The sequence below is a fragment of the Lissotriton helveticus genome, chromosome 9 (genome assembly GCF_964261635.1).
Source record: "Lissotriton helveticus chromosome 9, aLisHel1.1, whole genome shotgun sequence".
Taxonomy (NCBI): domain Eukaryota; kingdom Metazoa; phylum Chordata; class Amphibia; order Caudata; family Salamandridae; genus Lissotriton; species Lissotriton helveticus.
The window spans coordinates 737,169,514-738,322,946 of NC_136070.1; the positions used below are offsets into that span (position 1 = coordinate 737,169,514).

The 1,153,433-nt window shown below is 44.6% G+C and overlaps 2 protein-coding genes and 1 long non-coding RNA gene across 4 annotated transcripts in view; 2 read left to right on the forward strand and 1 right to left on the reverse strand.

Moving 5' to 3' along the window:
- Positions 1-124,979: 124,979 nt before the first annotated feature.
- Positions 124,980-677,349, reverse strand: ANTXR2 (ANTXR cell adhesion molecule 2). The gene is made up of 17 exons (XM_078660866.1): positions 676,856-677,349; positions 605,301-605,372; positions 583,632-583,703; positions 552,630-552,711; positions 505,146-505,253; positions 504,986-505,054; positions 483,877-483,957; positions 371,759-371,819; positions 351,885-351,977; positions 351,025-351,094; positions 330,301-330,379; positions 244,531-244,626; positions 234,384-234,425; positions 203,229-203,324; positions 191,552-191,719; positions 179,061-179,141; positions 124,980-127,973 (listed from the first exon to the last, which is right to left on the reverse strand). Exons 1-17 carry the CDS (start codon positions 676,987-676,989, stop codon positions 127,944-127,946), a joined length of 1,434 nt encoding a protein of 477 aa, XP_078516992.1. The 5' UTR covers positions 676,990-677,349; the 3' UTR covers positions 124,980-127,943.
- On the forward strand, positions 195,482-340,026 carry LOC144781839 (uncharacterized). 2 transcript variants are annotated; one of them, XR_013601075.1, is made up of 3 exons: positions 195,482-195,591; positions 202,035-202,061; positions 339,897-340,026. It is a non-coding gene; the product is annotated as an uncharacterized LOC144781839 (long non-coding RNA). The 2 variants fall into 2 exon arrangements; XR_013601076.1 differs by lacking the exon at positions 339,897-340,026 and adding an exon at positions 290,521-290,656.
- Positions 677,350-1,054,180: 376,831 nt separating the features above from the next.
- The window catches only part of LOC144783270 (uncharacterized), a 1,224,061-nt gene continuing 1,124,808 nt past the window's right edge, over positions 1,054,181-1,153,433 (forward strand). The window contains exons 1-3 of the mRNA XM_078662335.1: positions 1,054,181-1,055,536; positions 1,097,127-1,097,621; positions 1,098,375-1,098,478. Coding sequence (XP_078518461.1) covers positions 1,054,181-1,055,536; positions 1,097,127-1,097,621; positions 1,098,375-1,098,478 — 1,955 coding nt within the window. The remainder of the gene's footprint in view (positions 1,055,537-1,097,126; positions 1,097,622-1,098,374; positions 1,098,479-1,153,433) is intronic.

Consider the following 1,153,433-nt stretch of genomic DNA (forward strand, 5'->3'; position numbering starts at 1 on the left):
GAAAGTAGTTCACAGAAAAGCCACTGGAGACAATTTCACCAAATATAGACTAGCTCATACTACATACCAATCCCTACCATTTTCACAAATTTGATTGGAATTCCATTTAGCCATTTAGCCTGTAGACCTCTCTAAATACCGTGAGGTAAATTACTTCACAAAACACATCTGAAGTGTTGGAATTGACAACCAATTAAAATGTAACTTTCATTTTCTACTTTTTTTACCTGACATTTGATTGGTTATATACCTGAATATATATAAAGGAAGAGAAGAAAACACAGCCATTTTGACTACTACTTCTTGGTGTACATTTCAATAGTATTTTCACTAATTCCTTCAACTTCTTTCTAAAGGTAAGTTTTTATTTTTAAAACTGAAGTATATTGTGCACTATAAGTTAATATGGTAAACTTTTTCTGGAGTTAGGCTTCTCTTGTATAATTATGAATTTACTTACGTTAAATCACATACACTTTTTTATATTCCTACTTCCACTCTGATACTATACGCTGCCCAAAATTAATCCCAACAGTGCCCTATCTCTACTAATATATATTTTTTTAATCTAAATTTCAGGCAAAATGGAAGGCGAACAGAAAGTTGAATTTCAAATTGTCCTGCAAGAGAGCAGCCAAGAAATCAATGATGAAAATGATATTGAATTTTTCGATGAAACTTTAGACAAAGAACTACTGCAATGTGTACAAGCAGTAGATAACCTCCTTGAAAATGAGGACATTTTACACCCTCAGAGACTACAATGTATATTCAATGATAATTATGAAATTTCTGGCAATGAAATGTTAGAAAGTTTAATAAATTATGAAACACAATCACAATAAAAAAAAATGCTTAAAAAATAAAGAAAATAAAAAATAATCAACAAAACCAACAATCAATTAACATACAGCATTTGAAAAGTCTATCATTCATTTTTCATTGCAGTACGCTGCCCAGAACGCTTCCCGGTTCGCGGACCGGGCGCTCCCCACGCAAAAAAAACAACATTTTTTTTTTGTTTTTTTTGCCCCGCGGGGCCCTTTTAAAACCTCCACATTAAACCTAGGGGGTCAGGGAGGATCTAGTATGCCCCCTTATGGTTATTTCCCCCTTTGTTTTGGCCTCCTCTTGTCTCTCAATCCTACCGAGAGACAAGATGGCGGCCGCTCCGGACTGTTTAGAATGTTGACAGACACCGGAGAGCCAATCAGCTTAGCTACGCGAAGTTCCGGTACGCTTAAGGTCCGTGGACCGGAGCGCTGCCCGGAGCGCGCTTACAGATATATATCTTTTTTTAAACGTTAATTTCTCAAAATCCACTGGAGCACATATATTGAGACCTACAAAAGGCACAGCGGGCTACCAGTCCCTACAATTTTGCCAAGTTTCATGCAAATCCATTCAGCCGTTCGGGCTAAAAGTGAGGCCAACCGCCCTATGGAAAACTCAATGTTAAAAACACGTTTTGGGACCCCCCTTTTTTCTCGACCCCCCCTGGACGAACCCCCCCCAAATTTCCAGGGGCTGCTCAGAAACAAAATGTTCCATTTTCCAGAAAATTTCAGCCAATTCCGTCCACAAACGCCAAAGTTATTAGACATAGAATTTTCAAAAATCCCATAGGGAAAAAATCCTAACTATATATACCTACTGGCGACCGCCAGTAGGTAATATATATATATATATATATATATATATATATATATATATATATATATATTATGTCTCACACAAAGTCTTAGAAGCACGCTCTGAGGACAAAAACGAGGTAAGCACCGGTATTCAAGAAGTGCTGTTTATTCCGTGGAATAAACAGCACTTCTTGAATACCGGTGCTTACCTCGTTTTTGTCCTGAGAGCGTGCTTCTAAGACTGTGTGTGAGAAATAATACAATACTGTCGGCTTTACTCCGCCGGCGTGCACGCCACCTTTCACGGGTCGTGAAGATCCAGAAGGAGTTGCCTTTCGAGTATGGATATATATATATATATATATATATATATATATTCACTGAAAAAAAGACGTTATAGTTAGGAATTAGCATTTAAAAAACCTTAGAAATTCACAGAAAAAATCATAGGTTTCAGGGACGTTATAATTAGTTGGACATTTGACTCATAATACCAGAGAAATTCGCCAGTTATAGTTAGTTGAGCTAACTATAACTCACGCGCCCGCAATGCACTGCTGATGACGTCATATATTACATGTGTCATAAGCGAAGCAACAAAAAAGCGTGTGCGGAGCCTGCAATGATACATATGCATGGTGCAGACAGTACGCACTAGAGCAATGTCTTTTCCTACAGGACTACCTCATCTACAATAGCGATTCGATCTCAATTGTGAACACTTCTGTCTGCAGTGTAGGCCAGAGTGAGTGATCAGCAAGGGCCCACAGCCACGTGGCATTGACTTGAGCTCTACAGTTTGCAATACGCGAAGCAAAAAAAAACGTGTGCAGAGCCTGCAATGATGCATATGGGTGGTGCAGACAGCGCACTGGAGCAATGTCTTTTCCTACAGGACTGCATTATCTACAATACCGACTCAATGTCAAATGTGAACACTGAAGTCTTCAGTATAGGCCAGAGAGAACGTTCAGCAAGGGCCCACAGCCACGTGGCATTGACTTGAGCTCTACAGTTTGCCATACGCAAAGCAAAAAAAACCTGTGCAGAGCCTGCAATGATGCATATGAGTGGTGCAGACAATACACACTGCAGCAATGACTTTTCCTACAGGACTACCTCATCTACAATAGCAACTCGATCTCAATTATGAACACTGCTATCTGCGTGTAGGCCAGAGAGAGCAGTCAGCAAGGCCCCACAGCCACATGGCATTCACTTGAGCTCTACAGTTTCCAATACGCGAAGCAAATAAAACGTGTGCAGAGCCTGCAATGATGCATATGGGTGATGCAGACAGAGCGCACTGAAGCAATGTCTTTTCCTACAGGACTGCATTATCTATAATACCGACTCAATGTCAAATGTGAACACTGAAGTCTGCAGTAAAGCAACAAAAACGTGTGCAGAGCCTGTAATGATGCATATGAGTGATGCAGACAGTACGCACTGGAGCAATGTCTTTTCCTACAGGACTACCTTATCTACAATAACGACTTGATCTCAATTGTGAACACTGCTGTCTGCAGTGTAGGCCACAGAGAGCAGTCAGCAAGGGCCCACAACCACATGGCATTGACTTGAGCTGTACAGTTTGCAATACGGGAAGCAAAAAAAAGTGTGCAAAGACTGCAATGATGCGTATGAGTAGTGCAGACAGAGCACACTGGAGCAATGTTGTTTCCTACAGCACTGCATCATGCACAATACCGACTCAATTGCAAATATGAATTCTGAATTTTGCAGTACAGGCCAGAGAGAGCGTTCAGCAAGGGCCCACAGCCACGTGGCAATGACTTGAGCTCTATAGTGTGCAATACACAAAGCAAACAAAACGTGTGCGGAGCCTGCAATGATGCATATGAGTGGTACAGACAGTACGCACTGGAGCAATGTCTTTTCCTACAGGACTACCTCATCTGCAATAATGACTCAATCTTAATTGTGAACACTGCTGTCTACAGTGTAGGCCAGAGAGAGCAGTCAGCAAGGAGCCACAGCCACATGGCATTGACTTGAGCTCTACAGTTTGAAATACGCATCGTAATAAAAAACGTATGCAAAGCCTGCAATGATACGTATGAGTGGTGCAAAAGGAGCGCACTGGAGCAATGTCTTTTCCTACAGGACCGCATCATCTACAATACCGACTCAATGTCAATTGTGAAAACTGAAGGCTGCAGTATAGGCCAGAGAGAGCGTTTACAGCAAGGGCCCACAACCACGTGGCATTGACTTGAGCTCTACAGTTTGCAATACAAGCAGCAAAAAAAAGTGTGCAGAGCCTGCAATGATACATATGAGTGGTGCAGACAGTACGCACTGGAGCAATGTCTTTTCCTACAAGACTACCTCATCTACAATATCAACTTGATCTCTATTGTGAAAACTGGTATCTGCAGTGTAGGCCAGAGAGAGCAGTCAGCAAGTGCCCACAGCCACATGGCATTGACTTGAGCTCTACAGTTTGCAAAAAGTGTGCAAAGACTGCAATGATGCATATGAGTGGTGCAGAAAGAGCGCACTGGAGCAATGTTTTTTCCTACAGAACTGCATCATCTACAATAACAACTCAATGTCAAATGTGAATACTGAAGTCTGCAGTCCAGGCCAGAGAGAGCGTTCAGCAAGGGCCCACAGCCACGTGGCATTGACTTGAGCAGTACAGTTTGCAATACGCAAAGCAAATAAAACATGTGCGAGCCTGCAATGATGCGTATAACTGGTGCAGACAGAGCACACTACAGCAATCTCTTCTTTTACAGGACTGCATCATCTACAATAGCGACTCAATCTGAATTGTGAACACTACTTTCTGCATTGTTATTTGAAGGCAGTACTCACACAAAACCGTCAATACTTTTTCTCACTCCCTCTTTACAAAATACAACAACATAAATTACATAAAAGTCTACAATAAATAAATCAAAAGAATTCGAATTGGGATTTCATCTGACCACAGTCTACACTATTTATTGTTCCTTTCAACGTACAAGATGAATTTGGTCATTTTACTAAACCTATAACTCATCTAAAAAAACTTCTTCAAGCAAGTATACTATAGCTTTATAGCCCGCCGTAGCAGGCTATACCGGCTATTAAAGGCCCTCTCTAGCATTAAAGGCCCAATCCAAAGGCGATGGCCTTTAACAAGGAAGAGGGACTTTAATAGCCACTACAGCCCAGCTACAAAGTGCTATAAGGCTATTTGAACATTCTGCGACTAGAGGGTAGAATGTTCTACCAAATAAAGCAAAGCCTTAAGAGAGCTCAATGGGATTGGAATGCCTTCAGGCTTCATAAAGCATTTCTTCACAGCCAGAGCTGTGAACAAAAAAACTTTGCAATGTTGGAGCTCCAGGCTTATACAAGCCATTATAAGAACGAAGCTACTCCATTATTTTCAACGGAGCTCCCAACATTCCAATGTTCTAATAAAACAATATTCTGTATGTTTCAATATACGTTCTAATTAGTTAACTACTGGATTCTGTAATTAAACAGTCACCACTCAATCTAAATTGTGAAACCTGCGAACCGCAGTCTAGACCAGATGCAGTGGTAATTAACACCTCACAGCCACATTCCGTTCGATTTGAAAGCACAGAGTTGGTTGCACCTGATCAGAGAGGGTACACAGAAATCATCACAGACTTTAACTTATGACATCCTCAATCATACAATCAAGACCCCATTTCACTGTTCGCACCTGCTGTACCACAGTATACTCCACCAACTACTGTCAACCAACCCCAATAATCATGTGCAGCAGTTAGCTATGGAAGCACAGACTGTGATGCATCTCAACAGACCAACTTCTGACAAAAGCAAGCAGCAGGTAATATCGGACAACGTCTATTGTGGGATCAAGACACTGTTCCACTGTTGGGACCTAGAGTTGGTTGCAGCTGGTTGAAGGGAGTACCTCCCTCTCCACTCTCAGATACAGTTCTAACATCTTCCAATGTGGGATCAAGACACCGTTCCACTGTTGGGACCTAGAGTTGGTTGCAGCTGGTCGAAGGGAGTACCTCCATTTATACTCTCAGATACAGTTCTAACATCGTCCATGTAGGAGAGTAGGGTCTGCAATCCTATGGTCACCCCAGATTTTTGCTTTTTGCTTCAGTGGTTTACGACTTTCCCTGGCTGTGGGCCTGCTAATCAGACCCACAGCCTAGCTGTTCTCTCTCTAAATTGACAACCCTGTACTTTAGGTGCATTTACCAATTGGTATTGGGACACCTTATCAGCCCCTGTACAGTGTACCTTAGGTACCCAGGGCATAGGTGAACCCAAGGCCTACCAGGGGCTGAAGCATGTATTATGCCACCCCTGGCTGGCCATCTAAACAGACACAACTGGCTGGTAAGACAGCTGGGGCAAGGTGGTGTAATCACCCTTTGCTGTAGATATAGTATACCTATATCTAACCCCAAAATGGACACATATACTCCTATCAGTCACTCCTATGGCAGGCCTTATCAATCCTGAAGGCAGAGTGCTTGGAATTATGTGAGATGGTGCTCTAGCATGAGCTGAGCTTGTCTGCAGCTTGCGGAACCAAGTCCTTATAGCTGTTCCATGATAACGCTATACCATATACTCTTAAGTGCATTATAATCCTCGCGGTTATTGCTAACTTTGGTATAGCATTATCAAAACATGTCGAGTAAGGTGTCATACGAATTGGAATACTACCCCCGGGGGTAGCATTCCACCCTTTTAGAGGGACACGACATGTATGTAACTGTGAACCCCGGTTAAAGTTAACTCGAGCCTCAGCATCACAAAATGGATGCTGCCACCACAGACACAAGTCTGACCTCCTGATGATGGGAGTTCTTCCAGCGAGGGAGGCCTGGACAAAGGGTTTCCGGCCTTGGGAGGTGCTAGCACCACCCCAGACAGGATTTTGTGTATTAGGTAGGACAGGCCTGAAAGGAATGAGACATGCCTGGGGCACACAAGTTGCCCTGTGCATACACTGGTTCAAACCAGTTGCTGGGGCACTCCAGCCCCAGCTCTGTCGCGAAACCGGACAGAGGATAGGGGGTGTAACCACCCCCCTTCCTGGTCCCACCCATGGGAGGGACCTAGTCACTAGTGCAGCCCCCTTTAGGAGAATAAAGGTAGGAGCTGGTCCCATTCCAAATTAGATTTATCCTGACAACTTTACAAGAAGAAACTCTGGACTTCGACGTTCTGCTCCACAGAAGACTGAAGAATCTCCCTTGTGGGCAAGGAGTGTCCACCCTGCAACTGCAGGCACCATCAAGCGTCCTAGCGGTTCACTTTGTCGTCCTTCCTGCTGGATCCAGACTTCAGAGCCCGACGAGACCCAGATTCCCAGACCTCTCCGACCTCTACCTACATCTGCAGCACAGCTGAGATCCGTGGGTGCGACGAGACACGTGGGACCGGCCATCTTGAAGAAACTGCACTTCGCTTCCAGCACGACTTCGCAGGCATCCTCGAGAAAGTGCTTTGGGGATTAAGAAGCCCCAGCCCCGAGCAGCTCCTGCACTGAAGACCAGCCCTCCAGCATCCACGAGATCTGCGTGGGGCCCTTTTGCTTGGTTGCTGCTCAACGCGTTGTCTGGTCACTTGCCCGCTGGCTAGTGACCTCCTAGACGACGATCCAAGAAATCTACACTGCTGGTCTGGTTGCTCCAGACTGGCCCTTGCTCCCTTCCAAAAGGGGAGCACCCTGGACCCTCCTGGTCCACTCTCGACGCCGTTTCCACTCACCGCGTGGGTTGCCTTTGCCAAGGCCTGTTGACTCCAAATCTGGATCCGACATGGCCGACGGCGAGAGCCTGCGTGGGACAGCTCGTGCCTCCATCCTGGTCGTCGAAGACACCTCCTGGTCCACGTGGCTGCAGAGACAAGCGTACACTCTTCACCTGATCGGGACGACAGCATCTGGTTCCCTCCTGGTTCCACACCGGTCACTGGCTAGTGACTTTGAACACTGTCCCCTCTGCTTTCAGGTCCTCTTCTTCCTCGATCCACCCGTGGATCGCACCGGACATCTTCTTCCTGGTCGCCTGCAGCATCTTTCTTCAAGGCTCCATTGACTTCGACGCGGAAACCCGACACACTTTGACACCTATGCACCCGCAGCCCGTGGGTGAGGTAACAAGAGCATTTCGGTACTCAAGGGTAGATTGACTCTCCTAGTGTCCAGGTATCCAGTCGTTTTATTGGTAACTAGTAGGAACTGTCTTTTACTTACCTTTTCGTAATTTGTTCTGCCCATTGACTTTGTTCCGCATCCCGCGTGTGAGTTCACACTCTGCACACGTGTCCCGTGGGCCTCCTGGTACTTATCTAAGGTTAGGGTAGGTTAGTCCCAGCGAACCTACAGCCTCTGGGCATCTTCATTTTCTAAATCGTTCTACTTAACCCATTTACTTAGTATATGGTTTGCCGTGCCCCTAGGGCACCATTGTAATTTTGTGCAACTTATCGTATTTTTCCTAAGAGATTGTCATGTGCTTAGCCCTCTGATCTCATAAAGAGTTCAGAGGTGTTTGTTATTAACAAATATACTGTTTATTTTTATAACAACCTGTGTGGTGTCCTTTCATCTGGTATTCAAGGGGTTATATGTGGTAAAACAGCTGGCTTCACATGCCAAAAGAGTTTAGCCTAAGACTGCTCTGTCCATGCTACCATTAGGATAGCTGGTCTATAAGGTTGACTTACAACCAATCACCTTAAGGGTTGTTTGGACTGATACAAGGTGATCACTAGAACTAGTGAGCATCATATATCAGGCCAACTTCTCACATTGGTGTGCAGCGGTTGGGATTTGAGCTTGCTGTTGTTTTTACCAAATATAATCTTGAGATATCATTTGAAAGATCACATAAGGTACCATAGGTACATATAACATACTTATAAATACTCTGAGTTCTACTGAACCAGCTGTTGTAGTAGAAAGAGCCTAGCATACCCTGACTACAACTCTTAGCAAAGGATCAGTAGGAAAACCCATAGTGTAGGTAAGTCCACCACTTACACCTCACTAGAAAGCATGTCTATCACAGGAGAGGCCTCAGTGACTCCCCTTGTGGTTAGTGACCCTCCACAGGTCCTTTCCAGATATGCAGCCCTCAGCTTCCAGGAGATGAGACAATTGTGTACCTCCAGGGGACTGAAACAGGGTTCTAACCCTACCACTACTTTTCTGTTAGGTCTCTTAGAGACATATGATGCTAGACGGGCTTCCAACCCAGGCCCTTCTGATCCTACAGATGAGGACATGCTTCCCTTAGAAATGGGTCCAGACTCTAACCCCCCTGAAACAGAGAATGCAAATGGTGGGGAAGAGGGAGAATTATCTGGGGATGAGGTAGACAATGGCCAACCTTTAGTCAGCAGACTTACAAGGGCCAACTTAGACCTACATAGGGAAGGAACTGGGGGAGCCCCAGTGCCATCCACAAGCAGGCCTAACTTTGGGGTCAGAAGAGATAGATCTCATTCTAGGGACTCCAACAGATCTGTTCACTTCCATGCCTCTCATGCATCTGCTCAGAGGAGGATGACTTCCCCTCAGAGGAGAGAGCATGAGGCAAAGATGAAGGAAGTTAATCTGAGGATTCAAAGGGAAGCACTTGCCCTTGCCAAGGAGAAACTTGCCTTTGCTAGAGAGCAACAGTTGAGTGGGTTAGCACCCACTGGTGGCAGCAATATCCCTAGGGATAAAGACAGGAGTTTTGATAACAGACACCTGAGTAAAATAGTGCCCTCCTATAAGACAGGAGATGATATGCACAAATGGATAACTGCTCTGGAGAGAGCCTGCAAAGTACAGCAGGTACCCCAGAGTCAGTGTGCAGCTATATTGTAGCTCTCCTTTGAAGGTAAAGGTAGAGATAAGCTCCTTACTGTTAGAGATGAGGATGCTAATGATTACCAGGTCCTAAAAACTGCACTGATTGATGGGTTTGGCTTAACAACTGAACAGTACAGGTTGATGTTCGGAGACACCCAGAAAACTCAGGCTCAGGATTGGACTGACTTTGTCGATTGTGCCACTAAGGCTTTAGAAGGCTGGTTACTGGGTAGTAAAGTTACTGATTACACAGGATTGTACAATCTTATTATGAGAGAGCAAATCTTAAATAATTGTCAGAACCAGTTGTTGCATCAGCACCTGATTGACTCAGATCTGACCTCTCCCCAAGAATTGGGAAAGAAGGCAGACAGATGGGTTAGAACCAGGGTCAGGCAGCAGAACCAGAACCAGGGTGGTGGCCAAAAGAAAGCAGACCAAAAGGGTAATCAGAATCAACAAAATGACGAGAAGTCTTCAACAGGGCCCCAGCAATCCAAGGAGGGTGGGTCCCAGAATTCCCAAAAGAAGAAGACTGATGTTCCAAAGAAACCATGGTGCCAATACTGTAAAAGTAAAACTCACTGGTTTAGTGAGTGCACCAAGAAAGGCCAAGCTCCTACCACTACTGTCCCTAAGACACCTGCACCCCCTAGTACAGTTAGTAGTGGTAGTGTACCCCCCAAGGCTATAGTTGGGTTAACCCTGGGAACTGAGGTGGGTTCTGACTTAGTCAGAATACCTACTCAGGCTGTTCTTGTTTGTACTGGGGACATGGATATGACCCCTACTGTAAGTCCCAGTACTCTGGGCAAGTACAGGCAAACACCTTTAATCAATGGAAAAATGGCTCAGGCCTACAGGGACACATGTGCCAGTGTCACTATGGTGACACCAACCTTTGTGGACCCTGATCAGATCATGCTAGGTTCAGACTACCTAGTGACCAATGCTAGCAACGTCACTACCAATCACAGTATGGCAGTTGGTAACTTCTCCTGGGGAGGGGTAACTGGCCTCAAAAGGGTTGTAGTTAGTTCAGACCTCCCAGTAGAATGTCTCTTGGGCAATGATTTGGAATCCTCCCTATGGTCAGATGTGGAGTACAGGACTCATGTAGAAATGTTAGGTCTATCCTCACATGTCCTTGCTGTGACCAGGTCACAGGCCAAGAAATGCCCAGCTGAACAAGTGCTGGATCCTGGAAGAATGGACCAGACACTACCCAAGAAGAAGAACAGTAGGGTTAAGGCAGAGCCTTACCCCCTGCCTCAGGTTGAGGATCAGCCCTCTCAGGAGGCTGACCCAAAGACCCCAGAAGGAACTGTCCTAGAAGAGCTTGAACCTGAACAGGTTGAGTTTCTGGGGACAGTGGGACCTTCCAGGGCAGACTTGAGACAGGCACAGTTAGACTGTTCCTCCCTTGAAACCCTCAGACAGCAAGCTCCTGCTGAGGCTGCAGGGAATGCTACAGGTGCCCACAAAGTATACTGGGATGAAGGACTCCTATACTCTGAAGCAAGAGACCCCAAGCCTGGTGCTACCAGGAGGCTGGTCATCCCCTTGTCTCTTAGAGGTTTCCTTCTCACCTTAGCCCATGAAATTCCCCTTGCAGGTCACTTAGACCAGAACAAGACTTGGGACAGGCTTGCCCCACACTTTCACTGGCCTCATATGTCTGAAGACACCAAAGAGTTTTGTCGCTCATGTGTCACCTGTAAAGCCAGTGGCAAATCAGGTGGCACAACAAAGGCCCCCCTTATACCACTACCTGTGGTGGGGGTGCCCTTTGAAAGAGTGGGGATAGACATTGTTGGACCAATGGACCCCCCAACAGCATCTGGGCACAGATTTATACTGGTGGTAGTGGATCATGCCACCAGGTATCCAGAAGCTATTCCCCTTAGGACCACTACAGCTCCTGTTGTGGCCAGGGCCCTACTTGGAGTTTTCTCCAGAGTGGGGTTTCCTAAGGAGGTTGTCTCTGACGGAGGTGCAAACTTCATGTCAGGATACTTGACTGGAATGTGGAAGGAGTGTGATGTAAATTATAAATTTACCACACCCTATCACCCACAGTGCAATGGGCTTGTGGAGAGATTCAACAAGACCCTAAAAGGGATGATAAAAGGGTTACCTGAAAAGCTTAGGCGAAGATGGGACATCCTTTTACCCTGCCTCCTGTTTGCTGACAGAGAGGTCCCACAGAAGGGGGTTGGCTACAGCCCTTTTGAGCTTCTGTTTGGGCATCCTGTAAGAGGACCCCTATGTCTTGTAAAGGAAGGATGGGAGTTACCTCTCAAAAAGCCTAAACTTTACATAGTGGAATATGTACTTGGTCTCCGCTCCAGGATGGCAGAGTACATGGAGAAGGCATCCAAAAACCTTGAGACCAGCCAAGAACTTCAAAAAGCTTGGCATGACCAAAAGACTGTCCTAACTGTTTATCATGCAGGACAGAAGGTGTGGGTGTTGGAGCCAGTGGCCCCAGCAGCTCTCCAAGACAAATGGTCTGGACCCCATACCATTATTGAGCAAAAGGGAGAGGTCACCTACCTGGTGGACCTTGGAACTCCCAGGAGCCCCCACAGGGTGCTTCATGTTAACAGGCTCAAGGCATTTGTCGACAGGGAGGACATGGGCTTGCTCATGGGCACAGATGAGGGACAGGAGGAAGAGAGTGACCCTCTCCCAGACCTGCTCACTCAGAACCCTGATGATGGGTCAGTTGATGGTGTGGTCTTTTCTGACAGCCTCTCTGAGCATCAACAAAAGGATTGCAAACAGGTTCTTCAATCCTTTAGACAAATGTTCTCACTGACACCCAGTCAGACAAACTGGTGCACCCATGAGGTGGACACTGGTGACAGTCTGCCTGTCAAGAGTAAAATCTACAGGCAACCTGACCACGTCAGGGACTGCATAAAGAAAGAAGTACAAAAGATGTTGGAATTGGGAGTCATTGAACCCTCAGAGAGCCCTTGGGCTAGTCCTGTAGTTCTAGTGCCAAAACCTCACACCCAGGATGGTAAAAGAGAGATGAGGTTTTGTGTAGACTACAGGGGTCTCCATGCTGTCACTAAGACAGATGCCCATCCAATACCTAGGGCAGATGAACTCATAGACAAGTTGGCTTCTGCCACCTTCTTGAGTACATTTGACCTAACAGCTGGTTATTGGCAAATCAGGTTAGCTGAGGATGCCAAGGCCAAAACAGCATTTTCTACCCCAGGAGGTCATTACCAATTTGTGGTGATACCCTTTGGTTTGAAAAATGCACCTGCCACTTTTCAAAGGTTGGTGAACCAAGTTCTCACTGGGTTGGATGACTTTTGTGCAGCATATCTAGATGATATTGCTGTCTTTAGCTCCACCTGGGAGGATCACCTGATCCACCTGAGGAAAGTTTTGGAGGCCCTGCAAAAGGCAGGCCTCACTATCAAGGCCACCAAGTACCAGATAGGGCAGAGTCAGGTTGTGTACCTGGGCCACCTTGTAGGTGGAGGCCAGGTTCAACCCTTGGAGAGCGAGATACAGGCCATAAAGGACTGGGCTCCTCCAACCACCCAGACACAGGTCAGAGCTTTCTTGGGCCTGTCTGGTTACTATAGGAAGTTTGTCAAAAATTATGGGTCCATTGTGACACCACTCAATGACTTGACAAGCAAGAAAATGCCAAAGAAAGTTCAGTGGACAGTTAGCTGTCAGAAGGCATTCGATGACCTGAAGAAGGCCATGTGTACTGCACCTATTCTCAAGAGTACTGACTACTCCAAAACCTTCATTGTCCAAACAGATGCATCTGAGTTGGGTGTGGGAGCTGTTCTATCTCAACTGAATATTGATGGTCATGACCAGCCCATTGCTTTTATAAGTAGAAGGCTGACCCCTAGAGAGAAACGTTGGTCAGCTATTGAGAGGGAGGCCTTTGCTGTGGTTTGGGCCCTGAAGAAGTTGAGGCCCTACTTGTTTGGAACTGACTTCAAGATTCAAACCGACCATAAGCCCCTCTTGTGGCTAAATCAAATGAAGGGTGAAAACCCCAAACTTCTTAGGTGGCCCATTTCCCTACAGGGGATGGACTTTACAGTGGAGCACAGACCAGGGACTGACCATGGCAATGCAGATGGTCTCTCCAGGTATTTCCACTTAGAACAGGAAGACTCACCTGGTCAAGGTTAGTTTAATGTCCCTAGGTTTGGGGGGGGGGGTTATGTAGGAGAGTAGGGTCTGCAATCCTATGGTCACCCCAGATTTGTGCTTTTTGCTTCACTGGTTTACGACTTTCCTTGGCTGTGGCCCTGCTAATCAGACCCACAGCCTAGCTGTTCTCTCTCTAAATTGACAACCCTGTACTTTAGGTGTATTTACCAATTGGTATTGGGACACCTTATCAGCCCCTGTACAGTGTACCTTAGGTACCCAGGGTATAGGTGAACCCAAGGCCTACCAGGGGCTGAAGCATGTATTATGCCACCCCTGGCTGGCCATCTAAACAGACACAACTGGCTAGTAAGACAGCTGGGGCAAGGTGGTGTAATCACCCTTTGCTGTAGATATAGTATACCTATATCTAACCCCAAAATGGACACATATACTCCTATCAGTCACTCCTATGGCAGGCCTTATCAATCCTGAAGGCAGAGTGCTTGGAATTATGTGAGATGGTGCTCTAGCATGAGCTGAGCCTGTCTGCAGCTTGCGGAACCAAGTCCTTATAGCTGTTCCATGATAACGCTATGCCATATACTCTTAAGTGCATTATAATTCTCGCGGTTATTGCTAACTTTGGTATAGCATTATCAAAACATGTCGAGTAAGGTGTCATACAAATTGGAATACTACCCCCTTGGCAGTTCTGGCGACGGGGGTAGCATTCCACCCTTTTAGAGGGACACGACATGTATGTAACTGTGAACCCCAGTTAAAGTTAACTCGAGCCTCAGCATCACAAAATGGATGCTGCCACCACAGACACAAGTCTGACCTCCTGCTGCTGGGAGTCCTTCCAGCGAGGGAGGCCTGGACAAAGGGTTTCCTGCCTTGGGAGGTGCTAGCACCACCCCAGACAGGATTTTGTGTATTAGGTAGGACAGGCCTGAAAGGAATGAGACATGCCTGGGGCACACAAGGTGCCCTGTGCATACACCGGTTCAAACCAGTTGCTGGGGCACTCCAGCCCCAGCTCTGGCGCGAAACCGGACAAAGGATAGGGGGTGTAACCACCCCCCTTCCTGGTCCCACCCATGAGAGGGACCTAGTCACTAGTGCAGCCCCCTTTAGGAGAATAAAAGGTAGGAGCTGGTCCCATTCCAAATTAGATTTATCCTGACAACTTTACAAGAACAAACTCTGGACTTCGACGTTCTGCTCCACAGAATACTGAAGAATCTCCCTTGTGGGCAAGGAGTGTCCACCCTGCAACTGCAGGCACCATCAAGCGTCCTAGCGGTTCACTTTGTCGTCCTTCCTGCCGGATCCAGACTTCAGAGCCCGACGAGACCCAGATTCCCAGACCTCTTCAACCTCTACCTAGATCTGCAGCACAGCTGAGATCCGTGGGTGCGACGAGACACGTGGGACCGGCCATCTTGAAGAAACTGCACTTCGCTTCCAGCACGACTCCAGAGGCATCCTCGAGAAAGTGCTTTGGGGATTGAGAAGCTCCAGCCCCGAGCAGCTCCTGCACCGAAGACCAGCCCTCCAGCATCCACGAGATCTGCGTGGGGCCCTTTTACTTGGTTGCTGCTCGACGCGTTGTCTGGTCACTTGCCGGCTGGCCAGTGACCTCCTAGACGACGATCCAAGAAATCTACACTGCTGGTCTGGTTGCTCCAGACTGGCCCTTGCTCCCTTCCAAAAGAGGAGCACCCTGGACCCTCCTGGTCCACTCCAGACGCCGTTTCCACTCACCGCATGGGTTGCCTTTGCCAAGGCCTGTTGACTCCAAATCCGAATCCAGCACCGCCGACTGCGAGAGCCTGCGTGGGACAGCTCGTGCCTCCATCCTGGTCGTCGAAGACACCTCCTGGTCCACGTGGCTGCAGGGACAAGTGTACACTCTTCACCTGATCGCGACGACAGTATCTGGTTCCCTCCTGGTTCCACACCGGTCACTGACTAGTGACTTTGAACACTGTCACCTCTGCTTTCAGGTCCTCTTCTTCCTCGATCCACCCGTGGATCGCACAGGACATCTTCCTCCTGGTCGCCTGCAGCATCTTTCTTCAAGGCTCCATTGACTTCGACGCGGAAACCCGACACACTTTGACACCTATGCACCCGCAGCCCGTGGGTGAGGTAACAAGAGCATTTCGGTGCTCAAGGGTAGATTGACTCTCCTAGTGTCCAGGTATCCAGTTGTTTTAGTCGTAACTAGTAGGAACTGTCTTTTACTTACCTTTCCGTAATTTGGTCTGCCCATTGACTTTGTTCTTCATCCCGCGTGTGAGTTCACACTCTGCACACGCGTCCCGTGGGCCTCCTGATACTTACCTAAGGTTAGGGTAGGGTAGTCCCAGCGAACCTACAGCCTCTGGGCATCTTCATTTTCTAAATCGTTCTACTTAACCCATTTACTTAGTATATGGTTTGCCGTGCCCCTAGGGCACCATTGTAATTTTGTGCAACTTATCGTATTTTTCCTAAGAGATTGTCATGTGCTTAGCCCTCTGATCTCATAAAGAGTTCAGAGGTGTTTGTTATTAATAAATATACTGTTTATTTTTATAACAACCTGTGTGGTGTCCTTTCATCTGGTATTCAAGGGGTTATATGTGGTAAAACAGCTGGCTTCACATGCCAAAAGAGTTTAGCCTAAGACTGCTCTGTCCATGCTACCATTAGGATAGCTGGTCTATAAGGTTGACTTCCAACCAATCACCATAAGGGTTGTTTGGACTGATACAAGGTGATCACTAGAACTAGTGAGCATCATATATCAGGCCAACTTCTCACAGTCCATTGTGGGATCAACACACCATTCCACTGTTGGGACCTAGAGTTGGTTGCAGCTGGTCGAAGGGAGTACCTCCATCTCCACTCTCAGATACAGTTCTATCATCATCCATTGTGGGATCAACACACCGTTCCACTGTTGCGACCTAGACTTTCTTACACCTTCATCTCCACTCTCAGATACAGTTCTAGCATCGCCCACTATAATATCAAAAACACTGTTCCACTGTTGTTACCTGTCGGACTACTGGGTTAGTAGTATACAGAGCACTCCATGGTGCTGGGCCTCAGGCTGGGCGCAGTGTGCCTGTGTCGCGGTACCCAGCATTAATCTCAGGAGCCTTCCGAGGTCAGAAACCTCGGCCCAGGAACTTCCGCCGGCACGTGGTAGGCCCTCTTTCGCATATGGCGGTGTCGAAAGGTGAACTTTGGAGCATATATGCGTCGCATCGGCTATTATGCTTTGTAGATACCAGCAGGCTGAAAGCATCATTCACGCAGCCACCTTCGCTCACATCGTCAGCCTTGTGGCGGTGTAAGCTGCGCAGACCTGGCAGACACGTTCGCCAATCCGGAAGAGAACCACACCCAGAGAAATGTGCCTCTTTTTCAAACCCCTACGCTAGCTTGTGTACGCTGAGCCAGCCCACTATCCTAAACATTTAGGGGGGGACGCACGTACGAGCTACCGTTCCGTAATCTTTCCTACTGTCTGCACTATTATGGTTCCGTCTACTGTCCACTTCACTCAATAGACCATCATTGTATGTTGACATGTACATGTATGTGCTGTGCATACTCAACTCTGTCCGGCATATCCCCTCAACACTTTGCATTATATACTTTTATAATCGATAATTACTTACCACCTTCACACATACTTTGCTCCCATCTCTCCCCACATTCTGCATTGTGAAGCAGAGATGCCATGCAATGTTTTGTTTGTGTACATGGCTACCCACGTTTCCACACTATGCAATGTTGTTGTGTCTGCTAGGTGCACATGTTGTTTGTCATGTTGTATGTGATTATATAAGGTAGCACGTTTATTCACGAGCAGTGGTTTCTCCCATTTACATATCACTGTCTTAAAGAGCTTACAGAAGTTTTCCTCACAGGTGAAAAGTGTGACCACAATGACAGTCATTCATTCCTATCCAAGAATGTCCAACTACACGGCGCTTCTAAGCTTACAGCCTCCAACTTGCATCCTTTCTTAAAAGAACGCCAACTCCCACAATCAGACTAACATTCACACAGCTTTCTAACGGCAGTTATCTGCGTCTCAATAACATGCACTCCTACGGAATGTGAGCTGGCACACCGCATGTCCTTACTGTTTCAAACAAAGTAACTTCCTGTGGTAATGTCTATTCCCACCCACACAAACTAACTCCCAAAGTTCAACTTGGCCTTCAATTCTTCATTTGAAAGCAGATTTCAAGAAACAAACCAAACTAAAAGCACTTTTGTTCAGAACAGAACTCTCCCTCACTTCTGCAAAAGAAATTTATCGACTGTAGATACCACGAACTTCAACTAAAATACACTCCCTTTTAAATACGAACTGCCAATTACACTTTGTGAATTGTTACACAATTTTCAACACATGTCACACTCAAGGTCTGGCACACTTTTTAACACAGTCTCCTATGGCCTTCTAACACGCTTTCAAACTGTTCTTCTTTTAATACCAGACTACATTCATTCAATCATCTCTAGAATAACAGGAACAGTGCCCATAATTCTCGCTCTCTTTACGGCCATCCTACTACTAATTCTACTTCTAAAAATGGCTATGCTCTCTTTGGAAACAACTATGTCCGACAGAATATGCCTCCACGCCAAGCTACATCAATACTGTAAAAAAACAGAAAACCTTTTCGGCGACCTGCCTCTATCTGTTATCGGAACTAGCTACAACATAACATTTATCTACATTTATGCAAAATGCGTACAACCATCGTTTGATTGCAAAACTTGCCCATTTGACTGGCGAATGGATGTATGCCTTGTCAACATCCCAACTATCGCTCCCAATATCCAGCAAGTAATGCATTATCTTGAAAACCATGAACGTGATTGTTCTGGAAGTGGAGAAATAGCAAATGCAATGCAAAAAGGAATCGCAGCGAAATGGGATTTCCGCGCAGCCGCAAAAGATCTCCTGCAACCTGCGACCTTTCACAACATCGCAGATTGCCTTCCAATTCAAATTGCCGCTACAACATTCGAAGAACATTACTGTCCCTTCGAAGGTATGAATTGGATTGCTTCTCTTTTCTCAGACAATGGCAACAATAGCCTCTTGGAACATTACGCATCTCAAGCTGCTGAAGAACTCCTGTACTGGAATCTCCAAGACTTGTAAGAAACTCATGTTATTCTTGAATGGATTTATTTCCAACTTTTTTTACTTTTTACTTTAAATTTTTTATAATACACTTCAATCCTACTACTTTCATATAACAACTTTCTAAGTATACTCAGACATTTGAACTCTATCTTCATTATTGCCCTTTACGTCCCCACTTGAACCAGGGATTGGTGATTTATGGCCTATGGAGATACGCTATTTACTTCTGGAATTAGCCTAAACCTGGCACCCATTTAGAAACCACGTCTATTCTTTGTGCACACGCCTCTCTCCCTCCCTGTTATTCACAAAGCCCTTTCACACAAATTTACTCAAAGTCAACCTCTACTCAGAAACTCACAATAATATTGAAAAAAGACAACTTTGTTTAGTAACTGGTTAGCACAATGTGGTAATCGTAAACTACCTTTATTTTCATTATACAATTTATTAATTCATGTCTAATAGCTATTGTGTACGTCACATAGAACTGTAACATATTGTGGCCCAGAAGAGAAATAGTCAAGGAGACAGTATCAGTATCAGTATCAAAATCTTTATTCGATTGTAAATTTTACAATCATAAAAGTTCATTTTAAAACATCAAGAATCCACAGTTAAAAATGATTACACACAGTTCATTTACATAGGCAAAAAAGGACACAGTAAACAGTACAATATCAGACAATAAAAGCATGGGCAATATATAATTAAAAATATAAATATCTGTAGACTTAAAAAGCACCAGCACAAATTTTTCAGCATGGTTAGCCATCCATGCTTTTCCTAAAGCAGATGGCTTTTTTTTTTAAAATTACAAATAAACAAGGTACAGTCAATGTTCAGTAGTTGTAAGTAATAAAGTGCGGGTTTAATTTGTGTAAAACTCATTTTTTTAAGGCACGGTTTAAGGTATAATTTCCGTGGAGTGGAGTAATAAGGGCAAATAAAAAGGAAGTGTGCCAGATCTTGAGGAGACTTTCCGTCGCAGCCACAAGCTGGCAGCGCTTCGCCCCGCTGGGCGCCACTTGGGAATGCCAAAAGGAGGTGATAGAGATCAAAACGGAACCTTATTAGCAGGAACCGATCATAGCCAGACATAGGCCATGTCAGGTAAGGTTCTATTTGCAAGCATGTTTTTATCATTAGATGTTTCCTAATACTGACCTTCTGTATCTCAACCTCTTCTCTGTCAGTACATCTTAACAAAACTATGGCATTCTTGACCAGGTTCACATCAGATTTTCTAATTGTATTTGGGGCATAAAACAGATCATGTCGGCCAATTGCCGTTAAACTGTCCTTTATATACTTGATCCATGGTACCTTAAATCTCCCATCTAGCTGTAGAGCTTCTTTTAGTATGGCATGTGTTAATGGGATTTCATTGTTTAACCAACATTTCAGCCAACATAAAATTGGGCTTACTGCTAATCTGTCACCTAGATAAGGGACCCCCAGCTCCTCATGTACAGAATAATTCCCAATACCCCTAGGTAGTCTTAGGAGTTTTTTTAGGAAATTATTTTCTGTGACCTCTAGATCTTTTGCCTTGCGATAGCCCCAAAGCTCGCTCCCATAACAGGCAACAGCAACGCTTTTTGCCTGGTACAGCTTAAGCGATGCGGCCAACGGGCAATTACCGATTTTTTTTGCAAAGCCAAGGATGGCCGCATTGACCCTTGCAGTTTCTCCCTTCTTTTTGGAGACTGCTGGGCCCCATGATAACTTATGGTCTATCAGAACCCCGAGGTAAGAGAAGGAGTTGGTTGATGGAATTTTTGCCCCATTTATACTAAAATTGCCAGGTTTCAGAATACCCTTGCCTGTCTTCATAACGAAGGACTTAGAGTTGTTTATACTTAAACCACGTGACTCCATAAATTTATAGAAGGAATTTAATAATTTCTGAAGACCGATTGCTGTTCTGGAGATAAGAACAGCATCGTCGGCATAGAGTAGTACAGGTACCCCTCTGCGCTCGACTAAGGGGTAGTCTGCTTCTACAAGTAAAAGAAATTCCTCCAATTCATTGATGTACAGGTTAAATAAAAAAGGGGCCAAGATACAACCTTGTCGGACACCCCGTTTTATTTTAAATTCATCCGTTACATTAAGGTCTTGAGAGTAACGGACATTCGCCCTTGTATCTGTATGCAGATCGGCGAGAAAATTAACGAGGTTCCTCTCTACGCCCATTCTCAGCAGAGTAGCCCATAATAGGCTTCTATCTACGCAATCAAAGGCGGACGACAGGTCCATAAAGGCCATGTAGACGGTACCTTGTCTCGCCAATGTATACTTGCTTAGAATAAGGTATAGGTTCAGACACTGCGTAATAGTCGAGTGATCTGGTCTAAACCCATATTGTATGGGTGAGAGGATTTTGTTTTCTTTAGCCCAAAAAGATAACCTGTTGAGGATTATACCCCCTACCACTTTAACTACTGAATTCAATAAGGAAATTGGCCTGTAGCATAACGGGCTACTGTGATCGCCCTTCTTAAAAATGGGAACTATAGTAGAGAGACCCCAAGTTCTTGGGCAACCAGTTTTCACCGCTGCATTGATTACGGCCGTGAGAACCGGGGCCCAAAACGGGATACTAGACTTAAACAGGTCCGGCGGCAATCCATCCGGACCCGGGGCCTTGTTGGAAGTAAGACCCTGTATTCCCTTAACAATCTCTTGTACTGTGAAACACAAAGGAATCACAGCTGGAGTTAAAAAGTCAGAGACTTCCCATTGCTCATTGCTCTTGAAAATTGTACTGTAATGGGACACCCATTCCCCCTCTGGGATGTTTGTTCCAATAGCTGTGTCATTAGGATTTTCAAACAAAGGTTTGTTAATCAATTGCCAAAACTTACTGCTATTCCCCAACACGGATGGATCTAGGAGGGATTCAATAACATTTGCCTTGATTTCCTTTTTTCTGGTGGCTATTGCTTTCCTATAAGCCATACGAAGATTTTTTATCAATTCAAGATCTCTTGGTTTTGTTTTTAATGCGAGTTTCAGATCCCTGCTTGCCTTTGAGCAGTTATGATCAAACCATTTAGAGTTATTCACACTATGTCCCTTTGTTGGCGTTGTGAGCATGGAGCTAATTTTAGTGACCAACCCCTCGAATCTACACACAATACTCGAGGGGCTTGAGTCAGATGAAAGACAAACAGACAGCTCCGCTTCACATGCGCTGGTTATATTAGTGTACAGGGTGTCTTGATTTACCATTGACCATTTAATGAGACGCCTGCCATTTACACACCTTAACGTGCCAGGATCGACACGTGACTGACATTTGGCAAAAAAAGGGCCGCCCAAGTCTATAACAAGGGGATTATGATCACTATATATGCTAACGAGAATAGAAAAATACAAGACCCATTGAACAACATCCGAAGAAATTAATATATGATCAATAAAGGAACCCTGGCCATGCCCTTTAAAGGTTGGGGTGTCAAAGATTTTAGTATCAGGAGCCATCGACATTGCTACAATCAAGTTGTGCTCATTCATTAGATCATTTAAATACTCACCCCCCCTGCCATGGGAGAAGTGAAAACCTCCCTCATTGTGACACCCTAAAGACCCCATTGGCGTGCTGGCTGGGTTACCACATGGTTGAACATTAAAATCACCTGCTATCAGCAAGTGCCGTGAAACATTGTAAACATTTTTGCTCAAAATATCATTTAAACAGGCAATATTGCAGGTTTCATTATTACTATTGGCATTATAAAAATTAACCAGTGTTACCACAATCTTCCCAATTTTTAGATCAATCTTCTGTAAATTCAGATTTACACTATGGAAGTTGCTTGTGTTACAATTCAAATCTTGGCTAATAAAGATGGCCAAGCCACCTTTGGCTCTACCCCTAATCGAGGCGACTGCCGGGGTAATAAAGCTTAAGAAGCCCTCCATATGCACTGTAGTTTCCTCTATCCAGGTCTCTTGGAGACACACAATACTGAATTTTCTTATAAATGATAACCATACTGGGTCTCGTAACTTATTTGCCAATCCCGCAATGTTCCAGGAAATTAATTTTGTACTGTTATTAAGGGCTGGACTAATAACAACCTCTCTGGTTGCTTGTGAGGTAATTAAAGTAGGCGACATTACACCTCCCGCCACCGAACCCACAGTACGCTGTGCTTGTATCTCCCAGTGCTCAGATATGTCACTAATAGATTGCCTTATAGCTGATGGGGGTGTGAGAGGCACCTCATTTTCCCCTGAGAGCACTGTGGGTAGTGCTTTATTGGGACTACTGTTTTTAACAGTCATACTGTATAAATTTTTTCCATGACAGCAACCCCCTTGCTTCTCGGGTGACCTTAAGTTACATGAAGCACTTGCCCCACCCCCCATTACTTTTGCATTCTTTAACCATCAGTCGCAGTCCTCTAGGCTGCTAAAAGCCATAAACCTATTGGAAAGCTCTAGGGGCGTAAATGGTAACAGGTTTGACGTGTTCCCATTGAGACCAGTTTTATGATTAAAAGGTATGGTGTTCCACCCGTATGTGGCTGATGGTAAAGCCGGTTGGTACATGTATACGGGATTTAAAGCCTCGATGTTAGGGAACTGAGAAGAGAAAAAGGTATTGTTGTTATGGTGTTGTGGAGGGAAAACAACGGATCTGGGATAAAAGTATGTCAGTGGACGTGGTACTATACAGTTCTTTTCATTTCCATAAGGCCAATTCAAGATGTGTTGTACAGCTCTCCTGTCTCTAAAGTTTATTACCACAACATCACCACCAATGTCCTTCGCTCTGCCCCCCAGCCAGGACAGGCGCCGGACATGAACTATCTCACCGTTAATCGTAATGGGTTTGGGTCTATAAAGAGAGAGCCAATGCATTATTTTGTTGTTTAACTGTGAATATCCCTCTCTTTTCCCAGTTGGCAGTTCTGGGACCCCGGTGAGTATAACCACAAACGGTAATGCTTCTGGGGGGAGTTCTGTCGGTGGTGCCCTAGACGGGCCCCCTCTTCCCCAGTTATTCTCCTTCCCTTCTAGTCTGGGTGATCTCCCCAAGGAAGTATTGGGTTCCCTAGGTGGAATAATTACAGAACTAGTTGGTAAAGAGATAGTAGGTTTACCCTGTATGTCAGTTGAAGCTGTTGTTAAACGGGTTTTACAACTGTTAACGCCAGGTGCTTTCGGTGCCACGTTTATAGGATTAGGAGTGGCTGAAGTTGCTACAGCAGCCTGACTAAAACTTGAACTGGGTTTAGACTGTGTAGGACCCACAGCGTTGTTTAAGAGGGGTTTGGTTGATATTGTGACTTGTTGGAGCTGTGCTTTGGACTGACCTTGTGAACGAACAAAATTACCTAACACAGTCAAATCTCCCTCAATTTTACCTAAACGTGCCTCCATCCCCCTAAATCTGTCTGACAGAGCAAGCATGTAACTACGTATGATCAACTCAATGTTATCCAGAAGCGACTTTGGAGTAGCGGATTGCAAGTCCTCCTCCGTCTGGATAGCGATGGTATCAGGATCTGTAGGAGCTTGAGGTAGAGGTAGCGGTGAAGTGGGGCTGACTGTTAAAGTTTGGTTTGCATCAAGAGGACCCATTGAAGGTAGTATAACAGTGTTCTTCTTTTTACCAAACTCAGTGTGACTTATTTTGGGCTTGTTGGTAGATAAAGTTTTTCTTCTTCTTTTAGGTGGAGGTGGCCCATGCATTTTAACAGTCACTGGCCTCGGGCTTTTACCACGTACAACTTTGCCAGGCCTTATTGTGGGGGATATTAAGGTCTTAGAAATGTTAATATGATCAGTGGACACTGTAGGGGTAATTTCTCGAGAATGGGAAGGAGACAATTCCGGAGCTAAACATTCTTGAAGGAGCAAGGGTACGCTACAAGCCAGTAGGGTGTTATCTACTGGGAAGCTAATCAGGTCGTCGTCTAAGGAAACAGACATTATAGGCTCAGAAAATGTTCTGTTTTTTAATCGATCGATGGATCGACGGCGATCTGCCCTCCTCTCCGCTAACAATAGCTCCTTATCAGTAGCTGGTTTAATGAAGTAATCATCCAGTGTTCGGATGTTAGTATTTTTGTCCAACCCCACTAATACGGGACTTATAGCCGCAGCGGCCATTCAGTGATTGAAAGTGTTCACGAGGTGGGCACACAACAAAGTCAGTTACTTACATGAACCTTGTGCCAGGGTCTATGGCCCAGCCCAGCCTCCTCTAGCCGATGAGGGCCGTAGAGGGCCCGCCCTTTGCCCGGGCTTAGCCCCGGGCGCTTCCCGCGCGCGACTCGCGAGGCGAGTGGGGACGTCTCCCTTTGAGCGCAATTGCTGTCGCTCTGGCCGCGTCACGGGCGCGGCGCTCCTGGTGCTGCCCCTGGTACTGCTGGGGAATGAAGTGCGCTCTGCTGCCGTTGCCCTCACGGCTTCGTTGTGGTCTGTGGCGGGTCAGGGACTCCTCTGCACCTCCCGGTAAGCCTCTGCACTGTGGCGCTGTAACCACGAGGCTCCCGGCGGCGTCTCCCTTTGAGCGCAATTGCTGTCGCTCTGGCCGCGTCACGGGCGCGGCGCTCCTGGTGCTGCCCCTGGTACTGCTGGGGAATGAAGTGCGCTCTGCTGCCGTTGCCCTCACGGCTTCGTTGTGGTCTGTGGTGGGTCAGGGACTCCTCTGCACCTCCCGGTAAGCCTCTGCACTGTGGCGCTGTAACCACGAGGCTCCCGGCGGCGTCTCCCTTTGAGCGCAATTGCTGTCGCTCTGGCCGCGTCACGGGCGCGGCGCTCCTGGTGCTGCCCCTGGTACTGCTGGGGAATGAAGTGCGCTCTGCTGCCGTTGCCCTCACGGCTTCGTTGTGGTCTGTGGCGGGTCAGGGACTCCTCTGCACCTCCCGGTAAGCCTCTGCACTGTGGCGCTGTAACCACGAGGCTCCCGGCGGCGTCTCCCTTTGAGCGCAATTGCTGTCGCTCTGGCCGCGTCACGGGCGCGGCGCTCCTGGTGCTGCCCCTGGTACTGCTGGGGAATGAAGTGCGCTCTGCTGCCGTTGCCCTCACGGCTTCGTTGTGGTCTGTGGCGGGTCAGGGACTCCTCTGCACCTCCCGGTAAGCCTCTGCACTGTGGCGCTGTAAGGAGACAGAGATGTTCTTTAGTTGAGGGTTTTTATTTACAGGCGTACTTTGGGCTGTGATCAAAGAAAAAAGAAACACAGAAGTACTTAAAGTCTTTGATTTTAGTCTTCACTCTCTTGCTTCAGAGAGTACCTGTGGGGTTCATCTGCTCTCTTCTTGTCAGTGGGTAGAAGGTGGCTCCCCCGAAGCCCAACAGTCCGCGATGAGGCAACCAAAAAAAAAAAAAAAAGGAAAGAACTTTGTAAAAGGGCGTAACACCTGAATCAAATTGGGGTAAGGGAGTGAAGGGCTTGTACACCCATCCATCACCAGTGACGCACTAGCTTGTTTTTGTCTCCTTTCTAGCGTGAAAGGCGATCCCCAGCTAATTTGGTCGGTCAGTAGCCCCACCCTTCTCTTCCGCCTTCCCCTTGACCCATACGGCCCCCAGATGGCTCTGTACCTAGGTCAGCCATGACCCTCCAGGGCCGTGGCGGGTTCCGTCATGTTGCCGGAGCTGGTCCGGCTCCCTCTTTTCTGGCACTGGAGACACTCGTCCTTCGGTCGGCAAGGTCGTTCCTCCTGACTCCAGCTTCTGGTTTCCGATACTCCTCTGTCCTCCCAGGCCGGGCACCACCACAAAAGTCTGTACTGCGAGGTCCTCTTCGGTAAACAACGTCAGGTCTCTCCACACCGCCGACGCCGAGTCCATAGTCTCTTCCGCTTTGAAGGAGGAGGAGGCACCAGCTGATGTGGTCACGTGAGCAGCAACAGCGGTCGGGAGCGGAGAGGTCTTAAAGGGCCAGGATTTCTTCTGTGTGAAAGGTGTAGGAGTCTGCGAATAAAGGAGGATAGAGTGAAAGGTAAAGCGGCATTGTTTCGTCAGGAGAGGCGAGGCGGGGTTGGGCATCCGGCAGTGCTTCGTCACACATATAATGTGCAATTCACTGATGCAGGAGCTTCGATTTGACTACAGCAGAAGCGGTTGGAGTTTGTCTCAGCTCGATGCCTTATCTCTCTACACAAAAATGTTTTTTTGAAACAGCTGAAGACAATAATGTATGTTTTGACTACAAAGGTACCGAATGTGCTTCTCAGAAGAGCAATGTGTGTATTCATCCTCAAAGTTCCAATGTGATTAGAACTAGTACCAATTCTGACACGCACCACATTCAATCTACTGTACAACAGATTGCTAACTATTCTACTGTTGATAACTTTCTCTTACAAAAAAGCACTGCCAGGGTACCTAAAAAGTTTGATGATTACATTTTGCTATTTTTTTTCTTCTTTTTTTTCTTAACCCCTTCGACGCTCATGACGAGCTCAGCTCGTCATGGAGTTTCCATTGACTTCAATGGAAATTACATGGAAGAACATCAGGGAGCTTAGCATCCAAGTGGTTAAAGGATACATGTGGTAATCGTATCCTACCTTTATTTTCCTTACAGAATTTAGAGTCATTCAAGTGTAATAGCTATTGTTTATGTCACATGCAACTGTAACATGGAATATACAATTCACAGATGCAGGAGCTTACGTTTGAACACAGCAGAAGTGGTTCAACTTTGCATCAGCTGGATGCCCTAGCTCTTGCACCAGTGGGTCCAATTATGGTACTTAAATAAAGACACTTTCTATATATTTCTCAAACTCCATGCCTTTATTACACACAGCCACTTCCTTAAACACACAACATTTCACCATTTTTCTTCTGTGGCATTGCAACATTCTGCATTACATTCTTCACAATTATTTATTTATTCCTGCTTCCTAAAACACTTCATTTGAGTCTGCAGACCGGTAGGGGTGTGTAGTTTGCTTCCCACTCCCAGTATAGTATAAACGCACACCAACACTACTTACATAGGTATGCTACAGTGGGCAGTATCCTACAGCACCCACAGCACATCTCTTTATTGCAATAAACTCACAACTTACTATCACACTTTCATCCCCGAGTCTTCAGACCGGTACCAGTGAGTACTTTGCTTCCCACTCCCGCTATACTCTAAACGCATACCAAAACCACCTGCACACATATACAACAACAGCCAGTATGCTGTACCGCCCAAAGCACATCAGTTTACAGCACTCAGCTCACAGTTTAAGCGCATGGTTTCATCCCCGAGTTTAGCAGTACCTCACCTCTGCCGGTCGCCAGTAGGTAGTTATAGTTAGGATCTATTTTCCATAGGAAATCCGCAATATTCCATTTGGAATAACTTTGGCGCCGGTCGACGAATCTTCGCGAAATTTTCTAAACTTATGGCCAGCTCCAGTCCGCTCCTATCCTGAAAGTCTCGGGATGATTCGTCAAGCGGGGGCCTAGAAAAAAGAGGGGTCCCAAAACATGTTTTCCCCATGCAATTTTCCGTAGGAACCTTTAATCGCAGCTACAGCCCGAACTGCTGAATGGAATTACACCAAATTTGGCAAAGAGGTAGTCCTTAGTTCACACTTGTGCCTTCTGGTTAAATGGTGTAAATCATTTCAGTAGTTTTTTAGATATTAAAGGAAAACAATACATATATATCTAGGCGGAGCCTAACGACTCATCTCATCGTGAGATCTGATTGGCTGTCAGCACTTCATCCAAGAAGTGTTGGCAGCCATCTTGGGACCAATATACATGATAGCACCTCATTAAAAAGCATTGCAGTTAATAGAAGGTTTTAAGACTTTAGTTACATTATATATCATGTGTTGTTGGTACCATACTCATTTTAGGAATTGTGGTGTGTTCTAAGGGGATTTTACCATGTGAAAAAACCTTCTGCTGGGATATCATGAATCATGTTTGAGAGAAAACTATTTTGTCATGCTTTTCCCACAGAGGTTTGGAAGGTGATCTATAAACTAAACTGAGAGCATATTTTCTGTAAATTCACATTACCTTTCTCAGTCATATGAGAATGAAGTCTGACATTCTTAGTAAAACATGTACATCCAACAAGGGCAGAGACTGTCAGTTGATTCCTTTGTGTTCTACTGCTGCTTCCCAGTGTTCTAAAGAACAACTAGAGTGCTAACAGCCTTACTTATGACAAAAGTATAGCACACCTGAAGCCATCTTGATTGGAATAAAGTGGTAAATCTTAAAACATTTAATTTAAAAAGGAATAAAATGAGGGGGTTCATTTTGCCACAGAAAGTATGATTAGTGCCGCAGAAAGAAAAATCAGGGCACATTTTGAGTGACTTCACAAATCCTCTTCTTTTTCATTAAAAATAATTCTGACCTGCAGACTGAAACTTGTACTTTCAATACCAGCAGCAGACTTCCCTGGTGAGCAGTAGCTTTACTACAGTGATCTAATGAGGAACTAGAGTGCTAACATTCAAACATTGTGGCAAATGTGTGACACATCTGAATGCCTTCTTGATGGCACCAAAGTAAAACACTGAAAGTATTTCCTACTGAGGAGACTGTAGTAAATGAGTAAATTAGGAAACTTCATAGCAAATAAGTCTCCCAAGATGGCCGCCAGAGACAAAAGAGCCCAAATGTAGCACAAATATACCCCAATGACAGAATGTCTCAGAGTGTTCTAAAGAAGGACTAGAGCGCTGACAGTCTTACTTATGACAAAAGTATGGAACACCTGAAGCCATCTTGATTGGAATAACATGATAACACTTAATACATATCATTTGCAAAGGAACAAAATGAGGGGGTTCATTTTGCCATAGAAAGTATGATCAGTGCTGAAGAAAGAAAAATTAGGGTACATTTTGAGTGACTTCTCAAATCCTCTTCTATTTCATTGAAAAACATTCTGACATGCAGACTGAAACATGTACTTTCAATACCAGCAGCAGACTTCCCTGGTGAGCAGTAGCTTTACTACAGTGATCTCATGAGCAACTAGAGTGCTAACATTCAGAATGTGTGGCAAATGTGTGACACATCTGAATGCCTTCTTGATGGAACCAAAGTAAAACACTGAAAGTATTTCCTACTGAGGAGACTGTAGTAAATGAGGAGATTAGGAAACTTCATAACAAATAAGTCTCCCAAGATGGCCGCCAGAGACGAAGGAGCCCAAAAGTAGCACAAATATCACCCAGATGTAGCCCAAGTATAGCCCAATGACAGAATATCCCAGAGTGTTCTAAAGAACAACTAGAGCCCTCACAGTCTTACTTATGACAAAAGTATGGAACATCTGAAGCCATCTTGATTGGAATAAAGTGGTAACACTTAAAACATTTAATTTGCAAAGGAATGTTGGATCCGGCCTCGTGGCGTGGTGCGCGTCTGTCCCTCCACCCCCTGCGAGCGTAGGCCTGCACCCTGAGCCCCTGCGCAGCATCCCCGTAAGAGTAGCCTGCACCCCGAAGCCTGGTCGTCTCACCCCCGATAAGCCCGAACCCCCGTAATCCACGACCGGGCCCGCGTGTCCCCATCCCGCTCCCGGCTCCGAGCGCCTAACCTTGCATGCCCCACAAGGCCCAGGAGCCATTTTCCCTTCCCGAGATCCCTGTCTCTCTGGGCCTAGCGTGACCCCGGCCCCAGCGAAACCCAGACTCCAAAGGCGCGCCAGTCCCGGCTGGGGGGTAAAGGGCTCCCCGAGGGTGATAAGCCAGGCAGTTTCGATGGCCCCTTTGGCCTCCCCTGAGAGTCTGGTAACGGTCACACCTTTGGCCCTCCCCTGTGGGCCAGTTTCGATCGCACCTTTTGGCCTCCCTGAGGGCTGGCTCCAGACCTGCTGGGTGTCTGGGAATTCCCGGACCCATTTCTCAAAGGATCAAAGACCCCACCGCCGGACCTCGCCAACGACCAGCCCCCAGGACTTGAGACCTCCGCCTGCGAGGGTCCGGACATCAAAGGGCCGCTGAACTATATCTGGGCCCGCCCGACAACTAGCGGGCAGTTGTATCTTGGACCTGAAGCCTGCTGATCTGATCGCGGCTGACCCTGAGAAAGAACTCATCTTGAATCGCTGAGCCCTGCTGACGCTGTTGCGGCTCCCTCTTCACAACAAGGAACTGAACCACCGGAGCCCTGCTGACGCTGTCGCGGCTCAAGCTGAACTCGTAACCATCGGAGCCCTGCTGACGCTGTCGCGGCTCAAGCTGAACTATAACCATCGGAGCCCTGCTGACGCTGTCGCGGCTCAAGCTGAACTATAACCATCGGAGCCCTGCTGACGCTGTCGCGACTCAAGCTGAACTATAACCATCGGAGCCCTGCTGACGCTGTTGCGGCTCAAGCTGAACTATAACCATCGGAGCCCTGCTGACGCTGTCGCGGCTCCTCAGGAACTTCTCCAGATCGAGCCCTGCTGACCTCGTCGCCGCTCGAGGAGTACTCGGGTCCGGCTGGACCATAGAGATCACCATCACGACCGAGCCGACTCGACGTGAGTGAAGCCGCCAGTACGCCCATCATCTTCCGTACCCCCCGGCTCGAGGATTGAGAGCTGTGCGCAGGGTACACCCCGTACTGGCCCCAAGGCTAAAGACTGTCCCGCTTCCCTCTTCCGGAATCCTCTAAAGACTTTTGTGATCCCTCGATCATTTGTACATAAGAGTGCTACTTTCATTTTTGCTGCTTATAAAGAACTTGTTACTGAAATCCAACGTTGTGGTGTCCGTTCGTAAGTGTGGTGTGAGCTCAGTGTGTACGATCCTAGACCCGAAGTCCTCCCCGGCGAGGACCTCACAATAAGACTAGGCAAGATCTGTGGGAGAGGTGGGTCCTGGGGTGGTCGGGTGAGCACAACCTGGCCCTCTGAGATCGCCCCTTCTAACATTGGTGGCAGCGTCGCGATAAGAACCTACGTCTAGGGATCGTACAGTACTGACACACTACCCGAAAGAAGAGCAACCATGAGCATCACGAACGACGAGACCACCTTCCAGATGGAACTTCTGGGAGATTATACACACCGGCAGCTGAAGCAGTTTTGCATAAATCGCCAAATCCCGACAACGGGACTAAACACCAAAGAAGACTTTCAACAAGCCCTAACAGCCTGGGTGGAGGCCGGAGCCCAACCTCCAGCACCGACAGAAGTCGATGGAGAGGGAGCCCCCCTGACCGAAACCCACGCTCCAGAGCGAGAAAGGACAGAGTCCCCGACGCGGACTCTCAGTACAGAGAGAGGTCTGTCTTGAGAAGAGATGACCGACCGAGAACGCAACCGAAACCACGAGCTGGAACTAGCCCATCTGAAAATGGAAGGAGAACTCAAACTGGCCGAGAAAAAGCTAGCAATCGAGCAGCTGCGGCTGCAGGGAGAACTGGAGGAGAAGAAACTCCAGAGAGAACTGGAGGAGAAGAAACTCCAGAGAGAACACGAAGGGAAGAGACTCCAGCTGGAGCACGAGCGCAGCATGAAGGAGATTGAACTAAAGGCCCGGACCGAAGACAACAGAACAGTGGTGACCCGAGAGTCCGTTCCCCCGGTGGAATCCAAGGTCCACATTCCCAAAGATGTGGTCAAAGAATATTATAAGAACGATGATATCCAGCAATGGTTCAAGGCCTACGAGGTCGCCATGACCTCCCACCGAGTTCCACAGAAAGATTGGGGAGCCGGGCTGTGGGGACGATTCCTGAGCGAAGGGAGAGACACCCTACTCGACCTACCGTCTGCCGAGCAGACCTCCTACAGCCACATGAAAGAAGCCCTCCTCACAAGGTACGGTCTCTCCACTGAAATGTACCGCCAACGCTTCAGAGAATGCAAGAAGATCCCCGGCACTACATGGGTAGAATATGTCAACTTCTACAGCCGGGCCCTGGAAGGGTGGATCAAGGGCAGCAAGGTGTCCACCTTCGAGGGGCTCATCGACCTGATTGCCTACGAACATTTGTCTCTGAACTGCTTTGTGGAACTCCGGCAGCACCTCCTGGACAGCAAGTTGGCTGACCCCCGGAAGCTGGCCGTAGAGGCTGACCGTTGGGTGACCACCAGAGTACCCCGGGGGCCCGGGGGAGACTCTAGCTGAAAAGAACAAGGATCATCCCGCCTGAGGGGAGGAGGGGGTCAGAATAGACAGAGGGGACCCCAGGTAGGGTCCCCGCGCAGTCCCCCCAGAAACCAGTCCGGCACCTCACCTCCCACAGCGCGCGCAGGGTTCCCCCCAGCCAAGCCAGGGCCCCGAGTCAGCCAAGCCTGCTACCATTGCCAGCAACCCGGGCACTATGCCAATGACCCCCGCTGTCCTTTATTCCAGAAGCCTGCCGCTACAGGGCCCTCAGTGCGCCACATCACCTCAGTGGCCCTAGAAGAGGAGAGAGAAGAGGAGTTCGAGGGAGGTGACCCTGCAGCCATGATGTTAGTCTCCCTGGGTAATAGGGAGATGGTCCCAGGAGCCCCCCTACCCGACAATATCGAGAAGTACCGACAGCAGGTGACTGTCAATGGCCACCACATAGGGGCCCTCCGGGACACCGGGGCCAGTATCACCGCAGTCAAGCGCCACCTGGTCACCGAAGCCCAGATTGTTCCCCACATCTCCTGCAGGGTGATCGCAGCTGATAACTCCGTCCGCACCTGCCGGATAGCTCAAGTCCCGTTCGAATGGGGGGGCGTCTCCGGAGAGTTACGAGTAGCGGTCCGCTCAGACATGCCCGTGGACTGCCTGCTCGGCAACGACCTAGAGAGCTCCCCATGGCAGCGGGTTGAGAAAAGAACCCACTTGCAGATGGTGGGCCTGCCCGAATGGGCCTGTGTGAACACCCGGTCGATGACCGCCCGGGGGGCAACTCCCGAAGCAGCACCAGCTACCCCCGAGGACCCCGAGGTCCCTGAATCCTCTGAGACCCCTGAGCTGTTCCCCGGGGAGAGCTTCCACCCCGATGCAGGTCCCCTCGGTCCTGGCGTCGAACCGACCCCGAGCGTGGACGACCTTCCTGAGCTGGGCCAATGGCGCCAGGAAGGAGGACCGTCCCGAGAAGAATTCTGCCTAGAACAGACCTCCTGTCCATCCTTGGTTGGGCCGCGGCAGCAGGCCGCCGCCCAGGCCGCGGGTGACCAGTCCGGCTCCCACTTTGTCTATTGGGAGAACGGCCTCTTGTACAGCGAGCAAAAGTCTGCCGAGCTAGGGTCAGCCCAAGTGCTGGTGGTACCCCTACGCTTCCGCAGCTTTCTCCTGAACCTGGCCCACGATGTGCCCCTGGCGGGACACTTGGGACAAGACAAAACGTATCACCGCCTAGTCACCCACTTCTACTGGCCGGGCATGCGCTCCGATGTGGAGGCCCACTGCAAGTCCTGCCCCAGGTGTCAGTCCAGCGGAAAGAGCGGGGGGAAGCGCAAGGCCCCCCTCCAACCTTTCCCCGTGGTCAGTACCCCCTTTGAACGGGTGGGAATCGACATCGTGGGCCCCCTCGACCCCCGTACCTCCTTGGGCCACCGCTTTATCCTTGTCCTGGTGGACCATGCCACCCGCTATCCCGAAGCCATTCCCCTCCGAACGGTGACAGCCCCCGTAGTGGGGCGGGCCCTCATGGGGATCTTCTCTAGGGTAGGATTCCCCCGAGAAGTCGTCAGCGACCGAGGGACCAACTTCATCTCGAAATACATGAAGTCCCTCTGGCAACAATGTGGGGTGACGTACAAATTCACCACCCCATATCACCCCCAAGGTAACGGCCTGGTGGAGCGATTCAACCGGACCCTCAAGGGAATGATCATGGGTCTCGAAGAGTCCCTGAGGGGTAAGTGGGACGTCCTCCTTCCCTGTCTCCTCTTCGCGTATCGCGAAGTCCCCCAAAAGTCCCTGGGGTTCAGCCCCTTCGAGCTCCTCTACGGGCACCCCGTCAGGGGACCCCTCAGCCTGGTCAAGGAAGGGTGGGAGACGGCGGCCCTAGAGCCCCCTCCCGATGTGTTTCGATACATTCTGGCCCTCCGGAACCAGACTAGGAAGTTCCGCGAACTGGCCGAGGCCAACCTAGAGGCCAGTCAGGAAGAGATGAAACCGTGGTACGACCAGAATGCCACTCTGGTCGAATTTCAACCCGGACAGCAGGTCTGGGTGATGGCCCCCGTAGAGCCCTGTGCCCTGCAGGACAAGTGGACAGGGCCCTTCAAGGTGGTCGAGCGCAAGAGTCAGGTGACCTACCTCATCGATGTAGAGTCCCCCAGGAACCCCTTGCTGGTCCTTCACGTGAACCGCCTCAAGCCCCACTTCGCCCGGTCCGAGTTGAGCTTGCTTCTCGCCACGGACGACGGGGAGGAAGAAGAAACGGAGCCTTTCCCCGATCTCCTGTGCACCAAGGAAAAAGATGGCTCCGTAGAGGGAGTGAACCTCTCCTCCTCCCTCTCTCCTGAGCAGCGCGAGGACTGTCGCCAGTTACTGGGACAGTTCTCTGACCTTTTCTCCCTCACCCCCGGCGTCACCAGCTGGTGCGTCCACGACGTGGACACCGGGGACAGTCCACCGGTACGGCACAGAGCCTACCGCGTCCCTGACCGAGTCCGGGCCTGCATCAAGGCCGACGTATCAAAGATGCTAGCTCTCGGGGTGGTCGAAGCCTCTGACAGCCCATGGGCTAGCCCCGTGGTCCTGGTTCCGAAGGCAGCCGCCCCCGGTGCTGTTCCCGAGCTGAGGTTCTGCGTTGACTACCGAGGGCTCAACGCAGTCACCAGAACCGATGCTCATCCCATCCCCCGAGCAGACGAGCTTATTGATCGCCTAGGGGCTGCTCGCTTCCTCAGTACCTTCGACCTGACCAGCGGATACTGGCAGATCGCCCTCACCGAAGGGGCCCGAGAGAGGTCCGCCTTTTCCACCCCGGATGGTCACTACCATTTCCGAGTGATGCCCTTCGGAATGAAAAACGCCCCCGCCACCTTCCAGAGGCTGGTTAACCAGGTACTGGCGGGGTTAGAAGAGTTCAGTGCTGCATATCTGGACGATATCGCAGTCTACAGTTCCCACTGGCCCGAGCACCTCCAGCACCTCTGGGCGGTGCTGACCGCCCTGAGAAGGGCTGGTCTCACCATTAAGGCGAGCAAGTGCCAGATCGGACAAGGGTCCGTAATCTACCTCGGGCACCAGGTCGGAAGCGGCCTCGTAGCCCCTCTCCAGCCCAAGATCGATGCCATCGTGGCCTGGGAGGCCCCCACGACTCAGACGGAAGTGCGGGCGTTCCTGGGACTCACGGGGTACTAACGGAGATTTATCAAGGGGTACGGCAGCATTGTGACCCCCCTCACGGAGTTGACCTCCAAAAACCAGCCGAAAAAGGTCAGCTGGACCCCCGCCTGCCAAGAGGCGTTCGAAACCTTGAAAGATGCCATGTGTACGGCCCCAGTCCTCCAGGCCCCCGACTACGCCCGAGAGTTTGTAGTCCAGACGGACGCGTCCGAACATGGCATCGGAGCAGTTCTGTCCCAGGTGAACGAGAACGGCCTGGATCAGCCGGTGGCGTTCATTAGCCGGAGGCTACTGCCTCGAAAGCAAAGATGGAGCACCATCGAGCGGGAAGCCTTCGCGGTGGTTTGGGCCCTGAAGAAGCTGAGGCCCTACCTGTTCGGCACTCACTTCCGGGTTCAAACCGACCACCGACCTCTCCGGTGGCTAATGCAGATGAGAGGGGAGAATCCCAAATTGCTGCACTGGTCCATCTCCCTCCAGGGGATGGACTTCACTGTTGAGCACCGGCCTGGTGTTGACCACGCCAACGCAGATGGCCTGTCCCGATTCTTCCGCCTCAGCGAAGAGAACCCCCAAGAAGATGGGTAGTTCTCCCCGCCTTCAGCTGGGGGGGACGCGTGTTGGACCCAGCCTTGTGGCGTGGTGCGCGTCTGTCCCTCCACCCCCTGCGAGCGTAGGTCTGCACCCTGAGCCCCTGCGCAGCATCCCCGTAAGAGTAGCCTGCACCCCGAAGCCTGGTCGTCTCACCCCCGATAAGCCCGAACCCCCGTAATCCACGACCGGTCCCGCGTGTCCCCATCCCGCTCCCGGCTCCGAGAGCCTAACCTTGCATGCCCCACAAGGCCCGGCAGCCATTTTCCCTTCCCGAGATCCCTGTCTCCCTGGGCCTAGCGTGACCCCGGCCCCAGCGAAACCCAGACTCCAAAGGCGCGCCAGTCCCGGCTGGGGGGTAAAGGGCTCCCCGAGGGTGATAAGCCAGGCAGTTTCGATGGCCCCTTTGGCCTCCCCTGAGAGTCTGGTAACGGTCACACCTTTGGCCCTCCCCTGTGGGCCAGTTTCGATCGCACCTTTTGGCCTCCCTGAGGGCTGGCTCCAGACCTGCTGGGTGTCTGGGAATTCCCGTTCCCATTTCTCAAAGGATCAAAGACCCCACCGCCGGACCTTGCCAACGACCAGCCCCCAGGACTTGAGACCTCCGCCTGCGAGGGTCCGGACATCAAAGGGCCGCTGAACTATATCTGGGCCCGCCCGACAACTAGCGGGCAGTTGTATCTTGGACCTGAAGCCTGCTGATCTGATCGCGGCTGACCCTGAGAAAGAACTCATCTTGAATCGCCGAGCCCTGCTGACGCTGTCGCGGCTCCCTCTTCACAACAAGGAACTGAACCACCGGAGCCCTGCTGACGCTGTCGCGGCTCGAGCTGAACTCGTAACCATCGGAGCCCTGCTGACGCTGTCGCGGCTCAAGCTGAACTATAACCATCGGAGCCCTGCTGACGCTGTCGCGGCTCAAGCTGAACTATAACCATCGGAGCCCTGCTGACGCTGTCGCGGCTCAAGCTGAACTATAACCATCGGAGCCCTGCTGACGCTGTCGCGGCTCAAGCTGAACTATAACCATCGGAGCCCTGCTGACGCTGTCGCGGCTCCTCAGGAACTTCTCCAGATCGAGCCCTGCTGACCTCGTCGCCGCTCGAGGAGTACTCGGGTCCAGCTGGACCATAGAGATCACCATCACGACCGAGCCGACTCGACGTGAGTGAAGCCGCCAGTACGCCCATCATCTTCCGTACCCCCCGGCTCGAGGATTGAGAGCTGTGCGCAGGGTACGCCCCGTACTGGCCCCAAGGCTAAAGACTGTCCCGCTTCCCTCTTCCCGAATGCTCTAAAGACTTTTGTGATCCCTCAATCATTTGTACATAAGAGTGCTACTTTCATTTTTGCTGCTTATAAAGAACTTGTTACTGAAATCCAACGTTGTGGTGTCCGTTCGTAAGTGTGGTGTGAGCTCAGTGTGTACGATCCTAGACCCGAAGTCCTCCCCGGCGAGGACCTCACAATAAGACTCGGCAAGATCTGTGGGAGAGGTGGGTCCTGGGGTGGTCGGGTGAGCACAACCTGGCCCTCTGAGATCGCCCCTTCTAACAAGGAACAACATGAGGGGCTTCATTTTGCCATAGAAATTATGATTAGTGATGCAGAAAGAAAATTGAGGGCACATTTTGACTTCTCAAATCCTCATCTATTTCACTAAAAAATTCTTACATGCAGAGTGAAACATGCCCTTTGAATACCAGCAGCAGGCTTCCCTGGTGAGCAGTCGCTTTACTACAGCGATCCAATGAGCAACTAGAGTGCTAACATTTAGAATTTATGGCAAATGTGTGACACATCTGAATGCCCTCTTCATGGAACCAAAGTAAACAAGCATTGAACATGCAATAGGTCTCGCCCTCATTTAAGTTAAAGCAATTCTGTTTGCAATTAGGTAGCTTTTTAGCTTTGTTTTTATTAGTGTTTTTCATACTTTCATGTACATAACATGCATATGTATGCATACATATATATATATATATATATATATATTACCTACTGGCGGTCGCCAGTAGGTATATATAGTTAGGATTTTTTCTCTATGGGATTTTTGAAAATTCTATGTCTAATAACTTTGGCGTTTGTGGACGGAATTGGCTGAAATTTTCTGGAAAATGGAACATTTTGTTTCTGAGCAGCCACTGGAAATTTGGGGGGAGTTGGTCCAGGGGGGGCCGAGAAAAAAGGGGGGTCCCAAAACATGTTTTTAACATTGAGTTTTCCATAGGGCGGTTAGCCTCACTTTTAGCCCGAACGGCTGAATGGATTTGCACGAAACTTGGCAAAATTGTAGGGACTGGTAGCCCGATGTGCCTTTTGTAGGTCTCAATATATGTGCTGCAGTGGATTTTGAGAAAATAACGTTAAAAAAAAGATATATATCTGTAAGCGCGGACCAGGCAGCGCCCCGGTACGCGTACTTGACGCGTAACGGAACTTCGCGTAGCGAAGTTGATTGGCTCTCCGGTGTCTGTCAACATTCTAAACAGTCCGGAGCGGCCGCCATCTTGTCTCTCGGTAGGATCGAGAGACAAGAGGAGGTCAAAAGTGAAGGGGCAAATGACCTTAAGGGGGCATAGTAGATACTCCCTGACCCCCTAGGTTTGATGTGGAGGCTTTAAAGGGGCCCCGCTAAGCAAAAAAAAAAAAAAATTTTTTTTGTTTTTTTTCGTGGTTAGCGCCCGGTACGCGAACCGGGAAGCGTACTGGGGAGCGTATCACAATAAAAAATGAATGATAGACTTTTCAAATGCTGTATGTTAATTGATTGTTGGTTTTGTTGATTATTTTTTTTTTTTTTAAACTTTTTTTATTGTGTTTCATAATTTATTAAACTTTCTAACATTTCATTGTCAGAAATTTCATAATCATGGAATATAGATTGTAGTCTCTGAGGTTGTAAAATGTCCTCATTTGCAAGGAGGTTATCTACTGCTTGCACACATTGCAGTAGTTCTTGGTCCCATGTTTCATCCATAAATTCAATCTCATTTGGATCAATGATTTCTGTGTTGGACTCTGGAAGGACAATTTCAAATGAAATGTTTTGTTCACTTTCCATTTTTCCTGAAATTTGCATAAAAAAAATATATATTAGTAGAGGTAGGGCACTGTTGGGATTAATTTTAGATAGGCAGTTTTTATCAGAGAATTTATCTTTGGGCAGTGTATAGTATCAGAGTGGAAGTAGGAATATAAAAAAGTGTATCTAAATTTATAAGTACTACAGAGGGATAGTATATAACTAACAGAAAAAGTTTGCCATATTAACTTAAAGTGCACAATATACTTCAGTTTTAAAAATAACAACTTACCTTTAAAAAGAAGTTGAAGTTATTAATGAAAATCCAAATGAAATGTACACCAGGAAGTAGTAGTCAAAATGGCTGTGTTTCCTTCTCTTCCTTTATATATATTCGGGTACATAACCAATCAAATGTCAGGTAAAAAAAGTAGAAAATGAAAGTAACATTTTAATTGGTTGTCAATTCCAACACTTCAGATGTGTTTTGTGAAGTAATTTACCTCACGGTATTTAGAGAGGACTACAGGCTAAATGGCTAAATGGAATTCCAATCAAATTTGTGAAAATGGTAGGGATTGGTATGTAGTATGAGCTATTCTATATTTGGTGAAATTGTCTCCAGTGGCTTTTCTGTGAACTACTTTCCCACCTTTTTTGATGGTGCGCTTCCCAGGAAGCGACCCGGTACGCGAACCGGTGAGCGCCCTGGTACGCGAACCTTAAGCGTAACGGGAGTCCACCATTTTGTGTTTCGGTCGAATTATGATACAAGATGGAGGGCAAATAATGTTCAGAATGGGTAGAAGGGGGCACGGTAGACTTATCTTGACCCCCTAGGTTTTGTGAGGGTGGCTGAGGAGGCCCATATGTGCGGAAAAAAAAACATTTTTTTTAAAAATTTCGCGAGGTTAGCTCCCGGTACGCGTACCGGGTAGCGCACCAGGGAGCGTATTTTGTTGAAAATTAGTGAAAATAGTTAGAGTAAAAAAATAATTGTGAGTGATTAGATGTAGGGTAGCTCTGAGAAGAGCTTTTGGGTTTATGGTACATTTAGGTACTTATAAGTAGGTACCAATGCACATTTTTAAATTCAGAGTGAAAACTCTGTTGCCCTCATCTGAGAAGTGAACTCCATCTCCTCTGTAGATATCTTGCATGTAGTAACGCAAGTTATTGTTGTACAGGGAGCCCATTCCATGGTCTCTCATGTAAGCTGAAACAGATTTGTTTACATGCTTCCTCGACTTCTCAATTTGTGGACAAAATTGGTTTGACCACCTCCATTTCTGTCTTTGGCATATATTTGAATATACCAAGGCAGTCTGAGGAAAAAGTGCCATTAATTGCTCAAAGGTGTCCTTTAAAAGCATTTCCAGACCTACACCAGTCAAAGTGCCCAAGTCATTACCTCCACAGTGCACAATTAACAGGTCAGGTTTTGGCAAATGCATAAAGGTTTTCACCAATGGTATCAATTGGTGACATTTTAATCCTCTCTGGCCAAACCACTTAATTTCCACATCTTGTAAATTGAGGTTAGGTAAATTCCTGCTTTCAACGTACCTTTGAGCCCAGTGAATATAACTATGACCAACAATCCAGACAGAAAACATGGTGAGAGAAGGTTCTCCTGCAGTCAGATGAAGTGTGGCAATGAAATGGCAGTTGAAAAAATGTGAGTTTGAAATGAAAAAAACTGTGGAGTTTCTGTGTTCATGAAGTAGTAACAGTGATTGGTGGATTTTGATTGATGAAAACAGAAAGTTAGGGTGTAGAGATGTGTTCTTTGAAAGATGTATTTTGAGTGGTCAATAAAAAATCATTAAATGAAAGAAAGCACTGGATATGCAGGTGCACTGAGAGTTCAGAGTTCAATTGCAACATTGTTGTGTGAATTTGCAAACACCAGAGTTTCTCCAAGAGGTGGTTGCTATGGAAAATAGGCAGAAAGGGCAGAGGGGGAAGGGTTTTCATTTGAAAAAAAGTGAGGGAAGAGTTTTGATTGGGTGACATGAGAAATATGTGTGAAGAATTACACCATTTCTGTGCTTTTGATAGCTGCAGACTCTGGAGTGCATACCTTTTGCTCTGCTGAAGACAAATTGGTGTGTTTCTTAGACTGTTTTCAAACTCAAAGTATTTGCTAAGGTGAGAAAATATTTCTTTACTTTAGATAGAGAATAGTGTGCTTTAAGGAGAAAATTATGATTTATGTGGCGCAATTTGCTAGTAAATATGCTCTCACATGTGCATGGAAATTTTTGATTTTGAATGTTTTTGTTATATAGCCATGTTAAAAGTGACGCAACCATGCTGGAAAGCCAATCAAAAAATGCTTTCATGTGTTTTAATGACATTTTAAGTCATTTTCTGATGTGCAGTGTTTAGAAATTATGATTTGAAAATCGTTTTTGTGGAAAAGGAATTGTTTTTAAATTCATGACAAGGATATAATGGTGTATGGTTATTTATAAGGCAATTGACTGTCCTTGATGTTATTTTTCTCATTTTAGTGTAAGACCTTTCTCTGTGGCGCAAATTGCTTGTAAATATGCTCTTACATGTGCATGAAAATTTTAATTATCAATGTTTGTGTTACATAGCCATGATAAAAGTGAACCAACCATGCAGGAAAGCCAATAAAAAAACGCTTTCATGTGTTTCAATGACATTTTAAGTCATTTTCTCATGTGCAGTTTTTTGAAATTATGATCTGAAAATCGTTTTTGGGAAAAAGGAATTGTTTTTAAATTCATGAGAAGGACATAATGGTGTATGGTTCTTTATAAGGCAATTGACTGTCCCTGATGTTATTTTTCCCATTTTAATGTCAGACCTTTCTTTGTGGCGCAAATTGCTTGTAAATATGCTCCCACCTGTACATTGAAAATTTTGATTTTGAATGTTTATGTTACATAGCCATGTTAAAAGTGACCCTACCATGCAGGAAAGCCAATCAAAATACGCTTTTATGTGTCTTAAGGACAATTTAAGTAATTTTCCCATGTGTAGTGTTTTGAAGTTATGATTTGAAAATCGTTTTTGAGGTAAAGGAATGTTGTTAAAATTTATGTTCGCCATATGCCCCCAAATTTCTTTCTCAGGGTTGCAGCAGGGTGTTCTTGAGACACCCCTGCACTTTTGGAATAAATTCCTAATTTGTGATGAGCAAATTGTTAATCGCAAATTGCACCTTCATTTATATGAGCCTCCTAGCCCATGGAAATGAATGGGTAATTTGCAATTAGCAATTTTCTCATCGCAAATTTGGAATGGTAAAGAATCGCTATTTATTCCTTAAAATTCGCTTTTTTGGAAATGCAAAATAGTTATATGATACATATGGCGGTTGATGTCTAACAAGATAAGAAGCTTATGGATACATTTATGATGACTGGTGCAATGAAGTAGAAATCACTTACTTCATTGGTAGGCCTTTACAATAAATTATCTCCTCTGTATTCTTCATCAAGCATAACTTTAATCTGCAATCCTGAGTAGGCCTCACCTTAAACAAACCTCTGGATAGGCCACATCTTATTGTCATCCTGATTTAATCATTTATAATTCTAGGGACAGATTTATGATAGGTGTATACCTCTTTTGTGCCACTTAGAAAACATTGTCCATGGGGAAATGACTTAAAATGTCATTAAGACACATGAATGTTTTTTTTTTAAACGTTTGCAATTTTTTTGGGTCACTTTCAACATGGCTATGTGTCTGAAACAGTCAAAATCTAAATTTGCAATGCACTGGTGGGAGCATATTTACAAGGAATGTGCTTCATGGGGAAAGGTCTTATAATGTAATATGGGAAAAATGACATTAGAGATACTGAAATGCCTTATAGAGAAGCATACACCATTATGTCCTTGTCATAAATTTGCAAACCATTACTTTTCCCCAAAAACGATTTTCAAATTATATTTAGAAAACAGTGCACATGTGGAAATTACTTAAAATGTCAATAATTCAAAATTTGTGATTCCTTAAATGCAATGTATAAAAAAAAAATATGTAAAAAATGATATTAAGGATTTGGAAACTACCACCAACTTGTAGTTTGTGGTAATTTGCGAATTCTTTTCAAAAAGCATTTTTTTTAAAAAAAAAAAAAGGTCCCATATGACGCCCATACATGCCATTAGGGCATGTAGGTGTGCCATGTGCTCCCAAATTTCTTTTTCAGGGGTGCAGCAGGGTGTTCTTGAGATACCCCTGCACGCTTGAAAAAAATCCTATTTTGTGATGAGCTAATTGCTAATCACAACTTGCAACATTAATTCCTATGAGCCTCCTAGCCTATGGAAATGAATGGGTAATTTGCAATTAGCAATTTGCTCATTGCAAATTAGGAATAGTAAAGAATCGCTATTTATTCCTTAAAATTTGCTATTTATAATATGTAAAATATTTTGATGATACATATGGCAGTTCATCTGTAACAAGATAAGAAGCTTAGGGATAGATTTATGATGAGTGGCGCATCCCCAGGGATGTGACAGTCATCCTGCGCCACTGTTCCGCCACCCATGGTGTGCTGCATTTACAATGCGGCGCAGCATGGGGCAAAAAAGGCACAGATGCGTGACGCATCTGTGCTGTAAAGGTGGCGCATTGCTGGAGTTGTATCGTAAGTGCGATGCAGCTCCAGCAAGGATCAGGGGTGCCCCATCTATACAATGCTGCGTCAAGACCTATGCCAGCTTCAAGCAGGCGCAGGGTTTTGAAGCAGCTTTCTCCTATCTGATTGTAAATGCGGCACACCATGGGTGGTAAAGCAGTGGTGCACATTAACTGCTGCATGCCTGGGGATGTGCCATTTAATATAAATCTGCACTTTAACATTTGAGTATGTGCAGGGGACACAGAGTCGTTGAGGCTTATCCAAGGTTAAGAACAGATGAGTCCTGTTCAGTGAAAAATTAGACATAGGCTTCACCTGCTCAGCATCGCTGGACATGGCTAAATAATAGCTGCAAAATGTTACTCTTGTTAAATAATTTTACTATTATAATCTGTGAGATTTGTCTCTTACTCTGCAACATCTCATTGTTGTTGTCTTTCTTTAAAGATAAAGACAACCTCAACATGAGCGACAATCTGCAATCAGTTGATTTTGACCTCATCATTGAACTTGTAATTGAAACATCAGTGGATGTTGATCCATTGGATGATTTAAATCCTGAGGATGAAGAAGAGCGTGATGAGGATGCAGATTTGTCCGAATTATATGATATAGGATGGGAAGCTGACCTGCTTGAGCCTTTGGAATTATAAACATTTATTTTTAAAATTTATAATCAATAAAAAGTAAAAAGGTAAACCGTTTAATTTAAAAATAAAGACACCTTCAAAAACAGGTTATGTGTAGTGTCTTCAATAAAATATTAAAATATGCTCATAAAATTAGATCAGATTCACATATAAAATAGCATAGGTAACATAAATATAAATCTCATTTCTTTTCTGCTATTTCTGTATTGTAAATTTGCAAGGACTAAAAAATCTTCTATTTAAAATGTCAAGTAGTGTGTTATGTTTTTGATCACTATTACTGATTTACTGTTTGATAATAATGTTTAATAACATTTTTATTATATTTTTCCTCAGATTCAACTATGCCTACAAAAATAAGAGAGATGAAGGCTGCAAAACGTCAAAGACAGCAGGAGAAAAAAAAAATGCAGCAGTCCTCTAACAAAAAGATTTCTCAAGCGATGAAGAAAGCACCGGGTAAGAGCTCTAAATATTTCATAAAAAATATTTCTAATAAAAAAAATATTAGTACAGAAAATGTTTCAATCCATAACAACACAAGTAAATCAAATGGAAAGAAAAGGACAAATGAAAATGTTACTGCTAGAGCAAGAGATAAATCTGTGCATGATAGTAGAAGGAAACAACAGTTTACGGAGATTCGTAAACGAATGTTCCGTAACAGGATAATTGGCAATTTGTTAAAAAATATTAAGAAAGGTCAACAGAAATTAGTTTTTTATAGGAGAAAAAAAAAAGTTGAGAAAGTTATTGATCAGGCTTTTGAAATTAAACGTAAGTTATTTATTTTGATAATCAATAGAATTAGGAAGCTAAACAAGGCAATTTTTGATTTCAAAAGAAATAGTAGATGGAAGAGAATAGTTAATCGTAGTAATTTTTGTGAAGTTTTTTCTGGAGAATGGATACATAGTTCAAGCTGTGAGGCATTTTTTAATGAAGAGAGTTATTTCCAGGATAATGATTTGGTGCATGCAGTTGACATCAGTGGTCGTGCTTATGAAGTGAAAGATGGTTGTCCAGTTGAAAAAGAAAAACTTGTGACAACAGAGGCAGAAGAGTTGTTAGGTAATGAGGTTTTAGGAGACGTGCTAAGGGTCCTGTGTACACCTGGAAGTGTAGTAGTATTTGCAGTGTGCGACAGGATTCCATCAATTTGCTTTGTGATTTTGTACGGTCATTTAACAAGAAAAGTTTGAAGCAGAAAATGAGGTTGTTGCAAGAATTAGATCCTTGCAGAGTGAGAGAAGTGACAGGTTTGCATGGTCATTCACTGGCTTGTCTTTCCAGGAGAGTATGCCAGAGTGTTTTTCATCATTTCAGGATGCTAGCAGTGCATCATAACAAAGTGAGGAAGTTAGTTAGACTGTTGTATTATGCTAAGAGTCCAGCAATTATGCTGAAACAATTATGCGCTGCTCTTTTGCATGGTTCTGAAATAGATGTGAGGAATATATGTGAAGAAATTGAGTTTTGTTACTTTGGAAGTAAAGAGGAGAATGTTGAAATTGAGCAAGAAATAGAGGGTCATTTGGAAGATACTGTACATGTTTCCAGTACAGATAATTTCCAGAGGGAAATTGCGACGTTTGACATGAAATCAAGTGAGAGGCCTAATTTCACTTGTGTGTGTTGTCGACGCACTTATTATAAGAATCAGACTAAGTTAGTGGATTTATATGCAAAAAGTGAAAGGGAAAATAATAGTGAATGGAAGGATTTTGCAACATACTTGATGGTAGAAAATTGTTTTGATTTGGGATTGGATCAACGTGTGTGTACTTATTGTTGTAACAAATTAAAACAAAACCAGATGCCTGCTAGAGCAGTTCATAATAATCTGGAATTGGTTGAGATTCCTTCTGAATTGAAGGATTTAAATACTTATGAATCTATTTTGATTCAAAGTATCCATCCCTTTCAGGCTATTGTAAGAATGGAGCCAAAGACAGGGAAATTGCCTCCATCAGATTTACAGAGAGGATTAAAGGGAAGAGTTGTTTATTTGCCTCTAGATTTGAAGAAAAACATTAACACAATTGGAGTAGAAAAAGTGGAAGAGGAACCTCTGGTTATCTTAGTTAATGGGGTTCCGACAAAGAATAAGAAAATATGGCAAGATTTAGTAGATGTTAGGAAAGTTAAAAAGGCAACATTGTATTTGAAAAAAAATAATAAATACTATAAGAATGTATATGTTGCAGAAGAGGAAGTAAGTGAGGAAGAGGATAGCGATTTGTGTGCTGGTCAAATTGAGAAAGTAGAACCCTCTACTAGTGAGGAAATATATGAACATTATAGTGTTCATCCTTTGCATTCAAAGGAAGTCATGGGGAATGCTATTGAGTTGTTTCAAATGAAACAAGCCAAAGGGAGTCCCATTAGTGTTTGGGAGGAAAGTTTGGAAGCTCGGTGTTTCCCACAGCTTTTTCCAACAGGTCAGGGAGGAAGATATGATGAGCGACCTCATCAAATTCCTGCTTCTGAATACCGGACTTTGCGATTGTATGCAGGAGATGCTAGGTTTCGACAATGCATTCCTTATTTGTTTCATCTCCTGTTTGAAAGCGATCTGTCTGGACTGTCATATGCAGTGAACCACATCTTGAAAAGTGGTATACACATGCAAAACATCTCGGCAAGTGATTTTATGGATAAAGTGAATGTCCAAGATAGTATTTTGGATTCTCACCTGATTAATCTCATGGCGTGTCAGCGTGGTACTAATGAGTACTGGTACCGTCGTCATGGTGATTTAAAATGTATGCTGAGGAACTTAGGTACTCCCACATGGTTCCTCACTCTGAGCTGTGCCGAGTATGGCTGGGAAGACTTACTTGAATTTCTACGAGAGGCAAATGCTAACGTAGAAAACATCGAATTCAAGACACCCGGAGAACTGTGCTCTTTGGATCCAGTCAATGTATGTAGGTACTTCAATCATAGATTTGAAGCTATGATGTCTTTCATCATGAATAAGAAGAATCCACCTTTTGGAGAGGTGTTGGATTTCTTCTGGAGAAAGGAGTACCAAGCAAGAGGTGCTCCTCATATACATATGTTGCTGTGGATCAAGGATGCACCTAAATTTGGAACGGATCCAGATGACTCAGTGATGAGTTTCATCCAACAGTATTCTACGTGTGCTGTTCCAAACGCAAAGGAGAAGAAAAGCCTAAGAGAAAAAGTTCTGCGTTTCCAAAGCCATCGATGTGGAAAGTACTGCCGTCGTAAATTCCGAAACAAGGACAAGTTCTACACTAAATGTCGTTTCGGCTTTCCACGACCGGTGATTTCTAAAGGAAGAGTAAACAGTTTGATGTCTTCGCTGCGACACAATGTCATGAAGAAATCACCTAAAAACACTTACAATTTGAAGAGGAACGAAGAGTCCAAGTACATCAACGACTACAACCCGGTGATTTTGTCCATGTGGAATGCTAACATGGATATACAGTTTGTGGCTGATAACTGTATGGCTGTGGCTCGGTATGTGACGTCTTACATCACCAAAAAAGAGAAGACAGAATTGAAGGATATGTGGGAGGACATTTCCCATGAAAAGAGCCTCAGCAAGAAGTTGTACAGTTTCAGTCTGAAGATGTTGTCGCATCGAGAAATCGGAGCGTACGAATGTTCTGACCGGTTGTCTTCAGCAAGTCTCTATGCCAAGTCCAGGAGTATCGTTTGGGCGAGTCTTGGTCTTGCTGCAACGCGTAATCGAGTTCTCAAACCTGTGCGGGAAATTGAGTATTTGGCGGAAAAGGAGCCAAACAGTACCGACATTTTGAAGACAAACATGTTGGATACATATTATCCAAATCGAAGCAGTCACCTAGAGAATGTTTGTCTGTATGAGGTTCTGCAAAATTACATGTTCAAGAGGAACATCAAAGAAGATACTGAGAAAGGAGTGTATGCTGTAATAGGAAGTGAGGGATGTCTGGTGAAGCAAAGAAAATGCCACTTGATAAACCATCGAAAATTGAGTGGCGAATCTCCTGAAAAAAAGGAGTTTTTCTATTTAGCACTTTTGCAACTTTTCAAGCCTTGGCGTGCAGAAGAGAAACTGCTTGGAGATTTCCTCTGTTATGAAGACTCTTTCAATGCCGCCAAGGAGACCATAGAATGTCCTGCTTTTCCCAAATATGTAGAAATGTTGAATGCGGAAATTGAGCAGGAAGCAACGATTGCAGCCGAGATTGCCAGAGACAGTTCTCAGGACAGTCAGAGTTCTGCTTCATTGAGTCAGGATCCACTAGGAGGACCTCTTATTGAAAATGAAGCTGCCACTGCTATGAATGAGGTGGAAAGAGCCATGGCACATGCTCAAGAGGATGCGGTTAACTTAGAAGAGTTGGAAAGGCAACTCAACGTTGAGCAGAGGAAAATATATGACGAAGTTACCATGCAAATTGATCATGGATTAAGTCATGATAAGAAAGAGTGCTCATGTACGTCGTTGAAGCCTGTCCGACTGTACGTGAGTGGAGAAGCGGGAACTGGAAAAAGTTTCCTCATTAAAGCAATTTCATGCTATTTGCAGGAAAGGACAGAGTCATCGCTGTCTTGTGTTGTCACTGCTCCAACTGGACTGGCAGCACATAATATTAAAGGGATTACTTTACATCGTTTACTGATGCTGCCAGTGGAGCATGACAACAAATTAGAATATCACAAGCTATCTGGAGATGCTTGTTTTGAAGTTTCAAGAATCTTGAGGAAAATGAAACTTCTTATCATTGACGAAGTAAGCATGGTTTCCAATGTCATGCTTGCCTTTGTGCATTTGAGGATGCAAGAAGTTCTCAAAACAGAGTATGATGTGTTATTTGGTGGCAAACACATCATTGTTTTCGGAGATCTTCTGCAGCTGACACCAGTGAAAGGGCAACCTGTGTTCAAAATGCTCACGCATGAAGATACCAGGAAGTGCCTAGGCAGCATTGGCAACGTCAATATATGGTTAAACTTCAATTATGCTGAACTGCATGAAAATATGCGTCAGGCAAAGGATGAAGTTTACAAGACTATTCTACAAGATGTTAGAATTGGAAAAGTGACCGAGCATGGGAAAGAAGCTTTACATGCACGATTACTGTCAAATTTATATCCAGAACAAGATGTTGTGTCTGAGAATATTTTTCAGAAAATTACTGATAAGAAATCTGGAATATGTTTGATGCCAACTCTTGCAGAATGTGCCAAATTTAACAACAAAATGTTGCATTTAGAAAAGCAAGAGATTGTGAAAGTGGAAGCTATTGATAGAGTAGAGCATATGGGATCAACAATTATTTTGTCTGAGAATCTGAAATCAAAATTGGATTAATTAGAGAAGACTATATCTAAAACTGCAGGTTTTGAAAAGACTCTGAATGTGTGCTTGAACTGCCGTATAATTTTAAGAAGGAATTTACATGTTGAAAGAGGTCTGGTAAATGGATCAATGGGTAATGTTGTTGATTTTGTGAAATACAGAAATAGAGATGGAATTGAATTTTTAAAAATTAAATTTGATGGCATTGAGGAAGTACAGCTAATTGCTCGTTGTTCTGCTAGATTTTTGCTTGTAAAAGACTTATATGTTCGCCGTAAGCAGTTCCCTGTTTGCTTGGCATATGCGGTGACAATTCATAAATCGCAAGGTTTAAGTGTAGACACTGCATTGGTGAATATTGGCAGTTCTGTGTTCAAGGAGGGTATGGCATATGTGGCATTGTCACGAGTTAGAACTTTATCGGGATTGTACTTGATTGAGTGTGATGTCAGAAACATTTGTGCAGATCTAGATTGTGTTAAGGAATACAATAGGTTAAGAAGAGAGTATGCGCCACATTTGCCTCAGTTTCCTTTGTTTGAGAAACGTCTGGTAGGCCGGAAACGAAGAAATGAGAACAATACTGGGGAGGTTGTAGCAAAAAGACAAAAAGTGAATGAACCTAAAATTACAAGCAGAAACAAAGAGGATTCTGTTGAAGATGTTGTTGGTTTTCAGTTTGAAAACAGTTCTGGTGTCAACTGCTATGCTAATGTAGTAATGAATGTTTTGTTTTCTCTAAAAAATGTAAAAGAAGAGATTGTGGTCAATTCTGATCAAAGATTTTGCAGTTTGTTGAATTCTGTGTTAGAGAAATGTAGCACAGATAGAACAAAAATAGAAAGTGTGTCTGAAATTCGAAACCTGTTAGACAGATGTTCAGGGCAAACACAATTCTCTCAAAATATTCAGCAAGATTGTCAGGAGTTTTTAATGTATATGCTTGATGTATTACATGCTGAAGGTGTAGATGTAGATCAGCTGTTTGGGCTTTCTTATCAATGGCAGCATGACTGCGAGAACTGTATGGTATCAAGTACTACTAGTGTAGACTCAGAAAGATTTATATATTTAACTTTGCCAGACAGTAAATCAGTCTCCTTTAATAAGCTAGTAAAAGCTGCTAATCACAGCATGGAGTGTAGCCAATGTAAATCTGAAATGATGTCCACATTATTTATACGAACATATGGCCAGTACGTCATTTTAATGTTCCAACGATGTAGGCCTGATGGAACAAAATTGACAACTTTAATAAAAATTTTTGTAGCTTCGCAGTTGTCAATATCAGGAAGGACTTTTGTAACTACAGCAATTATATATCATGACGGCCCTTCAATATCATCAGGACATTACACAGCTTATTTAAAGTCTAGAAATGGCTGGTCATTCTGCAATGATTCTGTTTTAATTTTCAAAAAAAAATTGCCGTATGACCTTAAAAACTCTTACCTGGTGTTTTTAAAACCAAAATTTTAGGAAAATAATCTCGGGATATGATCTGTGGAATTTCAAGAAGTTCTAATGGCTCCTACACAATTTGGCCTTGAGGATAAGTGTAGTTCAGAGACATAACTTCTAATCAAAGGATTGGACATCATGGAGATGTATGTGCACTTTAAATGAGTTCAGAAAAACTGTTTCTTTTCATAAGCTAATTGAAGCAGCCAATCAAAACATGGAGTAGAGGGAATGTAAGTCTGCAATGCTGTCTACTGTTTTACATTGCTTTGTGATTAAAAGTGATGTAGAGAATTAAATAATTGTAGTACTCATAGAGGTAGTGTAAGTCTGCTTCATATTAAGCAGTATCAGTGTCATAGGAAATGTAGAACATGACTGACCAAGAAGGGGAAGATATTACTATTCCAGGATTGTGAAAATGATCTTCAACATTTTAATTCTGAAAGTTGCGGAAATGCCAAATGATGGGATTGGCTTACAAGAAATCCAAGAGTTATAAATATCTCTGACTAGATTTGGCCTTGTGGAAAATAGTGGTAGAGAGCAAGAAGTCATTTATTGCATGTAACGTGTTTTTAAAAACGATGGAGGTTTTCTTTCAGAAAGTGGCGGGCTGAAAGTAATAACAGCACAAAAGAGTGTAAGCTGTTCATAGGACATCCTTGGACGTCATGGAAAGTAAGTTAACTTTAAGGAGTTCTGAATTTTATTTTCTGATGTTGTATGGGTTTTTTAAACACAATCATTTTGATTGTGTTTTTTTTTCCCCGCTGTTACATGATGAATACCTTCAAGTCACTGTTTTTAGTGAATTTTGATACATTCTGAGAACAGCAAAAATAAACCATTTAACATGTATAATTAATTCTGTACTGTTTGCATTTATGATGTATATGTAGAACTGTGTAGGAGGCATGGAGAAGGTGAGTTTTCTGTAAGTGTTAAATTTATTGTATGCAGTGCTGCACTTCTACGTATTCTTTCATATGCTGGACTACATCTGCACAATGAGATACCTAAGCAAAGGAAACACAAGTGATGTGATTGTGAAATGAGCAAAATAAATTGCACATATTTCAATTACATCACCTGAGTTTCCTATCATTACGAATCACATTGTGCAGATCAAGTTTAGGTCTGTCCAGGGAAACATAGGAGGTTTCTACTTTGTTGAAGAGTGCAGTGGACATGACTCACTTCATTAGTAGACTTTCACAGATATTATCTCCTCTGTACACTTCAACAAGTGTAAATCTCATCTTGAACTCTGAGTAGGCCTCACCTCAAACAAATCTCTGGATAGGAGACATGTTATTGGCATACTGAAGCGACACTTTTCTGAAACAAGAGCAATGCAAAAGATGCACCATGTTTTAAGATAGGCCTCACTTCATCTGCATCAAGATACTGTTAGTTTAAAATGTATATCTTTAGCATTGTGTAGAGGACCTGGAGAAGCAGAAGCTTCTGTCAGTGTCAAAGTTGTTGAAAAACTATTTGTCCTTCAATATTTTCCCTTGTCTTTTGTAATTTTTAAATACATATTTTAATTTTTTTCAAATGTTGGTTCTCTCTTTCACAGATTGAAAGTATAGAAATAAAATGTGATTAATTTAACGGCAATTACAAGGTAAATAGTTGTACTCTTTTCGTTACATTTCTATCACATTCACCTACTATTAGATCCACTGCTTCACTTCTTTAATCCTCAGTTTCCTGCCTTTGCTACTTTCCTCATTCCTTTCTCTATTACCTATTTACTCAACTCCTTCCACTCTTTTTCTCAGTCCCTCTGTTCTCATAGTTCCTCAGTCTTGTTCACTCACTCCATCTCTATTACTCTTAGTGTCTGTGAATTACTTTCCCAACTTTTTTTTTTTTGGGACCGCTTCCTGGGAAGTTGCCCGGTTCGCAAACCAGCAGCGTTATGGCAGTCCACCATTTTGTGTTTCGTTCGAATCAAGATACAAGATGGAGGGCAAATAATGTTCAGAATAGGTAGAAGGGGGCACGGTAGATGTATCTTGACCCCCTTGGTTTTCTGAGGGTGGCTGAGGAGGACCATAGTTCTTCACTCTTGTTCACTCTCTCTGTTTCTATTAATGTCACTGTTTATGACTGATCAAAAAAATGTTTTTTAAAAAAGAACAGTAACTATAAGGGAAGGAAATAGACAGTTATGTTAAAAGAAAGACAGCTATAGGGAGTAAACTAACGATACTGTTACCTACAATCCACTGCTGTTGATGTTACTGACCATGTCATGAATGATGTAATATGTGAAATCATCAACAGTGGATTGTAGGTAACAGTATCCTTAGTTTACTCCCTAGAGCTGTCTTTCTTTTAACATAACTGTGTATTTCCTTCCCTTATAGTTACTGTTCTTTTTAAAAAAATATTTTTTTGGTTAGCTTCCGGTACGCGTACCGGGTAGCGCTCCGGGAGCGAACTAAGAGAAATACAGGTTGGCAGAGTTCCAAATATTCTACCAATTTTTTTATAATGGGGAGTTAGTTCTGAAAAGAACTTTTTTTTTATGTTTTTGTTGTTTTATATTTTTTTTAGTATTTTTTGAACATTTTTTTACTTTTTTTGTATTTTCTGAACGTTTTTAAAAATTTTTTGGTTTTTTTGGGGGGGGGGGAAACAAAAACGATCCATTATAAAGGGCTCAACAGGAGCAAAAAAAAAAAAAGAATTTATTTTTTGGTGCGTCTTGTGCAAACATTAATATGATTTTGAATTGCTCGCAAAATCAAAGTGATGCTACTTTCTCTGTAGCAGATGAAAGCGCCACATTCCACGCACACTTGTTTTACGTGCCCAAACAACATTTGGATGTTTGCAATCACCTCCCTCGCCTCTGGTCCCGACACCTCTGGAACCACCGATCTTCTTGCCATTTGGAGGGGATTTTGTTGTTGGTCACGTAGCTGGGCAGCACTATAGTTATTTGGGTGCCACCTACTCATATGCCGATGCATAGTATGATTGCCATAACTATATTTTTTATCAGTGCCCCTTGACAATCTGTCACCGCATATGCGGCAAAACACGTAACGAGCATTCACTTTCTTTTGCCCCTCAGGAATTCTGTAGAATTGCCAGATATAATTCTCCTGTCGATTGTACCTCCTGGGCTCCTCTGGCAAAAACTCATGCTCTTCCTCCTCTTCCTCCTCTTCCTGTTCTTCCTCTTCTTGCAGAATTACTTCTGCAGGTGGTCCTCTCTTTCTTGGATTTGGTGGAGGTGGTGGGCTAGCACCAGCTGAAGCTACTAATGAAGCCATCACAAAGTCTCAATAAAGGGTCTTTCTCTCACCAAGATGAAAGTCAGAGTGATGAAAGAAGGAGGGGTTTTCATCATTTGGGAAAAACAAAAGTTCTAAACCAATGAAAAGTGTCCATTTTAGATCACATGACCTTGTATTACATCATTAGGAAACCAAAAGTGAAATGAACCAATGAAAAGTGTTATTATCGAGTCACATGACCTGCTATGTTTACATTACGCGGTCGGCGCCGCGCCGCGGATCGCTTCCGGTTCGCGTACCGCTGCGCTTCCGGGTACGCGAACGTAGCACGTAATATGACGTATTACGCGAGAACGCGAAACGTCATGCTGACGCGAAGCGTCGCGATGTTGTTTTGTAACGCGAGAGGTGCGCTAAAGGAACGTTTACCAGTTCGCGTACCGGGTCGCGCCTCCGGATTGAGCTAACGGGAAGCTAACCGGTACGCGTACTGGGAGCGAAACAAAAAAAAAAAAAAAAAAATTGTATAAAAAACATGTAAAAAATATTTTTCTTTTTAAAGAATAATACATTGTAAAGGTTTTGATATTAGCTATTAAAAAACCAATGAAATTCACTGAAAAAACCATAGGTTATAGACCATATATAGTTAGGAATTAGCATTTACAAAACCTTAAAAATTCACTGAAAAAACCATAGGTTATAGACCATATATAGTTAGGGATTAGCATTTAAAAAACCTTATTTTACTCACACAAAACCATTGAAATTCCATATATAGTTAGTTGTACTAACTATATATCACGCACCCGCAATCCACTGCTGATGATGTCACATATTACATCATTCATGACATGGTCAGTGACATCACTGATGACATCACTGATGACATCTCAAATGACATCACTGATGACATCACTGATGACATCTCAAATGACATCACTGATGACATCACTGATGACATCTCAAATGACATTACTGATGACATCACTGTTGTGATAATACGATGAACCTCTTCAGACTCTAATATAACCTTAGATACACTCAGTGTAAACACAGACTCACAGATTGTCACTCATCCATGAAGTTACACACACACCTAGACAGTCATGCAAACAATCAATCACACCTCCATTTCCTTAACTATACAGTTAAACACACCTTACTTACTTATTCAAACAAATACTAAAACATATTTACTCACTTATACAATCCTGGATACAAGTTCACAATGATCCATACAGCCACTCACACATTCACTGGCTCTTATGCACAGTTATTTATATATGTCAACTCTCACATGTACTGTATTTTACATATGTACTTAATTTGACATGTAGCACTGAGATATCTATTCACTCACCAATACAGTCATGCACACAGTCAACCGCCCATACAGCTGTTTCCAACATGCACTTTTGAACCCATACATCTATGCACAGAGTCATACACTTCCCAGCCACTCACACACACACTCAGTCTCCCATACAAATGCTTGGGCAACCAATCAATAACCTATATAGTTACTCATATAGCTACTGATCAACACATGCAGCAGTTTACAGAACAACAGACATAATGATGCACAAATTAAGACAGTTTAGTCACTAACCCATGCACTCAGTGAGACACATTTAATCACTCACTCATACAGTCAGTCACGCACCTACTAAATCCTTCATCCAGACACTTCTACATCTACTCATTCTTCAATATGTAAAACATATTTAAACTTTACAGAAACACACAGTCACTGGATGATGTCATCAGTGATGTCATTTGAGATGTCATCAGTGATGTCATCAGTGATGTCACTGACCATGTCATGAATGATGTAATATGTGACATCATCAGCAGTGGATTGCGGGTGCGTGATATATAGTTAGTACAACTAACTATATATGGAATTTCAATGGTTTTGTGTGAGTAAAATAAGGTTTTTTAAATGCTAATCCCTAACTATATATGGTCTATAACCTATGGTTTTTTCAGTGAATATATATATATGTATGCATTCATATTTGTATTTATATAGATATGCAGATTATATATGTATATATGTATTTATATATATATACACATAAATATATATAAATGCATAAATATGCATATATATATATATATGTGCATATGTGTGCTTGTAGAGAGAGGTAGAGAGGCTAGAGGTGTAGAGGTAGAGAGGTAGAGGTAGAGAGGTAGAGGTAGAGAGGTGAAGAGGTAGAGAGTAGTAGAGAGAGAGGTAGAGAGTAGAGAGTGAGTAATAGAGAGTAAGTAGTAGAGAATAGTAGAGGGAGTAGCAGAGTGAGTAGTAGAGAATAGTAGAGTAGGTAGTAGAGAGTGAGTAGTAGAAAGAGAGTAGTAGAGAGTGGGTAGTAAAGAGTGAGTAGTAGAGAGTAGTAGAGAGTGAGTAGTAGAGTGAGTAGTAGAGAGTGAGTAGTAGAGAGTAGTAGTGAGTAGTAGAGAGTGCGTAGTAGAGAGTGAGTAGCAGAGAGAGAGTAGTAGAGAGTGAGTAGTAGAGTGAGTAGTAGAGAGAGAGCAGTAGAGAGTGAGTAGTAGCGAGTAGTTAAGTTTTCCAAAATTGAATTAGGAGTAGCAGAGTGAGTAGTAGAGAATAGTAGGGTGAGTAGTAGAGAGTGAGTAGTAGAAAGTGAGTAGTAGAGAGTAGTGGAGAAGTGTGGCTCACTGGTTAGAGGAGGCAGACCTGGAAGCAGAGGTCAGCCCGGGACCAGGGTTCAATTCCCGGCTCGGCGGGGTCTTGAGTCCTAAAATGTCCATGGACTCGACAATTCTCGCTCCGGTGCCTACTCGATTCACGGGTTCACACTCTGCGACTCTGGGCAATAGCTTGCTTAATCTCCACAACGGCCCCTCGCGGCGGGATGCCTGGCTTTCACCTTGTGGATACCCTGCCAGGGTTATCTCACAGGGGAATACCAGGACGGGTTCCCTAAGCAAGCGCTTAGAAACCGCTCGGTGATTTGCGCTATATAAATTCCTGTACACATAGTAGAGTATGGGTAGTAGAGAGTGAGTAGTAGAGAGTAGTAAAGAGTCAATAGTAGAGTGAGTAGTAGAGAGTGAGTAGTAGTGAGTAGTAGAGAGTGAGTAGTACAGAGTAGCAGAGAGAGAGTAGTAGAGAGTAGTAGAGAGTGAGTAGTATAGTGAGTAGTAGAAAGAGAGTAGTAGAGAGTGAGTAGTAGCGAGTAGTTACGTTTTCCAGAACTGAATTAAGTTTTCCAGAACTGAATGACTGGTCGAGAACGTTAAGTAAATGCATGTGCGATGACCTTTCCGCACAATCCTCTATACACATTCTGTTTTTCTGCAAATTTTATCCTAGCCTTAGAAAAAGATGGATTATGCCTGTGCCTAAAAAACTAGGATTGAGGCAATGCCGCCCTGCATATTTGGCACTACAATTTCTAGACTGTGGATTCATAATTGCCTCTATTACTGCCTTTTTAAAAACTGTTTTTAGATTGCGTAAATCAATTGTGATATAATCTGACTGCGTAATTAACTGTCTTTTATTATTTTTTAAGCTGTATAAACTATGAACTGTGCTTTTATGGAATACTTTATCAAGTATCCGAATAAAGTAAATTTGATTTGAGTAGTAGAGAGTAGTAGAGAGTGAGTAGTAGAGTGAGTAGTAGAGTGAGTAGTAGAGAGTGAGTAGTAGAGAGTAGTAGAGAGAGAGTAGTAGAGAGAGAGTAGTAGAGAGTAAGTAGTAGAGAGCAAGTAGTAGTAAGTGGTTAGTGGAGAGTGAGTAGTAGAGAGCGAGTAGTAGAGAGTGAGTAGTAGAGAGTGAGTAGTAGAGAGTATTGGAGAGTGAGTAGTAGAGAGAGTAGTAGGGAGTGAGTAGTAGAGAGTAGTTGAGAGTGAGTAGTAGAGAGAGAGTAGTGGAGAGTGAGTAGTAGAGAGAAGTAGAGTGAGTAGTAGAGAGTTAGTAGAGCGAGAGTAGTAGAGAGTGAGTAGTAGAGAGTGAGTAGTAGAGAGTGAGTAGTAGAGAGCAGTAGAGAGTGAGTAGTAGCGAGTCAGTAGTAGAGAGTTAGTAGTAAAGAGTGAGTAGTAGAGAGAGAGTAGTAGAGTAGTAGAGTGAGTAGTAGAGAGTAGTGGAGTAGTAGAGAGTGAGTAGTAGAGAGTGGGTAGTAGAGGGTAGTAGAGAGCGAGTAGTAAAGAGCAAGTAGTAGAGAGTGTGTAGTAAAGAGTGAGTAGTAGAGAGTAGTAGAGAATGTAAATGTAAATGTAAATGTAAATGTAAATGTAGTATACTTGTAAATGAGTAGTAGAGAGTGAGTAGTAGAGAGAGTAGTAGAGACTAGTATAGTAGTAGAGAGTTAGTAGAGAGTAGTAGAGTGAGTACTAGAGAGTGAGAATTAGAGCAAGAGTAATTGAGAGTAGTAGAGAGTGAGTAGTAGAGTAGAAGCGAGTGAGTGGTAGAGAGTAGTAGAGAGTAGTAGAGCATAAGTAGTAGAGAGAGTGGTAGAGAGTAGTAGAGAGTGAGTAGTAGAGAGTAGTGGAGAGCGAGTAGTAGAGAGAGTAGCAGAGAGTAGTAGAGTAGTCGAGAGCGAGTAGTAGAGAGTAGTAGAGAGTGAGTAGTAGAGAGTGAGTAGTAGGGAGTAGTAGAGTGAGTAGTAAAGAGAGAGTAGGAAAGAGTAAGTAGTAGAGTAGTAGAGAGTGAGTAGTAGAGAGTAGTGGATAGCGAGTAGTAGAGACTAGTAGAGAGCGAGTAGTAGAGAGTGAGTAGTAGAGAGAGTAGTAGAGAGTGAGTAGTAGAGAGTAGTAGAGTGAGTAGTAGAGAGTGAGTAGTAGAGAGAGAGTAGTAAGAGTAGGAGAGAGTGAGTAGTAGAGTAGGAGAGAGTGAGTGGTAGAGAGTAGTAGAGAGTGAGTAGTAGAGAGTAGTAGAGAGCAAGTGTTAGAGTGAGTAGTAGAGAGTAGTAGAAAGTGAGTAGTAGAGAGTGAGTAGTAGAGAGTGAGTAGTAGAGAGTGAGTGGTAGAGAGAGAGTAGTAGAGAGTGAGTAGTAGAGAGTGAGTAGTCGAGAGTAGTAGCGAGTGAGTAGTAGAGAGTGAGTAGTAGAGAGAGAGTAGTAGAGCGTGAATAGTAGAGAGTAGTTGAGAGTGAGTAGTAGAGAGATAGTAGTACAGAGTGAGAAGTAGAGAAGTAGAGAGTGAGTAGTAGAGAGTGAGTAGTAGAGAGTAGTAGAGTAGTAGAGAGTGAGTAGTAGAGAGTAGTAGAGAGTGAGTAGTAGAGAGAGAGTACTAGAGAGTGAGTAGTAGAGTAGTAGACAGTAATCCATCAGTGTCAGTCAGTGTCAGTCAGTGTCAGTCAGTCAGTGTCAGTCAGTCAGTGTTAGTCAGTCAGTGTCAGTCAGTCAGTGTCAGTCAGTCAGTGTCAGTCAATATCAGTCAGTGTCAGTCAGTCAGTCAGTGTCAGTCAATCAGTGCCAGTCATTGTCCGTCAGTCAGTGTCAGTCAATCAGTGTCAGTCAGCGTCAGCTAGAGCAGCTCTGCTGACCTGGTTCTCTGGCTCTAGAGCAGCTCTGCTGACCTGGTTCTTAGGCTCTAGAGCAGCTCAGCTGACGACCTGGTTCTCTGGCTCTACAACAGCTCTGCTGACCTGGTTCTCTGGCTCTGAAGCAGCTCTGCTGACCCGGTTCTTTGGCCTTAAAGCAGTTCTGTTGGCCTGGTTCTCTCTCTCTCTAAAGAAGCTCTGCTGACCTGGTTTCTCTGGCTCTACAGCAGCTCTGCTGATCTGGTTCTCTGGCTCTACAACAGCTCTGCTGACCCAGTTCTCTGGCTCTAAAGCAGCTCTGCTGACCCGGTTCTTTGGCTCTAAAGCCGTTCTGCTGACATGGTTTTCTGGCTCTAGAGCAGCTCTGCTGACCTGGTTCTCTCCCTCTAGAGCAGCTCTGCTGACCTGGTTCTCTCCCTCTAAAGCAGCTCTACTGACCTGGTATCTCTTGCTCTGCAGCAGCTCTGCTGACCCGGTTCTTTGGCTCTAAAGCAGTTCTGCTGACCTGGTTCTCTGGCTCCAGAGCAGTTCTGCTGACCAGGTCCCTTGGCTCTAAAGCAGCTCTGCTGACCTGGTTCTCTCGCTCTAAAGCAGCTCTACTGACCTGGTTTCTCTGGCTCTACAGCAGCTCTGGTGACCTGGTTCTCTGGCTCTAGAGCAGCTCTGCTGACCTGGTTCTTAGGCTCTAGAGCAGCTCAGCTGACCTGGTTCTCTGGCTCTACAACAGCTCTGCTGACCTGGTTCTCTGGCTCTGAAGCAGCTCTGCTGACCCGGTTCTTTGGCCTTAAAGCAGTTCTGCTGGCCTGGTTCCCTGGCTCTGGAGCAGCTCTGCTGACCTGGTCCCTTGGCTCTAAAGCAACTCTGCTGACCTGGTTCTCTTGCTCTAAAGCAGCTCTTTTGACCTGGTTTCTCTGGCTCTACAGCAGTTCTGCTGACCTGGTTCCCTGGCTCTAGAGCAGCTCTGCTGACCTGGTTCTTAGGCTCTCGAGCAGCTCTGTTGACCTGGTTCTCTGGCTCTAAAGCAGCTCTGCTGACCTCGTTCTCTGGCTCTAGAGCAGCTCTGCTGACCTGGTTCTCTGGCTCTAAAGCAGCTCTGCTGACCTGGTTCTCTCCCTCTAAATCAGCTCTGCTGACCTAGTTCTCTGCCTCTAGAGCGGCTATGCTGGCCTGGTTTTATGGCTCTAAAGAAGCTCTGCTGACCTGGTTCTCTGGCTCTAGAGCAGCTCTGCTGACCTGGTTCTCTGGATCTAAAGCCGCTCTGCTGACCTGGTTCTCTCTCTCTAAAGCAGCTCTGCTGACCTGGTTTCTCTGGCTCTACAGCAGCTCTGCTGACCTGGTTCTCGGCCTCTAGAGCAACTCTGCTGACCTGGGTCTCTTGCTCTAGAGCAGCTCGGCAGCCCCGGTTCTTTGGCTCTAAAGCAGTTCTGCTGACCTGGTTCTCTGGCTCCAGAGCAGTTCTGCTGACCAGGTCCCTTGGCTCTAAAGCAGCTCTGCTGACCTGGTTCTCTCGCTCTAAAGCAGCTCTACTGACCTGGTTTCTCTGGCTCTACAGCAGCTCTGTTGACCTGGTTCTCTGGCTCTACAGCAGCTCTGCTGACCTGGTTCTCTGGCTCTAGATCAGCTCTGGTGACCTAGTTCTTAGGCTCTAGAGCTGCTCTGCTGACCTGGTCCCTTGGCTCTAAAGCAGCTCTGCTGACCTGGTTCTCTCCCTCTAAAGCAGCTCTGCTGACCTGGTTTCTCTGGCTCTACAGCAGCTCTGCTGACCTGGTTCTCTGGCTCTAGAGCAGCTCGGCTGACCTGGTTCTTAGGCTCTAGAGCAGCTCTGCTGACCTGGTACTCTGGCTCTAAAGCAGCTCTGCTGATGACCTGGTTCTATGGTTCTATAGCAGCTCTGCTGACCTGGTTCTCTGGCTCTAGAGCAGGTCTGCTGACCTGGTTCTCTGGCTCTAAAGCAGGTCTGCTAACCTGGTTCTCTCCCTCTAAATCAGCTCTGCTTACCTAGTTCTCTGCCTCTAGAGCAGCTCTGCTGACCCCGTTCTATGGATCTAAAGCGGCTCTGCTGACCTGGGTCTCTGGCTCTAGAGCAGCTCTGCTGACCTGGGTCTCTGGTTCTAGAGCAGGTCTGCTGACCTGCTTATTAGGCTCTAGAACAGCTCTGCTGACCTGGTTCTCTGGCTCTACAACGGCTCTGCTGGCCTGGTTCTCTGATTCTAAAGCAGCTCTGCTGACCCGGTTTCTTTGGCTTTACAGTAGTTCTGTTGACCTGGTTCTATGCTCTAAAGCAGCTCTGCTGACCTGGTTCTCTGGCTCTAAAGCAGCTCTGCTGACCTGGTTCTCTGGCTCTAAAGCAGTTCTGCTGACCTGGTTCTCTCTCTCTAAAGCAGCTCTGCTGACCTGGTTCTCTGCCCCTAGAGCAGCTCTGCTGACCGGGTTCTCTTCCTCTAGAGAAGCTCTGCTGACCTGGTTCTCTGGCTCTGACGCAGCTCTGCTGACCTGGTTCTATGGCTCTGAAGCAGCTCTGCTGACCTGATTCTCTGGCTCTAGAGCAGTTCTGCTGACCTGGTTCTCTGGCTCTAAAGCAGCTCTGCTGACCTGGTTCTCTCCCTCTAAAGAGCTCTGCTGACCTGGTTCTCTGGCTCTAAAACAGTTCTGCTGACCTGGTTCTCTCCCTGTAAAGCAGCTCTGCTGATCTGGTTTCTCTGGCTCTACAGCAGCGCTGCTGACCTGGTTCTCGACCTCCAGAGCAGCTCTGCTGACCTGGGTCTCTGGCTTTAGAACAGCTCTACTGACCTGGGTCTCTGGTTCTAGAGCAGCTCTGCTGACCTGGTTCTCTGACTGTACAACGGCTCTGCTGACCTGGTTCTATGGCTCTAAAGCAGCTCTGCTGACCTGGTTCTCTGGCTCTACAGCAGCTCTGCTGACCTGGGTCTCTGGCTCTACAATGGCTCTACTGACCTGGTTCTATGGCTCTGAAGCAGCTCTGCTGACAGGTTCTATGGCTCTAAATCAGCTCTGTCCACTCCTACAAGCATCCTGACAGAAGCATGTCCTTATCTAATCTCTCTGCTGACACATAAGTGCTTATAAACGTATCGTGCTGTCAACTACTAGCACTCTAGGAACCCAGTCACTGTCTATGCACTTGCAGAATGACTCAGGCACTGAGACAAGCAGTGGTACAGTGAAATGCGCACAATGTATGCGGTCGCTTAACCCCTTGCAGACTACTGAGTCAGTCCTACAAAAGTCCAGGTAATAGTCATGCTTCTCTGGAATCACACTGTGAGTGTGTGTCCACTCTGATAATCATCCTGATAGAAGCATGTTCTTATCTAATCACTCTGCTGAAACATAAGCGCTTATAAACGTATCCTACTGTCAACTTTTAGCACTGTAGGAACATAGTCACTGTCTATGCACTTGCAGAATGACTCAGGCATTGAGACAAGCAGTGTTACAGTCAAATGTGCACAATGTATGCGGTCCCTTAACCCCTTGCAGACTACTGAGTCAGTCCTGCAAAAGTCCAGGTAATAGTCATGCTTCTCTGGAATCACACTGTGAGTGTGTGTCCACTCCGATAATCATCCTGATAGAAGCATGTCCTTATCCACTCACTCTGCTGAGTGCTTATAAACTTATCCTGCTGTCAACTACTAGCACTCTAGGAACCCAGTCACTGTCTATGCACTTGCAGAATGACTCAGGCATTGAGACAATACCTAAGCACTTATAAATGAACTAATCATTCTAGTTACTAGTGATGTTCTTATAGAATGACCTAGGCACCAACACGTACAATATTCTGTGCACAATCCCTACAAACCTCTAAGCAGATACATACTATTGGTACACTCCACTAAATACTGAAGTAGTACTCATGCAGCCTAGGATACATCCTGTCAGTCTCATGCAGTTCGTCAATCTGCCATCCAGCACTATGTTCTTATTGTATCACTCTGCCAATACCTAAGCATTTATGGGGCAGATTTACAAGCCCCCTGCGCCACCAGTACGTGACTTTTTGTAATGTAGTGATGGCGCCGGGGACTCCTCCATATTTACAAAGAGAGGAAAAGCCACCCTGCGTGAAATTTCCTCTCCTTTAAAAATACGCCCCATTCAAATGCAGCACCTTGCGTTGAAGGGGCATTCCATGGGTGTTGCTGTGTCTGTTCCCACACAACACCCATGGAATAACACATCTCAAGACTTACGAGAAAGTGTAAATCTGTAGATACGTGTGAATGGTGCGCCACCCTAGAGGTGGTGTAGAGAGGCACAACAAGGAGAAATGTTTTCATTTCTCCTCGTTTTTTCCTCTTTCAATGCATGCTGCATTCCACAGCACACATTGAAGGAGGAAAATGCCTTTAGTGATTATTTTTGTGCAGGAAGTAGTCCCTTCCTGCAACAAAAACAATCTCCCCACAACACAGATATCCTTGCACTATGGTGCAAGGGTGCCTGCGTCACTGCATGGCTGCAGTTTGTGTGCTAGTGCAGAGGGAGCACAGAATTGCGACATATTCATGTAAATATGTCACATCCCTGTGCTTCAGAAGTGCCACAACGCGGTGCGGCTAAAGGGCTTGCAGTGTCACGCTGCAGCACTTCCTCATAGATCTGCCCCTGTGAATTCACCATACAGTACTAATGCATTTTTTCAGTCAATCATGCTCTACACTTACATTCAACCAAACTTTCAGACATTACTATGCAATTATAGGTCTTTTTTTAACCAGATATGGTAGTTTTGAACTTTTTTTTCTTCCGTTTTTTGTTTTCTATTTTTTTGTATTTTTTTTAAATTTTGAACTTTTTTGGTGTTTTTTAAAAAATGAACAAAAAAGGAACTAAGTAAACAGTTAGCTTTTGAAATTCAACATCATTCCAAAAGCAAAAAAAAAATAAAAAAAATTGCATTTGTGGTTCCGTTGAGCTGCACAAGTAGCATCCACTGACTGTTCACCATAACAGATGTTGGTTTTGCACTTAGTGCAGTGCTGCTGCAGAAAAGCAAATTCTGGGCAAATGTCTACTGGTGGTGCTGAAGTGGACGCTCAGAATGTGCTAGCAATGCCTAGTGGTGGATTTTTTGCTGCACGTCTCATTTCTTCTCGTGCCAGATTCTTCGGGTGAATGGTCCGCAGATGTTTATACATACTCGCTGTTCCACAGGAGTATTTCTTGTCACTGCCTCGCGACAGGACCCTGTCGCACAGCAAGCATGTGACTTTTCTTGCGTTGACCTTTTTTTCTACCTACGGGAGGAAAGGTGAAAAATTTCCATACCACTGATTCAGGCCTCTGCTTGGGTGGATCGTCCTCCAAGATATCTTCATCTTAAGAATGATGAGGAGCTTGTGAACCAGATGCCATTTCTCCAATGCAATTTTTTTAAAACACCCGAAAAATCAAAAATCAGCTCTGGAAGAAGAGATGTCTCTCATCAACTGCTCCAAACAGAATAATTAAAATGGGTGGGGTCCTTCAATAGTTACAGTGGGAAATGTTATGAGCCAATCAAATCTTTTTTTTGAGGTCACATGGGATTCGCGCACCGTGCGCTCACAAAGCGCGCACCCGACGCGACTTTGCGAAAATATATTTAAAAATAATATAAGTTTATTACAAGTAGGAATATATTATTTTTATGAATATCTTAGATAATCTTTTGCCCTAATATGTACATTAAAGACACGTACATATAATTTTAGAACATAAAAGATTTCACTGGCGTCACGCACCCAGAGCGCCACCGCGCGTATATGACGTCCGCGCAAGCATCGCGTACCGTAATACCCATGTGTAGCGAATGCACGGGGTCAGGAGTCGCGGACCGGTCGCATATCGGTCGCTCACACCATGTTACATTGTACGTATATGAAGTAACTGAAAAAAAACAAGCACTCGTCGCTCACCATACACGGATCCTTCACGACTGTTCCAAAATGGCAGCTAGAATACACGGACCCGCTGCAGTAGGTACGCTTTGGGTACGCAACTCCCCCCAATTTTTTTTTTTTTAAATTAAAAAAGAAAATTATATAAATATATTACAATGCAAAAAAAACAAAATAATGACAAATATTTCAGTTTTAATTTTTTTTTTGCAATTCACAGAAAAATATATAATGTTGTTTAATAAATAAAATAGTTATAAATAAACTGTTAAAATACTGTAAAAATTCAGTACAAAAAAGTAGGTATATCTACTATTGCACTTAAAAATTAGCATTTAAAAAACCTTCGAAATTCACTGAAAAAACCATAGGTTTCAGAGACTTTATAGTTAGAAATTAGCATTTAAAGAACCCTTGAAATTCACTGAAAAAAACATAAGTTTCAGAGATGTTATAGTTAGGAATTAGCATTTAAAAACCTTTGAAATTCACTGAAAAAAACATAGGTTTCATGAGTGTTATAGTTAGCTGGACATTTCACTCGTACAAAACCATAGAAATTCCTTTGTTATAGTTAGTTGTTCTTATTTGTAGTTTTGACATTGAAGTACATTTGCCGGTCCGAAAATAAATAGCTTTTTGAAGGCACTCATCTGCGTGGGCGTCCTTGCTTCAGGGCAAAGTTTTGGATTGTTTAATTCGGCAGCCTGGCCGAAAAGGATGCCCTACCACAGACTGCAGTTTGGGGCCAAAAGATCACGGAGAATGGGACCTGGCGGTGCAGCATGAGCGGAAGGAAAGGGAACTGGCATTTTAAACTTCAGCCCACTTGGGAAATACTTTATTTTATTTGACACTGAATATTGACTGAACCCACATGGGAGCAAATATCTCGCAGTAAAGAAAACTACCATGCTTGGAAGTAACTCACCTGATTCATCTGTGAGGCCCACAGGGCGGGAACATTTGCATGCACTTAATGGCGCTGGAGCGAGTCGTCAGTCTTTCCGGTGTCACCTTCTGATGAAGAAGCTTTCCAGCTTTGAAACGCGGAAGGGATTTTGACATTGAAGTACATTTGCCGGTTCCGAAAATATATAGATTTTTGAAGGCACTCATCTGCGTGGGCGTCCTTGCTTCAGGGCAAAGTTTTGGATTGTTTAATTCGGCAGCTTGGCCGAAAAGGATGCCCCACCACAGACTGCAGTTTGGGGCCAAAAGATCACGGGGAATTAGATCTGGCGGCGCAGCATGAGCGGAACGAAAGGGAACTGGCATTTTAAACTTCAGCCCACTTGGGAAATACTTTATTTTATTTGACACTGAATATTGACTGAACCCACATGAGAGGAAATATCTCGCAGTAAATAAAACTACCAGTTCCAGCATGCTTGGAAGTAACTCACCTGATTCATCTGTGAGGCCCACAGGGGCGGAACATTTGCAGGCACTTAATGGCGCTGGAGTGAGTCATCAGTCTTTCCGGTGTCACCCTCTGATGAAGAAGCTTTACAGCTTTGAAACGCGCAAGGGATTTTGACACTGAAGTACATTTGCCGGTTCCGAAAATAAATAGCTTTTTGAAGGCACTCATCCGCGTGGGCGTCCTTGCTTCAGGGCAAAGTTTTGGATTGTTTAATTCGGCAGACTGGCCGAAAAGGATGCCCCACCACAGACTGCAGTTTGGGGCCAAAAGATCACGGAGAATGGGACCTTGCGGCGCAGCATGAGCGGAACAAAAGGGAACTGGCATTTTAAACTTCAGCCCACTTGGGAAATACTTTATTTTATTTGACACTGAATATTGACTGAACCCACATGGGAGCAAATATCTCGCAGTAAATAAAACTACCACTTCCAGCATGCTTGAAAGTAACTCACCTGATTCATCTGTGAGGCCCACAGGGGCGGAACATTTGCATGCACTTATTGGCGCTGGAGCGAGTCGTCAGTCTTTCCAATGTCACCCTCTGATGAAGAAGCTTCCCAGCTTTGAAACGCGTAAGGGATTTTGACATTGAAGTACATTTGAAGGTTCCGAAAATAAATAGCTTTTTGAAGGCACTCATCTGCGTGGGCGTCCTTGCTTCAGGGCAAAGTTTTGGAATATATAAATATAGATCTGGATGATATATAAATAATTTGTTGCACATATTGTCCAAACATCCACAATGTATTATACAAATAAGATGCACTTTAATACGTTTTTTAACGGTTTTAGCATTTATATAGGCACATGTGTGATGATATAATGTCATTATGATAGGATTGGGCTTAGTTACATTGCACCGTTCCAAAATGGTGGATCCATTTCCCATAACCTGTGTCGTCTTTAATGTCATTAGTCCTTCACTCATGTTTATTACTGAAGTAGAAGGTTGGCGCGCACATTTCTGTACTCATTTGTATTTATAACAGTGGAGTTACCGAGAACATCTGTCAGTGAGCAAGGGCACAGCCGGTGCCCAAAACGCGTTTGACAAGGCTTTGCACCCTGTATGCATAAATAAAAGAAAATTACCTGTGATTCAAGTCTGGCTGTGGCGTTATTTGGTGTCCCTGTTCTTGTCTGCACGGGAAGTGCACTGAGGGACAGGTTGGAGTTCATATATATATATATATATATATATATATATATATATATATATATATAATAGATATTTAAATTTCAAACAAAACCACATTCACTGGATGATGCAATATGGATTTAGGAAAGGCCGAGGCACAATTGATCAATGCCTCAATTTACTCCTATTAATTGGGAAGTATACAGTTGCCAAGAAGGGTACACTCTATCTGGCATTTATGGACCTTTCCTCTGCCTTTGACCGAGTGAGTAGGTTCAAATTATGGGTTATGCTTCTCAAACTAGGTGTAGATAGAAATATTGTGCATTTCCTCGCAGATCTGCAAAGGGATTTAACTGCCACCGTGAGATATGATCAAAGGGGCAATTGCTCCCAGGGAATACGTATTGCCAATAGTGTTAGGCAGGGGTGCATCTTGGCCCCTTTACTCTTCACCCTGTATATTAATAACTTGGACCACGTGTTAGGTGAAGCATGTAAAGACATTCCGCATGTAGGGGAACGCCTGATCCCGGCACTCTTCTATAGGGACGATGCCGCCCTTCTAGCACGAACGGCAGTAGGGTTACAACTTCTTTTAAATTCCTTCGCTGCTTTCATGAAATCCTTGGACCCAAGTGTCAATTTTTCTAAATCCCATATCATGATAACTGGACGTAAACAGAAAAGGGTTAAAACTTTTCATTGCGAGGGCAATGTGCTTACCAGGGTCTCTACCTTTCCTTATCTAAGTATTACTTTTGACGATCAAGGTACTTGGACCCCGCAAATACATGTAAAAAAAAGAAATGTTCTGGCCAGATCTACATCAGCTGTCCTGGGCTTTGCACGTAGACTAGGGGCCAGACCAATGCAAGCCCTTTTAAAAATATATGGAGCGAAATTCATTTCTCTCGCGATGTATGGCGCAGATATCTGAGGTATTAGGAACGCAAACAAAATTCAAGTTGTTGAGAACAAGTTTTAAAAAAACCTTTTATCTGTCTCACAATCCACGTCTGGCTACACTGTCCATCAGGAGATTGGAGCTGGTTTTTTTTGGAAGATTTAATTGCTATTGCACCTCTCCTGAAGTGGATTTCAACATGGTTAAACCCTGAATTAGAGTTGAACCGTGAAGTATTGAGAGATTGCCTGTCTCTAGATCAAGCGAATCGTATCCCCTGGCTGAGTTATGTCCATAGGCTGACAGGGAAATTGGGACACCCAGAGATATTTAACTTGCCTGATAAGTTGGTGAAAGGGGATATGAAATGGCGAAGGAATCAGGGGGCATATTATCAAGGGGGTTTATCTCCGCTTTTTTGGCTTTAAAAGCCAAGAAAGCGGAGATAAAATTATCTCCCTATTACCTAGCTGTCGCTAACACCAGTTAGCGACAGCTAGTAAGAGATAGCGACCATCTTGGGCCCCACTTTGCATGTCAGTGATATTTATCACTAATGACATGCAAAGTGGGCGTGCCAAGATGTTAGCGACTGGAAACAGTCGCTAACATCGCTATCTCCTATTACAAACTTTTGGAGATATTTGCGCTAAGCGCGAATATCTCCAAAAGCTAACACCTGCCCCTGAGCAGTTCTTAGCCATGTTATCCAATGGGAGGTGGATAACATGGCTAAGAGCATTAGCTCGGTAATGCATGAATATCGCTGACTTTTCAGCGATATTCTTGCATTGCGGCCGTTTTTTATCACATTTGCGATAAACCTTGGTAATACCAAGGTTTATCTGCGGTAAAAAGCGCCGCAGCTTAGCGGTAAAATTTTCTCTCTAACCAAGCAATAGCGATAATCATCGCTATTGCTTGGTAATATGCCCCGAGATTTGTTAATGGCTGCCATGGATAGAGAAGAAAGGGAGCTGGTAAAACCAACCGTAAGAGCTCACCAATTGTTAAAAACATCTTGTGCAATTGAAGCATACCTGAATGTTGTTACAAACCCTAACCACCGTTTTCTTCTGGTTATATTCAGGCTGAATCAACTTCATTTCCTCCTCGCTGACCCTCCGGGATGGAAAAGGGTGGAGGATTTGGGGATATGGTCCTGTGATGACTTTTCTATCCAGGACACAACGCACTTTATCCTTTTTTGTGAGCATTTTTTGCACATTTGGAAGCGTTTTATTCTCCAAATTTTTAACAGATAAAGGTTTCTTGCAAGTTAAGCCAGCACATCTCTATTTGCAGATGCTATCTAATGTGTGGGAGACTTTAGTATAGCTAGCTTTCTTACTGCAGCAGTTAGATTAAGGAGGAAAATTAAGAAAAAGGTAACTGATTTTCATGAACTAGTTTGAAATAATTAAATTTAAACATGTTTTTAATTGGACCTGTGGTTTTTAAGAAAACAAAAACAAAAAAAGAATGTAATTAACTGTTTGATATGCATCTAATGGCTGAAACTTTTTATTGTGATTTACCTTTTTTTTACTTAACTTAACTGTATTGTGCAGTATGCTTTTATGGTTTTTAAATTAACCGAATAAAGTACTTTTGACTGACTGACTTACACTGGATGATGTCATCAGTGATGTGATCAGTGATGTCATTTGAGATGTCATCAGTGATGTCACTCACCATGTCATGAATGATGTAATATGTGACATCATCAGCAGTGCATTGCGGGCGCGTGAGTTATAGTTAGCACAACTAACTATAATGGAGGAATTTCTATGGTTTTGTACGAGTGAAATGTCCAGCTAACTATAACACTCATAAAACCTATGATTTTTCAGTGAATTTCAAAGGTTTTTTAAATGCTAATTCCTAACTATAAAGTCTCTGAAACTTATGTTTTTTAGTGAATATATATATATATATATATGTAACTCTGAATAAGAAGCCTGAAATAATAATACCCTTCTTCGAGTGCCGGATGATTTCCTTTTTTACGAATGTGGATATCCTATTGTTGAATATATATATATATATATATATATATATATATAGTTAGGATTTTTTTCCTATGGGATTTTTGAAAATTCTATGTCGAATAACTTTGGGTTTGAGGACAGAATTGGCTGAAATTTTCAGGAAAATGGAACATTATGTTTCTGAGCAGCCCCTGAAAATTTGGGGGAGTTTCGTCAAGGGGGGGCCGAGAAAAAAGGGGGGTCCCAAAACATGTTTTTCCCATGCAATTTTCCATAGGGCGGTTGGCCTCACTTTTAGCCTGAACGGCTGAATGGATTTACACCAAACTTGGCAAAATTGTAGGGACTGGTAGCCCGATGTGCCTTTGCTATGTCTCAAGATATAGGCTCCAGTGGTTTTTACAAAAATTAACTTTGAAAAATATATATTGGGCTACATTGGGCTATATATATGTTGGAGCCCAAATGTAGCCCAATGTAGCCCAATGTAGCCCAATGTAGCCCAAAGATGGCCACCAGAGACAAAAAAAACAAATGTAGCCCAAATATCAGCCAGATGTAGCCCAACTATAGCCCAATGACAGAATGTCCCAGAGTGTTCTAAAGAACAACTAGAGTGCTAACAGTCCTACTTATTACAAAGGTATGGCACACCTGAAGCCATCTTGATTGGAATAAAGTGGTAACTCTTAAAACATTTAATTTAAAAAGGAACAAAATGAGGGGGTTCATTTTGCCATAGAAAGTATGATTAGCGAATATATGACGAAATCCCGCATACCATCGGTCCGCAAAAAAAATCCTGCATGTACTATTAGGCCGCAAATTAAAATAACGAAAACTTTTAGAACGAATATGCCTTTATCATACACTAAACAACTAAACTACCCTAAACCCTAAAACACTACCGCCAGCATGACCCTACACTACACAAACAGTACAACACTACCCTAAACCCTAAAACACTACCCCCAGCATGACCCTACACTACGCAAACACTACAACACTACCCTAAACCCTAAAACACTACCCCCAGCATGACCCTACACTACGCAAACACTACAACACTACCCAAAACCCTAAAACACTACACCCCAGCATGACCCTACACTACGCAAACACTACAACACTACCCTAAACCCTAAAACACTACCCCCAGCATGACCCTACACTACACAAACACTACAACACAACCCTAAACCCTAAAACACTGCCCCCAGCATGACCCTACACTACGCAAACACTACAACACAACCCTAAACCCTAAAACACTACCCCCAGCATGACCCTACACTACGCAAACACTACAACACTACCCAAAACCCTAAAACACTACACCCCAGCATGACCCTACACTACGCAAACACTACAACACTACCCTAAACCCTAAAACACTACCCCCAGCATGACCCTACACTACGCAAACACTACAACACTACCCAAAACCTTAAAACACTACACCCCAGCATGACCCTACACTACGCAAACACTACAACACTACCCTAAACGCTAAAACACTACCCCCAGCATGACCCTACACTACGCAAACACTACAACACTACCCTAAACCCTAAAACACTACCCCCAGCATGACCCTACACTACGCAAACACTACAACACTACCCTAAACCCTAAAACACTACCCCCAGCATGACCCTACACTACGCAAACACAACAACACTACCCTAAACCCTAAAACACTACCCCCAGCATGACCCTACACTACGCAAACACTACAACACTACCCTAAACCCTAAAACACTACCCCCAGCATGACCCTACACTACGCAAACACTACAACACTACCCAAAACCCTAAAACACTACCCCCAGCATGACCCTACACTACGCAAACACTACAACACTACAACACTACCCAAAACCCTAAAACACTACCCCCAGCATGACCCTACACTACGCAAACACTACAACACTATCCTAAACCCTAAAACACTACGCCCAGCATGACCCTACACTACGCAAACACTACAACACTACCCTAAACCCTAAAACACAAGCCCCAGCATGACCCTACACTACGCAAACACTACAACACAACCCTAAACCCTAAAACACTACCCCAGCATGACCCTACACTACGCAAACACTACAACACAACCCTAAACCCTAAAACACTACCCCCAGCATGACCCTACACTAAACAACCACCACAACTCTACACTACACTAACACAACACTACACTACACAACACTACACTACACTACACAATCACTAACCCACGAAAAAATTAACACAAACCCACTTACCTCTCTCGTCATCGTGGTTTTCACAACGCAAATGCATTTACCATACATGCCTTTAAAACGTAATTCTTTGTAAAGGCATGCGCGATAAATGCACATGCGTTTTGAAAAAATGCGGGATAATGGTATGCGAGGTCAATGACCTTGCGGGATAATGGTATGCGGACTGAAAGTCTGCGGGATAAAAAATGCGGGAAAATGGCTGCAAACCATGATTAGCAGCAGACTTCCCTGGTGAGCACTAGCTTTACTACAGTGATCTAATGAGCAACTAGAGTGCTAACATTCAGAATTTATGGCAAATGTGTGACACATCTGAATGCCTTCTTGATAGAACCAAAGTAAACAAGCATTGAAAATGCAATAGATCTCGCCCTCGTTTAAGTTAAAGCCATTCTGTTTGTAATGAGGTGGCTTTTTAGCTTTGCTTTTATTAGTGTTTTTAAAACTTTCATGTAAATAACATGCATATGTATGCATATATGTATATGTATGCATGCATTTATATTTATATAGATATGCAGATTATATATGTTTATATATGTATATTACCTACTGGCGATAGCCAGTGGGTATATATAGTTAGGATTTTTTCTCTATGGGATTTCTGAAAATTCTATGTCTAATAACTTTGGCGTTTGTGGACGGAATTGGCTGAAATTTTCAGGAAAATGGCACATTTTGTTTCTGAGCAGCCGCTGAAAATTTGGGGGGGTTTCGTCAAGGGGGGGCCGAGAAAAAAGGGGGGTCCCAAAACGCGTTTTTCCCATTCATTTTTCCATAGGGCGGTTGGACTCACTTTTAGCTCGAACGGCTGAATAGATTTACATGAAACTTGGCAAAATTGTAGATATGGTTTGCCCGACGTGCCTTTGCTATGTCTCAATATATGTGCTCCAGTGGATTTTGAGAAATTAACGTTTAAAAAAATATATATATCTGTGACAGCGCTCCGGTTAGCGCCCCGGTTCGCGTACCTGACGCGTAACGGAACTTCGCGAAGCGAAGCTGATTGGCTCTCCGGTGTCTGTCAACATTCTAAACAGTCCGGAGCGGCCGCCATCTTGTCTCTCGGTACGATCGAGAGACAAGATGTGGTGAAAAACGAAGGGGGAAATGAAGGAAAGGGGGCAAGGTAGACCACTCCTGACCCCCTAGGATTGATGAGGGGGATATTAAAGTGCCCCGCGGGGCAAAAAATATATATATTTTTTTTTTGCGATTTTACGCCGTAGAGGCGCGTCCCGGTACGCGAACCGGGCAGCTCACCGGGCAGCTCACCGGGCAGCTAACCGGGCAGCTAACCGGCAGCGTAGCTGTCAACATTGTAAACAGTCCGGAGCGGCCGCCATCTTGTCTCTCGGTAGGTTCGAGAGACAAGATGTGGTGAAAAAAGAAGGGGGAAATGAAGGAAAGGGGGCAAGGTAAACCCCTCCTGACCCCCTAGGATTGATGAGGGGGATATTAAAGTCCCCCGCGATTTTTCGCGGTAGAGGCGCTTCCCGGTACGCGAACCGGGCAGCTAACCGGCAGCGTAACGGGAGTCCGCCATCTTGTGTTTTTGGAGTGTCCGGTTCGCGTACCGGGTAGCGTCCCGGTAAGCGTAACAAGGGGGAAACCAAGAGAAACAGTAAAAAAAAAATTAAGGGAATAGATTTCCAGCAAACTTGGCAAAATTGTAAGGACTGTTTGTTTGATGTGCCTTTGCAAGGCCTCAAGATATGTGCACGTGTGGATTTTGTCTAATTAAGGTTAAAAAAAATATATATATCTGTAAGCGTGCTCCGGCACGCTTACGTTACGGGTTTTGTTTGCGCTGCAGAGCCGATACGTCACGGTTATGCGACGCGTCATGAGGCGTCTCACGTGGCTACGTGATACGTCACGTAATAAAGAATATATTTTACAGCTATAGATATTAGCTTTTAAAAAAACAATGAAATTCACTGAAAAAACCATAGGTTATAGACCATATATAGTTAGGAATTTGCATTTACAAAACCTTGAAAATTCACTGAAAAAACCATAGGTTAGAGACCATATATAGTTAGCTGGACATTTTATTGACATAAAACCAATGAAATTCCATATATAGTTAGTTGCATTAACTATATATCGCGCACACGCAATCCACTGCTGATGATGTCACATATTACATCATTCATGACATGGTCAGTGACATCACTGATGACATCACTGATGACATCTCAAATGACATCACTGATGACATCACTGATGACATCTCAAATGACATCACTGATGACATCATGACACACCAATACCAGTTACTACATACGCACTCACTGATTCCTACGTCTACACACACATTCACTCATTCACCCATACAATCACTCATACATACAGTCACTCATTATTACAACACTATCATATGCACTCATACACCTATGCAGACACTCACACACTGCCACTCATCCATGGAGTTACTCACACACCTAGTCAGTCCTGTAAAGAATCAATCACACTTCCATTTCCTCATCTATACAGTTAAACACAGAACACCATACTTCAGTGACATCACTGATGACATCACTGATGACATCTCAAATGACATCACTGATGACATCTCAAATGACATCACTGATGACATCATGACACACCAATGCCAGTTACTACATACGCACTCACTGATTCCTACGTCTACACACACATTCACTCATTCACCCATACAATCACTCATACATACAGTCACTCATTATTACAACACTATCATATGCACTCATACACCTAGTCAGTCAATCAATCACACTTCGATTTCCTCATCTATACAGTTAAACACAGAACACCATACTTTTCACACATATACTAACACATACTTACTCTCTTATACAATCACTGATACAAGTACACATTGATATGCACAGAGTCACACACCTCCCAGCCAGCCACACACACACTCAGTCTTCCATACATCCACTCATTCTTCAATATGTAAAACATATTTAAACTTTACAAAAACACACAGACACTAGATTATGTCATCAGTGATGTCATTTGAGATGTCATCAGTGATGTCATCAGTGATGTCACTGACCATGTCATGAATGATGTAATATGTGACATCATCAGCAGTGGATTGCGCGTGCGCGATATATAGTTAGTGCAACTAACTATATATGGAATTTCATTGGTTTTATGTCAATAAAATGTCCAGCTAACTATATATGGTCTCTAACCTATGGTTTTTTCAGTGAATATATATATATACACGAAAGTATGTCTGTCTGTCTGTCTGTTTGTCCTTTATGCATTACTACACCATTCATCCGATCGCCATGAAACTTTGGGAAGTTGTTAAGTACACTCCCGCGAAGGTTTCTGGCATAACATTTTTTAAAATATCGGCCCCCCAGGGCCCTCATAATCTTTCGAATACTGATGTTTGCACAAGACGGAAAAACAAAAAATCGTGTATCCACAAGCACTCGAATAAATAAATAGAATTGAAACACCATTCATCCGATCACCAGGAAACTTTGGGAAGTTGTTGAGTACACTCCCGCGAAGGTTTCTGGCATAATTTTTTTTTAAATATCGGCCCCCCAGGGCCCTCATAATCTTTCGAATTCTGATGTACGCACCAGACGGAAAAACAAAAAATCGTGTATCCACAAGCACTCAAATATATAAATAGAATTAAAACGACACTTTGAAATGTTTTCCATATTAAAATGAATACGTTTCATTAAAAATGACACAATGTAAATTGAATGTTATCATGACGAGTTTCCTTGAATTTCCTTTCTACGGAGATCGCAGCAACGCGCGACGGGTAAGCTAGTATATATATATATATATATATATATATATATATATATATATATATATATATATATATATTGCCTACTGGCGGTCGCCAGTAGGTAATTATAGTTAGGACCTATTTTCCATAGGAAATCCGCAACATTCTATTTGGAATAACTTTGGCGCCGGTCGACGAATCTTCGTGAAATTTCCAACGCTAATGGCCAGCTCCGGTCCGCTCCTATCCTGAAAGTCTCAGGATTATTCGTGTAGTAGGGGCAGAGAAAAAAGGTGGGTCCCAAAACATGTTTTCCCCATGCAATTTTCCATAGGGACCTTTAGCCGCAGCTACAGCCCGAACTGCTGAACAGAATTACACCAAATTTGGCAAAGATGTAGTCCTCAGTTCAGACTCATGCCTTTTGCTTAAATGGTGTACATCTGTTCAGTAGTTTCTGAGAAAAAGACAATTAAAAGTACATATATATATATATCTATGCCCGCGGTGGATCCGCGCACCCGGAGCGCAGCCTGAGCGCACCCTTCCAATCACGCGCTGAATGCTAATTGGCTGTCAAGTGGTTGTCAACAGTCAAAACCAGGAACTGTTGGCCTCCATTTTGGGCCTCGGTAGAAACGAGGCTGAAGAAGTCAGTGGAACAAGTGTGCAAAACGTATAAAGGGGGCAGGGTAGAAATATCCTGATCCTCTAGACCTGCTTAAGGGGTCCCACAAAGACCCCCAGGGCCCAAAAGTTTTAAAAATATTTTTTTAAAAACCGGCAAGTGCGCGATTTTTTTAAAAACCGGCAAGTGCGCGCAGTGTGCGCAGATCCTGCCGTAAAAAAAAATATATATATATAACTGGGCTTCTTTTATAATTAGCCCCCGGGGGGCCAAATCTCGGGGCAAATTTTAGGGGGGCCCAGAGGGGCCCCCCAGCCCCAGAGACTGCCACCCCCCTGGGCTATAAAATAAATGATTGGGGGCTCCAAAGCCCCCCTAGCAAAACTAGTGTTTGGGGGGCCTCAATAACCCCCCAAGCCCCGGGGATCACCACCCCCGGGACTTTCTGACGGATTCCTCCCCTGCCTTCCGCGGGAGTAACAGCTAACGCCCTGATTATTTTAACTACACTTGCCAGCACAGCGCTCGCTTAGCGCTTTTTTTTAACTCACCCTCTCCTGCATCCAGGGACCTCTCCCCTGTCACAGCCATCTCCGCGCAGCCGAGCTTGACGCTGCTGCGGACCTAGGACTCCCCGTTTGCCGCCTTCAGCGGCCGCTCCCCCGGCCACGCCCACTCTTTCTGGACACGCCCCTTTGTGGCCCTACAAGTCATGTGCTTCCACCGTACGCGCAGCCGAAGGCGCGCCTAAGGCAAGCCCGTCTGCGCCCGTCCGCGACCGGCCGGGACCAGGGGCCACGGATCCTGCCCAACCTGTGTCATATACCTCGGCTCAACTATCTGCACTCATGGTTCCCATTCCTGTCCCTCCTTCGTTAGTTTCACGCATTGCTTCACTTGGCGTCTCTGCGCCTCCCTGCCCAACTTCATCCCCCTCTTCCTCTCCCCCCACCTTTTCTCCGACGGTTCATCAGGCAACCCCTCCTCTCACTCCGTCACCCCCTGCAGCTTCTGCTTTTCTGTTAAACACCCGGTCAGCAGTTAAGCATCAAATTGAACTCTTCAACCTCCTATCCTCAGATTGCCCCGACTATCTTTTTCTCACGGAGACTTGGTTCTCTTCTGATTCACTCCCCGACCTTATAGCCATTCTTCCTGACACACACTATGCCCTCCGCATGGACCGCCAGGCCAGTAAAACCGGCGGCTGAGTGGCAATGATCATTTGATCTTCGCTGAAATTTCAGCTTCTTGAGCACCCTCCAATATCAAACGTGGATTTCCTGGTCGCCCGGTCCACTAATCTTATCGACCCCCTCACCTTTGTCCTTGTCTATCGGCCCCCTCTGCCCATGCCCCAATTTGTTCCCCTACTTTAAGACCTTTTGGCCACTTTGGCAGTGAACAACTCGGCAGTTGTCCTATTAGGGGACTTCAACTACTGGCCTGACGATCCGAGAGAGAGCTCAGCTTCTAAAGATATGGCTGCAACTCTCCAGTCTTTAAACTTTATTCCTCATATTTTTTCACCAACTCACGTTAAGGGTCACACCTTGGACCAAATCTGGTCCCTGCGCCGCCCCCTCTCTGTTCTCTCCACCCTTCCCTGTCTCTGGTCGGATCACTTTTTAATTTCTTTTAATATTCCCCTTCCCTCTTATACAAAAACCCCTCTCCCCAAAAACCTGACAGCCCGCTGCTGGAACCAGACAGATCTCTCTCTTCTCTCTTCCTCTCTGGCTTCCTCGGTACCTGACATGACAGACCTTCCCCTGGAAGACCAAGCCGACGCTGTTCGTGCCTGGCCAACCTCCTCCTGTGACCTCGTCGCCCCTCTTAAAAACATCAAATCTGTGCGGCCCCATGAGGCCCACAGATGGTTCACTAGTGAACTTAAAGAGCTCAAACTTAATCTTAGGCGATCGGAGCGTCATTGGAGGCACAACTATTGTCCCCTTCTCCGTATCAAATATAAATCACTGCTTAACAGTTACAAAAAAGCCATCATCTCGGCGAAAACAGATTACTTCTCTGAAAAAGTCGCCCGTTCTTCCAACAAATCCGAGAGATCTTCTCACTTGTAAAACAACTTGCCACATCTGATCGCACTAATGCTAGCTTCGCCCCATCCCTTTCGTTTTGTCTTTCACTTAATAACTACTTTATCGATAAAATCACCACTATTAAAGCTAATATTCCCGTAGTCTCTCAAACCCAGATCATCCCCCCTCTCCCCCTCCCGCCTCTTACGTTAGATCACTTCCCTCCCATCTCTGCTGCACAATTCTCCGATCTGCTTGTCAAAGTCAAGTCAGGATCTCCAGCCGACTGCGCGCCAGCTCGGATCCTTCAAACACTTTTTTCTCACTCTCCTGGACCCCCTCTTACACTCCTCAACTCTTCTCTGGCTCTCGGATCTGTTCCCTCTTCTTTCAAAGCTGCCACTGTTCTCCCCATAATAAAAAAACCTGGCCTGGACCCTTCCTCACCTTCCAACTTCAGGCCCATCTCCCTCCTTCCCTATTTGGGGAAGATCGTGGAAAGCCATGTCACTTCCTGCCTGTCCTCACACATCGAGAAACACGGCCTCTTGGCTTCCCACCAGGCGGGTTTCCGCCCGGGTCACTCTACCGAGACTGTTGTCACCGCTGTCTTGAACGAGCTTAAGGGAAGGGTAGATTCCAATCTCCCCCAGGCGTTGGTGCTCCTCGACTTGTCGGCTGCGTTTGACACGGTTGGCCATGCCATTCTTCTCGACCGTGTCAGTGCAGCCGGCATCAGGGGGGTTGCACTCTCCTGGGTGAAGTCCTTCCTCCAGGATAGGTCCCAGGCAGTCCAGCTTGCCGGGTTCTCCGCTCCTCCCCGCCCTCTTGTGTGTGGGGTCCCCCAAGGTTCCTCCCTTTCCCCTCTTCTCTTTAATCTTTATATCTATCCTCTTATTTTTTCCCTCCGCGAGCTGGGGGTCTCCGTGTACAACTACGCTGACGACCTCCAGCTCATCTTTGATCTCTCTACTCCTGACTCCTCTTCTTTTCTTAGTTCCACCTTAGTCTTTATTTCGGACTGGATGATCACGAACCACCTTAAACTAAATCCTGACAAGATGGAGCTTGTCCTCACTGGTGGTCCCTCCAATCCCTGGTCCCCTGACCACTGGCCCCTCTCTCTTGGTGTCCCCCCTCTTCCAGTCCCTTCTGTTCGCACTTTAGGCATCAAGGTCAGCAATGACCTCTCCATGCACTCCCAAGTTAGTTCTGTAATTTCATCTTGTTTCCTATCCCTCCGTCTTATCCGCAAAATCTCCCGCTTCTTTTCCACTGATGCCCTCAAATCTATCATTACAGCCCTCATTACTTCTCGTCTCGACTACGGGAACGCCCTCTACTCTGGCATCCCCGCTTTTGAAATGCGCCGGCTTCAGGCCATCCAAAATCAGGCCGCCCGACTCATTTTTCACCTCCCCAAATTCTCCCATGTCACGCCCGTTCTTAAGTCCCTTCACTGGCTTCCTGTACGCTTTCGTTCTTCCTTTAAACTAGCTTGCCTAGCCTTTTTAGCTTTCACTCATTCCGCCCCTCTTTTTATTGTTTCTTTGATCACTCCCTATACACCTTCTCGCACTCTTCACTCATCTTCTCAACTTCTCCTTCAAGTTCCCCGCTATCGTAAAGCCCGCATCGATGGCACCCGTTTTTCGGTTCTGGCCCCCCAGTATTGGAATAGTCTTCCATTATCTATCCGATCGATCCCCACTTACCCAGCTTTCCGAAAGGCGTTAAAAACTTTTCTCTTTCTCCAGGCCTTCCCCGGTTAGTCCCCCCGGTCGCAGTGTAGAATCCGCTTCCCCCCACCCAGCGCCAGGAAGCCGCTCGGCCACAGTGCGCTTAATTAAGTTCCTTTTTCATTTCATTTCATTTCTGTATTGTGGGAGGGGGCTGCGTGGCGCCCCTCCTGGAGCCCTCGAGGGCCCTGGGGACTGCCACCCCACAGGGCTGGCTCCTGCAGTGTCCCGGGGTGCCCACCCCGCGACACTGCTGTTTGCTATGAGCGGGGGGGAGTCTCGCAGCTCCCGCCCTCCCGTAGCAAACTTGGGGGCATATTACCAACGTTAAGCGATATTTATCGCTAACGATGCTTAGCAACAAATTTTTTAACGCTAAGCATCGTCAGAAATTATCGCAGATAAACCTTGCTATTATCAAGGTTTATCGCAAATGCGATAAAAAACGGCCGCAATGCATGAATATCGCTGAAAAGTCAGCGATATTCATGCATTACCGAGCTAATGCTCTTAGCCATGTTATCCACCTCCCATTGGATAACATGGCTAAGAACTGCTCAGGGCAGGTGTTAGTTTTGGGAGATATTCGAGCTTAGCGCAAATATCTCCAAAAGTTGGTAATAGGAGATAGCGATGTTAGCGACTGTTTCCAGTCGCTAACATCTTGGCACGCCCACTTTGCATGTCATTAGTGATAAATATCACTGACATGCAAAGTGGGGCCCAAGATGGTCGCTATCTCCTACTAGCTGTCGCTAACTGGTGTTAGCGACAGCTAGGTAATAGGGAGATAATTTTATCTCCGCTTTCTTGGCTTTTAAAGCCAAAAAAGCGGAGATAAACCCCCTTGATAATATGCCCCTGGGTTTGGTTTTTGAAAGAGAGAGCAAGCAAACCTGCTCTCTCTTTCAAAATCCAAACCATATTGCTTTTCCACATGGGGTGCTGCATGTTAGCAGCTCTCCATGTGGAAAAGCAATGCCGGATCCCGAAGGACGCGGGGAGCCGGCGGGACCGTGGGGGCATTGGGGCACCCCCCAAGGTCCCCAACGTTTTTTATAAGCCCCGGGTGATGGGGTCCCCGGGGATATTAGAAATTAGAGATAAGGGCTATTTTTGATACTGTAAAATTAGGACTCGCGCACCCAGCGCGGGACTCAGTGCGGCCCCCTGGTGTGCACGCGTTGGATGCACGACTCATAAGCTGTAGGGTGCGCGATTCAAACGCGTTTGGTGCACAACTTCTATGCGATCGGTGCATGACTCTGATGCGTTGGGTGCACGACTCCAAGCAAAAAATCAAATAATTTTTTTTTGATATACATCAAGCTTCTGTGTTTGATTCTTAGGTGGCTCTAAAAAGAGCCCTTGTGTTTATTGAGATATTTTGGTACCTACAAGTAAGTACTTATGCAGAGTCTAAAGTTCAAGAGGAAGACTCTGTTACCCTCATCTGTAAAATGTACACCATCTCTCCTATAGATGCCATCCATATTGAAACGCAGATTGTTGTGGTAAATGGACCCCAGTCTATAATCTCGGAGAAAAGCAGAAACTGATTTATTGACATGTTTCCTAGCTTTCTCAATTTGTGGACAAAATTGATTGGACCAGTTCCATTTCTGCCTTTGGCATATGTTAGAATAGACAAAGGCAGTTTGGGGGAAAAGTGACATCCATTCTGTAAAGGTTTCCATTATAAGCATTTCCAGACCTACCCCAGTGAAAGTGCCTAGGTCATTGCCACCACAGTGCACAATTTTGAGGTCAGGGTGTTGGAGATGCAAAAAGGATTTAACCAATGGCATCATTTGGAGCCACTTTAACCAATCCATTTAATGTCTACATTTGGTAAAGCTAGGTCTTTGTCCATGTTTCTGTTTTCTGCAAACCTTTGGCTCCAGAAAATATAGCTGTGTCCCACAATCCACACTCTAAGCATCTTGAAGGGAAGTCTGGATGCACTCAGATTGTCTCTGTATGTGAAATGTGTCGCGATTACCAGCAGACCGAGAGAGAAACAGGGTAAAGTAGGGACTTCACACACTACACCCTTCTCTGTTTCGAATGTGCACATAAAATTCCGCAGATATGCCCCTAGTACTACAGCTCCCAGAAGGCTTAGGGGCGCTTCAACAGGAAAAAGATGGCTGACCCCTCCTGGCTGTGTCGATAAAGCACCGCCTCTGAATCAAAATGGTGCTTGACAAACTTTTCCAAAGCTGAAAAGCGGATGGTGCTTCCCCGCTGGAGTTTTCAGCCGATTCCTGCAATTCCGAAGCAAGCCTCCTTTAATCAAAGATCATCAGAGCCCGAGAGACTTCCTCGTCAAGGCCAGGTAATCTCCTTCGTTCCGAGAGTGGTAGACTGCTCCAAGAAGAGCTCTCCTCTCGGGAACGGCGCAACGTGTATTTCTTTTGCGTTTCGAAAACGAGTAGCAGCCCGCAGCCAGGGGCTTTCGGCATTTCTTTAGTTTCTGATTTATGTGCCGAGACTTTGAAAGACCAGCATTACTTTCCTAATTTATTCTCCAGCAAAGGAGCTGCTCGCAGCTAAGGGCTTCCGGTATTTTGCACGTCCTGGGAAAGGCTGACAGTATTTTTTCACAATACCTGGCAGCCTGCAGTAACAGGACTTGCATGGGTGGAGAGCCCCGTCTTGTGTAATCTTTTATTGTTTGTTATCTCTGCGCACAAGACGGAACAAAGGAACAAGGTGGATCGAGGGGCAGCTACTGCGTTCAATTTTTCAAATACTTTCCCTGGAGCTGCCTGTTTGCCAGCGCCTTATCAGCAAACGCATCTGATGCTTACATATACTTTAATCACTCACGTTATATGGCACAGTGTATTTTGTTACTGGGATACGTGGCCTATGCCTAAATAGGATACCACGCACTTTGCTCTCTTATGAGTTACTAGTATGCCTATTGACTACTTAGTATGATGTATGGAAATATGGTGTACTCCTGACGTTTCCACAAGCTACCTTGAGCCAAAGCTTGAACGTAAGTGACAAGGTCATAGATCATTGAAGTACTACTGTGTATGCTTGTGCTTATTGGATCTTATTGTTTCTTCTGCCTTTTTCTTATACACGCAGACTCAATGATAGAAGCCAGGGCTCTTGACCAGACCTGTGAGAAAACAGAACCGTTTATTATTTTATCCACTTCCCTTTTCCCCTGGGAACTCCCTGTTCTCGCAATGTCTTCATTCCATTGTGGGAGATGAAGTGTCTAGGGCAAGAGGGGGGCCTCTCTTCACGGCATCGTTCCCGCTGGCTGTTACTGACAGGTTAGTGGCGTACCTCTTACCTGGAGCTGCTGACAACCGTGACAGTTTGTCAAGCCCAAGACAGACGTCCGGCCTGAACGATGGACACTAACGTAGTATTGACTTCCTTGTTGGAAAGCTTAGCCACTCTGCAGCAGGAGGTCCATACCTCAAGATTAGAGAATCAGGAATTGAGAAAGGAAATGGGCACACTAAGAGAAGTAGCGGGTATATCCAGACAGAGCAAGGGATCTTATATTAGAGAAGCGACCCTGCCCCCTCCTACATCTACCACGCAACCCCCTCCTTCTACACCGACAGGGGGGTTCTTTGCTACCGCTTCTAATCCTCCTGTGATGACCGACTCTGTTCCCACTGTGCATGTCATTCAAAATAAGGGGATTCCTCTAGCTCCTCCTGAACGATTCTATGGGGATCCAAAGAAATTCGAGACTTTCCTCAACCAATGTCGTTTACATTTCCTCTGCAAACCCGCGGTGTTCCAGGACAACGAAGCCAAAACCGCGTTCATGATGTCTTATATGGGGGGTAATGCTGCTCGCTGGACTATCCCCTTGATGGAACGCAACGACCCGGCGTTACACAATTTCACGGATTTTTGTCTGGAAATGAGGAAGCTGTTTGACCGTAAATCTCACATGCTGACTTTGGATCGGGAACTAATGACTCTCCGACAGGGTACGCAAGACCTGCTCACCTACATTACCACCTTCAACCGTCTGGTTGTGGAAACCGACTGGCCACAAGAAAAGAGGGCCTCTCTTTTTTATCAGGGTTTAAAGGGGGAAATGAAAGACATCCTTTCACAAGTTGTCCAGCTACCCCAGACATGTGAAGAACTCATTGACTTAACCGTCCAACTCGATCACAGGATCCAGTAAAGGAAGGGAGACCGCTCCAAGGGAGAAACCCGGTATTTCCTTCCTAGACCTAAGCCTCCAACAGAGGACATCTCCCGTCAACCTGAACCCATGCAAATAGGAGGCATCAGAGGGCCTCTTACCTCGGAAGAAAGAGAAAAAAGGAGGAAAATGAAGTTGTGCCTTTATTGCGGAAAAGGAGGTCATTTCATCCGAGAATGCCGTGCCCGTGCTCAGGTACCCGACAAAGGCACCATACCACGAGGACAAGCCTCCATAGGAACCAGAGAACCGTCGGAAAACTGACAGGCCTGAGTCAGAAAGGGATCACTGACTCATTAGGCCCCAAAGCTACGATCTCATCAATGATTGCCAATACGTTACAACCAGCAGTGGCACATATAACAGTGGGTGTCTTCTTACAGACGAGCAATGACACAACCATTGCAGTGGCAGCGTTACTGGACTCCGGGGCCACAGGGAATTTCATCAATATACACTATTCCCAAACCATAGGTATTGAATGGGAAAAGAAAAAGGCCCCAACAAACATGCGTGCTGTGGACGGAACTGCGTTAACCTCTGGGCCGGTCCTGTACCATACCATCCCAATCGTGATGCAATTCGGAAAACATCATTACAAACGGATACAATTCGATGTCATAGACGCCCCCCAGTTTCGCCTCATATTAGGAATGCTCTGGCTTACCTTGCATGATCCTGTGGTGGGATGGGCGGCTCGTACCGTAGTATTAGATTCTGAATACTGCCAGAAGCACTGCACTCAACAGGACCTAGTGTCTGAAGATAACCAAGAAGACTCGCAGGCTTCCCTTTTAGCGACTGAGTGTAATACTTCTGAATATTGTTGCACTACCTCATTGCCTACAGACTATGAAGAATACCAGAGTATCTTCAATAAACAGGAAGCTACGCAACTACCACCTCATCGGGTATACGACTGCCGTATCGACCTCATTCGAGGAGCAGAAATCCCATGCAGTCGGGTTTACGCCTTAACGGAACCAGAAACACTCTACCTACGGAACTATCTCGACGAGAACCTGGCTTCCGGTTTTATCAGACATTCCTCATCGCCGGCTTCCTCGCCCCTCTTCTTCATTTCTAAAAAGGATTGCGATGAGTTACGCTCCTGCATTGATTAAAGAGCAATTAACCGGATCACAATACAAAATCGCTTCCCCTTACCACTGAAACCCGTATTATTGGACCAGCTAAAAGGGGCTCATTACTTTACCAAATTAGATCTGCGAGGAGCCTACCATTTGGTATGTGTCAAACACGGCGACGAGTGGAAGACCGCTTTCAGGACAAAGTTTGGACTATTCGAGTACCGGGTAATGCCCTTCGGGCTCTGCAATGCCCCGGCCGCGTTTCAATACTTCATGGATGAAGTACTCCGGGGTTTGCTTGAAACGATCTGCATCGTTTACATAGACGATATTCTAGTCTACTCATCCAGTCTTCAGGAGCATGTACTTCATGTGAAAACCATCTTAGATAGGCTCCGACTACATTTCCTCTATGCCAAACTTGAGAAATGTCTATTCCATGTACAAGAGGTAGCCTTCTTGGGATACGTCATAAACGCACAGGGATTCCAGATGGAAACAGGCAAAGTGGAGGTGATCACCCAATGGAAAACACCACAAAACGTGAAATCCATCCAAAGTTTCTTGGGATTCGCCAATTATTATAGGCGTTTTATCAAGGACTTCTCAAAAATCATTCATCCCATCTCCAGCCTGCTACGAAAGAATACACCTTTCCTGTGGGGGAACGCTGCGGAGGAGTCCTTTCGAGTCATCAAAGAAAGATTCACACAAGCTCCAATGCTTCGACACCCAAACGCACATCTTCTGTTCATAATGGAAACCGATGCCTCGCAACAGGCCCTTGGAGGAGTGTTGTCCCAACGTCACCCTACTATGGGACAGATTCACCCAGTGGCTTATTAATGGAAGAAGTTCACTCCAAGCGAAGTTAATTATTCTATAACCGACAAGGAGCTCCTAGCCATAAAAAGAGGGTGCGAAGAGTGGAGTCATTATCTTCTCGGCGCAAGACATGTCATTGAAATCTACACGGATCATCGAAACCTACTGTTTCTTAAAACTGCAAAGGCACTCACACCTCGTCAGCTTAGATGGATTCTCTCTTCTCTGACTACGATTTCGTCATAAAATACAAACCAGGACCACAGAATGGCAAGGCTGATGCCTTGTCCCGCCTTCAGGATCCCGAACCCCAGTTTCTACCGGAAAATCTTGAACCTCCGTCTATCATTCCTGAAACCTGTTTTTCTCCTGAGACGTGTGTTCCTATCGTATCAATGGCCTTTATCACTTCGCAAGATTTCATTGAGGATTTAAAAGTGTCTTTGGCAGATATAGATCACGAGGCGTGGATACAGGAACTACCGGACAATCGCACAAAAAGAGAGGATTTACTCTACCATTACCAGGCACTATATCTTCCTAACAGCACTTTACAAACCCGAGCGTTAGAATGGGCTCATGACTCCACATTAGGTGGACACCTGGGAAAGCATTGCGGGCGACCAGATGGCCGAGGGGAGAGGGGCGACCAGATGGCCGGGACCGAAATGACGCCAATCTGCCTGCCCCGGGGCTCCAAGGCTCCAGGGCTCCAGGGCTCCAGGGCTCCAGGGCTCAAGGGCTCCAGGACTCCAGGGCTCCAGGGCTCGGGGGCTGCAAGGCTCCGGGGGCTGTAGGGCTGCGGGGCTGTGGGATTGCAGGGCCCAGGACCCATGGAGCACTTCCCGGGTACTTACCCACGCCGCGGGCCGGAGGAGGGAGCCCTGGACGCCTGGAAGGTGTTGCCCGGGAACACAGCCCATCTGGTCCCCGGTAGGGAACCGCCAGCCCGGGAGGGGTCACAGAGTACCTTGTCCCTAGTAATCCGGAGGAAGGCTACCCCTCTTTCTGGGAACAAGTGCGCACCGCACGGCTCAGGGGACCCTAGGCGCGAACGTGCCCGACCTCCTGGAGCCCTGGCTGGGATCCGGGAGGTGAATGGCACCTCATCGGGACTTCCAGGGAAGCCCGGCCATCTGGTCGCCCCATAGGAAAGCATGGCGGGCGACCAGATGGCCGAGGGGAGAGGGGCGACCAGATGGCCAGGACCGAAATGACGCCAATCTGCCTGCCCCGAGCCTCCGCGGAAGGGCTCCAGGGCTCCAGGGCTCGGGGGGTCGGGGGATGCAGGACTCCAGGGCTCGGGGCTCCAGGGCTCCAGGGCTCCAGGGCTCCAGGACTCCAGGGCTCCAGGGCTCGGGGGCTGCAGGGCTCCAGGACTCCAGGGCTCGGGGGCTGCAGGGCTGCGGGGCTCCGGTGTTGCGGGGCCCAGGACCCATGGAGCCCTTCCCGGGTACTTTCCCACGCCGCGGGCTGGAGGAGGGAGCCCCGGACGCCTGGGAGGTGTTGCCCGGGAACACAGCCCATCTGGTGCCCCTAGTAATCCAGAGGAAAATTACCCCCCTTTCTTGTAATCCGTGCACTCAAGGTGACAGAGGGGACCCAGGGCGCAAACGTGCCCGACCTCCTGGAGCCCTGCCTGGGATCCGGGAGGCGAATGGCACCTCATAGGGACTACCAGGTGTAGTGTAGCTCCTATTTTCCCAATAGGCTCTGCGCATTGGAATAATAACTACAGCAGTAAAGGCCTAGACCAGACGTTAACTAGGTCTACTACTGTCGATACTGGACTTAATTTTTGGGTTTGCCAGCGTAGCTCAGAGTTCGCTAGAAACTTTCTCGAATGTTCAGGAAAGAATTAACTCCCCTGATTAGACAAGAAGGGATTTAGTTTCTGACAACCATAGAACATGACAACTTTGCTCTCCCCTAATCAAGAGTCAATCTCGAGAGTCGTGTGAGCACAAGGCAATTATTTTACTCAGTCAGTACGTGCATTCTTAGTCTCATCAGATTGGAGAGAAAAGGAAGAGACGGGCGTGTTCAATAAAAAGGTGTTATTTATTGATCAGTCTCTTTTCTCGTACAAGAGAAATGGATCGATATTATTGCAATACTTATAGTTAAGTAAAGTGCATACATTAAAAGCAATAGTATAAAATAATACTGTAAAAACATTGATATGGTTTCTGAGCCATATGATGTTTAAAATGATTAAAATATATTTACATACACATATACATTTGACTAAACGTACTCAACTGGTGTTTCTAAATACGCCTACCCCGTGTACCTGACCTAAGTCTAATGCGTGGGCGGGAATAGAAAGTTACAGTTTAAGTTAAGTTTGTTTTTGCCAAGTGAATAGCTAAAGAATTCTCTGTGAGGGGTTATTCAGTTCTGTACCTGGAAGTTAGAATGAATGAGGAATGGTATCTCGTTCTCTGCTCTCGATATTCCAGGCTGCCTGCGAGGGCTGCCCAGAAGCGCCGGTGCTGGGTCTCTCGGCTTGAGATAGCAGCGCGTCTCTCAGCGCGTCAGGAAGACGGGGCTGCTGCCAGCGGGGTCTGCTTCTGCTCTCGGCTTCGGCAAGTATGGCTGCTCCGTCTTGTCACCACGCGTGTGTTTGCATAGGGCAAGATCGGCAATATTTATACCTTAAAGGTGCCGAGATTGACGTAAGGATGGACATAGATACGTCAATAAAGATGTCATACGACTTGCTCGTTAGCACATTCTTTTACTGAAGTTCTCTGTGAAATCAAAACAATGGCCGCACGGATTTTCCAGGTTGTCATAGGTTTGATTTGTTATGAGAACGTCGTATGCCTTATCAGGGGCTGGAGGAATGTCGCTTGTCTAATTAGATCTCAAGCGTTATGACCTAATCAGATAACACGTTCCTGTGCCGTAGTGTGACTGCGTCAGATAACGGTATCTGCATCATGGGGGCTGTTCTTGCCTCATGGGCTGACTGTTAGTTACCTTGATAGTTAGTTTAACCAGAATAGGGTCAGGAATAGGGGGATCGATTCAGAACCTATAGGAATACATGACACCCACTCCACGCTAACTATGGTCATATTTACTAATCTATGCATAGTATAACATAGTACAACATACTATAGAGTATAGTGTATACCTTACCACCCCAAAATACATAAATGCATTTTGAAATTTTCAAATATACTGAAAAATTGCAGTCATATATTTTGTATGCACTTAAGCTATCTTAATATAGCTATACAGAAAGAAAGTTCGAGACCATTTCATCACATGAGAAAATATTTGTGAACATCCCAGCGGGCAACTAAAGTTTATAAAGTATCTAAAAATAGAAATCTTAGTTCTCTAGGAATAGTTTCTTACTTTAAGCAGAAGATAAGTGTCCCGAAAAATTTGTGAAAAATGATTTGGGGCTGCTAAAAAATTGTTGTCCGTGAACTGGTGGGAAGAATTGTTCATGTGACTTTATTTTTAAAGTTGAAGGCCGAATTCAGGGAACGCCATGTGCGAGTTTACTCAAAAGTCTCTATTTCTGTTCTGGAGAGAACATCATATCATTCAGGCTTTCGAAAAAACTGTCAACAGCTTCATGGGAAAGTTCCACTAAGTCGGAAATAGGGGTAACCATGCATTCGTGCGCATGATTGTCTGCATTGACATTCTGATTCGCATTGCTGACAGAAGGTCGTACCTGTTCGATGCTGCTTTCATCTCGAACTTCACTACTCTTCAATCGCAGTGGTGAAGATTCCAGGAATGCCGTCATCAGGATTGGCAGCCTTTGAGGGCAGCACAAAGCGTGAACCTTGGTAGGAACCAACAGTGTATCTGCATCCACTGGCGCATCCGATTGTAGCGTCAGACAGGTGTCCAACACGCATTCTTCTCCGCATAGCAGACACCGTAGTACAGGTAAAACACATCTTTGCCACATTGGTCGAAATGATAGAAACCAAGTCATGTTCAGGTCTCTAAGCCGGGATAGTCCCAGTATTTTTGATATCCGGTCCCGGTATCCAATGGCTAGGATCGTATCTTCCATTGTCGCGAGAGTTTGATCTGTGACATGGGTTGCCATAACGAAAAATAAGGACTAAGAATAGGATTCCTGCAATTAGTCCCAGGATCAGGGGAAGTCCGCCAAAAATCGAATGGACGAAATCTGGAAAAATACCCAGTATGGCTTTGAATGGTGTTAATGCCATCGAAAATACTGTCTTAAATACCCCTGAGATCCCATTGGTATCAGAAATATTTAAGATTTCGCTCAGGATTTCCGCGAAATGTACGGGGGAATTAGTTGATAATAATGTATGTATCTCTGCAGTCGTCCTTGCGACTTGTAGATCATACGTTTCTTTTGATGACGTGAGCCTTGTAGGCGTCTGAAGAAGCACTGTTTTCATTCTGCTTAAAGTATCTATTCGAATAGAAGTAATTTTCAAATTGGGCCATGCCCTTGCCTCCCTGTCTGGAAAGGAGCTGGGGAACAAAGAACGTCCACAGCACTTGACCTTCGCCGTCGTAGTGACTAGATAAGGAGTCCCGGGCCTAAGACTACAACATCTGCGGTCTACAATAAGAATGTAACTCCCATTATAGAGTCTTTGAAAGAATGGTTCTATTTCAGTTGCAGGTGTGCCTTGCTGGTGACATGAAAGGTTGTATGAATTCCCTTCACAGGCTCCATGCAAACTAATTCCGTTACACAGAAGTGTGCCACTTAGTGACATCGCACAATTGTTGCCACTAAGAAACACTTTCTGTCCTTTATTACTGACACATGCATGTGAATAGGGCAGGTTCCAAGTTGTTTTAAGGTACCCCTTTCCCAATTTCTCGTACATGCCAGCCTGTATATATTTTTGGCAGTATTGAAACCTGAAGGTTGAAATTGGAATATTTATGATTCCGTGTATTATCCATTCACTGACAGGTCGTTCCGACATTGTCATTGGTAATCTTTCTAGTTTTTCAATGCTCAAGATTGTATAATCAGCACCCTTTTGCGCCATACCGATTTGTCTATCAGTAAGGTTAAAGATTTGGAATAGTGACGTTGTGTTGATTAAACGCCAAGGCACATAGCCTGAACGCAGATTTTGTAACGTCCAGCCAAGCTGTACAATAGAACGCAATTGTGACTGACCATGTTGTAATAACAGTAAGTCTTGCGATAATATATCGATTGCTGAAGACACAATGCTGTCCAATGAAAAAATTCTGGAGGACAGAGTCATTAACCCATTGTCCACTACAGAAAGTGATTTTTCCAAATTAATACGGTCAATTTCCCGTATTCTTTCTGCTGTCTCAATTTGAGTAACCTTCCAGGCCTCATTGTATGCTGCATATACAGAGGCTGCTATGAAACGCTTTTGACGCTGTTTGCGTGGTCCCATTATGAAATCACGCAAGTCAGCACCATCAGTAAGTAAAGTTAGGTGTTGCTTAATTTCAGGCAGTGTGGAAGTTTGTAGCCATTGAAGGCATAATTTGCCCACACTGTAGGTTGTTATTATCCCTGGGTGATGTCTTTGGGGATATCTAGGGTCAGGCCTGGTCATTTTGAAACCCTGTGTTTTATTCAGGAATCTATCTTGACAGTTATTTGTATCTGTGGGCCAGATCAACCATTGTTTCCAATCAGGATGTGTTCTGTTTTGGTTTAATATATGGTTTACGTCTATTTCTTCATCTGTATCAGAGTTATTGCTAAACATTGTTGGCTTTGGAATAGACGGTTTAATTAAATCTTTGATTTTTGCTAAGCCAAGACAGGTGGTTTGTTGAACAGTGTCATTTAAAAATATCATTTGTTCTGGGATCATGCAGGCTCTAAACAAAGCTTCTAAACCCTGTACTTGCCAATCTTTTGTACCCCAAACACTTTTCAAATAGACATTTTTGTCCCAATAATCAAATCCAAATGTATTCATTTTCTCAAAGAATGAATCTGAATATATCAATTTTGTGTTGGTTATCATGGTTTTCATCCCTGTCTTGTTTGACAATTTAAAATAAAATGTTTCAGCATTACTTATGTTAAAACCTGAAAAATATGAATATTTGTCATATACGGTTCTAGAGCTTCCTTTTGGAGGTGTAGCACAATGTTCACATTGATTATAATTTAAAACATTTCTAGGTTGTGCAGATTTATGTAAAAAATGGTTACCATAATGGTTATAGCAATACATACTATCATAATTTGTAGAACCTTGCAAATAATCATGTTTTGTAAATTTAGCAGACATTACTAAGTCAGACATCATGTTGTTAATGCTTTCGAAGTCCCAATAATCAGCAATGGAGTTTGGTTTTGCAAAGTCACTCAAGGAGATCTTGATTTGGTGTGGATATTTCAGGATCTCGACCGGACCATAAATTTCATAGTCAGTGTTGTCCCAGGCTACCCCACCAGGTATCGGATTGGCTGTGAAGTTGGCTGAAGAAAGTTCTGAAGAAAGTTCTCTTTTCTCGACGTGTGAAGATGTGTGTGGTTTGAGGATCAAGTTGATGTTCTGACTTGCTGTGTCCATTTTAGCATATTTTCCCTCAATGAAGCGTCCCAAAGTAAATACCATGATGAGCCAAAGTATGAGGATAAATGCACCAAAACCCACCCAAAATTCAATCCATGGAGAAACCAGATATGTTTCTTTCAGTTGTTTCAAAAGTTCCTTCGCTTTGTCTTTAAAGGATTTTGATGATGGCTGTGTCTTTGATTCACTGAAGCCGTCAGAGGAATCATCGAAGTTGATGAAGTAACCGGATGCAGTTCTGTCAATTGTTCCAATTGGTTCAGGATTTTTGTTTCTTGCATTTTCACTTGGTACTTCATTATAGATTGGTGTGTCTCTGCTAAATGTTTTTATTTGGGTTTTCAGAGGTCTTAGTTCTATTGCATTATTGCATAGTCCTTGTTGTTCTTCTGTAGGCGTTTCGAATGTGATGAGCCTCTTTGTTAGGACCTCTGTACTGGTAGCAAACCTTGGTGTTCTGCTACTTATTGGGAGTCCACTTGGCCTACTGTTTGTTATCGGCCACATGTTGTGGTTTTACCAGGTCGATGGATACAACTCGGTTCTCCTTTTTTCCAGCAAGTGGCGGTAGTACAACTGATCTTGTCCCGTTGACAGACAAGACAGGAACTGCTTTTCTGTAAGAAGGCCCAAATTCCTTCTTTACCGCGATCTTCTCCCTGACTAGATCCCCGACTTTTGGAATCCAGACAGGTCTTGCTGGGACAGGTGGTGATTCTTCAGTGGTCGTTGGCTGTTGTTTCAACTGTATGTTGCTCAGGTCTTTTCTTGTTTTGTTTAAGTCCTGCAAAATAGCCAAACGGTCTTTGACATCAAAGGTTTTTTCTTTCGCCACTGAAGTCTGACTATCAAGGTCAGAGATAATCATTCTAGTTCCAAATAATAATTCGTACGGACTGAATCCCTTCAGAGAATTTCTTGGCAAGTTATTTAGACTACGTTGGACACTTATTAGATGTTTGACCCACCCAGCTCCCGAACCTAATATCCTTTCCATTATAGATTGCTTTCTGCCTTGGTTTTTTCTTTACACCATCCCGTACCCTCAGGAAGGAAGTGAGAAGATTCCCGCTGGACTGTGCTCATTTGGCCATGTTTCCCCCCCGGCCGGAGGGCTAGAGTGAAGACAATGGTCAAACGTAACATGCTCTTAGCGTATATGCCATTTAGACTCGCAAATCTTTGTATAACAGTCCGGACGTCAGCCGAGTGCTGGTGATATACATTATAAGTGGAAACTAGCCTGTATATGTTAATCGCAAGCCCTGCTTTTTATTGGTCATATTATCTGCCTTGATACGACGAGGTATTAAACTGTTTCTCTCCCCACTGCGATCTCTGTTGCAGTTTGGGCAGTTTTTTACAAACATGGTGTAGTGCAGGCTCATGCCTGGCCACCAGTACCGTGATTGTAATTCTTCCAGAGAATCTTTTAATTTAAGGTGTCTGAGACCCTCGCCCATGTGTGCGTCTGCGATTAACAAGCTTCTCCTGTCCATGTTTGGAATCACTCTATCCCCCACTCCAGGGATTCGAGCAAAAGGGACGGAGTTCGCATCGATTATGTATGTATAATTGAGTGGATAGTTGATCGGTAACGCTGAGCAGTCGCCTTTTGATGACGTTTTCACCGCCAGCATTGTTTCACCGTCAATGTATTTTAATGTCCGCTTTTTTCGATCTACGGGAGCCGGTTTAGTGGCTGCCGCTGCGGCTGCTTCAGCCAATGAATTCCCCACAACGTGAACGCCATCACGTTGATGACTCAGTGAGTGAGTCACGTGAGTCTTTGGTAGTTCTTTTTTCAAAAGAGCTACTTGTTCCCAGAGCAGTTTCTGCTTTATTGGTGCATCTGTGTCATCTTTGTAACCGTTCTGAATCCATGTCTGCAAATCCTTGTTATATGCTTTGACGCAGTAATATGAATCTGACACTATAAGTGTCGGGAATTCGCGATCCGCATTATCCAGCGCCATTTTTAATGCTATTATTTCAGTTTGTAGTTCTGAATTAGTTTCTACTGAGTGTGATTTTGTTAATAAAGGTCTTAGTTTACCTCCCCGCCACACTTCTTTTGTAATCTCACATGTGGGGTTGTATGCATGTTCTCCCCAAACGGAGGGTTGAGCATGTCCGTATGTATAGATTACACAGGCGTAATGTCGTAGAGGCAGAATGTCGATTGGCAGAGGATACGTCTTTTCATATTTTAGATTTTTTAATTCTTCTAGTTCTGGATCAAAGTAGTAGTATACTTTGTCCGTTGTGATTGAATTCACCCATTGTATCCAATCCGGATTCAATGTTGTTGTTGGTAAATTACACGGTGTTGTTAGTGCCTCAAATGCTGATTCTGCTGTTCTGACTGTGATATGTCTACCGTCAGCTATGTCTTTTTCTCTAGCTATTGCGGTTTGAACTGCACGAATAATTTTTTCTGTATTACTGAATTTCTGTTCAGCTTCTGTGTACAAGTGTGATTTGAATGCAATTGGTACCTTTTCTCCCTCATTAGAGGTCAGGTATGTGAATCTGCATCTCCCTGGGATGACTCGAATCACAAGATTGCGTGTGTTATCACGTGTTTCTAATTTTGTTTTAATTAGCATGTCTGTTTGTAAGGATCTCAAAATTTCTGTGTGTGTTTGAGTCCAATTGGATCTTTTAAAGTCTGGTTTAATTAGATCATAAAGGGGTTTGACCCTTTCTGCGTAATTTGCAATGTATGTTCTTCCGAAATTTAGGAAGCCTAGAATTGACTGTAGGTTTTTCAGTGTTTTAGGAGCTTGGATTACGGCACATTTCTCTAGGAAATTGTCAGCCAGGCTTTTACCTTCACTTGATAACTCATATCCTAAGAAAAGGACTGTCAGATGGGCAATTCTGGACTTTTTGAAGTTGAATTTGTAACCCTCTGCTGCGAACCCAAGTATTATGGTGTTCACTCTTTTCAAGTGAGTATCCAAGTCATCATCTGTTAAGTAAATGTCATCGACATAAGATAATGCTTCATCATCATATAGTTGTAGTAATTCTGTTACTCTCGCTGAGAATACCCCTGGGCTGTTCTTGTACCCCTGGGCTAACCGACAGAATTGCTTTTGAGTGCCATTTACTGAGAATGCAGTTAAATATCTGCTCTCTGGTGCTATGTTTTGACAAAAGAATCCATTGGAGATGTCCAAGGTTGTTTTGTATTTTTTGCGCACTATGTTATTCATTAGTGCAGCACTATGTGAGTTTTGCACTGCAAAAGTTTTGCAACATGTGTTAAGGTGTCGGTAATCCAAAACTAGACGATATGAATTGTCTGGTTTGGAGACCGGAAACAAAGGATTGTTCATTTGTGAGGTGCAAGTTTCAATCACCCCCTGGTATTCTAGTTGATCTAGTATTTCATTTACCTGTTTTTTAGCTTCTTGCTTAATTGGGTACTGCCTTTGTGCAGTAGGTTGTGATTTTAACTGGATTTTGTGAGGAGGAGAATCCTCATCCCATCCTACATGATTTTTATATAAAGCAGGTGCTAAGGCCACTGCCCACTTTCTAGCAAGTGTATATTTTTTATGAATCGGGATTTGATTCGAGAAGGCAGGCGTAATTACTTCTTCGCCATGAGGGCACTCCCTGACAAACTCTGGTGGCCAGTCTTTTTCAGCTAGAAGGATATCATAGCCCTTGGAGAGATTATCCCAAAATAGTCCCCTTATTTTCCTAGTCTTATCTCCCTCTATGCGTAATGTTATCTCGTATATCTTGTGGGGCTTGCTAACTCTGGTGTCTGCAGTTTCCACTTGAAGGTATTCATTCGTGTCCACTGTCTCCAGATGATTCATAAGGACTTTGCGAGCTATGCTCACTTCTGCTGCGCTGTCTAGCATTGTCTGAGCCCACTCTCCGTTTTTCAGTTGTGTCCTCAGTATTCTCGGCATTGTTAACTACCTTGATACTGGCTACCTTCTTTTTTGGAAATTGTAATTTCTTTTTTTGTTGAGCAGGTTCCTTGTCTTTGGACTTGGCGTGCTCTTCTGATCGTCCTCTTCTTTCCGATTTCTGCGAGGAAGTCTGAAAAGATTGAGAGGGACGTGTATCAATGTCTTGATATCTATCAGGTTTTTTAATATTATCCCTATTTCTAAGGTTATATCTTTTCCCAGAGGGGTCACTCTGGGGTGACCAGTGTCTCTGGTTCGGAGATTTCTCCCTTCGCCTAGGAGACCTTCCTCGGGACTGGAATTTCTTTTCTTTAGGATTGGATTGTTTGTTTCCATCACAGTTCTTTTTTGGTGAATTATTATTAAAAAATATTTTTTCTGGACTTGTAGTCAGTTGCGGTTTTACTGGTATTCCACCTAGACTATCTCTACCTAGTTCTTCATAAGATTTTTCTATGATTCTGGCAATTTCAGCTGGTTGGTCTGCTATATCTGTCTCTTTTAACCTCTGGCGGATCGCCACGTTTGCTGCTTCACCTTTTATATTGGCTAGTAATATAGCCGAGACCTGCTTGAAGTCTTTCAGTAATTTCATACCAAGAGTTAAAGCAGGTTCTGGACCGTATTCATCTTGAATTTGTTTTAGCACATCTGGTATTACCGAAATGGATGGAACACCGTGCGTTTTTGTGTAGATGGAAGCAAAGACTGTACCCCAAGTGTCACAGTCCTCAATGTGTGGTGCGATTCCCATTGGGAGACATATAGTCAGAATCCTGTGTTTTTCTAGCGGGGTGGTGTCAGGAAACACCGCCTCTATTTGGGTTATTTTCTGTGCCAACCAGAATGGTATCTGTTCCCGTTTAGCCGGAACTTTACCTAGGCAGGATTGGATGTTCTGTGGTGTAATTTTATTTGTGTTCCCCTGGTGAGGGGTCAGCTGTGGAAGTTTAATCGCTGGCTGAATTGTTGAAGTCCGCATTACATACTGGACTAATTGTCTATGAATTTTTAGTAATTGTTTTAGCTGTATTAACAGCTCAGCTGCAGGCATCCTATCGATGTCTGGATGTGGTGTGTATCCGGCTAAGACCGGCCACGTTGCTCCTGGTCTACCTAAAGGACCGAGCCTTGTAATGTGATTGTTATGTATTAGGGCGCCATCAAATAAGAGCAAATGCTCTTGGAATTTGAGTGGTACTTCCACCTCCTCGAAAGGAGTGTAAATGTCAGGAGGTTCCTCTACTTTGTAATAGTGGAAGTACTTTGTTACAGCATTTGCTGCTGGAAAATGTATCCATGAATAGTATACCTCTGTCTGCCGATATTCGTGTGCCTCAATTACGAATATGACTGTGCCACCTCTAGGTGTCAGTCCATTTTCTATAAGTTTTAAGGTTATAGATCTCCTTTTAATGACCGGAATGAGTGTTATATTCGGGTCTGCTGCTTGCATGGTAGCATCAGCATCTGCGAGTTCAGTTGCTAATCTAACTGCCTCTCTTTCTTCATCACTGTCTCCCATTTTACCGACAGGATGGTATTATGTTTGTTTGCAGATCAGGTTTCTTTATGGAAACAGAGATTAGATGCACAATATTTTGGAACAGTGTATCCTTCAACGTTGACTGTACCAAGAACCATACATAGGAGTTCCCTCCTGCGAGGTTTTGGAGGATATTACCTTTCACCCACTCCAGACGTCTTTGGAGTATTTGGGAAAAGGGGTCTGAATGAGAAAGCACGACTGAGTTACTCTAAATGTCTTACGTTAGTTTTATCGCCCTTTCCAAACGCGTTGGGCGCCATGTAGTGTAGCTCCTATTTTCCCAATAGGCTCTGCGCATTGGAATAATACCTACAGCAGTAAAGGCCTAGACCAGACGTTAACTAGGTCTACTACTGTCGATACTAGACTTAATTTTTGGGTTTGCCAGCGTAGCTCAGAGTTCGCTAGAAACTTTCTCGAATGTTCAGGAAAGAATTAACTCCCCTGATTAGACAAGAAGGGATTTAGGGGTATATTATCAACAACTAGCGATAATTTTTGTCTCTAACTTGTTTAGAGACAAAAATTATCGCCTCACATCGGCGATTTTTATCGCAGATAAACCTTGCTATTAGCAAGGTTTATCGCAAATGCGATAAAAAACGCCCGCAATGTATGAATATCGCTGAAAAGTCAGCGATATTCATGCATTATCGAGCAAATGCTCTTAGCCATGTTATCCACCTCCCATTGGATAACATGGCTAAGAACTGCTCAGGGCAGGTGTTAGCTTTTGGAGATATTCGCCCTTAGCGCAAATATCTCCAAAAGTTGGTAATAGGAGATAGCAATGTTAGCGACTGTTTCCAGTCGCTAACATCTTGGCACGCCCACTTTGCATATCATTAGTGATAAATATCACTGACATGCAAAGTGGGGCCCATGATGGTCGCTATCTCCTATTAGCTGTCGCTAACTGGTGTTAGCGACAGCTTGGTAATAGGGAGATAATTTTATCTCCGCTTTCTTGGCTTTTAAAGCCAAAAAAGCGGAGATAAAACCCCTTGATAATATACCCCTTAGTTTCTGACAACCATACAACATGACAACTTTGCTCTCCCCTAATCAAGAGTCAATCTCGAGAGTCGTGTGAGCACAAGGCAATTATTTTACTCAGTCAGTACGTGCATTCTTAGTCTCATCAGATTGGAGAGAAAAGGAAGAGACGGGCGTGTTCAATAAAAAGGTGTTATTTATTGATCAGTCTCTTTTCTCGTACAAGAGAAATGGATCGATATTATTGCAATACTTATAGTTAAGTAAAGTGCATACATTAAAAGCAATAGTATAAAATAATACTGTAAAAACATTGATATGGTTTCTGAGCCATATGATGTTTAAAATGATTAAAATATATTTACATACACATATACATTTGACTAAACGTACTCAACTGGTGTTTCTAAATACGCCTACCCCGTGTACCTGACCTAAGTCTAATGCGTGGGCGGGAATAGAAAGTTACAGTTTAAGTTAAGTTTGTTTTTGCCAAGTGAATAGCTAAAGAATTCTCTGTGAGGGGTTATTCAGTTCTGTACCTGGAAGTTAGAATGAATGAGGAATGGTATCTCGTTCTCTGCTCTCGATATTCCAGGCTGCCTGCGAGGGCTGCCCAGAAGCGCCGGTGCTGGGTCTCTCGGCTTGAGATAGCAGCGCGTCTCTCAGCGCGTCAGGAAGACGGGGCTGCTGCCAGCGGGGTCTGCTTCTGCTCTCGGCTTCGGCAAGTATGGCTGCTCCGTCTTGTCACCACGCGTGTGTTTGCATAGGGCAAGATCGGCAATATTTATACCTTAAAGGTGCCGAGATTGACGTAAGGATGGACATAGATACGTCAATAAAGATGTCATACGACTTGCTCGTTAGCACATTCTTTTACTGAAGTTCTCTGTGAAATCAAAACAATGGCCGCACGGATTTTCCAGGTTGTCATAGGTTTGATTTGTTATGAGAACGTCGTATGCCTTATCAGGGGCTGGAGGAATGTCGCTTGTCTAATTAGATCTCAAGCGTTATGACCTAATCAGATAACACGTTCCTGTGCCGTAGTGTGACTGCGTCAGATAACGGTATCTGCATCATGGGGGCTGTTCTTGCCTCATGGGCTGACTGTTAGTTAACTTGATAGTTAGTTTAACCAGAATAGGGTCAGGAATAGGGGGATCGATTCAGAACCTATAGGAATACATGACACAGGGAAGCCCGGCCATCTGGTTGCCCTATAGGAAAGCATTGGTCGCGACCAGATGGCCGAGGCGAGAGGGCGACCAGATGGCCGGGACCGAAATGACGCCAATCTGCCGGCCCCTTGCCTCTGCGGGAGGGCTCCAGCCTGCACTTGCAGGGCTCCGGGCATGCAGGGCTCGGGGGCTCGGGGGCTCTGGGGCTCCGGGACTGCAGGGCTCCGGGGCTGCAGGGCTGCAGGGCTCCGGGGCTCCAGGGCTTGGGGACTGCAGGGCTCGGGCTGCAGGGCTCCGGGGCTCCGGGGCTGCAGGGCTCCCGGGCTCCAACCAGGCCGGGGAGATCAGGGAGTCTGCCCAGGCACGAGGGACCCCTGTCCAGGGCACACGGACCCCCAGGACGCGCCCCCGTTTACCACAATTTATTTTCCAAAATTTTGCGTAGTGTGCGTAGTGGCACTACGCCCAGCCCTAGCCCTGAAGAATACCATAAACCTTTTTGTAGGGTTTGTAGTATTGGCAGAAACATGTTGACTCGATTGTCACGTACAGGGTGAAGTCACATCTCTTATTCTAGTTTTTAATGTGCTCCTCTGGAACACTTATGAAACCTAGAACTAAGTCCACTGAAAGGCATTTTAAATACCCCTTCAATGTTTTATATTACACTCTGCTCACCCTCACCAACACCAGACAGCCCACGTTGGTGTTACTTCACAGATATCATTCAAGAGCTACTCTCCAGCTTTGGGAGAGTTGTAGTCCACACCACTAACATACTTGCCTGATGATGAAGCACGCCACCCAAGGGTGTGGAGGGTTGCCAGTCCTTAAAATAAATATTTTCCTCTTTCAAAGAAACTCACATACTATGAGCTTGACAGAGTAGTTTATTGCTTCAGTCAGACCCCACACATCTACTTTGTGTTGAAGTACAGGTTTGGATCAATTTATCAGAATCAGTGAGAGAAACAGACAGGCCGTTGCCCATACATCTCCCACCACTTACCTAAGGATATAAGATATAATGGACAACAATCAAAGTCTGCCTGTTTGGAATACAATTTGTGAGTTACTGGAACATCTTTCCCCAAGCATGCACACACTTTGCTTGTATGTTAACACCTTATTTTGATGCATGATATACGTAAAGCAGATATAAGCATTATTGTCACTGAAATGCATGCAATACATTGTGAATAATATTAAAAATTACAACATGATTGGTATCAATCTTTGATGCAAGGCGAGATGGAATCATTAAACTCAGTTGTTACCAACTTCCCCGATCCCAGCTAATGTCAACATTAGCACCAAACTCTGGCCAAAATAGGAGCTTTCTAAATTGCACACATGCATACCGCCTCATCGTGTTTCTATTTTTCTAGTTTGCTGCTTGCCCGTTTGCAAGGGCACTTTTTGCCTCTATTTTGTCAATATTCTGTAAAGATTCTAATAGCATGGAGCTGATGTGACCTTGTGGCACACTATCATAAAAGCTCCTTCTGGAATGTCTGAAGCTAGTCTCTCCCAGAAAGGCTCTCTCACAGACTTTATATATTTTTCAGTATTTTTTCTGCAGGGCACCCTGAATTGTTTGTCCTTTTACTGAACTATATTTTTGCAGGCTATGAAATTCTGTGCACTTTACCTCTGCTAACCAGTTGTAAAGTGTATGTGCTCCTTCTTTTAACATGGTAAAACTGTTATACACCTGATTGACATATTTAACTTACCCATAATTCCCTAATATATAATACCAAGATGTACACAGGGCCTGGCTGCTAAATGTCACAAGTAGACTGAAGCATCATTTGTGCTATTCACAACAGTGCTAATGTAAACATTACTGCAGACCTGCTGCTCCTAGTGCCCTGGCTGTGCAGGTTTTAGCACCAAATTCGACCTGTCAAAATAACCCATTTTGACAAGCCTAAATCACCCCTTTAAGTGTTTAAAACTCACCCATATGTAGGCCTTCTTGACCATGAAGGCAGGGTGCGTGGTATTTAAAAATAGTACATATAAAAGTTTAATGTTAAATATATACTTAAGGTGAAAATGCCCTCAAAGCTATTTTTACTGCACAGGTTTGGCTGTTCCATAGGAAAACAGTGGGATACCATATTAAATACTAATCTTGTATCTCAGGAATAGGACTATCTACAAAATAATTAATCAACTATTTTTAATAGTTGTTAAAAATAGATTCAATGGTGAAGTTAGGTTTGCTCTAAACATTACAGAAAAGTAATATTTAAAAAGCTACATTTGCCTTGCCTGAAGCCCCTGGAAGCTAAATTAGCATTTTTGTCTCTCTCTTTGGCCAGCCAGTAATTACCATTTAAGGAGATGTGATTGAGGCATGAACCTGCTCTCGAGATCACAACATTAGGTTGACCAGAATGGGAAAAGGCAACCCCTCTCAACCTCACAGAATATGCAAAGGGTGCGGAGAGGATCATTTTTTTACATTAAAATATCAAGTCCTGCTTGACAGTTTTGCTGGGGCTTTTCAAATGACACTTGGGGCACACTTCAAGGAGGCCTTCCCTGTCACATGCAAATATTAGGTGACACTTGGGCAGGGCCCTTCTGTTATCTTTCAAGCCAGTCAGGCGCCAATCATAGTGGGCCTCCTTTGACATTACATGTTCACAGCCAGTTTGACAGGGGTGCAGTTCAAAAGATGAAATAGAATGGCAAAACAATATGTGTGTATCCACTCTCTGGTTGCTGACATTTCAGTTTTTTTATACCAGACTTCTGTCACTGAGGTTATTGTGGGTATATGTACTGGATCAAACTGGATTTTGCTGTTAGGTGTGGAGGACACTAGCACTACCATAGTACACTTCCACTCACACACCCAACCCTCAGAGCCCAGGTTTAGTATGACTGAAAACGTCAACCATCTTGAAAAGGACCAGAGTGAGTGGGTTTAGCCCTGGGAACCTTTACCCCATTGGTTAGAGCATCCACAGAGGTCATTCCCACTCACTAGCTTGTGCCAGCCACAAATGTGGCACATCCAGGCACCCACTTCTGACACTCCTGGACCTACGGGAGAGATAGTTATTACCTCAGAATCTTTTTTTGCTAATGTTAGCATTCTATGTATTTTGTAATAGATAAAGCTCTTGTTAGGTATATTGTAACTTTTTCGTTTTCCTCATACACTGGGAACTTACAAGGAAAATTTGCAACTTGGCACTATGCCCAGATTGTAGGCTTGGTCAACATCTTTACTATGTGCAGGAGCTGTAGTTTGACACCTTCTTGTGCTAATGCAGCATAATGTATATGTAAGTGCTACAAAGGACCATGTTGAAACACACACATATTAGTTATGCTTAAATATCACAACTTATTCCACTTTTTATGCTGTTAATCATTTCTGCATACCAGTTTAATAAACAAATGTATCAGAAAATACATCAGGACACAGTTGTATTTCTTGACTCTTGATATTACTATACATACCTGTACATTCACTTTAGCTTGTAGAGTTAGTTATGGGCAAGTGAATAATTCTCCACTCTCTTAACTAACATGTTCAACAAATGTGAAGCTACCTTGACATTAGTTGGGTATTTATTCGATATTGTGTCTTTTCTTTCTATTACCTTGTATAGCACTTAGATATCAAGATCAAAAATGTCTCATTATTGAGCAATTACCTTAGATCCTCAAAGTGCACACAATGTTCTGCACATTATACACACAGCCTTACATATATTCCCAACATGCCATTGCTCACAATACAATTTATGAGTAATTTATTTTTTTGTTTAAATCTGTTTTTAGTGATTTTAGTTTTGCATATTTATAATAGGCAACATACGTTTGGATGTACATTTATACATGAGACCATCTGCCAACAATTTGGTATACAGTTTTTTTCGTCTTTTGTGTGGGTGCTAGGCATACCATGAGCATCCAAAGCGTCGCTAATACAGGAGCAAGTATGACCTTGGCGTCCGCCTCATATTACAAATTGCAGAGATTACAACTCAGTATCAATGTATTATCATTATGAAGTTGTGTAAAGTCCTTTCAGTTCTTTCACCTTGGGCTTTGAAACAGATGGTGTGATTAAAAACAAAGCAATCAATAACAACAGCAGCATTAACCGGTACATGTGCATTTATCTCCCCCACCCCCTCCCGGCACCCCTCTCCCCAGTGTTCACTACCCACCTGGTGATTGCTCCTACGCACTAGCAGCGACTACTGCTGTGCTGGGCATTGACTAATTTGTAAACTGTCTTGGAATATCACGACATTGTGCTGATGGGGCACGCGTCTTCCACTGTGTGTTCACTATCCGTTCTCTGGGTTGCCCCCCAGAGCCCTTCTCCTCCGCCTGCTGTAATGCGCTGAGTATTCCCTCCCATTGGGTTGCTATGGGCTCTTTCCGATCCCAGTGTTTCTTCCCGCAAGATGACGATTCCCTCTGTCTTGGCCCATGCTGAGAGGGAGCAGCGCTACGCCCTTGTGTATGTTGGATCTTGCGCTTTCCACCGCTTTTATAGGAGACGCTTAGCAACCACTAGGCCAAGGTTTAGGAACCGGGATGTTACCTTTGTGGCGGGGGTCCTCTTAAAATGGTGCAATAGGTACACAGGCCATTCAAAGGGTATGTCGCGGCCTGTGCAGATCTGTAACAGTCTGCTGATTGTGTGCCAATATGTACCTAGTTTAGGGCAGCTCAATAGCCTATGTATCAACTCAGCCCCTTGTTCGGTGCATCTTGGACATGTTGCATCAGTACAATGAAAATACCTGTTGATCATCGCAGGTGTGAGATATGCTCTATGGACGATAAATAACTGTAATTGTCGGAATCTCATGTTTCTGGGTATACGCACTGGACTTTTAAGTATCCTCTCCCACTCTTTATCTGCCAGTTGTCATCCCAAGTCCAGTTCCCATTTGCGGCGGAGTGGATCTAGACTTATTGTTACATGGGTTCGGAGTGACGCCGCAAACCAGCAAACAAGGTGTCTGCCTCGTCCCATAACGTGTAGGTACTGTAAGGTTAGGTGCTGACTTGGCTCCATGATCATGTCCCCCCATCTGGCAGTCAGTTTTGATACTAGTGAGTGATGCGTTAGGAATTGCCCCGGTGGGAGTCCCTCATCCACCACCAAGGACTTGTACGGTATGAGTGTACCATCTCGGTACAGATCCCCAAGGGTCTGTATATCAGCTTCTCGCCATTCTGTAAGTGAAAAAGATGCAAGTACCCCAGGCCCACTAGGGGATCCCTCTAGTGGTATTGCGGGTGCATAAGGAACTCTAGCTCGAGTAAGATATAAGCACCTGCGTAGCATTTGTATGCTACTGCTAGTAGAAGCGGCGTTGGTGGCGTGGCATTGGTAGCAGGGTGAAAGAGTCTGGTTATTTGCTCCAGTGAGTGCGGCGGCAGTGTAGTTGCCATATTGTCACAGCCCCTGTAACTGGTCGGCTAGGTAATAGTGTTCAAAACAGGGCACAGCAAGGCCTCCCTGATCAGTAGGTAAATATAGTTTCGCTAGTGCCATTCTGTGCCGGGCGTCCCCCCAGATAAAGTCTCTGAGCAGTTTAGTGAGTGTAGCGAAGAAGGCCGCAGGAACATATAGAGGTAAATTCACAAAATAATACAGGAGTTGGGGGAGCATCACCATTTTAGCCAGTGCTACCCTGCCAGTGACCGTCAGTGGAAGTGTGTTCCAGAAGCGCAACTGCGATTTGATTGTTGATACGGCCCTCCCCAGGTTTACGTCAAACAGGTCTTTCGGTTGGTGGGCAGTCATAATATCGAGTTTTTTATTTCGACTGGACAGAATATCGAGTAAAAAATATAGAATGGACAAAATATCGACTAGACATAATATAGACAACAAAAATATCGACTAGAAAAAATGTATATCGAATAGAATGGACATAATATCGAATCAAAAATATAGAATGGACATAATATCGACTAGACATAATATAGACAACAAAAATATCCAATTTAAGGTAAGTTAATAATATTTTTAATTTTTTCTGTAATATTATTCTGTAGCGGGTTGTGGGTTTATAGGGGAATAGGGTTGGAAGTAATTTAATTATAATTAATTAAATATGTTAATTTATGTATTGATATTTATTTAGAATTAATTGTTAAATAATTATTAATTGGTAATTAATTAAAATATAATTGGTAATTAATTATAATTTATTAATTGATAAATATTTTAATTTTGGTAATTTATGTTCTGAAGTGGGCTGTGGGTTTATAGGGGAATAGGGTGGGAAGTAATTTAATTATAATTAATTAAATATGTTAATTTATGTATTGATATTTATTTAGAATTAATTGTTAAATAATTATTTATTGGTAATTAATTAAAATATAATTGGTAATTAATTATAATTTATTAATTGATAAATATTTTAATTTTGGTAATTTATTTTCTCAAGCGGGCTGTGGGTTTATGGGGGAATAGGGTGGGAATTAAGTTTATTTATTTACTGATATTTATTTAGAAATAATTTGTAATTAATTAATAATTGGTTATTAATTAAAATATAATTGGTAATTAATTAAAATTGATTAATTTATAAATATGTTAATTTTATTAAATTATTTTCTGTAGCGGGTGGTGGGTTTATAGGGGAATAGGGTGGGAAGTAATTTAATTATAATTAATTAAATATGTTAATTAATTCATTGTTAATTATTTAGAATTAATTGTTACTTAAATAATAATTGGTAATTAATTAAAATATAATTTGTAAATAATTTTAATTGATTACTTGATAAATATATTAATTTCATTAATTTATTTTCTGTAGCGGGTTGTTGGTTTATAGGGGAATAGGGTGGGAAGTAATTTAATTCTGATTAATTAAATATGTCATTTAATTTATTGGTATTTATTTTGAATTAATTGTTAATTAATTATTAATAGGAAATACATTAAAATATAATTTTTAATTAAAATTAATTGATTAATTTTTAAATTGTAAATTAATTTATTGTTAATAGGTAATTAAGTAGTATGAGTAGGCAATTTTTATAATTAAATAATTTTATTTTGTATTTATAAATAAATATTTAATATATTTTATACACTTGTAAAATATTTTAATTATTTGTAATTGGTATGACTATTTATGTTATTTATATCTATTTGTGAAGTATTTACTTTCCCTACTATTGCACTCTCTGAAGTTGGAATAGTAATTTTAACCCCTACGCTATCCAACACTTTCCCTACTGTTGCACCCACTGGAGTGGGTATGCAACGTTTACAACGCAACTTTTACTATGCACTACCATTACAACGAAACTTTTACAACGCAAAAACTTTTACAACGCAGATACCTTTACAACGCATACCATTACAACGTAAGTATTGGTAAGTATATAATTATTTTTAAAATGTTATATGTTTGGGTTTTTGGGTAGAGGGGTATTTTTAGGGTTCAGGGTCAGTTTTCAGTTTTTGGGTAGAGGGGTATTTTTAGGGTTCAGGGTCAGTTTTCAGTTTTTGGGATAAAGGGGTATTTTTAGGGTTCAGGGTCAGTTTTCAGTTTTTGGGGTAAAGGGGTATTTTTAGGGTTCAGGGTCAGTTTTCAGTTTTCGGGTAAAGGGGTATTTTTAGGGTTCATGGTCAGTTTTCAGTTTTTGGGTAAAGGGGTATTTTTAGGGTTCAGGGTCAGTTTTCAGTTTTTTGGGGTAAAGGGGTATTTTTAGGGTTCAGGGTCAGTTTTCAGTTTTTGGGTAAAGGGGTATTTTTAGGGTTCAGGGTCAGTGTTCAGTTTTTGGGTAAAGGGGTATATTTAGGGTTCAGGGTCAGTTTTCAGTTTTTTGGGGTAAAGGGGTATTTTTAGGGTTCAGGGTCAGTTTTCAGTTTTTGGGTAAAGGGGTATTTTTAGGGTTCAGGGTCAGTTTTCAGTTTTTGGGTAAAGGGGTATTTTTAGGGTTTAGGGTCAGTTTTGGGTTTTTGGGGTACAGGGGTACTTTGTAAAAATAAAGTAAAATTACATTTAAATTAAATTTATTAAATAAAATTAAATAAAATTAAATTATATTATAATATTTTTAATTAATTTAGAATTCAAAAAATTATTATATACTTACCACTACTTACGTTGTAATGGTATGCGTTGTAAAGGTATATGCGTTGTAAAATCTTGCGTTGTAAATGTATGCGTTGTAAAAGTTTTTGCGTTGTAAAAGTTTTGTTGTAATGGTAGGCGTTGTAAAAGTATGCTTTGTAACGTCATACATCCCTGGAGTGGGAATAGTAATTTTAACCCCTACGCTATCCAGCGCTTTCCCTACTGTTGCACCCACTGGAGTGGGAATAGTAAATTTTACCTCTATGCTATCCAACACTTAAATAATAAATAAATAAATTTTAACCATTTTCTATGCTACGCTAAAAATGTTATATATGTTTATTTAATAATATGTTTTTATATATATATATATATATATATATATATATATATATGTATTATTTTTGGTGATATAATTTTTTTAATTATATAAATTATTTATTAAAATTAAAAAAAATTAATAATTATTTCTAAGTTTATATTAAATATATTTATTACTATATTACTTTTAACTTAATTTTAAGACATTTAAAAAAATCGATATTTTGACAGTCTATATTTTTGTAAGTCGATATTTTGGAGTCGATATTTTGGTACTTACCTGTTTGAAGATAGGGAGTCGATATTTTGTCAATCGATATTTTTGACTCGATATTTTTGTATCTCGATATTTGTGACGTCGATATTATGTCAGTGATCCCTTTCGGTTGGCGGTATATCTGTATGCCCAGGTAGCGGAAGGTGCACTCCCTCCATTGTACCTGTGTGCCATTTAGAGTCTACTCTGGGTTGTGGTTTCCCTCACTGAACGCATAAATGCAGAATTTGCCAGCGTTCACTCGGAGTCCCAAAATGGCTGCAAATTCCTGTAGTAAATGTGCAAACTGATCTAGTATGTTTTCTATATCCTTCACGTAGACCAGTAGGTCATCCACATACAGTGACGCTTGGTGCACCGCATCCCCCAACGGTATTCCATCTCCTAGTGTTGCACGTATCGCCACCACTAGGGGCTCTATCGCCAGTGCAAACAGGAGCGGGGGCAGGGGGCACCCTTCTCTGGTGCCTCTGCGTACCGGTATGGCACCAGAGATATATGGACCTAACCACACTCAGACTGTGGGATTTTTTTATATTAAATCGCCCATCTGGAGGAACCCCATGAACCAGCTCATATCGCTGCAGCACTGTGGACAGGTAGCCCCACTCTAGGCAATCAAAAGCTTTTTCCAGATCTAAGATGAGACATCCCACTTTGGGCTACTCCTGTATAGCATCAGTCGCCACCTGAAAAACCTCAGCAGGTTCAGTGACGTGCTCTGCGCGGGTACAAATCCATTTTGGTCGGTATGGACAAACTAGGGGGCTACCAGCGCCAGTCTTTCCGCTAGCACTTTAGTGAGTATCTTATAGTCTGTGATGAGTAACACTAAGGGTCTATATGAACCTAGGGCTGTTGGGTCTCTATCGGGCTTTAGTAGGGACACCAGGTATGCTTCACGCATCGAGGGGGGCAATGTACATTCCTCCAGTGCCGTAGTATATAATATGTGGAGGTGTTGCACTAGAGACTTGCGATAGGCTTCATAATATTCGGCTGGTAGTCCATCTTGCCCAGGCGCTTTTCCAGTTGCCAGGTACCTGATTACCTCTCCAATCCCCTCCAAAGTGAGGGGGCCATTAAACATCTCTTGATGCTCATCTGAGGCATGGGTGGCTGGACAGAGTCTAAGAATCTCTCCAGTACATGACTTGGGCAGCGTCCACTAAATCGGTATAGTTGGGTGTAGTGGTCCATCATTGCTTAATGTATCTCACATTGTGTGTATTCTAGGGTCCCGTCTGGTAAGCGTATAGCTCCAATTGGGCCGTGATTACTCTCTTGCTTTAGCAGCCAGGTAAACAGCCGGCCCGCTCTGTCAGACATAGCGTGCGTGCAAGCAGTAATATTAAAATATGTGAGGATTGCCGTCTCTAGTGATGAGCAAAACTCTGGGGGCCTCATTTATGAAAAGTGACGCATCGCTGCATGAAAACAGCGATGCGTCACTTCTCACTGCGCCCTCCTTGCGAGACCAATGATGCGTCATATTTACAGTATGACGCATCATGGCGCAAGGAGTTACAGATACGTCAGTATTTCTGATGTATCTGTATGGCGCAAAAGTGACGCATTGCTGGAGTGTGTCACAAAAGTGACGCAACTCCAGCAATTTGTCCTTTCACATGGGGCAAGCCCCATGTGGAAGGGCCTGCGTCAGTCTTACGCCTGCTGTGAGGCAGGCGTAAGAAATTGACGCATTTGTGTCCTAGAAGCGTGGCTCAATGGTTAGAGCGGCAGACCCTGATGCAGAGGTCTGGCCCGGGACCAGGGTTCAATTCCGACCTCGGCGGTTCTTGGACTCAATTTCCCCGGACCTGATAATTCTCGCCTCGGTGCCTAGTCTAATCATGGGTCCCACTCTGTGACTCTGGGCAATAGCTTGCTTAATCTCCACAACGGCCCCAGTAGCGCTTGGATGCCTGGCTTCACCTTGGGGGTGCCCAGGAGTGGAAATTTCACAGGAAAGCCAGGATGGTTTCCACAGCGGTATGACTACAGCGCTACGAGACCTCTGGGTAGAAGTGCGCTATATAAATACAAACACATTTACATTTACATTTATAGATTTCACTGCGTCACTTCTATGACCCTGTCTTGCGTCAGAACGCCCCCCCCCCCTGCATACATTATACCTGGCGATGGTATAATGTAGCGCAGGGGTTTACAAAGTGACGCATCTACCTAGATGCGTCACTTTGTAAATATGGTGAAACAAGGAACATTTTTTACGCTGCTGGTGCGTCTCAAAAAGTGACGCACCGGCGGCGTAAAAGTCACGCACGGCCTCATAAATGAGGCCCTGGGCCTTCTAGTGCACTCGTTTGGAGGCGCCATGTGGGTACAAGGGGACGGTCCGCTTCCTAGCTAAGTTGGATACACAGAGGATTATGATCGGAGTGTGTCTGCCCTAAGTATTCTGATTTGGCAACTAGTGGGAGCAGGGATTGGGAGCCTACCACCCTATCAAGCCGTACATGTAGATCCTGCACTGCAGAGTAATAGGAGTAGATATGCTCATTAGGGTTTATGATACGCCACGTCTAGTAATGCCTAGTGTTAGAGCCAGTACCCGAGTGCCTGCACGTTCGACACAGCAGTTGTCTTGTGGAGAGGGGAAAACAATCTATCCATGTGAACATCAAGTACTGAATTAAAATCTGCACCCAGCAGCCAGGGGAGCCCAGTGTAGGGGTTAAGGATTTGTCATAGCTGCACTAGGAATGACGGTTAGTCTACATTTGGAGTGTATATCGTCCCCAGTAGCATTGTTTGACCATTAAGTTTCCCACGTACTAAGGTGTACAATTTATGAGTAATGTTTGTGAAACACATAGTACCTCACCCTTTCCAGCAATGCTGCACAACAAATACCCTTTATGTGACTAATGTGTTTTAAGATGTGTTCAGACAGGACATTGTACACAACACAGAGAGTAGTAGTACCTAGAGATACATAGGGATTAACCTTCAAGGATTTCGCTGAGAGGTAGATTTGAGGCCAGATTCCCTCGATTTGCATATTTGAAAATTGCATACCATTATAATCCTAGTCCTGCCAACCTGTATGTATGCTATTTGCTACATACTTGCCCCATTGTGGAAGTCTGACACCTATATAGCTATTCCAGTTCTTATGTGAAGAGTGAGGATAAGCAGATAGATATCTCATATCTACTACAGATATCTCATATCTTACTGTCATATCCTCTGTACTTTATAATAAACGAGGAAGTTGTGATGGTATCATATACTCCAGCACACACAAACATGCCTGCATTACAGGCAATCTTGCAAGTTGGTGTATGGGTGGCAACGGTGGGCCTAGGCTGCACACGGTACCAGGGCTGGCTGATATATGGAAAATGAACATATAATAGAACATGTTATACATTATGAATCACTACCTTTCGAGATACCCACCATACCTAGTTAGCTTGCTGGCCTGCATGACATGACAGTTTGGAACCTATGCCCTGTTGTTCAGTAAAGACAGAATGTTGTGCTTCACAGGTAACATTATGGTATGTAAATATGTTACCAAGACACATACATATCTGTCCTATTACACTTAGGTGTGTATATGACTGACATTTACATACTTGTGCTTCTTGTGTTTCATGGAGACATGAACTTAAACTTATTGTAGATACTTTGATGTTTGAGTATGTTACACTGAGACTCCACATATACACACATCTTGGATCATGATGGTGATACTAAAGTTATTGTGCGCTACCTCTGAAGTACCTGCCCTATATGATTATATGGGGACAGATTTACTAAAGGCTCATGTTGCCCTTGTGTTACGCACGGCAATGCAAGTCATCACGAGCACTAAGCCATGCAAAGCCACCTTGTGTGGCTCTACATGGTTTACTAAATCCTTTGTAACACCAGGTAGCTCGTTCCCTGCCTTGCCTAACCATGCGACAGGTGGATTGTGGGGGTTCAGATGCATCCATCTGCTTGTAACACAGGCACTCTTGCACTGTGGTGCAAGGGTGTCTGCATTGGCACTAGGCAGCACACAGTGCACCAGGGTAAGCAGCCAGCAGAATTGCACCATATCTATGTAGATACGATTCATTTCTGATGTCTCCCTTCCACGTAAAGCAGTGCTGCAAGTTCTCTTGCTCTGCTGCATTGCATGACGTTTTAGTGAATCTGGGCCATTGTGTCTTGGATTGAATTTACACTGTTGTCCTATAGGTGCTTACATGTTAGGGTGATTTTTCTGTGTGTTTTACTTACCATATTACCCATACATTAATATATGTTACATTCCTCATGTTCAAACATACCCTGTACCTGTTCTTGATCCTCAATGTCAGCACTGTCCATGCCCTCAACTCTGGCAACCAACTCAGTTGAGATGAGTGATGCAGCCTGCTCCTCCATTGGGTTCATCTCCACCTGGACTTCTGGTCCTACTCCAGTCTTCAATGCAGCCATCAAGTTCCTGTCTGGTTTTTCTCTTGTCCTGTGTTTGTGGTCTTGCTGTATTTTCTTAGATTTAACCACAGTCTATCTGGTTGGTGCCACACAGTTTATCTTGTCCACTACTGATTGCCATAAAGCATCCTCCTTGGCTGAGGGTAATTTTGAAATCACAAACAAATGTTTCTAATTTTTTGTCACGTCTGAGATAAAAATTGGTATTCCACCTTAAGTAAAATTTACTTTCTGTCACATTGTGCAACCATGAGCTATATATTAGGTGTTACATACATGTTGATGAATGGACGGCAAGGTATATTCTACACACAGCTTTTCTTGCAGCTCCATAGGACATGGCCTACTCTTAAGCTATCTAACACCAATTCATCTCATATTAACTATGTTTTGGTGTGTAAGAGACAAGCTAACACACTCAACACAAATTTTGAACCACATTTACACTCTGATTGTATCATACCTCACCATTCATTATACAAGATAATGCCATATTTAGATACCAAGTCCCATATTTCCTGTAAAAAGGTAGTATGTGAATTTTACAATGTAATCAGTGCCTGGGGTGAAGATTACATATACAGTTGAATGATTATACTTGATAAGTGACTTCAATATGGATAAAGCTCATCATAGAAACATGACTATTTTCAACATATGCTATAATTACTCCAATTGTCTATGAGCATCTTCATGTGCGCCCCTCCTGATGCCACTCAGCTGACCAACGGCTGCTCTGAGCCTCATCACACGCCCCAATCGCAGTCTTTGGTGAGAGTCAGTGCGCCAGCGTCCAACTGCGACATCCCGCTAGCAAAGAAGAGGACGGAGGGTACATGATTGCATTCCACAGAGCAAAACATCGCACCTCTAACAGCACCATTGTCAAGCCACTCCCAACACCACAGATGGAACCCATCACAGGTATGAGAACCTCCCGCAACAACCAACACTCACCCCAGCACCTGTCTGTACTATGCCCACAGGAGAGCTGTATGGCCCACAGTTCAATAAAGCTGCCGCAGCATGTGAAGAGAGGTTGCAGCGCCACCTAGCAGCCATGAGCGCTACCGCACCTAAATGAAGCCCGCGGTTTTGAAAACAAACAGCCCCAACAAAGCAGACAGAGTAGTAGTTCCTGCCGCCTCACAATCAGGGCACAAGTCCTAACAAAAGAAGTGGGGGGACGCTGACATCACAACAGGAAGTGACGTCATGAAAGGTGACTTGCACCATCAGACTCATTGCCTCCCCACGTTCACCCCTTAGATGTGATTGCATCGGAGAAGCCAGCGTGTGAGCAGCGTTCTGAATGAGCTCCGATCTCGCCCCAGACAGGCCAAAGAGTGAATCTATGGCTCCATTTGCTCCAGTTATCGAGCTCCCGGTAAAATAAGTGGGGGGACGCCGTCCACCCGCGTGGTACCCCGACTCGAGCCCTGCCCACAATTGTCATGCATGGCATGAAGCAGCCCCGTAGGGGCTCTCACCTCACTTTTAAAGGAGACAAGCCATCGAGCTGCATGGCAGGAGTGAGAGCCCATCACGCCCGCAAACAGTAAAGCACAGAAGAGAAACCCTTTTGCGCATACTCGGTGCACAATCAGCAAGAGAGCGCGTGAGAGATGCCAGTTTAACGCCCAAATTACAACAGCTTCCTGTCCGCATGCACACAGAGACTGTAACAGGAAGTGCTGCACTATTCTCCTCCACCTGGCCAATGTGTTTGCATTGCTGGGAGCAATTTTCCCCAGGACAAAGACAGTCAGTGATGGGGAGGAAGAGCATCATGCGCCCCCTATAGGAAAGTGGCCACCACTGCAGGATAAGTACAGCCAAGGTAGTGAAGCCAAGGGCAGCCAACGAAACAAATCCTAAGAAAAGGCAGTATCTAAGAAGAAGACATGGAGGAGAGCAGCACGAGGCACTGAACTACAGGCTGCAGTGCCTGTGAGGAGCAGCACAGGCTGCCCCAGCCTTCCCAACAGCAAAGAAAAAGAAAACAAGACTGGCCCAGAGAGAAGGCTGTACCGTTCTCTCCCACCAGATCCAGGTACCTGCAGTGCTAAAAACAGTTTCACAGCAGTGCAAAGAAAGCCTAAACAAATGAGGCAAGTGTTGTTCATGCCTCGAGCAACTGTCTGCTGTCTCCGCAAGGAAAGAACAGAAGGCATACAGGGAGCCAGCAGAGGGCACCCTTCAAGCGATAATGCCCAGAAAGTCTAGAGACCATGCACCGCTGCATAAAAAGGAGCAGCACTAGCTAGCCGATCAGCACCGCATGGCCACTGGTGGCCTATCAAGGAGGATTCCACATCGAGTAGTACAAACCTGGCCAACCAAGCACAAACCTAAGCAGCACTAAGGGGCAGATTTATGATGACTGGCGCATCCCCAGGGATGCGCCACTCATCCTGCGCACCTGCTCCGCCACCCATGGTGCGCCGCATTTATAATGCTTGTTTCCTGTCCAGGGAAGACATGGCTTGGCAGTTCGGGCTGGACTGTTCCCATGAGGCACAGGGTCAGACTGATTTGCATATAGTGATGTCTGAACTGGGGTGGCAGAGTGGGCTAAAGAACGGTGATGGATTAAACTCAGACCTTTTGACTGGGTGTGAGTGTTTGATTGATTCAGATGCTCCGTCCATCACCACCCTCTTTTGTACCGCATTTATAATGCGGCGCACCATGGGGCAAAAACGACACAGATGCGTGACGCATCTGTGCCGTAAAGGTGGCGCATTGCTGGAGCTGCGTCGCAAGCGCGACGCAGCTCCAGCAAGGCTCGGGGGTGCCCCATCTCCACAATGCTGCGTCAAGACCCACGCCTGCTTCAAGCAGGCGCAGGGTTTTGACGCAGCATTGTCCTGAAAGTGACTGAGTGAAATCTCATAGATTTCACTCAGCCACTTTTAGGAGGCGTTCCTGCGCAGGAACGCCCCCCCCCCTGCGCAGGAACGCCTCCTTATGGTGCAGGGCTTTACAACGTGACGCATATCCTAGATGCGTCACGTTGTAAATAGGGCGCATTGTTTGCGCCGCCGTTGCGTCAAATAAAGTGACGCACCGGTGGCGCAAGGCCTTCATAAATCTGCCCCTAAGCGTCACAACAGTGCAGCCTGAGGTGTAAACACTACGACCTTCAGAAAAAGAAGAAATCGTAGCACGATGCCACAGCGTAAAGGAGACGCTGCTTCTGGTGCCATGAGGAAGAAAACTGGCACTGCTCCTCACCACAAAACAAGTGGGAAGATGCCTGCCATCTACCCCATACACATACCCAGAGCCACCACTGCCCCCAGATTAAAGAGGGGAGGAAAAGCTCAGGATGGCCTGACGGTTGAAGGGAAGCATTTACACCTCAATTGCACCAGCACAGCCCTGCAGTGGGCCTAAGACTGCACAAATAGTGTCTTCCCCCACACTGCCTTAAGACAGAGTCACCAGTGGCCCGACACAGGCAAGAGGAGACTTTCGCACCTCTAGCTGCAAGCTGCCACCAACACAGCTCCCTACTGCCCACGGGAGAAATTCCCAGAAGAGGGAACACCCCCAAAGTAGAAGCTCCAAGAAGGTCCGTTAATAGGAGATACATGGCTAGATGCCACCTACCACTCAAGAGGTAAAGAAAAACATATCTGCAACTGCCCTGATCATTGCTAAGTTGGAGCACAACACCTGAGGCCGGAACAAGGACTAAGCAAATGATCTACCACTGTGTGGCTCTGTTGGCCTACCCCGGAGAAGGTTTATGCTGCTGCACCCGTAAGATAAGAGAAAAGCGACTGGAAGTCTTGTCTGCATGGTCCAGAGACCACTGATTGTTGAGAGGCCCTGTTGGCATTTTCGGAAGATGGTGCATGCCACTACACCCAGAAAAAGAGCTGGAAGTGTGACCTGCTGGTCTACACTTGGGAACCTGACAACCGACCAAGTTCAGGAGGAAAAGTCGTGGGAGGCCGGGCCTGAAGTTCAAGAAGATTCAAGCTGCTGAGTGAGCACAACCAGACACACAAACAGCAAGCAAACTAGGTGACACAACACGAGAACGACTTGGTGACAGCACAGTGGGAAACTTGAAAGTTAGCAGCAAGCATGCTTGAACAGTGTCTCTATCCCGACACAGTCACCTAAAACGTAGCCACATCCAGGCACAAGGATGCCAATGCCTCCCCAAAGGAAATTGAAATGCCTGGCCCCCCTCACTCCTGGTGATCAACTCAAGAACGAAGGCCTGCAACCATCACGGCAAACTGTCACTAAATGTCGTCCAGATTCACCACACGGATGACAACCCCATTAGGCCAGCCCATGACAAGTGTGTCAAACACTACCCTCTGACCAAACAAGTGGGCTGGAGTCCTACACCATTGTCATACCAGCTGATAAGAAGAACCAGTGACTACTTGCTAAGCTAGCTTACTTCCAGATCATGGTAGCAAGAGCCCTTCTTGTCCAAGAACCATCTACACCTGAGGTTTGTGCGAGTGACTAGGCTGCAAATCCTCGGTGGTCTTGCAGCTGCCTCAACACAGGCACACACACACAGCCCCAGCGCAGCCCACAAGCAATCCTGTTGCAACCCAAACAAGGGGCTCCCCCAGGTGTGAGAGTTGGACTTGATATTTTCCAACCTACGGACTCCAGGATGCAGTGTGGCTGTCTGACAGAGACTTCCACAAGTCACATCATGCTAAGTCGGTTTTCAGTGGGTCTACAAAAACCTTTGTTCAACTTCACAATGGATTCCGACCACGCCCCTGATGCCCCCGTTTTTTTAAACTTTTGAGACTTACCACAAACCGTTCTCAGCACCAGCAGAGGGGATCAGCTTCAGACCATGGATACGTTTCCACCGGTAGACTGCCAGAGTGCTGCTGATGTATCCAAACCAGCATTTTGTGCCCTGAACCACTCAGACTAAATTATGGATGCTGGCAAAGATGTCCTGTTACAGTTTGACTCATCAGCCCCATGTCCATTGCTGTCCCGTTGATCGATTCTAGATGTTGATGGACCACACTGGTGTTCATTTTATTGTTGTTTATTTCCACAAGTTGGACTTGTGTTTGTTTTTGCTTTAATAAAGCTTGAGGCAAGTTATCTGTACCTCTAACTGTGTGTCTGTGTGAGTTATTTGGGCACATGTGGGCCCAGAGCCCACAACACAATACAGCCCACGCGACACATTATCCTGCTAGAGGAAGCCTGCCCCAATTTTGGCCCTGGGATTTAAACGCTTTAAAAGAAGCGCAATATGCCTAATTATTGCTGGGATACAAACCTGTTCCCAATGTCCGTAGCAACGCTAGCCAAGGGACCCCCTTCATTGAGGCTCAACAAACACTCGTACAACACGTCAATAAATACTCCGCAGTGCACCAATTGCTAAAACCTTGCCTCAGGCAGGAAGCATTCCTCTTAAATTTCTCCCTCGTAGCACCTAGTGAGGCATTTCCCCCGAACGCCCGGAGGCAGGAGCCATCGGTCATATAGGCAGTACCAGGGTACTACTGGAGGGAAACAAAATCAAACATTATTGCATTTTAGGGGGAGGGATGCCCCTGGCCTTTACTGGTATACCCACAACCATGGCGGTATGAACCATACCTTAATGAGGTGACCAACCAGCCCAGCTCAAATGGTGTGACCACATTGTCGACCTAACAAAACAAGTGGGGACTTGGGCACCCGACCAGGTTGCGAGCCACCCTCCATACCGCTCATTTTCTCCTCCCACTCCTGAAACTGCACTATTGCACTGCCAGACAGGTCAACAGGCAGGAGGCCAGAACAACTGGCTCCTTAAATTGTGGGTGGTGAAAGACTCCGAAACTCACCAAAACAAAACCGATGTCCGTGCTACCGACAAACCCAGGGAAGTGACGTGACACAGCTGATAGCGTGTCCAGCGGGGCAACAAAGAGGCCGGCACCTGGGTTGGGCTGGTTTAAATACTTGGCCCTAGCCTCCCAGGTGCCAGAAATCCGTGGAGTGCTGGAAGGAGGGCTCCTATGGGGTCTCAGAGTGTGGAGCGCAGGTGTTAGTGTCAAATGCGGCAATAAGGGGCTGTCCTCTTAGGAGGGTGAACTGCGTACAACACAGGCAGCTGCAAAGTCGATGGTAACCATGTGCAAAATTAAAAAATGCATTTTTCAATGTGACCTGAAGCCCACATATGCCCCTGGGGCATATGTGCATTACGAATTTCTCGGTGCCCTTGTGCTTGGATTTCCTGAATTATGATTTCCTATATGGATATCGCAATTTAGGAAGTCCAAACCATTTTCTATTTGGACCATAGGTGCAAATACACCAGCATTTCCTATTTGCAATTTCTTAATAGCCATTCCCACTCGGTAGGAATCGCTATTAGGAAATCACAAATTGTGTACATATCATTTTGTATTTCCTAAATAACTATTCCTACAGAATTGCTATTTAGGAAATGCAAAACAAGAATTTCGTACATCTGGCCTAAGGAGTGTAAAACTGGCACTAAAAAAGATTACTTAACAATAGATTAGGCAAACATTGGCAAAGCCATTAGGTTTGAATGATAAAAGGCTTGCAGATCAAGCATCAATTCTGGTGGATTTGTCATGATTGTTTAGCAAAAAACAACACAAGTGCCAATACTAATAACAAATTTATTGCCTTGAAATTTTGATTTGTTATCAGTATTGGCACTTGTGTTGTTTTTTTGTCTAATTGGGGCTCAGCCTTACTGATTGGAGATCAAACCCTTGATTATTATTGTTGTTATGATTGTTTAGCAGGCATCACTAAGGGGCAAGTATACCTAACAATGGATGTTAAAAAAATAAGTTGCTTTACTATTTCACTTTTTAGATGCTTTGGGCAAAACGTGTTCCTCAGTGTTACCAGGCCGTTCCTGACTCATTTTAGAAGTAAATGGTCCCTTAGGCATTCCAATGGAGATGGAAGGACACACTCAAGCAGCCAATAGAAGGCAATAGGAAAATTCAGCAGTGAGACCAAAATACTCCTGTGGCCTGGCCAAATGTGATTGTCAGACTCAAGCCATTGACTGAAGGTTCCGGACCAGACGTAGCTAGTGGCTGAAAGAGGCCGAAACAAAGTGCCTTAAAGCAAGTTAGAATACATAATGTTCATACGAATGCAGTTATCACCATACATGTCAAACCTAAGAATAGGACACAGACAAATTCTGTAACAACAGTGTGTAACGGATGTATGACGTAACAACGCATACTTTTACAACGCCTACCTTTACATCGCAAGTTTTACAACGCATACCTTTACAACGCATAGTGCTTTTAGGCGCTGGATAGTGAATAGTTTAATTTACTATTCTAACTCCAGTCCCCGTGGATAGTAGGGAAGGTGTTGGATAGTACATTAAACCTATTCCCTATCCTAGAGCGCCCCCCAGCGCTATGCGTTGTAATAGTTTGCGTTGTAAAAGTTGCGTCATAAAGGCACTGCGTGGTAAAAGATGCGTTGTAAAGGATGTTTACCGTGTGTAACATCTCCAGGCTGATCCCGTTTTTCCATGTTCGTTTCTCTTTCTGTTTCCCTCAGTAACTAAACTTTTAAAATCCCGCCTACCACAGAGCTTTTAGCTGTGGTGTGAACCAAACCAACCACTAACAGTGGACTTAGTGCCTGCCCATTTTTTTTACCATTGGTTGGCTTTACTGTCACTCGAATGTGTTTCTTACGTATTGGGTGGGTTGCCTTCCTATTCTTTTCCACAGCCCATATAAATAACGAATCCTAATAAATCGCTATTTAGGAAATACAAAATGGAATTTACTAAAATAGCGATTTCCTAATAGCGATTCCTACAGAGTTGCAATCGCTATTTAAGAAATGCAAACCTATTTGTTCCGATAGACCTAAGGCCCAAAGGCACAAATGGTTTTGCATTTCCTAATTTGCGCTTTCTTAATACGAACTCGCAAATTAGGAAAGGCAAATACATTTGTACCTATGGGCCTTAGGCCCCCCTTCAATAAAATGTACAGGTAAGTAGTGCTTTTGTCAAGCGCTTCAATGCCCTGCGGGACAAGTGAACTTTATGGTACTTTAAAAAAAGCCTTTTGGTCTGCTTTTTTCAATTGTACATGGACACCCTCGGATTGGATCCGATAGTAATAGCATTTCCTGAATGCCCATTTCACATTTTGGAAATGCTTCATAAATGAGCTTAGAAAATCGCAAATAGGAAATCCGTATTTGCAATATCCTATTTTGGTGTTCGAAAAAATGCAATTTCTACTGGGTAGAAATCGCCATGTCTGACCGCATATATATGCCTTTGTACATTAGGAAAGGCAATTTCGCATTCCTTAATGGCCCGAAATAGCGATGTGGTCCATTAAGAAATACTAAATCCTTTCATACATATGGCCCCATGCACGTAGCTTGGACCATGTCCTCTTTACCATCCTTTTAAATAGCTGATGTTCATCCTTCTACTGCTCAGTTTTACAGCTACTTTTATCTTTCAAAACTTCATGAGAATTTTTTTTTGCTGCCTCGCCCCCATCCGTTTTCTGTTGCCTCTCTGCATCCGCTATTCCATCGCTCATCCACCAATCGCAGTCCTTTAATTTCTTTTTGTCATATTATATTTTTTAGATGGCCTGGTGGCTGCTATTTGCTGCCAAGCTGCTGTGCATGTCAACTTGCACTTTCACGCAGGTAAAGTCAAATGTTTTTACTTACTGATCCAAGTGGAATCGCCGTCTTGGGTCAGTAATTAAAACAAAAGGAAATGGCGCCTGTGTTATTCTGTATGTACGTGCATGCATGGTGACACCCAGGTACATGTGCTTGCAAAAGGCGGCCACTTCATTGTGCCTCTTTTGTCTTTTTTTTTTTTTACACGATATTGTGAAGCTACTGCAACTTTTCCTTTTGCAAATGCAGCAAAGCATTAGCAAAAAGCATTGGCAAAGTCAATAGGTCAAAAAAGTGAAACATAGCTTTGCTAATGATTGTTTCGTCGAAAATTCAGCTTGCATTCTGCAACATCAGTGTGTTACAGCCTTCTGGAGGAGTAACGCCCCTATCGTCCTGTGCCAATGGCATGACATTTGATGTTTCATATAATGCTTAAATCTACCCATCGATAACCTATCCTCCAAAATGCACTTCCAAGAAGCTCAACAAATTCAGCATAGTAGCACAACTTAGACGGATCGCTTCTTGTCAAATAAAGACCCATTCAACATCATATTCAAAACATTTATTTACATTTGTTTAAAGACGTACTTTTGCTCTAAAACACGCATCACAGCTGCATTCATTGTACCGCTGTGCTTGTCCAAAGTAGCAGTCCCGTTTTAGGGTGAAAAAAAATTCTGTTCCACAATGGAACACATGTATTGTTCATCTTATATCATTACAGATCGAAGAAAGTGTATCATGCAATCAGACTTCCAAATAGAACTTAACATGAAAGGGTGTTTCTATTTTTTCATGTTTGAAATATTTGCCCTTTTTGTAAATAACCATTGTAAAGCTCACTTAGATGCTTTAGAAAATGTAGGCACTTGAGCATAAATAATGCTTATGTTTCTTACCTGAAATGGCTGCTGCAAGTTTTCCAGCACAGCAATATATTTGATTCCAAAAACTGAACACAGGTATAACAGCCTTCATTCTATTATGCAGTGGGTTTCTCCTGAAGCTGCAAAAAGGTATGTTTGCATCTGGAGCAGGTACACTAGGATTCAGTGATTCAAAGCAAACGCTAACTACTGTGAAAACGACAGCTTTTTTTCTTGATGCGATCCTAGGAAGGATGAACTTATCTATGTATATATGAACATTTTCTACGTACGCGTACATAAATAGCACAAACCTAGCTATTTATAAAACGATCCCAGACTGTAAAGCGTTTCTTTTGTGGGATAGCTCAGACGATAAAGCAGTTGCTGAAGATTTCTATGTATAATGTGCAGGATGTGGGATTGAATCCCAGCAGGGAGGATTCAACATTTAATCCTTCCGATGATGATGATACAAGTACCATTAAGTTGAGTCACAATAGTACATACTCACCACTGTATATGTGTGTTCCTTACTCAATAAATGGTCATTTGTTGTTGAATTGCTCCTACTATCCTGGAGGAATGAGACAGACGTTCTCATGGTGGGAATGCTGTGAAAGAGGCCAAGTGACTCCACTTGCTGCAGTTGATCCAAAGTTGGGTTGGGTCTTGGCAGAATGGGGTGACTTCCTTCGTGCCTACCTCCTTGCAGTCATTATGCAGAACTCCCTCTGCTCAGCCTTTAAGCTATATTTGCTCTTTTTGGCCCTGTGGAATCTAGGGTGGCAGACATTCCACCCCAAGTACCTTTTAGGAAATAATGTTCCTGTTAATGATAAGTGAATGTCAAAAATTATCAAGGGTTTTGTTTATAGGTAGTTTGTGTCAAGGAGGCAAAAGGCACACAAAAGACACCAAGCAAAATTCACTTCACAATCGGGAACAGCTTAGGCTTCTTTGGTAGCCGTGTCTCTACATTTCGGATATCCGCCAGGATAAAAATGTATGGAAGTGCTTTGACGTTCTGGGAGAAGAGAATCAGATGCCCCACCAACTTGTTCACCACAGGCACCTGTGAGCTAGGGTCATTGCTCCAGAAAAGATGGTTATTGGGCTTGTGTCATGTATCTTATTAAAGAATTCTTGCCATACAGAGAAACCACCCCTTGCTCTGGTCTCTGGTCCCTTCAATGTCCAGTTTCTGAACAGTCCTTAATACTGGAATGAAGCATCAATCCGGCCCCAGATCCTCTGTGATGTTGGCTACTTTTCAGTATTATAACACATTCATTTTCATTGCTTTGCGGCGGCTCGCACACCTCTGGACGTACAACTATCAACTGGTGCAAGGAAGAGTTTTGTAACTGCTGATCCATAACTTAATGCACAGCCCTTTGATCTATTAACCTGTACAGAGATAAGTTTTAATACTAAAATGGTACAATAAATATGAGTGCAATCTCAGGCATTTCATTACACTATTGCCTGTCAAAAATATTGAGGTTTTTTGATCAACCTACAAAAATTTCGACTCCAGAAAATCAGTTACCACTAAACTGCCAAGGTAAGTGTATACAGGTATTATTCATAAATTCACACATATGAACCCTAAATATATATCATCAAGGGACGGAGCTGCAGGGTAAGAAAAAGTAAATCCATGCTTATGGTAGAGATGTATTGGTAGCTGATATTCTCTAGTCGATACATTTGGAAGTTAATGTATCAGCGGGCTAAGGTGATAAAACACCCAATATATTGATAGAATGTTAAGATTCTCATGTAAAGAGCAATTACAAATGTGGTAGTGGGTCTGAAGACGATTCCCAGGTACTTGCAGTCTGACACCACATTATACGTACAAATAACAACAAATACATTACATGAAATGTAAACCGTTTTTAAACTGCCAGGGATTTCTCCAGTGGAGGTAATTTAGGGCCGCTGTTAAGAACTCTGGTAATGGCAGCAGATCTGTGCAGTGACTGTCCTGTTACTTTCCTCACAATCTACCGCACCCTCATGCTAAACTATTACGTATTTTACACATATTAAATAATTAGCAACCTTAATATGAAGTTTCGAGGCAAGGACTTGCATCTCCCAAAACCTTGAAGCCTCCTCTTAATACTCAATGTCGGAACAGCATGAATTTAGGATGTAATTTTCTCTCTAAAGAGTGCAACAAACAGAATGACAGAATAGTTTTACAAACTGTTCGAAAATGTTCGCCTCTAGCTTTCAGCTCAAAGTCCTGATTTGGAAAAGCAGGTTCAATTGTCTTATTCAGGAAAATGTCCTTTTCCAAAAAGGCTTGTATTCAGAAAGCCCGCAGACGGTTCCCTTGGTCAATGGTTTCACTAGTTTACGTTTGTTGTGTTGAAACAGGAGCTTACTATTGTCATATGTACAGTAAGGCACGCAATTTGATGGCAGTACTGTAAAACAAGTACTTATGTCAAAGATTCAAAAGCAGATGCAGAACAAAGAAGGAATGGGTATAACCAGCAGTGTGGATGAAGGCTTGGAGGTGATTGATTGTCTATACACGGAGGCAGATGTATTTTCTTCCTGTGGAGTTCACCACTGTTCTTGTGCTGATCGCTGATTTCTGGTGCAGGTTTTTGTTTTCTTTATGTTGACTAAACCCTGGAGAAGTTTACACAGCGACCCTGGGGCAAGATAAAAAGAGAATGGGACAACATGAAACAGGCAATGATGCTCATTTAAAAAAAGTGCAGACACACTTGCTGTCTGTTTACATGACTGCTTACGAAAGTGAGGACTGGTATATTTCCTATATCATCCTCCCTCAATCACAGTGCCAAAAACCCCATGACCCAGTTTCACTAACACGAGTTTGCATCAGTGTCAATTTTGTGATGGCAATCCAGTGCTTGGATTTATTATCCAATGCAAATCAGGATTGGTGTTGGATAGTGCTAACGTCCTGCCAACCCAGGTACTTGCCAATCACCATGCCACATACCGAGAGTAATGTTACACATCATTATTCTGCTGCATGTCAGTCAGAACACAACATTCTAAGCCTGCTTCAACTCATTTCTCCAACACTTACGTCACAGAACTACGGAGTACAGTGGGAACCAAAAGAGTTCCAGCGTTCATTTATTTACAAGACGCTACATCTCCTGCTTTGTGAAAAAGTAACAACTTTTAAATCCATAAATAACTACACAGATAATCATGAGCACACAGGCAATTATAATTCTTGACTTAAGCGAAGTGGCACCTGAATTACACCTCTTATTTGGGTCACTGGAAACCGGGAATTTGCGGTCAAAGTATCGGTGACCTGCACAGGTGAGGTGGAATTATCATCAGGCACAGAGCCATCAACAGTCTGTCAAGTCTTCGTACCTACATTGATATCAATGTTTGGTGAGTGATAGGCCACATGTGGAAAATTAGAGGAATCTCTCGTAAGGGACTTCCCTGGATGCTGGGCAGTCATCATGTGTTCTTCGATGTTATTGATGGCAAAGGGTTCAGCCTCAAAAGGAGCATCAGACTTTCTTTTTTGTGCTGTCTGACAAGCATTCAATCTCCTCTTGTAAAGGTGACATCTTCTACAACATGTCATCTGTCATCATATATTTTCTGTTTGCTACCAAAGTGCGTAGCATGAATGTCTTCCTCATTCTTGGATCTGAGGTTGGTCCATTAGAGCTGCTTGGTCATCATGACTAAAGATTGACCCTGCACCTGAGAAGGATACGTGCTCTTGTATATAAATATCCTAAAACATCATATACAAACAATAGAGAAGTATGTTAAAAACTAGCCTCCCAGAAGAGAATAACAGAAAGTTGTGTATCGTGATTGTAGTCAGTATAAATCTTTTATTGATAACCACTTGTTCTTTTAAAAACACCACACAATTGCTTGCCAACGTGTTTCATCCCTCATGAGACTTCTTCAGGGTTAAAAGCAATTACAAAACACTATTTACAATATATACACAATAAAATAGTGTTTTGTAATTGCTTTTAGCCCTGAAGGTTATCAATAAAAGATTTATACTGACTACAATCAATATACACGACTTTCTGTTATTCTCTTTTGGAAAGCTAGTTTTTAACATACTTCTTTCTCTATTGTTTGTACATGATGTATTAGGATATTTATATACAAGAGCACGTATCCTTCTCGGGTGCAGGGTCAATCTGTGGTCTTGGATAGTGGTGGTTTATAACCACCTATTTGGGATGTATGTGGGTCACATCCTAGACCTAATGCACCGAGGTATAGTAGTGACCTAACATGCCTTATAGGTAGTGACGTTTGGTGCTGGATCCCTAAAGCTCTGACCCCTTTCTTTGGCAGCTTGGTCATCATGGCTCTTCCAAACATGAAAGTTGCAGGTCTATCCCCTGCCATTGAATGAGGGGTTGAAAGATAAGCTGGAAGAGTAGTGTTCAAAATAACTTTAAGGTCAAGCTTCTCCAATGCAGCAAGCTGAACAGCTTTCTTTTTGATGCTTTATATTGAGGCGATTTAGAAAGTCTTTGAATTAGTGACTATTAAAAGATGGGCCAATGTCAGATTTTAAGATTGCAGATGCACCCTATGTAGCAAGGAGGCCATCTAATTTTTGAAAAACATTTTCATGTTTAGTTGATAAAAGCTCTTCTGCCAATGGAAAATGGGAGTATTCATCAACAATAAATAGAAGATGATGTCCATTCTCAAGAGGACCAAAGAAATCAACACCAATTTCCCCCCAAGCATGATGTGGAAATTCTGACATGTTCAAAGGGTGCTGAACAACTTGAGATGAAAAACAGTTGCATATGTGACAAGTTTTCAATTCTTTTTTTACCCTTTCGTCGAGATATGGAAAACAGACTTGATCACAGACAGCTCTCCTAGTGGCAACTATTCCTCAATGTCCCTCTTGGACAACGTCGATTACTTGTTGTCAGAGAGTCTTGGGAAAAACAATTTGTGTACCTCACAGAATGAGGCCTTCTTGATTTACTAAAAGTTCAGCCCTCACATTTCTGAATTTCACATATTCACTGGCGTTAGTGAGAGGCCTAGAGTGCTGGTTCCATGACTGATGAGCAATAATGTCTTTTAACTTTAATATCTCACTGTCTTGCCTTGTAGCAGTGACCGTTTGTTCAAAAAGACATGGCAGATGTGTGCTCAATTTCACAACAAAATTGATGTAAGCCTCTGCTGTCTTCTATGGAGTAGCAGGGCATTTTAAATAACCAGCAGGATTCTGATCTTTCCCTTGACGATAAAGAATCATTTAGTTGCATTCTTTTTTTTCCGAACAAATTTTATTAGGGGTTTGCAGAACATTCACCATATTTGCAGTATTATATTTCACACAGTAGGATGTCTTCAACAGAATATTAATCCATTTTCATAACTGGTGCCATATAACAACAAACATCTCCTCCCTCCCACCCCCCATGAGTCAGCATAGCCATTACATTTGTCAGCAAAGTGTTGTGTCTGATCAGCACTAATCTTTGTGGATGAGCCTTTGCGAACATTGGGGGCCCTCTGCAGTGTTAATAGGCGCACAATAAGCCTTAACATGAAGCTAGGTTTGGTGATCTCGCGATGAGGCTATGGGGGTGTCAGACTCTGTCATGGTAAAACTATCTAATAGTGTTTCCCAAGCCTGGGCTGCTTGTGCTGACCCCGCACCTGGCTTTCCTCTGGAGTAATCTCTCCTCACAACTCAACCATTTCTCCATTTCCCTTCCCAGGCAGTTACTCTGGGTCCTCCCGCTGACCTCCAGTTCCTCGCAATTTCATGCTTGGCCAGGCTGTATGCACAGTCTTGACATTTATTTGTGATTTTAGTTTTATATGTGTGTGGAAACCACCCCTGGAGATAGTGGGCTGGGGATCAAGGAATTTCTCTCTCAATGATGGCCTCAATTGTAGTGGTAATCACCTCCCCCAAAAAATGCAGTGTGGGGCATGTCCAGAACATGTGCAGGATATGAGTTCCCCTTTCCCACATCTAGGGCAGGCTGCATCAGCCAGGAGGAACTATATACCAATCCTCTCTGGAGTAAGGTAAAATCTAGATGAGCTTCAGTCGGCCATCTCTGTGCTGGCTCTAAGAGCGGAGCATTGCATCTTGGCGGGAGATTTTAACTTCCATATGGACGAGGGCCTGGACCCGGATGTGATCAAGTTGATGGAGATTACGGCCCCCCTTGGCCTTGCTCCTTATCTTTTTGGGCCAACGCATGTAAGGGGTCATACCTTAGATCAGGTTTTCTCCACGTCCCCCATCGAGGTCATGTCACTTCTGCCGGTTCTCTGGTCGGACCATAGCCGGGCAAAATTTTTTGTACTAGGTACCAGTAAGCCATCTAGTACCGCTCCTAGACAGCAGGGGCGAGTCTCCAGGGCCTTTCATCGTGTGACTCCAGCAATGCTGGCTCAGGCATCCTGTGATCATCCCTGCCCTTGTTCGGGTGACCTGGAGAGGTATGTAGAGGCCTTGCAGGTGTGGCTCACGGAGAGGCTGAACAATCTGGCTCCCGTGATGGCCCCTCGAGCAACATCAAAACGGGTCTCTGCCCCCTGGTTCACCGAATCACTGTCGGCCTCTCGTAGGCAGTGTAAGGTGGCGGAAAGAGCCTGGCGTTCCCAGTATGATCCAGCGGCCAGGCTTGCTTATAGGATCGCGGTTAAGGCCTATCATTGTGACATCCTACTGGAGAAAAAGGGCTACTATGCAAGAAGGATAGAGACGGCCTCTAACTCCTGCAAGGAGATTTTTACAATTGTTAGGGAATTCACAACCGCACGAACTAATTCTACTCAGGCTGCCCCACTGGACTCTTGGGTCTCGGCTCTCGCGGATTTTTTTACCACCAAGATCACACTGATCCAGGACTCTTTTCCCCTGAGGGTCTTTGAAGTTCCTTGGAGCTCTGAAGATGGGTCAGGTTCGCGGCCTTTTGTGGGCCCAGTCTTGGCGGTTTTTCCACCTCTTTTGATCTCTTCATCGTTGGCATTTATGGCTAACCTTAAGTCGGGGTCGCCTCTTGACCCATGTCCGGCCAAATTCCTTGCAAAAATGGCCGATGTTATAAACCCACTGGCGAACCCGCTCCTGAATCTCTCCTTGAGTCGGGGGGTGGTTCCGCAGGCTTGGAAACAGGCGATGGTCATTCCCCTTCTCAAGAAGCCTGGTCTTGACCCGGAAGCTTTGGACAATTATAGGCCAATCTCTCTTCTCCCGGCGCTGGCGAAGATTCTCGAGAAGCATGTTCATACGGTGCTTTCCTATTTCCTGGAATCTTACAGTCTCCTGCACCCCACTCAATCTGGCTTCCGCCCCAATCTAAGCACCGAGACGGCGCTCTTGGAGGTGTCTGAGGCTATTAAAGAGGTGCGGGATTCGGGAGGCAAAGCCATGCTTGTTATGCTGGACTTGTCGGCGGCCTTTGATACCGTCCCCCACGAGGGTCTCCTCATCAGACTCTATGAGATCGGTCTGAGGGGGACGGTGCTCAGCTGGTTTAGATCATTTTTGGCCGATCGCCGACAAACGGTCTGGGCCCCACCTAGCTCTGCCATGATGCCGCCTTTGGGAGTCAGAGTTCCACAGGGTTCTGTGTTGAGCCCGACGCTTTTCAACATCTTTATGACCCCTCTCGCGGCACTGGCAGAGTCTTATGGGGCCCAGATCGTATCCTATGCTGACGATACTCAGCTCCTTTTTACGTGCAGGAAAGGAGAAGAGTTTGATGGAGAGAGTATCCGTGAGTGCCTTGGGGCTGTTTTCGAATGGTTCCAGCTGAACAGCCTCAAATGCAACTCAGATAAATCCGAGGTACTCTTCTTCGGCTGTCCTCACGATCCGGACTGGCAGGAATGGTGGCCGGTTAACATGTTTCCTCCAGCACATTCGTCCCAGCTGGCTAAGAATCTGGGAATTAAGATGGATAATGGCCTGGCGCTAAGGTCTCAGATTCTTGGTCTCTCGGGAACTTGTTTTGGCCTGCTTAGGATGCTGCGTAAGTTTTTCCCTTTACTTTCAGTAGATCACAGGAAGTTAACGGTGCAGGCCTTAATTGGCTCAAGATTGGACTATTCCAACGTCCTGTATCTTGGCCTACCGGATTACCTTTTGCAGCGGCTCCAGGTGGTCCAGAACTCGGCTGCGCGGGCCATTTTTGGCCTTTACAGGCGCGCAAGAGTTTCGGGACTCCTGCAGTCGCTCCATTGGCTGCCTGTCCGAAAACGGATTGTGTTCAAAGCTTTGACCCTGGCCCACAAGGCTCTCCACGCTTCGGGGGCAAAATATCTCCAGAAGAGGTTGGTTTTTTACCATCCGACCCGTTCTTTGAGGTCTGAATCTCTGTTTCTGGCGGTGGTCCCTCGAGTAAAAAAGGCTCGCATAGGGGGCCGCTCCTTTGGGCTGTTGGCATCACAGATGTGGAACACGCTCCCTTTGTCACTTCGCAGCACCTCTAATCTACTGATTTTTAGGAAAGGCCTTAAAACCTGGCTTTTTGCTCAGTAGTCTGCTTTTGTTCTTGTCTCTCCTTGCTTCAATGTGTTGTGTTACTCTGTGATGGTTGTATTAAAAGCGCCGGGACACTCCATGGAGTAGCCGTGCGCTATAAAAGACAAAAGTTAACATAACATAACATAAACAATTAATCAATTTAAAGTGTGCGGTCCTGGATATTTTTGGTGTTCTTTCTAGGCCAATGTCCCAGTTTCTAGCAGTAAAAAGGCTTCGCAGTTCCTCCTCCCATCGTGATTGCAGGTCTGCCAGCGGTCGTTGGAAGTCTGCTCATATTGCTTCATATAGACATGAGACTGTCTTAATAGTACCCGCAGAGAGGGCCAGATATTGGCACATCCTGAGCATGCACAGTTTCTAGGCGCTAATGCCCCAATGTTTTCTCAGTGCCCTTATGAGTGCCTTGTGCAGAAGAATATGGCCCAGCGGCAGATCGAATTCTGCATGAAACTCTTCAAATGGTCACATCTCTGAGTCTCTAAATAGGTGCCCCAGCTTTCTCGCCCCTGCCACAGTCCAAGTGTTGAATCCCATCCAGCATCCACTATGGGGCAGCTCTTTTAGCATGGATAGAGGTAGATCAGGAGAGTAAGGTATTTTGCTATGCATGTTTTTTAAGCATCTATTTCAACACCTAGCAGTCACCTGGAACTCCTGGGTATCTCTAGCAGGGGACCGTCTCACTCTCAGGAACATCTTAGCGAGGTAAGAAAGTGTTGGTGCAACGTGGTATGGAATCCTGTTCGGATCTCCTCTGCTCGGCATCAATTGGACTAGCCAGCTAAGCTGGACTGCTATATAATTCATCTTAAAGTTGGGGACTGCTAATCTCCCAGTCGCCGTTGAGTGCTGCATTAAGTTCAGTGCCACTCGCCAACAGCCTGCACCCCATATATAGGCAGTAATCAAGGAATCCAGGTCTTTATATATTTTGCTTTTGAGACCCAGATGGGGAGTGTTCTGAAGAAACAGAGGAGACAAGGTAGGACCCTCATCTTCAAGAGGACTATTAGGTCTGCCACAGAGAGCAGCAATGTTTTCCAAAAGTCTGCATGAGAGCGGAGGGATCGGATGGCCTGTCCCACATTGCCATCTAGAAGATCAATGCAATCATGGTAGATCCTGACCCCCATGTAGGCCAAACAGCGGAACTCCCATAGTAAGTGTGCTAGTCCTTCAGGCGGGTCTGTAAGGAGTGTAGTGGGGAAGAGCCTGGACTTCTGACAATTTACTTTAAAACCAGACAGTAGTCGAAAACTTTCCAACATGGCTCTGGCCATGTCCAAATCATCCTCGGTCTCATGGAGGAACATCAGTAGGTCATCCGCATATAGTGCTATGTGGTGATGGTGACCCCTAATATATAAGCCCTGATGATTATGCCCTGTTCATGCCTAATTAGCCAAGGGCTCCATGGCCAGCGCAAAAAGCAGGGGTTACAGGGGGCAACCCTGTTGTGGTCTGCGACCCACCAAATGTCTCCTGGAGATTACCTTCCCTGTGAGGACTCTAGCAGTCGGATCCGTGTACAGCAATACTAGAAAGTTCATGCCCAGTCCCATATGTGAGATCAACTCAATTCAATATATTTATTAAGCATTTGGCTCTCTGATGAGGTCCACTTAAAACATACAAAGTTAATCAAAGCAAAACCCAACAGCCTTTAAAACAATACTTCATTAAAGATTCATCATACAAAAACATAAAAGTTTCCAAAATCACCTCTAGGATATTATTTAAACATCAAATTTATTAACATTAAAAAGCAGTTTCATCTAATCGCATGTTATAGAATAAAGTGCTTCATGTATCAATAATAGCAAATCATGAAGTAAAGTGCATCTTACAGCAGCAATAAGGTAGCAGCAATCAAACAATTATCTTCTATTCTAGAACCATAAAGAATCAAGTCCTGTTAAGTATGAATACAATTCATCTAAGGTGCATCAAGAGTGTCAGCTATATTTCCCTTTAAAACTTTTTAGATGAGAAAAGGCACCTAATTAGTGCAAACAACAGAGAATTAGCAACAGTCATAGTCGGGGTCTAATAAAACCATTTAAAATATATTCATAAACTCCCTAAAAAAGTAAACAAGTTTAATGCATACTATTTCATTTTTTGGACAGAGCAGAAATTCTCAAACTGATGTTACATTTTTAATGCCATTCTGAATAAACATTGGACGTAGCCACCTAAATCGAAATGTAATTAAAGCAGGACAAACAAGCAAAACATGATCGAGATTCTGAGTAGCCTGATTACAAAAGTTACACTTTTTTCCACCTTCCCTATTGGGTGACCCATTTCCAATTAAATCTTTTAAGGGTAAAAGGCTCACATGGTAGAGAATAATCCATCGACCAATAATGTGGCTTAAGTTCCATGATAGATATTTCTGAGAAACTCTCAGGGAAGCATACTTGACTATTGTTTCCAGTCTGGCTCTCATTCTGCAAATCCCAATATCGCTAATTAAGCAACTAGAAATCTTTTAAAAAGATTTTTAATTCTATAGGAGATAGAGATAGCACAACATCCTCTTGAACATTACAATGTTGCAGTGCCAGAATGAAATCGTTACAAAAGGAGTATTTATACATTTATTTATATTTGTTTGTATTTATACATTTGTCAATTTTTTTTTCCTGTTGAATAAAACTCCTCAAAGAAAGAGGTTCACTATTCTTTAGTAGATATCCCCAATGAATTACCATAGCTAGTCCAAATTCTAGCCTAATAGCGGCTATTGGCACCAGTGTACTAAAGTTGCATATTTTACGAAAAATTTGGCCTTCAATCTTATCTAAAAAGCTCCATTCACTTACTGGTATAGATTCAACTTTTTAGTATGAAGGAGTTAGGCCCATAAGACTGTGGGGATGGCTGGACCTTATAAATACGTATTTAACACAAAAAAATGCCGCCCCACCTTATTTGTTAGCTCTTACTGGTAAGCAACACATCAATCCTAATTCGATATGTTCGGTATAGTTATTTACCTTTATTTCAAGTACTTTTTGAAAACAATCTTTGATTTGATGTCAGAGTAAAAACACAACACATATACTGTACAAACTTATACTGTATACAAACTTCAATTTTGACCATAACATTTACCGAAAAACAGAAAACATTACTACATGAAAATACAATCACTGTACACAACATAACATATATATCTATTTCCACTTGTTCCAAAGGGCAAGTCTCAACTCCTCGCCTAAATGACCAAAATGATTTGAATTTATAAGGAACAATAATGGACAAAATCACAGTTAGAAGGAGATATCCAGACAAATCAGTTATATAGTTTAGTAATTATCAGTATTTGTTATCTCCTTTTTGCCGACGCGTTTCGAACTCCATACAGCTGTTATGGGTTCTCCTCAGGGCCTTGTCACTTCTGTCTGCATGTGTGTAAGGAAAAAACAACACTGTTTCAGTGTCTATTCCCATAGCCTCATATTAAAAATCCGCTTGTACCATCTTTAAAATCCATGTTACCTTAACTGTAGCCAGCCGGGATTATCCTATATCTGGGTCTGGGTCTTTGAGGCTCCTTATAAATTCAAATCATTTTGGTCATTTAGGCGAGGAGTTGAGACTTGCCCTTTGGAACAAGTGGAAATAGATATATATGTTATGTTGTGTACAGTGATTGTATTTTCATGTAGTAATGTTTTCTGTTTTTCGGTAAATGTTATGGTCAAAATTGAAGTTTGTATACAGTATAAGTTTGTACAGTATATGTGTTGTGTTTTTACTCTGACATCAAATCAAAGATTGTTTTCAAAAAGTACTTGAAATAAAGGTAAATAACTATACCGAACATATCGAATTAGGATTGATGTGTTGCTTACCAGTAAGAGCTAACAAATAAGGTGGGGCGGCATTTTTTTGTGTTAAATAGGTATAGATTCAACAGCATATATCAGGGTAGGGGGAATTTTGGTTTTAAAAACTAAAAGCAAATGTGAGAAATGTCTTCGACCCATCGTACTGTAGAATAGGCATAGGCCATTTGCATGCGATGTTGCTTTAAAAGAGCTTTGGTCAATATGGGCATTAATCCTCGTACTACTTGAAATAACTTTCCGCAGATAAAGGTAGGAATCTACAATCTCCAGTTTTTTAGAACCAATTCTCCATTTGAAATTACACCGTTATCTGTTTTTTCCATGTTTTAAAACCAAGACCTTGCTTTTAGAAACATTTATTTTCAAAATTTGTACAGATGTATAATTCTGTAGACGTGACAATTTTTTATTCAAACCAGGGGTCAGGTCCATAATTACGATATCATCAGCATACATAAGACAAGAAAAGGAGCGGCCCCCTATCTTTGGTGCGTCTCTTTCCCTTAAATAAAACAATATGGTAGATCTTTCACATATAAAGAGAACAATAGAGGTGCTAATAGGCAACTTTGCTTCAGTCTGTTTTCCATAGTAATGACTGAAGATCCCTTCATAGAGGTATTGCCATTTTAGGCTGTCGAACGCCTTTTCAATTTCAAAAGCGAACACTTCAGCACTCGCTCAATCATAGTCTCCAACTTCTAATATGGCCAGCAGCCACCAGATGTTGATGGCTGTGTTACGGCGTTATAAATCCCGACTGATCTGGGTGAATTAGTTTGGGCATGAGGGGCAGCAGTCTGGTCACTAATATCCTACTTAAGACCATATAATCGATGTTTACCATTGAGAGCGACCTATATGCTGTGTGGTCGTGCGCTGGTTTCCCTGGTTTCACGATGGGGATGAGAGTGAAAATTTGTAGGGGTGCATCATAATCCCAAGTAGTCAGCACCCACATATTTAGAGGACTTTACTAATGTAGGTTAGAAATGTAACATTAGGTTGGGGATCCGTGCAATATGTAGTGGTGTGTTTATTAATCATGACTAATGTAGTGCTTTAATCAGGAAATAATGTTTGGTTAACGTAGATATGTAATCATATGTGAAATGTCATATTAGCAATGATGTGCCTTATTAAAGTAGACACATGCTTATTAATGAGTGAATTAACATAGGATTTTAATATAAAAGGTACACTGCTTACATTGAAAATAGAATTAATGCTTTAAAGTGCTGAAATGTAGTGTCATGTTGTGTTAGAAATGCATTTAAACGTGCCAGGGCCTAGGATATGCTGAAGCCAGTAGAGGCCTAACTATATTTTCTTGGTTAGCCTTAGTCGAAGAAAATGATTTCTCCTTCTTGGGAAAGGCTGCCCTCAGCGAATATTGAATTGTAACTTCAAATGTTTGCAAGGTTGCTTCTCACGTATTCCAGCCTGCAGGTGCAAGGCCACAAGACTCGTTAGGTAGAAAGATTCATTGTTTAGAAGTGAGGATGATAGGCGCGAGTGCAGAGGAGCCGCCAAGGAATTTAGGAGTGCAACATTCAGCGAAGAAGGTGCCTGGGACCAAAGGACACTTCAACGGATGCTTGATGGAGAGGTGCCATACTGGAAAAATCCGCGGATCTGTACCTGCCAGAGGGGCGTGCTGCTGGGCGTGACAACTGTTTTTGGGATTTTGTATTAGGGACTGCACCCGAGGGTGGAGAGTCAGTCTGGAGTGGAGAGCAGACTAGAAGCCAGAGAGTGGGCTTTGGGAAAGGCAAGATGTAGGTAGTTTGTGAACTTAAGGCAGAGTAAGGTGTAGGAAGGAGCATCTTAGAACGAGCTCGGTAGCTGAGGTTACTTATTGGAAAGTGAGTGTACTTCTTAGGAAGTCTTCACTGCTGACACCTTTATTCTTGTCAGAGGGTGATGTTAAGTAGGGATGTCACTTTAGAGTTAGTGTAGGGACAGTCTAACCAAATTCTTATTCTTTCTGTAAATGCAGTCCCGACTTTCAGTAGGGACCATTGTAGCATGTCTATTACTGCTTGAATTGACTTTGATCTTCATTCTGAGTCGTCTGAGACTCCTGCGAAGAATTAGGTTTGTATTCGTGCCGGTCTATTTCTTGAATCTTTTGCTGAGATGTCTGTATGTTTAATTATTTTTGGCTTTGTAATAAATCTTCAAAACTTCAGTTCGTAGACAGTTGTCCATTGAGTCTAACTTGGATTTGGGTTGTAAAGCTGTTTAAAGTTATGGTTGTAGAAATCTTCCCTCTACGCTTCTAAGACAGGTAAAAAGGTCCAGTCGATCTGACCTGGGATTCTAGAGATTGGTAAGTAAAATCTAGATGAGAATCCCAGCTTCCCCAGTTGGTAGCAGTGTAGGAGGGTTCCCTTCTAGAGCAAGGGAAGATCTAGATTAGGACAAGAGTTTCACAAGGCCCATATAAATTAGGGGATGATTGCCCTGTGGATTGGTGGCGGGAGACAGCGTTCCATGGAAACCGACGGAGAGTGAGGGTGCGGCGAAAAGCAGCCGTTCGCAGAAGAGTGAGTATGAATAGGGTTATATGTAGTTAGATTGCGGTGTTTATATGTTGTGTTGTGTTGTAATGTCTTGTGGAGTTGGAGTGCCTGTTGTATGAAAGGAGATCAGGCTGTGAGCGCGCGCAGCCCGGAAAAATCTTAGACTCAAGGAGTAGCTTAAGTGGTTCGGGTGTATCGAACAGCCAATAATAATTGTCGACCATTGTTAAGGGAATCGTGAGGTACCATCGATTGCCCGCTGGACTGAGATAGGGGGAACAAATGTGTGAGTAAATGACGCTGGTCGTGAGTTGCTGTGTGTTTGTAACCTATCAGTGAGGTGATTGTCCGGTCGTTTCGTGGACAGACAGTTGCCAGTTCGGTGACAATTACGCAACTGTGGACGTACATGCAGACTGTGGACGTACAGACAGCGAAGTGATTGCTTGGTTGGAAGTGATCATTTCAGTGAATGATGGGGACGTGTGTGCAAGTGAGAGACGAGCAGTAAAGGAGGGGACTGCTGCGAAAGCAGAGGCGAGTGACGTCAAAAGGTGCCACCCTGGGATAGGGCGGTTAGTGTGAAGCCGCGCTGGGATTGGTGGATTGTCATCAGGAAGTAAAGGAGTGCTGTAAACAGAAACGCTGGTTTTCATCATGAAATGTTTTAAAGTTTTAGGAGATTTGTTCAGAAAAGAAAAGAGGTTAGAAACCCGGGGGGGAGAAGAGGCCCCACCCGAGGATACTCCGGCTCATTACATGGCTACGAATGTTGGGTTGCACACTATATTGTGGCTCGAGAACTGGTGCAAGATGACTGGCAGAAATGAGGAGTTGACCTTTCCCAGATATGGAACTTTTAGATTGGAAGTGGTATATCAGTTGAAATCGATTATGGCTTCTTTGCGACCCCTACCTAGACCGACACAGTTTGAGGCATTGAATGGGTGGATCAGGGCGGCGCACAAAAGGAACAGGGACAGGCGACGGGAAGAGGTCAGTTAGGGCAGTCCAAGACGCAAGGTGGGATTCATGGAAAAGAGATGGAGGGTACAGACGATTGAGGGGGACAGACTGTACCCGCTTTTTGGTTAAGACAGGGGAAGCGCAGAAAAAGAATGCAGAGGAAGACAACCGCGATACAGATGATAGCTTGATAGAAAGGCTGTTATCTGAGAGACCACCTCCATACAACCCAGAGTCAGGGGAGGTGAAATCAGCCCCGGTAAGGAAGTTAGGGCACCGCAAATTCCTCCTAGAACTGAAGTAGTGAGAAAGCTCTCGACAGGAGAAGGACAGAATGTAGAAAGTGTCAGTTCTCAGAGGTTGCCGGATACTCTTACAGTACTGGTTACCATTGCTCCCATAGTGTCAGTATACAATCCAGAGCAGATGCGAAGCAGAAGTCCACCACAGATGGGTATGGAAGGGAGTACCAGCTATGGAAGGGACAGTGTAGTGGATGGATTGAGTCAAATGCCAAGGCCTGTAGAATCGAGTACCCCGTTACCAGCGACAGCAGATTAGTCGAGAGGACCGATGGGTCTGAGGGGACCAAGGCCAAAATCTTTTGGGGAATTGAGGCCAGATTTGAGAACATAGGGACGGTCGAAGGGGCTCAGAGTGACAGGCCAAGGGAGGACTGGGACCATGGGAGTGCAGAGAACAGGACGGCATTTAGAGACGTATCCGAGGCGAACAGATGCAGGGAACAAGAAAGTGCTTGTAGAGAGATAAGTGGTACATCTAGTCAAGGTACTTTGAGTGCAGCCATAAAGGCAAAAAGAATTGATGTGATGCGGCTAAAAGCAGCAGTGGATGAGATTGTGGAAGGAAACTTGCCTTTAGAGAGAATCGAACTTTACGAACCAGATGAGTTGCTGTTTGTAGCGAAGGATGTGACTCGGAAAGCTAGGTCGACCCATGGGAAACTGACTGAATTAGCGAATAAATATGACGTGGGTCTGTCTAGGACAAAAATGTTGCAGGGTAATCACAGACTGCAATATACTGATCAAGACCTAGAAGAGAAAAGGGTGCTCGGACTAAAGACTCACTTTCCAGAACTGATTATAGGGATACAAGCCTGGAGCAGACTTGACAAACAGGAAGAAAGGTGATCAAAGAAAAAGAGTGTTAGAAGGAGTGTGGCAAAGACACCTCCTCCAGAGGGAGGAATGGCAGGAATTGGAGCATACCCTTTACGGGAGGTGGCCAATGGAGGCTATGTACATGTGCCCTGGAGTCAGGGAGATTTGGCTGCCTTTACAAATGATTTCCCAAAGCTGAGAGAGAACCCAATTGAATGGTACAAGCAGGTAGAGAGAGTTGTTAAGATCTCAAAAGTGCTGTGGATTGACTTGAACACTTTGTTTGACATTGTGGTTCCGGGAGATTTGTGGGTAGTATGCAAGGTTGCTATTGAATGGCCCACTTCTGAGCCAGATAGAGATGCTGCCACAAATGGACTATCACCTTTAGTTATGAAGAAGTATGAACAGGTGATTACATGGTTGAAATCTAAGGTACCACCACAGGATATCGACTGGGTGAAGATATATCGGACAGTTCAGGAACCTAAAGAGACAGTGCATGAATATTATGAGCGACTGTTTATTTATTTACTTCACTTCTAAAGCGCACTATCACCTAAAAAAGGCATCCTGGCGCTAACAAGCTTATATTGAAAGGGGGCCATCTAATAGAGAGCGAAGGGTTTGGGAAAAGCCATGTTTTCAAGTGCCTCCTGACTTTTGCAGGTCTTTAAACAGTACAGTGGTCTAGATGTAATGGACCCTAAGGACATGGGACAGTTTGTTTCAAAGTTCGTTCTAGGGTTGAGACCTGAGATTTGCCTCATGATTCAACAACATTTGATTTGTTGGCAGAACAAGCCGCTGGACGAGAATTTGAGGTATGCTAGATACTGTAGTGACGAAATAGACTCGAAGCACAAAAAGCTTAAAGACAAGCTGATGTTGGTCCAGATGCCACCTGCTGATAAGGGTCAAACACAGTCAGGAGGTGGTACTCTGGGAAGGAGGCAAAATGGTCAGAAGAAGGGGAATGGAGATTAGTCCAAACCAAAGATAGATTTAGCAACTCTAAAGAAGAATACTGAGTGCCACCAGTGTCATCAGATTGGACACTGGAGACGCGAGTGTCCCTATAATCCTGCAAATCAGGTGCAGCAGGAGGATGAAGTGGTTCAGGTACAGGTACCTCAGGTGATGACGACAGCAGTAGCAAAGACTAAGTCGATAAAAGGGGGGACTTCAGCTCCTCGAGTCCAGATTCCCCAACTACCGAGAATATCGACAGGGACTCGGACTTACCAGCAGATGCCTCTCTTTGAAGAGAGCAATGACTGTTACCTAGACCCGTTGGCATGACGGTGCCTGAGAGGGGAGGAAGACTGCACTCTTAGGGCAGTCTTGGAGGTAGACCAGAGGGGACCATTTGTAGAAGTTGACGTTGATGGTCACCCTACCACCTTTTTGGTTGATACTGGTGCTACCCGTTCTACTGTGAGATCTGCAGTAGTCCCTAACCTACCCCTCTCGGGACAGACAATTCAAGTTGTAGGTGTTGCAAATAGGAAAATGACAAATCCTTTGGCGTAACCGTTTCCTGTGAAGATGGGAACGTTCAAGGATATACATCAATCTGTGGTGTGCGACTCGAGTTCTGTGTGTTTGCTAAGGAGGGATCTCCTATGCAAGCTTAATTGTACTATCTATTGCACTCCTAAGGGAGTGGAACTGCAGACAAATTATGATGATGCTACCTTTAAGGTTGCGAATCAGCATGTGTGCATAGAGATGTACCCAACTTTGACAGTGGAGGAACTTCCACTTGATTTGAGAGAATCAGTCTCACAGGAGGTGTGGGGCTTTACAGGAGAAGACATAGGATTGATTAGAGGAGTTGAACCAGTTAAGATTCAGATCAAGCAGAATGCTGAGTTCCCGAGAACACCTCAGTATAATTTGACTCCAGAGACGAAAGCAGGAATTAAGCAGGATTTGCGCCGAGTGAACAAAGTAGTTGTTCCCTGTTGTCCAGTGGTACCGAATCCATCTGTAATACTATTCAAGATCCCATGCCAAGCTGAGTGGTTCACTGTGATTGATCTTTGTCAGGTTTTCTTCTCGATACCTCTGCATGAAGAGAGCCAATTTATTTTCGCTTTTAAGCTGGAAAGTCATGTCTTAACGTGGTGTCATATCCCTCAGGGGTACACAGAGAGTCCATCGATCTTTAATCAGATTTTGAAAAAGACTCTTGAGAGTCTAGTACTGCCACAGAACTCTGTTCTCGTCCAGTACATAGCTGACCTCCTTGTGGCGTCAGAGACAGAAGATTCATGTAGGATTGATACCATCGCTTTATTGAACCATTTGGCAGGGAACGGACACAAGGTATCGCAAAATAAGTTACAGTACTGCTTGAACGAGGTGCAGTATCTGGGCCACAGAACAGAGAAAGGCAAAAGGAAGGTGTCACCTGATAGGATTGAGGCAATCATGAACATGATGGTGCCTTCAACTCAAAGAAAAGTCAGGATGTTCCTAGGGATGGTTGGCTATTGTCGCCAGTGGATTGCCAACTTCTCATTGAAAGCGAAGCCTTTGCAGAGACTGACGCACAAGGACGTGAGTGATCCGGTACCTTGGGACAACGATTGTATGAAAGCTTTCCTTGAGTTGCAAGAGGATCTTTGTCGTGCTCCGGCACTGGGAATGCCTGACTACAATAAGTCTTTTTCATTATTCTGCTGTGAACGAGAAGGTTGTGCATTAGCAGTCCTAGTTCAGGATCATGGAGGTGTCCGTAGACCAGTTGCCTACTTCTCAGCTACTTTAGATCCAGTAGCTTCAGCGTTGCCCGGATGTCTCAAATTCGTTGCTGCAACGGGTGTCAGCATTGAAAGGTGTGAGAGTATTGTTATGGGTCACCCGCTCCCTGTCTATGTTCCGCACTTTGTCGAACTGTTGATGACCAGGACCAAGACACAGCACTTGACGAATAATAGGCTTGCACGCTACGAGCAGGTTATACTTGCTGCAGAGATTGTGACCCTTCACTGGCTATTCCTACACTGAACAAGACATAGAGGGATGCCAAGAAAGAGCCGAGTTAAACATGATGCTTGCCATGGCAGATACTTGGGATGAGCTCAAGTGCATGCAGGAACAGGTGTCAGACCATGAGAAGAATGAGTGGATTATTTCAGGATGTGTGAAGGGAGATGTGGACATTTGGGTCTTGACGGATGGGAGATCGGTGTTGCCAGATGAACTGTTGATCCCGATGGCGAGACAAATTCATGGTGCAGTGCATTTGGGAAGAGATGCAATGGTGCGAGTGTTCAGACAGACATGGTACCATCCATGGTTTTGTGCAGTGGCAGAAGCTGTGTGTCAAAGGTGTGTAACGTGTCAGCAAATGAATATTGGAAAGAGAACTGCAGTTACCATGAGTCACATTGGGAGGTCTGGAGGACCTTTCAACTGGATGCAATTGAATTTCATCGAGATGCCTAGGTGCAATCATTTGAGGTGCATCTTGGTGATTGTTTGTGTGTTCTCACGGTGGGTGGAGGTATACCCGACAAGCAGTAGCTAAGCTATTGTTGAGGGAACTTGTGCCTAGATACGGGATTCCGACCTCTTTGGAATCGGACGGAGGAACGCATTTCCATAGTGAGATCATGAAGATGCTTTGCACAACACTGAACATTGATCAGAGACTCCATTGTAGTTACCGTCCAGAGGCTTCTGGGATAGTGGAGCAGATCAACTGAACTTTGAAAGCTCTAATGGCAAAAGTGCGTTCATCCACATCCCTGAAATGGCCAGACGCTTTGCCTTTGGTGCTAATGAGTATGCGCAGTACCCCAGACAGGAGAACAGGTCTCTCACCTCATGAAGTGCTAATGGGCAGGGCAATGAGGTTACCGTCGGTGCCATCGACAGCCTTGCTGAGTATCGCAGATGATCTGATCATTGATTATTGCAAGGGACTCGCTGATGTCATCCGTTCTGTGTCCCATCTGGTGCAGGCTGCTGTGGTCCCGGCTTCCAGTGATCTCTGCCACTACCTGAGTCCGGGGCACTGGGTACTGGTTCGGAAGCACGTGAGAAAGAGCTGCTTGGATGTTCGTTGGAAAGGACCATATCAAGTCATCCTTGTTACAAACACTGCCGTGAAGTGTGGAGGGCTGCCAAATTGAGTGCATGTTTCACACACCCATCGAGTTCCAGCACCCTTGGAAGAAACAGCTCCTCTCCCAAATGAAAATCCAGCTGAGGTGGCAGGGCCCAGGAGGGGACAAGCAAAGTTGGGAGGGTGTCTGATGAAGCTGGTTGCTCACCAGCTCAAGCTGAGGAGGGTCACGATAACAGCGACATCGAAACGGCCTCTGAGAGAGAAAGTTGCTGTGGAAGTTGTCCAGAGTCAGAGTCGGCTGAGAGAAGTTGTGAGTAGGGTGAGCAAGAGAGATGCAGGAGACCTAGTGGAGCAGAGGAGCAGTGGCCAGAAAGACTGAGGCGACTGAACCCGAGGTTGGTCTCCGAAAGAGATCTTGCTCCTGTGTCTGAGGAGTCTGAATCAGACGAAGGGGAAGCAGGGCCAGCTCGAGGAGGTCTGAGGAGATCGAGGCGAACGAGGATGCCTTTTCGAAGATACACAACTCCTGAGTGGACCTACCCTGTGACTGATGCCAGGCATACTGAGATAGGGGAGGGTGAGGGCAGTGATAGTGATCAGTACCAGTCCTAACATCAAGTTGGACGTGCTTCTGTTGGTGCCGGGACTTGAAATAGAAGGCGTACTGACCATCACCGTTCCAGATCCCCCAGTATTGAGTGGAATTCGTCATCTGATTCTGAGTAGATTGATTTTTCCTACATTTGGTCCTGAAATACCATCTCATGAATCTATTGTTCTTCGTCTTGAACTTTTGGAATATGTATTAGAAGCAGTTGGAACAAATCTGATTATGGACTAAAAAGACTTTTGTTGTGAAAACTTTGCTGTAAATAACCTAGGTCCGAGCGGAAGAAAAAGAAATTTAGGGACTTCCCATAAAGGACGGAGGAGGGTTAGGGTTGTCTTTTGTTTGCTGTAAATAAGGAACTGAAATTAAAAAGGGGACTTTCGGGGGGCGTGGCTAGCCGAGCTGCGTGATGGCCGCTTTCTGAGTGAGCTCCGCCGGCCGGGGGAAAGATCCTGAATTTATCCTGCTCTATATGGTACTGTAACTGTGCAAAAGTTGCAACCCGGTGGGGGAGAAGTCACAGCACAGGGCCGGGACCGAAGCGAGATGCAGCGATGGTGATTTGATGAGGTTCTGGGTGCTGAGAGGCAGCGGCGGCCGTGACGCGAGCGCTGGCGCTGACTGATGCCGGGCTGCCCCCCAAATTGAGCCTGGGGCGTTCGGTGTGGCTGGAGGCTGCAAGCTCGCCGACTTGTAGGAGACGCGGCGAGTTATCGCGAAGTGAGAGACCGGGACCCTCTGTGATGCAAAGCTGCACCTGCATGCACCATGAACGGCGGCCTGCTGAGATACCTCCGAGCAGGAGGTGAGAGACATTCTACTGAAGCCGACGGCCTAATAAAATGGCGGCGCACTGAAGGCCCCCCGAACTGAGGTAGATTGCCCCGAGGTGAGGGGACTCGGAGAGCAACTGCAGCTGGGGTGCGATTTGTGCGGAGCTGGCAGGCACGAAGGAGGATTGGTTAATTTCAGCGTTGGGTAGTCAGGCCGGGATGCGTAGCAGGGAGAGCGCTAGGTCGGCCTATACTGCTATTGACTGATATGTCTGTGAGCCGGAATCTCTGTGTGCCCATCGCATCGTCATGCATTTGAAACGCTGAATGGAAGAAGCGGACTATACAGAAGTGTAGATCTTGCTGTGATACCTTCTGCTTTTGGGCTACAAGTGTGAGCGCTGCGCCGCCATTTTGGACTAAGAGGTGGAGCACGTGTGAAAGTTGACTGCCGCGTCGAGGGTGGAGATCCGGGCCAATCCTGACTGCTACTTAATGCCAGTGGCTGGGGAAGATGCAGAAGTTGGCCATATAAGCGACACGCAGGGAGCTGCGTGTGTTTAGAGGTGTAGTGGAGGTCATATCTCTGAAATGCGCCCTAGCCAGCGTGACGTCTTGTGCAGAGGCTAAGTGGCACCAGCGGAGGTTGGTGAATAGTTGCGGACGATAAAAATTTGCAACACTCAAGAGCCAAACGACAGGAGAGGCTGACACATTAGCAGGATTTGCAGTTGTAAAGTGTAGTGTGGTCTAAGCACGTGACACGAGACTCTTGGAGTGGTGGACCTGCCGCGATCCTCTGTGACCCTGTGCTAGGGTGCGAGGCACGACTTGGTGTTACATTACAAAGGAGATTGCTGGGAGCGAGGTCGGAGACTTGCTAGACAACTATTTTACTTTACATAGATCAACCCCTGGGAGCTGAGGCTGAGGCAGAACATATACCCTGCAGTCGATATGGGGAAGCAAGATCCCAAACAACCGAAGATAACATTTGATGCCCGCCGTTCGACCAGACAGGCCGACACTGAGGCTGGGGCGCAAGGCGGTTCCGACATGGATGTGCCATCTGGAGCAGGGGACGACGATGTGTTGGCCCTACTGCTGGAAATACGCACTAGTCTCAAAAGTATTGACTCTAAACTGGATGCATTAACTCAACAGCTGGACACTGAAAACTCAAGTTTCTGTGCATGAGACGCGGCTGGATGGCCTTGAAAACCGGCAAGGAGAATTCCACGAATTTCAAATGGAAACTAAAGAACAACTATTGCACATGGATAAACTGTTGGGAGTCATAAGAGCGAAGAACGATGATTTAGAAGCGAGGTCCCGCAGAAGCAATCTTCGTGTCACTGGCATTCCGGAGACGGCAGCGATGTCCAAAATGGAAGGCTACATGAAAGATCTCCTCCACACTCTGTTTGATCCGCACCTATCAAAGGTGTTTGAAGTCGAGAGGGCGCACAGGACCTTGGGCCCGAAGCCACCAGTGGGTGGGACACCACGACCTATTTTGATTAAGCTATTGAACTACCAAGATAGAGACACAATCTTGAGACTGGTGAGGGAGAAAGGTCAAATCACACACCAGGGGAACGCCATATCATTTTACCCAGACTTTACACCATTAGTGCAAGCAGCTCGGAGAGAATTCCTGCCGGCCAAGCGTCTCCTGCTACAGGCGTAAATTCCGTACTCCCTGCTGTATCCAGCTAAGTTGAAGGTGTCTCATGACAGAGCTGTGCACTATTTCACGGACGCAAAATCAGCGCTCAAATTCGCTAAACACGTCGCTGGCAAGGTGCCCAAGAAGAGGAGGGATGGAGATGGGCCGCCTACAGACAGGCTGAGTGATAATGATCGAACTGTTTCTTCTTAAACCTCTTTAGCAGTGGTGGTGGGCTGTTCACTGTGAGATATTGTTCCGAATGCCCCCTGCAAACTGTATTGAAGCGTGTTGCTGTAGATATTTGAGAGCTCCTCCCCAGAAGGGTAACTGATGCACAATTTCACTTGATTCCATGAACTATGGGGAGCATGTGCTGTAACAACCCCGGACACCCTGCGCAAGTAGGGGAGTAGGCCGGTCTACCCCCGCCCCCTTGGGAAGGTTTCCTATACTCTGTTTGATGTTCACAGCAGTTGTTATTGGGAGGGATATGCTACAACCTGATTGGGGGGTTGGTATGGGTGGTGGGTGGGAAAGAGGTTGGATATTTTTTTATTTACAAGCCAGAATATAACAGCCACAAGCGTAGCACAGAAGTAGTGCTAATACCATGCTGTAACCAGGTTGGGATACGATGTGAGAATTATTTGACTAAACCATGACGCATGTACAGACCCTGAATATTGTAACCTGGGACGTCAGGGGGTTAAATGATGGCCAGAAGGCAAGATTAGTCCATGCATATCTAGTGAGGCATGCTATAGATATTTGTTTCTTGCAGGAAACCCATATTAATGTGTCACCATCACAGAGACTTAAGCATAGCAGATGGGGAGAGATATATTCAGCAATATATTCTAGCTATGCCAGGGGGCTTGCTATTCTCATAAAAAAAGGATCTGACTGGAAATGTACTTATTCATATGTGGACCCTGAAGGTCGCTTCGTTCTGCTGAATGGAAGATTGGGAGGAAGGGAGGTGACGTTTGCTGCTGTGTATGGCCCAAATACAGACTCCCCCGATTTTTTCAGGCACCTGTGGTCCAGAATAAGAGCGTTAGGATGTGGCACTGTAATTTGGGAGGGGGGAGACTTTAACGCTGGTATTTCAGATACTGCTGATAGACAGGGCACAGCTAGATCACTGCATCCTCAGGCGCGTACAGCCCTGCAAGACATAATGACAGATGGGGGACTTCTGGAGAGAACGAAATCTGACTTTGAGGGAGGGTACATGTATATCAACTCACCACCAGGCCTGGTCCAGGTTGGACTTTTGGCTGATCTCCAGGGATGTAGCGGCTTGGACAGTGGACGCATCCCATATGGCGCATTCCCTATCGGATCATGCATCTTGTGTCCTCCGGCTGTCCTTGCCCGGGGTTCCTCCGAGAGCTTTTACTTGGCGGCTGCCCCAAAATGCGCTATTAGATGAGGCATTCAAGGAGGAAATACGGTCGGATATTGAGGCGTACTTTAATACGAAACAGGGTTCAGTGAATACTGCAGCTTCCTTGTGGGATGCCTTTAAGGTCGTTATAAGAGTGCAATGCATTGCGAGGCGGGCGGGAGTGCTCAAGGCCATTAGAGGGCCATTGACTGTGCTGGAGAAGTAAATTAAAGACCTAGAGGGACAGATGCACTTGCACACAGACCCCGCAACGGCGGGCCTTTTAAAAGCTATGCTACTAGAATTTTAAGAAGAGGCGAATAGCGAGGTGAAATTCCTTGGTAAATATGCGGAGGCCCGGTGATATGGAGAGGGCGACAGGCCGGGACATACATTGGCAAACATGATTAAGCCAACGAGCGATATCACATTTGTGCATGAGATTAAAAGTATGGATGGTGAGATTGTCAGGGGCCAGAAGGAAGTGTTGAATATGTTTCAAGATTTTTATTCTAATCTATATAGTACAGACCGGGGGGGTCGGACACTGACAACATGTCGGAGTTCCTAGAATCTGTAGCACTCGCGTGGTTTAATGATAACCACAGATTATATATGGGCCTGCCCATCACGAAAGAAGATGTGGCACAAGTGATTAAGAGTCTTCCGTTGAATAAAGCCCCAGGTCCAGATGGCCTAACAGCTGCTTTTAACAAAACCTATGCTGAAGAACTGGCACCCACGTTACTTACAGTGCATGAGGAGGCGTTGGAAGCGGAAATCTTGCCCCAATCCATGAGGGAGGCTATGATTATAACACTATTGAAGCTGGAAAAGGAGGAAATAGAATTAGACTCCTATAGACCGCTGTTTCTGATAAATGTTGATGTCAAAATGTATGCAAAATTGCTGGCTAATCGTTTACAGCCGATGCTGCCAATGATTGCCCTCCCCGACCAATCGGGATTTATCCCAGGGAGGTCGACGTCGCATAATTTGCGCACGTAATTTTCCGTAATACATTACCTGCACCCAAGTGTCCAGGCTGCGGCAATATTCCTAGACGCCAGTAAGGCGTTTGACTCCTTAGAGTGGCCGTACTTATTCTTGGTGTTGCAGCGCATGGGGATCAGCCCTTTATTTATAAAAAGAATCAAGCTGCTGTATAAGGCCCCTAGGGCCCGTGTTAGGGTGAATGGCATGGTGTCAGACTCCTTCAAAATCTCGAGGGGAACAAGGCAGGGATGTCCGCTGTCGCCGCTCTTATTTGCCATAGCTATGGAACCATTGGCAGCGAGGATAAGGCAACACCATATTGCCAGGGGCATAGGATTCAGCACTTGTAGCCTCTTAATATCCTTATATGCGGACGATGTCACTCTGTACATTCTAGACCCAGAGATGAATCTTGATCCAGTACTTCGTGAGTTCATCAGATTTGGGGGGTTTGCTAGCATATCTATAAATTGGACAAAATCAGTGATTTTTCCGCTTACTGATGGCACGAGGGAGGTTTATTCTGGGTTCCCCCTAAGATGGGAGGCCACAGAGGTTAAATATTTGGGGGTGTGGCTGAGCAGAAACCTTCAGGACATTTGGATTCTGAATTTTGGTCGGGCCTACACGTGGCTGGAAGGGAAGGTTGCTATTTGGTCTAAGTTGCCTCTATCTGTGGCGGGACGGGTGGCGCTGGCAAAGATGGTCATCCTACCCAAATTCCTTTATTTATTTGTGAATGTGCCGGTTCCTCTCACCAAGCACTTCTTCAAGCTCTTGCGATTGCAGCTCCTGTCCTTGGTATGGGCGAATGGACAAGCCAGGGTGTCATGGAACCTTCTGACCCTTCCCCTAAAACATGGTGGATTGGGGGCCCCTGATATGCACCTATATGCCTTATGTGCGCAAGCCCAGTTTCTCCACTTCTGGGTGCACGAGATGGCATTTCAACCTCATGTGGCGGTTGAGAGGGACGCGGTGGCTCCGGTGCCACTGGCTGGAACTTTGTATCAAACAGCACGTCGCCCTAGGGAGGATGTTGACACTGCTGGAAGTTTACGATGGGTGTGGCGTGAGCTGCAGAAAAGGGCAGGTATTTCGACACTATATGCGCCATCAATGCTATTGGAACATAACCCTATGATACCATGCATGGAGAGAGGTGTTGGTAAGACCCTGCTTGATGCAATGAAATTTAAAACTTTTGCTGATCTTTACCCAGATGGCAGCTTCAGACCATCCCCACTTGATACAGACGAGCATGTAGTACCGTTTACTGAAATTTTTTTATACCACCAGATACGCACTGCGCGTCGTGCGCTGTACACAGATTTTCCTGAGGCCCCCCCGACGATGCTAGCACTGGAAAATGTGCTTAAAACGCAGACGTCTAGGAAGCTGGTCACAAGACTTTATACAGTAATGCAGACTGCTTATCCGATTCTGAAGCCCAAGTCCATGGAGCTTTGGAATAGTTAATTAAACCCACAGATCACGGAGGAACAGTGGGGGTATTGTTGTGATCAATTGACTGAGCTATCCCCAAACTATCGCCTGAGATTGATTCACTTTAAGTTCCTGCACAGATATTACCGAACACCGATTAGCCTACACCGCATGCGGTTAAGAGATGATGCTAGATGTTGGAAATGTGGATATGAGCAGGTTACGTTTTTGCATGTGGCTTGGGAATGCCCTAAATTGCAATTATTTTGGGATGAGGTATTTCATACAGTGAATCAAATAGTTGGCTGGGAGGATCCACCTTCCCCATTGTTGGGACTTCTAGGATATGTGCGTGACACGACACCTAAACGGCAAAAGTTACATGCACTGCTTCTGCTCTATGCCCGCAGACAGATTGCTCTTTGCTGGGGCAGGAAGCGGGTTCCAGACATTAAAAATTGGTTGTCTGATGTGACTTATGGGCACACTCAATTAGAGTTATTCTGGGATCAGATGCCTTCCGCGTCCCAACCAACTGACATATGGATCCCTTCCTGGAATGGACGCGGTTGACCACGACCCAGGTGGTGCAAGTTGAGGATTCTGTAGATTAGAATGTGGGACTGGTGGAAATGTAATAACAATATCTTTGTTAATAAGGGACGATGATGCAGGAAACTGTAATGCCCAAATGATGGTTCAGTTGTCATTATCCATATGTAACATACGGTCCGACGGGATCAATGCGGTGCACAGTCTACGTTGATTTCTTATGTCTCCTGCCACTGTATATTGTACTGATGTTGTAGTATGTATATATATCTGGTATACAGTAATACTGATATATGAAACTAGACTATTTGTTAGGAAAAGGAAAATTATGCTTTAACCCGTACTATGTGTTATGTTCGTGCTGTGGCTGGCTACTGGTTGGCACTTGTGCCTTTTTTGTTCTGTACTTTGTTGGAAAACCAATAAAGACAAATAAAAACAAGCATTTGCGATGCATAAGGTCTCGCATTAGGAAAGTTTGAGCTATTGGTATTGTAAATGACACATTTGTTATATATGTGTTGGTTTTGAAAATAGCAAAAATAATAGCTTTGTCATTTACAATGCCAATAGTTATAACTTGTGACACCTATAGCATTTGTAATGCAATATGTGTTGTATTCACGTGACTTAGATGTATTGATATTACAAATAACAATGGCTTTGAATTTTTTTAATAATTAATACTTAAATAAAAGTTATTGTAATTTATAATGGCAATAGCTTAAACTTTTGTAAATAACTTTTCTGAAGAATATGTTCAGTGTATTTTATTGTGACGAAAATCCAAGAACAGAAGTGAAATACTAACCTCTTTTTGTGACATTTGTAATAAAGCTTGAAACATTGAGAGATCATATTTGACCCAGTTGTTGGTAAATGGTTGCACAGATTGATGCTGTGGTGGGGCTGAGAGATGTTGTGGTGGCGACTAGTGATGCTGTGGCATTCAATGATCCTGTGGTAGCGCATAGTGATGTTGTTGTGCCCCTTAGTGATGCTGTGGTGATGCGATAGATAGAGTGAGTGGGATAGATAGATAGAGTGAGTGGGATCGATAGATAGAGGGAGGGCGATAGAGAGATTGAGTGAGCGAGATAGATAGGTAGATAGATAGATAGGAGTGAGGGCGATAGATAGCTAGACAGATAGATAGAGTGATGGCGATCAGTATCTAAATAAGTAGATAGAATGAGGGCGATAGATCGATAGAAAGATAGATAGAGTGAGGGCGATAGATAGAGTGAGGGCGATAGATAGATAGCGTGAGGGCGATAGATAGATAGAGTGAGGGCGATAGATAGATTGATAGATAGATAGAGTGAGGGCGATTAGATAGATAGAGTGAGGGCGATAGATAGATAGATAGATAGAGTTAGGGCGATAGACAGATAGAGTGAGGGTGATAGATAGAGTGAGGGCGATGGATAGAGTGAGGGCGATGGATAGAGTGAGGGCGATAGATAGAGTGAGGGCGATAGATAGAGTGAGGGCGATAGATAGAGTGAGGGCGATAGATAGCGTGAGGGTGATAGAGTGAGGGCGATAAGATAGAGTGAAGGCGATAGATAGATAGAGTGAGGGCGATTAGATAGAGTGAGGCCGATAGATAGACAGATAGAGTGAGGGCGATTAGATAGATAGACTGAGGCCGATAGATAGAGTGAGGGCGATAGATAGACAGATAGAGTGAGGGCGATAGATAGATAGATAGTTGTGTGTGTGGTTGTGTGTGGTTGTGGGTGTGGTTGTGGTTATGTGTGCGTGGTTGTGTGTGTGTGGTTGTGTGTGTGTGCTTGTGTGTGTTATGCTTTGTTTTTCTATGTTTTGTTATGCTATGTTTTGTTGTGTTTGGTATGCTATGTTTTGCTAGGCTATGATATGTTTTGTTTTGTTATGCTATGCTATGTTTTGTTATGTTATGTTTTGTTATGCTATGCAATGTTTTGTTTTGCTATTCTATGCTTTGTTATGCTATGCTATGTTTTTTTGCTATCCTATGCTTTGTTTTGTTATGCTATGCAATGCTTTGTTGTGTTTGTTATGCTATTCTTTGTTATGCTATGCTATGTTGTGTTGTGTTGTGTTTTGCTATGCTATACTTTGTTTTGCTATGCTATGTTTTGTTATGCTATGTTTTGTTATGCTTTGTTATGCTATGCTCTGTTTTGCTATGCTATGCTTTGTTTTGCTATGCTATGTTTTGTTGTGTTTGATATGCTATGTTTTGCTATGCTATTATATGTTTTGCTATGCTATGTTTTGTTATGCCATGTTGTGTTATGCCATGTTTTGTTAGGCTATGTTTTGTTTTGCTATCCTATGCTTTGTTTTGTTATGCTATGCTCTGTTTAGTTTTGCTATCCTATGCTATGTTGTGTTTTGTTATGCTATGCTATGCTATGTTGTGTTTTGTTATGCTATGCTATGTTGTGTTTTGTTATGCTATGCTATGTTACGCTATGTTTTGTTATGTTATGCTAGGCTATGTTTTGTTATGCTATGCTATGCTTTGTTATGCTTTGTTATGCTATGCTATCTTTTGCTATGCTATGCTTTGTTTTGCTATGCTATGTTTTGTTGTGTTTGATATGCTTTGTTTTGTTATCCTATGCTATGTTGTGTTTTGTTATGCTATGTTGTGTTTTGTTATGCTATGCTATGTTTTGTTATGCTATGCTATGTTGTGTTTTGTTATGCTATGTTTTGTTATGCTATGCTATGTTTTGTTGTGTTTGTTATGCTATGCTTTGTTATGCTATGCTATGTTGTGTTGTGTTTTGCTATGCTATGCTTTGTTTTGCTATGCTATGTTTTGTTGTGTTGTGTCATGCTATTTTTTGTTATGCTATTTTTTGTTATGCTATTTTTTGTTGTGCTTTATTACGCTATGCTTGGTTATGCTATGCTTGGTTATGCTGTGCTTGGTTATGCTGTGCTTGGTTGTGCTGTGCTTGGTTGTGCTGTGCTTGGTTGTGCTGTGCTTGGTTGTGCTGTGCTGTGCTTGGTTGTGCTGTGCTGTGTTTTGCTGTGCTGTGTTTTGCTGTGCTGTGTTTTGCTGTGCTGTGTTTTGCTGTGCTGTGTTTTGCTGTGCTGTGTTTTGCTGTGCTTGCTGTGTTTTGCTGTGCTGTGCTGTGTTTTGCTGTGCTGTGCTGTGTTTTGCTGTGCTGTGTTTTGCTGTGCTGTGCTGTGTTTTGCTGTGCTGTGTTTTGCTGTGCTGTGTTTTGCTGTGCTGTGCTTTGCTGTGCTGTGTTTTGCTGTGTTTTGCTGTGTTTTGCTGTGCTGTGCTTTGCTGTGCTGTGTTTTGCTGTGTTTTGCTGTGCTGTGTTTTGCTGTGCGGTGTTTTGCTGTGCTGTGCTGTGTTTTGCTGTGCTGTGCTGTGTTTTGCTATGCTGTGCTGTGTTTTGCTGTGCTGTGCTTTGCTGTGTTTTGCTGTGTTGTGCTGTGCTGTGTTTTGCTGTGCTGTGTTGTGTTGTGCTGTGCTGTGTTGTGCTGTGTTGTGCTGTGCTGTGTTTTGCTGTGCTGTGCTGTGTTGTGCTGTGTTGTGCTGTGCTTTGCTGTGCTGTCCTGTGCTTTGCTGTGCTGTGTTGTGTTTTGCTGTGCTGTGTTGTGTTTTACTGTGCTGTGTTGTGTTGTGCTGTGTTTTGCTGTGCTGTGTTGTGTTTTGCTGTGCTGTGCTGTGTTGTGTTTTGCTGTGCTGTGTTTTGCTGTGCTGTGCTTTTCTCTGCTGTGTTGTGTTTTGCTGTGCTGTGTTGTGTTGTGTTTTGCTGTGCTGTGCTGTGTTGTGTTTTGCTGTACTGTGCTGTGTTGTGTTTTGCTGTGCTGTGTTGTGTTTTGCTGTGCTGGTAAGGGTATGTGAGGGTGTGTGTGAGGGGGTGTGAAGGTGAGGGTGTGAGGGTGAGGAGGTGTGTGAGGGTGATGAGGTGTGTGAGGGGTGAGGGGGTGAGGGCGTGAGGGTTGTGTTGTGTTGTGTTTTGCTGTGCTGTGTTGTGCTGTGCTGTGTTTTGCTGTGCTGTGCTTTGCTGTGCTGTGTTGTGCTGTGCTGTGCTGTGTTGTGTTGTGTTTTGCTGTGCTGTGCTTTGCTGTGCTGTGTTTTGCTGTGTTGTGCTGTGCTTTGCTGTGTTGTGTTGTGCTGTGCTGTGCTGTGTTGTGCTGTGCTGTGTTTTGCTGTGCTGTGTTTTGCTGTGCTGTGTTTTGCTGTGCTGTGCTTTGCTGTGCTGTCCTGTGCTGTGTTTTGATGTGCTGTGCTGTGTTGTGTTTTGCTGTGCTGTGTTTTGCTGTGCTGTGCTTTGCTGTGCTGTCCTGTGCTGTGTTTTGCTGTGCTGTGCTGTGTTGTGTTGTGTTTTGCTGTGCTGTGCTGTGTTGTGTTTTGCTGTACTGTGCTGTGTTGTGTTGTGTTTTGCTGTGCTGTGTTGTGTTGTGTTTTGCTGTGCTGGTAAGGGTATGTGAGGGTGTGTGTGAGGGGGTGTGAAGGTGAGGGTGTGAGGGTGAGGAGGTGTGTGAGGGTGATGAGGTGTGTGAGGGGTGAGGGGGTGAGGGCGTGAGGGTTGTATTGTGTTGTGTTTTGCTGTGCTGTGTTGTGCTGTGCTGTGTTTTGCTGTGCTGTGCTGTGTTTTGCTGTGCTGTGCTTTGCTGTGCTGTGTTTTGCTGTGCTGTGCTGTGTTGTGTTGTGTTTTGCTGTGCTGTGCTTTGCTGTGCTGTGTTGTGCTGTGTTTTGCTGTGTTTTGCTGTGTTGTGCTGTGCTGTGTTTTGCTGTGCTGTGTTGTGTTGTGCTGTGCTGTGTTGTGCTGTGTTGTGCTGTGCTGTGTTTTGCTGTGCTGTGCTTTGCTGTGCTGTCCTGTGCTGTGTTTTGCTGTGCTGTGTTGTGTTGTGTTTTGCTGTGCTGTGTTGTGTTGTGCTGTGTTTTGCTGTGCTGTGCTTTGCTGTGCTGTCCTGTGTTTTGCTGTGCTGTGCTGTGTTGTGTTGTGTTTTGCTGTGCTGTGTTGTGCTGTGTTTTGCTGTGCTGTGCTGCGTTGTGCTGTGCTGTGTTTTGCTGTGCTGTGCTGTGTTGTGTTTTGCTGTGCTGTGTTTTGCTGTGCTGTGCTGTGCTGTGCTGTGCTGTGTTGTGTTTTGCTCTGTTGTGCTGTGTTGTGTTTTGTTGTGCTGTGTTGTGCTGTGTTGTGTTGTGTTTTGCTGTGCTGTGCTGTGTTGTGTTGTGTTTGCTGTGCTGTGTTGTGTTTTGCTGTGCTGTGTTGTGTTTTGCTGTGCTGGTAAGGGTATGTGAGGGTGTGTGTGAGGGGGTGTGAAGGTGAGGGTGTGAGGGTGAGGAGGTGTGTGAGGGTGAGGAGGTGTGTGAGGGGTGAGGGGGTGAGGGGGTGAGGGTGAGTGTCTCCAATGAATGTCACTGCTTCGCCTTCTTTGAAAATGTTCAGTGCTGCAAATAGAGCATGCCGCCGTAATTATCACAGCATGAGGCCCCAAAGTGATAATTATCACAGCATGCAGAGAGCCGCCCCACGCTGCTGGAGCACTCAACTGCACATTAATTATAGTTGAGTGCTCCAGCAGCCTGGGGGCCTGTTGACATGCTGTGATAAGTGGGTCTCATGCTGTGATAATTGTTGCAGCGCCTGAGGAAGTGGAGACTCCTGCTGGGATAATTGGTCTCGTGGCGCCTCAGGAAGTAGAGTTTCATGCTGGGATAATTGGTCTGGCGGGCTTGCAGCGCCTGACGTCCAACAAACGTGCACAAGCTGCTCAACCTTGAAGCTCGTTCACAGACCTGGGTCGGCTCGTGCCCAGGTCTGTATCGGGCTCGTTCACAGCTGTTACTCCCTTGACAGGGAGGAAGGTGACTATAGTCTCGCTGGCGGGAGCCCTTCGCGCTCCAACGCCAGCTCGACCTAAAAAGGGGGGGAACTTTTTGAACACTGTTGCTGCATCACTATATTGAAAAACAGGTCCTGAGACCATGGAGGCTGGAAACCCGAATCGTAGAGCTAGGTGCATTGTAGGCACAATGGTAGGAGCAGTGATACTCTTCATTATTCTAGTAGTTGTAGTTTCGTATTTAGCATCACATGAGCAGGCAGTGGAGGTTGAGGGAACATCTACACCTACTACTTCTAGCAAGAAAGAGGTCAAAATAGGAGACGAGAAAGCTTTGCTGCTAGAGGAGAGTCGTAGATTACATGCAGATTTGTCTAGAGGTAATTTCAAGCTTAATGCGTATGCAAAGTTGTTATATGAGTATATTGATGCAATGGATGCGAAATATTGCTATGTGTGTATGCAACTGCCTGCTTCAGTAGATGAGGGTGTTAGATACCATCACCTTCCACTGACATATGGTATTTCATGTAGTTTGCTGCTTAGCATATTTTATGGACGCAATCATTTTGAGTACTTCTTTTCGAATTATGATGCAGTGCTTCCTGAAGTGCCGGCATATAAACATTTTGACAAGTATGATTATTACAAGTCAGAGGACAGGCTTGGAATGTATTTTATTCCGACCCCGGAGTTGGATACAGCTTATGCACATCGCCATAATCTGACGTGCCTGTTGTCAGATACAGAGAAGAAATTCAGTGATCAGGTAGAAGATAGATATCGAAAACAAAAGCAATTGCGAGATTCAGGACAGGGTAAAGTGGATTGGACAGATGAAGAGAAGTTGCACAAGTCTAAGGGGAGTTATGGTCCAATAGCTCTAGATGAAGTACAGAAAGAGAAGTTGTGCATTCACCAACCACAGACATATTATGAGAATGTCAACGTAGGTCACACCACATGTGACCATACTTTTACTATGGAGTATTATGCAAAAGATTTCTTGCAGAGTGAGGAGCAAGTGATTCCGACGGTGTATTTTGTCTGTGGGAGAAATGCTTATGTGCGATTGCCTGAGAAATGGTATGGAACGTGTCATTTAGCGATCATTTTCCCCAAAATATTTCACACAGAAGATTTTGAACTTTAGAAGGAGGACAACATGTGAGAGTGAAGCGAAGTGAAAGTGCAGGAGCCATAGTTGGAGATATTTTTGGAGCAATGATACCAAATTTGGGAGTGATTCTGAATGATGTGAAGATCCGAAGATTGGCGACTGTTGCAGATGAATTATCCATGAATACAGCTAAGTCATTAGTGTTGGTTGAGGGTGAGATGTTATCGATAAGGACTATGGTTTTACAAAACCGTCTTGCTTTAGGCGTCCTTCTAGCTAAAGAGGGAGGAGTCTGTAAACTTTTAAAGGTCCAGGAGTATTGTACTTATATACCAGATAACAGAAAAGATCTGAAGAAATATATACGCAACATTACTGCAATTCATTATGAGATTGAAGACTTGACTGAAGAAACCGTGTGGGAAAAGATTGGGAAGGGTTTTGGTAAGGTTGGAAGTTGGTTTGCGAACCTTGGAAAAGGAATTCTTGGTTACATCTTGAAGCCTATCATCGTAGTGGTGTGTTGAGTGATTGGAATGTGGGGATTGATTAGAGCATATATAAGTGGTACAAGTCAAGTAGACTGGAGAGGTCAATGAGAATGCAAGAGAGACGAATGGAGAGACTGCAGGACAGTCAATATCGAAATCTGAAAAACATGGAGTTGCTCAAGAGAGGAAAAGTGGCAACAAGCTCTGTATAAGTCGGGTCTTCCCTGAGGATGGTGTAGTATGTGACGACACAGGTCATCAAAGAGGGGGACTGAGAGAGCGCCATGTTACTGTGAAAATATGTAGGGGTGCATCATAATCCCGAGTAGTCAGCACCCACATATTTAGAGGACTTTACTAATGTAGGTTAGAAACGTAACATTAGGCCGGGGATCAGTGCAATATGTAGTGGGGTGTTTATTAATCATAGACTAATGTAGTGCTTTAATCAGGAAATAATGTTTGGTTAACGTAGAAATGTAATCATATGTGAAATGTCGTATTATCAATGATGTGCATTATTAAAGTATACACGTGCTTAATAATGAGTGAATTAACATAGGCTTTTAATATGAAAGGTACACTGCTTACATTGAAAATAGAATTAATGCTTTAAAGTGATGGAATGTAGTGTCATGTTGTGTTAGGAATGCATTTAAACATGCCAAGACCTAGGATATGCTGAAGCCAGTAGAGGTCTAACTGTATTTTCTTGGTTAGTCTTAGTCGAAGAAAATGATTTCTCCTTCTTGGGAAAGGCTGTCCTCAGCAAATATTGAATTATAACTTCGAATGTTTGCAAGGTTGCTTCTCATGTATTCCAGCCTGTAGGTGCAAGGCCACAAGACTCGTTAGGTAGAAAGATCCATTGTTTAGAAGTGAGGATGGTAGGCGCGAGTGCAGAGGAGCCGCCAAGGAATTTGGGAGTGCAACATTCAGCGAAGAAGGTGCCTGGGACCCAAGGACACTTCCACAGATGCTTGATGGAGAGGTGCCATACTGGAAAAATCTGCGGATCTGTACCTGCCAGAGGGGCATGCTTCTGGGCGTTTCGACTGTTTTGGGGATTTTGTATTAGGGACTGCACCCGAGGGTGGAGAGTCAGTCTGGAGTGGAGAGCAGACTAGAAGCCAGACAGTGGGCTTTGGGAAAGGCAAGATGTAGGTAGTTTGTGAACTTAAGGCAGGGTGTAGGAAGGAGCATCTAAGAACGAGCTCGGTAGCTGAGGTTACTTATGGGAAAGTGAGTGTACTTATTAGGAAGTTCTCACTGCTGACACCTTTATTCTTGTCTGAGGGTGATGCTAAGTAGGGATGTCAGTTTAGAATTAGTGTAGGGACAGTCTAACCAAATTATTTTTCTTTCTGTAAATGCAGTCCCGACTTTCAGTAGGGACCATTGTAGCATGTCTAATGCTGCTTAAATTGACTTTGATCTTCATTCTGAGTCATCTGAGACTCCTGCAAAGAATTATGTTTGTATTAGTGCCGGTCTATTTCTTGAATCTCTTGCTGTGATGTCTGTATGTTGAATTATTTTTGGCTTTGTAATAAATCTTCAAAACTTCAGTTCGTAGTCAGTGGTCCTTTGAGTCAATTTGGATTTGGGTTGTAAAGCTGTTTAAAGTTATGGTTGTAGATATCTTCCCTCTACGCTTCTAAGACAGGTAAAAGGATTCTAGAGATTGCTAAGTAAAATCTAGATGAGAATCCCAGCTTCCCCAGTGACTATGATCGTTTTCCTAGTGGTAACTAGCAGATACCCTGAGTTTGTGGCTACAGTGTACAAGTCTGCCAGTCTGAGTGTGAATTCTGCAGAGTAGGCAGAATAAAGAACTCAGCAGGTAACCCGTCTGACCCCGGAGTCTTAATACATGCCATGTTTTTATTAGGTCTGTAACTCCTGCGGGGTGGTATCATGGGCTAGCTCCTCTGCCTCCTCCTCAAGGCCCGGGAGGTGCAGTGCTTCAAATTAGGCCTGTGTTGCTGTGGTGTCGTGTGCTGTGATGCTTCTATATAGAGCCAAATAATATTGAGGGAAGAGGTCATTATTCCCCTCCTGGGAGTATACTCTGTCCCCTTCCCTGTCTTTAAGTTCAAATATGGGTGAGCCACAATTGGTCGTATTAGCCAGCCAGGCCAGGAGGATCCCAACTTGTCTCATTCAGCATGAGTTCAGTCCGTGTATTGTTTAAAGTCAAAGCACCATAGCCATTCTATCTGGGCTGCTGCAGTCTCCCTAGCCTGTAAGACAGTGTTTCCCAAACTTTTTTGACCTGCGGCTCCCTTGACCTAATTGGCAGTTGGCCGCGGCTCCCCACCATTTTTTTACCGGCGGGGGAAAGTAAGCCGGACCTCGAGAGCACTTCCAGTTGTCTCCCTGAAATGTATTGGGATGCGTTGAAAGTTTTATAATCATATTTGTAACAAAATGAAAATAACAGTTGTTTAATAAAAGCTTTAATAATGGATTCAGTGAAATATGCTTTATAAAGTGACCCATAATTAGACTGATCGAAGCATTCTTGCCATCACCTTCTGTGAGTATGACACCTCCGAGCAGTCCAGACATTTTAGCTAAAAGCTCTCGCTAACCATGAGTTGCGAGATATACTCAGCATAATAATGTAAAAAAGGCAAACTACAAGCCCAAGAATGCACCACTAAAGCTAAAACAAGAGCAGCTATATGTGTGCCTGTTCGGTGCTTTAGGGAAGCTTGCATAGTTGCAGCCTCTGCTGTGTCGGTTTTTGGTCAGTTAATTACACTTTGTGAAACTTTAAATTATGAAAAAGCCTGCTAAAGCGTCTTCTATTCCCTCATCCTTTTCGTTTGTCCACCTCTTGTTGCTGCCTTTGATCTTTAACATTCTTTTACTCCCTCTCTCTGCCTTTAGGACTTGCTTTCCTTCTCTTCCCCTTTGATTCTTTCACACTTTGCTATACCCCCGTCCATTCCTTCTTCCACCTGCTGCTTGCCCTTGTTTTCTCAGACTGAAAGTATAGTGTCAGTTTTAGTTTCCTGTATTTCCCATCCCCCTGCTGCACTCCTCTTCACAGAAATAAAAACATATGTGGCCCAGTCTGAGTTGATTTAACAGCCTCTCCAATGCCCAGGTTGCTGCAGTCTGAGCTGAACTTGCATATCAGCCCTTCAATGTTTCGTCTGAGGTAAGAGCTAGGCTAGTAGTGTAAGAAATAGGGAAGGGTAGTACCAGTTCCAGAAAATGTGTTATACTTATTTAATTTGGGGGGGCCTCTTATGTTGATACTAACTTGGAGAAATATACTGAGGGACCTGCATGCCTGTCTCTAACATCTTCTCCTCCATCACAGTACCAGGCACTTTGCCCCTAGACAAGATAAGAGCACTTCTATAGACACTCATGCACAACACCAAATGCTTCCCACAGAGGATCACAACAAATACAACACACTGCTAACCACTGTGTAGCGTGCAGCCTGTCTGAAAGTGCGCTTTGACACCCCACATTAGGGAATGAAGCTCTATATATGAATGCTACAATACAACAGTTTTAGGAACAGATGTCCCTAAAGATAAGAAAGGTTGTTATATATAGTGCCCATGGACAAAAGAATAATTTCCATCGGGGGTTTTGATGACCAGAACTTTTACATTTTATTTTAAGACAAACATTTCAACAGAGAAAATATATATATAGGAATTACCTCTGCTGAAGTAAATTCAGAGCAGAAGTTAAAAAATGGCAAAACAAGACATTAACAAACATACAGGCAAGAGACAGTGACCAGTAATGTACAGCAACCCATGATTATAAACAGGCCAATATATATTCTGTTACATTTTAGTACAAGCATGAACCACCTGCTTGAAGATGGGCTCAAAGGCGAAGGAGAATGTGAACATATAGAGTATCCTATACCATAAAGGAACCAAGGATGAATGTTCAGTTCCTCTATATAATGCGAGTACAAAATACATCCCTCAGAAAATGCTTTAACCCATGTTCTGATTAACCAATGGCCGATGGACAATGCAACTACAAAATATATCCGTCAGAAGGCAGGTTCCTCCATGTTCCAATTAACAAATCGCCGGGTAATGGTCTTCGGTGTCTCAATCACTTTCATTCTCTTTGTTTTTTTTAAACCATTTTCCCCAGAGTCTTTCTCTGTTTGAAGCATGCACCCACGTTTGTCCCCACACATTTCTAGAATCTAGCATCTGTATAGCTCTCAAGTAGTCATTTTCCTATTCGGTTTTCATTCTCTTCTTTTTCTGTGCACACTTTCCTCTCCTTCACTTTCCTATTTCCCCTGCACACAGAAATGATCACTCCACTCACCTGTGAGCAGTGCGTACTCTTTTCCTTTCTTGCTGTACATATTTTGATAGCTGTATGACCCCCTTCATGTGCGATCCCACAATTGACACGCTACCATTATCAAGGAGCACTGCAGAGAGGCCGAGGATTGAATGTGCCAGTTTTGTGAACACCTTTATAAACTCAAGTAAAAATGTCACGAGTCTGTGTTTTCTCCCTTACATAACTCTTGTTCCCCGGGAAGCTTTACTGCGCCATCAATTTCATTCAAATGTACCTGTTTGCTTAAATTGTTCTGCGAGGAGCGTGTTAATTAAGATGCACTCCTGTTTTCCGACGAGACTATGGGCCACTGCACATTTATTTAACGTGTCCCTTTCAAACTCGACTTGTCTAATTAAACCCGTTAATGAGCGTGCAGTGATTCAGCCCTCTCCTACTTCGAACTTGTGAAGAGGGTCGTCTGAGGCACTGCAGAACACGGCGGGCAGCAATTACGTTGGACAGTCATGCTGCGTATGGCACACGGCCCCCGCTATCTTTCTCACATGGTGTGCGGCGCCCCTGGCTACTCCTTCGGGCGCACTGGGGCGCCGCGGCGCACACTTTGGGAACCACTGCTGTAAGAGGTAGGGTGGCAATTATGGGCATTCCGGTCTTTGGATTTTCAAGTCCCCAGGTCTTGTTCCGTAGTTAGTATCTCTCCCAATAGGGTGTGTCTGATCTCCTTTGACTCCGCTACACATTGGCCACACAGGACTGTTTGAAGGCGTCCCACTCTACTTGGGGAGTGGAGGGCATGCCAGCATTGTCATTAAAACACTGGAGTATTTTATCTTTGATCATTTCCAGAAAAAGTCTGATCCTCCAATAACTCTGATTGTAACCACCAGGTAGGGATAGTACGTCTGGGTTGAGCCCACTGCAAATGCAACAGAATAAGGTTATGGGCTGATACAGTGTGGGCCAGATATTCAACTGAATGTACTAATCTATGGATGTCTGGGACACAGAGAAATGTGTCCAAATGGATGTGGCCTTCATGGAGACCAGAGAAGAAAGAATAATCTCCCTCTTGGGGATGTGTCTTTCTCTAGGAATTAACTAGCCCCCAGTGTCGTTACCATTCCACAAACACTCAAGCCGTGAGGACAGTTTGTGAATCTCATTGCAGGTGGGCTCTATCCATTTGGGTATCCTTCAAACAATTAAAGTCCCCCATTATGGGCAGGAGAATGAAGTGTGGTGCCAAGGGTTGCGATAAGCCTTAAAAAAAGCGATTTGATTTGAGTTTTGGCACATATGTTTACGATGGCTATGTCTCAGCCTTCCAGGCACCCCGTACCACTACATATCTACCCTCTGGATCTATTAAACTGTCGGTGAGCTGGAAAGGTACCCCTACCCAAATCCATATCAGAACCCCTCTTGCATAGGCCGAATGTGTGGTGTAGTATGCTTGTCCCCTCCAGCTAAGCTGCAGCACCAGTCCCTCCTTCACCGTTAGGTATGTTTCCTGTAGAAGTGCTATTTGAACACCTTCCTGTTCAAGTAATAAATAACGTTATAGCGTTTCAACATAGTATGCATTCTACAGATATTCCAGGAGATGCATTTATAAGTGAGGGGGACCACCATCTGAAATACATAGCAAGGTTGTTGGCATGCACTTCCCCTTTTCCCTTCTCGCTTCCCACTCCCTTCTCTCAGTAACCCCCTGTGCAGTACAGGCATTTTATGAAAGTGAGTACTACTCATGAATACCCAACATATTAATCAAAAACTATTGTTACACCACCCTCTCCCGAGGACAAGTAGGTGGTCACCCCCCATCCAAACAATCAAACAGTAAATAACAAATTGTGTGAGTTCCCTCGTGTTTCTTTAAGTGGGGGATGGCCAAGAGTGCCCCTCGGGCAGCTAACCCTCTGTCGAGTGTAGAGCCTAGGAGGTTTAACACCTGCCAAGGGAGGGAACTTAAGTAAGATTCCCATTTTTCCTTAGTAAGTACTTCTGGTCCAAATTTGAAATCCCCCAGATTGTTACCAATATGTCCAAGGATTTAGAAGATGTCATTGGACGATCTTGAGTCACTTTGGGCATCATTAGGCTCGAGACTGCAGAGCTGTTGGAGCATCAGAGTTTGAGCCCCAAGCAACACTATTCCCTCAGGTGTTGGGGGTCCTGTATCTCCTCCACTCATCAGTGCTACCACCTCCATCGCATTCTGTCTTCCGAGTTGCACCTCAACTTGTGAGGCGGCAGCAGTGCTGCGCGGTGACTTTCTGCATCTAGAGTGGGAGCAGCGTGCATGCTTTGGTTGGGGGCTTTGACTGGGCCCCGACTGAGGCCGTTGATTTAGCCAGTCCCAAATCTCCTGCTGGGATTGAAAAAACCTAGCGCCATCAGGTGCTGCCACTCTTAGTCAGGCCGGAAATAGCATTGTGTAGGTAAGGCCCAGCTGTCACAGTCTCGTCTTATATTCCTGAAATGTGTCTCTTTGTCTTTGCACCTCCTGGGAGAAGTCTAGAAAGATATGTATCACAGCATTCTCAACTCAGAAACCCCTTTACAGCGGGCCTGCGCTAGGATGTGGTCACAGTCTTTGTAAGCAAGTAAACTGGCCACCACCAGTCTAGGTGGCCCCCGGGTATGGTGGCCTGGTCGGCACATGGTGGCTCCGCTCAAGAGCCAGGAATGTGGAGAGACCCTCTGCTGTTCCCTCTTCACGAGTCCATTTCTCAAGATAGTCTATCAAATTGGATCCTTCTAGCTTCTCGGGCAGGCCCACAACCAGTACATTGTTGCGGCGAGAGCGATTTTTGGCATCCTCTGCCCTGAACTCGAGTGTGCGAATCTTGGTCTCCATGTTGGTCAATCTCTCAGCTACTGAGGTGAGTGTGCCTGGTTATCTGCCAGCGTTCTTTCATTTATGTTTACTATCTCCACTAGGCGCTTGTGATCATTACGCAGGAGGCCCAAATCAGAGCGTAGAGTATATTTTGCCCATGTTCCCTGCGGGCAGAACCAAGCTGGGAGGTCTGGGCAGCAATATAGTGTCAATTGAGTTTATGCAGGATATACCAGAGCAGTGGTGTAGGGATCCCGCCAAGCAGTGCCAGTGACTCCACTGCCACGGGGTAGAGTTAGAAATTACCCCAGCAAAGTAGTCCCTCTTTACAGCAGAGCAGGGCTTAACTTCAGGCAGCTCATGTCCTATCGGTCACTCTAATCATTGTGGCATGCATCCTTTTTTTTTTTAAACATCTTTTTATTATAGCGAAGTCACAGGAAGTAGGACACAGAGCATAACGGTGTCGTCACCAGGAATAGACGAGCAATAATAGTATGCAATACTAACAGCACTACACAGCCATAGATGGCCCACATCCCGGAGGCTGGGCGGCGTCAGATCAAAACGTGGTCTTAAGCAGAGGATATTGCGGTCACGCTCCAATAATACGATACCCAGCAGTGTCTTCGCAATTATTACCATTACACTCAATTATAATACCAAACAATTTAACAACAACTAGCAACCCCTCGAACGGCATCGACATGTGGCATGCATCCTTAAGGTGTTATAGGAGGCCGTCCCTCAGCCATCCTCAACTCCTTCTGTCCATAAGCCAGGATGCCCCTCCAGAGGAGGCTCACCTGCTCTCTGCAGCGCCCAGCATATGCACAGGCTGGAAAGTCAGTGGCCCCCAAAGCTGTGCAGGGATATTGGGCAGCCCATAACTCTGGGGATTAATATCGGGCCTCACTAGGGAACCTACAGGTGTAAAGGAGCCGCCAGTATTGGGGCAAAGCAAGGCATCTAGGGTAGCTCCAGTTGGGGCAATGCCTGGAGTCCAAATCAGTGGCTCTCCAGAATCAGGAGGCAGTTCCTCCGATCTTTAGCGATATGGAGATGGGGAATCAACATAGTGCCATGTGAGGCATTTCCCCACCCCAGAGCACAAGTACACAGCTCAATCACAGGGTCAATAAAGCGGCCCACCGCCGCTAAGCACGCAGTAGCTAGGGTGACTGCCGATATGCGGGCTGACAAGTCCAGGCCCCATTTTCTCCTCCACTGAGCCTTCAATACATAGAGGACGGATCCCCTCTTCCTACCCAGTTCAAGAGCACTGTGTCCGGCTGGGAGTGACTAGAACCCACTATCCACCCGCAGTCTTGTTGAGCTGGAGTCAGGGCTGCAACAAGCACCAGGCTAGGAAGACGCTTTTCGATAGCCAAGCCCATCAGGGCATAGGCCCAGGTACTTTTCTCTCACGCTCCCGGAGGAAATATTTGATGCTGCGCCAACTCGCCTCTGTTGTGTTTCCTCCCTTATTCCTCCACCCGGCTTTGGGGTCCTAGGGTCCCTCGCCTGCTGCCTTGTACACCAGGACTTAGCAGGCCTCTATCATCCAGGTTCGAGCAGCCGATGGCTGTGTCAATGGAGGATCGACTGGACCGGTGATCTGGAGGCACATGCGGCACGGCATTCGGGCACCCCACTCACCGACATGGTCAGAGGCTGCGGTCACCAGAGGCATGGCACTGCTGATTCTGGTCAGCGTGAGGCCGCCGTGATCTTGAGTCACAGCCTCATGCTTCTGCTGCAGATAGATAAGATTAGTTGATGTTGGCCTCAATCATTGCCAGCAGTGTCAGTGCCAGTCCCTCCAGCTAAGGGATGCAGTAGGGGAGCTTTGTGGGGCCCCCCGGGCTGGCTATATTATGTCAGGATCGTACTAGATGGGGTCATCCGAGCGGAGCTCCGAGCAAAGCTGCTCACTCCTTCGGCATCAGGCCACGCCCTCTCGTATAGTTGTACTCTTGTAACCTCAGACCCTAACGTTCAATTCTAGGAGGCATTTTGTCTATGGGATTGCTGATAATCATCAACAGCACTTTATGATCAGTCACTACTGTGAAGGGCTTCCTGTACAAAAACACATGGAAATATTCACAAGCCCAGACATCTGGCACAATTTCTTTTTCAGTTTGTGAGTAGGCATGTTCCATTTGTGACAGGCTTTTACTGGCGTATGCCACAATATGTCTCATGGCATTTTGCTGTCCATTGTGCTGTGTAAGGATTGCGCCTAACATGACAGGGCTAGAGTTAACTACAACCTCTGTGTGAAGTTTGGGATCAAAGTAGGCCATTTCAGTGGCACTCTCAATAGCTTGCTTTATTTTTTGGAAGCTCATCTCACATTCTTGTGACCAATGAAAAGACACATTGTTTTTCATCAGTTCTTGTAATGGTGCACTGATCATAGCAAAGTCTTGCACGTATCTAGAACAATAATTTGTACTTTAGCTGGATCAGATTTCATATGCCAATCAGAGAAGACATTGGCAAAGAATTCTAAGCTTTTCTTGTGGAATTGACATTTGTCTGCAGTTAGAGTTAAACCTGCATCATTCAGCAAATGACAAACTTGTATGACAGCTCTTTCTGTGTAACTCCGAAAACCAATATTCATCACTATAGTAAATGGTAGTTTACTACAGGCTGCATTATATGTTGAATGACGACTTGGAAAAGTTCTGCAGCAGAGAATATACCAGAATGTAGTTGCTTGTAGAAAAACAAACCAATATGCATAGAAAAGGTTATAATTTAAAAAGATTTTTTTTCAAGTTCTAATTGGTGATATCCTTTATTTCGGTTGAGACAAGAGAAGAACTTTGCTCCATACAAGTGAGCTATCATATCAGCTATGTGTGGACCGGGAAGTCTCTCTCGCTCAATGCCCTTGTTGGTCAGACGCATGCCAACACATATGTGTACAGCTCTTTCACTTCTCTTTGAGGCACTATTACAATGGGAGAAACCAGTGGTGTTGAACTAGTGGAGCCTTCACTGATGTGATGTTTAAGTGACTGTCTTGTTGCCCTAGCTGCTGTCCCGCTATCTTTGTGAGCAGGAACCCCGCTGTTTGAACTCCCGAGAACGGCTGCACCCGCCCGCCACTCTCCAGCTACCCGGACGCTCGAAATACCATCAAGAGCGGGGGCGCCAGGAGGAGACCGGCGAGGGGCTTCACTACAACATCCAGAAGCCCTTGCGAGGTCCAGCGACATCACCGAGCGCCAGGCGGCGCTTTAAATCAGCACCAAAGCCATGGAGTGGGTGATCCCTTGTGGAACTGTCTTGTTGCCCTAGCTGCTGTCCCGCTATCTTTGTGAGCAGGAACCCCGCTGTTTGAACTCCCGAGAACGGCTGCACCCGCCCGCCAGTCTCCAGCTACCCGGACGCTCGAAATACCATCAAGAGCGGGGGCGCCAGGAGGAGACCGGCGAGGGGCTTCACTACAACATCCAGAAGCCCTTGCGAGGTCCAGCGACATCACCGAGCGCCAGGCGGCGCTTTAAATCAGCACCAAAGCCATCGAGTGGGTGATCCCTTGTGGAACTGTCTTGTTGCCCTAGCTGCTGTCCCGCTATCTTTGTGAGCAGGAACCCCGCTGTTTGAACTCCCGAGAACGGCTGCACCCGCCCGCCAGTCTCCAGCTACCCGGACGCTCGAAATACCATCAAGAGCGGGGGCGCCAGGAGGAGACCGGCGAGGGGCTTCACTACAACATCCAGAAGCCCTTGCGAGGTCCAGCGACATCACCGAGCGCCAGGCGGTGCTTTAAATCAGCACCAAACCCGTCTCGCGGGACGCGAGCGGGACGCTGGGCGAAGCCTGGGCCAAGGGTGGGCCCGTCCTAGCCCGTCACAGACCGGAGGAGACCGGACCGGGCGCACCCCCTTAACATCCAAGCCAAGGTAATTACCTGCGTAACAGTCCTAAATATACTCACTGAGTACATAACATTAACGTACGAAATATAACGTATTGGAAATCCAGATATTCTATTCAACTAGGTCAAGTTACATACTATGTCAACAAGAGGTACAAGAAGCAAAACCATAAAGAAAAATATGGCGACCACAGTTGGTCCCATTGAACAGTTTCTCCACAAAGTAAATGAAACCATAGACCAAACTGTTTTGATGATTGATCGCCGTGTTTCATACGAACTCGATCAAGCACGACGCTCATCCATGGGTGTCCTGGCACAGGCTCAAACACCAAATGTTGCACATCAGAACAAGTCAACCTCCGAGACAAATGTTGAAATACACGCACTACCAAACACAGTTGACCTTTCAGTAGCTTCGCAATTGTCCAATTCACACTCTTCTCAGGACCTCGAACAGACCCCTGACATTTTTGCTACAACACAACCAACACAAACTGAGTTAACACAATCTGACTCTAGAGGTACCAGGGAAGGAGCTATTCCCAAAACTCAGATCCAAACTGGACCACGCTCGATGAGTCCAACACGCACAATTGCCATAACCTTTGATTCTGAATCATCTTCAAAGACCCAAAACCTACAGAATATTCTCAACATAGACCACTCTAATAACATTACGTCTGATATACTTATAATCGAAGATCACCTCAACAGACCTAATTCAAAACAATCTCGACAAGAAAAGTCGGCTCAACATTCAACAAAGACCACAAGTAATCTAAAGGTAGAATCTTTTCTACTAAAAGAAATATCGGAAATAGTAAAACATCAGCTTCACCCCATACAAAAAAGTCTTGAAATAATAGAAAAGCAAATGGCCATATTAATTGCTACAGCAAAAACAACTACAAACTCAAAGAAAAAAGACCTTTCAACTTCATTAGACCTTGCCATCAACCCTGGTAAGACGAATGTTACCCACATTCAGAAACAGGGAACAAACAATTTTGCTACTACAAAACCCACAAACACCATAAACACAAATACAAGTGAACGAAAAGGAACATTAACTAAATCAACTGTCCTCTCGAAACCCAAGCCCAACCAGGACAAAGTAAAAATCTCCACTGATCCACAAAACCAACCACCCTCAAACCCGATCCCGGAAAAAATATTACCAGCAACTACCCTTACTAATCCACCTGTATTAAATACTCCCCGACAAGATCCACCACAGAGAACAAATACCAAACCAGAGCGAATAAACAAAAGATGGCCTAAAGTTGTTAATCTTCCGCCGGAAGCAGCACCCTTTGTTGCTATATTAACCGGAGTCCCAGAACTAAGTAAAGACACAGATGAACCCACCTGGTCTCTACTAAACAAAGCACGCTATTGGCTAAATATCAACAGGCCCAGTCACCCAAATAACATCACCAGAATCACCACAGTGAGAAGGGTGTCCTGGATAGGTCACCAGCCAAAAACAACTCACGGTGACTGCATAATAGTTAACTTTGAAAATCCACGGGCAGTGGACTACATCTGTTCTTGGGACAGCCCAGAAAATAACGACGGCATAAATGTCAAACGATTATCGTTCTTTTATCCTCGACAAACCAACCGTTTCGAGGACTCCAGTTGGCCATCAAACTGGTCATGGAGCCAACCCGACCAAGGTCCAAGAAACTGGAATCAGGGCGACAGAGGGCAGGGTAATCACCAAAAGTATCAGCCGCAGGGAGAATGGGGATATGACCACAGAGAACGAGGTGATTGGAACAATTACGGCAGGAGGATGTACCAACACCAGTACAGAGAACCCTGGTCCGGAATTCCAACTTTCAACCACTACAGCTGCTTAGGTATGGTCGACTGACCACTATCACAGCATTTCACCTCAACTCCTCAGCACAGTTCTAGATTACAATTTCCCCCCTTACTATCCAAACTGAAGAGTAAGCCATCTGACAACGCCCACAGCTCACAAATAGCCAGAAAAGATGATCATACCCAAGAAACTACAACTCAATATGAAAGCAATCAGACCAACGATCGTCTTCATCATTGCAAATCTGTCCCTAGACCGCAGTCTACGTTACGGCCCTCCATGGACATACCAGACGAGGTAACTCTGAATACAGATCCTCCAAATCCGATTGCAGAAGCACAACTACCTGATCTGCCGTCTCAATTTGGTAACTCCACCACAGAATTTGAGAGAAAAATGTTATTCTGGAATGTGGGGGGTCTAGTAACCAAGTATCTCGATAAAATCTTTTTAGATTTGGTTCACACAAATGACTTAGTCTGCCTCCAGGAGACATGGTTGAACGATCCAATTCATCTGGTAGGATTCAGAACCTACTTCTCCCAAGCAACAAAATCATCTTTTGGGAGAAGTAAAGGGGGCCTGATTACATACATCTCCAATCTTTGGCCCTGCCAGGAAATAACGCCAATAGCACTCCACCAGAATTATCAGATCATCGATATAAAAGCATCACACCAAGTCACCTACACCATAATAAACTTTTATAATAATATGAGCCTGTTGGAACTTATCAAAGCTCTAAGCGAAATTAGTGATGCAACAAATGAATTAAAAATCAAATACGCTAAAGCCACCCACTCCATAATTTGGGGTGGAGATTTCAACATACACATCTGTAGCAAAAGTGATGCCCCAACATGTGGGATCACAGACAAACAAGACAACCCTACCACTCATTTTTCCCACACAGAGGAAGGAAACATCATACAGGCCATCATGTCTGAGTTAGATATAGGGTTTGCAAACTTGCTAACGACGCCAACTATCCAATTTACTCCAACGTTTCATGGAAGAGGCGCCCAAACATTAATTGATTACATCCTAATTTCCACTAACAGCGCCATATGCATAAAGCACTTTGAAGTGGATAATAATGCACTTAGCGACCATCATCCACTCAGACTAACTTACTTAGAGCCTAACCATCATAAAACGCAAGCTAAGGATTATACGGGCCTCCTACATCAAGAAAACCTCACATTAAACAGACTGAATGGTTTTACTCTCAAATGGGGTAACCTAGACCAAGACTCAACCTGCACAAGCATAATCACAAAATGCAGAATTCATATCGACAACTGTCTAAACTCTCTGGCAACTCCTTTGGAAATTCTGACTAACTATAATGAAATAGTGAAAACCATCGGTACAGAACTAACCAAACCTAGGAAGCAAAACAACATTCTAAGAAAAGGTTGGTTTAACACACAGTGCACAAAAACCTATTCAGCATTAAAGAAAGCCCTAGCAAAGAAAGATCGAAACAGAGAAGAGATTGTGCAACTAAGGAAAACATATAAGCTATCACTCAGGCAGAGAAAAAAAGAGATACAATGCAATCTCTGGACCCAACTTTTAAGCAGCAGCACACAAAAGGACAATGTAGCCTTCTGGAAAATCGTAAAATCGCCATTTTTAAATAGAAATAACGACGGTCCTTCGCTGGATGTTGCAATAAACGCCGAGGACTGGGTGAAACACTTTTCAGGGGTCTTCGGTGAGGATAAACCCGGAGACTTGGTCTCTACACCCCCGTCCCCTCCTCCGGTGAACTACCCGATAGAAATTCACTTCACTATGAATGAAGTAGCGAAAGCGATAAAGACTGCAAAAAATGGCAAATCCCCAGGACCAGATTCAGTCCCAATGGACCTTTACAAATCACTCCCTGATCTCTGGTCCCCTCTCTTAACCAAGGTTCTGAACGCAGCCAAGGAAATCAGCCTCCCGAACTCCTGGTCAACATCGATCCTGGTCCCCATATATAAGAAAGGCAACAGAGACTCTCCCAGTTGTTACCGTCCTATTTCCCTCCTGGATTCGGTCGGAAAGATGGCAGGGAGGATTCTTCTAGACCGTCTCCAGGAGTGGTCAACAGAACACGGGGTACTATCAGATCTTCAATACGGGTTCAGGCCTGGACTGAGCACTGTGGACCAAGTTTTGAATTTAACACTACTGGCTGGAAAATACACCTCAGCAAAAAAATCAACTCTACACATGGTCTACGTTGACCTTACGGCAGCGTTTGACTGTGTAGAACATTCAAGACTTTGGGCAATAATGTTGCAAATGGGGATCGAGCCCGCAATCATAGATTTCCTGCGTGAGTTATACTCTGGAGCCACGGGAAAGGTTCGATATGGATTGGAGGGCCAACTCACAGACAGCTTCCCAATACAGAAGGGGGTCAGGCAAGGGTGTGTACTGGCCCCCTTCCTATTTACGCTCTATACTAATGGACTCGAAGTTGCTATGCTACAGGGCGTGAAAGATCTGCCAGAAGTGGGTCGGCGACCGATCCCAGCATTGTTATACGCTGACGATGCGGTGATCCTCGCACGAACCCCGATCCAGTTACAAAAAGCACTAAATAACTATTGCACTTTCATGGCAAGTCTCAACCTAAAAGTCAATATAAAAAAAACCTTCGTGATGCACGCTGGTACCAAAAGGGGAAGAGTAAAGTCAATATTTGTGGATAAAATCCCTCTTGAAAGAACTAAAACTTACTCATACCTCGGCATCACCATTGACGAAGAGTTTAACTGGAAACAAGCAATCACGTCGCGTAAGCTGTCTCTCACAAGAACAATTGGTGCTTTAAAAGCGTTCTCCCTCCGTCTAGGAAAAAGACCCATATCAGAGATGTTAAAAATTTACAACGCAAAATGCATCAGCACGGCCATTTTTGGTGCAGGAGTCTGGGGAACAGCTAACGCTGAACAAATACAGAAAGTTGAAAATCTCTTTCTAAAATTTTTACTAGCAGTCCCTAAAACCACAACTACTTTCGACTGCCACTTAGAACTTGGATTGGATCATGTTTCAGATCTCATCAAGATTCAACCGATCATGCTGTGGCGCAGAATATGGGCAACAGATGAATGTCATCTCACAAGAGCAATCATCGAGGACTGTATGAAGTTAGACTGTATGAATAAGATAAAGTGGCTAAGTTATGTAAAATCCTTCCTTGCGGATATCGGTCTCTCGAGGTTCTTCGAAGAACCACAGTCAGTAACAGACATAGCAAAGAAAGACTTAAAAAAGCTATGCCTGTCTCATTTAACTCAACTGCGATTGATGTCCGAAATAGGAAAGCCATCAGTTCAACACTGCCTTATGATACAACTGACTCTATCTGTTCAACCGTATCTGCAGTACGACCTGACGCAATTTGAAAAGTTCCTTCTCACCCGCTTCAGGTTTAATCTTTTTCACATTATGGTTTCATTTCCGTCACAGAATATTTGGACAACCAATATGACACCGTGCCCCTGTGACGCTATTTCATCTCAGTCTACGATCCACGTTCTCTTCTTTTGCAATTTTTACATGCCACATCGCAAAAGGTGGATCATACCAATTCTAAAAGTCATGAAGATCCGTAGATGCCGCCCAGCGTACCTGGCGCTGCAGTTTCTGGAAAACACCCTAGCGACGAAATCTGTCGCACACTATTTAAAACTGTGCCTCAGGCATCGCACGAACTTATGAAAATCATACGGCTGCATTAAACACGGACCTCAGAGACAGTACAGTGTTCTCTGTGAGAGATTAACTTTTAATATATTATGAATTTAATGTTATTAATAACTTTTATTCCTTTTTATTGTGCATATTTGTACTTTTATGGCTTTCATCATGAAAACCGAATAAAGTTCTTTTGAATTTGAATTTGAAGTAACAAATTACGTTCCTTTTCAACAGCTTCTTGAAAGTGAAACGCAACTGGTCTGTGTCTTTGAGCAACAAGACAATTATTGTCATTTATGTGTAACTTTACTTTCATTGTTTTGAGTTTTCCTAATCCATTAAAAAATGAAGGAAATCGACCTACAATTTCATGATCAGCATTCATATTGTAGTTCACTAATATTAGTGCCATATCAGAAGCAGTGTTAAAACTCAGAAAACAGGCACTTCAAGCTGTTCCTTGAAGTACATGAATAGGAGCTTGCACAACAATTTTCTTATGTCTCATTGTGGCTACAAATAAACCTTGACTTTTTAAGGGTGTTTTGGCAGCCCATGTGTATACTTTAGTCTTTGACTTTGTGAGCTGTGGTCAGTAAACCTAGGATTGAGCTAAAATGCAGCACCTCCCCGACCAAGGTGTAATGAGGAGAAATATCTATAACTCCTTGTTACTTCCTCGTTCGATGTGTACTGCATTGTTCACACACATAGAAAGAAGAAAATACATCAAAGGATTGTTTTTGTGCAGGAAAGTGAACCTTGCTGAGTAAAAAATCTCCTGCTCATAACGCAAGCACCCTTGCAGCATGGAGCAAGGGTGCATGTGTTGATGTTAGGCTTCCACAAGTGCGCCAGCACTAGATGGTGCATTTCCGCTGGCCTCCTTTCAAGCAACGCAGCACAGCAAGTTGGGTTGCTGCATTGTGTGAAACATTGGTAAATATACACATACATGTCTTCTTCCTCTAAGAACTCATGACACTGTAAAACCCGGAATTCAGGTTCAAAGGTCAGACTCTCCAATGTAAGCAGGCACAAATTTACATTAAGCCAGCAAGATGTTTACATTTATTTAAGCAATGCAACACTGTCTCATTTCTGAAAAGATACAATTACATATGTGGGTCCTTAGCTATCTAAAGTAACCTTGGTATAGTTTTTATGAACCTGCAATGAAAAAGTCAGGCATAAAGCTAGAAAATGAAAAACCTACCTCATCCCCTTGCTGAGGTCGCATTAACGAAACGCGGTCATATTGCCGTCGAAATAGGGCACACAGTGCATCCAGGCGGCCCTGCAAGGAAAAGTCACAGCAAGTCACTCATCAGTAAGAAACATTGTACTTCCTTACCCTTGAAAGATCTTAGATGTGCTTTCCGGCTTTCATCCTTTACAACGCAACTTTTGCCACGCAGTGCTGTTACAACGCAGGTTTTACTACGCTTACTATTACAACGCATTACACTGGGGGGCGCTCTAGGATAGGGAATAAGTTTAATTTACTATCCAACACCTTCCCTAGTGTCCACGGGACTGGAGTTGGAATAGTAAATTAAACTATTCACTATCCAGCACCCCCAAGTGTAATGCGTTGTAATGGTATGCGTAGTAAAACCTGCGTTGTAACAGCATGCGTGATAAAAGCATGCGTTGTAACGTCATACATTCGTGCTTTCCTACGTATCGGTGCTACAAGTGAAGAGCAGGGCAGGACCACACAGAATCTCCCCTTTCAAGCAACTCTGACCTGTGATGTTGTCTTCATTCCAATTTGAAAGAAACCCATCAGATATGCCATGCTTCTAACCCACAGTTACAGTAGTAGTTTGCACTCAACTGTAACTTATGCTGTTTATTGCGGAAATGCCATCAAATTATTGCTGTTAAATGGAATTAATTGTACTTTACAGTTTTAAAGTCCTATTTGCCCGTTGGTCCAATAGACCGTTTGATGTCAATTGAAACATGCTCTAGGCTTTAGAAGTGAAAATTTGGTTCCAAAATACCTGCATCATCCAACTAAATCTCCAGTGCTTCAGTAATAAACGCTTTGGATACAGTAGGATTTTATGACGTAGGCAGCATGTAAACACAATGATTAAATGTACAAGAAGACTGAAATATGTTGTGGTAGACAATGGGGGGAGGGTGAACTGCTTTGTAGTCATATTTGCAGCCAGATCTCTAGTAGCCCCCTCCGGATACAGCAATAGTTATAGCCACATGATTATGTTGTTGGTGTATTAATGTTTATAACTATTTATTAAAGAAAACCAAAAAATAAATGTATTGTTGATAAGGACTAAAATATAAATACAAAAATAATAAATAGGTTAACATTGGCACATATTTTTCTGTTCCTTTTTAAAAAAAAATGTTGCACATTGTTTATTGTTAAAAAACAAGTTGTTTTGTTGCCTTGAAAATGGTTTGGAGAGTTATACACTTGCCTATGTACAGTCTTTCCTCAAATTGCTTATTTCCCAATGACTAGCAAGTATATTCTGTATGTAGGGGTACCTATTTTTCAAAACGGCTGTGTATCCTGGACAACATTATTTCTTCTGGGAACTGATTGACTTGCTGTTGCCATTTGGGTGATGATTAATTTTTCATAATAAGACCCTTGAAACAATTGCTGACGTGTAAGGGATTTTATAATTGATTCAGGATATATAGCTGTACCACCTGGAGTAAAACCTTGTTATATAACTCAAGCAGCATCAAGTTCACAAAGCAGGAGTTAATGGCTCTTTTCAGTTTCAAATTGTAAAATCAGTCAGAATAAACAATGAAATAATACCAGTCAAATGTAGGGTTTTCACATAATATTAATAAAAAAACAACACCTGAAGAACACTAAACATCTCTCAGGATGACCTACAAATCTAGTGTTAGAAACAAAGCCCCAGGCCCGGATGGGGTACCAATTGACCTTTTATTGATTATGCTGATCTATGGGCAACTCTAATTTGCCATGTCCTAAGGAGTGCAATGGTCACAAGCCCGCCTAAGACTTGGGCGAATCCTATCATAGTACCGACTTTTAGGAAGGATGACAGAGCTGTCCCTTGGTGTTATCAAAACATTTCCCTAATTGATTCCACAGCCAAAATACTTGGTAGGATCCTTTTGCATTGGCTAGAGCGTTGGGTCACTGAAAAAGGCACTTTCTCTGCAGTCCAGTATGATGCACTTAGCATTTATGGATCCAAGTTCAGTATTCAATTATCTTGACAGGGAGCAACTTTGGGCAAAAATGTTAGAAATGTTAGAAATGGAGGTAGAGGTACAGTTTCTAGCCAAACTACACAAAGATGTGAAAGGTTGTATCAGGTATGGGATTAATTGTGAATACATCAACCTAATCAGGATTAACAGAGGGATGCGACGGGTGTGGCTAACCGCAAAGCATGGCGGCCGCAAACTGACAGAGCTCCGCTGCAGGACCCACTTATCCTGCTGACTTCAACGGACCCGGGGGTGAATGAATTACTTCTGATGTCCTCTGCCATCGACTTGAGACCTCAGCGGCGCTGTGCTGTGCCGCTGGGATTGTTGAAACACTACCGCTGCGGAGGAACACTGTGTGCAGAGGTGTCTCCGAGATGCGAGGCCTGCCTGTGCTGGGAGTGAATGCCTGGGCCAGTGGGCCGCGGTGCCTGGACCTGGAAGGCGGCGATCCGGTGATTGTGCAGCTGCTATGGAAGCCCAATGACAAAGCGCCGTCACACCAGGGAAACCAAGAGGTCAACCCCACGCAGAGAACCAGTAACTGGTGTGACTGCGTACTGCGAGGCCTGCCCATGGGGCAGTATGGAGGCCTGTAGATCTGTGCTGAGAGGAACCACATGCTGTAACGGGGGACCCTGGACGGAGATCGGGTAAGGGGGATCCACAAATTCTGTTTGCACAAGCTGGCCTGGTGCCGTAGGCCCAGGCGAATCCCGCAGCCCAAACAGAGTATGCTGAGTGGGGCCGGAGCGGATCCCGGGGCTGCGAGGAGAGCGTACTAGAAGGCTGTTGGGACCTTGTCTGGGGTGCCGCCAGAGCACAGAGATCTGTGGAGAATGGGCCCTGTGGTCACACCTGGGGGTCGGAGCCTGGGTTTGTGTCGACCATCACAGAAGAGCTGTGAGTAATACAAGCTGCACGGGGGTGCTAGAACACGGCCGCTCTTTGTCCCCCATTAACTGTGAAGAGGTCTGCGCCACAGTACTGCTGATCTGGGGCCCTTAGCGCCATCACGACTTTCGGTGGAAGCACGTCGGATAAGCTGGCCACCCCCTATGTGAACTGGTAGTGCTCCCTGGGGCCAAGTAATGGGCGCAGCATAAGGACACAGTGGAGTTAACCGTAAGTTGGTGCTGCTTTGTCCGAAAGTCACTGGGTCAGCAATGAGCGCGCTTCACCGGCCTAACAACGGTCCCATTAACCACCACTAATAATTGGCAGAAGCCTGCTGTGACACAGGACCACAATTCCCTTGCACGTCTCCGAGATCAACCACCTAGTCAGACATCACTGAGCTGGGCGTCAGCGTACACGCAGCTGGGGCCGGCCATAAACACACAAGACGCAGAGTTTGTATGTGGCATTCAAGACCTAAGGCATGTGTTTACTGGGGCACCTACTGTGGATACGTGCAAAATCTGTGGTAATAGCTGGGCACACGTAACCCATGTAGTGTCTGATTCTGATCCCTGGCGCAGGTGTGGCATGATAGGAGGTCTCTTGCTCCCTCTCCCTCCTGTCAGGAAATAGTGCAGAGCATCATTAAAATAGCTTGGTCGGCGAACTCAACGATTCAGCATTATGGGGCGTACGAAGGCCAAACCAATGGAACAGTCCCCCATCGAACAACAGATACAGGGGGAGACAGACACGGCCTCATAGGCATCATCAATCAGCTGTGCCCCACCAGCAAATGAGGAGACTGCCCCAGAAAAATTAGACGTAATTTTGCTGGAGATCCGGGACTCACGCAATTCTATTGAACAAAAATAGGTTCCCTAACCAATGGCTTTACCCTTCTGAAAGCAGAACATGAGAAATTGTCGAAAAGAGTTAAAACTAACAAACAGACTCTGTCGGAGATACTGCAACAGCATAAGGAGCATACCGAGATTATAACCCGCATACAAAAGCAACTGTCAAGCCTCCAAGACAGGGTGGAGAATGCGGAAGGCAGGTCGCGTCGCAATAATGTCCGCATGCTGGGTCTGCCGGAACGTGCAGAGGGCCTCAATGCAATGCATTTATGGAGCAGTGGCTACGTGATTAGATAGCCCCGGAGGGGTTGTCGCCTTTTTTTTGCGTGGAAAGGGCTCACTGGATATCACTGAGTAGAGCAACAGCTGCAACACCACCAAGGTCAATGATCGCCCATATCCTCAATTATAAAGATTGCGATCTCCTTCAGAAAGCCAGAGAAAATGCGCCCATCCAATATGAAAACCAACAAATCTCTCTGTATCCAGAATATACAGTTATGGTTCAGAAGCAGCGTGCCTCGTACCTTCCTCCGAAGAGGAAACTTCATGAATTACAGCTCAAATATGCCCTACTGTTTCCAGACGCTTGAAAATCTTACATGACCAAAAATCCAATTTTTTCAACAGCCCGGAGGTGGCCAATGACTGGCTGGAAGCCACCCTTTCTCCCCAAGCTCTGGCTAACTTGGATCAAAAGATACTACAAGCTTCTCAGCGGCCACCGGGACAAAGACCACACCGAAACAGATCGTTCCATAGGCCTAAGGAGGGGGGCCCTTCCCTGGAACAGGCCTTATGGATTCAGGAATTGGCACTGGCTACAGTAACTGCTATGCAAGACAATAACCCGCCATCCACATCGGAACATTCGGACGATAACTTGGTGCCTTCTAATTCTGACAGTAATGACCCGATGTTTCCATCGATCACCCCACAAATACTGCAATCGTTATTTGGATAATATAGTATTAACTAGAAATTACCACTGATTGATGAATACTGAGAGTCTGTGAAGGAGGAAAGTAAGATCTTTCATAAATGTCCATACTAATATTCTTCTTTCCCCAGGTGTCCTATAAGCTGACATGCCAAAGTATGGGTCCTAACATGTGTGTAGCTCCGTCGGATAAGGAGACACAGTGTGCTGTGCAGGAGCCACCCCCACCCTGCAAGTATTGCAATAGTTAAGCGATTGGACGTTCAAACTGTTCTTCTTAATGTTTGTACCAGCAAAGTTCAAGTGCTAGTCCTAGTATCGGGGGGTTAGACTAGTTGAGTTCTCTGGGGTTGCGGCTCACCCCATCCTACGATGCACACCCTAATTGTTGTACATACCTCAGGCGATGTAACACATACAGAGAAAATCATATATGGCTGTGCTGGGGAAATATAATATAGGGATCTGGAACGTTAGAGGGATGGGCTCAGTCCATAAGCATCACCGGATTCACGCTCAATTAAATAGGAGGAAGGCCCACATAGCCTTGCTACAGGAAACCCACCTGACTAACAGCGAAGTTGTTAAACTTCGTAAGAAATGGAGAGGCAAAATATTCACCACGTCATATTCTACTTTTGCAAGAGGGACCCTTATATGGGTAAGACACGGGGTACCAGTCGTGAACATAGAGCAGCGCATCACTCCAGGAAGGTATACGATTGTGCATGGGAATCTTGACGGCATACATATAATTATTGGTAGTGTATACGCACCAAATTATGACCAAGACAAACTTTTCTCCATCACGAGTACCATATTAGCGGATTGGGTTGATATCCCGTGGGCACTGGGCGGGGATTATAATGCCATACTGGATGTCCATCTAAAGCGCTCCCATCCCCCGGTGCATGGGGCAGTAGCAATTAAACAAACAGAATTCCTGAGATCTTGGGCAGAGGGATGGTTGATTAAATATGTGTGGCACCTCCAAAATCCCACCAATCGTTAATACTCTTTTTATTCTCCACCACACCAGCTCCACACAAGACTGGACAGAATTTTCTGCTCCTCCACTATTACCCCCCAAATCTCCCAAGCAACATATCTGGGTAAAACCCTGGCAGATCACAACCCATTGGAAATTACTCTGGAATGGGGGAAGGTACCCACTCAGGTCCCCACTTGGAGACTGTGGCCGCAGGTGTTAGAAGATGCGGTCTTTAGAGATCACTTAGGTACCACTATCTCTAATTACTTAAAAAAAAAATGCAAATTCTGCCTCCTCACGCTTAATAGAGTGGGATGCATTTAAGACGGTAACGTGTGGAACATCCATTGGAGCCATGGTGGGGGCTCGCCAGGAAATTAACAAGTATCTTACAACACTTGAGGCCTCTCTACAAGAGTTGGAACGGAACGCAAGTGCCGACCACTCCAGTCAGAGCCAATTACAAGAAGGGAGAATCTGCCATGTCGAACTCCTTGAGGACCCCGCCATTGGGGAACTCCTGTGTAATAAGACCCCAGGTTTGGACCGGCTGCCGGAACGTGCTATTCTATTCTACTTATGCAGGCAAGTTCGCTCCGCAACTTGAATGTTTATATAATGCGGCGCAAGAGGCCCATGGTCTCTTATTGTTTACTATGCAGGTGGTAGTAATATCCCTTCCCAAACCGAACAGAGAGCCACATGATATGGCGGGGTACCGCCCACTCTCCCTCTTATTTACGGAGTACAAGATACGTAATAAAATTTTGGCCCGTCGACTCCTCCCCTCCCTTCCCAAACTCAAACAAACAGACCAATGCGGGTTTGTCCAGGGTCGGAATACGTCCCTTAATATAAGACGTCTGCACTGCGTCATGGGGATGGCCTCCAAGCTTTCATGTAAGACTGGTTGTATTTCTCTGGACCTCCAAAAGGCGTTTGACACACTGCATTGGGATTATATAATTGCAGTCCTGGGTAGATTTTTTATGCCACCTAAATATTAAACTCTTATACACAGCCCCTACTGCCAGCATTTGTGCAGGATCTCATATATCTCACCCGTACCCGGTGGCGAGGGGAACGAGGCAGGGCTGTCCCCTCTCACCAATCCTGTCTGTAATGGCACTAGACCCTACTCATTAAACTCCGGGGGGAAGCTATAGATAAAGGGATCCCACTGGGAGTGACGACACATGTAGTATCAGTTTATGCAGATTACCTTATACTATATATCCAAAGACTTAACGGACGACCTTGAGCCCATTCCATCTATATTTTTACATTTTGAAAGAATTTCAGGGTTAGCAATCAACTCTACAAAATGTCATGCGTTTTATATGCAACACAGGGAAGACCCAGAACCCATTCCCTTTGGCCCAGTGATTCTGACGGGCGCACCACTAACCTTCAAATACTTACATATACAAATTTACAGAACATCCCGGGACCTTCTAGAAGGAAACCTAATGAAAACTATTAGCTCACAAAAGGCCCAGGTTACATTCTGGACATCGCTGCCTCTCTCAGTAATGGGCAGAATAGCTATATCCAAGATGGTGTTCTCCCAAGATTACTATATTATTTTACCAACTTGCTGATTCTGTTCCCAAACAGTGTTTTCCACATATTGGATGCCTTCCTTACAGAATTAATATGGGGTAAAGGACGTAGGAGGGTTAGTCTGGCAAAGCTCCTACTGAAACCTGAGATGGGGGTGTACTGCAAGGCTAGCCAATTGCAATGGTTGTCGTATTGGCTAGCTGGCCGAAATTTGCACGAAATCGACTACACGCCTCAGAAATTGGCTCGAGGAACACTACTACTGACTGCCACCAAAATACCACCTGCAACTCCACCTTTGCTTAAGGTTGCACTGCTATGTTGGAGATGGTCACTACAATGCACCAAGAGGACTCGCCCATACTCAGCCAATATTCCACTACATGGTATACCCACTAATACCAGCCGTAGCATTTCCCAAATTACACAGGAGGGTGTAGAGACAGTGGGAAACCTGTTCATAGACGGTGTGTTAGCAGACCACAACAACTTTACCCAAGCTCAGGGACTTCCCCGGACATTATTTCTACTGCATGCCGCTATAACTCATTATATAAAAAACACACTGGTCCCCAGACGGGAGAGAACCCATGACACATGGATTGGTGCATGCAGTGCATTTGATGAGAGGGGGATGACATTTGGTCCGTTGGCTATATAGAGGCATTAGATCACACGTGGGCACCTCCCCTGGGCCATTTGGAAGGGACCTCACAGATAAGGAATGGGGGTACGCACTAGAGTTCCCCAAAAAAGTGCCCTGCAATGCTAAATTCAAATATATCCAATATATGGTTCTACATACAGCGTACATCACACCGCACCGCTCCGCATCAACTGCATATTCCCAGACAACAGATCTGATGCCCTAGGTGTAAGATGCCAGACGTGGACTTACAACACATGCTATGGGACTGCCCACACTTAAGGGGGTTCTGGACAAAGATAGGTGGTACACTTAAGGATATGACAGGCACCTCAGGCTGGGACACAGCAGAAAGCTGCCTCCTGGGGCTCCACCCTCGCCCAAAAAATCTGAGAAAACAATATATATTCGCGGCTATGGCTATACTTTTGGTAAAACGTGCCATCACAATGAGGTGGAAGTCTACCTTTCCCCCTCGGGTGCACACTTGGCACACGGAGATGGCTCATTTGGGGGGGGAGAGGGAAGAGTGCCATCCCTCGGTGGGATGAACAAAGGGGGCAGCGTAAAATATCCACTTCTATGGAATGGAACCAAATGTTGGAAACACTAAAACCTATAGACTTGTTAGAACCAATCAGTTCTCAGAGTCTATAGGATCTTTCCCCTGCAATACGATGAGACCAGCAATACCATCTAAAAGTAAAATAATGTCCACGGAAACCATATCTTATGTACATATCAGGCAAAATGATGCACCCCACAGGAATATTGTACAACAAACCATAACTCATCATATTAGAGAGTAAGCCAGTTTGGGGGCGGAGAACTTGGGGTAGATAAATGCGATCTATAAACGAATGTCAGACTACAAATCATCCAAAAATGAATATGAACACAGTTGTTTTAAGCATTGAAAAGTGTGCTAACAGATGCTGGGACTAACTGGTAATAATGTTGATAAAGTGTTAAAGTGCGAAGGGCCTGACGAAAGGCCACAAATGTACTGCTTGAAGATTACTGTAGTATGTAAGATTACCATACTTGATTTTAATGTTTCTAACAATAAAAGCAATAAAAAATGTGTTTTAAAAAAACCACAAAACAGAAGGATGCGACAGGGGTGTGTGCTCATCCCCTTTCTTTTTTAACTTCTACAATATTGATCTGGAAGCAAGCATATCACTTGTGGAGAAGGATGTGACATTGGTGGGGTTTAGAAGTATCTCCACAATCTTATACGCGATGACTGTGTTTTAATTTCAAGAACAGCTATAGGCCTGCAGAGGTTGTTAAATTAATTTGTAGCGTTCATGAGTGTTCTTGGCCTCTCGAATTATATTGCAAAGTTACACTTTATGCTTTGTGGACATTCCCCCGAGCAACCTGAAATCACAGTTCATTAATGGAATCGAACCCTTAAGCGTCCCGTCATTGACATACCTGGGGGTACCTTTTGACCCCAAATGATCCTGGTCACATCTTATGAGGGTTAAAAGGTCTCAATTTGATTACAAGATTGAAGCAGTTTTCAGGTTTGCAGGGAAACTAGGATCAAAACCCTTGGACGCCATGATTAATATCTATAAGGCCCGATGTAGCTCCTTTGCACGTATGTAGTAAGAATTGGGGGTACACCAATATATTGGAACTATAGGTTAGTGAAAATGTGTTTTGAGAAGATTATCATCTGTTCCTACTAGCGTACCCACTAACGCTTGCCATGCAGACTGGGCTTATCTTATCTAGAGGACCATGTTAAGTTAGCACTTCACCTGTTGTGGCACTCTATATGGTCCAAGCAGGAAACTCTCCCGAATCAGGGCATAAGCACTTAGGGGCAGATTTACAAGCCCCTTGCGCCACTTTTGCGTCACTTTTCCCATGTTAAAAGTGGCGCAAAAGTGGCGCAAGGGACTTGTAAATCTGCCCCTGACTGTTTACAGTTAGATCATGTTCACCGTGTACCGTGGCTGAGGTACATTAAGGGACAATTTCTGCTTGGGACGCTAGAGTATTTTTATAGACCATACGATATGAGAACCTTATCCCAAAAATGTGTAAAAGCTGAGTTTCTTTCTAGGTAAGGAAAGAGAAGAGAAAGTCAAGGGTGTAGCTAAAAGAGTGTGGCCGCTCATCATCTATTAGTAATGATTGACTGTGTGGAGCCTTACGAGAACTCTTTATCACATCACTGTCAGCCTTTTTATCTCCTCCGATTTGGAGTTAACATAGTTCATCTCCTTATTTCTTACCCCAGACATACCTACAACTATTCAGGCCTGGAGCCATGTCCATGTGTTTCAAAGTCTAATCAATCTACCTTTCATTTCTTTTTCTTCTTTCAACTGTATGCCATGCCTAGGAAATAATATCTTATACCACTGCTTACGTCTTTGATTATCAAAAAGTGCACACTAGCCCTGTATTATTTGCAATGATCACAATCTAACTATATTTGCATGATGTTTACATACGTTTATATCGCCTGCAGTCAGACGGAGAAATGCGATAGGGAAATTATACTTTGATGCACATGTTATTTTATCAAATTCTGTGTCTGAAATTTAAAATGTAGCCATTTTTATATATTTTGTTTTAATATTTTTAAAGGTTGTGATGTATTTATTATATATTGATGGATTTTATGTACTGCGTTCTTTTATGGTTTACACAAGCCGAATCAAAGATTTTTTTTTACCTACAAATCACCAGTGGAGATTTACATCTCTGTTTACTCTGAAGCAAAAACTAGTTACTCATAAGCAGGGCTGGACTGGCCAAAGCGGGCACTGGGCTTTTCCCCATTAGTCGGCCAGGGTAGGGGCCGGTTTTAGGCCCTGGGGGGCTGTTTTTGTTACCGGGGGCCGGCAATATTGGCACAATGTAACAAAATAGGCCAAATAGGCCAAATAGGCCGGCCCTCCTCACCCTAGGAGGGCCGGCCGAGCGGTTTGCCACGACCGCTTTCGGTTCCCAGTCCGGCGCAGCTTATTAGCAGTGCTTAATTTGTGTAATTCTAAGTTCCAGGGCCCTGACCAGGAGGCCAATGAAGGTTGCACCACCTATTTCCCCTGTCATAGCTGCGAAAACAACTACTAACCATCTCTCTTTCCTGCAAGTGCAACAGTTCCGATTATTCCAGGTCTCCAAAGCTAGAGGATTGCCTGGGGAGGCAGGTATTAGTAATTTTTTTATGTATATTGTATCCTTAAACAACCGCTGTTCTGCTCATCTCCAAATTAGATGAGCAGCGCCACCATGTGACAGACTGCCCCAAGTGCAGTGTTGACAATTTAGTGCTGGTGCTGAGCACTGGAAACCACTGGCTTTAATTAAGCACTGCTTTTTAGTAACATTCATAGGCGCAGGCAATGTGGGTGCTGATGATGCTACAGGTAAATTAGTTATAAATATGCCACTAAATTTACATCTAGATTCATCAAAGTCCCTTTTTGCGAGTCTGTAATAGCGATTCATAAGGAATCGCTATTAAGGACTTGCAAAACGGGATTCATGTAGGAATTGCAAAAAATTTTGCGATTCCTACATCTTCCTTATTTGCGATTAGCAAATTGCTATTCGCAAATAAGGAATAACTCCCCATTCATTCCTATGGGCCTTTAGGGGGAGTTATTCCTTATTTGCGATTAGCAGTTTGCTAATCGCAAATAAGGATGCGATTTCAAGGGTGCAGGGGTGTCCAAAGGACACCCTGTAGCACCCCTGAAATGAAAATGTACACATGTGTGACATGTGTGTGTGTAACATGCAACTTAGAAAAATGCACTGAAGTGCATTTTTCTAAGTTTTCGCTATTTACCACGAAGTTACAATTCGTGGTAAATAGCGGCCAGTAATAGCGAATTCGCTAAAAAAAAATGGTTAATGAATTGCATTTAAGGAATCTCAAATAGAGATTCCTTAAATGCAATTCCTCGCAAATATGCGATTTCGCAATTAGCGATTTTTGCATTTGTGATTATGAATCCCAGATGCAAAAATTGCACTCGCAAAGGGCCAGTTTCTGAGAATCTGGCCCTTTGCGAGCCGATTTTTCTTTCATGAATCTACCTGTTAGTTTTTATCTTGTCACATTTGCTGTGTGTTCAAAGGTAGAGGTCAAATGTCAGGCTACGTCTCTACAAATTGCTGCTTATTCCTTTAACATGGAGATTGGTTTTTACTTTTCTTAATCTGATTGTAAAGTGAGCGGATTATTAATGTGACCTATATGTCAATCTTGCTAGTGTGAAAAGAACGGCTGCAGGATGCCATTTTTTTTTCTAACACATAACATTTAAATACCAAAAAATGAACTGTACAAATATTTCAAAATATACATGCAGTTTAGAAAACAGAAATTAAGTGATTTATTTCACTAAAACGTGTTCTTTGTGTGATGATTGGAGTTTTAGTTCAGAGACGTAACACTAATGGCAACACCTCCTCTCTGAAAATTGTTCTGGCGCCACTGGTAGCATTTCCTTTAATGCTCCTCTGCTGAGAAGCAGTATTGAATAAAGCCAATAGACAAAAGCATTGATATAGATATTGGCAGAAAGGATGTTACCTTTATAGGAGAGTACCACTTGGGCTGATGAGACTCTGGGGTAGGCTTTGATTTTCGAGGTTTAGGCTGGAATGGCTCTTCTGACTCCTCGGGGACGGTCACAACAGCATTCTTTGCTTTTTCTAATCTTGCTCCTTCTTCTGTTGATCCCTTGTCACCCCAGCGCACCTTAAAAAGGGACAGACACGAACCAGCTGGTGTGAACAGAGGCATAAACATATAGCTTACAGTAACATCCAAAGGAAACCCCAGACACCGTTTGACAACACTGCCTAAGTACTGCTACTGGCAAACACTTCAGTAGTATACTCCTTGGTTACAAGACTGCAGGGCAACGTTCAAGTGAGACACCAAGATCACCCCCAGTTTCTTGTGTTTATGAGGGTAACCTCTGGATCGATATACTGCAGCCTCCACGCGCATTCATTTTTCCATACCTTGAACCAGCCACCCATTAATGGCTTCTTCCCCAGCAATTCTGACCCACATCTCTTTTGGCCACAACCACAGTAAACAGCTATGGGTGCCTCTCAATCACCTATAAGCCCCAATTGAGCCTGCCAACATTAGGATCAGTGGATTAGATGGGGGGGGGGGGGGCTAAAAAAAATTGATGCAGTGATGGATAAGCTGACCTGGACAATACTGGACTACTGACATTGAGTAAGGGACTTGACATTGGTTCTTGGCATGGTTTGGACGGGTCCTTACAAAGTAAGGGAGGTCAGATGCATGACTCCTGGAACCTTTCGACTTTCTGGGCTCCACTGCTAAAATCCTCCACAAGGGGAGTCTGCGGACTTCTTGAGTATCCTGCTGGTAAGGCATCAAGGTTTATAAACGGCAATCATTCCACTATAACATGAGCCCTAATCCCTGATGTTCAACTCAGAATGCTATAAGCTGGGTCTAGGTACAGTTTAATATATCTGGAAGAAACCCCATTTTTCCCTCTGAATAGCGTAGCGAGGCAAACAGGCTCATGGTTAAGGGCAGATCAGATTAGACTTTTTTGGCCAAGAGGTAGGGGACAGTGTGGGGGTTTCCCCATGAGAAACAGTGGAGTTATCAGTACAAAAATGGAATAGAATTCTAGACATTTGAGAAAGTCTGAAAGTGGGAGTTCCCTAGTGACTAACCTCACTGTTGATAGTGATCATAAAAAAGCAAGGATATATTTCAGCAGGCAATGCAAAATCATATGCCCCAGACCTCCTCTAAAGAGGATGACAGTTACAGTGCCCAAAGATTGTGAGCCTTCTCGTGCAAGCCCTGATGATACTATGATGAAGAGTTTCATGCTGGGGGTACTGCAGCATCCTCCCCAGGCTGGGTACAGGCAAATGATCACGCCACATATGGAGCTTGGTATTACCCATCTTTATTCCTCAGTGTGTAACCTTTAACTGAACATTCTACATCATGAATTCTGTCACCCACGCACCTTCATCACTGTTCTATGGGAACCAAAATGGTCCTGTCATCTCTAACTCACAAGACACTATATCTCCCCCTTTGTTAAATAAAAAGTACAAAAACACATATATACATCACAATTCTTTAATATGTAATTTTGGTGCTCAAATAAATCATCCAGATCTGGTCGTGTGAGGTTGCAGAGATACCAGAGAAGTGCCCATGATGGAAACTGGTACAGTCATTGGGCTCTCTGTATTCTCAGGTGGAAAAGTCTCGCTTCTGACATCTGGAGTTGGCAAATGTTGAGGCAGGTGCTGGAAATGCGAAGAATCTTGTGTAATAGACTTTCCAGGATGGTGACCAGTCACCATGTGTCCTTTACTAGTTACAACCCTCAGTGGGTCAGCATCAAAAGGAGCATCACACTTGCATTTCTGTTTCTGACTGATGATAGCTTAGACTCCTCTTTTGAAACACAATGCTCCGAGCACAACAGTGTCTGTTTCATAGGGCTTCATTTTGTTTTTGTAAAAAAAAATTAGTGGCGCGAAGTTTATAAATGGCAATAGATTTCTCCGTGGCCCATTGTGGCAGTTTGGTTCCTATGGCTTTCCCAAACATTAAGGTCGAATGTAGCAGTTCAGGTTTTGTGCAATACTCCGTACTGATAATCTATGATTAGGATGAAGTTTACCGCCAACTAATCTAACCAGTTTGAACTCTGTTTAGAGACCATGCATTAACCGACAACAGGGAGTGTGAGCACAGAGTTAATGTATTTGGCGCATGTCTTCTACATCCTACTTTGGCACCCACAGCACCTCTCTCCTGCTCTGCTAGAGAGTACATAAGTTGGATGAGATGCCCTCCACCATCTCATCGAGTACTACCCAATAACTATGTTTTCATGTCTGTCTCTGTATCTTCTGTGTGTTTTTTATCGTCTCCTGATTTTTCTAGGTCGCAAGAAAAGTGGTTAGAACAAGCTGACGCCACCCTGTCGATTACACATGGGGGACGGCTCTTCCACTTCTAAAACAGGGGTTCTTTATGAACATACTTGTTTGTTTGAATTCCACATTTTAACACTAACGTTTTTGGTCCTGAGGAAGCACCAAGGATCCTTATGACCATCGTAGGGCGCAAAACATGTTGACCTAATAGTTACCAGGGTACATTATTACCAAATCAGTAACACAAAACCTATAGGGTTTTTAACATATTATAAAAAAAATGTATGGTATCCCCTAGCCAGTTTTAATCATTCACTTACTCACCTTCCTCTCACAACCCCTCTTCACTGAAAATCTCACACCCTCACTCATCATACCACGTAATTAAAAGATCTCCACCAAAGTGACCCTTCGGGGGATCCTTAGGCCATTGCATTGCTGGCCCAACGAGGAGCAACGTCCAATGATGAAGCATGACATCCTTTGGGATGTGTGAGGGCAGCAAGAGACAAAATTTGTGATGGTTATTATCTGTGAGAACAGAACCTAGACTCCTATGTTTCCCCTTTTCTTTTCTGTGCGTACATTAATTGTGTTCCTATAGGAATAGTAACCCACTTCTTGGACTCAGGATTGGGAGTTTGTAAAATTCTCACCTATATTTCCACAAGAACATCATGGATATGAAGTAAAGTCCACAGCTTCTCCAAATCACCTAATTGCACCTGAGACTTAACAAGGTGGCAAATGGTAACCAGGGGAAGAAGGGAAACAAAACAAGGAAAAAAGGGAGAAGAATTCCACGTTGTGACTCAGATAACCACAGTATCTGTCAAGATAAGGCAAAAGCTGTAGACAGGAAAGAATTAGTACATATGTGAAAGAATAGAAACATATATTAAGCTCGATTGTATTTCTTAATCTTTCCTTTCCCTACCTTAATGATATCCTTTCTTCAATAAACTGAGTGTGAGATAATGGTATTTGAAGTTTGTGTTTGATACTGGAAAAACAACAAAGTGAGGTAAGTAAGAGAACCTTTTGTATATGGGAAGATACTATATGCATGAATCTGTATGTGTGCCTACCTGGTCACCTCATATGGTTCGTGGAAAGAATATCACAGTGGGAAACAGCTTGTATGTAGTAAATAGCTTGAAAGTAGCAAAATAAATGCACCTTAAGTTCAGGTAAAAAACTGTTCTACCTATTTCTCCTAGATCTCAAAGTGCTGAGCGGATCCTCACAGCGCCGAGAGCACAGGGCCAGGTAAGGGACATAAAACAAAATATACTTGAAATAATAAGTCAGCGCAGAGCGCAGAATTCACATAATAAAATAAAACTTCTTCGTCCTTGTCTTCTATTGTATTTGTTTCTGTATGACTTCTGTTCTTGTTATGGCTTCTAGAACCCCAGAGAAAGACACAGGACCCTTTAATGTCCAAGGCCACGGTATCAGTTAAGTAATATTCAAAATAAAGACGAAATAAATCAGCGCAAAGCGCTGTCACCAAATGAGTAATGATGCCTTTTTATCTTCTTTTCCTTTCTTTTAGATGCAGGCAAGCGTTGACCGGTACGTTTTCAGAGAACGCCAGGAAAGACTTGGGAACGCCGAGCGAAACACGGAAACAGACGCGAGGAGCAATGAACCGGAAGAGATCTGGTATGATGCCAAAGCTTCCACATAACAGTACGCGAAGCGCTGCTGAGCGGAGAAGGCTGGGTTTTAGTGTGCCTGACCCATCCCCACGCATGCGCATTTCAGTTCAGCGGCCATTTTTGTAGTTCGTTGCTCCCGCCGCATTGTGCAATCGTGACAGTGTTGACCTGTAAGTACGAAGCGAAGACCGAAGAACTGATTTGAGTTCAAGCTTTTCCAGCGCAGTGCACAGATCAGCCTTCTTGAGGGTACTCATAAATCTCTTGACAACACCATTCTCCTGTGGCCAGAAAGTTGTGCTTTTCTGATGCTTGATGTTTAGATGAGTGAGAAAATCTTTAAATTCTTTACTATTGAAAGATGGGCCATTGCCAGATTCCAAAATAGAGGGAGCACCACATGTTGCAAGAATACTTTCTAATCTCTCGATGATTCTGTCATGAGTCGTTGACGACAGATCTTCCATAAGGAGAAAACAGGAATGTTCATCAACATTTACTAGTAGATGATGTCCATTGTCAAAGGGCCCAAAGAAGTAATTGACATTTTTTCTCATGCACACTTTGGAAGATCAGACATGTTTAATGGATACTTGGTAGTTTTGGCTGACAAGCAGTTACACAAATGACATGGCCTTAACTCTTTTTCAACTCTTTCATCAAGAAGTGGGAACCACACTTGGTCGCGTAGAGCCCGTTTCGTTGCAACAGCTTCATGATGTCCGTCATAGGCCAGTTCAATAAATTATTGTCTCAGACTCTCTGGTAGGACAAATCTCAACCCTTGTATGATGAGGACTTGTGGGGTAACCAAAAGTTCTTCCTGCAAATTTTCTAAATTCTGATATTCAAGATCATCATGAAGAAGTTGAGTACGTTTTTGCCACAACTAATGCGTAATAATGTCTCTGAGTAATAGCAAATCTCTGCAAATGCTCGTGGCAGCAATGATTTGTTCCACTGATAAAGCAGAAAGGGCACTGGATTTCAAGATGAAGTTAACAAAAGCATCAGCTGCTTTAGAAGTAGTGCCAGGGCATTGTATTGGTATACAAAAATTTATATATTAAAATATACCACCTAGGCAGTGATAAAATCTAATGAATGGCCCCTTCAGGACTAGGACCTTATGTAGACGGAGATGTTCCTTTATGTGCCATGGAATTTTGTATCCATAAATGATTAAGCGGGCTACAGGATATATCACAGCTTTCAACAAGCGTTTTCAATCGCTCCCAAATACCTTGCTTGCAGTTTCAAGGAACTATAAGGTGGTCACTCCGCCATGCACTCTGGAGAAACCACACTTTCAATCTCAATTGTAAGGGGAACTTGGTATTCACTTGATAGAGGAGCAAGGGGAAAATATCCGTTTTAGAAACAACAATTTGGCCAGACATACACATGACAAGGAATTACTTTATTAAATTCTGTATCTGTTGCACATTACTCTCAATTTCCCTCACTTATAATCACGTCCGACCGATCAAGCCTTACTGGTAAAAGAAATTGAGTCTCTCATTACACACCCTCTCAGGGTGTCACTCCCTAGCACTAGGTACAATAATAAATTGAACCACAAACAAGTTCCTATCTCACATTCGCATACGACCTCCATAGCCACCCTGAAATGTGCACTACTTAATTGCCGGTCTGCTGTTTAACATGCAGCTGACATAACATCCTTATTCTTAACCACGACCTGGATATCCTCATTCTCACAGAAAGCTACATGAAAGAATCTTCAGCTCCCACCCTTGACTTACCATTTGCCCCCCACCATGACATCATCAGATTAGACCACACAGGTCATTCTGGAGGGGACCTAGCCTGCTTATAAAGGTTTTCTCTCTCGATAAAACAATCACATACTCTGGAACTCCCTTTCTGCAAATACCTCAGAGTCAACATCATCACTAATGAAGACTCATGATGCTCCCTTCACATATTCTATCACCCGCCTGGAGATAACCATATGTTCATCGAACATATCATGGAGGTTATTTCTTCTAACTATGAAGACCTTAATAACCAGATCTTTCTTGGCGATTTCAACATTCACTGGAACAATCGCAGCAACCCTCTTGTGATCAGTTTTAAATCCGTCCTCCAAGACCTCAACCTTATCCAAGCTTGTAACAGCCTGAGCCACAACATCTTACCCTGCGACTCGACTGACCATCCTCTCATCACCTTCCTTCTCGCAGGGCAACTTAGAATATCTAAAGGTCAACCAGTGAAATACAAACACTGGGTATGTGACGCCCATAACATCAACTCACTCTCCTTTTTCGACCCTCACTAACAATCTGCTCCCACCCCCCTTTATGCAAGATGCTTAGGACCTCACTGACCTTTACATCAACTCCATGTCCGATATCATGGACAGCCTTGCCCCCAAACAATGTAAGAGAATCACATCAAAAAGATCCAATACCTGGGTTAATTGTAGCCTTAATGTTGAATGTTGTCACCTCAGACTTGCAGAAAGAGCATGGAGACACTCTTTCTCACTTACCAACTTTAAATTCCTACGACAAAGACGCAGTGTCTACAATAGGCATATTAGAATATCCAAACCAACCTTCTTTCTAAATCAATTAGACATGGCAACAAACCGACCCAAAAAAACTGTTCAAGATCATCAAAAACGAGTCAATAAGAAAAAACTAGTCCGTCTCCTCAGTCAACAAAACACCACCTAGCTGTGAAACCTTCTTTGCCGAAAAAAGCACACTAATCACCAACGACATTCAGAACAATTTGAAACTTTTTACCACTTGATGCCCCTCTATTTCCCATATCCTCCTCTCATACCTAAAAATAATGCCACCTGGTCCAGCTTTAATACTATCGATCATGATACCTACTTAAACCTTCTTGAGCACAGGATGGGTTTCTCTGGCATCGTTCTTAAATAGTTCTCCTCCTTCCTTCATAATAGATCCAAGTGCATTCCACTCAACCACCGTCCTCCAACCAGTTTCCACTGTCGCTAGGTGTACTCCAAGGTTCCACTGTCTCCTAAAGGGAAATCCTCAAACTTGCCCACATTACCTACCATATGCATGCAGACTATCAATCAATCAATCAATCATTTCATTTGTAAAGCGCGCTACATACCCGTGAGGGTCTCAAGGCGCTGGGGGGGGGAGGGGGCTGCTATTGATCGAAAAGCCAGGTCTTGAGAAGTCTTCTGAAGGCCAGCAGGTCCTGGGTCTGTCGTAGGCTGTTAGGGAGGGTGTTCCAGGTCTTGGCGGCGAGGTAGGAGAAGGATCCGCCACCGGCGGTGGTTTTCCGGATGCGTGGAACTGTGGCGAGGGCGAGGTTGGCAGAGCGGAGGCTGCGGGTGGGGGTGTAGAAGCTGAGTCGGTCGTTGAGGTATGCTGGTCCGGCGTTGTGTAGGGCTTTGAGTGTGTGGATGAGGAGTTTGAAGGTGATCCTGTTGTTGACGGGGAGCCAATGCAGGCCTCGCAGGTGGGGTGTGATGTGGCTGCGTCGGGGAACATCGAGGATCAGTAGTGCCGAGGTGTTCTGGATGCGTTGCAGCCGTCTCAGGAGATTGGTTGTTGTTCCTGCGTAGAGGGTGTTCCCGTAGTCCAGCCTGCTGGTGACGAGGGCCTGGGTGACGGTTTTTCTCGTGTCGTAGGGGATCCATTTGAAGATCCTGCGGAGCATTCGGAGGGTGTTGAAGCAGGAAGTGGAGACGCCGTTGACCTGCTTGATCATTGAGAGGGCGGAGTCGAGGATGACCCCCAGGTTGCGTGCGTGGTCGGTGGGTTCTGGGGCTGTTCCTAGCGATGTATGCTACCAGGAGTCATCCCAGGATGAGAGGGTGGTGCCGAGGATGAGGACCTCCGTCTTGTCTGAATTCAGCTTCAGCCTGCTGTCCTTCATCCATTTGGCAACGGCCTTCATTCCTCTGTGGAGGTTGGCTTTGGCGGTGTGGGGGTCTTCGGTGAGGGATATGATCAGCTGGGTGTCGGCGTAGGAAATGATGTTGAGGCTATGTTGTCGTGCGACGTGGGCGAGTGGTGCCATGTAGATATTGAACAGCGTCGAGCTGAGGGATGATCCCTGTGGAACGCCACAGATGATCTGGGTGGTTTTGGAGCGGAAGGGTGGGAGGCGGACACTCTGGGTTCTGCCGGAGAGGAAGGATGTGGTCCAGGCCAGGGCCTTCTCTTGGATTCCGGCGTCATGGAGGCGTGCTGTGAGGGTGCGGTGGCAGACCGTGTCGAAGGCTGCTGATAGGTCCAGGAGGATGAGGGCGGCTGTTTCTCCTTTGTCCATAACGATCCTGATGTCGTCGGTGGCGGCGATGAGGGCGGTCTCGGTGCTGTGGTTGCTGTGGAAGCCGGACTGGGATGGGTCCAGGATGTTGTTGTCTTCGAGGTAGCGGGTCAGCTGTCTGTTGGTGATCTTCACCGTGACTTTCGCCGGGAAAGGGAGCAGGGAGATGGGCCAGAAGTTCTTGAGGTCGTGGGGTCTGCCTTGGGTTTCTTTAGTAGGGCGTTGATCTCGGCGTATTTCCAGCTCTCTGGGAAGGTTGCTGTCTCGAAGGAGATGTTGATTTTTTCCGGAGATGGGGTGTGATGGGTGTGCTGGCTTTGTTGAAAACGAGGTGAAGGCATGGGTCAGATGGGGATTCGGAGTGGATGGAGTTCATGCTCTTGATGATGTCTTTGTCACTGACGTTGGACCAGGCGGTCAGGCGACTGGTGCGGGTGGTGGTCGTAGGGGTGGTGGTCTCGGCGGTGGATGTGGGGGTGGCGGTGTTGAAGCTGTCGTGGATGTCGGTGATCTTGCAGTGAAAGAAGGTGGCCAGTGAGTTACACAGGTCTTGTGATGGTGGAATGTCGGTGTTGGAGAGTTCTTTCACGATGTTGAAGAGCTCTTTGCTGTTGTGTGCGTTGTTGTCTAGGCGGTCCTTGAAGGTGGTCCTCTTGGCGGTCCTGATGAGTTGGTGGCGTATGCGGGTGGCGTTCTTGTGAGCTGTGTAGCTGTCTGGTGTTCAGTCGCGGAGCCAACTCTTCTCCAGCTTCCGACAGGTGCGCTTGGAGGTCCGGAGGTCTTCGGTGAACCATGCGGCTTTCTTGTTGGTGTGATTGGTGGTGGAGGTCTTGAGTGGGGTGAGGGTGTGCTCGCGCAGTCGTTGATCCACTGTTTTAAGTTGATGGTGGCGGTGTCGGGGTCGGTGGTCCCAAGGCGGGGGTGGTGGTCAGTTGGTCCTCGGTGACCTTGCCCCAGCAGCGGCGTGGCATCTGTTGGGTGAGGTGGTGTGTGGTGGGTTTCCTGAAGGTGAAGTGGACGCATCTGTGGTTTGTCCAGTGGGGTTCGGTGGTGTGGTTGAAGGAGACGTGGGGACTTGCGGAGAAGATGGGGTCCAGTGTGTGTCCAGCGGCGTGGGTGGGTGTCGTTTAGAGCTGTTTGAGTCCGAGGTTGGCGAGGCTGGCGATCAAGCCCTCTAGATGCAAAAATACATCAGTGCCTCCACCAGAGCTGCTAATTATCACTTACATCTTCTTAGGAAACTTACACCTTTCCTCCCCCGGCAGACCTCAATAGAGTGGTTCAAGCTCTTGGACTTCTGACTAGATTCCAGCAACTCTACCATTGCAGGCCTTCCCAAAACACCACTGGACCACTGAAGGCCACACTAAATGCAGCAACTTGATTCATCACACTAAAAAAAAAAGGCGATCTCATCACCCCAGACCTTCAGTCCCTGAAATGGCTACCCTGCAAAGATAGGATCCAACAAAAAATTGCATGTATGACCCATAAAGCGTTACACTACAATACCCCTTCTATATGGCCCAGAAACTGGTCCTCTCATCTGGTGAAAGATCTTCCAGAAGTACTATCTCCCTACTGCTCAAGCTACAAATATTTAAAAAAAAGAAAACTTACAATCGATACTTCTCTGGAAATGCCCCCAGAATCTGGAACACTCTCCCTCCCAAGATCAGATGCAATCCATCCACACCCCTCTTCAAGAAAGAACAAAACATTCTACTATCCAACAAATTCACCACCCACTGAGGCCTTTTCCCCCTCCTCTTGATTGACTTCACCAGGTTCTTCCTCTGTTCCCTTCCTACCGCGCTCCTTTTTGTCCACTATGTTCCTCGACCACTCTGACTACGCTTCAGATTGTGAATTATCTAGGACTATGTTTTTTTTATCTCTCTTCTGCCCATCTGTGTATGATATTATTGTTCCACATGGTATTTGTCAAGTTATGCATATTATATCAGGCTGCACAATACTATTGTTCATTATTATTTGTCTGTTCTTGCTTGTCCTGTAAAGCGTCCTGTTACCCATAAGGTTCTTGTTCGGGCTATACAGAACTCTTATTAAATAAAAAAATAAAAAAATAAAAAACCTTGTGAAATAAAGGTATTCTGACTGATATCCTGAAACTGTTTTTATGATTCACAGGTTTAATCAGGGGAGCCAAGAATTCAGGTAACCAACAGTTGCATGCCTACCCACACAAACTATTAGACATGCCAGTAAGTAATTGAACAACTAAAATTGTATCTCCTTTGACACAACAGGACTTTTCTAGCTAACAGGAGGTGGAGTTCCACAAAAAGCCTGAAACAGAGAGATCCTGGCATTGTGATTATCTTACAAGTCTTTGGTTCCTCCAAATCAAATTTACAAATACCACTAAACCTAACCTTTTGGGCCGCTATGTATTATTTTACCCCTCCAGATAATTGACAGTTCAATTAACTGGACCCCACATATGACCAATACCCACTAGAGGCTAACAACCAAATAAAGGTACATATGCTATAGTGACAATCATCTAAAAAGAGAACAATAATCAAGTCAGTACCCATTTACAGTCTACAATAATGAACTTGTAATGCCAGAAAATTAAATATTTACTTGCATGCAGAGATTCCGATCAATATTTCTGTATTTTACAAGATGCAATCAGGCATCAGTCACCTCACCACTGAATTGTCAGTATAAGCCTATTTCACATGTGCAGTGGAAACACAAAGTGTGACAGACCTCTCATGTGAACTGAATATCAAACTGGTACATTTGTCTAAATCTTGCACTCCATTATTTCAGGCTTCTGGACACCCAAGGTCTGCAGGCTTCAGGGGCTGAAACGCTTATTGGCTAAGCAGCAGAGAACTGTGACCAAAAGCTGCACATTCCTTGCCAAAATCATTAAAATAACACGATCATTGGAAATAGCAATTAGAAATGTATTCCTATTATACAAATACTATTTCATTTTGTTGAGTTGTTGATAAATATGATCTGTGCATGTATGAAAGAACAACATAAATGCCTTACTGTGAGGCACTGTTTAATTTAAGCAAGAGATCATAGGAAAGACAAGGAGAAAGTACTCTCCAACGAACCATTTGCAACTGTTAGAGGTTACGTTGGCTCCAACCTCGAACCAAGAGTGCCCTTTCAACAAAACTGAAATATAGAAATTAGGGCACTATAGAGTGGATCTGAGTTTGTTGTGGCTTTCCCAAGAATCGCACAATTCTTTAGTGCCTGGTAACAAATCAAACAATAACATCATTTGATTTCCAGCACAAAACTAACATTTTTTTCACTTGATCCAACTTGTAAAAGTAAGCGAAAAGTGCTAACCTCCATCCTTTTAATGCCTCCAACTCCTCGGCCACCATAATAGGAAGCATCAACCGTTGGCCATTTCTTGGGGGGTAGCACTTCTTCTTCAGGTTCCTTTGCAAAGAAACATAACATGATTATTTAAATTACTCAGTGTATTTAATTTATTTAATTGTTATAGATAATATATACCAGTGGAGTCTCTATTTTGCTGTTCAAATCAAAAAGAAAAACATCAAGTAACTAATGTTATGCAATAAAAATAGTTTCTCACGGTACTTGCCTTGCAAGTTAGTCCTACTGGCTGCTGAATACGTTAAAAAGTGGCTTGTGAGTGAGTCTCACCTCCTTTCGGGTTTCAAGTGGGAGTTCTCTACAGACAATTGTCAAAGAAATACAGGACCAAAAGGTGTCTTTTGCAACACAATTTTCACACCAATGTCTTACAAATCCAGAAGTTCTGAAGGGCTCTAAAAGTATTTTAATACCTTTTTAGTGTTCTATATAGCCTTCCTTTCCATTGCAGCAGTGGGACCCAGCCTTCCCTAGAAAACATCGACAACTATAGGTATACCTGTAGATTTGTTAACAAAATGCTTCCTAAAAGGTGGCTTTTTTGGATAATTTATATGCAGATAGTAAAATATGGGTATGAAAGGTCACAAGGTCTATTGTTTTTCAAAATGTTTTAAGCAACTCACTTCTCTTCATTATTCCATCCAGTCTATTTTAAGTAGATTCTCAGTCACAACTTATGGGCCTACGAGAGCTAATAAAAAATTAAATATAATTCATAATCACATACCCTAGATGGGGAGCAAGACACATCTTGGAAAATTAAACAGTAATACTGTGATTAAATTACAGAGAGATCAGAAGGTCAGACAAACGACAGGCTATACTAATTGTACATGCCCAGGGCTCTGACAGCAGTAGTGCTAATATAGAAGTAGCTTTACAAATAAAGTCCATGGTGAAATGCTTCCTCACAAGTATTGACATAAAAACCACAGCAGTAATTGCCCTCTGGCAACAAGGAACCCAATTCAGCAATACACCTACTGAACTCAGCAGGAATTATAGCTCAGATGTAAGCTGTGAATATATTTCAGTAATACAATCATTCTGTCTAAAACATTAGTTTGCCAGTTTCTATACAGACATTTAACCATGTAATATAACATGCTAATTTTGGATACATTCATTAAATTCCCCAAACACTATTTTCATGAACAGCATTTATGTCCTGAGTTAGCAGATTTTCAGTTTTAAGTAAATATATTTTTGGTCCCCAAATATCACCTAGTCACATTCATTAATCACTTGGATACATTTCTATAAAATATGTCCTGGTTCTAATTTATTTCCAGTTATCATCAGTCAGCAATAGAAATGTAAATAATTGTAGCTACCAGTGCTTAATTTGTAAAACTATAAGTGCCAGGGCCCTCGTCAGGAGGCCACTGCAGCTTGAACCACCCATTGTCCCTGCCAGCGCTGCCAATTAAAGTACCAAAACAACTACTAACCATCACTGTCCTACAAGTGTGATCATTCATACTATTGCAGGCTCCCAAAGCTGAAAGAATGGATTGGGTGGCAGCTATTAGTCATTATTAATGTATATTTAACTATGCATAACTCTTGTGGTGCTTATCACTAAATTAGCAAAAAGGGCCACCATGTGGCAGATTCTCCTAAATGCTGGTGCTAACAATTAAGTAATCACAAGGAGATGATGGACGGAGCACTGAAACTTTTCAGACACTCACCTCCAGTCACAGACCTTGGTAGAATCCATCATCGTCCTTTAGCTCACTTCACCACCCCAGTTCAGACCCAGCTTTATGCAAATCAGTATTGATCCTGTGCCTCATGGGAACAGTCCAGCCTGAACTGCCAAGCCAGGTCTTCTCAGGACCGGAGACAAGCATCCTGGGACCGGTTTCGGTTAACACCCCTCATCAGCCAGGCTAGCTTGAATCCAGTGGCAAAGTGAGCAAGGGACCCACGTCTGGACAAACCCTGCCAACTTAGTGCGAACTAAGCAAACACAAGGAGATGATGGACGGAGCACTGAAACTTTTCAGGCACTTACCACCAGTCACAGACCTTGGTTGGATCAATCATCGTTCTTTAATTCTCTTCACCATCCCAGTTCAGACCCAGCTATATGCAAATCAGTCTTGACCCTGTGCCTCGTGGGAACAGCCCAGCCCGAACTGTCAATCCAGGTCTGAACCAGAAACAAGCATCCTGGGACTGGTTTTGGTGTAACACCCCTCATCAGTCAGGCTAGCTTGAATCCAGTGACAAAGTGAGCAAGGGACCCACGTCTGAGCATACACCAGAAACCACTGGCTCAAATGAAGCATTGGTAGCTACCAGTATGCTAGGGATATCCAGAATGTTCTCAAGAACTCCTACAGTTTGCCAATAACAGACATAGGCTTTTCCTATTTAGAGTTTGGATTCAAGCAAACATGCCACCAATAATGACCATGATATGTAATTAATGTTTCATGGTTAAACAGAGAGCCCACATATAACTAAGAATCTCCATAAATATGTCACTCATGTGTTAATATTACACATATGTAGCTAGTGTATTGGCAAGAATGCTCATAAATGAAGTCACTAATTGGCTACTATTATTCATTGATAGCCAGAATGACACAGGAATGCCCATACATATGTGAATGACGGGCCACTACAATGGTAGTGAACGTTAGCATGGGTTGCCAAGAATGGCCCAATACATCATGGATTGGCCATTTCAACAAAGTGATGGCCCGCATGTTATCAAGAATGTCCACAAGATACACACACATACACATATTCATATGAACATATACACAGAGGCTCAGGCCATTTTTCACTCCGCTTTTGACTTAATGGACCCCAGGCTGGCGGGCCTGTTTCAACCATGCAACTCTCATGGGGCTCCACTTGAATTGTGATGCAGGAGTGACAGGCTTGTCCACTTACCCCACCCAATACAGGTCTACTCAGAAGCAGAGTAAAGAGGCCTTTGACTGAGCTAGGACTAGTAATTGTAGTGCTCCTCCCTCACGAAAATCTTCAGATTTTATTTACATGCACTTTAAGGGGCATGTTTATGAGCCTATTGTGCTGCCATAGCTTTACTTTTTGTGACGCGATGGCGGCACAAATCACAAAATCATATTTATGAAGTCAGAATAGCTTCATCATAGATATGGAGTGAAGCAAGGCAGCTTAATTTGCTCTCTTGCCTTACTCTGCGCTATAGTGGCATTCCATGGGCATTGTGGTGGGTGTTCCCATGCAACACCCATGGATTTTTACGGTCCTCCAGATTTATAAAACCATGTAAACATGGGGATGAGCGCTACCCCAAGGGGGGGCATAACGGGGAGAATTACATTTATTTCTCCTAGTTCTTTTCTATTTCCATGTGTGCTGCATTGTGCAGCACACTTAGAGAGAGTTAAAAGCCTCCCAAAATAGTTTTTGTGCAGGAAGGTGCCTCTTCCTGCACAAAAATAATCCTCCCGACAACAGATTCACCCTTTCACCATGGTGCATGGGTCCCTGCGCTGAAGGTAGGCTGACGAAACGTGCCAGCACTGGGGGAAAGGACAGGAATGCACTGTATTAGATAAATATGGGGCATTCCTGACCTTTCCCTTTGATGTAGGGCAGTACAGCACAGTGATTTGCTGTGCTGCTCTATGCTAAATCACCATAAATGAGGCGCAAATTGTAGAAAGAGCGATTTGGCTAAACTGCCCTCTGCTCACTGTCAGGCAGGATAGGTGGAGAATGATATGATTGTGCTTATATCTGAATACAAAATTTGCTTTAAGTACCAATGTGGTTTTCTGTATATAAGACGTTGAACAAAGTTGTAATGATTACCTTGAAGTTTTCCATCTGTGTCAAGCAGTGGTTAGAAATCATTCTTGTTGCGCTTAGTCGCAACTGGTCTATGTGGTATATGTGGTATTTCAAACCATTACAGCATGCCATCCATTTTAGAAGACAAAATCATATATATAAAACATTGGTTTGGTGAAAGATAGACATACAAATCCTTTGTCCTCACACAGTTGATCCTTACCATGGCCCAGGACAAAGGCAAAGCTGCTAAGGATTTCAAAGCTCTGCCTGGAGGACATAGCTAATTGGATAAAACATAGCTGCCTTAGGCATAATGGCAGCAAAACTGAAATCTTAGTGGTAGGAAAACAAACCTCCATCTGGTCAGAAAGTTAAAAATCTTGGAGTCTGGTTTGACTCCACTCAGTCATTCTCTGATCAGATTATAGCTCTCACTGGCACCTGCGTCGGGATTTTAAAAATGATGAAAAAAATCCTAGGACTCATTCCGGACAATGCTAGGAAGATAGTGGTACAGGCGCTTGTAACATCCAGGTTGGACTATTGCAATCTCCTATATCTGGGGGCACCAAAGAGAAGCATATATATGCTCCAACGGGTGCAAAAAGCGCCTGCTCGGATGCTTGTAAAAATCCTTAGACTTGCCCCAACTGGTTGCGCTCTGAAGATTCTCCCATGGCTCCCGATTGAGGAGACGATCTCCTTTAAAGCCCTATGCTATGTCCACAGAATACTACAGGGCAAGGGTCTGAAATATCTTCGCCCCATGATACACTCTTACCACACCACATGCAGCCTGAGATCAGCTGGGACAGGACTGGTCTGCATTCCTAAATTCAATAGGAAACATCTCGGAGATACCTCCTTCAGGTACATAACAGCTAAGAGGTAGAACTCTCTATCCACCTATCTCAGACTGGAGCTATTAGAAGCAACTTTTAGGAAGCAACTTAAAACTTGGTTGTTTAGGAAAATGTTCGCTATCTAGAGTATCTGTATTCTATTGTGCTCTATCATGATTTCACCCTCTGAACGTAATTGAGCGCGGGGACACTCTGTATGGAGTAACCATTGCGCTCTATAAACTGCCATAACATAACATTGTGACTATCGAGGCCTTATACAGATAATTACAGAGATTGCCTCAAACTTCTGTAACTAAGTTTGACACAGCACCCCATAGAAAACCAACCCAATTTTGCATTGTTAAGAACATTGTTCGCTCTTTCATCATTTTGCAAAAAAAGAAAACACCTGACAATCTTCTGTTTTTATCCTACCAATTTGCTGCAGAATGATTAAAGGGGCAGAAGTTATATGGGGGGGGGGTCCAAAACCCATTTTTTGTTTCCATTTAATTTGGAAATACCCACACAATATTTCAGTCATGAATTAAAAAACACAATAGTACACATAGCACACAAAGATTAGCAGGCATGAGGTACTTGTCCCTATTTCTTTGGTTTGGTTCGATGTATTTTCACTCACCAACTTTTGATTCATGAGCAAAAGAATAAGGGACAGATTTACCATTTCATGCAGAGCAGCAAGCCAGGGCAGGAATGTGCCGTATTTAACATGATATGACGCAATTCTGTCCTTTCCTTGCGCTGGTGCACAATGTGCTGCTTGCGCCACTGCAGGCACCCTTTCGCCGTGGTGCAAGTGTGCCTGCATTGCAGACGAGAGTGTTTTTGGTCCAGAAGGGATTCCTATGATGAATTTTCCTCTTTGTATGTGCTATTCTGCAGCACACTTAAAAAGAGGAAAAACAAGAAGAAATATAGATATTTCTCATCGATACACCTCACCTGAAGAGGCGTAGCATTTTGATGCAGTCTTAGGTCTGCCAATAATGGTAAATCTGGAAATGACCCAAAATCCATGGGTGGCTGCGTGGGAACACCCATGCTCCACCTATGGAACGCCTCCCTGGGGAAGAGTAACACAACGCAGTGATTTGCGCTGCGTTACTCTAGGTTTATCAAGTCATGCAGAGCACGTTAGGTGGCCTTGCACGGCTTGATTAATCTGACTTAGTAGTTATGTCACCCTTGCGCCCCCTAGTGTGGCACAAGGGCGACATAACTCAATGGTAAATCTGTCCCTTAGTGCTTATTCAGCATGCACCAGTTATGTACAGTTTCTTCAATGTTCAAGAAGCTCTCTCCCATGCCTGTCATACAAGCCTGAGAGAAATCAACCAGAAAAAGCTCTTCACCTCAGATCCACCTAGGTTCTCCAACATCAAGAAAGGACACTGGTGTTGGCACAGGGTGTCAAATAGAAGCCTCCTCACCCGTACAAAGTGGCTGTGGAGTATTGTGTTTGCGCCACTCTTTTCAAATAAGATCCTCCAACCTTGCCAAACTCTGTCTTGTTTCCTTTCCCACCCATATCTTCCCATAGAGCCGTTCGGGTATCAATAACTTGCCAAATGGCAGGGGAGCTGCCCTTAATTCTTAATTTTTACCTTCCCAGCTTTGCTGAAGTTCCAAGACGGTTGTTTTTAGCCTCCATTCCTTGCGCAATGGCAAAGCAGATATTGATATGTTTAGACCATTCCCACTTTCCAAGGGCAGGCAAGGTATTTTTTCGTCATGCCACCTTAACCACGGGTGGGAATTTAAGCCTTTCTCTCCGAGCTTTTCTCAAGGGAGGGTAGAATCTGCATTAAGAAAAAAACAATTACCGGGGCTATGTTGTCAGCTAACGCAGCTGCAGTAAAATGGCACAGCCCAAGAGGGACCAGGCAGCTGATATCTGCCCCGGCATCCTGAATGCTACTGCAAAGAGGGGACCGGTCCAATGCCTCTTTGAAGGAGGACGGGGTCTGTAGATGGCTTCAATGGCTTAAAGTTCATTATTTCTAACAGGACAGTAGTGCGCACCATTCTGCGGCGGTATACAATGGTAACCACGCATTTTTTACAACGCGGTACCGTTACCACGCTACTTTTACCACGCAAGTCGATACAACGACTTGCGCTGGGGGGCGCTCAAGGATAGTAAATAGATTAATTTACTATCCAACTCCTTTCCCTAGAGTCCACGGGGACTGGAGTTGGAATAGTAAATTAAAAAATGTACTATCCAGCGCCCCTCCACGCAAGTCGTTGTAACGACTTGCGTGGTAAAAGTAGCGTTGTAACGGTACGCGTTGTAAAAGTACGCGTGGTACCGTCATATATCCTTCTGCGGCCACTCAGAACCATATCCGTTTGCAACTGCTCTGGAATTTGTTCCTTCTGAAGGTTGAATCAATTTTTTCCTTGGCAATGCAATCAAATCGGGAAACAGTAAGGGGGAGGGGGTCAACAATAACCCTCTTGTCCCTTTGGCAAGTCCAGTAGGAGTGGGGCATATTTGCTTACGAGGTTATTGTCATCCCCAGTAGACATACAATTAAAACAATTAAAAAATGCTATTAAAAAACTCAAAGAAAGAATACACAAAGGAAATACTCTGTGAGACTTCCCTTCCTACAGCAGGTAAACCATTGAACAGTAGGAGAGACAGAAGTAAATTTACTTTTAACCACACGGTGCAGAACTACAACACTTTTGTGAAAAAGACCTAGTTGGTCACCAATTTTTATTCACAAACCCACTGTGAAGATTTATAATAAACCACAGAGGGCTTTCATGTTAGGCTAAAATTTGTGTAAAGTTTGGAGTACATTTCTCAAGTACGTTTTTGTTGTGCAGCACAGCAAAATTCTTTCTAGATTTTAAATAAGAATCATAGTTTTAGAGAATAAATACTAGCAGTGTAATATGGTCCTATATAAAAAAGAGAAAAATATATATGTTGTTAAGAATTTAGAATTGCAGAAAAACATATCCTTTGCTTTGCTAAGAAACATTCGGTAGAAAGCAGTGGTTGTTGAAGCTGTTGTCTGCAAAGTGCAGCCAACAATAGGAACTGTCCGGAATTAGAGGTTCAGGTGTAGTTTACCCTTGATAAAAACACGGCGATTAAATAATGGACAAAGATAAAGCTCTGTGGAATGGTTTGTGGCTATCATTATTGGGCTGAAACCCATAGTTCAAAGGATCTGTTAAGAGCATTTTACTCTCTGGCTAGCTACACAAAAGGATGATGGCTTGCTGGCCATTCATGTGAATTAGGTATAAAGTTATAAACATGGGTTATATAAGCCGAGCTAGAGTGAAATTCCATTGCAGGGGCCCATACTAAGATTTTAACTTTGCTCTGCAATAAAGAATGGCTGAATCTTTTTTTTTTGCTACATTTGTTTTAAATAACATGTATTATCGGGCCACATTATTTTCAATGTCATGGTAATTGATATAATGATAATGACCCAAAATCTGAATAACACTCAAATTTGCCAAACACCATGCCGACCCCACTCCACTGCTTGCGATCCTACGCTTGGCATCAAAGATGATCTCATGAATTACATCATTTCTATCTATAGTGACATTATTTAGGACATCACCAGTGAAGCTAAAATCAATTATCTTGAGCAATACATATCATGGCGTGTCACGCTCCTTATGTTATGTGCTCAGTATTTTGTCATTGACATTAGGCCTCCTGATCATTTTTTACAGAAATACAGCATGCGTCTTCTTTAGGAAGGGGTGGCACAGGCACACACATATTTACATATTCAGTTCATGAACCCCGAACACCCCACCAAACTCCAACGAATCACATTCGTATTGCTTTGGGATGTACCCATATCCTCCATGGGGTGTGGCCACCCTTCCCCAACATAGCACAAGATGGTTGTTTATTTTCAGAATGAGTTCCGTGAATGGCGTTCACTGCTGGAAGAATTCAAAATGGCTGCCAGAAGAGCAATGTTCAGCAAATCTAGCCAATCATACAGCCAGCTAAAATTACATTTTCTCTTAGCGAACCAGTTCAAGGACTCAGCTGCCAAATTGTCGTGTTTATTTATTTTACCCCAGGTTGACTTTTTCATGCCAATAAAAATGCTTGATGGATTCGCACTTTACCAAAACAAAATTCTAGTTGAAGAACACTTACCTCCAGTCCGAGTGCTTTGTCCATCTGGCAGGTATTTTGGGATATCCTTGTGAAAAGTTTCCCCAAAGAATCTGACTACGAAATTCAACTTTAGGAACACCTTCTATATCTTCCTCCCTTGAACAATTTGCTCACCTTACAAAGAAGTATATTTTTTTTCTGGCACAATCTCAGCATATTCATAAAAGGCGGTCAAAAGTAACGTGATCCAAAATACAATTATTTAACTGAGAATGACGTGAGGTACAACAACTGACTTTGTATGATACATATAAGGTCATAGGCACACCTATATGAAGGCTGACTCTAGGTACGCTGCAGGGGAGGAGGGTACAACCCTCCTAAGTGCGTAATGTCTGGTCGGCCCTCTCGGGTGCCCAAACCAGTCCTGCATGTTTTTCCCCTTCTCCATGCAGGCTGCATTACAGCCTACGTGGAGAACATGGCTACCCCCACAGCCCGTGGCTGAGCGCCGTGTCACGGTGCCCATGCCAATCACAACAACGCTGCATTACAACGCGGTGATTGGCTTCAGGGAGCGTGGGAGCCCTGGTGCTTCCTTTTTTTCTTACAAGAAGCCAGGAAGAGGATGCAGGAGAGGCGGTGCCAGCCGGCCAGGAGGTAAGTGATTTTAATTTTTTTTATAATGATTACCACCCACCCCCCCTGCGACTTCCAGGCAGCGGCCGTGACTGCTCATAGTAGAGTACCTTAATATTGCTTGTTTCGAGATTTTTAGAAAACACCCCATGCCAAGTGTGGTAATGATGTACTTGTACACTACATCACAAACAAAGTAGAATCCACTAAAGAATGACTGTGGTCCCTACAATGGTGGGGAGCACTTAGTGTTTTTTAAAATACCCCTCACACACCAAAAGGACCCTTGGTGTCATGCTTCATCATCGGGGTCTTCGCACCCCTCTACGGGATTGAAGACATCGTTTAGGACAAGGAAATTTATTTGTTTGTGTGGTGTAAATCTGTTAACCAGATAATGTGCAGTTGCCCCCAAAATGGTAGGAAAAATACTGACGTATGGCAGGTTTGTCTGTACACTTAAACATAAATCTGAGCTTGCTCTCTGGAGTTCAGGGGCCAAGCATGTCTGCTCTTTCAACCTTTATGAGGTGCAGTGACCCGAACTGAGGTCCGCTAACCCATCGTAAATAACACTGACCACGAGGGAGAGCCAGGACATATTCCAGGAGGTAGAAACTTCTTCTAAAAACACACATTTTTGCAGCGAGGTCTGCCGTCCAGAAAGAAGTTCCATGGACAGTGGTTATGTAAATTGCTGGTCAGACCAGAATCACTACGTATCACCATAGGGGCTATGGTAGAAGAGCCACTATCTCATGATTGGTTGTCCGAAAACGAGGCTGAATTTTTGATCCAGAAGAACCCAAAAATTCCATACTTCTATAGTATCCCGAAGATACATAAAGACCTGGACCATCCACCGGGGAGACCTATTGTCTCCGGCATCGGCTCTATTCTAGAGCCTTTGTCAAAATTCGCAGATGCTTTCCTACGCCCTTTAGTCCAAGCCACAGACACTTATCTAAAAGATACCAAGGCTGTCCTACAATTACTCAAAGATTTACCATTTGATCCAGAAACTCAGTTATTATTAAGCCTTGACGTGGAGAGCCTTTACAAGAGTTTGCCCCATGATGAGACCCTTCTCATCATAGAAGAAGTTCTCTTTTCAACCACATGGCAATATCAGACCCCAAGGGGGATTGTTATGGAATGCATTTCCACAGCATTGACCAAAAATTTCTTTGAGTTCTTTGAGTATGGAGACACACTGTACCTCCAAAGCCAAGGGACAAGCATGGGCAGCAGGTTTGCGCCGAGTCTGGCCGGACTATACGTCCACCATCTAGAGTCCACCAAAATCCTCCACCAAAACAACCCTTTCAGAAACAAGATCTTGACATGGAAAAGATACATAGATGACGTGCTGGTCATCTGGCAGGTGGATTCACAGTTAGCAACAGAGTTTCTAACATGGCTGAACAACCAAAACGATTTTCTGAAGTTTACACATTCAGTGTCAAATGAGTCAATGATCTTTCTAGATTTGAATATTTACAGCGAAGGAGGCTTCCTCAAGACCGTGACCCATTTCAAACCGACAGTAAGGAACTGTCTGTTACGATTTGACAGTTTCCACCCTCGACATCTACGAGAGAACCTTCCATATGGCCAGTTCCTGCGACAACGTCGTAATTGCAGTGACATAGGCCAATACAAAGCGCAAGCATCTGATTTGAAAATGAAACTACAACAGAGACAGTACCCTGACAGAGTCATAAACTCCGCAATGAAAAGAGGTCACAACAACAACCGCAAAGCTCTGCTAGAGGATAGGGGCGAAAAGGAAACCTACAAAAACAGACCGGTTTGTGTGACAACATACTGCACCCATTCAAATGAGGTATCCAAACTAATCAACAAACACTGGCGCATTTTGACTCGTGGCGAACTCAATTTTGAGAAACCTCTCTTTGCCCACAGACGGGGCAAGAACCTAAAAGACATCTTAGTGCATACCAGACCACAGATAAGACACCAACAACAAACTACACTACATGGGATACAAGGCCACCATCCATGTGGCAATTGTAGCAGTTGCCACGTTACCAAAAAAAGTCAACAACTGACTTTCAGGAATGGAAGCAAGTGGGAACAACACAAATTCACCAACTGCAATAGTAAAAATGTAGCGTACCTAATCACGTGTCATTGTGGTTTGGAATACGTCGGAATGACCACCAGAGCGGCCAAAGTGAGAATAAACGAACATAAAAGCAATGTAAGGTGCAGAAAAAGCACTACCAAAATGGCATCACATTTTTTACAGGAACAACACTGCATCATCGACCTCAACTGGACAATAATTGAACAATTGCCATCTGAAAAAGGATTATTTGAGAAAGAGCAGAGATGGGTGTTCCGCCTCAATGATGAAATACCTTGGGGTCAACTACGCTGAGTCACTGTTGGCCTAAAAGTCTCTAACAATACATAAGCACTTCAATTTACCCATGAATCTGCTGATAAGATCCAGGATATACGTGGGTGGGAACATCTTTGGTCTACCAGTGGTTATAAGTAGTTACCAGTGGTATTACTGCATTCCAAAGACTAACACCATCCTGAGAGGATACCACAACCCCCATGAGTATTTAAAAACACTCTTATTGGTCCAGAGATATTCTGGTTAATGCATCTAATAGTGCGGAGCCCTTCACAATACAATGTAATCGGTTTTACAGAATTGCAAGAATCCTTGAAAATATAATGTAATTTGCCCTTTCAGAATTGCTGCAACCGGACCTTCTAAGGCCGAGAATATCATTGAAAGAGGCGCCCCAACTAGATCACATTCGAGTTTGCATAACCGCGCATGCGCATTCGCACAGGACATGCTTTGCGCATGCTCCGATGTACTAACACTGCATTCAGGAACCGCGCATGCACGCATGGTAAGACGCAGCTCCCCTGATCACACGGGAAACAACAATTACCGGTGCGCCCATGTTTGGCCATACCGCTGGACACTTCCGCCCCCTATTAACTAATTTACTGGCAATTAAGGGGAATATATCAATACAGTTCCAGCGGAGCCGCGTCGAGGGGAGGGAGACTAACCCAGAAAGCAGCAATCGTGAGTAAAAGCCTGTACCGAGAGGGTAACTGCAGAACCATGTAAGTAGTACCCCTGAGCCAGACTCTTGTTATCCACAGGTTGCATAGTGGTCCGATTGAACCCCCAAAAGGCTAGGAGGCTCATGAGGCATAACAAGCTCTAATATTAAGTAAGAAACATACTACACAATGTTGTAATCTTTATTAATTTTTTCCCAGAACACCAAAACCTATGGAACCATATATAGAAGCGTGTGTTTTATGTTTTGTGTATTGTGTGTCTTGTCTCTGTCCTTTTTTTTACAGGGGGCACGATCACCATTAGTATGACAATTCTGTCTAGATATCGGCTTCCCACCATTTCCTATGGTCACATTACCAGGAGAAACGTGAATATCTTTGTAAATAATGATTACAATGCATTATTCCCTTCCAGGACTTTTCTTACAGCAACGCCTATTGGGCAAAAGACTACGGAGAAATATTGTGAATTAGGTACAAATAGACCCTTTAGTTCACTTTTCTGTATAATACACTTTTTTAACATATGTGAGTAAGGTGGGGATTTGTGCAACCCCGTCCTGAAGAAGGAGTTTTTAGACTCCGAAACATGTTGACGCACACACGAGGTTAATGTACATCCCTATACATTAGTAACCTCACACAACACCCTTTTAACAATACCAGCCCGGGGGCATATTAAAAAATTTCTTTACCCCGCGAGCCAGGTATTTTTTAATCATCACCTATCACATTCCAAACCCCACTACTCACTGACAACCACTACCCTACACACACCACACATAGCCTGTGTATAAGTGCTCCCACGTAGTCGTAGGTAGTAGCACGCCACATCTCGTAGAGGGGTGTGAAGACCGCGATGATGAAGCATGACACCAAGGGTCCTTTTGGTGTGTGAGGGGTATTTTAAAAAACACTATGTGCTCCCCATCATTGTAGGGACCACAGTCATTCTTTAGTGGATTCTACTTTGTTTGTGATATACTGACCAGGGAGATCGAATCCACTTCCTTCTCTCTCTCCCCCTTTTTGATATGAGTATGTACTTGTACACTAACCTAGGTACCAACAGGGCATGCTCTGTAGGTACAGAGCCCAGAGAAGGGCACCTTTACACCTGCTGTACACAACACCCTTCGCCCGGTATCTACAATTCAGGGTGTAGGGCTACGCTCAGCAAACATCAGCATTATTTTCGCACCCAATAAATTACATAGTCCGTGGTATCTGTATTTATAAGGGGCACTAAATAACACCCCAACCTGTAATCAGGCTCTATGTGTGCTATATATATAACGGTCTGACCAGCAATTTACATAACCACTGTCCATGGAACTTCTTTCTGGACGGCAGACCTCGCTGCAAAAATGTGTGTTTTAGAAGAAGTTTCTACCTCCTGGAATATGCCCCGGCCCTCCCTCGTGGTCAGTGTTATTCACGATGGGTTAGCGGACCTCAGTTCGGGTCACTGCACCTCATAAAGGTTGAAAGAGCAGACATGCTTGGCCCCTTGGCTAGAACCACGGCGCCAAACAGCTGCTCAGTAGAATCTTGCAACCGGATCACAGAGTTCTTTGCAGAGAAGGTAGCAAGAACTTATACCACCTTCCCGGACGTAGCACATAACGGAAGGGGAGAGGGAGATGGGCGGTTCAATATGTAGGAGGCACAGTGCCTCTCCAGTTTTGACCCCCCCTTCCTACGACGAGCTTAAAAACACAGCATTAAGTATAAAATCTGGGTCACCAAGGGACCCTAATAAACCCAAAACCCTGAGAGATAGCATGGACATCCTGGCACCTTATATTGGGCACCTCCTTAAACTCTCCATCTCCACTGTCACCATCTCAATCTCATGAAGAGGCAGCCATCAACTTTTCCACCTGCTTACAGGAACTTACTGTCTGGATGGCAAGTAATTGCCTAAAATTGAATGGCAGTAAGACGGAGGTTCTAATAGTAGGCAAGACGCCTTCCATATGGTCCTCGGTGTGGTGGCCACAGACTTTGGACCCCACCCCTTCCCCCAATGATCAGGTTAAGAACTTGGGGATGTGGCTGGACTCAAAGCTCTATTTTGACCACTGCACCAGCCATGCAACGATGGCTGCATTAGGCCTGCACTGGGTTGGATGTTCGTGAGGACCTGCTGTGGGTTCCTATGCGCCCTTCCCCAGGCCCCGGGGGCAGGTGTCAGTGCCCTGCCTCTCTCCACGCTGCCAGGGAAGACCTAAACTGGGAAAAGGCCACGTTGGGACCCTCAGAGGTGTAGGGCACACTTGGGACTTACCTCCTCTGTAGGTCATCAGTGTGGCAGGGTCCCACTTTGGTGACTTTGGTACTGTCTCCAAGGCGGAGGCCCAGGGCCTGGGTGCTAGTCGCAGTAGGCTTCAGGCCAGGGTGTTGCCATCTTTTCATGGCCCGCCCCAGCTCTCCTCACATTCCCCACCCGCAATCATACAAATAAATTAATAAATACATTGTTTCACTAGCGGTGCGCCACTGTGTTCATTCTGCTGGTGCTCCACAGCTTCCCTTGGCCAGAGCTCCCTAATTGGGCAGATTAGCCAGGTGTGCCGTAGTACCTGCCAGATGGATTGGTGCTGTGGATGGAGAGACTCGGAAAAACGACTCATTTGTCCACCATCTTGGCCATGCCCCCTAGTTACCAATTTTAGAAAGTCTCATATTAAGGCCTTGCGGCCTAGGCAATATGAACATTTTGAATTTACCCATTGGTAGTAACATCTTGACTGGAGTTAACAGTTTCCCATGCCTACAAATTTACTTTGACTCTTCAGGTACTTGGCGCACTCAGGTTCGAAATGCTTGTTTAAAGATGTCCAAAACTTCAGGAGCCATACCAAATTTACCGCAGCCTCAAGGTTGCATAACTATGCTGCCTTTAATGTCAGTTTATAAAGCTCAGTGTGTTCCATTTCATTCCTATGGGGCTGGTAATGGAGCTAATCCAATTTATCATCACATCAGTATGAGGACGAATGAGTCTGCAGCCAGCTCACACTATATTCTGCATTTGGAGCTGTCACTGCAGTATGTATCAGATTTAGGGGCACATGCATCATTGGTTTTTGCATTCGCAAACGGTGCGAATTGCAAAATTCGGCCGTTTGCGAATGCAAATCCAATTTTTGAGATGCATCAAGTTTTTTTTCGCAATTTAAGAAATCGCAATTTTTTGCGATTTATTAAATTGCGATTGCATTTAAGAAATCGCAATTTTGCAATTTCTTAAATGTAATGCATCATTTAAAAAAAATTGCCATGAAGTGAACCTTCATGGTAATTTGTGAAAAGTTTCAAAAATGCACAAAAGTGCATTTTTGAAACTTTCATTTTACACACACACATGCCCTTTGGACCCCCCCCTGCACCCTTGAAATTGCATTCTCATTTTGCGATTCCTTAATTGCGAATCGCAAAATGAGAAAGCCTTCCCATTGATTCCTATGGGCCTCTAGGCCCATAGGAATCAATGTAAGGGGATTCCTTATTTGCGATTCGCAAAATTTCAAATCGCAAATAAGGAAAAATAAGAAAACGCAAAAAAATTGCGAATTTTTAATGCATAGGTATTTGCGATTTCTAAATTGCGATTCCTTAATTTTCGCAATTTAGGAATCGCAAATACCAACAATGATACACATGGCCTTAGTGTGTTTAGTACCTTTGAGTATCACTTTGAACCTCGTATGAAGCAGACCTGAATAGCGAGATTATTGAGGCCTGCTTAGCCTGTAAGTATGTGTTTAGGCTACCGTTGTTCCTTTACGTGAAGGATTCTTTAAGTAAGATTGACCTGCAATGTTTTGATACACCGGGGTCTCTTCCTAAGAAAGACAACAATTGGTCAGGCTAACTTTTTGGACGGACTGAGACGTTAAGGGATGAATCAGCCAAGACCTCAGTCCAGGATTATATCAAATTTAGGGTAATTAGTGCTATAGTTCTGTATCTAGCTCTACCTTTAATTTGGTGGAATAGGTCCCTCTAAGCTCACTCTAGGGCTGGGACAGTTTGGCAACTATTTAGTTACTGTGCTTGGGCCTAATACACTTAGTAGTAGCTTGCCGGCTTGCCCGTGTGACAGGGTCTCCGAGGTTCTTCATATATTTTATGTTTTTTTTAGGCTGTCTTTTGACTTATTCTATCTGCAACTTTTAGATAATGTTGAGGTGTGCTTTAGAGCTAGTTCCTTTCTGAAAGTAGTGGTTATTGCATGTAAATATAAGAATAACTGATTATTTTTTTCTGTCATCTAATGTTTTATGTCTGTTCAGTCAGATAATTTCCCAAACAGCTTTCTTTTCAAATTCCGTTGTTGGTGGTCCCTTGGCGGAGCTTTATATCAGAATTGCTTGCTCTTGGTGTGTTCTGCAGTTTCTTTGTGTTGTTGCTATCTACTCCTATGTATTCCGTACTTTGAACTGCACATGATTTATGCACTTTATTACGTCCCCTTGAAAGCAATTTTATAGCTCAATGAATGGTGTATTTTGTAATTGTACTTTTATTTTAAATTGAATTAAGGTTTTTTAACCGAACTAAATTGCAATTGTAATACTATTTGCATGATATATAGTGGAATGAAAAAATAAATAACAAAATTAATGTACAGCAAGAGGGCCTCTGGAACGTTCTGTTAGGATTAGATATAGCAGTGATTAGATTTTACACCAAGACTACCTCAAAGACGTTCGAATGGCAGTTTTCTAGTGACTTGAAAAATAAGAACAGAATGCAGACATTATAAAGGATCAGAAGACAGATATTGATTATGCATATGAGAGAGCACGAGTTTGAAAAAAATGTATAAGTACGCCATATTTACAAGCACGTAGTTAGTTTAAACATGTTTTGCACACGAGTGGTTTATATTTAGTAGTGAAACGTATAGAATGTTAAGCAGAGTAACTATAATTATAACGGTGTGAGATTAATGTAGAAATGTTGGAATATATGTGAAAACCTCATGTTCTCATGTTAAAAAGAGTCATGTCCGAATTAAATATAACTTTGAAAATCCAGTATTATGTGTAGGCCTTAGGGCAATTCACAGCAAACCTGAACGTGCTGCTAAACTAATGTGAGATAAAGTTGACATGGTTCTTCCAAAATGTACTATTGAACTTAGGGTTAAAAGTATATGCTTTATAGATGTGTTATTTTTGAAACGTATGCTAGTTAAAAATGCTTGCTGTTTAAATCAAGTTAACGTTTTAAGAGTGCAGGAACCTGCTGCATGTAAATCAAGTAGGCCAGAGCAGATAATGTCATGTAGTTTAAATTGCCATGTGCTCGTTAGAGGAGAGGTCGTGAGGTGTCCAGCATGGAGCTTTGAGAGTGTTTTATGACCAAAGATATGGTGGAGTCTGGAATTTGAGGCCCACTGCAGGATGAGCTGTATGCAGGTGCGAGGGTCCTAATCAGCTCGAATGAAAGGGACTTTGTTCAGTGGCGCCTTGCGCAGGCCCGTAGGAGTTTCCAGGAATTTCAGGGGGTATCAGCGCACGGAAGAAGGAGCCTGGGAACCAAGGTCATCTATAACGAGGGTCTTCAAGAGTACCATCATGGAGTTTACCGCGCAAAGATGTACCACGTGAGGGGCGTCCCAAGGGGCGTTTCTATTGGAAATGTGATTTGGTATTAGGGAAAGAGACCCGGGAGGAGAACAGAGCAGATGATTTTGGGAGCCTAAGGAAGCGGATGGGTAGGCAGATAGGCTGATCAGGAGAGACCCATTATCAGAGAAGAGACAAAGAGAAGTGCGTGATCTTCTTAGGAAGTCACCACGGCTGACACCTAGAGGGTTAAGATCTTGCTAAGTAGGGATGTCATTTAGTGTAGTGTAGGGACAGACTAACCTTAATTTTTCTTTTCTGTAATGACTTTGAGGTTGCAACTTGTATCCATTTTAGCAACCCTGATGGTTTTCGAGCTTGTACTTATTATTTTGTTTTTCAGACTCAGACTATTCAAAAAGTTCATGTTCATAGTGATACCGATTTACCTTCTTAATCTCATTTTGAGAAGTTTGTATCTTCAGTTATCTTTGACTTTATATTAAATCTTTAAAACTTAATTTTGGTCAGTGGTCATTTAGAGTGGTGTAAGTTCTTAAATTGATTGCTTTATTGCGAGGTTACCTTTTACTCAAGACAGGTACCAACGATTCAGTCGACAGGAAATGGGATTTGGTAAGATAATTAGTAACCAGTAATCCCGCGTTAGCAGTTGGTAGCAGAGTGAGGATGGTTATCTTCTTGAGGAAGGTAATCTAGAGAGGTTAGTTTACCCCAAGGCCCGAGACGCCGAGAGACGATCAGCGGAAGAATCGTGTGCCGAAAGGTGCAGACGGTGCGAGAAAAGCAGCAGTATCGGAGAGTGAGTATAAAAAGGGTCATGCGTGAACAGATTGCGGTGTTTTGTGTTGTATTTGTATTGTAATGTCTTGCGGAGTTGAATGCCTGTAGTGTGAATGAGAGAAGGTTGTGAGCGCGCGCAACCTGGTAAACTGGTAACCTGGTAAACGGGTGAACTGGTGAAATCTTAAGTTCAGGCCAGAGCTTAAGTGGTTTTGGGTGTATCGAACATCCAGGGTAGTTGTCGACCATAGTACGGAGGTCACGAGGTACCATTGACCGCCGTGGATCCAAGATAGGGGGAGTGTAAGAGTGAGTGTATGAGTAACGGACGCTGGTCGAAAGTTACTGCGTGTGAGTAACCTATCGGAGAAGGCGATTGTCTGGAAGTAAACGGAAAGACATTTCGCCAAGTTAGGGTGACAACTACAGAAAGACTGTGGGCGTACAGTCAAAGAAAGGTGATCGCTTGGACGGAAGTAATCATTTTTCAGAGTATGAATGAGATGCATGCGTGACCGAGGAGACGAGCTGAGAAAGGAGGGGAACTGCTGCGAAGGGGGACGGGTGACGTCGGCTAGAGCCGCGCTCTGATTGAGCGGTTGGTGTGACGTTAGCTAGAGCCGCGCTCTGGTTGGGCGGCTAGAGTGACGTCGGAGGAAAGTCGCGTACGGATAGGCCAGTTAGTAAGAACGGGGCTGAGATTGGTGGAATATCATCAGGAAGTAAACGAACGCGGAGAAAAGAGAAATCATGAAGTGTTTTAAGTGTCTGAAAGGGATTTTTAAACGTAAACGAAGTGAACATTATTACGGGGAAGAGGCTCCCCCAGAGGGTACGCCAGCTCATTATATGGCAACGAATGTTGGGCTGCATACGATATTGTGGATTGGGGCTTGGAATAAGCTTACGGAAGGGAATGAGGAAATGCAGTTCCCGAAGTACGGGACGTTTAAATTAGAAGTGTTACATCGGCTAAAAGCAACCATGTCCTCATTGAAACCCTCGCCCAGACCAACACAGTTTGAGGCTCTTAATGCATGGATTAAGGCTGCACACGACCGAAATTTGAACAGGCGTCAACAAAGGCTGACGCGATCGGTAAGGGCAGTGCGAGATTCCAAATGGGATGAGGAGGAAAAGCGTTGGAGGGTACAGACTATCGAGGTGGAGAAAATGTATCCGATGAGGGAGGTGTCAGGAGGAGGAAACCTCATGGAAGAAGACGAGGAAAGCGAGTCGGAGGACAATCTGATAAACAGATTGTTGATGGATAGACCACCTCCGAGAGTGGAGTTGATAGAAGATAGAGGGCTCGCAAGGGAAGATGGGAATGACATAGAGGGATATACACCACTCCCTATATCGGAATGGACACCTAGCAAAGGCGGAGAAACACCTCCAAACAACACTGTACAGAGTGTAGTGGGAAGGTTTGTGGTGCAGAAAACGCCAACCACAGAAAGGGTTGAGTCTGTGGGATTGCCAGACGCTCTTCAAGTGCCTGTTACCATAGGACCCATAGTTCCGATCTATAATTCTGAGAGAGATAGAGGGGAACAACAAAGGCAATTGGATAGGGAGAGGATTGAGATGGAAAGGAGGAATAATGTGACAAATGCATGGAAACAATTGCCAGGATCAGTAACATGGAATACCCCATTAGACACAACTGTCGGTCCCAATTCAGAACAGGGAGGTCCGAGAGGACCAATGGATCTAAGGGGACCGCGGCCAAGATCTTTTTCAGAGTTAAGAGCTGATTTGAGGGAATGGGACGGGTCCATAGTATCTCCGAGTAACAGGACAAGAACGGAACCAGAGTGGGAAAGCAGGGGTAACGGGACAGTATCTCATTGTGGGGCCAGCGAAAGCAGTCAGGGCCGGGAAGGCCAAAGTCAAGAGAATAGAGGGGATGCATGTCCTACAAATCAGAGAGAACAGCCGGAACAAAATACTAGGATTGTAGAATGTGAGGAAATGTCCCGTCTCTAGGGGAAGGGAGGAGATGAGGCGGTACGGGCTTTTCAGAATAGGTTTAGGTGCCTTCATCATACACTCGGGGAAGACGTTCAACATTGGAGAAAGGAGAACAGCGATAAGTCCCGCCACGCCTCGAATAATCAGGAATCACAGGGAAGTAGGGAAGAAAGAGGGAGTAATGGAACATCTTACCCTTCATCCCGTGAAACTAGCCCGGAGGGGGAGAGAGGGAATATGAGGCATGAAGGAGTGTTTCACCACCCACCCCGAGAAGACGGAAAGGCATGGGATCTAGAGAGATGGGAACAGGGGAGGACTCCTTATAATTCACCCATACCTAAACGTAGATCTCGGAGCTGGGATGGGAGAGATGCGGATGGAGGAGCTAAATTGAGTGTCTTGAAAGCTGAAATTAAGGCAAAAAGGCTTGATGTTACCAGTTTAAAATCAGATGTTGATGAGATAATAGATGGAACATTGCCTTTGGAAAGGATAGAATTGTACGAACAGGATGAGTTATTGTTCATGGCAAAGGATATTACTAGGAAAGCTAGAGCGTTTCATGAAAAACTGACTGATTTGGCAGACAAGTATGCCGTGGATTTGTCTAGGACAAGGGCATTACAGAGTAACCACAGATTACAGTACGCAGACCAGGATCTAGATGAGAAGAGAACTACTGGATTAAAAACACACATAAGAGAGCTGGTAACAGGGATAAGAGTGTGGAGAGAACTGGATAAATGGGAAGAAAGGTGGTCGAAAAAGGGCACAGTTAGGCGAAGTACAAATGTGATGACCCCTGAGGGAAGGGTAATGCAGATGGAGGCATTCCCTTTGCGAGAAATATCAAATGGAAATTATGTACATGTGCCCTGGAGTAGAGGAGACTTAGCCGCATTTACCAACTCATTTCCGAAGTTGCGGGACAATCCAGTCGAATGGTATAAGCAGGTAGAGAGGTTTGTTAAAATCTCGAAAGTACTGTGGATAGATTTGAACACGTTGTTTGACATCGTGGTCCCATCTGATTTGTGGACCCCGTGCAAGACTAGTGTCGAATGGCCAAATGCTGAACCATTGAGGGATGCTCGAACAAATGGACCATCTGAGATTGTCATGCGAAAGTATGAAAGGGTAATAGCATGGCTGAAAGATAAGGTACCACCACAGGACATAGATTGGGTAAAAATAGACCGAACAAGGCAGGAACCCAAGGAGACAGTTCACGAGTTTTATGAAAGATTGTTGAAAACATTCAAGCAATACAGTGGACTAGATGTAATGGATCCCAAAGACATAGGGCAGTTCGTGTCAAAGTTTGTCTTGGGGTTGAGACCTGATATTTGTTTGATGATACAGCAACATTTAATCTGTTGGCAGAACAAACCACTAGATGAGATTTTACGATATGCGAGGTACTGCAGTGACGAGATAGATTCTAAAGCCAAGAATCTAAAGGAGAAATTGATGGTGGTGCAAATGCAGTCCGCTGGGAAGGGTGGCCAGCAGAAGCAGGGGATGGGACGAAAACCAAATGGTCAGAGCAAAGATAATGAAGAAGGGCAGAGACCTAGGATAGACTTTGCCACTTTAAAGAAAACGACAAAGTGTCATCAGTGTCACCAGGTGGGGCATTGGCGACGCGAGTGTCCCTTTAACCCTGAAAATGGAGAGTTAGAAGTAGAAGAGCAGGTCCAAGAAGACCCAGTGCAAAAGGTGACAGTCCCAAGTAATAAGGTGGTCAAAGGGTGGACTTCGGCTCCACGGGCCCAATTCCCACAGCCACCGAAGATAACAGCTGGAGGAAAGGTCTTTAAACAAATGCCTCTGTTTATTGAGGAAGAAAAATGTTATTACATTGATCCATTGACAGGACAACGGGTGAGCAGTGAAGAGGACTGTACCCTCGGGGCAGTTCTAGAAGTGGATCAAAGAGGGCCATTTGTTGAGGCAGAAGTGGCAGGGTGTCCCACTACGTTCTTAGTGGATACTGGGGCTACTCGTTCGACTCTGAGATCAGCGGTGGTTCCAGACTTGCCGATGTCAGGGGAAACAATTCAGGTGGTAGGAGTCGCAAATAAGAGAATGACTAGTCCGTTGACAGAACCAGTATCTGTGAAAATAGGAAATCATATGAACGAACATCAGTTTGTGGTTTGTGACTCGAGTCCGGTATGTCTGTTAGGAAGGGATTTGTTATGCAAATTGAATTGCACCATATACTGCACCCCACAAGGAGTGGAGGTACAGACTACCGACGATGATGCTACCTTTAAGGTGGCCAATTCAAAATTCTGTGTAGAATTATATCCTACTCTGACTGTAGAAGATCTTCCCCAAGATTTAAGAAATGCAGTGGCGTCAGAGGTGTGGGATTTCACAGGAGAAGATATAGGATTGATTAAAGGGGTAGAACCGGTAAAAATATTGGTAAAACCAAATGTTGAGTTTCCAAGAACGCCTCAATACAAATTGTCCCAGGAAACGATTGCGGGAATAAAGCCTGTGATCGAGTCAATGATACAGCAGGGAATACTGAAAGAAATCGTGGGCAGTCCTTGTAACTCCCCGATTATGGGTTTGCAGAAACCTAGCGGGAAGTTTAGGATAGTTCAGGATTTACGAAAGATTAACAACATAGTCGTTTCATGTTGTCCCGTGGTACCGAATCCATCAGTGATATTGTTTCAAATACCATGTCAAGCAGAATGGTTCACAGTGATAGATCTTTGTCAGGCTTTCTTTTCAATCCCATTGGATGAAGAGAGCAGGTACCTTTTCGCTTTTAAAATGGAAGATCGCGTTTTAACATGGTGTCGAATCCCACAAGGATTCACAGACAGCCCATCCATCTTTAATCAGTTGTTGAAGAAGAATCTTGAGAATCTAGTACTGCCACAGAACTCGGTTCTGGTACAGTACATAGATGACCTACTTGTTGCGTCAGAAACAGAGGAAGCTTGTAAAGTAGATTCAATTGCCTTACTGAATCATTTAGCTGAAAATGGACATAAGGTATCTCCGAGCAAGTTGCAATATTGTTTGACAGAAGTACAGTATCTAGGGCACAGGTTAGAAAAAGGGAAACGTAAGGTGTCCCCAGAGAGGATTGAGGCGATAATGAAAATGAATGCGCCTACAACTCAGAAAGAGGTTAGAATGTTCCTAGGAATGGTGGGTTACTGCCGACAGTGGATAGTTAACTTTTCACTGAAAGCAAAGCCCTTACAGAAACTGACGCACAAGGAGGTGAGTGATCCGGTACCATGGGATGAAGAATGTTTGGTGGCGTTTTTACAGCTGAGAGACGATTTATGTCGTGCTCCGGCTCTGGGAATGCCAGATTATGAAAAGTCATTTTCACTCTATTGCTGTGAGAGAGAGGGATGTGCTTTGTCAGTCTTGGCACAGACCCACGGTAATGCCCGTAGACCAGTTGCATACTTTTCGGCTACATTAGATCCAGTAGCCGCAGCGTTGCCCGGATGTCTCAAATCCGTTGCTGCAACGGGTGTCAGCATTGAAAGGAGCGAGAGTATTGTGATGGGACATCCAGTAGTGGTGTATGTACCACATTCAGTTGAGTTGTTAATGACCAGGACGAAGACGCAGCATCTGACCAATAGTAGGCTCACGCGCTACGAGCAAGTTATACTTGCCGCAGAGAACGTGACTCTCAGGAGATGCTCTGTCTTGAATCCTGCTACTTTGATGCCATTACCTACGGTAATAGAAGGCGAAGGATGTGAAGACCACGATTGCCTTGATGTGACTGAACTATGCACGAAACCCAGACCAGATATTGTGGATGAGCCATTGTCTGACCCCGATGAAATTTATTTTGTTGATGGCTCATGTTTAAGAGACGATACTGGTCGGTTGAGAGCAGCTTATGCTGTTTGTACCATTACTGGAGTTGTGGAAGCCGCTTGCCTGGAAGGAGTACATTCCGCACAGGTAGCAGAAATTATTGCCCTAACTCGTGCCTGCATAGCAGGAAATGGAAAGAGAGTCACCATCTACACGGACAGCCAATATGGTTTCGGTGTGGTTCATGATTTCGGGCAGTTGTGGTCTCAGAGGGGTTACATGACCTCCTCTGGTTCGCCCATTCGAAATGGAGAATTTGTGCGATTGCTGATAGAAGCATTACAAGGTCCTGTTGACATCGCAGTAGTGAAGTGTGTAGCTCATACTAAGAATACAGATTTTGTGTCACAAGGTAATAGATATGCTGATGAAGTCGCACGCTATTGTGCGGAACAAAGTTATTCTTTCTCAAAGGTGGAAATAGAAGGTGCAGAAGAAAAGACTGAATTAAGTATGATGTTAGAAACTGTAGACACTTGGGAGGATTTAAGAATAATGCAGGAGAACGCACCTGAAACAGAGAAAAAGGCATGGGAAATAGCAGGTTGTGTGCGAAGTGAAATGGATTTTTGGGTTTCAGCAGATGGGAGAGCTGTGTTACCTGAAGAATTCGCTAATCCCATGGCGAGAGAAATACATGGTCCAGTACATCTAGGAAGGGATGCTATGATGAGAGTTTTTAGGCAGACTTGGTATTGCCCCAAATTTAGAATAGCAGCAGAGTCAGTATGCAAGCGATGTGTTACTTGCCAACAGCTGAACGTAGGCCAACGAACACCAGTCACACTGAGTCACATTGGGAGGTCGGGGGGGCCTTTCAATAGAATGCAACTAGATTTCATCGAAATGCCAAGAGTCAATCGCCTTCGGTATGTGTTGGTGATTGTATGCGTATTTTCCAGATGGGTTGAAGCGTACCCTACACGTAGGTGCGATACACTCACAGTGGCTAAATTGTTGCTCAGGGAGTTGATACCGCGCTTCGGGGTGCCTGCCTCTTTGGAATCGGACAGAGGAAAACATTTTAACAGCGAAATAGTGAAGATGTTGTGCTCCACACTGAATATCGATCAAAAGCTGCATTGTAGTTATCGACCAGAAGCTTCAGGAATTGTGGAACAAGTGAATGGCACTTTGAAGAATAGATTGGCTAAAGTAGTGGCATCCACATCCTTGAGTTGGCCAGATGCTCTTCCTTTAGTGCTCATGAGCATGCGCAGCACACCTGATAGGAGGACAGGTCTCTCTCCCCACGAGATCCTGATGGGGAGGGCCATGAGACTTCCTACAGTTCCAACTACTGCTCTATTGAATATTACAGATGATCTGATCTTGGATTATTGTAAAGGACTGTCTGACGCCATCCATTCTGTGTCCCTTCAGGTGCATGCGGCTGAAGTTCCAGCAGCGAGGAACCTGTGTCATGACCTGAACCCAGGGGACTGGGTCTTAGTTAAAAAGCACGTCCGGAAGAACTGCCTAGATGTTCGCTGGCGTGGGCCCTTTCAGGTAATCCTGATCACGAACACCGCGGTGAAGTGCGGGGGGCTGCCAAATTGGATCCATGCATCCCATACTAGAAGAGTTCCAGCACCTCTAGAAGGAACAGCTCCCATCCCAGACGAAAGCCCGGAAGTGGAAGAAGAGTCGCAAGAAGGGATTGAGGCAGCTGAGGGGGTGTCGGAAGAAGTTGGGATCGCAACGGATTCAGAAGAAGAGCGAAGGCAGGACGGCAGTGAGACAGAAGACGCAACTGAAGGAGAGAGCAGAAGTGAATACGACTCAGACTCAGATCCGTATCGGAGCGACCAAGAACCAAGTGGGAGGACAAGAAATAGGAGAATAAGGCTTGGAGCTGCCACTTGGCCAACAAGGAGAAGAAGGCTAAGTTTGAGGTCGGCCCAGGAAGAAACGCTTACTCCTATATCCGAAGACTCAGATCCAGAAGAAGATATCCAGGATCAAGCCGAGGAGGGTCTTAGAAGATCAAGAAGGGTGCGAGTGCCTAGCAGAAGATACTCTACTCCCGACTGGACCTACCTTGTTGCAGATGTCTGGGAGACACAGAACAGGGAGGATCAGGGAAGTGGAACTGATCAGAACTGACCCGATCATCACAGTGCAAATAAGGTTTCTACTGCCAGGAGCGGAAACTGAAAGGTTGCTGACACTCAACATCGTTCATCCTGCTCTCCTGAGTGGAATAAGAAAGTTGATTTTAGAAACAGTTGAGTTTCCAGTTTGCTGTTCACGATATCCAATATTGGAGGGAACTCTTCTTCGTTTGGAAATGCTTGAGCGAATAGTAGAAATGCTAGGAGCGCTTATTGTTGTGGATTAATACCATATTGTGAATGTCTTCAAAGGGGCGCAGAACTGGGAAGGTGAAGAAAGTGATCTTGATTAGAACGGACCCCTTTGTAATTGTGGATGTAGAACTGATAGTACCAGGAGTGGAAATTGAAAAAACGCTAACTCTCAATTTTGTCCGTCCACTTGTCTTGAGCGAAATAAGGAGAATAATCCTAGAAAAAGTTGACTTTCCATGTTGTGGTACGAACTGTCCAGAACCTGAGGGAATGATACTTCGGATGGACATTTATGAAGAAGTAGTGTCACTCCTTGAGTCATACATAACTTCAGACGAAAATAAGACTGTTGCAAAGAAATTATAAAAACTTGTTGCAAGATAACCTAGCGCCGAGTGGAAGAAGAAAAGTGATAGGGGTTTCATTTTAGTGGATGGAGAAGGGCTAGGGTTGTCTATTTTCTACTGGACTTTGAACTGTTTTGCGGAAACAAATTGTCAAGCTTCCAAGTGTTCAAAGAAAGACATTGCAAGAGAGAAAGACTTTGTTTGAAAAGAAGAGGAAGTGAATGCTGGAAGAAAGTCGAAAACTACACTGTTTGAGAACATGGAGGCTGGCAACCCGAACCGCAGGGCAAAATGTATAGCTGTTATACTTTTAGGAGTAGTGGTTTCTCTTATAATTTTAGTGGTAACTGTTTCATTCCTAGCGGGACACGAAGGGGATGAAACCACAGTTAAGGAGGATAAGGGAGTGTCAACACCGAAAACTACCGTTATTAAAGAGAAGGGAAACATCAATGAAAAAGACAAAGCATTGTTAGATGCAGAAGTAAAAAGGTTACACATGGATGAGTCACAGGGAAATTACAAGTCAAATGCTTATGCTAAATTGCTTTATGAATATGTTGATGCCATGGAAGTAAAGGATTGTTATGTTTGTATGCAATTACCAGCTTCAGTGGAGGAGGGTATCAGATACCATCATCTCCCGTTGACATATGGTATAACGTGCAGTTTATTGTTAAGTATGTTTTATGGACGAGACGGATTTGAGTATTACTTCTCGAATTTCGACTCGACATTGCCAGAGGTTCCGAATTTCAAGCATTTGAACAAATGGGACTACTACAAAAGCGAAGACAGATTACACAAATGGTTTATTCCATGGAAAACGTTAGATACTTCACATGCTCGAAGGAACAATCTGACTTGTCAAATATCAGAAGTTGAGAAAAAGTTTATAGCACAGGTAGATACTAGATACAGGAGGCAGAAGATATTGAAGGCATCAGGACAAGGGGAAACAGATTGGACCAAGGAGGAAAGGGCACAACAACGAAAAGGAAGTATTGGTCCAATTGCTTTGGATAAGGAGAAACGGGGGAAACTGTGCATTCACAGGAGTTACTCCTATTATGAAAACGTATATGTAGGACAAGTCAATTGTGAACATGCCTTTCAATTGGAGTATTACTCTAAGAACTTCATGAAAGGGATGCAAGCAATACCAAATGTATATTTTGTATGTGGAAAATATGCCTATGTGAAGTTACCAGATAATTGGTACGGATCATGCTATCTGGCTGTTGTCTTCCCTAAAATATATCATGTTGAGAATTTAGACACGCCTAAGAAAGAAATATCAACTAGATGGAAGCGAGGGCTGGGTGCAGCAGAAGTAGTTGGAGATGTAATAGGTGCTGCATTCCCTTTCTTAGGATTGATAATGAATGACATTAAGATCAGGAGGTTAGCTACAGTCGTAGATAGGCTATCTGCCAGTACTGCAAGATCCTTGATGCTGATAGAAGGGGAGATGCAATCGATTAGGGCAATGGTTCTTCAGAACCGACTTGCTTTAGATGTTCTGTTAGCAAAAGAGGGAGGAGTCTGTAGGGCCTTGAAGGTCCAGGAATGCTGTACTTACATTCCAGACAATTCAAAGCCTCTAGAGAAGTATATACAAAACATCACTGCCATACACTACGAAATTGAGGACCTGACAAAGGTAAATGTGTGGGAAAAAGTAGGCCATGGAATGGGTAAAGTTGGAAGTTGGTTTGCCAACTTAGGAAAGGGTATCGTTTGGTACATATTGAAACCCATCATCATAATAGTGATTTGTGTAATCACTTTGTGGGGATTGGTGCGTTTGTATCAATGTTATAGAGCAAATAGGTTGCAGAGAATTATGAAGAAACAGGAAGAAGAGTTGACAGCGATGCAGGACACTCAATATAAAAGTCTGAAAGCATTAGAGAGTATGAAAAGAAGTGGTACTGTCCTGACTTCACTTTAAAAGGTTCTACATTTTTAGTGTCTTGGTGATGATGACCCCTGAAGGTCATCAAAGGGGGGACTGAGAGAGCACGAGTTTGAAAAAAATGTATAAGTACGCCATATTTACAAGCACGTAGTTAGTTTAAACATGTTTTGCACACGAGTGGTTTATATTTAGTAGTGAAACGTATAGAATGTTAAGCAGAGTAACTATAATTATAACGGTGTGAGATTAATGTAGAAATGTTGGAATATATGTGAAAACCTCATGTTCTCATGTTAAAAAGAGTCATGTCCGAATTAAATATAACTTTGAAAATCCAGTATTATGTGTAGGCCTTAGGGCAATTCACAGCAAACCTGAACGTGCTGCTAAACTAATGTGAGATAAAGTTGACATGGTTCTTCCAAAATGTACTATTGAACTTAGGGTTAAAAGTATATGCTTTATAGATGTGTTATTTTTGAAACGTATGCTAGTTAAGAATGTTTGCTGTTTAAATCAAGTTAACGTTTTAAGAGTGCAGGAACCTGCTGCATGTAAATCAAGTAGGCCAGAGCAGATAATGTCATGTAGTTTAAATTGCCATGTGCTCGTTAGAGGAGAGGTCGTGAGGTGTCCAGCATGGAGCTTTGAGAGTGTTTTATGACCAAAGATATGGTGGAGTCTGGAATTTGAGGCCCACTGCAGGATGAGCTGTATGCAGGTGCGAGGGTCCTAATCAGCTCGAATGAAAGGGACTTTGTTCAGTGGCGCCTTGCGCAGGCCCGTAGGAGTTTCCAGGAATTTCAGGGGGTATCAGCGCACGGAAGAAGGAGCCTGGGAACCAAGGTCATCTATAACGAGGGTCTTCAAGAGTACCATCATGGAGTTTACCGCGCAAAGATGTACCACGTGAGGGGCGTCCCAAGGGGCGTTTCTATTGGAAATGTGATTTGGTATTAGGGAAAGAGACCCGGGAGGAGAGCAGAGCAGATGATTTTGGGAGCCTAAGGAAGCGGATGGGTAGGCAGATAGGCTGATCAGGAGAGACCCATTATCAGAGAAGAGACAAAGAGAAGTGCGTGATCTTCTTAGGAAGTCACCACGGCTGACACCTAGAGGGTTAAGATCTTGCTAAGTAGGGATGTCATTTAGTGTAGTGTAGGGACAGACTAACCTTAATTTTTCTTTTCTGTAATGACTTTGAGGTTGCAACTTGTATCCATTTTAGCAACCCTGATGGTTTTCGAGCTTGTACTTATTATTTTGTTTTTCAGACTCAGACTATTCAAAAAGTTCATGTTCATAGTGATACCGATTTACCTTCTTAATCTCATTTTGAGAAGTTTGTATCTTCAGTTATCTTTGACTTTATATTAAATCTTTAAAACTTAATTTTGGTCAGTGGTCATTTAGAGTGGTGTAAGTTCTTAAATTGATTGCTTTATTGCGAGGTTACCTTTTACTCAAGACAGGTACCAACGATTCAGTCGACAGGAAATGGGATTTGGTAAGATAATTAGTAACCAGTAATCCCGCGTTAGCACATAATACATAAACACTGCTGATAATGGGGAGTCATCTCAATTTAGAAATGAGGGACGACCTTTAACCTTGCATCCCTTAAATGAAGTACACTGTGTCTTTGGAAGGTTGGAAGCCCCATCTCTAGGGTCTAATGAATTTTATCTGCAAATAACCTGCAACATAAAGAGTATTTGTAAGGGCATTTTATAAATTACTTTCTATCTGTAAACTGTTTTTTAATCACTTACCTCTGGTGGGGGTGCTGGTGCTGGAGGAGGATCCTTAATAACCTGAAAAAAACAGAAGAACAGATAACTATAAAGCACAACAGGAAGAGGGCTTATAAAACAGTCTGATGTGCATTCGTGAGAATGTATTATATTTATGCTGGTTCATCAATCTTTACATACAAATGTATATCTAGGTGGTTGAGGATCATGGCTCAGTTGTTTCTTTGAATCTCTTTTTTTGCGTTTTGGTAGTTATCTCTTACAGTAACAACTAATATGACATTACAGCAAACAACATATCATCCGCTTCGCAGTACAACAGATGCATATCTGATATGTAGAATTCATCAAATGACAGTTTCAATATGAAGCCAGGATTACCAGAGGCAATTGCACCCTTCCCACCTGTACTATCACAACATTTGGCATATATAATGTGAAGGCATCAAAACGACGTTTTGATCTAGCGTACATTGCAAGATTCTTGTTTATGTTAAAAAGAAAAATTAAACCAAAGTGACCAACTTTATTCTAAAAGTACACAACTGTGTCATTCCCCCACCCAAAACCAGCAGCGCCGGTGCATGTTCATGTTCATGGATGTCAGAGCAGCATCACCCTCTCGCATTTCTGCCACCAGTGGCGTGGTGAGTATAGTTCCTAACATCTTTGCTATTAAGGGACAGCCCCTTCGTCTCCCAAACTCCAACCCTCTCCTCAATCGTGTGTGGCCTCCTCTGGTGCCTGTGTCGATGATTGGAAATCTACCAGTATTGCATCCTAGTTTTGAGCTACTGAGTATTTGCGGAGTCCAAGGGAATCCTCCCTATGTAGTACTGTACTCTCCGCCTGCGCCCACACAAGGAATGATTGTATCCAGGCCTTAATTTGGGGAGGGTCTGGGGACATCCACAGGTGAGTAATAAGGCCTCTTAACAGTTATAAAGCCGAGGTCAAGGAAACGGGAAGTGCTCTTGAGTTTTTTAATTCTATGGAATAGGCCCAGCACACATGCCTCCCAAGTGTGTAATGCTGGACGTTCCGTGCAGGAGGATAATTGGGTAGTGACATCCTGCCAGTAGGCGTGTAAGGCAGGGAAGTGCCATGACATGTGGAGCAGGTCAGCCCCAACTAGTGCATATCGGGGGCAAGCAGCATCTGTCCGATGAAAATATTGATTTGTTTTGGCAGGGGTAAGGTATGCTCTATGTATGATGTAAAATTGAATGAGCCGAAATTTCACATTCCAAGGGATGTGTGTAGTTCCTGCCAAGATCATTGTCCACTCTCTATCTGTCCAGAACCGATTAAGATCTTCCTCCCAACGAGCTCGCAAGTGTGTCAGTTTGTTCATTGCGCATTTTTCGTTCAAAGTCTTAAAACATTTAGCTGGTATGTAAATGGGCAAATTCAAACAATAGTATAATAAACTAGGAAGGATCACCATCTTCAACAATGCGATCCGACCCATCATAGATACCGGCAGTGTCTTCCAGAACACCATCTGAGATCGAATGGGGGACATCACTTGCGTAAGGTTGCCATTGAATAGATCGTCTGAGAAGCGATAGATACAAATGCCAAGAAACGTAGTGGGCTGCCAGGGTACCACAGTTTCGTTAAAGGTTAGACCTGGACCAAGGAGGTCCGATACTAAAGGAAATAAGCAGAACTTCCTCCAGTTTACCTGAAGGCCTGACAGTCCTGCAAATCGATGCAGTATTTCAGCTACCTCACCCAGTACAGCATGGACATCCCGGAGGTACAACAGCAAATCGGCCGAATATAGGGATACTACATGAAGGCTGTAGCCTAGCCATATGCTCCAGTCCTTGTCCTGCATGCGAAGTTCTGCGGGCAGTTTTTCAATTGCCAGAGAGTAAAGCAAAGGCGAGAGGGGGCATCCCTGCCGGGTGCCACGGCTGATCGGTATGGAGTTCGAAATTAATAAACCAGTCCTGACCATAATGAGAGGCTGTAAATACAGTAATTCTACCAGGTGTATGAAATGCGTTCCGAGACCATATTGGCTCAATGCCACAAATAGGAATAGCCATTCCACCGAGTCCAAGGCCTTCTCGAGATCTAGCACCAGGCATCCTGCCCAAGAGTGTGGAGAGTAAGCCTGAACTCAACGAAAGCTTTGGAGGTTTAATGAGGTGTTATGTGCTGGCACAAATCCGTTTTGATACAGGTGTCCAGGGTTGGAATTATAAGCGGGCCGCCAGCACCCTAGCCAGGAATTCATGATCTGTGTTGAATAGCGCAAGTGGTCTGTATGACCCCAGTTCAGCCGGGTCCTATCGGGAGGGAGACAAGTAGAGCCTTGCACTGGGACTCACAGAGAGTGGCAACTGAAAGGGCCTCCTCATATAAGAGCTTCAACTGCGGGGCGAAGAGTGTGGCATAGATTTTTATAAAACTCAGCTTGCAGCCCGTCAGGGCCTGGAGTTTTCCCAGTGGTAAGAGCCCGGATACTGAGCAAAATTTCTACTTGAGTGAGTTTATTCATCCAATTTCGCCTGCTGTTCAGAGGTGATGCCTGGCAGTTCCAGTGCAGAAAGGAACAAGCAAATCTCGACCTGGGTAGTCACGGCTGACGACTGATTTAGGTCTGAGTAGTGTCATGTAAGATCGGCATGTATCTCTTTTTGCCTGTAGAGTAACATGCAATGATGGGTGTTCAAGAGCCTCCCTGGCATATGATCAAGGCCAATAATCACCCTGCTCGATCAACTGTACCATGTGTGGGAACAAAGTGTGCTGGGTAATTTAATCACCACAGTCTTTCCAGCGGGGATTTTTGTTCTGCCCATTGCTTCACCAGCTGGCATATGTCAGCTGGTGTGTCCACCACTAAGGCTTCCTCTCGGAGGAGCCCGTTCTCAACACGCTTGAGATCTGCTTCAATAGTTCTGTGCAGAACACACTGTGTACCCAAGCAGTGACCCCTTATCACTACTTTGAAAGGGTAGCATTCTATGAGGTGCGAGGACACTGTACGATTGTTGCTCTGGAAATAATCTGTTATGTTAGAGCTCAGGATTTCCCAGAAAGGAGGGTCCTCCTTTGTCTCCGGTTGTAGTCACCATGTGGGGATGGTGGGCATGTCAGCGTCCCACGAGAGCTGCAGAAATTGAGGTTTGTGGCCAGTGTGAGTCCAACACATATAGTCGGTCTGTGAAACCGATGAGGCATGGGAAGATGTACATATGAGTCTATCCAGTCCAATATGTAGCTGGTGGGAACCAGAGAAGTATAAGTAGACTCTTTCTGTAGGGTGGCGGTGTTGCCAGACATCCACCAACAATAGTGCTCCAGCCAATCACTTAGCGCCTGTGCAGCCAGAACCGTAGGCACCCCCGGGAGTGGGAGGAACGGCCAATCCAGAGCCGGATCAATGAAACAACTAAAGTCACCGCTTATTAACCTTCTAATCCGTACCAGCAGGATAGTTTACTAGATAAGGCATTGAAGAATGCAGCTTGGTCAGAGTTTAGCACACAGAAAAACCCAAAAGTATGTGTTGCCCGTCCAGGCGGCCCGTCCCTAATACGTATCACTCTTCCACATCAATGTCAGTCTTGTCTGCCGCGAAGGGAGTCCCCAGGCTAACCCACACCAGGGCGTCCCATGCAAAAGCAGAGAAGCTAGTAGCAAAGAGCTGTTCCCGCCAGCGTCTCTGTAGTCTGGTGATCTCAATGAGTGTCAAGTGTGACTCTTGCAGGAGGATGATAGGAGCTGAGTAGTGCTTGAGATAGGAGTAGATAGAGTATCTTTGTGGAGGTGTGTAAATGCCCGAACATTCCAAGTAAATATGTAAGTGGAAGCAATTGGCATATGAAGGGGAAGTTCTGGAGTGTGTGGCATCAGCGGGTGAATAGAGAGTTGGCATATCTGCCAATACCTGGTTCAGGTAGAGGAACCAATGTAACAGTAGACTTGTGTACACAGCTAAACATGAAATCATAATTAAACAGTCATAAAATAAACAAAATTCAACAGACTTCAAAGATTCCATAAGAGCGGATGCACAATGATCATCCGCCCAAACCATGATCCAAGCTACTGCGCCTTAGTTGGCGAAAAAGGCAAGAAGGAGCACACCCTTGCGTAAGGCAGGGGACGTGTAGCACAAAGAAAGGTGTCACCTACAAGGCAGTGTAGCAAGCAATGCCAACATAACACATACATCGCATTTTAGTCTGCATATCAGTTCTGAAGCGGGAGCAGAGTTCAACCTTCAGAAGAAAGAAAGGCAAGAGAGAATTGGGATACATAATCCACAAACATAAAGTGGCTATCCTGTTACACATTACTCTATAGTGATCACAGTGTGAAACTCATTGAGTTACTTTCATGTACTCAGGACCACTTCGGGGATAGACAGCGAGCCGTGCAGTCTTCTCCCAGTCATATTATGTAATCATCTGTCTGCGAGGTTACTTCAGGAGGCACAGGTGAGCCAGGGAAAGAAGAAGTGGCACCAACAGAGTCCTTGTTGCTTCCACACTCGGCAAGATTGTCACCTGATTCCAATGCATGTCGGGAGTCCCCCAAAGCTGCAGTCATCTGCAGCGCCCTTCGCTGGTCCAATATAATATGCTCTATATTGGGTGCATGCTCCATTCTTGTATCGCAGTTCCTGTGTTGTTTCCCTCGACGGCCTCAGCGGGCTGCCGGGCCTTGAGTTCCTCCAGGAAGCTCTGGGAATGGAGTCGCTTGATACAAGCTCGTAGAGTCCAGTCATTCCCAATCCACAGCAGGGGCGTCAAGGACGTGCTTCTTCCCTTGTGCCACCACTCGTAGGCATGCAGGGAACAATAAAGAGTCCTTGAGGGCAAGAGTGCACAGGTGGCTCTTCACCAACAAGAATGAGTACCGCTGTTTTTACACTACAATGGTATAGTCTGGGAATAGCATGACATGGGCATGATCCACTTGTATAGACAAGAGTTTATGAGCTTCTCGTAATATCGAGTCCCTGTCTTTGTAATGAAGTAGGGGAAACCGTAAGGGCCTTGGGTTTGAGCCTGGTGGGGGGCTCTCGATGGAACCCTTTGAGCACTCTAAGGTGAGAAGAAATGTGACAGTGCCTCAGCTAGGGTCAACCGTGAATCCAACGTTCAACATAGGCAGCAGCGTCTTTTCCTTCCTTTCCCTCTGGTAGTCCCACCATGCGTATATTATTTTGACTGGATTGCCCTTCAGCGTAGTCAGCCCTGTGCTCCAGGGCATGTACCCAGGTAGACAGCTCAAACAGCAAAGTCTCTGCCTCATTGGTCTTGGGGATAACTTCTCCCAGGGTATCTTCAATGGAGCGTGTTTTGTTTGCTAAAGTGAAGTAGGTTAAGTTCCGTTACTAGAGCATCAATTTAGTTCTCCGATGAGGACCTAGTCTGCTCCAGCGAGGTCCACAGCCACGAGGACTGCATCCAGCTTACTGGCCATTGAGCCGGCGGACTCGACACTGACCGACTTGTCCAGTAGGGTCTGCGAGGCCTACGTCTGAGTAGACGCACTGCTGGTCCCAGATTGTATAAAACAGAGCAAGGGTTTTTAGTCAGGTGGCGCAGAGCTAAAGGTAACGCAGGTCATTAATTATAGAGTTTCCAATATTTCGAGGTGCAGAGGGGCGAGGGGACAAGCCCTATAACCCCCCAGAAAAGTACTAACAAAAGTTAGTACCGAAATTTTAAACAGACATGATGCCCATACACACTCAGAAGATAAACAATGAACAGTGTAATCGTTGTTAACAGTTTTGGTAGAGACAATGGTTAGTCAAAAGTACAATTAAACAGTATGTAGCACGATGAATCAAGTGTTGATGTGGTGTCTTTTATTGTTCAGATGTGAGAAAACCAGCCGACACGTGTTTCGTCGTATGTGGCACAATCTGCCTACGACTCTTCAGGGCGCTCTATCGGTGTTAATTCCGACCCGACAGGGCCCAGGACCGGTGGAAAAGATGTCTAATTTGTGCGCGGAGAATCTCAAACGACAATCAAGTGAGAATCCGACTCAAAGCGTCCAATCTAGGTAATTGTTCTGGTGGTAATCAAGAATAAATGGTTAAAAACCAATTTGCTAACTGAGAAGCACGGTTGTGGGCTTATCTGGCTTATCCGGCACACACGAGGAACGCCTTTTGGACGCACCCGTCCTGTTACCCGCTTTATCTAATAATACCAGGAGTCACGTGCTTTTATCACGCCATGCTACTCAGTTTGCAGATTGTTTTTTTCTTCTTGATTACCACCGGAACAATTACCTAGATTGGACGCTTTGAGTCGGATTCTCACTTGATTGTCGTTTGAGAGTATGCCCCTTGGACGCCCCGTCACCCACCTCTATCGCGAGAAATCCAATGCCACCAAAGAGACTGTGGTCAACCCAGAGGCACGTGGCCCAGCCCAGCTCCAGCAGAAGACACAGCTAGAAGGACCCGGGAAGAGGGCACATCTCAGTAGAATCCCATTGCTTTGCAGCTTTGTGTGGCACAAATCCTCTCAATGACAGTGGACTAAATGAGGCATTTGTTACCCACAGTGGAAGTGTCTCTTGCTGCAATGGGGAGCCATGTAGTATGCTGCGGTGTACCTCTTCTCTACTCTCCCATGCCACCACTTATACACTATCGCCACGTCCTCAATGTCGTCAAGGCGCGCAATCAGAGGCGCCTAGTCCCCACAGAGCAGGCCCACATGATCTTGCTGCTCATAAACTCCCAGGCAGGCCCAGGTCTCACTTCAATGGTGGGGGCACAGCAGGGGCAGCAGAGGACCTCACTCTTGACCCACTCCACTTCGCCCCAGCAGTTGCTTCAACTGCTCCCGCCACAGTGTTCAGGCTCAGTGCCTTCCACCCAGGCAAAAATCGCCGGTAGACAGAGGCCAGCCCAGGCCTCTCTCTGAATCACAGTCAGTGACCCAGGGCCGGAGGAAGAGGGGGCACAGCACTTCGCTTCAGCTCCGGCTCGTCAGGGGCAGCGCCACTCAATCCCGGAACACCCTGTGCCCGACATCACACCGGCAGCCCAAGACCGTCCTAGGCTTCGCTCCTCATCGCTGCAAGTACCATCAGGGAGAGGCATTATAGCGACTCGCTCTCAATGTGGGTCTCCTCCAGAACGGGTCCGCCCATCTCGTTCGCCACTAGTAAGGGAGGCCGTGTGGGCGCCTGGTAATGCCAGCTCCCTAGGCCTGAGAGCGTGGTAGTTTTTACGGGCTCCTCCTCCCTGCTCGGCGTTCCCCCGCAGAGGCCATGCCCAGCTCCCTCTTCACCGCTCCGGCCAGTCACCCATCAAGGCCAGGGCAGCGTGCCCCTGTACTGATCCGGCCTCGCCCACCCCTGCAGACAGAGTCGCAGGTCCGTTACCCAGTGCAGCGTGATGTCTGTCAGGGCTTACCTTGTCTCAGCAGCTGTCAGAGAAAGGGTAAGTGCACTCTATGTCCATCTGGCCTTGCTTCGTTATGGGCAAATAGCGGATAATAGGGGATTTGCCGCGGGGCCTCAGCAAGGCACGTCTACCAAAATGGCTCTCTTGGCCACACCCGAGGATCATGGCTCATGGCTACTATATGATCATGTGTGTATAGTCACATCTTGCCCCCATCCTATGACTCTCCACTGGCTCCATATCAAAAACAGATCACAATTCAAGGCATTACGCCCAGCTCACAAGGCCCTTTACATCATACACAAGCTGTCAAATCAGTGTCTTTCAGCACTACTCGCCACCCAGATCAGCCTCCTTTAATCGACTTCATCTGCCCCAACAGATTCAAAAGATTAACAATCAGCCCTTGCCAGGTACAGTGCTCCCATCTTTTGATCTATCTTTAAAACTCAAATAAAACTACCTAAAGTAAAGTTCAGGAGCGGCTTCAAGACAGCACATCTATCACCCTACTATGTGAAACCATTGGGCTATGTGTCGCCTGCAATACTCCAAATCCACCAATATATCTTGCTTGACAGACATCCTTTCCTACCTCCTACCAATTGATTTGAATTTTAGCAATGAAGGCTAATTCCTCAAACTATCCGATAGGGTACTTGAAAGGCACTCTCCAACTCTGACTGTGGCGCATGCAAATGTTCTACATGATTAGGATTGGGTAATGCACATGAATACCTTCCTTGGTTCTCCACTCAAAATGCTTTGGAATGGCAGAAATGTAGGATGAAATGCTTTACAAAACCCTCAATTAAAGATAGATAGACAGACAGATAGATAGCATCTGCACCATCAATTAACTATCATTACCATCATTGCATAGCAGCTAGAGAATACAGACAGAGTCTGAAGAGGGCCCATAAATCTAAGATCCATTATCATCTTTGACTGTAAACTATCTTTGCCTGACAAAGTCACATTTAAAGTCGCACTGCTATAGATCCTGACATTATACTAAGTGTTCTTTTGGATTCCTTGAAGTTTAAAAGGTGGGTGTTCCCAAATAGTGAAAATGGCCATAGATTCCAAGTGCGCCGTGATTCTAGGGGAAATCTCACGACAAAGGGCAGCAAAGTGTCAGTTTGCCATTTAGGTGACAATTACGAATATATCCTTTGTATTGCCCATAATTGCCCATAACCGTGAGTGATTTTGTGTCCTTTTTTGACTGCTTTGCCTTATTTTGGAGAACCCGGAATTTTTGCAGATTGCCAATATGTGGAAACAATTTTCCTTGTCGAATTGGAGGCTATTTTACCCAAAAATACAAGTGAAAGGAGACACATGGCATACAACTGCGACAAGAGAAACAGGGAGGGAAAAAGGGGGAAGTATTAATTGAAATGGGAAGAAGGAACACGTTTTAAGAGTACATTTATGATGCCTTAAGGTGAAGGGACTTCCCAGATATAATTTCTGTAGTTCAACGTGCCTAGTACTTAAACTACACCTCAACAAGGCTGAAACCTGGTCTGGGGTTACTTGCGTTTCTATTCAGAAAGGACCTGGCTTCTTACGGCCACATGCATCATTGTTGCCGTTTGCGATTTCTTAATTGCGAAAATTAAGGAATCGCAATTAAGAAATCGCAAACAGCTATGCATCAACAAATCACAATTTTTTGGCAATATCTTAAAAATCCTTAATTGCGATTCACAATTTGCGAATCGCAATTAAGGAATCCCTTCCCATTGATTCCTATGGGCCTAGAGGCCCATAGGAATGAATGGGAAGTCAGTCTCAATTTGCGATTCGCAATTTGCGAATCGCAAATTGAGAATGCAATTTCAAGGGTGCAGGGGGGGTCCAAAGGACCCCCCCCTGCACCCCTGAAATATAACTTTAAGTGCATTTTTCACACACACATGCCCCAAGGGCATGTGTGTGTAAAATGAAACTTTCAAAAATGCACTTTTGTGCATTTTTGAAAGTTTTCGCAAATTACCATGAAGGTCAACTTCATGGTAATTTACCTCTTCCCATTTGCGAATTCGTAAATTAAAAATGTTTATGCATTGCATTTAAGAAATCGCAAATTGCTATTTCTTAAATGCAATCGCAATTTTAGAAAGCGCAACATGATTGCGATTTCTAAAATTGCGCAAAACATAATGCATCCCAATTTTGTCAATTGCAATCGCAAACGACCGAAAATTGCGATTCGCACCGTTTGCGAATGCAATTGACAATGATGCATGTGGCTGTAAGTTCGGTTTGGACTGGCCCTTGTGGAGCAGGCTGAAAATAATTTGTACGTCTGAGCTTTGTTTGTATTGACGCATGTAAGTGAAAAACACAGACTGAAATGCCTTTCAGAGTGATTATGAGTGACTCAAATGGATTCGAGCATTCCTTCCTTTACATGTTGCGCTACTAATTTCCATTAGAGCCAGCGGACTCCTTGGACACAGCCAGGACTTATATAACATTGAATTATGTGGATTTTATATATTCTTTAAAATCAATGGCTGTTCAGAGAAATGCCTAAAGTTACACAGCTTTATTGCTAATAGCACCTGTTGCACAAACATCTGAGATAAACGTGCTCATTTTTATTGTCTCAGTAATCCGCATGTCTTTGCACTTACCATTCATCAGCATGTATACCAACTCTTCCATAAGAAATCAGCTTACACAAATAAGCCTAACATTAGATTCCTGTTCTTGAAAAACATATACAACTAAAACGTGCCAAGTACTTACCAGTTTACAGCAAAGTGGCCAGAACCACCACATGAGAGCCAGGGCCACCAAAAGCAGGATTACCAGGATTGCAAAGACAGCAGCTAAACCGTCAGACTGAAAAACATAAAAAAACAACCCGGAAACATTAGCCAATTGTGTTTTTTTGTATTTAAATGGGGTGATTTGGTTGCTTTATTTTATTGGGTTTAATAAGAACTAAGGCTTGTATACCTCACTGAGACTTCGATCCCACAATTTGGTCCATGGGACTATTAGGATTAGAACCCATGTCTCCTTATTCAATAGTTTGCCTAATGGCTGGGAGACCATATCCTCCCGTTATTATTATTATAAGCAACTTGTAATACGCACAACTACCCCAAGGGGTTTCTGGGTGCAGGGTGTTCACAGATAACTGTTCTAACTCTGTAGACAAAGAATAGCCATGTTTTCAGTATATTACGGAAGGTGAGAAAATACTGACAGTTTCGTAAGTCAACCGGTAATGAGTTCCAAAGCTTAGAACCAAGGTAAGCAAAGGAGTGGCCCTTCATACAGGTCAATCAAAACCTGGCGACACCGAACAAGGTCTCCTATGTTCTTTGTTTCACTGTGGTCTGGGTATACACTACGGCAACAGTGTTCCTGTTAAGCAAAGGTTAAGGATCAGATTTCGTCAAGACGACAAAATTTATAACGAATCAAGGCCAAGATTTATGATTGTTCCACGCAACACAGCAAGACACCATGCTGCGCTGTGTGAAAGGGAGAGGGCAGGAATGTACATACTGGCAGATGCATCAAAGTTATGTTTTGCGAGTCCTTAATAGCGAATTTTAAGGAATCGCTATTAAAGACTCGCCAAACGGGATGCATGTAGGAATCGCAATGTTATTAGCGATTCCTACAGATTCCTTATTTGCGATTCGGTAATAGCTAATCGCTAATAAGGAATGGCTTTCCCATTCATTCCTATGGGCCTAAAGGCCTAAAGGCCCATAGGAATGAATGGGAAAGCCATTCCTTATTAGCGATTAGCTATTACCGAATCGCTAATGTTCCGCTTTTCAAGGGTGCCAGGGTGTCCAAAGGACACCCTGTTACACCCCTGAAATGGACCTGGAAACAAATGTTATACACACACATGCCCTAAGGGCATGTGTGTGCGCAACATGTAACTTTGAAAAATGCACAAAAGTGCATTTTTCAAAGTTTTAGCAAATTACCACGAAGTTCAACTTCATGGTAATTTGCTCCCCCTATTAGCGAATTCGCTATTTTTTAGGGTTTCATGCATTGCATTTAGGGAATCTCATTTTGGGATTCCTTAAATGCAGGAGCAATTTAAGGAATCGCTATTGAGAGAGACCTTAAATTGCGATTTCTGCATTTGGGATGATGCATCCCAAATGCAAAAATACCGGGAGCAAACGGCCAGATTCTGAGAATCTTCCCGTTTGCTCCCAGTATTTTCTTTGATGCACATCTGTTAAAATATGAAGCATTCATGTCCTCTGCTTCTGCTGGCACCCTCAGTGAAGTCTTGCTCCAACACAGGAAGCCTTGTGCCATGGTGCAAGGGTGCCTGCGTTACAGTCAGGATTGTTTGCGTTCAGGAAGGGACACCTTCCTGCACAAAAGAATCCTTACAGTCATTTTCCTATTTCTAAGTGTGCTGGAATGCAGCACACTTAAAAAGAGGAAACAGCGAGGAGAAAAAAGATATTTTTCCTCATTGCCCTTTTATCGAGAAGGCATACAAATCTGACGCATGTCTAGGTCTATCAGTGTTGGTAAATCTGGGAATGCTTCAGAATAAAGGGGTGAATATGTGGGAAAACACATGCTCCACCCATGTAACCCTTCCCGACACAGTGTGAAGCAAGGTAGATATTTGCTTGTGTTACAACAGGTTTGGAATATGCTACTTACCAGTATGCATCTCTTCTTGGCATAGAGGGCTGCAGTGTATCTAAATAAGATACAGATATTGCCACAGCTATCCCGCCTGATTACAATATCTTCAGGCAGGATAGACTGAAGGGGCGCGGAGGTGGGGTGGCATTGATAGTAAACAAAAGTGCCACTTGCACCGTCATTCCCTCTGATGCGATTAAGGATTGTGAATCCCTCGCCTTTTCCATCGTCCTTTCACCACACCAATCCGTGAAAGGACTTTTGGTTTATCGACCCCCTGGGCCCACGGGCTCCTTTTTTGAAGAGCTCCAGTCGGTAGCCTCATCGTTGCTACTTACGTCAGAGCACTGTATAGTCGCCGGGGACTTTAACGTCCACATGGACGTGGAAACAGATGCCGACGCTATTAAAATGCTGGATGTGACAGCCCCTCTGGGCCTGGTGCCTTATTACGTTGGGCCGACTCATGAGAAAGGACACACCCTGGACCTGACATTCTCAACGACCCCTATAGAGATGTTTGCTCCCATTCAGGTGCTTTGGTCTGACCACAGGCTGGTTAAATTCTTTCTTCGGGAAGTCAAGAAGCCCCCCGGTGCCCCTCGACAAGCCTACCAGGGATTTAGGGGTTTTCACCGGGTCACTCCGGAACTATTGGCACAGTCATGCGCGGACCATCCCTATGCCCCGATGGGGAATTTTGATGAGGATGTGGGGCGCTTTCAGACCTGGCTCGCAGAAAGGTTAAATGATCTTGCCCCTCTGAGGCCTTCGCGCCAACTTGATAAAGGTGTATCCGCCCCATGGTTTACGGAAGCGTTGGCGGCTTCTCGTCGACAATGTAAAGTCGCGGAAAGAGCATGGCGCGCGAAATACGACCCGTCAGCGAAGCTTGCTTACAGGTCCTTGGTGAAAGTGTACCAGCGTGATATCCTTTCTGCGAAGAAGGTTTATTTCGCGAGTAAAATCGAAGCTGCCTCCAATTCTTGTAAGGAGCTTTTTGCTATTGTGCGAGAGTTTACGACCTCACGCAGTGCTTCGGCGCAGACCCCCCTTCCTGCCCCTTGGGTCAGAGCGATCGCGGATTTTTTCACCTCTAAAATCCAATCGATCCAAGACTCTTTCCCTGTGCTGGGACCTGAGGCGGTCTGCTGGGTGGAGAATGCTGCTACCACCCTGCCTAGTGCTGGTGTGGCCCTGTCAACTTTTCCCCCTCTCTCTATGACCGCTTCACTGGATTTGATGGCTTGTCTCAAATCAGGTTCTCCCCGGGACGCCTGTCCTGCCAAGTTTTTGGCAAAAATGGCAGCTATCATTAATCCATATGTGAACCCTCTGTTGAATTGTTCTCTTGTACAGGGTGTGGTTCCCCAGTCCTGGAAGCAGGCAATGATCATCCCCCTGCTCAAAAAACCTGGTCTGGATGTGGAGGTGTTGGCAATCTACAGGCCTATTTCGCTCTTGCCTGCTTTCGCGAAGATCATTGAAAAGCATGTGCACAAGGTGTTGGCCGACTATCTGGAGTCCCATGGTCTACTGCACCCCACTCAATCGGGTTTCCGCACCAATCTTAGCACCGAGACTGCCCTCCTGGAAGTGTCGGAGGCAATCAAGGAGGTGCTGGACTCGGGTGGCAGGGCGATGCTGGTGTTGTTAGATCTGTCGGCGGCCTTTGACACCGTCCCCCATGAGGGCCTCCTTGCAAGACTCTCTGAGATTGGTCTCGGGGGGACGGTGCTCCAGTGGTTTCGATCATTCCTGGCAGGCCGTCGACAAACGGTCTGGGCCTCCGCCTGCTCCGCCGAGATGTCGCCACTGGGTGTCGGGGTTCCCCAGGGCTCAGTACTGAGCCCTACCCTATTTAACATCTTCATGACCCCTCTGGCGGCTCTGGCGGAGTCTTTCGGGGCTCAGATCGTTTCCTACGCTGATGACACCCAGCTCCTCTTCACCTGTGAGAGAGGTGCGGATTTCGATGGAGGTAGGATCCAGGGTTGCCTTGAGGCTGTTTTTCAGTGGTTTCAACATCATAGCCTCAAGTGCAACTCGGATAAATCTGAGGTCCTCTTTTTTGGGTGCAGCTCGGATCCGGACTGGAAAGTGTGGTGGCCTGAGAACATGTTCCCTCCAGCAAGTTCTTCCCTGGTGGCGAAAAACCTTGGGATCAAGATTGATAACGGCCTCACTCTGCGCTCACAGGTAATCGGTCTCACGGGCACTTGCTTTGGTTTGCTCCGGATGTTGCGTAAGTTCCTCCCTCTGTTATCTCAGGAACACAGGAAGATCACCGTGCAGGCGATAGTCGGCTCGAGAATTGATTATGCTAACGCTCTCTATCTCGGCCTGCCGGAATATCTGCTTCAACGGTTACAGGTGGTCCAGAATTCTGCAGCCCGGGCCATTTTTGGACTATCTCGCCGTGCTAGAGCCTCGGGTCTCTTGGAGGCACTGCACTGGCTGCCTGTCCGGAAACGGATAATTTTTAAGATTCTGACTCTGGCGCACAAAGCCCTGCACGCCTCCGGTGCGAAATATCTTCAAAAAAGATTGTCCTTCTACCATCCAGTCAGGTCACTGAGGTCTGAATCTCTGTTTCTTGTAGTAGTGCCTCGTGTGAAGAGGGCACGCATTGGTGGCCGTTCTTTTAGACTACTGGCGCCCCAATTGTGGAATAAGTTGCCAATGGCCCTGCGCAGTATTCCAAACTTGTTGGCCTTTAGGAAGGGGCTCAAAACGTGGCTTTTCACCTCTTAGTTTTTCTCTCTGAGCTCTGACGGTTTCCTTTCTGTTTTTATTTGTTGTGTTGTAGATAGCTTGCAAAACAAAGCGCCGGGACACTCTTTGAGTAGCCGTGCGCTATATAAAATCCCAGTATAACATAACATAACATAACATAACATAATGTTGGGACAGACACCGGTTTCCGGGGAGGCAGGGAGGGCATGTACCACTCTGCAGCCCTCTATGCCAAGAACAGATGCATACTGGTAAGTAGCATATTCCTTTCGAGGCATATGGGCTGCAGATGGTACATTTATGAATAGATTATACAGCAGTTACCTCCCTAGCGGTGGTCACCCGTGTCTGTCGCAACTGTTTGAAATAGAGTTTTTAATACAGCTTGGCCCACTCTGGCTTGTTGTGTAGCCTGCACATCAACACAGTAGTGCTTTGTAAAGGTATGTGGTGTAGACCAAGTTGCTGCTCTACATATGTCATCTAGGGGAATGTTTCCTAAGAATGCCATAGATGCTCCTAGCTTACGTGTAGAATGAGCTCTAGGAGGAACAGTTAATGTTCTCTTTGCTTTTATGTAACATATTTGTATACATCTTACAATCCATCTAGCGATGCCTGCTTTAGAGATAGGATTGCCCTTATGTGTTGGGGAAAATGCTACAAATAGTTGTTTAGTTTTCCTGAAATTTTGTGTCCTTTCTATGTAGTACAAAATGGCCCTTTTGACATCTAGTGTATGTAGGGCCCTTTCTGCTACCGTCTGTGGCTTTGGGAAAAAGACTGGTAGTTCCACCGGTTGATTGATGTGAAATGCTGAAATTACTTTAGGCAAGAACTTTGGGTTTGTTCTAAGAACCACTTTATTCTGATGTAATTGTAGGAATGGTTCTTGTATTGTCAGTGCCTGCAATTCACTTACTCTCCTGAGTGAGGTAATGGCTATAAGAAAGGCCACCTTCCATGTAAGGAATTGTATTTCACACCTATGCATAGGTTCGAAAGGTGGTCCCATTAGTCTGGTGAGTACTACGTTGAGGTTCCAGACCGGTGAAGGTGGTAATCTTGGTGGAATGACTCTTTTAAGGCCTTCCATGAAGGCTTTTATCGCTGGCACTCTAAACAGGGATATGTGCTGCCTGTTTTGTAGGTACGCTGCTATAGCTGCTAGATGTACTCTGATAGATGTATACGTGAGATTACATTGCTGTAAGTGTAGTAAGTAGCAAATAATCTCCTTTGTTGATACGTCCAGAGGGTTGATATTATTAGTGGTACAGTATATAGCAAACCTCTTCCACTTAGCTGCGTAGCATGCTCTGGTGGTGGGACGTCGCGCTTGCTTAATTATTTCCATGCAATTTGGGGGTAGATCTAAGTACCCAAATTCTAGGATTTCAGGAGCCAGATCGCTAGGTTCAGTTGTGTGGGATCCGGGTGCATTATTTCTCCATGGTTCTGTGTAAGGTGCATGGGTAGAATTCTTAGCTTTTGGTGTGGCACTTGTGAGAGTTGTAAGAGCGTGGTGAACAACGGTTGTCGTGCCCACGTGGGTGCTACTAGTATCATGGTCATTGAGTGTTGTTGCAGCTTTCTGACCACTAATGGGATTAGTGGGAGAGGGGGAAAAGCGTATGCAAATTTGTTGGACCAATTTATCCATAACGCATTGCCCTGCGACAGGTTGTGTGGGTACCTGGACGCGAAGCTTTGGCATTTTGCGTTCTGATGAGTGGCAAAGAGGTCTATCTCTGGCTGTCCCCATCTTTGGAAGAATGGTTGCAGTATTTGTTGGTGCAGTTCCCATTCGTGTATTTGTTCCGACTGTCTGCTTAAGAAGTCTGCTATCTGGTTTTGAACTCCTGGTAGGTGTTCTGCTGACAGATAGATGTTTTGAGGAATGGCCCATCTCCAAATTTCCTGCGCTAGTCTGGATAGTTGGAGAGAGTGCGTCCCCCCCTGTTTTTGAATATAATACATTGCTGTCATGTTGTCTGTTGTGATCAGGACTGCTTTGTTGGTAACATGCATTTGAAAGGCTTTCAATGCTAGAAACACTGCTAGTAGTTCTAGATGATTGATGTGCAGCCTTCTTTCCTGCACACTCCATCTTCCTTGTACTGTATATTTCTCCATATGCGCTCCCCATCCCGTGAGCGATGCGTCCGCTGTTATTGTCACCTGTGGAATTGGTTCTAGGAACGACCGCCCCTTGGCAATGTTTGTTGTGTTCCACCACTTCAGAGAGCGGTGTGTGCGGTCGTCTACCAACAACAGATCTGTAATCTGTCCTTGAGCCTGATTCCACTGTGTCGCTAAACATTCTTGTAGCGGACGCATTTGTAGTTTGGCATATGGTATTAGCAGTATGCAGGATGACATCATCCCTAATAGCTGCATGAACACTCTTGCTGTTAGTGAGTGTTGTGGCTGAAATCTTTGAATGATTGTAAGCATTGTCTGAATCCTGACTGGATTGGGGTATACTTTGGCTTTTTCTGTGTCTATAGTAGCCCCTAAATATTGTTGAACCTTGCTTGGTTGCAGGTGTGACTTTGTGTAGTTCACAGTGAACCCTAGTTGGTGCAGCATGTGAATTGTCTTCTGTGTGTTCTGAAGACATTCTTCTTGTGACTTGGCCTTTATTAGCCAGTCGTCCAAGTATGGGAAGACATGTATTTGTTGTCTTCTTAGGTGGGCTGCAACCACTGCTAGGCATTTTGTGAACACCCTTGGTGCCGTCGTGACACCAAACGGAAGGACTTTGAACTGATAATGTTGTCCTTCTACCACAAACCTTAGATATTTCCTGTGGGCTTTGTGAATCGGGATATGAAAGTAAGCGTCTTTTAGATCCAGTGTAGAAAGAAAGTCCCCTTTCTTCAGTAAAGGGAGTACTTGTTGGAGCGTGACCATGTGGAAATGTTCCGAATTTATGTATGCGTTGAGAGGTCTTAGGTCTAGTATTGGCCTTAGAGACCCGTCCTTTTTGGGAATTAGGAAGTATAGGGAGTATACTCCTGTTCCTTGTTGTTGCTTTGGAACCTTCTCTATGGCATGCTTTTGTAGCAGAGATAGTACTTCTTGTTTTAAAGGTGTTAAGTGATCTTGTTCCAATGGACGCTGTTTGGGGGGGATGTTTGGTGGGGTAGATGTGAGATCCAGACAATAGCCATGTTGGATAATTTGTCTCACCCACCTGTCTGATGTGATGTTTTCCCAGACAGGTAGGAACTGTGATAGGCGTCCCCCGACCGGTGTTATATGGTCTGGGGGGAGCTGTATGAAGTCACTGCTTTGGGGTTGGAGAGTTGCGGTTGTTGTTGTTTCCGCGACCTCTACCCTTGTTGTTGTTACCTCTGTAACTACCTCTAGAATTACCTCTGGGTGATGTCGGTGTAAAAGAGGTTTGTTGCTGGCTTGTACCTGTATTTTTGGATCCTCCTCTATAGGTGGACCTACGAAAGGAACCTATTTGGGTCGGCTGTTGCAATGCTCCCATTGATTTAGCCGTTTCCGTATCCTTTTTCATCTTTTCTAAGGCCTCATCTGTCCCTGTGCCGAAAAGTGTTTTCTCATCAAAAGGTTGGTTCAGTAATGAAGTTTGCACCTCTTGTTTGAACCCTGAAACCCTGAGCCATGCATGTCTCCTTAACATGACGCTTGTGTTTATGGATCTTGCTGCAGTGTCTGCCGGTGTACAGTCATAATATCGAGTCAATTATTTCGACTGGACAGAATATCGAGTAAAAAATATAGAATGGACATAATATCGACTAGACATAATATAGACAACAAAAATATCGACTAGAGAAAATTAATATCGAATAGAATGGACATAATATCGAATCAAAAATATAGAATGGACATAATATCGACTAGACATAATATAGACAACAAAAATATCGAATTTAAGGTAAGTTAATAATAATTTTTATTTTTTGTGTAATATAAGTCTGTAGCGGGTTGTGGGTTTATAGGGGAATAGGGTGGGAAGTAATTTAATTCTAATTAATTAAATATGTTAATTTATTTATTGATATATATTTAGAATTAATTGTTAATTAATTATTAATTGGTAATTAATTAAAATATAATTGGTAATTAATTATAATTGATTAATTGATAAATATTTTAATTTTAGTAATTTATTTTCTGTAGCGGGTTGTGGGTTTATAGGGGAATAGGGTGGGAAGTAATTTAATTATAATTAATTAAATATGTTAATTTATTTATTGATAATAATTTAGAATTAATTGTTAATTAATTATTAATTGGTAATTAATTAAAATATAATTGGTAATTAATTATAATTGATTAATTGATAAATATTTTAATTTTAGTAATTTATTTTCTGTAGCGGGTTGTGGGTTTATAGGGGAATAGGGTGGGAAGTAATTTAATTATAATGAATTAAATATGTTAATTTATTTATTGATATTTGTTAAAAATTAATTGTTAATTAATTATTAATTGGTAATTAATTAAAATATAATTGGTAATTAATTATAATTGATTAATTGATAAATATTTTAATTTTAGGGTTCAGGGTCAGTTTTCAGTTTTTGGGTAAAGGGGTATTTTTAGGGTTCAGGGTCAGTTTTCAGTTTTTGGGTAAAGGGGTATTTTTAGGGTTCAGGGTCAGTTTTCAGTTTTTGGGGTAAAGGGGTATTTTTAGGGTTCAGGGTCAGTTTTCAGTTTGTAGGTAAAGGGGTATTTTTAGGGTTCAGGGTCAGTTTTCAGTTTTTGGGTAAAGGGGTATTTTTAGGGTTCAGGGTCAGTTTTCAGTTTTTGGGGTAAAGGGGTATTTTTAGGGTTCAGGGACAGTTTTCAGTTTTTGGGGTAAAGGGGTATTTTTAGGGTTCAGGGTCAGTTTTCAGTTTTTGGGTAAAGGGGTATTTTTAGGGTTCAGGGTCAGTTTTCAGTTTTTGGGTAAAGGGGTATTTTTAGGGTTCAGGGTCAGTTTTCAGTTTTTGGGGTAAAGGGGTATTTTTAGGGTTCAGGGTCAGTTTTCAGTTTGTAGGTAAAGGGGTATTTTTAGGGTTCAGGGTCAGTTTTCAGTTTTTGGGTAAAGGGGTATTTTTAGGGTTCAGGGTCAGTTTTCAGTTTTAGGGTAAAGGGGTATTTTTAGGGTTCAGGGTCAGTTTTCAGTTTTTGGGGTAAAGGGGTATTTTTAGGGTTCAGGGTCAGTTTTCAGTTTTTGGGTAAAGGGGTATTTTTAGGGTTCAGGGTCAGTTTTCAGTTTTTGGGGTAAAGGGGTATTTTTAGGGTTCAGGGTCAGTTTTCGGGTAAAGGGGTATTTTTAGGGTTCAGGGTCAGTTTTCAGTTTATGGGTAAAGGGGTATTTTTAGGGTTCAGGGTCAGTTTTGGGTTTTTGGGGTAAAGGGGTACTTTGTAAAAATAAAGTAAAATTACATTTAAATTACATTTATTTAATAAAATTAAATTATATTAAATTATATTATAATATTTTTTATTAATTTATATTCAAAAAATTATTATATACTTACCAATACTTATGTTGTAATGGTATGCGTTGTAAAGGTATATGCGTTGTAAAATCTTGCATTGTAAATGTATGCGTTGTAAAAGTTTTTGCTTTGTAAAAGTTTTGTTGTAATGGTAGGCGTTGTAAAAGTATGCGTTGTACCGTCATACATCCCTGGAGTGGGAATAGTAATTTTAACCTCTACGCTATCCAGCGCTTTCCCTACTGTTGCACCCACTGGAGTGGGAGTAGTAAATTTTACCTCTACGCTATCCAACACTTTTGCTAATGTTGAACTCACTATAGTTGTAACAATAAATTTTAAACATTTTCTAAAATGTTATATATGTTTATTTAATAATATGTTTATATATATATATATATACATATATATATATATATATATATATATGTATATGTGTGTGTGTAATTTTTGGTGATATAATTTTTTTAATTATATAAATTATTTATTAAAATTACATTTTTTTAATAATTATTTCTAAGTTTATATTAAATATATTTATTACTATATTAGTTTTAACTTAATTTTAAGACATTTAAAAAAATCGATATTTTGACAGTCTTTATTTTTGTAAGTCGATATTTTGGAGTCGATATTTTGGTACTTACCTGTTTGAAGATAGGGAGTCGATATTTTGTCAATCGATATTTTTGACTCGATATTTGTGTATCTCGATATTTGTGTCGTCGATATTATGTCAGTGATCCGTGTCTGCCGCGTCTAGGGCGCACTTGATTGAAGTGTTAGTAATTAACTTCCCTTCCTGTATGAGTTGATCTGCCCTCTTTTGATGTTCTTTACGGAGATGTGTGATGAGTTTTTCTAACTCATCATAATGCGCTCTGTCATACCTTGCAAGTAGTGCTTGTGTATTAGCTATGCGCCAGCTGTTTGCCGCTGGAGATGCTACTCTCTTGCCAGAGGCATCTATTAGCTTAGACTCTTTGTCAGGAGGTGGAGCTTCTCCTGTAGATAAAGAGTTTGCTCTCTTACGAGCGTTTGTGACCACTAGTGAGTCTAGAGGAATTTGTCCTTTGATGAATATTGGGTCTTTTGGAGCTGCCCTATATTTCTTATCAATTCTTGGGTTCAGTACCCTAGCCCTCACCGGGTCTTTGAATATCTCTGATGTGTGATTGAGAAGGCCCTTAAGCATTGGTAGTGTTCGTGATGTTCTTTGTGCAGCAGGTAGTGTTTCTAATAGGAAATCCTCTATTTGAGGTTCTGCATGTAGTTCTACCTTGTGGTATTTTGCTGCTCTATTAATGAGTTGTGCAAAACCAGTATTATCATCAGGAGGTGAAGGTTTTGACGGATACAATTCAGGGTCGTTATCGTTATCTGACCCTACATTGTACTGTTCCCATGGGTCTGTCTCCTCTGGGATTGTGTCTTCATCATCCCCAGGATGTTCTCCCTCCCCTGTGTCACTTTCTACATCTGTTGTAGGTGTAGATGGTCGTGTGGGAGGAATAGTTGGCCTATTGTGAGGAGTAGGAGAAGAGGGTGTGTCTCTAGGTTGTGGGGAAGGGGGAGGAGTTGTATTTGTCCCCATTGTTCTCTTCTTCGGAGAAGTTTTGTCGTCCGATTGTTCATTTTTCCTCTTTTTAGGTAGTTCTGTGACTACCTTGCCAGTTTGTGGATCAATAAACAGAGTCTTTTGTTTAGGATCGGTTTTATATTCCTGTGTCGGTACCGCAGTTTTCGGGTCCGACAGGTGTTTTTTCTTCTGACTGTCCATTTGTATTTTCGGCACCGAGATTTTATTCGGATCCGATGTCTTCGGTGTCGAGGGTGTCTTCGGTGTCGAGGTTGTTTTCGACGTCGAAGCGTGTTTCGGTGTCGACATGGACTGTTTCGACTTCGAGCTTTCCTTGATATGGAGCTTCGGTGTCGATGTCGGGGTGGGTCGTTTATCGGAACCACCATGATGGGAGACCGAGTGTTTCGGTTTCGGTTTAGTTGCCGGGCCCGAAGGCGGGGCGTCGGAAACTTTTTTCGGTTGTCTGACCGGGCTCGAGGGCGGGGTCGACACCGTGCGGGGTCTGTTCTTTGGTAAAGGGACGTCGTCACTCACGGTTTGTTGGACGTCGATTTCCTCGACGTCGGACTCGTCCGCTTCTGACCCCGCTTCGTCGCCCTCTTCTTCCTCCTCTTCTGGGTGCTGGTCCTCGAACAGCTCCGGGATTGCTTGTGACTGCATTCTCGATACCTCGTGTCTTCGGGCTCGACGGTTTCTAATCGTCGATTTTGAGGAAAATGCTGCACAGGCCTCACAGTCCCTGGATTCGTGTTCAGGGGACAAGCAGAGGTTGCACACCTTGTGTAGGTCCTTGTGTGGGAACTTAGCACCACACGTTGGACATTTTTTGAATGGAGTCCTTTCCATGGACTCCGGGCTGGACTACGTCGAGCTGGTCTTCTCGTAGTCGTCGTTCTTCGAAACGCGTCGAGATGGAAGTGTAGTCGCGTTCGATAACAATACCGTCGAATTGGAAAGGGTTACGCGCCGAATATAACTTTCTTTATCGAAGTCGATCCGGAGCGCTTCGATCCTCATCCAAACCCGATGGCGGAAAAAAACAATCTAAGGATGGAGCCGATGCCCATGCGCACTAACACCCAGAGGAGGAGTCATCGATGACGACAAAGACTTCTCCAGAAGAAAAACAAAGTGCAATCATCCGAGCCCAACACCAGATGGCGATCTATTCATAAATGTACCATCTGCAGCCCATATGCCTCGAACACCAAGTTATGGTGGGTACCTCTGCATGGCATGGTAAATCTCCTTCTAGGTTTTGTGTCGCCCCGCGTTGCCTTGCAAGGTGCAAGGGTGACGCAAAACCTTGATAAATATGAGCCTGAATTTGCATCACTGAAATTAGGGCCTTATTTAGAGTTTGGCGGACAGGTTAACTCCTTCACAAACATGAAGCATCATTATCTGCCTTATTTAAGTGTATTATATCCTATAGCACTTGTGATAACAGCATATCTCTCACGTTTGTGATGGAGTAACCCATCTGCCTTACTCTGAATCAGGGCCTTAGTGACTAGAAAGGAGCTCTACTTCCCAGTCGAGGTAAAAAAGTGTAACCCATTCGAAGGCTCTCATTATGAGTTACTCATTATCTTTGATGGGTCTTGTAACAGGAGTTACTGCCCCACTGGGATTACGAGTTCCACCTGCAGACCCATACAGGTCCCCTGGGACTTTAGCTGCTCAAAGAAGCTGCAATCTCCCAATGAAAATGCGGATGTAAATGAAGGAAGAATAACCTACAAATAGCACCACATCCTGCTGATAAGTCTGTGGAAATAGGGCAGCATATGACACAATACAATACACATGTCTGTGTACTCGTTTGAGGTCTTCAGCTTTAGCAGTCAACAACCGCTCTGACAGGTGCAATTAGAATGGATTTAACCAGTATGACTTCAGTACCCACTAGCAATGGCTGCAGATTGAATATTAAGTGTTAATGCGAGTTGGCAGATTTCGGCGTCTCTAAGACATGACACCTCCCCGAGTAAGCCTTGGACTTCCCTGCCTTGTTAACTTGATGTTCAAGTGTTAACTGGGTGTTTTTCGTGCTCATTTTGGGACCAACAGTAAGGTGGTCTGTAGACGTCAGAGCTAACTCACTACCCTAGTCCCATCAAAAGCCAAGTAACCCCTGACTGCATTGGAACCTCTCTCATCTGAGCCAGCTCCTACATGAATTGCAATGCAGGTGGATTTGTATTGCCAACTGCCGTGCTACTGTCCATCTCACCTAAACCCTTGTTGTTGTTCTTCTAGTTGCACTGACATCCACTGCTGAAAAAAACACGGGTGAAATGCAACTTGAGGCACTATGGAGTTCCTACTCGTAAGATGGTTACCACATACACATGTAATGACGTGGCAGTGTAAGGAGTTGGCTGGTGGGCAATGCTTGTTACATTAAACAATCAGCCAAGCAGATGCAGTTTGCTCCCAGCCTATCTCCCTCATGGTGATCGCATTATGCACTGGTTTTACTGCTGCTAGACTTACTCCAGAGCTGCGGCCTCTCCATCCCACTGGGTGATGACAGAAGTGGATGGGGCCTAATCTTATGCTACACTGGTTTACTCAATGCACACGTATTGTGCTCTTTGGTGCATATGTATGTGCACTTTAATGATCCTGTCTGGTGGCAAACCAGCTGCTCCTATCAGGTCATTTACTAATGTTTTGCTCAGGGCAAAAGATAGCATTAATTTATTAAACATTTTAGAAATCTGCATGAGCAGTGCTAAATTGTAACCAATTGCACTATCAGAGTATCTGGTGTACCGTGGAAAGCACTGAGTGTCGGGCCATACACTCCTGTCTACCCAATAGTTAGCTGAAAGTTTTACTCGCATAAAACCATTGAAATTCCCACGTTATAGTTAGTTGGACTCACTATAACTTGCGTGTGCAATGCACTGCTGATGACGTCACATATTACATCACTCATGACATGGTCAGTGACATCACTCATGACATCACTGATGACACCATCCAGTGAATGTGTGTCTTTCTGAAAATTAAATATGTTTTATATACGTATATGTAAAAGTTGATGGAAGAATAAATGTTTAAATAAGTGTTTACATGGATTTTTTTTTAAATTGATTGGTTAACTGGCTTATTAGGTGTATCTTAGTGAATACATATATTAGTGAGTAATGTTTAAATATTTAAATATATGTATTAGTGTTTCGCTTTGTGTAAAAGTGGCTGCATGGGTTGGTGAGTAGCTACATGTGTATGTATATGGGTTATTAGATGTTTTTCTTAGTATCAGTATGAGTGTTTGTATGGTTTGGTGGGGGTATTACTTAGCACATAGATGCATGAATGACTGACTCTCTGTTTGTATGTGTTTTGAAGACAGCATATGTGCAGGACTGTATGGGTGGATGAGTGTGTATATGTGTGTGTTACTGAGTGAATGACTGTCTCACTAGCATCTTTATCAGTAACTACATATGTTTTAATCTCATATATGTGAATATTGATGAATATAACTGAGTATATGTGAGAGTGAGGGATTCTAAGAGTTCTTGTTTAAATTAGTATGTGTTTCTATAAGTGATTGTTTAAGAGAGTAAGTATGTGTAAGTTTCCTTAGAAGTAAAGTGGTAGTGTGTGTATAGCTGTATATGCAAATAAATGGATGTTGAATAGTTAATTTGCATGTGTGAGTATGTGTGTGAGTAACTTTTGGATGACTGTCGGTGTGTAACAGGATGTATAGGTGTATCACTACATATGATGAGTCAGTATATGTATGAGTGATTATATTGAACTGTTGGTGAATGAGTGCATGTGTATATAGATGGTGGAATAATTGAATTGGTTGTTGTAAGTGGTATGGCTATCTCCATTTTTTTGTAAATTTTAGTTTCTATTTTTGAATATTTGTTTCAAGGGTTACATTACAGTGAAAGGAGTTCTGTCACTCTGTCACTAGGATGGTGTCATCAGTGATGTCATGAGTGATGTCACTGACCATGTCATGAGTGATGTAATATGTGACGTCATCAGCAGTGCATTGCACGCGCAAGTTATAGTGAGTCCAACTAACTATAACGTGGGAATTTCAATGGTTTTATGTGAGTAAAACTTCCAGCTAACTATAACTGGAGTAAAACCTATGGTTTTTTCAGTGAATTTAATAGGTTTTTTAAATGCTAATTCCTAACTATAACTGGTGTGAAACCTATGGTTTTTTCAGTGAATTTAATAGGTTTTTTGAATGCTAATTCCTAACTATAACTGGTGTGAAACCTATGGTTTTTTCAGTGAATTTCATCGTTTTTTTTAATGCTAATTCCTAACTATAACTGGTGTGAAACATATGGTTTTTTCAGTGAATTTCATAGGTTTTTTAAATGCTAATTCCTAACTATAACTGGTGTGAAACCTATGGTTTTTTCAGTGAATTTCATAGTTTTTTTTAATGCTAATTCCTAACTATAACTGGTGTGAAACCTATGGTTTTTTCAGTGAATTTCATAGGTTTTTTAAATGCTAATTCCTAACTATAACTGGTGTGAAACCTATGGTTTTTTCAGTGAATTATAGTTATAAAAAATAATACATTTTAAAGCGAATTTTATATTGTATAATTATCTTTTTTTTTTTTTTTTTACCCCGGGGCGCGTACCGGTGAGCGCACGGGTAAGCGCAATGTTACGGTGTGCCCCGGGGCGCGTACAGGTGAGCGTCCCGATAGCGCTATTGCTGCGAACGAAAACAACATCGTGACGTATCGCGTAGCCGCCACGCCTTGCATCATAAGACACGTATCGCGTAGCCGCGAGATGCGTCTTATGATGCACCGCGTAAGCGCACCCGGAAGCGCATACGATCGCGCAATGTAAGCGCCCCGATGCGCTTACGATACACGCCCAGGGACGCGCCCCAGGGCGCGTAGCGTAAGCGCGTCAAGCCATGTGACTTTAAAATAACACTTTTCATTGGTTCAGAACTTTTTTTTTTCCAAATTGTGAAAAACCCACCCATTTCTCTCACTATTGCTTTGTACTTGGAGAGAGCAAGAGCTGTTCTGTGTACTGTCTTCATCTCCTACTTTCCTGATCTACAGCAATGGCTACAAGGGAGTCATCCAGCAGTGATTCCGACGAATTTTTGCATGAGGACCCTCCTCACCAGAAGAAAAAGAACCATTTCATCTGGAAATTCTATGACATCCCTGAAGGACAAAAAAAAGTCAATGCTGCAAAAGTAACCTGCAAAATATGTGGCAGTACTTTATCCAGAGGCAATCCTCTAAAAAAATATAGCTTCGGAAATGCCAATTTAATCAGGCATGTAAAAAGAAGACACCCAAACAACTTTGCCAGGGAGAGTGTAAGGGAGCTGGCACGGAATTTACCCACAGATGGCGGCAGCACCTCCACTGGTGGAGCAACACATTCGGGAAGAATGGTCCCTAACATACAGCCGGTGTTTGCAGGCATCAAATTTCTGTGCACGCAATGTGACAAACTGCTCTGCTATGGGGAGCAGAGTGTTGAACTGATTGCCATAAAGAAACAGGAACACCGCTGCCCTGCCAGTCCCTAAATGTTCAAATTTTTTTGCTCCTGTTGAGCAGTTTTGGAATCCCTGTTTTTGTTTTTCCCCTGAAAAAAATCCAAAAAAAATATAAAATCGTTTTAAAAAGTCTAAAAAAATATAAAACAACAAAAACAAAAAAAAGTTATTTTCAGAACTACCTCCAATTTATAAAAAAATGCTATTTTTAAAAAAAAAAGTCTGTCATTTTTTATCTCCAAGGTACGCTCCCCGGTGCGCGTACTGGGCGCTCCCCCCCCGCGCGAAAATCTAATTTATTATTTTTTTTTTTTTTTACCCGCGGGACCCTTTTATGGCCCCCACATCAAACCTAGGGGGCCAGGGGGGTGTACCCTGCCCCCTTTTGCTCATTTCCCCCTTTGATTTTTGCCACCTCTTGTGTCTCAATCCTACCGAGACACAAGATGGCGGCCGCTGTGGACTGTTTCGAATGTTTACAGACACCCGAGAACCAATCAGCTTGCTGTGCGCAAGTCGCGTGGCGCGCCCGGAGCGCTCCTCGGTACGCGTACCGGGGCGCGGTTTTAGATATATAAATTTTTTTTAACCTAAATTACTCAAAATCCTCTGGAGCACATATCTTGAGACATAGCAAAGGCACATTGGGCTACCAGTCCCTACAATTTTGCCAAGTTTGGTGAAAATCCATTCAGCCGTTCGAGCTAAAAGTGCGACAGACCGCCCTATGGAAATTAACATGTGGAAAACACGTTTTGGGACCCCCCTTTTATCTCGGCCCCCACTTGACGAATGCCCCCCAAACTTTCAGGGAAGGAGCGGAGCGCCGCGAGGCAAAGTTGCTGAAAAATTCAGGCCGATTCCTCAACCGGCGCCAAAGTTATTCCAAATAGATTGTTGCGATTTCCCTATGGAAATCGATCCTAACTATAACTACCTACTGGCGACCGCCAGTAGGTAATATATAGTTAGGATTGTTTTCCATCCATAGGGAAATCGCAACATTCTATTGGGAATAACTTTGGCGCCGGTTGAGGGATCTGCCTGTAATTGTCCTTAACTTTGCCTCGCTGCGCTCTGCTCCTTCCCTGAAAGTTTCGGGGGGAATCGTCAAGCGGGGGCCGAGATAAAAGGGGGTCCCAAAACGTGTTTTCCCCATGTTAATTTCCATAGGGCGGTTGGACTCACTTTTAGCCCGAACGGCTGAATGGTTTTCCACCAAACTTGGCAAAATTGTAGGGACTGGTAGCCCGATGTGCCTTTGCTATGTCTCAAGATATGTGCTCCAGTGGATTTTGAGTAATTTAGGTTAAAAAAAATATATATATCCATAGCAGCTTACCCGTGAGCTTACCCGTACGCTTACGGTACGCTTACCGTACGCGTACCGTACGCGCACGTACGCGTACCGTACGTGTACCTCTAGTGCGCGAGCTGCATTCTGATTGGCTGCCAATGTCTGTCAACACTCCAAAACAGAAACTGTTGGCAGCCATCTTGTGCCTCGGTAGACTGAGGCACAGGAAAGCAGAAAAACAAACGTGTAGAACTCAAAAAGGGGGCAGGGTAGAAGCACCCTGACCCCCAAGGCCTGCTCAGGGGGTCCCACAAGGTACGCGCACGGTACGCGTACCCCGCGACTGTGGGACCCCCTGAGCAGGCCTAGGGGGTCAGGGTGCTTCTACTCTGGCCCCTTTGCGAGTTTCACACCTTTGTTTCACTGCTTTCTTGTGCCTTGGTTCTAACAAGGCACAAGATGGCTGCCAACACTTCCTGGTTTTGAGTGTTGACAGACAGTGGCAGCCAATCAGCATGCCTTCCCGAGAAAGCTGCATGGTCATTGGCTGTCAACACTTCTAACCAGGAGGTGTTGGCATCCATCTTGTGCTAGTGTTGACAGACAGTGACAGTCAATCAGCATGCCTTCCCGAGAAAACTGCATGCTCATTGGCTGTCAACACTTCTAACCAGGAAGTGTTGGCATCCATCTTGGGTCTTAGTAGACTGAGGCACAAGAAAGCAGAAAAACAAACGTGTAGAACAAAAAAAGGGGGCAGGGTAGAAACACCCTGACCCCCTAGGGCTGCTCAGGGGGTCCCACTAGGATATTAATATATTTAAATGTCATCCGCTAATAGAATTAGCATTTAAAAAAACCTTGCAAATTCACTGAAAAAACTATAGGCTTAAGGCCTTTTATAGTTAGAAATTAGCATTTAAAAAACCTTTGAAATTCACTGAAAGAACCATAGGTTTCAGGCCTTATATAGTTAGGAATTAGCATTAAAAAAACGTTTCAATATATAAAAACGTTATCCGCTAATAGAATTAGAATTTCAAAACCTTGCAAATTCAATTAAAAAACCATAGGTTTCAGGCGTGATATAGTTAGGAATTAGCATTTAAAAAACCTTTGAAATTCACTGAAAAAACCATAGGTTTCAGGCCTTATGTAGTTAGGAATTAGCATTTAAAAAAACCTTGCAAATTCACTGAAAAAACCATAGGTTTCAGGCCTTATATAGTTAGGAATTAGCATTTAAAAAATATTGCAAATTCACAGAAAAAACCATAGGTTTCAGGCCTTATATAGTTAGGAATTAGCATTTAAAAAACCTTGCAAATTCACTGAAAAAAACATAGGTTTCAGGCCTTATATAGTTAGGAATTAGCATTTAAAAAACCTTTGAAATTCACTGAAAAAAACATAGGTTTCAGGAGTTATATAGTTAGGATTTAGCTTTTACAAAACCTTTGAAATTCACTGAAAAAACTATAAGTTTTAGTGGTGTTATAGTTAGCTGGACATTTTACTCATACAAAACCATTGAAATTGCTCCTATATAGTTAGTTGTACTAACTATATTTCGCGCACCCGCAATCCACTGCTGATGATGTCACATATTAGATCATTCATGACATGGTCAGTGACATCACTGATGACATCTCAAATGACATGCTCTCCTGTGCTTTGTAAGGAGTTCTCGTCGATATATATATATATATATATATATGATGGGGTGAGTGGATGTCTGAGGGCACAATTGCGTGATAGTGTGTGTGCGGAGATTTATGGTGACACTGTTGACATAGGATGGTTGGTGGGTCGATATATGTCATACCAATTCAAAACTAATCTTTCTAAACTTCTGCCAAATTATTGTGCTAAATCGTCACACTATGTCAAGTTTATTAGAAAACTAACAGTTTTTGACTCCTCTCTTTTTAATTTTGTCTCAAACAATGAATTTCTCTGGCTTGCCTGAAAGTTGTGCAATGCTGTTTCAAAAAAATCATCTTCGAATAGCGGGCTCTTCCGAAGCACTCAGACATCAATTGCTCTTCATAATCAGATTTTTTTCTGCAACAATCTTTTTTACTTGTATCAACTAAGAATATGGGGAGTGTTTTAGGTGGATGTTTTTGGTACTAAAAAATTGTTTCTTTCTGTCTTTTTGATATAGGCTTGTGACCTACTGTATGACCCTTTATGCAACTTTCCCATCCAAATAGATAACACTGTCTTTGATTATTGTACTTGTAAACTTAGCGGCATATTTATAAAAGAAGTGACGGGGCACGGCGTTAGACTTGTTGGCTCAGCATTAGCCTTTTTGGCTTAAGCCACGCTCCACCACTTCTGAAACACACGGTTGCAGCCTTGCATTTTCCCCTTTGCTGGTGCTAAATTTAGCAGTCTAGGCCAATGCAAGCACCCTTGCACCATAGTGCAAGGGTGCCTGCGTTGAGGGCAAGGATTGTTTATGTGCAGGAAGGTGTCCCTTCCTGCACATAACAATCTGAAATGGCATTTTGTAACTTCTGTGTGTTCTGCTTTGTGCAGCACACATAGGGGCAGATTTACAAGCCCCATGCGCCTCCTTGCGTCGCCATTGCATCACTTGATTTGAGGCAACGGTGGCGCAAACAATGCGGGAAATTTACAACCTAATGCATCTAAAGAGATGCGTCACATTGTAAAGCCATACCTCACCATATACCTGCGCCAGGTATAATGTATGCAGGCTAGGCGCTTCCATGCAAAAAGCCATTTAGAATCGATGCAGTGAAACTTACAACCTTTCACTGCATCACTCTATGCCTTCACTGCGTCAAAATCCCTAAGCCTGCTCAGACCAGGCGTAAGGAATGATGCAGGGCTTTATGTATGGGACTCACCCATCTGTTGTGGCACATTGCTGGAGTTGCGTCACTTTCATGAGCAACTCCAACAATGTGTCACTTTTGTGCTAACATTTGCGCCAGTATTTCTGACGCATCTGTTAATACTTGCGCCATGAAGCACTGTGCTGTAAACACAGTCCAACCATGGTGGCGCAACGACATTTGGCACTGGCGCAAGGAAACTGAAGCATCTATGCAGATGAGTCAGTTCCTTGTAAATCTGCCTCATAGAAGTTGCAACTCGTCATTGTTTTAAATTATTGTTTATGTACAGGAAGGGACACCTTCCTTCACATAAACTACCAATGGCGTTTTGCTGTTTTTTTTTTTTTTTTTTTTTTTAAAAACCTTTATTTGAGCAAGCAAGAAAGTACAAGGATGGGCCTACAACCACACGGGCCGGCCGCTAAAAAGGAGTAGACACATATCATATATGCCCGCAGAGGTAACAGTCAATCAACAATGCAATACTCCACATCATATACAGGACAAAAACAGATTTTATGTATATAAAAGAACAAACACACAAAAAAGGCGAAAGTGTATCACTGAAGGTCAGCTCAAGGGACGCAAGGGGGGGACAGCAACGGAAGTGCAGTAGCAAAATTCTAAGCACTAAGGAGCTCGGGGGGGGGGGGGGGGAGGGGCACAGAGGTCAGTAAAAAAGGGGGGGGGGGAGCCGGAAACACCAGCTCAGCCCCTATATGAAGGTTTCGAGAACGCTAGCCTAAGGAGACAGGGTAATCTCGATAGTGTCCACAAGGGGAGGAGTACAAATGTCGCCACGGTATTCGTTCCATTGACCCCACACCTTCACCCATGCCCTGGGTCTGCCCCTGGCCACATAGACAGTTTTCTCACGGAACATGGACCAATCCATGTTATCCTCCCATTTCGAGAGGTCAGGGGGCCTGGAGGCCCCCCAGAGTTGAGCAATATCTCGCTTCGCAACCATATAGCCCAGGGTGGCCCATCTAGTCTGTGCCACCGAATAGTCAGTGGGCTCCCAAACATTCAAAAGACAGCGATGAGGTTCCGGACGCAAGGACACCCCTGTCACCACAGCCATCAGATCAAGCACAGCCACCCAATAAGCAGCCACCATCGGGCACTCCCAAAGAATATGCAGGAAAGTAGCACGCAAACCACATCCACGTTTACACAATCCATCGGAGGAAAAGCCCATCACCACCAGTCGCGGTCCCGTCACGTACACCCGATGAAGGATCTTCAATTGGACCAGACGGAGACGAGCCGGAATAGCCACCTCCTTCGGGGAGGAGAGGGCCGATTGCCAATCCTCATCATCAAGTTCCAACCCATCGCCCATCCACATTTCCCGAAGTCGGGCTAATAAGTCAGTCCGATTGTTAATCAACTTTTTATAAATCAGGGAGATAGTGCTATCAGGAAGATGTTCGTCAAGGATACGGTCTTCAAGGGGGGAAGAGTCAGGCGGAATCTCACCAGGAGCAAATACCGAAGCCAAAGCGTGCCTGACCTGTAAATAACGAAAGAATTCCCAACCACTCAGGCCATAGTCAGCCTGGAGGGCCTGAAACGGTCGCACAGAACCCTTAGAGTACACATCCCCCACCTTAGAAATCCCAATCAAGTCCCAACGGTCGAAACCCTTGGAAGACCAAAGACCGCCCAGACGTTCTGAAGCATAAAGCGGCGTCGCCAACGTCAAGCGATCCTCCCAGCCCAAGCTCACATTCGCGGCACGCCACACCGTCAAAGCAGTCAATGTAGGTCCCACAAGATGGCGCCCAGCGGAGCGAGAATAGAGCACTCTGTTAAAGTCACCTCCCGGAAGCTGAAATTTATCCATCTCAAACGCCGGATTACGACCTGGCGAAAACATAGCGTGATTGATAGCGGACAGATGGGAAGCCCAGTAGTACCTCTTAATGTCGGGGAGCGCCATGCCCCCGTCATACCACGGGATGGAAAGTTTCGCGAGAGCAATGCGCGGTCGCCCATCCCAAATAAGCTGCCTCTGAAGGCTCTCAATCTCCCGAAAATAGGTCTTAGGGATAGGATCATAATAATTCTGGAGAGCGTAGAGAAACCGCGGCAGTGACATCATCTTAAACAGGGCCGCCCGACCCAGGGGAGACAAGGGAAGTTTGCGCCAACGGGCAACGTCCAAACGTAGCCTAAGCAACGGGGGAAGGAGATTACGATCAAAGCGAAGGGACGAGTCCAAGGTAACAAAAACCCCCAAGTATTTGAAGCCATCCCGGGCCACCTGAAGAGGAAGTCTACTCGGCAACGGAGGCAAGATACCAGATAAAACGTATACACAGGACTTAGTCCAGTTGATGACGAGGCCTGAGTTAGCGCCAAAGGACGCAAGAACGTCAAATAAAACAGATAAAGACTTGCGAGGGGAAGTAAGATACAAGAGGATGTCGTCCGCATAAAGCGAGACGCGGTCTTCGAAGTCCGGGGCCCAACGAATCCCTTTAAGGGACGGTTCCCACCGGAGCCAGGCCGCTAACGGTTCAAGAGCGAGCGCAAACAACAGCGGGGATAAGGGGCAACCCTGGCGGGTACCCCTGCCCAAGGAGAAGGGAGCCGACACTCTACCGTTTACTACAACTTGTGCCAGAGGTTCCGCGTACAACAACTTAATCCAGCTAATAAACTCGCACCCGAATCCGAATTTCTCAAGAGTCGCCCATAAATAGGGCCACTCCACAGTGTCAAAGGCCATGGAGGCATCCAGGGACGCCAAAATGGCCGGTTCAGTCAAAAGCCCCGCCCTCGCCAGCACGCCGTGAAGGCGTCGTAAATTCAAAGCAGTGTTGCGATGCGGGATAAAGCCAGACTGATCCGGATGGACCAAATCCCCGAGAACCGAAAGGAGACGGGTCGCCAAAAGTTTTGCCAAAACCTTGGGTTCAACATTTAATAGGGATATGGGTCTATATGAGGAACAGAGGTCACGTGGTTTACCCTCTTTGGGGATGACGACGATTGTCGCCAGACGCTGATCATAGGGAAGTATGTTCCGCTCACGAGATTCTAGAAACATGGCACGAAGATACGGCGCCACCTTATCGGGGCGTAACTTGTACAACTCAATAGGCAAACCGTTCGGGCCCAATGCTTTGCCCGAACGGAGCGAACGGACTGCAGTAGCTATCTCATCATTCGTAAAAGGGGAGTCCAAAGCAATACGGTCCAAGTCGGTGACACAGGGCAAAGTGATATCACGCAGAAGAAGGCGGGAGTCAGCAACATCCCTCACAGACACGGGAGCATATACAACACGGAAATATTCCGCAAAACGATCAACAATGGCAGTCGGATCAATCACATTCTCACCACTCGCAGACTGAATCACGGGCACCACACGATTAACTCTTTCTTTCTTGTCCAACCACGCTAGGAGTTTGCCCGCCTTATCACCCACATCGTACAATCTGCCTTGTTGCTCACGAAACATCACCTTTGCAGCGTCAGTGACCAGAGATTTATATGCAAACTGTTTTAGACCCAGGGCATGGAGTTTCTCAGGCGTGACACCAGACTCCAACTCGTCCTCCAAAGCAGAGATCTCCCCCTCAAGGTCCACCACCTCCCTCCTCCCAGCCTTCTTAGCTTCAACAATCAAGGAAAGGGCCTGTCCACGAATCACAGTTTTAAAGGCTTCCCACAGGGTCACAGCCGAAGAGACCGACCCCTCGTTTTCCAGGAAATATGCATCCATGGACTTGAGCAAGAGGGTACGAGTCTCAGGGGAGGAAAGATACCAAGGGTTAATGGGAGCCACTCGGCCCGCCGCCTCTACCCCAACCTCGAAACGAAGCCAGAGCGGCGAGTGGTCAGAAATACCCCTTGGCAAATGCAAAATCTCACGAACCGCCGACGACTGGGCCGCGGGCATCAGGAAATAATCCAGCCGAGACAGACTGCCATGAGCCCCAGAATGGAAAGTGTATTGGAGCTGAGTAGGATGCAACAGTCGCCAGCAGTCCACAAGGCCAAAGGTATCTAGAAACCCACCCAACCACTGCTGAGCCTGCGGGGTATCCCTAGGGGGATGGCGATCGTGAAGGCCGGAAAGCACCGAATTAAAATCACCGGCCAGGAAGAGAGTACTATCAGGGAGATCTAACAAAACACGGCCCAAATCAGTAAAAGTAGAAGTCTGCAAACCCGGGGGAACATAAACATTGAAGAGAGATAGGGTGCGGCCTTCATATCTACCCACCAAGACAGTGTATCTCCCACGGTCATCTTGAATCACCTCATCAATCACCAGGGGGAGGGAGGTTCGAACAAGAATACCCACACCCCTAGATCCGGAGGTAAACCCCGAGTGCGCCACAAGGCGGTAGCCCCATCTATTCATTGCATAACAAACATTACCAATCAAATGGGTTTCTTGCATGCAAACAATGTCCGGTGACAAACGTCGTATACATTTCAAGACCACACTGCGCTTAATGCGATCTCCCAGGCCGTTAACGTTCCAGGAAACGAATTTCAACCCTCTACCCCCCATCCCATCCCCCCGAGCCAAGACCCCTCGTCCATGAGCTAGACATCAGAAACAGCAGCAAACACAGGAGCAATTCGCCTTGAAAACAACACACAGAAAAGAAAAAACTTCCCAACCCCCCTCCCCCAAACTGAAGAGAAACACCCCCCACCCTGCACCCCTGCAAAAAGCTAAAGAGCCACCCCAACCTGCAGTGTGCCTGTCGCCCAAGAACCCCTATTCTACACAAAGACCCCGGAGGAGGAAAGGTCTCCGTTCCACCCTCCCCCTGACCTCAGCAAGAACAAAAATAACAAACGAAAGACAAAATAATCACAATGTAGAGGAACGCCGGCCAACACTCCTGAAAATGTATTCAAAATAAGACATGAGAGCCGAACAGTTAGATCTCCACACCACCTTCGGCACCACCAGGGTGAGCGGCAGAGTCAGTCTCAGGAGGACGGTCAGGCAAGGAGTCCAGCCAGTCATTAACAGCATCTGGTCGATCAAAGAAAAGGGTACGCTCATTGTATTCGACCCGAAGTCTGGTGGGAAAGAGCATTGCATAGCGTAGGCCCCGATCCCGAAGACGTTTCTTGGCACCACGAAACTCCATACGTTGTCTCTGAACCTGTTGGGAAAAGTCCGGGTAAAAGTTCACCGTAGCATTCTCAAAGGCCACCGGGCCCTTCACCCGCGAGGCCTGCAGGATAGCGTCCCGGTCTCTATAATGAAAACGCTTCGCTACAATGGGTCTCGGCGGGGCTCCCGGCTTGACTTTGCCCCCTGGAACACGATGTGCGCGTTCCACCGTGAAAAATTTTGTAAGACCAGAAGGGGCGAGATGGTTCAAGACCAGATCCTCAACCAGGAGATCCACCGAGTGGGGTTCAGGGTTCTCCGGTACACCAACCAGGCGAACATTGCAGCGACGTGCCCTATTTTCAAAATCCTCCAGGCGTCGGGTCATGAAGTCGTTCACCCGACGGAGATTACCGACCTCTGTCTGGAGCTCCGAGACGTCCTTCGTGAGGCTAGACGATTTAATATCCAATGATTGTACCCTCTCATTCGTCTTGCCGAGATCAGCACGAATCAGATTCACCTCAATAGCCACGGTGTCAAGTTTATGGGCCAAGGCCTCGTACTGTAGGCCGATGGATTCCCTCACACCCGAGATGGCGCCCATGATGTCCTGTAGGGAGGGCTCCGCCGACTCTTCCAAAACTCGTTCGGACGCTGTACTGGAACCAGGCAGGGCAGCTCCGGGGGACCCCTTAGAATGGGTATAGCGGTCCATGACATTTGATTGAACTGGAGCTCCGCGCAGAGGTGTTTTCGTCTTGCGCGTCTCTCTGTCCCCTCTGCCCGCCATTTTGAAGATGCGTCACAGGACAAGCCACCAGGGTCGACGGGCCCGACACCCAAAGTACAGGATCAAAAGTACACTAAAAAGGGGGGCACAACTCGGGTAGAGGTCGCCAGGCCAGCAAATAGGTCACATGAAAGCCCAACAGCCGATCTGCCTCCAAGTCTCAGCCGCAGCACGATATTCACACCCGTGGCCCAAGTCGGAACAGAATCGAAACCGAAACTTAGGAAGGGGGGACCCACAAGGCCAGATCTCCTGCCGTTGTTGTTCAATTCCAGGACGGCTACAGAACCGCACCCCGTCCCGGGCGCACCTCAAGGGCGGAGCCCAAAAGTTCAGATCACCATATCTCAGGAATACGAGATCCAAATCAATTTCTGAAAAGTGCCAGGGTAATCAGCCAAACGTCCTCCACACGAATTCTTGCAAGAAATCAGGATTCAGCCAGGATAAAATGCCGGGAGTGGCGAGGGTCCGGAGAGCGCTGTGCTCAAGCGGCCATCTCGGATGCCCGCCAAGCTCCTCCTCCCGTTTTGCTGTTTTTATGTATGCTGCACAACGCAGCACACATAGAAACAGCAACAATTAGGGGAAGAAAAAGCACTTCTCCTTGATTCACAGGGTAAGAGCTGGTTTTCCCTGGTCGTAATTTTGGCACTGCCTCACATTTACGCCACTCTTGTAAACATGGGGCAGCGTCAAAATCAATGAGTGTTGTGGTGGAACGCCCACAACAACACCCATTGCCCACCCCTTTCAAGCTAAGTATAGCGTGAAAGGGTGCCTTATTTACAAGGCAGTATAAGACATGTTAAGTGGCTTAACGTTGCCTTGTAAAAAAGGCAAAGCCCATATCGCCACAGGAATGTCACTAAACGTGACGTTCCTGTGGCGATAGGGGTTTGTAAATCCTTTCATGCTTCTTATTACGTTCTTGTACATTTTTTCTCCAATGTTTTCAATGGTACTTTTTAACCTGACTGTAATTTTTTATTCTGAAAAATGTATCTCTCTTCAAATTCCATTCACAAATTCATCAGCAAATGATAGAGCTGCACATGAGCCCATGGACGTTTCGAATAGCTGCAAATAACATCTGTATTCACTCTCACTCGAAAAATAGTAGTAATACAGGATGGAGTGAATTAGTAATGTATGTATTGACGCCCTCTATTCTTAACATTATCAAGTACGTCATAGCAATGCAGCGTGGTATGAAAAGGTAAAACAAGCATAGGCATAGCCAATAGGTCTCGCCTTTAGGACATTATGTGTTTAGCCAGAACTTGTGGCTATGTTGTAGAGCATTGTGTGCATTATGTCGAAAATTTATAGTAAAAAGTGTTAAGCATTTTTGTTACAAAAGAGTGTGTGTGAGGGAGCGGGAGAAAGGGCGCGCAAGTACTGGAAAGAGGGAGAAAGAAGGGCAAAGACATTGAGCTGAAGGGAGAAAGAGAGTTCACAATAAAAGTGTGTGTGTGTTTTGATGAGATGATAGCCATAGTGAGAAAATGTAGAAACACTCTGACTATGGGTCACAGACAGACCACAGGACAAAGGACCAGTAGGAGAAATGCAAGTCAGAGAAGGGGGGGGCTACTGAAAAGAGGATAATGGGAGAGAAGAGGGACACAGTCAAAGAGGAAACAGAGGGGCTCACACACAGAGAGGGGGGACGGGGGAGACAGGGCGAGAGAGACAATGGGTGGTGGAGAGGTGGGGTCACAGAGTGTTTGAGAGCGTCTAGGACAGAAAGACAGAGAGAGGGGGAGAGAGACTGCAGGAACATTGGAGTCTCATGGATAAAGAGACACATAACCTGCAGGTGCAAAGAGAGGCAGCAAGCCAGAGGTATTTGGAGACAATCTTGGACTATATGCCACTATTTTGCACGTGGTGACCTGGTGGCTGGCAGGTACAGAAAAGGGGGTGGAGGGAGATATCTCCCCCCACCCAAAGCTTACCTGGATTTCAGAGCGTTCCTTGGGAAATTGTTTTTCTTTTGTGCAAGGGGGGTTTAATTGGAACAGGTGTGTAGGGTTTGTTGATGCATTCTTGTCGCTTCGAGGGAGGTGTGGTTGGTGGTTGGCCGAGAAGTTTGCATGGGTTTACTAAGTTTATTGTTGTTGTGATCGGGGAACCAGGCTGAAATGGAGGCTGTGAACAAGCTCACATCTGGATGGGACAGGAAAGAAAAGATTACACTACAGTATGTTAGTTGAGTTACATTTGAATAGATGCAGCGATAAGCGTAGGGGGAGTTAAAGGTCACAATTGCAGAGATTCAGTTACAGTATGAAGTGAAAGTTACTGGATTAGGTTATGTGGGGGAAAGACATTTAGGGGTAGGAGTAGGGAAATGTATAGGTTAAGTTTTTGCATAGGGAGGCATTAGTGTTGTAAGGCGTAATGCCTAGGAAAATGTGTGATGTGCACCTGTTTCAATAAAAGCGGCATTTTCCACACAAACCTAGGTTAGTAGTCTGTGCTGGACCTCTTTCACCCAAGAAGCTCCACCCTTTAAACTTGTAAACACCAATACTGACACAAGAGCACACACCATCTCCGAGCCAGGCACTGAATGTGAGACAATTCTCAGGGGCTCTGGGAAGCAGCAGCGAAGGAACTGCCAGAACAAGCAAATGTATAAAGTGCACTGGCTGCTTTTGTTAAATGCAGCCTCGAGTGCCTCATACTCGAGTAGTCCATGGGGAGCCATTATGAGTGACCAGTGCATTTTAGTGTGGTGATGTGGACACCAACACTAAAACAGGTTAGTCTAACCGTTGATGCATGGCACTTTTTTTGGACTTACTGTGGGGCAGGCAGCCCTTGGCGGTCTAGCGAGGCAGAGCACCGAGACCGAGGTGCAAGGACCGGGGAGTGCGAACCCGCACTACACTTCCCAGGTGCCCCAGCGCCGCACACTCCGCGACAATCATCTGGAAGCGCCAGGAGGTGCTTAAAAGACCGCAGCGCCTCCCGCAGCGCCGGGCCCGTCCGCGCCCATCATAGCCTGGAAGAGGCTGGGCTGGGCCACTCCCCTAACCTCTACCCTTGGACCTAAGTAAGCGGAATTACCTTCTATGACTTTGGCCCAAAGAGGCTTTGTGTATTTTTCTATGTGTGAGGAGCCCACCTTTGCAGGGACTACCGGAAATAGCACAATTGCTTGGTGAATGTTATCATTTTGTCAGTTATAGCCGACTTAATTGTTAAATGTTTGAATCCTTTTCTTAAACACTTACAGAATTTAGTAAGGTTGTTACACCCAAAAATTATTAAGAGTGTAATATTAAGCGGGGACTATGGCTGCCAAACACAATGGAGTGGGCCAAAAGGCAGGGGGAAGTGTGGTAGGCACCCTGGATGCCTTCTTGATCAGGGCTGGATCCATGCTACAGCATGAGATAGTGCTAACCGAGAAAAGGCTCTTGTTAGGAATACACGCAGAGCAAAAAAGATCTTCAATGGGAACCATCCGATTGGCAAAATCACCTGTGGTAGCAGTACAACCCACTAGCCTCTTAAATATAGACCCCATAGAGCAGCCACAGGGGGACATGGTGGGCACAGTACAGAGCCTGACCCCGGTCTCGAGAAGTTGGCATAACCCATGGCCCGAGGGGAGTATCGCCTCCCAGGATGAACCTGTGTATGATAGGACCCATGATAGGATTGTGGTCCCCCCGTCTGCACAATCTGGATTGCCCCTCCGAGCAAGTCTCATCTAGTGCTAAACGGATATATGACGTTAAAACGCATATTTTTACAACGCATACCGTTACAACGGGACTTTTACAACGCAAATACTATTACCACGCATGTATTTACAACGCATTTTTTTACAACGCAGGTACCTTTACAACGCATACCATTACAACGTAAGTATTGGTAAGTATATATATTTTTTTTAATTGTATATTATTTAAAATTATTTTTATTTAATGTAATTGTATTTAATTTAATTTAATTAAATTTAATTTTATTTAATTAAATTAATTTATATTTATTTTTATTTTATTTTTTTCTTGTACCCCTTTATCTAAAATTCCCAAAACTGACCCTGAACCCTAAAAATACCCCTTTACCCAAAAACCCAAAACTGACCCTGAACCCTAAAAATACCCTTTTACCCAAAAACCCAAAACTGACCCTGAACCCCAAAAATACCCCTTTACCCAAAAACTGAAAACTCACCCTAAACCCTAAAAATACCCCTTTACCCAAAAACTGAAAACTGACCCTGAACCCTAAAAATACCCCTTTACCCAAAAACTGAAAACTGACCCTGAACCCTAAAAATACCCCTTTACCCAAAAACTGAAAACTGACCCTAAACCCTAAAAATACCCCTTTACCCAAAAACTGAAAACTGACCCTGAACCCTAAAAATACCCCTTTACCCAAAAACTGAAAACTGACCCTAAACCCTAAAAATACCCCTTTACCCAAAAACTGAAAACTGACCCTGAACCCTAAAAATACCCCTTTACCCAAAAACTGAAAACTGACCCTAAACCCTAAAAATACCCCTTTACCCAAAAACTGAAAACTGACCCTGAACCCTAAAAATACCCCTTTACCCAAAAACCCAAAACTGACCCTGAACCCTAAAAATACCACTTTACCCAAAAACCCAAAACTGACCCTGAACCCTAAAAATACCCTTTTACCCAAAAACCCAAAACTGACCCTGAACCCAAAAAATACCCCTTTCCCCAAAAACCCAAAACTGACCCTGAACCCTAAAAATACCCCTTTACCCAAAAACCCAAAACTGACCCTGAACCCTAAAAATACCCCTTTAAAAAAAACCTAACATATAACATTTTAAATATAATTATATACTTACCAATACTTACGTTGTAATGGTATGCGTTGTAAAAGTACCTGCGTTGTAAAAACATGCGTTGTAAATAAATGCGTTGTAATGGTATTTGCGTTGTAAAAGTTCCGTTGTAATGGTAGTGCGTTGTAAAAAATGCGTTGTAATGTGTGTTTACCGTGCTAAACCCCATTCTCCTATGGAAAAAGGGGAAACCTGTGATACTCGAACAACTAGGCCTAAAAGGACGGCCAGGGATTGCATCGGTGCAGCAGGTGGTTTGGGGGAACCACTGGCTAAGCGGACAAGGGGTGGCCTAGCGATACGGTCTCAGAACAAGGATAAAGGGAAAAGTAAACAACCGAAGAAAAAATCACCCCGAACTCCTGACCTTGGGGATGCCCAAGCTGTAAATTCTGACGTGACCGAGGAATGTGACAAAAGGGGGTAGCCAGGCTTTTTGGGAGCGCATGGAATCATTAATATCAACTGTCCTCGCTCCATTCTGGACTAAGTTAGGGGTCATTGAAGATAAAGTTGCCTTTTTGGCAGAAGCCCTTGAAGCAAAGGATAGTATTAATCAATTGAATGCCCCAGGGGAAGGCAGTGAATCTATTACCCATTTAGGTATCACAGGACCAGGGGAGACTCTGAGCAAGCAAATGACCCTACAGATAACCTAATCGGCATTAAATCTATCCCAAATCTACCAACGGTGGGTGGGAGTTTACACTCAGGTGGGCAGACACCGACATCTGATAATATTCAGCAGGGGTCAGTCCAGCGAATTTACCCACACTCTGTATGTGTCCCACCCCCGCAAAGCTTAAATGACCCGTGTGGGTCTTTGAACGCCCCCTAGCAGGTCAAGACAGTGGCCAAAATAGACTAATTAATAACACTTTGATGAAACCAGCTCTTTGATTTACCACCAGCTGCGGGCCCTCTTGTTGTAGTCCTGGCTGGTGTCCCTCCACTGAGATCAGAGCAAATTGAATCCTGGTCTCAGTTAAAAAATAAAACTGTGTATTGGTTGACGAGACATAAAGGCTTTAGGCCTTTCTTAGCGAACAACATTTTGATGGTGCGTAGAGTGGCATGGCTTGGTAAATCATAAAAAAAGATAGGGGGGATTGTGTTATTGTAAATTTTAGAAGTCCTGTAATTGTACAAACAATTCTTGAAGCACAAGATTACCTTTCAACCGCCACTTGTATTGAGGCTCTCCCACTGGGCTACTGTTACAGGCCCTGTGTGAGGTCACAAGGGGAGTTTACTCCGCTTATTGCGGTTTCAAATAGATTTGAGGCATTGTCCAATTTAGACAAACAAGGTTGACTGCAAGCCATGGATGTTTCTACTGTGAAGCAACCAATAATTGGACCTTTGACAGAAAGGGAATCCCCAACCTCAATGCTTGACCTCGAAGTAGTGGTTTCACACCAGATCGTATTGTTAAATCCTGTGAACTCAGCGGAATTGGAAGTAAAACAAACGGGGCAGACTGTATCCGAGAATAAAGTAAAGATTCTTTCATGGAATATCGCCGGGTTACGATCGAATAGAGGGGACACAAATTGGGAGGCTTTTCTGTCAATGCATCACATTATTGCCCCGCAGGAAACCTGGGACGCAAATGATTCCTACTATCTGGACGGGTTTTGTTCATTCAGAAAAAATGCTGAACCATCTGTAATGGGGAGAGCTAGGGGGTCTTTTGTTATTGTTTAGCCTTAAACTATTGTATACGCCTGAGTTGATTGTGACAAGCTCCTCAAACATTTTAGCTGTCAAACTCGTAGGTGGCAATCTTCCGGCCATGTTGGTGGTAAATTTTTATAATTCTTTTACAAAAACAGACGATTTGGAGCATTTAAGAGCACTGTCTATTTTTTTTGATAATTATGATACCAATGATGACACGCCGTACAATCTTTTAATTCTTGGCGATTTTAATATTCATGCTTGTCATTTGAATTGTATGCAAGGCATCGAAGATGAGTACGGCCCACAGGAGGTAACCCATTTTGAACACACGAAGAATGGGGCGTATCTGGAGAGTCTTTTATCTGCCTATTATCTGTTTTGCCCAACACAATTGGAAATGTTATGCCCGGTGCCAACCTACACAGGGCAAGGTCATTGTAGCACTATTGATTATATTTTTAGTATCATGCCCTTTGACGGACTTGATAGGTTCATTTCGCGTCACACCGAGTGGTCTGAGTGATCATAATCCCCTTATCATGAATATTAAAATTCCGGCCCTGGTAAATGTGAAACCTTTGGCACTCATTTCTAACTCTAACATAGCCGCCAAAGATCAGGGTCGAAGGCTACGATGGGAGGTAATTTCCCTAGCCGATTTCCTTGATAATTTATATAGTAGTCAATCTGAGGATTTGAGTTTATGTTTAAATGCTGACTCTGAGCCAACGGTAATCCTAGGTGCCTTTGACCGTATAACAAAACAGGTAGCGGCTAACTTGAGTTCTTGTGGTAAACCAAGGCCAGAGAAATATAAAAACTGGTTTGATCAAGCTTGTATTACCGCACATACTGCACTTCTGGGCGTGTTAAAAGAGCCCGTATGGGACATTAATATGATAGCAGAGGCCAGAAGAGCTTATAAAAATGCAACTAAAACAAGGAAGATCCAGTTAAAAGAGATGGCTTGGGATGAACTCAGCCAAGCAAGTGTCCTGACAAGTAGTACCCAATTCTGGAGAGTGATTAACAGCTCATTATTTGATGAGACCGCAAATACTGGCAAGGACTGTCTTATCCCTCCAGAAAGGTGGGTGGAACACTTTAGTGGTCTATACACTGATGTCAGCCAGCCGCTGCTTACTCCTCATGGGGAAAACATTTACATTCATGCCCCAAAAATCATATTCAGTGAGGAGGAAGTTATTGAGGCGATTTTGTCTACATCAACGGGGAAAGCGCCAGGCCCAGATGGGGTGCCGGCTGATCTTTATAGGGCAGACCCCACTTAGTGGGCGAGGATTTTAACTCTTGTTTTTAATGCTGCGACCAAAGTTGGTTTTCCAATGTCTTGGGCCAAAGCAGTCATAATCCCAATATTTAAAAAGGGCTCAAGAGAGGACCCGGCCTGTTATAGGCCGATTTCTCTCCTGGACTCTGCAGCCAAGATTATGGGGAAAGTCGTGCTAACCCGCCTTACAGACTGGTTGGATAAGAATTGCATTGTCTCGGACCTACAGTATGGGTTCAGACAGGGAAAGGGCACGACGGGCCAATGTCTTAATTTACATCTTGTTATAGGAAAGTACACGGTCGCTAAGCAGGGGGACATCCATTTAGCCTTTATGGATCTGTCCACTGCTTTCCATAAAGGCAAAAGCTTTGGGCTTCCCTTCATAGTATTGGACTGGAACCTGCCCTGATATCCTTCCTGGCAGCAATCCATGAAAATACTTCGGCAGCGGTCCGTTATCACGCAAATGGTAGTCTAACAGAAGCATGCCCAGTTAAGCGAGGGGTGCGACAGGGGTGTATTCTTGCCCCCCTGTTGTTTACGCTCTACATTAACAACCTGGGAGATGCTTTAACTTCATCTTGTAAGGACGTCCCAAGAGCGGGCTTAAAAATTATCCCTGCATTATTTTATGCAGACGATGCAGTTTTGGTGGCAAGGATGGCACAAGGGTTACAATCTCTTTTAGATTGTTTTATTGATTTTATGGACTCTCTAGACTTAATAACGAATCTTAAAAAGTCACACTCTATGTCAATTGGTAGGGGACGGACCAAAAAGGTAACATTTTATTGTAAAGGTCTAGAACTTACGAAAGTTCCGGCCTTTCTATATCTAGGGGTTCTTTTTGACGAAAGAATATCATGGGTCACGCAGCGTGCACATAAAAAGAACACCCTTGCTAGGGCTACCGGGGCTCTGTTAGGGTTCACAAGACGGTTAGGTTCAAAGTCACTCCCGGCCCTCATGAAAATTTATAACGCCAAATGGGTCCCAATGGTGTTATACGGGAGTGAGGTATGGGGCTACACCTCATCTAATGACATTCAAACAGCAGAAAACGTCTTCTTTCGTAAGCTGTTGTCGCTCCCAGCCTCTGCTGCAACCTTTAATATTCATGAGGACCTTGGTGCTGGTTTTATTTCAGATCAGATTGCTGTAGCCCCATTATTATGCTGGTTAAGAATCTGGGCACAGCAGCCACCTAATCTAAATCAATTGATTATTCAGGATTGTATGTCTTTAGACAAAGGTCTTGACATTCCGTGGATCCGTTATATTAAGACACAAATGGACTCACTGGGCAGTCCTGATTTGTTTTTGAACCCTAGAGCTCTCGGTAAGATGGCTATTAAAGCTGTGAAGTCTCAGTTCCTGAGCAGGGTAATGTTGATAAGGGAGGAAGGGGAACTGGCAAAACCTTCAGTCAGGAGTTTTGTAATGTTGAGTTTAGGCAGAGAAATTCAGCCACACCTGACTTACATAAACAAACCATATCATCTGTTTGTATTAATAAGGTTTAAGTATAACATGCTCCCATGGCTATTGTCGTTCCCAAAAGGTTTTTCTAAGGAGGGGTCTTTGGGTCCCTGCCCCTGTGACAATTTCTCTGAGCAGAACACCCTTCATATGGTATTTTTATGTGACTTTTATGTTTAATTACGTAAGAAATTTATTTTGCCACTGTTAAAGGGCCATAACTTTGAGCAAGTTAGGCCAGTGTTAGCCTTCTTGCAAATGCTTGGGTCCACAGTTGTGTGTTTTGGGGTAGCCAGTTATATCTCAGGGGCCATTAGGCGAAGGAACAAACTAAAGATATAGCGCTGACTGTCTTCTCCTTCTTTAATCATGTTATGGAAAATAGTTTTTTTAATGGAAAATCTGTTGTGTGACAAATCTGTTTATGAAATATAGATCTTTTAAATGTAAAACCTGCTGTATGACAAATGCTTTAACCTATTTATTTGAACCCCAAGTGTCTCTTTTGATGGTGGAATGTGATATATTTGGCTTATGAATTATACCAAATGTTTGTTTATTTGTAACGTGTTATTGTATTATGAAATTGTCTTGTGCTTTGATGGTTTTAAATTGTAACCGAATAAAGCTAACTTTTGACTTGACTGGCCTGGCACTTGGTAGGGTTGTAACTTTTTCAGCAATGCTGCATAGCAGCCATGCTGCTTTACAGCATCATTAAAATACATTGACCATGCCAATAGCTCTTGCATAGGTGAGACTTATTGATTTTGCCAATTCTTGTGAGTTCACTACTTCGCCTAAATTGATATTGTTGCGTTCATTTGTAAAGGATGTAAGGCCTTTTCACTACCTCCTTTTAAGTTGTAGATATCAATTTCAGAGGAGGAAATGCTAAACCTTTCCACACTTGTTAGTTTGCAAACATTTGCAAACTGAGATGTAGGACATCTGAGAAAAAACCGGGGGAATATATTTTCCCATAGGCTTATATGGAAACAAATAGTGCTCAATTTGAGCCGATGGTTTCCAGTGGGAGGCCCAGCACTTATTTTTGGGGACCACCATGTATTTCCCTGCATCAGATATTTAGTGAAGAGCAGCAAAACTCACAGATTGGAAAGACGGAGGAAGAGAAAAACACCAAAGCCGTTACAGAAGAAAAAAATCAGGAGCCTGCAGGAGTGATTTTAAAAGGCAGGGAATGTGTGGTAGTTAATTAAAGAGGCTCGAGGTGGTTTTAAGGCTACTAGCCTTGGTATTCGGTGCTCCAAAGGCTTCTGAACAGAGCTTTGGGAACCAGCACTCTTTCTTTTATAAATTAAGCACTAGAAACAAAGTCATTCTAGGCGGGAAACACCTTAAATAAAGCCATGAATTGCGTCTATTGGCATGTATGGACTCGGAGAAACATAACGCTGACAAATAAACAAATTAAAACAGCAAAAGCATAACATACTTCCAGGTGTCTTTCCTCTGTGCAGCACATGTTCTGGCACACATACTGAAATGTATATTATTCAGGTAGCAAACATCGGACAAGTACACTGCAGATGCAGTGACTGTGAGGTACAGTTCTTTGAGAAGCACACTGCTCCCCTAGTATCACTTTTTAATACACAGCTATTAAGTGAGTCCAATCTCCTTGTTTGCACAATGGCCTATTAAAAAACGTTTACTGCAACTGACTTGACGACAACAATTTAAAGAAGAGTGCCAGCTGCCCATGTCATCAGTGGTATTTTAAAATGCTCATAGAGTTAGATTTAACATCAATTTTCATGCTAGCAATTTTGCCAATGTTTTATGGGGGAAAAGGCAAAATTCCAGACCTAAGCCAAGCAACGTGCTATTTGCAATGCTATGATAAAGCACTGGTCCCTAAAAAGGACTGAGTCTCTCCTCTGGATCTGATACAGCGCTGTTTAAAAAAAAATAAAGTAATCTATTTATACAAAAGCTTTTGGTCATGATCTTATATAATAATTTAATTAATTCAATCAACTTTCTTTAGTTTGGTTATTCTGCAGTTTGTATTATCTTAATTTATTGTTGTCGTGATTAAGTGCCCACAGGCTATTGTGTCATCATTGTGATGTACACCTGCCTCATTAAAGCGGCCTGTTCCCCATACACTGTTGTGATGCATTTCTTTGGTTGCGCCATCTTGTCCAATGGGCGGTTCATGTGCCAGACACTCCTTTCATCAGATGTCTGACTGCACCAAGGGCCGGTGTTTGTACGGCAAGTGCTATGGCAACGCAGTGGAATGGGGATGGAATGTTGGGGGAGTAAAACATTGTTAGCATGGGTGGCTCTAGGTTGACGATTAATAACGAACTGTTGATGTTTGCTGTTCAAGGGCATGCTGTGCCACTCCTCATATGGAACCTTTACTCCAAATATATAATTATCCTTGCCTGATGTGTGGAGTACTTTCCAACAATGGTGACGAGTGACGGTTGGAGCCGGACCAGCATTTGATGCCACTGTTTTGGACCTCCTGACAGCCACAAAGCAGTCGGCACTGGAATTCCGTGTGCCGGAGCCATGAGTTTTGAGCTGCTGCTGGTTGTGACCGAGGTGTGGAGGAGTCGGACAAAGGAAGTTTTGAGTTGTTGTTGGTTGGGGCGAAAGTGTGGAGGAGCCTCAAAGCGTGCGGCACTGGTGTCACGGAGCTGTAAAGTTTTACATTTTTGCTCTTTTTGGGACTTATTGTCGACTGTGCACAAGGGCAATGCTGAGCTCCTGTTGAGGAGCTTCTGAGGGCTCCACTCAACCTATCTCAGGCTTCCTGTGGTGGCATCCACAGTCCCCTGTGTGAGCCTGTGACACTTTACGTCACTCGCATTGAATTACGTTTATGGCAGCCAGTTTGGATGACAGTGCAGGTTTTCACGCTGATACGCACAGCTAGGTTCCAGTACGCTTCATGCACAGCTGATACACTGTCATTTTCTATGAAATGGACAATTGCAGTTGATTTGCTAACGCTTCCAGTGCGTTACAGATTTTAACGCTAAATTGTACTGAAACCCAGCTGAAATCAACAAATTATCAGCTAGGTTTCAGTACGATTCACGCTGACGCACACAGCCGATTCACTGTCTATTCCAGTTGGTCCCATTGTGTTTCAGGTTTTGATTTTCACGCCTCCAGTGCGTTTCAAGTTCTCACGCTGATAGGCACAGCAGAGACACAGCATAAGATTGGCAGCGCTTCAAAGCCACATTGGGACCAAGGACAACTGCCAAAAGCCTTAAACAAAACAAGCAGCCGCAAAAGTGAAGCGATGCCATTGAAAGGGGAAAAAAGCCAGGGCCAGCACGGGCGCCATCTGGTCCTAATGAACGCGAACGTCAAATGCTGGCCCGATAATTGGAAAAAGAAGGCACAGATGCTCCCTCTCACAAGCCCTAGGCCAGGGGAGAGAGAAGGCGGGCCATGCACCTGCCTTTGGCCAATTGCGTGCTGTCCTTCTTAGAAAGACGCACGAAAAGGCTAATAGCATGGGAGCCAAAAAAGAAACAACACACGCACAAGTGTGTGGTCCCAGTTGGAAGTCATTGCAAAAAGCCTCGCAGAGCAGCACATGCGTGCTGGCTCAGGCAAGACCTAAAAATTACAGTCATCCAAACGCATGCGTAAACATATATGACACCTGATTTATGATATGAATTTCAGCTTACATAAGACCCAATTGTATGCACAAAATATGAATATGAACAATTAACAAAACAAGCATTTGCAATGCAATAGGTCTCGCATTAGGAAAGTGTGAGCTATTGGTATTGTAAATGACAATTTTTTTAAATATGTGATGGCTTTGAAAATATATAAATTAATAGCATTGTTATTCACAAAGCCAATAGCTTACACTTTCCTAATGCGAGTCCCATTGGCTATGGCAATGCTTGTTGGTAGCAAACAAGGACAGTGCTGTTGTGGTGCTGAATGATGATGTGGTTAAGCTGAGTGATGTGGTGGTGTATTAGAGTGATGTGGTCGTGTCCCAGAGTGATGTGGTGGTATCACGTCCCAGAGTGATGTGGTGGTGTCCCTGAGTGATGTGGTGTTGTCCCTGAGTGATGTGGTGGTGTTCCTGAGAGTTGTGGTGGTGTCTGTGAGTGATGTGGTGGTGTCCCTGAGTGATGAGGTGGTACCCCTGAGTGATGCCCCCGAGTGATGTGTTGGTGTCCCTGAGTGATGTGGTGGTGTCCCTGAGTGATGTAGTGGTGTCCCAGAGTGATGTGGTGGTGTCCTATAGTGATGTGGTGGTGTCCTAGAGTGATGTGGTGGTGTCCTAGAGTGATATGGTGGTGTCCCTGAGTGATGTGGTGCTGTTGTGAGGCGTGCAGCAGTGTGAGGTGTGCAGCAGTGTGTGGCGTGCAGCAGTGTGCAGCATGCAGCAGTGTGAGTAATGCAGCAGTGTGCAGCAGTGTGAGGCGTGCAGCAGTGTGAGGCGTGTGGCAGTGTGCAGATTGCAGCAGTATGAGTAATGCAGCAGTGTGCAGCATGAGAATAAATGTTAATGGAGAGTGAGGGGCAGAGGTATTGGCACGGAGAGTGTGACGGAAGCGAAGGTAAAGCGTGCACATATGTGTAAGTGGCAGGAGAGAGTGCGTGGCAGAGTAAAAGGCAGAACAGGGAATAACAATAGGATAGGTGGCAGGATAGAGTACACGGTATAGGAAGATGCAGGGGGAGGCTAAAATATAAGGATAGGTGGCAGAATAGAGTGCATGACAAAGGGAACAAAATATTGACTGTAGTGTGTTATGGCAAGAAAAGCGAAAACAAAACGACGCCACTGGAAGCGTATAGCATTGCAAATGCTTGTTACATGAGGGGGCGTTGCAGTGCATTAGCCAGATCGATGGCATTGCCTCCATAAAAATGTATAGAAAGCTCAACCATATGCAAACAAAAGTGAGCCAATGGAGAGACCAACATGTGCATGCAGGGCATATACACTCCCAAAAAAATGACTGGCAATAAGCACTGGTAAACAGACAGAAAAACGGAGGATGGGGGTGAGAGTTTAGGATTAAATGTGTTTACGCTGGTTTTTAAAACAGCAGTCCTGGCACCGAGGCCAAAAATTGTATGGGTAGGGGCTTCAAATAACTGATTTAGTCGTAGGCAGAAAGGGTACTGTGGTGCACTGGTATTCAGATGGTTTGTGATTCATGGTGGGCATGCTGGGCACGGAGGGAGACAGGATTGCAGGAGATATGTGTGGGGAGGTGTGCTTCCTGGGGATGGAGGATGGGTGTTGTGGCGCTTTGTGACGGGCTTGGAGTGTGGTTGGGCATGCTATGTTGGTTCTAGAGGGTAGGTGCCGGCGGGTAGCGGTGAAGTGGGGGCTGCTGCAGGAGCATCGGCTTGGCAGTAATGAAGGGTACTGTGGTGCACTGGTATTCAGATGGTTTGTGATTCGTTATGGGCATGCTGGGCACAGAGGGAGACAGGATTGCAGGAGATATGTGTGGGGAGGTGCGCTTCCTGGGGATAGAGGATGGGTGTTGTGGCGCTTTGTGGCGGGCTTGGAGTGTGGTTGGGCATGCTATGTTGGTTCTAGAGGGTAGGTGCCGGCGGGTAGCGATGAAGTGGTGGGGGCTGCTGCGGGAGCATCGGCTTGGTAGTAATGCATTTGGTGGTTGGATGCAGGGGCGGAGGGGCCCTGTGTTCAAAACTGCCGTCGTTGGAGCGGGGGAATAATGTTTAGATTTTGGCGTGGCTCATCAACATCAGGTGATCCTGGGAAGAGTGTTATTGACCCACAGTTTCGAAAAAGAGGAATTCGGTGTGGTGTGGGGTGAGGCAACGGGGTGGCATAAAGGCGCCTGGCACAGTGTTTAAAGTCCCACGGGGAGTATGGGTGTCACCTGACGGGGTCGCATGGCAGGGGAGGAGGCGCAAGGGGGATGGGTACAGGGGGAGGCCTTTGAAGTGGATTTATTCCCGGACTGCAGGAGGCTCAATGGAGGTGAAGGAATGCCGGGGGGGCAGGGGGGTCAGGGATTGTGAGCATGATGATGTGGAAGACAGGAAGGAGGGTCGGGTTTCAGGGCGAAGGGAGGGCAAAGTAAAAGCATGAGTATAGGTAACAGGACAGAGTGCGGTGGAAAGTTACAGGCACGTAGATGCAATACAATGTGGCATATAATAAAACACGAGAAAGAGGCACAGGGAGTTAAAAACATATTGATAAGTAGCAAGATAAAGTACGGGGCAGAGTGAAACGGCGAGCGAAGCTAGTACATGAGTATAGGTGGGAGGATAAAGTGCATAGTGGAATGTAAGCATTGCAATTTATAGAGCATGAGAATAAGTGTTAATGGAGAGTGAGGGGCAGAGGTATTGGTACGGAGAGTGTGGCAGAAGCGAAGGTAAAGCGTGCGCATATGTGTAAGTGGCCGGTGAGAGTGCGTGGCAGAGTAAAAGGCAGAGCAGGGAATAACAATAGGATAGGTGGCAGCAGTTCTCGGCATTGCTGTGGCGGGGGGCGGAGGAGCGGAGCGGGAGCGCATTCCTTTGAGGTCTGATGGGGTGGGAGCGGGGGAGCGGCAGCCTTTGAAGTCTGATGCGAGGCACAGACAAATGGTGGTGTGTCACGTGGCTGGTTTGTGCACGCGCATGCATCACATGAACTGTGGCTAATCCGCCGTTTTGGCAGACTTTTCGGACCGCTTACTAGAATCTCGACAAACAAGCATTGCTAAAGCAGTGCTTTAGGTCGAGACCTAAAAAATATAATTAAACACCACCCCCACCTTAACTACCATCCCGAGTCCATGTCTCCGATGAAATCGTAGATTAACAGGCAGTGCTTAATTTGAGTCAGTGCTTTCTGTTGCTCGGCACTGGCACTTAATTGCCAAAACCGGAGACAACAAAGTCTTTGTGGGTTAAGAAGGCAGCTATTACCACCACCATGGTCATTCTAGCACTGAAGGCACTTTAGCGGTAAAAAAACACATCACTTTTGCTTTTATCATACCAGCACTGTCAATACTTTTAACTTTTTAAATCACCAGCTCTTAATCCTTATTCCTTTTAAAATTGCCAGTACTTAATCGTTATTGTATAGCTGTACTAAACATTGTTGAATAAAGATTAAACCCAGTACTCAAGGTCACGAAAGCAGTGTCCTCATGAGGGAACAAAGCAGGATCATAGAGTGTGGTAGAAGAGGTAGGATTAACCCTCTCTACCATAGAATGCACTCGAATAGGAAATACGCTGGTTAGCGGTCTAGTTGACCAAAACTAATAAACCGCCTCCTTCAAATGAAGGCCGGCCAGAGGGCGCACAGTGGACACGTTCAACGGGTGCGTCACTGGAGCGCCGAAGGCGTACCAAAGGTAATCCCGTCTGCGCCCATCCATGCCCGACCGGGTCCAGGGGCCAGGGACCCTGCACAATTTTGTAACCACACCTACTCTACACATGACCTACTTAGTTTTAATAAACGCAAAGCAGCAGGCTGTGAGAAGGGTTGTGATTTTATGAGCAATGCAGCCTCAGAGAAGTTCTGCCAACACTGTAATCTAAAGTGGAAGCCACCTCATAGACCAAGCCCACATAAGAATAATGAGATAAAGGAGACACAGGCGTTGAAATTGGGGTTGATCAATTGCCGTTCTCTCCCTAAACACAAAACGGAAATTCGTATACTATTAGAGGAGACTAACTTAGATGCCTTGTTTATCACAGAGACCTGGCTCAAAGACTGCTCCTTCCCTGACATAGTAATGGCCTTGCCTCCAGGATATAAAATTCTCAGACTAGACAGGACCGGGCAGGGAGGGGGGAGACTAGCCATCTAGTAAAGAGTGAGTACAAGTGTAACATCGAGCCCCTCCCCATTAAAGGGTGCAAATGCCTCTTCTTTTCAATAGAATTAGCAGCTACACACACTTTATCTGGGTTCCTAATCTACAGACCCGCAGGCCCACAGGGAGACTTTTTAGATGATCTGAACGAAACACTAGCCATCACGCTACTAAAGAAATCATGCATCACCATCCAAGGAGACATAAACTTACATATGGATGATCAAAACCTCCCCAGCGTCAAAAGACTCCTATCAGACCTAGAAAGCTTGCAACTTGCCCAATTGGTAACGACCGCCAAACATGAGAAGGGTCATATTTTGGGCGTAGTGATTTCCAACGACCCAAATATTAAGATGGCCTCTCCAATACCGGTACCCTGGTCAGACCACCATGTTATTCCTTTTAACTTAGAAAAGACAGGAAGAGAGCATGGGAAGGATACCGCCAGAGCCGGAACTATGAAAAGGCGATGGACTAAGCTCAATTCAGAAGCTTGGGGGAACATCCTAACAGGCACAGCCTTACCTAATAACAACGAACCAGCAAGGGGGAAAGAAGCTTATTCCAGATGGGAAGAATGGATTACCCAGTCTCTGGATGAAGCAGCCCCCAAAGGTCTCTCCAAATCAAAACCCAGGTTCAGGGCGTTTGGATGGTATAACCACCAATTGCTAGAGCTAAAGAAAAATTGCAAAAGAATCTAAAGGGATTGGAGGAAAAACTATGATCCACACCTGAAAATCAAGTATAAAACTGCTGTAAGAAATTACAACAACAATATAAAAATTACTCAGGCTAAGTTCTTTGAAAAAAAAATGAGCCTCACTCAGAACTCCTCAAAGGAATTGTTTGTGGTAGTTAAGGCACTCACTGCTCCCAACCAGGACCCCCATCCCTTAGAGACATCAGAGGAGAGGTGTAATGATTTTGCCTCCTTCTTTCTCTCAAAAGTAACTAACATCTACAGCTCCTTCAGAGCAAGTAGGAAGGCAACCTCAAGGGGGAGGAGGATCAGGAAGAAACCCCTCCACCAAAACACCTTCACCATTCTCCCTCTAATGTAAATAAAGGAAGCAGAATCCTTAATGGATAAAGTGAAGTCTGGTTCACCTTTAGATCCGGCTCCGCCTCACATCCTTAAAACAGCTGATGGAGCAAGGTGGAGAAACAAAATGTTGTATACCTCTTGTGAAATCACACTTCCATAACCATAACTTGAACTAATGGAGTGATGTGTGAAATTAACCAACCTAGAATAAAAATTGCACCTACACAAGTACACGTGGGAAACTAATTTTGCTTATGTTGCAATCATAATTAAATAATTATGTGACTCTGTTGTGTCCGGAACTAATGAGCAGCTATTAAATAATCGAAAACTGCATTAATGTGCTTTTTGTCTATGTATTTGTGGCTGGAGGTTGGAAACAGGTGAGCATATTACGCATAAATGTAGCTTGTTTGCTAGGTAATAACTAATAGGGAAACCTTAGTATGGGGGGAGGTAAACAGAAGGGCTATAGTTCCATATTTAACATTTATTTGTGTTTGTCTCTATGATAGTTCCCATTCTGGCTCGTGTGGCCTACTGAAAAATGGAGTCTCTCGATTACTGTGACAGCGAGAGATAAAGCGAATGGGTGGCTGAAAGCCGAGAATTAAAGCGAGCTGCCTGTGCCTGAACGAAAGCAGTTCAAGGCCAACATGCCCTGGAAGTCCTGATGACTGCCAAAGGAATGGACATTTGAATTACTGAATGTGGGAAAAGTCCATGGAGTTGCTAGTTGAGGATGTGACTAGGCCAAAGACTTTCTTAAACAAAGGACCCTTTAAAATTCAGCTGACACAACGGAAAGCGAATATTAGAATGATGAGGTGATGCTCATCCACCCCTGAATTGTCCAATCAGAACTCGAGTTTATGCTGATAGTTTCTTTTGTAGATAGATAAAGTTAGTGAAAAAGGTATAAAAAGTGCTGACTTTACTTAAGAAAAAAACTCCTCTTCAATTTCCTCCAGAGATGCTGTCGGAATGCTGATTTTCCTGAGATGTAAGACTTAGAAAAATTTTCTATTTTTCTTTGAATGAGGACTGAGCTTTAGATGAGGATATTAGTTAAGGAAGTTAGGAGAAAATGAATTTTGGGAACTATCTGTCTTTTGCTAATACTTGTATTTCTGAAATCTAAATAATAATGTCTATTTCTGAATTTTCTAAAATAAATGAATATAACTGTTTGAGATAAAACTCTTATCCCTTTAATGTCGTTTTGAATAAAGAAATAAATAAAGTGAATAAACTTTCAGACAAGCTTAACTTTGCTTTTAATAAAAATTAGATAAATGGAGAATTAAGCTTGTCTTGTATCTTCCTACACCTAATTTTTTACTGGCAGAATCGTCGACCATAATGGTGGCGTGTCTAAATATATGTTTAGTTAATAAAAACCATGGTAAATTCATTTAAACTGCAGGTGTAAATAGTATAAATATCCAGTTTTAGTTTAGACACTCTACTATGATACTGCAGCTCTCCTTTGAATCTCACCGATCCATGAAGTAGGATGGAAGTGTTTTGTGAGTGACTCGCGGTGTTATGGGACCTACTGCCGAGTAGATGTATGATTTTTGTACTTCAGGGAAAGGTGACATGGTTTTAGAAATTATTTCCAGAGTAGTGCTGCATCAGTAATTAGCTTGGTAGCAGAGCATTGGTTGCTATAGAGTTAGCTAGGATTATGTATAAAGCTTTATATAAGGGTTTTGATGTACAGAATTATGACTAACCTGTTTCGTTCGTATTACGTTATATGTACTCGTGAAAAGGCTTCCGAGGATTGCGTGAAGCTGGTCACTTTGTCTGCAGGCAGAGGAAGTGTGGCAAGTGAAGTCGCACATCGCATAGTCTGTTTCAAAAAGTGGTATCGTCGTATACTGTGGTGGTATCGTTGTATATCACAAGTGGTGTTGTTGCACATCACTGGTTTAGGGACTTTCCGTGTGAAAGGATAAATGCATAACGAGGGCAGTCTATAAAATCTTGGTTTTAAGCACAGGGATGGTTGCGTATCCTGATTTAAAACTTACTGCTGGGAGTTAATAGAGCTTAACCCGAGCTTGAGAGAAGGGTAAAGTAGAGGAAGTGGTGCTACTTTATTGGTGAGTCTAAAAATTCTGTGGTAGAGAAGAGGTAAGCGCTGTCTCCTGGAAATATAGAATACTTGTGTGGTTGAGAAAATTCTATCACTTTATTTAGCGAAACAGACGAATGGAGTTGTTTTGTGTAAGTTACTAACTGATTTAGTTGAATATCTTGTAAATACGGCTTCTCGATAAACCTTCTAAAGGAGGGGTCAGTCGACGCTGCAGAAGCCGGAGTGCTGGCGACTTCAAAAGTGTTGCGCAGGGATTGGTTCTCGTGACCAAGACAGAGTAAGGGTTGATTGGTGCATCACGAAAAACAGCGAAACTATTGGTTAAGCACTAAGAAGACGTATCTTGTTCTAATTGGTACACTAGTGTAAACCGCGCTGTGATAGGTTGGTGTTACGAAACAGCAACAGGGAAGTACGCGATCTTTTGAAAAACTGGGACTTTACAGAAAATGGATTACTATTACGAAGAGGAAAAGAAGAAACCTTTATGGTTTAAGAAACTGAAAAATGTGTTTGTGAAGGATAAGGCGATAAAAACATGAGAGGGAATATTGCTTCCTCTGCCGAAAACACCTGCTTCCTATATGTTGTCAAAATATGGTTACCATACATGTGTTGGGTTAGAGAATTGGGCAAGGTATATCAGAAATGATGGTGCGTTAGCTTTCCCAGAGGTCGGATCTTTTAATGTGGCAATTTTATGAAACTTGAGAGAGAGGATAATGAAGGTTGAGCCAAGACCTAGACCGATTCAATTTTAAGCTTTAGTTGAATGGGAAGATGAGATGCATGAAAGGGAACGAGAAAGGTCGGAAAGACATATCAGACAAAGAGGTAGATTGCGTGATTTATGGGGAGAGACACATGAAAGTAGAATGCGCAGATGGAGAAATGCTGACATGTGTAATGGAATGTATCCAGTCAGACTAGTGGATGAATATGAAGGGCGGAAATGTACAGAGAAGAGGAAAAATGTGGAAACAGGGAAAGAAGGTTATGGTGATAGTGAATCAGAGGATGCTGTATTGGAAGAAATATTAAATAGGAGACCGCCACCATATCAACCAGGTTCTTTTTGGACTACACCGAATGCTCCGCCAGTAGACGAAAGAATTAATGAAACCCCAAGGCAATTTTCAAATTTTAGAGATGTACCAGAAAGAGTAGAAGTGAGATATAATCCGAATACCTCAATAACAGAACCAAGATTTACAGGTACTGCCAAGCAAAATAGCGAATGAGGAAGTGTAAATAGAGTAGAAAAGTGAGTTGAAGAACAAACAAGTACTGCTGAATATATACGGTCTAAAAGTGAATTGACAGAAAAGATACAGGAGCTTACCAAAAACATGGAAGCAGTAACAGTCCCAGTAACAATAGGACCTGTAATCCCAGTGTTCGAAAACCAAAGAATAAAAGAGCCAAGTCTGACAATCCCTTTACAACAGAGTTTGCAAAAAGTAAAAGAAAATATTTATCCAGATTTGTCAGAAATTAGACGAGCGAATAATGTAAATCCGCCTGACTTAACTTTCAATCAGAGTTTAACTTATAAGTATGCGATCGGAGGAGAATCTGACTCTGCTACACCTGAAAAGAGCATAGAGAAAATAGATTTAACACAGACTCCTATAGGACCGTCGGAACAAGAATTAAGTGATTGGATTAAAACTCTGAAGTTAAAAGAACATGAACCTAAAGTATTAGATGTAGCAAGATTAAAAATCGATATGGAAGAATTAATTATTGGAACGATTGAAACAGACAGATTAAAAACGTACCAAGATGACGAACTTATGTTCATGTGCAAGAGTATAACATGGAAAGCAAAATCTGTACATGATCAATTAGAAGGATTAGCAAATGAATTTGAATTAGAATTCGCAAAGAATAAAACATTGCAGAAGTCCTACAGAGTAGATTTTTCAGAAAAAGACATTGAAAATATGAATACTGCCGGAAGGTTAACCCAAATAAAAGAATTGATTGTGCTGTTAAGGAGATAGGGAGATGTGAATAAGTAGAGAATAAAATGGGCAAAGAAGAAAGAAGAGGCTAGTGATAAATCTACATTAGCGTTCCCAGTCAGAGAAAAGGAAACAGTTGCAAATGAGTTCACTATGAGAGAAATACCTGGAGGAGGATATGTGCATGTTCCTTGGAGTAGACAGGATATTTATTATCATTTACAAATGATTTCCCTAGATTGAGAGAAAAACCAGTAGAATGATACAGACAGGTAGATCGATTTGTGAAAGTGGCAAAAGTACTATGGGTAGATCTGGATGGATTATTTGATATAGTTGTGCCAGCAGATTTATGGACTGAGTGTATAATAACTGTAAATTGGCCAAAGGAGGAATATCCTCGAGACAAAGTAACAGGTGCCCCGTCACCTGAAGTAATGAGAAAATACAAACAAGTGATAGTGTTCTTGAAGAATACATTTCCACCAAAAGAAACAGATTGGATCCAAATAGACAGAACTACACAGGAACCGAAAGAATCTGTACATGCATTTAATGAAAGATTGTTATTGGTGTTTAAACAATACAGTGGATATGAAGAGTTGAGCGAAAAGGAGATGAGTCAAATTATATATCGATTCGTGTATGGATTAAGGCCAGAAATTGGAGATATGATTAGGCATAGTATGATAGTATGGCAGTCGAGCACTGTATATGGTGTCTTAAGAAAAGCCAAATATTGTAGTGAAGAAATTGATGCCAAACAAAAGAAATTAAAAGAAAAGGCTATGTGGGCACAAGTGAAGGTAGCAGAACAAGTGGCACAATTGGAAAATAAAAATGCTGATACAAATCAGAGAAAATTGAAAGGAAATTTCAACAAAACAAAATTAGTAGGGAATATAGAAGAGCTCAAGAAAAAGTTCCCTTGTCATAATTGTGGCTGAATAGGGCATTGGAGCAAAGAGTGTAAGTATCCACCAAGGGTTAATCCAGAAAATACATCATTGAATCCACAGGTGCAGCATGAGGTAATTCAACAGCAACCGCAACAGCAGCAGATAGTTACTCAGCAAAGTCAGGCGCCACAACAGCCACTTCCACACAGTGTAAACCAACAGAGATACAGTGCAGAGACAGGATTCAGCTGAGGCGAGCAGGTAAATAGATCGCCCAGAGTGAATGTGAGTCCCCAGTATTGGTTACAAGAGGAAGGTGGGAGTGAGTCGGATGAAAGTTTCTGACGGTGCCTGAGAGAGGGAGAAGAGTGTGTGCTTGGAGCCACTCTTGAGGTAGATCAGTCAGGTTCATTTGTGAACGGAAAGGTGAATGATGTAGAAACAACTTTCCTATTGGACATTGGTGCTACCCGTTCTACTGTTAGATCAGAGAAAGTCCAAAATCTTCCTCTCTCGGGAGACCACATCCAAGTTGTAGGCGTAGCTAATAGACAGATCAAACCTCCTTAACACAACCAGTTGAAGTAGAAATTGGAAATTTCAAAGATATGCATCGATTTGTGGTGTGTGATAGTAGCCCCGTAAATTTGTTAGGAGGAGACATTTTGTGTTAAATGAATTGTGCCATATACTTTCACCGGATGGCGTAGAACTGCAAACCCCAGATGAAGATAGCTTGTATAAAATGACCATGCTAATGATTAAGGCAGAACAAAATAGGCTGTTTCCTGTATTTGATCGAGAAAAGATACCTGATGAATTGAAAAAGGTAGTGAAAGAGAAGGTGTGGGATTTCACAGGAGAAGATATTGGATTAATGCAAAGATGTAGATCCTGTAAAAGTCTCTATAAAAGAAGGTGGGAGTTACCCGAACATTCCCCAGTACAAAATGACAGCAGAAATAATAGAAGGAATAACTCCAGTGATAAACAAAATGATTGAGCAAGGCATACTGAGAGAAATAGAAAGTAGTCCTTGTAATTCACCGATAATGGGATTGAAAAAGCCAAATGGAACCTTTAGAATTGTACAGGATTTGAGAAAGGTTAATAAAATAGTTGTCCCATGTTGTCCGATTGTACCAAATCCTGCAGTGATTTTATATCAGATTCCCCATAATGCAGAATGGTATACTGTGATCGATCTATGTAATGCATTCTTTACAGTTCCATTGCACCCAGAAAGCCAGCCAATATTTGCGTTACAGTTCGTAAATCGTATTTTGGAATGGTGCCGAATTCCTCAAGGGTATACTGAAAGTCCATCTATCTTTAATCAGTTGCTAAAGAAATCATTAGAAAGTTTGAGCATGCCTGGAGAGTCTGTATTGGTTCAATACATTGATGATCTCCTAGTGGCATCAAAGACAAAAGATGCATGTATAACAGATACCATTGCATTGTTGAATCATTTGGCAGAAGAGGGACATAAAGTGTGTCCATCTAAATTACAATTTTGTCAGGAAGAAGTACAATACTTAGGTCATAAGATTGCCAAAGGATTCAGACAAGTCACTGCAGAAAGAATTAAAATGATATGTGTGGTGTTCCTGGGAATGGTAGGATACTGTAGACGATGGATTAGTGGATTTTCATTGATAGCAAAACCATTACAGAGCTTATCAAGAGCAGATATCAGAGACCCTATAGTACTGCCCAAAACTGAGATGGAAGCATTTGAACAGCTGAAAAGGAGCTTATGTGAAGCACCAGCTTTAGGGATGCCTGACTATGAAAAAGAGTTTGAATTGTACTGCAGTGAGCGAGAAGGATGTGCATTGTCAGTGCGGATTCAGAGACATGGAAAACTGAGAAAGCCAATTGCATATTTCTCAGCTGTTCTAGACCCAGTTGCAAAAGCGTTGCCAGGTTGTTTGAAAGCAGTAGCAGCTACAAGCGTCAGTCTAGAACAAAGTGAAGGAATAGTGATGTAATTTCCTGTGAGGGTATATGTACCTCATTCTGTGGAGATTCTCCTCACTAGGACAAAAACGCAGTACCTGACCAACAATAGGATGACAAAGTATGAGAAGATAATTCTGGGAGCAGGAAATGTGACAATCTCTAGATGTGTAAATGTAAACCCTTCTACACTATTACCTGATACCATGGAAACTGAAGTGAGAAATGAAGTTGATCATAAATGCCTGGATGTTCTTGAATACTGTACCAAACCAAGACCAGACATCAGAGATGAGCCATTGCCTGAATCTGACTATGTAATGTTTGTTGATGGTTCGTGTCTGAGAACAAATGAAGGTGTTTTGAGTGCAGCATATGCTGTTTGCACAGTAGCAGATGTACTGGAAGCATCTTGTCTGAAAGGAATTCGTTCTGCTCAAATAGCAGAATTGATTGCTTTGATTCGAGCATGTGAACTGGGAAAGGAAATTAAGGTTACCATAGTGACCGACAGTCAGTATGGTTTCGGAGTTGTCCATGATTACGGACAACTGTGGTCCCAAAGAGGTTATTTGACTTCTGCAGGATCACCAATACGGAATGCAGAATTCGTGAGAATGTTGATAGATGCAATTCAGTTGCCTGACAAAATTGCTGTGGTGAAGTGTGCGGCTCACAAAAAGGGGGATGAGTACATCACCCGAGGTAACAGGTATGTAGACTCAATTGCAAAATATTGTGCTAAAAATTTGGCCTCCATTAATCGGGACAGGGAATAGGAGCATGTTTCAAGTCCTTTAATGCTAACAACCGTAGTTGAAACTTGGCAGGAAGTGAGGCAAATGCAGGAAGAAGCTGGCGAGGAAGAGAAAAATATCTGGTTAAAAGCAGGATGCAGACAAAGAGAGGAAGATGAAATTTGCGTTTACAAAGACGAAAGACCAGTAATGCCCGATAGCATGATCTCAAATATGGCCCGAATGTACCATGGTCAAGCTCATGTTGGAAGAGATGCCATGCTTCGCCTATTCAGACAAACGTGGTACAATCCCAAATTCAGGATGATTGCTGAAAGCTTATGCCAAAGATGTCTAGTATGTCAGCAGTTTAATCCAAACAGAAAAACAATTGTGAGTCTGGGAACCATAGGACGGGAGGGAGGTCCATTTACACTAATGCAGTGGGATTTTATTGAGCTTCCACCTTGTAACCGACCGAAATATTTTAGTGATCATCTGTTGTTCTCTTGATGGGTAGAGGCCTTCCCCACGAGGAGAAATTATGGGCTAACTGTTGCAAAATTGCTTTTACGTGAAATAATTCCTAGGTTCGGATTTCCAGTGAAGATCGAAACTGATTTTGGCACACATTTCCAAAATGAACTTATGCAGATGGTATGTGAAGCACTGGACATTCCCAGAAACTGCATTGTGCTTACAGACCTGAAGCTTCAGGAGTAGTTGGAACCATTAAAAACAGGATTGTAAAAATGTGTTTGGCAACAGGACTAAAGTGGCCAGATGCCTTACCACTTGTTTTGATGACCTTAAGAAGCATGCCTGACAGAAAAACTGGACTGAGTCCACATGAGATTTTAATGGGCAGGGTTATGAGACAAGCATTTGTACCAGTTGATAAGCTGTTAACTATTAATGATGACATCATACTGGATTACTGCAAAAACCTGTCTGACGTGGTGACTTCTGTGTTCCATCAGGTGGGAACTGAATCAAACACGAAAGAGAAAAGACCAGCTCATGATCTAGTTCCTGGAGACTGGGTTCGAATAAAAGTTCACCGCAGAAGAAATTGTTTGGTGCCTCATTGGCAGAGACCAAGACAAGTCATATTGGTCAGCACCACTGCAGTTAAATGTGCCGGAGTAAAAAAAATGGGTACATGCAAGCCATACTATCCGTGTGCCTGAACCTGGGAATCCAAACGAGGAAGGTGAAAGCACAACTGATTCTGACTCTGAAGGTGAACCAGATGGAAGTCCAGATACTGAAGCTCGACAAGAACGTCGACATCTGGAAGTATCAGTTGCAAGTTCTGCGTCTGAAGCAGAAGGAGAAATTGTCGAAATACAGAATTCTGAAGATCAATCTGAAGATCGAGATTTGGTAGAGACTGACACCAGTAAGGACACTGAGCAATGTGGAGATAAAACTGGTGAGCAAGTAAATCCTGAAGAACAGTCTGAATGCTCTGAAAGCAAGAACGAAAGTCCTGACACTGGAAAGGAGGAAATAACTCACGATAAGGATGAGGTTCCAAGTACCAGCTATGGAGATGTTCCTAGCAGAGTAAAAGAACTGTCAAAGGAGAAAACTGATCCTGAAAAAGAAAAAGACATTATAAAGTTTGTCATAAATAAAACTGTCGAAGAGACTGAAAGTGAAACTGACGACAGTGCAGATGAAACTCCATTGAGAAAGAGTTCAAGAAAAAGGGCTTGGAGAGTGGAACATAACACCACGGAGCCTAAGACAAAAAGAGTTTGTAAAGGAGATAATTGGCCTAAAGGAAATGATGGACTGAGATTTAAACTGGTGAACAAAGAAAGAAAACTAGAAGATCAAGTAAATGAAATAACCAGTCAAAAGGAGTCGTTGGCAAAAAGAATAGAAGTTGTCCAAAGGCCAAAAAGAGTGAGAAGACCAAATCAGAAGTACAAATCACCTGAATGGACATATATAGTATTACCTCCATTTGAAGAAGTAAACAGCAGTCAAGAGAATTTGAACTGCCCAAAGACAAATGGGAAAACTGAGTAAAGAACTGAATCACAGAGAAGAGTGGTAATTGATCAAAGAGATAAGGTAAAGGTAAAACCTGAGACCCTGATAAAAGAGAGGGCACTGTAAGTGAAAAATAAAAGCTTGTAGGTGACACAAGGTCGAAGAAAATCTGTTAGAAAAATCGCTGTGTAAAAATAAAATGTCTAGTAATGACCATAAAACGAAATGTTCTATTTTTAAAAAATGGTGTAGATCATGTTTAATATGTACAGGATTACTAATATTGATATGGATAATTTTAGCTATAGTCATTCCTTTTCAGGATAATTTAGTGAAGTTGAAACATAATGTGAGTTCAAGTGGACTAAATGTGGAATCAAAGTCTAACAAGCAGCATGTATATAAACCAGAAATACATCAGGATAGTTCCATTAGTGATTCCACTAAGAACACGTTTTCAAGATTGTTATCTGAGTATGTTAGGACAATGGATGCTAGTGATTCCTACGTTTGTGTGAAATTACCTGCATCTGTTTCAGAAGGAGTAACATATTGCCACCTTCCACTTACATATGGAGTCACGTGTAGTGTGATTGCAAGCCTGTTTTACCAAACAGGAAAATTAGAATACCATTACTCAAATTCGGATGATATTTTTGCTAAGTTAAAAATTGTTAACGCACTGAATAAATTAAAGCCCGCCACAGTAATGGGGGAATTCTTTTTAGAAATAGACGGATTAAGCCATGATTATGCCTTTAAAAATTATTTGACATGTAAAATGAGAGTTGAAGAGAAAGCATTTTTAGATATGGTTGAAGAGAGAAAAATTGCTTATAGACGTAAAGAAAAAGTAAAGTATGAGAAATCCAAATATTGGACATTTGAAGATGAAAATCTTGATGAAAGAAATGTAAATGTAGCCATAATTATAGACACTCCATTGTTAGGCAAATTATGTATTAGGAGAGACAACACTGTGTTTGACAATTATTTTGTTTCAATATAATATAAAGACACTTATAGAAATCTAGGGGGTTGGGGATTTAAAGGGGGGAAAGATTCAGTTTTCCCTGGTATATACTTTATCTGTGGGAACAAAGCCTACTATAGATTACCGGACTACTGGTGCGGGACTTGCTACGTAGGTTTGGTATTTCCTAAAATCTTTCATGTAGATAGAGGTACTAATGGCATACATGAGATAGGTAAACCTTTAAGTCGTAGAAAAATAGAGAGTGTTATAGAAATAATAGGTGATATTTTTAGAGCACTGATACCAACAGTGGGAATATCTTTTAATGCAAATCGAATTCGAAGATTGTTAACGATAGTAGATTGTTTGTCAACAGACACAGCTGGTGGATTTTTAATGGTAAACACCGAAATGATTGCTATGAGAACTATGGTAGTGCAAAATCGTCTTGCTCTTGATATAATATTAGCAAAAGAAGGAGGAGTTTGTGGAATTTTGAAGGTACAGCACTGTTGTACCTATATATTGAAAAGTACATTATGAATATTACAGAGTTGCATAGAGAAATTGAACCACTGGAGGTTGATGGTGTTCTTGAACGACTTGGTAAAAGTCTTTCAGCAGTTAAACATTGGTTTCAAGAAATAGGTAGTTCAATTATAGGTAAAATATTAATTCCAGTAACAGTAATAGTATTAGTGATTTTGATGATAAGATTATGTTGTAGGTATAGAAAAAGAAGGAATGCAATAAAGTCAATAAAGAAAGTAATTCAAGAAAAACGAGAAAGAGAAAACTATGATATAGAAATGAAGGAATTTCAAGAAAGAGTCTGTGGGGAAACCAGAGAAGAAGATACTAGAGTTTTAAACTATACTAATCTGAAGTACTTGAAACATGTTTAGATATTTGGTGATAAAATCACCAAAGGAGGGAGTTGATGGAGCAAGGTGGAGAAACAAAATGTTGTATACCTCTTGTGAAATCACACTTCCATAACCATAACTTGAACTAATGGAGTGATGTGTGAAATTAACCAACCTAGAATAAAAATTGCACCTACATAAGTACACGTGGGAAACTAATTTTGCTTATGTTGCCATCATAATTAAATAATTATGTGATTCTGTCGTGTCCCGAACTAATGAGCAGCTATTAAATAATCGAAAACGGCATAAATGTGCTTTTTGTCTATGTATTTGTGGCTGGAGGTCGGAAACAGGTGAGCATATTATGCATAAATGTAGCTTGTTTGCTAGGTAATAACTAATAGGGAAACCTTAGTACGGGGGAGGTAAGCAGAAGGGCTATAGTTCCATATTTAACATTTATTTGTGTTTGTTTCTATGATAGTTCCCATTCTGGCTCGTGAGGCCTACTGAAAAATTGAGTCTCCCGATTACTGTGACAGCGAGAGATAAAGCGCATGTGCGGCTGAAAGGCGAGAATGAATGCGAGCTGCCTGTGCCTGAACGAAAACAGTTCAAGGCCAACATGCCCTGGAAGTCCTGATGACTGCCAGAAGAATGGACGTTTGAATTACTGAACGTGGGAAAAGTCCATGGAGTTGCTAGTTGAGGATGTGACTAGGCCAAAGACTTTCTTAAACAAAGGACCCTTTAAAATGCAGCTGACACAACGTAAAGCAAATATTAGAATGATGAGGTGATGCTCATCCACCCCTAAATTGTCCAATCAGAACTCGAGTTTATGCTGATAGTTTCTTTTGTAGATAGATAAAGTTAGTGAAAAATGTATAAAAAGTGCTGACTTTACTTAAGAAAAAACTCCTCTTCAATTTCCTCCAGAGATGCTGTCGGAATGCTGATTTTCCTGAGACGTAAGACTTAGAATAATTTTCTATTTTTCTTTGAATAAGGACTGAGCTTTAGATGAGGTTATTAGTTAGGGAAGTTAGGAGAAAATTAATTTTGGGAACTATCTGTCTTTTGCTAATACTTGTATTTCTGAAATCTAAATAATAATGTATATTTCAGAATTAAAAAAAAATAAATGAATATGACTGTTTGAGATAAAACTCTTATTCCTTTAATGTCGTTTTGAATAAAGAAATAAATAAAGTGAATAAACTTTCAAACATGCTAAACTTTGCTTTTAATAAAAATAAGATAAATGGAGAATTAAGCTGGTCTTGTATTTTCCTACGCCTAATTTTTTACAAGCAGATTCGTCGACCATAATGGTGGTGTCTAAATATATGTTTTGTTAATAAAAACCATGGTAAATTCATTTAAACTGCAGGTGTAAATAGTATAAATATCCAGTTTTAGTTTAGACACTCCACTATGATACAGCAGCTCTCCTTTGAATCTCACCGATCCATGAAGTAGGATGGAAGTGTTGTATGAGTGTCTCGCGGTGTTATGGGCCGCACTGATGAGTAGATGTATGATTTTTGTACTTCAGGGAAAGGTGACATGGTTTTAGAAATTATTTCCACAGTAGCGCTGCATCACAGCCACATCTGCCATCCTTCCATCCCTGATTAATGTCATGAACCAGTCTCTGGAGACGGGTATTGTCCCAGCTGCATGGAATCATGCCATTAATAAACCCCTGCTAAAAAAAAAAAACGCAGACCCATCACAACTAGCTAATTACCGCCCCATTTCCCTTCTGCCTTTTGTGGGTAAGCTGGTGGAAAACATGTTAATAGATCATTGGCAGAATTTCTAGAAACAAACCAATGCATCCCCCCAACCCAGATGGGATTCCGGGCACAACACAGCACAGAATCCGCCCTGGTGGTGGTGGTGGAGGATCTTAGGGTATCATTAGATCAGGGGAAATCAGCGGCCTTACTCCTCTTGGACCTGAGTGCTGCCTTCGATATGGTAGACCACCACATTTTGCGAAGGAGACTCTCAGCCATCGGGATACAGGGAACTATGCTCAAGTGGTTAGCATTGTTCCTGGAGGGACGAACATTTCAAGTCTTAGAGAATACTACCTTCTCTAAGACGATGTCTATGAGCTGTGAAGTACCACAGGGCTCCTCCCTAACCCCAACACTGTTCAATGTGTATATGGAGCCACTAGCGGAGATTGTCCAAGAATTGGACATCTTCATGACGTCTTATGAGGACAACACTCAACTGGTGATCTCCCTGGACCCAAAAAACAGTAGGGACTCCAAGAGATTAGCACCCTGTATGGAAAGAGTCAAGGAATGGATGACAAAACGCTGCCTAAACTAAATGAAGAAAAAACCGAGCTAATGGTCCTTGGGAACAAGCAAATCCCCAGGCCTTCCATAAGCTGGACGGAATGTCTAGGTAGTCCTCCTGTACCTAAAGAAATTATCAAAAATCTGGGTTTCTGGCTAAACAAGGATCTTTCTATGGTGACACAAGCCAAGAAAGGCGCAGCAACCTGCTTTAGACTTTTAAGAAGTTTCCGAAAGATCCTAGATCGAATCCCTATGCAGAATAGGAAAATGTAAGGTGCTGATCATGACGCACAAAGCTCTACACATCAGGGGCCCCAGGAAAATAAAGAGTCTATTATCACCTTGCACTCTTAATAGGTACTGGAGATCAAGTTCAGAAGGATTCCAAAAACCAACTAGGGCCACAAGGGAGAGGTGGGGAGAAATATCTTTTTCCCACCAAGTCCCTAAACTCTGGAACTCCCTGCTACGCGAATTTCGAATGTTAGACAAAGAACTGCAGTTCCGGAAAGCAATTAAAACATGGCTTGTTTAAACAATACCTCTAGGGCCTACCCAGCCCCACCCAACTAGGTATCTCTTAGCACTGGGATGCCCTAGGGCAGCCATGCACTCTACAAATCCTCAATAATGATAATAATAATACCGGCCCCTGACAACAAACATATGGTGGCACTGTATTTTTGTAATTTAAAGATGAGCAGAACAACAGATGCTTACTAATTCAATATACATTACAACCTACTAATACCTGCCACCCAAGTCATTCTTATACATTGGGGGCCTCAAACAGTATGAATTGCCACACTTGTAGCAGTGTGATGGTTAGGAGTTGTGTAGGGACTGCCATTGGCAGCGCTGGCAGGGGCAATGGGTGGTTCATGCTGCGGTGGCCTCCTGTCTGGGGCCCTGGCACTTACATTTTTACAAATTAAGCACTGTTAACAGGCGAGGGCAACGTGTCACAGTGGGTGAGTTCAGGATTTACCAGATGTCACGCATAATTAACAGTGGGAAACAACAGGTGACAGAGTCATGAAGACATTATCGCCACCGTATGGCAGTGCTCAGTCGGCCTTCTCATCTTCGGATTTAAATTTCTGTAGCAAATAATCCCATAACATTGCTATAGGTTGTTTGTGTAGCCCTCAATACTCCTCCCTGCGCAATGTGTAGCTCTCTGTGTGCCCCAGTGGCAAACCTCCTTGCCCCAGCGTGAAGCAAGAGACACACCTGGGATTTTCCAGCAGCGTGTGTTCTGGCAGAAGAAGTGCCAAAATAATAATTCGAGCCGGAGTCCTAAGGTTCCTGGGCCTAGGATAGAGGCCAAAAAGGAAATGTTCGGCATTGTCCCAGTGGTCAATCACTGCAAGTGTCTAGAGATTCCCTCACATCTCCCCAAGAGGATGATAACGAAGGGCGGCCACATAACATGTGCAATAAGTCTGCAGTGTCGGCATTACATCTAGGGCAGGAAATCCTGTGGAGTTTCTACGGAGTAAAATGCGCTCTATGTAAAAGTGAAAACTGAATACATTTGAAGTGGGCATTGCAGGGTATCATATTTGGGTACTCGATAACAAAACAGCGTTATTTATCATGTAATACACGGTTTACGTCTGCCTCCCACTGCGTCATGAAGGGGTCCAAAGAAACAGAGATGGGCGTGCAACTCTCTATAGAGCCATTTGACTAGGTATCTACCAGTGCTTAGTTCATACACATCTTGATTCAGGGTGTGTGTGTAAGGTTCAGTACCCAATGGCAACCAGTGGCGACAAACATAGCGTAATATGTTGGCATGTGTCAATAAAAGGGAATTAGGGAGCTCATGCAGTTGTGCAAAGTCCTGGTGGGTCATCAGTGCTCCCTCAGAGTACAAATCACTTATTGTTGTGATTCCGTCATTCTCCCAAGGTAACTGGGCCAGGTGGAGGTAAGTGTGCCCACTGCAGTAGGCAGCCACTCTCAACGGGATATTGGGGGATATAATGGATGAGTGCGTTCGCATAATGGAGAACACGTCTCCAATATGTAACAGCGTTGTTAAGCGGAAGTGGGAGACGCAAAGGTCGGACCATTCCAGGCAACAGTCCATGTAACAAACCCAAACGTAATATTCGTAGAGTATATCCGATAATATTTCAATGAAACCCCGCCAGACAGTAGGATAGCCATTGTACCTGGCCAGCTAGGCAATAAGCCTTAAAGTCAGGCGCACCTATACCACACTCCCCAGACGGCAGCTGTAGTTTAAGTAGGCTAACTGAATGCCGCACTGTGCCCCAAATGAGGTTCATCAGCAGAGAGTGTTGAAAGTCTTAAAAATGGTTGCGGCTACAATGGACCAGTAGGTTCACAAAATAATATAGTAGCTAAGGCAACACAGCTATTTTAGATAAAGCTATTCGTCCTTCAACTGATAGGGGCAACGTATTACAGAATTTCACCTGGAACCTTAATGACATGATGGTTTTCGATAAATTCCCATTTATCAGATCTGTAGGTGGTCTATAAATTTGGATGCCTAAATAACAAAATGTACGAAGTGCAACAAGTATGGGCTGAGTGGCCAAGAACATTGTGTTGTGAACTGTTGTGTCCTGAAACTAGAAAGCATGTGATTTAGTGTGGTTGACCTGTAGGCCAGGCATGATGCCAAAGGACAGAAGTAAATATGGGTGTGAAGTCCATTTAAAGATGCGCTTCTGCGTGAAACGAAGCCGCATTGGTCTAAATGGATCAATTTAGTAAGCAGGGGAAGAATACGTCGCACCAGTACCTTGCACAATTTCTTATACTCTGAGGTTAGAAGGGAAAGAGGTCTATAAGAAGAAAGGTCTTCCTGAGCACAACCAGGTTTAAGTAAGACCAGAGCCAGGCAAGTAGTAGGTAGCAGGGAGCCTGCTTTCAGGGCCACATTGTAAAGTTACTCCAATTGTGGAGTTAACCGAGAGGTTAAAGTGGAATAAAATTCAATGAGTCAACCATACATCCCAGACGTTTTATTGCGAGCCATATCACAATTCACCAGGTGTCATGGGGCACCTAATTCTGTGCTATTCACCACTGAGCCCTACGGGAGCCTCAGATCACGGAGAAAGGCATCCACAACCAATGAAGTCTTGGGGCAAGTGCCTCATATAGCCTAGGAGTTTAGATGGAAAATTATGAAGACTACGAGGTTTTAACTGTTCCGTCTGATAAGATCTATATCTTGATTGTGATGGCTAATTCGCCATAAGAAGGGAGACTGGAAACACACAAGTTAAGCTCCACCCCTATATGTCACAGAAGACATTAGCATTCGCACAATATATTTACTGTGTGTCTTAATCTTATTAATGTAAAATGAAGCACCAAGCATACTGCTGGAGTCTATTCATTGTAGAAAGTAGTCATTCATATAGGTGTGTGCTCTAATATTTTCATTATGATGTTATAAATTGTAGTTCTCGTTCATATTTACATTTAGCGTTATACTGTTTTAACTGAAATTTCATTCTTATGCGCTTATGTACTTATCTATTAATGTTTTGCATTTATTCTATAATCGTATGTGTACATATAATCCTTTATTTACCATGTACCCTGACTGTTTTATTACGGTAACTTAACTAAAGGCCTTAAGCATTTGGTTTTTAATGGTTCACCTTCAACGTCAAAGTTCTGCTTACACTGTAATGTTCTTTCTTTTGCAGGTGCTTTCACGTCATCTCATAGTTAGTGTAAGGCATATTGTGTGTTAGAGATAGTGAGGTCTGGGAGGTGAGCTTTTGACCAGAATGAGAGGCGCTAACTAACTAAGAGAATACTATATGTCATATCAGGAGCAGGGAGACATCCAAGGTCGTCCTGATGTTTAAACCATAGGATGGGAAAATCAAGTGAAGTTGCCTATTTCTACTGTGAGAAGGTGGAAAACTACTAGAGTCAATGGCATGGAATTCTTTTTTTTTTTTTTTGTCCTCATAACCACCATATAGACACAGTACCAAAAGGAATTTACGGAGAGCAGCTGTCTCATTTTATCTGGAAAACTGGAAGGGACACGAGTCTTATGGGAGCCATCTATCCCTCAGCTGTCAACTGTATTCCAAAAAGGCACAGAGTCCGTGATTTACCAATCTGCGGCAAACCTTGGGGTAGTTTAGCAGCCAAATGGGCCCGGGCATGAACCAGATAACGGCTGTACCACAGGTGCAAGATTTAGAAGCACCATAGGAGATCAATCATTGGCCCCGGGAAAAAAAAAAAAACCCCAGATGAATCAATGAAGCCAAGATAGTAGATACCAGAACGCCCTTTTACTTTGACTACCAGATCTAGCCAGATCCGTACATGAGGTCTGCAAGACTGCAGTTTGCCAATCTCTAAAAGTAGGAGGTGAAGTCTCTTTTCATTTCCTGCAGATCTCCCTTCTTGCAAGCAGGATTGCATAAAAGACTAGACACCTGGCTGGATTTTGTACGCCTTCTAGAACACCAAATACTACTAGGGGCAGATCTATGATGACAAGTCTTCCCAATGACTCCGTGAAGGAATTACTGATATCCTCCCAAAATGTGGCTAAGTGTGGGCATTCAAAAAACATATGTGTATCTGATGCAGCGATCAACCCACATTTAGCACAAGACACTGACTCTCCTCCTGCAAATTTGGATAACCTAAGAGGGGAATAGTATGCCCTATGCAGGGTAAAAATATGATTTCTACGAAGCCAGGACGGCTTAACAATGTTCCACAACAGTTCAAAAGAAGTCATCCAAAGATCTTGTAAATTCTGGTCCATCAAAACAGAGCCCCATAAGGACTCCGGCAGAACAAAGTCACCGTCCGACTCCTCCTGAATGAGATTATACCACTTGGACACTTCTTTTTTAACTGGACCCGAGATTACTAGGTCAGAAACAAATGGGCTATGCCCTCCAAGTTTGGATTTATTCCTGTTAGCGGGAGAGGTTTTATAGGCTACAGTCCAACTAAGGATCTGTAAATATTTAAATCGTGAAAGATTGGGGCCAACCTTAGCTTGCAGATGTTTCCAAGAGAGTAACTCCCCCTCATAAAAGAGGTCTCCCCAAACTTCCAGGCCTGCCTCTCTCAAAGGGATAGCTAGACTGTCTTCAAGCCAGGCAGGATTTTCAGGCGACCCCCACAGCTGAGTTTTTTCACAAAGGTAATTTAATTTTATGGATTTCATGACTTCAGACCAAGTTCTGGCCAGACATTGTAGAGTCTTCAGTTTGATTTTTTTTTAAAACTAAGGATTACCAAATTTAAAAAGAAAACCCGAACGATTAATTCTTTCCCCATCCAACATAGCTGCATACATAGGACCCACCGCCCGAAACTGAGGGACCCTTCAACAACATTCGTGAGTGGGATAATTGAAAGACCCAAGCATAGATCTTTAGGTCTGGAGCCGCCAGGCCACCTTTATCACGTCGCCGTCTTAGTTTTTTCCAAGCGATCCGTGGAAGATGGTTATTCCAGATAAAGGATGAGATATTAGATTGGAACTTAGCTAAAGTAGTTTGATCAAAGTATAAAGGAATAGTAATAAATAAATAATAAATTTTAGGAAGGATAGTCATTTTAATGAGATTGGCTCTACCTAGTAATGAAAGGGGCAAATGCGACCATGATTGGAGAAGCTTACGACAATCTTTGACAACTGTAGATAGGTTGACTTGGACAAGTTTATTAATGTCCTTCACTATCGGCAAGCCTAGGTATCGCATTGAAATGCCTGCTTGAAGTTCTGTTATGGAGTCCTCATCATTCCATACAAGCATTTCAGTCTTGGCTGCATTAATCTCATATCCCGACACTTGCCCAAAGGCATGGGCCAATTTCAAGATAGCCGGGAGAGCAGTGGTGACGTCTGATGTTAAAATAAGCACGTCGTTGGCGTATAATGCTACCTTCCTCATCCAACCTTGATAGGAAAAGGGTTTGATGGTGACCTCCTCCCTTAGATGTTGCGCGAAAGGCTCAATATAAAAATCGAAAAGCAAGGGAGAGAGCGGGCATCCCTGTCGGGTTCCCCTAGAAATGGAAAAGGGGCTCGAAAGGTCACCATTAACAAGAAGACACGCAGATGGATTGCTATATACCAGGTCTATCACCCTACGGAACCTTTCCCTGACACCAAACTTGGCCAAGGCTTCCGACAGGTACACCCAATTGACCCTGTCGAAAGCCTTAGTTGCGTCCAGTGTAAGTGCGGTCAATGGGAGATTGTTGGTTATTGCCATATCAATGGCACCAATTAAATCATAAGTTAATTCATAAAGTTGTCTCCCTTTCAAGAAACCCTTCTGATCCGAATGAAGGACAGAGGGCGCGATAGAGGCTAATCTAGTGGATAGAACTGTGGTGAAGATTTTATAATCCACATTCAAAATGGAAATCGGCCTATACGAGCCACAAGCCTCCTTGGGTTTACCCGGTTTTAAAATAAGGGTGATTGAGGCATTATCCCATGATACCGGAGGGAGCATTCCTTCTAAAAGGATTTGATTAAACAGAATAGCGAGGAAGGGAACGATTTCTGACTCCAGGAGTTTATTTACCTCAACTGGAAGCCCATCAGGTCCAGACACCTTCCCCTTCTTACCCTTCCTAATGGCAGATCTCACCTCATCCTCTGTAATGGGGTTATCCAAATATTGCGATTGTTAAGAAGAAAAAGAGGGTAAAGTGATGTTACTCAACCAGCTCTTAATAGCCTCAGCAGTGATTACCTTATCTTCTTGATATATATCTTGGAAGAATTCCCTAAAAACCCTCCTAATTTCATCATCTGATGTAAAGTTGTTATTTCCTACTTTTATAGATGCTATGTTATTACGGACCTGATCTACTTTTGTCTTCCAAGCCAGTAACTTACCAACGCCTCCACTATATTCGAAATGCGCCAACTTACTGGCTTCCCATCTTTGTTGAAACCTCAGATTTAAAATCGAAGCCAGGCTTCCTTTTAGAATCAACAGTTGATTATGCAGAGGATCTAAAATAGACCCTGAAGCTGTACAGTTAATATCAATGTCATGTTGAATACGAGCCATTTCTGCTTCAATGGAAGAGATCTTTTCGTTACATTGCTTCCTACGATAAGCAATTTTAGCTGTAATCAGCCCTCTCAAGGTAGCCTTAAACGAGTCCCAGATAATTCTATTTAAGGCAGAACCGTTGTTTAATAGAAAAAAGTTCTGAGTCTCCGACTTAAGATATGAGATATCCTCATCATTAGTAAGGAGAGAGCGATCATAGGACCACGTGCTCGGGGATTTCTTAATACGGAGACCTAACTCCAATTTAACTGCAGAATGGTCTGAAAGGTGAGAGGGAAGGTAGTCAATTGTTTTAACCGAATCAACCAGTCTTTGAGTTATTAAAATAAAGTCGATCCTTGACTTGTGATGGTATTTAATGTTCCGAAAAGAAACCCCTTGTTGTTGTCCCGACCTGGAACTGGGCAAGGGGACTCGTAAGGTATAAAATCAGGCACCTATAACTCTACCTTACGAATTTAAAGAGACCTCCCTTTCAATTCCCTATTTTGATTTGGAAATCTAGATGTTGACGTAGCTTTTCTCTTCTTACTTAAACGTATTAGTCAACATGGTTACAGTCTTATCTATTGTCCTCTTTTTCCTGAATTCTTTTTCACTCCTTATTTGTTATTTGAGAATAAGGCGGGTGATCTTTCTTGCCGGAAGTCAACCGGCGGGGCACTATCTACTGGACATTGTTCCGGTTAGATATTGCAAGGGTTTTTCACGGGGGGAGGGGCTCACACCTTGGGTGGGTGAGTGCTGAGGGGTGGCAAAAATATAAAAAAGTCCTCAATAACCTAAATAGTAGTTTAAGGAATGGTAACTCATACATTATACATAATTGTTGTAAGGAAGTCATGAACCTGATCATAAAAAACTTTTTTCGGTATAGTATTTTTAGTCGTCTTGGTTTACTGGATGAGAGATGAGTAGTGTTGGGTTCCTCTCCTGGAACGTCAACGGCCTCCGCACCAAGCCCCGAGTCAACACAATCTTACAATATCTGAAGGACTTGGATGTGCAGGTCGTGGTGTTGCAGGAGACCCATTTAACTCATAGTGAATTGATTGCACTTACCAAGAAGAATAGATGGATCGACTTTGTGGTCTCTACCACTCAAACATCTCATACTAGGGGGGTGGCGATTATTTTTAAAAAAGGAGCTAAAGCTAAGCTAGTTTCGCAGGCTGTAGATTCTTCTGGTAGATGGGCCATGGGGTCAGTTCTCATGGTTGGGTTTTCAGTTACAATCGTGGGCTATTATGGCCCGAATCAGGATGACCCTTCTTGTCTGGAAACTGTTTTTTCGCAGTTACTTTCCGTTTCGGGCCATATAATACTAGCCGGCGATTTTAACATCGTGTTGGACCCCGTCTTGGACAAGTCTCCTAATAATCGATCTTTGGTTTTGTCTAAGGCTAGATCCTTCCTATTGGACGCTATGAGGCAGTATGGGTTTGTTGATGTCTGGAGACAATGGCATGGAATTCTTGAATGTTCTGTGGGTTTAATTGGTGTTTTCCCTGTTAGTCTTTAGAGCAGATACCCTTTGGACTCAGAGATGTACAGACCTCTCTGCTCATATTTCCATTGTGTGTCTTTATGCTATACATTGTCCTGATTTGGAGAACTTATGCTGATAGCTCTGCTATGCGGACACCTTCCTGTTTCACCTGATTTAACCAGATTTCCCTAGTTTTCCCAACTTTAGTTTAGTATACGTTTAGGTGCTCTAGATTTATTCAGAACCTCTAGACTGATCTTCAAATCCTATTTCTTATCCTCTGTATTGCTGCAACTAAATTTCTTGTATGCCTTATGCTACTAAGACTTAATTTAATTCGAAGTTTCAGTTTACCTGTAGTGATTCTGTATCTTTACAATATGTTCTTGAAATTCATTTATAACAATTTGTCTTTGAACTTGGGATAAACCCATATAAATCTACTCACTGATTCCTGCTCCTTTATGTGTGGCCAAATGGGCTACACTGTAAATTGAATTGTTTGATTGATAGTAACTCCCCTTTACCTCTCAGGCAACTAAAAAGATTAATCACAGGATAAATGAAAAGACCACCTCAGTGCTCTAGCTCTGCTAACTTTGATATAGTTGAAGGAATAGGTATTAAGGCAGGAGTGATCCTATTGGGTGCCGAAAAAGTGTTAGACATGGTCTTCTGGTCTTTGGCTTGCCAAGGATAATATGGATCTGGAACTACATGCTTAGACCGAGCATGTGCATTTTTCGGCAACACTATGACTTCAGTGGTCATTTTGGTGTCCCAGTCCAAGCTAATTGAGTTATTTCTATAAGCCTGACCATCAAGCCATTTGGGCCCTGCCTAGGTTTTTCATTTACAAAGATGGGGTACATTAGCAGCACCTACAGTGAAGGATAGGGGTCATGTTAGCTGGGCCAATTGCCCTCTCAGGCTGCCCCTGGGGAAGAGACAAGCACAAGCGAAGGCAGCACAAAAGAGGTGCAGAACGGGGATGAAGCACTTTTGAACATATCTAATAATTACTTGAGTGTACTTAGTTGGAACATTGCTGGGTTAAGATCATTATTAGCAAATGGGCAGGGGCTGGGTTCCTGTAAATTATATGGAATAGTGTATTTTCAATGAGACCTGGGACGTAGAGGGTATTTTTTTTATGGATGGCTTCACCGCCATTTGGGCTAACGTTGTGGCTTCCCCGCATGGTAGTGGTAAAGGGTGCCTGGCAACATCAATACGCTTAAGACTAGAGTGCGTCATGGAGCAGGTGGCTTTTGACTCTGGAATTATTTTGGGTGCTTTACTATCCCTCCCGCATAAAACCAGGGTCCTGTTTATTAATATTTATAACGCCCCCTCCTCAGATGTAGCACTGGAAGCTGAGCTAAGAATATTCAGAGGAAAAATACTGCTAGAGTGGTCTTTTTCACCTATAATCATGCTGGTGGGAGACTTTAATCTACACCAGTGGAAACCAGAACCAGTGTTCCAGATACTACGCGCGCGTTCCTGCCCAAAGGCTACAATTTTATCAAATGTTCAATGCCATATGTAGATCAATGTAATGAGATCATCACATCAATAGGACGTCAGAAAACATCTGTATTTTAACTATACAAAAACTTATTTAACAACGTTTAAGCAAAAAGGAAGAAGACCGAAGATTTTTCCTGGAATCAGTTTTACTTTGGTTCTCGAAATAGTTCACAAATGTTATGTAGTCACAGTCATCTAGATTATTCTACACCCATGCTTTACAGGTATTAATAACAGGAAGGAACAAGGCCAGTGCATGGTATCCGAGCAGGTTCATTTTAGCCACACATGTCAAAAAGATATTTTTGATCTTATGGTATCCGAATTTAATATTATTCATCTTTTAACTAAAGAAGAGCATGACTTCCCTATGTCAGTACCAACTTTTAAGGTTAGAAGCTACAATTCAACTATTGACTATAGTTATGCGTCTGCATGCCTGATTCCATTTGTGGTGGGGTTTATAACAATGTGGAGCATTTTTAGTGACCATAACCCAATCATGGCCGACTTTGGTTGGCATGATTTTTACGGCCAAGGCGCCCAACACAAATAAAGATCCTCTTATAACAAAGGAACAAGGAAGACAAATTAGCTGAGGTAAGATTATCCTGGAGGACCTCTTGAGGAACTTGATACAAGTGTGCAGCCAGGAATATGATGTCTGTCTGAATACGCATGCCTCTGATCAAGCTATTGTGGTCTCATTCTCTAGTATCTGTAAGCGTAAGCAAACAGCTATGATTGGTTGTATGACGCTACAATGCATTCCGTTGTAAAGCGTGCCTTTCCCATGCATGCGTTACAATGTATTGCCATGCATAACCTTTACTGCGAATATGCCTTAACTACACATACCGTTACAACAAATTTCGTTGATCAAGCATGAATGTTAAGGGCATATTCATGGTAAAGTTTTCCCTGCCCCAAGTCCTAAAACCAGTCTGTGGTACCAAATCTTCCTTTCTGCCAAATTTGGTGTAGCTCTGTCCAGAGCTTCGGACTGCAGGTTCGACTAAAGGTCCTATGGGAATTAACAAGGGAAACACACTTATTTTGACACCCCCTTTTCTCTGCCCCACTTCACAGATTGCCCCAAAAGGTTCCATTCATAAGATTCCCTGGGGCACTTTTGGGGGAAAAGTTTGTGACGATTTGTCAAACGATATAGGGAAGTCAAAAAACGCATTTCCTATGGAAACCGCCAGTAGGTAATATATATATATATCACCACTCACTGTACTTCTTTTTTTAGACAAAATGAAATTGCTGTATTTAGACCAAAAGACACCAAGAGGAAGGGGAAGAGGACGTGGATCCGGAAGTGGAAGAGGAAGGGGGAGAGGCCAGAAGGCAACAAGAGCCAGCAACGAAAAACCAGAAGAGGCTCCGGAAAAAACAGAAGGCTAGCACCTACGCAATTCAGTGACAAAGAAATAGAAGAGGTAGTAAAAAAAGAACCCAATCTAATTATACATTTGTGAAAACATGTCCTAACTAAGGCAGAACAAAGCCTCCTAAACAAAGGCCTTACATTTTGCCCAGAAAAACATTTTGACTTTGTTGAGACGAAAATAGATCTTTATAAATACATCCGGAAATTAACTCTGACAAAGTTTTTCACCAAACAAGACTCAGAAGTAGCAAACCTGAGAACAGCATATGGCCTAGCCAATTACATAAATGAGGATACCATCTCAGACTCACAAATTCTGAAAGAGATGATCATCAGAACTGACAAACATATCAACACTAAGTTTAAAAACAAATCCAAATTGGGTCCCGCATAACATTCGGGAAAACGGATAGATACCTTCCATGATTTGGTAACAGCAGAATTGGAGAAGAATTGGAGAAGATGGAAAATGTAAAACATGGATATTACAAAGAAAATCTGAGCAAACAAGAACGTCAAGCATTAGAGTCACTCATGAACAACACCTTGATAGAGCTCAAACCTGCGGACAAGGGGAAGAAATATAGTGATCCTTGACAAAGAAGAATAAATCTTGGAAGGCATGCAACAACTAAATAACACAACCAACTATGCAAAATTTAATAAAAATCCTATCAATGACCTAGTGTTGGAATTAAACACCAAGTTAAAAAAATTGGCCTGAAAAGGGATTGCTGAGTGATTAGGAGGTTCAGTTCTTGAGAAATGATACTCCAGTAATACAGACTATTTACTTCCTCCCAAAGGTACATAAAATCTTAACAAGACCCATTATTTCCAGCTGTGGATCACTATATGAAAATATTTCCACATATGTGGACCACTTCCTGGCACCAATAGTACCCACTTTATCCTCTTATATTAAAGATACTGGGGACTTATTGAGAACCCTCATGGACACGAAATGGCAAAAGTTTTAGTAACTATTGACGTAGTATCACTATATACGTCAATGAATCACAACGTGGGCATAAAGGCGATCAAGTACCTTCTCAAACAGAAGCCCATAGAGGAACTGCAACATTCTCAGATGATCGCCGAAATTATAGAGCTATGCCTGAGGTACAATGTATTCCTGTTCAATAAAACCATGTACTCCCAAAGCTGCGGGACCGCCATGGGAGTTTCCTTCTCTCCAAGCTATGCCAACCTTGTAATGGGTTGGCGGGAAAAAACAATAGCTTGGGGGGAGAGGAAAATGATCATCAAGTAGCCAAGGTGGCACTTTGGCTACAATTCATAGACAACCTTTTTCTGCTCTGGAACAGGACAGAAACAGAGATTTTGATGTTTTTTTGACATACTAAACAATAACGAAGTGGGACTAAATTTCACTTACAACATCAGTGCAACTGAAATAGTATTTTTGGATACAAAAGTGTATGTCAAATCTGGCAAAATAGAAACAATAGTGTTCCAAAAAAGCACAGCGACCAATAGTGTCCTCCACAGAATGAGTTTCCATCCTGACAGGCTAAAAAGGAACATACCTTATGGAGAATTCATCAGAATGAAAAGAAACTGTTCTGAGACCAAAGAGATAAATCACAAATTCAAAGAAACAAAATAAAGATTTTTACAAAGAGGTTATAAGTACAATGATGTCCACAGGAAGAAAGGTGCAGAAAGAAGCAAGAGAAATGCAGAAGGAGGCAACAGAAGTCCAGAAAGACAAAGAAAGGTAGATAAAGAAGCAGGAGATATGCAGAATGAACCAACTGAGGTGCAGAAGGAGGCCTTGTTGCAAAGTCATCCTGTGCCCCCAATCTTTTGCTGACTGGTACTGGCGGTAACTGACTGATTAACTAGGTCCGGAGCCAGTGATATGCTAAAAGACACTTAGAATACAGTCAAAACACCTACATACACTAGGATACACTATGGGTTGGGATACCCCTGTGATTGGCATGACCTCCTCTGTAAGGCCCTAGTATATAATAGGGTAGGGGGATTAAAACTACCTCCAAGTCAGAGGTGCAGAAAGATGCTTCTTTAAGTGGTAGTCACGTTTGCAGAGTGGTGGACAAAGGGTGTTGGGCATCAGATCAGCGCTCAAGAATTCCGCTGCGTAGGACTTACAGGAAGTACCAGGAGTGCTTCTTGGCCTCCAAAGTCCCTCAGTTGAAAGTTGGACTTCATCCCCCATCCCGTAGTCTGCCAGGAGGCTGCAGAGTGGTGGAGAAAAAGTGGCATGGCCTCCGAAGATGTCTCTGCAATCCCACTGTGTGGTACATACTGGAGGTAACAAAAAAGGTACTTGCCCCCAAAGGAAATCCCTGGGGGGCAACTGCCCCTCCTATTACCTCCAGTAAGTCCTACACAGCAGGTTTGCTAAGTTCTTATAGCAGGCCACGCCCCCTTTGCCCAACACTGTGCAAACACGCTCCCTGGTGTGCTCTTGGATGGGGATTGAAGTCCCCTTCGCTGCTGGTTATCCAACTAGGGATTGCTGACAGGTGTTCACAGGTCATGCCCCCTTTCTCCACCACTCCGCTGAGGCACCCCCTGACGCGTTCTGGGTTGGGGAATTAAATCATCTTGAATCCTGAGGGTCCCTGGGGGCCAACTAGCCCACCAGGTATCTCCAGTAAGCACCACATAGCTGCATTGCAGAGAGGTGGTCCGAGGCCACACTCCTTTTTACACCAGTCTGCAAACGTGGCTACTGGCGCACTGCTGCTCGGAGGCCGAAGTCCACTTGTATCCTGAGGTCCTCAGGACACAGGAGGACCTCATCCCTCCTCAGGCCAAATATGGCCCTGGGGACCCGATCCTCTGGGGCCTGGCCTCTCCGTTGGGGTCTGTGGGGGGAGCCCCAATGCCCCTGATCCCGCCAGCTTCCCGCCTCCGGCGGGACCCAGCATTGCTTTTGCACAAGGGGAGCTGCTGACATGCAGCTCCCTTTGTGCAAAAGCAATTCTGCTTTGGTTTTTGGAAGCGAGAGCAGATTTCCTGCTCTCGCTTCCAAAAACCAAAGCAGAGTTTGCTATGACATGGCGGGAGCGGTGCTCCCGCCCTGCCATAGCAAACAGCAATGTTCCGGGGGTGGGCACCCTGGGACAATGCAGGAGCCGGCCCTGGGGGGGGGGGGTGGCGGTCCCCTTGGCCATCAAGGGCTCCATGCTCCAGGAGAGGGGCTGTGGGGCCTCCCTACATTTCAAAGTCCCGGGGAGGTGGTGGTCCCTTGGAAGTGTGGGGCCAACGAGGCCCCCCTAATAACAGACGCTCCAAGGAGGTGGTGGTCCCCAGGACTTGGGGGGCCCACAAGGCCACCCCCACTAATCAAGGAAGTCTAAGGAGGTGGTGATCCCCTGGGCTTGGGGGGGCCATGAGGCCCCTATTATATAAAAGCCCCGGAGAGGTGGCGGTCCCTAGGGCAGTGTGGGGGGGGTTGGGATCCCCCATTGCATTTATTATTGAATCCCAGCAAGGTGATGGTCCCTGGGGCTGTGGGGGGCCGCGTGCCCCCGCACACTAATAACTAAGCATCAGGGAGGTGGCGGTCCCCGGGGCTGCGGGAAGCCCCCGCGAGGCCCCGCAAATTCATGACACATTGCTCCCAGGACCTGGCCCACCTGGGGGCTTAAGTAGAAGGGAGCATGCGCTTCTTTTTTTATTTTCTCGTCCTGATTCGGGAGTCCAGCGTGATTTCGGCCGTTTTACAAAAATAAATTGCTTTTTTGGCCCTTGTGGTCCCCGTGGGACCAGAGGGGGGCAGGGTGTTTCTACCCTGCCCCCTTTTCTTGTTTTTCACCTTTTTGTCTACTGATTTCTTGTGACTCGGTTACAGAGTCACAAGATGGCTGCCAACACATTCTGGTTTGGAGTGGCAGCCAATCAGAATTGAGCTCGTGCTTGGGAGGGTTTGCGAACCCTCCTCAGAGCTCAGATATTGAAAGTTTTCTTTTTGTTATTTCTCAGGAACAACCATACAGATTTACACCATTTTAAAAAAAAAAGGTCACTTTCTAAACCAAGACCTACCCTTTCGCCAAATTTGGTGTAATTTCATTCAGCAGTTCGGACTGTAGCCTGTTCCAATTTTTCCTATGGACATTAACATGGGTAAAATGCGTTTTGGGACCCCCCTGTTTTTTCGGCCCCCGCTTGACAATTCAACCTGACCATAGCGGCCCATTAGTTTTGAACATTTCGCGAATATTCGTCAACCGGCGCCAAAGGTATTGGTAGATCAAAAAACGCTTTTCTAATGGAAAATAGGTCCTGACTATAACTACCTTCTTGCGACCGACAGTAGGTTTTATATATATATATATATATATATATATATATATATATATATATATATATATAGTTAGGATTGTTTTCCATAGGGAAATCGCAACATTCTATTGGGAATAACTTTGGCGCCGGTTGAGGAATCTTCCTGAAATTTTCCTTAACTTTGCCTCGCGGCGTTCCGCTCCTTCCCTGAAAGTTTGGGGGGGATTCGACAAGCGGGGGCCGAGATAAAAGGGGGGTCCCAAAACATGTTTTCCCCATGTTAATTTCCATAGGGCGGTTGGACTCACTTTTAGCCCGAACGGCTGAATGGTTTTCCACCAAACTTGGCAAAATTGTAGGGACTGGTAGCCCGATGTGCCTTTGCTATGTCTCAAGATATGTGCTCCAGTGGTTTTTACGAAAATTAACTTTGAAAAAATATATATTGGGCTACATTGGGCTATATATATGTTAGAGCCCAAATGTAGCCCAATGTAGCCCAATGTAGCCCAAAGATGGCCACCAGAGACAACAAAAAACAAATGTAGCCCAAATATCAGCCAGATGTAGCCCAACTATAGCCCAATGACAGAATGTCCCAGAGTGTTCTAAAGAACAACTAGAGCGCTAACAGTCTTACTTATGACAAAAGTATGGCACACCTGAAGTCATCTTGATTGGAATAAAGTGTTAACACTTAAAACATTTAATTTGCAAAGGAACAAAATGAGGGGGTTCATTTTGCCATAGAAATTATGATTAGTGCTGAAGAAAGAAAAATTAGAGCACATTTTGAGTGACTTCTCAAATCCTCTTATATTTCATTAAACAAATTCTGATATGCAGTCTCCCAAGATGGCCACCAGAGACAAAAGAGCCCAAATGTAGCCCAAATATCAGCCAGATGTAGCCCAACTATAGCCCAATGACAGAATGTCCCAGAGTGTTCTAAAGAACAACTAGAACGCTAACAGTCTTACTTATGACAAAAGTATGGCACACCTGAAGTCATCTTGATTGGAATAAAGTGGTAACACTTAATACATTTATTTGAAAAGGATCAAAATGAGGGGTTTCATTTTGCCATAGAAATTTTATATATATATATATATATATATATATATATATATATTCACTGAAAAAACCATAGGTTACACACCAGTTATAGTTAGGAATTAGCATTTAAAAAACCTTTGAAATTCACTGAAAAAACCATAGGTTTCACACCAGTTATAGTTAGCTGGAAATTTTACTCGCATAAAACCATTGAAATTCCCACGTTATAGTTAGTTGGAATCACTATAACTTGCACGTCTGCAATGCACTGCTGATGACGTCACATATTACATCACTCATGCATATATTTAAATATTTAAACATTACTCGCTAATATATGTATTCACTAAGATACACTTAATAAGCCAGATAACCAATCAATTTTCTTTTAAAAAACACTGAAAAAACCATAGGTTTCAGGCCTTATATAGTTAGGAATGAGCATTTAAGAAACCTTTGAAATTCCCTGAAAAAAACATAGCTTTCAGGCCTTATATAGTTAGGAATTAGCATTTAAAAAACCTTTGAAATTCACTGAAAAAAACATAGGTTTCAGGAGTTATATAGTTAGGAATTAGTTTTTAAAAAACCTTTGAAATTCACTCAAAAAACTATAAGTTTTAGTGGTGTTATAGTTAGATGGACAGTTTACTCATACAAAACCAATGAAATTGCTCCTATATAGTTAGTTGTACTAACTATATTTCGCGCACCCGCAATCCACTGCTGATGATGTCACATATTAGATCATTCATGACATGGTCAGTGACATCACTGATGACATCCCAGTTTCAGATGTGGCAACCAAGGGCACATGGCTAGGGACAACAATTGTCCTGCAATGAGATCTAAGTGTACATATTGTGGTATAATGCGACATTTTGCCAAGGTGTGCAGGAAAAAGTCTAAAAATGCTACTGTCAAGTGTCTTTTGAATGAACAAAATACTGATGGGAAGCGTGATGATGATTCTGAGAACGATGATTGCATTCTGTGTATTGATGAGACTATTTTAGGAGTTGATGTTATTGGAAAAAGGAAGCCATCTTGTCACATGAAAACATGTGGCATAAGCTTTGATATAATAGCTGATTCAGTTTCAGGTTCACCATACACTATCGTGCAACAAGATGTCTGGGAGAAGGAATTTTCAACAGTTTTCGGGGACCAATTGATCCCAACGGATGTACATCCCGTGATATTTACTGGCCATAAAATTCTCATGTTAGGGTACAGATGCCTCAATTTCGAGTTTAAAGGCAGACAAACCCTAGTGAAACTGTAAGTGGCACATAAAGGATCCTCAGTTTTAGGCTGGTGGGACCAAGGAGCTTTAGGCAATACCCTTAACCCCAATTACAAAGATCAGGTCTTAAAGATGGGCGATCCAGTAGTATCCATGGAGGAAGAACTGAGGGTAGAATTCCCTGAGGTGTTCTCTGAAACTATAGGTAAATTGTCTGGGTTCTCTCACAAAATTGTTCTTAAGGAAGGTTCAACTCCAGTTAGCCGCAAAGTATGCAGTATCCCACTAAAGATGAGAGCAGCTGTGCAAAGTGAATTGGACAATCTTGAGAAGAATGGCATTATTGAACCAATTGAGAGCGCGGAATGGCTTGCCCCCTTCATCGTCGCGCGAAAACAGAAGGGTCAAATTTGTATATGCATAGTTCTCAGGGAGCTTCACAAGAACACTGTAATAGATATGTTCCTACTTCCTAAGATCAATGAACTGCTGAAGGAAATCAAAGGGGTTCAATGGTTCTCCGCCATCAACCTCACAGCAGCTTTACCCAAAATGTCCCTACATATGTCATGTAAGAAGTTAACGTCATTTATCACACCCTTCGGTATTACAGATTTGTGCGCATGCCATTCGGCTTGGCCTTAGCTGCTGCTGCTTTTCAAATATTTTTGTCCACCCTAAGCGTGGAAGGGTATACTCAGACATGAGTCCCTTGCTCATTGCACCATCAGGATTCAAGCAAGCCGGGCCGAAGACGGCTGTAATGCCAGAAACCGGTCCCCGGAAGCTTGTTTCCTTCCCAGTGTAAGAATTGGCTTTTGTAGTTTGGTTTGCCCTGTTCCCATCATGCACTGGGACAGGAACAGACTAATTTGCATACAGCCAGGTTCTGAAACTGGGATGGTGCAGTGAGCTAAAAAACGGTGTTGGATCTAGCCCTGATCTCTTGACTGGGTGAGAGTATTCTGCTTAATTCAGAGACTCTGTCCCTCACCACCCCTTGTTGTAAATATTTTTGTCCACCCTAAGCGTGGAAGGGTATACTCAGACATGAGTCCCTTGCTCATTGCACCATCAGGATTCAAGCAAGCCGGGCCGAAGACGGCTGTAATGCCAGAAACCGGTCCCCGGAAGCTTGTTTCCTTCCCAGTGTAAGAATTGGCTTTTGTAGTTTGGTTTGCCCTGTTCCCATCATGCACTGGGACAGGAACAGACTAATTTGCATACAGCCAGGTTCTGAAACTGGGATGGTGCAGTGAGCTAAAAAACGGTGTTGGATCTAGCCCTGATCTCTTGACTGGGTGAGAGTATTCTGCTTAATTCAGAGACTCTATCCCTCACCACCCCTTGTTGTAAATATGTTTGTCCACCCTAAGCGTGGAAGGGTATACTCAGACATGAGTCCCTTGCTCATTGCACCATCAGGATTCAAGCAAGCCGGGCCGAAGACGGCTGTAATGCCAGAAACCGGTCCCCGGAAGCTTGTTTCCTTCCCAGTGTAAGAATTGGCTTTTGTAGTTTGGTTTGCCCTGTTCCCATCATGCACTGGGACAGGAACAGACTAATTTGCATACAGCCAGGTTCTGAAACTGGGATGGTGCAGTGAGCTAAAAAACGGTGTTGGATCTAGCCCTGATCTCTTGACTGGGTGAGAGTATTCTGCTTAATTCAGAGACTCTGTCCCTCACCACCCCTTGTTGTAAATATCAACCTCACAGCAGCTTTACCCAAAATGTCCCTACATATGTCATGTGAGAAGTTAACGTCATTTATCACACCCTTCGGTATTACAGATTTGTGCGCATGCCATTCGGCTTGGCCTTAGCTGCTGCTGCTTTTCAGCGGCTGATGCGCGAGCTATTTAACAACTTGAAAGGTGTCACATACTTTCAAGACGACATACTAATCATGGGCAAGGATAAAGAAGAGCATGATTCAAAATGGAGACAGGTTTTGAGAAGACTAGCTGAAAATGGCCTTACTGCTGACTTTAGAAAGTGTAAATTCGCTCTACGATCTGTAACTTATTTGGGTCATGAGGTGGGCAGGAAGGGCATCTCACCCAAGAAGGACATAAATAAAGCAATCAGTTCAGCACCTACCTTCAAGACCAAAGAAGAGGTCAGATCATTCCTGGGTCTAGCAGAATTTTATAGTAAATTCTTAAAGAATTTTGCAACCAAGACTCATGGGTTACGTTAACTTTTGAAAGATAAAAAACTTTTATTTGGGACTCATTAGTTAACTAGGAGTTTGAGAGTATTACATTGGACATTTGCAATGCCATACACCTACAAGGATTTGACATCACAGCGCCTAGTGTAGTCACTACAGATGCCAGAGGTAAAGGGTTGGGTGCTGTCTTGATCCAAGTGTCTTGTGATGGTTTAGAAACCACCATAGCATGCGCTTTCCATTTGCTCACTCCCTCTGAGGAAAAATTCTCAGTAATTGAAAAAGAAATGTTAACCACAGTATGGTCAACTGAAAAATTCAGGCAGTACCTGTAGGGCTCAAGATTCTTCCTTAGCAAGGACCAGAAACTCTTGTTCAAAGTTTTGACCTCTATGTCGCAGAGACCTCTCGCAATGCAAAAATGTCTCTTAGATTGTTAGACTATGTATATGATGTTCATTACTTACCTGGCAATAGGAACAAGGTAGTAGATTACTTAACCCGTTTTCCCCTGCCTCTGGATGAGTATTGTCAAAATAAATGGTAAGAACACAGTGGCGCATTTACAGAAGAGATGGAAGATGTAATAAGTGCTGCTGAATGGAAAACAGCGTACGAATCTGACAGTGTCTTGATAGAGTTAAAGCATTATGTAATGCACGGAGGGCCAGATAAGGACAAAGTACCGACTGAGCAAAAACAATTTTGGGAAGTGAGAAGCGAATTGTCCATCAATGATGAAGGGTTTCTTCTTAGGGGGTGATAGAGTGATTCCCCTTGAAAGTATTAGAGGTCGCTACCGAGCAATTCGCATGAAGGACATTTGTGTATCGTGAAGTCCAAGAGAAGGGTGAAGGCATCCTATTGGTGGCCTGGGATCGACAACGATATCGAGAAAAATTTAAGAATGTGTGCATATTGTGCGAGTGCTGAAAAGTCATTGAGGTCCAAGGCTGATAAGCCTTGGACCTCCTTTTGGGGAATACAAATGTCCCGAGAATCCCTGGGAAGAACTCTCAGCAGATATTTTGGGTCCAATTCTGGACTCATGGGGCATTCCTAAATACATCATTGTTTTATTGGATAAGTATTCCAAATGGCTGGAATTTGAGGAATATGAAAAAGTAGTTTGATCTTCCCTTATTGCCTTTTTAACCAACACCTTTTTAAGAGAAGGCATTCCCAGAACCATTATGTGTGTTAATGGTCCTCAATATGTCTCTGACAAATGGAGGGCAATCATGACCAGGAATGGTATCAAAGCAAAGCACACTCCTATTTACCACCCCGCTGGCAACGGAGCCATAGAATGCTAAACCGCGTGATTATGGGCTCCATTCAAGCTGCAATCAATGCTCAGAGGAACTGGGATAAAGAGATTGCTAAAACAGTGTGGGCTTACTGCATAACCACTACACTACAATCCTTCAGGATTTTGAAAGGGAGGGAGCCCTTCACTAGGGACAACACAGCTTGGATGGACTTTAAACTTCAAAGCAGATTGTCTCCTTCTGTGGTTAAGGGGAATCTCCTGAGAGCTTAGAAAACCTACAAAGAATACTTTAACAAGAAACATGGTGTGAAAGTAGCAAAGTTGACAGTGAGGGATTGGGTCAGGGTGAAGCTTGGTACTAACCGCGAGAAAGGGAATAGCAAGTTCTCTGATCCCCTCCAGGTTAATGAAATGTATTCACGCTCTGCACTTTTGAGTGATAAAAAAATCTGGCACTTAAAATGGTCACATGTAACAAAGTTCTGTGGTGGAAAGACAATGACTATTCTGAAAGAGAGTATAAGGATTGGCTATGGACCTAGGTAGAAGCACTAAACTGTACTTCTGGTGATAATGAAGGACAGAAGGAGAGGTCTAGTTGTTGTGACACAACACAAGGTGAGCTTGATGGTATGAATGAAGTTGGTGATTGCATGAGAGCGCGTGATGAGTAGGTGTAAGTTTCAAATGGTCCCCAAGGACCTACCCTTCGTGGTAGACCAGTCATGTTACTTAAGAAGTACGACTAATTTGTTATGTAATACCTCACGTTGCTCAACATGTACTCTACCTTTAATATTTATTAGGACAACATTTATTTATTTATTTATTCTTGTTCTACTATTTATTACTTATTTGCGCATGTTCTCACGCAGGACACGCTTCTTGTTACATTATTGCTCAGATTATTCTTTTGCATCTATTCTATTATTGTAAATAGGACCTCACTTTATATTACCATTATTATAACATCTGTATAATGGGAAGATGAGTGGTATCTACAGCAGAGTCAAGAAGGTTCTGGAAACCATCTTGACTGTGACATCACTTGTCTGTGATGGAATGTTGGGGACAGTAGAACGTTGAGAGAACCAATAGGTAGCGTCAGTTGGAGAGAAAGTGTGATGGGAGGTGGACAAGCTCCCGCTCTCCTTCCTTGTAATAAACTACTTAAACTTCCTGTGACTACCAAGTGTTCTTCACCACATTTTAAAACTTTGTTTCCTGCCCTGAGCTCTGTGCTGGGCTGCCTGCCACTAAAGCATTCCACTTTCAGCGGATTTTAGCGCTGTTTTGTGGTGTTTGTTGACTTCTGCCGCCATCGCCAGCCGCGAGGCCACGCCCACCTGATAGGCCACGCCCACCTCTCCTCTCCCCTAAAATGTGTTTCCCACGCAAGCGCAGCGGACGAGCGCAGCGGGAGCGCCGTTTGCGCGCCGAAGGCGCGCCTAAGGCAAGCCCGTCTGCGCCCGTCATCGCCAGACCATCGCCTCTCGCCAGTCCCCCTGCTCAACCTGCATCATCTAAACTCCAGTACGATAGAAAATCCCTCCTTGCACTTAAACCAGACTCAAGATGCAACAAACTTGAAGGCTGCCTAGGACAAACAGGTCTGTACTGTAAGTCATGTTGTTTTCAGACACCCTTACCCGGGCTATTTAGCCACAATACCACTGCTTATAAGCAACACTCTCTTTCCATTCTCCAATTTAATGTCAGATCTCTTGTGAAACACCAACGCCGAGGTGTTCACTCTCATAACAGAGGAACATCCTGACATTATGTTTATCTGTGAAACCTGGCTCCACGATGACCAAAACAGCATCCTAAATCTCTCGCTGCCCGAGGGTTTCTCCATAAAAACCATTAATAGAGATTCCAGGGGGGGGGGGGGGGGATAGCTGTTGTCTACAAATCGTCTTACAACTGCACTTTTGAAAAGGAAGCCATTTGGGGCTGTGAAAGTGCAAGATTTAAAATCTCCACCAATCCCCAGTTCACCCTCTCCGGATTATACATCTACCGGCCCCCTGGCCCCACTGCCAGGTTCATCGAGGAACTCCTAGATGTCGCTCACACTTTAGTGATATCCTCTCCCAATTTTACCATCCTGGGAGACCTTAATTTACATTTCGACTCCCTGATTGACCATACCATTAAGAACTTTCAGGCGGACCTCACGGCCCTTCAGCTAAACCCACTCATTCTAACTCCCACTCATTCGGCCGGGCATTTACTGGACCCTGTGTTTTCCAATCTTCCAGATGCCTCGGCTGCCCCCCCTAAACCCATGGGGTGGACTGACCATTCCCTTATCAAATTCACCCTGAAGACCAGAGACTCGATTGCGAAAAACACTTCCAGTTCCCGATATAAGAGGCCGTGGCATAAACTGGCTCCTAGCGACCTTACCAGCAAACTAGGTAACCTCCACCTTAACCTCTCAGACGGAGATATTAACTCCGCATACGCGGTCTTTCAACATTGGATTAACTTAGGACTAGACTCCCTAATACCAGCAAAATGGACTAAAACCCGCAATACGCCATCTAACCCATGGTATAACGAAAATCTTCTAACCATGCGGAAAGACTGCAAAAGGGCTGAACGCCAGTGGAGGAGAGATTACAAGGACACCGATAAAGCTGCCTACCTGCTAAAATTGAGGTTATATCACAAGGCGGTGCGCACCACCCGTGCTTCCTTCTATGCGGAAACAATTAGCTCCAGTAAGAACCCTTCAAAAACTATCTTTGAACTTGTTCAAAAACTTAAAGACAGTCCTACTCCTACCTCGGGCATAACCTCCGCACAACAATGCGAGGAACTTGCCACCTTCTTTACGGAAAAGGTAAAGAAAATCTACACCTCCTTCCCTCAGATCCTTTCGGATACCTCCAAACCACGTGAGCCCTCGTCAGACAGTCCCAGTCTGTCTCTTATCCCCAGCTTAACTTCTGACGAACTCGCCAAACTGTGCGCCAAAGTCAAATCCGGCTCGCCCACAGACGCCATGAGACCCGCCAAATTTCTAGAATCTCTCGAGTTCTTCCTTCCTTCGTTGACTATCCTACTTAATCTATCATTTTCCTCAGCAGTGGTCCCCACGTGTTGGAAGCAGGCCTGGGTCTCTCCAATTATAAAAAAACCTAACCTAGACCCATTACAACCAGGAAACTTCAGACCAATTTCATTGCTCCCATGGGTTTCCAAACTGGCAGAAGCCCATGTGAACAAGGTCCTAGCCAACTACATGACGCAACACCAAATTCTAGACCCCTCACAAAATGGTTTTAGACCAGGATTCAGCACTGAATCCGCCCTGCTGACCACCATTGAAAACTTACGGAACATTTTGGACGCCGGTCAAAGTGCTGCGCTGATTTTACTCGATCTCAGCGCAGCCTTTGATACGGTCTCCCACTCCATCTTATTAAAACGTCTCGAAGACATTGGTATTAAAGACCTTGCATTAGAGTGGTTCCGTTCATTTTTAACTGACAGGTCCTTCCGGGTCTCTGCCCCCCCGTTTATATCAGAGCCTCACCCTATAGAGCAAGGCGTCCCCCAGGGTTCGGCGCTCAGCCCGTCCCTATTCAATCTTTATGTACAGCCTCTCGCCGAAATAGCAAAAGAATGGGACCTGACACTAGTGTCGTACGCCGACGACACCCAGCTCGTCATTTCCCTGACTGAGGGTCCCTCGACCTCAGCGGCGAGATTTAAGAACGGGCTAGAGGCTGTTGCTCGCTGGATGTCGCACAACTGCCTCCAGCTGAACGCTGGCAAAACAGAGGTGTTGCTTTTGGGCAAAAACCCTGACTACTGGACTGATCACTGGTGGCCGTCCGCATTGGGCCCGACCCCCCCCCCCCCCAAAACCGTGGTAAAAAACCTTGGTGTCTGGGTGGATGCATCCCTTACCTTCCAGACCCACACTAAGAAACTGGCTGCCACCTGTGTGGGCCTGTTGAGGAACCTTCATCCTATTCTTGGCTTTTTTGATCGCCATACGCGTCAACTAATAGTCCAATCCACCATCCTGGCTCGACTGGACTACGCCAATGTCCTTTTCCTCGGCCTTAATAAAGCTGAGATGATGCGGCTTCAACGTATTCAAAACTCTGCCGCCAGGGCAGTTGTAGGCCTCCCCCGAAGGTGTTCTGCAAGAAACACCATCCAGAAACTACATTGGCTACGCATAGAAGCCCGAGTCCAGTTTAAAGCCCTCACTACGGTCTTCAAAATTCTCAAGACTGACTGTCCTGGTCTCTTGCGTCCTCTCCTAGAGCCCTACACCCCTCAGCGGGCCCTACGCTCCTTGGGTCAAAACTTGGTTGTTACCCCACGTATAAGGCTAAGCAGAATGGGCGGTCGCTCTTTCAGAGTCCTGGGGGCAAGGCTCTGGAACTCCCTCCCATCTCACATTCGTTCCATAACTAATCTGCTCGCCTTCCGCAAATCGATCAAAACATTCCTTTTCTCCCCATTCTAATTTCTTATTGACTCTCCGTTCCATCTCCCCCTCTTGGTTTTGTTATAGTTTAGCGCCGGGACGCCTCGTTGCTGGGGCAGCTGTTCGCGCTCAATAAAACGTTATAACATAACATAACATAACAGGAAAGACCACAAACTCAGACAGACATTCTGTTGCCCTGCTTCTTTAGCCTACAAACAGAAAGATGGAAGGATCTACATGCAATGGGGGTGCTTCCGTTATCTGCATCTCAGATTCAAGGATGTACAGTCCTGATTTGGGTTCTAATGTCAGCCTTCTAACTTCACCAAACAATTGATCCACAACCAGTCACTTTATATCTTTGACCATCAATTCCTTCCTTTGTCAACAGTGGGAGTGCACAGAATCCAGAAAATGATAATATAAATTCTTACATCATTTACCAAAGGCATTGTTTACTTACGCAATGTGTCGCTGTGACTGTAATGGCACTGGTGACTGGAGTTTCTCCATTATTTAAGCTTATTAAGACATCGAACTTACTGATAGGAAAATAAGAAAAACAAATGATGAGATGGGTAAATTTAAAAGGGCAGGCCAACATAAAAAGAATTGTGGGAATGCTTTGCCATGGTATACAGGTAATATCGTTTAGGATACATTCTCTGAACGTGGTGAAATGGTGGACGCTACAGAGTGAAATGACCCAAAGCCAGCATCTCTCTTTATGAATTAAAATATTATCTGACCCTACAATATTAAGCAAAAAACATTATAATTCAGAATGTATATATGACTTATTTACACATGTATGTGTTTTATACGTTTATGTTTTGTAAGGGTTCCAAATGTGTCCACTATTATGAACAAGCTTTTCAAATGATGGTATTTTTCTTTTTTTATTTCAAAGTTTTTATTGATTTTTATAGAAAAACAGTAATGAGACAGTGATACATGTCACATATTGCAATGAAATGAGTTGAACAAACATGCGACATAGCACACAAATGGTAACGCAAAAAGAAATAAAGAAATTAGTATACAACAATTGACAGAGTAAGTCTGTAGGCAATCATGTCATGTTTATTTCCTTAGACAACAAACAATGGGATGAAGTGGTACATCTAAGAATATGGAGTCTAGTAATTGGTGTGAGTTCCGTGAGAACATGCAGATAAAGTCCAATGTAAGCAGATATAGTACTGTAACGCACGAGTTACTTACCTTCAGACATTAGTTAGTGATAGATTCCTTACCTTAAAATTACCCCTAGGCATCAGGAAAGTTTTCGTCAGCAGTACTCCTGCGCGTCGGAAGGTTGCATCAGTTCTGTACATGACTTTCCGCACCAGGAACACAGAGCCATTCAAGATGCTGACCACTGGTGCATTGAAACTAGGGCCCTGAAAGGGATGACCTTATCCCTAGAAATCAGTTCGCAGAACAGGGAGAATGGGTGGGGCGGTGAGGAATCTATCACTAACTAATGTCTCTTACAGATATATTGTTATGGGAGGTAAGTAACTTCTGCATCTGAAAGAGACACGTTAGTAATAGATTCCTTACCTTAGAATAGATACCCCAGCAATACGAACCCCGTGGTGGGTCTGAGAACCAAGATCACACCAGAAAGTCACGGAGAACTGAATGGCCAAATAAGCTGTCTGTCGGGATTTGACTGTCAAGGCAATAACGCTTAGTAAAGGTGTGCAGCAAGGCCCATGTGGCTGCCTGGCAGATGTCTTGCAAGGGGACACCATGTCCCAATGCAGTAGTAGCTGCTGTCGCCCTGGTGGAATGGACGTGCAACCCCCCCGGAGGTACCTTTTTAGCCAGAGAATAACAGGCTTTGATACACAAGACAACCCAGCGGGAGGTAGTCCTCTTGTGTACAGCCCGGCCTTTCTTGGCACCTACGTAGCCAACAAAGCGCTGGTCATCCACCTGGATCTGTTGTGTGCGATTCAGGTAAAATGAGAGCGCACATTTTGGGTCCAGACGGTGGAGCCTCTCTTCCTCTCTGGAAGGGTGCGGAGGCGGAAAGAAAGTGGGCAAGGTGATAATTTGCCCTAGGTTGAAGGGAGCAACCGTTTGCAAGAAGGAAGGACGAGTGCAGAGAACAACCTTGTCCGGATGAACCAACAGAAAAGGAGGTTTACAGGATAGAGTCTGGAGCTCACTCACGCGCCTAGCGGAGGTGATGGCAACCAGGAAAGCAGTCTTCAAAGTTCATAAACGTAGAGGATAGTTGTGCAAATGCTCAAAGGAGTGCACATCAAATATGTAAGAACCAGGTTCAAGTCCCACTGTGGCATCACAAAAGGAATAGGAGGGAAAAGGTGATTAAAGCCTTTGAGAAATCTATTTACAACAGGGGACTTGATAAGGGAGGGCTGATCAGGGAGACTGAGAAAGGCCAACATTGCAGAAAGATAGCCCTTAATAGTGCCCAGACCAGAGCCTTGCTGGGCCAAAGAAAGAAGGAACAAAAGGACTTCTGAAAGAGGGGCAGAAAGGGAATCCACAGCCTTTGCTGTGCACCATGCCACAAATTTTCTCCACCTGCAGGCGTATACCGATATAGTGGAAGCACTCCTGGCTGCCAGAATTATATCATAGACTTCAGGAGGCAAGTCAAATGGAATCAACTGTCACTGCTCAATCTCCACGTAAGGAGGTGGAGGCTGGACAGGTTTGGGTGGAGGACCATCCCCTGCTGCTGCGACAGAAGATCCTTCCGAAGAGGCAGTCGGATCAGGGGATCCACACTCATACTGAGTAGCTCGGGATACCAAACCCTTCGAGCCCAGTCCGGGTCACAAGAATGACTTGGGCCCGGTCGCACCTGATCTTCTTCAGCACTCTGGGTAGAAGTGGTATAGGTGGAAAGGCTTACAACAGACCGCAACTCCACTCGTGATGAAAAGTGTCACCGAGCGAGTGCCACCTTGGAAATTCCAACGCGCATGACTGCTTACATTGCGTGTTCTCTTTGGTGCCGAAAAGATCTAACCAAGGCTCTCCCCACTGTTGAAAGAGATCTTGCACCACCTCCGAGTGAAGACGCCATTCGTGATCCATCATGCAATTGCGGCTGAGTTTGTCTGCCCTGGCGTTCAAAGAACCTGCCAAGTGTTGAACCACCAAGGAAATGCCTTGATGTTCCAGCCATGTCCAGAGACGCAGAGCCTCCTGACACAGGGTCCACGACCCCACCCTGCCTTGCTTGTTGCAGTACCACATGGCGATGGTGTTGTCTGTAATCACCTGCACTACTCTCCCCTTGACAGAGGGAAGGAATGCCTTCAGTGCAAGAAGGATCGCCCGGAGCTCCTGGAGGTTGATATGGAGCCTGGACTCCGCCGGAGACCAGAGGCCTCTGATCTCCGCCTCTCTCATATGGCCACCCCATCCCAGGAGTGACGCATCCATCACCACTGTGTGTTCCGGTTGGGGAAGGGAGAGTGATCTGCCGCTGACCCAATGCTGGTTCGTGAGTCACCACTGCAACTGTTGTGCAGTGCCCTCCGAGATCTGGACGTACTCGGACAGGTCCCCATGATGCTGAGCCCACTGGAACCTCAGGTCCCACTGCAGAGCCCACATATGCCATCTGGCATGATTGATCAGCAGGATGCAGGAGGCCATGAGGCCCAGCAGCCTCAAGGTCATACTGACCAAAACCTAGGACAATGGCCGAAAGGTCGGAAGCATAGCCGAATGTCCCAGACTCGCTGTTCGGGAGGATAAATCCGAAACTGCACCGTGTACAGACCCACTCAAATAAAGAGGAGCTTCAGAGCGGGAATCAGGTGCGACTTCGGCAGATTGATGGAGAACCCCAGCAATTGCAGGAGGTCGGCCATGGTGGAGGTGGGAGACGACTGCCTGGGGCGAGGCCGCCTTCAACAACCAGTCGTCGAGATAGGGGAAGACTGAAACCCCCGATCGGCGCAGATGAGCTGCGACCACCGCCATCACTTTCATCAACACTCAAGTGGTGCTGGTAAGGCCAAAGGGAAGCACGGTGAACTGAAAGTGCTTGTGGTCTACCGTGAACCGCAGGTAACGCCGGTCGGCAGGCAGGACGGGGATATGAAAATAAGCATCCAGCAAGCCCAACGCTACCATCCAGTCTCGCACGTCTAGTCTAGACAAGTCCTGAGCAAGGGTGAGCATCTTAAACTTCTCCTTCCGGAGAAAGCGGTTGACGTTACGCTGGTCTAAGATAGGATGCAGGCCCTTGTCTTTGGAACCAAGAAGTAGTGGGAGTAACAACCAAGACCTACTTCTGGAGTCGGAACGCGCTCAATGGCCCACTTGACCAAGGGGGCAGCAAGTTCCTGCTGGAGAAGTACTAACTGATCCCCGACATGCTGTGATACTGAGGTGGCATGGTTTGAGGGGGAGACTTGAAGGGAAGGGAATAGCCCCTGCAGAATATCTGTAAAACCCACCTGTCCAAAGTGATGGTGAGCAGTGGGGGAGGTGATGGCGAATCCTGCCACCCACTGGTGTTGGGTGGGCCTGAAACACCAGACTAGGGAGGTTTGGAGGAAGTGGTGGCAGGGGAGGTGGTGGACTGACCTGCCTTCTGGCCCTGTGACCCACCTCGGCGGGTCCCACGTCCGCGGCTGCGCTGAGACTGTTGCTGCGCAGGCCTGTGGCTTTGAAACAAACCTGTTTGGGCGCCCCTTCCTTGGCCACGAAAGGAGAGAAAAGCAGAAGCCGAAGGAGTGCGCGAGGATTAAAGGCCCAAGGACTTGACTGTAGCCCGCGAGTCCTTAAAACGCTCCAACGCACTGTCTGCCTTGTTACCAAAAAGGCGAGTGCCATCAAAGGCATGTCCATCAGAGTATTTTGGACACCCCAGACAAGCCAGTTTTCCTCAGCCAGGCGTTGAGGCATAGCACCACTGTTGCGGAAATCGCTCTGCCCAGCGAGTAGGCGGTGTCAAGGCCACAACAAATCGTGAACTTGGCTGCGTCTCTCCCCTCAGCAAAAGCTTGGGAAAGCACTGTCCAGGACTCCTTCGGACACTGAGGCAGCACTTGCGCCACCGTATCCCACACAGAGTGGGAATAACGGCCCAAGAGGCATGCTGTGTTCACAGACCACAACCCTGAACTGGCGGAAGAGAATATCTTCTTCCCAAACTGCTCCAGTTTCTTGGATTCCCTATTCAGAGGTGCGGTAGGGAATGCGATCGGGGAGGCAGAGGCTTGGACAACCAAGTTCTCAGGGGTAGGGTGTTGGAAGAGGCACATGGGGTCGCCCGGGGCTGGGCGATGTCGTCAGTCCACGTTCCTATCCACAGGAGCCCCTGTGTTAGGCCTGGACCAAGTGCCCAAAAGAACGTCTGAAAGTGCGTCATCGAAGGGCAGCAGTGGGTCCGCAGAGGAATTTGCCGCCCGAAGCACTTCTGTCAGGAGGTTAGTCCTGATGGCCACTGTAGGGAGTTCGAGGTGGAGAGCCTCAGTTGCCCTACGCAACACCACTGAATAAGTACCACCCTCCTCTGTAGCCATGGTAGAAGGAGACAGTGTGCCAGGTCCTGGAGAAAAAGCCAGTCCACCTGCGTCCTCCAAATCCTCTTCCAAGTCCGGGTCTAACTCGCATTGGGCTGCGAGAGGGTCTTCAGACCCCTCCCAGTCCTCTCCATCCTCCGTAACCTGCTGGGCAGAAGGAAAAGAAGGAGGAGGATGGAGAAAGGGATAGAAATTCCCCATCAGCATCAGAATCGGCGTTACTGGACACCGGTCCGGCACGGTCTCCATGTTGGGGTGGAAGCCAGGGCCGGCATTGGTCGGGGAGCCAGCTGACGCCGGCCGCGGTGATGTAGATGTCGATGCCGGTGGAGGTCGTACGAGGCCAACCTACATCGTTTGGGATCCATGGGGGTCTCTGGGCGCCGAGGCCGGAGTCATCGACGACGTTGGAGCCGGAGCCGGCGACTAAGAAGGCGAGGACCCCCAGTCAGACCGGTGTGTCCCGAAGGCACACAAGCAGGACCCAACGGGCCAAAGAGGCGAGCCATGGCTAACGGAAATTCCTGCAGCTGGGCTGGAGTTGCCAACGGACCCGGGAAGGGTAGCCGTTGGCAAATGCGTAGGCTCCGCCGGGGCCGCAAGGTGGTACCACTCGCATTCTCAGCAGTGTCGCGCTACAGGCTATGGGGTAGGCGAAGAGCGACATCGCTTTTCCGACTTCTTGTGCTTCGCCTTACCTGACCCCGAGTGTGAAGACTCTGTCGAACGATGGTGGTGGCTCCGCGGCCGGTCCCTCGACTTCCCATGGGACCAGGACCTTGAATGGCGCGGAGCTGACTCCCGGGCCTCAAGCAACTTTTGGGACCGCTCCCGCAAAGTTTTCGGAGCCATGGCCCAGCAGTCGGGACACGACGCTGGGTCGTGGTTGAGCCCCAAGCAGTAGAGACACTTGCAGTGTGGTTCCGTCACCGACATTGTGCGGGGACAGGCCTCGCAAAACTTGAAACTGGGCATCCCTATACACCAGGAGTCAAAGACTCAAAAGAACAGAGAAAAAAGTTCAAAAAAACTCAGTCAAACATTGACTGGGGTACCGCTATCTCCGGATCTGTGGTGGATGGCGCGAAAAAAAAATAAGAACTGACGTCAGTGCGCGAGGGCGGCATCTGAGTAGCTGCTGCGATGTCATCCCGGCGATCATGACGCCTACAACAGACGCGGAGCCGCACAACGCCACCTTCCGATGCGCAGGGGTACTGCTGACGAAAACATATCGGATCCAGTCTGATGCCTGGGGTAATTCTAAGATAAGGAATCTATCACTAACGTGTCTCTTTCAGATATACAAGTCAAGGATAGGTAAGGGCCAAAACAAGACATACGTAAGTATAAAAGCCCATACAAGCCTCCCTGTTGTGTGGGCAATAGTAATTAAAAATAAAAGCTAAACTCAAGCATCTAAGACGGAGTGTAATAGTGAAGGAGCAGTAGAGCTTCAGGGGGGCTTATTACTAGCAAAGTAGTTGTCTAACATTCTCCACACAGTTCTCTGCTGAGGTCTCCAGGGTGAGTTTTGGAGTGCAATGATGTCGGCTCCTCTTAGGTGCGTAATCCAGTTCAGCCATACCTTAAAGGAGGTGTCAGACGTATCTTTCCAGTTATTGAGCACAGACTTAGAGGCCACAGTCAGTAGGATATCTATTAGTAGCCCATTGTTAGGGAAAACAACCTGTAGAAGGTGAGGTAAGTCCCTTATCTCTTTATTGCAATTCCAGCATATTGGATCTTCTCTGAGGGACATCTTGTATTGATGTGAGGGTGCCCAAAATGATCTGTGAAGGAGCCAACAAGAAAGAGGCAATTTTGTGGGAGACAACCGATTTCTAAATCAAGCTCCAGTCATTCGGAGAGATGCTATTGGCCTCGTCTCATTTTCTTAATAGCGCATGGTGCAGGCGAGTGGGTTTGGGTTTTAAAAGGTGGTAACATTTGGAGCTTTGGTGACAGGATATGTTGAATGATGATATAACTGTAAGTAGGGAGGGTGCCCTGTGGGAGTTCTTGGACTTGACTATACAAGCTTTGAGCTAAAGAAAGTCATAAAAATCCAACTCCAGCAAATTGTATTGGTGTTGGATTTCTTTAAAGGAGAGAGGTGATTTATGTGTGCCTAGGTGTTAAAAGAAGTGAATGCCCTTGGAGGACCAGTATTCTAGTACACAGGTGTATCATATATTTAAAATTTGGGGTTGTTCCAAAGCGAAGAAATGTTTATTGGGACCTTTACAGTTTGTCTACCTTTAATAGTGTCCGTTTAGTGTATGTGTTTGGCAATGTTTACCTTTGGAACCGTAAGGATCTTTATTTGGATAGGAATGGCAGGTTTACACCACCCAGGTTTACAGGGAGCCTCAGTTTCTTAATTGATATCCTAGGCCGTTTGTTTTTATTAGTGAAATTGGCCTATAATTTTTAGCTAATGTTAGGTCCTCATCCTAATTCAGGAGCACCACTATAGCGGCTTCACTTGTGGTTCCTGAGATAGCTTTAGAAGCTGCAAAATGATTGAAAATATCAATAAGTGTGGGGGTGAGAGAGAGAGCGCAAATTATTTGAAGAAAATCCATCTAGTTCTGGTGCTTTGTATACCATCTAGGTACTCCCTGCACATTTTGTTAGAGGCCTGTGAATCATCTTTATATAGTGACTCGTAGAAATCTCTGAACACCTCTAGTATTGTTGGTTTGTCTGTGCCACAATGGAATTATCTTTGATCACAGTGATGCCCTTTCGATTTTGTTTGTGTTTTAGATAAGATGCGAGCATTTTCCATGATTTATTTGCTTTGCATAGTTTCAAGCCTTTAATTTTATCTTGATTTCCTGTTCTAACTCTGATAATTTTCCACTATGGGCTTTGTTTAGATTTGATTGTGGGTCTATTGGAGTGCCTCTAACAATTTCCTTAAGTGCATCCCAGAAAGTGGCAGGAGAAATGTCTGCTGAAGTATCATCATTAATGTACTTAAGAATGTTTTTTTCAATGCTGTCCCTGGATACAGTATATTTGATGGATTCATCATTAAACCATCAAGTCTTTAAGGTTCGTTTTGCGTTAATACCAATGAGAATTAACAAAATACAAGAGTGATCAGAGATCAGCCTAGGAAGGATATCTGTTTCGACAATGAAGTGTGTGTGTGTGTGTGTGTGCGAGTTTCAGACGAGGAGATAATCTATTCTTGAGTACGACTTATGTGGGTTAGACAAAAAAGTATAATCTCTGGTAACAGAATGTTGTAGTCTCCAACAGTCAAGTAGGTTGAATCACGAGCACAATTTGAGGAGAGACTTCTGGGACTCTGGTGCATGGAAGGAGGCTCTTAACTGCCTGTCTAAAAAATACACCTAGGGGTAGGTTGAAGTCGCAGCCCATTACAATCATTTTGTCACTTAGGATACGCCTTAGTGGTAGAGGTAAGGAATCCCAGAAGTCTGGGTCATCTGAGTTTGGCCCATAGACATTAATAACATGGAAAGCCTTATAGTTTTTGGAATGTCTTGTGAGCATTCACCTTCCCGCTGTGTCTATCTCATGGCAATCTATTTTCAGGCCTGAGTTTCTGGCAGTCAAGGTCACCACTCCATTCCTATTGTTTAATGCAGGGTAACAAAGAACTCCACTTGACCAATTACTATGAAAGGAGGCTGCTTTTTAGGTCCAATCTTTACGAGTAAATTTACGAGCCGCTTGCACTAACGGAGCGTCATTGATGCTCTGGTGGCACAAATCATAATATCATATCTATGAGGCCACGTGAAGCCACAATGCGTTGCTTTAAATGGCCTCATTGATATGGAGTAAGGCAAGGCAGCAAATAGCTATTTTCCCTTACTCTTCACTCGGGAGTTGTCCCATGGGCATTGTGGTGGGTTTTCCCATGCAACACCGATGAATTTTGATACTTCCCCAGAATTACCAGAGCATGTAAACCTGAGAAAGCACCAAAACCCTACGCCTCCCTGGGTGAGGCGTAACAAGGAGAAATATCTTTCTTTCATTCTGCAGCATCCATAGGAAGAGGAAAACACCTCTTAGGATTGTTTCTGTGCAGGAAGGTGCCTCTTCTTCCATTCACAGAAAGGTTAGGTTTATGGAGTGTGTAGAAGAAGGAGAACATTTCTATATCGGTTGGGAGGGAAAGGTGTAGGTTGGAGAAGGGAAGCGAAAGGAGGGTTTGAACTCACATGTGTTTAGAGTTGAATACGAGTTAAGCATTTAAAGATGGATTAAGAATGTGACTCAGTAGAAGGGTGATATAGGATGTCAGAGAGCTTACTGTGTGTAGAGAGGCTGGCACTATTAAATCAAGGTAATGTGGGTGGAAATACATTTTTGGTTTAGGTTTGTGTGGGGATTAGGCACGTTAACAGATTTTATAATTATATTTGTTAATTACATTTTGAATATAAAAGTGAACAACACTAAGCTGAAATGTAAACTCAGTGTATAATGTTTAAAACGCCATAAATTGATACTGATGGGTTTTCCTGAATTGGTTGATTTGCAGTGACCCCCGACGAAGGGCTGGTGACACAGCCCGAAATGCATTGGGTTTGCAATAAAGAAATGCTGCTCTGAACTACTGGTTGCATTTGGATCTTATTTTCGAAGAAGTCCGGATGGACACACGTAAATACGAGAAGTTTCCAAAAATGCATTTTTGTTATGTATGTGGACATGTAAATGAGAAAAAGAATACTTTGAAAAACCGTGGATTAAATTAGTAGAATATTGAGTAAAGCGAAATGGTGATCAGTTGGTTGGATCTTGTATCCAGGTACGCAGTGCGTCTGGGAGTGGAGCGTAGATTCTGCGCTCCCCACTACAATCTTCTTCCATTGAAACAATACTGCTGACAACACAGGCACCCTTGCACCATGGTGCAAGGGTGCCTGTTTTGGTGCTAGGCTGCCAAAACGGCACCAGCGCAGGGGGAGAAGACAGGAATAAACCATATTGTATACATACGATGAATTCCTTCACTTTCACTTCGGCTTAGGGCAGCACAGCAAGCTGTAGTGCTGCATTGACCTACGCCGACTGGAGTTTTAAAATGCAACACTGCAGGTAGGGAAACAGAACCAATATTACTCCTGCCCAGAGGGAGCAGCTAATTATGCTTGCTCCCTCCATGCAGTAGCAATGCCTGCTCCTGCACTGTAGGGTAGGTGGCTGGAGCCGCTGGGGCCCTCAGGCTCCTACCATGGCCCCTTAAATATTGGGGTGGACACCAGGGCACACCCCCCTATATTAAAGGCAAACCCCGGCCCATAATAGACTTGGGAGGGCAGCGGGGTCAATATGACTGAGAATATGGGTAGGCTGAGTAAATAAATGTGAAAAGGGGATGATGTACTTATGAGAATGACTCTCTCTTTAACTATTTCTAGCCCATTTAAAAAAATATAATGCCTCAAATTACTAAAAGCCCACACATGACTTCATATTTTTCTACCTCTGGTTTCATGCCTGCATTAAAATCTCAATGCTCATTTACTGAGGCCTGCCCTTCTGGAAAAGCTTTAAATGTAACAGCTTCTATTCCATCTAAGTGGAATGCTGGACGGCCTTACTTTTGTCTTGAATACAAAATGTTACTCTTTAAGTTGTTCATTACAACTCTTTGGTGACATCGCAGTTGATTACTAAGGAGTTACCTGACAAACTGCTGCTGATGCTGGAAGTACATGTTTGACTCTACATGCCATACTGTTTTAGTGGAATGGATGAGGAAGTCATTTGAGAACTCATATAAATTGTGACGTCATTCTACCTTTCTAGGGGACTTACAATAATTTTGATAACAAAAAGAACCCCTTCATTGTTTCATTTACTACGGTATACTCTGTATGAAATACTTTTAATTTTACAGCTTTGATTCAATTAAGATGACATTCAGGGGTACCATACTTCTGTCATAAATACACATTGTTAGTGTGCTAGTTGTTCATTAGAAAACTGTGGGAATACAGCAGTTGTTCACCAGCGAGTTATCTGACAGTCTACTGCTGCTGTTGGAAGTGCATGCTTCACTCTGTATGTCAGAATGTTTGACTAAAATTGATGAGGAAGATATTTGGGAAATCTTACAAAATGTGTACTCATTTTAGCTTTCTAGAGCCCTAGCCATAATTTCTACGACAAAATTAACCACCACATATTTTTCCGTTTACAAAGGAAATACTTTAGGTTTTACAGCTTAGCTTCTATCAAGATAGTCTCTGGTGTGCCACAGTATTGTCATGAATACAGAATGTTAGCGCTCTAATTATTAATTAGCAAGCTCTTCAGTGTTGCCAGATTGGGCTAATTCCCGCACAAATAGGGAACACTTTTCCCATTTGCGTGGGGAATAATCAATTTGGGAGTGCCTATTTCTTTGACATATTAGCCCTTTGTGAGCATTTTCTTAAACTGGGATGGCGCCTTAGCACTCCAATTGATCTTACTTGAGGTGCCTGGCTCGTTATTGGTGCATTGGCTCTGGCATCATCATGGCAGCCTTACTCTGAGGCTGTGCACACACATTATGTGATGCAGGCCGAGCCGGCTCAGGCAGCATTGGCAGTAGGGAGAGGACTCAGTGACTAAATGACCACACACATACAGACATGTAAGTAGCAGCCAGGGCCGGACTGAGAGCCAAAACCGGCCCTGGCAAAGTGCTTGGCCGGCCCCCTGGGGGTGCGACCGAGCTCTTTGCTGGGGCCGGTTTTCGGCCGATTTTGTTGCAGCTATTCTGCAAAAACGGCCCTGTAACAAAAACGGCCCCCAGGGCCCCCAGAGCCCAAAACCGGCCCCCACCCTTGCGGCGCACTGGGGGATTGCCCGGTGCCCGCAACGGCCAGTCCGGGCCTGGTAGCACCACCCTAGCTCAGCTGGCATTTGGGTTACAGGGCCGTCAATCTAGAAGCGTGTGAAAGTGCTACTAATGACGGCCCTGGCATAAATATATTGGGCAGCCTCCTCGCTCCAGCTCAACCTTTTTAAAAGCTGCAATGACACCTGGCTCCTCCTCTTGGACCTCTTCGATAGTGTCGAACTGGGAACCGAAACCGGCCCTCGCAAAGTGCCTGGCCGGCGGGGGTGCGACCACGCTCTTTGCTAGGGCCGGTTTTCGGCCGATTTTGTTACAGGGCGAAATGGCCCTGTAACAAAGCCGGCCCCCACCCTCGCGGCCGACCAGGGGATTGCCCGGTGCCCGCAGCGGCCAGTCCAGGCCTGGGGAAGGATGGTGACGTGGAGGACCTTGTGGGTGGGCAGTGACACTACATGCAGTTAAGTGGCTCTTCTCATGGAGCACACTAGTGCCCAGCAGCCACAGCAAACCAAGCCGCCGAGCCCAGACCGACTTTCCCTCCTGTCCCCCAGGCTATCTCCTAAGCCCATCAACTCCCGAGCCAAGAAGCAATTTGACATCACTGCATGGTGGCTGTGGCTATAATGGGTTTTCTTGAGACAGGAGCAGGGCTGGTAGTGCATGGAGAAGCGAGCCCCTGAGGACCTGGGACTCTGTAGGTAAAAGTGTTCTCAGCCCTGGGTTAGTGAGTGTGCGCACTGCGAATCACTTCTGGCTGTGCTAATGAACAACAAGAATAAGACCCTCTGTGAGGTAACTGATGCACATGTAAGCACTCCAATACCTTCACGTCAAATTCACGCTATACAAAAACTGCAGAAAAATGCACAGAGGTAAAAACAAAGCATTAACATGAAAGGAGAGACAAATAGATACCCATTGAGTGGCTGACTTGTACAAAGAGAAACCAGAAAACATGGATAAATAGTGTACTACCCGCTTAAATTGCGTGATCTTAGGCAAGTATTTTATTTCACCACTACAGTTTTTTCTTCATAATTGGGAATGAAAGCAATTTCAAATTCCAGCTGTACAAAAACCAGTTGTTTTTTATTTAATAGACGATATTGTTGGTGTATAACAATCTGGGCCACATACAACTGCCTTGACTCTTGGTATACTAATGGCACTGTCATCAGTGTGGGGACAGGGGCATGGATGGTACTATGTTTATGTTCATACTGTATCACTTTTATTAAGTACTCAGTGAAGGGCTATAATGTGATATATTAATGTTGAAGCTACACAAGTTAAGGGAATACACTTTTTTGAATTTAGACACTTTATTATCTTCTAACATGTTTGTGGCATCACTTACGAGGCTGTTAGTTTCAGGTCTCGGCTCATGCAAGGGATCTTCGAGTGAGGGAGGAGCCCCTTGAATTGGATCTCCCTGTTAGTTTGTCCACCTGTATTGTGCAGTGCACATGCTGAACTTTAAGATGCAGTCATATGTGTTAGTAAGGTCATTAACACATATGGGAGCACCTTGAAATGCATGTCTTTACGATGTGTGCTGTACCAAAAACAGACTCACTTGAATTCTACATGCATTGTAAGGCATGCAATCCATCAAGGGGAGATGTCACTTTCTAGAGTGCATTAGAGATTATCCTGGATAAAGTGCAAGGATTTAGATGCTGTATGTTCTTCGGGGGAGTGATCAATAGAGTCATTTTTAAATGCAAATTTTAACATAGCATGTGCATTTGTACAGCGAACAGTCACTCTTTTGGGCTTACCTGCAGTATTAAAAACATGTTTGCTACTGGTAAGGTATGTTATTCCACACAATTAGACACATTGGGCCAAATTACAATGTCGGTTGGATGAACGTCCAACTGACTTCTTAGTGGAAACAGCCTGCCAGACAAGGAGTAGGTGGTTCCACTTTCAGAATTAGGATGTGACCGCTTTCACGGCGGTCGCAAAGTGTATATTTTCTATTGAAGCTAGTGCTGCAGATAGTTGAACTGCTTTGGAAGGCATTAAAAATCCGGCAGCATTGGTAAGGGGCTACAGTGGAACACTGGGAAATCAACTGACAGGCTGCTGCTACTAGAAGTTCATGTTATCGTCGGATATCAGACTTTACTGACACATGGCTGAGGAATACAGTGTGACCTTATAGCTTTTGGAACACCTTCCAATACCTCTATGACAAGATCATGAGAGAAAGCAGGTTCCTTTCAAACATAGTGCAGAAGAGAGTTAGCATTTTTTACAGGTTAAAGCCACCTTACCACAAACTATAATTCCTAAGATTAGTATGGCACCACCAACAAATGAATTAAATCCTTTTTTTATATAATGTAGATTTGTATATATATTGTTCCTTTTCTTCTTCCCTTTTAAAAGTCTGCCTGTCAAAGCAGGAAAGACTGTGAAGTTGATAAACCTGCAACACAGTTCACGGGTGTGACATGACAGTTAATGATTTACTGCTCCCAGTAGACCAGTAGTCCAGTGTACACAAAAAGAGCATAATCAAGCTTTGACCTCTTTCGAAACGTGGACTGTTTATGGTACTGCTTTGTCATGATGATGCTGGCAATGATAAAACAAAATAACAAGATTGTCTATGGTGAGAAGCTCCCTCGCGAAGCTGCAATGGCCAGGGATCGCTTTTGGCTTTAAATCCCTTTCAACACTCTGTAACTGAGCTCTCTCTTTGTGGAATGATGGATGACCTTCCTAGGAATATTACTGGAGTTCCTTTGAAATATAACCCACCTCTACAGAAATTGGGTGAGGTAAAGGAGATCCCCACTAGAAAACGAGGGATCCTGTCCAGTTTTCACAATTGGAGCACAGACCGCTCCCAGGCAGCGGACAGTGATGAAAGTTCATGCTACTCCGAAACAGCTAATGGTGTTCACTGACGCCGCTGCAGCTCCTCCGCTACCAGCAGTCTGTACCAGGAAGCAACCCCCCTAGCGCCGCTTCTATTGGGGTGCTCTACCAGCGGTGGACGACGGTGAGACCAAGAACATGGTAGCATCTCCCACAGTGAGCACCCTGCCCCCTCCTCTACCATCGGCTCTCGCGGCCCTGGGCGTTCTTTCCCCGAGGCATCTCCCGGCACTTCCTTTACAGGTTTCGTGCTACCACTGATGAGACAGCTGCGTTGCAAACAGGATCACTGCAGCATCTCCCAAGGTGAGCGACTTGCCTCCTCTTGCTATCTTCGGATACCTAGCCGTGGGTAGAGCCCTTCGGCCCCAACTTCAAGATGGCGGCCCCTTGGGATGGAGAGGCAAATCGGGAGCTGGCCTGCCTCTCTACCCACTGCTGAGAGGCCCAGCCTTGTAACCCTAGAGCACTGCGGCGTCTGCCGCTTTGCTAATGAAGGCAGGATCAATCTAACGGACCTAGAATGCTTTAACTAACCATATAAGGGGCTCGCTGCTACTCCAGGGAGAAGGTGAGGCATACTTTCCAACTGCATTACTCATCAACATCAGCCCGGGGATCCAGCATGCTGCTTCCACCTACCACAACCCGGCCTTCTACCCCCACGGCCATCTCCACCTCTACTTTGGGGATCCCTATAGACCCAAGACCACCACTCCTAAGTGCAACACCAACTGAACTCCTGGCTGAACAACGGCAAGAATGTCATGCTCTGTAAATATGTAATATATAATTGTCCAATCGTAATCGCTTTTTAAAATGTAATCTTGAGTGATTTGCAACTTGTATATATGTACCTCTAACCACTAGTACCTGTAGTAGTCATATGTATTTACGACCATTCTTATGTAAATTTAAAGTTTTTCTTTTTGTATCTTTTCCTTTAGTGAATTTTCAACTTGTATATATGTAACTCTAACCACTAGTATCTGTAGTGGACCTATGTACTCACCACCATTCTTTTCTGAATTTAGAGTTTTTATGTTTGTATATTTTATATAACTCATGTACTCTGAAGTCTTTATGTAATGTAACTGGTCCTTTTGTGAAGCGCTCTGACACCTTTGAGTAAAGTTTGCGCTATATAAAACTGCATTAAATAAACAAATAAATAAAATAAACAAATAAAAATCCCAAATTCTAGTAAATATGAAGTATTAGGTCCAAAAGAAAAGCAGAGAGAAATTGTGGATCTGAAAATGTGGTGGTATACCATAATTTCCCACAAATCAGGATCACAGTCCAGCTACCAAGATGCTAGCAATGCTGTGATCTAGTGTTGAAATGAGCTTGTGCATCACACCCATGTTCTAGTGAGGGTTCTGAGGGGGTACTTCTCCTCCAAGACCAGCGTAATTTGAAATTGCATTGAATACTTGATTCTTGCAAACATACAACAGCACTGACTGTAAATGCCTGCACCAAACACTATAAGCATCAGCTTTCAGAAAAGACTCCTACATTTGTTTTGCTTTGTTGTACATGTCCCTAAGGGCTTATTTCATGGGGACTAGAAATTATCCGCCTGATTCATGAAAACCGAATTCTGCGAATTCTAAATAGCGATTGACAGCGAATCGCAATTTAGAATTCGCAGACCGGCATTCATCAAAATCTGCAAGAAAATAAAGCGATTCGCACGCGGCCGCAAAAAGCGTTAGCGAATTTCAAAAATCGCTGGAAAATCGCTATTTCCGTCAAAATCCGTGTAGGAATTGCGATATCGCTATTTCGAGCACAGTGATGACATCACAACCAGGAAGCTGGCAGTTCCCACCCCCAAACAGAACAGTGAGGCAGATCTCGAGGCTGCATCTCACAGAGCTCCTTCCAGAACACCTCCAAACTTTGAAATCCTCTCTTTTGTAACTGCAGCAATGGCAGAGGATGCAGCACCAGGGCACAGTGACACCGGGCGCAAGCGGAAGCTCAAATTTAGTGAGCAGGAGTTGGAGCACCTGATAGAGGGAGTGGTAGAAAACTACACAAAACTATTTGGAAAGGACTCCAGGAGGGTGCCTGAAGCGGAGAAACGCCGACTGTGGCTGGGGATTGGCGCAAAAGTCAACGCTGTGGGCGCGACACACAGGTCGCTCGAGGAGCTAAAAAAGAGGTGGTACGACCTCCGAGGTCGTGCCAAGGAGAGGGTGGCAGAGAGGCTGGACGAGACCCTGGCTACTGGAGGTGGAGATCCTACAGTCCCTCCCAACACCCCCATGGAGGACCGTGTGGAGGACACACTTGAGCCAGAGGCGTGTATAGGGGTCATAACTCTGGACTCATCCCGACCCACCCAAGACAGCCAAGGTAAGTGGCATGCGACTGCGACCCTGTCCCCTGACAATGGCCATGACCCTATAGCCTCCCATAATCAACCCAAGTCATGCAATCCATGCACATTAGGTCATGCCCAAAAGCATTGTGGGACATGTAGTCTGCCCACAATGTACAAAAACCCCAATGCAGCTAGACATGTCCCAAAGTACGCAATGCCACAGCCAGTCAGGGAATGTCAACCAGCATGCATGTAGCAACTGCATGTGTGACAGATACATGCAATTAATCTAGGTCCACTTCCCCTCACAGGTGGCGCTGACAACAACAGCAGCGACAGCGACAGGCTGCACATAGACGAGGCACCAGAGGATGCAGAGGAGGTGCCAACAGCCACACATCCTGCACCATCAGGCGCTGCACCGATCCCTGCTGCCAGACCAGCACCATCTGCGCCAGCACCATCAGGCGCTGCACCAATCCCTGCTGCCAGACCAGCACCATCTGCGCCAGCACCATCAGGCGCTGCACCATTGTCAACCGCAACACCACCACCAGCGGGACCCTCAACATCTGGTGCTGCTAGTGCGGAGACAGTGCGCACACCCACTGTGGCCAGGCAGCACAGCAGGCATGGCAGGGTTCGCCAGCAGAGCACAGCACGCAGCGGCAGGAGGGGGATGGCTGTGCGCGTGCCAGGGCAGAGCATAGAGCGCCGGATGCTGAGCATCCATCAACTGCAGGCACGACGCCAAGGGGCAATGCAACTCCAGCTCCACAACATTGGCCGCAATGTAGGAAATGTGTCGGACAGGATAGAGCGGATGACAACTGCTATGGAGGCGAACACTGCGGCCATCATCTCGCAGCGCAACACCGCCCGCCGCCGCCACCGCCAGCTACTTACGCGGCTATCTGCCTACACGCGCTCTAACTATGTCATTGGTAATGCCACCTCCCAGCTCTCACGTCGGTGCCTAGCTATGCAGCTGGTGCAATTTCTGCGAGGATGTGGCGCGAGTCTTGGAGCAGGTCACCAGTGCCGTACTGGCACTTCATCCAACCGGCCCAGCCAATGGTGGTGGGGACGACACTAGTGAGGGGACCTCCAGTGTCAGCAGCCTGTCTGCCTCACAGGTTGGTGTGCTACGCCGCAGCAGCAGGCCCACTGCAGGTTCACGTGCCGTCCCAGAGGATGAGCCTGAAAGACGATTGGGTGCCGCGCGCCAGAGGCGCACTTGACTTTACTGTCCATTGGCAGGGACATGCTGATGATAGAAGCATGTCCTGTGTATGATTTAGAGGAGTATGGCGCAATACTGCTCACATGTTAAGAATTGCAAAAAGTCATTATTATTGTGCCTTCAACAATAATATTTATTCTAGCATTGTACATCGGCCTCCTGTCATTATTTCCATTGGCATGCATTTGTGAATTGTGGGGTGAGGGGAGTGGGTGTACTAGAAACTGTTCATTGTGATGTGGTTGCGGCGTCTGTGTCCTTCAGCTGGATTCTCCCCGTGTGCTTGACGCACATGTGCAGGTGGCCGGTCGTCCCCTTCCGACTCACTGCCAGAGATCTCTACAGGTATCCGGCGCTTGGTAGCAATGTTGTGTAGTATTGCACACACAGCCACAATGCAGCAACACACATCAGGACTGTAGTACATGGCCCCACCAGTCTTGTGCAGTATGCGGAATCTGCTCTTTAGTAGCCCAAATGTCCTCTCAATGCAATTCCTTGTGCGTATGTGTGCTACATTGTAACGCCGTTGCTGTGGTGTAGCAGGGTTGAGGTATGGGGTGAGGAGGTATTCACGGAGGGCGTAGCCACTGTCACCTGCATGAGAGGAGCAGAGGGTGAGTGCCTGTGCAGCGCAGCTACTTCATCACAGTGTAACATTGTGGGCCAAGTGTACTTACCAAGTAGGTGTCCTTCACCAAAGTCTCCCCTGGCCAGTCGTGTGTGGAGGCCGCTGTGCCGGAATATGAAGGAGTCATGTGTGCTCCCCGGGTACTGTGCCACTATGTCCGTGATGTATGTCTTAGCATTGCACACCATCTGGATGTTGAGGGAGTGGTAGGACTTGCGTTTGCGGTACATGTACTCCGTTTCAGCTGGTGGGCAGATGGCGATGTGGGTACAGTCAATGCATCCTATCACATGTGGGAAATGCGCAACATTGTAGAATTGATGCTTGGTCTCATCCAACTCCTGCTGGCTGGTGGGAAATTTGATGTGGTGGTGTAGCTGGGTCAGCATTGCATTTAGGAAACTCCTCAGGCAGCGGGACATGGTGGGCTGGGATATCCCCCCTGCAACAGCAACTATCCCCTGGAAGCTCCCGGAGGCCAGAAGGTGCAGGCTGCACAATACCTGGACATGTGTGGGCACGGCATTGGTCCGCCTTGTTGGGTGCTGCATCAGGGGGTCAAGGTCCTGAAGTAGCTTGATGATCATTGCCCCATTCAGGCGGTACTTTGCGTATATTTGCTCTCTGGTTTGGCCCAGCAGGGTGATCCGCTGGCGGAATATCCTCTCCTGGATCCTACGTCTCCTCTGTGCTGCTCGCTGTAGCCTTCGCCTCCTGACCACCATGTAGAGTCCTGGCATTGTGAGACTCCTAATGCTGCTGCTGCATCTCCTTAAGTGTGTTTGGTCAGGCCAGCACCTGTTCCTGATTGGGTAACGTTTTTTCCCAAAAAAATTCATAGGCTTTGATGGTTACCACCTGCTTTGGGTTGTCCTTAAAATGCGCCTTGCAAATTGCGATTTACGGTATTTTTGGAAATAAGCAAATTTTCTTGAATAGCAATTGCGATTATATTGCGGTTTCGCAATATTTTTCGCTGTATCCGTGGTTCCTCGCTATTTCCGATTCGCAAATGGGCTACTGCCGGGATTCTGCGAATAATTTTGCGTATTCGTTATTCTGTGTTTGCAAATTCGCTATTTCCTTCATGAATACCGATTTTGACTATTGCGCTCGCATTAGCTTTTTCGCAGCTATTGCGAGCGCAGTTTCGGTTCATGAATCAGGCCGTATATTCCTTAGCCCTATGTTGAATTATTTTTCTCTCTTAGACCATGAATTATTTGAATATGGAAAATTACAAACATTAAAATAACAAGAATAAAGATCATTATATTGAAGGGCTTCAGTTTTTTCAAAGATAATCCTCATTTAAATTACCAATCTTACTACTTTACCTTCTCCTTATTCCAAGACATTATTATACATTACATTTATCAGGTGACATCGAGAACCCATTACGATTAAAAGATAATAGTAAGGGAAGGGAAAGAAATAGATCTTTTCAGCACGGACAATTTTCTGCGCTACACCAAATCTCTCAGAAAAGTAAATACACAGCACATCTGAACAGAGTAGATGCGCCCTGTATGCAACGACATGAAATCATGGCATAACACAGGCCTTGACAAGTTACAGGCTGATCAGGTGGTCATTATAAAATCAGTTATATAGATAGGCAAAGTATGATGAAAGAAAGAAGGCCAACAATCAGAAAATAAACTTTGTTCGGAAAATTCCAAGCAGATATCTTATTGATTTCTCTAACACTTACTCGCCTGCGTTATACAGAGTCGGTGCAGGACAAATCATGTAGTGGGACTCCACCGTTATAGGCTTTTCATCTGGAAATGGAAAATAACCACAATAATACATTAAATTGTTGCAAAGCAAAAACAAACTATTCTGAGGATTTAGGCAACAGGCAACTCAGTGGTTTAGATATTATGTTAACTACTAAAATGGGAAAGTGAGCATATTTATTTGTTACTACCATAAAGCATATTATGAAGCTTAGCAAGCAAACAGTACACTGGTGGAGTTTCCATTTTGCTGTTAAATGCTAGAAGGGCCGACTTGTTCCCCAGGCTGAAACATAATAGTAACAACAAACAATTGTAATATATAAAGCACTATTAGCTAACATTTGTTTAAGTAGAACAGTGTTACATGCATGTATAATTTTTCAGAAACAGTACTATTTTTCTGTAGGTAAACATACAGCAGAATAACATCTAAATATATATGTGAATGTGCACAAGATCTTGTACCACATATCAGCAAGGGTATCTTGGAGTGGCACATTGTAAGTGAAACGTGGAATAAGCACCTTGCCTGCCAATCAAAATGTCCACTGCAATTTGTTCTCAGTAGAGTAGCCAATTCACATTGGAGTGCATGCTGCAAATCAGAGCCCAATCACAATGAGGCAGCCCGATGCTTTTAAGTGCGAAAGCCAAATTTCAAATTTGTACATTCCCTCCAGCATATTGTACTATTTTATAGGAACATTCTCTGCATTACCCCCAATGTGTTACCTCTAAAATAAGCCAGGACAGAAGCTAATTATTTAAGTGAACTAGAAAGATAACAACAATGTTATCTTCATGTTTTCTTGGTAAAGGCAATGCTTACGTATTGTTGTCTCGTTCACGTAGTAAGTGCAAGTAACGCCTTCTCGTCTTCCCAGCAGGAATCCATTTCCTTTTAAAACAAGTTGAAATGCCACTATAGGAAAGGAATATTAAGATTTCAGATCACAAATAACAGGTTGTCCAGGTTAATATTAGTGTTATCGAGGATTTACTTGAGTGAAGGTGGCTGAGCTGTCAAGAGTGAGAAGGTTGCACACTCTGCCTCCATGCAAATATGGGTTGAGAAATACAGGTTGCCCTTCCAGATACATGCAAAAACATTTTAGTCACTATAATTGAAAGAGAATGGTTCATACATAAAGAGTGGAAAGAGCCCCCGATCCCCAGTCTTCTCTAAATGTAATTGTAAGCCATAATTAAAAGTGGAAACAAAGTGGAAGGCACCATGGAAGGCGGAGCAGTCTGGACAGCCAAGATAGCTTTACCTGCACAAATGCATATATGTATAGTATTTGCTAAAACAGAAGAACGAGAACCTCTAAGCCAAATCTATAACCCCATCTGCATGTTTACGTGCCAGTCATTTGTATTGTTTGCCATTATTGACTTCCTGTTTGAACAATTAAAATGTACTGTCTTTAGGTTCATATTGCAATTGAAGTTTATTGCATTTGTTTGTTTCACTCATTCATAAAGTCGATGGGACATGTGTAGATTGTGACTAGGAAGATGGAAAATCATTTAAATTGAACCAGGCAGAGTGTGTCAGTGGGCTTTGTTATCAAATTGAAAGCAAGGGACTTTAGTTCTAATTATTGATTCCTCATTTAAACAACATGTTTGACCCTTTGCCTGAGTTCTGTATCTTGCATAGTTCTCAGCACTTATAACAACACACACATTGAGATCCACTGGGCTGCTGTAACCCAAACTAGACCTTGTTCCGAAACCTGCACTCAAAGAATATTGCTGGGGATTAAAGGTAACCAAAAGGGAATCCATATCATCTGTATGACACTTTTTCTGTGGTTAAAATGGTTTAGGACAACATTCTATTTGAATGACCGGCCACTGTGAAAAATGTAAACTTGAAATGGATAAATGCTCAGTCATGTTTGAAATTATGTGGGTGATATATTTTGACTTTTATTGGCTGCACGTAAGTGGATTCAGATTTAATTTTAGTCATTCTCGCTCCTAGACTGCTTACATATTCCCAGGTAGAAAGGAACACCCACTGGTGTATTTTGTTTGACCTATATAATTAGATAGATAGATAGATAGATAGATAGATAGATAGATAGATAGATAGATAGATAGATAGATAGATAGATAGATAGATAGATAGATAATTGTATTGTTAGATGTGTATCATAGAATGTGTCATTTGGACATTCATCCACACAATAAGATTTTCATTGTATTAATTTTGAATTTATTTTACCCCTTTTTTACTCTGTATAATGAGAATAAGTTTCATTATGTACGATATAGTGCTTATTGTAAACTATTTAATAATATTGAGGTTAAAATGGATAAACAATAACACAATTGGCAATTTACATTTATATTAAAATAACACACTGAAAAAACAGCAATGTTTACTGTGAGCATCAAAAACTTAATTCAAAATGAATTTTTGTTTGCAAAAGTTCTTTTCGAAAAGTTCACAAACTACTGGAAAAACGGTCATAAAAAATGCAACAGCAGTAATGATTTTAAACAAGGTTCCATTTTGGTCCCTATTACTAGCAAATATAGACTTTCCCTATTGGAGTAGGAACAACAATTATGCTAATATTATAAACAATTTTTTTTAATTGCGCACAGCTAGTAGCCAAAACGGGAACATAAATGTGTTGGACGATGACGTCACAAAGAAAAACTTGCCGCTATTAGGGCAGCCTACATCAACTTTCACTTTTTTTCTTGCTGTAAAAACAGTAGACCCCTGCACCTCAATAAACTGACTAAGAAGAGCTTTGTTTTTTGGTTGAGAAGACTTAATGACCACACTACTGAAATGGTGATACCAAAAGACGGTGCACAAAAACTTCGAGGTATTTTTTTGTGCAACCAATTGAGTGAAATTGAAGGGGCAAGGGGTCAAGGCTATTTAAGCAAAGAACAGGCCGTATTTGTTATAAATATATTTTTAATGTTTGTTACATTTGAAGATCCATAGTGCCTAATTGGTGGATTTTCGACAATTTTCACTTCATGCGCATGAATTTCTTAACCTGAATAGGTTATTTTCAGAAACAGTTAAATTCTGGCATATCTTGAACGTCCTCTCTAGAAGTGAGTGAAAATCGTCGTGTATTTTACTAAACCAAATCTTGCACAATTTGAATCTCGAACTAATAGAATTGTTAAAAGAAATTTATTTTTTATGAGAGTTTTTCAGTACCACCCCTAGTGGGATATAGTGTTCTACGATAATGTACTGTGTTGAGACATCTATGAGAGTATTTTGTTTACGTTTACACGCTTGTCAAGTATATATACCTGTTACAAGATGGCACCTCTTCAGGCGAGTCCTTTTTGTCCGGAGTGACCAATAAACAGTTATGATTTACTTCTGCCCCAGAGTGCCACCTCTTTCACTTAAGTGGGAAGATGTTTTTTGTATGTGTGTGTATATATATATATATATATATATATATATATATATATAAAAAAAAATATATATATATATATATATATATATATATATATATATATGTATACACATACACATCACTGGTTTCCAGACAAAACTGTCTTGCCAAGTAAAATAACTTAACTTAATTTTCCATCATCCTCCTGCACAGCAAGGGACATCATTGCATTTCCTATCATCCTTCTGCCTAGAAAATTGCATCACTGTATTTTCCATCATCCATCTGCACGGGAAATAACATCACTGGTTTCTTGCCAAAACTGTCTTTAAAGAAGAAGCCAAGCAAAAGAACTAATTTCCCATCATCCACCTGCACAGCAAGGGACATCACTGCATATCCCATCATCCTTCTGCACCGGAAGTGACGTCACTGGATTTCCCATTATCCAGCTGCACAGCAAAGTGCATCGTTGGATTTCCACAGAAAATTACATCACTGCATTTCCCATCATCCAGGTGCATAGGAAGTGACAAACCAAGATTTTCCATCATCCATCTGCACAGGAAATAACATCACTGGTTTCTTGCCAAAACTGTCTTTAAAGAAGAAGCCAAGCAAAAGAACTAATTTCCCATCATCCACCTGCACAGCAAGGGACATCACTGCATATCCCATCATCCTTCTGCACCGGAAGTGACGTCACTGGATTTCCCATTATCCAGCTGCACAGCAAAGTGCATCGTTGGATTTCCACAGGAAATTACATCACTGCATTTCCCATCATCCAGGTGCATAGGAAGTGACATCCCAAGATTTCCCATCTTCTATCTGCATAGGAAGTGAACATCACTGGTTTTCCACCCAAAACTGTGTTTAAAAGAAGGCGTCAAGCAGGAGGACCATTTTCCATCATCAACCTGCACAGAAAGGGACATCAATGCATTTCCCACCATCCATCTAACAAGAAGTGAATACAATGACTTCACTGGTTTCCAGCCCAAACCGTCTTTAATAGAAGAAGCCAAGTAAGAGGACTTCATTATAATCATTCACCTGCACAGGTAGTGACATCACTACATTTACCATCATACAAATGAACAGAAAGTAACATCCCTGGATTCCCCTCAGTCATCTGCACAGAATATGAAATCACTGATTTCCCACCAAAGCTGTCTTTAAAAGAAGAAGCCAAACAAGAGGACTTCCTTTCCCATCACCAACCTGCACAGGAAATGTCATCACTGTATTTCCCATCATCCATCTACACAGGAAGTAACATTACTTCCTGCCTTCTCCCTACTTTAAACCACTCTCCAGTGCGTTCCATCACCTGTGTTTCTCATCGCTCTGGCATCCCCAGCAAAGGGTGAACACAGACAAGGGCATTGCCTGTTAAGGCCTGAAGGGCCATGGACCAGAACCTCCGCTCTAGTGAAACCTACAAGTTAAGATTATAATCAATTGCCTCCCTCAGCACCCCATATTGCCAATCCCCATGCTCACACCCAGATGTAGACATCCCAGAGACTCACATAACTTTTGCACATCCTCATACACACCCTATTACCTACTACACACCCTTGTAATACAGAACACATAGTCCCAACTCTGCAGTTCTTGTTACCCTCTTCATCACAGGAATAAGGTAGACCCCCACATCTTTGCACATCTTAGATGTCCTTCTTTCCACAGGCTATAGCACCCATCATGGTGATTGCACCCATAAGAAGGCAGGATGCCTCAATGTCATCCTTAAGCCGTACTGGTCTTGCACACTAGTCAAGTAACATTCAAATACATGGAGCTGCTGACATGCCATTTCCTTCTCTTTGCAACTCAGAACGTCACATTCCATCTCATCTATGGGCCTCCCAGGTAGAACGAGGGCTTCCTTGATACATTCTCAGATCTCCGGACCATGTCACCCTTCTGACATGCCCACATCATCCTCTTGGGTGGCTTTAACCTCTCAGACAATAAAAACTTTAAAAATAAGAGTCACCCAATTCAACCTCATTGATACACTCAAAGTGGCACAGTATGTCACACAATCAACATACTCCACAGGCCACATCCTTGATTTTATCTCCTCAACATCACCAGCAATCCAATTCAAATTACCAATACCCTTGGACTAGACCAAACAATCTGCCATCCCTATCTCCCTGCTCAACATACTTCCAAAGAATAAGGTCAACAAAAAAAGAAAATACCAAACCTTCAGATCTTCAAAAAGTTCCCCATAGAAAACCTAATGCTGGAACTCATCTCTCAGCCCATCAACTCCACGTCTAATTTCAACACCCTTCTAAACAACTTCAACAATTTCTTGAACGTTATGAGAATGTACAGGCTCATATTACAATATGCAAGTGCAAGCCAACGGCTTCATCACCCTGATATTCTAAAGATCTTGCTGACAATAAAGAATCCATTCACAAACAGGAAAGAAAATGGAAGAAAAACAGGACTCCTGGCCACCTCTTGATACTGAACGCCCTCTGTGCATCACACAGACAGGTCATCACATCACTCATAATAAAATACTAGACAGACAATTAAGCAATGCACCAACCTCCTGCCAGACCCATACATCCCGTGCCTCACGCCTTAGAAATGTACAATGCCATCAACCTCTTCTTCAGTAAACAAAATACAGAAGATTCACCAGCACATTGATGTTACCAAGCTTTCTTCATCTCTCACATTCATCTCTTCCTGTAGAATCCTGCAATGGTCAGCTCTCAAAGTCCTATCTTTTACAGATATGTCTGACATACTCAAGTCTCTGAAATCATTTCTTATGAAGTTGATGTCTTACTATGGAGCGTTCATTAAAGCTTTCTCTGGAAATCCTCTCTTATTCCTAATTAGCATTGTCAATGCCTCCCTCACTCAAGGTATCTTCCGAGAAGCTCTCAAGATTGGGCAGTCCTCCCATTTCTAAAGAAACCTAGACTAGACTCTGATGACCTAGCCAACAACCAGCCCATCACTCAACTACTGTTTATAAGCAAGATCAGTGAAAACACCAGTCTACTGTCAAACTCCAAGATCACATCAGTGCTAACCATCTCCTGCATGACTACCAGTCTACCGCAGGACAGAGACGCCTTCTCTTAACCATAGATGAAGATGATCCCTGTCACCTGATATTGATGGATGGCTCAGAAGCCTTTGAGACAATCAACCTTCTCCTCCTAATAGGCACCTTTGAGGCGCAAATGGGATTAATGCCAATGTTCTTCACTGGTTCTTGTCGTACATTTCAAACCAACACCAGTTTGTTCATGTGGGCTCCTCCAGGTCACAAAAGATCCCTGGCACATGTGGTGTAGTCCAGGTTTCCATACTGTCTCCTGTCATCTTCAAAATTTACATGGCGCTGTATGGGGTATACTCACAGATAACTGCATCAAGATTTACAATATGCTGATGATACACAACTCTACTTGAAAGTCGCCTCTGCTTCAGACATCCAGTGCCTCAAACACTGGTTGTTAATCATTCAGACCTAGATGTACAGCGCCTAGCCAAATCTCAACCCGACCAAGATAATATTTATATCATTTGGCAAGAGCAACAAACAAAATGAAGTATAAACCTTTCTCACTGACATGACCCTAGATGGTTTCAAAATCCAGCTCTCACCGAATGCCAAACCACTTGGATTCACCCTGGTACAAGCTCTCTCTTCTGAAAAAAAGTCAAACTGTTCTTTCTAGAAAGGGACTTTAGAACAGCTATTCACACTCTTGAACTTTCTCATCTGTCCTCCAAGACTTCACAGCGCATCTTATCCAGGTCTCTGAAGAAATATGATCACATGACTGCACCCTGATGAAACTCCATTGGCTCCCTTGGCCATCACACGTCATCTTTAAAACTAGCTGCATAATTTACAAAGCTATCACAACCAGCACCCCCACTTAACTTGCAAATAGACTCACCACCTCTGTTGGTTCTCGGCACAGCCAGGACACCAACAAACTGCAGACTACGAAATATAAACAAGAAAAAACAAGACAGCAGGCATTTTCTGTCTATGCACCAAGGATGGATTTGGAACAAAATCCCCATATCATCAGGACTGCCCCAATGCTGATCCAATTTAGGGAAGTGTAGAAGCCTCACCTCTTTAAAGTAAACATAATCACAATGCACTAACTGTCCACAACTCTTCTACCTCTCCAAATACTCATGACTTGCCTTTAACAAGTACAGCTCTCCGCTGCCTTTTGGCTATGTTTGTGCTAAAGGAATATCAAGCACACGCATTCATAAATATAGTGAATGTTTGAAATTCACATTTATATAAAGATGGTACTGCAAAAGGAATATCAGTGGTATCTACGTCCATATGGAATCATGACAAGATACTATCACTGCTGGTTCCCTCTAATCAAACATTAAGATTTCAATAGAACCTACCATATCTAATTTAGATTTTATGATGATGGAGAAAAAACTATAGGATACAGTTCATCCCAAATGAAACAAAGACACTCATGTTCTTTGAAGATTGCCAGTAAACAGATAGTATGTTTTAATCGGGGTCCACATATGTAATATTTTTCAGAAAGATGAAAATTAACATAGAAGCCAGATTTCTGTACACAGAGTCAATTAAAAGCATCAGAAAAATGGCTAGGATGTCATTGATCAGTTATATATGCAATGGTTTATGTATTGCCTAAACAAGATGTTATATTGCACTTTTTATTCAGGATTATTGTACTCATAATCGTGCGTGGGATTATTAACAATTGCACAATAAAAATTGATTTGGTAAATTTGTTAATGATGTTAAATTATCAGAGAATGTTTGAATACAAGTATTTTTGAGTTCATAAATAACGTAAAGTAGGTAATCCAAATGTAGCACATTCAGTGGGCTAAGAATGACACTGAGGGGCATATTTACAACTAAATTGGCGGAGTGCGGCGTTAAGGCTTCTAATGCCGCACTCTGTCACTTTAGAAATGTATGGCTGCACCACATTTACTACAATATGGTGCAGCCCTGAGTTTCTCCCTGCGCTGGCGCTAAATTAAGCTGCTTAGCGACTACACAGGCTGCCTTGCTCCATAGTACAAGGGTGCCTGCGTTGTGAGAATGATTGTTTAAGTGCAGGAAGGTGTCCTTTCCTGCAGATAAACAATCATACATGGCGTTTTGCTGTTTCTATGCGTGCTGCACAATGCAGCAGACATAGAAACAGCAAAAACGAGGAGAAATAAAGCCTTTCTTCTTGTTTCACCTGTTTAAGACCAGGTTTTCCCCAGTCATAATTTTGGCACTGTCCCATATTTCTGCCACCCTTGTAAATATGGGGCAGGGTCAAAATCAATGGGTATTGTGGCAGAACACCCACTGCAACACCCATTGCCCACCCAATTTTACTCTAGGTATAGTTTGAAAGGGTCCCTTATTCACAAGGCAGCATTAAGCCCTGTTAAGTGGCTTAACGCCGCCTTGTGAATAAGGCGAAGTCCCTATCACCACAGGAATATCAGAAAAAGTGACATTCCTATGGCATTTGGTGCTTGTAAATATGCCCCTGGAAATTATCCAAAAATTGAGAGCAGAGGGAGATCAAAAACTGAGTGGAAGATAGGAGGATTTCTTTTTCATGTCATTGGCCCTGAGGCAATAACCAGCACATAGGCCACGGTTACCCAGAAAGGCCAAATAAACAATCATGGAGGACAAGGTCTTAGTTTGTCTTGTCAATTTGAGGGCTAAGGCTCAAGTTATAATCTCCAGAGTACCGACTACTGAAAGGGGATACAAACTCCTGCACTTCACAAGCAAACTTAATGGGACCAATCTTATCTATAGCTTTTAAAAATTGCTATAGATAAAGCATTTTGAATGAACTACTCAGCCAAAGCCGAAAGTCCTGATATAGTTGAGTACCAGATATCCTCGAGGCCACCATTGGTAGGTGGCCCTGGATGACAGATTGTGAGCTGCTCCGACTAGCATGGACAGCGGGATGGGAGGCAGTGAAGATAAATGCGGTTGCCAATTGCCTACACCAGGAGAGTTTTGAACGAGGCTGTAGACTTCCAAAAAGGAGCCAACAAGACCATCATCTCCAGAATGGATCTCTTCCTGAAGAGAAGTCAAGGAATCACGGCATAGGATAAAAAGATATAAGCCAGGAGGCTGTAATGAATCTAGAAGAAGGTGCCCAAACTGAGTCCTTTCGAATCAGGTGCTATCTGAAGAAGAACATACTTAAAGGTATCAGCTCTAAGCTATAAAATCTACCCGATAAGTGCCTTATTTCAGATAAACATCTCTAAGGCTAGAGTTTAATCTCTGCTGTTCTTTAGAATGCATCTGTGCACATCAACATTCTCATTATTGAGAGCAGGAATGATCTCAGATCTCTTTCTGTCCAACCAAACATGTCAAAGTCTCTTGTGATATCCACAAGAACTTTGAAACATGGACCGCTCACCAGACAATTAACCTCTGGCGCAGATAGGGGGCCACTAAGGTGTTGTGCTACATGGTAATGAACAGGGCCTGGAAAAAAGAATGGCAGGAAGATAGAATCTCCAACTTGTGTGGCAACTCCCATAGGGAAAAAGGGGTGCTTTGGGATCGCGAGTTCAAAATTCTTCACAATTTAGCAGTGGGGTTTTTCAGCTGGCAGGTGACTGTGTTGATCAAGAAGCTCATGAATTTTAACTCCTGAGAGAAATTGCAACGCTTATGTGAAAATGATTCTTGGTATGAATACCCTGTAATCAGAATATAGTTGCAGTAGACAATGAGATACATGATGTGGACATGATGCCAGGTGGCGGGGCAGCACATCAGTTTGGTGAAGCACTAGCGCACTGAAGAAAGGAAGGCAGGTGAATTTCCATGGTCTTGTACCCAAAATAAATTTAAGGAAATGTTGATGCTTGCAGCATTTGGGAAAGGTATTCATACTGCAGATCCAGAGTGGTGAACCAGCTCTTCTCAGGGTAGATGAATACACTTCATCTTGAAATAGGCATAAAAACATGAATTAAGCAAGCACACATTAATAACAGTCTGCCTACCAACATTGTCCTTCTTTTCTATAACCAAAATGGTGCTTAAATGCCTATTTGCCTCTAAGAGTCATTCCCGTTAGGTTCCTTTTGTAAACAGATATCTTCTGAACTTTCAGAAAAGCCTGATATAATGGGAAAGGGATTGGTGGGGAATAACGATCTGGGAAGGAGGGCTGACCAAATACATGCAATTTCCTTTGACTGTTTCCACAACCCATGGATTTTATGTGATGATGGCGCATCTACACAAAAAGAATGCAAATCTACCCCCAATTTGTAGAAGAATAGATCTAGGTTTTAAGGGAGAAATATCTAGTGCTTCTCAGTCTTGGGTGTAGACAAGGTGCCATTGGAACTCCTGACTCTGCAGAGCTGCTAGTAGAAGAGGTCAGCTCTGCCAACGCTTCCATGACCTAGCAAAAGGCCTCTGATTGTACAATGCTGTTAGCAGAGGAGGCTTCCACTTTGAGCTCTAGTACAGCCACATTTGGTAAAGAACATGTCATTTTGCTTCTTTCAGATGTAAAAGCACCAATGTTTTGGGAAAGTTTTTTCAAAAAGGTGTCCCAAAAAAGCATGAAAAGAGATTTGGACCTGCCTACATAGCACAGGTTACATTTAATCAAGATACTCCTCTTTTTACAGGACTGTGCTAGCATTGTTGAGAACAAAAGGAGATAGGTCCTTGACGGTGCTGAGGGAGGGCTGGACCCTACGCATACAAGAAATTGCCCCCTTCTCAATTTACTTTTAGTAGAGGACCAAATGAAAATGTGTTAAATCTAGTCCGTTATATTTATTTTTACCTATTACTCGTATTTTTCATGCAAATTTTTTTTACAAATAGCAGAAAGGAAATACACAATGCAAACAATTACTAACAATTTATACAAAATTTACATTCTACCACAATACATATAATAGAAAATTCTCCAAAACAAATAACATCAATAATACATCCAATGGCTCATACAGATTGTAATGCAGCAATTTCACGTTGCATTAAATTATTTCATTGATCCAAATTCAATAACATGAAAAAAAAAAAAAAAAAAGTTACTTCATCACAAGAGCATAAATGCATGTGTCACTATTTTCTTACACCACACTAAATGATACAATTAGCTCTTGCTTGATTTTGCCGACGCGTTTCAAGTTCGGGCCATTAGTGTCCAAACCGTCATCAGGGCTCTGTTATCTTTCTGTTAGGATGCAATAAAACAAAGTTTTAATACAACCTATTCGCCGCTTATCTCAAAAAACGTTCGGGTAAGGGATAAATGTACCTGTGTGTTATTATGTAGTTGACCAGGAATGAGGCAATCCTTCCGGTCTCAACAGGGGCTACTTTATCCACGAAAAATCTGGGAATTGAACAACAATTTGTTCATATTTCAAGGACTTCATCGTGAGGGACATTTTCAACCCATTATTATAATTAAGGAAATCATACCTTAATCTGAGCAAACTTGCGATGCAAGGAGGGGCGGAGGAATATCTTTTTCTTTTTCTTTCAATCCTAATAAAAAACAACACACACCTTGCCTTTACCAACCCATTTATGTGTACACGGACCACAAGGTGCCAATATCCAAATATCTACTACTCATACCTGTAGTGTGCGGTCAACAGCTTCGTCTGTCCATATAATGTTGCCACGTATACCTATTTGGGCAATACACTTGTAAGTCCACAGGTATTTTTTAATTATAAAGAAAGTCATTCAACTTTGGGCAGTAGGTGCCGTAGGCTCACATACCTCTAATATTGCTGTGCGAAGCACCGCCTCTCACCCCCCGTCTGGTGGCCCCATCCGGGGCTATGAGCGTCTCGGAATCGCTTTCTCTATTACTTCTTGCGTGTTCCGATATTGACGAAGAAATCAATCGTTCTCTGAAAGTAGAAACGACCTGTCAGAGTCTTCGTGGTTACCGGGCTTGTGGGGAATAAAAGTAAACAACAGCCCGCACAGCCGTGTCTGAAACTTTACCTGCCTCAGCAGTCAGTTTGTGTAAGTCGCGGTGCGCGTTGCTTCTCCGTCAGTCGCTTGTCTGCTTGTGACGCCGGCGGCCATACTGCCAAAGTATGAAGGAGTTACTCATTGACCCATTGTCTTCTGGGAACTGTAGTTTGTTTTTGATAAACACCTTGACAACGTGTGGATGAGTTACAGGTCGGAGTTCTGTGATTTCTCCAAGTGTTTAAAAACAGTTGGGAAGCAAGTGTGTGTTTTTAGCAGCAATCTTGAAATAATTAGAATTCAATAAGCGCATTTATTAACCAAAAATTGATGTAGCATAAAGGCTGACAGAATCTTGTGCCTTAGCAGAAAAACCACAGGCAGTATGACGCAAAGTCTCAGATTCTTGACAATTCTGACATATTGTTCAGGCCAGTGGTTATACAGTTAAATTTCAAAATGAGGTATGCTTCTTTCTCAAGAAGCATCCTCTCAATGTCGCCAGGGCGGTGTACATTACTCATTGTATGAAGGACAGACCACTTGAATTCATTCTCACTATGTGCCATTTCGACAAAATGTTCAACCATAGGCGCTGTGAGTATTTTATTTTTGATCCTTGACCTATGTTGTCCTATTCGGAGTTTCACCTGCTGGTTTGTTTTGCCTATGTAGATCCTGGGGCAAGGGCAAATAATAACGTAAACTACGTTTTTGGTTTTACAATTAGAAAAGCCAAAGTGTTTCCACTTGACTCCTCGATGTTGGAACTCATTACCCTCAATAGTGCTGTTGCATGAAACACAGTTGCCGCACCTGTGGTGTCCTTCAATTGGTTTCATGTCCCACAGTGCAAGCAAATCATGTTTTGGTTGGGACTTCGGAAGATCCGCTCTTACAATTTGTTGTCCCAAACTCTTGTTTTTCTTGAATGCAAAGATGGGACGCGGAAAGGGGCATTCAAGGCCTTCCAAGAGGTGCCAATTTTTGAGGACCGCTTGTCTCAACTTATGCGTGTCAGGTCCAAAGGTGGTGACGCATACCAATCGGTCTTGTTCCTTCTTCTCTTTAGTTTGTAGTAAGGTTTCACGGGGAGTGAACCTAGCCCTTTTATACCGTGGGTACCCTCTATGGATCATTTCATTACAGAAAGCCTGGGCATGGTGGTCATAGTCCTCTATCTCGGAGCAATTTTTCCGGATGCGTAACATTTGCCCGTACGGCAAATTAGTCCTCAAGCTTCTGGGATGGTAACTTTTATGGTGCAAGATCGTATTTTTGTTGGTTGGTTTCTGGTATAAAGATGTTTTCAATTTTCCTTCCTTGCATTTGATCTCGACGTCTAAAAATGTCATTTTCGAAGTACTTGTCTCAATGGAGAATTTAATGTCGCTATGCCTGTTAATCCAGTCATGGAATGCCAAGAGCTCGGTCTGGCTCCCCTGCCACAGGAGCCAGACGTCGTCTATGTAGCGCCACCATTGAATGATATTGGCCTTGTATGGATTATTATTCTCTACAAACAAGGACTCATACTGGGCCATATAGAGCACTGCCATTTCTGGGGCATAAGGACAACCCATGGCAGTGCCCTTGATTTACATATAGAACCTATCATTGAATGTAAAATAGTTCTTTTTTAGCGCTATCGCTGCAAGTTTTAAAATAAATGAAGTTGGTACCCTATGTGGCCTTTCTCTTTTGTCCAAGAACAACTCCATTACCTCCAATGCTTCTTCTTGAGGAATTTGTGTGTACAGGGACGTAACGTCCATGGTTGCCATTATGTGTATAGATGGGTCAAAGTTGATTCCTTCAGCCCTCCCTCAGCCCCGTCAAGGACCTATCTCCTTTTGTGCGCAATTTAGAGCGGATACCTTATCCGCGAGAGTTATAGGGGCAGAAAACGCAGACTCACACTATTGAAGGATCATAGATCCTTCGAATAGCATGGCAGAGAAAGATACACTCTCTTTTAGCGAGAGTCATATTCAGTCTCTCATTGCCTCTTCACCGTTCGGCTCTATTTCATTAAGTACCACTGCTAAGCAACAGAACGAGTCTGAAAAATTGACAAGACTTTGTAAAAAACACGGGAGAACTGAACTTCACGGTTATTTTCTATTGAAACATCTACAGGGTGGAACGATCCCCTGGGGACTCCAGGTTAAAAACACACCTGTCATTTTCGTGGAGGACGCTGAATATAAAAAGGGATTCAGCTATATTAATACTAAATGTAGCCGAGACTTGATGGTTCACACTATCCAGACGGCACAGAGGATATGCGCAAAAGAATTGGAGGAAATAGAGGAGTTGACGAAAGCCATAGCTGATAACCCGGCAGTCACTGACGCGAAGACTCTTCTTGACAAAATACAAAAGGACATACAGGTTTTCAAGGATATCACGATTAATATCAAAAGTTTAAAATACGAGAAGGATAGTAAATCCTTCAAAATAGAACAAGTGTATCCTTTCCTAAAAGAGGATTACTATACCCAGGCCGAGTCACGCAGGGCATTGTACGATTACCAAGGTAGATCTAGAAATCGCTTTACCTCCTTCTCCGAGACCTCATCATCTGATTCATCAGACCCAGACCAAAGGGGCGCTAATTCACGCAAACAGGTCTCTTTTTTAGAGAGAGGCCAGCAGGGAAGAACAAAATCCAAAGCCCCTTGGCAAATGCGAACACGCAAACGCTTTTACCAATCCTAAATAAACCTAATGTGGTGGTCAATCTATCAGATCGGGTATTGACAAGGCATGAAGAATCCTTATTGAATTTAGGTTTAAAATTTGTCCCTTGCAAACGAACGGATTTTACCAAATTGAAAATAGAAACCTTAGACTTTTGCAGGAAACTAAGGCTGAAAGCCTTTTTTCATAACCAACCAGCCTCTGAAAATACAGAGACAACAGGATTGAGGAACAAATCGAAATTTGTTCCTTATCAAAATATTCCCAAGCAGATACTTCTATTAACAAAATGGAAGTAACTAAGAAGTATGTGCCGCCAAATATCAGTAAGGGTGAGATACATGCAATACAAAGTCTAAAGGAAGACCCCTCCCTTGTTATAAAACAGGCAGACAAGGGGGGAGCTGTCGTGATTTGGCCACGCGACAAATATGTCGCTGAAGGACTCAAACAGGTCAACAATACCACTTGGTATCAAGCTCTAACTGAGGATCCTACAAAGCAGATCCAAGGATTGATCACCGAAGTGTTAACAGAAGGAAAAGAGGAAGGCTTCTTGGGTATCAAAGAATTTGATTTTTTGACTAAAAAATTCCCGCGAGTACCGGTATTATATTTACTCCCCAAGATACATAAAAACCTAGCAGAACCACCAGGGCGCCCGATTGTGTCGGGCTGCGATTCCTGTCTGGAGCCAATATCCAAATATGTGGATTTCTTTTTGAAGCCCTTTTTGACGGAGGTAAATTCGTATCTCAGAGACACTACAGACTTTTTATTAAAAGTTGAAGGAATCAACTTTGACCCATCTATACACATAATGGCAACCATGGACGTTACGTCCCTGTACACACAAATTCATCAAGAAGAAGCATTGGAGGTAATGGAGTTGTTCTTGGACAAAAGAGAAAGGCCACATAGGGTACCAACTGCATTTATTTTAAAACTTGCAGCGATAGCGCTAAAAAGAACTATTTTACATTCAATGATAGGTTCTATATGCAAATCAAGGGCACTGCCATGGGTTGTCCTTATGCCCCAGAAACGGCAGTGCTCTACATGGCCCAGTATGAGTCCTTGTTTGTAGAGAATAATAATCCATACAAGGCCAATATCATTCAATGGTGGCGCTACATAGACGACGTCTGGCTCCTGTGGCAGGGGAGCCAGACCGAGCTCTTGGCATTCCATGACTGGATTAACAACAGGCATAGCGACATTAAATTCTCCATTGAGACAAGTACTTCGAAAATGACATTTTTAGATGTCGAGGTCACATTCGAGGAAGGAAAATTGAAAACATCTTTATACAAGAAACCAACCGACAAAAATACGATCTTGCACCATAAAAGTTACCATCCCAGAAGCTTGAGGACTAATTTGCCGTACGGGCAAATGTTACGCATCCGGAGAAATTGCTCCGAGATAGAGGACTATGACCACCATGCCCAGGCTTTCTGTAATGAAATGATCCATAGAGGGTACCCACGAAAGCTTTTAAAGCATTCGTATAAAAGGGCTAGGTTCACTCCCCGTGAAACCTTACTACAAACTAAAGAGAAGAAGGAACTAGACCGATTGGTATGCGTCACCACCTTTGGACCTGACACGCATAAGTTGAGACAAGCGGTCCTCAAAAATTGGCACCTCTTGGAACGCCTTGAATGCCCCTTTCCGCGTCCCATCTTTGCATACAAGAAAAACAAGAGTTTGGGACAACAAATTGTAAGAGCGGATCTTCCGAAGTCCCAACCAAAACATGATTTGCTTGCACTGTGGGACATGAAACCAATTGAAGGACACCACAGGTGCGGCAACTGTGTTTCATGCAACAGCACTATTGAGGGTAATGAGTTCCAACATCGAGGAGTCAAGTGGAAACACTTTGGCTTTTCTAATTGTAAAACCAAAAACGTAGTTTACGTTATTATTTGCCCTTGCCCCAGGATCTACATAGGCAAAACAAACCAGCAGGTGAACCTCCGAATAGGACAACATAGGTCAAGGATCAAAAATAAAATACTCACAGCGCCTATGGTTGAACATTTTGTCGAAATGGCACATAGTGAGAATGAATTCAAGTGGTCTGTCCTTCATACAATGAGTAATGTACACCGCCCTGGCGACATTGAGAGGATGCTTCTTGAGAAAGAAGCATACCTCATTTTGAAATTTAACTGTATAACCACTGGCCTGAACAATATGTCAAAATTGTCAAGAATCTGAGACTTTGCGTCATACTGCCTGTGGTTTTTCTGCTAAGGCACAAGATTCTGTCAGCCTTTATGCTACATCAACTTTTGGTTAATAAATGCGCTTATTGAATTCTAATTATTTCAAGATTGCTGCTAAAAACACACACTTGCTTCCCAACTGTTTTTAAACACTTGGAGAAATCACAGAACTCCGACCTGTAACTCATCCACACGTTGTCAAGGTGTTTATCAAAAACAAACTACAATTCCCAGAAGACAATGGGTCAATGAGTAACTCCTTCATACTTTGGCAGTATGGCCGCCAGCGTCACAAGCAGACAAGCGACTGACGGAGAAGCAACGCGCACCGCGACTTACACAAACTGACTGCTGAGGCAGGTAAAGTTTCAGACACGGCTGTGCGGGCTGTTGTTTACTTTTATTCCCCACAAGCCCGGTAACCGCGAAGACTCTGACAAGTCGTTTCTACTTTCAGAGAACGATTGATTTCTTCGTCAATATCGGAACACGCAAGAAGTAATAGAGAAAGCGATTCCGAGACGCTCATAGCCCCGGATGGGGCCACCAGACGGGGGGTGAGAGGCGGTGCTTTGCACAGCAATATTAGAGGTATGTGAGCCTACGGCACCTACTGCCCAAAGTTGAATGACTTTCTTTATAATTAAAAAATACCTGTGGACTTACAAGTGTATTGCCCAAATAGGTATACGTGGCAACATTATATGGACAGACGAAGCTGTTGACCGCACACTACAGGTATGAGTAGTAGATATTTGGATATTGGCACCTTGTGGTCCGTGTACACATAAATGGGTTGGTAAAGGCAAGGTGTGTGTTGTTTTTTATTAGGATTGAAAGAAAAAGAAAAAGATATTCCTCCGCCCCTCCTTGCATCGCAAGTTTGCTCAGATTAAGGTATGATTTCCTTAATTATAATAATGGGTTGAAAATGTCCCTCACGATGAAGTCCTTGAAATATGAACAAATTGTTATTCAATTCCCAGATTTTTTGTGGATAAAGTAGCCCCTGTTGAGACCGGAAGGATTGCCTCATTCCTGGTCAACTACATAATAACACACAGGTACATTTATCCCTTACCCGAACGGTTTTTGAGATAAGAGGCGAATAGGTTGTATTAAAACTTCGTTTTATTGTATCCTAACAGAAAGATAACAGAGCCCTGATGACGGTTTGGACACTAATGGCCCGAACTTGAAACGCGTCGGCAAAATCAAGCAAGAGCTAATTGTATCATTTAGTGTGGTGTAAGAAAATAGTGACACATGCATTTATGCTCTTGTGATGAAGTAACTTTTTTTTTTTTTTCCATGTTATTGAATTTGGATCAATGAAATAATTTAATGCAACGTGAAATTGCTGCATTACAATCTGTATGAGTCATTGGATGTATTATTGATGTTATTTGTTTTGGAGAATTTTCTATTATATGTATTGTGGTAGAATGTAAATTTTGTATAAATTGTTAGTAATTGTTTGCATTGTGTATTTCCTTTCTGCTATTTGTAAAAAAAATTTGCATGAAAAATACGAGTAATAGGTAAAAATAAATATACCGGACTAGATTTAATACATTTTCATTTGGTCCTCTACTAAAAGTAAATTGAGAAGGGGGCAATTTCTTGTATGCAAAGCATTGTTGAGAAGGCACAAAAAGCTTCTCGGCCATCCACTAAACATTTCCACATCAAGGTCAGACCAGTCTGAGGCAGACTCAACTAAATCCATGGCCTTAACTAAGGGAGTGGAGACATCCAGAAGCCAGTCCTTCAGCCCCTAGGTAGTAGGAACTAGGGTGTGAGAGTAAAAATTAGATTTGGGGTACACTTAGTACACATGCATGTACACGTATTTCTAGGAATAACAAACTGATCCAGACATTCCCTTTTTCTGCTATGTAGGCAGATAAGACCATATAGATAGAGCAGGCACTGGATAGCTAAGGGTCCAAGCATATAGTTGTCCAAAGTATTGTTAAAGATATGGGTTTTAGACGGCATAGGATTCTCCCTTCAAGGTGTGTTAGAATCATGAGGGGTCTAGACAAGTTTGTCAGAAAGTTGTGTGGTGGAGAACCAGAGGATTTCTTCTTCAAGCCAATGCCAGAGGCACAGGATGGAGAGCTGCATGGAGAGTTGTCCCAAAGTAGTATGGGCAAAGGCATTAGAAATCTTCTATAATAGTTATGGAGACAAAAGGTGTCTATTTGTGTAACTACAGGTAGAAGGACTGTGTTCATGGACCAGGTATATTCTCTTAATGGAGGTCTTGGAGATATCATGAGAGGAGCTGCCCATCTGGAGTCCCGTTGGTGAGGGATGTGGCCCCTAAATTGGGCAGGTGGTGTAATGTCCTTCCTCCACCGCCCCCAGTCTGTCAGGCTGTTGGAGGAAGTATTCAGTTGATGAAGTCAACTGGGCTCCATTGACCAAATATTTAAGGTAATTCTCTCTCAAAATGAAGCAGACTGACCAAGGGTTTGGGGGTCGGGGTACTCTCTTGTGTTTGTCAGGGACTACTCTTGTCCGTTAAATTATAAATGGGGTCTAAGAAGTATAGACAGAAGCCGTGGCACTCAGCAATGCTTGGGGGCATGGAGCGCGAGGGGCAATCTGCCTTAGGAATGAAAGCCCTACTTAAAGCACAAAATGAATTTATGTGAAGTAATAATGCAGAGGTATATTGTAGGGGAGCAAATAAAGATAATGCAGAAACCAGTGGAACATCCATAGTGTGAAAGAGGAAAATTAAAATTAAAGGATGCCTTGGTGAAACAGACAATGCTACAATACAGTGAGGTGAGAAGGGGCTACATATGGCTTAACATGAAATCTGGCAGAAAGGCTAAGGCAAATTGGCAAGAAGTAAACCAACAATGCTGTTTTGATGGAAGGGGCTTCAAGCTTAGGAAGAGAAGGGATGCAGGAAAATAAGGGTCAAACAAATCATATGCTGAGAGAGTGCTGCTAAAAAGCTAGAAGATACTACTCGGCTGGCAGGGTATCTAGAACAAATTGAGAAACCTTTTATAGGCTTATTTTATAAGGGTATATTCAGGTTAGTGATATCATTTCCATGACATGTTTTGCTCATCTTTGATGTGGCATGGTTGCTGCCTGTGAACAATAAAGTATTTCACTGTAAGGTACAATAAGCAACCTTTAAGACTATTTAAGACCTATTAACACTAAGCATACTTAGATTTAAATCCATGTTGAGAGAAATGTGAGCCTATATCTTCCAGAATTCTAAGTGCTACTGGCTGACAAGCCAGGCCTGGCTGAAATTTACCCTGATGAAATGGTATTTGTTGGCAGATATGGAAGTGGTTTGTGAATGAAAATACAAACTTACCTCCAGCACACACACTTGACGGTTCGACCTGCAGAACCTCCGTACACGACTGTTTCAGGATCTACAAAAATAAAGAATGGGGAAAAAACAAAAATACCTTAATGTGGTTAAGATTTTTTGATGCAGTTGATGGCAGTGTAAGGAAAGGGTAAAGACTGCATCTGCCTGTTTTTTTTATTTCTTTAGATGACAGACATATTGAATTATATAAAGGTTAATCCCTTAATTAGGGGAAGATTGTCACAAGTAAGGGCAGACAAAACTCTCTGTCTCAGGACCCAAACTAGTCAAGGCCCAATGATCCTACTCCAAAATGTATTTACATCATAAACAAGCATTGGCAAAAACATTAGGTCTTACCTATGCAAGAGCTATTGGCTTTGCTGATGTGTTTTAGCCATGTTGAATACCAGCATTGCTGCTGTTCGGCATTGCTAAAAGTTAGTGGTGGAGAGTGGAGTGAGTGTGGTGTTGTAGAGTGGAATGCTGTAGAGTGGAGTAGATGTGTCGAAAAGTGTGTTGACCCAGAGTGTCTTGACGTGGCATAGACTGGAGGGGAGGATTGTGAAGTGGCAAATAGTGGAAAGTAGTGGCGCGGAGTGGAGTGTCGAAGAGTGTCTTAGAGTAGAGTCGAGTTCCATGGAGTGTTGTGAAGTAGAGTGAAGTGGAGTGTCATGAAGTGAAGTGTTGTGGGGTAGGGTGGAGTGTCGTGGAGTAAAGTGTAGGGTTGAAGAGGGGTGTAGAGTGGAGTGTATTGGTGTAGAGTGTATTGGTGAAGAGTGGAGTGGTGTAGAGTGGCGTAGAGTGGATGAAGAAGAGTGGCGGGGCATACAGTGGAACAGAGTGTCGTGAAGTGGCATAGAGTGATAGAGTGGGGTGGCATAGAGTGGGGTGGTGTAGAGTGGTATGTCGTGGAACAGAGTGGAGTAAAGTGGCGTAGAGAGAATTGCAAAGAGTCGAGCAGAGGGTCATAGAGTAAAATGGCATAGAGTGCAGTAGAGCATCATAGAGTGGAGGAGCGTAGCGTGGATTGGTATAGCGTGGAGTAGAGTGTCATACAGTAGAGTGGTATAGAGTGGAGCAGAGTGTTCTAGACTGGAGTAGAGTGAAGTGAAGTGGTGTAGAGTGTCATAGAGTGGAATGCTGTGGATGGTTGTAGCGGTAGAAAAGGGGGGTGGTGAGGCGTGGATGGTTGTCGAGCAAAGGGTCGTAAAATGTCATGGAGTGGAGTAGAGTAGAGTAAATTAGAGTGGCATAGAGTAGATTAGAGTGGCATAGAGTAGATTAGAATGGCATAGAGTGGCCTTAAAGTAGAGTGACATAAAGTAGAATGGTGCAAAGTGTCATGGGATGGAATGTTGTAGAGTGGCATAGAATGGAGTGTCATAGAGTGATGTAGCGTGGAGTGGTTTAGAGTGTCATAAAGGAGTGTTGTAAAGTGGCATAGAGTGGAGTGGAGTTGAGTGGTGTACAATGGCGTAAAGTAGAGTGCCGTAGAGTGTTGTAGAGTGGAGTGTCGTAGAGTGACATAGAAAATTGTGGAGTGGAGTGGCTTGGAGTAGAGTGGAGTGTCTTAGAGTGGAGTGTTGTAGAGTGGAGTGTCACAGAGTGGAGTGGATTGGCGTAGAGTTTAGTGGAGTAGTGTAGAGTGGAATAGAGTGGCCTAAAGTGAAGTGGCGTAAAGTGTCATAGAGTGGAATGGCGTAAAGTGGAGTGGCGAAGAGTGAAGTAGAGTGGAGTGTGAGAGTGGAGTAGAGTGTCATAGTGTGGGCTTGGCTAGAGTGGAGTGTCATAGAGTGGAGTTGAGTGTCATTGAGTAGAGTGGAGTGGCGTAGAGTGGAGTGCTATAGAGTGGAGTGAAGTGGAGTAGAGTGATTAAGAGTGGCATAGAATAGAGTAAAATGGCATATGGTGGAGTAGAGTAGAATGGAATGTAGTACAGTGGCATAGAGTAGAGTGGTGTACAGTGTAGTGGAGTGGCATAGAGTGGGGTAGAGTGGAATGGCGTAGAGTGTCATTGAGTATGAGTATGCATGGCGTGGTAGTGCACTTCCATTGCAGGCAAGATATTTTTCATTGAAATGAGCATTACATTTCAAGAGACATAAAGTTTTACTTATAAAACTATATAGCGCACAACGATAGTGTGGAAATGGGATAACCAAGTGCATGTTTTTGTTTTAATAGTATTGCGATATTTGTTTCCAGCACACTCCACAATACAAAAAAATATGCTTACTTGTTGGTTTCCTAATTTTTATTTTTTCCATCATCATCATAACATTATTTGGTTATTACAAATCATTGAAGTACACAAAGTATGATAAAACAGTATACTATGACAAATACAATTAATCAAAAACAGATATAGAAATCAAACAGCAAGTCTTAAATGGACCACTCAACAAAGAGAAAAAGACAAACTGTAGTCCAACAGTGACAAAGGTCATCACTTAAAAATCCAGTTTTAAAGCATGTTAAAGATACAGTACAAAGCTATTGCATTATAAAACCAGAAATAAGGAAACCTTGTGATAGTCAGGTACTACATAAGACTGACAGCCGTGCAGCAATACATGGGAGCTAAAGTGAAAATACATGTGAAAATGAGCGAGATAGTGCAACCATGATGTATTTATAAGTTCCATTAAAAGACTTGTCCGCTTATACCATGAACCCTGCAAGTACTTCACTACAGCATACACAGCAAGCGGATCTTGTCCTTTCTTAAAAGCCAAACAGCACAGATGCCCGATGGAGTAGACCCAATGTGCAGCATGCCAGGATAATTTATTTAGAGCGACTTGCTGAATATATGGGACAAGAGAAAGAAAATATTCCTCTGTCTCGTAATAGGAACAGACCCGGCATGCTGTGGATCTTCTGGCATTAGGTAGCCAAGTGATTGAATATGCTGTGAGCGGCAGAATGCCATGGCAAAATTTCAAATAGAGAGATATCACAGAAGCATGGCAAATAGTGTCTAAAAAATTTTCATAAAAAGGAAGGACCTCGAGAGTAAAATAAAATTGAGTTAACACACCTGCAGCGCCACGGGCCATAGTTTAGCATAGTGCCTGTCCTAGAACCTCACTCTTAACAATTCCAAGGATCCATGGCCAATAAGTTAAGATAATTCCGGGTCAAGCTCCATCAAGTTCACCTTGATCGATCTCAGCCAAGGGATTTTCCGTAAAGCTCCTGACTTTCCAAGATTGTCAGCAAATCCCGCCCTATGTAGCTTCAGTGCCTCTGACTTCCAGATATGCACTCAATAAACTAATGGGCACAATTTGGCCACCAGGCTCAAAGGCTCTAATCCAAGATCGAATCATACTGGTAGCGAGGGGCAACTCTGGGGAGTACTAATAATAATTGCACAAATTGGTTTCTTCTCAACCCAGATAGGCCAAGTGTGAATATGCCTATAATTCGCTTCCAAACAACATTGCATTTAGAACCTGTGTCCTATATATTTTCAGAGGGGGATTTATTGGGTGAGACTTGACTGTTTTCATAAATTCAAGTAAGGCCCTGGCCTTGTGTTTTAATGTAGCAATACTCTTTTGAATCTGGGCCTCCCAAGAGTTGGATATAATATTCTAACACCAAGATAATCAAAATCCATCACTGTATTGAGGGAGGCACCTTCAGCGATGATCTCCCCCTGTAGTTTTTACTTGGATTAAAGACCATATAGTTGGTCTTAGTTGTATTCAGGGCAAGGCCAGACTGGTCACAAAAAATGAGAAAATCGTTTCAGCAAAGTTGACAACCCCCTAGCAGTCTTTGACAGCAAAAGGGTGTCTTCAGCGAACAACGAGGCAGGGACCTTGAATCCTGCTAATGTAGGAGAGTCATTCTGACAATCAGTTAGGAAATACACACACCCATTAATAAATAATAAAAACAGGGTGGGGCCAGGACACAACCCTCGCGGATCCCCCTTTCTATAAAAACATGCTTCGCAAATTACCTATTAGGGTCCCATCTCACTTGGGCATAAGTGCACTCATGCAGTCTAACCAAAATCTCTAAATCTTCATGGAACATCTACTGCTCCCTCAGTATGCCCACAATTTCTCCCTCGGAACTGGGTCGAAAGCAGAACAGAGGTCAACAAATACAGCAAACAAGTTGCGGCCACTAATGTTGAACGTGTTCCACTTGGTTACCAGAAATCTGAAGGATTGATCAAAAGTGCCCACATTCTCTTGGAAGCCAGCTTGAAAGCAGATTATCACTTGCCCGTCAGCTATCCACCCATTGAGTTTATCGAGGATTTGTCGGCAAAACGTTTTCTCAGTGGAGTCTATCAGAGTAATGGGGCGATCGTTATGCAACATATCACTGGAAGCCTTTATATATATATATATATATATGGGTACAATTTCCAAGACTATCCATGTTTGAGGTATAGGAGTACATGCTAGAATGGCTTTCAAGTTTTACTGATGTATGGGACCCAGATATCCAGATTTGATAGAAAAAGATCCACAGGGATCCTTCCCCTTGTTTTGCCTCTCAGTAGCTATTAAAGAAAATATAGGAATTGTTCAGTGTGGCGATCGTGACACTCTAGCAAGGGGCTAGGGGGGTTGCTTTATCTACACATAGCTCACAGGTCAAAGGGGCACTACTTGCATAGAGAAATGTTAAATGATTGTCCCATACTCCACCTTGAGTATGAATTTCTGAACAAATTGCTTTATGGGAAGAGCATGTTTCACGATGTGCCAAAATGTATTAACATCTTTACTGGTTGACGTGCTTCAAAGGTCGGCCCATAAGTCATCTTTCCACTTTGCTTGGGCTGTCATGAGTGCAGTTTTATATTGGGCGCTGGTTAATGGAATCACACGTCTGTCCCCTTCTTTGATTGCATTCAGCAGGGCATGCTTTGATTCCTTGCATGTAGAATTAAACCAAAAATTGGTTTTAGCTGATTTTCTTGCAGGCTTGAAATCCTTCTCAAAATCCTCCTTAAGCTTTGACAAGCAATCATTATGACTGGCTAAAAGAAGTTCACTATTATCTAACTTGTCAGCTACTAGATTTAGAGTAGAAAATAGTATATCAGAGACTAATTCAATGGTATCGTCAAAAGTAGAAATAGCGTTCACGTTTAGGGCCCTTCTGGAGTTAGAAACCTCAAGCACAGCACAACCTAAGGCATTTCTCGTTGCATTTTCCCATGTTCCCAAGTGCCTCATTGCCCCAAGTCAAAAACAGGTGGAAATGATTGCTTTCCAGTATATGGGGAATTTCCATATCAATCAGAAACTCTCATGTTTGAGTATGTTGGAGGATATAATCAATTCTACTTCTACAATTGGGTCTGTGAAAAGTAGGAGACAGTAAAAAGGCTGATTTTGTAGGGCCAATAAAAGCTCACACCCCATGTGACAATCAGATACTGTATACTGCAGGGCTGTGCCAGATAGTCGAGTAATAGGTGGCACCTCTACAAAGGGAATGCCCTAATATTAATCCTCTTCATCTATTAGTTCTAAGAAGCATGTATTAGGCTCAAATGTATTGTTAAAATCACCTGCTATGATGATGATGATGTGTGAAATGGCATAACTATTAGTGAGTCTGTCTCACATCTCTAAAGTTGCGGAAGGTACTTTAAAAAAAAGTTGATCTATTATAAACATTAATAGGTGTCCAGGACTTCCGACCAGATTCAACCACCTCTAGCACTAGTCCAGGAATTGTACTGAACTCTCTCTTGTTTGCCACCTAAATGTAGTTTGACCCATATTAACAGGCCACCAGAAGGGGAGCCAGCAGTTGAACAAGGGTCAAATTTACTGTAGATTCTAAAGCCATCCCTATGCTTACTTTCTGTGGCCCATGCCTTCAGGAGCACACACAGGTAAAAGCTGTCAATAAAGGCAGCACATTCTGGATCAGCCAGTGTGACGGAGAGACCTACTATGTTTCAAGAGACTACAGAGAGCCTTCCATTTGCACTTTGCTAGTGGGCCCATCGGTAATCAAAATAGTAGAGCCTACAGTAAGTCCAGGGAAAAAGGCTCCTGAAGTCCCTTGCTTGTTCCATCTTAGGCTGAGGTAATTGTGGGAGGAATTGGGGGGGTCATCTGTATCTGTAGAGTAAGCGTGCAGCCCAGACATCACCTCCACCTCAACCATGATCATAACTGTAGCCTCAAATGAATCCCCTTCCTGAGGGAGTCAAGTCAATTTCCTGGATGTCAAAGAGAGGGGCATAATGATTATTAATTGGAATAGCAGAAGAGCGTACTCGCTGCATAGTTAGATCCATAGGAGAAATTGTAGATCTTCCAGGTGGCCTATAAATATAGCCCAATGGGAGCAACACCACCCTACCCTCGAATGTGCAAGTAGATTCCAACACGTTAAAGGGTCTAGCAACAAGAGCAGAATACCTAAAACTGACAATAAGGCAATCACTCTTTATGTTTTTCTTGGAGGGACCAACCCATCTTACTCTCTGAGGCATTCTTATTTCATCAAAAAAACATGCACGTGGGCTAGCATTGCCCTGAAGCCAGTGAGTAACTTTGTCATGCAGTTACTCATAGGATTCAACCTTATTCTCCACCAGGGAAAGAACACCTGCTAGAACCGTTGCATACGGATATGCATCAGGGGGAGCAAAATAGTAGGGAGAGCAGGGGGGGTGGCATGGAGAGAAGGTGAATCAACATTACCCTACGCTTTGCTAGTAGGGAGTGCTTTCCTTTTCCTCTTAAGAAAGAGGGGTGGGAGCGAAGGTGATTAAGTCATCTGTGGTTGAAGTAAAAGAACCCTCTCCACTGGTGATTGTAATAGTTGAAAATTGGTCCACCTCAGGGCAGGATGAGATTTGCCCACTGCTTTCTGTGGGAGAGGAAAATGGAGGCACTTTAGTAGAAGGGAGATCATGATTGAGTGGTAGCCAGTGCTCCGCCAGCTTCATCTCCTTTGTTACCACACCTGCTGCCCTGGCCAAGAAGCCACCCAACATCGTTTGTACAGAAGGTCCGTCTTTTGAAGTTGAAAATGCAGGACTCTCTGCAAGGGCAAAAAGAACTTTACGCTTACCCATACGACTATTAGTTACTATCACTCCCTAGCTAGGAGATACAAGAAAAGGTACATCTGAAAAACTGGTACAAGTATAAGTAAACTGAAAAAAACCCTTCAAACTCAGAGGCCTAAACCTTCCAGACTTTCATAGAGTCAAAACTTAATACCTAGTGAGATAAGGACTTTTTTGGGGCCCCTTGCCCAATATCGCTCCTTCAATTTGGCTTACAATACAAAACGACCTGCCACTGTCCCTCATTTACTTCAGTACTACCAAGAAAATAAGGACAGAACAACCCTCAATCATTCTCTACGGCACAGAACAAGCCCTATGGGTAATTGATGACAAACTCCCTCATAAAAGAAAATACTCTACCCTAGTCTTGATATGGCATAACGATAACCTCAAATCAGAGGGCAGAACACTATTCCTGGAAAAATGGGCCCAGAATGGTAGGGGATCTGGGCTCTTCTGTGAAACCTATAACCTTCTCACACTTCTAATCCAAATTGGAGCTTAAGGAAATAGACTTCTATCATTTACTAAGGATCAAAGCCATTATCACCAGGCAAAAAATCCCAAGAACATCGACTTCTTCAGCACACTGAAATCATTGCTAAGGGGGGAGCAAATAGCTTCAAAATTCTACTCTATTCTGACACCTATAGCCACCTTTCTCACTCAATCAATGCAAAATAAAAAGGAATCTATTTTGAGTAAACCCACACCACACATAACATGACCCTAAACTGACCATCTACTGGGCCTAACCGGGTGCTTAATTTGAGCTGGTGGTATCAGATGCTCGGCACCAGCATGCAATTGTAACCATGCCACAAGTTCGCGCTGTCTGGGTAATTTAGAGATGTCCAAAACAACAGTTAAGTTTTTTATTCAATGTACATTAAAATGACTATTACCTGCCACTCAAGCCATTCTTGCAGCTTTGTGGGCCTGCATTAGTCCGAATTGTCACACTTGTAAGAGTGTGAAGGTTAGTTGTTGTATTGTTACTATCATTGGCAGAATAACAGGGGCAATGTGGAGTGCAAGCAGCAGTGGCCTCCTGCACATAAACAATCATTCCCTGTTATGCAGGCATGCTTACACTATGGCACAAGGGTTTCTGTATTGGCGATAAGCTATTTTTAGCACCAACGCTAGGGAAAATACAGGGGTACGCCAAATTGTTGTAAATAGGGGGCATCCCTGTCTATCGGAAATGGCGATAGTTCCTTGTAAATATGCCCCTTGGTCTCTGAGATTCAGACAAATGCTCGAGCTGTGGAAAAGTGACAGGTGACTAACAACATATGATCCTCGAATGCACTTTTTCTATGAAATTCTGGTCTGAACTTGGAACTACCATTTCGCAGACCCTACAAATAAGCTGGACCCCTGATCTCAACTCTATTGCATTCAGTAACATTCTTCCAGAAGCATAATTGTCAGAAAAGTGAAGGACGAATTATATGGGACATACTAGTTTCAATCTGCCTTAAAGCTATTCTGTCTGAATGGAAAGATCTCTTCAAACTCTCAGTCCATGCTTGGTGGGAATGGGTCCAATTTACTAGGAGAGCAGATAACTCTTACCTGAATTTCTACAGAAGGAAAAACATAAAATGTGGTCAATAATAGACTCATACATCTCTAACTACATTTTGACGTAGATACCAACCCATCCCCTCCCTCCCACCTCTCCCCAACTCCCCCTGCCCAGCTTCTCTCCCGCCAAACTCTCTTCTCTCCACTACTCCCTCCCAATCCCTTCACCCACTGCTTTTCCTTCTATCTGACTATTTTCTTTCTATCTTTCTTCTCTCCTTTCCCATATATTGATACGACTAATTCACCGCATAATTCCCACGTGAAAAGGATTAGGAAAGCACAAATTAAGCAAATGTTTTTGCAATTGTGAAGTGTGCTGGAAATAAATATTTTAATACGATTAAAACAGATCAATTCACTAGGTGATGTAATCCACCACATAATACTCTGTTAATAGTCTCACAGCACCTCATTCTTCTCTAACACCTAGGACACTAGGAAACTATGATTTATTTATATTATGATTAGTGCTCCCGGTTTTATGGTATTTATTTTTGGGCCATTTACGTCTTTATTTATCCATGTTAATTTTTTGGCCATTTTATCTGTATTTATCCATATTTATTTTGTGTTTTTCGTATGTATGAAGTAAAACTGTACATTTCTGTATCTATTTAACTGATAGACGCCCACTCATACTATGATGTCTGTAGTATTTTAGCTATTTAAGCTGCAAAATATTACATAACAGTACATCCACTGGTAAATACTAGCATTATACCATAAATGTATGCTGACATATTCTGAAATTTAAAGAAATTTCATCCTGTTTTTTAATTTCCAATGCTGTCCATCTGCACAGCTGCTGGCCTATAATTCATGAAAGACTGCACGAAGAATCACTTAAAAGAAGCACAATTTTCAGTATTTATCCACTTTAAAAAATGAATGCAGACAGAAAACACTTTGTTTTCTGTCTGTAATTATCTGTAAAAATCCATAAAAATGGAAAACAGGGAGCCTTAATTATGATATGTTATTGCACTATGATACCATGCCACTATAACTCTTTAGAAAATTGTGTTGTACCCTCTCCTATTCATCAAACTCCATTATGCGATTGTTCCTCTTCTTTATATATTGCTTCTGTACTATTAAAATCTCAATAAAAATGATTTTGAAATTAAAAAAAAGAAAAAGAAAGCACAAATGAAGCACATTCTTTTGCAAATGTGAAGAGTGCTGGAAACAAATATTTTAATATGATTAAAATAGATCAATACACTAGGTGTTGCCATTTCCACACATTATTGTTTGTGTGCTGTATAGTTTTATCAGCAAAACTGTATGTCTCCGCAAATGTAATGCTTATTTCATTTTAAAAAGTGTTGCCTGCAACAGCAGTGCACTATTACACCATGCATACTCAACTCTACAACACTCTACTCCACTCCAAGCCACTCTGTACCATTCTGTAAAAGTACTTTAACAATGGAATCTATTGCACAATATATTTCCTCTCAAGGCGCATTTGCAAATCTTAATGTTGGGGACTTTTAGCAGATGTTTTGACCTTTTTACTTTTGTATTGTTTATACATAGTATAATATATTCTGGCAGGTGGAGTGGTAACATGCTAATTAAGAAACTGATGAGAAGAGAGATCATAATTTCGAGGGTTTAATACACTCCCCCCCCCCCCCCACCAAGTGAGGAATCTGGTGGAACTTTTATCTAGCACAGGGGTCTCCAACCTTTAGTGTAGTAAGAACTACTTCTGATCAGTGAAAATCATAGTGAGCTACTGTAGGCTAAGCAACTTGCACAGTGCTACCAGATACCCCCACACCCAGCTTAAATTAATTTAAACTATGTCCATGGAGGCCGAAAGTATGGTTTGAACAAAATACTTTGACTATGGGCACTATGATAGGGTTGCCATGTGTGTCAGTGAGAACATGGTCTTTAGAAATGTGTGAACATGTGTGTGTATGGATGGGATAAATGTGTACGGGTGACTGAGAGACTGTGTCATATGTACTTGCGACACAAGACATTTTTTTGCCATATGTCACTGTTAACTGCATAACACAAATGGGCGGAATTGAAAGTGCAAAAATATTTTCTGCAAAAATGTTCAGAATATAGAAAATTTTTCTATACTTTATTTCTCCAACTTAAATATTGGCTGTATTTTTCACTTATAAATATGGCAATGTATTGAGAAAATGTAACTGAAGATTTAATTTTATTGATATGGATTTCATAAAACTCATCATTTAAATGTTCTGCCATTTCCAAGTGTCACCTTTACAAACACCAAGCCTCTTGCTCCCAGTGGCCAGTAGACATAGACATAGTACCATATTTCTAAAATAAATAGACATTTGTTTAAGTGGGAGGAGTGAATAAACATGCTTCATAGAACATTAAGGCATTTTTGGCTTAATTGAAATTGGAGAAAGACATTAATACTTAATGTTTCATAGAAAACGTTTTCTTCACTTTAAATTTCCTCCATTTTAAACAATGACTATTTTCCCATTATAAACAATGACTAGTTTCCCATTATAAATATGGCACAATGTCTACTGGCCACTGGGAGCAAAAGACCTGCTGCTCGTAAATGTGATTCTTTGAAATGGGAGAAAATTCAAATGGACAGTTAATCATTAAGGTAACATTTCATTTTAATTTTCTTCCATTTAAAAGCATTCAGAAATATAATTTTGTTCTCACACTCAAGGACCTTTATTTAAGAGTTAAAAACTTCAGTGCTTCAGTTCCTCACCTATGAGACACAGCCTGGCCCATGGATCTGACTGAGCACTGCTTATTATCAGGCCCTGCTGTGTGCAGCCTGATGATAAAAATGTAAAGTAAACACAGCCTTCTCTTAATGTTAAAAGAAAAATGTGACCCTGCTCGAGCTGCATTGAAGGTGTCTGGGAGCTACTGGTACCTCGTGATCGACTGATTGGAGTAACCTGATCTAGCATATCTTTAATTTTGGCAAGGGTTGTTTTTTCGTTGTGGTCAAAGGATTCTCCGAGGTTTTGGCTGAACCCAACGCCTTGGTATCTTTTTTTTTCCAAAGCCCATTTGACACCATGACCCCCAATAACTGAGCTATTGCAGTGGACCTTCAAGGATAGGACCTCATTTTTTCTTTATTAAGAGTGCAACCTGACACTTGGGCATAATCTTTGATAGTTGACATGATGTCGGGTATGGCAGAGTCAGCTTGAGATATGAAAATAAAATTGTCTTCTGCATGTGCTGCCACATTTTCTGGACCTGCAGAAATGGGGATACAGGGAATAGAGGGGTTCTCTCTAATTTTAATAAGGAGTGGAGTACTTTCCTATTTCTGATATGGTCTGAAATATTTGCACAGTTCATTTGCAGACAGTGTGTTGTGTGTTAGAAAAAACCTTTCCCTTCACATGTGGAGAAGCGTGGCTCAGTGGTTAGAGGCGGCAGACCCGGAAGCTGAGATCGGCTGTGGACCAGGGTTCGATTCCCCGCCTCGGGCTCAAAAATTCCACGGACTCGACAATTCTCGCTCCGGTGCCTACTCGACTCACGGGGTCACACTCTGCGACTCTGGGCAATAGCTTGCTTAATCTCCACTACGGCCCCTCGCGGCGGGATGCCTGGCTTTCACCTTGTGGATACCCTGCCGGGGTATCTCACAGGGGAATACCAGGACGGGTTCCCTAAGCAAGCGCCTGGATGCCTTCGGGTGATACGTGCGCTATATAAGTCGCAATACATACATGCCCAGATTGTCAGATAAATCCTCTCACTTGGAAATCAGAAAAAGAAAAGTAAACACAAAGCTTTCTTGGAAGACAAAGCTTGTCATTTGACCACTGTCTTTGAATGCACAGCAAATGTGACAATAAGAACACATTTTAAGGACCTGTTTACAGAAAGTGAGCACTCATGGAAGACTACATTAAACAGGCTATGCTCCACGAAAGGGACAACAACATGCTTGACAGCCTAAAACAAATAAAGCCAGAGAATAGAAAGGATGCAACTGTAAAACCACAAAGCCAGTAGTAAGCAATGGGTGGAATGCATTCTTAGAACAGCTTTCAGAATGTCCTCAAGAAGTATTTAGCAACCAAATAGCTGCACCTTTTGGTAGGCTTAGACCTAAAAATTAGTCTTTGCTGACTCATTCATGATCAGGAAGCTAATGACGACCACCAACAATAGCTTAAGCCAGATGCCGGGCAATCTGCAAATGGTTTGTTCTTTTTTCTCTGACCTTTTTTTCTAATTAGAATGATGCCAGTGGCAGCTCCTCCACTAAGGCAGAGAAGTGTTGCCCCACTGCCAGGAGCAGCAAAGAAAGGAAAAAATAAAATGATAATAACTGAATATTATTATTTTATTTTGTACTCCTATTGCAGCAGTGCGTGAGGGAGAGGGGCAGAGGTGCAGGGGAGGAGCGGTAGAACACTCCTATGCACGTTTGGTCGGCCCTCCTGGGCTACTCAAACCTGCCATGCGCACTTCCCTGTTCTCCATGCAGGCTGCATTACAGCCTACATGGAGAACATGCCCATCTCTCCAGCTCCTGGCTGAGTGCCATGTCACGGCGCTCAGACCAATCACAATGCTACATTGCAGCGTTGTGATTGGCTTAGGGGTGGGAGCCTGGCTGCCTGCTTCCTGTTCTGACCTTGAGTTGGACACAGGCGAGCAGGAGAGAACACACGGGACCCAGCAGCGGCAAGGTACGTTTTTTTTTACAAGCAGCCCATGCCCCCAGTGCCCGCCTCCCCCACACGTGAGCCATGACAGCCGCTCCTGAATCATGCGCTTCTTCTTGGAAACCTTGAGTGGTTCTTGCATCAAGTTTCTTACCTGGGCATCACAAAAGCATCTAACACGCCTGATTAAGGGGCAATTATTGATATTGCTTAGGGCATGTTCAGCTCAGGCATTCACAGCACTCAAGACTTCAAAGCCGTATGCACAATCCAGAGGACCTAGATAATAGGAAGAGCTCTACCCTGGCATAAAATGGAGCCCTTCTGGCTAGACCACATGGCAGGAATCTCTCTGCAATTTTAATCTTTCGATGTTGAGAATGAAGAATACTGTTGATATGGTATTAGAATGATCTACTATTATAAGCTATAGGCTATTTGGTTTTCAGTGTATAAAATGTAAACTATAATATACGCATAACCTCACCCGCACCGTGGTGTTCATATTACCTGGTAGGGTTTATTGATAATGGAAGAATTATGGCTGAATCAGTCCTGCATGAATGAAAATATGTGACTTGAAGGCTACATAAAGATCCCTATCAATATCTTGAACAGTATATTATTAGAAAAATACCACTTCATAGGAGTAAAGATCACACTGCTAAAGCATTTTGTAATTTAAGCAACAATTTCTAGAAAAAAACGGGCCATCCAGGGCATATGTCCTGAAAACTAAATTTATACTAGAGGGTTATCAACATCAACCGCAACATTAAATAAACCAAAAAACTGCAAAAACACACACATGCAAATACTGTTTTAGAGCAACAAACACCAGCCAGTACTGTATCATAATTAACATTGTGTGGAATGATACTGAGGCACACAGTTTTCTGTATGTACATTCTGACGGTTCACTGACAGAATATTGACGTCACAAATATAGATTAAAAAATATCGAGGTAAGAATACAGAATGCAAAAATATCGACTCCCTATACTTAAACAGGTAAGTACAAAAATATCGCAAAAATATAGATGTAAAAAATATAGTTGTACAAAATACCGATTTTTTATATATATATATATATATATATATATATATATATATATATATAATATATATTTAGAAATAACATTAATTTAAAAAAATCAGATTTAATACACATTTTAATAAATAAATTAATTTAAAAAAGGTGTGTGAGAGAGAGAGAGAGAGAGAGAGAGAGAGAGAGAGAGAGAGAGACCAAAAGAGACCAGGTGCCGAAACGCGTTTGTCAGCAGAGGGTTGCACGTATGAATTGTGAATAAATCTATTGGAATTGTGGCCCTAAGTGCCCAGCATCTCTTTTGGTAACACAGATTTTATGAGTCCATCCTCATAAGCTGGTGCCCCCACCGTCACAAGAGCGGCAGTCATTGACAGAAAAAGGTAGTGTTGGGTAGCGGAGGGGTCAAAATTAATATTCCCAATCCAGTGAGTTCAACAGCAGGGAGTGTTGGATAGCGGAGGGAAAAAAATTACAATTCCCGCTCCAGTCAGTGCAACAGTAGGGAAAGTGTTGGATAAGGGAGGGGAAAAAATTACTATTCCCACTCCAATGAGTGCAACAGTAGGGAAAGTGTTAGATAGCAGAGGGGAATAGTAAACATTTATTATTCCCAATCCAGTCAGTTCAAAAGTAAAAACAAACAAAATATTAACAACAACAGATTATTTAAAAAGCAAGGTAAATAAAAAAATATATAAATATGTAAAAAATGTAAATACAAATATATTTAATATTAAAAATTAAAAAATCTAAAAACATATTACAATGTTAAATACATATGACAAATACCCACACATACTATATTAAATAAACTAGAAAATCATTTTCAAACAAATTAATATTTTTTGTTAGAAAATATTTACAAACAAAAACATTAATTACACAAATTTAGTTTTTTAGGTCTCGCTCGAGACCTATTGCAGTTGAGTCGGCTCTCAACGGAGACAGGCCTGGGCACGAGCGCCGATTGCACCTCGTGCACGCGCATGCCCAGCCTCCCCCCCCCCAGCCGTGCACTCCTGCTCCACATTCCACATTCACAGCGGCAGCCTCTCACAATCACGCGCGTGCACACACACACACATCCCCTCCCTCCACCCCCCCACTCCCCCACTCCCCCACACTCACCCACCCCCCCCACTCACCCACCCTCCCACACTCACCCACCCCCCCACACTCACCGGGCTCTTTCCACGTGTCCTCGCAGCAGGTCAGTCTCTGCAGCAGGCAGACTCGGAGGTCAGCTGTCTTCGGCGATCTTCAGCTTGCGCTGATGTGCACGCTCACGGCACTGCGTCTCATGCGCGCCCACCGCGCTGTTTCGCGCCCGGCGATCCTCAGCCATATCCGCAAATACCGGATCAAATTAGGCAATAACTGCTGGAACGGGGATCCAGCAAGGTCCCGCTAGTTTCCTTCACTGCAGTGCATGTAATTCGGGCCCATAAAATCAAAGAAAGCGTTTATGCATGGAGTCAAAAAAGTCTACGTTTGAGTTTTGTTTGTTTCAGAAGGTATGCGCAAAATTAAAAAGCGCTAACATTTTTTTTGTGTGCATATTTTATATAGCGCGAACTCGACCCGAAGGTATTGGAGCGCTTTACACAAGCACCGTATTTACATTACACAATCAGGCACGGGGAGATTAAGTGATTTGCACTGAATCACAGGATGTGGACGCGACCCGAGGCTCGAACGCTGGTTTCTAGCACTTAAGTCAGCAGTTTAGCCAACGGACCACATCCTCTCCCCTTAAATATAAATATATAAAATATAAATATAGTACAAAAGGTGCACTTGAGCGCAGCGAGAGAATTGGAATCGGAAAAAAGTAGTACAGGATTGTTCTTGCTGGATAGGACTTGACTTTCACAGAACATAAACGTTCCTGGCCATCAGAGGAAATGGTGTTTAGTATTGGGAGCTAACTTGTTAATTCTCTGCAGTTACTGGATGTCACAAGGTTTGTAAAATAGCAGAGTTGCTTTAAATGTAAACGTGGGCTAGTGTCTTGAGCTTGAGCTGGGAACCTGGAGAGCTGCGGTACAATCGTGGCTTTGCCACTTAGCCGGGCGCATCGTGTGATTCTGGGCAGATCACTTCATATCCATGTGCTTGAAACAGTAAACATTGTGTAAACCAGCGGGGCGATTTGGTGTATTCCAAACACACCGCCCCCACCTCCTGGAAGGCAGAAATGGGCCTACTCTAGTGAACCCCCTTAATGTGACAGAGGATGTGGCCTAACAGTCAGAGCTACCGACTTTATAGCTTGGGATCCAGGTTAGAGCTTGTTTTTGTATGATCTCGTCAGTAGGCAATAAATAAAATATATTACTCTAGCAGACGTGCTCGGTTATTATAGCCTTAGAGGTTTTCTGACCATCTGATTGCACATCAAGCTGGATAATTACTGTGCACGGCTTGGAAATGTATGTGGAATAAGGCCTTGCGCGCTGACTCGGACTTTCATCCTCCTGGGGTCGATACAAGTGAGTAAGTAGCATTTGAGGATGATAGGTCAAGTGCGTGTTTCATTTCAGAAAGCTGACTCACTGTAACATTGGTGCGCTTTTAGATACACTCGTGCTAATAACTCGGCTTGAAGCAAATATAGCGCCAATATTATTAATGGAGGATGTGGCGTAAGGGCCAGAGTTGCTGACTTTGGAGTTGGAGAAACCAATGTTCGAGTGTGTCATTCGCTCACCATCCTGTGATTCTGGGCAAATCACCTAATCTCCCCGAGTCTACAAAAAATGAACGTGTCCTTGTGTAAGCAACTGGTTCTTGTTTATTTTAGAAAATAACATTTATAGCTAAACCAAAACAGTCCCTTTCACAGGCCGACAGTATACATTATGTATCATTGACAATAATAAACAAGTATTTTCAATGCAATAGGTCTCGCATTTGCGAGAGTTTAACCTATTGGCATTGTAAAAGGCATTGCCATTTACAATGCCAATGGCTCAAACTCTAACAACTGCGAGACCTATTGCATTGCAAATGCTTGTTTTATTTCCTACCCTGTAGCACCATACAATTCACAACCCACATCTACATTTTCTTTTAAAGTAATTCCATAATGAACATAATTAATTACCAATTCAAGAGATTATTAATTAAAAGACTAGTGGAGCGGAGGTGCTCATACGTAGGGGATGTCCCTACATGATAAACAGTGTCTGGTCAGATGCACAGGATAGGTACGTAGCACTCGCTGGCACCTCGGAGGGACAGGCTCTCAATGTAGTATCCATGTACATTCCCTCTGGGCTGCAGCACCCCACGCTGCGTGAGCTTGGTATGCTCTTGCTTGATTTACCCCTGGGACTGCAGGTGCCGGGGAACTTCAATCTGGCCATAGACGGTGCCAGGGTTCGCCTTTCACCCCATAGGGACTCCCCAGGGGGATCTCAATTGGCAGAATTCTTGTCCTCAATGGGCCTTGTTGATATTTGGAGACGACTTAACCCAACCACCGTGCAATTTACATTTTATTCTGGAGTCCACAATAGCCAATGACGCATCAACCACGTTCTCACTCACGCTCAGGATATGCAAGTCTTTACTGAATCCGGATGCCTCGTGCGTGGAATCTCCAACCACTCCCCCATCCTCACAACCGTTACCCTCGACTTACCCAAGCGGGGCACTATCCTCACTATAAATCCTTGGGCCCTTAAGGTACCCCACATGAAGGAAGCGCTGCTTAAGGAAGCTGACTTTTATTTCAGAGGAAATGTGGGATCCGTTGCCTCAGCCTGCAGCTTATGGGGAGCATTCGGCACCGATATGAAAGGTAGAGCCTTACCGTTGATGGTCGGTCATAAGAGGGAACTTACTAAATGCATCACAGAACTTGAGGACGATATTCGAGCTAGGGAAAAAGACCTGGCACTTACCCCTGATCCGTAGATGCAAGACTTCTTTGTGATGGTCCGTCTCGACTATCAACAGCTTCTGATGGAAGCGGCTAAGACACGGTACGCCTCCACCCGCCATAGGATATATGAGCATTGTGAACGGACGGGTAAACTCCTGGCCTTGTTGGAGAAAAAAGAACAACTGGAATACAGCCCTCAACCTACTGCGTTTGCTTGGGGTTCAAGGCAGGTGTGACACGATCAGAGAAGATGCAGCATTACTGTTGTTGGATGCATCTATGACATAAGACACCGTAGAGTGGGATTATCTATTTGCAGTGCTGGATCGGATGGGATTTGGTCCATACTTTACAAAGTGGATCCGATTACTTTATGCCCACCCAACCACACATGTGATGGTCGACAACCATGTCTCTAGACAATTCGCGTTGGGGAGGGGCACTAGACTGGGGGATCGACTGATTCTTGACCCCATGCCCAAAAAGGGCACATCCCTCACATATAAAAAGCTAATAAATAATCGTCCGCACCCTTTAATGCGCCTACGACAAAGTTGGGGAGGTGCACCTGGGGGATTTAGAGGATGATGACTGGCGTGATGCTCTGGCCTCCCCAAGAGAGGTAGCTATTCCAATGAGATTGCGCCTGGTCCAATTGAAAATCATTCATCGAATATACTTGGACACAAGGATCTTGGTTAAGATAGGTAGAAGGGATGACCCCCTTTGCCTCCGGCAATGCCACCAACCGGGAACCTTTTTCCATATCCTTTGGGATTGCCCTCAGCGCTAAGACGCCCACGGGCATATGCACGCTTTATAAAACTACAAATCAAATCAAATCAAAATCAAATCAGATCTACTGGAGTAAGGTCACAAAACAGATGGCGAGAGAAGGTGGCAAGACGCTGAAGGCTTCCCCCCAGCTCTGTCTCCTAAATATTTGGGAGGCCACTGACCTAACACTAACGGAGCAAACGTGGGCCTCACTGGGGTGGGCCATTGCAAAACGCAATATTGCTCAGAAATGGGGAGTGGGGGCGGTCCCAGCTCTGCGCAACTGGGCAGCTGACATGGACATGGCAATGATCGCTGAGAAAGTTGTTTTTAAAAACAGGGAATGCCCTAAGAAATGGGACCATAAATGGGGGAACTGGAATAGATACAGAGGTAGCATCTGCGTGCCCCCTACTCTGGAACTGCGACGTGAATGACAGAAGCTGCTAGATATCTCTGGTATTGATGATGTGCCCTTACCTGGTGACTAAGGGGATCACTTCCGTATCAAGCATGGAATAGCATAGATATTTGTTTCTCAAATTTAAGCTACTATGTGTAAATTATTTGATGGGTATACTTGCTAACATTGATATGACTAAACGGAGGGGTTTGCACAGTGCTTCCCAGATTCCAACTGTATCGAAAATTTTACTTATGTGCTGCGGACTTCATTACTATGTCATTGCTGCTTTATGTTTTTCTTTTGATTTTTCCTTATCAATAAAAAATGTTCAATAATAAAAATAATAATACAGTGCCCCGCCTATGCCAAAACAATAACATTATTAGCTCAAATGTACATTGGGTTCTTGTCAAGAAGAAGCAAGTAGAGTAGGTATAACACTGCAGTGAGGATTAACAGGAGATGCTCAGAGCTGCTCAGAAAGAGTTACCAGAAGTGTACCACCTTGCACCCACACCTACCATGTGCAAACCAAGGAAGGTCCCTAAGTTGGCAACAGGACCCAGGGAAGCTAAAATATAGTATTACAACTCCTGTTGCCTGGTGGCAACTTGTAGTCCCTGACCACCGGATGCTCCCTTAGCAAGAAACAGAGCGAGCTGAGCAAGCCAATGCAGCCAACACTGAGCCGCAGAGCTCTGCGCAAATGACCTATTATTAAGGGACACATTTACAATGAATTCATGCAATGGGGTTCAGTAAGAGAAATTGCTGTGTTGTGTTGTTGGGAGATAGCTGTAATGATCCATATTTATAAAGGTAGGCAGCATTTCTGCTCTTTCCTTGCACTGGCAGTGTGTGTGCTGCCTAGCGCCAATGCAGGCAACCTTGCACCATATTGCACGGGTACTTGCATTAGGGGCAGGATTGTTTTAAGCAGGAAGAAACACCTTCCTGCACAAAAACAATCCTTTGAGGCTTATTCCTCTTTCTCTGTGTACTGCTGAAAGCAGCACACACGAAAGGGGAAACAAAGAGAAGAACTAAAGATCTTTCTCCTTGTTAAGCCTAAATCAGGTAGGTGCATCACTTTGGCACAAACCCAGGTTTACAAGTCTTTGTAAATCTGGGATTGTGTCAAAATGCATGGGTGGATGGATTGGAACGCCCAAGAGCCACCCATGTAACCCTTACCCAACACATAGTAGAGGAATCTGCCTTATGTTCATTTGAGTTTACTAAACCCTGCAAATTGGCTTTGCGCTGCTTAGTAAATGCCAAAAGAGGTTTTGGGTTGGGGCTACGCCACAAAAGTGATGTAACCCCGAAGCAAAATTAGAAAACATCTGGGCCCAACTCTCAGCTGCATCTGGTCGTCCAGAATGCTTTTTATTTCAAATATGTGACGCTCATTAACTAGAGCATTGCTTTTGTTTTTAAATGCCACCGGATTGTCCTTCTCTATTGACAAACAACTCATGAAGCAGTTCTGGGAAAATCAAACTCTGAACACAGTGTGGAAGGATCACAGATGCTCATCGCACTTCATGACCCCATTACAGCAGCCAACGAGATTTCAGAGCACTCAGTTTGATCTACAACATGCTCGCAACAGTGCTGTCAAAGAAAAGTAACTGAAGTGCCGCAGCCCGTTGAGCCAAGGGGCTTCTGGCCAATGGGCATCTCCCTCGAAGCTTTAAGCACTCCCTCCCGCCGCCCACGTGGAAACTTTCTACAACCTATGATCTCTCCCCTTTCGGGCAACTCTGGGCCTTATTTAGAGTTTGCCTCTTCTGTAGCTTGAGAGGAGCTCTCTCAGTGACTGTGTCCCACACACTGCGGTGAAATGGAATGACACCAAGTGAAAGATGCTAATGTCGCGCATACACACACACGCGCGCGTGAAGATACAGGTTTTGAGTTTTCAGAGTTCAACAATGAGATAGCCAGGGATCAGAAGCTGAACATTAGAAGACCCTTGTGCATGCTATATCTGACACAGTGTTAGGATTTTAATACAATGAGTGGATGTTTGCTTTTCTGCACAGGAAAATAATGACAATATGATTTCTGAAAAAGGAGTGATTCAATTTTACTCAGTTTTCTGCATCACAACCTATTTCACGCTTTAAGCATAGGACGGGACTGGGACAAAACTTGGCCTGTTGTTCTTCATGTGTCTGCTGTCAGGTGTATCAGACGAATGAAAGGACGATTCCGAAAGCAAGACAAAAAAGGTGTGGCAGAGACAACAAAAGAGACCGGGTAAGGAGCATCAGGGAAGTAAGTGCATCTTCTTTACACTCAATGGTCACTCACACAGCCCTCCACTCCCTGCCTCCCCCACCACAAGGAGTGCGGTGTGATGCAAGAGTGTGCCTGTCGAGTGCCTAGAAGATGCCCACATCGAGGCACTGGAGCCTTGTGACCAGGAGTAGCAGAGTGGAGTAGTGGGGGAGAGATACAGTAAGAGACTAGAAGGATGGGCACCTGGAGATGGAGCAGAAGAAAGAGGAGTGCCAACCATGGCACTCGTTGGAGGGAGTGCAGGGATAACAGAGGCAGAAGGACAAGCCTGGAAACAGTGAGTAACAGAAAAGAGGAGAAAAGAGGAGAAGGATGAGCACTTCTGATAGTAGCAGAAGCTGGGCAGGGCTGATGCAAGCATAGTGACAGAGAGCAGCTGAAATAGGTAGAGGGAGGGGCACATGTTACCATAAGTACACAGGGGTTTAGAAGGGTGACTGACTGCATAGCGAGAAAAAAGAAGGCAGTATAGAAATGTGCACATGGAGATAGCAGCTGAAGGGAGCAGAGAGATGAGTGCACGGTGAGAAAGGACAGAAGGCAGCAGGGGCAGCAGCTGAAGGGAGCAGAGAGATGAGTGCACGGTGAGAAAGGACAGAAGGGAGCAGGGGCAGCAGCTGAAGGGGTATACAACCTTTACAACGCAACTTTTACCACGACCTACCATTACCACGCATTTTTTACAACGCAGGATCCATTACAACGCATACCATTACCACGCATGTATTTACAACGCAGGTACTTTTACAACGCATACCATTACAACGTAAGTATTGGTAAGTATATTATTTTATTAAAAATATTATTTGGGTTTTTTGGTAAAGGGGTATTTTTAGGGTTCAGGGTCAGTTTTCAGTTTTTGGGTAAAGGGGTATTTTAGGGTTCAGGGTCAGTTTTCAGTTTTTGGGTAAAGGGGTATTTTTAGGGTTCAGGGTCAGTTTTCAGTTTTTGGGTAAAGGGGTATTTTTAGGGTTCAGGGTCAGTTTTCAGTTTTTGGGTAAAGGGGTATTTTTAGGGTTCAGGGTCAGTTTTCAGTTTTTGGGTAAAGGGGTATTTTTAGGGTTTAGGGTCAGTTTTCAGTTTTTGGGTAAAGGGGTATTTTTAGGGTTTAGGGTCAGTTTTCAGTTTTTGGGTAAAGGGGTATTTTTAGGGTTTAGGGTCAGTTTTCAGTTTTTGGGTAAAGGGGTATTTTTAGGGTTCAGGGTCAGTTTGGGGTTTTTGGATAAAGGGGTATTTTTAGGGTTCAGGATTAGTTTTGGATTTTTGGATAAAAGGGTATTTTTAGGGTTCAGGGTCAGTTTTGGGTTTTTGGGTAAAGGGGTATTTTTAGGGTTCAGGATTAGTTTTGGGTTTTTGGGTAAAGGGGTATTTTTAGGGTTTAGGGTCAGATTTGAGTTTTTGGGTAAAGGGGTATTTTTAGGGTTCAGGGTCAGTTTGGGGTTTTTGGGTAAAAGGGTACAGGGTAAAAATTCAATATAATTTAATTTAAATTAAATTAAATTGATTACATTAAATTAAATTAAATTAATTAAATTACATTAAATTAAATTAAATTACATTAAATTAATTAAATTAAATTAAATTACATTATATTAAATTTAATTAAATTAAATTAAAAAAAATATTATATACTTACCAATACTTACGTTGTAATTGTATGCGTTGTAAAGGTATATGCGTTGTAAATACATGCGTGGTAATGGTACTTCGTTGTAATGGATTCTGCGTTGTAAAAATTGCGTGGTAATGGTAGGCGTGGTAAAAGTATGCGTTGTAACGTCATATATCCGCTGAAGGGAGCAGAGAGATGAGTGCACGGTGAGAAAGGACAGAAGGAGCAGGGGTGGCAGACGAAGGGAGCAGAGAGATGAGTGCACGGTGAGAAAGAACAGAAGGAGCAGGGGTGGCAGACGAAGGGGGCTGAGAGATGAGTGCACGGTGAGAAAGGACAGAAGGGAGCAGGGGCAGCAGCTGACGGGAGCAGAGAGATGAGTCAGTGCACGGTGAGAAAGGACAGAAGGGAGCAGGGGTGGCAGATGAAGGGGGCTGAGAGATGAGTGCACGGTGAGAAAGGACAGAAGGGAGTATAGAAATGTGCGCACAGTGATAACAGCTGATGGGAGCATACAGAGGAGTGCATGGTGCGAAATGACAGGAGGGAGTACAGAAATGAGCACATGGTGATAGCAGCTGAATGGAGCAGAGAGGTGAGTGCATGGGGAGAAAGGACAGAAGGGAGTACAGAAATGTGCCCGCGGTGATAGCAGTGGAAGGGAGCAGAGAGGTGAGTGCATATTGACAGAGTAGTAGAAGGAGGCGGAGCAATGAGCATAAGGTGACAAGTCCTAGTAGAGGCAGGTGACAGCCCTCACAACTATGACAACGATGCGGTTTGGTGCATGCACGCATGCCTACACGCAAGCTGCTGTCTGTGCGTGGAGCGCTCGCTGCCAAGCCCAGTCAAAATCTTCCTCAGGCCAGCAGCCCTCACATTCTCGCTGCCATATATAGCAGACCCCAGAGATAAATTGAACCATTGAAATGCAACAGCTACGGATGCGTGCTCCATTCCGGGCACTGGAAGATCACATCATTTCACTTCCTGTGATATCCTCAGATCAAAGCACTTCCGCCATCCCTGGCATTTTGATCAACTTGCGTCATTCATCAGAAAACCAAATGACCTAGTTCCAAAGGGGATTTTAAATGCTGAGCCCAGATAACGTCCAATGCCTACTCTTCCTCAAATGATGCCCCAACGGCCTAATTGTCTGCCAAACGACCAGCACGAATTTCTCTGATTCTTCTGGTGCAGAATGAACCTCTGTTTTGTGCTTCCTATTACCCAGCCCTACTAAACACTATGAATTGAAAGTACATTTTGATGAAGTGAATTAGCAAACTTCCACATGAACTCCTAATCTGCTGCTGAAAGCCTAGCCTCTAAACGCCACAGACTGCACGCCCTTCAAGCTCACAGCCCGCGCTGGTTTGGCAGCTAGAGCTGGAGGCACACCCTTGATGTTATACCACCACAGCCTCCAAACATAGGCTGAAATACCAACTGCACAGCTGAACAGCTGAATATGATCAAAAGTTGAGGCATGTGAAACATTCTGCCCTCCCCTTCAAGAAGCCCCTGTGGCCGTGCTTAAAGGTGAACGTATCAACCTGTAATGAATGGAATCAGTGGTGACAACACAGAAAAGCTGCACCACCATTGGCATACTCCTACATGCTGAGAGTGGACAGCAGACTCTCTCAACAGACCCCATATTATCTCCGTGAAGCAAAAGTGTTATCCGTAGTCCTGCACTAGAAGATTTACAAGCTGTACGATATTTCAGGCGCCTTGATGCCCTTGGGCTAAGTTGCGCATTACAAGACTCCATTCATTCATTCATTCATTTAACCTTCATACATAGCGTAATGACCACCAACAAGCCCCTATTGCAATGTAGGCCTCCAGACTTTAATATTACCCTCCACATGGGACGAAGACTTCCTTTACTAAGATCGGAAAAATAGGACTGAACCATCACTAGTCCAATGGTTCACAAACTTGGCATTGCCCACAAGAAGCCCCTTCCAGACACCTGTCTTCTGTGAAAGAAAACCTCTTCATGTGTGCACACCTTTGCGGTCACTTAGAAGCAATGCTGTATGCTAATCATAGGAGCTCTGTTCAGCTGCAGCATTACTGTTACTGTGTGGTCTTCATTACGAATATGTTATAACAGCACGGTTTTGGAAAATGGACAATTATCGCCGAGCCTCTTGTAGCAGCCCTTTGAATGCCTAAATTTGACAAATAGGGGCTTATTTGCAAGGACTTAATGTCACTTTTTATGGCGTTCTGGTGGCGCTAATTCCTTTGCCTTATTTAGAAGGCTGCATTGAGCCACTTAACGTGGCTGAACACCGCCTTGTAAATAATGCCCCTATTCACGCAAAACTTAGGAGCTTATTAACAAAGGAAATGGCGGAGTGAGGCGTTAGCCTTCCTGGCTTACCGCCTCACTCCACCACTTAAGAAACCCTTGTAAATAGGGGGCAGCGACAGAATCGATGGATGTTGGGGTGGAACACCCATTGCCCACCCCTTTCACGCTAAGTATAGGATGAAAGGGGGCCTTGGTGGATTAACACTGCCTTGTAAATAAGGCAAAGCCCCTATCGCCACATGAACGTCAGGACAAGTGATGTTCCTGTGGCGATAGGGGCTTGTAAATATGCCTCTTAGCATGAAAGGGGCATGCAATCAGTGTTGCAGTGGGCGTGCTGCCGCAAAACCCATTGCTTTTTTACGCTACCCCATATTTAGAAGGTATGGGGCAGTGCCAAAATATCACCAGGGAATACCTGGTCTTAAATGTTAAATTTCTCCTCGTATTTTGCTCTTTCCATGTGTGCTACATTCTGCAGCATACATAGAAACAGCAATTGCCTGTAAAGATTGTTTATGTGCAGAAAGGAGTCCCTACCTGCACATAAACAATCACTCCTGAAGCACAGGCACCCTTACAATATGGTGCAAGGCTGCCTGTACTGGCGCCCAGCAGCTTCTTTAGCGCCAGTGCTAGGAGAAATACAGGGGGATGCCGCATTCTTATTATTACGGTGCATCCATGCGTTTGTTTTGAAACTGACGTAGTGAGCCGTTCGCAATTTTGGCGTAACACTGCGCTCCACCAGTTTCTAGTAAATATGCCCCATAAATCCTCCATGCCCATGTCTGCTTCTTATCCAGAAATGCTGCTTCTCTTTGCCTATGTTTTATTTAGATTACTTTAATCTACCTACCAATTCAGCTGGCAGAATCTGCACTACTTCTGATCTTTTCCATGAACTAAAATATTTTCGTGTTACTGCCTTTACTCCTCTATATAGTGGCATATTCTGATTTATAGTTGTAACATTTCTTTTCTGCTAAAATTGTAGGGGCATATTTACAAGGAAGTGGCGGAGCACAGCGTCAGCTTTCTTGGATTAATGCTGCGCCCCGAAATGCAGGGCTGCACCGTATATACAAGAATACAGTGCAGCCTTGTGTTTCCCTCTGTGCCGGCACTATTTTTGCTGCCTAGTGCCAACACTGGAACCCTTGCTCCATAGTGCCAGTGTGCCTGCATTGAGGGAAATGATTGTTTATGTGCAAGAAGGTGTCCCTTCCTGCACATAAACATTCTGAAATGGGATTTTGAAACTTCTATGTTTGCTTTTAATGCAGCACACATAGAAGTTGGGAAACATAATTTTTTTAGTGATTGTTATGTGCAGGAAGAGGCACCTTCCTTCACATAAGCAATCAATGTGTTTTGCTGTTTCTATATATGCTGCACAACTTAGCACTGTGGAAACAGCAAAAACTAGGAGAAATTAATAATTTCTCCTGGTTGCGCCAGGGTAAAACCAGGTTTTCCCTGGTCTTAATTTTGGTGCTGCGCCATATTTATGCCACACTTCTAAATATGGGGCAGCGTCAAAATCAATGGGTGTTGCGGTGGTCGCCCACTACAACACCCATTGCCCAACTCTCGGTGCCTTATTCACAAGGTGGCATTAAGCCACTTTAAGTGGCTGAACGCTACCTTGTGAAAAAGGGAAGCACCTATCATCACCACAATGCCAAGAAAAGTGAGGTTGTGGTGGCGTACAGGGCTTGTGAATATGCCCCTTAGTTTCCCAAGCCATCCCCCTTCCTGCAGTGAATAGATAATATCATCCTTGAACCTGTGCTGCGGGAACCTGTAGCTTAAAGCATGCAACATTTACGTCTCTCCTCTGAACTGTTTCAAGTCTGCCTTCACCAGTGCTTGAAATGGAAAAATAGAAGTGCAGGTACTCTGTAGCAGAGTACCTGCTTATATCTGAGAAGTGCCGGTTCTCTCCAATTAAAAGAATAGCATTTCTCTTGAGAAGTGCAGGTAATCTCCCTCCCAAAATAAAAAAGTGCTGGTACTCCGTACCAGACAGTACCGGCCCATTTAAAGCACTAGCCTTCATCCTTCTTAAAATACGTCCTCCAGAACATCACAGGATCTACCAGACGAAGCCTTTAGAAAAGGACACATTGGATAAAATGAGCCCACCGGGGCTAATCACACTTCAGACACAGTCCTGTCAAGCGTCACGCAACTGGTGTGACACTCACGCATATCAGTGCGGTGATCCGCATCACCGCACTGAATGCATTTGTCACGCATTTTGCCACGTGTGCCAGCGGCGCGCCAGCAGCTCCTGTGGCCCGGGCTCTAGTTCTGAGAGTTAATGCTGCCTGCGCAGCTTATTGCCGGCGACTACTCTATGTGCCTAAACTGAAACCACAGACACTGCAGCAGCTCTGAGCGGCGCCGCCGCGGCCGCGCTACAATGTATCTCTGCTGCTCTGCTAGAGTCCCGACACGTGACGTCGACTCAGTGTGTTCCCGTTGCCCTGGAAACTTAAATGCAGATTTGTACAGTCTGCCGGGGGGCCGGCCGGCGCCCGGCCTGCCCGCAGTCGATACAGCCTCAGAGCTGTCAATCACGGTGGCGCAACAGGGCGCCAGGATTATAAATCCGGATGTGCCGGCCTGGTATGGGCCGTCACGTCCGGAGGAAGCAGGAAGTAAAGCGGCGGGTGATTTCAGAGAGTGCAGGCAGGTTGCGGGCGGCGCGCATGCAGTCCTCACTCTCAAGCATGGCCACCCGCCGCGGCCCCCTGTGCAGCCCCCCCGCTAAAACACAGCAGGGTCTGCAGCGCACCTTGATCACCACCACTGTGGCAGCCGCAGGCAGCTCAGCTGAGCCGGCCGCCAACAGGACACCGCTCTGGCCGCCACCGTGACGAAGACTGCGAGGGCCCGGCGGCGGTGCCCCCCGCCGCGGCAGCATAGCCGCCCAGCTCAACTAAGTAAGTGTCAGCCGGTCATTATGGTTTTATTTTATTTTATAATGTATCACCCTGTTCTCTGAAGAACGTTCTAAGCTGGCTAGCTTAGTCGTTTAGGCACCTGCTAATAACATCTGTGTGCGAACTACAAGTCAGGCTGAAATAGTGATGGGCTCACTCGACCGTTCATTCTTCCCCAGCTAGTAAGATAAATTAGCACCGTGGCAAAGAGGTATCGGGCCAGGCCAGGATGAGTGCAGAGATAGTACTGCCCTAGCCTTAAGTTAGAGCGATTCCATTTCTAAAAATAAACAAAACAATTGGCAATAATTAGATTCCTTCGGACCACAGGAGGAGCGTCAGTCGTCCCTGTTTGCTTCCGTTAATGATTCTTGACCCACGGCAGAACCGAAGGACTGCACGCGCGCAACTTGTTTGTTTCTGTGTATCTTCATTCTGCTGAAGGGCCAGAGCTTGCTTCCATGCTCATTGACGCTGCATGTGACCCCTTGCTATAGCCGAGTCCGTTGGCAGTATTGCATTCTCTAGCACCGTCACTGAGATCACCTCAGTAGCTGAAGTGACCCCGTGAGATGGAAAGAATGGGATGTAGGTTAGAGCCTGAGGGTGGGAAAGGCGGTATCTGTCTGCAACCACAATGGTCGTAGATGTTTTTTTCGCATTACAAATGTGGGTTTGTCTTGTCGCACCTATGCTTCCACCCCTGCCTCAGTGTGTCAATTTTATATAGACTTTCAAAGTCTGTGCTTGAAGTACATTGGAAACAGGAACCCTTGAATAGATCATGTATAATATTTCCTTCAGTTAGTTGTTAAATAGCCGCTTTTTCATTTTCAGTTACACAACGTTACCTAGAGTTTCTAGTACTTTTGTGTGTCAAAGTAGAAATCCTGTAGCCCTCTATTCTGCATCATCTATTTGTTAATTGATTTGCATACTTTGAATTTTTCACTGACATCAGGTTGTCGATCCTCCTAAATAAATAGCAGTATTATAATAAGTACTTTTAGTAAGTCAGCTAATATTCTGATTTGTGTGTCTTTATTTTTTTAAGTCAGTTGGAGGCTACTCCTTAAGCCAAGTTGCAGGGCCATCTTAAGGTTCTTATTGTATATTACACAAAAGAGTGCCCTTTTGCACAGTTATAATCATAAATAGATTATTCAGAAAACATTTTAGAATCACTGATATGATAACTGTATAAATGTACCCTGTTGCATGTCCGAACTTCATGCTATACCTATATATAGTCGGATCACAAAATGAGGGTTTAATTTCTGATGTTTTTACCCATGTCTTCATTGCTTGATTTTTGACCGTGAGAGTGTCACTCATTTTTGTAGAATGTCACTCATAATTACACTGAAATTATGAAAATGTCACACATGGCAATCTGAAACCTTGGCAGCTATGCAGACATTACAACACTCAAGAGGCGGCCTTCAGTACTACAGGGGCCAGTGTGTGCTGCGGATACTCCGCAAACAAAGCAGCTTCACAGGTTAGAAATAGAAAGAGAATTGTTTTCGATTACACATTCCCGATGCTTATGTTATATAATAGCTCAAAATATTAAATGTAGTATATAAACAGGAAGCCGGATGTAAATGTCAGACTCAGCCATACAAAGATACTGACGTTCTTCCGTTGGAGCGTCCGCGTGCTGAAAAAGAACGTTCAAAGTCCGATGAAAGAATAAACAGGAAATGTTTCCCCTGTTTCGACCTTGTCACACCCATCGATTGAACTTTGGTATTTACACAAGGCCTTGCTAAAGGGATACCTTAGTTCCTAGGCTGCTCAAAAACAAGTAAGCAGCGGAATTTGATGGCAGCTGCCAAGCCAATCTGAGTCTGTATTGCGGCTACCGTGCAGACTCCCCTCAAAATAGCTTGCAATGTTAACCTCACAGTTCACAAGGTGATGTCCCTTTTATTAGTTCAATCTTAAAATGTGCAGTTTCATGAACTAGTGTAAGGGTTTATGCTTTAGGGGTCGCAGGAATGCACTCGAAGGATACACTGTTTTCATATCAGTTTTTCTACCCTCACAGGAATGCACAATGCACCTGACCTTACTTAGAGGTAGGACATGTCATTTCATGGTGTGAGGCTTGCTACAAATTAAGTAGGGAGCTACTGTTGGCTCCTTCGGTATAAAGGTCGCCGGAAGCATTACCACAATTGCCATTTAAAGATTGACTTGGTGCTCTGAACGCAGAATCTGGATTAGGGGTGGGTGGAAGTCGAAGAGTTTCACTCAGTGGAATTCCATGGAGTTACATAAAAAATCTCCAAGATCCCGCAAAGTTCTGCGAGCGGGCGGAATCAGCACGTTGTGCTGATTTTTAGCACCGGGAGCTTGTTCGGTGCTGCAAAACCAGTGGAAATGGCACCACACAGTTCGCCAGAGGGTGCTGCTTCTTTGCTGCCGGTCAAGTACATTTTCTATTTATGCAGCAGTTTTTTCAACAAAAGCGACAGCTTTTTTTCATTCTTCACATGGCCATGACTGCCTGCCCACATTGAGGAAATCTTGCCGGATGCTGTTCTAATTTGTAGCACTCAAAAATCGTGCTAGGGGACTTCAATTCTTGCGCGGGAGAAAAAATTCTGCCACATGGCGGTTGGTGGAGCTTTGCCAGAACTCTACATTATAAATATAATCAGGTCCGGACTGGCCATAGCGGGCAACGGGCCTTTCTCCGGTGGGCTGCTGGGTGGGGGCCGGTTTTGGGCCCCTGGGGGGTCATTTTTGTTACCGGGGGCTGGCAATATCAGCCCCCTGTAACAAAATCGGCCAAAACCGGCCCTAGCAAACAGCTCGGGTACACCCCCCCACCCCCAGGGGGGACGACTGAGCAGTGTGCCAGGGTCGGTTTCCGTTCCCAGTCCCACCCTGAATATAATAGTGAGTGGGCAAAACTCTGCGAACTCTGCCAGTAGAGCATAATGTATCGCCTACCCCTAATCTGGACTCAAATGCGATTCATAACCTTGTCAGTGCACTTAACGAGTATCGGTGCAAAAGCAAGCCATTGCAGGCAGCAGCCTTATTGGTAACACCAAAAACAGCCATAAGGACGTAAGACTGCAACAATTTGACTAAACAATGACCTTGTTGCAAGGGTGCAGGGAGCTTCCAAAGAGCAACATATAACTTTGCATGCAACTATGAAAACTCTTGCACCAGCTCTGACCTTAACCAAATTCCCTCTTTCCATTCCCTCGCTGTCATTTCTTAATCTGATCCGCAGGGCTGAAGAGCAGATCCCAGAAATTCAGAGTCTGCTGACTATGGTGGTGACCAACAGGACAGGTTCTAGGCAGCCCTAGAAAGCTTTGCATCCTTTCTCCATTCTTTGACAGTAGCAGATCTGCTGTCATAAGGAGGGCAGTTAGAATACAGGTACAAAGACTGACTTGTCATGAACAAGATCCTTCACGTACTTGAAATAAATGCGAGCAGCAGTAACCAGGAGTTTGGGATCTTTTGATTGGATGGCTCACTGTCAGAAGGTGCATAGGTTTTGCTCTTAGCAGTTGACCGATGAGCTGAAGTGCTGAACATGGTGCTCTCATGGTATGGGTAAACAGTAGGTGGAGTGGAAGCCATTAAGCAGAATGCAAAGCCTGACTCCCCTAATGCTAGATTGGGGTAAAGTAAAAGCTGCTGCCGCTGCTTGGCGCCAATATACAGAAATATAGCATATTAGAGTTCTGCAAGAAAATAATTGGCTATACTGAGAATATTAGAAGACATCTCCTGATTAAAGACATTCAGGGGCAAGTCGTATGAAGAGAAACCAAGTGGAACTATTTCAGCTCAGGTCTGTTATCACAAGAAGATAACAGTGCAAAAGGCAGAGATCGTGCAAGCCCATCATTTTGTAAAGATGGCTGTCCGAATGAAGGGTGTGCTGCACTAAGCACGAAGCACTCACACCAGATTTAACTCTCACTTGTTACTCCCTGTAGTCAGAGCATCACCTGTAAATTGGAAAGGACGATTGCTGTGTTTTCTTGGATTTAAAAAACATTCAACTCCATTCCATAGATACAGTAGAACACTGGTCATAAACAAATGGGTCTCCTGAGTGGCCTTCTGACACCTGAAGAGGTACCGCTGCCGTACCAGAACTGCTGCATTTGTGCTCCATCCACACTGATTCTTTTTTTTTCAGCCTTTAAGCTCTCAGGCCTCATCTGTGGTTTTGGCTTTCAAGCAGCTGTCTAACCTCTGGCCATCTTTCAAGAGCCTCACAGTATTCAGCTGTATGCGTGGGCGTACTTTTGAAACTGCACTCCAAGCAGTCCCAGCAGCACTGCGGGGAGGTACCAGGGAGAGAGCATGAATCCCAAGCGCACAGCTGGAGGTGTTGGCAGAGTGCTCCAAGTGATTTAGCTGTGCTGCCAGATGTGAAGAAGTTACTTCTGGTGAGCAGGGGATACTCCTTTTAGGGGCTCCACGACAAAGGATCAAAATAATAGTGTTTTGTTCTTGAAAGAAAATTACAATCAAGCTTTCTTGAATATTGTTTTCAAAAGATAGAAAACAAGCATTGGAAATGCAATAGGTCTCGGATTTATTTGAGTTAGAGCTAATGGCATTGTGAATGGCAATGTCTTTTAGCCATGTGTTATGGAGTGTATGCATGGGGTGTGTAGTGGAATTATGTGGGTTGGATTGGAATTGTAGCAATGGTGGCATGCTGCGCTTTAGATGAATATGTTTAAAACTAAAGTGCGCCGTACTGCGATTGCTACAACAGTTAATTGTGGATGCGTTAACAATTGATGTGTGCACTGATGGCTGGTGGTGTGTGTGCCTGTAGAAATTGTGCACTGATGGCTGGTGGTGTGTGTGTGTGGTGGAAGCGTGCACTGCCGGCTGGAGGTGTGTGTGCCTGGTGGAAGCGTGCACTGACGGCTGGTGGTGTGTGTGCCTGGTGAAAGCGTGCACTGACGACTGGTGGTGTGTGTGCCTGGTGAAAGCGTGCACTGACGGCTGGTGGTGTGTGTGCCTGGTGAAAGCATGCACTGACGGCTGGTGGTGTGAATCTTCCTGGTGAAAGCGTGCAATGACAGATGGTGGTGTGTGTGTGTGTTCCTGGTGAAAGCGTGCACTGACAGCTGGTGTTGTGTGTGCCTGGTGAAAGTGTGCACCGATGGCTGGTGGTGTGCGTGCCTGGTGAAAGCGTGCACTAACGGCTGGTGGTGTGTGTGTGCCTGGTTAAAGCGTGCACAGACGTCCGGTGGTGTGTGTGCCTGGTGAAAGTGTGCACTGATGGCTGGTGGCGTGTGTGTGCCTGGTGAAAGCGTGCACTGATGTCTGGTGGTGTGTGCCTCCTGGAAGCGTGCACTGACGGCTGGTGGTGTTTGTGCCCGGTGAAATCATGCACTGACGGCTGGTGGTGTTTGTGCCCGGTGAAAGCGTGCACTGACAACTCATGGTGTCTGTTGAAAGTGTGCACTAACGGTGTAGTTGTGTGTGTGTGTGGTTGTGTGTGTGGTGGTGAGTGTGTGGTGGTGAGTGTGTGGAGGTGAGTGAGTGTGTGGTGGTGAGTGTGTGTGCGTGTGGTGTTGTGTGTGTGGTGGTGTGTGTGTGGTATGTGTGTGGTGTGTATGTGGTGTATGTGTGTTGTGTTATGTGTGTGGTGTTATGTGTGTGGTGTTATGTGTGTGGTGTTATGTGTGTGTGTGTGGTGGTGTGGTGTGTGTGTGTGTGTGGTGTTGTGTGTGTGTGGTGTTGTGTGTGTGTGGTGTTTGTGTGTGTGGTGTGTGTTGTGGTGTGTGTGAACTGTGTGTGTGTGGTGTGTGTGTGTGCGCAACACTCACACACTGCTCACCCGGCACACTTACACACTGCTAGCCCTGGACACCCACACACTGCTCACCCTGCACACTTACACACTGCTAGCCCTGGACACCCACACACTGCTCACCCTGCATACTCACACACTGCTCACCCTGCACACTCACACAATGTTCACCCTGCACACTCACACAATGTTCACCCTGCACACTCACACAATGTTCACCCTGCACACAAACACACACCTCACCCTGCACACTCACACACTGCTCACCCTGCACACTCACGCAATGTTCACCCTGCACATTCACACACTGCTCACCCTGCACACTCACACACTGCTCACCCTGCACACTCACACACTGCTCACCCTGCACACTCACACACTGCTCACCCTGCACACTCACACAATGTTCACCCTGCACACTCACACAATGCTCACCCTGCACACTCACACACTGCTCACCCTGCACACTCACACACTGCTCACCCTGCACACTCACACACCGCTCACCCTGCACACTCACACCGCTCACCCTGCACACTCACACACTGTTCACCCTGCACACTTACACACTGCTAGCCCTGGACACTCACACACTGTTCACCCTGCACACTTACACACTGCTAGCCCTGGACACCCACACACTGCTCACCCTGCACACTTACACACTGTTAGCCCTGGACACCCACACACTGCTCATCCTGCATACTCACACACTGCTCACCCTGCACACTCACGCAATGTTCACCCTGCACACTCACACACTGCTCACCCTGCACACTCACACACTGCTCACCCTGCACACTCACACAATGTTCACCCTGCATACGCACACACTGCTCACCCTACACACTCACACACTACTCCCCCTGCACACTCACACACTGCTCACCCTGCACACTCACACAATGATCACCCTGCACACTTACACACTGCTTGCCCTTGACACACACACACTGCTCACCCTGCACACTCACACACTGCTCACCCCGCACACTCACACACTGCTCACCCCACACACTCACATACTGCTCACCCCACATTTGTGTCAATGAGCTGTAGCAAGTGAAAAAGACACCAGTAGAAACCATGGGCCGTCAGATCTCCCGCCATCCAGGATAGGCCCGAATGAATAAATAGCCAGTCCGGCCCTGCCAACAGCTAGAGGTCTGCCACTCTGCTATTCAAAATGTACCCAGTCAATACATACATGAAAACTTCGAATGTAACACGAACCTAACCCACTAGAAGTAACTTAACGGTTCCTACTGTCCTCTCTTGAGCACCAAGATACAATTTCGAAGGGTCAAGGAAAAATTAACATTAAAGATTTAATCTGAGTGTCATTTACATTTTGCACAAGATACACAGTTTTTGAGAAAATAAAATGTGTGATGTTCAGAGCACAGGCTGGGATGGACAACGTGACTTGCTGGTGCATTTTGAAAGTGTTGATCCAGTGGCAGGAACATTTGCACTTGCAGACAGTAAAGAAACACGCTGCTTCATTCACTGAAAGCAAGCAGAGCAAAGAGCTGTGGAAAGAGAAGCATTCCTGGCATTTTCTAGCGGTGAGGTGGAGCTGACTTGCCAAGAAACCAGAGAGAGTACCGCAAATGCGGAATCCGAGAGGCAGCGCGCTGTCAGAAAACAAGACGCAGGGTACGAAAACTCGAACTAAGTCCAGAGTTAAAAGTTTGTGTCTGTTCTCCAAAGCGCCCCAGCTGCGGCCCATGCCAGGGACAGGCAGAGACGGGAGCGTGGGAGGGGACTGACTACAGGAGGGAGCCAAGGCAATGGCTGGTGGAGCTCTTCCGTGGCACAGTGTGAAGGCTGAACGGATTGTGACTCACTCGTCCAAGACGAAAAAAAGAAAACGCCCGCGAGTGGTGCGCGCGCCACTGCGAAGCATATGTCTTCAATTATCGCGGCCATGTCTGGCCGCGATAATTGAATATATATGGCCTTTGGTGCGCGTTACAGACACCAATAGGCCATGGGCGGAGCTACACGACCGCCTATGGCCTATTGCGTGTTCTGTTTTAAAAATACACGCACACAAAGGCCAATGAAAATGGACCTAGGAAATAACACGCATGAGCTGCGTGGAATTTCCAGTTCTAGGTCCATTTTCAAAACCCCGAGAAAAGGACTCTGGCTGCGCGACACTGCTGCACAGTGTACGCTGGGCCTGAGACCTAAAAATGAACCAACTCAAAGAAACTAAAACTTTACATTAAAGACTCTATAAAGAAAACACGGTATTAATGTAATGTACTCATTAACAACGTAAAAAATATAAACCAGAGGCCTCAGATTCATATAACAGTTTGTCTCTTAAAAGGTTATCATCTAGCAGCTGTCAGTTTGTAAAAAAATACAGTGTATTGGGTATTAGGAGATAATTTGTGAGGGAGGGGTTGAAATTTTGACTGCCTAGCGTCCAGGCTCCACAGGGTTTAATCCGACACTGGTGCACAGACATGCTTGGTTAATTATAACAGGACCAAATACATTGCACCAAGTCCATGCCTCCTCGAAGCCCCCTCCTTCAAGTAACCACTGAATCATGATGTAGGAATGATGCAAGGTTCAATATCTAAATAATAGATAGTTCATTGCTATTGTTAAGATTCTGGAAGCTCAGACATCGCTTTTAAAATGTTACTGAATTGTAGATACACTGTTTAAGAAAACATTTAAGGTAGATCAAGCCAGAGCAAATACATTTCTGACGTAAATTTCACAGTGATAAATCAATAGCACTATTGAGCTGCCAGACTGTATTTAGTGCCATTCTTTGTGAGGAAGTCACGTTTATGTGAGTACAAGTCCATCAAAGCCTGGACTTGTGTTTGGTTAAATCATGCTAATAATTATGTAGAAGCGTGGCTCAGTGGTTAGAGGCGGCAGACCCGGAAGCTGAGATTGGCCATGGACCAGGGTTCGATTCCCCGCCACGGCGGGACTCGGGCTCAAAAATTCCACGGACTCGACAATTCTCGCTCCGGTGCCTACTCGACTCACGGGGTCACACTCTGCGACTCTGGGCAATAGCTTGCTTAATCTCCACTACGGCCCCTCGCGGTGGGATGCCTGGCTTTCACCTTGTGGATACCCTGCCGGGGTATCTCACAGGGGAATACCAGGACGGGTTCCCTAAGCAAGCGCCTTGATGCCTTCGGGTGATACGTGCGCTATATAAGTTGCAATACATTTACATGTACCACTAGGAGATGAGTTTCTCCCTTGAATTTAGGACTTTCAGAGAAACTGGAGGATTTTCCATTAATGCCTAATTTTAAATCAGGTGAAACAAAAAGATCAGGGAACCAATGGAAAATATTGGATTATTAATTGCGGTGGGTGACTACCCACTTCAAAGAATAATCACAGCCCTTGTCAGGGTGAACCGTTCAAGTCTCTAAATTAAAACTGAGCTCACCGAGCTGGCAGCTATGTCATGGAGCAGACAGACTTAATTTAGGGCAATGTGTGAATAGTATATGCAGTACCAAAACAGTAATAAAGTTGAAATGGAACACAATAAAATACCCAAACAGAATTAGAACAAGCATTTGCAATGCAATAGGTCTCGCAATTGCGAGATTTTGAGCTATTGACATTGTATGTGGCAATGTCTTTTATAATAGTAAAAGGCATTGTTAAAATACCAATAGGTCAAACTTTTGCAAAAGCTAGACCTATTGCATTGCAGAGTGCGGTGTCCCTAAAACGAGCGACGTGCTCAGCCTGCAATTTTATTTAAAAAAAAAATGTAAACTGAGAGAAAGCGCTCTGCAATACAATATGTCCCTGAAGCGGACCCCGCGTTCATCTCAAAAGTAATAAACTACAACAAAAAAAGCATTGTCATTGTGTAACTTTTAAAGTTAGAGTGGCACATCGCTCAATGTGGAAAGCGGCCGACATTGTCCTGTGTGAGCACACTACCAATGCAAGAAGCAGCCGCCATTGTCCCCATTAGTTAGTTAACAAAAAACACATAGTGCTCACCGACTTAAAACGGAGACCCTGTAACAAGCCAAGTAAAAGGGCCAGTCGCTATGGGAGGGTACAAATGAAGACAAGGCGGTACTAAGGAGGGACTAACAACCCTATTTACGAATCAGAAGCCAGCATTTACGAAGGTCAATGACACACGCCAATGACAAATATGGGCGGAGAGTGGGCGGGGCTTCCAGTACATACAAATTGTAACAGAAGGGGGGAGAGAGAGAGTCAGTGGATTCAGTCTCCCTATACGTATAAATAAACAAAGTGGAATCCACTCAAGGTGATGGTGATCCCTAAAGTGATGGGGAGACACACAGTGTTGTTTAAATGCCCCTCACACACCAACAGGCCCCTTGGTGTCATGCTTCATCATCGGGGCCTTCGCACCCCTCTACGGGATGCGGCGTGCTACGACTCGCGGGTACGCAGGAGCACTTTGAAGTGAACTATGTGTGGGGGTGTGTGTGTATATAACCAAGGTGTGAGTGAGGTGAGGTGAAAAAAGTGAAGAGTTAAAAAATACCTGGCACGTGGGAGAAAACAGGATTTTATTAATCCCCGGCTGGTATTGTTAAAAAGAAGTGCAGAGCGTGGTTAAGTAGATACGAGTTAAGGTATCGAAAACCACTGTGAAAGTGTCAACATGTTTCGGAGGTCACAGCCTCCTTCTTCAGGACAAGGGTTATGCACTTACCCTCCCCTTACTCACATGCAGAATGTAAAAGTGTTTCATTAAAAAAATGCTAAATTACCACAATGTGTAATATTCCTAACAATGTTATTTAGTGTTAGTGAATGTCGTTGCGCCCAGTTGGCGAGAGAACCTGCAAAAAGAAATGCATACATAAATACATGCCAGCAGATTCATGGAGAAGAAGAAAACCTTCTCTAATTATCACAAGGTCAAACCAAAAATGCTGGGACCTTTGTGATAAAAAACAAAAAAACACACAAATGGACATCACTATACTGACACATACAAATACAAAACACAGAATTTACTCTCTGCTCTGATGGAAAGAGAGCACATAATCATAAAGAGAAAGTCTTACTTAGAGTTCTAAAATGTAAAACCTCATGAGCCTAAGCGTATATTGGGGATCCCTCCTTCCTGCTCAGAAAGACCTAGAACAACATTAATGATCGTGGTTCAGTTGGAAAAAAGGCAAGGTATTGAGTCTACCATACTTGTGGAAAAAGCTCGTCTGCTGTCACCCATAAACTCACGGTTACTGCACTGGCCATTCGCCTGCCTTCCCTCAACGCGGCTCCGATGAAGTGAGCCAGTCTAGCGTTAGGGCCTTTAAATACACTGCCCCTCGTGATAATTAGTGATGGCTAATTAGTTGATGAGAGTCGGTATATGCCCAAATACGGAGAACGCCATCACCGAAGATCCGGTTATGCGCTCCCGTGGAACACTGCCGGCACGCATGCGCAGGGCCGCCTGTCTAATGCGCATGCGCGGTCTAACAACCTGATCGCGCATGCTCCGAGCGGGAGCGCTTACCGCTTGGACCGCGGAGCAATAATACCTCCGACTGGATTGTAAAACAAGTAGTACTCCTAGGCTAAACTCGAAAAAAGTGGGCAATGATTATGATTCCCAAATCGAGGAGACAGCGACTTAACTCAATAATAGTTATTGCGCAATACTATGAATTAAAAGTGCAATAGTGCTCAAAATGAATTTCACAAGAGGGGGGGGGGCTTACATTATCCCTTAGATTTTAAACCTGGAATGAATTAGCGTGCAAATGAGTTTCAGCTATAGGGCACCGATGAGTCTGGGGTGCCAAGCGGGGTGGTCATGTGTACACATACAGGGGATGGCATTCTGTCCTACTAGACCGAAGGCTAGGAAGCCAAGGTGATGTTTTTAAAGACATTTTACGGACAAAAGAGGCCAAAGTGATGTTTTTGAGACAATTATTATCTCAAGAGGTTCCACGGGATGGAGTCATTCAGCCCCGTTGCGTCAGTTCCCAACCTGAACACCCACCGTTGTTCTTTTTCCAAAAGACCCACCTCTGAAGGTAATTGTTCAATAACCGTCCACTGCAGTTCATTCACACAGTGTTGGTATTCAATAAAGTGGGTTGACATTTTGGTGGTGAGTTTTTTGCATCTGATGTTGCTTTTGTGTTCGTTGTGTTCGTTGATTCTTATTTTGACAGGTCTTGTTGTCATACCAACGTATTCTTTACCACAGGGGCACGTGATCAAATATACAACGTTCTTGCTGTTGCAATTTGTGAACCTACGTTGCTCCCACTGTGTCCCATTAGAGAAAGTCAAATTCAGGCTTTTTTTAGTGAGGTGGCAATTGTTACAGTTTCCACATGGATAGTGACCGTGTATGCCCTGAAGTCTTGTTTGATCCTTTTTTGTGGGGGGCGGTCTTGTATGGACAAGCATGTCTCTCAAGTTCCTGCCCCTTCTGTGGGCAAACAAAGGTTTCTCCAAAGATAGACCACTGCTCGTTAGAGTGCGCCAGTGTTTATTCACCAACTTGGTCACTTGGTTGGTTACCGGACTGTATGTGGTAACACATACTGTTCTTTTTTCTGCTTCCTCCCTACGAGGATTATCCTTCCAGTACATACTCCATTACAGCTTGCCTCGCAGAGCGAGCAGCGCATGCACGCTCCCATTAGGCTCGACCTAAAAAGGAGTAACACCAAAATGATAAACATTCAATAAGGGAAACTCAAGAAATTATGTTTTAAAGTTTTAAGTAGGAATAGCTCCAATAGGCATCAACTGCCAATAATAGTTAAAGGTTGCGGTAAACTGGGACCTAGATGCAATTTGAAGCTGACTGCAATAGAGAGTGAGTCAGATACACCAACCACGTTCGTCCTGGTCAAAAATATTACTTTATGACCGGTCCTTTAACTCCTAGTCCTACACAGGAGTATACTTCTAAAGCTCCCTAGGACCTCAGGGGAGGCACTTAGAGACACACAGGGTGACAGGCAGAGGCTAATAGGAGGGCCCAATCTAGGTCAAGTTGCTACTGTTCATCTGAGCAGTTGCTAGGAGTGTTTTGAAGTGTGTGTATGTGTGTGTGTGTTGTGTGTGTGTGTGTGTGTGTGTGTGTGTGTGTGTGTGGGTGTGTGTGTGTGTATGTGTGTATATATATATATATATATATATATATATATAGTATACTCTGGTAATCCTAGTGTCCTCTTGCATTCAACAATAAAGTCGAGTCCAGAGCAGTCACAGTGCCCACAATAAACCAAGAGACAGAAGTCTAGTAGAACAAAATGGGGTTTACCAGCAACCAAACAATGGATATAGAAGAATTGTTTTGGCATTTTGCATCCCTTTTTTTCAAGCATGCACCCAGTGTTATATGTAGACCCCAGCAGACATTTTCAGACATTGCAACCATGCTATAATCCTTCTCAATTTTGCCAAATTCAGGCCACGAAAGGAAGACTGCAGCCCTCATACTTGTTTATCGTTTATATTTATTTATTTTTGTTACTATAGCTTAATTTGTGTTTTGCTCAGCACCCTCGACATTTGGCTCACATTTACTGCCCCCCATTAAAAAAGATTGATGCATACGTGTCTAGTATATCATTTCTTGTAGGGTTTACATCTGCTGACATAGTGTTATTTTTATATACCTGAAAAGGTTATTTTTTTGGCGAAGGCAGAGCATAATCCTGTACCAAGAAAATTGATCACTGCCCCTCACTGTCAGCACAGACTGCTTTTTTCTTTCAGCCATGCTGCACAGCAGGCACACTGCTATACAACATGGCTAAAATATATTGACCCGGCCAATAGCTCTGGCATATGGGAGACCTATGGACTTTGAAATTGCTTGTTTTATTTCAATCCTTGAAAAGGATCAAATGTGATTTATGCATATGCCTCTGTGATGTAGATTTTGAGATTACATAAATTAGTTTATCTGAGCGTAATGCCTTGTAGATTACAGAGCATGCTTTCTGGAGATTTGTGCAGGAAGGAGTCAGTGCAGTTATATTAAGATTTACATTTTATTTATTGTACTAATGTTGCCAAATGATACTTCCATTAAAAGTGGGATGGGAAATGGGCAAACGATGCAGAAGGCAAACTCAAACAAGCCTGTGCTTAGCTGAAGTGATATGTCTTCATATGCTTTCAGAATTGTTATAATCTTTTTTGAGGCAATGAAATACAGATAGAGGGTTCCAAACTAATGATCTTCAGGAATGTAGGAACTCTTCTCAACCTGCTTATATCTTAAGTAGCAGAGTGACATATTACTGAGAGATTTTGCCAGGTGGGCTGGAGGTAACAGGTTGAAAGGGTACTCTGGATCAACACTTTGCAAGACTTCATGCAAAAGACAAAGAGTTTTTAGTGATTCCTGTATCTTTTATCATATGGTGTTCCCCCATATTCTTGCTCTATTTGTTTTGGTGGCTGTAGAACTCTTGTATACTTTACCAGTGGCAATGTACTTGTGCTCCTTCTTTAAAGCATGCTAGAATTTGAATAACCCTAATTGGCATATTCAAATTACCTATAAGTCCCCAGTGTATGGTTCAAGGTGTACCCAAGGCCTGTACATTAAATGTAACTAGCATTAGTGGACTGCAGTACCTATTGTGCATTTCACTACAGTGGTAGTGCACACATGGCTTCAGGCCTACAATTGTAGCCTGAAAGTAGCAATGTAAAAAAACTGCAAATGGACACATCAGAATAAACCTTTTTGACAGATAAAACCCTACAATTTAAATATTAATAAGTCATCTCTATATAGGCCCACAGGACAGGATACATGATTTTTGAAGTTAGGACATGTAGAAATTTAATGTTACACGTCCTTACAGTGACTAGCACCCAAAATCTATTTTATAGAAATACTGGGAAGTGTTATTAATTAGTAATGCTGTATATTGGGAATAGGACCAGCTAGAAAAATAGTTAAACAACTATATATATTAGTTGTTAAAAATTCAATTCAATGTATGTCAGATTTTTTAATACATATTAAGGAAAATTAACATTTAGAAAGTTACCTTTTCCCGGCCTGAAGTTCCTTGAAGCTAATTTGAATTGACTGGTTTCTCCCAAACAGTAATTAGCCTTGAATATGTGTAAATAGGTGTGAAATACCATCTTGCAAATGCACAAAGTTGCTAGGGTTGACTCCGGGAACTTTACCTCATTGGTTAGGATGTGCCCAGTAATCATTCCCACCCACTAGCTTGTGCCTGGCATAAATTTCGTACCTCCAGGCACCCACTTTAGAACACTTCCTGGACCTGAAGAAGATCAGAAAAGGACTGGCCCTGCTGTCTGTAACCTGAGAAGAGCCCTAAAGGACTGGACTTGTTCCCTCTTGTACCTAGGGAAAAGAAGGAACTCCAAGGATCACAAGACTGACCTAATCATGTTACAACTACAAGAGGCATTTTTTTGGAAGTACCCAGCTGACCAGTGGTGACTAGAGCAGGACTGTACCCTGCTGACATCTTGAAGTCTCTAACTGCATTCCCTAATGTTTTTTTCCTGTAGTGGATTGGGACTTAAAGGAAAAGGTAAAAGGGTAAAATCTTTTACCAGGATTAACCTAGTTAGAGTATCCCAACTGCGCTCCATCACAGGGAGCCTCAAATTGCCACCGTGTTGCGTACGGTAATGCAACCATTGACTATCATTGGCGTTTCATGCTTTTTGGAGCTATTACTACTTAAAACCTTAACATTGTATATCTTTGGTTCCCCTTATCGGATTTGTGTCATTTTGGTGTCATTGTGTTTATTCAGTTTTACTCTGTTTTCTAAAACTTAGACTAGTACGATTTGGGCCTCTGAGGCAAAGGCAGTTTTAATGTAACCGCTCCTTAACATGTGAGGCAATACTTGACTTCTTGACATAGAGAGTGCACTGAGTACCAACTCAGCAGCCCCCTCTCCACACCTGATGTTGGCAAAATGACTCCATTTTAGGGACCGGGATGCCATCCTTTGTGTAGCTCATCGTTCTGGCCCTCTCTGAGTTTAGGACAAAGTGGTCATGGTGTTCCCTGATTACACTAGGGCAGTTCAGCGGCAACAAGCATCTTTTCTAGAAGTCAATTTACACTTCTGTCAACTTGGGGTCCAATACTAATGACTGTTCCTGGCGTGGCTCATGTTCTAAGGCATCTCATACTTCTTTACTGATCTCAAAAAACACCTGGGACTGGCCAGACCAACACTATGGCATGACTACCCCACATCGTCCTGCCCAGACCTCAACTGCCCAAGCAACGCCGGAAACTGCAGAGTAAACCCCAACATACCTCTGCATCCCGATCCACTCCGATGACTGCCCTGAATTTGGAACAGACATTAGTAAATAAGAGTCGGGCCCTACAGGCAGCTGCCGCCATGGGAACCACCACCGTTGACATAGACGAAGACAAGGGCCCACACATTTTCACCATGGATGATGACCCTCTGCCCTCAGACAGCTCGCACCAGGGCTCAATGACTCCACCTAGTGTGACACCACAAACTACAGACACACTTGTATAAGTGAATCCTCCAGAATCTTCCAGATGTCTCCTGAACCAATGTAACCTGACTGTATACATTTCTTTGTCGTTCTATGGTGTTGTGGTTTACTGTCAATTATTTAACCCAACCATACCCTCTCCAGCTGTGATAAGGAATAGACACTCACCTTTCCTTAGCACCTCCCAGGCCCCCACACATGCACACTGCACAATCCCCTGGCAGACCCCCACCCAAGATAAAAAATTGATATCATAGCTTCTTCACCTAGGTGTCACAACCGGAGACCCCCCTTGGCATCCACTGGCTGGACCCCTAGACTTTTTCTCCTTACAAACACGGGCCCTTGAGCAAAAGTCTTGTCACTTAAAGCTTGGTCACCCCCCACTATACCTTAGGTCTCTAGATACAGACATCTTGTTTGGGTGTGCTGCCTTCCAAACATGCAATGGTTCTGTACCCTCAGTTACCCTGTCTTGAATGGTTTACTATGGCAGGGCAGGAATATGCACCCCACCCACAATGGATGAGCTATAACAATGGGATAATAAACCCAGCGTCAAGCCCCCGTCCCCAGAACCCCCTGTTCTAATGCAGCATCATGCTACCTACAAACACTGATTTTCACCTCCTCACGCTAAACGTACATGGTATGCATGCAGCCTGCAAGTGATACACAGTCTATTCCCACATAAAGCATCCGAAAGCCCAGATTGTCTTATTGCAGGAGATTGTTGTATCTAATTGTATGTTTTCTTTATTAAATAGAACCTTGTCCTGATGAAGGTGTAAATACAAAAACCGAAACGCTGCGTTGACAACTTGTTTTTAATTTTGTCTTATGTGTTATTGTTTTTTTATCTGTCTGTGGACAAATTGTATTTTATTAGTTTTGCTGTGTAGCAACACACAAAAACCGTTTTTAGAAAAAACTGTAAAGTGGCACTGTTATCAGTAAATTATCTCTTGTACTGTATGTAATAAAATGTATAAATTTGAAACATTCTCTTTGTTTATTGATACATTTCGAGGAATGTGTAAAGTGGTTTAAATTTAGAAAGGGTCGTATGAGTTATAAAGGTACACAAGTAATACCTGATTTAGGGGTAGTATTAGGGATCTTTTCATTCTCTTTGCTTATTGCAGGAGATACACACTACAAAGGAAGATCTTGAGCACCTTTGTAAGTGCTGGGGGGGCATAATCCACAAAACTACATACTTAGCATACGCACGGGGTCTTATCATTTGGGTTCGGAAAGGTATCCCATTTCACGTGTTAGATACTATCATAGTTAAGGAGGGACACTACGCACTTCTGGAAGGTGCCCAGATGGTCGATCCATACTCCTCGGAAGCCTATACGCTCCTAATTCTGACAATGGACACTTCTGGGATGCCCTCTCAGTGGCCCTAGCCCACAAAACTACACTACCCTGGATTCTTGGAGGGGATTATAATGGTGTATTTGACCAAGTCCTTGATAGATCCCATCATCCTCTAACGCACTCCCCTGCCCATACACAGGCTGCAAGATGATCCCACAATCTCACCACTAAATTGTACTCCTTTTATTCAGTGCCTCACAAACTGCACACGCGTCTTGACCGTATTCTTTTCTTGGTGACTGTCGGGAAAACCCCTTCTTCTGTGATGAGCATGGCAACCGTATCCGCCTCTATTTTACTGACAATCATAATACTCAATCCACTAGGATGATTGAGTTGGATGCCTTCAAGGTAGAACACAGAGGCTTCTGCATTCAGTACATAGTAGGAGTCCTAAGGTCACTCGGTAGGTAGATCACAGATGCTGAACGTCAGCTTACCAAACTGGGGAAGGCTTCAGACCGTGATCTTGCATTGACCACACAACTCACACCAGTCAAAACGCCATATGCTGCACTATTAGAGTGGCCCTGTTGCTTTAATTTTACTGCCCATGCAGCAAATGTCCACAGGGAAGGCACCAAATTCAGACACCTTGTGGCCTGGCTAATACAACAGGATCACACAATCACCAAGATAATATCGCTCATTGGCGATACATTCCGCACATGAGGAGATACTCCAATCTTTTATGACTACTATTCAACAGTTTACAGTGCTCCATCTAACTCTTTAGAGGAGCACTCACTGTACTTCCTAACCAGGATTGAGATGCCCCGAATTCCCACCAATATTAGTCAAGCCCTAAATAACCACAGAAGACGTGACTTTATGAATCTGATACCTTGCCTGCAACAAGGCACCTGGGATATACTGCCTACCTACTGAATATTACAGCACCTTTCCGACATTCCTGGCCCCCCACCTGGGCTGCAATGTATGAAGTTGTGTTGACAGCAGGGGTACTCCCCACTTTGTTGAGGGAATCCCTTTTAGTCTCTCTGCAAACCAGGCAGAGACCCCCTACGATTATCGTTGTATCGCCCAATAGCAATTCTGGGTGTGGATTCTAAAATACTTTAAAAATACTTGCAGGCCGTTATGCCTGTATTCATCCGGAATTAATTCACATAGATCAGAATGAACTGGTTCTGGGACGTAGCAAGTTATAAAATATCCGTCACCTCTTCCATGTCCAAGATGATTTTCAAAGGCTGCATGCCTAATACTGGACCTGGAGAAGGCATTTCATACGCTGACATGGCCATACCTCTCCTTGTGCTCACTCATCTGGGTGTGGGCCCTAGACTGCTGGCTTATATCTAACTACTTTACACTAAAACAACTTCTAGGGTGCAACTAGGTCACTCCATCCCTGACTCTTACCCGGTACACTGGGGGACCAGACAGGGGTGTTCTCTGTTGCCTCTGCTATTTGCTCCCACGATGGACCCATGTCATATGACTGAGGATGGAAGGTCATGATTGGGGTATACCACTGGGGGAATAGGACCTACTCTGTGTCATTATATGCAGACGGCTTGCTGGTATATCTCCGGAATGTCACCTTGGATCATTCCCCACTACGAAACACCTTGACCGAGTTTGCCACAGCCGCAGGACTGCGAGCAAACTAGGAGAAATCGGCTATATACCTCTTCAATCTGGCCCAACTTGCATGACCTGTCTACCTGGGTGAAACTACACTTCACTAGCAGGAAGCAGCACTCCGATACCTCGGGAATCGTTTATACCACACCCGCTAGACTAGCATAAGGATAACCTTTGATTGCATTTCCTAGCATGAGGGCACAAATTCATTTCTGGCAGTCACTCCCTCTAGCCCAAGGTGGTCGGACAGCCCTAGCTAAAATGGTGCTTTTACCTTGCTACTTTACTATTTTGCAAATCTATCAGTAGTCCCTCCGTGTCCATTCTTCAAGGAATTGGACACCATATTAGATAATCTTATCTGGAGCACCACACGACACGGAGTTGCTCTTTGGAAACTGCAATTACTGGTAGATCACGAAGGTCTGGGCACTCTTTTGTTTGAACCCCACAATTTAGGAGTTCAACTGCAATGGCTTTAACAATGCACTGCCGGATGAAACATGGAAGAGTTTAGGAGTGAGAAGGGAGTCATTTCTTCATCCACGCCCCGCATGTCCTGCTCCTAAAATCCACACCTGCCCCTGTACAATCACTACAAGTGGCAGTGGCCAAGAATGCAAAAATTGCATCTACCACTTAGCAACCTGCACTGTGGCATATGCCCTGGCGTTACCCCTGGTAGGACTCCCATGCTTCCCTGGCACTTACACACACGAGACATGACGCCTTGGACGGTTCAGTCACTCCACACCATAGATGACCTGTTTGTAGATCGACATCTCCTTTAGTTCAATTAGCTGATGTCGGACTATAACCTTCCACCCGGCCAATTCCTTCTTCACAGACAGTTTGTCTACACCTGCCATGTCCTTCAGGAACACCGTGGATGCAGAACTTGCCACCCACCCTGTTGTCCAGACAAAACTTATAATGGGGAATGGCCGACACCTTATTACCTGGCTCTACAAAGCCATCTGATACTTGTCAGTGGTGCCTCTAGACTCGCTTCGGCAGAAGTGAGAGAATGAGTATGGGAGAGTGATGCATGAAAAGGAATGGACACAAGTCCTAGACTTCCCTCAGCAGGTCTCTAAACTCTAGTTTCAAGAACATACAATTCTTCCTTCCGCACAGAGGGTAACTCATCCCAGCTCAAATAAACCGTCATTTCCACAGCGCGCAAGCAATCTGCCCTGCACACGCTGTGGGGTGCTAGATGCGGACCTAATACATTTGCTATGGTCCTGCCCGGCCCTCCAACACCACTGGCAAACCGTTCACAACACCCTGCACAAGGTCACATAACTGCCTGATATACACATCTGGGAAGCATGCTTGCTGGTCATCTTCTAGCCCTGAAAACAATACAAAGTGCACACCCATTTCACCTCCTTGGTGCAGCTGCTTGCCAAACATGCACTCACACTACAATGCTCTCCTACAGCCCCACCATGAGAGGCCTGGTACACCATGGTGCATAAATGGGTGACAGCACAGAAATACGCCCTTCGTTATGAAGAAGACCAAAGCCTTCGCAAACAACCCATATCTTCCAACTGGGCGACTCTATTGACAAAATTCTTACAGCATACTTTGAATGACAAACTCCCCCCTTGCTGCATAGATCCTCTTCACCAACTCCACCGCTGCCAGTACCCCTCACCATTACCTAACACATGAAATGCAACACTGTGGCTTCCCCACTTGGCCTTCCTTGCTGGGCTCATCCCACTTCAATCTCCCCCTACTCCATCTGCTACTGTGACCTGCTGCCCCTAACCTCCATTTATTTTTTACTAGTTCAGTGTGAGGTTATGAACTGAATTCCGACCCTACGTTTACTTTTCCCATTGTTACGGTGCTTTAATAATTTCCTTCACAGTCTCTTTATACAGTTACTGAATTTTGCTGACTACAGACTGTCGGAAAGATAATGTTCCTCATACTGTCAATTACAATAATTGTCACCGATAACATGTAATGCACTGGGAACCAGTTGATGTAACCACACTCTTATATTTAGCATGAACTTGCATGCACACTGGACCCCTCTTTGTTTACCTAACACTTTGCCAAACACAGATCTTTCGTTGCGAACATGATTTACGTTATGCTTTGATTTTGGGCTACACTTTTCCATAACCACGAGTTTACTTTTTACACACACAAGAATTAAACATGAGGAATGTAATTCTATGTTGTACACAGTAATACTTTTACAGCTTTTGGGTTCTAATGGTGATATAAGCAGTCACATGTGGACAGAATTACACTAGATTTGAATTTTATATGGATGAATGATCTATCCTGGATATTTGATGAATAATGCACCTTTTTGTGATGACATTTGAGCACCAAATGAGTTCATTTGCACAATATGTTATGATGTTGGATATGTTCTGAATATAAGCGCATATTGTTGACTTTATTTACAGATGAGTCCCCTGAAGAAGGGCACGTAGTTGCCCGAAATGCATCGGGAATATTTTATGTTGAATTATGATTGTTTGGAACATGAAAACTGAGAACAATGAGATAAGTTACTAGTTTTGAAAGAAGAATATAGAAAATCAATACGTGGAATAAAATCTTTAATTTACAACAAAAATCCTTTTTTGGGATCGATGCAATCATTTATTTTTAACCTGATATGCCCAAATGGGCCTGATGGCTGTGCACTGAGGTACATCCCCTAATCAGGAGATGCATCTGGGTTTATGATAAACCTAACATAATTTTTTTTTTTAATGCTGTTCAGTCAGCTGGAAGACATGATTTCGTTAAGCATCTTGAGGTCTTTGCTACTGCTTTTCCTAAGGAAACCTATTTATTTTTAAATGCTTTAGCAGATTAATCCTTTTTCTTTTTAGATGGCGCAACTGTCTGATAGGATACTTGAAGTGAATTTAGTCATATTCAGTGATTGTTTGGGGTTACATATCTCAATTTCTCTGAAATGGTAATCAGACAGGCTGATTCACGCAGTGCAGATTTCAGATGCCTCAAGCTCAAATTTGGGAGTCCACTTCTTTGGGCACTGTTCTCATCAAGGTGTGATAGATCTGTTAGAATAAAAAAATGTCTTAGCTGTGTTGCTTATGTATTGTACGTCTTAAGTTAGCATTCGCAGCACCATTTTATGTTTGACTGCCATTTTGAGCCATGATCAAAACTAATTTCTCTCTGTCTCTGCTAAAAGCAGCTTTGGTAGTTTTCGTTTCTCCAAGGTTGGGCCTTGCTGTACTATTGAATACACTGCTCTTATTAGCGCATACCTTTCCCACTAGATAGGGGCCTGCTCTCACTAGTCCAGCGGTGGGCACAGCCAGAACGACTTTGGCATAGCGATAGTGTGTGCCCGGTCTCAGGATCGAAACTCATCCTTCTGTACTTTCTTTGTCTAGCTGCCTCCAACTGGAAATTTCCAGTTTGGGCAGGCCTTCATTGGTTCTGAATTGTACATAATGTATCATCATGTTTGCTGAGGTTAGTCCCTCTGCAGCAATCCACAGAGAATGGGCAGACTGGGCTCCACTTGAGTGTATGTGAATAAATATACTTTGGTTAGTATTCTCTACTATCTGACCGACTCTTCATTTGTATGGAAGGTTGACAGGTGGTCGCAAATGACCTGGGTTACCCTAATTGGGTCACTTCCTTCAGATCAAGACCCTAGATGGTGGAAACAATATTGTTTGGTAGAATAAAGCCCAGAGGTCTGATCTGGAAAATCCCTGTAATACCAGCATATCAAGAGAGTTGAAATATCTTAAATGAAAGGATGTGCAGAATCCCGCTTCTAGCATCAATTTCTTTGTACATTAATTAGAAACAGTGGACTCCCTCAGTTTAACAGATATTATACACCAGCTAGAAATGTGCAAGGGAGAGACATGAGTCTGGCTTGTTTAAATATGGTAAAAATGTTCCTAAGGCAAGAACACCATGCACTTTGTGCCCTTTAGCGTTATCCTGGTAATGACTAAGGCCCTATTCCAGCAAGCCTAACCGAAGCCAGTCAACTTCCTAAGCTGTGCGTTAAAATGAGTCCCTAACATGCTTATTCTTTGTATCCCTACTCACAACACGATGAGAACATAACATATCATGTCTGTTGTCAAGTACTCAAATTTAATTGTACAAAATCTGGGATATAGAGAGGAAGATATCTATTAAGTGGTTGGCAAGCTTTTGTGAGAAGGATGAGCCCTGTGAAACTGAATAATAAAGCAACTTAGTGAACCAATCACACCATCTGAATCCTCAGTGATGAAGCTCTCCTGCACTATAGGCAGATACTGAGCATCAGAAATCAGAGATGGAGCAAGCTTTCTGAATGTGAAGGAGAGATCAGACAAATGGTGCACCAACTTGTGATTAAAGGGTAGGGAATGAGCTACGAATGGATGAGGCTGAATACATTTGCTCTTCATTTGTTTACATCTCCTTTAGTACCATCTATTCTATCTATTTTCTACTTTCTCTGTCTTCAATGGGCTGGAAGCATGAATAAATACATTGAAATTAAACTGAAAGTGTGCATTGTGGGAGTGAGTTCCTTGATCTCTCTGTGTCACCGTATATTCTAAGTCAACAAAGGAGTCCAAGGCTAACAGATCTTGGGTGAGGCATTTTTATGTTTTTAGGAATGTATAAGTAAAGATAAAATCAAAGAACCTATTATTTCAGTCTGAGGGTCTCTGTCACCAGCCACGGGTGGGCTGTGCTAATGACGGAGTGGTTCTATCATGGCCCGGCCGCCGCGCCTGCGCGGCATAAATTCTGCGCCTGCGCTGAGGGTTCTATTAGGCGGTCGGGCCGTGACGGAACCACTCCGTCACAAGCACAGCGCGCCCGTGGCTGGTGACGGAGTGGTTCTGTCACCAGCATGGCAGCGCCCTGCACCCACCCTCCCACCCAGCACCGCGGCGGAATTACCGCCGCGGCCAAGGGGTTAATTTAACTGCAAGTCACTTCAGGGGGGCTTTCCAGCAAACAAATGGTTAATATCAGTATAATAAAATGATGCAATGATTCTTGCCATATTTTACAACCAGCCCAGAGTTGCTAAGTCATGTCTGAAACTTTTTATGATGCTACCCATTTATGCATCTGGATTGTCAGTATTTGTGGTCAGATTAGCAGATGACTCCATAACAGTATGTTCTTTGTATGGTCTGGCTTGACAGTGCAGCTGTCGCCAGACCATTATGTGAGAATTGCCAGGATGAAGGCTTTGGCTCTGACCACACATTAGGAGTCAGAAGTACACATTTTGATTTTGTTTATTTATCCAAATGCCCGACCTTGAGCTACATTAGGACTGATGTATTTATTGTGAAAACATATGTGAAAGTTGATATGCATTTAGGAGTGCATTGTTATTACTCTATATTAAAGCCTACAGATAGGCACATTTTTGTATGGAATGTCACATATTAGAGACATAGACAAGAGATTTGAAAGTGGCCACCCACCCTGACACACCCTGGGGCTTTCACTGTGATGATTTGTTTTAGTCTCCCTTGAGAGGGCTTGCATATTGTGTTGAATGCTGTATTTTTCTACATATTTGTAATTTCACAACTATGTGCATGATGGTTTTCAGTTTATGTGCGCTTGAATAGGCTGATGTTGGGTAAAGTGTAAAGCCAATGTTAAAGGGTAAAGGCTTTATCAGTCCATTGGGAAAAGCATGCCAGATTTCAAAGGTTTGGCCTATTTGGTATGAAACTTTGTGATAAAGACAAGAGACTTGACCTACTTATTGTGAAAAGCATACTTTAAAGACAATAGGTTTTTCTAAGATGGATTGTTATTGAACTGTGCTGAAGCTTGTGGGCAGGCACTCTGTTACATGGAATTTCACAGATTACAGTTGTAGGCAAGGGTTTCGAGTTGGTGATCGACCCAGCAGTAGGGCTAGGCGATATGAGCTACAATAATTCTTCCTAGGCTCTCTTAGGAAGATAGTATTTTGCTTTGCCAACGGTACTTTTGTATATATTTGCACTTTTATGACTGTATACCACATGGTTACCATAAGGAAAGCTTACACTCAATACAATGGGCGTAAGTTGGTGATGAGGAGAAGCCAGTGATAATGGTGGTATGACTGATTGTTTAATATCAAAATATATTATAAAAGCAGCAGGCCTGACAGTGATTATGAAATACATCAGTTATAGGCTTTTAAGGGTGGATTGTTATTACCCTGAATTGAAGCCTACATGTAGGTTTTCTATTACATTGAGTCTTATAGACTACCTTGGCAGGCAAGGGTTTTGATGTTTGTTACCCTCTCTGATAACCCATGAGTAAAGAAGACTTGCACTGTGAGAATCCTTGTTAAGTCCTGTTAGGAGAGATATTAGTTTGCTTTGCCAACTGTAATATTGTATACGTCTGCTTTTTTATGTTTGTAACTCGCTGATTCAAATGATATAACTATGTATCTTGTAACTTGCTGATCCTCATGTGAAGCGCTCTGATACCTCCGGGTCTAGCCAGCGCTATATAAAACCTTGCAAAAAAATAAATAAAATGGTTGCCTTGTGGTAAAGCTTTTGCTCAGTACAGTAGGCTTGAGCTGGTTATGGTGATAAACCAATGATTATTTATTATTGCATTTATTATTATTATTTGAAAATTTGGTATCATACACGACTCACTCCTGGAGTAGTATCTCGGCAAGGCGCTGCTCAAAAAGAGGATAAAACATTCTAAAAATGTCAATTCTTCAAATCCTACTTAAATGAGGCGAAGTCTGAGCAAGAGTGAAGACTAAGAGGGAGTTTATTCCAGTGATAATGATGATTGCTGTAGGCTTGATGAGTGCGCACGGAAATGTTATGCCCAATGCGATAGGTCTGGCCTATTCTCATGAAACGTTATTACAAAGGCTGTAGGCTTGGCTTATTTATTGTGAAAAGTATATGGTAAAGCCATTAGGGCTCTAACAGTGGATTGCTGTCATAATATGTTACTGGCTGTAGAAAGGCAAGTGGTTACATGTAATCTCAAAGATTACCATCATAGGCAAGGGTAATGGTATTGGTCAGACAATTGATGGGAGTAGAATTTCCCTGTGAAGATTCTTGTTATGCTCTATTGAGAGCGGTTGTATAATGTTTTGCCATACGTAATGTGGTACATATTTGTACTTTTATAAATGTATGACTGATGGTTGCCAGCTTCTGAACACCTCCGTAGGCCTGGGATGTATATAGTGGCAAGCCATTGGCAAAGGGTAGAGGCCTTATCAGTTCACTGGGAAAAAGTTACCTCATATTCCTTAGATGTGATGTGCTTATAATGAACATTTATGACATAGCAAGTAGGCCTTACTTACTTTTTTTATGTCTAATTTTTATAAGGTTTTGCCCATTTAAATATTAAGCAAAAGACACACAATTGATGGATGGAATGCAGAAACAATCAAAACATTCACCGCCAGTCAAGAGATCTGGGTTAAATCCATCATTCTTTTGCTCACCATGCCACCCCAGTTTAGACCTGGCCATATGCAAATCAGTCTTGCGCTGTACCTCGTGGGAACAGTCCAGCCCGAATTTCCAAGCCAGGTCCTCCCTGGCCCAGATGTGGGTCCCGGGCTCACTGTGCCACTGGATTCAAGCTATCCTGGCTGAAGAGGGGTGAAACCCCGAAACCGGTCCTAGGATGCTTGTTTCCAGTCCAGGGAGGATCTGGCCTGGCAGTTCGGGATGGACTGTTGCCATTGGGCGCAGGGTCAAGACTGATTTGCATATGGCTGGGTTCAAATTGGAATGGCATGGTGAGCAAAAAAAACGATGGATTTAGGCCCAGATCTCTGTATTGTGGTGAATGTATGACATGGTTCTGCATTCTGTCCATCAATTTCTCTTATTGCATTTGACACTCCGAGTGGGATGGGTATGCCCAGACGTGGGTCCCATGCTCTCCATGCCACTGGAGTCAAGCTGTCCTGGCTGATGAGGGCTGAAAGCCCGAAACTGATCCTAGGATGCTTGTTTCCAGTCCAGGGAGGACCTGGCCTGGCAGTTCGGGCTGGACTGTTATTATTGGGTGCAGGGTCAAGACTGATTTGCATATGGCTGGGTCCAAACTAGAATGGCATGGTGAGCAAAAAAAACGATAGATTTAGGCTCAGATCTCTGTCCTGTGGTGAATGTATGACATTGTTCTGCATTCTGTCCATCAATTGTTCTTTTTGCTTTTAAATATGAAAGCATACAAAGTAAGCCTCCGCATCACATATTGGTGTTGTTCAATTAGTTCACTTACAAGGCATCTAATAATTTGATAATAGTGCAACATTACGTGCCAATCAAGTGTAAACAATACAAACTGATGCAACGTCACTCTGTTAACTCCTTTCATTATTAGCTCCTCCTAGGCTCTCCTTCCAAAGTGCCCTTCCCCTATATTCTCCACTTGTCTTACACTTGTGATGCAAGCACATTATTTCCCCATCCATTTTCCAGGGGCTTAACATTGGGGTGACATACCCTTCTTTATCTCTCTCCTTCTCTTATTTCTTCTCTCAAATATATTTTTCAATTTAGCTCAGATATCACCGGGAATATAGGTCTTTTCATTGCTCGGTCTCTCAACATAGCAGGTGCCCTACCTTCCCTACCCCAATACTTCACATCCATTCAGGGAGGCCTGGCATCTGGGAGAGGGGGTCTGTTAACAAGTTAACCATTTCAGCCATCACATTAAATTGACAGCCAGTCTATCATCCAGTCTAGTTCTTTTTCCCATTTTATTTATTTTTTATATATTTTTGGAAAGTTTTATAGAGCGCGAACAAGATCCTCACGGATATCAGAGCGCTTTACACACATATGGGATATAAAGACAAAAGATTCATTAACAAAGCATTTTGTGCAAAGATGAGCTAAACAGAGTTAGCAAATGATTACCCATAGAGTCAAGGCAAGGCAACAAAGGTGCCTCGGTGGTCTGGCTGGTCATTGTCGTAAAAGGAAAAATAGTGAGTCTCGAGATTTCCTTAGCCTATATTCATGTGAATTTAGCCAAGAGGATCGATTTTACTTCTTTTTTTAACCACATCCTCGCGGCACATTTTCCCTTCCTGCGCTGGGATTTTCAAAAACCCATTATTCATGACGAGCTGGGCTCGTCATGAGCGTGCGAGGAGGCTACCTCATGACGAGCCCAGCTCGTCATGAGCGTCGAAGGGGTTAAGGATGCCGTGGATGAGATAAGTCTGGTTTCTGGAGGGAGAGCATTCCAGATCCTGGGCGCAATCCCTGAGAAGAACCGTTTATATGTTTTTTTCTTGTGGAATCTTTGCGGTTTCACAGAAGATTTTCTGCGCTTCTTGTGGCTCTAGAACCACCAGAGATTGTCAATTTCTGAACGAGGTAACTGGGTGAGTTGTGATGTATAGCCTTATGCGTCATGGATGCGATTTTCAGGTGTATTCTAGCTTTGTATGGCAGTCAGTTCAAGGATTTTAAGTCAGGAGAGATGTGTGAGCGTTTTTTTGGGCCAGTGATGAGTGTCGCTGCAGCATTAATAGAGGCTCTTGGGGGTGCGGTTGTCGATATGGGGGGGGGGGGGCACAGAGGGCAACACTTCCATAATCTACTCGAGGGATAACTAGGGCTTGGACTGCAGTCCTGAAGTCATTGGCTGGCAGGAAGGGTTTCAGATTCCTCAATGTATTGATTTGGAAATGAGCTCCCTTTGTTGCATTACTGATATGATGCTGCATATTGAGATTGCAGGCGAGGGTTATGCCTAATGATTTTGCTGAGTCCGTGATGGTTGGTTGAACGTTGAATGCAGTAAGATGTTTTAAGCCAATCCTGAAAGATGGGTACTTTGGCGGGATGTGCTATTAGGAGGAATTCTGTTTTTAGAGCGTTCAATTTGAGATGATTCTCTGCCAGCTATGTCTTTGTGTTCCTGAGCGTTGTGTTGAGTAGTTTGATGTCTTCGGGTGTGTGTATTTTAAGGTAGAGTTGGGTATCGTCTGTGTACATGTGAAATTGCACGTTAGATGCTTGAAGCAGTGCGGTGAGTGGTTCCATGACTAGATTAAACAATGTCGGGGATAGGGGACCTTTGGGTCCACTCTGTTCTGACACTGATCTGTCTGAGTGTCATTTACACTCTGCTTCCACCTATGACAGCGAGCTGCATGAGGTAACGGTCAGCTGCAGTTTCTCTGTGAGGGCGGTGGAATTTGCGATTCTCACTAAAGCAATGTGAAAAATAAAATGGCAATGAAATGATTTCATTGCCATTTTATTACTCACAGAGTGCTCCACAACTGTCAGCCTGCCCATGAGCAGGTGAAGGAGGGGCATGTCCTCTGCTGCAGAGAGGACTGGTGAGTGCCTGGCCTGACACTGAAAAAGTGCACAAGCCAGTTTGGCCGGCTGTCTTGTGCTAGCCAAAGTGACACGGACAAAATGCTTTCTACAGCTGAGTGGAGACCAACCACAGGCCAACACGGCTTAAAGAAGCATCTAGGCAGCCCACTCCACCCAATCCAGGCGCTGTTCTCATGCAGCATGAGAGCCGCGTCTGAATGGGTTAGGGAAGTTTACGCTTCCACTGCTGTCCATTGGAGCCACGGACTGCTAGGACACAGAGGACACAGGCCTGGTAAGTGAATTTACTTTATTTTTAATGTAATTGTAAGGCATGTGAGTGCTTTGTTTTTTGCATTTTTCTTTAACGTAAATGTGTTTTGGGATACAGTGAGGCACTTTGCTCGCCCCACCGTTTTTATATGTTACCACCCGCTCCTGTAGCAGTTCAGTCTGCACCAGCCATAGGCTCTTGTCCTATGAGGGATGGCATTTTCTGATCATGTGTGTACGTCCACCTGAAAATGAGTCCTCAAGTTTTAACTGCTCTCTTATTATAGTTCCCCTTCAATTTCTTTGCTTATTCTCTCTTTTTTTTTAATGTTTCTCTAAAGGATACTATGGCTTATCAGGCAGAGCTAATGGGTTGCTTGCCACTCATTTCACCAGCAGTGTGCCGAATTCCACGTGGCCACTTCCTCCATTCCAGGAGATCGTTATGGAATGCTGTTATCAATGGTGCATACTTGTTTTGCAATTCCAAGAAGGCCAACACATTCGTTCTATATGTAGCAGCCATGCTTGAACTTTAAAACAACACTAAATTATTTACATTACCTTTGCAAGATGGACACCCTTCTCTATCCAAATCACTGAATAACATAGCCACCACTCAAATTACTTCATATTTCACTATACTAATTTTCAATACTAATCCTTTATGGGTTACGGAATAGCGTGCTACTTGCCAGAAAAGCGCTCCAACCCCCACGCGCTATATGAATGCAAACCTTCCTCCCCCTTCTATCCCTCTGCCATTTTTCTCACTCCAAATAACTGACTAATATCCACCACTCAAGTTACTTTCATATTGCACTATACTAATTCACCACTAACCCTATATCGGTTTCCGGAGTAGCGTCTACTGCCAGCAACAACAAAAAAAAGAAGGGGACGCTTCAACACCCCATCAGGGTAACAAAAGCCCTATATAAATGCAAACCTTTTTTTCCTCTTCTATCCTTCCGCAATCCTTCATAATCTAAATAACTGACTAACCTATCCACCACTTTACTTACTTTCATATTTTACTATAGTAATTCAACACTAATCCTTTATGGGTCCCAGAGTAAGCGCTATATAAATGCAATTACAATACATGCATGACAGATTTTGACCATTCTATTGATCCTGAGCTGCATTTTCTGAAGTCTGAAACTCGTGGAGTTTAAAATGGCTGCCAGATGACAGTTGTTTGAATATTTCAAGGGCTCGTTTCCTTCATTGGAATGACTTTTTTTATGTTTCACCCTAGTGTTCAGCTGGGATTTTTTGGCAGGGCTTGGTGGGGGTGAGTCATCACTTGCTTGGCGCCTGCCTCCTCTGGAACTGTACACAAGGGTGTTTTCTGTTGATTAATTGCATGAGCACAACTTCACCCACTACTCGAATTACAGTTGTACTTTAGTATGTATCTAATACAAAGAGGGTGGCACATGAATTTAGCTATCTTCAGAGCTTGAGGCAGGGGAGATCGCATGCCACCGTGTTAAGTCGTTAAGTCCGTAACGACAGCAGATGCAAACAGTACTTGCTCCCAGCTGTTTTTCAGCATTGTGCAGCAAGAGCCAAGTAGAGATATCCGCCGGAAGAATCTGTCACATGAAAGAAGGCATTCCCCTTCTGATGAAGCATTTTCAGGGGCTGATGCATTTGTGAATCAAATCAAATTTCAAACTTTTTTCGTTTTTATAAAATCCATAAAAAGCTTAAAAACGAACAGCATAAAAATACATAGATAAAACTCAGATAAAAAATAAGTAAAAACAGACATACATTTCACATGCACAATACGTTCTTCCATGGTTAACATGATCCCTTATAGAGCCATTGATAATTCAATAAGAGCTTTCAGTGCATGATTTGAGAAGTAAAGTTCTGTCGATAAGCTCATATGAGCTAGAAAGCTTCTAATACGTAATTTACAAAGTAATAACCCTGTTGCCTTCATGGATGTGTGGACTGATGCCCACCGAGGCCTGACAGATTAGGTTTTCCATCCAGTGCTCAATTTGTAAAAAAAAGAAGCGAGGGTGCTGAAAATGTTGCCAAGGAGGCCACAGCTCATTTCTTCCTCCGGTGAGCCCCACTTTTAACACGCTCACTGCCTCAGTCTTTATCTTCTAACCTTGATCTGTTGTCTGTCCCCTACATCTTTGATCTAAGAGTCTATCCTCTCACCTCTCTAATTGTTTGCTATCATATTTGTCACACCTGGTGTGTTACCTTATTCCTTGTATTTCTGATTTGCCCTCTATTCATTCTAGCCCTGCCCTTTTCCTCTTCCCTTTTATCCATGCTCTCTCCTCTCTCTCTCCCCTCGATTTCGGGTCTTTACTATAACTCTTCTAGCAATGATTAGCTGTGTCTCTGTTTTATCATTTGTCTGTTTTTTTCCCTCTGTCCTGTCCTCTACATCTTTTCCTTCTATCTTCTCTCTTCTTAATGCTCTCTTCTTCACATCATGGCTGCTTTCACTTTGTATCTGTTTTGCTCTCCTTTTCTTCTACTTAGCTCTGTCTTATCTCTCTCCCATCTCCTGTTGTTTATTTCTCCTCTTTTCTCCTGCTCTCTCTCTCATCTATAACACTGCTGCTGCCTGTGACTCTTATCGTCAGCTTGTACATGTCCCTGCTATTTTGAACTCTGCATTTTCCTGGTGTCATTCCTAAAGAAGTGGAAGATGGCGTGTCTTACTTTCTTACCTACACTGAGTGCAAAAACAAAATGTACACCAAATGAAAATGCTTTTTTTGCATATATTCTTCAGTGCGGTATGACTGGGTTTATTGCGGAACAGACGGCTGCTCGAGCACATCAGGTGATGTCACAGCTAGTGCTGCCTGTAATTAGTAGGTCCAGGGATGGCGACGGCATCGGCATCCACTGCTCAGCTTGCTGTGACCCTGCCTGCTACAGCACAGGCATTGTCCCCAGCCGTAATGCTTCCAATGCCGGTAAGCATGGCTGTGGTGCCTACTGGACTCACGCATGCTCAGCAATTACCATGTTGTGGTGCAGCACACAGATTCTACAGGTTACGCCATGGCGCACAAAAGTTGTGCTGGTCCACAGCCGCATCGAGCACGTTGAAGATAGCAGCAATGCAGGGCTGCAGGATATGCTACTCTGGCTATGCAGCAAGTGGAAAGTCCACACTCACTTTCGTTTATTCTTCCTCAAGAGCCCTCACTCCCAACTTCCAAATGCGCTCTTGCACCTTCCTTGCCTCATCTCCGTCATGAGCCAGCCACCAGCTACAATTATCCAATGGGAGGCTTAGGCTCAGGCAGTGGCAGGGTGCAGCAGATTCGGGAAATAGAATGCAAGCCATAGTTTGTCGATGAGTTCTTGGATTTGTGATCAGCGTGATGACATCATCACTAACATGGTGATACAGAATCATGCCTGCCTGGACAGGGATATGCTGGCCTCTCTATGAACATTTACCAGCCAGTCACCATGCAAAGTATGTTATTCTTTTTATTTTGAATTTGAACAATTAACATTGAAACCACAACCTGCAGGGTCAGAAAATGTAGCCCCGGCCCTGTGAAAGAAGTGCCGGTGCTGGGCACCTGAAAGCACCAGCTCAAATTAAGCACTGTATCCATCTGCCAACACAATGGTAGAACCCTTGGCCCTGATCGAATGAACTCCGAGACCCGACAGGGACTGTGCTCCTTGGTAAATGTGTACTTATTTTAATTCACAGAATTATCCACATTGATACAACCCTTTTCTGCACTATCCTACCCTTCTTTGCCCCAGAAAACCCCACGAAGAGCTGATCATCCACGTGATGATCCTTGGTACTACAAATTATTGCGTTTCTCCTCCTCTCTCAAAAGGTGGGGTGGAGCAAAGAAAGCCGGAAGCCTTATGGATTGTCCGAAATGAAAAGGAATAAAGGCTTTTGGTACAAACGATGCTCTGGTCTGTAACATCAGTTTGTCAAGGAAGAAAGTAATGCACTGTGGCTGAATGTACGGAGCTCAAAATTCACTCAGGTGACCGTCTCAAATTATAACAAGTGTTGAGAGTGAGGAGAAGGAAAGGTCAGTTGTGTACAGGCTCAAAGGGGTACATGGAAGGAATGTGGGAACCAAATTAAAGTCCCTCTGTTGTGTTATAAATGGTTTGGGTGGAAACATATCAAATAAATATTTGAGAAAACGCACAACAGGTTTTTTAAAATAGGTCAGCTGGACCAGTAAGTGCAAAAAGGCCGCCAGGGCTGACAAATTACCCAGAAACCACAGCAAGTCCTTGATGGGCTAAAACCAGCACAAAAATAAGAACATTAGACAACTTTGCTTGTAATGAGTCTGTATGTGCGGAACTGCACCAGGCTACATACGTATCCTATTGCTCCTTGTAAATAGATTTTTTCAGATTGACATCTTGTCACTAGAAGGACATCCATGACCTCAGGAAGGAGGTCAAAAGCAGACAACTGTCATGAAGGTGAAGTTTGAAAAGGCCAGAGTGCAGGACCCTGCCCGCTGCTGGTACAGAAAAATCTTCCATATGCAGCAGCCTGATCTGAGGACAGATGGTTTTGCCCAGAAGTTCTGGGTACTAACCTCCCCAGGCTCAATCCGGCCACTAGGATGACTTGGTCCAGGTCATTCTTGATCTTGCTAAGAACTCAAGGCAACGGAGGTAGAAGTGGGAAGGCATACAGGAGGCCCGAGCTCTACTCCAGGTGGGATGCGTCTCCCTAACACAACCTTCATGGAAACTCCAGCAAAAGTGTTGACAGTGCGCTTTTTCAGAGGAGACGAAGACAGCAAGCCAGATTTCTTCCCAGTGCTGGATGACACCTTGTACCACCTTAAGGTGTAACCGCCATTTGTGATCTGATCATCTGCCCTGTATACAAAGATCTTGCCAGGTAGTTCATGATCAGGGACATGCCCTGATGGTTCAACTGCACCCAGAAGCACAGAGACTCCTGGCACAGGACCTACAACGCCATGCTGCCCTGCTTGTTGTAGCCACCACATTGCATTAGTGTTGACAGTGAGAACCTGAACCATTCTCTCTTTACTGACTGGCAGGAAGACCTTCAATGCCAAGTGGCTGACCTGCAACTCAAACAGGTTGCTAGAGACCCGAGTGATCTGTTCTCCATCTCTCCCACGGACCTCCCGAACCCAGCAGAGATTCGTCCATCACCACCATCATCTCTGGGAGGGTTGGAGATTGTAGTCTGCTGCTGGCCCATTTGTGTTTGAGCAGCCACAGCTGCAGGTCTTTTACAGTAACCTTCAAAACCTGGAAAGAATCCAAAATGTTCTGCTGAGTCCACCAACAAGCACTGTTGATGCAGAAAGGGAGCAATTTAAACAGAAAATGCTCTTGGCCCACCTTGAACTGCAGGTAATGCCTGTGGGACTACAAGACAGTGATATGAAAATAGGCATCCTGCAGGCCCAGTCCATAATTCAGTCCCCTGAATCTAGGGCAGATAGAACCTGTGCCAACATGAGCATCCTGAATGTATCCTTTTCCAGGGAGACGTTGAGAGAAAGGAGATGTAAAATAGGATGAAGGCTTTTGTCCTCCTGCAGCACCAACAGATAATAGGAGTAACATCCTATTCCTATTTCCAGTAATGGAACCCATGCCCAAGAGATCCTGGACTTATTGCCTCAGAATGGACAAATGGTATTCGAAAAACCACTCTGATGCGGGTGGGATACACAGAGGGTCAGACAGCAAAGACAGGGTCAATCCTTGCTGAACTATATGAAGCACCCATTTGTAGAATGTGATGCTCCACCATCTGAGAATGTAATAACATATCCTGCTTCCAACAGGGTGACCATGTGCCACTGAGGGAAAGCTAAGGCAGATTGGAAGCTAAAGTTGGGGCTGAGCCAGAAGATTGGGGCAGTACATTGCCTCTGAGGGCCTGGACATTGTACGGCTGGATTCAGTCTAAAAGAGCACCTGGGGTTCTATTGCTGGGGTGGACGGCTTTGGCATTTGTCTTTGTGCCAAACCCTTTCAGAAGTCTCAAAAGGGGAGACATTGATAGGGATACTGCTGCACTGGCTCAGAAAGGCAGGGTAAGAATGCTGCATTCCTGCTTTCTTTGAAGCACTCCCGTGTTGAGTCTGCTTTGTCCTTGAAGAGCCAAGTGCTTTCAAATGGCATAGCTATTGAAGATGCTTGGAATTCATCCCATGGATCGAATCCACACATGGTGCGGAATCCCCAGTCTGGTACCAACATCTCTCCCTAAGCAGTCAGTAGCATCCAGCTCAGAATAGTTGAGATATGTTGCTGCATCTTGGCCATCCTGAATGATCTGCAATAGGCCAGAGCAAAATTAATTTGGGACTTCAGGCAAGATATCGCTGACAATGTCCAATACTGCATGCAAGTATCATCCAAGGAGGCGGCTGCCATTAACTTAACGAAGGGCCAGACTGGCTGAGTAGAACATCTGTTTCCCAAATTATTCTATATGTTTCTAAGGGATGTTGTGTAAGAAAGACAAGGTCACATGAGGCAGGTATATGCCATCTAGCCACGTGCCTGTTTATCGTTGGGCAAGAGCAAGGTTTGGTTCAAGTGCCCATCAGGGTATCAGTCAGAGCCTAGTTGAAAGGACGGAATAGATCTGAGGAGGTTTGCAAAGGCAGCAGAACCTCGGTCAGTGTGTTAGTTTTGACCTCAATAAATTGCAGTTACAAATCAAAAGTTTGACTGCAATCCAGATGACTACAGTAAAAGAGACTGATTCTCCTGGGGGGACTGTTAGATTTGGGGGTCTCTGGTTGGCACAGGTAATTACTTGTGACAAGCAGGGACCCTCTCCTCTAGTCAGGATAAGGGGATCACCCTCTCGAAATAACCCCTGCTTACCCTCTAGGTAGCTTGGCACGAGCAGACAAGACTTATTTTCAGAGGCGTTATAGGTTAAGCATTTGTGAACACATACTGTAATTCAGGGTCAACACCACAAATGGACACCACACTAGGGTTGCATCAAAAATAATTATCTTTTATGTAAAGGCTTAGCACAAGACCAAATAACGTCAGAAATAATCCACAATACTTATTAGCAAAAGAGTTCTTGTTAAAATGCGTATTTTTAAACAGTCTGTGAGATTCGTATCCCTCAGTTCCACCCTACGGTGATGAAATGAACCAAACAGAGTCTAACACGCGCAGCGTACGCTTCTGTCCGATGTGCTCTAACACGGAGTGCGAGTCGTACACAGTACCCTAGATGGGAGAGTTTGTCACAGACGATGCGGTGAAAGCCAATCCGTTACACGCGGCGATGTCCTCCTTTCGTGGTGCGAGCTACGGCTTGTAGGGGTCTAGAGTGGCGTTACTTGAGGGGACGGTGATTTGTGCGGTGCGGTTGCTGTTCGTTGCGGCGTATGCGCCGTACCTTGAGAGCGGGCGCCTTTGTAAACCTTTGAGCGCGGTGTGAGGCAGACAGTACGCTGCGGTTGTGCAAGACGTACCCAGCCGCTCTACGCATTGCAACCTTTCAACATCAGCGGCAGGGTGCGCGTTGAGCAATGCGGTTTGTAGGGGAGGAAAGCGAGGTGGGGTGCGGAGTCCTTCCTTTACATTATGAGCTACGGCTCGTGGGGGCCACAAAGTCGCTTTGTTCGGGCCGGGCGAGTCCTTCCTTCACGTTGCGAGCTACGGCTCGTGGAGGCCACAAAGTCACGTTGTTCGGGGCGGACAACTTGGCACGGGGCTTCCCAGTGTACGCGTTAATCTTTATGAGGCGCACATGGCTCCCTGCTTCAGCGCTATGGGGAAAACGGCGTTCTCAGCAGCTCTTCTCAAGGTGGTTGAAGTCCACTGGTCCTGGGACTTCATTCAGGGGGCAAGCTCACTCACAAGCCCTTGGAGATCTTTAAGCCCAAGTTTGGAAAATAAAGTCTTTGTAGTCTTTCTCCTCTCCTTCAGCAGCAAGGCAACCACTGCAGGCCAATCCCCCAGGTCAGGGACAGTATTCCTCCTTACAGCTTTCCCAGTACCTTCTCGTCGGGCAGAGGTTTCTTCTTGTTAAGCAGGATCTGATTTCTTGGGCTCAGGGTCCCAATATTTATACCACAATTCTTTTGTTCTTTCAGGCCTGGGGGCCCTTGCCTAGTTCAGCCCAGTTCTGGAGTACGTTATTTACATGACTCTGGCTTTTCTTTTCAGTGTGCAAGGCAGAGACATCAGACGCTCCACAGGAGGTGGAGCCAGCATTGTGGTGGAAAGGCACAGCCCTAATCAGAGTCCAGGTGCACTCCTCCCACCCATCTGAATGTAAATCTCTCTATTCACCACCTGGCTGCCCCAGCCTGTCTCCTGGAATTCCCCAGCCCTGTCACTCACAGAAACCAGACAGCAGATACACATCCTAGCAGAGGCGGGCTGAAAGGGTTAGGCAAGCAAATACCTACTTTCTAAAAGTGGTATTTGCAAACACAGAATATTAAAATAAACTTTACTAAAAGATGCACTTTATTATTCCGAGTTCAGGCATACTAAACTCAAATGTCTACCATGTTCCCTGAGTTTGTTAGGATCATAGAATGTAATGACTCTACCAGCCCATTCTGGCCTATGAGAACAGGTAGCCTTGCAATAGTGAAAAACGAAAATGGCTCTAATTCACTATTAGGACATGCCACACACATCAGAGCTTGTCCTACCTTATACTTACAATGCACCCTGCCCTTGGGCCTACCATAGGGGTGACTAATATGAAGTTAAGGGAAGGTTTAGGGACTGGCAAGTGGGTGCACTTGCCCAGTCAGCATGACAGTACCAGACTGCACGCAGGTTCTGCAATGGCAGACCTTAGGCATATTTTACAAGGCCGCTTCTGTGGGTGGCACAACCAGTGCTGCAAGCCCACTTGCAGCATTTGGAGTTACAAGCCCTGGGCACTCCTGGTGCACTGTACTAGGGACTGACAGTAACCCAAATAAGCCAATCATGGAATCCAATCATATATACATTTTCTACAGGGAGCACTTGCACTTGGGCACTGATTGGCAGTGGCACAGTGCTCTGAGCAGCTAACACCAGCAAAACACATGAGGCACAGCAACAAAAAAGTGGAAGGGAGACTCACGCCAAGGTGCCAGGTCAAACAGGGACCCAAGGGGGAACTCAAGCCAATGTCAGGGAAGGTGTCCGAACCACTGGCTTCTGGTAGGTCCATATGAAGGTGGTTACAACCATCGTAGTAGTGGGATGTATTATCCCAATCATCTCCAGTGTCATCACCTGGACCATGCTGACTATGTTTAGAGTAGGAGAAAAAAGATTTTGGAGTGCTTGAGGGTGACTGCTGGCCAGTGGTAATGTTTTGTCTGAATCAGAATGATGTTGGACCGGCTGTGTCGGAACATGTATAGGACGTGACTTTGGTCAAGCGAATTGCAGATTTGTCTCTTGAAATAAAGATTAAGACATGTCATGTTACAAATATTATTTATGATAGGAATGTTTTTAAAGATTCAGAAATCTCAGAATGCTTTGTTAAGTACTATATGTTATGTTATGTTATGTTATACTTTTATTTATATAGCGCACGGCTACTCAAAAAGAGTGTCCCGGCGCTTTATGTAGGCAGCTCAGCGATTAAAAAAACATAACAACATAAAACAGTGACAGAGGAAAAAAGAGCACCCTAAAGGTTAAAAAGCCAAGTCTTAAGGCTCTTCCTAAACAGGAACAGATTGGGAGTACTACGTAGAGCCAGAGGTAAGGAGTTCCACAGCTGGGGGGGCCTGAGACTAAAGGAGCGACCCCCAGTGCGAGCGTTCCACACTCGAGGGACCACAGCCATGAACAAAGATTCTGACCAAAGTGAGCGGGCCGGGCGATAAAAAGCAAGCCTTCGCTGCAGATACCTTGCTCCCGAGCCAAAAAGTGCTTTATGCACCAGAGTCAGAGTTTTAAACATAATCCGCTTCCGGATGGGCAGCCAGTGAAGCGACTGCACCAACCCGGATGTTCTCGCTCGCCTATGAAGGCCAAAAATGGCGCGAGCCGCGGAGTTCTGCACCACTTGCAGCCGCTGTACAAGATAGTCCGGGAGCCCTGAATATAGGAATCTTTGCAAGAAGAGGCTCAAGCTAAGGTGGATTTAACACCTTTGGTAAGAGATACAGAATTGTCAGAAATGTATGCAGCATAGAACAAGCTTTGTAAGAGAAAAGTCTTACAGTTATTCACACTGCTTGTGTATTAACTATTATTACTATATGGCTAGTTTAACTTTATCAACAAGACTGAAAGATCATTTTCAGTAGCCATTTTATGTCTGATACTATAAAACAGACCGAGATCCTTCACAATGAAAAATCTATAGCCCATCAACCTAATTATTCTAGATTGCTAAATATATGCTTCAGGAACTAACAGGGTTTCAGAGCTTCAACAAAGATGATGAGAACAGCAGCGAGGGGTTTTCCTTTAAGGCTAGTCTATAGTGATTGGAGCACCATGAATAGCTGTCTGGCCTTGGTCAAAGTTGGGACTTGAGTGTCACAACACAGCGGCAATATTTAATATTCAGGAAAGCACAAAGAAACTGCCTGACATTTTTGTTTTGGCTCTAAATTGGCACTAGTTCATCCATCGTTTCTCTCCCCCACCTCTGTTGTAATCTCCCTTTACGGTTCCTTGACCTACATGTCTGTTCACATAGACCTTAAACTTTGGATTCTGTTTGGCTTTGACTTCCCTCCTCTCTGCCTCTTTGACTCTTTGCCTGTTTATCCTGCCATGGCTCTTCAGATTCTGTTTCGGCCCTTGTGTTTTTTCTGCAGATTTACCTTTATGACTCTCAGGCACATTTTCACATTTATGCTGACCTTGCTCATTGGACTCTGCTTTGGCTTTGTTGTCTTGCTGTGTTTCTCCCACTTCCTTTCCCTACTCAGATGTATACCAAATCCTTGACAGAGTTTGGGGCTTACCTCCTCCTCCTGGCTTAGGTTCACTGTAACCCACCCTTTAGAAGATGGTTTAGATGCTTATTTATAGGTTTAAAAAATCATGCATTTCTGACCATCACTAAAATACCACATGTACCTTTTTTGACTAGTGAGTTGCACTACCTCCTGGGAGAGAGAGACTTTGTGATTACCTGGACTGTGACCAGACTACACAGGAGAGAGGCACATCGTGTTTTCATAAATACCCCTCACACACCAAAAGGGCCCTTGGTGTCATGCTTCATCATAGGGGTCTTCGCATCCCTCTACGGAACGTGGCGTGCTACTACCAATGAATGCGCAGGAGCACTGATATAATCTCTATGTGTGGTGTTAGAGAGGTGGTGAGAGGTAGGGTCAGGAGCGAGTGGTAAGTGAATGTTAAACAATACCTAGCATCATAGGAGTAAGACATTTTTAATAAGCCTTGGTGCCGGTATTGTTAAAAAGGTGTAAGGTGAAGGTGTGTTGTATTAATGTACAAAGGCTCCTGTGTGTGTCAACATGTTTCAAAGCGTGCTGCTTCTTCTTCAGGACGGGTACACACATCCCTACCCTACTCACATGAATGGTGTGACAATGTCAACAGTTTCAGTACTATGTGTAGACATGTGTTAAAAGCTACAAAATGGGACACAATTTTCTCAATATTATTTGCGAAAAGGTAATTCCTTAGTTTCAATCTGAAAAGGAAACACAATATGAAGGAAAAGAACACCCCAATGATAAAGCATGACACCAAGGGCCCTTTTGGTGTGTGAGGGATATTTAAGAAACATGATGTGCTTCCCACCAATGTAGGAAACACACTTGACCCATGATCAAACATAATGAATTGCAATCTCCCTTGGGTGGATCTTTTTGTTTAAACATTAATTGTAAGGGGAGGCTGAATCCACCCCAGGTGTTCGTGTAGGACACTGACTCTCCACTCCCTCCTTTGGATTTTTCTATACACAGGAGAGAGACCCGTACCGAAGAAGAGTTGCATGTGCTGCTTTTCTCTCTATTTCTCTCTATACCTCTCTCTATATCTCGCATCATCTTTCTCTTCCTTCCCCTACCGCTCCAATGGTTGATCCAGTCTAATTTAGTCTAGTTAGCACGGAAAGGGACACACTCTCAGTAGTGAGGCGGACTGTTGCCAGAACACATAAGACAACACTTACACAAGCTGACAATATGCAAGAATATTGGCTATGTATATCAATAAATGTATACTTTATTTTGTAGGCCATGAACAATCATGATTTGTGAAGGGGTGTTTTATAAGTGATGATTCTAGAACGTTTTAAAATGTTATTCTTGAGACCTCTACAAGTAAAGCATGGCTACTAATACACGATGCTGAAAATGGCGTAGCTGGGATGGTATGATAATGGCTTTGGATTAGTTAGGTTCTAGCATATATATGATGAAATCTATTGCTTTACTTTATAGTTCCCCCAGAGAAACTGTTTTGTGAATGGGGTTAAATTTCACTATTTTTCACATAAAAAGGGTGCTAGACAATGGTGCCTCTTTTCCCCTTTGTTGTTTATTTTAGTACTGGAGCCTTCTTTTATTAGAAAGGCTGAGAAGGTCTACTTACATTTCGGGCCATGTTTATGCCAGTGGAGAGGTTTAATGTTCTGCCTGCACAGATAATACATGTTTCTAAGCCAGATACTTCTTTATCAGCATTTCTAAGTAAGTGGAAAATGTGTCTAAGGTTCCAGACTACAAATTACACATTGACAAAACAGAGTTTTTTTTAATACATTCTACTCTAAATATGTATTTCAAAGTATTTGGCTTAACATAGAAAATATAAAGAATATATATACCTAGGTGTGTGTTACCATAGTGCTATGCAGAACACAAGTAATTATAAGTTATATAGAATTAAAACTAAAGTTGCATCTTCGAAACAGAGGGGCTGTGGACATCTTTACCAAGATACCTTTTTATTACATATGAAAAAGCACAAGGAAACTATAGGATGAGAGCTTGGTACTTCTGTACGAGGTTCCCGGAAATGCAGCAAAAACAATGGTGGCAATGTTAAACTTGGTGCAGGCAGAGAATTTCATTTCCTGCCTTTAAAAAGCAACAAGAGATAGAAAACTAAAGGGCAACTAAAAGCAAGACATCAATAGGACACCAGCAGCCACAAGCTACTGCCTGGTACTGAAAGTGAATAGTTTTGTTTAAATGTAAAAAATGTTTTAAACAATGCTAAATTCATTTTAGTACAGAGCATTATACTACATTGCACCTGTTTGACTCCCCTAAAACATAACAAAACCTACCACAACAAATGTTTCTGCCAAGATGTTGAGAGACAACCACTGATTTTATACACAGGACGCGTTCCTGTAGGATCATAGACGAATATTGGAATCAGGTTGTATCTAAGTTGCACCTCATCATGGGAACTACTACACAATTATCAATTAATCAAAGCCTATTAAATATAATGCCTGTGACCAAAGGCAGTAAAATGATTCAGAAAAGGGGGTGGTGATGAACAGAGTGTCTGAATTAAGCAGACCACTCTTACCCAGTCCAAAGATCAGGGCTTGATCCATCACCGTTATTTAGCTCACTGCCCCATCCCAGCTCAGAACCTGGCTATATGCAAATTAGTCTGTCCCTGGCCCAGTGCATCATGGGAACAGGGCAGACCAAACTACCAAGCCAATTCTTCACCAGAAAGGAGACAAGCTTCCGGGGACCGGTTTCTGGCATTTCAGCCGTCGTCGGCCCGGCTTGCTTGAATCCTGATGGAGCAGTGAGCAAGGGACTCATGTCTGAGTATACCCTGCCACACCTATAGTGGCCAAAAACGATTCAGAAAAGGGGGTGGTGATGAACAGAGTGTCTGAATTAAGCAGACCATTCTTACCCAGTCCAAAGATCAGGGCTTGATCCATCACCGTTATTTAGCTCACTGCCCCATCCCAGCTCAGAACCTGGCTATATGCAAATTAGTCTGTCCCTGGCCCAGTGCATCATGGGAACAGGGCAGACCAAAATACCAAGCCAATTCTTCACCAGAAAGGAGACAAGCTTGTTGTTAAATATTTTGTCCACCCTAAGCGTGGAAGGGTATACTCAGATGTGAGTCCCTTGCTCATTGCACCATCAGGATTCAAGCAAGCCAGGCCGACGACGCCTGAAATGGCAGAAACCGGTCCCCGGAAGCTTGTTTCCTTCCCAGTGTAAGAATTGGCTTGGTAGTTTGGTTTGCCCTGTTACCATCATGCACTGGGACAGGAACAGACTAATTTGCATATAGCCAGGTTCTGAACTGGGATGGTGCAGTGAGCTAAAAAACGGTGTTGGATCTAGCCCTGATCTCTTGACTGGGTGAGAGTATTCTGCTTAATTCAGAAACTCTGTCCATCACTACCCCTTGTTGTTAAATATTTTGTCCACCCTAAGCGTGGAAGGGTATACTCAGATGTGAGTCCCTTGCTCATTGCACCATCAGGATTCAAGCAAGCCGGGCCGACGACGCCTGAAATGGCAGAAACCGGTCCCCGGAAGCTTGTTCCCTTCCCAGTGTAAGAATTGGCTTGGTAGTTTGGTTTGCCCTGTTCCCATCATGCACTGGGACAGGAACAGACTAATTTGCATATAGCCAGGTTCTGAACTGGGATGGTGCAGTGAGCTATAAAACGGTGTTGGATCTAGCCCTGATCTCTTGACTGGGTGAGAGTATTCTGCTTAATTCAGAAACTCTGTCCATCACCACCCCTTGTTGTTAAATATTTTGTCCACCCTAAGCGTGGAAGGGTATACTCAGATGTGAGTCCCTTGCTCATTGCACCATCGGGATTCAAGCAAGCCGGGCCGACGACGCCTGAAATGGCAGAAACCGGTCCCCGGAAGCTTGTTTCCTTCCCAGTGTAAGAATTGGCTTGGTAGTTTGGTTTGCCCTGTTCCCATCATGCACTGGGACAGGAACAGACTAATTTGCATATAGCCAGGTTCTGAACTGGGATGGTGCAGTGAGCTAAAAAACGGTGTTGGATCTAGCCCTGATCTCTTGACTGGGTGAGAGTATTCTGCTTAATTCAGAAACTCTGTCCATCACCACCCCTTGTTGTTAAATAAAAGGCAGTAAAATGACACAGATTTGTAGACTTGGGCCTGCCCCTTCCAAAGACCGAAGAAAGAAGCTTGTGAATATGATTTTGAGGAGAGGGCACTAGCGGAGGATCCAAAATCAGGGCCACCAGAATTGATGAAAATGCTAACAATACATAGAGAAGTGGGTGGAAATGATTAGAAAACTGATAGTGCTCATTGATGGTAGATTAACATGAGACTAGGAAGGACACAGTACCGATAGACAGGTGAAAAACAGACAACTAATAGAGTAGAAACTATTGCATGGCTTAGGAAATATTAAGATAGATTAAGGGGCTAATTACGAGTCTGGCAGTCCATGGACCGCTAGAGGACTGCTAGACTCATGGGGCGTGGTGGCGGCGGTCTTCCGACCACCCTATTACAACTAGGGCAGACGGGCTGCCCCGGGACCTTCGCAACTGCCAGGGATCAGAGAGCCCTGGTAGAGGCGGGTAGTCTTGAGACTGCAATATACTTGGTAGGACCACCGCGGTCCCGCCAACCATATTACGAGTTTCTTCGCCACGGTTTTCATGGTGGTTCCACCTCCATGTGCAACCATGGTTGAGAGGAAACAAAGGGGGCCCTACAGGGTCCTCTTGTGCCTCTGGGGATCCATCCAGGGGCGCACATGTTGTGGCCCCCTGTCTGTATGCACCTCAGCAGTCCATGCCATGCAGGTACTGATTTTGATGTTCCCATTGAGGTGCCTTTTTTATAGGCACCGCCCTAGAAATGCCATAGAATTGCCTACCAGACCAGGAGAAAACTCCTAATCTGGTGGGGGGCGTTCAACCACGGGTTTTGCAGTACAGGAGCAGGCCGGTCCCGCTCCCACACCGCAAACTTGTAAACAAGCCCTAAATGTTGACTCATGTCTGAGATCATTATTTATGGAAGTAGTTTTTACCCAAGTAAAATGAAAACTGCCAGCAGTGAATGCACTAAAAGCCCTGTGCGCACTTATATAATTGTATGGGAAAATGACAAATAAAGACTATTAAAAAAGTTGCTCCTTTGACTCCTAAGTAGTCACCTTTGCTATTGTCTTAGTTGAGTATATTGGATAACATTAAAATGATGAATCTTAAAGATATTAGTTTTCCTCTGTGGAAGCTGCATATAAGAGTACCTAAAATATTGTAAAATGATTCAACGTTTGTTATTTAAATTTTTTTAGATTGGAAAAAGAGAGAGAATGTCTTTAGAAAATCTAAGGCGATCATAGGCTAATGGATAAGTCAAATTTCTGAATCTTTTTAGATATCATTCTGCATTTGGTTTGGAATATTGCATCATAAAATATGAAAATTAGAGGGTAGGTTGGCAGGATTTGGAAAATTCTGGCTTATATCCCTTTCCTTTAAAACAAATTCATACATACAACACAAAGACACAGATTTTTGTCATCACTTGGATATTCATTCTTGTTTTTCTGGAAAACATCTTGTCGTAGATTATCTTTCTGAAGAACAATTATTATGTATCCTACATGGTGCAATAATATCAAGGTTTATAACAATTATTATGTCTCCTACATGGTGCAAGAATATCAAGGTTTATAACAAAGTTATATTTTGGAAGGAAGGATATCAATAGGTATTTACTGGGTCTCTTTGTGGGAGTAGAGAAGATTAACTAGTAGAGTTAAAGTTGGAAGAGAATATAAATTGTGTACTGTGATTTACATCCAGGTATAAAATATGGTCAAATCTTTTATTTTCATATCCAGGGTAAATTAGTTGTTTTATTATTAGCTACTGTATTAAATGTCATTACTTCTAACAGGACAAATTTGCAAAATAACTCATTCAAGGTCTAGGGGAATGTTGTATGCTATATTTTTTAATTGGACAGAGTAAATATTGCATCAATAGAACTTGCGATAAAGTGTAATAAAATAAGTAAGGTTCCCAGTTTTATGGTATTATTTTTTTGAAATATCCGTCTGTATTTATCCATATTTATTTTTTGTCAACTATTTCTGAATTTATCCATATTTCATTTGGGCTTTTTTAAGAAAAAAAAAGCTGAAACTGGTATATTTCCGCATTTATTTAACCAATAAATATGCAGTCACGCTTGAATGCCACCCAGGTTTCAGTGATAACACCTGCAGAAGATAAATCAATGTAATTATATGAAAATGTGCACATTTCAGTATCAGCCTTGTGCATATCTACTGCTGTTTAAGCCTCTTTACTAAAAATTCCTTTCCTTTTTAACTCTGTTACCTATCAATCCACATAGTTATTGGCCTGGCAATCATGGCAAAGTGTATTTAGAATCACTTATTAAGCACCCAATATCCGTTTTTATCCACATTTAAAAATAAATACAGACAAGAAGACAAATGGTTTTCTGTTTATATTTAACTGTAAAAATCTGTAAAAACAGAAAACAGGGAGCCTTAATAATAAGGTTATCCTGCTCTTCTTTTTTCTCTGAATATTCCGGTAATATGTGTAGTAAACGTCCTTAACACGTTAACATCTGCGTGTCGAGATCTATTTTTATAAGCATGTAAAGTGTTAGCTTTAGTGCTACTGTCTTATTAGTGAGGTTTTATTGTTTTTGATATTTTCTCTATATTGGATAGACACATTGTTTTCTGAAATTAGATATACAAAAAAGGATCTTTGATCTCGCTTTTTTCTTTCCTGTTTGTCTTACCACTTTCTGTTACTTTTTATCTGTTAATTTTCTTTTCTCTTCTATTCTTCTAATTTTCATATTGTTGCTAAACATTGAAAAAAGTATAGGGAAGAATTTGTTTGTATTACTAACCTGACATTTTTCATTTAATGAGCTAATATAGGGAGAATGTTTTTGCATAGATGTTTATGGACTAGTTTTGTTTTACTTGTAGCTTTGAATCGTTCCTTCATTTATGTTGTGTAATTTTTTTAATACAATTTATGGGCGATTGTATTTTATAAGCACACAAATATTTCCATGAGCCTTTGTAAAGTCACCAGCTAATCCTCACTCTTTAGAATGGGCAATCCAAAACTTCCACATTCTGAACGCTTTAAAAATCTCAGGATTGTAGGTTGACCACCAGATATGGATGTGGCATTTTTCCTTTGTGAAAAAAGCTATTTTCTTGTCATTAGAAGTACAATTAAAGCAGACCATATAAACCTGACCAATAAATCTGAGCAGAGCACTTCAACTAAATCCACTTCAACATTGCCTCGCAGAACATCTTTTCTAGTTCAAGGGACCCAGCCATATTCAGATAGCAGTGCACCATTCAGGTCAGTCTTCTTAATTCCTTTTCAACTGAAGCAAGGGTAATACTGGCTTCTGCTTCCAGCTTTACGCAGAGTGCGAAATCTGAATTATTTGGGCTAAAAAGCAACTGAACACCTTGCAATTATTTTGTATACATAGTCTTACGGCATGTTTTTTGTTGTTTCATTACATTTTGGGCTCTATCACGATCACCGTGAGTTTACACTGAACACTCTTAAATACGTTTATTTTTTATATTTGTCTATGTTCTTTAAACAAACTTTGATACACGTTTCTACATGATTTTGACTATCTGCACTGCTATTATTCTTCATTATTTGCCTTATGATGTATTATTCTATCATATGACTCACTAAATGCCTCCAAAGTGAGCCCTTTATTGGACGCTGCTGCTACATATATTTGTGACCCTATTCCATTCAAGGTCTACATGTTACTCTTATGATTTTGTTTTTGCTGAGCCTTAAGCTAAGCAATAGAGCGAGGCTGAACATTGATAGCAATTCAATTCAATTCAATAAAGTCTTTATTTCGATTATACATCATAAAAGACAAAATCATCCAAATTTTAAAACAAATACACCTCCACATTACATCTTTTCTTAAAATACATCATATAAGTAGAAAAGTATTAATCACAATTACAACTCCAGTTCATCATGGATTAATAAATAAATATATGTATATATTAAAATAAGATTTGAAAAGATAAGAATTGGGTATATAAATCAACATTACAATCTAGAGTTCGACGTCAGATGCACTAAAAACCAAGATAACTACCTTACATAGCTAGAATTGTTCAATTCATAAGTCATACCCATGCAGAATAAAATCCATTTTCACTCTATATACTGCTTAACCCCCCATGTTTATTTTGGATAGCCAATGCCCAGCTCAAAAACGTTGCCACACCAATCACTATGAGGGCAGTAGTATCTGACCTTAAGATCCTTCTGGCTCCCTTCGCTGATCTTATATTCATGGTCATACAAGCCGGTTTAAGCCATTTTATTCTAGGCAGATGGTATGCAGGACAGACAAATAAAATGTGATCTATATTCTCACAGTGAACCTGACAGAATGTACACTTATCACAAGTTGCAGAATGCCATGTACTTATAAAGCATCTTACCGGCAAAGTGCCTATTCTAAACTGGTGATAGAGTTTCCGGTCAAGAGGCTTAGTAATTAGATCCCAATAAGCTTCCAAAATGACTTCATCCTTTATATCAATGAATTCCCGGGTCAGTGTCTGCCTTGTATGGGAAGAATATCTCTTGGTTTTAACCATTTCCAAGTAGGCAGCCCTGTATGTCTTCTTCGAAGGAAATTCTGTAGCATCAGGATTTTCCCATAGGTTACTCATCCCCATTTCAGACAACATAAACCTGATATTATTCAACCATGGAATCTTGTGTAATCGACCCAGACTCCTCACTTCTAGTAGGGCCTTGGCATACAAGGAGAGTTCCGGGGTAATCCAGAGTCGCCGCCAGAATGCCAAGGGTCTATATCGCGCTACATCCTCAATATGATGGCAGCCCAGGTCTAAGTAGAGGGGTTGTAAAGAGGAGGATTGTGGCAGGCCTACTATTGTTCTCACAAATTTATTTTGGGCTATTGTGAGAGGGGATAAATTATCAAAGCCCCACATTTCGGCGCCATATAATATGGCTGGGCTAATTTTGGTTGTGTACATTTTTAGTACAGGGGCAACGGGTTTAGTTTGAGAGAGCCTATACTCCTTAATCAGTGCACCAGCTAACTGCGCATGTTTTAGTGCCAACATGTCGACTTGGGGCTTCCAGCTCAACGTTCTACTAAACATGACGGCCATGTAGGTGAAAACATCAGTTTGCTCCAATAGAGCATCGTTCATGAGTACTCTTGCTTTGATGGACTTAGATTTATGGAGCACCAAGAATTTTGTTTTCCCCACATTTACCACAAGCTCATGTTCACGGCAGAACACCTCAAAACGAGACAGGGCAGCCTATAACCCCTGTCTCATCTTAGATATTATCAGGGTGTTGTCCGCGAACATGAGCAAGGGTATTTTCATACCAGCTAACAATGGTGCATCCGTTGGGTGGTTTGAAAAGTACTGGACTACTCCGTTTTAAAAAAAGGAAAACCCCTTTGGACACCAAAAACCTCTCAGTAGTCTCACCTGCGCATAAGTTGATTTGTGCAGTTTTACCAAATAGCCACCAATACTGGAGGCATCCCCATTTTCAATAACGCATTCCACAGTTTCGCACGAGGAACAAGATCAAATGCGGATTTTAAGTCCAGAAAAGCCGCAAAGAGTGTGCCCCCGCCTATGACTACCACCTTCCAGTATATTAAAACAAACCTAAAGGCCTGATCAAGAGTGCTTGTGTGTGACCGAAACCCTGCTTGTAATGGTGTTAAAATATCGGATTTAGTCATCCAAGCCTGTGTTCTACCAAGCACTAATTTAGCTACAATCTTCTGGACTGAATCTATTAGACTTATTGGTCTGTAGTTCCCGGGTTCAGAACAGTCACCCTTCTTATAGATCAGCAATATTTCCACTCCAGACCAGGTTTCTGGAAGTGGGGCACCATTTGCTAGAAGCTTTAAATATGGTACCCAAAGTTCTTTATCCTGTATAAATATACGGGGATACAATCGCGCCCTGGGGCCCTGCCTCTTGGGACCAATTTTAACACGGACTCTACTTCCGCACAAGAAAGCTCAACGGTTCATTAATTATATAAAACTGAGGGGTCTCATCATTGCCATTTGTAGACTTAAACTGTGCCTCAAAATGCGCTACCCATTTTTCTGGATCAACATGATTAGTCGGTGCCTGGGTCTGATTGCCGTTGCCCCATTTGACTAAATGTTCCTCCCTTTACATGCCATTAACAAGTCCTGCCATCGTTCTTCGTCCCACTCTTTCTTTGCTTGCTTCTGTACTGCCTTATAATTAGCTCTATTTTTTTTCATATTTCCCTGTACCCTTGCTCTGATAGCCTTCGCAAGGAATTTATAGGCCTTTCTACACACACTATTGTACCATGAACTTGTCTTCGAGATTCTGTTCTTCCTAGGAATACTACTTTTAACGAAGAACTTTTTCAGGTTCTTAAAAAGTTCTTCATGGACTTGAGGTAAGATGGAATTCACTACATCCTGTGACTCACAAGCGGAGAATTTAGACAATGACCCCAATACCATATTGTATTGTATTGTGGCATACTTATATAGCGCAACCTGTCACCACCAAGGGCATCCTGGCGCTTTGACCCGTACTCAATGAAACAGTAGCTCAGCCTGTCCTGGGAAAAAGATGAGTTTTTAGAGCCTTTCTGAAACATAAAAGATCTCCAAGGCTTCTCAGGGATAAGGGCAGAGAGTTCCAGAGTTTGGCTGCCGCGACTCTAAAAGAGCGGCCCCCCATCCTCACTCTCTGAAATCGTGGAACTACCAGTAGCCTGGATGACGAGGAGCGTAAAGCTCTAGATGGGCAGTACCAGGCAAACATTCGTCGCAAAGGAATGGGGCCTAGATCGTGGATGGCTCTAAACACAATACATGCTGCTTTATAGCGCACCCGTAGATGAACTGGCAGCCAATGAAGTTCTCGCAATGCTGCCGTAGAAGAACTATGGTAGGGGCGAGAAAGGGCGAGTTTAGCAGCGATATTTTGCACCCTTTGCAACTTGCCCAAGAGTGTTACCGGAGCCTCCAGAAGTAGTGCGTTACAATAGTCAAGTCGACTTAGGATGGTACAACGCACTACTTCTGGTCTGGCTTGCGCAGGGAGGAGAGGAAGGACCTTGCGCAACATACGAATTAGCATCATACATGTTGAGGAGGTCTTATTCACATGTAGATCCAACTGCAGGTTAGGCCCGAAAGTGACGCCTAAATTGCGCGCTGATTGTGCCGCAGACACCGTCTCTGAGAAGGACGGAGGCCAGAAGTCAGCTGGGAGATCACGAGGAACTCGATCAGTGGAGCAGTATAGGACCTCCGTCTTCGTTCCGTTGAACCTCATCTGGGCAAGTTCACCCTCATTGCTGGCAACCCTTCCCATGAACTCTTCTCAGGTCATTGGTAACAATGACCTCTTCGTTGATAAACTCGCCCTCCCTAGTTTTTGCACAGCAAAAGCTTGTATCATTAATTTTCAAAACTAGCGGGTTATGGTCACTTTCTGGCCTTCTCTGAACCTCCATATCTAATATGGATGACCAAAATTCTACTTTAATAAGAATGTAGTCTATGCGGCTACTACTTATTCCATTATCAAAGGTATTAGTGCCCAACCTGTCTGACAGCGTCCTCCCATTAGCTGCCCTCATTCCCCTTCCTAGACAGAGGCCCTTCAGTTTTAGGGCGGCCTCGGTCCATTTTCGTATAGGTCGTAGTTCTAATTGGGGGATAACCCATTGCACATCCTCATCTTCATCAAGCCTTCCATCTTCTAAATCCAGGGGCTCAAAGCTACAATTCAAGTCTCAAGGCAATAATCATATTACCAGTGACTCCAACATTATCCAGATAGCTATCAAGAACTGTGACTACACTAGATCCCCTACTACCCGGCAGCCCCCGTGAGTAGACATTAAAAACCATTATATCGAGGCCTGTTGGTGATCTTACACATATGGCCATGATATCCGGCTATCTATTAATAACTCATCCACCCTTATACCCTCATACTGTCTAACCCAGCAGGTCAGCCCGCCAGCCGGTCTACCCCTCATACCTCCTTTTGCAACCTTTGAAAAATGTAGGTAGCCCAGGTGGAAGAGTCTATCTGTTGACCACGTCTCCTGGAACAACCATACATCAATTCCGTCTATATATGATGTCCATTCCGTGGACAATTGTTGATGATGTTCCCGCAATATTCCAGGAGGCTAGGGTCATACATGATTTCTGGGGGCTAATACCAGCGTCCTCTAAGCTGATAGTATCCACCGCATCATTGATTCTATCACTTATTAGTAAGCCTTCTCTCTGTGGAGTATGTATAGAGTGGGCACTTACTTCTGATCTCGGTGGAATTATAGTCACTAATCCACTATTACTAAGATCTCTTAGAGATTCACCCACTATACCTATGTGCCTTGTGTCATCAATCTGTTTATCACATGTGGGTTCATCCTGTTGGACCGACAGAGCTATAGTGGAAACTCCCCTGTTACCTCCCACATTCTCTATGTCTGTGGGATCCTCTGTATCAATCCATAAAGATGATTTGAAAGATCCCAATCAATCACTGTCTTCTAAAGATGAGAGAATATCAAAGCGATTATTAATTTGGACTGGGTAGTCAGACCAATTTTGAACCCTATTCGGATCCCCCTGCTCATTGAGCCTAGTCAGATTCCATGGTTTGTAGAAATAACCCAGGGGAGTATTTTTATGTCATCTACCACAGAGGATGAATAGCCAGCCGTATCCAGTATGTAGTGTACCAATAATGGTGATCTGAAACTAAGTACAACACAATCACCCACCATGGACTTGCGTGATTGTCCAATCCATTTGATTCTACGAACCATGAACAGTTGATCTCTAATACCTGTCCTATTACCCAAAAAATGTAGAGCCTTATTTTTGAGCATCGACCAATGTTCCCGAGAGCCTGGTGGAAGCATGGGGACATTTGCAAGAACCACTGTATACGGCGTGGCCTCTGGCAGAAGATGAAGACTAGAATGGGGATTCATATCACCCACTACACTTGGCTCCATCGGCCTACTCCTACTACCTTTGTCCCCACGCTGCAGCTTTGACGTAATAGAAGTGCCATTACTAATACTTGTTGTGGGGTTACAATCGGTACTTGTGGTTCCTAAGACTGGTGCAGAGTTGTGACAGACATTGACCGGGATTCCCTGTTGCACATCCTTATTGGCCCCCATTAGACTATTAGATGCCCCCCCCATTCCCATGTACGGTCGAATGAACTGGATTCATTTGATTTTTACAGGTAAGACTATGGTCGATCTTTTTTAATCTTTCGTCGACTGAATCCAGTCTTTTTAATATGGGGTCTATCATTACTGCTATTGACTCTCTTAAAAGTAAACATAATTCCTCAGAGTTAAACTGATTGCTTGAATGGGCTATATTATTACTATCAGCAGCCTGCTCTGTAGCAATACCTATATGCTTCGTTATTGTTTTAGCAACAGGTTTTACAACCAGATTAGGGCCTCCTGCCTTCCTAATAGTAGATACTAGACTTGCTTCTTTGCAGGGGGCCGGAATATTGTGCTTGGCTGCACCTCGACCTTTCCTTTATTTAGGGGGTGGTTCCCCACTTATTCCCCCAGTGACTTTCTCACCCCTAGTTTTAACCATAGCTGGGCTTAGTGGACTACCCTGGTCTTGAGATGTTCCTGGAGTCAGGGACACTATCTCATTGCTTGTACTATAGGGTGAGGTTCTATGGCTCCCAGCATCAGATATATTTTCTAACAAGGGTTGGGATGACTGTACTGTGGACACATAGCTGCCCTGTGCACGCGCTGGATCCAGTGAGAGCCTACGCTCCGTTATCTGGATTTCGTGCATCAACACAGATTCTGCTCTACTTAGGAAAGCATCAGGGGTGCCCACAAACCCTTCGCCCATCTTTTTTTTGCTCATGATCTAAATGTCCCTTGGGCTACCCAGATACACAGATAGTACACTGGTTGTTTAACAAAAGAAAATAGGACAAATATAAATGGGAAAAAGAAGCTTACAGGGTAATAGAGCAATTGACAATACTGTGGCCCAGCCCGGCCTTCTCTGGGCTCTGACGGGCACGGGAGCCCCGAGTGATTTTTCAAGGGTGGCAATCTCACTGCATGTCCCGCGAGAGTGCACTGCCTCCTGGGGATTGTAGTCCCGTGCAGTCCTGCGCTCCGCGGTCGATGGCAGCAGCGACCAGTTGAGGGTGGCTGATGGGTCCCGGACAGCGTGGCAGAAAGAGCGTGACCAGCACCAAGTAGGTTTAGACGTCCCGCGCCGCGGGAGCCCCGAATGATTTTTCAAGGGTGGCGATCTCACTGCAAGTCCCGCAAGAGCGCACTGCCTCCTGGGGATTGTAGTCCCGTGCAGTCCTGCATTCCGCAGTCTATGGCAGCAGCGAACAGTTGAGGGTGGCTGATGGGTCCGAGACAGCGTGGCAGAAAGAGCGTGACCAGCACCAAGTAGGTTTAAACGTCCCCACATTGATAGCAAAGGTAGACACATCAGGAGTACAGTACACCTCAGCAAAAATGTCACTTCTGTCAAAGCTAAGATTGAAAGCTAATTACTTAGGCAAACCTCTCAATAAACCCATTGCTCAGGGACTGAATACTCAACTTCAATGCACGCGTACACTTAAGGTATAATGGTTGACCAAAAGATTGCCATATGGGACATCTCTGTGCAACATAAGTACTTATTTGAGAAATAATTATTTCTATAAAGTGCTAGGATCATAATTCTATCATTACCTTGTGCTGAAGCAGTTCAGTAATGTAACTTCAACAGTCCTGAAATGGGTATTTATTAATATTGATAAGGTCGCTGGTGTGGCCATCTAGTCCACTGACTGGTACATTTTGAAGTCATCACCACTCACAAACTGTCCTTAATCCACAGTATGTGAAGCACACCAGATTACCACCTAAAGTTTTTTTCTTCAAATATAAATAACAGAGATTGGTGAGCATGTTAACCAACAACTTGCACACAAAATCAAGAGCACTGGAATTATGCATCCGTTGAGCACTAAATTATGAAGCAGCTTAAACTAAACTGTGTTGCATTCAAAACACTAATTATGTGAGTAAAGACAATTTAACCATCATGTTCTATGGCAGTGTTACCTAGTTTTTTATAACATTTTAGTAGGTTTAGTTAATAAATGTATTTTCTTTGTGAAAGTAACTTTAAATATTCTATATGTCAAAAGATTACTTTTAAACTGCCATTCATTAGATTTTTGGTCAAGAATCAATTACCATCCAGGAGAGAACTTTGTTCTGCCTTACAAAGTAAGCGATCTTCTCAGCTATTGATATTAGATCAATTCCAAAGAATATGTGGAGTACTGAGGACTACTATCACGTGATTGAAATACCGCCGCCAGGCCGTAGAGCCCCTGTCACTGCTACACTACTCAAAGAGATCTGCAGAAGGTTTTTGCACTATGGGATAAACTTGAAATTGGGTGGACAGCTCACTGGCTGGTAAATCAGAGGGAGTCATGGGCAATGCTCCCCTGGCAGATGACCACCTGCTCAATTTAGATAGCCCCATCTACCTGGTAGGGCTCTTTAAATCTAAATTGAACCCATGAGTGCAGATACTTCACAAAAGGCTGAGGAAAATGCCAAAAGTGGAGCCGTGTTCCTTTGGCACACTCTAAACTTTTGTTTATTTTTCAAGATCAAACAATTGGTCAACTTGATGCACAGGGAGTTCTCTCCCTGTGTGATGGGTCCACTGATTGAATTCCTTGGACAAAATGGCGACCCAAGCAAGGCATGGAAATCTAGTGGCGATCAGCCTGCCTTAAAGACGACCAAATGTGACTATGCTCTGGTTGTTTAATAGTAGACGGGTCACCAGTTCAAGTGTTTCCAACAGCGAAGCCAGCTGTGGCTCCACCATTGGAAACTCAGCTGCTCAACTGCTTCTATCGGACAAGGGAACTGCTATTTTGACAGGGTGGGTCATCAACCAATTTAACACAAACGAATTAGAAATGAACGTATATACTCAAAAAATATCCTTAATTGAAATAACAAAATAAACAAACATATCTGAAAGTTATGGTGAGGTAACTTATTAAAATGTTTGTAAAATGTATTGAAATACTTATAAAGGTTAAGGTTAGGTTGTGACTATAAACGCAATAATTTTAAATACATTCAGAGGTTAAAAACAAAGAAGAACCGAGTTACACTTATAATTAGGAAAAATATGCTTTAAAAATGGGAGTTAAACATCTAGGCATAGACTATGGTCGAAGTAGTGGTAAATGTAGTGGCACAATTAATACGAAGTTTATCTTTGTGATTTTCCGTAGAAGAATTAGAGCCTGTGATGTAGTGCGGAGGTCGATGCAGAGACAAACAATCCTATTAACTTTCATCGCAAAATAACTTGCTTGCCCTCCAGCTCAATAATGACGTTGTGCATCTTGAGCAAAAGGTTTATATAAATAATGGAAATTACTCTTCCCTTCTGAGAAAACAAACCCCAATATCGGTGGCATTGCTTTTCCATAACCATCAAATATATTTTCATCCATTTAAATCCATATAAATGTAACTTAATCTAGGAACACCTTCAAGAAACCACGACGTAATTCATTTCATGACGCGATGCCATTTGGTAATATTGTCCGCGCCAGCACCAGTTCAGCAGTCATTCGTAAATGCAGACATCCGCTAGAAAAAATCCTATGACCCCATTTGTAACGATTGAGACATTGTAGCCTCGTTTGCATGTTGTCATCACCATAAAACACTGGTAATTAGAGGAACACGTGAGTGAGTGCTTTTAACAGACTTGAAGCACTGAAGAGCGAACCAGGAAGAGAAAATTCAATTGAACTTCCCTAATGGATTATTATATGGACAAGCGTAATCCCACGTGGTCTGAAAAAGCAGTCGAGAAAATTGATTTAGCTTCCAGTTGAGGCAGCACTCAAAGTACAACGCGAATCCCTGGTATAAAATACAAACCAAAACACTGAAGCAAAAGAAGCTTTTTAAACGCTTAAAACGATGCCATATGCAAATCTGCTCACCGTTATTATGATATATAAATTATGAACAATGTGACTAGACAATATATATAAAAAAAACTAGTACAGTCAGCACCATTTTTGGTACAGTACTTGCTGCCACAATTTTGCGGTTTCATAGAACTGTGATCTGTAAATTAGAGGTATCACAGTCCCGCAACTGTGTAGTATTCAATTTATTAACTTCAAAAGGATGAAATAATGAATAAACCCTGCTTGGATCGTGACCTATGGCCTGCATATTGGGCAGTTTTTTTTTTTTTAAATAAACATTTATTGATGACCTTAAATGGTACATTACAATGACATGTAAGACAATGCATTACATCCCCATAAACCATGCGTCTTGTTTGGTCTGCTATCCCATAATGTTCATTTGACTCCTTAGTTCACAAATTCAATGCCATACTTGAAGACTGAAGCTGGTGGGCACAACGGATTAGAGCATAGTTGCATTGCCCCAATCATTATACTTATGACAAATATAGTTCAGTCTGACAGTAGAATAGACGGTCTCAATTCTAGCTTCATAACACTTGTAACAACTACTTGCATACAATCTACCACTGAAATTGACTGATATTCTCCTGCGAATATCCGCACTGAGTTTGCAGCAACACAAATCTTTTATTTACTATGACCTCGGGGTGAGGGACTCCCCAGGGACCACTTCAGAGGGCCAGGGGATCAGGGGATCCTTACCCTCCCTCTTCTATTTGTTTTCGCTTTTATTTTTAGGACAGGGAGACACAGTCCCCTATTCTTAAAATGGTGGCACAAGATTTCTCTTCATTTTGCGGCCAGCCGAACCCAGCCCTGAGTTCCGCAGGACCAGTCTCGGTCCTATGGATCCATTCAATAAGTCTGCTTCATTTGATATTTAGTATCTCTGTACCCTGTGTAGGAACGCAAGTGATGCCACATTTTGTTAGTGTTTACTTTGACCCCAGGGCAGGGAGGTTGATCAGGGACACCTTCCCACGCAAGGGCCAGGGGTCAGGGTATCCCGTCTCTGACCCTGTATGTTGTTATGTTTTTTTTATCAGTTCACGGGGATTAAGTCCCCGAGTCCTACAATGGTGGCTGCATTATTTCTTTTCATGTTGCGGGCAGCCAATCACAGCCCTCAATTCCATTGGACCCTTCATGGCCCTGGGGATCCAGTGAATCAGTATGCTTCAATTGCCGTTTAGTACCTTGATACTCCCTCGGAAGCAATGAGTCGCAAGATATCTATAGATTTTGAAGCTTAATTTCTCTGAAAACAGAATAAAGGATTTTCACCAAAGTCAAGAAAAGCACGCTTTCTCAGTAAAGATCTAGATTTCTGCCAAATTTGGTATGATTCCGTTCAGCTGTTTTGGCTGTAGTGTTGTCTAAAGTTCTTATGGAAAATTGCACAGGGAAAATGTGTTTTGCCCCCCCGCCCCCTTTTTCTCAGTCTCTCAGTCCCCGCTGGACAGATCACCCCAAAGCTTTCCAGGGAGGAACTGAAAGGGCTAATTTTTGTTTGAGGAAAGTTTTGGGAAGATTCATCAAACGGCCAAAGTTGGTGGAATAGAATTACACCACATTTGGCAAAAAGTTGTAACTTTACTCAGAAAGTGTGCTTCTTATGATTTTATGTACATCCATTCAGCACTTTTTGAGAAATTATTATTTAAAGAGGGGTTTGGGTTGGGCATGTAGGGGTTTACCCTCAGGACAATTTAGAGATATCTGGATAGTTGGTTTCCAGATATGCTCTGAATGGCCCATTTGCAATGGACTGGTGGATCCTGATTGCCTGGCCACAACTCGGAGAACATGTTGTGCCAACCATTACAGGAATGTTCCCGACATTTCAAATAAGAAAAGGAGCTCCTTTTATTTTAATAATAAATATAAAAGTAGAGTGGTGGCACTCGCTCTTATCCCCAGGGAGGTAGCGGTCTCGAGGAGAAGAGCAAGTCCTGAAGATAAATCAATAGGAAGCAAAGTGTTAAGGGGAATGCATAGGGGGAAAGGAAGCAGGGCCGGTTAGGGAACTCAATGCAATTGTGCCGGAACAGCCCCTGGGGAGGTGGGAGGGTGCAAGTGTTAAGCACTGCTGCTTTTGTTACTGGAGGATATATATAGCACCACAGCTGCAAAAGCGGCCCCAAGTAACAAAACTGCCCCCACCGCTGCAAAACTGGCCCCCACCCTTCCAACCTCTTAGCCACATGCCCTATGCCCGGTACGGCCAGTCTGGCCCTGTAAGGAAGTGTATTGTGGGTGCAGGATGAGAGACGGAGGATTAACTATTGAGTGGTGTAAGATAGAGGTGCTTTGACTACGTGGTTCAGAGGTGTGGAAGAAGCCAAGAAGGAGTGATGAAGGGATGAGTGATAAAAGAGTAAGTGGAGATGAAGAACTGATTGGTGAAAATCACATATTCCTTCTCAATTCCTCTGACTAATTTTTTTCCATCTTGTTGCTGTGCACGTGTCATTATAGGGGAGGCAAGAAATCAAGAGACAGGCTTAGAGACAGAGAAAAGGCAAGCAAGACACTTTGAAACAGTGGAAGGATAAGAGAGACAATTTTGAAAAAAGGAGGTGGTGATGGACAGAGTTTCTGAATGATGCAGAATACTCTTACCAAGTCAAGAGATCATGGTTTTAATCCATCACCTGTTTTTTAGCTCATTGCACCATCTCAGCTCAGAACCTGGCTATATGCAAATTGGTCTGTTCCTGTCCCAGTGCATGATGGGAACAGGGCAAACCAAACTACCAAGCCAATTCTTATACTGGGAAGGAGACAAGCTTCCGGGGACCGGTTTCTGGCATCACAGCCTTCGTCGGCCCGGCTTGCTTGAAACCTGATGGTGCAATGAGCAAGGGACTCACGTCTGAGTATACCCTCCCACACATAGTGTGGATAAAATCGATTTTGGAAAAAGGGGGTGGTGATGGACAGAGTTTCTGAATGATGCAGAATACTCTTACCAAGTCAAGAGATCATGGTTTTAATCCATCACCTGTTTTTTAGCTCATTGCACCATCCCAGCTCAGAACCTGGCTATATGCAAATTGGTCTGTTCCTGTCCCAGTGCATTATGGGAACAGGGCAAACCAAACTACCAAGCCAATTCTTATACTGGGAAGGAGACAAGCTTCCGGGGACCGGTTTCTGGCATCACAGCCTTCGTCGGCCCGGCTTGCTTGAATCCTGATGGTGCAATGAGCAAGGGACTCACGTCTGAGTATACCCTCCCACACATAGTGTAGATAAAATCGATTTTGGAAAAAGGGGGTGGTGATGGACAGAGTTTCTGAATGATGCAGAATACTCTTACCAAGTCAAGAGATCATGGTTTTAATCCATCACCTGTTTTTTAGCTCATTGCACCATCCCAGCTCAGAACCTGGCTATATGCAAATTGGTCTGTTCCTGTCCCAGTGCATTATGGGAACAGGGCAAACCAAACTACCAAGCCAATTCTTATACTGGGAAGAAGACAAGCTTCCGGGGACCGGTTTCTGGCATCACAGCCTTCGTCGGCCCGGCTTGCTTGAATGCTGATGGTGCAATGAGCAAGGGACTCACGTCTGAGTATACCCTCCCACACATAGTGTGGATAAAATCGATTTTGGAAAAAGGGGGTGGTGATGGACAGAGTTTCTGAATGATGCAGAATACTCTTACCAAGTCAAGAGATCATGGTTTTAATCCATCACCTGTTTTTTTAGCTCATTGCACCATCCCAGCTCAGAACCTGGCTATATGCAAATTGGTCTGTTCCTGTCCCAGTGCATGATGGGAACAGGGCAAACCAAACTACCAAGCCAATTCTTATACTGGGAAGGAGACAAGCTTCCGGGGACCGGTTTCTGGCATCACAGCCTTCGTCGGCCCGGCTTGCTTGAATCCTGATGGTGCAATGAGCAAGGGACTCACGTCTGAGTATCATCATGCACTGGGACAGGAACAGACTAATTTGCATATAGCCAGGTTCTGAGCTGGGATGGTGCATTGAGCTAAAAAACGGTGATGGATTAAAACCATGATCTCTTGACTTGGTAAGAGTATTCTGCATCATTCAGAAACTCTGTCCATCACCACCCCCCTTTTCCAAAATCGGTTTATCCACACTATGTGTGGGAGGGTATGCTCAGACGTGAGTCCCTTGCTCATTGCACCATCAGGATTCAAGCAAGCCGGGCCGAAGAAGGCTGTGATGCCAGAAACCGGTCCCCGGAAGCTTGTTTCCTTACCAGTATAAGAATTGGCTTGGTAGTTTGGTTTGCCCTGTTCCCATCATGCACTGGGACAGGAACAGACTGATTTGCATATAGCCAGGTTCTGAGCTGGGATGGTGCATTGAGCTAAAAAACGGTGATGGATTAAAACCATGATCTCTTGACTTGGTAAGAGTATTCTGCATTATTCAGAAACTCTGTCCATCACCACCCCCCTTTTCCAAAATCGGTTTATCCACACTATGTGTGGGAGGGTATGCTCAGACGTGAGTCCCTTGCTCATTGCACCATCAGGATTCAAGCAAGCCGGGCCGAAGAAGGCTGTGATGCCAGAAACCGGTCCCCGGAAGCTTGTTTCCTTACCAGTATAAGAATTGGCTTGGTAGTTTGGATTGCCCTGTTCCCATCATGCACTGGGACAGGAACAGACTAATTTGCATATAGCCAGGTTCTGAGCTGGGATGGTGCATTGAGCTAAAAAACGGTGATGGATTAAAACCATGATCTCTTGACTTGGTAAGAGTATTCTGCATCATTCAGAAACTCTGTCCATCACCACCCCCCTTTTCCAAAATCAGGATAAGAGAGACACACAGAGAGATCTTGAAACACCAATAGTGATAGTGAGTGAGAAAGACACAGTATTGTTATGAGTAAATAACTTAGAATGTCAATGCACAGGGCCTGTGGTTGTAGCTGTGGCTCCCCAAAGGCTTATATACTGATAACTTGTATCATTCTTTATGTGGCTATAAAATGACCTCAAAGCTTTGAGTACAGGGAAGAGAGGCAGGAGAAAGAGAACAGAGGGAGCAAGAAAGGAAAGGAGGACAAATGTATAAAAGGATCAGAAAGGAGACTTGCACATAGGGTGGACTTCCCCAAAACAAGAAACAGTGCTTCATAGGTAGCGGGCCTTAGGCCTCTGGCCTACTAGTAGGCAGGGAAGGTAAAAGGACAATAATATGGAGGCGGAGAGAGTGGGTATATATATATGGGGTGACAGAGATTAAGAACTTGCTGCACTGTTCAACATGTGCAATGACAGGCAGAGAGAGACGCTGATATTTTTTAAACTATCCATCATTGCAGTGTGTCAGCATTGAAGACCTCTAGTGACATTACATTTTATGGAATACCTGAAACTGAAGAGAGATGGGGAAGAGAGCTGGCCTGCTGGAAGGGCAGAGGCACTCAGGGTTAGAAATGTCATGTCTAAGGACGTTTATGGCGAGAAGGTAAAGTTAGTAGGAGGGCTGTGCTTGAAACAGAAACTATTTGTATGGACTTACACGTTATATGCCCTAGTTGTTTGTTGCACAAATCCCCCCCTCCAAGAGGGTACTTGTCCATAAAATACACAACACAAATCCCAACACTTGCTGGACATGTTCCCAGGTTGATGCTGATCTCCATCATATGCTGTTCACTTGTTCACATGTTCTTATATTTTGGAAACAGGTCTGGCACCAAATCAACTCTATATTTCACTCTACAATCCTCCTCTCCCCCACACACATTTTTCTTGGTAGTTTAGCACCAGACTGGCTACGAGTAAATCCCAGCTGCCACTTATTGATTTGTTAATAGCTGTAGCTTTTCAGCAAATATAAAAAAAACTGGAAGGATTCCTCTAAATTGTCCTATTTAGCTTGGTGGTATGCTGTATGTCACAGTCATCGCCTCGACACAGCACTCGTTCATCCTATCTCTTTTGCTACTAAACGCTCTCACCTTTAGTGCCCACTCACACAATTTCTAGACAATGACGTGAAGAAAACTTCTTTACCCGATCCCTCCCAAAAAGAAGTTATCAAGCCTCCTTGACCTCCTATTGTTTGTCTCTAATTATGCTTGGTTTATCATTCTCTATAATATATATATTTTTTCTTCAAAATTGTGTATTGTTGTTTACTATTTCTGTGAACCTTTGACTGTACTCATATCCTCTTATATATTATTCTTTCACCATTTTAGTGGATATTATACATCATTATTATTCTTTATTATACCTTCATGTATTCATGTATTACCAAATAACTGCACATATGAAGTATTGTTTGTTTTTTAATGATCATATTATTCTCTTCAATAAAACCTTTTCTGAACTTAAAAAAAGAGGGTACTTGTCAGAACAGTTTTTATGTGTTGCACAGTGTAACTAAGTTTTATTGTGATGTAACAGTTCTTAGATGATTCTGTTGTTCTATTATGGAGCTACTAGTATATTACAGTTATGTTATGTTATGTTATATGGGACTTTTATAGCGCAACGGCTACTCCAAAGGAGTGTCCCGGCGCTTTGTGCTCCAGACCTTGAAAGAGACTAGAGAACATAACAGTAAAAACAGAAACCAAAAAAGGGAGAGGTACACTAACCAGAGAACAGCCAAGTCTTTAGACCCTTCCTAAAGACGAGCAAGTTAGATGTGGCCCGCAAAGACAGTGGTAGGGAGTTCCATAGCTGGGGGGCAAGGAATCTAAAGGACCGACCGCCCAGTCGGGCCCTCTTTATACGTGGTACCACCGCCAGAGCCAATGACTCCGATCTTAAGGATCGTGCAGGCCGGTAAAAAACCAGCCTCTTCTGGAGGTATTTTGCACCATTGGCATGCAGGGCTTTATGGGCTAAGGTCATAGCCTTAAACATTATCCTCTTCCGTATAGGAAGCCAATGGAGGGATAGAAGTAAGTTTGAGGCACTAGTACGGCGATGCAGGCCAAAAATCGCTCGTGCTGCAGCGTTCTGGGTCACCTGCATGCGCTGTAACAGATATTCTGGCAGACCCAGATACAGAACATTTGCATAATCCAATCTGGATCCAATAAGTGCCTGAACAGTTATCCTGCGATGTTCCTCGGAAAGTAGGGGAAAGAACTTTCGAAGCATCCTGAGGATCCCGAAACACGTTCCTGTAAGAGTAGCCACCTGGGATTTGAGCGAAAGCTCATTATCAATTTTAACTCCCAGGTTCTTAGCCCATTTAGATGCTTGAGCTGGGGGGAACATGTCAGCGGGCCACTAACCATGCCAATCCGGTTCCGATGGGCATCCGAAGAAAAGTATCTCGGATTTATCCGAGTTGCACTTGAGGCTGTTAAGTTGGAACCAATTAAAAACAGCCCCAAGGCACTCTCGGATACTTTCCCCATCGAAATCTTCGCTCTTGCGGCAGGTGAACAGAAGCTGGGTGTCGTCAGCATAAGAGACGATCCGGGCCCCATAGGATTCCGCCAATGTCGCCAGAGGGGTCATGAGGATGTTAAATAGAGTAGGGCTCAATACTGAGCCCTGAGGAACTCCGACTCCCAATGGCGGCATTTCGGCAGATCCAGACGGGACCCAGATCGTCTGTCGGCGGTTGGCTAGGAAGGAGCGAAACCAGTTGAGCACCGTCCCCCCTAGACCGATGTCATGTAGCCTAGTGAGGAGATCCTCATGGGGGACGGTGTCGAACGCCGCCGACAGGTCTAACATGACTAACATCACCCTGCCTCCGGTGTCCAGCACCTCCTTCACAATCTCAGAGACTTCCAGGAGCGCTGTCTCGGTGCTTAGGTTCGATCGAAAGCCCGATTGGGACTCATGGAGCAGCTCGTTCGACTATAGGACAGTCACCTTGTCCTATACTTGATCACTCCTAAATACATCCATAGTGCCAGCCATGACTGGCACTTTCACAGGTATACTGACGCTCTTTAAGCAAAAGGACACCAAAACCTTAAACTAGATAGCATTCTTCTAAACCGCACAACACTAAATCTGTCGAAACTCAAACTAACCAGTGGTTCTACAATGGTGTAGAGGGCTGAAAGCAGACAGAGGTAATGGGAACTACTCAGAGTCTGAGTGGCTTTCTGTTTACACCTCTGGAAAAATAAGCAAGTTTTAACTCAAGCTGAAAAGTGTATAACCATAAAACACATTTCTGAGTTAGTCAACTCTTCAAACTAGCTCTTTTGGATTAACAGGGAACATGTTGGCTCTCCCAACCCCCCTCCCCCAAGCAATCACACGCAACCCACAGACAGCACCTACGTTAAAGCTTCATGGTATTTTTCAATAACAAAATCACAACCCTCTATGTCAATAACACTACACCAGTCTAAACCTTCCCACTCCTTCCCTTGGATAATTTCACCTGTCATTGAGACTCAATAATTTCTCCTCGTGACAGAGAATATAAGATGCTCACATTTTGAAACCCTCTTCACTGCCTACTGACGTGTAATTCGAGGGTTGACACAAGTTGGACAACATGCCAATAGGCCGGAAATAGGCGAAAGGCTCCCGATTTTTGAAGCCAAAATGGCTCTATTTTGTTTGTCTCCTGCCTGAAATGTTCTCTGCTTCAATATATGTCAATGGGGAAATGCATTCTCCCGACATTAAAAAAACCTCCCACTTCCCACTTTCAAAATGATGGCATGTATGGTTGGAGTGCAGACTTCCATTTACATCACCGCTCAACTAACATCTATAGTCTTTTGGAAGAACCCATCTCTCAGAAGCTCAACATATTCGCACCTTTTCACTGCTAAAAACAATACAAACCCTGATGTTTAAGCATACTACGACCTGTCTATGGTTAGCCCCTTCGATGCTGATGACGAGCTCAGCTCATCATCAGCTACGGCGCTCGTATGCTGATGAAGAGCTTAGCTCGTCATGAACCGCGGGTTTTTCAATTTTCCAGCACACAGCGGGAAAATGCACTGCATCGATGAGGTTAATCTGTGTCTGAAAACACAGGGTTTGCAGAGAACACCTGCTCACCTGCTAACTGGAACAACATTGTGTCCTCTGTAACATCCAACACAACGCTACCGCAAATCAGAAACTATCCTCCAGGAAATTAAAAAAAAACTGCTCACTACAAGGGACTATGAACAAGATGATTTCCTATCTTACTAAACCCTCGAGTAGCATTCAATACCATCAACCACAACATTCTAAAGCACTGCACTGGTTGAAATCTATACCCTCAGTCTCACTAGTCAGATGGTATAGACTGACTTTGTTTTGGAGCAGAATTACATCACATGTGGAGTATCACAAAGAACACAGGGTCATATTTATCAAAGATTCATGCAATGCAGCAAGTCAACTTGCTGCGCTGCATGAAAGGGCAGGAATACAGTGATTCCTGTCCTTTCCTGGTGCACTTTTGGCTGTCTAGCACCAATGCAGGCACCCTTGTGTCATGTTGCAAGGGTGCTTGCATTGCAGGTATGATTGTTTTTGTGTGGGATGTGAGACCTTCCTGCACAAAAACAACCCTCAGAGGCATTTTCCTCTTTCTAAGTCCGCTGCACTTACAGAGGAACAGAGAGGAGAAATACAGATATTTCTCATTGTTGCACCTCTGGTGGGGATTCGTACAATTCTGACTCATTCCCAGATATACCAATGATGTTAAATCTAGGAATGTGTCAGCTCCACCCATGGCAAGCTTCCCTGTTGCAGAGTAAAGCAAGGCAGCAATTTGCAGTACCTTGCGTTAATCTAGATTTATCAAGCCACTCAGGACCAGGCACAGTGGCCTTGTTTGGCCTGATAGATCGCATTTAAGTTTTGCGTTGCCCTTGCCGCCCCTTGCGTGGCACAGGAACAATGCAAAACCTTGATATATATATATGCCACTTATTTTTTAAATCTCAAAAATTCCCATCTGACTCTGTTTGCGTGATCACAGAAAGTGCTACGTAGGATCCCTTGTGTATTGTGGTAAATAAATAAATAATACCCTATTTTTGACTAGACATATATCATAACAGATAGCTCAATAAATAAGAGTCAAGATTCGAGGTAGTAGGAGTTTTTTGCAGGTTTAATACAGCATAAGGACAGGAACAGGACAACCTGCATAGGAATAGGATGACAGGGCCCAGCAGCTGCTGGGGCTGGGTCTGGGATGAGCGCGCTCGCTTTTAATAACAATACATGAGCATATATACATAACGCAAACACATAGCATTACATTGCAGTAGGCGTAGCAGTGGGTGGAGCAGAAGGCGTGACGCGTAGCAGTCGCGAAAGATAAGAGTAAAAAGAAGGTGTAACTCAGACATGTGATGCAAACGTAACAGAATATGTCATGAATGGGCGGAAACATAGGAGGGGGCTACCTAAGGAGCCGGGGCCTCTAACCTGATGGTGCGAGTAAACTGGCAATGACGTGTTACGAGGAGAAGCTGGGGGCTATGAACTCTGTGCTAGGAGCAGAGACTAAAGTCTGGAGGGTCGGAGCGACATGTACCTAAACCCTATTTAGTATCTGATGTTTAGGGAACATGTTGATATAAACTAGAAGTCATGAGGGGAAAAGCTAACTGACTCTAAGACTGGAGCATGCATTTATTCTACATATAGTGCGTGATGAAGAATATTAAATGACCATTAAATACAGTATTTCTCTTAACATGGAGCCGCATAGGCTAGACAATGACGGAAACTATTGATGTAGTTCAGTAGCTTAGGAATGCAGAGAAGGAGGACTAAACTGATAGCTGGAATCATAACATAGTCTTGGCAGACTCAGAGGCAGAGCCAAGCTGCACCGGGCACTGCGAGGCAGGAAGTAAGTGAAAGGTCGAGGATACAGGTGGGGGCTGGATCGCTCCTCAGCGAGGCTTCAGGAGACAGGAGCTGAATCTGGTGTCCAGGCCCTGTTGAGGCCTAGAAACGGGGACTTTATAATGAAATAACGTGCACACTGGGAAAACGTGGCAAAGTAGCTTTACATAGGCCTGATACTCATATTACTCATGAGGACTGGGAAATGACATACCAGAGGTGGACACAACTATAATTGCGTCTTGAATCGGACATGGGGAATAACATATGCATATTGGTCATGCACACATAACATATGATGGATGACACGTAGAGACACAGAACATGGCAAAATTTACTTTTCCACATTCCCTCCTTGTCACTACGTTTCCATCAGGAAACATCAATATTCATGATACCATCTATCATTTCATACAGTACCATTTGTTCATCTCGAATTGTCTTGGAACGGGATTTAGAACGGGGCTTGGGACTAGGAATACAAGAGGTAGCACACATGCCGCAAATCGCAGGGCCACATTGTATACAGAGGCAGCAGCTGAATATGATCGCTACTGCAATACCTAGAAAGGACAGGACTTTCCATCCCCAGGCGGAAATTATATTCCAGAACCAACCGGACCATGTCCAGGTGCCTGGATCCTGGTGTAATAGATGGGCAATTTTATGAAGTCTGGTTATAGCTGAATAAACAGACGGCGCGTTATTTGGAATGAAAATGCAACAACTGGATCCGATGACTCTACAGGCCCCGCCCCTATCGGCCAGTATGACGTCAAGGACGAGACGATTCTGGAGCACAACAATTCTCATAAAGGATTGCTCTTCGGTTAAGTTACCTAGAGCGGAGGCAGTCTCATCTACTACAGCTTCAAGGGTTCTTGTTAACCTACGGATTAGCTTACTGTTTACAACTGTACCTAAATAAGGGAACACACCTTTATCAATATCAATGAATTGCTCTGCAGCAGTTTCAGTATAATCGACAATCGGGAGGTTTCTCTTGTGTCTAGTATGTACTAGGAAGGAATTCCTATGGTAGTCAGGTGGGGCTAGGAAAACAGGTGGCAGTAGGAAGGCAATGTAACAGGTTCCCTCCCAATCGAGGGGCAGACGAACATATGCGGTTTGACCACAAACAAAATAAGAATGACGTGAAGCTTTAAAAATAGATTTCCCACTGTCACTATACTGGATAATAGTAGTACAATCACTATGTCCTACGTGTACAGAACCATAATTACGGACACATAATTCGCCTTTGACTGGTAATACTGAAATAGCAGGTGAGTCTGGAGTAGTATCAGACTGAACATTCAGGACCATAAAATTCGACGAATAGTTACCTAAATTATACACTTCATTTTCTAGATCTAAACCTGTTCTGTGGGGGAGACCTTGCTTGTCTGGGAAACATGTGCTGTTAAGAAAAGACATATCTGTTAAGGATGACGTTAACGTGGACCATGCTCCACACGAACCATTATGTGAAAAAGGATAAGGAAAAAGTGGCAGAACTCCCTTTGACGTCTGGAAAGGGGGCAGTCGACCACACACCCAACAATTAGTGGCATTGCTGGTTTGATGTGAATAATGCAACATGCGGATAAATGTATTGTTACGCATAGCGAGGCGGTATGAATATTCGTGAGGAGGCAGATCACTAAACGTGTGCTCTACTGTAACATTAGAAGGCTTATTTACATGAGGAACTGGAAAACACAGGAAAAATGCGTAACTAGTGCAGGAAATCAAAAGGCTGAGAAATAATATGAAACTTAGAAAAACGATACATCGGATTGAGTTTTGACTGACTCTCTCACTATGGGGGTCTATTTTATACATGTCAGAAACAGTCTAACCGTTTCACCTAGGGGAGGACTTATACAATCAAACTGGCTGACTTATTTTACTAGACCTTAATTTCTGTTTATACTCCTGTTGTGGAGTTTTTTCTAACAGGGGAGGGGTTGTGTCAATGTCATTTGCGGGACAGTCCTTAGGAACAATGTTTGGACAAGTCTTGATATCCTGGGAAATGTTCTTGGAGACCGGTTTCAATCCGTAGAATTTCTTGACGTGCGAAAGGTGCACCCAGCCGCGGCGTCCTTCCAATTTCACAGCTGTACGGGTGGTGAGGAGGACCTGACGGGGCTCCTTCCAACGTGGCTCCAGCGGACTTGATCTGTCGAAGTTACGTACGAGCACCATCGAACCTGGAACGATTTCATGCGGTGCCACCTCGGTATTGTCTGGAAATGTGGCGGCAACCTGTGAACGACATGAGTTGAGGGCAGACATCAAGGAAGCTAGGTAATCTGTCAGCATATTACATGAAACATCAGTAATACTTCGGGGTCTAGGAGTACCCCACATGTTAGGGGGGCGGCCGAATACGACCTCATACGGGGACAGACCTGATCTGGAATGTGCGACCATACGCATATAAAACAAAGCGACTGGCAGAGCTACTAGCCAGTCCACACCCTTATCTTTACATATTTTGGCAATTCGAATTTTCAGAGTCTGATTATGTCTCTCGACTAGACCGGCTGCTTCAGGATGGCGTACACAATGAAACTTCCACTGGTACCCTAACAACAGGGAAACATGCTTCATCAATTCAGATGAGAATGGCTGACCGTTATCAGAATATACGACTCTAGGGAGTCCATATCGAGGGAAAAACTCACGAACCAACTGCTTGGCAGTGGTCGCGGCTGTGTAATCTGGGACTGGATATGCTTCTGTCCATCTGGACAAAGCGCATACAACTACAAGGACATACTTGAAACCTCGACATCGCTCCATCTGAATATAATCCATCTGGAGGACCTCAAAAGGGTGGTCAGGAGGCTGGAAACCACCTTGTTCCACCGGGACACTTTTACCTGGATTAAACTGACAACATATCATACAGGTACGGACTTTCTGCTTGGCTGCAGCTCGTAAATGCTTGTTGAACCAAATGTTCTGGATACTGTCTAACATAGCTTTTTCTCCTAAATGTGCTGGACTATGTGCGGTATTAATGATGACTTGAACCATAGAGTCGGGGAGAAACCATGCGGTCCTACCCTTCGTCACCCATCCTTGATCTGTCTGGACCCCTCCTTGTTCAGACCACTTCTTGATTTCATCGGGAGTAGCATGTAACTGGATATCTATGACATCTTGAGTAGGGTCCTTAACTGTCATACATGTAGTCAGATCTGGAGTGTGTGTCATGTTAACTGGAATGTCTGGAGTCTGTGCTGTAAGCTTGGCTGTGCGATCTGCTAGATCATTACCTTGGGAAATAATGTCAGTAGCTTTCGTATGTGCTTTGCATTTCATGATAGCGATAGATGTCGGTAAATGTATTGCATCTAACAGAGCTTGAATAAGGAGACCATGCTGAATCTTGGTTCCATGAGAAGTCATGAAACCTCTCTCCTGCCAGAGCACTCCAAAGTCGTGTACAACTCCAAATACGTAACGTGAATCTGTGTAAACATTAACTTTCAGGTTCTTGGCGTGTATACAGGCTTGTGTCAGAGCAACTAGCTCTGCTGCTTGAGCGGACAGGGTATCAATACGGTGTGTTTCAATAACTTCGGTGTCAGTAGTCACTGCATACGCGGCGACTAGTTCTCCTGTACTAGTTCTCATACATGAACCATCCACATAAAGTGTCAGGTCAGGATCTGGTAACGGAATGTCTGTCAGGTCTTGTCTTGGCTTTGTCGTAATGTTGACTACTTCCACACAGTCGTGTGCGGCAGGATTTGAACTAACTGATGGTAACAGTGTAGCAGGATTCAGGATGTTGCAGCGTCTAATATCTATGTGTGGCTGGAACAGTGTCAATTCATAACCTGTTAAACGTGCAATTGTCAAGTGCTGTGTTTGTGTTCGGTTTAAAAGAACTTCCACGGAGTGTGGGACTTGTACTGTCAAGGAGTGTCCTAAGACTATGGAATCACTTTGTCTGATAGCTAGTGCTGTGGCTGCAACTGACTTGAGGCACGCAGGCAGAGCCTGGGCGACTGGATCTAGTGTGCTAGAAAAATAAGCACAGGGCTTGTATTGTCCTGCTTGATCTTGTGTAAGAACAGATAATGCTGTACCTTCACGTTCAGTAACGAAAAGTGTAAAAGGCTTACTGTAGTTCGGTGTAGCTAGAACTGGAGCTTGGCATAAAGCTTTCTTTAACTCGTTGAAACTAAGTGTATGTTCAGATGTCCAAGGGAGGACAGTCGATACGGCTGCCTCCTATGTCGTTAACTGTATCAGTGGCTTGGCTAGAAATGCATACTGAGGAATCCATTGTCTACAATAAGAAGTAAGGCCGATAAAGGCACGTACCTCCTTCTGGGTCTTGGGCAGAGGAAGACTCGCTATTAACTGGATACGGTCTGGTGTCAACTGCCTACCCCTCTTGGACAGTAAGTGTCCTAAGTAGACCACTTGCTGGACACAGAATTGAAGCTTCGAAGGGGACACCTTGTGCCCCATCTCGGCTAGGAAATACAGAACCGTCAGTGACGCTCGCTCGCAGTCACGTTCAGAACGGGCTGTGATCAGTAGATCATCGACATACTGGAGCAGGGCAGTGTCAGTTGGCATGTGAATATTATCTAGTTGTCTCTTAAGTGCTTGACTGTAAATACTAGGGCTTTCTGTGAAACCTTGAGGAGCTCGTGTAAACATATAGCTCCTTCCATTTAAACAAAATCCGAAAAGAAACTGGCTGTCTGGATGAATTGGAACACTAAAAAATGCGTTCTTGAGGTCTATGACAGTGAAGAACGTGGCTTCGGAATCAATAGCAGTTAACAGGGAAGAGATATCTGGGACAACTGGGTACTGCGGAATAATACATTTATTAAGTTCCCGTAAATCAATCACTAATCGATATACTGGGGGTGCATTTGGATCAGTACGTTTCATGACTGGAATGATCGGAGAGTTACATACATTGGAGTCAGTTTCTACAACTACTCCTTGAGCCATGAGCTCGTCAATAATTTTGGATAAGGCTGCTACAGCCTCAGGTGGCAATCTATACTGCCTGATTCGTGGTAACACTACACCTGGTTTCAGGGTCACACGATGGGGTGTGATTTGCATATAACCTACATCAGTTGGACCTTGCGCCCATAAATGCTGCGGAACTTTAGACAGTCTGGAATCAAAATCTCGTAATACATAGTGACCCTTAAAGTCACGTAGGAACAGACGTATTCCCTCCGGGGAACAACATATAACTGCACCTAACTCTTTCAATGTCTTAATGCCTAATAGATTTTCTGGACATGACTTAGTAAGTAACAGATCAGTAGTGCGGGACAATGGACCTACTTCTAGAGTAACTGGCTTTGAAATCTCATTTACGATAGGCTTTCCTGAAAATCCAAGGGAAACATTTCTTGAGCCTGAGAGCGGAGCCCCTGGAACTTCGGCATGACTAATTGTGGTCCTACTTGCCCCTGTATCAATCAAAAACTTTCTGTCTTTCCCTAATACTTGACTGTGAACATAGGGACCTTCTTGATCTACAGGTATCTCGATGAGAGGCAAGCCTACCTCCCTCTCTAGGCTGTTTCATGAATATGGCTGGTACTCTGGATACTCAGACTGTGCATACTGGTACATCTGCGATGTAACATGCTGTGTTGCAGCAATAGGCTGCGGTACTGTAACTGTCTGTTGTGCATTCTGTGGCTGAGGAATCTGTGAAACTTGTTCCTGTCTAGGCGGACATGGTCTTTCTTTAGTCTTACCAGTAGCTATGTTGTGTTTCAGAACTGCACACTCATTTATAAAATGGCCTGGCTGTTTACAATAATTGCAGTTCCCTTTAACGGGAGCTGCAGGATGACTGGCTTGATTCGGACCCCTCTTCTGACTGTCTTGAGGAACAGATTGTGCAACTAGCACTTTCATTTTCGTGTCTTTCATACGTTTTCTCTCGTGTTCTTGCTCTTCCCTGATTCTATTCTGGTGGTACTGGAGCATCTGGAGCATCTGGGACGGAGTATTTGCTTGCCAGGTACTTTCGACTTTCAGAACTCGGTTTTTAATTGATGGACTTGAATTCTCGACTAATTTAGTAACGAAAAGGTGAGGGTATGACTCACTACTTGTCTTGAGACCACTGTTGATACTAAAGCACTTTTCAAACCTAGAATAAAAATCACTAATATCTTCATCTTGCTTCTGTTTACAGGCTGAGATTGCATCCCAGTCTTCTTTTCTCGTTGTTAATAATCTGGGTAAAACTTGAATTAATAATTCTGGTAATTCTTTACATTTCTCTCCAAGACCAGTACCTGGTACACGTATCTTATCTTCTGCTTCTAGGACTGCCCAATCTATCTTTTTCTCTCCCACCTCCCATTCTTTTTCCTTTAGCTTTTCATACACCCCTGCGGGCAGCAGAACCTTTAACATTTTAATGATATCTGGGTAAGTGTATTCTCCCATACGGAGCATGTCTTTTAATTCTCTATGGAACCCTGCTGGATCTTTGTCATGACAGGGAATTAATTTCTTCATTTCGAGGAGTTCCATCTTTGTGATCGGAGTGTATACAAACACTCGCTGCATTTCGCCACCCGCTCCTCTGACTGGGTGGACTTCTCGTAACGGATTCTGTCTGTCTATATAGAATGATTTACTTTCTGGGGGTGAGACATGAACAAAATGCGGGTTCAAGAATGTTCTATATTTATGACGTTGTTCTAAAATGACACTAATTAAATCGGTACCTAGACCTCTCCATCTATACTGGAGTAACTCGTTCAGGATATCATGTAACGGGCCTGGATCTGAATGTTGACCCTCATACAGAGTAATGAGGTACTGAATCATATACATACCCACCAGTCGCTGCTCGGCTGGGGGCATTTTTAGAAACATTTGTGCCACTATTTCGTCTGGAAAAGTGGTAGAATCAGTAATCCATCTGACTGCTGATCGGACTAGTTCTTGTTCATGCATAGTACTTAACTCACTATAACCGATTCGTGATTTCAGAATGTGATCGGTAGCTTGAAATACTTGTTCTAGGGAACCTTGTTCTGGTGCTGAATGATGGAAAGTTGGCTTGTGTTCTAGACGTAAATGGCGATCTGGAAATCTAGATTTTCCTACATACGCTATTCTGGCGGTATTCTCATCGTCTTCCTCTTCGGGATCGGAGGTACTTTCTTTCTCGCTTACTTGTGCTGCTTTACGCTGTTCGTGTATCTTTATTATTTCTCTACGGATTTTCTTGTACATACTTTTCATGGCACCAATGGTATTGTGTTTTCCTTCGGCTATATTATCACTCCACTTTGTCAGAGTTTTCATTTCTTCCGGGTCTTTAGACGGGTAATCCTGTTCTCTTATTAGACAGTTAATTAAGAACTTTAATATCATGCGCTGAATCTCGGCTTTCCTTTGAGACATGGCATCACTAATACTTTGTGGGTCATCCCCTGTACGGATGAAACGATATATCCTGTCTAGATCTTCTTTCATATTCGGCAGGGTGACTAGATACTCGGTCACTCTCCTTACGCGTACGGAATATAAAACCATATTAAACTCGCCTGGAACTGGGTCATAGACACATTCGCCAAGGGTTTGCCTGATCTCTGCAACAGACTTATTACTTTTAGGAGTACGCTGTGATGCTTGAGCATGTAATTCGAGTGCTGATAAACGCTTGTATGGCGGCGGGGTTTGAGGAAGACCTCCTCCTGCGGCCCCTAAACTAGAATCATCAACTGATGCTTTCCGTCCTGGCAGGGTCGGTAATTGTAACGTGGGCTGGACTTGTATGGCGGGCTGACCCGGGGGGGCTGTTAAGGGCACCCCGGTGTCTGGAGGAGCAGGAATTACCTGATTTACAGGGACTGGCGGAGCGCGAACAGGATTTGCATATTCGGGGACTGTGTCGTCCAGATAGGACGAAATAAAAATATCAGCTGCGGTCGGTTTGTGACGTAGCTTGGTCGGAACTAATGGTGGCGGGAAATTACTGGATGCCTCTGGGGTCGCTTTTGGCAAGCCCTCAGCAAGAAGAGGATACATACCCTTAATGAGGGCATTCCTCTGTCTGTCTGATTGCTCAGTTCTAACTCGTTCACCTATCTCGATTAATTCTCTTTCTTGGGCTCGTTCTTGGGATTCTCTACTTAGTTCTGTCTTTCTGATTTCTTTTTCGGTTCTTTTATGAGCTTCTTTGCGCCATAACTCGATGGCATCTTTCTGTGACTGTCTGGCTTTCTTTTTCCATAATGCTTCTTCTACTCGCATGATGCATTCGGCATCCCATGTACCCGATACGGGCCATCTATACTTTTCTTCTAACTGTTTGGTATACTCTACCCATAAATCTAGATACAATATGGCGCTTATGCCATGCTTCTGATACATAAAGTGACCTGGACTGTCCCTGGGCGGGACGGGAACTGCTGCTTCCAGCAGACCCTTTCTAGTTTTTAACTGACGTAATTTTGAGAAGAGCGGCATGACTGGACTATAATCTGGACATAATACAATACACAATGAAAACACGAAATCACGTCGCACTCATACCACAACATTAAAATACATGAAGAACATTATGAATAACAGTTCGAACAGAATACCACCTGAAAATACTTGAAATTTCTCGAGAACAGAACTGACTAGAACAGAAACTAGATGCACTGCTGAAACAGTACGAAACTTACCGGTCTCTTAAAGAGACACGTCAGGACCCGCATCCACCGAAGTGGACACTTCGTTTGTGGGACTGTGTACCACCAACCCACAGACCAGAGTCAATTAAATTGACCCTGTCTAGATACCACCCCAGTAACGGTACTCACCGGGCAGCAAGAACGGAAGGCCTCGGACTGGACTGGACTGCTACGACGACGAACTTCGGACTTCGGACTTCAGTTACGGGTGGACCTCCGGATACCTCGGACCTTGGACTCTTGGCTTGGGCTCTGGTCGGGACTCGCCGCGTTCCTCCACCGTCTCGTCTGGATGCTGGACCGCCTCCTCCATCTCCTCCGTGGGCCTGAGGGATACTTGAGCAGAAATATCTGCCACTGCGCAGAAGAGTTCCGTCACGACTGCAGAGGGTCAGGGGGTCGGCGTGGCTTCACCGACGCGTGGGGAAAGGGCAAGTCCCTGTTCGGGCGCCATTATGTGGTAAATAAATAAATAATACCCTATTTTTGACTAGACATATATCATAACAGATAGCTCAATAAATAAGAGTCAAGATTCGAGGTAGTAGGAGTTTTTTGCAGGTTTAATACAGCATAAGGACAGGAACAGGACAACCTGCATAGGAATAGGATGACAGGGCCCAGCAGCTGCTGGGCCTGGGTCTGGGATGAGCGCGCTCGCTTTTAATAACAATACATGAGCATATATACATAACGCAAACACATAGCATTACATTGCAGTAGGCGTAGCAGTGGGTGGAGCAGAAGGCGTGACGCGTAGCAGTCGCGAAAGATAAGAGTAAAAAGAAGGTGTAACTCAGACATGTGATGCAAACGTAACAGAATATGTCATGAATGGGCGGAAACATAGGAGGGGGCTACCTAAGGAGCCGGGGCCTCTAACCTGATGGTGCGCGCAAACTGGCAATGACGTGTTACGAGGAGAAGCTGGGGGCTATGAACTCTGTGCTAGGAGCAGAGACTAAAGTCTGGAGGGTCGGAGCGACATGTACCTAAACCCTATTTAGTATCTGATGTTTAGGGAACATGTTGATATAAACTAGAAGTCATGAGGGGAAAAGCTAACTGACTCTAAGACTGGAGCATGCATTTATTCTACATATAGTGCGTGATGAAGAATATTAAATGACCATTAAATACAGTATTTCTCTTAACATGGAGCCGCACAGGCTAGACAATGACGGAAACTATTGATGTAGTTCAGTAGCTTAGGAATGCAGAGAAGGAGGACTAAACTGATAGCTGGAATCATAACATAGTCTTGGCAGACTCAGAGGCAGAGCCAAGCTGCACCGGGCACTGCGAGGCAGGAAGTAAGTGAAAGGTCGAGGATACAGGTGGGGGCTGGATCGCTCCTCAGCGAGGCTTCAGGAGACAGGAGCTGAATCTGGTGTCCAGGCCCTGTTGAGGCCTAGAAACGGGGACTTTATAATGAAATAACGTGCACACTGGGAAAACGTGGCAAAGTAGCTTTACATAGGCCTGATACTCATATTACTCATGAGGACTGGGAAATGACATACCAGAGGTGGACACAACTATAATTGCGTCTTGAATCGGACATGGGGAATAACATATGCATATTGGTCATGCACACATAACATATGATGGATGACACGTAGAGACACAGAACATGGCAAAATTTACTTTTCCACAGTATGAAGAATCACATAGATCCAGAATAATCTGATAATCAGAGACAATCTTCTTAGTGCATAGGAGTATGCAATAGGTTCTACTCAATTGCCCATGACTCCCGTCTGCTATGCCTCTTAACCTCCACCGACCATGGGGCTAGTATTTTCACTCATGCAGAATGATTGGAACTTGCATGGTTTCTTCTATAGTTGCTTATCCTTTATCCCCCAAGTAAACAGAGTGACAAAGAACATATGTCATCTCCTACAACAAATCCTTCCTCTTGGGTTGGAACCACACCAAATTGCACTAGCCCTCAAAGATTCCATATGTTAAATGTTGCCTACAGTGCTGAGATTTAAACCAGGCTTTGAGCAAAGTCCAAAGTAAATTTCCAAAGAGGGCAGAACTACACAGCCCAACTGATCTCAGCCAAGCTAGAGTAGAAAAAATGGTGACGAAAATGAGGAATATATGGACAATATGCAACATAAAGAATGACTGCAGAATAAAGAAACTGAGCATTATAGTAGCCTGCGTATACATCTGCCATTGGGAGAGAAGAGATGCAGAAGCCAAATGCCCAATACCAAGCCTGTCTTGATTCAGCCCGCATATCGCACCAGGCTATGCTTAACGCAGATGCCAAATGGCCTTGGAGATGTAGCTCCCTGGGAAATCCTTTCAGCTCAAAGGCAGGGGATTGCACCCTATATGTATCAGTTCGCACAATGATGTGTGAGAAAGTGTTCTTATGATCATGAATTGTGGTGATAACAGTAGTGTGAGAAATTGTAAGAAAAAACACATTTATATACAGGGCTTAGTACATTTGTCTCATATACCTCCGTTAATGGGGATGTCAATAATGAGCATGACTCATTTACACAAAGTGGCATAGACATCAATATAGGCATAACATTGTGATAACATATATAGCATTATATGTGTTTATGTGATAGAGGTTACAAGTAAGGAGTTGGGGGGCTATAGGTTAGAGAGCACACAGGACAAACAGATTGGGAAATAACAATATGCAGACAGCACAATATTGAACAAGAATACAAACTAAACTTTGCAGGAACCCCGCCACTATACATAGCAACCTTAACTTAGAGTTTCCACCCCTGACACATGGGATGGACCAGTTCCAATAAATCCAGCACACCAGCTGAAAGGATGGGGAATTTGATCCTTGCTTATGCGTAGCCATGTTAGTCTCACCACTATTTATAAGGAGTCAGTGAATTAAAATGCATGCCTTTTTTTTTGAGCATTTGAAGGGTATTCTGAAGTCTGTTTGGGGGTAAGTGCATGTTGTTATCACTGTTTGCAGAGGCATGGCCACATTTTCAAGGGGCAGCATCCTGTAAAACCAATGGATTCTGCATAGAACACTTAAATGTAACATGGCAGCTTGAACATGCCAATGTAGATGGACTGCCATTGTGCTGCTGCACTGGGCATTTGACGTTATATGTGCACATTGACTGCAGTGGGCATTTGATATTATTTATGAGTATGGTGAGGCTGCACTCGAGCACATGGTGGCCATGTACAGACAGATTACATGCACACAAAAAAATTTTATGAGGCATAATTATGCTTCCAGTTTGCAAAGAACGGATCAGCAGACGGTGCCTTTGTAGGATATGAATCCGCCACAAGAAACAGTGTTTGGAAAGTTAGCACATTTTAGTCTACCTCTTTAACACGAAAGCCTTATTTTCAGTAGTGCTGCTTCAAGTCAACGGGCAAGAGTTAATTGCAGCCAAATTGTGTTGATCATTTTACATTAGCACTGACATCCTTAGTGTCCCCAGACTGCATTAGGCTCGTGGTAAGCGCGCTCGCTGGGCGCGCTGCTATCCCTTTGAAGCGTTTGAAGACGTTCAACAAAACTATCAGATGAAACCGTTTTCTACTTGCATAAAGTGCGGTATAGTCATAGAACTGTAATATTTTTTTAAATGAAAGAACAATTGCAAACCAGTCACATGCTCTACACCTGTTCTCCTTTTAAGTATAATGCTGTTCACTTAATGTAATTTATACATCACAGCCTCGACCAATATATTAATTGCACTGCTTCAAAAAGTAAAACAAAAATCATGTTCAGACAGCCTCATACATCATACCACTGTAGACTACTAAGGGCCATATGTATCAACATTCCGTTTTGCGATTCCTAAATAGCGATTTTTAAGGAATCGCTATTTAGAAATCGCAAAATGGTATGCATGTAGAAATCAGCTTCTTTTTAACGATTTCTTAATATTCCTTAATTGTGATTAGCAAAATGCTAATCGCAATTAAGGAATAATTTCCCATTAATTTCTATGGGCCAGGAGGCCCATAGGAATGAAGGGGAAATGTGCGATTAGCAATTAGCTAATCGCAAATTGAGAATATTTTCAAGGGTGCAGGGGTGTCCAAAGGACACCTTGCTGCACCCCTGAAAATGACATGTGTGCGCATATGGCGCACATACATGCCCTAAGGGCATGTATGAGCGTCATATGGCACCTTTTGTTTTTAAAAAAAATGCTTTTTTAAAGGAATTCGCAACTTACCACCAACTTGAAGTTGGTGGTCATTTGCGATTCCTTAGGGACAATTAGCAATATTTTTTTGCATCATACATTGCATTTAAGGAATCGCAAATTTTGCGATTCCTTAAATGCAATCGTAAAATAAGGAATCGCAAATTGTGCGATTCCTTATTTTGAACCACATTTGCTTAATGCATACCATATTGGGAATTTGCATTCGTAAAGGCCGAAATTCTGCGAATTACGGCCTTTGCGAATTTCAATGATACATATGGCCCGGAATGTCATAAAAGGAGCTTTTCAAAGACATCCGCGTAAAATAATCAGATGAAACTATCAGACAAATACTATTTGCTTAGGAGGGCAAAGGGACCCTGAGTTATACCCCACTGAAGACCGTTGAAAATTAGGCATTCCACAAATAGCCGTGTAACTTGTTAACAGACAGTCATGAAAGTATCAAGGGCAAATACCCGAAGAAGAAATTCTGAATTGACACACACCATCAGAGTTCTTAAGAACAGAAATAAAATAGAGCAGGGTACTCAGTATGAGACTCACTGAACAGTAAAATTCTAACAGAGCAAATAATTACCTATTCTATGGAGGCTTGTGAGGAGGACTCGTTTATTTTGTAAAATATCTTCATTAAATGTTCTCAGCAACATTATCATCCTCGGCATCAAATAGCATATTTACATACGTAGTAGTGAGAATCCCAACCCAAAATAGGTCTATGGCGCACAAGAACCGCCCTGCCCGCGTGTCTACGTTTCGGTATGGGATACAGCAGGATCCAGAAGAAATCTATAACAAACAGCAACTACATCATCACATGTCTGAGCAGCCGCCAAGGCCACCATGTTACCTTCTGCTCTTTACATATTTAACACTAAACTCTTCATGTCCGAAGGAGGCACACCACCTAATACTCCTCAACACCTCCTCTACGTGAAATACTGATGACATTTCAACCCTCCTTGATAGACCCCCCAAAATAATGTGGCAGCTTTTAATTGTCCTCATTTAGACTCAAAGAACACGTTTCATTAATGTACCTAACCTGGGTCAGCTCTTTCAGTCAGACTGCTAACTTCATATAAACAAGTTGGGCCACTTATGAGAGACATGGTCTTTGGTACAGCAACACACTAGCTTGTAATTATCTACTCATACATGAAGAGCTCTGCTAGTCGTGTAAGAAATACATAAAGCTTCCATTGCTATTTTCAAACCTGATAGACCATCCTGGTCTTTGATCAGACAACGGTTTGTTGTTTCTACAGCAGTGCTGTAGAGATAGAATGGTGTATGCAAGAGTGAAGGGCAAAGAGATTAAATGTGAGTCATCCTCGCTTAAAGACTAGGACAAGACAGGACCAAATAAATTCCTTGGACTATGAACAAAGTTGATACAGCCAGTTGGCAACAGGGCTTTGCCATCTTACACAAATGTTAGTAAAATCTCAAACACTAAATAATTATAGACACTAAGGCTGAGCTGAGGATACACGTTCCACTTATCCAACTGGAAGGACAAAAACAAAACATGAAAATAATCCACCTGTTAAACTGACTTTAAAATGATACATTCACATAACGACTTTGACTCACAGAATTGATAATCCCTTTCAGAGCTGTGAATCCTCCTTCCACAGGGAAAACTTGATCTTTCGAATCTGCAATTTTCACGAGCTGTATGCAAACAAAAACAGACAAACATGTTTAATTAATTGTTAAGATTTGACCCACCTTTTCTCTCTTACCAATATATCATGAGGTTGCATTTTGACAGAGCCCTACTGCCTTTCACTAGGTTTGTGCTATATAAATACCACATAGATATTTACACACATGCATGATGTCTGCACAGACCCAAGAGTGGAAAAAGTGCCTCAACTCTGTCGCAGTGAAATTCTTTGGATACGTCCTCTATATAAAGGGGAGTTTTAACCATTCCCATCGGCCTCAGCAACTGAGTTACCCTCTATGGACAAAATGTAACCCAGAAATCTCTTGAAAGCATATGGTATTTAGAAATCTCAAACCCAGCAGAAAATCAGTAAACCACTGTATAGGTTTTAAGTCAAAGACACAATCAACGTGTGAAAGGAGGGGTAGCTGGGCAAATGTGGACAGATGCTGAAATATGTTACTGCTTTTATTTCCAACCAGATAAAGTTTTATTTTATTTTTTATTTTTATTTGTGGAAGATGAACTTCTATCGTCACACAAACATTAGGACATTGTAAGTGATTGAGAAAGTAGGTGCCCATTTCAATTGCCTTATTAGGTCACAAAATCACAGGTGAGCACGGATCATGTGTGTGCACCAAGACCTAGTCCTTTTTCATGGTAACGCGGCCTTGATGGATGAGAATGGGCGCTAACCTCATGTTAGTAGAGCGTTATTGCCCTTACCAGGAGAGAAGTGACACGTCCACTGTGGTGGCAGCAACAGTGATCAGGCCATTTTACCTGTAACACAGGAGTGGACCCCACTGGCCCACAAAATAAAGTTATGTGGCAGTATACTATCCCATCCTTGGCCTGCATGGATTGTGTGTAGCACTGGACAATACATGATCTTTGCCTGTATATGGTACATACTATGTTGACCTGAGGTTTCTATTTTGGAAACACCATGCCTGGAGATACTAGGAGAGGTGTGGATGCAACCCCCAGACAAGAGATGTATACTGCTGACATTCCTGAGGGCTGGAGTGAGAACATACACTGAAAGAAGGGGAGCAGAGCAGCTTCTGTGGACATCAAAGGACTCTTTGATTGCAGGAAGAGTTACTGGTCAGTGGTGTCTGGACTCATTTTCAGACAGAAGGTTGGACTGATAAGGTTGTCAATTTGGACCAAGAAATCTTTGGAGAGAGGAAGGCTTAGCACTTTGGACCTTTATGAGGCATATTTTAGTGCTTGGTATGATCCCTGGTTAGTGTGATCCCTGGTTACTCCCTTGGACTGTGTTGTTGAGCAATCAGAAATGGAGTCACTCTTGCTTGGACAACTTCAATGGAGCTGACACCCATAACCTGACCATCAAAGTATCAGACAGTAAATCACATTTTGAATCGGACGTTGAAGAAGGTAGAGTGAGACTCACATGTTGTTCAACAGAGTTGTTCATTAGGAAAAATAAGTTTGCAGAGATTTCTAGCTGCTGGAATAGGTCATGGTCTGTTCGTCTCTCTGCTGGGTATGGGGCCATCATCCAGGAAGTCAAGACCACTTGCCCTGAGCCTAGAGCAGCAGCCATGAACCTACCTATCAAGACCAGTAGATCCTGTTGGAAGGAGGAGATCACCTGGATGTAGCAAGGACCAGTGGGGATCCTGGCGAATGAGTGTGAGACCCCATGGTCAGGACCACTGTAGGGGTGGGGGTTGCCTGCCATAACCTGCCAAAGTCGGTGGCCCCATGTCAGCAGGAAGGGGGCCACTGTTAAGTGCTCACCATCACCTCTATGAGCACCAAACTGGGCGACCCCCTTATGATGAGAAGGTAGCTACGTGAAGTGTGGGCCTCCACCAGTGTGAGCTTCAAACTGATGACCTCAGTGTGAGCAGGAGTGAGGGCACAGCAAAGTGTGGGCCATCACCCAGGTTAGCTTCAAAGTTGGTGCCCCTGTGTGACCGGGAAGAAGACAACATGATGTGCAGGTCGTGGCCCATGAAGGTGGCAAGATCGGTGACTGCTGTGTCACCAAGAACGTGGTCACCATGAACACAAGGCCATTGCCTGTTTGTGGGGCAATGTCAGCGACTCCCCAATGTGACCATGAGGTGACCAGGAGGGCAAAGCCACTGTGATTCAGGGCCATTTCCCAGGGTCTTTGTGCTGAAGAAGCCAGAAGGAACATATACAAATCATGACAGGAGCCGGGTGAGGATGTCCATTACTGGACTGGCCATCCAAGAACTGAGGAGGTCGATGCACCACTGGGACAGACTATGAAAGGTCATGGACCCTCAGCGAAGGAAGATTGAAGCTTGTGAAGGAGCGTCCTGGTCCTAGCCGTATTGCCGGCTGCCATTGAGTCTGGTAAGACTTTTTCAGGCCATAGGACCTGCTGGGGACTTGCAGGAATCTAGCACCTAAACACTGCTAGCACAGATTCATAATGTAAGCAATAGACTTTGTTGTGTGTGGAATATCTGGGTCCCCATCTGGCAGTGGCCTCCAATATGGAATGGAGAATAACCAGCTCCACTAGACAGGAAAGGGGACTTGGGGAGTTCTGCCCGGTACCACGCTATCACACTGACATTAAGAGAATGTGGGGATTATTTAGTGTGTCGATTCTATGCTTTGTGCAATCACATGTAAATAAAAACATATATTTGGCTAGATAAGCATCATACTGCTATTATTGTTTATACCTCGAGTCTTGGACCTGTGTATGCCTCACATCTCCCTCCCCTAGAACCGCCTTGGACTGCTCAACATGCACTACCACTTCGAGGCAAATGCTGAAAGCGGTAGTACCTGGCCCAGTTGCCCAGGATCTACAGATAATTGGGTCCTGGGGCATGAGGAGTAAAATACCTCAACCCTCATGGTTGAGCACAGGAACTCCTATTCGCCCTGCCACTCTCTAAAAGTGGTCCTAACAGGAGCACAATACGTTAGCCCAGATTTAATAACACTTTGAGCCGGGCTTGCATCACCAAAGTGATGCAATTCCAGCGCAAAGTGTTGTGGCAGGATTTACTCTCCATTATATATCATGATTTGTGTTAGGAAGTTGACAAATGCTTAATCTTCCCGACGGCCCCCAGCGCCTAGAGACCCTTACGGGTGATTGTGCGCTTTACAAATGTGGACTTTTACTTTACTTTTACAAATTAACTCAAAGTAGCACTACCTGCAATTTTGCATCAAGGGGCGTACCTTTTCTGGGAAATTGTCTTTCCCATGCTACCACCCATGGGTTTTGACTCAAATCCCTATCTACTAACATTGGTAGGCATTGATGTGCGCCAAAAAACAACCCCTCTTCGACTCTTACTGAGGCTACAAGACTGCACAATCCTAAACTGAAGAAAGTGCTCTCCCTCTAGAAGGAGAGGTCAATTTGGACTAGAGTGTTTCAGATATATACTTTTCTTTTTTTTTTTTGCTCTTAAGGTCAGAACAGAAAATTACTTGTAGTGCATGTTGGTGCACCATAAATCATACTTTTTGTTTGACAGGATAAGTTATTTGAAAAGATAAAAAGGCATCACAGATAAAAGGAAATCATCCAAGAACATAAATGTGTTGAGCCCTATAATCGCTACAAACTGAAGTAGGCCTTCAGAAAAATGAAATGCCCAAGAGAGCTGGTATGACAGGAGAACCTGTCATATTTGGGCTGTTTTGGATAATGTTACTTGTTTTGCCAATTGATTGTAGAGCCTCTTCCCATTACAATCTCCCTTGCATTTACATCTGTAAGCACTACCACTTGTCCTGGGTATGGATGGAATTAAGCACTGATACAATGCAACCAGAATTCACTTGCATGAAAGTGAAAGAGGAGGGCTGAGGTTTGGTGGCACACTAAACTGGAAATATCGCCACAAAACATGCTGGCAACTCAAAACAGGCAACACAAATGTTAAAGAAAATGAACTTCTCTCTCAGGCCCTTACAGCTTAAACATTTTTTGGTAGTCACAGAAGTTGGATGGAAGGCTGTAAACACATACAGGGACATCTTAAGGATTGTGGGGGCCTAGGGCCAAATGTATTTTGGGGGCCCCTGTACGAAACAGCTTTGAATTTATGATCCAGTTTCAGATCGTTCATGCCCTCTTTGGCCAGGTCGCTGGCAGTGAACAGGCACACTCATCCAAATTCTAAATGTGTTTACATCTAATATTCAGGGATAGTTATAGGTGTTTTCAATATTGTAACAGAGCAGGAGCACAGTAATAGTACTGCAAAATTTCTGTGATACCTTCTCATTTCTCATATGTAAGGTCCCGTTTTGGTCTAAAAGAAACTTTTCGATGAATATTACATGACACATAAAAACATAATTACTCTGCAAAATGGCTGTTATTGATTCTCACATATCAACTACATTAAAATAAATTAAAGTAAACCGTATTTATAACAATATTTAAACATTCTGTTTATGAATTATTCAAGGTCACCAGGGCAAGACTCGCAGCACAGACCTATGTCTATAAGGGTGGCCCCTTAAATGCTGGGACTCTAGGCCAGAGCCCACTTTGCCCATGCCTTAAAGCATCTCTGAACACATAGGCTCTAAAAATATTTAGGTCAGGCCATTGCGGCAGATTTAGCAGTATCTCGCAACAACTGTTTTTAAGAAAGAACATATTATACAGAAATACATATATACATATGGGACTTTATGGGAGTCCTATTCATCCATAGGTCTTTTCAGTTGTCATTTATTGTTTGCTTCCGACCAACACAGCACAGAATGGGGCAATGGGTTAATCCACTTCTGCCAATGGCTGAATTGACTGTAAGTGATGGCATTCTGGCATTCCCCATAAATTTTGTCCCTTTCTGTGCTAGGATTGTTTGTCCAACGCACCCTATTTATATTTATTTGTGTTCTATACATTTTGTTGATGTGTTTTCCTTTTTCGAAAGACCAACAGCTCCAAACAAACTGCTCGGACCCAGGCTGCGTGCTTCTGCTTGCTATTTTTAAAGTTCCACAGCAACACACAAGAGGGTATGCGCTCCTTTGGAACGCATAACAAGAATTTATTTAGTGTTAAAACCAGGGCACAAGTAGGGCTACATGCTGGTGGATGCAGTACACCCATTATTTTCACAAGGTGGACGCTGTCCATATGGCAAAGAAGTTGTGCCCCGTTGTTAAATATGCTGAACTCTCCCAGTGTAATTTACAAACATCGGGACACACTCAGGAGGTTGTATGACGTTAAAACGCATGCCATTACAACACCTGCCCTTACAACGCATACATTTACCCCGACTTGCTGTAGGGGTGTGCTGGAAGTTGGAATAGATACATTTTCTATTCCAACTCCAGTGCGTACAACAGTAGATAAGGTGTTGGAGTTAAATCCAACACCTTCTACCCACTGCTGCACACCTTTTTCGTTGCAATGGCATGCGATGTAATGCCATGCGTTATAACAGTTGCGTTATAAAGGCTGTTTCCCCACTCAGGAGTGCCTGCACAATGTCTGCTTTTGCTCCCAGCAACAACATGCAGACGGCGAGGCGGTCTTTCCTATTTTAGACTCTAGCTGAGCCAATAAAAAGGCAGAATTTAAGGGGTCATCAGACTGCCTTTTGTTGAAGTGTCCTGGCTGGGAGCTATCTGGAGCCTCACACTTAGCTGCAAATGCAGTGGAATAGAAACAAAGGCACACAGCTTGTAAGCACCTCAAACTTACTTAAGAGAGCATGCTTTTGACTTTGTTCATTCCGTGTATAATAGAGATATGTGTGCACTGTAAGAATGCCAAATGTATTGGCCTGTTACACAAAATAATAAATTAATTACTTCTATTTTTTTAATTTCTTTTATAGCACTACTTATCCCAATTCCGGGTGTCAGGGTGCTTTGCATCACACATACACATTACATTGACAATAAATCATACGAGTTTGTAAATAAATGTACACTCACCTGCCAACATTTTAAAAGAGGAAAGTGGGAGATTTTTAACAAATAAATGGGTGAATGATAAGACAGTGAGGGTTACAAGGTGTAGGAGTTACATATATTAGAGGAATTACAATGCAACTGCAAGAAACAAATGGATCTCTGTGTTAAAACCAATAACGCACTTACCTATGAACATAAAATAAAAAAATCTTTCAACTGCATGTTACATAATGTTCTTCACAGGAGACACAATAACCCTCTATGCTACTTTAACTCAAAACTTGGAATAGACAAAACACAGATCTTTCCAGCAAATACGTTAACCACCAGAGTTATCTTTAAATTGTTATTATTCCATCTGATTTACTTATTCTCCACAGCAGGTGCCGTAAACCCATAAGATATTTTTGAATTCAGACTTTGCAACTAATTAAGCAAAACAGATTTACTGTCATGTTTCTTCTTGATGCCAATTTCTTTGTGGCTGGGTCTAGAAAAAATAAATGTATAAGATGAGGGCCAGATTTTGCGTCGTGGTTGCATCACTTTTCCTGCACAACCATGATGCAAAATCTAATTTGGCATTTACAGTACCACATAAATCCCATTTGTGTGGCTTTGAAAAACAAACTAACGCAAGGAAACACATTGCCTTGCCTTGCATAACCTTGTGTCAGCTAGGCATTACATGGACAGTGCTTGGTCATACCCATGTATCCACCAATGTATTTTGGCGCATAGACTTGTTAACATAGGTTTACACCAAACTGGTAATTCTACCTAAGGCTGGTGTAATTTCCTCTTTGTATGTTTGATGCATTCTGCAGCACACATACAGAGAGGAAATAGTATCATGGGATAGTTTATGCATGGCTTAAAAAAAATACTAACGCAAGGCAACGTATTGCACTGCCTTGTATTACCGTGCGCCAGGTAGGCATTACAGGGGTAGTGCATGGGTGTTCGCATACATTCACCCATTCACCCATGTATTTTGTGTACAAACAAGGTACACAATCTTCTCATGACAGGTGCACTAGCTTTCTCCAGGTCAGCTATCGAGTCCCAATTCCCTGTCAAAGGATTGTGGTTATTCCCCTTTATGTGAGGCAACATTCCAGTTGAGACCCTCTAGTGTGTTCAAGTCTTAGATTATGGATAAATGGCCTCCACGCAGTAGCGTTTCAGTCAGAGCAAGTTGCCCTGATGCCTGGTGGCTCAGTATTCAGTCTTGCCCTCTCTTGCTGGTGTGAAGGTACAGAGTGCCCTGCGTCTGAGACCCAGTGGTAAGTAGAAGTCTGGATACTATGGTAGAAGCGGCAGGCGTCCACACAATCCTCCTCCTATGCGGTAAGCCTCGCTGAATTTGGCTGTAGGTCTTGGGTCCTTCTAGATTGTTGGATAGTTGAGTCATTGCTCTTCCTCCACAAGTAATAGCATGCTTCTCCTTCACAGCTGAACGCTTCTCTAGGGTAACAGCCCTCTCTCTACACCATGGCCCCCTCCTTGCAGGTGCACAAAGCCCATAAGGCTTAAAGGGATGTACCCCCCCCCCTCCCTTGACATGTGTCTCAGCCAGGGCAGTTGCTGCTCGAGCTGTTGTAGGCTCGGCTGGCCAGTGTCTGGAGTCTTATCTCTGCCACACACAAGTTTTTCACAGGTCTTTAAAATACCATTTACAACCCTGTGGAGCTGGTTAACTAGGATTTGTTTGTTTTGTTCATTGGTTCCAGTAGCCCCTAGGTCCCCACTCTGCCTCTTTTCTATTCCTTACATTTGCATTTTATGTTTATTGCCACAGTAGGAGAATGTATTTAGTGACAAGGCATCTCACGAGTAGGGATGCCAGCTTTCCAAAAGAAAAATACTGCCCATTTGTTTTTGTTTAGAGAGTCTGCAAAGGCCTCGCCTTGAAACTATATAGAGGGCTGCAAAAAAATGGAATGCATTCATTTGTAACATGACTTTTCTTTCTTTGTTTTATTTTATTTTATTAAACCTAATCAGTAATATTAAGTCATGGATCCTTATTGTAGCCCTAGAACACATTTTTTTATTTGTATTTGCTGTTTGAAGTATGCACAGATAAGTGATAAAAATACAGACTTTAGGCGATGTTGCTTATTTTTGTACTGACTGGGACATCAAATTACTGGTGGCAACCCTGATTAGGAGACTGAAAGTTTGTTGCAGGATCAGCAAATTACTTATTTCCTCCACCCTTTATCTCTGATTGCTGCCAACTTATCTGAAACCCTACGCCAGCCATCAATACAATGCTGAGTTACTACATGTGTTTTGGAATACATCCTGCATACAGACAACTCACTCCTCATTCTCAACATTCACCCTTCACTTTCACGCTCACCCTGCACTCACAGCGATCACACTGCACTCACACTGTTCACCATGCACTTTTGCCATTTCCCCTCTCCTACCCAGCACTCACATAAGCACACCACTCACACTGCATGCATACTCTACTCACTTGTCACTTTCACTGCTCACCCTACACTCACAGTGATCACACTGCACTCATGCCCCTTGCCATGAACTAACACTGTTCTCCCTCCACTTAACTTGCGGTCACATGAGCACACTGCTCACCCTGCACTCACAGTGATCACATTGCACTCACACCACTCATCATGCACTCATGCTTTTCACCCTGCACTTACACGAGGACACTACTCACCCTGCACTCATGTGACACTTCACTCACCTGTCACTCTCATTGCTCACTTACAATCTCACTCAAACAAGCACATCTATCACCATGCATTCATTCCTCCTACTCTGCACTTTCACCCGCACCCAAAGTTGTATGTCACATCACTAACCTGCAGTCACTCCCCTCACACTAATCTTGCACTGTCACATCACTTACTGTCACTCACACAGCTCAATCTTCACTCACACCTTCGCAAGCATCATTACTCACATCTACACTGACATGGGCATAGTACTCACCCGGCACTCACACCACACAAACAAGCACAGCACTCACCCTGCACTTCCTCCTCTCACCCTGCACTCACATGGACAAACCTCTCAGCCTGCATTTATACAGGCACTCTATTCATCCTGCCTGCACACAGAGACAATAGTCAGCTTAAACTCATAGGGACACACCAGTCACTCTGCAGTAACTCCTCTTACCATGCAGTCACCAGTAACTCACAGATCACCCTTCACTCTCGGCTCTCATCCTGTACCACACATAGGCACACAATTCACCCTGCATTTACACCGCTAACACACCCTCCACTTACTCCTCTAACTCTGCATGCATTCCGCTCACCCGACACTCACATGGGCCCTCCCCTTCCATTGCATTCATGCAGCTCAACTGACACTCACATCAGCACATTTTTCACCCTACACTTGCACCACTTATGCTGCACTCACTCAGACTATTCACCATCACCCTGCACTTACATGACCACACCTCTTACTCTACTCATATAAATATTAAACAACTCTCATGAATACACACATATGTCTGAAAAAGCACCCACAGAATCCCTGCTCTATCCATGGTACTAGATGCCTACTTAAATCCATATTGAACAATTGGGCTAGTGCAAGAGAGGAGAGTGGGCTGAGAATGTGGAATGCACAAGTAGGGAGACTATGGCTGAGGATTTGGGGTCTGGTGCTGGATTGAGGATCATGTGACACTTCAAGCCATTCCTGGATTTCCATTCATCACAATGCTTCCGAGACTTTCTTTTTTTTACATTGTAAGTTGGGTCTCAAAAATCCAAAAATGCAAAACGTTACTGGATAAAAGCAATGACTGCTGAAAAAGTCAAGCATTTTATAAGATCAGTTTGATGGTGTGATATTACATGTTAGAACACAGATTAGTTCATTTTCTTAACTGCTTGAGCTACAAATGAAACCATATATAAGCTCCATTTAGCTATTTAAAGGAAGTGCACTTTTCATTCAGATCATACTTGTAACAAACATTTACAGAGCAATATATTATTATTTTTGAAAACCGTATAGAGAATATGTTTTTATTAAGCTTCACTAAAAGGCTAGGCATGTATAGCAGAAACGGCGGGGCAAGCTTTCCCAACACAATAAAAGCAGATTGACTAATGGAATGGTGAGTGGCAGCGTGTCTACGTGTGACTATGACAGAGTACGAAGGAGTGCAAGAGTTATAGCGAGAATGTGTGCGTGAGAGAATGTGTATGTGTGTTATGCGTGCAAACATGCTGCTGTTCTGGAATACTGGAGGTTATTCTTGCTTTATGGACAAGGGCTTTAGTAGCATATGGATGAGAGGTTTTACATATGGAAAACTGCAGGCCTTCACATGCTTCTATGAAGACACCATCATTGGCTGTGTGGTCTCGAACTGTCTAACTGACAAAGTAGCTAACCCAGTCATACCCAGTGACAGGGACTCAGAACATGTGCCACCACGCCGGGAAGAAGTCGCTAACATGATGCATGGAATTCTTACCATTTTGGGTGAATCCATAGCAAAATGTTGGAACTGATATTTGAGGTAACTCTTGCCATTAGATTTCCTATACTCATTTTACAGGGAGTGCCAATGGCAAAATGCTGACCCTTGTATACCAGAGGGAATTTTTGGAGGTACCCATGACTGGCTGAAGTATCCATGGTAGATTTCTCTCATATTGAATGTACTCGTTGGCATAAGGGGCTCACCTATGATAAAATGATAACCTTGGTATAGAGGAAGTAATTTCTGACTCAAGACATTTAAAAAAGATTAGATCTACTCCTAATAAAGGCAAGGCTTCCCTAGTGCACCATGTAAGTACTGGAAATGTCATGAATGCCCTATAAGGGTCTGCGTCATTTTAGAAATTTGATCCCATCAATTTTAAGAAATTCTCAGGGGAGCGGTCTACTCTCCCTTAAATCATCTACAGGAAATCTGTTAAATAGTTTTGCTCACTGGAATTTGGGGAAAGTACCACACCCCACACTTCCATAGATCTTTTTCCTCATATAATGGCTATGAGGTTAGCTTTAACCCCATTTCAGGAAATGCTTGTACTGCCCCATTGCTGAGAGTAGGACTGGCTTAAGGGGGGATGCAACCGATGCAGGCGCACCTGACTTTGACTTTGGTGGGTGCACTGTGTTTTAAAAATATTTTTGGTTTGAATGCACATGAATTTCCTTGTGCATCAGGCAGTTTTCAGGCAAAAATAAAAATGTCAAGCTAACTCTGGTGATTAATGTTCCTACTAGTGAGAGTTTGGAATTTTGTCTAGTGCCAGTTTTGTCTCATCGTAAAGTAGTGCAGAGGGTTAATGTGCCAAGAACATGTACCATGCAGATCACAGAACTAAGTGTGAGTGAACTACGAGTAGCACTATAAAAAATGAAATGTACGTTAGAGAGAGGCTACAGAGAGATGAGGTGCAGTGTTGGAGAGAGATAACAAGGAAGTTCATGGAGAAGGAGGTCATGGAAAAGGAGAGTGCCAAAAAACACTGTTGTAACGGCCGCCACTGGCGCTCGTGCTGGCCTTGGCTGGGAGGCTTAGCCCCCTCGAAGTTTGAGTCTAGCTGCGTCCCTGCGTCCCTGCTTCCTGGTTTATGGGGTTTGTAACAGCACACACAAGGAGACGGCCCCTTGAAAATCACAGCACTGCACAGGGCGACAGCCCTCTTCTCGATAGAGTAATGCACCAGGGTGACAGCCCTCAATCATCACTAGGGTCCCTACCTGGCATACCGATGTCAAATGCAGCACACAGGTTTTCTGCATTCACTTTGTGCAATTCAGCCACTAAATAGACATCTCTTTATTTCTCCTATTTTGCATCAAAGGTTAATGTTTTATCTTTACTTCTTGACGCATGAGGTTACAGTGTGGCTGGCAGGCAGAAACCACAGGAAAGTCAAGTGTTAAGTGTATCCTATACATGACCTAGATTCTTACTATACATGGTACAACATTGCAGCCTATTAAATCAAACACAAGAGAGAGATTTTCTAGGATGACACAGTTTGGTCAAGCTGGGAAGCTGAGATTGATCTCAGGTTTTCTGCTTTCACATTGTTCATTTCAGCCATTAGATGGGCATCTCTTTATTGCTCCTATTTCTTCTGTAATACATCAAAGAGTAATGCTTTGTCTTTAATTCTTGGCACATGAGGTTGGAGCGTGGGTGGCAGCAAGGTGCCACAACTGTGTATTTTTCACTTCAACTAAGGACTGTTGTGCATAATCCTGCTTGCTCCTCCAAGACCCAAATATTTCAGTTTTATCCGGCAGTATCTAAATCTGCCACACCCCAACAAAAAATGATTTCCAAACATTTGAAATGATGCGCTTTATTTGCCAGTTCCAGCTGCTAAATGTTGAAGAGCTGTTATCCTTGAAAGGTAGACAAGTTACTTTTTTGTAGCTCCGGGAATTTGAGAACGCTGGATATGGCTGTATGTGCTCGGATTCCCCAAAATGGCTGGGGTGGTGGAAGTGACATCACAAACCCCTTGACATTAATGTCATTACAGGAAGAGACATCATGAGAGCCCTGACTCAGATCTTTTCCAGGAAGGAATGCCACATGAACAACAATTGAGGATTTGTGTTGGATAGTATCCTAAAGTAACACAAAGTTGTGCCATGCACTGCTTTGCATTATTTTGCATCAGGGGGGCATTCACTGGGTGGTGCATGGACTATCACATGCAATCACCCACGGGCTTTGACACAATTCCATATCTACAAACACTGGAAGACACACATTTCCTCCAAAATCTTATGCCTCCACAAGGCATGTGTAACAAGGAGAAATGTTTTAATCTTCCTAGTTTTTCCAACTTTGCACGTGTGCTGCATTGTACATCACTCATACAAAGTGCTAAAAACCTTACAGTATAGGTTTTGTACTTGAAGGCACGACTTCCAGTACCAAACCTATGCTTCAGAGAACAGAAATACCCTTGCAGCATGGTCAAAGGGTGTGTGCATTGGCGCATGGCTGCCAAAAGTGAGTAAGCACATGGGAAGAGAAAAATGCATCATATTTTCTTAGATATCACACATTTTTTTCTCTCTCCATTTGACGCAAGGCAGCACGGCAACTGTGGTGCAGCATTGCCTTGCATCAAATAATATATATACCAGCATTTGTAAAGCGCACAGCTACCTCCGAAGTGGTGTCCCGGCGCTGGGGCCGTCTGAAAGATTAAGCGAGCTATTGCCCAGAGTCACATGGTGCTGGGCTTACCTGCCGAAAGTTGTGGTCTCAATCTCAGACAATCTCACTTACTATCTGTCACTTGACTCTCACACACACATGTGTACACATACAGACACACTTGGTCACACATATGCATGCTCTCTCACTTACCCACACTTTTGCCTGCAAGCATGCATACAACACACATTTAAAACACTTTTACTTGCCACAGCTTCCACCAAAGGTCCTACGTGTGCTTTATTTTTTATTACACTAATAGTGAATAATAAAATATTATGCACTGTTAGCATAATTAAAAACAGGCAGACAATACAGAATGTAGGGATGCCCTAATTTTCTTGACACTGATTTTGCCTCATAGCTTAGACACCTCTGAGGCTAGTGATATTTGATATTTATGGGATTTTGTAAAGCGCGACTATCGCTCCGAAAGGAGCATCTTGGCGCTGAGCGTACAGAAAAAGAGACATTGTGATGAATGAATCAGATGGCGGCGAAAACTGAAGAGTCGGATTGCTGGAATACCCAGGTTTTCAAGAGTTTCCTGAAGTGGCTCTCAGTAGAAGCTAGCCTAAGGTTAACGGGGAGGTTGTTCCAAGTTCTTGATGAAAGGAAGGAAAAGGTCTTCCCCCCTCGCGTTTTTAACTTGAATCTTGGGATAACGAAAAGGTGGGTTCCTGAGGATCTCAGGCAGTGCGTAGGATTGTAGTACATAAAGTGCTTGGTAAAATACAAGGGACCTGTTTTTCTAGTGGCTTTAAATACAGTGAATAAAAGTTTAAACAAAATTCTTTTGTGAAGAGGTAGCCAGTGGAGGGTGTTGAGGGCTGCTGAGGCTGAGAACCTTCTGGGGAGTTTAAGAACGAGTCTGGCAGCCGCGTGTTGAACACTTTGCAGTTTCTTAAGGGTGGACTTCTTCACTCCTGCCATGAGTCCGTAGCAATAATCAAGTCGGGAGAGGACTAGGGCAGCCACGACTGATTTTCTGGCTGAGATGGGAAGGAAGTTGAAGAATTTCTTCAGTGTTCTAATAAGACTAAAACAGCACCCGGCAGTGATGCGAACATGGTCATCAAAGCTGAGGGATGCGTCGAATTGGATGCCAAGATTGCGTGCCGAGGAGACAGCACTCGGCGGGGCTTCTGAGTTTTTTGGCCACCAGTCTTTTGGGGAAAAAGACAAGTCTTTCCCTAGGGGTATGATCTCAGTCTTGGCGCTGTTACATCTGAGGTGGTTACTATTCAACCATAGAAAGACCTCGGAGAGACAGTTCTTAAATCTCAAGACTGCATCTGTGCATTTTTTATCGATGGTGATGACAAGCTGAGTGTCATCAGCATACGATGTAACGAGGATTCCGTGGGATTCTATCAGTGCAAGGAGGGGGGCCATATAGATATTAAAAAAAAGAGGGCTAAGTATGGACCCCTGGGGGACTCCTGATGTAATTGGACTTTCTCTGGAGAGGTAGGGGCCTAGTGAAACCGTTTGGGATCTATTGGACAGGAACGACGTAATCCATGTCAGCACAGTGTCTGTCACACCAATCTCGCGCATTCTGTTGATAAGAATGACATGCGAGATGGTGTCAAACGCTGCTGTTAGGTCAAGCAGAATGAGTACAGCCTGTCTCCCCTCATCCTGCAAGAACCTGATAGAGTCTGATAATTCAATCAAGGCAGTTTCAGTGGAGTGGCCGGGACGGAACCCTGATTGTTGGGGGTGCAGAAGGTGATTGTTCTCTACAAAGGTTTTTAGCTCGCCATATACTAGCTGCTCCGTGATTTTGCCAAGCGTGGGTAGTAAAGAAATTGGGCGCATGTTGGTGAGATCAGTGGGGGATTTGTTTTGCTTCTTCATTAAAAGCTTTACTATGGCCTTTTTCCAGTCATCGGGAATGATACCTGATTCGAGGGATTCGTTGATGATAGCGTTAATCGTAGGATTTACAGCCCCGATGAGATGGTGAAGAATGCTAGGGGGGCACGAGTCCGTGGGGGCTCCCGATTTGCAGGCCAAGATAGCCTTATGAGTTTGTTGAAGGGAGACTGGTGAGAAACTGCCGAAGAAGGAGGGAATTGTAACGGCGTCATGGGTGGTAGTAAGGGGTTGAGGGAAGTCTTTCTGAATGTTGGCGATTTTATCTATGAAGAAATCTGCAATTTGGTTGCATAGGGTTTGGGATGGAGGAATTTCAGGTACAAAGGCAGTAACAGGGGTCGAAAGTGGCAGCCTAAAGGAAGTCCAGTAATGGCTGTGCTAACTTACGCCAAGTTTTACCCTGCCAGGGTAAGGGTGCTCTTGTTTTTTGCCTTTCTCACACCTATATACTGTAGCAATGCAGCAAAGTTTGAGATGTAATGTATTATAATACATATACATAGGGTGGCTGTGTTGTCATGATGCTCTTAGGTCTAGAAGGCTGATGTAATTCACAGTTAGCCTGTGTATGGAATGGAAGATCATGTGTGTTTACTTAGGGCTTACTCCTTCAGGATGAGGTGACAGTGAATAGGTGAACAGTGTAACTGTAAACAAATAGGTCAGGTAGGTCATCTCCAGTGCATAATGTTGGCAGTGTAACATGTCTAGGATGCGCAAAGTTCTTATTAGCTAGTGTAGTCTAGTGTAGATCTGATTAAAGGCCATATATTGTGGTGTCTCTCGCTGTTCCTAAATTTCCCCACTTGGGTAGTCTTTCTATGAAAACTAGCAATATTTCTATATGAAGGCCAATATTCTCTCGAAAGTGCTAGTTGGAACTGGAATTGCATGTGCCATTTTTCTTGTGAGTTAACTTTATCACCGTTTGTTCGCATCCATGGATACTGGGTGATTTACACTTATTTTTATGTGGGTCTGATACCTGATAACTTTTACTTTGAAATTTACAGCAGTGGCAGCCGGCATGACTAGTGGGGTGGGGCATGGTGCGGGAATCAAAGGGAGTCGCGGGGGTCACGAGGGGGGTGGGGGTCGAGTGGGGGAGGGGAATTAAACTTACCTTGAGGCCTGGTCCTGTAACCATGCTCCTGCTCTCCTTCCTCCGACTTCAGGAACAGGAAGCAGGCAGCCAAGCTCCCTCCCTTGAGCCAATCAATGTGATTGGTCTAAGTGCTGTGACACGGCACTCAGCCAGGGGCTGGAGGGGTAGGCATGTTTTTCATGCAGGTGTATTGCAGCCTGTATGGAGAACAGGGAAGTGAGCATGACTGTTTTGGTCGGCCCGAGAGGGCCAACCACACAGTCATTGTGCATTTAAGAGTGGGCAAACTACTCCTTCCCTGCTCCACGAACAGAACAACCCCGCCGCCTGCAAAGCACCAGGACAAGGAGCATAAAATGATAATAACTCTAAATTATTATCATTTAATGTTTCTACTTGGCACTGCTTAAAAGCAGTGGGGTGACAGTCCTCTGCCATAGTGGAGGAGCTGCCACTGATGTACACTGAATTCTTTGTGTGGGTATTCAGGTTGTATTTATTGAAGGGTGAGCTGTCAGGTTGAATTGATGGATGTGAAGGTGGTTTAGATATGGTTATGCCAACAATATGTGTTTGAGAGATGTCTGCTGCTAAATGTGGAGGTGACATTTTGAGGGGGTGCAGTGTGTAATTTGTAAAAACCTAAATGCAGACTTTTTCTTAGGGTTCCATCTCTCAAAACCAGGGTTGCATAACCTTTTTCTTTCACTACCCTACACATGCTCATTGTGCAGGTTATTTTTTTCATCCCTTTCTCGGCCTTCATCATGGTTTTCCTATCTCTCTTTTTCTCCTTTCTTCCCTTTCTGTCTAGCTTTGAGATGAAAAATTAGCCCCAATCACCTAAAATGAGTGCAGGTGCCCACCACAGACAGACTAAGAAGTGGGTAAGGCTGAGTAATGATGCTTTGCATAAGAGAGCAATCTCACCTCTGGAGAGCACAAGCACCTAAAGCAATCACATCTACATGGACAGATGCTGAATATGGAATATTATGCCTGGCGTAGTAAGCTGGCGGTGGAGTTACTTTGTTCAATCCTTTGTTGAAGGATCCTTTATGCTGACAAAAGGCAACATTGTATTATGTGTAGCTTACAAAACCGTGAGTCTTCTGCCTATATCAGGTGTGTTTGCATGTATACTTGTATTGTGCACAAACTGCACTCATAACAGACCTGCTAAACATGTGAGAGGTATTAGGATCTGATGTCACGTTCTGTAACGTCATGGGTTGTGATACCACTTCCTGTGATATCACTTACATACTGCCTAACTTGGTTAGTCCCCCCACTTCTTTTTTAGGACTTTTGCCCTTGTTAAAACCATGCCTTTCAAAGAGGAAGGCTGTAATAGTTTTTTCCCAAAATATTTGAAGTAGTTGCATCCCTCTTCTTGTCCTCCTTTTCTTCCCTGCTGGCTTTGCTTCCACCCCTCCATTGCTCAACCAGTCTCTGTCAAACCTTCTCTTTCCTCCATCTCTTCCCTCACATTGCGTCCTGTCTCTCGCCTGTCAATAACAAAAGTTGGTAAACGTTTGACAAGCTGTTTCCACCCAGTTGTTTCTGCTGTTCTCAGGGCGTTGATTCCCTGGCTCTCCTCATGCTCCTACAATGTACTCGTACATTAAGAATGCCCTACTTTACTCGGCTGGCCAACCAACGGTTTGGTATGCGTTGAAAGCTGGGCTCAGAGGTGAAACATTTGGTTATGGCTGGGGTAAACAAAGCCAACAAAAGGAGCGAATGCTGGATTTAATCGAGGAGTTATAGGAAGCAGAGCGGGGACATATGCAAGTGGCCAGAGACAACGAAGACACTAAGGAATCACAAACTAGGATAGCATGTTGCAAGGCTAGGATTAATGGGATCTGGTGTCATTTAAAATGTACAAAGAGGAAAGGTATGAATATGGTGTGGCAACTGGTTGATGTTTAGCTCAAAGATTGCGGGTCAGGCAAGCAGCCCAGAGAATTGAAATGCTGGAAGATGGGAAAGGGGGCGTGGTTGAGACTATGGAAGGAATATTGGAGGTGTTTCACTCCTATTATAAAGTGCTTTATACACAAGACAAAGTTGAGCAGGCCAACATAGAACAGTGTTTGCAGACATTAGATTTACCTGGGCTTGGACAAGAAGAACGAGATGAGCTGGAAGTCCCAATTACAATGCTAGAGTTGGAGGAAGCATTGGGCTCACTATCTGGGGGGAAAGCGACAGGGCCAGATAAACTCCTGTTGGAGATAGATTGTATACTTTTTTCTATCATAAAAGAAGATATGCTGGTTACATTTCTAGAGGCCCAGGCGGGGAATCCACCACCCTCTTTGGACAATGCCAACATTGTGGTCTTCAAAAAGAAAGATAAATCAGCGAGGTTTCCTGGGTCATATAGACCCATATGATTAATAAACGCAGATGGTAAGGTGTACTCAAAAATTCTTGCAACAAGGCTGGCTCAAGTTATTTCCCCGTTGGTCTTTAGGCACCAACACGGTTTTATACCAGGCAGGAGTACGGTTAACCACTTAGACAGGGTGATTGCAATGATAGCTAATGCACAGCAAAAGCATATAGGAATAATTTTATTAGACGCTGAAAAAGCGTTCGACCGTGTATCATGGTCGTTACTCTGGGCTGTAATGCTGAAGATGGGGGTTGGACCCCGTTACATAACATCTATACAAACTATGTATAAAAGACCCCAAGCTAAAATATGCACAATGGGCAGAGAGTCATCCTTTGTATATATTACTAAGGGAACAAGGCAGGGGTGTCCTTGTTCGCCCCTGCTCTTTGCTATCTATATTAACCAGTTGTTATTATTGTTGGAAACAACCAATGAAATTAAGTCAATGGTATGCGGGCAACATCAAGTGCGTGTCCTCGCTTACGCTGATGATATAGCTGTAGTAACATCAGACCCAGAGCAAGCGGTTAGGGATATTGAGAACCTGACTCAGAAATATGGCGAATTAGCCGGCTAGAAGTTGAACCCAGATTGTTTGCACTGAAGGACTCTGTCCTGGAGAAGCACATGTTATGCGAGAAGCCAGATATCTGGCTATAAAAATTAGGATGTCACTCCAAGAGGTTGTTGAAGTCAACTGGGCAGACATGGTATCTTCGGCTCGGCGGCAATTGGAAAGGTTTGAGTGCCTGCACTTGTCAATGGTAGGGAGGTGTAATGTGCTCAAAATGTATATACTTCCCAAGGCAATGTATTATTTTAGGACTGTTCCTCGTGAGTCAACACGTCCTCAATTGTTACAGTTACAATCCCTTGCTGTTGGTTTATTTGAGGTCAGAAGAAAGCTCGCCGTGCTTCGAAGTATATGACGCTACCATTAGAACGGGGGGTGGGCAGTACCAAACTTCATATTTTATTACTTAGTCTGCCTCTTTCAAAATATGCAGTATCTGGTGACTGGGGCGGTAGTACAATTAGCAGAGGCGCCCAATAAATATCAAATGCTGATGGAGACTCAGGCCAGTGAGGCCTTATTTAAGTTTTTGGAGCCTAGCTACTTCAAGCGAATGCGTTTTAAATTTTTTAATACAGCCTATAAAGCCTGGAAGACACTATGCAAATTTGTATCAATAAGCTGTATACATTACCATACACCTCTAAACTCTATAGAACTATTCCCCGCTATTTTTTGGGATGCCTGCACCAGAGAGATTTTCAGTGCCATGTGCGGGGACGTATGGGAGCCTTCCTACGCACACAAGCACTGTAGCATCGGATGGCTCCCGTTTGTCCGACGAATGCCAGTGATTAAAGCTGTTCTCTGCAAGGTGAGCCCACCAATGGGCAATGATTGGAATTAGAATGGTCAGGTTTGTTTACCTTTCATAAGGAGAATATTTACTAAACAACTGACAATGGACTGGGCCAGTGGAATGGTGTGATTCTGTGGCATGATTATGGCTTTACCCCACTTGGCACATAATTTACCATATAATCTGCAGATTTCGAAAAAAATGGTGGGGAAAATGTACTTATAAGTAACACAGTGCAGCAGCCAAAGTTAATGTGCTCCATTATGCAAAAGGAAGAAAGGAGGACAGTGCCAAATCTAATAGGATATGGTTCTGTCCCAGCAAGTGCTCCAGGTGCCATGCAATGGTAGTGAGTGGGCTGCAGTGGAATTCCTTCTTACCTCCTGCTCCAATACATAGTCTTTCTTCTAGCATCTATGGTAGATGAAGTGGAAATGTACCTTTCTCTAGAACCGTACTGAAACATTCCTAAGATAGGGGACCCAAAGGGGCCTACTTCGATTTGTACAGACCATTTGATACCATTACTGGGCCAGGGGCTTTACTGGGCATCTGCGAATGAAGCACCTAACTCATCTCATTCATAGCAGAAAGTTCAAGGGTTTTTTGATTCTGTAAACAGCTAACAGAGTATCCCTCTAGAACTGGGATATTTTTTGCTACCCTAGAATTGTGGTCAACGATTAAGGACTCATATTTTTCAGTGACCCTGGCTCATTCACCTATTAGAGACCAACATGCCATGCCAACCTTAAATGCCAGAGCCGGCTTCAGCTTATCTCAGGAGTACTGATGTGTTTGAAGCCTTTTCAGTGTTGCCAAAGTTCTATATTTAGTCTTCATACTGTCCAAATTCCCCAGCCAGAGCAAGATTAACCTGGATTTTACTGCGAATGAAGGTTGGTAGTGAATGCATCCTTTTCAAAACAGAGCTTTTCTTTGTTTCTTGAGGGCAATTATTCCACTATGTATGATGCTAAGTTACTTCCTGTAGCATTGTATAGGCCCTTTTGTCATTATGAGCCACTGATAAACCAATGACCGTTGGCTGCAATGGCAGTCTGATCAAGCTAGACCATCAATCTCCAAAATAGGAGAAAAGCATTAATTATTGGCAACAACCTACCTGCTCAAATTTGTAGTCATGAACTCCAACACAATAAACTCTGGCACCATTGCTGCGGGCACGATCAGCCTTCAAAACACAAAAGAATAAGAAAGTTCAAAAGAAGCTACTAATGCCAGCACCCTTCATATGGAAACAAATAGTTCAGCCTCTCACTCACCTGCTCCTCTGCGTATGATGGCACCAGGCCGTCCAACTTGCCATCGGTCAACGCAATGATTACACTGGAAGTGGTTCGACCTCCGGCCTTTTCAATTTGTTCATTTGCCTGCAAAGAAAAGTAAATTCTTCATGAATGCCACAGCCTTTCTGTATGTCCCCACCGCATCCAAGTAGGAAGATACTTTCCATCAAACTAAAAGTGGCAGTTATCCCGAACCCGGAAGTGACATCTCGTCCCTAGCCTGGATTTTCAGGCCCCTGGGGACCTGCCCCAGATGTGAGGTCACATCCAGGTCACATGACTGTGTGGGTTATGTGACCTGTGGGGATTGCCGCATGGTATGTGACATCACCTTAGCAAGGAGGCCGGTCATGTGGGGTGTGACCTCAGCTTAGTCATGCGACCTGTGGGGTGGTCACGTGAAGTGTGACATCACTTTAGTCATGTGACTGGTCATATGGGTGTGACATCACTTTAGCAAAACCAAAGGGGAAGATGGACGGAGTGTTGAACATTGCAAGCACTCACCCCCAGTCATCTGATCTGGGTTTAATCCATCATCATTCTTTAGCTCACTCCGCCACCCCAGTTCAGACATGGCTATGTGCCAAAAGCAAATCAGTCTGACCCTGTGCCTCATGGGAACAGTCCAGCCCGAACTGCCAAGCCATGTCTTCCCTGGACCGGAAACAAGCATCTTGGGACCGGTTTCTGGCTAACATCACTTTAGTCAGCAGCCTAGTCACGTGGCCCTAGCGGGATGCAGCAACTGCATGCTCGAATGCAGCCTTGCAATGTACAACGCCATAGGTGTACATCTTATGTGGCTTTATAGCAGCCCTATAAGTGACATAAAGTTGATGTAGGAACCTTTAAGCAGAAAACCTGCCTTGAGGCCTAGAGCAACATGCTGCCCTTTAATACTATTAGGGTCCTTACAGGTTACACTTCAGCTGTCTTCATTACAATCCTCCTGAGCGGCTGGGTGCAACAAGCCTGGGCATGTCCCGCCTTCTGTACACCCTGTTTTTATGCATGGTCTTGGTAGGTGCGATTTTTCTTTTCAGGCGGGAACAAATTGTGCCCGATACTTGTAATATACATGCACACTTGGGAAAGAGAGGGAGAGTGAAAATGAGAGGCAGATGCAGATGGAGAGGGGGAGAAAGAGAGGGAGGGAGAAAGAGAGAAATAGAGAAGGGGGGAAGTGGAGGGAGCAGGAAAAAGAGGGAGAGAGAGGGGCAGAAACAGAGAGACAGAAATAGAGACAGAGAGAGAAACAGAGAGTGAGAGAGAGAAAAAAAACTGAGCAAAGCTATTGGTATGGTTGGCAGTACTTTTATATGACAAGCCAGGGGGGCTCAGAGCTCAGCTCTCTCCCGTCTCTCCCCAGGCCTGCAGGGCCTCTTTTTAAAAAAAAATTCTTTATTAGTTTTATTTCTCCAAACCATTAGAGCATGCATAAATACGATCATACAGCATGTCCACCTCAACCGGGGTGGTGTATGTTTCCACAATAATACATGTCAGAATGTAGACTGCATGTCACATCCATGGAGATTCTGCTATCATCAGTATTCTCCTCCTCTTTTCGCACTTAAACATAATTCAAACAGTAATGAACTCTCCCCCCACCACCCTTCCAAACCCCCCTCCCTTCCCCCCCAATTCCCCCTCCCCGCAGGGTCCATATAACTTGAGGTCTGTGCATCATAATATTTATCTTGGGTCACCGTGTATGTCTCCCCTTTGTCCTGAGGCCTCCCCCTCATAGAAGACGTCTCCCCTGAGCTTTCCGGTGTAGGTTGGGATGCCTGTCCCGCTATCTCCTGAATCAGCGCTCCCCACGCCATTAGGACCTCGGGCAGTTTATCATCCCTCCTGGTGTTCCGTATGTGTCGCTCCTCAGCTAAAGCCCACTCCCTTAGGTCTGTCCTCCATTTTGCTAATAAAGGTCCTTGCTGGGTTAGCCAATGGATTGCAATACGCCGCTTGGCTATAACCAGGCCCAGCATCAGAAATCGCCTGCTAATCTTTCATTTAGGATCTTGAGGAATCAAGCCTAGGAGACAGGCACGTGGGTCTAGGGCAATCGTCCACCCCGTTATCCTGGTCAGATCCTCGAGGACCGCTACCCAGTACGTCTGGATCGTTGGGCATTCCCACACCATATGCAGAAAATCTGCCTGATCGTTGCGACATCTAGGGCAATGTGAATCCCTGGTGATATTGATTGCCTGGAGCCTCCTGGGTGAGCGATAAGCCATATGTATGATATTATATTGGATTTGTTCCGTACATTCTCGTGTATTTTTTCCCAGTCTCACGTTGTGACCTCCTGCAGACACACCTGCTGCCATTTGTGTTCTATCTTTAGGGGGATAGTCTTATTATCTTCCCTCAACGACCTGTAGAGGTGGGCAACAAACTCTCTTTCCCCTGCCATAGTGATCATGGTGACCAGGGTTTGGGTGTGCCTCGGAGCCTCTGGAAACTAGAGCCATAATTGCTGCGCTGTTGCCGCTATCTAAGCGTATTGCAGAAATTGCCCTGGTCCCAGCTCAAAGGTGGTCACCGCCTCCTGATAAGTGATGAATTCATTGTCCAGGTAGAGGTCCGACAACATCAGGCAGCCCCCCTCCTTCCATTTATCCGTAGACATAACCTGGTCTATTTGAGCAAAGGGTGGCATCAGCCAGAAGTCCAACTCTGGGGCAAACGGCTGTTCTCGGAACAATCGTCGTACCACCCGGTTCGATATTGCAGCCAAAAGCCGCACCAAGGGAGGGCAGTGTCCTCGATGCCCCCGCGCCCACCACAGAAGCGCTCACAGCTGTCGGTCCTCATATGTACCTGCCAGCAGGGATCTCTCCCTAGAGGGATCCGTGTCCAACCAGGCTATTGCATGTGCAGTTGGGACGCAAAATAGTAAAGTTCTAAATCTGGGTTCTCTAAACCCCCCTTTGCCCTATCTACATTTCATGACCTCTAGACTTATCCTACATCGCTTCCCATTCCACAATAATAGGACCAGCAATGCGTCCAGTTCCTTCAATACCCGGTGCGGAAGTTCAAAGAAAGAACCCTGCATTGTGTATAGATATCGAGGTAGGACCACCATCTTTATTAAGGCAATCTTTACCATTAGGGAGAGTTTAAGTATGTTCCAGAAGGCAATACTACCCTGAAGACCCCAGATTATCCTTCCCATGTTATTCTGATAAAAGATTGTCGCAGTCCTTCCAATCCATATCCCCAGATAGCGAAGTGTGTCCTCCACCCACGGAAGTCCCATCTCCGAGTGTTGGGCCCCCTCCCAGTTGCTCTCCAATCAATCAATCAATCAAAGCATTTATATAGCGCACTACTCACCCGGAGGGTCTCAAGGCGCTGGGGGGAGGGGGTCCGCTACTGCTCGAACAGCCAGGTCTTGAGCTGCTTCCTGAAGGCGAGGTGGTCTTGGGTCAGGCGGAGGTGGGTCGGAAGGGAGTTCCAAGTCTTGGCGGCCAGGTAGGAGAAGGACCTTCCTCCTGTGGTGGCTCTTCGGATGCGGGGGACGGCGGCGAGGGCGTGGCTGGTCGATCGAAGCTGGCGTTTGGGAGCGTAGAAGTTGAGGCGGCTGTTGAGGTATCCTGGGCCTTGGTTGTGTAGGGCTTTGTGTGCGTGGGTGAGGAGCCAGAAGGTGATTCTCTTGTTGACCGGGAGCCAGTGCAGGTCTCTCAGGTGTCCGGAGATGTGGCTGCGGCGGGGGATGTCCAGGATGAGTCGTGCTGAGGTGTTCTGGATCCGCTGGAGTCTCTTCTGGAGTATGGCGGTTGTTCCGGCGTAGAGGGAGTTGCCGTAGTCCAGACGGCTGGTGACGAGGGCCGGGGTGACCGTCTTCCTGGTCTCGGTGGGGATCCATCGGAAGATCTTACGTAGCATGCGCAGGATGTTGAAGCACGACGAGGAGACGGCGTTGACTTGTCTGGTCATGGAGAGGGAGGAGTCCAGGATGAAGCCCAGGTTGCGTGCGTGGTCTGTGGGTTTGGGTGCGCTGCCCAGGGCGGGGGGCCACCAGGAGTCGTCCCAGGCGGAGGGTGAAGATCCCAGGATGAGGACTTCCGTCTTGTCCGAGTTCAGTTTCAGGTGACTGTTCGTCATCCACTTGGCAACGTCTGTCATCCCTTCGTGTAGGTTGGTTCTGGCGGTGACGGGGTCGTTGGTGAGGGAGAGGATCAGCTGGGTGTCGTCGGCGTAGGAGATGATGTTGAGGTTGTGCTGGCGTGCGATGGCTGCGAGGGGGCTCATGTAGACGTTGAAGAGTGTTGGGCTGAGGGAGGAGCCTTGAGGGTCGCCGCAGATGACTTCGGTGGCCTCCGATCTGAACGGGGGGAGGCGGACTCTCTGTGTCCTTCCGGCAAGGAAGGAGATGATCCACTCCAGTGCCTTCTCCTGGATTCCGACGTTGCTGAGGCGCTGTACTAGGGTACGGTGGCAGACAGTGTCGAAGGCCGCGGAGAAGTCCAGGAGGATGAGGGCTGCTGTTTCTCCGTTGTCGAGCAGGGCTCGGATGTCATCGGTAGCTGCGATCAGGGCGGTCTCGGTGCTGTGGTTGGCCCGGAAGCCAGACTGCGAGAGGTCGAGGGAGTCGTTCGTCTCGAGGAAGGCGGCCAGTTGCTTGTTGACGGTCTTCTCGATGACTTTTGCCGGAAACGGGAGCAGCGAGATGGGGCGGTAGTTCTTGAGGTCGGTGGGGTCGGCTGATGGCTTCTTAAGTAGGGCGCTGAGTTCGGCGTGCTTCCAGCTCTCCGGGAAGGTAGCGGTGTCGAAGGAGGTGTTGATGATGTCCCGCAGGTGGGGTGCGATGACAGCGTCGGCCTTGTTGAAGACGTGGTGAGGGCAGGGGTCTGTCGGAGATCCGGAGTGGATGGAGTTCATCGTGTTGACGGTGTCTTCGGTGCTGATCGGGGTCCAGGCGCGGAGGGTGGTTGTGGGGGGCGGTGGTTCGGTCGTGGCGTGCGTCGGTTGAGTGCTGAAGCTGTTGTGTATGTCCGCGATCTTGTTGTGGAAGTAGGAGGCGAGGGAGTTGCAGAGGTCTTGCGAAGGGGTGATGTCGTTGTTTCCGGCGTTGGGGTTGGAGAGCTCTTTCACGATGTTGAAGAGTTCTTTGCTGTTGTGTGCGTTGTTGTCCAGTCGTTCCTTGAATGCGGTTTTCTTGGTGGCGTGGATCAGTTGGTGGTGTTTTCGGGTGGCGAGCTTGAGGGCAGTCATGTTGTCCGGTGTTGGGTCTCTGCGCCAGGTTTTCTCGAGTGCTCTGCAGTTCTTCTTGGAGCTCTTGAGTTCGTCGTTAAACCATGGTGCTTTCTTGCTGCCGGGTCTGCTCGGCGGGGTCTTCAGAGGGGCGAGGTCGTCTGCGCAGTCGCTGATCCATTTCGTGAGGTTGGTGGCCGCTTGGCTGGGGTTCGTTGTGCTGGTGGGAGGGTTCTTGCTCAGGGAAGTAGCGAGCTGGTCTGCAGTTATCTTGTTCCAGCTTCTGTGGGGAACCTGTTGCTGGTGATGGTGGAGCATGGTTCTTCTGAAGCTGAAGTGGACGCAGCTGTGGTCTGTCCAGTGGAGTCCCGTGGCGTGGCTGAAGGCGATGTCCTTGCTGGAAGAGAAGACCGGGTTGAGTGTGTGTCCGGCGTAGTGGGTGGGGGTGGTCACCAGTTGCTTGAGTCCGAGGTTGGCGAGGTTGTCCAGCAGGGTGGTGGTGTTGCGGTCGTTGTTGTTCTCCAGGTGGAAGTTGAGGTCCCCGAGGAGGATGTAGTCGGCGGAGGGGAGGGCGTGCGGGCTGATGAAGTCGGCGATGTCTTCGCTGAATTGTGTGCGTGGTCCCGGGGGTCTGTAGATGAGGGTGCCTCTGAGGGTGGTCTTGGGGTTGACGTGGATCTGGAAGTGCAGGTGTTCGGCGGGTGCGAGGGTATCGTCGGTGTCGGTCGTGATGCGGATGGTGTTCCTGTGGATGATGGCGATGCCTCCTCCTGTCTGGTTGACGCGGTCCCTCCGGATGATCTTGTATCCTTCCAGGATGGTGATAGCGATGTCGGGCGCTGAGGAGGCGTTCATCCAGGTTTCCGTGAGGAAGGCGACGTCAGGGGCTGTGGTGTCGAGCAGGTTCCAGAGCTCGACGGCGTGTCTGTGGACGGAGCTGGTGTTGAGCAGGATGCACTTCAGGTGGGTGCTGCTGGAGTTCGGCTTGGTGGGTGCTGGTGTAGCGTGGGTCCGGTTGCAGGTGAACTTGCAGGAGTGGCAGCTGAAGGGTCCGTGGGTGCGTCTCGGTGTTGCTCGGTAGCAGCCCGGGGTTCGGCCGGTGTTGAGTGCGTTGAGTTCGGTGGCGTTGTAGGTCCGTCGGGTCGGCTTCCGTCGGTGGGGGCCAGGGGTCCTGGCACTGGGCGCGGGCCAGGCGCGGACGGGCGCAGACGGGCTTACCTTTGGCGCACCTTCGGCGCTCAATCGGTGCTCCCGCTGCGCGCGTCCGCTGCGCGGTAGCTCTGGGGGCGTCATAAATCAGGAGCCGGGAGGGCGGGTCAGCTGGGTAGCGGGAGCGGGTCGGCCAATGGGTAGCAGGTGGGCGGGGCCGCAGGGGGGCAGCGGCGGGAAAACAGCAGAGGCGGGCGGCTCAGCGGTGGCTGGGTCGCTCAGGGCAGCGGCAGCAGGAGACGTCGGGAGCAGGAGGGGTGACCCGGCCTGGTAGAAGGCACAGTGGTCACTCCTGAAACACGCGCTGCGGTCCCCTTAAATCAGGAGCTGGGAGGGCGGGTCAGCTGGGTGGCGGGAGCGGGGCGGCCAATGGGTAGCAGGTGGGCGGGGCCGCAGGGCGGCAGCGGCAGGAAAACAGCAGAGGCGGGCGGCTCAGCGGCGGCTGGGTCGCTCAGGGCAGCGGCGGCAGGAGACGTCGGGAGCAGGAGGGGTGACCCGGCCTGGTAGAAGGCACAGTGGTCACTCCTGAAACACGCGCTGCGGTCCCCTTAAATCAGGAGCCGGGAGGGCGGGTCAGCTGGGTGGCGGGAGCGGGGCGGCCAATGGGTAGCAGGTGGGCGGGGCCGCAGGGGGGCAGCGGCGGGAAAACAGCAGAGGCGGGCGGCTCAGCGGCGGCTGGGTCGCGCAGGGCAGCGGCGGCAGGAGACGTCGGGAGCAGGAGGGGTGACCCGGCCTGGTAGAAGGCACAGTGGTCACTCCTGAAACACGCGCTGCGGTCCCCTTAAATCAGGAGCCGGGAGGGCGGGTCAGCTGGGTGGCGTTAGCGGGGCGGCCAATGGGTAGCAGGTGGGCGGGGCCGCAGGGGGGCAGCAGCGAGAAAACAGCAGAGGCGGGCGGCTCAGCGGCGGCTGGGTCGCTCAGGGCAGCGGCGGCAGGAGACGTCGGGAGCAGGAGGGGTGACCCGGCCTGGTAGAAGGCACAGTGGTCACTCCACTCCAGTTCAACCGCGTAAAGCTGTGATTTTGTTTTATTAATGGAAAGCCCGGAGGCAGCTGCAAACTGTGACAGTGCAGCCATCAGGGTCGGTAATGACTGAGCCAGCCGTTTCAGGTATATCAATGCCTCATTGGCGTACATCAATACGACATGCTCCGAACTCCCCACCTGTATGCCCTGTCCTTCGAGTACCCCGCGGAGATAACAAGCCAGTGGCTCCATAGCCAGGGCGAACAGCAATGGGGAGAGCGGGCATCCCTGCCACGTCCCCCTCTCTATGGTTAACACCTTAACTGCGCTGAACGTTCCATGCTAGTGCGGAACGTTCTATTGCGTGGGCGGGGCCGCAACGGCCAACGGACGTGCGCAGCACTCCAAAGGTAGTGCACACGACGGCCGTTGGCCGTCGCCAGCAGCCATGAGGTTAAGGTGTCTGATACGTATCGTCCCGTGCAAACCCTTGCCACCAGTCGAGCACAGAGCAACTTTATCCAGTTAACAAACCCCTCCCCCAATCCCATTTTTAAAAGTACCTACCATAGATAGTCCCATCTGATTGAATCAAACGCTTGTTCGATATCAAGGAATACTAAGGTGCTCTGTTGGGCCCGTCCCTCCAACGATTGCATGACGTGGGCGAGGCGGCGAATATTCTGCAGCGTATTCCTGCCCTGTATAAACCCAGATTGTTCCTCGTGGACCAGCCGCTGAAGATAGGGGAGGAGCCTACTTGCCAATACCTGGCTAATGATTTTAAGATCTACATTCAACATTGAAATGGGCCTTTAAGATCTGGGGAGGAGGGGATATTTCCCTGGTTTGGGGATCATTACTATCAATGCTTCCCACATGGAGTCTGGGACCATTCCGTGTTCATTGGCCTCCGCCGCGATGTCTAGGAGTTTGGGGATCAGGACCCCGCCATATTCCTTATAGAGTTTGGCTGTTATGCCGTCCATCCCAGGGGACTTTGCAGTCTTCAGGTGGGCGATCGTCACCCGTATTTCCTCTCCCCTAAGGGGGCCACCTAAGGCCTCCTGACTCTCCGAGTCTATGCAAGGCAAGGTCACCTCCACAAGATAGGCCTCCACGACCTCAGGGGCCTTGGGGGGCTGGGGCTCAGAGTATATTTTACTCAAATGGGTCAGGAATACGTTGTTGATCTCATGTTGGGTGGAGAAGTGTGGCTCACTGGTTAGAGGAGGCAGACCTGGAAGCAGAGGTCAGCCCGGGACCAGGGTTCAATTCCCGGCTCGGCGGGGACTTGAGTCCTAAAATGTCCATGGACTCGACAATTCTCGCTCCCGTGCCTACTCGATTCACGGGTTCACACTCTGCGACTCTGGGCAATAGCTTGCTTAATCTCCACAACGGCCCCTCGCGGTGGGATGCCTGGCTTTCACCTTGCGGATACCCTGCTGGGGTTATCTCACAGGGGAATACCAGGACGGGTTCCCTAAGCAAGCGCTTAGAAACCGCTTGGTGATTTGCGCTATATAAATTCCTGTACATTTACATTTACATTTGGGTGTAGACCACCTGGCCCAGGTCATTCTCAAGTGCCAGAATTAGGTGATGAAGTGTCCCTGCCCGAATCAGGCGTGCCAGTAGCCGTCCCACCTTATCCCCCTCTGTATACCAGTGTTGCCTGCTTGTCGTTCTATTAAATTTGCAGAGCGAGTCCTATGTGTCCCCTAAGTTCCGCCGCACGTCAGTCCATTCAGGCAGCCTCTCCTTGCTCATGGGAAGGTCTTTTTCCAGTGCCACCAATCACTCTTCATACCACCGGAGGTCGCGCTCCAGCACTTTTTTAACCCCCACCTCCGTGGACAAACATATCCCTCGGAGGACCACCTTCATTGCGTCCCATTCGGTCGCCCTGGTGCTGGCCGAACCCCAGTTGACCTCCAGATAAGCATCCAGCCCGTTCGATATAGAGTCTTTATAGGTCGGGTCGCCAAAGGCTTCAGTGTTAAGCCTCCATAGTGGTATCTCCGATCTCGGCCAGCCTAACGAGTAAGTGATTAATAGTGGGAAACGGTCAGGCAAATAGCGGGCCAGATATTGCATCTCTGCTATCTGATGCACCGCTGTCTTTTGAATAAAAAAATAGTACAGTCTACTGTGGGTATTGGCAGCAGGTTTGTGGCACGAGTACACTCGGCGACCAGGGTTGCGGTTTCTCTATACATCCAAGAGGCCATAATTGTGGAGCATCTGGCCTATCGCTTCTCTGACTCTAGGTTTGGCATCCAGCTTCGGGGGGTGGCTGTCTAACTCCCCATCGAGTGCACACTTAAAGTCGCCTGCAACAATCAATTCTATGTCTGGGTCCAGATCTAGCTGCCCCAGAACTCGACTCAGAAACCCACCATCATCACTGTTCGGGGCATAAATATTTACCAGACATATACTGCACCCATCTAGCGTCCCCTCCACCATCACAAACCTCCCATCTGGGTCCTGCTTAGTGAGCAGAACCTTAAAGGGAACTCCCGGTGCCACCCAGATTAGCGCTCCCCTGGCAAATTCTGAATAGGATGTAGCGAAAAACTGACCCCTCGATCTATGTTGGACGTATTTAAGACAGTCTCCCCATAGGTGCGTCTCTTGGAGCAGGGATATGCTTACCCCAGAGCGTCTAAGGTATGTTGCCAACCGGATCCGCTTGAACATGTTATTGAGCCCCCGAATGATACATGTTATCAGTTTATACCTCTGTGTGTCACCTGACATGAGTTGGCAGTTGTTGGTGTAGCGGCACCTGACCGCCGTGCGGGGGACCCTCAGTAGAATTGCAACATGACCCCTCAAGATACAGCCTCCTTGGACTTTCAGTGATGCAACAAAAACTAGACCCGGCAGGAACCCCAACAAAACCATGTTTTGAAACCCCAACTCCCCCACCCACAGGCGGTAGTACTTCATTCTCCGAACCCGGTTCTGGCCAGAGGACTCAGAACCCCGTCCCAAAGCACCTCCCACCCCTTAAATCCCCCCCTCAACTTGAAATATCAAATACAAATGCACATACTTTCCCAAGTCAGGAAATAACCCCTCCCTCCAAACTCTGATAATCAGCCGACTGACTGGCCCCGCGCAGCCTTGCCCGACCAATGGTCTAGCCAGGCCACCTCAGCACTCTATAGCCGGCGAGTCTAAACAGTTTAGGGGCGCAATAGTGTAACCTCCTCAAAAAAAAAAGAAAAAGGGATCTAGCGTCCCTTCCCATTATCTCTGGGCCCAATGCCCCCCCATTCAAGTCTCTCGTGAAAGTCAAGTGTCCCTCAGGTCAAAACAGATACTCACAGTTTCCATGACCACAAATCCCTGGGTCTCAGCGTTAAGTCCACCACTCACTTGTCTCCAGACCCCTCATCCACCGGGCTGGGAGCTCCTCCCAACTCCGACTGTGTTTCTTGTACTAAATATAATGGAGAGAACTGGGTCTCTGTTGGGATCGTCCCCAGTTCTGAAAGGAGAGTGCCATCTGGTCCCACCATGATACGTCCTCCATCCGTCAGATCTCAGCCCCTCGGTCGCTGCTCCTCATCTTGACGTTGTTGGTTCTCCGTCGACTGCTCCGGCGCCTCTGCTCCTGCCAGCCTTGGTTCTGATCTGGACCGGCCAAGCCCAGTGAGTCCATCCAGTCAGCTGCCTCCGACGGGTTACCAAAGAAGTGTGTCTTGTCGCCATATTGTACTCGGAGCCTGGCCAGGAACATTAAGCTGTATTTGATATTGGGGGTACGCAGCCTGCGTTTGACGCCCAAAAAGTCATTCCGTAGATCTTGCACCTTTTTGCATAGTCCGGCTATATATGGATATCATGATTTTCAAATCTGGGCAGGCCACTGGTGCAAATGTGTTGCAGGATCATGTCCCGGTCTCTAAACAGTCTGGCGATCATAGCTCTGGGCGGGGATCCTGGTTTCGGCGGTGGCCCAAGAGATCTATGAGCTCTTTTCACCGCAAACAGTTTGGAGAGTCGGAGGTTTGGGAATGTTGTGCCACTCCAGTCCTCAAGGAAGAGGTCTGCCGCCGGCCCTTCGGCCTTTTCTGGAAATCCCCAAAAATGAAGATTCTTCCGTCTAGACCACCCTTCAGCATCGTTTGCCCGGTCCTCCAGCCAGGCCGTGGTCCCGCAGAACTGTTAACGTCTCCCTCGGCTGACGGACCTCCGCCTGAAAAGCGTTCAGGTCTCCTTCCATGGTGGTAACCCTGTCCTCCACCTTCCTGAGATCCAGGCTCAGACGGTTTATATCCATGGACATCCAGTCCATTTTTTGTTTCTAAAGCCACCCTAGAGTCACGGATCGCTTGCAAAATGTTGGCTTTGTCCCGGGCTGCTAAGCCCTGGTGGGTCCCCTGCTCCAGGTCTGTTCTGGGGCGGTCCGCCGAAGTCGGATCCGGAACTGTGTATTGCATTATTTTATTTGTTTGGTCTCCTCGTAAGGTTCGGTCTTTCCCCATGTCCAGCGCGGCTGTCCCGGGGTGCTTCCCAGTGTTCCCCCATATAGGGAAGTAATGTCGTATGTTGTTCAGCAGGGGAGATCCTTCAGGGGCCCTAGCGTCTTTGATATTTCGCAGCCCCCCCTTCCGCCGGCCGGGGCTGTTAGCCGGGCCCACCGGCCCACCTTGCGAGCTCCGCCGTGAGGTCTTGCCTCTTCCCATGCGGTTGGCCGGCCCTCTGCCGATTGGCCAAGTGAACACCTCAGGCCCACGGATACTCACACGCCGTACGTCCCGGTCGGGGGAACGGTTGGTGTATGGGGAGGTACTTCCTCGCCTCAGCTACTGGGCTCCAGCCCTCGATCACAGGCTTTTTACTCCAGCTCACCGGGTCCTCAGGTGGCCCCCACGCCACATCCCGCGGCTGTCAACTGTAAAACCGGCTGCTCTCACCTCACCTGCCCCGCACAGGCCTCACTTCTGGTGACCAGGCGTTGGTCACTGTCCCCAGGGATTGCGATCTGTCCAACGGGCCCACCAGCAGCCCTCGCGCCACTTCCAGGCCTCTCCTGCCGGGGTGCAGAGAGATCACACCACACCGGCCTCGCGCAGGCCTCGGCCTCAGGATGGGGTGCTGCATGGGGGGCTCCTCACCTCCTCAACCGGACTCCAATTCTAGGCCGCATGTGTTGCATTCCATTTCACGGGCCCCCAGGCGGCCCCCGCGTCGCTTTCAGGCACTTTCAGCCTGGGTGCCTGCAGGCTGCACTGCACCGGCCTCATGTGGGTCACGTCCTCAGCTGTCGGAGTCCCCACCGGCTGGGCTGCTGGACGCAGCAGTCACTCTCTTCATGCACTTCTCCTGGGGCCCCACAGCGATTCAGTCCTGGCGGCGGGGACTCACCGACGTCCCGGGGTTCCTTCACCGCCCTCCGATCCTCACCTCACACTGCCGTGGAGACCAGCATTACTGGGGACAGGATTCCGGCGGGACTCTAGCTGCCCTTAGCGACGTTCTCCGGTTGTGGGCTGTTTTCTCAGCACAGCATCGAGACCCTTGGAGTCTGGGGGGCTTCCGCTACTGGTCCGGGTCACGAAAGCCACTAAGGCGTCAGGATTATGCAGGATTCTAAAGCTTTGGGGCAGGAGCAGCGCTAAAACACGTCTAGCCGGCCATTTTATCAAGCCACGTTCCCACCTGCAGGACCTCTTTATGTATGCAGCAAGTTACAGTGTATTGGAAGGAATATGCTATTGAAAATAACACACCCAGGCAAGCAACCTAGATATACAGTGTGATGAGACCCAGACAACTGAAAATGACATGGAACAGCAAGGTAGTATCTGTTTTTAGAAAATTCTTATTGTTTTAATAATTGCATTTGCATTTCAATAATCTTTATTTCGATCACAGATCATAAAAGATGCAGAACAATACATACAATTAAAAACTTATTAAACATAGTGTGATCCAAATTGATAAGAAATAATTAAAATATTAGATAAGACATTTGTGGAAAGCCGCTGGTCATGTCCATTTATACCAGACTTTTCATCATTATCATTTACATATGAATAAAAAGTTTTACATGCAAAATAAAAGTACATTGCATCGACAACAAATTATATAAAAAAATATTAAAAATAGTGCAAATGAGGTATTGACGAATTCTTCTCTACGCGTTTCGACAACAAGTGTCTTCGACAGGAAATTACCATCAAGAGGCTTTTAAAACAATCTGACAGGGGCACGGACGCTGGTACTGTAGATCAGTCACTGATTTGTGCTGTCTTGTAGGCAGTGGCACCTGTGTTTTAGACTGCTCTGTGGCAGTACAAGTCCTACAGGGGGTGGTGTTCTAACTGGAGAACACGCCGTGAGGTTTTCTTCTGATTATAAAGACGATCTCCCTGCAGGTGGTATAGCGGGGACGTGATATGGCTAAATGTGAAAGGACCTTTTGACCAGGCAATCGAAATCTGTTACTTAGGGTCCGGATGTCTATTGTGAGAATGATGCTCCGGTATTTATTTGAAAGGAATATGCTACTTACCAGTATGCATCTGTTCTTGGCATGTAGGGCTGCTGACATTCATATCTGTGCATAGATCGCCGCCTAGTGTTGGGTCCGGATGATTGCACTTTGTTGTCCTGGAAGAGTCTTCGAAGTATTATGAGATAGGTGACTCCTCCCCTGGACTACAGTGCGCATGGGCATCCTCTCCATCCTCAGATTGTTTTTCGCCATTGTGGCAGAGATGGAGGTAGGAAAGTAAGAGATGGCCATGTGAAAGATAATGCTGCAGCTGCGACAGGCACCGGGGAGGAGGGCGGGCGATATGAAGTCAGCAGCCCTACATGCCAAGAACAGATGCATACTGGTAAGTAGCATATTCCGTTCGAGGCATGTGGGCTGCTGAATTCATATCTGTGCATAGACTGTATAGCAGTATCTCCTCTAGCGGTGGATACCTGTGCCAGCTGCAGCAGTTTGAAAAAGAGTTTTGAGGACAGCCTGGCCTACAGCAGCTTGCTGTTTTGCTTGCACGTCTACACAGTAGGGTTTTGTGAAAGTGTGTATGGTGGTCCATGTGGCTGCCTTACAGATGTCTTCAAGCGGAATGTTTCCTAGGAAAGCCATGGATGCCCTCATTTTCCTTGTAGAGTGTGCTCTTGGGGGGACGGTTAAAGTGCGTTTTGCCTTTTGATAGCATATTTGAATGCACTTAACTATCCATCTGGCTATTCCTGACTTTGAAATAGGATTTCCTTTGTGTTGTGGTGCAAAAGCAACAAATAGTTGTTTTGTCTTCCTAAATGATTTAGTTCTGTCTATGTAATAAAGTAGGGCTCTTTTCACATCCGATGTGTGTAGGGCTCTCTCAGCTACTGACTGTGGATTTTGAAAGAATACTGGCAGTTCTATTGATTGCTTGATATGGAAATTGGATACAACCTTAAGCATGAACTTAGGGTTGGTTCTAAGAACCACCCGGTTGGCCTGTACCTGCATGAAAGGTTCTTGAATTGTTAGTGCTTGCAATTCGCTCACTCTTGTGAGTGAGGTAATTGCAACTAAGAACGCGACCTTCCACGTTAAAAATTGTAGTTCGCATGAGTGTAGAGGTTCGAAAGGAGGTCCCATAAGTCTGGTAAGCACTATATTTAGATTCCAGACTGGGGAAGGGGGGTGTCTTGGAGGGATCACCCTTTTCAAACCCTCCATGAATGCTTTGATTGCTGGTACTCTAAACAGTGAAAGGTGTTGTCTGTTTTGAAGGTATGCTGCTATAGCAGCGAGGTGTAGTCGTATAGAAGAGTATGCTAAGTTACATCTTTGTAGATGCAGCAGGTAACATATAATGTTTTGTATGGAAGAGTCTAACGGGTTGATTTGGTTATTGTTGCAGTAGATAACAAATCTCTTCAATTTAGCTGCATAGCACGCTCGTGTGGTTGGTCGTCTTGCCTCCCTAATGATATTCATGCAGTCTGGGGGCAAGTTAAGGTATCCAAATTCTAAGACCTCAGGAGCCAGATCGCTAGGTTCATTTGATTGGGATCTGGGTGTCTGATTTCTCCATGGTTCTGAGTTAGAAGATGGGGTGCAAGTCACAGTGTTTGATGAGGAACTACTGAAAGTTCTAGGAACGTTGTGTACCACGGTTGTCTCGCCCATGTGGGAGCAACTAGGATTAGCGTGAGTGAGTGTTGCCGCAGTTTGCGTGCCACCAGTGGGATCAGCGGTGCTGGGGGAAAAGCGTACGCAAATCTGCCTGACCAGTTTATCCATATCGCATTGCCCTGTGACAACGGATGTGGGAACCTGGCGGCAAAGTACTGGCATTTGGAATTTTCTTTTGTGGCAAACAGGTCTATCTCTGGGTGACCCCACTCTTCGAAGAATGGTTGTAGAACTTGGGGGTGAATCTCCCATTCGTGTAGTTGTCGGCAATCTGATTGTCCTTCTCTGGAAGGTGTTCCGCTAGGAGAAAAATGTTTTTGGGAATCGCCCACTTCCATATGCTTTGTGCCAGATGGGACAGCTGTGGAGAGTGCGTTCCTCCCTGTTTCTGGATATAGTACATTGCGGTCATGTTGTCCGTCCGGATCAACCCCGTCTTGCTGTACAAGTATTTCTGAAATGCTTTCAGGGCTAGGAATATCGCTAGCAACTCTAGTTGGTTGATATGCAGCCTCTTCTGCTTGGTTGTCCAGAGCCCTTGTACTGTGTATTGAAGGAGATGGGCTCCCCAGCCTGTCAGGGATGCGTCCGCTGTTAGTACTAGTTGTGGCACCGGCTCTTGGAACAGTCGCCCCTTGGAAAGATTTTGTGGATTCCACCACTGCAGAGAGTTGTGAGCGCGACTGTCCACCAACACTAGGTCTTTTAGTTGTCCTTGAGCCTGGTTCCATTGCCGTGCTAGGCATTCTTGTAATGGACGCATTTGAAGTCTGGCATGGGGGACAATGAATATGCAGGAGGCCATCATGCCTATGAGCTGCATAAAGCCTCGAGCTTGGAGAGAGTGCTGCGGTAGGAATTTGCGAATGAGCGTTTGCATACTGGCTATCCTCGCTGAGTTTGGATATGCCTTTGCCACTGAGGTGTTTATGGTGGCTCCCAGGTATTGCTGTACGTGGGAAGGTTGCAAATGCGATTTTGTGTAGTTGATTGAAAAGCCTAGGCTGTGTAGCAACTGGAGTGTTTGTGACGTGTGTGCTGCACACTCTTGGTACGATTTTGCTTGTATTAGCCAATCGTCCAGGTAAGGGTACACATGGACGTGCTGCCTCCTGAGATGTGCTGCCACTGTCGCCAAGCATTTTGTAAACACTCTTGGAGCCGTGGTAACCCCGAAGGGCAAAACCTTGACTTGGTAGTGTTGACCTTCTATTGAGAACCTGAGGTATTTTCTGTGGGCTGGATGGACGGGTATGTGAAAATACGCATCTTTGAGGCCCAGTGTTGCTAGGAAGTCTCCTTGCTGTAGCAACGGGAGCACTTGTTGTAGTGTGATCATATGGAAGTGCTCCGATAGTATGTATTGATTTAGGGGTCTGAGGTCCAATATTGGTCTGAGGGAACCGTCCTTCTTTGGAATAAGGAAGTATAGGGAGTATACTCCTGTCCCTTGTTGGTGGAAAGGCACTTGCTTTATGGCCCCCTTTTCCAGTATGCATTTCACCTCTTGTTGTAGCAGGGTGATGTGTTCCGTGGACATAGGACGATGTTTGGGTGGTATGTTTGGTGGCGTAGAAGTCAGTTCTAGGCAATAACCAGACTGGATAATTTCTCTCACCCACCTGTCCGTGGTAATTGCGTGCCAGACAGGTAGGAACTGTTGTAGTCTGCCTCCGACCGGTGTTAAGTGGTGTGGAGGCGGCGTAATGAAGTCACTGTTTTGTGGCAGTGGAGGCCCTGGTGTTATTGCCTCCACGCCCTCTTCCCTTATTACTGTTACCTCTGTAACCTCCCCTGGTTGTGTTCTTGTTAAAGGAACCTTGTGTGTTACTTTTGTATGAGGCAGATGTTTGTGAAACATTCCCTCGTGTATTTGCTCTGTATGAGGAGCGTCGAAAGGAGCCCCTATGTTGCAGAAATTGCAATGCACCCATAGATTTTGCGGTTTCTGTCTTTTTTCATTTTGTCCAAAATGGTGTCGACAGCAGGGCCAAATAGAAAATCTTGATTGACAGGTTGGTTAAGAATGGTGGACTGCACCTCATTCTTGAAACCAGAAATAAGCAGCCATGCATGTCTGCGTAGCAAGACACTAGTATTAATTGACCTAGCTGCGGTGTCTGCAGCGTCAAGCGCACATTTAATGGAGGCATTTGATATGAACTTTCCATGTTGGATGAGATCATTGGCTTGTGCTTTAAAAGGCTCGGGCAGGTGTTGCATAAGGCTTTCGAAGTGATCATAGTGCGCCCTGCCGTAACGAGCCAGTAGGGCTTGTGTATTAGCAATCCTCCATGAGTTGGAGGCTTGTGCAGCTACCCTTTTGCCTGATGCCTCTAGAATTTTTGACTCTTTGTCAGGGGGAGGTGCTTCCCCTGTTGTCTGAGAGTTGGCTCTTTTGCATGCGTTGGCAACCACCAATGAGTCTAGTGGCAACTGGCCCTTGATGTAAGTCGGGTCTGTAGGAGCCGGCCTATATTTTTTTTCTATCCTGGGATTGATCACCCGTGCCCTGGCTGTATCCTTAAATATGTCGGGTGCGTGTTTTAGAACTCCCTTCTGCATGGGAAGTGTTTTGACACTTTTTTCTGCAGTAGTGAATGTGTCAAAAAGGAAGTCTTCCTCCACAGGGTCACTATGCATGTCCACATTGTGGAATTGTGCTGCCCTGTCTATGAGTTGGTTGAAGACTACAGTGTCATCAGTAGGTGACGTCTTAGTAGGGTAAGTGGGTACACCAGGGATGGGATGGGTGTCATAAGGGTCTGTTGGCTCTTCCCAAGGTTCCTCTTGGTGAGGATCTTGTGGGAAATCATATAGAGGCTGTGGCTCATACTCTGGGTCCCCTCATCGTCCCCGTGGTGAGAAGGTGAGGAAGGTGCAAAAGGTGTGGTAGGCATGATAGGTTGAAAAGGGCTGGAGGGTCTTGAGGGAGAAGTCCCAAAGTCCTTTTTCTTCAGTGGAATAGGTGAATCAGGTTCAAAGTCCAAAGGCCTTTTTTTTCTATGCAGGATGGTAACTTTACCAGTCTCTGGATTTATGTATATTTTAGCTTGGTCGTCTGATGGATCTGGGTGGAAAAGTTCTTCCTCTACAGTCCTGGGTATAGTGTTAGACTTTTTCGGGGCGGTAACACTTGGTTTTTCGACGACTTTCGGAGTCTTATGTGGCTTTTTGGGCTCGGGTCCCGATATTGGATCGAGGATTGGTTTCAGGTCGACCGGAATTTTCAGGTCGACACGTTTTTTGTGCTCCGTAGGCTTCTTCGGATGAGTGTCTTTCACCGAGTCGATGTTCTTTTTTGGATTGACTGGTGTCTTTGGAGCCGTTGTCCTTGGGTCGACAGTTTTTCCCAATTTCGACACTGGTTTCGGTACGGCACCGGTTGCCGGGTCGACGGTTTTCTGAACAGCAGGCTTGCTCGGGTCGGCGACCTTCTTCGGTTCGGCGCCCTTTGGCTGTGTGCCTTTGTTCGGGTCGACCGACTTTAGGGGTCGATGGTTTTTGGCTGAACGGCCTTTGTCGGGTCGACAGTCTTCTTTGACTCGGCGCCCTTTGGCTGTGCGCCCTTTTTGGATCGACGCCCTTTGGGTCGGTGACCTTCTTTGGCTCTGGAACCTTCTTCGGGATGATGGCACTGGGCCCTGGGGTTTCTGAAGGTTTCGGTTTCGGTTTCGTTTTCATAGCCGAGCCGGAAGGCGGGGCTTGCGAAATTTGTTTGTGATCTTGGCTAAGGCGTTTTGGCGATGCCTCGACCGGAGCCTCTGGTAACGGGTTAATCGGTGTCGGGGGTGTTGTACTCACGATTTGCCCCTGCGGGATTTCGTTGTCGGAGTCAGAGTAATCCTCGACGGTGACGATTTCTATGTCTGAGTCTGGGGCGTCCTGTAGATCCTGGTCATCATCGAAGATGTTGTCCGGTTCCGGTGCCTGTCGCTGCATTTCTTGCCGGGCAGCCCGTCGGTTTCGTATAGTTTTTTTGAAGCGAAACTGGGCGCAGGCTGGGCAGGTTTCTTCCCTATGGTCTGGGGAAAGGCACTTGTTGCATACTGAGTGTTTATCAGTATGTGGGAACTTGGAGTGGCATTGTGGGGCACCTTTTAAACGGGCTTCTTTCCATCGACGGTCGGCTCACGTGGCGTCGAAAAGGCCTAACGGCCCGCGTCGACGACCGATTTGAGATGGAAGGTTGGATCGAGTAGAGAGGTATCGAACAAGAACAATACCGCCGAAGTCGAAGGCCTTTTGGCCTTTAGAAAAGTTTTGTTTTCGATTCCGAGTTGGAGTATAGGAGTTTGCATCCGAACCCAATGGCAGGAAAAAACAATCTGAGGTTGGAGAGGATGCCCATGCGCACTGTAGTCCAGGGGAGGAGTCACCTATCTCGTGATACTTCGAAGACTCTTCCAGGACAACAAAGTGCAATCATCCGGACCCAACACTAGGCGGTGATCTATGCACAGATATGAATTCAGCAGCCCACATGCCTCGAACTACTTCGTTATTAAAATAGAAAAGATGCATAAATTAAGTATTGTCACCCAAAGGGACACCACTATTGTTTGAAAACTGAGCATAACTTTGTCTATTTGTAAAAGAATAAGAATAAGTTAGCTCTTTGTGTCAGCAAGTTTCAGTGTATTGCAATCCCATAATAACAAGCATTTGCAATGCAATAGTGTGCATACTATTTTTAGTGTAGCAAGTTTTTTGGTGGCTTCAGTAAGGACCAATAGGAAAAGTATGAACACCTGTCTATTAGAAAATAGAGTAGAAGAAGAAGGAGGAATTTAAATTGTATTTGTTCTAATTTGGTGTTGCTAAGCCTGACACTTGCAAAACTCATGAACTGTAAATACTGTGTATATATATGAATTCTTGCAAAACTTTTCTCCATTTTTATTGTATATAGTATAGTTTTAAACTGTAGTTTCGTTAGTGGCACTACAAAGTTTAGCAAATGAACAAATTATGATCTGTAAATTCTGTATATATGAAAGAATAGCTGTTAATACTTTGCACACTAATCTACCTGTGGACTTTATTGCAACCTGTTTTTATGTTTGATGCTGCTTTTATGATTTTAATTAATCGAAATAAAGACTTTTTGACTGACTGGCAATGCAATAGGTCACACATTCACGCAGGTTTTAGCTATTGGCATTGTAAATGACAATGCCTTTTATTTATGTTTTGGGTTTTAAAACATAAATAAAAGGCATTTTCATTTACAATACTAATAGCTTAAACTCTCTCAAATGCAAGATCTATTTCATTGCAATAGAGGGCCTTTTCGGCCGCATATCAGATTGTAAATATCTGAGGAAGAGACTGACAGTGTGCAGTGTGGCCTTGCGTAATGTCCTTGCTATCTTTGGCCTAATAAAAAGCACTCCATCTGTAGTAGGGCCCTGGCCTCCACTGCAAGCGCAGGGCCAGCTGTGCTTTATGGCAGGCATGGAGGGAGAGAGGGATGGTCTCGGCTGCAGCCCCAGCCTCATACAGTGCCTCTGCAATTACTAGAGAGCGAGGGGCACTGAGGTGGTGGTATTGGTATTGGTGGTGGTGGTATTGGTATTGGTGGTGGTGGTAGTACTGATGGTGGTGGTGGTGGCATAGGTGGTTTTGTTGGTGGTGGTTTTGGTGGTGTGGTATTGGTGGTGGTGGTATTGATGGTGGTGGTATTGGTGGTGGATTTGGTTGTATTGGTGGTGGTAGTGGCATTGGTAGTTTTGGTGGTGGTGGTATTGGTGGTTTTGGTGGTGTGGTATTGGTGGTGGCGGTGGTATTGGTATTAGTGGTGGTATTGGTATTGGTGGTGGTAGTATTCGTATTAGTGATGTTGGTATTGGTGGTAGTGGTATTAGTGGTGGCATTGGTGGTGGTATTGGTGGTGGTGGTATTGGTGGTGGTGGCATTGGTGATTGTATTGGTGCTATTGGTGGTGGTATTGGTTGTGGTGGTATTAGTGGTGGTATTCATACTTGTGGTGGTATTGGTGGTTGTACTATTGGTGGTGGTATTGGCGGTGGTGGTATTGGTGGTGATGGTGGTATTGGTGGTGGTGGTTTTGGTGGAGGTATAGGTGGTGGTATTGGCGGTGGTGGGGGTAATGGTGGTGGGGGTTGTGTTGGATTGGTGGTGGTATTGATGGTGGTATTGTTGGTGGTATTAGTGGTGCTGGTGATGGTATTGGTGGCGATATTGTTATTAGTGGTGGTGTTATTGGCGGTGGTATAGGTGGTGGTGGTATTGGTGATGGTGGTATTGGTGGTATTGGCAGTGGTGGTATTGCTGGTCTTGGCGTGGTGGTGGTATTGGTGATGGTGGTGGTGGTGGTATTGGTGATGGTGGTATTGGTGGTGGTGGTGGTTGGTGGCTATGGTATTGGTGGGGGTATTGGTGGTGTTGGTATTGGTGGTATTGGATTGGTGGTAGTGGTGTTGATGGTGATGGTACTGGTGGTGGTATTGGTATTGGTATTGGCGGTAGTGGTAGTGGTGGTGGTGGTGGTGGTATTGGTGGAGATGGTATTGGTGGTGGTGGAATTGGTGGTGGTGGTACTGGTGATGGTATTAGTGGTGGTGGTAGTGATGTTGGTGGTATTTGAGGTGGTATTGGTGGTGGTGATGGTATTGGTGCTGGTGGTGGTATGGGATTGGTGGGGGTGGTATTAGGGGTGGTATTGGTGGCATTGGTGGTGGTGGTATTCCCGATGGTGGTGGTATTGGTGGTGGGGTACTGGTGGTGGTGGTATTGGTGGTGGTGGTATTGATGGTGATGTTTGTGGTGGTGGTATTGGTGGTGGTATTAGTGGTGCTGGTGGTGGTATTGCGATATTGGTATTAGTGGTCGTGTTGCTGGTGGTGGTATTGGTGGAGGTGGTATTTGTGGTGGTGGTATTGGTGGTGGTGGTGGCATTGATGACGGAACTGGTGGTGGTGGTATTGGTGGTGGTGATATTGGTATTGGTGGTGGTGGTACTGGCATCAGTGGGGATATTAGTATTGGTGGTGGTGGTATTGGTGGTGGGGTAATTAGTGGAGGCGGTAGTGGCGGTGGTGGTATTGTGATGTATTGGTGGGGATGGTATTGGTGGTGATGGTGGTATTGGTAGTGATATTGATGGTGGTATTGCTGGTGGTGGGATTGCTGGTGATGGTATTGCTGATAGTATTGCTGATAGTATTGGTGGTACTGGTGGTGGTATTGGTGGGGTATTGGTGGTGGTGGTATTGTTTGTGGTGGTGTTATTGGTGGTGGTGCTATTATTGGTGGTATTGGTTGGTGTTATTGATATTGGTGGGGAGTATTGGTGGTGGTGGTATTGATAGTGGTGGTGTTGGCATTGGTATTGATATTGGTGGTGGTGGCGGTATTGGTGGTGGTGATATTGGTAGCGGTATTGGTGGTATTGGTGGTGGGGATATTGGTGGTGGGGTATTGGCGGTGGTGGTATTGGTGGTGGTACTCTTGGTGGCATTGGTGGTGGTGATATTGGTATTGGTGGTGGTAGTATTTGTATTTTGGTGGTGGTATTGGTGGTGGAATTGGTGGTTGTGGTATTGGTGGTGGTTATATTGGTGGTGGTTTTGCTGGCAGTGGTATTGGTGGCAGTGGTATTGGTGGTGGTGGTATTGATGGTGGAATTGGTGGTGGTGGTATTGGTGGTGTTATTGGTGGTATTGGTGGTGGGGGTATTGGTGGTGAAGGTATTGATGATATTTATTTTATTTTATTTTATATTCTTCTATAGCGCCTGAATAGACCCCCGAAGGGGTATCTCCGCGCTTTGCCAGTAAGAATATCCTCCGATGAATATGGGTAGTACATATAAACAGAGAGGGATCAATTGCTGGGGAATAGGTACGTTTTTAAGACCTTACGGAAGGTCAGATGGTTGTTAAGTATTCTCATCTCAGAAGGTAGGGAGTTCCAGAGCTTTGGTCCAAGATGGGCCAGAGCTCGCCCTCCTTGTCTGGACCTTTTTATTCTGGGCACCTGCAGAAGCTGCTGGTTACCGGAACGAAGGGTACGTCCAGGGGCATAGGGCAGGAAGATGTTGGCCAGATATTTTGGGCCTTTGCCTATCATACTTTTGTGGATAGTGCATAGGGTCTTAAAATGTACTCGTGCCCTCACTGGCAGCCAGTGGAGCCTAATCAGCAGAGGGAGGGAGGGAGTCCTAGGGGGGGCGTTGAGGACTACCCTTGCTGCCGTGTTTTGGATCACTTGCAACTTTTTGAGCTGCCCTTCGTTTGCTCCTAAAAGGAGGCCGTTGCAGTAATCCACTCTGCTGATGACTAATGCCTGCACGAGTGTTTTCCTATGGCAGTCTGGCAGATAGGGGAACACTCTTCTTAACATTCCAATAGCTTGGAAGCAGGTGCTAGCCACCTGGTTTACATGGTCCTTGTAAGTGAGTGTCTGGTCTAATAACACTCCAAGGTTTCTCACCATGCTTTTAGGGCTGGGAACAGGGCCCAATTCCAGGGGCCACCAATCCGGTGTCCAGTGTGTTGCTGCTTGCCCAAACAACATTACCTCCGTTTTTCCAATATTACATTGGAGACAATTTAATGACATCCATGTAGATATTGCTTTCATTCCCTCTGCAAAAGATCTTTGTATGGCAGGTGTTAGGTCTTTAAAGGGAAAGAGGAGTTGGGTGTCGTCAGCATACGACACCGGTGTAAACCCAAATGATCTTGCTGGATTGGCCAAGGGGGCCACATACACGTTGAAAAGTGTAGGGCTTAAGCAAGAACCCTGTGGCACTCCCTTGTTGAGCTCCCTATAGATGGATTTGTGGGAGCCCAGCCTGACCTCTTGAGAACGGCCTGACAGGAAGCTTTCCATCCATGTCAGTGCCACTCCCTCCAATCCTACGCCCTTTAGTCGCTCAAGAAGCACTTTGTGAGACACCGTATCGAAAGCGGCGGAGAGATCCAACAGCACCAGAATCATAGAGCTACCTCCATCCAGTGCCATTCTGATGTTATTGGTCACTGTTTGGAGGGCTGATTCGGTGCTGTGGTTCGGCCTGAAACCAGATTGAGAGTAGTCCAGGCCCTCCGTCGCTTCGAGATGTTGTGACAGATAGGTGTTCACATGCTTCTCAGCTATTTTGCTGATGTATGGCAGGAGCGAGATGGGGCGTATTGGTGATGGTGGTGGTGGTATTGGTGGTGTTTTGGTGGTGGTATTGGTATTTGCGGTGGTGTTGGAATTGGTGGTGGTGGTAGTGGTGGTATTGGTTCTGGTGGTATTGGTGGTGGTGGTATTGGTGGTAATGGTATTGGTGTTGCCAGTGGTATTGGTATTGGTGGTGGTATTGGATTGGTGGTGGTGGTGGTGTTGGTGAAGTTGATATTGGTGGTGGTGGTTTGTGTTGGGGTGGCATTGGTGGTGGTATTAGTGGGGGTGGGTGGTGGTTGGTGGTGGTGGTAGTATTGGTGCTGGTATTGGTATTTGTGGTAGTGTTGGTATTGGTGATGGTGGTATTGGTGGAGCTATTGGTGGTGGTGATATTGGTGCTGGTATTAGTGGCATTGGTGGTGGTGGTATTGGTGGTGGCATTGGTGGTGATATTGTGGTGGTGGTACTGGTGGTGATGTTGGTGGTATTGGTGGTGGTGGTAGTAGTAATGGTATTGGTGGTGGTATTGGTGGTGGTGGTGGATGTGCTGGTATTGGTGGCTGTGATATTAGTGGTGGTATTGGTGGTGGTATTGGGGGTGCTAGTGGTATTGGTGGTGTTGGTGGTATTGGCAGTGGTGGTGTTGGTATTGATGGCGGTGGTTGTATTGATGGTGATATTTGAGGTGGCAGTGGTATTGCATTGGTATTGGTGGTGATGGTGGTATTGGTGGTGATATTGGTACTGGTGGTGGTATTGGTAGTGGTGGTAGTATTGCTGGTAGTATTGCTGGTGCTGATATTCCTTACATTGGTGGTGGTATTGGTGGTGGTACTGGTGGTGGTATTGGTGGTGGTGGTGGTATTGGTGGTGGTATTGGTGGTGGCGGTCGTATTGGTGGTATAGTTGGTGGTGGTATTGGTGGTGGTGGGGGTATTGGTGGTGGTATTGGTATTGGATTGGTGGTGGTGGGATTGTCAGTGGTTGTGCTGGTGTGGTACTGGTGGTGGTATTGGTGGTGGTGGTAGTGGTGGTGGTGGTATTGGTGGTGGTGGTATTGGTGGTGGAGTATATTGGAGGTGGTATTGGTGGTGGTGGTATTAGTGATGGTATTGGAGGTGGTAATGGTGGTATTGGTGGTGGTGGTATTGGTGGTATTGGTGTTGGTGGTATTGGTGATGGTATTGGTGGTGGTGATATTGGTGCTGGTGGTGGTATTGGTAGAGGAATTGGTGGTGGTATTGCTGGTGGTATTTGCGGTGTGGTATTGGTGGTGGTGGTGGTATTGGCGGTGGTGGTATTGGCGGGGGTGGTGGTATTGGTGGTGATATTGGTATTTGTGGTGGTATTGGTGGTGGTGGTGGTGGTGGTGTTGTTGTTGGTGGCATTGGTGGTGGTGATATTCCTGTTGGTATTGGTGGTGGTATTTGGGGTGTTAGTGGTAGTATTGGTGGCAGTGATGGTATTGGTGTATTGTTGGTGGTATTGCTGGAGGTAGTGGAATTGGATTTGTGGTGGTGGTGGTACTGGGGGTGGTGGTATTGGTATTGGTAGGGTGGTGGTATTGGTGGGGTGGTGGTGGTATTGGTGGAGGAATTGGTGGAGGTATTGGTAGAGGTATTGGTGGTGGTGGTGGTATTGGTGGTGTGGTATTGGTGGTGGTGATGGTAGTATTGATGGTGCTGTTGTTGTTGTTAATAAAACTGGTTTTTGAAAACAACCCATCAGGTGGCTTTAGTGCAGATGACATGTAACACAGATGTGCTGTTGTCAGCTTCAGCCCATTAGCACACAATTATGTGCTACCTGGAATTCACATGACTTAATTCGCTAATCACTTCTAAATCCATTTTACTTGGTGGGGGTTGAAACAGTAAATGTGTCGTGGAATCCTGATATTGTTTTGTGAATGATGCGAAGGGGCTGGGGGACTTAGACTTTTAGGAGGGGTCTAGCCATGCAAGGGCTTGTGAGCTTGAGCTAACAGTTCTAGGTTATAATTCCCAGTGGGCCTGGCAAACCTTCAGCATTCCAAGAGCTATAACATTAATCTTCAGATGTGTCACTTTTTTTAAGGGATTTTATAGAACAAAGGTGGTCGCTGTGCATGTATTATAATGTATGTATGTATTATGAGGAAACATTGAAGAAGGGTGATTACTTATGTGTGATAAAATGCTTTTTTCATGCGGTATTCCAAAAGAATTAAAATAATCCATATGTGCCTTTGAAAGTTGATGTCTAAATATAGGTGTCTAGTGTGGGTTCCTCTACACAAATGTGTTTGCTATGGCTTCTGTTCTAAGATGGGGTTATAATCTACTGAATGGCGAACCCGAGTCCATCCGAGCTGCATTGAAACATGAAATATTTTATTGTTTGAAGGGAAGAAGTACCCTCTTTTTAAACTATATGCAAGCTCTGGATATTTTTAAAATCAGTCAGAGTGGGATGACTCCCCTTCTGAAGCCCACCTTAAAAACGTGATTAAAAAATCAATCCACGAAGTGAGTCAGAAAAGGGATGTCATGTTTTGTGCTCCAATATTGCCACACTACTTATACAATGGATCAGGATTGATCGCTCGAATTACTGAACCAAACAGTAACTCTCAGGAGATATTTTTTTCCGGAATAAATCCAACAAATTTTATTAATTTTGCATCAACAATATCATATAAATGAACAATTTTTCTTATTTAGATACGAACAACACATATTTGACTCCACGTCACATATAAAAAAACAATTATTTACAAACAAATAAACAATTTTAAACAAGCTACAAGCTTTCATTCAAACACTCATACATAACAGCACATTGATATATACACACAAATACAAATTACAATTACACAGCAATATTTACAATTTCCTGAATTTAGAAGAAAACAGCATTGGAAAAGGCAAATGAGAAATTTTTGAATGCTTGATAAATCAATAGGATATTCCTAATGCTGGGTAGAGGGGGTCTACGCGTTTCGATAACCCCTTGTTGTGGGGAAATCTCATCAGGACCATGTGCCTCTTAGGTGCTCGGTTGTTCTCTTGCTTGGAGAAAATATTCTAGTGCTTGCCGCGATTTGATCGGAATCCAAGTAATTTTGGAAAGGATGGAAGTGGAGATTTATTTTCAGCGTGTGCGTCGATCGGGTTGTGATTCCCGGGACTGACAGAGAATCTTCTCGTTTCAGGGTTCTGAATGGTTCTCTTGGGCTGAATACATCAGGGGGTCCACACTCTTCGGTCTCTGACAGCTAATGCAGGGGCAGGTTCCATCCAGTCGGGTCTGGATGGAACCGGCCCCTGCATTAGCTGTCAGAGACCGAAGAGTGTGGACCCCCTGATGTATTCAGCCCAAGAGAACCATTCAGAACCCTGAAACGAGAAGATTCTCTGTCAGTCCCGGGAATCACAACCCGATCGACGCACACGCTGAAAATAAATCTCCACTTCCATCCTTTCCAAAATTACTTGGATTCCGATCAAATCGCGGCAAGCACTAGAATATTTTCTCCAAGCAAGAGAACAACCGAGCACCTAAGAGGCACATGGTCCTGATGAGATTTCCCCACAACAAGGGGTTATCGAAACGCGTAGACCCCCTCTACCCAGCATTAGGAATATCCTATTGATTTATCAAGCATTCAAAAATTTCTCATTTGCCTTTTCCAATGCTGTTTTCTTCTAAATTCAGGAAATTGTAAATATTGCTGTGTTATTGTAATTTGTATTTGTGTGTATATATCAATGTGCTGTTATGTATGAGTGTTTGAATGAAAGCTTGTAGCTTGTTTAAAATTGTTTATTTGTTTGTAAATAATTGTTTTTTATATGTGACGTGGAGTCAAATATGTGTTGTTCGTATCTAAATAAGAAAAATTGTTCATTTATATGATATTGTTGATGCAAAATTAATAAAATTTGTTGGATTTATTCTGGAAAAAAATATCTCCTGAGAGTTACTGTTTGGTTCAGTAATTCGAGCGATCAATCCTGATCCATTGTATAAGTAGTGTGGCAATATTGGTGCTCGTGTTGGTTTATAGTTATTGGATTGTGAGGTTTGTCCTTATTGCCAGTGAGCCCAGACCCTGTCTTGGTAGTGATGTTTTGTGCTCAGCATGCCCGAAATTGAATATTATTGGAGAGTAGCATACATAAAAATTCATAACCGGATGTGCTTTGGGACCTCCCCCATGGTGTGCGCAGAACTATTTTGTTACTAAGGTTGCATCTGCTTCCATTCCGAATCATTACTGGATCCTGGGAAGGTCTATCAAAGGAGAGGCAGTGGCGTAGCTAGCCCTATGGGCGCCTGTGGCGGTCTCTGCGGCGGCCACCCTGCGGCGGCCGCAGTGAATGGTGGGTGCTGGCAAGCATTTACTGCATTTGCCATCTTGCGGCAAATGCAATGAGGAGCGGGAGGGCTTGCTCTTTAGTGGTGGGAGGCTGCCCCCCCTAACACTTAGGCCACCCAGATCGGACCGCACGCGCCACCGCCCCTAACTGTGCAACTGCAGAGAGGCCTTGTGAGCTCTGTGGGAATTGGGTTAAAGATTTAGATCATGTGCTTTTTGAATGTCCTTATCTTCATTCATTATGGCGTCAATTGCTAAGACCATTGTTTTTAAAGTAAATATAACTACGGTAGTGGAGGCCGGGAAATGTTTATTTACACCACCATTAGAAATAAATGGTGCAAATTTTTTTACATTTAACAAAAAATTGGGGAATATTTTCTAGAATGGTCTGAATTTTTGTAACTCTATAGTAATTGCACTTGGTCATGAATTTGAGAAATTCGGTATTTTAGCTTTTAAATACTTTTGCACAGTACAAAATAGATTTATTGTATTAATCTTTGTTTGAAATAATGGATTCAATGAGTTAATTAGAAGTACTGTTATCGTTGCACTTTAAAACATTGTGCATTACCTATTTGTTGTATTTATTAGGCCTGCATAGTATTGCGTTGTAAAGTTTAAGGGCCACATGCATCAAAGTAAGGAATTGCGAATCCTAAATTCCGATTTTTAAGGAATCGCAATTTAGGAATCGCAATTGCCTACGCATGCAGGTTTCGCTAAAATATTAGCGATTCCTACACATTCATTAATTGTGTCGGCACGTTGGCTGTGTATATATATAAGAGCACATGACATGTTTTTCTTGAACGCAGCTGGCCCGTGCGGTTGTAGGCATTGTTCTGTGGCAATTTGTGTTGGTACAATAAAGGTCTTTGAAATAAAAAAACAAAACAAAAAAAAAACACATTCATTAATTGCGAATCGCAAATTGCGATTCGCAATTAAGGAATGGCTTCCCATTCATTCCTATGGGCCTAGAGGCCCATAAGAATGAATGGGATTGCATGCACAATTTGAGAGTACCAAATAGGTACTCGCAAATTCCGCATGCAATTTGAAGGGTGCAAGGGGGCCAAACGGCCACCCTGATGCACCCCCAAAAAAAGGTAAGTATGCACATGTGGTGCACACATATGCTCTAAGGGCATGTGTGTGCACCACAATGCACTTTCAACTTCAAGTTGACGGTAACTTGCGTTTCTAAATTGCGAAAATGTAATTTGCGATTGCATAATGAATTGCATTTAGGCAATCGCAATTTGCAATCCACTAACTGCATTCACAATTAAGAAAATCACCCCAAAAAAGTATTTTCTTAATTGAGAATTGCAAAAAAGGTACATGCATCTCATAAGGCCATTTTGCGATTGCAAACGGACGAATTTTGCAATTCGCACTATTTGCGATCGCAAAATGGTTTGATGCATGTGCCCCTAAATGAATTGATGGTGCATTTGCACTTTTTCTATGTATGAGGCCTTAGAGCATAGTTGTAAGTTGACTGGTTTTATTTTGTACTTCAGAATTTGATGTAATTTATTTCGTATGTATTGGTTTTTAGAAATATATATATATTACCTACTGGCGGTCGCCAGTAGGTAGTTATAGTTAGGACCTAGTTTCCATAGGAAATCCTCAACATTCTATTTGGATTAACTTTGGCCCTGGTGGATGAATCTTTGCGAATTTCTCAAAGAAGATGGCTCGGTCCGCTGCGCTCCTTCCCTGAAAGTTTGGGGGGGATTGGTGAAGTGGGGGCTGAGATAAAAGGGGGGTCCCAAAACGTGTTTTCTCCATGTTATTTTCCATAGGACGTCTAGACACGGCTACAGGTCGAACGGCTGAATGGATTTATAAGAAATTTGGCAAAACTGTAAAGTCCGGCTCGCAGATTACGCTTTTTTTGGAATGGTGTAAATCCGTTCAGTAGTTGATGAGAAAATTAAAGTTAAAGTCAATTATATATCTGTAAGCGCGGACTGGTGCGCGCACTCAAGCGGCTGCGCGCGAGCGGAATTTTTTTTTGCTGCGTGACGTCTGTTAACGTTCGATTCGAAGGAAATCAGGAAGTGTTGACCGCCATTTTGTCACTGCGAGTAAATATATTGTCATTTCAAAGCGTTGGAACATGGAAAGGGGAGAAGGTAGAGATTGTTTTGCTGCATAGGTTCTCTCAGGGTGTGCAGTAAGGCCCTTAAACGCGAATATATATATATATATATATTTATTTTTTTTAAGTTGCGGGGTGCACGCACCCGGGCGCGCACACCTATTTACAAGAGTGTGAAAATGGAGATAAATCAGAAGTTTGAGTGCTTTGATATAAGGTGGCTCTGAAAAGAGCCCTTGTGTTATTTGAGTTTTTTCTGCATTTATAAGTAAGTAGCGATGCAGAGTCTGATGTTGCAGAGGAAGATTCTGTTTCCCTCATCCGTGAAATGAACACCATCTGTCCTATAGATGTCTTGCATGTGGTAACGCAAGTTGTTGTGGTAAATAGAACCTATGCTATAATATCTGAGGAAAGCAGAAACAGATTTATTAACATGTCTTCTTGCTTTCTCAATTTGTGCACAATGTTGATTTGACTAATTCCATTTCTGTCTTTGGCATATATTGGAATATACCAAGGCAGTTCTGGCTTCGTTATTACGAGCACTAGAAAACAAGACATTCTGGGCAATACCATCCTTGACGCAGCCTTTTATTCTACAAGATGGTGTCTTTCAAAAGCCAGGGGTATAGGAGTATGTAGTGAATAGCTCGAAGGCAGGTTGATTTACAAGTATATTTATTGGAACAAGTGCTGCGCAGCAGCTCCTTCAGCCAGCAGATCATTACAATACAGTTGGCAATTCAAAACACATTCTAAACAGAATCCAGAGATAGAGGAGAAAGAACACAGAGTGTGGAAGATTCTGAAAAGACTAGAAAGTAAACCTTAACAGAATACTACATTATCCTCTCTCCTACAGAACAGAACAGAACAGGAGAGCATAGTAATGGATCAAGAGATAAGGAAACAGCAATTACAGAAACCTGGCAGGAGTGGCTCGAGTGCGAGTACTCCTGCGAGGTAGGACCATGGCAGAAGATGTGGAGGGCAATGCGGAAACATCATGGGAAGATAGAACAGGAGAACCACGGTGAGGCAAAACAAAAGTAGACGAAGTAGAAGGCAGTACAGGAACATCAAGAGGTGACACAGGCATATTATGCAAGAACTGAGGGTGAACTCCAGACTTGCTCACCTTAACAACCCTGGCAGCATTCCACCAGTTCTTCATGTTAACTCTCACAGAATTTCCACATACTTTGTCAATAACAAAAGGTTCAGAAAACTTGGGACTCCCCTTGGTAGAGTGAGTGGGTAACTTGATCCGAATTCTATCACCCACCACAAATGACTGAGAGATTACTTTCTTTCTGGAGTCGAAAACACTCTTTTGTTTAGACTGAGCATGCAAGACATTGGACCTGACAACTTCATCAACATTATCGATGGAATTCATTTTTACCCAACGTGACATCCACCCAGGACAAACTTTTGAACATGGTTTCCTCCCACGTAACAGTTCAAATGGGGAAACCTTGGTGGAAGTGTGGGGGGTGGTACGATAGAACCACAACATGGATCTGACAGCGTTCGGGACATGGCAGTGTTGAGCAATGGCCCATTGAATGCAATTGTTAAGCACCCTGTTCATGCGCTCAACAAGACCGTTCGTCTGAGGGTGATAAAGAGCACTCCTCAAATGAACAATGCCACTCAAATCAACAAACGAACAAAATTCCTGACTAACAAATTGTGTACCATTGTCACTTACAATGGAGGAAGGAAAACCTTCACGCAAAAACAGGTCCTTCAAGAAATCAATAATATTCTTGGAACTGGCTTCACTTACAAAACGGACCTCTGGCCATTTAGAGTAGTAGTCGACTGCAACTATCGCAAACCTGGAGGTAGAGGGAAGCAAATAGAACGGGCCAACTAGATCTATACCTATCTTTTCCCACGGCCTATCAGGAAAAGGAATGGGTTGAAGGGGAGGAGAACGTGTTTTCAAACACTTTTCAGCACTGGAACAAACCACACACTCAGCAACGACAGTATCTATATCCTGATCCATCTGGGGCCACCAGTAATGCTCTCTAACCCTTCTTTTGGTTAGTGTTTTACCAAGATGACCCTCATGCGCACCTTTGACAATTCTAATTCTATGATCACCGGGAGGAACCAATCTATCCCCACGCATTAGGATACCCCCCTCAATGGAGAGCTCATCCGAAACTTTGACAAAGGTCTGGAGGGAAACATGAACATTCTTCTCCCTGGGCCATCCACCTCTAACAAATTTGATCACTTCCCCTAGCAGGGTATCGTTAGATAAATGCTCTCTCCACTCTTTTTCACTAATGGAGCGCATATCATCAACCCCAACAAAAGCCACAAAACAGTCTTCTTCATCATAATCTTCCTCGCAATCTCTGTCAATATCAACGTCAACAGGATTCCTAGAAAGATAATCAGCCCGTATGTTTTTATTCCCGGGTATGTAACTGACCTCAAAATCATATTGGAGCAACTTCGTTGAAAGCCTGGCAATCCTCGGAGAATGATCTTTAATCCGAACCCCAGTCAGGATAGAGACTAAGGGACTGTGATCAGTCCTCAAACAGAAATGTTTACCCCATATATACGGATTAAATTTCCTGATAGCCCAACAACAAGCTAGAAGTTCCTTTTCAATGACTGCAAAGTTGGACTCCGCTCCCCGAAGAACCCTGGAAGCATATCCAAGAGTATGCTCAACGCCACCTACTTCTTGAGTAAGAACAGCCCCCAAACCGAACCCACTGGCATCTACAGTGATGGTGCACAACGAATTGGGATTAAAAGGCTTCAAAACCTTAGACCCAGTAAGTTCTTGTTTGATCCAAGTAAAAACTTTTTCACAATCAGCATCCCAACAAAAAGGAACCTCCTTCTTGAGCATGTTGGAAAGGGGTTGTACTTTCGTGGCGTAATCAGGTATGAACCTAGCGTAAAACTCACAAAGTCCAATGAATGACTTCAAACCACTCTTGTCTTTAGGTGCAGGACTATCAACAATGGCCTTAACCAAACCAGGTCGGGGTTCAACACCTTTCTCAGATAATACATGTCCGAGGTATTCTACTTTGGGAGCCCTAAAAATGCATTTTTCTTTCTTTAAAACTACGCCTGCACTACTCAAGGCTTTCAACACCTCTTTGAGAGTTTTATCATGGGCATCACTACTTTTACCATGAATAAGCACATCGTCTTGGAAAACGACCACACCATTGATGTTTTTTAAAATATTAGTCATAATCCTTTGAAAGACGGCTGCCGCAGAGGCCAACCCAAAGGGCATACGGCAGTATTGGAAAGAACCTATAGGGGATACAAAGGCAGTAAAATGCCTAGACGCTGGATCCAGGACCACCTGGTGATATGCAGATGCTAGGTCCAGCTTACTGAACCACTTGGAACCATCAATAAGTGACAACATGTCGGGGATCTTAGGCAGAGGAAAAGAATCGACCCAGATGTTTTTGTTTAGGCTGCGTAAGTCGACACAGACACGAAGCTCCCCAGTCTTTTTTTTAGCAACAACAAGTGGAGAAAGCCATAGAGAGGATTCAATGGGTTCGATTATTCCTCTGCTGCAAAGATCGTAAAGCTCAGTTTCAAGCTGCTCTCGCACACTGAATGGGACATTTCTCAATTTATGTTTGATTGGAATAGCATTGTCCTTAACACGGATAGTGTGCATGAATCCTTTCACTTCCCCTAATTTGTTGCTAAATACACTAGGAAAATCTTTGGTCAAAGTGCAGATAAAATCATCATTTTGAGTGGAACAGACATCACTAACAGGGGAAATATCGTCGGATTGAACAACAGCTATGGAAATGGGATCTTTGGTTCCTGGGCGAAGAACCATCTTAAATAAACCTTGGTGGAACCAACCAAGGATGTTCAACCCTTTGACTGAGACATACACTTTGCCAAAAATTTTCCTCCCCCTAAATTCAATAGAATCTTCAAAATATCCCAATAGTTCGATCTTCCTGCCCTCATAGTTGAGGGGTAACCTGTCTGGAGGAGAAAGTTTGCGATCACCCCAAACTTCCTCGAAGAGTTCCTGAGTTAGCATTGTTATCCTGGCCCCAGAATCCACCAACAAACAAACAATTTTATCTCCAATACCAAAATCGGAGTAAGGATCTACACACTCTGACTCAGGATCTTCAATGCTAACCACAGCAACCATGTCTCTCAGATCATCTTGTATGCTGCTATCATCCTGAGAATGATCAGAAACATAAGCAACCGAAGTGGGGGCAAAATTATTGTTCCACTGTTTACCAGGTTGCGAGAAGGACAAATTTATTTTTCCACTTTGACACACTTTAGCAAAATGTCCCACCCTGCCGCACAATCTACAAGTGACACTCCTGGCTGGGCAAGGACGACCAGACTTTGAATGGGGAAAATTTCCACATTTAAAACACATATTAGTTTGTTTAAAAAATTTGTTGTCGGCACGACCTAAAGTACCTATCTTGTTATCAACAACCTTCACAGAACTGACTACTGTCTCATCCTTAGTAGTGGACGAAGAAGACCTAATATCTAATTCTTTGACAGAGAGTTTTGAAAATTCAATGCTTTTCGCAACTCGCACAGTCTCTTCGAGAGAGGGATTATCAAGTGATAACAATTTCTGTTGAATATTTTTATCTAAACATTTGCAAATATATTGGTCTCTTATCATTTGGTCCCTAAAATTTTCAAACTCACACTCAGCACTCAATACCCTAAGGGTAGAAATGAAATCTTCCACCTTTTCACCATGCTTCTGCTCAGACTTGAAAAATTTGTGCCTGACAACAACAAGACTAGGTTTGATATCAAAACGTAGTTCAAGTAGTTTTACAGTTTGATTGTAGTCATCTAAATCTTCCTCTTCAGGAGCAAGTACCAAGGGGGGTAAATGTTTAAAAATTGAACGTCCTTCAAACCCCAAGCTGTTTAACAAAAGGTATTTTTTCCTTTCTGCCCTGTACCTGGATGCACCAATAGCCCCTAAGTAAGTGGTGAAAGCGTCAAACCACTTTTTCCAGACAATGGGAGGTTCACCTGGAAGATCAAGGAACGGTGGAGGAGGAGAAACAGCTTGTAAACTCATATTTGTTTGAATGTTGAGATTTTCTTCAAAACACAGGAGAGATACTCAGTCAAGAAAACAATAGCGTTATTGATGGCAAAAACACAGGAGAGACACTGTCCAGAAAACAATAGCGTTACTGATGGCAAACGTCTCCAGTTCAGTGAAGACAAGTGACTCAGGTGGCTGTAGACAATGGAATGAACTAAGACTGTCTCCTCGATTTGCAGAATAACAGCGACTCAGATGGCTGTAGACAATGGAATGACTATGACTGTCTCCTTGTTTCTTAACAATATCAGAGCTCAGGCAAGGTAAAATGACTCCTTTATAGAGTTTAACTGTTTCCTCGTTGCGTGTTTAAAATGACTTCCCTCAATGGAATAACTATAACTGTCTCCTCGTTTCTTAATAATATCAAAACTCAGGCAAGGTAAAAGTGACTCCAGTTCAAACTGTTTCCTAGCTGCGTGTTTAAAAACGACTTCTCGTTTCGTGAAAACAATATCAGGTTGAAACCACTCACCTCGTGGTGGTTTTCTCTTAAATGGCTCCGTTATGAGCGCTTGTGAAGATGCGTCTTTGTTTACACGCTGAAAATTGGTTTGCTCTTCGGTGGTGTAACAATAAAACTGTCACGGAAAAAAATTGAAACTGATCTTCAAAATGGTCTCCAACGTTGCGCTCCAACGTTAGGACGTTGCGTTTCAGTGACGTTCTATATGCAACTTACGTCAGTTGCGTTAGAGAATTGTATTCACTTCGATGCTGGGCGTAAATCAATCCTCCAAGAACGTAGGTCAGATGCGCTAGTTGCGTTACTGACGTAATCAAACAGGCTGATGCCCGCGCTGAATGGAAACTGCTGCCGCTTCTGTGAAATGACATAAATCAAGTACAGTACCTTATTTTTCCTTTATTTGAAGTTCGGCGAGGTCATTGATGACTGGTATGAGTTACCGATTCTTCTGTCCGCTCGACGTATTCTCGAGGGTTCAGTCGGTGTCTCTAGTACTTAGTGTCTTCTGGTGTCTCAGTGTAGTCGACGCTTAAGGTTTGCCGAATGTTAATCCACGCGTGGTGAGCAGTCACTTGTTCATCAGGGATCGTCGCCAAGTTTTTTGTAGTGAATAGCTCGAAGGCAGGTTGATTTACAAGTATATTTATTGGAACAAGTGCTGCGCAGCAGCTCCTTCAGCCAGCAGATCATTACAATACAGTTGGCAATTCAAAACACATTCTAAACAGAATCCAGAGATAGAGGAGAAAGAACACAGAGTGTGGAAGATTCTGAAAAGACTAGAAAGTAAACATTAACAGAATACTACAGAGTATGTAACAAGCGAGCCATTTAATTGAAAAAACTAAACGTGACAAACGGTTGCAGGATCAGTGAAGGTTGATTTTTTAATTGAAAGTATAACAGGATCAGTTACAATAAAATCGTCAATACGCATACCATGGGCGAGTATCATGGGTAACATTATTTCGAAGCTTTATTAATACAATAATCAATAATGAAAAATCGACATCAATAGGGTTGTCCGTATTCCTAGTCAGTACCCTTCCCCGCCCGCAATGTGCTTAAAGACCGCATACATCCCCCATAAGTCAAGGCTAAGTAACTAGAACGTCATAAGGAGTTGCAATTCGCTCCCATACTGGCGCCATTTTGGTCGAGGTCAGGCAGGACCAGAGTATAGTTGAATGTGTCCAATAAGTAGCGGCAGGACCAGAATCCCTTTCGGCAGTTCTGGCTTCGTCATTACGAGCACTAGAAAACAAGACATTCTGGGCAATACCACCCTTGACGCAGCCCTTTATGCTACAAGATGGTGTCTTCCATTCAGAAAATATTGTTGGCAGCATTTTGAAAGGAAAGATAAACGGCCGTTCTCCTAGTGAGTCTCACATTGTTACATTTATGAAGAAAAAGCCTGAAGAATGTACAAACTGAAAACCAGTTTTTGTCTGCATAGCTTCAGCAGCAACACTTGAGTCAGCTTTGTGTGAAGCCGCCATCTTGATGCAATCAATACCGTCCCCCTGCACACATTCAGGGACCAGGCCGCATTGCGAGGGCACCGCAGGACGTGTCTTCAGGTCAAACGGATTGTGGGACAAGGTCCAGAAGACAAGAGTCACCAAAAGGCTAAAAGTCCCGCCGGACCCCGGGAGCCGGCCGCCTATGTCGGGGGCGATCTCAGATGGTGTCTTCCATTCAGAAAATATTGTTGGCAGCATTTTGAAAGGAAAGATAAACGGCCGTTCTCCTAGTGAGTCTCACATTGTTACATTTATGAAGAAAAAGCCTGAAGAATGTACAAACTGAAAACCAGTTTTTGTCTGCATAGCATCAGCAGCAACACTTGAGTCAGCTTTGTGTGAAGCCGCCATCTTGATCCAATCAATACCGTCCCCCTGCACACATTCAGGGAGCAGGCCACATTGCGAGGGCACCGCAGGACGTGTCTTCAGGTCAAACGGATTGTGGGACAAGGTCCAGAAGACAAGAGTCACCAAAAGGCTAAAAGTCCCGCCGGACCCCGGGGGCCGGCAGCCTATGTCGGGGGCGATCTCAGATGGTGTCTTCCATTCAGAAAATATTGTTGGCAGCATTTTGAAAGGAAAGATAAACGGCCGTTCTCCTAGTGAGTCTCACATTGTTACATTTATGAAGAAAAAGCCTGAAGAATGTACAAACTGAAAACCAGTTTTTGTCTGCATAGCATCAGCAGCAACACTTGAGTCAGCTTTGTGTGAAGCCGCCATCTTGATCCAATCAATACCGTCCCCCTGCACACATTCAGGGAGCAGGCCGCATTGCGAGGGCACCGCAGGACGTGTCTTCAGGTCAAACGGATTGTGGGACAAGGTCCAGAAGACAAGAGTCACCAAAAGGCTAAAAGTCCCGCCGGACCCCGGGGGCCGGCCGCCTATGTCGGGGGCGATCTCAGATGGTGTCTTCCATTCAGAAAATATTGCTCAACCACCACCTGAGGAGGTGTGGTTTAGTTCTAAACCAATGAAAAGTGTTACTTTTAGGTCACATGACCTAGCCTTACATCATTAGGAAACCAAAAGTGAAATGAACCAATGAAAAGTTTTATTAACAAGTCACATGACCTGTTATGCTTACGTTACGCGCTTCGCGCTGCGCCCCTGATCGCTTCCGGGAAGCTGCGCTTCGCGCACCGGATGCGCTAACGCGGCGCGTCATATGACGCATTACGCGATGACGCGATACTACAGTGTTTCTGGATGTTTCAGACTGAAGCTGGCGTCAGCATGAGAGCACCCCGTGGCTACGTCGTGGCCATTCTGCGAGCAATCATGGCAGAAGCTCCCCACCGGAAGTCTGCGGGAGTCGGGGGCCCTGGTGACTCTTGTAGTATCTTCAAGGCTGAGGGGACGCTTTTGGGAATGGGGCCCATGCCGTAGCAGTCAAGCGTCCGAGTTCCAGGGTTGTCCAGAGCCATCCTTGCAGACCAGGCCCAAGTCTGTGGAGCCGACCGCCATTTCCTAAGCTCCGTGGCAGCCGCCTGTCGCTGTACCGGAAGAGTGGGTGCAATTCAGCCGGATGGCGGGTGAGACGCTGTAATAGCAAGAGCAGGCGTAATTCAGCTGGCCGAGCGAGGCACTGTGCCACAGGAGCGGGCGCAACTCATTTTGTCGAGTGAAGCGCTGGGGTGCAGCTGAGAAACCTCCACCTGGGGAGGTGGGGGAGGCTCGTTCGCGCCGCCTCTCCCTTCCAGTGCACCCCATGCCGTCTCCTGGCGCAGGTATATGTGATGGTTGGACCAGGGCACCGCAGGACGTGTCTTCAGGTCAAACGGATTGTGGGACAAGGTCCAGAATGGAAGAGTCACCAAAAGGCTAAAAGTTCCGCCGGACCCTGGGAGCCGGCCGCCTATGTCGAGTGAAGTGCTGGGGTGCAGCTGAGAAACCTCCACCTGGGGAGGTGGGGGAGGCTCGTTCGCGCCGCCTCTCCCTTCCAGTGCGCCCCACGCCGTCTCCTGGCGCAGGTATATGTGATGGTTGGACCAGGGCACCGCAGGACGTGTCTTTAGGGGTGTAGCTGAGAAACCTCCACCTGGGGAGGTGGGGGAGGCTCGTTCGCGCCGCCTCTCCCTTCCAGTGCACCCCACGCCGTCTCCTGGCGCAGGTATATGTGATGGTTGGACCAGGGCACCGCAGGACGTGTCTTTAGGTGAAACCCTCAACTATGGCACCCAACATCCAGGACTTATGACATTTATGGAAGGCAGTGACATCGAAGAATCTCAGGGAGCAAGCATATCCAGAGTCCTCCCCGGGGTATTTGCACAACGGTCCTCCACTCATAGGCCGCCAGCTATGCTACCTTGACAGGAACAGTGTCATGCATTTGGATCGATGTTGCAGCAGGCTGCCATGTAAATAGTTATTTAATTAAACGTTTTACCCTGTTACTTTGTTGGTGTGTTGTATATATTTATAATATTTGCATAGGGTTTCTCGTTATTTTGGGCGGGGTGGGCGGCGGAGGAATTTCACTGAAAAAACTATGCATTTGGATCGATGTTGCAGCAGGCTGCCATGTAAATAGTTATTTAATTAAACGTTTTACCCTGTTACTTTGTTGGTGTGTTGTATATTTTTATAATATTTGCATAGGGTTTCTCGTTATTTTGGGCGGGGTGGGCGGCGGAGCAAATTCACTGAAAAAATTATAGGTTATAGACCACATATAGTTAAATATCTCAAGTCCATCTCTGCACTCGATGGAGATACAGGTCGTCGATCAAAAAATGTGCTGGCCACCTCTAATGGTAATAGCGTGGCCAGGGCTTTTGTCAATCCCTCTGCAAATTGCACAGGGTGCTCTTGTTTGACATGCCGCACCATGGTATGTATGGAAAAGGAATATTTTTTTGTTGGATTTCCTCTTGAGAGAAACGAGTCACATATCGTGCAGGTTACTTTTGGTGCATTTACTTACTTTTGATCTTCAGGATAAGTGAAAAATTGCCAGATGAAAGATTCTTTTTTTCTTCTTAAAGGTAGTCGATCATTTTGTTCAGATTCGGAAGATGAATGAGATACGGTAGCCATTTCACCAAAGTCTTCCGAAAAATGTAGGACGTTGTTCTCTCTTGAGAGTAAAAAAGATAGTGAGAGAAGTGGGTGGAGTGCTGCGTGCAAATTCCAGAATAGAAACTAGTAAGAACCAATTGGAAGTGTTGTTTTCATGTTGCAGCAGGCTGCCATGTAAATAGTTATTTAATAAAACGTTTTACCCTGTTACTTTGCTGGTGTGTTGTATTTATTTATAATATTTGTATAGGGTTTGTCGTTATTTTGGGCGGGGTGGGCGGCGGAGTTTCATATTTCTCATGAGGGGTTGTTCCTAATGTTTCTATTTAAGCGAGGTGAAAAAGGGATCCTATCAGTGGCCTACTGATTTTGCTCGATTCCTTTTGTTTTTTCTAACGATTTTTAAGTTAAAGTTTGCTAGCACGATACAGTGGCTAGTCCGCATTTTATATATGTCTTTTTTATTAGGGGTCTCCTCCGGTGGAGTCGGACGATCTACCTCTAATAACCGGTAAGTGTTCCTCTGAAGGAATGCGTCTTGAAAGTGGCTGACTGTAATGTATGATATTTCACTCAGTGACTTTCAGGCCCATGCTGTTTCAAAACTGTGCATGTGTTTGAAGCAGGCGTAGGTATTGACGTAGCATTGTGAATATAGTGCATTGGTGAGCCTTGCTGGAGCTGCATCACAGTTGCGATGCAACTCTAGCAATGTATTTAGTTTTTGAGCACAGATGTGTTACGCATGTATGGTGTTTTTGTACCATGGTGCGCCACATTTGAAATGTGGCACACCATGGGTAACGGAGCACTACCATACTGTGGTGCACATTAACTGGTGCATATCTGGGTATGAAGTAGTTAACATGAATCTGCCCCATAGGTTACAAATCCGCGTTTAGTAGACTGTTTGGCCTTTGTAGTTTTATGTTTTTTCTGTTATTCTATGTAGGTATGTAATATTGCAAGATTTTTGTCACGAAAAAGAAGCCATGAGTATTGGGTTTGTGAAAGATTGCAAGATTTTTAAAATTAAAAAGGAAAAATCATGGCATTGTTTAATATAGTATTGTAAATACTTATCTTTAACAATGATGACAGAGTAAAAAAAGGTTAACCTGATGTTCGAAAGTTATTCACAGGCTTCTTTAGAGGAAGTATTCTATATGATTGTAGCGTGGGTGTTTCACTTTTTTATAGGTAATAGAATGCATTCTGCAAGCATGTAGTACTCCTCCTGCTACATCATAAATATTCTTCAGTGCTTATTTTCATTTCGTAAGTGGTATTGAGACCGACACAGAACTTCAATGGATCGGAGGGGCTGTTCCTGTGCATCTGGAGGACTGCCAAGCCGTTGCAGCAGTGGGAGTGAGGCCTCTCACGACAGAGAACTTCAATGGATCGGAGGGGCTGTTCCTGTGCATCTGGAGGACTGCCAAGCCGTTGCAGCAGTGGGAGTGAGGCCTCTTACAGGGGCGTAGCGCAGCTCCTTTTGATGTTCACAATTGCAGATAACAGGGTAGAGATGTGAGAGAAGTGGGTGGAGTGCTTCGTGTAAATTGCAGAATAGAAACTACTAAGAACCAATTGGAAGTGTTGTTGTGAAGTCACATGACTTCACATGCGCGTCTCAGGACGTTGACGGGGTGATAGTATCTGGTCACGTACGCCATTTGGAAGTAGCGGTCTAATTCAGCGAAGTTTCAAAACGTGAAAAGGAGTAAATCCAAATATATCCGGATTTAATATATCTTCTGAGCTGGAATCAAGCATACAATTGTTAAAGTATAAAACCTTTTATATTTTTTTTTAAAATACCAAGGTGTGTACATTCGGTCACACACGAAAGTTTAAAAAGACATTCGGCTCCATTTAATGAAAATTTTCATAATAATAAAAAAGAAGCCTAGGTTTACTGTCTTTGACGTAGTATAAGTTCTTTGATGGGTCTATGAAGAAATTTAATAAGTTGCAATCGCGAAGTTTTCCCGAAATATATAGGCGGGTGCGCGCACACGGTCGCGCACGAACGAAAGCCAAAAAAGGGGAGATAAACCCCCTTTATAATATGCTCCTGGAGCTGTTTTTGGTACAATGAGTTAGTTCTGAAAAGAACTTTTTTTTTTTTTTATTTTTTTTTTTAAAACAAGTGTTATGTTGTTTGATTTTGGACCAGGGCACCGCAGGACGTGTCTTTAGGTCAAACCCTCAAGTATGGCACCGAACATCCAGGATTTATGCCATTTGTGGAAGGCAGTGACATCTAAGAATCTCAGGGACCAAGCATATCCAGAGTCCTCCCCGGGGTATTTGCACAACGGTCCTCCACCCCTAGGCCGCCAGCTATGCTACCTTGACAGGAACAGTGTCATGCAGTTTTTGATTTTTTTAACTTGCAACAACATTTTCATGTGTGACACAGGATCAAAATGAAATGAAGAAATGTATCTTTTCTCGGGGCATTTATGACTCTCAATTTTTAGTTTAGTAAGAATGAGGCTCTGCTCTCCGTACAGAAGAATTTCTCCACACTCGTTGCATTTCATGTGCACCTTTGCAAGATATGGTCTCAAGTCCATCACAGCACTCGATGGAGATACAGGTCGTCCACCAGAAGATGTGCTGGCCACCTCTGATGGTAATAGCGTGGCCAGGGCTCTTGTCGATGCCTGTGCAAATTCCACAGGGTGCACTTGTTTGACATGCCGCACCATGGTATGTATGGAAAAGGAATATTTTTTTCTTGGATTTCCTCTTGAGAGAACCGAATTGCATATCGTGCAGGTAACTTGTGACGCATTCACTATCTTTTGTTCTTCAGGATGAGTGAAAAATTGCCAAATAAAAGATTCCTTTTTTCTTTTTAAAGGTAGTCGCTCATTTCCTTCAGATTCGGAAGATGAATGCGGGGCGGCAGCCATTTCAGCAAAGTCTTCCGAAGGGTGTTGAACGTCGTTCTCTTTTGAGAGTAGAAAAGATAGTGAGAGAAGTGGGTGGAGTGCTCCTTGTAAATTGCAGAATAGAAACTACTAAGAACCAATTGGAAGTGTTGTTTTCAAGTCACATGACTTCACATGCGCGTCTCAGGACGTGTACGCGGTGATAGTATCTGGTCACGTACGCCATTTGCAAGTAGCGGTCTAATTCAGCGAAGTTTCAAAACGTGAAAAGGAGTAAATCCAAACATATCCGGATTTAATATATCTTCTGAGCTCGATTCAAGCATACAATTGTTAAAGTATAAAACCTTTTATATATTTTTTTAAAATACCAAGGTGTGTACATTCGGTCACATACGAAAGTTTAAAAAGACATTCGGCTCCATTTAATGAAAATTTTCATAATATTAAAAAAGAAGCCTAGGTTTAGTCTCTTTGACGTATTATAAGTTCTTTGATGGGTCTATGAAGAAATTCAATAAGTTCAGATTGCAAAGTTTTCACAAAATATATAGGCGGGTGCGCGCAGTCGGTCGCGCACGAAAGCCTGGAAATGCGCTATCCATTTTATTGAGAACTGTTGCCGAGAGTGCGCACACCGGGTCGTGCATGAAAGTTTAGAAAGGCTATTTTTATTTACAGGCAAATTTTAATGCGTTAAAAAAAAAGGCAGACTTTCTAATTCTGTATCGCTTTACAAGGAGTCTCTATGCAACTTGAACAGTGAAGAAAACGGCTTGTTTCTGAAAAAAATATTGCCAGAACTTTATTGACAAAAGTATAGGTTGTATACACGAGATATTTCTGAATTAGCATTTTAAAAACCTATGAAATTCACTGAAAAAACCATAGGTTTTACACACGTTATAGTTAGGAAGTAGCATTTACAAAACCTATTAAATTCACTGAAAAAACCATAGGTTTGACACCAGTTATAGTTAGCTGGAAATTTTACTGATATAAAACCAATGAAATTCCACGTTATAGTTAGTTGGACTCACTATAACTTGCGCGTGTAATGCACTGCTGATGACATCACATATTACATCACTCATGACATCACTGATGACACCATCCTTGTGACACAGTGACAGACCTCCTTTCACTGTAATCTAACCCTTGAAACGCATATTCAAAAATAGAAACTAAAATTTTCAAAAAAATGGAGATACCATACCAGTTACAACAACCAATTCAATAATTCCACCATCTATATACACATGCACTAATTCACCAACAGTTCTATATAGTCACTCAGACATATATTCACTAATCATATGTAGTGATACACCTACACATCCTGTTACACACCGACAGTCATCCAAAAGTTATTCACACACATACTCACACATGCAAATAAACTATTGAACATCCATTTATTTGCATAAACAGCTATACACACACTACCACTTTACTTCTAAGGAAACTTACACATACTTACTCTCTTAAAAATCACTTATAGAAACACATACTAATTTAAACAGGAACTCTTACAATCCCTCACTCTCACATATACTCACTTATATACATCAATATTTACATATACTAGATTAAAACATATGTAATTACTGATAAAGACACTAATAAGACAGTCATTCACTCACTAACACAGACATATACACACTCATCCACCCATACAGTCCTGCACATATGCTGTCTTCAAAACACATACAAACAGAGACTCAGTCATTCTTGCATCTATGTACTAAGTAATACTCCCACCAAAGCATGCAGACACTCATACTGAAACTAAGAAAAACATCTAATCACCTATATACATACACATGTACCTACTCATCAACCCATGCAGCCACTTATACACAAAGTGAAACACTAATACATATATTTAAATATTTAAGCATTACTCACTAATATATGTATTCACTAAGATATTCAATAATATATACATATATAACACATATTTATTTTTCAGAAAGACACACATTCACTGGATGGTGTCATCAGTGATGTCATGAGTGATGTAATATGTGACGTCATCAGCAGTGCATTACACGCGCAAGTTATAGTGAGTCCAACTAACTATAACGTGGAATTTCATTGGTTTTATATCAGTAAAATTTCCAGCTAACTATAACTGGTGTCAAACCTATGGTTTTTTCAGTGAATTTCATAGGTTTTGTAAATGCTACTTCCTAACTATAACGTGTGTAAAACCTATGGTTTTTTCAGTGAATATATATATATATATATCTCACTGTATTTTATGAGAACCTCTTTCAGTTTCAAATCATGATAATAAAATCTTTTAATCTTGAGCAGCCGTCTGAAGCATGGTGACTGCTCAACAAACTGTCAGTGCCTTCAGAGGAGCAGCCATGACTTGTCTAAATGCACAGACCTCCCCACTAGGCACTTCTAAATATGGAGCCCTTGTGCCCAGCGGGCCACTACCTAACCCTAAATGATGGCATAAGTCTCCAAAAAGGTCCTGAAGCATAAATAACTATGGTACAGCACTTCAAGATAGAATCTCTATCTTCATATCATCTTTCCAAATCCCCCATTTGTTTCCCAGCTAAGTATGCACTACACAATATCTCAACACTTACATATACGCAGAAACATCCAGGGCTGTGTTGGACATTACGAAATCATGAAGACACAGTATAAACTAACAAATACATATCCGTTAGTTTTAAACACGTCCAATTTGCTAGTCTTTAACTAAAACAAGAGTTCTCCCTGATGTTCTAATGGAATTTTCGACATTGTCATTTTTTTCATCCAGAAGTAAGCATATCAGAGGGGCATGGTTACCCTGAAATTCATTCTATTCTAGAGATATGCTATTTGTCGGTAGGTTTTCATAGTGTTTGCAAAATCCCTGGTGCACTGCTCACCGCTGGAGGAGAGCGTAATAAGGTTTTCAGAAACATCCCTGCCATATTAACCTGTATGGTGCATCTTTCTTCTAATAATTAAACATATCTACAGGCCTAGAAATAAATACAACCCTAGTGATAAAATGACAAGGGCACTACTAGACATTATGTAATTTCTGTGTCAAAATTAAGTTGACATAATGAGGCCTTGAAAGAATTAATAATTCTGTTTATAATGACACTTCCAGAAGATTCCATTCCCAGTAATTTAAGGATGCGGTAGAACACGTTTCTATTCTCTCTCATCACTTTAGCATATCTAGATGTTCAGAATAATACTTACTAGCTTTAACCCCTCGTGCATGTAGGTGTCACCAGCTGGCTTCACTTTGCTTAAGTCGTCAAGGCCTTTTGTGATTTGTGCTCTAGGAAGGTTAAAAATACAAGTTATGCTGATTATTAAAGGATCATCAATACAAAGTCAGAAGTCGCCAGTTTTTTCCAAATATAGGAATACAGAGAGTTGGTGACAGTTGCCCTTTTTTGCAATCTCACTTGGGGCCGATTTAGAGCTTGAAGGGCAGTCTCCCCATCTGTTAGGGTCGAGGAGGACATTTCAGACGTCACCCTGACGGACGGTGATCGCTGCCTTCAGAGGAACGGCCTTAAAGGTGGTTCCTCTGAAGACTTTAAAGGTTATTTACGGCCTCCATCTTACAGACGGCGGCCGTGGACCAAACATTTTTGTTTTTTTCCAAAAACAAACCCAAAAACAGAAGTTTGTTTTTGAAAAACAAAACCCATTAATCTCCACACCCTGGAAATTCACCCCCAGGGCATGGGAGGGGTCGTTTTTCAGTTTTTTTGTCCAGCCCTGCCAGTTTTTTTCTGATCATGATGGATAGAAGAAAAAACAAGCATTTGCAATGCAATAGGTCTCGCAGTATTTAAGTTAGAGCTTTTGGTATTGCTTTTGATATTGTTTTTCACAATATAAGTAGTACTCCTACCAATGCTGTGAGAGTGACACCAATACAGATTAGATACTGTACCAATACTATAGGAATGACACCCATAAAGGACAGGCACTGCACAAGTTCAATGGGAGTGACACTTACAGAGAACAGAAAGTGTACCAATGCAATGAGAGTGACACTCATAAAAAATAGGCACTGTACCAATGATATGATAGTGACACCCATAGGGAACAGGCAGTGCACTAGTGCAATGGGAATGACACCCATAGAGAACAGGTGCTGCACTAATGCTCTGATAGTGACACCCATAGAGAATACACACTGTACCAATGCTATAGGAATGACACCCATAGAGAACAGGCACTGCACCAGTACAATGGGAGTGATACCCATAGAGAACAGGTGCTACACCAATGCTATGATAGTGACACCGATAGAGAATACGCACTCAATGCTATGATATTGACACCCATCGAGAATATGCATTGCATTAATGCTATAGGAATGACACCCATATAGAACAGGCACTGCACCAGTACAATGGGAGTGATACCCATACAAAACAGGCAATGTACTAATGCTATAATAGAGACATTCATAGAGAACAGGCAGTGCACTAGTGCAATGGGAATGACATACATAGAGAATAGGCACTGCACCAATGCTATGATAGTGACACCCTTGAGCATAAATGCAAACAACGCCCGTAAAACTTTTCAGGTCCGCCGATTACCTTTACAAATAAATTGCGCCTACATAAATATGCTGGCGACATTTCTTGAAGTAAAAGTTCTCTGCTGAAGTCCTCATTACATTTCATCAACAAGACGTTAGCGAAAACGAAACTTTCCGTGGGGCGGGACTTCCGGCTTCGGAAGCCCGTGCACGCGCCCACGGAGAGAAGCAGTGCTGGTGACGCGGGGCTCCCATGCCCTAGAGAGAGCCCCGCAGTGGCGGCTGAAGTCTGGAGTGGCGGTAAGTGGGCAGGCGGGGGGGGCTCGGTTCACTTGTGTGTGTGTGTGTGTGTGTGCGCGCATGTGTGTGGCGTGTGTGTTTGCGACGGCGGGGGTGGGTTCTCTGTATGTGTGGGTGCGTGCGTGCGTGCATGGGCGCTCGTGTGTGTGTGTGTGTCACTGTGTATACGCATGCGTGTGTGGTGTTGGAGCTTCCCAGGAGACAGCAGCTGAGCGCGTTCGCGAGCGCGTGGCCCGCTCAAATCGCCTCCTTGAAGAGGCAATGCGCGCGGCCAGGTGCTGTCTCCTGGGAAGCAGACCCAGCGAAAATAGATCTCTGGCGGACACAGCGCTTACGCGCTGTTAAACGCTACGAGACCTAAAAACAGACCCTCTGGTCTGAATATGGCAGGCGGTCTGATATCCTTACCTGGAAGAGCCCAACTCTGTCAGAGAAAGTTGATGTCAGAAAGGCTGCAGACTGCCAGACGATAAATAGAGCGGGTGGGCAGAGATTTTGGTGGTCTGCCATGTTTATGGTGGAGTTCCCTGTCCCCCAACCTCTGAACCGGGCCCTTAGGTAAAGTGCTAGTATTGCATTTGCACAATCGTTACAGCCGATATTGGCATCAGTCCAGGTTTCTAGTGCAACCTATTGTTACTTGTGCTTCAGCCCATACAAACAGAAACAATCGTTCTTAATTTGTGTATTGCTTTTCTTATTAACCGCACCCCATTGCCACAGGTTGAACTAAAATGTACAAATTGCAAACCTACCTAAATGTAAATGATTTCAACAGCTTTAGTGAACAGTCCTATTTCAATCAAACTATGCTCTTAATGACCATACCATTAGTATGGATGTACGACATTACAACGCATGCTTTTACATCGCATGCTTTTACAACGCGAGTTTTACAACGCATGCCATTACAACGCATAGTGCTTTGGGGCGCTGGATAGTGAATTATTTAATTTACTATTCCAACTCCAGTCCCCGTGGATAGTAGGGAAGGTGTTGGATAGTAAACTAAATATATTCCCTATCCTAGAGCGCCCCCCAGCGCAATGCGTTGTAATGGTTTGCGTTGTAAAAGCTGCGATGTAAAAGCACTGCGTGGTAAAAGTTGTGTTGTAAGTGATGTTCCCCATTAGTATTTAAGATATAATCCAGTTACGATTAAATTCAGACACGTAAGGACATGTTATGCTTTACATTTACCAATGTCAATATATTCACCACAGGGTGATTTGAAGATCAGGGAATACAGAAACTCCCCTTCTGATCACGAGTATGTCTAATTATCACCATGCTGACCATTCAAATACAATAGTAGGCTGTCTCTTGAAGATGTAATCAGAAGCTATTGTCAATTTTGCTAACACTGTCCCCCGGTCAGGGAACATGGCGGCCAGCTAGTTCGCCAGTCGCGGGTCGTTTGCCCTCAAGCCTTTTCTATGCGGTTTTGATTCTGTTCTGATGCTGGAATCCCTGAATTTTCCCTAAAACAGTTTTGTGCCTACCAGTCTTGTCGCTCTGTCACCTCTGCCTTCTGTCCCCTTTGTGAGGCTGCATCTCCATTTGCCGCGAGTGCGAGTGCAGTGTTCGGAGCCGCATTGGGTCTGTGCTGAGACTCCCAGGCTGCCGCTGGAGCTCCTGTGCCGCTCTGAGTGACCCTGCCCAATTCCGGGTGATTTTAGGTGATTCTGGAGTGAAGGGACCCGAAGTGGAAGTGCGACAATCAGGGCGATGTCTCCTCTTTACCGCGACCTAGGGGGTGCGCGGTGGAGACGACACGAGGTCAGAGACGCTGCCTCTATGCAATGCGGTAATGGGGCAGGGTTTTTTCATTGAATCTTATTGAAGCCTTGGGTTGGTGAAATCCTGGATGCGTGGCGATTCCCTTTATCCATTGTTTAGGGCAGCGGGGGCACTTGCTGAGTGCCACCGTGCCTGGTGCCTGCCTTATGTTCAGCTGTCTAATTCCTGCCTGAACTATCGTAGAAACAGCAAATGTGGTGCAATCCACCTCGAAACAAAGCCTCCCATTATCCATGTCAGGCGCCAATCGCAGCTGGATTTAGGCATTAAGGTTGGGTCTAGAGCTGTGTTAGAAGAAACCTGTCTAGCAGAGCGTCTGGTGACATGTTGTGATAAAACACTCAAATCAACTAAAGTATTTACGGTACCTAAGTTAAGGAATGAGACCGCCCCTTGCTCTATGGAGTTAGCCACACAGCAATCTTGACAATCTGGACAGCTTGAAAAAAGAGGGGATCAGCATATCGAGGGGGGCCCATCAAAATCAAATAAACCAGAGGTTCTTCTAGGCAAAAGGTATAAATTGAGATCACGAGCTCTGGTAGGAGGAGAGACTTTTGTACAACAACCTGAAAAATTGCGCCAAGTCGTGGATACCTCAGTAACAAATCATAAACATAGGAAACCGCTTAACAAATCTGGGAAATCCACTCCTGTGAAGAGTTGGAAGAATAATCAAGTCCCTATTAAAGTAACTCTCTCACTTAGGTCATACTTCATGGCTAATCCTCAGGGTGTTGGGAGAACCGCCAAACAAGTTGCATCAAATGAGTCTCAGGAGTTAAATATTGATATTCCTCTTTCTAATCAATTCTCTCCATTAAGTGAGACCACAATGACCTCTAGGGCAGGGAGTGGCAGCCAAGCTGAATCTGATGAGCCATGTGATACGTCCCAATCCCAGAAACACAAAGTTCGGACACATTACATGGGATGTTAAGGCAGCTATCAGGGTTCGTTTCTCTACTTCTGAAACTAATCAGAAGAAAATTCAAGATACCTGCACCAGCCTAGAGGAAAATCTGTCGGCACTGATGCACCGGATGGAAGCCCTTGAGAATAAAGTGGGGAACTGGGTGTAGAGGTTAATGGTAATACCCAAGAAGTGCACAGATTGAAAGACAATGAACGAGATTTAACAGAAAGACTGGAAACGCTTGAAAATATTTCAAGAACAAACAACATTAGGATCTTAGAATTGAAAGAAGGATTGGAAGGTGATAATTTAAAAGCATATGTTATTGATATTTTAGTTAAAGCCTTCCCCCAGATTGCTGCAGCCCATGTTTGGGAAACTGAGATCCAGAGAATCCACAGGGACCCTTTTAAGTTGAAGCCTGCTCACAAAAAAAACAGGAAAAACCTAGTTTACATTCAGTCCTATCTTCTTATGGAGCAACTACTGGGGGCAGCTCTTAAACTGAAGTCTATCCAGATTCAGGATGCCTCCTTTAGAATACGGTCTGATATCTCCAGAGTTACAGAGGATAGAAGAAGGGAATTGGGCAAGAGAATGGATGCACTAAGGGACCAGGGAGCACAAGTGCAGCTGAGATTCCCTGCCTTTCTAAATGTTGTATGGGCTAACAAGATGTTCAATTTTAGGTTTCCGGAGGAAGTAGACAGTTTTTTGGCACAAACTAAATCTAGCATATAGGCTTTAGTCTAAGGGGATTCAACACTTATTTTTTTTATTTTCTCTTCTTTTTTTAGGCCGAGGGCTTTGACCCGAAAGGCAATAGTTTATTGCCAATGAGTAGTCAGGGAGGGTTCCCGTGGTTTGGTGGTGGGGGGGGGATGGTGAAGGGTTTTCACAGTTGTTGGTGGGGAGCATTGGGGGGAAAAAAAGGCGTAACAACATTCTCATGTGACATAACAACCTCCAGTAGTCGTAGCAGAGGGTGGAGTCGGATAATGATGGGGGAGAGATCGGGTCAGGGAGGGAAACGGTATCTCGAATTCCTACGCTAGAATGTAAATGGTTTAAGGGTTAAAGGGAGACAGCACCTAATTCTGCAGTACCTAAAAACCAGTTCAGCTAAGATCCTTATGATCCAGGAGACCCATCTTTTACAATCAGAGTCTAAGGCATTATTTGGGAAAGTAAGGTAGGTAGACAAGGTTATAGCCACAGACCAGCAATGTTGCTCAAAAGGAGTTGCAGTCATACTTAAAGTGAATTTGGGTGTTGAGCTTATTAAGTCCCAGGTTGATGATAAAGGGCGTTGGGTTATTGCCGAAATCAAGTGTCAGGAGTCTAAATATACACTTGTTAGTTATTATGGGCCCAACGAGGATGATATAACCCCTATGAATAATCTATTTCTTGACCTGGCTGACTATGAGTCTCCTTTGATTTTGGGAGGAGATTTTAATGTGCTTTTAAATAACCAACTTTATAGGTCATCCCCTAGAACACAGATAGCAGTTCCGCGTGTCAAAGCTTATCTCTTGACTATATTACAAACTTCAATCTCTGTGATGTATGGCGGAAAAAAAAGGGAGAAAGTAACGAATGCTCTTTTTATAGCAAGAAGAATTCCCATTGCTCTAGAATTGACTATATGTTTATGGAACACTCAGATCTCGAAAAAGTCAGTTCAATTGGATACCTGCCCATATACTTATCTGACCATGGTGCCACAGCTCTTAATCTAGAACTCCCCCTAGCACTTACCCAGAGGAGATAGACTTTAAATAGGAGATTTCTTCTGCAACCCTCAACCCCTGTTTTTTTAAAATCTGAAACATCCAACTTTTTTCAGAATAATTTGGGGTCAGCCCCCTTACACGTGGTTTGGGAAACTTTCAAGGCCTGACTGAGAGGGACACTAAAAGGGGCGGTGGTGGGGTGGGTTAGGGCTGAGAGGAAATATCTTGCTGGTCTAGAACTACAGATATCAGGGGCAGAAGCAGATTTAAAGATCAGCGGTTCCCTCGGCACGGAAAACGAGAATCTAATAAAGAAAGTTGAGAAGTTGCAGTTGAAGTTCAGACTGAAGTCTGAAGAGGTCTTACTCCAAAAATGGGAGGCAAGTATAATGAGCGATTTGGAGCAGGGGGAGAACTGTGGCAAACTTCTTGCCATGAAGAGTAGGGTCGATAGATCTAATAGCTACATTACTAAGATTAAAGTAGGCGTACAAACCTTGGGAGATAAAGAGAATATAGAACAAGCATTTGCACAATTTTTTCAGGTGTTATATCAGGAAGACCTTCAGGTGGAGGAGGAACATATAGATAGGTGGCTCAAAGGGAAACAGCTCCCAAAACTAACTGAGGATAGTCAGAAAAGCCTCACCTGTAACTGGGAGCAAGATATTAACAGTATTAGATTCAGCCAAGAAAAGGAAAGCGGCAGGGCCGGATGCAATTCCGATTGCGGTTTACTTGATTTTGGGGTGATCCCTGTCTGGTTGAAAATGTACAATGAAATCTTGGATGGTACATCTCCCCTGCCCGACGACTCTTGGAACGATGCAGTTATTGCATTGATCCTAAAGCTCGGCAAGGATCCTACTCAGTGCTAGTCATATTGGCCGATTTCGTTACTAAATGCTGACTATAAGGTCTTTGCTAGAATCTTGAATAATCAGCTTTGTAAGATCAGAGGGCCAATAATTCATGAGGACCAAAAGGTTTCTTGCCGGGACGGCAGATGTCGAACCCGATACATACTTTAATTGGGGCGGTTGATTTGGCTTCATCTCAGGACTTTCCTCTTTCAATCATCACAGTCGACGCAGCTAAAGTCTTTGATCGTGTGAACTGGCACTTCTTGGATAGGACCGTGAAGATCTATGGCTTCGTCGACGGTTTCAGGGAGGTTTCTTAAAAAAATATACAAGTCCCACCGGGCGTGGATTTTGGTTAACGGTGGCCTTTCCCCTGTGGTCAAAATAGGGCGCAGCACTAGGCAGGGTTGTCAGTTGTCCCCCATTTTGTTTGATTTGTATATAGAACCATTAGCCCAGAGTTTAAGACTAAACTAGACGATCGCTTCTTTTCAAATAAATGGGTTTGTGAGGAAATTAGCGCTATATACCGATGATTTGATCTTATTATCCTCTAATGTTAATTTTACCCTCCCGGAGCTTCTTGCGGAAGCTCAGACTTTTGGGCAATTGTTGGGCTATGAAATAAATAATGACAAAACTGAGATCATGGCATGGAATATCATAGATCAGGAGGGGATCTTTGCTAAGGAGATCAGATATTTGGGAATTATAATAATGCAGGACCTTATTCAAATCCCTACAGTCAATCTAGTTAGAGTCTCAAAAGAGGTTAACCTCTTATTAAAAAGATGGCAGAAAATCCCACTCTCCCATTATGGACGGGTTAACCTGATCAAGATGTGTGTTCTCCCGAAATACACCTATCTGTTTAATAATATCCCCCTAGAGTTTGCGAGTCTTAAAATCCAGGGTAAGATATCCTCTTTTATTTGGGCAGGCAAAGGGATTAGACTGTCCTGGAAAAAACATAGGTGCAAATTATTACGAGGGGCCATGGGCCTACCAGATCTTCAGTTGTATTGTTGGGCCAACTAAAAAATTGTAGGGTGCTGCTGCTCACTCCATATGATTAATTGATAGGTGGTATGTTTAAAGCTATGATAGTGGGCATAGTGGAGCAAGGTTTTATGTATACATTTGGCTCTCCTAATTTTTTTTTTTTTTTTTTTTTTTTTAAGTTCAAAAACCTTTATTTGAGCAGGCATAGAAAAATACAAGAATGGGCCTACAACCTCACGGGCTGGCCGCTAACAATAAGGCACCAGGCACGAATCAGAAGCGTACACCCGTGGTCAGGCACAAATCCAGCACCACGCATTACTCCCAACATGTCACAGAGCAAATTGAATTTTTATTTTATACAAAAAGAAAAACAAACACTAAAAAGGCGAATGCACGGTAGTCAAGGTCAGCCCAAAGAACGGAGGGGATGGTAAACAATCAGGAGAACCTACCAAGAGCCCTGAGGCTCCGACAAAGTCGGTGGGGGGGGGGGGGGGATGGGGGGGGGGAAACAGCGGGGAGAATCGGAAATTCAAAAAAAAAACAGTATGAAAGGGTTCCGGGAACGCTCGCCTAGGGAGAGAGGACAACATCAGTAGTGCCTACAAGGGGAGGTGTACAGATATTCCCACGATATTCATTCCACTGGCCCCAAATCTTCGTCCACGCCCCGGGTCTGCCCCTGGCCACATAAACAGTCTTCTCACGAAACATGGACCAATCCATGTTGTCCTCCCATTTCGAGACCTCAGGGGGCCTGGATGCGCCCCAGAGTTGCGCAATATCCCGTTTCGCGACCATGTAACCCAAAGTAGCCCATCTGGTCTGGGCCACAGAGTAGTCAGTGGGCTCCCACACATTCAACAGACATCGTCGAGGCTCCGGCCGCAGGGCAACACCAGTCACAGCAGTCATTACCTCAAGCACAGCAGTCCAGTAAGCCACCACAACCGGGCACTCCCAAAGAATGTGTAAAAAAGTAGCACTCAACCCACAACCACGCTTACATAACCCATCCAGGGAAAAGCCCATCGTTACCAGACGCGGACCAGTGACATACACTCGATGAAGGATTTTAAGTTGAACCAAACGGAGACGGGCAGGAATGGCTACCTCCTTGGGAGAAGAGAGCGCCGATTGCCAATCCTCGTCGTCCAGTTCCAACCCATCACCGACCCAAGCCTCCCTAAGTCGAACCAATAAGTCAGCCCTATTATTGATCAGCTTCTTATAGATCAGGGAAATAGTGCTATCAGGCAGGTGCCCATCCAGGACACGATCCTCAAGGGGGGAAGACTCGGGCAGGGCCTCATCAGGAGGCAAAACTGAGGTGAGGGCGTGCCGGACCTGCAGATAACGAAAAAATTCCCTACCACTCAAACCGTATTCCTCCTGGAGGGCCTGGAACGACTTCACACTATCGTTCGAACATACATCACCCACCTTACATATACCAATCATATCCCAGCGGTCGAAGCCCTTAGTAGACCAGAGACACCCCAAACGTTCCGAGGCATAAAGCGGCGTCGCCAGCGTCATTCGATCCTCCCATCCCAAACTCACATTCGCGGCTCGCCACACAGTTACTGCAATCCTGGACGGGCCCACGAGATGGCGCCCGGCTGATCGAGAATAAAGCGCTCTAGTAAAGTCCCCACCCGGCAGCTGGAGTCTATCCATCTCGAATGCAGGATTTCGACCCGGTGAAAACATCACGTGATTAATAGCAGACAGCTGGGAAGCCCAATAATATTGCTTGATATCGGGGAGCGCCATGCCCCCGTCGTACCAAGGGATGGTGAGTTTCGCGGGGGCAATACGAGGACGCCCGTCCCAAATCAATTGCCTTTGAAGACTCTCGATCTCTCGGAAATAGGTCTTGGGGATAGCGTCATAGGAGTTCTGGAGCGCGTAGAGGAACCGCGGCAAGGACATCATTTTAAACAGGGCCGCCCTGCCCAGAGGAGACAAAGGAAGCTTCCGCCAACGGGCCACGTCCAGTCGCAATCTAAGCAACGGGGGGAGGAGATTACGCTCAAATCGGAGCGAGGAGTCCAACGTAATAAAAATCCCTAAATATTTGAAGCCAGACTGGACCACCTGGATAGGAAGTCTGCTCGGCAGTGGGGGTAAAACACCCGAAAGAACATACACGCAGGACTTGGCCCAGTTAATAACGAGGCCCGAGTTGGCACCAAACGAAGTGAGAACGTCAAATAAAACTGTAAGAGATTTAAGCGGGGAGGTGAGATATAAAAGAATGTCGTCCGCGTAAAGCGAAACGCGGTCCTCAAAATTCGGAGACCAGCGAATCACCTTGAGCGAAGGCTCCCAACGAAGCCAAGCAGCCAATGGTTCCAAGGCGAGTGCAAAAAGCAACGGAGACAAGGGGCATCCCTGGCGGGTACCCCTCCCAAGGGTGAAAGGGGCCGAAACTCTACCATTTACCACTACTTGTGCCAGAGGTTCCGTATATAATAACTTGATCCAACCAATAAACTCGGGCCCGAGACCAAATTTCTCAAGGGCCGCCCAAAGATAAGGCCACTCCACAGTGTCAAAAGCCATTGAGGCATCCAACGATGCCAAAATGGCCGGCTCCGTCAGAAGCCCCGCCCTCGCAATCGCGCCGTGGAGACGACGTAGGTTCAGAGCCGTGTTGCGATGCGGGATAAATCCGGATTGATCTGGATGGACCAAGTCACTAATGACCGTCAGGAGGCGGGACGCCAGGAATTTTTTTTTTTAAAAGTCCATCAGAAGATGCTGCGTATGGCGGCCAAATTATGGTCGGACTGTCGAGATAGTCTCGGACTTTCTAATTATAGTGAATGGGCCCCAGTGTTGGAGTCTCCCGGTACACCGGAATGTCTTTTCGAAAAAAATTAACACTGTCCACCTGTTTTCAATCAGGATACGTCCCTTTAACCACATTGTCCCACAGTACTACACAATCTGCTTCTGATCAGCCAAGGAAGTCTGAATTCAAAGGGGACTTTGGACGAGGGAATTTAGTTTTCCATGCCATCATTATGATCCTTTTCGGTGATAGTAATGCTAGGTGAATACACTTCAGAGTTTTCTCAGCTTTTTTAGTCAATGTAAAGTAAACCAAAAGACACCACTCCGGTCCAAGCAGGTTAGCCGTGTTTGTGAATTGAGAGATAGATGGTCAGAGTGACCACTCAGCAGTATTCCTATAGCCGCGTGCAAGCCTGCACTGCTCTGGTTTCACTCTTACCTCTGGGACAGAAGACAGGCTGTTTCCCTCCCCCCATTCCAATCCACCTTTGCACCAGTGCCCCAGGGAGTCCCCCAGGGCTCCTCCATCAGCCCCATCCTTTTTAATGTGTACCTCATCCCGCTAATTAAACTGATCCAATCCTTTGGGATCAAAACTATAAATTACGCTGATGACACACAGCTCATCCTCTCTTGGGAAGGTGAAGATGCCATTCCTTTCTCCACCTTCCACGACTGCCTAAGAGAGACGGCTGGATGGCTACACAGAAACTCCCTCCAGTTCAACTCCGCTAAAACGGAGGTCCTGTTTTGCTCAGGCACTAAGATACCCCGCCAGTTCCCGAATGAATTTTGGCCCCCAGAGTTCAGTGACAAACCTCTGCCAGTTCCCTCGGTTCGCAACCTGGGAGCCATGCTTAACAACAAATTAAGCATGGAGACCCAGGTGACGAAAACTGTGGGGATCTGCACAGCCCTGCTTTGCTCACTGCGGAAAATTATGCCTCTTCTCCCGGCACAAGCCAGGGCGTCGATAGTCAGGTGTACGATACTCAGTCGCCTCGACTATTGTAACGCCCTGCTCCTGGAGTCTCCAGTCACGCTGATGGATCGACTACAGCGAATTCAATCTGCCGCCGCCAAGCTGGCTCTTGGATGGGCGAGGAGGGCTTCGGCCACAGCAGCTCTGGCGGAGCTACACTGGCTTCCCTTAAAACAACGAGTGGCCTTCAAGTCCCTCTGCATTGTCTTTAAGGCTCTGCACGGACTTGGACCCAAACCTCTGCAAGCCCTGTTTCGGTGGTACACTCCTGCCAGAGACCTACGCTCATCCTCGGCCTGTCTGATAAAGGTACCCAGATTCTATAAAACCAGAACAGGGGGCAGGTCCTTCAGTGTTGCAGCGGCCAAGCTGTGGAACAGCCTGCCCACTGACATACGTCAGATCTCACAGCTTCTCCCATTTAGGAGACGTATCAAGACCTGGCTTTTCCCCCAATAAATGTTCGTCTGACTGTTCTCCCGGTTATCCGTTAACAGAGTACTCTCCAGCGCCAGGAAGCCTGCAAGGTATCAGTCGCGCTCTACAAATTCTCAAAAAAAAAAAAAAAAAAAGCCCACACCATATGTTAAATCCCATCAAGGGGACAGGTGCTTAGATGTGTGCCAAATATCCTATTAAGCTACTTCAGGGTCATATATAGATGGTGAAAGAAGTCAGACTGAATCATCTTAAAATAGGACACTGTGGGTTACTCTAGGTGCATATCCTACTCATATCTTCCATTCCCCATTAGAAAACACTTTCCCAGTATCCTCCTCCCAAACAAATGTTATTCAAGTGCTCTTGATAAATAGATGTTGTTGCTTTCCTCCACCTTTCATGTGTCATCATTGTGCACAGAGCATCATATGTCTCTGATTCTTTGGCACTGGTACCCCAAGTCAGTCTCACCACTCTGGTGATCTGCCTGTACAACAAAAAAAGCCCATTGGGATTTTGTTAACGTCCCTGATAACTTTGAATGTTTTCAATTGTTCATTCTCATACCGGTCACCCATTGTATCTAAGTGTCAGTCTCCCCAAGCAACAAGTAGACATCTTCCTATTGCAATGGGACCAACTGCAGAAATAATTATTGGTAAACTATGCTGATTGTCTAAACATGAAAATATATACCTGAGTGTATTCTCAGGTGATGGTACAAGAGGGAATTTACTTGCAATACGGATTATCTGGGTATGGGTGGAGCTAGCGAGATTAGTCCAGATGCAAGGTTGAAGTGTAGATTGTTGATTGGACCAAATTAATCTTTTGTTTTGGCTTGGTTGACTTTAACAGCTTTACAGTTGATGGAAAGATCCCAGTGGTATTGCTTCATAAATGTTAGGTGAGAGTTGGGGGCAGCTGCTTCTGCGCTGGGTGGTTGGTTCGTAAATCGTTAGTGAGTTGGAGAAAGTTGAATATAAGTGAGCGGACCATATCTGTGGTTTGCTTTGCCATGTTTGCGGTTTCTGGGTCAAATGCAAAAATATAACACAGAGTAGCATGCAAATGCTAAAATAAAGGAGCAATTGGAAAATATGATGCACGAGGCTCCTAGGCACTCAAAGAATCGCAGTGTGGTATCAAGCATGTGAGGTAGGTAAGGTCTGACATGTATGATAAGGCTACCTCACTGTCATTCCTCTCTTCGCCTTTTTATCTGGATTAGGCCTCACTGAAGGAGATTGTTGAGGTATAATTTGTGTTATCATTAAATCATATATCCTAGAGCTAAACAATGTGACTGTTAGATTAAGTTAGGAGTTCATGGGTGCGGTTTGGGAATAACCAACTGTTTATTAGTCCTGGGGCATGTGAAGGTCAACAGTGGTTTGAGGCTCGGCAAGAATAAAGATAGACAAGCCAGTGGATAGAAGTGGTATTGAATATTAGCGGGTGGAGTCAGAGTATTTGAGGGTTTGTGCACAGAACACTGCCCCATTCTTGGTTAGGGCCCCCTTATTGTTGCATTATCATTTGGGGTGTTTTACAGACTTCCTTCACTTTCCAAATCCTCATAAAGAATGAGATTGTCAATGCCTTCAATAAATTAGCCATTGGTTCCCATTTGGAATATGCCTTGGTTGTGTTCCAATAAATTCAATTTAATTCTTTGAGGTTAAGTCAAATTAAAGCTCTCCCTTTGAGATGGCTTTCTTTCTTCAGGAGGAATTCTCCTTATCTCCTGAAACCATGAACGAAATGTCACCTATTTAGCAACACACAATACGATAAACTGAAACACATTATTCGTAAAGGAGTCATTAAAAGTGAAAACATAATACAATCAAAACATAAAACAGGTAATCCCATCTTATTCGACTGCAAGACTTGTAGGGCCCTTCTCGTTGTTGAGAGAAATGACTGAGCTTGTGCACTCTTATTTAATCGAAACCAGACTAACGTAGCGAAGAAGTTTACCACATATGGAAACGGCATGAGAGAACTAGTGAGGTGTGCATTGTTCTCCACATAAGAGGTGACTCCAACTGAAACATGACGGACCCTATGAAGTCTAAATTAAGAATAATACCACAAAATCTTAGCATTCCGTTCTTGGCAAAGTTAAAGGCTGCGTGCACAGCAGTGTGGCCATGCATATTACAGCATATCTTGGTTGGCAAACTCTACCATGCTCATCTGTGTGATCTAACTTGCGACAATGCTGTGTATTGCAAATATTCTTGTGTCCTACCTTGCTGTCTAAAGTAAAGACGTCCTTATGGGCACCATGTTAGAATGGTGAGAATGGCTATCATATGTGTAATGGGAAAGTAACTAAAGGTGTACGTATGTTTTATCTAAACAAAAGAGGTTCCTACTTAAATGCATCAAAGGTGTTAATGAAAGTGATTGAGCATATAACTGCACTATATTGTTGCAGTCTGAAGTAAAGACATCCCTATGGGTGCCATGTTGGAATGGAGGGAACGGTATGATCTCTGATCTCTTACTGGAACACAACTAAATGTGTAAGCGTGTGTTGACTACATGACTGAGTATCCGATTTAACGGAATCAACTGTACGGGACGTCACGGCCAAGGTGACAGGCGGATCAGTTGCATAGTAGTGACCTCCAGCCTGCTGCCCCATCAGCATTAATCCTGAATCCGGGTGACCACGGATGCCTCCTCAGCTGGCACATAAGATGGGAGGTGGTGCTGCAGCAATGCTTTCCCATTCACTGGTGTTGCAGGGAGCATCAGAGCAGTGACTGGTGCAGCCTAGCTCTCCTTGTGAGGGGGCGAGGTACCACTGTACAGGGACGGCAGCACCCAGAGGCTATGTGGGGCTCACTGAGTGGAGCTTTGGGGGCCCACACAAAATGATGTCAAATGTCTGCCCCATGGATAATTCGGTGGAGTACTGCTGGATGGGGTGCCTGTGGTGTACCTAGTCCTGTGACAGACTGCTGCACTTACTATACAGGAGCCAGGGATACCCAGCGGAAGTGTGGGTTGGAACATCTAAGCCACCACTACATCTGAAAGACAGAGAAGCAGTGCTGGAGTGCCTATCGCCATGACAGGTTAGGGTCATCAACCCTGCCTTCTCCTCCCCCTTTTTGTTGTTGAAGAACTGCAGGCGACGGCCCCTGGAATAATTCCTGTTGAACCTGGCCTTGGTTCTGGGGACTCCATTTGGGCTAAAGAGCAAGAGCCCTGGACCATATTGCCTTGGGACCGAGTGTTTTGTTTTCTTCTTCTAAAGTCCTGGGATCAGGCTTGAGCCGAAGTGGTCTGTAGGCTGCCCCTGCAGCATGGAAGTGAGCCGCTTTGATGAGGGATTGGAGTGTAGGGGTGAAGAGCCTAGATGGAGTGTGGCGGAGTGCAATTATTGACTTCCTCAGTGTTTGAGAGCTATTTCTTGAGTTCTGGTCTTGGGTCCTGCTTGGATCTGACATCCTGTTGTAGATTGGCCCTGTGACATAATAGGGGGCTTGGTCAGAGCCTTCCTGGCAGCAGACCTATCTGGAGAGCTGCCTCTGGAGGTAGTGAGGCCTGCACAATGGTGAGGTCTCATGGCCGCATGGTGGGAGGCCCCACTAGGTGATACCAGAGAATGCTAGTGATCACACAGAGACAGTGACCCTCCCCCCACAGTGCAAAAGACTTTTCAGGACCTTGTAGCAAACTTTGACATGCTTTTGCAGGCAGTATGGGATATCAAGTCTGTCTTCAAATCTAAACTGAATGTATTGGTGGTTGTTGTGAGTCTGCTGCACACAGATCACAAGAAGCTCAAAGAGAGTGTTGAGACAATTAAATCTGCACTGGTATCACTGAGGCCCTTACTCTCAGGTGTGAGTTCCAAACTTGGTACTCTGCAGGAGGAAGAGCTCTTTTTTTGGTGGAAAGCAGTCGATGCTAACGGTGGCTCACATTGTAATATTACCTGCGTTGTGGGCCTTCTGGCACCAGCAGAGGGCCCTTGCATGGATCTGTTTCTGGAGAAATTGCTGGCCTCGACAGTACTGGAAGGTAAAACGGCTGCTTTCTTTTCAGTGAAAAGGGCACATGGTTCCCATTCGACCCCTGCCACCAGCATCTCCACCAAAACCAGTGAAGGCCTGACTGTTTAAGTATAGAAACAGAGACCGCATCCTTTAGGTGGCAAGAAAGAAAGACACCTGGTTGGTGGAGAATAGCTGTGTTATCGTAATCCCAGAATACACAGCAGAAGTGCAGAAAATATGCAAATCTTGCTTGGAAATTAAGTCTAAACCCCAGCAGTTAAATATCCACTATGCCCTTATGTTCCCAGCTAAAATGAAAATCACGGATGGTAAGTTAGCAAGATTCTTAAGTTCTTGTCCCTCGAGGAGGCCTGGTCATGCTTGAAGACCAATGGTGTCACTATGCCACCCGATGCACAATCTGCGGGTGAAGGTTGGTTGACGCAGTGCAACAGACAACAGAGAGGCAGGAGTTTACGTAGCAGACCCACTAAGGAACAGGCTGTCAGGGAGAGAACGCTGGCAGTAGCTGAACTTTGAACTCCAGGCAAGTTCTTATAAGCACACCCTCTCTAGTGGCTCAGAAGTGCCGGAGGGCAGAGAGGACAAATTCACTTGTATGGGGGAGAGTTGGAATAGGTGACAATGGGGATAGGTGAAGGCGAGGGACAATGGTGTTGCTGAGGGGAAGGTCACAACTCTTGTTGGGGGAGCAGGTTGAATGCTGGGTAGCACTATTCAAAGATGTACCACAGCTCCTGTCAGGTTCCAAGTGTGAAATGTTGTTCATGTTTGTTTCACTATCGGCTGAGTGTCTTTTGACTGCATAGCCAATCAGTGGGAGTTAAGAACTGGTTTATGTTTATTCCATGACGGTGCACCATGCTCATAACCTGTAAGTTTGTTGGTTACTGGGGGGATTCTGAATGAGTGCCTATTCCCTGATCGTGGCCCTCTCATTAGAGTCCATTCCACGTTACCAACATGATGGAGACTGATAAATATGACTTTTGACCTGGAATGTGCAGGGTATGGCGTAGCATGTAAAAAAAATAGAATTCACTCTTACCTCAAGTGGAGTCACATACAGTTTGCATTCCTGCAAGAGACCCACCTCTCTGCTCGGGAGGTGACGAAGCAACATAAGAGATGAGCAAACCCTAATCGGGATTTGCAAGAGATGTGCTGGTTTTGATTGCACTAGGAGTACCCTTTACTGCTCATTGTTCTCAGGTATGAGGCGGGGGAGGGGTTGCGGAATGGCTACATTTTTGCTGGGGTGGGGACTTGAATTGTGTCCCTGATGCGGTGATGGATAGATCTACTCCTCCCATGCACACGAGGCAGCAGCCTCCAGACAAAAGTAACAATGGGCAGTGAATAACCAGATGTTGGAGCTGCGGTGCTTAAGGCACCCAGAGGACAAGGAATATTTGTTTTATTGTGGTCTACATGCCCTTCGTACCAGAATTGACTTATTTTATTGTAATGTGGAGGCCGGATCGAGGGTGGTGGACATAGAATATCTGAGATGTACATTGTCAGACTACAATTCCCTAAAGCTAGACCTCAGTTGTGGTTTACTAAGTCAGAGAGTTCCAACATGGCGGTTACCAGTAGAAGTATTGCAGGATCTTGGTTTCTGCTATGTGATGAGAGAGCATATAGATCACTACTTTTCTGAAAATGGAGATAATGTATCTGAACTCTCAATATAATGGGATGCCTTTAAGGAGGCCATAAGCGGTTAAGGTCTTAAAAAGACACATGGGGTGAAGAAGTCCTCATTGAGGGAGGTAGGAGAAATGGAGAATGATATTCATGTTCTAGGACAAGATTTGGTTGAGGACTCTACCATAATCTGCTGACTAGCAAAATACAGATAGGATTTTAAGGAGTTACTTGATACATTGAGGAGCATCGACTAAAGGGATAATGTGGCTCATCAACATGCGGAAGGAGACAAGGCGGTGGCACTTCTAACCTGGCTACTTCCAGTTTAACAGGTGCCGGCCCCTCTACACACGATTCATGCTCGTGGTGGGTAATTTGAGCACACACAGAAGGGTATAAATGCCACCTTTCAAGCTCTATGCAGTGGTGTGTATGTGGCCTCGCCAGGAAAGATTGAAGAGGTGGTGTGGGGCTATCTAGATAGGGTTATATTATCCTGCTTTAACCGATTGAAGGGGCTTGAGCTGGAGGAACTGATTGGAGGAGGTTCAGTTGGCACTGAAGCACAAAGCATGAGGGAAAAGGCAGGGCATTGATGGCCTGCCAATAGAATATTATGCCACTTTCAGCATACGTTTGGCAACCTGCTTGTTAGCGGTTTTTGAGGTGGCCAAGACTAGGAGATCCCTACTGGTGTCTATTAGAGATGTCTTGTTGGTGGTGCTTTCCAAGGCGGGTAGAGATCCTCTAGAGGAGAGCTTCTATCTCCCCTTGTCCTTACTTAATCTTGACTGTAAACTATTGGGTAAGATTGTGGCTAACTGTAAGATTGTGGCTAACTGTTTGATGTCCATTATGCAGTCCTTGCTGCAGGCTGATCATTGCAGCTTTATTCAGGGAAGACATACTTTCCTTAACCTAAGAAGGCACTTTGCGATACTGTAAAAAGAACGATTGATGGACAGAATGCAGAACAATGTCAACCATTCACCACAGTACAGAGATCTGGGCCTAAATCCATAGTTTTTTCGCTACCAATGCCATGCCTGCTGTTCACTTTGGTAGTAGAACCCTGGTCTACGATCTCAGATGCACAATCAAGAATATTGGAATTGAAGTTAATGGGTATAGACATGTGGTTTAATCATATGCTATTGACATGTTGATATACATAAAGAGACAGAAAGTGTACTTGAACAATTTGGGATACTATCAGTTTTGAATATCAATAAAGATAAGTCATTAGTGTTCCCAGTGGGATTCTTCAGCTCTGAGTTAGGGCCAGAAAGTGTACTGTGTATAAGTGAACATTTTGGCCTAGCATCAGGCCTGAAGATCAATAAAGATACGTCATTTTTGTTGCCATTGAAATCCTTGAGATATGAGTTAGGTAGCTCTTTGTTTGAGTTGTCATTGCCGGTGGAGTGTAATTAATTACTATAGCTGGGAACCAACTTTAAACATGTATTAGAGAAGGATATGCTTAAAAGAGGAAAGAGTGATTGCCATTGTATGTGTCTGTCTTTTTGCCAAAATTTACCACTGTCACTGTAAGATAGAATAGCAGTGTATACGATAATAATTGTCCTTAGCTAGTTATAGCTATTTCACTGCTGTAAGCGTCTAAACCAGAGTATACTATTGAAGCAACTATGCACCCCATTGATTGCACCGGTTTGGTGCAGATGATGTACAGTAAACATGGACACCCTGTAGTGTTGATAGGAAGGAGGTAGGCTACAGGACCCAGACTTGGAAGAACAATATATAGAGGGTGGTATGAGCAAGGAATGAGTTTGGACACAAGGCTAATGAGAGGGTGAATAGACTCCAGAGAATTGTTAGGTAAACTTTTTCACATAATTGCGGCAGCAGTTAATATGGCATTGAATGAATGTCGAATCAAAACACTCAAAGCCCCACAAACTCTAGTCTGAGTAATCTCTGGATTTAACCGCGTAGTGAGAGAAATGAACATGACTAGATGGAGGGAAGGAAGCAGTAACGATATAAGCGACCTGAACAAATGTGGCTGGTTTTTAGGTCTTATCTCGCTTTTAACTGTTGGTAGGTGAAAGCCTCTTGTAGACCATACCAAAAATCTACAGTGGGCTTATACTGTCCACCTTTTACCATTGGTTTGCTTTATTGTCGCTCACAATTACTTGCTTCTTACTTGATGGCTTGCATTCCTCTTCTTGTGTTTATCCCTAGACCAAAGCGTCTTTCATTGGCTGACTTATATCATTCTATGGCTCACATTTAGGGAACTATGGGCAAGAGGTACAAAATTTGGAGACAGCGAATTCCAAATTGCTATTTTTTGCAATTCGCAATAAGGAAATCGCTATTCCTAATGTATCAAACTAGTTGAGTTTCAATTTGCGATTCCTAGTGGGTCACAAATCGACCTACCTCATACATTTTAATGAGGTAGGTCGGATTTTGTGACCCATTAGGAATCACAGCAATCACAAGCAGCTTGTTTTCCTTAAAGGAAAACAGGATGTGTTTCAAAAGAAATATGAGACTTTTAAGTTTCATTTTTTAAGGGTAGGTTCGGACCACCTCTTTTGAAGAGGTCGTAAAAAATGTATGTTTTGCAAACATCATTCAGTCCCACAACGTTAATACATATCCAAAGGAATGCCCTAAACACGACCCTTCCAAATACCGAATCACAAACCCAAACTGCAATTTGACAATAAGTTACTGAATTGCAATTTAACTTTTGTACATTAAAAGATGCTTTTTTGCGGTCGGAAAGGACCGAATCTGCGAATCGGGCCATTTGCGACCACCAATATAGATTTGTGCATGAGGCCCTATGTTTTTCTTTTTCTTTCTGCACTCCATGAGAATGCATGAGTTTTAGCTCTCTCCCTAATGTGCACCCCCACACACACATGCTCCGTGCTCGCTCATCCCCCCAAGCTCGTCCACTTTTCCCCCACCTCAATCTGGCTTTTTATTTATTTTATGGAGCCTAGTCTTAAACTCCTTTGATGCTGTTACAGATCTTTAGGACCTCACAATTCATGTAATGAGGTAAAAGTAGTATATTTCGTGTAACAGCCGCCAACAAAGGGCTTCCCTCTCGGGTACCGTCAGTTGAAGTTGGGGCTGCAGTTCATTGGAAACTCCAGGGCGTACGCATTTCCGTTGGCTGGACATCGGCAGTAACAGGGTTCTCAACTTCCTGGCTTAAGGAAATGTGCCTCGGATGAAGGCTGCAATGTTTGTTTGGAGGCTGGCCTGTTTCAATGGTGGCAGAGGGAAGCCCACCTGGTTGGCACAGCAAACACTCCAACCGTTTTTAGAGTGTTTCGGCTTCAGGGATCTCATGTTATTGTTTCACCTCTGATTATCCCGTGCCTCCATGGTATCTTCGTGCCGGATATATTTAGTCTGCGGGCAAAAGAGGTCTCTAAATAGGAAGTACTGAGACTGAACACTACTGTGCCCGCCTTCATTGCTGTCTACCATGAGAACCGCATGCTGTGAGGATTAGAGCTTTCTTTGTTGGTACTTTGGAGGCTTCATTGCCAAGGCTGTAAGGTTTCGTGGTTAGCGCTGCTGATCAGCTTTAAAGTTATTCACTATACAGAAGCAAATGGTGCAGGGTAACGGCCAGAGCTGCCCACTTTGGACCTGGGGACCCAGGTGTGAGTCTGGGCATCAGCTCTACATCCTGCTATTCTGGGCAAATCACTTAGGGCCCTATGTAGGTAAATTCAATTTACCGAGTCCTTAATAGCGATTTTTACCGAATCGCTATTAAGGACTCGCTAAATGGAATCTAGGTATGAATCGTTAAAATATTAGCGATTCCTTAACATTCCTAAATAACAAATCGGTAATTGAGATTCGTTATTAAGGAATACCTAGCCGTTCATACCTATGGGCTTGAAGGCCCTTAGGAATGAATGGGAAGATATTCACTATTAGCGATTCGGTATTACCAAATCGCTAATAGCGGGAGGTATTTCAAGGGTGCCAGGGTGTCCAAAGGACACCCTATTGCACACCTGAAATGTGCATGTGTACACCTGTGGCGACATACATGCCCTAAGGGAATGGATGTGTGCCACATGGCACATTTAAAAAAGCAAAAAAGTACTTTTTGAAAGGAAATCGCTACGTAAATAGCGATTCCTTAAGTCTGAAGTGCACTGTTTTTAGTGCTACGTACAATGCATCTAAGAAATCAGTATTTCCGATTCCTTAAATGCAAGAGCAAAATAAGGAAACGCTATTTTGTGATTCCTTATTTTGCATGTAGGTTTAAAGTCACCTACATTGCACTCAGCCAAATACTGGTCGGTAACGCAGAAATGTAACGAATTTCGGCATTAACCGACTGGTATTTAGCCACCTACATCTGGCCCCTAATCTTTTTGTGCCTACCAAAAATGTATGTGTCCTTGTGTATCGTAACTGGGGCTCATGTTGAGTGCTCCAATACCTTTGGGTCCAGGTTGCGCTATATAAAAATAAAAAAATAAAAATGTTTTTACATCTGTTGGGAAACAAAGGTTCACCCTGTCTTGCCTGGGCTCACCAAGTATTGGTTAATCCTTCCTACTGTTTGGCAATGCATAGCCTTCTTCGGGACTCGCAGGTGGCTGTTACGTGTTGACATGGCATCTTAGAGCATTCATTTGGTACTAGAAGCTGACATTGATTAATTCTAGGGCCCGTGATAGGGTAGAGAGCGTGAGAATTCTCAGTGCATATACAGCGTGGACGTGTTGTTGTGCGTTCTCTAGATATAACAACGAGCACTGCTCACGAAGTTGTTTCTAGCTCCAGGCTTCCAGATTAAGCTATTGAACTTCGTTGATTTAAAAAAAAAAAATATATGTATACATTTTATTTTGAAATTGTTGAAATATATAGTCCTTAACATTTATCTTGAACTTAAATGCTGGTCGGACATTTGGCTGCGATGGGACGAAGTCCTCTCCCCTCCATCAATCACACAGGCAGCTTAAACATCTAACGAACTTGTCCTTGCTACAGGTTCGGTTACATAATTTCGCATTCATTATTGTGAACTTCCACTAAAAATGCAGGTTTAATATTTGAATTTTTCCTTCTGCTCAACATGAGCACAAAGTTCTCCCAAGGTACTTGCATACGGCCTCTATCTTTTGTTTGCAGCTTAAGGTTGCAGATCTCCCTAGAAGGCGTTCATTACATGCAAGTAAATGTTGTGGGGCTGACGGATGCAGCGACTGCTCACAGGTTCTTGCCAGAATGTAAAATCTCTGCTATAAACCTGATGTATCTATCAGACTCTCGTTCACTTTAACAACATTGCTGTGGAGAGTATAGACTCCTATCATTGTTGAAAAAATTGCGTAACTGAATACGCTTAATATTACCTAACTTTTTGTTATGGCTTTGTCTGTATTAGCCAGGACAGTACTGTTTTTTAGGTCGATCCTGGGCAGCACATGCGTTGCTCTGCAGGCATGCTGTATTTTCTATATGGGCTATCGGGGTCTTTGGACACGCCCATCGCTTTCGGTTGGTTAGCAGGCCTGCTGTTTAAATGTCTTTTTTTCGGGTTGGTTAATATTTTGCATCTGTCCCGCCTTTCGATGCTTGGTTCCCTTCCAGCAGATATCATCATTTGATTCTTTTGGTTTGCCACTCTGGGCATCTCTTGACTCCTCATTCACACACCATACGCCTGTCATTGCTACTGGCATGAAACTATGGATAGGGTAACTGTTCTAAGGGCAGAGACTGTTGATACAATAATGTGAAATAAATAATATGACAATCCATTGAAATAAAATATTTTGTGAGTTCTCCCCCCACCATCCGAGCGCAAATTAGGCATTTTTCTACTGACCCCGCTCATGACTCTGATGGCACTAAAGGAAATAAATTTGAATGGTTAGGCACCAAATTGGCAAGAGGTACAAAGGACACCATCACAGTGGACAATGTTGGCTTTGTATGAAAAAATGTGGTAGAGAGTGCGGGACTCTAACAATAGCATAGTGTTCAGTGGAGTGAAACTGGAGAATAACAACAGATATTAATATGTAACCAGTACATGGTGCCTGGACTAGCTACTCTTCTTTGGGATGCAGAGTCTTGCAGTTGCTAGCACTTCCTAGTAATTCATAATGCAAAGTCTGCATACAGAGTGAGTATACGAGAACATGTACATAGGGGACTATACAGACCAGCCGGTGTCTTGGTGCAGAACCTGTTAATTCTACTTATTTAGAACTGTTTATATTGGGCAAACCTCAGCACAAGTATTGATGTACTATGATACAAGCACCAAAGAGCAGTAGATAAAACAATAAAAATCACAAACTGAATTATGGAAATAGACCAAAATGTAATAAACAAATCGACACAGAAGTAACAAAATCTAATAGAGGGTACCAGGAGATTTGATTTTTTAAAAGTCTGAAGTAGGAATAGAAGGAGACAATTAATGATACCATCACACAGTAGGAGAAGCATAAAGTGCCAATGATAGTCAGTGGTCGGAGTAGACCAGAACCTAGGTGCAATTTGACACTGATCGGGTGAAGCTCGGGTCAGATACATGAACCAGTTTCATCCTGGTCAAAGATTTTACCTTCTGACTTTAGTTCTTTAAATCCCAATCCACCACAGGAGTACTCTTCTAAAGTCCCTATGACCTCAGGGGGAGGCACTTGGAGACTCACAGGGTGTTAGTTAGAGGCCAAAGCAGCAGGGTCCAGTCCAGGTCCAGTTGCCACTAGTCAGCTGGGTAGGTGCAGGAAAAGGCATTTTGTAGCATTTCTGTGTTCCTACAGCTTCAACAGGTGGTCAGCCTTATATCCCCTGGAGTCCACTTCTTTGTCCTGAGTACAAAAGAGCAGGCCCAGTTCTCCAGGGCTCTTCTCAGGTCACAGAAAACAGGTACAGTCCTTTTCTGATATTCCACAGGTCCAGGGGTGTTCTGATGTTCTGAAGGGGGTATCTGGAGGTGCCACATTTATGCATGAGCTAATGGGGGGAATGACTCTTGGGCAAGCCATAACCAATGGGGTAAAAGGTTCCTGGGATCAACCAGGGAACAGAGGCACAGAAAAACCGGGGGAACAGAGGCACATAAAAACCGGGATGACAAGCAGGGAACTGAGGCACAGAAAAACCGGGGGAAAAGAGGCACATAAAAACCGGGATGACAAGCAGGGAACAGAGGCACAGAAAAACCGGGGGAACAGAGGCACAGAAAAACCGGGGGAACAAAGTCACAGAAAAACCGGGATGGTTCTGGGGGAAGACATCGAATGTTTTCAGTGTGCCAATGGAGTGGAGTGGCATATGCCACTACAATGCAAGCTTTAGACTCTATACACAACAAAAACTGCTCTAGCTTTTGACCAGGGTTGCCTGCCTGGTAATCTGTGATGCCATCTTCAGTTCCCGGCTTTGGAATCAGAGGCCCTGAACAACAGGATTGTCGGCACCATGTCCTGGTGGACATGGTGCCTTTGAGAGAGAGTCAGGTGCTCCGGGTTGGCACCAATCCCCGGGTGGAGCCCGGCAGCCCCACCCCTCCGCTATTACGACACATTTAATGGCAGGTCAGCGTCCTGGTACCACCCTGCCCCCGTACAGCGCCCCATGTGACCCATGCTGGTGGCACCATACTGTGCCCCCACCCCCAAGTGTCTACACTGCCCCCGCAAGCACTGACTCATAACGGTGACGCCGACCCCGTGCCCCCTGGCCCCCAGTACTCAGGATGGTGACGCGGGCCTTGCGCAGGTCGCGGTTATCTTCCTGCAGGGCTTTGCACTTGAGCTTGTAGGCTTCTAGCTCGATCTTGAGGACCTTGCTCTCCTGCTGCAGAGACGCCAGCCGGTTGCTGAGCTCCTCCAGGCGGAAGGGCGAGATGACTATGCCGGACTTGCTAGAGGAGGATGAGCTCTGCCTGGCGGTGGAGCCCGCACTGTCTGTGTCACTCTCGCTGGCGCTGTCCGCCATGGTTGACCCGGGCCCCGGTGCGGCGAGGAGCATAGACGGCGGCAGAGCGTGCGCGCGAGTGCTTACACTGCGCATGTGCACCTACCCTCTGTCGTTGGGACAGAGCGTCTCCCAACCTGCGTTCTGCAGTGGTTGAGCACAGCGCCATCGCTGGGTCTGCGAAGCGCCCGCGAGGCGCCGATCAGGGAGATCCCAGACTGCGGCAGGCTTGCTAAGGTGTTGACTATGTCTTTTATTCATATTTTACAATGTAATACCTTGTTATGTAATTTTGGATGTTATTTATTTATAATTATAACACATTGAAAGGGTTTTTACAAATTAAGCAATTAAGCCTACTTACAATTGGTACAGGCAAACTTGTACATTTGCAGTACGAGGGGTACCCAAGACGTGTAATTTAAGAGTGCCCCCCGGGGACTTCAATACTTGTGCCACACAAGTGGGGCAACGTAAACCATGGCCCTCGATCGGCCACTGCAGACAAGAAGGGCAGTTTAAATGGCTAACTGTCTTTGCTATTTAAGGTGATGACAAATCATGAAGTTCCCTTTTAATATGTTACCCCTAAGGTAGGCCTACCAAGCCACAAGGCAGGATGCTGTATGTTAAAAAGTAGAACATGTACTTTTTACATGTTCCAGCAGTCAAACTGTAAATCGTTTTTACTGTGGAAAAGCTAGTAACTCCGTTGGCAAGTACAGAACAAACTTGTTCCTGTAAGCCTTTCTGCTCAAAGCCACAGCTACCTAGGGTTGACCTGAAGGTTTGATACATGAAATCTAAAAGGTCCTGAAGGGGTTGGTCAGTATTACATGGCGAGGTTGCACACACATAAAATACACCCCATTTCTTCACAAAGGGTAAATGGGGAACACTTGGGAGAGAGAGAGGGGTTCCTATTGTTGGGTGGACTGGTACTCAGGCGGCTATCAATTGTCAAACCAATTTACCTGGGTCATGTAATGCCTTTGGGTTGTGATAAGCTCGGTATGCCACAGAAGGGGTTCGGCCACATTGGAAGTGAAAAGACTGATGTATCCTGGGATAGCCAGGTGTTCCACTTACCAGGAAATGCTCACCAGGAGGAAGGATACCTGGTTGTACATTGGCTACCAACTACAACCTATCCAAGTGCTATTTCGGGGCATAAACAAGGCACTGTTGGCAGCCAGATTTGGACTGAAAGGACTGCCCTACTGCACCTAGAAACCCGGCGAAGAGGCTGCACCGCCGTGGACTGCACCTGCTGAACCTGCGGCTAGCAAAGGGCCTGTTTGTTTGTGGAGTAGTCTGGCTGAAGAAAGGGACCTCAAATTGGCAGCAGTGCCACAATAGTTGTAGCCTGCTGGAGCGAATTGGTAGCCCATCTTTGAATCGCTGAGAAACATCATGTGCAGCAGAGACCAGGACCGGATATTCAAAGTTGCACCCAAAACCACTGGACCTGGAAGCACATATTGGACGCCCAGAAGGGGAGTTGGTAGCCATGAGGATTCTGCAGTATTAGGTGTCTGCTAGCCCAGTGCCGATGGGACTTGACAGGACCTAGATGACTTGAGATAAAGCTGTATGGCCAGGCACGCCTCACCCTGCTCGTGGACAGAGGCGTAGTTCAGTTTATCAATGCATCACATCCGCAGAATCAGATTCTTTTCAACATACTGAATCTATTGCCTAAGGAATTCATAGCAGAGTTAGAAGTGCCTGGAAGTCTTGGTATCTATCTGGCTCACCTCTCGTAGAGGGGAAGGACTTGCAAACTTCACCTGGGCCATCAGCACCCCATAAACAGGCTTGTTGGGGGCTCCCGGTCTGTTACCGATACTTAACCGTGTGGAGTGCCCAGAATGAGCGGAACGGTCTTACCGAAGTCAAAGGAATAACCAAAGATGCACGATTCAAAAAGGTTACTGACAGGGTTTTTAGAAGGACTACAATAGCCTCAGTACCGGTGTGCACTGAAAAATCTGCACCTAGCTACGACCAGCCAGCGAGATCCAGAGACTCCCCTCAAACATCTGGGGCAACGCTCCTTTGCTCTCCTCTGCCTGCGTCTGCTCCCGATACACGCACGCAAGTGACCGGGGCCAACACCCACTGTGAGCAGACAGCGTTTGCTTATTACAAGCACAATTCACAGTCTACGACTAGACACGGCGTTCGCTACTACCAGCTTAGGCCATTTGAGGGAAACGTTACTTACTGAAAAGATATGGCAGCTTCAGCGCCAACCCTCATTGCGCAGCACGCAGACCCGGTCTCTGCCAAGGGTTTATTTATGTAGCGGATGGAAACCGGTGTCAAAATGTGGGAGGCACTCTATTACACCCCCCCCCCAATTACCGGTAATTACACTATTTGGCTATTTCTAGTCTAGTACGACCTGGCTGGCCAGAAGTATCTGGCAGGGTTTAAAAAGTACAAAAAAGTGAAGAAGACTGTTTAGGCTGCTGCAAGGGGCTTGAAGACTGCGGTTTTAGGCTCTTAATGATCTGGACACTCCGTTTTCTGCATGTTTGACTTGACGACCACCCCCCCACGCGGAGCGCTAGCACGAAGATTTCCTTCTACAGATAGGTATGCGTAGGCTCTATTTCCCACCTGGTTTCCGGCCATTCTTTGCATACCTTCCATTCCAGTCTTGAAACCACCGGTCTGATAATCCTAACCCTGCAATACAACACTAGCTAATCTTGAGTCCATCTTAATACCCGGCCCTAATGATAGCTCGCCACTGGGGGAACTTGAGCTAACGCACTTGAGCAATAACCAACCCCATGGTATTTGACAAACCGCAGTTCAACGCGTGTCTGGGTTAGTAAGCACTACATAAACACAAGAACGAGGGGCATGTACCAACCCACCAGCGAGCAGAGCACAGCAAACCATTGCTCCCTGCAGTGACTTAACCAGGAGGAGGTGCCAGGAAAGCATCTCTAGGGGGTGCAGATAATGCTGCCACCCAACAATCTTCCCAAGGCCGGGTTAAGAGGGGTGCATTAAATGCCAAGCTAAATACTGAACATCGCGCGTTAACATGCATGCACTCGTGTGGGTCACCCTGTGAACATACAAGACATCCCCAGTCATGTGTACCTATACATACTAGAACTACTGCCAATGTGAGGTGGTAGTGGGGATGGAATGCAGTCCTCATGCCAGTTGGAGGCATTTAGTTACACCATCCAGCGCGCTTGGGTTTTGGAACCCTCCCTTAAGGGTAGAGCCGATCTCAGCGGTGGGGCGCCAAGGGCTGCCAAGAGAAGTCCCGAGGCCAGCATCGAGGTAAGATAATCGCGCCTATAGTTAACTGGTAGTGACTCAGTATGAAGGGCCAAGAGAAAGCCCCCCCCCCCAATGTCCTGCAGCCGGGGAGGTCAGCCAAATAGCTCCTATTTGCGGTACCAGAGATTATGGCATTGACGCCCAGGGAAGCGTCACCACCCCACATTAGGAACTGCGCCCCAACAAATTCAGCACAGCGGCTTCTGGGGCCAGCTGCTGCTGAACCCTCCACTGCCCTCAACACAAATAGCAAAGGAGATCTAATCTTAGCGAGAAACAGCCTCAGAGGGGGGGCTACCTGCCGCCGCTTACAGGTGCACAGCAATGTTAGCGAGCCCCTTTGTCGTCTATGTGGGGCACGTGTCGCAGCCACCTGCACAGGCTCGAGGTCTGTCAGTTGAATGAGCTCGGCCACATTCATGTAACTCGTACTAAGTTAGGCAGTAGCATAGCGAGGAAGCCTTTTAAAGCCCACCACCCTAGTAGCTGAACCCGGGTTGTGTATTGGTGGCATTCACCTTCACTTTAAAGCAGGGTAACTTGTGCCCTTGGTCTGTAGCACACCAACAAATAGGTCCACGGTTGCACATTGTGAATCGAGGGACAGGATGTCCCCCCCCAAAAGCAAGTATTCACACATGACCCCCCAGTGAATAGGTAAAGAAAAACATGTGCAAAACATTAAACCACAGGCTGCAACCAAACGCTGTGCTCGATATTAGTGGCGTAAACAGAAAGGGAAATCACTGAATTGTAGCTGGTCTCGGCTGGTCTCGGCTGCCGTCTGCTTCGGGGCGATCCTCCGCCCCCAGCTTCTCCCTCTTGTCGTGGCTCTCAGGATGACGCTCCTGTCCCTCGCGCGGCGCCCAGTCACAGCACGCCTTTTACTGACGAGCAGGGAATCCTTAAAGCGCAGGGCCAATCCTAGCGCGTCCCAGGGGGGTGACATCAGTGGTGCAAGGACAGAATTCCCGGGCCCGCGGCGGTGAACACGGGGGAGTTTCTTATGGTGTGACCCTTGCGCCTGCGGCGGCATTACGGTGCCAGTGTTTTATTATGCTTCCTATCGGGTTCCAGTACAGCGCAGGCACCGCGCTCAGCAGCACCACAGGGAGAACTCCGATATTTTGTTCAGTCAGGACCTCGTAATTTATTACCAGCGTGAGCACTCAACACTAACCATCTTTCTCCGAGGCAGACGAAGCAGAAATGCCTCGGAGAAAGCATAGTCTTTTTCCAATTCGGGGGCGTGGTTTTCGTTCTCTTCTCTTCCCATTGGCTGGAAGGTAAAATTCCAGCCAATGGGAAGAGGAGAGAAAGAAAACAAGAAAGTAGCCCGAAGCCGAAAAAGACGGGGCTTGAACCGAGTGACGCCCCTCTCCTCCAATGGCTGGCCTCCGTTTAGGAAGCCAGCCAATGGAGAAGAGAGGCGGGTTCAAGCTCCCTTACTAAGAAACATAAAATCTCGGAGCTCCGCCCACTGCTTACGCAGTGCGACGCAGTCCTCGACCTAATTTTTTTTTTATCTCGTTCTGACGCTACTGACAAGGAACAAGCATATGCAGTGTGTAGCTTGAGTCCTATGTGACAGAGATCTTCATAGAAGCCCCAGTGGTTGAGATTAATTCAAAAATTCCTCAAAATACTTTTTGGGCCGCCTGAATGTTAAAAACAAAGTATATATGGTGTGCACACTTCAATTTCAGTGCATATGGTCAATACATAAAGACAATATCAGATACATTACATAAACAATCTAAAAGTACTGATCGAAAAGACATTATTTAAAACATTGCTTTAAAGACCCAGTCTTTTTAAACAATCTGAACTCTGTTGAAATGATAAAACTGTAAAATCAAACATTGCTCAACTGACCTGTCTCCCGTCAGCGGTAGAAGAATGGAAGCCTGGGTCGAAAATAGTACAAAGGACAATCTCATCCGAGGACTGCAATAAAGGAAAAGCTTGATTAATGCAGGAATGCACACATGTGAACATTTTCGCAGCTTAATAATATAAATCAGACATTCATCGCTTATATGTTCAGAGATGTCGAGTCATGACGTTAGTTGTGATATCTGTGCATTGAGGACATGGTGGACAGAGCGATTTACTAAAATGACACTAAAGCTAACTTGTTGGCAATCTGATTAACGCTTTTTGTGATGTTTACTTATTTATAAACTGCAATAATAAACAGAATTGAGTGAAAATTGTACATAGAGCGGAAGATGCCCCAATACTAAATCGTTTTTTTGTGGATCACTTTATAATCGAATGTCTATAATGCGCTGCAAAGATGAGCAAATTGTCATATCTTGTCTCTGGGCAAAAGCACTTTCCTAATGCGGGTGTATCGCAATAATGAATCAAAGAAACAATAGGTACAGCATGCATTGGTCTAATGTGGCAATACATATATTTCCGAGTACTAGAGAGCTTAGAAAACAAGCATTTTCAATACAATAGGTCTCGCATTTGCGAGAGTTTAAGCTATTGGCATTGTAAATGACAATGCCTTTTATTTTTGTGTTTTTAAAACCAACACACATATAAAAGGCATTGTTATTTATGATGCTATTAGCTCAAACTCTTGCAAATGCGAGACCACTTTAATGGTGTCTGCACCCCTTTCTTCAGATGCTGCTTGCCAAATTCAGGTTTCAATGAGCAGCATCTAAAGAAAGGGGCACGGACAATATTAAAGTGAAAGCGCGTTATGGGGCGCTTTCACCCAAAAATGAAAAATAAATAAACAAAGGTTCTGTAGCAGTAGTAGTAAGCTTTATTCGATTTCACAATTTTTATAAAATCATAAAAGCGACAATTCATTCAATGATTAATGCAATCGGGAGAATTACAGTTCATGACAATTATACGTCCATAAAAATTTAAGAACAAATTAAACTTTTCCTTTTCCTCAAGATACTTTTTAAAAAAACAGTCATTATAGCAACACAGTATATATTATTTAGTAATTGTAAAAATATTAGAGCTGGTCGACATTGACGCCATAAACCCTGCTTTAACAAGCATTTGCAATGCAATAGGTCTCGCAATTGTGAGAGTTTGAACTATTGGCATTGTAAATGGCAATGCCTTTTATTTACGTGTTGGTTTTTAAAACATAAAATAAGGTATTGTCATTTACAATGCCAATAGTTCAAACTCTCACAATTGCGAGACCTATTGCATTGCAAATGCTTGTTTTCCTCACATGCCTCTTGATCTTTCTTACCCTGCACCTTTTCGGGTCACAACAGACAAACAGCCAGGCCGCCTTTGGTTCTCTGCACATTCAGTCTTGGTGCTCCTCATTTTCCTTGTAAAAATTACTAAAACCTTAAAATATCAGTTCTCCAATCAGTGTTGAAACAATGTACAATTATTTTATGTGGTCCACTGCCATCTTTAATTCTTTCATTAAGTGATCCGGAGGATGTGTATCTGTACAGGCTTTGTGCATAATTCACTTGCCTGTTTGACCTACTTATTGCTTCTCCCATGCAACATGACCTGTTTCAAGAGCGCTGAGCGAAGTCACGGTGTGGAGTGGTTGCTGACTGGCTGCTGAGACCCAGGGAAACCCATCCCCCAACTGAACCCATCCAGGTCCCCAACCGCTGATCGCAACCATGACCACTGCTGCACTCTCAGCAGTCCCACAGTGGCCGCCGGTGAGTCGGTGCACGCAGTGGAGCGAAGGAGATACGGTGAAGGTGCCTACGGACAGTGTAGTTCGTTCACTGCGCCGGGCATTAACACCTATTTTTGGCGGCGTTTTTGCATGATGGATAGTTTATATGCGAAGTTAAAATATGATTTACTGATGTGCAGAGCTTAAAAAATCAAAAGCCATTTTAAGACTTGGTGCTTAAGTCTGCAATATTGTATCATTGATGTTACACTGCAGTGGCAGAAATGACGTTTCTGATTTAAATAACCTCGAGCTCACATGGAATGTTGGCTAAATATAAAATATGTACACGGCACGTGTTGATTTTTCGGCAAAAGCGATGAAGAACTAGCACGACTTGTACACCCAGCCCAGCTCTCTCGGAAGATAAGTTGTGTGTGATCTTGGACAACTCCTTATTCCGTTGGTTATTGTTTCTCGTGACTTAAAGATATGAATTACTAGAAACTGCAAAGCAGTGTAGTACATTTCGAACCTCGTATATAAACGTTGACCTCTTGCACGTAACTAACGAAAATGTAAAAAGGAAGGTGACAATGACTATTTAGTTCAGGGATGGTTAAGTTGCTTCTATGCTTTTTGTACTGAAATCCGCTCTGTACGTCTCATTTAAATGCCAATTTCTAAATGAGCTGGGTTTTGCGAAATAACGAAGGAACGAGGAATTGAGTTCTGGTCAAGATCACACACATTGCTCATGAGAAGAAACCGGTATTACAACTCCGGGCTCATGGTTTCATAGGAGGAATCATAACCGCTATCCTTATAAATGAAATGTTTCTGAAGTTGCTATCTTCACAAATGTAGCGATGTTCAAAGCGTTGGTGGGACATTGAAAGAATGCAATGAAAGCCGCGCTTTAGAAAAAAATCCCCGCCGGGCCGCCGCGCTGCCAGCGACGACCCGGAAGCGGCTGGGAAGCCGGCCAATGACATCGCGGCCCCAACCGGAAGTCCCGCCCCATCGCGGCGAGAGGGAGAGAGAGCTGCCCGAGGAGCCACGAAGGCTCCGCATTGAGTCCCGGTCCCGAGATGGGGGACCGGGTGAAGAGCGGGTGGGCGCATGGGGAAGGCGGGGCTCTCATGTGGTGAGAGAGCCCCGCAAAGCGCTACCGCCACCCGGGAGAAGGAGCCGCTGCCGTGCACCGCCAGAACAGGTAAGTGGAGTGAGAGGAGGGGTGAGTGGGGGTGGGGTGTACGCGTGTGTGTGTCTCTGTTTGAGTGTGTTTGTGCGTGCGTCTGTCTGTCTGGGTGCGCGTGTGTATGTTTAAGGGGGGGGTGCGTGTGTGTATATGCAGTGTGTGTATGGCTGTCTTTGTGCGCATGCGTGAGTGACGACGTGCGCGCTCACGAGGTCGAATCTCGGCCTGCAAATGCGCGTGGCACTTTGCTGTCCTCATTCCCCGAAAAGTAACTACTATAGTTGTCTCGCTAGACGCAAAAAGCTTCGCTTTTTGCTCACGTCTAGCGAGACCTAAAAAGGGTTTAATCCATTTAGCCCTTTCTGGGGAATAAAATGTACAGAAGAAGATCACGTGCAGTGTAGATTGATCCGATTGGTTATCGCACGGACATTTACAGAGCTTTCTGGACCAATCATTAGTTTTAGGAAAAGTGATCAAGCAAAAGAAATAATCAAATCTAAATCTGGTCAAGATGTATCTATCATACCCCTCTTGACACCAGACCAGATAAGGTTGGATTGAGGTTGAGACCAGGGTGAGTTGATGTTGAACTACAGTTTCTTGTTTAACTCCACTCCTAATGTTAGGGTATCAAAGTGATACCAACAGAGTGCCTTTAACTCTTTCCTAGATATAGAATTGAAGGAGTCTGGATTGCAGTAAAACTCGGGCCTCCCCATATCTTATGTGAGGTTACAAATGTAGTTCAACCATGGGATCTTTGTGACCTGGTCTAAGCCCATAGAATCTTTAATTATTTCTCGGTTTAAAACTAAATCAGGTAAGGTCCAAGCTCTGTGCCACAACAGTAAGGGTTGTATGTTAATTACATCACTAATAAAGCGAATCCCCAATTCGCTGTGACTGTTAAAAACAGATGTACTTTGAGGAATAGCTAAAATGAATCTTAAAAACGCATTCTCTACCCTTTGAATAGGTGTTGCATCATGAACTCCCCAGACGGCTGCTCCATATATAGCAATGCTGATGCACTTGGCCTGATAAATTTTTAATAAGATTTCTGGAGGCCTTTTACTCATCTTTTTGGCGAAAATCATTACTGCCACCGTTGATCTTTTAAACAGCAATGCCCTGTTTTTTATAGCTTGTCCCCAGGATCCTGATTCCTCTAGAAGGATGCCTAGGTAGGAGAATATTTTAGTTGGTGCGATTTTCTCACTCCCAGCAACCAGGGGACAAGACCTATTTTTGCCACTACCGCAGGACATAACAAAGGTTTTTTTAACGTTAAGTTTCAGTCCCCTGTTATCCATAAAATCTATATAGGTATTTAATGCCCTTTGGAGACCAAGTTGGGCTCTTGCCATTAAAACGGCGTCATCAGCATATAAGAGCGAGACGATCTGATTATTTTTAACCTGCAGGGAGTCTCTTACTCTGGTCACCAGTTCCTTTTCCAAGTCATTGGTGTATAAAGTGAAAAGGAACGGGGCAAGGACGCAGCCTTGTCTAACTCCTTTTCTTACGTGGAAGGGCTTGGTGCAATCTCCTTTTAAACCGAACTTCACCTTAGCAGTAGACCCTACATACAGTTGTCTTAAAAATAATATAAGTGCTTGCTCTACCTTTAAGTCTGCTAAAATCTGCCATAGCCGGTTGTGAACTACGCAGTCAAATTCCGCGGTTAAGTCGACAAAAACCGCGAACAATTTACCTCGTTTGGTATGGGTATATTTGCCATGTAAGATGGAGAAATTTAACACCTGCTCTACAGTGCCCCGCCCCTCCCTGAACCCGTATTGCACTGGGCTTAGGACATTATTGTCTTCCGCCCATTGTTGTAGGCGGTTCAGCATAACCCTGCCTGCGACTTTCATAAATGAATCGAGCAAGGCAGGGGCGTAACACAGGTCCCCGCAGCCCCTGCGGTGCGTGGGGGCCTCAAGCTCCAGGGGCCCCATCAGCACAGCACTCTGGCTGCAGGGCTCCTGATTGAGCCTGGAGGGGGGCCCCCCGAGCTGCCTTGCAGGGAGGCCCTCTCAAGGTTCGTTACGCCAGTGGAGCAAGGATATGGGGCGGTAGCATGCGGGTTTTTCCCGGTCCCCTTTTTTAAAAATGGGGATAATTATAGACTCAGACCAGGATTTAATAAAGCCCATATCACAGCTGGCTTCAAGGACACGGGTTAGTAGTGGGGACCAAAGCTCGATCGAGTATTTGTATAAATCGATCGGGGTCCCATCTGGGCCCGGCGCTTTGCCTCCTTTACTATTTTTTATGGCTGCAAGTACTTCTTTGTTTGTGATATGGATGTCAATTGGTAAAAATGTTGCTAGCTCTTCCTGTGGGACGTGCTCCGTAGCTACTATTTTATCTTTAGCCCCTGGGTTGTATACCTCTGAAAAGAAATCAATTCATAAGTCTTCAGTGATAGCCACCTCAATACTTGCACCCTCCCCCGTCCTGGTTCTGTAGCTCAGCTGCTAAAGTTAAAGAGGACAGCACTGGAAAATTAAATAAATAAAGAAGAGAGTCCACTATAGTTAAAGCGGACCGGGCTGCAAGTTAAATGAATAAATAAGCGCGACTGCTATAGTTGAAGTGAAAATCGCTGCAAATTAAATAAATAAGCACAGCCGATGTAGTTAAAGTGGACCCGTAGCCATTATTATAAAAAATATGAAAACAGGCTGCATGCGCCCTTGTAGGAAAGCATGTTGTGGGTGGAATAGTAGAAGATCATTGAAGAAAATAGTGCTCACAGACTAGAACAAGCATTTGCAATGCATTAGGTCTCGCATTTACACAAGTTTATGCTGTTGGCATTGTAAATGACAATGCCTTTTATTTATGTTTTAAAAACGGAAAAAAATAAAAACATTGTTATTTGCAATGTGAATAGCTCAAACTTGCATAAATGCGAGACCTATTGCATTGCAAATGCTTGTTAATTTCTTGGTTTGTGCTTCTCTAGACCAAGCACTCTTAAACTAGGCTGCTTACGAGTATTGATGGCATGTCACTCCTACACCTTGTAGCCCTCTGACTTACGTAACATTTCCTGTAAACTGAGTTAGAAACATATGACTGATAGGCTCTATGTAATGCTCGTGTGATGAGAAGTGCTCTGACACCTTACACTGGTATGAGTGGCTCTATATAACTAATTAAATGCATCTGAGAGAGAGTGGTTATGGAGACTTGAAGGGCACTGTTAAAAGGTGGTGGTGAGGGAATCCATGGTGGCGGTGGTCATTGGGGGACTCCAACAGTGTTGCAAATGGCACCACCAGCGCTAACGCTGGTTAGTGTAGTGCCCTGGTTAGTGTAGTGCCCTTCCATTTCTGGTGCTTGCAGCAAATTTTAAGATCTTTGTAGAGTTTCTGGTTACTCATATGGGTGTTGTTTCTGATTTCAATATGTTTCCCTGTCTTCATTGCTTTATTTTGCTTGCGAGAAAGTGTCACTCATAGTTGTTGAAATGTCACTCATAATTAAACTGAAATTATGAACATCTCACACGTAGCAATCGGAAACCTTGGCAGCTATGCAAGAGGCTGAAAAAACTGCCTGACCTACAAATAGGAGACACGGACTTGGACTGACATGGCCAAGAATCGCTTTCCAGACAGCTAATTGAGAATGCTGTTTGAGCCAGAACTGTGATGGGAGTCCATGAGACAAGGCACCAGGGCGGGCTCTGAGGCTCAACGAGGGAATGAGGAAGTCACGAGGAATAAGTACCTGCAGTTTTCCATTACAAGCAGGGGTCTCTTTATTGGCCTGTAATGAAACGGACGGCAGTTTCTAGAATGAGACTGATCAATAACGCTATAGCTGCAAATACTTTATTCCAGCGCACATGAACGCGGCCAGGGCAGCTGACTCTGAAGCACGGGGCTCAAGGTTCCATCCCTGGTGCCAGTGGCAACTCAGCCCAGCACCACGTGACTCTGGGCAATAACTTGCTCATCTTCCCGACAGCGCCTTGAGATCCTTAGGGGTGATTAGTTTGCGCTTTATAAAATACTGGGATAAGGTGCCATTTTGTAATATATTTGACGCAAAGAGTTTTTTTGCTTTATTACAAAACAAAAATAACTTACAGAAGTTTTTAGCACATGCACTGCATGGTTTTTATACCACTCCACAGAGGACGCATCTGAAAGAAGGTTTAGAGAGTGGTGAAACGTTATTTTTTTAAATAATAAAAATAGCGCGCAAGGTAAGAAGAGCTGTTTTTAAAGTTAGAAAATGGCTGAAGCCGCGCCGGGCAGCTGAGGAGCATGCCCTACGAGAGCGTGTCACTGGCATGTGCAGAATGTACTGTGCTCGACCCCTGGCCAGACCTTGAGACCACTCACTCCCTGTCCTGTGCGCTCTACAGCTTGGCCGCTGCTGGGTTCAGCACCGCGGTAAGATACCTCTAGTTTACCGCTCTCACACTCTCTATATTAACGCTCACTCTTTGAAAGCACATTCAGCCTTTGAAATGTGCGCCGCACTTTAACCTCCAAAAACAGCCTCGAAATTTTAAAACACTCCCATCCTCTTAAAACACCTGCCAACTAAAACAAATCACACATTCAAAAAAAATTATCTTCTAAAAACTCTTCTACGTACTAAACACTCCCATCCTCTAAAAATCACCCCTGCAGGAAAAAAACCTCATTAAAAGACACCAAAACCCGTGGAAAAACACTCCCATCCTCTTAAACTCCCTCACTCTCTCTAAACACAAGGCCCAGCTCTGAAAAATGTTTTAATCCTCCCAAAAACCTCACCCGCTTAAAAAAACTGAGCCTCAAAACAATCCCACACCAGAAAAACGTTCACCCTCTCAAAAAATGCATCTTGCCCGCTAAAAAAATACCGACATTCTCTGAAATGCTCTCATTCTCCAAAGAACACTCTCGCGCTCTAAAATCACTCACCGCAGTGTGTGCCAGTTATGTGTCTGCATGAACCGCATTCCAACGTGCTATGAAGTTAGGGTGGTAGGAGCTTGGCGTAGTTAGCTCCTGGTGTGATTTTTGTACTATTCTGTGTTCCAGCCCGCAACTTTCTTTGGTGTCTTCTGCATGGACATAGCTGTCAATGGTACATCAGGTGCAGTGGTACCAGGGCCAAATTAACCCTACATGTTACTATATATTACTATCATGAACAAGCATCATAACTATATATTACTACCCTAATGGTACTCAGGGAACATTTCCTTGCTTGCAGTAGAGCCCGTAGCATCCTTGTCGCTGGATTCCTGTCCTCTGTAGTTCTGGCCTCTTGGCGCACTGTTGCTTTGAGCTGTAGAGCAGCAAAGATGCACTTAGCCCTGGTGCAAGTAAGCAAAATTACCTTTTTGCCTACTTCTTGGGGCAGTAAACTGCAGCGTTATCAGGGTACAATTACCACAGGTGCCACTGCACCTTCTTCACCAATTGTAGTTACACCCCGGCTGCGAGGTGTTTATGGGCAGTGCACCCACCCGCGGTGTGTGGAGACTGCATGAGAGCATATCCTGCTGCTGCTCTCACCTCTCACTATCTGTGGTAACACAAGAGCCCACAGCAGGCAGCATGGCTGCTCAATATTTAATAAGCCTGGCACCAGCTGCAGCGAAACAATCAGAGCTGCGAAGAGCCCAAGGGACAGACTCGTCTTGTTTATATTCAGAAGCATTTGTCCCCTAAACTCCCCCACATTCACTGGCAATGCAACATTGCCAACACGTGTCATCGGAAGTACCTTAGATTCAATAACACATGAGTGGACCTGCACTTATCAAACTTTTCCAGTTGTTTTGGGATAGTCTCAACTTAAAAAATAGAAGTCGCGCATGCCCAATCCTTCACTTGCTATCGGCAGACATGCGCAGTACAGCGCTTCCTGGCTAGAACTTCCACAACATCAGACCTGCGTAAACAGCAAGCATGTAATGCCTACGTTAAAGATGTAACGTAAGTGGAGGGGCCCCCCTTCGATCCCCCAGTGACCTGCTTACAGCACTGTCTACACAGGAATCTGACCCGGCCCTGCTGCTGGGTGCATGCTCGGCAGCTGCAGGCGCTTCATGGGAAGTTATACATACCAGTGAAAAATAAATTCAAGATCGCCCTTTGCTTTTAACAACCACAGAAAGCGAACAGTGTAATAGTTCTCTAAGAGGAAAGGGTATGTGTTAAGAAGCATGGGGGGACTGTCAAAAGGCCGGCGTCGGCACCCGTGTAGTTATGCTAAAAAAAATTATTGCTTACCGACTAGTTAAAGGAGACAGTGTAACGCCGCGAGTAAAAGATACAGTCCGAGTGTGGGCCAAAAGGAGACATGGCGGTAACAAGGAGGGACTAAAAGGCCTCACTTACAATCAAAAGCCAGCATTTAGTATGAACAATGACACAAGCCAACAGAAAGAAGAGGCAGGGCCTACACTCCACTTCTGAAATCTGCTTGATTACAAGAAGCCTCGCAGAGCGGGCAGCGCATGCACGCTGCAATGCAGGTCTGCGAGACCTAAAAATCAGACCGTTAACTACACAAGTAAAAAGTCCATTCCTTGTGGGAGGTTACAAATGCAGACAATGCAGTACAAAGGAGGGACTACTAAGCCTATTTATCAATCAAAAGCAACGATTTTGAAAGGACAGTTACAGGAGCCCGTCAAAAAGATGGGCAGGAAATGGGCAGAGCTTCTGTTCTATACCTGAATATACCATTCCTTGCAGAGCAGCGCATGCGCTGCCCAGGCTCAACATAAAAAGCAACAGTGATTGAATAGTACCAAGAGTAAAACATAGTGGGAGTTATTTAGTGAGGTTTTGCGTCGGTGCGTGTGTGGCCCGAAGCAACACAAAGCATTGTGTCAATTTACTTACCATTATAAAAGCCTGCGGGCGCAGAGCAAAGCTGTGCAACACATTGTGCAACTGGAAAGACTCCTTTCTTGTTATTCAGGGGTAGAGTTCCTAATACTAAGGTTGAACCAACATGGGTAAATAAATATGAATTGATTAAAGGAAAGGAAAGAACTTGTCACAAAGGGCTCATACAGAAGAAAGATGAAAAGATGGCTAAGCGAAGGAAACAGTATTTTGATGTAAAAACATGGGCAAAAAGAACAAAAGTAGAGATTGGTGATATGGTGATGATCAAACGTCCTGGTTTGTTGGGTAGTTCTGTTTCTAAGTTTATGAAACCTATCAGAGTCATCAAGGTGCTTAATAATGCAATAAAGACACAAGATCATCGCATCTGGAATCTCAATAGAGTTGTTGTAGTAAGAGGAAAGATAGCAGAAGAAAATTTAGTGGGTTCTCCTTCGCAAGAAACGGAAAAAAAATGTGCAGAAAAATAGATTTTCATCAAGAGTTTGTAAACGCCCATCTTATCTTGCTGATTATGTTTAATTACTTTAGTTATTTAGTTAAGGAGGGGAGGTGTGTGGTATTCCTCCTAATTGAATGATAATATTTCAAATATAGAATGTCTTTATGTCATGTACAGAATGTTACAGATGTAATAGCTTGATGTCATTGCATTCTCAGTTGGTGTATTTTTGTATGTAAATCAGATCAGTACTCTGATCAACTGCTACTGCTTGATGCTTATGGTTGGATGGGATTCTCCAAGGATTAAACTTAAGAAGATTAAAGCTTCCTTTGTCCAGTCATCTTTCCAGGAATCTTACAGTCAGTCCTTCCTTTATATCCACAATGGTTCAAAGAGATAGAAGAAGGCCGGTCAATGCACTACTTCATTTACTATTCGGTGTGTAGACAGACACTCCTCTAGTTGCCTGAATAAAAATAAAAGAAGGCTTTTCTCACAGATGGCAAGATAAGTTAGCTCAGAGATGAGAGTGGTCAAATCCTGCCCTCCACCAGCAATTCTGCATTTGTCAAAGCTGTCCTGTCCTTCAGGGTGATCTGTCATCTTCTTACCCAAGCACATTGTGGTATATCATTATTATCATCATATATATAGCATTAAATACTAATGAGGCATTGGGGTACTTTATCGTGAGTAGTGTGCTACTTTGGCACCAAAGGTGTGTGGTTAATGTAGTGTTTTTTGGTTTGGGGGTTAGTCTTGTGTTGTCAGTGGGAGCCCCTTCCATGCTTTACCACAGTTTGTAGTGAAATCAAAGAGAATTAGAGGGAGAGCTAATGGGGATAGGGGAGGAGGTGTGCTAGCTCATGGGAGCCGATTGGTGAGGTGATTGGATAGGGTAGATGAGGATTAGAGTATTGATTAAGGAGTAGTTAGGGTAAAGAATTATGTTGACAAACTGCAGGCAAGTGATTACTAGTTTGTGAGCAGGAAGTGGTTATGGATTATTGGTGGGGATGTGGGAAATTCACACAAACTTCATATAGAAATATAGGTGCGAGGACATGCCGTTTTGTGTAGCAGTCGAACGAGAACATACAATTTTGAATAGGAGTAGAAAAAGGTGAGCAGGACATGCAGAGGAAGGTATGTATTTGATGGCCAAAGTCAAAGTAATTTTTGTTTAGTGTCGACTTTATGCAATATAGTGGGTGAAAATTGTTTAGAATTCATGCATTAGGAAGACGGTGGTGTTAAAAAACAAGAGTATTTGGCTGTGCAATAGTTGTTTTATGAGTACTTCTGGTTATACAGGAACCTGTACCAGTGCACCCAAGGGCCGGATTGGGAGTGTGTGTGTGTGTGTTTGTGTGGAGGGGATGCTAAGATATTAAGAGACCACACAATGAGTGGAGGCCGCAAAAGATATTTTGCCACAAACATAGGTAATTACTTGACGACTCGTCCAATAGATATGTTACAAACATCAGCTTGCAGAATGGCAGGCCAGTTTTTTTTTATTGTACTTTCAATGCCTCTGGGTTTTGCCAGTGTTGTTCCAACCAAAGATGGCAACTGCACATGATACTGCTGGCGTACCCCATGTACCATAGGTCTGGCTTATAACGTATTGCCTCTTCTTGATTTTGGAGATGGATGAGTGAGCAAACGCAATAATCAGTTCTCCCAAGCAGAGCTAAATGTGCAATATGTGACACAAGGAAGTTACACGAGCAGTGTAATTTACCACAATGCACAACATAAAGCTTTTCATGGAACAGAACATTTCCAGATGATGATGAAAGCTCTTCGGTTTCAACACCTGTTGCAGTTCCTCAGTATTTTCTATGCTAATCTTGTGACTTTGTCAGTTGGTGCCGTTTCTCAAAGATTTATGACACATCAACTAATGAGAATGATGGTAAGCATTTATCGATCACTTACTTTTGAGTTAATATCATGCTACCAACTTCACTTGGGTTCCCTAGGCTCCCAGACAGCACAGAACAAATGTAGCTTGTTTAAGTTCACATAATTAATAAACCTGGAGGATATCTCCCATGCAATAGGGAGTTGCTATAGGCAATCCTTACCCTGCTTACCAGTCATTATATGGATTGTGTCTTCGTCACACAGCTTCCTGATTGCTGTGTGCTGAATGACAAGTCAGTTGCACTGGTGTATTATTACTCCGGCCAGTCGACCTAACACACAAGTAAATGCTGGCTTGCCATAAATGGTTGTCATGTCAAAGGTGGCACAAGCATTTATATTGACATATTAGCTAAAGATGTCATAAGCTTGAAAGTTGTCACAATGCTCAAACTTGTAATGTAGGTCATGGTTTGCATAATCTTTGCAGTTGGCATAAAAAGTCAAATTGGATGTAAAAGTGTAAACTACCTTGGAATAGCAACTGAAATGAAAGCTGAAGTAGAGATAAACAGTAAATGCTACAAATACCGAAGGCTGCAAGAAGTTTAGTCATAGTCATAGTGTTTTTATTGTATGATTATTTAAAATCTTTACAATCTTTACAAGCAATAAAAAATGTACAACAACAAAATTTAAAATACAAGTTAAAAATTGTCATTAAATCTAATGGTTATCTAACGGTAGTCTTTACGGTTGTCATGGGCCTCGTTCAACGATATTGAGTCCAATCATTTTGCTTTAGTCTTTGTGAGTTCATTTGCCAGTTCCTTTTCTTGTATCTGTTTTAATGCCATGGACATGAACTTGATTCCCCGACATGTAAGAATGGGGGAAATGCCGCTTAGCCACCGTATAACCGCCTGTCTGCAGGTCCGGATTTTCAGTATGTTGAAAATTCCCCGAAGATATCTTATTCTTAGGCCTTGCAGTGTTGGACATACACATAATATGTGGGCCACTGTTTCGTTCTTATCTCCACATAGTCTGCAGTTGGCACTATCTGTTTTGCGTTTCCAGGAAGGCATTAAGTCTTTTGTAAAATGCGACCCCATACGGTACGCTATGTAAGTTTTTTTTAAATATTGACAGTAGTGTTGGGCTAGAAAAGCTTGCGGTTTTTGGGTGGAATATGTATTGATTACTGTCCAGGCGTGTCTCCGTTTGCTTAGGGCTTTTTTGTCTGTAAGCAAGGAGATCTTTTTTGCTGATCCGTTTGCAATTTTGCAAAACTGCTTGTGGTCGATGTTTTTGTTCCACACCTCGTGAAGACCAAGGGTTGACAAGCTCTGGTTAAGGAATTCTCCCCAATGGTTGGTGTTTGGCTTGTTTATTAGGAAGTTTATATCCTCCCAGCACATTTTATCCCAGGAGTCACTTGGTGCGAGACGGAGCTTATGACAAAGTTTTACGAATGTAGAATTTGACCTAATTACTTGATTTTGTAAACCAAATTCTAGTCGAACTTGGGCAGCTGATGCTCCTTTCGGCAACCCAAACACCACTTTATATATTTTATTTTGTAAGCTGTTTAAAATTGGTGATTCGCTCCCGAGCCATCCAATTAGACCATAAGACAAGGTTGGAATAATCTGGGCGGCCATGACTTTTAATAAGTGGGTGTAGTTTGGACCGCCCACTGTCTTGTGCAGTTGTCTATATGCATATATTAGTGATTGCGCTTTTCCTCTTAGTACCTGGATGTGCTTATTTTTTTTATTACCGCTCTCGATGGTCATCCCCAAATATTTGTACGAATCCTGTTCTTCGAGTGGAGATTTGTTGGTTGTCCATGTATATTTAAGTTTCTTTCCCTCCGTGATTCGCAGCACTTTAGTTTTGTTTTTATTCAGCTCCAGATTTTCCTCTGATAGGTACGTAACCAGCGTGTTCACTAGGCGTTGCAGCCCGACTGGTGTTTTACTAAGTAAGACAATATCGTCGGCATACTGCATTATGGGAACGGGAGCGTTTCCTAATTTTGGTGCGTGGCTTTCTATTGCCTCAATTTTTTTTCCGATATCAGCAAGATATAAATTAAAGAGGCTGGGAGCGAGGACGCAGCCTTGTTTAAGTCCGTCCTGTGTTTCGATTTTGTTGGTCAGGCTGCGACCGTTTCCTTGTTTAACCCTGGCCCATGTGTCACTGTAAAGTGTAGATATTGCACTAATTAGATGTTCCAGCATCTCCCACTCTCTTAGCTTGCTCCACAGCCTGGGCCTGCTAACATGGTCGAAAGCTGATTTTATATCGACGAAACAGGCATATAAATTGTGTTTTCTTTTTTTGGCCTTGTCTGTTAATAAGCAAAGGGTGACCAGATTGGTAGTTGTCCCCATCCCTGTTCTGAATCCGATTTGAAACCTTGGGATTATTTTCCTTAGGGTTTCCCAGTCCTGCAGCTCTTTCAACAGGCAAGATGCATACAACTTGGCTTCTACGAGGGAGAGGTGTGGCGCCGCGGCCAGGGCGACTGACGCTGGAATCTGGGGACCACGGTTCGATCCCCGGCTCCGGCGGCAGGTTAGCCCAGCACCATGTGACTCTGGGCAATAGCTCGCTTAATCTTCCCGACGGCCCCCCAGCGCCTAGAGACCCTTACGGGTGATTGTGCGCTTTACAAATGTGGACTTTACTTTACTTTACATCTATTAAGGAAATTAAACGGTAGTTTCCAGGCTCTTTCCGGTTCCCTTTCTTATGAATTGGGTGGATGATGTTTCCTCTCCAAGTTTCCGGAAGCGTTCCTTTTTTTAAGATGTCGTTAAAAAGTGTGGTTAGGAGGTTGGCCCAGAAGTCCGTGTCTGATTTGTAGACTGCGGTTGGAATACCATTTGGCCCCTGGGCCCCCTCTGATTTTAATTTCTGTATTAGTCTTTTTATTTGTGCGTGTGTTATCTTAGATTCTTCTTGGGTAGGGTTTGATTCTGCAAGAAGTTTAGGTTACAAGAAGTGTACAAGGAGTAAAAGTCTAAATCATCTCTAAATGATCTCGAGAATGGTTGGTGCATCCATACTAGACCGTCCGATATCTCTTGTAGGCAGCTTGAACCTATCCAATGAGAACAGTTCCATTTCAGTTCTAAAAAATAATTTACAAAGCACTGGGTAGTACAGGCCCGCTCTTAGACTTTTAATGACCCTACATAATGATGGAATTGTTTTGCATGTTTGGGCCTTTTCATAATGTGCTGTGCGAGCATAGACCTATGTTGTCGTAAAATAAATTTTTACACAGTTATGTTTTAACGTTATAATTATTGTTTTATTTGCTATTATGCATTATACATTCTGACATAATGTTGTTATGGTATACTTCCGAATAAAGCTATTTATTGAATGATTGATTGTGTCAAGATCACATTTGCTCTATGCAGCAGGCTGCTGCCCCTTGACAACAGTTTCTGGGAAAGCGTCATGGAGGCATGGGGTGGAATCTTGCACAAAGGCAGCATTAAACAGCTCCACCACGCTTCTCATCAAAGCCTGCTTCCAATTAACATCAGATTGTGCCCGTGACAGCCAGGGATGCAACAGTACTCTGCAAAATTATCATTCTGTGGCCAGGGGAGATGATGTGGCATTACCGCTAAAGGTGCTGACTATGGAAATGGGAAACCAAGTTCCAGTCACGGCTCAACATCCTATGATTCTGGGCGTATCACTGAAACTGCGTCTTTGTGTAATGTAACTAGCGGTCATGTAAAGGGCTCCAATGCCAAGTTCGAGCTACATTAACACTACAAAAAAAACATTGGCAAAGCCTATAGGTCTCGTCAATGCCAGATCTATTGGCTTTGTCAATGTTGTTTAAGCTACGTTGTACAGCATAGCCAAAAGTACAAAAAAGTGCTATGACGTGGTCAATGGTGGACGCTTTATAGAACATTTTTAACTTCAGACCATGCTGCAGAGCAGCCATGAAAGCTGTACAATATGGCAAAGAAACATTGACAAAGACAAATAGCTCTACTGTTTGCCTTCTCAATGTATTCTTTGCCATGTTGTAAAGCTGCGTGGCTGCGATGAAGCTTAGTTGAAGGTAAAAAAAAGTGCTATAAAGCGACCAGCGTTGACTACATCCTAGCACATTTATGTACTTTTAACCATGCTACAAAGCAGATGCACTACTGTATAATATTGCTAGAAAACATTGACAAAGCCAATAGATCTCGCATTGGTGAGACCTATTGGCTTTGCCAATGCTTCTTTAACTTCAGCGAACTTAAATCAACTCCACTCTATGACAAATGGCAAAAGGGAGACCTTTTACTGTCCAAAATCTTGGCGGTTGGGATGAAAAAAACAAAGAAAGCGGATGCATGCCGAATGACCTGAACACCTTTCTGGTTTAAAAGAATTGAGTGAGAGCTGAGTTTCGCATTGCACCTGCAGTGGCAGCAAAAGGAAATGATGACGGGAACGGGAAAGGCAGAGCGGCAGGATGTACAACAGGAAAGACATACATTATCTGTCAACGAAGAAGAGCTGCAGATGAGCTGCAGTCTCTTATTTGATGCAGAGAAGCCGCCAAGCTTGAAGCTTCAATTGCTCCTGTGTGCAACTTTCTTCTAGCTTTCCATCAAGTCATTAATTTTACCTACTCGGCATGGACCTTCGTGCTGCAGCCTCAAAGTGACAAGCACCTTCCTGGCATTTGTGAAGGTACAAAGACCCGCAGCAAGATGAGAACCCTGGGGAATGAATCTGTCACCTGGAGCTATATATAATAAAAATAAATTGAAATATGTTTAACTTTACTCGAACATTATTCTTATGGAGCAGTCTATTAGCTGGTATTTAAATGGGCGTGTTCGAATAGTGTGCTGGGATCTGCAGAGCTGCAACAGTCTGGGTGTTGCTCATTCTGCAAACCATGTTGGGAATCAGCAATACATTAGCCATGACCCCACCCTGGTGAACAGCCTTTACGACGCGGCTGTTACACCGCCGTGTCGTTACAACGCGATCTTTTCAACGCAAGTCGTTACCACGACTTGCGCTGGAGGGCGCTGCAGGACAAGGATTTTTTTAATTTACTATCCAACACCTTCCCTACCGTACGTAGGCTGGTGTTGGAATAGTAAATTAAAAAATTCCTAAGTCTGCACCCCCTCCAACGCAAGTCGTGGTAACGACTTGCGTTGAAAAAACCGCGTTGTAACGGCATGCGTTGTAAAAGAACGCGTCGTAATGCCGTACATCCCCTCACCCTTGATCTGACAGATGCGAGGTTATCAATGATCTTATAGGGCAAGTTACACGTCTAGTTGCCATTCACACTATTAATGTGATGAATGTGAATACAATACTATTTATTGCTTTGATTACATGTTTTTTTTTTTTTAATGATGTGTGCTCATGTATTTTTACCTATTGGGATAAATATTGTGAGGTCATAAGCATTGAATGTTGGTGTGATTTATAGTTTGCATGGCTGTCGTGCAAAGTATGGATTGCGGAGCTAACACAAAGTGGTGAATTTCAGTGGCTTTTGGGTGCAGTTTTCTAACCACAGCTTCCAGTGGCATCTTTAGAAGTGAATTAAAGGGAGGAACATGGGGGACGGGGATAAGTGGGTCACTGATAAAGCTTGTAGGAGCCACCACAAATCTGTTTATATATACATGTATTTGTACATACATAACTCTATAGTCACCTTATATTACTGTCTGTATATTCGTCAGTATTATTTGAGATGTCAACATTGATGCCATCAATGATGTCATTTAAAAAGTACTGTGTGATGTAATATGTGAAGTCATAAGCAGTGCATGAAAAGTGGTGCACGTTATAGTTAGTTCTCTAAACCATACCAAATAATTGAAACTCTAACTGATATCAGGATTACATATTAGGTGCCCTTGTGTAATCAAAAGGTGACAAAAACCAATTCACAAAACTCTTAACAAATACATGACTAGATCTCGCTCCCTCGCTGTCTCTATTCTGTCTCTTTTTTTCTATCATTCTGACTTCTTCACCTGATTTTCTCTTTTCATCACTCTCTTTAGCTCCGTCTCTTGCTGTCTCTCTCACTTCGCTCCTCATCGACTGTCTCTCCCTCTTCCCCCTATTCTTGCTCACATTTCTTGCTCTTTTTTTCTCTTTCTCTTCTCCCAAGAACTCCTCTAAACTGAGTTATATATTACAATGGCTGTTTTGTAGCACACAACACTTCCTAGTTTAAGGATAGGTATTACCATTGCCCAAACAATAGCCCTTATGTTACCATCTTCGAAAGGATTAAAAGCTGAGACAACCTTTACAGGAGCCTGTGATTGGCTGGTCACTGGCTGGAAAACTAAACCAGTTGTGCTACCTAGCATACTATGCACTGATTTGTAAACATAACATGTTAAGAGTACCCTTGCAAAAGACATGTTTGATGCTTTGGCACATATACCAAAACTGTTTAGAGGGTCCTGCAATAAAGAGTACTTTATATTTGTACTTTATACTTGTTTTATTCCTTCATTCAATCTACAGCACATACCAGAAGAATACAATTCCTGTTTATTTTAAGGTAAGATACAATAAAGTACTGGTACATATTGTAAGTGCAGGAACCATTGTAAGGAGGGGGGAGAGGGTAGCAACAAACCTCCATTCTTAGGAATCAAGAGGTGCTTTACACAGGGGCCATAGAATAATGTTCCTAGTCAAAGACCTGTTTAGTTAAAAAAAAATTCTTGGTAATATTTATAGAACCCAGACCTGCTCAGATAGACAATGGAGTGTTCTGCATAATGACAAGGATTCATCAAAAGCATGCAAGTTTACAGAAGCAGGTGAAGTTATATACACTGCAGCAACAAAGTGTTACATTGAAATACTGTTAGCGACTATCAGGGAGCAAAATGCAGCACACATAGAAGTAACAAATAGCAATAATGGATTGTTTATGTGCAGGAAGGTGTCCCTTCCTGCATATAAACAATCATTCCCTGCAACGCAGGCACCCTTGCACTATGATGCAAGGGTGCTTGCATTGGCGCTATACTGCTAATTTTAGCGCCTGCACTAGGGAAAACACAGTGGAGCTGGGTCTGATAGCTCAGTGGACTAATGCGTCTATCTCAGGGGCCTGTGCTCGACCTCATGGTCACAGGTTCATATCCCGGGGGGTCCACTCAGCCTTCAATCCATCTGAGGTCGATAAAATTAGTACCAATGAGTTGGGTAACAACAAATATTTGTTTTCAGCGCCAAGATACCCGTAGTGGTGAACGTGTGCTTACAAGTCATGTTATGTTATTGAAGTAAATACGGCGCATCCCTGTGTTTTTAAAATGTTGGAGCGGGGCGCTGCCAAATGTGGCGCAGCTCCATGCACCAATTTTTTTTTGTACATATGCCCCATGTCTTATTGTAAAATAACATTAACCACACTCAGTCCACTTTTTCCCTCCTTTACGTTTGCCCTGAAAAATCTTTATTTGCACTGATGGAAAATGAACATTACAGACTTTCGACTTTGCAAGGAATTCCACTAAGGTTTCCAACACCATACTACTCCTAATGCCAACTGTAACATTGAAGAGACCGGTGTAAAACACATAGTAGTGTTAAATGTAACACAACCTGGTCCCTATCACAAGATCATTTTCAAAGAATAATGTGTGTGCAACTCAATGCATTCTGTTTTATAAGCTCAAATTGGTTTTCAGAGATCTGGTCTGGAAGGAATGTCAGATATTAAATTATGAAGCATCTGTTCATGTTCTTTCCATTAGCTAATACAGACGGACAATTGTCTGCTGAGGGGTTTTTTCTACAAGCTCACACTCGTAGTCTTGTGTGTCTCCAGAGTGGAACTATAGAATGTCACTAGAGAGATCTGTGACTGAGAATGACCTAATGATCTCAGTGCACCATCTGCCTGAAGTATCAATGCAGCTTGTGTCTCATCGAAATAAATTCTGGCCAGGAAGCTCATTCTTACAGTTTATATAAGTGTAGTGGGGTCTTCTTCAGAAAGTCAACTGTGTACGGCGGTGTTTGTGCTAAGGAAGCACCCAACGTGCATACGTAGGCTGTGCCTCACCTCAGGGTGTGGTGCAGTAGAATCAAGAATGGGGCAAAAAGCCTGGTGATGTAAGTGGGAACAATACTTCAGGTGAGGTCTCACTATTGAATGACTGCGGTACTCCTTTTGAGTGGATAAGCACAGTACTCCAGGAAAAAGCCCTACACCGAGTGGACACAATTTATTTGAGAATATCTCGCAAATGACCGTACGCCGTACCTCGAGTCATGTACTAAGGAGCTGTGCACATTCACGGTATGACCTAGTCATGAAGGCAATTTAGAGTTTGTTCTGTCGTACTCTTTTACGCTCTCCTTCATGTCTTTGTGAATTGTCCCATAAAGAACCAAACTGGTATTAAATTAATGTCTACCTGCAGTACCACTGTCAAAGTCTCACTACTGCGCGGGCACCATTCAGCGGACGCGATCTCAATAAGCAAGCACCAAACATTGGAAGCCTGACGGGTCATTGTCATGGTGCAAGAGAAGTCTTCAGTGATTACAGCTGCGTTAGGGAAGCTTCACCCTTGAGTACTCACATGCTCCGGGTACCTTCTCATGACTGGGTGGGGTCAACATTCCAGATGATTTCTGACTAATACGTTGGGTAAATGCTCCATAGCGGATGTATGACGTTACAACGCATGCTTTTACCACGCATGCTGTTACAACGCAAGTATTACAACGCAAACCATTACAACGCATAGCGCTTTGGGGTGCTGGATAGTGAATAGTTTAATTTACTATTCCAACTCCAGTCCCCGTGGACACTAGGGAAGGTGTTGGATAGTAAATTAAATCTATTCCCTATCCTAGAGCGCCCCCCAGCGCAATGCGTTGTAATGGTTTGCGTTGTAAAACCTGCGTTGTAAAAGCACTGCGTTGTAAAGTTTCGTTGTAAAGGATGTTTCCCCTCCATAGCAGGCCTCACTTACTGAGTGGGCACACTGCTTTGGGAAGACCTCGAGCCTGAGTGGGGACAATACAACAGACGAGGTCTCATGAATGAATGCACAATACTTCAGAGATGGGGAGCAGGCATGATACACCGAGGCTGCCCTCACTAAGGAGTGGATACAATAATCCAACACGCTTGATCGGACTATTTTTATTTACATAACGAAGCATCCTCTTTCCGATGACAGGTCTGTTTCTCTCCCTCACGCTGCAGTGTCTGAACTAGTTAGGTGAATCAGAAACGAATCGTGTATCACTTCCTGTCAAGTCCGATTTAGTCACTTACAGTACTCAGAAAATTCAGAGAGGAAACCAAGATAGAAAAGAATATAAAAATGAAGCAATTTCCTGTGCAGCATCGAATAGTTTGTTCTCTAAGCTCTGTGTCAACATGTGGGTGACGCAATGAACGCCCCTTTCCAAGTTCAGGACAGAATGTAGAAATTGCGCACAATACCTTACAAATCTCTGCGTCAGCTTCTCCACAAAGCCGTAGATCTCGTGCCAGTTTTGTCCTATGCTGCCAGACCTGTAAACACAACGATAAACAGACGTGAGGTTCCTGCACTCAAGACAGCGAATATACCACAGTTCAACCGTTTAACAAGCCCTCTCTAAGGCTTACAGTGGTCTAGCCCTCCTTGCCCTCATACACAGAATCAACAATCGGTACAGGTTACGGCTGTTCTAGTTCCCAGCAGGATGTAATCATTCCTGACAGGATATCCGAACAATTCTTTGAGTAGCTTTTCAAAGATGAAACATATAAGCTTTAAAAATACTCTCAATTTGCCGCCTTCTCGAATTGCCCTGAAAATATTTCATTACATTTGAAGCGAATTCCCCTCATGAGAGCATTTCAAAGTATATCATTGAGGTTTGCACCCCCCCCCCCAACCCTCAACATTTCCTTTGTCTGTCTACTACAACCAAGGCGTTGTTTCAGTGCTTAGATGTGAGAAGAAAGTGATCATGTTTTCACCTAACCTGACTTTCTTCTTCAAATCAAAGTGTATTGTCATTTCAGATACAATCCATAGTCAAATGCATGCACATATTGTAGAAAGCAGTTATACACAACAGGCAATTCCTTCAATTAAATAAAAATAGATGGAATACAAATTATAAAACTATCAGAATACTTTATAGATTTTAAAACGATTTCTAAACAGACAAAAGTGGGTTTGTATATTACATACAAAATTACTAATTCCAAAAAGTTGCGCTAGAGATTTTCTGCAAGAGTTACTTTTAAAATCTTCAGTACGATACATATGAATACAGTATTCTAGCCCACAATTAGCTTGAATCTGCCAGGGCACTTAGCCTGTTTCTCCTATGCTATATCGACTTGAGGTATTTGCAAGTGAGAATACTACGCAGGCCCAAGTATTGTATTTACAAACTCCCAGGGCTACCCTGTATTGTTGTTTTGTCGAACCCCCCAGCAACCGATGGAGGGCAACAATCTGTGACCCATTTTTTTATACGCCAGGCAGAGAAAATAGGAGCTGTTTCTCCATTTCATCAGCATCAAAACAAGCATGGCACAGTTTTGATGTAGGGGAAACAGCCCTCCAATTACTGGTAAAGTATGCGGTAAACAACCTTTACAATGCAACTTTTACCACGCAGTGCCTTTACAACGCAACTTTTACAACGCAAACCATTACAACGCATTGCGCTGGGGGGGGCTCTAGGATAGGGAATAGGTTTAATGTACTATCCAACACCTTCCCTACTATCCACGGGGACTGGAGTTGGAATAGTAAATGAAACAATTTACTATCCAGCGCCTAAAAGCACTATGCGTTGTAATGGTATGCGTTGTAAAAACCGCGTTGTAAAAGCATGCGATGTAAAAGCATGCGTTGTAATGGTTCCTGTGTTGAGCCACAAATCACTCAGATGAAATTTGGTCAAAGATGTCCTGATTTAACTTACCCATGGTAATCTTGATGCACCGGGGCATGATAAAATATTTTGAGACATACACTGTTAAAGTTTCCAGTTCCGCCACTGACCAAATACAAAGCCAGTAAGGGATTGGTTTTAGCTTAATTATACCTACTATAGGTTTCAAATTAAGGTTCAATCTCATGGGTCCGAATGGGGTACTTCGTTCTAAACAGTGGCCACTTTTAAAATGCTCTTCCTTTTACTCTCAACCTGAAGGGCTGGTAATATGCTAACATCATCCCATTATATCTCCACTGGATGAAACTCTGGATAAAAATGTACTAGATTTTATATTTTCTCTCTCCCACTGCACGATTTGCATTGCATGCGTGACAAAGTCTAGCACACCATTATCAAAGCCGTGCCTTCCAACCAGCAAAACTCAAATTCTCCTCTGTACTTGCCTTCTCAAGCCTAGATGCTTTAGTTTCAATACTGTGGTGCATGTGTTCATAATACGTTTCCTGCAACGTCTACATTCAATTTTAGTGACTATTTGTAATCTGCATAGGTTTGACATTTGTGGGTTGTAAGAGGCTTAGATTAGCCTTGATTTAATGGAGCCAGTTTAGAAGGGAGTGTCGCCGAATAAACCTAAATTCAACCCAGAAATTGTTTCTGTTTTTTTCTATATTAGCCTAGGTCAATTTCGTCCCTGCTAGGTATATCCAGGATCATGACAAACAAAGCCTCAAATATCTGTCCTATTTCAGGCTGCTTAAGCCTCTCTTGGATTTATGGGGTCCACCTGCTTTCCTAATGATCTCTCTAGGCTGAATATGATGAAAAATGTGTCCAAAATAATACATATGTGTTAAGACCTTTCCTGACATATCTGTGGGGTTTAACAGGTCTGTAAGAATCGAGTGAGGTTAATGAATTTACCTAGATCTGAAAAGACCAAGAATTAACTTAAACAAGTTACTATATTGTAAGTGAGAGATGCTGTTATGGTTTAACAATTGATGCACGTTGAAACTTTATTCACAGATTCACTGACTTCAGTGGCGAAATGCAAAACGATGGGCTCCCGTTCAGAATGCCATGAGGCTCGCATATATGTTCACAAATATTATTAGTCCTATACTGAATGGGGGGGGGCCTCTGAAGGGTGGGGACCCCTGCGCTGCACGAGCTGCAGGGGACCCGTTTTATGATCCTGCCTCATATAAGTTTTCCAGGCTTAAGCTGGTTTGTTTTGGAATTTGAAAGGCAACCTTCTTTCGCTTTGGCCTCTGACTCTTTGACACATCACCAGAAGCAAGGCAGACCTTCTAGACTAATGGGTAAGTTAATGGCAGAAGGGTTGCTACCTTCCATAAACCCAGTATTAATGCAACAGCCTACCCAACCCCTTTTCTTTACAATTGTGTGAATGAGGGTAAGTGGCTCATAATGGTCAAATACAAAAGTTAGAATGGCTACTTCAGTATGGCCTTAATTTCAAAGAGATACATCAGTTGTGACCCTCAGCGACGTTGTCCCTTTTTTTTGCACATTGCAACAAGGGGCGAAACCTGCAGTACCAAAAGCAGGCCTTGCAACTCTGAGTCATTGCCTACGCATCTCTCAACTTGGTCCGCAGTATCATTCTGCAAAAGATTGAAAGGCGCCATTGACTTTAATAGTCCCACACCATGCTAATAAATCCAAATTATGCGGTTATAGTGTAAATATACCATAGACTATTAACAGTGGTCTGGGTGAAAGCAACTTATGGGCTTATCACAACGTTCTGCTAATCTCATATTAGACAACACCATTACAAGCCCTGTGGCGGAGTTGAAGGAGCAGTTGATGGTGCAGCAGAGTTGATGGAGGTGGATGTTGAAGATGTGGTGCGGACAGGGGTCCGTGGGTGCTCCAGAGTGGATGCTCTTCATGATCTTGAGGGTGTTATCAGCGGTGAGGAGAGCCCAGCTGAGTAGGATCTGCTGGGTCCGATGTCATTGAGTGCACTGGTTGCGGGTGGGGTGAGAGGGTCTCGGGTATTGGGGCAGTCTCAAAACATTCTCTCCCAAAGTGTCCATGCTACTTGCATTGATTAAACACCTTATAAATAGCTGGCCAACTTTAGCATTTGCCAAGTGACCTAGAATGCCACATCTATAACAAAAGTCCATCTTCCTATCAGTCATTCTTCTCCCAAATGTCCCTTAATTCGTATTACTGCTACTACCATTAAATATCACATCCACAACTTAATTTGTTTTCTTCCATACTTCTTATACATACTTCTCCAATAGCACAATAGTACTAGCAATGGACCCGGGCTTCAACACAGGTACATTACCCAGGATCAGGATGTACGGTGTGGCTTCCGATGGTAAATGAAGGGAGATTAGGCCCTGGGTCTGCATGCTTGGCACTCCAGTTAATGGGGTGGTTTCCCCTCCTATCCCAAACTCACGCCTTGTGGTCCTGCTGCTGCCTGGGAGGTCTTCGTCCTGGGGTTCTCCAAATATGATGCTTCCTCCTTTGACCCTTCCTTTGAAATCAGAAGCGGAGCGGGCCATGTGAGTTGGTAAGTGCTCTCATGCAATATGGGGCGGGAAGAAGGGTCCACCCCAATTGTGTAAGGTGGGGACCAAGCAGACTAAAGTCCTTATGGACACGATGTAACAAAGTAGCCACAGTGCCATTATTATCTGTATTGCTGCCCGTCGTATTATGCTGGGGGTTCCCACTCAATGGAAGCCAGACGTAGCTTGATCGGTTCCAATTTGTAGTCCAGACCTGCCAGGAGAGTACCCACAAAAGCTTCCAACATAGCTTCCAAATCCACTCTGGATGGGGCCTGCGCACCCAGTGTGGTGGATATTAAAGCCTCTGCTCTGGGTTGTATTGCCTTGCCCCCTGACAATTAACACTTTTACTTGGCCAGAGTCCCGATGCCCTTGCCAGTAGCCCCCACCAGGGCAAGAGGGCAGGGCACCACTGGCTTAGTTATGATCGTGTTGCATCCAGACACAGGAGTGATTGCTGTCTCTGCCCTACTAACCTTGCCCACGATGCCCTGTACATCTACTACCCCAGCTAAAACCTGAAAGGGGGGTGCGAGTGGGATCCCCACACTGGATCCGCCAGTTCCACCAACTCTGGACTGCACAGTACTGAGGCCCGGCCTTTTAATGAACTAGATGCACATGAAAACAGTTGATTTGTCGGGGAGCGGGAGAGCTGACGTGCCACAAGCTTAGTTTCCTTGCCTAGAACCCGCTGTTCGCTGTAGAAAAGAGCCCATTGTGGTTATTGCAGGGCCACAGGAACTGCCCTAGCTGTCTTTCATTTCCCCATGAGCCTGGGCTTTATATTGTCAATCTCCTTGGGCAAAGGCAAGGTGGCGAACAGTATGAGGACCACAAGGCAACGTTACCTAGACTCAGCCATGCTTGCCTGGAACAACACAGGGACAAAAGGGAATAGGAACTATTACACATTGACTGAAACACAGTGTGTAGAAAAGTGAACAGTTGACCACTTGATCCCAGGTCGATCGTAAGAAGGAGATAAACATAAAAACACAGCTGGGCCTACCTTGTGCCCGAGTAGAGGTAGCTAGCTATTTGTACAGTAAAGACAACAGGGCAAAGTTCGAGTCAAGGCGCAAAGAAGGGTGGCTTGGCCTGGCCTCCTCCAGCTCTGATGGGCACAGATGGGCCTGACCTTGTCACGGGCTTGGCCCGAGCGCCTCCTGCTCGTGTCCCGTGCCACTGGAAGGAAACAGTGCCTTTCAAAGTGCGACATAGCGCGTGCAGGCTGGGCTCCCCCTCCTCTGGTGCAAGGCAAGCTGGGACACAGAGTTCCGCAAACAACAAAGTCCAGTTGACTTCATACACCGTGAGAGGGAAATAGCACTTTTCAAAGCGCGATGCAGCACGGGCAGGCTGGGCTCCTCCTCCTGCGGCGCAAGGAAAACTGAGACACAGAGTCCCGCAAGCAACAAAGTCCGGTTGACATCCCGCGCTGAGGGAGGGAAACAGCACTTTTCACAGCCTGATCTGCACGTGCCACTGGGCTACTCATGTGGTGCACGACAAGCTGGTACATAGAGTCCTGCAAATAACAAAGTTATATACATATTCACTGAAAAAACCATAGGTTTCACACTCGTTATAGTTAGGAATTAGCATTTAAAAAACCTTTGAAATTCACTGAAAAAACCATAGGTTTCACACCAGTTATAGTTAGCTGAACAGTTTACTCATACAAAACCATTGAAATTCCCACGTTATAGTTAGTTGGACTCACTATAACTCGCGCGCCCGCAATCCACTGCTGATGATGTCACATATTACATCATTCATGACATGGTCAGTGACATCACTGATGACATCACTGATGACATCTCAAATGACATCACTGATGACATCACTGATTGATTGATTGTGATTGATTCTTTGAATAACTGACTAGGTGTTTGAGTAACTTTGTGGATGAGTGTCAGCATGTAAGTGTCTGTATAGGTGTATGAGTGGATATGATAGTGTTCAATTGATGAGTGACTGTAGACCTAGGAATCAGTGAGTGCGTATGTAGTTACGGGTATTGGTGTGTCAATAATTTCAGGAATGGTAGTTTGTATTTAACACTGGGTGTATCAAAGGTTAGATTAGAGTGTGAGGAGGTGCATCCTATTAGCACATGGATGATGTCATCAGTGATGTCATCAGTGATGTCATTTGAGATGTCATCAGTGATGTCATCAGTGATGTCACTGACCATGTCATGAATAATGTAATATGTGACATCATCAGTAGTGGATTGCGGGCGCGCGAGTTATAGTGAGTCCAACTAACTATAACATGGGAATTTCAATGGTTTTGTATGAGTAAACTGTTCAGCTAACTATAACTGGTGTGAAACCTATGGTTTTTTCAGTGAATTTCAAAGGTTTTTTAAATGCTAATTCCTAACTATAACGAGTGTGAAACCTATGGTTTTTTCAGTGAATTTCAAAGGTTTTTTAAATGCTAATTCCTAACTATAACGATTGTGAAACCTATGTTTTTTTTCGTGAATTTCAAAGGTTTTTAATAAGCTAATTCCTAACTATAACGTTTGTGAAACCTATGTTTTTTTCAGTGAATTTCATAGTTTTTTTAAAAGCTAATTCATTTGTATATCGACTTTGTAACCAACAATTATTTTTTTTATTAGCTTTTTTTACAACAATTAATTATATTTTTTAAAAAAATTATTATTTGTTCAATGTATATATATTATTTTTACATTTTTTCCTGGTGCGCTCAGGGTGCGCGCACCGGTAAGCTCTCCCGAGAGCGCTATTTCTGCGTTCGTAAAAAAAAATATGTATGAAAAGTAAATAATAATGGAAGACATTTAGTACCATACTTATAAAAGCAGTATTTTTGATTTACGAAATAAAAATGATTTTGCATTTCCGTAAAGCTATCAAAACGTCACTCAGGTGCGCCGTGTAAGCGCCCCCGGAAGCGCCTACGTTCACGCCGCGTAAGCGTGTCAAGTCATGTGACCTTAAAATAACTCTTTTCATTGTTTGCTAACAGTTTTTTTTACAAAGAATGAAATCCCCACCCATTTCCTTCACTTCTTCTTTCACTTTTGTGACTGCAAGACCTGTCTTTTTGCTCTCGGATCTTTGTTGGATTACTATCTTGGATTACCATGGCTGCCAGAGCATCCAGCAGTGAAGATGACACAGAGGGATTTATTGATGAAGAGGTTCCTCAGCCCAAGATAAAAGAACACTTCATATGGAAGTTTTTTTCCATTCCAAATGATCAGAAAAAAGTAAATGCTCCAAAGGTGGAGTGCAGGATTTGTCACACTGTCCTGTCACGGGGTGACCCCACCAAGAAATATTCATTTGGAAACTCCACTATGATTCGCCACGTCGAGAGGAGGCACCCCCAGAACTATGCCCGGGAGAGTGTCAGGGCTCTGGCACGAGAGGCTCCCAGTGATGGGGCCTCTACTTCAACCGGAGGTGCAACTACATCAGTGAGGGGGTGATCACAAGAGCTGATCCCTAACATTCAGCCTGCTTTTAATAGAGGCGTAATTAAATGCAGAGATTGTGATCAGCTACTTTGCTATGGGGAACAAAGTGTTCTGCTCATGGTTCGAGCATTGGAGAACCATCGCTGCCATTCCCAGCCCTAATTTTGTTTTGTTTTTTTGCTCCTGTTGAGCAGTTTCCCATTCCCTGTTTTTGTTTTTGTTCAAAAAAAAGGAAAAAAGAAGAAAAAAAAAGTTCTTTCCAGAACTAACTCCAATTCTCATCAAAGAGCTGTATTCTTAAAAAAATGAAAAAGAGTAAGTGAAGTGGAGTGCATTGAGAGAGGAGAGGAAAATGAGTGAGAAAGCAAAGAAAGGGACGAGAGGGGAAGGGAAGTGAAGTAGGGGGACTGAAAGAAGGTGAGTGTGGGGAAGAAGAGTGAGGAGAAGGAGAGTGAACATGGGGAATGTGGATAAGTGAAGAAAATGTAGTAAAGGAACGGGGGTGTGGAAGGGTAAGAAAAGAGCAGTGATGTTTAGGAAAGAGTGGAGATACAGACTGGATAAAGACAAGTGAGTGTGAGACCAGGTAAGTAAGGCAGTGAAGAAACAGAGAAAGTGAAAGAAAAAATAAGAGTAGAAGACTGAAGGCCTCATTTTTGCACCTGCCTCACAGCAGGCGTAACACTGACGCAGGCCCTTTAACATGGGCCTGGCACCATGTGAAAGGATGCATTGCTGGGGTTGCATCACTTTTGTAACACACTCCAGCAATGCATCACTTTTGTGCTTACAGATACGTCAGAAATACTGACGTATCTGTAACTCCTTGCGACATAATGCGTCATACATTAAATATGACGCATGAGTAGAAGACTGAAGGCCTCATTTATGAGGCCATGTGTCACTTTTACGCCACCGGTGCGTTACTTTTTGTGACGCACCAGTGGTGTAAAAATTGCACCTTGTTGAGTCATATTTACAAAGTGACGCATCTAGGTAGATGCGTCACTTTGTAAACCCCTGCGCCACATTATACCTACGTCAGGTGTAATGTATGCAAAAGGGGCGTATTGACGCAAGAAAGGGTCGTAGAGGTGACGCAGTGAAATCTATGAGATTTCACTGCGTCACTTTTAGGACGCCGTTGCGTCAAAATCTTGTGCCTGCCTCACAGCAGGCGTAAAACTGATGCAGGCCCTTTCACATGGGACTGGCCCCATGTGAAAGGATGCATTGCTGGAGTTGCATCATTTTTGTGACACATTCCAGCAAGGCATCACTTTCCTCTAAACACTCTACATTTTTTTTTACTTTAATTTTTTACACTGTTTTTCCCCTTTTAATTATGTCCCCCTTTCTTTTTTCACCTCTTGTGTCTCGACTCTACCGAGACACAAGATGGCGGACTCTCCGGACTGTTTAGAATGTTGACAGACACCCGACAGCCAATCAGCTTTCCGCTCGCGCACTCCCGTAGCGTGCCGGGAGCGCTCCCCGGTACGCGTACCGGTGAGCACTCAGAGCGCGCCTATAGATATATATGTGTTTTTGAAGTTAATTTTAAAAAAAAACACTTGAGCAATTTTCAGCAAATATAGCAAAGGCACATCTGCGAACCAGTCCCTACAATTATGCCTAGTTTGGCGTAATTCCGTTCAGCGGTTCGGGCTGTAGACTTGTCAGACCGTCCTATGGAAATTAACATGGGGAAAACACGTTTTGGGACCCCCTTTTTTCTCAGCCCCCACTTCACGAATCCCCCCGAAACTTCCAGGGAAGGAGCGGAGCGGAGCTGGCCGAAATTTTGGAAAATTTCACACAAATACTTCAACCGGCGCCAGAGTTATTCCCAATAGAATGTTGCGGATTTCCTATGGTTGCCAATCCTAACTATAACTACCTACTGGCGACTGCCAGTAGGTAATATATATATATACTAAATAAAACAGAGGTTATTGGGAGGGTATAATTAGGAAATAGAATTATAAAATATATACACATATATATATATATATATTGCAGGAAAGACCACTCACTTAAGAATGACCCAAGGACACGGAGAGGATTGTGTTGGGATATTCACTGACAAAACCATAGATTTCAGCGATGTTATAGTTAGAAATTAGCATTTACAAAACCTTAGAAATTCACTTAAAAAACCATAGGTTTCAGGGACGTTATTGTTAGAAATTAGCATTTAAAAAACCTTAGAAATTCAGTGAAAAAATACAGGTATCAGGGACGTTATAGGTAGTTGGACATTTCACTCATACAAAACCAGAGAAATTGAGCCATTATAGTTGGTTGAGCGAACTATAACTTGGCCCCCGCAATGCACTGCTGATGATGTCACGTATTACATTACTCATGACATGGTCAGTGACATCACTGATGACATCACTCATGACATCTCAAATGACATCACTGATGCCATCACTGATTATATCATCCAGAGTGTTTCTGAAAAGTTTAAGAATGTTGTCTATATGTACTCCAAGGTGTATTGAAGAATGAGTGGGTGTATGAGTGTCTGTATGGATGATTTTGTGGGTGCATGACTGAGTGATTAAACATGTCTTAGTGAATGCATGGGTGACTGACTAATCTGTGTGAATATCTGTATCAGTCTGTCAGTCTCATCAGCACAATAGGAACTAAAGGTGGGAAAACAACTGGCCCTGCATACACGTCAGAAACAATCCTACAACATGGTACAATCTATTGACTTTGAAGGTCAGAAATACACGACACCTGTAGATATTTCAGAAACCTTCCGACGCTATTACCAAAGGCTCTATCAAAATGAAGATCAAACTGTGGCAAGCGATATAAAAGAGTTCATAACGGAATGGGTTACTGAGCTGGACCTAGTTGGGACCATCGACGAACTAACTAGGGAAGACCTAGAAAAAGAAATCTCAATCCCCGAGCTCGAATTAGCTCTCTCAGAGTTGCCCAATGGGAAAGCTGCAGGTTCAGATAAGATCCCCTTGGATCTTTATAAAATCCTGGGAAAGCAAATTATACCATACTTACTGGACTTGTTCCTTGGGGTGCAATGGAGTGGTGTCCCACCAGAATCATGGAAACAGACTAACATAGCCATTTTTCCCAAAAAAGGTAAACCTTCTGAAATGCCATCCTCATATCGCCCAATCTCGTTGATAAACTCCGATTCAAAGCTTTATGCCAAGATCCTCGCAAACCGGCTTAGCAGGGTCGTCGAACATCTGGTCACCCCGTGGCAACATGGTTTCATCCCTGGAAAGGGTACCACCGATCACACCCGTAGAGCCATCTCTCTTTTTGACATTATGGGTGTGACGGGAGGCCAGATGTCGATGATCCTGCTCGACGCCGAGAAGGCCTTCGACCGAGTCTCTTGGCAGTTCTTATGGGGAGTTCTTGAATCAAACAACTTTGGACCGGGATTTGCCAAATCCATCAAGGCACTATATGCTGACCCTAGGGCTAAACTCATCGTGAGGGGCGTTGAATCGGAGTTTATCAACATTCAGAGGGGCACGAGACAAGGCTGTCCATGTTCGCCAATCTTATTTGCTCTTTATATTAACCCGTTAATTTCAAAACTGCTTATATCTAATTTAATAGAGCCCGTTACAACTGGTATATTTCAGACTAAAATATTAGCCTATGCCGATGATGAACACTAAGCCCTGCTGAGGCAATTCAGGAGATCGAACAAATCACACAGACCTTTGGTTTTTACTCATGGTACTCCCTTAATAGGGATAAGACAATGGTCTTATGTACAGAAAACATCCTGTATGAAAGCCCTTATAGGGTGAACCAAGCAACATATCTCGGAATCTGTATATCTCCTAAGGTGAAGGAAATTAACCAACTCAATTACGATCCCTTGATTAAAACTATTAAAAGAGACCTTACAAGGGTAAACAATCTCCATCTATCAATCCTGGGTAGGGGGAACTATCTTAAAATGAATATTTTTCCGAAAATACTATATTTATTCCGCGCAATCCCGCTAATGGTTGATGACAGCATTATTAAAATCATTGATTCCTGTATGTCCAAATTTGTCTGGAATTACGGAAAAATAAGAAGGGCAATGCCATATCTTTCATTGCCACAGCAAAGGGGAGGGCTAGCTATTCCAAATATGACGCTTTATCTATGGGCAACTTTCCTCCAACATATGGCCCCATTATTTAACACCAAGCCACTAACTGAAGCTGCGCCAGACCGAAATATACCATCAATATATGATTCGGCACTAGGCCATAAAGCCATAGGGCTGCTACTAAGACAACTAGAACCCTCTTATTTTAAGAAAATCAGATTTAAGATCATTTTTGATGCATGGCCCATTTGGAAACGCTCATCTAAACATTTAATAATTCAAAAATATACTAAATATACCCCTCTTTGGCATAGCTCGATCCTACCAGTTCAATGTAATGATAGAACTTCTACAAAATGGGAGAATACAGGGATTGTAACAGTGGGCGACTTCCTTGGTCAGGAATCTAGATCTGGATTTCCGGATCTACAAATAAAATTCTCGATCCTCTCTACTGACTTTTTGAAATGTATACAAGTTTATACCATCCTACATCAACTATCACCAAGAATCGTATTAGAAACTGTCCCCTTTTTTGAACTTATAGCTAGGCGAACCACCAGGATAGGGACTATTTATGAGCTCTAAATAAAGAACCAACGTGATGATATGGAGCGTGTTGAAAGAGACTGGGCAATAAAATTAGACAATCTCAATGTCGATGTCGATATGTCTATGCTATTATCATCTAAATTGTTCTTAGCATCTAACTTAAGGGCCCAACACTATAAAACAATATATAACCTGTATTACACACCAGCCAAGCTATATACATGGGGTAAAAGAGTAAACGATGTATGCCCAAGATGTGGTATAGGTCCAGCAAACCTTATACATATGTTTGCAGATTGCCCTAAATTAGACCTGTTTAAAAAAATGATTTTTGAGTATTGGGAAGACATTTTTGGGCATAAATTTAGAACTTCGCCAACACTGCTTTTATTAGGCCATGATAACACTCTGGGCTACAGTAAGGAGGAAGAAATATCCCTATTCTTGGGTATGGCTGTTTTTCGTATCATACTGGCGGCCCGATGGAAAGATTCAGAGCCCCCCACTTTTCAAATGTGGTTAACCCGGTTTCTAGGGATTTATAGACAAGAGACAGCTATTTACGAAGTGAGGGGGAAAAAATCTAGAATCCGTGGGGCCAAGATATGGGCTCCAATCACTGCTTGGTACAATGATCTAAGGAATGCGTAATTGCTAGCTCTATTAGGATTATCATTTGTATATTCTAATGTTGATTTAATTTTTTTATCCTTCGTTATAATGCCTGTATAACTGGAGGTTATTATTTTGTAAGTTTTTTTCTGTGTAATTTCTGATTTGTATTTATTTATTTATTTATTTATTTATTTCACTTTCTAACCATGTATACTATCTGTACTATTTTAATCCTGTGTATTATTTTTGAACTCTGCTCAAATAAAAAAAATAAAAAATAAAAAAAAGGAACCAAAGGGGGAAAGAAAGATCAGGCCGCCCCCCACTCAACACATCATAAACAACAACTTGCCTGACCTGCAATACACCTAATACTAAACCTTGGACACTGGAAGGGTTTATAAATACTTTCCAATTCCCTCATGAGTGTGTTCCCTATCACAACTCAGAGTGTCAGGGTGTATCAATATTGTAAAACCAATGTCATCAAACCATCATAGAACTCGTCCCACCCACAGGTAACCAGGAAAAAGTGTGGGAAAGGAGAGAAAGCACCTCACGGTCGTAACACCAAGGGGGTTGCTGGCGGGTACTCGCCGGCACACCCACTTATTATCATAGGTTACTTTCTCTCCATGCAGTAAAAGAAAAGTGTGTGTACTCTCGTGAAAAAAGTCTCAAACCCAATGAAGTAGAAAAGGACAGTAAAACCCAAATGTAAATGAACTGTCAGTGCATAATGTCTTTACAAGTGCCCATTGGACCCCTGTGAGAATATAAAAGTATAATTCTCACCATTAAAAACTAGTAAAGCTTACTGGCTCAACATAACTTTATTAGGTGCTGTAAGCATTTCCAATTAAAAATGGTTTTAATCAAACCATAATCAATTTTCTTAAGCCAACATGTTTTGCTGCAAAACAGTCATGCCACTTCTTCAGGGCTGTTGGGGTTCCAAATATAAACTTCATGCGAGATTCACATCAAACCTATGATGGTATGACAAGGAAAACAACAAAGAACGTGCCACATATAAAAGCCATCTGCCTTTTTAGAGGACCTTATATAGTCAACAATTGCTCTAGAAAGTAAAGCAAATCCATCTTTACCAATTGGTTGCGGAGACTCCTCATACTTGCAACCGTCTTTAAGTGAAACACGTGTCATCCAATCACGTGCCCACGGGGTGACTGCCCGATGTCTAGTCCCCTACAATTGTGTATAACAAAACGTTACATCACACATCAATTCATCTCATTCTATAATAACATTGGTTCATTATAACGTTTTCTAGAAAGGGTGTGTTAAAAACTTTTGTCAATATTAACAATGCTTAACAACATTGCTTAATTTGGCAAATCGAGGTGTGGGCACCCAAATTATCAATCCACACCCTCCCCCCATCAAGTCACAACCCTGTTTCCACTATGTCTGCGAGATGTGGCCTCAGTACTACTTATGCATTAACACTGAACAGCCGGTTCATGTTCGTAATAGGAGGGGCAGAATGAAACTTTTAGCCACCGTTGAAAAGTGGCTGCGCATTTCGCGTTCATAACAAATGTAAACGAACAGACCCGCAAACACATGTCTTGCCCCTGCCGCGTACCGCTGGTGTCTGTGATGCTCCATAATAGAGCTCACAAAGCCGGGCACTACCCGTATGTAACAGACCCCGCACACATACGTCTTACCCCTGCTGCGTCCCGCCGATGTCTGTGATGCTCCGTCTTGGAGCTCACACACCCGCGCAGTAGAAATACGTAACAAACCCCGCCCTTACTCTACGTGGGCGCCCCATGTAGTCAATGGAGAAACCCTTCCCCAAAGGTGGCCATCTTAAAGTGGAGCCAGTGATTATAAGAGTCCGTTTGATCGTTGTTTTAAATACTCAGTTTATGTAAACAGGAGCAGCAAATGTGGAAAGATAGCCAGATCTAAACGTGAAACCAGATGAAATAAATCAAGGTGTTCAAAGGCAGGAAGCCTCGCCCTCGCCGCCGTACCATGCATCCGAAGAGCCAACGCCGGAGGCAGATCCTTCTCCTACCTGGCGGCCAAGACATGGAACTCCCTCCCCATCCACCTTCGGCTGACCCAGGACCTTCTCGCCTTCAGGAGACAACTCAAGACCTGTCTGTTCGAGCAACAGCGGACCCCTTCCCCCAAGCGCCTTGAGACCCTTCCGGGTGAGTAGTGCGCTCTACAAATGCTATGATTGATTGATTGATTGATTGGTGTGTGAGTATCTGTATAAGCGTATGAGTACATATATCAGTGGCTGTATTGATGAGTGACTGAGTGTATAAGTGACTGTATGGGTGAGTGGATGTGTGTTTAGACTTATGAATCAGTGAGTGGGTATGTTCTACTTGGTATTGGTGTGCCTATGGTTTCAAGAATGTTAGTCTGTATTTCTCAGTAGGTGTATGAAACATTAAATTAGGGTGTGAGGCGGTGACAGAGATGTCATCAGTGATGTCATTTGAGATGTCATCAATGAGGTCATCAGTGATGTCACTGACAATGTCATGAATGATGTAATATGTGACTTCATCAGCAGTGCATTGCGGGGGCATGAGTTATAGTTAGCTCAACTAACTATAACAGCCTAATTTGTCTGGTTTTGTACGAGTGAAATGTCCAACCAACTATAACGTCCCTGAAACCTGTGTTTTTTTCAGTGAATTTCTAAGGTTTTGTGAATGCTAATTTCTAACTATAACGTCCCTGAAAACAATGTTTTTTTCAGTGAATTTCTAAGTTTTTTTAAATGCTAAATCCTAACTATAACGTCCCTGAAACCTATGGCTTTTTCAGTGAATTTATAAGTTTTTTTTAAATGCTAGTCTTTAACTATAACATATTAGTCGCATCTGCAGAGTGGTGTAGAAAGGGGCCTGGGCCTCCTACCAGTACTTAAGGAATTCCGCAGGAGGGCTACTTGGCCCCCAAAGTCCCTCAGGAGTAAAGTGGACTTCATCCCCCAACCAGTAGTGTGCGAGGATGCGCGTTTGCAGAGTGGTGGAGAAAGGGGGCGTGGGCAATCCCACTGCATGGGCATCCTTAGGGGCCAACTACCCCTCCTATCACCTCCAGTAAGTCCCACACAGCAGGATTGCTAAGTTCTCATAGCAGGTCACCCCCCCCCCCTATGCCCACCACTCTGTAAACGCGCTCCCTGGCACGCTCTTGGATGGGGATTGAAGTCTGCCTTGCTGCTGGGGGTCCTTAAGGGCCAGCTAGCCTACCTGTTAGCTCCAGTAAGCCCCACACAGTGGGATTGCTGAGAGGTGGACACTGGCCATACCCCCTTTCTCCATGACTCTGCAAACGTGCCTCCTGGTGCGCTCTTGGTTGGGGGTGAAGTCTCCTTCCCTCCTGAGGGTCCCTGGGGGCCAACTAGCCCTCCTGTTACCTCCAGTTAGCCACATACAGCTAGATTGCTGAGAGTGTTCAGAGGCCACACACCCTTCTTACACCACTCTGCAAATGCCCCACCTGGTGCACTGCTGCCTGGGGGATGAAGTCCACTTTAGTCCTGAAGTCCTCAGGACACAAGGGGACCTCATCGCCCCATCAGCAGAACGCCAAGAGGCGCATTTACAGAGTGGTGCAAAAAGGGGTGTGGCCTCAGACCACCTCTCACCAATCCCACTGTGTGCATACTGGAGGACCTGGTGGGCTAGTAGGCCCCTAAGAACATTCAGCATTCAAGAGGATTTAATACCCCAACACAGAACGTGCCAGGAGGCATGTTCGCTAGCAGGTGCAGGGAGGGGGCGGGGCCTCTGGCGAGACTCCGCCTTCTGTTTTGTTTTTAAGAAGGGGCTGTGTGGCCCCCCTTCTTTTAGTATATTTTTGGTCCCCAGGGGCTGAGCCATTTTTTAAATAATTTGTTTAAAAAACGGGAAGGGTGCCGCGCGACCTTGTTCTCAGCCCGACTAAGGCCCTGCGGACCCAATCCACGGGGCATGGCCACTTATTTAAAAAAAAAATTACATTTAAAGGAGTGGGGCCATGTACCCTCCCCCGAGGCCTTTTTCAGCCCCGGGGACCCGATCCCACGGGGCTTTGACTCTTTTTGAATTTATTTATGGGAGGGAGGTTGCATGGTCCCCCTTCCCTGGGAAGCTTTTGGCCCCGGAGAACCCCTAAGGCTATTCTGCTTTGCTTCATGGAAGCAAGAGCAGATTTCCTACCCTTGCTTCCATGAAGCAAAGCAGTGTTTGCTATGACAGGGTGGGAGCCATGCTCTCGCCCTGTCATAGCAAACTGCAATGTAACGGGGGTGGGCACCCCAGGAAATTTCTCAGAGCCAAGGTGTGCTCCCATTTTGTAGAAATCCCCAGGGAGGTGGTGGTCCCCGGGGCTGGAAAAATTTGTGCCCCGAGGGGTAGGTGGTTGTCCCTGGGGCATTATGAGGCGTGGGGGCGCATGAGAGCTCCCCAAAACTTTCTAATAAAATTTGAAGCCTGGGGAAGGTGGCGGTTCCCGGGGTTTGGGGGCCCACGAGGACCCCCAACCAAAATAAATAAAAGCCCCGGGGAGTTGGCGGGCCCCGGGGCTCTTGAAGCCCCCACGAGCCCCATATAACAGTTATACAATAACCCCGGGACCTGGCCCACCCGTTTGATTTAAAACAAACAAAGCAAATGCTTTTTCTGACTAGGCCTAGAGGGTCAGGGAGTTCCTACCCTGCCCCCTTTTCTTTGTTTATCCTTTTCTTACCTTTTTTCTTGTGACTCTGTTCTAAAGATACCAAAGGGGGTGATGGACGGAGCGTTTGAGCAAATCAAACACTCTCACCCAGTCAACTGAACTGGGTTTAATCCATTATCATTCGTTAGCTCACTCCACCTCCCCAGTTCAGACACGGCCATATGCAAACCAGTCTGGCCCTGTGACTCATGGGAACAATCCAGCCTGAAATGCCAAGCCATGTCTTCCCTGGGCCAGAAACAAGCATCCTGGGACTGGTTTCCTGCTAATCAGCCATCATCAGTCAGGCTAGCTTGAATCCAGTGGCAAAGTGAGCAAGGGACTCAAGTCTGGGCATACTCTGCCAACTTAGGGCGAACAAAGCAATACCATAGGGGATGATGGATGGAGTGTTTGAGCAAATCAAACACTCACCCCCAGTCAACTGATCTGGGTTTATTCCATCATCATTCTTTAGCTCACTCCACCACCCCAGTTCAGACATGGCCATATGCAAATCAGTCTGACCCTGTGCCTCAAGGGAACAGTCCAGCCCGAACTGCCAAGCCATGTCTTCCCTGGACCGGAAACAAGCATCCTGGGAACGGTTTCAGGCTAATCAGCCTTCATCAGCCAGGCTATCTTGAATCCAGTGGCAAAGTGAGCAAGGGACCCAAGTCTGGGCATACCCTGCCAACTTAGGGCGAACAAAGCGATACCAAAGGGGATGATGGACGGAGTGTTTGAGCAAATGAAACACTCACCCCCAGTCAACTGATCTGGGATTAATCCATCATCATTCTTTAGCTCACTCCACCACCCCAGTTCAGACATGGCCATATGCAAATCAGTCTGACCCTGTGCCTCATGGGAACAGTCCAGCCCGAACTGCCAAGCCATGTCTTCCGTGGACCGGAAACAAGCATCCTGGGACCGGTTTCTGGCTAATCAGCCATCATCAGCCAGGCTAGCTTGAATATAGTGGCAAAGTGAGCAAGGGACCCACGTCTGGGCATACCCTAACAACTTAGGGCGAACAAAGTGATACCAAAGGGGATGATGGACGGAGCGTTTGACAAATCAAACACTCACCCCCAGCCAACTGATCTGGGTTTAATCCATCATCATTCTTTAGCTCACTCCACCACCCCAGTTCAGACATGGCCACATGCAAATCAGTCTGACCCTGTGCCTCATGGGAACAGTCCTGCCCGAACTGCCAAGCCATGTCATCAACTGTTGTTTTTGCATTTTGTCATCCCGAGTGGGACGGATATGCCTAGACGTGGGTCCGGTGCTCTCCATGCTACTGGAATCAAGCTATCCTGGCTGAAGAGGTGTGAAACCCCGAAACCGGTCCTAGGATGCTTGTTTCCAGTCCAGGGAGAACCTCGCTTGGCAGTTTGGGCTGGACTGTTCCCATGAGGCACAGGGTCAAGACTAATTTGCATATGGCTGGGTTCAAACTGGAATGTCATGGTGAGCAGAAAAACAATGGATTTAGGCCCAGATCTCTCTACTGGGGTGAATGTACAACATTGTTCTGCATTATGTCAATCAACAATTGTTTTTGCATTCTGTTCTAAAGAGTCACAAGATGGCTGCCAACACTTCTTGGCTTGAAGTGTTAGCAGCCAATCAGAGTGAAGCTCGTGATTGGGAGGGTTCAGCCAATCAGATCCCACAATTCTCAAATATCGATATCCGTAAATGTTTTAATTTCTCAAAAACTACTGAACGGATTTACACCATTTAAATAAAAGCGTGCTTTCTGGACCAAAAGCTACCTTTTTGCCATATGTGGTGATTCAGTTCGGGCTGTAGCTGTGTCCAAAGTTTCCTATGAAAATGAACATGGAGAAAACATGTTTTGGGACCCCCCCCTTTTTTCTCGGCTCCCGCTTGACAAATCACCCCGAACCTTTCAAGACAGGAGCTGACCTGAGCGGGCCATTAGTTTCGAAAATGTCATGAAGATTTGTCAAACGGCGCCAAAGATATTCGTAAAAGAAAAAATGCTTTTTTGAATAGAATATATAAACATAAAGTCTTCCTGATTGAAGTGGTGGCAGCTAATTAGATCTCATTATGAGATCTGTCTCATCTGGGAAGGCTCCACTTCCCTACATATACATAAATATTTTTTCTTTAATAACTCCAAAACAAATTAACAGATTTACACCAAGTTACAAAAAGCAATCTTTTTGTACCAAGATCAAGCTTTCTGCCAAATTTGGTGTAATTCTGTTCAGCAATTTGAGCTATAGTCATGTTCAAAATCTCTATGGGAAATTGCACTGGGAATACACGTTTTGGGACCCCTGTTTTCTCAGACCCCGCATGTCAAATGACCCTGAAAATTTCCAAATTGCGGCTGATATGAGTGGCAAACGAATTTTGAAAATGTATATATTTTGTTTCCACTGAAAGAACAGAGGTTAAAGTAACATTATAGTTATATTAAAACATTCACTAAATCAGATCTTAAAGTAATGTTATACTTATGTGAAGATATCAGTCACAAAATTAATCTTTTAAGCTAAAATAATACACAAAAATTCACAAGTTATAGTTATAGCTATAACTCGCGCCCCCGGCATGCACTGCTTATGACCTCACATATTACATCACTCTTAACATGTTCTATACGGTAGGTTCACTAACTGCCAGGAGTTTGACACAGGTAAAGACTGTCTGGAACAGGGAATTAGTTATGTAACAGGGTTCAGTATCTGAAGGAACTTGTTTTCCCCTGAACAGTTGTATTGAAAAGATTGAATATCTTGTGCAGAATAGGTTACCCTTTCATCTGTGGTTCATAGTCAACATGAACGTGGATACACATGAAGTATGTGATATAGAGCAAAAAGCTGCACATAACACAAGCTTGCGTTACCAATGGGAGTTGTAGGTATGATAGCAGTACTAATTCTTCATATTAAACTGAGCTATTTTGCACTTACTTTCATAGCTCTAATGCTATACCCATTTATAGAGCAATTTGTACAAAAGAAGCTTAGATGATGTCATCAGCAAAGTAATTTGAGATATCATCAGTGATGTCTTAAATGATGTCATCAAACATGTCATAAGTGATGTAATATGTGGGGTCATATGCAGCGCACATTGGAGACGCAAGTTATAGGTAGCTCTGCTAACTATAACTGGTGAATTTCTGTGGTTTTCAGTACTAAAGGTTAATGTTATCACTGACATATTCACCTAATGATAACCTTTTTTTTGTGAATACCTAAGGTTTTTTTTAACAAAAAAATCTTTTTATAACACCTAACTATAACACCACTTATACGTGAATTTCTAGTCGTTTAACATAAAGTAATATTTAATTACAGTATGTAGAAGCAACCCTCCGCTGTGCATGGCCAATGGCCACAGGGCTTTATGTATTACAAAGGGGAGGGGGCCCCCTCCCCAAGCCTTATTAGGCCCTACGGACCCCTTCCCAAATGCCCTTATTTTTTTAAAGGGGAGGGCAGCCCTTTTCCCCCTTCCGAGCCTTATTAGGCCCTGGGGAACTCACTCCCCAGGGCCTTTTTTGTAACCCGTGCCTTTTTGCTTTAAAGGAGAGGGGCCTAGTTGCCCCTTTCCCCAAGCGTTATTAAGCCCTGGGGCCTCCATCTCCCGGGGTGCTATTTTTTGAAAGGGAGGTGTCCATGTGGTTCCCCTCCCCAAGCCTTATTAGGCCTCTGGGGATCCTATCCCATGTTGTTAGGGCTCGGACTCCTCCCCCTGGGGGAGGAGTTTCGAGATCCTAATGTTATAAGAAAAAAAAGAAGAAGAAGAAGAAGGGCCTTGGTGAGAGGAATTCCACACATTCCTTTGCGTTTTCTGGCATCTGGTCAGTGATTCGTCTTCCCTGTGCTGTGTATGTAGTAGCCTTGAAGTGATAGGCTGTAAGTAATGTACGCGTGCCCGATGTGGCATTTTGTGTGCGAGAACGAGCATGGCAGAGTGATTAATCTTAATTACGAGCTGTCAGAGTGCCCGTGTAATGCAAGCCAGATGATGCGAACGCGTTCACAGCGGTGAGCGCGTTCAATGTTAAATGACGAGAGGCAGCAGGCGAGGCTCACAGAAGATGACTCATACATGCTCGTCCACACTGTAGTTCTTGTTTTACAATACGATCGCTTTCGCGATCGGTTGAAGTGCCACTTGTTTTTTAATAGAACGAACCTTTCCGAAGAAGGGACAGACCGCAATAGTGCATTACGAGGGTGAGTGATGATTACGAAGAGAATTTGGATTTGTGGGAGTCACTTGGAATAATGCAACATCGTGTTTGTCACTAAAAAAAAACACTTGCACGTCTTAGCACTGCACTCTTAAGCATTCATTGGTACGTTTAGTATATCAAGTGACACCGGTTAAAATGTCCAGTGGAGGTACCCTTTGTAGACTCGCATCTGTTTGTCATAGCGCGATTATCCCAAGAATGGAGCGATGCGGGGAAGTTAGCGAGTGAAGGTGGTTACCTCCTTCTTACAGTGTAATTCATACTGCGCAGCACTTCGGATATAGCCTCAGCCAAGACCCAACAAATCAGGCATATAAATATTGATGGGTCCTCAGTGATCCGGGGGGTGGCTCAGGACCGATGTATGCCCCATATAGGTAGGAGGCTGGGCGCAGAGATAGGCAGTCAAACCTTTTCCTCTCCAGCTTGATCTAGCATCCGCAGCAATCTTACCCAGCTACAGATAGATGTCAGCGCGGCCGGTGGTGGCCTAACATCCAGACTCTCTCCCAACAGCGCCGCCGAGCCAGACGCTACATGCCCCTTGTGGTGTCAGTCGTGTGGAGAGGGCAATTATGTGTAGAGGGCTGTTATGTGCTGTGTGCTGTTGAGTGCTGTGTGCTGTTGAGTGCTGTGTGCTGTTGAGTGCAGAGTGCTGTGTGCTGTTGAGTGCAGAGTGCTGTTGAGTGCTGTTGAGTGCAGAGTGCTGTGTGCTGTTGAGTGCTGTGTGCTGTTGAGTGCTGTGTGCTGTTGAGTGCTGTGTGCTGTTGAGGGCAGAGTGCTGTTGAGGGCAGAGTGCTGTTGAGGGCATAGGGCAGTTGAGTGCTGTTGAGTGCTGAGTGCAGTTGAGTGCAGAGTGATGTGTGCTGTTGATAGTGTGTGCTGTGTGCTGGTGAGTGCTGTGTGATGTTGAGGGCAGACTGCTGTTGGGGGCAGAGTGCTGTTGGGGGCAGAGTGATGTTGGGGGCAGAGTGCTGTTGGGGGCAGAGTGCTGTTGGGGGCAGAGTGCTGTTGGGGGCAGAGTGTTGTTGGGGGCAGAGTGCAGTTGGGGGCAGAGTGCTGTTGAGTGCAGAGTGCTGTTGAGTGCTGTGTGCTGTTGAGTGCTGTGTGCTGTTGAGTGCTGTGTGCTGTTGAGTGCTGTGTGCTGTTGAGTGTTGTTATGTGCTGGGTGCTGATGAGTGCTGTGTGCTGTTGAGGGCAGAGTGCTGTGTGCTGTTGAGTGCTGTGTGCTGTTGAGTGCTGTGTGCTGTTGAGTGCTGTGTGCTGTTGAGTGCTGTGTGCTGTTGAGTGCTGTTATGTGCTGGGTGCTGATGAGTGCTGGGTGCTGATGAGGGCAGAGTGCTGTTGAGGGCAGAGTGCTGTTGAGGGCAGAGTGCTGTTGAGGGCAGAGTGCTGTTGAGGGCAGAGTGCTGTTGGGGGCAGATTGCTGTTGGGGGCAGAGTGCTGTTGGGGGCAGAGTGCTGTTGGGGGCAGAGTGCTGTTGGGGGCAGAGTGCTGTTGGGGGCAGAGTGCTGTTAGGGGCAGAGTGCTGTTGAGTGCAGAGTGCTGTTGAGGGCAAAGTGCTGTTGAGGGCAGAGTGCTGTTGAGGGCAGAGTGCTGTTGAGGGCAGAGTGCTGTTGAGTGCTGAGTGCAGTTGAGTGCAGAGTGATGTGTGCTGTTGATAGTGTGTGCTGTGTGCTGGTGAGTGCTGTGTGATGTTGAGGGCAGACTGCTGTTGGGGGAAGAGTGCTGTTGGGGGCAGAGTGATGTTGGAGGCAGAGTGCTGTTGGGGGCAGAGTGCTGTTGGGGGCAGAGTGCTGTTGGGGGCAGAGTGTTGTTGGGGGCAGAGTGTTGTTGGGGGCAGAGTGCTGTTGAGTGCTGTGTGCTGTTGAGTGCTGTGTGCTGTTGAGTGCTGTGTGCTGTTGAGTGATGTGTGCTGTTGAGTGCTGTGTGCTGTTGAGTGTTGTTATGTGCTGGGTGCTGATGAGTGCTGTGTGCTGTTGAGGGCAGAGTGCTGTGTGCTGTTGAGTGCTGTGTGCTGTTGAGTGCTGTGTGCTGTTGAGTGCTGTGTGCTGTTGAGTGCTGTGTGCTGTTGAGTGCTGTTATGTGCTGGGTGCTGATGAGTGCTGTGTGCTGTTGAGGGCAGAGTGCTGTTGAGGGCAGAGTGCTGTTGAGGGCAGAGTGCTGTTGAGGGCAGAGTGCTGTTGAGGGCAGAGTGCTGTTGAGGGCAGAGTGCTGTTGGGGGCAGAGTGCTGTTGGGGGCAGAGTGCTGTTGGGGGCAGAGTGCTGTTGGGGGCAGAGTGCTGTTGGGGGCAGAGTGCTGTTGAGTGCAGAGTGCTGTTGAGTGCAAAGTGCTGTTGAGGCCAGAGTGCTGTTGAGGCCAGAGTGCTGTTGAGTGCTGTGTGCTGTTGAGTGCTGTGTGCTGTTGAGTGCTGTGTGCTGTTGAGTGCTGTTATGTGCTGGGTGCTGATGAGTGCTGTGTGCTGTTGAGGGCAGAGTGCTGTTGAGGGCAGACTGCTGTTGGGGGCAGAGTGCTGTTGGGGGCAGAGTGATGTTGGGGGCAGAGTGCTGTTGGGGGCAGAGTGCTGTTGGGGGCAGAGTGCTGTTGGGGGCAGAGTGTTGTTGGGGGCAGAGTGCAGTTGGGGGCAGAGTGCTGTTGGGGGCAGAGTGATGTTGGGGGCAGAGTGCTGTTGGGGGCAGAGTGCTGTTGGGGGCAGAGTGCTGTTGGGGGCAGAGTGTTGTTGGGGGCAGAGTGTTGTTGGGGGCAGAGTGCTGTTGAGTGCTGTGTGCTGTTGAGTGCTGTGTGCTGTTGAGTGCTGTGTGCTGTTGAGTGCTGTGTGCTGTTGAGTGCTGTGTGCTGTTGAGTGTTGTTATGTGCTGGGTGCTGATGAGTGCTGTGTGCTGTTGAGGGCAGAGTGCTGTGTGCTGTTGAGTGCTGTGTGCTGTTGAGTGCTGTGTGCTGTTGAGTGCTGTGTGCTGTTGAGTGCTGTGTGCTGTTGAGTGCTGTTATGTGCTGGGTGCTGATGAGTGCTGTGTGCTGTTGAGGGCAGAGTGCTGTTGAGGGCAGAGTGCTGTTGAGGGCAGAGTGCTGTTGAGGGCAGAGTGCTGTTGAGGGCAGAGTGCTGTTGAGGGCAGAGTGCTGTTGGGGGCAGAGTGCTGTTGGGGGCAGAGTGCTGTTGGGGGCAGAGTGCTGTTGGGGGCAGAGTGCCGTTGGGGGCAGAGTGCTGTTGGGGGCAGAGTGCTGTTGAGTGCAGAGTGCTGTTGAGTGCAAAGTGCTGTTGAGGCCAGAGTGCTGTTGAGGCCAGAGTGCTGTTGAGTGCTGTGTGCTGTTGAGTGCTGTGTGCTGTTGAGTGCTGTTATGTGCTGGGTGCTGATGAGTGCTGTGTGCTGTTGAGGGCAGAGTGCTGTTGAGGGCAGACTGCTGTTGGGGGCAGAGTGCTGTTGGGGGCAGAGTGATGTTGGGGGCAGAGTGCTGTTGGGGGCAGAGTGCTGTTGGGGGCAGAGTGCTGTTGGGGGCAGAGTGTTGTTGGGGGCAGAGTGCAGTTGGGGGCAGAGTGCTGTTGAGTGCAGAGTGCAGAGTGCTGTTGAATGCAGAGTGCTGTTGAGTGCAGTGTGCTGTTGAGTGCTGTTGAGTGCAGAGTGCTGTTGAGTGCAGAGTGCTGTTGAGTGCAGAGTGCTGTTGAGTGCAGAGTGCTGTTGAGTGCAGAGTGCTGTTGAGTGCAGAGTGCAGAATGCTGCTGAGTGCAGAGTGCAGAATCCTGTTGAGTGCAGAGTGCAGAATGCTGTTGAGTGCAGAGTGCTGTTAAGTGCTGTTGAGGGCAGAGTGCTGTTAAGTGCTGTTGAGGGCAGAGTGCTGTTGAGGGCAGAGGGCTGTTGAGGGCAGAGGGCTGTTGAGGGCAGAGTGCTGTTGAGGGCAGAGTGCTGTTGAGTGCAGTGCTGTGTGTTGTTGAGTGCCGTGTGCTGTTGAGGGCAGAGTGATGTGTGCTGTTGAGGGCAGAGTGCTGTGTGCTTTTGAGGGCAGAGTGCTGTGTGCTGTTGAGGGCAGAGTGCTGTGTACTGTTGAGGGCAGAGTGCTGTTGAGTGCTGTTGATTGCAGAGTGCTGTTGAGGGCAGAGTGCTGTTGAGGGCAGAGTGCTGTTGAGTGCTGTGTGCTGCTGAGTGTGTGACTATGTGACAGTGTGTGACTATGCAGGGTGACATTGGGAGTGTGCGGGTGAGCAGTGTGTGAATGTTACGGGGCAGTGTGTGAGTGTGCAGAAAACACCACACACACATACACCACACACACATAACGCACACACAAACCACACACCTCAGTCTCTCAACACCACACACTTGTCACCACTCAACACAACACACTCACCACCACACTCACTCCCCAGGCTCACCCCCACAGACTCACCAGCACACACTCACCAGCACACAGAAAACAACACACACAACAACACACCCCCAGCCGTCAATGAATGCTTTCACCATGCACAAACACCAACAGCCATCATCCATCTGTGCACGCTTTTACCAAGCACACACCCACCAGCCGTCAGTGCACCCTTCCACCAGGCACACACACCTCCAGCCGGCAGTGCACTTTTCCACCAAGCAATCGCAGTATGGTACACTTTACTTTTAAACATATTCATATAAAGCACAGCATGCCACCATTGGTAAAATTACAATTCAACCAACATACTTCCACTACACACCACATGCACACACTCCATAACACATGGCAAAAAGACATTGGCATTTACAATGCCATTAGCTCAAACTCAAATAAATCCGAGCCCGATTGCATTTCTAATGCTTGTTTTTTTTAAAGGGGTGGGTGGCCACCTCCCCCATACCAAGCCTTATTAGGCCCTGGGGACCCCACCTCAGGGCCTTTTTTTTTAGGGTGGCCCCGTTCCCTGAGCCTTATTCAGACCTGGAGACCCCATCCCAAAGAGTGCTTTTTAAGGAGAGGGGGGATTGTGGCCCCCCTCCTAGAGCCTAATGTTTGTTAAAGGGGATGGGGACCAAGTGGCCCCCTTCCCGAGCCCTATGAGGCCCTGGGGACCCCATCCCACAGGACCTTTTATTTTAAATAAAGGCGAGGGGGCAGCACGGCCCCCGTCCCCAAGCCTTAGCAGGCACTAGGGACCACATTCCCATGGACTTCTTTTTTTTTTAAATAAAGGGGAGGAGGGTCACGCCCCTCCCTGAGCCTTAATAGTCCCTGGGAACCCTATCCCCGGGTCTTATTATTTTTAAATAAAGGGGAGGAGGGTCGCATGGCCCCGCTCCCCGAGCCTTGTTAGGCCCTGGTGATCCCTTCCTTGTAACACCTCTCTCTCAGATGACCTCTCTTTGTATTGATCTGTGTGCAGGAGGGTGTGGGAGGGGCTAGCATCTCATTTCAGATCTCTATCGCAGATGATGGGTGTGCGTAGTAGGGTGATCACCTACTCCTTCCTATTTTTCACAAGCGTCTTTGGAGATCATCAAATTTTTTTGATAAACAATTCTAATCATCACAGTACTTATGATTTACACACTAACTCTCAATAATAAGGTCCGCAAAATGCATTCCTACTAATACAGTGTTTTGAGAACTCATCTACTCCTTTTTACTATTCATAATCCTGCGAGAATCCAGTGAAATCGTAAAAATTGTTAAAGACAACATACATTTCTTTTTTTCACTGTCATTATCCCTTCGATATCGCTTGTCTAAATCTAGGGGTACAGCATGCTTTTCTGCTACCCACTTATGTGGCTTTTTTACTTCATTCCCTCAACACCTCCAATTTTTCACAGTAAACAGTAATGGCGGCTACATTATTTCTAACACTGCAACAGCCAGCCATTCGGCGCACTCACTCTTGTGGGACTAGCAGGAGCCTTTCGCTCCCACGACAGCGAGAAGGCTCATGGGAAAAACAGACCTCTTGACCAATCACAGGGCTCCATTTTTTATTTGGCGCTCATCCAGTAGGCTTCCAACAATCTCACGAGCCCAACTACCAAACTATACAATTATTTTTCACCCTCAATGTCTCCAAAAAACTACTGAACAGATTTACACCAAATCACAACAAGCATTGGCATAGCAAATAGGTCTCGCCTTTGGGACCTTATAAGTGTTTAGTTATCGAGCACAATATCCTTGGTGCAACAACATCAAGTGTTGCATGGCTAAACACTTATAAGGTTGCAAAGGCGATACCTATTGGCTATGCCAATGCTTATTTTGAGTGAGTGGCTCATGCAGGTATACCACTGTGAGGTAGAGATGCTGTGAGTGCTTTTACAGGAGCCTCTGTGACATTGCGCCTCTTCAAAATGTATCTTGGGTCTGGTGTAATACTTCTAGCCCTAATTCCTGTGTTCTCGCACTAAGTGTGTCCTTAAATGTCCCATGTACAGCCAGGGTATACACTCCCTTTACCCCTGCCCTCCAGTGACGTTTACCTGTCATGGGTGGTGATGGTGGTGGACGTGGTGGTGGACGTGGGGTGAACGTGGTGGTGGTGGATTTGGTGGTGGACGCGGTAGTGTTGGTGGTGAACGTGGTGGTGGTGGACATGGTGGTGGTGGACGTGGTGGTGGCGGTGGATGTGGTGGTGGTGGACGCGGTTGTGGTGGACATGGTGGTGGACGTGGTGGTGGTGGACATGGTGGTGGTGAATGTGGTGGTGGTGGATGTGGTGGTGGGAGACGTGGTAGTGGATGTGGTGGTGGTGGACATGGTTGTGGTGGACGTGGTGGTGGTGGTGGATGTGGTGGTTGTGGACATGGTGGTGGTGGATGTGGTGGTTGTGTATGTGGTGGTGGTGGTGCACATGGTGGTGGTGGTGGGCATGGTAGTGGTGGTCGATGTGGTGGTGGACGTGGTGGTGGTGGATGTGGTGGTTGTAGACGTGGTGGGTGTGGTGGTGGTGGTGGTGGTGAACATGGTGGTGGATGTGGTGGTGGACATGGTGGTGGTGTGGACGTGATGGTGGTGGGCATGGTGTATGTGGTGGATGTAGTGGTGGTGGACATGGTGGTGGTGGTGGTGGATGTGGTGGTGGTGGATGTGATGGTGGTGGATTTGGTGGTGGTGGTGGATGTGGTGCTGGTGGACGTGGTGGTAGATGTGGTGGACGTGGCGGTGGTGGACGTGGTGGTGGAAGACATCGTGGTGGTGGAGGATATGGTGGTAGTGGTGAAGGTGGTGGATGTGGTGGTGGACGTGGTGGAGATGTGGATGTGGTGGTGGTGGTGGATGTGGTGGTGGACGTGGTGGTGGTGGTGGCTGTGGTGGTGGTGGAGGACGTAGTGGTGGTGGACGTGGTGAGAGTAGCTCACAAACAAAAGAATAAATAAATAAAACAAGTGCTGTACACAAAAGGGAAAGCAACCGTGTTTGGAGCTGAAAGTGCACGCTGTGCTTAATGAGCCATGACGAGGGAGGAAAGCCGCGCTCGCTACCGCAGACCCTTGGCCAGGGCAGAGAGAAGACGGGGCATGCACCTGCCTTTGGCCAATTGCGTGCTGTCTTTTATAGAAAATTGCAAAAAACACAGTTGATGGACAGAATGTAGAACAATGTCATACATTCACCCCAGTACAAGGATCTGGGCCTAAATCCATCGTTTTTTTGCACTCCACACCACCCTGGGTTAGACACTGGCTATATGCAAATCAGCTCTGACCCTGTGCCTCATGGGAACAGTCCAGTCCGAACTACCAAGCCATGTCTTTCCCAGACCGGAATCAAGCATCCAAGGACCGGTTTCTGGCTATCAGCCTTCATTCAGCCTGGATAGCTTGACTCCAGTGGTGTGGAGAGCCTGGGACTCACGTCTGAGCATACCCAGCCCACTCGGGTGAAAATTGCAAAAAACACAGTTGATGGACAGAATGTAGAACAATGTCATACATTCACCCCAGTACAAGGATCTGGGCCTAAATCCATCGTTTTTTTGCACTCCACACTACCCTGGGTTAGACACTGGCTATATGCAAATCAGCTCTGACCCTGTGCCTCATGGGAACAGTCCAGTCCGAACTACCAAGCCATGTCTTTCCCAGACCGGAATCAAGCATCCAAGGACCGGTTTCTGGCTATCAGCCTTCATTCAGCCTGGATAGCTTGACTCCAGTGGTGTGGAGAGCCCGGGACTCACGTCTGAGCATACCCAGCCCACTCGGGGTGAAAATTGCAAAAAACACAGTTGATGGACAGAATGTAGAACAATGTCATACATTCACCCCAGTACAAGGATCTGGGCCTAAATCCATCGTTTTTTTGCACTCCACACCACCCTGGGTTAGACACTGGCTATATGCAAATCAGCTCTGACCCTGTGCCTCATGGGAACAGTCCAGTCCGAACTACCAAGCCATGTCTTTCCCAGGCCGGAATCAAGCATCCAAGGACCGGTTTCTGGCTATCAGCCTTCATTCAGCCTGGATAGCTTGACTCCAGTGGTGTGGAGAGCCTGGGACTCACGTCTGAGCATACCCAGCCCACTCGGGGTGAAAATTGCAAAAAACACAGTTGATGGACAGAATGTAGAACAATGTCATACATTCACCCCAGTACAAGGATCTGGGCCTAAATCCATCGTTTTTTTGCACTCCACACCACCCTGGGTTAGACACTGGCTATATGCAAATCAGCTCTGACCCTGTGCCTCATGGGAACAGTCCAGTCCGAACTACCAAGCCATGTCATTCCCAGACCGGAATCAAGCATCCAAGGACCAGTTTCTGGCTATCAGCCTTCATTCAGCCTGGATAGCTTGACTCCAGTGGTGTGGAGAGCCTGGGACTCACGTCTGAGCATACCCAGCCCACTCGGGGTGAAAAATTGCAAAAAACACAGTTGATGGACAGAATGTAGAACAATGTCATACATTCACCCCAGTACAAGGATCTGGGCCTAAATCCATCGTTTTTTTGCACTCCACACCACCCTGGGTTAGACACTGGCTATATGCAAATCAGCTCTGACCCTGTGCCTCATGGGAACAGTCCAGTCCGAACTACCAAGCCATGTCTTTCCCAGACCGGAATCAAGCATCCAAGGACCGGTTTCTGGCTATCAGCCTTCATTCAGCCTGGATAGCTTGACTCCAGTGGTGTGGAGAGCCTGGGACTCACGTCTGAGCATACCCAGCCCACTCGGGGTGAAAATTGCAAAAAACACAGTTGATGGACAGAATGTAGAACAATGTCATACATTCACCCCAGTACAAGGATCTGGGCCTAAATCCATCGTTTCCCAGAACGGAATCAAGCATCCAAGAAACCGGTCCTTGGATGCTGTCAGGACTACTAGGGCGGCTTGCGGTCTAGGGCCCGCCCTCAGGTGTCCCAAGCACTTCCTGTGTGGCAAAATGCACTATTTTCCTTTGGGGGGTCGTTGGTGGCACAAGTGTAGCTAGGACAACAGTTTAATGTACCTCTGTCCGCCTAATGCGTGAGATTCGGCAACCTGAACGCGTCCGCGAGATGCGTGAGGTTTGGCAACCTGAACGCGTCCGCGAGATGCGTGAGATTTGGCAAGACGTCGCATTTCTTACGGGAAAACACGGAACGTGGTCACGTTGATGTACGCGACCACACCCAATCCCCTTTGCTCACTATTCTGAGGATCTTGGTGGTGTAGCAGCTGTTTCCAGGTGCTCCAACTTGGGGAATCTTCTGGAAGGAGTTTGTTAGCAGTCTTTTGCAGATCGTTTGAGTCTTTGGCAGCAGGTAACCAGTTTGGAGAGCCTTTTTCCGAACAAGAGCTGCAGTGAGAGGAAGACTGATTCCGGGTATCCAGAGAGGCTGCCACACCCTTCAGTTAAGTAGAGTAGGTCGTACTCTACAGGTAGGAGAAAGTGAAAACTTTCAATTTAAGGTTAATTTTAAAACATCAAAGTGTAAAAAAAGTATATTATTCTGATTTTGGAAAACATTAGCGCAAAGTTCCTTTGAGATATTTTATGGAAAAATATTAGAGAGCAAATATTTGTCTTGATTAAAGTTTAAGAGATGTTCATAGTTCTTTGGATAAATCGAGAAGCTCGTTAATTTGCTTGGTCGCAATTCCCAATCGTATGGTCGCAAATTTTGAACAGTTATTCGCCATGTATGCTTATGCTGAGATTTTATCGAAAGTGATAATTTGCTGATGTGTTTAAAATACAACAAAAGAAGTTGCACAGATTGTAAAGAGCCTATTTACAAGATTAATAAGTCGCAAGCTTCTTTGGTGTTATTTCCTTTTGGGAGCACGTTGTTAGTTAAAGTGCAAAGCTGATAACAAACTTTTTACAGACAACAGAAATTATTTTGTTATTACAATTGTCTAAGGGTCGAGTGAAGCATTAAGAAAACTCGCAACAATAACTTTTCCTTTTCAGATCTCCCTCCCCGCAGTTCCTTTCCTAATTCCCTAATTCCCCCCGCTTGATCACTTCAATATTCTGTGTAAATATTACAATCAGAATTGGAGGAATCGAGAGGTGGGCCCTTATATCTTCACATCAGATCCCGAGGAAGGCTTCGGCTGACAGATGCTTGATTCCGGTCTGGGAAAAGACATGGCTTGGTAGTTCGGACTGGACTGTTCCCATGAGGCACAGGGTCAGAGCTGATTTGCATATAGCCAGTGTCTAACCCAGGGTGGTGTGGAGTGCAAAAAAACGATGGATTTAGGCCCAGATCCTTGTACTGGGGTGAATGTATGACATTGTTCTACATTCTGTCCATCAACTGTGTTTTTTGCAATTTTCACCCCGAGTGGGCTGGGTATGCTCAGACGTGAGTCCCAGGCTCTCCACACCACTGGAGTCAAGCTATCCAGGCTGAATGAAGGCTGATAGCCAGAAACCGGTCCTTGGATGCTTGATTCCGGTCTGGGAAAGACATGGCTTGGTAGTTCGGACTGGACTGTTCCCATGAGGCACAGGGTCAGAGCTGATTTGCATATAGCCAGTGTCTAACCCAGGGTGGTGTGGAGTGCAAAAAAACGATGGATTTAGGCCCAGATCCTTGTACTGGGGTGAATGTATGACATTGTTCTACATTCTGTCCATCAACTGTGTTTTTTGCAATTTGCACCCCGAGTGGGCTGGGTATGCTCAGACGTGAGTCCCAGGCTCTCCACACCACTGGAGTGAAGCTATCCAGGCTGAATGAAGGCTGATAGCCAGAAACCGGTCCTTGGATGCTTGATTCCGGTCTGGGAAAGACATGGCTTGGTAGTTCGGACTGGACTGTTCCCATGAGGCACAGGGTCAGAGCTGATTTGCATATAGCCAGTGTCTAACCCAGGGTGGTGTGGAGTGCAAAAAAACGATGGATTTAGACCCAGATCCTTGTACTGGGGTGAATGTATGACATTGTTCTACATTCTGTCCATCAACTATGGTTTTTTGCAATTTTCACCCCGAGTGGGCTGGGTATGCTCAGACGTGAGTCCCAGGCTCTCCACACCACTGGAGTGAAGCTATCCAGGCTGAATGAAGGCTGATAGCCAGAAACCGGTCCTTGGATGCTTGATTCCGGTCTGGGAAAGACATGGCTTGGTAGTTCGGACTGGACTGTTCCCATGAGGCACAGGGTCAGAGCTGATTTGCATATAGCCAGTGTCTAACCCAGGGTTGTGTGGAGTGCAAAAAAAACGATGGATTTAGGCCCAGATCCTTGTACTGGGGTGAATGTATGACATTGTTCTACATTCTGTCCATCAACTGTGTTTTTTGCAATTTTCACCCCAAGTGGGCTGGATATGCTCAGACGTGAGTCCCAGGCTCTCCACACCACTGGAGTAAAGCTATCCAGGCTGAATGAAGGCTGATAGCCAGAAACCGGTCCTTGGATGCTTGATTCCGGTCTGGGAAAGACATGGCTTGGTAGTTCGGACTGGACTGTTCCCATGAGGCACAGGGTCAGAGCTGATTTGCATATAGCCAGTGTCTAACCCAGGGTGGTGTGGAGTGCAAAAATATGATGGATTTAGGCCCAGATCCTTGTACTGGGGTGAATGTATGACATTGTTCTACATTCTGTCCATCAACTGTGTTTTTTGCAATTTTCACCCCGAGTGGGCTGGGTATGCTCAGACGTGAGTCCCAGGCTCTCCACACCACTGGAGTGAAGCTATCCAGGCTGAATGAAGGCTGATAGCCAGAAACCGGTCCTTGGATGCTTGATTCCGGTCTGGGAAAGACATGGCTTGGTAGTTCGGACTGGACTGTTCCCATGAGGCACAGGGTCAGAGCTGATCTGCATATAGCCAGTGTCTAACCCAGGGTGGTGTGGAGTGCAAAAAAACGATGGATTTAGGCCCAGATCCTTGTACTGGGGTGAATGTATGACATTGTTCTACATTCTGTCCATCAACTGTGTTTTTTGCAATTTTCACCCCGAGTGGGCTGGGTATGCTCAGACGTGAGTCCCAGGCTCTCCACACCACTGGAGTGAAGCTATCCAGGCTGAATGAAGGCTGATAGCCAGAAACCGGTCCTTGGATGCTTGATTCCGGTCTGGGAAAGACATGGCTTGGTAGTTCGGACTGGACTGTTCCCATGAGGCACAGGGTCAGAGCTGATTTGCATATAGCCAGTGTCTAACCCAGGGTGGTGTGGAGTGCAAAAAAACGATGGATTTAGGCCCAGATCCTTGTACTGGGGTGAATGTATGACATTGTTCTACATTCTGTCCATCAACTGTGTTTTTTGCAATTTTCACCCCGAGTGGGCTGGGTATGCTCAGACGTGAGTCCCAGGCTCTCCACACCACTGGAGTCAAGCTATCCAGGCTGAATGAAGGCTGATAGCCAGAAACCGGTCCTTGGATGCTTGACTCCGGTCTGGGAAAGACATGGCTTGGTAGTTCGGACTGGACTGTTCCCATGAGGCACAGGGTCAGAGCTGATTTGCATATAGCCAGTGTCTAACCCAGGGTGGTGTGGAGTACAAAGAAACGATGAATTTAGGCCCAGATCCTTGTACTGGGGTGAATGTATGACATTGTTCTACATTCTGTCCATCAACTGTGTTTTTTGCAATTTTCACCCCGAGTGGGCTGGGTATGCTCAGACGTGAGTCCCAGGCTCTCCACACCACTGGAGTGAAGCTATCCAGGCTGAATGAAGGCTGATAGCCAGAAACCGGTCCTTGGATGCTTGATTCCGGTCTGGGAAAGACATGGCTTGGTAGTTCGGACTGGACTGTTCCCATGAGGCACAGGGTCAGAGCTGATTTGCATATAGCCAGTGTCTAACCCAGGGTGGTGTGGAGTGCAAAAAGAACGATGGATTTAGGCCCAGATCCTTGTACTGGGGTGAATGTATGACATTGTTCTACATTCTGTCCATCAACTGTGTTTTTTGCAAATTTCACCCCGAGTGGGCTGGGTATGCTCAGACGTGAGTCCCAGGCTCTCCACACCACTGGAGTGAAGCTATCCAGGCTGAATGAAGGCTGATAGCCAGAAACCGGTCCTTGGATGCTTGATTCCGGTCTGGGAAAGACATGGCTTGGTAGTTCGGACTGGACTGTTCCTATGAGGCACAGGGTCAGAGCTGATTTGCATATAGCCAGTGTCTAACCCAGGGTGGTGTGGAGTGCAAAAAAACGATTGATTTAGGCCCAGATCCTTGTACTGGGGTGAATGTATGACATTGTTCTACATTCTGTCCATCAACTGTGTTTTTTGCAATTTTCACCCCGAGTGGGCTGGGTATGCTCAGACGTGAGTCCCAGGCTCTCCACACCACTGGAGTGAAGCTATCCAGGCTGAATGAAGGCTGATAGCCAGAAACCGGTCCTTGGATGCTTGATTCCGGTCTGGGAAAGACATGGCTTGGTAGTTCGGACTGGACTGTTCCCATGAGGCACTGGGTCAGAGCTGATTTGCATATAGCCAGTGTCTAACCCAGGGTGGTGTGGAGTGCAAAAAAACGATGGATTTAGGCCCAGATCCTTGTACTGGGGTGAATGTATGACATTGTTCTACATTCTGTCCATCAACTGTGTTTTTTGCAATTTTCACCCCGAGTGGGCTGGGTATGCTCAGGCGTGAGTCCCAGGCTCTCCACACCACTGGAGTGAAGCTATCCAGGCTGAATGAAGGCTGATAGCCAGAAACCGGTCCTTGGATGCTTGATTCCGGTCTGGGAAAGATATGGCTTGGTAGTTCGGACTGGACTGCTCCCATGAGGCACAGGGTCAGAGCTGATTTGCATATAGCCAGTGTCTAACCCAGGGTGGTGTGGAGTGCAAAAAAACGATGGATTTAGGCCCAGATCCTTGTACTGGGGTGAATGTATGACATTGTTCTACATTCTGTCCATCAACTGTGTTTTTTGCAGTCTTTTATAGAAAGACGCATGCAAAGGCCAATAGCAAGTGAAGAAAACTAAGGCACACACACAAGCATGTGTTCCAAAGTTTAAAGTCCTTACTAAATGTCTCACAGTGTAACTCATTCTGGTGTAATTCCGTTCAACAGTTTCTGCTATAGCTCTGGCTCAAGAAGTCTATGGAAACTGCATGGGGATTTTACATTTTGGCCTCCTCCTTTTTTATCGGCCCGCACTTGAAGGATCACCCCAAAAGGAAGGAGATGAGGTAGATTAACTTTTTATTCAGAACAGTTTCCTAAAGATTTCTCAAATGGGGCCACAGTTAGTAGCAAACCAAAAAACGCTCAGTGTTTGGAAAAACAGACCTAACTATAACCACCTGTTGATGACCTCCACCAGGTAGGGTGTATATAATAAAACAATCATTTTTAAGGCATAGGGTGCCGCATGCATTTTATGCAAAACAGGAGCAGAGAAGTAGTTCCCAAGTTAAGGTGGAAAGGAGCTCCTGTATAGAGCACCCTACAACACCGACGACAGTCTGAATTTGCTTACCTCAAATGTCTGGTTTTCTATCAAAGTTTCTAAGCATAGGATTAGCACAGTGCCATCCACCCCAAGATAAAAAGGGCAAAAGTCTTTTGCTATTTCTACCGCAAAGTCATCCACGCTGAGCTGTAAAATGACAAAAGCCTTTTACCACTCCAAGCACAGTATGTCTGCGGGCTGGGAAAGAGATGAAATCTCCACTTCCACCAGGCGGGAGCACTTTGACAGCTCCCGCCCACCGAAACTGAAGTGCTTGCTTTTGCTAAGCATAAGCGAACAGCTATGGTCCATGGGTGGGCACTCTGGGACACAGCAGGAGCCAGCCCTGGGTGGGGGGGTTGCGGTCCCCAGGGCCATTATTGGCTCTTGCAGGGGGGTGCAATTGACCCCCTCTTTCTCTTTTTACAGGCCACTGCGGGGAGGTGGTGGTCCTCAGGGACATGCATGGCCCGGGAGGGAGTTGCACAGCCCACCTCCCACATATATTTTAAATGCTGGCCGCAGGGATGTAGTGTTCCTCAGGGTTTGTGGGTCCACATGGCCCGGCTAATAATTAGTCTTATGCCCTGAGGAGGTGAGAGTCCCAAGGGCTCGAAGCATCCAATGGAGTGCTGTCCGCTCGGCCCCCTCCAATATTTTAAATTAAGCCCCAGGTAGGTAGTGGCCTCCAGGGCTGAAAAGAGCCCATGGAAAGGGGTCCAAGTGGCCCCCTGTCACGTTTTCGGCGATTTAGCCATCAGAACTACATCACCCAGAATGCCTGCTGTATAGTCTGTTTTTTGTTTCCTTAGGTTAGTCCCTTACTTCTGTCTATATCTGTCTGTCTTGCGCTGTGTTCGGTGCTTGTCACCTGTGGGCCTGCCTTTCCCCGTTCTTGTTTGGGTTTTGAAGTGCCCGTTTGTTGTTTACCGAGTGGATAACTTGGATCGGCATGGGAGTGGAGCCGCGTTAGAAGCCTTTCGGTGCGCGGCTCGTCTGTGCCCTTTGACCCTGTGTGCCGCGCGGAGGAGCCGCGCTGAGTAGCCGCTGAGAAGCCGCGAGGGATGTGACGCCCGCAGCTACCGCGGTAACGAAGTGCTTTTGGTTCTAACGGACCCACGAGAGAGAGAAGGTATCATGAACTAGGACTTACCTCTTCAAAAGGACTTCAGGAGGTAAATGGTTCTGTTAGTGCTCCAAACAGAGGAGTAAATTGACTTTTCTCTCGTTGTTCGTTTTTTTTGCTTCTTGCTTAGTGCCACCTGGATATTAGTATTACTTGATTTGTTGAGAGGCACGAACAAAGAAACTTTGCAATTATATCCAGTGGAATATCGAGGATTGGTGCAGTGCTTATTGGAGAAAGAAGAGACATCAGTGAGGGAGCGAACTTAGCTTCCTGTATAAACTGTATGAGACTAAGATAATTGCTCTCTCTGGAACTGAACCTATCTTTTTTCCTTTTTTTGAGCCTTGTACTTCTTGAATGATTGTGGCAGCTTAGATCAGTGAGTATCTTACTCTTCTTTATATAGTGAGTCTATGCTGATAGAAGTAAGGGGAGATTGTCTTTACATGTGTTTCTTGTGTCTTTATGCAGGAAACAGTATGCAGACTTAAGGAGGAATACCTAACCTGTTTTCGCCTGCAGTAGATGGTTTCTGGCTGCCAGTCCTTTATGTTTTATTTCTCCACTTTTCCCCTTCCCTGGGTGAGGTCCTCATAGAGGAGTGTTATGTACATGACTCACTAGGGGGGCCGCTCCTAGGGAGGAGAGAAACTAGCTACTACATCGCTCCTGCTGTACCTGATTCATAAGGTTAGTCAACCTGCCCAGTTCGTGACAGAGTGACAAGCCCACGTACTCTTACGGCCCGAGCGATGGACACCAACACAGTATTACAGACTGTGTTGGACTCTCTCACTGCATTACGGGTAGAGGTAGACGCAGTGAGGGGGGAGAATCATGATATGCGGAATGAAATGGGTACCCTTAGACGTGAGGTTGTGGGATTAGCACGGTCCAGTCCCACCAGTTCTAGGGGAACGCATTATATCCGGGATGCAACAATACCCCCCTGCTCAAGCACACTCCCTCTTAGCCCAGGGAGCGCAAGACCCTTCTACCAGTCAGGTCATTCAACCTGTTCAACTACCCTTGGCACCACCTGAGAGGTTCCTAGGGGATCCTAGGAAATACAGTACATTTCTAGGACAGTGTAAATTGCACTTTATGTGCAAACCTTCTGTCTTCCCTGATGACCATTCTAAGACTGCATTTATGTTGTCCTATCTGGGGGGCAACGCTGCGAGCTGGTCATTTCCCTTGATTGATAGAAATGATCCGGTGCTAGCTAATTTTGATGACTTCTGTGAGGAAATGCGTAAGTTATTCGACCGAAAGGCTCATATGTTGTCCTTAGACAGGGAACTTATCACGCTCAAACAGGGATCACTAGATTTGTTGACCTATATAACTAATTTCAACCGTCTTGTTGTCGAGACTGATTGGCCATCTACAAAACGACTTTCCTTGTTCTATCAAGGCTTGAGAGGGGAGCTAAAAGACGTTCTGGCTCAAGTAGTGAACATGCCTACGTCCTGCGAAGAACTGATAGATCTCACGGTACAGCTAGATCACAGACTACAGGAACGCAAGGGCGATAAACATCGTTATGAGGTGCGTTTTCCTTTAACCAAACCTAGAGCGGTATCGGAGGGTGCCTCTTCTACCGATCCCACTGAACCTATGCAAATAGGAGGAGTTAGAGGTCCCTTGAGTCTGGAGGAACGAACTCGCCGACGCAACCAGAAGCTCTGCATGTACTGTGGAAAGCCTGGGCACTTCATTAGGGACTGTAAAAACTAAGAGTGCCAGAAACATACCTGCTGTTGATTATCCCTCTCACGATTCGGGAAACGAGAAAGCTCAAACAAGTCAGAGACCCTTGGTTTGAGCTACGACAGGGTAAAAGAGGTCTCTCATGCTGTAGCTAACACGATGCAACCGTCTGTGCCTCACATGAATTTATGTGTCACCATTCAATGGCCAGGAGAAACGCCCGTGATGGTACACGCCATGTTAGATTCGGGAGCTACGGGCAATTTTATCGACTTACAATATGCGAGGAGATTGGGAGTTCCGTGCATTGAGAAGGAAATACCTGAAGCAGTGAAAGCCGTAGATGGATCGGATTTGACTTCAGGGCCAGTGTGTTATCATACTCATCCACTGGTCATGCAAGTAGGACAAGATCATTACGAGCATATATCCTTTGATTTAATCGATGCCCCTCAGTTCAGACTGATCCTGGGAATGCCGTGGTTGACACAACGTGACCCGGTAGTCAAGTGGGCAGCTCGTTCTATCACACTTAGTTCTGTTTACTGTGCTGAACATTGTACCCCGCTGCACATTCATGAGGAACTCAGAATGGAAACGCCTGCAAGTACATTAGCAAGCGGAGGAAGAACATTGAGGGTAAATGCAATCACTACTCTTCCGGACATCTAGCGAGGGTACCAGGACGTCTTCAGTGAGAAAGAAGCCAGTAAGTTGCTCCCACACAGGGAATACGACTGTGTCATACAGCTGGAACCAGGGGCCAGTATTCCTTGTAGTAGGGTATACGCTCTTACTGAGGCAGAGAACGTGTACTTGCAACAATATCTGACGAACTTACTGGAGTCCGGATTCATGCGTCCGTCTACGTCCCCTGCATCGTCGCCTCTATTTTTCATCCCTAAGAAGGAAGGGGGATTGAGAACATGTATAGACTATAGAGCTATAAATAGAGTAACCAGAAAGAACAGGTACCCTTTGCCTTTGATTCCAGTCCTGTTGGACCAGCTAAAGGACGCAAAGATATTTACCAAGTTAGACCTGCGGGGTGCATACCACCTAGTGAGAGTCCGCAGAGGAGATGAATGGAAGACTGCTTTCCGCACCAAATATGGGCTCTACGAGTATCAAGTCATGCCGTTTGGCCTGTGTAATGCCCCTGCGGCATTTCAGTTTTTTATGGATGAGGTGCTAAGGGGCTTGTTGGACGTTTCGTGCATCGTCTATATAGACGATATTATGATTTATTCCTCTACAGGAGAAGACCATGTTAGGCACGTAATGGAAGTTTTGGAACGATTGCAGCGACATGAGTTGTATGCCAAGCTAGAGAAGTGCTTGTTCCATACCAGGGAAGTGGAGTTCCTAGGTTACGTCATCGGTCCGACTGGAATACGGATGGATCATAAGAAGACACAAGCCATCATTCAGTGGGACTCACCCTCTTCTGTGAAAGCTTTGCAGAGCTTTCTTGGTTTTGCAAACTTTTACAGGAGATTCATCAAAGACTTCTCTAGGATCATACAGCCGTTAACACATCTTTTGAAGAAAGGAGCCATTTTCAAGTGGACTGACCCTGCCGAATGCGCCTTCCAAGCTCTGAAGACTCGCTTCATTACAGCTCCTATTCTTCGACATCCAGACGCCAGTCAACCCTTTGTGATGGAGACGGACGCATCTTATTATGCCATAGGAGGCATCCTTTCGCAGAGAAATCCGGACACGGGACAACTTCATCCGGTGGCTTACTTCTCCCGAAAATTGTCTTCCTGTGAAATCAATTACAGTATTTCAGACAAGGAACTGCTAGCTATTAAAAGAGCCTGCGAGGAGTGGAGACACCATCTTATAGGGGCAAGACACACTGTGGAAATCTTCACTGATCACCGGAATCTCCTCTTCTTGAAGAGTGCAAGAGCATTAACACCACGCCAATTACGGTGGTCTTTGTTTTTCTCGGATTTTGATTTCGTGATTAAATATCGTCCAGGCCCCCAAAATGGTAAAGCTGATGCCCTTTCAAGACCAGAATCAGCTTTAAGGAATCTCTCTTCAGAGACCGAGGACCCTCCTGTCATTCTCCAAAAAACATCCTTCCCTCCAACGGCTTCAGCAATCACATGTTCCCTTGATTTTCTGAAACAAGTCGAAGAGAAAGTCGAAGCTGTTGATGTGCAAACTTGGATAGCTAAAGAACCACAGCAGAGAACATTAAGAAATAAACTTCTCTTCAGGGATAGACAATTGTATGTACCCGAGACAGAACTACAGAATCAAGTCCTAAGATGGACACATGGGAGTTCAAAAAACATTTCAAACCACCTCCAGATATTTTTGGTGGGAGAATTTACGGAAGGACATTAAAGACTATGTGGCTAAGTGTCCCATATGCACTCAGGCCAAGGCTCAACATCAAAGAAGCAGCGGAATGTTACGCCCCATACCGATACCCCCCTGCACCATGGCACACCGTCTCCATGGACTTCATCGTGGAGATGCCTCTCAGTCACGGCAACAATACCATCTTAGTGGTCATAGACCATCTAACCAAAATGGGTCATTTTATAGCTTTGACCAAGTTGCCCACATCAGGAGAATTAGCCTTAGTCTTCTTGCAGAACGTGGTAAGGTTACACGGCGTTCCCTCAGTTCTTATTACGGATAGGGGTACGCAATTTACTTCTAAATTCTGGAAGGCTTTGTGTGATATCATGAAAATAGATGCCAGTCTGTCAACAAGCTATCATCCACAGACAGATGGTAAAACTGAGAGACTTAATCAGACGCTTGAGCAGTATTTAAGGTGTTTTACCCTTAAACAGAGTGAGGAATGGAGAACGTTATTGTGGATGGCGGAGTTCGCCTATAATAGCGCTACCCATTCTTCTTTGGGATGCTCGCCCTTCTTTTGCCTTCACGGCTTTCATCCCAATTTTCTGCCTTTCGACCACCCTGGTATATCTTCCCATCCTTCTATTCAAGAACATCATGCTCACCTTACTTCTATTGCACAGGGAGCGAGGGAGAATTTGGTGGCAGCCAGAGACCATGACAAAAAGCAGGCAGACAGAAAAAGAACCCCTGAGCCAGCATATACACCAGGAGATAAAGTATGGTTGAGTACCAGGTACCTAAAACTGAAAGGGAATACACGTCTGCAACCTAAATATGTTGGTCCATATTCCATTGTTGCTGTCATTAATCCAGTGTCCATGAAGCTCCAACTTCCCGCTTCCTGGCACATACACCCTGTGTTCCATGTGTCCCTATTGAAACCATACGTGCAGGGTACCAGAGCCTTGGGGAGGCCTCAGCCTGTGGACATAGATGGGGAGACAGAATATGAAGTGAGAGCTGTGCTTGATTCCAGGAGAGGTGTTTTGCAGTATTTGATTGATTGGAAAGGGTATGGGCATGAGGAATGCTCATGGGAACCTCACACTAACCTTCACTGCCCTGGCCTTTTGCGGCGTTTTCACGCCATGTACCCTTCTAAACCTGGTGGACCGCCGAGACGTCGGTCATTGAGAGGGGGTTCTGTCACATTTTCGGCGATTTAGCCATCAGAACTACATCACCCAGAATGCCTGCTGTATAGTCTGTTTTTTGTTTCCTTAGGTTAGTCCCTTACTTCTGTCTATATCTGTCTGTCTTGCGCTGTGTTCGGTGCTTGTCACCTGTGGGCCTGCCTTTCCCCGTTCTTGTTAGGATTTTGAAGTGCCCATTTGTTGTTTACCGAGTGGATAACTTGGATCGGCATTGGAGTGGAGCCGCGTTAGAAGCCTTTCGGTGTGCGGCTCGTCTGTGCCCTTTGACCCTGTGTGCCGCGCGGAGGAGCCGCGCTGAGTAGCCGCTGAGAAGCCGCGAGGGATGAGACGCCCGCAGCTACCGCGGTAGCGAAGTGCTTTAGGTTCTAACGGACCCACGAGAGAGAGAAGGTATCGTGAACTAGGACTTACCTCTTCAAAAGGACTTCAGGAGGTAAATGGTTCTGTTAGTGCTCCAAACAGAGGAGTAAATTGACTTTTCTCTCGTTGTTCGTTTTTTTTGCTTCTTGCTTAGTGCCACCTGGATATTAGTAATACTTGATTTGTTGAGAGGCACGAACAAAGAAACTTTGCAATTATATCCAGTGGAATATCGAGGATTGGTGCAGTGCTTATTGGAGAAAGAAGAGACATCAGTGAGGGAGCGAATTTAGCTTCCTGTATAAACTGTATGAGACTAAGATAATTACTCTCTCTGGAACTGTTGTACTCTGAACCTATTTTTGTTTCTTTTTTCTTGCTTTATTTTTTCCTTTTTTTGAGCCTTGTACTTCTTGAATGATTGTGGCAGCTTAGATCAGTGAGTATCTTACTCTTCTTTATATAGTGAGTCTATGCTGATAGAAGTAAGGGGGGATTGTATTTACATGTGTTTCTTGTGTCTTTATGCAGGAAACAGTATGCACACTTAAGGAGGAATACCTAACCTGTTTTCGCCTGCAGTAGATGGTTTCTGGCTGCCAGTCCTTTATGTTTTATTTCTCCACTTTTCCCCTTCCCTGAGTGAGGTCCTCATAAAGGAGTCTTGTGTACATGACTCACTAGGGGGGCCGCTCCTAGGGAGGAGAGAAACTAGCTACTACAGCGCTCCTGCTGTACCTGATTCATAAGGTTAGTCAACCTGCCCAGTTCGTGACACCCCCCCTTCAATATGTAAAAAAGCCTGGGGAGGTGGTGGTCTCTGGTACTCTAGGAGCCTTAGGAGGTGGGCCCTGTGTGCTCCCCTCTTGTTTTTAATAACTTCCCACAGAATGTGGTGCAACCGAGAGCTTCATGAAAAACAAGCACAGAACCCACACTTTTTGCCCCTTTTGGGGCTCCTCTGGGACCCATTGAGCAATCCTAAGGGATCAGGGTATTCCTACCCTGCCCCCTTTCCTGTTTTAAAAAAAATGTTGAACAAGGCTGCCAACCCTTCCTGGTTGAAGAGTTGGCAGCCAATCAGATTTCAGCATGGGGACTGTCATATCCTCGGAGATACTGTGTCCCTACATATACAAATTTGGGTTTCTTATAATAAGTGAAACACTACTGAATGGATTCACACAAAATAACAAGCATGTGCAATGCAATAGGTCTAGCATTTACAAGAGTTTAAGCTATTGGCATTGTAAATGACAATGCCTTGTATTAATGTTTTGATAATTAACAAAAAAAGGCCTTATCATTTACAAAGCCTATAGCTCAAACTCTTGTAAATGCGAGACCTATATATTCAAAGGAGCAGCAGCATTTGTCCAGAGCTGCTTGGAAAGTGAAAGCGCGCATGACTTGCTGAATGTTGCAGGAAAGCATGTCCTATCTGCAGTAAGAGAAACTCATTAAAGAAAATAGTGATTACAGACTAAATAAGACATACTGTCTAACAGCAGAGGTAAAAGGGCAAGTCCTCAAAGGAGGTTACAAATGAAGACAAGGTGGTACTAAGGTGGGACTAACAAGCCTATTAACGAATCAGAAGCCAGCATTTGCAACGGACAATGGCACAAGTCAATGAAAAATATGGACGGAGAGTGGGTGGAGCTTCAAGTTCATACTCGAATACAGCATGTCTCCCCAAGCATCGCATTCGCTGCCCAGGCTTCACCTAAAAATGCACTAAGTGATGCTGTACTGAGGTGCTCTAACTAAGCAGAACGATCAGCTGCATAGTGAATGATACAGTACCAGGAGAGAAATTAGGGTACCACTACATTATTGTTTTCTTTCCTAAAATTATTATTATTAATGCATACCCAAACAACACGTTATTCTATGCTTATTTACTTAAGTAGAAGAACAGTGTAATGCAAATAGTACTATATATTTTTGTTTATTTTTGCAAGTTGAATCCCGTGGCAAGTTTTGCGCTTGATATAAGCTTAGAAGGTGTAATATCGTAGAGAGATAGCTCAAAGCAGAGCACTCCTTTTCCTCAAGTTCCTCTGCTTTTTTCAGCCTTGGCACGGTTCCTGGCTAAAATCTGGATGTGGACGGCACAATTCAGTGCCACTCACCATTGTGTCTGTGAGCTGAAAGAAAGAATTGAACGACAGCAAACCTTAAAGGCGCTGGTACCGTACCACGTGACTAGATCTGAATGTAAATTATCTCCAGTTCGCCTGCAGTGGGGCATTCCACAGATCCCCATGGCTCTTTTATATTTCCAGACTCAATGCCTGCCCAGGAAGGCATAGCAAGAGCCATCCATTGTTACTGGGAGCCATCAGCCAATCAGGCAAGGCCTAAACAACCGATGTTAAAAATATATTGGGTTCTTTGCACCGTCTTGAATTGGTTTGACGTTTAGGAGGAAAGTAGACTGGTGAGGTGTTCAGACCACCAGGAAGCCTCTAGTAGTCTATACACTAAAGAATAAACATTTTCTGCGTCTGCAGATGTGAGTCTAGATGCTACACGAGGAATCTGAAAACATGGGGAAAATAATGCAACTCACCTATTACAATGTGATCACAAAATTCCCAAGCGTCCCATGCCATATGAGTCCCTTCTTTTTTTCACGGGTGAGTAGTGCGCTTTACAAATGTATTGATTGATTGATTGAATGATAGTTTCAATGTATTGATTGATTGATTGATTGATAGTGAATAGAGGTTCAGAAGTTTATACAAAATGCTTTCACCTAAATGCTCTCGCTGTAGCAGAATTTCAAATGACCGAAACAACTTTGAAGTTCAATATCCATAACACAGACAAGTACATTTTAACATGTTCCAAAATATTTACAGTTGCAAGTAGTTGTTTCTGTAAGATCCATACAAAGACACACAGAGATTCACATTCAACTAGATGCAGGGAAGCTAGCGCTCCCATCTCCCCTAAACCCTCTAATTGACCTCGGCTGGACTCCTGAACTTGACCAGGACATCCGTTGCCTCCCACATTCCAAACACAGTCAGGATGTTCATTCAAACGCTGCCTACATTTCCACACAAAAAAAGACCAAAACAAAAAAATAGACACTGACCAGAGAGAGAAAAAGCACTCCCAGGAATAATGTTTGAATAAAAGACAAAACAAAAGGTAGGAAGTAGTGAGGGTGAGCACCAGTGTTGGGAAAAGAGAACTCAAAATCAAAACCTAGAGTACATAAGCATGACCTGGCCAAGAGGTTAATGCATAATTAGTTGTAGGGCTCTATGCCCAAGCTTCACTGCCTGAGACATGGATAAAAAAATGAGGTTAGTTGGGTTCATTATGTGACAATAAGAGAGCATTGAGTAGTGCGTGGGGAAGTAGGCCAGAAAGTGCACATGGCATAAATGCGAAGCCAAACTGCCCGTCAAGAGCCGTTGATGGGCCAAATGCCCTTATTCCTTGTAGTAGATGTTTCCCTCCAGGCCTTGAGTACATTGGTTTTCTTCCGGTGTCATCCATTTCTGATGGTAGACATACTTGTTGTATGAAAACGTTCCTTATTTTACTGTAAGTCTCTCCTTGCGTTTTTCTACAACATTCCTAGCTTGAGGGCCTACATATGTTACAAAGTTTACTCCTGAGATGCTCCTGGACGTCTTTACAGGGATTACAATTTTTAGAAATGAGTCTCAAATTTCAAATGCTCTTCTCATCCATCACTCTTAAATTTGGCTACTGCTTGGTGTTTTGATCTGACTGGGGGTTAGGCGTTAAAGACCATGCTGCGGGGTGGCATGGACACCGCGCTCCCTAGCAGGCTGAGAAGGAAGGCCAGGTGACTGACTGGGCATTGCTGATACAGTATGTGGAGGCCTAGGTTGGCAAACCCCACTACAGGACCACACAGGAGTAGCCCAGAGCCCACCAGGTGGTATGGTGAGGCCCGAGTCTTAGCCATTGGTGCAAACTTCACTATGGCACAAGGAGAATCTCCCTGCACCTACATCTGATAAGTAAAGCAGATTAGAAGGTCGCGTGTCACTCCTCCTCCCCTCTCTCTCCTCCCCCCACCAAAGCTGAGATGTTAACATGGAGTTGGGCGAGCCGAGTGCGGCTGCCATTGTTTGCTTAGTTCCCTGTCAGCCGGGATTACATGCAGCGTTAGTATGGTTTAAAAAATATATATATTAACATCAATTAACCCCTCCAAAAATATATAAAAACGGGCGCCTACTAAAATATGAAGCGCAGTATATTTGAGCAACTTGGTAATTAGCTGTTTCAGGCAAGAGGGATTGAACGCTTGTGCCCGAGGGACAGTAAATGACTGTAAAACAACACCCCCTAAAGGCAACAGAGGGTTTCTCATGCAGAGATAGATTTTTCATGGGGACAGTGTATGGTGAAATTAGAATGATGTTACACTGGCTTGCTTCTAATTACCTAACGTAGGTTGAATATTGACTGTAACATAAAGTGGACTTATATCTATAAAGCAGCCACTATAGCGATATGCTGCATATATGTATTGTACACCTAAGATAGTGGCCAAAAAATGGTATTGTACTTGGATGGCGTAGTCCTAACATTGCCCACTGCTTCCCTCCAATAGGAGCGTCATTGGATAGATTTAAAAGCATTATATCCAACCATGTTTGTTTTGTGTTGCAGCAATTGATAAAGGCATATGAGCCGAAAAGGGTCTTGCTGTCCCTGAATAAATGATAGATTACGAATCAAGAACATGCCTGTGAGTTCTTGTGATTATCCCTGCCCTGGGGACTTTTAGTTTGAAATATGTAACGTAAGTCCATCCTCACGAACTTTGAACCTACCCAACAAGTGAATGTATTATTCACTTAAAAAGCAAATGTTACAGGGTCGTTAACGTAAGCAAATGGAATTTTAAAAAACCTTAGAAATTCACTGAAAAAAACAAAGGTTACAGGGACATTACAGTTAGGCTCAATTTCACTGGTACAAAAGCAGTAAAATTCAGCAATCCTAGTTACATGAGCTAACTATAACTTATGCTCCGCAATGTGCTGCTTATGAACTCACATATTACAGCACTCATGACATGGCCAGTGACATTAGCCTCCGATCACCTCTCAGCAATCCTACTGTGTGGGACTTAATGGAGGTAACAGGAGGGTTTGTTGGCCCCCAAGGACCCTCAGCATCCATGGAGACTTCATCTTTCAGCCAGCAGCGCTCCAGGAGGCGCAATTGCAGAGTAGTGCAGAAAGAAGGCGGGCCTTTGGTGTTGTGCTGATAGCATTTTCTTTTTTTATTATAAAGGAAGAGGGTCCGTGTGGCCCCAATCCCTGGGCTGATTTTGGGTCTGGGGACCCCATCCCAAGGGGCCAGGTTTTTTTAGAATGGGGAGGGAAGCTCCGCCCTCCCACTCCCTGGGCCGATCGCAGGCCCAGAACTCCACCTCCCTGGGACTGCCTTTTTCTTTTATCAACATTTTTTTTAAGTAAAGGAAGAGGGCCGCATGGACCACTTCCCTGGGCCAATAATATCCCTAAGGACCCCATCACCAAGCCCTGCCCTTTATTTATTTTTTTAAAACAAGGATGGGGGCCAAGGCACCCAGATTCTCATGTTGAGGACCGTGGGGGAGCCTGAAGGACCCTGCGGTCCCACCTGGCTCCCCACATCCTATGGGAGCCGGCAATACTTTTGGACAGAGAGAGCTGGTAAACATGCAGTTCCCTCTGTCCAAAATCTATTTTGCTCCACTTCTAGTAAGCAAGAGCATTCTAAATGCTTTTTTGGCCTGGGGGAGTTCCAGTGAGGGTGTTTCCACCCTGGCTCTTTTTCTTTTTTTGACATTTTATTTCTGTGACTCGGTGCACCCGAGTCACAAGATGGCTGCTAACACTTCCTGGTTTGAAGTGTTGACAGTCAATCAAATTTCTGTAGGAATTTTGGGTTCCCAGATATCTATATTTTTCAAACTTAAATATAATAATAATTACCTGAGATCTGTATGTTCAAAGCATTGTGCTACTATAATATCTGGTAGATCTGTTCTGCCCTAATTCCAAATTATATTCTTGAGCACCATTGGGACAATACTTGTGTGGCCACCAATTCGATGCTTGTGACAACAGATTACTACATAGGTATCAGATGGGCCTTGAACCTGATGCAAATTGGTTGCCTTATCACATTTACAGACCCCCAATTATTATAAATGTGTGCGCTTCAAGATGAGTGAGGCAGCAAGACAAATCTGGCTTGACTGGTGCAAAGTGTTTATTATTACCAAAGGCAAAAGCCTCCATTAAGAGGACCAACATCTTTTAACAACATACTTTGCTATACAGTTTGCTAAAGTTGGGCACACAAGAGTATAACCATTGCTGGGCAGCTTTTGTCTTTCTCTGAGGGATCTTAAGGAGGAGTATGATTTACCTCAATGTAGTTTTTTTTTAAAATATGTACAGGGACGAAAAATTTTGGCAAACTAGATGGCGCCACCAGGGTCCCACTGCCGGTACTACTTCATTTTATGAGGCCAACTCTAATACGCATACACTGTATCTTACCTTTTCTTTGGTCCTGAAGAAGTGCTGGGGATCTCCTGCTGAGACCATTAAGAGCGTGAAACATGCTAACCATAATTTCAATTTTATTGTACGTTTTTCAGTGATTTTCAAGGTTGTTTGATGGCATACTATACATCCATCTTCTTTGAAATTATTCTTTTCCCAGTGGCACATGGGTACCAACCCGCCACACCAACTCATTCGAGGGGTCAATCCTCAGCTGGACACGGCCAATAGACAGGCACTCAGGTGGTAGGCCACAGGGCCACTGGCTGAACCTGCAGAGAACCCACTGCAGGCAGCCAACCCCCACTATCCACTTTTTTTATTTTTTATTTTTTGCTTTTTATGTTATTTTTATTGTTTGGAGGTTTTGAAGATTCTGTAGGGGTTATCAACCTCTTAGAAGCTCTCTTAACCTTGTTGGGTCATTCCCTGGTTCTGAAATCAATTTCAAAAACCTAATAAATGTTCTCTTTTGAAACTAGTCAATCAGACAGCTTTGGCCCCAAATTACCCTAAATGCATGATAGGAGAAAAAGGTCGCTCATGCAATCAGATTTTTTGAGTTCTTTAAATTTAGTCCATTGATGGTCTGCGAATATGGGCTTAAGAATCAACCACAGATTAATGGACCAGGTATTTCTAGCTATTTAAACCCTTTCAAGCCCACTCCAAACCAATTTACTGCTAATTTCTTAAAGACTACTAAACAGGTTTACACCAAACTAAGCAAAGGCACTTTCTACTTTCATGGCAAGTTTGGAGTAATTGTGCTGAGTGGTATTTTCTGTAGTGGAAGCAAAGAGCCTCTGTGAGTTAAAATGGGAACATTCTAGTTTTTGACATCTCCCTTTTTCCCCCATGCCCCACCCACATGATGGGGATAATCAGCAGCGGTTCCACATGGACATCATTCACTTGTGAAGGCAATTTCTCAATTGATTTACTTGCCGATATACAGTATAGTCATTGATCTATACAAACAATCTTTTCAATTAAATATACATATTCATAATGCACTATACAGTAAATATGAAAAACAGGGGGAAAGGGAGGGAAGGGGGGCATAAGATTTGATGTATATTCATATATTTCTATTGGTAACTAATACATTCTCATGGCTAATAATACATTCATATATCTCTCTTGGTTATCAATACATTCTCATGGCTAATATTACATTCTACACGCGTTTCGTCCTTGTGCCTTCATCAGGTAGCCATGTTATTGTGAAACCTTATACAAGGTTCATACAGTCAAGTGTATTGTAGCTGCTCACTGATGGTGTTCACTAGGAGTAAATGGCTTAAGAGCAAGATCTTGTATAATCACCTCATACGTGTAGTTGGTAAGAGCTTGGGGGGTGGTTTCACTTGAAACAACGAAATTTCTGAGAGAATGATAATACAAAGGATTGGCGGAAACCAACACGGCGTGATGACTTTGTGGTGCGGCATACGCTAGCGGGTGTGGGGAAGCCCACCTCCGAGTTCACACGGTGCTTCCAGACAAGTCCATACAGCCGGAGCCTCCGGCTATCTTGGTCAAGTACAGAGTTTGGCCATAATATTCGGTCGCCGTGATTGCACGGCGACCGAATATTATGGCAAAACGCCCAGACACCTTTAATTCCAAATTCAGCTGATATCCCCTACGGATCTAGCGCTGGTTTGAGTGTACATTCCACTTGATTAAATTTTTCCAGTGGAAGGCCAAACAGGCCCAAACTTTCTATGTACCTGAGAATGTTATGGTTACTCCACCACAGGTAACTCAAAATACTACAAGAAACATTATTTTGAAGGTAACACCAGAGTCTGACATGTCCCTTTTACATTCTAAACCTATTGCAAGAACAGAAGGTCCGCAGGAGGATTTATTAGGGAATACAACAGAAGGACAGACCGGTCCAACCTCTCAAGAATCTGATAATTGGCTTGAAGGCATAGTTACTGCTGTGAATGATACAGATGTTGCAATTGATGGAACAAAGGACCTGGGAATGAATAAAGATAGGTCCCTTGATGTCATGAGACTTAAAGTGGAATTGGAAAAAATTATTATATGAACCATAAGCCCTACTAGGATTGTTGCTTATCAGGATGATGAACTATTGTTCATCTGCCAGGACATTACCAGATGTGCTTGAAACACACATGAAAAGTTATCTGAATTGGTACAGATATATGGAGTGAATGTACAAAATTCAGAAACATTGCAAAAACTCTATAGAATAGACTTCAGTGAAAACATTAGACCTTTGGGAATGAGGCTGCAGATTAAAACATTACTGTCTATCCTTAAGAAATGTGGAGAGCTGAAAAAATGGGAAGGTCGATGTGCTTAAAAGAAGGAAACAGAAAAGGTTACCGTCCAAATGTTCCCAGTCATCGAATATGATGGGGTGAGGGAGTGAGGATGCTCCCTATGAGAGAGGTACATCGAGGAAGATATGTACATGTCCCCTGGACTAAACCAGGCATATTGTCCTTTCCAAATGACTTTCCGAAATTGAGAGAAAATCCTGTTGAATGATACAAATAAGTTGAATGGTTGGTTAAGGTTTTAAAGGTTTTGCTGAAGGATTTAGATATCTTATTTGATTTGTGGTCCCAAGTGATTTGTGGGCTGTTAGATTTGGGGGTCTCTAGTTGGCACAGGTAGGTACTTGTGACAAATAGGGACCCTCTCCTCTAGTCAGGATAAGGGGATTTCACTCCTAAAATAACCCCTGCTCACCCCCTTGGTAGCTTGGCAGGAGCAGAAAGGCTTTACTTCAGAGGTGTGTTAAGTTAAGCATTTGTGATCACATACAGTAACCCAGTGACAACACTACAAATGGACAATACACAAGTTTTATATAAAGAATAAGTAGACTTTATATAGAGTTACCACAAGACCATAAACAACAAAAATACATACTATGATTACTTTAAGATGGTAGATTTAATCTTAGTTCAGTTCAGTTCTTAGATGCAACACTCATTGTACCTTAGGTTGCGTTGCGCTTCCACGACAAGCAATGTCGCAGTGATGGGAAATGCAGCAAAGTTCAGATACAAGAAATAAAGACGTGAAGATCTTGCAGATGCGGCACACTTCTCGGGAATGCGAGAAGTTCCCGGTTCGATACCTGGCTACAGCGGTGACATCCAAGATGCGACGGCAGCAGCTCCAGCGGTGACGCTCTTCTCCCACGATGCGTGAAGCTTCCGCACAATGCGACAACTACAGCGGAGTCATCCAAGATGCGACGGCAGCAGCTCCGACGGCGGCGCGCTTCTCGGTGATGTGAGGTCTTCTTCTTAGATGCGGTGCAAAGTACACAAAGTTCCTTTCTCCTTCCTTTGGCAGTAAGGCAACCACTGCAGGCCAATCCCCCAAGCAGCACTTCAGCTTGGGAATAGTCTCTCCTCAGTTTCTTCAGGCTCCCTCCTCAGTAAAGGTTTCTTCCTGTAGTCCAAAAGTGATCTAATTTCATGGGATCAGGGTCCCAATATTTATACCCCAAAATCCTTTGTTCTCTGAGGGGGGAAGGTGCCTTTGCCCAGTCCAAACCAGTTCTGAAGCACTCTGTTTACCAGACTTCTCCTTTCATTTCACAGTGCAGGGCAGAAACATCAGGGGAGACAACCTTTACAACGCAACTTTTACTACGCAGTGCCATTACGACGCAACTTTTACAACGCAAACCATTACAACGCATTGCGCTGGGGGGCGCTCTAGGATAGGAAATAGGTTTAATTTACTATCCAACACCTTCCCTACTATCCACGGGAACTGGAGTTGGAATAGTAAATTAAACTATTCACTATCCAGCGCCCCAAAGCACTATGCGTTGTAATGGTATGCGTTGTAAAAGTTGCGTCGTAATGGCATGCGTTGTGAAAGTATGCGTTGTGATGTCATACATCCAACATCAGACGCCCCACAGAAGGTGGAGACAGCATTGTGGAAGGCAAGTACAGTCCTGGAGCACTTTGTTTACAGGACTCCTTCTCTTCTTTCAGTGTGCAAGGCAGAGACATCAGCCGCTCCCCAGGAGGTGGAGCTAGCATTGTGGAAGGCTGGCACAGCCCTATTCAAGGTTCAGGTGCAACTCCTCCCCTCCCTCCCATCTAGATGCAGATCTCTCTATTCACCACTGGGTGACTCAGCCTATCTCTTGGAATTCCCCAGCCCTGTCACTCACAAAACCAGACAAAGGAATACACAACCTAGCAGAGGCAGGTTTGAATGGTTAGACAAGCAAATACCTACTTTTTAAAAGTGGTATTTACAAACACAGAATATTAAAATAAACTTTACTAAAAGATGTATTTTATTATTCTGAGTCCAGGCATACTAAACTCGAATTTCTACCATGTTCTCAGAGTCTGTTAGGATTATAAACATGTAACAATCCAACAGCCCATTCTGGCCTATGGAGAACAGGTAGCCCTGCAATAGTGAAAAACGAAAATGGCTGTAATTCACTATTTGGACAAGCCACACACATCAGGGCTTGTCCTACCTTATACTTACAATGCATCCTGCCCTTGGGCTTACCATAGGGGTGACTGATATGAAGAAAAGGGAAGGTTTAGGGACTGGAAAGTGGGTGCACTTGCCCAGTCAGCATGACAGTACCAGACGGCATGCAGGCTCTGCAATGGCAGACCTTAAACACATTTTACAAGGCTGTTTCTGAGGGTGGCATTACCAGTGCTGCAGGCCCACCAGCAGCATTTGGATTTACACGCCCTGCACACACTCAGTGCACTAGACTAGGGTCTGACAAGTAAATCAAATAGCCAAACATGGAACCACGGATTCAATCATCAATTTACAATAGGGAGCACTTGCACTGTGGCACTGGATAGCAGTGGCACAGTGCCCCAAGCATCTAACACAAGGAAAAACACATGAGGCAACAGCAAAAATGGAAGGGAGACCCACGCCAATGGTGCCAGGTCTAACATGGGCAGAGTGTAAAATTGCTGTTGATTGGCCCGAAACAGAACCAGCAAGGAATGCTCGCACAGTTGCACCATCTCCTGAGGTGATGGAGAAATATAACAAAGCCATTACCTATATGAAAGGGAAAATTTCTCCTAAAGAAATTGATTGGGTAAAAATTGATTGGATGACTCAAGAATTGAAAGAAACAGTACATGCTTACTATGAGAGGTTATTACAGGCATTCAAGTAGTACAGTGGAATGGACAATGTGTCCGAAAATAATATGGGACATTTTATTTATCGGTTTGTGTATGTACTCAGACCAGAGATTAGCAGCAGGTACCAGCAACATTTAATTTGTTGGTAGAGTCAGTGTGTAGAAGAAAATCTCTGTTATGCAAAATACTACGGAGATGATATTAAATCAAAAGACAAGAAGCTCATGGAGAAATTAATTATTGCTCAAAGTAAAGCAATTCAGAAGGGTCAAGGTGGAGCAGGTGTTGATCCAAAGTCTGTTGTACAGGGATGTTATCAGCAACCTGCAATGATGTGAGGGGTAAGTACAGGACAACAGCAGGATATACAGCCCCAAGGTAGAAGTTGAGGTATTTCAATTGATGTATTGAAGAGGACAAATCCAATACAAATTTGCGGAAGTTAACTCGTTGGAAGTGCAAATGTCAACTTAATCCAATTCATCAAGGAAATGGGGGGCAGATTTAAAATACTGGAAATGCACAGTCACGGGCAGATGGAATGGTACCGACTCAACAGGTTTACAGGCAAAGAAATCAAATTCACATGGGCCCCGGGGCCTTATACCCCAAATGATTGATCAGATCCAGAAATACAGTTTGAATAAATGGTTTCATGCAGATGCAGAATCCCATGCAAATCAGAATGTGTCTCCGCAATACTCTTTGATCCAAATAGATAATGCAGATTCAGACCTGTCACAATTACGATGTCCAAGAGGAGAGGAGTAATGCGTGCTTGGCGCATCCTTAGAGGTACACCAGAGTGGTCCCTATGGGGATGCCAAAGTAAATGGGACTCCTATCTCATTTCTTGTTAACAATGGTGCTACCCATTCCACTGTAAGAACAGCAGAAGTTCCAAACCTACCCCCTCGGGAGAAAGAAACCAAGTTGTAGGAGTCACAAACCGACAATTATCAAACCCAGTAACAAAACCTTTACATGTGAAAATAGGGTCTTTTGAGGATTTACACAAATGTATTGTGTGATTCAAGTCCAGTAAACTTACTGGGAAGGGACTTGTTGTGCAAACTCAATTGCTGTACTCCATAGGGAATCGAATGAATGAAACATAGCTGAAGCCTTGAAAAAACAAACTTCAGAATCTTACTTGCACTGCTAATGCTATTAACATCTAATCAAATTGTTATCAAAGTCATAAGGTCTGGTTCCAGGGAAGACAATGGATCCTAATGCAATATTATCAAAACACAAATGTATTTGTGCATGTATATTTGCTATATTTCCTGTACCACTTTTAGTATTCCTTATACATTTGAATTTCCCCCATCAAATATATGACAAAATCTGATTAAGTATTTCAGATGATAAGATATCACTGTGCCTTTACTGAGGATCTGCATTTACAAGACTTTAAAGAAACATAGCTGAAGCCTTGAAAAAACAAACTTAAGAATCTTACTTGTACTGCTAATGCTATTAACATCTAATCAAATTGTTATCAAAGTCATAAGGTCTGGTTCCAGGGAAGACAATGGATCCTAATGCGATATCATCAAAACACAAATGTATATGTGCATGTATATTTGCTATATTTCCTGTAGCACTTTTAGTATTCCATATACTTTTGAATTTCCCGCATCAAATATATGACAAAATCTGATTAAGCATTTCAGATGATAAGATATCACATGGAGATCTGTCTATTGGTGATTTTTCAATGAATGTATTTCCAAACCTTTTGTACGAATATGTTGACACCATGGATGCTAGAGACTATTATGTGTGCTTGCAATTGCCTACAACAGTTTCTGAGGGAGTGACCTATCATCATGTGCCTGTAACACATGTGATTTTTTTGTAGTGTATTAATGAGTTTATTTTATGGCAAAGGACAATTTCAGTATTACTATTCTAAATATGATTGAATCTTTTCAGAAGTGCCTGTGAGGAAACATTTAAATCCTGTGCCTGATACCAAAACAGCTGAAATGATGGGAGGATTCTTAAAGTCTATGCAAAGTTTAGACACTACTTATGCACAACGACAAAACTTAACTTACCTCTTGTATAACGTATAAAGGGAATTTGTAGGATCTATAGAGGATAAACGAAGAGAGATCATGATGAAAGCTGCAAACCATACAAGGATACCATCATGGGCACTTAACCCGATCTCAAAACAATCAGAAACTGAGTGGCTATTACTTTAGCTTGGCAACATAGAGAAAAACTATGTATATTAAGGTGTAAGACTGAAGATGATACAAACTTTGTAGGTTCCAGTGAATGTGAACATACCTTCCAAGTTCTGTGAAATTGTGGATTGTTTCTGGGAGCTGTTTATCCTGTATTCTGTGGTGTTAGACCTGGCACCATTGGCGTGGGTCTCCCCTCCATTTTTTGCTGTTGCCTCATGTGTTTTTGCTGGTTAGAGATGCTTTGGGCACTGTGCCACTGCTGTCCAGTGACACTGTGCAAGTGCTCCCCTGGTAAAATTGATGTATGGATTAGTGACTCAATGATTGGCTGATTTGGTTTACTTGTCAGACCCTAGTACAGTGCACTGTGTGTGCCTAGGGCTTGTAAACCAAATGCTGCTGGTGGGCTTGCAGCACTGGTTGTGCCACCCACAGAAGCAGCCTGTAAAATGTGTCTCAGGTCTGCCATTGCAGAGCCTGTGGCAGTCTGGTACTGCCATGCTGACAAAGCAAGTGCACCCACTTGCCAGCTCCTAAACCTTCCCTTTTCTGCATATGTCACCCCATGGTAGGCCCAAGGCAGGGTGCATTGTAGGTAAAAGGTAGGACAAGCCCTGATTTTGGGGCATGTCCTAATAGTGAATTACAGCCATTTCCGTTTTTCACTATTGCAAGGCTACCAGTTTCCCATAGGCCAGAATGGGTAGTTTGATTAGAACATCTTATAATCCTAACTGACTCAGGGAACTAGGTAGAGATTCGAGTTTAGTATGCCTGAACTCAGAATGATAAAATACATATTTTAGTGGAGTTGGTTTTAACATTCTGTGTTTGAAAAAAATCACTTTTAGAAAGTAGGTATTTTTCTTGCCTAACTATCCAAGCCTGCCTCTGCTAGATTGTGTATTCTTTGTCTGGGGTTTGAGTGACAGGGGCTGGGTGATTCCAGGAGACAGGGTGAGTCAGCACATGGATGAATAGAGAGATCTACATGTAGAGTGGTGGGAGAAGTTGCACCTGGGACCTGAATAGGGCTATGCCTTCCCTCCACAATGCTGGCTCCACCTTCTGTAGTGCGTCTGATGTCCCTGGCCTACACTGTGAAAGAGAAGATGGAGTCATGTAAACGGAGTGCTCCAGGACAGACCAGAAATGGTTTGAACTAGGCAAAGCCCTCTCTGCCTTCAGAGAACAAAGAGAAGATGAGTATAAAAGAGGGGACCCAAACCCCAGAACTTTAGATCACTCTGGGAAACAAGAAGAACCTTTGCTGAGGAGAGTAACCAGAGAAACTGAGGAGGAGACGATCCCTAAGCTGAGTGCTGTTTGGGGGATTGGCCTGCAGTGGTTGCCTGACTGCCAAAGAAAGGAGAAAGAAACTGTGTGCTACTTTCAAATCAAATTGTAAAGGATCTCCAAGGGCTTGAGATAGAGCTTGCCTCCTGCTGAAGTCTCAGGGACAACAGACTTCACCAACCAGCTCCGCTGCCTTCCCTTGCTGGGAATTGAAGTGATTGCTGTTGAGCTGGGCCTTCTGAGACACTGTGTGTCGCTGGGAGCTGGAAGCGCGGTTTAAGACGAAGAAGCGCGTCACCGCTGCAGCCACAACCGTTGTCGTCGCATCACCGGAAAAGAGTGTCGCTGTCGGAGACGCCGTCGCATCACCGGAAAAGCGTACCGCCTCTGCCGCCATTGCATCACCTGAAGCGCCTCGCACCACTGGAGAAGTGTCACCTTTGCAGCAGATGCCGTCGCATCACTGGAGAAGCGCGTCGCTGCAGCAGCCGCTGTTGTCGCATCACTGAGAAAGTGTGCCGCCGCTGTCGCACTGCATCACCGAGGCGCCCATCATTCCTGGAGAAGTGTCGCAGTAGACGCTGTTGCATTACCAGAGAAGCGTGTCGCAGGGCCTGTTGCGGCTCAGAAGATTCGTCGAATAGCTGCACAGCCTTTGGGCGTGCACGCACCTTTGTCGCATCAAGAAGAAGACGCCATTTTGTTTCATTGCACTGGATTTTCATCGCATCACGGCGCTGCTGGTCGCATCGCCACGGAAGCGTAGTAAGAAACTGATGCATCACCTCCCCATGCCGAGAAGAACCGATGCATCACCGTCCCCTACGCTGCAGTAGAGAACCGACTAATCACCGTTCTTGCGTGTAAGGAACCGCCACATCACCTTCCCTACAACACTTTCGTTGTATAGTGTTACGCATCCAAAGGTACATTGAGTATAAAGTGTCGCACTTATCATCTAAAGAGAACTAAGCTATTTCTACCATTTTTTTTAAAGTACAGTATTGTGGATTTTTGTCGTTTGTGGTCTTGTGTTAAGTCTATTTAAAAATACATGTGGTGTTCATCTGTAGTGTTGTCGCTGGGTTACTGTATGTGTTCACAAATGCTTTACACACTGCCTCTGAGATAAGCCTGCCTGCTCGTGTCAAGCTACCAAGGGGGTGAGCAGGGGTTATTTTAGGAGTGCACCCCCTTACCCTGACTAGACGCTAGGGTCCCTATTTGGTCAAAGGTACCTACATCTGCCAGCTAGAGACCCTCCAATCTAACATGTGGAATCTATTACATCTGTGGGAAAAATTCCTATTATAGGATGCCTAAATAATGTTATGGATCTAGTTACATGGGAATAGTCTTTCTGAAAATGTATCATGTGGGTCAATCTGATGAAACCAACAAAGTGACACACCAAAGACTTAAAAGAGGTGCAAGTATTGAAGAGATAGTTGGGGACATTTTTGGAGCTATAATGCCATCTGTTGGGGTGATACTAAATTCTCACAATATACGAAAAGTCTCTATTGTAGAAGACAAACTGTCTACTGACACTGCTGGAGTATTCTTAGCAATATATACTGAAATGATTGCCATGAGATCCATGGTTCTTCAAAACTGTCTTGCTTTAGATGTCCTGCTTGCAAAACAAAGTGTAGTCTGCTGATTGCTAAACGTTCAACATTGTTGCACTTATGATCCAGATAAAAGTATGGATTTGATACATTAAGAACATCACAGGTCTTAAAAATTACTTTAATGACTTAAAAGTTGATGGTGCTTGGTAATCAATTGAGAAAGGATTTTCCCTCAATGGTTTGTAAATTTAGGAAGTAGATTGTTGGGAAAAATCTTGAAGCCCATTTTGACAATTGCTATCTGTATATTGACTTTGATTATCATCTTTAAGTTCTATAGATGTTTAAAAACTAAGAAAACAACTAGAGGAATAAATAAGAGCTAAAAGAGAACAGGAAGATAGACATAGTGGGTACTATGAAGAAATGAAGGCTTTAGAAAAATCTAGACTAAAATGAATGAAGACTACAGAATTGTAATATGCGACATCAGATATAGTGATGGTGGTTGGCTTAATTCACCATCCAATGGGGGATTGATGAAGCAGAAAAAACAATTATGACACATTTGAAAGAAAAGAGGACAAACATGCACCAATTGTGCTAACTTTAAGTTACAGAAAACATGACAAAATCTTGAAGACTCAGTTACTTCATTGTAAAAGCATGCTGACTAGACTAAATTAGATGAGATTTAGGGCCATATGTATCAAGGCCAAATGGGTTCGCAAACGCCGAAATTCGCAGAATTTCGGCGTTTGCGAACTCATTTTCACAAAATCGTATGTATGAAAGAATTTGGGTGCAAAATAAGGAATCGCAAAATTTGCCATTCCTTATTTTGCGATTGCATTTAAGGAATCGCAAATTTTGCGATTCCTTAAATGCAATGTATTAAGCAAAAAAAATTCCAAAATGCCCTTAAGGAATCACAAATTACCACCAACTTCTAGTTGGTGGTAAGTTGCGATTTCCTTGAAAAATGCACATTTCAGCATTTTTCAAAGTTCCATGTGATGCACATGCATGCCCTTAGGGCATGTATGTGCACCACATGTGCACCCATACTTATTTCAGGGGTGCAACAGGGTGTCCTTTGGACACCCCTGCACCCTTGAAATTATTCTCAATTTGCGATTAGTATCAAAGAACCATTTTGCGATTCTGTAATAGCGATTTTTAAGAAATCGCTATTTCAGAATCACAAAATGGTATGTATCAAGAAAAATGCAATTTTTTAGCGATTTCTTGATATTCCTTAATTGCGAATTCGCAATTAAGGAATACTTTCCCATTCATTTTTATGGGCCTTCAGGCCCATAGGAAGGAATAGGAATTTATTCACAATTTGAGATTCGCAATTTGCTAATCGCAAATTGAGAATAATTTCAAGGGTGCAGAGGTGTCCAAAGGACACCCTGTTGCACCCCTGAAATAATTATGGGTGCACGTGTGGTGCAGATACATGCCCTAAGGGCATGTATGTGCGTCACATGGAACTTTGGAAATTGCTGAAATGTGCATTTTTCAAGGAAATCGCAACTTACCACCAACTAGAAGTTGGTGGTAATTTGCGATTCCTTAAGGGCATTTTGGATTTTTTTTTTGCTTAATACATTGCATTTAAGGAATCGCAAAATTTAAGATTCCTTAAATGCAATCGCAAAATAAGGAATGGCAAATTTTGTGTTTCCTTATTTTGCACCCAAATTCTTTCATACATACCATTTTGCGAAAATGAGTTCACAAAGGCCGAAATTCTGCGAATTTCGGCATTTGCGAACCCATTTGGCCTTGATACATATGGCCCAAATTCCCATTCCTTCCTATGGGCCTGGAGGCCCATAGAAATGAATGGGAAAGTATTCCTTAATTGCGAATTCGCAATTTGCGAATCGCAATTAAGGAATATCAAGAAATCGTAAAAAATTGCATTTTTCTTGATACATACCATTTTGCGATTCTGAAATAGCGATTTCTTAAAAATCGCTATTACAGAATCGTAAAATGGTTCCTTGATACATACGGCCCTTAGACAAATGAATAATAAAGTTTGAACTCCCTTAACTAGTATCGGTGAATATTTTCAAAACGTAATAGATAAATATTTAAGGGATAAATTCCTGTGGTCCAAACACTTATCAAGCACTAATGAAACTAATATGATCTAGAGGATATTATGTGTGTCATTGAGGAGCCTCATTCTTAACTCCATATTTTGTATATGTGAAATTGTGCATCAAGTGAGAAAGGAGAGAAAGGTGCAGTACTCCTATACTAAAAACCAAATGCTCTGAAACTTTAAATGAATAACCATCATAAATGTAGTAATGTGAATCACTAGAAAGGATATTAATAATTTATATTTTGAAATAATTTTACACGTTCGTATTTTGGAAATGCAGTAATATGTCCTAATTATGTATGCTAATTACAATTAAACTAAAATGCTTTATGAGTGCAAATAAGTTGAAAGAAATACATAGAATCCCATGGTTATGAATAAAGTTTATATTTTTATTACTTTATATTCTGTGTCTTATGAGTCAAATTCAATTCAGGCCCTACATTTTCCTTACTTGCTTGAGTCTGTTATCATGGAAAAGCTCCGTAAATGTACAATATGAAGTGAAACTATGTCTCGTTGAGAGAGTGCCCATTTGCATACGAGGATTAGTTGTATCAATTCCACTACTTTGGGAACATCTGCCATAAGAAACTGTCCTCTTGAACTCACTCATGTGCTTTTGCAAAAGATATATTGCTTGGAAGTTATACATACCAGATGGTTTGACAGCTTACGTGATGGTTACCACCTTTTTGCTATAATATGTTTCTTTATTATGCTGCATGCCAATCACCCTATACAAACTGACCAATGGACTGAGTGGTCTGACCAGATGAAGTGACCCAGGAGGTGTCACCTCAGAACTTGAGGATTATATTATACATTGATGTGATGGAAAGAGGCGAGGCAGAGACACATTATTGGCTTCTTCCTACTTTTTGGAACTTCCTTGCAGACTCTATTGGTTTTTCTTTTGGCTGATGCAAATGCTATGCACGTTATTCCCCGACATCTTTCCCACATGAGAGAGTACCTTTGAGTAAATACGGTTCATGTCCCTTCCTGAACTTTTCCAGAAGCTTTGGTAATTAATGGCAATCAAAGAAATTGATTTGATGATCCTGCACTCTTAAATCTTAAATGCCTGAGATTGATGTATTCACTCCTTTAATAATTTTGATAAAATCTAACTTTAACTAAATTTGTTTTTTGTCTTTCCATGATTTGTCTCCAATAATTGATTGTGCATTCCAACAGATTATTTTTAGAGATCTCTGGACAGCAGATACTAATGTTGTAATTCTGCATAGTTTTAACTGAATTATTGGTTTGCATGAGCTTAGTTCGACTGAATTTCTTCAGGAGATTTGGTCTACCGGTGATAATACTTCATTTGTATAGCTTAGTTTTGAGAGTTAAATATATTACTCTAAATATGAGTTTGTATGTCAGTTACCCAATTCCTGGTCCTCACTGGATAACTGGATTGGATCCCCTATGTCTGACCCCTCTCGGCACGAAGCAAGATCCATCAGAGGACCAACTAAATGGACCTAAAGTGTAGTGCTATGAAATAACAGGTTAGTTGAGAAAATGGACCAAGTGGCGCTACAACACTTGCCCTCTCCCGGCAAACAATAGTGGGAGTGGCTTTATTGATGACTGGCAGCTAGGGCTGTTTCACTGAACTGGTCATATCAGGTTAGCCGGTATTTTGCTTATGGCCAACACGACATGCGCAGTTTATGTTTTCCCTCTAGACATATCTGCCAGGGAGCTGGACAAGCAACGCAGACTCATCGGTCTCAGATGGAGCGCAATGGTCACTTGCCCAAGCAAATCCTTGCACTTCTCCATTGCTGTTTACTATTATAAAAAGCTCATATTGGCTGAGTTGCATGGCGTTTTATTTTCACCTTGCCCACCCAGCATGAATTGCTCAGCTCTTCAAGAGATGTGGATAGAGTCGGGCCTCGAGTGTACAACATCAACTCTAGTGCTGAGGTAAGTTGATTTTTGGTATGTTTCTATATAATACATCTTGACAGTTTGTTTAATACACTCCCTTACTGCCACATGGTATCCTTCTATTATAGCACTCTAACTGGCGTGGGTCATTGTTGGCAAAGGGTGTAGATATTAGAAAAGGGCTTCCCTGTAATCGCTGGCCAACATCCCAAGGTCCTCCCTTTCACCAATGATCACTTGGGCAGGCATTGTCAGCTGTTGTGTTCATTTGGCACTTGCGCTGCCATACAGGGTAGCGCCTTTTATATGTTAGGTATGCAGAGATCTAAATCTAGATAAGTGCCAGCACAGTTTTCCCATGCTTTACCCACAGCTGCTGCATATTTTAATCTATTCAGACTGAATTTACTCACAGACCACGCCAGGCTGAGATATCCAGTGCAGATATGACCCATGCATTTCTTTCTTTTGCCTGCTGCTGGAAAGTCGTGCCCCTAATGAATGCCGTTTCAGGACATTTAAAAGACGCTTCTACAGATGCCTAATGTGTTTTTCTCTTTGGTTTATAAAATCAATTGCTGCCATACTCGTTCTCAATAAGGCTTGCACGTGCATGCAACTGGGGCTCTCTCATTCATCGCCAGGCAGTACCCTAGTGCCATCCATGAGTGACAGTCATATCATTAATATTTCAGGTACAAACAAGGAGGTGAGATAGGTGCTAATGTCTGGCCTTTCAGAGGCCTTTTAAAGCAATGCACGAGATGGCAAATAGCAAACTACAGTATCCACAGAATGGACAAAAGTCATAAAAAACGTATTATTAATAGGTTTCACAGGAGAACTCTAAATCACATTGAAACATCACTTCTCGTCTGTACCTTTCCCGGGGCTGCAAGGGTGCAAATGTCTATTCACCAATGAAGAGGCTGCTTGTATTTTTAAATCAAATTGATGTACTGGTATTTTCCACAATCCTTTTTTTAGGTCTCCTGGCGTTTAACAGCGCGTTAGCGCTGTGTCCGCCAGGAGATCTTTTGTCGCTGACTCTGCTTCCCAGGAGACAGCACCTGGCCGCGCGCATTTCGCAAAAGGCGATGGGCGCAGGCCACGCGCGCGCGAACGCGCTCGCCGTGGCTGTCTCCTGGGAAGCGCAAACATACACAGGCACACCTCCCACTGCACGCATGCGCACACATATACACAAGCACACATACACGCACGGAGAGACATCCCCCCCCACCCCTCTGCCGTCGCACACACAGACACACACACACGCACACATACAGGCATCCCCCCCTTCCCCGCTCACCGGCACTCAGGACGGTTGCAGCCTCCGACCGCGGGGCTCTCCCTCGGGCATGGGAGCCCCGCGTCACCACTGCTCCTCCAGGCACTCCGTGGGCGCGGGCTTCACAAAACGGAAGTCCCGCCCCCACCATAGGTTTCGTTTTTAGGAGTGCGCGCGCAGTAGCGTCGTCCTCCGTGTCAGCAGCTCGGGGCTTCTCCCGTCTCGATCCGCCGTCCTTTGTACATTACTGTTACACGATGAGATACTGCACTAAGGCATTGATGATACCAACATTTCTGGAGGTTTGTGCTGAATTATGATGCTGTGAGTAATCCTCTTGGGAGACCTGTAGCCCAACGACATGTCAGGTTTATGACGATTTCAAAAACTCGGAGTAAACCAGCGGCTTTAATTTGCATGGCAAAGAGTAAAATTGTCAGCATATGTCAAATTAATAGCAGTGATGAGTTTCAAATAGTACAGAAGTCGGCTGTGGTTGTTGGATGTCATTGAGAGTTGTCTGTTATTGTCTAATAAACCTACATGTGAACTTCCAGTGCTGGGAGAAAGTGCAGGCCTGTTTTGTTGTAGAATAACAGCAGGCGCTTCCTTTTCAATAAGGCACTCGCGAGACATTACAGTACCGTCCAAAGCTTTCCTAGTCCACGCCAAAGGGTCTAGAGGGGGAGCGGTGATGGTTTCACAGTCATCACTGTCTTCCGAAGCATTAAGGAGAGCAAAATAGTCTATAGAGAAGATTCAATACGTGTGATATAAAACATGAAGGAAGTAAAGTACACATCTCTCCTCATTCTCGGCAGGGTAACCCAGCTGCACAAGCTTGAAGTGAAGATGTTATTGAATCTGAATACTCAGCTTTTGATGGGGCAGGCGAACAGACTTACTGTGGTGTGTTTGGGGAAGACAAACGAGTTCTCGAGTGGAAGCCGCTCATATTAAAGCTGAGTTATTAGGCTGGTGTAGGTATATGTATTTCAAAACCATAATCATTTTCATGAAGTTCTCTCCAATATTTTTGGGATGCGAGTTGCTAAGAAGTTACCTCTTTACCCTTCGATAGATTCTTTATTGTTGGCCCATACACCTTATATTATCCTGTGAACTCTCGGGTTGGTCCTTTTATTGTTACATATATAAAGACAAACACAAAAGTGATAGCCACATCTCGACAGATAAGCATTAATGATAATAATCACGACGAACACACAAAAAAATAATATGCACAATTATTTAAGATCTAATGTAAAAGTATATACCTTTGTCCTTTTACAGAATCCAATTGTTTAGCCCCTTCCTCGTTTTACATAGCCCATCAACACTCACTGTAGTCTCATACACACAGCACACTATAGGGAGACAGCACACTGTAGGGAGACAGCACACTATAGGGAGACAGCACACTATAGGGAGACAGCACACTAGAGACAGCACACTACAGAGAGACAGCACACTACAGGGAGACAACACACTACAGGGAGACAGCACACTACAGGGAGACAGCACACTACAGAGAGACAGCACACTACAGAGAGACAGCACACTACAGGGAGACAGCACACTACAGAGAGACAGCACACTACAGGGAGTGCAGAGTAGTGAGTAGTGAGTGCAGAGTAGTGAGTGTAGAGTAGTGAATGCAGAGTAGTGAGTCCAGAGTAGTGAGTAGTGAGTGCAGAGTAGTGAGTAGTGAGTGCAGAGTAGTGAGTGCAGAGTAGTGAGTAGTGAGTGCAGAGTAGTGAGTAGTGAGTGCAGAGTAGTGAGTAGTGAGTGCAAAGTAGTGAGTAGTGAGTGCAAAGTAGTGAGTGCAGAGTAGTGAGTAGTGAGTGCAGAGTAGTGAGTGCAAAGTAGTGTGTAGTGAGTGCAGAGTAGTGAGTAGTGAGTGCAAAGTAGTGAGTAGTGAGTGCAAAGTAGTGAGTGCAGAGTAGTGAGTGCAAAGTAGTGAGTGCAGAGTAGTGAGTAGTGAGTGCAAAGTAGTGAGTAGTGAGTGCAGAGTAGTGAGTAGTGAGTGCAGAGTAGTGAGTAGTGAGTGAAGAGTAGTGAGTGCATAGTAGTGAGTAGTGAGTGCAGCGTAGTGAGTGCAGAGTAGTGAGTAGTGAGTTCAAAGTAGTGAGTGCAGAGTAGTGAGTAGTGAGTGCAGAGTAGTGAGTGCAAAGTAGTGAGTAGTGAGTGCAAAGTAGTGAGTGCAGAGTAGTGAGTGCAGAGTAGTGAGTAGTGAGTGCAAAGTAGTGAGTGCAGAGTAGTGAGTAGTGAGTGCAGAGTAGTGAGCAGTGAGTGCAGAGTAGTGAGCAGTGAGTGCAGAGTAGTGAGTAGTGAGTGCAAAGTAGTGAGTAGTGAGTGCAAAGTAGTGAGTAATGAGTGCAGAGTAGTGAGTGCAGAGTAGTGAGTGCAGAGTAGTGAGTAGTGAGTGCAGAGTAGTGAGTGCAGAGTAGTGAGTGCAGAGTAGTGAGTAGTGAGTGCAAAGTAGTGAGTAGTGAGTGCAGAGTAGTGAGTAGTGAGTGCAGAGTAGTGAGTAGTGAGTGCAAAGTAGTGAGTGCAGAGTAGTGATTGCAAAGTAGTGACTGCAAAGTAGTGAGTAGTGAGTGCAGAGTAGTGAGTGCAGAGTACTGAGTAGTGAGTGCAGAGTAGTGAGTAGTGGGTGCAGAGTAGTGAGCAGTGAGTGCAAAGTAGTGAGTAGTGAGTGCAGAGTAGTGAGTAGTGAGTGCAGAGTAGTGAGTGCAGAGCAGTGAGTGCAGAGTAGTGAGTGCAGAGTAGTGAGTGCAGAGTAGTGAGTGCAGAGTAGTGAGTAGTGAGTGCAGAGTAGTGAGTGCAGAGTAGTGAGTGCAGAGTAGTGAGTGCAGAGTAGTGAGTAGTGAGTGCAGAGTAGTGAGTAGTGAGTGCAGAGTAGTGAGCTGCCTCAAGTGAAGTACTCTGGTACCCAAGGATGACTAGCAAACAATATTATTCACAACGTTGCTTACTATTCAGCAACATTTGACAGTTTGCAAATGATCTTTATACAACAATTCAGAGTTTGATAACAAATTAATGTAACACATTGTAATATACAATGCCAATAGCTCAAACTTTAATGCTGGGAGACCTATTGCATTGTAAATGCTTGTTCTTTTTTCTTTTCTGTATGTGCTGCGGAGACGCATGTCATGATAGCACGTAGAGATGTGACATAACCAAATCTGTTTGGACTGTCACAATGTTATATGGACTTCGCACCTGCGGGGAAGCGAAGGAACAAGAGACTGTTCCCGCTACCCGTACCCCCTTTATAAAGGGGGGGCACTGGGCAGGCCGGTCTAAACCGGTCTGCCCCTACGTTGCAGGATCGTGTGAACCAGAAGCACTAAAGTGCTTCCGGTTCATGTCCATAACATGCCCCCTTTGGCTGCGTCCTCAAGAAACACAAGGGGAAACCCTTCTCACAGAGAGCCAGGGTGGTACTTATATCAAGAAACAGCGGCTCTTGTGGAAGCAGTAATGGGGTAAATCTGAATAATCTTAATGCACAATGGTAATGTAAATGGGTTATACAGAGTTCATACAAAGAGGCAATTGAGTACACTATGGTTGCAAGTTCTTCGGTTTATAGCAAATATTGAAATCAAATTCAAATACACAAAACAAAAGATTCGGTGCTCAGTGTCCCCAGTGTAAGATAGGAACCAAACAAAAAAATAATTTTGTGACATTTGTGACAGTTATAGAATGGTTTCCATTATTTACAACAAACGATCATTCATTTTTTAGACAATAATTTACAACACTATAGACAATGGGCAGTGCTGACAAAATGATTTGTTCTTTCTAAAGTCGATGGCGTTTCGACCCTTCGAAGAATATAGGGTCTCTTCAGGACCTAGTGGTATAGCGGCATATGGAACAGAAACACTTGATAAGCGCAGCCATGTGATCTGCAAACATCGGTTGGGTGAAGAAGGAAGGGAAAACATACTCACACTGGACCCAGCAGGGTACTCAGTGTGAGGCAAGTAGGAGAGAGGGGAAAGGCGGGCGATAGTGTATTCGGCTCGACTTTTGAAGTCTGCGTGACCTGCAAGGAGGTGTATACCTGATTCGCTTGTGTTGGACACGGATGAGCAAAGGCGATGCTTTGCTGTCAGGAACAGGATGTATTCCAGTGGATGAAGTCCTCAGTGGATACTTGTAGGACGATGCGTGCCGCTGCTACGCGTTCCTCCTGATACGGCAGGGAACGACTAAAATGTGTACTGTGCAGTGGCTACTGGGCCACAACCCAGGTTGTTTACACTGGCAGGGGTGGTTTCTCTTTATTTTACATGTTCCTTTTTAGACAGCCCCTACTATTTTCATCTGATGCAAAGCCCTGTCAGTATATACTTCTATATGACTGATTGCAGCCTGCAGCTGTGGGTGCTTCCCGAAGCCTGTTTAAAGCATTTTCTTCTAAGGCTGATGCCCCATGCAGCCAAGACACTGGGAAAGCATACACTTTAAAGGGCCTGAAGTTGTCATGATGAATCATTTGCACATTAAAGTAACTGTTGAACATATTAATGCAGTAAGATAAAGGACAGTTTTTAATGTTTACCTTTTCAACATTATACGTTCCCACTGATTTATAAACTTTGCTTTCTCACTAAATTCATTTGCTTTCAAATGCACCATTTGTAAATCTTTTTTCAATATTTTTCTTGGTCAGGAGGAACCACTCTGGACTTCACGTTTGTCCATTAAGCTTCCTCGCTTCACTCGCTACATAGTCATCATACCCAACATTTACGCCATACCACTTTCAAATGTCACCAGCCGCCACTGGGGATAAAGTGCTAATATTTAAAATCTCTTTATGCAACAATGTATATCATCATTATATCATAAGTTACATTTTAAATATAAAGTGCATTGTAAGAAACTAAAACGCATTCATTCTAAAATATACTTTTCTTACGTAAAAGAATCTATAGAGCAGGTTTAGCAACAATAAAGTATAATGTGCAACAGTGTAACGTTCTGATTCAGGGTTCTGCATCTAAAATGTTTATTTTCAAACACAGGGGATGATTCACTGGTAGTTGCTTGCATCAAGGATGTGCCTGATTAATTCTCTCAGAGAAGAACTAGCATATTTAAGCAACGCTAACAGGAAGGCAAAATACAAGGGAAACCTTTCACTATGTCAAAAGTGATAGAAGAGGTCCTCCTTCAGCCAGTGGCTAACACAAAATGATGGGGCACCCCTGAGAATGTGATGAGGAGCGCGTCTCTCATCCCCCGCCCAGTCATCCATATCTCACCGATATTCATTGGCCTTGGGCTAAATGCCCCCCCCCCCCCTTGAATGGTTGGGGGTCCGCATGTACCGCAGTGGCAGCTACGCCCCTACCTTCAGCAAGTAAAGTCCACACCACACTTCAACCCATCACTCTGACAAGAGAAAGAAAGAAACCAGGACTGCTAGTTTTGGCCAGCGCTTTGCTCGCGAGCTGTGATTCCGTTATTACAACACAATGCTAGACAGTGAAGCGGGATCAAAGTAGTAAACACATAAACAACGAGAAAATACTCTCCATGCTCGCCTCCAATTAGTCAGCAGGGCGCCATATTATCATTTTCTTAGTCTCCACTAAGCGATATACACTTAATAATACACCTAATTCCATAATAATCAGTCATATCTCCCACGGTATTCCAGTACAATTGTGCTTTAAATGGCAGGAGAGCCAGAAAGCTTAAACAGTTGGGGTATTACAATTTAAACTCTGTCCTTTTCAAAATGTGTGTCCGGGTTTAATATGAATTTTCGCAATCGCTAGCTAGTGTCTTATTTTTGTTCATAAGTCCGCCTCGCCCCAAAAGTGTATCGCCGTACTCAGTGGGAGAATGGTATCTTTTTGCCTCTCACGCTCCTCAGGGCATGTTCAGTGGGAGAAATAGGAATCCATAGCCTCCCTCCCGACCTGCAGCCTGAAACACGGATATTTGTTCTATTTGCACCTATTTTTCTACTTGCAATTACTTGAAATTACAAACTTGAAATTACAAATCCTTGCATTTCATTACGGTGCTCTGAAAATCGAACTCTCGTAAATGAAAAAGGCTCCCTTTCCAGTGCCTGAAGAGCAGTCTATACTTACTTGTCCAGCACGAAGTAGAGGTCGAAGGCACCTTGGCACGAGGGCTCCTCGGCTAGCAGGGGCCACCCCTGGCCCTGGAGGGCGGCCATCAGCAGCAGGGCTCTCAGCAGCGGCCAGCAGCAGCCACCCGCCATCTCGGAGGAGAAGCGAGCCGGGATACCAGAGCGGTCCGTGAAAGAGGAGCGGGGCAGGGAAAGAAGGACAGTGAAGGCGTGCAGGGACGTACACAAGCCGGCAGGGCAGACGACTGAGGGCCCACGAAGGGAGACCGGCTCGCGACAAGAAAGAAGGTTGAGGCGCCGAGGAGACCGAGAGGCTCCAGATGTGCAGGGGAGGGAGGCCGGGCGCTCGCTCGTTACTCGTCTCTAGCCTCACTCACTCCTTCTCTCCTTCCTTCCGCCTTATGTTATGAGCGGTGCTATTTCCTCTGAGGCACACACTGACACACACTCTCTAAACTCTACTTACTGGAGGCAGCCCGCGGCGATAAAAACAAATCCGGGGGATGGGCCGCAGCAAGGACTTCCCCTTTTATGGCAGTAGGCAGTAGAAAAGATACATTCCCTACTTTAAAGTATACAGCAGTCTGTAGCCTTTTATTAGGATGGCCACTTTTCACCCCAAATACGATATAGGCAGAAATAGTGCGCATGCAAATTCTCCAGGAAACACCCAACAGCGTTATCTGGAATCGGAACTTCACATTACAGCCACGATGCCACCCAGCGATACTTTTCAGAGACAAAAGGTCCAGTTTAATCACAGCAGGGAGCAATCCCAGACTTACATGAAGAAGAAAGGATTTTATTTAAAAATGCGCCTTAGCTTTAACCTATCTAAAGAGCACAAGAGAAAAAAAAATCCACTGTCGGTATAACTGTACAGTTCTTGCACTCAACACATAAATGCATGTTTTTGGAGCAGGAGTGAGCTAAGGTGCAGTGTTGCAATATCATTTCTTTGTGTAGCGCAGAGACCTCAAAGTTCCCACTAGGTGGCGCTTTTTCGAAAACTGAACTGAATTGCGGATTAGTTTCACAAACGGGAGTACATTCATCAGCACGACGGAGGTCGTGCATGAAACAAGCATTTGCAATGCAATCGGTCTCGCCTTTGGGACCTTATATGCGTTTAGCTATGCAGCACATAAGCCTGGGTGCTGAAACATCTATTGATCTTTAACATGGAGGGAAAGTAGGCACCAAACTGCGTGACAGGCCAGGTATGGGAACACATGGAGAGAAATATATTGCCTTTCAGTGGGAAAAGGTATAGTCCAAAGCTCTGTTTTTAATATAAATCAGGGCCTTTTGCGGTCATATCACTGAAAATACAAGATTTGAAAAAAATATTATTGCCTCGGGGTGCTTGTGGAAAACAATTTCTATGGACTGGAATCTAGAGAATGCTAAAGTGATTCTGGTATTTTACTGACCTCTGCTGTTAGTCTTCTATCAAGAAAGTTAAATCGAGGCAGTTGACAGAAAAAAAGAAACAAGCATTTACAATGCAATGGTTTCGCCTTTGGAAAAGTTAGAGCTATTGGCATTGCTCACACACAGAGCCCCACACACAAATACACACACACACACACGCAGAGCCGGACACACACACACAGAGCCAGACACACACACACAGAGCCAGACACACACAGAGCCAGACACACACACACACAGAGCCAGACACACACACACAGAGCCAGACACACACAGAGCCAGACACACACACACAGAGCCAGACACACACACACAGAGCCAGACACACACACACAGAGCCAGACACACACACACACACAGAGCCAGACACACACACACACACAGAGCCAGACACACACACACACATAGCCAGACACACACACAGAGCCAGACACACACACACAGAGCCAGACACACACACACACAGAGCCAGACACACACACACACACAGCCAGACACACACACACACAGAGCCAGACACACACACACACAGAGCCAGACACACACACACACAGAGCCAGACACACACACACACACACAGAGCCAGACACACACACACACACACACACACACACAGAGGCAGACACACACACAGAGCCAGACACACACACACACAGAGCCAGACACACACACACACACACACACAGAGCCAGACACACAGACACACAGAGCCAGACACACACACACAGAGCCAGACACACACACACAGAGCCAGACACACACACACACAGAGCCAGACACACACACACAGAGCCAGACACACACACACAGATCCAGACACACACACACAGAGCCAGACACACACACACAGAGCCAGACACACACACACAGAGCCAGACACACACACACACAGAGCCAGGCACACACACACAGAGCCAGACACACACACACACAGAGCCAGACACACACACACACACAGAGCCAGACACACACACACACAGAGCCAGACACACACACACACAGAGCCAGACACACACACACACAGAGCCAGACACACACACACAGAGCCAGACACACACACACAGAGCCAGACACACACACACAGAGCCAGACACACACACACAGAGCCAGACACACACACACAGAGCCAGACACACACACACAGAGCCAGACACACACACACACAGAGCCAGACACACACACACAGAGCCAGACACACACACAGAGAGCCAGCGAGACACACACAGAGCCAGACACACACACAGAGCCAGACACACACACAGAGCCAGACACACACACAGAGCCAGACACACACACACAGAGCCAGACACACACACAGAGCCAGACACACACACAGAGCCAGACACACACACAGAGCCAGACACACACACAGAGCCAGACACACACACAGAGCCAGACACACACACACAGAGCCAGACACACACACACAGAGCCAGACACACACACACAGAGCCAGACACACACAGAGACAGACACCCATTCCTAAATATAATATTTCTACCATGAATAGTTTGCAGGTTTTGCTCTGAAGCATCTGGACGCGACATACTATATTTTTCGTGAAATTGTAAAATAAAGGTTGATCGGGTTGTGATGTGAGTTCTTCCCATTAATAGTGCTACCCGTTCACAGCAGTCTAGCGGAGGAACAGGCGACCTTTCTGCAGCATCCGTCTGGGATTTGACTCCTGCCGCTCTGAAGCACAGCAAAAAGAAAAGAAAGGGAGCGGGTGCGGCGTAACAACCAGAGCAGGCGACTTTAGAACGGAGGAACCAGGTTGCAATCTCGGCGTGGGCTGAACATCCTGGGACTCTGGACAAATCACGTAATCTCCCCGTGCTTACAAAAATTAACGAGTCCTTGTGTAAGGTAACTGGTGCTCGTGTAAAGCGCTCCAATACCGTCGGGTCTAGTTCATGCTATTTAAAACAGCAACAACAAAAAACGAAAAAGCTGCCCAAGTATACAAACGAATGAACATTAATTAAAACAAGTGAGCTATTGAGGAGGGTGGGGGCAGTTGTAGTCTACACTGCATCAAACAACGAATTTCACCACGGATCTCCTCCACTCTGTGCCCGGCAAAGCGCTTTAATTGCCAAGTCGGGCTGAGCGGATTCTGTGGCCGACTGAAGGATCCGAGTTTTCAAGCAGGGAGGGTTAGTGCACGAGGGGCAGAAGACTCATCGGATGAGGGACAGTGAAGAAGAAATCGTGGGTAAGTGATGGTACGTAAACAAACCACACGTGATTCGCAAGTGCGGAGGAGCAAGGTGAATGGGAGGGTACCCATTGATGCGTAGGGAGGGCACCGTGAACCAGTGAAGATACGATAATGTAGGCGAGTGACAAGAGGCCACCACGGGTGAAAAGCTGTTGATGTGGAAGACGCCACAAGTAGAGAAGCGGAGACCAATAAGAGATTGGCAGGTGACGGCTCGGAGGCCAGTTTCGATTGGCTATCAGGTGCTTGAGGGGCACAACATCGATATGGGTGAGGGTTCAACCGTGGCTAGGAACAACTGCTCCGTCACTTTTCGTCCTGCTGTAACAGTTTGTGCTGCCCTATGCTATGCATGGAGACGAGTGGCGCATCTCTAAGTACACACCGCAGACTGAGAAGCAGCTGCAGAGGGAGATATATAGATTGTACACGCGGTCCGGTTGAGTCAGCATGGGGAGTAGAGGGAGGCTGAAGTGGGGCTGTTTTCCCGCGCAGCCGGGTTAGGTGCTGTCAGATGGCGGGAGCTCTGCAGCGCCTTCTTGTTCCACGCCCTCCAAGCCAGCCCTACAGCTGCAAACACCGCTATCCGAAAGCGACCAGTCTTTTAAAGGATCAAGGTTGCCGCGAGAACGGTGCCTTCTGTTTCCCACAACAGGAACTTACCCGCCATTTGAGCGCCTTGGTAGCAACTAAACCAGAGCCAGCAGGAAGAGCGAATCAGCCACGCGCGCTCCGTTTCCGGACGCCACCTGACGTACTTCCGGCGGTGTTGGGAAAAACAAACGCCTCCTAAAGCTCAGCATCAGAATGAGAGTGCAGGAAAGAGGCGAGAGAGCCGAGCCTGCTAGGCGCGATTGCACGTTTTGGAAAGAACACATGACTTTTGCGCGCTTTGGCATAGATCGTTTACAAAGCTTTCGGAAATGTTGTTCTCCCTTTGGTACTATACATTTGCAACCGCACGCAACTTTGGGGAAAACGAAGGCGAAAACTCGTCCGAAAGCATGCCAACAAGGAGTTAACCTCCGAATGTTTCCGAGGAGGCTGTGATGTAAGGTGCCGAGCGATGGGCCAATCCCAGCGCGGCCCTGAGGCGAGCCCCCCCGATGACGTCAGAGCTCCTTGACCAATCGGTGCGCGGCTCCCGCGTGCCAGCAGCCTATCAGAGCACGGCTCCTGCGTGGCAGCCACCAATAAGCTAGCTGCCCCTTCGGTTTGGTCTCCGTGGCTCTGGGGGCATTTTTGGTCGTTTAATAACATAACACGAACAAAAAATGAGTTCTAAACTCTTTTTTCAATATGCGCTATCGAAGCCTGCTTAAAAACAAGCACCTACGGGCACACGGGGAGGGGGGGCGGGTACGGACAGCGGGAGGGGGGGGCGGGAACGGCGCATGGACAGCGGGAGGGGGGGTACTGCGCATGGACAGCGGGGGGGGCGGGAAAGAAACGGACAGCGGGAGGGGGGGCGGGAAAGAAACGGACAGCGGGAGGGGGGGCGGGAAAGGAACGCACTTACCTGGACTTCTTCCGGTGGCCGTGGTCGGCATAATGACGGACACAAACACCCAAAAAAAAAAACGAAACTCCGCCCACCGCCCGATGACTACACAGAGGGAACGCCCAGGGAAAAAATCTCGGGAACGCCCCCGAATCTGGTCCGGCCTTGACGGATAGATCTCTGTTCCAATGGCTAGCCTCCATTTATGGAGCTAGCCAATGGAACAGAGGGCGTATTCCAAGAGTCCCTTACTGAAGACTAGAGATTTCTCTGGGCGCGGAGCTAACGCTCCGTGCCCCAGGCGAAACCTAAAAAGAAAGTCCCTCAGTAGAAAGCAATTCTGGTATTTTACTGACATCTGCTGGTGGTTCTGTTTCAAGACAGTTAAATAGGGGCAGTAGAACAGAAAAAAAAGTCCCTAAGCTGACAAGTCCTACCTAGGGCTGATCTCCAGTGCCTACAAAGTACATACTAAAGTATATACAATAGGTCTTTAATGCTTGACCTACCTGTGGTAACTGAGAATGTAACACAAGACATAAGGTCACGAAATATATCTGAATAACTTTGAATTTTACTATGCATCTTCTGCTAATTCAAGCGCCATGAATGTAACCAAGCATTATTGAATTCCATGTTAAAGTAAGCAATAGGGAAATAGAATTATAACAGAGGAAAAGTTTGCTTGCCCAGAGGCCACTTGGAAGATGGGGATCCTGTGCTTAAAAATGTCTCTGGGCTAGTGTCAACCACATTCTTTTTCCTAATTGGTAGACCTGTCATCATTGGCGTGAGTCTCCCTTCCATTTTTGACGGATTGCCTCCTCTGTTTTGACATGTTTTTGCTGGTTTTATGTTTTGGGCGCTGTGTCACTGCTAATCAGTGCCACAGTGCAAGTGCTCCCTATGTTAAATTAATGCATTAATTGGTTACTCCATGATTGGGTTATTTGATTTATCTGTCAATCCCTAGTACAGTGCACCAGGTGTGCCCAGGGCTTGCAAATCAAATGCTGCTAGTGGGTTTGCAGCACTGGTTGTGCCACCCACAGAAGCAGCTTGTAAAGTGTGTCTCAGGCCTGCCATTGCAAGGCCTGTGTGCAGTCTAGCACTGCCATGTCGACTTGGCCAAGTGCACCAACTTGCCAGTCCCTAAACCTTCCATTTGCTTCATATTAGACACCCCTATGGTAGGTCCAAGGGCAGGGTGCATTGTAAGTATAAGGTAGGACATGCTTTGATGTGTGTAGCATGTTCTAATAGTGAATTACAGCCATTTTCGTTGTTCACTATTGAAGGCTGCCTGTTCTCATAGGCCAGAATGGGCAGTTAGATTATTACATTCTTATAATCCTAACTGACTCAGGGAACATGGTAGAAATTCGAATCTAGTATGCCTGAACTCAGAATAATACATATATCTTTTAGTAAAGTTGGTTTTAATATTCTGTGTTTGAAAATACCACTTTTAGAAAGTAGGTATTTTCTTGCCTAACTATCCTGGTCTGCCTCTGCTGGGTTGTGTATTCCTTGTCTGGGTTTGTGAGTGACAGGGCTGGGGGATTACAGGAGACAGGCTGGGGCAGCCCAGTGGTGAATAGAGAGATCTGCTTCTAGATGGGAGGGAGGAGTTGCACCTGAGACCTGAATAGGGCTGGGACTTCCCTCTACAATGCTGGCTCCACCGCCTGTGGCTTGTCTGATGTCTCTGCCCTGCACTGTGAAAGGAGAGGAGGAATCATGTCAACAGAGTGCCCCAGAGCTGTATCTTCCCTCCCCTGTGCTGGCTCTGTGGTTCTGAAAATTCTGGACTTGAGAATAAAACTTCGTCGTAACATGACGAATTTAGTATCAAAAGACCGAAAATGACGAGTACACTATGTACAAGCATTTTCGTCATATTCCAGTGATGATTTCACCTCAAAATCGTCATTCTCGTTCTGAACCCTTGGCTTCCATTTTGTATACGGCAGCCATTTTGTGAGTTGCCCTTTACATAGGCTTATGATACAGCTAAATCCGATTCCAAAGGACACAAACACCTTAATTGACTTTCCTGTGACCTGGGCAAGTTGGAACCATTGCCCCAGGCCGAACCTGTTTGGTCAGTTCCTCTCCCAGTGGCCGAATGAGATAGCATCAAGGCACAACAGGCCATAAACCCATTTCATCGCACACACCCTGCCGAATCTTGCTCACACCTGTCCCTGCTCTTTTTCTCTCACTTGCTTTATGATGGGGAGGTGCCCATTTTTATTGGGGGTCCACCGATATCTGATGAAATGTTGGGCATTGCCGGGTGATTTGTTGTGGGCTGGACGAACTGAAATGTGGGCTGTCATCATGACTCTGCTTTTCCTTTGTAGCGAAAATATTTGAATGGTATACTAAAATTCGAGGAATGTTTGCCTAAAGCACAATATTCTGTATAAAAAGAGAAGCCTGACTTTGTAAGTTTGAGCAGTCTCCTGAGAATATACATCCCGTGTGTTGTACTTCTAGGACGCTTGTTTCTTGGTTGCAGCCAATAAAATCGATCCTTGACTTCACCTAGAAGACTCTGAGTTTCTGTGGTCTGAATCAGGAAAGTACCCGAGGTCTTTGGGTGTACCCTGGCACCGCTGGGTTACCGGTTTGGTACCGGTTCTGAAAAACCCAGTACCTCAGTTGGCGCCCAATGTGGGGCGATACCAGCGGTACCGGTCCAGCCAGAGGTTCGTGAGGAGCTTCGTGTGAAAATTCTGGAGGAAGGCCATCCACTTCATCGACCCCTGCATGTCGACGTGGTCCGAAAGTCTTTGCTGCGAGGTTCCCCGCTTCACGACGGCTACAAAGGACTGCTGCCCTGGCTATCGCCCTGATTTGGACCCTTGAAGTTTGGTAGAGCGAAACGATAAGACGAGTCTTTTGGTGACATCATCGATATCTCAGTTAAGTATAAGTGGAGCGTCTCCCAGTCCTTAGTTGGTCTTAGTTTGGGTATTCCCTTTGGGATCATTTTTGGAACTTGCAAGTGCCAAAGCCAAAGAACTCGTGTATTCACGAGAAATATTGTAATCGATAATCCTTTGAAGTTTGAAGCTAGACTAGTGAGCGAAGATGCCTGGTCTTAGCAGACTTGGAAATTTGTTTTGTCTTGGTTGTAATAATAGGGACTCCCGATTGGAGGACTCGTGTCCGGTTCCTCCGATTGGAACTCCAACTTACGAATTATATGTAAAACATGGCGTGGGTCCCATCACATATAATGAAGTGTGGATCAAATACACCAGAAAAGATGGTGTTTTAAAATGGCCCCAATATGGTAGCTTTGATACAGAAATCTTAGATAACCTCGAAATTAAACTTTTAAAGAAGAAAGCCCGGCCGGCGATGTTTGACTCTTTCCGCCTATGGCGTAAGGAAGCCAAACAGAAGGAAATTAAATTAGCAAAGAAAAATAAGCGAGAAAGGGGTATTTCGATAATGCAAGCTGCTATGCAGTTTAAAGACAATGAAGAAGAACAGATGAGTGAGCAGTTGCACAGGCAACGTAAAAAGGTAATAGATAAATGCTATCCAGTTTTGCCGCCTCTTCAGCAAGATGCAGCAAAAGAGCTTGGAAAAGATCCGTTAATGGCGCATTTATTAAGTTCGCCACCCCCCTATGCGCAAAATGCCACGGCACCTCCGAAACCTTTAGTTGTGCAACCTGTGCCTCCTGTTCCTCCACAGCACCCACCAGCTGTTCTTCAGCTGGCTTCTGCTCCTTCGGTGCAGCCTCCTCAAGGCCCACCGATCACATCTGCTTCACCTGTGCTTTCTACGACTTTTCCTAGTGCACCTTCTATTTCTCCTAATGATCCCTCTGCTATTGCCTCTGCCCCTGCCTTATCTCACCCTGTTTTTCGTTCGACAGAGAATGGCCAACACTGTTACTAATCTTTTCTCACCTTTTTTCGGGTCGCCTAATACGACCCCTAACATGGAACGAAGACAGTTGCGAAGTCAACTGCCTGACTATTGAGAGAGAGATTTACTGAATCCTTTAGCGCATAAATGGGTTATCGACGCTGTAAGGTATGATGTAGAGTCTGTCATGGAAGTCTTCCGTCAATGGGAAGCACCGAAGCAGAGATATGTTTTTGAACAAATGTGTGTTTTTCTCTGTGAGGATTTGGAAGACAATGATCTGGAATACAACCCGCCCAAGTTGTGTCGTGTGCGGTTCGAGTTCGCAGAGGGCATGATCGTAGGTCCCGATGTCGAGAGAGCGGTTGAGACATTGTTGTCATATCGGAGTAAGGGGGGCACTTCTCAAACACTATTTGAGCATGACGCATCCGGTAGGAAAAAGGCGCGACAGTACCCCATGAGGGAAGTCCCTCCAGTATGGAAGGAAGAAGTAGCAGCTGGTCCTGGTAATGTTCCACCACTTGTGCCAGCACATTTTCAGCGTGTGTGGGTACATGTTCCTTGGAAGCGAGCTGAAGTTTTGGCCCTTAAACAGACATTGCCTGATCCCCGTAAAAATCCCGCAGGGTATTACAAAGAGTTGTCACAAACTGCTGGGTCATGTATCATGAATTTAGCAGACATAGACATGTTGTTTGGGAACGTTGTTCCACAGCCTTTGTGGGGAAAGATTCGTCATGCAGATCATGATCAGGAGTTAGGTGACTCATGGGCTAATATTACTGCTGCAGATGGCCGACAGGTTGGTGGTGCTAAACCCGAGCCTTTAGTAGCAGACCTCCCTGGTAGGATTATTAATTACATGAAGACTTTAATGCCTGCCATGCGAGTAAATTGGGAAAAGTTGTCTGCATGTAAGCAGAAGAAAGATGAACCGGTCTCAGATTTCTTCACCAGGTTTGAAGAGACTTTTGTCGACCACAGTGGTCAAGATATGAGCACAGAAGGTGGTCAGCGTTTGTTCGTCGATAAATTCGTGCACAATCTGCTTCCGGAGTTGTGTAAGAAGTTAAAAGATTCAGAGAGTTCATGGGCAGTTTCCTCTTCAGCACAGATATTGGCTACTGCACAGTATTACGAAAATCGAGACAAAGACGAGAAAGATAGAGCAGAAAAGAAAACTAAGGAGCTGAAAACAAAGGTTTTGTTACAGCAAGAATATCCGCCACGTGGTGGTGGTGGCCAGAATAATGGTGGTCAAAATAATGGTGGTCAGAGTAACTATCAGAATAATTATCAGCAGCCTCAACAGTATCAGAGGAACTCGCAAAGAGTCGAGTATACTCAACCACGTGTCCCTGTAGGCCCCAATCAGTGTTCATATTGTAAGGAAGAGGGTCATTTCAAGTATAGTTGTCCTATTTTATTACAGCGTGCAAATGGCGCTTCTGGTGTAAGAGGTCGAGGTGTTCAACAAGCGTCTAGAGGTAGAGGACGTGGACATTTCCCCCAGAACACACAGTCTCTTCCACCTCAAAATTCTATGAATAGGTTCGATCAGCAGAATAACGCATCTGGTAGGACAGCTCAGTACTATAATGATGATTACTATACAGAAGATGAGCATTGGGAAGGTAATGATTGCTAGGACAGCCATAGACAAAGAGAGGGAGTTGTTTCAGTTCCAGTAGATCAGAGTGGACCTTACGTTGAGGTGATTACATCAGGTGTGTCAGAGCCTTTTCTGTTGGATACTGGTGCTACAAAGAGTTCTATTATGCACTCCAAACTCCCTGGCGCACCCTTGTCTGGCGAAATTAATGTATCAGTAGGTTTTTCTGGCGCCCCGGTGAAATCCGATTTCTGACCCTTTGTCCCTTTCTGTTGGACCTTGTGAATTCGAAGCACCCCTTATTCTGACAATAGGTTGTGGTGAAAACTTGCTAGGATTAGATTTGCTTAAAAGATTGTATGCGACTTTGTACTGTTCTCCTTCTGGAGTACAACTTACACTAGGTAAGAAAGTGGTTTCTCCAATGTATTTGTCAAGGGATAAACTTCCAACAGAATTGTCATCTCTCCCTAATATTCTTTGGGCTACGGGTCCTAATGATGTGGGTCTTTTGGAAATACCACCATATGTTGTAACATTGAAAGCCAATGTTAAAATACCACGGATTCCCCAATATAGAATTTCTAGTGAAGGTGAAAAAGCTTTGCTAGCGATCGTTTACGATCTAATTGAAAAAGATGTCATTGAAGAGACAAGAGGCAACGTTTGCAATAGTCCTGTTCTGCCTGTTTTTAAGCGAACTGACCCTTCCCAGCCACCTGTTTACAGATTCGTGATTGATCTTAGAGAGGTGAATAAAATAGTTGTGCCACAGTTTCCAGTTGTCCCTGACATTACTGCCCTATTGACTATGATTCCAGCTTCTGCCACCTGGTTTTCGGTGATTGACTTGAAGAATGCTTTCTTCAGCATCCCGATTGCTGAGGAGAGTAGGGATATTTTTGGTTTCAGTTTAGGAGGTCGCAGCTTCCGCTTTAAACGCGCTCCCCAGGGCTACTGTGAAAGTCCATCAATATATAGTCAAGCTTTAAAAACACAGCTTGATACGATTGTTTTACCTGATGGCGCTACCCTCATTCAGTATGTAGATGATTTGCTTATTGCTGCAGATACTGAGGAAATCTGTAAAGAAGCCACATTGTCGCGTCATTTGTGTGATTTGCACCACAAAGTGTCTCTCTCAAAATTACAATATTGTCGACAAGAAGTGACCTACTTAGGTCATCTCTTATCGAAGGAGGGAAGGAAACTGACCCCAGAAAGAATTCAGGCAATAGCGAAATTGAGTGTGCCAAGAACACAGAGAGAAGTGCGTGCTTTCTTGGGTATTACATCATATTGCAGACAGTGGATACCAAATTTTTCGTTATTAGCCAAACCTTTGGTGGCATTAACGTGTAAAGATACACCCAATCCCATTCCTTGGTCTGAAGAGTGTCAGAAAAGTTTTTCTGAATTGCACACAGCATTATGTTTGGCTCCTGTGTTGGGTACCCCCAACTACAGTAAGCCCTTTACATTGTATGTACATGAGAAACAAGGTTGTGCATTGTCAGTTTTGACTCAGTTGTTTGGAGACAAGCAGCGTCCATGTGCATATTTTTCGTCGACTTTGGATCCGGTAGCTAAAGCATTGCCGAGTTGTTTAAGAGCAACAGCAGCAGCAGCGGTTTCTATTCGACAGTCTGCTGGTCTAGTGATGAATAATATGTTAGTCGTGATGGTTCCACATGCAGTGGACACGTTGTTGAACAGAACCAAGACACAGCACTTAACTAGTGCTCGTTTGTCAGGTTACGAATTGACATTGTTAGCGAGTCATGTGCATATAAAAAGATGCAACACTCTAAACCCAGCTACGTTGTTGCCAATTGTAGAGGAACTAGATGCTTCTGAACAGCATGATTGTTTTCTTAGAACAGAAGAAGAAACGAAAGGGAGAATAGACCTCCTAGACACTCCTCTTGCTGAATGTGATGGTATATTGTGGGTGGATGGTTCATGCTTAAAGCTTCCGAATGGTGACACGACTGCAGCATATGCTGTCACGACTTTGCATACAATTGTTGAAGCTGCACGTATTCCACATAATTCAGCTCAAGCAGCAGAATTGATTGCACTTACAAGAGCATGTGTGTTGTCTAAAGGAATGAAAGTGACTATCTATACCGATATCCAGTATGCATTTGGAGTGGCTCACAGTTTTTGACGATTGTGGAAAGAACGTGGGTTCCTGACATCGCATGGAGCTAAGATTCAGCATGGTCAGTTGGTGAATGAGCTTCTTGAATCACTGACCATGCCTCTGCAAGTGGTGATTGTGAAATGTAGTGCCCATAAGAAGGTGACTGATGATGTTGGTCGTGGAAATGCATTTGCTGACGAAATCGCGAAAGAAACTGCAAGGAATGTGATGAGCCGAATGTATGTTGCAGGCCCTGCAAGATGGGTTGGTGATGTTGGAATGTGTGAGGACACGATAGAGAGTGTGAAGTCTATTCAAGCTGAGGCTTCAGAGAAAGAGTTGAACATGTGGAGAGAAAGTACGGGTAGAATGGATACAAATGGTTGTTGGATTGAATTGTCAGAGCATCAGAGATGGTTGTTACCCAATGCATATGTGCTTGCAGTGGTTACAATGGCTCATGGAATGGCTCACATCAGTGTGAAAGGGATTTGTAAGTTGTTGGCTCCAGTATGGCAAAATTCAGGAATTCCCAAGTGTGCAGAGAATGTCGTCAAGAATTGCATGGTGTGTCTGAAACACAATCCTGGTAGGGGAACCCCAACTCCAGCTGGTCATTTTGTACCTCCTACGTATCCGTTCGAGGTTTTGCAGCTAGATTTCATCTACATGGAGAGGTGCAACAATTTAAAATACGTACTCGTTGTTGTTTGTGCCTTTTCAAGATGGGTGGAAGCCTATCCCATAAAAGACAACACTGCCTTATCCACAGCTAAAGCCCTTGTGAAAGAGTACTTTCCCAGATTCGGAATGCCTAGATTGGTCTGGAGTGACAATGGGAGTGAATTTGTGGGTCGTGTGATGAAGAGAGTATGTGAAGGGCTAGGCATTCAGCAAAAGTTCCACGCTGCAAATCACCCCCAATCAGCTGGATTAGTAGAATGTTACAATGGCACGCTTAAGTTAAAACTGGCCAAAATTCAAGCGAGCACAGGTCTTAAATGGCCTGATGCTCTACCCTTAGTACTCCTACCCACCAGAATGACCGTGCATTCGCGAGTGAAACTTAGTCCCTATGAAATAGTCTTTGGCCGCCCGGCCAACATATGGGGAGTGCCAAGGCCCACCAAGTTCAGTGAAATTGAACACCCTGTTTTACTTGATTATCTGTACGAATTGACGGCTAAATTGCGTGTTTTACACCAACAGGTGCATGATTCACTGCCTCAAGTCTCTGAAGCTCCAGGACACCAGATTGACCCTGGATCCTGGGTGCTGGTCAAGAACTTCCAGCGAACCAAGAACGACCAGCCCAGGTGGACCGGACCGCAACTCGTTCTTTTTTCCACAAGATCAGCTGTTCGAGTGGAGGGGAAGAAATCCTGGATCCACGGGATCCACTGCAAGCGGATCCCTCTACCTCTGCCATATGCCCGGTGGGTCCAGGAGGGTGTCGCCGACTCAGAGACTGAAACCGTGCCACGTTTTCTGCCTTTCAGTGATGCACGTGTAAAAGGAACAGTTACCGAACAAGAGAGTAATACAATTTTGCAACCATCAGTTCGATTGGACACTTCAGAACCTGAACTCCTTTTCCAAGATAATACAATACCAGGAAAACAACGGTATAATTTGAGGCCGAGAAATACGAACTAATAAAAGTGGTTTTTTCCCTCCAAGTACTATTTTTGAAAGTGCAGCTCTCTCATCTGAGAAACTTGCTCATTTTTGTTTTTCGAGCCGCCATTCGGGTTCCGCTGCTAGGGCCGCGATTGCCCAAAGTCTTTGGGGTGCAGCTGACGACGTTAGGTCGGCAGTTCTGGTTGGTCCAAGGGAGTTGCCCTAGACTGACAGAAGCATTCCTTAGCAGAAACAACCCCCCATCGCGGGCAGCACTTTAGAGAGGATGGAGTTTCTCGAGATGGAGAGACCTGCCAAGGAAATGAACTTTAAACACAAGATTTGTAAAATAATGACAAAGAATAGATTTTTGATATTGTGCATTTTCATGTTATTCAGTGTGATGATATTTTTGATAAGTTATGTGTTATTCTCTTTTCGAGTAACATTTGCACCCACTACATCGCCTATACCTCCTCCTTCTACTGTTTCCCCACACTCTTTTCAACCCCTTCCTGAACACGAATCAGCTAGGAGACTAGAGTTTATTAATAACTCCTTTGTGCAGCTCTTGCACCAACACCAACTTGTAATGAACACAACTAACTGTTGGGTGTGTGGTCTTATGCCTCACACAACGGATAAAGGTATCCCTTATCTGGTCCTGCCTTTCAGCCACAATGGTTCTGTGTGGGCATACAGAACAATGTTCATATACGCACATGAAGTCTACCTCCTACGTTCTGTAACAGACAATCCTAAGAATAGTGCTCTAGTTAAGGGTATAGTAGACATGATTAAGGAAGGTATTTCTTATGAGACTATCCCGAGAGATGAGACACTAGTATACATAGGATGGAACGTAACCGGATATGGAGCTACTCTGAGTGAGAAACAGCAAGCTAAGAGATCTTCCCCGATTTGGAATGTACCCCATCAGGGTCATCTGTGTCTGCAAGGTAATGGCACGAATCCCAGAGCGCAGTTAGGGAAGAGTATCTGCACTAAAACGTATGTTTTTTCAGCCCAGACTTCCCCTTCGTTTTTAGCAGCTAAGGGTACCTATTTCATCTGCCATGATAGAGCCTATACATGGTTGCCCCCTGACTTTTCGGGCTCATGTTTTGTTTCGTTCCTGTTGCCTCCCACCTACACAGCAGCGACAGATTACCACAAGACAAGGATAGTTAGAGGTGCCTTGAGTCAAAAAGACACTGCAGGACAAGAATTTGGGGACTTCGTAAAGGGTTTTATGCCGTTCTGGGGACCGATGGCTAACAGCAGGAACATAAGGCAATTGACAAGGGTGGTTGAATCCACCGTGATTGAAACTGCTGGTGCCCTTAGTAACTTGACTGCTGAGCTCCAGTCGGATCGACTTATGACCCTTCAGAACAGGGTCGCATTAGATGTCATACTTGCAGACCGAGGTGGGGTATGTAGATTGATCCAATCGAGTTGCTGTGTTTTCATTCCAGATAACGCTCCAACAGTGTACCAGGCCATCTCTAAACTGCATAAGATTTCCGAATCTATTCATGTGGATAAAGGAGATTGGTCTTTAATGGGATGGTTCTGGGAACTGATATCCACCTGGGGATGGAAGATTCTGATGGTCATTGGGATGGTCCTAGCCATTCTTTTCCTGTTCTGTCTGTGCGTGCAGTGTGCTCCTGCAATATGTGGCCTCTGTGCTGTATCATGTGTAAGGAAACCTGTATCAAGAGACGAGCTAAGTACTAGAATGATGTTACAGCAACATCTCAATGACTTTAGGAATATAGACCTGGACTCAGATTAGCATTAGATTAGGTTAAATTGCCTATGTAAGGGCAAAAGGAGGGTTTGTGGTTCTGAAAATTCTGGACTTGAGAATAAAACTTCGTCGTAACATGACGAATTTAGTATCAAAAGACCGAAAATGACGAGTACACTATGTACAAGCATTTTCGTCATATTCCAGTGACGATTTCACCTCGAAATCGTCATTCTCGTTCTGAACCCTTGGCTTCCATTTTGTATACGACAGCCATTTTGTGAGTTGCCCTTTACATAGGCTTATGATACAGCTAAATTCGATTCCAAAGGACACATACACCTTAATTGACTTTCCTGTGACCTGGGCAAGTTGGAACCATTGCCCCAGGCCGAACCTGCTTGGTCAGTTCCTCTCCCAGTGGCCGAATGAGATAGCATCAAGGCACAACAGGCCATAAACCCATTTCATCGCACACCCTGCCGAATCTTGCTCACACCTGTCCCTGCTCTTTTTCTCTCACTTGCTTTATGATGGGGAGGTGCCCATTTTTATTGGGGGTCCACCGATATCTGATGAAATGTTGGGCCTTGCCGGGTGATTTGTTGTGGGCTGGACGAACTGAAATGTGGGCTGTCATCTTGACTCTGCTTTTCCTTTGTGGCGAAAATATTTGAATGGTATACTAAAATTCGAGGAATGTTTGCCTAAAGCACAATATTTTGTATAAAAAGAGAAGCCTGACTTTGTAAGTTTGAGCAGTCTCCTGAGAATATACATCCCGTGTGTTGTACTTCTAGGACGCTTGTTTCTTGGTTGCAGCCAATAAAATCGATCCTTGACTTCATCTAGAAGACTCTGAGTTTCTGTGGTCTGAATCAGGAAAGTACCCGAGGTCTTTGGGTGTACCCTGGCACCACTGGGTTACCGGTTTGGTACCGGTTCTGAAAAAACCCAGTACCTCAGCTCCACCTCCTGTGGGGCGACTGATGTCTCTGCCCTGCACAGTGAAAGGAAGAAGAGAGTCATGCAAAGTGCTCAGGAACTGGTTTGGACTAGGCAGAAGCCCCTCTGCCTTCAGAGAACAAAGGATTTTGGGGTATAAATATTGGGACCCTGATCCCAAGAAATGAGATCACTTCTGGACAAGAAACCTTTTTGCCAAGGAGAAGAACCAAGCAAGCTGCAGGAGTTGTACTGCCCCTCTGCCAGTGTGCTGTTGCTGGGTTGGCCTGCAGCGGTCGCTTTATTGCCAAGGGAAAGGAGAAGGAACTTTGTAAGGACTTTCATCTACAGAATATTCTCCAAGGGCTTGAACTGTGCTTGCCTCCTGCTGAAGTCTCAGGGACAAAATACTTCACCTCCAGCTTCCCACTGAATTTCCTTGCTGGGAATTCTGACTCCAGACACCTGCGTGCCGCTGGGAGCTGGAAGCGCGACGCAGCGAGAATAAGGGTGTCGCTGCCGCAGCTGAAATCGTCGCATCGCCGGAGAAGCGAGCCTTCGCCGCATCTCCCTGGAAGCTTGTGTTATTCGAAGCTGTCTGCTGTCGCATCACTGGAGAAGCGTGACGCCATTGTGAGAGTCCAATCTGTATTATCCCTGTGCTCCTGTACTATAGCGCCAAGATGCTCCCTGGAGTGATAGTTGCGCTTTACAAGTACATATTTACATTACATTACATTACACTCATGGGTATCACACTTTAAAGAAATTTTTCAACTTTCTGGTTGGCGCTACATCTGTTGCACGTCGTCAATCCGTGCCTTAGAACAACAACGCCATCGAGTGAGAAGGACCACTCCTCACAAAGATGTGCGCTCAATAGCGTGAGGAACCAATCGTTCCTTTGGGTTTCAAAATTATTTATGATCAAAATGATAATCCACTTTTCCAATGATTCAAGCGTTTATTTTCATTGTTCACATATTCATAATGTTCATCTTATGGTATTTTGATCATTTATTCTTTTTCCCAATCTGTCAAAAAACCCAATGCATTTCGGGTCAAAATGAAAAGGAATGATTGGTTCCTCACGCTATTGAGCGCACATCCTTGTGAGGGGTGGGCCTTCTCACTCGATGGCATTGCCATCCTGAGAGTCGCCATCGCATCACTGGAGAAGCCTGTCGCAAGCCTGTCGCGGCTCCAAAGTCCAGAGTCGTCGCAAGGCTGCCAGGGTGTCATCGCATCAGCATCGCATCACCGCATCAAGGGCTCTATCTTCTCGCATTGCAACCGGATCATCGCATCGCATCAAGGCGCCATCTTGCGCACCGCAACAGGCCCGCAGGCCGAGAATCTACGCATCACCTCCGCAGCGGTAAGGATCACAACGCATCCCTTACTCTGCTCAAGCATTGAGGCCCGACGCATCATCTCCCCCGGATCACGGAACCAACGCATTTCCCCTTTTGCAAGCCTTTTGTTTACTTTGCGTTACGCATCCAGGTACTTTGTTGAGAACTTTGTCGCATTTATCATCAACTTGAACTAAGCAACTTTAATCATATTTTAAGCAATCTTAAGTGTAGGATTGTGGATTTTCGTCGTCTGTAGTCTTGTGTTAAGTCTATATAAAGAATACTTATTTATATAAAACCTGTGTTGAGTCCATCTGAAGTGTTTTCACTGTATTACTGTGTACATTCACAAATGCTTAACACTCTGCCTTTGAGTTGCGCCTGTCTGCTCGTGCCAAGCTACCAAGGGGGTGAGCAGGGGTTATTAAGGGGTGTAATCCCCTTATCCTGACTTAGAAGGAAGGGTCCCTATTTGGACAAAGGTGAATACCATTGCCAAGTAGAGACCCCCCGATCTAACACTAATGTTACCACAGTCTACGTTTTGATTGTGACTTTCTAATGTGCCTTTCTAATGTGCACTTATTCATGAACAATTTCTGAGTGAATGCCAGATATGTTGCAGGCAAGCAGAGTGGTGGTGTTTTTACCTTGAAGTATGTCCAGGCCACCAAGATTCAGCGTCTGTGATGGGCCGGGCTGCCTGAAATCACAGTGTGCTGACAGTGTACTACTTCTACACACACTACTAATCTCACTCCTTCTTTTGGCGCTGCAAGGTCACTGGCTAGCTGAACTTGAACTGAAAAGGGTAAAAAATACACCATTTTAAATAGTTACTTTAGAGATGAACATATCAATGCTTCTTGTTAGCACTTACACCCTTCAAGTTCCAGGCACCAGAAACCCATATATTTTACCAATTGCCAGCACTGTGTACGTGATATATATGATCTCATAGTTGGAAGCACATGTGATAATGATGACTTTTGCATCTTTGAGACACTCCAAAGTGGGAGTAAAACCCCACTGGGCTACTTACCAACATAGGGAGCTAAGAGGGAAAGTACTACTAGCGAGGCTCCGAGGCTGCCTGGACTCTGCTTGCACAACGACCCTTCCTATTAATTCGGCTAACAGAAAGGCAGGGCCTGAATTAATTATTTGGAGTTATGTAGGAGAGAAGGGTCTGCTTTCCTATGGTCACCCCAATTTTTGCTTTTTGCTTCACTGGTTTTCGACTTAATGTGGCTGTGGGCCTGCTAATCAGACCCACAGCCTGCTGTTCTCTCTCTAAATTCACATACATGTACTTTAGGTACATCACCAATTTGGTATTGGGTCACCTTATCAGCCCCTGTCCAGTGTACTATAGGTACCCAGGGCATAGGTGCATCTAAGGCCTACCAGGGGCTGCAGCATATCTTTTGCCACCCTTGGCTGGCCATCCAAACAGACACAACTGGCTGATCACTCAGCTTGGGCAAGGTCGTGTAACCACCCCTTGCTTAGATATAGTATACCTATGTCTAAACCTATATCTGGACGCATATACACCTATAAGTCACTCCTATGGCAGGCCTTAATAATCCTGGAGGCAGAGTGCTTGGTTTTATGTGAGATGGTGCTCTAGCATGAGCTGAGCCTGTCTGCAGCTTTCGGAACCATTTCCTTATAGCTGTTCCAGGGTATTGCCATACCATATACTCTTAAGTGCATTATAATCCTCGTGGTTATTACTAACTTTGGTTTGGCTTTATCAAAACATGTCGTGTAAGGTGTCATACACTTTGGAATACTACCCCCTCGCCAGTTCTGGCGACGGGGGTAGCATTCCACCCTTCTAGAGGGAGACAACATGTTACTTTACTTAAACGTGGTTAAATCTAACCAGAGCCCCAGCATCACAAAATGGATGCTGCTGCCACAGACACGAGTCTGGCCTACTGCTGCTGACCGAAACTGCGGCAGGGGAGGCCTGGACAAATGGTATCCTGTCACAGGGAGGTGTTACACCACCCCAGACAGGGGATAGTGGATTGAGGCAGGCAGGGCGAGTGAAACTAAACAATGCCTGGGGCGCACAAGGCTCCCCATGCATAGCCCACTTCAAACCGGTGCTGGGGCACTCCAGCCCTAGCTTTGGTGCAAAACTGGACAAAGGGAAAGGGGTGTAACCACCCCCTTCCTGGGTCCCAACCATAGGAGGGACCTAGCAGGATATCCAGCCCCTTGATTTGGAATAAAGGTAGGAGCTGTGCCCATAGACTTTAGATAATCCTGACTGAAACTTTGAAACAAAACTCTGGACCCTTCGACATCCTACTCGATGTGGAAGACTGAAGAATCTCCCTTGTGGTCAAGGAGTGACCACCCTGTGCAAACAGGCACCATCCAGCGCCCAACAGTTTGCTTTGTTGCAGCTCCCGCCGGAGCTCGAGTGACAGAGAACAACAAGAATCAGATTCCCAGACATCCAACAGCCCAATCCACAGCCACAGCTAAGCTGAGACCCGTGGAGGTGACGTGAGATGTGGGACCGGCCATCTTGAAAAGACTGCGAAGTGCTGACCGTGCAGCTCCCGAGGCACCCTCGAAACTGTGTATTGGGGTTTGAGAAGCCCCAGCCCTGAGCAGCTCGTGCACCGAAGATCACCCCTCCACACTCACCGAGTGCTGCGTGGGGCCCTTTTGCATTTTCCTGCTCAACACGTCTGTCCGGTCACTTGCCCATTGGCTAGTGGCCTCTACGATGACGAATCTTTGAAACTACTCTACTAGACTGGCCCTCGCTCCCCTGAAAAGGAGCAGCACCTCTGACCTTGCTGGTCTGAGTAAGAAGCGATCTTCAAATCCTGCGTGGGTTGCATTTGCCAAGGCCTGTTGACTCCGATCCGGAAGCCGACACCGCCGACAGTGAGAGCCTTTGTGGGACAGCTCTTGATCCACTCCTGGTCATCCTTGATGCCCCCGAGTCCACGTGGCAGCGGAGACAAGCTTCTCAACAACCACCTGGTTCCATCCTGGTCACTGGCTAGTGACTCAGACTCTGTCCCCTCTTCTTTCAGTTACTCTACATCTTCAATCCACCCTTAGATCCAACCGGACTCTTCTCTCCTGGCCGCCTGCAGCATCTTCATCTCCAGGCTCCATAGAACTCCACGACGAAACCCGACACACTTTTGCATCTATGCACCCGCTTCCTGTGGGTGAGGTAACGATCAAACACCAGTGCTCCTGTAGTGGTTTACACCTCTAGTGTCCTAGTTTTTAGTGGCTAAGTTCTAGTCCAGTCGGAAGACTTCCAAAGCAGTAACTTTGTAACTTTTACGCACCATTGACTTTGCATCGGTGCATGCGGGTGCTTTTAGCGCTGCACCCGAATCCCGCGGGCTACTCCCGTCCTAATCACAGTTAGTCCAGTGTAGTCCCAGCGATTCCCAAGGCCCTAGGCCTTACCATTGTTCGTAAAGTGATTCTTATACCACTTATTTAATATATGGTTTCAGTGGCCACCGGGTCTATCCATAACTGTGCAACTTTTGTATGTTTAACTGTGCTCTTGTTTAAACGCTTGTGCCTCTGCCCTCATAAAGAGTACAGAGGATTATTCTAGTAATAAATACATATATTTTTATAATATATAACTTGTGTGGTGTCCTTTCATTGATATTACAGGATTGCATATGGTAAAACAGCTGGCTTCACATGCCCTCTTGAGTTAAGCCTAAGACTGCTTAGGTCTATGCTACCCCTAGGATAGCTTTGCTATAAGGTTGACTTACAACCTCCACCATAAGGGTTGTTTGGACTGATACAAGGTACTCACTAGAATAGTGAACATCATACATCAGGCCAACTTCTCACATTGGTGTGCAGCGGTTGGGATTTGAGCTTGCTGTTGTTTTACCAATTGTAATCTTTATATCATTTGAAAGATCACATTAAGTACCATAGGTACATATAAACAAAGCTTACATACGTAAGTTCTACTGAACTTAGTAGTTGTAGACCAAAGGGCTTAGCACACCCGGACTACTACTCACTAGCAAGGTTCCAGTAGGAAAACACATAGTGTAGGTAAGTGCACACACTTACACCTCACTAGAGTCATGTCTGGCACAGGTGAACCTTCCAGTTCTCTACCTGTGGCAGGTGACCTTACCAAGGCACCTTCCAGCTATGACAAACTCAGCTTCAGAGACTTGAGTGCCTTGTGCACTACAAGGGGGCTGAAAAAGGGTCACAACCCTACCATTCCTATCCTGAAAGGAGTCGTAGAGAAGGATGATCTTGAGAAGTCTAGTGAAGGCCCCTCAGGTAATTCAGGAGATTGAGTAAACCCCCCAGATGAGAACACCATCACCCCAGGGGTAGAAGAGGAAGAGGGGGATGGAAATGATGCAGATGACCAGGGGGATATCCAGGTCCAAGTTAGGAGGCTTAGCCAAGCTAACTTGAGCCTACATGGGGATGGAGAGGTGAACCACCTTTCCAGACCTAATAACAGAATACTCCCTGGCAATAGAAGAGAGAGATCCCTTTCCAGGGAATCTAACCTTTCTAATGCCTCAAGGGCTTCTCAAAGGGGAATGACTTCCCCTCAGGGAAAAGAGCATAAGGCCAGGATGAGAGCTGTCAAACTCCAGATAGAGAGGGAAGAGCTAGCCCTGGCCCAAGCTAAACTTGCTTTAGCAAGTAAACAAAAATTGAGTGGATTAGATTCCAATGGTGGCAGCAATATCCCCAAGGATAAAGACAGGTCCTATGAACATAGAAACCTGACAAAGATTGTGCCCCCCTATAAAGAAGGGGATGACACCCACAAATGGATGGCTGCTCTGGAGAGGGCCTGCATGGTACAGCAGGTTCCCCAAGATCAGTGGGCAGCAATCTTATGGTACTCCTTTTCTGAGTAAGGGAGAGATAAGCTCCTCACAGTTAGTCCTGGGGATGCTAAACACTACACTGTCCTGAAGAGTGCTCTTATTGATGGGTTTGGCCTAACCACTGAGCAATACAGGTTGTTGTTCAGAGATACCCAAAAAGCTCAGATTCAGGACTGGACTGATTTTGTTGATTGTGCCACTAAGGCTCTGGAGGGTTGGTTGCTGGGAAGTAAAGTCACAGACTATACAGGATTGTACAATCTAATAATGAGAGAACAGATCATTAATAATGGCCAGAACCAGCTGTTGCATCAACACCTGATTGACTCAGATCTGACCTCTCCCCGAGAATTGGGAAAGAAGGTCAGAACCAGGGGTAAGCAGAAACCCCAGAACCATGGAGGTGATCAGAAAAAGGCAGACCAGAAGGGTGGAGATCAGAAACAAAAACACCAGAAGTCTTCTTCAGGCCCCCAAAATACTTCTAATTAGGGGGGGTCCCAAACTGGAAAGAAAAAGAAGAAGAATGATGGGCCAAAGAAACCTTGGTGCAATACTTGTAAATCAGTTTCACACTGGGGTAGTGAATGCACTAAGAAAGGTACAGCCCCTACCACTGCAGCCCCTAAGGCACCTGCACCCCCTAGTACAGTAAGCAGTGGTAGTGCACAACCCAAGGCTTTAGTGGGGTTAACCCTGGGTACTGAGATGGAGTCTGGCCTAGTCAGAGTCCCTACTCAGGCAGTTCAGATCTATGATGTGGACATGGCTATGTCCACTACTGTGAGTCCCAATACGTTGGGCAAGTATAGGCAGACGCCTTTGATAAATGATAAAGTGGCTCAGGCCTACAGGGATACATGTGCCAGTGTCACTATGGTGACACCTAACTTTGTGGACCCTGGACAAATTGTACTGGGTGAAAATTACCTAGTGACCAATGCTAGCAATGCCACTGCTACACATAGTGTGGCTGTTGTTAACTTCTCCTGGGGAGGGGCAACTGGCCTCAAAAGAGTTGTTGTGAGTGCAGACCTCCCAGTTGAATGTCTTTTGGGCAATGATCTAGAGGACTCATTATGGTGGAGTACAGGACTCATGCAGAGATGCTAGGTATTTCAGCACATGTCCTTGCTGTAACCAGGTCCCAGGCCAAGAAGTGCCTACCTGAACCTGTGGTGGATCTTGAAACTATAGACCAACCACAACCCATGAGAAAGAGCAAGAGGGTTAAGGCAGTGCCTTCCATCTTGCCCCAGGTTGAGGATCAGCCCTCTCAGGAGGATGATTCAGTGATCCAAGAGGAGACTGTCCTGGAAGAACTTGAACCTGATCAGGTTGAGTTTCTGGGGACAGGGGGACCCTCAAGGGCAGATCTGGGGCAGGCTCAGTTAACTTGTCCTTCTCTTGAACCCCCCAGACAGCAGGCTGCTGCTGAGGCTGCTGGGAATGCTCAAGGTGCCCATAAAGTATATTGGGATGATGGACTACTTTATTCAGAGGCTAGAGACCCCAAGCCTGGTGCTACCAGGAGGTTGGTTATACCGCTCCAATTTAGGGGCTTCCTTCTCACCTTGGCCCATGAAATTCCTCTAGCAGGACACTTAGGCCAGAACAAGACTTGGGAAAGACTTGTCCCTCACTTTCACTGGCCTCACATGTCAGAGAATACTAAGGAGTTTTGTCGCTCCTGTGACACCTGCCAAGTCAGTGGCAAATCAGGTGGCACCACAAAGGCCCCCCTAATACCACTACCTGTGGTGGGGGTACCCTTTGAGAGAGTTGGGATAGACATTGTTGGACCAATTGATCCCCAAACAGCATCTGGGCACAGATTTATAATGGTGATAGTAGATCATGCCACCAGGTACCCAGAGGCAATTCCCCTGAGGACCACAACAGCTCCTGTTGTAGCAAGGGCCCTACTTGGAGTTTTCTCCAGAGTGGGCTTTCCAAAGGAGGTACTTTCAGACAGAGGTACCAACTTCATGTCTGGATATTTGAAAGCAATGTGGAAAGAGTGTGGTGTTAACTATAAGTTCACCACACCCTACCATCCACAGTGCAATGGGCTTGTTGAAAGGTTCAACAAGACCCTAAAGGGAATGATAAAAGGGTTACCTGAAAAGCTTAGGCAAAGATGGGACATCCTTTTACCCTGCCTACTCTTTGCTTACAGAGAGGACCCACAAAAGGGGGTTGGCTACAGCCCTTTTGAGCTTTTGTTTGGATACCCTGTAAGGGGTCTCCTGTGTCTTGTGAAGGAAGGATGGGAGTTACCTCTCAAAAGGCCTAAACTTGACATAGTGGACTATGTAGTTGGTCTCCGCTCCAGGATGGCTGAATACATGGAGAAGGCTACCAAAAACCTTGAGGCCAGTCAAGAATTATAGAAAGCTTGGCATGACCACAATGCTGTGCTGACTGAGTACCAGCCAGGACAGAAGGTGTGGGTGTTGGAGCCAGTGGCCCCAGCAGCCCTCCAAGACAAATGGTCTGGACCCCACACCATACTTGAGAAAAAGGGAGAGGTCACCTACTTGGTGGACCTTGGCACCCCTAGGAGCCCCCACAGGGTGCTCCATGTCAATAGATTGAAAGCATATGTGGACAGGGCAGAAATGGCTTGCTCGTGGCAACAGATGGGGACCAGGAGGAAGAGAGTGACCCTCTCCCAGACCTGTTATCCCAAAACCCTGATGATGGTTCAGTGGATGGAGTAGCCTTGGCAGGCAACCTCTCTGACCAGCAGCAATGGGACTGCAGACAGGTTCTGCAGGCTCACAGACATATGTTTTCTCTAACACCCAGTCAAACTAACTGGTGCACCCATGAGGTAGACACTGGTGACAGTCTGCCTGTGAAGAATAAAATCTACAGGCAACCTGACCATGTCAGGGATTGTATAAAGGCTGAGGTGCAGAAAATGCTTGAACGTGGAGCAATTGAGCCATCAGAGAGCCCCTGGGCCAGCCCAGTAGTCCTTGTGCCAAAACCTCATACCCAAGATGGAAAGAGAGAAATGAGGTTCTGTGTGGACTATAGAGGCCTCAATGCTGTCACTAGGACAGATGCTCACCCTATTCCAAGGGCAGATGAGCCCATAGATAAATTGGCTTCTGCCAAATTTCTGAGCACATTTGATCTGACAGCTGGCTATTGGCAAATCAGGTTAGCTGAGGAGTCCAAGGCCAAAACAGCTTTCTCAACCCCTGGTGGACATTGTCAGTTTGTGGTGATGCCCTTTGGTTTGAAGAATGCACCTGCCACTTTCCAAAGGTTGGTGAATCAAGTCCTTGCTGGGTTGGATGACTTATGTGCAGCTTATCTAGATGACATTGCTGTCTTCAGCTCCACCTGGGAGGATCACCTGATCCACCTGAAGAAAGTTCTGGAGGCCCTGCAAAAGGCAGGCCTGACTATCAAGGCCACAAAGTACCAGATAGGGCAGAGCAAGGTTGTGTACCTGGGCCACCTAGTAGGTGGGGGGCAGGTTCAACCATTAGAGAGCAAGATACAGGCCATACAGGACTGGGCTCTTCCAACTACCCAGTCACAAGTCAGAGCCTTCTTGGGCCTGACTGGGTACTACAGAAAATTTGTAAAGAACTATGGGTCCATTGTGACAACATTAAATGATCTGACATCCAAGAAGATGCCAAAAAAGGTTCAGTGGACAGTTAGCTGTCAAAAGGCATTTGAGGACCTGAAGAAGGCCATGTGCTCTGCACCTATCCTAAAGAGTCCTGACTACTCCAAAGAGTTCATTGTCCAAACAGATGCTTCTGAGTTGGGGGTGGGAGCTGTGCGTTCATAACTTAATGTAGATGGTCAAGACCAGGCCATTGCTTTTATTAGCAGAAGGCTGACCCCTAGATAGAAACGTTGGTCAGCCATTGAGAGGGAGGCCTTTGCTGTGGTTTGGGCCCTGAAGAAGTTGAGACCATACTTGTTTGGCACTCACTTCAAGATTCAGACAGACCATAAGCCCCTCTTGTGGCTCAATCAGATGAAGGGTGAAAATCCCAAACTGCTCAGGTGGTCCATTTCCCTACAGGGGATGGACTTTACAGTGGAGCACAGACCAGGGACTGACCATGGCAATGCAGATGGTCTCTTCAGGTATTTCCACTTAGAACATGAAGACTTATCTGGTCAAGGTTAAGTTTAATGTCCCTGCGTTGGGGGGGGGGGGGGGGTTATGTAGGAGAGTAGGGTATGCTTTCCTATGGTCACCCCAATTTTTGCTTATTGCTTCACTGGTTTTTGACTTAATGTGGCTGTGGGCCTGCTAATCAGACCCACAGCCTGCTGTTCTCTCTCTAAATTCACATATATGTACTTTAGGTACATCACCAATTTGGTATTGGGTCACCTTATCAGCCCCTGTACAGTGCACTATAGGTACCCAGGGCATAGGTGCATCCAAGGCCTACCAGGGGCTGCAGCATATCTTTTGCCACCCCTGGCTGGCCATCCAAACAGACACAACTGGCTGATCACTCAGCTGTGGCAAGGTCGTGTAACCACCCCTTGCTTAGATATAGTATACCTATGTCTAAACCTATATCTGGACACATATACACCTATAAGTCACTCCTATGGCAGGCCTTAATAATCCTGGAGGCAGAGTGCTTGGTTTTATGTGAGATGGTGCTCTAGCATGAGCTGAGCCTGTCTGCAGCTTACGGAACCATTTCCATTTCCTTATAGCTGTTCCAGAGTATTGCCATACCATATACTCTTAAGTGCATTATAATCCTCACGGTTATTGCTAACTTTGGTTTGGCTTTATCAAAACATGTCGTGTAAGGTGTCATACACTTTGGAATACTACCCCCTTACCAGTTCTGACAACGGTGGTAGCATTCCACCCTTCTAGAGGGAGAAGACATGTTACTTTACTTAAACACGGTTAAATCTAACCAGAGCCCCAGCATCACAAAATGGATGCTGCTGCCACAGACACGAGTCTGGCTTCCTGCTGCTGACCGAAACTCCGGCAGGGGAGGCCTGGACAAATGGTATCCTGTCCCAGGGAGGTGTTACACCATCCCAGACAGGAGCTAGTGGATTGAGGCAGGCAGGGCGAGTGAAACTAGACACTGCCAGGGTCGCACAAGGCTCCCCATGCATAGCCCAGTTTAAACCGGTGCTGGGGCACTCCAGACCCAGCTTTGGTGCGAAACTGAACAAAGGGAAAGGGGTGTAACCACCCCCTTCCTTGGTCCCACCCATAGGAGGGACCTAGCAGGATATCCAGCTCCTTGATTTGGAATTAAAGGTAGGAGCTGTGCCCATAGACTTTAGATAATCCTGACTAATACTTGAAATGAAACTCTGGACCCTTCAACATCCCACTCGACGTGGAAGACTGAAGAATCTCCCTTGTGGTCAAGGAGGGACCACCCTGTGCAAACAGGCAACATCCAGCGCCCAACGTTTTTCTTTGTTGCAGCTCCCGCTGGAGCTCGAGTGACAGAGATCAACAAGAACCAGATTCCCAGATATCCAACAGCCTGATCCAAAGCCACAGCAAAGCTGAGACCCGTGGAGATGACGTGAGACGTCGGACCGGCCATCTTGAAAAGACTGCAAAGTGCTGACCGTGCAGCTCCCGAGGCACCCTCGAATCTGTGCATTGGGGTTTGAGAAGCCCCAGCCCCGAGCAGCTTGTGCACTGAAGATCACCCCTTCACACTCACCGAGTGCTGCGTGGGGCCCTTTTGCATTTTCCTGCTTGACGCGTCTGTCCGGTCACTTGCCCGTTGGCTAGTGGCCTCTACGACGACGAATCTTTGAAACTACTCTGCTAGTCAGGTTGCTCCAGATTGGCCCTCGCTCCCCTGAAAAGGAGCAGCACCTCTGACCTAGCTGGTCCGAGTAAGAAGCGATCTTCAAATACTGCGTGGATTGCATTTGCCAAGGCCTGTTGACTCCGATCCGGAAGCCAACACTGCTGACAGGGAGAACCTTTGTAGGACAGCTCGTGATCCACTCCTGGTCATCCTCGATGCCCCCGAGTCCATGTGGCAGCGGAGACAACTTCTCAACAACCACCTGATTGCGCCCGACATCGCCTGGTTCCTTCCTGGTTCCATCCTGGTCACTGGCTAGTGACCCAGACTCTGTCCCCTCTGCTTTCAGGTACTCTACATCTTCGATCCACCCTTGAATCCAACCGGACTCTTCTGTCCTGGCCGCCTGCATCATCTTCATCTCCAGGCTCCATAGAACTCCACAACGAAACCCGACACACTTTGGCACCTATGCACCCGCTTCCTGTGGGTGAGGTAAACAAACACCGGTGCTCCTGTAGTGGTTTACACCTCTAGTGTCCTAGTTTTAAGTGGCTAAGTTCTAGTCCAGTTGGAAGACTTCCAAAGCAGTAACTTTGTAACTTTTACGCACCTTTGACTTTGCATTGGTGCATGCGTGTGCTTTTAGCGCTGCATCCGAATCCCGCGGGCTACTCCCGTCCTAACCACAGTTAGTCCAGTGTAGTCCCAGCCATTCCTAAGGCCCTCGGCCCTACCATTGTTCGTAAAGTGATTCTTATACCACTTATTTAATATATGGTTTGAGTGGCCTCCGGGCCTATCCATAACTGTGCAACTTTTGTATGTTTAACTGTGCTCTTGTTTAAACGCTTGGGCCTCTGCCCTCGTAAAGAGTTCAGAGGATTATTCTAGTAATAAATACATATATTTTTATAATATATAACTTGTGTGGTGTCCTTTCATTGATATTACAGGATTGCATATGGTAAAACAGCTGGCTTCACATGCCCTCTTGAGTTAAGCCTAAGACTGCTTAGGTCTATGCTACCCCTAGGATAGCTTGTCTATAAGGTTGACTTACAACCACCACCATAAGGGTTGTTTGGACTGATACAAGGTGCTCACTAGAATAGTGAACATCATGCATCAGGCCAACTTCTCACAAGTTACTAATCCACCCCTCCACTAATAGAGGTCTTCATTGTCCATACATAACAACTGCACATCTCCCAAATCATGCATACTAGACATCGCATATGGGATCAGTGTGAGGGGGCGTTAATTGGAGGGTACTGGCATTTTTTTAGGAGAAAACAGGGTTTCCGATAGTGCTTACTAGCACTTCTGTATTTCCATTTAAAGCACAGGGCGGTGTTTACAAGCAGTGCCAGTCGGCGAATCTCCTCTTTTAAAGGACCAACCCTGTTATCTGAGGACTTTAGTTGTTTTCCACATGCAGCCCTTGTGTCATGCACCCTTACAGGGAGGAGGCTGGTGTTTGTGTGCACTCGCTGCTCCAGGGGACCTGAATTCTGGTGCAACCCTTTCCAGGTGGCTCCTGGCGCAGGGTGGAGAAGCTTCAGATGGGTGGGAGACAAGGCAAGTTGCCACCCGAGCACAACCTCGGACCGTTAGCATCCCCAGAGAGATTCAGCCTCCCTACTTTCACCCCGTACCTTGCTTAACCGCTGCAGGTCATTGTCCTCGTTAAAATCTAATGCGTCAGTGCACAGGGCCAATGTGGCAGGTAGGGCTTCCGGAGGCTGAGCTAGGACGTGGCGGCATAAGGGAGGCGAAGCGCTCCCCAGAAAGGTTCAACTTGCTTCGGGCCGGCTGACATGGCCCCAGGAAGTGACTTAAGTCATCCAGGGAGCGATCCTGGCAGCTGCCTTCCAGCGTGATGTAAAGTGTTGTGTGCGCAGGACGGATGAGAGGCCCTGACGCTGCAGTGGCAACAGACAGCTGATCCGGTGGAGAAGGCAGGGCTCTGTGTCAGCCGTGCCACAACAGAGCGCTGTACCGACCGAGTCAGGAATGTACGGGCAATATCCGTCCAGCAGTGCCTTGTGCTGCACAGAGAAGCAAAAACCTGAGTTTTTAACAGCGCAAACCATGGGGCTGAATTTCCGAAGAGATCTAAAACTTTTATGAAAGGGAAAGTAAACTGCTGTAGTCACAGCACATACAAATGGCAGAGACGCTTCACCCTCATAAAACTACGGGGGAGGGGCGGCAGCGAAAAGACATCGGACTGCGGGGTGGGGGGCACAGAAGGAAAGTAGTCTGTGCTGTGAAGGGGCCAGTAGCCATGGAAGGATACAAATGACTGACATGGCTGTCATGGGGAGGGAGTAACAAGCTTAAAACAAATTGGAAGGCAGCATTTATAACCTAAGCCAATAAAAAAGATGGGCCGGAGAGTGGGTGGAGCTTCCACAAAGCTTCCACACTATAGTGTATACTGCATGCCTCGCAAAGTGATGGCAGCACATTTGTGCTGCAACGCTACCGAGACCTAAAAACAGTCAGCTACCTTTCAATATTATATACTGCCAGCATCAACTTTAGTGTTTCTAATGGTCACAAAGTAACAACGCATTAAGCTAAGCTTTCCTTGCACTGTTCTTAAAACATGGGGGTATATTCACAAAGAGCTATCGCCGAATTAAAGGGACTTTATCACAGCCGATGTAGTGATAAATTTACCCCACCACTCACAACCTGGTGCTAACAGCCCACAGCACCAGTTTTCCTGCGATAGCAGCCGCAAAAACCATCGCCACAGAGGATCCCGCAACTCTCGCTAATGAGATGCAGAGTAGGGATTTCCGTGCCAAAAGCATCGAAAACACTACACCACAACATTCACAATGACCAGACAGAACCACGAAAAAAACACAAAACACGTGATGAGCTGTGTAAGCAGCAGGAAATCTACACCTGCTCTGACCTGGTGTAAAGTCGGACCACAGTCTGCACCACAAAAGGGAGCACAGCCCACAGCCACACCTGAAGACAAACAGATGCCATGGAGCAACTGAACATGCAGCATGGACACCCAAGAGGGCCACAACACCCACCGCCAATACACCCAGGCCCGCAACACCACCCCCCCGGTCCCCCCAAACTCGGTCCAAGAAACTGCACTCCAAACACCACGAATCACAAAACAAATATGTTTCCTGAGGTCGCAAAAGCAGGAAAATCAACATACAGGGGTCGCCAGAAAATGGAGAACCGGTCATACAGCAATGCAATCACCAACACAAAACACCATACAAACAAAGAACAAAAGACAAAACAACCATTCGGATGAGTCCTATTGTGTCCACATTGGACAATCCGTAGGACATAGCCTGGAAGACGAAATCCAACAGAAGAAGGTGTGCCATGCCCCCAATAAAGAAAGAGAGGGAGAGAGAGAGGGAGAGAGACGGAGTGAGATTGCACGAGCAGCGCAAGGCCTTGCAGGGGACCTGGCACCACATGCCAACATGTGTGTGTGTATCGCCATCCGTACACCATGAGCCCAAGGCCCTGTCCCAATCTCAGCCACAAAGCCATATCACATTCCGAAACCGCAAGTAGTAGTCAGACAAACCTCAGGGTCGAAATCTCCATTGTTTCAATGCAGAAGGCGGGAGGACACCTGCACCTCTGACCTTGGTCCTGAATGCACCTGGAACACACTGAGAGAGATGCCATGGCATTTGTGGATGAGTCCCACACCACGCATTGCGCAAAAGAACTATCCACACACAGAAGCCCCTGCCTGAGGTACCCTCACATGCGATGGCCTTGACTGTCACGGAAACAGCAACACTTCTTACTCCCCTGCTACGGGCTCTGTGTCTAGTGTGTCGGGTGTGTGTGGCGGGGTGATGGCTGCATCACTGTGTGCCACTGACACAACAGACTGTGAAGGTGATAGTGCAGCATCACTGTGTGCCACGGACATATCAGAGCTCGGAGCTGTGTTTTCCCGTTGCAGTCATCTGGGACCTGATCACTATCAGCAATGGTAAGATGAAGTACTGCAGGTCATTGAGGTTCCCAGTTACTACTCGCCGGTGTCCAGGTGTGGCAGACAGACTTCCAGCCTGCATCTGCTCCATGGTCTCCATTGACCTCCGCATCTGTGCCAACTCTGTGCTCTGATCGCTGGTGCCTGTCTGACCACACAGCTCTTGTATTAGATTTATTACCCCAACAAGGTCAGACAAGGTCTGTGGTGGAGCATGGTGCATACATGAGGTGTCTGATATGGACTGTACGTGTTCCCTGATGGGACTCAGACACCCACGTATGGCATCGAGTTTGGCTGCCAAGAGTTCGAAGCCCACCCGCAGCTGGTCAGCCAACTCCACCTGGCAACGCCACATACGTTGTTGGAACTCCCTGACTTGGTAGGGGGTGCTGGGAGACAGCCGTGGGGATGTGTGTTTCCTGCTGTGTGTTCTGTGCAGGTGGTAGTCTCACCTTGGGGCAGCTGGCCTGCCCTGCTTCTGGGGGTAGGATGTGAAGGCTATCTACTATCCATTGGAGGATGTTGGTGCAGATAACCAGGGCCTCTTCATAGCCACTGAAGATATGTCTGGTCGGCTCTGCAGGAGGTGTTGTTTGTTACTCCGCAATGTGAAAGGGGAGATGCAGGTTAACAGAGTTGTACATGTATGTTGGAGATTTGCAGATGTTTACGTTCAGACTGCATGCCAATGTACATTGTGACTGTTTTGGTGTAGCTGGCTATTTGATGGCAGTCAGTGTGTTTTTCGACGACATTACGGATGTGTGGAGGTATCAGTGCATTGTCATCACACAGTGTCAGGCAATGCCTGATCTGAGTGGACAGTTACTACCCACATACAGGACCTGTTGTGAGGCTTGTCCTATGGTGCTGGTGTTGCACTTTGTACCTCATTGCCGTCATTGCTGATGTTCTGTGATTGCTATGTGTGTGTGCTGCATTGTGGGGGAGTTGCCCCTGCAGCTCTGATTTTGTGTAGCCTTCTCCCTTTGAGATGGAGTGCCTTTGAATTGTGTGCTTCTCGGGCCTGTTTAGTCTTTGACTTGGGTCATATGCACTCTCAGACAGATTTTGCGGTCTGGGGCATTGTTCGTCTGCTGCGTGTTTTGTACGGCATGGGTTGTGTGCGCACGTGGACATGTCGGAGTGTGACCTGCTCTTTCACAGATGTGATCGGCACTGGGCTATCTCCATGTCGATTCATGGGCCATCTCATGTTTTTGGGCTGCTGCCATGCTATCGGGCATGCAGTGTTACTTGCATAGTCAGTGTGGGTCACAGAGCCGCTGCTTTGCTGGATTCAGCACATGTGCATGGGTCAGTTGTGTTCTTGGTGATCTGGAGTGGCCCCTTTGTGCACATTGTGGTCGGGGGCCTACTTGGCATTTCTATGGGTGCTGCAGTGTGCCAAGGCTCTCAGTGACATGATCCAGGGCCATTGTGGGTGTACAGTGTGCTACACATATTTGTGCATGTGTGCCATTGTGCCCCATCTACCCCGACCCCCCTGTCCTTGGTTGTTACTCACCCTGTTGCTGTTGGGTCAGGTCATATTTTGCAGGCCCCCAATTCCTTCCACCGTCTCCACACTGCAGTCTGTGGCCACCATTTCCTCCAGCTCATCCACCCCCTCCTGTGTCGCAGGACTCCCACCTCCAGTCGCCCTTGCTGCCTTCCTGTTGGCGGAGAGCTTCTCCTTGGTTTGGCTGTGCACTTCATGCCAGCGCCTCTTGACCTCTTCCAGTGACCTCCTCGCCACTTCGACTGCATTGACATTATTGACGATGGCAAGCTATATTTCCGTTTGAGTTTCCAGTGCCCCAGTGGAAGTGGGGGACAGTTGTTGGTAGTGTCCTATGACCTCCGTGACGATGATTCAACCTTCCTGCGGACTGAACCCTGTCTTCCTCTTCCTCTCGTCCTTGCCCTTACCCGAACACTGGGTTCCATGCTGGTCTTCTGTGGGGCTTTTTGGGTTCGGCTTGTCCTCTGCACTCAGTCCGGTTGCATCCATGGTGCTACGCAGTTTAAAAGGTTATTTTTTCTTTTATAGTGCATTTTCCCACCAGACGGGTGGAATTTGCAGGTCTGTGGCTGGTTTTCTCTGATTTTTGTATAGCGATTGGCCTCATCGCAGGTTTTATTGCATTCGTGTTTCGCATTGTTGTGGCGTGGTGTTGATTTTCTCGCTGAATTTTGACGCGTTATCTGATGATTATCGCATGCTTCCACTTTGTTGTGAATTCCGCGCTGACACAGGGTTTTTTCCCCGCGATGGGCTGCTATGGTAAAAGTTGCGTTACGCTACTCTTGCGGTAGTTATCACACGTTCTTGTGAATATACCAATGGTGTTTTCAGTGTCATCACGTGTCTCCAGTTTTTTGCTGCTTCTGCGTTAAGCTTATGAGGAAAGTGTTAAGCTCATTTAGCAGCTGCCACGAAGTGAAGGCACTACTCACAGCTTAAGGCCTTGTGTCAGTTTTAGTAAAGAGTTAGAACACAAACAATTAGGCAGATTTGCAGCAGTTTACTAAATATTCCTCAGACAGCATCAAAAATATTATCAAGCATGAATATTTGTAATTTTACAATATTACTGGTACTCTGTGGAAATCAAAGGTTTGAAAGTGAGCTGAATGTTCAAGTAGGGAAGAAAATTTTCCGCTCCCATTTATCAGGCAGCGCTGCACAGAAAGTAATCAGTTCCTGGTAATAGGAATGCCGTGTGAGCAGCACTTCAAAGCCAAAGCCTGTGGAGGCAAGTTATTTTGGTTGTACGGCATTACAACGCGGGCTTTTACCCCACATGCCATTGCAACGCAAGTCATTACAATGACTTGCATTGGGGGCGCTGGATAGTGGAATAGTTTAATTTTCTATTCCATATCCAGCCCACGTTGACAGTAGGGAAGGTGTTGGATAGAAAATTAAACTATTCCCTATCCTACAGCGCCCTCCAGCACAAGTCGTTGTAACGACGTCCGTTGTAATAGCAGCGTTGTAATAGCAGTGCGGGGTAATGCCCGCGTTCTTATGGATGTTTCCCGTTATTTCTGATAAATAAAGAAACTGGAGAGCCAGGGTTAGCAAGTATTTGCAAACACAATAGGTCTTGCCAATGAAAGAGCTATTGGCTTTGCCAATGTGTTTTAGGCATGCTGTACACCAGCATGGCTGCTGTTCAATGTGGCTAAAAGGTATTGGCGTAGCAGAAAGTAGAGTAGAGTGTCATAGAGTGGAGTGGCGTAGAGGGGAGTGTTGTGGAGTGGGGTAGAGAGGTGTATAGTGGAGTAGAATGGGGTGTCATGGAGTGGAGTGGAGTGGCAGAGTGAAGTGAATCGGTCAAGAATATCGATTTACTGTGTTGTATAAAATATTGTTAAAAATATTGATTTTGAAAATATTGTTATTAAAAAATATTCATTTTGTAAATGTGAAATTTTTATTATAGTATATATTTTTTATGTTTTAATAATTTTTATTACATTGTATATGTTTTATAGAAGAAAAAAATAGGAACGGGGTGTGGGCTTTATAGGGGATATGGTGGGGAATGTTTAAAAAAATATAATTTTACATTTAAAACATTTTAAATTAATACTAAAAATTGTGTTTTAGGAGAGGGATGTTGGGGTTATAGGGGATAAGAGTGGAGAGTGTTTAAAAAAAAATGTAATTAAAAAATGTAATTACATTTCTTTATCATTAATATTCAAAAACATGTAATTTGTGTTTTAGGAGCGGGATGTTGGGGTTATGGCGGATAAGGGTGGGGAGTGTTTAAAAAAAAAATGAACTAAAAAAAATGTATAAAATTATATTTAAAACCATAATTCTTTTTTAGGAGTTATAGGGGACAAGGGTGGAGTGGGTTTTAAAAATGTGTTTTGAAATTTTTAAAAAATAGTATACTTTATATAAAAAGATTAATTTGGATTTTAGGAGTGGGATGCTTTGGTTATAGATGATGAGGGGGTATTTTTTTAAATAAAATACATTTAAAATTTAAATGTTAATATATTAAAAATAAATTATAAATTTATAAAAACAAAAAAATGTTGATATTTTCTGAAATTTGCGAATAATTTTGTGGAGTAGAGTTGAATTTAAAAAAAATGGAAAAAGTGAAAACTTGAGATAAAAAAAATATTAACTTTTGCTTTGATGTGGTACTATAGCAGTGAAATATTATTTAAAAAAAATAATTTCTTATTTAATGTAGAGTTGCTTATTGTTTAGATGGTATTATTGTGTATTTAAATAAATAAATATTGTTTTGATAATTAAAAACATTTAATGACATTTTTTTTTAAATAGTACATTTTGAAGATGTTTAATGTTTGAAAAAAATAATGTGAATTTCTTATGTTTAATATTTTTTATATAAAATAATAACTATATTTTTAATTTTTAAATACTTTTTAAATATTTATTATAATTTAATTTATAAAAAACATAAAAAGTCTTTTTTTTCGGGATACGTTTTTATAATTGGGAATATGGTTATGTATATGTATACTGTGCATTATTTTATATTTATTTTTGTAATTGTATTGGGAATAATACATTTTATGAGTACATTTTTGAAAATGTTTCTTGAGTTAATATAGTTTGGGGTGAGAATAGTAAATGATATATGTTTAGTGTCCAGCACCTTCCCTGACTTTTTTTAGTTTTCTGTGGGAATTGTAAATTATATATGTTTAGTGTTCAGCACCTTCCCTGAGTTAATACAGTTTGGAATGGGAATAGTTAAATATATATGTTTAGTGTCCAGCTACTTCCCTGAGTTAATAAAGTTTGGAGTGGCAATAGTAAATTATATATGTTAGTGTCCAGCACCTTCCCTGAGTTAATGTAGTTTGAAGTGGGAATAGTAAATTATTATGTTTAGTGTCCAGCACCCTCCCTGACTTTTTTTAGTTTGCTGTGGGAATAGTAAATTATATATGTTTAGTGTCCAGCACCTTCCTTGAGTTAATAAAGTTTGGAGTGGGAATAGTAAATTATATATGTTTAGTGTCCAGCACCTTCCCTGAGTTAATGCAGTTTGGAGAGGGAATAGTAAATTAGATATGTTTAGTGTCCAGCGCTTTCGCTGAGTTAATACAGTTTGGAGTGGGAACAGTAAATTATATATGTTTAGTGTCCAGCACTTTCCCAGAGTTAAAACAGTTTGGAGTGTGAATAGTATATTATATATGTTTAGTGTCCATAACCTTCCTTGTGTTAATGCACTTTGGAGTGGGAATAGTAAATGATATATGTTTAGTGTCCAGCATCTTCCCTGAGTTAATGTAGTTTGGAGAGGGAATAGTAAATTATATATCTTTAGAGTCCAGCACCTTCCCTGACTTTTTTCTAGTTGGGAGTGGAAATAGTAAATTATATATGTTTAGTGTCCAGCTCCTTCCCTGAGTTAATGAAGTTTGGAGTGGGAATAGTAAATTATATATGTTTAGGGTCCAGCACCGTCCCTAAGTTAATACAGTTTGGAGTGGGAATAGTAAATTATATATGTTTAGAGGTCTATTAGGATGGCAGTCGGAAAACCATTCAGACCGCCATGGTAGCGGAAATCAACCATCCACAGGTACTGCGGGAAAACCGGTGGTCAATTAGGATCAACCTCCAGAAAAATCTGACCGCGGCGGAACAATGCCACAAAAGACCGCCGCTAGCAGACTGAGCAGGTGAAAATCTGTCCGCAGCGGTCGGATTAGCGACGGAAAAATTCAAACCCACCGCAAGGCCAGCAGAGTGACTGCACGTACAATTAGGATACCAGTGAGGTAACAGCGGAACGATCCGCTGTTTCCGACCACCACGATCGCTAACAGTGATGAATGGGAGAGCAGGCGGAAGAGCTGTTGCATACCCAACTCCGCAGATGCACCGGACCTATTATGGCGGTCGAAAAACAAAACACAGAACAAGTCCACCCAGTGCACACATCAACCTAGCTCAGACCTCAAAAACACCTAAAACACCCCAAGGACACACCCAAAAATACAAATCCCATTACAATCCACACAACACACCAGACAGCAATACACGATTTTGACACACCCACATAGGTGAGTATAAAACCTGCCCCTTTCCTGACCAGAATCCTTTGCACTACTCCAGCCCTGAAGGAACTAAACCCTACAGCACACTGGAGAGGCAAACCACCACACATCTCACCAGCACAGCAACCCACACACACACACACCTACATCACCCCACCACCCTCAGACCTGCACCTCAAACCATTTGCACATCACACACCGTGGCACAAACGAAAATGCTCACATTCACTGACAATGAGTTGTCAGTCATGGCAGATGAGATAATCAGAGTAGAACCACAATTGTTTGGTACCCTGGTCCAACAGACACCATTTGCCACCACAGCACAAATGTGGGGAAGGACAGTCAACAAGGTCAATGCAGTAGGGAGCACCCTGCACACCAAGAAGGAGATCATGAAACAGTGGCAAGACCTGAAGAGGCAGGTGAAAGCAAAGAATGACTGGCGGTGGCTCTCCCATTCCATCAAGAACATTCACTGCATGGGAGGAGAAGGCGCTTCCCTTACTGCATCCAGAGAGTCTCACAGGAGAAGCCGGTGGAGTGGAGGCTGGTAAGTACAAACAAAAGTCCACCATCATACTGCTATGTACTGTCTTGCACAACTAGAAAGCTACACCTCCTAGGCCCAATTCCATTCATCTGCAACATACTCTCTATAACACATGTCTCACAGATCCAACTTTTACTCCCTCTGATTCACCCCAAAGGTAGCTAGCAACATTACCATGGTTGCATGTGTACAGGGAGCCAGCACTATAACTCTCTCCAGGCACCCTTGTCCCACAGCTCAGCAAGATGGAGTACTACACCCCACCCAGAAGCTTGTGGCAGCCATTGTATCCCACCAACCAAACTTACAGGTAGGTAGCCATCCTAACAGGGAGGGGTATTTGTGGGTAGAAAGCCAGCACCGCAACTCACAACAGGCTCCCGTGTCCCACAGTTCAGCAAGGTGGAGCACCCACCCTACCCCACCCAGAAGCATGTGGCAGCCATTATATTCCCCTCATCAAACTAACAGATAGGTAGCCCTCTTAACAGAGAGGGGTGTCTGTGGGTGAGAGGCCATCACTACAACTCCTAACAGGCCCCCATGTCCCACAGTTCAGCAACATGGAACACTCCACCCCAGCCAGAAGCATGTAGCAGCCATTGTATCTGACCAACCAAACGTATAGGTGGGTAGCCATCTTAACAGGGAGGGGTGTTTGTGGGTGGGAGCCCAGCACTACAACTCCCATCAGGCACCATTCTCCCACAGCTCAGCATGATGGAACACTCTCCCACCCACAACCATGTGGCAGTTATTGCATTGCTCACCTTCACCTAACAGGTAAGTAGCCATCTTTTGTCAATGTCAATGTCAATTTCATGTCACCCCTGAGCAGGATGGACCACTCCCCCCCCCCAAGTGCCATGTGTAACCTATACCCTCCCTCTGCTCACCTTCACAGGTAGGTAGACATTTTCACAGGGAGGGGTGTTTGTGGGTGGGAAGCCAGCACTCCAACTCCCACCGGGCCCTGTTGTCTCACAGCTCAGCAAGGTGGAGCACCCACCTCACCCAGAACAATGTGGCAGCCATTACATTACCCTCATCAAACTAACAGGTTAGTAGTCATCTTAACAGGGAGAGGTGTCTGTGGGTGGGAGGCCAGCATTCTAGCTCCCACCAGGCCCCCATGTCCTACAGCTCAGCAAGGTGGAACACCCATCCCACCACACCCCACCCCACCCAGAATCATGTGGCAGCCATTACATTATCTTCATCAAACTAACAGACAGGTAGCCATCTAACAGGGAGGGGTGTTTGTGGGTGGAAGGCCATCACCACAACTCCCATCAGGCACCCTTGCCCCACAGCTCAGCAAGATGGAACACTCCCCCCACCCACAACTTTGTGGCAGCTATTGCATTGCTCACCTTCACCTAACAGGTAGGTAGCCATCTTATGCTCTCTTGTCTCACCCCTGAGCAGGATGGAACACTCCCCCCACCCAAGAGCCATGTGTAACCTATTCCCTCCCTCTGTTCAACTTTACAGGTAGGTAGACATTTTTACAGGGAGGGGTGTTTGTGGGTGGGAAGCCAGCACTCCAACTCCCACCAGTCCCCCTTGTCCCACAGCTCAGCAAGGTGGAGCACCCACCTAACACCCATTACATTACCCTCATCAAACCAACAGGTAGGTAGCCATCTTAACAGGGAGGGGTGTGTGGGTTGCAGGCCAGCACTATAACTCCCACCAGGCCCCCTTGTCCCAAAGCTGAGCAAGATATAGTACTCCCCCCACCGACAAGCATGTGGCAGATATTGAATCTCACTCATCAAAGTTACAGGTAGGTAGCCATCTTCATAGGGAGGGGTGTTTGAGGGTGGAAAGCCTGCACTACAACTCCCAACAGGCCCCCTTGTCCCACAGCTCAGCAGAATGGAGTACTCCAACACACATCCAGAAAGATGTGTCATACATTCCCCCAAATGTGCCACAGAACAGGTAAGTAGACAGTGCATGCACCCCGCCATTTCTCTCAAAAAGCATGGAGCCATATGACCACACCAGCCCTCACATCCCACCCAAATTGGCACAGATCCAATTGCTACTTACAGTGTGCAGACAGCTAAGCGTACTGTAACTGTCACAGAAACCAAAGTGTGACTCACCAAATCACATGTTGAAGAAATTCAGTGCACAATCATGCACAGCACTGAATGGGGGCAGAGCATCAAGGCCCATATGAAAACAAAACAAGCATGGTCTGTAGTAACAAGAAAGCAAAGCACATGACATGACAAAGGCATGCATGAGATTACACTGTCTAGTTCATGCTCGGATGTAACGTCTTCCAAGCAGACTAATCACCAAAGATGCTTCACATAAAGTTGTTGTGCTGCTAGTCGTTAGATGACAACATGTCCTTGTAATCACAAAATCTGCATGTGGTGCATGGTATCTATTGACAGACTGATTTGCATATGGCCATGTCTGAACTGGGGTGGCGGAGTGAGCTAAAGAACGGTGTGGATTAAACCCAGATCAGTTGACTGGGGGTGAGTGTTTGTATTGTCAACGCTCCGTCCATCATCACCTTTGGTTTTTCTTTGTTCGCCCTAAGTTGGCAGGGTATGCTCAGACGTGAGTCCCTTGCTCACTTTGCCACTGGAGTCAAGCAAGCCCGGCTGAAGACAGCTGTAATGCCAGAAACCGGTCCTGGGAAGCTTGATCCCAGTCCAGGGAAGACATGGCTTGGCAGTTCGGGCTGGACTGTTCCCATGAGGCACAAGGTCAGACTGATTTGCATATGGCCATGTCTGAACTGGGGTGGCGGAGTGAGCTAAAGAACGGTGATGGATTAAACCCAGATCAGTTGACTGGGGGTGAGTGTTTGTATTGTCAACGCTCCGTCCATCATCACCTTTGGTTTTTCTTTGCTCGCCCTAAGTTGGCAGGGTATGCTCAGACGTGAGTCCCTTGCTCACTTTGCCACTGGAGTCAAGCAAGCCCGGCTGAAGACGGCTGTAATGCCAGAAACCGGTCCTGGGAAGCTTGATTCCGATCCAGGGAAGACATGGCTTGGCAGTTCGGGCTGGACTGTTCCCATGAGGCACAAGGTCAGACTGATTTGCATATGGCCATGTCTGAACTGGGGTGGCGGAGTGAGCTAAAGAACGGTGATGGATTAAACCCAGATCAGTTGACTGGGGGTGAGTGTTTGTATTGTCAACGCTCCGTCCATCATCACCTTTGGTTTTTCTCCGCACTTATATACCAGACAGGAGTTAGAACTTAGAAGGTTATATCAAAAACATTATCGACTTAAACAAGCATTTAAAACATTTTAAAGCAGATGATGCATGGAAAACCATAGGTAAGGGACTGTCAAAAATTAGCAAATGGATGGTTGTTCGAAAGAGGAGGTCGTTCCAGGATTTTACGGCAAGGTCGGAGAATGCGCGGTGCCCCCGCTGCTTCTGTGGATGTGGGGTGTGTGGGCTATGAAGAGGGATGAGGAGCGTAGTAGTCTGACGGGTTGGTGGAAATTCACTCCGTGATTCAGGTAGGCCGGTCTCTTGCTATGCAGGGCCTTGTAGGTGCGGTTAAGCAATTTGAACTGGCACTGTTTGTTGATGGATGGCCAGTGCAGAGACTTTAGACGAGGGGTGATCTGGGTCCACCTCGGTAGGTCGAGGATGAACCTGGCTGAGGCAGTCTGGATGGTCTGATGTCTGGTTAGTAGTTGCAAGGTAATCCCCACACATGGGGATTTGCTGTAGTCCAGGATGTTGGTGATGAGGGCCTGGGTGATGGTGCACCTGGTGATAATGGGGAGCCACTAGAAGGTCTTCCTGAGCATGCATATGGTGAAGAAGCAGGGAGACGAGACATCATTTATCTGCTTCTTCATAGTGAGTTTGCTGTTGAGTATGATGCTGAGGTTCCTTGATGCTCTGTGGGTGTGGGCACAGGGCCAAGTTCAGTTGGCCACCAAGAGTCAGCCCATGGGGAGGTGTTGCTCCTGAAGATGAGTATCCCTGTTTTGTCGGTGTTGAGTTTGAGGCACCTTTTCTGCGTCCAGCTGGTGACGCTGATCATGCACCTGTGGAAGTTGGATTTGGTGTTAGAGGGGGCTGAAGATAGGGAGAGAAGGAGCTGAGTAACTTCAGTGTAGGACATGATGTTTATACAATAGGATCTGACCAGAGTGGCCACTAGGGCAATGTACGTGTTGAACAGGGTTGGGCTCAGAGATGACCCTTGAGAAACGCCACAGATGATGTTCTTTGGTCACGAGGTGCAGGGTGGAATGCAAGTGCGAATGGGTTCTTCCAGTAAGGAAGGATGCGATTAATTTGAGGGGTTTTCCCTCAGATTCTCATCCACATAGGAGGGTGTAGTGAGATACGGTGTTGAAGGTTGCAGAGAGATTGAGGAACTTCTTTCAAGAAGAGCCTGGATGTCATCAGTGGCCGCAATGAGGGCAGTTTCTGTGATATCATCTGAGCGGATTCTGGATTGGGAGGGGTCCCGGAGGTTGTTGTTTCATAGGTGGTTGGTGAGCTTAAGGTTTATTGCTTTCTCCAGAACTTTAGTGGGGAAAGGGCGCCGGGATATTAGCTGGTAGTGTTTGAGGTCTTAAGGGTATGCAGTGGGTCTTCAGCACAATACACAAAGAGATTGCCACTAAAGGTCTCAAAATGGAAATCACTCATCCAGCCCGGCGGGGGCGATCCGCCCCCCATCCTCACATTAAAGACCCCCCGCCATATTACCATGGTTGCGGGCCACGGCGGACGGAAAGACCGTCCGCCGTTTTTCCGCCCGGTTGAGAAGTGACCGGGCGGAAAAGGCTTTAATATGGTGGCGGTGTCTGAAAGAGACCGCCAGCCATATTATGATGTGGGGTTTGAAATGCCTTTCCGTGGCGGCATGCAAAATCTGCTTGGGGGGGCCGTTGCGGGCCCCCATGGACTCCAGGGGGGGTGGGGGGTGCACATGGGGTGTACCTGCACTTCTATGCACAACATGGCAGACACCGCGCAGTGCCTTCCATGTTGTGCATGGAAGTGCACAACTTGCCTTCCTGGCATTGTGGTGGGTGGTGCTGAATGCAGCCCTCCACAATGTCAGGAATGCTGGATGCGCCTGCCACTGTGGTGGGCGCATTCTATTGGCCCCCACGGGACCCCCGCCCTTATGGGGGGTGGTCCCTTTGTATGACGGGATGGCGGGCGGACAAAGTCCGCCCGCCATCCTAATGTGCCCACAAGTGTTCTGTCCACACACAAAAGGCTGATCACCGCCTCCCACCAGTAGTCTGACAGACAGTACGGGGGTGAAAGGGATACTTATGCCCTTTATAGAGTTCTTTAGAAGGCACCCCCTACATCAAAGGCACTTTTCTGTAGAAGTACTGGGTCTCTGACACACTAAACTCAGCCACTGCGTGTGACTTGTAACCAGACACTGTTGGCTCTATATCTACACATTGCCAGAAGGATTGCTGTGCTGCCAGGAGGGAGTGCCACTTTGCTAACTGCTTCTTTGTGTTGGCCTGCTGCTTTCTCCATGCCTTCCTCCTGGAAGGACTACCAATCTGGGACCTGCCATGTGTACTGGCCTGCTACATACTACCTCTTTGCTGTGCTAACTACTTGTGTTCTCCAAGGGCTTGTTGGCTTGCCCCCTGTTTATGAAGTCTCAGGGCCACAAAATACGTTTACATTCTCCAGATTAGCAGACTAGGGCCCTATGACGGTCGAGCATTCCGCTCTGACCTGCACCTAGCGACCACAAGGACTCAATGCTCCATTTTGCCAACCAGTAGCTGAACTCTTGCCAATCGAATTCCATGCTGTGCTCACAGCAGCTGCAGTGCCTTTCGGCATGGCTCCATCGTGACACGTTGCCCTGGTGACGAGGGGTGTGTCCAGAAGTGCGAGGCTCATCAACCATCTCTGCAAGTTGGAGCCAGATGGTGCTTCCTACTTCACACACTGTTGGGGCGATCCCAATCGGTTGGCAATGTGAGCTCCACTCACATGGGTCCCGACAACCCCTGCAGCCTGACTGCTGGATTGGCACAGGCACTGCGGGCACCCATACCTTAAAACCACTTCAAGGTACTGTGTTTTGCAAACTTGCTCTCCCTCACAGGTGGCTCCCCTGCATCGGAGCCCAACCTGAGTAGACAACCGACCCTCCTTCCAGCGCTTTTGCGCTTTGAGGGCATTGTTTGTGTGTTATACCTGGCAGTAGCCTCAGTAGAGGGCGCTCATTCAGAATTCTATTGTTATTTTCAGTAAAGTGTGACTGCATTCAAACAGTGAAATGCGGGGAGAGTCCTGAGCATTTTATTTCACTCTTATGACTCTGAATGCACATATCCTAAATAGTATACCATGCATTTTTATTGTTTTGGTCTTGTTTCACTGATAATACAAACAACTATTTTAATAAACCTTTGTGGAGTCTTTTTGTGGTGTATTCATATTGTTACTACATGTGTGTGTTACACAAATACTTTACACATTGCCTCATAGATGAGTGCTCTGTGCCAAGCTACCAGAGGGTGTGCACAGGCTATCGCTTAGTGTGCACTAGGTTGAGTGAGGATTCCTGCTCGGCTTGGGTGTATACATCAGCCACCCAAGAATTCCATTTCTGACAATTATGTTCTAAAAACTCAGAAAATTGAGAATTAGCATGCTTCTCCACAACTTTCCTAGAATGGGGAGGAGTGAGGTTGGCCTGCAATTTTCCAAATGTGAGTGGTCTAAGGACTACGGCTTTTTAAAAGATGCTTGACTACAGCCTGTTTTCAAGTCTTAGGTACATCTCCGCTCGACAGGGATTGGTTCAGAATTGCCTTTACTAGAGGGAGAATGGTTTCTGCAGCAAGATGGAGAATATGATTTGGAGCTGGATCGAACAAAAAAACAGATTTTAGTTTGTTGACCAGACCTGCTAATTATCATCCTCAATAGGTAAAAAAACAGAAAGAGAGGGATTGTACAAAGAAAAAAAGTAGGTAAGTGACCACATCGAGATTCTGATGGGCCGATACTAAGTTTTGTGCTGCAGGGTAAGTAAAAGATTTCATAATCAGGAACACAATATTTCTCTAAGTTGGTTGCATTGTCAGTTTTCTTAGCGAAGAAGCTTGCATGAGCGTTACTAATGGCATACTGATAGGTGTTAATCGCCTTCCTATATTCCTGTTTGTTACAGACATCGTAAGTCCTTCTCCACTTTCATTCCAAAATTGTGCTTTTCTTTTTCAGATTTCATAGCTGGAAATCGAACCAGATGAGCAACCTCTTTACCGCTGGACCAGTGCATTCTTGCAAAGGGTCACTGTTACTAAGCGCAGTGCTAATCCACTCTCTAAAGACCTAGGGGCATATTACCAAGGGTGGCGATAGGCAATTATCGCCGGTTTAGCGGCTGTTTTCGGACGCTAAGCGGCGATAATTCTATCGCTCTATTAGCAAGCTGTCGCTAACTGATGTTAGCGACAGCTTTTAGGCGATAGCGAGCGGTTTGGGGCCCGCTTTGCATGTCAGCGATATTTATCGCTAATGACATGCAAAGTGGGCGTACCCAACCTGATAGCGACTGAAAGCAGTCGCTAACATTGCTATCGCCTATTATCAACGCAGGCGTAGCGATGGAAATATTCCCGCTATCGCCAAAAACCAACGCCTGCTCAGACCAGTTCTTAGCCATGTTATCCAATGGGAGGTGGATAACATGGCTAAGAGCATTTCAATCAATCAATCAGGGGTTTGTTAAAGCGCGACTACTCACCCGTAAGGGTCTCAAGGCTCTAGGGGTGGGGGGGGGGTGCAGGTTCCATTCCATCAAGGAGGGGGTCTGTCGAAGAGCCAGGTTTTGAGGTTTCTTGCGAAGATGGGGAGCGATGTTGTCTGTCTGAGGTGGAGCGGAAGAGCGTTCCATGCTTTGGCAGCGAGGAAGGAGAAGGAGCGGCCTCCCGATCTGGTCTTTCTGGTGCGGGGGACCACGGCGTAGGAGAGCTGGGCTGATCGTAGGGTCCTTTGGGGTGCGTGGAATTTGAGTCGGCTGTTCAGGTATGCTGGTCCGGTGCCGTGGAGGGCCTTGTGTGCGTGGGTGAGCATCTTAAAGGTGATTCTCGCCTCGACGGGGAGCCAGTGGAGTGTGCGCAGGTGCTGGGAGATGTGGCAGTGTTTTGGCAGGTTGAGGACCAGTCATGCGGCGGCGTTCTGGATGTTCTGTAGCTTGCGGATGAGGTTTTTGTTTATTCCGGCGTAGAGTGCGTTGCCGTAGTCGAGTCTGCTGGTGACCAGCGCGTGAGTGACTGTCTTTCGGTGTTCGAGGGGGATCCACTTGAAGGTCTTACGAAGGAGGCGGAGGGTGTGGAAGCAGGAAGATGAGACAGAATTGATCTGGCGGTCCATTTTGAGCTCGGAGTCCAGGGTGATTCCCAGGTTGCGTGCGTGGTCTGTGGGGGTTGGCGGGTTTCCCAGGGCGGTGGGCCACCAGGTGTCGCTCCAGGTGTCGGGGTATGGGCCCATGATGAGTACTTCTGTTTTGTTGGTGTTTAGTTGTAGGCAGCTGTTTTTCATCCATTTGGCGACGGCTTCCATGCCTTCTCGAATGTTGCGTCTGGCGGTGTTGGGCTCGTTGGATAGGGAGAGGATGAGCTGGGTGTCGTCTGCGTATGAAACGATGTTGAGTCCGTAGGTTCTGACGATGGGGGCAAGTGGAGCCATGTAGATGTTGAAGAGCGTCGGGCTGAGGGAGGAGCCCTGGGGGACTCCGCAGGTGGTAGGAGTGGGGTCCGAGAGGAAAGGGGGGAGTCTGACCCGCTGCATCCTGCCGGAGAGGAAGGAGCAGATCCAGTCGAGGGCCTTGTCCTGGATTCCTGCGTCATAGAGTCTGCGTATTAGGGTGCGGTGGGAGACTGTGTCGAACGCCGCTGATAGCATTTTGTTGCTAATGCGTGAATATCGCTGTATTCTCAGCGATATTCACGCATTTCGCCGCTATCTCTGGATATTTTAGCACAATGAGAAAAACGTTGCTAATAGCATGTTTTCTCCGCTAACATATCCAGCGATAGGCAGCGATAAAAAAATCGTCGCTAAGCCTATTTAGCGATAATTATCGCTACTTGTTGGTAATATGCCCCCTGGTCCCCATCAGTGATGAAATCCTTCATTTCTGGTTTCGTAGAAGTTCAAACATAATTCAGGTCTGCAGGATCAATTTAAGACCAACATCTGCTCCTACTTATTATCTTAGAAGGAAGACAAGGATTCTTACGCTAAAAAAGTTAGTATTGGAACTACCCGGTAGCCAGACCACAGTCCTGGAAACAGCGCGCTTAGTGACTGGTCATGGGTATTAGAAAACACTGGGTCATGAAAGCGGCCTTTCTTGTGTGTAGAAGAATTCACCAATTGTGTGAGTTGGATAGCAGCTAGGTCTTGCATTAGATTAGTAGCTTGGGAACCATGCAAGTCCTTGAGATGGATATTAAGGTCACCTAAAAGTTTAAACCTTGCCCATTTAAAGGTCAGAATAGCAAATGCTTCAGGTAGGGCTCGTAGGAACTGGGCAGGTCACCCAGGAGGGCGATAATACACGAGGGACCCCAAAAAGTAAAATGTTGCAGAAAACTTTATAGAAAACGGCACTTTCACAATCAGATAGCTAAAATGGAGAAATAGTACATCTTAAGGAATCCTTAAAAACAATGAAAGTCCTGCCACCCTTTCTGTCCACTTGCCATGAAACAAGAATTTTTACATGGATATTAAAGATGATGAATGCAAAATAAGACTGCTCGTAAACTGAGGGGTCCCTGATACATGAGATATTGGTTTGCAGAAAATGAGGCTGACGTATTAAAATGAAGATTGCCATCTACGTAGTCCGTGAAGGGCACAGAGGACAGTGGTGTCGAAACTAATGCTACAGCAAAAGGTTAGTTTCTCCTTTACTGGATAAAGAAAAGCACTGTGTATCTGTTACATTTGTCAAAGCAGTGCTCCAGAACTCAATTGCCTAAAAGAATGTGGAAGGAAACTGCTTTGACGTTTTGTTCCTCTGCCCATCCAGCCACGTCAATTTCCATACATGAATGCTGTAGGCTTCCTGGCATCTTGGCAAGGTTCCTAAAGGGAAACTCAGACATTTTCAAAAGTGACACTGGAACCCCTTTTAATGGTCATTATTTATGGAAACTTGCTAAATACAGAGGACCATATTATCAAGAACGGTGATAACATTGTCGCCACTTTAGAGGCAGGAAACTGCAGCTAAAGCGGCGATAAGGGGTTTGATAATATGCCCTTGTGAATTACCATAGAAGCCCAGGTACTGGTGTGAAGGACCTCAAACCTGGGCTTCTATGGGAATTCACAAGGGCATATTATCAAGCCCCTTATCGCCACTTTAGCTGTGGTTTCCTGCCGCTAAAACGGCGATAATGTTATCGCTGGCCTTGAAAATATGACCCATAGATTTCCAGCAACATCCCTCTGCTCTCATCCAATTGTATAGTAAAATAGTTCCTGGGCACCCTCAAGAAAACCTTTCAGAGAGCTCAACTAATGCACAAAGCACTCGCCCACGTATGCTCCAAAATCCGTCAGGATAACAGAGATACTCATAACAGCAAAATTGGCACATTTCCAGCCTAGCTCATTAAGGAGTGCAAGAACCCATCTTCTCAGGCAAAGACTCTCTCTTGCCTGCCCTTCCAAACAGGAAACCACCATCAGAAGAACATGACATCAGGGGAACAGGCTTATGTCTGCTACTCCAGAGAGACCTTCTATTGGTGAAAAGATGATCTTCCCACAAGGCGGAATCTCTGTTTGAACCACTCGCTCATGTACTCAATGGGTCCATATGGCTGCCTTGTGTGATGTAAGATCACCTACAAAAAGCTCCTTGTTCTTCAAGAAGCTCAAAGGAGCCGCGGTGCGAGGCAGCTGATTAAAAGTATCTCTGCCTAACCAAAATAAATTGCTGGGAGTTCCAACGTAAATTACTTCTCATCAGATGAAACTCTGATTGAACCTTTGTCAGCTTCCACTCTGCCTCTGGACCACATCAACCCACGCCCTAATCGCAACATCACTCCCGGGGCTGCTCACTTCTGTCACCGGATGAACGGCTGTATCCCACTTAGGTGTTTTCTTAAGATGGACGAGATTTGATGTTGTCACTACTGGTGAGCTCCAAAACCATCAGAAGGTAAGTCGGAAGGTGGGAGATTCTGCAGACCTTGGAAAGGCTGTAGCTGGCTTTCTAGGGAATTTGCCCGAACTTGCATCATTGAACATGTGTACATGGCATGAGCAGGTAAAATATTTGGGCGAGCTTCTTAAGTGCAAGCATGTCACAGAAGTAAAACTGTGGTTTATAGAGGTATTTTACGCCCGGCGATATAAACATGAACAGACAGATTAGGCATGTGGCTTGCATTCATCATTCCTGAGTCATGTGTTTCTAACCTGGTATTGCTGATGTGATGCAATCCAGTTTTTTTACATAGCTGGGAAATGATGACATTTCCTCTCCTTTGTAAATGAGTACATAAATGGATCTGTGGGCACTCCAAATTTAACGTTGAGATTATTCTTTTCAACAGGTTTGTACGTGCTGATTTGTTGGGCCTTCTGTCCAAGTGGTCCTGTAATTGTAGTGGGTAAGCTATTTGTTAAATAACAAATATAGTTTCAATCCTCACTGTAGTACATGGCGTATAATTGCACTCTGTAGTATATGGCGTACAATTACGCTAGCTAAAACCTCATTGTTAAACGTGTTGTTAATCCATACATTTTATACAACAGTTGTGTTGTTCGTTACATAATTCCATGTATTGTTTTAACAAATACAAAAATATTGTACATGTCCTATACATTTTTACTTCCAATGTGGTCAATCCCAATGCATTTCGAACAAAGTCCTTTATCAGGGGGAATTCTTTTCAAATTCGAGGAGGGGTAAACATATCTGCATCAAAGTGAAGTTAATTGCTAGAAATGTGTTTCTAGTGGTTCCAGTCTACACCAGTGGCAATGTGAAGTGACCCAGCGTAATAGGAAATGTGTCCGTGGACGTCAATTAGCGGACACCAGATGTTGCAAATATGACCCCCTAAGCCATCTGTGTGCGAACCCTACCACCTTACTTTTGACCCCTGACTGGAACTCACTCAGATAGTATGAGCAGCGCTTGATTGCACTACTAAAGGAAGCTCTGAGTGACTGCATCATGATTGCAGATTGCCTGCAAGCTGGCTGGGCCCACCAGCCAGGGCCTGTGCAAAACCCTGTGAGAAGTTGGCCTGGTATATGCTATCCGCTAATTAAAGTGGGCACCTTGCACCAGTCCAAACGACCCTTATGATGTATGAGGTCAAAGATAACCTTTAGAAAGCTATCCTAATGCTAGCTGTGGAGAGCAGCCTTCAGGCTTAATCTTGAAGGAATGTAAAGCAACATGTTTTACCAGAATATCCCCTCCTATATTGACTAAATGAAAGGAGAACCACACAGTAGTTATATAAAAATATGTATTTATTAATATAACACTCTTTAGTATCCTCTACACCAGGATAGAACACAAAGCACACAATACGAGATCAATAGAACAATTGTAAGTAGCACAATACACAGTGGGCTCCAGGGGGGAGACCAAACCATATACTAAAATAGTGGTATAACAATCACGACTTGAGTTCAGACGAGGTCTAGACCACGTAGAATCGCAGGGACCCCAAGGAACCACCCAAGTTGAGAAGATAGGGACCCTATGGAGGACGGGTACAGTGCGCTCCATACAATTCTATGCTTGCTATGGTGAATGTTGCTACGGTGACCCTGGGCTGGCTGGCATGCAGTCCTTGTGTACTAGATACCTGTCTATGTATCTATTGTGCAGCATGCCTGGACCTCGCCGTAAATATAGTAGCGCCAAAGTGCTGCTACCAATGACGTACCTGGCAAGATTTATTGCCCCTCCCATGACAGGTCTCTCTCTTGGAGTTGAGCTTGTGTAACTGCACATGTGTCAGACTCCAGTGAGTGACCAACGGTGACCAAGTTACAGCTAGATATGTAACCTCTGCACCTCTAAAATTACATAAGGCATCCGTGTTTTCCCGTTATATGATATGCTAAATGATGGGTTAGAAAGCAATTTTCCAAAGGTTGAATTGGTGCATGTTTCAGTCAATTTTAACCAGGAAAGTTCAAGCTGTAATTTTCTAAATTTGAAAAGACAATTCACTTTTGAAGCTTTCTGGGCCTCAAAACAAATTCAATGCACTGGAAATTAAAAGGTACACTCACGAGAACGTGGCCAAGTGGTCCAACATGGCGGACGCGGTTTAGACGAGCTCCATAGGCCAACTTTTAAATTCTTCTATTATCCTGTGCCGTCAGCCCATATTTTCCACCCAGTCTCCCGTGCCACTATGCGCCCACCATATCATGGAGGCAATTAGCGGCCAAATCAAAGCCGATACAACTGTCTAGCGAAGCCATTTGCCAGACTGGGGCTTGAGGTTCAGGCCCCTGCTATGCTGCAACCCGGCTCCTCTGATGCATTGGAGCCAAACTGTACCCGGGACCCGCTGACAGGTTTGCGGAGGACCCTTGGGGATGACCTGAGTGGGGATTGCGCTACATCAACTCCGAGGATTACGGAGTGAGTGCACCGGAGCTGCAGCACCATACTACCGCCCCCGGCGGTGAGAGGATAGGAGTTGGGGGCCTGTGCTCGAGTGTTCCCTTCAAATGGCCGTGCGTGTCACCTACCAGTCCAGTAGATCTGGTGACGGAGGCAGTCACTGCCTACTTCTCCTCCGGCTGTGAGTGGACCCCTGGGGCAGACATGCAGATATCGAGCTGGGCCGTGACTGACCCCCATCATGATCCATGTGGAGCACCCGTACATACGAACTACGCAACACAGATGAGGTGTAACTCGGCAGTGGCACCCATTAGGGGGGGAGAGGAGGCACCTGCGTGCAGAAGCGGCTGAGCTAGGTCCCGGTGCAGCCTGTGTGTGGGTAGACTCCGCACCTTCCTTCCTGCCTGCCTTGTAGGCGAACGCTGTCTGGATCACCTGCTCACTGTAGGAAGTCTTTCCCCTCTCTTACACCTTAAGTGCTACTACCACCATGATCGTCGACTTGGGTGAGATAATGCCGCTTACTGGCTCCTACAGATCTCTGCTGGCGCTGTGAGGGCCTATTTGTTATCACCAGGGTTTATGCCGAACTGTGCTACAGTACACGGCACAGTAGCAGGCGTTCCCCTTAATGCTATCGCCATGGTCCATATGCTTGATACCCCTGCTGTGCGCCTTTTGGTGGACATGAACAAGGCTTTTGACTCCCTCAGCTGGACGTATTTCTTTGCCTTGCTCGATTGCCTAAACATCAGCCCCCGGTTACTAAGCCTTATTCGCCTGCTCTACACAGACATAACCACCTCAGTCTGAGGGGCCGACTCGGTTTCCAGAAGCTTCCCTATCGGGCGGGGGATGCCCCAGGGATGCCAGCTCTCCTCTTATCTTTTTGCTCTTGCAAATGGAGCCGCTCATGGCTTGGGTACGTATAGACGCGCAGATGCGCGGTTTCAAGTGGACACCGGGCATGTCCAACCGTATAGCGCTTTATTGGGATGATGTTTTGTTTGTCCTCACTGACCTTGACCAGACTGGTCCGCGCCTCCTTCGTATTATGCAGATTTTTGGCGAAACCTCCGGCCTATACATGAATCGGGGAAATCCTTTTAGGGGTCACGGCGGGGCGGAGATCGGCTGGCCGGCTGGTTGCGAGAAGTAGTAGTGGTCCCGGACGGCTTCAAGTACCTAGGAGTATATCTCTCAGCATTTCAGGCATTGGCGTGGAGCAAGATCCTCGCCCCCTATGGACACAGGTGAGTGACCAGACGCGAGCGTGGTCCCACCTGCCTCTATGTCTCTTTGGTAGGTCCGCCATTTTTAAAATGATTTCCCTACCTTGTTTCCTTTATCAATTGCAGAATCATCTCTATTCGATAAAACCAACATGGTTTTGCCAACTGAATGCTATTCTAGCCCGCTTTCTCTGGGGGGGGGGTGCATTGCGAGTGGCCCTGGGGCCATGCTTCCAGTCTAGCTACTCCGGCGTAGTAGCCACCCCAGACATTCAGGCATATTACATGGCCTCACACCTGCTTGTCCTCAATGATTGGTGGTATGGAGACCATGGGGACCCGGCATATGCTGTGGAACATTTGCTGCTGGGAGATAATGCTCTCCACATGGTTCTCTATTCAGTGGCACTGCTTCGAGAGCTACCACCCGCTACAGCCATGATTTTTAAGATTTGGAAGTCGGTGCTCCGTCAGATGGGTTGGTGGGGGAGACTTACTAGGGAAACTCCATTGTGGAACAACGGACAGTTGCCGCATCTGTCTGGCTTTCGGGGCTGGGGGGCCATTGGGATAGACACATTGGGGCAGTTGTACGCGGATGCACTCTCAAGTCCTTTCTTGATATACAAACCTAATACGATATGCCCCACACGCAATTCTACCTCTATCTCAAGTTCCAACATGTCTTTATCCCATACATATCTCATCTAACAGAGATTACTGAATTTAACCCCATCGAGTCTAATGTATTTATGGGCGACTTGGGGGACAATAAAATAACTAAAATATAGCGCACTCCTATCACATTACACAAAACTAGAGAGACATGACAGCAGGACTTAGGTCCTTTAGAGTAGGATGACTGGGTAGAGGCTCTGGAATCCCCATGCAGTGCAGCAATTGCGGCCCGTCTGCATCTTATCCAGTTTAAATACTTACACAGAGCCTATTATACCAGGCACAGCCTGTGGCGTGCTGGGCTCATCGCGTCCCCATATTGCTTACACTGTAAATCTATGGAGGGTACCTTCCTGCACACTGTCTGGTCCTGCCCAACACTGTCAAGGTTCTGGAGGGGGGTGTTTGCATGCCTGTCTGAGGTTTTGGGGTGGGACATTTCATCCTCACTGAGGCTGGCCATGCTGCATATTACGGAGGACATAGGGGGAATTAGGTATAAGTGCCACCTCCTATTTCTGTGTCTCACGCTGGCAAAAAGGGATATTGCCCAGGTCTGGAAAGATGAATTCCTGCCATTGCTTGGGATATTCGAAGAGGGGACTAGACTTTTGTATGGGCTTGGAACTCCGGGTTTTCGAAGCGAGAGGGTGCCCCCGCAAACACTACAACATTTTGAAAAGATGGGCTGATTACAGGGGACTGTATCTGGAGCCTCCTCTGCCCCGTCTGCCGCTGAAGAATTGTTGCTATGACACTAGTAGACTGGCTTTTGCGTAGTGCTTTTATTCAATGTGACTTTGACTGGCAAAAACTCTCCCTATATTCAGGATTGTCTTACTTGCCAAACCGAAGCAATGTGGCACAGCTGTTTCTTCTTTCTTCTTTTTTGCTCTTATCTTTCTTCACAATGTATCTTATATGTACTCAATATTGGTGAAAATGTTGACTTTCATATATGTCACTTTGTTTACGTACCTTGGGGGCCCTGCAAGGCCCTCGTATTGTATTGGCTGTCAACAATAAAATTATGTTGTGAAAAAAAAAGTACACTTACACCATTGTTTGATGCACACAATAGAATGTACAGATGCATTATTCACGTACTGCTTTTTCCCTAGCCAAGAATGAATATTGTCAGTAGCATTTTGCAACAGCCTCTAATGTTTTTCCAAGCCATAGAGAGTAACATGTAAACCGTATGCTCATTTTTAGGTTTCGCCTGGCCGTAGCACGCAGTGCTCCGCCCAGGCAAAACTTTTGTTAACAGTATGGAAGTTCGTCCCGCCTCTGTTTCCCATTGGCTAGCTCCATAAATGGACGCTAGCCATTGGCAAACAGAGGCGTCCGTCATCCTGTAAGGCGACTCGTGGGCGTTTCTGAGAATTTTACTCATCCGGCCCCTTTTGTCACGTCAGTGCGGCGGTGGGCGGGGTTTATTTTTTTTGCTCGTCAAGGTTTGTTTTGGCCATTCCGCGGCCGACCGCCGCCGGAGGAAGTCCAGGTCCAGGTGAGTGCTGGCTGTTCCCGCCGCCCCCGCCCCCCCTCGCTGTCCGTGCCTTTCCTGCCCCCCTGTATTTATTTATTTATTTATTTATTTATATGCTTATTTCGCGCCTGAATCAGCCCCGAAGGGGTATCTCCGCGCGTAGCTTCTGAACCGGTATCATGGAACAACCAAGGACATAAGACTGCTACGATTGCAAGGGAGAACATTAGTCTTGGGAGAAAAGGTATGTTTTTAGCTGTAGTCTTTGTTGACCCCCCTCCCGCTATCCGTGTGCCCGTTCCCGCCCCTGCCCCCCCTCCCGCTCTCCGTGTGCCCGTTCCCGCACCACTTGTAAATGCTTGATTTGCTTTACAGACCTCTTTGTGAAGCCTTCTTCGTGCGGCCCTTGCTGACGGCTTCACCTCCTTCTTCTCAGCGCCACGGGCCCGCATGTGCGACATCCGTCAACGGCCACATCCTCAGTGGCCAGACCCGGTATCAGGGGCTTGCTCACACTTCAAGAAGGGGCGAGCAAAGCATTTCCGCCCTCTCGCTCTGTCTGCAGTTTGGCACAGACTTCAGAAGACTGCCTGAGGCGCAGACAGCTGAATCCCCCGGAGGTAAAACGAATGAGAAACAACCAACAGAGTCCGAATCAGATTTCGCTACAGAGTCATCTCGGGTTCTACTGGATTTGCAAAGGGACTTGCTTTATGGCACACACCTTACTGTGCACAGAGTTAGTTACCCGAACTCTTTTAGTGCAATAATCTAAATCCGAACAAACTCCTATTATTGTCAGGCATGATGCATCGAGCAATGAACCAGGCGCCTCTTGTATTCGGGCGGCGGGTGCGGTGCGTTGGGACAGTCAGAGCATATGTTGTGGTCTTACTCTAAAACTGCCACATGCCATCTACAGGAGTCTCAAGTAAGCATGAGCTCACATTAATAAAGGTTGATACACATTATTGCACGAAAGTGTATTTCAGATGTAAACGATTGTCAGTTGTACACATGGCAATCTAAACCATATAACCTAGCATAGTGGCATAATACACCTCTTGGCAGTCTAAACCATATAACCTAGCATAGTGGCATAATACACCTCTTGTGTGTTGGCCTGAAATTATCTTATGCAAATGTGGCCCTAAGCGTTTCTGTGCTTTGATTTCTTGTATATCTGTGGTTTCCCTCCAGACTTTGGCAAACACGTTTTGATAACATTCATAAAGGGTTCTTTATGGCTGAGAGAGGGACGGTAATTTCCTGTTTGTTCTTCGGGCCTCCCCCTTGTGTTTTCCACTTTCGCACAGCTTCCCTGCTTGAGGATTACTTGCTCCCCAAAGGCTGCTTCCTGTCGCGTGGATCAAAGTTGCGCACATGAACACCCGCCCAAAATGCCCACGGTTCCCCCTGAAAACGAAGCATGCAGTGTTTGCTGGCCCGGTGATTGGGCCACTTTGAATGCTGATAGCAATCAGTATGAACTTCCCTATTGCTGATGTAATGATGATGAATGCCGTGACACTGCTGCTTCAGACAGCTCTTCCCTGAGGATGCAAAGAACGTGTTAATGAAATGGCTGCAAGATTTAAGTTCCCACGAAGCGATCAGGTAAGGAAGGTTTGCCCGTGCCATGTGAGCCTCTATGTAAGTGTTATTTTTTCCGCTTTGCTCGTGCTGATGCTTTGCACGCATCAGCACGACTGCACGTCGTCACATATGATGACCTGGTGTGAGTTGTGGTCGGGCAGCCCTAGCCGGTCCAACTGTGAAATACTTGTACACATGTGAGGGGTGTCAAGGGGCTTGACTGCGGGGATCGGGTTACAAGGAGTCGATCAAGCCGGGGCGGCTCAGAGGGAAAGTCACGGAGGGTCGCGTCCCGGAGCAGGGGAAGAGACCAAACAAAGCGGCGGGGGCACTGTGCGCTGCATGGTCCTGGAGACCCGGGAACGGCTGCAGGTAAGGCCCGGTGCCGGGCTCCACGGAGCTCTTCTGTGTGTGGTGGGACTCCCGTCCCGGGTGTCAGAGCCCGGCCTGAGCTGCCTAGTTGGCCCCGGGGCGCTGCGCGGTTCCCGCTGAGTTTGTTTTTTGTTGCTCGCAGTTGGGACAGGGCTGGGCTGCTCCCGCAGAGAGGTTTTTTTTACCACGCCTGTCTCTTTACCCTACTCGAAGCACATCTGGAGAGAACCAGTGAGATTACTTTGCATTGCGCGTGAGTCTCCGACCTGTACAGCGGACCTCAATGTGTGACCTGACACTTTGCAGGGGGTGTCCTCTTTGTAGCATGGGATTTGTTACACTAGACATCTGGACCTGGGATAAGTGCTACTCGGGGTGACGAAAGCCCCCCCCTCGACCCCCATAATCCCAGATCCCGGCGAAGCTCGCGGGCATGCCTCAGATCTCGCTGAAATCACTCCAGGCGCGCGCAGTTCGCAGATTAAATATGCTATGTGTTCCTCTGGCCCCGAAAACACTTTTATGAGCCCGCTAAGCTTCCTGGGCCGGATCCCCCTCTGACGAGCAGGAGCCTCTGAGGGGAAGGCTGCCTGGAGTCTGCGGCACTTGCAGATACGTCGGGTTATGTGTACAAATAGCCCAAAGGAATATTTTTCTCAATGGACCGACACTTCCTAGTAAAACTGGTCCGAGGATACCACGAATGGCAGGAGACGTGAGCTAGTGGTTACACTGCGGTGAAAGAAGCAGATATTTTGGTTTCTGGTCACGGCTTCTTAATTTTGTGACCCTACCTGCAGTGCTTATGATAGCTACGCCCCATAGCATGTGATGTCCACACTCACTTCGATTGATGTTTTTCACCTGCTCCTTTCCAAATGTGTCTATCACATGTGCTCCTTGCCCTCTCTCTCCTGTCTTCTCTGACACTCTTGGCTTCACTCTCCATCTACCTCCCCATTTTCTCCTCACTCTCTATCCTTCTCTCTTTATCTTTCCTTTTTGCACACTCTCTCGCTCCTGCCCTCCTTCCTGCTCTCTTCTTCTTTCCTGTCTTCTCTATCCCTTCTGCCTTCTCTCACTCTATTCCCTCTGCCCTCCTTCTTGCTTTCTCTCTCTTCTGCCACCCCTCTCTCTTCTGCCTTCTTACTCTCTCCTGCCCTCCCTTTCCAGCTCTCTCTTCTGCTCTCTTTCACCTTCTTGTCCTCCATCTCTCTCTTGTTCTCTCTCCTTTCTGTTTCAATCTCTCTTCCTTTTGCCCTCCCTCTACATCTCTCACACTCCTGCCTTTCACTCTCCATCTACCTCCCCATTTTCTCCTCACTCTCTATCCTGCACTCCTTAGCTTTTCTTTTCACACTCTCTTGCTTCTGCCCTCCTTCCTGCTCTCTTCTTCTTTCCTGTCCTCCCTATCCCTTCTGCCTTCTCTCACTCTATTCCCTCTGCCCTCCTTCTTGCTCTCTTTCTTCTAACATCCCTCTCTTTTCTGCCTTCTTACTCCCTCCTGCCCTCCCTTTCCACCTCTCTCTTCTGCTCTCTTTCACCTTCTTGTCCTCCATCTCTCTCTTGTTCTCTCTCCTTCCTGTCCTCTCCTCCTCTAGCCCTCCTTCTCCTTCCTGCCCTCCCTCTCCTACCTGCTGCCCTCTCCTTTCTGCCCTCTCTCACACACTCCTACCTTCCCTCCTGCCCTCCCACTCCTTCTTGCCCTCCCTCTCCTTTCTGCCTCTTTTCCTTCCTGCCCTCCCTCTCTCTCCTGCCCTCTCTTCCTTTTGACCTCTCTTCCTTCTTCCTTCTTACTCCTGCTCTCCTTAACTTCTATATCTATCACTTCTTCTCTTGCACTCAGTCTCCATCTCTCTCCCTCTTGCCCTCTCTCTTTATCTTACACTCTCTCCTTCTTGCCCCCTCTCTCCTGTCTTCTCTCACACTCCTGGCTTCAGTAACATGCTAACATGCTTTATGAAATAACGTGTATTCTAATTCACTGTGCATCTGCAACTAATTGCATTATAAATGCAATCCATATTTCTGTGTAAAGTAAAACACATCAACGTTTTACACATAATTCAAAGAAGTTAGAAAAGACCATTTGTCAAAAGCAATACCAAAAGCTCAAACTTTAACAATGGCGAAACCATTGCATTGTAAATGCTTGTTGATAATTAGTCTTGATAAAACCACTAATTGATTTGGAAAGTCTCATGGTAAAATGTAGTTGGTTTAAAAGTCTGCCTGGTGGTGCCAATGGTGGCTCACTGTTGTTTGAATTTTGTAAAACAAGTAGGTAGTTGTATAAACTGTGCTATGTGCCCCTAAATCTGGTTAATGAAGATTTTGCAAACTGGTAAATAGCTCTATACTCAGGCTGGATGGACGAGGCCCCTGGTCATTTGGCTTTATATGGTGGTGGTAGTTAGCAAGGTTTTCCATCGGTCATATAGTATATGTTTTGGCTACATTATTTATCATCATACTATTTTTGTTTTGGGGTTTTATATAGCTGGAACACAACCCAAAGGTATCAGAGCACTTTACATGAGTACCAGTTGCATTACAGATGTACCCATTCATTTTCTAGGCACAGGGAGATTCAAAGTCGTCGCTTTTGCCATTACTCACAACCTCAACTGCACCGCGGCAAACACATGCCACTAATCAGAACACCGGCCTTTGCTAAGATAGCGCCCTGGGAGGAGAGAAATTTTGCACACTTGCTCATGCTATTGGATTAAATGAGGCAGCAGGGCCCCTTTCGTGTTTACTGGTCAGTCCCTGGCTGAGCAGTGACTTGACACAAACATCTCTTACCTCCCCCACCTCACCTAAATCACAGATAGGTTTGCTGCCTCACGCTGATGATGGTGTTGTTGGTGTGTGTCACGAGGGGTGAGAGGATGAAGGGAGGGCAAGAAAGGGGGATAATGAGAGTGTTTGGAACATCGCCCACAGTATAATGAAATACTAAAACTGCTTTAAACTTGCAAACTGCTTTACACTTGCAAATTAGACAGAAACGAGTATGCAGAGGCATGAACAAGACTGGAGCAATATATCAGGAGTGCTGGTGTTGAATAACCTTAAGCGATACAAAAGGGGATGATGGATGGAGCGCTTGAGCAAATCAAACACTCACCCCCAGTCAACTGATCTGGGTCTAATCCATCACCATTCTTTCGCTCACTGAGCCACCCCAGTTCAGACATGGCCATATGCAAATCAGTCTGACCCTGTGCCTCATGGGAACAGTCCAGCCCGAACTGCCAAGCCATGTCTTCCCTGGACCGGAAACAAGCATCCTGGGACCGGTTTCGGATTCATAATCCTCATCATGCAGGCTATCTTGAATCCAGTGGCCAAGTGAGCAAGGGACTCACGTCTGAGCATACCCTGCCAACTTAGGGCGAACAAAGCGATACAAAAGGGGATGATGGACGGAGCGCTTGAGCAAATCAAACACTCACCCCCAGTCAACTGATCTGGGTTTAATCCATCACCATTCTTTAGCTCACTCAGCCACCCCAGTTCAGACATGGCCATATGCAAATCAGTCTGACCCTGTGCCGTCCATCACCACCCCCTTTTGCACCGCGTTGAATAACCTTAATGCATCCAGCTCCGTGCGCCTCTCAGAATATTAGGCTACGTGAAGATTCTTGCTTCACCCCCTCAAAACACGAGGATTCGTTGCCTGTTATAAATCAGGAATCTTTTTCTTACATTTTGTTTGATTCAATGCGTAAAGCAATAGAATTGAATATATATGTAAATAGTGTATATAGAATCAGCTTTTTTTGACATGCTTCATGAATGTATTTACGCATTTAATTTTTGAGAATTTTGTTCTGTTTAAAATGTATTGTGAAATTGTGTGGTAATTTATGCATAATATGTAGTAATTGATTTTTGTGTAGGTGTTTATGTCAATGTGATAGTTTGTTTGGTTGATAATGTGTTCCTAATTCAGCCTTGTGAAAAATAATCTTTTCTCTATGAAATAACTTAAAATAAAAGAGGCAAATCATCATTGCCAAGATAGACACAATTAATTTAGTCTATTCTGTTCCTTGATCGGATTTCCGATCTCAAATGAATGGAGGTGTGGGTAAATTGTTGTTTGTATAAATTTAGTGGTCCAACCCCCCTCCTTCCCAAGTGGACCAAACCCCTCCATTTTTTCTACATCTCAGAATATTGACACCCTGGGCCTGGACCCAGCTGCTCACCCATCTAGTGGGAGAGGTGTGGCGCAGCGGCCAGGGCGGCTGACTATGGAGTGTGGGGCTCACAGGTCGATCCCTAGCGCCAGAGGCAGATCAGCTCAGCATCATGTGGCTCCGGGCAATAGCTCACTTAATCTCCCCGACAGCCCCCACTGCCCTGAGATCATTATGGGTGATTAGTTTGTGCTTTACAACTACCGTGTTATTATTTATTATTTAATATCTAAAGTCTGGTTCTGCAGCTAATCCATCATAAAGCACTGTTTGGCTTTATTGTTTGCCTGCAGCTTGATAAACTGCTTGAGAAATTATTTTTAACTGCATTCAGTTCAAAAATATAAAATGTAGGTGCCTTGTGGTGTTATAGAATTGGAAAGGGCTTATTGCTCTAATATTAAATGATTCCCACTGGCTCCGTACTTGGGTATATCAATCTGCACTATGGATCCATAACACACCTTTGAGCCTGTAAACTACTTGTCTCGAGCATGTATGCTACTACTAACCCACCTGTACTCCTTTGTGCTACTTCCTCATTCTCAAGCCTGTGTTTTACTTGCTCCCTCTCAAAACTGTGTGCTACTTGCCTCAAGCCTAGGTGCTACCTGCCATTGTGGAACCAGTATGCTGCTTCTTCCCCTGAACTTGTAAACCATAAATCCAGCCTTAAATACAAGTTTGAGATAAAGGGACAGGGAGTGTCTGGCAGTGAATTAAATGGGTCCAAGAGGTGGAATCAAGACTAGGCAGACTTGATATTCAGCACACCAACATGCAATAGCACTGCCTGGGGGTGGGGGGGGGGGGCGGGGTCTCAATGAAATTTTAGGCTTGCCACTTATTCTTTTACAAATTAAGCACTGGTACCTGCACTCTTATTTTTCCATTTCAAGCACTGCCAATTACACACTGGTACACTACTAATTGATTGCAAGCCCATGAATAGGATTTGAAGTATTTCTGTTTATAGGGTACTTCTTTTGTGTCTGTAGGGAGTTTCCAGCCTCTGTTTGTGATGTGAGTAACTAAAGGTTAGATGCATCACTTCCTGTGATAGCACTAAGTCAAAGGTCATGTAACGTTGCTCCCTCTGATTTCATGGGGTTCCAAAGGGCAGGTAATGTCACTTCCTGTGATGTCAGCAGATCAAAGCTCGAGTGGTGTCTCTTTCTGTGACATCATTGGGGGTGAGTCAAAGGGCATGTGATGTCACTTATTATGTCACCGGGTCAACGTTTGTGTGATGTCACTTCCTGTGACATAATTGGTGTGGGTCACAATGCATGCGATGTCCATTCCGCTACCCCAGGCGTTTTGATGAATTAACGTCCATTAATGTTTCACAGAGATAGGATTGATGGAAACTATTAATACTCTATGGTGAAATTTTCTTGAGAATATGTTACAAAAGTTACCTTCAAAGTGAGTTTAGGTGTTCTGTGTAGAATATCAAGTGCTTCATGGTGTCAGGTGCTACCAAGTAGAGTGGCCCATGTCTGAAAACTGCAGTTACTCAAACAGCATAACACAAACAAGCTGACTTTAAACAAATGAGATGTGCATAGTGAAAATATATCTGCAGGACTAGGGGAATAGGAGAGATTGTGCCACCAGCGAGAGAACAAATCTAGTCTCATGGCATGCCATGTGTAAGGAAAAGGACAGACAAGCACAAATATGATCCAGAGTTAAATCGATGCTGTCTAGCATAAAAAGAATAAGAGAAAAAGTAAACAAGCCTGTGGCATGAATGAAATATGAGAGATAAATAAAAATGCATCTGGTAGTGCGGAGGAAATAATCTAAGGAGTAACGAGAATTACAATGCGGCATAAAGTGAAAACTATGTAGAGTAGAATATGAGAGAAAAGAAGTCAAAAGTACAGTTAATGCTGTTGACTTTATCATCACCCAGAATGATTTGGGACATAGTATAAAAGTGTCTTAAATTGTGGAAAAGAAGGTGTTGGTTTATGTAATAATTGACATGATACAAAAGGGGATGATGGACGGAGAGTTTGAGCAAATCAAACACTCACCCCAGTCAACTGATCTCGGTTTAATCCATCACCATTCTATAGCTCACTCAGCCACCCTAGTTCAGACATGGCCATATGCAAATCAGTCTGACCCTGTGCCTCATGGGAACAGTCCAGCCCGAACTGCCAAGTCATGTCTTCCCTGGACCGGAAACAAGCATCCTGGGACCGGTTTCGGATTCATAATCCTCATCAGCCAGGCTATCTTGAATCCAGTGGCCAAGTGAGCAAGGGACTCACGTCTGAGCATACCCTGCCACACTTAGGGCGAACAAAGCGATACAAAAGGGGATGATGGACGGAGCGTTTGAGCAAATCAAACACTCACCCCCAGTCAACTGATCTGGGTTTAATCCATCACCATTCTTCAGCTCACTCAGCCACCCCAGTTCAGACATGGCCATATGCAAATCAGTCTGACCCTGTGCCTCATGGGAACAGTCCAGCCCGAACTGCCAAGCCATGTCTTCCCTGGACCGGAAACAAGCATCCTGGGACCGGTTTCGGATTCATAATCCTCATCAGCCAGGCTATCTTGAATCCAGAGGCCAAGTGAGCAAGGGACTCACGCCTGAGCATACCCTGCCACACTTAGGGTGAACAAAGCGATACAAAAGCGGATGATGGAGGGAGCGTTTGAGCAAATCAAACACTCAGCCCCAGTCAACTGATCTGGGTTTAATCCATCACCATTCTTTAGCTCACTCAGCCACCCCAGTTCAGACATGGCCATATGCAAATCAGTCTGACCCTGTGCCGTCCATCACCACCCCCTTTTGCACCGCGTTGAATAACCTTAATGCATCCAGCTCCGTGCGCCTCTCAGAATATTAGGCTACGTGAAGATTCTTGCTTCACCCCCTCAAAACACGAGGATTCGTTGCCTGTTATAAATCAGGAATCTTTTTCTTACATTTTGTTTGATTCAATGCGTAAAGCAATAGAATTGAATATATATGTAAATAGTGTATATAGAATCAGCTTTTTTTGACATGCTTCATGAATGTATTTACGCATTTAATTTTTGAGAATTTTGTTCTGTTTAAAATGTATTGTGAAATTGTGTGGTAATTTATGCATAATATGTAGTAATTGATTTTTGTGTAGGTGTTTATGTCAATGTGATAGTTTGTTTGGTTGATAATGTGTTCCTAATTCAGCCTTGTGAAAAATAATCTTTTCTCTATGAAATAACTTAAAATAAAAGAGGCAAATCATCATTGCCAAGATAGACACAATTAATTTAGTCTATTCTGTTCCTTGATCGGATTTCCGATCTCAAATGAATGGAGGTGTGGGTAAATTGTTGTTTGTATAAATTTAGTGGTCCAACCCCCCTCCTTCCCAAGTGGACCAAACCCCTCCATTTTTTCTACATCTCAGAATATTGACACCCTGGGCCTGGACCCAGCTGCTCACCCATCTAGTGGGAGAGGTGTGGCGCAGCGGCCAGGGCGGCTGACTATGGAGTGTGGGGCTCACAGGTCGATCCCTAGCGCCAGAGGCAGATCAGCTCAGCATCATGTGGCTCCGGGCAATAGCTCACTTAATCTCCCCGACAGCCCCCACTGCCCTGAGATCATTATGGGTGATTAGTTTGTGCTTTACAACTACCGTGTTATTATTTATTATTTAATATCTAAAGTCTGGTTCTGCAGCTAATCCATCATAAAGCACTGTTTGGCTTTATTGTTTGCCTGCAGCTTGATAAACTGCTTGAGAAATTATTTTTAACTGCATTCAGTTCAAAAATATAAAATGTAGGTGCCTTGTGGTGTTATAGAATTGGAAAGGGCTTATTGCTCTAATATTAAATGATTCCCACTGGCTCCGTAGTTGGGTATATCAATCTGCACTATGGATCCATAACACACCTTTGAGCCTGTAAACTACTTGTCTCGAGCATGTATGCTACTACTAACCCACCTGTACTCCTTTGTGCTACTTCCTCATTCTCAAGCCTGTGTTTTACTTGCTCCCTCTCAAAACTGTGTGCTACTTGCCTCAAGCCTAGGTGCTACCTGCCATTGTGGAACCAGTATGCTGCTTCTTCCCCTGAACTTGTAAACCATAAATCCAGCCTTAAATACAAGTTTGAGATAAAGGGACAGGGAGTGTCTGGCAGTGAATTAAAGAGGTCCAAGAGGTGGAATCAAGACTAGGCAGACTTGATATTTAGCACACCAACATGCAATAGCACTGCCTGGGGGTGGGGGGGGGGGGGGGCGGGGTCTCAATGAAATTTTAGGCTTGCCACTTATTCTTTTACAAATTAAGCACTGGTACCTGCACTCTTATTTTTCCATTTCAAGCACTGCCAATTACACACTGGTACACTACTAATTGATTGCAAGCCCATGAATAGGATTTGAAGTATTTCTGTTTATAGGGTACTTCTTTTGTGTCTGTAGGGAGTTTCCAGCCTCTGTTTGTGATGTGAGTAACTAAAGGTTAGATGCATCACTTCCTGTGATAGCACTAAGTCAAAGGTCATGTAACGTTGCTCCCTCTGATTTCATGGGGTTCCAAAGGGCAGGTAATGTCACTTCCTGTGATGTCAGCAGATCAAAGCTCGAGTGGTGTCTCTTTCTGTGACATCATTGGGGGTGAGTCAAAGGGCATGTGATGTCACTTATTATGTCACCGGGTCAACGTTTGTGTGATGTCACTTCCTGTGACATAATTGGTGTGGGTCACAATGCATGCGATGTCCATTCCGCTACCCCAGGCGTTTTGATGAATTAACGTCCATTAATGTTTCACAGAGATAGGATTGATGGAAACTATTAATACTCTATGGTGAAATTTTCTTGAGAATATGTTACAAAAGTTACCTTCAAAGTGAGTTTAGGTGTTCTGTGTAGAATATCAAGTGCTTCATGGTGTCAGGTGCTACCAAGTAGAGTGGCCCATGTCTGAAAACTGCAGTTACTCAAACAGCATAAAACAAACAAGCTGACTTTAAACAAATGAGATGTGCATAGTGAAAATATATCTGCAGGACTAGGGGAATAGGAGAGATTGTGCCACCAGCGAGAGAACAAATCTAGTCTCATGGCATGCCATGTGTAAGGAAAAGGACAGACAAGCACAAATATGATCCAGAGTTAAATCGATGCTGTCTAGCATAAAAAGAATAAGAGAAAAAGTAAACAAGCCTGTGGCATGAATGAAATATGAGAGATAAATAAAAATGCATCTGGTAGTGCGGAGGAAATAATCTAAGGAGTAACAAGAATTACAATGCGGCATAAAGTGAAAACTATGTAGAGTAGAATATGAGAGAAAAGAAGTCAAAAGTACAGTTAATGCTGTTGACTTTATCATCACCCAGAATGATTTGGGACATAGTATAAAAGTGTCTTAAATTGTGGAAAAGAAGGTGTTGGTTTATGTAATAATTGACATGATACAAAAGGGGATGATGGACGGAGAGTTTGAGCAAATCAAACACTCACCCCAGTCAACTGATCTCGGTTTAATCCATCACCATTCTATAGCTCACTCAGCCACCCTAGTTCAGACATGGCCATATGCAAATCAGTCTGACCCTGTGCCTCATGGGAACAGTCCAGCCCGAACTGCCAAGTCATGTCTTCCCTGGACCGGAAACAAGCATCCTGGGACCGGTTTCGGATTCATAATCCTCATCAGCCAGGCTATCTTGAATCCAGTGGCCAAGTGAGCAAGGGACTCACGTCTGAGCATACCCTGCCACACTTAGGGCGAACAAAGCGATACAAAAGGGGATGATGGACGGAGCGTTTGAGCAAATCAAACACTCACCCCCAGTCAACTGATCTGGGTTTAATCCATCACCATTCTTCAGCTCACTCAGCCACCCCAGTTCAGACATGGCCATATGCAAATCAGTCTGACCCTGTGCCTCATGGGAACAGTCCAGCCCGAACTGCCAAGCCATGTCTTCCCTGGACCGGAAACAAGCATCCTGGGACCGGTTTCGGATTCATAATCCTCATCAGCCAGGCTATCTTGAATCCAGAGGCCAAGTGAGCAAGGGACTCACGCCTGAGCATACCCTGCCACACTTAGGGTGAACAAAGCGATACAAAAGCGGATGATGGAGGGAGCGTTTGAGCAAATCAAACACTCAGCCCCAGTCAACTGATCTGGGTTTAATCCATCACCATTCTTTAGCTCACTCAGCCACCCCAGTTCAGACATGGCCATATGCAAATCAGTCTGACCCTGTGCCGTCCATCACCACCCCCTTTTGCACCGCGTTGAATAACCTTAATGCATCCAGCTCCGTGCGCCTCTCAGAATATTAGGCTACGTGAAGATTCTTGCTTCACCCCCTCAAAACACGAGGATTCGCTGCCTGTTATAAATCAGGAATCTTTTTCTTACATTTTGTTTGATTCAATGCGTAAAGCAATAGAATTGAATATATATGTAAATAGTGTATATAGAATCAGCTTTTTTTGACATGCTTCATGAATGTATTTACGCATTTAATTTTTGAGAATTTTGTTCTGTTTAAAATGTATTGTGAAATTGTGTGGTAATTTATGCATAATATGTAGTAATTGATTTTTGTGTAGGTGTTTATGTCAATGTGATAGTTTGTTTGGTTGATAATGTGTTCCTAATTCAGCCTTGTGAAAAATAATCTTTTCTCTATGAAATAACTTAAAATAAAAGAGGCAAATCATCATTGCCAAGATAGACACAATTAATTTAGTCTATTCTGTTCCTTGATCGGATTTCCGATCTCAAATGAATGGAGGTGTGGGTAAATTGTTGTTTGTATAAATTTAGTGGTCCAACCCCCCTCCTTCCCAAGTGGACCAAACCCCTCCATTTTTTCTACATCTCAGAATATTGACACCCTGGGCCTGGACCCAGCTGCTCACCCATCTAGTGGGAGAGGTGTGGCGCAGCGGCCAGGGCGGCTGACTATGGAGTGTGGGGCTCACAGGTCGATCCCTAGCGCCAGAGGCAGATCAGCTCAGCATCATGTGGCTCCGGGCAATAGCTCACTTAATCTCCCCGACAGCCCCCACTGCCCTGAGATCATTATGGGTGATTAGTTTGTGCTTTACAACTACCGTGTTATTATTTATTATTTAATATCTAAAGTCTGGTTCTGCAGCTAATCCATCATAAAGCACTGTTTGGCTTTATTGTTTGCCTGCAGCTTGATAAACTGCTTGAGAAATTATTTTTAACTGCATTCAGTTCAAAAATATAAAATGTAGGTGCCTTGTGGTGTTATAGAATTGGAAAGGGCTTATTGCTCTAATATTAAATGATTCCCACTGGCTCCATACTTGGGTATATCAATCTGCACTATGGATCCATAACACACCTTTGAGCCTGTAAACTACTTGTCTCGAGCATGTATGCTACTACTAACCCACCTGTACTCCTTTGTGCTACTTCCTCATTCTCAAGCCTGTGTTTTACTTGCTCCCTCTCAAAACTGTGTGCTACTTGCCTCAAGCCTAGGTGCTACCTGCCATTGTGGAACCAGTATGCTGCTTCTTCCCCTGAACTTGTAAACCATAAATCCAGCCTTAAATACAAGTTTGAGATAAAGGGACAGGGAGTGTCTGGCAGTGAATTAAAGAGGTCCAAGAGGTGGAATCAAGACTAGGCAGACTTGATATTCAGCACACCAACATGCAATAGCACTGCCTGGGGGTGGGGGGGGGGGGGGGGCGGGGTCTCAATGAAATTTTAGGCTTGCCACTTATTCTTTTACAAATTAAGCACTGGTACCTGCACTCTTATTTTTCCATTTCAAGCACTGCCAATTACACACTGGTACACTACTAATTGATTGCAAGCCCATGAATAGGATTTGAAGTATTTCTGTTTATAGGGTACTTCTTTTGTGTCTGTAGGGAGTTTCCAGCCTCTGTTTGTGATGTGAGTAACTAAAGGTTAGATGCATCACTTCCTGTGATAGCACTAAGTCAAAGGTCATGTAACGTTGCTCCCTCTGATTTCATGGGGTTCCAAAGGGCAGGTAATGTCACTTCCTGTGATGTCAGCAGATCAAAGCTCGAGTGGTGTCTCTTTCTGTGACATCATTGGGGGTGAGTCAAAGGGCATGTGATGTCACTTATTATGTCACCGGGTCAACGTTTGTGTGATGTCACTTCCTGTGACATAATTGGTGTGGGTCACAATGCATGCGATGTCCATTCCGCTACCCCAGGCGTTTTGATGAATTAACGTCCATTAATGTTTCACAGAGATAGGATTGATGGAAACTATTAATACTCTATGGTGAAATTTTCTTGAGAATATGTTACAAAAGTTACCTTCAAAGTGAGTTTAGGTGTTCTGTGTAGAATATCAAGTGCTTCATGGTGTCAGGTGCTACCAAGTAGAGTGGCCCATGTCTGAAAACTGCAGTTACTCAAACAGCATAACACAAACAAGCTGACTTTAAACAAATGAGATGTGCATAGTGAAAATATATCTGCAGGACTAGGGGAATAGGAGAGATTGTGCCACCAGCGAGAGAACAAATCTAGTCTCATGGCATGCCATGTGTAAGGAAAAGGACAGACAAGCACAAATATGATCCAGAGTTAAATCGATGCTGTCTAGCATAAAAAGAATAAGAGAAAAAGTAAACAAGCCTGTGGCATGAATGAAATATGAGAGATAAATAAAAATGCATCTGGTAGTGCGGAGGAAATAATCTAAGGAGTAACGAGAATTACAATGCGGCATAAAGTGAAAACTATGTAGAGTAGAATATGAGAGAAAAGAAGTCAAAAGTACAGTTAATGCTGTTGACTTTATCATCACCCAGAATGATTTGGGACATAGTATAAAAGTGTCTTAAATTGTGGAAAAGAAGGTGTTGGTTTATGTAATAATTGACATGATACAAAAGGGGATGATGGACGGAGAGTTTGAGCAAATCAAACACTCACCCCAGTCAACTGATCTCGGTTTAATCCATCACCATTCTATAGCTCACTCAGCCACCCTAGTTCAGACATGGCCATATGCAAATCAGTCTGACCCTGTGCCTCATGGGAACAGTCCAGCCCGAACTGCCAAGTCATGTCTTCCCTGGACCGGAAACAAGCATCCTGGGACCGGTTTCGGATTCATAATCCTCATCAGCCAGGCTATCTTGAATCCAGTGGCCAAGTGAGCAAGGGACTCACGTCTGAGCATACCCTGCCACACTTAGGGCGAACAAAGCGATACAAAAGGGGATGATGGACGGAGCGTTTGAGCAAATCAAACACTCACCCCCAGTCAACTGATCTGGGTTTAATCCATCACCATTCTTCAGCTCACTCAGCCACCCCAGTTCAGACATGGCCATATGCAAATCAGTCTGACCCTGTGCCTCATGGGAACAGTCCAGCCCGAACTGCCAAGCCATGTCTTCCCTGGACCGGAAACAAGCATCCTGGGACCGGTTTCGGATTCATAATCCTCATCAGCCAGGCTATCTTGAATCCAGAGGCCAAGTGAGCAAGGGACTCACGCCTGAGCATACCCTGCCACACTTAGGGTGAACAAAGCGATACAAAAGCGGATGATGGAGGGAGCGTTTGAGCAAATCAAACACTCAGCCCCAGTCAACTGATCTGGGTTTAATCCATCACCATTCTTTAGCTCACTCAGCCACCCCAGTTCAGACATGGCCATATGCAAATCAGTCTGACCCTGTGCCTCATGGGAACAGTCCAGCCCGAACTGCCAAGCGATGTCTTCCCTGGACCGGAAACAAGCATCCTGGGACCGGTTTCGGATTCATAATCCTCATCAGCCAGGCTATTGTGTATCCAGTGGCCAAGTGAGCAAGGGACTCACGTCTGAGCATACCCTGCCACACTCAGGGCGAATAAAGCGATAAAAAAGGGGATGATGGACGGAGCGTTTGAGCAAATCAAACACTCACCCCCAGTCAACTGATCTGGGTTAAATCCATCACCATTCTTTAGCTCACTCAGCCACCCCTGTTCAGACATGGCCATATGCAAATCAGTCTGACCCTGTGCCTCATGGGAACAGTCCAGCCCGAACTGCCAAGCCATATCTTCCCTGGACCGGAAACAAGCATCCTGGGACTGGTTTCGGATTCATAATCCTCATCAGCCAGGCTATCTTGAATCCAGTGGCCAAGTGAGCAAGGGACTCACGTCTGAGCATACCCTGCCACACTTAGGGCAAACAAAGCACAAAAGGGGATGATGGACGGAGCGTTTGAGCAAATCAAACACTCACCCCCAGTCAACTGATCTGAGTTTAATCCATCACCGTTCTTTAGCTCACTCAACCACCCCAGTTCAGACATGGCCATATGCAAATCAGTCTGACCCTGTGCCTCATGGGAACAGTCCAGTCCGAACTGCCAAGCCATGTCTTCCCTGGACCGGAAACAAGCATCCTGGGACCGGTTTCGGATTCATAATCCTCATCAGCCAGGCTATCTTGAATCCAATGGGCAAGTGAGCAAAGGAACTCACGTCTGAGCATACCCTGCCACACTTAGGGCAAATAAAGCGATACAAAAGGGGATGATGGACGGAGCGTTTGAGCAAATCAAACACTCACCCCAGTCAACTGATCTCGGTTTAATCCATCACCATTCTATAGCTCACTCAGCCACCCTAGTTCAGACATGGCCATATGCAAATCAGTCTGACCCTGTGCCTCATGGGAACAGTCCAGCCCAAACTGCCAAGTCATGTCTTCCCTGGACCGGAAACAAGCATCCTGGGACCGGTTTCGGATTCATAATCCTCATCAGCCAGGCTATCTTGAATCCAGTGGCCAAGTGAGCAAGGGACTCACGTCTGAGCATACCCTGCCACACTTAGGGCGAACAAAGTGATACAAAAGGGGATGATGGACGGAGCGTTTGAGCAAATCAAACACTCACCCCCAGTCAACTGATCTGGGTTTAATCCATCACCATTCTTCAGCTCACTCAGCCACCCCAGTTCAGACATGGCCATATGCAAATCAGTCTGACCCTGTGCCTCATGGGAACAGTCCAGCCCGAACTGCCAAGCCATGTCTTCCCTGGACCGGAAACAAGCATCCTGGGACCGGTTTCGGATTCATAATCCTCATCAGCCAGGCTATCTTGAATCCAGAGGCCAAGTGAGCAAGGGACTCACGCCTGAGCATACCCTGCCACACTTAGGGTGAACAAAGCGATACAAAAGCGGATGATGGAGGGAGCGTTTGAGCAAATCAAACACTCAGCCCCAGTCAACTGATCTGGGTTTAATCCATCACCATTCTTTAGCTCACTCAGCCACCCCAGTTCAGACATGGCCATATGCAAATCAGTCTGACCCTGTGCCGTCCATCACCACCCCCTTTTGCACCGCGTTGAATAACCTTAATGCATCCAGCTCCGTGCGCCTCTCAGAATATTAGGCTACGTGAAGATTCTTGCTTCACCCCCTCAAAACACGAGGATTCGTTGCCTGTTATAAATCAGGAATCTTTTTCTTACATTTTGATTGATTCAATGCGTAAAGCAATAGAATTGAATATATATGTAAATAGTGTATATAGAATCAGCTTTTTTTGACATGCTTCATGAATGTATTTACGCATTTAATTTTTGAGAATTTTGTTCTGTTTAAAATGTATTGTGAAATTGTGTGGTAATTTATGCATAATATGTAGTAATTGATTTTTGTGTAGGTGTTTATGTCAATGTGATAGTTTGTTTGGTTGATAATGTGTTCCTAATTCAGCCTTGTGAAAAATAATCTTTTCTCTATGAAATAACTTAAAATAAAAGAGGCAAATCATCATTGCCAAGATAGACACAATTAATTTAGTCTATTCTGTTCCTTGATCGGATTTCCGATCTCAAATGAATGGAGGTGTGGGTAAATTGTTGTTTGTATAAATTTAGTGGTCCAACCCCCCTCCTTCCCAAGTGGACCAAACCCCTCCATTTTTTCTACATCTCAGAATATTGACACCCTGGGCCTGGACCCAGCTGCTCACCCATCTAGTGGGAGAGGTGTGGCGCAGCGGCCAGGGTGGCTGACTATGGAGTGTGGGGCTCACAGGTCGATCCCTAGCGCCAGAGGCAGATCAGCTCAGCATCATGTGGCTCCGGGCAATAGCTCACTTAATCTCCCCGACAGCCCCCACTGCCCTGAGATCATTATGGGTGATTAGTTTGTGCTTTACAACTACCGTGTTATTATTTATTATTTAATATCTAAAGTCTGGTTCTGCAGCTAATCCATCATAAAGCACTGTTTGGCTTTATTGTTTGCCTGCAGCTTGATAAACTGCTTGAGAAATTATTTTTAACTGCATTCAGTTCAAAAATATAAAATGTAGGTGCCTTGTGGTGTTATAGAATTGGAAAGGGCTTATTGCTCTAATATTAAATGATTCCCACTGGCTCCGTACTTGGGTATATCAATCTGCACTATGGATCCATAACACACCTTTGAGCCTGTAAACTACTTGTCTCGAGCATGTATGCTACTACTAACCCACCTGTACTCCTTTGTGCTACTTCCTCATTCTCAAGCCTGTGTTTTACTTGCTCCCTCTCAAAACTGTGTGCTACTTGCCTCAAGCCTAGGTGCTACCTGCCATTGTGGAACCAGTATGCTGCTTCTTCCCCTGAACTTGTAAACCATAAATCCAGCCTTAAATACAAGTTTGAGATAAAGGGACAGGGAGTGTCTGGCAGTGAATTAAAGAGGTCCAAGAGGTGGAATCAAGACTAGGCAGACTTGATATTCAGCACACCAACATGCAATAGCACTGCCTGGGGGTGGGGGGGGGGGGCGGGGTCTCAATGAAATTTAGGCTTGCCACTTATTCTTTTACAAATTAAGCACTGGTACCTGCACTCTTATTTTTCCATTTCAAGCACTGCCAATTACACACTGGTACACTACTAATTGATTGCAAGCCCATGAATAGGATTTGAAGTATTTCTGTTTATAGGGTACTTCTTTTGTGTCTGTAGGGAGTTTCCAGCCTCTGTTTGTGATGTGAGTAACTAAAGGTTAGATGCATCACTTCCTGTGATAGCACTAAGTCAAAGGTCATGTAACGTTGCTCCCTCTGATTTCATGGGGTTCCAAAGGGCAGGTAATGTCACTTCCTGTGATGTCAGCAGATCAAAGCTCGAGTGGTGTCTCTTTCTGTGACATCATTGGGGGTGAGTCAAAGGGCATGTGATGTCACTTATTATGTCACCGGGTCAACGTTTGTGTGATGTCACTTCCTGTGACATAATTGGTGTGGGTCACAATGCATGCGATGTCCATTCCGCTACCCCAGGCGTTTTGATGAATTAACGTCCATTAATGTTTCACAGAGATAGGATTGATGGAAACTATTAATACTCTATGGTGAAATTTTCTTGAGAATATGTTACAAAAGTTACCTTCAAAGTGAGTTTAGGTGTTCTGTGTAGAATATCAAGTGCTTCATGGTGTCAGGTGCTACCAAGTAGAGTGGCCCATGTCTGAAAACTGCAGTTACTCAAACAGCATAACACAAACAAGCTGACTTTAAACAAATGAGATGTGCATAGTGAAAATATATCTGCAGGACTAGGGGAATAGGAGAGATTGTGCCACCAGCGAGAGAACAAATCTAGTCTCATGGCATGCCATGTGTAAGGAAAAGGACAGACAAGCACAAATATGATCCAGAGTTAAATCGATGCTGTCTAGCATAAAAAGAATAAGAGAAAAAGTAAACAAGCCTGTGGCATGAATGAAATATGAGAGATAAATAAAAATGCATCTGGTAGTGCGGAGGAAATAATCTAAGGAGTAACGAGAATTACAATGCGGCATAAAGTGAAAACTATGTAGAGTAGAATATGAGAGAAAAGAAGTCAAAAGTACAGTTAATGCTGTTGACTTTATCATCACCCAGAATGATTTGGGACATAGTATAAAAGTGTCTTAAATTGTGGAAAAGAAGGTGTTGGTTTATGTAATAATTGACATGATACAAAAGGGGATGATGGACGGAGAGTTTGAGCAAATCAAACACTCACCCCAGTCAACTGATCTCGGTTTAATCCATCACCATTCTATAGCTCACTCAGCCACCCTAGTTCAGACATGGCCATATGCAAATCAGTCTGACCCTGTGCCTCATGGGAACAGTCCAGCCCGAACTGCCAAGTCATGTCTTCCCTGGACCGGAAACAAGCATCCTGGGACCGGTTTCGGATTCATAATCCTCATCAGCCAGGCTATCTTGAATCCAGTGGCCAAGTGAGCAAGGGACTCACGTCTGAGCATACCCTGCCACACTTAGGGCGAACAAAGCGATACAAAAGGGGATGATGGACGGAGCGTTTGAGCAAATCAAACACTCACCCCCAGTCAACTGATCTGGGTTTAATCCATCACCATTCTTCAGCTCACTCAGCCACCACAGTTCAGACATGGCCATATGCAAATCAGTCTGACCCTGTGCCTCATGGGAACAGTCCAGCCCGAACTGCCAAGCCATGTCTTCCCTGGACCGGAAACAAGCATCCTGGGACCGGTTTCGGATTCATAATCCTCATCAGCCAGGCTATCTTGAATCCAGAGGCCAAGTGAGCAAGGGACTCACGCCTGAGCATACCCTGCCACACTTAGGGTGAACAAAGCGATACAAAAGCGGATGATGGAGGGAGCGTTTGAGCAAATCAAACACTCAGCCCCAGTCAACTGATCTGGGTTTAATCCATCACCATTCTTTAGCTCACTCAGCCACCCCAGTTCAGACATGGCCATATGCAAATCAGTCTGACCCTGTGCCGTCCATCACCACCCCCTTTTGCACCGCGTTGAATAACCTTAATGCATCCAGCTCCGTGCGCCTCTCAGAATATTAGGCTACGTGAAGATTCTTGCTTCACCCCCTCAAAACACGAGGATTCGCTGCCTGTTATAAATCAGGAATCTTTTTCTTACATTTTGTTTGATTCAATGCGTAAAGCAATAGAATTGAATATATATGTAAATAGTGTATATAGAATCAGCTTTTTTTGACATGCTTCATGAATGTATTTACGCATTTAATTTTTGAGAATTTTGTTCTGTTTAAAATGTATTGTGAAATTGTGTGGTAATTTATGCATAATATGTAGTAATTGATTTTTGTGTAGGTGTTTATGTCAATGTGATAGTTTGTTTGGTTGATAATGTGTTCCTAATTCAGCCTTGTGAAAAATAATCTTTTCTCTATGAAATAACTTAAAATAAAAGAGGCAAATCATCATTGCCAAGATAGACACAATTAATTTAGTCTATTCTGTTCCTTGATCGGATTTCCGATCTCAAATGAATGGAGGTGTGGGTAAATTGTTGTTTGTATAAATTTAGTGGTCCAACCCCCCTCCTTCCCAAGTGGACCAAACCCCTCCATTTTTTCTACATCTCAGAATATTGACACCCTGGGCCTGGACCCAGCTGCTCACCCATCTAGTGGGAGAGGTGTGGCGCAGCGGCCAGGGCGGCTGACTATGGAGTGTGGGGCTCACAGGTCGATCCCTAGCGCCAGAGGCAGATCAGCTCAGCATCATGTGGCTCCGGGCAATAGCTCACTTAATCTCCCCGACAGCCCCCACTGCCCTGAGATCATTATGGGTGATTAGTTTGTGCTTTACAACTACCGTGTTATTATTTATTATTTAATATCTAAAGTCTGGTTCTGCAGCTAATCCATCATAAAGCACTGTTTGGCTTTATTGTTTGCCTGCAGCTTGATAAACTGCTTGAGAAATTATTTTTAACTGCATTCAGTTCAAAAATATAAAATGTAGGTGCCTTGTGGTGTTATAGAATTGGAAAGGGCTTATTGCTCTAATATTAAATGATTCCCACTGGCTCCATACTTGGGTATATCAATCTGCACTATGGATCCATAACACACCTTTGAGCCTGTAAACTACTTGTCTCGAGCATGTATGCTACTACTAACCCACCTGTACTCCTTTGTGCTACTTCCTCATTCTCAAGCCTGTGTTTTACTTGCTCCCTCTCAAAACTGTGTGCTACTTGCCTCAAGCCTAGGTGCTACCTGCCATTGTGGAACCAGTATGCTGCTTCTTCCCCTGAACTTGTAAACCATAAATCCAGCCTTAAATACAAGTTTGAGATAAAGGGACAGGGAGTGTCTGGCAGTGAATTAAAGAGGTCCAAGAGGTGGAATCAAGACTAGGCAGACTTGATATTCAGCACACCAACATGCAATAGCACTGCCTGGGGGTGGGGGGGTGGGGGGGGGCGGGGTCTCAATGAAATTTTAGGCTTGCCACTTATTCTTTTACAAATTAAGCACTGGTACCTGCACTCTTATTTTTCCATTTCAAGCACTGCCAATTACACACTGGTACACTACTAATTGATTGCAAGCCCATGAATAGGATTTGAAGTATTTCTGTTTATAGGGTACTTCTTTTGTGTCTGTAGGGAGTTTCCAGCCTCTGTTTGTGATGTGAGTAACTAAAGGTTAGATGCATCACTTCCTGTGATAGCACTAAGTCAAAGGTCATGTAACGTTGCTCCCTCTGATTTCATGGGGTTCCAAAGGGCAGGTAATGTCACTTCCTGTGATGTCAGCAGATCAAAGCTCGAGTGGTGTCTCTTTCTGTGACATCATTGGGGGTGAGTCAAAGGGCATGTGATGTCACTTATTATGTCACCGGGTCAACGTTTGTGTGATGTCACTTCCTGTGACATAATTGGTGTGGGTCACAATGCATGCGATGTCCATTCCGCTACCCCAGGCGTTTTGATGAATTAACGTCCATTAATGTTTCACAGAGATAGGATTGATGGAAACTATTAATACTCTATGGTGAAATTTTCTTGAGAATATGTTACAAAAGTTACCTTCAAAGTGAGTTTAGGTGTTCTGTGTAGAATATCAAGTGCTTCATGGTGTCAGGTGCTACCAAGTAGAGTGGCCCATGTCTGAAAACTGCAGTTACTCAAACAGCATAACACAAACAAGCTGACTTTAAACAAATGAGATGTGCATAGTGAAAATATATCTGCAGGACTAGGGGAATAGGAGAGATTGTGCCACCAGCGAGAGAACAAATCTAGTCTCATGGCATGCCATGTGTAAGGAAAAGGACAGACAAGCACAAATATGATCCAGAGTTAAATCGATGCTGTCTAGCATAAAAAGAATAAGAGAAAAAGTAAACAAGCCTGTGGCATGAATGAAATATGAGAGATAAATAAAAATGCATCTGGTAGTGCGGAGGAAATAATCTAAGGAGTAACGAGAATTACAATGCGGCATAAAGTGAAAACTATGTAGAGTAGAATATGAGAGAAAAGAAGTCAAAAGTACAGTTAATGCTGTTGACTTTATCATCACCCAGAATGATTTGGGACATAGTATAAAAGTGTCTTAAATTGTGGAAAAGAAGGTGTTGGTTTATGTAATAATTGACATGATACAAAAGGGGATGATGGACGGAGAGTTTGAGCAAATCAAACACTCACCCCAGTCAACTGATCTCGGTTTAATCCATCACCATTCTATAGCTCACTCAGCCACCCTAGTTCAGACATGGCCATATGCAAATCAGTCTGACCCTGTGCCTCATGGGAACAGTCCAGCCCGAACTGCCAAGTCATGTCTTCCCTGGACCGGAAACAAGCATCCTGGGACCGGTTTCGGATTCATAATCCTCATCAGCCAGGCTATCTTGAATCCAGTGGCCAAGTGAGCAAGGGACTCACGTCTGAGCATACCCTGCCACACTTAGGGCGAACAAAGAGATACAAAAGGGGATGATGGACGGAGCGTTTGAGCAAATCAAACACTCACCCCCAGTCAACTGATCTGGGTTTAATCCATCACCATTCTTCAGCTCACTCAGCCACCCCAGTTCAGACATGGCCATATGCAAATCAGTCTGACCCTGTGCCTCATGGGAACAGTCCAGCCCGAACTGCCAAGCCATGTCTTCCCTGGACCGGAAACAAGCATCCTGGGACCGGTTTCGGATTCATAATCCTCATCAGCCAGGCTATCTTGAATCCAGAGGCCAAGTGAGCAAGGGACTCACGCCTGAGCATACCCTGCCACACTTAGGGTGAACAAAGCGATACAAAAGCGGATGATGGAGGGAGCGTTTGAGCAAATCAAACACTCAGCCCCAGTCAACTGATCTGGGTTTAATCCATCACCATTCTTTAGCTCACTCAGCCACCCCAGTTCAGACATGGCCATATGCAAATCAGTCTGACCCTGTGCCTCATGGGAACAGTCCAGCCCGAACTGCCAAGCGATGTCTTCCCTGGACCGGAAACAAGCATCCTGGGACCGGTTTCGGATTCATAATCCTCATCAGCCAGGCTATTGTGTATCCAGTGGCCAAGTGAGCAAGGGACTCACGTCTGAGCATACCCTGCCACACTCAGGGCGAATAAAGCGATAAAAAAGGGGATGATGGACGGAGCGTTTGAGCAAATCAAACACTCACCCCCAGTCAACTGATCTGGGTTAAATCCATCACCATTCTTTAGCTCACTCAGCCACCCCTGTTCAGACATGGCCATATGCAAATCAGTCTGACCCTGTGCCTCATGGGAACAGTCCAGCCCGAACTGCCAAGCCATATCTTCCCTGGACCGGAAACAAGCATCCTGGGACTGGTTTCGGATTCATAATCCTCATCAGCCAGGCTATCTTGAATCCAGTGGCCAAGTGAGCAAGGGACTCACGTCTGAGCATACCCTGCCACACTTAGGGCAAACAAAGCACAAAAGGGGATGATGGACGGAGCGTTTGAGCAAATCAAACACTCACCCCCAGTCAACTGATCTGAGTTTAATCCATCACCGTTCTTTAGCTCACTCAACCACCCCAGTTCAGACATGGCCATATGCAAATCAGTCTGACCCTGTGCCTCATGGGAACAGTCCAGTCCGAACTGCCAAGCCATGTCTTCCCTGGACCGGAAACAAGCATCCTGGGACCGGTTTCGGATTCATAATCCTCATCAGCCAGGCTATCTTGAATCCAATGGGCAAGTGAGCAAAGGAACTCACGTCTGAGCATACCCTGCCACACTTAGGGCAAATAAAGCGATACAAAAGGGGATGATGGACGGAGCGTTTGAGCAAATCAAACACTCACCCCCAGTCAACTGATCTGAGTTTAATCCATCACCGTTCTTTAGCTCACTCAACCACCCCAGTTCAGACATGGCCATATGCAAATCAGTCTGACCCTGTGCCTCATGGGAACAGTCCAGCCCGAACTGCCAAGCCATGTCTTCCCTGGACCGGAAACAAGCATCCTAGGACCGGTTTCGGATTCATAATCCTCATCAGCCAGGCTATCTTGAATCCAGTGGCCAAGTGAGCAAGGGACTCACGTCTGAGCATACCCTGCCACACTTAGGGCGAACAAAGTGATACAAAAGGGGATGATGGACGGAGCGTTTGAGCAAATCAAACACTCACCCCCAGTCAACTGATCTGGGTTTAATCCATTACCATTCTTTAGCTGACTCAGCCACCCCAGTTCAGACATGGCCATATGCAAATCAGTCTGACCCTGTGCCTCATGGGAACAGTCCAGCCCGAACTTCCTTTGGTTTTTCTTCATAATTGACATGATTACATAATTCTATGTGTAATTATGGCTATGTAATTGTTTCTGGTTGAAACCTAGATTACAGAGCACAGCAACAATTCGATTTTACAACAACCTTGTTGTCAGTTAGTTTTAATGAACACAGCACCTTGTAATATGTACAATAGATTAGGTATCCATCTAAGTACAGAAAGCATAAACATGAACACGTTTAAAGATGAAACCAAAATACAGAGCACAGCAACAATTTGATTTTACAACCAACCTTGTTGTGAGTTAGTTTTCATGAACACAGCACCTTGTAATATGTACAATAGATTATATAACCATCCAAGGACAGAAAGCTTTAAATTAACAATCTTGGTTATGTTGACGCAAAGTATGTAGCGTAGATGCAGACAGCTGACACGTGTTTCATCGTGTAGTCGACTTTTTCAAGTCTGTTGACAGAAATATTTAATCCAACACTAAATAATACATCATATATGTCAATTGTATGATGTTACGTCTTAACATTGTTTAGAAAAAGAAGAAAAAGGTGTTTTACCAAAGCCAGCTACAAAGAATATAAACACTATTAAGAAAGGACCAAGGTATGTCACAAAGTGCAAAATCGAAATAACACCATCTCCCCTGAACAAAAGTTCTGAAAGACACCTGTGCCAGAATTAGAGAGGAAATGGAGGGGGAGAATAAGCAAGGATTGGGATTTAAGATAAAGAACAAACAAAAGACGAAAGAACCGTGCTCTAAAAATTAAAAATGTGCAAAGCATAAGAATTGAGTAAAGGAATACCTTAACAGCAAACTAGTAATGGTGCCGAGTAAGTTCATAAGATCCCTTTGTTGTTCAGGAAGAGCAACAGCAATGGCGGTGGTCCAAACTTCTAATTTTAGATTACTAACAAAGCTGTCAGTATAAGAGTAAACTCAATTTAATATAAAAGGCAGCATTTTACTTACGAGATCAAGTATCATTAAAACCTCAAGCAATTCACATACAAAATATGAACGAAAACGTTAAGCTGCTGCTCCATATGTGAGTGGCGCAAGTCTAATTTGTTAAAAACTAGATAAAATCCAAAGTTCATGATCGTCAAAATTAGTCAAAATTGGACGGATCCCAGAGTGCTCACATTCCTTACCGTGCAAATACCCATATATACAGGGTATTATGTACATATAACCTTGTAATATGCCTCACTCATACCTTTGTTGCACTTTCAAGCGATTTTCAGTGCCAAATAGGCGGCGTGTTGTGAGTAATATACGGTTCGATGTATCCAATTTTCAAACAGCAAAAGTAAAGGATAATCTGAAGTGGAAAATACAAAGATGAAAACACACTTATTGAGTATAGTTAAAAAGAGTGGGTGGGCGCGTCAATAAAAAGCATTATAAAATAAATGCAACAGGGAATACCATTTAGTCTATAATCCAACTTTAAAGTCTGGTTGGGAAATGAGGGTGAATGCAAGGCCATTTAATGCCTTAACACATGGCATTCATACCTGATAACTCGTAGAAAGCCAGTCTGCTCATTATAATAAACAAAGCCTCAGAGCAAGGGATGTAAACTAGTAGTACAGCAAATATAGTCACGGCTGTGCGAGACCTATAAAAAAAACAAAGGTCAAATTAGTGTATTTTCTATAGGGTATCATCTTCACATACTAACATAGCAGAGAGGACATTTCATTTTTGGACATGAAACTATACGTAAAAAATGGTTCTATTCTTTCGGCGCTATTTAGGAAACCAACAGCCTGTAATGCTATACTACGTGCGGATACTGCCCATCCTAAATCACAAGTGGAATCCATACCACTTGGCGAACTAACATGTATTAGACGTAACTGCAGCAAAGATGCTGTGTTCAAGGAGGAAATGTGGTATCCTATTACAAGGTTTAGTGCTAGGGGCTATAATAAAAAAACACTTGATAAGGCCAAGAACAAAGCTTTGGGTCTCAATCGTCAAAAATTGTTGACTAACAAAGTCAAGATGAAGAAGGGTACCAAGTTTAAAGATAAAATTTCACTAATAATGCCATATAATTCAGCCAGTCTTGTGCTCTATAACATTCTGAACAAGCATTGGCACGTTTTGCATGTGGACCCAATCGTGAGCAAAATTATACCTGACAGGCCAAGTGTTGTTTATAGACGGGGTCAAACTCTAGGCAATACTTTATGCCCAAGGTTTTATATTCCTAAAACTCATAAAAGGAATACATATTTGATGGGGTCACCAACAACTGGTTTCTTTAAATGTGGGCACTGTAGTGTATGCCAATATTCCCTATATAAAACAAAGCGTTTCATATATATTACTCATACGGAACACGATATTAGAACGTTCATGAATTGCAATACCAAGGTCATCGTGTACTGTATTATTTGTTCGTGTAAGAAAATCTATGTTGGTAGTACTATCAGACCAGCGAAAGAAAGAATACCAGACCATATATGGGCGATTAGGAATGTAAACACTGATTATCCCTTGGCCATGCATTTTAATTCTACACATGGATCATCAAAATTAACTCATATAAGATTCCATGGAATTTAAATGGCATTTGACAACCCAAGAGGTGGTGATAGGGTATACAGCCTGCGCAAACTAGAGGCGACCTGGATTAACAAATTAAGGGCGGTGGACTTTGGTCTCAATATTGACAGGGAGCTGTCAGTATTTCTGAAATAAAGAAGTGTTGAAACGGTGTATTGCTGTCTGTTAAAATGTAAAATGTAAAATTTACTTTTAAAATATAAAAATCCCAAATCCAATAACGAAAGGGAAGAATTAGGATCCATCTGCTCCACTTGTACATGACATTTTTGAAATTTACGGATTGACTTTATATGGTGTATATTGATTATAAATGCTTCTTATGTGTAGTTTATATGACCCCAATGTTGAGTTGGGTTGGCATTTCCATCATTGCATGTAAACTTCCCCCCCTTGTGGTTTCCTATTTTTTATAATTTTTATAATTTTTTAATACTTATTTCTGCCTTGTCTATTTCAGAAAATCTCTAACTTTTGATATTCATGGAATTTCACTCAACCCTCCCTGTCCCTATTTATGTTAGTATGGAACTTGTTTTACTCAAAATTACTTGGTGACTGATATCGGGTTACTCATTGTTGGCGGTTTTGAATACCGTGCGTTTTCGATAAATCCTTCATATAACTGTAGATTCCAATTATTGTTCTCCCTTAGTGTTGCAGTAACAATATTAGTAAATTTACTACTTGTGGGATAGGTACAATGACTTTATAATCGTTCATTTTCTCCGTAACAGCATCTGGCTGTTTGTAAACTAGGGCTAATATCCATTCTAAGATGGAGTCGAATTACGATGTAGAGGCACCTCTGCATGACGTCCTCGCTTCATTTCCATTACTTGCTCCATTTGAATGAGCAATGCCGCCGGGACTATTTATTTCGGCATTTACGATTGGTAATTCAAGGACTTCTCCACACGAGGCGGGACGCGTTGCTTCAAGCCAGGTAAGGGCCAGGTAAGGACCCCTTGGAATCAATCTACTATTGTGTACTTAATTGCCACATAAATCTACGGCAGAGAGTATATGTTAGACCAATATGCACAGTGTGTGTGGGTATTATGGAGCACAAGTACTTAAAAAGTAGACTAAGACGGGTGTGTGCTCTTCCTTTCCGTTTTAACAGTTGAGGGTACCATTTAGACCTGTCTGCGACCATCATAGCTATATTCAAAGTGGGTGCAAGTTGTCAGAAATCTGAAGATGAGTGCCTGTAAATTCATGAGGCACGTGACATAAGCAATGACAACAGTTTTCTCCCATGATCTACTGATTGATCATTATAACCTGGACAGACAGATTTGTTTTGGGAAACGGTGATGTGATATTTACTTTGTTCTGATTAAATTATTGGCTTGGACACTAATTTCACCTGTGTTTTTTTCTATAGGTCTCGTACAGCCGTGACTATATTTGCTGTACTACTAGTTTACATCCCTTCCTCTGAGGCTATGTTTATTATAATGGGCAGACTGGCTTTCTACGAGTTATAAGGTATGAATGCGATGTGTTAAGGCATTCAAGGGCCTTGCATTCGCATTTTAAAATGCATATTATTGACGAGCCCACCCACTCTTTTTAACTATACGCAATAAGTGTATTTTCATCGTTGTATTTTCCACTTCATATTATCCTTTACGTTTGCTGTCTGAAAATTGGGAACATTGAACCATACATTAATCGCAACGCGCCACCTATATAGCACTGAAAATCACTTGCAAATGCAACGAGGGTATGAGTGAGGCGTATTACAAGGTTATATGTACATAATACCCTGTATGTATGTGTGTTATTTGCACTGTAAGGAATGTGAGCACTCTGGGATCCATCCAATTTTGACAAATTTTTACTATCATGAACTTTGGGTTTAATCTCGTTTTTAATAAATTAGACTTTGATCATTTTGCCACTCACAAATGGAGTAGCACCTTAATTAACTTTTTAGTTCATATTTTGTCAGTGAATTGTTTGAGGTTTTAATTATACTTGATCACGTAAGTAAAATGCAGCCTTTTATATTAAATTCAGTTTACTCTTTATACTGACACCTTTGTTAGTAATCTAAAGTTAGATGTTTGGACCACTGCCATTGCTGTTGCTCTTCCCGCACAACAAAGGGATCCTATGAACTTACTCAGCACCATTATTAGTTTGCTGTTAAGGTATTTGTTTACTCAATTCTTGCTCTTTGCACATCTTACATTTTTGAAGCACGTTTCTTTGTCTTTTGTTTGTTCTTTATCTTAAATCACAATCCTTGCGGGGTCTCCCCCCCCTTTCCTCTCTAATTCCGGCACAGGTGTCTTTCAGAACTGTTGTTTATTTGGAGCTGGTGCCATTTCTATTTTGCACTTTGTGACATACCTTGGTTCTTTCTTTATAGTGTTCATATTCTTTGTAGCTGGCTTTGGTAAAACACCTTTTTTACTTTTTTCTTAACAACGTTAAGACGTAACATCATACAATTTACATATATGATGTATTATTTAGTGTTGGATTAAATATTTCTGTCAACAGCCTTGAAAAAGTCATCTACATGAAGAAACACTTGTTGGCTGTCAGCATCTACGCTACATACGTCGCGTCAACACACCCAAGATTGTTAATTTCAAGCTTTCTGTCCTTGGATGGTTATATAATCTATTGTACATATTAGAAGGTGCTGTGTTCATTAAAACTAACTCACAAGAAGGTTGGTTGTAAAATCAAATTGTTGCTGTGCTCTGTATTTTGGTTTAATCTTTAAATATCTAGAGAAAACTCTTTTTTCTATACAGGATAACACTGGTTGAGTGGCACGTGTTTTACATTGAGCACGCTCTAACTTATATACTATAATACTTATTGGAAGAAAGTGCGGAGGTGCTGACCTGTGCTTGATTACCACTGCCATTTATTCTTAAATTTCTACTAATTGTTTCTGGTATGAACACATGTTCTGTTGCAAACAAAAAGTCAATAAAAAGGAGGCAAAGACGTCACAAGTCCAGGTCAAGGAGCTTTTCCACTCTAGCTTCTGAATTCTATTTACTATCCTGGTCCCCTGATGTACCCCCGTAAAAAAGTGTTGCCCACAGATTTTCATTTTTGATTTGTGTTTCTGTATCAATAGAGATCTGGGCCGAATTGTTCTGGACAATATTTTTAAAAATGGCAGATGTGTTGCAGTGATAATCTAACATTTCAGAAACCATGAGACATATGCTCATTATTTTGGTAGCAAAACATACGTTTACGGGTCAAGTAGTCTTATGGAGACAGAAATAACTCTTCAGAGCAACCTTTCCATCATTTTTAAAAATTATAGCTCTATAATGATGTGTTTTAGCCATCATATTTATTTTAATATTGTTTTTGTTTCAGGTTATTAAGTTCAAGTTCAAGTTCAGGCATTTATAAAGCGCACTACTCACCCAGAGGGTCTCAAGGCGCTAGAGGGAGGGGTTCATTGTTTGTCGAATATCCATGTTTTCAGTTCTTATCTGAAGGAGGTGTGATTCTGAGTAAGGCGGAGGTGGGTGGGGAGTGAGTTCCAGGTCTTGGCAGCCAGGAAGGAGAAGGATCTGCCACCCATGGTGGTTTTTCGGATGCGCGGGACTGCGGCGAGGGCTTGATTGGATGATCTTAGTTGGCGGGTGGGATAGTAGAAGGACAGTCGGGTGTTGAGGCATTCGGGTCCTAGATTATAAAGGGCCTTGTGTGCGTGGGTAAGAAGGCAGAAAGTAATTCTTTTGTTGACGGGAAGCCAGTGGAGGTTTTTTAAGTGACCGGTGATGTGCTCTTGGCGCGGGATGTCTAATACGAGTCTCGCTGATGCGTTTTGGATGCGCTGGAGCTTTTTCTGCAATTTTGTTGTAATTCCGGCGTAGAGTGTGTTGCCATAGTCCAGTCGGCTCGTGACCAGTGCATGGGTGACAGTTTTTCTCGTTTCGAGGGGGATCCAGCGGAAGATCTTTTTGAGAATGCGAAGGACGTTAAAGCAGGAGGACGATACGGCGTTGACTTGTCTGGACATTGAGAGAGAGGAGTCTAGAATGAAGCCAAGGTTACGTGCATGGTCTGTGGGTGAGGGCGCTGATCCCAAAGCGGAAGGCCACCAGGAGTCGTCCCAAGCTGAGGGGGAGGATCCTAGGATGAGCACCTCCGTTTTGTCTGAGTTGAGTTTTAAGCGGCTCTGTTTCATCCATTCGGCTACTTCTTTCATACCTTCGTGGAGGTTGTTTTTGGCGGTGTTGGGGTCTTTGGTGAGGGAAAGGATTAGCTGGGTGTCGTCGGCGTAGGAGATGATGTTGAGGTTGTGTTGATGTGCGATTGAGGCGAGGGGATTATTATATTATTATATATTATATATATATATTATATATATATAATATATATGTATATATTAATATATATATATATATAATATATATATAATAAAAATATATAATATATATATTATATATTATATATATTATATATATTATTATAAAGGTTATTCATTGATTTAATTTCATAAACATGAGCGAAGCAGATGGTAGCAGAGGATCTTTACCTCCTGACAAAGTGTTGCTAAATACAAAATCTGACGACTCCTTCAACAAAGAAAAATGTGTCATATGCCAAATAAATCTGAAAAAAAAGCTAACATCAACTGCGACCAGACAGAACGGAGCTCAAGATGCTGTAGAAATACGGCAAGAGGAAGTTCACAAAATATTGAAACTGGAGGGCAAAGAGGATCAAATATTTTATCATTGTGACAACAAGTACCATGAGTCAGACACAATGGAAAAAAAGCCTGGAAAATTGTGTCAAAAATAACAGAAACCAGTGAATCACAACAAGACTCCGAGTCTTCCGAGAAAGCGAAGACAACCAAACCCAAGGCCCATCCACTTAGAAGATTGATGTCTACCCCTCGTCCACCTCGAATAACGTATCAGAAAGCAGGGGATCTTCAATGTGTTATCTGTGGTTTAGCGAGAATGGCCAAAGGGATTGACGAAAGAGCAAAGTAAAGAGTATGTGAGTCGCAAAGGGCAAACATGTTTTCTCTGCAGCTAGTTTCTTCCACTATGACGATTTCACTCGATTAGCTGATCTAACCAGCGAGGTGAACGTATTTTCAGTGTATTTGTATGCGCACCAAACTGCATGCATGCACACATTCCAAAATATGAATGTACAGTGAGCTCCCAGCAGCAGCATACCCGCCAGCCTTCCATTAAGTTCGCATTCTTTGAAACAGCAAATAAAGATTTAAAGCCACTCCTGAGTGCTGGCTATGGGTTCACACTCAGTGAGATCCAAATTGTCGACTATAATAAAGGAAGAAGAGACATATAGAGAAATGAGACAAATAATAATGTTTTTTAATCCTTTTATATATACACCAAACAATGTGTATGATCTGAATATTGAAAAATAAATATTGTTTATCACTCCAGTTTTATACACATTTTCATAGTTCACTTTAGTTATTTCCTTCGGCAATCACTTGTGGTACCTTTGCAGAAAATTGAACATTTGAGAAGAGCATATTGAAAGGGTCATCTTTTTGTAGCACAGGTTTTGCAAGTACATGTATGTGTAAGTTCCGTGGGTAGAGGCTTTGGAAATTTCTTAGGTTTTAAGCACCCGATCAATATCCTACCAACCAAATTCACACTAATCTTCCTCTACATATGTATGATCCAAAACATTTACATAGCGTCTGATCGAGTAGAATGCTCTTTTAATGTGTCCACACACAGAATATGGCATCGGTGGAAAGTCACTTAGCAGGACTGATCTCTTCAACTCACTCTTCCAAAGATCAGCAAATGTGTAACAGTCAGTAATCGTTTTTCAAACATGCACAAGGTATTTTTCTATGTCTTTAAAGTCACATTCTTCTTATGTCCCAGCAAATCCTTTTAGAAAAATCATTGGTTCAGCAGTGAAAGCACCAAGCTTTGTTCCAATTTTGCTCATAGTTTAATCACCCTCAAGAATATGTGCTTTGATAAAAACAATGGGCATCTCTAGGTTAAGTTTCTTGAACAGAATATAAAGCTGGATTAAGAGTCTTTCCTCGCCTTTTCATAATGTATCCATAACTCTGACAATCCTTGACTTATGAACATAGCAACAAATCTAAGTAGCATAATAATAACATCTGGTTCATTTGACGGTACAATGACTCAATTGGAACCATTTCAAACAGCCGACTCATGTAGCACAGCACGAAGGTCAGCTTCCTCCAATTTTATATTAAGTTCTTGAACAATATGGCTCGTACCTTTGAAATATGTCTCTGCAGGCACCAACTTCTCATTATCAATCATTCCACTTGCAATAATTGGAATTTTAGTGTTCCCTGAAGCATCAGCAATGTTTTGGCGAGTTAACATCTCCAAGTTCATCTTGTTTGACGTTGAGGACCAGAATTTATCAAGTTGCATAGGTTTCAAATGTTTGATACAGGCAAGGTCAATTTTTCCACTTGTACACATTTGTCTACTTCTCTCACATTCATTGACAGATAGGTCAAGATAACTTTCAAAGGCAATGTACAGTACTTGCAATGTGCACACTAACTTTGATGTCTGTAGAACAGTCTGAACAACCTCTCCAAAGTTTTGCATGAATGACATCTTGACCATTCGCAATTGTTTCATTATCAGTGGCTTTGACATCATTTGCGTTCAGGAAACCTGATCCAGAGTTGATATTACAATAGGTGGGAATCATTCTTTCTGTGTTCCTGTTCACCCTTCGGCTGCAGGGAGGGCTAAGGGAGGGATTGCGGTGCTTATTGTAGTAAAATATGGATCCATAAAGGTCAACTGTTTAAGCTTGTCATCTTGGTAACAATTGATTATGATCTCGAATTTAATTACAGTAAAAGTCCTATTGGCAAATTGGTAACATACTGTTTTTGACCATAATAACTGCCAGGTCATTGAATCCCTACAAAAAGAGATTACACAAGTCACTGGGAAATGGCAACCATTATGCATTATTTGGGTGGGGGATTTTAACTGCACAATCTGTAAATATAGTTGCCATGGGTTGTGTGGGCTGATAGATACTGATAATCAACCCCAGCCCCATTTTGTTCATTCTATCAGGGGAACGCCATAAATGCTATTTTTACAGGGAAGAACTTTGATTTTATGAATAGCATGGTCATTGATTCTTCATCGCAGTGTCCTACTTATACTACCTGTGGCAGGGCCAGTTTTATTGATTTTATGCTGATATCTAGGAATTTCATTTCACTTGTTCATAATTCTATGGTGGAACCCAATTGTGTGAGTGACCATAATCGCCTCATCACCTTCCTCAATGTACAGATCCAGGTGAGGGAGGATGATGAATGCCCAATTCACCACCATGTTAACAAGGGCATCAGAAAAAATTGGTGCAAGATTAATACAAAAAGGTTTGAGGAAGACCCTATCAGGGAAATTTCCACTCAATAATAGGGTGTTTGCGGTTAGACTGTTCCCCAGAGGATGTTGTCCGAGAGTTTGGCACAATGTGTAAGGATGTTGCTAAACGATTGACCAGGAGAGTTCAGAATAGGGAACCTCAGAAGGCCCTATGGTTTAACCCCAAATATCCCAGAGCTCATAAAGAATTAAAAAGGGCACTCAATGCTACTCCGCGCAATAGAGATATGGTTAAAGCTGCAAGGAACAAATATAAACGCGTGATTGAGGAAAGAAAAGCTGATATGAGAAGCTTTGCATGGGAAGATCTGGAGAAAGCAGGTGCCTTAAAAGACACAAGAACATTTTGGGAAGTCATTAACCGCCCGTTTTTAAAAGAAGAAGGGAGGTACATAGACCCACTTATTTTGTCAGATGCGTGGGTAGTTTATTTTTCTTGTATTTATAACCCGCTCAATAAGAAGCTAGAACATTTTACAAGGCATCTCCCTGAAGGTGTTTCTGCAGCCACCATATTTAGTCTGTCTATTACAGTATCCGAGGTGGAGGAGGCCATTGCGCAAGGAATTTTCCTGAAAGCGCCAGCCCAGGTGGGGTGCCCCTCGAACTTTTCAAAAGCAACCCTAAACTGTGGGCACCACTGTTGATGAATTTTTTAAAGAAGCTATCATTGGTCCCATGCCTGCGTTCTGGAAAGAGGCTCTAGTGGTCCCTGTTTAAAAAAGGGCAATAGAAGTGACCCGCCATGCTACAGGCCTATTTCAATTCATTGACGCCACGGTTAAGGTGCTGGGCAGAGTCCTTCTAGCACGTTTGGAGGCTTGGGCAACCAATGTAGGGGTCTTGTCTAAAATACAATATGCCTTTAGGAGGGGTTTAGGCACGGTCGAGCAATGCATTAATCTCTCCTTAATTATTAACAAATACATGAAGGCCAGGATGAGTTAAATCCCCTTGGCCCTCATGGATTTATCCAGTGCTTTTGACACAGTTAATCGGGACAAATTGTGGGCCATGTTGAGAGGTATGGATGTAGAAGAAGCACTTGTATCCCTTCTCCACAGGTTATACCTTAATACTACAGTCGCTTTAAGATATGGCACCTGAGGGGAAAAGCTAAGCTGATTGCATCAACAGAAAGTGTTTGTCAAGGTTGTATCTTAGCCCCCTTTATGTTTTAATATATACCAATGGCTTGGAGGCCATTTAATTAAGCAGGGAGCTTGATTTTTTGAAAATTGGTAGCAAATGTGCTCCTTTATTAGCTTATGCAGATGGCCCAGTGTTAATGGCCACAACAGAAAATAGGCTTAAAAAATCCCATGATATTTTTACGGATTTTATGTCCTCACTGGACCTAAAAGTCAATTTCACTAAATCATATATAATGGTATGTGGTCCTAAGACCACACGAACCAGTAACTTTGTTGTGCGGGGAAAGAAACTAGGAAAATTAGGCAATTTGATGGACCTGGGGAATTTATATAACAATAATTTGAATTGGGATACACTTGTCATATCAAGAGCCCATCTTACAAACAGGGCTGTGGATTGGCTATTTCTCTTTGCACGCAGATTAGGCCACAAGCCAGTGAGGGAATTCATTAGTGTATATAAAGCAAAATGTCTTTCAATTGCAACATATGGGTCAGGGGTGTGGGGCCACCACACAAGCCGTCAGCTCCAAACCCTGGAAAACAAGTTTACCAAAAGGTTATTGATGACCCCGAATTGTGCTTCCAACCACTATGTCATCAAGAACTGGGTCTAGAGTTTGTAAAGGATCACATATCTAGTGCTCCCTTATTTCTATGGACAAAAACTTGGCTCTCAGAAGAGTTACTGTTCTCTCGTGAAGTAATCATAGATTGCCAAAATGTGGCTTATGCCCAAAAAATACCATGGCTTCGCTTGGTGAGGGACACTTACCTTGAGATAGGTTTGGGGCATTATTATGATAACCCAAGATCCATTCCATTGAATGCCAAAGCCATTATCAAAGAGGTGTTTTTTTCCAGGACGAAATTGCGCCACCCTTCCCAAGACAACATGGACCTACTACAGTTGCCCCTTGCCCCGTTGCAATTCTATTTAACTTTTACTACTGATTTGCAAACTAGATTTTATTTAACTATATTCGTTTATGCACTGTGCACTTTTTGTTGACATTTCCACCCCAAAGAGGGTGGGCTGATAAGCTCGCACCTTGTCCGTGTGGCAACCTAAAGAAACAAAGTACCATGCACTGTATTCTATTCTGCACTTTATATGAAACAGCAAGGCAGTTTTTTTTATCCAATTATTAAGGAAAATTTGCCCTTGCACATATGTTGATGGCTTTAATTTTCTGCACTCACTGGTTGCCCCTGACATTTGTATTATGTTAGCCAATTATATACAATTTTCTTTGGCTATCATAAAAGCTATGAAGTATGTGCCCCTGCATAATGAATTGTTTAATAATGAACTTTTATGAATTTGTATGCTCCATATACTACTACGTTGTTTTAATGTAATTATTACATGTAAAGAATTTGAATTCTCTTGGTATTTTATGAATAACTTTTCTTTTTATTTATTGTCTGTAATTGTTAAATATATTGTGGTAATTTTATCTTCTGCATACAGTATCCATGTTCCAGGACATCTAGTAGATGTGTCTTTATATCGTTATCCACATATTGTTTAGTCACAAGGTTGTGTAGTGCACAGGCTCAGTCATTTCAAAGGAGTTTCCTTGCTGCTAAATGTAGTGAAGAAGGCTGTCAACATGTTTATAAATAAGTTTCCCTCTCTTTTGCACAAGTTCATGGTGAGGAACAGTGCTGCGCTGGTACATTCATTTGAATTTGTAATCTCTCTGAAAACATTGCAAATAGATAGGACTTCAGGGTAAACTAGCTGCCAATGAGCAACATATTCACTTTTGCGTGTCTCACTCTTATCTCGTGGAATATAGCTGGTTTCAGGATGAAATGACAGGATCATGAATGGGCGCAAATCATTTTAAAGCATGACATTGTGGGGTATATTCTCAAGGAGCTATCGCCGAGTTAATGGCAATTTAGCACAGCCAAAGTCGCGATAAATTTATCACCCCAGTCACAAGCTGGTGCTAACAGCCCATTGCACCAGTTTACCTGCGATAGCAGCCTCAAAAAACCTGGCCACAGATGACCCTGGCAACTATTGCTAATGAGATGCAGAGTAGGCGTTCCCGTACAAAAAGTCGTGACAACACCACTCCACAACATTCTCAACGACCAGCCAGATCGGCAATAAGATCACAAAACATGCAATAAGGCGCCTTAGCAACATGAAATTAACACCTGCTCTGACCTGGTGCAAAGTCGGACAACAACCGGCAACAGACAAGGGAGCACAGCCCAGAGCCAAACATTAAGAACAACAGATGGCCCTGGGCAACTGAACATGCAGGCCGGAGCCCCAATAGGGCAACAACACCCACCGCTACCATCCCCAGGACCCCCCCTCCCGCCCCGTCCCCCACCAGGACCAACACAGAGGCAGAGCAGACAAAGACAGCGGCCTGCTGAAAACGCACCAACCTCACAGACCCAACACCTGGAAACGTCATTGCCCACCACAGGCTCAAAAGGACAACCATCCTACGCATCCTGATCACCATTGCCCACAGGCTGATGGTACCAACACAGCAGACAACCAACATCCCTCTGCAGACAAAGCTGCTGGCTGTGCCGCACCTGTTGGCCTCTGGGACCTGCCAACTAACAACCGCCAGAGTCCGAGGAGTCTCACAGCCAGCCACATCCAAGCCCCCCCAACTGTCTTGGATGCCATCATCAGCTTGGTACCACACTACCTATCTTTCCCCCACACTGCGCAAGAACAGCTGTAGACCAAGCAAGGCTTCAAAGCCATAGCTGGATTCCCTCATGTGTCAGGGGGCAATTGAATGCACACATGTCCTACTTGTGCCCCCTGGTGATACTGCACACAATATCCGCTACTGAAAGCTCACGCATACCATCACTGTACAGGCAATAATGGACCACCTGGGAGTCTCCACCAACCTCAATGCCAACCATCCATTCCGAGTGCATGAGTCCTACATCTTCTGACAGCCCATCATCACATGGCACTTCCTGGCTGGCACCTACGTAAATGCGCTGCTCATTGGCAAGTACCAAATGAACACACCACACACCTAAACTCCACAACCATGCAACTCACTGGGAATGCACACATCACACACTCACATACAAAATGCCAAACAACATGCCCACCCACCAGACACAACAGCACAATTCACTCTGGCAACCTGGGCCAGCCATGCACATAAGCCATCAACTGCATGGCACCTCAGCCACATGATAGCAGATTGTGGGAAGAGGTGGGAACCAGGCATGTGCAAAGGAGGCAACTGACAGATGAATAACAATGTACACAATGCTAAGTGTGGTGTCGAAGCGATGGCCAGACTGAAGTATGCAGACTACACACATATCCATGTTGACATACACCGCTGGTGTATGGAGTGCAGTGGACAGTGGACGCAACCATGTCACTCCAGCCAGTGGGGAAGATCCTGGAAATGTAGCTTGTTACGCCCCCCCCTGTAAGCGTGAGTGGAGTGGGCTCGCCCGGCGTATGCCAGGCACACGTAGGGTGTGAATAAAAAGCATGTAGCTCTGGGCGTGGTCCTCTTCCAGAATGCCCAACGACTCTGCCAGGGCGGTGCCCCTCACCACGCCATGAGGCCGATGCAGTCGCCGTTACCAGTATTGCCTGCTTTCCTGGCAGGCCTCAATGCACACCTGCCAACACCGGCGTGTGTCGATGAGGGCTCACCACGTGCCGGTGCAAGCTCCAAGCCAGAATGCCGCGAACCTGGCAGTCTCCTCCGACCATCACGGTCTCCGCGACACCGGCCCGCTGTACTCCCTTCTCGTTGAGGTACTCCACCTGCATGAACAGCGGAAAAGTAGGTCACATTCGGAACTGAGTCTTGATTACACTATGGCAGAGAACATCAATTATGGCAGATTCATCTCACTATACTCCCATCGATGAGTGGCCACCAAGTCTGTGCATAGCATTCCATCCACAAGTGTCCGTGGGCCCACATGAACTACTGCCCTCGGGCCATGCTGCGTTCAAGTTGTTCGCACATGTGGGACTGAGTCTTCATTTGTCAATGGCAGAGTGCACATCATTGTATGCAAGGAGAGGTGTAAGAGGATGATGCATTTCAGTCCAGAGGGTAAAAGGATCATTGTTACAGAGGTGATCGAACACTACTGGCAACTGCCCCGATGTCACTAACTCTGTGCATCACAAGACAACGACACTTTGCGGTGGGCCCTTGCTCACCGCTGCCTCCGGCGTATGCTGTGGGCGAGTAGGTCACACATTTGGGACTGAGTCTTGATCATACATTGTCCGAGTACGCACATTAATGCAGAGTTTACATCACTGTACTCCCTTCGATGTGGTGACACCAAGTATGTGCCTGGCATCCCAACCACACATGTCTGTGGGCCCTTGATGACTACGCCGTTGGCCTACACTGCAGTCCACCAGGGCTCACGCCAATCCAATCCAGTCCATACCAGGCACGACATGTCATCATTGCTAACTTAACACCCGCTCAGCTATGGTGCTTTTGCCTCTGTCAACCACAAGTCACCCCCAAATGTCATGTCAACGTCATGTGTTAGAGTTCCAGGAGGAGCTTGCTGAACCGCATTTGGCCCGCGCTGACCGCTGCCTCAGGCCTCCACTGCAGTCGAGTAAGTCACACTATTCAAATTCAGTCTTGATTTATTTATGGCTGACTTTATGTCATTGTACAGGCCTCAACGCAGACTGCATCCCATTTCAGCCCCGGTGCCACTAAGTCTGTTCCCGAGACCACTGGACACTTTCTGGTTTAACTTTGGTGGCAACTGAGTCCATGGACATGGAGTTGTCATCGCCATCATGTTTTTGATACTGACTTTGTGGCTAAAAGAATGCCGTGGCATTCCACTCCTCCATTTGCTGCTTTCAGACAGCTTCCACCCTCTGCATCATGCCCTGGAGGACACCTTCCACTGTCCCCCCAAACCCTCCGCCACATACACCTCAGACATTGATGAGGACCCGCTCGGCTCACGTGGCCCATCTGACTGCAACGCAAGTCACTGTCCCGTGGCGGGGTGCATGTAACGGCCGCAGTGCATCCGGGGCCACTAACTCTGTGCTGGTCAGGTCCAGGACCTCTTCTTCTGAGATGTTGGATGGCCTCTGAGGCGATGGCCTTAGGGTCATCAATGTTTACAACAGTTTATAGCGATATGCACTCCTTTGTTTTAACAATTTAACTATTTCAACAAATTATTTCAACAAATTGTTCTGGTGCTAACCCATATCTTGACTAGCTCCTAGTCAAGTTGGTACAAATAATAGATATCCACAGAAGCCTGTGGTATGGGGAGCACTATGCACTCATTCACAATAACGTGATTAGTTTTTCATAATTTTCATCCATATATTCAATTCAACATAAACTTCACAAATTAAACAGCCTCTATTTCATCAAAGGTTCAAAAGAGTCAAAACTAAATGTATTCACAGTCTTTTTGTTCAGAAATGAAAGCCTTAACCCATTCGAAAATAAAAGTTTATGAAACAATAAACGTATTTCTTTTCTTCAAAGATGTTTTTATTCTTCTTATTCATCAATGAATACGATAGTATGTTCTTCAAACAACTCTCCAAGAGTAAACAAATGATGCCATATCCCAATGCATTTCGGTATGCACCTTCGTCAGGGGAATGCACTATAAATAACAAAAATTATTTTTCATATATACATTCGATACATATATCGTTAACAATCATATATACAATGGTTTCATAATTTTTACATTTTAAGTGTCAACCAGAGAATCTCCTCATGTGATTTAAAATCTGATGTGTATTCAAGAATCATGCTCACCAAAATTCACCTATCACCATCTAAGTTAAATGAATCAAACTAAATCAAACCGATAACAAACTGTGCAGCCCAAAATCACCAACACCACATACTCCTAAGATACAAAACTCACCAAAAGTGACATCATCATGTATATCGCCTAAATGTAAATTCATACCTTTGTGAAACTGATCAAGCAAAAAGCTGACAACCATCAAGGTCCGTCCTATTCTTTTACTAAAAAAACAAAACAAAACAAAATGCATCCCTTAATGTCTTATATATCTTACTTCTTTCCTCGTTATGCCAAGACAGACCGATACTTACTTGGTCACGAAGACCCCAACTTTAAATCACTGCGGCGCTTTTTTATCCCTCAAACTGTATTTCAATCAAATCAATTTCATGATCTGTAAAACATTCAAGGAAAGTACTCCTTAGTGTCCAGACGCGTTACATTATTAAATAACCTCTCACTAACAGAGTTTTGCCAGCATCTTACCTCAATCTGTATCTAAACGCGCCGCGTTATTCTGTGAATGAGTTTCTCCTGCCACTAACTCGCTATATCGAACCCTGTGCACAGACGCCGGAATGTGGCGTCTGACGTCATGCCGCTATAAACATCAAAGACGGACTCCCAGTTTAAACATCCTAATCCAAAATGGCCCCCATGTCTGTTTTACTCGACTGAAACGCGATATAGCAATTTCAATTGAAGGAACCTAAAAAAACCTCATCCTATTAAAGAAAACGAAAAAAGAACACATACTCTCACTATAAATAATAATAATTACAAAAAATACTCATAACACAAAACGTGAAATTTTGTGAGTGTGAATATGAATACCATCTAAATCACATGTGCAACCACAAATATTAAATGCAACTGCATATTACAATATTATAGAAAACAAATCATTTCAATCTTGTCGTTGAGCCCATAGGGTGTCAACGTCCTGAGGGACTTAATCCAGTATGTTTCTCTTTGTGCCAACAATCTGTTTGTGTCAACATGTGGTTGTTCCACCAATCTTTCTAGTACAGTGAATTTCAATTGCGGTATTGAATGTCCCTTCTCCTGCCAGTGTGCAGCCAAACATGATTTCATGTTTTTGGTTCGTATCATGCTTTTATGTTCGGTCATCCGAACCTTCACCTTCCTGCTTGTACGTCCAACATAGACCAAACCACATGGGCATTTAATTGCATATATGAGAACACTCAAATTACAATCTGACGTGTGTCTCAGAATGATGTTTTTACCTGTTTGAGGGTGAGAAAAAGAATTACCTACCAATACATTCCCACAATGCCCACAGTTTAAACACTTCCTCATGCCTCTCTGGCCTACATCTAAGTCTCCAAGTCTACGATCCTTGAGAATTTCTTTAATATTCCTGGACCTTGAGTGTGCAAATAGAGGTTTGTCTAGAAATACCTGCTGTAGTGCCTGGCTTGGTTTTTAGATCTCTGGTTTCTTTGATCAGGGTGTAAATACTCTCGGCTTCCTCTGCTGTATATCCTTTTACATCTGCCTGATTCTTTGTCATTTGTGCTATTTCATCAAAATCCATCTTTATGCGTGGGTGCAAGTCGCAAATGGAGCTAAAGTGGTACAATGTTTACAACAGTTTATAGCGATATGCACTCCTTTGTTTTAACAATTTAACTATTTCAACAAGTTATTTCAACAAATTGTTCTGGTGCTAACCCATATCTTGACTAGCTCCTAGTCAAGTTGGTACAAATAATAGATATCCACAGAAGCCTGTGGTATGGGGAGCACTATGCACTCATTCACAATAACGTGATTAGTTTTTCATAATTTTCATCCATATATTCAATTCAACATAAACTTCACAAATTAAACAGCCTCTATTTCATCAAAGGTTCAAAAGAGTCAAAACTAAATGTATTCACAGTCTTTTTGTTCAGAAATGAAAGCCTTAACCCATTCGAAAATAAAAGTTTATGAAACAATAAACGTATTTCTTTTCTTCAAAGATGTTTTTATTCTTCTTATTCATCAATGAATACGATAGTATGTTCTTCAAACAACTCTCCAAGAGTTAACAAATGATGCCATATCCCAATGCATTTCGGTATGCACCTTCGTCAGGGGAATGCACTATAAATAACAAAAATTCTTTTTCATATATACATTCGATACATATATCATTAACAATCATATATACAATGGTTTCATAATTTTTACATTTTAAGTGTCAACCAGAGAATCTCCTCATGTGATTTAAAATCTGATGTGTATTCAAGAATCATGCTCACCAAAATTCACCTATCACCATCTAAGTTAAATGAATCAAACTAAATCAAACCGATAACAAACTGTGCAGCCCAAAATCACCAACACCACATACTCCTAAGATACAAAACTCACCAAAAGTGACATCATCATGTCAGGGCAAGAAGGATTTGTTCAGATGAGGAGCAAGGGTTTGAGACTATCACCAAAATGCGCACAGAGTATCAGACAAGGGGGTATCCAGACAACATCCTCGAACAAGCTGAGATTAGAGCCAAATCCATGCCTAGATCTAATATGCTGGAAAAAAGAGCAAGGAGCAAAAATAAGAGGGAAGTCTACGTGTTAAAATTTTCCACAGCCACAGCGGCCATAAAAAAATGTGTAAAGAAACGTTGGGAAATAATTGAGCAAGAACCTGACTTTAAACAGGTATTTCTAGACAAACCTCTATTTGCACACTCAAGGTCCAGGAATATTAAAGAAATTCTCAAGGATCGTAGACTTGGAGACTTAGATGTAGGCCAGAGAGGCATGAGGAAGTGTTTAAACTGTGGGCATTGTGGGAATGTATTGGTAGGTAATTCTTTTTCTCACCCTCAAACAGGTAAAAACATCATTCTGAGACACACGTCAGATTGTAATTCGAGTGTTCTCATATATGCAATTAAATGCCCATGTGGTTTGGTCTATGTTGGACGTACAAGCAGGAAGGTGAAGGTTCGGATGACCGAACATAAAAGCATGATACGAACCAAAAACATGAAATCATGTTTGGCTGCACACTGGCAGGAGAAGGGACATTCAATACCGCAATTGAAATTCACTGTACTAGAAAGATTGGTGGAACAACCACATGTTGACACAAACAGATTGTTGGCACAAAGAGAAACATACTGGATTAAGTCCCTCAGGACGTTGACACCCTATGGGCTCAACGACAAGATTGAAATGATTTGTTTTCTATAATATTGTAATATGCAGTTGCATTTAATATTTGTGGTTGCACATGTGATTTAGATGGTATTCATATTCACACTCACAAAATTTCACGTTTTGTGTTATGAGTATTTTTTGTAATTATTATTATTGATAGTGAGAGTATGTGTTCTTTTTTCGTTTTCTTTAATAGGATGAGGTTTTTTTAGGTTCCTTCAATTGAAATTGCTATATCGCGTTTCAGTCGAGTAAAACAGACATGGGGGCCATTTTGGATTAGGATGTTTAAACTGGGAGTCCGTCTTTGATGTTTATAGCGGCATGACGTCAGACGCCACATTCCGGCGTCTGTGCACAGGGTTCGATATAGCGAGTTAGTGGCAGGAGAAACTCATTCACAGAATAACGCGGCGCGTTTAGATACAGATTGAGGTAAGATGCTGGCAAAACTCTGTTAGTGAGAGGTTATTTAATAATGTAACGCGTCTGGACACTAAGGAGTACTTTCCTTGAATGTTTTACAGATCATGAAATTGATTTGATTGAAATACAGTTTGAGGGATAAAAAAGCGCCGCAGTGATTTAAAGTTGGGGTCTTCGTGACCAAGTAAGTATCGGTCTGTCTTGGCATAACGAGGAAAGAAGTAAGATATATAAGACATTAAGGGATGCATTTTGTTTTGTTTTGTTTTTTTAGTAAAAGAATAGGACGGACCTTGATGGTTGTCAGCTTTTTGCTTGATCAGTTTAACAAAGGTATGAATTTACATTTAGGCGATATACATGATGATGTCACTTTTGGTGAGTTTTGTATCTTAGGAGTATGTGGTGTTGGTGATTTTGGGCTGCACAGTTTGTTATCGGTTTGATTTAGTTTGATTCATTTAACTTAGATGGTGATAGGTGAATTTTGGTGAGCATGATTCTTGAATACACATCAGATTTTAAATCACATGAGGAGATTCTCTGGTTGACACTTAAAATGTAATAATTATGAAACCATTGTATATATGATTGTTAACGATATATGTATCGAATGTATATATGAAAAAGAATTTTTGTTATTTATAGTGCATTCCCCTGACGAAGGTGCATACCGAAATGCATTGGGATATGGCATCATTTGTTAACTCTTGGAGAGTTGTTTGAAGAACATACTATCGTATTCATTGATGAATAAGAAGAATAAAAACATCTTTGAAGAAAAGAAATACGTTTATTGTTTCATAAACTTTTATTTTCGAATGGGTTAAGGCTTTCATTTCTGAACAAAAAGACTGTGAATACATTTAGTTTTGACTCTTTTGAACCTTTGATGAAATAGAGGCTGTTTAATTTGTGAAGTTTATGTTGAATTGAATATATGGATGAAAATTATGAAAAACTAATCACGTTATTGTGAATGAGTGCATAGTGCTCCCCATACCACAGGCTTCTGTGGATATCTATTACTTAGGGTCATCAATGCCATGTGTCTGTGGCCCTGTGCTGTCTGCTGTCTCCGGCCTCAAATACAGCCCACCAAGGCTCACACATCAAATCAAGTCCTGCCTGGCTGGACGTCTCATCAGCGCAGGAGGCACACGCCACCACCACAAGGAACAACTCCAACCGCCAACTGCCAGTGTACTGGCAGACTGACGGAGTTGCCAGCACCTGTCGTGGATGCCATCTTCTGCCTGATCCCCTGCTCAGCACTCCAGGTGCCACTAACTCTGTGCACCATGAATCATCATCCATTACTGTTTTTGTTATGTACTGTGGCGAGCTCACGCAGCAATGTCACCTCAGGCAATGTGGGATACCTGGGATGGCGATGAGTAAGATGATGCAGGTATGACCCCCCCACTGCAGCTGCATCAGGAATGTCCATAAGGGACAGAATCCTAGACATTTTCTTCACATGAGCACGCTCAGCTCTGGGGCCCCAACCGCAGCGCACTGAAACTCAGGGACACTTCTGTTTGTATGTTGGGTGACCTCTGTACTTGCTCCGGCTCCCTCCACGTTGCTCAGCAGTTGACTCTGTTATGCAGGTGTTTTCTGTTTCCATTGCACTGGTGTCCACTGTTCAAGTTGTTGCCAGCACCAAGCACTCCACCTTGGCTGCCTTATACTCACTCCACACACATCCAGCACATGCGTCACTGTACATGTGGCCCTGACAATAAAGGGGTCGGGCGCATGTGTCCGTAGCCAGTTCATCATGATATCTGCGTGTGTCCCTGTCGTCTTATTGTATGCATGAGGGCCCTGGGCCTAAGGACATACATTGTGCTGTGTACAGCGGATTCAGACAAGTCACCGCAGGCAGCGGGTTAGATCATGGACATGTAGCTTTGTCATCACCCACACAATTCGTAAGGGCAGTGGACTGTGCCAACATGGGTGTGTGACTGATATGTGCGTGCACCTGGGCGTGGTTCTGTACTAGGAATGTGAATCTGCTAGTGTCTCTATGGCAACGTGGGTCTCCTTTGTGGGATGTAGGTGGTCCCTGAAGGGTAATAGAGAACCACGTATGAGATCTAGTTCGCCTTCCAGGGGTACGGAATACACCTGCACCTGTTCGGCCACCTCCTTTTGGTGTTCTGACACCTGGCATTGGGGTGCCATGTGTGGATCGGTGAAGTGTTGTGCACCTGCCGAGCTTGCGGGTGCTTCATCCTGTGTGGTCTGTTGCAGGGGCTGGGTACTCCTCTAAGTAGCTTGGCTGCCCTGGTTCTGGTGGTGGGTTGCATGGGATGTCCATGGGCTGTTATAGGGCGTTGGTGTCAAAGGTGTGGTGGTCCTCTCCGGCATCACTGCAGTGTGGTCTTCTGTGCTCTACTGGTGGTTTTGTGTGTCCCTCTGCAATGTGGAGGGGAGATGCATGTTGACATTATGTTGGAATGTGTGTTGGGGAATTGTTTTTGTTTACATACAGACTTTTTGACAATGTACGTTGTGACTGTTTTGGAGGTGCAGGATTTAGATGCGGGACAGTGTACATTTGGACTACATGAGGGGTGTGAGGTTTTACGACTACATTTCCATTTCACAATTTCCAGCTCTGTCAGATGTAGTGGGCCTGTTTCTGTGCATGTGTAGAGCAAGTTGTGTCCTCTGTTCTGCAGTGTCGGGGTTGCACATTGCAACACATTATCGTCAATATGGATGTGCTGTTATTGCTATGTGTTTGTGCTGCAGTGTGCCACAGGGGTGAGGGACATGATCCAGGATCATTGTGGGTGTGCAGTGTGCAACACATAGTTGTGCATGTGTGCCATTGTGCCCATCTTCCCCGTCCCCCCAGTCCCTGGTCTTTACTCACCCTGTTGATGTTGTGTCAGGTCCTCCCAAGCTGTGTCCGCACTCCCGACTCCTTGCACCGTCTCCACAATGATGACTGGCCTCCATTTCCTCCTGTGGCGGAGGACTCCCACCTCCTGTCATCATTGCTGCCTTCCTGTTGCCAGCGGCTTTGGGTCTGGATTAGGTTTTCATGTTATGCCAGAGCCTCTTGGCATCCTCCATTGGCCTCCTTGACACTCCAGCTGCATTCAAGGTAGTCTGATTATGGGCCAGTTGCTGGTAGTGTTCTGTCACCTCCGTGATGCTGGTCTTGTTTTCCTGCGAACTGCACCCTGTCTTCCTCTCCCTATTCTTCTTGGCCTTCCCCACCCCGTTGGTCCTTGCTGGTGGTCTGTGAGGCTTGTGGGGTTCGCGTTGGCCTCTGCGCTCGGTCAGTGTGCATCCATGTTGCTATGCACTTTAGATTGTTTCTGGTGTGTTGTTTTTGTTGCTTTTATAGTGCATTTTCCAGCCAGATGCGTGGGATTTGCAGGCCTGCCGCTGGTTTTCGCTGCTTTTTGTATCATGATTGGCCTAATCGCAGCTTTTTTTGCATTCGTGTTTCGCATTTTTGTGCGTGGTGTTGATTTTAACGCGCCCATTTGGTGCGTTATCTGGGGAATATCGCATGGTGCCGCCGTGTTGAGAATGCTTCGTTAACACAGCGTAATTTTCCCGCGATAGACTGCGATGTTGGAAGTTGCGTTACGTTACTTTTGCGGTGGTTATCACACGTTCTTCAGAATATCCCCCCCTGTGTCTTCAAAAAACCTGGGAGGTGAAATTGATCGGCATAGATGGGTTTCGAACCTATCAGACCCCGGCAGTAGCATCATGAACAGGCCGTGCAAGAGGGGGGCTGGTTAGGAAAGTAGCCTGTAATAGTGGGATCAAGGTAAAAAAGTTTACAAACATTTCATCTTACTATCACACTTTATTGTGTGAAGGTAGACAAGGAAGGGGCTGGCTCCTAATTAACCTGTAGGATAACATCTTTTCTGGTGAGATGGCTGGGGTAATAGCTTCAATTGAGAAAGAGATATACCAACTAAAAGAAGGCAACCCTATTCTCCTAGATATCCTGTGGATGGGGGATTTTAATATTCACATGTGTAATAGGTCGCACCTTTCTGTTTGTGGTATCACGGATGACCAAGGAGACCCAGTTTGCCATTTTTTTAATTATGACTATGGCACTTCCCTAAATAGATTACTAATAATCCATAAACTGGAGATGATAAACTCAGTAGATGCTAATACAGGTCTATTAGAATATACTTTTTTTTGCTTAATCATTCAGGACAATGATAGTTTTTATTTTTGCTTCCGAATATATGAGAACTTAGCTTTTCTTTACTAAGACAACAATTTATCCCTTTAGCGACCATGTGGCAATTAGCTGTCAAATACCCTGGGGTAGGAAGATCTCTCTCTCAGGTGAACGAGTTCCTAAACCCTCTATTGTGAGGAAAAATGTTATTATATTAAAGTGGGAGAAAGTGGATATACCAAACTTTACACATAGTATAGTCATCATCATTACACAGGAAATTACAACCTGTCTAGACCCACTCTCACACCCAGAGGAATTAGCTGCGGCCTTTGAGCGAATTCTAACAAAAAATCATGACACATTGTTATGCCCCTCTAGTAGTACATAGTGGGTGAGCGTGCCTACAAGGGATTTTTTAAAGCACACATAGCTTAAGCATTTAATATTCAAGTAATGATGACAAGCTTTATGCAGTTGCTTGCGTGAAACTATTTTACCCAATCAATTAAACTCATTTATACTTGAACTAATCTTTTAGAAAGAGATCTTATACAGTTGTAAATGTATTTAAAGTATTGAGTTTATCATGAAAAATCTTTCAAAGGGTACAAAAAAACTAATACAAATTTCTAAATGAAACTACACCCAGCAACTGAGGTTTCCATATCTTTCAATGTTACAAACACCTCTTAGTCACTAGTGTGGAAACCTCTTTACAAAGATATAACAGCACAATGTGACTGGCTCCACAGACAACAGATCCTTGAAAACAACAGTTCAACGAAAAAGTAGGTGCAATAGTCGACTTTTTAGTCTATATTGTAGACATCCACAAGACCATCTTAGGACATAAAATTCAAGCGTTGGATGACCCTTAACAGTTTGTATTGACTGACTCAAGTCGCAGTCAAGTCCATCAAGACTTCAAAATTAAGAAGGAGCTATCAAATGGCACCCACTGTGTTGACAATAACCCCTATAGTAGTATGGCAAGGGGCTCAGTGCGCTGGTTTAACAACCGTAGCACTAAGGCACTCAAAAATCTCCATACTGCCCCCGAACGAATCCAAGAGACACATTGCTGGTTAAATCCTTACACCACATATAAAAAACAGAAAGAGGACTAAAAAATAGTAAATAGAAGTGTGGGATAAATTAATAAGAGCAACCACCCTAAAAAATAGTAAGGATTTCTGGCGCTTAATTAGCGCCCTGTTTGTGAGCGAAGAGTGTGACCCATCAACAGATCAGCATGTGACGGAGGATGATTGGGTTAGCTTAATCTCATTGGTCTTTGGCATTGAAAAGGAAGCTTTAGTAGAGGAATCTCCTTGTCAGTCTCGATAAGATGAACCTCATTTACTTTAGATGAATTGAAAGTGGCACTGAATCAATGTAGTACTTTGAGGGCAGCAGGACCCAAAGGGGTTCCCATTGACTTCTTTTTAAACAACCAGGAACTCTGGGCCCCACCACTCACAAATGCTCTTAATGCATTGTCCAAAACGATTACCCTTGATTCTTGGAAAAAGCCAGTTATTAAACCAGTTTTTAAAAGGGGGACAAGGCGCTAGCGACAAAAGGAACCGTGGATCCGTGCCTCAACTTAAACCTCTTGATAGCTAAATATACGGCGGCTAAAAAAGGTCAGCTTCACATGGCCTTTATGGACCTTTCAGTTGCTTTCGACCGAGTGACCCATTTGAAGCTCAGGTCCATAATGACCAAAACGGGAATAAATAAAACAATAATTAATTTTATTTGTGATTTGTATATCCCAACAGAGGCCTCTGTACACATGGGAAGAGAGGGGGAGCGTTCCCAGCCCTTTCCCTTAGCTTGTGGCTTAAGGCAGGGTTGCGTGCTCGCTCCCTTTTATTCTCTCTTTACACGAACGGTGTAGAGTCAGCATTGGTGGGTACCACGAGCAATAGTCCTATTATTAATTCAGCTACAGTACCTATCATTCTTTACGCAGATGATAAGGTTCTTCTAGCTCGAACTTGGAACGCATTGCAGATGCTAATAGACACCTACGTTAGCTTCATGAGCAAGCTAGATATGAAAGTTAATGAAAGCAAATCATTTGTACTTGTGGCGGGAGGTTGAATGTTGAAAGGAGGAAATTGGAAGTAGTCGACTTGTTCTCCTATTTGGGGGTATTGTTCAAATCCCAAAATTCATGGCACAATGTGGTAGAAAACCGAGCTCTTATGATGGAAGAATCTTGGGGGCATTTTTGCCGTTAGAAACCATAAAACAAATAAATATACCAAGCGAAAACAATCTCAGTTGCATCCTATGGTGCAGCAGTGTGGGGAGTTGTTTCTGTCTGCAGACTTCAACAAATAGAGAATACAGTTTGAAACCGTCTTTTAGGCATCCCCCAATCTTGACCTTGCCAGGTAGGTCGCTCCCCCCCCGCTGCAGCTCCACCAGAGCTTGTGCCCGCACACTGGTTGTTTTTCTGCCCATTCCTGGGCGCTGTTTTCCCTCACCCCCGTGCCCACTGCTAACTTCCCACTGCTACTGCCCCTGGGGCCCGCCCCCCGCACCCATTTGCCATCCCCTGCCTCCCACCTCCCATCTGCTCCTCCCTCCCAGCTCCCCTTAAAATGGCGGCAGCTGCGCGGTGAGGAGAGCGACCCTTGCCCTTGCCAGATAGGTCGCTCCCCCCGATGCAGCTCCACCGTGCTTGTGCCCGCATCCTGGTTGTTCTTTGTAGTATCCTGCTTTTCAATGAAATGGTTTTGTTACTACTTTATGTTATGCATTTCCCCTTTAACTTGCATGTATCCATTTGATTATTTGTGTTCTAAGTTCCATGATGTAATCGCTGTGAGGACAGTTACTCACTGTGGATGCTGGCAGAAGATCTTCATGGATGTGCTCTTTTCCTTGGAATAAATCTAACTTTATTTTACTACAATCAATTCTTCTTCAATTCATTTCAAAGATACTACAAAATTGGCGACGATCGGGATTTCGAACCAAGGATTCTTCTGGAAAACCTCAAGATTTATTTTTATTTACTTTAACAATTTTTTTAATTACTTGATAAACTTCGCTGGCTGGCTACTTTTCATGCGTGATGATATTCTTCTAATAGTGAGTAGATTGAAGGATTTGTTATTTCTGCTTCATTCTTCAAAGAAATTATACAATTGTTTACCTTCGAAGTGTCTTCGACTGTTGTTCACCCTCGAGCGTTCACAGACTCTACAGTGCGCTGTGCGCATGGATCCAGCGCTCGCACGTCACACGCCGAAAGGGTTGCTTAGCAACTGGGGACAACAGCGTTCGCGCATAGATCCAGCGCTCGCACGTCACACGCCGAAAGGGTTGCTTAGCAACTGGTGGCAATAGAGCGCGAGGATTACGCAAGGATTAAAACTTCAAAGGCCACGTTGCGCAAGCTGCGCATTGTACGTGCCTCTATTTTAAATCTCAGCGAAGTGTTTGTTTACATTTCTAAGCATCGGAACAAGTCAGAACTTCGTTTTTATTCTCACGCAGTTAGTGAAAAAGTTACAAGTGAATTCAAGAGCACATCTTTATACTTCTTTCATCATGCTTCATCGTGTTCTATTTATTTATTTATTTTTATTTTATTGAATTTGTATTGCGCTCAGCTACCCGTAGAGGGTTTCCCGGCGCCAGGGACAGCCTAAAGAAGAAAGATAGGTAATTGCTGAAACAGGAGAAGCAGAGAACATTTGACCAACTAAAACAAAAAAGTTTTTAGTTTTTTGCGAAAGGCCAGAAGATTGGTCTCCGTTTTAAGCGTCAGCGGAAGAGCATTCCACATCTTCGGCCCCAAATGGGCAAAAGAGCGGCCTCCCATTTTTGTCAAGCGAATTCTAGGAATTACAAAATTGGCTTGATTTGATGACCTAAGGGAACGATTTGGCTGGTATGGCCGGACAAGATTGTGCAAGTATGTGGGAGCAGAACCCTGACGGATTTTGAACATAAGGCACAAAGTTTTAAAAGCTACTCGGTCAGCAATTTTTAACCAATGAAGGTCACATAGGGCTTGTGTTGCAGACATTCTGCGTGGGACATTGCACAGAAGGCGGGCAGCTGAGTTCTGCACAACCTGGAGTATATTCATTGTAGCTCTATCAGCTCCCAGATAGAGCACATTGCCGTAGTCGATACGGGACATTACAAGAGCCTGGACTACAGTTCGACGAGTAGACTCAGGCAGCATCCATAGGATCTTCTGCAACCAGCGTAGAGTGTTAAAGCAGATTGCAGCGACCTTAGTTGCCTGTTGACGCATCGAGAGTTTCTCGTCGATTAGAAAGCCGAGGTTACGAACAACTGGCACGGGGGTAGGCAGTGGACCCATGTCACTAGGCCAGTGTCTCGAACCCCACAGATCTTTATGTTTGCCAAGTACGATAACCTCGGTCTTTTCACCATTGAGTTTTAGCAGGTTGACCTGCATCCAGGCTGCAACCCGAGAAAGGCCGATTTTAAGGGCAGAGGTGTCCTGAGACCTACTGTCAGACAGGGAGAACACGATCTGCGTATCATCTGCATAGGAGTAAATAGACAGACCGGCGTCCTCTACTATCGTGGCAAGGGGTCTGATGTAAATATTGAACAATAAAGGGCTCAAAATAGACCCTTGCGGAACGCCATAAGCAGATGAGCAGATCGCCGATTCAGCTTTGGTTGAAAATACCTGAAAGGTGCGCTCATTAAGAAATGAAGCCACCCAGGCAAGCGCAGATCCTGCAACACCAAGGGAGCGGAGGGACTCTAGGAGAATGGAATGCGACACGGTATCAAAAGCCGCGCTTAAATCCAATAGTATAAGCGCAAAGGTCTCACCACTATCAATACCGTGTCGGAGTCGCTCAGTCACCCCCAGGAGTGCGGATTCGGTGGAGTAATTGGCGCGAAAGCCTGATTGGGATGGATGGAGATATCCCGTATTTTCAACAAATTCGTTTAGCTGAAAGTTGACATGGCGTTCTAGTATCTTAGAACAAGCTGGCAGCAGGGATATAGGCCTAAAATTGGCCAGGTTAGTAATGTCCATACCAGATTTCTTCTGTAGGGGAACGACCATGGCGTGTTTCCATTCCTGTTCCACCCGAGATTCACTAAGAGAGATGTTGAGTAACCTCATTAGGAATCTACGTGGTTCAAGGTCAAGTTGTTTCAATATCCTCATAGGGACAGGGTCCCGCGGAGATCCTGACCTAATGCTTTTTAGGCACGACAGGAAGGAAACATCATCAAATAATTTCCAGTTGTGCAGAAACTCAGTAGGAGGGACAGAGACATTACAGCAAGAGTCAAATAGGAAGGGATCAGTAGGGGGCGGAAGGGAAGCTAAGGATTGGTGAATGTCCTGAACCTTCGAAATAAAAAAGTCCGCAATAGCATTACAATGTTTACCATCCAGAGCCGGCAACACAGGAACAGTGTCAGCACCTGTGAGTTTATTAACAGTAGCAAAAAGAGTCCGAGGACAATTTTGCACTGAAGTAATAGTAGAGGTAATGTAAACTGCCTTGGCCCGTTTACAGTTGGCATGATAGGCTTTTAGCTCATCCTTGTAAATCAGTTTAGAGGAAATGGAATAGAATCTCCTCCACTTCCTCTCCAAGGCTTTACATTTAGCACGTTGGATTTTTAACTCATCCGAGTACCAAGGTGCTGGGGGACGCAAAGATCGAAATTTACTGCCCGAACAGGGGGCATGCACAGATACTGCATCTGTTAGCCACCTAATAATAGGGGCATTCAAATTCTGCTCAGTATTATTGAGAGACGGAATAGTCTTCGTCAGATGCAGATTAAAAGTTGCTATATCGATTTTGTCCCATCGATAAGAGGGTTTTGTTTCCTCTACATAAACATTGGTTATGTAAAGACCGGGCGGTAACACAAAGTGTACGGCATAATGATCGGACCACACCAGCGGACGTGCCAGATGAGAGCACTCAAATGGAAGAGTGGAAATAACTGGGTCCAAAAGGTGACCGGCAATATGAGTAGCTCCAGTATTACAAAGTGTAAGATTAAAAACCTCTAAATCAGAAAGAAGAGATTTTGTGAGGGGATTGTTAACATCATCTAAATGAATATTTAAATCACCAAGTATGGTGAAGTTATTTGATTTCAGGAGTATTGCTGATAGACAATCAACAAGTAAGGGAATCCAAGAAGCAGCATTCCCCGGGGGCCGATAGATTAACAGACCCGAAAGTGTCAAACGGGGATTAATCGTGAGTTTAAACAATGCAGCTTCACTACCTGGGAGATGTAGTGCCTCCAGTTTGCATTGGTAGGTAGATTTAAAGATGATAGCAATTCCACCCCCTTTACCTGAGGGTCTATCCTGATGAAGCATAACATAATTAGAAGGAATCGCAGTAGCGATATCCGGACCTGAGCTGGCATGAATCCAGGTCTCGGTCAAAAATAAAACATCAGGAGATTCCTCGATTATGAAATCATGGATGTTTAGAATATTCTTAGGGAGCGATCTACAGTTTAGGCTCCATAAATGGAGCGGGGCGGGAGGGGAAGTACCACCCTTCGTAGGCTTCCGTTTCCCCCTGCAGTGCTTAATATACTGTTGGGTTTTAGAGAGCTGCATTTTGCCAGTAGTAAAGCCGCAGCCCGGGCATAAGAAGTTATGGCACGGCAGAGTGCAGGTAGCGCAATGAGAGGAAGCAGAAGGTCGCAGTAAATAGAGTGCCGCAGATGAATAATACACGCGACTGCCTTGAGTTAACGTACCTGAGGTCACGATGGCAGTGGACAGCCCGTCCTGCAGCCCGTCCTCAGCGCGGACGGGCGCAGACGGGCAGGACTCAGGCACGACTCCGGCTAAGCGAGGGCGACCCATCTGCGCGTCCCGCTGCGCGGTAGAGAAGAGCTTTAAATAGGCACTCCAGGCTCAGCTCGGTCACAAGGGCGTTCCAAAATGGCGCCCGTAGTTGTAGTAGTGATCCCAACCTAAGATGGCCCCCAAGCAGGGCAAACCCCAGGACCCGGACTCGCCGAAAACGGCGATGCGCTTTCCTTTAAATGCGGTGTGAGGGAGGGAGAGATCTTAAGCCCAGCCTGACCCCGCTAAAAACAGGGGGAAAAACGAAAATGAATAACAAAGCAAATAGCATAAAAGGTGAGTTTAAAAATGAGGTAGCGCTAGCAGCAGCGCGAGCGCTATGCAGCAGTATCTACAATTTAAAGCCACAGTGTAAGTACTTTCTTTGTGTTTTCACACACTGTTTCTGCAATTTGAAGCCAGAATTTAAGCACTTTCTTCGTGATTTCATACTGTGTTTTCTGCGATTTAAAGACAGAGTTTAAGTACTTTCTTCGTGATTTCACACTCTGTTTTCTGCAATTCTGAAGCCTCAGTGTAAGGTTATTTTCAGCATAATTTTTACAACGATTTTCTTCTTGACTTTGCATTATTTTTCATCATTGATTCATAACAAGTTTTGATTTTCAAGTAGCTCACGTTTACAAGTAAAATGAGTAACACTAATCCTAGTGTTAATCCTGCTTCTACAAGTACTTCTTCTGTCAATGCTAATTATGCTTCATGTATTAATATTAATATTAGCACTCCAAAAGAATTCTTAACATCTCCTGGTGAACCTATCATCAAATGGCCTGAGTGGAAGGAGTATTTTCTTAACCACATTGGTGCTAAGGCAATTCCCGCTGGGTGCTGATTTATGAGAACCCCATTTTTCATGACAAGGTCAGCTCGTCATTAGCACAGCTCCAGTGTGCCTCATGACGAGCTGACCTTGTCATGAGCATGGAAGGGGTTAATTATATCGCTACTCTTGAGGATAATGTTGGAACATTAGCACCTGAGCGTATAATTAGGATGCTTTTGCATAGTCTTGGCCCGGAAGGTTTAAGAGTGTATAATCAAATGACAAAACAAGATAGGTCAGGAGATTTAGATATTTTCAAGACTGCAATTTTGGATTTAACTGAACATTATTCCCCTACAGTGTGTATTGGAGTCACCAGACGTGCTTTCTTCAAAAGGAAAATGAAACAATTAGAAAATGAATCTGTGGAAGAATGAATGAAATCTGACTTATATTGCGCTACTTAGCCCAAAGGGCGTCAAGGCGCCTAGTCCAAAAAGTATCCACAGAGCGAGCTTATTGGTAAGCCTTAATAAAGCACCACGTTTTTAATGCCTTTCTGAAAAGAGACAACGAGGGTTGCACCTTAATGTCGGAGGGGAGGGCATTCCACAGACGGGGGGCCACGGTGGCAAAGGCCCTGTCTCCCCATCTGACTTTCTTACTACGCGGAATGCACAGAAGATTCATGTGGGAGGAACGAAGGCTCCTGCTAAGAGAATAGGAAGTTAGGAGGGAGTCTAAGGCATCTGAGGGTCCTGCCAGAAGTGCTCCATAAACCAGACACAGAACTTTAAACACAATTCTGTGCTGGATCGGGAGCCAATGGAGACTCTTCCTGGCTAGGGTAGCAGAAAAAGACTTGGGGACGTCCAGCACAAATCTCGCCCTCTGAAGGCGTTGAATAAGGTCCTTATTGATATCTGCATACAGAGTGTTGCAGTAGTCTAATCAAGAAGAGTACGTTTCTCATTTAAAATATTAGCTATGCACTGCAAATTTGGAGTTTTGCATGATGAACTTATTCGGGATCAAGTTGTAGTTTGCTCAAGAAATAAAAGCATTCAAGATAGCCTTTGGATTGAAGGTGAATCTTCTTTGAAGGAAGTTATCGCTTTATTAAAAAAAGCTGAACTTTCTGATAGAAATTCGAAAGCCTTGTCAGAGCAGTCAGAGTCTACCACTACTACTGCTACTCCTACTGTTAATAAGGTTTCTGTCCAAAAATAGTAAGGATACACCTATAAAAAGGAGTAACAGGAATTCTTTTTACCAGAAACCGTCATACAAACAATCTTTTAATAGAAATGAATCTTCTTTTGCTTGTTTTCGATGTGGTGACAAGAATCACAACGCTGGATGTGAAAAATGTCCTGCAAGATCTGTTAAATGTTCCAATTGTGGAATTTTGGGACATTATGCTAAAGTTTGCAACAGGAGTTCATCTCAACGACCTAGAGTTGCTTGTGTTACTGATTCTGATTCTTCTGATTATGATTCAGACTTAAGTGTTGATGAAAATAGTAAAAGTTAACCTTTATTTATGGTTAAATTTGGCAGAATTCCTTTTACAGGTTGCTGCAGACTTGTGTATACTGACATTTAAAAAAGGTTATACTAGTAATTATATTGAAATGTTGTGGTACCACTATTTAATAGTTTAATTTAAAAATAGTACTGTGTTCTGTAAATTGTATTTCATTGCTGATGGTCCGTATATTCTTGTGTGGAAAAATCTTTACATATTATTCTTAACTCCAACAGTCCAGAACTAGTTCTAACTACTGAAGTGAGTGAAGAAACAATTATTTGGGTCTTAAAAGGGTTTCCTAACGTTTTCTCAGGTAAGATTGGTAAATTTGAAGGGTTTTCACATAGAGGATTTTTTCAAAAATCTTTCTGTGGGTTAAGTTCATTTTATTTTATGAGATGCTGTCTACATGTACTTTTATCTGAAGATAATTCTAGTTGAAAGAACAAGAATGAAATGTGTTATATGATTTAGATGAGGTCAGCGAAATTTATGGAATTATTATTATTATTATTTTATTTTAATAATTTTTTTTTTAGGGAGAAAGGAAGAGTTGCTTTTAATTTTCTTGTTTTTGAAAAAGGGAGGATATGTAGTATCCTGCTTTTCAATGAAATGGTTTTGTTACTACTTTATGTTATGCATTTCCCCTTTAACTTGCATGTATCCATTTGATTATTTGTGTTCTAAGTTCCATGATGTAATCGCTGTGAGGACAGTTACTCACTGTGGATGCTGGCAGAAGATCTTCATGGATGTGCTCTTTTCCTTGGAATAAATCTAACTTTATTTTACTACAATTCTTCTTCAATTCATTTCAAAGATACTACATTCTTCTGCCCATTCCTGGGTGCTGTTTCCCCTCGCCCACCCATGCCCACTGCTCACTTCCTGCCGCTGCTGCCCCTGCGGCCCTGCCCCCCCCGGCTCCATTCGTCATCCCCCTGCCTCCCGCCTCCCAGCTGCTCCTCTCTCCCAGCTCCCCTTCAAATAGCGGCAGCTGCGTGGTGAGGAGAGCGACCCTTGACCTTGCCAGGTAGGTCGCCCCCCCGCTGCAGCTCCACCAGTGCTTGTGCCCGCATCTGTTTTTTTTTTCTGCCCATTCCTGGGTGCTGTTTTCCCTCGCCCCTGTGCCCACTGCTCACTTCCCGCGCTGCTGCCCCTGCGGCCCCGCCCCAGCGCCCATTCGCCATCCCCTGCCTCCTGCCGCCCAGCTCCCCTACAAATGGCGGCAGCCCATCTGCGCCCGTCCGCGCCTGGACCGCGCCCAGCGGCAGAACCCCTGGACCCCGCAAACGCCACAACACCAGACTCCACTACGACGCCAGCAGCCTCCACACACTCAACGCTGACTGAAACCACACCTGCTTCCAGGCCACCCCGAAACGGACCCACGGACCCTCCTCCTGCCGCTCATGCAGCTTCACCTGCGACAGAACCACCAAAGCTCCAAGGACCGGACCCAACCACCTCCGCTGCATACTCTTCAACACCCGCTCGCATGGAAACACACCGTCGAGCTCTGGGATCTGCTCGACACCTCCGCCCCAGACGTGGCCTTCCTGCCCGAGACCTGGTGGAACGACTCCTTGGCACCCAACATCGTCATAGCCATCCCGTACGGCTACAAGATCACCCACAGGGATCGCGCCAACGGAACCAGAGGAGGAATAGCCATCGTCCACAAGTCCACCCTCAAGGTCGCCACCCACGCAGACTACACCCTTCACACTGCCGAACACCTGCACTTCCGGATCCACACTGACCCCAACACCACTCTCAGAGGAATACTCATCTACAGACCCCCCGGACCCCAGACTCAGTTCAGCGACTCCATTGCCGATCTCGCCAGCACCCACGCACTCGCCTCCACCGACTACATCCTCCTCGGGGACCTGAACTTCCACCTCGAGAACAACAACAACGCCAGCTCCGCCACCCTGATCGACAACCTCGCCAACCTCATCCTCAAACAACTCATCACCGCACCCACCCATGCCGCCGGCCACAAGCTGGACCCCGACGCCTTCGACCACACCACCGAACTCCACTGGACCGACAACCGCTTCATTCACTTGCAACCATGCACCACCGCACCCAACAGCTGCCTCGCTGCTGCTGGAGCAAAGTCACCAAAGAACGGCTGATCACCACCCTCGCCCAGAACCCACCCACCGACCCCACCAACCCAGATGCCGCACCCCGCAACCTCAGACAGTGGATCGACGACTGCGCCAACACCCTCGCCCTGCTCAAGAAACCCTCCAACAGCCACGCCAGCAAGAGAGCCACCTGGTTCACCGACGAGCTCCAGACCTCCAAACGCAATGCCGGAATAATATGGCTCCACAAATGCACACTGGACAACCACGCAGCCCACAAGGATGCCACCCACAGACATCACCACCTCATCAGATTAGCCAAGAGATCCTCCTTCAAAGACCACTTGGACAACTACGCACACAACAGCAAAGAGCTCTTCAGCATCGTAAAGGAACTCTCCAACCTCAGTGCCAATGACATCCCGCCCTCACAAGAACTGTGTGACTCACTAGCCATCTTCTTCCACTGCAAGATCGCTGACATTCACAAAAGCTTCAACACCACAACCACCCGACTATGCCAGACTCCACCTCCCCTGCGAACACCACCAGCGCCATCCGACTGACCTCCTGGTCCAACGTCAACGGCGACGAGACCCGCAAGGTCATGAACTCCATCCACTTAGGATCTCCGTCAGACCCGTGCCCACACCACGTATTCAACAAAGCAAATGCAGCCATCGCACCCCAACTACGGAAGGGCATCAACATCTCCTTCAAAATAGCGACATTCCCAGAAAGCTGGAAGCACGCCGAAATCAACGCCCTCCTCAAGAAGCCCAAGGCGGACCCCAAGGACCTCAAGAACTTCCGGCCAATCTCCCTGCTCCCGTTCCCAGTACAGGTCATCGAGAAAATCGTCAACAGGCAATTGGCCCGCCACCTGGAAGACAACAAAATCTTGGACCCGTCCCAATCCGGATTCAGACCAAGACACATCACAGAGATAGCCCTCATCGCTGCCACAGACGACATCAGGCGCCAACTAGACAACGGCGAAACATCAGCCCTCATCCTCCTGGACCTGTCGGCCGCCTTCGACATGGTCTGCCATCGCACTCTAAAGACATGCCTCCTAGAAGCCTGAATCCAAGAGAAGGCCCTTGACCGGACCACGTCCTTCCTGTCAGGCTCCTCCTTCCAGATATCTTCGGGATTGTGCCGATGCTATAAGGGGTCCACCTCTCGACGGCTCCAGAGCCTGAAGTATAAATACACAGTCTGCCGGGATAGTCGAGGGAGGGAAGGAAATGATGGGAACAGCAGGGAGGGAGACCTGTGAAGACAACAAAAGACACAAGTAACACTCTATCAGTATCTATGGATAACAAGGCTAACTTTGTCCCTCCCTCCTGATAGGAACGTTTGTTATTCTACTCTCCTACCTGTAAAGGAAAATACTGGTGCCTTCAAATGCAAGGAGAGAATAGGGTGATACCAGGTGTTTTACCAACTGTAATGGAAAACAAAAGAACACGTTGGAACTACAGACTCCAGTTCTACTAACATATACAATGAGCTAGGGTCTACAACATACCCAAAACTGTCTGTGATAAATCCGTAGTCAGTAAGGTCCCACCGATATGATACCCTTATGCACCTCTCTCTTGTGATAGGATAAATATAACGGATTGTGGAGAGAAATCAAACATCAAATAGCAGACATGGATAATGATTCTTAACGATGTCTGCATCACGGTAATGTCACTGATATCAACGAAGTTCTAAGCAACTCTGCTAGGATGACCAAGATACCAGGTGTTCCGTGGTATTTCCAAGGAACTGTTTTGAGCCCAAAATGCCCCTTGTTGAATGTACAAAGTAATGGCTTCCCCGCAAGAGACTTAGGAATCAATGTCTCCTCCAACGGGGAAACTCATTTACACCACCGTGTTTCCCCGAATCAAGACGGCGGAATGCCTGTTTCATCCAACGGGGAAATGTGAGCTCGCTCTGCCGAGAGAGCTCACTGCACAAATAGTTATTCCCAACAAACACTGATGCAAGCAGGGCGTGCCACTCGCCCATAACCCAACGTGCGCCCAGAGATTATCGGAGTACCACGTACTTCTTCCAAGACCAAAGTACTGCGGGAAAGCTTGAAACCAAAAGAGCTCTTACCGTCTTCAAAGTGCTGCAAACCGAACAGGAAACTCCAGAAAGAATTATCGACAGCGGTGCAATCCCCGGCAAGAGCTTTGTTTCCTCAGCTGCGTGACTCTCGTTGCACGCACGACGTGCGTCCCAAGCATGCTGGGAAATGTAGTCTTTTCTGCCGCGTACTTCCGGGTGTAGCGCGATTGAGGTCAGCGCTTCCCGGACAGTTCGAATCCTGACACTTCCTCTCCGGGCAGAACCCAGAGTGTCCGGCCCCCACCCTTCCGATCCGAAGCCACCAACATCATCTGGGGCGTCCCCCAGGGCTCATCCATCAGCCCAACGCTGTTCAACATCTACATGGCCCCCCTCACACAAGTGGCCCGCCAGCATGATCTCAACATCATCTCCTACGCTGACGACACCCAGCTCATCCTCTCCCTCACCAAGTGCCCACACACAGCCAAAACCAACCTCCATGAGGGAATGAAGGCCGTCGCTGACTGGATGAGGAGCAACCGTCTGAAGCTGAACTCGGACAAGACGGGGGTACTCATTCTCGGACCCACCCCATCAGCCTGAGACGACTCCTGGTGGCCGACCACAATTGGAACAGCACCAACACCCACCGACCATGCACGCAACCTAGGATTCATCCTCGACTCCTCCCTCTCCATGGCTAAGCAGGTTAACGCCGTCTCCTCTTCTTGCTACAACACCCTCCACATGCTCCGCTTCATCTACAAGTGGATCCCGACCGAAACAAGAAGAACGGTGACACAGGTCCTCGTCAGCAGCAGACTGGATTACGGCAACACACTCTACGCAGGAATCCCAGCCAAACACTTACGACGACAACAACGCTTCCAAAACGCCTCTGCCCGACTGATCATCAACATCCCCCACCGCAACCACATCACCCCCCACCTGAGAGACCTACACTGGCTCCCCATTGACAAGAGGATCACCTTCAAGCTCCTCACCCACGCACACAAAGCACTCCACAACGCCGGTCCAGCCTACCTTAACAGCAGACTCAGCTTCTACACCCCCACCCGCCAGCTCCGCTCCGCCAGCCTCGCCTTCGCCGCTGTCCCCCGCATCCAACGAACGACCTCTGGCTGCAGATCCTTCTCCTACCTCGCCGCCAAGACCTGGTACACCCTCCCTACCCACATACGGCAGACCCAAGACCTACTCGCCTTCAGAAGGCTCCTCAAGACCTGGCTCTTCGAGCAGTAGCAGCACCCCCTCCCCTCAGCACCTTGAGACCCTCACGGATAAGTAGCGCGCTCTACAAGTACTCTGATGGATTGATTGTCCTTCTATTACTTGCCACACTGAATTAGATCTTCCCTGTGTCTCTGACCAAATGTTTGCCACCCACTCTCTTCTCTTGCACTTGATATGGAGGAAGAACACCCTAAAGCTGATGCAAGCCATTATTTTAGAATTTCTAAAACTAGATAGGCGCAGCAAAATAAAATGGTTGCAATTTGTCAAGTCTAGCTTATACACTATTGGATATCCAAAATTATTAGACGATCCAATGTCCTGTTTTTCCATCTCAGGTCTGAGTTGAAAAACTTTTATTTGAAAAGTATGTTAAGGAGAGATAGGAAACTAATCAACTCAAACCCGGGGTATGAAAAACAAACGCACTTGGTCTTAACTATTTATTGTTGATGACCAATCATTGCCATGGATTTTTGTTGATAAGATTTTGTATGAATTATATATCACTGATGCTTGGCTATTCTGCTAATATGTACTCACTGAAAGCTTTGACTCATTGCCCATGTGATTCTACATCTATTCAATGTGAACTCCACTTGCTATCTTTTTTACACACCAAATAGAGAAGAGAGGAAGAGATTTTTATGCCCTATGTTGTCCACACTTGGGTTGAGGCAATGTCGATCAGCTCTCTATCTCTTAAATCAGTTGCCTGATCAGTATACTTGCTATTGCTTGGCTCTGTTTCTTCAAAGCTCTATAAAGACCCGTAAATGCCAATCATGCGGATAATCTTATGGAATGTATATGTTTATAGCATGTTTTAATCATTTTATAGAATTGATTTCTATTTTTTAACAACCTTATAATGAATGTATCTCTTGATTTTATTTGCTGAGGAAATATGCTGGTTTTTCTATAACTAGCGAAATAAAGGACTTTGACTGACTGACGTGTCAGACCAAAGGTTTCTTTGGAGCTTTTCTGTGATCTCTGGATCGTCTGTTCCAGTTTCACATTTAGAGCCACAGCGTTGAACGATCCTTCTCTACCTTTCACCACAAAATGTCTTTGGGTGTATTCTCTGTAGAGTATGATTTTTCCACCTCTAGCTTCTTCACTCTTTCCAAATACTGGGACCCATATCTCAGGTAGTTTATTCAAATTAAATTTGCAAAATACAGTAATCAGTGACTCCACAGTCTTCACATGCAGCTCCCAATCACCTTTCCGATGAGCATGTACCAGGTTTTTTACTAGAGCTATCATGTGTAACACATTTCCCCAGTACCTGCAAAGTTCTGATATTTCTTCACAATCTTTGACAAGCTCTGCAAATTTGGTTTTCTGATTTTGAACTGAGTGTATGGAACATTGCCTGGCTTTGCATTATGTCTTTTGAATGAAGTGCGCCATGTGCCTTGTTCACTTCTGAGATAAGATACGCAAAACTTAATTTGTCATTCTTGCTCCAGAAAGCATTCCAACGGAATGTATCTATAGCATCACACCTGATGAGCACAATGAACAAACATAATGAGTTCCGCTCAATACTGACTGGACAGTTTTGCTTCCAAGGATTTCAGCCTCAATAAGTGCGTCTATGCCACATCCACTGATATAACTTCCTGCACACCACAACACATTTGTTGTCATGTGGAAAACGTCAGTTATTGGGTACAGATCATCAAATTCTACTGAATTGCTCATAAAAATGTCAGCTACAATACGGAAATCACCTTCATGGCAGAAAATTGGTAGGAGAGGCTGGTCTTCAAGCTTAGCACGCACATTTCAGAAACTTTTTAGAGCTGTGTATACTGTTGCGTCGTTTGTGACTGGACATGGTATTACTGTTAAAAACCCAACCTTCTTCAGTGGGATGGTATGCTGGGAGATGAGAGAATGAATTCCAGCCCAAGGACGAACTGGCTTTTCTTCATCCTTGAGTCAGCACTGAATAACCAATTTGATAAATTCAGTTAAATCAGCTTTGTGGACCGCAGCATCAGGTAGATGAAGAACCATGTCCTCAGCCACTTTAAAACTTTCTGGTAAACTGGGACTTGTAGATGGCTTGTAGTGATGTTGCACATGTTGGCAAGGCAGTTGGGTTATAAGATTGCAGCTTTATCTGTTTAGGCCCACAGCGGACACTGCTTGTTTTCAAGCAGTTACTTTATTTATATAATCTTGACCAAGCACCATGGCAGTAACATGTGTACTGGGTGTTCCAGACGAAGAAGATCTGTCTTCAAAATCAAAATGATCAAGAGCAGCAATTGGAAATCCTTTCCTGGTAAAGTGACTTGGAAGTGGTGTGCTACCTGATTCCCAAGAATTACAGCAGTAGCTGCTGATATAAAGGTTCTGCTCTGTGCTTTGTCCTTATAACTTGTTGTGACTCCAAACCTATTCATTGGAGTGATTAGCTCTCTACTTTTGCACTTATCATAGATTGCAAGGGCAGTCATCATGTGTAGCAGAATTTCCTTTTTGTCGTGATGTCATTCGTAAAACATGATTTGGAAAAGAAAGTACATTTACACAGCATAAACCTGTCGGTTCATGGGATTGTCTTCTACTTCTGCGCTTAGATCGTCTAAGCCATCCTCAATGTTGTCGACTTCTGTTCTGAACTCAAGAACTTTAGTTTGTAACAGTTTTGCTTTGCTGATATTAAACAATGTTGATGCAACAAATGTTAAGACAACATCAGGCATTATTGTTGAATCCCATGATTTGTAGAGCTCTGGGCATCACAAAATTTGTCATTAAGTCCAAAATCAAGATGTTTCTTAAAATGGTTTCTGCTGCTTTTACTTCATCCTGTGATCTTATTTTGACAACAAGAATTTCAGGAGTCAATTCAGCTGGGAACACACTGGTTCCTGAAATATTACATCACCACTGCATAACATCTGCCATTTTTTAAAATGTCATCCAGAAACATTTTGTCCGATTAGCAGTGTCTACCCAAGGTAAATTACTTCTCTAATGATGAAAAAACACAAATCAAAAATGAAAATCTCTGACAACAATTTTTTAACAGAGGTATATCAAGGGGACAGGACTATTAGCCCTGAGGAAACTGTGATTAGCTAGATTACAGTAGCGGTCAGGGGCCCGCAGGTCTTTGCTATGCCGCTCCGGTGATGGGATGTGTCTTGTTTACATCTTAAACACTGGTTAGGAAATGTTCAGTTTTCCTTTTTATTATCCATGTAAGACATCAGGGGGCCCAAACCCATCCTAGGTGGCGAAGAGTATCTTTCCATTTCTCACGCAGAGGTAGTGCAACTAGAAAGACTTCCTATATGAAGAGACAAGACAAAAATACAAATCTATTACACTGAAGGAAAAAGAGAGACTACATATGCTCTATACTGTTGTGTGAAAAATACAATGTGTATCATTCATTGTCAAAGGAATAAGGCAGAGAATGAATCATTCACTCTCAACATGAATGGGTAGGTAGGATAATAAAATGATTAATATAGTGTGAAGGAAAAAAAGTAATGAAAAACTGTGTTTTCTCCAGAATGTATGGTATGGGGAGAAAATAAATTGTGCCACCTAGAAATAAAAGCATGATGTAATCAAAGTGCCCTCTAAAATTAATAGAAAGTGGAAGTGAAAACATGTGGCCTACTGTGCAAAGGGAATGATAAGAAAGAAAAAACACACACCCTCAACATGGAGGTAATATGGAAGAAACAATACAAAAATACGGTACAACAGCTGTATGTAGTTAGACATTCGATATACAGAAAGGAAATAGAGAGGCTCCTTTCTAGGATGGTCCAGGAGGAGGCCCTCAAAAGACCTTTGAGATTGTAGAGAGCAGCCCTCAGTGTCTAATTTCAGCTCTGAAGGAAGGTGATGGAAGACAGAACCTTCACAATGTGCTGGAAGGAAGAGGTTGGAAATAAAGATTTGGGGTTTGAAAGGCTAGATTCATGTAGTTGGCCTTTCTCTCTGGTTCAGTGACCACCAGTGATTACGGACGGTTCTCTTGCACTAACTGTCATTTACCATGGGTTCACCAAGGCTTTGGGTACTACTGTGTTAGAATAGAAAAATTCAAGTTTGTGCATTGTTCTATGCATGTTAGCATTTGCGGCTCCATTTTCTATGTCGGCGCCATTTTGTGTTATAATCTAAACGTATTCTTCGCTATTTCCAAGAAAAGGCTTCTGCTGAGTTGTGTTACTCCGAGGCTAAGTTTTGCTCCGCTAATGAATATACTGTTCTCGTTAGCGTATACCTTTCCCTCTAGGTAGAGGCCTTCTCTCACTTGCCTAGTGGTGGGCACGGGCAGAGCGACCTTGAGTAGTAGATAGTGTGTGTCCGGCCTCAGAATCAAAACTTATTTTCTGTACTTTACGGTTTTGCTGCATCTGCTTGCAAAATTCCACAGTGGGCGTGCCTTCATTGGTTTTAAAATGTACATAATGTATCTTTATGCTTGCTGAAGTTAGTCCCTCTGCGGCACTCCTAGCGACTTGGCAGACTGGGCCCCACTCTGAGTGTACCTGAATAAACAGATATTGGTTTGTATTCTCTACTGTCTGATTGACTCTTCATTTGGTACGGAAGGCTGGGAGGTGGTTTTGGGTGACCCGGAGGACCCTAATCGGGCCCCTTCCTTCAACTGTATTTCTCACTGGGTTCTTTTTTGGATCATGACTGTCTGTTCTTACTCACTTTAGGAGAAGATGAGAATTTGGAACTCAGATATTAGAGATATAAAGTAATAAAACCTAATAATGGTCACTGTCCAGTCGTGAGTACAGATGAATACAGAAGGCAAATGTAGCATGTAGAACAATTACATTTATGATATGATTATGAATCTGAACCCGTGTTACAAAGATCATGACCAAAGCCCAAAAACCCAACCTCACAATTGAACCAGATCTCAACCCACAAATTGAGGTGCTACTGGTTGGCACTCAGTAAACAGGACAGTGTCTCTCGTTCACCACCACCCATGAAAATGGTTATCGGAGTTGAGGGTGAATGTAGTTTAATTCGGAGAAATCATCCTCTATCTAAACTTTGAACAAGTCAGGAAGCATTGGTGAGGCAGCCAAGCTGGTTTAATAGCCCTTCTTTTCAGGGTAGGCCTTTGAGATGTACATAGATTGAAGGCAGAAACCATGCAAGGCAAAGACACTACAGGGACTCTGAGGCATCAATACAGTGGCTGCTCCAAGGGACAGGGAAGCCAGAGAATCTTTTGCAGGAAACCACTGTTTTGTGTGCAACGTAATGTGTCTTCACCTACGTCTCCGTTCACGTTGCACATGGTTACCATGCACTTCATAAGAAATCTCAGTCACACAGCATACACCCAGGAAAAACATGAAGGGTCCCTTCTACATCATGTTGCATAAATTGTGCATAGGACTTTCAAGGAAATCGTCAATAAATAACTCCAATTGTTGTTCGTGCTTTATTATGGTGGAGATACTGTATCCTGGTGGTAAATATTTGTATGTAGCTTGAGCAGAAACAGGTTTCCGGTAAATGCCGCAGAGCCAAGATCAAAGTTTTGAGTTAGGGCAGAATTGAGTTTGCCTTAAAGACCACACACCTACAGTTCATAAAGGCAGCTTTGATGTGATGTGTCGGAGATGAGTGACTGGATAAAGAGAAACAAATTCTTCTGAGCTTCTATGGACAGAATGATCTTTGATTATGTTACAAACTTATAACTATGGATGTTTTATGTGATCTGACTATTTCAGGGAGTGGAATGCATTAACAGCAAAGTGAGTTGAGCAATTAATGAAAGGGTTGGGGTTGTGTGCATGTTAGGCTCTTCATAAATAGGTGTGTTGAATTAGGACTAATGGGTGGAAGAGGTATCAGGAGAGCAGTCCAAAGTAGGACAGTACTTGTGTGACATCCAGGTGAACAAGCACTAGTTTGATGTCAGGCAGTTCATAACATAGGGGAACCAGAAGTAGGGTTTATACTCTGAATAACACTTAGAAAAGTTGACAGACATTGTATTGTCTAATCAGGATGAGGAAAAGGGTCAAGACTAATTTGCATATGGCTGGGTCTGAACAGGGGTGGCGAAGTGAGCAGAAGAAGGATGATGGATTTAACCCAGATCTAATAGTGACTGAGGGTGATTGTCCAAAAGATTTCTGCGCTCCGTCCATCCTCTTATTGTGTTTGCTTTGTTCTCCCTTAGTTGACAGGGTATGGTCAGGCGTGGGTCCCTTGCTCACTTAGCCTCTGGGTTCAAGCTAGCCTAGCTGATGAGGGGTGATACCACATAACTGGTCCCAGATGCCTGTTTACAGTTCAAGGAGGACCTTACCTGGCAGTTCGGGATGTACTGTTCCAATGAGGAACAGGGTCAAGACTGATTTGCATATGTCTGGGTCTGAAATGGGGTGGTGAGGTGAGCAGAAGAACGATGATGGATTTAATACAGATCTCATAGTGACTAGGAGTGAGTGTCTGTAACGTTTCAGCACTCCGTCCATCATCTTATTGTGTTTTACTCTAAATCAGGCTCAAAGCATTAGAGGGGTCCCAAATACTTAGAATGAAGCATGTGAAACCCAAAATGTGATCTTAGAAAAAGACCAATAACTTCCCACAAAGCTCACTAGAGATTTCAGCTACAGCCTAGAACACAGGAGATGATTACACAGTTTGACATTCTTCCCTGGACATTAAGGCAATGAAAAGATGGAGTACAGCTGGATACCCCTGGATATTTACTATGCAACAATAAATAATAAAGGCTCTGCCTCAGACTGTAACAAAGAGGGCTCTAATGCATTTGAAAGTTTTCATGATTCCAGATGTGACACATAACCCAGAAATACTCCAAAGCACATTGGTACATTGCTAGATAGACCATCCAATCATAGAACTAGGGATTAACCAGCACAACTATTGTGTGCAGGAAGGAGATCTACATTGATAACGTCTGGTGAAAAATGTAGGGGCCTGGTCCTACATAATGTTAGAACATTTATTAATGGAACATTCATTAATAGTGGTGAACTGCGGCTGCAAATTCAAGAAACGTCTGATTTCTGGACAATGTTAGACAGTGGTGCTATGTACTCTCTTGAAATCCAGTGCCAGAGAAATTCTCTGTGATGGTGGGAAGTCAAATTAGGATTGAATACGCTACGTTTCTGGTTAGATGCATCTGGCCAGGTAAACCAATTTATGGTCCCACCACACTCTTTAGATGAGTGTTTAAGAATACTAAACTTTTGTAGGAGGTGTAAGTAGCTAAGGAAGCCAAAGAACTGTTTTAGGAGACAATTGACCGATTTACTACTCTATCATTACCAAACAGCCAGGCAATTATATTATTTATTTTATGTGCTTTAAGGAAGAGCTAATTGGTCATCTTGCATTCACTTTATGGTGCAAACATTGAAATAAATGAGTGAGCAAATAAACATGTAGTTGTTGGGAGGGTATTCAACCTCCCCCATTCTTCGTTGAGCCAAATGGAACAGTTTTTCAAAATGGCTTTCATGTTAAAAAATGTTTTGTTGCTAGTTTTCTAAATCAAAGGTTCAGTTCTGAGATGGGGCTACAGTGTCCTGCAGAGCTATTAGCCCCAGCACTCCAGAGAATTCCTTTAACACCTGGCAGTTGAAGGTGCGGTGTGGGATCAAGGTAATGATGATGATCCAAGGTTTCTAGTGGAAATGTAGTGTGGTGCCAGCTTTTCGAAATATGATTAGAGTAGATTAGGAGAGATAAGAGTCATAGGTTTCTGCTGTGACTAAACAACAATATTATAAACTGAAATGCATAACACCTTGTATCAGAAACTCTCACCCTCTACTGAACAGGGTGCGATGGAGCCATATCTTCCAAGATCACAAGTATATGCCTCACCAGTTACCTAGCATGGAATGGAACACCTCTTCAAAAAAGCACAGCAAAGGACACAGATGTTTAAAGACTTATGAGACTCTTTCCACTCCCTGAAGAGGGAACTGTAGATGGCATCATGCAGGGCCAAGCCAGACCCTATAGGTTCACTAAACTGATGAAAGAGTACCTCTTTAACACCGAAACCCAGTCAGAGGCTCAAATTTTGAGTAATCACTAATATGTGGCATAACCACCCATCAACTCCTTATGGAATCTTGCTACAGTCTTCCTGCTCCTAACCCTCTAACCCATTACGGAAAGGCAACCCTAGAAACTTTCTTTCATTTAGCCATTAGTTCTTTATTTTATGAGTTGCATTTAGCCACTGCAGAGACCACAGGGACGTTGGCACATTCTGCAATGGATTATTGCAAACAGGAGCTGCTGGATGAGGTTATCATCGCGATACCCCCACGGATGATTAGGGCATGTCCGGATGGGGGGGAGACATAATCTATCATGCTGTATTTACAACGAGGTTGGTACCCCGCATGCGACATTATCACACGTTACTTTAGCATGCAAGTCATTACAACGACTTTCTGTAGGGGGTGCATTTTTGGACTGGTCTTGGATTTTTAAGTACAACACCTTCGCTACTGTTGCATAGAATGGAGCTGGATTAGTAATTTATACTATTCCAAAGTCCAGCGTCCCCTAAAGCAAGTCTTAGTAACAACTTGCTTGCTAAAGTAACATGTGGTAATGTCACACGCGGGGTATTGACTGCGTCCATAAAAACGAGCAGGGTAAATGCCTGTGGAGTTTTGTCATACAACCTCAGGATGGTGCAGTCAACATGTTTTGACAGAAAAAAAAAAAAATAACTGCAGTGCTAGAGTGGGCAAATAAAATGAGCAAAAAGTAATCTAATGTAGTGCGCAATAGAAACATATATAAAGCCCCCTTGACAGCTCAATTCACATGCACATTTGCTTTACTAAAAAGTATAAAAGCAAAAATATATGTGAAGCAATTTCCTGGCTTTGGCTTCCTTCTTCCTCACTAGCTGAGGCAATTTCCTTGTCTTCTGTTTATCACAGAACAATTAACCTCCTTCTGCTGTACGCTGTGGGCTGAAACATCTGTTTGGTGTTCTCACATAAAGGGCAGAGGTGCAATATAACTATCAGGAGTCGGTGTTCAAAATGTTTGTGTCTGATCTACCGTTTATAATGGCTTGTTGTTTTTTCCTTGACACTTACTGCCACCTTATTGTGGCTTTGAAGCTGTACTGTTAACAGATATTAGTAATAACTAAATCAGCTGTACTGAGTCTGTCGATCTGCTTTCATCAGTTGCAGAAACGAATCAGATTGGAGATTGTATGCACAATCATAGTTCCTAATATTTTAACACAGCATTGAATATTTCACCGAATAGCCTTTACCCATTGGAGGGTATCAAACGTTTTTGGATATCCAATAACACTGCAACCAGTGTGAGCATATCTTTAGGAGCTGCATCCATCAAACGGAAAAGCCTTCTTAGATTTAAGAGGGTGTTGCAACCTGTGACAAGTGCATTTTGGTGGTGTTGCACCACTTCGAGGAGTAGCAGCATTATCCTATTTGCCAGCACCTTTGCCAGTATTTGATTGTCTAGAGCAATAATTCTTAACCTGGGGTCTGCTGGGTGCTGGGGGTTCGCAAAACTTACTCAGGGGGCCAACAACCATTTAGAAAACTAAATAATACTAGCAGATTAAGGAAGTATGTATGCATACAAAAGCAAAACTGTAAATTTCAATATGCTGTGTGTGAATGAATTTGCAATTGGAGGATAAAAATTAAGTTGATATCCTTATCTTGATTTGTGGGAACTCCACAAGTATAGCAAAAGGAATCTAGTAAGAGGAATAACCCTGGGCGTAGTTTGCGTAGTAGCGCTACGCGTAGCTACGCAAAGTGCACTTCACACTACGCACACTATGCGTAGCTACGTGAACTGCGTAGTGCGGTAGGGAAAATGCTGATGGCACTGATTGCACAGTGCCGGATGCTTGTCCACACTGTGCAATCATTGCAAACGGCATCTTGCACCGTGCAAGCAGTCGTTTTCTGCCGCTCGAGTAGATTTGTACTCGAGCGGCAGCTTTCTCAACGCGGAATGGTAGTTTCTCATCGCGAGCAGTCACGAGCATACACGAGAACTCGCAATGAGAAACCTGACCTCCCCGCATTGAGAATCTCGCCGGGAGGTTTATTTTCCACGCTCGTGATCAGCAACTTGATGTTGATGATCGCGAACAAGGAAAAAGTCTCGCCAGGATATTGATTTTGCTCGCTCGCGGTCGCTAACTTGACATTGAGGACCGCGATCAAGCAAAAAATGCCTGCTACTAATTTTTGCACTGTGTTACATGCAATTCGCGTAGTGCATAGTAGCGCAAACTACGCACGCTCCGCGAGTGTAGCGTAGTACTACGCCCAGGGTTAATGGTGAATTGGTGGTCCCAGTTGAAACACTGTCAAATGTTGACAAAAAGAGAGCATGCATTTGGGCCACAAATGACAAATAATATGCTGGAATCAAGCGTATCACTTCATCTTTTAGAAATAAAAGTTGATCTTGAAATGCCCCAAACATCTGATTAAAATTACAAGTTTGATTTGTGCATGCTTCTGTTTGTAGCTTAACCCATTGACTGCGGCGCAAATTCCGCCGTGGTGTGGGCGATTCAATCACTGGTCGGGGTTTGGATGGCCCCCGACGGTCCTCTGCACATGCCCACTGTCACGTGGGGCCGCCAAGGGCTGTCTGCAGCACTGAAGGGGTTAAATACAAAATGTCCTAATTTGTTTACATGATGTGCACTCGTTTCTGGTGCTTTGGGCTAGATGCATCAAGCCTTTTGCGACTCGCTAAGGCCGAAAATCGCAGAATTTCGGCCTTTGCGAGTCGCAAACGGTCTTTTTGCATGTTTTGGCATGCAACAAAATGTCGCAAATTAAGGAATCGCAAAAATTTGCGATTCCTTATTTTGTTGTAGCATTTAAGGAATCGCAATTTTTGCGATTCCTTAAATGCTATGTATGTAGCATTTTTACATTGCGAATTTTGCTTAAGAATTCGCAAATTAACACCAAATTGTAGTTGATGTTAATTTGCGAATTCTTTTAAAAATGCACAAATTGTCATTTTTGAGGGTGGCATGTGCCGCACACACATGCCCATAGGGCATGTATGTGCGCCATATGCACACACATGTACATTTCAGGGGAGCAGCAGGGTGTCTTTGGGACACCCCTGCACCCTTGAAATAATTCTCAAATTGCGATTAGCAAATTGCGAATTCGCAATTTGAGAATTACTTCACAATCATTCCTATGGGCCTCCTGGCCCATAGGAATGCATGGGAAATTATTCTTTATTTGCGAATTCGCAAATAAAGAATAATAAGGAATCGCTAAAAAAAAGCGATTTTTTACATACATTCCATTTTGCGAATTCTAAATAGCGATTCGCTAAAAATCGCTATTTAAGATTCGCAAAATGGAATCTTGATACATCTAGGCCTTTGTGTATTGTTTTTAAGTTCAAATCATAGAAATTGCTGAGGTCGGGGTCTCGTGCTTTCCAGAAGTGCATCAGTGGGGGTCCACGGAAGTCAAAGGCTTAAGAACTGCCGGTCTAGGATGAACATTGGCATGGGACCATGGGTTTCCACTTTGTTCTGAGCCAGCCTGTTTTGGTAAAACTAATATGACTGCTTCCGTAGTTGATTAGCGTAGTTAGGGCTCTGTTTCATCCTACATTGTCTTTCAATAAGGTATCAGTTGTGAGGTATTCCTAGCTTAGAATTCCACAAGGGTGCCATAAACTCTGATGTTTTTCCCTGGCAGATTGGTCTATGGCTAATTAAAATCTCTGTCAGAGTTATGCTTGCATGTAAGTGTTTCACATGTTGCTATGAAATTGTAGAGAGCTCAATTGTATGAAATTATGGGTCTATATTATTGTTTTGTTGGTAGGGTAGAGGAGAGTAAAGTTGAGTAAACAGTTTGATATTGTCTTGTGTGTTTACTAATGTCTCCTCAATGGAGAGTTTGACATAATATTGGTGATCTTGAGTTGGCTGATTTCTGCAGTCAGGTGTGTAATGTACCTGTCCGGTTTCCTTCTGCTTGCGTTTTGTCGCATATGATTTATAATTAAGCATCTTTTATTTCTAGTTAGGTTTTGGTATTTTGCTCTTGCCTCCTGAGGTCCACATATATCCCTTGTTCCACCATTACCATCTTTTTGAGGTTGCATATGTTCTGTCGTGGATCTAACGTCTCTCTTTAAGTATATGTTTAAGGCATATTCTCCTAAGGACTACTTTGAAAGCTTTCCACTCAGTTATTATGTCTTGAATCAACCCCTCATTTTCTGCAAAGTAGGTGGTTATGTATTATCTGATTGGGTGCCTGAATCCTGCATCCTACACTGCAGCTATTTGGAATCTCCAGTTAGGTATGACCTTCCTGGGCCTCCCCCACTTTAATATCAGTAACAATGGATTATGATCCAATAATGAGCATCCCAGATATCCAGAGTTATGTGCCAAATGGCCCACTTGGACATACTGAGTAACATTTCAAAATGGGTAGGTAACTCATGTGCAGCGAGTAAATGAGTAATGCTGTGTGTTTTAATACATATGTATGATTTGCCATTGCTGCATCCAGTACGCAAGATGTTTTTCCCCACATTGCACCCATTGCAGTAGATCTATTGAGTTCCAAATCTTGTAATCTATTTTAGTCACCCACACCCCTCAATGACTTTGGGGTGTATATCTAGTGTAGAAAGGTCAGGAATCAAAGAAATGTGATTGAAATGAGTTTTGTGCACACATGTTGGCCAGTGATTGTGATTAATGTGCCTGTGCCCTGCGAGACCACACATCTGCTTTCAACATCTATGTGTTTGGGCTGTGTGTATGTAAGGCACCTCGCTGCTATCTAAATGTATTCTTGTGTTGTATATTTAGAGTAGGTTGTACCTTATACCTGTCCCCTTTATTTTTTATGTAGGTTTGTGAGTTCCTCTTTACAGTTGTGCGTCTCATGTAGACAGGCTATGTGTACATGTCTGGGTTTCAGGTATACATATATTCTTTAGCATTTAGTGGGTGTGACCATACTTCCATCGTTCCAGGCCATAAGGTTATATTTGTGTTGTATTGCCAATATCTAGTGGTGTGTTTTGGGTGTTGAGTACTGTGATGTCTTATTGAGTTTCAATACCTTTTATATATAACGAGTGCATCCATGCCCCAGATTCTTTTTGCACCCAGTACAGCAGATTTCTAGGTGAGACGACAGTCCACCTTTAATCCTGGAAGACGTGCGCCAATGACTGATCAAAACAACACGTTCCAACTTCATACCTCAGGGTGTGGCAAAAAGGAGGCCTTGTCCACCTTAATCAAATCAGGAAACACTTGTATATCCCATATCCTTTTTGAGGAACCAACGTGTTTGTGGGGAGGGGGGGTGGCGGGGTCAGGGAACTTGTGGTTCCCCAAGTCATCCTGTGCATCTTCATTTTATATTCAGAATTCATGACCATACATGTTATCCGCACATCAGTTCTTGAGGGATCTCCTTGACGGATCATGTGTTAATCACCAACTTGTCAGGAGTTGACTTTATCATCTTGAAGCTATTCCCTCGGCTGTCTTGGAAGAGACACCGGCATAATTTCCCTGTCCATTTGTGACCTTGAAGACATGAATCTGAGTTCCCTGATGAGGTAATCTGATCGCTGCTGTTGCTTACTGTCTGTGGATTCTTGTAGTTTGTAACCTTGGCTACCAGTTGAGCCCTTTTGGCTGTGGTTTGTGCCTTTGCGGGACATCTTATGGACCTGTTCCGGTTTCTTCTTCTGGTTTGTCAGTGGCCTACTTGGGACTCCTCTTAAGATGCAGGTTTCTGCACTCTAGCAGTCACCTTCTAGTTAGCTCCAACCTTCTCCCCCTTTCATGAAGAAGTGTATTTGACCTTTGTCCATGATTGTCAGTTTGGCAGGAAACATTAGTGCATATTTTAAGTTCAATTGGCGCAACTGCCTCTTGATTTTCATGATGGAATTGTTTTTGCATTGCACAACCACTGTGCAATCTGGAAAAATTAAGTTTCTTTTTGATTTCTATTGCTCATGAGCGCAGTTTCGTGGCTATTTCCTAAATACTGTCCTGGTCTCTGAAGTTCAGCAGGTATCCTGAAGTTCAACAGCTGTGACTACCCTGAAGTCTTCATGAGGCTACTAGAGGTGGCGTTCTGGTGGGTACACTGTGCGTCTTTCCAGCAGAGAAACATTTAAAAAGGCCATTCAGTGCCACTGTTGTACTCAACCACTCTTCTATGAAAGGCTTCGTGCTGGGTACTTCCACTCTTTTTGTAATTGCCCCTATCCGTATGTTGTCTTGCCAGAAGCATCCTCCTTTGGCATCTTCTGCTCAATATTCAAGGTTCTGCATCCTGTCTTGGAGGTCCATCAGTTTCATCTGTAGTACTGCCAATCTATTATTCAATCAATCAGGGGCTTATAAAGCGTGCTACTCAAGTTCAAGTTCAAAGACTTTATTCGAATTAAATTCACAATTCATAAAAGTGTACAAATAAAAACACAATTAAAATTCCATCTTTTCAAATCAAGATTAAACATTATTACAGATAGATTTTTTAAAATTAGTAAAAAAAGTTAAAAGAGATAAAACAGTGCAATCAGTTAAATACATAATAGTTAAAAATAGCTTAATTATCTCTTACTATCCCATGACAATGGTCCTTCTTACTCTTAAAATTGTATTCAAGTAGAGGCTCACTGTGCTGATGGTAATGCAATCATCTAAAGACCTGAGTTTATTATAGGCATCTCTTGCTTTCCTTAGGCCCCAGGTTAACAGGAGGGGTTTTAAAATTTGTCGTCTAGAATAGCTATATAAAGAGCAAAAAAGAGTACAGTGTATATTTGATTGAAATGATTTGTCATCACAAGGACACCGCCTTTTTACTCTCGTCCAGTCATTACAGTTCGGAGGCTCAAAGCATTAGAGGGGTCCCAAATACTTAGAATGAAGCATGTGAAACCCAAAATGTGATCTTAGAAAAAGACCAATAACTTCCCACAAAGCTCACTAGAGATTTCAGCTACAGCCTAGAACACAGGAGATGATTACACAGTTTGACATTCTTCCCTGGACATTAAGGCAATGAAAAGATGGAGTACAGCTGGATACCCCTGGATATTTACTATGCAACAATAAATAATAAAGGCTCTGCCTCAGACTGTAACAAAGAGGGCTCTAATGCATTTGAAAGTTTTCATGATTCCAGATGTGACACATAACCCAGAAATACTCCAAAGCACATTGGTACATTGCTAGATAGACCATCCAATCATAGAACTAGGGATTAACCAGCACAACTATTGTGTGCAGGAAGGAGATCTACATTGATAACGTCTGGTGAAAAATGTAGGGGCCTGGTCCTACATAATGTTAGAACATTTATTAATGGAACATTCATTAATAGTGGTGAACTGCGGCTGCAAATTCAAGAAACGTCTGATTTCTGGACAATGTTAGACAGTGGTGCTATGTACTCTCTTGAAATCCAGTGCCAGAGAAATTCTCTGTGATGGTGGGAAGTCAAATTAGGATTGAATACGCTACGTTTCTGGTTAGATGCATCTGGCCAGGTAAACCAATTTATGGTCCCACCACACTCTTTAGATGAGTGTTGAAGAATACTAAACTTTTGTAGGAGGTGTAAGTAGCTAAGGAAGCCAAAGAACTGTTTTAGGAGACAATTGACCGATTTACTACTCTATCATTACCAAACAGCCAGGCAATTATATTATTTATTTTATGTGCTTTAAGGAAGAGCTAATTGGTCATCTTGCAATCACTTTATGGTGCAAACATTGAAATAAATGAGTGAGCAAATAAACATGTAGTTGTTGGGAGGGTATTCAACCTCCCCCATTCTTCGTTGAGCCAAATGGAACAGTTTTTCAAAATGGCTTTCATGTTAAAAAATGTTTTGTTGCTAGTTTTCTAAATCAAAGGTTGAGTTCTGAGATGGGGCTACAGTGTCCTGCAGAGCTATTAGCCCCAGCACTCCAGAGAATTCCTTTAACACCTGGCAGTTGAAGGTGCGGTGTGGGATCAAGGTAATGATGATGATCCAAGGTTTCTAGTGGAAATGTAGTGTGGTGCCAGCTTTTCGAAATATGATTAGAGTAGATTAGGAGAGATAAGAGTCATAGGTTTCTGCTGTGACTAAACAACAATATTATAAACTGAAATGCATAACACCTTGTATCAGAAACTCTCACCCTCTGCTGAACAGGGTGCGATGGAGCCATATCTTCCAAGATCACAAGTATATGCCTCACCAGTTACCTAGCATGGAATGGAACACCTCTTCAAAAAAGCACAGCAAAGGACACAGATGTTTAAAGACTTATGAGACTCTTTCCACTCCCTGAAGAGGGAACTGTAGATGGCATCATGCAGGGCCAAGCCAGACCCTATAGGTTCACTAAACTGATGAAAGAGTACCTCTTTAACACCGAAACCCAGTCAGAGGCTCAAATTTTGAGTAATCACTAATATGTGGCATAACCACCCATCAACTCCTTATGGAATCTTGCTACAGTCTTCCTGCTCCTAACCCTCTAACCCATTACGGAAAGGCAACCCTAGAAACTTTCTTTCATTTAGCCATTAGTTCTTTATTTTATGAGTTGCATTTAGCCACTGCAGAGACCACAGGGACGTTGGCACATTCTGCAATGGATTATTGCAAACAGGAGCTGCTGGATGAGGTTATCATCGCGATACCCCCATGGATGATTAGGGCATGTCCGGATGGGGGGGAGACATAATCTATCATGCTGTATTTACAACGAGGTTGGTACCCCGCATGCGACATTATCACACGTTACTTTAGCATGCAAGTCATTACAACGACTTTCTGTAGGGGGTGCATTTTTGGACTGGTGTTGGATTTTTAAGTACAACACCTTCGCTACTGTTGCATAGAATGGAGCTGGAATAGTAATTTATACTATTCCAAAGTCCAGCGTCCCCTAAAGCAAGTCTTAGTAACAACTTGCTTGCTAAAGTAACATGTGGTAATGTCACACGCGGGGTATTGACTGCGTCCATAAAAACGAGCAGGGTAAATGCCTGTGGAGTTTTGTCATACAACCTCAGGATGGTGCAGTCAACATGTTTTGACAGAAAAAAAAAAAATAACTGCAGTGCTAGAGTGGGCAAATAAAATGAGCAAAAAGTAATCTAATGTAGTGCGCAATAGAAACATATATAAAGCCCCCTTGACAGCTCAATTCACATGCACATTTGCTTTACTAAAAAGTATAAAAGCAAAAATATATGTGAAGCAATTTCCTGGCTTTGGCTTCCTTCTTCCTCACTAGCTGAGGCAATTTCCTTGTCTTCTGTTTATCACAGAACAATTAACCTCCTTCTGCTGTACGCTGTGGGCTGAAACATCTGTTTGGTGTTCTCACATAAAGAGCAGAGGTGCAATATAACTATGAAGAGTCGGTGTTCAAAATGTTTGTGTCTGATCTACCGTTTATAATAGCTTGTTGTTATTTCCGTGACACTTACTGCCACCTTATTGTGGCTTTGAAGCTGTACTGTTAACATATATTAGTAATAACTAACTCAGCTGTACTGAGTCTGTCGATCTGCTTTCATCAGTTGCAGAAACGAATCATATTGGAGATTGTATGCACAATCATAGTTCCTAATATTTTAACAAATCATTGAATATTTCACCAAATACCCTTTACCCATTGTAGGGTATCAAACGTTTTTGGATATCCAATAACACTGCAACCAGTGTGAGCATATCTTTAGGAGCTGCATCCATCAAACGGAAAAGCCTTCTTAGATTTAAGAGGGTGTTGCAACCTGTGACAAGTGCATTTTGGTCGTGTTGCACCACTTCGAGGAGTAGCAGCATTATCCTATTTGCCAGCACCTTTGCCAGTATTTGATTGTCTAGAGCAATAATTCTTAACCTGGGGTCTGCTGGGAGCTGGGGGTTCGCAAAACTTACTCAGGGGGCCAACACCATTTAGAAAACTAAATAATACTAGCAGATTAAGGAAGTATGTATGCATACAAAAGCAAAACTGTAAATTTCAATACGCTGTGTGTGAATGAATTTGAAATTGGAGGATAAAAATTAAGTTGGTATCCTTATCTTGATTTGTGGGAACACCACAAGTATTGCAAAAGGAATCTAGTAAGGTGAATAACCCTGGGCGTAGTTTGCGTATTAGCGCTACGCATAGCTACGCGAAGTGCACTTCACACTACGCACGCTATGCGTAGCTACGTGAACTGTGTAGTGCGGTAGGGAAAATGTTGTTCGCACTGATTGCACAGTGGCGGATGCCTGTCTGCACTGTGCAATCATTGCATACAGCATCTTGCACCGTGCAAGCAGTCGTTTTCTGCCGCTCTAGTAGATTTGTACTCGAGCGGCAGCTTTCTCAATGCGGAATGGTAGTTTCTCATCGCGAGCGGTCACGAGCATACGTGACCACTCGCAATGAGAAACCTGACCTCCCCGCGTTGAGAATCTCGCAGGGAGGTTTATTTTCCACGCTCGCGATCAGCAACTTGAAGTTGCCTATCGCGAACAAGGAAAAAGTCTCGCCAGGATATTGATTTTGCTCGCTTGCAGTCGCTAACTTGACATTGAGGACCGCGAGCAAGCAAAAAATGCCTGCTACTAAATTTTGCACTGTGCTACGTGCAATTCACGTAGTGCATAGTAGCGCAAACTACGCACGCTCCGCGAGTGTAGCGTAGTACTACACCCAGGGTTAATGGTGAATTGGTGGTCCCAGTTGAAACACAGATAAATGTTAACAAAAAGAGAGCATGCATTTGGGCCACAAATGACAAATAATATGCTGGAATCAAGCGTATCACTTCATCTTTTAGAAATAAAAATCGGTTTTGAAATGCCCCAAACATCTGATTAAAATTACAAGTTTGATTTGTGCATGCTTCTGTTTGTAGCTAAACCCATTGACTGCGGCGCGAATTCCGCCGAGGCGTGGGCGATTCAATCAGTGGTCGGGGTTTGGACGGCCCCGACCATCCGCTGCACATCCCCACTGTCACGTGGGGTGGCCGGGGGCTGTCTGCAGCACTGAAGGGGTTAAATACAAAATGTCCTAATTTGTTTACATGATGTGCACTCGTTTCTAGTGCTTTGTGTATTGTTTTTAAGTTCAAATCATAGAAATTGCTGAGGTCGGGGTCTCGGGCTTTCCAGAAGTGCATGAGTGGGGGTCCACGGAGGTCAAAGGCTTAAGAACTGCCGGTCTAGGATGAACATTTGCACGGGCCCATGGGTTTCCACTTTGTTCTGAGTCAGCCTGTTTTGGTAAGACTAATATGACTGCTTCCGTAGTTGATTAGCGTAGTTAGGGCTCTGTTTCATCCTACATTGTCTTTCAATAAGGTATCAGTTGTGAGGTATTCCTAGCTTAGAATTCCACAAGGGTGCCATAAACTCTGATGTTTTTCCCTGGCAGATTGGTCTATGGCTAATTAAAATCTCTAACAACAAAAGAACCGGGGGTCTATAACGGAGCTTCAAGTACTCCGAGCTGCTGCAAAACTCCTACATAAGTGAGTTAGGCGCTAATAGAGCTACATAAGTCTCTATATCAGAATGTGTGCCAGGACAAACCTGTCGAAGGACCTACTGAGATTGTTGGTAAGACCCGTACAGAGATGTGTTGGATTCCCATCAAATAGGTATGTAGATCAAGTGTTCTCATTTGGTCATCCAAAAATGGGGTGGTATGTCTCTTGATCAATGAGACCCATCCATCGCCCTTACTCAATTGGGTTGCACCATCAATCGCTAAGGTACCCATGAACAAATGATAAAGATGGGATCGAGTGCAGTGCAAAAATCAAAAGATGTGTGAGTTAAAAACAAGGGGTAAAAGGATCAATAGGCGAAAAACTCTAATGTAATTTGTCCTTTCCCTCAAACAAACAAGAACAATGCAGAGGAAGCAGTCTAAACATATAACTGCATTTACAAGGCCAACATGTTTCAGCCGGTAGGGACAAGATCCCATGGCTTTCTTCAGGGCCAGAGTTCTAAGCATTAGCTACTGCATACATAAAGTGAACGTAACGACAATCTGTAAAGGATATATGTAAATAGTCCAAAATCGTGTTCCTCTGTACCAAACGGTGTCTCTTACATCTGTTAACAAGAAACAAGAAATAAATTGTAGTAAGTCCTATCAAAACAGGAAAGACCTGGCACTGGCTTCTACTAATTTAGCCAATTTATTTTACTAATGTTACTCACCTGAATAGTACAGGGAGTGTACCTCACCTCTCCTGGAACCCAGCTCAGGAAAAAGGAGGCCCCGCTCTGTGAAGGCAAGGAAGGGGTAATGAACGGAAGGGTGGACAGTACTGCTCTATCTCTCCCTCCAATACATAATATAGCCCCTATAACAGTCAAGCTTCAAAGAGCCACAAAAAATCCTAAGGGTGGAATAAGTCACAGAGCCCATAAAAGTCCCAGGTTCCCAAGATCCATCACTTAGTGTAAAAAGCTTTCCTCTAAATATGAGTGTCCTAAATAGGATGGAGCTAAAATGTAGCAGGTTTAGATCTAGGCTAGCAAAAGTTTGACAGACCAAGCCTGGTCTCATATCCCAGAAACATAGGTGAACCAGTCTAAGCCACCCCAAAAGAAAAAAGGCCAAGAATAAATCCTAATGAGCCACTAACCTGTCCGGCGTTGTCTCATCGCAGGACCCGAGCTTGGTGGAAGGCAAAAAATGGCTGCACTCAGGAAGCTTATAAAGGAGATGGGGGCGGAGTATCACGTACTCTCGCGGGATTCGATTGAACTACAGAGTGATGTCACAATCCACATTGTTGTAGTTCACCCAAGAACTACAAGATGACATAATTACGGCCATCTTTGTAGTTTGAACTAGTTCAAAAATAAAGGTGCCTTATTTAACCATAGCGCAAGTGTTTGCAAGCGCGAAATAGTCGACCGAGCTGATGTCTATTTATAAAGATCCATCAAAGTGGTCTCTGATAATGATCCCCAAATGAACCCAAAGAAAGGTAGCCAATGGTGGGAAGGGGGGAGGAGGAAGAGGGGGGCTGAATCATCCGCCCCTCACTTCAAAAACTGAAGTGGTAGAGGGCTGTCAAAACAGTACAATATCGTGCTGTGCCTGCCATATCAGAATAATGATGTTGCTTGTTAGTCCAAACTCACATATAGGCAAACAGTGTGCCAAGGGTACATCTGTAGAGAGCCCTAAAGGACAAAAGTGAAGGTGGGTGACCCTAGACTCAAAGGAAACTGAACCTAATACCTCCCCAGAAGATTCAATGGTGCAGACTAGAGCACACAGTGTCCCTAGCGAAAGAACTACCTCCATAAAGTGTAGTCTAAGAGAAAGACCCGCAGCTGGCAGCTGCTCTAAACAGTAAAACACAAACAATTGAAGAAGGGTCTGAGGGAAATTTAAAGACCTGCCCAGTTCGTATCCCCCTAACTGTAATCCTAACAACAAAAGAACCGGGTAGTCTATAACGGAGCTTCAAGTACTCCGAGCTGCTGCAAAACTCCTACATAAGGGAGTTAGGCGCTAATAGAGCTACATAAGTCTCTATATCAGAATGTGTGCCAGGACAAACCTGTCGAAGGACCTACTGAGATTGTTGGTAAGACCCGTACAGAGATGTGTTGGATTCCCATCAAATAGGTATGTAGATCAAGTGTTCTCATTTGGTCATCCAAAAATGGGGTGGTATGTCTCTTGATCAATGAGACCCATCTATCGCCCTTACTCAATTGAGTCGCACCATCAATCGCTAAGGTACCCATGAACAAATGATAAAGATGGGATCGAGTGCAGTGCAAAAATCAAAAGATGTGTGAGTTAAAAACAAGGGGTAAAAGGATCAATAGGCGAAAAACTCTAATGTAATTTGTCCTTTCCCTCAAACAAACAAGAACAATGCAGAGGAAGCAGTCTAAACATATAACTGCATTTACAAGGCCAACATGTTTCAGCCGGTAGGGACAAGATCCCATGACTTTCTTCAGGGCCAGAGTTCTAAGCATTAGCTACTGCATACATAAAGTGAACGTAACGACAATCTGTAAAGGATATACACAAATAGTCCAAAATCGTGTTCCTCTGTACCAAACGGTGTCTCTTACATCTGTTAACAAGAAACAAGAAATAAATTGTAGTAAGTCCTATCAAAACAGGAAAGACCTGGCACTGGCTTCTACTAATTAAGCCAATTTATTTTACTAATGTTACTCACCTGAATAGTACAGGGAGTGTACCTCACCTCTCCTGGAACCCAGCTCAGGAAAAAGGAGGCCCCGCTCTGTGAAGGCAAGGAAGGGGTAATGAACGGAAGGGTGGACAGTACTGCTCTATCTCTCCCTCCAATACATAATATAGCCCCTATAACAGTCAAGCTTCAAAGAGCCACAAAAAATCCTAAGGGTGGAATAAGTCACAGAGTCCATAAAAGTCCCAGGTTCCCAAGATCCATCACTTAGTGTAAAAAGCTTTCCTCTAAATATGAGTGTCCTAAATAGGATGGAGCTAAAATGTAGCAGGTTTAGATCTAGGCTAGCAAAAGTTTGACAGACCAAGCCTGGTCTCATATCCCAGAAACATAGGTGAACCAGTCTAAGCCACCCCAAAAGAAAAAAGGCCAAGAATAAATCCTAATGAGCCAGTAACCTGTCCGGCGTTGTCTCATCGCAGGACCCGAGCTTGGTGGAAGGCAAAAAATGGCTGCCCTCAGGAAGCTTATAAAGGAGATGGGGGCGGAGTATCACGTACTCTCGCGGGATTCGATTGAACTACAGAGTGATGTCACAATCCACTGTGTTGTAGTTCACCCAAGAACTACAAGATGACATCATTACGGCCATCTTTGTAGTTTGAACTAGTTCAAGTTCAAAAATAAAGGTGCCTTATTTAACCATAGCGCAAGTGTTTGCAAGCGCGAAATAGTCGACCGAGCTGATGTCTATTTATAAAGATCCATCAAAGTGGTCTCTGATAATGATCCCCAAATGAACCCAAAGAAAGGTAGCCAATGGTGGGAAGGGGGGAGAAGGAAGAGGGGGGCTGAATCATCCGCCCCTCACTTAAAAAACTGAAGTGGTAGAGGGCTGTCAAAACAGTACAATATCGTGCTGTGCCTGCCATATCAGAATAATGATGTTGCTTGTTAGTCCAAACTCACATATAGGCAAACAGTGTGCCAAGGGTACATCTGTAGAGAGCCCTAAAGGACCAAAGTGAAGGTGGGTGACCCTAGACTCAAAGGAAACTGAACCTAATACCTCCCCAGAAGATTCAGTGGTGCAGACTAGAGCACACAGTGTCCCTAGCGAAAGAACTACCTCCATAAAGTGTAGTCTAAGAGAAAGACCCGCAGCTGGCAGCTGCTCTAAACAGTAAAACACAAACAATTGAAGAAGGGTCTGAGGGAAATTTAAAGACCTGCCCAGTTCGTATCCCCCTAACTGTAATCCTAACAACAAAAGAACCGGGGGTCTATAACGGAGCTTCAAGTACTCTGAGCTGCTGCAAAACTCCTACATAAGTGAGTTAGGCGCTAATAGAGCTACATAAGTCTCTATATCAGAATGTGTGCCAGGACAAACCTGTCGAAGGACCTACTGAGATTGTTGGTAAGACCCGTACAGAGATGTGTTGGATTCCCATCAAATAGGTATGTAGATCAAGTGTTCTCATTTGGTCATCCAAAAATGGGGTGGTATGTCTCTTGATCAATGAGACCCATCCATCGCCCTTACTCAATTGGGTCGCACCATCAATCGCTAAGGTACCCATGAACAAATGATAAAGATGGGATCGAGTGCAGTGCAAAAATCAAAAGATGTGTGAGTTAAAAACAAGGGGTAAAAGGATCAATAGGCGAAAAACTCTAATGTAATTTGTCCTTTCCCTCAAACAAACAAGAACAATGCAGAGGAAGCAGTCTAAACATATAACTGCATTTACAAGGCCAACATGTTTCAGCCGGTAGGGACAAGATCCCATGGCTTTCTTCAGGGCCAGAGTTCTAAGCATTAGCTACTGCATACATAAAGTGAACGTAACGACAATCTGTAAAGGATATACATAAATAGTCCAAAATCGTGTTCCTCTGTACCAAACGGTGTCTCTTACATCTGTTAACAAGAAACAAGAAATAAATTGTAGTAAGTCCTATCAAAACAGGAAAGACCTGGCACTGGCTTCTACTAATTAAGCCAATTTATTTTACTAATGTTACTCACCTGAATAGTACAGGGAGTGTACCTCACCTCTCCTGGAACCCAGCTCAGGAAAAAGGAGGCCCCGCTCTGTGAAGGCAAGGAAGGGGTAATGAACGGAAGGGTGGACAGTACTGCTCTATCTCTCCCTCCAATACATAATATAGCCCCTATAACAGTCAAGCTTCACAGAGCCACAAAAAATCCTAAGGGTGGAATAAGTCACAGAGCCCATAAAAGTCCCAGGTTCCCAAGATCCATCACTTAGTGTAAAAAGCTTTCCTCTAAATATGAGTGTCCTAAATAGGATGGAGCTAAAATGTAGCAGGTTTAGATCTAGGCTAGCAAAAGTTTGACAGACCAAGCCTGGTCTCATATCCCAGAAACATAGGTGAACCAGTCTAAGCCACCCCAAAAGAAAAAAGGCCAAGAATAAATCCTAATGAGCCACTAACCTGTCCGGCGTTGTCTCATCGCAGGACCCGAGCTTGGTGGAAGGCAAAAAATGGCTGCCCTCAGGAAGCTTATAAAGGAGATGGGGGCGGAGTATCACGTACTCTCGCGGGATTCGATTGAACTACAGAGTGATGTCACAATCCACTGTGTTGTAGTTCACCCAAGAACTACAAGATGACATCATTACGGCCATCTTTGTAGTTTGAACTAGTTCAAGTTCAAAAATAAAGGTGCCTTATTTAACCATAGTGCAGGTGTTTGCAAGCGCGAAATAGTCGACCGAGCTGATGTCTATTTATAAAGATCCATCAAAGTGGTCTCTGATAATGATCCCCAAATGAACCCAAAGAAAGGTAGCCAATGGTGGGAAGGGGGGAGGAGGAAGAGGGGGGCTGAATCATCCGCACCTCACTTCAAAAACTGAAGTGGTAGAGGGCTGTCAAAACAGTACAATATCGTGCTGTGCCTGCCATATCAGAATAATGATGTTGCTTGTTAGTCCAAACTCACATATAGGCAAACAGTGTGCCAAGGGTACATCTGTAGAGAGCCCTAAAGGACCAAAGTGAAGGTGGGTGACCCTAGACTCAAAGGAAACTGAACCTAATACCTCCCCAGAAGATTCAGTGGTGCAGACTAGAGCACACAGTGTCCCTAGCGAAAGAACTACCTCCATAAAGTGTAGTCTAAGAGAAAGACCCGCAGCTGGCAGCTGCTCTAAACAGTAAAACACAAACAATTGAAGAAGGGTCTGAGGGAAATTTAAAGACCTGCCCAGTTCGTATCCCCTAACTGTAATCCTAACAACAAAAGAACCGGGGTCTATAACGGAGCTTCAAGTACTCTGAGCTGCTGCAAAACTCCTACATAAGTGAGTTAGGCGCTAATAGAGCTACATAAGTCTCTATATCAGAATGTGTGCCAGGACAAACCTGTCGAAGGACCTACTGAGATTGTTGGTAAGACCCGTACAGAGATGTGTTGGATTCCCATCAAATAGGTATGTAGATCAAGTGTTCTCATTTGGTCATCCAAAAATGGGGTGGTATGTCTCTTGATCAATGAGACCCATCCATCGCCCTTACTCAATTGGGTCGCACCATCAATCGCTAAGGTACCCATGAACAAATGATAAAGATGGGATCGAGTGCAGTGCAAAAATCAAAAGATGTGTGAGTTAAAAACAAGGGGTAAAAGGATCAATAGGCGAAAAACTCTAATGTAATTTGTCCTTTCCCTCAAACAAACAAGAACAATGCAGAGGAAGCAGTCTAAACATATAACTGCATTTACAAGGCCAACATGTTTCAGCCGGTAGGGACAAGATCCCATGGCTTTCTTCAGGGCCAGAGTTCTAAGCATTAGCTACTGCATACATAAAGTGAACGTAACGACAATCTGTAAAGGATATACATAAATAGTCCAAAATCGTGTTCCTCTGTACCCAACGGTGTCTCTTACATCTGTTAACAAGAAACAAGAAATAAATTGTAGTAAGTCCTATCAAAACAGGAAAGACCTGGCACTGGCTTCTACTAACTAAGCCAATTTATTTTACTAATGTTACTCACCTGAATAGTACAGGGAGTGTACCTCACCTCTCCTGGAACCCAGCTCAGGAAAAAGGAGGCCCCGCTCTGTGAAGGCAAGGAAGGGGTAATGAACGGAAGGGTGGACAGTACTGCTCTATCTCTCCCTCCAATACATAATATAGCCCCTATAACAGTCAAGCTTCACAGAGCCACAAAAAATCCTAAGGGTGGAATAAGTCACAGAGCCCATAAAAGTCCCAGGTTCCCAAGATCCATCACTTAGTGTAAAAAGCTTTCCTCTAAATATGAGTGTCCTAAATAGGATGGAGCTAAAATGTAGCAGGTTTAGATCTAGGCTAGCAAAAGTTTGACAGACCAAGCCTGGTCTCATATCCCAGAAACATAGGTGAACCAGTCTAAGCCACCCCAAAAGAAAAAAGGCCAAGAATAAATCCTAATGAGCCACTAACCTGTCCGGCGTTGTCTCATCGCAGGACCCGAGCTTGGTGGAAGGCAAAAAATGGCTGCCCTCAGGAAGCTTATAAAGGAGATGGGGGCGGAGTATCACGTACTCTCGCGGGATTCGATTGAACTACAGAGTGATGTCACAATCCACTGTGTTGTAGTTCACCCAAGAACTACAAGATGACATCATTACGGCCATCTTTGTAGTTTGAACTAGTTCAAAAATAAAGGTGCCTTATTTAACCATAGCGCAAGTGTTTGCAAGCGCGAAATAGTCGACCGAGCTGATGTCTATTTATAAAGATCCATCAAAGTGGTCTCTGATAATGATCCCCAAATGAACCCAAAGAAAGGTAGCCAATGGTGGGAAGGGGGGAGGAGGAAGAGGGGGGCTGAATCATCCGCCCCTCACTTCAAAAACTGAAGTGGTAGAGGGCTGTCAAAACAGTACAATATCGTGCTGTGCCTGCCATATCAGAATAATGATGTTGCTTGTTAGTCCAAACTCACATATAGGCAAACAGTGTGCCAAGGGTACATCTGTAGAGAGCCCTAAAGGACCAAAGTGAAGGTGGGTGACCCTAGACTCAAAGGAAACTGAACCTAATACCTCCCCAGAAGATTCAGTGGTGCAGACTAGAGCACACAGTGTCCCTAGCGAAAGAACTACCTCCATAAAGTGTAGTCTAAGAGAAAGACCCGCAGCTGGCAGCTGCTCTAAACAGTAAAACACAAACAATTGAAGAAGGGTCTGAGGGAAATTTAAAGACCTGCCCAGTTCGTATCCCCCTAACTGTAATCCTAACAACAAAAGAACCGGGGGTCTATAACGGAGCTTCAAGTACTCCGAGCTGCTGCAAAACTCCTACATAAGTGAGTTAGGCGCTAATAGAGCTACATAAGTCTTTATATCAGAATGTGTGCCAGGACAAACCTGTCGAAGGACCTACTGAGATTGTTGGTAAGACCCGTACAGAGATGTGTTGGATTCCCATCAAATAGGTATGTAGATCAAGTGTTCTCATTTGGTCATCCAAAAATGGGGTGGTATGTCTCTTGATCAATGAGACCCATCCATCGCCCTTACTCAATTGGGTCGCACCATCAATCGCTAAGGTACCCATGAACAAATTATAAAGATGGGATCGAGTGCAGTGCAAAAATCAAAAGATGTGTGAGTTAAAAACAAGGGGTAAAAGGATCAATAGGCGAAAAACTCTAATGTAATTTGTCCTTTCCCTCAAACAAACAAGAACAATGCAGAGGAAGCAGTCTAAACATATAACTGCATTTACAAGGCCAACATGTTTCAGCCGGTAGGGACAAGATCCCATGGCTTTCTTCAGGGCCAGAGTTCTAAGCATTAGCTACTGCATACATAAAGTGAACGTAACGACAATCTGTAAAGGATATACATAAATAGTCCAAAATCTTGTTCCTCTGTACCAAACGGTGTCTCTTACATCTGTTAACAAGAAACAAGAAATAAATTGTAGTAAGTCCTATCAAAACAGGAAAGACCTGGCACTGGCTTCTACTAATTAACCCCTTCGGGGCTAATGACGAGCTGGGCTCGTCATCGCGCTTACCTGTCCTGCGCGGATGACAAGGCCAGCTCGTCATCAGCCCCACCCTCGGGGGAAGCGCTGGCGCTCCCCCCGAGGCTCTCTGATCCTCGTTGTTTTGCTGGGGGCGGCAGTGGAAGAGCTTCCGCTGCCGCCCCCGCCCCCCCCCATGGTAATCCCTGATGACGTCAGCGCGCACAGCGCGCGCTGACATCATCAGGGATTCCCAGCGCTCAGGAAGCCATTTGCTTCCTGACCGCGCTGGAACAAGGTAGGTTTCTCGAGGCTGGCGGGGGTTTGGGGGCAGCGAAGAGGCATCAGGGGAGAGGAAAGAGATTTTCCTTTCCCCTGATGTCTCTTTGCAGGGCATTTCTGCCTCACGATCGCGCACAGCGTCGCGATTGTGCGGCGGAAATGCCCCCACTAGACACCAGGGATATACTTTTAGTTTTTAGGAAGTGACCCCTTGGGCAAGGGTCGCTTCCAGGCTGGCTGGCAATATGTTTTTGTTTTTCTGCCCCCCCTGGGGGGAAATCGGCCCGTTTTTTCGGCCGTTTTGCCCCCAGGGGGGGCAGAAATTCCCCACTAGCACCAGGGATATTGATTTTTGCCAAGATGGCGGCCATTGATTTTGTTTACGTTTTTCTGTCCCCCCTGGGGGCAAATCGGCCCGTTTTTTTTTGCCGTTTTGCCCCCAGGGGGGACAGAAAATGCCCACTAGACACCAGGGATGTAATTTTAGTTTTTAGGAAGCGACCCCTTGGGCAAGGGTCGCTTCCAGGCGGGGTCTGAGTATGTTTTCTTTTTTCTGCCCCCCCTGGGGGGAAATTGGCCCGTTTTTCGGCCGTTTTGCCCCCAGGGGGGGGCAGAAATTACCCACTAGAACCAGGGATTTTTGTTGGGGCAATGTGTTTGTTTTGGGAAGCGACCCCTTGGGTAAGGGTCGCTTCCAGGTGGACATGATTGTGTTTTTGTTTTTCTGTCCACCCTGGGGGCAAATCGGCCTGTTTTTTTTTGCCGTTTTGCCCCCAGGGGGGGCGGAAAATGCCCACTAACACAAAGTTTTTAGGAAGCGACCCCTTGGGCATGTTTGCTGGTGGTGTGTGTGGGGAGTGGTACTTGGCTGGATGGTGTGCGTGGAGCGATGCTTGGCTGGCGGTGTGTGTGGAGTGGTACTTGGCTGTCGGTGTGCGCTGAGTGGTGTTTGGCTGGCAGTGTGCGTGGAGGGGTACTTGGCTATCTATGCATGGAGTGGTGCTTGGCTGGCGGTGTGTGTGGAGTGGCGCTTGGCTGGTGGTGTGTGTAGAGTGGTACTTGGCTGTCTGTGCACGGAGTGGTGCTTGGCTGGCGGTGTGTGTGGAGTGGCGCTTGGCTGGTGGTGTGCGTGGAGTGCTACTTTGCTGTCTGTGCACGGAGTGCTGCTTGGCTGGTGGTGTGTGTGGAGTGGCGCTTGGCTGGTGGTGTGCGTGGAGTGCTACTTTGCTGTCTGTGCACGGAGTGCTGCTTGGCTGGTGGTGTGTGTGGAGTGGCGCTTGGCTGGTGGTGTGCGTGGAGTGCTACTTTGCTGTCTGTGCACGGAGTGCTGCTTGGCTGGCGGTGTGTGTGGAGTGGCGCTTGGCTGGTGGTGTGCGTGGAGTGCTACTTTGCTGTCTGTGCACGGAGTGCTGCTTGGCTGGCGGTGTGTGTGGAGTGGCGCTTGGCTGGTGGTGTGCGTGGAGTGCTACTTTGCTGTCTGTGCACGGAGTGCTGCTTGGCTGGCGGTGTGTGTGGAGTGGCGCTTGGCTGGCGGTGTGTGTGGAGTGGCGCTTGGCTGGATGGTGCTTGGCTGGCGGTGAGTGGTGCTTGGCTGGTGGTGCTTGTGGAGTGGCGCTTGGCAGGTGGTGTGCGTGGAGTGCTACTTTGCTGTCTGTGCACGGAGTGGTGCTTGGCTGGCGGTGTGTGTGGAGTGGCGCTTGGCTGTTAGTGTGCGTGGAGTGCTACTTTGCTGTCTGTGCACGGAGTGCTGCTTGGCTGGCGGTGTGTGTGGAGTGGCGCTTGGCTGGTGGTGTGCGTGGAGTGCTACTTTGCTGTCTGTGCATGGAGTGCTGCTTGGCTGGCGGTGTGTGTGGAGTGGCGCTTGGCTGGTGGTGTGCGTGGAGTGCTACTTTGCTGTCTGTGCACGGAGTGCTGCTTGGCTGGCGGTGTGTGTGGAGTGGCGCTTGGCTGGCGGTGTGTGTGGAGTGGCGCTTGGCTGGATGGTGCTTGGCTGGCGGTGAGTGGTGCTTGGCTGGTGGTGCTTGTGGAGTGGCGCCTGGCAGGTGGTGTGCGTGGAGTGCTACTTTGCTGTCTGTGCACGGAGTGGTGCTTGGCTGGCGGTGTGTGTGGAGTGGCGCTTGGCTGTTAGTGTGCGTGGAGTGCTACTTTGCTGTCTGTGCACGGAGTGCTGCTTGGCTGGCGGTGTGTGTGGAGTGGCGCTTGGCTGGTGGTGTGCGTGGAGTGCTACTTTGCTGTCTGTGCACGGAGTGCTGCTTGGCTGGCGGTGTGTGTGGAGTGGCGCTTGGCTGGTGGTGTGCGTGGAGTGCTACTTTGCTGTCTGTGCACGGAGTGCTGCTTGGCTGGCGGTGTGTGTGGAGTGGCGCTTGGCTGGTGGTGTGCGTGGAGTGCTACTTTGCTGTCTGTGCACGGAGTGCTGCTTGGCTGGCGGTGTGTGTGGAGTGGCGCTTGGCTGGTGGTGTGCGTGGAGTGCTACTTTGCTGTCTGTGCACGGAGTGCTGCTTGGCTGGCGGTGTGTGTGGAGTGGCGCTTGGCTGGTGGTGTGCGTGGAGTGCTACTTTGCTGTCTGTGCACGGAGTGCTGCTTGGCTGGCGGTGTGTGTTGAGTGGCGCTTGGCTGGTGGTGTGTGTGGAGTGCTACTTTGCTGTCTGTGCATGGAGTGCTGCTTGGCTGGCGGTGTGTGTGGAGTGGCGCTTGGCTGGTGGTGTGCGTGGAGTGCTACTTTGCTGTCTGTGCACGGAGTGCTGCTTGGCTGGCGGTGTGTGTTGAGTGGCGCTTGGCTGGTGGTGTGTGTGGAGTGCTACTTTGCTGTCTGTGCACAGAGTGCTGCTTGGCTGGCGGTGTGTGTGGAGTGGCGCTTGGCTGGTGGTGTGCGTGGAGTGCTACTTTGCTGTCTGTGCACGGAGTGCTGCTTGGCTGGCGGTGTGTGTGGAGTGGCGCTTGGCTGGTGGTGTGCGTGGAGTGCTACTTTGCTGTCTGTGCACGGTGTGCTGCTTGGCTGGCGGTGTGTGTGGAGTGGCGCTTGGCTGGTGGTGTGCGTGGAGTGCTACTTTGCTGTCTGCACGGAGTGCTGCTTGGCTGGCGGTGTGTGTGGAGTGCTGCTTGGCTGGCGGTGTGTGTGGAGTGGCGCTTGGCTGGTGGTGTGCGTGGAGTGCTACTTTGCTGTCTGTGCACGGAGTGCTGCTTGGCTGGCGGTGTGTGTGGAGTGGCGCTTGGCTGGTGGTGTGCGTGGAGTGCTACTTTGCTGTCTGTGCACGGAGTGCTGCTTGGCTGGAGGTGTGTGTTGAGTGGCGCTTGGCTGGTGGTGTGCGTGGAGTGCTGCTTGGCTGGAGGTGTGTGTTGAGTGGCGCTTGGCTGGTGGTGTGCGTGGAGTGCTACTTTGCTGTCTGTGCACGGAGTGCTGCTTGGCTGGCGGTGTGTGTGGAGTGGCGCTTGGCTGGTGGTGTGCTGGAGTGCTACTTTGCTGTCTGTGCACGGAGTGCTGCTTGGCTGGCGGTGTGTGTGGAGTGGTGTTTGGCTGGCGGTGTGTGGGGAGTGGTGTTTGGCTGGCGGTGTGTGGGGAGTGGTACTTGGCTGGATGGTGTGCGTGGAGTGGTACTTGGCTGTCGGTGTGCGCTGAGTGGGGTTTGGCTGGCGGTGTGCATGGTCTGGTGCTTGGATGGTGGTGTGGGTGGACTGGAACTCTGCTGGCGGTGTGTGAGTAGTTACTTTCTGTTGGTCACTACACACACTGCTAGTTGAGTGACACTCTACGCAGTCCATCATTTTCTGTAGTTGCTATGTCAGATATGTGGGCGTGTGAAAGTGATGGGCGGCTGGCGGTGTGAATGTTTTGTATGTGTCACACGTACAAAAGGTGTATGAATGTCCTTACTGCCCCTGTGTGATATGGGTACTGGTAGTAGCAAAAGACTGACTGGCACCAAAGTGGTCAGGCACTTTAAAAAAATTCAAAAAATTATCCAGTGTCTCGATGTTAAACCTCATCTAATCTCATTTGGTCTAAGCCCTAATTGATGGCCCATCTGGCCGAATTTTAATTTGGGGGGCAAATTTGTGTGTTGTTTTTTTAATTGTTATATTGTTTGTGAAATGTGGTAGTAATTTTTTTTTCTTCTCTATTTTTGTCTTGTTCCAGGCTTTTGCTGTTTGGATTGTTGTAGGTTGCGTGTCTGTTTGCAGCTTGTGTAGTTGCTTGTGCTTGGTAAGTGAATGTATTTTGTACTACTTCTCCTTGATGTTTGTCTTTTTGAAAAAGGTTGTACTTCTAGCAGTTTGTGTGGCTCTGTGTTTTTTTTTTCAGCATTAGTGTTTGATGTGCACTTTGTTTTCTAATGTCATTTCTTTTTTTCTTTCTAGTGGGATTTCATTTCTTTTCGCTGTGTCTCAACAGAGTAGGTGCTGGTGAGTGTAGCTATATTTTGTAAGAGTGAAATTGTTTTGGATTGTATTTATCTTTTAGTGAAAGCCTTACCTTGTTTACTTCTTACTTTGCACAGTGTAGGTTGTTGTTCACTTGTGTGTGCAGTCTTCTTGCTTTGTAAGGATAATGGCTAGTCGCAGGATTACTGCTCAGCAGGTTCTTGGTTTGCTTTTTGAGTCTTCCTCGGACCATGGTTCAGAGTCTGAGTCCGATTCGGACTCCCAGGAAGCGGCAGAAGATTCAGGCAGTGAGTTTTCTCTTCGCATGGAATCATCATCATCGGATGATGACTCTTCTTCTAGTGCTGATGAAGGGCCTATGGTACAGGAGGACATTGTGTTGCCGGTAGTGGGCCAAGAGGCACCTGTGCTGCTGCCTAGGGCCGCAAGGTTTCCTTTCTTTTTACGTCGGCAAGAGGCATGTGGGCTGGAGCCTGCACCCAAAAGGCTTCACATTGCTGTGGTGCGCAAAGGGGCATCTGGTGCTTTTCGTCTTCCTGCTCGTGTAGTGCAGCAAGAGGCATCTGGGGCTGTTAGGCTTCCCATTGGTGTAGAGCGACAAGAGGCATCTGGGCCTGCTGGGTTTCCCGGTGGTGTAGTGCAGCAAGAAGCATCTCAGGCTGCTGGGCTTCCCGTTGGTGAGGTGCAGGAAGAGCCCTCTGGGGATGCTACGTCTTCTGTTGGTGTTGTGCAGCCAGAAGTATCTGTGGCTGTTAGGCTTCCCGTTGGAGAACAGCAGCAAGATGTTTCGGTGCTGCAGGCTGGGGTGGCTGCTCCCCCCGTTGATAGGGATGGCCTCTGGGTTCCCCCTGGCTTGGTGCAGCCGGCATTGCCAGAGTTCACTGGTGTTCCTGGGTGTAGAGTGAATACAGAGAATTTTCTGCCAATTAATTTTTTTCAGTTGTTTTTTGACGATGTGTTTTTGCAAGAGATTGTTGAGCAAACCAATTTATATGCAGAACAATATTTGAGGGCCAACAGTGCCAGCCTTAAGCCCTATTGTAGAGCAATCCGGTGGACTCCCACCAATGTTGAAGAGATGAAGAAGTTTCTGGGATTAACTTTTTTGATGGGCTTGATAAGGAAGTCATCAATTACTTCATATTGGTCCACTAGTCCCTTGATGGTAACAGCTATATTTCCAGCAGTCATAAGTCGTGATCGGTATACGCTTCTTCTTCGGATGATGCATTTTGCTGATAATAGTTTAGCGTTGTCACGCGATCACCCTGATTGTGACCGTTTGTTTAAAATTCGGCCTGTCCTTGATCACTTTGTTGATCGTTTTTCTGAGATTTTTGTCCCTGGTAAAGAAATTGCAGTGGATGAGTCTTTGGTGTTGTTCAAGGGCCGCTTGGTTTTTAGGCAATACATTCCTAGTAAGAGGTCACGCTATGGAATCAAACTGTATATGCTGTGTGACAGTGAGACTGGATATGTCTACCATTTCAGGGTGTACACTGGTAAGGAGTCCCGCATTAACCCTCCTGGTTGTCCTTCTACTTTTGGAGTAACTGAGAAAATTGTGTGGGAACTAGGTAGAGGATTATTTAACAAAGGCCATCATTTATATGTAGATAACTTCTACACTGGTGTGCAGTTGTTCAAGGAGTTGGCCAAAGTGGGCACTGTTGCTTGTGGCACAATGCGCAGTAACCGTAAAGGTTTCCCAAAGGAACTTGTTTGCAAAAGGCTTGTGCGGGGACAGTCTACGGCATTGCGATGTGGGGAGCTTTTAGCTGTGAAGTATTCAGACAAGAGAGATGTGTACATGCTGACTACTATCCATGATGAAAGTACTGTACCTGTGCCTGTTTGGGGTCAGGGTGCTGAAGTGCGCAAACCTGTGTGCATTCTAGCTTACAATAAGTTCATGGGTGGTGTTGACAGAGTAGATCAGAGGTTGGAACCTTATGCTGCTCTTCGAAAGGCTTACGTTTGGTACAAGAAGTTGGCTATCCATCTGTTCCACTTGGCATCATTTAATGCTTTCGTTGTGTACCAGAAGTCTTGTCCTGGGACGAAGATGACTTTTCTTAAGTTTCAGGAGTCTATAATAGGCAGCCTTGTACTTGTGCAGCAGGCAAGTGTTCCTAGATTTGGAGTGGTGGAGGAAGTGGCTAGATTGCAAGATCGCCACTTTCCTGAATCTATTCCTTCCACTACTGCTAGAGACTTTCCGACTAGAAGATGCAGAGTCTGTTGGCGAAGAGGCGTGCGGAAGGAGTCTCGTATATACTGTCCTGACTGTCCTTCTAAGCCTGCATTGTGTATGTCAGCTTGTTTTAAATCGTACCACACGCAAAAGAACTATTGGGAGTTTGAATGAGCTGTAAAGTGAATTGCCTGGTCTGCATTCTGTAAAACATTTTTAGTTTGTTTCAAGGATTGGCATTAGTGAAAAGTTTTTATTTTAAGAATTTGTGTTACCTGATTTGTAGGTATTTCCATTTGTTTAGTGTTATTTTCAAAAAAAGAATTCTAAATGTGTTTGTGGTTTGTGCCGGCTGGTGCTTGGCTGGCGGTGTGTGTGGAGTGGCGCTTGGCTGGTGGTGTTCGTGGAGTGGTACTTGGCTGTCTGTGCATGGAGTGGTGCTTGGCTGGCGGTGTGTGTGGAGTGGTGCTTGGCTGTCTGTGCACGGAGTGGTGCTTTGCTGGCGGTGTGTGTGGAGTGGCGCTTGGCTGGTGGTGTTCGTGGAGTGGTACTTGGCTGTCTGTGCATGGAGTGGTGTTTGGCTGATGGTGTGTGTGGAGTGGTGCTTGGCTGGGGGTTGTGTGGAGTGGTGCTTGGCTGGCGGTGTGTGTGGAGTGGTGCTTGGCTGGCGGTGTGTGTGGAGTGGTGCTTGGCTGGCAGTGTGTGTGGAGTGGTGCTTGGCTGGCGGTGTGTGTGGAGTGCTGCTTGGCTGGCGGTGTGTGTGGAGTGGTGCTTGGCTGGCAGTGTGTGTGGAATGGTGCTTGGCTGGCAGTGTGTGTGGAGTGGCGCTTGGCTGGTGGTGTTTGTGGAGTGGTACTTGGCTGGAGGGTGTGCGTGGAGCGGTGTTTAGCTGTCTGTGCACGGAGTGGTGCTTGGCTGGCGGTGTGCGTGGAGAGGCGCTTGGCTGGTGGTGTGCGCTGAGTGTTTGGCTGGCGGTGTGCATGGTCTGGTGCTTGGCTGGTGGTGTGGGTGGACTGGCGCTCGGCTGGCGGTGTGTGAGTAGTTACTTTCTGTTGGTCACTGCACACACTGCTTGTTGAGTGACACTCCACGCAGTCCATCAATTTGTGTAGTTCCAGTGTCAGAAATGTGGGCGTGTGAAAGTGATGGGCCCTTGAATGGCGCTGTTTTCTGGTGTGAGTGTTGAAATGTGATGGGTCCGCGGCTGGCGGTGTGAATGTTTTGAATGTGTCACACGTACGAAAGGTGTATGAATGGCCTGTAAAGAGGTTGGTGCCTTGACGTGGCTTTACAGCTCACGAGCTGTGAGTCAGTGGTTCAGTTTATCATACTTGCAATTATACACAGTGTATTTCATTTTTGTGAAATTACTTGCGTATACAATTGTATGTACTGAATCATCACTCACCCTCGTGCCAAATCCAACCAGTATGTGTGTGTGCTTGCGGATTAGATGGGTGTGCAGTAATAATTGTTTTTTTTCTCTTTCTGCATTAGGGTGTACCTTGTCCCTTATTGTGATTGTTGTAATGTGTTGCTTTTATTCCAGATGGTGTCAGTGGTCTTGTTTGTATCAGGTATGAAAGGTGCGTGAATGGCCTGTAAAATGGTTGGTGCCTTGTCGTGGCTTTACAGCTCACGAGTTGCGAGTCACTGGTTCGGTTTTTATGCATTTATTTATTGACAGAGCATTTCATTTTTTTGAAATATCTTGTTAATAAAATTTTATATACTGAACCATCACTCGCCCTCGTGCCAAATCCAACCTGTATGTGTGTGTCTTTGAGGAATAGATAGCTGTGCTTGAATGTTTGACTTTTGAGTAACTCTGTTAAGGTGAGGTACCCTTTTACTCGGGAGAACAAGGGGAACGCTGGGTGGTAGGACATTTTTGCCGGCACGGCGATCCCACGGCAACATTTTTGGAAAAGTGCTATTTTTACCTAATTAAGGTTTGCAAGGAGTTCTGGGTAGGAAAACATTGGGGGACCCACGCATGCCATACCTCCCTGGACTCCCCCGGGTGTCTACTTTTCAGAAATGTGTGGGTTTGGTAGGTTTCCCTAGATGGCTGTCTCGCACGGGGCCAGAAACCCAGGTAACCCCTCTTGCAAAAGCTGGAGTATTCATGTCCACCAGCTTTTGCAAGAGGGGTTACCCGGGTTTTTGGCCCCGTGCGAGACAGCCATCTAGGGAAACCTACCAAACCCACACATTTCTGAAAAGTAGACACCCGGGGGCTTCCAAGGAGGTATGGCTTGCGTGGATCCTCCAACGTTCCTTTACCCAGAATCCCTTGCAAACCTCATTTTTTGCTTGGAAAAAATCATTTTTTTTCACACGTTTTAGTGTGGGAAAGCGTGGCATCACTGGGCTCACACAAATTACCTCCCACCCAGCGTTCCCCAAGGTCTCCCGATAAAAATGGTACCTCACTTGCGTGGGTAGGCATAGCGGCTGCTTTAGGAAAAGGCCCAATTCATACTTTGGAGACGAAAACATTACCTTTAGCCAAATAATCTTATTTTTTGAGGGGGTCACCTGAGCTTTTGGCCCGGGGCTTGGCAGGCATCTTTGGAAACTACCAAACCCAAACAGTTCTGAGAACTAGACACCCGGGGGAGTCCAGGGTGGTATGGCATGCGTGGGTCCCCCAATGTTTTCCTACCCAGAAACCCCTGCAAACCTGAAATTTTGGTCCAAAAACCAACTTTTCCATACTTTTTTGGGTGGGATCTCGCTGCCGGAACAAATGTCCTACCACCCAGCGTTTCCCTTGTTCTCCCGAGTAAAATGATACCTCACTTGTGTGGGTGGGCCAAAGGCAAGTGACTTAGGCTGGGGTGCTTAATTTGTAAAACGTAAATATGAGTAAAAACTACCTTTTTCAAAATTCATTTTTGGGGTGTTCTGCTTTGGGGCACCCACACAAGTGAGGTATCCTTTTACTTGGGAGAACAAGGGGAACGCAGGGTGGTACGACTTTTTTGCCGGCACGGCGATCCCACGCCAAAAAGTTTGGAAAAGTGCAATTTTTACCTAATTTTAAGGTTTGCAGAGAGTTCTGGGTAGGAAAACATTGGGGGACCCATGCATGCCATACCTCCCTGGACTCCCCCGGGTGTCTAGTTTTCAGAACTGTTTGGGTTTGCTACTTTGCAAAGAATACCACCGAGCCCCGGGCCACAAATTCAGATCCCCCCCCCCCCAAAATCAAGGTAGTTTTGCAATAAGGTAATGTAAATTCACCACCGTACGATTTGAACCGTTTCCTGTTGCAGCCACTATGTCTACCCACGCAAGTGAGGTACCGTTTTTTTCGGGAGACCTGGGGGCACGCTGGGTGGGTGGAAATTTGTTGATCCACGCAGATTCCAGAACTTTCCACCACAGAAATGTGAGGAAAATGTGTTTTTTTGGTCACATTTTTATGTTTTCAAGGAGTTCTGGGTAGGAAAACATTGGGGGACCCACGCATGCCATACCTCCCTGGACTCCCCCGGGTGTCTACTTTTCAGAAATGTGTGGGTTTGGTAGGTTTCCCTAGATGGCTGTCTCGCACGTGGCCAGAAACCCAGGTAGCCCCTCTTGCAAAAGCTGGAGAATTCATGTCCACCAGCTTTTGCAAGAGGGGTTACCCGGGTTTTTGGCCCCGTGCGAGACAGCCATCTAGGGAAACCTACCAAACCCACACATTTCTGAAAAGTAGACACCCGGGGGCTTCCAAGGAGGTATGGCTTGCGTGGATCCTCCAACGTTCCTTTACCCAGAATCCCTTGCAAACCTCATTTTTTGCTTGGAAAAAATAATTTTTTTTCACACGTTTTAGTGTGGGAAAGCGTGGCATCACTGGGCTCACACAAATTACCTCCCACCCAGCGTTCCCCAAGGTCTCCCGATAAAAATGGTACCTCACTTGCGTGGGTAGGCATAGCGGCTGCTTTAGGAAAAGGCCCAATTCATACTGTGGAGACGAAAACATTACCTTTAGCCAAATAATCTTATTTTTTGAGGGGGTCACCTGAGCTTTTGGCCCGGGGCTTGGCAGGCATCTTTGGAAACTACCAAACCCAAACAGTTCTGAGAACTAGACACCCGGGGGAGTCCAGGGTGGTATGGCATGCGTGGGTCCCCCAATGTTTTCCTACCCAGAAACCCCTGCAAACCTGAAATTTTGGTCCAAAAACTAACATTTCCATACTTTTTTGGGTGGGATCTCGCTGCCGGATCAAATGTCCTACCACCCAGCGTTTCCCTTGTTCTCCCGAGTAAAATGATACCTCACTTGTGTGGGTGGGCCAAAGGCAAGTGACTTAGGCTGGGGTGCTTAATTTGTAAAACGTAAATATGAGTAAAAACTACCTTTTTCAAAATTCATTTTTGGGGTGTTCTGCTTTGGGGCACCCACACAAGTGAGGTATCCTTTTACTCGGGAGAACAAGGGGAACGCAGGGTGGTATGACTTTTTTGCCGGCACGGCGATCCCCTCGCCAAAAAGTTTGGAAAAGTGCAATTTTTACCTAATTTTAAGGTTTGCAGAGAGTTCTGGGTAGGAAAACATTGGGGGACCCATGCATGCCATACCTCCCTGGACTCCCCCGGGTGTCTAGTTTTCAGAACTGTTTGGGTTTGCTACTTTGCAAAGAATACCACCGAGCCCCGGGCCACAAATTCAGATCCCCCCCCCCAAAATCAAGGTAGTTTTGCAATAAGGTAATGTAAATTCACCACCGTATGATTTGAACCGTTTCCTGTTGCAGCCACTATGTCTACCCACGCAAGTGAGGTACCTTTTTTTTCGGGAGACCTGGGGACACGCTGGGTGGGTGGAAATTTGTTGATCCACGAAGATTCCAGAACTTTCCACCACAGAAATGTGAGGAAAATGTGTTTTTTTGGTCACATTTTTATGTTTTCAAGGGATTCTGGGTAACAAAACCTGGGGGTAGGCAGACGAGTCACCCCATCCTGAATTCCCCTGGGTGTCTAGTTTTCAAAAATGTATAGGTTTGCTAGGTTTCCCTAGGTGCTGGCAGAGCTACGGCGCAAAAACAAAAGGTAGTCTTTTTGTCCGAATCGTGCAAAATTTCACTGGGAAATTGAGGTGCGACCATGCTGCGTTTTGCGCTGTTTTATGTCGCAGCCACTATGCCTACCCACGCAAGTGAGGTACCGTTTTTTTCGGGAGACCTGGGGGCACGCTGGGTGAGTGGAAATTTGTAGATCCACGCAGATTCCAGAACTTTCCACCACAGAAATGTGAGGAAAATGTGTTTTTTTGGTCACATTTTTATGTTTTCAAGGGATTCTGGGTAACAAAACCTGGGGGTAGGCAGACGAGTCACCCCATCCTGAATTCCCCTGGGTGTCTAGTTTTCAAAAATGTATAGGTTTGCTAGGTTTCCCTAGGTGCTGGCAGAGCTACGGCGCAAAAACAAAAGGTAGTCTTTTTGTCCGAATCGTGCAAAATTTCACTGGGAAATTGAGGTGCGACCATGCTGCTTTTTGCGCTGTTTCATGTCGCAGCCACTATGCCTACCCACGCAAGTGAGGTACCATTTTTTTCGGGAGACCTGGGGGCACGCTGGGTGGGTGGAAATTTGTTGATCCACGCAGATTCCAGAACTTTCCACCACAGAAATGTGAGGAAAATGTGTTTTTTTGGTCAAATGTTTATGTTTGTAAGGGATTCTGGGTAACAAAACCTGGGGGTAGGCAGACGAGTCACCCCATCCTGAATTGCCCTGGGTGTCTACTTTTCAGAAATGTATAGGTTTGCTAGTTTTCCCTAGGTGCTGGCAGAGCTACGGCGTAAAAACAAAAGGTAGTCTTTTTGTCCGAATCGTGCAAAATTTCACTGGGAAATTGAGGTGCGACCATGCTGCGTTTTGCGCTGTTTCATGTCGCAGCCACTATGCCTACCCACGCAAGTGAGGTACCATTTTTTTCAGGAGACCTGGGGGCACGCTGGGTGGGTGGAAATTTGTTGATCCACGCAGATTCCAGAACTTTCCACCACAGAAATGTGAGGAAAATGTGTTTTTTTGGTCAAATTTTTATGTTTGTAAGGGATTCTGGGTAACAAAACCTGGGGGTAGGCAGAAGAGTCACCCCATCCTGAATTGCCCTGGGTGTCTAGTTTTCAGAAATGTATAGGTTTGCTAGTTTTCCCTAGGTGCTGGCAGAGCTACGGCGTAAAAACAAAAGGTAGTCTTTTTGTCCGAATCGTGCTAAATTTCACTGGGAAATTGAGGTGCGACCATGCTGCGTTTTGCGCGGTTTCATGTCGCAGCCACTATGCCTACCCACGCAAGTGAGGTACCATTTTTTTTGGGAGACCTGGGGGCACGCTGGGTGGGTGGAAATTTGTTGATCCACGCAGATTCCAGAACTTTCCACCACAGAAATGTGAGGAAAATGTGTTTTTTTGGTCAAATTTTTATGTTTGTAAGGGATTCTGGGTAACAAAACCTGGGGGTAGGCAGACGAGTCACCCCATCCTGAATTGCCCTGGGTGTTTAGTTTTCAGAAATGTATAGGTTTGCTAGTTTTCCCTAGGTGCTGGCAGAGCTACGGCGTAAAAACAAAAGGTAGTCTTTTTGTCCGAATCGTGCTAAATTTCACTGGGAAATTGAGGTGCGACCATGCTGCGTTTTGCGCGGTTTCATGTCGCAGCCACTATGCCTACCCACGCAAGTGAGGTACCATTTTTTTTGGGAGACCTGGGGGCACGCTGGGTGGGTGGAAATTTGTTGATCCACGCAGATTCCAGAACTTTCCACCACAGAAATGTGAGGAAAATGTGTTTTTTTGGTCAAATTTTTATGTTTGTAAGGGATTCTGGGTAACAAAACCTGGGGGTAGGCAGACGAGTCACCCCATCCTGAATTGCCCTGGGTGTCTAGTTTTCAGAAATGTATAGGTTTGCTAGGTTTCCCTAGGTGCTGGCAGAGCTACGGCGTAAAAACAAAAGGTAGTCTTTTTGTCCGAATCGTGCTAAATTTCACTGGGAAATTGAGGTGCGACCATGCTGCGTTTTGCGCGGTTTCATGTCGCAGCCACTATGCCTACCCACGCAAGTGAGGTACCATTTTTTTCGGGAGACCTGGGGGCACGCTGGGTGGGTGGAAATGTGTTGATCCACGCAGATTCCAGAACTTTCCACCACAGAAATGTGAGGAAAATGTGTTTTTTTGGTCAAATTTTTATGTTTGTAAGGGATTCTGGGTAACAAAACCTGGGGGTAGGCAGACGAGTCACCCCATCCTGAATTGCCCTGGGTGTCTAGTTTTCAGAAATGTATAGGTTTGCTAGGTTTCCCTAGGTGCTGGCAGAGCTACGGCGCAAAAACAAAAGATAGTCTTTTTGTCCGAATTGTGCTAAATTTCACTGGGAAATTGAGATGCGACCATGCTGCGTTTTGCGCTGTTTCATGTCGCAGCCACTATGCCTACCCACGCAAGTGAGGTACCATTTTTTTCGGGAGACCTGGGGGCACGCTGGGTGGGTGGAAATTTGTTGATCCACGCAGATTCCAGAACTTTCCACCACAGAAATGTGAGGAAAATGTGTTTTTTTGGTCAAATATTTATGTTTGCAAGGGATTCTGGGTAACAAAACCTGGGGGTAGGCAGACGAGTCACCCCATCCTGAATTGCCCTGGGTGTCTAGTTTTCAAAATTGTATAGGTTTGCTAGGTTTTCCTAGGTGCTGGTTGAGCTACGGCTCAAAAACAAAAGGTAGTCTCTTTGTCCAAAGAGCTTAAGATTTCACTGGGAAATTGAGGTGCGACCATGCTGCGTTTTGCGCTGTTTCATGTCGCAGCCACTATGCCTACCCACGCAAGTGAGGTACCATTTTTTTCGGGAGACCTGGGGGCACACTGGATGGATGGAAATTTGTTGATCCACGCAGATTCCAGAACTTTCCACCACAGAAATGTGAGGAAAATGTGGTTTTTTGGTCAAATTGTTTTGTTTGAAAGGGATTCTGGGTAACAAAACCTGGGGGTAGGCAGACGAGTCACCCCATCCTGAATTTCCCTGGGTGTCTAGTTTTCAGAAATGTATAGGTTTGCTAGGTTTCCCTAGGTGCTGGCAGAGCTACGGCGCAAAAACAAAAGGTAGTCTTTTTGTCCGAATCGTGCTAAATTTCACTGGGAAATTGAGATGCGACCATGCTGCGTTTTGCGCTGTTTCATGTCGCAGCCACTATGCCTACCCACGCAAGTGAGGTACAATTTTTTTCGGGAGACCTGGGGGCACGCTGGGTGGGTGGAAATTTGTTGATCCACGCAGATTCCAGAACTTTCCACCACAGAAATGTGAGGAAAATGTGTTTTTTTGGTCAAATTTTTATGTTTGAAAGGGATTCTGGGTAACAAAACCTGGGGGTAGGCAGACGAGTCACCCCATCCTGAATTGCCCTGGGTGTCTAGTTTTCTAAAATGTATAGGGTTGCTAGGTTTCCCTAGGTGCTGGCAGAGCTACGGCGCAAAAAGAAAAGGTAGTCTTTTTGTCCGAATCGTGCTAAATTTCACTGGGAAATTGAGGTGCGACCATGCTGCGTTTTGCGCTGTTTCATGTCGCAGCCACTATGCCTACCCACGCAAGTGAGGTACCATTTTTTTTGGGAGACCTGGGGGCACGCTGGGTGGGTGGAAATTTGTTGATCCACGCAGATTCCAGAACTTTCCACCACAGAAATGTGAGGAAAATGTGTTTTTTTGGTCAAATTTTTATGTTTGAAAGGGATTCTGGGTAACAAAACCTGGGGGTAGGCAGACGAGTCACCCCATCCTGAATTGCCCTGGGTGTCTAGTTTTCTAAAATGTATAGGGTTGCTAGGTTTCCCTAGGTGCTGGCAGAGCTACGGCGCAAAAACAAAAGGTAGTCTTTTTGTCCGAATCATGCTAAATTTCACTGGGAAATTGAGGTGCGACCATGCTGCGTTTTGCGCTGTTTCATGTCGCAGCCACTATGCCTACCCACGCAAGTGAGGTACCATTTTTTTCGGGAGACCTGGGGGCACGCTGGGTGGGTGGAAATTTGTTGATCCACGCAGATTCCAGAACTTTCCACCACAGAAATGTGAGGAAAATGTGTTTTTTTGGTCAAATATTTATGTTTGCAAGGGATTCTGGGTAACAAAACCTGGGGGTAGGCAGACGAGTCACCCCATCCTGAATTGCCCTGGGTGTCTAGTTTTCAAAAATGTATAGGTTTGCTAGGTTTTCCTAGGTGCTGGTTGAGCTACGGCTCAAAAACAAAAGGTAGTCTCTTTGTCCAAAGAGCTTAAGATTTCACTGGGAAATTGAGGAGCGACCACGTTGCAGTTTGTGCCGTTTCCCGTCGTAGGCACAAGGCCGACCCACACAAGTGAGGTACCATTTTTTTCGGGAGACCTGGGGGCACGCTGGGTGGGTGGAAATGTGTTGATCCACGCAGATTCCAGAACTTTCCACCACAGAAATGTGAGGAAAATGTGTTTTTTTGGTCAAATTTTTATGTTTGTAAGGGATTCTGGGTAACAAAACCTGGGGGTAGGCAGACGAGTCACCCCATCCTGAATTGCCCTGGGTGTCTAGTTTTCAGAAATGTATAGGTTTGCTAGGTTTCCCTAGGTGCTGGCAGAGCTACGGCGCAAAAACAAAAGATAGTCTTTTTGTCCGAATTGTGCTAAATTTCACTGGGAAATTGAGATGCGACCATGCTGCGTTTTGCGCTGTTTCATGTCGCAGCCACTATGCCTACCCACGCAAGTGAGGTACCATTTTTTTCGGGAGACCTGGGGGCACGCTGGGTGGGTGGAAATTTGTTGATCCACGCAGATTCCAGAACTTTCCACCACAGAAATGTGAGGAAAATGTGTTTTTTTGGTCAAATATTTATGTTTGCAAGGGATTCTGGGTAACAAAACCTGGGGGTAGGCAGACGAGTCACCCCATCCTGAATTGCCCTGGGTGTCTAGTTTTCAAAATTGTATAGGTTTGCTAGGTTTTCCTAGGTGCTGGTTGAGCTACGGCTCAAAAACAAAAGGTAGTCTCTTTGTCCAAAGAGCTTAAGATTTCACTGGGAAATTGAGGTGCGACCATGCTGCGTTTTGCGCTGTTTCATGTCGCAGCCACTATGCCTACCCACGCAAGTGAGGTACCATTTTTTTCGGGAGACCTGGGGGCACACTGGATGTATGGAAATTTGTTGATCCACGCAGATTCCAGAACTTTCCACCACAGAAATGTGAGGAAAATGTGGTTTTTTGGTCAAATTGTTTTGTTTGAAAGGGATTCTGGGTAACAAAACCTGGGGGTAGGCAGACGAGTCACCCCATCCTGAATTTCCCTGGGTGTCTAGTTTTCAGAAATGTATAGGTTTGCTAGGTTTCCCTAGGTGCTGGCAGAGCTACGGCGCAAAAACAAAAGGTAGTCTTTTTGTCCGAATCGTGCTAAATTTCACTGGGAAATTGAGATGCGACCATGCTGCGTTTTGCGCTGTTTCATGTCGCAGCCACTATGCCTACCCACGCAAGTGAGGTACAATTTTTTTCGGGAGACCTGGGGGCACGCTGGGTGGGTGGAAATTTGTTGATCCACGCAGATTCCAGAACTTTCCACCACAGAAATGTGAGGAAAATGTGTTTTTTTGGTCAAATTTTTATGTTTGAAAGGGATTCTGGGTAACAAAACCTGGGGGTAGGCAGACGAGTCACCCCATCCTGAATTGCCCTGGGTGTCTAGTTTTCTAAAATGTATAGGGTTGCTAGGTTTCCCTAGGTGCTGGCAGAGCTACGGCGCAAAAAGAAAAGGTAGTCTTTTTGTCCGAATCGTGCTAAATTTCACTGGGAAATTGAGGTGCGACCATGCTGCGTTTTGCGCTGTTTCATGTCGCAGCCACTATGCCTACCCACGCAAGTGAGGTACCATTTTTTTTGGGAGACCTGGGGGCACGCTGGGTGGGTGGAAATTTGTTGATCCACGCAGATTCCAGAACTTTCCACCACAGAAATGTGAGGAAAATGTGTTTTTTTGGTCAAATTTTTATGTTTGAAAGGGATTCTGGGTAACAAAACCTGGGGGTAGGCAGACGAGTCACCCCATCCTGAATTGCCCTGGGTGTCTAGTTTTCTAAAATGTATAGGGTTGCTAGGTTTCCCTAGGTGCTGGCAGAGCTACGGCGCAAAAACAAAAGGTAGTCTTTTTGTCCGAATCATGCTAAATTTCACTGGGAAATTGAGGTGCGACCATGCTGCGTTTTGCGCTGTTTCATGTCGCAGCCACTATGCCTACCCACGCAAGTGAGGTACCATTTTTTTCGGGAGACCTGGGGGCACGCTGGGTGGGTGGAAATTTGTTGATCCACGCAGATTCCAGAACTTTCCACCACAGAAATGTGAGGAAAATGTGTTTTTTTGGTCAAATATTTATGTTTGCAAGGGATTCTGGGTAACAAAACCTGGGGGTAGGCAGACGAGTCACCCCATCCTGAATTGCCCTGGGTGTCTAGTTTTCAAAAATGTATAGGTTTGCTAGGTTTTCCTAGGTGCTGGTTGAGCTACGGCTCAAAAACAAAAGGTAGTCTCTTTGTCCAAAGAGCTTAAGATTTCACTGGGAAATTGAGGAGCGACCACGTTGCAGTTTGTGCCGTTTCCCGTCGTAGGCACAAGGCCGACCCACACAAGTGAGGTACCATTTTTTTCGGGAGACCTGGGGGCACGCTGGGTGGGTGGAAATTTGTTGATCCACGCAGATTCCAGAACTTTCCACCACAGAAATGTGAGGAAAATGTGTTTTTTTTTGTCAAAATCTGAGCTTTGCAAGGGATTCTGGGTAACAAAACCTGGTGGTAGGCAGTCGAGTCATCCCATCCTGAATTCCCCTGGGTGTCTACTTTTCAAAAATGTATAGGTTTGCTAGGTTTCCCTAGGTGCCGGAAGAACTAGGGTGCAAAAACTACAGGTAGGCACTTTGCCAAAAAAGGGTCAATTTGTAACTGCAAAATTTAGGTGTGAGCACGTTGCATTTTGCGCCGTTTCCTGTCGCAGGCACAAGGCCGACCCACACAAGTGAGGTACCGTTTTTATCGGGACACTTGGGGTAATTCAGATTTGTAAATCAACTGTTATTACCAATTGAGCTTTCTTGCATTTCTCCCTTTGAATGAAAGATATTGTGTAGAAAAAAAAACTTTATGAAAAATGACCAATAATTCTCATGCTAGTATGAGAATTCCCAACTTTGAAAATGTGCAATTATATACTGTTTCTGAACTCTATAATTTGTACCCAATTCATACATACATAGGTGTCTTTCATGCAGATTATTCCATGTGTACATTTTCCAAGACAAAGTGCACTATACCCAGTAAATGAAAAAATACCATTGCAAGTTGCTGCTCAGTTTTTGGATCTGGGTTCGTCGGGTTCTTGGTGAAACTACAAGTCCCATATATCCCCACAACCAGGAAGGTCTAACGGATGTAACGGTATATTGCTTTCCAAGAGTTGTCAAAATTAGAGAAAGTTATAGGTGAAAACGTTGAGACAAAAGGCCGTTGTTTTCAACAAATTTTCAAATATTCCAATATCTAACTGTTAGTTTCTATAACGAAACCTTCATGGATTTAGACAAATGACCCCTTTCTGAATTCAGAATGTTGTCTATTTTTCGGAAATGTAAAGCTTTCCAGGATCCATTATTGCTTTCAAACTCATTTCTACCATTAACTGGAAGGAGGTGGAAAGCTCTAAAAATAGCAAAAATAGGCTATGTCCCAGAAAAATGCCAAAACTGAGTGAAAAATTTCGGTTCTCTGACAAAACACTGTCATTCCCTAAAAGCTGAGAAAATGGAGAATTCAGCCCCACAAACCCTTTTTTGATACCATATTCAGGGAAAAAGCCAGAGGCTTTCATTTGCAGCCCGTTTTTCCCATTTTTCTGAAAAAAACAAAAAAAACACTATATTTTGGTTAATTTCTGGGACCCCTCCAAGGGAATCCACAAACCCTGGGCGCCTTTAGAATCCCCATGATGTTCGAAGAAAAGGACGCAAATTTGGCGCGGATCCCTTATGTGGTCAAAAAGTTACAAGGGCCTAAGCGCGCACTACCCCAAAACACCAAAAAAAGCCTTAGCACAGGAGGGGGAAAAGGCCTAGCAGCGAAGGGGTTAAGCCAATTTATTTTACTAATGTTACTCACCTGAATAGTACAGGGAGTGTACTTCACCTCTCCTGGAACCCAGCTCAGGAAAAAGGAGGCCCCGCTCTGTGAAGGCAAGGAAGGGGTAATGAACGGAAGGGTGGACAGTACTGCTCTATCTCTCCCTCCAATACATAATATAGCCCCTATAACAGTCAAGCTTCACAGAGCCACAAAAAATCCTAAGGGTGGAATAAGTCACAGAGCCCATAAAAGTCCCAGGTTCCCAAGATCCATCACTTAGTGTAAAAAGCTTTCCTCTAAATATGAGTGTCCTAAATAGGATGGAGCTAAAATGTAGCAGGTTTAGATCTAGGCTAGCAAAAGTTTGACAGACCAAGCCTGGTCTCATATCCCAGAAACATAGGTGAACCAGTCTAAGCCACCCCAAAAGAAAAAAGGCCAAGAATAAATCCTAATGAGCCACTAACCTGTCCGGCGTTGTCTCATCGCAGGACCCGAGCTTGGTGGAAGGCAAAAAATGGCTGCCCTCAGGAAGCTTATAAAGGAGATGGGGGCGGAGTATCACGTACTCTCGCGGGATTCGATTGAACTACAGAGTGATGTCACAATCCACTGTGTTGTAGTTCACCCAAGAACTACAAGATGACATCATTATGGCCATCTTTGTAGTTTGAACTAGTTCAAAAATAAAGGTGCCTTATTTAACCATAGCGCAAGTGTTTGCAAGCGCGAAATAGTCGACCGAGCTGATGTCTATTTATAAAGATCCATCAAAGTGGTCTCTGATAATGATCCCCAAATGAACCCAAAGAAAGGTAGCCAATGGTGGGAAGGGGGGAGGAGGAAGGGGGGGCTGAATCTTCCGCCCCTCACTTCAAAAACTGAAGTGGTAGAGGGCTGTCAAAACAGTACAATATCGTGCTGTGCCTGCCATATCAGAATAATGATGTTGCTTGTTAGTCCAAACTCACATATAGGCAAACAGTGTGCCAAGGGTACATCTGTAGAGAGCCCTAAAGGACCAAAGTGAAGGTGGGTGACCCTAGACTCAAAGGAAACTGAACCTAATACCTCCCCAGAAGATTCAGTGGTGCAGACTAGAGCACACAGTGTCCCTAGCGAAAGAACTACCTCCATAAAGTGTAGTCTAAGAGAAAGACCCGCAGCTGGCAGCTGCTCTAAACAGTAAAACACAAACAATTGAAGAAGGGTCTGAGGGAAATTTAAAGACCTGCCCAGTTCGTATCCCCCTAACTGTAATCCTAACAACAAAAGAACCGGGGGTCTATAACGGAGCTTCAAGTACTCCGAGCTGCTGCAAAACTCCTACATAAGTGAGTTAGGCGCTAATAGAGCTACATAAGTCTCTATATCAGAATGTTTGCCAGGACAAACCTGTCGAAGGACCTACTGAGATTGTTGGTAAGACCCGTACAGAGATGTGTTGGATTCCCATCAAATAGGTATGTAGATCAAGTGTTCTCATTTGGTCATCCAAAAATGGGGTGGTATGTCTCTTGATCAATGAGACCCATCCATCGCCCTTACTCAATTAGGTCGCACCATCAATCGCTAAGGTACCCATGAACAAATGATAAAGATGGGATCGAGTGCAGTGCAAAAATCAAAAGATGTGTGAGTTAAAAACAAGGGGTAAAAGGATCAATAGGCGAAAAACTCTAATGTAATTTGTCCTTTCCCTCAAACAAACAAGAACAATGCAGAGGAAGCAGTCTAAACATATAACTGCATTTACAAGGCCAACATGTTTCAGCCGGTAGGGACAAGATCCCATGGCTTTCTTCAGGGCCAGAGTTCTAAGCATTAGCTACTGCATACATAAAGTGAACGTAACGACAATCTGTAAAGGATATACATAAATAGTCCAAAATCGTGTTCCTCTGTACCAAACGGTGTCTCTTACATCTGTTAACAAGAAACAAGAAATAAATTGTAGTAAGTCCTATCAAAACAGGAAAGACCTGGCACTGGCTTCTACTAATTAAGCCAATTTATTTTACTAATGTTACTCACCTGAATAGTACAGGGAGTGTACCTCACCTCTCCTGGAACCCAGCTCAGGAAAAAGGAGGCCCCGCTCTGTGAAGGCAAGGAAGGGGTAATGAACGGAAGGGTGGACAGTACTGCTCTATCTCTCCCTCTAATACATAATATAGCCCCTATAACAGTCAAGCTTCACAGAGCCACAAAAAATCCTAAGGGTGGAATAAGTCACAGAGCCCATAAAAGTCCCAGGTTCCCAAGATCCATCACTTAGTGTAAAAAGCTTTCCTCTAAATATGAGTGTCCTAAATAGGATGGAGCTAAAATGTAGCAGGTTTAGATCTAGGCTAGCAAAAGTTTGACAGACCAAGCCTGGTCTCATATCCCAGAAACATAGGTGAACCAGTCTAAGCCACCCCAAAAGAAAAAAGGCCAAGAATAAATCCTAATGAGCCACTAACCTGTCCGGCGTTGTCTCATCGCAGGACCCGAGCTTGGTGGAAGGCAAAAAATGGCTGCCCTCAGGAAGCTTATAAAGGAGATGGGGGCGGAGTATCACGTACTCTCGCGGGATTCGATTGAACTACAGAGTGATGTCACAATCCACTGTGTTGTAGTTCACCCAAGAACTACAAGATGACATCATTACGGCCATCTTTGTAGTTTGAACTAGTTCAAAAATAAAGGTGCCTTATTTAACCATAGCGCAAGTGTTTGCAAGCGCGAAATAGTCGACCGAGCTGATGTCTATTTATAAAGATCCATCAAAGTGGTCTCTGATAATGATCCCCAAATGAACCCAAAGAAAGGTAGCCAATGGTGGGAAGGGGGGAGGAGGAAGGGGGGGCTGAATCTTCCGCCCCTCACTTCAAAAACTGAAGTGGTAGAGGGCTGTCAAAACAGTACAATATCGTGCTGTGCCTGCCATATCAGAATAATGATGTTGCTTGTTAGTCCAAACTCACATATAGGCAAACAGTGTGCCAAGGGTACATCTGTAGAGAGCCCTAAAGGACCAAAGTGAAGGTGGGTGACCCTAGACTCAAAGGAAACTGAACCTAATACCCCCCCAGAAGATTCAGTGGTGCAGACTAGAGCACACAGTGTCCCTAGCGTAAGAACTACCTCCATAAAGTGTAGTCTAAGAGAAAGACCCGCAGCTGGCAGCTGCTCTAAACAGTAAAACACAAACAATTGAAGAAGGGTCTGAGGGAAATTTAAAGACCTGCCCAGTTCGTATCCCCCTAACTGTAATCCTAACAACAAAAGAACCGGGGGTCTATAACGGAGCTTCAAGTACTCCGAGATGCTGCAAAACTCCTACATAAGTGAGTTAGGCGCTAATAGAGCTACATAAGTCTCTATATCAGAATGTTTGCCAGGACAAACCTGTCGAAGGACCTACTGAGATTGTTGGTAAGACCCGTACAGAGATGTGTTGGATTCCCATCAAATAGGTATGTAGATCAAGTGTTCTCATTTGGTCATCCAAAAATGGGGTGGTATGTCTCTTGATCAATGAGACCCATCCATCGCCCTTACTCAATTGGGTCGCACCATCAATCGCTAAGGTACCCATGAACAAATGATAAAGATGGGATCGAGTGCAGTGCAAAAATCAAAAGATGTGTGAGTTAAAAACAAGGGGTAAAAGGATCAATAGGCGAAAAACTCTAATGTAATTTGTCCTTTCCCTCAAACAAACAAGAACAATGCAGAGGAAGCAGTCTAAACATATAACTGCATTTACAAGGCCAACATGTTTCAGCCGGTAGGGACAAGATCCCATGGCTTTCTTCAGGGCCAGAGTTCTAAGCATTAGCTACTGCATACATAAAGTGAACGTAACGACAATCTGTAAAGGATATACATAAATAGTCCAAAATCTTGTTCCTCTGTACCAAACGGTGTCTCTTACATCTGTTAACAAGAAACAAGAAATAAATTGTAGTAAGTCCTATCAAAACAGGAAAGACCTGGCACTGGCTTCTACTAATTAAGCCAATTTATTTTACTAATGTTACTCACCTGAATAGTACAGGGAGTGTACCTCACCTCTCCTGGAACCCAGCTCAGGAAAAAGGGGGCCCCGCTCTGTGAAGGCAAGGAAGGGGTAATGAACGGAAGGGTGGACAGTGCTGCTCTATCTCCCCCTCCAATACATAATATAGCCCCTATAACAGTCAAGCTTCACAGAGCCACAAAAAATCCTAAGGGTGGAATAAGTCACAGAGCCCATAAAAGTCCCAGGTTCCCAAGATCCATCACTTAGTGTAAAAAGCTTTCCTCTAAATATGAGTGTCCTAAATAGGATGGAGCTAAAATGTAGCAGGTTTAGATCTAGGCTAGCAAAAGTTTGACAGACCAAGCCTGGTCTCATATCCCAGAAACATAGGTGAACCAGTCTAAGCCACCCCAAAAGAAAAAAGGCCAAGAATAAATCCTAATGAGCCACTAACCTGTCCGGCGTTGTCTCATCGCAGGACCCGAGCTTGGTGGAAGGCAAAAAATGGCTGCCCTCAGGAAGCTTATAAAGGAGATGGGGGCGAAGTATCACGTACTCTCGCGGGATTCGATTGAACTACAGAGTGATGTCACAATCCACTGTGTTGTAGTTCACCCAAGAACTACAAGATGACATCATTACGGCCATCTTTGTAGTTTGAACTAGTTCAAAAATAAAGGTGCCTTATTTAACCATAGCGCAAGTGTTTGCAAGCGCGAAATAGTCGACCGAGCTGATGTCTATTTATAAAGATCCATCAAAGTGGTCTCTGATAATGATCCCCAAATGAACCCAAAGAAAGGTAGCCAATGGTGGGAAGGGGGGAGGAGGAAGAGGGGGGCTGAATCATCCGCCCCTCACTTCAAAAACTGAAGTGGTAGAGGGCTGTCAAAACAGTACAATATCGTGCTGTGCCTGCCATATCAGAATAATGATGTTGCTTGTTAGTCCAAACTCACATATAGGCAAACAGTGTGCCAAGGGTACATCTGTAGAGAGCCCTAAAGGACCAAAGTGAAGGTGGGTGACCCTAGACTCAAAGGAAACTGAACCTAATACCTCCCCAGAAGATTCAGTGGTGCAGACTAGAGCACACATGGATCTTTATAAATAGACATCAGCTCGGTCGACTATTTCGCGCTTGCAAACACTTGCGCTATGGTTAAATAAGGCACCTTTATTTTTGAACTAGTTCAAACTACAAAGATGGCCGTAATGATGTCATCTTGTAGTTCTTGGGTGAACTACAACACAGTGGATTGTGACATCACTCTGTAGTTCAATCGAATCCCGCGAGAGTACGTGATACTCCGCCCCCATCTCCTTTATAAGCTTCCTGAGGGCAGCCATTTTTTGCCTTCCACCAAGCTCGGGTCCTGCGATGAGACAACGCCGGACAGGTTAGTGGCTCATTAGGATTTATTCTTGGCCTTTTTTCTTTTGGGGTGGCTTAGACTGGTTCACCTATGTTTCTGGGATATGAGACCAGGCTTGGTCTGTCAAACTTTTGCTAGCCTAGATCTAAACCTGCTACATTTTAGCTCCATCCTATTTAGGACACTCATATTTAGAGGAAAGCTTTTTACACTAAGTGATGGATCTTGGGAACCTAGGACTTTTATGGGCTCTGTGACTTATTCCACCCTTAGGATTTATTGTGGCTCTGTGAAGCTTGACTGTTATAGGGGCTATATTATGTATTGGAGGGAGAGATAGAGCAGTACTGTCCACCCTTCCGTTCATTACCCCTTCCTTGCCTTCACAGAGCGGGGCCTCCTTTTTCCTGAGCTGGGTTCCAGGAGAGGTGAGGTACACTCCCTGTACTATTCAGGTGAGTAACATTAGTAAAATAAATTGGCTTAATTAGTAGAAGCCAGTGCCAGGTCTTTCCTGTTTTGATAGGACTTACTACAATTTATTTCTTGTTTCTTGTTAACAGATGTAAGAGACACCGTTTGGTACAGAGGAACACGATTTTGGACTATTTATGTATATCCTTTACAGATTGTCGTTACGTTCACTTTATGTATGCAGTAGCTAATGCTTAGAACTCTGGCCCTGAAGAAAGCCATGGGATCTTGTCCCTACCGGCTGAAACATGTTGGCCTTGTAAATGCAGTTATATGTTTAGACTGCTTCCTCTCCATTGTTCTTGTTTGTTTGAGGGAAAGGACAAATTACATTAGAGTTTTTCGCCTATTGATCCTTTTACCCCTTGTTTTTAACTCACACATCTTTTGATTTTTGCACTGCACTCGATCCCATCTTTATCATTTGTTCATGGGTACCTTAGCGATTGATGGTGCGACCCAATTGTGTAAGGGCGATGGATGGGTCTCATTGATCAAGAGACATACCACCCCATTTTTGGATGACCAAATAAGAACACTTGATCTACATACCTATTTGATGGGAATCCAACACATCTCTGTACGGGTCTTACCAACAATCTCAGTAGGTCCTTCGACAGGTTTGTCCTGGCACACATTCTGATATAGAGACTTATGTAGCTCTATTAGCGCCTAACTCACTTATGTAGGAGTTTTGCAGCAGCTCGGAGTACTTGAAGCTCCGTTATAGACCCCCGGTTCTTTTGTAGTTAGGATTACAGTTAGGGGGATACGAACTGGGCAGGTCTTTAAATTTCCCTCAGACCCTTCTTCAATTGTTTGTGTTTTACTAATTAAAATCTCTGTCAGAGTTATGCTTGCATGTAAGTCTTTCACATGTTGCTATGAAATTGTAGAGAGCTCAATTGTATGAAATTATGGGTCTATATTATTGTTTGTTGGTAGGGTAGAGGAGAGTAAAGTTGAGTAAACAGTTTAATTCTGTCTAGTGTGTTTACTAATGTCTCCTCAATGGAGCGTGTGACATAAAATTGGTGATCTTGAGTTGGCTGATTTCTGCAGTCAGGTGTATAATGTACCTGTCCGGTTTCCTTCTGCTTGCGTTTTGTCGCATATGATTTATGATTAAGCATCTTTTATTTCTAGTTAGGTTTTGATATTTTGCTCTTGCCTCCTAAGGTCCACATATATCCCTTGTTCCCCCATTACCATCTTTTTGAGGTTGCATATGTTCTGTCGTGGATCTAACGTCTCTCTTTAAGTATATGTTTAAGGCATATTCTCCTAAGGACTACTTTGAAGGCTTTCCACTCAGTTATTATGTCTTGAATCAACCCCTCATTTTCTGCAAAGTAGGTTGTAGTTCACCCAAGAACTACAAGATGACATCATTACGGCCATCTTTGTAGTTTGAACTAGTTCAAAAATAAAGGTGCCTTATTTAACCATAGCGCAAGTGTTTGCAAGCGCGAAATAGTCGACCGAGCTGATGTCTATTTATAAAGATCCATCAAAGTGGTCTCTGATAATGATCCCCAAATGAACCCAAAGAAAGGTAGCCAATGGTGGGAAGGGGGGAGGAGGAAGGGGGGGCTGAATCTTCCGCCCCTCACTTCAAAAACTGAAGTGGTAGAGGGCTGTCAAAACAGTACAATATCGTGCTGTGCCTGCCATATCAGAATAATGATGTTGCTTGTTAGTCCAAACTCACATATAGGCAAACAGTGTGCCAAGGGTACATCTGTAGAGAGCCCTAAAGGACCAAAGTGAAGGTGGGTGACCCTAGACTCAAAGGAAACTGAACCTAATACCCCCCCAGAAGATTCAGTGGTGCAGACTAGAGCACACAGTGTCCCTAGCGTAAGAACTACCTCCATAAAGTGTAGTCTAAGAGAAAGACCCGCAGCTGGCAGCTGCTCTAAACAGTAAAACACAAACAATTGAAGAAGGGTCTGAGGGAAATTTAAAGACCTGCCCAGTTCGTATCCCCCTAACTGTAATCCTAACAACAAAAGAACCGGGGGTCTATAACGGAGCTTCAAGTACTCCGAGATGCTGCAAAACTCCTACATAAGTGAGTTAGGCGCTAATAGAGCTACATAAGTCTCTATATCAGAATGTTTGCCAGGACAAACCTGTCGAAGGACCTACTGAGATTGTTGGTAAGACCCGTACAGAGATGTGTTGGATTCCCATCAAATAGGTATGTAGATCAAGTGTTCTCATTTGGTCATCCAAAAATGGGGTGGTATGTCTCTTGATCAATGAGACCCATCCATCGCCCTTACTCAATTGGGTCGCACCATCAATCGCTAAGGTACCCATGAACAAATGATAAAGATGGGATCGAGTGCAGTGCAAAAATCAAAAGATGTGTGAGTTAAAAACAAGGGGTAAAAGGATCAATAGGCGAAAAACTCTAATGTAATTTGTCCTTTCCCTCAAACAAACAAGAACAATGCAGAGGAAGCAGTCTAAACATATAACTGCATTTACAAGGCCAACATGTTTCAGCCGGTAGGGACAAGATCCCATGGCTTTCTTCAGGGCCAGAGTTCTAAGCATTAGCTACTGCATACATAAAGTGAACGTAACGACAATCTGTAAAGGATATACATAAATAGTCCAAAATCTTGTTCCTCTGTACCAAACGGTGTCTCTTACATCTGTTAACAAGAAACAAGAAATAAATTGTAGTAAGTCCTATCAAAACAGGAAAGACCTGGCACTGGCTTCTACTAATTAAGCCAATTTATTTTACTAATGTTACTCACCTGAATAGTACAGGGAGTGTACCTCACCTCTCCTGGAACCCAGCTCAGGAAAAAGGGGGCCCCGCTCTGTGAAGGCAAGGAAGGGGTAATGAACGGAAGGGTGGACAGTGCTGCTCTATCTCCCCCTCCAATACATAATATAGCCCCTATAACAGTCAAGCTTCACAGAGCCACAAAAAATCCTAAGGGTGGAATAAGTCACAGAGCCCATAAAAGTCCCAGGTTCCCAAGATCCATCACTTAGTGTAAAAAGCTTTCCTCTAAATATGAGTGTCCTAAATAGGATGGAGCTAAAATGTAGCAGGTTTAGATCTAGGCTAGCAAAAGTTTGACAGACCAAGCCTGGTCTCATATCCCAGAAACATAGGTGAACCAGTCTAAGCCACCCCAAAAGAAAAAAGGCCAAGAATAAATCCTAATGAGCCACTAACCTGTCCGGCGTTGTCTCATCGCAGGACCCGAGCTTGGTGGAAGGCAAAAAATGGCTGCCCTCAGGAAGCTTATAAAGGAGATGGGGGCGAAGTATCACGTACTCTCGCGGGATTCGATTGAACTACAGAGTGATGTCACAATCCACTGTGTTGTAGTTCACCCAAGAACTACAAGATGACATCATTACGGCCATCTTTGTAGTTTGAACTAGTTCAAAAATAAAGGTGCCTTATTTAACCATAGCGCAAGTGTTTGCAAGCGCGAAATAGTCGACCGAGCTGATGTCTATTTATAAAGATCCATCAAAGTGGTCTCTGATAATGATCCCCAAATGAACCCAAAGAAAGGTAGCCAATGGTGGGAAGGGGGGAGGAGGAAGAGGGGGGCTGAATCATCCGCCCCTCACTTCAAAAACTGAAGTGGTAGAGGGCTGTCAAAACAGTACAATATCGTGCTGTGCCTGTCATATCAGAATAATGATGTTGCTTGTTAGTCCAAACTCACATATAGGCAAACAGTGTGCCAAGGGTACATCTGTAGAGAGCCCTAAAGGACCAAAGTGAAGGTGGGTGACCCTAGACTCAAAGGAAACTGAACCTAATACCTCCCCAGAAGATTCAGTGGTGCAGACTAGAGCACACATGGATCTTTATAAATAGACATCAGCTCGGTCGACTATTTCGCGCTTGCAAACACTTGCGCTATGGTTAAATAAGGCACCTTTATTTTTGAACTAGTTCAAACTACAAAGATGGCCGTAATGATGTCATCTTGTAGTTCTTGGGTGAACTACAACACAGTGGATTGTGACATCACTCTGTAGTTCAATCGAATCCCGCGAGAGTACGTGATACTCCGCCCCCATCTCCTTTATAAGCTTCCTGAGGGCAGCCATTTTTTGCCTTCCACCAAGCTCGGGTCCTGCGATGAGACAACGCCGGACAGGTTAGTGGCTCATTAGGATTTATTCTTGGCCTTTTTTCTTTTGGGGTGGCTTAGACTGGTTCACCTATGTTTCTGGGATATGAGACCAGGCTTGGTCTGTCAAACTTTTGCTAGCCTAGATCTAAACCTGCTACATTTTAGCTCCATCCTATTTAGGACACTCATATTTAGAGGAAAGCTTTTTACACTAAGTGATGGATCTTGGGAACCTAGGACTTTTATGGGCTCTGTGACTTATTCCACCCTTAGGATTTATTGTGGCTCTGTGAAGCTTGACTGTTATAGGGGCTATATTATGTATTGGAGGGAGAGATAGAGCAGTACTGTCCACCCTTCCGTTCATTACCCCTTCCTTGCCTTCACAGAGCGGGGCCTCCTTTTTCCTGAGCTGGGTTCCAGGAGAGGTGAGGTACACTCCCTGTACTATTCAGGTGAGTAACATTAGTAAAATAAATTGGCTTAATTAGTAGAAGCCAGTGCCAGGTCTTTCCTGTTTTGATAGGACTTACTACAATTTATTTCTTGTTTCTTGTTAACAGATGTAAGAGACACCGTTTGGTACAGAGGAACACGATTTTGGACTATTTATGTATATCCTTTACAGATTGTCGTTACGTTCACTTTATGTATGCAGTAGCTAATGCTTAGAACTCTGGCCCTGAAGAAAGCCATGGGATCTTGTCCCTACCGGCTGAAACATGTTGGCCTTGTAAATGCAGTTATATGTTTAGACTGCTTCCTCTCCATTGTTCTTGTTTGTTTGAGGGAAAGGACAAATTACATTAGAGTTTTTCGCCTATTGATCCTTTTACCCCTTGTTTTTAACTCACACATCTTTTGATTTTTGCACTGCACTCGATCCCATCTTTATCATTTGTTCATGGGTACCTTAGCGATTGATGGTGCGACCCAATTGTGTAAGGGCGATGGATGGGTCTCATTGATCAAGAGACATACCACCCCATTTTTGGATGACCAAATAAGAACACTTGATCTACATACCTATTTGATGGGAATCCAACACATCTCTGTACGGGTCTTACCAACAATCTCAGTAGGTCCTTCGACAGGTTTGTCCTGGCACACATTCTGATATAGAGACTTATGTAGCTCTATTAGCGCCTAACTCACTTATGTAGGAGTTTTGCAGCAGCTCGGAGTACTTGAAGCTCCGTTATAGACCCCCGGTTCTTTTGTAGTTAGGATTACAGTTAGGGGGATACGAACTGGGCAGGTCTTTAAATTTCCCTCAGACCCTTCTTCAATTGTTTGTGTTTTACTAATTAAAATCTCTGTCAGAGTTATGCTTGCATGTAAGTCTTTCACATGTTGCTATGAAATTGTAGAGAGCTCAATTGTATGAAATTATGGGTCTATATTATTGTTTGTTGGTAGGGTAGAGGAGAGTAAAGTTGAGTAAACAGTTTAATTCTGTCTAGTGTGTTTACTAATGTCTCCTCAATGGAGCGTGTGACATAAAATTGGTGATCTTGAGTTGGCTGATTTCTGCAGTCAGGTGTATAATGTACCTGTCCGGTTTCCTTCTGCTTGCGTTTTGTCGCATATGATTTATGATTAAGCATCTTTTATTTCTAGTTAGGTTTTGATATTTTGCTCTTGCCTCCTAAGGTCCACATATATCCCTTGTTCCCCCATTACCATCTTTTTGAGGTTGCATATGTTCTGTCGTGGATCTAACGTCTCTCTTTAAGTATATGTTTAAGGCATATTCTCCTAAGGACTACTTTGAAGGCTTTCCACTCAGTTATTATGTCTTGAATCAACCCCTCATTTTCTGCAAAGTAGGTTGTTATGTATTATCTGATTGTGTGCCTGAATCCTGCATCCTACACTGCAGCTATTTGGAATCTCCAGTTAGGTATGACCTTCCTAGGCCTCCCCCACTTTAATATCAGTAACAATGGATTATGATCATATAATGAGCATCCCAGATATTCAGAGTCATGTGCTAAGTGGCCCAACTTGGACATACTGAGTAACATTTCAAAATGGGTAGGTAACTCATGTGCAGCAAGTAAATGAGTAATGCTGTGCGTTTTAATACATATGTATGAGTTGCCATTGCTGCATCCAGTAAGCAAGATGTTCTGAGTTTTTCCCCACTTTGCACCCATTGCAGTAGATCTATTGAGTTCAAAATCTTGTAATCAATTTTAGTCACCCACACACTTCAATGACTTGGGGGTGTATATCTAGTGTAGAAAGGTCAGGAATCAAAGAAATGTGATTGAAATGAGTTTTGTGCACACATGTTGGCCAGTGATTGTGATTCACCATTTAATGTGCCTGTGCCCTGCGAGACCACACATCTGCTTTCAACATCTATGTGTTTGGGCTGTGTGTATGTAGGGGACCTTGCTGCTATCTAAATGTATTCTTGTGTTGTATATTTAGAGTAGGTTGTACCTTATACCGCTCCCCTTTATTTTTTATGTAGGGTTGTGAGTTCCTCTTTACAGTTGTGCGTCTCATGTAGACAGGCTATGTGTACATGTCTGGGTTACAGGTATACATATATTCTTTAACATTTAGTGGGTGTGACTATACTTCCATCGTTCCAGGCGATAAGGTTATATTTGTGTTGTATTGCCAATATCTAGTGGTGTGTTTTGGGTGTTGAGTACTGTGATGTCTTATTGAGTTTCAATACCTTTTATATATAAAGAGTGCATCCATGCCCCAGATTCTTTTTGCACCCAGTACAGCAGATTTCTAGGTGAGACGACAGTCCACCTTTAATCCTGAAAGACGTGCGCCAATGACTGATCAAAACAACACGTTCCAACTTCATACCTCTGGGTGTGGCAAAAAGGAGGCCTTGTCCACCTTAATCAAATCAGGAAACACTTGTATATCCCATATCCTTTTTGTGGAACCAACGTGTTCGTGGGGAGGGGGGGTGGCGGGGTCTGGGAACTTGTGGTTCCCCAAGTCATCCTGTGCATCTTCATTTTATATTCAGAATTCATGACCATACATGTTATCCGCACATCAGTTTTTGAGGGATCTCCTTGACGGATCATGTGTTAATCACCAACTTGTCAGGAGTTCAGACTTTATCATCTTGAAGCTATTCCCTCGGCTGTCTTGGGAGAGACACCGGCATCATTTCCCTGTCCATTTGTGACCTTGAAGACATGAGTCTGAGTTCTCTGTTGAGGTAATCTGATTGCTGCTGTTGCTTACTGTTTGTGGATTCCTGTAGTTTGTAACCTTGGCTACCAGTTGAGCCCTTTTTGCTGTGGTTTGTGCCTTTGCGGGACATCTTATGGACCTGTTCCGATTTCTTCTTCTGGTTTGTCAGTGGCCTACTTGGGACTCCTCTCAAGATGCAGGTTTCTGTACTCCAGCAGTCGCCTTCTAGTTAGCTCCAACCTTCTCCCCCTTTCATGAAGAAGTGTATTTGACCTGTGTCCATGATTGTCAGTTTGGCAGGAAACATTAGTGCATATTTTAAGTTCAATTGGCCAACTGGCTCTTGATTTTCATGATGGAATTGTTTTTGCATTGCACAACCACTGTGCTATCTGGAAAAAGTAAGTTTTTTTTAAATTTCTATTGCTCATGAGCGCAGTTGCGTGGCTATTTCCTAAATACTGTCCTGGTCTCTTAAGTTCAGCAGGTATCCTGAAGTTCAACAGCTGTGACTACCCTGAAGTCTTGATGAGGCTACTAGAGGTGGCGTTCTGGTGGGTACACTGTGCTTCTTTCCAGCAGAGAACATTTTCAAAAGGCCATTCAGTGCTACTGTTGTACTCAACCACTCTTCTGTGAAAGGCTTTGTGCTGGGAACTTCCATTCTTTTTGTAATTGCCCCTATCCGTATGTTGTCTTGCCAGAAGCATCCTCCTTTGGCATCTTCTGCTCAGTATTCAAGGTTCTGCATCCTGTCTTGGAGGTCCATCAGTTTCATCTGTAGTACTGCCAATCTATGGAATCACTGACAGAATATCGACTCTAAGAATATCGACCTACAGAAAAATTGACGCTGGAATATCGAAGGTAAGTATATCGACATCCTATCTACAACAAGGTAAGTACAAAAATATCGAAACTAAAATATCGATGTTAAAAATATCGTAGTTAAAAATATCGTTTTTTTTCAGTTAAAAATAAATGTGTAAAATAAAGTAAATAATACTAATAAATAAAATAAACATAGTTAAAAATATTTAAGAATGTTTAAAATTAATAAATGATACATATATAATAATAAAACATTATTTAAACCTATACATAAAATATATAATATATACTTACTTAATAATAACTTTTAATAATTATTTTAATTACTTATAAATTATTTATAAATACTATAAATTACAAATACATCTACACACATGAAATAATAACATAAATCAAAAGTATATAATTATTTAATAAATTAAACAAATTAAATATACCTACAAAATATTCTAAATTAATTAAATACTACATTATCTACAATAATACAAAAAATATTAAATACTAAATAAATAAAACTACTATTTAAAGTAAAAAAAAAACTACAGTAATTAAAATATTGTATAGCGTAGAAAGTAAAATTACTATTCCCACTCCAAAAAATGCAACAGTAGGGAAAGCGTTGGATAGCGGGTGGGTAAAAATTACTATTCCAACTCCAGAGTGTGAAACAGTAGGGAAAGCGTTGGATAGCGTAGGGGTAAAAATTACTATTCTCACTCCAAAGAGTGCAACAGTAGGGAAAGTGTTGGATAGCGGGAAGGTAAAAATTACTATTCCCACTCCAGAGAGTGCAACATTGGGGAAAGCGTTGGATAGCGTAGGGGTAAAAATTACTATTCCCACTCCAGCGAGTGCAACAGTAGGGAAAGCGTTGGATAGCGGGTGGGTAAAAATTACTATTCCAACTCCAGAGTGTGAAACAGTAGGGAAAGCGTTGGATGGCATAGCAGTAAAAATTACTATTCCCACTCCAGAGAGTGCAACAGTAGGGAAAATGTTGGATAGCGTAGGGGTAAAAATTACTATTCCCACTCCAGAGAGTGCAACAGTAGGGAAAGTGTTGGATAGCGGGAAGGTAAACCTTACTATTCCCACTCCAGAGAGTGCAACAGTAGGGAAAGTGTTGGATAGCGGGAAGGTAAAAATTACTATTCCCACTCCAGAGAGTGCAACAGTAGGGAAAGCGTTGGATAGCGCAAGGGTAAAAATTACTATTCCCACTCCAGAGAGTGCAACAGTAGGGAAAGCGTTGGATAGCGGATGGGTAAAAATCACTATTCCCCCTCCAGTGAGTGCAACAGTAGAGAAAGCGTTGGATAGCGTAGGGGTAAAAATTACTATTCCCACTCCAGTGAGTGCAACAGTAGGGAAAGCGTTGGATAGTGTAGGGGTAAAAATTACTATTCCCACTCCAGTGAGTGTAACAGTAGGGAAAGCGTTGGATAGCGGGTGGGTAAAACTTACTATTCCAACTCCAGAGAGTAAAACAGTAGGGAAAATGTTGAATAGCGTAGGGGTAAAAATTACTATTCCCACTCCAGAGAGTGCAACAGTAGGGAAAGTGTTGGATAGCATAGAAATTAAATATAGCATACTTATAAATAATGTTTGTATTCAAATTAATAATTTAAATTTGAAACCAACAACATTTACAAATACCCATTAATAATTATTAAAAACATAATTACAATTGAATAATTTATTAACAATAAATTAAAAATAAATACCAATACAAATTATTTAATCAATATTAGTTACCAAATAATTAATATTGAACAATGAAATATTTTTCAAAACAAAACACATATTTATTATTAAAATTTTATTAGCAATTAAAAAACTTTAAAGATTATTTTTTATCTAAAAAAATACTTTTTATAAATCATGAATTACCAATTATTAAAAAATTGTTTCCAATTAAAATAAATTACTTACCAATTAAAAAAATTAATTACCAAATACAAACATTAATTACCAATTACAAACATTAATGATCAATTAAAAAATTAATTATCAATTAAAAAAATGAATTACCAATTACAAACATTAATTACAAATTAAACAATCAATTACAAATTACAATCATTAATTACCAATTAAAAATTATTTACCAATTATATACAATAATCACCAATTAAAAAATGAATTACCAATTACAAATATTAATTACCAACTAAAAAAATAAATTATCAATTAAAAACATTAATTACCATTTACAAACATTAATTACCAATTTAAAAATAAATTAACAATTAAAATAATTAATTGCCAATTAATAATTAATTCAAAATGAATTTATTATCGATACCAATAAATTAAAATAAATAATTATTCAATTACAATTAAAATACTTCCCACCCAATTCCCCTATAAGTCCACTACCCGCTACAAAACTTAAATGCAAAAATTTATTAAAATTAATTTGTAATTCCTAAAAAATAATAATTAATTTAATATATTTAAATTACTTCCCACCCTATTCCTCTATAAACCCACAACCCGCTCCAGTACTAAAATATTAAATTAACTTTAAAATATCATTATTAATATATAAAAATAGTACACATGTAATTTAAAACAAGTAAAATACTTAACAAAAAACATAAAACACATACATATTAAATACATAATAAAATACATAATAGTAATACAAATATCGATATTAGTAACATCGAAATTAGTAACATCGATATATTTGATATCGAAATTACTGACTTCGATATTAATTACATCGATATAAATAAATTAGATATTACTTACCTTAGGGTCGATATTCTGTCCAACGATATTCTTGACCTCGATATTCTTTACCCTCGATATTTCAGACTCGATATTTCGGTAGGTCGATATTACAAACTCGATATTTAGACTGTGTACCCAATCTATCATTCAATCAATCAGGGGCTTACAAAGCATGCTACTCACCTGTGAGGGTCCCAAGGTTCTGGGGGGAGTGGGGGGGGGCTGGGGAGGGGCAGCTCCGGGTCAGTTGAAGAGCCAGGTCTTGAGGTTCTTCCTAAAGGTGTGTAGGTTTGGGGAGCGTCTGATGTTTGCTGGGAGACCGTTCCAGATCTTGGATGCAATATAGGAGAAGGCTCGTCCTCCAGCTCTGTTGAGGAGGGCTTTGTAGGTGAGAAGTTTGAAGGTCACTCTCTTCTCGACTGGGAGCCAGTGGTGGTCTTGTAAGTGATGGGTCATGTGTTCGTGTCGTGGTGTCCCTAGGGCGAGTCTTGCTGTGATGTTCTGGCCATTGCCAGGCCATTGAATGCACTAGCACCAGCAGCATCACTTCAGATTGTGTTTTCGGTTCTTCTGATCTGCTCTCAGGAGATTGATATCAATGGACTTTCCAGTTACTTATTTCAGCAGTCCTCAGAGGGGGCACAGAGGGTCCTTCATTTTCTCTGTCGTAGAGCATGTTCTTTGTGTTGTAATGACCCCTGGGTTGAGTAATTGTTTCAAGCGGGGGAGATATTTTCCCCAATTTACAGTGGCGTCTTTGTGTTGCAGGCTGGTTTAGGGGCTCCTTGCTATGTGCCTTACCACACTGGTAGGCAACAGGAAGGGGGATGGAGCAGTGGTGACAGCCACTAACAAAGGATGGTGAGGTGGCTGGGTGGAGCATATGAGACCGCGCGCCGCAGGGGCACATTACTAATAATAATTATAAAAACTTACCTGAAGCTGCTGGCTGCCTCCCCGTTCACTCCTGCTGGCCTCTTGCTGGTCTCAGCAGCCCCTGGGACACAGACTCCCATCCAATCCCCATGCTGCAGAGCAGCGCAGGGATTGGCCTGAGAGAGCAGAAAAGAGGCTCCGCTCAGGTCATTGAGTCTGTGGGGTTTCTCCAGTGCACATGTGTGTTTTGGTCGGCTGAGATGGAAGCCAAACACATATGTGTACTTAGGGAGTGCACAAGCACTCCTCCTCCCCATGCCCCACCCCTCCCTGCACAGGCTGGCTCAGGGTTTAGCATTGTTTTATTTTTCGTTTGCTGGCTATTCACCAGGCAGTGGAACGATGCTCCTCCGCCATTGCAGAGGAGCCGCCACTGGGGTGGTGGAACCTGGCAGTTGCAAACACCAGTAGGTCTACAGCCTCCCATATTACCTGCTGCATGCTAGACCTCCACAGGTGTCACTTGGTGCACTTTTAATGTTGACCACTTTTGGCAGCTGTGTTTTAATGCTCTGCTCTCTGTGGTGTTTCTTTGTGCCTTGAGTGGTGGCCACATCCATCTCTTTCTTCATCTCTCTGGCAGCTTTGCTCCCTTGCCCTTCTCTCAGTAGTCCCTCAGCTCAGAGCTTCTAAACTTCAAGCTAATGAATGGGGGCGCAAGGGAGGCTGGATCACTGCTGCCTAATCTTCAGTGGATCCTCAATGCACCACTCCTCCGCTCTGCTCCCCAGCTACAGCTTCACATGCCATGCCAAATCGGCTTCTTATGGTCGCTGAGGTATGGAGCATTAATTCTCGCTGAATCTTTAAATCATTTTTTGCTTCCAGTCACAGGGCTGCTTCTGAATAGTTGTCGCCCTTGGGCGGTTCCTTTTTTCATGTCTATCTAAAGGGTTTCCTCTTCGTGTGCTGGTGTGCCTGAATACTGGGTTCACATCCTAGTCCATGCCACCCTCTCAGCCCAGGTTCATATGTTCCTATTTCATACCCTTGAAATGTTCATGAGTCCAGCTGTCAAAATCTTAATGTTTATTAAAACCCATTGGAAAAATTCCCCTGTATTTCTGATGAAGCATTTCACATCAGAAAATATTTCTTCCATACAATCTATTTTGAATGCATTCTCTTATCCAGCACTAATTATTTCTTTGGAGTATCAGTCCATGGACGTATTCTGTAATATGGCTTCAGCTTGTGACCTTATACCCCCTCTATTGAGCAGACCCAATCGTTATTTTCATCTGGACTACAGTGAAGTCCGGGAGCCTCATGTACAAGGCCATTACGCCGGCGGTCCTCACTTTTTTTGACTCACCAGTGGCGCAGTGTGCCTGCCCATATGTACAAGGCCATGTGAAGTCACTCTTTCATGGCCTTGTAAATATGGACCCTTTTCATGCATTACTCTGATGAAAGGGGGGGTGGCACGGGTGTTGCTGTGGGTGTTCCCACACAACATCCATGGAATCTGACACATTCTCATATTTGCAAAGTTTTGTAAAGCTGGGAATGCGGCAGAATCCTACGCCTACCCAGGGGAGGCATAGGAGTGGTGCAACGAGGAGAAATACTCTTATTTCTCCTTGTTTAATCCTCTTTCTATGCATGCTGCATACTGCGGCATGCATAGATAGAGGAAAATGACATCAATTATTGTTTTTGTGCAGAAAGGTATCCTACCAGCACAAAAACAATAATCCCCGCAGCGCAGACACCCTTGCAACATGCCGCCAGGGGGCATGCACTAGCGCATGGTAGCCAATTGTTGCTAGTGCAGGGAAAAGCATACAGATGCGTCACATTGTTATTAATACTACGCATCTCGGTGCTTTTAAAATGACGCAGCTCTGCGCCGCAAAATGGCTGGAGGCCCGCCGCTGCATCATTTGTTTGTAAATGAGGCCCCAAATTTGTTGATTACATTATCATTTTCTTGAATGCTATACTTTGTTGATATTTTGTCAACGTATGGACCAAAACATATTTGACATTTCATAGAAAGGATTTCGGGACACAGGAAATGACTACTTGATAAATTGAAGTGCTCAAACATTACAATAGCCCCATAGCTCAGCACTGTGTAGGGCAGCAGAAGCCACCTGGCAATCCTAACTAATCCTAACTAATCAAAATAGGTGACATTCGTGGCTTAGATATATTTAATTCAAATAATTTCCTTACCCAACATATCATCCCCACAATCAACACTCGTCAGTTTCTTACCATAAATCGGTCTGAAAGCAGGTAAAACGTTTGTATAGAGCCGTTTCAAAGCATAATATAAGCACTGTGTCATTACCTGTGCCATCAATGCAGAGGCTCACTATTGTCATGCCATCCGAATGCAGAAGATCATTGATGACAGGGACAGCATTTGTCACTAAATGATTTATAAAACTTGTAAGGGTACAACCCTGCCTCACACCTTCATTAATGCCATTGTATTTAACGGGTAAGCAAAACCTTTAGAAAATATAATGCAGACCCATGTCCTGCAATATGAGCAGGATACTTATGACATGCATGTCTCTGCGTCTCCTTGGCTCTGTTAGGTCATAATCTGAGAGTGTTGACTATATAGTCAGATAAGAATTTGTACAGAAATTGTTGACACACAGATAACGATTACAGGATCCAAAAACAGGCTGAAACAAGTAGATGGGTTAGTTGACCCTTTATTAAATAGGGTTTAACACCAGTGCTGATTGAGTACTATTTCTGGATCCTTTGCAGCAGAAGCCTCACCATGCTAAAACATGCTAGAGCAGGCTCCTCCCCCGAGTAGCTCTTGAGCAAACGGTGGCTCTCCATCTTCCTGTGAGTAGCTCTCTGGTGTGCAACTCAGCCAACTAACTAAGAAGCTTTTGCTTGGTTGAATTAATATATTTATAACAAAATCCTGAAACATTATATGTGGTCAATTACCCAGCACGTTTTCAAAATCCCTTCTTTTTAAGGTAAGGTTTTTTCATACTTCCTTATGCCTAGGTCTTTTTCAGGGCAATTCTGAGGATTTATAACGCAACAAATCTGGTCACTATCTGTGCGGACAGCTTGCTAGTTTTCTGAACCCTGAATAAACCCATTCCTTTTGTCTGACTTTTCTGTTTCCTCAACGGGCAAGTTAATTAAATTCAAAACATCTTTTGATACGTTGCCAATGCAGGTTCGTGCACTACTCTTTATTGGAGTTCTGTATCTGTGATTCCTTGATATTAATACAGTATTTTGATTTTAATTACCTACATTCACCGCTCTTTGCATTTCTAAAAACTTTGAGGTACAGTGCGTGAATGGATGGCAGATGACAACATTGGGCCTCATTTATGAGAAATGACGCATCGCTGCGTGAAAGCAGCGATGCGTCACTTCTCAGTGCGCACTTCTTGCGACATTCCTGATGCGTCATATTTAATGTATGACGCATCATGTTGCAAGGAGTTACAGATACGTCAGTATTTCTGACGTACCTGTAAGCGCAAAAGTGACACTTTGCTGGAGTCTGTCACAAAAGTGACGCAACTCCAGCAATGCGCCCTTTCACATGGGGCAAGCCCCATGTGAAAGGGCCTGCGTCAGTCTTATGCCTGCTGTGAGGCAGGTGCAAGATTTTGACGCAACGGCATCCTAAAAGTGACGCAGTGAAATCTCATAGATTTCACTGCGTCACTTCTACGACCCTTCCTTGCGTCAATACGCCCCCCCCCTGCATACATTATACCTGGCGCAGGTATAATGTGGCTCAGGGGTTTACAAAGTAACGCATCTACCTAGATGCGTCACTTTGTAAATATGGCGCAACAAGGTGCATTTTTTACGCCACTGGTGCGTCACAAAAAGTGACGCACCGGCGGTGTAAAAGTGACGCACGGCCTCATAAATGAGGCCCATTGTATTTTGTAGTGCGCGAGCCCTCCATAGCTTCTCCACACCACGGCTGGATTGATTTACATGCTGTATTTTTGCACAACATCTGATTCAAACTTGAATTGCATTTTGTCCATTTTACAGAAAGCACCATGTCTTTAAAGTGGGATTTTTAGTTGAAGTGGGAACTTGGATCAACAAAGGACACGAGAATCTGTTTGCAATAAGATATGGTTTTAATTGCATACAGCCGTGAGAACAGTCAACTCCATAGAATTGAAAATTGAACTCAAATTTGCTGCTTGCCATAATGACTCAAAAGGCCTACCACCTACATGGTGCACTTCGATTATAATCCCTGGGCCTCATTTATGAAAAGTGACGCATCGCTGCGTGAAAACAGCGATGCGTCACTTTTCACTGCGCTCTCCCTGCGACATGATTGATGCGTCATATTTATAATATGACGCATCATGTCGCAAGGAGTTACAGATACGTCAGTATTTCTGACGTATCTGTAGGCGCAAAAGTGACGCATTGCTGGAGTGTGTCACAAAAGTGACGCAACTCCAGCAATGCTTCCTTTCACATGGGGAAAGCCCCAAGTGAAAGGGCTTGCGTCAGTCTTACGCCTGCTGTGAGGCAGGTGCAAGATTTTGACGCAACAGCGTCCTAAAAGTGACGCAGTGAAATCTCATAGATTTCACTGCATCACTATTACGAGGCTTTTTGCGGGTGAACGCCCCCTCTGCATACATTATACCTGACGCAGGTATAATGTAGCGCAGGGGTTTACAAAGTGACGCATCTGCTTAGATGCGTCACTTTGTAAATAGTGCGCATCAGGAGGCATGTTTTACGCCGCCGATGCGTCACAAAAAGTGACGCATCGGAAGCACAAAACTCACGGAAGGCCTCATAAATGAGGCCCTCTATATTTAAAAATGGTGATAAAACCCACCCCAAATATATAGGCTCATATGGTACAAGCTCGGCGATGTGGCGAGTACAAAGGAAGTGGTTTTATTTATTTATTAATTTACTGTTCACATTCCCATTGTATGTCGAATTCCACTACCCCCACCCTGCCCCGCCCCACCCTGCCTCACTGCCCCACAGCGTTTACCTGTGCGAGCTGCTGCTGGGTATAAGGTTTCCCCGAGTAATCTTCAGTATTGTCTAAATGAAGTACAGTACTTAGGACATCCAATCAAGAGGGGCAAGAGGAAGGGGAAACATCCTTAACAACGAAGTTTAAATTACGACTTACCTGAACAACGAAGTCCGAACAACGTCAAATGTTACCAACGACTTTCCTAAACCACGACTTTACTTAACAACGAAGCTTAATAGATGCTTTTGTCTTCTGTGATCAAGATACATGGAGAAAAAATGACCACTAGATGGCACGCTTGCATTCTGCATGAACTATAAGCCCCGGATAACTAGTCAAGCACGCAAAATGAAGTGCCTTCTCAAAAATCACAGGATGGTGCCGGGCCTCAAACTTGGTTTTAAAGTTCCAAAGAGGGCAGCTTTAGATGTAAGCTAATATACCCTCCCCACTTTATCGTTTTCTTTAAAGTTACAAACTCGAGAATGTTGTTTAAACATGAAGCAAAACACATAAAGATGTGTGGTTCTGTGTTTTTGAACTGCTAAAACTACAACAGAGTGAGTAAACGAGTTAAGCATCCATCACAGTATTAGAGATGCGACAACTCTAATTTTCACATGTACCGTCAAGCGCCGCGATAACAATCGAAAAATTGATATTCTTTGAGGAAAAAAAAGTGGAGGGGCATTCAGCTTATTCACTCAGTGGTACATTGTTCCATAAATAATATGGTTGAACAGCAGCCCCGCACACTTTTGGAAAGTGCAAAGTGCTCTGCTCCACTAAGTAATGCATACATTTAAAAAATGCAGATTACTTGCTGCGCATGGCACCCGGACCAGGAGGCAAAGTGTTAACAACTACTCAGACAACAGGAAGTAGGAGAGGTGATGATGTGATAGGTTGACCGAGTGACAAGCGATGCCGACTCAACTCCCCATAATGCAATGTTTACAGAATCCTATATGGTGAAACTCATGTACTGTATTCTATTTCCTGCTATCACAAGTAAGAATTAATGGGAAAGAGAATGGGGAAGAAAGAAGGCCACAGAAAGGCAACAAAAAGGGAAAATTAATTGAAAGAATTAAAGTAAGGGAAGAAAGAAAATGAGAAACAAAAAAGAAAAACAAGAAAACCAAGGGGGAAAAGCCTGCATTAACATAGCCTACAGGCAACTTCAATAGCGCATGGGACTGAAAGCCCATTCAAATCCTGCGGGGATAATGTGGGAATTATAACAGGGCTGGCCCAGGCTTTCATCCTTCAACTGCCGATAGTATGAGCACCCACTTAGTTGATATGCACAGTATGTAATTCAAGCACATACAAATAATGTAAATTGTCATGTGCATAGTCAGTCATGTGCACAGTTAGCGCGGTGAACTGAATACAGTCCCTGTGAACTGAATGCAGTCCCTGTGTGAACTGAAGTCTCTGCTGCTGCGGCAGAACGTTTCTTTATACACTGAAACAGGAGCCCTTTAGTAATGGCTATAACATGTCACAGCTGTTTCACTATGGCTAACCTTTAAATCCACTTACGAACAAACCTCAATCATTCATGTGAGTAACCGTAAACATTGTACTCAAAATTGGGTAGATATAGTGTGTGGTAGAACTGGGATACGTTCAGCCATCTTGAATCACCTTAACTTCGACACCAGTGGCTGACTGAGCAGCTGAACCAAAACAATGCGGTGTAAAGTTTTTTTAGACAAATTAACGGAGTGCGGTGTCCCTGAAGCTGGCGCCGTGCTCCACATTAACTGTTACCATTCGCTTTTTACTTTTTTTAAATTATTTATTTCAAATCATTTTTATTGAATTTCAAGAAATCAACACATTCATATTAAGAATTACAAAGCATAGGAATTACAAAGTAATAGAAAACAATAAGTTACTCAAGTGCCTTACAATGATATTTGGAGTGATACCGCAGTGACGTACAGGAGGGCAGACAGGTACATTTCTTCCCCAGATTATAATAAAAATACCATACACTGTAGTGCAGGTGTGACAAGCAAGTACAGTTTACACAGTTGTGACAGCACATTGAATACAGTACATGAGTTTCACCATATAGGATTCTGTAAACATTGCATTATGGACAGTTGAGTCGGTTCTCACGGAGGGTCATATGCAAAGGAAGAGGCATCAAGGGAATTCCATAGTTTCTTGTGTGATTTACGCCAGGAAGAGGCATGAAGTGCGACATTGTCTGCTCCTCCGAGGAAGGATAGCCATTCTTGCCACATCCTAAATGAGGTTTCTTTGGCGTTTTTCCACTTAGTCAGCACAATCTTAGAGGCTAAAGTGAGCATAAGATCTAACAAGTATCAATCATTCACATCTGTGATCCTGGGGTCCAGAGCACCTAATATGACATATGAAAATTCCCTTGGAGGGGTTATATTAAAAGTGTAGCTTATACATTTGTAAATCTTATCCCAATATGTTTGTAGAATAGGGCAATGGAAGAGCATGTCGGCAAGGTTGCCGACATGAGATTTACAGTTCCAGCATGTTGGGCTCTCTCTGAGGTTAAGTTTACAAATTCTCTCAGGGGTCCAGTATGTTCTATTTATTAGCATTAGTTTCGTTTGAGATAAAATTGGAGATATTTTATTCGAGAAGTGGGTGATATGTATTCTCTCCCAGTCAAATGGGATATTACTAGAGTTGGGTTCGGATTCCCATTTTACTTCACATTTCGTGTGAGAATTGCGAGGTTTGGGGGATAGAAGTTTATTTATTTTAGAGACTGCGTGTCCTGACCTTAGTAGCTATAGCATCTTTGAGAGTATCGATGGGTCGGAAGGTTTAATACAGCGCATCGTGAGGAGTGATTTTCGTTTTAGGAATTTATAAAAGTCTAACGGCTTTAGCCTGTGTCGAGACTGTTGCACAGAAAAAGGTAAGGGGAGAGACTCTGTAAAAAGATCTTTGACTAGATTTATGCCGCTTTTAGACCAATGTTCGAAATGGATCATCCCTCCATCAACTTTCATATTCGGGTTGTGCCAGAGAGAGGACAAGTTGGACTTGTTTATTTTTAGTATTGATAGGTGTTCCAATCGTAACAAGGCTCTTTTAGTGTTAGGCAAAATATATTTTGAGTGGGGTAAAGAGGATATATCCATGGTGAGGAGAGCAAGCAGAGGCATATCGTTGATGATTGATCTTTCTAAGTCCATCCAAACTGTCCAATCATAGTCTGCCCGAGGGAGTAGCTAGTTAGAACCTTGTTTACAAAGATATGTGGTTTGATAGTTCCAAAAGTTCGGGAGACTCAGACCAACCTTTCCTTCGGATAAATGAAGTTTTTTCATAGATATTCAGGGTCTCTTACCTTGCCAAAGGAACGTGTTAAAAAGTTTATAGATCCTACTAAGGAAGTCATTTGAAAATGTAATTGGTAACATGCTGGCTAGATAGTTAACAAGGCAAGCAATCATTATTTTTAATGTCTCAGCTCTTCCCCACCAGGATAAAAATGTAGGTGACCAGCCCGCTAACAAAAAGAGACTTTCTTGATGAGAGCATTTTCATTGATCTGGAGGGTGGTGATCAGATCTCTTTGGAAGTCCAAGCCAAGATACTTGAAGCACTTAGGTTGCCATAAGAGACCAGAGTTACCAATAATTGCTTTCCCACAAAGGTTATTCAGGAGCTTTACCTCACTCTTGTCTTTGTTCAACTTGTACCCAGATACTGCAGCAAAGTCATCTATTGAGGACATGAGTGCAGGGATAGCAGCTTCCACATTCTCAGAAACAACTAACACGCCATCAGCATAAGTAGTGATTTTAACCGTGCAGTTGTTAAAACGTATCCCTGTGATCTGTTTATTGTCCCTAAGGTGATAGAGGAAAGGTTCAATATCAAGTAGGAATAGAGAGGGTGAAAGAGGGCAGCCTTGCCTTGTTCCCTGCTGTAATTGAAAGGAGGATGAAAGGCAGCCTCCCGCTCTGACCCTGGCCGAAGAGTTAAAATATAGTGACATCACCAGATGTGTAAAATTCTCACCTTAATTGAATTTATCCAGTGTTGCTTTCAAGTAGGCCCAATATATTTTATCGAAAGCCTTTTTGGCATCCAAAGTGATAGCCAGTGTTGGCAAGTCAGTAAGTTTGGCTTTCTCTAGAACATGAGCTAGGATACTTGTATTGTCACTAGATAGACCGTTTTTTAAAAAGCCAACTTGTGAAGGATGGATAAGTTTGGGTAGAAATATTTTAAGGTGCCTGGCTAGGATCATTGCATACATTTTACAGTCTTAGTTAATTAGAGGTATCGGCCTGTAATTTTTAGGGAGTGTTGGGTCTTTCCCTTCTTTGGGGATTACTGCTATGATAGCCTCTGCTGGCATCTCATTATTCTGTCCAGTGCCACTAAATTCATTGAACGAGTTTAAAAGTGGGAGAGTCAGTAGCGAAGAGAAACATTAGTAAAATTTGGCATTAAACCCATCAGGTCCCGGGGCCTTCCCGACTTTGTGGACCTTTATCGCGCTTTCGATTTCTGAAGCGGTAATTGGGCTGTTGATTTCGATTTTTCCTTGTTCTAAGAGGGTAGGTAATGTTTAGTCGTTTAGGTAGTCCTAAACTTTTGTACTATCCAGATCCTGGTTCTTACTATACAGGGCGCTATAGAAATTCTTAAACATTTCTGCGATTTTGTCAGACTCAGAGTGAGCTAAACCTTTGTGATCTGTTAAATTCTTAATCGTGTTCTTCTGTGGTTTAAACTTTAAGTATGATGCTAAGCTCTTCCCTGCCTTGTTGGATTTGCAAAGCATTATGCCTTTTTGCTTATTTAACCATATCCCTGCTCTGTCACTGAGAATTTTATGATACTCATATTTCTTTTTCACTATTTCGTTTAAGACTAGGGTATCTCTGGATGTTACATGTTTTTCTTCTAGCATAGTAATCTCTGACATTACAAGATTGTTATTGGAGCCCCTGTTCATGGCAGTTCTAATTTTAATCTCTCCTCTGATTTCGCGTTTTAAAGCCTCCCATCTTGTAAGCTCTGTTTTATCTCCCATTCTATTAACCACAAGGTAGTTCTGTATCGTGCTTTCAATGATTTGTCTGTGAGACTCTTTTTCTAAAACGTCGTTATTGAGTCTCCAGAGGGGTTGTTTTTTAAAAGGCTTCAGGTCAGATATAGATAAGGTAATACATGAGTGGTCTGAGATCACTCTTGCTTCAATCGAGGTTTGTTTGATCCTCGCTATGGCTTTTTACTTTTAAGTAAAATAAACACTGTTTAACAGCGAGAAAAGATGATTTTTGAAAGGAAAACAGCTCTATAAATTGGTACAATAAAACTAGTTTGAGTAAATTATTATTACAGGTTTAAAAGTGGACCTGTTTCAATATAGATCTTACCCTAAATCGCTCCACTAAGAATTGGAAAAGAAATATTGTTTCTGGAAGAATTAACTAGTTTACATTAACACAAACCCGAGCATAAATACCTATCAGTAAGAACCAAATGCTGGAAGTTTTATTGCTTCTTTCTGCAAGTCTCACCTCTCAGGACAGATCTTCACCACAGAAAGCTGCATCCTCCAGAGAATAAATCATGGTTAGGCTTGACTCTAAGCCATGCTGTTGAGGAAGCAAGTTCTAGGTTATAGTTGACAGACAGAGAGAGACAGACACAAGTTTTGGAACAGCAGCAACCTGTGCAGTTTGAGGAGAACTGCAAAAAAACAAATTATAATAATGAAAAGGATAAAACACCTGAAAGAATTGTGATTGTTACTTAACATGTATTAGCTTTAGAGAAAATGTATTTACGGTTGCCAATCAAACTGAATTTTGCATATATGCTAACTATTACGTAAACTGATGTTACAGAAAAACAGTGAGAATGCAAGTTGTCAGTTATTTAGAAGTTCTGAGTCAACATGTTAAAAAAGGCAAGATTGTTGTCCGGTCCTGCTAGTTTTAGTTAAATAACAAGTAATGCACTCGCTCTAAATTGATTAAGGGTCTGAATTCTAACTCAGTCATGAACCACAAACATATTTTTTAATATCAACATTAAAAGAGGAGCCATAGGTCAAACAGTTAACATTTTTGCAAGGGGGTAGTTTTCTCAGCTTCATCCATTTGCAAAGTTGTTCCAAAAATGATTTTTTAAATTTGTTATTCTGCTGAAAAATGGCAATGATGACTAAAATCAATTAACTTTTACAAATACCACCATAAAATCTTTATTTGGATAAAAGAAAAATATCCTTAAAAGCATTACAAATTAAATCCACAAATCGGTACATTGTAATTAAAAAAACTTCAAAACATATTTTTTCACAGTTGAACAGTAAAAATCTATCGACACCTGTTACTCGATTTATATTACACCTTAAAAATTAAAACAATTGAGTATTAGACAGCGATAACACTTAGCAAAAGAGCAGGGGGATTTGATGTACTGGCGTTTAACAGCTAAGACTCATAATTTTATTTATTTATTTATTTATTTTTTTAGCTTAAAGCTAAAGGCTAAGATGCGGCTTGGGTTGGGTCACTGGACGGGACAGCGCGGGGGAATGCTGCTCCTTCCGCCTTTGCTGTAAAGATGCAATAAGCATCCCGAATATATGTTGTAAAGGCGATATTCAGAGCTATGTTTTCTGGGCACAGAGAGGTGATAATTGCCTGTCTACAGGTCCGAACACCCAACCTGTTCCACTCTGCTCTGAGTTTACATCTACGTTGGGACGTAAGTGCGGGGCATAAGCAAACCACGTGCTCTAGCGTTTCAGTTGTCATGCCACACCCTCTGCAAGTTAGATCTTCCGTGGTACGCTGCCATATGGGCAGATCTTTTAAAAAACTCCCAACCCCCAATGTGATGGCCAGAAAACTCCGCTTTAAGTGCAATGAATAAGTACAGGAGAGGTAAGTAGCCGGAGATATGCGCCCATAAGAGTTCATGACTGACCATGCACTGGAGAAGAGGATCACCCCGTTCGGCGTGTCCTTAATCAACTACGCCGACGACACTCAGTTGGTTGTCACCCTCACCCATCCCCATCATGCCCCTTCTGACCTTCACAGCTGTCTCTCGGAAGTCCATCGATGGATGAATCTTTCATCGTTAAAGCTGAACGGATCAAAGACCGAGATACTACTGTTAGGTCACACGGGCCCTGCCCTTCCACCTCATCTCTGGCCCAGCTGCCTGGGCGACCCCCCCGCACCTAAGGACGAGGTTAAAAGCCTAGGTGTGTGGATTGACAAGGACACGAGCTTCAAAACCCAGGCAAATAAAACAGCAGGGACATGCTTTGGTCTCCTCCGGGCCTGCAGGAAGATCTTCCCTCTGCTCCCAGCCACCGCAAGGAAGCTCCTTATACAGGGTCTAATCCTAGCGAGATTAGACTACTGTAACGCCATCTACCTAGGAGCTCCTGAAGCCACCCTAAATGCGCTGCAGAAAGTCCAAAACGCCGCCGCCCACCTACTCACGGGCACACCTGCAAGATCCTCCGCCAAGCCAGCTCTCAGGTCTCTGCACTGGCTGCCAATCAGAGAAAGAGTCATCTTCAAGGCCCACTGCCTGGCCCATAAGACCCTCAATAATAACGCCCCCCCCCTTCTCAAAGAACTATTAATCCCCTATAAAGTGAAAAGAGACCTCCGGTCCAATGGAGAAAATTTTATTTCAGTTCCCAGAGTCAAAAAAGCCAAAACCGGTGGCCGTCGCTTTTCGGTCCACACGGCCAAACACTGGAACTGTTTACTACGAAGTCTGAGGACAAAATCTAACCATCTCCAGTTTAGGAAATCCTTAAAGACCCTCCTTTTTCCGCAAACATAACTTCATTCAGATGGCTGGAAGCCCCAGGAGAAACAGGTCAGCGCTGGGATGCTCACTGAGTTACTACGCGCTTTACAAAACCATTAAATAAATAAATAAATAAATGCATGACTGCGTCTGCGGAGTAGCGCTTTGTCCATAATGAGTGAGCACATTCTGACGCTCTTTTTGATACATGTTTTAAATGCTGTCATGCTGGGATTAAGGGCCCATAGATCACCCACCACCATTTCGCGGATAGAGTCTGTAAAAAGGCGGCCATACGAGCCCCCAGGGTTCTTCTGACTGATCTCCAACCAAACTAGAGACTCTAAAGTACCTATAGCTGCTTTTCTAAGTTTGTGACAAAGGTTTAGATATGTGCCGGTGTTGAAAGCCTCATGATTTAATAAGCCCAGTTCTAGCCTGATCTGGGCAGCAGAGGCAGATTTGGGCAAATGTAGCACTTTTTTGTAAATCTTGGTCACAAGTTGGTTCAGAGTTGTGTTCAGCTTACCCCGAAATATTTCATTACCATACGTAAGGGTGGGTCCGATTTTTGCTCTCAAAATTTCCAGTAGGAATGAGAGGGTTGGACCGGACAGCTCTTTAGCAAGCTTAGATAAAGTAACCTGTAGGATCGTGGCTTTTACTGCAATTTCATCACGCTGTTTGAAGAAGTTACCCCTGGAATCAAAGTGGACCCCTAGGTATTTATATGAGCGTCCTGTTGTTAGATTATTATTGTTATATGACCACACACCGCCACCTTTGCGTTTCCTTCCAAAGGACACAACTTGGGTTTTCTTTAAGTTTACCTCAAGTTGGTTCTTAATTGTGTAACTGTGTAGCCTGTCCAAAAGCCTTTGAAGCCCGACCAGAGTAAGGCTAAAAAGAACCAGATCATCGGCGTAAAGAAGATTGCTTATTGCTACGCCTCCAACCTTAGGGGGGTGACTGTTTATTTCATCAAGTGTGACCGGCAGGTCTGCAATGAACAGGTTAAAAAGGAGGGGGGCCAGCACGCACCCCTGTTTGACTCCTCTGGTTGTCATGATTTTCCGTGAGAGGTGCGTGCCGGACCCCAGCTTCACCTGAACCCAGGTGTGTGATTGAAGTTGGATTATCGCATCCAGAAGTTTTTCAGGGATCCCCCATTTTTTCAGTTTACCCCATAGAGCTGCCCTTGGGACCCGATCAAACGATGCTTTAAAATCAACAAAACAACAGTGCACAGATCTTGATGATAAAAGCTTTTTGTTGATGATTATAGACAATGTAAGCAAGTTAGTCTGGGTCCCTGAATTGGCAGTAAAGCCTGTTTGGTTCATTGGTAACAAATCAGGCTGTTCTGCCCATCCCTTCAGCTCCTTCAGAAGAATGCCTGCGTAATGCTTTGCCTCGATGTCAAGGAGGGCAATTAGTCTATAGTTGCTTGGAGTGGCACGGGAGCCTGATTTATGGATTGGGTGAATTATAGCCCCACGTCAGGAATCTGGAAGAGTTGAAGTCCTAAGCACAAAGTTAAACAAGGTGGTTAAGTGCCCCGACCAAAGAGCTTTGTTGGATTTGAACAGTCTCTGAGGCAAACCGTTTGGGCCCGGGGCCCCGTCCGATCTTGCTTTTGACACAGCGTTGGCGACCATTTCTTCGTTGATCTTAATGTCATCTGTACAATAGCCTGCACAGTTTGTGTTCTTGCGCCTGCAGATTCTTTGGGGTGCTTCTACCGCTTTAGAGGAGCTGCTTCCTGTTGTCACTGTGCTTTCCGGGGACCTAAAGTTTTACAAGTACATGATTTTAGACAGTGGATTTATGAGAGTTTATGTCATCTCAGTATGTTATTTTAAAAACTTGATTTCCTAATCAAACTTTATGAGATGGAAATCTGATAGCCATGCGCTAAGGGTGCACTCTGGGCAGGAGGCACAATATAAAAATCGCTCTGCAATAACAACTTTTGTTTTTATGGGCCTCAAACAGGTTGCTGTGCAATGTTGTCTATGCACTGAGGACAGAGGGTTAAACCAAGCAGCCGTGATTATACTGTGAATAAACTGAAGGGGCAATTACAGGTAGTTCGAAATACAGGACAACATTTAACTGTATTTTGGAGTAAACGTTATTCAATAAATGATAACATGTGAAGACTTACTCTACAGCCAAGTTTGAGACCACTAATAATGGATTTGTATGGTTATCAAATAATTTAGAACGTGGTTGCGTACTTTTTAAGCAGTTGTCAAAGGAAGAGAAGTTTTGACCCGGGGACCAATTTTCAGAGGCCGTTAAAGTGAAGCAGAGTCGTCTGGGGCACTAATGTTGCAGAGTCAAGACAGAGATTAAGGGTAAAAGAGGACATATAGCACAGTTGCGGTAGTATTTAAGGGATGTGCAAGGGGGAAGAGGGGTCACTGTATGGCCAATGGAGCAAGACTTCGATTGAGTAGCAGTTGGGTCAGTGCAAGATGGCACAGATGCATGACATCATGTCTACAAACAAAATTGCATGGTGCTAAAAGAAAAGACTCTGAAGTACGAACGGGGCAGATGGGACTACGACCAACCAAACAGAAGCTCCAAAAGAGGGAGAGAATGCATGATCAGTTCCAAGAGAGATGTAAAAAGGGATATTGTCAGAGTTACCAGGCGCCTCCAGGTTATCAAGACCTGTATTGGGCCATTATCCGGGTTACATGTGAGTGAACCAATTGGGAAAACACACCTGACAATATTGAATTATGAAAGAATCACCCAAGTAAAAAGCTGTGTCCAGAAGAGAGGTATCCATGCATGTGGTATGACAGTATGGTGTGCAATGGTGGGTTGCAGGCAGGAATGAAAATGAGAGGTACCCCTTAAACGAAAGTTAAGGGAATTAGGGTTAACCAACCGTAAATAAAGGAGAGATTCCCTTAAACTGGACAAGGTAACACTTAAGCTAAAAAGTCAAAAACAATACCAAGATTCATGTGTATAAAAATAATTCTTACAGTTTATTGATAATGCAAACAATTAAAAAAGTGGACAGTAGAGAGACCACTCACCACTTATTAAAACAAGAAAATGACAATAAAAGATACACTTAAATTTCGATATTGACCAGCAAAATTGAAACAAAAAGACAGAAAAAAGTAAGACATTGGATTCGTACAATACTGGGTGTATATTCGTACTCTATTTTTGACACCTAAATTATGTATTCTATAATGTAGTGTATCAACAAAGATGTCCGAGTTGTGAATTATACTAAATGGTGCGTCGACGCGTTTCGGTGGTTTTCCACAATATTCTCCACCTTTGTCAAGACTACATATAATATCTGTCGTTGTGTAGGGGTCAATAAAATCACCCTGGTGTTGGGACATTAAACGTTGAATGTGGGCATTCCGAAATAATTAAGCCCCATAAAGCGTTCAGTCTTCTTTCCTTGAACTATTAAAACCCAGAGGCGCCTGTGTCATGTCCTTGTGGTGTGAGCTTATGGTTCTCAATTCAAGCGCAGAGGACTGCCTACTTCTCTGGTTGTGTAAGGCCCGTTTGGTTAAAATGCCAGGGGTGCTTTCATCAAGTTTGTACGATGAAAAGGGGATATTTCCCTGATAAGAAGCGAGATACTGCCTTAAGCTAACGAGACAAGCTTAGGTATTAGGCGGAATGAGAGATGCTCTCCCCTGTGTTTCCTTATATCTCATCACTATAAGCATCTTGGGCAAAGGACCTGACTTTGGCATTTTGGACTATATATTCTCTTCGGGTATATCTATCGCTACGATGAGCTCTGCAGATGCTATTGACATACTTGTTAAGCGATATAGAACTCATCTTCAGTCTATTCACAATGTTTTTAACCATTGTTGCATGTTGATTCTGCTGTTTGCAGTTAATTGCATGAATAAACATTGCAAAAAGGGATTGTGGAGGCTGTGTGTCACATCATAATTACCACTCGGCTGCATGTTTGCCATTGTCATCCTGCCACGGTTCGTCCCCAAACTGACACTCAACGTGGAAAGACAGCCCTAGCAGGCTGACATTAACAAAAACGCAATAGAGTTGTAATTGTGATGAAGGTGGGCTAACAGGGATGCAACAACAGGGTGGACGGTCCACCGGATGGAAACAGGTCAAATGTGAAGTGTCAAATAAAAAAAAGAGAAGTGGCTAGTGGGAACAAATTGGCACAATTTAAAAGATATATCAAAGGGTAGTGGACATGGTGTGATTTGAGACCTTTCTGCCGGGTGGTCAGAAGGGGCGGCCATTGTACCTCTAACTGGGGGTTAGGATTGTCAGTGGAGACATCCTAGAGGACCATAGGGGTCCGGTGTGTGCCCAGTGGACAAGCAAGGCTCTTACACCCACACGTGGGTCAGACTAGAAGTGTGAGGGGGCAGTGGAGCCTGCATGGCCCCGGTAGGTGCTGCTTGCTCCGTGCATGGTGAGACACTCAATAGATGCAGTGAGAGCATGTGAAAAGGCTCGAAGTACTCTCCACAGGTTGCAGCACTGGTAGGCCCAACTAGGACCCTCACAAACAAGCAGAGCCTCAGCACCACCACACCCCGCCCCCCTTTCCCAGTAGAGAGTAGGCCCGGCACAGGTAACCAACCTATCGATCAGGATGTTTGGATCGCCCATCCAGGGGATGAGGTGTGGGCCACACTCCTGGTATCGCGCCATCTTGTTGTCACAGAAGATCTTGCAGGCTCATCCGAAGACCAGTAGGTCGGTCTTAGGCCTGAGGGGTGCAGGAGCCACAGGTGCGGGTGCAGCAGCCGGCACCACTGCCGGCTGCTTCATAGCGCTCTTCTTTGGCCCTGCTATGTACATTGCACCGCCTGGATGAAAGAAGGGCCTGGCCTGCCGCAGCTGTCACCCAAGAACTGCACAGTCCAAGTCAATATTTGGCAATTTTGATTTCAGACCCATTTTTCGGAAACAAAATGGCCCGTTAGCCACTTCCCAGATGACACAGCTCCATGTACCACAGATTTGTCAATCTGTTCAAGCCAACTGAAGCAACCAACGCAGCAAAGCCATCTGGTAAAATAATCAGCTTCATTTATGTCACAGCTCGAGAAAATATAAATGTTTTTAGCCTATATTAAATATTATTTTGAAAGTGACGATTAAGGCCTTCTCTCGAACACCTATTTAAAACTCAAAAATGGGCATGCGCATAAACTGCCATTCCAGAGTCAGGCAAGACGTCACACTTGCTCTCGTTTCAAGTCTGTCAATATCACGCTCTTGCCTCGAACTCCCAAAAAATTAAACGTGCCGGGAAACACACTCGGCAGGGGCTGAAACATTTCAAGTATGTCAATATTACGCGCTCACCTCTAACTAAAAAAAAAATGTATATGTGCCTAGGAACACACTTGACAGGGGCTGAAACATTTCAAGTGTGTCAATATCACGCTCTTGCCTCGAACAAAAAAAAACAAGGCACTTTAAAAAAAGTGATCCCCAAAAACAAGAGACCCCAAAAAAATAGACTAAAACAAGTAAAGGGGCCACTAGCCATAGGTGTGCCCAACAGGAAAAAAGGAGGGACTTGAAACACAATTAGCCAATAGCAAGTACTACATTTTGAAAGACACACTCAATAACAAATAGAAAAAAGGAAGCAGTGACTCACATAGTAAAGCATATACTGCATGTCTCAACGAGACAGCGCATGCGCTGACTAGGCGAGACCTAAAAAGAATGGATCTCCTCTGAACAGCAGCTCTGTTTAAAAGAATCACTAAAGAAAGACTCCGAGCTTGCTGAGGACTAAGAAACCTGATGCCTGGAACCACCATTACACCCAACGCCTACAGCTCGAGACCGAGTGGCTCACCAGTCCGAGCGAGGTGCCCCAGTGCTCCATAGTCCGAGTTCACTGTCGGTTCACCACTCCAGGACTCCCCGATGTCACCTGCAGCCTCTGCATGGAGACCTCCCTAACCGCGAGTGACCTAGTATGGTGAAATCTGCCTTCAAAACACATCCTTGCTGCTGGCCGCCCTGCGCCCTGGAGAAGAGGAGAAGAGGACCTGAGGTGCATCTACATCCAACTTACCTGCCCAGCTGTTGGTTACCTTCCCTCCAACTTACCTGCCCAGGTGTTGGTTCCTCCCAGATGACCTCCTGGACCGAGTCTGCAGCCAAAATCCCAAACCGGCTACTCCCATTGAAAACAACAGGGCACCCGATGCAAAAACAGCTCCCTGCACCCGGCCACTGCTGTGCCGCTGTGGGTGCACTCTGTGTGCTAACTTGGACCCCCCCTTTGCCCTGAGCTTAATTCCGTGAGCATTGCTCCCAGAACCTTGTGGCCTGCTCATGAGCATCCATTGACAGGAGCCCCCTGTCCCCTATTGGATAAGAGTGGGCCTCATCACCCGGCAGCCCTAGTGTTACTGAGAGTGCTCTTGGAGTGCATTATTGACCCTGGGGGAACTCTTGTTCTAACCCCAGAAAACCTACTCTCAAGACCAAGTACTTACCTGTAAACCGATAACTTCAATTCCTCCCTTAGGATTGCATTGACTGTTTTTCTGTGAAAAAAGTTGGAAGATTGTATGTGAACTTAAAAAACTGTGTACCTACAAAAACTAATTTGCTTTCCTTTTATTTCAGAAATATCCCAGTGCGATATCTAGGCATATCACAGTGACTAGAAAAAGTAATCCAAAAAGTAATCATACAGTAATTGCAGAGTAACTAAAATGTAATTTCAACTGTTTCTGAATAATTGACCTACCTGTATCCAAATCAATTACTTACATCTGCATTCAACTGTATTATTCCTGCAAAGTATAATTTCACTTACCTGCACCAGGCCTGGCTTGGTTCTAGGAATATAATACAACAAAATAATATTTTTACACAAAACAAATTCGTCATAATTCAGTCTTTGAGTGTGTGACATAATTTCTTGCCTGAGTATGTACAATAAATGCTTAACACTACCCTCTGATAAAGCCTTGGTGCTTGCCCACGCTACCACAAATAAAGAGTAAGGTATTATCTACTTTAACTTCTGGAAGCCTCTTGGGATCTACTGGACTCTGTGCAGACTAAATCTTATGTTGGTATAGTATATACAGAACCAGCTTCCTACAGATATTGAAAGAAATTGTGGATCAACTAACATGTTATTTTACAAATTAACATAACCCAATGTAAGGTCCAATATTTAGTGCTTAGTGAGTGTAGTTATCATGGTAATCAATGTAAACTCGTTTTAAGTTTCATTAACACATGTGATTCACGGATGCATTAATGACACTAAGTGCTTTCTAGGATAATGATGAATACAAAAATGTGCATTAATGCAGTCGGTTTATGTATTTGCTAGCCTATTATGCATGGTGAATTTATTAATTTAACTTGATTCACAGGCCGATTTGTATTGCATTAGAAGGGTCTTCATTAGTTACAGTGATGTTTAACTTCATATGTGAAATTTGCAGAATGTTTCTGACTCACGTTTGCATTGTAGGTGGACAACGTTTACTAGAGAAGAGTAGCACAATTGTTTCACTAGGTAAGGTTGCAGAATGAAGGAGTTACAGTTAGCTTAGTCACAGAACATAAGGTGGAGAGAGGTTTTTTCACACAGGAGACGGAGGGAGATCCAAGGACAAGCTGCTACAGAGGGGTGTGTGAGTGGAGAAGGTCGTGAATGAAGTCAACGTCAAGGAAACGTTTGTGGCGGAGCCCAGAGTACAGCTTGTGAGACGAATAGCATTATGGGACTTTTGAGGAATGCTACCTTATGTATTTGATGCCTAGTAGAGAGGGACAGCTACCCACTCCCGCTTGAACTTCTGACAGAGTGCACCTACGCGTTGATGTGCTCCTTCTGTTGCTTGCATGCCTCTGACCCATCTTATGGCAAAGTGAATTCTTAGGAAGGCTTTGTCTACTGACACCTTTTCCTTCTTCTCTATCACCCCGCTTGCAATTTAGTTTAGGATGCCGTTAGAGCAGGGATGGTTAGATTTAAATGCTGCATTTAGAAGAAGTGCCAATGCAAGGAGACTTGAGCTTCTGTTTTCTCAACTCATATATAATTGTAATTGAACTTCTTGTTCTTCCTATGCTTCTTATGTTTCCTGTGTGTTTCTATACCCTCATACTGAGATGTGTATATGTCCAACTATTTTTGACTTCGCAATAACCTGACTAACCTTCATTTAGTTGTCTGTTTGGGTTCTTGTGTAGCCATTGGTATTATACTGAAATTCTGTTGACTCCTGACCTTTTCTTCCCTCTATGCATTCATGCTGCTAAAAAAACACATCGGAGATACAACATTGGACTGTATTGAGCAGGTGGGACCAGGCTCCTTCACCTTTAACATAGTTGATTCCTCTTGTGTTTACTATCCTCACTGGTTTTCAGGCGTGCCTTATCTTGCTTCCTACAATACTGGTTTAAATTGCTCTCTGACCAAGTACTTCTCAATAAGGTGTGTTTCTGCTATGGCTGGGTGGGGGTTATCAGCTTATGTAATGTGTTTTGAGGTTACATATATTCAGAAGTCATTCTATTTAATTTTCCAACATGTAAATTAGTTGGATTCAGCCCTTTAAATCTGAATTTTAAATGGCACAACACAGCACCTTTATGGAGTTAACACACTAAAAACGAGTTTAAAAAGACGATTTTTTTAGCTTTAAAACTGAAAATGATATGTTGCTTTTTAGTGCAGGCCGCGCTGTCTATTTTTCGCCCCGTTGCCATGTGGGCACATAAGCCACTTCAACTGTTAGCACCAGAAAGGGAAGTCTCTACCAGCAGATTGCCAATGAGTATGCCTAGCATCGCTTCTTTTGTTTCCTGCCCTGTGATCTTTCTCACTATCATCCGCAATTGAGCAACAGCTATTAACTCAACCGACATCCTTATGACAGAGAAATCTCCAGGAAATATTTTGATAGTCAACACCTCACAGTCGTCCAAGGACACGCTTTTTTTGCAGCCACGATTGACGTTTTTCACTTTAACAGCCGTGACTAATACTATGCGTGCTTTTCGACGACGTCACACAACAGTACACCGGATGTTTCTCATTGTAGCCATTTTTAAAAAATATTGCTTCTTTCATATTACTCATTCATACTAACATTCACCTTTTAAACAATCCGAAATGCATGCCAATAATAACTACTTGTATTTTCTATATGACTGTTCATCCAGCTCGCCTTCTGTCGTTTTTTTTATTAAATGCTGTAACTGTAAATGTGTAAGATACATTTGTAAATTCTGCTTTTTTGCTCCCACTTCTCGAATTTCAGGAGATTTACTTACAAAACGTAGATGAGCATTTTACAAGGTTTGTAGTACCTGGTAGCAAACATTAAACCAGGAACGTAACCAAGCACGATATGGGATGCATGCTGGAAGCTATTGTGTCTCCATAATTTGTGTAGCTCCCCCTTCGTTGTTCATTCATATACTTTGTTGTCAGTTCTCGACACTGACAACCCACCTCCCCATTCATTACAGATGACGCAGGCAGGTTGGTTATATGCAAAGAACGGAGGGAAGTTCAATATTCTCGCTTGCATTATCAAAACTGTTATTGGCCAATCCCCTCCTTATTTTGCAGATGCCCTTTCTCCATTCAAGTGACCCCTGCCCTCAGACAACCATCATCTAGACAGTTCCCAAACATACTTGTTTATAATTCTAATAGCGGTCACTCCCAGCAATCTACAAGCCAGTGTCAGAGTTGATCCACCCCTCCACCCCTCCTTCACAGGCTCCTATACTTTGCGTCCACATTTTATATATTTTCATTAATCGTACACAACAAACAATCTATTATACAGCCACAGAGATGAGTAATTTCCGGAAAGTACAAATAATACATAACACTGATAAGAGGGCATGTAAGATCCATTTGGAGCGAAAGGCAAATTGAATTCCAAGGGAAAATGAAATTGCTGTCTGTTAACTCGTAGAGTTACCATTTTGGCCAATACGTTTGGCTATTCATTGTTCATTATTATACAAATATAGAACATTCTGCATCTCCATGGGGTGTCAGCTCCCAGAATACCCTCAGTAGTTATTAAACTACCACCCATGAAGCTTGTCATCTGACAACTAGAGAAGGATGGCAAACAAATTGTCCTAGTCAGAGCTAGTATCCTAAAGTCTTTCCTTTTTCCTCATTTTTAAAAACTATCAAGTTTGGTGATAGTCAAAGGAACCCTAGTCCGGAGTCTATAACCGAATAGAAGGACCACTGTTAAACTTCCACTTAGAGGCAATCACAGTATGAATCAATAAATCAATGTAAAACCTGCAAATCTATGTCAGCTAAAGAGCTCCTGTCCACTCATTGGAAACAGTGGTATCCCCCTGTGAAAACCTGCACTGTGTAGCAGGCACCATGGGGTGCCTGCCACAGGGTGCAGAGTTTCCACACACACACACCATTTCTCCATAGTGTCCTGTGTTACGGCATAACACGAGCTCTCATAGAAAACAATGGGAATCTGACTGAACAGTGTTTGGTCGCATCATAATCTGGCGATCGGAACTGACGACCGCAAGTCCGTTGGTCCCAAATCCGAGACAGTGTCGGCCGGAGGCTTTCCGCCCAACATCGTAATGAGCCCCTCAATGTAACTGAACTTGTGCTCCCACACCATATGGAACAGAGGCGTTTTATCACGTTCTTTGGACAAAATATCGAATAAAAAATATCATGACACAAAAATATTGGGGGTCATTAGGATGACGGGCGGACTTTGTCCGCCCACCATCCTGTCGGTATTCGGGACCACCCGCCAAAGGGCGGGGGTCCAGTGGGGGGTATTATGATGTGCCCGCCACAGTGGCGGGCACATCCTGCATTTTTAGCATTGTGGCGGGCGGTGCTCTCTGCACCGCCCGCCATAATGCTAAATATCCATTTCAGCATTTGCATTTACAAAGCGGCAGGCACCGCGCGGTGCCTGCCACTTTGTGAATGCAAATGAAGGGGGGTATCACAGGTACCCCCCATGTGCACCCCCACCTATACTTCACTCTGGGGGCCCGCAGGGGCCCCCCAGAGTGAAGACCGTATGCCTTTCCGTGGCAGCATCGTCACCGTGGAAAGGCACCTAAATACAACCATCATAATATGGCTGTATGGCTGGCGCTGTCTGATAAACACCGCCACCATATTATTCCTTTTCCGCCCTGGCCGCAAGGCGACCGGGGTGGAAAAGCGGCGGACGGTCTTTCCGTCCGCCGAGGTCCCCCCGCCATACTAATATGGCGGGGGGAAAACGAGTGTGGATGTCGGGCGGATTGCCCCCGCCAGTCTGGCGGTGGCTACCGCCAGCCTGGCGGGGTCAATCCGCCCGACATACTAATGGGCCCCATTATGTCAAGAATTTTGGGATGTGAAAAATATTGTCAACAGGAATATTGAAGGTAAAGGCTTAGTTTTAAGTGTTGTTTTTAACTTTGATGTAAAAAATATTGATCTAGAAAATATTGGTATGTCATATTGTTTGTGATATTTTGTATGTCATTTTTTGTAGTGTGTTTGATTCCATGGGGCTAATTAGGATGGCGGGCCCCAATCGCCCGACTTGATGTCAGTGGTCTTGCAATGTGATTACAATGCGACTGTGTTGGACCTGGGGTTCCCAGATCACATAGGGTAGCCTGGCCCAGTGTAAGACAGTCAAATCCTAGAGGCAAAAGTGTTAAGCTTCCGTCCCACCCTTCAGTAACTCAGCATCCTTCCATTCAAAAACGACACTACACCAAAATTTCTAGGAAAATACGTTCTGATTTATAAAAATAATTTGCTTTGCTTTTACTTTATCTCATTTGTCAATTTGGTTACAGTTCACGTCAAATATTGCTGTTTCACCTTCTTTGTACAACTACATCTCCATCTTACATTCTACTTAGTGTTAGAGTTGTTCAGTCACTTCACAGTGTATATTAAGCAGGGACAAGTAAAAGGGCTCCCTAATGGAGTAAACAGGTTACACGTTAAGCGCAATGACTCTCGGATTCGTTAAACAGATCAGTTTATCAGACTTAGCTCAGTTGACATCTGAGGTTTCAGATCTTGGGACTTTAAAGAACAGAGCCTGTCAACTACAAAGGTTCAAGCATTCTCTGGTAACTTCCTAGAGGAGAGAATGATATATATTACACCTGCTTCACTAAAGATCAACAGTTAATCGCCAAAATGACTTTACAGAAGGCTTCCTCCTCCACCCCTGTAATAGAAGGGTTAAGCATCAACACAGTCAAAAACAGCCTTCTTATGAGCTTAGGGGCTCTTTTCCCCCCTTTTAGGAGTCTTAAGGGCTTTCTGGTTTAACTATTCACTCCTCCAGTTAGGAAAAAGGGAAGGAACCACCTTTTGGGACCCCTGGTAGGTGGATCCCCGCTCTCTTACTACCCCCAGCTCGCTCCTTACTTCAGGTGTTGGGCCACTGTGGCCAATGTCTTGGACCGCTGTGGAAAACCAGCAGTACCTGCAGGACTCTGTCCGCTCTCAGCCAGGTCTCGCCCACAGGTCCAGCCACACGGACACAGAGCGACCGCTGTGGGAAGGCTACGCGGCCTGAGGAGAATCGGCGGCCGCGCCACACACGTTTCCTCACCGCGCGCTGCCTCCGCCTTTCTCTGTGTAAAGCGGCACTTCTGGGCAAGCGCCGGGGATTAGTGGCTCCAAGCGCTGAGGACCAGTGGCTCCAATACTGAGCCTGTTCAGTTCCGGCAGACCTCCTGATGCTGCTCCGCCCCTCTCCGGGACTAGCGTTCGCTCCGCCGAGCCTGCGCAGTTCTGGAATGGCCCTTTTCCTCACACCAGCGCTTTCTCCCCAGAGTGTCTTAACGCTCCCCTCGCCAGGCTCAGGCCGTATTACGGAGGCTCTCACCTCACGGCCACACTACCCGCTGGCACCGCCCCAGTCTCCTGGACCAAGTCTCCACGCCCTGGTGTACAGCTACTCTCGACTTGGCAGTCTTTATCCCAGGTACGGGGGGGGGTTAATAGTATGCCGTGTGGAGCAAGCAGGGCCTCAGTTCAAAGGAGTGTACAAAAGGGGAAGGCTTAAAGAACTCGGCTACACAGTTTTGGACCTTTCTTCTTCCGCGTAAAACGCTCTCAGAGTCTCTAATAAGGCTCTCCCACTGGACAATGGACAGAACTATCATCCGGTTCAGTCTCCCACGACCACTCCCATTCCCTACTCCAGGCTTTGGTTGGGTCAGGTGTCCAGGGTCATCAGGAACACAACGTGGCAGGGTCAGGTCAATAGTTATAAGGGAGGAGGGTGGTGAAGCAGTAAGGAGGCAACCCTAAAGTGGGAGGTCAACCCTCTGAATATCCTACCCCCGCCTTATGCCACAGCCTGCACTCCAGCTGACTCTCTCTCTGTATGACAAAATGGCTGCCCCGCAGTTGGCCTTTTATAGGCTGACCTCAGAAGGTCCAGAAGGGACCAGAAGGTTCTGGAAGGTCCCTATTCTAACCTATGGGTCCCTTTCCTGAGGTGACCGTTATGGCAGTTATTGACCACCATTTTAGGCAGCTAGGCTTTACCTCAGAAAAGGAGGGATTTCTGGGTCTGTGATGAAACATGGGGTCAAGGAGCACCTAACCCCCAGGTGAACGCCAAAAATTCCTAGTGGACATAAAAATGAAAGGTTATGAGGGGCAAAAAGGGGACAAAATAAATAAATGACAGGAGGGACCACCCAAAGGGCCGACAGGTCTAACACGCGTCCCTCCCAGCTGAAAGTGGGGAGAACTACCCAACCCCTTGGGAGTCCTCATCACTAAGGCGGAAATACCTAGAGAGACCGTCTGCATTGGCGTGGTCCACTCCAGGCCGATGTTCCACCCGGAAGTCCATTCCCTGTAGGGAGATGGACCATCTCAACAGCTTGGGATTCTCCCCCTTCATCTGCATCAGCCAACGAAGGGGTCGGTGGTCGGTCTGAACCAGGAAATGCGAGCCAAACAGGTATGGTAGCACTTCAGTTGCCAGTGCTTGTTTTCCTCTGGTTGTCTTTACTCTGTCACTTGGTTCTAGATCCCTGTGCTTGCGTGCCTCAGCTGTGCTGAAGGTTCTATTTGGGGACAGTTGGGAATCGGTTATGTGACTGGATGGCAAACGGACGTGTTCTTCACTTGGGTTGTCAGCTTGACAATAAACTGACTTTAAAACCAACAGATGTTTGTGTGCTTCACTACATCTATTTTTGGCGACGGGTGCTGAACAACCCACACGGACCCACGATCGGCCAGAAGCAAATTTGGCGAAAAACGGCGCTAGTGACAAGGAAAAGATATCACCCGTCACAGCAGTGCAATCAACGGTTAGAAATCTCACCTCGGACTACAACTATCCCAACTCACGCAGAAAAGCGGATCCAGCGTCTCTCACTCGCAGTTGGTACCGCCTTCCCTTTCAAGTCTGCAAAACATACGGTGAGCCGCGCATGCTGTGAATGAGTGCCTGTCTTCGACGGAGTGAGTGAAAAACCGTCCAGTGTAATTGTGCTGTGTCGCACTTTCTGCCATCGGCGCTGGAACGCAAGACAGCGATGTGCGTTCCAGCAACGGCAAGACGTTAACGTAGTTCACGCATTGTCGTCACGTTCACTTTAACGTGTGTGTTCCAGCTGAAACGCATCGACTCAACGTCCTGAATGCGACATCACGCTTGCGCTTCAAAAGCATAGACGTTTCCTACCAAGGGCACCATACGTCACAAAGGCACCGTGTCTGTGAGAGTTTCTCGAAGGCATACGAAACGTCACAGAGGCTGTGGGGAACAGAAAGGAAAGTGAGGTCACAGAGACTCTAGAAATACAAAGGGGGAATCGCAGTCACGAAGACACAGTGCATAAACAACCTATCAGAAATGTTCAGTGACAGTAAGAGTGTATAAAAAAAAAAAAAAAAAAAAACTTTATGAACACAGTGATAACAACGACATTGTTTCACATACAAATTACTTTCCGTCATATTATTGTGTCACTTGTCACGACTTTATTCATTTTCCAAGTCACCCTAAACATGTCTTTACAAGGGGTTCTGCCACACGCTCCATTCTTGGAAACTCCTGGAGATCCACCTATTAAATGGCGCAAATGGTTTGATGGTTTTGAAACATATATTGGCGCTATTGGGGCAATGAGGTATCGGGCAGAGAGAAAAAAATACATTTTGCTACATTCAATTGGTTTCGAAGGGAGGGAAATATACAAACACCTTCCAGATCCTATACTAGCTGAAGGTGAAGTTCTAGATGAATATCAACAAACATTAAAGAAACTGGAGACAAGGTTTGATGTTCAACCCAGCTTAGTTGTTTTACGGCACAATTTTTTCAAGCGTTCACAGAACACCGGTGAAGATGTGGACAACTTCATAACGGCGTTAAGGAGTCTTGCTTCAGACTGTCTGTTTGAAAATTTCACAGATCAATTAGTAAGAGACCAGTTCATAGCAAAATGCACGGATCGAGCAATTAAACAAAAATTACTCTCTTTAGGGAACCCCACGCTAGAAGAAACGATTAGAATAGCGAAAAGTATAGAGACGTCACAAGTATCGGTGAAGGAATTAGAAGGAAAAAAGAATGAAGCAGTCACGGCCATAAAACTGAAAGAACCAAAAACTTTGTTTAACAAAGTTGGGGAAGGACAACAGTCCTATGACAGACCAAATTCACTTTTCAATAGATCTAATATCTGTTTTCGTTGCGGATATAAACCACATGGACAGAATGGGAAATGTCCTGCAAAGTTTGTTACGTGCAAAATTTGTAATAAGGTGGGACACTTTGCCAAAGTCTGTCAGACAGGGAAAAACAAGGTGTTTCAAAAGTTTAATCCTGTAAAATGTATTGTTGATACCGACACTTTTCAAACAGATGAGGAGTGTGTAACTAAAGAATTGTGTGATATGGTTGTTGTCGTAAGAGATGATGGAGTCATCATTGGTGATCCTGACTTGTGTGTCGACCCATATGTGAACATACAGGTCGGAGATCGTGTGTTAAATTTATTAGTGGATTCTGGTGCACGAATTTCAATGATCACCCTTGATCTCTTTCGTACAACATGGCCTAATAAGGTTCTGATTCCTCCAGATCGGAGGGCAATTTCATATGAAGAACGTGAAATTGCTGTTACAGGATATTTTGAAGAAATATTAGAGTTCAAAGGAAGGAAAATTTATGGGAAAGTTTATGTGGCTGAAAAGGGGCTGAATATCTTGGGCTGGTTTCACCAAGGCTTGTTTGGGATGCAACTCAGGCCCGGTACAAAGAATCAGGTAGTTGCTGTGAGGGACAGTCCAGAATTAGAAGAGCTAATTAATGGTTTTCCTCATGTTTTTTCTGGAGAATTAGGAAAGATAAGTAATTTCCAGCATAAGATAATTCTCAGGGAGGGCGCTTGTCCTGTGAAACATAAACTCAGGAGCGTACCTTTCAGCATCAGGCAGGATCTGGGAAAAGAATTAGAAACTTTGCGTGATAAGGGCATCATTGAGCCAGTGGAGTCTTCCCTTTGGTTGTCTCCATTGGTTGTTGCGAAGAAACAGAATGGGGAGCTAAGAGTCTGTGTAGACTTACGTTGCCTTAATAAAGAGATTTGGGTTGACTCATTTCCCCTTCCCAACATTAATGAAATGTTATCCAGTTTAAAAGATGCTAAGTTCTTTTCTAAATTAGATTTGGCTTCCGCATACCACCAGATCGAACTTACACCTGACTCCAGACCCCTCACTGCATTTGTGTCACCCTTTGGAACATTCCAGTATGTGCGCATGCCATTTGGACTCGCCTCTGCGGCATCTGTGTTCCAAAGGGTCATGACAGACATGTTAAAGGGCATTGACAGATTGCTAATTTTCCAAGATGATGTGCTTATACATGCCCCTGATAGGAACACTCATGATGCCATTTTGAAGGAGGTTTTGTCTCGGTTCCAAGAGATTGGAGTAGTACTACGCCGAGATAAATGTGTTTTTGCCACCAGTGAAATAGATTACTTGGGGCATATGTTAAATCAAAAAGGGATTCTTCCTAAGGCTAGCTTAGTGGATTCTATCACTAAAGCTAAAGCTCCCACTGATAAAGCTAGTTTGAAGTCCTTCCTAGGGTTATGTGAATTTTACTCAAAATTCATACAGGATTTTGCAACAAAACTTAGGCCATTGACACGCATGCTCACGAGAGGTGTCAATTTCGAGTGGAACGATGAGTGTGAAGAGATTTTTCTGTGGGTAAAACAGCAGCTCAGTTCCCCTACTGTTCTGAAACATTTTGATCCCTCCTTAATGTGTACCCTTACTGTTGATGCCAGTAATGTGGGGTTGGGGGCTGTCCTTTCACAGAACAAGAATGGGGAATTTAATACACTAGGTTTTGCATCAAGAGTGTTGTCTAGTACAGAAATGAAGTATTCTGTCATCGAGAAAGAGTTACTGGCTTGCTGGTGGGCTGTTATAAAATTTAAGAATTTTCTGTGGGGAAGGAGGTTTTGTATCAAAACAGATCATAAACCTCTCGTGTTTATCCTCAGTGGCAAGAATGTGAGAGGCTTTACGCCTAGGATTGCACGTCTGTCGTCTAAGTTACTTCAATTTGATTTCCTGGTGGAATATATTCCGGGGAACAGAAATGGGTGTGCGGATTTCCTTTCCCGCTCTTCTGATATTGTTGACAAAAATGATGATGCGGATGAAGAAGACAAAGATCAGTACTTGGTTGCCGCGGTAGACCTTCCTCAGTTGTGTGCTGTATCTGAGGATGAGTGGAGACAAGCTCTACTTCTTGACACGACTTTGCAGGAGGTCATTGCCTTTATTAAGAATGGATGGCCCAGGGAGAGGAATCTTGCCTTTGATTTGAAGACGTTCCTTCAAGTTGCCGATGAGCTCACTATAGAAAGTGGGCTAGTTCTAAGAAATGATAAATTAGTTCCCCCATTGGCTTTGAGAGCTAGGTTAGTTAAATGTGCACATGAAGGCCACTTGGGTGCCACCTTAACTAAGAGGAGATTGCGTCTTTCTTTCTGGTGGCCTTATATGGATAGAGATATTGATGAGTTCGTTAAAGATTGCGTTATTTGCTCTAGTTGCGATAAGTCTGTGAAACTGCGTACTCAACCTTTGTCTCCCATTGAGTTACCATCTGCACCCTGGGTGAAGCTGGGGTTGGACATCGTTGGACCTTTCAATACTCTTGATTCCTCCTCTAGATTTGCTATGGTCCTTATGGATTACTACTCAAAGTGGCCCGAAGTAAAATTTGTCAGGGAAGTTTCGGCTAAGACTGTTGTCGACTTTCTTTGTGATGTGTTTTTGAAGGAGGGATTTCCAGAATTCTTGGTCACGGATAATGGCTCTCAATTTGTTTCTTTGGAAGTTGAAGATTATTTGAACAAGTGTAAAATTAAACATTTGAGAAGTTCTTTGTACCACCCGGAAACTAATGGTCTTGTGGAACGGATGAACAAAGTCTTGGGGGAATGCATACAGTGGGCTCTGAAGAATGGTTGTGTTGTGAGCAGTTCAGTGAGGAGTATGCTTTGGTTCTACAGGACTACACCACATTCCACCACGGGGGTTTCACCGTTCGAGTTGCTAAGAGGACGGAGAGCCTCTACCTTGTCTTGTCCTGGTTGGATGTCTAAGTGGGTGAGGAGTGGAATGTGGAGTGATGGTGTTGTTCGGTCTAGAGTGGAGTCTGTCCAAAACAAACAGGAGTATTTTGACAAAAGGAAGAATGTAAAGGTGGTTGAAATAGTTCCTGGAGATTATGTCTCCATTAAGAAACCTATTCATGTAAAAAAAGGATTGGCTAAATTCACTTCCCCTATTGAGGTGTGTGAAGTTAGAAAGAATTCAGTTAAGCTAGTTAATGGAAATTGGTGGAACAAGAACCGGTTGGCAAAATGTTCAGTACGTGGTGATCCTTGTTCTTCTTCGGCTATTAGCCTTAATCAAGATTGTACGGGACATCAAGTCCAAAGCTCCAGTTTCCCTGTTAACAATAAACAAGATTGTTCGGGACAATCAGTCCTGAGGCGTAGTTCACGTACTAGGTTAGTTCCTCATAGATTCAGAAATTGATTAGATTCAGAAATTGAGTTTTTGTTGCTCTATTGCTTCTTTCTCTTTTCTTTACCTCCTGTCTTCTGCTTCCTCTCTAACTTTCTTCTTTGTTCTTCCCTTCCCTCTCCTCTAGTGTCTTCTTATCTTGGTTTAAAACTTCTTTTCTAAAAGGAAGACATATGTAGTATTTAGCACTTCAGTTGCCAGTGCTTGTTTTCCTCTGGTTGTCTTTACTCTGTCACTTGGTTCTAGATCCCTGTGCTCGCGTGCCTCAGCTGTGCTGAAGGTTCTATTTGGGGACAGTTGGGAATCGGTTATGTGACTGGATGGCAAACGGACGTGTTCTTCACTTGGGTTGTCAGCTTGACAATAAACTGACTTTAAAACCAACAGATGTTTGTGTGCTTCACTACACACTCCACTTCTGTTCCCGGGGAAGCAGTCTCCTAGACAGGAAGACAACAGGCTGATCCAGACCCTCTTCATTGAGTTGCGATAACACTGCCCCAATGCCATGCTCTGACGCGTCTGTCTGGACAATGAACTCCTTGGAGAAATCTGGGACCCTCAGGACCGGTGCTGCACACATTGCTTGTTTCAGCTTCTCAAAGGCTTGCTGACAAGCCTCCGTCCAGACTACCCGTCGAGGATGTTTCTTAGAGGTGAGCTCCGTGAGGGGCTCCACAATAGTGCCATACCCCTTCACAAAGCGACGGTAGTAACCTGTGAGGCCCAGGAAAGCTCGGACCTCAGTTTGGGTCTTGGGGGGCTCCCAGGCCATGATTGCCTCAATCTTTGCCTGAAGGGGCTGCACCGCTCCCCTGCCCACCAAGTGGCCTAGGTACACAACCGACCCCTGCCCGATCTGACATTTGCTGGCTTTGATTGTCAAGCCAGCCTGTTTCAGGGCCCGGAGAACAGCTTGCAAGTGACACAAATGGTCCTTCCAACTGCTGCTGAAGACGGCAATGTCATCCAGATAAGCAGCGGAGAAAGCCTCCATGCCAGAAAGGACCTGGTTCACCAGCCGCTGAAAAGTAGCAGGGGCGTTCTTGAGCCCGAAGGGCATCACACAGAACTGGTAGTGACCCTCAGGCGTGGAGAAGGCTGACCTTTCCTTTGCTCCACCTGTAAGGGAGATCTGCCAGTACCCCGAAGTGAGGTCAAAGGTACTTAAGTATTGGGCAGCTCCTAGCCGGTCAATGAGTTCATCCGCCCTTGGGATGGGATGCGCATCAGTCTTAGTTACTGAGTTTAGTCCCCGGTAATCCACACAGAACCTTAGTTCTGGAGTGGTGCCCGGTGGAGCAGCTTTCGGTACCAGAACCACCGGACTGGACCAGGGACTACTGGAAGGTTCGATAACTCCTAGCTTCAGCATCTTAGTAACTTCACTGTGGATGCTGGCCTTCACCTTGTCTGACAGCCGGTAGGTGTTAGACTTCACTGGTGGGCTGTCTCCTGTGTCCACATCATGGGTACACAGGTGGGTCCTTCCCAGATAAGGGAGAACAATGAAAAGTACTGCTCCAATATCTGGCGGCAGTCCTCCCGCTGCTCAGGAGTTAGGGATGGGGAGAGAATCACTCCCTCCACCGACCCATCCTTTTCCTGAGACGAAAAAAGATCCGGGAGGGGGGAGGAGCCTAGCTCGCGAGCGTAATGGCCGCCTTTTAGCTCGGCTCCGTCGGCCCTCCGGCCAACCTCGAATATCCTGCAATATATCCTGTACTGCGACGATACTTCACTACAGATTTTGGATTTTGGCGACCCACTCTTACTCACCGTCTGGTCCGGAGGCTCCTGCGTGCTGTGGGTCCGCAGCTGTGCCCTCGGTGGGATTGGGGCCTCCGGGCGCTCGAGACCGGGACCTCGCCTGTGGGACCCGACCGGCGGTGCTGAGATTGCCGGCCCCGGCCGCGAGAGTGAGCCACTGGTTGGAGCCGTTGTGTGTATGCCCCGGCGATCCTGAACCGGCCCCGATTTGTGGTCCGTGCGGCTGGAGGGGGACGAGATGTGTCGGGGGCTGACTGTGTGAAGGGGTCCCTTCGCCTTTGTTCTGTCCGGCAGCCCTGGACCCCGCGCCTGGCTCTCGCTTGTGGGCCCGCCACTGTTCGGAGGGGGCCCCCCCCCCCCATTGAGCGCCGGCCCGTTCTGTGCCGGTGGGGCCGTGGTTGGGAGCCTCCGGGGGTCTGTAAAGTCCTACATTTGGGAACTGTTTGGGGGCCCGCGGTGGAGTGCGGGGCGGCGAAACTCACAAAATGGCTACCAACAACGTGGGGTGTGATCCGCTCTGCACCGACGAACCTTGCTGGCCGGATTGTGCGGAGGCCTGGGCGTGTGCTCGAGCGCCCACGCTCGGAGATGTCCTGGACACCTTGATGTCCTTGTACGCTGTCTTGGCCCCCGGTGCTTCTACCGACCCCATGCGGCCCGCCGCCATTTTGGGTCGTCGCTCTTTCTTGCCCCCCTATCGTCCTGATGCCTCCATTGCTTTGCCCCCTTCGGCTGCACCAGGATTTGCTGTCGCTGTTCTTCGGCCGCTTGATGGGCCGGTGGCTTTTGAACCTCCGCTTTCTCACCGCCCGGACTTAGAGGACTTGCACACGACGCCGAGATCTGCTCCTTCCCGGACAATTGGGAACTATGGTGGACCGCTGTTTGCTCCCGCTTCGATGGATTCGAGCTTTTGTCCTGGTGGGGTACCTTTGCATTGTCGAACTGCGAAACTGGACTCCGGCTTGCTTTTGCTTGCCCTGTCGTTGCTGCTACAATTGACTTGCTTCTTTGACTTTTTGTATTCCATTGGTGTGGTGGCTCTCCCTACTCTACATCATTGCCGTAACCCTGGTCAACATTACGATTATTCTGTGCTGGGGGGTCCGCTCCTTGTTATCTTTTATTGGGTTGGCTTCGTGATTAGGAAGGGCTGGGGGTGAGTTGCAAGACACTGATGGACTGCTGGTTTACCTGTTCGTTGCACTGATGCTTGTACTCTCGACATTGTGAAACGTTAAAATTTCCCCCCCTCCCCCCCCCTGCGGGTTTTTGCTGTATGTGAATGGAGTAGCATTGCTTTGATAATTAGTCATTTGCTGGTCGGGGGGGGTCGTAGCCGAGTGTGTTTGTTCATATCCTCTGGCTCCTCCCTCACATCTTATTTTTGTTTTATATTCCCTTTCCTCCTTCTTTTTGGCTCCTTATTCTACTTTCTTTCTTTACTATATTTCGGGTTTCGGATTAGGGCGACAGGCACGCTGTTGGGAGGGTAGGCCGTAGCCTTCTGCAGGGGTGCGGGGTGGGACGGGTGGGCGGGGTCTTTCAGATGTTTTTTTTTTTTTGGTTCTATGGCCCTTTTCTATCCCTTTATAGCGGTGCCGCTTCTGTCCTCGCTTCTCTGGCATGAGTGGGTTGGGGTCTGTCGCTATGCCACTTTTATCTGTTTCGATGCTCCGTCGCGACTGCCATACCCTTCTTCTCGCCAGCTCTCTACTTTCTTCTGTATTATTAGCTGCGGGATGCCTGGCCCGGGGTGGCGCCCATCTTGCACGATTGTGTTTCTCCTTCTCTATTTCTTTTATTTCTTTTTCCTTTTTCCATTTTTCATTTTTTCGTATATTTTAGATCAGACGGGGGGTCGGGTGGTGTTCCTTTTGGGTAGGATTTAGCACTCTGTGATTATGTTGTTTGCACTGTTTATTGGATTTGTGTGTACGGCGTTGATATTAGTACACAGCCATTGAATGCTCGCATATTCTGTTTTCACAGGAGAAGCGTGGCTCAGTGGTTAGAGGCGGCAGACCCGGAAGCTGAGATCGACTGTGGACCAGAGTTCGATTCCCCGCCTCGGTGGGTCTCGGGCTCAAAATTCCACGGACTCGACAATTCTCGCTCTGGTGCCTACTCAACTCACGGGGTCACACTCTGCGACTCTGGGCAATAGCTTGCTTAATCTCCACTACGGCCCCTCGCGGCGGGATGCCTGGCTTTCACCTTGTGGACACCCTGCCGGGGTTTCTCACAGGGGAATACCAGGACGGGTTCCCTAAGCAAGCGCCGGGACGCTTACGGGCAGCTGTGCGCTTTACAAGTCCAGCACCTTTACCTTTACCCTTTACTTCCCGATTATATTTCCTAGAGGGCCTGTATCCTCCTACATGGCTTGTTCCACGTAAAACTCGCTTTATTGTATGACACTGGATCCTTTCTTCCTGCTGTAAGAATGTGCCCTCTCACGTCCTGCTATATAGTGGTTAAGTTCGCAAATAATTCCTGCAGTGATATATTGACTGGGTGGGCACTGATTGGCCCGGAATGAAGTGTAGTGTTTATGTATCCTGCCTGCAATGCTCAACACACAAATCCTAATTATTGCTGCTCCTTTAGTTGATATTATGTCGTATGGCTCGCCCTTTCGGTTGTCTGGTCTGAATGTATGACACCTCATTAAATTTATAAAATGAAACCTACGTTATTCTTCTTATGTCTGCTGCTAATACACCGTGGCGCTCTTATTTTTAGCTTCTCCGACTAGTAAGACGACCTGGAATGTTGTTGAGTGTCATAGCGGCCGGCCCGTAGTGGTTGTAGGCAGACGCTGTGTACTATGTATAAGATAAATAAAGGTTTTCAAAAAAAAAAAAAAAAAAAAGATCCGGGAGAGGCTCGCTTTCCGCTTCCTCTGCACCGTCAGTCACCATCATCAAGATGACCTCGGGCCTCTCATGGTGGGGTTTGAGGCGATTAGCATGCAGCACCCGTAGGGGCTGTCGAGGGGTCTTAAGATCCACCAGGTAGGTGGCCTTACCCTTCTTTTCCAACACCTCAAAGGGGCCTGTCCAGCGATCCTGGAGCGCACTTAGCTCTCCAGGCTCCATCACCCACACTTTCTGGCCAGGCTCTAACTCCACCGGGTGAGCGTTGTGGTCATACCACTCCTTCATCACTGCTTGGCTGGCTTCCAAGTTGTCTGAAGCTTGCTTCCACAACTTAGCCATTTGGCTCTGAAAAGCCAGCATGTAGCTCACCACATCCTGGGGAGGCTTTCTGGGAGACTTTTCCCATCCATCCTTCACCAGGCTGAGAGGTCCACGCACAGGGTGCCCGTACAGTTGCTCAAAGGGGCTGAAGCCCACTCCCTTCTGCGGCACTTCCCTGTAGGAGAACAGCAAACAGGGTAGGAGGACGTCCCACTTCCTCCGCAGGCTTTCAGGCAGACTTCTTATCATGGCTTTCAAGGTCTTGTTGAACCTTTCTACCAGTCCGTTGGACTGGGGGTGGTAGGGAGTGGTAAACCGGTAGGTCACTCCACACTCCTTCCACATTGCCCGCATATATGCTGACATGAAGTTGGTCCCCCTGTCAGACACAACTTCTTTGGGGAAACCCACTCGGGTAAAGATGCCCATCAGGGCCCTAGCCACTACAGGTGCAGTGACAGTCCTCAGAGGAATTGCCTCTGGGTACCGTGTGGCATGATCCACCAGAACCAGGATAAACCTGTGACGAGCCGTAGTTGGTGGATCCAATGGCCCCTCAATGTCGATGCCCACCCTTTTGAAGGGGGTGCTAACGACAGGAAGTGGTTCCAGGGGAGTTTTCAGCTTCACCCCTGTTTTCCCACTGGCTTGGCAGGATACACATGTCCGGCAGTATGTGTCGGATGCCACTTTCATCTGAGGCCAGTAAAAGTGGGGGACAAGCCGGACAAAGGTCTTGTCCTGTCCTAAGTGTCCTGCCAAGGGAATCTCATGAGCCAATTCTAAAAGAAAGGCTCTGTACCGTTGAGGGACTACCAGGGCCCGTGATGAACCGGGCAAAGGTACCTTTGGTTCACTGTAGAGGAGTCTGTCCTCCCAGTAAATATGGTAGTTCCCTGCAACGTTCCCTGCTGCCTGGGCTTCGGCCTGTCGCCTCAGTCCCTCAAGGGTAGGGCACTCCTTCTGGCCCTTACAAAACTTCTCCCTGGTAGGCCCTCCTTCCACATGCCACTCAGCAGGGATAGGTAAGTCCTCCAGGGAGACTACTTCCCCCTCCACGGACTCCTGGCCACCACCGCAGGTGGCCGATCTGTCTCATGGGGTGTGGAAGCCGAAGCAGGCTTCTCCTGTCTTCGGGTCTTTCCCTTTTTGGCAGCGTGCTGGGCCATTGTTCCAGGCTCCAGCCCAGGCGAACTCCCTCTCCGGGCAGTCGCGGACCTTGTGCTTGCACAGGCCCATTCAGGTGTACCCAGCATCTCAGAATGAGTCCGGTATTCCACCTCCTTCCAAGCATTGTGCTCCATGTCATTCTCCAACAGACAATCGACTGGCACGGCAGGGCTTACAGCAACTCGAAGTGAACCTGCAACCCCTTCCCACTCAAATGGAACCTCGGCCACAGGGTAGTGCCCCAATCTGCCGTCAGCCATCGCGGCGGGGTGGAGTACATGTGGAATCACCTGCTCTGGGGACACCAGTTGACTTCTCACCATAGTCATACTGGCTCCTGTGTCCCTCAGAGCCTCCCCTCTCTGGCCATTGATGGTGACCCATTGCCCATACTTTACAGTATTTGAGGGCACCTGGATCTTAGGAACCATCTCCCGATCTCCCAGGGACACTAAGGTGACACCCGCCCACTCACCCCCCTTATCTAAGGGCAACTCCTCCTCGAGCACTACACTAGCTACTCCCGGGGTTTTTCCTCCGGTGGGAGGAGGTGGTCTCTTTGGGCACTTGATGTCTCCCTTATAATGTCCAACACCACCACACTCAACGCAGTGAACAACCCTTGGCTGCTGACTTTGGCCAGGATGAGGGTTTCTGGGCGGGTTAGCCTTAGGGGTGAATCCTGTTCCCTTTCCCTGGAAACTGGTTTGGGGGCCTTTGGAGAACTCCTGCTTTTTATCTCCCCCCTCTTTCTTCTGGGGGGCACCCTGTCCGGCCCTTTGGGAATCCCCTCCAGTCCCCTTTGAGGACACCCGGGTACTTGCCCAGATGTCCGCCTCCTCAGAAAGCTTCCGGGGGTTGGTCAGCTTGCTGTCCACCAGGTGTTGACACAGCTCGGGAAAGCATTTCTCGAGTAGGTGCTCCTTGAGAATAAGGTCGTACAACCCCTCGTAGTCCCTCACCTCGCTGCCTTGAATTCAACCCTCTAGTGCCTTCCTTGCGTAGTCCAAGAAATCCACCCAATCTGTGTGCCTAATTTGTGACTACCCCTGAACTTTTGCCGGTACTTCTCTGGGGTCAGTCCAAACTTTTTGATCAGCGCCACTTTCATGGTGGGGTAGTGGGTCTGCTCATCCTGCTCTAGGGCCAATAGTGTATCCCGTCCTGCAGGAGGCATGTACTTGTACAAGCCACCCCCAGTGTTTTTTTAGGATCCCATGGGCTCTTAAGGAGACCTCATAGGCAGCCAGCCACTTGGCGATGTCATCCCCTGGGCTGTAGCTGGCAACTACGTCCTTGGGTAGGTAAGATCTGGGTTCCCTGGTTAATTCCTTGGTTTCGCTGCCACCGTTTGGAGAATTGGAGGTCCTTATCTGCAGGGCCTTGAGATCTAACTCCCTGAGTTTCAACTCGTGAGCCATCCTCTGCTCCTCTTTCTCCTTTTCCATCTTAGCTAACTCCCACTTTAGTTGTCTTTTTTCCCTCCTGTACACTAGTTCAGCTTCGGTTAAGCTTCTTCCAGAGACACTGCTGCCCTCCCTTGAAAGGGTCCTAGGTCCTGGTAGTAGGTTCCCCACCTCAGGTTGGAACAATCCATCTACCCCTATGACCGTGTCCAACCCACGCCCTCAAACTGGTCTGGAGTTCCCCCTTCTTAGCACCTCGCTTAAAAAATACTCCCATCTTCTGGCAAAAGTCTCTAAGCTGGGCTGTAGTATAGGTCTCCAATTCTTCCAGAGCAAATTCCATTTTGCTAATGAGAGATATAGGGACAGCCACTCGGAAAGAATTGGTTCAAAGGGCAATTCGAAGCTACCTCCACCCACCACCAGGAGTAAATTTGGAAAAACCAAAAGAAATAACTAGGAAGTCCGCCAGGAGAAAACTCCAGGTGTAGGCCTATGGAATACACTTTGTTACTATAGAGTGGTCGCAAGCACAGTTCTAATCCCACCGCTGGACACCAATTATGTTGGACCTGGGGTTCCCAGATCACATAGGGTAGCCTGGCCCAGTGTAAGACAGTCAAATCCTAGAGGCAAAAGTGTTAAGCTTGCGTCCCACCCTTCAGTAACTCAGCATCCTTCCATTCAAAAACGACACTACACCAAAATTTCTAGGAAAATACGTTCTGATTTATAAAAATAATTTGCTTTGCTTTTACTTTATCTCATTTGTCAATTTGGTTACAGTTCACGTCAAATATTGCTGTTTCACCTTCTTTGTACAACTACATCTCCATCTTACATTCTACTTAGTGTTAGAGTTGTTCAGTCACTTCACAGTGTATATTAAGCAGGGACAAGTAAAAGGGCTCCCTAATGGAGTAAACAGGTTACACGTTAAGCGCAATGACTCTCGGATTCGTTAAACAGATCAGTTTATCAGACTTAGCTCAGTTGACATCTGAGGTATTCAGATCTTGGGACCTTAAAGAACAGAGCCTGTCAACTACAAAGGTTCAAGCATTCTCTGGTAACTTCCTAGAGGAGAGAATGATAGATATTCCACCTGCTTCACTAAAGATCAACAGTTAATCGCCAAAATGACTTTACAGAAGGCTTCCTCTTCCACCCCTGTAATAGAAGGGTTAAGCATCAACACAGTCAAAAACAGCCTTCTTATGAGCTTAGGGGCTCTTTTCCCCCCTTTTAGGAGTCTTAAGGGCTTCCTGGTTTAACTATTCACTCCTCCGGTTAGGAAGAAGGGAAGGAACCACCTTTTGGGACCCCTGGTAGGTGGATCCCCGCTCTCTTCCTACCCCCAGCTCGCTCCTTACTTCAGGTGTTGGGCCACTGTGGCCAATGTCTTGGACCGCTGTGGAAAACCAGCAGTACCTGCAGGACTCTGTCCACTCTCAGCCAGGCCTCGCCCACAGGTCCAGCCACATGGACACAGAGCGACCGCTGTGGGAAGGCTACGCGGCCTACTGAGAATCGGCGGCCGCGCCACACACGTTTCCTCACCGCGCGCTGCCTCCGCCTTTCTCTGTGTAAAGCGGCACTTCTGGGCAAGCGCCGGGGATTAGTGGCTCCAAGCGCCGAGGACCAGTGGCTCCAATACTGAGCCTGTTCAGTTCCGGCAGACCTCCTGACGCTGCTCCGCCCCTTTCCGGGACTAGCGTTCGCTCCGACGAGCCTGCGCAGTTCTGGAATGGCCCTTTTCCTCACACCAGCGCCTTCTCCCCAGAGTATCTTAATGCTCCCCTCGCCAGGCTCAGGCCGTATTACGGAGGCTCCCACCTCACGGCCACACTACCCGCTGGCACCGCCCCAGTCTCCTGGACCAAGTCTCCACGCCCTGGTGTACAGCTACTCTCGACTTGGCAGTCTTTATCCCAGGTACGGGAGGGGGTTAATAGTATGCCGTGTGGAGCAAACAGGGCCTCAGTTCAAAGGAGTGTACAAAAGAGGAAGGGAAAAAGAACTCGGCTACACAGTTTCGGACCTTTCTTCTTCCGGGAAAAACGCTCTCAGAGTCTGTAATAAGGCTCTCCCACTGGACAATGGACAGAACTATCATCCGGTTCAGTCTCCCACGACCACTCCCATTCCCTACTCCAGGCTTTGGTTGGGTCAGGTGTCCAGGGTCATCAGGAACACAACGTGGCAGGGTCAGGTCAATAGTTATAAGGGAGGAGGGTGATGAAGCAGTAAGGAGGCAACCCTAAAGTGGGAGGTCAACCCTTTGAATATCCTACCCCCGCCTTATGCCACAGCCTGCACTCCAGCTGACTCTCTCTCTGTATGACAAAATGGCTGCCCTACAGTTGGCCTTTTATAGGCTGACCTCAGAAGGTCCAGAAGGGACCAGAAGGTTCTGGAAGGTCCCTATTCTAACCTATGGGTCCCTTTCCTGAGGTGACCGTTATGGCAGTTATTGACCACCATTTTAGGCAGCTAGGCTTTACCTCAGAAAAGGAGGGATTTCTGGGTCTGTGAGGAAACATGGGGTCAAGGAGCACCTAACCCCCAGGTCAACGCCAAAAATTCCTAGTGGACATAAAAATGAAAGGTTATGAGGGGCAAAAACGGGACAAAATAAATAAATGACAGGAGGGACCACCCAAAGGGCCGACAGGTCTAACAGACTGCCTCAAAGGAGGTCGCACTGTCTATCTTTTGTATTGTGGCGGGTGCTGCATGCTGCAGCACACACCGCAGCGCAAGAAATAGACAGAACACATATTCCTGCTCTGCATGGCAGGCACCATGCGATTGTAGGATTTCCTAATTATCACTCCACCCACATCCACTGCCTTGCTTTTATTACTGCCAGTGGCCCAAACATTAAAATAAACCCCTGTGGGTAATGGGATCACTGTACAGTTTTTAACGTCACTCTCACACCACCTCACTGCACACTCAGTAAAAATACCTGCTCTGCTGTAAACCAGGTGTCGTAGCACACCAGGGACACATTCAGTGTCACCAGCTGGGCCCGATGATGAAGCATGCCACAAATTAGGTTGGTGGAGGAGGGCTTCATAAACAAGAAAAAGTATTTTTTCTTTTCACTTAAAACATACAGCCCCCCATTATCACGTACCCTGAAAAGAGTTCTTCTTGATGATACACAGGTACCATGCGATGCCTGCCACATGATGCAGGGATATGTAGGGGGGCACCATAGGTGCCCTTAACACGCACATCTAAGCGCCAGGGGGGAAGGGGGACCCGCTATGAGCTCCCAATGTCCCTTTCCACCAGCCTCTTCATGGCGGGTAAACCCCCATGAAACGGCTTTCGGGGAGGGACATCATAAACCCTACGGCGGTGCCTGATAGGCACTGGCACATTGTAGGGATTATGGCTGCCTCTGACCCCATCATTCTGCCCGCCATTATAATGTGGTGGGCAGAAAACATGCAATCGATGGCGGTGAGACCACCACCTACAGGCTGTCGGTGGCGGTCTCACTGTCATCGTAATCGGCCCTATAATGTTTATTAGTTTTTTCATTATTGTTTTTAGTAAGATAATGTATTGGCGCTCGGCCCAGCCATGTATTGATTATGAAATTGTTGAAATTTGTACTTTTAGCTATATTAACTTATGCAAATAATGGATTTATATTTTCTTTGACAGTGGGATATTGGGTTTTTGGGGAATATGGGTGGGGAGATTTTTAAAAAGTAAAAATTGTTATGTACATATAATGATATGCAAATTCATTTTGTAATTTGTTTATTGATTTTGTTACATTAACAATTGTTCTAAATAATAATCTATAATTCATTAAAATATATATTTATTATATTACATTCAAAAACATTATTTTATGTTAAATATTCAAATAATTCTTCAAATACAAAAATCAATGGAAAAACGATGTAAAATTAAATAAAATGAAGTAAAATAATTGTAAAAATGTTTAAATAAAAAAATAACATTTTATAATTTCTTTGATGAAAATTATATATTTAAAAATATTAAGTTAAATATCATAATGTGATTGTAAAGAGATTGTTTTTAAATATATTTAAACCATTGGTTTTACATATTTTTTTAATTTTATGATTGTTGATTTTTGATTACGATTTTATTTTTTATTTTATGGTTTAAAGTTTAGGAATGGTTGTAAATATTTTTTTTAAATATGTTGCCCATTAATGGTGGTACAAATACTATGTTATATGTTAATGTTTAAATAACATATAGGTTGTTTTGGTAGTGTGTTTTTTAAGTACATTTCACTTCATTGATGGATGAAAAACTATGTGAGAATGTAGAATTGATTGTGTATACTACATTTTTGGTCAATAGCACCTTCCATAAAATGTATTTATTTATAGCATTTATAGAACACGTTGTCACCAGACTGGAATCCTGGCGCTGAGAGGGAAAGATAATGGCATAAAATGATGCACAGGTACAAGCGTAATTACTTGGGGAAAAGGAGTGTCTTCAAGGATTTCCTAAATTTCAACAACTCTGTGATCGATCTGAGAGTAGGTGGCAACCTGTTCCACAACTGAGCAGCCTTAACTGAAAAGGCTTGCCCACCTTGTCGAACCTTGTGGAACCTATTTACCTGAATGAGTTTGCCAATTCCTGAGTGTAGAAGTCTCCCCAGAACTTATCTTTTTATCCTATGTGACAACAGTGGACGATCCTTATTCTGGAGGGCTTTGAACACAATACCCATAAACTTGAAGCAGATCCTCTGCTCCACAGGGACGCAATGAAGTTCCCTGAAAGCATTGGATGCAGATAATCTTCAAAGTCTATTTAATTGCAATTGGGTCACAGCTATCTGGACTCTTTGCATTCCATTAACCAGGTAGTCGGGAGCTCCAAGGAGGAGGGCATTACAGTAATCCAGTCTACTGAGTATAACACTGTGCACAATTAAGGACTTTGCGTGTGCTGGCACTACAGAAGACAGCTTTCTGAGTCTGTGCAGTGGTACAAAACAAACACCTTGGGGCTTAAGGGAAATAATTTGTTCATTTAGTTTTCCAGTCTTTCCTTCACCTGAAATAATCATTTGACAACAGAAAGAGTAAAATTACTGTAAAGGCTCTAATATGAGTCCAATCCATACATTTTCAGAGCACTGCTGGATTTCTCATCGCATATAAAAGCTAAAGGCATCTTGAAGTACTGGCCATCGGTTCCAGCTATAAACCTTGATATAATACAACACCTAACAGACCATAACCCAATAGTCCTTGAGGCAATTCTTCGGCAACAGAAAAAGTTGTCTCGGCTAGCTTGATAAAAGTACGGCAAAGGCTCTAGTATGAGCCCAACCATCTGCATAGCAATCAAGATCCCCTGCAGTCAAAAACACAATGCTAAATGGACAGACTTCAAACCTATGACTGAAAATGAAGTCTTCAAAATAATAGCAAACTTGAAGCCCACAGCCCACAATTCTGACCCACTGCCTTTCAACTAGTACAGAACTTCAACCATATCATCCCCCCCTGTTCTGGGCAAAAATCATTAATGGCTCCCTCTCTCTCTTTAGGCTGTGTTCCTGATTTCCTCCAAATAGGTCCAGTCACTCCCATTCTCAAAAAACAGGAACTGACCTCAATGACTTCAACAACCTCAGACCTATCACAAACCTTCCCTTCCTTTCCAAAATGCTGGAGAAATGTGTCTGCCTTCACCTAAACTGACACATAGAGGAATTCAACCTCGATGACACTTTCCAATCATGATTCAGGAAAGGTTGTAGGACTGAAACCGCTTTGCTCAATATTACACGTGACATTCAAAGAAATCTAGATGAAAGTGATGCTTGCCTCCTAATGCTACTTGACTTGTGAGCAGCTTTCGATACAGTACATCATCCAGATTTACTTGAAACTCTCAGAAACTGCACAGGTGTCAATGGCACAGTCCTGAAATGGTTCACATCCTATCTCAATCATCGCTGTAAAAAAATAAAAAATCCATAGCTGTCTCTCTAAACTTCGGGGACGCAAGGCATACCTCAAGGCTCTATCCTCTCCCAACCCCGTTTTAATAACTTCATGGAACTCCCTCACCACCATTTTTAACCAAGCAGGGGTAAACTATCACCTATATGCCGATGACAAGCAACTCTTCTGAAAAAAAGCTGTTTTACCAATTATAATCCCTTGAATACCAAATGAAAGGACACCACACAAGGTATATATCAAATATATATGTATTTATTCTAAAGACAACCCCTCTGCACTCTTTATGAGGTCAGAGGTCAAAGTACATCACAAGTTACTCAATTAGCATACGATAAGGTGCACAAATACAGTTATACCCTAGGGGCCTCACAAACCATATACTAAAGAAGTGATATAAGAACCACATGAGAGTAAGACATTAGGCCTAGGGCCTGTAGAATCGCTGGGGCTACACTAAACAACCAAAGGTTAGGAAGTAGGAGGCCCACGGGAGACGCGTGCAGTGTCTAAACATAGTCGCGAGTTACCATTGACTTATAATGGTAAACAAAGAAGTTACAAAGTTACTGTTTAAGGACATTTCCGGATGGACTACGATGAAACCCCTTTAGACTAGGACACTTTGAGAGTCAAGACCCACTGGAGCACCGGAGTACTCGTGTTACCTCACCCAGGGAAGGCGTGTGCAAAGGTGCCTTTTGGTGTCGGGTTTCATCGTTGTTTTCTATGGAGATCTGCAAAGAAGTGCTGCAGGCGACCAGAGGAAAAGTGTCCGGGTGGATCCAAGGGTGGATCGGTGATGTGAAGAACCTGAAAGCAGAGGGAACAGAGTCTGGGTCACTAGCCAGTGATCAAGAAGGAATCAGGAAGGAACCAGGCAATGTCGCGTGCTTGAAGGTGAAGAAGGTGAGTTTGTCTCTTCAGCCACGAGGTCCAGGAGGCATCAACGATGACCAGGCAATGGATTCAAGCTGTACCACAACGGATCTAGTTGACTGCAGTGTCGGTATCCAGATTGGACCTAACAAGCCTTGGCAACAGCAACCCACGCAGGATGTCAAGATTGGCTCTGTTGCAGACCAGCAAGGTCTGTGGCAGATCACTGACATAATATAGAATGCCAAAATATCGTCCTACCAAAATATCGAGGTAAAAATATAGAATACCAAAATATCGACCTCCTATCTCCAAACAGGTAAGTAAAAAAATATTGAATCAAAAATATCGATGTAAAAGATATAGTTAGTCAAAATATCGAATTTTTTAAAATGCTTTAAATTAATTAAAAATTAATGAAATAATTAATATAATTAACTTAAACATACTTAAAATACTTAAATAACCTTAAAATTAATAAATAATTAATGTAAGTAAAAAAAAACCATACAAATTGATTTGTTAATACATATATATATATAGAGAGGGGATACCCTAAGGAAGTCATCATCTCTGCTAGAAATCGGATGCATCTAAAGAAGAGAGAAGAATTACTAACACCAAAAGATAAGAGATTGCGCAGAAACCAGGAACATGACAATGATTCGAGTAGCACAACAACTAGAATCATTGTGGAATATGACAATCAGAGCACACAATTGAAGAAAGCCTATAAAAAACACTGGGCAGTCTTGCGCATGGACAAAACTTTGAATGAAAGCCTGCCAGCCAACCCGAGCATAACATATAGAAAGACCTCATCCCTAAGAGACATATTAACACAGAGTCATTTGGGATTATGCAAGGAGAAGAAACAGGTATGGCTGACAACACCTGGCTTTTGGAAATGTCATAAATGTAAGGCCTGTGAACATGGGGAGAACATCAAGCACTATGGACTTCAGAATGGAAGAAAAGAAACCATCTATGACCACATTACATGTGAATCCAAATGTGTTGTCTATCGACTCAAATGTCCTTGTGAAAAGTATTACATTGGGAGCACTATAAATAAATTGAAATTGAGGATACTACAGCACCTAAGGGCGATCAAAAACAAAGACCCTAGCTACCCAATGGCCTCCCACTTCACTAAACACCATCAAAGTGACACCACTCTTTTGAAATATTCGGGAATCAGACTATGTAAAACACCAGAACGAGGTGGAGATCAACTACAACTTCTAAGGCGTCTAGAATCCCGAATGATATTGAGTATGGGAACGGAGGCACCGTTCGGCCATAATTTGGACGCTGAACTTCATGTACATTTGTAACTTCCTGATGAACCGATGTTATTGAAGTCATATGAGTAGATTGAACTCCTAGGAAGGATATCCTTTACTTAATGAATGCTGGAAAATGTACATGCTATAACCTATATAGATATTGAACTGGTTAAAATTGATGGTCCACCACACAGAACGTTCCCACTGAGGAGAGAGACATTGTGGCTGTTTTGTTTTAAAAAAATTTGAGATTGTAGGGTACTATTGGAATGAGATGTAATGATTTTGGTACTTTACCATAGGAATCTGCCAAAAAGTTCACAAGAATAATTTTGAAGTTAATTGGGTCAAAAGAGGACTTTAGAATCCTAACTTTATTTAATATAGAAATTCACCCAAACTTCTCTTAGATTCCCACATTGTCATCCTGTTATGCCATCACCGCACAACCTCAGCCCTACCCATTAGGTTAAATAGCCCTCACTCTCCCTATTGATATTGCGTAGTGTTTGGATAAATACTACATGTCACTAGAAGGACCATATTGTAAATAACTGTCAATACTTCATCTAAATTACCGGTTCAACTCTTTCTTCACTTTCAGTGGTACTTTACGTTAATTTTGTTACACAAACATGTACAAAAGAGAGAAATGGTAAATACTTTATTTTTTAGGGGTACTTTACGTTAATCTTTTAATTGTGTAACACATGTACAAAAGAGAGATATTGTAAATACTTTAATTTCTAAAAAGTGACTAGGACAGTACATGTAGTAGAGTACTTTACATTGATTGTAAATAGGTTTGTGTATATACCTTTAACATGTAACAGCCATGTACATACTGCTGGGCGGGTTGGTCAAGATGACCATGGAAATGGTAGAGGGTACTTACACTTACAACACACTACTTAAATAAGGTCTAGACCTAGGGACTCTATGGTCCAGTTGAAGGCAGGAGCCGAAACGCGTGACCGTCCTTTTTTGTTGCACGTTATGTTTGCACTGGTGTGTAAATAATAAAACGCTAAAAAACTACTGCTGCTGTGCCGTGTCCTTTGATCCGTAAGAAGTGGAGAGAAGAAGCTGTGGTAATATATATATATATATATATATATATATATATATATATATATATATATATATATATATATATATATATATATATATATATAATGTAATATTAATAACAAATTTACAATATTTTTACCGTAGGATAGCGGAAAGGGTAACATTTACCATTACCACTCCAGTGAGTGCAACAGTAGGGAAAGGGTTGGATAGCGTAAAGGTAAAAATTACTATTCCCACTCCAGAGAGTGCAACAGTAGGGAAAGTGTTGAATAGCGTAGGGGTAAAAATTACTATTGCAACTCCAGAGAGTGCAACTGTAGGGAAAGAGCTGGATAGCGTAGGGGTAAAAATTACTATTCCCACTCCAGAGAGTACAACAGTAGGGAAAGCGATGGATAGCTGTTGCATCCTGCTTTCATTTCTTCTCTGTCCTTCTTTAGTGTTTGTCATTACTTGCTCAGCAGGCATCTATGATGTCACATAGTATTCCAATTGTGTATGCTTGAAAGCAGGGACAGTTACATCTGAGGCTGAGCTGGAGTCCATCTGCTCCTGGTGGGGTTTCTATTATTGGATCTACTTTATTCTATTTTATCTACCTGACCTGAATCTTATCTTCAATAAACCTAATCTGTTTCATATACTGGACTTAAAGACTTCAATTTGTTACAATTTTGGCGACGAGGTACTGAGCCTATGCATGAAGAAAAGACTGGATTACTGTAACTACTGCAACTGGAGAACTACTTTGGAACTACTGCAACTGAAGAACATTTTCAAGCCAAAGAGGAAAAGGTATTTAATGAGAGCACCCTGGTTAACCCCACCAGTGTCCTTTGTGATCTGGACAGCCTGTTTCCCCAGGGTGTTGGAGTTCTAACTGCATGATTTGGCCTGAATTTAGTAAAACTTGGAGAAAACTATTAAGATTTAAACCAGATTGGCCCGGATTTAAACCAGATTGGCCCGAATTGTCAAGAACTTTAAAAGAGGAAAGATGTGTGTCATGTTTGGGAGAGACACGCCTTTGCCATCAGCTGTGGTGAATGGAGGTGCAACATTCATTTGTATTAGACGTTTAAAGAGGGTGAGCAGCGTGAGAATGGACATGATGTTTTGCTTTGGCCCCTCCAAGATAAACGCTGGATTTTGTGAGCTGAGCACAGAGTGCTGTGTCTGCTGTGATTTCGACGCTGGCATCTGTGAGCGGAGCACCGAGTATGGTGTCTGCTGTGACTTCGGCTAAGGATGTTCAAGTGTTTTGAACCCGTGTTTTCTTGTCCTGTTCTAAGTCCTTGTGGTGATTTCTGCACATTTTTTGCATTTCAATTCTTGTGGCGATTTTTAAATAAGAATAACAACGACTTACGCAAGCAATGACTCATGCGCTTACAACGATTTCTGAGCGTGGTCATCAACTTGACAACGCTGTGCTCTCCGTCTTCTCTCCGTCCATTGCAAAAGCTGATGTCATCAATGTTGCGTACGCAGCGCGGCGTACGCGACACAACGTAGCGTCATTATGTCACCGGCAGACATTTTCAATTTCAATTTCACTTGGACTTCATTTCACTTCATATCGCCGTCAAACCGGAGAATACTTCCTCCATTTATTGAAAACGGATTTTGACAGTACAATTTGTGAAGACTATCATCCAGAAGAATTTTAGTAACATTTGGTGATCCATTGAGGATTTCTACTACGCTGATGTGCACAGCTCAAGAACAAGTTATTATGTGCACGATTCAGTTATGTTAGTGTTTGAAATTGTGAAAGATATTTTGGTTTCATTAACACTTCGTATGAATATTTTATTTTGTTGAGTGTGCATAAAGGTACAATGTTTTATTAGCTGAATCTGTTTCAGTTTCCAAAAGTTTCAGTTTCGTTTTAATTTTGCATGTGTGTATTGGAGCTGATAGTACTACAGTCAGATAGTATTTTTAATGGAGGGAGCCATTTTTATGCTCAACATTTATTGAGGTGCTCTGTTGTTTTTAATTCAAATTTCTGGTGAGTTAGTTTCTTTAATGGAATGAGCCATTTATATGCTCAACTAAGGTTGAGGTGCTCAGTTTTCAATTCAAGAGGTGTTCAATTTTACAAGGAGCTGTTTTAGTTCTTCTATATTTAATGTGTTTAGGTTGCATCCGAGGATGAGCCTTAAGAGTGTTATGTGAGGAGTTATAGTGCTTCTAGTTTTAATGTGTTTGAGGTTGCATCCGAGGATGAGCCTTAAAAGCTTAGTGCTTTGCTGAACCACATTAGTGCTCTACTATGTTAGAGGTGTTCATTTTGTTCATGGTTAAAAGAGCTGCACGTGTTCAAGGTGTTCAAATTATTTGGTGTTTTAAAGAGAGGATGGTTGTTTTATTTTGGGATGTGAACCACATTTGTGCTCTGATATTTTAGAGGTGTTCACATCGTGTGATGTTTAAAGTGTCATAGGTTGCTTATTTATTGAACCACGTAAGTGCTCTAATATTTTAGAGGTGTTCAAACTGTTTGATGTTTTAAGGAGAGGAAGGTTGTTCATTGATATGAATCAGTTAAATGATCTAACGTGTAGAGAAGTTCTTATTTATGTATCATATCCATATTTTTCCATTCTTGTGGATTTGTGTTACAGATGTATTTAATTTGATCTGAAGTTAATTTATCAAATCCATCTGTGGTAGTAGGTCGTATCATTTTCTTTATTTCTGTTATAGTGTGTTATACCTTATCATTTGTAGAACTTGCTTATGTCACTAGTGGAATCGTATGATGCAATTTAGAATGTTAGTGTTTTGTGAGCTGTGGGGAGAAGGCGGTTGGTTTCTGGAGAGTTGGGATGTTCGCCCTGCTGTTCCGGTGGGTCCATAATTTGTGAATTAAATAAACTACATTTAATCACATGATCGACTGCTGTCCATCTTTATATTGGCGACGAGGGAAATCCTATGAAGACCCACTGGACATGTTGGCAATCTGAAAACAATTTGAAAATCCTCGGATATCAACCTTCGTATTCATCCGAAGATTTGAACAAAAAGAAACTCTTCACTAATTCTTTAATTTATTTCTTCGCCTTCAAATACTTTTTGAACAACATTTAAGGTACTGTTTACATTTATTTTACCTTCTTGGATGCTGCCGTAGTCAAGAAGAATCCGTTGTGTTTAAATCAGCCGCAGTGTTCCAGCGCGTAAAAGTGCGAACTCTCCGTCTTTGTGTTCCCTGCTGCGCAACAAGCTGCGTTCCAGTGACGTCCCAGCGCTGTTACGCTGTGTTCCAGTGACATCACTGTGTAGTTACGCTTGGCGGCCATTTTGTGGAATTCTTCAACGTCAGTTTCTATTTACGTCTCAACGTCTCTGTATTTGGCTGCGCATTTTGATTACAATGTCTACGGGTGAGATCTTTTCAACTTAGCACTTTACTCTTCATTCATTCACCAAGCTATTTGGAGTATCAGCGCAACATCAGTGATGCGCACACTTTCACCTAATATATCATTTTCTTAGCGCTTCACCCTTCAATAGCGCAATTTTCTTCAACAACGCAAATTTTTATATTTGCGCAACGTCAGTGATGCGCACACTTTCACTTGATAATTTTTGAAGGCATATTTATTTAATAATTCAAGCACATGTTCGGTGTTGTGCTCTTTTGCGCTATTAGTTAAATATTTTAAGTCCATTCATTCTGTTTGGTACTGTTTCTCTGATGTGCACATTTTAACTTTTTCGCTTGCACACTTTAATAGTTTTTCTTTCATTGATTCACTTTTATTTTCTTACTTACTTTGAGGGTGAATATGGCTAATGCACAAATTTGTAATCAACCCACAGTATTCCTACAAATTCCAGGTAAGCCTAAATTAGAATGGAAAAAATGGTTTGAAAGTTTTGAAAATTATATTGTAGCTATTGACGGATCTAAGTTTTCTCCAGAAAGATTAAAGGCCATTTTATTTCGTTTTTTGGGATCTGCAGCAATTGAGATTTTCAAAAATCTAATTCCTATCGCACCACCTAGCGGCGGTGGTGAAGGTTGGAACGTTTACAAAGAAGCTGTAGCCAGACTAGAGAAACAATTTCAAGATGAGCCTAATGTTTTAATTGAAAGACATGCATTTCATAAAAGGAAACAATTTCCTGACGAGACTATTGAAGAATATGTTGCTGCCTTAAGAGTTCTTGCTGCTAATTGCGACTACGGAGCAACTGTTGATTATTGTATTAGGGATCAATTAATTTTCAAATGTGAATCTAAAAAGGTTCAGGAAAGACTTTTAGCTTGTCGCAATCCCACTTTAAGTGAGGCTGTAGATTTAGCCAAAGGGATTGAAAGATCTATATTATCTTCAAAAGTAATTGCTGCAGAGAGTTCTAAAACTTTCAGTTCATCTACTGTTTCTCCTGTTTGTACTGTGCAATTTCCTAACAAAGCATCTTTTAAGCCTGGTTTCAAACAAACTTCTAACAACAAATTGTCCTGTTACAGATGTGGTTCTAAAACACACTTAGCCAATAATGTCAACTGTCCTGCCATTAGGAGAAAGTGTGTTAATTGTGGTAAAGTTGGCCATGTTTCTTCTGTTTGCCATGCTCCTAAAAAAAATTCTAATTTTTCAAATTCAAATGTCAATAATGTTGATGTTGTTGAAGAAGATTTGCAGAACATGTTGTTAACCATCTACGACAATGTTTTTGATTATTCTGTGAACAACATCAATCTGCCTTTTAAAGCACCATTAGGCACTGTGTTGGTTGGTGATATTTCTTTTCAAGCCATGGCTGATTCTGGTTCACCGATCACTATTTTGTCTGATGTGTTTTTCAAGGAGAATTGGAAAAACGTTGTTCTCCACAAATCTGACATTAATCCAAAAGCTTTTGGTAACTTCGATATAACCATGTTAGGCTACTTCGAAGATTTGTTAGAATTTGAGTCTAGGAAAATTTTTACTAAAATTTATGTTGCCATTGATGGGAAGAATATAGTTGGGTGGTTTGATTTAGGTAGGCTTGGTGTAATTTTGTGTCCTGGTTCTGAACGTCCTCTTCAACTTAGAGAATTTGATGTTAACAATGTTTACATGGACAAATATAGCTTAGAAATGATCCTTAAGAAACATTCTAATGTTTTTAAAAATGTTGTGGGTCAAGTCAAAGGCTATATGCATAAAATTAAGTTAAAAAAAAATGCAATTCCCGTTCAACATAAAGTACGTATGGTTCCACTTGGTATGCGGGAGAAATTAAAGGTCCATCTTGACACTTTATGCTCGGAAGGTATCATTGAACCAACTGATAGTTCTGAATGGGTGTCTGCGATTGTTTTGGCACTCAAAAAGAATCAAGATTTGAGGCTATGTGTAGATTTGAGGTCCCTTAATAAGAGCATTGTCGTTGACACGCATCCTTTACCTCGCATTCAAGATATGTTGTCGGCTGTCAATGGTGCCAAATATTTTTCTATCATAGACCTCAAATCTGCATACCATCAGGTGCTCCTGGACGATTCTTCTAAGGATCTTACCACTTTTACTACTCCCTTTGGGTTGTATAGATTTAAAAGGATGCCATTTGGACTCGCGTCAGCAGCCAGTGTATTTCAGAAGCTTATTGAGAATTTGTTTCATGGCATCACTGGTGTTCAATCATTCCAGGATGATATATTAATTTTCGCTGAAACAAGTGAACAACACAATGTTATTCTCAATAAGGTTCTTAACATTCTTGGTACTAAAGGCATGACTGTCAGCAAGGAAAAATGCAAATTTCTTGTTGAAGAGTTAAATTATTTGGGTCACAGAATCACGGCTGATGGCATTTTTCCAAAAGAAGATTTAGTCAACACATTGGATAATATTACCACACCCAAGGACAAAGATTCTTTGCGCTCTTTCTTAGGTTTGGGAGAGTACTATTCAAAGTTTGTGAAAGGGTATGCGTTAGTAGTAGAACCCCTCAGACAGCTTCTTAGAAAGGGTGTTCAGTTTATTTGGAGCAAGATTCATGATGAGGCTTTTGTCAGTGTTAAGAAGCTTATTTCTAAGGCACCTGGTCTTAAGACCTTCGATCCTGAGGGTAAATCCTTTGTCACTGTGGATGCTAGTACCATTGGCCTCGGTGCTGTTTTTTCTCAAATTGTTGATGGTAGGGAAAGAGTTATATCTTTCATTTCTAGGGCAATTCGGGGTGCTGAAAAGCATTACAGTACCATTGAGAAGGAGGCCTTAGCTTGCGTTTGGGCCGTGGAAAAATTCAAAAGTTTCTTGTGGGGCAGGCCTTTTGTTCTTGTCACTGATCATAAACCGCTTGTATTCATGATGGATGGTGTTAGGAGTGGCAAGGCGTCGTCTAGGCTGGTCAGGTTGATTGCCAGACTACAAGAGTATAATTTTATGACACAGCATATTCCCGGTGGGAAAAATTTCACTGCTGATTGTTTGTCCAGACTTCCTCCCTTTGAGGAAGATAGTAATGATATTTTGGATGAACATGAATGTGTTGTGGCTTTGGTCGATGCTGTGAGTTCTTTTGAGTTGGGCATTTCTGAAGAAGATTGGATTGAGGCTATGGACAAGGATTTGTTACTTAATAAAGTCAAAAATGTTGTTAGTGTTGGTTGGCCTCCTATTAGGAATGTGGAAGATTGTTTAAGGAGTTTTGCCCAGGTTGCTGATGAGCTTAGCACTGAAGGGAATATTTTACTGCGTCAAAATTTGTTTATTCCTCCTAATGGCTTAAGGAATAAACTCATTAAGCTTGCTCACGCTGGTCATCCTGGCATCTCTGGTACGAAAAGGATTCTGAAGGACCACTATTGGTGGCCTGGCATGGATGCAGGTATTGAGAGAGTGATTGATAATTGTCCTGTTTGTGTCAGGGCTGATAAGCACTGGAAGGTTTTGACTCAACCTCTGTCTCTCAGAGAAGGTGCTGTTGGTCCATGGGATAAAGTTTCTATCGATTTTTCTGGTCCTTTTGAGTGTCTTGGTAGGGAGAAGAGATTTTCTATTGTGCTAATTGATAATTTTTCCAAATGGATCTATTATACCTTTGTGGAACATCCTAATACGGATGCTGTTGTTGATTTTTTGGATTTTGTTTCAGTTTGGAAGGTGCTCCTAATCTCTTTTTATCCGATAATGGGGTGCAATTTGTTACAATTCTTGAAGGAGAAATTGTGGAGTTACCACATTACTCCGAATTCTTCCACTGGTTTTTCACCCTATCTACTGATGAGAGGCAGACAGGCAAAATCTGTCTTAAGACCTAACTTTGTTAAAGGTGTTGGGCTTGAGGTCAACATGAAAGTTATTATTGATGAAGTCAAACAGAACATTCAAGAGTCTCGCATTGCTGGCAAAAGTTATCATGATGCCTCTCGCAAGTCCAAAGATAAGTTCATCAAGGTTGGCGATTGGGTACGTGTTTTGAAACCCACTTTATCTAGCAAAGGTTCTTCCAAGTTTTCCAATCCCTTTCAGGTTGAAAGAGTAACTGATTCTGCTGTTCTGCTTGCTGAGAAGGGTTGGTGGAGCAAGGGTTCAGTTATTCTTCTCAAACCTGGGCAAGAACGCTTCTTTGCTGAAGATGAGGATGGTGGTTGCACTTGGAATGATCTTGCTCAAGAAAAAGAGGTTCATGCAACTGATGTGTTCACTGATGACTCTGCACACAATGTTGGCACTGAAAATGTTGTTTCTTCTGAGTTTCCTACTGTTTGTGAGAGTAGTTCTGAAACTTCTTTTGTTCCTGCTTCCAACCTACAGGAGTCCATTGAATCTTCTCCTCAGGTTGGTCCTTTATCTCACAAAAGAATTTCTAGAATTCCTAAGAAATCTGACGATTATATCTTGGATGTTTAATTTTTTTTTTTTTTTGTGAAAAGAGACATGTGGTAGTAGGTCGTATCCTTTTCTTTATTTCTGTTATAGTGTGTCATACCTTATCATTTGTAGAACTTGCATGATCGACTGCTGTCCATCTTTATACCATCTTTTTCCATTCTTGTGGATTTGTCTTACAGATGTATTTAATTTATCAAATCCATTCTTTTCCATTCTTGTGGATTTTGCACCTTGTGGGTGACTTTATTTTCTTTCGTACTTTCACCATTTGATGTTTTATCTCTTTCTTTTACTTTACCAGTATTTTTACTGTGTATATGCTGTATGTTCTATTATCAATTTTTCTTCTCTCTTTTGTTTTCTTATCTTGTTTTATTTTGTCAAGGGGGGAGATGTGTTGCATCCTGCTTTCATTTCTTCTCTGTCCTTCTTTAGTGTTTGTCATTACTTGCTCAGCAGGCATCTATGATGTCACATAGTATTCCAATTGTGTATGCTTGAAAGCAGGGACAGTTACATCTGAGGCTGAGCTGGAGTCCATCTGCTCCTGGTGGGGTTTCTATTATTGGATCTACTTTATTCTATTTTATCTACCTGACCTGAATCTTATCTTCAATAAACCTAATCTGTTTCATATATTGGACTTAAAGACTTCAATTTGTTACAATAGCGTAGGGGTAAAAATTACTATTCCCACTCCAGAGAGTGAAACAGTAGGGAAAGCGCTGGATAGCGTAGAGGTAACAATTACTATTCCCACTCCAGAGAGTGCAACAGTAGGGAAAGCGTTTGATGGCGTAGGGGTAAAAATAACTATTCCCACTCCAGAGAGTGCATCAGTAGGGAAAGCGTTGGATAGCGTAGGTGTCAAAATTACTATTCCCACTCCAGAGAGTGCAACAGTAGGGAAAGCGTTGGATAGCGTAGGGGTAAAAATTACTATTCTCACTCCAGAGAGTGCAACAGTAGGGAAAGCGTTGGATAGCGTGGGGGTAAAAATTACTATTCCCACTCCAGAGAGTGCAACAGTAGGGAAAGCGTTGGATAGCGTAGGGGTAAAAATTACTATTCTCACTCCAGAGAATGCAACAGTAGGGAAAGCGTTGGATAGCCTCGGGGGTAAAAATTACTATTCCCACTCCAGAGAGTGCAACAGTAGGGAAAGCGTTGGATAGCTTAGGGGTAAAAATTACTATTCCCACTCCAGTGAGTGCAACAGTAGGGAAAGCGTTGGATAGCAGGAGAGTAAATATTACTATTCCCACTCCAGTGAATGTAACAGTAGGGAAAGTAAATATTTCATATATAAATAAAAATAAAATAAATATTAATACCAATTACAAATTAATTAAAATAATTAACACTTTTATATAATATATTAATTAATCAATTAAAAATACAAATAAAAGTTAATTAATAAAAATAATTACCTACTAATACAAATTATTTACCAATTAACAATAGATTAATTAACAATTAAAAAATAATTAAAAATTAGATAAAAAAAGATTTTAAAAATAGAATTACTTGCAATTAAATTACTCCCCACCCTATTCCCCTATAAACCCACAACCCACTACAAAAAATACATTAATAAAATTAACATAAATATCAACTAATAAATTAATTCAAAATAATTACCCATTATATTTTAATTAATTACCAATTAATAATTAATTAACAATTAATTCAAAATACATACCAATAAATAAATTAACATATACAATTAATTATAATCAAATTACTTCCCACCCTATTCCCCTATAAACCCACAACCCGCTACATAATTATATTACGCAAAAATTAAATACCATAAAAATAATTAATATAAATCATATAATAAATATACACTTTTCAAACATATACTAACATAAAAAACACTTTAAAAATTGATATTAACTCACTTAGCTCAAATTCGATATTTTTGTAGTCTATATTCTGTCCATTCTATATTTTTGTAGTCTATATTCTGTCCATACGATATTATGTCCATTCTTTATTTTTTGATTCGATATTAATGCTATCCTATTCGATATTTTTGTAGTCTATATTCTGTCCAGTTGATATTGTGTCCATTCTTTATTTTGTATTCGATATTAATGCATATCGATATTAAAAACTCGATATTTTGACTCTATACCATCTGTGGCACTTCTCCTTTAAAGGGGAGCTGGAGCAAGCCTGGAGGAACCAGGAAAGCAGTTTAGTTTGGAAGAAAAGTCTTCAAGGGGCTCTCTAGCCAACGGGAAAGGAACCGAAAAGATGCATTGAGCTGAAATGCAAGAGTGGGCCCCACGTGGCACTCGTGGAGTGTGGAGGGCTGAGCTTCGGTGCAAATGGCGCTCGGGTCTGGGGCTTCTCGTAACCCAATGTATAACTGCGAGGGTACCTTGGTAGTTGAGCTGTTAGCAAAATGCAGGATGTCCAGGGTGTCCGGTCCCACATCTCTCGTGTCTGCTGCGGGTCTCAGCTTTGCTGTGGATGTTGGTCGGAGTTAGAGAAGTCTGAGAGTCCAGTTCCTGTGTCACTGAGTCTTTGGGTTCCAGCAGGAGCGTCGACAAAGCAGACCAGCAAGTTACTGGTGGTGCCTGTTTGTACAGGGTGGTCACTCCTTAATCACAAGGGAGATGTCTTCCGTCTTCTAGTCAGAATAGAATGTCAAAGGTCTAAGAGTTCTGTATCAAAGTTTCTTTCCAGGATAATCCAAAGTCTTGGGGACACAGCTCCTATACTTATACTAAGCTAAGGGGCTGGATTACCTGCCTAGGTCCCTCCTATGGATGGACCTGAGAAGGGGGTGGTTTCACCCCTTTCCCTTTGTCCAGTTTCGCGCCAGAGCTGGGGCTGGAGTGATTTGAACCGGGCTATGCATGGAGCACCTTGTGTGCCCCAGGCAGTGTCTAGATGCATTCACTGAATGCAGCCCTCCCTGCCCCAATACACAAAACCCCTGTCTGGGTAGGTGCTGGTACCTCCCTGGACAGGAAACCTATATTCCAGGCCGCCCTTGCTGGAGTTTCCCCCAGCACCAGGTGGTCAGACTTGTGTCTGTGGCAGCAGCATCCATATTGTGATGCTGAGGCTCTGTTTAACTTTAACCGGGTAAAGCAGTAACATACATGTCTTTTCCCTCTAGAAGGGTGGAATGCTACCCCCGCCGCCAGAATTGGCGGGGGGGGTAGTATTCTAAAGTGTTTGACACCTTACACAACATGTTTTGATAAAGCCAAACCAAAGTTACCATTAACCGCGAGGATTATAATGCACTTAAGAGTATATGGTATGGCTATATCAATGAACAGCTATAAGGAGATGGTTCCGAGAGCTGCAGAGGGGCTCAGCTCATGCTAGGGCACCCTCTCACATTAAACCAAGCACTCTGCCTCCAGGATTGTCGAGGCCTACCATAGGAGTGACTTATAGGTGCATATGTGTCTGTATGTATGGTAGATATAGGTATACTATATCTAAGTAAGGGGTGATTACACCACCTTACCTATACCCTGGGTACCTATGGTACACTATACAGGGGCTCACAAATGTGACGCAATACCCAATCTGGTTTGTACCTAAAGTACGTGGTATCAATTTAGAGAGAACAGCTGGTCTGTGGGTCTGATTAGCAGGCCCACAGGCACACTAAAGTCGAAAAAACAGAAAATCACAACAAAAAGTGGGGGTGACCATAGGAAACAGAGCCTACTCTCCTACACAACCCCCCCCCACCCCAAACGTAGGGACAATAAACTAACCTTGACCAGTTGAGTTCCAAGTGGAAATATCTGGAGAGTCCATCTGCATTGGCATAGTCAGTCCCAGGTCTATGTTCCACTGTAAAGTCCATCCCCTATAGGGAAATGGACCACCTAAGCAGTTTGGGATTTTCACCCTTCATCTGATTTAGTCACAAGAGGGGTTTATGGTCTGTCTGAATCTTGAAGTGAGTACCAAACAAGTATGGCCTCAGCTTCTTCAGTGCCCAAACCACAGCAAAGGCCTCCCTCTCAATAGCTGACCAACTTTTCTCTCTAGGGTTCAGCCTTCTGCTAATAAAAGCTACTGGCTGGTCTTGACCATCTTTATTTAGTTGTGTAAGAACAGCAGCACCTACCCACAACTCAGAAGCATCTGTTTGAACAATGAATTCTTTGGAGTAGTCTGAACTTTGCAGAATAGGAGCAGTGCACATGGCCTGCTTCAGGTCATCAAATGCCTTTCGACAGCTTACTGTCCACTGAACTTTCTTTGGCATTTTCTTGGAAGTTAAGTCATTAAGGGGTGTCACTATGGAACCATACCCCTTGAAAAATTTCCTGTAGTACCCAGTCAGGCCCAAGAAAGCTCTGACCTGTGTCTGGGTGGTGGGAGCAGTTCAGTCCTTTATGGTCTGGATCTTGCTCTCCAATGGTTGAACCTGACCTCCACTTACAAGGTGGCACAGGTATACAACCTTGCTCTGCCCTATCTGGCAGTTGGTAGCCTTGATAGTTAGGCCTGCCTTTTGCAGGGCCTCCAAAACATTCTTGAGGTGGATCAGGTGATCTTACCAAGTGGAGCTAAAGACAGCAATATCATCTAGATAAGCTGCAGAGTAGTCATCCAGACCTGAGATGACTTGGTTCACCAACCTTTGGAATGTGGCAGGTGCATTTTTCAGACCAAAGGGCATTACTACAAATTGATAATGTCCTCCTGGGGTTGAAAATGCTGTTTTAGCTTTTGCATCATCAGCTAGTCTGATCTGCCAGTAGCCAGCTGTCAAGTCAAATGTACTCAAAAACTTGGCAGATGCCAATCTGTCAATGAGTTCATCTGCCCTTGGTATTGGGTGGGCATCTGTCCTAGTGACAACATTGAGGGCTCTGTAATCCACGCAAAACATCATCTCTCTCTTACCATCTTGGGTGTGAGGTTTAGGCACCAGGACTACTGGACTGGCCCAAGGGCTCTCTGAGGGCTCAATGACTCCCAACTCCAACAACTTTTGGACCTCTGTCCTGATACAGTCCGTGACATGATCAGGTTGCCTGTAAATCTTACTTTTAACAGGCAGACTGTCCCCAGTATCCACTTCACGAGTGCACCAGGTAGTCTGAGTTGAAATCAGAGAAAACATATGTCTGTAGGACTGTAGAACTGTAGAACTTGTCTGCAGTCCAGTTGCTGTTGGTCAGTGGGGCTGCCTGCCAAGGCTACACCATCAACTGAACCATCAACAGGGTTCTGAGAAAGCAGGTCTGGGAGAGGGTCACTCTCCTCCTCCTGTCCCTCATCTGTAGCCATGAGCAAGCCCATGTCTGCCCTGTCAACATATGGTTTTAATCTGTTGACATGAAGCACCCTGAGGGGGCTCCTGGGAGTTCTAAGGTCAACCAAATAGGTTACCTCTCCCTTTTGCTCAACACTAGTGTGGGGTCCAGACCACTTATCTTGGAGAGCTGCTGGGGCCACTGGCTCCAACACCCACACGTTCTGTCCTGGCTGGTAAACAGTCGGCACAGCCTTTTGGTCATGCCAGGCTTTCTGTAATTCCTGGCTAGCCTCAAGGTGTTTGGATGCCTTTTTCATATACTCAGCCATCCTGAAGCTGAGACCAAGTACATAATCCACAATGTCCTGTTTGGGAGGTTTGAGAGGCAACCCCATCCCTCCTTCACCAGACAAAGGTGTCCTTTTACAGGATGCCCAAACAGAAGTTCAAAAGGGCTGTAGCCAACCCCCTTCTGTGAGACCTCTCTATAAGCAAACAAAAGGCAGGGCAGCAGGATGTCCCATCTTCGCCTAAGCTTTTCAGGTAAACCCTTGACCATGCCCTTTAAGGTCTTGTTGAATTTCTCCACCAGACCATTGCACTGTGGATGATAGGGTGTGATGAACTTGTAGTTCACTCCACACTCCTTCCACATAGCAGTCAAATATCCAGACATAAAGTTTGCACCTCTGTCTGAGACAACCTCCTTTGGAAAACACACTCTTGAGAAAACTCCAAGGAGGGCTCTTGCCACAACAGGTGCTGTTGTGGTCCTTAGGGGAATAGCTTCTGGGTATCTGGTGGCATGATCCACTGCCACCAGAACAAACCTGTGCCAAGAGACTGTTTGGGGATCCATTGGTCCAACAATGTCAATCCCTACTCTTTCAAAGGGAACCCCCACCACAGGTAGTGGTATTAGGGGGGCTTTTTGGTGCCACCTGATTTGCCACTGGCTTGGCAGGTGACACAGGAGTGACAAAACTCCTTGGTGTATTCTGACATGTGGGGCCAGTGAAGGTGAGGGACAAGCCTGTCCCAAGTCTTGTTCTGGCCAAAATGTCCTGCAAGGGTAATATCATGGGCTAGTGGGAGAAGGAAGCCCCTGAATGCTAAATGTATTACCAAACTCCTGGAAGCACCATGCTTGGGGTCTCTAGCCTCTGAATACAGTAGCCCATCATCCCAATAGACTTTGTGGGTCCCACTAGCATTCCCAGCAGCCTCAGCAGCAGCTTGCTGTCTGAGGGGTTCAAGAGAAGGGCAGCCCAACTGCGCCTGCCTCAAATCTGCCCTGGAGGGTCCCTCTGTCCCAAGAAACTCAACCTGATCAGGCTCAAGCTCTTCTACGACAGTTTCCTCCTGGTTGTCACAATCAGCTTCCTGAGAAGGCTGATCCTCTTCCTGAGGCAAGGGGGAAGGCACTGCCTTAACCCTACTGCTTCTCCTCCTGGTAGGCAACTGGTCCATTATTTCAGGATCCAGAGCCTGTTCAGTGTTGCAATTTTTGACCTGTGACCTGGTCACCGCAAGGAGATGTGCTGATATACCTAACATCTCTGCATGAGTCCTATACTCCACTTCAGACCAGACTGAAGATTCTAAGTCATTGCCAAGCAAACATTCTACAGGGAGGTCTGAACCAACAACAACTCTTTTAAGGCCAGTTACCCCTCCCAAGGAGAAATTAACAATTGCCATACTATGGGTGGTAGTGACATTGCTTGCATTGGTCACTAGGTAATTGTCACCTAGTATGATCTGACCAGGGTCCACAAAGCTGGGTGTCCCCATTGTGACACTAGCACATGTGTCCCTGTAGACCTGAGCCACTTTGTTATTAATTAAAGTAGTATGTCTGTACTTGCCCAAGTTACTGGGACTCACAGTAGAGGACATAGCCATGTCCACATCACAGACAAGAACAGCTTGAGTTCGTACTCTGACTATGCCAGAATCCATCTCAGTTCCCAGGGTCAACCCTACTACACCATTCTGTTGAGAACCACCACTATTAGCTGTACTAGGGGGAACAGTTGCCTTAGGGGCAATGGTGGCTGGAGCTCCTCCTTCTTGGTGCATTCACTGGTCCATTGAGTATTTACCTTGCATACTTTGCACCATGGTTTCTTAGGATCTTCTTTTTTTTTGCAGGTTGGGAACCCCCACCATTACAAGCTTTCTGGGGACCGTGAGAAGACTTCTGGTCTTTTGCTTTCTCTCCACCCTTTTGATCTTGCTTCTTCTGATCACCACCTTGGTTCTGTACCTTCTGCTTCACCCTGGTTCTGACCCATTTGTCTGCCTTCTTTCCCAATTCTTGGGGAGAGATCAGATCTGAGTCAACCAGGTGCTGATGCAATAATTGGCTCTGACAGTTGTTAAGAATGTGTTCTCTCATAATCAAATTATACAATCCTGTATAGTCATTGACCTTACTGCCCAGCACCAGCAACCAGCCTTCCAGAACCTTAATAGCACAATCTACAAAGTCAGTCCAGTATTGAGTCTGTCTTCTGGGTATCTCTGAATAGCAACCTGTACTGCTCAGTGGTTAAGCCAAACCCATCTAACAGAGCACTCTTCAGGACATTGTAGTTGTCAGCATCCTGTTCACTAACTGTCAGGAGCTTATCTCTGCCTTTGCCTGCAAAGGAGAGCCACAAAATTGCTGTCCACTAACTCTGAGGTACCTGCAGGCCTTCTCCGAAGCAGTTATCCACTTGTGGATGTCATCCCCACACTTGTAGGGAGGGACAATTTTGTTCAGGTTTTTATGGTCATAAGACCTTTCCTTATCTCTAGGTACTATGCTGCCACCAGTGGGCTCTAGCCCACACAACTTTTTCTCTTTTTCAAGAGCCAGGGTCTATTTTGCAAGGACAACTTCTTGCCTCTTGATCCTAAGCTTGACTTCCTTCATCCTAGCTTTGTGCTCTCTCCTCTGAGAGGAAGTCATCCTCCTCAAAGCAGAGGCACTGGACCCTACTGAGGAATCAGAATGATCATAATCACTGGACAGTGATCTGGGCCTTCTGGTTCCATTGTTAGGCCTCTCTAGAAGGTTAGAGGGGGCCTACCATGGCCCTCTCCACCTCCAGACAGTCCTAGGTTGCCGAGGTGAGCTTCATTAGCTGCATCCTGGTCATCATCCTCATCAGAGACCACTGGATCATCTCCAGTAGTATTTTCCTCTGTTGCGAGATGGCCCCCCTGTCTACTCCCTTGGTTACCTGGGTCTGTTGCATTCTCTACATCATGAGCCACTAAGATATCTTGAAAAACAACAAAGGAGTGACTTTGTGAAAGAAGGTGTGGAAAGAACCTAGGAGAAGAACAATCTCGGTTCCATTAATTCTGTGGTAATGGTTATGTAAGCCAATACCCACTCATGCATTGTGTCTTAATCTTAGTCTATGTGATGCTAACTGTTCCTCTAATATACCGTCTGGTACATAGCTCCTCCACTGGAGGTAACGATCTGAAACGAAGGAGCTCTTCTCTTTTAGAAGGACCCTCACTCACCACTAGTTGGTGACATGCTTCATCATCGGGTCCCCGCTAGGGTGACACAATATCACCCTAGCGTGCTACAACGCCTGATTACAGCGGAGCAGGATGTGGTGAGTGGAACAGTGCCCAAATTAGAAGTGACTATACTTGATGTGCTAGTGCAATTTAAAAAAATGCGTAGGTTGTAACCTTTACAAAAATTTTTAATAATGGTCAACCCGCATTAGCTAAAAACAAAGTGAGCGGACTAACCGAGGTTCTGAGTTAAGGAACCTGAGTCCTAAAAATTGGTCGACATGTTTCTGCTGTTTTTAGTGCTTTTTGCTCAGCATTCTTCAGGACCTAATATCTAGTCCTCCGGTGGTGTGCGCGCGCTAAGGCGTACCCTCCCGAGAGGCTCTAAATGTGAAAAGACAATTTATATATAAAATATGTGTGAAAAAATCACACATCAGTAACCATGGTCATCTCATGCCATTTGCAGAAACAATCATAGAAACCTGTGAAGAAAAAAGACAAACAATGACACATAATCGGATCTCAGATTCAGGTCCAATAACATAAAAGGAGCTGCATAAGGTGGGGCTCATATGTTTTGTATCACACAAGGGACACGCACCATCCTTAATTCACGATGGTGTGTCCTCTAACTCATGTAGAAAAACACAAATTATTTCTAAACTGTGAGACAATATCCCAACATATCCGGCCAACTTTGCCAGTGAATTGCGGGGCAAATCGCATGCACTTCCTGCGATTAACTTCCGCAGGACTAGCCTTGTATATGGGTGAATCGTCTTGTATTGCTGACTACAGTCAAGTAATAATTAAGGAAAATCCGTTATTTAGGTCATGCAAAAGATACATAACTCAAGAGCTCTCCCCCCCCAAGAAGGAAGACAGTGTAAAAAATGCTCTAATTCTGCAAGAGTCTGAGGTTACTCACAAAAAACGGGACATGCACATGCCCCTTCAGTGAGGGTGACGCGGGTATGTTTCACGCGGTGGCTTACTACAGAGAAAGAAAGAGGAGTGCATCAATTCACCCATAGCAGCAGAAGTAGCGTGCAATTACCGGAGGCACGAGCAGTGGTTTATGGTCGGATAAAACTTACTTCGGCACTCGCGGCTCCCCGCCCGTAACCTACGTTCTGGTCAGATCCCTCCCGGAAATGGTTGTTCCGAGGGGAAAGCAGGCCAGTGATCATATGTCGGCCTGAGTGGCTCAGAACACATCACGTGAGGTTGTTAGGATCACGTGGTGTGGTCTTTCGCTGGGATATTTAAAGGGATATAATCCTCCAATACATTTAAAGGGAAATGGTCCTTTAAAGGAGCACTGAAGTGCGTGTTCGAGCCCCGGTGCCAGCACTTGTATCCATGACATACAAAAAACTCGGGTATTGTCGCAGGGCCCTAGTTAGTTATGTGGGCTCACTTAAAAAAGGATAGTCTCATGTGGATAATGGGTAGTGGCTTAAGCGTTGAAACCGGAGTCATCCGGGTAATGCTCACGCATCAGGCGTGCTCAAAATATGAAGCAGCCGGGTCGGATGCTTTTAAGGAATAGAGCAAAAACGGACGGGCCAAAACATAAAACTTCTCCCCAGTGAGGTGTTCTCCACTCTCTCAATCCAATTCTAGTATTAAGGAAATGATGAATACTTTGTATGTGTCTTAATGTAGATGTTCTCTGTTATATGTGTCGGAGGTTACATCATATTCTAGATGGTGACAGACCTGGTCTTATGTCCTATCTTCTTACGACACTCCCCCATGGTATATCATCGTTGAGGCCAACTTTATTTGTTTCAAGGCGATACACCCAACGTTGCTCTCGTTCAAAAAGTGATGCCTCGGACCGGTATTCCTGATGTTCAAGGATGGTCCATTGTAAGTCATTTGGGGTATGGCCAGAATGTAGGAAGTGCACTGTAAGTTTTGTGGTTGTTTTTTTACACCGTATATTACTTCTGTGTTCACATATCCTGATTTTCACACGTCGTGTTGTCATTCCCACGTACTGGAGACCACATCTACATGTTATAAGGTACACTACATTGGCGGTGTTACAGTTTGTGTGGCTGCGTTGTTCCCAACGTGTGCCATCTGTCAAATCCAAGTATTTGGTGTTAGAAGTCAAATGGTACACGTTGCAGTTACCACACGAAAAATGTCCTTTCACCGGTGGAAAACCCCATACATTGAGAACACTCGGTGTAGAATCATTGGTCCTTTCGGTTCTTGGTCTTGTGTGGACCAAAGAGTCCTTCAGACTAGTTGCTCTCTTGTAGGAAAACAGGGGTTTTTTCCAATCAGTTTTGTTACTGGTTATGATCTTCCAGTTCTTCTTGATGCTTTTACTCACTGCGTTAGATAGTGAGTTGTAGGTAGTCACGCATGTTAGAGGAATTGCCTCCTTCTCTTTTGGGGGATTGTCATCTAACAAAGTGTCCCTCTGTTGATTGCGAGCCCTCTTGTGACTCTTATTGATTATCCTTTGGGGATATCCTCTGTTTTTAAGTTTTGTGGTCAGTGCATTGGCTTGCAGTTTAAAGTCAGTGAGGTTGCTGCAGTTGCGACGTATCCTTAAATACTGCCCGTACGGGAGGTTCTCCCGTAGGGCTCTGGGATGGTAGCTAGTAAAATGCAGCAAATTGTTTTTAGCAGTGGGCTTGTAAAAGGTGGTGGTTTCAAGCCGATTGTCCTTCCTGCTGATTTTGACGTCCAAAAAAGTCAATTCATCTCTGGAGTATTCATGAGTGAATCTGAGATGATTGTCACACCTGTTGAGCCATGCAAAAAAATTTCACAAAACTGCTTCATCGCCTTGCCAAATGAAAAAAACATCATCTATGTAGTGCTGCCACAAGATGATATTGTTGCCAAATGGATTCTGGGCGCTCAAGATGTATTTGGACTCAAAGTCGAAGACATAAAGGCCCGCCACTGACGGGGCAAAAGTACTGCCCATCGAGGTCCCTGTTGCTTGTAGGTAGATCTTGCCATCGTGTTCGAAAAAATTACGTTTCAGGGCAAGGGTGGCACATTCAGTTATAAATACCTTCGATGTAGCGTACTCCCAAGGTGTTCTCTCCAGGGCCTCTTTCACAACCTTGATGGTCTCATCCTGCGGAATGCAGGTGTATAAACTCTCAATGTCCATTGAGACAAGAAAGCATTGATCGATGGGTAAGGTGATTGATCTCAGTAGTGACAGGAAGCTTTTCGTATCCTTCAAATAGGTACTAGTGGATTGGATGATGGGTCGTAAGAAAAAATCACAATATTTAGAAAGAGGTTCAAGCAATGATCCTAGACCAGATACAATTGGTCTTCCAGGCGGGGGTGACCTTTGTTTATGAATTTTAGGTAGTATGTAAAAGTAAGGTACCCGTCCTTCTGAAGTTGTCAGGAAGTCAGCCTCTTTCTTTGTGATGTAACCGTCCCTTTCAGCTGTTGAGACCAATTCACAAATTTCGTCTCGCAGGTCATCCGTCGGGTCCACCATTAGGGGGATATAATTGGTGGCATTGTTCAAAAGGCGTAGACATTCAGCATCATAGTCATCTTTGTTGAGGATCACGATACCACCCCCCTTATCAGTTCCCTTTATGATGATCTTGTTGTTTTTCTTCAAAGTTTGGATCGCTTTGAACTCATCTGCAGTTAGATTTTTAAAGGGGATAGGTTCCTGCATCTGTTCCACTTCCTTAAACACTGCCTGTTCAAAGGCCAATAGTTCCTTAGTCGCAATTTTCTAAAGAACTTCAGTTCTTTAGAAAATTGCGACTAAGGAACTATTTTGAGTCTGTTGGAACGGATCAAGTAGTAGGAATAGAAAGTGACACTGATTTCAAGCTGAAATCCAACTTTTTGCCCCCCCCACACACAGTCTCACCTGAGATTCTGGCCTTTGAACAGGCAGTGTTTAAGGAAGTGGAACAGATGCAGGAACCTATCCCCTTTAAAAATCTACTGCAGATGAGTTCAAAGCGATCCAAACTTTGAAGAAAAACAACAAGATCATCATAAAGGGAGCTGATAAGGGGGGTGGTATAGTGATCCTCAACAAAGATGACTATGATGCTGAATGTCTACGCCTTTTGAACAATGCCACCAATTTTATCCCCCTAATGGTGGACCCGACGGATGACCTGCGAGACGAAATTTGTGAATTGGTCTCAACAGCTGAAAGGGACGGTTACATCACAAAGAAAGAGGCTGACTTCCTGACAACTTCAGAAGGACGGGTACCTTACTTTTACATACTACCTAAAATTCATAAACAAAGGTCACCCCCGCCTGGAAGATCAATTGTATCTGGTCTAGGATCATTGCTTGAACCTCTTTCTAAATATTGTGATTTTTTCTTACGACCCATCATCCAATCCACTAGTACCTATTTGAAGGATACGAAAAGCTTCCTGTCACTACTGAGATCAATCACCTTACCCATCGATCAATGCTTTCTTGTCTCAATGGACATTGAGAGTTTATACACCTGCATTCCGCAGGATGAGACCATCAAGGTTGTGAAAGAGGCCCTGGAGAGAACACCTTGGGAGTATGCTACATCGAAGGTATTTATAACTGAATGTGCCACCCTTGCCCTGAAACGTAATTTTTTCGAACACGATGGCAAGATCTACCTACAAGCAACAGGGACCTCGATGGGCAGTACTTTTGCCCCGTCAGTGGCGGGCCTTTATGTCTTCGACTTTGAGTCCAAATACATCTTGAGCGCCCAGAATCCATTTGGCAACAATATCATCTTGTGGCAGCGCTACATAGATGATGTTTTTTTGATTTGGCAAGGCGATGAAGCAGTTTTGTTAAATTTTTTTGCATGGCTCAACAGGTGTGACAATCATCTCAGATTCACTCATGAATACTCCAGAGATGAATTGACTTTTTTGGACGTCAAAATCAGCAGGAAGGACAATCGGCTTGAAACCACCACCTTTTACAAGCCCACTGCTAAAAACAATTTGCTGCATTTTACTAGCTACCATCCCAGAGCCCTACGGGAGAACCTCCCGTACGGGCAGTATTTAAGGATACGTCGCAACTGCAGCAACCTCACTGACTTTAAACTGCAAGCCAATGCACTGACCACAAAACTTAAAAACAGAGGATATCCCCAAAGGATAATCAATAAGAGTCACAAGAGGGCTCGCAATCAACAGAGGGACACTTTGTTAGATGACAATCCCCCAAAAGAGAAGGAGGCAATTCCTCTAACATGCGTGACTACCTACAACTCACTATCTAACGCAGTGAGTAAAAGCATCAAGAAGAACTGGAAGATCATAACCAGTAACAAAACTGATTGGAAAAAAACCCTGTTTTCCTACAAGAGAGCAACTAGTCTGAAGGACTCTTTGGTCCACACAAGACCAAGAACCGAAAGGACCAATGATTCTACACCGAGTGTTCTCAATGTATGGGGTTTTCCACTGGTGAAAGGACATTTTTCGTGTGGTAACTGCAACGTGTGCCATTTGACTTCTAACACCAAATACTTGGATTTGACAGATGGCACACGTTGGGAACAACGCAGCCACACAAACTGTAACACCGCCAATGTGGTGTACCTTATAACATGTAGATGTGGTCTCCAGTACGTGGGAATGACAACACGACGTGTGAAAATCAGGATATGTGAACACAGAAGTAATATACGGTGTAAAAAAACAACCACAAAACTTACAGTGCACTTCCTACATTCTGGCCATACCCCAAATGACTTACAATGGACCATCCTTGAACATCAGGAATACGGGTCCGAGGCATCACTTTTTGAACGAGAGCAAAGTTGGGTGTATCGCCTTGGAACAAATAAAGTTGGCCTCAACGATGATATACCATGGGGGAGTGTCGTAAGAAGATAGGACATAAGACCAGGTCTGTCACCATCTAGAATATGATGTAACCTCCGACACATATAACAGAGAACATCTACATTAAGACACATACAAAGTATTCATCATTTCCTTAATACTAGAATTGGATTGAGAGAGTGGAGAACACCTCACTGGGGAGAAGCTTTATGTTTTGGCCCGTCCGTTTTTGCTCTATTCCTTAAAAGCATCCGACCCGGCTGCTTCATATTTTGAGCACGCCTGATGCGTGAGCATCACCCGGATGACTCCGGTTTCAACGCTTCAGCCACTACCCATTATCCACATGAGACAATCCTTTTTTAAGTGAGCCCACATAACTAACTAGGGCCCTGCGACAATACCCGAGTTTTTTGTATGTCATGGATACAAGTGCTGGCACCGGGGCTCGAACACGCACTTCAGTGCTCCTTTAAAGGACCATTTCCCTTTAAATGTATTGGAGGATTATATCCCTTTAAATATCCCAGCGAAAGACCACACCACGTGATCCTAACAACCTCACGTGATGTGTTCTGAGCCACTCAGGCCGACATATGATCACGGGCCTGCTTTCCCCTCGGAACAACCATTTCCGGGAGGGATCTGACCAGAACGTAGGTTACGGGCGGGGAGCCGCGAGTGCCGAAGTAAGTTTTATCCGACCATACAACCACTGCTCGTGCCTCCGGTAATTGCACGCTACTTCTGCTGCTATGGGTGAATTGATGCACTCCTCTTTCTTTCTCTGTAGTAAGCCACCGCGTGAAACATACCCGCGTCACCCTCACCGAAGGGGCATGTGTATGTCCCGTTTTTTGTGAGTAACCTCAGACTCTTGCAGAATTAGAGCATTTTTTTACACTGTCTTCCTTCTTGGGGGGGAGAGCTCTTGAGTTATGTATCTTTTGCATGACCTAAATAACGGATTTTCCTTAATTATTACTCGACTGTAGTCAGCAATACAAGACGATTCAACCATATATACAAGGCTAGTCCTGCGGAAGTTAATCGCAGGAAGTGCATGCGATTTGCCCCGCAATTCACTGGCAAAGTTGGCCGGATATGTTGGGATATTGTCTCACAGTTTAGAAATAATTTGTGTTTTTCTACATGAGTTAGAGGACACACCATCGTGAATTAAGGATGGTGCGTGTCCCTTGTGTGATACAAAACATATGAGCCCCACCTTATGCAGCTCCTTTTATGTTATTGGACCTGAATCTGAGATCCTATTATGTGTCATTGTTTGTCTTTTTTCTTCACAGGTTTCTATGATTGTTTCTGCAAATGGCATGAGATGACCATGGTTACTGATGTGTGATTTTTTCACACATATTTTATATATAAATTGTCTTTTCACATTTAGAGCCTCTCGGGAGGGTACGCCTTAGCGCGCGCACACCACCGGAGGACTAGATATTAGGTCTTGAAGAATGCTGAGCAAAAAGCACTAAAAACAGCAGAAACATGTCAACCAATTTTTAGGACTCAGGTTCCTTAACTCAGAACCTCGGTTAGTCCGCTCACTTTGTTTTTAGCTAATGCGGGTTGACCATTATTACATTTTTTTGTAAAGGTTACAACCTACGCATTTTTTAAAATTGCACTAGCACATCACGTATAGTCACTTCTAATTTGGGCACTGTTCCACTCAACACATCCTGCTCCGCTGTAATCAGGCGTTGTAGCACGCTAGGGTGATATTCTGTCACCCTAGCGGGGACCCGATGATGAAGCATGTCACCAACTAGTGGTGAGTGAGGGTCCTTCTAAAAGAGAAGAGCTCCTCCGTTTCAGATCGTTACCTCCAGGGGGGGAGCTATGTACCAGACGGTATATTAGTGGAACAGTTAGCATCACATAGACTAAGATTAAGACACAATGCATGAGTGGGTATTGGCTTACATAACCATTACCACAGAATTAATGGAACCGAGATTGTTCTTCTCCTAGGTTCTTTCCACACCTTCTTTCACAAAGTCACTCCTTTGTTGTTTTTCATGAATCAGTCCGGGGTCTAGGAGTGTCCACTCATACCCTTTCTCTCTTGTTGCTGATACACCACTAAGATATCTACCAGGTGGTTAAAGGTTGGACTCTGTCCTTGTCTCAACTTTCTGACTGCACACAGGCTTCTCAGTTCATGAAAAGTGAATGAGTCTGGGTTACTTCTTGAAGAGGTCCACTAGGGCCTGCTTCCAAGGATATTTTCTAGTGAGGTGTGGTGTGTGCACCTACCTACACTAAATGGTTTTCTACTAGAACCTCTCTAGGAGTTGTAGTCAGGGTGTGCTAGGCCCTTACCACCTACAACTGCTAAGTTCAGTAGAACTTATGCATTATAAGAACTTGATTTATATGTACCTACAGGTACCTTAATGTGATCTTTCAAATGGTGCACAGTCAAAATATCGATTCCAAATTATCGAACAACATTAATATTGAGTTAAAATATCGAAGGTGAAGAATATCGAGGTCAAGAATATCGTTGGACAGAATATCGACCCTAAGGTAAGTAATATCAATTTTTTTATAACGATGTAAGTAATATCGAAGTTAGTAATATCGATATCAATTATATCGATGTTACTAATTTCGATGTTACTAATATCGATATTTGTTTGTTGTTATGTATTTTATTATGTATTTTATATGTATGTGTTATATTTTTTGTTAAGTTTTTCATTTGTTTTAAATTATATGTGTACTATTTTTTATATATTAAAAATGTTATATTTAATTTTATGTTTTAGTACTGGAGCGGGTTGTGCGTTTATAGGGGAATAGGGTGGGAAGTAATTTAATTATAGTAAATTAATTATAAATTTTTTGTAGTTGTAAATTAATTTTAATGCATTTTTGTGTTTAAGTTCTGTAGTGGGTTGTGGGTTTATAGGGGAATTGGGTGGGAAGTAATTTAATTGTAATTAGGTAATTATTTATTTTTAATTGATATTGATAATTATTTTATTTATAATTAAATATTAATTGGTAATTAATTATCTTAATTGCTAAATAATATTTTTAATTGGCAATTAAGGTTTGTTATTGGTAATTACATTTTTTAATTGGCAAATATTTTTTTAATTGGTAATTAAGGTTTGTAATTGGTAATTACATTTTTTAATTGGTAATTACATTTTTTAATTGGTAATTTTATTTTCTTTAAATTGGTAATTGATATTTTTAATTGTTAATTACTTTTTATTAATTGGAAATTCTTTTTATTAATTGGTAAATAATTTTTCATTACAAAAAAAATGATTGTTTACCATTTTTTAATTCTTAATCAATTTCTAATTATTAATATGTGTTTTGGTAATTATTAATACGTGTTTTGTTTTGAAAAATATTTTAGTGTACATTATTTATTCTTTGATCATTTATATTTCTTAAATAATATTTATTGGTATTTATTGTTAATTTATTGTTAATTAATTATTCAATTGTAATCATGTTTTTAGTAATTATTAATGGGTATTTGCAAATGATGTAGAGATATTTAAAAATGAAATTTTTTATTATTTTATTTACAACAATTATTTATAAGTATGTTATATTTAACTTCTACCCTATCCAATGCTTTCCCTACTGTTGCACTCTCTGGAGTTGGAATAGTAATTTTTACCCCTACGCTATCCAACGCTTTCCCTACTGTTGCACTCTCTTTAGTTGGAATAGTATTTTTTACCCCTACGCTATCCAACGTTTTCTCTACTGTTGCACTCTCCGGAGTTGGAATAGCAATTTCTACCCCTACGCTATCCAACGTTTTCCCTACTGTTGCACTGTTTGGAGTGGGAATAGTAATTTTTACCCCTACGCTATCCAACGCTTTCCCTACTGTCGCACTCTCTGGAGTTGGAATAGTCATTTCTACCCCTACGCTATCCAACGTTTTCCCTACTGTTACACTCTCTGGAGTGGGAATAGTAATATTTACCCCTACGCTATCCAACGCTTTTCCTACTGTTGCACTCTCTGCAGTTGGAATAGTCATTTTTACCCCTACCCTATCCAATGTTTTCCCTACTGTTGCACTCTCTGGAGTTGGAATAATAATTGTTACCCCTATGCTATCCAATGTTTTCCCTACTGTTGCACTCTCTGGAGTTGGAATAGTAATTTTTACCTCTACGCTTATACAACGGTTTCTCTACTATTGTGCTCTCTGGAGCGGGAATGTTAATTTTAAGTTCTATGCCATCCAACATTTTTATTAATGTATTTTTTTACTTATGGATTTTGAATAGTATTTTTATTTATTTAGTTATTTATTTATTTTTGTATAAATTTAGATAATGTAGTATATAATTAATTTTAAAAATATTAAAGGTATATTTCATTTTTTTATGTATTAAACATAATTCTTTACTTTTTATTTATGTTTATGTTTCTTTATGTTTGTAAATGTATTTGTAATTTATAATATTTTGTAATAATTTTAAACTATTAAAATAATTATTACAACTTATTGTTAAGTGCGTATATATTATATATTTTCTGTATATGTTTAATTAATGTATTATTATATATGTATTATTCATTCATTTTAAACATTATTAGATATTTTTAACTATGTTTATTTTATTTATTAGTGTTATTTACTTTATTTGACATTTATACTTTTACAGAAAAAAACCCGATATTTTTAACATCTATATATTTTTTTCGATATTTTTGTACCTACCATGTTGTAGATAGGATGTTGATATTCTTGCCTTCGATATTTCTGCATCGATATTCCTGTTGGTCGATATTTTCAGCGTCGATATTTTGTCAGTGATTCCTTTCAAATTATATTTTAAGATTATATTATATGTTCCTGTTTGCTGTTTGGCAGTGATTGCTGTTGCTGTTTATTTCATCGCGGGAACACCACGTACCTCATATATATATATATATATATATATATATATATATATATATATATATATATATAATATATATATATATATATATATATATATATATTACCTACTGGCGGTCGCCAGTAGGTATATATAGTTAGGATTTTTTCTCTATGGGTCTTTTGAAAATTCTATGTCTAATAACTTTGGCGTTTGTGGACGGAATTGGCTGAAATTTTCAGGAAAATGGCACATTTTGTTTCTGAGCAGCCCTTGAAAATTTGGGGGGGGTTCGTCCAGTGGGGGCCGAGAAAAAAGGGGGGTCCCAAAACGTGTTTTTAACATTGAGTTTTCCATAGGGCGGTTGGCCTCACTTTTAGCCCGAACGGCTGAATGGATTTGCACGAAACTTGGCAAAATTGTAGGGACTGGTAGCCCGATGTGCCTTTTGTAGGTCTCAATATATGTGCTCCAGTGGATTTTGAGAAATTAACGTTTAAAAAAAGATATATATCTGTAACAGCGGACCGGGCAGCGCACTGGTTCGCGGACTTTTCGCGCAACGGAGCTTTGTGAAGCGAAGCTGATTGGTTCTCCGGCGTCTGTCAACATTCCAAACAGTCCGTAGCGGCCGCCATCTTGTCTCTCGGTAGGATCGAGAGACAAGAGGAGGTCAAAACAAAGGGGGAAATAACTATAAGGGGGCATAGTAGATCCTCGCTGACCCCCTAGGTTTGATGTGGAGGTTTTAAAAGGGCCCCGCGGGGCAAAAAAAATAAATAATAATAATAATTGAACGGCTGAATGGATTTGCACGAAACTTGGCAAAATATTAGGGACTGGTAGCCCGATGTGCCTTTGCTAGGTCTCAATATATGTGCTCCAGTGGATTTTGAGAAATTAACGTTCAAAAAAAGATATATATCTGTAACAGCGCTCCGCTTCGCGTAACGGAGGTTTGCGAAGCTGATTGGTCATTCTGTCACTGGGCTATAGTTGGGCTACATCTGGCTGATATTTGGGCTACATTTGTTTTTTTGTGTGTCTGGCGGCCATCTTTGGGCTACATTGGGCTACATTGGGCTTCATTGGGCTACATTCGGCTAATTAGCAAATAGCTCATCGCAAACTAGGAATGGTAAAGAATCGCTATTTATTCCTTAAAGTTCGCTATTTAGGAAATGCAAATAACTTTGATGATACATATGGCGGTTCATCTCTAACAAGATAAGAAGCATAGGGATACATTTATGATGACTGGCGCATCACCAGGGATGTGTTAGTCATTCTGTGCCGCTGTTCCGTCACCTATGGTGTGCTGCATTTACAATGCGGCGCATCATGGGGCAAAAACAGCACAGATGCGTGATGTATCTGTGCCGTAAAGGTGGCGCATTGCTGGAGTTGTATCGCAAGTGTGATGAAGCTCCAGCAAGGGTCGGGGGTGCCCCTGTCGCAGGGTTTCTGTTCTCACACAGAACTGTGGACAGAGGATTGGAACCTCGGCGAATGCATTGCTGGAGTTGTATCGCAAGTGTGATGAAGCTCCAGCAAGGGTCGGGGGTGCCCCTGTCGCAGGGTTTCTGTTCTCACACAGAACTGTGGACAGAGGATTGGAACCTCGGCGAATTAGGGTGTCCCAAAACTCACGTTAGTAATCAAAAACTATTTAGCAAGCTAGGTACAGTGTCACATTGGATATAACAAACTCTCAATGTTTAGACAATCCAGAATATGAACTTATAGTACCTCAGGATACGTGGAACTCATGAACAGTCGGTCGTTATAGATTTCTTAGAAACCAGAACATGGAGTTAAGAAGAACAGATGTGTATTTGAAATGTTTATTTACTAATGCCGTCTTCTCAGGCGTAGTACCTTAGATAATAAAAGTACACATATTATCAGTAGCAAAATTACCAGCATAGTTACTAGTACATAAAAAGTGAATGGTGATAGTATGTTAACATGCTGTAAATGAATAAGAGTTAGCAACACTTATAAGCAGCCGCGGGCCGTGGAGGGAGTTACGGTGAGGCAGGGAGGCGGGGAGGGGGAGAAGCAGGGTGGAGAATACAAGTACACATATTATCAGTAGCAAAATTACCAGCATAGTTACTAGTACATAAAAAGCGAATGGTGACAGTATGTTAACATGCTGTAAATGAATAAGAGTTAGCAACACTTATAAGCAGCCGCGGGCCATGGAGGGAGTTACGGTGGGGCAGGGAGGCGGGGAGGGGGAGGGGCAAGGTAGAGAGGGCTCCACCCTGCTTCTCCCCCTCCCCGCCTCCCTGCCCCATCGTAACTCCCTCCACGGCCCGCGGCTGCTTATATCTCACCCTCCCTAATACACATATTATATTATTTGCTAAGAAGGTCTCTTTGTGTTGGTTTAGGGCGTGCCCATACTTTAGTGTCTTAGATTTGAAGGAATCACATCAGCATACACCAGCTCTCTCTTCATGTGAACCGCATCAACTGTTGTGTATGTGTGTTCGGCAAAGCAATATAAAACCCGCCTCATGCCCAGAATTGGCAGAAGTTGCACTTATGTTATGAGTATGAAGTCGTGGAGATCAGACCTCATAACAATTCTGTATCGTGTTGTTCTTGAAACTTTAGCACTCGCTGTACAGATATAGTTTAACAAGTAAAGCTGATAGTAGACCAATAACATATTATTCTCATGTAAACCACGATGAACTACTAGGTGGAAAGCTAAAGCAACAACTAAGTGTCGTGTGCAGAAGTTGCAAAAAAGGAAAAATGGCGTTTAAACCGGTAATGAGCCCATGCTAACTTAACACGGTGTAAAGATATCCAGGACCTAGATGACACCTCCTCATGATCCGGAAACGAACTGAATAAGATAATAGAAGTGCCATCTCATGAGAGCAGATTGCAAGTTTATATGTGGACGGTCCGCAAGGTAAAGCATTAAAAACTAGGAAAATTTAATGCTAAAGAAAAATAAAACAGCCAAGTACTTTATCGAGTCTTAAGCCAATAGGCAAGGTAAATAATAAAAACTTGACAAATAAGTCAATGAATTGTCAATGAAATGCTAGTACTCAGCATATCAAACATGAAAAAGGTCTATGACATAACTGTGTATGCAAAATAGGCTGCAACAGCCTCCAATAGGAAGTCACCGTCTTCATCCGAAAACAGTTCAGCCATCCAATTTAAAAGCGGAAAAGAACATACGTGCTCTCCCAGCACCGGATCCTCTATCACCATCAGAGGACAGCTCGGTGGGTTTTCAAGAAAGCTCTCTTCCAAGAAAGACTGTGCTGCCGCCAGTAAATTCCAGGGACCAAGTAGTCCATGCATCAATGCCACAGCCATAATCCTTTCGCCAGGACAAACCAACTCGTGAGTAATGATAGGAGTCATCAGCTGATTAAAGTCGACGTCAGGAGAAACCGGTCCGCAGAGACACAAATCAATGGCCCAATCGAAATCACAGGTCAGGCAGTGAAATACAGGCTGGACACAGGTGAAGTAGGAGAACCGAAAAGATAATCCATATGCCGTGCTTAATATCGCCAACGGCATTGTGCCATAATATTCTAGCATGCGATTGCGGAACAGTGTCAGCAGCTGCAGGGTCGGAGGTTGCATAGGAGGGACATCCATATTTAAAAATGTAAAAAAGCACAAGAGCGTCCGCTGGTAATGCAAGTAAAAATGCCAATCCACGAACCAGAGTGCAGAAAATACAATGAAAGGAAGCAGGGATGACTCCAAAGATTTTCTCAAATGAAGTCACGAGACCACTGGTAACAACTTTAAAAAAGTGTGCCAGGGATTTTGTGGAGGATGCGTTAAAGATAGTCGGAAACATGTTGCTGAAATTGAAAGGCAAACCTGTGTACGGGTGTTCGCTATGTGAAGTACGAAAGTTTCACGGGCCGAACTCAAGGCCACCTCTCTCTGAGACAAAAGAGCTCTTATTCTTGCCATGCCGTTGAAACGTGTCCCAAGGTTGGTATTTGTGGCCAGATTGAAAACTCCCTATGTTCATGTGTGGGAGGAAATAGAACATTTCTGCAGCAAATAACCCGTTCACTTACTGTTACGATAAAAGGAATACTTTTAATTAACTCAGAACAATCTTCATTATTGAGCATCAAATAACTACCATTTTCCAACAACTTGAACGTGGGGATGATAGCAGGAACTGGTGTGCCTTGCAACACGCAAGCCATATTTGGTCGGTGTTTGTTGCATGAATCGTGTAACTGTATGTGCCTACACATTAGTGAATGATCTGGCGTCTCAGTGCATTCCTCTCCATTCAGATAAACTTCTTGATCATCTTTGAAACATCTGTATGTGTATGGAAGCGACCAGACCTCATGAAGAAAAGCACTACCTAAAGGTTCATAACGACCTATTGGTATATATTTCATACAATTTGAAAACTTATATAAAGCAAAAGGCAGCGTTATTAAACCGTGGATAAGGCATGTTGCCAAAAAAACCGCAATCCTCTGCTGATGATGTCACTGAGCATGTCATGAATGATGTAATATGTGACATCATCAGCAGTGGATTACGGGTAATGGTATCTCTAGTTTACTCCCCTATAGCTGTCTTTCTTTTAACATAAGTGTGTGTTTCCTTCCCTTATACTTACTGTTTTTGGTTCGCTTCCAGTTCGCGTACCAGCGAGCGAACTAGGAAGCGAACTAAGAGAAATAGAGGTTGGCACAGTTCCAAATATTGTACCAATTTTTTAATAACGGGGAGGTAGTTCTGAAAAGAACTTTTTTTTTTATTTTTCTGAACATTTTTTTACTGTTTTTGAATTTTTCGGAACAGTTTTATATTTTTTTGGGTTTTTCTTGGAGGGGGCAATGAAAACGATTCATTGTAAAGGGCTCAACAGGAGCAACAAAACAAAAAAAAGAAGTATTTATTATTTTGGGCGTTTCGGACAAACTTGCATATGATAGTCAATAGCTCTGTTGATCAGAGTGATGCTTTTTTCTCCGTAGGAAATGAATCCATCGCAAAATGCGCAGGTGTGTTTTACATCACCAAATCTCATTTGTATATTTGGCACCATCTCCCTGCCCTCTGGTCCCGTTACTTCCGGTACAACAGATCTTCTGGCCATAATAGGGAGATTATCTAGGTCGTTCCGAAACTGTGCAGCACTGTAGTTGTTAGGATGCCACCTAGTCATATGGCGATGCATTGTGTAGTTTCCGAAACTGTATTTTTTGTCGGTCCCTCTGGACAGTCTATCTTGACATATAAGGCAAGTTACGTATCTTGCATTTACTTTTTTCTGACCTTTGGGAATTTTAAAAAATTGCCAAATGAAGTTTTCTTTCCGGTGAGACGTCCTGGGCTGCTCAGGCAAAAACTGCCTCTCTTCGTGCTCGTCCTCCTGTTCCTCTTCTTCTTCTTCTTGTTGAATTACAACTTGAGCAGGTGGTCCACTCTTCCTTGGATGTGGTGGAGGTGGTGGGGAAGCACCAGCTGAAGCTACTAAAGAAGCCATTGCTCAGTGATCACAAAGGGTCTTTCTCTCACAATGATGAAAGTCAGAGTGAGGAAAGAAGGAGGGATTTTCATCATTTGGGAAAAACAAGAGTTCTCAACCAATCAAAAGTGTTCATTTTAGATGATATGACCTAGTCTTACATCATTAGGAAACCAAAAGTGAAATGAACCAATGAAAAGTGTTATTACCAAGTCACATGACTTGCTGTGTTTACGTTAAGCGCTTTGCAGGGCCTCCCGGTTTGCTTCCAGAAACCTGCGCTTTGCGACTCGCTTCGCGTACCAGTTCGCTAACGTAGCACGTCATATGACGTATCACGCGACAACGTGAAACGTCATGCGGACGGGAGGCGTCACGATGTTGTTTTCTAACGCGGCACTTGCGGTAAAGAAACGTTTACCGGCTCGCGGTCTATTTCGCGGCATCAAGGTCAGCTAACGGGAAGCTTCCCGATTCGCGAAGCGGGAACGAAGAAAAAAAAATATTTAAAAAAAAAATTATTCATAAACATATAAAATATATTTTTGGATTTAAAGAAGAATACATTTTACAGCTACAGATATTAGCTGTTAAAAAACCAATGAAATTCACAGAAAAAACCATAGGTTATAGACCATATATAGTTAGGAATTAGCATTTACAAAACCTTGAAAATTCACTGAAAAAACCATAGGTTATAGACCATATATAGTTAGGAATTAGCATTTAGAAAACCTTATTTTACTCACACAAAACCATTGAAATTCCATATATAGTTAGTTGCACTAACTATATATCGCGCACCCGCAATCCACTGCTGATGATGTCACATATTACATCATTCATGACATGGTCAGTGACATCACTGATGACATCACTGATGACATCTCAAATGACATCACTGATGACAACATCCAGTGACTGTATGTTTCTGTAAAGTTAAAATATGTCTTAGATATTGAAGAATGAGTGGATGTATAAGTGTCTGGATGAAGGATTTAGTAGGTGCGTGACTGACTGTATGAGTGAGTGATTAAATGTGTCTCACTGAATGCATGGGTTAGTGACTAAACTGTCTTAATTTGTGCATCATTATGTCTGTTGTGATGTAAACTGCTGCATGTGTTGATCATTAGCTATACGAGAGGCTATATGTGTTATTAATTGGTTGCCCAAGTATTTCTATGGGAGATTGAGTTTGTGTGGGGGTGGCTGGGAGGTGTGTGACTCTGTGCATAGATGTGTGAGCAGTTGATTCACTAGGTGTATGAGTTCAAGAGTGCATGTGGAAAAAGCTACATGGGCGGTTGACTGTGTGCATGAGTGTATTGATGAGTGAATGGATATCTCAATGCTACATGTCATAGTAAGTACATATGTAAAACACAGTACATGTGAGAGTTGGCATATATAAATAACTGTGCATGAGAGCCACTGAATGTGTGAGTGGCTGTATGGATCATTGTGAACTTGTATCAGGGATTGTATAAGAGAGTAAATATGTGTTAGTATATGTTTGAATAAGTAAGGTGTGTATAACTGTATAGTTGAGGAAATGGAGGTGAGATTGTTTCTTTGCATGACTGACTAGGTGTGTAAGTAACTCCATGGATGAGTGACAGTGTGTGAGTGTCTGTATACACTGAGTGTATCTAAGGTTATATTAGAGTCTGAAGAGGTTTATCGTATTAGCACAAGAATGATGTCAAATGAGATGTCATCAGTGATGTCATCAGTGATGTCATTTGAGATGTCATCAGTGATGTCATCAGTGATGTCACTGACCATGTCATGAATGATGTAATATGTGACATCATCAGCAGTGGATTGCGGGTGCGCGATATATAGTTAGTGCAACTAACTATATATGGAATTTCAATGGTTTTGTGTGAGTAAAATAAGGTTTTCTAAATGCTAATTCCTAACTATATATGGTCTATAACCTATGGTTTTTTCAGTGAATTTTCAAGGTTTTGTAAATGCTAATTCCTAACTATATATGGTCTATAACCTATGGTTTTTTCTGTGAATATATATATATATATTCACTGAAAAAACCATAGGTTATAGACCATATATAGTTAGGAATTAGCATTTACAAAACCTTGAAAATTCACTGAAAAAACCATAGGTTATAGACCATATATAGTTAGGAATTAGCATTTAAAAAACCTTATTTTACTCACACAAAACCATTGAAATTCCATATATAGTTAGTTGCACTAACTATATATCGCGCACCCGCAATCCACTGCTGATGATGTCACATATTACATCATTCATGACATGGTCAGTGACATCACTGATGACATCACTGATGACATCTCAAATGACATCACTGATGACATCATCCAGTGACTGTGTGTTTCTGTAAAGTTTAAATATGTTTTACATATTGAAGAATGAGTAGATGTAGAAGTGTCTGGATGAAGGATTTAGTAGGTGCGTGACTGACTGTATGAGTGAGTGATTAAATGTGTCTCACTGAGTGCATGGGTTAGTGACTAAACTGTCTTAATTTGTGCATCATTATGTCTGTTGTTCTGTAAACTGCTGCATGTGTTGATCAGTAGCTATATGAGTAACTATATGGGTTATTGATTGATTGCCCAAGTATTTGTATGGGAGACTGAGTGTGTGTGTGGCTGGCTGGGAGGTGTGTGACTCTGTGCAGATCAATGTGTACTTGTATCAATGATTGTATAAGAGAGTAATTATGTGTTAGTATATGTTTCAAAATGTAAGGTGCTCTATGTTTAACTGTATAGATTAGAAAATGGAAGTGTGATTGATTCTTTACAGGACTGACTAGGTGTGTGAGTAACTCCATGGATGAGTGACAGAGTGTGAGAGTCTGTATAGGTGTATGAGTGCATATGATAGTGTTGTAAAGATGAGTGATTGTATGTATGAATGATTGTATGGGTAAATGAGTGAATGTGTGTGTAAACATAGGAATCACTGAGTGCGTATGTAGTAACTAGTATTGGTGTGTCAATGGTTTCAAAAATTATACTCTGTATTTAACACTGGGTGTAACAGAGGTTATATTAAAGTGTGAGGAGATGCATTGTATTGTCACATGAATGATATCATCAGTGATGTGGTCATTGATGTCAAATGAGATGTCATCAGTGATGTCATCAGTGATGTCATTTGAGATGTCATCAGTGATGTCATCAGTGATGTCACTGACCATGTCATGAATGATGTAATATGTGACATCATCAGCAGTGGATTGCGGGTGCGCGATATATAGTTAGTGCAACTAACTATATATGGAATTTCAATGGTTTTGTGTGAGTAAAATAAGGTTTTTTAAATGCTAATTCCTAACTATATATGGTCTATAACCTATGGTTTTTTCAGTGAATTTTCAAGGTTTTGTAAATGCTAATTCCTAACTATATATGGTCTATAACCTATGGTTTTTTCAGTGAATTTTCAAGGTTTTGTAAATGCTAATTCCTAACTATATATGGTCTATAACCTATGGTTTTTTCAGTGAATTTAAATGGTTTTTTAATAGCAAATATCATAAGCTGTCGAATGTCAAGTACGTGGTAAGTAAAAACATTTTCGTGTTTATGCACACTGATCTGCTTTGATTGCTGCCCCCCACCCCTCATTTCTATTAGGAGTACTCTCTCTTTGCAGATAGTGAAGGGTAGTTAACGCAGCCCTTTGCCCCCTTTGTAATCCGTCGTGCCTGCTTCTCTCTCCATTTGATTGATTGTTCTCTTTGGTTCATTCTCTATTTACAAACAAGCACAGAGTCGCAATACTCTGTTTAGTCTTTGCAGATAGCGAAAAATCGTGTAAAAAAACAAAAGGAATCGAGCAAAATCAGTAGGCCACTAATGGGATCTCTTTTGACCTCGCTAAAATAGAAACATTAGGAACAACCTGTTGAAAATAGCAATGCGTATGTATATAAGCGGCGTTCATTTGTGTTCACAGTACCCCTTGTTGATTGTTTCAATCGAGCATTGAATTGTTCGAAGTTAATTCTCTTAAGGATCTTCTCTACCTGCAAACGAGGAAGAATAGGAATATTCTATCTCCCTTTGCAGATAGTGAAGGGTAGGTAACGCAAGCCTTTAACACGTCGTACCTATTTCATTCCTCATTGATTGATTGATTGTCCGAACATTGACTGTTTGGAATTAGTTCTTTTTGGAGGTATTCCCTGTTTGCAAATAAACGTAGGAAAATCTTTGCAAGTAGTGAAAGGGTACGTAATGCGGACCGTTCTCCCCCGTTGTAATCTGTCATGCCTATCTACTCCCCACTGATTGATGCACCTTTTTCACCCGGACCATTTACTAGAGATACGTCATCTGGCCCGACCAGAGAGCACCCGTAGTGAAAAGGACATATGCAATAATAACGAAGTGATCACTGTATCCTGTTAACAGAAACTTTACCATGAAACAACCTGGAAAGAAAAAAATAGGAAAACGAAAATCAGTAGGCCACTGATGAACATGAACTTTTATTAAACAACGAACAAAGAAACGATAACATAACGTAATGATAAAACCTATTAATGTCCTAGAAACAAGAAAACGTTAAAATATGCCAGTGGTGAGAGACCAGAAAAACAGTAAGAGAAACCAAATCACCCCTCGCTGTCCCACCGCCTGCCACGCCAAAAAAATCGATAGACTAGGGAAAATGCAAGTCAGTAGAACATCCACCCCCACTCTGGAAACTTCCAAGGTGGGGCAGGGTTCCGGCTACGCCCAGCCGGGAGCAGCCCATATAAGGCAGGTCCTGCTGCCACGCCTCGGCCAGGAGATCCTAACGTAGGGTGTAGCCGAAGGAGAGGCCGAGGCCAGCGGAACCCGGCCAGGGGATTGCCTTTACAACGCTGAACAGTTGCAGGGGGGGGGAATGTCTCCTCGACCCTCCCCTCTCTCTCCCAGTCCGGCCGCGGTGGCCCTTGAGAGTTGCAGGTAGTCCCGCCACATGCTCTTCCGGTCCGACCACCAACGGTCGGGGGGCCGAGGCCGACGGGATCCGGCTGCAGCCGATAAACCAAGAAACCCGTTCATGGGGCCAGAGCCAGGGGCGTCCGGCCGACATCCACCGGAAGCCCGGCCCGAAGACGGACGGGACACTTCTTTCTTTTATAATGGCTGCGACAACACTGGGGGGGGATGTCTTGCACATGCCTCCGACCCCCCCCTCGTCCTCATCGCCTGGTCCGGCCATAACAAATCTCAAGCGAGACGCCGTGGGGTGCACTGGGAGGGAGAGACGGTGCGAACAGGCCTCTCCCGCCTCCCCAGGTGGAGACTTCCCAGCTGCACCCTCAGCGCTCCAGGCGCCCGGAAAACGGTTCTTCCACTGTGGCCATGCTGCAACGTCTCGCCCGGCAGGGTGGAGCCCGTCCGCTCATGTGACCCCGCGATCGCCGGTAGCTGCCGAACTCTCAAAATGGCGGTCGACCTGGCAAGAGCGGGCCCAGCATAAAGAAATGGCCCGGTCACTGGTTGACTCCACCACCGTAGTCCTCCACGACCTTGAAGATTCTAGAGGAGCCGCGGGAGTCTCCGACCCCCGATGGGGAATGACTGCCATGATCGCCCGTGGAGTGACGAAACTGTATCCGCGGGACGTCGGCGCTCCCATGCTGGCGCCAGCCTCACTTTGAATTACTAGAATCCTGCAGACCTCACTTCCGGTGAAAGCACAGTGTGACCCGGTAGGAAAAATTATTGCACCCCCTCCCCTTTTTGACTGATAGTTCAAACCACCGATCCTTTCCTTTGCCCTTTTAACGGAACTTTGGACTGCCTCCCCCTCTTTTACATTTTCTAGAGAAAACAAAACATTAACCACTACATTAGCATAGCAGTTGACACCAGAACTGTTTTCAAATTGAAAACCAACAACATCTTCAACAGAATCCTTTTTGTTTCTGCTGTGACCCTGCTATAGCACAGGCATTGTCCCCAGCAGTAATTCTGCAATGCCGGTAAGAATAGCTGTGGTGCCTACTGGACTCACTCACCCCCGCGGCGCCCCACGCCGTTTTTTGCTGGGCGGCAACTTACTAGACATCACTTTCGTGCCATCTAGATTTCAGCGCGTTCTGCTGCCTTGGAACTATTCGCACAACAGACCGCTACTGACAAGAATATTTCATTATTGATGCTGTCAATTTCAATAAATCTATTGGATAATTAAAAAGAAATTGCCACGGTCTCTTCGTTGTTTAAATGTTTTTACTGTTTTTGTTTTGTTGTATATATTTATATGTTATTAAAGTTTTATATTCCTACTACTTTGTTGGAGTGCTATATATTTTTAATGTGACACATAATTGTAAAAACTTTGATGTACAAAGAGTCATTCCTGGAATCTTCCGCTTCAGGCTCGGTCCCCTCCCCAATCACAATACAGGATGGTTTTCAGATAGTAGGAACACGTGTGGTGTGACGGATCTCATCGAGTGTGGGCCTTGATCTACTATAACTCCTTTGAAGAGGGGTGATTCTTTACAGCTGGGGCCATAAACTACATCTGCAGGGCTAGCTGATAGCCTGGACAATCGGACACAGAGAAAGAGGAGTGTCAGAGGGTGCGGTAGTGAATAGGGCGAAAGGGAGGTGTCGGGCGGGCACAGAGTGTGATTCTCAGGGAAGAGCAGCGCAGATGGGGGGAGGTTTATTGCCCATGCATAAGACAGAGAGCGGTGGTGACCAGTGCCTAGGGAAGATGCTTGCGTGGGTGAGGAGCCATGCTACGAATCGACAGCGTGCAGAGAGTGGGTCTGGTCAAGACACCTAAAATGGCTGCCGTGCACGACAAAAGTGTGGCATTTCAAAAAAGGCAAGATGGCGCAGACAATGTTTTTCAACACTTCCTCATTTCCTTCGAATCGAACGTTAACAGACGTTGGGGCATATTACCAAAGTTAAGCGATATTTATCGCTAACGATGCTTACCAACCAATTTTTTACCACTAAGCATCGTCAGATAAACCTTACTATTATCAAGGTTTATCGCAAATGCGATAATAAACGGCCGCAATGCATGAATATCGCTAAAAACTCAGCGATATTCATGCATTACCGAGCTAATGCTCTTAGCCATGTTATCCACCTCCCATTGGATAACATGGCTAAGAACTGCTCAGGGCAGGTGTTACTTTTTGGAGATATTCGCGCTTAGCGCGAATATCTCCAAAAGTTGGTAATAGGAGATAGATATCTTGCATGTTGTAATGCAAGTTATTGTGGTATATGGAACTCATACCATAATCTCTCAGGAAAGCAGAAACTGATCCTTTTGGGACCGCCTAAAAAGGCCTAGGGGGTGAGGAGTACTCTACTTTGCCCCCTTTTCACGTTCCGAACTATTTTATTTTACTCTCTTCTGTAATTACACAAAATACCAGCGATAAGATGCATCAGAGACACACAGTGAGAGAAAGGAGGCCGGAGATGAAGAAGACATGTCAAATACACATTGGAGATAATATAGTGGCAGAAGGGAAGTAAATATGAGTAAACTTACCATGTAACATAAAAATGTTGCACTCTATACTATAAGTCTCATTTTATACTACAATCACTTCGCTACAACCTCATAAATTAAAAATAAAAATGAATAATGTCTCAAACAATTTTTGATTTCTAAATATAAATTTATTCTTCAGAATTTTCTAAATTTGAAAGAACTAGTAACATGTCCTCATCAGCAATGTCCTCATTAAAAGTCTCCAATGATGATTCTTGTAACTCTATGGTCTCCAAACACTCGATAAATTCGCCATCAAGAGATTGATCAAAAAAATCATTCAAGTCATCTCCTCCTTGTGACAATATTTCATTATTGGTGCTGTCAATTTCAATCAATGTAGTGGAATCATTCAAGTCATCTCCTCGTGACAATATTTCATTATTGGTGCTCTCAATTTCAATCAATGTAGTGGAATCATTCAAGTCATCTCCTCCTTGTGACAATATTTCATTATTGGTGCTGTCCATTTCAATCAATCTAATGGAATCATACAAGCCATCTCCTCCTTGTGACAATATTTCATTATTGGTGCTCTCAATTTCAATCAATGTAGTGGAATCATTCAAGTCATCTCCTTGTGACAATATTTCATTCTTGGTGCTGTCCATTTCAATCAATCTAATGGAATCATACAAGTCATGTCCTCCTTGTGACAATATTTCATTATTGGTGCTCTCAATTTCAATCAATGTGTTGGACAATTCAAAAGAAATTGCCACGGTCTCTTCATTGTGAGCCATTTTATTTTGAAATTGCTTGCTGTAAATTGCAGAAAAAAATAATCACTTTCATTTATCGTTTTTAGTAATACATAATATAAAACTAACTTTATCAAGTATTTAGTATAACAGAAGGACTGCAAATAAATAACAGAAAACATTTTTTCAAATTATCTTCAAGTGTACAACATAGTTCCCCTTACAAATTAACAACTCACCTTTTTAAAAGTAGCAGAAGTGTTAGTACTGTGTAAATCAAACACCAGAAATTCACCACCAAAAATTCCTCACAAATGTACCTCAGACAGTAGTATCACAAAATGGCTGTGGTTTCCTCTCATTTGACATATATACATAACCAATTAACTTTCATCACACACAAATACAAAACCAAAGTAACATTTTAATTGGTTCTAAATTTCAACACTTTCAAATGTGTTTTCCCCATGCAATTTTCCATAGGACATTTACATACGTCTACAGCCTGAATGGCTGAACGGAATTACACCAAACTTGGCAAAATGGTACATCAAACCTAAGAGGTCAGGAAGGATCTACTATGCCCCCTTATGGTCATTTCCCCCTTCGCTTTGGCCTCCTCTTGTCTCTCAATCCTACCGAGGGACAAGATGGCGGCCGCTACGGACTGTTTGGAATGTTGACAGACGCCGGAGAACCAATCAGCTTCGCAAAGCTCCGTAACGCGAAAAGTACGCGAAGCGGAGCGCTGTTACAGATATATATCTTTTTTTGAACGTTAATTTCTCAAAATCCACTGGAGCACATATATTGAGACCTAGCAAAGGCACATCGGGCTACCAGTCCCTAATATTTTGCCAAGTTTCGTGCAAATCCATTCAGCCGTTCGATTATTATTATTTTGGGTTTTTTTTGCCCCGCGGGGCCCTTTTAAAACCTCCACATCAAAACTAGGGGGTCAGCGAGGATCTACTATGCCCCCTTATAGTTATTTCCCCCTTTGTTTTGACCTCCTCTTGTCTCTCGATCCTACCGAGAGACAAGATGGCGGCCGCTACGGACTGTTTGGAATGTTGACAGACGCCAGAGAACCAATCTGCTTCGCTTCACACAGCTCCGTTGCGCGAAAAGTCTGCGAACCAGTGCGCTGCCCGGTCCGCTGTTACAGATATATATCTTTTTTTAAACGTTAATTTCTCAAAATCCACTGGAGCACATATATTGAGACCTACAAAAGGCACATCGGGCTACCAGTCCCTACAATTTTGCCAAGTTTCGTGCAAATCCATTCAGCCGTTCGGGCTAAAAGTGAGGCCAACCGCCCTATGGAAAACTCAATGTTAAAAACACGTTTTGGGACCCCCCTTTTTTCTCGCCCCCCCCTTGACGAACCCCCCCCAAATTTTCAAGGGCTGCTCAGAAACAAAATGTGCCATTTTCCTGAAAATTTCAGCCAATTCCGTCCACAAACGCCAAAGTTATTAGACATAGAATTTTCAAAAAACCCATAGAGAAAAAATCCTAACTATATATACCTACTGGCGACCGCCAGTAGGTAATATATATATATATATATATATATATATATGCGCTACTGGAAATTTCTTTAAATAATTCCAAAACTACTGAATGGATTTACTCCAAATAACAAAAAGACACTTCCCTGTAGCAACATCTACCTTCCTGCCAAATTTGGTGTAATTCCGTTCAGCGGTTCAGGCCAGGCTATAGAAGTTTCTGAAGGTTCTATGGTAATTAAAATGGATACAATTTGCTTTTTAGCACCCCCGATGTGCTGCTCAGCCCCCGTTTGATGTTTCCTCCTGAAACTTTCAAGACCACTGCTGAAGCAAGCATCATATCAGTTTTGAAAAGCTCGTGAAGATTCGTTAAATGGCACCAGAGTTATTGGCAATGAAAAAATGCTGTTCCAATGAATACAAGATCCTAACTTGACAATAGAGAATGTGCATACTTTCTTCCATATAGTTACAGATAGAACATTGATAGGGTGCAAGAATATAATGGCAGCTTTATCCATACATTATCATTGTTGTGCAGTGCCCTTGTCACAACGGGATCTCAAGAGCTAGTTGTACAAGTGTTTCAGCATAAAAAACTGTTAACTTTAACAGTAACATCTGTCTATAATTTCATTACAAGAACAGAGGCTACATTGTGCATTATTCCTTTAATGCAGTCCAAGCAGCCCCTTACAGCACAATATTAAAAGGTTCCAGAATAGAACAATAGCAACACATGAAAGGCATGAACCATCAACAATATGCCTCTTTTAAATGCGGCTCCGAGCAGATAAGTTCATCTTCCTTCATTACCATTATTCATTTTTATCTCTGTTTTGCAGTTACCCAAGTGTGTGGCTTAACCCCACCCCCCCTTCCTACTGCCTCTATACTTTTCTCCAATTTACGGAGATCTCACTACACCCCTTTCCCTAGTCCTATCCTTGCTTGACTGACCAGATTAACCTGCCTTTTCTCTCAGCTTATGCACTATTTCTAATGTTTGAAAATATTTAAAGATTTTTAGATGTTTAATCGAACCTTAATATTTAGTTTTTTTGTGTAAACGATTATTCTTCAATTTCATCCTTGTTCTACTTCCTCATGCCATAATGAGCTTACCTAAGGTCTTTGTTTAACTTCCGTTTTTCACCTCTTTCCACAGATGCAGGCTGCGCACTCCAACGCAGCTCTGCATCGCTACCTTTTATTCTTTCGGATTTCATCTGCAAGTTGTTATTGTTTTACAAACTTATTCTTAAATAAAAGGGTTTTAGCAGGAAATCCCCATTTAACTAGCCTTTTCAACATTCTATAACAAAATTAATTATAATAAGAGAGGAATTATTCGCTTGACATTCCTTCATCTATAAACCTTGTCACTATTATTAAGGGAAATCCTCCCTAATTATCTTTCATTAAAGGGCTTTATCACTTTTTACAAGTTCACATTTCCCATGTACCATGTCTGACTGACTCAGACAAGGCTTCCGCCCCTACCCCTAACATAGACAACAAAGCCCTGCAAAAAATCCTTCATAAGGAATTGAGGTCCTGCATGTTAGAGACCTTAAGTCAGATCATGTCCTCTAAAAGGTCACTCCCTGATGAGGACAAAATCTCAGAAATTACAAACCACTACTCTGACAAGATCATTGAATTAAGGGGTAAAATACTTAAGAAAAGTAAAAACATTGATAAGAGCAATATAGGAGGTCCAAGCACCTCATCAATTCAGGGAGGTCTTAGTACCTCAACTTCTAATGGAGGTCCTCGCACCTCAAAATTCCAAGGTGTCCCTAGCGGCACAACTTATCTGGGTGTCCTTAGCGGCACAACTTATCTGGTCGTCCTTAGCGGTACAACTTATCTGGGTGTCCTTAGCGGCACAAATTATCTGGATATCCTTAGCGGCACAACTTATCTGGGTGTCCGTAGCGGTACAACTTATCTGAGTGTCCTTAGTGGCACAAAACATCTGGGTGTCCCTAGCAGCAACAAATATCATAATGTTCTTTATAATATGGGAGATAACGAATCTAATGATATAGAATCCTCTGACACACCTGATGAGTATGTCCTTGATCTTGATGAAGATGTTCAAGAATTTTACAATCCATAAGAGGAACTGCCATCATCCTATAAGGACAATATTCTTGACCCCTTAGGGGAAGAAATGTTTTCCCCATTAAATCTTAAAAACCCAAAAAGTTTTTAGTGGTTCCCTCATGACCATGTCGCAAAATTCATAAAAAAATGACTAAAAAACCTCTTAGAAACGGACACTCGTATCATCCTTAGAGCTGAATGCTCTAGACCTTCTACTGAGGATAAAAGCTGCTATACCGCCCAATTTGGACACTGAACTCATTAAAATCATATTCAAACTTGGACGTGATCCAAGAAAGGGGATGGAAAAATCCCTGAAAGGGTGCCGAGACCGTCTTCTCGACGTACTGGAACCATTAGCCAGAATTCTAGACTCCGCAGAAGAAAGCCACATCAATGGCATCCCTCTCAACCCCAATCTCATCAGGGATGGAGCCAGAGAGCATTAATTCTGCTGGGTAATGCCAACGCTAGCATTAATGCAGAAAGACAGAGTCATTTTGACTCAAATAAATCTAAAACTAACTGACATGGCGGATAAAGAACCCTTGCAAAACCCAAAAGGCCAAAAGGGTTACTCTTTGGAGAAGACCTCATTAAATCCTTGGGGAAATACATCTCCACTTTCACCGCCCTGGACCAGGCGCAGCAAAATATGCGCAGAGTTGTGAATCCTAACCTTTTATGGCGGGCCAGAAGACGGCTCCTCTCTTTCGGCCGCTTTAATCAAAGACCATTTCCAAGATCCTTCGGTTTCGGAACAGGGTATCAGCAGCACAACTGCCTCAATTCTACCCCCAGAGAATTAGAGGCCAATGCATCAGAGGATTTAGATCCTGTGGAACCTTCATCTCAAACAACCCTGCAAGTGAGAACTCTCTCCCTTCTCCTTCTTCCCCCAAAAAGTGAGTGGCAGACTCAAATACTTCCTTCGCAATTGGAGATTGATCACTCAAGATCCTTGGTTTACAGACACTTCAAGATGGAGGGCATCCATCTCTTGAGGGATTTACCTCTAGAGGGAGACTGGCTAGTCAAACTAGACTTAAAGGATGCTTACTTCACCATTCCTATGGCCGAATCCCACCAACTCTTTCTTCAATTTGTCTAGGAAAAATCACCTTTAACAATTTCAGGCTCTCACCTTCAGACTCTCCTCAGCCCCTTGGTGCTTCACCAAGGTCATGAGAGCTGTTGCCTCATCTCTAAGAAAAAGGAGCATTTGTTTAATCATTTACTTAGACGACATGTTTATAATGTCTCAAGATCCTTCACAACTAGCCAAAGACCTGAAGACTGTGATGGATCTCCTAGAAAGTTTAGGATTCATCATAAACAAAGATAAATCAATTCTGTCCCCTTCCAGATCTCTGGAGTTCCTAGGTTTCACAGTAGACACATTGAAATGTCTCCTTTTACTACCTTCAAAAATGATTACCAAAATCAGGAAGGAAATAAGACACGTCCTGAAACAGCAAGACTTATCTCTGAGAGAGCTAGCCAGGCTTCTGGGTCTCCTCTCCTCCTCCATCCAAGCTATCTTTCCCGGTTCCCTCAACTATCTGGCCCTCCAAAGGATAAAGGCAAGAGCCCTTAGAACTGGCCTCTGGTACGGAGATCGGATCTGTCTGGATCAAGAAGCCAAATTGGATCTAGCCTGGTGGCTGGAGAACCTAGACGCTTGGAACGGAAAAGCAATCTTTGGTTCAAAACTAGAGTTTGTTTTAGAATCAGATGCGAGCCTTCATGGCTGGGGAGCTTGTCTTCTCAATCAGAACACTGGTGGTATCTGTTCACAAGAGGAATCATCTGACCACATAAATTAGTTAGAACTAACAGCTGGGCTTTACGCCCTAATAAGCGCACCAAATCTGCGGACCTCTCGAATCTAGCAAAGAAACTTTGGATGTTTTGTCTGGAACATAAGATCGCTCTTCTGTCTGGAACATAAGATCGCTCTCAAAGCGGAATACTCGGCAGACTGGAACTCAAGATTCCTGTTAGATCACAGCAATTGGAAACTGAATGTTTCCATGTTCAGTACCCTAAACAAGATCTGGGGCCCTCTAGAGATAGACTTATTTGCGAGCAGACTAACCTTTCAACTGGAGAACAACTTCAGCTGGATGCCCGACCTGGGTGCTCTAGCAGTCAACACCTTACTAAAATATTGGAAAGGAGCCGAGGTGTACGCATTCCCTCCCTTTGCCATGATTCAGAGAGTTCTTCAGATAGTGAGACAGGATCAGTGCTTTCTTGTCCTAATAACACCCTTTTGGTCATCCCAAGCATGGTTCCCCACCACTCTAGAACTAGCTTGCAGCCCCCCCTTCTTAAGTCCTACCCAGGAGAATCTTCTTGCAGAAGTAGACAAAGGAGTTCACCCCCTAATTCAGAACAGGAGTTTAACCCTTATTGTAGGAGAGTAGGGTCTGCTATCCTATGGTCACCCCAAATTTTTGCTTCACTGGTTTATGACTTAATGTGGCTGTGGGCCTGCTAATCAGACCCACAGCCTGCTGTTCTCGCTCTACATTGTTACCCATGCACTTTAGGTGCATAACGAAATTGGAACTGGTTCACCTTATTGGCCCCTGTAACAGTGTACCCAGGTACCCAGGGCATAGGTGCTTCCAAGGCCTACCAGGGGCTGCAGCACGTATTGTGCCACCCCTGGCCTGGCCTCCACATTTGACACAACTGGCTGATCACTCAGCTGGGGTAAGTCGGTGTAACCACCCCTTACTTAGGTGAAGTATGCCTATACCTAACCTAAAATGGACACATATGTTCCTATCAGCCACTCCTATGGAAGGCCTCATCAATCCTGGAGGCAGAGTGCTTGGAAATATGTGAGATAGTGCTCTGGCATGAGCTGAGCCTGTCTGCAGCTTTCGGAACCATGTCCTTTAGCTGTTTTCATGATACTGCCATACCATATACTCTTAAGTGCATTATGAACCTCGCGGTTAAATGCTATCTTTGGTTTGGCTTTATCAAAACATGTCGAGTAAGGTGTCATACGAATTGGAATACTACCCCCTCGCCAGTTCTGGCGACGGGGGTAGCATTCCACCCTTCTAGAGGGACACGACATGTACCTAACCTGAACCCCGGTTAAAGTTAAACAGAGCCTCAGCATCACAAAATGGATGCTGCCACCACAGACACAAGTCTGACCTCCTGCTGCTGGGAGTCCTTCCAGCGAGGGCAGCTTGGACAAAGGGTTTCCTGCCTTGGGAGGTGCTAGCACCACCCCAGACAGGATTTTGTGTATTGGGTAGGACAGGGCTGAATAGAATCAGACATGCCTGGGGCACACAAGGTGTCCCTGTGCATAGGCCAGTTCAAACCGGTGCTGGGGCTTTCCAGCCCCAGTCCTGGCGCGAAACTGGACAAAGGAGAGGGGGTGTAACCACCCCCCTTCCTGGTCCCACCCAGAGGAGGGACCTAGTAGGTGATCCGGCCCCCCAGATTCGAATAAGAGTGGGAGCTGTGTCCTGAGACTTCAGATCATCCTGAATCAACTTGAAACTAAGAAGACGACTGGACTTCGACATTCTGCTGCACAGAAGACTGAAGAGCATCTCCCTTGTGGCCTAGGAGTGGCCACCCTGTGAACACAGGCACCATCCAGTAACTCGACGTCTGCTTTGCCGCCGCCTCCCGTCGGAGCCCGAGCCCAGAGCCTGACAAGACTCAGACTCCCAGACTTCTCACAGCCCGATCCACAGTCCCTGCAAAGAAGGGACCCGTGGAGGCACCGAGAGACGTGGGACCGGACCTCTTGAAAGACCCCCGAGAAGCTGACTGCGCAGTACCCGAGGCACCCTCGATGCTGTGCTTTGGGGTTTGAGAAGCCCCAACCTCGAGCAGCCCTTGCACCGAAGATAAGCCCCCCAGCATCTCCACGATCTGCGTGGGGCCCTTTTGCACTGTGCCACTCGACGCACCATCCCGGCCACTTGCCACGTGGCTAGCGGCCATCTTGGCAACGATAACGACAAACTACACTGCTGGTCTGGTTGCTACAGACTGGCCCTTGCTCCCCTAAAAAGGAGCACCCGCTCTGACCTTGCTGGTCCGAGTGAGAAGCTTGAATCACTTCCTGCATGGATTGCTTTAGCCAAGGCCTGTTTGCTCCAATCAAGTTGCCGACACCGCCATCAGCGAGAGCCTACGTGGGACAGCTCGTGACCGACTCCTGGACGTCCTTGACCTCTTCGTGTCCACGTGGCTGCAGAGACAATCTTCACAACATCACCTGTTTGCGCCCGACATTGCCTGGTTCCTTCCTGGTTCCACGGTAGTCACTGGCTAGTGACTTTGAACATTGTCCCCTCTGCTTTTAGGTCTTCAACTCTTCAGATCCACCCTTGGATCCACCGGAACTCTTCACATCGAGCCGCCTGCAGCATCTTCAGCTCCAAGCACCATCGACCTGCGTGACGAAACCCGACACTACTTCCACCCTGTGCACCCGCTTCCTGTGGGTGAGGTAACTCAGCAACGCCGGTGTTCCCACACTGGTATACACCTCTAGTGTCTGTGTCTAAAGTTTCATCCTTCTAGGTCACTCGGAAGGTTCCTTAATAACTAACTTTGTAACTTTTACGCACCATTGACATTGCATTGGTAATGCGTGCACTTTCCGCACTGCACCCGAGTCCCGCGGGCCTTTCCCGACTTCTTCACTGCTAGTCCCGAACAGCTCCAGCGATTCCCCAGGCCCTAGGCCTCTTCACTTTCCCCATAGTGGTTCTTATACCACTATTTTAGTATATGGTTTAGGTGGCCCCTAGGGCTCATCCATAATTGTGCAACTTTTGTATATTTAAACTGTGTTTTGTTTTAACGCATCTGCTTCTGTGCTCATAAAGAGTATAGGGGATATTTGTAGAAATAAATCTATATATATTTTCAATATATATCTGTGTGGTGTCCTTTCATTTGGTATTCAAGGGATTGTGTATGGTAAAACAGCTTGCTTCACATGCCTTTACAGAGTTTAGCCTAAGACTGCTTAGTCCATGCTACCCCTAGGATAGCTTGTCTATAAGGTTGACTTTACAACCTGCACCAAGGGGGTTGCTTGGCATGGTACAAGGTGATCACTAGAACTAGTGAGCATCATATACCAGGCCAACTTCTCACACTTATTGCCTGGAGAGTGTCAGGAGATCCAATGAAATCTCAGGACATTCGGCGAGGGCTGCAACTCTCCTCAGAGAGTCTTGGGACCCAGGCACTCACTACACATATAACAACATACGGAGAATCTGGGTATGTTGGCGCCTGGAAAGGAACCTGGATTCTTTGGAAGTACCTATTGTTGACATAGTTAACTTCCTTGTTAAACAATTTGATAAAGGCCTCAGCTATAGAACTATCAATTGTTATAGATAGGCTATTTCTGCTGGTCATGTCCTTGTCAATGGTAAAACGGCAGGTAATAATGTCATTGTTTGTAGAGTGATGAAAAGCATTAGTTTAAGAAGACCTCCTAAACCTAAATATTAAAGTCTTTGGGATGTCAAACTAATCTTTGATTTTTTCAATAACTGGCCTGTTAATACTCTCCTGAATAAAAAATAAATTAAAAAAAACCTTTCCATTAAGCTGGCTACTCTACTATGCCTAATCCCATTCAGAAGGGTCTCTGACGTCAAAGCCCTGGAGATTACAAATAGATCTTTTAACATGTTCGGAGTAAAATGTGAGATTTATAGAAGAACAAAGACTATGTCTGATTCAAACTTTTACCCACGTTTTGATTTATGTCCAAAACTTTGCGTTGTTGACTGCATGAGAGAGTATGATAGCAGAATGTTTGCTCTTCGCCCTCAGGATGTTAACCAATTACTTATATCCTTTGTTAAAACCCACAAAGACATAACCTCGACCTCTATTGCTAGATGGGTTAAGACTGTTATGAGTTTAGCAGGTATTGACTTAAATAAATGTCAAGCTCACTCCCTTAGAGGGGTGCTATGGCCAGTTAGACTCTCTGGTCTGGAGGTAAGTTGGATGACATTCTCAAAGCTGCTGACTAGTCAAATGCTAGCACCTTTGCACATCATTGTTGCAAGCCTATTGAACATATGTCTGATGTTGTTTTACAAAGCTACCAACATGCATAATGTAGCCTCCGTTCTTGTAATGGAATTGCGATTCTCATATTAACATGACTAGAGAATCTGGATTTCATTCAAGACACGGAGGTTGACATTATCCCTCCCAGTCCACCCCTTGGTGGTCTTACAATGATTTAATGCTGTCTTTGTTACAGTTTTTTACTGTACTTTTTATTAACAGTACTTGTTTTATCTCTTGTTCCTTTTAGCTTGATAAGCTTGACACTATTTTTTACATTCAAGAGATATTTACTTCTTTCTCTTTTCAGGTAACGCTCCTTTACTATGTGTCGTCTGGCTTTTGGTTTTACCTTCGTTCTTCCTTCTCCTTCATCCTGATCATCCGAAGATCGTTTTGATGTTTCAAGTTTCATGAACTAATTTACCTCCACATTTAAAAGAGGCAGATTATTGATGGCTCATGCCTTTCATGTGTTGCTATTGTTCTATTCTGGAACCTTTTAATATTGTGATGCTAGCGGCTGCTTGGACTGCATTAAAGGAATAATGCATAATGTCAGCTCCGTGTCTTTAATGAAATCCAGATTCTCTAGTCATGTTAATATGAGAATCGCAATTTACCATTCATATTTGTCAATTGTTTAACTTGTGCACAGGTCTGATCATGATTAGGTGTATATGCGTACCTAGCAAAATAGTTTTTATGATACTTCTGCTGTGAGGGGCCACAGTGTGTGTCCTCCTAGGTTGAAACTAGGGTTGTGAGCGGGTCTAAAGGCTATCATGGTTTCATAACTTTCCTAGGTGTTGGTGAGATGAGGGCGTAGTGATGTGTCGCACTGAGGTAGAGGGGGAGGGTTTGGGAGGGGGAGGGAGAGGCTATATTTTAGACAGAACACAAGTTGTATGTTTGTATGTGTTTGTTAGTTTGTTGCTATTCACCTATGTCAGCGCTGTCCCAGCACTACTATGGAGCAAGATTTGCAGTGTTCAGTCTTGTTTATATGAAGGTTAAGTATCCATGCCAGTCAGCAGGGGTTGCTTTGTTGTATAGTAAAGTCTCATGTTCTGCCACTAGTGCCCTGCAAAGTTCTAGGAGCCATGCATGTGTGCTGGTCCCGCGGCAGACTTCCAGTCCATGGCTAGTTTGTGCTTTGCAAGGCCCAGTGCTAGGTCTAAGAATTTGTTTAGATTTTGGTGTTTTGTTGCACCAGGTATGAAGTGTAGTCCTGGGGACATGACTGATCTGCCTGTGGCTTCGGTTAATATCTGGGATATGCTGTCCCAGTACTCCGTTAGCTGGGGGCATGTCCAGACAATGTCTAGGAATGTTGCTTCTGGGGCCTGGCATCTAGGGCGGATGCCAATGGACATTGCATACATGCGTGCCAACCTGTGCAGTTAGATATGAATGGTGAAGGTAATTAAACTGTGTATATTTTAGTCTGGCATTCATGGATGTAATTTTTGGGTTCCTGATGCAGTGTATCCATTGCTTGTCAGTGATTCTGAATGTCAGTGCTGAGTCCTAGTATTAGCACATTGGCACCAAGATGAGTGCTGAGTCCGGTCTGAGGGAATTGTATAGTGCTGTAATCGCCCTTCTGCCCATGCAATTTTTCAATAGTACTTGTATTGTGTTAGAAGTTGTGGGTTCGGTTTGCATGTTCCCCCATGTCTGTGACAGTTGTTGGGTCAGTGTTGCGTACAACAAGAAAGTCCCAGGGGGTACTCCATAGTCATCCATCAGTACTTTTGTCACATAAGCTTGCGACTACAGATAAGCCATTCTGGTCAGGGTGGACCAACAACTGTACCACTTCTAGTAAACTGTTGGCCAGTACCCTACCCAAGATTTTGTAATCTGACTTTAGAAGGGATAGTGGATGATACGATCTCATTTGTAATGGATCCCTGCCAGGCTTGAACAGCACCACCAGTATCGCATCGCGGAGGGGAGGTGGTAAAACTCTGCAGCCGAATGCCTCATGGTAGATAACGCATAGTCGGTGGGTCAGCTGATTACTAAATGTCACAAAAAATTCCAAGGGACACCCATCTGCTCCAAGGTTCTTGCTCCTAGACAGCTGTTGAATAGCTTCAGAGATTTGAGTTTCGGATATGGGGCTCTCAAGTGCTATATATTGGGTCTGTGTAATCTGTTGAAGGGGTGTGTGTTCTAAGAATTGTTGTAATTCCTGTTGATTGCATGTAATGAGGACTTTATAAAGAGGGGCATAGTATTTATGAAAGGAGTCATTGCTTTTTTCTGGCGTATTTACCAGATCCAAGTCTAGATCATGTACACAGTTGTAGTCCCCGCCCCAGTATGCAGGTGCCGCCGGGTCACAAAGCAAGGACGAGGTCAATGTGTGCAAATGTGTGGACTCTCCCGAGTTTGTTAGATGTCTTCACATCTAACATGAGCTACGATTGGAATTCATAGAGCATATTATCAAGCCCATTATCGCCACTTTATCGGCAGCTTCCTGCCGATAAAACGGCGATAATGTAACGCCCTTTCTTGATAATATGCCCCCTAGTCTGTGAAATATCCCCAACCTAAATCTGGTCAATAAAAACCTATCATAAATACCTGGTACAAAGGTTAAGTAGGGTTGGAGTTTAAAAGTAGTTAAAATCATCTGATTATTCATAACTGTGGGTTTTAGGATCTCGGATTACACTCTAATAGTGTCTAGTAATCAGAGACCCTCTAGTTTCTATTCCTTCCTTGTTATGTCAATACAACTTATACCATATGATCTAAATCTTGGAAAAAGTTTCTGACATACCTTACCCAAGGAATTTTTAGGGCCCCTTCTAGTTTTAGAATGTCTATAATAATAATAATATCTCGATTTAACCTAGGTTCTTCCTTAGTCCAGAGTCTGTGCCATAAAAGAACCGGCTCCAGTTTTATTAAGTCTGAAATAAAAGGGAGACCTAGCTCTGCGTGGCAGATAGAAGAAGAGGTGCTGTTCGGTACAGATAGGACATATCTTAAGAAGGTGTTTTCCACTCGTTGAATAGGCAGCATGTCAGTAAAGCTCGAGACCCCCGCCTCATAGATTGCAGTGAGTCCCTTTTGGGGGCCAGAGCTGTTTTGATGTCCATGACTGCTGCCATTAATTTGTCAAACCAGTGAGAGTGATCTGTTTGAGCTGTTGCTTTTATGTTCCGTGTTTGAGCCAGGTTCTCAGTGCGGGCCGCCTGATTCAGTGCACCCTCGGTTTGGGGCTGTGGCTTGTCCACCCCACGTTTGACCATCATAAGGAGAGAGGTAGGTGCCTCTGTTGTCCGGTCACAGGGAGTCAGGCCTCCCAGGAAGTACTCACCTCTACAGATCCAAGTGCACTCCTGAACAGCACAGAGAATGGGCCCGCTCACCGGAGGAAGCACATTTTAGAGTTGTTGGCATATCTTTTACTAGGTAGGCCTTACTGCACCTGCAGGCCCTAGGTGCCTCGCCAGCTTCAGCCTCCACGCCTCACTGCGAATGCCACAGACATCAATTAATGGTTGAAGAGTTCTGTGGTACGCTAACAGACCACTTGCGGTGGGTCCACTCAGGTACTGCCTGGCCCTGAGAAGGTAGGCCGCTTGGGCAAGTGGTCTGTGGTGTATGGGTGATTTGGGGTGCTGTTGTTAGCAATTGTGGTTGTTCAGAGAGCCAGATCTTGGCCAAACAGTGTCTAAGGCTGTGTAATGCTTAGGGCTCCTGGTTTTTCAATTGTCCCCCCTGGTAGGCAATACCGCCCCAGTACGACTCGTTACTGAGTGTTTTCTTCTTGTGCGTGATGGCCACAGGGTCCACATTGGCCAGCCGCATCCAGGCTCAGGGTTTGCCACTGGTATCAGCAGGAGTGTGGTTGCCTCCACACTCCCTGTTACCCACTCCAGCACCCAGGACCTCGGGGCTGAGAGGCCACCTCAGACAAAGTCAGTCCAGTTCAGCGCGCCACCTGCGGAGATCCCACGGACCCGCGTGGAGTCTGGAGGCCCACCAGCGCCGGGTTACATCCGTTGCACGGGCCTGTGCAAATGACGCTGAGCAGACAGTACTGCTGCGACCCCTGGTGAGTGCAGCACGGTCTCAGAAAGCAGTGCAACTTGGCCAGGAGGCACTGCGCTTAATTTTCCAAAGGTTGTATCGGGCAACAGAAGGTTGTGTCAGGTAACTGCACGCTTGAAGCAGGATACTTAGCGAGCCAGATACGGGGCTATCTAGCAAACATCCCCATTCGCTGCCATCTTGGCCACGCCCCCTATACACTATGCTTCTTAACACATGCGTACCATGTATTCAAGTCAGCATGATTTCATCAAACATCAGAAATTAGGTGTAACAACTAAATATAACTCCGTGTAACCAGCATCATACTGTGCCCCTTTTTACATATACTATTCTACTCTCAAAACAGACACACTAATACCCCCCCACTTTCTCATTATAGGATTATGTAAATGTTGATGTCTCAGTTTTGGACGACAGGATGAGGGAGTAATTTGGTTGGAATGTACATGAATTTGAAATAATTGTGGATGGGTATGAAATAATGGATATATCTCTGCCTTCGTTAATTATTGCAAATCTTAAGGGACTTTACGGGCACATGCATCACCCTATTTAGGAAGTGCAAACGGTGCGAATTGGTAAATTCGGCCGTTTGCGCTTCCTAAATACGTTTTTGGGATGCATGAAACAGAGTTTCAAAATTCGCTATTTTTTGCATTTCCTAAAAATGCGAATGCATTTAAGGAATCGCATTTGTGCGATTCCTTAAATGCAATGCATCATTTTTTAAAAAATTGTGAATTTTGAAATAGGAAGGGCAAATTAACACGAGGTTGACCCTCGTGTTAATTTGCGAAAATCTTTAAAAAAGCAAAAAAATGCATTTTTTAAACTTTCATGTTACAGACACACATGTCCTTAGGACATGTGTGTGTGAAACATGCACTTTAAAATACATTTCAGGGTTGCAGGGGGGGGTCCTTTGGACCCCCCTCTGCACCCTTGCAATGCATCAACAAATTGCGAGTGCAAAAAAAAAAAATGCAAAACGGCATTGATTCCTATGGGCCTCTAGGCCCATAGGAATCAATGTAATGCCATTCCTTAATTGCGATTCGCAATTAAGGAATCGCAATTTCCGAAAATTAAGAAATCCTAAAAACTTTTAGGATTTCTTGATGCATAGGATTTTGCAATTCCTAAATTGCGATTCCTTAATTTTCGCAATTTAGGAAGTGCAAAATCCTACAATGATGCATGTGCCCATTAGACACAAATTGTAAAGAGTTAACATAAGAAATATTGTGGGTAGGCCATGTACAATGTCTGTTGGTACTTTGTATGGTAGTCATTCACCATATGGAATATCATAGGGAGCAAAAAAATGTCTCTGTACTTTACCATGCAGATTTCCATATTGTAAATTATAGGAAACTTGGAAAACATGTCTTTAACTCGAAAATAAAAATGACAAGTATTTGTATGTTAAATATTAGTGTAAAGTAATTTTATGTATATATTTGACATGTGGAATTAAATAGAAAACATGCTACAGCACTATTAAATTAATTTTAACTTCAGACTTTGATAATTGGAAATTTATTAAATTTAGAAGAATCTGAATTTTAGCGTACAAAATAAATTCCCTCTCCTGAAGAAAAAAATAATGCAAATTAGGATAGTGGATATTTTATAATAAAATAATAAATGTTTTTAAAAAAAATTGCATTCAATTATATTAATTTATATGTTCAACTATGTTAAATAATGCAATTTAAGTCCCTCGTGTTCAGCTCTTGAAACATCTTCGCTTTGGCAAAAAGCAACATCTAGTACACATTTAACAATGAAAAACTTGAGGTTCAAAACATCAAGATTTTAAGCTTTGAATCAACAAAAGATGCTGTTACTTATTCACTCGGGGGCAGATGTATCCAATGATTTATTTGTCGCAAACGCTGCGATTCGCTACAAAGCAGCGTTTGCGACAAAAAAATCTGAAAATGCTATGTATCATTTCAAATGCATTGCAAAATTAAGGAATCGCAAATTTTGCGATTCCTTAATTTTGCATCAGCATTTAAGGAATCACAAATTGCGATTCCTTAAATGCTATGCATGAAGCACTCAAGTTGTGCGATTTCCAATTAAGAAATCGCAAATTACCACCAACTTGAAGTTGGTGGTAAATTGCGAATTCTTCCACAAATGCACTTATTGCCATTTGTGAAGGTGCCATGTGGCGCATACATGCGCTTAGGGCATGTATGTGCGCCATATGCGCACACATGTAAACTTCAGGGGTGCGTCAGGGTGTCCTTATGACACCCTTGCACCCTTGAAATTATTCTCAATTTGCGATTCTCAAATTGCGAATCGCAAATTGAGAATAACTTCCCATTAATTCCTAAGGGCCTCCTGGCCCATAGAAATGAATGGGAAATTATTCCTTACTTGCGAATTCGCAATTTGCTATTTGCAAATAAGGAATATTAAGAAATCGCTAAAAAATTGCAATTTTTTGATACATACCATTTTGCAATTCTCAAATAGCGATTCTCAAAAAATCGCTATTTGAGAATCGCAAATAGATATTTTGATACATCTGCCCCTCAGAAACGCAATTAGCACTACTGCAATGGTGCACACAAGTAGGTGCGATATTCTAATTCGTGATGTGCGAGAATATTTGCCCACAACATGTAATCATGCTCCAGAAATGGATTTACGACAGTGTATGACGTTCTTTCGCAATTGCACATTCTGGGAGTTTCACATTCATTGTGCAACAAGTAATAAATCAAGAGATGCTATATCATGTTGAAGAAAACTCCGAGAAATCTTGTACCTCCAGACGATGCCTCACAAACCCCTGAGGGTATGTCTTTCTTGCAGTTAAGACTCAGTAACACCTGAGTAATTAACTGTGTTCGTTAAACAAATCAAGCAGGATGTTTCTCAATGCATGTACTTTTTGATGTTGCCTCATGCCTGGGACTTATTGCTTGGCAATTTAATGAAAACGTGCCACTTTTATAAATCCGAAAAGCATGAGAATACTATAAAGCTTTTTTCTACATAGCTTTCATACTGCATCTCTTCCATTTCCAAAAATCTGCAGTGATTAATGTGAAAAATACATTCGCAATTCTGCTAGCTTACTCCTACCCCGATAAACAAGCATTGGCAAAGCCAACAAGTCTGGCACAGGCCGCCAGCCTTCTGGCAATTCTTGTTTTGTCATGGTTTTTGCAAAACATTTTTATTTGGAAATATGCTGGGCCCTCATTAATCAACAAAAAGACTTATTTGCTACAGGGCAAAACTGACTTTGAGCTAAAAAAAAAATCACACATTAACATAAAACTTGCTGGCACTAAAGGGAGCTACTTTGTGTGTGGATGTTTTCCTTGTGAAAGGACATCATGCTGTAACTCGAAGTGACAAAAGCCAATGGCTGAAGTTGGCTGATACACTGCCCCTTAATGCATGCTGGCGTTTATGGAAGAAAACGTGAATGACACCAACCATAGATTAAAAGATGAATTCTGGCTGAACCCCTTATAAATAACTGTGTTATGCACATCATTTTGTAAAATTAAAAGGCATTGCCTAACCCAGACCTAAAACAGTCAATCAGTCTGGCATTGGCTGCAAGCTTCTTGCAAGAAAGTAAGAAAGAAAGAAAGAAGGAACAAACAATGTGAGAAATAAAGAGAGATGGAAGGAGAGAAGGAAAGAAAGAGAGAACGCAAAGGGAAATTAAAAGAAAGAAAGAAGAAATGAAGTAAGGAATGAAAGAAAGACATAAAGAAAGAAAGAAAAAATAAAGGAAGAAAGAAAGAACGAAAGAATGAAACAAGTAGAGAAAGAAAAAGTGTAAAAAGAGGATAACTGAATACAGAAGAGTTTCATATGGACACAATCTGATTTGGTATGCTGTGAAAATAGCAGCATTCAGAAAAACAAAACACTCCAAAAGGATTAAATAACAGCATTAGAATGAGATGGGATCTAATTAACATTGAATATGCATCAGAAACGTCCTGTTACAAAGGTAACACTATAGCATAAAGAAAAAACAAAAACACTGGCACAGAAGGGAACTAGATTGGGTGCAGATGTGTTCCTTGTTAGACAGCAAAATGCGGTCAATCCTAGTGAAGGTAACCAGTGGCTTAAGTAGGATGACTCAGAGGCCCATGATAGATACAGTAGTGGGCGGGAACAAAATGTGAATGATAGCACAACATATGAATGGATAAAGAGAGGTGGCTGAAAGCCCCTATATATATACATTTTCTGTATTTTAGTAAAATCAAAAGATCTTGAATACCGCCAGACCTATAATGTACTTGCATAGAATACAACTTTCCCTCGAGGGACTAATTTATAAAGAAAGTAACTGTTGTGCTCCCTCAGATTTTCATCCTTGCTTGGGTGCAGCTTCATATGTTTCTGGAGTCTGCCAACCTTTCAGAAGTATGCCTGGAAGCTGTGGCAATCACTGGCTTCCGGCATATTTCTGGAAACATTTTGTGAATTTGTATTTGCAACAATATGGATGTATTTTCCTATACATTACTGTCTTCACATTCCAAGACCTCTTCCTCCAAGTTGGATACGTCCAAGAAGCACAAGAAAAAAGTAGTCATGCTTCTAGGCCCTGCTCCCTCACTTTACCTGCGGAGCTGGTGTCCCAGCCCGTGCTACACCACCCCAAGTTCCCCAAAGCTGGAGGGATGCCTGCTTTGTTGAAAATGTTTTATGACACCATTCACACCATCTTTGGGTCACACACTGCCTCTGGTATGCTTAAGGGCCCCACAGAGCAGCAATGTGCCCCAAAAGGGTTACTGCCAGGGAGGTTCGGCCCTGATGACAGCCATGCATTTTGGATCCACTCTTGTGCACCTAATCCCTCCTTTGCCCCAGTTCCTTTGGCGCCCAAACTGATGCCACCAGCACCGCTGGAGAATGAATCCATACACATCTCTGACACAAAGTTGGCGGCACCCCAACACTGCTTGACTTTGAAGTCATCCAGACCATACCAGCCGCTGGACTTGCCGCCTTTAGAGAGGCCCTTTATCTCCAAAGGGGGGGATGAGGAACAAAGGTACTGTCATGTAGTTACTCGGAATCCCCAGGATCTGCGCATTTTGGATGACCTAAGCTAAGGGCTTAGTGTCCAAACAACTTCCGGACACCCCCACAGGATATGTCAGCCGTTAGACCTGCCAGCTATACAGTGCCACTACCCCTTCGCTGTCATACAGTGGTGTGGGTAGTTTCTGGCAACCACTGAACATGACAACCGTGGTTCCTTAGGGATCGTGAAAAACTGTACAGTACTTTTCGCTCAGTCACTCGTGCTTAGTTATTCTCAGAATAGCCCCAGTACTTGTACTCAAAAATGTCTTCAATCAAGAGGTGACCTCAAAAGTGTGACATAATCTCTTTCAACCCAACTCCGACTCCAAGCGATCAGTAGGAGGAAAATTAGCCCTTTGTGTGAGGGCAGGACACAACCTATGCAAATGTAAAGTGTGAGTCCCCACTCCCTCTCCTTCTCCCAGCCCAGCAAGAATATTACTATGCAGATGAATGCAAATGTATCCCCTGTCACATCCATCCCTTCCTGTGTTGTGGCTGTGTGGAAAGTATGCACCAAGTGTAGCTGTCACCCAGCTCAGACATGTATATTGGAGTAAGGCGGCAACGCACAAAGAGAAATAAGCACAGAGAAATGCCCACTTTCTAAAAGTGGAATTTCTAAAATAGTAATGTACAATCCAGCTACACCAGTAAGCAGGATTTATCACCACTATTCTAAACATAGCAAACATGGCAACACCACTCCTTTCTGAGCAGGAATTAAATATATAAGGGGATTCCCAATGATAGCCTATGAGAGGAGTAGGTCTCACAGCAGTAAAAAGAGAATTAGTCAGTTTTTCTCTACCAGGACATGCCAAACATAAAGGCACATGTCCTACCTTTTACTTACACAGCACCCTGCACATAGGGCTACCCAGGGCCTACCTTAGGGGTGATCTATGTGTAATAAAAGAGGAGTTTAAGGTTGGGCAAATAGTTTAAAAGGTTGTATGATGATCCGTCGATGTCAATTACATCGCGGCACTTCAAATCGCGGGCATTACATCGCATCGGCCGTCTCACCGGCCATTATGTCATCGCAAGCAGTTGTGCCGCAAATGCGGCAATTTAATTGGATTGTGTGTCACATCGCCGATTTAACATCGCGCGACATGACAACGCGACATTTGAGGCCAAACAGTAAAAAAAAATTCGGCCAATGGGTTTGTGGCGGGGTGGGGGTATATATTGTATTTCCCACCGCATCTGCAGCCATTTGTGCCTGTGTCAAGACCCCGTGGACAGACTTTAGAATCAGTAAGTGTGTGTAATGGCATTTTAACATCGTTCCATTGCCACTTGAGTCCATTTTCCGTTCCCAATGTTTGTTCCTTGTGTGATGGCCAAGGTTTGTAACTGTTTCCGTTTTTTATGAAAGGCCATTTCCCCCTTTTTTTTCGTGTCCCTCTGCCCTCTGTTTCCCTCGTTTTTCGTGCCCTTTTGTCCTCTGTTACCCTCGTTTTCCCTGCCCTTTTGCCCTCTGCTACCCTCGTTTTTCGTGTGCTTCTGCCCTCTGTTTACCTCGTGTTTTGTGCCCGTCTGCCCTCAGTTTGAATCCTTTCCCCCTCGATTTTCGTGTCCTTCTGCCCTCTGTCCCCCTTGTTTTTCGTGCCCTTTTGCCCTCTGTTGCCCTGTTTTTCGTGTCCTTCTGCCCTCTGTCCCCCTTGTTTTTCGTGCCCTTTTGCCCTCTGTTACCCTTGTTTTTTGTGGTGTTCTGCCCTCAGTTCCAATCGTTTCCCCCTTGTTTTTTGTGCCTTTCCCTAGTTTTTGTGTCCTTCTGCCCTCTGTCTGCCTCCTGTTTTGTGCCCTTCTGCCCTCAGTTTGAATCGTTTCCCCCTCGATTTTCGTGTCCTTCTGCCCTCTGTCCCCCTCGTTTTTCGTGCCCTTTTGCCCTTTGTTACCCTCGTTTTTCGTGTCCTTCTGCCCTCTGTTTCCCTCGTTTTTTGTGGTGTTCTGCCCTCAGTTCCAATAGTTTCCGCCTTGTTTTTTGTGCCTTTCCCTCATTTTTGTGTCCTTCTGCCCTCTGTCTGCCTCGTGTTTTGTGCCCATCTGCCCTCAGTTTGAATAGTTTCCCCTTCGATTTTTGTGTCCTTCTGCCCTCTGTCCCCCTCGTTTTTCGTGCCCTTTTGCCCTCTGTTACCCTCGTTTTTCATGTCCTTCTGCCCTCTGTCCCCCTCGTTTTTTGTGCCCTTTTGCCTTCTGTTACCCTCGTTTTTTGTGGTGTTCTGCCCTCAGTTCCAATCGTTTCCCCCTTGTTTTTAGTGCCTTTCCCTCGTTTTTGTGTCCTTCTGCCCTCTGTCTGATGAAAATTAGTACGGTTTGGTGAACATTATCTGCGCCATCTTGCCTCTTCCCCTGATGCCACACTTTTGTCGTGCGCACCCGCCATTTTAAGATGCCCTGATCAGAACGAACCCTTTCGCATGCCGCTGGCCCCTGACATAGCCCTTCGCCCTCACTAAGCCTGCACGCTGACCAACCCCCTGCTTGCACCTGCCTTGAATCATAAACCCCTCTTCGGCGCTGCTCTGCCCCAGGCCCTCATCCTGTTCCCAGCGCGACACCTCCCTTCTTCCCTTTCATGATCCCCGGCCCTTAGATGCAAACCCCCTTTTCCCCGTGTGCCCGTTTGTCTTCCCCGTTCCCAGGCCGACACCCAGCTCTGCCGATACTATCCCTTGCCCCTCCCCGTGCAATAGAAAGCTTCCCTCATCAAAGGACCCCCGAGTTGACCAAAGCCCCCACCCCATGAGATCCGATCGAACCCCGCATTCCATGAATTGGCGGAATATCCAGCTGCGCGATAGTCATCACCTGCTGTGACCAGGGTGGGGACTTCTACTGTAGATATGTGTGGGAACGGGCCCGAAGGGGGATTCCGGGAATGTCTTTCCGTACATCAAAGCTTTATCATATGTATGTAAACTGTAATAAAAACCACAAACACTGTATATAAGGGACCAGGCCTCAAACGTAAGTTAGAGCACCTCAGAACGATACCTGCTGTCCGTTTTGCTGTGTTCTCCTCCGGAGAGAATAAAAACCTTGTTTCCTGCTTTCCAGTCTCCAGCGCCTGCCTCTTCATTGATTAAATAACTAGAGGGTCACAGAGGCAATACCGCCGGGCAAATATCGATTGTCCCCGACCCGACTCAGGTTTTAACAATTGGCGTCCCAAGCGTGGGGCCCATCAGCGACTCGTGGATCCAGTGGGAGAGGTCCCGACGACAGAGTGAACGACTGCAACGATCGGGAGAGCTCTTGCCCAATAGACCCTCGTCTGGCAGCCGATCATCCGAACTTCACTAGCTCCGAACAGACCTCTCTCGAGTGATCTACGGTCCTGACTGGGAACCATTAGGAGTGCCGTGAGAAATACGAGAAAAAGAGGACGAACGGGCGCTGGATTCGGAAGACAAGAAACTGTCCGTACGGTCCGGGTAAGGTCGTGTAAACACGACAAGTGCGAAATAATTGCTTGATTGTTTAAATACTAGTATTGCTCGTTATTTGACTTATTTGGAGATTCACTGTCTGCACACGGAGAAACAGTAGGCTCTTTCCCTTTTGCAAACAGTGAAGGATAGGTAACGCAGCCGTCGTACCTATTTTTCTCCCCCACTGATTCTATTATTTATTAACGGTTTTCAGGAGATTCCCTCTCCCACACTGATTAACTGGGTTCCTTGACCCCGAACTGCGGTTCACAGATTGTCTTCTGGAGATTCTCTGTCTGCAAACAGGGAATAACAGATTCCTCTTCACGGATAGTGAAAGGGTAGAGGACGCAGACTTTTGCGCCCCTGCTTACTCTCCCCATTGATTCTATTCTAGTTCTTTATCATTGATTGTTCTTTATTATTGATTATTCTTTGATATTCGTTCATGAGGTATTCACTGCCTGCAAACAACGTAGAATAGAAATATTCTGTCTAGTCTTTGCACACAGTGATAAGATAGGCAGTGCTGACTTTTTGTCCCTCGTTGCGAGCCGTCATGTCTGTCTTCTCCCCATTGATTGATACTTGGTTCAACCCGGACCGTCTGTTAGAGGTGGATCATCTAGCCCCGCTGGAGGGTACCCCTAATAAGGACATGTTCATAAACTATGGATTAGTTACCATAGCCTATAATAAATTGTGGCATAGGTATACCAAAGAAAGTCAAGACAAACAGTGGCCACTGATAGGATCCTTCGACCTTGATAAAATAGAAACGTTAGAAATAGCCCTTCGTAATAATAAGACGACGCCTATTATGCTCGACAGTCTCGGTATGTGGCGAAGAGAGGCAATGCAACGACAGAAAAAAGACGAGGACAGAGCAGGTAGAGGAACATATCAACAGGACAACCCCTGGACACCACGACCCGAAGGTTATCCCCCGACACTACGCACAGGACGGCCAGACTTAGGGCCAGACCAATGTGCTTTTTGTAGATATGTCGGACACTGGAAAGCCCAATGCCCGACTCTACTGAGCGTGAGTAGGGGCAGAGGGCCGACAGGAGTAACAGGCCAACAGAAAGGGAAAGGGCGCGAGACAAAGAAGAATCAGACTCACATGGACAGACCAGATAGAACCACCACGTTCGATTATGCCCGATGGCACAGATTTCGCCAGAACAATTTCAGCGGCATGTTCGAGTTTTCCTAGGTCGGACAATATAAAAACGGGAACCCAGCCTAGTTCTAAGTTAACAGACGGAAAAAGATAATTTTGGCCAAATAATCACTGTTTTATGTTTGTCTTCGGATCTTGCGTGTCATACTTTTCTACTACCCCCCGTCTGAGTTTGTGTGTACGTAATATATGAATCTGCGTCATCCCCCTGCACGTGCTTCCATGTTACATAAACTATGTTAATAGAAATTTTAGCATGAAACAACCTGGAAAGAAAGAAATGGGAAACGAAATCAGTAAGCCACTGATAAACACGAACTTTTATTTTAACATAACAGGCAAGAGAAAACACAATAACGCTAGAAAAACAAGAACGGTAAACTGTAGAACACGAAAGTCAATAGAACATTCGCCCCCCCCACATTCTGGAACCTTCCAAAGTAGGGCAGGGTTACGGCTACGCCCAACCAGCGGCAACCCATATAAGGCGGGCCCTGCTGCCAACTCTTGGTCAGGAAATCTTAACGTATGGGGGAGCCGGAGGAGAGGCAGGAGCCAGCAGCCTGGGCAGTTGTAGGTAGTCCCGCCACATGTCCAGAGAAGAACGAGGCACCTCTTTCTTTTCCCTTCCGTAACAACCGCAGCAGCTCTGGGCGGCGGGATGCCCTGTCCATACCTCTGCAGGAATGCGTCCAGGTCGGGCTGGGAGGGAGAGGGGACGCGGACGAGCCTCTCCCACCTCCACCGATAGGAGGTCTCCCAGCCCCCGGCCCAACGCCGAACACCCCCAGTCAGGCGATGGTGCCCCAATACTTGCGCAGCACCGAACGTGCAATGGTGCCCATATTTTCGGAACACTGAACCTGCAATGACTGCACCGATACTTGCGGAGCACCGAGTGTGCGCCACAGATGGCCATACTCCCACGGCACGGAGCACACGACTTGAGAAGCACCGGATGGGGAGAGACCTTCGTGCGGGCCGAATGAAAAAGAGCAGCATGGGGTGCCCCGGAAGAAGGAGACGGCGCGAACGAGTCTCCCTCGCCCCCAGGTGGGGGCATCACAGCTGCACCCCAGCCGAACGTCCCGCTCTCACAAAACAGAGCCCTCTTCCTTTCACTCCGAAGGGTCTCTTCCACTCTTGCAAACTCGACGAGAGTGGCCCCTGTAGGGCCTCAAAATGGCGTCTGGGTCCGCTGGAAGGCGGGCCCCGGCCGCTAGAGTAACTTTGACCAGCAATATAACTCGGACACTTGCCCACTGGGGCACGAGCCCCCATCTCCGACAGCATCTCCGCAGCCTCGAAGATTCTACAAAGGTCCTCGGCGGAGCCTTCGGCCTCTGCAGGCTTCCGGTAAGGGACGGCTGCCTTGATCGCCAACGAAATAAACGTGACATTGCCACTCCCTCTGTTAGCATGAATTCTAGAACTGCTGAAAAGGACTCTGGTCCAACTGCCAGTAATGGGAAACATTTCCCCCTGATGCTACTTCCGGACTGAGCCGGCCCCGCCCAAAATGGCTCCGGTATCAAGAGGGACTTGCGAACACCTCGTGGTGTTCCTTCGCACTAATACAAACTTGATGTTCTGAGACTTATATGATCCTTCGTACACTTGGCTAGAAAAGACAAGGAGAGTTCACTCGACGAACATTGTGAAGGGGTCCCGTTAAAAATGTCGATTACAAATGTGCGGTGTATTATATTTTCGTTGCTGATGTATAACCCCATTTATGACGCACACATACGGTATGCATATAGGAAATCTGATTGCGACTATTATGATTATGCTTCTAAATTATGAAATAAATGCCCCGAACCCCCAGCCAATTAATAGACGTTTTAGTTTCTTACAAATGAATGAATAAAACTTTCCAATGTATTTATTGCTGCAAGACGACACCCCCACTGTACGCACTTTAGCCATTGCCACGTCCGGCCAAATACGACCGCACCCTCATAATCCACGTGCTGAAATGATTTTGCCAAATAAAGGTTTTCGAAACTATGGACGGGTATTGCATGCTTTATTTTAAAAATGTGGGATCGGTGGGAAAGTTCTTTTCTGTGCACCCTACTCTGCTCTCTCTTTAAGGTTAAAAAAAAAAAAAAAGAAAGATGGTTGCCCAGCCCTGGAGGTCGGATCGGATCGACAACACGACACTCTGCCTTCAAAGTACGCGACTGAGTCATGAACTCTCGCATGGAGGAAGACCTCGGCTTCCAAGGATGGGTAAAACGAACGGTGTAAATGGGGAATGTAAAAGAAGGGTGAAATGAAATGATGTAAATATTATTAAGTACAACGCTCGAAGGTACTAGGGAACAGAGTTGACCAAAGAACTAATGAACCGCAGAATGTCACAACGTTGAAGGAGATTTAAGGACCCCGATAGCTAGATGCACCTACCAACTGGATACCTCACACTAGGTATCTTTGGTTTTCTTCTTAACGTTTTCCTACACCCGACCTATAAGGGCACACTGCCCCTCTCCCCTCCCGACCCCAGAAACCATACCCCCGGGACTCTGCCCCGAGGAGGAAAGACGAGTAAGAGGTAAGTATAGGACTTATGAATCCATGTATTTGAATATGCGCGAATGCTGTCTCCCCCACCCCCTTTTTCCTCCCTCTGCAGGTTACATCAGAGATTACAGCCGAGGTATGGCGAAGACCTGAAGCCTTGCCATGTCTAAATGTACGAAGCAGACTAGCGCTGCAAGGTGGTGCCTAAGCACGCCTACTAACTACTCACGTATCGAACAAACCCGTAAAATTAGTATGACCTGATAAAAAGTGATCACCCTTAAACCAGACCACACGAATGAACCCATGTCACGTATGATGCGAAACTATGAGAGAATGTGTGTGTGTGTGACTGAGGCGTTGACCCAACTGGTCGAAGGACCGAGAATGCGAGAAAGTGCGACAAAATGGTACCTCCTTTCTTCTTTCCTTTTTCTCAAGGCACGTCCCCTCTACCCTGTCTAATGCTCAAACTGCATGATTACAAGATTCTAACGCAGACCCGTGAATGTCCTTTACTGTGTAATGCACTAAATAGCCTTTCTTGAATACACTGCCACCCTCTCTGTTGCACGTGTACTATTTAGCCTGCCGTTGCGCTCTCTCTCTCTCTCTCTCTCTCTCTCTCTCTCTCTCTCTCTCTCTCTCCCTCTATTTTTGCACTCCCACTCTTCCGAGTGGTTAGCCCCGAAATTGGCAGACTGCCACCCCTAGCACACCACCTAATTGGCTTCAAATACCGTCAGTATTTGCACAAAAACTTGTCTTTAATACAATCACCCTGAGACCGCGTCATTACCTCTCCTTTTCCGCTAGAAGTCAATGAACCAAGGTTGGGCCGTAAGGGAAAGGACAGGTAAGACGACAAAGGTTCCCTAATCTGACCCGTAATAAGGGAATTACATGTCAACGGCTCCTATGGTATAAAAAAAAAAGGGACCTCAGAATACGCGACCCTCCCCGCCCCGAATTGTCGCAATACCCAAACAGGAAAAATGATCACCCCTGTTACATCCCCTGTATCAGCCGCTCCAAACTGGAGTTATGAAACTACCCCTCACTCCCGGTTGTGAGAGATGGGTCGATTTACGCCCTTACCATAACTTTTCTATGTCCCTAGTTGTTTCCCATAAAACCCCTGTCTTTTCTGAATAAGTAATCAGGCCGTAGGAAGCTACGTAGGAACCAGAATGATGTTTTACAAGGTTAAAAGACTAGACCAAAGTGAAGAAATCGTTGAAATGAACCCTGCCGAAAGTGAAAAATGTTTAGTTGAAAAACAGGACGCATTGATAAAAAGAAATGTTTAGCCTATGTTCGTCCCTCAGCAAAATACCTGTTTAGTACCATGTCGATAGCACACAGTACCCTTGGTAAACATAAAGCCCTAGAGAACGGCATATCTTTGTCAAACCCGTCTTACGAAGGTGGGTCTCCATCAGATAAACTGTCGAAACTGTAACAAATAATTATGAAGGAAAGTCATAGTACATCCAACAGGCCCGTCATCGGTCATTTATATGTTAATGGTGAACCCTAAAATAACGGACGTTTTCATTTCTGTCTGAAGCTGGGAGAGAAATAGACTTTTGTGATTACCTTCCTCTGCAAATTCTCTAAAGACTGTCTTTTCAAACTCGTTTAAGGGTACGGCTGTCAGGAGAGAGAAGGACCGGATGTGGGAGCACGAGGCCTGACTGCAGACTATGGAACACCTGCGACATGGGCCAAGGCGAGACCGCGACAGAACAGAGCTACAGGACGAGGCACTACCTCCAGCAAAGTGAGAAGGAAGGGCTAACCTGATGCCCCCGCTCTATGTCCGAATGTGTGCCGAAAGGTCCCCGCTCTCTAGACTCGGTCACGAGCCCGCCCATCTGAAGTCTCTCGTTCCCCTAGTTTGTTCCTAATTTGGCCTTGCTCCATCCCCCTTTTCCTCCGACCTACCCTATGGACTGTTTTGTACGCTCTTCTTCCATCTGAACTTTCTGACAATCACCTCAAAGGACACAGGGCAAAAAGGACCTTTCCGACCAGGAATACGAGGGAAAGGTCGTGCCCTGCAACGCGAGACCTAGAATAGAGCTGGACCCGTAGCTCCATCGCCGGTGCTCCACAGCGCCAACGAAAAGACAACAAAGAATACTGAGAACTCGTTAACTACGAACACTTTGACGTCCTCAATCACCATTTCTGCTGCGCCTCATTTCTCTCCCAGCCGCCATTGTATTGATCACGCTCCAATCCGAATCTGATATATGTAACAACCTGCCAGTCCACGTTATGAAATGTACTTGCTGCTCTCGCTACAGAATCGTTTTTGTATTGCATTCCTATGACTTTCCTGCTGAACAAGTTTATCAAAGTTTATCAAATAGGTCCACCTCCTAAAAACTAGAAATCTCAAAATGTATTGTTTACAACTCTTTTCATCTAGGGTTCCTACCGTTTTCTTTCTCATGCCCACCACAATAGAACCAAGTAGAAAATGAACCAGCAAGATGTCTTGAATATGTTAAAGGGAGGACTGATGAAAATTTGTACGGTTTGGTGAACATTATCTGCGCCATCTTGCCTCTTCCCCTGATGCCACACTTTTGTCGTGCGCACCCGCCATTTTAAGATGCCCTGATCAGAACGAACCCTTTCGCATGCCGCTGGCCCCTGACATAGCCCTTCGCCCTCACTAAGCCTGCACGCTGACCAACCCCCTGCTTGCACCTGCCTTGAATCATAAACCCCTCTTCGGCGCTGCTCTGCCCCAGGCCCTCATCCTGTTCCCAGCGCGACACCTCCCTTCTTCCCTTTCATGATCCCCGGCCCTTAGATGCAAACCCCCTTTTCCCCGTGTGCCCGTTTGTCTTCCCCGTTCCCAGGCCGACACCCAGCTCTGCCGATACTATCCCTTGCCCCTCCCCGTGCAATAGAAAGCTTCCCTCATCAAAGGACCCCCGAGTTGACCAAAGCCTCCACCCCATGAGATCCGATCGAACCCCGCATTCCATGAATTGGCGGAATATCCAGCTGCGCGATAGTCATCACCTGCTGTGACCAGGGTGGGGACTTCTACTGTAGATATGTGTGGGAACGGGCCCGAAGGGGGATTCCGGGAATGTCTTTCCGTACATCAAAGCTTTATCATATGTATGTAAACTGTAATAAAAACCACAAACACTGTATATAAGGGACCAGGCCTCAAACGTAAGTTAGAGCACCTCAGAACGATACCTGCTGTCCGTTTTGCTGTGTTCTCCTCCGGAGAGAATAAAAACCTTGTTTCCTGCTTTCCAGTCTCCAGCGCCTGCCTCTTCATTGATTAAATAACTAGAGGGTCACAGAGGCAATACCGCCGGGCAAATATCGATTGTCCCCGACCCGACTCAGGTTTTAACATGTCTGCCTCGTGTTTTGTGCCCATCTGCCCTCAGTTTGACTCATTTTTCTGCCCTCTGTTTCCCTCGTTTTTTGTGGTGTTCTGCCCTCAGTTCCAATCGTTTCCCCTTTGTTTTTTTTTTGCCGTTCCCTCGTTTTTGTGTCCTTCTGCCCTCTGTCTGCCTCGTGTTTTGTGCCCTTCTGCCCTCAGTTTGAATCGTTTCCCCCTCTGTCCTTCTCGTTTTTCAGCCACCCCAGTTCTGGACTGTTCCCATGAGGCACAGGGTCAGACTGATTTGCATATAGCCATGTCTGAAATGGGGTAGCTGAGTGGGCTAAAGAATGGTGATGGATTAAACCCAGATCAGTTGACTGGGGGTGAGTGTTTGATTTGCTCAAACGCTCCGTCCATCATCCCCTTTTGTATCGCTTTGTTCGCCCTAAGTGTGGCAGGGTATGCTCAGACGTGAGTCCCTTGCTCACTTGGCCACTGGATTCAAGATAGCCTGGCTGATGAGGATTATGAATCCGAAACCGGTCCCAGGATGCTTGTTTCCGGTCCATGGAAGACATGGCTTGGCAGTTCGGCTTGGACTGTTCCCATGAGGCACAGGTCAAACTGATTTGCATATAGCCATATCTGAAATGGGGTGGCTGAGTGGGCTAAAGAATGGGATGGATTAAACCCAGATCAGTTGACTGGGGGTGAGTGTTTGATTTGCTCAAACGCTCCGTCCATCATCCCCTTTTGTATCGCTTTGTTCGCCCTAAGTGTGGCAGGGTATGCTCAGACGTGAGTCCCTTGCTCACTTGGCCACTGTATTCAAGATAGCCTGGCTGATGAGGATTATGAATCCGAAACCGGTCCCAGGATGCTGGTTTCCGGTCCATCGAAGACATGGCTTGGCAGTTCGGGCTGGACTGTTCCCATGAGGCACAGGATCAGACTGATTTGCATATAGCCATGTCTGAAATGGGGTGGCTGAGTGGGCTAAAGAATGGTGATGGATTAAACCCAGATCAGTTGACTGGGGGTGAGTGTTTTATTTGCTCAAACGCTCCGTCCATCATCCCCTTTTGTATCATACTGAGCGTGGGCAGGGGCCTGAGTAGAATGGGCCTCACTTGTTTCACCAGTGTAAACTAACGCGTGCATTTTTTTACCCCCCCTCCCCCTCTCAATGTTTTTTTATAAGATTACGCCAAAGTAGTGATTTGATGAGTGATTAGGCAAATGTGGGCCGATTATTTTTTTTTGTTGCGTGCCCGGGCCCATTTTCAATCCCAATCCAATTCTGTTCATAGCCCATAACGGTGCTTGCAACTTGCACCAAGTCACTACACTCTTAATAGCCCACACTGGCCTTCTCACCTCAAACCCGCCCTATTGCACAAACACTGACCAGGTTCCCCCACGCCTCTGTACTGGTCCCAATCTGGAAATCCCCTACGACAGCGTAGAGTAGGCTGCACACCGACTACGCATGGGTACTTCACTGTGGCCAAATCAGCGCCAAAATTGTGGTGAAGTTATGTACACATTATTTCCACACGATAAGTATAGTTCAAGAGATAACTTTATTGGCGACAGTCTTCTCCAGCTCCTGGCAGCAACTACCAGGCATAGAATATCCACATCATCATCTTCGGCTCAACAATGCACATTCCATGAGAGTAGAACCCAGAATGTGGAATGGAAGGAGAAGACAACATCACCACAGCTTTGCACTGTGTTTGCGTCACTTTTGTGATGCAAACTTGACACAAAGAATTTACTATCCAACGCAAATCCTGATTTGCGGTGGATAGTATCTCAAAGTAACACAAAACCACTATGCACTTCTTTGCACTATTTTGCGTCTATTGGGCATTTCATGGGTGGTGCTTGGGATTTTCTAAGCAACTATCCATGAGTTTTGCCACGAATCCATATCTACAAATATTGGTAGAGAGGAATTTGCATCAAAATGTTATGAGTCCTGGAGGTAGCATAACTAGGAAAAAACGTTTCCAACTTTGCATGTTTGCTACATTGTACAGCACACATACAAAGTGGAAAAAGCCTTAAAGCATAGTGTTTGTATTGCCATTTCCAGCACAAAACCTGGGCTTGAGAGACTGCACACAACCTTACAAGCGTTTGTGCATTGGCCATGGCTGCCAAAGTGCACCAGCGCACAGGAAGAGAAACAATGCACCATATAATAAGATACAGTGCTTTTTTATCCCTTCTTTTGACACAAGGCAGCACAGCAACTTTGATGCAGCTTTGTCTTGCATCAAAATATAAAATGAATACGTTTGGGAACCAGTTTCACACAGACTCACTCACTGACACACGTTCTTACAAGTACAGACACATGCTCACAGATACACATGCTCTCTTTCACATAAACACTCTCATCTGCAAGCACACACACAACATATATATGAAACCATTTTTAATTGCCCCAACTTCCATCAAAGGTCCAGTTCCAGTTGAGTGTGCTCCATTTTTTATTACACCGATAGTGAATAATGGAATATTATTCACTATTAGTATAATGAAAATGGGCTGGCTGGAAATAAAGAATGTGGAGCTGCCGCTGTGTTCTTGGCAATGATTCTACCACCACTGAGGCCAGGGGTTGTAAAAGAAGTGCCAGGGGTCGCAGCTGCAACCCCTTAGCGACCATTAAATGATGACCATGACTGTAACGCACAATTGGATTTGTATGCTAAATTGTTACCCCTGTCTCTAGGCCTAGTGACATCTGGCGGACTCTGCAAATATATTTATTACACCAGTTGAGGTCAATGATTGGAAGGTATATTTGTTCATCAATGGGACTGCAGAGGCACATATCATGGGTGGTGCAGACACAGACTAGTGACGTAACAAAACTTGGAGGGACCCCCTTGCAAAGTACATGGAGGGAACCCCCCGAGCTCCAGACCCAGTCAGGAGCTCTCAGGTCACAGGGGTGCGTAGGGGAAACATCCTTTACAACGCAACTTTTACCACGCAGTGCCTTTACGACGCAACTTTTACAACGCAAACCATTACAACGCATTGCGCTGGGGGGCGCTCTAGGATAGGGAATAGGTTTAATTTACTATCCAACACCTTCCCTACTATCCACGGGGACTGGAGTTGGAATAGTAAATTAAACAATTCACTATCCAGCGCCCCAAAGCACTATGCGTTGTAAAGGCATGCGTTGTAAAAAACGCGTTGTAAAGGCATGCGTTGTAAAAGCATGCGTTGTAATGTCATACATCCGTGCGTAGGCATCATTACACCACTGACACAGAGACTTCCCTCATGATCCCTGTCTACTTGCTGTCTGTCCCCATTGCAGGAGTCCCACTTTGAACGGCGCCAGTTTTCATTCCAGTGACCTGTGCCGTTTGTGACACTCTCCATGGTCAGCTACTATACTAGTGATATACCCGTGTTCTATATTTCTTCATTGGTCTGGATTGTTGTTTATTATATAAAGTCTGAAAATTAAGTTTAGATAAACAAATATCACATAATGCATAATTGTGATCCCTGGGCAAACTGCTTGCACAGGGATCAAAATTCAACCCTTAACTCGTAATGAGGACCCCAAAATCACGATGACTCTTCACGACACGGGAGGGGGCGTGACCTGCAGTTCTGTATCAGCTTTAAGCATGCAGATTGTTGGTTGCACTTTCATTCTTTCTTGTTACAGAGGGTGAGCGATTACGCTAGTTTGCTAGTGACAACGGCATACATTTTGGTAAACTTCCTTGGTGAACTTTCTCGTTGGGTAGCAACAATATTATCAGAGTTGAGACTGTTCACTTGACGGTGTGTTTTGAACATGCACATAACACGTTGAACCACTTTTGATTTAGTATTCTATACCCTAAATGAACATCCACAGCTACACATCACAATCAGTGCGGAATACACGAATGAACACAGGGCACCTTAATAGTTAAGTTTGTATGTGTTTTGTAAACGACAATATCGACCATCATGTACATTAGAAGTTGATATTTTGTTTTTCTTGCAGATTTGCCCTTGAAGAAGGGACCTTCAGTCCCGACATGTATCGGGTACACATTTTGAATGTGGTTCTCTAATCATATATGGATTGTCATGATTTTTTATTCTTTGTATATAAAGTATTCATTTAATTGAATGAGAACATTGTTCATTGCTAAAAAGTATACATATAAATAATATGTTAACCACTGGTTGAAATAAATGTGATTTATAGGTTTACCATTGTATTAAACATTGTTAAAGCGCCCATGTTGCTTTTGAAACTTGGCCTTCTTTTTCATACACACCGCGAGCTAGGCAGCATCCAGAAGGCGTAGTACTCTGTTCCCCGAGTACCATAACCAGTACGAACAATTAGGAGTGCACAATCTGCACATTTTCTTCACCTCTAAGAGCAACACACGACCTCCATCTTTCAGCATGGACTTCCAACCAAGAAGGTGCTTGTTGCAAGCATGCACCAAGGATGCAGCAGACTATGATGAAACATAAACAAACATGTCCTATCTCTCACCTACTACCTCGAGACCCGATAATGAGTGAACTATTGAGACAATTCTTAACTAATGTACTGAAAAGACTAATCTTCACTAGGAAAAGAGAGTTGAGGAAAATATCCGAGCAGGAAAAGGGTCTACCACCTAGAAAGAAAAATGTCACGTTCAAAACCAAAGTTCAACAGGATAGCTCAAGCTAACGAGCAGCGTTAGACTGGAGGGTTCGAATCTGTTCAAGCAGAAGCACAATGGCCCCCTACTCACTGGGAATAGTCCACTAATAATAGCTACATATAATTAATTACCCTAATTAAAACTGTAGATGAATTCATCTGGTTTATTGGATGTGCAGTACTATTTTGATGGTAGAATAAAGTACTTTACTTATCTTAAGACAGAGCATGTTGGACCCTGATTTATTAAGTTTTATTACATGTTATGTTATGTTATGTTATGTTAGCATCATTTATTGTGCGCACAGATGCTCCAGCAAAGGAGCGTCCTGGCGCCCGACAAGGTAGCAACACAACACAACTGGACAATATGAGAAAGAATCTAAGGGAACAAAAGAGTCTTAACGGCTCGGCGAAAGGAAAGCAAATCCCCAAGGGCGCGGATTTCAGGGGGGAGGGAATTCCACAAAACCGCCCCACGCACTGAAAATGAGCGGCCACCAGCCCGGCAGCGCTTGAAGCGGGGGACAACCGCAAGTTCTAGGTCCGAGGATCTTAAGACGCGGACCGCAGTGTAACGGGACAAGAGATTGGAAAGGATCAAGGCAGGGGAGCCCTTAAGGATCTTGTAGGCTACACAAAGAACCTTGAACTGGATCCTTTGCGCAATCGGTAGCCAATGCAGGGCACGCAGGGTGTTGGATGTGGGACAGAATCTAGGTAGCCCCACAACAGCTCTTGCTGCTGCGTTCTGTACACGCTGGAGGCGGGTGATTTCGGCCTGATTTAGCCCCACTAAAAGAGAGCTGGCATAATCAAGCCGAGAAATCACCGTTGCCTGAACCACAAGTTGCCTGGTGGTGGCATCAAAGAATTTTAATACGGGACGTAGTCCACGCAAGATGCCGAAGCAACAGGCCGCCGTACGCTTTGTGTGGCACACAAAGGTGAGAGTTGGGTCAAGCCACACCCCAAGGTTTTTTAACTCAGCGACCGGGGTTGGTGTTGGACCCAGATCCGAGGGCCACCACCTGTCTCCCCAGAGTTCCGTATGCTTGCCAAAGATCATAATTTCCGTCTTATTTGCGTTCAGCTGGAGACAGTTGGAGGTCATCCAGCTGGCGACCGCCCGGAGTCCATTCTGGAATCTAGGGGCATCCACGTCCGCATCCCCGCTGATCGTAACCGCTAGCTGAGTGTCGTCAGCATATGACACCATGGTCATACCCCAGTGCTTAACAACCTCAGCCAGCGGTCTCACGTAGAGGTTGAATAACGTGGGACTCAGCGAGGAGCCTTGCGGAACCCCAAGATCCAGAGGATGGAATTTGGACTGATGGGGCGGGACAGCCACGCAAAAAGAACGGTTGGCAAGAAAAGAACGGAACCACTGGAGTGCAGGGCCGGTGACTCCAGCTTCCTCGAGGCGTTGCAGAAGGATCGGGTGAGAAACGGTGTCAAAGGCGGCGCTCAGATCTAATAGCACCAGCGCCGCCGTTTGACCCGCATCCAGCACGGAGCGCAAGTGCTCCACCATATAAAGGAGAGCTGTCTCCGTGCTGTGTCCCGCCCGAAAACCGTTCTGCGTACTGTCAAGGATGTTAGCCCGTAAAAGATGGTCCGTAAGGGCAAAATTGACATGCGCCTCCGCAACTTTGGCTGGCCACGGGAGAAGCGTGATTGGGCGGTAGTTCTCGGGTTTACCAACATCCAAAGTTGTTTTTTTTAGGATGGGCATGACTACCGCCTGTTTCCACTTCACGGGGACCAGGCCGGATGCTAATGAGATGTTAATCAAAGAGCACACTGGTGAAAGACCATGAGATGATAGTTCTCTGAACAAAGCTGGCCGTAAAGGATCGGCCGGAGACCCGGACTTAACCTGCTGAGCCAGTTTCTCGAAGCTTTCCAGTGATAAACTCGGAAAGGAGTGTAAAACATCCAGTACTGGGAGCTTAGGAGGTCTGCCAACAACAGGTACGACCGTGGGAAAGGCTCTATAAATGGCGTGGACTTTTTCCAAAAAAAAGGCCGCCAAAGTTTCACAGTGCGCAGTAGAACCCTGATTGTTCACTACCACCTTTTTAGCTGTAAGATCTTTCAGGGCCTTAAAGATGGTTTTAGAAGGGTTGGGACTCGTGCGGAATTAAAGGGCATAAAAAGCCGCACGAGTTCTACAAACCGCACGATGATAAAATTTTACGGTGGCCATATACAAAACTTTTTTATTGCTGTCATAGGTTTGGCGCCACTCCCGCTCAGCCCGCCTGCAGGTGCTTTTGAGCGCCCGCAGCGAGTCATCGTACCAAGGACTCGGGTCCCTAGATCCGCACTTGCACGAAACCAGCGGAATAAGGGAATCAAGGGCCCTGGTTACCCACTCACAAAAACGGTCATAGCCCCCATCCACGGTTTCGACTGGATCTAGCGGGTCAGAAGTCAAAAGGTGATAGAAATCATCTAGTTTTAATTTGTTCCAGCACCGTCTGGGGATAGAACGCACCGTAGGTTTGCAGGGAGGCTCGTGCAGTAAACACTGGATACGCACCAAATAATGGTCCGTCCAGGCCAAAGGAGAGGGGGTAGAGGTACTGGCAGCTACCAGATTTGTAAAAAAAGGGTCTAAAATGTGGCCACCTACATGGGTGGGATGTGACACCAGCTGAACTAGCTGAAGAGCCTCAAGATCAGCGACAGAACTGTTTACGGCAGGTAAGGCCAGATTGTCGTAATGGAGGTTTAGATCTCCAAGAATGGAAAAATTGGCGCAGCCTGCTGCCAACGTGCAAATAGCGTCTGGGAGGGCCTCCCTGAAGGCCACATCGCTACCAGGGGGGCGGTGAATCAATAGGCCCGAGAAAGCAAAATTGGGCGTAATTGAGATCTTAAACAACGCGCTTTCGCAGCCAGTAATTTTTTGCCCTTGCCAATCACATGGATAGCAGGATTTGACCGCAAGCGCTATCCCCCCCTCCTCTAGAAGAGCGGTTGAGAGTATAGACCGAATACTCGGATGGAAAGGCCAGGTTGATAACGGCTGTGTCGGTCTCTTGTAACCAGGTCTCCGTCAGACAGAAGACATCAGGCAACTCCTTGCCTATCAGGTCAGAGATATCTTGATGATGTTTTACCAACGACCTGACATTCAGGTTCCATATGCTAAAATGAGAGCGGGAACTGTTTACAACAGCAGCAGGAGCATTGCTCATGCATGAAATGGGGGCGGAAATATCCAGAGTCCACCTCCCACAAGCACACGAGTAAGGGCCACGCAGCGGACCTATCCGCGAAGCATCACAGCTCGTGATACCTTGCCCAATGGCAAGTAGGGTATCCCTGGAATAGCGCAGCATAATGACCCCCGTCGTGGCAGGCACTGAGACCAGAGTCTAGCCCCGCCCCAACGCGTCCTGTCGCGGACGGGCGCAGACAGGCAGGACTCTGGCACGACTCAGGCTAAGCGAAGGCACCCCCGCTGCGCGATCCCGCTGCGCTAGGGGAGGAGCTTTAAATAGGTGTCCCTCGCTGGCTCCTGCGCAGTAGAGCGCACGCCGGTACTGGCGCCTGACCAGCACCCAAATCACTCCAAGATGGCGGAAGAAAAAGAAAAGGCGTCCCACCCCAGGAACCGGACCCGCTCAAATAGCGGTGCTCAGCCGATTATGGTGTGAGTAAGGTGGGCAGTAAAAACAGGGGAAAGTAACCCAAAAATAAATCAAATAACAAACAGGTATTTTAAAATCAGTAGCAGCAATAAAAGCGCGTAACGCTACAGCAGCAGCGCGCTACCTTGTCTGAATTGAATTCTGAACCACTAACCCTACACCAATTCCAGGAATAAGCTTTGAAGCATTCTGCTTCACTACCCTTGTGACTGAGTGCTGAAGTAGTGTAATTGATGCTCAGGTTTGTATCTATTAGGATGGATGATCCTAGGACACTTGAAGGGATTTACTAAATTTAGACGTTGGCACCACAGCAACACAAGTTGCTGCGCTGCATTATCTCAAATGGAGAAGGAAAAAAAAGTGCCACATCTACTAGGATATGTTGCTGTTTTCTCCACTCCTGTGCTGGCATGCTTTAGGCTGCAAGGGTGAGTGCGCTCTGCCAAACATGTTTTGTACTGGGTGGTGTCTTCCAGTAGAAAAACTATGCTTGAATACTTTTCTAATTTTGTATATGTGCTGTAGAGTGCAACACACATGCAAAGTTTTAAAAATGTTGGTACTTTTAAGTTGCCCCACAATTATGCCTGCCTCGAGAAAGCATCATTTTTCAAAGTTGCTCCACTGTTATGCCTGCCTCGAGGAGGCGTAATTTTTCAAAGTTGCCCCACTGTTATGCCTGCCTGTCTCTAGCAATCTTAGTAGATAGGGTTGTGTATCAAACCCCATGACTGGTTGCATGGAAATGCCCATATACCACCCATGGTATGCACCCTTGACACAAAGTTGCACAAAAAAGTGCATATCCCTAATTTGAGTTACTTTAGCCACATTTTCAATGCAAATCAGGATATGAGTGAAAAAGTAAATACACCACAACACATTTGTGATGCAAACCCTATGCAAACTGCCCTACTTGATGCACTACTAGCCCAGTAACCATGTGCGCCCAATGGCCCCAAACCAGTTCAAAGCCACACACAAACAAAATAACTTATGCTACCATTCTTACCTGCTAATGAGCATTTAGCACAATGCCTGGTCACAATGGAAGCTAAGCTGTAGATTGGGGGGGCTCATTTATAGAAAGTGTTGCATCGCTGGGAAAAAGCAGCGATGCAACACTTTTCATTGCTCAATCCTTGAAAACCCATCGATGCGCCGTATTAAACACTACAGCAATCTGTGTCGCAAGGATTGCACAGATATGTCAGAAATCCTGTCGTATCTGGTGGTACATTAATGATGCATTGCTGAAGTGTGTTGGTAAGGTGACGCAACTCTCGCAATGTGTCATTACACACGGGGCGAGTCCCATGTAAAAGGCCCTGCCTCTCCTTACTCCTGCTTCAAGCAGATGTAAGTGAAGATGTAAGCGTCTCCCTTGTGATTTACGCAAAAGCAAGAAGAAATGATTACATTTTGATTACTATGATGAAATAAAAGAACTTGGAGGAAAAGGATTTAGTTGTTGGCATTTATGGAATGCAATGGACATTAAAGCTGTGCACCCGGCACGGGGTGGAATCCGCCCCTATTCAGTGCAGTATCGTTATCAGTGCGGCTCCGGGCTGTCCACGCTTTCCGGGGAGCACGCCATAGAAGAGAACACCGTTGAATAAATAAAACAAAAGACAAGAAATAAAGGTGTGCACTCTGTCATGTTTACAGAGCAATATGAATACTTTTGGCCCGTTGGACAAGGAGCACCCGTTTGAAAACTTTGAAAAAAACTCGATACATTTAAAAACATCACAAGAGGGACAATTGTATAAGCATATGTTCACAACATTTTTCATAAGATTTGTATTTGATGCATCACATATAGAGGATGACTTATGTTTTAAAGTCTGTAATACAACTTGAATACGTAAATATGGGTGCTGCATTATAGTTTGGTTTGGCAAAGATATTTGGAATATCGTGGCATGTGTATATCAATAATCAACGTTAGATTCAACATCTGCGGGAGGGCGGGGTATTAATGATGGGTATCTAGTGAGACCATGTGGATAAAGTTAGTAGTTTTGCTACTAGAAGGATAAATAGTGCTTTACATAGAAGGGATAGGTTTACACACGGAGTGCATTGTAGGTTTTGGAGGCGGGGGTTAAGTGGGGAGGGAGAGAACGAAGTAAGGAGACGGTTGAGCAGGTGATTGATTATGAACAGGTGCATTAGAGGGGCGGATACAAACTGTGGTATAAGAACCTCGGTTTATGGTGTGAAAAACATTAGGCTGATAACGGTTTGGTGAAAGAGGAGTTGAAAGAACGAGAACGCGAATATTTTTGAAAGGTTTGGATAATTCACAATGACGAAGGAGCTGGGAAGTGTTTACAACTGAAAGTATACAGCCGTTTGTAAGGTGGGGTGTTGCAGAAAAAATAAAGGTGGCACTTGATCAGAGGGACTGCGGGAGAGGAGAAAAACGTTAGAAAGGTGGGGGTTAGGTAACATTGATGGAGGTTGCAATGTGAGGGGCACGAAGGGTGAAAGGCACTTAGGAGAGTAGAGGCACTCATTGTAAGGTGTAGCATTAAGCTACGTTTTTTAGCAGGAAAACGTTGATTTGGGAAAGCGCCATGGGTTGGTATGTGCATCTAGTATTGAGAGGGATTGGACTAAGCATAGTCTAAATAATGTGTTTTGCATTTTAGATAAACAAACCCCTGACGAAGGGCCGGACAGAAGGCCCAAAATGCATTGGGTAAACGAGTTTTATGGATGTGGATGAAAACTTAGGCACACTTTCGTGGCGCTGAATAAGGCTTGGATTAGCATTTCTGCCTCATTTAGATTTCAGTGAAGATGTAAGCGTCTCCCTTGTGATTTGTGCAAAAGCATGAGGAAATGATTACATTTTGATTACTATGAATAAATAAAAGAACTTGGAGAAAAAGGATTGAGTTGTTGGCATTTATGGAATGCAATGGACATTAAAGCTGTGCACCCGGCACGGGGTGGAATCCGCCCCTATTCAGTGCTGGATTGTGATGGAGTCATCGTAGCAGTAGCACAGTAAAATCTCTTAAATATCAGTGAGCCACTTTTATGAGGCTTTTTTAAGTGGGGATGCCCACCCTGCATACACTATACCTGACGCAGGTACTGTGTAGGGCAAGGCTTTATGAAGTGACGCATCTGCATGGATGCCACTTTGTAAATAGGGTGCAGTGTGGCTCATTACTTACGCTGCCGCAGTGTCACAAAAAAGTGACACAACTGCGCCGCAAGCCCTCATAAATAAGGGCCAGGGTGAGGCCCATTCACATAGCAATGCGTTGCATGCATTTTGGAAACAAGGAGGAGAACCACAGGTTTGCCCCCCTTTTATTCACTGCCCAGGAGTTTCCAATACAGTACCAGTGACTGTCTAGAGGTTATTTAGTGAGGCAGCAGGAGAGTGGTATGCATTACGTATTACGTCACAACCCTATGCCCTGCCATGTCATGCTGTTCCGACTCCACCATAAGCCAGTCATATCACAGTGGGGCCATATGTCCCTATACCAGCCATGGCTTTACCTCCTACAGTCACACTCCACTCACTCAAGAGTCTGAGATCTATGATCCCCACCAAAAGCAACCAACACTGACTCCAAGCCATTATGGGCTTAGAACAAAAGGGATTCACTAAGAAGCCATCTAAGCAACCAAGCAGAAGGTTTTATAGCCTTCAGTTTCAGTTTATAAACTTTTTTTCGATTTTAAAAATAAATCACAAAAGTCATCACAGAACAAACACACGGACTGAATTAATTAATAGCATTACACTGACACAAGAAGCATGATGTGAGTATCACGATCAGTTACAACATTGTTAAAACAATAAATAATTTGATACAACTATAAAAACCATGCCAAAGTGGAAACCATGAGAGCAGTATCTTTTTTAAAAAGAGCATCATCATACAAAAATAAAAATAAAAGTTAAAATTCTAAACATTGGAAAAATAATAAAAAGATGGAGGGGGTTATCTGTTCCTCCCTGCAGACCAACGAATCACCCACGCCCAGCCCAAAAACTTGGCTAGAGCGACCACAAGGGGGCCATCCACTGCTGTTTTAAATAATCTATAGGCCTCACTGTGGTCCCTTGTTCCCAGGGTTAAGCACACAGGTTTCAACCAGCGTCTTCTCGGGTTTTAATACGCTGGACAAGCAAATAACATATGATTCACAGTTTCAAGCCGGCCCAAGCAGAAGGAACAATCACTAGAATTAGAATACAAATTAGACCACTTAGAAGTAAAATCCTTTGTGGGTAAGGTTCCTACTCTGAACTGGTGGAAAAGTTTTCTATCATGAGATGAGGTGATGAGATCCCAATACGGTTCGTATTTAGGTTCAAATTTGATCTGGAGAAAAGTGCTAGACAGAGTTGGACTGCTGGAAGATGCAAATTGCCTGGAATATATCAGATGCCAGTATGCTGCCTTAAGCTCTGTTTTGCTCGGGAATGGGCTGCCAACCGGAGAAGTCCACAATTGATTCATACCCAATTCACAGAGAACATTTTTGATACTCCTGAACCACTCAATTTTGTTATTCACATCCATGTCTCGAATTTCTAAAACAGCCGTAGCATAGATGACAAGTTCTGGAGTCACCCAAAGCCTTCTCAAGTTTAATAGTAGCCTATATCGGACTATCCCCTAGATTCATCATTTTCCCATTTTGCGAGTCCTTAATAGCGATTATTAAGGAATCGCTATGAAGGACTTGCAAAACTGGATTCATGTAGAAATCGCAAATAAAAATGCGATTCCTACAGCTTAATTATTTGCAATTAGCAAATTGCTAATCGCAAATAAGGAATAACTCCCCATTCATTCCTATGGGCCTAAAGGCCCATAGGAATGAATGGGGAGTTATTCCTTATTTGCGATTAGCAATTTGCTAATCGCAAATAAGGATGCGATTTCAAGGGTGCAGGAGTGTCCAAAGGACACCCTGTAGCACCCCTGAAATGCAAATGTACACATGTGTTGCACACACACATGTCCAAAGGACATGTGTGTGTGTAACATGCAACTTAGAAAAATGCACTAAAGTGCATTTTTCAAAGTTTTCGCTATTTACCACAAAGTTACACTTCGCGGTAAATAGCGGCCAAAAATTGCGAATTCGCAAATTAAAAATGGTTAATGAATTGCATTTAAGGAATCTCAAATAGAGATTCCTTAAATGCAATTCCTCGCAAAAATGCGAATTCTATAATAGCGTTTTTTGTATTTGGGATGATGAATCCCAAATGCAAACATTACGCTCGCAAAGATTCTCAGAATCCGGCGCTTTGAGAGCCGATTTTACGTTGATGAATCTAGCTTTAAATCTCTAATAGAGTGGCACCCCAGGTCCAAATACAGGGGAATCAAAGGGGTAGATTGAGGCAACCCCATCCATGATCGGAAACATTTATTTTGTGCCACCACCAAAGACTCAAAGTTCGCGTGGGCCCATAGCTCTGAGCCATATAAAATTGAAGCACTAATTTTAGAATTGTAGATGTGCAATACTGGAGATATGGGTTTAGTGAGAGAGCGACTATGCTCCCTAAGCAGCACACCCAAAAGTTGGGCATGTCTAACCGAGAGACAATCAGTTTGCGGTTTCCAGCTCATCCGTTTGTCTAAAGTTACTCCCAAATAGGAAAAAATCTCAGTTTGCTCTAAAGCACCACCATGCATCCTAACTTCACCGATGGGTTTGCTAGAGCTCTGCAGAATCATAAATTTAGTTTTGTCTACAATGACAGCCAAGTCATGATCTACACAAAACTTTTCAAATCTATATAGAGCACGTTGGAGCCCTTGACGTGTCTTAGAAAGTATAAGGGTATCATCGGCGAACAGTGGGGGCATCAGTGGGGCAATTTTCAAAATATTCTAGTACCCCATTAATATAGATAGAAAAGAGGGTGGGTGCGAGGACGTACCCCTGCCTTACCCCCTTTTCCGCCAAGATTTTTGTTTGGTGGTAGGACCTGCATTGTCCTATCTAACCTGGGCGTAATTGTCCGTGTGCAGTTTAACCACAAAGGCCAGGATTTCCAGTGGCATACCCAGCTTTATAAGATTTTGCCACAATTTGGAGTGCGATACTAGGTCAAAAGCAAACCTAAGGTCCACAAAAGCTGCGTAGATAGACCCTTTCCCCAAAGTAACAGTGCGCCAATAGATGAGGATGAACCGTAACACCTGGTCCACCGTGCTAATCTCTCGTCGAAAACCTGCTGGTAGATCTGAAAGAATATGGAAATCATCCATCCATACCTGCATTCTACATAAAATCACCCTTGCCACAACCTTCTGAATACAGTCAATCAGGCTTATAGGCCTATAGTTTCCTGGTTGGGAGGGATCCCCCTTTTTATAGATTGGAAGGATAACCGCTCCTGCCCACGAACCAGGAATCGCTGCTCCATCATCAATGGCATTCATCATAATTTGGGTGTACATTACCCAGGGTGTCAGGTCTTGAACGGAAAGATCTGCAGGAATGCAATCAAGGCCTGGGGCCCTGCCTTTTGGAACTTGGAGAAGAGCTTGTTCTACTTCCATTTTAGTGATGTTCAGTGGAGCAGAGGGTGACGGCACAACAAAGGTGTCCTGAGCCCCCGAAGTATTAGCAAATAGGCTATTATAGTGACAAATCCACTGATCCAGTTCCACGTGGTTAACGGGAAAATTGCTGGGAGTGCCACTCTCTCCCCTTTCACCAGGTGCCAAAATCGTGACATATCCCTCCCCGAACAAGCCTCAAGAAGTTCCGCCCAGTGTGCCTCATCCCATTCTCGTTTTGCTTTGGATTTTGATACCTTGTAAGCCTGCCTCCTTTCTCTAATAAGGGCCTGTTCCTTGCTCCTAATTGCAACTGCCAGGGATTTATAGGCTGAACGACAATTGGAATTATACCACGGTGCCCCCTTTGTAGTGGATGATGCTGGGCCTTTTTTATTATTAGTAATAACAAATCTTTTCAGTTGGTTAAAAAGACGCTCATGGATCTGGGTAAATCTACCCCTAACTACCCGCAGTTCGGCCTCTCAAGAGTAACAATAGTGTTTACTACTAGATTACTCATGGCTAGCAGCTTCTCGGGATCAAGTGCAACCTTACACCATTTAAGACGTTTGGTGTCGTTTGATAAGTTGCCTTCTACAAAGTCTGGACAATCCAATATACCTGCTTCACAACTAGGGCCAAGAGCCCGCATTAAAACTAAGAGTGGGTTGTGGTCACTCCCAGGCCGGGTTTCCACTGAAGGATTCAAATTAAATACTAATGGACCATACTCACCAATAGTCCATATATCAATAACATTAATAAGAATTCAGTCAGCAATGGAGAAGGTTCAATCGTTTATTCATCTAATACAAGCCCTGACAGGGGAGCCTCAGTCTACACGACCCACCACGGTGCGCAGAGGAGACTGCCTACATGTATAAGATACAAACCATATATACGTTTCATGCATCCCACAATGCCACCTTACAAGGAAAGATACAACTTGTCAGTAAGCCAAGATGAATACCCATATAAGGCACAATTGATTTGCTAGTAGCCTTGGCCTAAGCTATTCCGGGGGCAGGTCAGCGAGGTGCCTCCCTGTCTATCTGTAGCCCGGGGAGTACAGGATCGGCCTCTGCTAGAATGTGCGCATCCCACAAGAAGGGCAGGTGTGACCTTGGGTTTCCTTGAGCTACAAGCTAACAAATGCAATAGGCGGCTTGACCGGCCATCGTGATTTCATGCAGAACGAGTAATCACGTGATTTCAAGGAAATGGTTACTGCTAATAAAGAAACAAAACTTAATGGCTCCGAACATACTAATAGGTCTAAGAGGAGCAGAGTGAATCGTTCTTAACAAGAAATAGATTATACAAAATATACAGTTAACATACAGTTTACATGGTTATATGGCATATAGAGGCCAACAACGTGTATTTATCGCATTTATATCCCATCAGACGGCCCTTTTGGCCTACTATAGCCAATCTAAACTATTTCTACTCTACAAATGCTCCCTCATCGATTTGCATAAGATCTGAAACTTCCTTCTGTATCATTTGTTTTTCAACTTTAGCCTGACGAGAAAAGCTTTAAGCGGAGGATATACGTGCTGCACAGAAAGAGCAGCAAGCTGGGCCACATTGTAGGCATAGACAACAAGTGAATATTCCAGCAAGTACCATGAATATTTTCCAACCCCAGGTAGTCAAAAGTCCCCAGAACCATCCACTAAGGGACCACGTACCATTGTCGACATGGGATTCACTAGCTAATCGATGCAATTTCTGAATTGCAAGATGAATGGTCGGGGCCGAGTCTGGAATGTAAACACAGCAGGAGTTGCCAATCACGCGGCAGGCTCCTCCCCTATCGGCGAGGATGACGTCAAGAACCATTCGGTTCTGAAGCGAAACAAGTCTCGTCGCCTGAAGCTCAACAGTAAGATTGGTCAAAATCTCAGTCGAGGTCTGTACTACATTCTCCACTATCCTGGACAGGCGTCTAATACTACGGCTATTAATAATTGGCCCCCAAAATGGGGTGAGGCCTTTAGCAAAATCCTCAAACTGTTGTAAAGTGGTATCCGTCTGATCAGTACTCTCAGTATCAAAGCTTCTAATACTCCGGTTAGATTCTGTCTCCCTTTTAACTAGTTGGTGGGTTTTATGATAATCAGATGGGGCGATGTAAACTGGTGGGAACAGAAATGAAAGGTAACATCGCCCAGTCCATCCCCTGGGGAGCCAAGTATATGCATTTTCACCACATACAAAGTACACATTAGGGGGAGTAATCACAGGGGGGGTACTATAGGTTTGCAGGGTGTAAGTATAGTTACACTTACTGCTCCCTACCTTAACATGGCCTCGTCCTTGAATACAAAAGGAGGAAGTAGTATTTATGATGGGAATAGGCAAGGCTTTGTCATCTGTGATGTTTCGCTCTTTAAAATGCTGAAAGTACATAGTGGAAGTGAAGAGTTCAAAATCCTGCATTTCGTCTTCTAGCCAAGATACGTTTTTATATTCAGTGTGGTGCATTACAGAAGGGAGAAATCCACAAACCCAGCAATTTGTTCTATTCGTCGTACTGTGAGCCTGGTGCAACATTTCAATGAAAACATTTTTAGCATAAGTTTCTCTATGTCTGGCTTTATGCGGGGGTAAGGAGTAAAAGAGATGTTCCTCTGGAGCAGGGGTAGTTCCTAACAATTTCTGTACAGGGTGTTGAAATTCTAGATACACAAATACACACATCATAATTACAGTAATGATAATATTAAAAGTGACGAATGCCACCTTCACTCTGGTGGGCCATCCGGAAAATAATTGCATATGATTGATATACCGCCGAGGGGCAAGTGGTCGTTCATCCTCCATAGCAAATCGAGCAAAAGGAAACATACTCTCTAAAAGTCCAAAATTTAACTCGGTCTCTCTCTAAAAGTCCAAAACTAATCTTGTATCCACAAAGCACGCACACCACCAGAGGGGTTCTTCTTCTCTCCAAGGGATCTTCTCCCTGTGTCCGTTTAGAGCCTCACAGGCAGACTCCTATCGTTCATCAAAAGGAAAACAACTTGGACTCTCCAGTGGAACGACCGCGGCCCTTAACTCAGTCTTTCTTTCTGAACAGAGCTATTTATCACAATGTTCCAAGCTCTCAACGGGTTCAGTCCAGTGTCTCGCTCAGTACCCCAGTAACTCTATCCGATATTCCTCAACTCAAGTCTTTCTCTAGCTCCTACCATTTGAAGCTGGGGTACCGCGCTGTTTTCGGGGCCGCAGGTCATATTTACAACGGCCAGGTTGCTCCTGATCGGAAAACAATTCTGCTGCAGGGGCATCTGATGCATTCGAAATCTGTGATGCCCTTGGGACAGCAGCCTATGCTGGTTGAACCGCTGCCCTTTCACTTGGGGGCACCGCTACCCCTTTTCCTAGGCGTCCGAAAAGGGCACAAAACCTTTCAGCCGTTCTCCTTCTTGGCTCGGGACTCTGTTGCTGTTTTGTAAATCAAAGGGCAAAGGCAGCGGCAGGCGCTTCAGATGACTGATATGTATCCAGTGCTTTCTTCCATGCACCTTTACCGCCGTCCTCGTAGCCAAGATAATCTGGTAGGGATCGGACCACTTCGGATCCAAACTTGATTTCTTCTGATAGTTCTTCACCAGGACCCACTGCCCAGGCTCCAGTCGATGTCCAGGACCCTCTGGTAGCGGCTGCAATGTGTTCGATACCTGTTGATGAATAGAACGCAGATCTTTAGTCAAGGCATACAAGTAATCTGTCATCAATGGGTAATCAATATTCCTAAAGGATCGGGGTCTCGGGACTCCCCATACGTTAGCAGGACAGCCAAACATCACCTCATAAGGTGACAGACCGGTTCTGGTGTGGGGAGATGTTCTTATGGACAATAATGCTAATGGAAGTGCGTCAGGCCACTTCAATCCAGTACTGGCACAGATCTTGGCCATTTTCAACTTTAACGTGCCGTTATATTTTTCGCCAAACCAGCCGACTGGGGATGTCTGGCGGCATGGAACTTTTGTTTTATCTGTAACCCATTACAGACACTCTGAACCAACAAAGAGTTAAAATGTGTCCCGTTATCAGACCAAATAATCCGGGGCAAACAATATCTGGGGAAGTATTCCTTAATCAGGGCTTTGGCAGTTGCTACAGCAGTGGCTTCTTTGGTGGGGTAGGCTTGAACCCATTTACTGAAAGCACAAACAGCCACCAACACGTATTTCAGATTATTTACTCTATCCATTTGAATGTAATCAATTTGTTGTAAAGAGGTATCCGTCTGATCAGTACTCTCAGTATCAAGGCTTCTAATACTCCGGTTAGATTCTGTCTCCCTTTTAACTAGTTGGTGGGTTTTATGATAATCAGATGGGGCGATGTAAACCGGTGGGAACAGAAATGAAAGGTAACTTCGCTCAGCCCATCCCCTGGGGAGCCAAGTATATGCATTTTCACCACATATAAAGTACACATTAGGGGGAGTAATCACAGGGGGAGTACTATAGGTTTGCAGGGTGTAAGTATAGTTACACTTACTGCTCCCTACCTTAACATGGCCTCGTCCTTGAATACAAAAGGGGGAAGTAGTACTTATGATGGGAATAGGCAAGGCTTTGTCATCTGTGACGTTTCGCTCTTTAAAATGCTGAAAGTACATAGTGGAATTGAAGAGTTCAAAATCCTGCATTTCGTCTTCTAACCAAGATACGTTTTTATATTCAGTGTATACATTCATACATGCGTTTGGGTCTAAAGATCCTTCTCCTCCATTTCCTTCAGCATCAAATCCCTGATGCTGTTCTATGTACTTCAGAATAGCTTCATAATCTTTTTCAGTATATATTTTAGTATTGGCTACATAATGGGAATACATTAATGACAATAATTGGAACCAGGCTTCGCAGCTAGTCAAATGAGACATAGGTAAAGAAACAAACAACTCATGCTGGTGCATTACAGAAGGGAGTAATCCACAAACCCAGCAATTTGTTCTATTCGTCGTACTGTGAGTCTGGTGCAACATTTCAATGAAAACATTTTTAGCATAAGTTTCTCTATGTCTGGCCTTATTCGGGGGTAAGGAGTAAAAGAGATGTTCCTCTGGAGCAGGGGTAGTTCCTAACAATTTCTGTACAGGGTGTTGAAATTCTAGATACACAAATACACATATCATAATTACAGTAATGATAATAATAAAAGTGACGAACACCACCTTCACTCTGGTGGGCCATCCGGAAAATAATTGCATATGATCGTAATACCGCCGAGGGGCAAGTGGTCGTTCATCCTCCATAGCAAATCGAGCAAAAGGAAACATACTCTCTAAAAGTCCAAAATTTAACTCGGTCTCTCTCTAAAAGTCCAAAACTAATCTTGTATCCACAAAGCACGCACACCACCAGAGGGGTTCTTCTTCTCTCCAAGGGATCTTCTCCCTGTGTCCATTTAGAGCCTCACAGGCAGACTCCTATCGTTCATCAAAAGGAAAACAACTTGGACTCTTCAGTGGAACGACTGCGGCCCTTAACTCAGTCTTTCTTTCTGAACAGAGCTATTTATCACAATGTTCCAAGCTCTCAACGGGTTCAGTCCAGTGTCTCACTCAGTACCCCAGTAACTCTATCCGATATTCCTCAACTCAAGTCTTTCTCTAGCTCCTACCATTTGAAGCTGGGGTACCGCGCTGTTTTCGGGGCCGCAGGTCATATTTACAACGGCCAGGTTGCTCCTGATCCTAAAACAATTCTGCTGCAGGGGCATCTGATGCATTCGAAACCTATGATGCCCTTGGGACAGCAGCCTCAGCTGGTTGAACCGCTGCCCTTTCACTTGGGGGAAACACCTCTCTTTGCTGCCCCTTTTCCTAGGCGTCCGAAAAGGGCACAAAACTTTTCAGCCGTTCTCCTTCTTGGCTCGGGACTCCGTTGCTGTTTTGTAAATCAAAGGGCAAAGGCAGCGGCAGGCGCTTCAGATGACTGATATGTATCCAGTGCATTCTTCCATGCACCTTTACCGCCGTCCTTGTAGCCAAGATAATCTGGTAGGGATCGGACCACTTCGGATCCAAACTTGATTTCTTCTGATAGTTCTTCACCAGGACCCACTGTCCAGGCTCCAGTCTATGTCCAGGACCTTCTGGTAGCGGCTGCAATGTGTTCGATACCTGTTGATGAATAGAACGCAGATCTTTAGTCAAGGCATACAAGTAATCTGCCATCAATGGGTAATCAATATCCCTAAAGGATCGGGGTCTCGGGACTCCCCATACGTTAGCAGGACGGCCAAAAATCACCTCATAAGGTGACAGACCGGTTCTGGTGTGGGGAGTTCTTCTTATGCACAATAATGTGAATGGAAGTGCGTCAGGCCACTTCAATCCAGTAGTGGCACAGATCTTGGCCATTTTCAACTATAACGTGCCGTTATATTTTTCGACCAAACCAGCCGACTGGAGATGTCTGACGGCATGGAACTTTTGTTTTATCTGTAACCCATCACAGACACTCTGAACCAACAAAGAGTTAAAATGTGTTCCGTTATCAGACCAAATAATCCGGGGCAAAAAATATCTGGGTGAAGTATTCCTTAATCAGGGCTTTGGCAGTTGCTACAGCAGTGGCTTCTTTGGTGGGGTAGGCTTCAACCCATTTACTGAAAGCACAAACCACCACCAACACGTATTTCAGATTATTTACTCTATTCATTTGAATGTAATCAATTTGTATTACTTCAAATGGCAGAGTCGGTGGTGCAAAGTTTCCACTCAAAACACTCTCTTCCCCCAGGATTGTACCGTAGACACACAGGGCAATATTTCACTACATGTGCCGCAGTCTTGGGAATATGTGGGTTATTCCAGACTGGGTCCAAAACAGCACAAATACCTTTTGCACCTATGTGGGCGGTGCCATGGGCCATGGTCACTACGGCATAGACCAATGCATTAGGGAGTACCATCGCTGTTTCTCGGATCGGTCTATCCAACATTCATTTTTATCTAGCTTTCCTACCTCTTGTTGCCATCTCTGTACTTCATCTATAGTGGCCTCTTTCTGTAGTTCTTAAACACTATCAATGGTATTATCAAACAAAGACGTTTCACCACCCACCGAGCCGAAGTACTAGGAAACATAGGAGTCATTCTTGTGTGGGCCGTTTCCTTAGCTACTGAGTCGGCAAAGACATTTCCTTTCCCAGTGGAATCAACAACCTTCTTATGGGCGCTACATTTAATGATGGCTAATTTCTCTGGTAGTGTCAAAGCAAACAATAATCGATCAACTAAGGGACCATGTTGAATTTTCTGGCCATGCGTGGTAAAGAAACCCCTCTCCCTCCACAGCCTCCCGAAGCTATGGGCAACGCCAAAGGCGTACTGGCTGTCTGTAAAAATATTTACCCTCAGTCCTTCACTCAATACACATGCTCGTAACAAGGCTATTAGTTCAGCTGCCTGAGCTGAGTGATGTGAAATCCGTGCGGTTTCCACCACCGTTCTTAAAGTTGTAATAGCATATGCAGCTGTTGTAGTACCATCAGATAATTTAAAACAAGAACTATCTACATACAGTTCCCCGTGAGATTCTAATAAAGGGGTGTCAGTGAGATCTACACTTCCCTTCGTTTCTTCTTCCGTTCTAAAAATGCAATCATGTACATCATCTCTGTTATCTTTTGAAGGGAGAGGAAACAATGTGGCCGGGTTCAAAGTAGCACATCTTTCGATCGTGATATGGGGTGCAAACAATGTTAACTCGTACCCTGTCAATCGAGCACTCGTAAGGTGCTGAGTCTTTGTTCTATTCAAAAGGATGTCCACAGCATGCGGTACCATGACTGTGAGGTCCGTATTCAGGACTATACCTTCTGATTGCCGGATGGCCATCGCCACTGCAGCGGTGGCCCGCAGACAACTTGGAAGGGCTCGTGCAACAATATCCAAGACTGATGAAAAGAAGGCACAAGGTCTCTGCTTACCGCCAAAATCCTGTGTTAATACTGAAAGCGAACAACCGTCCACCTTGTGCACATAAAGTGAAAAAGGCTTCCGGTAATCCGGGGTGCCCAAGACAGGTGCAGAACATAGAGCAGATTTCAAAGAGTCAAAGGCTTCCTGACATTCATCCGTCCAGGGTAGGGGTTCATGCACATCTTTGGTGGTCAAATACAACAAGGGTTTAGAGAGGAGTGAATAGTTAGGAATCCACTGGCGACAGTAAGAGGTTATGCCAAGAAAAGCACGAACATCACGTTGAGTACGAGGTACAGACATGTTAGTAATTACAGATATTCGCTCTGGAGTTAATCGTCTCCCGCTTTCGACAGTAAGTGACCTAGGTAGGTCACTTCCTGTCGACAATATTGGAATTTGGAAAGGGACACTTTATTTCCTTTTTCAGCCAAATGTTTTAACAATTTAACGGTGGCATCTTTACAACCATCTTCCGTATCAGAGGCCACCAGAATGTCATCCACGTACTGGATGATTGCATTCCCTGCGGGCAAAATAATTCATCAAGAACTGCTTTCAAGGCTTGGCTATATATACTAGGGCTTTCCGTATAGCCTTGGGGTGCACGTGTAAATCTAAAGCTTCGGCCAGCGACTGAGAATCCGAAAATATGCCTACTATCGGGGTGTATTGGAATGCTAAAGAAAGCATTCTTGAGGTCTATGACTGAAAAATATTTCGCTGTGGGGGGAATCATTGTTAGAATAGCAGTAATGTCAGGTACCACTGGGTATTGTGGAACCACTATCTTGTTGACCTCCCGGAGGTCAATCACAAAACGATATGTGTTTTTATAATCAGGGGTACCATCAACTGGTGCCTTCTTCAAAATCGGCAAAATCGGGCTGTTACAAACATTAGCAACTGTTTCTTTTACCACGCCTCTTTTTATGAGGTCCCGAATGATCTGCAACAAGGCCTGCTCACCTTCTGGTGAAATTTTGTACTGAGGAATGCGTGGCAGCTGTGCATTAGGTTTTACGGTTATTGACACAGGCGCTATTTTTAACAGGCCAACATCGGTGTCTCCTGTAGCCCACAGTGTCCGGGGGATGGTCGAGAACTCAGAAGGAAGAGTTTCATTCTGAACAAAATATTGGGCTGTTTCTACGGATGGTTTCTGCATTGTTAAATAGACACCATGTGGGGAACAGTAAATTCTGGTATGCAATTTCTTCAATATTTCCAAACCCAAAAGATGTTCACCACAATTAGAGGTTAAGAGTAAAGGCGTATGCACGGAAATAGGACCTATAGTGAAAGGCAAAGGTTTCGAAACGGGGCTCACCACCCGTATTCCAGAGAATCCTACTGATACAGTATTTTGGCCAGACAGAGCAGCCCCTGGGACCAGTGTATGGGCAACTGAACTATTCATTGCCCCAGTATCCACTAAGAACTTTCCCGATGTGCCCAACAGTTCCCCATCTACATAAGGTCCCTCCTGGTCAATTGGTACTGTAATATGGCCCCCGCTCTGTCCTTGGCTGTCTCATGCATAATCCTGTCCTTCGTATCCATCATCCCTGTAATTCTCATTATAATACTGCCTGTTCTGGGGATCATCAAAATAATTTTTCCTAGATCCTTCATGTTGCATTTCGTCCCTTCTCATGCTATTTTGGTCGACATTTCCTCGACCTCTTCCCCGTCCTCTACTAGGACCATTTCGTGCCAGCAACAGAGGGCAATCCGCCCTCCAATGTCCTTCCTGCTTACAATACGAACAATGGTTTATGCCAATGTTCGGAGGGCCACCTCGACCTCGTCCAGCCACTACACGGAACGAACCACGTGCTCCCCTTCCCGTACTTTGTCCTCTACTAACTTGCTGTAATAACACCCTAGTCTTCAAGTCCTTAGTTTTTTTCTCCGATTTTTCCTTACTTTCATTCTCTCGATGCTCATAATACTGCGCCATGCTGAGAATTACAGATGGGGCGGCTGTAGTCCATGTGCTCTCGGCCGCTTGGAGGCGGGACATTACTTCCGGGAGCAAATTAGTAACAAACCTATGCACAAACAACCGTATTCCCCCTTCTGAAGACAAGTCCTGCCCACTAAAATCTATAAAAACCTTTTCAAATCTAGTGAAGAAATCTGACACACTCTCATCTTTCTTTTGTTTACAAGCCGTTAATTTGTCCCAATCGACTTTCCTAGGTGGGAGAAGAGTCTTCATAAGCGTAATAATTTTATCTGGTACCGTTAAGACTTCATCTCTGGGTTTCTCCCCCGGTTTCCGTTTTTTGTCCCAATTCTTTAACTGGTCCCAAGTGCCCCTTAATTCGGGAACATGATCCGTATCATGTATCTATCTCCAGATATCGACCGGAATCAAGAGACCAAAAAACAACTCGATATCAGCAATGGTCATGATAGCGGAATTAGCTGCTTCGGTTAATTCCTTATAGTAGGCAGTAGGATTTTTACGGGGGTCGGGGAGTTGGGCTTTTAGGGTGAGGACCTCGCTTCGTTTCCAAGGGGTATAAACCCATTGTTCCTGAAGCCTCGCATCTACTCTAGCCCGAGTTACAACATTATTAGCGTCTTTCAATTCTGGTACTTCAGGGAAAAAGAGGGGATGCACTTCTCTCATAGGATGCTGTGCTCCCCAATCTGCACACTTTCGAAGCATCCGCTCTCGATAATGCAAAAGTGTTGTCACATTTTGATATACTTCATCGGATTGCAAATAAAATTTATGAGCTCGATCCCGTATATCGCGCAATATTTGGGGAGGAAGTCCTTCCTCAAAGTACTGCTCCCACAGCGATATCAGTCGGATCGCCATGCTCTCTAGGGCCAGTTGTTGTGCAACTGGTTCATAATCCTTCATAGTGCTCCAAATATCTTCCAAAGTATAAATAACGTTCCGCATCCACTGGGATGCTTGGGTTATGATAGCCCTCCTTTCTTCCGCACCCAATAACGATCGCGTATAAGCTCGCTGATCATTCAAGTCAGATACAGGTCGCTTGGGTGTGGCATCTGGACAGGCTGCATTCCTGGGGTCCAAAGCATTCAGAGTTGGAGGGGAGAGAAATACAGGGTGTAAGGGAGAGGGAACAGCCGCGTCCAGCTGTAAGGATATCAAGGGTGAGGTAGTTGGTCGAAGAGTAGGAGGGGAAAGAAACGCATTTCGTACCGACCCATCAACAGGGGCCATGGCGACCGCTCCTCCCCGTGTCCAGATGGTGCTGTTCCTATTTGATCAGTTCGTACATAAGGCACTGCTGGGTATAAGCCTTGTGGAGCATAAGGGGGAGGCGGACGGGCTTCTAATAATTCTTCTAACTCATCTCCCGTTTCTGGCCGTGCCACATAACTTTTTTCCGTTTCTAAACGGAACCGTCTATCCATCTGTACAATATTTTCTTCCACCTTTCCTTTCTCATAAGCCACGGCCTTCTGAGTGACTGTCTGTCCTGCTTTCAGTTTTCCCAACTTTTCTTCCCTAATCCGTCGTCACTTTGCTTCCTTCAACCATAAGTTCAGGGAATCAAACATCGACTGGCGGCTTCTTTTCATGAACAATTTGTTTTGTATATAATTCATTTTCTGTTCATCAAATTACCCCGTTAGAGGCCAATGCAAATCCGAATTGTCTCTGGTATATTTGTGCCAGAGTGTATTAAATAGAATTGGCTGCAAACCATGTTTAACATACATATCAAAGCTAGGACTGCCCTCGGAAGGGGCCGGCTGTTTTTCTTCCAGCCGTGTACCTCTCCGACAGCAGCACCCAAAACATATTTTACTAAAACAAGGCATGATAATAATTACACAATTTTATTCACAAACTTCAAAATTCATCCTTCTCGTCACTCAGTCTTCGACATCTCATTCGTACGTATAAAGTGCTGTAAAGTAGTGCAAGGCAATAACTCTTTCGTATTCTTTTTCTATGCAAATGACGTCTTCAACAACGAACAGAGCCCGTCGACTCTCGTTCGGGGAATTGATTCGAGAGAATTCCAGACCAACAAATCAACAACACAAAGAAGCAGTCTCTAGACTGCTCTGAGATCACTTGGCAGGCAAACCACGAACCCTCTTACAGGCCATCCCATGGTCCTGTTCTGGTTGGGCCGGGCATCTGGGCTCATAGCTCCAGAACCCTAGCTTACCCAGTTGCTCCCAGGGCTTTCCTGAAGAGGATTCGGCCGAGCGAGTAACGCCGTACACCGCTAAGGCACCAGGTGTAATCTCAAGTCTTCACCAAAACAAGTCTGTGAGGTATCTACCCGAACAGCCACTTCGCCGTAACGTCAGACCCTCAAATTCCCTTGTGATCCGCCTTCCACGGCTACCAACAAAAACAGTTAAATCGTCATCAAAGGGAAACACTTCCTCCTAGTGTTCCGTATCCAATCCAACCGATAAATCACTCACCTGGTGCACTCAGGTCGACTGCAAATTCTCCACTGCCGACATCTAGACAGACCGACACAGTCTGTTTTTCTCTCGGGTTAAGCCCGTAGGACTCCAGCGTAGGGTCTTCAGCAGCTGGGAGGGATACTGGGCTCGAGAGTGGAATTGCTTGTTTTCGTACCACAAACAGGTGTTTCAAATCAGGATCCTCTTTTTGTCCACCCACTCGGCCAGAACTCCTCCTTGTCCCTTCACTCCTGTTTACAGGAGGGGACGACCCTAACGCGGAGTCCCGGCGGAGTCGCCAACTGAAGGATTCAAATTAAATACTAATGGACCATACTCACCAATAGTCCATTTATCAATAACATTAATAAGAATTCAGTCGGCAATGGAGAAGGTTCAATCGTTTATTCATCTAATACAAGCCCTGACAGGGGAGCCTCGGTCTATACGACCCACAGAGGTGCGCAGAGGAGACTGGCTACATGTATAAGATACAAAGCATATATACGTTTCATGCATCCCACAATGCCACCTTACAAGGAAAGATACAACTTGTCAGTAAGCCAAGAGGAATACCCATATAAGGCACAATTGATTTGCTAGTAGCCTAGGCCTAAGCTATTCCGGGGGCAGGTCAGCGAGGTGCCTCCCTGTCTATCTGTAGCCCGGGGAGTACAGGAACGGGCTCTGCTAGAATGTGCGTATCCCACAAGAAGGGCAGGTGTGACCTTGGGTTTCCTTGAGCTACAAGCTAACAAATGCAAAAGGCGGCTTGACCGGCCATCGTGGTTTCATGCAGAACGAGTAATCACGTGATTTCAAGAAAATGGTTACTGCTAATAAAGAAACAAAACTTAATGGTTCCGAACATACAAATAGGTCTAAGAGGAGCAGAGTGAATCGTTCTTAACAAGAAATAGATTATACAAAATGTACAGTTAACATACGGTTTACATGGTTATATGGCATATAGAGGCCAACAACGTGTATTTATTGCATTTATATCCCATCACCACCTTCATATCTAGCAATTCTGGCCACATTTCCTGTATAAGATAAAATAGTCTATACGACTAGAACGAAGACCATTGCTAAATGTTGGCATCCCTAATTTGTCAGACTTTGTACGGCCATTTGCTGCTCTTAACCCATGTTCCAGGCAGAAAGCTTTTGATTGGAGTGCTGCTCTCGTCCACTTTTTTATTGGAGGAAGTTCCAGTGGTGGAATCGACCACTGGTCATTCTCCTCAAAACTAACATTCATGTCCTCACAATCAAGCGGTTCATAGGTGCAGTTGAAGTCCCCTGCAATTATAATGTTGCTATTGTCTCTGTGATGTGTTAAAAAATATCTAAAAGATCTATTGTAACTGATGCCCTCCCACCTTGCTGCCCCTAGAGTAAACATTATTGAGTATAATGTCCGGGGAGTTACCATGTGATAGTTTCACTATAAGGATATCCTGACTGTCAGTGACTCACTCTACGCTTCCCAGCCGAGTGGTCGCTCCCTTTGGCCCGGTATCGTTTTCCTAACGCTTTGTGCTTTGTGCTGATATCTGTGCTCATTGAACTGCCTGCTGTGCGCTGTGTATGCCGCTTTGCATATTGTTTAATTATCGTGTCATTTCACTTTGCCAGCGCGACTTTGCTGCTCTTCCATTTTTCCCCCAAACGCCCTCATTGAATTGCCTGCTGTGCGCTGTGTATGCCGATTTGCATATTATTTAATTATTGTGTCTTTCCACATTTCCAGCGCGACTTTGCTGCTCTTTTCGACTTTTCCCCCAAGCGCCCTCCATTTTGTTGTTGTTGTCCTGTTACCTAGCCCGCCCCGCCTCCCAGCTGAGACGCCCTCCCACAAAGTTAAAGAGCGCTCCGTTACCTAGAAGCACCGTGACTCACTCTACGCTTCCCAGCCGAGTGGTCGCTCCCTTTGGCCCGGTATCGTTTTCCTAACGCTTTGTGCTTTGTGCTGATATCTGTGCTCATTGAACTGCCTGCTGTGCGCTGTGTATGCCGCTTTGCATATTGTTTAATTATCGTGTCATTTCACTTTGCCAGCGCGACTTTGCTGCTCTTCCATTTTTCCCCCAAACGCCCTCATTGAATTGCCTGCTGTGCGCTGTGTATGCCGATTTGCATATTATTTAATTATTGTGTCTTTCCACATTTCCAGCGCGACTTTGCTGCTCTTTTCGACTTTTCCCCCAAGCGCCCTCCATTTTGTTGTTGTTGTCCTGTTACCTAGCCCGCCCCGCCTCCCAGCTGAGACGCCCTCCCACAAAGTTAAAGAGCGCTCCGTTACCTAGAAGCACCGTGACTCACTCTACGCTTCCCAGCCGAGTGGTCGCTCCCTTTGGCCCGGTATCGTTTTCCTAACGCTTTGTGCTTTGTGCTGATATCTGTGCTCATTGAACTGCCTGCTGTGCGCTGTGTATGCCGCTTTGCATATTGTTTAATTATCGTGTCATTTCACAATAAGAGGATCACTTTCCGACTGCTTACCCACGCACACAAATCACTCTACGACATCGGACCAGATTGCCTCAACTCTCGACTGTCCTTCTACACCCCCTCCCGCCAACTACGTTCTTCCAGTCAAGCCTTCGCCACTGTACCTCGCATCAACAAGACCACCATGGGAGGCAGATCCTTCTCATACCTGGCTGCCAAGACATGGAACTCACTCCCCGCTTACCTTCGCCTCACCCAGAATCACCTAGCGTTCAGAAAGCAGCTTAAAACGTGGATATTTGACAAATAATCCTCCCCCCCTTCCTAAGCGCCTTGAAACCCTCTGGGTATGTAGTGCGCTATATAAATTTTATGACTTAATGACTATGACTTAATGACAATCTCCTGGAGTTTGTAAGAATGGAGCCGTCTAACCCAGATTAATATACCCCCCTTTGGTCTACCCCTGTCACCCGGTACGGCTGGTTTGGAAAAATTAATGAAACCCTCATAAAATACCTGGTCCACTGCCCAGGTTTCTTGTAAAAATATGATGTCTTGCTCCTCAGCAAATGAGGTCCATTCAGTAGTAACAAGTTTAGTTGCAAGCCCCGCTATATTCCACGAAACAATTTTGAGTGCTGCACAAGACTCCACTGGTACATCAATTAAATGGCTTGATTCCGAATTTAACATTGGGGTGGGAGATACTTGATCATTAATCATGCATGATGGACCCTCATCATTGGTACAAAGCCCTGGTGTTACCGGGCGACCCAAGCTGCTTGCGTGTGGCACTGGGTTCCCCCCACTACTTATATAAAGAGCTCCACTGCCACTACCTTCTTGAACCTGGCCTAGAGGAGCTGAGCATGACTGGGTCGCCAGACCCAGTCAGTCTATGTCCTCCAAGTTGGTAAATGATTCAAATCTATTGAAGGTCGGGACAGAGAACTCATACAGCCCCTGTGCTTGTGATACAAAGTTACGTTCGCCCATGGTTATCTTCAGTGGCCGTGTATCTTGGTAAAAGAACCCTAACAGGACAATGTTTATGCCTTCTTCACTCAAATACCTTGAGCCAGCCTGTCAAGGATTGTTTTGACTAAATGGGGGGGACCCAAAATTGACCACCACACAATCACTTCTACTTGTTTTCCTTGATGGGCCTATCCAATTTATTCTGCGTGTCATTTAGAAGCTCCCAAATAAGGAACCACCCAATCTAGTTTTAGAATTAATTAAATGGAGAGCCGTATTCCTCAAAGAGGCCCGATTTTCCTCAGCACCTGATTGCAGGTGCAGTACATTGGTGAAAACAATAGTATAGGGGGTGGACTCGGGAGGTAGGCTAAAGAACTCATTAGCGTAATGCCTATTCGTACCTCCCTGTGAAACCTTATTGATCATACTACTCCCCGAAGCTTCTCTTCCATGGGGTGCTGATGTGTCGAGTGCTAGTGGATTACCCATTGGGGGGGCGGGGGTTCTACTGCAGTAGTGCCAACCATAGCGTTATTACTAACCCGTATTCTGGCAGGGACCGTAGGGGCAGGAACCAATGCTTCGTTCGAATCGGTAACATGACTCATAGTATTGCCTTCTGGCATTAATAGGCGATCCTCGATGGTTGTTAGTCTTTGACAAATAACATCCAATTTTAACACCAGTGGTTCCATCATTTTCTGGAGTTTTTCTTCAAATCTAACTAATAGGCAATCCTCCATATCACGTGGGATCTGGCTAAAGGAGGTCAAGGCAATAGGAAAGGGACTAGGGGCCAGATGTAGGTAATTCTAATGTACCGATTCTTAAATACCGAATTTTACCGATTCGGTATTTATGAATTGGTAAATTAGAAGTAGTGAGATGTAGGTAAATTTCTTTTTACATTTACCGAATCGGTAAGAATCGGTATTTACCGATTCGGTAAATACCGAATCGGTATTGCCCATTGATTCCTATGGGCCTTGAAGCCCATAGGAATCAATGGGCAATACCGATTCGGTATTTACCGAATCGGTAAATACCGAATCCTGCAAGGGTGCAGGGGGTGTCACTTTGACACCCTCTAGCACCCCAAATACAGGCATGTGTGACATGTGGCACACATACATGCCCTAAGGCAGTGGTTCCCAAACTTTTTCGACCTGTGGCTCCCTCGACCTAATTGGCAGTTGGCCGTGGCTCCCCATCATGTCACTTTTTTTTACCGGTGGAGGAATGTAAGCCGTTTTTAGGTCTCGCTTGCAGGCAGCGGGCTATGGTGATGATCGCTTGTGTCTAAAAAAACTCCTCTAAAATGGGGCGTTTAGCCCACCCATTATTTAACATTTTTAGGCATCCTTATCACTCTTTTTTGCTGCCTTCGAATTCGGCAGAATATTTGAGGCGTCACTTCATTTTGTTTGCGAGGGCATGACCAAAGTACAGATTACTTAATGTTAATTAGTGTCCATTGGCTGCTAATGCTGTGATTAATGTACCATTTCTTCTTTTTTTGGCATTTTATTTTATAGCGCAAACTCGACTTGAAGGGATCAGTGCTTTACAGGAGCACCAGTTACATTCCACAAATTCATATTTTTCTTTTTTTAGCACTTCAAATGAGCACTAATTACATCGAACAACTTCAAATGTTTTATTTTTGGAAAGAAAAGGTGATTGAGTGATTGGCCCAGATCCAGAGGATGTTGAGCTGATGCCAAGACTCAAACCAGGTACCCCAGGTTTGAGGATGGCAGCTCTGTTTTAGCGCCACATCCTACTTCCCCCTCCCATTCAGTATTCTGCCGCCCTCATTGCTTTTAGCAATGGAGCACAGAAGCTGTGCTGCTGTACAGCATGGTTAAAATATAATTGACAAAGCCAATAGATCTCGCATAGGTGAGACCTAATGCCTTTGCCAATGCTTGTTGCTCACAGCAAAGTGGAACATTTCACAGGACACCGGTTCTTACCGTCTAAGATTCTGATACGTAAAAAAACGAATTATACATTCAGGACTGGATATTTTTATTGTTAAACTATGGGAGGTTTGAGTTTTTCTGTGCCCATAGTTCCAACTCACTTCAACCTTCATCCACATCTGACACTCCCTGCCCCTTTTGCTCACACTCGCAGGTTCTTTTTCATTTTCATCCCTACTTTCTCCCTTTGCTTTGGCTTTTCCATATTTCTCTTTCTTCTCCCTTTTGCGTTTTTCTCTCAGTCTCTTGCCCCGGATAAAAGTTTGTTGAGGAAAAACAGGCGCCTTCCCCAAAAACGTGTGCCCGTGGGCCCCACCTTCAAGCACCGGCCAAAATTAACCCCTGCAATTGCCGCAAATTAAGTGCTGGTGCGGAGCACCGGAAACCACTGGCGCAAATTAAGCACTGGTTAGGGGGGTATTGCTCAAGCAGTGCCAGACGTTCCTTTCGGGCACAATCAAAAAATAAAAATGGGATCATCAGCTTTGGCTCTGAGGCCAATTCTGCGTGGGGTTCCTGAAGTTTCTACCCTATCTCTACCTCCCTTTAACATCTTCTTGAGGATACTTGTTCACATCATCTCCCATGCAGAAGATGGAGAAGGTCACCGTCAACTGGCCAAGCCCTTCGACCAGGATACAAATATTACCTTTCCTGTGAAACACATCCCCGGTGGTTGACAGACAACTTTCTTCACTTGAGTCGAACAAAAAGAGAAATCCTGACAACCACCTACAATCTAAAAGATTTGTCAAATAATCAAGAGAAATAGGAGCTACGCAGCCCAATCAGAAATACATTTCAGGATATGTGTAGACGTTGGTAGGTTTTCTAGTGAATAAAACTGTATTGGGTAAAACCTTTCAGTGTCTGAGTTTACAGTGAAAACGAGGTCCCAGTACATTCCCTGCGATGTTTCGATAAGGTATGACAAAGATCTCTCATTTGTATACCAAATCAAGCCAGTCATCAAAAATATCAATCATCAACAGATAATGCTTAGAAAGTTCTTTCATGTCCTGTAGTTAAGACACCCGGGCAGTATTATGAATACGGCGCACTTTCCCTGTTTGAGCGATGGTGCACCGGGTGCAGACAGGGAGAGTGCACTGGATGACATAGAATGCACTGCCCCAGAGAGGCCACAAACTTGTGCTGCCCTCGGGGTAGTGCATTAAGTGAAATATGGAGCAGCTGTTTAAGTTGCTCCGTGTTCCTTTTCTGGTGAAAGAAAATAGGAAAAATACCAGTTCCAGGTTCATGGTCTCAGAAAACCCTAAATACGGATAACTGCAGATAAAATTAAAAAACAATGCAGACGGAAACAAATACAGAGTAGAGTGGAGCCCTAATTAGAGAGCAGTACTGACGTTGGTGGCGGAATCTGTCAGAGAGCGTCAAAAGACGCATCATTTTTTAATTACTACATTCTCACATGATTAGCTGCTACCTCGGCACAAGCTCTTTCCCAAATTGTGCGCGGCACCCCTGGCAACGCCTAACGGCGCACCAGGGAGCCGCGGCGCACAGTTTGGGAAACACCGCCCTAAGGGCATGTCTGTGTGTCACATGGCACAGGTGTGCATGCACAGATGTGCATGCACACCTGAATTTGGTATTTTACCACACAATAGGATTGGGTGGTAAAATACCGACTCTTAAGGGCATGTGGCACCCTTAGGAGTGTCACCTACATTTGATTTACCGAATCGGTAAAATTACCGATTCGGTATTTTACAGATTCGGTAAATTTACCGATTCGGTAAATTTACCGATTCTGTAAAATGCTGGCCCCTACATGCCGAATCCTAAATACCGGTCGGTAACGGCCGAATTCGGCCGTTACCGACCGGTATTTCCTCTCCTACATCTGGCCCCAGGAGACTTGGGTGTAACAGCCTCTCGAGCATAGACTTTTCTACTACGGGCAAGCCCTTTAGTTTTAGCCACTTTGCTAACCTGATGCAAAGTAGAAGGAAGCCCACCCGCTTTTCTTTTCTTAGATAAGGCTAAAGCTCAACCCTCTCCCTTCTTAGCCTGGTTTTGACGCTGCTGGCGTGTTAGCACCATATCAGAGGATGGATTAATGGGCGAAGGTGCTCTATCAGGGGTTGGTGGAACTGCTAGCAAAGGAGATGAAGGCCCCAACAGATGTTGCTGTGGTGCATTGTCAGGTGCACCCACCCCCTCCTGGAAACACACTAAGGGAGCCCCAGCTGATGCTCTTCGGGGGTCGAGAGACAGTCTTCTTTGGGACAGATTCAGTTCGTAGAAGGAACGCATCAAGAGTCCCAACAACCCCCTTTTGAGCAGTCTTAGACATTGTTCACTTTTGGTCCCAAGACCTAATTACAATAGGGGGAAATAATGCAAAACAAATAATTTTCCCAAATATCAATCCAATAACAGTCACTAACCAGATTCTTGTAGATGCCAGATGGAAATTGAAAGGGGGTGGCCCAGCCCTGCCTTATCCTGGCTTTGACAGGCGCGGGACGGGCCCTCCCTTGGCCCGGGCGTGCGCGTCCCGCACTGCGGGAGCCCTTGCTCGTTTTTAAGCGCCTCCTGGCGCTCGCCTGCTGACGCTGTAACCGGCGACCCGCAGGGAACTCTGGGAAGTGTAGTCTTGCCCCCGGGGTTATCGCGGACCTTATGCAGGCAGTATGGTTTGGCGTTGCAGTCCCCTGGACTGTATCTCTCTGGTGCAGCGTGTGCAGAAAACAACCAACAGGTAGGTGAGGGACCCGCGCTGCGGGAGCCCTTGCTCGTTTTTAAGCGCCTCCTGGCGCTTGCCTGCTGACGCTGTAACCGGCGACCCGCAGGGAACTCTGGGAAGTGTAGTCTTGCCCCCGGGGTTATCGCTGACCTTATGCAGGCAGTATGGTTTGGTGTTACAGTCCCCTGGACTGTATCTCTCTGGTGCAGCGTGTGGAGAAAACAACCAACAAGGAGGTGAGGGTTTTATATGCTTATAGACACCCTTGGACTAGGTATGCACCTGGACAGGTCAATCAGCATTCCGAGGACGAATTATCCTTGACCTCTGACATCTCTGCCCTACTATATGCTAGTTTCCATATGGAAATGAAGAGAACCGCATGCTGTAATTTTCCCCTAATTCCTCTTTACTGCGTGACTCACTGGTAAGTGTATTGGACAAAGACAGCCAACTAATCTGAGTCCCGACATTGTCACTGAGAATGTAAAGATTTGTCTCCCGTTCCTCTGCAATTCCCCTAGATGTAGTTTTATCTAGCAGGAAACCTTGATTATTATTCACAATTCTACACACAAACATGTATATAGAAAAGTAAACACAAGTAAATATGCACACCATTGGCAGCCGGTAATTCAAGCAGGAGGGAGGTGGGCTGGCCACACACTCACACACACAAATACACATTCGCATCCACATGCATACTCACTCACACTCCCATGCATTCACAAGCGAGCACACATACCGCGACCATTCGCAAGCACATACACCCATTCACAATACACAATCACAAATATATGTACATTCATACACACAGGCACGCATGCATGCACCAAACATTAAACAAGCATTAGCCGCGCGGCAGTAAAGCCGCGTGGCCGTGACGGGATCTGCAATTAAAAAAAGCGCGCGCCTCGCACGGCAACACGGGGAGGGGGCCTGTGAGATTCCCTTTCGGGACGTGACCATATGGCGCTACCATATGGCGCCGCGCGCTCCTGAAAGGAAATCGCCAAGATGTGCACGTGTTGCATTGCTTGCAATGCAACACGTGCATGTTTTTGCCCCCAAAGCTGTGGCGATGGCTACAGGTCTCTCTGATGCAACGCTTGCGTGGTGCGTAATCGAGACCTAAAAACAACATTTACCTCCTGCAGTGTCTTGAGGAAGGAAACCTCTGTGGTTCCAGGGGTTTGGGGGTGCTGCCTCCTCTCACTGACTGGCCTTAGGCTGGCCAATGAGAGGAAGCAGCAGTCCATATCTCTTCAGAGTGAGATGGGGTCAGTAAGACTGCTGACCTCACCCCACTCTGTGTAGAGGCATCAATGATAAACACTCAACCCTGGGAATTTCAGTCTCAAGACTAAAGCACCCAGGTCCGAGGCTATCATTGGTGCTCCCCCTAGTCACGAGGGGGAGAGCCTTGAGGCACTTTGCCAGGCTGAAGTGATCACTTCAACATGGCTGTGACATTTTCTGCCTTGCTCAAGTCAGCTCAGGCAGCCAACACCTGTGGATTTACTGCTCCTGGCTGCTTGACCTGAAAATAAAGAGCCTGCTTCGCCTGTTGCTGTCCCGCTGCTTTGGGGAAACTGCCTCCTTTGTTTTTGAGCCCTGGCGGGACTGGATTCCTAGGGCTAACTCACGCCAGCACCATCAGCACCTCTGTGGCATCCCCCACTCCGGCAGGGGACTGCTAGTCTCAGTGTGTATTGCGTCCATCACAGGTGCCGCTAGCGAGGGGGAGGCGCTGAACTCACATTGTGCAAAAAGTGCTGCCTCTCACCCCATGGTGCGGGCAGCGCCCAGGCCAAGGGGGGCCCGTCCTTGCCCGTCAGTGACAGGAAAAGGCAGGGCAGGGCCACCCCTCTTTCATCTACCACCTGAGCTTGGACTGCTTTGGGGAAACCCCTTTGGACGCTGAGGTACTATGTGTTTGTTTCCTTCCAATTGCTCCTTGTTTAAATTGTTGCTCGTGGTGAAAGACAAGAGCCGAAATTTGACCATTATACATTTTCTCAATTTTCAAGGAGTATTTATACACCAATTGGAACTTTGAGTTTAAAAGTTTGGTTGTAGTACACACGGGAAAGCCTCGGAAGATATTTCTAGTGCTGGTTTTACTTTTTAGAAGTATGGGGAAAAGAAAAACTATGGAAGGTGGCGGGGCGAAGGTGGTAGCACCGGCAGATCCAGCAAAGGTTAAAAGACTAGGTATGTAACTAAACATGCAGGTAGCAACTGTGTACTGGACCATATTGATACTCTCATTGGAGAGTGCGAGGATATACTAGTAGCTGAGCCCAACGTGCAATCTGATGGGGATAAGTCTCCCTCCAGATCTCCACAAATTACTAGTGGAAGCCCAAACCGTCATGCTCCTATCCCAGCTATGTTCCTTAAAAAAAATAAAACAGGGCCCATCTCCACCAATCGTGAGAGAAAGCAGGGCTTAGGGAGGACTGGCGACCCTCTTTCTAGCCCTTGTAGTCAGCTGGTAATATTCTTCAAAACATTGACCCCTTAATCATATGCACAAATAGGTACACAGCCCTATCGAATATACAGGGGGAAGAGAGGCCCCAGCCACCCGAGCCACCCCCACCTAGTGCTATTGGGATGCAAGCCACATTACAGACTCCCAGGAGGTGACCCAACTGGTGCACACACTTCGGGCTGAAATAGGGGCTATTAAAGTAATGACTTATCTACTATGGTTAGGCTCCTATTACAAAGGGGGTTCCCATTTTTAGAATGTGCTAACAATAGAGCAATTGATCTTTCACTACTTAGTCAATCTACTAACCCAGAGAGAGCAACAGTCCCTCTTTCTAATGATGGTAAGCACAAAGGCAGTCTTCTGTTTCCTGAGGTGGCCAAGCCCCAAAATCCTGCACCATTACTACCCATCCCCAAGCATGTGCCCTATTCTAATTTAAACGCTCCCGATTATTATATCGTAGACACCACTAGAGGTCATTTATTGCATGACAGAAGCACTCATTCCTCCCAGTCTCAAAACCCACAGTTTAGTACTCTCACTGGGTGGGAGGAACAGAATGTTGACAGGCACAGAATATACACGGTGAATGTCCCCAAGTTTGACATCAGTAAAGGCACAGAAAATGTGGATTCATTAACAAATAAAGTCATCCATTTGATACGGCATGTAAGGGGATGCCGCTGTGTGATTAGGGAGGACATTATCAGGGCGCGTAGGCTTACTTTCCCCACTCATCAAACGGATTGCATTGAGCTCACTTTTAAAAGGGAGGATCTTGCTGAAAGTCTTTTTGCCCTCGAATTTTGAACCTGCTCTCCTGATTCGTCATCCATCCAGTTTAGACAATTTCTGCTGAGTAGTCAGTCTAGATGTTCCACCGGACAGATGCCTACTAGGAATATAGGATGCTCCACACTAGAGAGTAATGATTGACTGGAAGGAACGCCCAGAATAAATCTAGGATACAATGGAGATTCAATAAACAACAGGGCCAGTCCTTCTAATATTAATCTCCCTAGCGTAGATGCTGCTGAGCCTGTTAGGTTCACAAGAATGCTAAGTATGCCTCCACCCTCATTAGAGAACCACCGTGAGACTAGTTGCATATCCCTTAAGAATCCATTAGAGCCATCATTAACTTGTCATAATCCCCAAAGGGGGACACTATTATCGTGGAACATTGCAGGGATGAGCTCAAAGTTATCGTCACCCGAGTGGTATGCTTTTATTGATTGTTATGATATTTGCCTCTTTCAAGAAACATGGCTCATGGCACCACACCACTGCGTAGGCTATTTAAACTATCATATCCCAGCTGTAAAAGGAGCAAAAGGTTGCCCCTCAGGGGGACTGACAATTTGGGTCAGTCAACAACTAGGCATCATCATTGAGGAGCTCTCAACCAAGAACAATGACATTCAGGCATTAAGACTGAAATTGGGCCAGATGAAGAACATAGATATCTATAACATCTATGTGAGGGGAACTAGAGGGAACAAATTGGAAGTTTTAGTGGCTCTCGACAACCTCCTTGATTTATACTCAGTAGATACTAATGTAATTATTGCGGGCGATTTTAATTCAACTTTTGAGCCCCTTGCTAATGAGGAATGGCATCTCATTGAAGAAGAAGATGCACAGTGGGGTATCCCAAAGTTGGAGTTGCACCCATAAAAAATGGAAGGATGTGGCCATACAAATTAACTTCATCTGTCTAGAAAAGGGTTTGCGTGCGGCAAATGGAAGGACCCCATTAGACAGATTAGGGGCAAATACATTTAATAATGGATCTGGTGACAGTCGTATAGATTATATATTAATTTGCCTGAAACTATGACACACCCTTTGTGATATGGTTGTGAGGGATCTGCTAGAGAGTGATCACAACCCTCTGTGTGTGACTTTGGGATTATGGCGGCAAAAGACATCCTTACACACTGGGAGTGAATTGCATTCTCGCGATGTTGCCCCCACTAATGACATGAGGCACCTAAAATGGACAAGGATAGTAGAAAAGCCTTAATCTATAGCTAACATTTCCAAGGAAATTGATTGTGCTTTAATTGAGCTAGAGATTAATATGGCTAGTACTGAAACATCTGAGTTTACTACCCAGACTCATAACACATTTTTAACCCATTTACGCACATACTTTGTTAAGCACTGTAAGCTTAAAACAACTACAAATCAGACAGCCTACCACTGGTTCAACAAGGAATGTAGACAGGCCAAAGAATCACTAGGGAATGCAATTAAAGTAGGCGAGCCCGCTGCAGTGCGAGTAGCTAGACAGGTATATAGGAGCACCCAGAAAAAGGCCAATCAAACCTAGCACGAGAAAAGATGGCAGGACCTCATTGAGGCTTGTTCCTTGAGTGATAGCAAATAATTTTGGAATAAAGTAATGTGCGACAGAGGAGGGCAGCCGGAACAACCACAAAACCATGTAATGCAGGAAGATTGAGTCAAACATTTTAAACCCCAATATGCTCGTAGTCCCATTGAGTCAAATTTGGATGAACCTATCCTCGTGCTATATTTGGAAGAGGCATTTAATAGTACCAACGTTAATGTAGCATTTGGATCTGTAGCAGGTGGCAGAGCGCCTGGTCCAGATGGCATTCCTGCAGTTCCTTTATGACAAAATAAGATGGAACAGGTACACTGTTGCTAAAGGCGCCCCAATACCTGGTTAGTGGAAAGGGGCAGAACTTACCCCCGTTTTTAAAAAAGGGGGAAAAATCCCAGCCAGGTAACTATAGGCCCATTAGTTTAATAGACTCCCTGCAAAAGATAATGGGGAGGGTAATTATTAATAAGATTCAGGAGTGGATAGACGAGCATAGTATTTTATCCCCCCTGCAGCCTGGCTTCTGGGCATACACTAGCACCATCGACCAGGTGTTTCGTTTTATCATTTTGCACTGGAAGATGGTGGTCCTTGGCAAAGCCAGCTTGTATACTGCCTTTGTTGACTTAAAGTCAGCATTTGATCTTGTTCCCCGTTGTAAATTATTGGTGGTTTTGCAGAAACTGGGGATGCCACCTAAACTCCTTACACTCATTATGAGATTGCATGAGAATAATTACGCCAAAATCCGATGGGGCTCCCAGGGCATGGTTACCAGCTTTTTCCCAGTAGAGAGAGGTATGCGCCAGGGCTGCGTTATGGCACCTACCCTATTCCCCTTGTTTATTAACGGAATAGCAAATTGCATGGAATTGGCGACTACCGATGCCCCGTCACTAGCAGGTGAAAAAAATCCTATTTTAATGTTCACGGACCATACATTGATCATTTCAAAGACCCCGAGCGGTCAGCGGGCCCTGGAAATTGTTTGATTAGTTTTGCTCTGCGCAGGGTCTGGAAGTCAATGTGTTGAAAACGAAATTTAGGTCTTTTCCCACGTAGAGCTTTTAAAAGTAGTATTTTAATGAATAATCGTCCACTGGGACAAGTTAAAGCATTTAGTTACTTGAGGGTTAATATATAGAGTGATCTAAAATGGAATCAACAAATTGACCTGGCAACACTAAAGCATCTGCAATTGTCGTGAGCGTTACACTTGGATTATAATACCTCACTCACAAAACCAATTAGCCCAGTGCTCCTAGTATATAACAAGAAAGTGGTTAGTTCAGCCCTCTATGGAGCAGAACTATGGGGGCACGAAAACTTGACTAAACTTACCACAGCAGAAATCAGGTTCCTATGTAATATGACCAACCTCCCCAAAGTACTCCAGTGTGTCCCCTACTTTATGACCTTCGAAGAAAGCATTTGCCTGATATTGCAAAATTATGCCCTTCACTATACTGACGTAGAATATGGACTACACCAGAACTGAAACCATATGCCGCAGTCTTTATGAATATATTAAGGGTTGATAACTTTCACAAAATCAGATGGTTACGAGAAATTAGAGATGTCCAAATGAGTATTGGCATGAAAACACTATGGGAATATCCAAGTACTGCTTGCTTTCTCCCGAAAAAGATTTTAAAAGAAAAATACTGGGAGATGGTTATGCACAAAACACTGAGAACTAGTGAGTCATCATCACTTACAGGAATCTTTTTGGAAGTCAAAATGATACTGAGATTAGAACCATACTGGGATACAATAACCAAACCCCACGAAGAAAGTTATATTTCCAGTTTAGGGTGGGCTCATTGCCCCTAAGGGCTTTCACTGCCAAATGGGCTAAATCATGTGATAACAAGTGTCCTATATGCCAGGCCCATCTGGAGTCGGTGGCACATTTGCTGTTTGTTTGTCCAGCCTACGCCGCTCCCCGTCATGCATGGCTGGTGCCAATTAGTAAATTGCTAGGCACCAGAAGGAGTAAAGAAGGTGAAATAATTCTACGCACCAATACTTCAACTCCTATTACCACAGCAGTAGCAACATTTTTAGGTTGGTCATGGGCCATAAGTTCGCATTTCTTTTCTATATGATATGTGTGTTATTCTGCACAAGCATTAGGGGAACTAAAGCTACACACTATCTCAATTGTATTTAGTTTTTAGCGCTTGGCTTAATTATTTAGGACTAGTCTTGTTTTCTTATAGACGATAATTTTTTTAATATCCGTTTTTACTGGTACACATTGTTGTTTTAAAAAAATCATTTATTGAAATTTAACATGTTATGAAGATTTGATTGTATTTCCTCAAACAGGCACTATAATCCTGCTCTGCATTTTTATATAATGACATATTTTTGTATTATGCTTTTATGACTAAACTGTCCAATAAAGCTTCTTTGGAATGGATTGGAAAATAAAGAGTGTCTGTCAGGCTTACCTTTGCTCAGGCTGACAGACACACTTTATATTGACCAAAAAGTGGGGATGCGTGGCCCCTCCGCCCTAAAGTATGGATTGCTGTTGATGCACACACAAATTTGCCCCCCCTCTCTTACTTTGCCTGCTTATCTTAACACCACTAGTCTAAAGTGACTTCTTACTCGTCATTTCTATCTCCTACCTTCTCCTGCAACCAGCTTCATTGATCTTTGGATTACCAGTCAACATGATAAATGAGCTGTTTGCGAATGGTCTGCCGGTTCACAAGTCTCTTTATTCATATCTTCATTCCTATGCCTCCTTTCCTCTCGCTTTGTCATGCTCTTTTAGACAACTTCCTGGCTGCATAAATCCCCTAGCACGCAACAAACATTGCCAAATATGCCCTTAGCCCCATCTGTCAGCCGTGCTAAAAAGTGGGGGCTGTCACATCGAGATCCCAGTTACCTTTCATTACTACACGAGACTGATGTACTGCCTGAAAGCACTCAGGCAGTGTGCAAGCAAAGCAAATAGCTCAGAATGGTTAAACACGTACAAATGAATGTTTCCTTCCTTATAAATTACAAATCACAAACAAGTCCCACTCTTAACCTACTTCACACAGCATATCAAGCAGGCCTGCACCTTTCTACAGCTTCCATCTATTCTTAAAGGTATAGATATGACACACTAGCAATACTGTTGGCCTGAACTAAGTTCCAGCCAGGACAAGAGCTTTCATATTCGATTGTATTGTTATTGCATTTATATAGCGCTTCCTACCCCAGACGACGTGTCAAATCACTATTCGGTAAGTAGCATGCTACTCCGGAACCCAAAAAGGATTATTGGTGAGTTAGAATGGAGAAATATGAAATATATTGAGCGGTGCACATGTGAGTCTGTTATTTGAGTTAAAAGGATAGTGGAAAGATAGAAGAGAGAGGGGTTTGCATTTATATAGCGCTTGATACCCCTGATGAAGCAGTAAAGCACTTTTCGGCGAGTAGCACGCTATGCCGGAACCCAAACAGGATTAGTGGTGAATTAATTAGTACAGGAAATAGGAAATTAATTTGAGCAGAGGAAATGAGAGTCCGTTATTTGGATTTAAAAGGATAGTGGCGGGATAGAAGATGGAAGGGTCTAGAAAGTGTTTATTTGGAGATCGTTGAAGCAGGAGCAGGTTTGGGATGAGTGGGGTAAGAGTTAGAGGGAGGGTTTAGAAAGGCTTGCTTGTGAGATCTGAATAGTAAAAGAGGTTTGAGATGATGCAAGTGAGGGGTAGAGGAGGGAAGGTCTAGAAAGGCTTATTTTGGGGATTATGGTAAGGGTAAAGTAGGGATGGGTCTAGAAAAGGGTATTTTGGGGATCATAGCAGTCAGAGAGTGGAGGTAGAGGATATATTGAGAGATGTATGGGGTGAGATATAGGGTAGTAAATTGGAGATGCTGAATAAAGAGTAAAGTAATACATATAAAGATACATACGTACATGGAGGTATATATAAGTAAGGTAATATATCTAGATTTAAGTTGTATTCAATCAACAACAAAACTTCATTCGGCTAGTGTAAAAAAAAAACATAAAAGTTAGAAGTACATCACGAGGAGTCACACAATTAGATGCAGTTAAAACAAATATTAGCTTAAAAGAAAGTTAGATTTCCAGTGTTGCCCACCCCAGCAATACTTAATCACAGGTTGATCTAAGCTTTACTGCTGCCTTTAAAAAGCTTGGAACATGCAATACCGTGCTTCATTATAACATTAATAAAAAGGTGAAAGCAGGAAGCACTTGCTTAAAATGTGCTTTTCTTAAAAATTGGATTAGAAAGGACTTCCTTGGCACCTTATTAGAACTACAAAACATTAAAAAACTAAAGCATGTCCTGAGAAGATGTGCCATCACAACCACAGGGCTCCAGAATCGCACCTTTGTTGCACCCTCGTGGGTGGGCAAGGAGGAGACAAAATAAATCCAGATGAAATCTGGTCAATAAAAAATGGTCGTATGTGCTAGTGTGCCCTAGGAAATATATTTCTGTGGATGATACAGTGTTCAGGGAAATTAATCTACGTACTCTAGATTTCCTTAGCTCACAGTATTCCCTGTCCGCAACCCGTTGTCTAAAAAAGTCAAATTCTCCATGGACAATAAAAGTGGAGGTGCCCTGGGGAACAGATAACAACTGTCTCAAGAACCTGTTTTTGATAGTTTGAAGCTCATCATAAGAGGTGTAGCCCCAGATCTCACAGCCACAGATTACCTATTATAAGTTCTTAGATCTATATATCTGGAGGAGAGCACCTATTGTTTTTTTGCTGAAGCGGGAAGTGACATTAAAAATAGCTGCATTAGCACATAGGAATCCCCTGTTTGCTTTTTTTCAGCAGGCCCCAATTTAACATGGCGTCCAGCATAATCCTAAAATAAATAAAGACACTCGTCTTAGGGACAGGGGTGGACTCAACCTTAAAATGAAAGGATTTCTTTAAACCAGGACCAACCTGCATCACGCATGACTTGGGAGTTATTCCCTAACAAGTCCTGATCTTCCACGAACATCACGAAAGAATTAAGCAATGTTTGCAACCCCGTTGCTATCCGGGCCCGAAGGACAGAATCGTCCACGTACAATAAAACCGGCAGACCATGGCGTCCCACATGGGGAAAATATACCTGTGGAATTATCAGTTCCCTCTCCAGGTTGATAATATATAAATTAAATAAAAAGGTGGTCAGTATGCATCCCTGTCCCACCCCTCTCTGGATTAGGAACTGTCGGGTCACCTTATAGTCATTAGTATTGCAAACCACCGCTGTGGTGTCACTATGGAGTGCTTGTAAAAAGAGGACGATGTTCTTGTCAACCCACATGCTCAATAGGGACTCTCATAACTTGCTTCTATTCACCCTGTCAAAGGCTGAGGACAAATCCATGAAGGCCAGATAAATCCTACCAGGTCGCGCTGTTGTATATTTGTTTATAATCAGGTACAGGTTCAAACATTGGTCCACTGTCGACCTCCCTGGATGAAAACCATATTGAATATCTGCTAAAATGTTATCATCCATTCATGAGGCAAGCCTATCCAATAAGATAGGTCCCACCACCTTTACCGCAGAGACCAAAAGTGAGATGGGCCTATAACAGGGTGTGCTGTCCCTATTACCTTGTTTAAAAATCGGGACGATGATGGATATGGACCAAGTGCTATGTGGCGTGCCTCTTATCACTGCATTAATAGTCACAGTGAGAAGTAGCACCCACAGCTGGGGGTTAGATATGTAGAGGTCCGGGGGTATGCAATCTGGTTCAAGGGCCTTATTTCTAAACAATCCCTTAATACCTTTGCTGACCTCGTCAGCTGAAACCACAAGTGCCGACTTTCCTGACCCCCTACAATCCACTAAGCTAGCTTCATGCGAGCTACTAAACATTTCTAAAAAGTGACCAACCCATTCCTCCTCTGTGATGTGCGCATCGAGAGCCTGGCTAGCATCTCCTTCCTGGAACGGACTGTTAACTATGCTCAAAAACGTTTCACTCTCTTTCAAGGTGCTGGCCTCCATGAGCCTGCTCCATGCCTCGTCCATCAGCTCGGCCTTACGCCTCATCAGTTCAGCTTTATATTTTGCTCTACAAGCTTTTACTATGGCAGAATCCATGGATTTAATACCTAGTGTTCCCTTCAATTTCCTTGCTGCTCTGGAGCAGTTACGGTCAACCCATCTCGGTACTCGAACAATTGGGCACCTAGATGGGGCCCTCAATAGGATAGGATAGGATAGATATTCATAGAGCACTCGATTGCCGTGGCGACTTGGCGCTGTGTGTGATCAGGGAGAGATTAAGATTGTGGAAACCGGAGGGTTAGGTTTTATGCTCGAGGGAACAGCCAGGTCTTCAGCGTTTTCCTGAAAAGCAACTGATTTGGTTGGAGTCGCATGCTGGAAGGCATTTGATTTCAGACCTTGGCTGCACAAAATGATAAACTACGACCCTCCCATCTTGCTCTACGGATTCTAGGGGTGTGGATGAGGCCTGTATTTGTGAATCTGAGAGTTCTGGATGGAGAGTACCAGGCAAATACCTTATGGATCTCCACTGCCCCTGCACCATAAAGGGCCTTGTGCACCAAGCAAAGTGCCTTGAATTATATTCACTGCTGGATAGAGAGCCAATGAAGAGACCTTATGCCTGCCGAGGTAGAGTGGCCTTTAGGGATGTGTAATAACAGTTGTGCCACGGCATTTTGCAGTGATTGCAGTTTCCTGATCTGGGTCTTATCAATGCCCATGTAAAGTGCGTTACAGTAGTCCAGTTTTAACAGCAAGAGCACCACCTCAACGGTTTTTTGAAGCTCCCCAGGAATGAAGGGAAAAATGTTCTATAAACACTTTAATTGGAAGAAACAGGAGGTGGTTAGACGATTAACATGGGCTGAGAAATTGAGGTGATTATCAAAAATCACTCCCGGGTTTCTGACCTTCTCAGTAGGGCAAGGGCAGTCACCTGCCTCTGATGGCCACCAGGTGTTATTCCACAGTGAAAGACCCTTACCAAACTCCAGAACCTCGGTCTTATCTGTGTTTATTTTAAGAAAGTTCCGGCTCATCAAGCACATTATTTCTGTTAAACACGTATGAAAGCCTTTGGCAACTGTTTCTGGTTGTTTGGACACAGAAATTATAAGCTGGGAATAGTCGGCATATGAAACCAAGTAGAACCCGTGCTTTCTGATTAGTCTGGCCAGGGGAGTGACATAAATGTTAAAAAGCATTGGGGAGAGGGCCGAGCCTTGTGGTACACCACACGGGAGATAAAAGGAGTCGGACTGTAAGCTATCCCAGTGTATGGTCTACTCCCTTGCTTCTAGGAAGGAGGAGAGAAGGGTCAGAGCCATATCCTCAATTCCCATATCCCTCAGCCGCTGCACTAACACTGTGCGGGTCACGGTGTCAAATGCTGCTGATCGGTCCAAGAGAATGAGAACAGCTCTGCCCCCACCATCCATCACTTTCCGTATCTCCTCCGTTGCCCTAATCAAAGCCGTCTCAGTGAGTGGCGTGACCTGAAGCCATGCTGTGTGGAGTCAAGCAGAGCATTGAGTTCAAGATAGTGAGTTAGCTCCTTGTTTAATGCTTTTTCAAGAATTTTAGCCGCCACCTGCAGCCCTGAGATTGGGCGATAGTTTTTTGTCTCCATTGGATCAAGGGGCGGCTGTTTGAGGATCGGCCTGATGCATGCTTTTTTCCAAGCACAGGGGTAAATACCAGACACTAGGACTTGGTTTAGCAAAGGGATTAGGTGTGTGCTAATGTTTCCGGACACTAGGTGCATGATGGCCGGAGGACAGGGGTCATTACGCGTGCCTGATTTTATGTTGTTAACCTCCTCATCGGAGAGCGACCGGAAACATTTTACTGGCAGTGAGCTACCTTCTTCTCCGTGTATGACGTGTTACTGCTATCCATAACATCAGCTATATTAAGGAGATCGTTATAGATTGTTTGCACCTTGGCTTGATCCGGCCTGAACTGGTTAGCCAGTTGTGATTTGGCTAAAATGTGAATGGATTTAAACAGTTCCTTAGAGGAATTGCCAGCAGCCTCGATTTTAGTCGTAAAATAGGCACGCTTTGCCTCAATAATTGCCTCCTTATATTGTTCTAGATGTAGATTGTAGGCCACTTTATGCTCCTTGCTGTTGGCATATTCTAAGAACAGATAACATCATTGGATCAGATATCTCTGCGGGTCCTCTAATAACTTTTCGGAAAGCCCGCTCTCTGAAAGACAGCCCCGTGCATAGTCATCTTGATAATCCATCTCCGAGACAAGGGACTTTGAGCGATATGAGAGGATTCTACCCTTGTGGTAGATGCAAGGCTTGCGCCTTCAGTAGAAGGGTTCTCTCATATCGGATCAAGGGGTTACCATCTGATAAAAGGATCACCAAGTTTATGACCTGCCTCACTACTCACGCTGTATATTGTTTGACTTGCCCCTGTAGTCTTCGTTACATAGGGAGCACGATCCACAGCGTAAAAATAAGAGTGTTAGAACACATGCGTGCCATCGCTAGGAAAGATCTAAATTATCCAGTAGCACGTCACTTTGCCATTAAACACGGTAGTAACAGGGATCTGTTACAATACTTCAGCATTGATTGTATACCGTCCAGTATCAGTGGGGGAGACAGAGTCTTGAGACTGAGAAGACTAGAGTCTCGCTACATTATAGACTTACAAACTAAATCTACCAATGGATTAAATTCAGGAGAAGAATTAACTGTCCATTTAGGTTAATGAGCTCATGATATCAATAGAAAACTGTAATAGCTATAACAATATTGTGAAGGGTTTTTGAAAGTATTTTTGTATTTTGTATTTTCTTTTCTGTTCTCTTTTCTCTGGTTTTCTTTTGGAAGAACGTCTAATTATAGCCGATATACGGTGTAATTCATGACATGAGGGGATCTCGCCAGCAACCGGCGTTGTAGGTTGCCTAAGCCGATCCACGGCGAGATTTTTTAACATACGGTGCATGCCATTCATATCGCCATTGAAAATACATTCTCTGGGGTTTGATATGTATGATGCTTTGACTGTGCATAAGGTTATCAAACGCGGGCATGCTTTGTTTGCTTATATGAATTTTGATCATTTAAAGATGACGCGTGTTATGACTTCCACAGCGGCGCCAGTCCTCTCTTCATTTCATTGAATGTTCCTCTAAAATTGGCGTCCGTCAGCGCGCATTCTGTAAATACACACTGACGAAGGTAATTTACCGAAACGCTTCTGTGTAAATAAACCACTACTACTGCAACCGACCCCGTGAGTGCTGTGTACTTCTTTCCTGGATTGAAAGAAATAGAGCGACAATATTTACGCGGGGCATCACCGCCACCGCCACCCGTCTTTTCAAGTGCCCCGTCTTTTGATGCAAGCAGAAGCGTGATATTTTTGATGGAGGCACCGCCAGGGACAACGTTTTGTGGAGTACGAGAATCAAAGAATTAAAGAAGAGATTTAAGGATAGAGCGCCTGAGGTAAGCCACCAGTCACATCGGTTAGCCTCTACTTGTGCGCTACCTGTTTATTCAATATCCCTGGTGAGACGAGGGGCGGGTTGACTGTGGGCAGCGGTTTAGAGCAACAGTAACCCGGGCTCGGGTGTCTGTTAATTACACAGCAACGGAATGTTCAGCATGAAGGAAACGCCATGGGGCGGCGGCTGATATGTTTAAGAAAAAGAGACTCGATGCATTACCTACTGAAACTCCCACAACTAGTAAAACATCTAATGCATTATCAGTACAGTTCACCAAATTGGAGAGATTATACGAAAGGGAGATCCGTAAGTGGTGGGAGGCCACTTCCCTACAAGGGTACATAGAAGCCGAAAGAGTCCAGAGGGTATAACGTATATACACAGTACCAGCTTATGAAAATCCAGATCCCAAACTCCTTGAGGCATGGGCAGCACATGCAGCCCTGTCATGTAAAGGAATGTTGGAGATCTTGGTCCAGTTTGCCTGGAGCGACAGAGAGAAGGAATTAAAAGAGATAGAAACATTGGAGGGAGAACTAAAGAAAAACTCAGAACAAGATCTTCAAAACCTATTAAGAGAAGCAATGAAGAAACGCCTATCCAAGTATGAAATTAAAATAAAAAAAAATAAGCAGGAAAAATACGATCGGGACGAAAGAGATTACGCGATGGGGCGTATTTTAACTTTCGCGAAGAAATTCGATCAACCATGTAAGGAAGTGATCAACAAAAGCCAAACCACCACAAATGAGAATCAACAAAGGGTGGAGACCTCTGAGTCCGATGTGACCGAAAACGAACAATCGGGGGATGATGCCTCAGGATCCGCTGGAAGAATACACAAAACCCCTTTTCAGCAGGAATTCAATATCATAAGGCAATCTTGGCTAAGGGGTGGAAAGACCAAACCCCCGGAGGCCGAAGGAAAACCAGAAGGGGCGGCAGGAAGAGGAAAAGCAAAAACCAACCTGCCCAGAAGGGTCACTCGGAGCAAAAGGGGAGGTTGGTGGTAGATAGTGGTGAACAACTAACCATTATCAACCTTTCGCCCAAGATTTTGACAAGTACCGAAGAATCTGTGCTAAAACTCGGATTGAGCTTTTGTCCTCTCAACAGGATGGAATATACACAGACAAGAATAGATTTATTCAAGTTCACACGAAATCTCAAGCTTCATAAATTCTTCAAGCTAAAACCAACTGTCAAAGAAGCTAGACTGATGAAGATGCAGGGCAGTAATACCGATCTTTTATCAGTAAATGATTTGACAACTTTGGAAGTTTTAGAGGACTTCTGTCAAGAGAAAGATGTGCAATCCACAAAAAGTCTGAGTCAGCGTGCCATACAAGTAGATGTGGAACAACAAGCACCCATCAGTGGTCTCAAACCAACTTCCCAGTTTCTTCCTCAAATGCCATTAGATGATATTGACATCTTCAGCGAGGCTGTAACGAAGGAACTGTTAAAGTTTAGGGAGAACCCACCTCGTCCCAATAAACTTAATAATTTGACGAAGTCACAAAAAACTGCTATTAAAAACCTGGAGGAAGATAAATCTGTGATCTATAAACCGTCCGACAAAGGAGGTAATATAGTGGTCATGTCCCGGGAACAATATACAAACGAAGCATGTCGACAGCTGAAAAATTGTGAATGCTATGAGATAACAAACATAACCACCTATCATATCCGCTGCGGACCGATGCTATCCTCTCTACACGGTACACGCTGCCTCCTTTGAGCGCTTGCCAAATCAAAGATTGTGCTTTCATCTGACCAGACTAATTTGCCGGTCACAGATTCCAACTTTGCGTCTGGGTAACTTCATGCCACAGACTAGAGCGTCACTGCGATTCATCCACAGTGACTCATCCCTCTGAACATATTTCACCATATTACTAAGGGGCATTCTTTGCAAAAAACATTTCTGTCCTGATGATGGTCTTATAGACACCTGCAATCAAGACCGAAACGTCGACCTTTACATCATCTCCATAAACAATTCATCTGCACCAAGAATTAACCATCGTTTATTGTCTGACTTGGTTATTGCTTATAATTTACAGGAGCTGATGTACTGTTATGAACTAATTTGTTGATTTGTGTATACTTCTCTTCATAACATTTTTTGCTTGAACTTGATTTGTCCATTATATCCCCGTACAGATATTTATTTGATCAATTCAATACAATATTTTTTCTGACAAATTTACTTCTCCGTGTGCTTTTTCCCTTTTTCCTTTGTTTACCATTGATTGTTTCCATCAAAGAAAAGTCTTGTTGTTATCCCATGGATACATTAGAGTTAGATTTTTGCTAACTAACTCAAAATTTGATTATAAGTTAATAGACAAACCAAATCCCTTGTAGCCACCTTTTACTTTAATCACCTATCAGGAGAGCATTCGAGAATTTCACATGCTCATCAATAAGTGGTTTGAAAAACGGATGTTGGACAGTGACGAACATTTGTTCCTTCAAACTAATTATCCCATTTTACCAACCTTTTATCACCTGCCAAAGGTGCATAAGGATTGTGTGAGGCCACCAGAGAGGCCAATTGTCTCCTCGATGGGAGGTCTAACCAAAAATTTGTCAAAGTTCTTGGATCATTATCTATTCCAAGCTGTGTTGGAACTCAAATCATACATCAAGGACACTACAGATTTTATAAATCATATAGAATCTATAGAATGGCAACCATCATACTGTTTGATAGCATTAGATATCACGAGCCTCTACACAAGTATTGATCACCGACAGGGCCTTTATGCTATTAATTACTTTCTGAACAAAAGACCATTGAAAATTGCCATCCACAATACAATGTTTTTGGAATTCATTGAGTTCTGCCTGTTTAACAATATTTTCATTTTCCAGGGAGAACTGTTTAGGCAGGTCTCGGGAACCGCGATGGGCACCTGCTTCGCCCCCAGCTACGTGAACTTGTTCATTGGCTGGTGGGAAGAGCAGGTGGCCTGGTCTCCCGTCAATGAAGGCTGGACGAAAACAATTGTGTCATGGAACAGGTACATTGACGACCTGTTCCTAGTATGGGATGGCAGTGAGAGCGAGGCAGTAGATTACATAAAACATCTGAATAACAATGATTTAAATCTGCACTTCACTGGGGAGGTTAGTTTGGTGGCAGCAAACTATCTAGACCTCAAAGTGGAGATAATTGATGGCAAAATAAATACGACACTTTTCAGGAAGCCGACCGCGGGTAATAGTACGCTTCATGCATTAAGCGGCCATCCTAAGAAACTGGTTAACAGCATCCCTTATGGGGAGTTTCTTAGGCTTAAGCGTAATAGCTCTAGAGAAAGTGATTTTGATTTGGCAGTTAAGGATAGCACTAACCGATTCCTGGCCAGGGGTTATGATGTTGAACTATTGCGAAGTGCATTGGCAAGGGTCAAAACTAGATTGAGAGGAGAGTAGCTGAAATCAGCTAAATCTAGCAATGAGACTAATCAATTCAGAATGATTACCACATATTCGGAAGATGCTAATGTATTAGGATCTATAATGAAGAAAAATTGCCATATTCTAAGAACAGATAACATCATTGGATCAGATATCTCTGCGGGTACTCTAATAACTTTTCGGAAGGCCCGCTCTCCCAAAGACAGTCTCGTGCATAGTCATCTAGATAATCCATCTCCCAGACAAGGGACTTTGAGCGATATGAGAGGATTCTACCCTTGTGGTAGATGCAAGGCTTGCGCCTTCAGTAGAAGGGTTCTCTCATATCGGATCAAGGGGTTACCATCTGATAAAAGGATCACCAAGTTTATGACCTGCCTCACTACTCACGCTGTATATTGTTTGACTTGCCCCTGTGGTCTTCATTACATAGGGAGCACGAACCACAGCGTAAAAATAAGAGTGTTAGAAAACATGCGTGCCATCGCTAAGAAAGATCTAAATTATCCAGTAGCACGTCACTTTGCCATTAAACACGGTAGTAACAGGGATCTGTTACAATACTTCAGCATTGATTGTATACCATCCAGTGTCAGAGGGGGAGACAGAGTCTTGAGACTGAGTAGACTAGAGTCTCGCTACATTATAGACTTACAAACTAAATCTCCCAATGGATTAAATTCAGGAAAAGAATTAACTGTCCATTTAGGTTAATGAGCTCATGATATCAATAGAAAACTGTAATAGCTACAACAATATTGTGAAGGGTTTTTGAAAGTATTTTTGTATTTTGTATTTCCTTTTCTGTTCTCTTTTCTCTGGTTTTCTTTTGGAAGAACGTCTAAATATAGCCGATATATGGCGTAATTCATGACATGAGGGGATCTCGCCAGCAACCGGCGTTGTAGGTTGCCAAAGCAGATCCACGGCGAGATTATTTAACATCTGGTGCATGCCATTCATATCGCCATTGAAAATATATTCTCTGGGGTTTGATATGTATGATGCTTTGACTGTACATAAGGTTATCAAACGCGGGCATGCTTTGTCTGCTTATATGAATTTTGATAATTTAAAGATAGCACGTGTTATGACTTCCACAGCGGCGCCAGTCCTCTCTTCATTTCATTGAATGTTCCTCTAAAAATGGCGTCCGTCAGCGCGCATTCTGTAAATACACACTAACAAAGGTAATTCACCGAAACGCGTCTGTGTAAATAAACCGCTACTACTGCAACCGACCCCGTGAGTGCTGTGCACTTCTTTCCTGGATTGAAAGAAATAGAGCGACAATATTTACCCGGGGCATCACCGCCCCCGGGGGAAGCGTGCTATATATATATATATATATATATATATATATATATATATATATATATATATATATATATATATATATGATGAAACTTGCCGCTTGAAGGACACCATGCCGAGTGAACAGCAACAAAGAGTCGACCCAAAAGTGCTGGTGCAAGGTGGTTGTAATTGAATAAAGCCAGCGCTGCCGCCATGACGCGTTTCGCCTCCGAGAAGGCTTGATCACATGACAAACTGCATGACAGTAAGCAGAACTTTTAAAGTGACAGTGCTTGAAAATGTAACATGAAAATGGAAGAAATACTTTGTAATGAAACGCTACATTAGTGCAATCAACCAAGAATATATGAATATATCATCATAAAACATCAAATTCTAATGTTTCATAGTTGATAAGGTTCAAAATATACAAATGTTAAATACAAGAGCATATTTACAAGACACAAGCCGATTTCAAAAATAATAATCATAATGTATGTACACGATAAATAATTTCATCTATGTACAAGAGCATTGGCCCAAATTCTAATATTCGGTTTGTGCAAAGAGTAAGGTTGATATATGCATGTTCAAAGTAGCAACGTTAGTCCAAATTCATGAAACAACATGACCAAAAACTCTGAATAGAGCCCAAGTGGGCTAGTAAATATATTTATATATATAACCGCTTCACCTTGCACCAGCCTGGGGCACTCACAGACGCGTGCCGTTACTGCGGGGGTGCTCATGCATGTCCAATACACTCCACACTCCTTTGGGCCAAATCCTCCCAAAGATACAGCGCTCACCACTCACGGGGGCAGGTTAAAAAACTTTATTGATAGAACCTTTGGCACAGGCGCGTTTCGGCTTGCTGCCTTTATCGATGTTTGCAATAAAGGCAGCAAGCCGAAATGCGTCTGTGCCGAAGGTTCTATCAATAAAGTTTTTGAACCTGCCCCTGTGAGTGCTGTATCTTTTGGAGGATTTGGAGTGTGGAGTTCTGAATCCGTTGTAATCTTTTCATAGTTGCTACAGATGATCTATGGTAGAGATTATTGGCATAATCAAAATTTGACATAACAAGAGAGAAGAGAGGTAGTTGCCTGGACCTTGTGTGGAAATCCCAGGTGGGGGGAAATGTGTTGCAGAGTTTTTATTCTAATGAAGCTGGATCTTGCTAGTTTGACCACTAAGACATTCATTGATAGCTTGGAGTCCATGGTAAATTTGAGGTTTTTTATTTCCGTAAATACTTTAGATACCAGATCGTCATGCCAGGCGGTGAGTGGATCATCATTTTTCCATTTGCCACATATGAGTATTTTTGTTTTATAAGCATTCAATTTGAGATGGCTCCATTTAATCGACTGATAAACGGCTCTGAGGCAACTGAACATTTGTGAGTTTTCAATGTGTTTGGCGTTTTCCAGTTTAAGAAGTATTTGTACATCATCTGACTTCCTGTAGATGTTGAAAAGCAAAGGTGAGATGATAGAGTCTTAAGGGACCCCTGCTTTTGTGAAGTATGGTTTGCACGAGAAAACGGGGGTATGGATGGAATTAGTTCAATTTAGTAGGATGTGATCCAGTCGAGAGCATATCCTCTATGCTAGGTTCATAAAGTCTTTGTATTAGAGTGTCATGGTCAACTGTATCAAAGGCAGCTGAGAGGTCCAAGAGAAGTTGTAAGGCAAACCCTGTTCCGGTCAACTGCATTTTTATGGTCTACCAAAATGGCAATGAGGGCAGATTTTTTGCCTCTTCCTGGATGGAATCCTGTGTGGCAGTCTGAAAGTTTGGAATAATCTTCAAAGAATTGTGACATCTAGGGGAATGCTGCTCTTTCTATCAGTGTACCCAGGAAAGGTCCATTTGTAATTGGTCTGTAGTTGTCGGTGTTAAGGGGGGTCTAGGTTTGTTTTCGTTAGTAAAGGGCGTATGTATGACTTTTTCCGGTCTTCTAGAAACCTTCCAGTAGTTAAGGAATTGTTTTCTTGAAGGTTTGTGATGAAAACGAGTCCGAAGGGCTGCCGGCAGGCCTGCTTTCTTTGACCAGGTTCATAAATTCATTGTGTGCTATTTGTTTGAAGGAATGCAGAGGCTGTGTTATCCTACAATTGGAAGGTTGTTTTTGAAAAGGGTCAGTGCTGGTGGTTTTTCGTTGTTTCGAGGTATCTGCTCTGGTTGTGTAATGATTTACCAGTTTATGAAATATTGAGTATTATGATGAGCTACTTCTAGTCAATTTTTTTACAAAATTCTGTAAGAATTGTATAGAAATCTTTATTAGCACATTTGCAATTTGGAATTCTGTGTGAATAGTATCTTTTCCTAGCTATTTTGATTGCTGACTTGTATTATCTGTTAAGTTTCTGTAGGTAAAGTTTGTCTTGATGGGTGTTTGTTTTGAGCCAGGCACGCTCCACCTTTCTAACTAGCTGTTTACTCACTTTCAGCTCTGTATTTTTCCAAGGTACTTGTTTTTTTTGCGTTGTTCTAAGTGGTATTAGGATATCAAAAGCTTTCTGTAGTAACTCAAATAGTCCTTGAACTGAAGTTATTATGTCTAGATCTGTATTGGATTTTTGTTATGTTTCAAATTGTTCAAAATTGCGTTTTTGCCACAGTTGATAGGTGGATGCATGTACATTTGTTTTAGGTTTATTGCTTTGCGTTGTTTTATGTTGGAAAGCAAGGAAATCGTGGTCTGACCGTGTGACTGGAGTACTTGTTGAAAACATCAAAAACCTGATAAGAGCAGAGAAAAGACTCAGCTGCTTTCCAGTTGGACAGGAGCTAAAGACAAAATGTATTGTGCGACTGCCAGTTTTGCCTAAGCTGGGTGTTAAAATGACCTCAGCATGATTTAGGCTGTGCTAAAGTAATAAGTTCAGCTCATTTATAGCACTCTGCAAGGTAAAGGAAGATTCATCTGAGCATCACATACACTGAAGATAGCTAAAATGTACCATAACAAAACCAATCGTATTCTAATACAAAGGGGAATATAGATGTATATGAAGTTGCTGCACTCCAACCTACCCTCCATTCTTCTCATGCCGCTATTTCCAAGAGGTACAATTGCCCCATGGCCCCATATATCTCAATTGCATATTTTATAGACAAGCTCACCTCCTCGCAGTGACATTCGCTCCTGTTTTTGCTCCTGGTACAGACTCTGAGCCCTCTCCCTGTATTTCAAAAACTCATCCATCATATTTTTCCTCTAATAGCGGGTAGGGTTCATTCCACTTTGCACAAAAGGGTCAGCTGCCAACTTTGATATAACATTTCTGCCCAGATATTAAGTCCCTTGAAATAAAGGTAAGCAATATAAAGGTCTTGCAATAATGCAGATTACCAAACTATCACAGAAATGGCTATGATGATGGGAACTCGAGTAATTTGATAGAAACGGATAAAAATATGCTACTGAGTAATATATCCGGACTAGGTGGAAACCAGTCACTTGTTATTAGTTTGAGCTAGAAACAATTTTTTGTTAAATTCTGCAGATTATGCATCAGATGATGTATTATGTGACAAATGAAGCAAATCCTTACTTATGCGAAAACTGGCGCAGCTGTAGAAAAACATCATATCAAGTGATCCCGACTACACTACAGTTAGAAAGTGAAAACCTAGAACAAAACTGAGACATCGGACAACTTGGTCTCTCTGCTTGGCACTGAGCAGAAGGTTAACTGAGGACAGAAGCCTAGCCGAAATTCTTAAACTCAGGGTCACACTTCTCTGTGTATTGCACAGCACAGCAATCACCTTGTTGTAATGGGTATCGCTGCTCTTTCTGAAACAGAAAGGGCAGGCTTGTGCCATACTTAACATTTTACGGCACATTCCTGTCTTTTCCCAGCACTGGCGCACAATGTGCTGCCTAGCACCAATACAAATAACAAGAACAAGGTGCCAATACTGATATCAATAATTCAAATCCCAACTGGTCGTCCAAATCAAGAAAGGCAATTCAAGAATGGGGATTGCTATTTAATAGCAGTTTATTTCAATGTTAATACAAAACACTCTTTTCTAAATTCATTACATAGTAAACAAAGAACATTGAAAGAGTTATAGGACACCCCACACTACCATCACTTAAAAACATCCATCCAAAAAATCAGGCATATCACAGTCAAACGAATCAACACACTCATACAGAAATATTCACACACGTTGGAAAGACTACTAAGTCACAGTAAAAAGGACCTAGGTCTGCTTCTGTTTTCAAACTCACAAGTGAAAAGTCACTTTAAACTAGTCTGTCTCTGCCTTATTTTCAATTGTCAAAATTGATATTTCCGGCGCCTGGATCAGGGGGGGGGATACAGGGCTGTCTCAACTCGTTAGCTACATCAGAAGCATTCCTCTCTCCTGTGTCTTTAACCCCCTTCTCCTTACCCGCTTTCACCAGTAGATCCAGAACTGACGCCGTCGCCAACTGGGTCTTAGGAGCTCCTTGTTGCCTTTTTTTTGTTGTACATCCGGCATAGGGGTTTCATCGCCATATGAGGTGTCTGGGGCTGCATTTCCAGCTTCCTCCTTCTGCATTTTCTTCCTGCTCGCAGGGGAGGCAAGATGGCGGCCGCTTGAGTGGCCGGTGCAGTGAGCGATGAGGACGCGGTCTGCTGTATAACCCGGGAATCCAAGCAGCACACATGGATTGCTCAAATGACTCGGCGTGAAATCCACGTGTAGCGGGTTTGTTACATTACCGACATATTATTTTGTGCATTACCGGGAGCCGGGGGGGATGCTGGTTCTCACCTATATCGGAGCTTCGAGGCGGCTGCTGAGGGTGGTCCGGCAAGTTTTGAAATCCTTCGCTTTCACCCGCTATGCTGCTGCAGGAAGGCGGAGTCAGCTGCGGAGCCGAAGTAGATCGCGGAGCTCAGAGGGAAGCCGCGGGAGCACCAATACAGGCACCCTTGCACCAGCTGTGAATGTATTTTCAAATAATGACATAGGAAATCAAAACATTTGTGGTGTATTATATAAACATAATACATAATATACAATTATGGAAAGAAAGTATGAAAGTCTTACAGGTTCACGTACAAAAAATGAACATGACAATTAAGAAATATTTTTTTTTTTAAACTTAGAAATTGAAAACAAACAAAGGATACAGGAACGTTATAGTTAACAATTAGCATTCAGAAATGCTTAGAAATTCACAGAAAAAATGAAAGGTTACAGGGACATTATAGTTAGGAAATAGAATAAACAAATACCTTAGAAATTCACTGAAAAAAACAAAGGTTACAGGGACTTTAGACTTAGGCTGACATTTCACTCGTACAAAACCAGAGAAATTCAGCAGTTATAGTTAGCTGAGCTAACTGTAACTCGCGCCCCCACAATGCACTGCTTATGACCTCACATATACATCATTCATGACATGGTCAGTGACATCACTAATGACATCTCAAATGACACTACTAATTACATCACTCATGTCATCATCCACAGAATCTCTGATGCAGCCACTCACACTCCAATGTAACCATGTATGCACCCATTCCAACTGTAACACTACCATTCTCGAAACCATTGACATACCCATACCAGTACATACATACCCACTCACTGATTCATAGGTCTATACACACATTAACCCATACAGCCACTGATACACCCACTCACTCACTAATACAGCCACTAACATATCCACTCATATATCCATACAGTCACTCACACACTGTCAGACACTCATAGAGATACTCACACACCTACTCCCTCACCCATAGAACCAATTACACAGCTACTTACTCACCTATACAGTTATACACACACCAACTAACTTATTCTTACAGATACTAACACAAACTTACTCCCCTATACAGTCACTGACACAAGCACATGCTCACCTATACAGCCACTCTCACAATCACTCACTCACTCACACATAGAGTCACTTATATACTCCAACACTAACGTATACTGCCTTCAACATATTCAGTTGCTCACAGTCACCAGATGGTGTCATCAGTGATGTCATTTGAGATGTAATCAGTGATGTCATCAGTAATGCCATTACCCATTTCATGAGTGTTGTAATATGTAAGGTCATAAGTAGTGCATTGCATGGGTGCAAGTTATAGTTAGCTTAGCAAACTATAACTGCTACATTTCTCTGGTTTTGTATGAGTGAAATGTCAGCCTAACGATAACGTCCCTGTAACCTTTTTTTTCAGTGAATATATATATATATATATATATATATATATATATATATATATATATATATATATATATATATACATATACATAAAGAACTTCACATATACATATCCTCACTAAGAAAAATAGAAGAAACGTTATAGTTAGATATGGTAATATGATCTTCCATTTCATTAAAAGATTAAATTCAACCCAGTAAATCCCTGAAAAAAAACTAAGGTTAAAGTAATGTTATAAGAAGGTGTTGAATTTATAAACCCAAAAAACACTGATATTCATTCATCAGTTATACTTAAGTGAACTAACTATAACTTGTGTCTGTGCCATGCACTTTTATGACCTGGTATATTAAATCACTCATGACATGTTAAATGGCATCGTTGATGACAACTCAAATTACATTGATGACATCACTGATGACATCATCCAGTGCTTGCTATACGATTTTCATATTGAAAGATATTCATTGAGGTACATCTAGTCCCAATTTACCAGAACTTCTGAAGTTCTAAAGTGTCATTTCGAAATGTAAATATAGCTTCACTTTATCCTTTGGTTTTTTCTAGTAATTTCTGTTATTTCTTTAATGAAAGGGAAGATCACATTACTATACCTACCTATAAAATATCTTCAAACTTTTTTTCTCTTTTTCATTCAATTGCTGAGATTATTTTGATCATGTTTAGCCAATGCCTCCACTGACCATGGCCTTCAGCAATTCATAGTTGGACATTGGCCAGGCACACTCCCTATGGGTTGCCTACCAACAGCAACCTTCTCTCTGTGGTCAGCTTGCTGTCCATGCCTCTCTCCTTTCATCCCTCTGTTCTTCATCTATGTGCCCCTGCCACCACCCTCTTGCTGCCCTGGTGCCCTGTTGGCTGCCCCTGCTGGCCTTCCCTGAATAATCAGCTGGCTGTCCTTCCCCTGGCACCCTTACTGTCTGCCCTCCATTCTCTGTCTGCATGCCCCTGCCCTCTCTCGCATTCCCTTCATGGTTAGCTTTTTGCCCCTGCCCTCTGTGATCAGCTTACTGCCCCTGCCCCCCTCCAGTATTCCCTACATTCTGTATGTGCATCCCCACCACTCCCTCCTGCAGTCTGTGGTCCATTGTGAGCCCTTGCCAACTTGCCCTCTTTGGTCAGCTTGCTGCCCCTGAGCCCTTCTCTCTATTTCCCTTGTGTGTGCAGCTTCCCCATCCTCCTGCCCTCTGTGGTCCATTGCTCCTCCCCTACCTATGCAGGTCTGCCCTCCATATTCAGCCTGTTGCTACTGCCTCCCTCCTCAGAGCCCACTGGTGTCCATCTATGTGCTCCTTCCCCCTCCCGTCTCAACTCCTTATTCAGCTTACTGCCACTACCCCCTCACCTTCTTCTCCAAGAGAGTGATTCTGCCCCCCTCCCCCTCCATCTGTGAGCCATGGTGTTGCCAATGCCTGAATGCCGGGAATAGACAATTAGCAGTCTATGCCCATGCCACCCTGCTCTTTACTGTCAGTTAGTAGACCTCCTTCCACCCCTCCCACTAGCCTTCCATTCTCCATCTGCATAACTTGCCCAATCTCAACTGCCTTTGGTGGTCTGCTGTGCTGCCACTGCCCATGGCAGCCTGCCCTTTGTGGTTAGCTTACTGCCCAGGCCCTTTATTCTCCATGTGTATGCCCCTGCAATCACAATCGAGCCCTCTGTGGTCCATTGTGCTGTCACTGCCAATGCAGACCTACCCACCACGGTGAGCGTACTCACCCTGACCCCTCCCTTTTCCATCCGTTGTCTGTGTCTATGATCCCTGAACTCTCCTTCCTGCCTTCCATGGTAACTTGTGCCTCCGCTGCCACCTGATTGTCCTCATTTTAGCTTTCTTTTTTTTTCTTTAAGTTTTCCAACAGAGAACATGGAGCAAAAGAATAGGGGACAGAAGTAAAAATTAACATCAGAATTCACAACATTAAAAAACCCAAAGGTCCAACCTTCACCCACCCACATCGGATAATAATTCAACTATATACGGTGAATTCCATCATTACCCAACAAATAAACCACTAATTCGAAATGCAGGAGAACTCCGAGGGGGGAGGCATAGTCCAATCGAGACCCCCATTGAGCTTATTGTTCTTGATGAAACTTAGTACAGCCAATAAGAATATTGCTAGACCATTCCCTTGTCACGAACAAGTCGGAGAGCTGTGTTCCGGTCATAGTAGTTGAAGAGCTTGGTGATTACCAATCGCAGAGGTGTGACAAGTGCCGGTCTCTGGCCAATTGATTGGTGTGCTCACTCCAATGTGAATGTCAAAGAAAACACCTCCCTGCCAATCAGACCCGCAAGAAGCCGCTTAACATACGTATTAATGGAGCCAGTATTAGTGGATTCTGCCACACCTGCTGTACAAATATTATTCCAGCGCATTGTACCTCCAGATCCTCCACCGTGGATGCAACTGCATTAAGGAGACGTTCAACTCATTCAAGTCTCCTAATGGTAGCAGGCTGGGCGTCCTCTAGGTCTGACAATCGCTGCTCAGTGGCATCTATGCAGCTTCCATGTTGTTCGATGCAGACATGCATTTTCCCCAGGCTGGCCATCAATGTTTCGAACCATGCATCAATTGATTTAAACCCAGCTCACAATTCCGTCATTATAGCCACAGCTCCATCGAAGCGGAGGCCCTGCTCCAGGCACGTCGTCATTCTCCTCGCATCGAGGGGTTTTGGCTGCATCAAAAGAGAGCTGGAGCTGTTTGGGATCACTGCGACCCATTGTGTTGTAAAGCAGTGTTGCAACGTAGGAAATGGGGGGAGCACGTGGTAATGCGTTACCACCAGTGGCTTCAAGTCCCCAGACCTCAAGCCCTCTGAAAAGAATCTATAGGTCCACCTAGGCTCACTGGCAGTGTGGCAGCAGGAGTAGCCGACTAGGAGAGTATGGCAAGACTGTGAAAATGTGTGCTGTGCCTCAGAAGCAGCGAACAGCCCAGGTTATCACCAGCATGCAGTCGTCTAATTAGCCCTCAGTATGTGAGTTTTCAATAATTCTCGCAGATTACACCAGCAGGAAGTGGGGCTCTCCACAGCAGATGGAGTGAAAGACATTCATTGCCAGTCGTGCAGTGCAATATCCCTCTACAGCGCCCCTCGGCCCAGGCAGAGCACTAGTCCCAGTCCGATCAAAGAGGAGGCTCCGCTACTTCTCATTGCAGGCACTCTCCACCATGGCCCATTATCAAGATGCAGCAAAGCACCAGGCATGTGTCTCGGTCCCTCCATGGAGCTCCCCCCTACATGCAGGCCCGCTAGCCATCAGGAATCCCCAGGCCTGAGTCTACCAGCGTTGTAACCCCGCTCACAGCCCTCGCCTCTGGCTTGCCTGTGATGTCTGCATTCACGGGGCCTACGAGGGCCGCGTCAGACCGCCGGCAATGCAGGCCATGGCAACTCGATTGCAGCACTCAGCCGACCCCCCGGACAGCTCAAGCCTCGCCGCGGGCCAGGGGACATCTGCACCTCCAGTTACAGCCACGATGAAGCGGATGGAGCGACAAGAGGCTGCAACCGTGTGATGGCTGCTCAGGAGCTTCATGGTAAAGTGGCTATCTTGGTGCTCGGCCAAGTCACGCCCCCACTCATTTTAGCTCTCTAGGGAACTAATCATAATTGCAATGACAAAATGGACTCCCTCATTTTGTTAATTTCTAAAGGAAATGCTTTAAATTCTATAGCTTTGAATCCATCAGGATGGCTTCAGGTATGCCACAATGTCAAAAATATATAATATTAGTGTTCTAGTTGTTCATAAGAACCCTGTAGCAGCCTCCAGTAGGACACTAGGGAATCAACTGACAGGCTTATGCTTGTGTTGGACGTACATTTTACTCAGAATGTCAGACTTTATTCTCACATGGCTGAAGACGATTGTGGGAATTTATGGCAAATGTTCTCTTCTTTTAGCTTATACAGAATCTTCCATAACCTCTACGAGAAATGTTTTCTCTCAAACATGGTTCATCAAATCCCTCATCAAATTTTTCACTACAATGCATTTTCAATGGGTACCACGATCTTGAGTCCTGTAATGGTTGCCACAACATGTTGTTCATGCTGTGGCCAGCCAATCAAAGGGCGCTTCTTTTGGGATACCCACATCACATTCCCCACACATCCATATGGAGGTTAGGGTGTACTTATGCTGCCCCTTTATATATTTTGTTGCTTTATTTTCAGGACACGGGGACCATGTCCCTGAGTTATGTGATGGCTGTCATAACATATTGTTCAGGTTGTGGCAACCAATCAGGACTAACTAGTCCCATTTCATAATCTTTATTCAATTGTTCCGAATTCGATCATGACAGGCATGTAACAAAATACACACATTTTAAAAAGAAACTATATATATAAACATTTATTATACATTTAAATCACATGCCAAGTTGTAAAAACTTTGTTTAAAACTTCAAGGAAGAGATAAAAAATACAATATTACAACAAATGATGTACTAAAAGGACTATGAGGGCTGGACATAAAATGCAGTTTGGGTTGGGCAGCCATGAAGTATAATAACATTGCCTTCCTCAAGCACATGATTCTTCTTAAAAATCAACCAACCGAGTAACAAGTATCATAATCATTGAGTTGCTGTAAAAAGAAATGCAGGGGGGGCATGGCCAAGATGGCGACCTGATCGGACGTGGGTCTCTGTGGCTCCCGGCCCTCGCTTAAAGCATCTAACGCAGCCAATTCGGCCCTAATACCACGGCGCAGGCCCTCATCTGACCGCAGCAGTGGACTGCACCACCGAGACAGCTGCGGGGCCTATCTGACCAAGTGGGAGACCCGACAGAGACGGAGACCCGAGGTCGCGGCGGGGGAAATGGCGGCCGCCGTGGCGTGCTCGCCGGCGCTGCGCCGACCGGTGGTCGTGACCTGAGTGGAGCGAGGGTCGATCCGCTCCCTATGAGGTTGGCAACGAGGTCCGGCAGCCCGCAACTCCTGACCGGGGGAACACAATAGAGGCCCGACTTCCCCTGCTGCAGCTCGGCCGGCGAGGTGCGGGCGGGCCCACCAGAGCCGCAAAAATTGAGGCCCGACTTCTGGGCCTACCGGAACGCGGGCCCTGCAGACCCCAGCTGAGAACGCCCGACCTGGACGGGTGCTGGCGTTATACATCCCGTCGCCTCACCAACGGAGAAGCGGTTGTACCGAGGACTGGAGGAGTGAGCAGCAGCCCAGACTGCGGCCAGGATGGGCCGCGCCGCGGTGCGGAGGCAGCGGCGCCATACCGAGTGCTTAGGCCGAGGCCGGCGAGGGTCGCGGCCGGACGGGAGCCGGCAACACCAACATCGAAGCCTGGAGCTGCCGTGGACTAAGGGCCAGAGGTGAGGAGCTCATTGGAGGGTGGCGAGCAAGTGACTCAGGGGGCACACTCGAGCCCCCGGCGTATGGCCTAACTGATCCACACTAGGCCTAAGGGGCCTGTTACGAAGGGGGTGGCGGAAGGCTCCCCGCAAACAATACCCGAGCCCTGGCCCAGCGACAACTGCTGCAACCTCGACCCCCACGGGGCTACCACAGCCACCACACCACGAACTCATGCGCGGATACCGCCGTGCAGACACGGCCGGTCTACCTAGGGGCGCTGGAGCGGGCATCAACGTGACTATCTGGATACCCCACGGGGCGAACTAACGCAGAGGCCCTAAGCCTGCCGCCACTACACCCAGGCCGAGAGAATCAGTGCCCGGAACCCCCGACCGATCCTCCAGACAGCGGCCCCGGGTGCAGCTAGACCACGGGGCACTACTGAAAGCACGCCGCAGCGCCGGCGCTCGCCTGTCCAAAGCAAGGCCTGGTCCACGCGGCCGCCAGCCAACACCGACGACCACCACTAAAGCCCACTGACGGCCTGGGAGAGTGGGACGCTCCGGAGGACAGACGAGCCACCGGCCCGGAATCGCGCCTCGGCCATGTCCTCCTCCAACCGTAGAACTGGGCGCACTATAACAGACATGCTGGTGAAGGGGGCGGTCAAAGGCGAGAAAAGCCCCGACAAGCAGACGCCTTCGACACAACCTAGGGATGGAGACCGAACTGACGGCGAGGCACCGGCCACGAAGTCCTTCATGGAAGCGCTATTCACCTCCCTCAAAGAAGATATACAGACTCTCAAAGAGGAGATGGCTGGAGGATACAAGGAGCTGAGGCGGGATGTGGACGAGATTGGGGAAAGGGTGGCAGAGGTGGAGACTGCAGACATTGCTAGAAGCGAGGAAGTACATGCACTTCAACAAGAAATACTTAGACTTCAGGAGCAGCAGATGGATCTGCAGGCACACTCGGAGGACTTGGAGAACCGCTCCAGACGCAATAACATCCGCGTCCGGAATGTACCCTCTAAGACTGAAGGAGGGGACGTGACAACCTACTTGCAAGGCCTGTTCCAAGATATACTGGGGGAGCCTGACAACTTCGTGATTAGGATCGACAGGGCACACAGAGTGGGTCTCCCTGCATCGCGCAGCCACCCCCCCACCTGACATCCTCGCCTTCCTCCCTGACTTTCCCCTCAAAGAACACATCTTGAAGATGGCCCGGCAAGAGCAACCCCTGGTCTATCGAGGCCACGCGGTGGAACTCTTTCAAGATCTGTCCGCAATTACACTTCAGAAACGACGGGCGTTCAGGAAAGTCACTGCTTTTCTATGGGAGAAGGGAGTCCCATATTCCTGGGGGCACCCATTCCGCATCATCTTCAAGTGGAACGGGACCCTACAACAACTCAGATCCCTAAGTGACACCTGCGACCTACTGGGCATCCCGCATGATGAGGAGGGTTCGGGAGACGAATCTGGCGCTCCCCCATCACAATCGGCGCCCCCGTCAGGCGCTCGAGACGGCTGGCAGAAGGTGAGGCACAAGCGCCCTAAGAAGAAGGTCAGCAAGCCAGACCCCGAGACGGTGGCACAGGAGCACGCAGCCGCTATCCAAGCAGTGACAAAAGACACAGCCAGCGCGCCATGAGACTTGGTGACCTGGGCCACTGATATGCACAGCCGCCAAGCGGCGAGGGGGTGGGGGCAGGAAGCCGACGGGTTGCCATTGCCATTGCTTCCCCATCGAGGTTACACTTTTCCACAGATCCAGCTGGACTGATGGCTGGAGCTGGGACAATGTTCGCTAATGAGACACTCACGGTTGGAGTGGGGGTGGCGGGGGGGGACTGGGAGGGTGCAGTGGGAGTTTGGGAGACGTTGATGTTGGGGGGGCGAGGGGGGGGAGGGGGGTTCTCCTTGTCCGCGGAATTTTGAGTCCGCGTTCGGGCATTATAGGCCATCCCGCGCGAATCGCGGAATGCCTCCGCCACAGACATTTGCAGGCCAGGCGCCCCGCGCAGCTAACCCAGCGATCCACTTAGAATGACACGTCCCTTGACAGTTCTCTCCCTCAACATGAGAGGACTTAATAACCCTATCAAGCGCAAAGCGGTTCTATCCTTCCTAGAACAGTCGAAAGCAGACATCTGCCTTCTTCAGAAAACACATCTAGTGTCTAAAGATCAACATAGACTCAAGTCCCGATCCTTCCCTTGGCAGTTCTTCTCGTCTGCACATAGAAAAGTAGCCGGGGTTGCGATATTAGTGGCCAAATCCTTTGGGGGGAGGGTCCTGCAGAAGGAGGCTGAGATCAGGGGTAGGCTGCTGGTCCATCGCTTCCAAGTCGCGGGCCAGACGTTGTTAGTGGGCTCTGTTTACGCTTCCAACGAGGGTCAAGAGAAATTCCTGCACTCTGCTCTAGAGGCGGCCACAGCCACAACACATCCACACTTACCACTCAGGGTGACCTTAATCTTGTGTTCCACAACACTGCGGACCGCTCTGGCCAGAGGTCCGGTCAGGTCGGGGCACTGTCAGCGACGGGGCACACTCACATCTCAGACCTTGCCCTCATTGATCTGTGGAGGCATGCTCACCCACACGCAACGGCGTACACGTACTACTCGGCGCCCCACAAAACGTATGCGCGACTTGATTACTTCTTGTGTTCTTCCCAGCTAGTTCCTCAGACAAAAGACGTGGAGATCCTCCCGGCCTCTTTGTCCGATCACTCGCCGGTGGTGGCGTCCTTTCTTATCTCTGCCGCTCCCGGTCCCCAGAGGCACTGGAGGCTGCGAGACGGCCTCCTGCAGACTCCGACCACGCTGGAGCGGATTAAAACGGCGCTTGCTCAGTTTCTTACGCACAACGCCAACGAGGATACCTCTAAAGCCACACAATGGGCGGCCCTTAAGGCGGTCCTCCGCGGTGAATTTATCTCTATAGCTACGGCTAATAATAAGGAACGCGCGCAGAAAAGGGCCGAACTCACTCAAAGGTTGGCGGAACTAGAACAGATGCATCAGCGCACTGGGGCAGCACGGGCGTGGCGCCAACTTTGCACCGAAAGGAAAATGCTGGCGGCCCTAGACCAGGATGTAGCGGAATACGCCGCCATGAGCCTCAGACACGCGTATTACACCGGGGGGGACCGCTGCCTGAAACTGCTGGCGAGCAGATTGCGGGAGCAGCGCCAGAGACAACATATACGAACCCTCCAGCCTGGTCACGGCGCCCCCATCACAGAAGACTCAGCCATCGCTGCAGCCTTTGGCGACTACTATGCTGCTCTCTATATAGATCACCTCGATCTGCAAGACAGCCATGATTACCTGCAGGGCCCATCCCATCCCTGAATGAGGCGCAGGCGGCATTTCTCGATCGACCCATAGGACTAGAGGAGGTCATATCGGCGATCTCTCGCCTTAAATTGGGGAAATACCCGGGCCCTGATGGCTACACAGCGGCCTTTTATAAGACCTTTTGCCCACAAGTGGCCCCGTTGCTGCGAGACCTTTTCAACACATTTGATCAGCCTGGCGCTATCCCCCCGGACCTCCTAGAAGCAGCCATCTCAGTAATTCCCAAGCCCGGACGGGACCCCACCCGCTGCAGTTCGTACCGGCCGATCTCCCTGTTAAATATCGATTTGAAGCTCTACACCGGCATTCTGGCAGATCGACTAGCACCCTACATGCAGCAGCTAGTGGAGCCCGATCAGGCGGGCTTCATCCCACAATGGCAAACGAGCGACAACACCAGGCGAGTCCTTCACCTCATCGAGGCCGGGTCTCGGACGAGGCCGGACTGTATGCTCCTCACAATAGATGCGGAGAAGGCATTTGATAGGGTGCATTGGCCCTATCTGGACATGGTGTTACAGTGGTTCGGGGTGGGTGAAACCCTTCGCAACCGTATATTTAATTGTTACCGCCAACCTAATGCTGCAGTCCGGGTTAACGGTCACACCTCCACACAGTTTGCTATTGGCAGAGGGACCAGGCAGGGGTGCCCACTCTCCCCCCTCCTGTTCGCGCTCTACATGGAGCCGTTGGCGCAGCGAGTGAGGCAACACAACCTCATTTCCGGCATCCCGTTTGGCGGGGACACGCACAAGATCAGTCTGTATGCTGACGATATCCTACTATCCCTGACCAACCCGATGCAATCCCTCCGAGCTCTCTTTATAGAGCTTCACACCTTTGCACAGGCGTCGGGCTTTAAGATTAATATGGCAAAATTGGAGGCCCTGAATGTATCACTGTCATCGGAGATATTCGAGGACGCCAAGGCGGAATTTGACCTGCAGTGGTCGGAGTCCACCATCCCTTATCTTGGGATCTTATTAGCGCCGACGGTACAGGCCACCAAAGATGCCAATTATGCTAGACTCAGCGCCAGACTTCGGGATAACCTCAGAAGGTGGAAACACCTCACCCTGTCCTGGCTTGGCCGGATCGCGGCTGCCAAAGTGACCCTGCTGCCCCAGATTCTTTATGTATTCCAAACCCTCCCTTTACGCCCACCGACAGGATGGCTTCAGAAGGCACAATCGGAACTGACGCGCTTTGTTTGGAACGGTCGTCGCCCGCGGTTTAAACATACGATTGCCACACTCCCCCCTGAACATGGTGGCGTATGCGTACCAGACCTCACGTTATATTTCCAGGCGACACAGCTGCGCACATTAGTGGAATGGCACCAGCCTGAATCGGGCAAACACTGGCTCTTTCAAGACCAGGCGGTGGCGGGCCGTCCACTCCAGGGCCTCTCGTTCTTGCCGCGCTGCCATAGACCTCCCAACCTCTACGCCTCAAAGATCACTAGCACGGTACTTGAGGTATGGGACAAGGTGGCAGTTGCGCGAGAGCTCACCTCCTTCCCCTCACCGATGACACCGATCTTCGACAATCCTGACTTCTCACCCGGCCTCGACACTCGGGCCCATGCGACTTGGAGGGCAACTCCTTGCAGGAATGTGGGACATATGTTCGACCTCAAGGGCATTCTCCCATTCCAGAAAGTGAAGGAGGACTATGGTATACCCGAAACGGATCGCCTGCCCTACTTACAGGTCCGACACTGGGTTCTACAGCCATCGATCCAACCCGGGGCACAGTGCCGACTCACCCCATATGAGAAGTGGCTGCTGACACGCACATCCGACAAAAAAACGATCTCAGACCTCTACCAGCACCTCGCCAACATACATACCTACAACGCAGGGAGGGTCAGATGGGAGAGGGACCTGGGGCGACAACTCACATGGAAGGAATGGGAAGGGGTTTATTACAGAGCCAGGCACTCTGCCCACCACACAGGCCTTACAGAAATTATGACCAAAGTTGCCACCTACTGGTACCATACACCCGAACGGCTACATCAATGGGACCCCCAAGTTAGCTACCACTGTTGGAGAGGGTGTGGGGAACTCGGGACATTAGAGCACTTGCTTTGGAGTTGCGTCCACCTCCAGCCTTACTGGACCTCAATCCTAGACTTGATAGATTCCCACCTAGACACTCAATTACCTAGATTCCCGGCTTATGTCCTGCTGGGCCTTCCAAACGCTTTGATGTACCCCTTAAAATCCTGGAGAGGGAGGCTTATTGCGTTAGCACTAGGGGCAGCTGTACAGAATGTGGTAGCACATTTGAGAGCCGCCACTGCAGCTGGTCTCTGTTTTTACTCTGCGGACAAGGAGAAGGGTGGTTGTGGGAGGGGGTGGGAAGGGGGGGCTTGTTGTTTCCTTCTTTTGTTTTCTCTATTTACTCATGCTTCATTATCAGCGCCATCTACGCCTGCACTGCAATCTTTATGACGCGGCCGGCCCGGATGGCTTGCTGTGTTAATACTTGCAGTAGGAGCACCCAATGGTTATGTGTACACTAGTGAAATATCCCTGGCGGCCTTGTGCGCGAGCTGGTGCGGATGGCTGCATGAGACACGCTGTTTTTCTTTGTTGCTCAATAAACAAGATTTAATACTAAAAAAAAATGCAGAGCTGCTTTACAAATGTATACCTGCTCAACAAGGGCAATACATATCTCCTAGTATAAGGAAGGTAATAATTACAAATAAAGACAAAGTACAGTAAGGTCTGATTTTGATTGTTTTTCACACAGGCAACTACAAATATAATCTAAGGAATATTGCCCTGGTTGGAAGCATAACAACCAATGTATCTTCCCTAGTCTGAAAATAGTTAATAACGTACATTCATACATATTCTGCACACAAAGTAAATATGGGGCAATCCCAGCTCTCTTCTGAGACAAACAATAATCTCTTACAAATGGTTTCACCACTTCTATTGATGCCCTACTAGCCTGCCTGTGCTTAAAGAAGCTGTCCTGTACCCAGGTGTTATCTTTTTAGGTCGAAGCCTGCGATGGCTGCACATGTGCAGTCTCGCTGGCGAGATCTAGTGAGATTGAGTGAGATTCACTAGTGGAATTTAAGCCCCGCTGCTCTTTCCCATTGGCCAGCTTCACCGTTTAGGCTAAACGGTGGCCGACCATTGGGAAAGAGGTGTTTGTGATGCTCCAGCGTGGCTCTAAACAAAACCTGCAAATCATCACCACACTTCCTAGGAGCTCTTCACACATTACTCGTCAGTGGGGCCCATAACACTGCGAGTCTTTTATATACACACACATTCACCCTGCTCCCAGGATAAGTGAAAACTAGAGAAGAGCTGCTGGATTTTAGCGGAGTGTCTTATTTCAAACTTTTGTATACTATATACATTTGCAGTTTGTCAAAATTACCATGGTTTTATTCTTAAGAAACATACAACATCCCACCATTTGGTCATTGAATCTGCTAGTAAAAGTTAACTAATGGATAACAAGACCAGCTTAATTCTCCATTTATTTAATTTTTATTTAGAGATTTAATCTCCTAGCATGACCTTACTTTATTTGCTTTATTTTAATAATCATCTAAACATTCAATAACCTAGAGAGAAAGAAATTAAATTCAAACATTTATATTTATTAGCATGACAATTCAGAGAAAGAAGTCAAAGTAATATTACCAAGATTTCAGGACACGGACATCAAAGCAAGGACAGCATAATTCCAAAAAACCACCTCTCTATTCTTTCTTGATGGTCACCTCTCATCCGGACTCCTTACTCATCAAAAGTTAAAGTCAAGAAAAATTCAAAGTCTTTGCACCATAGGAAAAGTTTGTCAGTCCGACAGCATGTCGTGGTGCGAAAATCAAAACAAAAGCAAGCTTTTTTCTTACTTCCAAACGTCCTCTTTTATACCCTGTCACCCTAACTTATCTATCTAATATTCGTAACTTTTAGGGTCCTCGCTTATTCTCATTGGTCGAATTAAGGGGTGGATGAGCATAACCTCATCTCCTCATTGTCCATATTTCCACCAAGTCATCGTTTTAATAAAGTCTCAATTGTCCTTAGCAGTTTTTTTTCATTTTTGTCCTTTACATTGTTATTTCAGACTAGTTTCCCATGCTCACGATGCTGACATGCAGGATTTTGGCATCCTACTCAAACTCAGGCCACGTCGACCTTGACCCACGCTGTACAGGCACAAGCTGCTTACACTTCTCTCGAGCACAGTCGCGCATGCGTAGACCATCACAATCTCAGAGTCTCGAAAACCTCCATTTGTATGTAGGCCTCATGGGCCTTTATGGGAACTATTACAGAAAGAAACACAATTAAACGTTAGATTTTGAAGTATAGTCCTTCTATTTACCTCTCCCCATTCTAAGGTAACCCTGTTAGTTATTACCTAGCTTTTTAGCTACAAATAAGCATGGTTTACTTACCATTCTCCATCATTTCTGCCACAATAAGACATATAAAAGCTTACACACACGGGTTTTTCTTTCGATTATGACATTTTTGTACTGCGTAAGTAAAACAAATTCAAATAATTAGTATATTATAATCTGCAACACAAGTAAATTAGTACCCCACGTGTATTCGTGTGTGTGCATTTTATTCTAGGTTGGTTAATTTCAAAACCACACAATTAGTACATATTACTGTTATGGGGAAGAAATTGAATGAGGGTTATACAAAAATGTTTGTTTTCACCCTCGCTCCATCAACTCCCCACTTTGGTAATTTATCACCAAATAACAGCCAAAACTTCGTAAATGTTATCTCAACATGTTTCAAATTCTTTAAATTAGTATGAGTTATACTTTAGTTTCTTCTAGTTTCTTTCTATCTTGATAAACTTCTCTTTGAACTCTTCCATTTCATGTCACGCTTTTCACGTTCTCTTTCTTGTCTTTCTTGAAATACTTTCTTTATAGACCTTTTAAGATTTCTCCTTTTTCTAAGTTTACAACCTAATCTTAAAATCAATAATACTACCATTATTGATGTTACTGGAATTAGTACTTTTCCTAATATGGATCTACCTATTTCATAAAACCAATTTCTAACTGCTGAAAAACTTCTACCAAGTTTCTCAAGAACACTGTCAACCTCCAGTGGTTCAATTTCTTTATGCAACTCTGTAAGATTTTTAATATATCTTTCAATGTTTTTACTTTTATCTGGAATGTATGTACAACAATGTTGCACCTTCAAAATTCCACAGACTCCTCCTTCTTTTGCCAAAATGATATCAAGAGCAAGTCGATTTTGCATCACCATAGCTCTCATAGCAACCATTTCTGTATTTACCATTAGAAATCCTCCTGCGATATCTGTTGACAAACTATCTACAATCGCTGACAATTTTCGAATTCTGTTTGCATTAAAGGATATACCCACTGCTGGTATCCATGCTCCAAAAACATCACCTATTATTTCTATCACACTTTCTCTTCTTCTACGACTTAAAAGGTTTACCTATCTCATGAATTGCATTAGTTCCTCCGTCTACGTGGAAAATTTTAGGAAAGACCAGACCTATACAACAAGATCCATACCAGTGATCAGGCAATCTATAATATGCTTTGTTCCCACACAGAAAATAAATCCCAGGAAAAACTGGATCCTTACCTCCTTTAAATCCCCAACCCCCTTTTATAATGTATGTATCTTCACATTGACTTGCCCCCACAAAATAGTTATCATACACAGTGTTATCTCTTTGAATACATAATTTCCCTAATAACGGTGTATCTATATTTATAGCCACATTCACATTATGTCCTTCTATAATATAATCCTCAAATGTCCACATTGTAGATTTAGATTGTTTTGCTTTTTCTTTTCTTTTATACTGATTTCTCCTTTCCTCTACCATATCCAAAAAAGGTTTTTTCTTCATTTCTCATTTTAAAGGTCAAATTATGTTTAAATGCATAATCATAGGTTAACTCTTGTGTTTCCAAAAAACATTCCCCAAAATGTTTTGCAGGTTTGATTTGATTCAATTCGGCTACAATTTTCAGTTTCGCAAAACATAATCAGAATTAGAATAATAATACTCTAATTTACCTGTTCTATAAAACAAACTAGCTAATACACTACATGTAACTCCATATGTTAATGGAAGATGATGGTAAGTCACACCCTCTGATACAGATGCTGGTAATTTCACACAGACATAACAGTCACTTGCATCCATTGTTCTTACAGATTCAGACAATAGCTTTGAAAATGTATTACGAGAAAAATCACTAATCGAGTTATCTTGATGTACTTCAGGTTTATACACATGCAACATTTCCCCTTTGTTTCGTGGTTCCTTTCATTCATACTCTCATTTGCCTTTACCTTTTCAAAATCAGGAATTATAATAGCTAAGATCAACCATACTAACATTATTAATCCAGTACATATTAACCACATTCTACACCATTTTCTAAAAATAGTGCATTTCGACTTTGTTACATCATTTGTAGCATTTTTTTATACAGCGCTTTCCACAATGTTTTCTGCCCTTATGTTGTCTCTTTTAATCCAATCTTTTCTCTGCACTTAAAGTGTCCTTATCACCAGAAATGTTAACAATTCTTTTCCTTTCTTTTGAGTTACAGTTCACTTACTTTCTTTTTCCCCATTTTGGCACCTTAAATTTTCTTGGCTGCTATTCACTTCACTTATTGGAGGCAAAATTGTTTAAGTCCATTCAGGTGACTTGTAATTCTGATTAGGTTTTCTCGCTCTTTTTGGCCTTTGCACAACTTCTGTTTTTCTCCCCAGCGACTCCTTTTGACTGGTTATTTCATTTACTTGATCCTCTTGTATTTTTGCTTTATTAACTAGTTTAATTTTCAGTCCATCAGTTTCTTTAGGCCAATTATCTCCTTTACGAGCTCTCTTGGTTTCAGGTCCGACAGTGTTACGTTCCACTCTCCAAGCTCTTTTTCTTGAGCTTCTTCTCAAATGAGTTTCATCGTTACTGTCATCAGATTCAGTTTCAGATCTCTCAGCAGTTTCATTTATGATGAACGTTATAATGTCTGTCTCTTTCGCTGAGCTTGCTTTCTCTTTAGTCAGTTCTTTCACTCTGTTAGGAACTTCTCCATAGCTGGTACTTGGAAGCTCATCCTCATCGTGAGTTATTTCCTTTTCACCAGTTTCGAGATTCCGGTTCCTGCTTTCAGAGCTTCAGACTGTCCTTTAGTATTTTCCTGATTACCAGTTTTATTTCCACTTTGCTCAGTGTCCTTACTGGTATCACTTTATCCCAAATCTCAACTTTCAGGTCGATCTTCAGAATTTGGCACTTCAATAGCTGCACTTTCTCCTTCAGACGCAGAACTTGCATCTGATATTTCTAGATGCCGATGAACAGGTCGAGCTTCAGTATCTGGATCTTTTTCTTGTTCACCTTCAGAATCTGAATCAGTTGTACATTCTCCTTCGTCCAGTGGATTTTCAGGTTCAGGTATACGGATGGCATGGCTGGCGTGCACCCATCTTTTTACTCCAGCACATTTAACTGCAGTCGTGCTAACCAGAATAACTTGTCTGGGCTTCTGCCAACGAGGGACTAAGCAGTTTCTTCTCCTGTGCACCTTTATCCGAACCCAATCTCCAGGGACTAGATCATGAGCTGGATGCTTTTCTTTCGAATTTGCCTCAGTTCCCACCTGATGGAACACAGAAGTTACCACATCAGACAGGTTTTTGCAGTAATCCAGTATGATATCATCATTAATAGTCAATAGTTTATCAATTGGCACAAATGCTTGTCTCATCACTCTTCCCATCAGAATTTCATGAGGACTCAGACCTGTATTTTTGTCAGGTATGCTTCTTAGAGTCATCAGAACAAGTGGAAAAGCATCAGGCCATTTTAATCCAGTGGCCAAATACATTTTTGCAATTCTGTTCTTTATGGTTCCATTTACTTGCTCAACTACTCAGGAAGCCTCTGGTCTGTAAGCACAATGCAATTTCTGACGAATGTCCAGTGCTTCACAAATTATCTGAACAAGTTCATTCTGAAAATGTGAGCCTCGGTATGAGTCAATCGTTACTGGGAACCCATACCGTGGAATGATTTCTCTCAATAAAAGTTTGGCAACAGTCAGTCCATCATTTTTCCTTGTAGGAAAAGCCTCTACCCACCGAGAAAATAGACAAATGATCACAAGTGCATATCGAAGTCGATTACATGGTGGTAACTCGATAAAATCCAATTGCATTCCTGTGAATTGACCTCCCTCCCGTCCTATGGTTCCCAAACTTACAACTGTTTTCTCCTTGGATTTCAATTGCTGACAAACAAGACATCGCTGACAAATGCTCTCAGCTATCATCCTGAACTTAGGATTATACCATGTCTGTCTGAACATCCAGATCATGGCGTCCCTACCAATATGGGCTTGACCATGGTACATTCGGGCCATATTTGAAATCATGTTATCAGGCATTACTGGTCTTTCATCTTAGTAAACCCAAATGTCATGCCCTTCTCTTTGTCTACATCCTGATTTTAACCAAACATTTTTCTCCTCCTCACTTGCTTCTTCCTGCATTTGTCTCACTTCTTGCCAAGTCTCAACTACTGTGGTTAGCATTAAAGAACTTGAAACATGTTCAGTTTTTCAGTCCCGATGTGTAGATGCAAGATTTTTGGCACAGTATTTTGCAATAGAGTCAACAAAACGATTACCTCTGGTGACATAGTCATCTCCTTTCTTGTGAGCTGCACATTTTACAACAGCAATTTTATCAGGTAACTGGATTGCATCAATCAACATTTTCACAAATTCAGCATTTCCAATGGGGGATCCTGTAGAAGTTAAGTAACCTCTTTGGGACCATAGTTGACCATAATCATTGACAACCCCAAACCCATACTGACTGTCAGTCACTATGGTGACTCTTATCTCTTTTCCCAGTTCACATGCTCAAATCAAAGCAATCAATTCTGCTATTTGAGCAGAACGAATTCCTTTTAGACAAGATGCTTCCAGGACATCTGCTACTGTGCATACAACATACACAGCACTTAGCACACCCTCATCTGTTCTCAGACATGAACCGTCTACAAACATTACATAATCCGATTCAGGCAATGGCTCATCTTTAATGTCAGGTCTTGGTTTGGTACAATATTCAAGAACATCCAAACATTTATAATCAACTTCATTTCTCACCTCAACATTCATAACATCAGGTAACAGTGTAGATGGGTTTACATTTACACATCGTGAAATTGTCAAGTTATCTGCACCTAAAATTGTCTTTTCGTATTTTGTCATCCTGTTATTAGGAAGGTTCTGTGTCTTCATCCTAGTGAGGAGAATCTCCACTGAATGAGGTACATATACCCTTAAAGCTACTGCTTTTAAGCATCCTGGCAATGCTTTGGCCTCTGGATCCAAAACAGCTGAGAAATATGCAATTGGCTTTCTCAGTTTTCCATGTCTCTGAATTAGAACTGATAATGCACATCTTTCTCGTTCACTGCAATATAGTTCAAACTCTTTTTCATAATCAGGCATTCCTAATGCTGGTGCTGCACACAGACTGGTTTTTAGTTGCTCAAAAGCCTCCATTTCAGTTTTATTCAACACTATAGGATCTTTTACATCTGCTCTCGCCAATCTTTGTAATGGTTTGGCTATTAGTGAAAATCAACTAATCCATTGTCGACAGTAACCTACCATTCCTAGGAACATTCTCGCTTGTCTCTGAGTTTTTGGAGGTTGCATTCCTTGTATCATTTTGATTCTTTCTATAGTGACCTGTCTGATTCCTTTAGCAATTTTGTGACCTAAATATTTACTTCTTTCTGACAGAATTGTAACTTTGATGGGGACACCTTATGTCCTCCGTTTGCCAATTGATTCAGTAATGCAATGGTGTCTGAAACACATGCATCCTTTGTTTCTGATGCCGCCAATAGGTCATCAATATACTGAACCAGTACTGAGTTTCTGGGCATGTTCAAACTTTCCAAGACTTCTTTAGCAACTGATTAAAGATGGAGGGACTCTCAGTATGCCCCTGAGGAATTCGGCACCATGCCAAATAGTCTCCAAATCGGAAAGCAAATATTGGCTGGCTATCTGGGTGTAATGGAACTGTAAAGAACACATTACATAAATCAATGACTGTGTACCATTCTGCATCATGTGAGATTTGGTACAAGATTACTGCTGGATTTGGTACAATTGGACGACATGGGACAACAATTTTATTAATTCTTCTCAAATCCGGTACTATCCTAAATGCTCCATTAGGCTTTTTCAATCCCATTATAGGTGAATTACATGGACTGCTTGCTATTTCTCTTAGAACTCCTTCTTCAATCATTTTGTTTATCACTGGAGGTATTCCTTTGAATATTTCTGCTGTCATTTTGTACTGAGGAATGTTTGGGTAACTCACTCCTTCTTTCACAGAAACTTTCACAGGATCTACACCTTTCATTAGTCCAATCTCTTCTCCTGTGTAATCCCACACTTGTTCATTAACTAACTCTTTCAATTCAACAGGTATCTTCTCTCTGTCAAATACAGGAAACATACTACTTCGTTGTGAGTCTATCAGTGACATAGTAATTTTATACAAGCTATCTTCATCTGGCGTTTGAAGCTCTGTGCCATCTGGTGAACAGTAAATGGCACAATCCATTTTACATAGTATGTCCCTACCAAGTAGTTTAACAGGACTACTATCACACACTACAAATCGATGCATATCTTTGAAATTTCCACTTCAACTGGTTCTGTTAGGGATGTTTTGATCTGACTATTCGCTACACCTACAACTTGGATACTGTCTCCAGAGAGAGGAAGATTTTGAACTTCTACTGATCTAACAGTAGAACGGGTAGCACCTGTGTCCACTAGGAAAGTCACATTTACATCATTCACCTTTCCATTCACAAAAGGACCAGATTGATCTACCTCTAGAGTTGCACCAAGTACGCACTCTTCTCCCTCTCTTAGGCACCGTCAGAAGCTGTCATCCGACTCACTCCCATCTTCCTTCAACCAATACTGCGAGCTCACATTCACTCTAGGTGATCTTATTACCTGTTCTCCTATGCAGAATCCTGTCTCTGCTCTGTATTTCTGTAGATGTACACTGTGTGGAAGTGATGGCTGTGGCACCTGACTGATGAGTAACTACCTGCTGCTGTGGCGATGGCTGTTGAATTATCTCATTCTGCACCTGCAGATTCAATGATGTATTTTCGGGATTAATGCTTGGTGGATACTTACACTCTTTCTTCCAATGCCCTAACCTGCCCCAATTGTGACAAGGAAACTTTTTCTTGGCTTCATCCAAATTTCCCATTACTTTTGTTTTATTAAAATGTCCTTTCATTCTTGTCTGACCTCCTTCTGAATTTTTATTCTCTAATGTTCAGCCACTTTTACCTGTGCCCACATTGCTTTCTCTTTAAGCTTTCTTTGCTTACCCTCAATCTCATCACTGCAGTATTTTGCATGTCTCAAAACCTCTAATGTTCAGCCACTTTTACCTGTGCCCACATTGCTTTCTCTTTAAGCTTTCTTTGCTTACCCTCAATCTCATCACTGCAGTATTTTGCATGTCTCAAAACCTCATCCACCGAACATGATTGCCATCCCATCAAATTATGCTTAATAATGTCTCCTATTTCTGGCCTTAATCCAAACACAAAATGATATACAAAATGACTCATGTCCATTTCACTTAACTCCTCATATCCACTGTATTGTTTAAACACTAGCAACAATCTCTCATAGAATGAATGTACTGATCCTTTAGGTTCTTGCAATGTCCTGTCAATCTTTACCCAATCTGTTTCTTTTGGAGAATTTTTATTCTTCAAGAATACTATTACCTGTTCATACTTCCGCATTAACTCAGGTCCAGGAGCACCTGTTTTAGGATCTCTCGGATATTCATTTTTTGGCCAATCCACTGTTATTTTGCATTCAGACCATAGGTCTGCCGGTACTACTATTTCAAATAATCCATCTAAATCTTTCCATAGTACCTTTGAAACTTTTACAAATCGATCCACTTGTTGATACCATTCCACTGGTTTTTCTCTTAATCTGGGGAAATCATTTGTGAATGACAATATATCCTGTCTAGTCCAAGGAAAATGTACATACCCTCCTCCTGGTATTTCTCTCATAGGGAATTCATTTGCTACAGGCTCTTTTTCTCTGACTGGGAACGCTAACTTTGTTTTATCATTGCTTTCTTCCTTTTTCTTTGCCCATTTAGCCTTCCATTAATCCACATCTCCCCATTTTCTCAGCAAAACAATTAACTCTTTTATCTGGGTTAATCTTCCAGCAGTATTCATATTATCAATATCCTTTTCTGTGAAATCTACTCCATAAGGTTTTTGTAGCAATTTATTCTGGGCAAAATCTACAATGAGTTCACTTGCCAATCCTTCTAATTGATCATGCAGATTTTTCGCTCTCCAAGTAATGCTTTTACACATAAACATTAATTCATCATCTTGATATTCTTTTACCTATCTGTTCCAAATGTTCCAATTATTAATTCTTCCATATCAATTTTCTGCCTAACCACATCTAATACTTTGGGTTCTTTGTCTCTTACTTTCAATGTTTTAAGCCAATCACTTAATTCCTGCTCTGTTGGTCCTAATGGAGTTTGTAACAAATCTATTTTCTCTATACTTTTCTCAGGTGATGCAGAATCAGATTCCGCACCCGCTGGAAACTTATATGGGAGACTCTGATTAAAAGTCAAGTCAGGCGGTGTCATAAGACTAGTACGCCTAACCTTGGACAAATCTGGATAGACTTTTTCTCTTACTTTTTGTAAACTCTGATTCAAAGGAATTGTTAATGATGGTTCTTTTATTTTCTGGGTTTCGAACTCTGGAATTACAGGACCTATTGTTACTGGGACAGTTACAGCCTCTATATTTTTAGTGAGTTCCTGTATCTTTTCAGTCAATTCATTAGTAGATCGTTTATATTCAGAAGTACTGTTCATCAATTCTCCTCTCTACTCTAGCTACACTTCCTCTGTTTTCATCATTTTGCCTGGGAGTACCAGTAAGTCTGGTTTCCATTAATGGAGCATTAGAATCATATCTCGTTTCCCCTCTTTCCGGAAGGTCTCTAAAATTTGAAAATCGTTTCGGAATACCAGTAAATCGATCCTCCATTGGTGGAGCATTTGGAGTCACCATTACAGAACTTGGTTGATATGGAGGGGGTCTCCTATTTAATATCTCCTCCAGTACCACATACTCTGTTTCACAATCCTCATAACCTTTCCTTTCCGACTCCACATTATTTCTTTTCTCAGTACATTTCCGTCCTACCATTTCATCAACTGTCCTTACCGGATACATTCCATCACTCATATCAGCGTTTCACCATCTCCGCATTCTACTCTCATGAGTCATTCCCCACAATCCTCGCAATCTACCTCTAGGTCCTCTAAATTCTTCAAACCTTTCTCACTCCAATTCATGCATTTCATCTTCCCACTCAGCTAATGTATCAAATTGGGTTAGTCTGGGTCTTGGTTCAAGCTTTGTCATTTTCCCTCTCAGATTTCACAGTACAGCAAGATTAAAATAACCTATTTCTGGGAATGCTAATGCATCATCATTCTTAGTATAGCTAGCCCAATTTCTAACCATATGCATGTATGGTAGCCATATTTTGTCATCATGTATGTTGCAGGCGTTATAGGGGGAGGAAGCAATTTTCCCTCCATTGTGACTATATCCTTGTCCTTTTTAAACACATTCTATAATTTCTTAAACCATGTAGGTTTTTCTTTTTCCTTTTCATAATAAAATTCCATTTATCTGACGGTTTCCTGACTCTAAAACTATCACACTCTCCTCCGTAAGCTGCTCCGTTACACCAAACTATCACAGCGCGATTCACACTAACTCACCAATCAGAACAAGATACGTCTCAATCACTCAAATCCAATGCTCGTACAGCCTTTGCTAATACACCAATCAGCACTTACTCTATTCTAGTCACACGGACCAATCCCAGCGCGACACTTTTGACGTCAGCCCTGCTCCTGTCTCCCCAGCTTCGACTGACCCCTCCTTTACAAAATGTATCGGCACACTGTATTTACACCTTTATACAACTAAAATCGGTTAGTAACAACATAAAACATCTCCATTCGTCTGTTTCATTAAAACCAAAGTGAAAGTTTACTCAATCACACAAGTATTCTGTATTTCCAGTAGACAGCGCTTACCTCTTCTCTACCGCAGAATTTTAGTTTTGCCGATAAAGTAGCACATCCCTCTACCTTACCCTTTGCTCAAGCTTAGGTGAAAACTCTATTACTCTCTCAGGGATAAGTTTTAAGTCAGAATACACAATGATTCCTGTGCTTAAGCCCAAGATTTTATAGGTTGCCTTCGCTATACATTCAACACTATTACACGTAAATGTCCCTAACTTGTAACATACGAAGATTTCACCACTTTGAAACAGACTATGTGATGTGTGACTTACATGCCACACATGTGCGTCTTACACACCACATGTCCTCTTCCTAGGCAGAGCAACCAACTTCCTACTTCACAGAAGCCTCAATTCCGGACTACATATAACATAATATAGACTCAACATTTAATGTTAGTCATAAATTCTGTACATCAAAATTCTATATACATTACCCTACTTATTCCATACATTACTTATCCAAGTTAACCTATAGCAACCAATACTCTGCTACCAAGTTTTACTGCTCCAGCGTGGCTCTAAACAAAATCTGCAAATCATCACCACACTTCCTAGGAGCTCTTCACACATTACTCGTCAGTGGGGCCCATAACACTGCGAGTCATTTATATACACACACACTCACCCTGCTCCCAGGATAAGTGAAGACTAGAGGAGAGCTGCTGGATTCTAGCGGAGTGTCTTATTTCATACTAAAACTTTTGTACACTATATACATCTGCAGTTTGTCAAAATTACCATGGTTTTATTCTTAAGAAACATAAAACACCCCACCATTTGGTCATTGAATCTGCTAGTAAAAGTTAACTAATGGATAACAAGACCAGCTTAATTCTCCATTTATTTAATTTTTATTTAGAGATTTAATCTCCTTGCATGACCTTACTTTATTTGCTTTATTTTAATAATCATCTAAACATTCAATAACCTAGAGAGAAAGAGAAATTAAATTCAAACATTTATATTTACTAGCATGACAATTCAGAGAAAGAAGTCAAAGTAATATTACCAAGATTTCAGGACACGGACATCAAAGCAAGGACAGCATAATTCCCAAAAACCACCTCTCAATTCTTTCTTGATGTTCACCTCTCATCCGGACTCCTTACTCATCAAAAGTTAAAGTCAAGAAAAATTCAAAGTCTTTGCACCATAGGAAAAGTTTGTCAGTCCGACAGCATGTCGTGGTGCGAAAATCAAATCAAAAGCAAGCTTTTTTCTTACTTTCAAACGTCCTCTTTTATACACTGTCACCCTAACTTATCTATCTAATATTCGTAACTTTTAGAGTCCTCGCTTATTCTCATTGGTCGAATTAAGGGGCGGATGAGCATAACCTCATCTCCTCATTGTCCATATTTCCACCAAGTCATCGTTTTAATAAAGTCTCAATTGTCCTTAACAGTTTTTTTTCATTTTTGTCCTTTACATTGTTATTTCAGACTAGTTTCCCATGCTCACGATGCGGACATGCAGGATTTTAGCATCCCACTTAAACTCAGGCCATATCGACCTTGACAAACGCTGTACAGGCACAAGCTGCTTACACTTCTCTCAAGCACAGTCGCGCATGCGTAGACCATCACAATCTCGGAGTCTCGAAAACCTCCATTTATATGTAGGCCTCATGAGCCTTTATGGGAACTATTACAGAAACAAACACAATTAAACGTTAGATTTTGAAGTATAGCCCTTCTGTTTACCTCCCCCATTCTAAGGTAACCCTGTTAGTTATTACCTAGCATTTTAGCTACAAATAAGCATGGTTTACTTACCATTCTCCATCATGTCTGCCACAATAAGACATACAAAAGCTTACATGCACAGGTTCATTAGATTATGACATTTTCGTACTACGTAAGTAAAACAAATTCACTTAATTAGTATATTATAATCGGCAACACAAGCAAATTATTATCCCACGTGTATTCGTGTGTGTGCATTTTATTCTAGGTTGGTTAATTTCAAAACCCCACAATTAGTACATATTACTGTTATGGGGAAGAAATTTAATGAGGGGTATACAGAAATTTTTGTTTTCACCCTCGCTCCATCAGTGGCGTATACTTTTCTCTTTTACAGATGGCCCACTTGCACTGGGTCGTCTGCCTTCCTTCTCCCGCAAAAGGTTCCTTATCTTTATGGGCCACATGGCCCCATAAAGATAACAAATCCAAGTGGCCCGTCTGTAAAAGAGAAAACTGTACGTCATGGCAAGCCCTTGTTGATAAGTTCGCTTGGGCAGGTCTCCGAGTCATTTTATGTCTATTCTCTTGTTAAAAAAGTCGCTGTGTAGTCAACGGTGTCAACAAACATGCAGTCGCCTCATTTACGATTATGCAATAAAGCAGTCGACAAAATGGTTTTTTTACATTAAGAGCCAATTACGTACATACAACAGCACTGGAAATAAGCTGGTGCATGCCGAGCCCTAGAAGCTAAAGGAACTGTGGAAGACGGACATTACCTGATTTACCCAGGATCATACCGTTAAGTTAAATGAGCATGCTGTGCTACGAACTGGCAGTCGATACCTTAACCACTCGACCACACATCCTTTCCGAGTAGACGTTATTTATGTGCCCACAGGTCTAATGATACCACTTTATCTTAATGGCAATTTCGTTACTCACAGTTTCATAGCAATATCTGGGTCAGATTCCAGTGCAGGGCAGACGTTGCTGTATGCGGGTTCACTGAGGGAGGGGCCTCCGCTTGCGTCATTGCTTTCAACGTAAGAGTGATATGCTCTCTGTTTACGCAGTTCTGTGGTCTTTGCTTAGCCATAAAACTCTCCTGGAACGCCGAGGAGCACCACAACACACCTCCTCTGCAAGCCCTTAACTATCAGGCTGGAAGCGTCACTGGACAACATTACAATCCCTCCCGAAGTTGACATCGGGAAATAACCACGCCTCACACCACACTGGGGTAAAAGGCCGCTTTATTGGACAGGTAGGCAGAGTAATAAATGCATACAATTTATACATAAACATTTTCTTAGACTAACACCCCAGGCCCCTAAGCCCTGACCCCCTAACCACTAGTTCCCCCCTTCTACCCCCTACCTCCTTCCCAAAGCGCCTAACTCAGTCTCCTGCCTACCTGTTGTCTCCAACTTCTCCCCCCTGAATCCCTCTGCCGAAACCTGATCCTAATGCCCCCAACCCCTTCCTGCCTGCCTTAGTTTCCTCCCAATCTGCCACCTGTCCAAGCGACAATCACCATAATGCTGAAAATATACAATGACATAAGATGAACAAAAACTTCCCAATATACAATCCCAATCGTAGGAAATGACATAAGAGGGCGGGAGGGCGGGCAAAAACACGAAAAACGCCGTCTCTGCCTCTGAGGGAAACTGCCTCAGGCAAGAAACGACGTTTGAGCTGCTCTCCCTAATTAGCGCCAGCTGTGCAATCAGCCGCGCTTCACCCGAGCTGCCCTGGCGTACCATTTCCCGAAATATCCCGGGGGTGAACACGCTGCTCGTGTCACCCACAGGAGCCCATCGGGAAATTACCACGCCTCACACCACACTGGGGTAAAAGGCCGCTTTATTGGACAGGTAGGCAGAATAATAAATGCATACAATTTATACATAAATAATTTCTTAGACTAACACCCCAGGCCCCTAAGCCCTGACCCCCTAACCACTAGTTCCCCCCTTGTACCTCCTACCTCCTTCCCAAAGCGCCTAACTCAGTCTCCTGCCTACCTGTTGTCTCCAACTTCTCCCCCCTGCATCCCTCTGCCTAAACCTGATCCTAATGCCCCCAACCCCTTCCTGCCTGTCTTACTTTCCTCCCAATCTGCCACCAGGAAAAACCCATCAAGGGCGTTTATCCTGCCCCCCCCCCTCAAAGCTTGTAGGCAAATTGTGGCATTATGTGTAATCCGAAGAAAAACGCTGTCGCCAAACAGTGTAACCTTTATTATATAAAACTCACCAGTACGAGAAAAAACTGGAAAAAACACTTTTTACACTGTCGCTGTAACAGGATAAATTTTGAAAACTTATCAAATGTAAACAGAAAGAAAAGTGAGAAGGAAGGTGGACGGGGTGGGGTTTGAAAAGAAAAGGAATGCATAGGACAAGCGGGTGTGAAAACGCAACACTATTGCAACAGTGAACTAGAAAATATGCATAAATTAAACAAACATCATCCAACCTTATGACCTGGAAAAAACAAAAGTCTTACTGTTGCTGTAACAGGCTAAATACAATCCAACACCATGGGTTAATACCTAAAAGGGTAGCAAGCATGTCTTTTACATTCAGGAGATAAATTTCATTTCCCATAAATGACAAGTGACCCCCATCATGCCGAAAGAAGTAAAAGTCCATAGAAGTGACTTCTTCATGTACAGCCAAGCAATGTTGTGAAGAAAGCAAAAACGTTGCATCTCCCTGTTCACCTTCCTGCGAGCCCTTTCAACCGCAGTGTGGCTATCTGCGCCTCTCCAAATACAACGCGACATGAGAGCCGTTAGTACAAGTTTTGTGCAAGGCCAACTTTTAATAAAAATCTCCAAATCAGGCTTCATTTCGATAAGTAACCCCAACCCCGAAAGTTGAACTAGGTCATTCTCTCCTAAGTGAAGCAAAAGAATATCTGGCATATTGTTACGAGCACATTCCCCCATCAAAGGCAAGAATTGACCCCACCTCATTCCACTTTGTCCCCGCCAAGACAGAGCTACTGTCGCAGAAGAAAAACCTACATTTCTCCCGAAATGACCGATAAGCCAGACTTGCTTGCCCTGTAACAGCAAACCTGCAAAGAAAAAACAATTAACAATTCAAACTTAATTTAAATGTTCTAAACTTCTAACATAACGCAAAAAACAATCGGAAGACCATCTCCCCAAGTGTTTAATATCCCCAACAGAAAATTCCCACCGAGCTGCTTCAGAAGCAGCCCCAATGCGAAAGGAATGTATTCCAAAGTGTTGTGGGTTCAGACCAATGGCTCTCAAAGTTTTCCTACAGATGGCCAACAACTGTGGTGCTGTAAGGCGAGACCCGTTTAAATGACGAAAAGCAAACGAAGACCCTGCCCCTCCCACTTCCAAAAATTCGGACCAGGCTCGTAAAGGACATAACAAACCACCAATAGCTTGTAAAGTGACCACAGCACCTTTTCCGGTTTGGTCAGTCTTCGACTGTTCTAGGAAAATTTCAATGTAAGAAGTAAATCTGGAAACATTAGAAACCTTCAAATCACTGTGTGTAGCAGAACCCAAAAGCTCCGACACCTTGAACGCCCCAAAAAAGAGCCAAACCATACATAATTTTATCAATTGCAACTCAAAAACAGAAAAACAAATACCAGGCAAAACTGCGAGAATTCTAGCTAGCAAGTTCAGAGAAATGGGCTCCCTATGACGTGCCACCCTAGTCCTAGCTTTCGCCCATCCTTGAAGAATTCGCTTCCCCATCTCTCCTGCTGATGGCTCATAACTCCAAAATGCCTTCCCATAAAATGCTATTCCTGCCAATTTCCCAGTAATAGTGGTAGGGGAAATGTTCTTGTGAATGTTAAGCATAATGAAATGAACCACATCACCTCTACGCTGTTGGCAACCCAAAACAGTACAAGTTCTGAAAACAGCACCTGACCCTATAAATTCCAGCCATGGTCTTCTGTAAGCCAATTTGGTACTTTGCGCTAATGAATTCTCGATGAGCTGAGAAGCTGTCAGATCCCCAAACTCCAAGGGTCGCAGGGAAAGGGGGTACTTTTCAAATCCGCTCCGGGCGCCAAACCACGGAATCTCTCCCACTGAAAACGAGATAGGGCATCCGCAATGTCATTACAGGAGCCTGCAATATGTTTTGCCCTAAAGACAATGTTAAATTTTAAACACCCCAACATGAAAATCTGTAATAGCTTTAACACATGCTTGTCTTTAGCCTTCTGTCCATTCACTAGACCCACCACTGTCCTGTTATCCACATTGAATAAAACTGTCTTGTTGGCCAAAGAAGGACCCCATATTTTGAGTGCTACGATGAGTGGAAAAAATTCCAGGAAAGCTATGCTCTTTTTCTGCGCAGACCAATTTGCAGGCTATCTCTCCATGCACCACTTCCCATCTCAAAAGAGACCAAAACCATGAGCACCAGAAGCATCAGAAAAAAGCTGTAATTGCCAAACAAAGTCATCACCTAGCGACCAAAGAGAAATGCCATTGAAATCTGCCAAAAACGTGGATCAAACCTCCAAATCAGCTCTCATGTGTGCAGTCACTCTGAGCCTATGGTGAGGAAGCTGCATACCAGACATCGAGAAACCCAGCCTTCTGCAAAAAGTCCTACCAGCTCTAACAACCTTGCAGGCAAAATTGAGATGACCCAACAAAGATTGAGCCTCTGTCAACGTCAACTTCTGCACGGAGCGTGCATGTACCAAAAGGCTAGCGATTTCCAAAACCTTTTTGTTGGGCAGCCGAGCTTGCATAGTAATGGTATCAATTTCTATACCCAGATAAGTAAGACAACAGCACGGGCCTTCAGTCTTGTCTTCTGCTAACGGGACTCCAGCATGTGTGCAAAAAGTTTGAAATCAGACAAAGCGGCTGCGCACTGTTGTGAATTTGCTGTCCCTAAGAACAAAAAATCATCCAAATAGTGTGTAACACCGGTATGACCTGTGTGAAAGGTGAAGTACCACTGCAAAAAAGAGCTAAACGCTTCAAAGAGTTTACAACATATGGCACAACCCATGAGAAGAGTTTTATCAACATAGTATTTTCCTTCAAAGAATATGCCAAGTAATGAAAAATCAGATGGATCTATGGGCAACAACCTGAAGACAGATTTTATGTCGCACTTCGCTAACTGTGACCCCAAACCCATATCTTTTTTTTTGTTCAAATCTGTTTTTATTGTGAACACAGCGATAAGCCTACAACCCCATTTCAGGGCCGGCCGCGCAGAGAAAAAAAGACCAGTAGGCAGTATTAACCAGGGGAGGTGGAACCATTGACACAGCGCTCTGCCTACAACCCCTGGAGGGGCCGGCCGCGTGGCTTAGGGGAGAGTATAACAAGAGGTGGTCAGATGACGGCAATGCGTCGGTGTGCGGGGGAGGCGCGCATGTAAGAGAGAGCAATGGTGCCACATTTTCAAAGGCCCAACAGGGACCGAACTGCCCCAAAGAGGGGTGAAAGCCAGAGTGGCAAGTAGGAAAGAAGAAAAGTCAGAGGAGGAGTGAGCAGTAGCGAGGTGGAGAGGGATCTGGGGGGTGTGTCTGCAGTCGCCAATATGGGATGGAAAGCGCAAATCGGCACTGGGGGAAGCGATTAGGTGGCTAGCCTGCTCGGGACAGCAGGGATGAGGGCATCCTCAAACAATTGCAGGGCGCGGAGCCTGGGAGGCATGTGGCGGGCATAGCTGATGGAGCACAGGTATCGCACGAGGGGTTCCCACACTGCCTTGAAGCGTATCCCCCGTGATTGTATCCGCGCCGTGAGTAGCTCCATAGTCAGGACGTGCCAGAGGCGCACGAACCAAGAGGCTATCGGCGGTGCCTCAGCCCGCTTCCAGTATAGAGCAATGAGTTGCCTGGCTGCACCTAACATGTGGAGGGAGAGGATCCAGTCACTGCGCGTGAGGGCCCTAAGTGTGGTGGGTCGAATGCCCAGCAGGAGTGTGCAAACCTCTTCAGGGAGGGGAAAACCCAGCACCTTCTTAATGTGACTAAGGACCTCCTTCCAAAAGACAGCTAGGGTAGGGCACGACCACCAGATGTGTACGAAGTCGCCAGTCGCAGTGCCACACCTCCAGCACAGCGGCGAGGAATTGGGGAACATTTTGCTGAGTCTCAGGGGAGTGTAGTACCATTGTGTTAGCATCTTGTACGCGTTTTCCCTCTGCGGGATGCTGCGGTAGGTTTTGGGGATGTCGTTCCAGAGCCGAGTCCATTGAGATGGCGTGATATCAGCGCCAGTCACCGACTGCCACTGCCTCTGATAAGGATGTGCAGGCGGAGCGACGGGGTGTTGCAATATGTTGTAGATCTGGGAGATGAGCCGTTTCAGTCCCCCGAGGGAGCGTGCTAACTTCTCAAACGGGGTATATGCCCTGGTAGCAGCCTGATACATGTCGTCTCCCGAGAGCCAGTGGCGTAGCTGCGCATACTGTAAGCTAGCGGTGAAAGGAAGGCCAAATTCGTCCCTGCAGTCCAGCCACGATTTAGGCGACCCACCAAGAAAAAGATCCCCTGCGACCCTGCAGTCTCCTTGTGTCCAGCTCTCGAAGGCTCGGGTCTGGGCAGCAGGGGGAAAGTGCGGGTTACCTGCAATGGGGGTGTGTGGAGAGGGGAACGTGGTTAGACCCTTGGGCACTGCCACTCTGTCCCACACCTCAAGAACCGTCCGTGTGGGGACCGCCATATATGCACTTCTGGAGCGCGCCACACGCGGTAGCCAAGGTAGGTCCCATATGGTGCGTCCCGTGACCACTCGGTCCATGTGGAACCAGTGCTTGTCGCTTTCGCGTGCACCCCATTCGATCACAAACCGGAGATGCGCCGCCCAATAGTAGTGGAGGAGATTCGGGCAGGCCAGTCCACCCCTGTCTCTCGGCTCCATGAGGACTTTCTGTGAGAACCGGGGCCGTTTGCCCCCCCATATGAAGGACGTGAGGTCGCGTTGGAGGGTTCTGATGCAGTGAATCGGGATCGGGGTGGGGAGGCACTGGAAAACATACAGGATGCGGGGGAGGACCGACATCTTGACAGCGTTGAGCCGCCCCAGCCAGGAAATCATCAAAGGTTTCCATTTCCGCAGGTCCGCCAGAACTTCCTTGCGGCAAGAGGCCCAGTTCCTCGGAGACCACGAGTCGAGGTGGGGTGTGAGGTCTAGACCCAGATATTGAATGTGGTCATCCGCCCAACGGTAGGGTGTGACCCCCTTCAGGAGGGAGACCTCCTCTTCGGGGATGGTGAGGTTAAGCGCCCAAGATTTGGTGTGATTAATTTTAAGGCCGGACGCCTGCTCAAACAGTGAGAGGGCTTCGTGCACCGCTGGGAGGGAGACCCGAGGATTCGTAAGAGTAAGAATCAGGTCGTCCGCAAATAGCGCTACCTTGTTAGAGCGCCCTCCGTGGGGGATACCATGAATATCAGGAGTGCGCCTAATCAGCTCCGCCAATGGCTCGACCGCAAGAGCGAACAGGAGTGGCGAAAGCGGGCATCCCTGCCTCGTGCCCCTGTGAATCGAGAGCGGCGATGTCAGCTGACCGTTGACCCGAATTCTGGCCTGTGGCCCAAGGTAAGGGGCCATGCACCTGGAGATCATGGTAGGGCCAAGACCAAGTTTCGTGAGGACCGCCCGTAGGAAGGTCCAGTCGACCCGGTCGAATGCCTTTTCTGCGTCCAGCGAAAGGAGGCAGGCCGGGATTTTCCAGTGGTGCACCTTTCCCACTAAGTGTGCCAGCCTACGAACGTTGTCAGCTCCCTGACGGTCCCGTATAAATCCCACCTGGTCCGGGTTCACTAATCCCGGCATGTGCGGGTCTAGCCGCTTGGCCAGGATCTTAGTGTAGATCTTGAGATCGGTGTTAAGGAGGGCGATGGGGCGGTAGGAGGCACATAGGTCGGGATCCTTCCCAGGCTTGGGGATCAGGGCAATTTCCGCCAGGCCCATATCAGGGGATGGGCCAACGGTATCAGAGAAGGAGCTGTAGAGCCGCAGCAGATGCGGGCGAAGTTGGGCCAAGAACAGGCGATAGAAGGTCAACGGCAGGCCGTCCGGCCCCGGGGTTTTCCCCACAGGGAGGTCTTTGACCGCTTCTGTTATTTCCTCCTCCTGCAGGGGCCCCTCCAGCGTGGCCGCACAAGCAGGGGACAGTGGAGACCCCCCGAAGTCCGCGAGGACGGCCTCTCGCGCCTCCGCAGAGGTGGGCTCCTCAGCATACAGGGAGGAGTAGTAAGCGACAAATGCGGCCTGTTTGGCCTTCTCTGAGGTGGCACTGGTGCCATCCTGCCGCTTGACATTGGCAATGTGGGCCCTAGCTGCGCGTGCCCGCAGCCTGCCGGCCAATAGACGACCAACCTTGTCCCCTCCCTCGTAATACCGTTGCTTGAGCGCTAATAGGGAGTGTTCCGCCTTGTTGGTGCGCAGGGCGCGGAGTTGCCCCCTGAGAATGGCGAGAGTTCTCTTTGACGCCCGTGAAGGGGAGTCCCGGTCCCGAGACTCCGCCTGCTTGATCTCGCTAGCCAGGTCGGTTTCCATCTGGAACGCTTCCTTCCTCCGCGCCGCCGCCAGGGAGGTGATATGGCCCCGAATGGTGGCCTTGAAGGCATCCCAGACCGTATGAAAGGGCAGGTCGGGGGTGTCGTTAATGGCGAAGTAAGAGTCTATGGCGTCTCGGATGCTGGCGACGTCATCCGGATCCCGGAGGATCCTCGGCGGGAGCGCCCACCTGCGCTCACGAGTGGCACGGGTCAGGGGGTCCTGCAACAAAAGCTCCACGTGAGCGTGGTCCGACAGGGAAATGTCGGAGATAGTGGCAGCCAAGGAGTCTCGGGCCAATTCAAGGGAGGTGAAGAGATAGTCGATTCGGGAGTATGTCCGATGGGAATGCGAATAGAAGGAATAGTCCCGGGTCCCCGGGTTGTGGTAGCGCCACACGTCCACTAGTCCCAGGTCTGTAAGCTGCGTTCTAAGGGCAGAGGACATTGCTCCCGCGCCGTTAAAGGGGGTTCCCGCCCGATCTAGCTCAGGGTCCCAGACAAGATTGAAGTCGCCGCCCAGGATCACATTACTGTCGCCCGATGGGAACTGTTCCCGCAGAAGCGCCTGGAGGTATTTGTCCTGCGACTGGTTGGGTGCGTACACACATCCTAGAGTGAACTGTGCTTGTCCCATCTGTACCGTGGCTCGGAGGAAACGCCCGTCAGCGCTTTTGAAGGGTTTCACGGGTCCCCGCCTAATGCCAGCTCTACAGAGGATCGCCACCCCCGCTGTCTTGGTGTCAGAGGATGCCCAGAACTGTGTAGGGTATCTGGGGTGCGCCATGCGTTTGATGTCTCCCCTGAGAAGGTGCGTCTCCTGGAGGAGGATAATGTCAGGGGAGTGGTGTAGGAGGTAGCGCCATATCTGCTTACGCTTGTTAGGGGAGTTGAGCCCTTTGACGTTGAGGGAGAGGACCTTCAAGGGCGTAGGGATGTTCGCTGTCATAGCACTAAGGGGGTGTGGAGTCGCGCAAGACCCAACATAGCAGACCCACCCGCAGACAGGACAGCGGCAGCCTCATCTCGCCTCCAGCGCGCCAACCCCCGCGGGACCCACCCCGCCACCCCTTCGCAGGCGCGGGGAAAGAGTGGTAAGAGAGGGCAGTGAAGGGTAGAGTAGGAAGAGGAGAGAGAGAAAAAAGAGAAAAGGCGCAGAGAAGAAGCAGAACCAAAACAGGCCAACAGGGCCAGTGTACATTGTCCCAGATACCGGACATCCTCTACCCGAGGGTTTGGATGAACTCAGGAATGTCACTTCCTACGGGACAAAGGGGGGGAGCGAAGATCTGGGTAAGTGGAGTAAGATTGAGTCGTCTCAGAGCCCGTCCACCCCGCTGCTCCAAGGTAGTCCGGGGGCGTGTCGGGCCGTGGGGCCACTTGGTCCATTCAGGCGCCAGTGGGGCGCTGGGGCTCCTTGATGCAGTACATGGCCTGGAGGAGGCAAAGGGTATCGTCCATTCCTGCAGACCCCCGCGGGTGGGGGGGGGAGAGCCACGGATGTGGCCTGCCAGTGAGAGGGGGAAAGCCCCTCCTCCAAGAACAGTGGGGTGAAGTCTCCATGATGCATGAGGACACATCGGGGTGCCCAATGGGCGAGCGTATGCTCAGGGCATCTGTGAGTAAAATAGCAAAGGTCAGTGTTCTTCCTCAGCCGAGGGGCGATCCCCACCCTCAGATCCAGAAGCGAGGAGCTGGGAGGCCTGTTCCTCGCGGTCGCCCTCAAGAGAGCGGATGTGTGCGATGATGTCCTGTTTGGTCTGTGAGGCAGAGAGTGCATCCACCGGGGGGGACCGTCGACGTTTGCGCACAGTGGACCATTCTGAGCGTGGAGGGGCCTTCTCCAGGTGGGGAGGTCGGGTTGGACTGTGATCCGGGGACTCCGGCATGCCTAGCAGTTGTGCCGCTTCCTGATAGGACCTGAGCGCCCTGCGCTTGTCCTCCCACCTGAAGATGAGCGCGAAGGGGTGGCCCCACTGGTAAGAGATGTTGAGGGTCCGGAGTCTCTCCGTGATCGGGCGGAAGACCTTTCGTCTGTAGAGGGTTGAGGGGGCCAGGTCCTGAAAGATCTGGATCTTGTGGCCTTCGTACCTCAGGTCCGGGTTGTCTCTAGCCGCCTTCAAGATGGCCTCCTTCTCAGTGAAATAATGAAGCCTGGTGACGATGTCGGGCAGGAGACCCGTTCTTCCTCCCGCTCCAAAGACTCGGTGTGCGCGGTCGAGGCGCGGCGGGGGGGCGTCTTCCTCGCCCCACACCGCTTGCAGGAGTAGGGCCACATAGGCCATGGTATTAGTCCTCTCTTCTCCAAGCGGCACACCCCGTATGCGGAGGTTGTTGCGGCGTCCCCTATTTTCCAAGTCCTCCTGCTTGATCTGAAGCTGGATATGTTGTTCCTCGAGGTTCGCCACCCTCCGCCAGATCTGCTCCAGGTCTTCAGTGCGGGAATCGACCGTCTTTTCCAGGCCGTCGACCCGGTCGCCAAGGTCGGTGACTTCCTTGCGAAGTTCTTTGACGCACGTATGGACCTCCGACCTGAGGGAGCCAATCTCAGTCTTCAGATCAGCCATGAAGGAGGACATGAAGGCCTGTGTCACCGGTGGGGAGTCGGCTGGCGGTGGGGGTTTCCCCCCTGAAGACGATGATGGGCCCCCGGAGGATGATGGCGAACCCGCCTTGCCCCACATGGAGGCCACTGATGCTCCTCTGGTCGTCGTGGGCGGGGGGTCTGGCCTGGTCCCCTTGCCGCGGGTCATGGTCCACTCAGGGCGGCAAAAGGCGGTGGGGGGCAGGGTCAGTTGCTGTGGACGATCCCTGGTCAGCGGCGGGGGATATGCTGTGTGAGGCCGCACTGGTGCCCCGCGTTCCAGCCGTCCGGGTCTCACGATCAGGGGTTCAAGACCACGAGGCTAGAGAGAGCGGTGCGCGCCGTGGCCCTCACGAGTCCAAAGCCTGGACGGTCCGCCAACAGGACGCGGAGCGCACTCAGGCAAGAGAAGGCCAGGCTGTAAAGAGGTCGCAGGAGCGGAGGTAGATGGCGCAGCCGGGGAGGCAAGGCAGCGTGGAGGTAGAGGAGGCGTCAGGGGGGCGATGGCAGCAGGTGCTCCACTACAAGCAGGACCCGGGGCCTACAGGCGAAGGGCCTCCTACGGCTCGTGGCGTGGCTCAGCCTCCCGGTTTCGACTGTGTCAGGGCCAGTCCCCAGCGCGGCCCCCAGCCGGCTCTGCAGCGGCAGCCGAGGAGTGATCAGGGGGGCCCTCCCCAGCGTCCCCACGTCTCAGCAGTAGGAGGCCCAGTGTCTGGGGGTAGAAGATGGCGGGTCCGCCCGCCCGTAGCAAGGTGGTCGTCCGGGCTGCAGCTCACCAGGCTCAGCAGGGCCGGGTTGTGGCGGAGAGGCGGTCAGGGGATGTGTCCTGTGGTACAGGGGCCCACCAAGGCTCAGGCTGCGCCAGCATGCAGCGTCAGGTCCGCTCCCCAAAGCTCAGTTTTATGCGTCCGGGGCAGCGGGGGAGCGTCCAGGTAGGGGCTGTCCGCACGGGTGAGACTGTCCTCCACCCAGGGGGCAAGATGGCGGGTAGGCCCGCGGTCGAGCCCCGCTGTCGCCGGGTCCCCCCCGGGAGTTGGAGAAGGGGGGGGGAAGGGCGGCGCGCTGCAGCTCACCAGGTGTGTCCAGCGACGGGGTCGTGGTCAGGCCTCACGGGCAGGGGGCCTCCGGCGACTCCTCCGGTCTGGGCCTGCTGTTCCCGCCAAAGCCGGGGGCTCTCGTGGATGCGGCGTCCAGGCCGCTGCTGTGCGCCCCGCCGGTGGCAGCTCGGTTCAGGCAGCGTCAGTGCACCGCAGCCGGTGTCAGGCTGGCTCCGCCGGTGGATCGGAGCCGCAGGCAGGGTCAGGAGCGCTGCGGAGTCTCACCCAGATCGCTGTGCCGGTCTCCTCCTCGGGAGCTAGTCCAGATGTCTCGGCAGCGGGCCCTGCGACAAGATGGCGGCCAGCGGCCTAGCCGGGGACCCCAGAGCCGTGCGCTGTGGCCGCGTGAGTCCTCACAGCCGCGATTCGCCGCCAAGAAGGATCGCCAGCAGGGTCGGCAGTGCACCGGGGGTCCTCAGGAGCAGATGACCCCCGAAACTACGCTGAAACAGGCTCAACAGTGCAGCGGGGCGACGGAGCTCGATCGAGACACGTCTGCTCACATCGCTGTCCTGGCCACGCCCCCCCAAACCCATATCTTTTACCATGAGCAGGGCAGCATCCACTGATTCGAAATGTACCAAGGAATCTTCTTTAGCAATGAAGTCATTAACCGAAAAACCTGGCGGCCATGATAAGTGTTGAATCATTCTGTATTCTCCCTTCACTTTCTTTGGCACCACCCCTACTGGTGAAACAATTAAGTTGTCTAAGGGACAATGATCAAAAGGTCCAGCCATCCGGCCTTCAAGAACCTCAGATAACAACTTTGCCCTGACTACATGGGGGAAACTCTGCGCAGATTTCAAATTCTGTGCAAACCTGGAATGCCGTGGACCTTGGTAACCCAGCCTGAAACCCTCCCGAAAACCCCAATACACTAAGTTAGCATTCTGGGAGTCTGGGTACCACTGCAAGAAATTACATAGAATGTCCACCTTGATGGGAGTAAAAGCCCTTGTTACCAAACTGTGGCGCAAGTCCTCTCCCCCTACTTTGCAACGTGTGACCCCATTGCCCTTGCTCCCCAAAACATTGCAAAACTGCGTGCTTTCCCCCGCACCTAGAGCATTCATGTTTATATTTACAGGGGTTTCTAGTGCAGTAACCTTTGTTGAAGTTCCAGCAAGCGCCGAAAGGGGGATGGACTGTCTATTCCATTATCCCACCCCCCCAAGGGTGGGTCTGACTGGAAAGGGCCGATAAGCTACTGCTAAGCCACTGGCCGTGTGCAAAGACAGAGGCGGCCTTTGAGGATACATCCACTGAACCCAAAGCTCATTATCCACCTCCCCCAAAGGTTTTTTCTGGCATCAGCGTGAGACGAGCCCTGAATTCTTCATCATAATGTAGCCATGCATAACCCACAAATTCGTTAGCGGCCTTCCTAATAGTATCTATGTATTTGAAAAGCGAAACCGACCTTTCAGGAAATTGTTCACAATATACACTAGCAAAAATTAGAAAAGCGGAAGTCCATGAATCTATATTTGTAGGAACCCTAGGCCATCTGGATAATTCCCAAGCTTCCTCTTTAGAACCCTCTTTTGCTTGAATGTCCCTGTGTAACAGTTTAAAAACATCTATACAATCCCCAGTCCATATCTTTTCTTTTGTAGCCTTGCTCAAATGCGCACCCAAGGGCATAGCCACCCCCATGTAAGGTAATCTCTTGAAAGTGTGCGCATGTTTAGCATCAGAAACCTGTGTGTTATCAGCTTCTTTAAACGTTGAAGGTGACACTCTAGCAGGAACATTAACCCTCTTGTCATTAACCTGTGAAGAAATTAGTTGTCCATCCCCCACGGTACCCCCACCCCCGACCATCCTGGTGCGTTTAGACATCTGAACAGGAAGCTCGCCTTTGTTATTGAGAGCTGAAGCTTCCGCCATGAAAAAATGCTTCACCCCTGAGCGTTGCGTTGGACCGGGAGGCCGTGGTGCGTTGCTACCCAACTGGACATTCTGTGAATGAGACAGACTAAAAACATCTTTAGTAACCCCCCCTCCCAACATTATGTGATAGAGACACATCCTTATCAATAGAGTCGGACAGCTCCCCTTCTTCCAAAGAAACATTATCACCATCTGCAAATGTTGTAACAGTCCCACTACCACCGGGTAACTCCCCGTCCCCTACCCCTCCATCATATTCCTTCCAATTTATAACATCCTTGAAAATAGCTGTTCTTTATGTGTCCAAAGGAGTAGGAAAAGTCGCCTGAACCTTCCTCTGCTGCGAATTTCTGACGTGGCAGGACACCTGAAGCCTGTTCGCTGTAACATCACTGCCCTCTGGTTTCTTTGGCAGAGTCGAGCCCTTGGTGGACTGAAAAATGCTTGACTTTGCAGCCGTATCTCTACATACTCCTTCTAAGGACGATAGCCTACCCTTATCTGCAATGTCTTGTGGAATCCATACCCACTCACCAAACTGACCTTGATGAGCGTCGCAAGAGCCCTGCCTCCCAACTATAGGGGAAAAAATGTTGCTAGCTGAATTGACATTAGAACTAGCAAAAAACTGAAAAGGCGGCATAACAGAAACTTCTGCTCTGGGTGTGTGTCCTGACAGTTCCTGTGAAGGCAGTAGTAATGAAGCCTCCTGATTCAAAAAGAAATCCCCTTGCGCACTTGCTATCATTGTTGACAAACCCCTGTCCTGAGCTGAAACAGGAGAAAAAACATAATCAACCGCTTTAAATGTGTTAAAAATATCAACATTCTTTTGAACATTAGAGGGAATGGGAGCCAAGCCAAAACTATTCGTACAATGCCCACTAGGTGGAGCCCCTTGACCAACAAAAACCTTCTTAAAAGGCACCCGCTTTAGCGTTTTGCCCTTTTTAGGTTTCGCCTGGCGAACAGCTGCGTAGAATAGTTTGTGTGTGTTTTCCCGCCTCTCTGTTTCCATTGGCTAGCTCCATAAATGGAGGCTAGCCATTGGAAGAGAGAGGCGTCCGTCATTCTGCGAGGCGATTCGTGGGCGTTTCCGTCGGATTTTTCTCATCCCGCCCCTTTGTGACGTCATTCCGGCGGTGGGCGGTTGTTTTTTTTTTTGTATCGGCATGTTCGTTTCATTTCCAACGTGTGCCTTGCAGGGGTGGGCTGCGTGATTTCACCCTCCAAGAGTTGCTAGCAGGTAAGCAGCATATTTTACTCCCGTTCCCGCCCCCCCCCTCACGCTGTCCGTGAGCCCGTTCCCGCCCCCCCTCCCGCTGTCCGTGTGCCCGTCCCCCCTCCCGCTGTCCGTGTGCCCGTCCCCCTCCTGCTGTCTGTGAGCCCGTCCCCCCTCCCGCTGTCCGTGAGCCCGTTCCCCCTCCCGCTGTCCGTGAGCCCGTCCCCCCTTCCATGACTGCTTCCACCCATGAGGGGGAGGCAGAAGTTACCAATGTAGACTCTAAGCTTTAATCCCCACTGTGTTGTAGGAATTCTATTAAGTCGATGGCGTTAGATTTAATGTGTTCTAGGTCAGGGATTGATTGTAGTAGACGAATGATCGTGCCCCTGTTTAGAATATCACGCGGTCCCCTTGTTTTATACTCTGGTGTCAGAAACCGCTTGTAAAACTCCTAACGATCGTGTGTCTTAGGTTGCGGACTACGCATGTTTGAGCTTGCAGGGGAAGACCGTTGTTGTGAGTTGGCCCTCTGGCGTCTTGGGGCCTGTGAGCGTATGTGATCAAGTTCGATAATCAGTACTCTGCAATCTAATACAAATGCCAGACACCAGCTACAGTTTGAACTGTTTATGTAAGGGGTTAATAGGGGAGAGCGAGAGAGAGAGACAAAAACACACAGACACAGACACACGTCAATCATACTAGACAGTGTGAGCTGTTTTTCTTTTTTCCCCTTAAAATGCATTCGAAACTGAGCTTAAGTTAAACTCCTCGATCTGGCATCACTGAAGTAGTATACCACGTGATATCTCGTATTACTGTTTCTTGTTTTTAGCAATGGTGTGAAGTTGCTATAAGATGGCTCTTGGGCAGCGCTGAAGTTCTTGGACGCCTCTGCTCACAGCTGCACTCGGACCCCTGTGCACAGAGATTAAAGATGGGTGGGGGGCTGGGGAGGAAGAAGCAGAAAGGACCCAGGCAGGGAGGAAGGCTCTGCACGGGAACCAGGCGCCTCCCTGGCAGCACACAGGAGACAGCAGCAGGAGTGAGCTTTTAATTAAAGAGCGACAAGCGGCTGAGCGAAGTCTGCGCAGCTGCCAAGTAACCCAGCCCGCAGCCCTCCAATGCGGCCTGAGGGGACGTGTGCCCTGGTCCTGTGCAGGCCTCAAGCTCTTCAAGATGCAGAGCTCAATGGGTTAATGCCCGCGCCGCAGAAACTTCTACATAGCATGCTAGACACAGGATCACTTCCCAGGTACGCCTCTCTGCCTCTCATCCTTCTGAGGTCGGCAAACTGAGCCTATTACATGGGGTGACCTACATGGGGTGACCGGAACACCTGCTATTTACAGTGCTTAGAAGCGGCAGGAGAGCGGTTTGGAGCACTATTTAGAAAGTTCTTATTTTGCAGGGGGAATCCCTCAAGTAATTTAAAGTTAGACAAGAGCAACAGGTAACTATGAGGTCCAGTATCCGCCTCTCCTGCGGACACTGGAGCCTGGAAACCCCAAGACGCTAATGCGGGTGTAACTCAAACCGCACAACCGGCATGCCACAAAACATTTGGAACAACAGTCTCGTAAACTGTGCTTGCGGGTGCACGCCACGGAGCACTTCTGGCAACTTACTTATCGAGCGCCTGTTCAGCTGAATGCCTCTAGGCGCTAGCCAGGTCGTAGTTAGCGGGATACCCATTTCAATGACAACCATTTTTCCAGACAGCGACATTTGCAGGCTGCATGTGTGTGGCCACTGTGACTCTTGACACATGGGTCGGCACTCTGCGCTCCTGCCCCACGTCAACCAGCATTTACAAGATGGCGACTGGTGAAATCTCCGGGCACACCTAAAGAGCGAGTAATGGGAAGGCTGGACTTAATTTTGACCATTGGTAACAACAAGGCCCGGGCGACATTTTAACAACAGCATTGTCATTTCAGGAATTGGTATGAAATTCCCAAAATTACGCCAGATCACATAATTATTACGCTGCAGTTCGCAACACCATTATAGCGAGAGTGCATAAAAACAATGAGAACAACCAGGGCGTCAGCAGCTATTTTGACAATTGTGTACTGCGCTGGAATCGTTTTGGGCTAAAAATAAAGCATTAAATGGCGGGTCCCTATTTTATGTAATTAAGTGTAACATTATATCATTTTCTTGAAAATCGGTGTAGTTACTCAAAAGCAACAACTTCGTCATGGCCATGCCCCATTTGCGAGAGATTAAGCTATTGGCATTGTATATGACAATGCCATTTATTTATTTATTTTCAAAACCAACACATAAATAAAAATGTTGTCATTTACAATGCCAATAGCTCAAACTTTTCAAAAGGCGAAACCATTGCATTGTAAATGCTTGTTAACTACAGCTTTTGCTTTTTTTATAGGGACATTTTTTATTGTACCCACGGTCAGCCTCCCTTTCTTCCCCCTCTGTGGTAACTTAACATTAACTGGCAAAGACCCTAAAACAGCACACTGTTGGCTACCAACATCACCATTAATTAATTGTAATGCGCAGGGTAGCTCACCTTGAACTGAAGCCACAGCTGAGCTGTCGCTGGAATGACATGCAGCCACCGCCGCAGAAACACCTCCTGCCGCCTGGCGTTGTGTTTTCTCCAAGCCTACCCATGCCTGTGCGAGAGTGCCTGGCGCTATGAGGTCCTCTCTGCCTGCTGCCGCTATAAAATGAAGGGCTTCCCTTACTGCCTCTGAAGCCTGTTCCATTCCTGCACACACCTAGCCGAAAACGCGGTGAAAAACGGCCCAAAAACACGAAAAACGCTGTCTCTGCCTCTGAGGGAAACTGCCTCAGGCAAGAAACGACGCTCGTTACATCAGGAAAATATAAAATATTCACATCACAATTATTCTCTCATCCCATGACTAATCATCTTAAAGACAAATGGCAATCACGATTATCAATTGCTTATAGTGATCAAGAATGGACGGATTTACTGCTCAATTTAGCTAAAGGTACAAGAGAAGCCAGACTAAAATTCTGTTTATTTAAACTACTTCATGATTGGCATTGGTCTCCAGTAAAACTGAACAAAGCAGGATTACTTCCACATACTAATTGTTGGAGATGTGATAGCTATGGCTGCGATATCATACATATTTTATGTAGTTGTCCCTTGATTCAATCTTATTGGAACTATATTGGACAGATGTTATGTCGTATTATCTCATTGCAATTACCACTTTCACCTTCAACAATTATTTTGCATGATTTTAGAATATTTCCACATCTTTCTAAACCTCAGAGTAGACTTATGCACACAGCATTAGCCACTGCTAAAATTTGCATACTTAGATTATGGAAATCTCCATCTCCACCTTCTCCAGCAATTTGGCTTACAGCAATGATACAAACTGCCTCCCATGAAAGAATTATATATAATATAAATAATCCGCTGGATTTCTTTTATCAAATTTGGGCTCCTTTCCTCACCATGGATGGTGTTTCTGTGGGAAACCATCCTTCTACCTCTTTACAACACACTTCTTCACCTTAACTCATCTATTATACTTTATTTTCATTTCTTCTTCTTCTCTATTACAATGTATTTGCTACTGTTTTTAGATATATTTACCGCTCTGTTTTTCAATTGTACTGATATTATGATATTTAGATCCTAATAGATTTAGGCTTCCACACTTAGACTGATGACATTGTCTTCTTTCACATTATGTACATATAGCTTTCTTATCCTCTTATTTCGATTTTATATTGTATAGTATAGATATTGTCTGATTTGTCACAATCCATGGCCTCCTGACTTTCAATGCGATGTTTTACTGATGGTGCTCTTCAGTTAATGAATGTCTGAATAACTTTATTTCATAATATATCATATATTTATTCTCTTTTTCATAACGTATTGGAATAAGATGTTTATGTAATTTGGTGTTTATTTCATGGATGGATTGAGATATTGATATATTTATATATGAAATTGTCTTTAAATATGAAATGCTAATAAAAAATTATAACACAAAAAAAGAAACGACGCTCAAGCTGCTCTCCCTAATTAGCGCCAGCTGTGCAATCTGCCGCGCTTCACCCGAGCTGCCGGGCGTACCATTTCCCGAAATATCCCGAGGGTGAACACGCTGCGCGTGTCACCCCCAGGAGCCCATCTGCATGAAGGTGAACAGAAGATACCCCGGCTTTTAGATCCTTTCAGATATGGCCGCTGAGCCTACTACGTATCTGTCATTGGCATTCCACTCCGGCTTAAGATAGACAAACTTTTTTCAGTATGGTGATGTATGCTAGACCTCCTATTGTTTCTATGTATGAGTGTCGTAGGTCATTCATATGTGTGTTCAGGATGGCGGTGGTGCTGCAAAGCACTGGTTCAGCGCTAGGTGCCTGCTCCCAAAGTCTCCTACTATGCCAGGCTCGGCGTTCTGCAGGGCATTCTTATCTAGTGGTTCCCCCGCGATGCTGGGAGAGCGCTTTATCGAGAGAGCTATTTAAAGTCACAGTGTGCTACAAGGGACTTATTTAGGGACAAAGAATCTCAGTTGTGAGTAGTACATACGTAACAAACTCAGGTGTAACGACAGAATATCACAGTTTGTTTTACTTTGGAGTTAATCCAAGGAAGGATGAAAAAAGGCGAACACACGGAGAAAGTTTATAATTATGAAAGTATTCTCTATTGATATAATGAAACAATCAATTTACATTGTGGGAGACAAGTACATAGAAATAAATCAAAGCAAAAAGGAACTGTGAAGAGAGATGTAGTTAATCACATTCCTTCCATTCACAGCTCAAACATCAACTCCTGATCAGTGTAACAAACAACCAAAAATAATTAATAAACTCTGGTCGAATGATGGTGACAATGCAGCACTATTAGGAGATGATGGAGGTGTCGACGTTTCGATCTAATGTGCAGTCGTCGAATAGACCATCATCAGGACTAAGCATTTCATTGCAGAAAGAACTCCCTGAAATTTCTGTTGTATAGGTATTGGATTTAGTTAACCACTGGTGAGGAGAGTTTAGAGGGGATGGATCAATCTATTAATCGGGTTAACGGAAAAATCCGATTATATGATGAGCACAAGTAAGTAATGATGAGTAGCTTCGTGTTTTTTGATCAAACGAAGAACAGCGTTATCCGTCAGCATCCGGGATCACAGATGATCCCGGATGCTGATGGATACCGCTGTTCTTCGTTTGATCAAAAACACGAAGCTACTCATCATTACTTACTTGTGCTCATCATATAATCGGATTTTTCCGTTAACCCGATTAATAGATTGATCCATCCCATCTAAACTCTCCTCACCAGTGGTTAACTAAATCCAATACCCATACAACAGAAATTTCAGGGAGTTCTTTCTGCAATGAAATGCTTAGTCCTGATGATGGTCTAATCGACGACTGCACATTAGACCGAAACGTCGACACCTCCATCATCTCCTAATAGTGCTGCATTGTCACCATCATTCGACCAGAGTTTATTAAATATTTTTGGTTGTTTGTTACACTGATCAGGAGTTGATGTTTGAGCTGTGAATGGAAGGAATGTGATTAACTACATCTCTCTTCACAGTTCTTTTTTGCTTTGATTTATTTCTATGTACTTGTCTCCCACAATGTAAATTGATTGTTTCATTATATCAATACAGAATACTTTCATAATTATAAACTTTCTCCGTGTGTTCGCCTTTTTTCATCCTTCCTTGGATTAACTCCAAAGTAAAACAAACTGTGATATTCTGTCGTTACACCTGAGTTTGTTACGTATGTACTACTCACAACTGAGATTCTTTGTCCCTAAATAAGTCCCTTGTAGCACACTGTGACTTTAAATATTTAGTGCCCAAGCCTACAAGGGTTGATTGGGTTTCCCCTGCCGACTACACATTATCTAGAGAGCAGTACCCTCTACTGGGTTCAGTGCAAAAGGAGCAGGTAAGCAAATGGGTGGCCTGTGGTTGCCAACCGATTGGGATAACGTCACCAACGTATTTTGATAGGGGGAGGTGGAGCTTGGTGAACGCATACCAGAACTTAGCAGTTGCTAATGACCGGTTGTCCAGACATAGGACTACACGCACCTTTGCTATGAACATGGGCACAAACGAAGGACTTAGATGGCTAATTGTTGGTGAGACCTAAACTTTTGTAATTGGGTGCTACTTACATTTTCAGTCCGGTGTGTGACTTTGCAAGGGGTTAAGTGTAGTTAATATAATCAAGGCCAGATAATGTTTATACTGTGTGTTGAACTGTAGGCTTTATATTATCCATTCTCTGCTTTATATATATTACATAGCAGGCGCGTAGTGCGCACTGTGTTTACAAATGGATCAGGTGAACCCCAAGCTTCAGGCTCCAAGCACCCAAAAGCCAGAACGTTCATTGTAGCGCTCCTGACCCTGTCCCAAACACCCACAGCTAAATTGTGTTGGTACAAAGCTCCCTGTTTCAAGTCCCCGTATCCTTAATCTCACAACAGGCTGTGATGGTGCCTGACCCCTCTCTGTATAGGGGCAGAAACGGGTTTTCTGTGGCACGCTGCTTTCTAGGGTACATTGCCTTACCGTACCAACGTCTGCAGCGCGTTCACTTGAGAAAGCGAATTACAGTTTCTTAAGAATCAATTTGGGTATATCTGGGGTGCCATGTGTTAGGTTTTTTTTGGGGGGGGGGGGGGTAGTATTGGCGCGCCTGGGTAATGATACATTAGAAGGCTTGCACCTTCAGATGTGGACTGCGTGCTTAGTGAGCCTTTGTGGATGTTTTATGAATTTGCTGTTGTGTACATTCGTGTGCTTGCTCTGACTCTGTTTTCGTAGATTGTGACCGCGTGCTTAGTAGCATCTCATATGGGCATTTGAATGTTTTGTAAGTTTGCTGTTGTGTAAATCCAAATGTGTGCCTGCTCTGACCTTGTTTGGGTAGATTGTGACCGACTGTCTGCTTTTTAGCCCACCTATCGGGAGCATCTCCCTCCTCTCAGAATGGTTGCGTGTTTCGTAGCTGCCCTGTGTATTTATGGAAATCTATTTCTGGGGCGGACCTTGTGAGACAGTACTGGATGGTGTAATATATCTCCGCGGTTGTATGTGGCATCGAGCAAAGTATACAAAATATCGTTTACTTAACATATATGTTTACGTGTTTCACAATTGGTAGGACTATAGTTTACAATCTTTTGTTTATTTTCAATAGTGTTTATGGACTCTGCTTTTTCAGAAGGTAAAGTGCCGTTTGCTAATTATTTTACATTTATTATATATAGCCTTGTGATCAAAAGAGTTCGGGTTGGGGGAGGCAGACTTTCTCTGTAATGTAGACATTTTCTGGAATGATGACCTTTGATTTACTTTATTGATCTTCGTTCAGAGAGTTGTGAGATGCTACACTTGAAAGCAAGGTTGGGGGAAATGTTCAACCCCTATGCGTTAACTACATGTGCAGATGCCATGTTAAGGTACAGTATGTGTGGTCTTATGCTATGGAAGGCAGATGTTTAGAGAAAAAAACTGGTACCCAGACTTTGACTTTATTGTGAGCCCTCTGAATTTAGATGAGCTACTGTCAGCAAAATAATTAAAAGTTGGGACGTTTTAACTATGTGTGGAAAGGTTTGGTAGGAGTGGTGTGAAGTGATTTAAAAAACATGTTTTATGCGTTTTGCTTTATAAAGGGGGTTTTCATTAGTGCATTTTTGTGGGCAAGAATGTGTACTAAGTGTTCTTTTATTGTCTGCGTGTTTAGTCTATATGTTATGCTACTTGTTATTGAGTGCTCACGTATGTTGGGAGATAACAATTGTTCACCCATGCTAGTATTTTACAAGCAATCCCGGCATATTGTTCCTCAGTCCGGGCAGTAGTAATGATTTCATGTATTGCACTCTGCGTCAGGTCTGCTTACCTGTCAGAGATGATCATGCCTTGTTTCTGCAGTGATGCAGACTTGGCTTATGTTATGTATTGTATTGTAATTGCATTTATGTAGTGCCTACTACCCGCTTTTTTGGTGGGAAGCACGCTACTCCAGAACCCATAAAGTATTAGTGGTGAAATAGTATAATAAAATATGAAAGTAATTTGAGTGGTGGCTATGTTAGTCAGTTGGTGTGGTCTAGGGACGCGGACAGTTGCTACCGTTGAGTGCTTCGGGCACGGTGTGGATGTGCGGTTGCGATCGCCTGCCTGTTTAGGGCGGGGGGCTGTTTGACGTGCGTGCGCGTGGATGTCTAACTGGGCTTGTGGCTGGGTGGTTTGTGTGCGTATATTTGCTTGGCCGGTGTAAAGTGGGTGCCAGAGGTCTGTAGTGTAGGCGTCTGTGTGTGGAGGTGTGTATTTGTGAGGAGGATCTATACATATAGGCGCATGCAGGTATAACTGCGCGGGCTGATTGTGTATCTATATTCTCTCTGTGTGCGCCGATGTAATTGGCCGGTGTTAAGAGTGGGTGTGAGAGGTCTGTATGTGGAGGTGTCTGTGTGTGGAGGTGTATATTGGCTTGGGGATGTATGCATATAGGCGTGATTGTATGCAGGTTATCTGTGTGTGTGTGTTGTTGGATTGTGTGGCAGGAGTTGGCAGGTGTCTGCTGTTTTGGTATTTACTTGTTTCTGTGTAACGTGTCCAATTCGTCAGCATCACATTAAAGCACGTCTGATGTGCGTGCCTCTCGGGCTTGTATTTGTTATCTATTTCCCAGGTCTGTGCGCGCGCAGCTCAGTTGAACTTATTTGCACTGTAGAGGCTCACTTGTATCATGTGACGGTGTGTCTATGAATTGTGACTCTCCCTCGTGGAGGGCAGTCCGAGTGGTGGGTCTAGGCATGCGTCTCTGTGGCGCTATCTGCAGTGACCCCTGCCTGTGAAGGCACGCTTGATGTGTGTGGAGTGTGTGCGCGAGTGGGATTCGGGTTGCTGTTCAGGTCTCCCCGTGTGGTTGTCCCAACCCTGCGTGTTTGTGTGTGGTACACACCTGTACATGTGAGTGCGTACGTGTATCTGGATGTCTGACGTCGGTGGAGTTCAAGTGACTGAGTAAACAGTTAGGAGAAAGGAAATGGAAAGATTATTAAAGAAAGGCAAAGTAAGACCAGAAGGACAACAAGCATTGAAAATGCAATAGGTCTCGCATTTTATTAAGTTAAAGTCATTTTCTTTGCAAAGAAAATGGCTTTAACTTAACAAAAGGCGAGACCTGTTGCATTTTCAATGCTTGTTTTAGTGATGGTATCTGGTTTCTCAAACAAATACGAACATCCCAAAGCCAAATTGATATCTCTTATTTACTGTAGCCGTTGGATGTTCAATCCATTATCACATAAAAGGCAATCTCGAACTACAGCCCCGTTAAGCTCTGCTTCCTTATTTGTCCAAATTGAATACCAAAGAGCCAAAGGGGTGGCATAATGAGGTCCTGGACATACTCAAGGGCTAATTCTTGATGCAGGGAAAAATGAGGAGTCAAGGGTGGGACCTACAACAAGTGTCTGCAAAATCTATTTTCCTCTACTTTTCCTAGACCCTACATCTCTATAAGCCCCAATCCCCCATACCATATGTCACAGTTGGAAGACCTTTCCTTTTATACATTTCTAAAACAGGATCCACTTGTTTTCTACCAATACAAGCAGCAATATTATTCCCTATTGAAGTTGCCAATTAGAGCATATCAGAACACTAACACTCCAGATAGACCTATTTTTTAACCCCTTCATGACTACCCCATGGTCCTCTTTAAACGCAAATTTCTCAAAAACAGCCTAACAGATTGACACCAAATAGCAAAATGCATGTGTTCTGGCTAAAGTTCTTTCTGCCAAATTTGGTGTGATTCCATTCAGCCATTTTATTTGCATTGCTTCCCAAAATTTCCTATGGGAAATAACAAGGGAAATCAATGTTTGCCTCACCCCCCCCTTTACTGAGCCCCAGTTGATGGATCACCACAAAGTTTTGAAGGAAGGAACTTTTTTGGAAAGTTTTGGCAAATTGCACCAATGTTATTTGTTAAAAAAATGCTCTTCCTATGTAGACTATGACCTATTAATACACAGTGGTGACCGGTGCATGTGTAATATATATTTTATTGTAATCTATATAAATAAAAATGTAAATGTTTGTTTGTTCAAAATCTCAAATCTCTGAAAGTTCTTCACCGACTGCTTTGAAATTTTGACAGAACGTTGCATTAGAATACGCGCGTGTTTTTATATTCCCAGCATTGGATTAGAGTACGCGCGTGTCGAATGCGCGCATGTTTTTAATCGAAAGCCCGAACATACACATGAAAATGTCAATGTTCGTTTGTTCAAAATATTAAATCTCCGAAAGTTCTTCACCGATTGCTTCGAAATTTTGACACAACGTTGGATTTGATTAAGCGCGTGTTTATATATACACAACGTTGGATTTGAAGACATGCGTGTCCAATACGTGCATGTTTTTAATCGAAAGGGCGAACAGACCCTATAGATTGGGTTGCTGCGCAACAACTACAATGGACGCATAGAGACAATAGTCTACATCTATTAGGATGGACAGTTGGTGTCAGTATGGCAGACCGGGAAATGGGTGGAGGGAGGGGGGAGGAGTTGGTTAACTTTGCAACATTAAGAAAGGACGCATAGAGACAATAGTCTACATAGATTAGGATGGACAGTTGGTGTCAGGATGGCAGACCGGGAAATGGGTGAGGGAGGGGGGAGGAGTTGGTTCACTTTGCAACATTAGCGTGTGTTTATATATACACACAACGTTGGATTCGAATATGCGTGTGTACAATACGTGCGTGTTTTTAATCAAAAGGCCGAACAGATCCTATCGATTTTTTTGCTGCGCAACAACTACAAGGGACACATACAGACAATAGTCACAAAAACATATTGTATACCTACAAGCATTGTGAAATTAAACATAATAGAAACATGCACTTACTCTTTTCTTTCTCTTCCATTTAACCAGACTGAGCCACAGAAACGCATGGCAGGGTACAGCTAGTATATATATAAATATATAGATTTTTTTGGGGTGGGGGTGGCCCTTCAACCACATTTTTTGAAAAGCAATTCCCTTTTCTGGTTTGGAAGGTTATTCACTAAATCCCATAAAGAAAATACCTCCCTTTACCCCTTCTCAGCCCTAAACCCAAAACCTTCCTTTAGCTCAACCACTACCTCAACCCTAAAAACGAATTATCTCTTTTTACCTCTCTTTCCCAGTAAACCTTAAATACCCCTTACCTCTACCTGCCCCCCAGCCATAAATAACCTTATCCTCTTTAACTTTACTCTCCCCTGAACTAGTATTGTCTTAAGTATTTATGGGACTGTTCAAGACATATTTTGGGGCCCTCCGTTTATGACAACTTTTATCTTCCACTGTTGTGGTAATTATAGCAAATAAACAGTTGAAATATGACTTTTCCAGGACCCTGCAAATCCTTACGGTGACGCTGGGCAAAGAGAGACAGGGTAGAGGTAGTCAGAGAGAAGAAGAGAGGTTCAGCTACAGAAATAGACAGAGGTGAGCCAGAGAGAGAAAAGTTCACTTTCCCAGGGAAGGCGAGGGCCATGGACAATTGCCCACTTTGCCGATGACTTAATTAATCTCTGTCTGGAACCCTAAACACCCCTAGCCTCCCTTTACCTTTATCTGTCCCTGAAACCTAAAACCCCTTACTTCCCTTTACCTCCAGCATTCCATGTACTCTAAAAACCTATTACCTCCTTTCACCTTCACCACCACTAAATCCTAAAAAACTGAAAAACTCTTTCTCTCTTTCCGCCCCTGAACCCCCAAAATACTTTACTTCCCTTTACCAGCGACTGTGAGATAACGACTATATACCATTACAAGCCTACAGGTGTTTTTTTTGTTTGTATATTATCTTGGAAGGGAGGTAAGACCTGTTGAGGCTTTATTATTTTATCTCTTCCCCCATTAGTTAACACATATGTTTAGAAGGACTAAAAGAAAATACATGTTCCCGGGCATTCGAAAGGAGACACTTGCTAACAAATAACTTCTTGCCTAATGCTGTGTTACCCAACTGAAGATAGTTAGCAGCATACATTATTCACAAAGGGATTCTTCAAAAGATGCACCACGGTTAGCAGCCGGAGGAGATGAACATGGTAATTCATTTGTAGATCTAAAGGTCAAAAAGCAGCAATGAACGAGATTTAATTGTCCCTGACAATGTAGATCATTGATTTAGGGGAGAGAGATTTCCGACACCATAACGGTGACTCTCTTGTTTAAACTGTCACTTATTAAAGGCTGATGATTTTTAAAGAATATTAATATTTAACACAGCAAGGGGTGTTAGATAAAGCGACAAAATCCTCTGAAGGTTCCCCTGTCAGTGACTCTTGCCTTTGTGGAGTACTCGCCGCATTTTCCTCTTCCCAAATGGGAGCGCTTGACCAAATCGAGAAGGACAGCCTGGGACGCTTCCATATTCTTCACGCCACTTTGTTAACCGTTCCATTCGTACTGATACACTGTCACAACCTCGTGCAGACCTTCTCAGCTGCCATCCCTGAGCACCACTGCCGCCCATCGACCAATAACACTGCGGTCATCAACGGCAGCTCTGCCATTAATCTTACAGGGGAACTGCTCGTGGTTTTCATTCCTATGACAAAAACTCAGACGTTTGAGCGGTGTCTACAATATACTTCCCCTCAGTGGCAGCTGTTGCGGACCAATGCCACTTGGTCGACGGACGACTTAATGCTGGACACGGAAGCTTGCCAGAATGGATGGGAGTATGACCAGAGCACGTTTACCTCCACCATCGTCACGCAGGTAAGAAAGGCACCGCGTGAATCACTGAGATCCAGGGCACGAGTCCTAAAAAGAGAAGTGGGGGGACGCTGTCACCGGAAGTGACGCCACGACAGGCAGTGGAGTCACGAAAGGTGCGCTTCGATCTCGTCCCAGAGCGGCCAAAGAGTGAAGTCCACCTGTTTGGCAGGGGGGACGGCGTCCACCCGGTAAAATAAGCGGGGGGGGGGGACGCCGTCCACCCGCGTGGTACCCCGACTCGAGCCCTGCTGAGATCCAAACAAATAGTCTTCTTTCATGTCACCTGCGCACAAGAGACCAACAGCTACAGACGCCGCTAAATTTGCTACATGTTCTAGCACTTCTACAGGCATACAGCATACTCTTGCCGTGACTAAATATTGCTCCGCAACATGCTCTGTTATGGTCAGAAGCTGCAACGGTGATCGAGATCGGTCTTTACCCTTTCACCAAACAGAGTTTGCTCCTTAAAAATCGGAGTCTGGTATAAATAACTATAATGAAACCTTCAAAGAAAACAACAGGCAAAATCCACATTGCGCGTCCATATTAAACGATTTAATAAAATGAAACTAGAAAAGTCGAATGTGTGACTGTGGAAATGCGTCATAGAAAGAAGTGAAACCTATAATAGAGCATGGAAGTTTCATATAAGGTCCAGGGTCAGCTCATCTGGCCTAGTTGTAGGTTAATCTGTTGTTACCTCGTCGTCCGAAGCTCTGTCTGATGCATCCATCTTTGTATCTTTCCTAGTGGGATCTGGTGTGTGATCGCCAATCATGGAGGGAGTTTGCACAGTCCATCTACATGGCAGGAGTGCTGATCGGTGCATTCGTCTTTGGAGGCCTTGCTGACAGGTGCGTGCAGCTGCTTAAACATGAGCCTAACTGGAAAATGCAAGCACATGTGTATGAAAATATGCACGATTCTAGGATTTCATATGTTTCTTTTTAATGATCAGTTGAAGCTGCAAAGTCTAATAATGATAAATAATACTCAGATAACTCAGTCCTGGCCAATGCAATGCCCTGAAGAACTATAGGGCAATGCTATTAAGGTGAGACCCAGACCGATCAGGGGTACATTATTCCTCTCCCCATAGCAAGAGGGCCCCAAGTCACTTCTTTACCCTGTCCCCCGCCCACTTCTGAGGAAAGATCAAGTGTGCCCACTGAGTCCATTGGTTCATTCCACTGTCCTTCTTTGCTGCCTCGTAATTCGTGGTCTTTGCCGAAACGTCTCTTTCTTTCAGGCTGAGGCGCACCGGTAAACTACTATTTCCTTATGCTTTGTTTCCGCAGCTCTCAGGTTTGAGAACTCTTTTTTAAAATTTTGACTTTAGGAGTCCCTCGTCAGTGCTCGTCATTTTCAGCGCACTGTGAGCAGTTTAAGTTTTATTTTTAATCGTTTTCAATGGCGGCGGTGGGCGCCACACATGGCGTGCCCTTCTGGTGTTTATTTTCTGCGCGCCATGCGCGCTTTCTCTTTTATTTGTTTGCCACAGTGGTGGCAATTTGACCTTCGCCGTCCCTCGTCAGTGCTTGTCATTGGGGTGGTGGTGGGCGCCACGCACACCACTCGCGGCAATGGAGGTCGCTTCTGGTGATTATTTTCTGCACGCCATGCGTGCTTTCACTTTTATTCGTTTGTCACAATGTATGTGTGCCTCAAAGTGTGCATGCGCCTGAACCTTGACAGAGGCAGCCATTTTTAGGTTGAGCCTGGGCAGTACATGCGCTGCTCTGGTGAACCATGCTATATTCAGACCCCCCAGGATATAGCGGCATGGATTGGCAAATTTAGCGGCACAAAAATGAAAATTTAGCGGCACAAAAATGGAAATTTAGCGGCATTTAGCGGCATTTTATTTTGTGGTTTTTGCAACACCAAACACAGATATCTTACTGTTTGAGTTATTTGACAACATGGAGCTATGTACATTTTGTTTATTTACAATTCAGCCCATTTGTTTTAGTTAAAAGGCATGTTCTCTAAAATATATAACCTAGTTGGAAAACATGCCCAATTAGGCAGTATTTACTTTTTGGTTTTAAATCTAAACAGCTATATTGAAAATGTATTGCACTTTTGCCTGTAAACACCATTGTAATAAAATGTAAATGAAAAATGAAAAATAAAAGTAAGTGGTGACCATAAGCGTAAATATTTAGAGCTGAGAGAACGTAACCCTGCCATTTTAAGAATTCTAGAAGACTTTGCTATTCTAAATGTTCAGCCGATTGCATGCTTGGGTATATCTTTTGCAAGAAACATTTTTTTTCTGTCCCTGTATCATAAATGCATCGTGCTTACATTGAAGACCACCTGGAGACTTGTGCATCCTCGCAAGGCATTCTTCATACATTGTCTCAGTTTTTTTTTGTGTTGTCAGAGTCAAATCTTTACCTTATTTACAGTGGTGAAGGCACTTGACCAATTAAATTGAAGGACGCTGTAAATCCAGAAAGTGCTTGTTAATATTATTTAGAGTTTTTATAAAGCGAAATACTCATCCTAGTGGGATATCACTTCCTGACGTTTCGGAAAGCATTAGTAAATGATAACGAAAAATAAACCCCGGTCCCCCACCTGCATAAATTAAGCACTGCCCCCACTAGTGTTTCAAATTCCATGCTACATCAAAACTATCAGACCATAAAAGTCTTCACCCCCTTGCCTTGAGAGCAACGGTTCACACTGATGATTAAAGAACCGTATTATATCAAGCTCACAATAAAAAATAAAAAAAACAGCGAGCCGTAGAGCTATGCCATTCAGGCTTCTTCTATCTAAATGAAAGTGCGCCTCGCCATGACAGCTTTTCATTCCTGCACCGCCATAATTTACCAGGTAAAGCACATTCTTTTTAAGTGCTACTTTGCTCTTCCGTGCGCTCTTGCATCTTTTCTGCTTTTGTGTCATCTCAGAGTTGCGCTCCGCTTTTAAAATCAAAATGAATTCGCTGACAAATGGGACTGGAAGATAAAATTACCACCAAGCTGGAGTTTAAATTGCGTTATACAATAAGCCAAGAACTATGAATCAATAAAACATTAAATTATTATAATCTCAAAGGGAATAATGGCAGAAATGCACTGCGGCTGATTAGATTGCGCCGGCAAACTACTACTCCGGCTTAAGCAGGGCCCTCAACCGCTGCAGCCACAGAGCTGTCATGGCGGTGAAATTTGTTTAAGTTTTTAAGGCTATTCATTTAGGAGAGCGGTGGCGCGACAACAGCGAGGGCCAGTGTTTCAAATATCAGTGTCTCGTCACACAATTGTATCTCAAATGAGGCAGCACCACAAACACACCATCGCATTCATCCCGGGGAGAGGGCAGAGATGGCGCACGTTATCCGCCTTGGCCGAACCACAGCGCTTCCCTTTCGGTCGGCCACATCTCCACTGCCCCCCTCCCACCCGGGCAGCGCTCTTCCCTATGTGTGCGGCGGGCGGACTTACCTGTGTTCTGCTCGCCCTGGTCTCTGAGGAAGGGTCTTCGTGTGTGTCGCTGCCGCTTCGTGCGCTCTCACCCTCTTGCTGCTGTGGTGCTGGTCTTCTCCCTCGCTCGGCCACCGTCCTCGACCGCAAATCATTCCTGGGTCAATCCTGGGGGGAAAGGGAAAATGGGTGCCTCGCGCTCCTTCTTTTAAGGCGAAAACGGGCGGAAAGACGGCGAAAACGGGCGGACGGCAAATTTCGCGGGCTTTTTTGCAAATATCGCGGCATTTCCCGAGATCGGCCGATTTCGCGATTTTTTTGCAAATCGCGAAATCGCGATAAGCTGGAGGGTCTGTATATTGGAGTTTGTACTTGAAGCCCCGCCCACTCTCCGCCCATATTTTTCATTGGCTTATGTCATTGCCCTTGGTAAATGCTGGCTTCTGGTTCATAGACTTGTCAGTCCCTTATCAGTACCACCTTGTCTTCATTTGTAACCTCCCATGAGGACTGGCCCTTTTACTTTGCTTGTTACACTGTATGTGTTATTTATTCTGTAAGGACTATTTTCTTTAATTAATTTCTCCTACTGCAGGCACCACATGCGTGCCTGCAACATTCAGTGCACCATGTGCACTTTCACAGGGCTCTCTTTCAAAAAAAGCATTTGCCTGTCAACTTGACAAAAAAATGCTTATTGAGGAAAAACGCCCCATACCGGGTTTTCACTTTATTAGCGGCCGTGGACCTTTCTTTAGGCACAGCTCATCCAAAGAAAGGGGTGTGGCCTCTATTAACTTGAAAGCGCAGCATGGGGTGCTTCACTTGCAAACAATAGATCTCGCATTTTAAGACTTTGACCTATTGGTAATGTAAATGACAATGCCTTTTATTTTTGCAGGTGTTTTTTTCACACATAAATACATAGCATTGTCATTTTCAATGCCAAAAGGTCAAAATCTCGCAATTGCGAGACCAATTGCATTGCAAATGCTTGTTTATTATTATTATTGCCAGACTGTTCCAGGCGTATGAGTCGTGAAAGGAGTTCATTCAGATTTGTCACTGAGATTTTCTTAAGGATGTTTACACGAGTATTTAATAATAAGTTTGGTCTATGTGGAGTGGGAAACGGCCACTACAACGCGGCCCTTTCCACGAAAACCTTTACCACGCATGAATTACAACGCATGCGTGGTAACAACGAGAGGATTTACCACGCATACCTTTACTACGAAATACGTAGTAAAAGTATGTGTGGTAAATGAAAAAAAAAGGGGGTTTGGGGGGTCTTCCCCCAAAAACTAAAAAAAGCGTGGGATTAAAAAGGGGGGTTGGGGGGTCTCCCCCACCAAAAAAACCCAAAAAACTAACCTGCAGTGCCGAAGATCAAGCAATCAGCGTCGTTAGAGAGGAAACGGAATTAAACTTCCACTTCTTCTTTACGATGTACGACCACCGTAACCAACAAAGATGGAGAGGAGACAGTTAAAAAGGTAAGGGGAAATTTAATTAAAAAAAAATGTAAGGGTTAACGGCAGGGGTAATTATAAGGAGTGGAGACTGGGGGCGTGTAAGGGGAGAGGTATAACCTTTAACAAGAATATGCCCTCACCATGCATAAATTAACAACGAAAAACGTTGTTAATCTATGCGTGGTAAAGGAATATTAGTGGTAAAGGTTTTACGTAGGGTAGTGAGACAAAATATCGAAATTAAAATATCGATATACAATAATATCGATGTTTTAATTTCGATAGTATAGAATATCGATGTCCAAAATATCGACAGACAGAATATCAATTTTTTAAGGTATGTATGTCACTAATATCGAAATTTACTAATATCGAAATTTTGTTTAGTGTTATGTATTTTATTATGTTGATTATATGTTTGTTAAATATGTTTTGTAATGTATGTTTGAAAATTAGTAAATTTGTTTACATTTTGCGTTTTAGTATCAGAGCGGGTTGTGGGTTTATAGGGGAATAGGGTGGGAAGTAATTTAATAATAATTAATTAATTAATATATGTTTGTAAATATTTTTAATTAATAATTAATTTGTAATTAATTACTATTAACTAATTAATTAATATATTTTTGTAAATATTTTTAATTAATAATTAATTGGTAATTAATTAATATGAATTAGTTAATTACATTAATTAGAGTTAATGTTTTTATATATATAATTTTTAGTTATTGTTAATTAATTAAGTGGTAATTAAATAATATTAATTAGTAAATTAAATTAATTAGAGTTAATGTGCTAATATATTTACTTTTTTGTTATTGTTAATTATTAATTAATTGGTAATTAAATAATATTAATTATTTAATAAAATTATTTAGAGTTAATGTGCTAATATGTTTAATTTTCTGTTGTTAAATAATAATTAATTGGTAATTAATAATTATTAAGTGATTAAATGATGTGATTTATTTATGTGTAGTGAGTTGTGTGTTTATAGGAGGATAGGGTGTGATATAATTAAATGTAATTAATTAAAGAGATTGTATTTATTTATTGGTATTTATTGTTAATTAATTAGTAATTAATAGGTGTTAATTAGTTCATTTATAATTACATCAATTTAGTAATATTAATTGTTATTAATTGATTAATTGAAATTTATATTAATTGTGTTTTTTTATATGTGTAGTGTGTTGTGTGTTAAAGGGGGAGTAGTTTGGGAAGTAATTTTTACCCCCATGCTATCCAACGCTTTCCCTACTGTTGCACCCTCTGGAGTGGGAATAGTAATTTAAACCCCACGCTATCCAACGCTTTCCCTACTGTTGCACCCTCTGGAGTGGGAATAGTAATTTAAACCCCCTACGCTATCCAACGCTTTCCCTACAGTTGCACTCTCTGGAGTGGGAATAGTAATTTAAACCCCTACGCTATCCAACGCTTTCCCTACTGTTGCACCCTCTGGAGTGGGAATAGTAATTTTTACCCCTACACTATCCAACGCTTTCCCTACTGTTGCACTCTCTGGAGTGGGAATAGTAATTTTTACCCCTACGCTATCCAACGCTTTCCCTACTGTTGCACCCTTTGGAGTGGGAATAGTAATTTTTACCCCTACGCTATCCAACGATTTCCCTACTGTTGCACCCTTTGGAGTGGGAATAGTAATTTTTACCCCTACGCTATCCAACGCTTTCCCTACTGTTGCACCCTCTGGAGTGGGAATAGTAATTTTTACCCCTACGCTATCCAACGCTTTTCCTACTGTTGCACCCTCTGGAGTGGGAATAGTAATTTTTACCCCTACGCTATCCAACGCTTAACCTACTGTTGCACCCTCTGCAGTGGGAATAGTAATTTTTACCCCTATGCAATCCAACGCTTTCCCTACTGTTGCACTCTCTGGAGTGGGAATAGTAATTTTTACCCCTACGCTATCCAACGCTTTCCCTACTGTTGCACCCTCTGGAGTGGGAATAGTAATTTTTACCCCTACGCTATCCAACGCTTTTCCTACTGTTGCACCCTGTGGAGTGGGAATAGTAATTTAAACCCCTACACTATCCATCGCTTTCCCTACTGTTGCACCCTCTGGAGTGGGAATAGTAATTTTTACCCCTACGCTATCCAACGCTTTCCCTACTGTTGCACCCTCTGGAGTGGGAATAGTAATTTTTACCCCTACGCTATCCAACGCTTTCCCTACTGTTGCACCCTCTGGAGTGGGAAAAGTAATTTTTACCCCTACGCTATCCAACGATTTTCCTACTGTTGCAATATGTGGAGTACGTATATATATTAATTTCTATGTAGAGTTTTTTATTTATTTTAAATGTATATGTATTAGTTTTAATTTTTTAATTATGTTTTAATGTTTTTATTTAATCTTTGTAAAATTATATGTATTTTTAAATTATTTTTACATTATTATTTATACATTTAAAAAACAATATTTTTAATTTCGATATTTTTGTACTACGATATTAATTTTTCGATATTTTTGTACTTACCTTTATGAAGATATAACTCCGATATTTTTGATTTCGATATTTTTGTGCCGATATTTTTGTATGTAGATATTCTGTCTGTCGATATTATGTCATAGATTCCTACGTAGAAAACGAATTCCGTTGTAACACATGCGTGGTAAAGGCATGCGTTGCAACGGAATTCGTTGTAACGACATACAACCATGTGGAGGCATATTTATCTATCCTTCCATAGTTTGAACTGCACCTTGATCCATTCCTTCAACATGTAGGGGCAACCCTTGTCGCTCTAGAGAAGGAGTTTAAAGTCCGGTCAAGTCATCAGACATAGAGTAACAAACCACTTTGGAAAACAGGGTTGTAGCTTAGCCAGTGATATTCGGGGGGGGGGGGGTGAGTGAGTCTGAGATTTCCCATCCATCCCGCAGTTTACCCTACTGGGAAAGAGCCATCGTTAAGCAGGGGTTGGTGGTTGAATGACCAACATCGGGAGGGTAGACATTTTGGTTGTTAACGGGGATGAAGGAAAGAATGTTTTTTTTTTGTTTTTTTTTAAAATAATCAACATTCTTGAAGCCCCTCAATTCAATCCGTTCATTTTGTGGTGTAGAGGTAGACCTTGATAACAGCCAGCAGAAGAATTGCAAGCTGGGAATATGATGTTTGAAATTGTTGACTGTAGGAAACTATCACCTGCTCTTTACAGGTTCCAATTAGAGAGCTCTAACGTTTGGGTGCCTGTTGCAGTGATGTGTACGTAATCTTTTTTCAGGTCATAGGTTCCAATGCCAGATAGACACCTTGGTGGGCAAATGCACCAGCTGCACAAAACAAATGTCTGAGATATGTCTTGTTTGTGTCTGTACATGCATGTGCATGTTTACCGTCATGGCTATTTCTTATGCTTTTAGGTATTTGATATATGTAATCTTTCGATCCTTTTCATTAACATTTATAAACTCAACTACAGGAAGGAGAAAACTGACCTCTGTGAAGTGGGCAAGTTACTCGATTTCTTTTTCCTCTTTCATCCAATCCAGCTCGTGGTGCTAATTTTATCGGGGACTTTAATCTTCACCCCTTTAAGGAGTGTCACTTGTATTACTCAGGCGACCCAGACGGTCCTTTGGATGATCAGGTTCATGTGAAGCACACCACTCTAGGGTATATGCTAAACGACCTGACTTGCCCACTTTAAATTGGGGAATCTTTTCTCCCAAAATGCTTTGGATCAGTTGTCCGAAATACCTACATTTAAAGGTCAAGGTGGTGGCTCTATCATTGGTTATGTATTTTTACAGGGTTTTTTTCCCGTTAATTGTCGCGTTTTGCCCTGGTCTGGTACTATTATAGTGATAATAACCCCCGACAACAATTTTCAACTGGGATAAAAAACTGGAAATCACTGACGTCTACAAAACCTTTACTAAGACTAAGGTTTAAGGGCGTGGGATAAAATTGGGGAGCGTTATTCCCGAAGAATTTAACACCCTTATGATTCAAGCATGCTGGGGCGCCTTTGGTACTCACCTTGAGGCTGATGCCTCTGACGTCTTTGAGCACATAGGCGAACATATTAATCCACCCTGACTGTACAAAGTGCAGGGAGGCCCCTCCAAACCAGGCTGCTTGGTTGATGAGCACTGCGTCAGGACCTAAAAGGCATTAACCCCTTCGCTGCTAGGCCTCCCCCCCCACGCTAAGAATTTTTTGGGCTATTTGGGGTAGCTCGCGCTTAGGCCCCTGTACTTTTTTGATCACATAAGGTATCCGTGCCAAATTTGCGATCTTCTCTTCCAACATCCTGGGGATTCTAAAAGTACCCAAGGTTTGTGGATTGCCGTGGAGGGGACCCAGAAATTAGCTAAAATACAGCTACATTTTGTTTTTTTGGGGAAAAATGCGATAAAGTGCTGCAAATGAAAGTGTCTGGGTTTTTCCCTGCAAATGGTTTCTAAAAAGGGTTTGTAGGGCTGAAAAAATCATTAACCCAGTTTCTAGGGGATGACAGACTTTTGTAAGGAAACCAAAATTGTTTACACCGTTTTGGCATTTTTCTGGGACATAGCCTATTGTTGCTATTTTTTGTGCTTTTATTCTCCTTCCAGTTAATGGTAGAAATGGGTATGAAAGCAATAATGCATCCTGGAAAGCTATACATTTTAAAAAAGTAGACAAAAGTCTAAATTCAGCAAGGGGTAATTTCTGTAGATCCTTCAAGGTTTCTTTATAGAAACTAACAGTTAAATATAGGAAAAATTGAAAATTTGTGGAAAAAAACAGCCTTTTGTGTCAACGTTTTCACCAGTAACTTCTTCTAATTATAACATCTCTTTAAAAGCAAAATACCATTACATCCGCTGGACCTTACTGGTTGTAGGAATATATAGGACTTGTAGGGTCACCAAGAACCCGACGAACACAGAGCCAAAAACTGAGCAGTGGCTTGCAATTTTTTTATTTTGTACAGGGTATATAGCAATTATTCTTGGAAAATGAATACATGGAAAAATCGGTATGAAAGACACCTATGTATTTCTGAAATGGGAACAAAATATAGAGTCAAGAAAAAGTAGATATTTGCACATTTGCGAAATTGGGAATACTCCTACTAGCATGAGAATTATCGGTCATTTTTCAAAATGACTTCTTTTTTTACACATTGTCTTTCGTTTGGAAGGCATTAATGCATCAAAAGTCAATAGGTATTAAAAGTTGATTTAAAAAACGGAATTACCCTAAGTCTCCCGATAAAAATGGTACCTCACTTGTGTGGGTAGGCATAGTGCCCACGACAAGAAATGGCTCAAAACTCAACGTAAACACACCACATTTTCACAATGAAAAATGACCCTTTTTTTGCTCAGTGCCTAGCTGTCGTTTTTGAACCCTAACTCTGCCGGCATCTAGGGAAACCTAGCAAACCTATACATTTCTGAATACTAGACACCCTGGGGAATCCAGGATGGGGTGACTTGACTGGCTCCCACCAGGTTCTGTTACCCAGAATCCCTTGCAAACCTAAAAAATTGTCCAAAAAACACATTTTCCTCACACTTTTGTGGAGGAAAGTTCTGGAATCTGCGTGGCTCCACAAATTTCTACCCACCCTGCGTTTCCCAAAGTCTTTCTAGAAAAATGGTACCTCGCTGTGTGGGTAGGGCTAGTGCCCGCAACAGCAAATGGCGCAAAACGCAACGTGGACACACCACAATTTGACAGTGAAAAATGACTCTTTTTTGGCAAAGTGCCTAGCTGTAGTTTTTGAACCCTAGCTCTGCCAGCACCTAGGGAAACCTAACAAACCTATACATTTCTAGACACTGGAGAAATAAATACTTTATTGTGCATGGCTATTTAAAACCTTTACAATATAAAAGAGAGAAAAATCGGTTAATAAAACATGAGTCAAGTTTGTGCGTGTTAAGACGATGATTCCATCCTTAAAAAACATGGTGAGGTAGCAGCAACAAAATTAAAATAGGCTTAACATCATGTTAAACGGCCTGTTTATCATAAAAAGTTAAGCAATAAATTCTTCCTCGATGCAGGCCAAGGGGTAATATAGTAAAGTGCCAGTGTGCAAGAGAGAATGGTTAAATTATAATAACATTTCGGGGTGTCCCTAGTGTATAGTCAGTGATAATCGATGTAAGACAGAGTCAAGGTGTCACACTAGAGCTTGGTCTTCAGGGGTACTGTTGGGTTCATCCTTTAGTCATTTTACGGTACTACTAGATTTTGTTAATTTCATTCAATGTTTTGAAGCGGGCCTCAACTGTTTCAAGGAATTTTACCGTTCGGCAGCTCAGTTGGAAATCATCGCCTTTGAAGCAAGCGAGCACTGCTTGCCTGCAGGTCCGTATCTTACGGATGTTAAAAAGTGGTCTCAAGAAGAAGCGTCGTTCTTGGATGAGTTTGCTACAGATAGTGATCAGATGAACTGTGTTTTCTTTGCCGTTCCCGCAAAGTCGGCATGTTGTTGGTGGGTGTAGCCGTAACCATGGAGGTAAGTGGGCCGCTGACGGCAGTAGCCCTAGGCGAAATTTCAGGAACTTCTCTTTTCTTTTTTTAGTAAAGCCTATCTGTAGAAAAGTTTGGGGCGAGGGCATGGTATACGATTGAACTGGGAGCCAGCCGTGAGCCCGCTTTGATAGAGCGGCTTTGTCCTGCAGCAGTGATTGTTTCCGGACTGTCTTGTTGACCACCTTTTTGAAGCCTCCTGTGGAGCCTGAAAGTTCCCATAATTGCTGTAAGCCAAGGTCGTCGATGGCGGCCTCCAAATACCGCCTTGCTGAGCAGGTTTCTTTATTTTGAAGTTCCTTCCACAGGAGAGCATTTAGAGTTTTCGGGTCTCCCCTACTCACTTTATGCCAGGTTTTTATGTAGGCCCCCTTGCGTGCCAGCTCTTCTTTTTGTAGCACCAAATTCTAATCTCATTTGGGCAGGCGGTGTATACCTTGGAAGGCCGAAGATCATACGAAGCTCCTTTGCTACAGTTCTGTCTACTAAAGAAGCGTCCCTCCCTCTCATAGATTCGCTGCCGTAAGTGATGGCTGGGATTAACTTTGCCTGAATCACCTTTATGAGAGGAAGTAAGCTTGGACCTGAAACTGTGTTTTTTAAGTTTCTGACTGCCTCCGCAATGGTTAACCCTCTCCTTTTTATGGCTTTACATTACGGCGTGAAGTTGCCCTTGCGGTGTATGATGACCCCCAGATATCAATATTCACAGACCATTTCTAGCTTCCTGGATGACAAGAGCCAGTTCCGTGTTACTTTCTTTTTAGGGAGGTTAATGCACATAACTTTGGATTTTTCACGGTTGATGGTAAGCCTGTTAGCAGCGGAATATCTTGAGGTAATGTCCAGCAGCCGCTGCAGGCCAACAGGGGTCCGGCTGAGTAACAAGTCATCTGCATAAAATAAATTTGAGATCTGGGAACCCCCTAGCTTTGGTGCATGCGAGTTGGATTCATTCAACAACGTAGATAGCTCTCCCATAAAAAGATTAAAAAGTATTGGGGTAAGTACACAGCCCTGTTTTACTCCTGTGTTTGTTGGGATCTTCCTTGTTAGGTAATCGCCAGTGCCCAGCCTAACTTGCACCCATGTCACACTATGTAGGAGGATTAGTTGGTTTAAGAGCAACGGGGGAATGTTCAGCTTATGTAACTTTTACAACAGAAGGTTTCTATTGACATGATCGAAAGCTGAGCTGTAGTCAATATAGCACAAGTAGAGTGGATGTTTCGCTTCTAGGGCTGCATCGATTAGTAGAGAAAGTGCTTGAATATTAGTAGTGGTACCCATACCTTTGCAAAAACCTGTTTGATTGTATGGGATTGCTGAAACATCAGCTGCCCAAGATGACAGTTCCTCTAGGAGTCCCGCAAAATATTTTGCCTCTTTGTCGAGCAGGGCCACTAGCCGGTAATTTTTTGGATCGTTCCCTTATTGAAGATAGGTGAAATGATGGCTCCCCTCCATGATGATGGGATTATTGATGTCTGCAGAATCTTGTCGAACATTGGTTTAAGAGTAGCGGCCCAGTAATCTGGATCTTGCTTGAACAGTATGGGGGGAATCCCATTTGGTCCCGGGGCCCCCTCGAGTCTTCCCCTTGAGATTCTGTTATGGATCAGTGCACACTTAATTACAATTGTCTGATCTAGCTGCTGAGGTTCGTAATGTTCATGGCGGAGCGTTAATCGACCCTCGGTGTCTTTTGTGGGTTTAGACATTCTTTGGATGTTAGTGTCAGTACAATTGAAGTGCATGCTGAGAAAGGTTATCCAGTCATCTTCTGTGACATGAGAGTTAATGCCTTGACTTCGCACCATGGACAAATTGTTGATCTTTTGCCAAAATTGAGCACTGTTATTAGATTTGGTGTCATGTAAAAGTTTGGCCCACAGGGACTCTTCTGCTTCTCGCTTGAGTTGCCAGAACAACCTCCTGCGGTCGCGCTTTAGCAACCTTAGTTCTTCCATGGTGGCAGGATCTGTCCTTACCCATCTTAGCTTTTGTCCGATGAGAGTCTATAGATTTTTTAGATGAACATTGTTTATAAAATTGTGATTATGATACCGTGTTTGGTTCGCAGCATTGCCCCCTCCTTCAAGCTGAATTTTCCTGTGTGTTTTTCCCGTATTATTGCGTAGTGTTTCTGCAAATTTCTCCCAGCTGTAAATTAGGTCTGTTGTTTCATTTTGGGCTTCACTGAGTACTTGCTTAGCGTAGAGCAGGAGGCGTTGAGGATCATCTGTTCTGCACTTTAACCGCCTATCGTTTGCAGTGTTTACTAGTTTTTGCCCAATGGCGCATGCTGGGTTTAGAATTATGAAGGCCTCTAGTGTCACTTCTTGGGGTAAGTGGTCACTAAAGTCTAATGAACCGATGTGGAAATCACTTGCCGATTGAAACAGGTTGCCAGAGAGAAAGGTAAAATCAATTGTGGAACTGGTCGTTGTACTATGGAATGTTGCCGCTTGGGGACGATCCCCTGGGAATCTCCCATTTAGTGCTCGAAGACCTAGTTCTTCTAGTGTCGCTAGAAGTTGCTGCGCTGTTTTTGTACTTCTTCCTCCTGAAGAGTTATCTTGAGAATATTGTTCCAATGCAAATGGGTCCTCGTCAGTGCTGACTTCTGTGGCCGGATTGTTGAGCATGTTCTGATTAAAATCGACACTAATAATCAGACTGTTTGTATTCTCTGCGGTTAATAGTTTTATGAGCTCTTCTTTCAACTGCTGGGCTCCTTGCTTCTTACCTCGAGGATGTAGACAAAGGTTTATTATAATTATCTCCTCGTTCTTTCGCTGTTCTCGAATGGAGATTCGTAGTACTTGCATTGCGTTTGGAGGGTCTAGTTTGCATGGTAGCGGCACTACTGTACAGATGCTTCTTAATGTACTGTATGTAACAAGGCCTCCTTTTTTATGGCCAAATCTTGCGGTCTGTATAAGAGAGATCAAATTCAGGGTATAGCCTGGGAGTTGTGGAGGAGAGTCTGACCAAGTTTCTTTAAATGCTTTGAGGTCGAAACTTTGCATGTAAAGTTTTAGTTCTGTGTCCATAAGCTTATCTCCGAGGCCGTTGATGTTCCAGGAGCAGAATTTGAATTTTTTAAAAAAGATTTCCCAGTAACAGACTTGTTTTGTTAACGTTTTTCCGACTTGTTGTTTAAGGTCCTGGACAACCATGTCCAGTCTAGGTTAGTTGCCTCTATCACGGCGTGTTGCTTTCTAAAGCCTTACTCTTTGTTCTAAACTGTCAGGGGTGTTGCTGCGGGCCCCTCGCAGTACAGAGAGTGACTGAGGGTCCTGGTTGGCCCGGTTTTGTACTTTCTGTTGTCGGAAGTCACCTGCCAAGGGATCTGGGTGTCTAGGTTTTACAAATGGGCGAATAATTATGCCCCAGCTATTGAGCTTCACTTGTTCATTGAGCACTCTCTCAGCCAACTTCGTTGTCGCCCATACTGTTTTAGTAACTTCCACCCCTGGATGTTCCGGTGAGACTATGAATTCCACTGACTGCAGAATACTGGTGGATATATTTGTTAAGCTGTCGAAAGAGTTCAGCAAGCGTAGTATATTGCCCCTATTTAGGATGTCAAAAGTGCCCCTTCATGTGTATTCCGGGATTAATAAAATTGTGGGGTTACCTAAGTGCACCTTTTTCCTGTTAAGGCCGCTCTGTGCGGTTATTGGGGTGGTCTCGACCCTGGTGGGTTTCTCTGCTGGCGTTCTCTGGTCAGGGGCCTTTGGTTCATCTGCTCCTGTTAAATCCTGGTTTGCGAAACTTGCTGTTGATGTTGCCTCTGGGGGGTGGTCTGATTGTGCCCCATTACCTACATTGGGGGGAGGTTTTTTATTTCTTGTGGCGCTAAAGTTAGTAATAATTTTTTCCCAACATTTGTTCGAACTCTCGCTGGCATTAGGTTTTGTGACTTTCGCAGTACGCCTCCGGGCGAGGCCGTCTTCTTTTTTTGGAGTCGCCATGTTGGAAGTATTTCTTTTCCGATTCTTTTTCCTTTGAATCGTGTACCACTGATCCTGGTTGGGGAAGGGGCATGAGTCCAGATCCGTGTCTGGCTCGCAGCTCATATGAGCCGACTTGTCAAGCATTGGGTCTGGGAACTAAATGCTGGCTTAGTTGTTCTTGCCTTTACCTTCAGTGAGGGTGTTTAGCTTTTGCTTGCGGCCCTTCCTTTTTTGTTTTCTGCCCTGCTTTAGGAAGCGCCCGTGTTCCCGTGGGTCATCCTTTTGGGGGGGTTCCCGTGTAGCTGCTGGGTCACTGTTTGTTGGCGATAGGAGATCTCCTTCGCTGGGCTGTCCGTTTGATCTTGATAGGGTTGTATGCTCCTTTTCCCTTGCCCGCTGTTCTTCTTGTACTTGGGTTAAGAGCCCCTCAGTTGGTGTCGGAATTCCCTCTTTGTTTATTTGGTTGGTAACTTGTCCCTTTAAGGTTTCGCAAAGTTTCTGGGCTGGGATGACCTGGGAGAAAGGGGGTCAGGGGGATCAGCCGCTCGTCCCCTCCTCCTTCCTTTTCATCTTCCACTGCCCCTTTCTTCAATTCGTCTTCGCTGGCGTTCATAGGGTCGATGCTGGGTTTCTTATTGCCCTTATTTGCTCTCCTGGCTCTTTTGGTAGGGTTCAGGGGTACATGTGGATCCCTGGACCTCCCGGATCTCATAATGATCCCCTGTGTTCCACTGCTCCTACTCCTATTCCTGTTTCTTTTCTTTTTCTTCACGGGGTGTTACCCTAGCGTCAGTGCCCTTGCTGCGCTTGGTTCCTTTATGCGCTGGGTGCCAGAAGTCAGTGGCCGAGTCAGGTGGAGGAGGCGGCAGTTAGTTACTGCGGCCAGAAGGGCTGAGATCAGAACTAGTTTTTGTAGTTTTTTATGGTTTGTATTACTATTTACCCCCGTCACCTGGGTGTTAACGCCGGTGAGTGCCTCTCTGTGGTTCCAGCCTCAGACTTCCAGCCTCAGCCTCGGAGGACGGGCAGGGTAGCTCCTTCTTCCCAGCTCCTACGTGGTGGGATCATCCCAAACCGGCAATGGCAACCCCCGGGGGGTGCACCAAAGTGCCAAAGCGGCAGCCCGACAGCGAAGCAGCAACCTCTCGCCTCTTGCGGCAGCCAGCGATGGGTCAGCGTTTACCTCGCTCCTCCCCTCGCATCTGCCTTGCTGAGAACTCGCTCCTCTGCCTCGCTCAGATTATAAAAGGTGATTCGTGGCTCCGACCACACTGGGAGACACACTGGGAGACGACTCGCGGCTCTGCCATACTAGATAGCGATTTGTGGCTCCTGCAGCCCAAGGAAGTACTAGAAAGTTACCCGCGGCTCCTGCTGCACTGAAAGGGGACTCGCGGCTCCTGCCGCAGTGAAAAGCAGTTTGCGGCTCCAGCCGCACTGTGGGGCAGCTTGTGGCTCTCAGAAGTGCCTGGCGGGTGCTGCCGCGCTGTAAAAATGATTTTGAAGCTCCTTTTGAAGGCGGTTCGTGCGTCTTGCCGCATTGAGAAACCCGGCTCCGGCTCACGGATCACGGAGCTCACGGGGGAGCACGGGGGGAGCACTCTGCCTCTGCAGCAACCGTGGTAGCTTCTGGCGTTCTGGCGTTCTACCTTCTGAGAGAGTAGCTTGCGGAATCCAGGATGGCATGACTTGACTGGCTCTCACCAGGTTCTGTTACCCAGAACCCCTTGCAAACCTAAGTTTTTTCCCAAAAAACACATTTTCCTCACATTCCTGTGGTTGAAAGTTCTGGAATTTGCGTGGATCCGCAAATTTCCACCCACCCCACGTCCCCCAAAGTCTTTCAAGATAAATGGTACCTCACTTGCTTGGGTGGGTCAATGACCCGCTACAGGCAAGGGCCCAAAACCTATTGAGGCGACATCAAAATGACCTATCACAAACCAAACTGGTTTTGCAAGGGGGGGGCATGAGTTTTTGGCCCGGGGCTCGGCGGCCATCTAGGGAAACCTACACATTTCTAGAAATCAGACACCTGGGGAAATCTAGCGAGGTATGGCTTGCGTGGGTCCGCCAACATTTTCCTACCTAGAATCGCCACCTGCAAACCGCAAATTTCGCTGGAAAAAAAATCACTTTTTTCTCAACTTTCTGTGTGGGAAAGTTCTGAAATCTGCGCGGATCCACAAATGTTCTCCCACCCAGCGTCCTCCCTGGTCTCCCGATGGAAATGGTACCTCACTTGCGTGGGTGAGTCAAGTACCTGCGACAGACAAGGGCCCCAAACCTATTGAGACAACATCAAAATGACCTATCACAAACTAACCTGGTTTTGCAAGGGAGGTTCCCATGAGTTTTTGGCACGAGGCTCGGCGGCCATCTAGGAAATCCTACCAAACCACACATTTCTGTAAACTAGACACCCAGGGGAGTCCAGCGAGGCATGGGTTGCGTGGGTCCCCCAACATTCTCCTACCACGAATCCCCTGCAAACCGCAAATTTTGCTGAACTAACCACTTTTTTCTCAAAATGCTGTGTGGGAAAGCTCTGGATTCTGCGTGGATTCAAAAATGTCCTCCCACCCAGCGTTCCCCAGGGTCTCCTGATAAAAATGGTACCACACTTGTGTGGGTAGGCATAGTGGCGCAACAGGAAATGGCCCAAATCGTACTGTGGAGACTTCAAAATTACCTATAACAAAACTACCTGGTTTTGGGAGGGGGGCACCTGAGCTTTTGGCCCCAGGCTCGGAGGCCATCTTTGGAAAGTGCCAAACATTTCTGAAATCTAGACAACCTCAAATGTAGCTGAAAAAAACACATTTTCTACACATTTTTGTGTGTAATCACAGTGCCTGCACAAACGTCCTACCCCACAGCATTCTTCTTAGTGTCCAGAGTAAAATGATACCTCACTTGTGCGGCTGTCCAATGCACAATTAGCTAAAAACTTTTTTTTTTTATTTAGCACTTAGAATTCTAGGTGCTATAACCTTATTCCCTATGTTTTGGGCTCTTTCCAGTCACAGTCCCTTGCCCCACCCCCAAAAACAGGTAGTATTTTTATAGGTAATTTTGAAGTCTCAACAGTATGATTTGGGCCCTTTTCTGTTGCAGCCACTATGCCTACACACACAAGTGAGGTGCCATTTTTATTGGGAGACCTAGGGGAAGGCTAGGTGGAAGGAAATTTGAGGATCCAAGCAGATTCCAGAACTTTCCCACACAGACATTTGAGAAAAAAGTTATTTTTTCAGCAAAATTTGCAGCTTGCAGGGGATTCTGGGTAGGAGAATGTTGGGGGACCCGCTCAAGCCATACCCCGCTGGACTCCCCTGGGTGTCTAATTTCCAGAAATGTGTGGGTTTGGTAGTTTTCCCTAGATGGCCGCCGAGCCCCGGACCAAAAAATCATGGGACCCCCCTTGCAAAACCATATTGGGATACTTGGAGAAATGCTGAGGGGTTGGAAATTACTTTCTGCAGCTTGAAAATTTGAGCACAGTAATGCAAGAAAAATGTGACATCGTGGGTAAGATAACTTGTTGGGTTCTACAAGAGAGACATCACCATGTACTCCCATGGGTGTTTAGTTTACGACAAATTCTACAGTTGGTAGGTTGCTCCTAAATGAAATGTACACCTTGGCAGAGAGACAAAAAAGACAGAGTACTGCACAGCCATCTATTCCTCAAGCACACAAACATACTGGTTGGATTTGGCACGAAGTCAAGTCAAAGTCAAAGTTTATTATGTTTTGGCTCTCGATGAGGGCCACATAAAAATAAACACACAAATATACAACATTAATTACAGATAAATCACAACAAGATAAGAAGGAAACACTACTTGTCTACCGGTAAAGCGATCATCAAACCTCTCCCTATACATCATTAATAAATATCTAAAAACCCTTTAAAAAAATTAAAAATTCTGAAACAAAACATTTCATTTGGAGGGCAGTAAAGTGCATGGAAAAACGTTTTTACATTTAAGATTCCTAGTTGTAGACAAATTGGTTTTATCCATTTATGGCGCAATGGGCGCAATGCGGGACAAATAAACAAGACATGGTTACGATCCTGTACAGCATTATTACAAAGATTACATTTTGGCGATACCCCATACCATTTCGCTAAAAGGAGATTTAGTGGAAGCAAATCATGTCTTAAAAGGTACCATAACCTACGGACTCTATGAGGAATATTCCAAATAAGGTATTGTTGGGCCAGCTTTGGTATGTATGTTTTTACCAGTGATTCCCTTTCTTTTTGCCTTGGTTGGGCAAGTATATCCAATTTATAACAGAGTTCCCAAGATGCACATTTTAATTTAGACTTTAGCTCAGCCGGTGAGAGTAGGAATAAGGTGCATTCATCCAATTCTAACAGAGATACTGCTTTTCTAAAGTTTTTTACTAACAAAGAAAACTCGTTAAAGTTGCCCAAGAGTTTCCTTTTAATGGCTTCTCGTAAGGAACCCGGTTTACCTCTGGCCAAACAGGCTACCCATCTTACGAGGGCTACCAACCCCTGTACCCAACAGCTTCGGAGTCCGAATTCCAGCCTGCATGAAGATGCAGAGCATGCTGTATTAAGGGAAGAAATTTTTCTTAGTACCTTTCCTTCCATTTTTTGCAGAAATCCCCATTGTTTCAACTCCACTAATTCAATTCCGTACAGTAGAGTTGCAGGTATCTTTGCCCTAAATACATCCAAAAAGAGTGAGAAATGTCTCTTCCCTGTCGCATTGTATAGGGAACATAACCCCATGCCATGGGCCAATGCTTTTCGTGAGTTATGTTCAATGTGGGGATTCTCACTAAGGTTTGCTGAGATTATTTTGCCTAAAAAGGTGTAGGTTTTAACCACCTCTAGTTTTTGTCCACCTATAGCACAGCTATAGCTTCCAGACCTACATTTTTTCTTTCCAAAAATGCACATGATTTTACTTTTTGAAATATAAATTTTCATATAATGTGCTTCAGCAAATCGATTCAATGCATGTAGACGATTAGACAAACCCTTCGGGGTTAAATCTAAAACAAGTATGTCATCCGCATACATTAGAACCGATATGGATGACCCTCCAATTGTCGGGGCTAATCCCTCACAATCTGCAATGGAAGATGGTAGGTCTGCCGTATATAGTGAAAACAATATAGGGGCCAGTATACATCCTTGTTTTAGCCCATTCTGAGAAGGGATAGATTGAGAAAGACCCCTTTCTCCGCCTTGTAGCACCTTACACCACGTGTTCGAGTGAAGAGACTTTACTAATTCGAGTAAATACACTGGCATACCCAGTACAGCCAGCTTTCTCCACAGCGTTGGACGGTCCACCTTGTCAAACGCTGTGGAGAAATCGATAAATGCTGCATATATGCCACCACCTCGAACACGTACATATTTGTCCACAATCACCTGCAATAATGTCAAGTTATCTAGAGTTCCATGCTCTTTGCGAAATCCCGGTTGTTCCATAGGTAAAATACCATTTGTTTCTGCCCATTCAGTTATTAACATTAAAAGACATTTGGCGAAAATTTTTCCTATAGAATCCAATAGAGCTATTAGACGATAATTCATAGGCTTATCCCGGGCACCCTTTTTAAATATGGGGATTAATATACTTCCCCTCCAAGAGTCGGGGACTGATCTAGATATAAAGCATGCTTGAAACACTGGGAGAAGAATCCTACTCCAGGACGTGACGTCTTGCTTAATTATTGACATAGGCAATTCGTCCGGACCCATTGCTCCGGAAGAGCGCATACTCTTTATCACGGTAGCTATGGATTTCTCGGTAGGGAGTTCTATTTTATGCTCACTATTTGAGGCTGGATCCCATTTATCCCCCACTGTACCGTTAGGTGCATATAAGCTAGATACGAATAATATCCAGACATCTACCGCAATCGAGATTGGGGTGGGGGTTGTTATTGCTCCACATCCCTTCCCTATTATGGACCAAAAATCTCTAGATTTGTTAAAGGCCGCAGCCTCTCTTAACCTAATCCAGAGAGAATCTTCTTTTTCTCTTTTTAACTTAAATCTCAATCTAACCCTCCTTCTTTTTAGTAAGGCTAACTTTTGCTCATTTTCCCTAGATCTATTAAGGTACTGTTGCCTCACCAATTTGTTTATCTCCTTGTTTAAACTAAATAGTTTACTAGGAGAAAAGTGTAACTTTTTAGAATTTCCAGTTTTCTTAGCTATCTTGGTAAGTTTCTTTATAAAATTTTCGAGGCACGAGGGCGAGTGATGGTTCAGTATATAACATTTTATTAACAAGAGGTTTCACAAAACTGAAATGCACTGTCAGTAACTGAAAGGACAAAGAACTGAACCATTGACTCGCAGCTCGTGAGCTGTAAAGCCACGACAAGGTACCAATCGCTTTACAGGCCATTCACACACCTTTCATACATGATACACACAAGACCATTCACACCACCAGGCACAAAACCAACACATTGCAACATTCATAAAAAGGGACACGGTACACCCTGCTTGACAAAACCAGAAAAGATAAATATTTCTGTACAACCACCTATTCCTCAAGCACACATACATACTGGTTGGATTTGGCACGAGGGTGAGTGATGGTTCAGTATATACAGTTGTATTAACCAGAGATTTCACAAAAATGAAATGCACTGTTAATAATTGAAAGGATGAGGAACTGAACCATTGAGTCACAGCTCGTGAGCTGTAAAGCCACTAAAAGGCACCAACCTCTTTAAAGGCCATTCATACACCTTTCATACGTTTGACACATACAAAACAATTCACACCACCAGCCCAGCACATTACAAAACTCACACCAGCACATAGCGCCATTCACGGGCCCATCACTTTCTCACGCCCACATTCCTGACACAGCAACCACACCAGCGCACAGATTACGTGGAGAGGCACTTGGCTAGCAGTGTGTGTAGTGACCAGCAGCAGGTCACTACTCACACAGCATCAGCCAAGCGCCACTCTACCCACACTACCAGCCAAGCGCAAGTCCACCCACACCGCCAGCCAAGCACCAGTCCACACACACCGCCAGCAAAGCACCAGTCCACGCACACTCCCAACCAAGCACTAGTCCAAACACACGCCAGCCAAGCGCCAGTCCACGTACACCACCAGCCAAGTGCCAGCCTACACACACCACCATCACATTTTGGATTTTTTTATACAAAAAAGAAAATACAAACGAATTGCAAATAGATCCAAATCTACTAACATAAAATCTGAAACTAAATACATTGCACAAATGCCAACCTTGAAACTGAGCAAAAAATATAAAACAATAGAGACCAGACAGTTCGCTTTACCACTCATGGATGCTCACAAAAATTATTTTGCATGTGGTACATTCTAAAACAAGCAGGCACACGCAGCCCAGGGTTAGAATGACACTCCGGGCAGTACATATGAGTCTCCTTCTGAGTTCCTCTTCGCCAACAGACTCTACATCTCCTACTGGGAAAGTCTTTTGAGGGTGTGGGCGGAATATGCTCAGGAAAGTGGCGACCTTTCAATCTACCCACATCCTCCACCACTCCAACTCTAGGAACACTTGCCTGTTCCACTAAAACAAGGTTGCCTATCACCGACTCCTGAAACTTAGCAAAAGTCATCTTTGACTCAGGACAAGAATCCTTGAATATAACAAAACCATTAAAGGTTGCCAAGTGGAAAAGATGGATAGCCAACTTTTTTTACCAAATGTAAGCCTTACAAAGAGCAGCATAAGGTTCCAACCTCTGATCTACTCTGTCAACACCACCCATGTGCCTTTTATAGTTTAAAATGCTCACAGGGTTGGGCGCTTCAGCAACCTGACCCCAAACAGTCACAGGTGAAGTGCTTTCATCATGGATGGTAGTCAGCATGTAGACATCTCTCCTGTTTGAAAACTTCACAGCTGGCAACGCAACGCACTGCACTGTTCCCACACAAGCTTTTGACAAACTTGTTCTTTAGGGAAAGCTTTACGGTTAGAGCGGATTGTGTCACAAGCAACATTGTCCACTTTGGTTATTTCCCTGAACAACCGCACACCACTGTAGAAGTTACCCAGATATAAATAGTGACCTCTGTTAAAAAGTCTTCTACCAAGTTCTCACACAATTTTCTCAGTCACTCTAAAAGTGGACGGTCAACCAGGGGGGTTAATCCTGGATTCCTTACCGGTGTACATCCTGAAATTAGAGACATATCCAGTCCTGCTGTCACACAACATATACAGCTTAATTCCATAGCGTGCCCTCTTACTAGGAATGTATTGCCTAAAAAACAAGTGGCCCTTGAACAAGACCAAAGATTCATCCACTGCTATTTCTTTCCCTGGAGCATAGATCTCAGAAAATTGATCTACAAAGTGATCAATGACGGGCCAAATCTTAAAAAGACGATCATACTCAGGGTGATCTTGTGGCACGCTAAACCATTATCGACAAAATGCAACATCTGAAGCAGAAGCAAATACCTACTATCACTACTCATGACTGCTGGAAATATAGCCGTTGCCATCAAGGGACTAGTAGACCTATATAAAGACATTGATGGCTTCCTTAGCAAGCCCATAAAAAAAGTTAAACCCAAGAACTTCTTCATCTTTTCCAGATTTGTGGGAGTCCACCGGGTAGCTCTAGAATAGGGCTTAAGGCTGGCACTGTTGTCCCTCAAAAACTGTTCGGCATACAAATTAGTCTGCTCAAAAATCTTTGCCAAAAACACATTGTCCATAAACAACAGAATTTTTTTTATCGGCAACAGGTTTTCTGTATTCACTCTACACCCTGGAACACCAGTAAAGTCTGGCAATGCCGGTTGCACCATGCCTGGGGCAACTGGAAGCCTTGCAGCCCTAGGCTGCAACCCAGATGCCTCTTGCCGCACTATACCAACGGGAAGCCTTGCAGCCCCAGGCTGCAGCCCAGATTCCTCTTGGCACTCTATTGGCACATCAATGTCCTCCTCTAACACAGGCACTTCATCCGCACTAAGAGTAGCTTCATCCGCACTGAGAGTAGCTTCATCATCCGATGATTCCATGTGGAGAGAAAACTCACTGCCTGAATCTTCCCCTCCCACCTCTGCCTCAGATGCAGATTCAGTCTCTGAAACATGGTCAGAGGAAAACTCAAAAAGCATACCAACAAACTGCTGAGCAGTAATTCTGCGGCTAGCCATTATCCTTACTAAGAAAGGAGACTGCACAAACAAGTCAACAATAGCCAACACTGTGCAAAATAAGTTAATAAAAAAAATTTGTGCCTTTATCACAAAGATCTATATACTCAAAAAGTATATGATTCACTTGCAAGAGACAGCTACACTCACCAGCACCTACTCTGCAGAGGGACAGCAAACACGATATACCACTAGAAAGAAAAAATACACATCGAGCACAAATACAAAAGTTTTGGACACTCAAACAGAATCCAAACATACTGCTATTATTACATAATTTGCAAACAAAACATATTCATGTAGAGAAATGAAAAACATTTACATTGTACAAAAAAAGTCTCTTACCAAAGTCATGCAACTACACAAACAGCGGAACCAACTGTAACGAAACCGCAACCTGGAACAGTCTAAAGAGCAAAAGCCTTGAACTAGAATAAAAAGGGGGAAATAAATCCTTACAATAGCAATTCACAAGAAATAAAACAATTAACATTATAACACGCTATGTCATACCCAAATGGGGGCAGAAAGGCCAAATAAATAGGCAGATCTGTCCCCAGGGGGGATGAATATACATAAAAAATATATGTCCTCTGGAAGCGACCCCTGCCCAAGGGGTTGCTGCCAATGTATTTATTTTATCCCTGGCTCTGGTGGGCTTTTCTGCACCCCCCCGCCCGCCCCTCCAGAAATGCTTAAAATGCAGGCAGGGCAGAAAAGTCTTTAAAAATATTTAGGACCATAAGGAAGCAACCCTTGCCCAAAGGGTCACTTCCATTTAAAATGTAAAAAATGCCCTGTATTGAAACACTCTTTCCTCTTCCCCGATGTCTCAATGAGTATGCATCTGGCCCCCATGCCCCACCGGAGCACCAAAACTCTCCCCTCACTTGTCTGGACGCCTGGAAACAAATGGTTTTCAGGCGTCCAGTGCTTCCCGATGACGTTGGCGCACGCTGTGTGCGCTGACGTCACAGGATCGCCGAGGGGCAGGTCAGGGGTGGCAGCAGAAACTCTTCCGCTGCCATCCTTGCCTGTGATGGGATGGGCTGGCCGTAGGGGGATGGCCAGCGCTTCTCCCATAGGTGGGTGCCATGACGGAGCGGTTCCGTCATATGTACAGCCCAACCGATGCTCATGATGGAACAGCTCCGTCATGAGCATCGAAGGGGTTAAGAACAACACTTAAATGCACTCGTGGGACAGGGGAGCTAATCAAAGCTCTAGAGCAGCTGTTAAAGCTGCTCTTGAAAATTGAAAGCTGCAGCTGAAGAAGGAGCTGAGATGGCGAGCCGACTAAACCACAGCACCAAATTTGGAGGCGTCCTGAATCCCTCCTGTTTTTAAAAATGATCTGTTGTCTTATCAGGCGGCCACAGTCCCCACCCAGGCATGGGAGAATCATTTCCCACATCTTTATGACTTGGAGGGACCTACCTCTCTGTCTGATATGTACACAGTTAAATGGGACGAGGTGAGAAATGCTATTGATTCATTGCCCCTAGGTAAGGCTCGGGGGGCCAATAGGGTCCTGCATGACCTTCTGAAATCCTTGCCGGACTTGAGGGCCCCAGTTATCACCCGTCATGTCAACACGGCCAACAGTGGTCCTCTGCCCAATGTTTGGAAGCGATACATTATCATCCCAATATTCAATAAAGGTGACAAAGCTGATCAGAACTGTTATAGGCCTATCTCACTAGATGATGTGGAGATCAAGGTTATTAGGAGGCTAATCGCGGAGCGACTCAAAACATGGGAAAATGCAAGGGCCTCTCTTTCTGATGTTCAACATGGGTTCATCCCTAGTATGGCCCCGTAATTTTCCTTCCTGCATCCATTACGCTCCACTCTGCTGCTTAATTTGCACGCTCTGGACTTTATCTGATTTTAAATAGCTTCAGTGTTGTTTTAAATTGTTCTATTGTGTGCTAATGTGTTGAACATTATTTTTATTTTGCTGCTCATATTTTGGGAATTTGAATTGGAGGGAGGGGGAATCGAAACCTGACTTTGGCCACATCTGACTGCCACCGCCATTTTCCTCACGACTGTGCGGTCTAGTTGTTTTACGCTGGCCCTCTCAAAACGGGACGCTGCGGATGCGCGCGGTGGGCATGCCGAAGGCGTGCCAAAGGCAAGCCCGTCTGTGCCCGTCAGCATCCTGGAAGGGGACGTGGCAGACATGCTGCCGGTTTGGCCTTGGAGCTCCCCAAAATTATCAGTTATGGCAGGAACTTTCTGTTAGACATCAATAAACATTTGGTCTGCAAACCTCATCTTGCCATGACAGGGAATAATCTTCCCCAGAGATGTAATGACTGTAACTGGACTGTCTGCCCTTCTCTTGGTGAACATACTGTTACTGAGGATTCATGTTCCTCCAATTCTAGTTCAGAGGTCTCTGGGAGTTGGTTGAAGGCTTTTCTATAGAACGCCTGTTCCTTAAAGAAACATGAGTTTGAAATTCATGACCTGTTAGCGTATTCTTCTCCAGACTTGGTGTTCCTCAGGGAAACTTGGTTAACGGACGTCTCTAATCCCACTATAGCCAATGCAGTCCCCCAAGGCTACCAGATGATGAGGAAAGACCATCCTGAGGGGAGAGTTGGTGGGTTAGCCATAATGCATAGGAGTTCCATGCCCTGTATTCCTTTGAAAAATTCGGAAATTGAGGGAGCTGATAGCCTGGGTTTTCTTCTAACAATCTCTGCTCATTAATCCATGACAGGAATAGTTATCTATTGGCCCCCCCGGTCCAGCAAAGAGTTTTTTAAGACTCTATCAACCCCATAATCTCTCCCATCGCGGCTAAATACACCCACTGCGTGGTTCTCTGGGATTTTAACATTCATATGGGCAAGCCACTTGATCCTAATTCCATGAGACTACGCAAATCATTCGATATTTTAAATTTGACTCCTTATGTTCACCTCCCTACTCATTAAAGGGGGCATCTTTTGGATCAGGTCTTTTCTTCCAACCTGATTTTATGTCGACGCCCCTTGTGCCCTAACTTGATCTGATCATCATTTGATTACATTCAAAATTAGGCGCAACAATTCTAGATCAGAATTTTTAGACAAAACTATGACGAGCCACGACTCTAGGCCATTCCATCTTATGACCCCTGAGGTGATCCAGCGTGCTTTCAATCACCATCCGATTCCTTCAATTTTTTTTTTGTTTGAATATATTTTATTAGTTTTTCAGCATTTATATTCAGGATACATTTATGCAGTGAGCAAAAGGAAAAGGCACACTTATTCCATATAATTACGCAGTGACAATATAGTACAGCAATAACACACAGCAGGGTATTGATTACGTATCACATTTCTTGCAGTGAAGTTGATGGAACAATATGTGTAGAAATGTGGGCTGTAGAGGATGTGATGTCGCTCGGTATCGATAGTGGTGCGGTCTGGGGTGTGGGGGTGAGGTGTGATGTGAGGCGGCACGTTCTGGCAATTGCTCGCCTTCCCTGTACCTCTCCCGACAGTCAGTGTGTGATAAGTCACTCAGTGTATTGCGGTATCAGGAGTGCTGAGGGCCAGATGGTTATCGGCAACCAATACAATATACACAATATTGTCGCAATCGTGCCGGTGATAAATCTACCAGGACACGGTAACTTAACCAATGGGTAAGAGATGAAATGGGATGAGACAAAACGGGGAGGAGAAAAAACTTCTCCAACATTATGAGTTGGTGGGAGGGGAGACTGACAATCCAAAATAATAGTATGAGGAGAGTAGGATGAGGTTACATGGCTAGTGGGTCGAGGAGAGTGTCAATGTGTGCCTGTGGAGGTAAACTTTCGGGTCCATGTCTAAGATATTGGACGGTGAATGTCCTGTGGGGCATGGGTTCCTTTCAGGGGAGGGGGGAGTGGCTTAGCAGCGTCTAACAAGCACTAAGGTACCCGTGTCAGGAGCACAGGGGTTCTGAGCGGTTATCACATTACAGCTCTGCAGCGACGCCTCCCTGAATGGGCATATGTTGCGTCTCTAACCATATTCAAAATGAGGGGGGGGGGGGCAATGTGGGCGTGAGGTTTTCTGCCTCTTCCGGCATCCAGGGCCAGTTCAAATAAGGGGCCTCATCTACGTGATTCCCTGGTCCAAGCTTGCCTGCTGGAAGGATTTCAAGGTATCATCCCAGAGATGTGCAATGGGGAATTTTCTGAGGCCCGCTGTCTCCTCCCGGTGCAATGTGGCGCTTTCTGCTCTCGCCCAGTTAGCAAAGGAGGCATACCAGTATTTGGCATGTGGGGGTTCGCTCTTTTTCCAGCGTTTGGTGAGCAAGCGTTTGGCCGTGACGAGCCCCAGGTCCCGGAACCTAACCGGCACTCTATTGAGCCTAGTCCTCTTGTACAACCCCTGGATACAGGCCTCCCATGTTTGTGGCAGTTCTGCACCAACGCTCCGTGTCAGCAGGGTTGTCACCGTGTCCCAGTATGCTTGTATAGTGGGACATGTCCAGAGCATATGCAGGAGGTCCGTTCCAACCAGGGAGCATCTTGGACACCCAGTGGTAGCCATCGAAAAGCATCTGTTGATCTTATCTGGCGATAGGTATGCGCGGTGCAGGATATAAAATACCATCCGATTCCTTCAAATAGCAATTTGGAACACGATGTTCAATCCTTAGAAGACTGGCTTTGTTGCCAGGCATCAGAACTGCCCCCTTCCCTCTTTTAGGACTGCTAAGGCCACTCGTGGTTGTGCCTCATGGTAAATGGAAGCCTTAAAGGTCAGTAAGAGGATTTGTAAACATCTTGAAAGAGAGTGGCGTAGGAACTACAGCGCCTCTGATAAATACTTTATAAAAATGCCCTGAAAAAACATTATACAAAGTGTGTGAGGTAAAGAAAGTTTTTTTAGTTACAAAAATTGACTCTGCAACCAACAAAAGTAAATCACTTTTTAACATCGTAAAAAATGTCACTTCACCTACGACTACTTGTCGCCCATTCGCTCCTACAAGTGACTGGACTGAGCGTATATGTCATATTTCTTTTATGAAAAAATGTAAATCATTCAGGATACCTTCTCTGTTCTGCTGCCTAATCAGGAGAATGTTGGAGAATCTTTCTTAGAAGTGCATCCCTTTCCTTTCATCTCACTTACTGAGTTTCCTGGGATTTCTCAGGAGCAATCCTTGATGCTTTTGAAATCCTTGAAATCTGGCTCCCCCAACGATCCTTTCCCAGCCAAAGTCCTGTCTATTTTAGCGGAAGTGATGAATCCCATAGTGAACCACCTTTTCAATACTGCCTTGCGGGAGGGGTCTATGCCACAAGCGTGGAAACACACTAACATCCTCCCGCGGCTAAAGAAACCCACAGATGACCTTGAGGTAGCTAGTAATTTCCGGCCTATCTCACTCCTGCCATTCTTTTCTAAGGCAGTAGAGAAATATGTGAATGGAATCTTAACTAACTTTTTGGAAGCTAATCATTTGTTGCACCACAGCCAGTCAGGGTTCAGAGCTAATTTTAGCACTGAAACAGCTCTGCTTGAGGTGGCTGAAACTATCAAAGCTACCCTCGACAGAGGTGGTAATGCAGTCTTGGTTTTATTAGATCTTTCTGCAGCTTTTGATACCGTGCCACACAATAGATTACTGCAAAGACTTAGGGAGAGCGGTATTGGTGGCACGGTATTGAGATGGTTTACTTATATTTTGGCTAATCACTCCCAAACTATCTGGGCTTCCCCTTTTGCTGCTGAGATCCCCTCCCTGAATGTGGGTGTCCCTCAGGGCTCCATATTGAGCCCCACACTATTTAATTTGTATATGGCCCCACTTACTCCTCTTGCTGAGGAATCTGGGGCTAAAATAGTGTCCTACGCTGATGACACCCAGCTGCTGTTAACTTGCGAGAAGGGCGCAGACTTCAGTGGTATTCTCATCAACTCCTGTCTTTCTAAAGTTTTCTCCGGGTTTAGTCGTAATCATTTAAAATGCAACTCCGAGAAATCTGAGATTCTTTATTTGGGGCAAAGGCCTTGTGAAGCCTGGCGCAAATGGTGGCCACAGGACATGTCCCCCCTGTGTCTTCTGTCCCCACTGTGAAAAACTTAGGAGTCAAGTTGGATGCATCCCTTTCTATGAAGGCTCAAGTTCAGACAGTGGGTGGGACATGCTTCGGACTATTGAGAATGCTGCGGAATTTCCTTCCCTTGCTTTCCATCCTTTATAGGAAAACTTTGGTCCAGGCCTTGGTTGTTTCTAGGCTGGATTATGTGAACTCCTTGTATGCCGGCCTTCCAGGTTATCTACTGAGCTGACTTGATTGTGCCCAAAACCCATATCTCGCAGCTTTTATCCTCACTGCACTGGCTTCCGGTGCGGAAAAGAATACACTTCAAGGCCCTGGTTCTAGTTTTTAAGGCTTTTCACAACGCACTCTGAGATCTTCTCAACTGCTGATTACTGTCCCTAAGGCTCAACTCTCCCGGCTAGGGGGCAGATCTTTTCATGTTGTGGCCTCTAGGTTGTGGAATAGCCTACCATTTGCTATCAGACAGAGCCCTGATCTCCTTATTTTAAGGAAAAATCTGAAAACGTGGCTTTTCCAGCAGTGAAGTTCGGTGTTGCGGCTGCCTAGGGTTTGATGTTATAGGTTTTGCGTTCTGTTCTAGTGCTGGGACACTCCGGGGAGTAGTGGTGCGCTATACAAATATAGAATACCATATCATAACAGTCGAACAGAATCTTAACTTACACCCTTTGATTTCTAAATACACCTGGTGAAGGGAGAGCTATTCACATGGCCTTTATGGACCTCAGCTTGGTCTTTAATTAAGTGAATAGGGAGATGCTTTGGGCCAAGGTGTGGTCTATTGGGGTGGACCAGGCCCTAGTGGCATTTATGAGAGACCTTCTTACTGGTCTCACAGGGATGGTCAGATACAGTTCCAGTGGCAAGTGCACCAGCCAGTTTGAATTAAAATGGGATGTCTGGCAGGGTTGCATCCTTGCCCCTTTTTAATTTAATATGTATATCAATCGGCTGGAGAGTGTTTTAAGCAATATCTAGGCAGAAGTTCCCAGGGTCTGTAGAAGACCAATACTTCCAGATGCCTGCAACGTCTTTTAGATTCTTTCTTTGTTTTTATAAATAATCTGGAACTTTCTACCAATTTAAAAAAAAAAAAGTTTTTATAGTAGCAGACTCAAAAAATACTAAAACCTACAGTCTTTTTGCACAGGGCCAGGTCTTATCTAGGGTGGATGATTTCTCCTGCTTGGACGTCTGCTGAACTGGGGGAATTCAAAAAATTATCTATCCAAGTTGTTGAATATACTTTTTTGAAGGATTTTTTGGCTATAGGTCAGGGTGCCATCGCCGAGATCATCCACGGGGAGTTAGGAATAGCCTTCATTTCTGGCCTCATCCACATCCACCAACTCCTCTTGTGGCTCCGCCTGGTTTAAGAAGGATCTACACCTAAATAGACTAATCCTACAGGACTGTTTGCCATCAGATAAAGCCAACCACATACCATGGATTTTATATATAAAGAAATCTTTTATGGATTTTTTTTTTTTTTTTAAAGCGCACAATCACCCGTAAGGGTCTCTAGGCGCTGGGGGCCGTCGGAAAGATTAAGTAAGCTATTGCCCAGAGTCACATGGTGCTGGGCTACTCTGCCGCCAGTGCCGGGGATCGAACCATGACTCCCAGATTCCGGAGTCAGTCACACCTCTTCCTTGGTCATCCAGATCTCTTTCATGATCTTATCGATATTACAAAAAAAGGATCAAATCTGGGTAAAGCAGGCCTGTGTTCACAGAGTGGTTGCAGAAAGAGAAAATTCAAAACAGTCATTTTGTGGTTATGTCTTGGTTAAAACCAGTCCGGGCCTAGAGCCGCACCTCCTATTGGACATGTCAGCGCCTCTTAACATTCCTGAGACTGAATACCTTTCACCAATCCAAAAGGGGTCTGCGTTTCTCAATCTACCTTGCCCCCATGTACCTGTGACAACACTTCCTTCTGTACTTCCATGCATATTGTACTTTTATGTCCACAATTCTCGCCCTCCAGTATAAATATTTAAGGTCTATATTGTCTTTTTGGGGATTTAACCAGATTAGACCCGTTTACTTATATCTACAGCTTTTGGCCACACCCAAAATGTGCTTTCTTGTTTCTCGTTTCGTATCCGGGATTTTTAAGCACCACTCAATAGTAATGTTGTGCTTGCCTTAGGAATGTTTTGTTAAATTATATAGTTTTTAGGAACCTGACATTTAACATATTGCTTTTGAATTCACTCTATGAGCGGAGGCATTTGACTGTTTATCCTGGCTTCCTTGTTTTATGGTGCAAAATTGTATTCTGTACTTGTACGATTTTCTCTGAAAATCGAATAAAAGTTTATTGATTGATTGATTGTATGAGCATACTTTATGCCTAAAAGAAGCTTCTAAAAAACAGAGAACATTTCTTCTCCTAGTTTGGAAGCACAGTTGTATACATTAGAAGGTTAATCTGGATCAGATCATGTGAGAGGCATCTGGTTTCAGCACATATAATTGCCTTTGTTTATCTTTGCTATTTAGTGTGTGGAACAATGAGAGGGGTGTTGCTCTAAATGAGAGTCTCCTAGGTTCAAAATGGAATAGGCCTCTGCCGTAATGAGCTCAAGGAAGCACCAAGACAGATGCTGGGAAATCCAACTCAAAGTGCCTGGACCCCAATTTATCTAGACAGTACATGTATTTGGGCGGATTGAGAAATCATACACTGCACCCTGAAGCGATTCCACTGATAGTTAATATGTTTGGGACTTGAGCTTTTGAAGTTTAAGGATTTCTTATTCCCCTTCTAATGTATTCCTTTGCTATAGGTTAAATTGTGTCATTAAAAACCTGGGGGAGGGTAGGGGGGGGGATAACTTATTCAGCCTAGTCCTATTGTTGGAAATGACTATCTTTTGCATTGTATTCCCACATATGTTTGCCTTCTTTAACTTTGTTGGCATTAGAACTCTGCACAGTTTACTCCTACTAACCAGCAGTAAAGTGTTTCTGCCCCCTCTTTAAACATGGCAAGATTGACATTCACCTAATTTCCACATTTAATTTACTTAGAAGTCCCTTGCATATGGTACTACATGTAACAGGCCTGTAAATTAAATGCTACTATGGGCTTAATCACTCATTGTGCTACCCACTAAAGGAAGGCTATCAAACGTTTCCAGCCCTGCCCTGCAGCCTGGATATGACGTTTTAAACTGTCATTTCGACCTGGTGAAATGAACCTTTTGCCAGGTCTCAACCTTCATTTTTAATACTTATAAGTCACCCCTACGTTAGGCAATAAATCCCCACTGGGCAGCGTGCTTGGTATTTAAAAAGTACGACATGTGTATTTAACATACAGCATGTCCTGGCAGTGAAAAGGTACAAAGTCCTTTTCACTGTTGCAAGGCTGGTCATCCTTTAGAAAAACACTAGGTTGCATTATAAGAATTTATCATTCTTAACTTGATTTTGGGAGCTGCTAGAACCATGATTCAAGAATTTGTTTTATTAGTAATTTAAAATCCCATTTAATATTCAAGTCAGATTTCATAAAGTTATTCTAAAAATTACACTTTTTAAAAGTTGGTATTTCTCTGCCTAAGCCAAATGTGCTTTTCCACCAGTGACAAGGGTCACCTAACTGTTATTGGCTCTCCTGAGGTTTTCTGTATTTTGCACCTGGACAGTGAACAAAAGTATTGGGTTTGGAGACATGTTTTGCTTCTTTGCGCAGGATGGCTGGGGATTGTGCACAGCCCCTTTCTAAACTTCACATGATGCCTATCCTGTAATGGGCAGATGCTGTTCATACCTAGACCTGTCTTCCTAGTCAGCTCGGCTCCAAACCCAGTGGCATGGAGAGGTGCCCCAGAACTGGTTTAAAGTGGCCACAAGGGTCAGTTTGCACATAATCATACTCACATCTCTGAGTGGGCACAGGGAGCTCTGACCATGGGAAGAAGGGTATCATGGTTAGTAGTTAGTTCTGTTAAAGGTGGCGCTAATAGGAGCAATGGGCTGCCTCCTGACGAGAGCCCACTTATTTTTTCACAAATTAACCACTGGGCCTCTGCCATAGTGGATTTGTAAATAAGAGCACTGTTGGATAGTTTACGGTAAAGCTCACAGGAAAGTCTGCAAAATTGGGGTGAGGCCACCCTAAGGGTCTTTTACCCTATGGATTTGAGAGTAGGCAGGAGTCTCCCACAGGCTGGCAGTGGACATAAAAGCGGCATTCCTGGCACCTCTTTCAGAATACTCTTGGACCTGTGAAGAATTAGAAGAAGGACTGCCATGCTGTCTGAAGAACCTGAAAGAAGACTGGACCTGCTTGACTTGAATGCAGAACCCCAAAAGAGACTCTAAGGCTGACCTCCTGTTGGAGCAGCAGGGATACAACAAGTTTCTAGATGACTTTTCTTCAACTTCTCAGCTGACCAGTTCCAAATGGACCTGCCTTCCTGGACCCTGCTGCTGACCTTTGCTGGAGTGAGTCTTAACACTCAAGTGCTGTCCTTGAGGACCTGAACCCTTCGCTGGTGTCAAAGTGTACTCCTCCTAAAGTTTCCTGAAACCTGGGACTTAGAATCTTTTTGCCAACTTTTTGCTCCAAGAATCAATGGGGGACCGTGATCAAAATACCAAACCGATGCAATGATGGTACAGCGCCGCTGGGCCAAAGATTCAGGTTGCTTCTGCTATGTTCTTTTATACAGCAGCGACCAGAAGGACTTCACGAAGACGGTATCCAACCTTGTGGAGCCCTATTTAGCTACTCCCTCAAATAGTGCCCTGCTGAAAAAATCCAAGCTCCAAAAAAGTTTAAGTCAGAAGATAGAAATCTTTACCAGGTGCAAAAAGTATCTGGCGGCAAGGGACCTTCTCTGGATACAAAACTCAAATTTCTCCCATTCAGAGCTGAGCTGCCAAAGGTCAGCGGCTTCACTGAAACCTCATCCACTGAGTATCAGACGACACGCAGCCCTCTTCAGCCTCAGCCTGCTGCCTTGAATCGCTAGGTATTTTTGACTGCTATCCCAGAGACTAAGGGCCTGACTTCGATCTTAGTCAATGGGATGCTCCATCACAAATATGACGGATATCCTGTCTGCCAAATTACAAATTCCATAGGACATAATGAAATTGGAATCTGGTGGATGGGATATCTGTCATGTTTGTGACAAAGTAACCCTGTCTGTCAGGATCATAATCAGACACTAAATCCGAAAGTAAAACTTTTCTCTGTGACAAACCTGGTCCCTGTATCCAAAAAGTGCTCTATTGAGGTCAGATTCAACATTTGATTTCGTACAGGTCAAGCTTAACCAGATGGTGTTTTACCCTTTGTGGCATTTTTTTCAACTTTAAACTTTACAAAGCCATAACTCCGGTTCTACTTATTAGATCTATGTTGTTTTGGTGTCATTTTGTTTATTGCATCGATAGATCATTTTTATTTGCCTGATTACTTAAAAGCATTGCAGAATTACTGCCATACTGAAAAAACAAAATCCCCAAATTCGTAAAACCACGTTAATGAATAAAAAAAAGCAGTGATTTTAAACAATGTATGGCATAATATCTATGTTAAAACATAGTATTTCATTGTGGTGGTTGGAGTTCATATGGACCTTTGCCATTAGAAAGTTTGCCAGCTTGTTCTAAAGTAAGCGATGATTGCAGGTTTGTGTCCAGTGAATCAATTAGCTACTGGGTTTAACATGAAACAGACCAGGCTACCGGCTAGCTGGATATCCCCTCCTTCGAAGCAGGCTTTCACTGCCTGTCTGCATGTAAGAATCTGTCTTCGTTTCTTGCTGGACACTTGCAGATGCACAGTAGGTGTAGTATATCTTCTTTGGAGTCACCACATAATCTGCACTGTGTTGCTCTATCTGAATATTTCTGTGGTGGGAGATACCACATTCAATCAATCAATCAGGGTATTGTAAGCACGCTACTCACTCGTGAGGGTCTCAAGGCACTGGGGGGGGGGGGGAGGTAAGGTGCTCCGTTCAGCCAAAGAGCCAGGTCTTGAGGGTCTTCCTGAAGATGTTCAGGGAGGGGGCGCGTCTGATGTCTGCCGGTAGTTCGTTCCAGGTCTTGGCTGCGATGTGAGAGAACAATCTTCCGCCTGATCTGGCGCTGCAAATCTATGGGGTTTCAGCCAGTGCGCGGTTGGATGATCGCAGGTTTCTATTGGGCACGTGGAAATTTATTCTGTTGTTGAGATATTTGGGTCTGTTGTTGTGCAGGCATTCGTAGGTGTATGTGAGGATTTTGAAGGTGACTCTCTTCTCCACAGGGAGCCAGTGGAGTTGCCGCAGGTGTTGACTAATGTGTTCATGCTGGGGGATGCAGAAGACGAGTCTTGCCGCAGTGTTCTGTATTGTTTGCAGTTTGCGGAGCAGAGATGCTGGCGTAGAGTGTGTTGCGATAGTCGTGTTTGCTGGTGATAATTGCGTGGGTGACTGTTTTCCTCGATACAGGATGGGCCAATTTGAAAGTCTTCCAGAGGATGCGGAGGGTGTTGAAGCAGCTGGAGGCGACAGCGTTCACCTGTCCGTTCATGGTGAGTGATGAGTCGAGTAAGATGCCGAGGTTCTTGGCGTGGTCTGCGGGGGTAGGTGGGCTTCTGAGGGCGGTGGACCACCAGGTGTTGTCCCATGCTGAAGGGGTTGTTCCAAGGTTGAGGACTTCTGTTTTCTCTGCGTTTTAGGCAGCTGTTGGTCATCCACACTGCCACTTCTTGCGTTCCTCTCTGGAAGTTGAGTTTTACGGTGGTGGGATCTTTGGTGAGGGAGCGGATGAGCTGGGTGTCGTCAGCTTAGGATATGATGTTGAGGCCGTGTTGTCGGACGATGGCTGCGAGGGGGGCCATGTAGATGTTGAAGGGGTCGGGCTCAGAGATGACCCCTTTGGAACTACGCAGATGATGTCGGTGGGGGCAGAGAGGAAGGGCAGTAGTCTGATCCTTTTGCTTCTTCCAGTGAGGAACGAGCGGATCCAGTCTAGGGCACATCCTTGTATGCCCGCCTCGCGTAGTCTGGTGATTAGTGTGCGATGAGAGACGGTGTCGAAGGCTGCAGACAGGTCGAGGGGGATGAGGGCCGCGGAGTGGCCCTGGTCCAGGAGCGTGCGGATGTCGTCTGTGGCGGCAAGTAGGGTGGTCTCGGTGCTGTGGTTGGCTCGGAATCTGGATTGGGACGGGTCAAGGATGGTGTGTTCTTTGATAAATCATGCCAGTTCCCTGTTGACTGCTTTTTCTGCCACTTTGGCTGTGAAGGGGAGAAGCCAGATGGGGCAGTAGTTTTTTAGGTCTGTGGGGTGCGCCGTGGGTTTCTTGAGCAGGGGCCTGACTTCGGCATTCTTCCAGGCTATGTGTTGCAGTTGGGGTGTGATGGTGTCTGCGGCTCTGTGGTAGATGTGCGGGGTCAGGGGTTGGTGTGGGCCCCCGAGTAGATGCTTTTCATGGCCGCGGCGGTGTCCCTGGTCATGGTTGGTGTCCAGTTCGAAATGGTGGACTGGCTGGTGTCTTGGGAGGCGAGGTGCTGGCCTGGGTGTCTTGAGGGAGGTCGGTGAAGTTGTCGTACAGTGTTTTGATCTTGAGGTGGAAGAAGGTTCCGAGCTTGTCGCAGAGGTCCTGGGATGGGGCGATGTCTGTGGCGTCGCTGTATGGGTTGGTGAATTCCAGGATGACGTTGAAGAGTTCCTTGAAGTTGACGAGGATTTTGTTGGGGATGAAGTTCTTTTTAGTTGTCCCGATTTGGTTGTAGTAGTCATGGCATTCTTGTAGGTGGAGTAGCTGTCGGTTATCTCAGTATTCCTCCAGTTTTTTTCCAGCTGTCTGCAGGTGCGTCTAGCTTCTTGGAGGTTGGTGGTAAACCAGGCAGCTTTTCTGGGTCGTTCTTTGCCGGGGTTGCGTAGCGGGGCAAGCTCATCTGCGCAGTTGGAGATCCACGTGTGGATTTCTCTGGCTGCGGTGTTTGCGTCAGATGCCCAGTTGTGGTTGTCTTGGGAGAGGGTGGAGTTCAGTTGCTCGTCGGTGATCTTGCTCCAGTTCCTTCGTGGCGGGCGCGGGGCTGGTTTAGGTGTTTTGGGTTTCTCAACGGTGAAGTTGACGCAGTGGTGGTCGGTCAAAAGCGGTTGCATTGTGTGACTGAAGTGGACGCTGTTTCCTGCAGTGAAGATGGAGTCGGGTGTGTCCTGCCCTATGTGTTGGTGTGTTGATGAGTTGGTTGAGTCTGATGTTGAAAAGGTTATCTCTGAGGATGGTGGAGTTGGGGTCGCTGGGGTTATCTAGGTGGAAGTTGAGGTCTCTGATGAGTATGAAGTTTGTTGATGCAATAGCGTGGGGTGCGATGAAGTTGGTGATGGTGGTGGTGAAGGGTGTTCGGGGGACCGGGGGTCTGTAGATGAGTGTCCCATGGAGTGTGGTCTTGGGGCTGGTCTTGATACGGAAGTGCAGGTGTTCGGCAGAGGGTAGGGTCTCGCTGGAGGTATTGAGGCGGAGGGTGTTTTTGTGGTCTATGGTGAAGCTTCCTCCTGGGTGGTTGGGGCAGTCCTTCCTCTGGATCTTGTAGCCGTCCAAGGTGGCGATGTTGATGTCAGGGCAGATGTGGCATTGGTCCAAGTCTCTGTGAAGAAGGCAACATCGGCCGAAAGGGAGTCGAGTAGGTTCCAAATTTCCATGGTGTGCTTATGTACGGAGTGCACATTGAGGAGGATGCAGCTGAGGGTGTAGTCGATGTTGGTGCTGGTGGTGTTGGTGATCGGAGTGGTGGTGAAGATCTGGCGGCAGTGGAAGCAGGAGAACTGGCGGTGGGTCGTGTTCTGTGAGGCCAGTTTGCAGTCTGTGTGTCTTCTGGGGTTGAGTGCGAGGAGGGTGGTGGTGTCATTGCGATGGACCGTTGGAGATCCAGGGTTCCTGGCGCTGGCCGCAGTCGGGTCGTGGACGGGCTTGCATCCAGCGGCACGCCTGCTGCACGCGGCCGCCATTATGTAGGGGACGGGGAGGGAACGTGCAGCTGGGAGGTGGGGGCGGTAACGGTGGGAAAAACTAAGCGAAAAAACGGAAGGGCATAGTAAACCGAGGGTAACAGTAGAATGGGCAGCGCACAGGAGGGGAAGCACAATTATCACAAAATAAACAACAAAGCACAAAAAGGAGCAAAAGGAAAAATATACGACAATAGCGATGAGTTACCCGAGGGGACAATTACCTGATGGCACAGAGCAGTCTCGAACCCTACCTGGATTGGGCAAAGGGGATCTGTGTTTGAGCAGAGCACTGCAGAGCTGCTGGGGAGAAAGCAGTCCTCAGACTGGGTCAGAGGTCTTGCTCGCGCTCTCCCACAACGGCTGCCATTATGTAGGGGAGGGTGGAGGGAACGCACAGCTGGGAGGTGGGAGGTGGGAGGTGGGAGCAGGGGCAGTAACGGCGAGTAAAACTAAGTGAAAAAACGGGAGGGCCAAGTCAACAGAGGGTAACAGTAGAATGGGCAGCGCACAAGAGGGGAGCACAATTATCACAAAATAAACAACAAAGCACAAAAAGGAGCAAAAGGAAAAATATACGACAATAGCGATGAGTTACACAAGGGGACAATCACCTGATGGCTCAGAGTGGTCTCGAACCCTGCATGGGTTGGGCCAAGGGGATCTACGTCAGAGCAGAGCACCGTGGAGCTGCTGGGGAGAGAGCAGGCCTCAGACTGGGTCGGAGGTAGGTAGGATACCCAGTCTCAGATGCACTAATCTTTCTTTCACTGCTCTCGAAAAGCCTGTGCCAAGGTAAGATTGTGACAAGCACCTGGAATAGCTCTGAATGACAAACCAGCCATGCATGTGCTCCTTTCCTTTAATGTAGCTTTTTCTTCTCTAAGGGACAGTGTGTTTACTGATTTTTTTACTAGTTCTTTGAAACTTTTATGGGACCCAGCAGTTTCCCAAAGGCCCTGTAAGGCAAGACAGCTTATTGCGGATTGAAGGTAGGCCATGGCGGGACTGTCTTTTTTCTGTTTGAGCTACTTCCATAGATATGAGTTCGGTGATCCAGTCTGGGATACCTTTATTTTGTGCCAACATTTAACATAGACACCCTTGTGTGCTATTTGTTGCTTTTGCGGGCCAAACTCAGGTGTGCCAGTGAAGCATACTGTGGGAGATTGAATATTATTCTCATGGCCTTGGACCCGTTTTATCCAAAGTGCCCTCATCTCTCCCTCTCAGGCATTCGCTGCCATAGGTAATAGTCAGTAGCAGCCTCACTCAAAGCACCTGTAGTAGAGGGGTGAGGCTGGGACCAGTTATTTTGTGTGATATTTTTTAATGCAACAGCCATTGAAGTCTCTCGTCCTCTAATTACCGCTTTTTGTCAAAAATGATACCCAGGTACTTGAATTGTTCATCTGTATTGAGTCGGCGACCCCCCAGCTCCCAACTATACTGTTATTTATTTCTTCTCTGGTTTAGTATCATCACTTAGGATTAGTCTAGATTTATACTTATCCCATTTTTGCCCGAAATTGAAAAATGTAGCCAATTTTTATAAATATGTTTGGGATTTGTCCTATGTTGTGTTTTCACTTTATTACTGTTTGAATATTTCTTAAATACTTTGCACATTGCCTCTAAATTAAGCCTGATTGATTTTGTGCCAAGTTACCAGAGCGTTCAGGACAGGTTTATTTCGTTATGTTTGTGGTTGGCTCTGACAAGGAGTGTGATTAATATTTAATGGGGTAACTCACCCCCCTCCGCTAATACTTCAGTTTCTTACACCTAACAGTATCATCCCTCACTAACCATGAAGGAGTTAGCTCTACATCATGAAGATGGTGGTTCACTCATGAGAACCTATACACCTATGTAGACCCTTCCTACACCCTTGCTCCCATCTTATCATTGACAGTGTTGATATATGCCTGGGTCTTTTATCTTTTTAGGTCTCGCCTGTCGATGCGCATGCGCATCGAGCAAGCGAGACTATAGGGGCTCATCGACTCTTTATCTAACTTGCAAGGAATCGTGGCGATTCCTTGCAGTGCCCGTGACTTTTAAGCTCAATGCGCATGTGCATTGAGCTTAAAAGCGCGTGCACAGCCGCCCGCATTCCTCCGACACCTTTGAAGTGAAGCTTAGCTTCACTTCAAAGGCCCGGCTTCTTCACACCCACATGCCGCTCTGCCCCGCTCCGCCCCCTCCCCTGAGTCATCCTGCCTGCCCAGACTTCTCCTCCCCCCTACTTACATCCCGCTTTCACTTGTTTTTTTGTTCAGGTACGTCTAACATAAGCTCAGCTTCTACCGAAGCCTTTCGATCTCAGCTTATCACCGGCCTTAGTATTGCACGTTTGGCAGCTTTTTATTATTAGGTTTTTTTTTGCCTTATCGGCCCTCGTTTGTACGGAGTTTTGTGCCCCCCCCCACCCCCACACACACACATGCCATGTCTACCGTTGTCTAACTTGGACCGGTATTCTTTCTTAAAATACCTTGTACATCCGGTGTCTTGCTTATCATAGGAGGCGCCCCATGCACTGTCTTAAGACTTCCTCTTATCCCACAGGCCGGGAGGCTTACACCACTAGTAGGGCCCTCTTTCTTTGGCCCACCAGCGCGCTACAATATACCGCGCACACATCTAGTTTCCTTACAGCGCACGATCTGTGCCTCCTTATGCGCCCAGTTTTTGATAATCGCCATTGCACTACTGCGCGCCGCCTCCCCTGCGTATTATAGCTTACGAAGTTTACTCAAATCACAGGGCTTTGCCCTTCTATTATGTGCTTATTATGATCGGTTTGAACATACAGGGCTTTCTCTCACTGTATTTTTCATACGCAAAACTCTGCTTTCCTGAATGTGCGTAGTTATCGTTTTTCGTATCCCACTGTTTGTGTGCCACCCCGCCCCCCTTGTTTTCCTATTATGGCAGTTAAAATTAGTTTTAAATCACAGGGCGTTGCTCTTCTATTATATGCCGGTTTCTTTCGTTACAATTGATTTTACATACGGGGCTTTCACTCTTTGTGTAGTCCGGCACACCACTTTACCCTTCACTTTTTGCTCCCTCTCCCATATTCCTCTTGCTCCACGTGCTTTTTCGGCATCCAAACCTCACGCGCCCCACCCCCTCCCTTATCCCACTTCCTGCTTGTTTTAACAAGATGATAACTACAGCCTTTGGAAAGGGCTCCGAGCTATAATGCGACTTCGGCTTCAGATCAACGTGTTTCTCTCTGTCTCGTGAAGTGTGGAACCCTTGCACAGTGGCTCGTACTGACATGCATATTATAGCTATTGTTAACATGTGGTAATGAGGGTTTCAAGAGTGCTAAGAAGAGAGGTCACTGCACAGGGAATGACAGTGTGAAACACACGAGCATCCAGCCAAGCACATGATAATGGGGGGTACGTTTATTGTATCTTTTCTACTTTTTTTATGTTTCTCTCTCTTGGTATTTCACTCCCCTTTTGACTTCTTCACTCGAATTTCTCGATTTTATCTCATTGTCTTTCTTTCCTTTCCTCTGGCCCTCTTCTCTCTCCTTCTCTTTTTTCCAGAAAAACAAGCATTTGCAATGCAATAGGTCTCGCATTTGCGAGAGTATAACCTATTGGCATTGTAAATGACAATGCCTTTTATTTATGTTTTCAAAAGCAACACATAAATAAAAGGCATTGCCATTTACAATGCCAATAGCTCAAAGTCTAATAACTGCGAGACCTATTGCATTGCAAATGCTTGTTTGTCTAAATGCCATGAGTTTCCCTTCTTTGGTGCAACTTTCATAAAATGTTTGCCCGAATTCGGAAAAGGAATATTCGGCCTAGCTCAGATGCAGTAATCTAAGCAGGCCTCGAAGGACCAGAACCTTGCATTATAAATGTGATTGGGTTTCTTTGTGTAGTGTTTAGTCTTCTTCTAATTCTTCCTGGAGGCTCACCCACACTGCTTATGGTATTCTCCTAACACTTGCCCTTTTAGTTATCAGGCAGCTTCTCACCATTACTTTAACACCTTCAGCGCAGCGCGAATTGTTGCGCTGTGCTGAAGGTTCTAAAAAACGGGTGAGGCGTGACTGAACAGTTCCGTCATTAGCACAGCCCAACCGGCGCCCATGACGGAACCGTTCCGTCATAGGCATCGAAGGGGTTAAGTCATCTTCAAGTTGGTTTCTTTGATGTCATTTAGTTCGTAGAGTAACCCTAGTTGCTCCACCATTGCTGTTTTTGCAACAGGATTTCATAAGAGTATGCAATAAAAAAATAAAAAAGTTAAATACATGGTTTTTAATTTACCGCTGTGCTTGATCTTCAACGAAATTGGGGATATCAAGCTATTCATTTTACTGCATTTTTACTTTTACATTTTTTCTTAGGTTGTGGCAACCATTTAAATACAAATAAAATATGAGTATAGCAAAATAATGAGAGCAAACAGCAGGAAACTTTACAGATAATGGAATGTGAACCTTATTCTGTTTTCCTTTTACTGTTATTGTTCACTTGTTCGCTTCCCTACTCTGTGTATTTTTCCTGCCGCTGCTCCCCTGCAGCCCCGCCCCGACACAGCCTCCGCTCCTGCCTCCTTTCCCTGGTCCCGCCCCCTGACCTACATAATGCCGACCGCTGCTCGGTCACGCTGCTGCGCGCCAAAGGCGTGCCTAAGGCAAGTCCGTCTGCGCCTTTCCGCGCCTGACCATGCCCAGCACCATACCCCCTGGCCCCGCAAGCACCTCAACGCCAGACGCCACTACAACGCCAACCTTCTCCACGCACTCAACGCCAGTTGATCTACAGCCTGCTTCCAGGTCACCCCGAGGCACACCCACGGACCATTCACCTGCCGATACTGAAGCTTTACCTGCCAGCGTACACCAGCATGTCCTGCCCACCGCCAAGGCAATTAAATGTAATGGGGTGACCCTGTAACCCTCAGAACTTGGGTGGGTAGTTAAACGATAAATAATGGTTCTGTAGGAAGGAAATACCTAGTGGTATAGTATTTCAATTCAATTACTTACTCAATCTGTTCCTGTGTAGGTACATATACCGTGGTATTATTACCTAAAGCAAACACAAAAAACACTGACCACAATGATGACGGAAGTAAAGTTTTAGTCATATACTTTCATGATTTTCGAATTATTCTCAAACAATAATTCTGCTGTTCAAGTACAAAATGAACATATACAATGCAAAACACGAAGAATTGTGCAGGACTGAAACACATTAAAACCTACATACATAAATATGTGATGGAACAATTATTACAGAATGTCAACTATGTGCACAATAGTCAGATAGGTCAATCAATTAGTTTTTGGTCCTAGTAGACTTTGTACAGTTGATTCTCAAGTAAGGTGCGTCGACGGTTCGACCCTGGGGAGCGATGCGCTGATTTGTGCGCATCAAGGGCAGGTCTTCATCAGGACTGGATGGATGTAGGACAGCCTATGAATGTAATGGACATGTGTCAGCGGTGGGTCAGTGTTGCTGGACAGGTGATGTGGGGAATTCTAATATGCTCACCTTATGAGGTTTCTGATTCCTCTTGAATGCATGTTCCTCTACTTGGGTAGGTGCTGGTCAGCCGACTCCGCACCAATGGCAGTGTATCCTTAGTGGTTAACAAGGAGGGAAGGAGCCAACACTGAAGTGTAGTTTCTCAGATTTATTAAATGGTTTCTACAGAGTCAAAGGCTGTCTGATCCACAATCTGTATCCACGGGGCAAAGGTCCTCTCTAGACGAAGGTTGGCCTTCGTTCTAGACTGGTGTAGTCCTCCTCTTCGGCCCGTCTCGCCTGAACCCAAAACAAAAGGGAAAAGAAACGTGGCTGTTAGTGCACAGCTCGATAACACATACGGATTGGGATGGGGCGTGAGGGTAACACTCGTGAGGAGGTAAGAGACCGTCACCAGATGCTGGAGAGATAAACCGGAATAGTGCAGGGTGTTGTGCTCAATAGCTCAAGTGCCCGGTCAAGTCCCTCCCTCCTCCCTCTGTTAACCGGTTCCTGCCCGGTTAAAACTGAGTAAGGCACGCAAGCGTTCCCGTACCTGTGGTATCCACGCGTCTTCCTGCGCGTGGCTGGGCGAAGCGTGGGGACGTTGGCCTCCTGGCTTCTCCTGGGATGATGCCTCCGGGTCGTTCCCTCGACTACCGGCTTCCCCGACTTCAGCTTCTTCCTGGTCCGTTGCTCCCCGGGCGGCTCTTCCTTCTCCGGCGTTCTCCACGTCCAGTCCTCCGAGGTGGTGGGCTTCTCTTCAGCTTTGGTTCTCCTCCTCCAGCTCACGCTGCGCCGTTCACCACTCCGCGTCTTCCGGGTCCGCCTTTGACCTCCCTGTGCGCGAGCCTGATAGGCTTGCGGAGTCTGTCGCCACAGGGGCGGAGTTCCAGTCAGGGAAGTCCAGGCCGTCCTTAAAGGGCCCCGACCAGTCCTGCAAGCGAGATTGAGAGTCCGTTACGGGGCAGGTCTTGACCCCGTAACACATCCCCCCCCCGACTTTTCCCGTTCGGGGGAAAGTGGATAGCGTGAGAGAAAGTCAGCATTCGTCTGGTTGGTTCCCTTTCTATGATGTACCTCGAAGTCGTAAGGCTGAAGCGAAAGGAACCAACGCAGAACGCGGTCGTTCCGACCTTTATTCTGGTGAAGCCAGGTCAAGGGGGCATGGTCGGTAAACAGGGTGAAATGGCGGCCATCTAGTTAATAACGGAGTTTTTCAATACTCCATTTCACCGCAAGGCATTCTTTCTCTATTTTGGGGTATGCCACCTCTCGGGGAAAAAGTTTCCTACTCAGGTACAAGATGGGTTTTTCCCTACCTTCCTTATCTAACTGCGATAACACAGCCCCTAGTCCGACACCTGATGCATCGGTTTGTAAATAGAAAGGCTTGTCAAAGTCAGGGCTCACCAAGACAGGAGCTGAGGACAGGATATCCTTAAGAGTTTGGAAGGCTGCACAGGCCTGAGGGGAAGGCTCTCTGAAATGTATGGAACTAGCTGTTTTCTTTAGCAAGTCAGTCAACGGGCCAGAGACAGATGCAAAGTGTGGTATGAACCGTCGGTAGTAACCGACAAGGTCGAGAAAGGCCCGGAGATCCCTTCTAGTGGTTGGAAAGGTTTGTGACTGAATGGCTTTCACTTTTTCTTGTTGAGGGTATAGCTGACCGTTACCCAGGACATAACCTAGGTATTTAACCCATGTAAAAGCTATTCAGGACTTCTTGGAGTTAATGTGCAATCCCGACTCCTCCAGGGCCGTCAATATCAGTTCGAGGTGATGTAAGTGTGTCTCCCAGTTGGGGCTATGGACGACGATGTCGTCCAGATAAGCAGCCGCGAACTGGGTATAGGGGGCAAGGAGAGAGTGCATAAGACGTTGAAACGTCGCGGGAGCTCCATGCAAGCCGAACGGCAATACTGTAGAGTGAAACAGACCATCGGGTGTTGTGAAGGCCGTTTTTTCCTGATCTTGGGGGGAAAGGGGCACCTGCCAATAGCCCTTGGTGAGATCAATGGTTGTTATGAAGGAATCAAATATTATACTAATGGACTATACTCACCAATAGCCCATATATCTTATCCGTAAATAATAAGTCAGTCGGCAATGGAGAAGGTTCAATCGTTTATTCTGCAAATACAAACCCTGACAGGGGAGCCTCAGCCTACACGACCCTCAGAGGTGCGCAGAGGAGACTGACTACATACAAATGGTACAAAGCATATATACGTTTCACACACCCCACAATGTCACCTTACATGGAAAGATACAATTTGTCAGTGAGCCAGCAGGAAAACCCATATAAGGCACAATTGATTGCTAGTAGCTAGGCCTAAGCTATTCCGGGGGCAGGTCAGTAAGGTGCCTCCCTTTCTATCTGTAGCTCGGGGAGTTCAGGAACGAGGTCTGCTAGAATGTGCGCATCCCACAAGAAGGGCAGGTGTGACCTTGGGTTTCCCTGAGCTACAAACTAGCGAGAGACGCAGACAGCTAAATCAGCCATTGTGGTTTCGTGCAGAAAGCTTAGTCACGTGATTTCAGGGAAACAGTACTTGCACACAGAGAAACGAAACAAAATGGCTCCGGTCATATCAATAGGTTTAAGCTGTACAGAAGTGAATCATTCCTTACTACAATAATACAGCGAAATGATACAATGCTAACATGCGGTTATACGGTTATATTGTATATATTAGGCCAATAATATGCATTTATCGAATTTATATTCCATCAGTTATGTATTGAGCCTCACCAAGGCGCTCAATCAACTCATCCACCCTTGGTAACGGGTACCGGTCTTGTTTGGACACCTTGTTGACGGCCCGAAAATCGATGCAAAACCTAGTACTCCCATCGGGTTTTGGCACTAGAACTACTGGGGACGACCAGTTACTTTTGGAGGGTACTATGATACCGGCTTCCAACATTTTCTTTACATCAGTTCTCAGTAACAACCTGCGAGCCTCGGGAACCCTGTAGGGTTTTTGTTTGACAGTGACACCTTCTGGGGTGGGTATACAGTGCCTGGCTAAATTCGTCCTGCCGGGTTGGTCAGAGAAAATAGATTGATGTTTGAGCAGTATGTTCAACAGTTCCTTCTTCCTTGTTTCAGGAAGATCAGGGTTCACCACCGTTTGCTCTATGGTATGTGGGGTTGTCGTGGCAAGGGATACAGACGCGGGTGTTCTGGGCGGTGGACCCAACCACTTCTTTAGTATATTGATGTGGAATATTTGGGTTCTGGTGGGAGACAATTGAAGACCATAGGTGGTTCTTCCTATTTTTCTTATCACTGGAAAAGGCCCCTGCCACTCCTTGCGAAGTTTGTGGGTAGAAGTGGGTAGAAGAACAAGGGCCCAATCGCCTATGGACAATTCTCTCCCCTTTTTCCCCGTATCGTAGAAGGTTTTCTGTTTTACCTGCGCTTTCTCTAGGGTGTCAAAGGATAGAGTTCTTAGTTTATACAAATGGCTTTTCAGTTGTTGGGAATAATCCAACAGTTCCTGGGCGTCCAGGGCCCCTTCCCTTTCCCAGCTGTCTCTAGTGATCTCCAATAGAGTGTGGGGCTTCCTTCCAAACAGGAGCTCGAAGAGTGAGGCCCCCAAACTGTTCTGATATTGGCTTCTTACGACAAATAAGGCTAGGGGAAGCAATTGGTCCCATTGTTTCCCATCTCCTGTCAACAATTTTTTTAAGGTGGTCTTTAACAGGCCATTATAGCGTTCGACCAACCCATCGGTTTGTGGATGGTACACCGAGGTACGCAGGTGTTTTATGTTTAAGAGGACACAGACTTGTTTCATAAGACGAGAAACAAAGGGGGTTCCCTGGTCGGTAATAAGGTCCTTGGGGAAGCCCATTCTAGCGAATAGCTCAATCAGTTTTTGGGAAATGGCGTTGGTCGTAGAGGGAACGCCTCAGGATAACGTGTAGCGTAGTCCACGACAACCATTACGTATTGGTAACCCCGATGAAACTTAGGGATGGGACCTATTATGTCTACGCCAATCCTTTCAAAATGTTTGCCTATGATAGGGAGGGGAACAAGAGGAACTTTTGGTGGAAGGTAAGGATTGCGTTTTTGCCAATCTGGCACTCCTGGCAATACTTCTTTACTTGTGCGTATACACCACGCCAATAGAAGTGTTGGGTGTCGGAACGTGTGTTTTTTTCAGCCCCAGAGTGACCCGCCAATAGGTGTGCATGTGCGAAGAACATGACTTGGTCTCGAAATACGGTGGGCACAATCAACTGAGGAGTAGCGTTCGTATCACCTAATCGATACAGGAGTCCTTTTTTTTCTACAAAACAAGGGAAGAGTAAACCATCTCGGTCCTTGTTCTCACGGGTGTTTTTCCAGGCTTGTAATAAAGAAGCATCATTCAACTGGGCCGCACGAAAGTTGGTGTCGGAGGCCCATGGTTCTTCTACCAAGAGATCAGGTTTACTATTGTCTTGTTTTCTACTTTTTTGTAGGGCTTCTGACATGAGAGTGGAGAATTGTTTGATATCGGTCCCTATGATAAGGGCTTCAGGTAACCTTGGGAGCTCCCCTACCTCACACTTTACTAGGGTACCCCTTTCTGTTACTACATTCACACTATCTAAAGTATAATGGACGTATGTCCCCATGCACACATTTTATCCCAACGGTGCGTGTCAGCAATGTCGAAGAGTCAGATAGGGAGTCTTCCCTAACCACGGAATGGCGACACCCTGAATCTAACAAAGCTCGGGTTTTCTGGCCATCTAGCAGGACACTTACATAAAAGGCTGGGCCTGTTTCTTGCGCGTACATGATGGCGCGGGGCATATATCCAACTTCCATTGGTTCTTCTTCCTTCTCTTTCTTTTTTCGGCAGAACCTTGCGATATGTCCCAACTCGCCACACTCGTAGCATTGTGGACCGGTTAGGATTGGAGGCTCAGGTTTTACTAGCCGGGGTTTAAGGAGGGGTTCCGGTAGACCCTTAAAGGGTTTCTAGTCGTTTTTTCCGGGTAGTTTGCTGTAGTTGGGTTTTTCGGTTTCCCGAAAGGCAGGTCGGCTTTAAGCCCGGGCATATGAATTAGCCATCTCGATGGCATGGTCCAGGGTTAACCCTGCATGCTGTCTAAGCCATCTTTGAGTTCCAAAGGGTAGGGCTTCAAGGAACTGTTCTAAATATATTTTGTTAATCACCTCTTCTAGGTTACCTTCTTGTGGCTTCAGCCAACGGTCGGCTGCGTCCTTTAATTTGTAGAATAGAGTCTTTGGGACATCTTTAGGTTGTCCTCTTTCCTGTCGGAATCGTATCCTATGACTTTCGTCATCGACCCCGAGTCTGTCTAGGACAATTTGTTTTACATGACCGTAGGCGGCTGTCCCGTCTTTATTAGCCAGTTGATATGCTGCTTGCGCTTCCTCCGTTAAGAGGGGGGCCAAATAGAAAGGCCATCTCTCACCTGGCCAGGCACTAGTTCGGGCAGCCCGCTCGAAATTCAAAAAGAAGGAGATTGGGTCATCTCCAGCCACATCTTTTTGTAAGGGGACCATGGCTCCAGGGGGAGCTGCAGCGCGATGTTGACCTAGGGTGGCTAACAGTTGGGACTGTCCTTCAGCCAGTTTAGTCAGTTTAGTCAGTTTAGCTGAATGGCAGCAGTGAAGGCGGCGCGGTCATTGTCAGCCTGCTCAGTAGACTGTCCAATAGCCCACTTCAGTTTGGACTGTCCTTCGCTCATCTGATTTAGTAAGGCCTCCATCTTGGCAGACGGATACTCCTATTTGGCTCGCCACTTGTAACCTTAGGGGTTAACAAGGAGGGAAGGAGCCAACACTGAAGTGTAGTTTCTCAGATTTATTAAATGGTTTCTACAGAGTCAAAGGCCGTCTGATCCACAATCTGTATCCACGGGGCAAAGGTCCTCTCGAGACGGGGGTTGGCCTTCGTTCTAGACTGGTGTAGTCCTCCTCTTCGGCCCGTCTCGCCCGAACCCTAAACAAAAGGGAAAAGAAACGTGGCTGTTAGTGCACAGCTCGATAACACATACGGATTGGGATGGGGCGTGAGGGTAACACTCGTGAGGAGGTAAGAGACCGTCACCAGATGCTGGAGAGATAAACCGGAATAGTGCAGGGTGTTGTGCTCAATAGCTCAAGTGCCCGGTCAAGTCCCTCCCTCCTCCCTCTGTTACCCGGTTCCTGCCCAGTTAAAACTGAGTAAGGCACGCAAGCGTTCCCGTACCTGTGGTAGCCACGCGTCTTCCTGCGCGTGGCTGGGCGAAGCGTGGGGACGTTGGCCTCCTGGCTTCTCCTGGGATGATGCCTCCGGGTCGTTCCCTCGACTACCGGCTTCCCCGACTTCAGCTTCTTCCTGGTCTGTTGCTCCCCGGGCGGGTCTTCCTTCTCCGGCGTTCTCCACGTCCAGTCCTCCGAGGTGGTGGGCTTCTCTTCAGCTTTGGTTCTCCTCCTCCAGCTCGCGCCGTACCGTTCACCACTCTGCGTCTTCCGGGTCCGCCTTTGACCTCCCTGTGTACGAGCCTGACAGGCTTGCGGAGTCTGTCGTCACAGGGGCGGAGTTCCAGTCAGGGAAGTCCAGGCCGTCCTTAAAGGGCCCGACCAGTCCTGCAAGCGAGATCGAGAGTCCGTTAGAAGGGCAGGTCTTGACCCCGTGACACACAGTGATGCTGTCTTGTCTCTATAAACAAATTATGGATGTTAACTAGGATTGTTGACATGGTCATGACCAAAATAGTGACATTCTGTGTCTTAACTAGCTGCGTTACAACATACCTGTGTGAATCAATGGTACACTCCTGGGTGAGATTCCTGGCAGGTCTGCCTCTTGAATCTGTGGAGTAATACGGTTGTTCTGTTAGTCAAGGGGACCGCTGTCCATCTCAGTAGTACAGATACAACTGTATCTAATCTGCGGCTTAATGTGCAGATTGTGGTGGCGTGTGCTATGAATACGGAGTGCTAGGCCAAGGCTGTGAGGCTGGCAAGAACTCCATCTATGTTGCAGGATGGCAGCGTTTACAAGGCCATTGTGACATTGCTCGAACAAGCATATGCTATTGCGCACGTGTTCAGTGTATCTTAGCTCTACAGAGTCCTAACGTGGCTAAGTGATTCTATGTTATTGGTGCCACTAATGAGCGTGACTGTGCCTATGTTGTTCGTGTCATTTTTGTGCGATCGTGAAAACAATCTATTGTGACTGTTAAAGTGGTTGATCTAAGTAATAATTATGCGGTGAACACCTACTAGTGGACCTGACAACGCGGGTCTAATGGTGACTTATTGAAGGCGATCGTACGTGATCATAATGTGTGGTGCCGATCTGGGCCTGTTACACCATTATGTGGATTACGGGATTTTGGCACGGCGATTGGTTTTAGCCTTCCGGCTGAATTTCCAAATATCAATCTGCGTGATTATTTTGCGACAAGGACCGATGGTGAACTAAACATAGTTGGCATATTGGTGACATTGGTGACATTTTGTGCATGATCATAGGCGGTGCCGAACTGAGCCTGTCAGCGCGTTTGGAGGGAACTATAATTCCGTGATTAAGGTGTGGCGACAACCTGATTGATGCAAATAACTACATTCGTGCACTTACTTGGGTCGAGAAGGTAGTGTGCGTCTATCTCCGTCGGATCCTTGTTAGGGAATGCCGATGGATGCTGGCAAACACCTCCTATTTAACCTACGCTGTAGACGGGGCCTACATGTGTACGTTCTCGTCATATTGATGAGCAGCGATCTGTTGCCCTTACTGCCAATGACTCACCGAACTTTGTTTGAGTTGCTAAGTGAGAAGATCGCCATCTAATGGTCATACAGCAGACCATTGGGCAGTGATTATTTTTAGGGGAATATTATTCGGCACGGTCGCGCAGTGATTAGTTTCAGGGGATATTGCAACCTTTTATCGTTCGCCAATGATGAGCAATAAGGTCTTATTGGGGCTGTGTTCTGTGTTGGCTCTATGGGGGCGGTTGATCGTGTCATTCTGTACATAGTAAAAGCTATAATTTACAGCTGATCAATTTAATGCTTATTGGTTCTGCTGTTATTCATACCATATGTGTATCATATACTGTACAGTGTTGATGCATGTGTAGCCATAGTGATTTATATACATTTTGAATGAATAAACATAGTAACAATTCAAAAATGGCAAGGCTTGATGTTATTCTTACCCTTGGTATATCATATATTGTACAGTGTTAGTACATGCGTGGCTATATTAACTTATGTATATATGATAGAGTTTACAATCAAAATGCCAGGCCTTGATAACATGGAGCATTAAGTTTGATAATTACTTCGAAATAAGCTTCAGCTAGGGGTTAACCCATGTATTCAATTACCTAATGGCTAAGGACCATAGGGGCTACTGTATTCTCATTTCTATATGCCTACCATAACAGAAGGAATTCATAGTCTGCTCATTTGAACATAAGTCTCTTCCTGTTCATTGAGACCGTGTGTGGTCACTTCCGTGGTGTGTATCCACTGGCATTCCTTGAAGTTCAATTGGTTAGAAATGTCGCCACCTCTTTGATGAAGGACGACCTTTTCCAGTACCGTCCATTCTATCTCTTCCACTGTATGTCCCAATGCCGACTAATGATCCACTAAGGGGCCACCGACCACTTTGCATTTAATTCTGCTTTGGTGCTGGAGGATTCTGCTTTTCACCTTTCGGGTGGTTTGGCCTACATAGATGAGTTGACATGGGCACCTAATGGCATAAATCACATTCTGGCTGTTGCAGTTGGTGAAGTGGTTCAGAGTATAGGTTTTTCCTCGGTGTATGATTTTGTTACCCGTTATGGAATATTTACATGTTTTGCAGGAGCCACATCTTTGATGTCCGATGATAGGTGGAAGGCCAAGCTGTGTTCGAATATCTGCAGTTGGAGTTGTCTCAAGGAATGACGACACAACGTGGTCCTTGATGTTTTTCGCCCTTTTAAATGCAAACATGGTCCCCAAGGCAGGCAACAGCCACCTCAGATGTATACTACTCAACACCCGCTCCGTCCACAGGCAGGGCATCGAACTCTGGGACCTGCTCGACTCACACTCCCCGGACGTCGCTTTCCTGACGGAGGCCTAGATGAACAACTCATCAGTGCCCGACATTGCCATAGCCATCCCGGAGGGCTACAAGATCCCCCGCAGGGGCCCCACCAACAGACCGGGAGGAGGAATCACCATTGTCCACAGAAACACCCTCAGAATCCCAACCAACACCGAAGACGCCATCAGCACCGCCGAACACCTGTACTTCCAAATCCACATCGATCCCAACACCACCCTCAGAGGAACCCTCATGTGCAGACCCCCGGGCACAGTTCATCAACTCCATCACAGACACCGTCAGCTCACACGCCCTGGCCTCCACAGACTACATCCTCCTCGGAGACCTGAACTTCCACCTCAAGAACATCAACAACAGCAACTCCACCACACTACTGGACAACCTCACCAACCTCGGCCTCAAACAGCACGTCACAAAACCCACCCACTTCGCCGAACACACGCTCAACCCCATTTTCTCCGCCACCAGCCACATCTCCATTAGCCACACCACCGCACTCCACTCGACTGACCACCACTGCATCCACTTCTCCTTCATGAAAACCACTGCACACAACCATCAGCAAAGAATCCCCCACCACAGCTGGAACAAGGTCATCAAAGAGCAGCTAATGACCACCCTCGCCCGAAACCCACCAACCGACCACACCGACACCAACACAACCTCAGGCAATGGATCGACGACTGTGCCAACACTCTTGCCTCGATCAAGAAACTCTCAAACAGACGCACTGACAGAAGAGCCATCTGGTTCACTGCCGACCTCCAGACATCCAAGCAGACCTGCCGAAAACTAGAGAAGAAATGGAGCCACGAGCAAACACAGGACAACCATGCAGCCCTCAAGAACGCCAGCCGCAGACACCTCCAACTCATCCGAATGACCAAAAGGACCTCCTTCAAGGAACGCATCGACAACAACGCACACAACAGCAAAGAGCTCTTCAACATTGTGAAGGAGCTCGCCATCCCCAGCTCCAGCACCAACAACATCCCGCCATCACAAGACCTCTGCGACTCTCTAGCAACCTTCTTCCACCGCAAGATCGCAGACATCCACGACAGCTTCAACTCCCAGACCTCTTCAACAGCTGCTGACACCCCAGACTCACTGCTCCCCAGTCGCACCGGCCGTCTGATCTCCTGGAACCACTTCGACGACGAAGACACCATCAAGACCATGAACACCATCCACTCCGGCTCACCATTAGATCCTTGCCCCCATCAAATGTTCAACAAAGCGAGCTCCATCATCGCACCCCAACTCCGTAAGATGCTCAACAGCTCATTCAAGACCACCGCCTTCCCAGAAAGCTGGAAACACTCAGAGATCAACGCCCTACTCCAGAAACCCAAGGCAGACCCAACGGACTTCAAGAACTTCTGGCCCATCTCCCTGCTCCCGTTCCCAGCGAAAGTCATCGAGAAGATCATCAATAGACAACTGACCCAATTCCTCAAAGAAAACAACACCTTGGACTCATCCCAATCCGGATTCCACAGCAACCACAGCACCAAAACTGCCCTCATCGCCGACGACATCAGGGACCTGCTGGACAATGGCGAAACCGCGGCCCTCAT

Excerpts from the sequence above, each read along its gene's own strand:
- ANTXR2 (XM_078660866.1), bottom strand. The coding sequence starts at position 676,989 with ATGGCGGGTGGCTGCTGCTGGCCGCTGCTGAGAGCCCTGCTGCTGATG. Across the intron at positions 179,142-191,551 it reads AGTGGTACTCTCCTATAAAG|GGCCGCCTGGATGCACTGTG; the intron begins GTAACATCCTTT and ends TTTTCCTTGCAG. Across the intron at positions 127,974-179,060 it reads GACCTCAGCAAGGGGATGAG|GGTCGCTGTGTAAACTTCTC; the intron begins GTAGGTTTTTCA and ends ATCTTGCCCCAG.